Source organism: Lutra lutra, chromosome 4 (assembly GCF_902655055.1).
Source record: "Lutra lutra chromosome 4, mLutLut1.2, whole genome shotgun sequence".
NCBI lineage: Eukaryota > Metazoa > Chordata > Mammalia > Carnivora > Mustelidae > Lutra > Lutra lutra.
Genome location: NC_062281.1, coordinates 80,781,120 through 81,934,552, shown reverse-complemented (window position 1 = coordinate 81,934,552; position 1,153,433 = coordinate 80,781,120). Strand labels below are relative to the sequence as shown.

The following is a 1,153,433-nucleotide window of genomic DNA, read 5'->3' as shown; positions in this document are numbered from 1 at the left end:
AAACCTAGATACTGAAGATTTTCTCCAAAGTTTGTTTTCTAAAAGTTTTATACATTTTTTGTTTTACATTTATAGTTGTGATTGATTTTGAGTTAGTTTTTTAACAAGTTATAATAAATAGAATTTGATTTTTTTCACCTAAACAATGTCTAATTGTTTTAGCTTATTGGTTGGAAAGGCTAGGTTTTCTCCATTGAATTTTTTTTTTTTAAAGATCTCATTTATTTGACAGAGAGAGATCACAAGTGGGCAGAGAAGCAAGCAGAGAGAGAGAGGGGAGGAAGCAGGCTCCCTGCAGAGCAGAGAGCCCAATGTGGGACTTGATCCCAGGACCCTGAGATCATGACCTGAGCTGAAGGCAGAGGCTTAACCCACTGAGCCACCCAGGTGCCCCTCTCCATTGAATTCTTTTGTACCTGTGTCAAAAACCAGTTCAGCAGATCACTGTATGTGGAAGATACATGTTTTGGGGTTTTCTCCTTCATTCTATTGATCTATCTATCCCTCTTCCCATACCATGAAGTCTTAATCACTGTAGCTATGAAATGGGGTAGAATAATCCCTTCCACAGTGTTCTTCTCTTTAATAGTTGTCTTAGCTATTCTAGTTCCTTTGCCTTTCCATGCAAATTTTGGAAGAATTTTCTCATATTTACCTAAATCTTACTGGGATTTTAATAAATTCTATATATTATCTGGGGGAGAATTGATCTATTTTGGATCTTACATTCCTCAAGTATTTCTCTCCCTTTAGGGTTTCTTTCACCTTCTTCACCAGTGCTGTGTAGTTTTCAACATACAAGTTTTGTGCATGTTTTGTTATATTTACACCTAAGTATTTCATATTTTTGAATGAGTGATTATAAATGCTATTATATTTTTTGATTTGATGTCTACATGTTGATTGCTGTTGTACAAAAATGTAATTGATTTTATACATTTATTTTGTATTCTGTGATCTTGCTGAACTGTTATTAGTCAGACTTAAAAAATTCTTAGGGATTTTCTACATAAACAATTATATAATCTGTAAATAGCAATAATTTATATTTTACTTTCTGATTTATATGCCTTTTATTTCCTTCTATTGCCTTACTACATTGGATAGAAGAATTTTTCAAAGCTACATCAGGTAAATCTGGTAGGACGGGACACCCTCAATCCTTTTCTTTTCTTTTTAATTTTTTTAAGATTTTATTTATTTGCCAGAGAGAGAGAGGGCACAAGCATGGGGAGCAGCAGGCAGAAGGAGAAGCAGGCTCCCTGCTGAGAAAGGAGTCTGAAGTAGGACTCATCCCAGGACCCTGGGATCATGACCTGAGCCAAAGGTCAACACTTAACCTGCTGACCCACCCAGGCATCCCTCATTTTCTATCTTACGCAGAAAGTATGCAGGCTTTCACTATTAGTATATTGTTAGCTCTGGGTTATTGTAGATGCCCCTTGCAATTTGAAGAAGTTTCACTCTATCCCTAGTTTGCTGAGAGTTTTCATCAAAAATGTATGTTAAATTTTGTCACATGCTTTTCCTGCATCAGCTGATATGGTCATGATTTTCTTGTTTGTTTCAGCTTGTTAATATGCCAGACCCCTGCCACATAGTCATGGTATATTATCTTTTTTTATCTTTATTACTGAATTTGATTTGCTAATATTTTGCTAATATTAATAACGGATTTTGATTTGTAGTTTCCTTTTTCTGCATCATCTTTTCCTAGTCTTATTAGTTCAGACTAACTTTATGAAATAAATTTATAGGTGTTACTTCTATTTTTTTAATAGATTGTGTGGTATTAAATTATTTTGGGAACATTCTGCAATAAAGCCCTTTGGCTCTGGATTTTGTGTCTTTTTCTTTCTTTTTCTTGTGAAAGATTTTTTTGAATTATGAATTCAATTTTTTAATAGTTACAAAGCTACTCAAGTCATCTATATCATATTAGGTGAATTGTAGTAATTTCTGTTTTTTTAGGATGTGTTCCATTTCATCTAAATTGTCAAATTTATATATGTAGAGTTATTTGTAGTATTCTTTTTTAAATTATTTTTTGTCTACAGAAGTTTGTAGTAATATCTAATCTCCTGTCTTATTTCTTCTAACAATTTTTTTAAAGATTTTATTTATCTATTTGACAGAGAGAGACACAGCGAGAGAGGGAACACAAGCAGAGGGAGTGGGAGAAGGAGAAGCAGGCTTCCCACAGAGTGGGGAGCCAGGTGTGCAGCTTGATCCCAAAACCCTGGATCATGACCTGGGTGGAAGGTAGACACTGAATGACTGGGCCACCCAGGCACCCCATGTATCAATTTTAAAAAAGAAGTGTTGGAGCCTAATTTTCTTTTAAGTTTTGTTGTTTTTAAAAATTAAGATATTTTTTTCAAGGACAGTTTTAGGCTTACAGAAAATTTAGCCAAAATTACAAAAAGTACCCATATACATCATCTTCCCATGATCCAAGATTCCTCTATTATTAATATCTTGCATTAATGTGGTGTATTTCCTAAACTCATTGAACTAATATTGATATATTATTATTAACTAAAGTCCTTAGTTTTTATTAGATCTCACATTTTTGTGTTGTACAGTTCCATTGATAATGGCATAATGTATCCCGCAATACAGTATTACATAAATAGCTTCAGTGCTCTAAAAAATCTCCTATACTTTACTTATTCAACTCTCTCCCTCTCTGCCCAAATCTCTGGCAACCACTGACCTAATACCATCTCTATGATTTTGCCTTTTCCAGGTTGTCATATAATTGAAGTCATAGAGTATATTATCATTGCAGAATAGCTGCAAAATTACCAATATTTATTTATAATTCCCCTCAGTTTTTATAGGGCTTGGTATCCTATTCCTTTTTATCACTAAAGAGTTTTCCCTTGCATGAATGTACCACCATTTGCTTATCCATTAACCTATTGATCTACAACTAAGTTTCTTCCAGTTGTAGTCATTATGATAAAAAGCTGCTACAGATATTCATGTGCAAGTTTTTGTGTGGATGTAAGGTTTCAATCTGGTTAGGTAAATGTCAAGGAGAATAATTACTGAGCTGTATGATAATTCAGCATTTAGTTTTATAAGAAATGGTCAAACTGTTTTCCATAATAATTGTACAATTTTGTATTCCTACTAGTAATGAATAAAAGTTCTTGTTGCTTCACTAAACTCAACAACAATGCATATGGTCATTTTTTGGACTTTAACCATTTGAAAATTATGTGTAATATTTCATTGTTTTAATTTGCACTATGCTAATGATAGATAATGTTGAGCATATTTTTTTAGATATCTTTACTCTGCCTTTCCTGAAGCATACCAACTAATCACTTGAGTTTTGGGGGGGAAAAAGTTGATATGCAATTAAGTAGCCAGAAAATAGTGTATTCAGAAAATAGTACTGGGGTAATTGGATATCTATATGCAAAATATTCACATCACCCTTAATTTAAATCATACACAAAATTAACATAAAATGAATCACAAGTAAAAGTAAAGCTAAAATAAATTTTAAAGATTAAAAAAAAAAACCTTATGTCTGATTAGCCAAAAATTTTGTAAGCTAATGAAAGCAATAGCACAGTATATAAAAGAAATAATTGATAAATTGGATTTCATCAAAATTCAACACATTTGTCCTTCAAAAGACACAATATTACGGAAATGTAGAGACAAACATTTGAGTGAATATTTGCAGTTATTTGAAACACATATGTAAGACTTGAACCCAGAATGTACTAGGAATTCTTACAACCCAATATTAAAAAAACAATCCAGTCAGAAAAAAGATCAAAATGTAAGATAAAAAAGCAAAAAAGATACATGAATAGTTAATACACACATGAAAAGATGTTCGATATTATTGTTAGTGCAAATGAAAGCCACAATGAGATACCATCTCATATCCACTGAAATAACTATTACAAGTAAGATATATAGTAACAAATGTTGATGAGGATATGGAGAAATGAGAAAGCTCATACATTGTTGGCAGCATTGTAAAATAGTGTTGCCACCTGGGAAAAAGTTGGGAAGTTCCTCAAAAAGTTAAATATAAAACTACCATACAACAAAGCAATTCCACTCCTAGATTTATATTGAAGGGAAATAACGTATATATCCACACAAAGAATTGTACATGAACATTTATAGCAACATTTTTCATAATAGCTTCAAACTGGAAACAACCTAAATGTTCATCAACCATTGCATGTATAGACAAAATGTAGTATTCAATAGAATAATATTTAAAAATAAAATGGAATAAACTACCTGTCATCATGTCAAGGATGAATCTCAAACACATTATGTTAAGTGCAAAAAAGCCAGACACAAGAGACAACATATAGTATGATTCTGTTTATGTTGCAGACGGCGCGACAAATCGACCAGGAAAACGTGAGGGTAAGAGGATGGTGAAAAGAAATTAAGAGACAAAGAGATGGGGGCAGGAGGAGCACTGAGGAGGATGTCCAACAGTACCAATTTTCTTCCACATCTTACAAGCATTTATAAGGCAGACCACAATAGAAGGAGTAATACATCAGTACCTAGTCAGATGACCGCAAGTTCCTATAACAAGTTTACATTAACTACAAGCAAATCTCTTGATGCCAGGTAGTGTCAGCTAAAGCCATTAGCAAGACAATCAACCAGGGAGTGGGTTATGGGAGGTACAGGAACAATAAGGACCAACTAAGAATTCATGACCCTGACCACATTGTTCTGTCTGTAGGGAGAGTGTGTGGGAAGTCACGTAGGCGAGCGCATGACACATAGCACAGACCCTTTCTCAGTGTTACTCAACTTTCCTGTTCTTGACTCCTTATCAAGGTGTCGGGACTTTGAAGGAGACACAAGTCAGGGCCTGGTTTGGTCCAGGACTCCAACTATGCTGTAGCCTCCAACAGTTTATATGAATTGTCCTGAAAAGGCAGATTTGTAGGGACATAAAATAGATTAGTTGTTACTTAGTTTGACTGTGACAATAGGGATTAACTGTATATAGTCATGAGAGATTTTATTGGGTCCATAAAATGTCCCAAACCTGATTTATGGTTATTGGAATTTGAAAATCATCATCTAAACAGAGAAAAAGAAATCAGTCCAGGTTTTAGAAACCACTTTCGACCTCTGTCAGAGGATACTCTGGTCTCAGTTAGTAAGGATATTGTAACTGCTCTTCTTCCTTGATGGTGTTAGGCCTTATGAGGCTAAGTCTTTTGAAGATGTTGTGTTTCATTAAAAGAAAAATTGTAAATCAAAGTAATAGAACTTAGTATCAGTAATATAAATAAGATCAAGAACAATGGCACCCCATGTCTTGGCTAGGCAAAGACACCTGTCAATATCATAAGGAAAAAGGGATACTAGTAAAACAATTTTCTTGCTTTAGCTTGGAAGATAGTAATTAAAATGAAAAGGGACAATCTGACAAAATAATACCCTTTCAAGAAAGCAGCAACTCTACTCATTCACATTGCCTATAATACGAAAGAGCGACTTTTACATACAATTGCAAAAACAAAAAATATTGCATTTCTATTTCATATCAGTTATATTCTCCACCATCCTTTCCACCATTTCTTATGTCAAACAACAAAAATATTTTAGTAGTAGAAATCTCAAATGCTTCTAGTTCCAGCTGTGTTTCAGTCAATTCTCATCTCTCTGGGCTCTCTCTGTAGTTAAAACATTCTTTTCTGCTTAGTGAATTAATTCCAGTGAATTTGTTAAGATGAGATCTACCTTACAAGCAAGCTGGTACTATTAATTATAGACCAGATTTACTTTACAGAATTCTAGCCTATAATTTGATGATGACATAAATTGATTGCCTACTACCTAATGCCTCCTCTACTGATAACTTAGACCTTGAATATCTCCTCAATATTCTCCACACAATAATAGTTCACATATGTGACACATGAAGGAGGGTGTATTTTACAGTTTTGATCAATCTGGCTATGGCTTTACTGAAACTGATCCAATGCCTAAGAAAACTCAAGTCATCAAAAGACTATGGCTCATTGTATCCATATACCTCCTGGAGGGACTAATTATCATTTCTTTAGCTTCTGTAATATCTTTGTTCTTTCAGTTTGAAAGATAAATGGTTGTGGCTCCTAATTTATCCAAGATTTAAGAACTATTAATATGACCCATATGTCTGTTGCTATAATCCTTAACCTTAGTACCAGCTTATCATCAAACTCCAACACAGTGGCTTGACCCATATGTCTGTTGCTGTAATCCTTAACCTTAGTACCAGCTTATCATCAAACTCCAACACAGTGGCTTATTTCACAGCGATAAATCTATGCTAGGTATTTTTTAGTATGTCCTTTACCCATATTTACAATATTTATTTTCATCCACTTAAGAAAGTCAACAATATGCCTAAGTGTTTATAGTAGCATATCTTATTGTCACAGATATGTCAGTCATAATTGGAAATGAAAAGACTTCTATTATTTGCCAACATTGTTGGCATACAAGGAAAACAAAGTACCTAGGTAAATTTCAATTTGGATGACTCAATTGTATTTATTATATAGGCCATGACATCATGCAAAATGAAATACCAAAGACTGGAAAATATTCTTGACTTTCTCAAGCCAACTCCTAAAAAAACTTAGAATACTCCTTGGTCTCATAAAATAATATTAATATTGTACTACCAACCTTACTGAGCTGACTGCCTTTTTTATACATTTTGACCTAAGTCTTTCACTGGTACTAAGTTACTAAAGACTGTCTTTGTTTATCTATTTTAAATTGTGTAAATAAATAAATAAAGTCCCATTTTTCCCATTTTTAAAGACGTGGTTCAATAGTGTTAATCATATTCACATTGTGCAAAGAAGTAGATATCTGGAAACTTTCCATCTTGCAAAACAGAAACTCTATAACCATTAAAAGACAACTCCTATTTCCCCCTCTCTCTAGCCCATGGCCTGCATTATTCTACTTTCTATACTTTCTATTTATATAAATTTTATTACTTTAGATACTTTATGCAAGTGAAATCTTACAATATTTGTGTGTGTGTGTGTGTGTCTTATTTCATGTGGCTTAATGTCCTCAACATTCATCTCTGTTGTCTTTCATTTTGTCAATATGATGTATTACCTTCAGTGATTTTCATATACTGAAACATCCTTGTATTCCAGGAATAAATCCCACTTGGTCATGGTGTATGATACTTTTAATGTGCTGTCAAATTCAATTTGCTAGTATTTTGTTGAGTATATTTACATCAATATCCGTTAGGGATATTGGCCTACAGATTTCTTGTGTGGTCCGATTTTAATATCAGAGCAACGCTAGCCTCAAAGAATGAATTTGGGAGTGTTCTCTCCCCTTCAAGTTTTTGGAAGAGTATGAGGTAGATTTGTGTTAATTTTTATTTTTAAATGTTTGGGAAAATTCACCAGTGAAGCAGTCTGTTACTGGGCTTTTCTTTGTTGGGAGATTTTTGATTACTGATTCAATCTCTTTACCAGTTATTAGTGTTTAGATTTTCTATTTCCTCATGATTTAGTCTTGGAAGATTGTGTGTTTCTAGGAATTTACTAATTTCTTTTAGGTTATCCAATTGCTTGGCATAAGACTAGTCATATTATTAGAATCTTTTTTAAAAAAAAATTATTTATTATTTATTTAAGAGAAAGAGAGAATGAGTGAGCAGAGGGAGAGGGAGGGAGGGAGAAACGGGCTCCCTGCTGAGCAGAGACCCTCCCCACCCCCAATGCAGGGCTCTATCACAGGACCCTGAGATCATGACCTGAGCCAAAGACAGATGCTTAATCAACTGAGCCAGCCAGACACCCCTATTATAATCTTTTTTATTTCTATGATGTTAATTGTACTGTTGCCTCATTCATTTTTGATTTTAGTAATTTGAGTCTTCCTACTGTTTTTTAAAAATATAGCTAAGGCTTTGTTGGTTCTACTGATCTCTTCAAAAAAAGTTCATTTTGTTAATTTTTCTATTGTTTTTCTATTCTTTAACTTATTAATTCACTTATATATATACCCATTTGTTTCATCTTTCATTCTGCTCTGATCTTTATTATTTCTTTCCTTCGATAAGTTTTGGTGTAGGTTTTTCTTTTTCTAGTTCTTTGGAGTATAAAGTTAATTCCCAAAGAAGCACTACTTCTGATAAACTTTTCCCAATAGTATATAAATAGTATATAAATTTCAACTGACCAGTCTTTCTAAAACTCTATCTGTACATGCTTTCTTCATCAAAGTGTTTGTCCTGCAGAAATCTGAATAAGGTTTTACACTTAATAGCTTTCTTTTTTATTTCCTTCCATATAATCTAATAAAAATTCTTTAGACATTGAGACTTTCTGTAGTTTTAAACAGTAAATTGACCACTTAAGTCCTCAATCATTTATAAAATAGGTATACTGATTTTTTTTAATTCATAGCCATATAACAAATGAATAAGGTAATGTAGGTGTGAGTGTTCTATACTCTATAACATATTATATAAAATGTGTGATGATACAATTTTACCTGCACAACTCACCATTTTCCTGGGGTAATAGACACATTTACCTCTTTCTTGGACTTACATCTACACTTAATAAAACAAATGGACATTTCTTTGATAAGGCACAGGTAAGAAACAGAAATATAATTTTGGCATATCAATGCACCAGATTTATGATAGCAAATAATCAATCTTGGCAATTGAATAGCTAGTTAAACTCCCATAAATATGACTTTAAATAGTTGTATATGTTTGTGTTAGCAAGAAATAAAATGTAGAAGGAAAAATGGTTAGTTAATGTTTATGATATTGCCTTATATATAAGAAGGAAAGAAAAAGAGAAAGACAAAAAAATGATAAAAAATATATAGTGTGTCTTTTGGGATTATTAGGTACTAGGTATTGTGTCAAGCATTTGATCTACATTACCTCCTTATAACATGAGTATGAAATAGATTTTTCTTTTTACATGTTAGGAGAATAATTTACATATTAGGAGAATACAATGTAAATACATTCTTTAATATGTAAAAAAATATAGTAGAGATGAAATTTGAAATGGGGAAATCTGCTTCAAAGATCAAATGGTAGTCCAAATCACTAGGATATATAAACTTTAAAAATTGTTTATTTTTGTATGTTTTTTCCTAAGGCTGGTACAATGACAGAAATTTTCCTTCCTCCTCTCTCCTTTGTACAGGATCTATCCAGATCTCAATTACATCACTATGTTGAATGTAGGAAAAATTGTTGAAGGAAAAATTCTGTGGAAATAATTGAGAACCTGAGAGAGATTAAAAAAAAAAAGAGGGTCTCTAGAAGAAATATTTCATGCAGAAGTGGTTGAGAGAAATCAAGAATGAAACAAGAAATGAATAGTAGAAAATTAAAAATTATTTCAGATTTCTGGTTTCAGCCCTGACATGTAAAGAGCTTGGAAGTCACTACCCCCATACATACAGTAAAAAAGCTAGACAACCCCCAAATCAAAAACTTTTCACAAAGAACTGAGATTGTACAAGATTTGACCCCACAAAATCTGGAGTAAATCTGGCAAATCTAGAGAATCAGACCTCATGTCTACTAATGAAAAGCAGAGCCACTAAAACCACAAACTGAGAGGATCACTTAACAGGTAAACTTGAATAATTTCTTGAGGTGGAGCATAGACTGGCTTGAGAAGGAGGAACTACTGGTGATTGTAGTCTTAGGGGAACCCCCACATGTTCCAAGAACCCCACTAAGTTCTCAAGATGAGGAGCTAAGAAATGTCTCTTTGTGAGTCTGGCAGGGCAAAGGAAAAGAAATCATTGTGAAATAACCTGTGTACACTAGATAAAAAAGAAATACTCTGGGAAAGGGTGGAGAGAGACTTTACCAGAATCTTAACCCAACTGAGGAAAAGGCCTATTTCCCACTTCAGCTTCTTCTAGCCATTCTATATACTAACAAAGGTAAACAACAACAACAACAAAACCAAAAAACAAACAAACAAAACACTTTACCATTGAAGAATCACTTGTTAAGGTCACATCCAGAGACACAGGCCCACTATAATGTTACAGAATACTTCCACTGCCTGACACCTTAACACGACACCAATAGGGATCCATCTGAAAAAGCTTAAGAGCAGACTATCTCAGAGAACAGATACATAGGGACCCCTAAATCATGAAGGGAAATAAAAATGAGAATAGAAGAATTTGAAATCTCTGTCACCTATACCTACAGCAAACATTAAACACAGCCCAAATTCTAGATGTGTTATCATAAAACTTCACACTAAAGATCTATTTAATTCAATTCCAATTATCCAACACAATATGCCAAATAGCAAGAAAATCAATGTATAAAGATAAATTTAGAAACAGATTGAATATGTCATAGGTGATGGAATTTTCAAGAACCAGATTTAAAATAACTAGAATAATATCTCAAAGGTTATATGAGAAAAAGTAGACAACATTTAAAAATGGATAAAAACAACAAATACAGGGCAACTAAAAAAAAAAAAATCAAAAGGCAATCCTGGAAATCAAAACCACTAACTAAAATAAAGAATGTCTTCAATGGTCTTGTCATTCAATTGGAGAAGACCAAGGAAAGAAGCAGTTAACTTGAAGATAGGTTATTAGAAAATTCCTGAGCTGAGGAACAGATTTTAAAAACAAGCAAAAACAAAAACAAAACAACATCCAAGAAATTTGTCACAATTTTGTAATTACATAATGGGAATACCAAAAAAAGAGAAGAAAAGTAAATAGAACAAAGTGAGTGATAAAGTATTAATAAAAGAGAAGTTTTCAATTTAATGACAGGCACAAAACCACAAACCCAAGAAAATCAGGGGACATTGAACAGTAGGAATACCAAATTTAAAAAACCTAAGTGAATTATATTAAAACTACAGAAAACAACAACAACAAAAAAAGATGACCTTGAAAGAAGAAAAGGGAATAAAATCACCTAACCTACAGAGAACAAGGAGTTTAAGTTCTGTAATGTAAATAAGGTAAAAGAGGTGAAAATTACATTGAATATCTTGTTCAAGTTCAGCATCTGTATTTTGAGAAGTGAGTGATTTGGTCACTATCACTGATGTCTGGAGCTCTGAGGGCCATATGGAGTGTCTTGAAGGTCTTGTATCATGACTTTAGTGCATGTAGATTACTGTTTAATATATTAACTTATATTGTGGTTGTCTGTTAGGTAACAGATTCCCAGAACTCTTTACCCCAAATGGGGTGATAGTTATCGCTGCCATTGGCCAGACCAGGCATCTAGAACATTACTACTTGCCCATGAATCTATAAAATTATTCAAGTAGTACTTTGCAGCCATCTATAAATTGTATGAACTCCCATTGCTGTTCATTCAGTTGCTCTCAGGGGACTTTCCAGATTCCAAGGAATCTGGAAGAAAGGTGACTACCTTCTAGAGTGTGGTGTGTGGCAAGGTACTGAGGACAGGGAAGAGATCCCCAAATTTAGAAGGCCCAAATTTGTCTCTATCCTTCATAAGCAGGCCTTGGTGACCATTTTGAGCTATAGGCATGCTCCTTTGATGACCAAAGGCACAATAGCTAGCTGGGTACAGAGGATTACTGCCTCTTGGTCTATGAAAGCCTCTATATTGAGAAGAGCAGTTTGTTGTCAACGACTTCACACTAATGACACAGCAGTTTCTTGTATCAGAAGCTCATAGTTAACTTATGGCTATCATGGGTGTTCCAGAGAGGAGGTTGCTAAAGCCTCCTCAGTGAAGGAGTCTTTTGTTGAGGAGATGGCACTAGTGGGAATGACTGCTGTATTGCAGTTTTGACAGATTCTAAAGACTTTTGTTGTAGAGTCTCTAGTCAAGGAGGACTTATTTACAAGTAAAAACATATAAGGACTTAAATAAAATTTGGAAGTGAGGGACAGGTTGTTTTCAGAACCTGAAACTGTGGAAAAGTTGTTGGATTGTTTTAATGTTGTGGGCATTGACAGGATCAACAGCTGTTTCTCAATGATGGCAAGTACGGCACAATCCTTGATTTACCAAATAATGCTTACAGATTTAACGAAGTTCATAAAGTCAGTAACTCCAATGATAATGTGTATAAGGATTTCAATGGGGGCCACAGCATTATTACAGTAGTCTATTATGGGGCACCACTTTTTCTTTCTCAATTTAAAAACAGGCCAAATTGGTCTGAGTGAAGAAGCAAAAAAGTCTTGAATGGTTGGTTTTAATGTTTGAAATCTGTTTTAATTTACATTGGGTCATAACTTATTAACTGGGGGAAGATCTATGAGGTCTTATTTTATCAACACGACTTGAAAATTCCAAAGACCAATTTAATTTTAACTTATTACTCATTGGGTTATAGTAATACCCACTCTGATGTATTTCAGTGTAATGCATTATACAGTAGTGCAGAATTTAAGCAACACAATAGTTCTGATGGTCAAACAGAGACACCCCTATTTGTACTCTATTTTATATTTTTAAGTCTTTTAAGATTATAAGAAGTACCTTGCTTAATATTTAGAATCCCCAAGTATATCTTTAATTTGAACCTCAGACCATGAAGATTAAAACCATGAAAATTTACCAGTGGGTACATTTTGACATATTAAAGTTAATTCAGATCCAAAGTTGTTGAGTGCTTGCTTTGACAGAATATACTAAAATTGGATAGATACAGAGATTAGTATGGCCCCTGTGCAAGGATGAATACAAATTTATCAAACATTCCATATTTAAAAATAAAACACACACACACACACACACACACACACACACACAAATTTGTTGAGACACAAACTTCAATCAGTAGCCTTTTATCTTTTATTATATAAAATTATTTAATAAATTTTGGACTGGGTCAAATTGTGGACCTCTGTTTCAGTTTTCTGTACCCAGGTTTCTATCCTGTACCCAGGTTTATTCTTCTTTTCTATTTTTAAATTGTTGTTAATGGATATACTTCAGACAAATTCCTCTCTCCCTTGCTCATATACATAAGCTTATTCCTCCAGAGAACCTCAAAATAACATCTCCAGAGTTTATAGCCTCCCCCATGGCAATGGTTCCTTTATTGAATTAAAGCTGGGCTTATGTTGGATTTGACTCAACCACTTCACTGTGTCACAGGGGTAACATGAGTGCTTTCCTCTATAATCTTGAGGATCAAGATCTTTGTTGTAACAGAAACATAAATATCAGCAGCAGAAGTGTAGTCCTAGTGAGTCCTGTGCTTTTAGATGAATAGACTTCAGCATTTCAGGTAATGAATGCATTTTTTTTCCTTTTTCTCTATTTTTAAAAATTCATTAGTGACTACTTTTTCACGAGTGACCAACTGATGTGCCCATATCTTGCATAGCCTTCATACGGAACAGAGGTCAAAACTTGTCTGAGACATAAAATGAATTGGTAATAGGTGAAACTCTTTCTCCTAAACTTATTGTCAACCAGTTTTATTTTAAATACCCGCATATTTCCAGGTTGAGATACTTAACCCAGGGCCACTAAGGAGGGCCCCAAGCATGAATGAGTCTCCTTCCAAAACCAAATATTGAAAATTCTGACTTAGGTCAGATAATTATATAATAAACTTCCTATAGAACTCAACAAAAGTAGGTGAGTGCAGCAAAACTCAAGCCCAAGTTTGCCAGAAAGAAGTGGAGCTATGCCACACACCATGCTTAGTGGCTTCTAAACAGTTAGTGTAAAGATTTATTACTTACATATGGGGCTATTTGGGGATAGCCTCATTTCAAAATTTGCTTGAGAGAGAAAAGAAAGGAGGCTGACTCAGAATTTTCATTGTGGCTAGGAAGTGTGTCAGGGTGCGTGTGGGTGGGGTGGGGGTTCCTACACATGGTCAGGAGCTTGTATGTTTTAATCTCCCAAGGTGACAAATGAGAAAGTATCCAGGCTTTCTTATCAGGTTACCCAGAAGGAAAGGGGGAAGTGCTTAAAGACCGATAGATCAAGCAGGCAAAAAAAATCACTAAGGTATAGTTGATTTTTTATTAAGTTATAGTTGATCTTAAGAATATTATCAATCAAATTGATCTAATTTACATGGGTAGAATACATCCCCTGATAATAGAATACACATTCTTTTCATACTCAGATGTAACATTCACATTCTTGGCTCCCCAAAAATCCCTAAAAATCACAAAAACTGGAAATCATGCAAGGTAGGACTTCACATAGCAATGCAATTAAATTAACTAGAAATCAGAGACAGAAAGATAGCTGTAAATATAATTCTAAATGATATATGTATCAAAAGGAAATGTGAGAAAAAAATTTAAAATATACTCAAATGAGGAGGAGTCAAGATGGCAGAGAAGTAGCAGGCTGAGACTACTTCAGGTAGCGGGAGATCAGCTAGATAGCTTATCTAAAGATTACAAACACCTACAAATCCAACGGGAGATCGAAGAGAAGAAGAACAGCAACTCTAGAAACAGAAAATCAACCATCTTCTGCAAGGTAGGACTGGCGGAGAAGTGAATCCAAAGCGACGGGAAGATAGACCGCGGGGAGAGGGGCTGGCTCCCGGCGAGTGGCGGAGCAACGGAGCACAAAATCTGGACTTTTAAAAGTCTGTTCCGCTGAGGGACATCGCTCCAGAGGCTTAACCGGGGTGAAGCCCATGCGGGGTCAGCGTGGCCTCAGGTCCCGCAGGGTCACAGAAGGATCGGGGGTGTCTGAGTGTCGCAGACCTCACAGGTATTAGAACGGGGAAGCCGGCTACAGAGACAAAGCTGAGGAGTGACTCTCAGCTCGGGGTTACCTTGAACCGGTCGCAGGCTCGGTCAGCTCGGAGCGCGGCCGGAGGCCAGGGTGGCGGGAGTCATTGGGCGCTGTTCTCTGGGGGCGCACTGAGGAGTGGGGCCCCGGGCTCTCGGCTCCTCCGGGCCGGAGACCGGGAGGCCGCCATCTTCATTCCCGCCCTCTGGAACTCTACGGAAAGCGCTCAGGGAACAAAAGCTCCCGAAAGCAAACCCAAGCGGATTACTCAGCCCGGCCCCAGGTAAGGGCGGTGCAACTCTGCCTGGGGCAAAGATGCTTGAGAATCGCTACAACAGGTCCCTCCCCCAGAAGATCAGCAAGAAACCCAGCCAGGACCAAGTTCACCTACCAAGGAGTGTAGTTTCAATACCAAGGAGAGAGGCGGAATTCCAGAGGAGGAGAAAGCAAAGCACAGAACTCATGGCTTTCTCCTCATGATTCTTTAGCCTTGCAGTGAAATTAACTTTTTGTTTCTTTTCTTTTTCAATTTTTTTTTCTTCTGCTGCTAAATTATTTTAACTTTTACCCTTTTCTTTTTTAACGTTTTTTAACTAGTTTATCTAATACATATATATATATTTTCTTCCTTTTTATACTTTTTCTTTATTGGTTTTCTTTTTTTAATTTTTTTTTCTTTCTGAACCTCTTTTTATCCCCTTTCTCCCCCCCCCCCCCCACGATTTGGGATCTCTTCTGATTTGGCTAAAATATATTTTCCTGGGGTTGTTGGCACCCTTTCAGTATTTTACTTGCTCCTTTATATACTCTTATCTGGACAAAATGACAAGGCTTAAAAATTCACCACAAAAACAAAGAACAAGAGGCAATACTAAAGGCTAGGGACCTAATCAATACAGACATTGGTAATATGTCAGATCCAGAGTTCAGAATGACGATTCTTAAGGTTCTAGCCGGGCTAGAAAAAGGCATGGAAGATATTAGAGAAACCCTCTCAGGAGATATAAAAGCCCTTTCTGGAGAAATAAAAGAACTAAAATCTAACCAAGTTGAAATCAAAAAAGCTATTAATGAGGTGCAATCAAAAATGGAGGCTCTCACTCCTAGGATAAATGAAGCAGAAGAAAGAATTAGCGATATAGAAGACCAAATGACAGAGAATAAAGAAGCTGAGCAAAAGAGGGACAAACAGCTACTGGACCACGAGGGGAGAATTCGAGAGATAAGTGACACCATAAGATGAAACAACATTAGAATAATTGGAATTCCAGAAGAAGAGGAAACAGAGAGGGGAGCAGAAGGTATATTGGAGAGAATTATTGGAGAGAATTTCCCCAATATGGCAAAGGGAACAAGCATCAAAATTCAGGAGGTTCAGAGAACCCCCCTCAAAATCAATAAGAATAGGTCCACACCCCGTCACCTAATAGTAAAATTTACAAGTCCTAGTGACAAAGAGATCCTGAAAGCAGCCCGGGAAAAGAAGTCTGTAACGTACAATGGTAAAAATATTAGATTGGCAGCAGACTTATCCACAGAGACCTGGCAGGCCAGAAAGAGCTGGCATGATATATTCAGAGCACTAAACGAGAAAAACATGCAGCCAAGAATACTATATCCAGCTAGGCTATCATTGAAAATAGAAGGAGAGATTAAAAGCTTCCAGGACAAACAAAAACTGAAAGAATTTGCAAATACCAAACCAGCTCTACAGGAAATATTGAAAGGGGTCCTCTAAGCAAAGAGAGACCCTAAAAGAAGTAGATCAGAAAGAAACAGAGACAATATACAATAACAGTCACCTTATAGGCAATACAATAGCACTAAATTCATATCTCTCAATAGTTACTCTGAATGTTAATGGGCTAAATGCCCCAATCAAAAGACACAGGGTATCAGAATGGATAAACAAACAAAACCCATCTATATGTTGCCTACAAGAAACTCATCTTAAACCCGAAGACACCTCCAGGTTTAAAGTGAGGGGGTGGAAAAGAATTTACCATGCTAATGGACATCAGAAGAAAGCAGGAGTGGCAATCCTTATATCAGATCAATTAGATTTTAAGCCAAAGACTATAATAAAAGAAGAGGAAGGACACTATATCACACTCAAAGGAACAACCAACAAGAAGATCTAACAATTTTAAATATCTATGCCCCTAACGTGGGAGGAGCCAACTATATAAACCAATTAATAACAAAATCAAAGAAACATATCGACAATAATACAATAATAGTAGGGGACTTTAACACTCCCCTCACTGAAATGGACAGATCATCCAAGCAAAAGATCAACAAGGAAATAAAGGCCTTAAATGACACACTGGACCAGATGGACATCACAGATATATTCAGAACTTTTCATCCCAAAGCAACAGAATACACATTCTTCTCTAGTGCACATGGAACATTCTCCAGAATAGATCACATTCTTGGTCCTATATCAGGTCTCAACCTTTATCAAAAGATTGGAATCATTCCCTGCATATTTTCAGACCACAATGCTCTGAAGCTAGAACTCAATCACAAGAGGAAATTTGGAAAGAACCCAAATACATGGAGACTAAACAGCATCCTTCTAAAGAATGAATGGGTCAACCAGGAAATTAAAGAAGAATTGAAAAAATTTATGGAAATAAATGATAATGAAAACACAACGGTTCAGAATCTGTGGGACACAACAAAGGCAGTCCTGAGAGGAAAATATAGAGTGGTACAAGCCTTTCACAAGAAACAAGAAAGGTCTCAGGTACACACCTAACCCTACACCTAAAGGAACTGGAGAAAGAACAAGAAAGAAACCCTAAACCCAGCAGGAGAAGAGAAATCATAAAGATCAGAGCAGAAATCAATGAAATAGAAACCAAACAAACAATAGAACAAATCAATGAAACTAGGAGCTGGTTCTTTGAAAGAATTAATAAGATTGATAAACCCCTGGCCAGACTTATCAAAAAGAAAAGAGAGTACCCAAATAAATAAAATCATGAATGAAAGAGGAGAGATCACAACGAACACCAAAGAAATACAGACAATTATAAGAACATCCTATGAGCAACTCTACGCCAACAAATTTGACAATCTGGAAGAAATGGATGCATTCCTAGAGACATATAAACTACCACAACTGAACCAGGAAGAAATAGAAAGCATGAACAGACCCATAACCAGTAAGGAGATTGAAACAGTCATCAAAAATCTCCAAACAAACAAAAGCCCAGGGCCAGATGGCTTCCCGGGGGAATTCTACCAAACATTTAAAGAAGAACTAATTCCTTTTCTCCTGAAACTGTTCCAAAAAATAGAAATGGAAGGAAAACTTCCAAACTCATTTGATGAGGCCAGCATCACCTTGATCCCAAAACCAGACAAGGATCCCATCAAAAAAGAGAACTACAGACCAATATCCTTGATGAACACAGATGCAAAAATTCTCACCAAAATACTAGCCAATAGGATTCAACAGTACATTAAAAGGATTATTCACCACGACTAAGTGGGATTTATTCCAGGGCTGCAAGGCTGGTTCAACATCTGCAAATCAATCAATGTGATACAACACATTAATAAAAGAAAGAACAAGAACCATATGATACTCTCCATAGATGCTGAAAAAGCATTTGACAAAGTACAGCATCCCTTCCTGATCAAAACTCTTCAAAGTGTAGGGGTAGAGGGCACATACCTCAATATTATCAAAGCCATCTATGAAAAACCCACCGCAAATATCATTCTCAATGGAGAAAAACTGAAAGCTTTTCTGCTAAGGTCAGGAACACCACAGGGATGTCCGTTATCACCACTGCTATTCAACATAGTACTAGAAGTCCTAGCCTCAGCAATCAGACAACAAAAGGAAATTAAAGGCATCCAAATCAGCAAAGAAGAAGTCAAACTATCACTCTTTGCAGATGATATGATACTATATGTGGAAAACCCAAAAGACTCCACTCCAAAACTGCTAGAACTTGTACAGGAATTCAGTAAAGTGTCAGGATATAAAATCAATGCACAGAAATCAGTTGCATTTCTCTACATCAACAACAAGACAGAAGAAAGAGAAATTAAGGAGTCCATCCCATTTACAATTGCACCCAAAACTATAAGATACCTAGGAATAAACCTAACCAAAGAGACTAATAATCTATACACAGAAAACTATAAAGTACTCATGAAAGAAATTGAGGAAGACGCAAAGAAATGGAAAAATGTTCCATGCTCCTGGATTGGAAGAATAAATATTGTGAAAATGTCTATGCTACCTAAAGCAATCTACACATTTAATGCAATTCCTATCAAAGTAACATCCATTTTTTTCAAAGAAATGGAACAAATAATCCTAAAATTTATATGGAACCAGAAAAGACCTCGAATAGCCAAAGGACTATTGAAAAAGAAAGCCAAAGTTGGTGGCATCACAATTCCCGACTTCAAGCTCTATTACAAAGCTGTCATCATCAAGACAGCATGGTACTGGCACAAAAACAGACACATAGATCAATGGAACAGAATAGAGAGCCCAGAAATAGACCCTCAACTCTATGGTCAACTCATCTTCAACAAAGCAGGAAAGAATGTCCAATGGAAAAAAGACAGCCTCTTCAATAAATGGTGTTGGGAAAATTGGACAGCCACATGCAGAATAATGAAATTGGATCATTTCCTTATACCACACACGAAAATAGACTCCAAATGGATGAAGGATCTCAATGTGAGAAAGGAATCCATCAAAATCCTTGAGGAGAACACAGGCAGCAACCTCTTCGACCTCAGCCGCAGCAACATCTTCCTAGGAACATCGCCAAAGGCAAGGGAAGCAAGGGCAAAAATGAACTATTGGGATTTTATCAAGATCAAAAGCTTTTGCACAGCAAAGGAAACAGTTAACAAAACCAAAAGACAACTGAGAATGGGAGAAGATATTTGCAAATGACATATCAGATAAAGGGCTAGTGTCCAAAATCTATAAAGAACTTAGCAAACTCAACACCCAAAGAACAAATAATCCAATCAAGAAATGGACAGAGGACATGAACAGACATTTCTGCAAAGAAGACATCCAGATGGCCAACAGACACACGAAAAAGTGCTCCACATCACTCGGCATCAGGGAAATACAAATGAAAACCACAATGAGATACCACCTCACACCAGTCAGAATGGCTAAAATGAACAAGTCAGGAAATGACAGATGCTGGCGAGGATGCGGAGAAAGGGGAACCCTCCTACACTGTTGGTGGGAATGCAAGCTGGTGCAACCACTCTGGAAAACAGCATGGAGGTTCCTCAAAATGTTGAAAATAGAACTACCCTATGACCCAGCAATTGCACTGCTGGGTATTTACCCTAAAGATACAAACGTAGTGATCCAAAGGGGCACGTGGACCCGAGTGTTTATAGCAGCAATGTCTACAATAACCAAACTATGGAAAGAACCTAGATGTCCATCAACAGACGAATGGATAAAGAAGATGTGGTATATATATACAATGGAATCCTATGCAGCCATCAAAAGAAATGAAATCTTGCCATTTGCGACGACGTGGATGGAACTAGAGGGTATCATGCTTAGCGAAATAAGTCAATCGGAGAAAGACATCTATCATATGATCTCCCTGATATGAGGGAGAGGAGATGCAACATGGGGGGGTTAAGGGTGTAGGAGAAGAGTAAATGAAACAAGATGGGATTGGGAGGGAGACAAACCATAAGTGACTCTTAATCTCACAAAACAAACTGAGGGTTTATGGGGGGAGGGGGGTTGCGATGGGGGTGGGATTATGGACACTGGGGAGGGTATGTGCTATGGTGAGTGCTGTGAAGTCTGTAAACCTGGTGATTTGCAGACCTGTACCCCTGGGGATATAATATATTATATGTTTATAAAAAATTAGTAAAAAAAATTAAAAAAAATAAAATATACTCAAATGAAAATTTAAAAACAGCTTATCAAAATTTGTGGGATGCAGCAAAAACAGTACTTAGAAATTTATTGCACCAAAAGCATGTATAAGAAAAAAAGAAAGATGTAACGTCAGTAACTGTCACGGCTGGCGTGACAAATCAACCAGGAACGTGAGGGTAAGAGGATGGTGAAAAGAAATTAAGAGACAAAGAGATGGGGGCCGGAGGAACACTGAGGATGATGTCCAAAAGTGCCGATTTTATTCCACATCTTACAAGCTTTTATAAGGCAGACCACAATAGAAGGAGTAATACATCAGTACTTAGTCAGATGACCGCAAGTTCCTATAACAAGTTTACATTAACTATAAGCAAACCTCATGATGCCAGGTAGTCTGGCTAATGCCATTAGCAAGATAATCAACCAGGGAGTGGGTTATGGGAAGTACAGGAACAACAAGGACCAACTAAGAATTCATGACCCTGACCACATTGTTCCCTTCTGTAGGGAGAATCTGTGGGAAGTCACATAGGCGAGCGCACGACAGATAGCGCACAGACCCTTTCTCAGTGCTACTCAACCTTTCCTGTCTGTAACCCTTTATTAAGGTATTTGGACTTAAAGGGAGACACAAGTCAGGGCCTGGTTTGGTCCTCGTCTCAAGCCTTATCATGGCCTCCAACAAGTAACTTAGGCTTCTACCTTAGGAAACTAGAGAAAAAAGAATTTAAGTATAAAATAGCATAAAGAAAATATAATAATAATAATAATAATAATAATAATAATAATAAAAGATCCCAAAACAAATACATTGAAAACAAGGAAACAAAAGCTTCAAAACTAAAGGCTGCTTTTTTGGAAAGATCAATAAAATTGATGAAAGCACTTAGGCTGACCAATGAGGAAAAACAAAGACATATACCAATGTTAGAAAGAAGAGTCATCACTATGGCCTCATAGACAATAAAAGAAAAATAATAATATGAATATCCACTGCCACAAATTTGATAACTTAGATGAACTTTATTAATCCCTATAAGACACAACTATGAAAATTACACAAAGATCAATAATTTGAATAAGACTATATATCAATTATAGTATTTGGATCAATATTAATGATCTCCCCAAAAGAAAGCAACACACCTTAAGTTTCACTGGTGAATTTTACCAAGTATTTAAAGAAGAAATAATGCCAAATTCTCTGTGATCCTTCACTGGGGGGAGGGTGAGGCAAAAGCAGATAATCACTTTCTAATGTATTTTATGAGGCAGGCATTGCTCTCTTACCAAAGCTGTATAAGGCCATTACACTAAGAAAAATAACAATATCTGTTATGAATATAGTTACAAAAATCTTCCACAAAATATTATCAAGTTGAATTCAACAATATGTAAAAAAGACTTATACAATGTATACAGTGTCAACAAAGAATAAATATGTGGGATTTATTTAAGATATTTAAGGATGGCTCAACGTTCAAAAATTAATCAATAGAATCAACTATGTCAAAACTAAAAGAAGAAAACTATTGGATCATATTGACTGGTAAAGAGGAGAAAAAGAAAAGAAAAACTCCCAAATTCAGGATCAAGACTCCCTGCATGGCAACATGAGATATTCTGCAGACATGTTCCTAGTGAGACTGTTGAGAAGTATTTTAGAAAACAACCACTTAGAATCTGCATAAATGGTTCTAAGATCATACAGCAAATGAAGAGACATTTATTTAAGAAAATTTCCTAAAGCTTAGTAGAAGAAGAAAGAGTCTATGGCATCTAAATCATGATATTATCTCTGCCAACTTCCTGCCCAACATGACAGAAACTCCACTGCAGGTGAATATAGCTGCGAACATGTGTCTCCTTTCTCCTTACTCTCTAGGTCAGAAGGCTAAAATATCTTCTCAGGAGGTAAAGGACAACAGCAATTCTCATTCTGTCCCAGTATTTTGTTGCAAAAGCTAAATTCCAGGTGAGTAGACCTGAGAGGTAATGGCTCCTTTTTCTGCCCACCTCCCACTCATTGGATGCAAGCTCCACTTTGGGGGTAGCATGTTTAGAAAGGCCCCAATAACCCTGGCACAAGTTAATTTGTAAAACAGAAGATCCACACTTGGAGAGGCAAGAGCAGAGTTTGCAGGACCCCAAGCACACACACTGCTGAGCATGTAGCTCAACAGCACAGATTTCAGTCAGAGAGAAGTGTCCCACCGTCCACGCTGCCAGTTCACGAGCCATGGCTCAAAGACTTTGCTCATGGGGAGGCAGGCCAGAGATTTTTCCAAAAGAACCAATTTCATTTGCAACAGAATATTTGTAAGTTCAAGTTTAAGATGATATCAAAAATTATTAGAGATTGTAGTGAAAAACAATTTGGAAAGAAACTAGTAGATTTTTGGAGAAGGTAACCCAAAAACGAGCTAGTTTACCACAGAGAATTAGAGAAAAAGAAGCTGAAGGACAGCCCTCCTGAGGTCAGAACAGATCTTAAACAGGGGCTTCAAAAATTGAGTCCTAATTTAGTTTGTTCATTTTGTGGGACAAAATATCCCAGGACATTATTGAAAACAATAAAGCAATAATTCTGAAAAATAAATGGAGCTTAACAGTTGGGTGTGTTGAAAAAATAGAGAGAAAACCCTACAAATACCACTGTCATCTCAGGTGAATGGTGTGCATTCCCAAGATTGCACCTTCCAAGTCACAACATCAGAGGCTCCACAGAGAAGGGAAGAATCAGACTTTATGTGTTTATGTATTTTTAATATTAAATGTACTTTTTAATTGTTTTTAAGATTTTATTTCTTTATTTGAGAGAGAGAGAAACATTTGAAACAGAGAGAGAGCAGGAGCAAGGGGAGGGAAGGGGAAAGTTAAGGGAGATGTAGACTCCTGGCTGAGCAGGGAGACTGACATGGGGCTCCATCACAGGACCCTGGGGTTATTACCTGAGCAGAAGGCAGATGCTTAACTGACTGAGCCACCAAGCTCCCCTGAATCAGACTTTATTAAGGCAAGCAATCAAGTGACTGAACAAGTAAACAATAAACAATAACAAGCCTTGCATGGGAGGAGTGGAGAACAGTACTCAGAGTTGCTACAATATATTATCTAAAAGAGTCCAATGCCTTACAAAATATAATGAGACATGCATAAAAATGGGGCAGTGTAATACATACATGAGGGGAATATAAGGCAATAGGAACGGCCCATGAGATCTACTAGATGGTGGATGTAATAGACAAACACGTTAAAGTAGCCATTATAAATATGTTCAAAGAACTAAAAGAAAGCATGCCTAAAAAAAGGAAAGGGAAGTGTGATGATAATGGTTCTTCAAATAGAGAATATCAATAGAAAAATAGGAACATATACACATACATATCTCCAAATGGAAAATCTACAATAACTGAAATTTAAATTCACTAAGGGACTAAACAGATTAAAGCTAGCAGAAGTAAACATTAGCAAACTTGAAGATAGATCAACAGAGATTGTGAAATCTGAATAGTGATTTAAAAAGAATTTTAAAAAAGCAATCTCAGCAAAAATGAGGCCCCATGTATCATATCAACATAGCAACATACATGAGGGGAAGTGCCAGAAAAGAAGCAAGAAAAAGGAGCTGAAGAAACACTCAAAGAAATAATGGTTAAAAAGTTCCTAGATTTGAAGAAAAACTTTAATTGACACATTGAAGAAGCTTGAAAAACTCCATGTAAGAGAAACACAAGAAAATCCAAATCTCGTATCATAATAAAAACAATGAAACCCAATGACAAGGAGAATATCTTAAAACAGCAAAAAGAAAAATAAGTCATCACTTAGAATGAGGCTTCAAAACACTAAGAGTTTATGGCTTATCACAAATAATGGATGGAGAAAGCAGAGGGATAACATATTCAAAGTGCTCAAACAAACAAACAAAAAAAGGAAAAGATAAACAAATCTGGAGCCAAGAAGTCTGTATGAGTAACAATGTACTACAGACTGAGTGGCTTAAACAACAGAGATTTACTTTCTCACAGTTCTAGAGTCCAGAATTGTAAGATCAAGGTTCTGACAGATTCGGTTTCTGGGGAAGGCTCACCTTATGACTTGTAGATGGTTCCCTTCTCAATAGGTTTTCACATATATGTTCCTCATTGCATGTATGAAAAGAAAAAAAAAATTAAAAATGGACAGATGATTTGAATAAACATTTTTCTAAAGATATGCACATGGCCAATAAGCACACAAAAAAATGTACAACATTATTGGTAAGAGAAATACAAATTGATATCACAAATGTGATGCCTTTTCAAACCCAGTAGGGTAGATGTAACCAAGAAAATTAGACAACTGTTGATAAGAATGTGGTGAAATTGGAACCCTCATAAACTGCTGGTGGTAATGTAAAAGAGTACAGTCAGTTAAGAAAACAGACTATAAGTTTTCCAGAAAATTAAAAATAATTATAATTTTCCCTGGAAATTTGACTCTGGGGATACACCCAAGAAAAATAAAAATATATCTCCCACGAAAACTTGCACACAAATGTTCATCACAGCATTATAATGGCTAATATGTTGAAAATAACTCCAAATGTCCATCAGTTGATGAATCAATAAACACAATGTGGTGTATCAATGCAATGGAACAGTGTTTGGTCCCCCAAATGAATAAATTATGTATATATGATGCTACGTGTATGAACTTTAAAACATAATGTTAAGTGAGCAATCAAGTCACAAAATAGCACATATTATATGAGTCCATGTGTATAAATTGTTGATATTTGGTAAGTATATGAAAAAAGAAAATAAATTGCTGGTTTCTTAGAGCTGAGGCAAAAGGAGCATTAAAGGTAATTACTAAACAGTGTAGGTTTTCTTGAAGAGATGATGGAAAGATCCTAAAATTGACATGATTGTAGCTGCAAATTCTGTGCAAATACTAAAAGCTATTGTACACTTCAAATGGGTGAATATAGATTGGATTTTTCTCAACTTGGAAAAATCCTAGAGCTAACATTTCATCTAATGGTTTGAAACTGGGAGCAAGATTGGGAGCAAGAATGTACTCTCTTATTGAACATTGTGCCAAAAGCCTTCACTAGAAAAGTAAATCAATTGTAAATCAAATTGAAAAAGGTAGATATGAATCAGTCCTTAAAAGCTGACAACATTTTGTCTATATAGAAAATCTCAAAGCGTTAACAAAAAACTGTTGGAACTAATGGGCAAATATAGCAAGATAACAGGATGAAAGGTTTATATAATAAACTTAATTGCTTTCCTGTATTCTAGCAATAAACAATTGGATTTTGAAGTTTAAAAACATACCACTTACGATAACACACTAACAAAACATATGTTTAAATCTAACAAAATGTGTACATGATTTACATGTAGAAAAGTACAAAACTCTGAGGAAAGAAATTGAAAATGATCTAAACAAATAGAGTGTCCATGGATTGGATGACTCAAAATTGTTAAATGTCAAATTTTCTTAAGCACTTGATCTATACACTCAAAGCAATACCAAAGTCTCTACAAGACATGTTTTAGATATGAATAAACTGATTCCAGATTTATAGAAAGGTAAAAACAGAATAGCCAATAAAAAACTAAAGAAAAACAAAGTTCAAGCACTAATACAACTTGATTTCCACACTTATCAGTAATCTATAGTTATCAAGACAGTTATCAAGACAGGGTGAGAATAGACACAAATCAAAGAGAAAAGACAACCAGAATTAAACCCACACAAATAAATTCAACTGATCTTAGAGAAAGAAACAAAGGGCATTCAATGGATGTCTATATAATCCCCCCTCCAAAATGAACTGAGACACAGAGCTTACATTCTTCAGAAAAGTTAACTCAAAATGTATCAGAGACCTTAATGCAAATTGTAAAATACAAAACTTCCAGAAGACAACAGAAGGGAAAATTTGTGAGGTTTGGTGTTTTATAAGGAGTTTTTAGATAAAACAGTAATTGTATGTTCCATGATAGATTAAAAGAAATAAAAAGGAAAACACACACACACAAACACAAACACACATATGTAAGTTTATTTATTTATTTATTTTAAAATTTTATTTATTTGACAGACAGAGATCACAAGTAGGCAGAGAGGCAGGCAGAGAGAGAGGGGGAAGCAGGCTCCCCACTGAGCAGAGATCCTGATGTGGGGCTTGATCCCAGGACCCTGGGATCATGAGCTGAGCCAAAGGCAGAGGCTTTAACCCACTGAGCCACCCAGGCACCCCAAGTTTATTTTTTATAAAGCACTTTTAGGTTTACTACAAAACTAACCAGAAGATGCAGAGATTTCCCATATGCCCACTGCTCCCCCATCATCAAAATGCATAGTCCCCCTCATAATCAACATCCCCCACTAGGATGGTACATTTGTTAAAACTGATAAGCCTTCATTGATACATCATAACCACCAAAAATCCTTAGTCTATCTTTGTGTTCACTCTTAGTGGTGTACATTCTACCAGTTTAGACAAAATTATGATAACATATATCATTATAACATGATATAGACTATTTTTGCTGCCCTAAAAATCTCCTTAAAAAAAAGTTTTGAGACCTCCAATTCTGCCTATTTATCTCCATTACTCCACTTAATTCAAATAAATGACAGAATAAGTAAATGGGCAAAAGGAGACAAATCTGTGCAGAAGAATTCCAAATAATTGTTGTAGATACTTCAATACCCTGGAGTCGTTCTTTGATCTTTCTTACTCCTTAAGTGTAGGCTGCACATAATGGCTTCCTTCCAAAGAGCACAGTAGAAAGTATATAAAATACTAATTTTACCAAGGAGAAATTAGACAAATGCTTCTTCAGCCGGGTGATCATGGTCACCACCAGAAGAGATAACTCCTGATGATAGGATGCACCCTTGACACAATGTAAAGATAGTGGTACTTAATTTCTATAATTCTTTCTCCCCAAACATAAAACTCCAGTGTATCTAATCGTGAAAAAAAATTAGATAAATCTCATTAAAAGACATTATATTACTATATTATAACTATTATGTATAAAATGCACAAAAATGAATAATAAAATACATTAGCATTTTTTTTGAGAAATGAATTTCATACATTTACTAGATTAAAAGGAGACCTATATTATCATGGTCATCCAGAGTTTGAAATATATTAATTTTATGGAGTTTGAATTTGAATCAGTCTTCATTCACCTTAAGATGACATATAATTCTAAAAATCAACTCTACATTAAAAAATTATTTTCACACAAAAGTCATCTTTTCGGGTTCACTGATCAGGGTTGCTAAATTTTTGTTCTTTTGTTTCTTTTTAAACAAGAGACAAGAGGCAGCTTTACTGGGGGAAAGCTGAGCTGGGGGTGGGAGGTTGGAAGGGCAGGGAGAAACATCGCTGGAGGTGGGGGAGGCATTGATGTGGAGTCACACTTCCAAATCAGACTGAAAACTCAGCTTGTCTATGACCCCTGTCTTGCACAGTGTGACAGCTAGACTGTATGTGGCTCCCAGTGGCCAATTTGGCAGAACACGTGCCAATTTGTTGGGGCAGACAATCTAAGGGTTGAGCTTTGGACAACAGTAAGGCCCAGATCCATTTGCCCTTGGTGCTCTGACAGCCACACTGGCACCTAAAACTGGTTCTGTGTCAGCACAGAACCAGCTGAAAGAGCCACCTGTCATAGGCATCTGCACTGAGTGCCAGGCACACATAGACTGGTGCCATGACACATTATACAACCCTGGATGGTGAAGTGGTACAAGCTGTGTGTATGGTTCAGCACCAGGCAGCACCACAGCAGCAAAATTCACATGAGCCACAGGCCCACACCCAGGCCCAAAGGAAGACCCATCTCCAGCTTCTGCACCTGCAAATGCTGCAGGTCATTTATAGCAGGGCAAACTGATCTCTAGGTAAATAGTACCCACTGAAGATGTACAGAACACAACCTCAGAAATAGAAATGAGATGGCCTTTAGCAGAGAAAAATGGACTATTTTCAAAATAACGACTCTCCACATTTAAAATTGTTCAAAAGAATGTAAGATGATTGATAAGTAGAAAGAATGTGACTTGAAGAATGCATTTTAATATAATAACATGCCTCTAGAGAATTGGGGTTTCCTGAATAATTGAATGAAGAGCATAATGAACCCTCTTCTTGGCAAAACAACCATTTAATTAGTGAAAATTATAAAAAATAATTATAGTCTTTGGAAATTATCCTATTTATTCAATTAACAACTAATAAGTATCTATGAGAACTGAGACTGTCTCTAGCATTTGAGTCATACACACTCCCTTAGCTCCAAGTTCTATGTTATGGAAACTCTATGGCCCAAGATGCCTGGTCTCCCTCACCTCTAGGATGCTCGGGTCACCAGCATTTCTTATTCCTTTTGGCCCTGTTTGCAAAAGTTCTACTCTGGTTGGGTATAGCCAAAAACACTAGGCTCCATTGCCCATCCCAGCCCTGCCTGTAGGATGGGAGCTCCACCTGCGGTGTGCTTGCTTATAGTAAGTTCTAGCCCAGAGTCCTCAATCTTCCTTACTCCAACTCATTTGAAGTATCACTGCCGTAGGGGCTTATGCACAACCTCTGACCAAGCACTGAATCAACAATAAGCTCTCCAGACTCAGCTATTTAACTTCCAGGTATGTACCAAAACAGAAATGAAAGCAGAAGTCTTTGTAAAAACTCTCATAAAATATTCCTAGTCACATTACTTCTAATAGTTAAAAAATGGAAACAATTAAAATGTCTATCAATGATGATGGATAAACAAAATATGGCATAACTATACAATAGAATGTTATTTGAGAATAAAAATAAGTGATGTACTGAAACATGCTGCAACATGGATGTAACTCTAAAATCATCCTAAGTGAAAGAAGCTAGTTAAAAAATAACACAAAACATATGATTCTGATAAGGGAACAGAAGGCTGGCTGAGGACAAAGCAAAAGCTGACACCCTGCAACCTTCTCCCATCCCCACTCCTGGGTGGGACATATGTGACATTCTTTAGGAATCTCCCACCTATCTTAACTCTAATACCTTGCTAGAGGGAAAAATGACCTTGACAATGGCAAGGCCTCAAGGCCTCAGGTATCTTGTAGGTCCTCATTAGCAAATGAAAGTTCTATTGAAACCTCCCTTTTCCTTACTTCCCCCACCCCCATGATACATAACCTGCCACCCCTCACAACCCTGGGGCAGCAGCTCTTTCTGCCCATGGGTCCTGTCCCTGGGCTTTAATAAACCACCATTCTGCACCAAAGATGTCTCAAGAATTCTTTCTTGTTCATTGGCTCCAGTCTTCACCCCACTGAATCTCACCTATATTCTAAAATTTCATCAACTCCATTCATATAAAGTATCCACGTAAGCAAATCTTTACAGACACAGGGTAGATTACTGGTTGCCTAGGCCTGCTACCCAAGGGTTAATTTGTCAATTAACAAAAAAGTGTCAAATTTTCCTACACCCAAACATGACTGTGTAAGAGGTTGAGGCTTTATTTCACCATGTTTTCATTTTCCCCCCTTCTCTATTTTCTGTTGCAATATTAAAAGTTCAAACCTGGGTTTTGCATTTTATCTTCATAATCCCTAAATCCCCATGCAATATCATGCTTTATCCATTGTAGTGTAGACTCTTAAATAAGCTCTTCTTTTAAGGTGTCTATTTAAATCCAGTTACAGTAAACTTTAATAGATGCTCCATTTTTTTTTTTTTCCATTCAATTAAAATGGTATTGTATTGAATACAACTAAAGGACCTAAATAAATGTCAGGGCCCAGAAATCTTATTAAATAGAGATTTTCATTCTAATCTTTAGAAAATATAATATCCAGACATTCTATAACATTGTTCTTTTCCTTTTAAATTTATGCTCACTTCTGATAAATCTAGACATCAAAACACTTTAGATATGCTAATGATTCCCATCTCATACAAAATTGCTTTCTTCCTGCTAACTATTTGCACATTTCTTACAATGGGGATCCCATAACCTAGGAAGATTTTGTTAGACTCCAATTTCATTGGTTTACATTACAAAAATAATAGCTTGGTTTTCAAAATATAAAATACTATAATGTCAAATACATTCCCCAATAACAATGATCTCTAAGAATGTCATCAAATCTACATTTTTTAACTTAAGTATATTTTAAAACTTAATTGTTGCATTTTACTCCATATCTTTGAAAATCCCCATTTGTAGATATATCACATATTATACATCTAGTTCGCTATTGATAACTCTTATATTGATTTGAATGTTCTACTCTGAATGATGTCATGAAAAAATATTATTGGAGTTAATTGTACTAAATATATTGTTTGTAATTGTTTTTAGGGAAAAAATTTTAAAAAAATATCAGGGAAGAGGCTTTTTGCACTGAGCAAATGTCTAGTCAGGTGAAGTAAAGACAGCCTTGCACATGAGGTCTTCTAGGGAACCATGTGACTGTTCGAATGATTACAGTCATTTGAGAATGAGGCTTTGAAGGAGCACCAACTACATCCTGTCTTCTGGGGTAGCTACCAGGTGGCTAGTTTCCACTGCCAGCATCTGGTGTTAACATGGAACTATAAGGGAAGAAAATTTTTCTCTTCTACTCTTCTAGGTTCTGTAGCTGGTATAAGAATTAAATTGGTTTAACGCAGATTAACAGGAGAAGAAAAAAAAGTATTTCAATTACTTACATAGATATGGGAACCTCACAAAAATATGAAACTCAAAATGTGGCCAGAAGATTGAGGTTCAAATACCATTCTGAGTTAAGGAAAGAGATAGGGGTCTGGGACTTTGGGGTGGAGGGAAGCAATTCTTGGGAAATTGAGAGGAGGAATTGTAGGTTGCTGTCCTGCAGTTAAGTCTCTCAGGCAAAAAAATGATCTCTGGTAATAACTCCCTTCTTATAGGCCCCTTCTGAATGGAAATTTACAGATGCAGATTTCACTTAAAAGAAGGCAAAGTCAACTCTGTTTTCAGAGTGTCTCTTCTAGAAGTCTGCAGTTTCTCAAAGTAATTAACTTAAAATAATTCCTATGCCAGAAAGGAATATTTTGGGATGGCATATCCTGATACCCTTCTCTGGGCTCTTGATTTTCAAATCTGGAAGTGGAGGATAGAAATTGATCAAGTTAAAAAACCACAGAGTTTGCTACTCTCACTAAGATTCAGCTGTTCTTCTTGAATAAATGTTCAACAATCTGGGGTTAATTTTCAGATTCTGAAAATGTTGATTCTGACAATTTTTGCCCCTTTTTTTGTTCTTGCTGTTACTTTTATGGAGGAGAGCATTTTCAAAGTTAATACCATGCCATTTTCACTGACATCTGAGGACAAATTGATTTTTGTATTGATTTTATATTCCGTGTTCTGACTAAATTCGTTGTCACTGCTAATAGCTATTTTGTAGTTTTCTTAGTGTTCTCTATATTAATGGTCATTTCATCTGCAACTAATGACACATACTTTTTTTCTTTCTAATCTGTAAAATTTAATGTCTCTTTTTTTGCACTATTATACTGATGAAGACCTCTAGTACACTGTTGAATGAGGGTCAAAAAGAAACATTGACTTTTTCCCAATTTTAGAAAGAAAGCATTAAGTCATCAATCATTAAGTATGTTGTTAATTGTAGTTTTTCATAATTGCTGTTTGTCAACTTAATAAAGATTCTTTTGTTGATTAAGCATGGAGGCCATTAGATTGAGGTGGCTCTAGAGCCTCTGTAGTCAACTTAAACAAACCAAAACCTAAGCCTCAAATCCCTCAAGATTAAGATTTCAAAACTGGAAGCAACCATTCACAAACAACCAACTAGACTTTTAGAAATAAGACAACTGTTTATAAAGCCAATCAAATAATTTCCTTGCTTTGGTTCTACATCTTCTCTGTTAAAGTCTTTCTTTGCTCCTGTGGGTGGAGGGCGCCTAACCATTTCCAATTTGCTGCTGCTCAATTAGAAACAACTTTTGCTTAGATAAACTTGAAACTTTTAATATGCCTCAGTTTATCTTTCAACAATTTCTATTATACCTGCTTTGCTTAGTTTCATTTTATTACTGATGGCCCTTAACTTTTGCCAAACAATTTTTCCAAATGTATTTTTTGGTCAGGAGTCAGCAAAAATTTTTATAAAAGATCAGATAGGAAATATTTTAGTGTTTCTAGATTGTACAGTCTCCTTGTGAGAACTGAACAATTCCATTACAGTACAAAAGCAGCATAAACAATAATAAATGAATCTGCTGTGGGTAAGTTTATTTACAAAAGAAACTGGTGAGCTAAATTTAGCCCACACTTTAGTTGTCCAGTCTATCTAAAAGATTTTATTTTTCCCCTTTGAATCTGTTGTATCAATATGTGAATATCATTGAATTCTTTTTAATCTATTCCTAGGATAGAATCCACTTGGTCATGATACATCATTGTTATTTATCACTATATTTTATTTAATACTCTACTAGAGTATTTTGTATTATTATAGAGTTTTTGCCTTCCCATTTTGTATTTCTGTCTCCTTTTTCCCTACTGTGATGCTCTAGGGACAGAAAACTTTTCCCTTCTTCCCTTTCAGGTTCTTGGGCTGGTTTAATAGTTAAATTGACATAAAATAGATTAACAGGAGAAAAACAAATTTAATTTCATACACATACACATAAAAAAATATGAGTCTTAAAGAAGTAGTGAAATCAAGAATCTTTTATACCTTTTAGATAAAGAAACAACAAGTTTGTGAAGAATTGACAAGACAAGGGGGTTGGAGCTTAGGGTAGTAAATTAGTGAATAAGTAACAAGGTTTTTTCTTAATACAGACTTCTTGGCCCTAAACTCTCTCTTTGGTGATAAGGATGCCTTGTATCATCCTGTACCTGAAGAGTACCTTTCACATGGGGGTTGTATTTCCTGCTTTTAAGGAAACAAAGAAGGGTCATAGTGTTACTTGAAACTGGATTCACCTCTTGGTGGGTGTGGAACCAAAAGGCACAATCAAGCCAAAGAGTAGGAAAATTAAGGATTTTATTGGCAACAGTAAACACCAGGGATATTTCCCAAAGCAGTGTCCCCCCAAACAACAAAATTGGGAAATTTTAAGATGAGGGTGCATGGATTGCCATGGAGGTGTTCAGTGAAGGAAAGTTCATTGTAAAATTGGGGCCAAAGTCATCCTAGGTCAACAGAATCCAGCTCTTAGTTGATTGAAGTCACAAGGTCCCGCAAGGGTCAACATCAACAGTACTCTGGATCAAGTTAGTCCAGGGTTGCGTGCTCAGAGGAGCTTAAATTCTGCAAAAAAAATGACTCAAAAATGTACATTAGGTCAATCTTAATTTTTGAAACAGCCCTGGGAATTTTGCCATTGATTTATTGTCTCTGATAGGGTTAGACTATCTTCTGGTCTGGTAGAGACTATTAGTTTTTGCATTCTATTTGTTTCCTTAAAATCTTTACTGACAGCTTTGCATTATTTTGTAATTCCAACACCTGCTAGAAGTTCTGCAAGAAATATGCTGGGGCAAGTAGTGCCTATCATGCAAACATCACCAAATGGTTAGGGACCTAAAATGACTTTTCTTATGTCAAAAATAGTTCTGTCTTGTCTTTCTTTTTCTTGGACCCCTAACTCTTTCTGCTTACAAGATTGTCCTCTCACCAGCTGTTTCTTAAGTAACTTTAATATCAGTAGGCCACAATGGCACGGTTTGGCATGCCATGTCTGCTCTCATTACAGCCTTACTTTCAACAACACTGATACATTTATTAGTTTTCTTAAACTAGCAATACACACAAAACAGTTTCTGGATTGCTCTATTTAATTATTAATAATAAACCTTAGAAGTTAAATTAAAATCACTACATGACTTGGTGAGTATTCTGGATCATATCAAATGATCCAACAATGTTCATTCCAGTTTGAAAAATAATAAGTGAATCACTTTTGTACCCTGATAAATGACAAAATACTATTAAAAGAGTTTGTCACACTTTGTTATGGCTTTATTTTCAATACATCTCTATGCAATAGGAATGTTATATACATCTCTATGTGATAGGAATATTAATAGGATGTTATATATGATAGTAATAGGATGTTATATACATCTTTATGTAATAGGAATATTAATAGGAAAGATTATCTTTAGTCTATTCATATCAAAATGAATATCTTTAGATTCCTCAAGGAAAAACTTTTTCAAATGTTCTCTGAAAAATGAAAACATATATGCATGCACTTACACTCATATGGAACAAAACACTGAAACACTTAGGTAACCCAGTTTCTGATTAATTAATATTGTCAAATATGTCCAACTCAATGCCTTAATCAAGTTACTATAAAATTATTCTGCAATATATTAAACTGAACTCCATTCTAATTGTTATAAATACCTAATCTTAACTTTTTTGTTTTCTTCTTAGTTTGTTACTTTTTGTTGTTAATTTTTTAAATTTTAATTCCAACATAGTTAACATACAGTGTTATATTAGTTTCAGGTGACACTAGTGACTCAACAATTGTATACATCATTACTCAGTGCTCATCGTCATTAGTGCACTTTCAATCCCCTTCACCCAATGTATAAAAAAGTAAACTATAACTACCCTTTTTAATAATTTAGTTTTCTTATAGCTGACATCTTACAATCATAATAAAAGGATTTAATTTAACCACCAAGCTTACCCTCTTAGGACAAATGTTTGCAGGTATTTGTCACAGATATAAAACAGTATATACCCTATAGTATTACTTTAGTTGGTGAGTTAATCTTGACATTGAAATGTACTCTTTTCAGGAATTAATTACATTAAAGAATGAAATGATAGTGTAGTTATGACTATTCTTCTTGACAGCTGTCCTCAATTTTTAGAAAGTTCAGAAAGTGATCTATTTTATTCTTTATTAATTTTTGGTAACCTTTCTTTAAAAAAACTTCACTGTGGGTTCAATTTATCTTGTTTCATTGAAAACAAGAATCACAACCAAGGTTTTTGTTTTGGGTACATAACCATAGTATACAAAAGGGATTTCATATTATTATTACTGGGTATATTTCAGTGACAATATCTTGTGACTATAAATTTTCTAATTAATATTTTGATGTTGGTAGGAAATTTTTGAATAACAAAGCTATGTCTATAGTTCCATTATTATACTGGAAGGCCAGAACTTTAAGTCTTAGCCTATACTGTCACAAAATCCATTTTGATTTTCTCACATATAGTCATATTTACAATCTGTTTCTGAGCCAGGAGCGAATCATCACTGGGGCCTCCCATCATAAGATAGAAATAGATAATAAACCACTTTAATCTTAAAACATTTAGTCTTACGAAAGGTCATGTTTATCTATTTTAAGATGCAACTTTCTACATTTTAATATCTTTGTAATTGAGCATATCTTTCAATCAATGTGTTTGAAAATTGCAGTCAGTGAGGTAACTATAATGAAGTATTTCTCAGTTAATGTCCATGTACAAATTTGGACATAAATGTCCACATTATCATTTATTTTGAAAAATGTAAGTTACTAGTTGTATGTGCTTTCAGCTTAACTGGTCTTTAATGTGTCTTCAGGGATGCCTAGGTGGCTCACTCAGTTCAGCATCTGCCTTCAGCTCAGGTCATGATCCCAGGGTCTTGGGATCAAGTCCCACATTAGGATCCCTGCTCAGCCAGAAGCCTGCTTCTCCTTCTCCCTGCCGCTTCCCCTGCTTGTGCTCACTTGTGTGTTCTCTCTCTCTCTCTAACAAATAAATAAAAATATTGGGGAAAAAAAAGAATATGTCTTTAAAATTATACTAAATTTCAACATTGCACTAAAAACTGGAAACAAAGCAGAATCTTAACAAAGCTTATAAACAAATTTGATATTTGATGTAAAAATATTTGGGAAAAAAAGAATATGTCTTTAAAATTATACTAAATTTCAACATTGCACTAAAAACTGGAAACAAAGCAGAATCTTAACAAAGCTTATAAACAAATTTGATATTTGATGTAATTTGATATTCATCATTTGGAGGAATGAATATCATTGTATGTTGGCCTTGTGAATCAAAAACCCATCTTTATCTAAGATGCTTTCAGGTGACAGTGTTATGTTCTGTTAGGAATATATTGCAAAAAGATTGCTTATCATATGGCACACAATGTGAATTAGGGCAAAAAAATGTTGAATTCTTTATAATAAATTTAAGAAATCCGTAGCAAGAAAACTCTGGCATGTCTGATTCATCCATAGTCTTTAAAGCCATTGAACATTAATGTGTTAGAAATTTCCTTCAATTTTAGTAGACTAGAATTTAATTAACTTCTGTGATTCACATCAGAGTATATATACAGTGGTTTACCCACAGTTTTTGACATGCATTAAAATTATAATGTCAATGCTACAAAAGTCAAGGTCACGAATACTGATTATGAAAAGCACCATGTCATGTCACTGTGAAGCTATAAATTGCTTCTGGTCACTAAAAATTGTTTCCATATTTAATTTTCACCCACATAATAATTCCTAAGAATGAAATCTTCCCCAGTGATTTTGTTGTACCTACATAGAAACTTAAATGGGGGTTAGGTGAGCTGATTAAGAATTAGCTGGAAGTTCTAAGGAAGAGAGATCCTAGAGCCTGATTCCAAGTTGCCAGGTATTTTGGTTCTTAATGCAGTACATGGGCAGGTATTTGAAAATGTGGCAAATGAGTGACATGAAAAATGTGACAAATTGGTTCTATTCCTGGTAACTTGTATGGTCAGCCACAGTCCCTCAACATGTCAGTAAATGAAGCTCTTAAAAATCCCTGAGGAAAGAATATAATTGCACATTGTTATCTGAAAACATTCCAATAATCTGTTTTGGTATAATCAAGAAAGCACAAACATCAAAACCTGCATAATGGAGGTCAGTAATATGGAAGAAAATGCCAGAGAGGAGTTTTCTTTTCAGAAAACCTCCATCACCTCAGATCTTTGTAGCACAAAAGAAAATAATTTGCAGGAGAACACGGATATCAAATTGAAAATGAATTAAAAAGTTATAGAAAGGGCGCCTGGGTGGCTCAGTGGGTTAAGCCACTGCCTTCGGCTCAGGTCATGATCTCAGGGTCCTGGGATCGAGTCCCGCATCGGGCTCTCTGCTCAGCAGGGAGCCTGCTTCCCTCTCTCTCTCTCTCTCTGCCTGCCTCTCTGTCTACTTGTGATCTCTCTCTGTCAAATAAATAAATAAAATCTTTAAAAAAAAAAAGTTATAGAAAGTTGGCGGCTCCTGGGTAGCTTAGTCAGTTAAGCATCTGCCTTCAGCTCAGGGTTCTGGAATTGAGCCCCACCTCAGGTTCAATAAGGAGCCTGCTTCTCCCTCTCCCTCTGACATTATCCCCTGCTTGTGCTCTTTGTCTCTCTCTCTATCAAATAAATAAATAAAATCTTAAAAAAAAGTCATAGAAATGAGTTAGACTCTAAAGACAAATTTTTTTTAAAGAAACAATACATTTATATATTTTTTAAGTACTACACATGAGTGACATAAAAAAACTATGTTTAAGTAGGTATGGAATTCTTGAAAATTCTTATGGATTAAAAATTACAAGTAAAAATAGTACAATGTAATTTATTCTACCTGTTTCTCTTAGTAGCCTTTTAAATAATGATAAATTTTATAATCTATGGCACCTTATATTGAATGGCATGGTGGTAATGTTTTTATTCTTTTGTTTTAAGGGAATTTTAAAAGGCAGATAATTAAGGAAAAATGATTTTGCCTTATACCTAGAGGATCAAGAGGATAACACTAAATGTTTTTTTTAGTTTCCTTCACAAAAATAATTCTTAATTAGCAGCTGTCAATAAGAAGAGTACAAAATATGAACCACAGACCTGTACCCCTGAAGCAAATGCTACATTATATGTTAATACACGAATCACCGGGCGCCTGGGTGGCTCAGTTGGTTAAGCGACTGCCTTCGGCTCAGGTCATGATCCTGGAGTCCCGGGATCGAGTCCCACATCAGGCTCCCAGCTCCACGGGGAGTCTGCTTCTCCCTCTGACCTTCTCCTCACTCATGCTCTCTCTCACTGTCTCTCTCTCTCTCAAATAAATAAATAAAATGTTAAAAAAAATACACGAATCACCATTATTCTAGAATTTAAAAAATATATAAATAAAAGATTAAAAAATATATAATATAATTACATAACAATATTACATTGTATATTGTTATACTATATATGGTTCCTGAAAGCTATCAGACTCCCTACAAGGAAATATTAATATCTCATAAATTCTTTTATTAATTATTACTATTATTTAACAAAATTCAAGGAAAGAATCCCTGCCATCAATGTGTTATTTTGACAGTTACAATGAATAAAACTCAGTAGTTTCCCACTTACTGCTCTCTCTCTCTCTTTTTTTTTTTTCACAAAACCAAGAGATCGTCAGCTGGTGTCCTGGCTGGACTAGGACTGAGGTGATTTACTGCTCTCTCTTAAAAAAAAAAAAAAGACCTTTGCCTAGTGACCTCTAAGTTTGACCAATGAATGAAGTACAAATCCAGCATTGCTTCTCAGCACCAATGAACTCTTTTTTCTTTTTTTTTTTTATGTTTTCATTCCTTTTTTTTTAAAGATTTATTTATTTATTTATTTGATGGGGAGAGAGAGAGAGAGATCACAAGTAGGCAGAGAGGCAGGCAGAGAGAGAGGGGGATGCAGGCTCCCCACTGAGCAGAGAGCCCGATATGGGGCTTGATCCCAGGATCCTGAGATCATGACCCAAGCCGAAGGCAGTGGCTTAACCCACTGAGCCACCCAGGTGCCCCTTATGTTTTCATTTCAATTCCAGTTAACTAATATACAGTGTTACATTAGTTTCAGGGGTACAGTGTAGAGATTCAACATTCCACACAACACCTGGTGCTCATCACAAGTGATTCCTTAATCCCCAGGACATATTTCTCCCATCTCCCCAGCCACCCACACTCTCATAACCATTAGTTTGTTCTTGAAGAGTTTGTTTCCTGGTTTGCCATTCTCTCTCTTTTCCCTATGTTCATCTGTTTTTTTTTTTTTTTAATTCCACCTGAGTGAAACCATGTGGTAATTGTCTGTCTCTATCATTTCACCAATGAATTCCTCTTAAAAACAATTTACCTAGGGTGGCGCAGTTAAGCTCGAGACTCTCGGTTTCAGCTCAGGTCTGATCTTAGGGTCCTGAGATAGAGCCCCGTGTTGGGCTTCCCTCTCACAGTAGCTTGAGTTTCTCTCTCCCTTCTCTCTGCCCCTCCCTCCTGCTCTCTCTCTCAAATAAATAAATAAATATTTTTAAAAGAAGACCGAAAAAAATTTGCATAATGTTTTTTTCAATAAAAGTCCTCAGTCCACCTTCTGTAATTGGGACATTATTTGATTTTTTACCTAAATCTGTGTACTCTGAATTGCAATTCTTTGATCCCAAATATACCCATTGCTTCTTAAACTGGTTTCTTTTTAGGTTGACACAGATTATCTATTAGCATTTGGGTTTCAAAAAATGATTACTAAGTAATTCAAAGCTCGTGAATAGCATTCCTTCTGATATCATGTTTCATATACATGCTTCTGGGGTAGCATTTGTCTGGATTTTAAGAGATATTACTAACTTCAAATATTCATTTCAGTACTCCGTCAATATTTTTTTTTGATTTTTTTTTTATAATTTTTTTTTATTTTTTATAAACATATATTTTTATCCCCAGGGGTACAGGTCTGCGAATCGCCAGGTTTACACACTTCACAGCACTCACCATAGCACATACCCTCCCCAATATCCATAACCCCACCCCCCTCTCCCAACCCCCTCCCCCCATCAACCTACAGTTTGTTTTGTGAGATTAAGAGTCACTTATGGTTTGTCTCCCTCCCAATCCCATCTTGTTTCATTTACTCTTCTCCTACCCCCTCAACCCCCCATGTTGCATCTCCTCTCCCTCATATCAGAGAGATCATATGATAGTTGTCTTTCTCCGATTGACTTATTTGGCTAAGCATGTTACCCTCTAGTTCCATCCACGTCGATGCAAATGGCATGATTTCATTTCTTTTGATGGCTGCATAGTATTCCATTGTGTATATATACCACCTCTTCTTTATCCATTTGTCTGTGGATGGACATCTAGGTTCTTTCCATAGTTTGGCTATTGTAGATATTGCTGCTATAAACATTCGGGTGCACGTGCCCCTTCGGATCACTACGTTCGTATCTTTAGGGTAAATACCCAGCAGTGCAATTGCAGGGTCATAGGGTAGTTCTATTTTCAACATTTTGAGGAACCTCCATGCTGTTTTCCAGAGTGGTGGCACCAGCTTGCATTCCCACCAACAGTGTAGGAGGGTTCCCCTTTCTCCGCATCCTGGCCAGCATCTGTCATTTCCTGACTTGCTAATTTTAGCCATTCTGACTGGTGTGAGGTGATATCTCATTGTGGTTTTCATTTGTATTTCCCTAATGCCGAGTGATGTGGAGCACTTTTTCATGTGTCTGTTGGCCATCTGGATGTCTTCTTTGCAGACATGTCTGTTCATGTCCTCTGCCCATTTCTTGATTGTATTATTTGTTCTTTGGTGTTGAGTTTGCTAAATTCTTTATAGATTTTGACACTAGCCCTTTATCTGGTATGTCGTTTGCAAATATCTTCTCCCATTCTGTCAGTTGTCTTTTGGTTTTGTTAACTGTTTCCTTTGCTGTGCAAAAGCTTTTGATCTTGATAAAATCCCAATAGTTCATTTTTGCCCTTGCTTCCCTTGCCTTTGGCGATGTTCCTAGGAAGATGTTGCTGCGGCTGAGGTCGAAGAGGTTGCTGCCTGTGTTCTCCTCAAGGATTTTGATGGATTCCTTTCTCACATTGAGATCCTTCATCCATTTGGAGTCTATTTTCGTGTGTGGTGTAAGGAAATGATCCAATTTCATTTTTCTGCATGTGGCTGTCCAATTTTCCCAACACCATTTATTGAAGAGGCTGTCTTTTTTCCATTGGACATTCTTTCCTGCTTTGTCGAAGATGAGTTGACCATAGAGTTGAGGGTCTATTTCTGGGCTCTCTATTCTGTTCCATTGATCTATGTGTCTGTTTCTGTGCCAGTACCATGCTGTCTTGATGATGACAGCTTTGTAATAGAGCTTGAAGTCGGGAATTGTGATGCCACCAACTTTGGCTTTCTTTTTCAATAGTCCTTTGGCTATTCGAGGTCTTTTCTGGTTCCATATAAATTTTAGGATTATTTGTTCCATTTCTTTGAAAAAAAATGGATGGTACTTTGATAGGAATTGCATTAAATGTGTAGATTGCTTTAGGTAGCATAGACATTTTCACAATATTTATTCTTCCAATCCAGGAGCATGGAACATTTTTCCATTTCTTTGTGTCTTCCTCAATTTCTTTCATGAGTACTTTATAGTATTCTGAGTATAGATTCTTAGTCTCTTTGGTTAGGTTTATTCCTAGGTATCTTATAGTTTTGGGTGCAATTGTAAATGGGATGGACTCCTTAATTTCTCTTTCTTTTGTCTTGTTGTTGGTGTAGAGAAATGCAACTGATTTCTGTGCATTGATTTTATATCCTGACACTTTACTGAATTCCTGTACAAGTTCTAGGTGCACTAGAGAAGAATGTGTATTCTGTTGCTTTGGGATGAAATGTTCTGAATATATCTGTGATGTCCATCTGGTCCAGTGTGTCATTTAAGGCCTTTATTTCCTTGTTGATCTTTTGCTTGGATGATCTGTCCATTTCAGTGAGGGGAGTGTTAAAATCCCCTACTATTAATGTATTCTTGTCGATGTGTTTCTTTGATTTTGTTATTAATTGGTTTATATAGTTGGCTGCTCCCACGTTAGGGCATAGATATTTAAAATTGTTAGATCTTCTTGTTGGACAGTTCCTTTGAGTATGATATAGTGTCCTTCCTCATCTCTTATTGTAGTCTTTGGCTTAAAATCTAATTGATCTGATATAAGGATTGCCACTCCTGCTTTCTTCTGATGTCCATTAGCATGGTAAATTCTTTTCCACCCCCTCACTTTAAACCTGGAGGTTTCTTCGGGTTTAAGATGAGTTTCTTGTAGGCAACATATAGATGGGTTTTGTTTTTTTATCCATTCTGATACCCTGTGTCTTTTGATTGGGGCATTTAGCCCATTAACATTCAGGGTAAGTATTGAGAGATATGAATTTAGTGCCATTGTATTGCCCGTAAGGTGACTGTTATTGTATATTGTCTCTGTTTCTTTCTGATCTACTTCTTTTAGGGTCTCTCTTTGCTTAGAGGACCCCTTTCAATATTTCCTGTAGAGCTGGTTTGGTATTTGCAAATTCTTTCAGTTTTTGTTTGTCCTGGAAGCTTTTAATCTCTCCTTCTATTTTCAATGATAGCCTAGCTGGATATAGTATTCTTGGCTGCATGTTTTTCTCATTTAGTACTCTGAATATATCATGCCAGCTCTTTCTGGCCTGCCAGGTCTCTGTGGATAAGTCTGCTGCCAATCTAATATTTTTACCATTGTACGTTACAGACTTCTTTTCCCGGGCTGCTTTCAGGATCTTTTCTTTGTCACTAAGACTTGTAAATTTTACTATTAGGTGACGGGGTGTGGACCTATTCTTATTGATTTTGAGGGGGGTTCTCTGAATCTCCTGAATTTTGATGCTTGTTCCCTTTGCCGTATTGGGGAAATTCTCTCCAATAATTCTCTCCAATATACCTTCTGCTCCCCTCTCTGTTTCCTCTTCTTCTGGAATCCAATTATTCTAATGTTGTTTCGTCTTATGGTGTCACTTATCTCTCGAATCTCCCCTCATGGTCCAGTAGCTGTTTGTCCCTCTTCTGCTCAGCTCTTTTATTCTCTGTCATTTGGTCTTCTATATCGCTAATTCTTTCTTCTGCCTCATTTATCCTAGCAGTGAGAGCCTCCATTTTTGATTGCACCTCATTAATAGCTTTTTTGATTTCAACTTGGTTAGATTTTAGTTCTTTTATTTCTCCAGAAAGGGCTTTTATATCTCCTGAGAGGGTTTCTCTAATATCTTCCATGCCTTTTTCAAGCCCGGCTAGAACCTTGAGAATCGTCATTCTGAACTCTATATCTGACATATTACCAATGTCTGTATTGATTAGGTCCCTAGCCTTTGGTACTGCCTCTTATTCTTTTTTTTTGTTGTGAATTTTTCCGCCTTGTCATTTTGTCCAGATAAGAGTTTATGAAGGAGCAAGTAAAATATTAAAAGGGTGGCAACAACCCCAGGAAAATATGCTTTAGCCAAATCAGAAGAGATCCCAATTGTGAGGGGGGAGAAAGGGGATAAAAAGGGGTTCAGAAATAAAAAAAAAAAGAAACTATTAAAAAAAGAAAGCCGATAAAGAAAAAATATAAAAAGAGGAAAAAATATATATATATATCTTAGATAAACTATTTAAAAAATGTTAAAAATAAAACGGTAAAAGTTAAAAAAATTTAGCAGAAGAAGAGAAAAAGAAAAAAAAATTGAAAAAGAAAAAAAAAATTAAATTAACTGCAAGGCTAAAAAATCATGGGGAGAAAGCCATGAGTTCCGTGCTTTGCTTTCTTCTCCTTGGAATTCCGCCGCTTTCCTTGGTATTGAAACTGCACTCCTTGGTAGGTGAACTTGGTCCTGGCTGGGTTTCCCCTTGATCTTCTGGGGGAGGGGCCTGTTGTAGTGATTCTCAAGCGTCTTTGCTCCAGGCGGAGTTGCACCGCCCTTACCCGGGGCCAGGCTGAGTATTCCGCTCGGGTTTGCTGGGTTTGCTTTCCGGAGCTTTTGTTCCCTGAGCGCTTTCCGTAGAGTTCTGGAGGACGGGAGTGAAGATGGCGGCCTCCCGGTCTCCGGCCCGGAGGAGCCGAGACCCCGGGGCCCCACTCCTCAGTGCGCCCTCAGAGAACAGTGCCCTATGACTCCCGTCACCCTGGCCTCCAGCTGCGCTCCGAGCTGACCGAGCCGACCGAGCCTGCGACCAGTTCAAGGCAACCCCGAGCTGAGAGTCACTCCTCGGCTCTGTCTCTGTAGCCGGCTTCCCTGTTCTAATACCGGTAAGCTCTGCGACACTCAAGCACCCCGGATCCTTCTGTGACCCTGCGGTACCTGAGGCCGCGCTGACCCCACCTGGGCTTCACCCCAGTTAAGCCTCTGGAGCGATGTCCCTCAGCGGAACAGACTTTTAAAAGTCCTGATTTTGCTCCGTTGCTCTGCCGCTCGCCGGGAGCCGGCCCCTCCCCCTGAGATCTATCTTCCCGTCGCTTTGGATTCACTTCTCCGCCAGTCCTACCTTGCAGATAGTGGTTGATTTTCTGTTTCTAGAATTGCTGTTCTTCTTCTCTTCAATCTCCCGTTGGATTTGTAGGTGTTTGCAATGTTTAGATAAGCTATTTAGCTGATCTCCCGCTACCCGAATTAGTCTCAGCCTGCTACTTCTCTGCCATCTTGACTCCTCCTCTCCGTCAATATTTTTTAAACTATAACTTAAAAATATGTTCCCCTACATGTTAAATATATGATCATTATAATTTATTTGTCCGAAGACAGAACAGAAGATGCTTTTCTGCTTTCCAACAGAGCTGAATAAACACTAAAAAATTCTAACTCTCTGTTATCTATTATTTCAGTGCCATCAGCTCAGGCCAGGATTTTTATAATGATCTTGTAGAATATAGTTGCCTTTTTATTTTTTATTTTATTTTTTTTAAAGACTTTATTTATTTATTTGACAGATAGAGATCACAGGCAGGCAGAGAGGCAGGCAGAGAGGCAGGCAGAGAGAGAGAGAGAGAGAGAGAGAGGAGGAAGCAGGCTCCCCGCTGAGCAGAGAGCCCGATGCAGGGCTCGATCCCAGGACCCTGGGATCATGACCTGAGCCGAAGGCAGAGGCTTTAACCCACTGAGCCACCCAGGGGCCCCTATAGTTGCCTTTTTAATATCAAAAATGTTTTATTTGAGTTTATTTCTATGATAGATTGCTTTGCAAATAGGGCTTCACATTTTATGTTGTTACTTACAAATTTCAACTATGTGGGTTTCATTTTCCAGTTCTTTTCCAAAAACACTGAGAAAACAGTGTCCTATATAAAGACAATAGTCCTTTATACAGTTATTGATTCACCTTTCTTCTGTAAAAATAAATTACAAATATATCTGATTGACCACCCATGACTTCTTGAGAATGGGTGAATAAACAACTAATCATCTTATTTTAATTTAAACAAGTGATCCCTTTAGTGTCTATGCTGAAGAATGGATAGTTGCTGAAAAGGATGAATTAAGAATGACATGAGGTCGAGGTCACTGTACTTTCTTATGTCCTCATTATAAACCATGAAAAGAATATATTATAGAGAGGTGGGGGAAAGGATGGAATTTTGATATTTCAGCCACAGAGGTAAGGAATCTGGGATATATTTGGGGTATTTACTTAAACCCTAATAATGATAGAACAAAAGGAAACTGGGTGCCCCATTTTTATAAATTTCAAAATGTCATTTTTGTAAGCTGGTTGGCTTGATAGTTATTATAATTTAGTTTATATAACAAACCAAAACTCAGCATACAGGTGCCCTAAATTATAATAGAAATTTTTGATCAGTATGTGTTTTGAAGGATCAGATGCATTAGATAAAAAGTTCCCGAGACATATTCTCTGGATAATTGAAAGAATAGCTTCTACAATAGAAAGGCAATAGGTGTGACTTCACATCCTCAGACGGGATGTGCAGGCTTAGTGAAAGAAATTGTAGACAATGAGAGTCAGAGGCATGCGCACTGCGTACGGGTCGCCCTGATCCTCAGCCAATTTTCCGTGTCCTAAAGCACAAGATGATTTCAACCAATTTTCTCCGCTTGACGTGAAGAAAAACAAAGAGATAAAAAATCTATATGCAAGACATTTTCTATAGAAGAAATTTAAAGTGGGCAACCTGCCATCTCTAAGAAAATGAAATCCAAACGTTGTTAGATATTTTGTATTAGCGTATTATAAAGAGAAGATGCAAAACTTATTTTTATATATTTTCATTTAAAATAAAAATAAAACAGCTGTTATATAAATAAACTTGTCCTAAAGGAGGATTTTAATATAGTTTTATACAACTTTACAATGCCATTTTTCTAGTAATTCAGCATTTGAATGATAAAAATGATAGAGTGTTTAAACATATGTGTTTATATAGTTTTCAAAGTAGCTTTTTTGACTTAGTAGTCTGGCAGTTCTATTTGCAAAACTAATTGCAACATTGACTTTTTCTTCTACCAGCCCCAGTTCCTGTAGCTTGGGGGTTTTCTCACTGGTGGAGTAATAACTGCGGAGTCAGGGTGTGAATAATAAAACATGATGCCTGAGGATTAACTACATATGAAACAAAATATTTAGAGGAAATACAAAGTGTATTATCTAAGAATATGAAAATCTAGGCATAATCCTTGAAAATAACAGAAATTATATAATTAAATTTGTGTAAGAACACTTTAGTTATAATTTTAATATCAGCACACCCACAAAGGAAATGGAAACTATCAAGCAAAATCACTTACCATGTAGTTTTTTTTTCCTCTTTTCAAGTATGTGACAAAATTTGTATGAGAATATATATTTTCCCTAACCTGGGTGTCAATAATATTATTAAGATTTTGTAATTATGCAGTTGGATTTAATACCAGGAGAACAAATGCTAATATCCACATTACATAAATTAATAGGAAATGATGTCCTAATAATGACAAAAAATTGAATGCTCACAAAGATTGAATGTTTATAGAAAAGAAAATTATGCTATTTTCATCAGAAAATAATGCGGCACCTGGGTGGCTCAGGGGGTTAGGGCCTCTGCCTTCGGCTCAGGTCATGATCCCAGGGTCCTGGGATCCAGCCAGGCATTGGGCTCTCTGCTCAGCAGGGAGCCTGCTTCCTCCTCTCTTTCTCTGCCTGCCTCTCCTCCTACTTGTGATCTGTGTCTTTCAAATAAATAAAAATAATAAAAATAATTTAAAGAAAATAATTCTTCAAATGCTCTGCATAGTGACAAAAGATGGTAAAATTATAATTAAAATATCAAGTTGATGTCTGTTATTCACACACTGACACATCATGGCCCCATCATCAATTCCCCAGCTGCCAAAGTTGTAGTGAGTATAGTTACAGATAATAGAAGCTGATGCTGCCTTTAGTAGAGCAGATAAAAAGCTTCACCACTAAGACATAATAAGCTGCTTTCAGTACATTAAAAATGTATATGTTAAAAACTCCCTTTTTTATATGCAATGATATATATTTTATAACTTACACATTTCTGTTCTAAATTTGGGGTAAGAATGGGGTAAAAGTGACACACATAGCTAGTGAGATTCCACCTGCATCCAAAGGGGGAAGAAACAAAATAACTTATTTTTTTAAATTCACATAAGAAAGATTAATGATGACCTGAGCTTCCCCCAAGTGCTCCTCCATAAACAACAAGCACAGCTGAAAATACAAGTACTCTCAGATGTCTCTGAAAGATTTGCAGAATTTACATAAATTCAGCAGGGGACTATATTAAGTGTGTTTCAACCAGCAGGAGTGTTCTGTATTTTATGGCTTTCTCTTATGCAAATATACTCTTCAGAAGATATATTTTAAGTTAAATAATTTTTTTTTTTTTAAATACAAGCTCCTTGTACATGTTAGCAGTGCTAAAAACTCCAGGCCTAAAATGGTGTCACTTAGGTTACAGTCCCAAGTCATTAAACCAAGACTTAATACCAAAACTAACTGCAGTTTCAACTCCAAGGAATGTAACCTTTCACCTGTCCCATTTGTTAATGGGCACCAATGAGTCTGTCACAGAACCTTCTCCATTCCCCAAAAGAAGATGAAGTAATCTGCATGATACCCTCTGTGGTTTCCCCTAGGGGATAATGACTGCCTGGAACAATACTTTCTTGCTTTTTGCTTTTAACTTTCTTGCCCTACCCTCCTTCTTATAAACACCTACCATTTTGTACAGCTCCTTGGAATTTCCCTCTACCTGCTAGATGGGATGCCATTTGATTCATGAGCCACTTAATAATTAGATCTTCAAATTTACTTGGTTGAATTTTGTTTTTTAACAGAGGTACTGTGGGACTATATCTACAGGTTGTACATTTTTTTTTACTAAATCTTATATTTTATATATTATATATATATAATATATATTTATACATTGAGAAATAAAGTTTATTTCTGAAAAATGATCCTGTAACAAAGCTGTTTAATTTTTTCAAAAAATTAAAAATTATACAATATTAGTTACAATAAAATATTTAACTAATATCTTGGATGAGATGCATTTGACTGTAAAAAAAAAAAAGAAACCCTCAATTCCTATTGATTTGAACAGTGAGTACATTTATTATCTCCCAAATAAGAAGTCTGGAAATAGGACTACTCCAAAAATGACATGGCAGAGCTCTGGATTCACTTATCTGCATGTTTGACTTTGTCCTCCTTGGTACGTTGGCTTCATCTCAACTCTCACAGCAAGACTATTGCAATTCCAAGCATCAAATCCATTAGCACCACTGGAAACAAGGCCACTAGGAAGTATTCACCAGCAACACCATCCTGTAAGAATTTCCTTTATAGTTTCAAGTCACGTGTTTTTTCCTAAACCAATCACTCTGGAGGACAAAGGGATTTGAAGAATGGCTTATTTTGAGGATGAAATGGATGTTGAGAAGTCAACTTCCATAAATTCCATATCTTAATCCTTGGATTCGATAGCAGGATGGAGCTTTCTTGAGGGGAACACTAGGACTATGAAAATAGTGTCTATTTAACAAACACAATTTTATTGGCTCAAATAGGAAATGGTCTTATTTTTCAACTATCAATTACTAAACCAAAACATTCTCCTTTTCAGACAAATGAGAACAATGGACTAATAGTTTATGATGGCTAATAAATGTCTATGATAATTAATAAATAGCAGCATCTGAAAGACAGTTGGGATACCTACCTTTAGACTTGTCTGGGCTGATTCAATAAAATCCAGCATCTAAGAAGTTAAAAGCACAGTTAACACTTATATGTAATTTTTATTGCCATTGTCAATTTAATAAGCCAATATCTAACATAGACTTATTATACTTTGTTCTACATTGTATATACTGCTGTGTGTAGTCCATGTAGTCCAAGTTTCCACACAATGAAAACAGAATATTTGGAAAACAAATAAATATATTAAAGGACATTCTCTTTATGAAATTCCTTGAAATATTATGTGATCTAATCATTATGTTACGTTATATTATATAATATAACTATAGAATAGTTATATTATGTTATATAGTCTTAAACCAACCAGCTACTGAGATTCTACCTGTACCAATAGGGGAACAAACACAGAATAACCTTTTTCTTAATTCATAGAAAAAGAATAATGACAACCTGAACTTTTCCCAATTACCCCTGCTTAAACTGTGAACACAGCTGAAAATATCACTTCCTTAGGCACTTCTGAGAGATTTATGAAAATCACAGAAATGCAGCAGGGGATCTTATTAAGTGTGTTTCAATCAGCAGGAAAACTTGTACTTTATGGTTTTCTCCTATGCAAATATATTCCTCAGAAGATATATTTTAAGTTAGGTATATTTTTTAAAAATACATGTGCATGTGCATATCAGAGTTGAAGGTGAATGAATGAGAAATTGCTCATAATTTTCAAGGAAGCCTTGCATTGATGGCTACATTCCTCCCTTTTGTGAAAAGTAGTGAGCTTTGATTATAACTTGGGTTTTGATTTAAACATCCACCTTGGCTATTAGTCTTGAAGCAGTATTTCTAGTGTGTCACTTGAGAAGCAAAACAAGAAAAAAATAATAAATGAGGGAGTGAAAGTAAGGAAGTTTTAATTTTTTTTTTTTTTTACTATGTTACTTGATGTACAAACAGAAATTCATATGATAGAACTGTAATGGCAATGGCTGGTAGCAGTAATAAAAAAAGCAAAACAACAACAAAACAAACAAATAAGCAAAAACTTGTCACTGTCCCTGGTATATAATACTGTATCCAGTACTTTTGATGTTGCTACTAGATGTGAGAACAGAACAAAAGAAATATAAAGGAGAGGGAAACAAACAAAACAAAAACAAAAACAAAACAACACCTCTCAGTCTCAGTGCTTAAACCCGAAAGAGGTAAGCAGACAATTTTATAATCTCAAATTAAATAACAGCAATGTCCAATCTCTGTTTAGCAGCTGGGATTACCGTTAACTTGCCAATCTGGCTAAATCATAGCCAACTCATAGTTTCCCTGGGACTTGCAAATGGTGTATATGAATGTTTGTTTAGGAGGTGAGACACTTAAGAGATCTGCTCTAGTTTTTCTGAAGTTTTTTCCCTCCGGTGGTATAATTAATGGCACACAAAGATTTTCCTTCAAATATCTTCCTTGCTAAAACAGCATAGAACTCTAATGTGTATAGTGAGCACTTACAGTTTGTTTAGAGTTTAACAAAAAATCTCCATCCAAAAGAAGGTGAAAAATATCCTAGACATCAAGAAAAAACACAAAATAAACATCATAATAAATGGTGACAGATGGGAAACAAAAGAGAGATGTCTGTTCTGGACAATTCTATTCAATTTTGTGCTGAAGGTTTCAGCCAGGGCAAGTAAGTAGGGGAAAAAGATGGCATTTAGATTAGGGAGATAAAAGTAGTGAAATATTTCTAATAGCTGATACCATAATCATATACAAAGAAAATCCTAAGTAATCCACTAAAATATAGCTGTTGGAACTAAAAGTCAAGTTCACCAAGGCTTTAAGATCAAGATCATTATGAAAAGTATTTCTATAAAGAAACAATGAACAATAAAATTAAGAAAAACCTCCACTTACAATATCAAAAAGAATGACATACTTAGAAATAAATAGAACATAAGAAGTGTAAGAATTGTATACTGAAAACTACAAAACATTGAAAAAAAAAAGAGACCTTAAATGGAAAGACAACTATGTTTATGAATCAGAAGATTTAATATTGTTAAGATGGCAATACTCCACAAATTGTTTTACAGATTCAGTACAACCTTTGTCAAAATTGTAGCCTAGTTTTTCACAATGATTGGTAGTTGATACTAAAATTCACGTGAAAATTCAAATCACCCAGAATAGCAAAATGAAACAAAACAAAACAAACAAACAACCAAAACCCCCAAAACACAAAACAACAACAACAACAACAAAAACTAAAGAAGAAGAGGATTCACATTTTCCAATTTTAATGTCACGATAACAAGCAAGATAGGGTGGTAGATTAATGGAATATAGTGTAGGTCAGTGGAATATATTTAAGAGTCCAGAAATTTACCCTTCCATTTATTGCTGATTGATTTTAACAAGGGTCTAAAGAAAATTTGAGTAGAAAATAGTCCTTTCTACAAATACTGTTGGGAGAAGAGGCTATCCATACACAACAGAATGAAGTTGGAGCATCTACCTCACACCACCCACAAAAACTAACTCAAAATGGACTGTAGACCTAAGTGTAAGTGCTAAATCTATAAAATCCTTAGTAGAAAACAGGATAAATCTTCGTGACTGTGGCTTAAGCAGGGATTTTTAGACATGACTCTAAAAGCCCATGTGACAAAAGAAAAAATAGATAAATTATACTAATCAAAATTAAAAAACGTCATGATATAAAATGGCGTAGTTACTTGCAAAGCACTTCAGCAGCTCCTCGAATTTTTAAACATAGAGTTTACTTATGATCCATGGATCCTATGGACATATCCAGGAGAAATGAGAACATGTCTACACAAAATTTTTAGCTGAATGTTCATAGGACTATTATTCATAATAGCACCAAATAAACAACTCCAATGTCATCAACTGATAAGAGAATGAATGAAATGTAACATAGCTACATTGTAAAAAGGAATAGAGTACTAATACAAGCTACAGTATAGATGAACATTAAAAACATTAACTAAGTGACAGAAACCAGTCACAATAAGCCACATATTGTATGTCTAGAGTAGGTAAATATAGAGACAGAAAACAGGTCAGTTTTCCTTAGAGCTGGAGGTACAGAATAGAATGAGACCACTGAGGTTTCTTTTGGGGGTGCTTAAAATATTCTAAAGTTAGATCACTGTTATGGATGCACTAAAATCCAATAAATCATCTACATTAAAAGAGGGAAATTTGCTAAGGTCAGGAACATGGCAGGGATGTCTATTATCACCACTGCTATTCAACATAGTACTAGAAGTCCTGGCCTCAGCAATAAAACAACAAAAAGAAATTAAAGGCATCCAAATCAGCAAAGAAGAAGTCAAATTATCACTCTTTGCAGATGATATGATACTATATGTGGAAAGCCCAAAAGACTCCACTCCAAATCTGCTAGAACTTGTACAGGAATTCAGTAAAGTGTCAGGATATAAAATCAATGCACAGAAATCAGTTGCACTTCTTTACACCAACAACAAGAAAGAAGAAAGAGAAATTAAGGAGTCAATCCCATTTACAATTGCATCCAAAACCATAAGAATACCTAGGAATAAACCTAACCAAAGAGGCAAAGAATCTATACTCAGAAAACTACAGAGTACTCATGAAAGAAATTGAGGAAGACACAAACAAATGGAAAAGTGTTCTATGCTCATGGATTGGAAGAACAAATATTGTGAAAATGTCTATGCTACCTAAAGCAATTTACAAATTTAATGCAATCCCTATCAAAATCCCATCCATTTTTTTCAAAGAAATGGAACAAATAATTCTAAAATTTATATGGAACCAGAAAGGACCTCGAATAACCAGAGGAATGTTGAAAAAGAAAGCCAAAGTTGGTGGCATCACAATTCCAGACTTGGAGCTCTATCACAAAGCTGTGATCATCAGGACAGTATGGTACTGGCACAAAAACAAACACATAGATCAATGGAACAGAATAGAGAGCCCAGAAATAGACTCTCAATTCTATAGTCAACTAATCTTCAACAAAGCAGGAAAGATGTCCAATGGGAAAAAGCCTCTTCAACAAATGGTATTGGGAACATTGGACAGCCACATGCAGAAGAATGAAACTGGACCATTTCCTTACACCACACACCAAAATAGACTCCAAATGGATCAAGGACCTCAATGTGAGAAAGGAATCCATCCAAATCCTTGAGGAAAACACAGGCAGCAACCTCTTTGACTTCAGCCGCAGCAACTTCTTCCTAGGATCATCGCCAAAGGCAAGGGAAACAAGTGCAAAAATGAACAATTGGGACTTCATCAAGATCAAAAGCTTTTGCACAGCAAAGGAAACAGTTAACAAAACCAAAAGACAACTGACAGAATGGGAGAAGATACTTGCAAGTGACATATCAGATAAAGGGCTAGTATCCAAAATCTCTAAAGAACTTATGAAACTCAACACCCAAAGAACAAGTAATCCAATCAAGAAATGGCAGAGGACATGAATAGACCTTTCTGCAAAGAAGACATCCAGATGGCCAAAAGACACATGGAAAAGTGCTCCACATCACTCAGCATCAGGGCAATACAATCAAAACCACAATGAGATACCACCTCACACCAGTCAGAATGGCTAAAATTAACACGTCAGGAAATGACAGATGCTGGTGAGGATGTGGAGTACGGGGAACCCTCCTACACGGTTGGTGGGAATGCAAGCTAGAGCAACCAGTCTGGAAAACAGCATAGAGGTTCCTCAAAAAGTTGAAAATAGAGCTACCCTATGACCCAGCTATTGCACTACTGGGTATTTATCCTAAAGATACAAATGTAGTGATCTGAAGGGGCACATGCACTCGAATGTTTATAGCAGCAATGTCCACAATAGCCAAACTAAGGAAAGAACCTAGATGTCCATCAACAGATGAATGGATAAAGAACAAATGGTGTGTGTGTATATATATATATATATATATATATATATATATATATATATTTATTACTGGCTTTAGCAATAATGTAAAAAACAAATATAATCAGGGAATAGAAACTGTTCAAAGGAAGAAAGAAATTATTTGGGGATTATCTTTTCTTTTGGATTATACATACTATTGTTTTTCTCCATTAATCTCCCTAGAAGTTATAATATATATACTGCATTTTTGAAAAGCAGATATTATGTTATCATTTTGAGCTTTGCTCAGTTGCTTGTTATTTCCCTAAACAAATTATTCTTAAATTCATATAATAAGCACTGTGCTTTTGAGGAAAAATCATTAATAATGCATTTAAATTCCAATGAATATTTAGGAATTGGGAGGATTTTTACATGAGTAAAATGTTACATTTTATTTTAAGTTTGTTTGTTTTTTTAATGTTATTTCCACATAGGAAATTTTGGTTCTTTTTTTTTAATTTAATTTTTTTTCAGTGTTCCAAGATTCATTATTTATGCACCATTTTTTTTTATTGCATTGTGGCGAGTAATGTGGCTTATATGTAACTGATGTGCTTTCTTTTCATGTGGGTAATTTATATATCCAATTTTCACCAATGGTACAAAACTAGCAAGTCCTCATATGTGAATGCGGTCTCTCTAGTATAATAGTGAATTTTCTGAGTCTATACTAGGGTCATTTCCAAGTTGCCAAGGGTGATACAGATATTAAAAGTAAAGTTATTGAAAGAGATGAATAAACTTCCTGCTATATACCTTTTCTTTCAAGTTTCAACCCCTAATCAATTAATATTTTTAAGTTGAAAAATTCCCTTCACCAACAACAAAGATACTGACATGAAACAAATCAAAACACAGTCATTAACATAGTTCTTTTTTTTTTAAGATTTTTATTTATTTATTTGACAGAGAGAGAGATCACAAGTAGACAGAGAGGCAGGCAGAGAGAGGGGAAGGGAAGCAGGCTCCCTGCTGAGCAGAGAGCCTGATGCGGGACTCGTTCCCAGGACCCTGAGATCATGACCTGTGCCGAAGGCAGCGGTTTAACCCACTGAGCCACCCAGGCGCCCCCATTAACATAGTTCTAATGAATTTCTACGTAGGGGACTTTGTCAATCAATGTATGTCTATGATTACTGCTACTGTTCCACCTTGACAAGCACTTTTAAAAATACAGAGCATAATATTCTATATAGGTAGAGTAATTTTTTGATACTTTAATACCTCTGTTACCTGGAGAAAGATGTGGATAAATTATTACTATAAATAATCAGATATAATTCTTGATAAATCAGATATAAATCAGATATAGAAGAAGTTATTTTTCCAGATGTCTGGGTGGCTCAGTCGGTTAAGGGTCTCCCTTCAGTTCAGGTCATGATCCCTGGGTCCTGGGATTGAGTCCTGCATTGGGCCCCTCCTTGCCCAGTTAGGAGCCTGCTTCTCCTTCTGCCTGCTGCTCCCCCTGCTTGTGCTCTCTCTCTGTCTCTGAAAAATAAATAAATAAAATACTAAAAAATAAATAAAGAAAGAAAGAAAGAAAGGAAGGAAGGAAGGAAGAAAGAAAAGTTATTTTTCATTAATGGCTTCTCTATGTGAAATTTTCTAAGTATATTGGTTTCTTTAGAACATAACTGAATCTTCACTTTGTTACTTTAACATAATTTCCAATTTATTATGATATATATATATATATTTTAATTTTGAGACTTGGAGGTTAGATGATAGAGAAATGATAGATAAATAGATAATGTAAGTCTTGGGGTATAATAGGAGAGCACTAATAAAAGATGCAAAAAATGAAATATTAAAAATGAAAATTACTGTTTGTTATAAAATAAATAACCTAAACATTAGAATAAAAAATGTTATTTTTTAAGAGTAACTTCTTTAAAAAAATTTTGAGAAAACAACAATAAAACTGCAGTAATGGTTGCCACTATCATTACTTTCATTCTCCTTGTATCTAGGAACAAGATGATAGAAAAAACAAGGAAAGCTATTATTTTAATTCTCTCCATCAATCAAACAGTGGCAAGGAACTGTCCTTTTCTGATTGAGAAAAAGGGTTTTGACAGATGAGAAAAGTACCAGCAAAAGACCTAATTTATTATGAACTGTGTGACTTATCCTGAAAAGATTCTGTCTCAAGACTCAGCACCCCAGACAATCAGTTGAATGAAATAGCTACTACAGTGAATGAAAGTATTGACATCTCCCTTCAAAATAGTGCATAAGTGCAGCGTTGGTGGTATAGTGGTGAGCATAGCTGCCTTCCAAAATAGTGCATAAAAAGAGAAAAATATTTGATAGAAATTATCCTTCCTCATTATGCAAATAATCTGTAAATTTATGCCAAGATATTTTCTTAAAAACATCTCTTCTCAAGTGTTATTGATTGTTAAATTTAGAAATCCAGCTAAATAAAATTACATCTAGATAAGGACATTTAAGAAGCAAAATCAATACCTATGAAAATACAGTGTGAAATGTACCCACACATTGAAATAATTAACTTTACATGGTGAGATTATGGATATTATTTAATGTTTTCTATTTGTACATTTATAAATTTATTTAATGAAGAGGTGTTTTTATGAGAAAAATAGCAACTTTCCATAAAAGTATTGGTGGGGTTCTTCTCAAACCACTTTATCTTCTCTCTCTATCTATATATGTTTTTGTATTTGAAAGTGTTATAATAATAGCAAGAAAGATTCTAGATAAATAAGAGCTACTATTAAAGATGAAGATTTCTCAAATTACTATTTTAAAATATTTTGGTTTTAAGTAATCTCTATATACAATGTGGGGCTCAAACTCACAATCCCGAGATCAAGAATTGTGTGCACCACCAACTGAGCCAGCGAGGGGCCTTAATTTCTCAAATTTTTAACTGCATTTTGCCCCCAAATTATTTGAGGAAAAACTAATAAAAATGTTCCCTGAGATGTACTTGATGCCTAAATTTTTTAAAATTTATTTTATTTCTTATTTATTTTTTATTTCTTTTCAGTGTAACAGTATTCATTGTTTTTGCACCACACCCAGTACTCCATGCAATCCGTGCCCTCTCTAATACCTACCACCTGGTTCCCCCAACTTCCCACCCCCCACCCCTTCAAAACCCTCAGATTGTTCTTTTTTAAGTTTATTTATTTTTTTATTATCTTAGTCACTATAGAATATTTCATTAAGGTTAAGTTTTTGATGTAGTGTTTCATGATTCATTGTTTGCAAATAATACCCAGTGCTCCATGTAATCTGTGCCCTCCTTAATATCCATCACCAGGCTCACCCATTCCCCTACTCTTCTCCCCTCTAAATCTCTTCTTTCATTTCCCAGAGTCCATAGTCTCTCAGGTTCATCTCCCACTCTTTTTTCTCCCCCTTCATTTTTCCCTTCTCCTAATGTCCTCCATGCTATTCCTTATGTTCCACAAATAAGTGAAACCTTACGATAATTAACTTTCTCTGTTTGGCTTATTTCACTCAGCATAAACTCCTCCAGTCCCATCCAATTGATGCAAAAGTTGGGTACTCATCCTTTCTGGTGGCTGAGTAATATTCCGTGTGTATATGGACCCTATCTTCTTTATCTATTTGTCTGTTGAAGCGAATCTTGTCTCTTTCCACAGTTTGGCTATTGTGGCCATTGCTGCTATGAACATTTGGGTACATATGGCCCTTCTTTTCACTACAGCTGTATCTTTGGGGTAAATACCCAGTAGTGTTAATGCCTAAATCTAAAGAAATTAATACAAGTCCAGTTAGATTATAATTTGACCACATTTACATTAAAATAATATTCTTCAGGTATTTGTTTAAAATGTTATTAACACACTATTAATTAGTAGGTTCTTTATGATGGATACCTATTTTTGTTATATACCAGGCATTTCTTCAATATTTCCTGCATCTTCTTTGCATGTATCAAGTAATAACTAATGACAGTAACATTAGCAGCAAAAGTCTTCCCAGGTGCCAAATGTTCCAAATGACCTTTTGAAGTATTAATAATCTCACTTTGTGGATGAGGAAACTGGACACAGAAAGGTTGAGTAATTTCCCAAAGTCATGAAACATTTAAATGGTGGAGCTGGGATTGAATCTAGGAAGAATGGATTCAAGCTAAACTTTTTACCAGAATACTCTACTTTGAATCTTCTCATAACACACACACACACACACACACACACACGCCTGTACACATTTACATGGCTTCATTTAAATTTTGTTTAAATACCATCCTTCCCCAAACTAACAATAGCACAATCTTTTCCTTTATTTCATGTAACATCCCGTGGAAACTCTAGTGAAACTCATTGCATGAGTCAATAAACTTGACTTTATTGGACTATAGATCTGTCCTTGGTGTCTTATACTGATAACATAGAACAATTTCCACAAACACTCCAGAAGGTAATTTATTATATGCCCATTTTATTGAGGCCAATTAATGTGCTTAAGCTTACACAAATAGTAATTATCAGTACGACTCACATGTCGCCCATGATATCTCCAGAATATCCTTATTCTCGATTACTGCAGTCTCAGGACACTAGCCAAGACTTGAAATAAAAATGCATGGTTTTATGTCACCAGCATTTTGACAGCTGAAACCAAAAAGCAAGTATGGAATTGCCCAAGGAAATCAGGAAAATTAAAAAGAGCATTGGGCTGGGTTTGTAAAATAGAAGCATTAAACTTAGAGGCAGAGAAAGAGAGATGAAGACAGTGTGAGAAGTGCAATAAATACTAGCCTCGGGGAGGTGGGACACATAGCTAAAAGGACAACCAGTTTCAGAAAGGAAGGTGTGGTATTCACATGTAACTGAGAGTTTCAGTAAAGTAAAAAGAAAAAAAAAAGATTTTGAATTGAATGGAAATGTCCATATAATCTAGAGTTGTTTTAGCAGATTGGTGCATTGGAAAAATGCATTTCAGGGGGAAAGGTTTGGGGAGAAAATTGGATACGAGAAAATGGAGATAGCAGAAAAAAAAATTTAAAGATACTTGCCTTAACAAAGAAAAAGGGCTATTTTCAAATGTGAGACAAGGTCAAAGTTTTTTCTTCATTTGGTTGTCAGAAAAGTAAGAATGTTTACAGCTAGAGGAAAAGGTTCTATTCCAAGAAAGAGGCTAAAAATAGAAGTTCAAGGAAAAGAGAGAAATGGGGAACACTTACTAGAGGGAATTATTGGATGACATAACAAAAAATGTAAACAACATTATATTTTTGGACATTTCTACTCTTAGATATTGATAGAGAAGCTTGAAACAGATAAATTCTCCCCCTGAGAACAATGGTTTGAACAAACCAAAAGAATGGAGGGCTTCTACCATCTCCAGGACACATGAAAGCACAGATCCTGGAGAAATGGAAGCTTACATAGGAGAGTGTATGTTTTTGCAAGTTCCTTTTTCCCTCCAGGCATTTGCCTAGTTTTTGTGTAGAGAAAGAGACTAAAAAGCCAGGCAGAAAGCAGATGCTAAGAGGAATAGGTGCTTACAAAACTTTGGGCAATCTCACATTGCAGACAGAATAAAAAGTTAGAGTTAATACATCAAAACAACAAGGATTTAAGAAGCAATGATCTCAGAAGGTAGGGAGATGCAGAGATTCAATGAATATTTAGTGCCTGCTGTCTCCTAGAGACATTGCCTACATTTATCTATACAGTAAACAGTATAAGAGTTATCTACATAATTCAGAAGACTAAGAAGCAAAGCATAAACAAAACCAAAACAAAACAGAAACCAAAAACGTTGCAAAGTAGAATGAAGTTGCTAGGAGAAGGAACAGACTACAAGACTCAAAAAGAAGGGGGTTTCTAAGAATCATCCTTGGCTGTCAGTTATGTCCCCTGGAGTCCTGTACCATAAGAGCCTGGATGAACCAAAGGGAGTTGACACCTTTCAAAGATTATAAACTAGCAAGAACCAGTCCCTGAAGGATTTGAGATCATCTGTCTTTCTGTTCTCTGCCCCCAGTTGCCAAAGTATAGGAATAAAAAGTATAGGATAAATCCTCCAAAGTATAGGATAAATCTCTCCTAAGGAGAGAATAGCTTCTTCAATTTTTCATATAAAATTCTCAGCTATCATTAGAGAAAATAATAAGCATGCCAAGACAAATAAAGGAGAAAAACAGACAATAGAAACAAACCTATACGTGACCAATATCAAAGTGTATGGGAACAATAATTACAGGTATAATATTTATAATTCAATGAAAAAAATAATCATTATACCAATGGATAAATGGCAAAAACCTGAACAGGCAATTCACAAGCAGAAATTTCCAAAAGATCAATAAGCATGTGAAACTGTTTTACTTTATTTGTTATCTTGGAAAATGCAAATTAGAACCTCAAATTTTACTGTAGACTTACCAGAACAGTGAAAATGAAAATGTCGAGTATGAGGATTGGCAAAGAAATGGAGTCACTAGAGTACTCATACATTATTGGTAGTAATGCCAATTGTACAAATACTTTTGAAACTGGTTTGAAATATCTAGTTAAGCAAATATGTTCACACTTAGAATCTAGCAGTTCCATTCCTAGGTATAGGCAAAAGTGAAATGCACACAATTCTGCATCAAAATACATGTATAAAAAAGCTCATAGCAGCACTATTTACAAGAGCAATAGCATGGTAATTACCCAAATATGCATAAGTAGCAAAATAATAAATGGTACTATAATCACATAAACTTGTATCAAATCATAAGGAGAATGAATGATCTACTGGTGGACAGAACAACATGGATGAATCTCACAAGTACAATATTGAGTGAAAAATCTAATTAAAAACAATTCATATCCTATAATTCCATTTATATTAAGTTCAAAAACTGGCAGTCATAATCCAAGGTGTTGAAAGCCAGAAGAGTAGTAATCTTTGGGGTGGGTAGTGATCAGATGGGGACACAGGAAAGACTTGTGGAGTATGAATTTAGGGTCATCGCTATGCCCAGGATCCCATTGTCTCAGCCTATCCTTTTGCCTCAGCCATACCTATAGCATTGTGTTGAATACAGGGGTTCTCTGGCTATATCTGTATCATTGGAGAGTGTATGTCTCTTCCTTTCTGTCTGAAGCTTCTCTGCAGCTGCCACATGGGATAACTATAGGAATCCCCTCAGCTATTCTGGAACTTATACAAATATGTAAATGCAAGGTAGTCTGTACCCCTTTTAGCCTTTGCCAATATGAGAAAGAAGACAGTTGCTGGTACTTTTCTTTCTTTCATCAAGGCAGCTCTGAGGTATATTCACAGTTGCTTTTCAGAGATCCCCAGCTAAACTGAGCCCCAGTTACCCACAACAGTAATTAGCTCAACATGCACTCTTGAATTATATATCCCTCTTTATGGGTTTCACTGTTCTTAGCATCTGCAATTACATTCCCTTTCATTCATCCCATACTTGACTACTTGCCCACAGTCCCTTGTCTCAGGTTCTGCTTTTCAGGGGAAACCCAAGTTAAATATATTTGTTCATTTGGAAGAAATTCTCGGGATGAGATTCTAGAATGGGAATACTATTGATCAGAAGAGAGTCACAGAGAGTCACACCTGATTGCAGGTAAAATTAGAGAATTGATAATCCCTCAAGTATAATAAAATTACAATTACTAAGAACTGACCAGTGGTTGATTATAATGAGGTACACATAAAAAGTGAAACACTGGTTTAAGTATTGGTCTGGCATTTAAACAGTATAATGACCATGACAGTTTCCTGGGTTGTTAAAGGTTTCAGAAACCTAGAAGAAGAAAATAGCATACTGAGATTTATGAACTATTAATTCTGCTCACTCTGAAAAAGCCAAAGATCTTCCATGACAGCATTTAAAAAAAACTCTTCTCTTTCAGCTAGGGGTGGAATGTGTTAAAAATTAGGTCCATAATGCAATTGTAAGAGTGGCTAAGGTCCAGGGAGAGAGAATGCCCTGCTTTGACATATTTCCCATGGCAATAACAGGGAGTTAATAGAAGTCCACTTATTATAGTCTAGGAGGTAGTACATAAGTGACAAAGGCAAGATGGATGTATTTCCTATTCCAAGTGATACAAGGAAAGACACAGATGGGTAAGAAAATAAGGTTACTTGACTTAATAGAGAAAAATAACAATAACTTAAAAGCAGAAGACTGAATTCAACCATAAAAATGAAAAAAAAAAGTAATTAATTATTTATTTACTTACTTACTTACCTACCTACTTACTTACTTACATAGAGAAGGAGGGGAGGAGGAGCAGAGGGAGAGGAAGAGAAAGAATCTTAAAGAGGCTCCATGTGGAGCCTGATGTGGGACTTTATCTCACAACACTGAGATCATGACCTGAGCTGAAATCAAGGGTCAGATGCTTAGCTGACTGAACCAGCCAAGTGCCCTGAAAAAATGCAATATTTCACCCTGGTTCCAAATCTAAAACAATACTCTAAGGAGACACCTTACAATAAAAGAGGGTGATTCCATCTGGGGAAGGATCTTAAGTGATACTTCATGTGTATAACCTGTATTACTCCAATCTTCTGCCAAAGGAAGCTGAAGCTGTCTACCAGAATAATCGTGTAGAGGTGTGAAAAAGTCTAGCCTTGGAGTGCCTGGGTGGCTAAGTTGGTTAAGTGTCTGCCTTTGGCTCAGGTCATGATCTCAGGGCCCTGGGACTGAGCTCAGCATTGGTCTCCCTGCTTGGTAGAGAGCCTACTTCTCCCTCTCCCCTGCCCGTGCTCTCTCTCTCAAATAAATAAATAAATTCTTAAAAAAAAAAGAGTTTGCAGAAGATAGAAACATCAGTTTAGCATAGGCTTCGGTCAGATCACTAGGCAAGAAAACAAATTTCTTGAGACTATCTTCTGCAAAACTTCAGGTTTGGTCCCCTGAAGTTTTTATAGATTTCCGCATTTAAAAAGATCACTATGTAAGAGTGATTTTTGAAGTAAGGTCGAGGTAACATAATGGAACTCTGTTACCTGTGCATTCTGTACTGTGTCCTCACGTGCTTCTCTCAAGATGAGACTAGTTTTGCAGAAAACTTGTCTCATAATTGGGCATGACTGGTGGCAGATGAGGTATGTTTCTGATTTATAAATTTTAAAATGCAGGTTATTAAAATGGGTTTAAGAAGCTACTCAATAAATTATTTTGATTAAAAAAAAAAAAGAGTTTGGGGGCGCCTGGGTGGCTCAGTGGGTTAAGCCTCTGCCTTCGGCTCAGGTCATGATCCCAGGGTCCTGGGATCAAGCCCCGCATTGGGCTCTCTGCTCAGTGGAGAGCCTGCTTCCTCCTCTATCTCTGCCTGCCTCTCTGCCTACTTGTGATCTCTGTCTGTCAAATAAATAAATAAAATATTAAAAAAAAAGAGTTTGGTCTTGTTCCCCATTATATCAAATCACTATGCAGAGTAAACACTCAATAAATAGGATGGTTTTTCCTATGAATGATGAGGGTGCCTTATCTAGTCATTCTAAGTGCAATGGGCTTTCTTACAGAGTGCTCCTGATGACTGAATGGAGCCTGTTATTGGTTCAAAAGTATAAACTCTAATAACAAAGGCCAACCTAATGCTGCTACTGCTGAGGGACGAACCTGTAAAGATCAGAATCTGATACTGCACCATTCTCAGCAAGACAAGACAGTTTCTTGGGGACACAATGATTATACTGGATACATCCCATCCTGATGGTAATGGGGATTTGGTAAAGTAATAAGGTAATTCATATCAACTCTAGATATGGACTTGCCTTTCCTGCTGAAAATAGTTCTATCAGAATCACCATCTGACAGTTCACGGAATACTTGACTTACAAGAGACCCTGAATAACATCACCTTTAAACAAGGAACTTTTTTTTATGGTTGATGTATGGCAAAGAGCACTTAACCAAATGTTGCATTCATACTTGGCATTACTTAGAAATAGCTAGCCTAGTGTTGTGACAGAATGCTTATTAAATACTCAGCTAAGGGGTTCCTGGGTGGCTTAGTGGGTTAAAGCCTCTGCCTTTGGCTCAGGTCATGATCCCAGGGTTCTGGGATTGAGCCCTGCATCGGGCTCTCTGCTCAGCAGGGAGCCTGCTTCCCTTCCTCTCTCTCTGCCTGCCTCTCTGCCTACTTGTGATCTCTCTCTCTGTCAAATAAATAAATAAAATCTTTAAAAAAGAAGAATAATAAATAAATAAATAAATACTCAGCTAAAGTATCTTAGTTTTTGGGTGCTGTCTGCAAGATATAGTACATGCACTGAACCAACAAATAAAATGCTGTACAGCATCTATAGTAACCAAAATGCATGTATTTTAACATCAAGGCTTAGAGGGAGGATCGGGTCTTTCAACACCACTCCCAGTAACATTATAGAGGTTTGTGCTTTATGTGTCCACAATTGCATTGAATTATATGGGCTTGTATCCAGTGCGTGTATGTGTGGGGGGGTGTGGGGTAACTTCTCTATGGGTAAGCAGTAAGAGTTCCCCTGAAGTGAAAACTGTGATCTTTCCCTGAAAATTTTTGGGTCCCCATGCTGGTTGACCAGCAGGCAGTGAAGGAAGTTACTACATTGTTAAGGTTAATTAAAACTAATTATTATGAGCAACTTACGGTGCTTATATGTCTAGTGGTCATTGTAAATGGGCAATTTCTCCACTTGTGTCCCAGTAAAGGCAAGGGAACAAAGGGTTTCAATCCTTTGGACTATTCATTTTTCTACCTAGATGAGGAAAATTCTAAAATGGATAGTAGATAATGGATCTAATGAATACAAATTATAGTCTCATATCAGTTATATTTGGTGGGCCTATAACTGTTTTACTGTTCTTTTTGTATTAAATCTTTTATAGAGATCGTGACCATCTGCCACCTTGCCAACTTTGTGGTTGTCATGGTTTCTTTAAGGAAGGGCACAAGTGGATCCAAAAGTTCAAGGACTGGGTGAAACATTGATTTGTCTAATGTTTATATTTGGCGAAGATTACAGCTATCAGCTGAGCATAAGTATAGGCTGAGAACATATAACCTCAATTTTACAATATTGCTTTCTTTCTGTTTTGGAAATTATTTTTTTACTGCCACACAGGGAACCTAAAAAAGTCTGCTGAGCAGTGCCTCATTGGCACAGTCAGTTAAGTGTCTGACTCTTGGTTTGGGCTCAGGCCCTGATCTCAGGGTTGTGGGGTTGAGCCCCAAGCTGGCTCCGTTCTCAGTGAGTAGTCCATTTGAGATTCACTCTCCCTTTCCATCTGCCCCTCCTCTTCATGCTCTCTTTCTCTTTCTCAAATAAATAAATAAATAAATCTTAAAAAAAAAACAAAATAAATAAAAAAGTCTGCACCATTCAAGCATATGCACAAATCTTGGAAGTGTTTAGGTTACCCTAAACCCCTCTGGCAAACTTTGACCAGTGTAGAAACAGGTGTGTTAGACAAATCTCTCCTATGTGTACATCAGACCACAATTCCTTGGAGGGGCCTCTGTAGGACTGAGGCTGATTTGCCCACAGTGATAACCAGCTGAGTCTTCAATCATTGGATTGCCTTTCCTTTTCTTATTTCACTGTTCCAAATCCCCCCAGTTCTAGAATCTGTGATAATTTTCAAATTAAACTATCTGCATACAAGTCCTGTTGAACGTTCTGCTTTTTGGGAGAACATAAACTACAAAAATGGGAATGTACTGTCTTATAATCTGATCATTGTTACACAGAAGTAGACAGTAATAAGTGTACTATTATACAATAAAAAGTGTACTTTAAAAATAATACGTTCTAACTGAAATAATAAATTCTAATATCATGTTATCTTATGAAACTTCTTATTCTGGATAACTTATATTGGCTCTCTGGACTCCATCTTACCTGAGCACCTATGAGAATAACCAGCCTTCAATCGAGACCACTTTACAGAAGAAATGTTTCAGGAGAAAATGAGGTTTCTGCTAAGATATGATGATGGGCTGTGGAAAAGCCTGCTAGCTGTCTACTAAGATCTCTGTTCACTTCTTCCTAACACCCAACAAATAGACTCCATTTCCCAGACTCTCATGAAGCTCAGTGTATCTCTGTGACTAAGCTAAAATCAGGGGGAAGATAAGAAGATCACGTGACTCGTTTTTACCCCTGGCCCATGACAACTTTCAATTAATGCCCTTCTCTGCCCATTTCCCCCTCCAGCCATCCAGGATGGATAAAAGAAGACAGGGCTTCTGTCATCTTGAGACCTCAATGTGAAGAATGTCTACTAAAAACCTGCTCACTGCAGATGTCATTAGTGAGCAAGAAATAATTATATTATGCTTGCATTGTGCATTTTGATTTGCGGTCTATAATTAATTGTTAGAGGACTTAGATTATCATAACTAATTCATAGAGAAACACAAATTTCAGGAGTTAGGGTAGTGCTTAAAATATGCAGTTGGCTTGACTTGATAGGAGGGCTATTAAGAGAAGAGAAAGAAGATGTGGAGCTGAAGAGGTATAAGAACACTGGTGAGGAGGGGTACTTGCAGGATTTCTAATGCAGGAGCACAGGTGAGTGACCTCACAGTGCAGTGTCAATTAATTAAGATCTCACACCCTGGTCAAATCCATCTTTTTTAAAAAGACTTTTTCATTTATTTTAAAGAGAGAAGAAGATTGTGAGTAGGAGTAGGGCAGAGAGAGAGGAAGACAAGCAGACTCCCTGTTGAAAAAGGAGCCTGATGTAGGGCTTGATTCCAGGACCTTGAGATCATGAGCTGTGCAGAAAACAAGAGTCAGAGGCTTAACTGACTGAGTCACCCAGGCATCCCTAGCCAAGTCCATTTTTTTTTAAATTAATTTTTTATTTTTTCAGCATAACAGTATTCATTATTTTTGCACCACAACCAGTGCTCCATGCAATCCGTGCCCTCTACCATACCCACCACCTGGTGCCCCCAACCTCCCACCCCCCACCCCTTCAAAATTCTCAGATCGTTTTTCAGAGTCCATAGTCTCTCATGGTTCACCTCCCCTTCCAATTTCCCTCAACTCCCTTCTCCTCTCCATCTCCCCTTGTCCTCCATGCTATTTGTTATGCTCCACAAATAAGTGAAACCATATGATAATTGACTCTCTCTGCTTGACTTAGCCAAGTCCATTTTTTAAGGCTGCAGACCACATGAATTCCTGGGATTGTCTCAGAGATGCTGCATATTCCACAGGCCCAAATCTGAATTCATGGCCTTTCCACACAATTCTCCTGTGACTTCTATCTTTGTATAATGGTACCACCATCCACATAGTTATTCAAGTTGGAACTCCCTGAACTACAAAAGTAGCATCTTCCAGCCTTATTACCACCATCCACTTCCTCCAAGAATCTTCACTTTAAAACACAAATCTGATCAGATGACTCCATCTTTTCTTCCCTTCTTCCAAGTCCCCACCCTATTGTGATGAGCCATAAATGCTTGTCTTTTCTCATAGGCTAAATTTAAATTTCTTCCATGGAATTTCTGGCATCGTATAATCTATCCTTTGCTTCTCAAAGATGCTGTATACTTTCAATTCAGGGTTTTTGGTTGTGCTATTATTTCTGCCTTAGGTGTTCTTTCTCCACTTGTGACTCACCTCTCACACCTTAGGTCTTTAGGACACCTTCCTTGAAGTCAGACTAATGTGCATTCTTATAGAACCCTAAACTTTTTCATTTGCAAAACTCTTTGTAGTGATGAATATGATGTTCCATATTTGTATAACTGACTTAAAAGTAGATCCTTTTGAGAGCAAAAAATATCTGTTTTGTTCACTATTTGCCTTGTTCACTATGTGTTGAATAAATTCAAAACTTGCATCCTTTCCAGATGGCCCCAACTGTTTCCTCCACAGTTTTGATCTCCTTTTGCAATCTCTGAGTTAGAAAAAGACAAGGAAACCTCAAGGACTCCAAGTTTTATACAAATGGTACAGGTGTTTTAAATCCACGAGTAAGTGCTATAAAGAATGTTGTGGGGTTACATGACAGAGCATTGTGGTTCTTCAGGGCAGGCTAGACAGGCAGCACTGCAGAGAGGATTGGCGCCTTGAGATAAATTTTACAGAAAAAGAGCAACATGATTTGACAGAAAGAATTAGGATCAGAAAATCCCCAAAAGGGAAAATGTGTGGATTCATTCACTCTGCTAACATAGTTATGGACAAAGAAGGATAAATAACCATAAGCTCCTCTATCAGATGCTAAAAACACACAAGAGAAAATGAACAACAAATCTCACTAATGAAATGTGAGAATTTCTCTGTACAGTTATGTGGTGTATTATATTGCTTTTGGTTGAACAACTGAATAAAGAGGCCAACATTTTAAGAGTTTATTTCTTCCATTTCATAGGAAGTTCAGGTAAGGCAGTTCCAGATCTGTTCAGAGGCTCAGTGGTGGGTCTCCTGCAATGCAATTTTGCAAGCCTTCTGGTCCTACTTGTGTGGGGATGGAAATGGTAACAGTTAACTTCTTTTGATAATGTCAAAGTACTTCTCTGTTGGGGGAGGTCACTGAAAATCTGTGACCTCCAATTGACCCCCAAGCTGGACCCAAACAATTGGAGGCTTCCCACCCTCTTCGCCTCTTCTTGAAATATGCATTCCACTTACATTTCTTGCTCCCAGGTGCTGCCCCAAGGACACAACTCTGAGATAGAACTGTGGCGTTGAGACTCCCTGGATGCCATACATGACTGAACCCAGGTAAAGCCTCTCTATAAGCTTTTAAGATTCTGGCAGGTAAATGCAGAGATGTATTCATCTTCTGGCCACTCAAGACAAACATCATAAATAAATTCCCTTGCTTATTAAACCTGCCATTTACCAATCTGGAGTGGTTTGCCTCTTCCTTTGGTCTCTCCCTGCCCCCAGATATGGAGACCAGTTTCAGATTACACCCAGGGAGCTCCCTTGTTGTGAAGCAACAATTGGTGAGCCAGCCAGAAGACAAGAAAAAAAAAAAAAAAAAGGAGCAGTGTTCTTTGGGAAAAAGACATCTGTAGATGACATTCTGCTTTGGCCATTGACCTCTATGTGGTGAGAGGTTGCTGATATGCCCAATGTTTGTGGACTACCATGTGAGTATGGGAATCCCCTGAAAATGCAAGCTGCTTTAATACACTTTTTTGAGGAACTGATTAGCACACTATGATGAAAAAGGGAAACTCATGCCTGGGTCAGGGAAAGGGGGCTGGCCTCTACTGTGGGCAGTTCCACTAAACACTGATGCCCAACTAGACACTGAAATTCAAGTTAAAAAATGGAAAAAGAGCTTAGAGTACAGAGTGACATGAGGTGTAAACTACTCTGCTAGATTTGGGGTTCTCAGACAAGGTGGGAGAGCAGGAGGATAAGTTCAGAGACCTTAACAAGCCATTTTGCAAGGCTAGCAGTGCATAGGCTGCCTCAGGTTAAGATCTGAGCAGTGTGACAAAGCCTGATGGGACACTGAAAGGTGGAATCTCACAAAAAGTTACGAAAATGGAGGGGAGATAATATGGCGATTGATGGGGAACTGGAAAATACCCCATGCTACCTGACCCCCAACACAAAAAACATAAAATAACATTTACCCCAAAACACATAGGAAAAAACTTACATTCTTTCTCTGTCCTTGTAGTTGTAAATCTTATCATGTCTTTGAAATATAAACACTCCAGCTGATAATCAAAACATTGCTCACAGAGACTAAAAAAAAGTTATGGAGGATAGGGTGAAGGGGGCAGGGTTGTACTTTTGAAAATACAGACTGCAGTAGGAGTTCCCTTTTGCCCAAAAAGCTCAGTTCACGGGGCGCCTGGGTGGCTCAGTGGGTTAAGTCTCTGCCTTTGGCTCCAGTCATGATCTCAGAGTCCTGGGATCGAGCCCCGCATCAGGCTCCCTGCTCAGCAGGGAGCCTTCTTCCCCTCTCTCTCTGCCTGCCTCTCTGCCTACTTGTGATCTCTGCCAAATAAATAAATAAAATCTTTAAAAAAAAAAAAAAGCCTAGTTCACAACCTCCATGAGTTTACAAAACAGTGAAAATCTTTAGCTGTATGAGTGGGTATCTACTTCATGGACAGCACTTTTAAGTTTTATTTTTTGTTTTTTTGTTTTGTTTTTGTTTTTGTTTTTGTTTTTTTGGTCAGAGAGAGAGAGCGAGTATAAGTGCTCAAGCAGGCAGAGGCAGAGAAAAAAGCAGGCTCCCTGCCAAGCAAGAAGCCCGATGTGGGACTCGATTCCAAGACTCCGGGATCATGACCCAAGCCGAAGGCAGTGGCTCAACCAACAGAGCCACCCAGGCGCATGGACAGCACTTATAAAATGAAAGCTGTGGGTTTTCTGTTTGTGTCTGTTATGATGTATGTTGCATATATACAATGATTTTTTTTTTTTTTTTTTAGCTCCAGAGGATATTCCCAAAATGTGTAAAAGAGCCGAGGTTTTTCATAATACTAATGTAAGTAATAAGAGTAAAAAAATGACTGTATATGAAAAGTACATTAAGAAAAAGAAAATGGGGGCGCCTGGGTGGCTCAGTGGGTTAAAGCCTCTGCCTTCAGTTCAGGTCATGATCCCAGGGTCCTGGGATCGAGCCCCGCGTTGGGCTCTCTGCTCCACAGGAAGCCTGCTTCCTCCCCCCTCTCTCTCTGCCTGCCTCTCTGCCTACTTGTGATCTCTCTCTCTGTGTCAAATAAATAAAATCTAAAAAAAAAAGTAGTGTTTTTTTTTGAATAACCAAAGATATAAAGTGTAGGAGATGGGTTGGTTAAAAAATAATTTTATTGTAACATAAATATTATAGGGTTCTTTTTAAAAAGGATAAAAGTTAAATTGATATAAAAATTGTAGAAAGTCTGAAAAAATATTTAAAAATAAATTTTGTGTATAGTCAAGCTAAGACTAAAATAAATTTATTTAAGTTAAGAAAATAAAATTTAAAATAAAAAGTACATTGGTATAAAAATAGAATTTAGTTTTCTCTATGTTAAAAAAACAAAGTGTTCTTAGATCAGTGGCTTGCTCTTAATAAAAAACTATAAGCAAAGGTTTTTCTATACCTTTAGTGTAGTCTTCCAAGGACACAAAGACTCTGTTTCTTGTCTTTCTCAGGTCTCTGATCACTTAAAAAAACTTGAGTCTTCTTTATTAAAAAAAAAAAAAAAAGGCTAAGCTTTTTACAATTATTTAATTTTTTACATGTTAAATTTCATTAGAAGCATAGTCAAATAAAAAAAAAGTGATGCTAGGGGCGCCTGGGTGGCTCAGAGGGTTAAGCCTCTGCTTTCAGCTCAGGTTATGGTCTCAGGGTCCTGGGATCACGCCCTGCATTGGGCTCTCTGCTCAGCAGGGAGCCTGCTTCCCCTCCCTCTCTCTGCCTGCCTCTGTGCCTACTTGTGATCTCTCTCTCTGTGTCAAATAAATAAATAAAATAAAATAAAATTAAAATAAAATAAAATAAAATAAAGAAGTGATGCTAAACTTTTTGTAGGGTATATTTATACAAAATTCCTAAAAATCTATTATGTCCTGCTATAATGTTATCAGTCATAACTTTAGAATGTATGTCACAGAAATAATGAAATTCCCTTGTCAATTGTATTGTAATAAACTCATCAGTTCTTTAATGATGATTTGTAAGTCTTTTATCATTTACAGTTATTATTTTACTCTGATGCTTTAATTGAAAGTGTTCCTGCAAGTATTTCATCTTTAAGGAAATTCATGGGAAAAACTTCTGATAACCTGCTAAGATCAATTATTTTTCATGTAGGAGGGACAACAAAGAACCTTTCAAGTGTTCCCTCAAAGCTACCTGCACAGCCCCACAAAATGCCACAAGATAATAACCCAGAACCTGTTCCCCATTCATCTTCCCCACATCAGTAAAACGGGTCCATTACATGAACAGTGTGATATCAACATGTGAAGACTCATTGACACCCTGCAGACTTTGCTGGAACATCTACAAGGGAGAGGATGAGTGGTGAACCCACAGAAAATTCAAGGCCCATGAGGTTTGGGAATCACGTGGTTGTGTAAGACTTGTTCTTTCAGAAGCTGTTTTATAAGATATAAGCCTATCCAAGCCCTAAAAATGTAAAAGAGATACAAGCCTTTGTAGGGATTTTGGGGTTTTAAAGAACTTTTATTTCCCACCAGCCATGATACCACTGTCCCTTAATACTATCTGGTTAAGGAAAAATAAATAAATAAATAAAAAGACATGTTTGGAACTGTGTAATCAGAGCAGCAAACCACCTTTGAGAAGGCAAAAATACCAGTGAAGAAGATAAAAACTCTGGGCATCCCCCAAGCAGAGCTACCACTTAAGCTAGATGTGTCTGTGACTCTGGAAGGTGTGGGTCAGGCACTGTGGTTGAGAAAACAAAAGTAGAGTGCCCCTAGGGTCTTGGTCCCAGCTCTAGGGGGGGACACAAACCCAATATACACCCGTAGAAAAAAAAGCTCCTAGCAGCTCCTAGCAGTGTGCAGAGTGCTACTTCAGGTGGAGCCTCTCAAGAAGGAAGGAACCACAGAAGCCAAGGGGCTGAACACAGAGTGGTCTGTCTGGCTATTGCTCATGAGCGCTGACCATGAAACTTCTGCACCGAAGTCTGGCTGCTCTGAAAAGATTAACCTTGTCACTTAGACAATGGAAAGCAGAGGAATACATGATTCATGAGTAGGCCCTTATACTCTATGTATACATACATAGAAGTTGACTTGGGTTTGCCTGCAAGAGCCAGAAACATTCCTCACTGTTTTCCATGTCCCACCTTGTAAGGCACTGACACCCCCCACCCAGCAATCAGGAGACTGATGCCCTAGTTCCAAGAGGAACACTAGCAACTAACCCTTCAGTAGACATGGTGGATGGGGTACATAGAACATGTGGCCAGTGCAATGCCTAGGTGGGATGACAAGGATGCCAGATAGCTCTTAAAATACAGTGACTCACCTAATTCAGTAACAGCATGTTCTTTGTATTCTAAACAATGTCTATGTCAAAGGCCAAAGGAGTTTAGGACCATCCCTCAGAATTCCCAACTTGTAAGGGACTGGCAAATCAGTTATTTGGGCTCCTGTCTGTGAGTGAAGGCTCTAAATACCACTTTGGTTTGTGGGGCTTACCCTATACTTCCCCTATCACTGTGCAAATCAGACTGCTCTCATTAGGAGATTAAAAAGAATGAGTAGTATGCATGGAAATCCCTTTTGAATAGATAGAGATTTCAAAACTTATGGAATACTAGACTGGTCAAAGAAACATGGCATTGAATGGAATTTCCACCTCCTCTTTAACAAGCAAGCAACAAGGCCAGGACAGAGGAAGAACGAGATAAAGAAAAAGGAAAAGAAAAGAAAAAAAAAAAAAAAGAAAAGAGAGGAAAAGAAAAGAAAGAGAAAAAGAAAGGAAAGAAGGAAGAAACAGAGGGAGGGAGGGAAGGAGGGAAGGAAGAAAGGAAGGAAGGAAGGAAGAAGTGAGAGGGAGGGAGGGAGGGAGGGAGGAAGGAAAGAAAAAAGGAAGAGGGAAAGGTGAGAAAGAAGAGAAAGGAAAGGAAAGGAAGGGAAAGCACAGAGAAGGGAAAGGGAAGGGAAGAGAAATAAAAAGCAGCAGATTAAATTGCTAACTGGTAAAACCACCTTGGTTGAGTAGACTAAAGTGCTGTGCCAGACTTTAATGTAAATAGTCAACCAGCAGAGCCTATTGCCTGGGGACCCTTGCTAATGCACAGGATTGCAGGGTTCTAATATCATGGAGTTGAAGAATGAATTGGTGAGGTGAAATGAAAGTTTATTAAGTGAAGCTGAGAAGAGAAAGGAAAGAAAGAAGCTCTCTAGATTGGGTTGCCACTGAAGGATTTTAGTGGCTGTCTTCTATTGAGAACTGCCTGGGAAGGTGTGGCTTTGAGATTTCTGTGCAGTCTTGGTATGTTCCCTTATCTCCTTGTTCTGCTCTGTCTCAGTGTCTTCACCTGCCAGGCATAGTTCTGGAGCCTACTCAAGGGAGTCAGGGGCCTCCTAGTTCTCCTGCCTATACCTTAACCCTTTTTCTATTCACAGGACAGGACCTGTGGGCAGAAACAGCTGTACTGGGATTGTGAGGAGGGACTGATTGCATACTTTTTAATTAGTGGGGGTTAGGGATAGCCCAGGTCTCCAAGGAATCTGGAAGCAAGTCTTTCTGGACCATAAAGGGCCAGCTGCTGCCAAGACAAGGTAACTTTTTTTTTTTTTTAAGATTTTATTTATTTATTTGACAGAGAGAGAGATCACAAGCAGGCGGAGAGGCAGGCAGAGAGAGGGGAGGAAGCAGGCTCCCCGCAGAGCAGAGAGCCCGATGCGGGGCTCGATCCCAGGACCCTGAGATCATGACCTGAGTCGAAGGCAGCGGCTTAACCACTGAGCCACCCAGGCGCCCCAGGACAAGGTAACTTTTAAACATTAAGGCACAGTGGGGCCTCTGGGTGGCTCAGTGGTTTAAGCCTCTGTCTTTGGCCCAGGTCACAATCTCAGGGTGCTGGGACCCTACATCGGGCTGCCTGATCAGCAGGGATCCTGAGTCTCCCTCTCCCTCTCCTGCCTCTCTGCCTACGTGTGATCTCTCTCTCTCTCTCTCAAATAAATAACTAAAATATTTAAAAAATAAAAATAAACATTAAGGCACTAAGTCAGCCACGAGTTCCTTGAGGAAGGTCATCCTTTGCATGTTTCAAGTATCTATCAGTGGGTTGCAAACAAGCTATGAGGAGGTTTTAACTTAAGTTACATTTCTTTTGTCTTTGTTTCCCACATCACCAAGATACCCAATATATTAAAGAGTGTGGAAGTTACAGAAAACCGCCATTGTCCTCTCACCTTGGATCAGTGGAGCTATGCAGCTGAGAATAACAAACCCCATAATGCCTTGGGAAAGAGTTATCTAATGAAATTTACAGTGAGCTGTCTGACCAGGATGGGTGAGTTACTTTGTACCACTGGGTGAACAGGACCTACTCAGTCTCAACTGGGATCTTATTGTTCTGTTGAAACATACTGTATCTGGAACCATTGAAAGAGAGGAGAAGGTGGGGTCCTGGTCTGGCATATTCCATGTCCAGTTGTCTCCTCACACTTGACAATGCTGCCTTCCCCACAAACACATATGGTATGTACAACCAGGTCAAGTTTCTAAAGCTGTTAATCTCCTTGTCCTCCAGGCCAGATGGGCACGCTCTGTTTCTCACTGGTACCATCATTTGGTTGCCACCTTTGTTCCTCCATTGGCCCAGAAGAAGGACACTATAGGCCTGACTAAATCCAGCAAGTCTCAAATGGTAGTCAACTAAGCCTATCTTTACTAAACACTGGAATATCTCTAATTTTAAAAAGCTGTCTCTCAAAATAAATGGCCTTGGACATTATTGTTGCCTCACAAGGGGACATCTGTGACATCCCAACAAAATACCTAAGGAGCCTTCTGATGTTTTGTCTTTATTACATTTTATAAAGACAAAACTGAATGTCCTCAGTAACCTAACCTCCAGCCTAGGGGACTTAGTAAATCAGTGGTTTAGATCATGGGGCTCTGAATAAAAAAACTGTCACTGATTTTGGGAATTATTGTCTTAATCTGCATTTTCTCTTACTTGCCCATATATTGTTGCTAGGGCATCTGCCACCAATGTGGCCAGATAGCTACCAAATGAGTCACCTGGGTGCTAGTAAAACTCTTTGCTTGCTGCTCAGGGAACGTCACAAAAGAAGAGGGCATATGAGATTGAAGAGTTAGTCACAAAAAGTGAAATGCTGGGAGAAGTCATTGAAAAGATGTGACCTCTAGTTCAGTCAGGAGCTGGACCTGCCAGTTGGAAGCTTCCCATCCCCTCCTCTATCTTTGGAATGTGTGTTCCACTTATCTTTCCCATTCTCAGAAGCTGTCCAATTGAAGCCTATATAAAAACTGTAACAATTTTGTGAGCAGGCGTAGAGATCTACTCAACTTGTACCTATCCAATACAAGCCTCATATGTAAGTTCCCTACCTTTTAAAATTTCTGCTTACTGATATAAAAAGGTCTGTCTCTATCTTTGGCCTTTTCCTGCTGTTTGCATATAGGAGTCAGTTTCAGATTACACACAGGAAGCTTCCATGGTTGTGAAGCAACATTCTTTCTTCTCTTATCAGTTTTATTGGCAAAGCAAATAAGGGTAAGGAGTATGGATACTCACCAGGAGCCCTGGATTACCTCAGGTCAGGAGTGGTTAACATAGCTATGCCTTAGCTAGGAGCCAGGTTGAGAAGGTGAGTAACCAGTACTTCCTTCTGTGAGAGCTGGGCTCTATCTGCAAGCAAGAATTGAAATGATAGCTGTAGGCATTGTGGTCTATCAGCAGGATGTGTATGTGTGGAAATCACACAGATATTAATTATTAGCTCTGACTGGTGAGAAAGATCCTTGAAAGGACATAGTGAGTAAGTCCATCAACTCATGTCTATTGAGCACCAACATTTTTCCTAGAAGTAGAAGGTACTGAGGAGAATGGTGGAAGATCAAACGTGGCCCCTGTCACTGAAGTTCTGGCCATTGAACATGCAAATCTTCTTCCAGATTTGCATATAGCTGACTGTATCTTGTTACTCAGATACCTGCTCACATGTCAGACTATCAATATAGTCATCCTCACCTCTAAGGGCAACCCTCTTTAAGATCTCTGTAACAGACTAACTTCAGATGACACACACAGACCATAACTGAAAGGATGGAAGAAGATATTACATGCAAAGAAAAACAAAAGGGAAACTGGGGTAGCTACACTTATATTAAACAAAATAGACAGTAACAAATAAACAAACAAACAAAGACTCCAATAAAGATCAAAGAGGACATTACATAAGGTGACCATTTCAACAAGAGGATGAAACATATGTAAATATTTATGTACCCAACGTAGGAGCACTTAACATATAAAGCAAATTGACAGACCTAAAGGGAGAAATAGTAATATAACAATAGTAGGAAACTTTAGTACCTTTCTTATATCAAAGGATAGATCATCCAGACAGAAAATGAATAAGGAAAGATCAGCCTTAAACAACACCTTAGACCAGATGGACTTAGATATATACAGAATATTTCATCCAAAAGCAGCAGAATACACATTCTTCTCAATTGCATATGGAACGTTCTCCATGATGGATCACATGTTAGGCCAAAACACAGGTCTTAATATATTTTAGGAGAGTGAAATCAAATCAAGAATCTTTTCTGACCTATCAGGAACTACCAGAAAGAGAAATTTTAAAAAGAATCCCATTTATAATTGAATAAAAAAAGAATAAAGTACCTAGGAATAAATTTAACTCAGGAGGTAAAATGCCTGTACACTGAAAACTGACAAAAGAAACAAAAGAAACTGAAGAAAGCACAAATAAATAAAAGAGATATTCTTTGTTCATGGATTGAAAGAACATTGTTAAATTTTTTAATGTTAAATATAAAATGTTAAAATGTCCATGGTGCCCAAAGCAATCTACACATTTAATGCAATCCTTATTAAAATTCCAATGGCATTTTTCACAGAACTTGAAAAACAATCTTAAAATTTGTATAAACCACACAAGACTTTGCATAGCCAAAGTAATCCTGAGAAAAATACAAAGCTGGAAGCATTACATTATCCCTGATTTCAAACTATATTACAGAACTATAGTAATCAAAACACATATAAAAATAGACACCAACCAGGGTGCCTGGGTGTCTCAATGGATTAAAGCCTCTGCCTTCAGCTCGGGTCATGATCTCAGGTTGCTGGGATCGAGTCCCACATCAGGCTCAGCAGGGAGCCTGCTTCCTTCTCTCTCTCTCTCTCTCTCTGCCTGCCTCTCTGCCTCCTTATGATCTCTGTCTGTCAAATAAATAAGTAAAACCTTAAAAAAAAATAGACACAGACCAATCGAACAGAATAGAGAGGTCAGAAATAAATCAATTCCCATGTTTAATGAAGCATTATTTATAACAACCAAGACATGGAAGACACCTAAGTGATTATACACACACACACACACACACACACACACACATATATATATACACACACACATATATATGTGTGTATATATATATGTATGTGTATATAATACACACACACACACACACACACACACACACACATATAAAATCAACCATATAAATAATTCAGCCTTAAAAAAAAGAATGAAATCTTGCCATTTGTGACATCATGGGTAGACTTTGAGGGATTTATGGTAAGTGAAATAAGAGAAAGACAAATATTGTATTATCTCACTGATATGTGAGATGGGTCAAGTGAGTGAAAGCGTCAAAATATACAAACTTCCAGTTAGAAAAGAAGTAAGTCATATGCAGCATGGTAATTATAATTAATGATACTGTATTGCATATTTGAAAGTTAAGAGAGTAAAAGTCCTCACCACAAGAACAACAACAACAACAAAATTATAACTATATGTAGTGTTGGATGTTAACTAGACTTATTGTAGTAATCATTTCACAATGCACACAAATATTGAATCATTACATTGTACACCAGAAACTAATATAATGTTATGTGCCAAATATACCTAAAAAGATAAATAAAAATAAAATGGAAAACTAATGATGGAAGATATATAGTTTTAAATTATAATTTAGTAAATACAAAAAAGAAGTTATTAGCCTTACAGTAGAGAGAGCAAAGCTAAAGAAGGTGACTTGATTACTATTATAGGGGAAATTATTTTTTTAATTTCTTATTTATTTATTTATTTATTTTCAACATAACAGTATTCATTGTTTTTGCACCACATCCAGTGCTCCATGCAATCCGTGCCCTCTCTAATACCCACCACCTGGTTCCCCCAAACTCCCACCCCCTCCCCTTCAAACCCCTCAGATTGTTTTTCAGAGTCCATAGTCTCTCATGGTTCACCTCCCCTTCCAATTTCCCCCAACTCCCTTCTCTTCTCTAACTCCCCTTGTCCTCCATGCTATTTGTTATGCTCCACAAATAAGTGAAACCATATGATGATTGACTCTCTCAGCTTGACTTATTTCACTCAGCATAATCTCTTCCAGTCCCATCCATGTTGGTACAAAAGTTGGGTATTCGGGGCGCCTGGGTGGCTCAGTGGGTTAAAGCCTCTGCCTTCGGCTCAGGTCATGATCCCAGGGTCCTGGGATCGAGCACCGCATCGGGCTCTCTGGGCAGCAGGGAGCCTGCTTCCCCTTCTCTCTCTCTCTGCCTGCCTCTCTGCCTACTTGTGATCTCTGTCTGTCAAATACAGAAATAAAATCTTAAAAAAAAAAGTTGGGTATTCATCCTTTCTGATGGAAGCATAATACTCCATAGTGTATATGGACCACCTCTTCCTTATCCATTCATCCGTTGAAGGGTATCTTGGTTCGTTCCACAGTTTGGCGACCATGGCCATTGCTGCTATAAACATTGGGGTACAGATGGCCCTTCTTTTCACTACATCTGTATCTTTGGGGTAAATACCCAGTAGTGCAATGGCACGGTCATAGGGAAGCTCTATTTTTAATTTCTTGAGGAATCTCCACACTGTTCTCCAAAGTGGCTGCACCAACTTGCATTCCCACCAACAGTGTAAGAGGGTTCCCCTTTCTCCACATCCCCTCCAACACATGCTGTTTCCTATCTTGCTAATTTTGGCCATTCTAACTGGTGTAAGGTGGTATCTCAATGTGGTTTTAATTTGAATCTCCCTGATGGCTAGTGATAATGAACATTTTTTCATGTGTCTGATAGCCATTTGTATGTCTTCATTGGAGAAGTGTCTGTTCATAACTTCTGCCCATTTTTTGATATGATTATCTGTTTGTGTGTGTTGAGTTTGAGGAGTTCTTTATAGATCCTGGATATCAACCTTTTGACTGTACTGTCATTTGCAAATATCTTCTCCCATTCCGTGGGTTGTCTCTTTGCTTTGTTGAGTGTTTCCTTTGCAGTGCAGAAGCTTTTGATTTTGATGAAGTCCCAAAAGTTTATTTTGGCTTTTGTTTCCTTTGCCTTTGGAGACATATCTTGAAAGAAGTTGCTGTGGCTGATATCGAAGAGATTACTGCCTATGTTCTCCTCTAGGATTCTGATGGATTCCTGTCTCATGTTGAGGTCTTTTATCCATTTTGAGTTTATCTTTGTGTACGGTGTAAGAGAATGGTCGAGTTTCATTCTTCTACATATAGCTGTCCAGTTTTCCCAGCACCATTTATTGAAGAGACTGTCTTTTTTCCACTGTATATTTTTTCCCGTTTTTTCAAAGATTATTTGACCATAGAGTTGAGGGTCCATATCTGGGCTCTCTACTCTGTTCCACTGGTCTATGTGTCTGTTTTTATGCCAGTACCATGTGTCTTGGTGATCACAGCTTTGTAGTAAAGCTTGAAATCAGGTAACATAATGACCCCAGTTTTATTTTTGTTTTTCAACATTTCCTTAGCGATTCGGGGTCTCTTCTGATTCCATACAAATTTTAGGATTATTTGCTCCAGCTCTTTGAAAAATACTGGTGGAATTTTGACCGGAATGGCATTAAAAGTATAGATTGCTCTAGGCAGTATAGACATTTTAACAATGTTTATTCTTCCAATCCAAGAGCATGGAATGGTCTTCCATCTTTTTGTGTCTTCTTCAATTTCTTTCATGAGTGTTCTGTAGTTCCTCGAGTACAGATCCTTTACCTCTTTGGTTAGGTTTATTCCCAGGTATCTTATGGTTCTTGGTGCTATAGTAAATGGAATCGATTCTCTAATTTCCCTTTCTGTGTTTTCATTATTAGTGTATAAGAAAGCCACTGATTTCTGTACATTGACTTTGCATCCTGTCACGTTACTGAATTGCTGTATGAGTTCTAGTAGTTTGGGGATGGAGTCTTTTGGGTTTTCCATATAAAGAATCATGTCATCTGTGAAGAGAGAGAGTTTGACTTAATCATTGCCAATTTGGATACCTTTTATTTCTCTTTGTTGTCTGATTGCTGTTGCTAGGACTTCTAATACTATGTTGAACAAGAGTGGTGAGAGTGAGCGTCCTTGTCCTGTTCCTGATCTCAATGGGAAGGCTGTGGGCTTTTTCCCATTGAGGATGATATTTGCTGTGGGTCTTTCATAGATAGATTTTATGAAGTTCAGGAATATTCCCTCTATCCCTATACTTTGAAGTGTTTTAATTAGGAACAAATGCTGGATTTTGTCAAATGCTTTTTCTGCATTAATTGAGAGGACCATGTGGTTCTTCTCCCTTCTCATATTAATTTGTTCTATCACATTGATTGATTTGTGAATGTTGAACCATCCTTGTAGCCCAGGAATGAATCCCACCTGCTCATGGTGGATAATCTTTTTAATGTGCTGTTAGATCCTGTTTATTAGGATCTTGTTGAGAATCTTAGCATCCATATTCATCAGTGATATTGGTCTGAAATTCTCCTTTTTGGTAGGGTCTTTGCCTGGTTTGGGGATCAGGGTAATGCTGGCTTCATAGAAAGAGTCTGGAAGTTTTTCTTCTGCTTCAATTTTTTGAAACAGCTTCAGGAGAATAGGTTTTATTTCTTCTTTGAAAGTTTGGTAGAATTCCCCAGGGAATCCATAAGGTCCTGGGCTCTTGTTTTTTGGGAGGTTTTGATCACTGCTTCAATCTCATTACTAGATATCAGTCTATTCAGGTTGTCAATTTCTTCCTGGTTCAATTTTGGGAGTTTGTAGTTTTCCAGGAATGCATCCATTTCATCTAGGTTGCTTAGCTTATTGGCATATAACTGTTGATAATAACTTCTGATGATTGTTTCTACTTCCTTGGTGTTAGTTGTGATCTTTCCCTTTTCATTCATAATTTTATTAATTTGGGCTTTCTCTCTTTTCTTTTGGATTAGTGTGGCCAATGGTTTATCAATCTTATTGATTCTTTCAAAAAACCAGCTTCTAGTTTCATTGATACGTTCTACTGTATCTCTGGTTTCTACCTCATTGATCTCAGCTCTAATCTTGATTATTTCCCTTCTTATGTGTGGAGTTGGTTTGATTTGTTGTTGATTCTCCAGTTCTTTAAGGTGTAGAGACAGCTGTTGTGTACTGGGTTTTTCAATTTTTTTGAGGAAGGTTTGGATGGCTATTTCCCCCTTTGCTGTATCCCATAGGTTTTGGACCGAAGTGTCTTCATTCTCATTGGTTTCCATGAATTGTTTCAGTTCTTCTTTGATCTTCTGGTTGATCCAAGGATTCTTAAACAAGGTGGCCTTTAGCTTCCAGGTGTTTGAGTTCCTTCTGAACTTTTCCTTGTGATTGAGCTCCAGTTTCAAAGCATTGTGATCTGAGAATATGCAGGGAATAATCTCAGTCTTTTGGTATCGGTTGAGTCCTGATTTGTGACCCAGTATGTGGTCTATTTTTGAGAAGGTTCCACATGCACTTGGGAAGAATGAGTATTCTGTTGTTTTAGGGTGGAATGTTCTGTATATATCTATGAGGTCCATCTGGTCCAATGTGTCACTCAATGCTCTTGTTTCTTTATTGATTTTCTACTTGGATGATCTGTCTATCTCTGAGAGTGGTGTGTTAAGATCTCCTACTATTAATGCATTCATATCAATATGACTCTTTATCTTGATTAACAGTTTTCTTATGTAATTGGCTGCTCCCATATTGGGGGCATAAATATTTACAATTATTAGATCATCTTGGTGGATATTCCCTTTAAGAATTATGTAGTGTCCTTCTGTATCTCTGACTATAGTCTTTAGTTTAAAATCTAATTTATCTGATATGAGAATTGCTACCCCAGCCTTCTTTTGAGGCCCATTGGCATGAAAGATGCTTCTCCATCCCTTCACTTTCAGTCTGGGTGTATCTTTAGGTTCAAAATGGGTCTCTTGTAGACAACATATGGATGGGTCCTGTCATTTTATCCAATCTGCAACCCCGTGTCATTTTATGGAAGCATTTAGGCCATTCATATTGAGAGTGATTATTGATAGATACGTTTTTATTGACATCGTGTTACCTTTGAAGTCTTTCTCTCTATAGATTGTCTCTATATTTCTGTTCAATGCTATTCTTAGGATTTTTCCTCCTTTATAGAACCCCCCTTAATATTTCCTACAGTGTTGGCTTGGTGGTTGCATAGTCTTTTAAGCCTTGCCGGTCTTGGAAACTCTTTATCTCTCCATCCATTTTGAATGTCAGACTTGCTGGATAAAGTATTCTTGGCTGCATGTTCTTCTCATTTAGTGCCCTGAATATATCTGGCCAGCCCTTTCTGGCTTTCCAGGTCTCTGTGGACAGGTCTGACGTTATTCTGATGGGCTTTCCTCTGTACGTAAGGAGCCTCTTTGTCCTAGCAGCTTTCAAGAGATTATATCTACAATTATGATTCCTCAATTTGACTATGAGGTGCCTTGATTTTTTTTTCGGAATCTATAATCTTGGATGGAGCCTGTTCGGCCTCTAGTACATGAATGCTGGTCCATTTGCGAGATTGGGAAAATTTTCATGAAGAACTTGTTCCACTTTATCTTCTAGACTTCTTTCTTTCTCCTCCCCTTCAGGGATTCCAATAATTCTGACGTTGGAACGTTTCATGGCATCATTTATTTCCCTGATTCTGTTTTTGTGGCTTCTAAGCTGTTTGTTCCAGGCTTCCTCCTGATCCTTTCTCTCTATCTGTTTGTCCTCCAGATCACTAATTCTGTCTTCTTTCTCAGTTACCCTAGCTTTGAGAGAATTTAGATTAAATTGGAACTCATTGAGAGCATTGTGAACCTCATCCCTGGTAGCTTTTAGCTCTGCCCTAACATTGTGAACATCTCTGATCGCTTTCAGTTAGGCCCTAATCAATTCCGTTTGGTCATCCATGGCTTTCTCCAACCTAGCTATTGCCTGGATAATTGTTAGCTTGAATTCTCTTTCTGACATATTGTCTATGTTGATAGCTCTGTTGCAGAAGGCCCATCCTCTGTATTTTTCTTCTGTTGGACATTCCTCCTCCTAGTCATTTTGGCGAGAGATGACTGAACAGATGTAGCTGTATGTATCGACTGTGGTGCAGTCAAGGTGCACCCTGGAACACTTCTGAGCAATCAGGATTCCCCACCCAAACGAGAGAAAAAAAAGAAAACGATAAAAGAGAGAAAGAGAGACAGGAAAGTAAGGGAAGATAAAAGAGAAGTTTCAGCCCAAATGGGCCCCAAGGTAAGATTGATGAAGTATACGAACAAAAACAGACAAATGAAAAGACTGATAAAAGTAAATGACAAGAGGAAAAAAATATATAGATATAGATATAGATATAGATATAGATATAGATATAGATATAGATATAGATATAGATATATGCAAATAAAGGAAGAACCTCATCAAAAAGAACCCCAAGTGTAAGATTTATATACTATCAGGACAAACACAAAAACACAGAAACACTGGTGGAAGAAAAAGATGGGAGAGTGGTTATAAATTCTCAGTGTGGGTGAGGAAGTTTGTTTTGATTCTTCCTGGATGTATCTTGATATCTTTCTTAAAGGACTCAACTTCCCTAAGATAAAGGGGGATTAAAAATTGGTTTACCTATAGGGGTAGTATTGATTGGGGAAAGGAGATTACTTTGAAGTTTACCTCTATATGAATAGTAGAAAATAAAAATAAAAAAGGAATAAACTAGACTAAACTAAACTAAAATTAAAAAAATGAAATTTAAAAAATAGAAATGCAAAAGAAAAACACAGGTGTATGTATCATTAAGTTCAGGTTAGAAGGTTATTATGGAATTTGATGTACTGGACAGCTCACTGTGATGGTAAATAGGTTAAAAAATTATCTATTAAAAATGAGCCAAATAGGGCGCCTGGGTGGCTCAGTTGGTTAAGCGACTGCCTTCAGCTCGGATCATGATCCTGGAGTCCTGGGATCGAGTCCCGCATCGGGCTCCCTGCTTGGCGGGGAGTCTGCTTCTCCCTCTGACCCTCCCCCTTCTCATACTCTTTCTCTCAATAAAATAAAATAAAATCTTAAAAAAAAATGAGCCAAATAGTGGGAACAAATTAAAAATAAAAGTTGTCCTATGAAGTAGTGGTGGTTGTTCTCTTGTAGTCTTTTTTTTTTTTTTCCTTTCCTTGTTGTTTTTCTGGGGGAGGGGCCTGCCACGTGGGTTTTCAGTCAATGATGTTCCCTGAGTTAAGTCCTCCCGCCCCCCTCAAGGGGGTGGGCTCTGAGGAAACTGGTTTTTTCAGGCTTTTGTTCTCTGGAGGTTTTTATGTTTGTTCACTTTTTTTTTTTCTCTCACCTTGACTGCTTTTGATGGTTTTTGTAGGTTTAGAGGAAAGCAAACTGCACCCTGACCCCCCTCTCAGAGAGAAGCCTCAGTCTGCTCTTCTATGGGTGTTGCAGAGCCCATATAAATCCCCCCTTGGCCGCTGGCAGAGCAGGTTCCATGTTGCGGTCCCTGGGGATGCAGGATCTTCTGCTTGTACCCAAAACCACGGCGGCAGCAGCTGTCTGGGCAGCTCCAGACATCCAGAGAGGTTCCAAGCAGCAATCACACAGTGAGATTTTCCCACTGGCCGGGGCTGGGAGTGCCTGGTCTTTCTGGGTCTAAGAGCTCCTGGCTTGTGCGCACCTCTCTCAGGGGAGGCTGTTGGTCACGCCCACATCTCAGGCTCTGAGAGCAGGGCACAGGTCCGAAAGCACCAGGCTGGGCCTTCTCACACCTCTCTCAGGGGAGAGTTTGGGGTGTGCATCTCAGGCTCTGAAACAATGGCATGGGACTAAGAGCGCCCGGTGGGCCTTTGTGCACCTCTCTCAGGGGAGGGTGAGGAGCGGGTGTCTCAGGCTCTGTAGCAGGGCTCGGCATTCTGCCATCTGGCGTGGCTCCCAGCCCCTCACAGGAGCCAGACCCCATGCAATCTCAGGCATGCTGGTGGCTCAGGGACCAAGACCTGGTTTCTCCACTGCACTCTCTCTGGCTCAGCACCAGGGGAGGCTGTCCTGGTTCTGGGGACTTAAGCCGCTGTCCCTAGATGCCCCGATTCCCACAATTTCCCCGCCTCAATCCTTTGCTCTTTTGGAGTGCTTTCAACCAGTCTCCAAGTTAATGCTGGTCCCCAGATGCAGGGCACTCTCATATTAGAGGTATTACTTTCCAATCGGTCGCCTCTGGTGGCTCCCTCCCCCTTTTGTTTTTCTTCTGATATCAGTCCAACTTTCCCACTCTGCTTTACCTGCCCACTGGCGTCTTCTTCCCCTGTAGAGATCCAGATGTGTATAATTCTGATCTCAGGCTGATTTCATGGGTGATCGGAGTTCTTTGGTAAGTAATCAGCTCACTTTAGGGTACAGGTTGAAAAGGCACCTCCTCCTACTTCCCCGCCATCTTGTCTCCCCCAGGAAATTAATTTTTGAAAGGAATTTTTAACAAGTGATCTCCTTAGGTCACAAAAAACTAATGTTATTAAATACAGAACTGGGGTGTGGTTTGTTACCCAAATTCTATGCATGCAAAAAGAGTATCTATGAATGGAGTCTTTTTACCAGTATGTGTGAATATAAATTAAAAAAAGAAAATGTGGTATAAATTATTTTTGCTCATTCTGTGATCCATTACTTTGTTTTTCTTGTGGAATTTAAACTTTGAGCTTTATATTACAAGTTTATGTCTACTACTTTCTTTTTCCTCCTATATATAAATAATTCTGTTGTTTACATAGCTTTTATTTATTTTTCTCTATTTTTTACTTAAACCATAGTTTATATGCAGTAAAATTAACTAATTTAGTGCACAGTTCTGTGAGTTTTGATAAACCTATAGAGTCTCCACAAAATTCCATCACCTCAAACTATTTGTTCCCTCAGGCCCCTTAAAGTCAGGCCTTTTCTGAATCTCCAGTCCCTGACAGCCAGGGGGTATTTTCTGTCTCTATAGTTTTACCTTGGCAAAAATATCATATAAGTGGCATCATAAAAGGAACAACAGGTGTCAGGAGTTTTAGTAGTACCTAGTATGGGGATAAACACAGAACAGCCTTTTTATTAGCAGATGAACATGATCTCTACTGAACTGTTGGCCTTTTACTGCTTTCATAACCTGTCACTTTTTAGTTTGTGTTGGGTTTAATTGCATTAACATGTAACTGAAAACAAATAAAGGAAGAAATGACTTATAGTCTCTGAGGATATTGGAGGCATATTCCTCTTCCATCTATGGAGATTGGAGGGAGAGGTTATCCGATGCAGCCATGTTAAAGAAAACTGTAATTACAAAGATGCTTCTGTTCTCTGGTTAGTGCTTTGCTGGCTGAGGAAATGCTTGTGGATTTTGCTGCCTGTACAAAAATGTTTTTTAGTCTTTATGGATTTAGATATATTGCCAATGAAAATTCTGTTTCATCTTCATGAAGGGTGTGTGTGTGTGTGTGTGTGTGTGTGCATTTGATTTAAGAAGCACTTATATAGTTCTGTGGATTTGAAAACTTTCCCCTCACTGTAGTGGTAAAGCCTGGAGACATAAATTGCTACAGTGTTTCCCTTAGACTCTTTTACTCACCTTCCTCTCCCTTCTCTGAATGACAGGGTATCAGAAATGTACTGCTTTAGAAATCTGTGAATTACCTAGAAGTGAGGAAGGAGAAGAGCCACTAAAGTGAAATTAACCTATGTGAGTAAAAGGTGAGCCTTTCCTAAATAAGTGTGAGGACCACAATATAATGAAAACAGAAGTAAATGTCCACTGTGGAGGGAAGCAGGTGGCCCTGAGGGATGGGAGCAAGGATTCACCACTCCTTAAAAGGAACACAGTGATTTTCACTGCAAATGTTACTGATTTTTTTAATGTAACTGAAAATTCTTAAATCATTCCTTTAGATTCATATTATGACCATAAGAAATATGTTTTCTAATAATTCTTTTAAAACAAGACATACATTTTCAGAGTCTTTTCATATCCAAGACTTTTTTTCTGCTGACTTCAACCATTAAATATAAATTTCTGAAAACAGAACTCCTCAGTCACAATTCCTTGTTACTCAGCACTGAGCCCATTTGGAAATGTTTGGATTCAAGTCCTTTTTAGGCTAATTCACCAACAAATGAGTGTGTCCTTTTGTTCAGAATTCATAGTTATATTTTCAAGGCAGAAATGCTTTCATTAATAATATGTTGTTTTGCTTTATCTTCATTTGTCACAAGACCTTCCTCAGGGTTACCCGTTGTTTTAATTTTGATGCTATTCCATTTCTCCTGCTTGAGTTTCTGTTTTCAAGGATACCTTCAAATATGTTATTCCATCCTGAGGTGGAGTCACTCCCTGCCTGGCTCTCAGGCACAATCAGTAGATGTACCAAAATTATATGTGACTCCCCTCCCCCTTCCTGGGCCTTTGAGGCTAACCTTAGGGTCTTCCTCTGTTGTTCTCTCTTGTCACTGTTCAAGTTCCTGTTCTCCAGTTCATCTCATTTTCCCTGAGTGAAATATGATGTGTTTAAGAATTTTTTTTTAAGATTTTATTTATTTATTTGACAGACAGAGATCACAAGTAGACAGAGAGGCAGGCAGAGAGAGAGGGAGCAGAGAGAGAGAGCTGAGCTGAGCAGAGAGCCCGATGTGGGACTTGTTCCCAGGACCCTGAGATCATGACCTGAGCCGAAGGCAGCGGCTTAACCCACTGAGCCACCCAGGTGCCCTGATGTGTTTATAAATATGGGCGCTTCCCTACTAAAAGATAACTGGATAGCAGTCTATCTCCAAATCTACATAAAGAATGAAAACCAGAATCCACATTCAGGTTGTCAACAGAATTCAGAAGATTTTTTTTTAACTGCTTAAAATTCAATGGAATTGGATAATAAAATAAAGCTGGTAGTCATATTTACTTGGTCTTTCTCAGATTCCATAGGGAGATCATTATCCCTTCATGGGGTAATGGGTTCTTGGGCTCAGATATCCAAAGATGATTTTAATCAGAAAACAGAGCAGCCATCTCTTTACTATGTGTTTGAAGCCTGTTCAAGCAGCTACTATACTTTTCTTCCATCAAAACTGCTCTTTGACAATCATTAAAGACCAAAATTTCCCCTCCTCCCAAGAACGGATAAAGTGTAAGTTATGTACTAAGCTTGAATCTATGAACTTAAAATAAAGACCCCTGATCCGTATCGTTTCTCATGACATGCATCAATTAATTAATTAATTTTTTAAAATATTTTATTTATTTATTTGTCAGAGAGAGAGAGAGATCACAAGTAGGCTGAGAGGCAGGCAGAGGCAGAGGGAGAAGCAGGTTCCCTGCCGAGCAAGGAGCCCGATGTGGGACTCGATCCCAGGACGCTGGGATCATGACTTGAGCCGAAGGCAGCCACTTAACCAACTGAGCCACCCAGGCGTCCCAATTAATTAATTTTTTAACACTCTTCTTTGATATTTTATCTCTGCCTGAAGATAGGATTCAGTCACATCCTGTGTTTTCCTGCCCTTTTTTTCTCTTCCCTCACATATGTGAATGCCTATAGGTTCCATTTCTTTTAATGAGATCCTTTAATACCGACTTACTCTTGACCACAAATTTGTGGAAATAAGAAGAAGATTCTTCTTTTTTACTGACTTCATTATTAAATCATTTTCAACAATGAATCAAGACATAAAATTAGTCCTTTAGAATTTTTTAAATATTTTATATTAAATATTTTTAAAATATTTTATATTAAATAAATAAATAATATTTATTTATTTGACAGAGATCACAAGTAGGCAGAGAGGCAGGCAGAGAGAGAGGAGGAAACAGGCTCCCCATGGAGTAGAGAGCCCAATGTGGGGCTCGATCCCAGGACCCTGGGATCATTACCTGAGCTGAAGGCAGAGGCTTTAACCCACTGAGACACTCAGGCGCCCCCCTTTATAATATTTTTGTGAAAGTATTTTATCTAAAGCATTATATCCTATCAGCACTTGCTTGCTATGTTGGAGCTTTGAAAGTTTATTAAATTCACTTAATGATAAAGTCTTGATACTGCTTAGTAACATAATGTAATTTTACTCTGGAATATTCATGTTCTATTTATCAGATTTTTCATCCTGCTTTATATTTCCAATTGAATAAATGTAATATTTTATGAGAATTGTATTCATTTTCTCAATGAATAACTTATTCTTATCATTAAAGTGTATTTCTTTGTACTGCATTACATTGCCATTTACAAAATTTGGGATTTTATTGAGCAGATATCTTTTGTTCTAGTTTTGGGCAAGTGTTTTAAAAAGTGAGTTCAATAATTTATGAGTAAAGGAATGTTCAGATAGTAGTCAGGAAATGTCATGAACATTTTCAGGTTGTTTTAGTCTTGACAGTTAATGAGTTAAGTTTTGTCCTTGCAATGCCTCATGTTATTTTCATATTCTAGTATGAAATATTTACTAGTGATTTACTCAGTGGTGTCACTTTACAATAGAAAAGGAAGGCAGAGGAGGAGTCAAGATGGCAGAAGAGTAGCAGGCTGAGATGACATCAGGTAGCAGGAGTTCAGCTAGATAGTTATCAAACCATTCTGAACACCTACAAATCCAAAAGGATATTGAAGAGAAAAAAAAGAGCAGCAATTCTAGAAACAGAAAATTGGCCATTTTCTGAAAGTAGGGACCTATGGAGAAGTGAATCCAAAATGAAGATAGACTACAGTGGGGAGGGGCCGGCTCCCAGCAAGTGGAGGAAAAATGTAGCACAAAATCAGAAATTTTAGAAGTCTGCTCCACTGAGGGACATCATTCCAGAGGTTAAGTGGGAGTGGAGCCCTCACGGGGACAGCCTGGTCTCAGGTCCTGCAGGGTCACAGAAGGATCTGGGGTGTCTGAGTATAGCAGAGCTTGCAGATATTAGATTTGGGAAGCTGGCTACAGAGATGGAGCATAGGAGTGAGCTCTCAGCTCAGGGTTACCTTAAACTGTGATCCGTGGCACAGTCAGGTCACTGTTCTTTGAGCAAGGACCCCACAAGTGGTGGATCTGGGGAGACCCTCCTGAAAGAGCAGCAGGGATCTGCAGGGTTTGGAGACTCCAAATGGGACTGTGTGCCAGAGACAGAAACACTCGGTCACATGCCGGGTGAGCTCGGAGTGTGGCCAGAGACCAGGGAAATGGGAGTGATTGAGCACTTTTCTCTGAGGGTGCACTGAGGAGTGGGGCCCTGAGCTCTCAGCTCCTCTGGGCTGGAAATTGAGAGGCCACCATTTCATTCCGTAGAGAGAGAGCTTTATGGAAAGCATTCAGGGAACAAAAGCTCCTGAGAGTGAACCAGAGCAGATTACTTAGCCAGGCTCCTGGCAAGGGCAGTGCAATCTTGCCTTCAGCAAAGACACTTGAGAATCACTACAACAGACCCCTCCCCCAGAACATCAGCAAGAAATCCAGCCAAGACCAAGTTCACTTATCAAGGAGAACAGTGGAATTCCAGAGGATTGGAAAGCAAAGCATGGAATTCATGGCTTTCTCCCCATGATTCCTTAGTCTTTCAGGTTAATTAATTTTTATTTTATTCTTATTCTAATTTTTTAACTTTTACTCTTTCCTCTTTTAATGTTTTTTAGCTGCTTTATCTTAACAATACCTTTCTTAAAAAATCTTTTTGAACATTTATTATTATTGTCATATATTATCCTTCATTGTATCTAACTTTATCTTTTGTACATACAAAGGGTTTTTTCTTCTAAAAAAATTTTTGGGATACAACTTCTTCTAATAGATCAAAATATACCATAAATCTAGCAAACGGTTTGTTCTAGTCTCCAGCCTGAGTGAATTCTCTCCACTTTCTTTTTCCACCCAAATTATCTTACTTATCTTATCAACTCCTTTTTTAGAATGTTTTAAAATTTTCATCTTTACCATCATATTCCATCCCTTCATTGTATCTACCCTTATCTTTGTGTGTGTGTGTGTGCATATGTCCATATGTGCATATGTGTGTGTGTATATATATATATACACACACAAAAAAAACATAGGTTTTCCTTTCTTTAAAATTTTGGGAGGTAATTGCTTCTAAGAGACCAAAATACACCCCAAAATCAAGTGGGTGGCTCTATTCTATTCACCACTCTAATATATATTTTTTCTTTTAACTTTTTTAAAATTTTTTTAGCTTCTTTTTACCCCCTTTCTTCTCCCCATGATTTGGGGTCTCGTCTGATTTGGTTAATGCACATTTATTTGGGGTCTTTGCCATCCTGATAGTATTTTATTCTCTCATTCCTATATTCTTATCTGGATAAAATGACAAGGCAGAAAAACTCACCACCAAAAAAAAAAAAAAAAAAAAAAAAAAGAGGCAGTACTGAAGGCTAGGGAACTAATCATTATGGACATTGGTAATATGTCAGATCTAGAGTTCAGAATGATGATTCTCAAGGTGCTAGCTGGGCTCAAAAAAGCCATGGATGATATTAGAGAAATCCTATCTGGAGAAATAAAGCCCTTTCTGGAGAAATAAAAGAACAGATATCTAACCAAGCTGAAATTTAAAAAAAGCTATTAATGAGGCTCAATCAAAAATGTAGGCTCTTACTTGCTAGGATAAGTGAGGCAGAAGAGAGAATTAGTGATATAGAAGATCAAATGACAGAAAATAAAGAAGCTGAGCAAAAGAGAGACAAACAACTACTGGACCAGGAGGGGAGAATTCAAGAAATAAGTAATACCATAAGACAAAACAATATTAGAATAATTGGGATTCCAGAAGAAGAAGAAAGAGAAAGGGGAGTGGAAGGTATATTGGAGTAAATTATTGTAGAGAATAACCCTAATATGGCAAGGGAACAAGCATCAAAATCCAGGAGGTGCAAAGAATCCCCCTCAAAATCAATAAGAATAGGTCCATACCTCGTCATCTAATAGTAAAATTTACAAGTCTTAGCGACAAAGAGAAAATCCTGAAAGCAGCCTGGGACAAGAAGTCTGTGACATACAATGGTAAAAATATTAGATTGGCAGCAGACTTATCCACAGAGACCTGGCAGGCCAGAAAGAACTAGCATGATATATTCAGAGCACTAAACAAGAAAACATGCAGCCAAGAATACTATATCCAGCTAGGCTATCATTGAAAATAGAAGGAGAGATAAAAAGCTTCCAGGACAAACAAAAACTGAATGAATTTGAAAACACCAAACCAGCTCTATAGGAAATATTGAAAGGGGTTCTTTAAGCAAAAAGAGAGCCTAAAAGTAGTAGACCAGACAGGAACAGAGACAATATAGAGTAACAGTCACCTTACAGGCAGTACAATGGCACTAAACTCATATCTCTCAATAGTTATCCTGAATATAAATGGGCTAAATGGCCCAATCAAAAGACACAGGGTGGGACGCCTGGGTGGCTCAGTTGGTTGGACGACTGCTTTTGGCTCAGGTCATGATCCCGGAGTTCCGGGATTGAGTCCCGCATTGGGCTTCCAGCTCCACGGGGAGTCTGCTTCTCCCTCTGACCTTCTCCTCGCTCATGCTCTCTTTCACTGCCTCTCTCTCAAATAAATAAATAAAATCTTAAAAAAAAAAAAAGACACAGGGTATCAGAATGGATAGAAAAACAAAACCCATCAATATGCTGTCTACAAGAAACTCATTTTAGACCCAAAACACCACCAGATTTAAAGTGAGGGGGTGGAAAACAATTTACCATGCTAATGGACATCAAAAGAAAGCTGGGGTGACAATCCTTATATCAGATCAATTAGATTTTAAGCCAAAGACTATAATAAGAGATGAGGAAGGACACTATATCATACTCAAAGGGTCTGTCCAACAAGAAGACGTAACAATTTTAAATATCTATGCCCCTAACATGGGAGCAGCCAACTATATAAACCAATTAATAACAAAATCAAAGAAACACATTGACAATAATATAATAATAGTAGGGAACTTTAATACCCCCCTTACTGAAATGAACAGATCGTCCAAGCAAAAGATCAACAAGGAAATAAAGGCCTTAAATGACATACTAGAGCAGATGGACATCACAGATACACTCACAACATTCCATCCCAAAGGAACAGAATACACATTCTTCTCTAGTGCACATGGAACATTTTCCAGAATAGATCACATCCTGGCTAATGAATCAGGTCTCAGCCAGTACCAAAAGATTGGGATCATTCCCTGCATATCATCAGACCATAATGCTCTGAAGCTAGAACTCAATCACAAGAGGAAATTTGGAAAGAACCTAAATACATGGAGGCTAAAGAGCATCCTACTAAAGAATGAATGGGTCAACCAGGAAATTAAAGAAGAATTGAAAAAAAAATTCATGGAATCAAATGATAATTAAAACACAATGGTTCAAAATCTGTGGGACACAGCAAAGGCAGTCCTGAGAGGAAAATATATAGCAATACAATCCTTTCTCAAGAAACAAGAAAGGTCTCAAATACATAACCTAATCCTACATCTAAGGGAGAAGGAGAAAAAACAACAAAGAAAGCCTAAACTCAGCAGGAAAGGAGAAATCGTAAAGATCAGAGCAGAAATCAATGAAATAGAAACCAAAAGAAACAAAAAAAAAAAAAAATAGAACAAATCAACAAAACTGGGAGCTGGTTCTTTGAAAGAATTGATAAGATTGATACACCCCTTGCCAAACTTATCAAAAAGAAAAGAGAAAGGACCCAAATAAATAAAATCATGAATGAAAGAGGAGAGATGACAACCAACTCCAAAGAAATACAAGCAATTATAAGAACATATTATGAGCAACTTGCAAGCTAGAGATCTGGAAGAAATGGATGCATTCCCAGAGACATATAAACTACCACAACTAAACCAGGAAGAAATAGAAAACCTGAACAGACCCACAACCAGTAAGGAGATTGAAGCAGTCATCAAAAATCTCCCAAAAAACAAGAGCCTGGGGCCAGAAGGCTTCTCAGGGGAATTCTACCAAACATTTAAAGAAGAATTAATTCCTATTTTCCTGAAACTGTTCCAAAAAATAGAAATGGAAGGAAAACTTCCAAACTCATTTTATGAGGCCAGCATTACCTTGATCCCAAAACCAGACAAAGACCCCATCAAAAAAAAAAAAAAAAAAAAAGTTACAGACCAATATCCTTGATAACACATATGAGAAAATTCTTACCAAAATACTAGCCAATAGGATCCAACAGTACATTAAAAGGATTATTCACCAGGACCAAGTGTTATTTATTCCAAGGCTGCAAGGCTTGTTCAACATCTGCAAATCAATCAATGTGATACAGTACATTAAAAAAAAGAAAGAGGGCATCTGGGTGGCTCAGTGGGTTAAGCCTCTGCCTTCGGCTCCTGTCATGATCCCAGGGTCCTGGGATCGAGCCTTGCATCGGGCTCTCTGCTCAGCAGGGAGTCTGCTTCCCCCTTCTCTCTGCCTGCCTCTCTGCCTACTTGTGATCTTTCTCTGTCAAATAAATAAATAAAATCTTTTAAAAAATTTAAAAAAATAAAAAAAAAGAAAGAACAAGAACCACATGGTACTCTCAATAGATGCTGAAAAAGCATTTGACAAAGTACAGCATCCTTTCTTGATCAAAACTCTTCAAAGTATAGGAATAAAGGGTACATATCTTAATATCATCAAAGCCATCTATGAAAAACCCACTGCAAATATCATTCTCAATGGAGAAAAACAGAGAGCTTTTCCACTAAGGTCAGGAACAAGGAAGGGATGTCCATTATCACCACCGCTATTCAACAAAGTATTAGATGTCCTAGCCTGAGAAACCAGACAACAAAAAGAAATTGAAGGCATACAAATTGGCAAAGAAGAAGTCAAACTCTCACTCTTTGGAGATAACATGGTACTTTATGTGGAAAACCCAAAAGACTCCACTTCAAATCTGCTAGAACTCATACAGGAATTCAGTAAAGTGACAGGATATAAAATCAATGGACAGAAATCAGTCGCATTTTTATACACCAACAACAAGACAGAAGAAGGAGAAATTAAGGAGTCCATCCCACTTACAATTGCACCCAAAACCATAAGATACCTAAGAATAAACCTAAGCAAAGAAGCAAAGAATCTGTACTCAGAAAACTATAAGGTATTCATGAAAGAAATTGAGGAAGACACAAAGAAATGGAAAAATGTTCCATGCTCATGGATTGGAAGAACAAATATTGTGAAAATGTCATGCTATCTAAAGCAATCTACACATTTAATGCAATCCCTGTCAAAATGCCATCCATTTTTTTTTCAAAGAAATGGAACAAATAATCCTAAATTTTATATGGAACCAGCAAAGGCCCTGAGTAGCCAGAGGAATGTTGAAAAAGAAAGCCAAAGTTGGTGGCATCACAATTCCAGACTTCAAGCTCTATTCCAAAGCTGTCATCATCAAGACAGCATGGTACTGGCACAAAAACAGACACATAGATCAATGGAACAGAATAGAGAGCCCAGAAATAGACCCTCAACTCTATGGTCAACTCATCTTCAACAAAGCAGGAAAGAATGTCCAATGGAAAAAAGAGAGTCTCTTCAATGAATGGTGAATTGCAACAGGAACTTTATAAGGATTATCTCTTCTAATCCTGAGAGCAATTTTATATAAAATCTGATATAAAATTGGTATTATTCATACATCCATATATAGATTTTAAATAAGGCACAGAGAAGTTAAATAACTCTTCTAAGTCAAACCCCAGTGAATGAAAATGTGTTACTCAAATCAAGTAGCCTTAGGTCTCAGTCAGTTTTCTGTATGCATTTCTAAAGTCTAAGTGTACCACATTATTTATTGAACTTTTAATTTTGGTTGATTATTTTTATCATTGACATATTTGTGTTAACTGAGGGCACCCTTTTGCCACCCTTGATTTAATTTGGCTAATGACTTTATGGAGGATGTAAAATGACCAGTAAGCAGTCTATTTTCAAAGACCAGTTTAATGTCTGTGCCTAACAATTCATATAGGCAAAGGAAAGGCACTGTAATACTTAGTTGGCAGGTTAGGTAGCAGCAGAGAGGTCAGTGTGAGCACAGACACAGAAGATCAAGGTTTTACAGCTTCCTTATTTCTCTTTCTGGAAAACTGTGACTCCTTAAGATTCAGTTCTGACATCACCAACACCTTGGTGAAGACTGGCTGGCCTGCTGGGTAAGTGGGCCACTCTCTCCAGGAAGTACCCACTGCAATTCAGTTCTAACTTCCATTAAACCAAAATGCAAAAACTGTGGGAGAATGCTATTTGCCAGGTACTTTTACTGATTGTCCTACAGGACATTCCTCTGTTTACATGGACCTCTCTCCCAGTTCACTGGAAGCATATGGAGACCAGAAGTAGCTAGAATCTTATCCATCTTTCTATCCCTAGCCCCAGCACCTGGTGCCTCATACATAAAAGTTTCTCTGCAAGTGTTCATTAGATGCCATTGGAATTTCGATTATATGAGGGTCATTCAGCTTGACCTATTATTCAAATTTTCCATTTTACTAGACACATGGCTTAGTCTTTTTTGGAAGACATGTTATTCTTGTGTTCAGTATATTTCTCACGTATTGTATATACTTGAGAGCAGTCTGACACTATTCAGTGTCACTAATTATAAAAAGTCATTACTAACTCTTACTCTAAAGAGAAAAACAATTGCCTGAAAGGTTTGTCAGTAGAAAGATCTCTCAGATTATTGCCCATGAGTTAGGCACAAAGTGAGTACTTGTGCAAATCCTCTAGGTAATTTATTGTAAGGGTGTTTTATTTTGTTTTGTTTTGTTTTTTTCTTTCTAGGACATGGTATCGCTATTGGGTAGTCATCAATATCTTAGATGTGAATTCTAAAGTATTTTAAACTGTCTAAATTTTTCACATAAGCAATATATAATTATATGGTTACCATATAATCACTATCACAATAAAGTAATTGTTCTATCATTGTTATTGTCTTCCTTCTCTTTTTTTAAATTTTTAAATTTTTTTATTAACATGTAATGTATTATTAGCCACAGGGGTACAGGTCTGTGAATCGCCCGGTTTACACATTTCACAGCACTCACCATAGCACATACCTGCCCCAATGTCCATAACCCAACCACCTTCTCCCTACCCACCTACTCCGGCAACTCTCACTTTGTTTTGTGAGATTAAGAATCTCTTATGGTTTATCTCCCTCCCAGTCCCATCTTGTTTCATTTTTTTTCATTCCCTACCCCCCAAACGCCCCACTCTGCCTCTCAACTTCCTCATATCAGGGAGATTATATGATAATTGTCTTTCTCTGATTGGTTTATTTCGCTCAGCATAATACCCTCTAGTTCCATCCACGTCATCACAAATGGCAAGATTTCATTTCTTTTGATGGCTGCATAGTGTGTGTGTGTGTGTATATATATATATGTACATATATATACACATATATATGTACATATATATATATTTCTATATATACATCTAATCAACAAATATGAATTGAATGCTTATCATATTTTGTAATGTAAGGCTCACAGAAATGAACTAAACAGAAATCTTGATGTTATACCTTATATTCCAGTAAGGTAACAAAATAAACAGGAAACAAATAAAATAGGAAATTAAAAAAAATAAACAGAAAAACAAATAAAATAGGAAACAAATAAAACAGGAAAAATAAAATTACCACTTACTGAGATGGGCAAGACCTAGAAAGACCTGACTTGTGGGGCAGTGTAACAAGAATTCAGCTCAGAGTTAATTTGAAAACTTGAAAGCAAAGAATAAATTTTTAAGGATATGTAGGAGAATTTCACATCAAAGAAGAATTTTAAAATCAATTTTTCTGGAACTCTAGAATTGCATCCTAAACTGCTGCAGAGAACTGCTTAATTAAAAGAAAGTGGCGGGGGGGCTGATAACAAAGTGTGACATTTCTGTTCACTTGCCTACCAGCATCCATTCTCCAGGCAGTGATAGTGTCTGTAGCTATAGGTATGATGACCTATGCTCCTGATGTAGCTTCCTGGTGTTCTTAAAATTTTGTGGTTCTTAAAACATATACTTAAAACATATACTTCTGTGTTCACCTTTCAGCCTTTCCCTAAGGGACAGGCACAGAGACTAAGTTTTTTTTTTTTTTTCCTCCCTACTCCCTTAGGCTGGAACAGCTTTCCAGGTGGTAGCCCAGGTTGTCATAATGTCTACAGTATATACTATCCTGCCCACATAGGGCAAGGAACAACACACAGAACAAAAATCAAGTATACTCAAGCATGAGAAAGAGGCAGCAGAGAAAAAAGTCTTTTGCAGGAATAAAGATTCAAAACAATTGCCACATACACCAGGGAGATAGAGAATGCAATATGCTTGCCCAGCTTTGGATATATGCTCAGGAAAAAAAAAATGGGAGAAGACTGTAGGTTTGCATGTGAGCCCTGCAGAAGCTGGAGGTGATGGCAAAGGCAAAGCTATAACAGTCTGGCTTAGCATTGAAAGATTACTCCAGCTCAGAACAGTGGAAACTAACCAGTGTTGGTGAGGGTGTATAGAAATTGGAACTGTCTTACATTCTTGATAGGACCTTACAGTTGTGATGCTACTGTAGAAAGTAGGTGGTTCCTCAAAATGTTAACAAATGAATAAACAATCAAAAAGCAGATTCAGCCCTATAAGCACAGAGAACAAACTGCTGGTTTCCAAAGGGAAGAGGTGGGGGGATGGGCAAAATGGGTGATAGGGAGGGGTACAGGCTTCCACTTATGGAATGAATAAGTCATGGAGATGAAAGGTACAGCATAGAAAATATGATCAGTGGTGTTGTAAGATCCTTGTATGGTGACAGATGGTCACTACACTTGTGTAAGCACAGTGCAATGTACAGACTTGCCGAGTCATTATACTGTACACCTGAAGTTAATATAACATTGTGTGTTACTTATACAGAAAAAATTTTTTAAAAAGTTAAACATAGAAATATCATATGACCCAGTCATTCCACTCCTAGGTAGATGCCTACAAGAAAAGAAAGCTGATAAATACATGTACATACATAGCAGTACTATTAACAACAGCCAAAAGGTAGAAACAACCCCAATGTCCACCAGTGGATGAATGGATAACAAATTATGGTCCATACAGATAGTAGACTATTATTAGCCATAAAAAAATGAAATACTGATATATGCTATAATGTGATAAACCTCAAAAAATCAGGCTAAGTAGAAGAAAATAGACACAAAACATCACGTATTTTGTGATTCTATTTATATGAAATATTCAGAATGGGAAAATTCATACAGTCAGATGTAAGAACAGGAGAGGGATAAAGGGGGACCAACTGCTTAAGGGGTCCTGGTTTTCTTTTCAGAGTGATAGAAATATTTTGAACAAAACTGATCTGATGTTTGCTATACAAACACTGTAAGTTCACTAAGTGTTACTCACTGAACTTTTTCCTTTAAAGTGGTCAGTTTAGTGTTATGTAAATTTTCTGTCAATTAAAAACTGTCATGAGCTCAGTTTGCCTTCTGTTCACTTATCAGGCATCATCTCCATTCACTTCCAGGAATACAATGATCAACTAGCTAACACCATAGGTTTGCTTTGACTCTGCTGTCCATTACCTGCACCCTAACCTTGGCATCTGAGTGTCTTCTCTTGGCCCCTGAAACCAGATCATATTACCCTCCTTTTATTTAGGTTTCCCAATTGAGTGGCTAGAGTTCCCATTGTGAGGTCTTACCTACATAGAGGAGGGATCATGGTGCTCTTCAAAGATGCTGGGGCACCCCTCACATTAATTTCTTACAATTGTGACAGAAGACCTATCTTCTGGATCTTCCCAATGTAAGTGAGCAGGTCTTAAATGAAAAATCCACTCTAATATTCCAATTTCCCTAGGCCTTTCCATCCCTTTCTCTACATTAAACCACAGGGAATTTCCAACTCTCTCACCATAGGCCATCTTTTGGTTCATGTTTCAGCTGTCCAAACAAATTTTAGAGTGCTTTCTAACTCACCAAGTTAGCCCATTAAGTGAAGAATCTCAGTTTAGTAAATCCATATCAATAAATTTGGTCTGATACAACTTAATGTTCCTTCTACCATTATCCCACACCTTTGAGATCCATTTCTACACATGTTTGATTCTTGTCTGTGTAAATTAAACTCAAGTAGCTCTTTTCAAGTGTAGCCCACATCCTTATGGGTCACATTTTGTACTTTACCTTTGAAGGCCCACTGGGACTTAAGTCTCCTTATAGGGTCTAGAAGCAGAGAGGTGGCATGGCGGTGCATCATCAGAATGGGGCTTTTCTTGCAAGGGAACTGTCTCAGGAGAGCCCATAGCCATTTTATTAAGCAACACAAGGTTAATCCTCTCAGACACCTCAGGCAGAGGCAGAAAAGACATCTAATATCACTGCAGGTAGGGATGTCATTGCACTGGTGGCAGTGAGGACACTTCCCCTGAGGGAGAAGGCTCATTGAAATTTAGGGTCTCAATGTCCTCAGCTTCATTAGGATCTTCCTGCAAATCCAGTTTATAAGATCCCTCTCTTTCTTTCTTTCTTTCTTTCTTTCTTTCTTTCTTTCTTTCTTTCTTTCTTCTTTCTTCCTTCCTTTCTTTCTTTCTTTCTTTTTAAAGATTTTGTTTATTTGAGAGAGTGAGAAAGAGAGCATAGAGGGAGAGGGAGGAGTAGACGCCGCCACTGAGCAGGGAGCCCAACACAGGGATTGATTCCAGGACCCTGAGATCATGACCTGAGCCAAACGCAGACCCTTAAGTGACTGAGCCAACCAGGCACCCAGATCCCATTCTTTCCTAATCAACATTTTTTCTTTAATAGTAGATACTTCACAAGGCTAAAAATTCAAATTGCTTTATAATTCAGCCAATCAAAGATAGAATTCTGCATTTGATTTTCACAACTTTAGTCTTGCAGTTTAGTCCTGTAGTTAACTAGCTACAGGAGATAAAGGTTTCCTTCAGGACACACATAGGCCTTCAGGTCACTTATGTGGCACTTGAGCTAAGAACCTGAATCCCTGAGCTCATCCTTTTCATTCTCTACTTTGTCCAAAACATTAGGAGAAATAAACCAACATCATTATATTAGATACTAAATGTTCTAAAGTATCATATACAGAGTCAACTTGCTCTTTGCTTCTGAAAAGTGATAGATTAGGTATGTCCAATGCAGATATTTCCCATGTCACTATTGCCATCTCATGCCATGGATCATCAATGCTGTCTTTTACTAAAGGGAATAGTGCCATTCATGTCTTTAAATAAAATCATACAAAGAGCAAATTCAGAGCCCACAGATATTAGATTATGGAAGCTGAGAAGTCCCAAAACCTGCTATCTGACAGCTGGAGACCCAGAAAAGCTAGTGGTCTAGTTCAAAGCCCTGAAAGTTGCAGAACCAAAGGTGTGAATCCCACTTTGAATCTGAAGGCCTGAAAACCAGGAGTGCTAAAGGCAGATCTTTATCCCAGAGCCTTAAGACAAAGAGAGTATCTCCTCCCCTCCTCCACCTTTTTTATTCAATTTAAGCACACAAGGCTACATAAGGGACAGCACTCTACTTTACTCATTTCACCAATTCATATACCAGTCTCCACTGGAAAGACTCTCAAGACACTTTCAGAAAATGTCTTCAGATCTCAGGGACCATCCCATGGTCCAGTGAAATTGATACACAAAATTAACCATCGGTTTGTCATAAAATTGTACTGAGAAAATTACATTGTCACTCATGATACAGATGCAAATGTTAAGGTTTGAGATATGTATCTTACAAACCATTGCATGGTTACAGAAAAAGATTTTATATTTTTTTCTGGAAATATGGAATTACTTTTCTAGGGTTTACAACTTCACATAAGACTAATAATGGCCACATAAATCACTTCAGTTAGTTTTCAAAAATTGTAGAAATAAGATATATATAAATTTCCATATGTTCATTTTATTTTTATTTTTTTAAAATCCAGAGAATTAAAAAAAAATCCAGAGAATTGAGACTTTCCAAAGATGGAAGCTAAAATAATTCCAGATTCACATAAAAATACATTTTCTGCCTTTTAATTGAAATGACTAATGCAATTAATAGTGATTAGTTTTTTCTAATGAATACTTAATTTACTTTTTGGGAAATGACTAATGATTATAACTCATTACAGAATAATCACATGTTATTTAGTGATTTGTGTCATGCTGTTAATTCATATTAATGAAAAGGACCAACATCTCTAATGTTAAATTCTAGCCTTCTGTGTAAATACATTTTCTTTTGATAATAAAACTTAATAAATGTACTCTTTTGCAATTCTCTGATGTTTCTTAAAAAATCAATAATGGGATAGGAAAATTATTTTTGTATAAAGAAGATATTAATAATGGGGAAGGGGTTATGCTGAATTTTACTTACTTGGATTTGTGGACAAATTGTCAGTAAAAGAAGTAATCAGTTGGAGTTGGAGTCTAGATTCCTGTTCCTTACCATTATAGACAAGACTTCTACATGTATTTTGCTTTCCTTGGAGATGATTCTCCCATGAAATTTTCCATTGTGCTTTGAGTGCAATAGGAGTGCTTTCTTTCTCCATTTGCTGGAGAGTCCATCTACCCAACAGCCACCATCATCCTGAGGCTGTGGCAAAAGGAGCTCTAGACAAGCAAAGGCCTCTAACTTCACTGCTGTCTTGGAGTGAGCAGTAGCAGGAAATGTGCATTAACATTAGGGCTCAATGCACTGCACCACTTTTGAGGGCAAACATCTGTTGAAGTCCTAATGCCACCCAATAATACACCTTGTGGACCTTATTTTTTTATTCTTTTATTTTTTTTAAATATTTTATATATTTATTTGATAGAGACACAGCAAGAAAGGGAATACAGCAGAGAGAGTGGGAGAGGAAGAAGCAGGCTTCCCACCGATCAGGGAGCCCAATGTGGGGGGCTCAATCCCAGGACCCTGGGATCATGACCTGAGCTGAAGGCAGATGCTTAACAACTGAGCTACCCAGGTGCCCCACCCTGTGGACCTTAGACAAGCTTCATATAATGTATTAGCTTTAGTTGCTTCACTTATAAGAAGGGAACAAGTACAGACTTGGGCTGTTGGGATAAGTAAAAATTGTGTGAGACACTTAGCTCAATTCATGGTAGAATGGTAATGTTCCATAGATGCCATAATTTTTTAAATTATTATAAATAGTCATTGCTAAGTATACTATCCCTAATGGACCATGATACACACTATATATTTTGTGTACTTTGCCTTATTGGGAAGATAAAATCTAAATGAAGAAGATGTTCATTTATAAGTATACAAGAAAATGAAGATTTAGATTATAAAGCTGTCAAATTCACACTGGACATTGTGCAATATTATTTTCAAAGTTAAATGCAATCTTTGACACTGAACCTGCTTTCTCAGTACAAACTCAAATATTACCCAATTTTCAGGGGAAGCATGGGAAGATGGTAGAATAGGAGGATCCTAAGCTCACCTCATCCTATGGATACACCTAGATAACAGCCACTTCAGTGCAACTAACCGAGAAAACAATCTGGAGACTGGCAGGACAGACTCTCCACAGTTAATCACAAGGAGGAGTTCACATGAAAAGAGTAGGAAGGTCAGAGACGCAGTTGGAAATTAAACTCCTGGCAAGCCTAAGCACAAACTGGGACACCACAAGCATGGGGGAGGGAGAGGAATGACCCCACAACAGGCATCCCCAGCACTAGGTGCCCCCATTGGGAAGATGAGTCCCTATAATGCAACCTTAAAAACCAGTGGGACTTAACTCCATGTTTTTTTTTTGTTTGTTTGTTTTGTTTTGTTTTGTTTTACAACCAGAGGGGCTTAACTCTGGGTACTTTAAAAATCAGTGGGCTTGGGACGCCTGGGTGGCTCAGTTGGTTAAGCGGCTGCCTTCGGCTCAGGTCATGATCCCAGCGTCCTGGGATCGAGTCCCACATCGGGCTCCTTGCTCAGTGGGGAGCCTGCTTCTCCCTCTGCCTCTACCTACCACTCTGTCTGCCTGTGCTCATGCTCGCTCCCTCTCTCTCTCTCTCTCTTAAAAAAAAAAAAAAAATCAGTGGGCTTAGCTCTGAGAAAACCAGAGGGTGAGTCCTTGCCCTTAAAGAGCAAGTAAAACAAAACATTCACCCAGCTAAAGCATAGTTTTAAAGTGCCTGCTATACCTGGGAAAGATTTTATTTGCTAATCTCAGAATGTGTGCTGGAGGAACAGGTGATTTTTAGGAGATATATCCAAAGACAAAAGTCCTGGGGGGTACACCATTTCTCCCCACCACCCCCAAGAAACCCAGTTTATATAACCAGACACCTGCAGAAAAAAGCATGAACACTATCCACCTAGCTTACTTACTCTGTTCTGTGCCATGTTCTTCTGTGGATCCAGCCCATCCAACCCACTCTGCTCAGCAGAAGTCCCTCTAAAGAAGCTCCTGACAGGTTTCTTCCTGAAGCAGCCCCAACAGCAGGCAGTACCACTCCAAAATGACTCCTGCCCTAGAGAGAGGGGAATATTAAAACAACAATTTGATTGCAGCTCCAACAGTGTGCTGGGGACAGACAGCTAATCTAATGACCAGCCTTGCTTACCATCAAAAACATCACAGGAGACAATACAAGGAGAAAGCCTGTTATTGGGGCCACTATAACCCCAAGAGACAAATTGGGAATAATACACAGATGTCTATCTGGTCTAACTGCAGGCCCTGCCCACCAACAAAAGCCTCGCAGAGGACAATGCAGGAAGAACAACTTGCAGTTCAATGTACCCACAGCCCTGGCAAACAGGTGGAGGGAATATATCTGGTCTGATCCAGCTACAATCCAAGAAGATCCCAGACTGGCCCCTTAGTATCACCAGAGCCAAACCTTGCCTGCAACAGGCAAAGGGGGTCATTGCACATAACTGGACTGAAGACAAATGTGGATAGTCACAAAAGTAATGTTCACATAACACACATATGAGATACTCCTGAAGTGTCAGGTTCTGGTGAACAAAAGATATTACATTACATGGAACCACAAGACTTCATATAGCCACTACTTTCAAGATCAGGACAGAGCTGATTTTCTTAGTATATGAAAACATATACAGAGTGTTGGACAACATGATGAGACAGAGGAATATGTCCTAAATGAAAGAATAAGATAAAATCACAACAAAAGAGCTAAATGAAAAGGATATAAGCCATATGCTTCATATAGAATTCAAGACCATGGTCATAATGATACTCATTGGGCTTGAGAAAAGGAGAAGAGAAGAAAAGAACAAAGAAGAACTACAAAAAAAAAAAATAAAATAAAATAAAACAAGTAACAAAATGGTAATAAATACACACCTATCAATAATAACTTTGAATGCAAATGGACTTAACACTTTGATCAAAAGATACAGGGTGATTGAATGGATAAAAAAGCAAGACCTATCAACATACTGCCTACAAGAGACTCATTTTAGATCTAAAGACATCTGCAGATTGAAAGTGAAAGGATATCATGCAAATGGAAACAAAAAGAAAACCTGATTAGCAATACTTATATTAAACAAAAAAGGCTTAGGAAAAAAAGAAGACTGTAACAAGAGACAAAGAGGACACTGCATAATCATAAAAAGAATAATCCAACAAGAAGCTGTGACAATTGTAAATATTTATGCACCCAGCATGGAACACCAAATGCATAAAGCAACTATTTATGGACATGAAGGAAAAAACTGATATGTTAATGCAATAACAGTAGAGGACTTTAACACCCCACTTACATCAATGGATAGATCATTCAGACAAAATATCAACAGGGACACAGTGGTTTTGAATGACACATTGAACCAGATATAATCAGAACATTCCATCAAAAAATAGCAGGATGTGCTTCTTTTTTTAAAAAAAAATATTGTATTTATTTATTTGAGATAGAGAGAGAGGACAAGCAGGGGGATTAGCAGGCAGAGAGAGATGGAGAAGCAGCCTCCCCATGGAGAAGGAACCTGATGTGGTACTCAATCCCAGGACCCTGGGATCATGACCAGAAGCAAAGGCAGATGCTTAGTCAACTGAGCAACCCAGGTGTCACTACACATTCTTTTTAAATTCATGTGGAACATTCTGCCGAATATATCACACAATAGTCCATAAACAGCTCTTAGTGAATTCAAAAAAGATCGAAATCATACCATACATCTTTCCCTACCCCAACAGTTTAAAACTAGAAATCAATTGCAAGAAAAAAAAATCTAGAAAGAACACAAATACATGAAGGCAAAATAACATGCTACTGAACAATGAAGGGGCAAACAAGAAATCAAAGAGAAAATTAAAAAAAAAAATAGGTTGACATAAATGAAAATGGAAACACAATGGTCCAAAATCTTTCAGATACATCAAAAGCTGTTCTAAGAAAGAAGATTATAGCAATGCAGGCCTACCTCAAGAAGCAAGAAAAATCTCAAATAAACAATCTAATGTTACAACTAAGGGATTTAGAAAAAGAATAAATAAACCATAAAGCCAGTAGAAGGAAGAGGTTGATAAAGATTAGAGCAGAAATAAATTAAACAGATAGACAGAGACAGACACACACACACACTAATGGATCATTAAAATCAGGAGCTGGTTCTTTGAAAAAATCAAGAAAATTGATAAATCTTTAGCCAGACTTGAGAGAGAAAGAGAGAGAGAGAGAGAGAATGAGAGAAAGAGAAAAAGAGAATTCAAATAAATAAAGTCAGAAACAAAGTAGAAACAACAATAATAGAAATATGAAGAATTATAAGAAAATATTATGAAAAATTATATGCCAAGAAGTTGGACCACCTAAAAGAAATGGATAAATTCCTAGAAACATAACTTCCCAGAACTGAATCAGGAAAAAATTAAAAAGAAAAAAATTTGAACAGACTGATTACTAGCAGTAAAGTAGGTTACTAACAGTAAAGTAGAAGCCATATTTTAAAAAATTCTCAACAAAAGAAGTCCAGGACCAGAGGGCTTCACAGGTGAATTCTACCAAACATTTACAGAAGAGTTAATTCCTGTTTTGAAGCAATAACAAAAAAGAAGAGGACATGAAACTTTCATTCTACAAAGCAAGCATTATTCTTATATCAAAACCAGAAAAAGACACTACAACAAAAAAAAAAAGAAAAAGAAAAATTCTACTATTTCTGATGAACATGGATGTAAAAATCCTCAACAAATATTAGCTAATCAAATACTACATTACATTTAAAAAATCAAGTGGGATTTATTCCAGGGATGCATGGATAGCTCAATATTCACAATCAATGGGCGTGATACTTCACATTAATAGGACAAAGGATAAAACCACATGATCATCTCAGATGCAGAAAAAGCATTTGACAAAGTACAACATTGATTCATGATAAAAACTCAAAAAAGTAGAATTAGAGGGAATATAACTTAGCAAAATAAAGGCCACATGTGAAAAAAACCCACAAGTAATATCATACTCAATGGTGAAAAACTGAAAGCTTGTCCCATATCAAGAACAAGAGAAAGATGTTGACTCTCACCACTTTTGTTCAGTATTGGAAGTCCTAGCCACAGCAATCAGACCAGAAAAATAAATAAAAGACATCCAAATTAGTAAGGAAAAGTAAAACTTTCACTATTTCCAGATAACATGATACTATATGTAGAAAACCCTAAAGTCTTCATCAAATAATTGCTAGAGCTGATAAGTGAATTCAGTAAAACCATAGGATTCAAAATTAATATACAGAAATATGTTGCATATATACACTCTAATAATGAAGTAGCCAAAAAAATTAATTAATTAAGAAAACAATTCCCTTTACAATTTTACCAAAAATAATACAATACCTAGGAATCAACCTAACCAAAGAGGTGAAAGACCTATGCTCCAAAAACTATAGAACACTGGTTAGCAAAATTAAAGATGACACAAACGAATGGAAAGATATCCCATGCTCATGGATAGGGGGAAATGTTATTAAAATGTCTGTATTACCAGAAGCAATCTACAGATTTAATCCAATCCCTATTAAATAACAACAGCATATTTTACAGAACTAGAAAAAGTAATACTAAAGTTTGTGTGAAACCACAGAAGACTCCAAATAGCCAAAGCAATCTTGAAAGAAGAGCAAAACTGGAGGTATTACAATTCCAAATTTCAAGATATACTACAAAGCTATAACAATCAAAATAGTATGATACTGGCACAAAATAGACATACAGAGTAAAAGAACAGAATAGAGAGCCCAGAAATAAGCCCATGTTTTTATAGTCAAATAATCTATGACAAAGGAAGGCAAGAGTGAGGGGAAATAAGTCTCTTCTACCAATGGTATTGCAAAAATTAGAGAACTATAGGCAAAAGAATGAAACTGGACAACTTTCTTACACCATACTCAAAAATAAACTCAAAATGAAATAAAGACTTAAAATGTGAGACCTGAAACCATAAAATCCTCATAGAAAACATAAGCAGTTATTTCTTTGGCATCAGCCATAAAAACATGTTTCTAAATATGTTTCCTCTGGCAAAGGAAACAAAACAAAACAAAACACAAAACTATTGGAACAATAGCACAATAAGAAGCTTTTGCACAGCAAAGAAAATTATCAACAAAACTAAGACAAACTACTGATTGGGAGAGGATGTTTGCAAATGATATATCTGATAACGGATTACTATCAAAAATATATAATGAACCATGAGAGACTATGGACTCTGAAAAACAATCTGAGGGTTTTGAAGGGGCAGGGGGTGGGAGGTTGGGGGAACCAGGTGGTGGGTATTGGAGAGGGCACGGATTGCATGGAGCACTGGGTGTGGTGCAAAAACAATGAATACTGTTACACTGAAAATAAATTTAAAAATTTAAAAAAAAAAAGAAATACAGAGATAACCCCCCCAAAAAAAGAACTTATAGAACTCAACACCCCCCCACATGATCCAATTTAAAAATTGAACAGCAAATATGAACAGATATTTCTCCAAAGAACACATACAGATGGTCTTCAGAGATATTAAATGATGCTCAACATCACTCATCATCAGGGAAATGGAAATCAAAACTACAATGAAATATCACCTCATACCTGTGAGAATGCTTAAAATTAAAAACACAAGAAATAACAAGTATTGGTACGAATATAGAGGAAAAACCCTTGTGCACTGTTGGTTGGAATGAAAGCTGATGCAGCTACTGTGAAAAAGAGTATGGAGGGTCTTTAAAAAATTAAAAACAGGATTGCCATATGGTCCAGTAATTTCACTACTGGGTAGTTACCCAAAGAAAACAAAAATACTCATTTAAAAGGATATATACACCCTTATGCTTATTGCTTATTGCAGCATTATTTACAAGAGCCAAGATATGGAAGGAACCCAAGTGTCCATTGGTAGATGAATGGATAAATAAGAGGTGATATGTATGTATGTGTGTATATATAGATATATATATCAGACAAGAAATATATATCAATCGACAAGAAAAAATGTATAGCATATAATATATATGCGTATATATTATACATATATACATACATATATATACACGTGTATATGTGTATATATAGTGATATTATTTAGTCATAAAAATGAATGAAATCTTGCCATTTGCAACAACATAGATGGAGCTAGAAGATATAACATTAAGTGAAATAAGTCAGACAGAGAAAGACAAATATCGTAAGATTTCAATCATATGTGAAATTTAAGAAACAAAATAAAGGAATAAAGAGAAAAAGAGACCAAAAACCAGACACTTAAATATAAAGAACTAACTGATGGTTGCCAGAAGGGAGATAGGTGAGTGGCTGTGTGAAAAAGATGAAGGGGATTAAGAGTACACTTATTGTGATAAGCTCTGAATAATTTATACAATTGTTGAATCACTGTATTATACACCCAAAACTAATTATAACACTGGATTAATTATAGTTGGATAAAAAATTACCCTATTTTATAAAGTAGATATTAAGAAATCTGTGGAATGAATTAAAAGATTTAACAAATATTCATGAAATGAATCCTTTCAAATAGCTACTTCACAGTCTTAATGATATCTAAACTTAGAATATTAGGAAATTCAAACTTTTCTGTATATGTCCCTTTCTCCTTATTACCAGGATGTCTTCAGAGACTACTCCATGAAGACAAAAGCAAAGTCTATTCATGTGTACTAATTTGAGCTTGTCAGCCAGATAGATAAGTTTCCCGATAAAACATAATTTCTTTCTAAACCAAATCTCAATGTAACCAAATCAAAAGTTTCAAATACCTTTTTGCATGATATAATGGAAGTACTTTATACTTACTTTCAGTCCCACAATCTTAAACTATAATGGTGTATCTATTGGTTGAAAATATCAACCTAGGTTTACTTCTTAGAACTTCATTTATAGACTTTAGTTCTGGAAAAATGCTCTAGACAGCTCCAAAATAACATGACTGACTCACTGATATTACTGATGTTATTTAGATCTCCACAAGCAGATTTGATCAATCTTCTGTCAACCATAGTAAAGAAATTATAACTTTGTAAGGAGTAGCTAGATGCCTGAGGTGGCAGCCAAGGCATTTAATAAAAGTGAATGATGGCACAAGAGATTACAAATCCCACATACTTGTATGTAACCAAGTTACAGCTTGGTTACAAAAACGGTGTTAGGGACATTTTTGCTCCCATATCCCTGTAATCTAATGTCTTATTTGCAAGGAAATTACTTTTATTGAGCACATATGTGTCCATACTGGACTAAGACACTTATTGAAGTATCAATTCTAAATATACATGATTGCAAAACTCTGAACTGAGCTAAAGTAAAAGCTAAGCAGAAGGTCAGTTTAATCAAAACAAACAAACAAACAAACAAAAAACACCCAGATTTCTACTCTTTGAATTGGTCATTAGAAATAGAGGTGGCAAAACAAAAAAAAAAAAAAAAAGAAGAAGAAAGAAAGAGAGAAAAAAAATCCTAGATCCTAACATGGAATAGAAATAGTGGGAACAGTGTTTAATGGCATTACTGGTCCCATTTACTATATCTACTGCCTCTTACAAAGTGTGGGAACCAGCACTCATCCCTTCAACCCTCTAAGGTTGTTTCTTATCTTTAAATTGACATCATAATAGATTGTAATATGGGTTTGTTTTGAGGGCATTGCTTGTCAAAAGATACTTCCATTGCCTCCCTTTCTTCTGATTTTCTTCTGTTGCAGATAACTCATTCAAAAGGGCTATTGATTAAAACTTTGCATTGAGAACACCACCAAATTAAGCAGGAACAGATGGGACTTTGATTAACCTGTATAGTGACACTTTCAGAGGATCTAGAAACACCATCACTATAGAAGCATCAACAGTATGGCTATGACTAAATGTGGCCAATAGATACTTTGGCATAAAGAGCTTAACTGATGTAAAGGTGACTGTGTTACATTGTATGGATAGTATTAATTCAAATATCTGTACTAATTACAGTCCTAGCAGGAAACGGAATCCATCCCAGATTGTTTAAATGTTGAGTTCTTGATTAAAGATCTATGGATAGAGTCGAGATTAAGAAAAATAACACATGCTGAAATATCTAAGAGAGTAAACTTTTGCCACTACAGCATGGAGGGAGCAGGAAAGAAATACATTGACTTTTGTTTTATTCCACCTTCCAATAGAATGTCTGTGTTTCCCAATGCTCTTTTCCAAATGAAAGTAAGCTGGCAAAAGATCTGGGATGATGGGGGAACTTCAAGGAGAACCTTGTGGGCTACAGAGATGGGCAGAGAAGGACAGAGAGCAAAATACATCTGCGAGAGGCAAATGGAGAATAACCAGTGAAACCCAACAACGTCTCCACTCATCATTCTCTCCCATTAAGAAAATCTGGGATGGCATCATCGACCATGGAGTATCATGATGTGATATAATTACTGTATGCTCCCTTATAGACCTAGATTATGATATTAGATTCCACTTATGCACAAATAGAATATTGAAGAAGAAGTAGGAAGAAATAGTTGAGATAAAATATCCAGAGTTGCCACTGTCAGTCTCGATAAATGATCATGAGACCACAGTTGATGATCACAACATCCTCCTTCCATTATTTACTTTATGTCCCCTTTACCTTCTGCCTATACCTTGACTAACTGAGGCTCTATACCAGGAGTGTGATACAAATCTTCAATCATGACGGACCTGAGTCCCCAGTGGTCTTATCTTTGTCAAGATATTTTCACTTACTTTTAGATGCAGGAATTCATGATGTGCTTTGACTTCTAGGTATAGTTTCATTGGCCCAAAATTGTTTAAGTAACCTGGGTTCCTCATAGCAAGAGGGACAATCTTCTCAGCCAATAGAGTCACTTTTTTCTCTGACTACTCTTTTAGTGGCATAATGTGCCCAAAATGACCTGAAGAGCATCTCAGCTCCATTTTCATGTCACCTTTCTTGATGGAAGGATTTTCTTTTGGGAACTAAGATTTTCAAAGCCATCGAGTCCAAGGGTGAGGTAGGAAGCAAAAACCCCTTAGCAAAATAGTGAAAGGGCACTTAGTACTAACTCTCATGCAGTTTCACCAGTCTTGAACTCGTGTTCTGGAGGTGAAAGCAGCACCATGTACTGGTCACACAATTAAAGAAAATGCTACATCCAGTTCAGTCATATATCAAACTTGAGTGGTAGATTATGGTGGACATGGAGATATGCTACCAAGTTTCACCTTCAAGGAAAATTGTTTGTCTTAGTGTTGGAAGTGTTATCAAACTAGAATCTTCACCAGTCAGTGACGTCAGGGATTATTCTAGCTCTGGAGAGCTACTTTAAAGTCATTTTCTTTCCCTTTATAAGCCATGTTGAACAACTGATTGAAATGGATTTTGAAGTTCTGGCTGTTTGACCCAACATAATCCAGCCCTTTTCAGCTCTAGAATTCCTTATGGGATTGATGAAACCATGAAATCTGAATCACAGGTTGCATTTTTTCACCAAATGACACTTTCTCCCTTCTTCTCTATAGGGGTCAATCCTAAGGAGCCTCACTGAGAAACATAATGGACATTAAACACTCTTTCAGAGTCTGCTTCCTAGAGGACCAGATTGTCACATGCCATCCCTCAGATGGTGCCATGACTGAGCCATTCATAGTTTGAGTCTGAGATTTATCAGGTCAGTGACTTACCAGTGATATGATTTTGCAGTAAGATTAATGGATATAAAGACAGGGACCATCGTACACTCCTTCCCTGAAAAAAATTCCTTGTTCAGAAGCAATGTTTTGTGTAATACCCTCTTGGAATTAAATATTAAAATTAAAAATTTTAAATGAAAATTAAAATGAAAAAATAATAAACATAAAACAAACATTCTGAATGTCCATTCTTAATGCATCCAGATAGCAGTGCTGACAGAAATGTTACCGGCAAAGAAATAAATAGACCTAAAAATCTTGTCTTTCCACATAAGAAAATCACTGTCATATATGGAATGAAAGTTGTCTAATGTATGGAAATACTTTCAGAAGGTTTCCTACTCACAGGGAATTGTGCCGTATCAAGGATTGTGTGCAAACCTCTCCTGGGAGTTATTGCCAGATCTGTTTTGGTGAGAGAAAAACCATGTTGTTAAATGCATGCATGGCCTCCATTATGACAGTACCAATGTATATATAAATCAGTTACATAATATAGAGAGAAACAGGGATCCAAAGCTGACTCACATCCACAGGTCAAGTGCTTTTATTTATTTATTCATTATTTATTTATTTATTTATATTTTAATTTTTTCCCCTGATTTTCCACCTCATTAACAAATACATTTCTTACAACAGATACCCTCTAGGAAATAACCCCAATAACACCATATATCCCATCATACTCTGTGCATATTCTGAGAAATTTATCTATATTGTTCATTCCCACTCCTCCTTGTCTTCAATCTTCCAATTTTCTTGCCTAGAAAGCCAAACCATGTTTATGTGTGTGTTCCTACTTCACACCACTTCTTGTTTATGGTGTGTGAAAAGCTGTGGCATACAATAATGTCCTCTGGCAAATTGCTACTTTCCACTGCGTTCTGTTAACATCTTTGAGTGAAGCTCAAATATGTTGTCTTTCTGTTTTCAGCTTGTCTCCATGAAGAATCTGTGAACCAAGCTCTTTTCTATCAATGGTCCTCTGTGACCCCATTCCCTGAAGCAGACCCTTGGTGCAACAGTAAGGGACATTGAGCCTGGGTCACTTGCTAATGTGTCTTCCTCTGGCTCTGGTTTTATTTATTTCTTATCTGGCAGGTACCTCTTCCATCTTTATATGGATTGTTCTTAAGTTCACATGATCTTATGACTTGTTGTATCTCAGTTAACTCAACTCATGATGGAAAGTTTTGACTATAAGCGCATTTAATTCCCCATGTCAAGCACTTCATGTCTGTGAGATGCAGTAGTATTCCAAAAACTGCTTTGTTTTTTTAGTTTATAATTCTTTACTGCAGATAGCATGAACTTGCTTTAATACCTCAGGAGTAAATGTTATAATTTTCCTATTGGGGCTTGTTCTATACTCATCAGACATTTTTCCCGTGAGATGATAACACTAAAGTCTATTTTGCTTGGGTTAATTGTCCTGTGTCCCAGATAGCAAGACCTGTTGCATTATAGCCTGGGTCTTTTGCAAAGCCCTTTTATTCTTCTAGTCCCTTTCAGATAATTCTGCCCAGTAAATTTCCTACGTATGGATCTACATCTCAGAGTCAGTTTCCTGGGAATCAAACTCATTTACTGAATTACCCAAAGGTAATAATTTATTATTTTGAATATTATAAACAATATGTAACAAATATCTGTTACAGACTGAATGGTACCTCTCCACACCTCTCTCTTTAGATTCATATGCTAAGGCCCTAACACCTGATGTGACTATATTTGGAGATAGGGCCTCTAGGGAAGTAATTAAAATTAAATGAGGTTATAAGCATGAGGCCCTAATCCAATAGGTCCTGTGTCCTTATAAGAAGAGGAAGAGCTACCAGAGGATATTTTCCCAGCCATGCAAAGAGAAAAAACATGTGAGAGTACAGTAAGAAGAATGGCCATCTATAAGCCAAGAAAATAAGCTCTCACCAGAAACTAACCCTGCTGACACCTTGATCTTGGACTTTCAGCTTCCAGAACTGCAAAGAAATATATTTTTGTTGTTTAAGCCACACAGACTGTGGTATTCTGTCATGGCAGCCCAGGTTGACTAACACAATATCTTTGTTTAACCAGGTGGTAAATTGAAAAACAAACAAGCAAACAAATAAGTAAACACAATTGTTAACTAAATATTTAACTGACAAAACAAAATATGAAATCAATTTGTTTCACACAAGCAAAACATACCCCTGTATTGGTCGGTCATTTTTATGCAAAATTAATGTATACATGATAAAAAGAAAAATGATTTTTCACATTAAATAAATACTAAGGCCAAACAGAGAGTGAAATGTTTATTATATAAGGAAAAGTTGTGAACAAAATACTTATTGAATCTACTCCCTCATTAGATTTCAAAAATCTTAGAAAGAATTTCCAGACCAAAGGGTTGGAGCTAAACAGAAATGGTGGATAGAGGCTTGCTGATCATTTCCTCCAAGCCTGTCAATGCCAAAGCTATCTTATCATCAAAGTGCCATTTCTAACATAATTTTATTAAATAATTGAATAATGCTGTGATACGATCTTCACTTTTGTGATTATTTTATTACATTTTATTTACACTCATTAGAGTTTCTCAAAATGGATCCTCTAAATATATATCTTAGTGATCCACAAATTTGACAGGAACTGTTTTGCTTTTTTCATTACTAATCTAATGTGTGTGTTTATGCATGGATGTGTATACCTGTATGGGCACAAGTGCATGCACTCACGTGTGTGTGTCCATGCTGGATCATTTCAACAATCACTTCTTTCTTGAGCACTGCCATGCAGTAAGTGCATTTATACTTATGTTATGATTGGGTTGGTGCCAAATGATCACCTAATTCTTCAGTGTTTTGTTTTTAATGTTTTATTTCTTAAATAGGAGCAGAAGATACTCAGGGTTCTAAGAGGGGATCCAATACCTCTTAATCTATATGGGAGACTTCTGTGTGTGCTTCAGGCAAGACAATCTTATTGTCTTCTGTCAGCCACCTGAATTGTAGACTCAAGTTCTCATAAAGATTCTTGGTCAGATGGGCATCATCTTGTCTGTTTCCAGGAGTCTAAAACAGTATACTAGGATAAAATTTAATCTGGCTTTTCCATTTTCTGAGTCTGAATAACGGACTTTTTAAGTTTTAAAATATTTTTCAAATCTTACTGTGCATCTTACTAGAGCATCACAGATTAATAACTAATTTCAAACATTTCAAAAAATGCTACATAGGAGGTACACAATCTTTAGGCAGAAGTAAAAGCAAAACAAATCAAAACAGAAACACGGGAATCACTGAATTAATGCATTGATAACAATTTTTATTGAACCTATTTTGACCTTTATCATTTTCACAGAACTTGAAGATGGTAATTAGCATGTCAGACTTGTATATATATATAATAGACTAACAGTCACATGTTAATCTGCTATGAATTACTATAAAGGTTTCATGTTTGGTTTCATACACATTATATAACTAGAGTTTTGTGTTGTGAAGATGTGAGTGATCCTTATCAACACAGAAAGACATGTTAATGTTATGAAACAAAAGAAAGAATAAAAGGAATATTCTAGTGGAGTAATAATTTGCACTTAAATATCATGAACAATGGATGGTTAAGGTGGGTTACATTTGGATGTATCAAGAACAAAAATGAATTGTTAGTCTAATACAGTTCCAATGAGAATGACAAGGTTTCAACAAGTGAAAAATCATTTAAAACCAGGGAATGAAAAATGTAAATAGATATTTTACTAATCAATTATAATTACTTAATTTGAAAAGTCTAATTTACAAATGAGAAGTCAGCAAGAGCATATTGAGATGTAAGTACTAATAATAACTGATGATTAAAGAGATTCAGGAGAAAATATGATTGATAGAAAGGCTTTTATTTGTCTTTGTGGGGCAAAGCCACTGGGGACATTAAAACAGAACTTAAATATTATCATGAATCAGCTGTGGACCCAAATCCTGAACTTGTGTGGTAAGTGTCGTGTGAGGCCAGGAGGCAGCAGTCCCTGGCACAGAATCACTATGAAATAGAGTCACATTGATTTCCCTCAGTTGGAATGCTAGCTCTCTATCTCCCTTTTTGGCACACTTAGTAAGATAAGGGGATAACAGAAAACATAAAAGTGATTGTATTTCTTGCATTACCTGTTACTGCTAACATACCTTTCTACTGAAAAATTATTCCCAAATATGTTATCCTTTCAAGACTTCACTGAAAATGTCACTGTATTTTAACATTTAAATATACCTGCAAAATAGTGTAGTGAGACTTAGGGGGTTATTTCTGTGGAGGGGGGAAATCAAATCTCATTTCTCTAAGGAAGTTTTATTATAAATTCATATGGAAATTATATCAGTCAGAATACAATCATGATTTAAAGTGAATTTACTGTTAGTAACGTTGCATTCATTAAATTATTCAATAAGCATTTGGGGCAGTACTACTGTGAGCACGTTCTAAGTTGTCAGGCAATGAGCATAAGAGTGAGTTTCAACTGCTGGACCCAGACATGGACCCTGTACTCTCTCAACATTCTCTCTAGCTCCACAATGAAGGAGCAAAAGAAATCCACCAACAACTTCAGAAATTAACTTCAGGAATTAAATGGGGAAATTGAAAATTAGAAAGATCAAGCTATGTGACCAAGGTTCCACATCTTGTAAATGATGGAGCAGAAATTTAAAACAAATCTCACCTGCTTCAAAAACCATGTTTTAATTTGTGAATCCATCATAGTGGAAAGGACATAGACTTTTATAATTAGACGTTAGAATCAAACTTCCAGTTGGTTGCCCAGGTGTTCTATGACTTTGAAATGGGCAGTGTCCACCACATCTGACCTAGAGCAGATGCTCACACATATTTGTTCAATGTATTTCTTTTGTATTTGTGAGTTTCAGTTTCTCTAACCTAAAAAAGGGCTAAAATTATCTACTTTACTGGTTTATTATTAGATTTAAATGAGATAATACCTAATAAAGACTGGCATGTACTTTGCTTTCAATAAATGATAGTTTTCACTCCCTTTCTTCCTCTTGTCTTTCAATATTTACTGCACTTAAACAAGAAATAACCAGAAGAATGTGATGTTGTTCTGATCGGGTTTATATTGCTTAACTTCTCTATCATGGAATAGCTTGGACAAATGAATCTGTTTCATTGTGCATTACATATTCTGTCAAAGTAAATGAGCCTGAAAATCTATCTCCTTATACAAGATTATTGAGTTTTAAGTGGAAATTACAGAGCATAACTAACAATGTACCATGAATAATTTATAATCAAAAGGAAACATCAATACAAATAGATAATTCTGATGTAAAAGAGATGACTTTTTTTTTCTTTTTTCCTTTCACTAAATAAGAAAACTCCAGAGAATATCAGTAGACAAGCAGAAAACTGGATAGTATGAAATGGCTTTGCATTATAAATAAGATCAATTAAAAAGAGGAAGAAAAAAACCTTACTGGACTGGAACCTGCAGATAATAGTTGGCACTCAGTGGAGTTGTTTAAGCAAGTTCCCCCAAGTCCCCCCTTAGATTGATAATTAAAGAAATATTTTACTTATGATGATACAGGATCAGATTGTCTCTTTCAGTCTTGTTTCTCTTTCTTGTTTTAATATTGATTTTATCCCATTTCACAGTGACCTTCTAGAGATGTCATGAAAGTTCATGATGATTTCATCTATTCTGTGCGCACATGATTTGAAGAATACTAGAAGACAAGGTTTAATTTTCCTTGGAAAATTAATGAAAAGCAACAATAACAAATCAGTATTGAAAATATACACAGACAGTCTCTGACTTATAATGGTTCAATTTATGATTTTTTGACTAATGACTCAAAAGAGGTAATACGTTTAGTAGAAACTATATTTTGAATTTTGATCTTTTCCTGGGTTAGTGATATGTGGTATGATCTTCTCTCCTAATGTGGGGTGGCAGCGACCACAACTCCCAGTCAACTGCATGATTGGGAGGATCAACAACCAATGCACTGACAACCATCTACACCCATACAGACAATCTAGTTTTCACTTGCAGTATAGTATTCAATAAGTAGCATAAGAAATTAAACATTTTATTATGAAATAGTCTTTATATTAGGTGATTTTGCCAACTGTAGACTAATATAAGTGTTCTGATCATATTTAAGGTAGGCTAGGCTAACCTATGATGTTCTGTAGGTTGGATGTATCAAATACACTTTCTATATATGATATTTTCAACTTGTGATGGGTTTTTTGGGACACAACCACATTGTAAATTGAAGAAGATCTATATTTTAAGGCATATACTTACACTGGAAAATAACTCACAAGGAGAAAGAAAATCTACTAAAATTGCTGATAAATGATTGCAGAGAATTACCTTTTCATTTAATGAGAGTATTTTTATGTTATCTGAAGAATGACATCTTTGTTCTTGAGGAATAAACAATTAGTGTATTCTTAAAATTTTCCATGTTTCAGCTAAATGAAATCTAGTACATTGCCAAAGAAAATTGTGTAATTTATTAATTGGATTGGCAAGATAAGAGGAAAATCAGTGATTCAGTATAAGCAAAGAGAAGGCTGTTGATTTTCAGTGGTTGTATTGGCAGTGGCAAAAAAGAGAAAGTGATTAAGTTTGCTAAAATGAATCAAGGAGTTTTCATAGAGGAAGAGATTCATTCTTGTTCAACATACATGAGAACCTTCTCTTTAGGAGTTGCTAGAGAAAAATGGCTAAATTCCTAAGACTCATAATTCTGGCAAGTTTTAATTAGACGGAAAAGAAACAACAGATTATCTTGAAGGCTAGGAACAAGAAGGAAAATGTATTAGTTTTCTATTGCTCTGCAATAAGTCACCACAAATCTAGTTTATTAAAACCAAACACATTTATTATCTTGCACTTTCCATGAGTTATGAGTCCAGGAATGACTTTGCTGGATCCCCTGCTTGGAGTCTCATGAGTCTGTAGTCAACATGTTTCTGGGGTATATTCTCATCTGGAGGTGAACTGAAGAATTCATTTGTTTCTTTGGCAGAATTTATTTCATTGTGGCTGTGTGACCGAAGACTTATGTTTTCTGCTGACTGTGAGTTGGAGGTCACCTACCTTTCCTAGAAACCACTTCATTGAGTCAGCAAGGAGAATCTTTCAGCTCATGGAGTTCTCTGCTTTTCTTTCAAGGGCCTTTATTTTACTAGGTCAGGCCACTGAAGATGATCTCCCTTTTGATTAACATCAACTGATTTGGGCCCTTAATTACATCTGCAAAATCTTTTCACCTTGGCCTTATTCTAGTATCTAGAAACAAGTCAACGCTCCCACCCATATTCAACAGAAGGGATTATACAGAGTATAATCACTAGAGTACAGAATCAGGTGCACTTTCTGAGGGTCTACCTACCAAAAGGGGAAAGAGAACAAGAGCGGTGTTATAAGGAGAGGGTTTATAGGGCTTCAAAGAGTAAATCTGTTATGTGGTCACAGAACTCTCTCCTTAGCAGAATCAGATTAAGATCTTCAGGCACTGAAAATATTTTAGCAATCCCATACGTAATTTAAAATAAAAATAATTCTACTTAAGATAAGGAAAACTACTTTTTCTTATGAAGACAAATTTACTACTTTTTAAAAAAATATTACATTAGCAAATTTAAAATATTTTTTTCTTTTTAATTTTCTTTTTTTTTCTGTTTCTCTAGACATGTATGTGTTTTGTCTGCTTATTGGGTGATCTAGTTTTGCTTCCTGTAAAACAAATATTCATCTATACCTGAGAGAGAAGAGATGTGGCAGTATGCCTGTGTGTGTATGTGTGAGTGTGTACATTTTTACATAACAAAATACAGGTTCGCCTATCACATAGAGGAAAGAGATAAAATATAGTATAATCTGTCATTTTTTTTTAAAGATTTTATTATTTGTCAGAGAGAGAGACAGAGAGAACACAAACAGGGAAAGTAACAAGCAGAGGGAGAAGCAGGCTCCCCACTGAGCAAGAAGCCTGATGGGGACTCGATCATAGGACCCTGGGATCATGTGTGACCTGAGCCAAATGCAGACACTTAACTGACTGAGCCACCCAGGCATCCCTAATCTATCATTTTCAAAAGGCTAACTCTTAACAACTTTTTTAAAAAAATAATTTCATGAAAGATCTATATTCATACTGAAAGGAATTAAAAATTCATTTCAAAAGAGCTCAATTTTCTATTAGCTATTTCTACTAACTGGCCACTATATAATATTACTTTAACAATTGCCTATAAAGCTGCTTTCTTTCCTATTTTAATTCTTACAGGATAATATACAAAATGAACAAAGCAGTATCAGTTATTTTTTTAAGGCCTCAATTTACTAGAGTATTATGTGAGCCTCCAGTTTTTCTCTGTGAAGTGACTGGTTCTAACTACATAAAAATCCTATTCAGAATTATATATATTTTTAAAGATTTTATTTATTTATTAGAGAGGGAGAACAGAAGTGGCAGGGAGGGCCAGAGGGAGAGAGAGAAACAGGCTTCCCATTGAACAAGGAGGTTGTTGACGGACTCAATCCCAGGATCCTGAGATCATGACCTGAGCTGGAGGCAGATGCTTAACTGACTGAGCCACCCAGGTGTCCCTGTTCAGAATTAAGAAAAAAGAAAAAGAAAGAAAGAAAAAAAAAAGAAACTTTGATTTGGGGTTTAGGTGCCTCAAAAATCAAAGTATGTCACTGATAAATTTTGGCTTACAGGGGCCTATATACCTGCAAAATATTAGAGACTTTTTCATTCTTTTTCTGTGTTCTATCAACAAAACTTATAAGGCAAATTATATTCTAGATATAATTATAGTGAGATGATGATAGCCAAGACAGAAGCTTTCTACTTATTCCTGCACTGTATGCAATTTCACTCTGAGAAGTTGCTAATTAATGTTCCTAAGGTATCTACTTAGTGCTTAGTTAATGGGAGTTAACCTCCAATCTGAGTTTGGTGTGTAGTCTGATAAACCAATTTTCAGTCCTCCTGTTCATCTTGCTTATGATTCAGTTAATTTGACTTGTCTGAAGGGTTACAAGGCATTTCAAATGCCTTCTGTGTCTGTAGGTGCCTCAGCATCATGGAATATGAGAAGCTTCCATTTGGGGGTGGGAGGGTGGGGAGGGCAAACTTACTGAAAGCCTTTCTCACTTATGGACTTATTTCATAAATCAAAGTCATTCACCAAGATTACAGAAGCAATATAACAGTGGCAACTGTGATCTTAGACTACTGTCTTTGTTTTTGTTTTTGTTTTTTTTAATTTTTCATTTTTTCAGCATAACAGTATTCATTATTTTTGCACCACACCCAGTGCTCCATGCAATCCATGCCCTCTACAATACCCACCACCTGGTGCCCCCAACCTCCCACCCCCCACCCCTTCAAAATTCTCAGATCGTTTTTCAGAGTCCATAGTCTCTCATGGTTCACCTCCCCTTCCAATTTCCCTCAACTCCCTTCTCCTCTCCATCTCCCCTTGTCCTCCATGCTATTTGTTATGCTCCACAAATAAGTGAAACCATATGATAATTGACTCTCTCTGCTTGACTTATTTCACTCAGCATAATCTCTTCCAGTCCCATCCATGTTGCTACAAAACTTGGGTATTCATCCTTTCTTTTTTCTTTTTTTTTTTTTTTTACAGCTTTAGAAACATATATTTTTATCCCCAGGGGTACAGGTCTGCGAATCGCCAGGTTTACACACTTCACAGCACTCACCAGAGCACATACCCTCCCCAATATCCATAACCCCACCCCCCTCTCCCAACCCCCTCCCCCCATCAACCCTCAGTTTGTTTTGTGAGATTAAGAGTCACTTATGGTTTGTCTCCCTCCCAATCCCATCTTGTTTCATTTACTCTTCTCCTACCCCCTCAACCCCCCATGTTGCATCTCCTCTCCCTCATATCAGGGAGATCATATGATAGTTGTCTTTCTCCGATTGACTTATTTCGCTAAGCATGATACCCTCTAGTTCCATCATAGTGAATAAATACCAAAAAAAAAAAAAAAATTCATGAAAACTGCATTTTTAAAATCTGGTATTAGAATAGATCCCCATTAAATGATTTCACATCACTACTTAACTATGACCCAACTGGTGATTTTAGAAAGCAAGAATGTTACTTTAATTACCTCACAAATGGAAATCCATAACCACTGAAATGAGACTAACTGTATGTTCATTATTTGACAATATAACAATATCCATTAGCCATGTGAATGAGCAGAACATGTACAAAATTACAGAGTAATGGAGATTCAAGAAAAAATAGACTAGAGATTCAAGGTAAAATATGCCATTAAACTTCACAAAGATTGTTTCTGTTCTGGAGGAAAAACTAGCAGTATATGATTCTATAATGTCCTAGAAGAGTATTAAATAATGAAATAATACTTCATTAATCACTAAATAATGCAAATGAACAACTGAAAAATAAACCTGAATAGTACATTAAGAATTGCCTTTTAGCAATGAGAAACATTTATTATACTGCAAATCTAATTTTCTTTGCAAAGCAACATTATATAGTTCAAGGTGAGTAACAAAGTGAGGTGACTCTTTTCCAAATAACATCAAAATAGATTAGATTATTTTCTACAAAAATATAGTCATTATTTTCAATAGAAATATAGTCATTACTTTTCTCAATCTTCTCATAATGTTCCTGCAAGAGTAATACTAGGATCAAGAACATATAAAGCATATGAAGTTGTAACTTGCTTGAAAATGACACAGATACCACAAGTAAGTTCTTGTTCCTAAAGAAAACTTGACAGGAAAGCATACTGTTTGGTCAGAATTTTTTTGTCTGATAAGGAATCCAGGATGATTATTTTGGAAATTTCTATTTCCTTTAAGAAAATTTGAAGTGAAATTTCTATGTTTTAAAACATTTCTATATGTCTATATATTCTATCACTGTGCTTTTTCTTCTGTGACTCTTTGGCCAAAGCATTCAAAATGGATGACTCAGCTTAAATCTAAAGGAAATTCAAATATGTCTGGCAAGCTTGTGTGGCAAACATCCCTTTTAAACCTATTTTCAGAGGAACTGAAAGCATCTTCAAAGAGAAGTTACCCTAAAGCAAGAAGGAATAAGAAACAATAAGCTTGACTCGGTAAAAAAACCTTAGTCTTGGAAGGGAGGGCCCTCCTGAGCAGTGGGCCCATCATTGTTATTTGTTTCCTAACTAAGGTTTACCACAGCCCTGTCTGAGTAATGGGATTGCAATAAAAGGCAGAAAGAACAATTTTATAAAACACAGTAGGACATTGAGATTCAAGGAGCACTTCTAAGGTAAATGTCTATCAAATTATCAATTGTGACATAAAAGAATTCTTCATACTTTCAACAGAATTCTTCAAAATGTTGCCATTGGGCTTTCCCATACTTTAGGAATAGAGGGATTGTGATGAGCAATGGGTATTCTATGTAAGTGATACATCATTTAATTCTACTCCTGAAACCAGTATTGCACTATATGTTAACTAACTAGAATTCAGATGAAAACTTGCAACAACAACAACAGGAATACAGGGGAAGGTGATGGTGGTAAGGCACAGATGGTCATTGTCACTATCTAGTGGGAAACATCTGTTTTCAGAAGATTATCAGTGGGAAATGACAACAGATTTTTCATAAACTCCTACGAACCACCCCATTAAAAACACTTTGGAAATACATGAATACCACTTTATTCAGGGATATGGTAGAAGACATTGATAGAACTTATATTGTTATATTTATTGTCATTCTGTTATTGTGATTCTATTAAGCAGGCTGAGGAAGCCTGGCAAGATGTTGTTATTCATCTAATGGGACCACACCCTCCATGTTTTATAATACCAGACCCCTTATCTCTAACCTAATTTTTAAAGCCTAGTATCAATTCTGTTCTAATAGTGTACATCTATTATAATCTCTTACATTTTCTTTCAAATGTCACATGTGTCTTCATGCTTTTGTCTGGAAATTCTTAAAAATACTACTATAAGTTTTGTGGGGTTTTTTTTTGTTGTTGTTCGTTCGTTTGTTTGTTTTGTTTTTAATGAAAGGATTGTTTATTGGCTCAGATGGCAGGGAAAGCCACAGGAGAACTCATTGAAGGGGAAGTAGCATAGGAACTAGCACTTTAGACATTGAGTGCCCTGTGATGGTAGACATCCCTCTCTCTCCATTTCTCCTTTTTCTCCTCTCTATTTGGTGGTGAGAAAGATGGTTCCAACAACCCAGGCCTGAATTCTTCCACCCGGTAACCCAGGCAATCAAGACAGCCAGTCCCAAATCTCCAACTAAAATTATTCCAGAGAAGAATCAAGCTTACTCAGGCATAAGTCATGTGCTTATATTGAGCAAATAATGTGATGTGCTAGTTATTTTCCATTTATTATAAAAATGGAAGTTCAAGCAACCCAAAGACCATACTCACCAAATGGTGAGTATACTTACTACAAAGACTTAAATCAATATGAGAAGCACTTCTGAAAAATAATGAAGCCTTGATCAACACAAAAATTTTTAATTTTACTTTTGTCTTACAGTTATAGCAACAAACAATGTGGTTTTGATTTTAAAAGACACTTAAATATATAAAAACTTGTTTATTTAAAACAGTTTTCTATTTATTTCATTTAACTCAATAAATTACTTACTAGTTTTTCTACCACATGCTGCTAATTAACAATATGGTCCTTGGCTACGTTTTCTTCAAGGGCTTTGATCTTTCTGGGTAATAATGTCATCACCTTGCATCTATTGCAATTTGCTACTGATAGCATTGCATTTGCTAATACGTCCTCAGTATATTGATTCTAAAGTGACCTAAACAAATAGCAGGAGTGTACAATTTTTAACAGTGGGAGAAAATAAATGACTTGACAAATTAGCTTTTAGTATTTCCTGAGTTGTATAATAACTTGATTCAAAACTAATTTAAAAATGTCTCATGATTCAGTAAAATTTTTAATCATCCTGTCAAGCAGAATTTTAACTCTCCCTTTCATTTGAAAAATCAAAACTGATATTGATATGATGAACTTATCCCACTGCAAGGTCACAAAATGTCTTTAGGTTAAGCATTGAGAATAGTTGATGAGTTGTGAGCTGATAAATACTTAAAAATTTGAAAATCAGTACACACTGATAAACTTTATTCTGAATATGTGATATGTGAACAACATAGTTTATTATTCATAGATGAATGTCTCATTAATATTTTGAAGACTAGGCAAGAAGATCCTGAAATAGCAGGAAAAAATATGCCCATTCATAGAAAATAAGCAGATATTTAAAATGTTAAGCAGACTAAAACTTGAAAAGCATTTTCATATCCATTACTACATTTGGTTCTTATAAACTTATAGTCATTATTGCTATAATTTGAACAAGACAATTATGATTGGGAATATTACATAATAAAAAAGTGGCAAAATAGGAATCACATTCAAGATATTCTGAGATTAATTTTATGGCTTTTGTTCTATGCCACACGTCTTTCTACTTGTAAATTATGTTATTTTCTGGATGTTTAATACTAATTTAGCATGATTTACAAGAAATAGAGTATTATTTCTTTATATTATATGTACATAATATTATATTTGGAAACAATGTTTTTTTTAGTCTTAACTCTTTAGTACAAACAATGGAAATGGACACTTGGTCTAAAATGAGTGAGAAACATTTTAGCAAGTACATACTGTGGTCACTTAGCAGCTGAGTAGGTCAGACACAGACTGCTGTGGTGACATGAAACTCAAATGGCATAGTTATGTTGATCTAAAATTCACAACTTTCCCATGTAAAATTAATTCTACTATATGGAGGACCCACTTATTTGATCAAAGCTCATTAAGCCAGTCCTGGTACAAGAGCAGTTTTATCAACTGCAATGACATCTTTTTCTATATTCATGTAGTGTTTTGGAATGGGCCTTTTAAATTCTTTTTAAAAGGTTTATTTATTTATTTTAGAGAAAGAAAGGGTGTATGCCGGGGGAGGGGCAGAGAGAGAGAGGGAGATAATCTCAAGCAGACTCTCTGCTGAGCAAGGACCCTGACTTGGGTTCCCAGGACCCTGAGATCATGACCTGAGTTGAAATCAAGAGTTGGAAGCTCAACAGACAGCTCCACTCCAGTGTCCCAAGAATGGCCTTTTATTTTATTTTTTTTTTAATTTTATTTATTTATATAACAGACCGAGATCACAAGTAGACAGAGAAGCAGGCAGAGAGAGAGGAGGAGGCAGGCTCCCTGATGAGCAGAGAGCCCAATGCAGGGCTCGATCCCAGGACCCTGGGATCATGACCTGAGCCGAAGGCAGAGGCTTTAACTCACTGAGCCACCCAGATGCCCAAGAATGCCCTTTTAAATGTATCAAGACATGAAGCCTTTCTACCACCACTGAGCAATACTGCACATACCAACGTTAACATCTGAACTTGTTAAGGTGACAACCCTCAGCTCAACACTGAGCTTTTACAGATGTTCAGCATTTTTCTAACTTATTCAGCTTATTAATTTTTCTTGAATTATTCATCTAGAAGCACTAGAGTGGTTGTCAGTTCTTTTTGATAAGGTCACATGTTTCAGAAATCTAATTCTTATACTTTTCTCTGCTATTTGGTGATGAGATTTGTAGTTTAAGTGCCTTCACCAGTACCTTGTCTTCCACTTTTATATTTCACTTCCAAATTCTTTAAAACATGATTATTGCTCTTCACAGAAGTTGACCCTTAAAAAGACGAACATTTTGGGGGACCTGGGTGGCTCAGTTGGTTAAGCCTCTGACTCTGGATTTCGGCTCAGGTTATGGTCTCAGAAACCTGGGATTGAGCCCTGGTCAGCCTCCCCACTCTGCAGGCAGTCTGCTTGTCTCCCTCTGTCCCTGCCAATGCCCCTACCCTGCTCAGGTTCTCTACCTCTCTCTGAAATATGTAAATAAATCTTTTTAGAAAGATGAATATTTTGTGTTAATCCTTCTCTTATCATAGAGGGGTCATACATAGACTTTAATTATCAGGACATTTTTGGTGTCTTATTTGGAGAGCTAAAGACATTCTCTCACCACCACCAACAACAAAATATTTGTCATACTTTTTGGAAACATTGGCTTATTGATCCATATCTATACAAGAAGAGGGTCTAAGAATATTTGATTCCAGGTCATAACCCACTGATTTAGTGGGTAAGAGAACAAAATGAAAACTTACTAAAGTCAAAATTGGCTGGATTGCTTGATAATATCGAACAGTATCAGTTTCAGTGATTTCACCCAAGAAAAAAATGACTTGGAAATAAATACCAAGCTTTAGAAACCCTGATGTAATAGTTGCACTGTTGTCCCTAAGCAATTTGAGTTTGGTAGTCATGTTATCAAAAAGTATCCTTTGTATGTTTTCCAAACTGTTTGGCTATTCAAACAAGCCACCAGTTGAATGAGTTGTATAATTAACTTTGTGATTAAAAAGTCCTAACCAAACATTTAGAACATAAATGCAATAATAAATATTCTACAAGTTTCTGTTTATGTCAAAGATATATTCCTTCTTATAAAGACACAATATTAGTGTATCCATTAAATATGTAAACTATCTTTGTACTTAAACATGATACTTTTTTAAAGATTTATGTATTTATTTGAGAGACAGAGAGTACATGAGCAGGAGCAGAGGGAAAAGGAGAGAATCTCAAGCAGATTCCCTGCTGAGCACAAAACCCCATGTGGGGCTCAATCTCATGATGCTGAGATCATGACCCTGAGATCATGATCTAAACCAAAATCAAGAATTGGATGCTTAACCAATTGAGCCACCCAGCCATCCCTACTTACACATTATTCTTAAACCTACATCTCTTCAATGTCTATTACTTAATATGACTTTATCATTCAGTTTAGATTTGCTATATCACATCACTTAATAAATCCCATCCTGCTTAAGCTAAAAAGAAAGATTTTGGTGGTCTGCAACTAATAACCTGAGCAATAAAATAATGGTTATTAAAAAACAGAATTTAATATCTGATCTACTTGATCTAATTGATCAGTGAGATACCCCATAATGCTGTGATGGGCATGTGAGATGTCAGAAATGTAGAGTGGGTTAGCCATTTCTACCTGCATTATACAAATTTGTAATTAAAAATTACAAAGTCTAATTTTAATTTCTTCTGAATTATGGTAATAAAGTATGCATATTTTATCACTGACTGAAAGTAATTCTTGATATTTATGCCATGTGGATCAGGGCAAAGGGAGAAGAAAATCAGTCACAGAATTAGGTCCTGAATATTGTTGCATATACTATATAGTTGTCTTTCTTTTTATGCAGAATATAAGACACAACAGAAAAGCTGAACCACTGCCAAGTGACATGTTAACTTGAGACACTCAAGGGAACCCACATGTCCTTACAGGAGACTCTCCCTTTAATCTGCCTTGATTAGAGATCTTATAATGGCCTCACCTAAAGCATTTGCTGAGCAGAGGTATGTCAATGTTCCATAAACACCACTTTGAAATGCTTCATGCTGCAATACCTCTATGTAGATTCAGATGACAACATGCCCCAGAGATCCATGTATGACTCAAATTGGGAAGAGAAAACTTACACATCAACATTATTACATTTTTTTAGTTAATTTTAGAAAAGAACTGGGAAATATAAATCAAATGGATGTTGAAGGTATTAAATTAGAAAACAAGGCATGTAATTCTCATTTGGGTCATAATTATTAAAAAGAAAGCAACACATGATGGAGCATCTCAATAAATGCAACAGAAGACTAGAAAGACTGTCAACTGCTATTCATGGTAAAAAGCATCTACAAGCTATTAAGAGAAAAAGTGAAAAAACAAACAAACAATTGCTTAACATTATACTTACTTGTGAGAGACCGCTTTTATTCAAAGACTGGGAACAAGACAAGAATGTTCTCTTTATCCATTCTTCTTCAACTTTGTACTTATGGTCTTAGCCACTGTTAAGAACACAAGAAAAAAGAAATAAAAGGCATATAATTTAGAAATGCAGAAATAAAACTTTCTCTATTCACAAATAAAGTGATTTTCTATTTAGCATATTCCCCAATGTGTACCAAAAACCTTCAAGAACTTATTAGTGGGGTTAACAAGCCCATAGGACAGAATATCAATATTAAAGTATCAATTGTATCTTTATATGTTAGCAATGGACAACTGAAATTTGATATGTAAAATACAGAACTATTGCTGGTATTCTCAAAACTCGAAATATTTATGCATCTAGAAAAAAACACATGTCATATAAGCTGAAAGCTACAAAACACTGAGTTTTTAAAACTAAGAAAACCTAAGTAAATAGATATTCCAAGTTTGTAACAAGGAAGACTTGATTTTTTTTAGGTTTTTATTAAGTTCCAGTTAGTTAAGGTTAAATTCTAGTTACTTACCATTCATTAGCACACAGTGTAATATTAGTTTCATATACACAATTTGGTGATTCAACACTTCCATACAACACCCAGTGCTCATCACAAGTGCACTCCTTAATCCACATTACCCATTTCACCCACCCCCTACACTCTTCCCCTCTGGTAACCATTGTTTGTTCTCTATAGTTGAGAGTCTGTTTCTTAGTTTACCTCTCTCTCTCTCTCTCTTTTCCTATTCTCCTTTGTTTTGTTTCTTAAATTCCACATATGAGTGAAATCATTTGGTATTTGTCTTTCTCTGACTTAATTTGCTTAGCTTTATACTCTCTAGTTCCAGTAATGTCACTGCAAATGGCAAGGTTTCATTCTTTTTTATGGATAAATATATATATATACACACATACACACATTCTTCTTTATCAGTTCATCAGTGAGTAGACACACGGGCTCTTTCCATAATTTGGCTATTGTAGATAATGCTGCTATAAATATGGGGGTGCATGTATCCCTTTGAGTTAGTAGTTTTGTATTCTTTTTGTAAATAATGTACATGCCGGGACTTAGGGTAGTTCTATTTTTCACTTTTTGAGGAACTTCCATACTGTTTTCCAGAAAGGCTACACCAGTATGCATTCCTACCTCCAGCTCAAAAGGGTTCCACTTTCTCCACAGTCTCAACACCTGTCTTCTTGTGTTGTTGATTTTAGACATTCTGACATTCATTGTAGTTTTGATTTGGATTCTTCTGATGATGATGACTGACCTTTTCATGTGACTGTCAGCTGTCTATATGCCTTCTTTGGAAAAATGTCTGTTCGTGTCATTTTTTAATTAGATTATATATTTTGGGGTGTTGAGTTTTATAAGTTCTTTATATATTTTTGGTGTCATCTGTAACTATCTTCTGCCATTCCATAAGTTTCTGTAGCTGATGTCAAAACGGTTGCTGCCTCTGTTCCATCTAGGATTTTAATGGCTTCCTGGCTCACATTTAAGTATTTCATCCATTTTGAATTTATTTTTGGGTATGGTGTAAGAAAGTCATCTAGTTTTATTTTTTTGCATTTTGCGGTCCTGTTTTCCTAACATCATTTGTTGAAGAGACTTTTTTTGTTGTTGTTGTTTCCCCATTGGATATTCTTTCATGGTCTGTCAAAGATTAATTGACCATAAAGTTGTGGGTTAATTTCTGGATTTTCTATTCTGTTCTCTTGATCTATGTTTCTATTTCGGTAACAGTACCACACTGTCTTGATGACTACAGTTTTGTAATATATCTTGAAGCCCAGAACTGTGATGCTTCCGGCTCTGGTTTTCTTTTTCAATATTGCTTTGGCTATTCAGGGTCTTTTGTGGTTCTGCACAAATTAATTCTAGCTCTGTAAAAAATGCTGGTGGTATTTTGATAGAATTGCATTAAATATGTAGGTTGCTATGGGCAGTATAGACATTTTAACAATATTTATTCTTCTGATCCATGAGCATGGAATGTTTTTCCATTTCTTTGAGTCTCCTTCAATTTCTTTGATCAGTGTCTTATAGTTTTGAGAGTACAGGTCTTTTACCTCTTTGACTGAGTTTATTCCTAGTTATCTTATGGTTTTAGTGTAACTGTAAATGGAATTGATTACTTGACTTCTCTTTCTGCTATTTCATTATTGACATATAGAAATGCAACAAATTTCTGTACATTGATTTTGTACCCTCACTTTACTGAATTCATATATTAGTTCTAGCAATTTTTGCTGAAATCTTTCTGGCTTTCTATATAGAGTATCAAGTCATTTGCAAATAGTGTAAGTTTTCCTTCTTCCTTGCTGATTTGAATGCCTTTTATTTTGTTGTTGTTGTTGTTGTTGTCTGATTGCTGTGGCTAGGACAACCAGTTCTATGCTATATAATAGTGGTAAGAATGAATATTCCTGTCTTCTTCCTGACTGTAAAAGAAAACACCTTAGTTTTTCTCCATTGAGGATGATATTAGCTGTGCATTACTCATATATGGCCTTTATGATGTTGAAGTATGTTCCTTTCATCCTTACTTGTTGAGGGTTTTATCAAGAATGGATGCTGTACTTTGTCAAATGCTTTTCCTACATCTATTGAAAGGATCATATAGGTCTTATCTTTTCCTTTATTAATGTGGTATATCATGATGATTGATTTGTGAATACTGAATGACCTTTGCAACTCAGGAATAAATCCCACTGATGCTGGTAAAATGATTTTTTAATGTACTGTTAGATTCAGTTTGCTATATTTTATTGAGAAATTTTGCATCCATATTGGTCTGTAGTTCTCTTTTTTAGTGGAGTCTTCTTCTGGTTTTGGGATCAGGGTAAGGCTGGCCTCAGAATGAATTTAGAAGAAGTTTTCTTTTCTTTTCTATTTTTTGGAATAGTTTGAGAGGAGTAAATATTAACTCCTCATTAAATATCTGGTAGAATTTGCCTATGAAGCCATTTGTTTGTTGGGAGCTTTTTTTGTTTTGTTTTTTGATTCAATTTCTTTGTTGGTTATCATTCTTTTAAAAAAATATTTTATTTATTTATTTGACAGAGAGAGATATGGCGAGAGAGGGAACACAGCAGAGAGAGTGGGAGAGGGAGAAGCAGGCTTCCTATGGAACAGGGAGCCCAATACAGGATTTGATCCCGGGACCCTGGGATCATGACCTAAGCCGAAAGCAGATGCTTAATGACTGAGTCACCTAGGAGTCCCTGTTGATTAGCATTCTATTCAAGTTTTCTGTTTATTTCCATTTCAGTTTTGGTAGTTTTTATGTTTCTAGGAATTTATCCATTTCTTCTAAATTGTCCAATTTCTTCACATACAAGTTTTCATAATTTTCTTTTAAAATTGTTTTTATTTCTGTAGTGTTTTTTGTTACTCTCCTCTCTTGTTTGTGATTTTATTTATTTGGGTCCTTCCTCCTTTTTTGTGATAAGTCTGACTACAGGTTTATTAATTTTATTATTTTTTTCAAAGAACTAACTCCTGGTTTCATCGATCTGTTCTATTGCTTTTCTTAGTTTCTATATCATTTATTTCTGATCTAATCTTTATTATTTCCTTCCTTCTGCTGGTTTTAGGCTTTGTTTTTTGTGTATTTTCTAGTTCCTTTAGGTATAAGGTTAAGTAGTATATGCCCTTAGGTGTAATGTTAGGTAGTATATGTAAGACATTTTTCACTTCTTGAGGTAGGCCTGTGTTGCTGTATACTTCCAAAATAACTTTTGCTGCATCCCAAATGTTTTGGACAGTTGTATCTTCATTTTCATTTGTGTGTGTGTATATATATATATATATATGCATATATATATATAATTTTAACTCCATTGATTTCCTCCTTGACCCATTCACGTTGTTCCACCTCCATGTATTTGTGGTCTTTCCAAATTTTTTCTTGTGGTTGACTTCAAATTTCATAGTGTTGTGGTCAGAAGAGATGCATGGTACGGTTTCAATAGTTTTTACTGAGGCCTGATTTGTGACCTAAAATGTGAGGTCTGCTCTGGACAATGTCATATACACACTTGAAAAGAATGCATATACTGGTCTTTTTGGATGGAATGTTCTGAACATATCTGTTAAGTCCACCTCATCCTGTGTGTCATTCAAAACCATTTTTTCCTTGTTGATTTTCTGTTTAGATGATCTGTCCATTTTTATAAGTGTGGTGTTGAAGTAACCTGCTTTTATTATATTTTCATCAATTAGTTCTTCTATGTTTGTTACTGTTTTGTATATTTGAGTGTTCCCATGTAGGGTGCATTCATAATTAAAATTATCAAATCTTCTAGTTGGATTGTCCCTTTTATTATGATGTCATGGTATTCTTCATCTTTTGTTACAGTCTTTGTTTTAAAGTTTAGTTTGCCTGATGTAAGTATTGCTAGCCCGGTTTTCTTTTGACATCCATCTGTGTGATAAATATTTCTCCACCCCTTCACTTTCAATCTACAGGTGACTTTAGGTAAAAAATGAGTGTCTTATCAGCAGGATATGGATTTTTTAAAATCTATTCTGATACCCTATGTCTTTTGATTTAGATCATTTAGCCCATTTATATTCAAACTACTTACTGATAGATATGTATTTATTGACATTAATTGCTTTATGGTTGTTGCTGGAGATTTTCTCCATTCCTTTCTTATCTCTGCCACTTTTTATCTTTCCCTTCCACTCAAATAATCTCCTTTAATATTTCTTGCAGAGCTGGCTTAGTGGTCATGAACTCCCTGAGTTTTTGTTTGGGAAACTCTTTATCTCTCTTTCTATTCTGAATGACAGCCTTGTTGGATAGAATATTCTTGGTTGCAGATTTTTCCCATTCAACACTTTGAATATATCATGCCATTTTCTTCTGGCTTGCCAATTTGCTCTTGAGAAATCTCCAACTAGTTTTATGGGTCTTCCCTTGTAAGTTAAGGACTTCTTTTGTTTTGCTGCTTTTAAGATTTTTTTCTTTATCACTGTGCAAATTTAATGATAATATGTCTTGATGTTGGCTGGCTTTTGTTGATTTTAATGGGAGTGCTCTGAGCTTTCTGGATCTTGATGTCTATTTCCTTCCCCAGATTAGGTAAGTTTTCAGCTATTATTTCTTGAAATAAGTGTTCTTCCCCTCTTTCCCTCTCTTCTTCTTCTGGTACTCCTATAATATGAATGGTATTACATTTGATGGAGTCACTGAGTTCCCTAGGTCCATTGTCATGTTCCATAATTCTTTTTCTTTTTTGTTCAGCTTCATTATTTTCCATTATTTTGTCTTCTAGGTCACTAATTCATTCTTCTTCTATGAACCTGTTATTCACCTGATGAATCAAGCCTGTTTCTTATCCCATTTATTTGATTACTTTTTGATTAACAAATTACATTCTAGCTCCAATCACATCATTGCAAATGGCAATATTTCATTCTTTTGATGGCTGAGTAATATTCCATTATATATACCATACCACAACTTCTTGGTCCATTCATTAGGTGATGGACATTTGAGCTCTCTCTGTAATTTGGCTACTGTTAATAATGTTGTTATAAACATTAGGGTGCATATGCCCTTTAAAATTGGTATTTTTTATATCCTTTGGGTAAATACTTAGTACTACAACTGCTGAGCTGTAGGGTAGTTCTGTTTTTAACTTTTTGAAGAACCTCCATACTGTTTTCCACAGTTGCTGCATCAGCTTGCATTCTCACCAAGAGTGCAAGAGAGTTCCCCTTTTTCCACATCCTCACTGACATCTGTGTTCCTGTGCTATTCATTTTAGCCATTCTGATATCTCATTGTAGTTTTGATTTATATTTCCCTGATGATGAGTGATGTTGAGTATCTTTTCATGTGTTTGTTAACCATCTTTATGTTTTCTTTGGAAAAACATTTGTTCATGTCTTCTGTCCATTTCTTACCTGGATTATTTGCTTTTTGGGTGTCAAGTTTGTTAAGTTGCTTATAGATTTTGGATACTAACCCTTTATCATATATGTCATTTATAAATATCTTCTCCCATTCCATAGGTTCCCTTTTATTTTCGTTGGTTGTTTTCTTCATTGTGCAGAAGACTTTTATCTTGATAAACTCTCAATAGTTCATTTTTGCTTTTGTTTCTGTTACCTCTGGAGACATGTCTAGTAAGAATTTGCTATGGCCAGGGTCAAAGAGTTTGCTGTTTGTGTTTTCCTCTAGGATGTTGATGGTTTCCTTTCTCACATTTAGGTCTTTCTTCCATTTTGAATTTATTTTTGTGTATGATGTAAGAAAGTGGCCTGCATGGGACACCTGGGTGTCTCAGTTGGCTAAGCATCTTCCTTCAGCTTGGGCCATGATCTCAGAGTCTTGGGATCAAGTCCCACATCAGGCTCTCTTTCAGCGGGAAGCCTGCTTCCCCCCCACACTCCACCTGCCTCTCTGCCTACTTGTGATCTCTCTCTGTCAAAAAAATAAATAAATAAAATCTTTTAAAAAAAGAGGCCTGAAAGAAGGGTTCAATATTTGCAAATCAATGTATTATACCACATTAATAAAAGGAAAGATAAGAACCATATGATCCTCTCCATAGATGCAGAAAAAACATTTGACAACTATAGTACCCATTCTTAATAAAAACCTTCAACAACATAAGGATAGAGGGAACATACCTCAATATCATAAAGGCCATGTATGGAAAACCCACATCCTCAATGGGAAAAAAAAAGTGTGAGCTTTTCCTCTAAGGTCAGGAACAAGATGGGGATGTCCTCTCTCACTATTGTTATTTAACATAGTACTGGATGTTCTAGCTTCAGCAATCAGATAAGAAAAAGAAATCAAAGACATATAAATCAGTAAATCACTATTTTGCAGATGACATGATACTCTATATTGAAAACCCAAGATATTCTATCATAAAGTTGTTAGAACTGATATATGAATTCAGCAGTTGCAGGACACAAAATCAGTGTACAAAAATCTGTTGAATTTCCATACACCAATAATGAACAGCAGAAATAGAAATCAAGGAATCAATTCCATTTATGATTGCACTAAAATTGTAAGATACTTAGGAGTAAAATTAACCAAAGAGGGAAAAGTTCAGTATTCTGAAAACTATAGAACACATATGAAATAAATTGAAGAAGACACACACACAAAAATGAAAAAACATTTCATGCTTGTCATTAGAAGAACAGATGCTGTTAAAATGTCTATACTAACCAAACCAATCTACACATTTAGTGCAATCCCTATCAAGATACCACCAGCATTTTTCACTGAGTTAGAACAAACAATCCTAAAGTTTGTATGGAACCACAAAAGACTCTGAATTATCAAAGCAATCTTGAAAAAGAAAAGTAAAGTGGAGAGCATCACAATTCCATAATCAAGGTATCTACAATATACTACAAGGCTGTAGTCATCAAGACAGTATGGTACTGGCATAAAAGTAGACATATAGCTCAATGGAACAGAACAGAAAATCCAGAAATGGACCCACAACTACATGTCTGCTAACTTTTGATAAAGTGGGAAAGCATACCCAAGGGGGAAGGTGAGGAGATGGTGTTGGAAAACTGGACAACAACATGCAAAAGAGTGATACTAAATATGTTCTTGCCTGCCTTCTTTAAAGGAGTAGTACAGTGCCCTCAGGCCTCTATCCCAGCCAAACCCACTGACCTTTAAATCTCTGGTCTTTAAACCCTCTAATTGCAAGAACACACAAAAATCAGCTGTCTCATTTTCCCAGCCAACAGCTTCAGGGAAGTGTTCTTCTTGTGATTCCTTTGTGTTTTCCTCTATCTATCTCTATCGCTTCTCAGTGACCATGGTTCCTTTTCCTCCGCAGCACACACAATCTGTTTCTCCCCTAAACCACATCTTCATGTGTCATACCTTCTTTGATGTGGCCTCTACTCTCCCTTTAGTTGTGGAGTTCTGTCAGTTTTCAGATTGATTTCTGGGGTATTTAGAAAGATTTGATAGTTGTCTAGTTTGTTTGGGGGATGAGATGAGCCTAGGGTCCTCGTCCTCTGTCACCATTCTTCCATTCTTCTCTTTCTCCTTGCTTTTCTTTTTTACCATTGTATTGGCTATTCAGGGTCTCTTTGGGTTTCATACAAATTCCAGGTTTTGATATTTAAAATTCAATTCTTGGGGCACCTTGATGGCTCAGTCATTTAAGCATCTGCCTTCAGCTCAGGTCATGATCCCAGGGTCCTGGGATGAACCCCCACATTGGGTTCCCTGCTCAACGAGGAGCTTGCTTCTCCCTCTCCCTTTGCCCCCCCATCTCCTTGTGAGCTCCCTCTCTACCTCTCTCATGCTTTCTCTCAAATAAATCTTTAAAAAAATTCAATTATCTCCAGGACAATTCATAGAATCAATTCGATCCCTTCAAAATCCCAACAGATTTATTTTATTGAATTGGACAAACATATTCTGAAATTTATATACAAAGAAAAGGAATAAGTACTCTCAAAACAATGTTAAAAGAGTGTATTTGGACCTAAACTATCTGATTTGCAATCATAATCATGGCAATGTGGTATTGGGTAGAGGGTAGATGTGTAGATCAATGGAAAGGAACAGAATCCAGAACTAGACCCATAAATATATGGAAAGTATATATTTCATGAAAATTCAAAAGTAATTTAAGAAAGAAAGGAGAGTTTTCAAAGAAATGAGAGTGTGCAATTGAATATTAATATGGAAGGAAAGTAGGAAGGAAGGAAGCAAGGAAGGAAAGATGGAGGGAGGGAGGAGGGATGAGAGAAAGAAAGAAAGAAAGAAAGAAAGAAAGAAAGAAAGAAAAGAAAGAGAAAATACAAATGTACCCTATATCTAAACATAACATTTAAACTATAAAAATTCTTAAAGGCAACCTACCAAAAATATCTCTGTATCTTCATTCAGGCAAAAATGTATTAAGTACAGTTCTTGAAAAATAATAATAATAATAAGTTAGACTTCATCAATACTAAGAATTTCTGTTCTTCAAAGTATACTGATAAGAATGGAAAATACAAAACAGAGGAGAAAAGTATTTTAAAAATGTATAAATGACAGAATAAATTTATCCATAAAATGTAACAACTCTCAAAATGGAATAGTAAAACACACAATTAAAATGGGTGGGGCGCATGGGTGGCTCAGTTGTTAAGGGGTTGCCTTTGGCCCGTCATGATCCCAGGGTCCTGGGATGGAGCCCTGCATTGGGCTCCCTGCTTGGCGGGGAGTCTGCTTCTTCCTCTCCCATTCCCCCTGCTTGTGTTCCCTCTTTTGCTGTCTCTTTCTCTCTCTCTCTGTCAAATAAATAGAATCTTAAAAAAAAAATAGGCTAATGGTTCACACAGGATTATCACCAAAGTAGATATATATGAATGCTAAATACTCACAAATTTCTCAACATGATATCATTAGAGAAATTCATTTTAAAACTGCAATGTGTTTTATTTTTTTTACACGCATATGCAAATGTTTTTTAATTTTTTAAATTTAAATTCAATTAATTGACATATAATGGATTATTAGTTTCAGAGGTAGAGGTCAGTGAGTCATCAGTCTTACATAACACCAGCACTCATCACACAGGGGCTCTCCTTCATACCCATCCCCCGGTTACCCCATCCCCCCATCCCTCCCCTCTAGCAACCCTCCATTTCTTCTCTATGGTTAAGAGTCTCTTCATCCTGCAAATATTTTTTTTTTGAGATTTTAGTTTTTTTATTTTTTCAGCATAACAGTATTCATTATTTTTGCACCACACCCAGTGCTCCATGCAATCCGTGCCCTCTACAATACCCACCACCTGGTGCCCCCAACCTCCCACCCCCCACCCCTTCAAAATTCTCAGATCGTTTTTCAGAGTCCATAGTCTCTCATGGTTCACCTCCCCTTCCAATTTCTCTCAACTCCCTTCTCCTCTCCATCTCCCATTGTCCTCCATGTTATTTGTTATGCTCCACAAATAAGTGAAACCATATGATAATTGACTCTCTCTGCTTGACTTATTTCACTCAGCATAATCTCTTCCAGTCCCATCCATGTTGCTACAAAACTTGGGTATTCATCCTTTCTTTTTTCTTTTTTTTTTTTTTTACAGCTTTATAAACATATATTTTTATCCCCAGGGGTACAGGTCTGCGAATCACCAGGTTTACACACTTCACAGCACTCACCATAGCACATACCCTCCCCAATATCCATAATCCCACCCCCCTCTCCCAACCCCCTCCCCCCATCAACCCTCAGTTTGTTTTGTGAGATTAAGAGTCACTTATGGTTTGTCTCCCACCCAATCCCATCTTGTTTCATTTACTCTTCTCCTACCCCCTCAACCCCCCATGTTGCATCTCCTCTCCCTCATATCAGGGAGATGGAACAAATAATCCTAAAATTTATATGGAACCAGAAAAGACCTCGAATAGCCAAAGGAATATTGAAAAAGAAAGCCAAAGTTGGTGGCATCACAATTCCGGACTTCAAGCTCTATTACAAAGCTGCCATCATCAAGAAAGCATGGTACTGGCACAAAAACAGACACATAGATCAATGGAACAGAATAGAGAGCCCAGAAATGGACCCTCAACTCTATGGTCAACTCATCTTCGACAAAGCAGGAAAGAATGTCCAATGGAAAAAAGACAGCCTCTTCAATAAATGGTGTTGGGAAAATTGGACAGCCACATGCAGAAAAATGAAATTGGATCATTTCCTTACACCACACACGAAAATAGACTCAAAATGGATGAAGGATCTCAATGTGAGAAAGGAATCCATCAAAATCCTTGAGGAGAACACAGGCAGCAACCTCTTCGACCTCAGCCGCAGCAACATCTTCCTAGGAACATCACCAAAGGCAAGGGAAGCAAGGGCAAAAATGAACTTTTGGGATTTTATCAAGATCAAAAGCTTTTGCACAGCAAAGGAAACAGTGAACAAAACCAAAAGACAACTGACAGAATGGGAGAAGATATTTGCAAATGACATATCAGATAAAGGGCTAGTGTCCAAAATCTATAAAGAACTTAGCAAACTCAACACCCAAAGAACAAATAATCCAATCAAGAAATGGGCAGAGGACATGAACAGACATTTCTGCAAAGAAGACATCCAGATGGCCAACAGACACATGAAAAAGTGCTCCATATCACTCGGCATCAGGGAAATACAAATCAAAACCACCATGAGATATCACCTCACACCAGTCAGAATGGCTAAAATTAACAAGTCAGGAAATGACAGATGCTGGCGAGGATGCGGAGAAAGGGGAACCCTCCTACACTGTTGGTGGGAATGCAAGCTGGTGCAACCACTCTGGAAAACAGCATGGAGGTTCCTCAAAATGTTGAAAATAGAACTACCCTATGACCCTGCAATTGCACTGCTGGGTATTTACCCTAAAGATACAAACGTAGTGATCCGAAGGGGCACGTGCACCCGAATGTTTATAGCAGCAATGTCTACAATAGCCAAACTATGGAAAGAACCTAGATGTCCATCTACAGATGAATGGATAAGGAAGATGTGGTATATATACACAATGGAATACTATGCAGCCATCAAAAGAAATGAAATCTTGCCATTTGTGACGAAGTGGATGGAACTAGAGGGTATCATGCTTAGCGAAATAAGTCAATCAGAGAAAGACAACTATCATATGCAATGTGTTTTAAAATACACTTATTAGAAAGGTTGGGGAAAAAAAAAAAAAAACTGACAGTACCAAGTGTGAATGTTAGGTGACGCAGCTACTTCGGAAAATATCTCGTCAGTTTCTTATAAATTTAAATCTACATATGCTATGCATATCAGCAATTCCACACTTAGGCATTTATTCAGAAGGAAATGAAGCTTATATTCATAAAAAACCCCTATATATAAATGTTTATACCAATTTTGTCCATATATATACAAAGTGGACAGAACTTAAATATCCTTTAAACTTTGCAGTGGATAATATGCTGTGGTAAACTATAAATGGAATACCAGTCAGTAATAAAGGTGAAACTGTTGATACATACAATAACATCATTGAATATCAAATTCAAAAAACTATATATCCATTTTAAAAACTACCTACAAAAGATTCCATTTGTAAGAAACTCCATTCATTTTCCACTTATGTGAAATTGTAGAAAAGGAAAATCTGTAGGGATGGAAAACAAATCTGGGTTTTAGGAAGTGTTTGATGAAATTTTACAGTGAGAAAAGTGTTTTATACCCCAGCAGCCAAAGCTAGAAAGAACAAGATGAATAAAGAATTATTAGATTATTATCCAATGTGTAAAATGAATATCCATGCACCCATACTGAAATAAATAAATGATTGAAGAAATAAATAATTGGAGGAACATAAGTCCCCACTACTTAAGCATAGCCTGTGTCTATACTCTCCCTCCAAAATATGTGGAGAAGAGGAAATAAAAAGAAGAAATTTACAGTAGAGAATCCTAGGAAGTACTACTACAACCAGGTGATCAAAGTCAACCACAATGGTGATAAATCATATAAGCTTGTATATATATAGTATATAAGCTTGATAGGGTGAAAATGACTTCATCTACAAACACATTATTCAAATCTAATAGTGAAAAAACCATAAAAAAAATCCCAATAGATGGCCATTCTACAACATAACTGAGTGGTACTCATCAAAGCTGTCAAGTTTATAAAAAACAAGGAGAAACTGAGAAAAGTCAATGGGTGGCTCCTTAGTTACAATGTGACTCAGCAATTCTACTCCTAGGTCTATATTCTGAGTATACTCAAGAGAACTGAAAACCATATATCCACACAAAAACTTGTACAGAATTATTCATTGCGGCATTACTCATCCTAACTAAGAAACAGAAACAACCTAAATATCCATCAAATACCACATATCTATATAATAAAATAGTGTTTGTCAATAAAACTTCAGTAATGATGTAAGTTATGACATGGTTGAATCTTGAAATTATAACTCTAAGTGAAAAAATCCAATCAAAAAAGACCAGACCAAACATTTTTTGATTTCACACATATGAAATGCCCAGAATAGGTGTATCTATAGAGAAGCAAGTAGAATAGTGCTTGTCTAGGCCTGTTAGGGTGGGAGTGTAGAAGAGAATGGGAGATGACTGATAATGGTTATTAGGGTTTTTTGTATAATAAAAATGTTCTAAAATCAGATTGTGGTGATAGCTTACCCTCGTCTGTATATCTAATTCTTTAAAGCATTAAATTATACATTTGAGATAGTTAAGATAGTTTCCTCAATGAACAGGAAATATGTTGTGCTCTTTTTCTGGTGTCCATGGATTCTTAATAATAGTCAATTTTGACTCCATTTTCCCCTATAAATAATACATAGTTTCTTTCAACAGCTTTCAAGGTTTTTTTTTGTTTTTTTTGTTTTTTTAAAGAAAAAAAAGACAAAGGTCTTTTTTAGAGAAAAAAAGACAAAGGTCTTCAATTCCACAAGTCTAATTATGATATGCCTTAGTGTGGATTTCTTCCAGTTTATCCTATTTGGAGATCATTAAGTTACTTGAACAATTAGGGTATGCTCTTGACAAATTTGTGAAGTGCTCAGCCATTATTTCCTTATTTTTTTCAGTCCCTCTCTTTCTCTGTCTCTCCAGGACTCCAATGACACAATGATATAAATATTAGGTTTTTGTTATTGTCTTACAGATCTCTACAGTTCTGTAATTTTTCTTCTTCAATCTCTTCTCTCTCTTCCATTCTATTGATCTGACTTCACCTTCATTGATTCTAGCCTCTGTCATCTCCACTCTATTTTTGAGCCCAACCAATAAGTGTATTTCAGTGATCTTTTTTAGTCCTATGATTTCAATTCAGTTCTTTTTTATAACTTCTGTTTTTTTCTAAGATTCTATATATTTTATTTCAAGTTTGTAATAATGAATAATTTTTGAAGGCAACTTTTTTTTAATACTTTATTTATTTGACAGAGAGAGATAGTGAGAGAGAGAGAGCACACAAGCAGGGCGATAAGCAGGCAGAGGGAGAGGGAGAAGCAGACTCCCCACTGAGCGAGGAGCCTGATATGGGTCTTGATCCCAGGACCCTGGGATCATGACTGAAGCTGAAGACAGACATTTAACTGACTGAGCCACTCATGTGTCCCTGAAGGCTAATTTAAAATCCTCACCTAATTTTAACATCTGATCCATCTCAGCCTCGGTTTCTGCTGATAATCTTCTCTCATTTGAATTGTAGTTTTCCTGTTCCTTTGTTGTACAAATGACTTTTTTATTGTATTGTGGACATTTAAAAAATATGAAACTCTCAATCCCATTGTTGATATTTTTCTTTATTAGTTTTTAGCAAGCAATTCCCTTTGAAGGCAGCAGGGAATCTGAGTAGGTGTGTATATGACTCTCTGCCTTCGCAGCAAAAGTGCAGATTCTTGGTGCTTCATTCATTCACATGACACTTGCAGACACCTGCTGACACCTGCGTGGCGCAATTAGAGTACTGAGTCCATACTCCCTCTTTGTCTCTGAGTAACGGTAGAAGCTCAGCTTCTTACTGGGCCCAGATCTCAGCACAAAGCAAGGAAATGGAACACAAAGGTGCATGATTTGGTTTTTATGGGATAGTGACAGGAGCTCAGCTTACCATTGTGCCTTGTTGACACCAGGGGAGGGAGAGGGCACAAGCAGAGCATGGGCTATATTCACATTGCAGGGCCATATTTGCTAATGCTAGATCCAGCCTCACTGATGCTGGATAAGGAAGAGTTTGAGGTCTCTGTTGGGTCCTCCTGACACTACCCTGTTGGAGGAATCCAAGCATCACCTCCTTCCCCCAGAGGGAGTTGCAAGGTCAGCTTCCCACTCAGCCTTGCTGAGAAGACCTTGAATTGTGCCTCTTCCTTTGGGCAACGTCTGGAAGATCAACCCCCACTTGCCCAGCAATACTACCTCAGCAGGGGATTCAGAGTGGCACTAACCCATAGGGGATGGAAGATTAGCTATTGGTTGGACCAGCTTAATCCACAATCAGAGGGAGGGGTGTGGAAGAGGTTGCAACTTGTAGTTTGTGCCTTGGCATTTGGACGGATTAGGATAGCTTTGTCAAAAATATTTTCTTATTTTTATTCTACTCTCTCCTGGTCCTTTGGCTTTTCCCAGAGTTGTTTTGTTTCTTTTCTTAGTACTTTATCACCTGTGCCAGGGCCAGGAGACGTGGGAGGCAATAAGAGACCAGTGGAATCCTCCAGCAAGTTGCAAGGTTACTAGGCAGCTCCCCAGTTTTCTAGTTGGAAAATGGGGGGTTTGGGAGTCAGCAGGACTAGTTTATCTTGGTTGCAACTGGAAGTTCTGATTTATTTTATTAAAATTTGTCATTATCAATAATCACGTTATTCTTACTTTTTGCTGAACACTCTTCACTATGTCATGTAAAGTTCAGTTCATACACTATTTTCTTTGTGTCATCAACAGACAATTGCAAAGAGACCAAACAATTTGGTGGAGAAATTAAGTATTCTCAAGATTTGAAAGTCTAAAGCTGGGAAGCAGGCACTAGACAATGCCACCCCACCACCATGTGTCCTTTTGAGCAATTAGGATCAGCAGCCTGAGGGATGCCCTAAAGGATAGCTCTTTTTTTTTCTTGTGAGTTACAACATCACTTTCCTAGTGTTGAATATTTATAAACCCTACCCAAACTAATAGTGTGAATAAATAGCATGGTCAGGATTAGAACACAGATCTTTCACTTCAAGTCAGGTGATTATTCCACCAGACTAAGGCTATTCAATTTCACTGATTAAAATTGAGTATGTATGCATTTATATTATGTTCAGTTACCCAGCATACAGTACATCATACGTTTTTGATGTAGTCTTCAATGATTCATTAGTTGCATAAGTAAATGTTAGTTACCTTCCTTATGGTATCTTTTCTCATCAATAACCTATTTCCAGCTAATCCATGGTAAATTTTTAAATGATTAACACCTAATATGTCAGACTGAGTACTTTTGTATTCTTAAGGAATTTTACAAAGTTTATTAAGCTCTTGCAGTTATTGAATTTCCCAAATATGTGCAACTTCACTTAAGATCAAAATAGTAATGGTGAATGTAATTGAAATGAGGCATATTAATCTGCAATTGATTTAAAATTTATATGAACATTTATCTTTGTCCAAGAATAACAATAATATATTTATTAATCTACAATGTGCTAGGCAGAGTCCTACTCATTTACATGCATTATCTCATCTCTCCTTCAAAACCATCCCATATAACAGATTCTGTTATCACCACTTCCAGAAGATAAAACTCTGGCCAATGGGACAATTAACTAAGGTTACGAAGAGGGATTTGAACTCACATAGTGTGACTCCAGAGTGATGCTCCTAATCATTAAAAAATGTCACAAACACATAGAATATACAAACGTTAAAATGATAAATGAAAAAATGACATAATTAACAAGAGCCATAAATAAATTAAAGCCTTGACTTCTAAGGGCTTCACTCTTATGATAACAAGCAATACTAACAGTTAATACCAGAATGCCACCATAGAAAAAACAGTATATTTGTAATACACCTAGAACTTTCTTTTTTTTGGTCTCTAATAAAGTGCCTATAGCTTATTTGATAGGCTGTATTCAATCTTCTCAATAAACTTTTTTTCTTGACAAACACATAAACAGGAATGACAAGAAATTTAAATTTGTATTCAAAATTCTGTAACTTTGAGAGACCAGATAAACAAAACCCTAATAAACTATACTTCACATTTTGTTTTGACAAAGATGTATGTAATTCCAGTCTTCAAGAATTAAAGTAGAAGTGGGTATCCACGTCTTTCTTTATTTTAATTGGAAACATCAAAAGTAAAATGAGCTAGCATTAATTGGTTGTCTAATGTGAGTCAGATGTTCTTGCCAACATTTTTTAAATACTGAAACTCAGCAAGAGGAAGAGTCAGAGAAAAACTGAACAAGAAAGTAACTGCAAAAAGTATAGTTCTCTGATTCTTTTAAAAGATGGTCTTATATTATTTTTAAATGGATTACTACAAATTATCTCATATTCAAATAAGAGCCACAAACTAAAATTAAATTTATTTTCAGATTATCATTCTTCATTATTTTTGTGGAAAACTGACATTTGATGAATATTTTGAAGTATTAGGCTTTTCTTCAAATTAGGACACTAACCTAGAAAACTTTTTTGAGAAGACACTTTCCTTTGTGTCAGTGTGAGCAGCGCTCTTCTCACTAGTGGCACCCCCAATAGCAGGTTGCTTAATTGTAACACTAACTAGCACCATCACCAAAGATCACAATGCTACATTTTCCAGTGAGAGTGGGTTACTGCTTCCCACACTTGGCAGGCTGATCACTAACAGGAGTCAGCAATTTCACCTTCATTGAAGTAATAGTCATTGCCATGATTCACACAAAAATAGAAGCCCAAGTTGCAGTCATTACGAGATAATGAACCTCAATTCCATCTTTAAAGTAAACTCTAAATTTTGCCTGAAATCTAGCAATAAGTATACATCAACATTGCATCAATTTCTTCATTAGCACCTTGACATGATTCATCTTTGAATAAATTATCAGTCAACTATATCATTTTAACAACATAACAGAGTATTTATGTATTAGGTAGGTGAAAAACATTTATGTGCTCTTATTTTTTTCTTCATTCTCCCATAGGCTTTACAACTTTCTTCAGAAAACTTAGATTTTGATTAATTTAGACTCAAAGATGCATTTCTCATTTTTAAGTCACTAAATAATTGCATTCTTTTCCCTACACAACAGAATGAGGAAAGGAAGTTCTAACTTGTATTTCACTAAACACCATAATATTCTCAGATCGTATTGTAAAAATCTTCTCTTTTATGTTTTTTTATTAGTCATCAAAATATTGACTTTGAAAGTCTAGCATGCACAGTAAGTGTTTATAGGTTTGTTCCAAAACACCCTCAACACCATGTCAGGACATAAGGTAATCAAATCAAACCTAAGCTGGACTTGATTTAATTAGTTTTGTCTATTAGAAATCACAGTCAGGATTAAAAGGAGTCTCCTATTTCCTCCAGGCTTTATTTCTTGGCCTGTTCACAGCATGTTTTTTCTGCATCAAGTTATTAACAAAACCCAGTGTAACTAGTAAGAATCATGCTGTTTCTCCAAGCTACCCAAGCGACATTTTACAGAAGAGGTAACAACTCTCAGCAAGAAGAAATGTTTTATAATTTTTATCTTTGGCACAGCAATAGAAAAGAGCAAAGACAGTGTTTGTTTCCTAAGAGACAATTCCTTTTGCATTTTTAATTTTAATCTCTTCTTTAAAATAATGATTTTAGAGATCTGTTTGGCAAGGGACAGATTTTAAGCACACTTTAACCACCACTGTATGTTGTTTGATCCATATAAAGTAAGAAATTATGACCCCACACCTGATGATGTTACTTACTCCCCTGAAATAGTCACTTTTAATAGTTCTTAGTGTTTCCTTCCAGAATTTTTCTAGAACTGTAAGACTATATGTGATATTAATTTATGCACATTTACCTGTGTTTGCCTTAATTTATGTAAATTTATCTACATAACCTTTTGAGAATTGTTGCTTTATATTGATTAAGAAATTAATTACAGATAGATTGTGGATATAAATGTAAAAGATGAAATAAAGCTTCCCAAATAAACATGGATAATATATGAAGATTTCGAGAGAAATAGAACCAACTGGAAATCAGTAAATGCGGGCACCCATCTCCTACTCATGTTTACACATAAAATTAGCAATCACAGGTAATACTTATAAAAATGTAATGTGAAGAACTACTTATTAACAGAAACTTAAGAGGTTTAATCATAAAGATTGTTAAAATACCACATTAAAATTAAAGTTAAAAAATTCTGTTATTCACTAGGTACCATTTCAAAAATATCTTTTTACAATAAAATGTGATACAGCAATTGAAAGAAATTATTTACTGTTATAAAAAATAACATAATAAATCTCACAAATATAAAGTTGAATGAAAGAAATCAGATGCAAAAAGAGCAAGTTCTGTAATTCCATTCATGTTAACTTCAACCACTAGCAAATAGATCTAGAAGTCATGATAGTTGGTACTATTTGAGAGCCTGGGGTTAAAATTTTAAGAGTTGTTTAACTGCTTACATTCACTTTGTGATAATTGGTCACATATAAATTTGGATTTGTGCAGTGCTCCTTATGTATGATATGCATGGATGAAAAATAAACCAGATGATAATTTTCTTATATTTCTGGGGATCAACTAAATTGCCATTATAAATTAAAAGAACAAAAAATTAAAAGTTCCCTGTATTGTCTAAAGTTATTAGAGTAATTTTGAGGAACTGAAGAAGTGTACAAATACAAATGGGAAATAAAATCGATATGCTGAAAGAAGCATTATACACTCAATTATAAGATAAAAATATAACAAATTAGGATTGATGTATCTATTATATTTAACAGTGGTAATTCTCATATAGACAAAACTACCTGACATATTTGTTCTTTCAAACTCACAATGCTTAAGATAAAAGCAAGGTAAATATAAACTGAGATGAAAAATTAAGGTAGAAATATAAGCAGTTATATTGAATAAATGCAAAGAGATGACAATGTATTGAAGATTATGCTTGAGACAATAGAAGAGAGAACCCAGAAATATACTCACATAAGTATGGTCAACTGCTTTTTTTTTTTTTTTTTTTTTTTTCTGGTTGAATTTTTCTGCATCTCTATTTCTTTCTTTTTTTTTAATTTTTTTATTTTTTCAGCATAACAGTATTCATTATTTTTGCACCACACCCAGTGCTCCATGCAATCCGTGCCCTCTACAATACCCACCACCTGGTGCCCCCAACCTCCCACCCCCCACCCCTTCAAAATTCTCAGATCGTTTTTCAGAGTCCATAGTCTCTCATGGTTCACCTCCCCTTCCAATTTCCCTCAACTCCCTTCTCCTCTCCATCTCCCCTTGTCCTCCATGCTATTTGTTATGCTCCACAAATAAGTGAAACCATATGATAATTGACTCTCTCTGCTTGACTTATTTCACTCAGCATAACCTCTTCCAGTCCCGTCCATGTTACTACAAAACTTGGGTATTCATCCTTTCTTTTTTCTTTTTTTTTTTTTTTTACAGCTTTAGAAACATATATTTTTATCCCCAGGGGTACAGGTCTGCGAATCGCCAGGTTTACACACTTCACAACACTCACCATAGCACATACCCTCCCCAATATCCATAACCCCACCCCGTCTCCCAACCCCCTCCCCCCATCAACCCTCAGTTTGTTTTGTGAGATTAAGAGTCACTTATGGTCAACTGCTTTTTGACAAAGGAACAAAGGCAATACAATGAAGCCAAGATGGTCTTTTCAACAAATGTTATAGAACAACTAGACATCCATATGAAAAGAAAAATCATACACAAACTTCACTCAATTCGCAAATTTAACCCAAAATGGATCAGAGATCTAAATTAAAATACAAAACTATAAAACCCCTAGACGATAACATAGGAGAAAACCAAGATGACCTTCAGTTTGCTACTGACTTTTTAGATATAACACCAAAAACATGACAGTGAAAAGGTTAATTAATAACCTGCGCTTCATTAAAATTAAAAACTGCTTTGCAAAAGGCAAAAGGGTGATTTTTTTTTTCACTGACTGGGTGAAAATATTTTAAGAAGGCATAGATACAGGACAATTATCCCTAAACATACCAAAATCTTAAAACTCAACAGTAAGAAAACAAATAGACTAATTAAAAAATGGTCCAAAGACTTGAATGAATGGGGTGTCTACCCCACTGATGAAGATGTACAGATGGCAAAAAAGCACATGTAAAGATGTTCCACATCATATGTCATCAGCATAATGCAATTTAAAACATCAGTGATATACCACTACATACTTCTTAGAATGGCCAAAATTGAGAACACTGATAAAACCAAATGAAGGAGAAGATGGGAGCAACAGGAACTTTCATTCATTGCTGGTGTGTAAAATAGTACAGTCACTTTGGAAGGCAATTCAGCAGTTTCTTACAAAATTATTCTTACTATATGATCCAGGAATTGTGCCACTTGGTATTTACCAAAAGGAGCAGCATCTATATTTATAATTGTCAAAACTTGGAAGCAACCAAGATGTCCTTTATTATGTGAATGGATAAACAAATTGTAGTATATCTGGACAATGGTATATTAGTGCAAAAAAGAAATGAGTTATTAAGCCACAAAAAGACATGGAGGAATTTAAATGCATATGACTGAGTGTAAAAGACCAATCTGAAAAGGCTACATATTATATATTTTTAAGTATATGACATTCCAGAAAAGTCAAAACTATGGAGACTGAAAAGATAAGGAGAGAAAAAGGGAATCATTCTTTAATGGGTATAGAGTTTCAGTTCTACAAGGCAGAATTGTGGGGATAGATAGTGGTGAAGCCTGCAAACAATGCATTTTTTTAAAACACTCATTTATTTTAGAGAGAAGGACAGAGAGAGTGCAGTGGGGAGGGTCAGAAGAAGAGGAAGATAACCTCAAGCCTACTCCCTACTGAGTGTGGAACTTGACTCAGGGGTCAATCCCACAACCCCTGAGATCATGACCTGGGCTGAAACCAAGAGTCAGATGCTTAGTCAACTGACCCACCCAGGCACCCCACACAATGTGAATGTATTTAATACCACTAAGCTTTACTCTCAAAAATGGTTAAGATGGTATATTTTATGTTCTGTGTATTATATCACAATAAAAAAAAATTTTTGGATGCAAATCTCAAACTCTTCAGGTTATTCCTTTACCAGGGCCACAAGTATAAATACTGCTAAATGAATTAAGGACCAAGATCCACCCAAACTGTTTATCTCAACAAAGTTCTAGAGATGAATGGTGGTGAAAAAAAATCCATAGCACTTCTATAATTTATAAAAATTTCATATTTATAATCAAAATATTATTAATATTGATAATATATAAATAATTGAAATGAAATAAGTCCAGTCAATAGCTAAATTGGCAAAAGACAGGAGAAGGCAATGCACAGGAAAAGATATCTAAATCACACAAGAAGTATGAAATATTTCTTAGGAAACAAAATTAAAATTTACACTCACAGTATAGAAAAATAAGTCTAGCACATGAAATTTGTTTGTTGGGGGGTTGGTTAGGGAAATAGAAATTCATACACAGCTGGAGTGCCACATAGATTTTATGTAACAGGTTTTTACTTGTCTTTTTACTAGACATTCTGATAGTTCCAGTGTGAAGGCCAGCAGACTTAAACCCAGGAAGGATGAAAATGAACTTTTGGGACATCATCAAGATAAAAATCTTCCTCACAACAAAAGAAACAGTCAACAAAACAAAGAGGTAACCCACAGAATGGGAGAAGATATTCACAAATGATACTACAAAGGGCTGATATCTAAGATCTATAAAGAACTTCTCAAACTCAAAACCCAAAAAAACAGATAATCATGTCAAAAAATGAGCAGAAGACATGAACAGACACTTCTCCAAAGAAGACATACAAATGGCTAACAGATACATGAAAAAATGTTCATCATCACTAGCTATCAGGGAGATTCAAATCAAAACCATCTTGAGATATCACCTTACACCTGTTAGAATGGCCAAAATTAACAAGACAGTAAGCAACATGTGTTGGAGAGGATGTGGAGAAAGGGGAACCCTCTTACACTGTTGGTGGGAATGCAAGTTGGTGCAGCCACTTTGGGAAACAGTGTGGAGATTCCTTAAGAAATTAAAAATAGAGCTTCCCTATGACCCTGCAATTGCACTACTGGGTATTAACCCCAAAAATACAGATGTAGTGAAAAGAAGGGCCTTCTGTATGTCAATGTTCATAGCAGCAATGGCCACAGTCACCAAACTGTGGAAAGAACCAAGATGCCCTTCAACAGACAAATGGATAAAGAAGATATGGTCCATATATACTATGGAATATTATGTCTCCATCAGAAAGGATGAATACCCAACTTTTGTATCAACATGGAAGGACGGGAAGAGATTATGCTGAGTGTAATAAGTAAATCAGAGAGAGTCAATTATCATATGATTTCACTTATTTGTGGAGCATAAGGAATAACATGAAGAACATGGGGAGATGGAGAGGAGAAGTGAGTTGGGGGAAATTGGAGGGGGATGCGAACCATGAGAGACTGTGAACTCTGAGAAACAAACCAAGGGTTTTGTAGGGAAGGGGAGTGGGCGTTGGGTGAACCTCATGGTGGATATTATGGAGGGCATGTATTGCATGGAGCACTGGGTGTAGTGCCTAAACAATGAATTCTGGAACACTGAAAAGAAATAAAAATAAATAAATAAAAATTTTTAAAAAAGAACTCAGAATGCACCATAAACATAAATGTAAGACATAAAACTATAAAATTTTAGAAAAAAATAAGAGAAGAATACTGGAACTTAGAGCTTAGTGAAAAAGTTAGACTTGGCAATAAAAGTAGATTCCATAAAAGGGAAATTTGTTAAACTGGGTCTCATTGAAATTATTTTTTTTACTCTGATAAGAAAATGAAAGAACAAGCCACAGGTTGTAAGAAAATATTTGAAAACCACATTTTTGTTAGAAGACTGATATCTAGAATATATAAACAACGGCAGAAAATATAAGAACAAAAATCAATTAGAAAATGGTCAAAGGCATGAGTGGATATTTCCCTGAGAATTTCCAGATAGCATGTAAACATATGAAAAGTTGATCAACATTATTAGCTATTAAGGAAATGCAAATTAAAGCCACAGTAAAATACCACTACACATTATCAAAATGGATAGATTTAAAAAAAAAAAAGACTCAACTATTATACCCCTGGGCATTTATCCCAGAGATATAAAAATTATCTTTATGCACAAAATCCTGTATATGAATGTTTCTAACAGCTTTATTATAAGAGCCAAGCACTGGAAACAATATTTAGGTCTTTCAAAAGTTGAGTAATTAAAACTGTGGTGCATGAATAATATAGAATTCGATACAACAATGAAATGGAAGAAACTACTGTTACACAAAACTTTAATAGACCTCAAGAGGATTTTGTTGAATTAAAAAAAAAAAGTCAATCCCAAAAGAGTATACACATTATGATTCCATTTACAAAAAAACTATTGAAATAACATGATTATAAACCTGAAGAAGGCAACAGTGGTTCCTAAGGATTAGGGATGGGGGAAGAAGGTGTCTGTGGCTTATAACGGATAGCACAAGGGATCGTCATGAAACTGTCCTTGATCTTGACTGCAGGGGTGGTTCCACAAATTCACACATGACAAAATTGCATAGAATAAAATGCTTATGTGCACACACACACACACAGGACTATATATAAAAATTATACTTCAATAAAGTCAATGAATTATATAAATACCAATTTCCTATGATAATGTCATATTCTAGTTAAGCAAGGTAACACCACAAGGTCAATCTGGGGGAAAAGTATATGGGCTTTGTATTATCTCTTACAAATTCATGTGAACCTACAATTGTGTAAAAAATATAAATTAATCACTTATAACATATATATTAAGTACAAACAAAAATTCAAAATTTGACTACTAATGACTTGTCCATATAATGTCATCAATTGTGACAAATGCATCTCTCTGATAAGGTATGTTAACAGTTGGGGAGACTGTACCTGTGTAGGGACACAGCGAATATGACAACTCTCAGTACTTTCCACTCAATTTTGCTGTGAACCTAAAATTGCTCTAAAAATCAAGATTATTACATGAATAAATAAAATATTATTATAATTGTTTATTATCATTAGTTATTTGTGCTCTGAAATCCAAGGTCTCCAACCATATCCTCTCATCAAGCTGCTAGAAAATAATGGATCAAGTTTGTTTTCCTTCTTACAGGCTTATGCATATTCTTATAAATCATCCTGAACTGATTATCAATTACTTCCAACTTTAATTGTAGTTTTGTTTCATTGAATAGCAACCTTGTAGCTATTTAAACCCACTTATGATGCACTGAGTACTGTGTCTTCCCCAAGAGACATTTAATAATTTATATTCCATCCATTTTAAAGTGATTCATTCCTGTCATAACCCTTAGTCATATTCCTGTCATAGTGCCTTGGTAAAAGGGACACATTTCTCCCATGTCCCCTTCCAGATCTCCCAAATGTAACCAAACAAACTCCTTTAGGACTTGTATTCACGTGTGAATGACTCTCTCAAGTCAATGATATTTTTCTGAACAAAGCTGAAAACCACATTTCTAGCTCTATTACTTTTGATCTACCTGATAGGTGTTTCCCATTCATCACTCACAGAGGTAGATGAGTTTTGAAATTAAATCAATAAAATAAAAACCAGAGAATCTTCCAACTTACTCTTCCCCACTGATTTCCTGAAAACATTTAAACAGTTGCAAAAGCCAACTTTTTTTTTAAGAATCAATGTTTTATATTTTTCTTTTTCTTTCTTTTTTTTTTTTTTGGTAGTGGCAATTATTACTTTTGAATTCACTCAGCTTAATATTAAGACTGCTTACCAAAAACAGATTAGGAATCCATTTTCTTTAAAACATTAATGTATGATATATGTACAAAATATATCCATGCCTTTGTGCATGTATGTATATTTTTATTTATTTGTGTGTGTCTGTCTGTGTGTGTGTGTTTATGTCTGTGTGTGTGTGTGTGTGTGTTATTTTTATTTATTTGAGAGAAAGAGAGAGAGAGAGAGAGAGCATGAGCAGGGAGAGAGGCAGAGGGAGAAGCGGGCTCCCAACGGAGCACGTGGCCTGATGTGGGGCTGGATCTCAGGACTCTGGGATCATAACCTGAGCTGAAGGCAGATTCTTAACTGACTGACCCACCCAGAAGTCCCTATATATTTTTTAATTGACATCCCTATGTCTGTCTTGCCTTGAGATGTTTTTCAATGTGATAAATGATGTCAATTGCTTTTTGAGTTACTTTCTGAGTTGAGGTGTTTTTGAGACATTAAACTAATTGAAAGAGAAAAAAAAAAACATGCCAAGTTTTTTCAAAGAGAAGTTGTCTTGAGTACTCTCACCATGTCAACTGTTTGAATTTAATCTGAACAAAAGATCACATCCTTTTGTTTAGAAAAATGAATTTTTGACTTGTTAAGCAGACTACTTTGACATAATACTCTCAGACTGACTCCTCTCATCATTAGGGACTATTGGCCCCTCATTCCCATTTCACATTTCAAAATCTAAGCTACCCAGCAGTCATTTCACATTTTAGGGGCTCCCCCAAACTACTACAAAACGAAGTTGGAGGTGAGGAGACACTGTGGTTTAACCACTATGACCTTTGCCCCACTGTTTCTGTCACATTAAACCAAGCCCTGGAGTTCTTGCTATTAATGGAAGGAATGATTGAAATGCAGTCTCACGCTTTTTATAATGTGAGATTTTATACCATGTTGTATTTTTCTTTAATCTTTTTCTGGAACACTAACTATATTGCATACATAATCTTTTAACTGATTTCATTTGCTGAGAAATCATAAGCATTTTATATGCTATGGACAGAAATTTTACCTTTGATGTAGGAATCCTAGAGTTTAAATTTAAAATATATGATTCATTACTACACACTTTTGAACATGCTAAAACATACTTCAAACAAAATTATATCCCCAAATGAAATATATAACACTGAATATTTTTCACCTTACTATGAATGGTTTCATGTAGAAAAAAGTCCAAGTAAAAGAAAATTTAAATAAAACATTGACATTTCATTCTGTTTCATATGCTTATATATGATGTGTAAATGAAATAGCATGCTTATATCATTCTGCAATTTCAAGATATAATTGTGGAAACTATCATCGTTTATGAACAGAAAGAAAATAAAGTACCTGAGTAGCTTTTACTACATATAATGGTAACAGTTTACATGTGGATACAGCTTTTTTTGGAAGAAATTTCACAAGCTATACTATAGTAAACTAGCATTAAACACAAGCAACACATGCACAAAGTACTAGTTCTTCCAAGCAGAAAACATAAATAGATAAGTTTTAATCAATAAATTTCCCTAGATTATAATCTGTTTATAGTCCCCAACTGTCTGTCAGGAGGTTCACAACTGCTCTGATAATTTCAAAAGGAAAGGCAGAGGCAATCCAATTTCTAAACATTTCTGAATTTACTTTTATATTTTATTAATACTTTCACATGGAAATTTTGTCATGTCTGTTGGTGCTTTGTAGATCCATATTAGAATCTGAAGGATTAGGATTATACTGATATTATTTTAAAAGTTTGACATTTTTATTTATCAGGTATTTCTGCCTTAAGTATTATTTATCTATTTTATTGAGTTGGTGTACCTTTAAATTCTACACCTGAGGTCCCTGTCTATCTAATATTAGCTCGGTGCCATTCCTTTTGGGCAAACTGTTTTCATATCATAGACCATTGCTTACTTTTGTTACATTTACATTTTTTTACTATTCAAGCAATGTTTGATATATCACTAATTCACTAACACAGATCAGGGGCTAAAATGATTCATTAAAGCAAAAATAGCAATTACTAGCGGAAAAAAAATGAAGATACAAGTATTACAAACAGTAACAATGTAACTATAAAGAAACATAACTCACACAATATGATTTAGAATATAAATAAAAAGTAAATATTTAAATGTGATGGTTGCACCAAAGCTCTGAAAAAGTAAATTTTGGAAAGGAAGCACAATTATAATTATCCAAAATATTTTGTAATACCAAAAATCTCTAATTCACACACATTACCCATTGTAAATTTTGTCAAAAATGCAGAATTTGTATCATTTTGTCTTTCTGAAAATTTTGGTTTTCTAGAACATGGTCAGAAGTATGTTTTATAGTGATAACTATCTTTTTCCCCCAAAGTCTCATAAGAAACTCAAACTGGAGAAGTATCGAGGAATACTAGTAATAGCAAAAATTTATCCAAGTAACTCTATTACTGAGAAGCTTAAAAACTGGTACCAAAGTGAATGTAAAAAATCTTATTATTGAGGCAAAAACAGAATAAATGTTGACCAACCTATTTATCATATAACAAGGTGGAAATTACGCATCAGTAGAAGAATGATTATACATGCACAGTTGGATGAAATCATGTGAGAGTGTAAATCAGCTCTTGGCATATATGTGAGCATCATTTAGGGGAGAGTACTTACTCAGTGCTTTTCACTGAATGAGAAAGGTTTTTTATTTATTGAACAACTTTTTTTTTGTGAGCCATAGCAGGGACTGAAATCATATTTTAGAATCAGCATAAACATCTTTCATGCAGCTATGTTTACTAGGAACAGCAAGAAAGTGCCTTAATGTCAATCACCAGATCAGGCTATTTACCCACAGACAATTGGTCATAAATAACACTTTATGGTTGAAAGAAACAGTGAAGGCTATAATTCTGGCAAATCGTTGACATAACTGTCTAGCTTTTGATTCTGGTCATGCCATGAAGAGAAGTGGGATATCAGGTCAGGTATGCTTTACACAGTTAATTATGTTCTTTATCCAGGGGACAGATGTACAAATCATTTATCAGAATGAGGGAGGTGATTTCTTTAATTCTTCAGAAAGCCATATTATTTGTTGTATTACAAAACATGATCATCTCACTTCAGTCCTGAGAAGACTTTCTTTTTTTATCTATGTTGAGAAAAAGCTATCATTTATCCAAGGGAAAGAAACTATGGAGAATCTTGACAATTGAATAATTAAGTTTAACCCACTTATTGAGTACTTTTAAACTCATGTCTAAATTCAACAACAGACCATGTAGAATATTCCAGACGTGAATGAAACCAAAGATGTGATCAGGAATCCTTTCTTGCCTTCTTCTGATCTTAAATTTTAAACTTTCAATTTGTATGTATTACTTACTCATTTGTAATGGGAAAAAAAACCCTCTGAAGACCTGAAGTTGTCAAAGACAAGTCTGAGTTTCCAGGACTGTTTAATAAACCATGCCACATTCTTTTCTTCTTCCTAAAAGCATAATTAAGGATTATAAATATCTACTTTATTTATTCATTTTTTAGATTTCATTTATTTACTTATTTGAGAAAAAGAGCAAGAGAGCACAAGCAGGGTAAGTGGCAGAGGGAGAGGGAGAAGCGGGCTCCCTGCTGACCCTGGGATCATGACCTGAACAGACACCTACCTGACTGAACCATGCAGGAACCCCTAGAAATGTCTGCTTTAAATAAAGCTTAGTTAGAGAAACTAATGACATCTTAAATCTTACTTATTGCTCATGTGTTCCCTTAAGTTTGATATGGCTGCATGGACTGTGAATTACAAACAGTGTAACTTCCTAATATGAAAGTGTTCCCCCACCACAACACACACACACACACACACACACACATTGTATATTATTATGGCTTTGTTTGATTTTTCTTAAATTTGTTGTCTCTTTTGAAGAACAAACAAACAAGATTATTGAATTCATGGTGGCCAAATATATGAGAAATATTACTCTAAATTAATATAATTTTACTTTTACCAATATAACACTGATGTATTTGAGAATAATTGATTAAATGTCAATTAATTGATTAAAAATAATTAACAAAATGTATTTGACTTTGAAATTTATAGTTTAAACAAAAGAATATAGTATTTTTTTGTTTTATTATTTTTTCTCATCACATGACTAAACAGAGAAACAGCCAGAGACAGCTTCTTTACTCCCGCAGATGGTTATTATTTGCTAAGAAAATAAATGATGAGTTTAGCTCAACCAGGGTAGCATAAGACCTAGTAGGTCAGAGTTATAAGTTTGGATTTTATTCTGAAGTGAGAAGGCTTGAAGGTTTTAGGCACAGATTTTCTGAATTATGTATTTAGAAGACAGCTCTCTAAAGAGAAGTAAAGGGAAGAGCTAGAATGAATCATGGAGCACTCAATTGGAGCTGGGACAACTGTATATTAATGAGACCAAGCACTCCAAATTTATACATTCAAATTCATTTGCATCAGAGAAGCTTGATAAAGCATAAACTGTCTTAATAATTTAAAAATCAAATCATACTATAAATCTTACATTTTTGGTTTCTGTTTCAAAATCTCCTGCCGAACTTTTTACTAGAACTACTAGTCCCCAGTGAAACATTTGTTTTGAAGGATTTTATAGCCACATTTTCCCAGAATGTGATAATATAATGCATATTTCCTTTTTTATATGAATGACTCTGTTAGCTATGTTACCGTCTAGAATACTGATTTCCTTTCTACACAGCACTCATGTTATCTCTTCATTCTAGGCACTATAATCCTTAAAAAAGATCTCTTTCTATTGAGGACCACACAACTTTCAGTGACAATAATTTAGGGGAATATTGGCCAAATCAGTTACATTTCTAGAAAGGAGAATACTATTATTTTGGTTGACCAAAATATATCATCCAAATTAGATTATTCTTATTGAACATGAGACACAGCAATTTTATTTGAAAGTGAAATAGTTCTGGGGTGCCTGGGTGGCTCAGTCGTTAAGTGTCTGCCTTCAGCTGGGGTTATGATCCTGGAGTCCTGGGATCAAGCCCCACATCAGACTCCCTGCTCAGTGGAAAGCCTGTGTCTCCCTCTCCCTCTCCCCTGCTTGTGCTCTCTCTCTCTCTCTACTAAATAAGTAAATTTTTTTTTAAAAAGTGGAAATATGTTATTTCAAATCAGTCTCTATTTAATGGTTTATAGTTACACTTTCTTAACAATATTTTCTTTGGGGGATGCCTGGGTGGCTCAGTTGGTTGGACAACTGCCTTCGGCTCGGGTCACGATCATGGAGTCCCAGGATCGAGTCCCGCATCGGGCTCCCAGCTCCATGGGGAGTCTGCTTCTCCCTCTAACCTTCTCGCTCATGCTCTCTCTCACTGCTTCTCTCTCAAATAAATAATAAATAAACTCTTTAAAAAAAAACACAATATTTTCTTTGGCATGTCTTTTTGTGTTCTTTTCGTATACTTGTTTGCTGTTTGTCTGTTTCACTATAATTTTACTAGGTCCTTACTAAAACCCTTCTTACACCAGGCTAAACTTTAAAAATGAGTCAGATCAGATTGAACCTCTTGGAGAGCATTAGTCTATTGGCTTCTCTGTGATGTTGACAATGTTACCAGTATTTTGCATATGGATAAATACAACTAAGGAGAAACACAGTTATTCAATGTTAATCAATTAATAAACATATAGCCTATATTCAAATTTAGGTCAGCCAGTTTCCTACTCTCATATGTTTTCTACTGTATACCTGAATATAAAATTAATAAATTACACATTTTACATTTGCACATATAGGTACAATTCCCCTTTATCTTTGAAATTAAGTCATCACTTCAAAAATGCACTACTCTTCTTCTAATTTACTTTAGATTGGATATAGTCTAGAAAGGTAAGAAGAAAGGGAAATGGTTATTTAGGGAATGCCTGCTATGTGGCAGTCAAGAAACTAGAAATTTCACATATGTGAATCATTTCCAATTGGCAGCTTCCATCTAATAATTTGCAGATGATCTCGATCTCCTCAGTAATTAGATTACGTAGTAAATTGTGTGAATTTGAAAGCAGTCCTGTCTATTGTAGTGATCCCAGAGTATATACTCTGAATCCTCTTAAATTAAACACAGTAAGTTGGCTTGACAAGAATAGTTTAATTTGATGTATCATAATTTATTTCAATGATCTAATAATTTATAATTTCTACCATTTAGAACATCTTAAGGTCATAACTAGATTCCTTAGTTTTTCCTATTATGAATATCATAATACTATATGTAAGGTACTTCCTAACTGCTGGGGATTCAAGAGTGAAGGAAGTAGACAATGGCCCTGATCTTTTGTAGGCTTACTTTCTCATGGGATCAACAGGTAACAAATGTAGTTAGGTGATATTAAGGACCACAAAGAAAGGCCTTTGCTTGAGTAAGCCTTTTTCCTCTTTTATCCAGCTTTCTTTCATAGTGGAAGTAAAAGTTTTGTACCCATATTTCTCTACTTTTATTCATGCAGCCTCCATGGATTGAATGTTTACAGTGATGAGCAGCAGTGAAGATCAGGAACTTACATAAACCTTCATGAAGTTCATCATGGAGGATATGTGCTGTTCTTAATTACGATCCATCATTCGACCTGTCTTCTTAATTGTGGCTTTTTCCACACAAGCTGGTAAATCCCGTTTTACTTATTTATGCATAAATAGTAATTTCTTTCAAACGCATTTTTCATCTCTTAGTGATGGACAGAAGAGCTAGAGTGAGCAATGCTGAGGTACATGTCTTTAACTTAAATTCTTTGATGAAACTGAGAACAGAAATTATGTGACTTAAGTGTTCACTTTTTAAGAGTGTGGGGACATGCTGTAGATAAAACTTTTTGCTCACATCTGTTTTAAAGACTCTTTCATCCTAAATCTAATTTTGTTGGTGCCCTAATGGATCAAAATTTTTTTTTAAATCACAGTTTGATATTGATACAGATGGATCATGAAAAGAACAAAAAGAACAGGTAAATCTCTACATTACTAACTTAATTTATATTCTGTTTTAAACACACACACACACACGAGAAATTCCAAGTCAAATAGCCAACTAGATGCGTTTGAATGAAGCATTCAAACATATTACCATTTTCCTAGAAACTTCTTTGCATCCCTGTGAGAACATCAAACCATCGTATTTATTGTAGTCAAGTCTTTGAGAATTAATAGTGTCTCCTAATTTGTTTTTGCAATCTTTACTAACATCCAAATATTGTTTAAAAAGTTATGAGTAAGGAGGAAAAAAGCAAAATTAATAATCAGTATGAAATATATGTATTTGAGATGTCTTCCCTTAGACTCAAAAACAAACCTAGATGTAAATAAACTATACCTAATGATCTAAGCCTCCCCTTTATCTGATTAGAGATGCTTTAACTTCTCTTCTAATAATTATTTGTCTAGCACAATTGGAGGAAATCATTTTAATGTATATAAGAGAGTCATTGATCATAGGCTTTTTTATTAAGTAATTTCTACTACACAAGACAATTCGCCTTAATACAATTACACAATTCCTTTTAATTTGCCTAAACAAATTTTCTCCTTCTAGCTGCATAGTGGGGGATAATTCCTTGGAACTATAGAAACAAGAGAATTCATCCCATGCCAGCTAATCTGTGGTAAGAATGCAGATTCTCCCACATCAACATAAACCTGTGGATAGCTCCTTCCATAGATAAATAGAAATAGATCATATACCTAAAGCAAAAGTTGAAACTATCAGATGTCTAGAATAAACAAAAGAATATACCTTCTTTATCTCGGGATGGGCAAAGACTTCTTAAACAAGACCCCAAAATCATTAACAATAAAAGATTAATAATATGACCTTATTAAAATAAAGAACTCAACAAGTCAATGAGACTCCATTAAGAGAATGAGTAGAAAAGGCATACTGGAGGAAATGGTTTTAATACATATTCAATAGAGGACTAATATCCAGGATATGTAAGAATTCCTAAAAATTAATCACAAAAATTACAGAAAAACCATTATCAGGAAATTAAAAATTAAAATGAGGGTGAAATATCACTATAAAGATAGAAGAATGGCTAAAACAAAAATGAGAGATGATATGAAGTATAATAAGGATGTGGAACAATTGAAATTCTCATAGGGTGCTTGGCAGGAATGTAAATTGGTCATCTACATTTTGGCATCAATAGTTTGGTAGCATCTACTACAGCTAATCATATGTACCTGCTGAGACCCAGCTCCTCCACTCTTGGCAATCAGTGCATATGTCCATCAAATGATACACAAAAGATGTCACATATTAATAAAAATCAAAATTGCCAAAAATTGGAATAATTCCTATGTCTATAAACACCAAAACGAATAAGTATATTGGAGTATACTCATTAAGTGCTTTCTACAAAACAAAACAAAAAAAAATAGAATTACAAATACAAGCAAAAATACAAATGAATTTTCTATCACAAAAAAACATAAATAGAATAATTTCACTTGTTTGAAGTTTGAAATCAGGCATAATGAGTCTAAGCTGATAACCGTCTGTGTAACGTTAGAAGTTGACTCAGACGTGTCATGAGGGTGCTTCTTGGGACTGGAAATACTCCATATCTTGATCTGTGTGGTGGTTACTGGGTGTTTACATATGTAAGAATTTACAGATATATATATATATATATATATATATAGTATTTGTGTAATTTATATAAGTTTTGTTTCACCATAAAAGAAAAGAAAAATCTCTTAAGGTCAGAAGTTCAACATTTAAAAGATGGGAAGGTTTTTAACGACAATAAAATTTAGATATTTTTTGTGCATGCCTTATAGACACAGAATAAGCTAATGGCCTTGGATTTTTAGATGCTAACAATGATTCAGTGCATTAAATGAGTCCCCATGTTTGCCTAAGAAAGTCACAGACTTTTTTAGAGAAAATGATTTAATTCATATGTCAAAAATTCTCTTAAATATGGAAAAATTATCCTTATTTTTGTTCCAATGCAACATTTTATGCAGAGATAAACGTGTAATGCTTGCTTGCTATATCCTTGCTGAATTGATTTTTAGAAATGAGAGCAGTGAGTATTTACTAATTGATTAAATATTTATTTTGCATCTACTTTGTGAAAAGCACTTGACTTGCTGTGTTGGTAGAAAAATCTATAGTACTCTGTGACATAATTCCATTCCCTATAAAATAGTATACATACATACCTGATGTTGACTCAAATTTGATATGAAAATTTTAATTTTACTTGTTTATACATGACCTTGTTCTGATATTTATTTTCAGTAGGCTAATATTTCCACACAAAAGAGCCAGGCATTAAATCATATGTCATGATATGATATGATATGATATGATATGATGATATGATGATATGATAATGAGTAATACTGCAGTTATAAAATAAACTGCAAATGATTTTCTTGATAAAAATCAGTTTCCAAACTTTGGTATAGTCTATACTGATGCGAGAATATTATTCTAAGATAAAGCAGAAAATAAATCTATTCATACTTGATAAAATTAGACCAAAGGGTATATTTGTATATCTTTTATGGTTATAATGTACTTGGGAATTTTAATTGAGCTGTAAAATAAGAGAAAATACACCTTTATCTAAAAGTAAAGAAAATAAAGAAAATTTTGTTATTTTGTTTTTATGGAAGTAGAATCATCTATTTATATTTAAAAAAAATACATAGAAAAAAATCCATGTTGTTCATGTTCATTTGTTATTTGGAAGAAGCTGTTTAGTTTGGTTGAGGAATGTATATCAACTGGGTGACCTCACAGAAAACATCCCAGAAAATAAACTCCAACTTCAGTTTCCTCCCTCCCTCACATTCTCCCTTTGGTCAAATCCAGTCATATCCCATAGGGCAAAAACCTGCTAATGACATCCATATGGCTCATCCTCCCAGGATAGAGAATAAGGTGAAAATAGGCAAAGAACAGATCTGAGATGATGAATGAGGGGAGAGATCCAGCATACTGCCCCTCTCCCCTATTTCATTTCAAGATTTTGAGCTAGTATTTTTCAAAGCAGGTCTAAATCATCTTTATCAAGGGTATGACTTCTTATTTCAGCCTTCTGGTTTCCCTTTTAGTAAGACAATATCATGATTAATTATTTAAAAGAATGCCACCAAATTAATCTGGAAGCATATAATAAAATCTTAACAAGTTCAGACATTAAAGTAGTTAAGAGTTTAGATTTTGAATTCATCCCTGGTTTTTAATCTATGTCTGGTGTCCTTATACCTAAAGTCCCAGTACTAACCTTTATCTCATTAGAACATGTTAGGGTTAAGTAAGATAATGTATGCAAAGCTTTTGGCACAAGGCCTGGGACACACTAAATGGCCGTTAATTGAAATAAGAAGCTTGTGTTACAACAGATTTAGCATATATGGTTTACATCTCAGGTCAGTATGAAACAAATAACCCTTGTAGTAACCTTGAGAAACATGAGGAAAGCAGAGGGTACTGAAAAAAGGAGTAATCAAAGAGATCAGTCAAGCTAAACACAGCAAATGAATGATTCAGAACATATATACTGGGAGCAGATGGAAATTTGAATTACTGAAATATTTCTCTAACCATGATTAATGAATACAGTAAATACAATGTAAAATGGGATATTGATTAGAGATAATTAGGAAGTCATCTTTAATAGCCAGTAGGATTCAGTGCAAAATATAAGAGCATCAGAAATTAAGAACAGCATGAGGAATCACATTTTAAGGAAGAATTTGTTTGCCTCAAAATTGCACATGCATGGTTAGGTTTATTCCTAGGTATCTTATAGTTTTGGGTGCAATTGTAAATGGGATTGACTCCTTAATTTCTCTTTCTTCTGTCTTGTTGTTGGTGTAGAGAAATGCAACTGATTTCTGTGCATTGATTTTATATCCTGACACTTTACTGAATTCCTGGACAAGTTCTAGCAGTTTTGGAGTGGAGTCTTTTGGGTTTTCCACATGTAGTATCAAATCATCTGCAAAGAGTGACAGTTTGACTTCTTCTTTGCCGATTTGGATGCCTTTAATTTCCTTTTGTTGTCTGATTGCTGAGGCTAGGACTTCTAGTACTATGTTGAATAGCAGTGGTGATAACGGATATCCCTGCCGTGTTCCTGACCTTAGCGGAAAGCTTTCAGTTTTTCTCCATTGAGAATGATATTTGCGGTGGGTTTTTCATAGATGGCTTTGATAATATTGAGGTATGTGCCCTCTATCCCTACACTTTGAAGAGTTTTGATCAGGAAGGGATGCTGTACTTTGTCAAATGCTTTTTCAGCATCTATGGAGAGTATCATATGATTCTTGTTCTTTCTTTTATTAATGTGTTGTATCACATTGATTGATTTGCGGATGTTGAACCAACCTTGCAGCCCTGGAATAAATCCCACTTGGTCGTGGTAAATAATCCTTTTAATGTACTGTTGAATCCTATTGGCTAGTATTTTGGCGAGAATTTTTGCATCTGTGTTCATCAAGGATATTGGTCTGTAGTTCTCTTTTTTGATGGGATCTTTGGTTTTGGGATCAAGGTGATGCTGGCCTCATCAAATGAGTTTGGAAGTTTTCCTTCCATTTCTATTTTTTGGAACAGTTTCAGGAGAAAAGGAATTAGTTCTTCTTTAAATGTTTGGTAGAATTCCCCCGGGAAGCCATCTGGCCCTGGGCTTTTGTTTGTTTGGAGATTTTTGATGACTGTTTCAATCTCCTTACTGGTTATAGGTCTGTTCAGGCTTTCCATTTCTTCCTGGTTCAGTTGTGGTAGTTTATATGTCTCTAGGAATGCATCCATTTCTTCCAGATTGTCAAATTTGTTGGCGTAGAGTTGCTCATAGTATGTTCTTATAATTGTCTGTATTTCTTTGGTGTTCGTTGTGATCTCTCCCCTTTCATTCATGATTTTATTTATTTGGGTCCTTTCTCTTTTCTTTTTGATAAGTCTGGCCAGGGGTTTATCAATCTTATTAATTCTTTCAAAGAACCAGCTCCTAGTTTCGTTGATTTGTTCTATTGTTTTTTTTGGTTTCTATTTCATTGATTTCTGCTCTGATCTTTATGATTTCTCTTCTCCTGCTGGGTTTAGGGTTTCTTTCTTGTTCTTTCTCCAGCTCCTTTAGGTGTAGGGTTAGGTTGTGTACCTGAGACCTTTCTTGTTTCTTGAGAAAGGCTTGTACTGCTATATATTTTCCTCTCAGGACTGCATTTGTTGTGTCCCACAGATTCTGAACCGTTGTGTTTTCATTATCATTTGTTTCCATAAATTTTTTCAATTCGTCTTTAATTTCCCGGTTGACCCATTCATTCTTTAGAAGGATGCTGTTTAGTCTCCATATATTTGGGTTCTTTCCAAATTTCCTCTTGTTATTGAGTTCTAGCTTCAGAGCATTGTGGTCTGAAAATATGCAGGGAATGATCCCAATCTTTTGATACCAATTGAGACTTGATTAGGACCAAGAATGTGATCTATTCTGGAGAATGTTCCATGTGCACTAGAGAAGATTGTGTATTCTGTTGCTTTGGGATGAAATGTTCTGAACATATCTGTGATGTCCATCTGGTCCAGTGTGTCATTTAAGGCCTTGATTTCCTTGTTGATCTTTTGCTTGGATGATCTGTCCATTTCAGTGAGGGGAGTGTTAAAATCCCCTACTATTATTGTATTCTTGTCGATGTGTTTCTTTGATTTTGTTATTAATTGGTTTATATAGTTGGCTGCTCCCACGTTAGGGGCATAGATATTTAAAATTGTTAGATCTTCTTGTTGGACAGTTCCTTTGAGTATGATATAGTGTCCTTCCTCATCTCTTATTATAGTCTTTGGCTTAAAATCTAATTGATCTGATATAAGGATTGCCACTCCTACTTTCTTCTGATGTCCATTAGCATGGTAAATTCTTTTCCACCCCCTCACTTTAAACCTGGAGGTGTCTTCGGGTAAGATGAGTTTCTTGTAGGCAACATATAGATGGGTTTTGTTTTTTTATCCATTCTGATACCCTGTGTCTTTTGATTGGGGCATTTAGCCCATTAACATTCAGGGTAAGTATTGAGAGATATGAATTTAGTGCCATTGTATTGCCTGTAAGGTGACTGTTATTGTATATTGTCTCTGTTTCTTTCTGATCTACTACTTTGAGGGTCTCTCTTTGCTTAGAGGACCCCTTTCAATATTTCCTGTAGAGCTGGTTTGGTATTTGCAAATTCTTTCAGTTTTTGTTTGTCCTGGAAGCTTTTAATCTCTCCGTCTATTTTCAATGATAGCCTAGCTGGATATAGTATTCTTGGCTGCATGTTTTTCTCATTTAGTACTCTGAATATATCATGCCAGCTCTTTCTGGCCTTCCAGGTCTCTGTGGATAAGTCTGCTGCCAATCTAATATTTTTACCATTGTACGTTACAGACTTCTTTTCCCGGGCTGCTTTCAGGATCTTCTCTTTGTCACTAAGACTTGTAAATTTTACTATTAGGTGACAGGGTGTGGACCTATTCTTATTGATTTTGAGGGGGGTTCTCTGAACCTCCTGGATTTGGATGCTTGTTCCCTTTGCCATATTGGGGAAATTCTCTCCAATAATTCTCTCCAATATACCTTCTGCTCCCCTCTCTGTTTCCTCTTCTTCTGGAATCCCAATTATTCTAATGTTGTTTCGTCTTATGGTGTCACTTATCTCTCGAATTCTCCCCTCGTGGTCCAGTAGATGTTTGTCCCTCTTTTGCTCAGCTTCTTTATTCTCTGTCATTTGGTCTTCTATATCACTAATTCTTTCTTCTGCCTCATTTATCCTGCAGTGAGAGCCTCCATTTTTGATTGCACCTCATTAATAGCTTTTTTTATTTCAACTTGGTTAGATTTTAGTTCTTTTATTTCTCCAGAAGGGGCTTTTATATCTCCCGAGAGGGTTGCTTTAATATCTTCCATGCCTTTTTCAAGCCCGGCTAGAACCTTGAGAATCATCATTCTGAACTCTATATCTGACATATTACCAATGTCTGTATTGATTAGGTCCCTAGCCTTTGGTACTGCTTTTTGTTCTTTTTTTTTTTTTGTGAATTTTTCCGCCTTGTCATTTTGTCCAGATAAGAGTATATGAAGGAGCAAGTAAAATACTAAAAGCGTGGCAACAACCCCAGGAAAATATGCTTTAGCCAAATCAGAAGAGATCCCAAATCGTGAGGGGGAGAAAGGGGATAAAAAGGGTTCAGAAGAAGAAGAAGAAAAAAAAGAAACTATTAAAAAAAGAAAGCCGATAAAAAATATAAAAAGGAAAAAAAAATATATATATATATATTAGATAAACTATTTAAAAAACGTTAAAAAAAGAAAACGGTAAAAGTTTAAAAAATTTAGCAGAAGAAGAGAAAAAAAATTGAAAAAGAGAAAAAAAAATTAAATTAACTGCAAGGCTAAAGAATCATGGGGTGAAAGCCATGAGTTCCATGCTTTGCTGTCTTCTCCTCTGGAATTCTGTCCCTCTCCTTGGTATTGAAACTGCACTCCTTGGTAGGTGAACTTGGTCCTGGCTGGGTTTCTCGTTGATCTTCTGGGGGAGGGGCCTGTTGTAGTGATTCTCAAGCGTCTTTACCCCAGGCGGAGTTGCACCGCCCTTACCCGGGGCCGGGCTGAGTAATCCGCTCGGGTTTGCTGGGTTTGCTTTCGGGAGCTTTTGTTCCCTGAGCGCTTTCCGTAGAGTTCCGGAGGACGGGAGTAAAGATGGTGGCCTCCCGGTCTCCGGCCCGGAGGAGCCGAGAGCCCGGGGCCCCACTCCTCAGTGCGCCCTCAGAGAACAACGCCCAATGACTTCCGTCACCCTGGCCTCCGGCCGCGCTCCGAGCTGACCGAACCTCCGACCAGTTCAAGGTAACCCCGAGTTTAGAGCTCACTCCTCAGCTCTGTCTCTGTACCCGCTTCCCTGTTCTAATACCGGTAAGCTCTGTGACACTCAGACTCCCCCAATCCTTCTGTGACCCTGTGGGACCTGAGGCCACGCTGACCCCGCCTGGGCTTCATCCCAGTTAAGCTTCTGGAGCGATGTCCCTCAGCGGAACAGACTTTTAAAAGTCCTGATTTTGTGCTCTGTTGCTCCGCCGCTCCCCGGGAGCCGGCCCCTCCCCCCGCAGACTATCTTCCCGTCGCTTTGGATTCACTTCTCCGCCAGTCCTACCTTGCAGAAAGTGGTTGATTTTCTGTTTCTGGAATTGCTGTTCTTCTTCTCTTCAATCTCCCGTTGGATTTATAGGTGTTTGCAATCTTTAGATAAGCTATTTAGCTGATCTCCCGCTACCTGAAGTAGTCTCAGCCTGCTACTTCTCTGCCATCTTGACTCCTCCCTGTAATTTTTATCCTTATTCCTCTATAGGTAAATGTTTTTTTTTCCTTCAGTCATTTCAAAAATATTTCTTTGTCTTCTGTTTGCTATAATTTGAATAAGATATGTTGAAGTTTTTTGGTTTTAGCTTTTGTATTTTTTTCCCCCTTGCTTGGTGTTCAATGAGCTTCCTGGTTCTGTGATTTTAATGTCTGTCATTAGTCCAAGAATATTCTCAGTGGGATGGATGATGAAGGTGATGGTAGAGTAAAAGGACCCCAGGCTAGTCTCATCCCACAAACACCACTAGACATTTATCAGATCATCCTAAATACCCCAGAAATCAACTTGAAGATTGACAGAACAAACTCCACAACAAACAGGAGAGAAAAAGCCACATCAAAGAAGGTAGGATGAGTGAAAACATAGTTTAGGGGAGAAACAGATCATGAGTGCTGCAGAGGGGAAGGAGTGCTGCAATGGGGAAGGAATCTTGGTCACAGAGAAAGGTGAGAGAGAGTAGCACACAGGGGAATATAAAAAGAGAATATTCCCCAAAGCCATTGGCTGGGAAAACAAGAGGGGCTGATTTCCATGAGTTCTTGCAATGAGTGGGGCTTAAAACCTGGAGTTTTAAGGGTTTGTGGACTTGGCTGAGATAGACCCTTGAGGGTACTGCCCTACTTATGGGAAAAACCCATGCAAATAGCCCAGAACAGACAGTATGTAAATGCAATCTGAAAAATGCCTGTACACAAGCAGGGAGATTATTTATTCTTCTTAGAGTGCTTCTCTGAAAGGCAAGATTCACAGGGACTCCTCTCCAGGGACAAACAAGTTCGTTGGTACAATTTCCCTTGCTTGCCCCTCAGCACAAACACAGAGTCAACCTGTGGGAAGCTGCACAACATCCACACTGGCTGCCTGACCTGCTTACACCAAGTCCCTTCTCAGTCAACCTTGCCTCAGTCCCAGCAATGCAGACCCCTTTCCCAGAAGACCAGCAGAAACTCCTGCCCATACCACATCTCCCCATCACAGAGTTCTGCAGGATTTAATTTCTAATGGTAATAGTTCAAGCCTCATTTAACCAGCAGAGCACAACAGACCTAGTTAAAACTCACTACATTCTGGCCAAGAACAAACACTGCCTACTGCAGGAAAAGAGACCCTTGGCAGATGATTAGCCTAAAGGTGAGAGCAGCCAATACACAACAGTAGAGTGTCTGTAGCACAACCAGAGACATTCCCTGAAGTGCCAGGCCCTGGGCACTACATGACCTCTTCTTCATAAAATCATTACTCTCAGGAGCAGGAAGCATAACTGACTTTTCTAACACATAGAAGATAGAGACAGACAAAACAGCAAGACAGAGGAAACCATCCCAAATGAAAGAACAAGATAAGGCCACAGCCAGAGATCTAAGCAAAACAGGCATAAGTAACATGCCCGATTCAAACTAATAATCATAACGATACTCACTGGGCTTGAGAAAAGAATAGAAGACATCAAGGAGAACACTAGCACAGAGATAAAAGAGTTAAAAATGAATCAGTCAGAGTTGAAAAATACAATAAATGAGATAAGAAACAAGCTTGATGCCATGAACAGCAGACTGGAAGAAATAGAGGAACAAATTAGTGACCCAGAAGACAAAAAATGAAAAATAATGAAGCTGAGCAGAAGAGAGAATTATAGAACACAAGAATAGACTTAGGGAACTCAGAGACTCCACCAAACATAATACTATAGGAGTCCCAGAAGAAGAGAAAGAAAACGAGGCAGAAAATTTATATCAAGAAATAATGGCAGAAAACTTAATATGAGGAAGGAAATAGACACCCAGATCCAGGAGGTACAGAGAACTCCCATCAAAATCAGGAAAAGCTGGCCAACGCTCAGACTTGCTGTCATTAAATTTGCAAAATATAGTGAAACATAAAAAATCTGGGGCACTTGTGTGACTCAGTCGGTCTAGTATCTATCTGCCTTCAGTTCAGGTCAAGATCCCAGGTTTCTGGGATCCAGCCCAGCATCAGGCTTCCTGCTCAGTGGGGAGTTTGGTTCTCCTTCTCCTCTGCCCCTCCCCCTGCTCCTGCTCTCTCTGACTCCCTCTCTCTGCCCCAACTAAGTAAATAAAATCTTAAATAATAATAATAATAATAATAATAATAATTAGAACCAGCACATAAAAGAAGTCCTTAACTTACAAAAGACCCATAAGGCCAGCTGGAGATTTCACAACAGAAACTTGGCAGACCAAAAGACAGTGGCATTATATATTCCAAGTGCCAAAAGAAAAATCTGCAGCCAAAAGTACTCTATTCTGCAAGGCTATTGTTCAGATTAGAAGGAAGATAAAGAACTTCCCAGACAAAAACTCAAGGAAATCATGACTGTTACACCAGCTCTGCAAGAAATATAAAAGGGGAATCTTTGAGTGGAAAGGAAGGACAAAATGTGACAGAGATAAGAAAGGAACAGAGAATATCTCCAGAAACAACTACAAAGCAAGTAATAAAATATCAATAAATACATATCTATCAGTGATTACTTCAAATATAAATGGACTAAATGCTCTAAATCAAAAGACAGAGGGAGTCAGAACAGTTAAAAATAAAAATCTATATGTTGCCTATTAGAGACATTTCATTTTTTTTAAAGATTTTATTTATTTATTTGAGAAAGAGAAAGTGAGAGCACAAGCAGGGGAGGTAGCAGAGGGAGCGGGAGAAGGAGGTTCTGCACTGAGCAGGCAGCCTGATGTGATACTCAGTTCCAGGGCCCTGGACCATGACCTGAGCCAAAGGTAGATATTGAACTGACTGAGCCACCCAAGCACACCAAGAGACATATTTTAGACCTAAAGTTACCTGCAAATTGAATGTGAGGGAGTGGAGAAACATTTATGACACAAATGGATGTCAAAGAAAACCAGAGTAGCACTACTTATACAAACTAGACTTTAAAGAATGTAACCATTGAAGAAAAGCACAATATCATAATAAAGGGGGCAATGCAACAAAAAGATCTGATAGTTTTCAGTATATATAGCACAACATGGGAGCACCCAAATACATAAAACAATAATAAACATAAAGAAACTCACTGATAATAATACAATAATAGTAGGGAATTTTAATACCCCACTTACGTCAATTGACAAATCAGCTAAGTAGAAAAATCAGCAAGGTAGCAATGGTCTTGAATAATACACTGGATAATGTGGATTTAACAGAAGTGTTCATAACATTCCATCCTAACACAGCAAGATACACATTCTTTTCAAGTGTACATGGGACATTCTCCAGAAAAGAACACATATTAGTTGAAAATTAGACCTCAAGAAATACAAAAAGATTGAAATTATACCATGCACCTTTCCTGACTACAAAGCTATGAAATTTGATGTCAATCACAAGAAAAAAATTGGAAAGGATCACAAATTCATGGAGGTTAAATAACATGCTACTAAATGGTGAGCAGATTAACCAGGAAATCAAAGATATTTAAAAAAAATACATGGAAACAAATGAAAATGAAAACAAAAACAGGCTAAAATCTTTGAGATGCAGCAAAAACATTCTTAAGAGGGAAGAATGTAGCAATAATGGCCTACCTAGATAAGCAAGATAAATATCAGATAAACAACCTACCCTTACACCTAGGGAACAGCAAACAAAGCCTAAAGGCAGCAGAAGGAAGGACATACAAAGATTAGAACAGAAATAGATGATATAAAAATGAAGAAAATAAATAGAACAAGTCAGTGAAATCATGGGCTGTTTTTGTTTTGTTTTGTTTTGTTTTTGAAAAAAAAATTGATAGACTTAATAAAGAAAAAAAAAAAGAAAAAGGATCCAAATGATAAAATCACACATGAAAGAAGATAAATAATAATGAACGCCACTGAAATACAAGCAATTGTAAGAGAATAGTACTAAAACCTATGTGTCAACAAATTGGACAACTTGGAAGAAATAGCTAAATTCATAAAATCATATAAACTGCCAAAACTGAAATACAAAGAAATAGAAAACTTGGACAAACCAATAACCAGCAAAGAAAATGAACCAATAATCTGAAAACTCCCAGCAAACAAAGTCTAGGTCTAGATGGCTTCAGAAGAGACTTCTATCAAACATTTAAAGAATTCTTCTGAAACTATTACAAAAAATAGAAATGGAAGAGAACTTCCAAACTCATTCTGTGAGTCCAGCATTATCCTGATATGAAAATCAGATAAGGACTCTACTAAAAAAGAGAACTAGAGGCCAATATCCCTGATGAACATCCCTGATGCAAAAATTCTCAGTAAAATACTAGCAAACTGAATCCAACAACACATTAGAAGAATCATACACTATGATCAAGTTGGATTTGTTCCTAAGTTGCAAGAGTTGTTCAATATTTGCAAATCAATCAAAATACCTCAGCATCATAAAGGTCATGTAGTATAACCCACAGCTAAAATCCTCAGTGGGGAAAAACTGCAAGATTTTCCTCTATGGTCAGGAATAAGACAGATGTCCATTCTCACCACTGCTATTTAATATAGTACTGGTTGTCCTAACCACAGCAGACAACAAAAAGAAATGAAAGGCCGCCAAGTCAACAAAGAAGAAGCAAAATTTTCACTATCTGCAGATGACATGATTTCTATATAGAAAATCCAAAGTACTCCACCAAGAAACTGCTAGAATTGATATAAAAATTCAGTAAAGTCACAGGACGGAAAATCAACCTACAAAAATCTGTTGCATTTCTATACACTAATGATGAAGCAGCAGAAAGAGAAAATAAGGAATCAATCCCATTTACGACTGCTCCAAAAACAATAGGATACCTAAGAATAAACACAACCAAAGAGGTGAAAGACCTATACTCTGAAAACTATAAAACACTGATGAAATGAATGGTAGATGACAAATGAAAAGACATTCCATGCTCATAGATCAAGATCAGAAAAATAAATATTGTTAAAATGTGTATACTACCCAACAGAAACTACACAATTAAAGCAATTCCTATCAGAATACCAACATCACTTTTCACAGAGCTAGAACAATCTTAAAATTTGCATGGAACCAGAAAATATCCTGAATACCAAAGCAGCCTTCAAAAAACAAAGCAAAGCTGGAGGCAATACAGTTCAAGACTTCAAGTTATATTACAAGCCTGTAGTGATCAAAATAGTATAGTACTGGCCAAAAAAAAAAAAAAAAAATAGACCATAGATCAATAGAACAGAATAAAAATCCAGAAACCCACAACTATGGTTTTATTAATTAGTGGAATTAACTATTAGATTAACTAATAGATTAACTATTAATCTTCCACAAGGCAAGAAAGAATATCCAGTGGAACAAAAGGTAGTGTTTTCAATAAATAGTGTAGGGAAAACTGGACAGAAACATGTAAAAGAATGAAACTAGACCACTTACTTACATGATACACAAAAATAAATTCAAAATAGATGAAAACATAAATGTGAAACAGGAAACAATAAAAACCTTGGAGGAGAAAGAGGCCATAACCACTTTGAGGTAAGCCATAGCAACTTCTTATTAGATACGTCTTCTGAGGCAAGGGAGAAAGGGAGACAAAAGAAAAAAACAAACTATTGGGACTGGATTAAAACAAACAAAACAAAACAAAAACAAAACAAAACAAAACAAAAAAAAAACAACTTCTGCACATCAAAGGAAATAATCAACCAAACTAAAAGATGACCTACAGAATAGGAGAAGATATTTGCAAATGACATGCCAGATAAAGGGTTAGTATCTAAAACATATAAAGAACTTATAAACTCAACACCCAAAATATGGACAGAAGATATGAACAAGACATCCGTCCAAAGAATACATCCAGAAGGCAAACCTGCACAGGAAAAGATGCTCAACATCACTCATCATCAGGGAAATGCAAATCAAAACCACAATGAGATATCACATCACACCTGTCAGAATGGCTAAAATCAATAACACAAGAAACAGGTATCATCAAGGATGCGGAGAAAGAGAGAACCCTCTTGCACTGTTGGTGGGAATGCAAACTGGTGCAGCCACTCTGGGAAACAGTATGGAATTTCCTCAAAAAGTGAGAAGTAGAACTACCTTACAACTCAGCAAGTGCACAACTAGGTATTTACTTGAATCCAAAAATACTAATTCAAAAGGATACAGGTACCCCAATGTTTATAGTAGCATTATCTACAATAGCAAATTATGGAAACAGCCCAAGTGTCCATCCACTGATGAATCAATAAAGAGGTGGTCTTATGTACACACACACACACACACACACACACACATATGCACACACACACACAAAATGGACTATTAGTCATTCATAAAAATAAGGAAATCTTGTGATTTGCAATGACTTAGACGGAGTGAAAAATTATTATGCTAAGTGAGATAAGTCAGTTAGAGAAAGACAAATACCATATGATTTCACTTATATGTGGAATTTAAGAAGCAAAACCAATAATCAGAGAAGAAAAAGAGAGAGAAAGAGAGGCAAACCAAGAAACAGACTAACTATAGAGAACAGATAGTTACCAGAGGGGATGTTGTGGGGGGGGCGATGATTTAAATAGGTGATGGGGATTAAGGCATATCCTTGTGATGAGCATCAGGTGTCATATGGAAGTGTGGAATCACTATATTGTACACCTGAAACTAATATTATGTTGCATGTCAACTAAGTGGAATTTAAATAAAAATTTTTTTAAAAGAAAGTTCTTAGCCATATTACTTCAAATACTTTTTCTGCTCCAACATTTTTGTCCTTCCACTATTTCAGTTAAACACACATTGCATCTTTTTCACAGTACATGGATGTTTATTCTATATCTTTCATAGTACATGGATGTTTATTCTATTTTTTAAATTTTTTTTCCTATTTTCATTTCAGCGTAAGAAGCTTTCATTAATCTATCTTCAACCTACTTTCTTCTAGGCTCTGTCTTGTCCACTAATGACACCTTTATAAGCATTTTTCAAGTTCATTACAATGTTTGTGATTTCTAGCATTTCCTTTTGATTTTTTTCTTAGAAATCTCTTCTCTCTGCCTATATCATGTGTGCTTTCTTGCATATTCTTATATTTTTCTATTACATTCTTTACTGATAAGAATATAGTTTTTAAATATTTTATGGGGGTGAAATTCAAATAACATAAAATTAATAATTTTAAAATGAACAACTCAGTGACATTTAGATATTCACAATATTTTGTAACCACCACACTTATTTAGTTCCAGAACATCCTCATCACTTGAATATAAAATCCCATACACATTAGCAGTTATTCTCTATGCCTTCCTTTTCCCAGAACCACCAATATCCCTTCTGTTCTGTGGATGTGTTTATTCTGCATATTTCAGATAAATGGAATCATATAATGTGTCACCATTAGAGTTTGGCATAGTTCACCTAGCATAATGTTTTCTAGGTTCATTCATATTGTAGAATGTATCAATGTCATTTTGTTTGCTTTTTTTGCCTTTTCTTCACTTAAAAATGTTTTATTGTGGTAAGATATACCCAGGAAAAAATTATTATTTCAGTCATTTTAATTGTACAATTCATTGTCTTTGAGTACATAGATACACATTGTTGAGCAACCATCACCACTATTCATTGTCAGAAATTTCATCATCCGAGACTGAAGCTCTGCACCCATTAAACAGTAACTCCCTATTTCCCACCCCTCCATTTGCTGGTAATCCTAGTCTATTTTCTGTTCCTATTAATTTGACTATTCTATGTACCTCATACAAACAGAATAATAAAATATACACCCTTTGACATTGGTCTTGAAAATGATGGCTTCTTTCTCGTAGTATGTTTACATTATTCACTTATGTGATAGCATGCAACAAAATTTAAGTTGCCTTTAAAGCTGAATAATATTCCATTGTGTGGCTATATCACATTTTATCAAATAGTGGATGTCCAAAGCTATCTTTTTGGTCATTGTTAATAGTGTTGTTATGAACACTCATGTGCAATATTTGAATATCACTTTTCAATTCGTTCAGTATGTATCTAAAAGTAGAATGTGTTTAACATTTCAAATTCCTATCAGTAATATACAAGGGTTCTAATATCTTTTCCAACACTTGTTATTTGTCTATTTTTTATTATCACTATACTAGTTCATATGAAGTAGTATCTCACTGTTGCTTTTATTTGCATTTCTCTAATGACTAATGATGCTGATGGTCTTTTTATGTGCTTGTTGGACATTTATATATATTTTTTGGAGAAGGAAATAGGTTTTAAAAAGGAGTGAAAACTAATGAAATAAAAGATAAACAAAAGTGAAAACCAATGAAGACAAATTTGATTCTTGAAAAGATAAAAAAAATTAATAAATCTGAGCAAAGGGAAATAGAAAAGAGGTTATATACAAATGGTTAATATGAGAATTGATAGATTGCAACTTACTACAGATTCCACATATTTTGAACATTTTCTGTCAATAGACCAAACCAATAAAATATACAAATTTGCTGAAGAAAATTCATTAAAAGAGATGCAATAAAAATTTAAGTTATATATATTTTGTAAGGAAATTACATTTGTAATTAAAAATATTCTGACAGGAAAAGAATCTCAGAGCCCATTTCTTCACTGAATTCTATCAAAAATTTAAAAAGAACAAAATATGCAAAAAATTTAGAAAATAGAATATAAAAAGAGGTTGATAATGACATTATAAGAAAAAATATTTTAGAAATAAAATTGCTGTATCATATACTAGTTCTATTTTTTTTTTTTTTTTAGGAACTTCCATTCTGTTTTCCATAGTGGTTGAGCCATTTCTTATTCCCACCAATGGAGCACAGTTTCCAATTTCTCCACATCTTGTAATCTGTAATTGTGTGATTTGTTTTGATAAACATTTCTCACAGGTGTGAGAAATCTTCATATACTTATTAGCCATTTGTATGCATTCTTTGGAGAAATGTTTACTCAGGTCCTTTTCCTTATTTTTTTAGTCAGGTAATTCATATCACCTGTATTGTTACTAGTACTATAATTATTGTTGTCATTATCAGCTATTGAGTTGTTAGAGTTCCTTATATATTTTGGGTATTAACCTCTTGGATATGGATGGTTTGCAATTATTTTGTCATATTCCATGGGTTGTATTTTCATTTTGTTAATTGTTTTCTTTGCTGTGCTGAAGATTTTTAGTTTGCTACAGTCTTACTTGTTTATTTTTGTTTTTGTTTCCTCTACTTTTGGTGTTATATCCAAAGAATCATTGTCAAGACCAATGTCAAAAAGATTTTCCCATATGTTTTCTTTTAGTAGTTTTAAAGGTTCAGGTCTTATGTGTAGGTTCTTAACTCATTTTTTATTGATTTTTATGTACAAATAAGATAAGAGTCCATTCTTTTGAATGTGGAAATTAAATTGTCCCAAACACTGTTTATTGAAAAAAGCTATCCTTTCCTCTTGTGTATTCTTGACTCCTTTGTCAAAGATATGATCTACTAATATCACTTCTGGGTGTACACCAAAAGAGTTGAAATCAGAATCTTGAAGAGATATTTGCACTCCTATGTTCATGGCAGCGTTATTCACAATAGCCAAGATAAGGAAACAACTTAGATATCTACTGAAAAATTAATGGAGAAAAATATGGAATAGGCATATTAAGAAAATTTCTCAACCTTAAAAGTGAGGAAAATCCTGCCATATGAAATAACATAGGTCAATGTGGATGATATTATGTTAAGTAAAACAAGCCAGTAGAAAAGAACAAATATTATGTGATTCCACTTACATGTAATAAAAGCACAGAGTAGAATAATGGCTGCCAGAGGCTGGGAAGAGAAAAAATGGGAAGTTGTTATTCAACAGATACAAAGTTTTAGTTATGCAAGATGAATAATTTCTAGAGATGTACTGTATAGCATTGTGCTTATAGTTAATAATATAGTATGGTGCACTTCAAATTTTGTTGCAAAGGTAGGTCTCATGTTATATGCTTTCACCACATTAAAAAAAAAATAAAAATAATTAAAACTGAGAAAAAACTCAGACTAATTATCCTTCATAACAGAATAACAAAAACAAAGAAAAAAAAAGAGGGGGACAAGAGAATTTGAACTTTGGTTGATTTCCTTCCTTTTCTTCTTGGCAACTGATGGCACATATTATCAGACAGTGTTGTTTAAAGTAAAAATGACCCCAGTAGATGAATTTCTTCTGTTCAAGGACAACAATAGATACAAAATGAGTTTCCTCTATCTTTGTGTTTTCTTGAGTGAAATTAGTTGTCACTAATTAGTTGTTGACTAGCAGGTCCTTCTAGAGACACTAAGAAACTATGTTTATGAAGTTTTTACAAAAGTTATTTGGGGAGAGGGCTGAAGCTTCTAGACTAGGGAAGCTCTTACACCCAAGCAGTGTATTATAGGAATTCATATTTATAACTTTATATTTTCACTACCTTTTGAAAACAGTTCTTATTCTAAACACTTCTTGGTTTGGTCTATTTAATACCAGCTAAACAGTTTGATACAGAATTTACTGACTCATGCCCTTATTGTCAACAACACACCAATTGATTATTTTATCCTTCCAACTTTAATATTCAGTTCTTTCTTTAGTCATAGATCTGTTGCTTTAAATATACAACTTCATTAAGAGTCAAACTGTGTACTTTCTTTATGGTGTGACAGGAACAATATTACATTTTATTAGACAATTCTGATTGATGTATTCAAATATTATTTTTTGAAAGACAGGCAATGTTACTTAGTTCTAATTATCAATAAACTCTTCAATATGTGAAATTTGCAATCCAGGTTATAGACTATAATGAGACTTTATGGTTTTCTGAGTCTAATTAATAGGGTTTTAAAAGTTCTATTCTCTGGTAAAGCACTGAAATTACAAGGTTGTTCTCTTGAATTAAAAAATGTTAATATATTTCTCCTGCTAAGGTCAGACAATTTTTGTCACTGGAGGGTACATACCCCACTGAGGAAACACAAGTTGCTACAATTCCTTAAGACTGTTCTATTCCAGTGACAATGCATTCTGCCACAGGTCCCATCTGGTGAAAATGACTCATTTCCAAACCCAGCAAATAGCCAGACACACTTAAAACTTTAAACTCTATTTTACAAAATAATTTTTAATATCTAAGATGTTTGATAAAATTTTCTTTATAGATTGTTGTACCAAGACAGATCATATATATATATATATATATATATAAAATTCACACTGGTCAAGGGCTTAGAAGATTATGACAATTTCATAAAATCCACATATGGAAACAAATTTCTCCTCTTTTAGAAAACACATTTTTATCTCAATTTTCTAGAAGCACATTAGTTGAATATAGACTATGATTGAACAATTTTGTTATGGTAGCTAGACAACTGATTTAAATTTTGATCTTTTAAGTTTTCTGTGACATTAGAGTTGACATTTTGACACTGAAACATTATGTAGCTATATCTTGCTGGAAAAATTCAGGAAAAGTGACAACTTATATCAGTGTATTAAAGAAAAGCAGACCGAGTCCTGTTTCCAACAGAAGTAGTCCTATGTATCACTTTCCCCACCAAAAAACAACAAAATTTAAAAAACACCTTTCTGAAATTAAGGAAGAATGTTATAGAAAACTGGGAAGTGAAAATGCCTAAACTATATTCAACCCCATCTGTCTTCTTAATCTCTGCATCTTTATCTTCTAAGTTGTTTCAGTAAGAGGCTTTTTGGTTTGTTGGTTTGTTTGTTTGTTTGTGTTTTTTTGTTTTTGTTTTTGTTTTCCAATCATACCTGTGCTGTCCATTTGTATATATTGTCTGTCTTCTTTTCACTTTAATTTTGTGATAACCAGTTATTCTTGTTGATCACATCATATGTATTATCTATCTCTGCAGACAGGAAAAAAAAAAATCTTCCCAAATCACTAGATGCAATTTGTGTGCAGATCCTCTAGTATCCTCTACACAATTTTCCAGGTTTCTTTATTATATCATATTTAAGGGCTTTATTACACTTATTAAATGTGAGATGATTTAGGCACATCATAAGTACTATTTATTCCTATATTTAGACTTTTCCTAGCTAAGTCTGACACGTAGTACATACTCAGATTAGTTGAATTTAATTAAATTCTTTTCTATAGAATGACATTTGTAGTTCCTTTCAACAGTTGCTATTCAATGTCTACCCATCTCTCCAATGCTCATCTCATTTTAATATTACAACATAGCATCCATACAAGTTTCTTCTCAGACAGTTTAACATATTTGGCCTCTCCTGATTTTTTTCCCACTTGTATTCTACTACAAGCAAATATTTCTGATTGCCAAGGTTTTGCACATGGTAGAAACTTGTGTAATGTGAACCAATTTATATCAAATTATTCATGACTGGAATGCTCTTTACAGACTCATATGCATAATCAAAGACTTACTACATTCTTTAAAATTGAGCCTCACTTCCTATCTTTCCAAATCTTTTCAGCTTTCTAATTTATAGTTCTCACTATTATTTAAAACCTCTGATGACAGGTGTTAAGGTAAGAAATGGAGGTCTCCATCAGGATGATAAAAACGGAGATTGAAAACAAAACAAAACAAAATGATATTTTGCAAGTGGAAACTACAAGAATTAACTATTATTTAAATGGAAGTGGAGTAAACTATATAATGGTCCCCAAATATGTCCATGCCCTTATCCCAGTAATCTGTGATTATGTTACCTTACATGTTAAAAGAGAGTTAGCAGATATAATGAAGTCCAGGAATTTGAAATAAGATTATCCTTGGTTATCCAGGTGAGTTCAATGTAATAACAAGGGCCTTTATAAAAGGATCAGATTCAGTAGTAGGAAATGTGACAATGGAAACAAGAGGTTAGGGTGATATGAGGAATGAGCCATGAGTCAAAGAATGTAGGCAGCCTCTCAAAACATAAAAAAACAAAGAACCTATTCTTCCCTAAAGCCTCAAAAAGAAGCACAGCCTGGTTAACATGTTGATTTTGGACTTCGGACCTCTCAAACTATAAGGGAATAAATGTATGTTAAGTTTGTCATAATTTCTTATAGCAACAATAGCAAACAACTGTAGGGAAAATGAGATAAAAGGGAAAAAAAATCAAAGAGAGCTCCATCCAATATTAATGAGGTTTTCCCCTCCCCTACTACCAGTGATGTGTTGGGAGCTGGTTGGGAAGACTGGACTTCCATTACCACCTAGTTGTGGGGAGGTTCCCCTTCCTCTCTGCTTTGGGGTGGTGTCAAAGGAGACTAAGAACTTTTGCCATTACCCATTAATAATGAGGCTCTTTTTTGGTGTCAGTGGGGTCAGTCAATGGGGAGTAGTAATGAAGTACTAGTTGTGCCAACCCCACTTCCCTGACCCAAGCAGAGAGGTATCAGTGGGAACTGAAATCCCAGCCTGGCCCAATAATAACAAGGAGGCTTCCCACTCAGGTGTCCAATGGAGGATAATGGGGAATTTGAACTTCTACTTCCACTTACTGATAATTAAGGAGTACCTTCAGTCCCCTGTTGGAACAATATTAGAGAAAAACAACTAAAACATAAGGCTTATACAAATTCCAGAGCCTCCTAAACCAATGCCCCAAATTCCAAGTTTTATTGGAAAATAAGTTGGTATATCAAGAACCAGGAGAATCAGAACTTGAATGAGAAAATATAATTCACAATATTTTCAAACAGCCATCATCAAAATATTTCACTGAGCAATTAATTCCAAATATACTTTAAACAAATGAAAAAAAAATCAAAAGTCTCAACAAAGAAAAAGAACCAAATGGAAATAGAACATAAAATTTTTACAATAACCAAAATAAAAGCCTCAGGATATGTTTACAGCAGCAGGGTGGAGGTTCGGAAAAAGGACAAGTGAACTGGATAAACAATCAAGATTATGCAATCTGAACAACAGAGAAAATAAACTAAGATGATTAGAACCTCAAAGACAAATGAAATTACCAAACTCCTAACATTCAAGGAAAGGAGAGAGTATAGGGCTAAAAAATCCTAGAAGTAATGTCTGAAAACTTCCCAAATTTGGCAAAAGACATACATACATCTATAGATACTAGAAGCTGTATAAATACCAAACAGGATAAACACCAAGACACAGCATTTTCATATTACAAAACTAAAGACAAAGGAAAAAAATCTTGAAAGTACGGACAGAAATAACATCTTCTTTGTAAGTTAAAAAAAATAACAATAAAAAATATTAAAATGAAGGATTTCTCTTCAGAAGTCCCTGAGGTCATCAGGAAATGGCACACTTCCCAAGTCCTCAAAGAAAAGCACTGTCAACCCAGAATCCTTTTCCAGTGAAAATTCCTTCAGGAATGAAGGACAAATCAAGACTCTTCAGATGACAGAAAACTAACAGAAATTACCACGAATAGATATATTCTAAAAGAACAGCTAAAGAAATTTCTCCAAACAGAATAATTTAGGGAAATTCTCTAAACAAAATGGTCAATATTGTTAGAGCTGTCACTAAAAGCACAATCCATAAAAGAAAAAAAAATTACTTTGAACTTTGTTTATTATGTTTTAATTTGCCTCTGTGAAAGACTTTTTTTAAGAGGACAAAAGACAAACTACTGACTGAAAAATATTTGTAAACCACATATCTGACAAAACACTAGTATCTAGACTATATTAAGAACTCTCAAAACTCCTTACAAATAAAATCTAGTTAAATGGGCTGAAGACATGAACAGACACTTCTTCAAAGAAGACATACAAATGGCTAACAGACACATGAAAAAATGTTCATCATCATTAGTCATCAGGGAGATTCAAATCAAAACTACATTGAGATACCACCTTATACCAGTTGGGATGACCAAAATCAACAAGACAGTAAACAACAAGTGTTGGAGAGGATGTGGAGAAAGGGGAACCCTCTTAAACTGTTGGTGGGAATGCAAGTTGGTGCAGCCACTTTGGAAAACATTTCCTTAAGAAATTAAAAATAGAGCTTCCCTATGACCCTGCAATTGCACTACTGGGTATTTATCTCCAAGATACAAATGTGTGAAAAGAAGGGCTACCTGTAACAATGTTTATAGCAGCAATGGCCATAGTCACTAAACTGTGGAAAGAACCAAGATGCCCTTCAACGGACGAATGGATAAAGAAGATATGGTCCATATATACAATGGAGTATTATGCCTCCATCAGAAAGGATGAACACCCAACTTTTGTATCAACATTGGGGAGACTGGAAGAGATTATGCTGAGTGAAATAAGTCAAGTAGAGAGAATCAATTATCATATGGTTTCACTTACTTGTGGAGCATAAGGAATAACACAGAGGACATTGGGAGATGGAGAGGAGAAGTGAGTTGGGGGAAATCAGAGGGGGAGACAAACCATGAGAAACTGTGGACTCTGAGAGATAAACTGAGGGTTTTGGTGGGGGGTGTGGGGGGTTGGGTGAGCCTGTTGGTGGGTATTGTGGAGGGCACGTATTACGTGGAGCACTGGGTGTGGTGCATAAACAATGAATTTTGGAACACTGAAAAAATTAAATTAAAATAAATTTTAAAAAAATTAAAAGTTTGTTTTTAAAAAATAAAATAAAACAAATAAAATGGGCTAAAGATATGAAGAAACATTTCACTGACTAATATATGAATGTCAGGTAAGCATGTGAAATTATGTTTCACATCATTAGCCATCAGTGAAGTGTAAATTAAACTACAATATATGATATCTCAGTACACCTATCAGCATGGCTAAATGAAAATAGTGTTAACACCAAACGCTGGCAAGGATACCTGGAGACTGAATCATTCACACACTGTTGGTGAGAATGTAAAATGATACTGTAAATCTAGAAAACAGTTGAACATTAGTTTCCAGAGAAATGTAAATTTATGTTCAGAAACATGTTTCACAAAAATCAGATTGTGAATGTTTATAGCAGCTTTATTCACAGTAGCTGAAAACTAGACTATGATTCCAAAAGGACATTGTTAGTGGAGTATGAATACTTTTAAGCTATAAGGCTCAAAAATATTGACACCCTAATTTACTAATTATCTTATTTTTAGAACAATAGACTAAAAAAATTAAAAAAATAAAGTCACTTGTAAAAAAATATATAAAGTAAGAAGAATTATCTTCATTTTACAAATAAAGTTAAAATAAGAGGCTTTGATATCTTGCCCAGTATAACAGCTGGAACCATGGCGGCTGCGGAGGCCGGCGGTGACGATGCCCGCTGCGTGGGGCTGAGCACCCGAGCGGGCCCGGGCGCTGCTGGCCGACGTGGACACGCTGCTGTTCGACCACGACAGCGTGCTGTGGTGCGGCAAGACGGCCGTGCCCGGCGCACCGGAGGCCCTGTCGGCGCTGCGGGCCCGCGGCAAGCGCCTGGGCTTCATCACCAACAACAGCAGCAAGACCCGCGAGGCCTACGCCGAGAAGCTTCGGCACCTGGGCTTCGGCGGCCCGACGGGGCCCGGCGCCCGCCTCGAGGTCTTCGGCACGGCCTACTGCACCGCGCTCTACCTGCGCCAGCGCCTGGCGGGCGCGCGGGTCCCCAAGGCCTACGTGCTGGGCAGCGAAGCCCTGGCCTCCGAGCTGGGGGCCGTGGGCGTCGCCTGCGTGGGCGTGGGGCCCGAGCCGCTGCAGGGCGACAGCCCTGGCGCCTGGCTGGACGCGCCGCTCGATCCCGACGTGCGCGCCGTCGTGGTGGGCTTCGACCCGCACTTCAGCTACATGAAGCTCACCAAGGCGGTGCGCTACCTGCAGCAGCCCGGCTGCCTGCTCGTGGGCACCAACATGGACAACCGGCTCCCGCTGGAGAATGGCCGCTTCATTGCGGGTACCGGCTGCCTGGTCCAAGCCGTGGAGATGGCCGCCCAGCGCCAGGCCATCATCGGGAAGCCCAGCCGCTTCATCTTCGACTGTGTGTCCCAGGAGTATGGCATCAACCTGGAGCGCACCGTCATGGTGGGAGACCGCCTGGACACGGACATCCTCCTGGGCGTCACCTGTGGCCTGAAGACCATCCTGACCCTCACCGGCGTTTCCACACTAGGGGATGTGAAGAGTAATCAGGAAAGTGACTGTATGTCTAAGAAGAAAATGGTCCCTGACTTCTGTGTTGACAGCATAGCTGACCTTTTGCCTGCCCTTCAAGGTTAAAGATTTAGTGTCTTTAATCTCCAGAATAAAACGAATTGAAAACCAAAAAAAAAAAAAAAAAAAAAACAATCTATTTTTAGATGATATGACCTCATGTATAAGCAAACCCCAAATCCTCCTAAAACTTCCAAATGTAATATTGGAATAAATCTATGGGGAAAAAAAAGTAGGTGGTGTTTTATTGGAATTGCATTGATATTTTAATTTGGAATGCACTGACACATTCCTTGTTTTTTTTTTTTATTAACATAAATGTGTTATTTGTTTCAGAGGTACAAGTCTGTGACTCATCAGTCTTACACAATTCACAGCACTCATTATAGCACATATCTCCCCAATGTCCATCACCCAACCAACCCATCCCTCTTGACCCCCTCCTCCCTAGCAACCCTCAGTTTGTTTCCTGAGATTAAGAGTCTCTTATGGGGGGGTGCCTGGGTGGCTCAGTGGGTTAAGCCTCTGCCTTCGGCTCAGGTCATGATCCCAGGGTCCTGGGATCGAGCCCCGCATCGGGCTCTCTGCTCAGCGGGGAGCCTGCTTCCTCCTCTCTCTCTGCCTGCCTCTCTGCCTACTTGTGATCTCTGTCAAATAAATAAAGTCTTTTAAAAAAAAAAAGTCTCTTATGGGGGCTCCTGGGTGGCTTAGTGGGTTAAGCCTCTGCCTTCAGCTCAGGTCATGGTCTCAGCGTCCTGGGATCGAGCCCCACGTCGGGCTCTCTGCTCAGCAGAGAGCCTGCATCCCCTCTCTCTCTCTACCTGCCTCTCAGCCTATTTGTGATCTCTCTCTCTCAAATAAATAAAATCTTTAAAAAAAAAAAGTCTCTTATGGTTTGCCTACCTCTCTGGTTTTATCTTGTTTCATTTTTCTCTCCCTTCCATGATCCTCTGTCTTGTTTTTCAAATCCCTCATATCAGTGAAATTGTATGATAATTATCTTTTCTGATTGACTTATATTGCTTAGTGTAATACCCTCTAGTTCAATTCACGTCTTTGCAAATGACAAGATATTGTTTTTTGATGGCTACATAATATCCCATTGTGTGTGTGTGTATATATATATATATATATATACCACATCTTCTTTATCCATTCATCTGTTGATGGACATCTAGGCTCTTTCCATAGCTTGGCTATTGTGAACATTGCTGCTATAAACATTCAGGTACATATGACCCTTCAGATCACTGCACTTGTATATTTAGGGTAAATAACCAGTAATGCAATTCCCCTTTTTCTGCATCCTCCCCAACATTTGTTGTTTCCACATTTGTTATTTTTTGCCACTCTGACTGGTGTAAGGTGGTCTCTCATTGTGATTTTGATTTGTATTTCCCTGATGCCATTCATTCCCTGAGCATTTTTTAATGTGTCTGTTGATTATTTGTAAGTTTTCTTTGCAGAAATGTCTGTTCATGTTTTCTTCCCATTTTTTGACTGGATTATTTGTTCGCTAGGTGTTGAGTTTGATAAGTTCTTTATACATTTTGGATACTAGCCTTTTATCTGATAAGACATTTACAAATATCTTCTCCCATTCTGTAGGTCATCTTTTGGTTTTGTCAACTGTTTCCTTTGTTGTGCAAAAGGTTTATCTTGATGAAGTCCCAATAGTTCATTTTTTTGCTTTTTCTTCCCTTGTCTTTGGCAATCTACTTAGCAAGAAGTTGCTGGGGCCAAGGCCAAAGAGGTTGTTGCCTATGTTCTGCTCTAGGATTTTGATGGTTTCTTGCCCTACACTTAGGTCTTTCATCTGTTTTGAGTTTATTTTGTTTATGGTGTAAAGAAATGGTCCAGTCTCATTCTTCTGAATGTGGCTGTCCAATTTTCCCAACACCATTTGCTGAAGAGACTGGCTTTTTTTTTTCCATTGGACATTCTTTCCTGCTTTACTGAAGATTCTTTGACCAGAGAGTTGAGGGTCCATTCCTGGGCTCTCTATTCTGTTCCATTGACCTATGTGTCTGTTTTTTGTGCCAGTAACATACTGTCTTGATTTGCAATAGAGCTTGAAGCCTGGAATTGTGATCCTTTCAACCTTGGTTTTCTTTTTCAGCATTCCTCTGGCTATTCAGGGTCTTTTCTGGTTCCATATAAATTTTAGGATTATGTGTTCCATTTCTTTGAAAAAAAGTTGATGATATTTTGATGGGGATTCCATTAAATGTGTAGATTGTTATAGATACCATAGACATTTTCACAATATTTGTTCTTCCAATCCATGAGCATGGAACGTTTTTCCATTTATTTGTGTCTTCTTCAATTTCTTTCATGAGTACTCTATAGTTTTCTGAGTACAGATTATTTACATCTTCAGTTAGATTTATTCCTAGGTATCTTATGGTTTGGGGTCCAATTGTAAATAGGATCAGATCCTAAATTTCTCTTTCTTCTGTCTCGCTGTTGGTGTATAGAAATGCAACTGATTTCTGTGCATTGATTTTATATCCTGACACTTTACTAAATTCCTATATGAGTTATAGGAGTTTTGGAGTAGAGTCATTTGGGTTTTCCACATAAAGTATCATATCATCTGCAAAGAGTGCTAGTTTGACTTCTTTGCTGATTTGGATGCCTTTAATTTCTTTTTGTTGTCTGAATGCTGAGGCTAGGACTTCTAATACTATGTTGAATAGCAGTGGTGATAGTGGACAGCCCTGCTGTGTTCATGACCTTAGGGGAAAAGCTCTCAGTTTTTCCCCATTGAGAATGGTATTCCCTGTGGGTTTTTCATTGACGGTTTTCTGTAGGTGGCTTTGATGATATTGAGGTACATACCCTCCCAGCACTGTGAAGAGTTTTGATCAAGAAAGGATGCTGTACTTTATCGAATGCTTTTTCAGCATCTATTGAGAGTATCATATGGTTCTTGTTCTTTCTTTTATTAATGTATTGTATCACATTGATTGATTTGTGGATGCTGAACCAACCTTGCAGCCCAGGAATAAATCCCATTGATCCTGTTGAATAATCCTTTTAAGGTACTGTTGGATCCTATTGGATGCATTCCTAGAGACATAAAATCTACCATAACAGAACCTGGAAGAAATAGAAAATCTAAACAGACCCATAACCAGTAAGGAGATTGAAGCAGTCATCAAAAATCTCCCAAGAAACAAGAGCCCTGGGCAAGATGGCTTCCTAGGGGAATTCTACCAAACCTTTAAAGAAGAATTAATACCTAGTCTCCTGAAACTATTCCAAAAAATTGAAATGGAAGTAAAACTTCCAAACTCATTTTATGAGGCCAGAATTATCTTGATCCCAAAACCAAAGACTCCATCAAAAAGGAGAATTACAGGGGCTCCTGGGTGGCTCAGTGGGTTAAAACCTCTGTCTTCAGCTCAGGTCATGATATCAGGGTTCTGGGATCAAGCCCTGCTTTTGGCTCTCTGCTTGGTGGGGAGTCTGCTTCCCCCTCTCTCTCTCTGCCTGCTTCTCTCCCTACTTGTGATCTCTGTCTGTCAAACAAATAAATAAAATCTTTAAAAAAAGAATTACAGAACAATATCTCTGTTGTAAAAATTCTTACCAAGACACTTTTCTCATATTGAGACAGAGCATACCACATACAAAAAATACACACTTTTGTCATTTTCTTTTCAAAACCCTGTACTTTTTTTTTTTTTTTTTTGGATATTAAAACCATTGGCATTTTTATTTGTATACACACTAGGATTCAGAATGGCAGTTAGTTTAGATGCATCTGTATCTGTTGAAAGGAGAATGTATTTCCATTTTGCTAGACACATCCTTTAAGATAGTGTTTGTTGAAAGTAACAGAATACCCATGTATAAGTTGTTGAAAATGTGAAACTTTTATAACTTGAAAATTCCAGTGGTAATTAAGGCTCAGAATCTGTGTATTGGATTTCTCCTCCAAGTCTCTGCAATTCTTTCAGCAATAAAACCCTGTGCTTTTTATTTTTTTTATTTATTTTTTTTAAGATTTTATTTATTTATTTGACAGAGAGAGATCACAAATAGAGAGGCAGGCAGAGAGAGGGAAGGAAGCAGGCTCCCTGCCGAGCAGAGAGCCTGATGCGGGGCTCGATCCCAGGACCCTGAGATCATGACCTGAGCCGAAGGCAGCGGCTTAACACACTGAGCCACCCAGGCACCCAAACCCTGTGCTTTTTAAAGGTGTTTCCTATATCAGTTATATTTTAAGGTAGTTTCATAATTTTTTTTCTTTTGTTAAATTATTTTCTCTTAAGATCTTTGCTGGTGTTACAAAGCAACTTACTTTTCTAAATTGATTTTATATCAAATATCCTTCCTGAATTACATTATGAAATCTAACAATTTAAGTATTATTATAGGTTTTCTACAGTGAAAACCATATCAATTGAAAATGAAGACAGTTTTGATTCTTACTTTCCAAACAAAATAATTTTCTTTTTCTTGTTTTACTGTCTTACCACTTATTTAAATACAGTGTTAAATTCAAGTAATAAAGGTGAGCCTCCATATTCTTATTCATGACCTTAAAGAAATTCCTTGTAACATGTCACATGTCATTCAATGTAACAGAGGTTGAAAAGGGGACTTTGCAAAAGCTAGTTTGAGTCCCTGCTACACCTATTGTACCAGCTAAGATTAGATTCAGCTGCATAGGACAAAGGCCCCTAATAGGTGTATCTAACACAAGACAGAAGTCTATTTCTCTTCTATATAAAAAGAAGTGTAAGTGATCATGGTTGATGTGATATCTCAGTGATGTTCAGCCTTATTTTTCCATGTAGTTGTCTTGTCATCTTTAGCAAATGACTTCCATTTCCTTGTTCAAAAGGTTATTTGGGCTTTTACCGTTTGGTCCACATTCTACATAGTAAGAAGAAGAAAAGAATGAAAAAGAATAAACCCCAAGTTTTTCAAGAAAACTTTTTAAAACTATCATATAATGCATTGACTTACATATTACTGATGAGAATAAATTTTTATGAGCATAAATGAAGTTACAAGGGAGATTGAGAAATGCAGTTTTTATATGTGGGTATCAAGGTGTCCAGTAAATACAAGAGCTCTGATGCTAAAGAACCTGGCTCTTCATGTGATTGCACAAGTGGATTCCAGTCCACTTTTCTGTTTTAGAATGTGTCAGTAATGAGAAATAAAGTTCTGTTGAGTTAATCCATTGAGGTTTTTTTTTTAAATAATTCATTGAGATATAATTATAAACTAAGAACTACACATACTTAGTGTATACAACTCAGTAAGTTGGGACCTTAACCTAAGCAAACATCTTTAATATCATCACCACAATCAAAGGAGTAGATAAACTCAATATCTTCCAGAATTTCCTTATGTCTTGTGTGATAAGAACACTTAATAGGAGATCTACCTTCTTAGTAAGTTTTAAAGTGCACAATATCATATTGTTAAGTATCAGTACTATATTATACAACAAATCTCTAGACTAATGCCTTCTCATTTCTATCTCCTCCCATCCTCTGGCAACTAACATTCTGTGAGTTCACTTCTCTGAGTTTGAGTATTTTAGATTCATCATATAAGTTTCATGAAGTATTTTCTTCTGTGTCTGCTTTCTTTTATTTAATATAATGTCCTTCAGGTTCATCCATATTGTCACAAATGGCAAGATACTTTTCTTTTCTAAGACTGAATAATAAATACTTCATTGTATATACCATAGTTTCTTTATCTATTCATCAGTCAATGGATGCTTGAGTTGTTTCCATATCTTGACAATTGTGAATAACTCTGCAATGAACATGGGAATACAACTATCTCTTTAAGATCTTGATTTAAGATATTTTGGATATACACTCAGAAATGGAATTTCTAAATCTTATGGTAGTTCTAATTTTTTTTTTATTTTTGAAGGAACCACTATATTATGTTCCATAGCAGCATATGAAATTACCACTAAGAGTATAAAATTTCTCCAGACACTTGCCAAAACCTATCTTTTTATGTGAGACATTTTTTTATTATTGTATTTTATTGTGGTAATAACACTTGCCATACAACCTACCCCTTTAATAAGTACTTAGTTGTACAATATACTATTGTTATAATGGGTAAAATGTTATACAATAATTCTCTAAAAATTACTCATCTTGCTTAGCTGAAACTTCCTTTCTATTGATTAGATATTCCCCAATTCTCCCTCCCCACAGCCCCTGGAAAATACAACTAAGACTGCATTGCAGAGTTTTAATGGAAAATTAAACAAAGTCTCTCCTCCCATAGAGTCATTTTTTTAAAAAATGTATTTGGTATATATAAATTAGAGCTGTTAATAAAAAAAATCTCTATAATTAGATTTCCTTATAATCTAATATTTTAAATAAAAACAGTTTCCCTCTTATCCAAATGTCAACACTAACAAGGAAATATATTTCTAGTATAAAGCATATTTCTTTTTAACATGTTAGTGTGAAAAGATGAGTCATTTTATTTTAATAGTCTTCATTAACTTGCATAGTGTTCTGCTTTGAGATTATTTTTTACTAGCATTATTTGTTCAACTCTTACTTTGAATCTAGTGACCATTGAAGAATTTTTAATAAACTTCTTAAACACATATATACATATATATGTATAAATATCCTTGGCACAGTTTCTAGTTCCCTAATTGAACACTGAATGATATAGTAGTCATGTACTGTCACCTGAAATATTTCCTGTTTCCACCCCATTTGTAACTTACCATAATATGAATTTGTTCATGGATATTTATTACATTTTTATCTGTATTCCTATCTAGAATATAACCTAGAACTATAAAACCATGTCTTTTAACCATTTAATTCTTGATGCCTCACCAAGTTTTGTCTTAGCTACTTGATGAATATTGTCTGAAGAAATAGCAAGTGAGCCAAATCATAGTAAATAATCAGGTGAATTGTTCCTTACAGGCCTGGATTTTGGTCTATTTTCCACTTTAGTAAATTTACACTATCTCAATGATTTCTGTAACATGTTATGCACATATTGGATGAATATATGACAGATGATAGATTAGTGATATAAAAGTTAATTTTATGCATTTTAATTTGTTCTAGATGTATGATGTATCTTTTTACTTTTGACCTCAATTGTAGTTGTTTGGTTTATTTTATATTTATGTTTTCCACTTGTTTCACAAATAATTAGGTAAAAGAGGCAGGCTTGAAAAAATCAAGTAAGTATATTATGAGGACACTTTTATTTATTTATTTATTTAAAAATTTTATTTATTCATTTGAGAGAGAGAGAGCACAAGCAGAGCGAGAGGCAGAGGGAGAAGGAGAAGCAGACTCCCTGCTGAGCTGGGAGCCTGATATGGGGCTTGATCCCAGGAGCTGGAGATCAAGACTTAAGCCAAAGGCAGACACTTAAACATCTGAGCAACCCAGGTTCCCCAAAGATACTTTCATTTTAACCTCTGTTCCCAAGAGGCTGCCAAATTTTAGGTTTATGAAAAGAATCTTTTAAATCATTTTATTTCCATTAGTATAAAAATAATGTGAGTGCACTGACATTCTTTCTAAATCCCTTTGAATGTATTTCTCTCTTTGTCAGAGAATTAATTCTTTATCTTTTTGCCATGAATATTTTTTTTAGAAAGATAGCATTAATGTTAATTCCTTTTCTTTACACAGACCTCATTTGTAGGTTTTCGTCAAAACATTACAGCTTGAATTCAGTGGATGTAGCATCACACAGAATTAGAAGGTATAAATTTTCCTTTGAGCTTTTATTCTCCTCTTGCCCCAGCTCAATAATCATTACTTTGATTTATAACTTCTTTAAGTTTCTTTTTACTTCTGTTTTCCCATTTTGATGTTTCTAACAACTCTATTTTCTTTCCCTTCTAAATATCTTTCTCTTCATCACAAAACAAATCAAGTATTTTAATACACCAAACCGAGGGCAGGAAAACAACCAGACCCTCGGGAGGAGATATAGCCTCAGGGAACAGAGTATGACATAAGAATTTTGACTAATGTTGAGGAAGCAGATTTAGATTGTTCTCATGAGCAGGTGTCAGGCTCATGGCTTGACCTGGAGGTTTAATACATAGCATTGGCATTTGACAATCATGAGGACACATGCCCAGAGCCCCTTGGACACTTGCTTAAATCATTGTTGTCAAGTTGCCAAGGGCAATACACTTGCCCTGATTTTTCAAAGATTGACTTCTATATTTGTGAAGCAGATGCTCTGAATTTCTGATACAGTTAATGAAGTCTGGCATCTACTTTACCTCAGTCCCAGAAACTGAGGTAAAGAGAAAGAGACTTTTAAGAATCTAAGCATTTGGGGCACCTGGGTGGCTCAGTGGGTTAAAGCCTTTGCTTTCGGCTCAGGTCATGATCTCAGGGTCCTGGGATCGAGCTCCGCATCGGGCTCTCTGCTCAGCAGGGAGCCTGCCTTCCCCCTCTCTCTCTGCCTGACTCTCTGCCTACTTGTGATTTCTGTCAAATAAATTAAAAAAAAATTAAAAAAAAAAGAATCTAAGCATTTAAAGTCTTAACTGTCCTCTTTGTCTTCCTCTTAAAATCTCTCCCTTCTATGTGTGTGTGAGTGTATGTGTGGTAAATCTCTTACTGATGTACTAAAAATGTATACATCAATGTAGTAAAATCAAAATTTCTGTTTTCTGAAAATAAACCAATTATAATACATAATGTATAACATTTGGAAAATGAAGAAAATAATTAAGAAAAATTTACCTTAACCCATAACCCTATACTTTTACTCCCTTGTAATAATTCTTCTCTAATTGGTTGCATGTTTATTTTTCCTCTTTGATAGCAAACATCACAACAACCAATATTGTACCTAGTTTTTTTCTAACCATTAAAATTAAGACTACTTGTGCATGGAATATATGTAAATACAATATGTAGTTAATACCTAGAATCAAGCCTTATTTATAGTATATATATACATATATAGATTGATACACACAGAAAATTGTTATCTATTATTGGATCATATATTATTTAACATTCTGTATTTTAATTTTTACTCAAGATTATCATAACTTTCTTCAAATCATTATATCTTTCAATATTCAAATTTTATTATAGTTATCTCTTTAACAGTTGGAGGAAATTGAGCACAGACAGGGTAAGAAAAATTGTTCAAGATAAAACATATTATATGTGTCAGAGGTGAAACTCTTATCTAGAAGTTTGTTTTACTTTGAAGAAGTTGTACTCAGTCTTTATTATTTGTCATATCTACTAAAAACAAAAATTATTTTTCCATATAAAATACTGTGATGAAATCTTCATCTTTATTCCCTTAAAATACATCATTCATGGTCTTTATTTCCTTAAAATACATTCTTTTAGAAGGTCATCAATTCATAAGGTATAAACATGTTTGAAAGTACAAATGTGTACAAATTCCTTTTAGGAATTCTTTACTGTTATTCTTTATATTCTTTACAGCTATTTCTTGTATGAAAGTACCTAGTTCATTGTACCTGAAACATGTTAAGAATGATCACTTTTATTAATATTTGTCCACATGATATTCTTTTCACTCCTGGGTTAATTTTTTTAAAAATTAACATTTTTTATTATTACTGAGGTTGACTACTTTCCCCTATATCTATTGACACATATTTTCTTGTGTGAAAAGTAGTTTCCCATTGCCTTAGTTCAAATCCAAATACATTCTCATTATCTTTAAGGAAGTTCATGTTCCACCCAATAAACATGCATTCATTGAATAAACTGCTACTACATGAATATAATTCTTTACCCTATTATATATATCTCAATTGTTCATTGCTAATATGTTGGAAAACCTGTTTTTTCCAGTTTTAACCTCTACCCAGACATTTCACTGAAAAGTCCAATGGAGTATTCTCACTGAAAAACTGACTCAAAGTGTTAGGATTAGCATTAGAGTTCAGGGTCTCTAATTTTTGTACTGCTTCTCTTGATTTTCTAAATATATACTCACATCATTTACAAACAGCAATCATGTTTTTCCTTTTCTAATATTTATATTTATCATTTATTTGTCCTATATTTAACTTTGGTCATGATAATAGTGAATCTAGACCTCTCTTTTCCTCATTTAAAGGTGCTGTCTTACTAGTAGCATATGATGTTAACTAATAGGAGAACATAAATATTTTCTATAATGTTAAAGAGGTAGTTTCTGTTTCTAATCTTCCAAAGATTATATGAGAAATTATTTTTGAGTGTTTGGGTGTTTTGAATGTTATTAAGTTCCTTTTTAATATTAAAGAATAATGTTTTAATTTGCAGTTGTGATTTGAAATATTTTATTATTTTGCTTGATTTTTATAAACTTTTTCATTTTTTTATTATTTTAAGAAATCTTATTCATCTATGCTGATATTATTTAAATACTGTATAATTTATATTCTAAGTTAAGAGGTCAGCAATTTATTTTTCCTGTTTTCTTTCTGAATAAGTTGCCTATGATTTAAAAATTAGAAAGCTTTGCATTTTTCTAAAGTATAAAAAATACATATAAAATATATTCCTTACTTTTTTCTTATGTCATTTTCTTCAGTGGCCTGTTTTCTATGACTACATAATCATAAATGCCTAATGCCAGAAGATCAAGCGAATCTATTTCTCAAATTTAGACATGAAGAAGTAGAAACGGAGAGAGTTTAAGTTACTTATCTATTGTCACAATTGGTAGGGTGCCATCCCTATCCTCATTGCATTATACTTGCAGTCCTAAGGAAATGGCAGAGCTTGGAAAAGAAAGTCTGGTTTCCCGAGTCACCACATAGACTAACTCTGCCAACCAAACAGAAACACTGCTATTGCACTGCTGTATGCATAATAAACAACATACAAATAAAAGTAAAAATCCAGGTATTCAGATTTCTTTTTTTTTAATGATTTTATTTATTTATTTGACAGACAGAGATCACAAGCAGGCAGAGAGGCAGGCAGAGAGAGAGGAGGAAGCAGGCTCCCTGCTGAGCAGAGAGCCTGATGCGGGGCTCGATCCCAAGACCCTGAGATCATGACCTGAGCCAAAGGCAGCGGCTTAACCCACTGAGCCACCCAGGCGCCCCAGTACTCAGATTTCTAACATAACTATTGGAGATTTCATGATCTCCCCATAATTTAAGGATGGTGATCCAAATTGAAAAAAAAATAATATTGATATTAACTACATTTAAGCCATATTATTTGAAACAATAGTTATATGAATCCAAACATGTCCTGGCTAATTAGTATATTCAGCAGAACACTTGAAGAGAGAAAGAAATCTCAATAGATGAATACAATATATCAACATTTATAATAGCTTGAAAATAGAAGCAATAAATTGGCACCAATGACTCAATTACAAATGTGGTTAAGTTCCTCTGTAAAGATGTTATTTTTTGTTGTAGTTGTTCTTTTTGTTTGTGTTTTTCTGGGCAAAAATATGATTACCAGCTATAGATGAGGCTGTTATTCTTATATAAATTTTGACATAAATACACACATAAACAATGCCCAAATATGTGCACTACAATTTCATGATGCCAAAATTAATGATTAATAAGCCAGAATGATTAGTGTGACACTTTTTTTATTAAACTATGATTGCAAATAACTTATTTTACAAAACACTGGAAAGTGTGATAATAACAAAAAAAATCAAGATCTTATAAAATTACATAGGATTACCCAAATAATATCTATAATAAAAATAATCTCAGTATCAACAACTACTGCCTGAGATCAATGACATGATGAATGTTATGGGTAGCAAATTGGGTTGGCTCAATCAAGACTAATATCAGGTAAATATTAAAAGCAGGAAAGTGCAATGAGATAAGCAAGATATTTTACATTAAAAAGGTGGAGTAGGTTGGATGTTATGATGGAAAACTGAGAATTCAAATTATAAGATAGAACTATATAGATAGAGGATATGTGATACAGGAAAAGAGGATGTGAAATATATCTCTGGTGTCTTTGGCAGAAGACACCAGAGAAACATAGATTTGACTTTTTCTTGTGTCCTTATTATTAGTTTTCATAGATAAGGTAGTTAATATTTAACTTGATACTCTTTTTTTTAAGATTTCATTTATTTGTTTGAGATAGAATGAGCAGGGAGAAGGACAGAGGGAGAGGAAGAAGCAGCCTCCCTGCTGAGCAGGGAGCCTAATGTGCGGCTTGATCTCAGGAGGCTGGGATCATGACCTGAGCTGAAGTCAGACAACTAACCAACTGAGCCACCCAGGAGCCCCTTAACTTGATATTCTTGAGGAAAGTTAAATTTCAAATACTTTCAAATTTGCACTACTTTGGAATATATGCTCTCCACATATTTAAATGACATATTTTACAAAGTAGTATGGCTTTAGGGATGGAAAGAGCTTTTATTATTTACAAAGTTTTATAATTATTTTCAAAGATTAGTTGGATTTTTTGTAAATAGTATAGTAGCTTGAATAAATCTGGAAAGTAAATTATCTCAAACTTTTCTCCTCTCATATAAATTAACGCTACTTGTGGAGATATATTGATCCGACTCAATCAGAATACACTTGTAATGTTAATGAAAAACCTGAGTTTTCATAGATTAAACATAGCAGATGAATTGCTTCATGATATGAGAGCAATATCGTGTCGAGCATAATGTGAACATTGTTGTTAAATCTTGTTTTCCATTACTTTTGCAAAATGTTCTTAAAAGCATTTATGAATTCAAAATGATTTAATCTTTTGACCTATACAAATGAAATAATCCCTGAAGACATGGAATCAAAATTCTAATTTTCCTTCAAACTGTTGTATGTTTGAAGACTATAATTAATTCATTAGCTTTTTAGTACAATAAAGTTCATCTTGATTTTGCATTTCATTATAATAATTTTGATAGTTCAAGAGCAGCATTTGATCTTATGATAATTTTGCTTGAGATATATTATTATCTTGAAGATTCCTCAGACTCTCATTTGCGAATAGTCTCTGATATAACAAATGTTTACTTGGTAAGCACAAATATATTTAAAGGTAAAAGTAGCAAAAATGCAGATAACCACAAATAACAGCATTTAAAATAAACACAAAAATGTGTTCTCCATGCCCTTTCATCTTATTTTCTTGTCACCCTAGCTTCTTCTCCATATGGAAAGGCTAATGTGAAACCAGTCTTCTGCTATTAAACATTTTTAAAAATATTTTACTCAGACTAGAACAGACAGTTGCTTATGTTTCCAGCTGTGAATGTTTCTGAAAGCTTTCCTTCATAACACTCTAACTCTCTAATTCTACCATCTCACAATAACTCTTTTTTTAGGTGAAGGCCTTAAAACAAGTCTGTTAAATAGATATGACTTTAAGGCAGTAGGAAGGAATGCAGAGGAGAAACACAGGGAACCCTTTTTTTAACATTTCCAAAATATTTTGAAAGTGTCATAGGGCTTTATAAAATTTTTTATTTAAAAATTTGGGCAAATGTGTTTTATCATTTCTTTAAGACTCAATTTAATTCCACATTCATTCATTCACTTCAAAAATATTTTTTTCCTACTGTGGACCAGGCACTGTCCTTGATAGAATATCAGTTGTGGCACAAAAGCCAGGAGAACACCCTTCTTTGCTCTGACCTATAGAGCATCTTTACTTAGCAGCACTGCTCTATTTCCCAATGCTCTATTTGGGCTAACTGCCTTATTTTTCACTGACAATCAATCTGAACTGATTTCAGGAGAATATCTTAATTTATTTAATCATAAAAAGTATAGCAATATTTCAATATCCAGATTTACAATACCAAGCATTAAGAAGAGATTATGCTGAGTGAAATAAGTCAAGCAGAGAGAGTCAATTATCATATGGTTTCACTTATTTGTGGAGCATAACAAATAGCATGGAGGACATGGGGAGTTAGGAGAAGGCATTTGGGGGAAATTGGAAGGGGAGGTGAACAATGAGAGACTATGGACTCTGAAAAACAATCTGAAGGGTTTGAAGAGGTGTGGGGGTGGGAGGTTGGGGGAACCAGCTGGTGGGTATTAGAGAGGGCATGGGCTGCATGGAGCACTGGGTGTGGTACAAAAACAATGAATACTGTTATGCTGAAAATAAAATTAAAAAAATGATTAAAAAAAAAGAACAACTTTAATAGTATATTTATTTTAGAAAATTTTTAAATGTGAACATTGATTTGAAGGAGGAAAGATGAATTTGGAAGAAGTAGAGTTTTCAGAGTAAAAACTAATTGGGTGTAAGCTGTAGCTGTGTGGCTTTATTCATGTAGTATCTTCAATTAGCAACAATGTTTACTTATTACCTATTAATATTAAACAGATGTGGGGCGCCTGGGTGGCTCAGTGGGTTAAAGCCTTTGCCTTCGGCTCAGGTCATGGTCCCAGTGTCCTGGGATCGAGCCCCGCATCAGGCTCTGTGCTCTGCAGGGAGCCTGCTTCCCCCTCTCTCTCTGTCTGTCTGCCTCTCTGCCTACTTGTGGTCTCTGTCTGTCAAATAAATAAATAAAATCTTTAAAAAAAAAAAAAAAACAGATGTACAAGGTATTATCTCTCTGTGGTTTTGATTTGCATTTCTTTGACAGTAATGTTGAGCATCTGTTGATATACTTGTTGACACTTTATATGTCTTTGGAAAAATGTCTATTCAGACCCTTTGCCCATTTTTTTTTTTAATTGGGTTATTTGGTTCCTTTGCTATTGAGTTGTAGGAATTCCTTATGTATTTTGGATATTAACCTCTATAACCTTTGAATATAACCACTTAGAGTAACCAACTGGTTTCTTCATTAGTTGGCCAGGTAAGGCCCTTCCAAAAGAAAATAAACAAGGGTCATAAAAATCAGAGAAAAGAGCTGTCTGGAGAGAAGGAACACCCAGTGAGCTGGACTGAACATATTTGCAAATATTTTCTTACATTCCATAGTTTAGCTTTGTATTTTGTCTATTGTTTCCTCGGCTGTAGAGAAATCTTTTGGTTTGATATTTGTTTTCATTGCCTGTGTTTTAGGTATCAACTCTAAAAGATCATTGCCAACACCATTGTCAAGGAGCTTTCCCCCTATGTTTTCTTCTTGCCATACACCTTAAATATACATAATTTTTATATGCCAATCATACTTCAATAAAAGGGGAAAAGGGAAGAAAGAAATTACTCATCAAGATTGGGGGGGAAAGGTACAATATATTGAGGTTATAATTGTGAAAAAAAAATGACCTTTTCAACAATGAGCTTAGGGTCTAAGAAAGCCAAATAAACCATTACAACAATAAGTCTTGAGGTTTGTACAGAAAACAATGTACAGAATACATGAGAAGCACATCTATTCTATTTTGGGGGATCAGGGATGCTTTCTTTAGAGAAAGATAGTGAGAAATTAGCCAAAGAAGATAGATAAAGATAAGCAAAGCATTTCAGACAGAAGACGGGGAAGCCTCACAGATGACAAAAAGTATAGTTTATTGATTACGTTGTCTTCATGTACTGCATCTTTTTTTTTTTTTAAGATTTTCTTTGTTAATTTGATAGAGAAAGAGACAGCAAAAAAGGGAACAGAAGTAGGGGGAGTGGGAGAGGAAGAAGCAGGCTTCCCGCCAAGCAGGGAGCTTGATGTGGGACTGGATCCCAGAACCCTAGGATCATGACCTGAGCCAAAGGCAGACACTTAACAACTGAGCCACTCAGGTGCCCTTCATGCATTGCATCATAAAACAGGAAATACAAGACTTGTATATCCATCTCACAGAGGCTGATCTATAAAGATCAAAGGCGATGAAAATGTTAGATAATGTACATGAGAATATATGCATTTCGATCTTCATTAGGTGGCTTCTCTTTATAGTAAAGACTTATTTTTAAATTTTATGTATTTTCTTAAATTTGTTGAAGTACAAGCAAAAAAAATAAATTTAAGCCATTAAATTCAGTTTACAAATATTATTCTAATTGTAAATATAATACCTTTTACTAAGTCATTTACAAGGCTTTTATATCTTAGATAATTAAAATCCCCTATACAATGTAAACATTATAAATTTAACATATCCAATTATCTATGTACTTACTTGTCTAACAAAATGTTTCATTATTAAATAAGTCCTATAAATTTAATTGAGTTAAGCTCATAAAGTTGACAAATTGTAAACTCTTTTAAATGATTTTAAGCTCTTTAAGTATTGCTTAAAATCTTAATGAGAATTCTTTTGTGCCTTTCAATCATCAGTATAAAGATAATTAGTCTCTATATATTTCAATCAGAAAAATTAGGTTTATCTATGAGGTCTTTTATCTGACAAGTTCTTTTAAATGTGATAAATACAACAATACTAAATATACATAGTTGTTTCAAAAATAACACAGAAATATTCAGAAAATGGGTTTGACTTTCTTCATAACTTTTAATATTTAATTCATTATTCTGGAATTCATATATTAATATGCTTTCCTATTAAAAATGCATCATTCCAAACAAATCATCATTCTTTTTTCAGTATTTTTATATCACTAATAGAGGTATTTGGCCAGGACAGTGGTCTCAATTCTTACCCAAGACATTCACTAAGAATCTGAAGCCCTGAAGCCAAAGAACAAAATTTCATCATTTACTAAAGACTACAGGGCCTGTGGATTCATCTGATTTAATCTGAAACCTAACAACTAAAATCCCTCATTCATTGGTTGAATTTGATAAATTTATTTTCTTCTTAATTCTGTTCTAAAATGTTTTTTTCCTCTTCTTATCAGGTAGGACCACAATTTCTTTAGATATTTCCCTATCAACACATTCAACTCCCTTCATCCCTCAATAGTTTGTCGACCTCATTCACGTGATTAATGTGCCATGCACTGCCCTAGACACTGATGTAGAAGCAATACACATATGACTCATTTTCTCATGAAGCTTACATGCTAATGGGGTTAGTTTCCTAAAAGAGTTAGACAGAAAATTAAATAAGATTATGGAAGAGTAACTGAATGACTTCTTTCATTTGTTGGTCAGGTAAGGTCCTTCCAAAATAAAATAAACAAGGGCTATAAAAATCAAAGAAGAGAGCTGTTTTGATAGAAGGAACACCCAGTGAGCTGGACTGAACATAATGTACTCAAGTGCCCAAAAGTTAAGTTAGTCAGGCCAGAACATTTTAAATTAAAGAGAAAAATGTTAGAGATACAACCACAGGTCAAATTTTGCAGACACCTTTAGGCAAAGATAAACTTGAGATAAAAAGTCACAGAGTTTTAAATAAGGGTATGGCATGGTTCCATTAAAAAAAAATCTCTCTGTTTATTGCTATGAGAAAAACATATTTTAAGGAACTAGAATGTAAGTAGTGAGACAAAGATGTGATTAATCAAATGACAGTTGATGGTGACTCAAATCAGGAGATGAACATGGAGGTGGTGAGAAATGGCCAGACTCAGGATATATTTTAGGCATGAAATAAATAAGAGTTACTGATGGATTGAATATGGACACTGGGTGTGGAAGAGAAAATCAGTGAGTACTGAGGTATTACTTCAACATTTGGGGTTTGAGAAACATAGCTGGGAAAGTTCTATTTTGAGGTTGTAAAATTTGAAATTCCTACTTCACATCCAAATGGAAATGTCAAGGGCACAGTCTGATAGATGAGTCTGGGGTGATGGAGACAAGTCTGGGTGAAGGAATAAATCTGAGGGTCATTGATATGTAGGCCGGTGTATTTAAAGCTGTGAAAGAGCTGAGATAATAGAGAGAACAAGTAGCCATATAAGATAAAAGAGCCTGAACACAAGTTCCATAGCATTTTGAAGACGAGAAGAAAAGGAATATAAACAAAGAAAAAGGAAAGAGAGAGAGAGAGAAAGTTAATAGGGGAGTATTTTAGATGGAAACACTGAACATTTGTTTTGATAAAAACAGAAAAAATCCCAAGGGAAAAAAAGTTCAAGAGGGAAAACATGATCAACTGTGTCAAATACTTAAAAGCAGCTGTGTAAGCACTGGATTTGAGGACCCAGTGGTAATGTCCAGACCCAAAGCCTGACTGGAGATATGTGTGGTAAAAAACTGAAGACAGTGTCCATACTGTCTTATAAGTATAAATACATATGTAAATATATAAATATATATAAATAAGTATTTATCAATAACACATTTTTTTGTTCTATTAAATAGAGAGATGAAGCAGTACTTAGAGAAGTGTGTGGTGTGAAAAGTCAAGTGACTGAGGGATAAATCCCACCTGGTCATGATGGATAATCCTTTTAATGTATTGTTGGATCCTATTAGCTAGGATCTTGTTGAGAATTTTGCATCTGTATTCATCAGAGATAGTGGTCTGTAATTCTTTTTGATAGGGTCTTTGTCTGGTTTGGGATCAAGGTAATGCTGGAAGTTTTCCTTCTGTTTCTATTTTTTAAAGCAGTTTAAGGAGGGGCACCTGGGTGGCTTAGTCTTTTAAGTGACTGTCTTCGGCTCAGGTCATGATCCCAGAGTCCTGGGATGGAGCCCTGTATCTGGCTCCCTGCTTAGCAGGAAGCCTACTTCTCTTTCTCCCACTCCCCTGCTTGTGTTTCCTGTCTCGCTGTGTCTCTCTATGTCAAATAAATAAATAAATTCTTAGAAAAAATAAACAGCTTTAGGAGAATGGGTATGATTTCTTCCTTGAATGTTTGGTAGAATTCCCTTGGGAATCCATCAGGCCCTGGACTCATTTTTGGGAGGTTTTTGATCATTGTTTCAATCTTGTTACTTGTTATGGGTCTATTCAGGTTGCCAATTTCTTCCTGTTTCAGTATTGGTAGTTTATACATTTCCAGGAATGCATCCATTTCTTCCAGGTTGCTTAATTTATTATCATGTAAGTGTTGAGAATAATTTCTGATAATTGTATTTATTTCCTTGGTGTTAGTCATTCTTTTCCCTTTCTCTCATAATTTTATTAATTTGGGTCTTTTCTCTTTTCTTTTGGATAGCCTGGCCAGGGGGTTATCAATCCATGTGAGACTATGGACACTGGGAAACAAACTGAGTGTTTTAGAAGTGAGGGGGTTAGGAGGATGGATGAGCTGGGTGATGAGTATTAAGGAGGGCACAGATTGCATGGAGCACTGGGTGTTATATGCAAACAGTGAATCATGGAACACTACTTCAAAAAAGTAATGATGTACCATATGGTGACTAACATAACATAATACATACATACATACGTACATACACACATACATAGTGTTGATTTTCTATCACAGGAATTTAATAGGAAGAAGAGATAAGGAGATAACAATGTCTGCAAAGGAGAAATTATAGAAAACTACCATGAAATCAAAGCTGGACAGGGAGAATATAACAACCAAAAAAGGTGATGGAATAAGAAAAAGAGGTGGTGAAGCTGGGTGTTGGTGGTGATGAGGTTAACGGTGTGACATGGAAATGGGGGCAGGTGCTGTCCAAGTAAAGGAAAACACATTGGTGATGAGGAGATGGAGTGAATGAGAGTATTAGCTATAAACATTTTCAAAGTCCAAAGGAATAGTGACAGACAATATGAAAGGAAAGGTGTTAGGTCAGATGACAAAGTTATTAATGAAGAGGAGTGACAGACTGGGAGATACCAACATATCAATAATACAAGGAGGTAGCATAGGTGACATGAAGGCATGAAATTCATTTGAAAATTTAAACAGAGCTGTGGCAAGGAAGGTGGTTGGGGGATAGGGTAATTCAGTGATGGGCAATAAAAAGGACGCATGATATGATCATTGTGTTATATTCAACTAATGAATCGTTGAATGCTATATCAAAAACTAAACGTGTACTATATGTTGGCTAATTTAATTTAAATTAAAAATTAATAAGAAAGGGAACTCAGAAAAATATTTCATTTCTATTTCTACACTCTATATTCTTAAATGAATTGCTCTATTCAACAATATAAATATAATTTTTTTAACTTTTAAATGACCACCTCATAGGTATAGAAATATTGATGATTTATAACAAATATACACACACCAAGAGAGATTTTAAAACCAAAGAAAACAGACCTCTAAAAATGTTTTACTTGTTAAATATATGTTTATAGAAAAATTCAAAATCTTTGCTATATTTTAGAACATGAATTGGAATATTTTTCAGTAAAGAGTCAGACTATAAATATTTTAGACTTTGTGGGACATATAGGCTCTATTGTGACTACTCACCTCTACCACTATAATGCAAAAACAGCAGTGGACAATATGAAAACAAATGAATTTGTGGTTGTGATTTAATAAAACTTTATTTATAAAGACAAGTGAGGGGCTAAATTTAACCTTCTCATCTTAGTTTCTTCACACATGAGTTAGAGTCCCATAATCAACTTAATTAGAATCTCAGCTCAAAACTCTAATGGACTATAAAAATTAACAGTGACAATGTATATATACCTCTAAATATATCCATAAATAAGCCAGTATCTCATATGAGGTGTTGTACCTAAGTATATTTCATCTTATAAATATTTAAAACTATACAATTAAAAATGAGCTATTGACAATTATTTGACATTCTAAAGATACATCATATAAACATAAGCAATATTAACAACCTACACCGGTGTCACACATGTATGTCTTTGAAAGACAAAATAAGCTAAAAAAAGTTTTGGGGGAAGATTTATCATCCTGGTTGCTATTAGAAGAGTTCATTTAAATTTCCTAAAATAGAATCTTATAATAACTATTCATGAATTATAAGGTGGAATAAAGTCAAGTGAATAAGATATTAAAAAATGGTTTAGAGTAACTTCTAGTTTCTGATCTGTCATTTAAAGAATTTGAAAGTCATTGCTCCTATCCCCACAACAAAAGGGGAAAAAAAGGAAAAAAAAACTGAACCAGGGGCGCCTGGGTGGCTCAGTGGGTTAAAACCTCTGCCTTCGGCTCAGGTCATGATCCCAGGGTTCTGGGATCAAGCCCCGCATCGGGCTCTCTGCTCAGCAGGGAGCCTGCTTCCCTCTCTCTCTCTCTCTCTCTCTGCCTGCCTCTCTGCCTACTTGTGATCTCTCTCTCTGTCAAATAAATAAATTAATTAAAAAAAAACTGAACCAGTTGAAAATCAACGTTTTTTTAGATATATCATAAAATTGAAATCAGAGGACAAACCACTGACTCCCCCCACCCCCACCTGGAAAGACAGACAGGTAGATACAAAGGAATCACAACTTACCCAAGCAGAAGTTCAGGAACACAAATTGGTCCTGAAACAAATACCAGAAAAGGAAAACCTAACTGTAATTAACAAATAGCTGGAAGTTATCGTATCCAAATTCCAGAAATCAAAGACCAAGAGAAAGATCTTAAATGAAGCCAGTTTCAGGGTGGGGGAGGATGAATTTCACCTATAAAATAATAAGAATAAGAATAATAACCAATTTCTCGGGGCGCCTGGGTGGCTCAGTGGGTTAAACCGCTGCCTTCGGCTCAGGTCATGATCCCAGGTCCTGGGTTCAAGCCCCACATCGGGCTTTCTGCTCAGCAGGGAGCCTGCTTCCTCCTCTCTCTGCCTGCCTCTCTGCCTACTTGTGATTTCTTTCTGTCAAATAAATAAATAAAATCTTTAAAAAAAAATCTAAAAAAAAAGAATAATAACCAATTTCTTTTCAGAAACTATGAAAGCACAAAGAAAGTGGAATGTTGAAAGAAAAACTAACCAACCTACAATTCTGTACCCTGTGAAATTATCTTTCAAAAGTGAAGGAGAAATAGAGACTTTCTCAAACAAAAATTGAGAGATTTTGTTGCCAGTAGACCTGCTTTATAAGAAATACTGAAAAAAATTCTTCAGAAAGAAGGAAAATAATATAGATAAGAAAGTTAGAACTATATGAAGAAAGGAAAAAATCTTTAGAGAATAAATAAATAAAATATATTTCTTAAGTGACTTAATAGGTAACAGTTTATTTAAAGTAATAACAATGAAATATTTGGTGATATAGTTGATCATAATGTGGAAAGGAACAGCAGAAATGTCACAGGGATCAGAAGGAAGAACTGTAGGTACCCTTTCCTAAGATATTTCAGTGCCCATGAAGAAGTGGTATAGTGTTGTTTTTGTGGGATTCTTTAAGATTTTATTTTTAAGTAATCTTTGTGCCCAACATACATAGGACTTGAATTTACAACCCTGAGATAAAGAGTTGCATGCTCTACTGACCTAGAAAGCCAACCGCCCCAATATTGTATTGTTTTGTGTATAACAGACTAAAGAAAACCACTACAAAGAAAAAAAAAGACAATTGATGTTCTAAGAGGGGAGAATAAATAAATGAAATCATATGAAATGCTTAATTAAAATAAGAAATCATATGACAGACAAAGTGAAAGTAAAAATAAAGGGAGAAATTAGAGTAACAAGTGTGACAAATACTGAGGCAGCCATGTCACTGCTCACTTTAAACACCAGTGGTCTAAATACACTAGGTTAATTGCTTATTTATTTATTTAAGAGATTTTTAAATTTATTTTAGAGAGAGAGAGTGACCATGCCTGTGGAGTAGGAGGAGAGGCAGAGGGAGAGAATCTTCAAACAGACTCCTTGCTGAGCACAGAGCCAGATATGGGGCTTGATCCCACCACCCATGAGATCATGACCTGAGCTGAAACCAAGAGTTGGTCATTCAACTGACTGAGCCAGTCTGGTGGCCCTAAATACAGTAATTTGAAGACTCAGACTGTTAATACTAAATTAAAAACAGAGCCCTACTGTATGTTGAGCACAAGAAGTAAATTTAGGCCACACTTCAGTGTTATTCTGCAATAACTTAGTCTTCCCATGCTGTATGCAATTTCTTAGCCACTGACACCTAAAAACATCAAATAATATAGTGATTAGAACATCTATGCTTCCTCACTGAGTGAAAGTGCAAGGCATTTCCCAATGCTGTTGGCATAGTGTTCCATTCAGACAATTAATTAATGAAGCTATTCACCTCAAGCTTTATTGCCCCTCCTCTACTCTCAGTTTGATTTCCAGCTGAGGCTCAGGGTCCTGGGAGAGAGTTTGTTACAGTGCCCCAGTAGTGGTCATTTGTATCATGGTGATGAGAGCCCTGGATTTTGACCTTATTTAATAAAAAAGACTAATGCCTAAAATCCCTAGAGAACATGGCGTAATAGCTCACATTGATCAAGAATCACATATGTTGTGCAACTGAGCCTTTACTTCGTCAGTGCTATTGGAGAAATAATCTGTGCCCTAAACTATTATATTTCTCACTAAACTGTCAATTACTAGATTCAACTCCCAAATGCATCTCCATTTGAGTATGCCATGAAACGGCCTATAAATATTCTTTGCATGCTTTGGGAGAGGATTTGTCACTAATATTGTGTCACCAAGTCACAGATTAAAACTCCAGAGAAGAGTATACTGATAATATCAGGTTAACAAAACATGTCCAAATTCCCGTCTCTTAGGCTTTTAAGTTTCCATTTCAGATTTCCTTAAATGTGTTTCATCCCCATACTTATTCCTATATGAAAGCAAATCTAGTTCCTACATACCTATGTAACCACAATCTGCTTCCCATTATACTCAAGCAGATACCTTTGCAATATTACATCTTGATTTACAACCACATAGAGCACAAAAGCTAAAGCAATGTTGCTTGGCACCTTCTGTCCTGTTGGTAGTATTTCTGTTAGTCATCTGGGAAAAATCTAGAATTGTAAACATGCCCTATAAGCCATAAAATGGAGTGCTGTAGTCAACTTGTAGGAAGAATCAGTAAGAGCATTGCATTACTTCTTTTCACCAAGTTATCCAAGTTATCCAGGTGGAGAGTTTAGGCAATATATATATGTTTTTTCCCATATATATATATATATATATGGGAAAAAAACAGAAGTTTCTCTCTGTATTGGCCTTTGGTCACCACGATATCTGAAAAAGATAACTAAGTGTATAATAATACCTTTGTTCTAAGTTACTCTCATGGTTATATGTTATTGCTTTGCTCCTGAAATTGAGGCCCACGTGTAAGTGACCTTTTGTCTTCTATGATGTCCTCATTTGTATTTATTGTTTGTTTCACATACATCCTTACTGCATGGTCATATTATCCATATTATCCATTCCTGACATAGTGTTCAACCATAGAACCTATAGTAACAGTAACAGTATCCTTGATAACACTTCTTCTTGGCTGCACCCCTGAGGAGATGTCATAGAATTTGGCAGGTAAAGGATCACCACATCATTCCTACCCCTGATTATTGGAGCCATTTCACAACTACCCATAAAGTGAGGTAAAGTTATGACCCTTCTGATGTACTTTTAGAAAGTTTGATGATAGCAATTTTATGTCAGATGTAATGGTGTAAATGTGGCCATTTATGAATCTAAAGTACTTTCAATGGATATGTAAGTTTAAATATAGACCTAGGACCACTAAATAGGACAAAATGAAGGAAATGTTTCATGGGTGACAAGGCATATAAATTTGTGTATTTGCATTCTTCCCCAGCACCTCATTCCCACTCCTCAATCCAAAAACCTGAAGTCCACAGTTTACTTCCCCTCATATTCATTATAGAGACAAGATGAGCTAAACCACTAAGCCAGCCCTTTGAACCTTTCTTTTTCACCACTTATGTAACAAGTGTTTCAGTTGTTTGTTCCAATTTTCAGAGAGACAACTGCTCTGAGGGTGAAAGGAATGTGATACATTCAGGTAATATTATGCCTTATTTCCCTCTTTGGTTTTGTGTCAAACATTGCAAGCTGAATAGAGAGATAATCTGCTGTTTCAAACTTTTAATTGTATGTTCTGAGGATGTTTGTGTTATGAGATAAGAATAGATGTGCATTTCAGTTTACATCCATTTGTCACCTCTCAAAATGTTCAAAAAAAGCCAGCAATGTACCCAAATCATTTTCCTGGGGAGTTTTATCCACAGCTATTCTCAAGTACTTATTGCCTATTGATGATGGGCACTAATTCTTATCACATTGGTGGTTTTCTCTCATCTCAGTCTATTCAAGCTGCTAAAACAAATTGCTACATGTTGGAAAGCTTATACATAACAGAAATTCTGGAAGCTGGAAGCTGAGAAGTCCAAGCTGAAGGCATCAACTTGGTTATGTTCTGGTGAAAGCTCTCTTTTTGTTTTGTAGCCAGTGCCTTTGCACTGTGTCCTCATATGTTACAAGAGGCAAGGCAAGTTAAAAAACAAACAAACAAACAAACAAACAGAAAAAGCACTTTTTAAATGGAACAGTTTCAATTATCATATGGTTTCACTTACTTGTAGAGCATAAGGAATAACACAGAAGACATTGGGAGACGGAGAGGAAAAGTGAGTTGGAGGAAATTGGAGGGGAAGACGAACCATGAGAGACTGTGGACTCTGAGAGATAAACTGAGGGTTTTGGAGGGGAGGGGATGGGGGGATGGGTGAACCTGGTGCTGGGTATTAACCAGGGCATGTATTACATGGAGCACTGGGTGTAGTGTATAAACAATGAATCTTGGAACACTAAAAAATTAAATTAAAAAAAAAAAATAAGGGAACACTAATCTCACTCATGGAGGCCCTGCCCTCAAAACCTAAGCACTTCCCAAATCCCCTAGCTCCTAATGTCATCTTTTTTAGAGTTCAGGATTTCAGCATATGAACTGAAGGCTGGGGAAGGGCACCAACATTCAGAACATAGTACCTCTGATGAAAGAGAAACGGGTCATCTCTCTACATACTGGCAAATGGCCTAAGCAACTGTATGCCTGCATATTTTATGAGCTCAACTAGGAAATACATTAAGGCATCTTCCTTTGCATTTCAATATTTACTGGAGCTTGAATTTGGGCTTTTTAGTTTTTTGGCAGGGAAGGATTAACAACTATATGATCCTACATAATCCAGCTGAATTGTCATAGTTGTTTATATATGTGAAGTACTCTATTCTGTCCTATATTTTCCTGAATAGTGTATACTTGATATCTAGACATTATCTGAAGACTAATTTACAATGTTTGAGTTATTAATAATAAAATGTTCATTAGCATAATAGACTAATGTTATATCATTATAAGTAAATATCTTCAATAACTCATTAGCCAGCAGAAATAAATGTAAGAACTCTTTAACTTCAAAATTTGTATAATATTCATTCTCTCTACATATAGAGGAAAACACTTACTAATTTAATGTCAGTGATAAAAAATATGTTATGACATTTTAATAAAGTACCCTTTATTAAATAGCTTTAATGTTATTCTGATATATCTCTCCTAAATATTGAGTCTTATAGGAAATATCCGAGGAAATCAACATAAGGAAACATAAAATTTCCCTCCTTTAACTGAATTAAAAAGAGCTAAAAAAAGAAAGACTAATTGAGACAGTATTATTGCAATGAAAGAAAAATAGTGAGGTGGCCAAAGAATCACACAGAATACTAATGTCATTTGACAACTTTGACAAGTCAAAGATAGACTTATATGATATTCTCATTGACAAATTCAGTTTGCTCTCTGAACTTACCAAGTGCTGGCAGTCATAAATCAGTCTGCAGAAGCAGGCTGCAGGCAAAGCTACTTTATTGGTAACACCAGTAATGAGAAGACTGAAGGAAATACTTTTGTCTACAGCATGACAAGTATCAATCCTACAGAATTTAATTAAAAATATCTATTAATGTCAATTTTTAAAATAATAGTAAATAGATAATAGATTTGTGAAATAACAATCTCAAAAATATTTTGTTCCCTTCAGGGCAAATAAAAAGGCCAAATAGGGTATAGATAAATAGCAAAAGGATTATGTCTATATTTCTAACATCACCAGAACTGAATATAAATAAGATGATGATGGCTTTTTATTATCCATATTAGAATTAATTGGAAGGATATGGCAGCATTATCAGTTAAGATTAAGTTAGACTTCATATATCTGAAAACCCAAAATAACCATGATTTAAAAGATATTTATTTATTTCATAACAGAATTTGAAAATAGGGCATCCAATAATATATATGGCAACTCCACACTGTCTTCTGAAAAACAGTCTCTAAACCCCTGTTCTACCATTTCAGTAGGCAGCAACCATCCTCAATTAACCTCCTCGTCTACCAGGGTTACTGGGAACTCAGTTATCATATCAACCTAACCAATAGCGGGAGGAAGAAAAGAAGATGAAACATAAGCCGAAGCACTTTAAGGAGCTGACCATGAAATCTCTCAGAACAATTTTACTTAAATATTGTTTGCAATCACTTAGTAACAAGGCTACACCTAGGACCAAGAATATAATCTTTTAATTGAATACCAATATGCTAACATTAGGATTTTACAAGTAAAGAAGGAAGAAACAGTTTTTTGGATTTTGTTGTTGTTGTTGCTTTGTTTTGTTTTTGTTTTTGTTTGGCAACTGGCAGATTCAGCAGGAAAATAAGGATTTTATAATATTACTATAATTGTTAAGAAGACAGGCATTGGGGTTATACAACCTAGGTTGAAATTCAGGTTCTGCCATTTTTAGGTTTGTAGATAGAGGCAAGCGATTTCAGCTCTCTGGGCCTCATTTTCCACATGGAAAATGGAGATAGTAATAGTACCTACATACATGACTGAGGACAAAATAAGATAATATATTAATGCATTACTGGATTTGATTTGCTAATGTTTTGTTGAAGAGTTTTATATCTAATTTCATGATAGATAGTGAACTGTAGGTTTCTTGTTTTGTACTCTGTCTAGTTTGTATGCCTGGGAAATGCAAGTCTCATAAAATGAGTTGAGAAATTTTCTTGGTCTTCTCTTTTATGGAAGATATTTTGTAAAATTGGTATTAATTATTTAAATTTTAAGTAGAATTCTCCAATAAAATCATCTGGGTCTGGATACTGCTTTTTCAAGAGTTTTTAAGTGATAAATTCAACTTCTTTTATAGCTAACAATATTTAACTTTTCTATTTCATCTTGGTTGAATATTAATTGAATATGGTTTTTGAGGAATTGGTCCATTTCTTCTAAGTTGAAAAGCTTATCACAGCAAAGTTGTCTTAAGTATTTCTTTATCTTTTTAATGGCTACAGGACCTGTAGTGATATCCCAGGTTTTATTCTGAATAATGGTAAGTTTGTCTTATCCCTTTTTATCTTTGACAATTTTCCTAGAGGTTTATCAATGTTACTGATTTTTTCAAAGAAATAACTTTATTTCATCCATTTTCTCTATGTTTTCCTGTTTTCAATTTTTTTTTTCATTTTGGCTTTTCATTTATTATCTCCTTCTTCCTCTTAATTTTGGATTAATTTGTTCTTCTTATTTTAGTTTATTGAGGTAAGAATTGAGATTATCTATTCAAAACCTTTTTCTTTTTTCTAATGTAAGCATTTGATGCTATAAAATTCCCTCTCAGCACTGCTTTAGCTAAATCCCACATCTTTTGCTATCTTGTATACTAATTTTCATTCAGTCTATTTATTTATTTATTTAAATGATTTATTTCTTCTATAGACAGAATGAGACTACAAGCTTGGAAAGGGGCAGAGGGAGAGAAAGAAAGAGAGAGAATGAATCTCTAGCAGACACTCTCCACTAAGCATAGTGTCTGATGTAGGGCCCAGTCCCAGGACCATGAGATCATGATCTGAGCCAAAATCAAGAGTCAGATGCTTTACTGACTGGGCCACGAAGTTGCCCCACTTCAATATGCTTTTAAAATTTCCTTTGAGAGTTCCTCTTTGATCCACGGATTATTTAGAAGGGTGTAGTTTATTTTCAAGTGACAAGATTTTCTGTTATCTTTCTATTGATTTCTGGTTTGATACCACTAGTGTTCAGAACACATACTCTGTATAATTGAAATATTTCAAAAGTTGTTTGAGATTGTTTTGTTCACAAGCATATGATCTCAATATTAGTGAATTTTCCATGGGCACTTGAGAACAAATATATATTCTACTGTTGCTGGATGAAGGATTCTCCAAACGCTGATTTGATTCGGTTGGTAATGTTGTTATCCTTATCCTTGCAATGTTCTGTCTAGTAGTTTTGCTAACTGTTGAGTGAGATTATGTCATTCTCAAGTTTAACTATGAATTATTTTGTCTCCTTTTAGTTCTGTCAAAAAAATTTTTTTTTGCTTCATATCTTTTCCATCTCTTTCATTCAGTGCATACATATTTAAGATTTCTCTATTTTCTTCATTGACTATTTCATCATTAGGTAATTGTCCTCTTTGTCTCTAATAATTTTCTTTAGTCTAAGTCTACTTTATCTGATATTAATATAGTCATTTATACTTTTTAAATTAATACTTTCATGGTATATTTTCCATCCATTTACTTTCAACCTAACTGTATAACTCTAATTTAGGCAATTTTCTTTCTTATAAATGATGGTGTTTCTGTTTTGTTTTCTTTGCTAACTCCATCTTTTAATTGCTGTATTTAGACTATTTATATCAATGTGAGGACTTTAATCTGAAATCTCAGTATGTGCTTTTTTCTTATATCTCCTCTGTTTCTTGTTTTTCCATTTCTCTTTCTCACCTTCTTTTGGGTTCCTTAGATATTATTTAGGGTTGAGTCTTGATTTATTTATGTTCCCTTTTTAATACTGCCTTATATAGTCATGTTAGTTGTTGCTGTAGGTATTACAATATACATTATGTAACTTATTAGTGTGTATTGATACTGGTGGTTTATTCCTTCAAGTGAAGACTAGAAATCTTCCATTTAGGTCTTTTTTTTTTAAGATTTTTATTTATTTTATTTATTTGACAGAGAGAGAGATCACAAGCAGTCAGAAAGGCAGGCAGAGAGAGAGGACGAAGCAGTTCCCCACAGAGCAGAGAGCTGGAGGCAGGGCTCAATCTGTGGACCTGAGACCACGACTGGAACTGAAGGCAGAGGCCCAACCCCCCAAGCCACCCAGGCACCCCCATTCATGTCTTTTTATACTCTGCATTCTTTATTGTATTTTTTAAGACTTTATTTGTTTATTTGACAGAGAGAGAGAGATCACAAGTAGACAGAGAAGCAGGCAGAGAGAGAGGGAGAAGCAGGCTCCCCACTGAGCAGAGAACCCGGTGTGGGTCTCAATCCCAGGACCTTGAGATCATAACCTGAGCTGACGGCAGAGGCTTAACCCACTGAGCCACCCAGGTGCCCCTATACTCTCCATTCTTTAAATATACTTTTCTTATATATCTCTTCCCCATATAGTCAACATCAGATCAGCTGCTGCTATAATTTTTGCTTCAATCATAAAATATCATTAAATAAAATTTAAAAATCTGTTATGGTTATTCCTATTTTATTCATTCCAACGTTTTCTTCCATTTCTGAGGTTCTAACCCTTCTATTATTTTTCCTTTTCTGTTTATAGAACTTCCCTTAGCCACTCTTTAAGGGCAGGTCTTTTATTAACAAGTTCTCTTATTTTTGCTTCTGCTGAGCAAGCCCTGATTACGTTTTTATATCAAAGAGATATTTTTACTGGATAGAATTCAGTTTTACTCTTTGAACACTTAAATTATACTGCTACTTTCATCTTAGTGATTGTGAATAGTGTTATAATGAGCATGGGAGTGCAGATAACTCTTTGAGGTCACAATTTCAGTTTTTTTTTTAGAAAAACACCCAGACACAGACCATATAGTGTTTTATTTTTAATTTTTTGAGAAACTTCCAGAATATTTTCCATTGCAACAACATAATTTTGCAATTCTATTAACAGTGTTCAAGGGTTCCAATCTCATCACATCTTCACTAATATTTGTTACCTTTTTTTTTTTATAAAGACCATCCTAACAGGTGTATTGTGATATCTCTTTGTGGTTTTGGCTTGTATTTCTCTGATAATTAGTGACATTGAGTATCTTTTCATATACCTATTGGCTACTTATAATTTTTTTTTTTTTGCAGAATTGTCTCTTGAAGCCCTTTGACTGTTTTAAAATCAATCTATTTTGTTTTTTTTTTTTTGTTGTTGTTTGTTTTTGTTTTTGAAATCCAGTTATTTGTGTTTATAGTATGTAGGAGAATAAGTGGCTTACAAACAACAACAAAAAATCATATATAGCTACTTTCTATGGGTCTCCGTGGTTTCAAATGAATTATCTACTAATATTCAAATTGGTGTTTCCCTGCAATTAATGTGCCATTTCTCTTGAGATGTGTTCAATTATGTCTGTGCTTATTTTTCAGAAGATTCATTATGATCAGTCATCACAGATTTCTTTGTATTTTTCCTTTTTGGGGTTCACTCATCGGCTTGATTCTGAGTATGCCAAAATATGTTACTTTGGTTCAAGAGTTATTTTGAGATATAGAGTTTTGAGATTCAACAGATGCAGATAAAAGCCCTCCCAAAGCTTCCTTTATCTTACAAAAAGCGGAAACTTCTGAAAAAATAAGAACTGCCATAAATCCCTCTCTCAGGGAATTTTTATGGTCATAAAGAAGACAAAAAGTTGGCACCAGGATAGATCTACACAAATAAACCTTGCTAAGATAACCCTTATCTTGCATTAATTTCCTTCATATATCTACTCACAACTTATAACCCCTAGAAGCCTGAAAACCTCTTTCCTTTGTCTGTCACATCTTTATAATTTATTGCTTTAGGTTAAAAATTGTACAGAGGCTCTCAGGCCTATTGACTTCTTTGAACCTTCTCTTTTCCAGGAAAGTCCTTGTATCCCATAAAAATTAACATCAAGTAAATTTGTATTCCTTTCCCCCTTTAATCTGTCTTATGTCAGCTTAATTTTCAAGACCATAGTCAAATAACCTAAGAGGATAGAGACAAAGAAATTCCCTAATCCTACAGTTCTGTATATTTGTCTTTTACCACATTTGAAAAGTTTTAGCCATTTTTTCTTTAACTATTCTCTTCTTCTTCTTGTATTCTAATTACATGAGTGTTAACTATTTTGTTATTGTTCCATTGACCCCTGAGACTCTGCTATTTCATTTTTTTTTCATTCCACATACTTTATGTTGTTCAGATGGGGTAAGTTCTATTGCTCTTTTTTTTTAAGATTTTATTTATTTTTTTAACAAAGAGAGAGACAATGACAGAGGGAACACAATCAGGATGAGTGGAAGAAGAAGAGGGAGAAGCAGCCCCGATGTGGGGCTCCATCCTAGGACACTGAGATCATGACCTGAGCTGAAAGCAGACTTTTAATGACTAAGCCACCCAGGCACCACTATTCATCTGTTTTTATAGCTGCTGACCTATCTTCTGCCATGCCCACTCTACCATCATGTGTTCTTGCCTGCTTTTTACAGATAGCAGGGGTAGAAGAGAAGGGGAAGATCAACCTTCACTGAAACCTTGAGGCAGAGGGGAGAGGATCAGTGGGTGTCTGTCTAGGAAATCACCCATAGTATAGAAGAATACGCTAAGACTCCACCAAGTTAACAAATGGGAAATGTATACTCAAGAAGAACTTAGCCAATAAACAGACCTATGAGAAAAAATAAAAAATGAAACAAAAATGTATAATACATGCTAAGTAGAAAATAATTGGAACAAATAACACCAAACATGTAAGCTATTAATTACATACCAAGAACAAGAATGATTTTTTATTGAAATAAAAATAATTGGCTTAAAAAAATAATTGGCTTAAGCATTAAAAGTAGAGTCTTGTAATCAAATTCTCAGGAAAAAAATAAAAACCTTTCTTATTTATACTGACTAAATTATAGGTAGCCATTTCAATAATAGAGTCATAGTCATAGTCAAATTATAGGACATGGATTAAAAAATAGATATGTAAAAAATGAAAATTAATCCAGTTAAATGATACATTAGCATAATTTGGTAGTTAATTGAAATTGAGCAGTCGATGCAAAAATTAAAAGGCTACTCAAAGTGTATGCCATTTCCCACCCATGGCTTTCCCTTCCCTTTCTTCTTAAATCAGAAAGGCAAAATGAATTAACAGTTTATAGACTACCAAAAGACTGTTATCTGGGCTCCTTTTTCAGATATTTGGTTAGGTGATCCATGTTTCTATTCCTATTAGTAAATATTCACTAAAAAATTCACAGAAATATTTTTAATATCTGAAATTTAAAGTACTATATAGGATTCTCTTAAAATTTTATATCTTGAATTTGGTAAGATGCATTTTCAAAAATTTAATCTTATGTTCCTTTGCATTAAATTGTAACTTGCCTTATTTACTATGATTATTGTTCATTCAAGATATTAAAGTAATGGACTGAAAATTATGATTTGATATTTGGGCCTATATAATAAGTATCTATGTTGCAGAACTTTCCCTCTTAGATGAAAATGGAGGAACAAAAATTATTAACGCCTCTCTAAACTTGGTGGCAAAACAGTATAATATAGAGAGAAATTTGAGAGAGAAAGAGATTTCTGAATCACTTAAAACCCTTTAAGTTATAAGTAAAATAACTCAATTCAAAATCTTTTAAAATGTAGAGTAGAAGGCATTGATCAGATGCTGTTCACATGGGATTCTAGATCAAAGTTTCTGCTGTTTTTCACTCTTCCCACCTCTGCGTGTTGCTTGTATTCTTCATCCATTCACATCCATTCAAGACTCAGAGGAAGAGATAATTGACTTTATGCAACTCACTCTTCAGAGTCAGTAAGTTGACACCCCAGAAAACCCTCACAACCACCATTGGGAATGACTGGTTTCTGGCCATTCATTCTTGAACTAATACCTTTGGCCAGGGAATTGGAACAATTTACATTACCTGAAAAGAATCATTGTCAGGAGAGAGCTGAAAATAATTTGATTCAGGTAAAATAATCAATGCCCATCCTGAAGAAGACAAAAGATCAATCTCCCCACAAAACTCACAGCTGCTAGAGGTAGAGGAATTTTTGGATATAACCATAATACCCACTGTACTTCTGAAGCACAGAGCTCTAGAAAGAAAAAGAGAAGTACCTAATTTTGAACTCTACAGGTGACTCATTTCATGCATTCACCACTAGAGTGGTATCCTGACTCTCCGAGTATACACTTGACCTTGCCTAAGAAAGGAGCCCAAACCTATATTTGATTCACATAAGGCTCTGATGAGCAAATACTATATAAAAGACTCTTGTGTTTTTAATAAAATGATACATTAGTTCTCCATTTATAGTTAAATAAAAGTAGTATTAGAGAATATAATAATAAATTAAGCAAACAAATCACCAAATTTAATGTATTAATATGATATAATGTATTAATTTAATATACTAATATTTAATCAAAGAATATTATTTTTAAATGTTAATGGTTTGATCATAACTCTAGAAACTACCAATTACTAACAGCATTATCTATCAATATTTGAGATAATTCATTAATATATCAATTTTTAAATAATTAAAAAATACTAGAAAATGTAAACTGATATTTGGAGACATGAATCATGATAATAGTTATTATTTTATTATCCCATGTGTCAAAGAGGTATGTCATTCCCTGTTATTTAGAATTCTGACTAAAAGCCATATGTTTCTAATGTTTAGCAAGTTTTTATACAATGAAAGTAGCCATTTTTCCCTAGAATTGACAGCTGGTTTACCAAAGAGTAGCTGGTCCTTAAGTTTGACATACCAACCAAGCCACCAGGAGAGAACAAAATATAGAATTTGTTATATCACCAAAGTCCCGGAAAAAGAATAAAATGCAGAAGTATACACGCAAACACACACAAACACACACACACACACACACACATTCACACACAGATAGGTAAAAATTACAGGTGCAGAAAATTTTGTTTTCAAATAATAAATGTTAACTAAGTTTCAGATGATTCACTTTTAACAGATATACCAACATTGATTTTTAATATACACCATTTACAAAAAAATTAAAAAACAAGCTTCCTGAGATTATTCAAATTATTTAGGATAAGCATTCTGAGTCCTCCCTGTCTCCTTCCAACTGTAAGAAACATTAAACATTGTGTTCACTACTGTCCCTCCATTTCACAAATGAGGAAACCAATCATGTCCACAACAAGGAGACAGAAGTCCCCATTACAACTCTGGAACTAAAACTTTATCTCCACTGTTCCAGACCATTTATCTCACGCAAATGATTTCCTTTGTGTATCCACAAGCTCTGCTAATTTTCAACTACAAGCCTTTGCTCACACTAAGCTCCTTCAGGTCTCTAAGTAGAATTTCCTCTAATCGAATGTTTTTTCTAATCCTGTTTTCTACTTAAATTCAGCCTGAATTTGATAAATCCTAGGAAGCTAGCCATGACCACTCACATAATTCTTAAATTCCCTTCATTGTTAAGATTAATTATCCAGGGGCGCCTGGGTGGCTCAGTGGGTTAAGCCGCTGCCTTCGGCTCAGGTCATGATCTCAGGGTTCTGGGATCGAGTCCCACATCGGGCTCTCTGCTCAGCAAGAAGCCTGCTTCCCTCTCTCTCTCTCTCTCTCTGCCTGCCTCTCCGTCTACTTGTGATCTCTCTCTGTCAAATAAATAAATAAAATCTTTAAAAAAAAGATTAATTATCCATAAAATATAGTAAGGATTAATAATATACTTATCTTGTAACACCTCACTAATATCAAGATCCATCCACTTTGATTTCTACCACATAGGCAGGGGGTTGGAGAGAGGCAGATTATATGAGTTTATGTCACTAAGTACTTATTCTCTGTATTTCACATCCATGCAGCAGTAGCTCCTATGTGAGCATCATATGTAGGGCTACCCCTTATGTGGTCTGTCAAGTCCCACAGACACAGAGAATCTTCATATGTCAGTTGGTTCCACACAGTTCAGATACTGATCTTTAGTAATATGTAAAGGGCTCTTTTTGTTTCATGTCTTTATAATAAAGGAATTATGTATAAATAGATTTTAAAAACTACAGAAAATGACATTTCACAGCATGTAGTAAATTATAGATAGTTCACTAACTACTTAATTTATACCTTGTTGCATCAAAAAATTTACTTGTAAATATTACCCAGAATAAAAAGCAAATTACAAATAACATAAAAATGAACAAGAATAGGAAAAAAATATAGAACTGTACTTTGTGATATAACTTTTAGGACTTCCCATCTCAGGTGGGTCATTAGCCTCCAACCCTCTTCTCTTCATTCTTTGGAAGCTTATCCACTAGCACTGTTGGAAGCTTATCCACTAGCTCTGCTCACTGTGCTGACTGAACTATTTCACCTCTTTTCTGTCTTCTCCATTCTCTAGCATTCCCTCTCCATTACTCACTCTCAGTAGGTGATCTTCATTTTCATTTCTCTAAGAAAATGGAAGATAGTTACCACATCTTTTCTACCACCCAAGTACAGACCTTACTAATTTGGAAGAGCTGTCTCTCCTCCAATCTCAGAATAACAGTTCTACTTATAAGTCATTCTATATCTTCTCTTATCTTCTTAGAGTGTAGCTCCAGAAGTGATTTCTTCTCCCTCTTATATTATCAAAAATCACCTGTCCAAAGCTCCCAGCAGGATGTAAATGATAAAATTGCTTTTATTTATTTAAAGTATACCCCTCAATTTCTTCCTTTGACTACTTTATTCTCTATTCCTTTTCATAACAAAATTCCTTTAAAGAGATGTCTATGTCACTTTCTCCCCTGTCTTATCTCCCATAAAACACTCTAATGAGACTTGTTCCACCACCACTGTGCTAAAATCATTCTCATCAAGTCTTTCAAGAACTGATCAATGCACTTGAATCACCTTTCAACTGTTCATTTTCAATGGAAGCAATCTTTTTTTCACTTGGTCTAAGAGAAGCACTCACCTAATCCCCCCCGCCCCACACCACTGGATGGACATTCTTTCTCAATCAATCTCATTTGCTGTCTCCTCCTTTCCCACATCTAAATGTTAGATTACCCTAGACTTGTCATTGGCTCTCCTTCCTTTCCAACCTATATTTCCTCGCTTTGTGACTCCATGTTATATTTCGGCTATAAATATGATTACAAAATGTACACCTCTAGTCCCAAACTCTCCCATCAAGTTCTGTTCAATTTGACATTTATATATCTAAAGTCATGTCAAAATTTACAAATGTGAAATAAAATTCTTGAATCCTAACCTTCACACCAAATATTGCCCCTTTTATTCTTTTTAAGCTCAGTGTTTTGGCCTTTTGAGTGTTTAAGTCACAGTATATACATCACTCTTTATTCATTTTTAAAATTTTTTTATTTGATTTCTTTTCAGTGTAACAATTCATTGTTTATGCCCCACACACAGTGCTCCATATTATACGTGCCCTCCATAATATCCACCACCAGGATCACCCAACCTCCAACTCCCATCCCTTCAAAATGCTCAGATTGTTTTTCTGAGTCCATAGTCTCTCATGGTTCATCTCCCCTTCCAACTTCCCTCAAATCCCTTCTCCTCTCCATCTCTCCATGTCCTCCGTGTTATTTGTAATGCTCCACAAATAAGTGAAACCATATGATAATTGACTCTCTCTGCTTGACTTTTATTTCACTCAGCATAATCTCTTCCAGTCCCATCCATGTTGATAACAAAAGTTGAGTATTCATCCTTTCTGATGGAGGCATAATACTCCATAGTGTATATGGACCACATCTTCCTTATCCATTCATCCGTTGAAGGGCATCTTGGTTCTTTCCACAGTTGGCGACCATGGCCATTGCTGCTATGAACATTGGGGTACAGATGGCCCTTCTTTTTGCTACATGTGTATCTTTGGGGTAAATACCCAGTAGTGCAATTGCAGGGTCATAGGGAAGCTCTATTTTTAATCTCTTAAGGAATCTCCACACTATTCTCCAAAGTGGTTGCAGCAACTTGCATTCTTACCAACAGTGTAAGAGGGTTCCCCTCTCTCCACATCCTCTCCAGCTCACGTTGTTTCCTGTCTTGCTAATTTTGGCCATTCTAACTGGTGTAAGGTGGTATCTCAATGTGGTTTTAATTTGAATCTCCCTGATGGCTAGTGATGATGAACATTTTTTCATGTGTCTGATAGCTGTTTGTATGTCTTCATTGGAGAAGTGTCTGTTCATGTCTTCTGCCCATTTTTTGACACGATTATCTGTTTTGTGTGTGTTGAGTTTGAGGAGTACCTTATCGACCTTGGATATCAGCCCTTTGTCTGTACTGTCATTTGCAAATATCTTCTCCCATTCCCTGGGTTGTCTCTTTGTTTTGTTTACTGTTTCCTTTGCTGTGCAGAAGCTTTTGATCTTGATGAAGTCCCAAAAGTGCATTTTCGCTTTTGTTTCCTTTGCCTTTGGAGACATATCTTGAAAGAAGTTGCTGTGGCTGATATCGAAGAGATTACTGCCTATGTTCTCCTCTAGGATTCTGATGGATTCCTGTCTCATGTTGAGGTCTTTTATCCATTTCAAGTTTATTTTTGTGTACGGTGTAAGAGAATGGTTGAGTTTCATTCTTCTTCATATAGCTGTCCAATTTTCTCAGCACCATTTATTGAAGAGACTGTCTTTTTTCCTGCCTTGTCGAAGATTAGTTGGCCATAGTGCTGAGGGTCCATATCTGGGCTCTCTGCCCTGTTCCACTGGTTTATGTGTCTGTTTTTATGCCAATACCATGCTGTCTTGGTGATCACAGCTTTGTAGTAAAGCTTGAAATCAGGCAACATGATGCCGCCAGGTTTGTTCTTCTTTTGCAACATTCCCTTAGCAAATCAGGGTCTCCTCTGATTCCATATACAAATTTTAGGATTATTTGCTCCAGTTCATTGAAAAATACTGGTGGAATTTTGATCGGAATGGCATTAGAAACACAGATTGCTCTAGGCAGTATAGACATTTTAACAATGTTTATTCTTCCAATCCAAGAACATGGAAAGGTCCTCTATCTTCTTGTGTCTTCTTCGATTTCTTTCATGAGTGTTCTGTAGTTCCTTGAGTACAGATCCTTTACCTCTTTGGTTAGATTTATTCCCAGGCTCTTGGTGCTATAGTAAATGGAATCTATTCTCTAATTTCCCTTTCTGTGTTTTCATTGTTAGTGTATAAGAAAGAAACTGATTTCTGTACATTGACTTTGTATCCTGCCACATTACTGAATTGCTGTATGAGTTCTAGTAGTTTGGGGGTGGAGTCTTTTGGGTTTTCCATATAAAGAATCATGTCATCTGTGAAGAGAGAGAGAGTTTGACTTAATCATTGCCAATTTGGATACCTTTTATTTCTCTTTGTTGTCTGTTTGCTGTTGCTAGGACTTCTAATACTATGTTGAACAAGAGTGGTGAGAGTGGGCATCCTTGTTGTGTTCCTGATCTCAACAGGAAGGCTGTGAGCTTTTTCCCATCGAGGATGATATTATTTGCTGAGGGTTTTTCATAGATAGATTTTATGAAGTTCAGGAATGTTCCCTCTATCCCTATACTTTGAAGCACTTTAATCAGGAAAGGATGCTGGATTTTGTCAAATGCTTTTTCTGCATCAGTTAAAAGGACCACGTGGTTCTTCTCTCTTCTCTTATTGATATGTTCTATCACATTGATTGATCTTCAATGTTGAACCATCCTTGCAACCCAGGGAAAAATCCCACCTGGTCATGGTGGATAATCTTTTTAATGTGTAGTTGGATCCTATTTGCTAGGATCTTGTTAAGAATCTTAACATCCGGAATTGTGATGCCACCAACTTTGGCTTTCTTTTTCAATATTCCTTTGGCTATTCGAGGTCTTCTCTGGTTCCATATGAATTTTAGGATTATTTGTTCCATTTCTTTGAAAAAAATGGATGGTACTTTGATAGGAATTGCATTAAATATGTAGATTGCTTTAGGTAGCATAGACATTTTCACAATATTTATTCTTCCAATCCAGGAGCATGGAACATTTTTCCATTTCTTTGTGTCTTCCTCAATTTCTTTCATGAGTACTTTATAGTTTTCTGAGTATAGATGCTTAGTCTCTTTGGTTAGGTTTATTCCTAGGTATCTTATAGTTTTGGGTGCAATTGTAAATGGAATGGACTCTTTAATTTCTCTTTCTTCTGTCTTGTTGTTGGTGTAGAGAAATGCAACTGATTTCTGTGCATTGATTTTATATCCTGACACTTTACTGAATTCCTGTACAAGTTCTAGCAGTTTTGGAGTGGAGTCTTTTGGGTTTTCCACATATAGTATCATATCATCTGCAAAGAGTGATAGTTTGACTTCTTCTTTGCCGATTTGGATGCCTTTAATTTCCTTTTGTTGTCTGATTGCTGAGGCTAGGACTTCTAGTACTATGTTGAATAGCAGTGGTGATAACGGACATCCCTGCCGTGTTCCTGACCTTAGCGGAAAAGCTTTCAGTTTTTCTCCATTGAGAATGATATTTGCAGTGGGTTTTTCATAGATGGCTTTGATAATATTGAGGTATGTGCCGTCTATCCCTACACTTTGAAGAGTTTTGATCAGGAAGGGATGCTGTACTTTGTCAAATGCTTTTTCAGCATCTATGGAGAGTATCATATGGTTCTTGTTCTTTCTTTTATTAATGTGTTGTATCACATTGATTGATTTGCAGATGTTGAACCAACCTTGCAGCCCTGGAATAAATCCCACTTGGTCGTGGTGAATAATCCTTTTAATGTACTGTTGAATCCTATTGGCTAGTATTTTGGCGAGAATTTTTGCATCTATTACAAAGCTGTCATCATCAAGACAGCATGGTACTGGCACAAAAACAGACACATAGATCAATGGAACAGAATAGAGAGCCCAGAAATGGACCCTCAACTCTATGGTCAACTCATCTTCGACAAAGCAGGAAAGAATGTCCAATGGAAAAAAGACAGCCTCTTCAATAAATGGTGTTGGGAAAATTGGACAGCCACATGCAGAAAAATGAAATTGGATCATTTCCTTACACCATACACGAAAATAGACTCAAAATGAATGAAGGATCTCAATGTGAGAAAGGAATCCATCAAAATCCTCGAGGAGAACACAGGCAGCAACCTCTTCGACGTCAGCCGCAGCAACATCTTCCTAGGAACATCACCAAAGGCAAGGGAAGCAAGGGCAAAAATGAACTTTTGGGATTTTATCAAGATCAAAAGCTTTTGCACAGCAAAGGAAACAGTGAACAAAACCAAAAGACAACTGACAGAATGGGAGAAGATATTTGCAAATGACATATCAGATAAAGGGCTAGTGTCCAAAATCTATAAAGAACTTAGCAAACTCAACACCCAAAGAACAAATAATCCAATCAAGAAATGGGCAGAGGACATGAACAGACATTTCTGCAAAGAAGACATCCAGATGGCCAACAGACACATGAAAAAGTGCTCCATATCACTCGGCATCAGGGAAATACAAATCAAAACCACCATGAGATATCACCTCACACCAGTCAGAATGGCTAAAATTAACAAGTCAGGAAATGACAGATGCTGGCGAGGATGTGGAGAAAGGGGAACCCTCCTACACTGTTGGTGGGAATGCAAGCTGGTGCAACCACTCTGGAAAACAGCATGGAGGTTCCTCAAAATGTTGAAAATAGAACTACCCTATGACCCTGCAATTGCACTGCTGGGTATTTACCCTAAAGATACAAACATAGTAATCCGAAGGGGCACGTGCACCCGAATGTTTATAGCAGCAATGTCTACAATAGCCAAACTATGGAAAGAACCTAGATGTCCATCAACAGACGAATGGATAAAGAAGAGGTGGTATATATACACAATGGAATACTATGCAGCCATCAAAAGAAATGAAATCTTGCCATTTGCGACGACGTGGATGGAACTAGAGGGTATCATGCTTAGCAAAATAAGTCAATCGGAGAAAGACAACTATCATATGATCTCCCTGATATGAGGGAGAGGAGATGCAACATGGGGGGTTGAGGGGGTAGGAGAAGAGTAAATGAAACAAGATGGGATTGGGAGGGAGACAAACCATAAGTGACTCTTAATCTCACAAAACAAACTGAGGGTTGATGGGGGGAGGGGGTTGGGAGAGGGGGTGGGGTTATGGATATTGGGGAGGGTATGTGCTATGGTGAGTGCTGTGAAGTGTGTAAACCTGGCGATTCGCAGACCTATACCCCTGGGGATAAAAATATATGTTTATAAAGCTGTAAAAAAAAAAATAAAAATAAAAATAGCATGTCCCCCCCCCCAAAAAAAAAAAGAATCTTAACATCCATATTCATCAGTGGTATTGGTCTGAAATTCTTCTTTTTGATGGAATCTTTGCCTGGTTTGGGGATCAGGGTAATATTTGCTTCATAAAAAGAGTCTGGAAGTTTTCCTTCTGCTTCAATTTTTTGAAACAGCTTCTGGAGAATAAGTGTTATATTTTCTTCGAAAGTTTGGTAGTATTCCCCAGGGAATCCATCAGGTCCTGGGCTCTTGTTTTTTGGGAGGTTTTTGAACACTGCTTCAATCTTGTTACTAGATATCAGTCTATTCAGGTTGTCAACTTCTTTCTGGTTCAATTTTGGGAGTTTATAGTTTTACAAGAATGCGTCCATTTCATCTAGGTTGCTTAACTTATTGCCATATTACTATTGATAATAACTTCTGATGATTGTTTCTATTTCCTTGGTGTTAGTTATGATCTCTCCCCTTTCATTCATAATTTTATTAATATGGGCCTTCTCTCTTTTCTTTTGGATTAGTTCAGCCAATGGTTTATTGACCTTATTGATTCTTTCAAAAAACCAGCTTCTAGTTTCATTGATGCGTTCTACTGTATCTCTAGTTTTTATCTCATTGATCTCTGCTCTAATCTTGATTATTTCCCTTCTTGTGTGTGGAGTTGGCTTAATTTGCTGTTGATTCTCCAGTTCTTTAAGGTGTAGAGACAGCTGCTGTGTTCTGGACTTTTCAATTTTTTTGAGGGAGGCTTGGATGGCTATGTATTTCCCCCTTAGGACCGCCTTTGCTGTATCCCATAGGTTTTGGACCAAAGTGTCTTCATTCTCATTGGTTTCCATGAATTGTTTAAGTTTTTCTTCGATCTCCTGGTTGATCCAAGCATTCTTAAGCAAGGTGGTCTTTAGTTTCCAGGTGTTTGAGTTCCTTCGAAACTCTTCCTTGTGGTTGAGCCCCAGTTTCAAAGCACTGTGATCTAAGAATATGCAGGGAATAATCTCAGTCTTTTGGTATCAGTTGAGCCCTGATTTGTGACCCAATATGTCATCTATTCTGGAGAAGGTTCCATGTGCACTCGAGAAGAATGAGTATTCTGTTGTTTTAGGGTGGAATGTTCTGTATATATCTATGAGGTCCATCTGGTCCAGTGTGTCATTCAATGCTCTTGTTTCTTTATTGATTTTCTACTTGGATGATCTATTACTGAGAGTGGTGTGTTAAGATCTCCTACTATTAATGTATTCATATCAATATCACTCTTTATTTTGATTAACAGTTTTCTTTTTTTTTATTTTTTTTAAGATTTTTATTTATTTATTTGACAGAGAGAAATCACAAGTAGGCAGAGAGGCAGGCAGAGAGAGAGGAGGAAGCAGGCTCCCCACTGAGCAGAAAGCCCGATGTGGGGCTTGAACCCAGGACCTGGTTTCATGACCTGAGCCGAAGGCAGCGGCTTAACCCACTGAGCCACCCAGGTGCCCCGATTAACAGTTTTCTTCTGTAATTCATTGCTCCTATATTGGGAGCATAAATATTTACAATCATTAGATCTTCTTGGTGGATAGTCCCTTTAAGAATTATGTAGTGTCCTTCTGTATCTCTGACTACAGTCTTTAGCTTAAAATCTAATTTATCTAATATGAGAATCACTACCCCAGCCTTCTTTTGAGGCCCATTGGCATGAAAAATGCTTCTCCATCCCCTCACTTTTGGACTGGATGTATCCTTAGGTTCCAAATGGGTTTCTTGTAGACAACATATGGGTGGTCCCTGTCGTTTTATCCAATCTGCAACCCTGTGTCATTTTATAGGCACATTTAAGCCATTCACATTGAGAGTGATTATTGAGAGATACGTTTTTATTGACATCATGTTACCTGTGATGTCTTTGTTTCTATAGATTGTCTCCATACATTTCTGTTCAATGATATTCTTGGGATTTTTCCTCTTTTATAGAACCCCCCTTTATATTTCCTGCAGTATCAGCTTGGTGGTCGCATACTCTTTTAAACCTTGGCGGCCTTGGAAGCTCTTTATCTCTCCATCCATTTTAAATGTCAGTCTTGCTGGATAAAGTATTCTTGGCTGCATGTTTCTCTCATTTAGTGCCCTGAATACATCCTGCCAGCCCTTCCTGGCTTGCCAGGTTTCTGTGGACAGGTCTGACATTATTCTGATGGGTTTTCCTCTGTACATAAGGAATTTCCTCCCCCTAGCTGCTTTCAAGAGCTCCTGTCTACAATTATGATTCATCATTTTCACAACCAGGTGTCTCGAGGTCTTTCTAGATTCTATGATCTTGGGAGGATACCTTTCTGCCTCTAGTACATGAACCCTGGTTTCATTCACCAGATTGGGAAAATTTTCATGGAGAATTTGTTCAATGATATCTTCTAGTCTTCTTTCTTTCTCCTCCCCCTCAGGGATTCCAATAATTCTGACATTGGAAAGTTTCATGGCATTATTTATTTCCCTAATTCTGTTTTCGTGGCTTCTAAGCTGTTTGTTCCAGGCTTCCAGCTGATCCTTTTTCTCTATCTGTTTGTCCTCCAGATCACTAATTCTATCTTCTGTCTCAGTTACCATAGCTTTTAGAGAATTTAGATTAGATTGGAACTCATTGAGAACATTGTGAACATCATCCCTGGTGGCTTTCACTTCTGCCCTAATCAATTCCATTTTGTCATCCATGGCTTTCTCCAACATAGCTATTGCCTAGATAATTGTTAGCCTGAATTCCCTTTCCAACATATCATCTATGTCCATATCCATTAGCTTTGTTGCAGAAGGCCCAGTCTCTGAATTTTTCTTCTGCTGGGCATTCATCCTCCTAGTCATTTTGGTAAGAGATGGCTGAACGGATGTGTAGCTGAATGAGTCGACCATGGTGCAGGCAAGGTGCACCCTGGAATGCTTCTGAGCAATCAAGAGTCTCCACCCAAAAGAAAGAAAAAAGAAAAAAAAGAGAGAGAGAGAGACAACAAAAAAAGAAAGATAAAATAAAAGAGAAGGCCTAGCCCAAATGGGCCCCAAGGTAAGTTTTATGAAGTATACAAACAAAAACAGACAAACAAAAAGACCAAAAAAAGTAGATGAGAACACAAGGGAAAAAAAAAAAAAAAAAAAAATATATATATATATATATATATATATATATATATATATATATATAAATATATAAAGAACCTCATCAAAAAGAACCCCAAGTATAAGATTTATATACTACCAGGACAAAAGCAAATACACAGAAACACTGGCAGAAGAAAAAGATGGGAGAGTGGTTATAAATTCTCAGTGTGTGTGAGGAAGGTTATTTTGATTCTTCCTGGATGTATCTTGATATCTTTGTTAAAGGACTCAACTTTCCTAAGATAAAGGGGGATTAAAAACTGGTTTACCTATAGGGGTAGCATTGATTGGGGAAAGGGGATTACCTTGAAGCTTAACTCTGTATGAATATTAAAAAAAAAAGAAGAAGAAGAAGAAGCTACACTAAAATAAACTTAAAAAAATTAAAAAATAGAAAAGAAAAACACAGGTGTATGTATCAAAAAGTTCAGGTTAAAAGGATATTATGGAATTTGATGTATGGGACATCTCACTATGATGGTAAGTAGGTTATAATATATATATATATAAAATATATATATATATAAAAATCTCATCATCTCACTATGATGATATATCACTATGATATATATATATATTAAATATATATATATATATATAAATCTCATCATCTCACTATGATGGTAAGTAGGTTAAAAAGTATATATATATATATATATACATATATATATATATATAACCAGAATAGTGGGAACGAATTAAAAATAAAAGTTCTATCTATGAAGTGGTGGTGAGTGTCCTCTTATCTCTTTTTTTTTTTTTTTTTTTTTTTGGTTGGCTTTCTATGGGAGTGGCCTGCTGCATGGGTTTTCAGGGAGTCTTGCTGGAGTTAAGTGGAGTTAAGTCCTCCTGCCCCCATCAAGGGGGTGGGCTCTGAGGAAACCGGTGTTTCAGGCTTTTGTTCTCTGGAGGTTTTTTGTTTGTTTGTTTGTTTTCTCCCCCCATGTCAGCTTTTGATGGTTTTTGGAGGTTTAGAGGAAAGCAAACTGCACCCAGACCTCCCTCTCAGCGAGAAGCCTCAGTCTCTTCCCCTCTGGGTGCTCCAGAGCACATAAATTCCCCCTCTGTTGGTGGCAGAGCATGTTCTCAGTCATGGTCTCAGTCACAGGAAATCCCGCTCGCACCCAAAACCTCGATAGCCGCAGCTGTCTGGGCAGCTCTAGACCACCAGAGAGGTCCCAAGCAGTGATAGCACACTGAGATTTTCCTGCTGGCCCAGGCAGGGAGTGCTCAGATTCTCTGCGGTCAGAGAGAGCTCCAGCTGGCGCCTGCATGCACCTCTTTTGGAGGAGTGTGGGGCATGACTGTGATGCTGGTAGCAAGGCACGTGCATGGAGAGTGCAAAAGGCTGTGGTTCTGCTGGCTGGCGAGGCTCCCTCACCCTCACGGGAGCCGCCACCCAGACACTCTCAGGCGCACTGGGAGCTCAGGGACGAAGACCTGAATTCTTTGCTGCACTCTCTCTGGCTCTGCAACAGGGGTGGCTGTCCTGGGTCCAGGGACTGAAGCCCCATCCCTAACTTCCCCGATTCCCACAATTTCCCCCCACGATGTTTGCTCTTTTCAAGTGCTTTCAACCAGACTCCAAGTTATTGCTGGTCCCCAATCACAGGGCACTCTTGTATTGGGGTATTACTTTCCAGTGGGTCACTTCTGGTGGCTCCCTCCCCCTTTTGTTTATCTTCTGATATCAGTCTCATGTTTCCACTCCACTTTACCTGCCCTGTGGCATCTTCTTCCCCTGTAGAGATCCAGGAGTATATAATTCTAATCTCAGGCTGATATCATGGGTGATCAGAGTTCTTTGGTAGGTAATCAGCTCACTTTAGGGTACAGGTTGAAATGGCGCCTCCTCCTACTTCCCCACCATCTTGTAGACTTCCATTCTTCATTCTCTATTTCCCCTCAGACCTATGTTCAGTCAATCAGAGAATTATGCTTATGAAATATACCTGGAAAATGGATGTTTGACCCCATCACATCTTAGCTGAAATACCTTCCAAATAGGTTTTCTTGTTGACACTCTTGCCTCTTTGCAGGTATTCCCCCATGGAGAACCCAGATTATTCTTTCAAAAGTGCAGTAGAGACTCTTGCTCACATACTCTACTGGTATTCAATAAAACCCTAAGAATGAAATCCAGCTTTTTACTGTAATCCAGTAGTTCCATCACATTCTGGCCTCTGCTTACTTCTCCAATCTCAGCTCCTCTTCTCCTCCATCTCTTCCAACCCAACCATGAAAGACTTTTCATTTATCATTAAATTGTGCAAATAACTTTGCTCCAGCAATTCCATTCCATCTCTAGCAATTTTTGTAAGGAAAACAAAAGGTAATAATGATGAATTTATAAAGCTATTAATTATAGTATTATTAATAATGTAAAATATTGAGATGACATAAATAATGTGAAATCTGTTTAATTAAGTATCACACATAGAGTAAATTAAATAATATATTTAGGAACAACTATTAACGTGTGATAACATACAGTGTATATTGTTAAGTGAGAAAAAGCCTACATTGTATGACCCTGAATTTATAAGAAATGTAAAATAACATGGAAAAATGAAATACATATATTAATATATTAACAGTAATAATCTTAATACTTGAAAAATTTTAACTTTTAATTTCTTAACCAAGCTTATTTGTTTAACTAATTTTGTTTTATAATAATATGTGTATTATGTAGGAAATAAGGATAATTTACAACTACGAAATATTGAGAATTACAATTACAAGAAGATTCTGGAAACATGGCCATTCAAGTAACCCTTGTTTCCCTATTTTATGAACTGTACATGGCTTGCCTCTTTGAGTGACAACTGGAATCTGAAGGTGAAAGTGATACTTCGAGTTCTATCAAGAATGCAATAAAGGGGGGCGCCTGGGTGGCTCAGTGGGTTAAGCTGCTGCCTTCGGCTCAGGTCATGATCCCAGGTCCTGGGTTTGAGCCCCGCATCGGGCTTTCTGCTCAGCAGGGAGCCTGCTTCCTCCTCTCTCTCTGCCTGCCTCTCTGCCTGCTTGTGATTTCTCTCTGTCAAATAAATAAATAAAATCTTTAAAAAAAAATTAAAAAAAAAAAAAGAATGCAATAAAGGACCCACACATGAGTCCATCCACCAGGATCTCAATAACGAGACTTGAAAAGAAGTTAATTCTGAAGAAATCTTTTGCTTTCTGACATCTAACCACTCCATAATAGAAAGTAAATATTGACCATTCTGAGTCCTCAAGGTCCCCAAAGGCAAGAATTAGTCAAATGGTGTTGAGGTGTTGCCTCCCTTTGAAACCGTGAGTCACAAGGAGATAGTAGAGCAAATTGATTTTCTCCATGTACCTTAACCCAGTACCGTTCACCAAGCACCTTAACCTGTTCTCAGACCTCAGGTGACGGGCAGGAATGAGAACCTCACTCTGGATACCAACTGGATTCCTGCTTAGAGTATTTAGTTATTAATTATTAATTATTAGAGTATTGCAGCCACCTTTTCTAGCACCCACATGCTAGCAACAGAGGAACACAGTGGCCATCTGAAGAAGTTCAGTAAGAATTATTTTCAATCAATCAGAATGAAGGATCAGAGAAATAGGACTCAGCTAAAATCCTTAGTTTAAAAAAAAAGGAGTAAATGAATTAAAATAAATTATTTAACTTTTAAGTACAGTACCAAAAAGAGAAAGAGAAAGAAGAAAAAAAAAAAAGAAGGGAGGAAAGAAGGAAGGAAGGGAGAAAGAGAGAGAGAGAAACACCTGAAACAAACAAAAGAAGCTTGCTTTTCAATCTACATTCTATTGTGTAACAATAGAAACATGACAGCTTAAAACAACTCAATTCATTTTCTTCAGTTTCTAGAGGTCAGGATAACAGGTATGGTTTAACTGGGTCTTCTGCTCAGGGTCTCACGAGGATGCAATTATAGGATTGTCTGGCCTGCATTCTTTGGTGACTCAGCCATTGCCAAACTAAGGTTGCTGCCAAAATTCATTTCCTCGTATGTGTAGGGCTGAGGATTCCAGGTGCATACTGTCTGTTGGCTGGAGAGTTTGTTTTCAGGTTTCTGTCATGGGACCTCTCCAAGATTGCATGCTCTTTGTTCAGGGTCAGGAAGAGTGACATCCCATCACCACTGCCATATTCTATTGGTCAGGAATAAATCTTAGGCCCTGTCCACATTCAAGGGAAGGGATTATACAGGATATGAACACCAGATGACAGAGATTATGGGATATCACCTTAGGGTCTGTCTCCCATAGAACTAAAAGGAAAAAAAAAAGTAACTAAATTAAAGAAAATGGGTCATTACCAAGATCTATAATAAGGAAGAAAGATCTCAACTCAGACAACAAAAATTAAAAGACATAAAATCATTAAAAAACAAAAAAAGAAGATACAATAATTAAATAGATTTAAGGGGAAAATCACTTTACTTGACTAAAACAATGTAATAGAAAAGTTGAAGTCTGAAAATCAAATAGATTCATAAAGTTCCAATCTATATTGATGAAAAAAAATATTCATGGGATTTTTCCTGCATATACAATAACTACTCTACATTTCTCAGTCTCCCTGAAGGTAGATGTGGCCAAATGATGAAAATTTTAGCTTGTATGTCCTGAAAGAAAATTATGTGTACCATTTCCAAGACTGCCCCCATAGAAACCTCTCATGGAAGTTCTTCATGTTCTGTTTTTACACACTGTAAGGTAGAATGGAAATAAGTCCCAGGGCAATTTCACAGACTATACTGGACATGGTAGAACCATGAGCATGGAGAAGTGACAATTGGATGAGGGGAGAATGGCTTCTTCCCTGCCTGGTCCACCTGCCCAAAAGCTAAAGCTATTTTGCAAATAATTTCACACTCACAAAATATAAAAATAAATGCATCAGTTAACTCTGACAATCAAGCTTGTAGATATAGAGGCAGGGATGTAAAGAACATATGAAAAAAATGTTTAATATAGCATAGACTTTAAAAAAGGAATTTTAATAAATTGGAAATTTGATTAGGATGCATTGATACATCTGCATTAAGATGTATTATGCAATCATTCAAAAGAATGAGTTAGAATAGATGAGTTGAAATGATTTCCATTAAGTTTCTTACTCTAAGAATGAAGAACAAAAACAAGATGGGGGGAATACATCTTGTTTTATGCCATTTTTAAAAAGTCTTTGTTAACTAAAAAAAAAAGCCCCTGGTCATATATAAGTATATGCTTACAAAAACATGTTGCAAGATATACAGAAGGTTAATATACAGATCAGTAAAAGGCAAAAAAGAAATGGCATTGGAAAGGAGAGGAGACCAACAGGAAAGGATATAGGCATAAAAAGGACACAATTTAAAACACACTGAAAAGAATTCATATGATCATATGTGTATTAATGTAGAAGTCTGCTTCACTGTGTATATGTATAAAAATTAAACAGATATTGGGTTAAATAAGCAAATTACTATTACTTAATTATCTCAACTTGGCCTTTTATAGTTATATGGGAGGCTTAGGATAATCACTAATGAAATATACACATGTATTATTTCTCAAATATATTTGGGGCAAAGTGGTCCTGGGCAAAATCAAGTATGAACACCCATCCCATACACCCTAGAATCTGCACTTTTATCTTAAAACTTTAAAACTTAAGAGAAAACACGCTTTGTCCTGAAATTCTGATTTTTAAAGTTTTTTTTTTTTCAGATATATGTTGTCTGTTTTAAAGTGAAACTACTCACAAGCCTAGTCTATCTATCCATCTCCATCCATTTATCCTTCAAATATGTATACATCTTTTCTTCACATTAATCTCAGGTATTCTGAAAAGCATTTCCAATGACTAGGAATTATGTGATAAATTTTTAAACACGGTCTATATTCATTCCTTAAGGTTTTAAATCTAAAATTGTCATCTGGGAATGTTTTAAACATGGACTTTCACAAAACCAATTACCTGTTTACTCTGTCTCCACCTTGTTTTATGTGTCAGTGTTTTTAGAAGAAACCAAGATTGTCTACAGCTTAATGCAATGCTTTTTGAAACTTTTTCTTCTGGTGAGGACTTCTATTTTGACAGAATCCTTTAATATGTTTTGTTTGATGACAATTCAACAATTTAAAGTAGCAATGGTTCTGTCATTTTCAAAAGAGCAATCTCCACCTTCATTGTGCTGCCAGTGAGTCAGAATATTCACTTTATTGTATTATATTTCACATTATGAAATATAAAAGTTTAAGACTAATGTTTATTTGAAATTATTCTACATAGAGAAAAATAATAGTTAAAAAAAACAACTAAACTAATTACTGGTACTTTCTGAAGAATCACATTTTCTGTGTCTTCTCTTAAGGTCAACTGAGAATTGTTATTTACTGAAGTCAAATACTTAAAAACCCTTTGGTTCTTCAAAAATTTTCTGGATGACACTTAAAATCCCTGATGTCTTCAGTTTGTTTGCCACAGCTTGCAGTTGTGACAACGTGTTGGAATTCTTAGTTACCCATTTGTTGTTTCAGTTAGGTTAGGTTAGATTAGGTTAGGTAGGTTAGGTTGGAATTGGTTTGGCTTGGTTTGGTTATGATTTGGGCTCAGCTGGAAGACTACACTGCAGACCTCTTCTACCAAGAGCAGCTGTCTTCTTTGCAGTTTACAGAGTACTCAGAATCTCTAAAATTCAGTGATTTTTTTTTCAGCAACTGATTTGACCCTCACTGAACTCACCACTGAATACCTAAATCTGATTCTAAATGACTGATGTCTTAGAAATAGAACATTTAGGAAAAAATGCATTTTATTTTACTCCAGATATTAATAATGTTACTATCCATAGATGAGTAGGGCATTTTTCTACAGTATTCTAATAAGCCACTCTTAATGGATTTGATCGTCTTCATGAATAAAGCAAAAGATATGCTCACTGGGGAGTGGATTTCTCTGTCAGGTCACTGAAGTGTTTGTAGCACAATGTACTCACACCATCTACAGTTGTGGAAAGTCACCTAGTCCCGCTAAGGCAAAAATACTTAAATGATTTCATCCCATACCATTGTACACCTCCCAAATAAATGCAACCAAACTCAGATTCCATACTGAGGAGGACTAATGAAAATAAATGACACCAAAATATTTTCAGTGTGTTTGTTCAAAAAAAAAATCCAATTATAATATATGAGTATTTAAAAATAAGTAAGCATAGCAGCTATAATATGAAATAAGGAGCTCATTTTAGAACCACTGTATCTATAGTATTAAAAGTCTTAGGCCTTGGGGCACTTGGATGTCTCAGTCCATTAAGTATCTGCCTTTGGTTCAGGTCATAATCCCAGGGTTCTGGGACCACCCAAGCCACAGTTGGGCCCCCTGCTCATGAGAAACCTGCTTCTCCCTCTCCCTTTGACCCTCCCCCATTTGTGCTCACACTCGCTCTTGGGCTTTCTCTCTCTCACTCAAATAAATAAATCTTTTTTTTTAAAGTCTTAGAAATAAAAGGTATTCAAATTGGCAAAGAAGAAGTCAAATTCTCTTCACAAAACCAAAAAGACTCCACCCCAAACCACCAGAACTCATACAACAATTCATTAATGTGACAGGATACAAAATCAATGTACAGAAATCAGTTGCTTTCTTACACACAAAACAATGAAAATATAGAAAAGGAAATTAGAGAACAGATTCCATTTACTATAGCACGAAGAACCATAAGATACCTGGGAATAAACCTAATCAAAGAGGTAAAGGATCTGTACTCAAGGAACTATAGAACACTCATGAAAGAAATTGAAGAAGACACAAAAAGATGAAAGAGCATTCCATGCTCATGGTTCAGAAGAATAAACATTGTTAAAATGTCTATACTGCCTAGAGCAATCTGTGTTTCTAATACCATCCCAATCAAAATTCCACCAGCATTTTTCAAAGAGCTGGAACAAACAATCCTAAAATTTGTATGGAACCAGAAGAGACCCTGAATTGTTAAGGAAATGTTGAAAAAGAAAGACAAAACTGTGGGCATCACATTTCCTGATTTCAAGCTTTACTACAAAGCTGTGATCACCAAGCATGGTACTGGCACAAAAACAGAAACATAGACCAGTGGAATAGAGTAGAGAATACAGACATAGGCCCGCAACCCTATGGACAAATAATCTTCTACAAAGCAGGAAAAAATATACAGTGGGAAAAAGACAGTATCTTCAATAAATGTTGCTGAGAAAATTGGACAGCTATATGTAGAAGAATGAAACTCGACCATTCTCTTACACAGTACACAAAAATAAACTCAAAATGGATAAAAGACCTCAATGTGAGGCAGGAATCTATCAAAATCCTACAGAAGAACAGAGGCAGTAACTTCTTTGACATCAGCCAGAGCAACTTCTTTCGAGATACGTCTCCAAAGGCAAAGGAAACAAAAATGAAAATGAACTTTGGGGATTTCATCAAGATCAAAAGCTTCTGCATAGAAAAGGAAACAGTAAACAAAACAAAGAGACAACCCAGGGAATGGGAGAAGATATTTGCAAATGACAGTACAGACAAAGGGCTGATATCCAAGGTTGATAAGGTACTCCTCAAACTCAACACACACAAAACAGATAATCGTGTCAAAAAATGGGCAGAAGACATGAACAGACACTTCTCCAATGAAGACATACAAACGGCTATCAGACACATGAAAAAATGTTCATCATCACTAGCCATCAGGGAGATTCAAATTAAAACCACATTGAGATACCACCTTACACCAGTTAGAATGGCCAAAATTAGCAAGACAGGAAACAACATGTGCTGGAGAGGATGTGGAGAGAGGGGAACCCTCTTACACTGTTGGTGAGAATGCAAGTTGGTGCAACCACTTTGGAGAATAGTGTGGAGATTCCTTAAGAGATTAAAAATAGAGCTTCCCTATGACCCTGCAATTGCACTACTGGGTATTTACCCCAAAGATACACATGTAGCAAAAAGAAGGGCCATCTGTACCCCAATGTTCATAGCAGCAATGGCCACGGTCGCTAAACTGTGGAAAGAACCAAAGATGCCCTTCAATGGACAAATGGATAAGGAAGATGTGGTCCATATACACTATGGAGTATTATGCCTCCATCAGAAAGGATGAATACCCAACTTTTGTATCAACATGGATGGGACTGGAAGAGATTATGCTGAGTGAAATAAGTCAAGCAGAGAGAGTCAATTATCATATGGTTTCACCTATTTGTGGAGCATAAGGAATAACACAGAGGACATGGGGAGATGGAGAGGAGAAGGGAGTTGGGGGAAATTGGAGGGGAGATGAACCATGAGAGACTTTGAACTCTGAGAAACAAACTGAGGGTTTTGTAAGGGAAGGGGATGGGTGTGGGTGAGCCTGGTGGTGGGTATTATGGAGGAACATATTGCTGGGAGTCTTGGGTGTCATGCATAAACAGTGAATTCTGGAATACTGAAAGTAAATAAAATAAAATAAAATGAAAAAAAAGTCTTAGAAAAAATAATTTGTATGCATAAAAACACTCAAAAAAAAATCCAAGAAAAGTAGCTTTTAATATGCTTTTCTAGCTTTTACATAGTATTCAAAATACTGCATCCTATGCTAGTCATACATGAAAAGTCCATCTTCAATGACCTTATCTAGTAAACTGCAGAATAAAGTTTTTATACTTTAAGACCACAATGCTATATATTTTTAATTAAGTCAATTAATCAGTCAACAACTATTTGTAAAGTGCCTGCTAAGGAAATGGGTAATATGTTAGGTGAAGGTGAGTAAAGATAAAAAGTATTGTTTATTATTATACAGACTATAGTCAATTGCAGATGACAGGTGTGGAGAAAAATGATTGCAAAGTAATAACTTTACTATATTTAATGTCCATATGAGGTACAATGGACTTAAGACCTCATCTGTGCATTTCAACTGTGTAAGTGAAAAGAATTGAGATCAGAAAAAATTTATGGTTGTCCAGGACAGATTTTAACTGATCATTAGATAGTATAATATCTAATTAATGCTTCTTAAACTTGTACTATAAATGTAGAATTGGAGGAATAGCAGCTGATATGTATTAGAAACATCTTTTCCTTTTCTTCCCACTTTTTATTAAAGAAATCATAATGGCAATAGATGAGACTTCATGGTAACTAGAAGAAGAAAATTGTTTCATTTCTGGCATTTATAAGACATGTTTTATATTTGCAGCCAAATAAACATAAAATATGCCAGGGTGCAGAGCTCTGTAATGAAATTGAAGGTGGAGAGGAAAAAGTAGAGACCATCCAGGAGGAGAGAGAAAATATTAGCCTCTGCCTTTGTGGAAATAACATTAGGAAAAAATTCAGCAACTAATATAATCCATAAACAACAAACAAACAAACAAACAAAAAGCCTCCTAGAATAAGGGTTAATTGTGTCTTCAAAATTAAATCTGTACCCAATTTATTTTGGTGCTCTCTGCATAGTAAATTTTAAGGGTTTGAACAAAGAATATAAACATTTCTTAAGAAAAGTTTGTTGCAAGAATTGGTTACATTTTTTCTGTTTTTATACATAAGTATCTCTTTTATTAAGTTATAAATAATACAGTCCTCATTCTTTTATACCATGTCTTTTTACCAACTCCCAACCAAACTAGTTTAGTAGATTGTATTGTTTCCTTCCTCCTAAGATATCTTACTGTCTTATTATCTCAAATACTTTTATGTTTTTTCTTTAATAAATGCCTTATTTTTATTTCATACAAGGATTTCTTCTCCATTGGAAAAAAGTAACTATTTGAATAGAGACTGAATAAATGATAGAGACTTAAAGTATATATTGATAGATTTATTAATTACACATATCATATTTCTAACAATACTTACTTCAGGACTTACTTATTGAAAACTATGTGACCTGTTATATTTCTTGAAATGTCACAACAAAAACCACCATTTATTCTATGTTTTCTAAATGCCTCTCTTTTACTGGATACTTACAGGTATTGGTAATTCAATTCTTACATCAATCATATAAGATTTATAACTTATAATGATTGTTTAAATATTAAAAAATGAGACTTTGACAAGTCTATTAACTTGTCTGGGTCACACGTCTTGGTAGGAATTCAGAATTTAAGCACAGCTCTTTCTACCAAGTACATGTTGTTTTTTACGGTTTATTTAAATGAATATATAAAATACAATGGATTATGTATCCATCAGAGGAAATGAATAGAGGAATTCGAGATGATTTCATATAGGAATTAGCCGAATTCCAAGCATAACTGGAAAAAAATAAGGAAAATTAAAAATTGAGGGTTTTTTTTTTTTAAGATTTTATTTATTTTTTTGACAGAGAAATACAGCGAGGGAGGGAAAACAAGCACGGGGATTCGGAGAGGGAGAAGCAGACCTCCCATAGAGCAGGAAACCTGATGTGGGACTCAGTCCCCGAACCCTGAGATTATGACCTGAGCCAAAGGCAGACACTTAACAACTGAGCCACCCAGGTGCCCAAAAATTGAGTTCTTACTTGGTTTAAAAATCTTCATGTTTTTGGAATCTAAGCAGTGGGAAATGAAGCACTTACCTACCTCCCTAGAACAAACATACTCAGATGACCACAAGCTATCCATTATTCAATTGAGAGAAATAGTTGAGTTGAATGAGGAAAGAAAGAAATTAAGCAGTCATTAGAACTAATTCCAGTACAGAACTTTGATTTTGGCTACTGGCATATAGACTTGACTGGATACCATAGCTTGAAAACCTACAATCTTCGGTCAGGTCTTCAAGAACCTAGAGCCTAAGGACAGGATTAAAATGTTGATACTGTTTTTGGAAGGTGCAAGTCCGGGACTGTAAATGTGATGAAAAAGGGAAGTGAAACAAAGATGAAAGCTGGCCACTGCTCTAGGATGAGCTCCTGAAGATACAGCTTATTGATCAGGAGAGGCTGTAACCACAGCTAAGAGAAGCCTGCAAAAAAAAGATTACATCCACCCAGCTTCTTCCTATAACTCAGTCCACATCAGGCCTGCCAGGTTTTTTTGATGACCAGGAGAATAATGGTGATTAGAACATAAATAAAGGGAGTAAACAAAAATAGCTGACTTGGGCACTATGGCTGAATTGTGCTTTGGGCATGCATTCTTGGATGTGATGGTGGAACACCTTGGTAGGATCTTCACTGACCATTTGGAAGTTTCAGACTGGAGATTGGATTCAGTGTTACAGAGTACACAGGCTGAACTCTTCCTTAGTTGAGAGAGTGGAAGCAAAGAACAGAGACTAACACTGCTTGATCCTCTGGCTCGAGTATTATTCTCCCCTTTATTTTGAAGAGAATATTCAGTAAATATGTGTGTCAACAGAGCTACATAGTTTGACATCCCCCCTCTCGCTTCATCTTCATACCAACAATATGTTGATCTCATTAATGGCCCTGTTGACACTGCACCTGTGACCTTGTTACCTAGGAAATGAGTTAGTGTTGCCAAATGAGACTAAGATTGTATGTATAATTTCTTTGACAAATGAATGTTAGTTTCTTTCAAAAATATCCTGTTTGAACAAAAGCAGAGACAAATACAGGGTTCAGAATGGAGTAAATATCTCTATTGTCATTAAACCTCCACCAAAAAACAAAAACAAACAAACAAAAAAACCACCTCAAAGGATCTATTTTTTGTCATAAGTAAATTCACTAGATTCATTATTTTGGTAGGCTTATTATTTCTGTAGATTCACTATTTTTTTCTCCCATACTTATCTTGGTGATTGAAATTTATTTTAAAGTTCATTTCATCCAATTTTAGCAAGTTTTCTAACATATGTCCACAACATTTTTCCTTCTTGTGTATTGACCCAAAGAGTTTCTGTTCTTTTCTTCTAAACAACCCAGAGTTCTTCATTAAATATTCTAACATTATCAAAATTTCCTGCTCCCTTTTCACACATGTGCATACACATACACACACACACACGTGTGCGCGGGCACACACACACACACACACACACACACACATTTTAGGGTAATTCGTGACTTAGTATAATCTGTTATCTTCCCAGAGATTGCAACAATTCACCTGGTACTAAAAACTAAATTAGAAAATATTAAGTTATTCCCTTTTCAGTTATGAATTTCAACAACTGAGATGAGACTTCTTAGAATATTTTTAAAAATGGAGATTAAAGTTAAATGAAATATTTAAACCACTTATTAATCACTTATAATCACTAGAATTAGCTCACTTAAGGCATTGGTTGTACTACTTGCTTTTTGTAAGACTTTTATTTTTTATTTGACAGAAAGAGACAGCAAGAGAGGGAACACAAGCAGAGGGACTGGGAGAGGGAGAAGCAGGCTTCCTGCTGGGCAGGGAACCAAGTGTGGGGCTCTATCCCAAGACCCTAGGACCATGATGTGAGCTGAAGACAGATGCTTAACAACTGAACCACCCAGGTGCCCCTGGCTGTACTACTTTTTAGCTAAATACATTTGTCTAAATCACTTAAACTCTCCTAAATAAAAGACATAATTTGTAATGGCAGGTGTAATAATAATAGCAATAGGAACAGTAGTAGTGGTGCTACCACTAGTAGTGGAGTTAAGAATTCACTTCTGAAGTCCAGATAATTATTGAAGAAAGATCACTCTAGTGGTAGATAAGGATATAAGAATAAATAAAGTTGCACAAAGAGAAAGTAAATTATAAGGAGAGAATAAGGAGATTGAACCTGGAACAAGTACCATATTTGAGAGGAAAATGGAGAAAGATGATCCAGCCTTAGAGAAGACAAAAACAATTCAGGATTAGGAGATTTAAAGATGAGCTTTTTTTTTTTTAATTTGCTTTTTTTTTTTTCTAAATAAAGTTTTATTGAAACTCACTCATGCCCATTTTTTTCACACATTGTGTATGGCTACTTTCTGGCTACAGACTGCTGTCTCACCAGAACAGAACTGAGAAATGTAACAAAGACCACATGACTTCCAGAGCTGAAAGTATTAACTATCTAGCTCCTTAAAGAAACAGTTTACGAACCTCTTTGCTTGAAGTAATCTTGGAAATACTGATTGGTACTTACAGATCTAAATATGTTTGTTTTTCTTTGATTATATATATTTAAAGACAAAATACTTCTGCAGATTTATTAATTGATTTATGTAGATACAAACTCTCCCTTCTTGACTAATTAGCTTCTAAATCCCATAAAGAATACATTCTGTACCATGATAACTTAGTTTTAGTGTATCACTAAACAAAAACAACAAACACCATTGTCATTCCAATCAATTATGTAAACATAGATATAGTTTGAAAGTAAAAGAATTTTAACCAAATTATAATTTAGAAAAACAACTTTAGGAAACAGAATGTCTTTCCTTAGCTCCTGCCACTTGAAGTATCTCTTTAGAGAAAACGATTGCATTTAATTCATGTGAAATAAATCACAATTAATTTCTGAGCATGTTCAATCATTTCTATATTTTTTAATATTATAAGTCACTCAACAAATTATCATTCAAACAATAAAGGAATGATAAAAATTTATAACTAGTAAGAATATATAGTATCGGGGCACCTGGGTAACTCAGTGGGTTAAGCCTCTGCCTTCAGCTCAGGTCATGATCTCAGGGTCCTGGGATCAAGCCCCGCATCGGGCTCTCTTCTCAGCAGGGAGCCTGCTTCCCCCTCTTTCTCTGCCTGCTTCTCTGCTTACTTGTGATCTCTCTGTCAAATAAATAAATAAAATCTTTAAAAAAAAAGAATATATAGTATCATGAACACAGAGAATTAGCAAACTCATTTTAGTAAACACTGTCTTGGTGAATTATGGTTTCTATGGTACCCGATAAAAGCATATCCCAAATTCAGTTCCACTGAACTGCAAATTTCTAAGGTTATGTAAGAATATATTGGATTTTGGAAATGCTAAAAAGTACTTATTGGCTCTAGGCACAACAAACAGTATGTATTTCTCTTTTAGGAAATGAATAATAATATCTGAACTTTCAGATAATTTGAGTAAGAAACCAAATTAAATGTGCTGTTAAAAGTCTTAATGGTGCATATGTTGCAGCTGCCAAGTTCTGAAATTTCTAATTAATGACTATGCAGTAAAGATGAAAATAATGAGCAAAATAAATAAGAATGAAGCTTACATATGGCTTATATGCTTTTAATGAGGCTTTTAGTGTTTTCAAAGACTAAAATCTGTACCATTACTCTCATTGAGAGAATTTTATTTTATTATTGTCCTTCAGAGAGTCTGGATGTTTTCAATATGAAGGAAAGTCACATATTTCAAAAGTGAATTGGGAACAAGTGATTTGGAAATAAAAAATATGTGTATATAACCACAAGATTAGAAAAACACCTTATCTAAGTTGCAATAATGTACTATCAAGAGGCAAATATTTACTCTTCTCCACTAAGCATGATACCCTCTAGTTCCATCCACATCATCACAAATGTCAAGATTTCATTTCTTTTGATGGCTGCATAGTATTCCATTGTGTATATATACCACCTCTTCTTTATCCATTCGTCTGTTGATGGACATCTAGGTTCTTTCCATAGTTTGGCTATTGTAGACATTGCTGCTATAAACATTTGGGTGCATGTGCCCCTCCGGATCACTACATTTGTATCTTTAGTGTAAATACCCAGCAGTGCAATTGCTGGGCCACAGGGTAGTTCTATTTTCAACATTTTGAGGAACCTCCATGCTGTTTTCCAGAGTGGTTGCACCAGCTTGCATTCCTACCAACAGTGTAGGAAGGTTCCCCTTTCTCTGCATCCTCGCCAGCATCTGTCATTTCCTGACTTGTTCATTTTAGCCATTCTGACTGGTGTGAGGTGATATCTCATGGTGGTTTTGATTTGTATTTCCCTGATGCCAAGTGATATGGAGCATTTTTTCGTATGTCTATTGCTATTTGTAAACCTTCTTTGGAGAAATGTCTGTTCATGTTTTCTGCCCATTTCTTGACTGGATTATTTGTTTTCTAGGTGTTGAGTTTGATAAATTCTTTACACTTTTTGGATACTAACCCTTTATCTGATAAGACATTTGCAAGTATCTTCTCCCATTCTGTAGGTCTTCTTTTCATTTTTTCAACTGTTTCCTTTGTTGTGCAAAAGGTTTATCTTGATGAAGTGCCAACAGTACTTTTTGTTTGTTTGTTTCCCTTGCCTTTGGAGATGTGTCTAGCAAGATGTTGCTGGGGACAAAGTCAAAGAGCTCGTTGCCTATGTTCTGCTCTGGAATTTTGATGGTTTCCTGCCTCACATTTCGGTTTTTCATCCATTTTGAGTTTATTTTTTTAAATAAAAATATGGCATAAAAGAAAATTATAGTGTAAAAAAAATGGTTCAGTTTCATTCTTCTGCATGTAGCTGTCCAATTTTACCAACACCATATGTTGAAGAGACTATCTTTTTTCCATTCATTATTCTTTCTTGCTTTGTCAAAGTTTATTTGACCATAGAGTTGAGAGTCCATTTCTGGGCTCTCTATCTGTTCCTTTGATCTATGTGTCTGCTCTTCTGCCACTACCATACTCTATGGATGGTTATAGTTTTGTAATATAGCTTGAAGTACAAAATTGTGATGTCACCAGGTTTAGTTTTCTTTTTCAACATTCCTTTGGTTATTCAGGATCTTTTCTGTTCCATACAAATCTTAGATTATTTGTTCCAGTTCTGTGCAAAATGTTGATGATATTTTGATAGGGATTGCATCGAATGAATAAATTGTTCTGGGTAGCATGGACACTTTCACAATATTTGTTCTTCCAATCCATGAGCATGGGATGTTTTTCCATTTCTTTGTGTATTCCTTAATTTCATTCATGACTGTTGCATAGATTTCAGAGGACAGATACTTTGCCTTTTTGGTTAAGATTATTCCTAAGTATCTTATGGTTTGTTTGTTTGTGTGTGTGTGCTATTGTAAATGAGATTGATTCCTTAATTTACATTTCTTTTGTCTCATTATTAGTCATTAGAAATGCAACTTTTTTCTGTGCATTGATTTTTATATCCTGCTGCACTGCTAAATTTCTGTATAAGTTCTGGGGTGCCTGGGTGGCTCAGTGGGTTAAAGCCTCTGCCTTTGCCTCAGGTCATGATCCCAGGGTCCTGGGATCGAGCCCTGCATCGAGCCCTCTCTCTCTCTGCTATCTCTCTGCCTACTTGTGATCTCTGTCAGTCAAATAAATAAATAAAAATCTTAAAAAAAAATTCTGTATAAGTTCCAGCAGTTTTGGGGTGGAGTCTTCTAGGTTTTCTACCTAGAGTAACACATCATCTGCAAAGACTGAGAGTTTAACTTCTTCTTTGCCAATTTGAATGCCTTTTATTTCTTTTATTGCCTGATTGCTGAGGTTAGGACTTCCAGTACTATGTTGAACAACACCGGTGATAGGGGACATGGCGGTCTGTTCCTGACCATACAGGAAAAGCTCTCAGTTTTGCCCCATTGAGAATGATATTCACTGTGTGCTTTTCATAGATGGTTTTTATGATATTGAAGTATGTACACTGTAAAGAGTTTTAATCAGGAAAGGATGCTGTACATTGTCAAATTCTGCATCTATTGAGATGATAATATGATTCTTGTGCTTTCTTTAATTAATGTAGTTTATCACATTGATTGATTTGCAGTTGCTGAACCATCCTTGCAACCCAGGAACAAATCCCACTTGGTTTTGGTGAATAATCCTTTTCATATACTGTTAGACCCTATTGGCTAGTATCTTGGTGAGATTTTTTGCATCAAAGTTCATCAGGGATATTGTTCTGTAATTCTCCTTTTTGGTGGGGCCTTTGTCTGCTTTGGGGATCAAGGTAATGCTGGCTTCATAGAAAGAGTTTGGAAGTATTCATTCCATTTCTTTTTTAAAAAACAATTTCAGAAGAATAGGTACTAATTCTTCTTTAAATGTTTGGTAGAATTCCCCTGGGAAGTCATCTGGCCCTAGACTCTTATTTGTTGGGAAATTTTTTATTACTATTTTAATTACCTTGCTGGTTATGGGTCTGTTCATGTTTTCCATTTCTTTCTCTTTGAGTTTTGGTAGTTTATATGCTTTTTAGGAATGTATCCATTTCTTCCAGATTGCCTAATTTGTTTGTGTATAGTTGCTTATAATATGTTCTTAAAATTGTGTTTGTTTACTTGGTGTTGGTCATGATCTGTCTCTTTCATTCATGATTTTAATTTTGGGATCCTTTCTCTTTTCTTTTTGATAAGTCTGGCTAGGAGTTTATTGATCTTATTAATTCCTTCAAAGAAAAAACTCCTAGTTTCATGGATGTGTTCTACTGTTCTTTTGGGTTTTATTCCATTGATATCTGTTCTGATTCTTATTATTTCTCTTCTCCTTCTGGGTTTAGGTTTTATTTGAAGTTCTTTCTCCAGGTCCTTCAAATTTAGAGGCAGGTTGTATATTTGAGACCTTTCTTGTTTCCAGAGAAAAGTGTGTATTGCTATATAATTCCCTCTTAGAATCATTGCTGCATCCCAAAGGTTTCCTTGGGAACTTTCCCACACTGAAGCATCCCCATTCCTTCTGTGACCCCAGGGATCTTGATACCATACTGTCCCACCTAGTGTTCTTTCTTGCTTCACCACTTGAGCACTGGAGAAAGTCCCCCACTGGAGAGATTTCTAAAATTTCTGATAATGGGCTCTGCTGCTGTATCACTTTTTAGTAGCCACCTTACAGAGGCTCCCTCTTCCCAAGGTTTATTTTCCAATGTATTGCTTTAGATTCACTTCTTTGCACTTCCTACCTTGCAAAAAGTGGCCTCTCTTCTATTTGTAGAATTGCAGTAATTCATTTCTTAGATCTCCTCTTGAGTTCACATGTGTTCAGAAAGATTTGATGGTGATCTAGTTAAATTCCAGGGACCAAATGAAAATAGGATACCCTACTCCTCTATCTTCTTCCCTCTCCCCAGTAATTTTTAAATTAACTTAAAATTTTGAAATTTACTCATTTTTAAATATTTTGTAATGAAATTAAACACACTACCAAATATCTTTATAAAAGTCTTTAAAACGTCTTTATTTCCCATTAATATATTTTTGATACATCAATCTGAATTCCTGGCATCATACACACTTTTAAAGAATTTTAAATTGTCAAATATGACCTGGATTATTTATGTATCTCCCCCTGGCAAGGTGAGCCAAACTACCTTTGGTGGTAAGCCAGAGCTATTTTTCTTCTTTTGAACTTGAAAAAGGTCTTAAAGACTAGATAGGGTAGATGAGACTTCTGAGTCACCAATAACATCTAAGATGCCTTAATTTCTGAAATGGACTCTCAGACTGCAGATCAATAGTGTACTTTAAGGAGAAGCTGGCATCAAACAAAATATTTGTTACTTATGTTGTCACCAGGAACGTCAGTCTCCAAACAAGTGCTTCAGAAGGTGGCTTGTTAGAGTGTCAACGAGAACAAAATATTCAGTGGACTTTGTTAGTTGTTTAATACTCCTGGGAGTCAAGAAGTCCAAGCTTGAGTGGGTGCTGGTCAAGCTAAGACTAACAAGCCCAGTTTTGCAGTCATTAGCCTGACATCCAGTCCAGTCTATAGAGAAGACAGCCTGGAATTAGACACTAAAGACTGAAATGAGGCTTCTGTGTCAGGAAAACAATGTTGGTGTGCTGTTCTCAAACATTCCCCATAAACACCAAGTGAAAAGGGCTTCAAAGAATCATTCATCCCGTGGAGCTCAGAGAACACAGGGACATCTGAGGCATATGGGGAAAACTCCTAAAGGCTGACTCCAGGTGGAGACTGTGGGAGGGGAGAGCTAGGCTCCACTAATGGTGGAGCACAGGGTGAGTTAAAAGATGGATCTGATGAAAATTCCCCAAGGTGACCCATCTCTGACAGGTGCCATAATGTAGAGGACTATATGTGTTTAGGTGATGATGACAAAACCTGGGCACTGAGGCAGAGTTGTGACTCATATGCTCCACCTAGAGGAAGTTTCACCTGACTCCAAAAATTAGCCCCTTCCCTGGTCAGGGAGTCTTGAAAGTCCATAAGGACCTCTAACCAAAGGGCAGTTTTAATTCTTTTGGACATCTGTGAACATATTGAAAATATCTTTCATCATTAAGATGACAGAACCTCTGGCACCCTTAAATTCTTAACTTTAATCTCAAAGGAAGTCTTTATTTCCTTCTATTAAAATGAGTAATTCCTGGGGCGCCTGGGTGGCTCAATGGGTTAAGCCTCTGCCTTCGGCTCATGTCATGATCCTAGGGTCCTGGGATTGAGCCCCACATCTGGCTCTCTGCTCAGCAGGGAGTCTCCCCCCACCCACCCCACCTGCCTCTCTGCCTACTTGTGATCTCTGTCTGTCAAATAAATAAATAAAATCTTTAAAAATAAATAAATAAAATAAAATGAATAATTCCTCCTATAAGTTCACCATTTCAGCAACCTTACTAAGATATGCATCTACTCCTAATTTCATATCTTCATTGACTTTCTCACCCCTTGAAGTTCCCCAGTATCTCCAAATGTTTACAGGTTCTACCTACACTTTTAAAAAAGAAGCAACCAAAATAAAATCTTGGTTAACTCTTTTTCTCCTCCTAGGTTTGAAAGAATTTTTTCTTTATTTCATTATTATAATGATAAAACAAATGGTCTACATCTATAACTTCTATGTCCTTTCATTTTTAAAGTGCTGAACTGTGTTCTTTCATCTCTACTCTATCAAAATCAACTTCCAAAGACCTTTAACCACTGCATCCTGTATTTTTTTTTCAGTCACTTCTTAGTTGTACTTTTATTTCTACAGTTAGTATTAGGAATGGAAAAAAATGAGTCAAGTCTCATTTCCATGAACAAATGTAGAAGTTGCTTAAAACAGGAGATTTGGGGAAGCCTGGGTGGCTCAGTGGGTTAAGCTTCTGCCTTTAGCTCAGCTTATGATCTCAGGGCTGGGATCGAGCCCCACATCAGGTTCTCTGCTCAGTGGTGAGCCTACTTCCCCCCTCTCTCTGCCTGCTTCTCTGTCTACTTGTGATCTCTCTCTGTTAGGTAAATAAATAAAATCTTTAAAAAAAAAAAACAAACAAAAAGGAGGTTTTGACAAATATGGTCAAAAATAGAGCTGTAAGAGGAGACAAGATGGAGGAAGTAGGAGAGGGTGCCATTTCAACCTGTACCCTAAAGTGAGCTGATTACCTACCAAAGAACTCTGATCACCCATGAAATCAGCCTGAGATTAGAATTATACACTTCTGGATTTCTGTGGGGGCAGAAGATGACAGGCGGCAGGTAAAGCGGAGAGGGAACATGAGACTGATATCAGAAGATAAACAAAAGGGGGAGGGAGCCACCAGGAGCAACTCATTGGAAAGTAATACCCCAATACAAGAGTGCCCTGTGATTGGGGACCAGCATTAACTCGGAGTCTGGTTGAAAGCACTTGAAAAGAGCAACGGATCGTGGGGGGAAATTGTGGGAATCAGGGCAATTAGGGATGGTGCTTCAGTCCCCAGACCCAGGACAGCCACCCCTGTTGCAGATCGAGAGAGAGTAATTTGGGGTCAAATAAAGACTATTTATCTGGCAATTTCTAAAATTAGCATCCCTGCTTCCAATGCATATTAGGAAACAGAACATTTAATGTTTGATTTTGGCATTGTTTCTCTCTCTTTCATCTGGTTTACTTTAAGGTGCTCCTATCTTTTTGATATGAGTCTGCAAAAATGCGCATTTTTTGGTAGTCTTTTTAAGAAAAGGAAAGAATCTTATGTATATCTGGGCCTTGTTTCAATATCAGAAAGAGTGACATATAACATTTACTATATGCTAATAACCATTGCTAAAATTTACATTTGTAATTGCTCAAGCAACCCCAGGAGTTAATACCCAGGAGGTGGGTATTATCTTCAGCTCCATTCAAGATGAGGGGTGAAACACAGAGCAGTCAATAGATATGCCCCAGTCACAAAACAGGAGGGTAGGGCATGCCAGGCCCTTCCTTCTGAACATGGGCTCCAGCCTTATCACTCCGTCCTATACTGGGGTCGCCAGAATCTGTAGGAAGGGATCATTGAGGCTTCATTGAGTCAATTACTCAGGGAGAGAGGTTCAGAAAGGGGTAGCGAAAGTTGGCCTCTGCCGCAAGTACAGTGTTTTCCTCAAAATGTATGCATATTTGGGGTGATGTAGGAACCCTGACCTTCCTGAGAGACCCAGCCACCCTCCAGAGCTGGCTTAGATATTCCCACTAAAATACTGAGTTGGCTATGGATAGGTCATGGTTCTTGTTTGGTATTTGTTCATTATATCCTTTCAAGAAAATGCTCAATATCAAAATTTTTCTCAAAGCAATTTTTCACAATTAATGTTATTTGAATTTTTAATTAAATTAATTTTTAATTAATTTTAATTAATTAAAATAAAGTTCAGGGGAGCCTGGTAGCTCAGCCTATTGGACATCCCACTCTTGTTTTAGTTCAGGTCATGATCTCAGGGTCCTGAGATCTAACCTGCCTCTGCTCCTGCTCAGTGCAGAGTCTGCTTGTCTCTTTCCCTCTGCTCCTCCCCCTGCTCTCTCTCTCTTTCTCTCAAGTAAATAAATATGATCTTAAAAAAAAAAACAAATAAAGTTGGAATTCATCAACTTGAATTTCCAGTAACACTTCTCCAGAATAAGCCAAGTCTCCTAAATGAATGCCAGAAAAAATTGAGTCACTTGGGCAATGAAAGGTATTCAGACATCTGTACTCATTCATTTCATTCATTATATTTGACTTTTCTAGTAACTGAATTTATTCTTATTAATTCATAATTTTTAAAAGGACATGGCTTATCATTATCCACTTCAACCTATAAACTTGAATTTTACTAATAGAAGTTCCAATATGATTTTCACTGAAAATATTAATTTGACCAATTGATATACTCAATTTTCTATTCATAACAATACTCGAGAAGCCCAAGTGCCTCAAATGACCTGTTTATATTCATTTACATAATTTATTTTTCATTCGCTTAGAAATAGTATTCCAATAATATTTTTCAAAATAAAGTTTGTATTGTTTTGTATGTTCTGAAAACAATCTAAGCAATGTTTCTCCATTGTTGACACTGTTTAACATCATTTTTGTTCCTGGTTTTTGTCTAGAAATAGAAATACAAACCTTAAAAATGTCAGGTTGTAGAATACTGATGATATGTCACATTGCAGACATGCATTGGAGTGAGAAAGTAGGAGTGGGCAGACCAAGTGATTTCTATGCTATCAGCATATATGACAGCTTGTATCCACTCTAGAGAGAGATGCAGCAGATTGAGAGCTGAGATGAATAGAGATAAGGTGGCTGTCGCTATATATATAGTGATGTATATGGTGCTCAGCAGCTGAATTTCAAAACCATGCAACAAAGAAAAAAAAACAGCATCTGTATTCTTTAATTAAAATTAAATAATACAAATAATAAAGTTTACAAAAAGGATTACTGAGCCTTCTCTCTTTCCCTTTAAGGCTTTTTAAAAATTTTAATTACAGCTACCAGAAGGTAGAGCTACTTAATATGTGTGGGGTGACTCCAGGTAAACAAGTAGGTTTCTGGGCTAAAATTCTGCAGAAGCACTAAGCATGTGACTCTAAAGGTGCAAAGTTTTTCCATCCATTAAAAATAAAGAAAGCAGAGAGAATCATTCAACAGTACAAAATAGTAGCACTCTTGATAGAATGAAAACTTGCCACACTTTCACTCCCAGCCTAAAGGAAATGGTTAATCTAGAAGGTACTGACTCAATGAAATGTCCCTTCTGACCAGAAATGTTTTGTCTCTGTCAGAGCATGTCTTGAGCAGCTGAAGAGAGCTCACGTTGGTCCTGCATGTCTTGTTGCCATCAGTGTGTGGACTGCACACTGCCCAGATTGTTGTGCTTCACCTTCCTGGGAAGCAGCATGATGTGTTGTTGAAAAGAGTTGGGGTGTAAGACCTGTCTTCCACACCTATCTTTGTCATTGTGAGTGATCTTATACACACCATTTAACATTTCTAAGCCTTGGTTTTCTCAATTGTAAAATGGATGTGATATTTACCTAACTTACCTCACAATATTGATGTGACAATCAAATGAGTTTGATAGCAAATATCAAACTTAATTGTGAAATACTAAAATATCCCTCTTAAATTTAAGATCCAGAGAAATTGTTCCATATCACTACTTCTATTCAAAATTGTGTGGATGATCTTAGTCAATACAATAATGCAAAATTATAAAAATAAAAAGAAATATAATGTATAGTCTTAGGAAGGAAAAATCAGAACTTTGAACACTCATATAGGATACAAGAGTTTGTCTAAAAAGTCCAAGAGAACCTGTAAATAAATCAATAGGACTAATTAAAGTACTCAAAAAAGTTACTAGCTTTCTGATCAATATGAAATTCTCTATGTCAGCAACAAATAGAAAACATAGTTTTAAGAAGATTTATTTTATAAAAGCCACAGTAGCCTGATATTTCTGGGAACTTACCTAACAAAAGATATGGAACACATTTATGGGGAAAATGCAGTACTACTGAGAAACAATAGAAAAATTTTTAAATAAATAGGAAGACATAGTGTATTTATATATGAAAAGGCTCAATATCATAAAATATTATTTTGCTAAGTTTATCTATCAATTCAGTGCAATTCCAGTCAAAATCTCAGTAGGATTTCTTTCAGGAAAATTTAAAGCTGATTTAAAAATTCATACAGAAATGCCTGGGACCAAAACTTTTCAAGACACCTCTAAAGGAAACAATGCCTCCACCAGCCCTCCCATATATCCAGACCTGATACAAAGCTATGGTGATGAGGGCTTTGTGAAATTTATCACCAGGATATACAGACCTATCCAACAGTGCCATGAGTAGAAACAAACCCAGGGCATATGGAAATATTATATGCAACAGAGAAGGCCTTAAAAAACAGTGGTTCAGTTAATCAATTAACAGTGCTAGTTATCATTACTGAAAAAAAATATAATTAGATATACATAAACATATAAACTGCAGGTAAACTCAAGATTAACACTTAAAGGGAGAAAAATACTTTAACACTTTCTTAGGAAAAGTTATTGGAGAAGATACAGTTGCACCCCAAACTGGGAAGAATTTCTTGAAAATGCTCAAAATTATAAAGAAAAGTAATAAAGGAAAACCTGATAATGTCAACTGTTTTAAAGCCAGAAATGTCTAAAATACAGAGCTACTTTAACAAATAGAGCCAAATCAAATTGGGAGGAAATCTTAGCAATGCATGCAAATGACAAAGGATTATCGTGCAAGATATGTAAAGAACTCCTAAAAATCAGTGTTTAAAGAAAGAACTTCCTAATTGAAAAACAGACAAGGATATGAAGAGGTAATTCACACAAAAAGAAGAAATATGAATGGAAAATAAACACACAAAAATACTTTTTCACTTTTTATCAGAAAAACTCACATTAAAATCATAATAAGACAGCGTGTCAGATATAGCAACTAGATTTTGAAAGTTCAACAATATATGGATCATATCTTCTTTATCCATTCGTCCGAAGATATGGTCCATATATACAATGGAATGTTTTGCCTTCATCAGAAAGGATAAATGCCCAACTTTTGTATCAACATGGATGGGACTGGAGGAGATTATGCTGAGTGAAATAAGTCAAGCAGAGAAAGTCAATTATCATATGGTTTCACTTACTTGTGGAGCATAAGGAATAACACAGAGGACATTGGGAGATGGAGAGGAGAAGTGAATTGGGGGAAGTCAGAGGGGGAGACAAACCATGAGAGACTGTGGACTCTGAGAGACAAACTGAGGCTTTTGGAGGGGAGAAGAGTAGGGGGTTGGGTAAGCCTGGTGGTGGGTATTAAGGAGGGCAGGTATTGCATGGAGCACTGGGTGTGGTGCATAAACAATGAACCTTGGAACACTGAAAAAATAAATAAAATAAAAAAAGAAAGTTCTCTGAGTGAGAGTTTAAGTAGGTGTAACAACTTTGCAGAATATTTGCCAATATTTGATAAATTCATGCATATAGTGAGAGTCAGCAACTATATTATACACACATATGCATATGGATATATACCATTCATAACATTCTCGTATCTCCCTATCATTATTATAAATTTTGCATTTAATATGTGTTCAAAAACATTTATGAGTATACTTGAGAGCTTGGTTCCTGCTAACACAAAGTGAATAAAGGAGTTAGTTTACCCTCTAAGTATGTTTTATCCAGTTTCAACCTAGAGTAATAGAAAACTATTGATTATGAGCTACTTATGTATGCTCAAGCCCTGTTTTAGGATTTTTTGTTTTGTTTCTTTTTTTTTTTTTAATTTTTAGAAGTGGCTGGAATACTGGTAACTTAGTCTTTAGTGGCCATTTCCCTTCATTTAATTCTAATCCAAATCTCTAGTGTGAGTCAGAATTCCTAGAGTCTAGAGATACTCTGGAAACTAGACTATAAAATTAGAAAACTATTGAATTGTGATCCTTATAAACATAGCAGTGCATTTCGAGGTTTATTTGTTTATCTTCAGGGTCTAATAGAGTGGTTATTGTCATTAAAATGAGATTTTATTTCATTTTCTAATATTTTCTAACTATCCTTTAATATTTCCTTAGGACTTACTAGTTTTCAATCCTATTTTGCCTATATTTAATTACTTCCTGCTCAACCCTTAAGAAAATATTGTGATGCATTATCAGAGTTGATTCAGTTTTACCATATATCATGTGTTTGTTTCAAGTAGTTATTTTCAGTGGTTTCTCCATCCACTTTTTCATGATATAGAAGCATAAATAACTTCTAGCCATGAATAATACACAGAACAAAATAAAGCTCAATAGTACTAATCTACTTTTATGTAAAAATCAATTGTTACTTTTTGGGCATTCAATCCAATTTTACTGTCTGTTGACACTGATATCTGCTCATTTGACATTCTTGAGGGAAGAAAAGAACTAAAACAGCTAAAATGTACCATTATTTCTATAATAAAAGCATAAAATACACATATATCTGTCAGATAGCACCTTCTCAATACAACTAAGGGATGCTCAAAAGCAAAATAATTGGTTTAACTTGTACACCTTATCAATTCTTGAATAATTTCTTCAATAATTATTATAATTCTGACTCATAGGAGATATTGATGTACATGTGGCAGATACTGAAGGTCCTTTGATCATAACCTCTTTCTCCTATGAAGCCATCCCACTGCAGAAACTGTGAAAGCTAAACACTCATGTTCCAAGGCTTCCTTGAAGTTGGGGTGGTCAGGTGGCATGGTACTAGCCAATAAAATCAGAAATCTGTAGGGCACAGGGAGTTCTGTGTCTTGGTTTTCTAATAAAAGGGACAAAAAGCAGATTTCTTTTTTTGCAGTATGGTACTATAAATATATTTTCTCTTCCTTATGATTTTCTTTATAACATTTTCTTTTTTTTAACTAGCTAACTATCTGTTAACAGTAAGTTTTCTGGCCAATAGTAGGCTATTAGTAGTTAAGTTTTGGGTTAGTCAAAGTCATGCATGAGTTTTTGACTGCAGGGGGTTTGACACCCCAACCTGCATGTTGTTCAATGGTCAACTATAATTAAGGCTAAATGCTGCTCACAAACAGATTTTTTTTAAAGATTTTATTTATCTATTTGACAGACATAGATCACAAGCAGGCAGAGAGGCAAGCAGAGAGAGAGGCAGAAGCAGGCTCCCTGCTGAGCAGAGAGCCTGATACAGGGCTTGATCCCAGGACCCTGAGATCATAACCTGAGCCAAAGGCAGAGGCTTAACCCACTGAGCCACCGAGGCGCCCCACAAACAGATATTTTTAACTTAAAGAGTAAGTAAATAATCTTTTCACTAGCCAGGCTAGTTGATTTATAAGGATTAGTTTCTGTTATTTTTCCTTCAAATATCTCTTACAATTGCATATTACTTCCATTTTTTTCTTCATGACTCCAGTTCAAAGTCACATTATTTTATGCCAGGAATCCAGTTAGTACCTTTTATTTTCCACTGGATCAGCTCCGAAAGAGTGCCATTTGGGCCCAGAGCCCTCTTTTTTCTGGTTTACACCCATTCTGTCTTTACATAATATACCCCAAGTATAAAACATGGATCCATAGAATCAAGAGATAAGCTTCTTTATAGTTCTGTTTGTTATAACTTTCTTTGTGATAGAAATGTTCTTTATCTGCACTGTCTAAAATGGTAGCTACTAGCTACAGTTGAATAACTGCTTGAAATGTGGTTACTGCAACTGAGGAATTAAAATTTTAATATTATTTAATTAATTTAAATTTATTTTTGTTTTTTTTGTTTTTTTTTGTTTTTTTTTTATTATATTTAAATTTTATTTTTATAAACATATATTTTTATCCCCAGGGGTACAGGTCTGCGAATCGCCAGGTTTACACACTTCACAGCACTCACCATAGCACATACCCTCCCCAATATCCATAACCCCACCCCCCCTCTCCCAACCCCCCTCCCCCCATCAACCCTCAGTTTGTTTTGTGAGATTAAGAGTCACTTATGGTTTGTCTCCCTCCCAATCCCATCTTGTTTCATTTACTCTTCTCCTACCCCCTTAACCCCCCATGTTGCATCTCCTCTCCCTCATATCAGGGAGATCATATGATAGTTGTATTTCTCCGATTGACTTATTTCGCTAAGCATGATACCCTCTAGTTCCATCCACGTTGTCGCAAATGGCAAGATTTCATTTCTTTTGATGGCTGCATAGTATTCCATTGTGTATATATACCACCTCTTCTTTATCCATTCATCTGTTGATGGACATCTAGGTTCTTTCCATAGTTTGGCTATTGTAGACATTGCTGCTATAAACATTCGGGTGCACATGCCCCTTTGGATCACTACATTTGTATCTTTAGGGTAAATACCCAATAGTGCAATTCCTGGGTCATAGGGTAGTTCTATTTTCAACATTTTGAGGAACCTCCATGCTGTTTTCCAGAGTGGTTGCACCAGCTTGCATTCCCACCAACAGTGTAGGAGGGTTCCCCTTTCTCTGCATCCTCGCCAGCATCTGTCATTTCCTGACTTGTTCATTTTAGCCATTCTGACTGGTGTGAGGTGATATCTCATGGTGGTTTTGATTTGTATTTCCCTGATGCCGAGTGATATGGAGCACTTTTTCATGTGTCTGTTGGACATCTGGATGTCTTCTTTGCAGAAATGGAAAAATGTTCCATGCTCCTGGATTGGAAGAATAAATATTGTGAAAATGTCTATGCTACCTAAAGCAATCTACACATTTAATGCAATTCCTATCAAAGTACCATCCATTTTTTTCAAAGAAATGGAACAAATAATCCTAAAATTTATATGGAACCAGAAAAGACCTCGAATAGCCAAAGGAATATTGAAAAAGAAAGCCAAAGTTGGTGGCATCACAATTCCGGACTTCAAGCTCTATTACAAAGTTGTCATCATCAAGACAGCATGGTACTGGCACAAAAACAGACACATAGATCAATGGAACAGAATAGAGAGCCCAGAAATAGACCCTCAACTCTATGGTCAACTCATCTTCGACAAAGCAGGAAAGAATGTCCAATGGAAAAAAGACAGCCTCTTCAATAAATGGTGTTGGGAAAATTGGACAGCCACATGCAGAAAAATGAAATTGGATCATTTCCTTACACCACACATGAAAATAGACTCAAAATGGATGAAGGATCTCAATGTGAGAAAGGAATCCATCAAAATCCTCGAGGAGAACACAGGCAGCAACCTCTTCGACCTCAGCCGCAGCAACATCTTCCTAGGAACATCGCCAAAGGCAAGGGAAGCAAGGGCAAAAATGAACTATTGTGATTTTATCAAGATCAAAAGCTTTTGCACAGCAAAGGAAACAGTGAACAAAACCAAAAGACAACTGACAGAATGGGAGAAGATATTTGCAAATGACATATCAGATAAAGGGCTAGTGTCCAAAATCTATAAAGAACTTAGCAAACTCAACACCCATAGAACAAATAATCCAATCAAGAAATGGGCAGAGGACATTAATTTAAATTTATATATCCATACATGGCTAGTGGCTACCATATTGGACAGCAGAGCCTAGAACAGTTAAAATGGAGTGGTCTAAGTTCACTGTGACTATAGCTTTCATTACATTTTATATTTATTGCCTCCAGTCCTTTTTTCTCCTATTCAATTTGCACATGTTCTCCAGAGATAAATTCCTAAAGCACTGATAATTTCACCTGCTTGCTCAAAAACAAACTGTCATGGCCTAAATAATTAAATTCCGCCTTCTGTGACTGGCATTCAAGATTATTCAAAATTTAGGCCCCCCTTTGTCTCCTGAAGTTCCTCTATCCACGTGATTATTCTTGCCAAAGTGACCTACTCATTGTACTCTGAACACATTCATGATTTTCTTCTCTGTTCATTGTGATTTTCTCACCTGAGATGACCTGCATACATCTCTGTACATCATATTGACAACTGTTACCATCTTAATAATATTGATTCTCTGATCCATAAATGAGGGATGTCTTTCCATCTTACTTCTTCAAACAATGCATCATTGTTTCCAGATTAAAAGAAATTTTAAGTTCCTTTGTTAATTTATTAGTAAGTATTTATTCTTTTTTAATTACAAAAAATAGAACACTTTCCTTAATTCACTTTCCCTTTACTTCTTGGTAGTCTATAGGAATACTAGTGATTTTTATGTACTGATCCAGTATTCTTACAACCTTGCTGAATGTGTTTATTATTTCTAGTAATTGTTAGTAGATTCCATAACATTTTATGTATGTGAGATCATATCTTCTTCAAATAGAGATACTTTTTGCTCCTTTTCCAAGCTATTTTTTTTTTTTTCCTTGCTTTAGTGCCTTGGCTAGAAATTCTAACACATAACTGAATAGAAGTAGTGAGTGGATAACCTTCCCTGATCTTAAAGGAAAACCATTTAATATGATGTTAGCTCTTGGTTTTTCATAGATACCTTTTGTCAGTTGAGAAAGTTTCCTTCTAGTCCTAATTTATTGAAGGTTTTTATCATGAAATGGTATGGGATTTTGTCAAATGTTATTTCTGCATATAATGAAGTAAGTCATGTGGTTTAGGCTTTTTTTGTCCTTTATTCTATTAGTATAGTGTGTTACATTAATTGATTTTCAGATGTTAAACCAACCTTGCATTCTTGGGATAAATCCCACTTGGCTGTGATATATAACCTTATATATATATATATGCTAGTATTTGGTTGAGGATTTTTACATCTATATCCATGAAAGACAGTGGTCTTTGGTTATTGTGTCTTTGTCTGGATTTCATTTCGAGTAATAGAGTAATATTGGCTTCATAGAATATGTTTGAAAGTATTCCCAACTCTTGTATTTTGGGAAAAAGCACATGCCAAATTCCTGCCAACTCCTTAAGTGTTTGTGAGAACACACCAGTGAAGCTACCTGAGCCTGGACTTTTCTTTGTAGGCAGTTTGTTAAAGTACTAATGAAATCTTTCCATTTGGGGCGCCTGGGTGGCTCAGTGGGTTAGGCCTCTGCCTGTGGCTGGGTCATGATCTTGGGGTCCTGGAATCAGGCCCCACGTCAGGCTCTCTGTTCAGCGGAGAGCCTGCTTCTCCCCCACCCCTCTCTCTGCCTGCCTCTCTGCCTACTTGTGATCTCTGTCTGTCAAATAAGTAAATAAAATCTTTAATCAATCAATCAATCAAGCAAGCAATCAATTTGTGTTGGTTCTACTTAGATTTTCTGTTTCTTCTTGAGTTAGTTTTGGTAGTGAGTCTAGCAGTTTTCTCTTTCACCTAGTTATATAATTTTATGTCACACAGTTATCCATAACATCCCCTTAGAATCCCTTATATTTCTGTTTGATGGTAGTACTTTCTCTTTCTTTATAATACTGATAATTTGAATGTTCTGTCTCTCTTTTTTTCTTTCTTTCTTTCTTTCTTTTTTTTTTTTTTTTGGTATAGCAAAAGTCTGCCAGTTATATTAATCTTTCTAAATAACTAACTTTGGTGTTGTTTATTACACCTATTGTTTTTCTGTTCTTTACTTCATTAATTTCTCTTCCTCTTTTTTCATTTTCTTAAAATAGGAGATTAGGTTATTGAGTTGAGATATATTTTCATTATTGATATAGGCATTTACAGCTCTTAATTTCCCTATAACCACAAATCTATCTGCACTGCATTGTCTTGACTTGCTTTGTTTTCATTTATTAATGTCAAAGTAGTTTTTCTTGTAATTTCTTCTATACTTACTGGCTATTTAGCAATGTGTTATTTAAAAATTTCCACCTATTTTTAAATGTCCCAACTATTTTTCCATTATTGATTTCTAATATTAATCCATTGTGATCATAGATCATATTTTATATGATTTCAATCATTATAAATTTATTGAGCCTTGTTTTTTGGTGAGCACATGATCTGTCCTGGAAATGTTCCCTGTGTGCTTGAAGAGAATGTGTATTAGGCTGGTGGCACATTGTATTTACTGATTCTGTTAGCTCTAGTTGGTTTATACTACTTTTAAAATATTCCATATTCCTTTTTTTTTTTTAAGATTCTATTTATTTATTTGACAGAGAGAGACACAATGAGGAAGGGAACACAAGCAGAGAGAGTGGGAGAGGGAGAAGCAAGCTTCCTGCCGAGCAGGGTCCCCAATGCTGGGCTCAATCCCAGGACCCTGGGATCATGACCCAAGCTGAAGGCAGACGCCTAATGACTGAGCAACCCAGGCACCCCTAAAATATTCCATAGTCTTGTTGATATATTGTCTAATTGTTCAACTCATTATTGAAAGTGAGGTATTAAAATCTCCAACTATTGTTGTTGAATTGTCTATTTCTTCCCTGATTTTTTCTGTTTTCCCTCATATGATTTAAGGCTGGTTTTTCAGTTTTGTATGTCTTTCTAATGATGATATTCTCCCAATGGATTTGAGAATATTTCTATCATGTCTAGTAACTTTTTTTGTTTTAGTACCTATTTTATCTGTTATTAGTATAGCCACTGGAAATCTCTTGTTCCTGTTTTCATAGTATATCTTTCCTATCTTTTTACTTTAAACTTCTTTGTATTTTTCATTATAGAGTGAGGGTCCTCTAGACAGAGTAGAGTTGGATCCTTTTTTTTATGCATGTTTGTTTCTTTGCTTGTTTTTGGAATCCAAACTGAAAATCACTGTCTTTGATTAAGTTTTTAGACTAATTAAAATGAGTATGTTACTGAGTCAGCTCCCTAATTAACAAGGAACACATTTTTAAAAAATTTACTGCTACAGCTATGTCCACAATAGCCAAACTATGGAAAGACCCTAGGTGTCCATCAATAGATGAATGGATAAAGAAGATGTGGCATATATATATACAATGGAATATTATGCCGCCTTCAAGAAAAAAAATCTTGCTATTTACAATGAAGTGGATGGAACTAGAGGGTATTACACTAAGCGAAATAAGTCAATTAGAGACAGACAAGTATCATGATCTCACTGATATGAAGAATTCAAAAAACAAGACAGAGGATCACAGGGGAAGGGAGGGAAAAATGAAACAAGATGAAACCAGAGAGAGAGAGACAAACCATAAGAGACTTTTAATCTCAGGAAACAAACTGAAGGTTGCTAGAGGGAGTGGGAGGGTAGGAGGGATGAGATGGCTGGGGGATGGACATTGGGGAGAGTATGTACTATGGTGAGTGCTATGAATTGTCTAAGACGGATGAATCACAGACCTGTACCCCTGAAACAAATAATACATTATATGTTAGTTAAAAAAAAAAAAACTTCCTTTCATCAATTAAAAAAATGTACTGCTACCAAATATCTATGGTTTATTCATACTGCTTAATTTTATAGTTAAGCAATTTTTATGTACCATTTTTTGTTTGATTTTACTATTACATTTTAGGTAAATTTGAACCTATTTTCTGTTTTGGTGTCAGGCAATAAAGTGATACAAATTTCAGACTATAATATAAAGTAGATGAGTTCTATCATGTAGCCATAATGCAGTCACATCTATTGCAAACTTCTTTGTATAAAAGAATATTAATAATGTGCTGTGAGAACAAAAACAGGTACTTTAGGCATGACAATTCCATGCTGATATTTATCAAAACAATACTTAGAAACACATATATTATAAATACACACATTTGCCTTTCCCCATACCTCTTCATCTTCATTTCTGGGTCCTAATTTATTGAGTATTGATTCCCCTTGCTTGCTTCTATTTTTAATGTTTGTTGGTGACTGACCTCCAGTGTAGACTTGATTTTCTGTATCCATTTCACTATGCTAAAGGATACAAAATCCAATTTCCATCCTATCTCTATTTGGAAAGGGGGCAGTCCCCAGGCTCTGTGACAAATTTTTTGTCCTGGCCTTTATACTTTCAGGTCATTTAGGGTTTATCGTCATTATATCTGTCATAGGTCTGGTTTTACATCATTTGTTAACAATATCAAATAAAACAAGCTTCCTTAAGTCCCTCACTCCAATCTATGAATAATTAAAACTTTTGGATTCTCAGAAATTTTGTTGTTCTATATTAACTAGATAATATATATATATATATTTTATTTATTTATTTATTTATTTTTTTTGCTTTTGAAATTGAGATCCTTCGTTGCACTATGAAATGACCATGGCTTGGTTTTGCTGTATAACTTCCTTTGCAAATAAAGTTAGAAGATGGTAAAAGCACTGTGGGTGGTCTCCCAAAAGGACAGTGGGTTTTGAAACTAGCATTGTTGCTGTTGCCTGTAGAGCATGATACTACTTGGAATACCCTCTGGGGATCAAAGTCAGCATGACTTCTTATTTACAGGTTAGCTCAGGTTTTTGAAGGAGAGCCACTCCATCTCTAACTGCCATGGGCAGTCCTAATGCCAGTGTGGTGTGTTAGCTCCTGTAATTTCTGAGCTGTTAACGTAATGACACATGGATTCAAACTGCGCTTCAGAAAATTGCTTCTTAAGACCCTTTACCATTCCTGGATTTCATAGTGCACATTTATTTCAGTTTTAAAGCACAAAACTATATCTTTTTTGCCTGAAGCTAATTGTGTAAAAGAACCACTCACCCATTGTGATACAAAAACAAACAAACGGGCACCTGGGTGGCTCAGTGGGTTAAGCCTCTGCCTTCGGCTCTGGTCGTGATCCCAGGGTCCTGGAATCGAGCCCTGCATCGGGCTCTCTGCTCAGCAGGGAGCCTGCTTCCCCCTCTCTCTGCCTGCCTCTCTGCCTACTTGTGATCTCTGTCTGTCAAATAAATAAATAAAATCTTTAAAAAAACAAACAAACAAACAAACAAACCTCAAAAAACTAGCTCATATTTCATAACGATTTCATCCTTTGTTTGCTTATATAAGAATCTCCGGCAATGACTAGAAGACCACTGAATCTTTCATTCATTGTCAAGAAAGTTAATAACGTTGAATACTTTTCAAGAAACACATATATTCTGTGTCTAATAAATGAGTTTTGCATCCATTTAGTTCAACAGAATCATTGTTTATTTTATTTTTAGTCCAATAAAATCATTGTTTAGAACACCTTGCCACTTAGAAATAGTAGGGTATTGAATAAATTAATCATGGTCTATATATATATATATATTTTTTTTTTTTAAGATTGCAGAACACCTATTGATATCATGGGAATTCTTGTAATGAGAAACAATTAGTATCTTCTCCATAGCTTACTATACTGGACATATATTTATTAAGAGAAATGATTTTAGTTAACTTACATAAAGGGGAATTGCCTTTGAGAAAAATGTGTAGGAGCATAAGAGAGAGATTGGAAGAATTCATGAATGTCAGAGAACTTTAACATGAAGTAAATGTGAAGGTAATGGATTGCATTAAAAATATGTATTTTAGTGATTGATGAGAAATACAATTCTAGCAATTCAAAGTGCATTGACTCCTTTAAATTTTTCAAAACACTGTCAGTCATGATATATAAACTAATGAACTACAACTAAGAGTTTATTTTTTACTGACCCTGTTTTCATATAAAAATAATAAATCCCAATTCTAACAAGTATAAAAGGATATGGAAATGTTTATAACAACTAATACAAAAACTGTTCTTTATAAAAACAATAACAAAATAATGCCTAAAGACTCAGATATCTTAATTTTCTTATCTGGATTATTTTAAATAAATGATGAAATCTCATTCTAGTTAAATATAGGAGGAGAGTAGAGAGTGGTCTTAACCAAAAATTGTTTAGGATTTTCCTTTAAATTTCTGTCTTGTATCCTTTAATTAGGCATTACAAAAATTATAGTTCCATAGATGAGAAATGTCAAACTAGACTCTGAGGCTATCTATCTATCTATCTACATGCATGCATCTATATAGACTCATGATTTATATTTTGTGTATATATCAAGAAAGAAACATTGCTCCTAATGCTTATTTTATATGCTATTCAATAAGTTGTTTTATGAGACTTTTTTTTTCTATTTTTGTTTGTACATCCTTTACTTTCTGTATTAACATTTGGAACAACTTGAGGCTCTAAGAAGCATCACTGAGTTATTTTCAAAGATTCTTTTTTAAGACACTAGCTCCATGCCACCAGATTTTTAGCCATCATCATCTCCTGATTTTTAAAAGTATCATTTAAAGTCTCTTGTCATTCACAAAAACAGTGATACCTCAACAGGGAGGTGGGTCCAAGGCAATGAACAATCCAAAGCATCCTATTTGATCAAGTACCCATCAAGTATTTCTATAACCCCAACAACTGCCAATACACAAGGGTAATAAAGGACATCATTTTTATAAAAATTCCAAGATTCACACCTTTTTAAAAATATTTTTCTTCGGGCGCCTGGGTGGCTCAGTGGGTTAAGCCGCTGCCTTCGGCTCAGGTCATGATCTCAGGGTCCTGGGATCGAGGCCCGCATCGGGCTCTCTGCTCAGCAGGGAGCCTGCTTCCCTCTCTCTCTCTCTCTGCCTGCCTCTCCGTCTACTTGTGATCTCTCTCTGTCAAATAAATAAATAAAATCTTTAAAAATATATATATTTTTCTTTGTCACCTTTACCCTACATGTCAACAGTGATGCAATCTATAAATAATAGTCCTATATATTAGGGGTTCTGTGATTACTTCTGGTCAGAGGAGATATCAGCGGCTAAAAACTGAAACCATTTACATGAGATCAAAGTAAACTATTGCTTAACACCCAATCATACTTCACAATTTTAGCTGCTTTCCACAAGTTTTAATGTATAGTATTTTTTTCTTTTTAGTTTTGGATATATTCTAAATATTTCTATAATATCCATTCTAATTTTTTTGTTGATGTATATGTATGTATGTACTATAATTTTCCCTTATTTTTGATTGCACTGTTACTGAGGTAGCATGGTCTATAAAATACCACTAAATTATTGCAGTTTGTTGAAGTATTCTGTGTAACCAGAAGTCAATTTTTTAATATGTTTCATATAGAACTTTAAAGAGTATGTATCCTCTTACTGTTAGAGGCAGGATTGCAAATATGACCATTAGCTCAAGTTTGTTATCCGTACTGTTCAAATACTGACTACCTTTTGTCTGCTTGATATGTCAGTTTCTGAGAGAAGCATATGAAAATCTGGAAAAGAGCAGTAATTAATTATAGATTTGCAAATTATATTTTATAAATTATTTTTAATGTGAACATTATGATGTTTTATGTGTATATAGGTGCAGGATTGTACTTTTCTGATGATTTTTTTCTTCATCACTACTGAATGACCATAATCACCCTGTATTAGTTTTCAAGGGCTATTGTAACTGAGTACCACAATCCAGCTAGCTTAAATAACAGAAGTACATGGGCTCACAGATCAAGGTATGGCAGAGTTGGTTGCTCCTGAGGCTGTGGGGAAAGGATGAGCCCTAGGCCTCTCTCCTTAGCCTATAGATGGGCTGTTTTCATATTCCCAGTGTGTTCTCCCTGTGTGTATCTGTGTATCCATCCCCAAATTTCTCCTCTTCATAAGGAAACCAGTCATATTGCATTAGGACCCATTCTCTTAGTCTATATAAAATTTCTCTCTAAATAAGGTCGCATTTTAAGGTATTGAGGGTCAGGACTTAACCTGTAAATTTTGGGGAAACACAATTCAACCCATAACAAAGCTCTTCCAAAAATCAATAGAATATGGGCTATCTCCCTTTCTCCCTTTTTCTCAACATTTTTGTGACATTGCATTTAGTTCTGTCATGTGCATATATGTGCATTTGTTATATGTATATATATATTTGTATACCAGCTTGAGACTCTGGATTTTGTCTGATGAGCAAATATTTTTATTTAATATGATTTCAAATATATTTAAATTTGTTATTATTACATTAATTTTTACATTAACCAAAATTTTAATTTCTTTATTTTCTTATCTTCTTTTGAATTGATCATGTGTTTTGGAATGAAAATTATATATTTCTATCATTTCAGTCACTTCACTTAAATTTTTTGAGTTTGTGATTTCTTTATTAGCACAAGCCAAGTGTTTTCATTAATTCTGTAGCTTAGGATTTCTACACCTCAGTGATCATGTAAATTTAAACTTCACACCTTTACATGGTCTTTAGCCATGACCAAACTGGAATGTTCTCCAGAATCATCAGCTTACATCTTGTGGGTTCCAGGCCTGTTCCTTCAGTTTTGGTTCGAAATTCGTCTCTTCATAGTTGGATCCAGCCGGATGGTTTTCCTTTATAAATTGTTTTTTTTTTTTCTTTTCTTTTGTTTTGATTTGGGTTTTTTTATTTGTTGGTGAGCAGATATCATCCTATTCATTTGCTCTAGACTGAGCTCCCCATATCAAGTACATTGTCCCTTGTCCTGCTAGTAAATTATATTGTTTCTTCCACATACTCTTCCAGAAAAGAGATTGCTTAATACTTTCTATTGTTTAGAGGATTCTAAGCTTCTAAAAGCCAAACTTTTCTTCTTTAAAAAAAAAAAATATTTTATTTATTTGATGGAGAGAGAGCACAAGCAAGTGAAGAGGCAGAGAAAGAAGCTGACTTCCCTGTGAGCAGGGAGCCTGATGTAGAGCTCAGTCCTAGGACCTTGAGACCATGACCTGAGCTGAAGGCAAACGCTTAACTGACTGAGCCACTCAGAAACCCCAATCCAAGTTTTCTTCTAAATAGATTTAGTTTCTACACTCCCAAAACATTGTTACCATTTCATGTGGGTAATTTAGATCAGCTTATTTAGCTTTTATTCAACTCCTTTACTCTGACATGGTATTTTCTTTTAATATTTGAACAATTAGAATCTCTACCAATTCAAAATTCACTAGAATTCTCATCCTAACTCTTCCTAGTCCTGGATATGTTATTCCATATAAGACCTAGGTCTATGTTCTTTGCACAACACCAAATGTCTTCTCTTATTTTGGTCAATCAAGTACACTCTTGGTTGATGACTCACTGAGAGTGTTCTTAAGTAATTGTTCCACAGGAGACAAAAAATTGGAATGATTTGAATGAAGTTCCTTGACCTTTTAAAATAGTTTTGTTCTTAAAAAAAAGAAAGACACCAGGAATTATTCTTAGTTTATCATATTCATATATATGTTCATATATTATATATGAATATATAATACTAGTGTACATTTTATGTATTTTAAGTAGCTAGCAAGTAATTTTTATTAAATAATGTGATAGAAACAATTTATTTTAAAATTTTAAGTCAGAAATCTCGTCTTAAATGATCTCCATTTATTCCTAGGAGCACCTGGATGGTTCGGTCAGTTAAGCATCCAACACCTGATCTCAGTTCAGGTCTTGATCTACAGGGATGTGTATTCAAGCCCTGAATTTGGCTCTATGCTGGGTGTGGAACCTACTTTAAAAAATTAATCCTAATATCTCTAGGATAATTAACATACATGGAATTAAGAATATTCTCCAGAAAGAAAAAAAGAACATTTTCCAGAGTCCATTAACCACAATATGGATGATGGATAGATATATGACAAATAAAAATTAGATAGTACATACCCTTTGCAAAGATAGAAATGAAATTTAAAATTTTTTACATTGGATTATTCCCATGTACACAAATTCCAAATATGCACCAATATTTGGGTGCAAGATATGAGAAGATACTATTTTAATTTTATTTACACATAATATATATTATATAGATGTCTGTAATATTGTTATGCATATAATAAATAAATATATGTATATATGAGCCAGAGCCTTAGAGTTGAACAATTTTGTTAGTAATTAAGTTTAAAGAATTTCTCCTCACTTATTTTACAAAGCATGTTTAGAATACAGAATAAGCCTCATAATTTCAGGAAATATTATACATTCTGTCTCTCTAGTTTATGTTTGATATGAAAATTTAAAAACTGATTCATTTCTGATGCTTAAAACAAAAGGTAGCAAACTATCTAGTACAAGGACTAAAAACAAAGCATATGCGGTTATATTTAAGGTACAGATTTTAGCACTACTTGTATTTATTACACCATCCCCCATTTTGTATATTCATGGGGAACAGAAGAGTTTTCCATTGTTTTCTACAAACTCTATCATGCCAATAAATGTTGAGGACACTCACCAAAATATGACTTTTAATAAAGCATATCTTTCCTAAACAGGAAGATAGGATTTCTGTGTGAGCTCTCCATGAATTTGATTTAACTTACTAATAAACTCTATTTTATTTGCAAAAGAAAATGCATACACATGACATTGGGCAAGGGGTGTTTGTAGCAATTACAGTTCATAAGTCTATTTAAAATCATTTCACAATTAAACAAACAAAAATTCCTTACCAAAATTCCCAACAAATTTTCTTAAACAGGTAAACAAAAACTCAGTTTTAAACATTGTTATTTGCCTCCTGTGAGCATTAAAGACTATTTATTAGGTAAATGCTCTATTTCTAATCGCTAGTCTCAAATAAAAGCTGTCTATATCCCTTCAACTACATGTCATGTAGCTCTGTGTGCAATGTGGCCACTTATGTATAGAAGGTACAGAGTATACATTAAAGAGTCCCTGAAAGAAAGGAGCTATTTTTCTACCTTTTCACACATAATACATCCTGTCTAAAAAACTTTGCTTTTCTTTAGCAGACAAAATCAGGGAAAGAGTTAGTCCAAAAATGCTTTCATCTTCATTGTGTATACCTCTTCATGGATACTGCCTTTGCCCAGATCAGAAAAGTGTCACATGTAAAAAACATTTAATTTTACCTGAAGCAGATTTCATGGCAGAAAATAATATATCAAATATTGTTAACAAATACATTTGGATTTTCAATGTTTTAAGCTTCTTTGGAAAAAAAACAAATCACTAAGGAAGAAACATCACTAGTGCATAGAAAATGTATAGAAGAATACACACATACATAGACACACACATACAAAACTGGAAATAACATTTGCATTTGGACTGCAGAAATGGAATACAAAGGTTTCTATATCTTTAGGAAATACTTGAAATTTTTATTATGCACAATATTACTTTCAAAAATGAAACATTTTAAAAAGCACAAATAAATGAAATACAAATAAAATGAATAAAGCAGAAGGTAATCTGTATGATGATATTATAATCACATTTGTAAAGGTGAGTGAATTTTCAAATCATCAATTGACAGGCAAGTTTTCAAGTCCCCATGTTCCATTTTAAATGATCATTTTATTCTGTTATTTTGATAACTGCTTGTGTTTAATGAGGGAAAGATACTGACCAGGTGACATCCAAATTAACATGTGGTCAGTGTATTATCATATGAGATATCATATAGGTCTTGCTTAAACTTAAGTAAAATGATAAAATGACAAATGAATATGATGAGAAACCTGAACTATTACATGTGTTATTGTCATTTGCAGTATGTTTGCTGTAGGTTCAGAGGAAACAATTATACTTCCATGAGGTTTAGCTTCATTTCATTTTGTTGGGTTTTGAAAGGTTCTCAAATGTCAAGCTTTGAGGGACTTACTAAGTTTTGTCTTTAAAAATGAAATACAATTAGAAAATCTTTTGGACTTAAAAATGCATCAAACAGGGCACAGTCGTTAAGCATCTGCCTTTGGCTCGGGTCGTGATCCCAGCGTCCTGGGATCAACCCCGCATCCGGCTCCCTGCTTGGTGGAGAGGGGGACTTGCTTCTCCCTCCCCACTTTACCTGCTTATGTTCCCTCTCTCGCTGTGTCTCTCTCTGTCAAATGAGTAAATAAAATTAAAAAAAAAATCAAACATCAAACTTTTAGAGCATATTATTTTGTCCTTAAACTTTTTAGTAAAAAATTATTTTGGATCTTAGGAGAGAATCACCAATACATTTTAAAAATAATAACATTATTATCAAACTCTAAAAACATCTTTCTTCACTCATAATATTAAAACCATGGGGGCACCTGGGTGGCTCAGTGGGTTAAGCCGCTGCCTTCGGCTCAGGTCATGATCTCAGGGTCCTGGGATCGAGTCCCGCATTGGGCTCTCTGCTCGGCAGGGAGCCTGCTTCCCTCTCTCTCTCTCTCTCTCTGCCTGCCTCTCTGTCTAATTGTGATCTCTCTCTGTCAAATAAATAAATAAAATCTTAAAAAAAAAAAATTAAAAAAAAAAATAAAACCATGAAAATATTTCCACTATAATGAATACTGCAATTTACATAATGCTTCTAAATATTGGGAGATTGTGCCTGGTGTTAAATGTTTATTTTGTAATTGGAAAACAGTAGTGTTATCACCCTGAGAGCCCCTTTGGGCAGGACACTACACGAAGTCTCTTCAAAGTCCTGGAACAAAGAATTTCTTAAAGAAATCTACCAAAAACTGCAAACAACCCCAAGTACTGTGGCTGCACCTTTTTAAAAAGAATTTATTAAGTGAAACTCACCTAATTTACTAAATATTTAATTCCAAATATAACTAACCTATTGTCTATTAGATTGTATTTTAAATGCTATAACAGAGTGCCAAAATTAGAAGAAACCTCGTAGCAACACATTTTGTTAAAGTGAAAAGCACTTCCAATTCTTCTGATAGTAAATTCAGATTGTTTCTGAATTACTCAGACTTGGTAAATTTCAATTTTGACATCTCACTAGTGATAACAATGACAGATGAGGGAAAGGCAGAAATTGAGCAAGGCTCCTTTGAAGGCTCTTTCCCTCACAGTGTTTGTACTTTCCAGCCAAATGTAAAAATGGCAAACTCCACCAAATATATTTTCACTGAATTTTCACTCATGTTCTAGAAGGTGGAGCCTACTGATGGTTAAGGTAAATACCTTTCTAGAAAAATCTAGGCATTTTTTATGTTCTAGATGTGAGAGACAGAGTGGAGTGAGGAAAGCAGCATGGATTACATGCGCCAAAGTCATCACAGACCTTTCCAGATGTTTTCTCTGAGTGCAAAATGCATTCTATCAAAATTCCTGGAGATCAGGATTTCTCAGAATTTTGAAATGAGAGGTTTTTTCCACAATACTCAGATTTTTTAAAAAATTGCATGATTTTTTTTTTAATTTCCATGTATAGTATATAAAACTGGTAGGTTACAACAAGAAATATTTCTCACAAGAAAGTAATCCTTATCCTCTTTTTGGACTTTAATTTTGCATTATTTCAAGGTGTGTTAGCAAATGAAAAGATCCAAGACCTTTAGTATGCTGAAGGGTTAAATGAACTAATTTGTTTTAAATCAGTGTTTTCTATGCCAGCAGTGTGACTATAGGTTAAAAGTGCTTGACTGCCTTTTCCTGAGAAATTCCCCCATTCAGGGCTCAGAGCAGTGAATTGATTAGTGTTTCTCTGGGGAATCAGCTGGCATTCCTGGGCCACTGCAAACTGGACAGCAGGTTCCTTTCACCAATTCAAGACTCGGACATGGAGCCGGAGGACACGTCTCCACCACACAGGTGACCTGGCCACTCTGAAAGGCAACATTCAAAGATTATTCCCATGTTTCTTACAGTAAAATTACCTTTTTAAAAATTTCTTATAATATGTAATCTGATTGGTTATCTCAGTATAATAAAAATTACCCATGATATGAGCCTACTTATACATGTAGTTCCTATTAATGCTTTTTTTATACATTTGCAGCATGAAAAAAGACTGGAAGTAGTGGCTTATAAAATGTTACCTCCCCAACCAGAGGGCATGGGATGTGGAGAGAGGCAGGAGCAATTAGTATCAGCTGTGTTCAAAAAACAAACTAAATAAGCTTTTTTTTTCTTTTGCTGGGTATTTTGACAGTGTTTTTTTAAATATTTACTTAATGCTTTCGGGCAACGTTTGTAGTGAGCTTGACTGGAGAATAAGGAGTTGAATTCAAGCCTCATTTCTGCCTTTATTTGTGTGATCTTGGGCAATGCTCAGTAAATGTCCTGAGTGTCAGCTCTCTCAATTATTAGTGAAAATGTGAAAAGCCCATGTCGTATTTAGCAAGTGTTCATGAGATAGTGGCATATTTACATCAATAATCAAAAAGCTCAAAATCTCATATCAATACCTTGACTTTAAAAATATGCCTAGAATCTATTCATAAAAAGAACACATTTTTCTCTTTTGAATTTTTCAGGTATGTCTCAACTGGCAGGCTAGCAGAAGTAAAACAGGAGGCAGAAGTCGGAAAAACTTCTGGCGGCCCATACCTTACACATACAGCTAATGCAGTCTTCTTTCATCCAGTGCTCATTGTCTTTTCTTAGAATCCCTTTATCATCTGTGCATCCCACCTGCCTGAGGCGTGCCTCCAGCTTGTTTATCTAAAAGAGGAGGTGAAGGAAAGGAAAGTGGGAATTGAAATTGTACCAACAAAGCAGATAACTAACACAGTTTGATGAAATGCTCTCTGTTCTGTAAGTATACACTTAGGGCAAAAGAAACTTCAAAGCCAACGTAATTTTTCTTAACATTATTTTTTACCCCAAACTTAATTAATCCAAGTCATCTGGTGTCTAAGCTAATAAATAGTTCCCTATATGTTACAAAATATTGAATATGGGTCTAATATCTGAAACAGGTAAGTTTTAAAAGAATGGAATTAAAATCAAATGAGTAGAATTACACATTTTCAAAATCTTATAACATATATTAGTATTAATTCAACAAATCAATATTTTGCTTAATTTTTGTACTTAGGTTATCATAAACAGCATTCCCTAAACAAATGTTTATTAGACTTCAAAGATAAACAATCCAGGGTGTCAAGGAGCTTAAGACTTAGTGGTATGACAGATCAATAAATCACAGTGCTAAGCCAATTAAATAGTGACAGTATATCAAAAGCAGAAGAAAAGCAGAAGATAAGCTTCTCTCAGTTCTGCCTCAGGAAGAAAGGGAGGCTTCACATGGGAAAAAACATTTGAGCTGTACGCAGACATGACAAAATCATTATGAAAAACAAGCAGGGAAAAGGCATTTCAGACAAAAGGGAAAAGTTTGGCCAAAGCATGAGCACCACAGTATCTCAGGAGCATAAACTGCTGGGGAAGGTAAAAGTCACAGGGGGAGTGCTTGTGGGAATCAAAGCAGCAAAGAAAATTAGGACCTTAACAGTCCTATAAATTCATTTAGATATTATAATCTCTAGACAATTGAGAAAAAAAATGCAGTCATCACATAATGGGAATATGCAGACAGATTATTGAAAGCAGAGAAACTTCAAGAAGATCCACATTGGCTCAGCTGAGAAAGGAATAAGTGAGAGTCAAGAAAAGCCATTGAGCAGGTAGAGGTGTTTGGTTGGTTTGGGGGTAGGGAAAGAAAAAAAGAATGCAAGATGATTGCAAAGTTCCAGGTTCATAAGGTGCATGAAGGATGGTGACGTTCACCAAGATATATTCTAGAGGATGCATTACAAAAAAGTAATGATCCATGGAGAAATTAAAGATACTGAATTGAGAGGAATTTTAGAAGGGATGAAAATAATGCAGTTTAACAAAAGAAGAGGCTTAATCCAAGAGCATTGAATAACTCGTGAATGTTGCAGTTGCAATGCTATGGGCTGAACTGTATCCCCTGAAAATCATATGTTGATACTCCAACCCCCAATACCTGAGAATGTGACTGTGTTTGGAGATAAAGTCCTTAAAAAAGTAATTATTTAAAATGTGATCACTGGGGCACCTGGGTGGCTCAGTGGCTTAAAGCCTCTGCCTTTGGCTCAGGTCATGATCTCAGGGTCCTGGGATAGAGCCCCACATTGGGCTCTCTGCTCACCAGGAAACCTGCTTCCCCCTCTCTCTCTGCCTGCCTCTCTGCCTCCTTGTGATCTCTGTCAAATAAATAAATAAAATCTTAAAAAAAAAAACAATAAAATGTGATCACTGAGATGGGACCTAATCCAGTGGGACTGGCATCCTAATGAGAAGTGGAGATTAGAGTCCAGACACAGTGGGAAGTCTGGGTGAAGATACAAACCAAGGAGAGAGACTTCAGAAGAAACCAACCCTGTCAACACCTTGATCTGGGAATTCCAGCCTCCAGAACTATGAGAAATTAATTTCTGTTGTAAAGCCACCTTTCCTGGTATTTGTTACGGCTGTGCTAGCAAACTGATACATGCTTCATTTGGGCTAGATCCCATATTTTCAAAAGAACTTTCTAAAGATTTTTTTTTTATTTATTTATTTGACAGAGAGAAATCACAAGTAAGCAGAGAGGCAGGCAGAGAGAGGAGGAAGCAGGCTCCCTGCTGAGCAGAAAGCCCGATGCGGGGCCCGAACCCATGACCTGGGATCATGACCTGAGCCGAAGGCAGCGGCTTAACCCACTGAGCCACCCAGGTGCCCCCAAAAGAACTTTCTAGTGTGTATCTAAGAATCATTATGCTTTTATCTTCTAGTGAATGCTCCTTTCAGATTCTCTGAACTCTGTTATTTGGTTGGAAATGATAAAATGATTTCAAATACTTGACCATGATTATTTGTATGTCACAGAGATTATTGTGCCCAAGAATAATTTGGAGACAAACAGTAGACCAGACTGGATGACTTAAAGACCATAAAAGCAATGATTTATTTTTAAATGGTTACTGAACACATGCTGTTTGTCAGCTAGTCCTAGGGGAGACTACAATGATAAACACTCCTGGGTTTCTATTCTTAGGGAGACTACAGTGTGGTAGAGGAGAATGAATTTCTGCAAAAATAAATATGATACAAGCCCAGATGTTGTGTGCTATAAGAGTATATACACAATGATACAGAATTTCAAGGGAAAATAATAATTTTTAGAAAAATGGAGTAGAAAAGGGAATAATCAGGGAAGAATTTACAATTTAAATGGCACTTGTGCTAGGCCTTGAATAAAGATGGCATTTGGTCATGGTAGTTTTGGTAGTACATTTCAGCTGGAGGGGAAGTGTGTAAAGGAAGTTAATAAGAGGGGAGGGTAAACAGTGAGTATGTAAGTTTGGAAAAAACGAGGGGTGCTTGGGTGACTTAGTCGGTTAAGCATCTGCCTTCAGCTCAGGTCATGATTCCAGGGTCCTGGGCTAGAGCCCCGTGTCAAGCTTCCTGCTTGGGGAGAGCCTGCTTCTCCCTCTCCTGTTCCCCCTGCTTGTGCTCTCTCTCTCTCTCTCTGTGTTTCTGTGTCAAATAAATAAAATGTTTAAAAAAAAAAAAGAACATAGAAAACATGAAAAATGTTATTTGGAAATTAGATAAAAAGATGGGTTAGGATTACATTTTCCAGAGCCAAAAATACCAATGAACTTAGAATTCACTAAGGAAACAAAATCTTAATGTAAAAATTAATTAATTAGTTGATTAATTAATAAAATTGATTGTATAAAATATTTTACTACATTTGTGTTGAAGTAGGACAGTAGGATGGGCCTGTGAGGGTAATTTAGTATTACAGTGCCTACACTTCAGAAGTGACATCCATTGTTCATTAATTTATTCATTACCCAATAGGATTCATAAATATCCAATATAAATATAATATATATAATTAAACATATATATTTATATATATATATTTATATATATATTTATAAATATATATTTATATATATATATAATTATATATCCAATATAAATATAATATATATAATATAATATAAATATAAATATCCAGCTAAACATTGATGAATTAAAAGACTAAATCTCTGGCTTTATGTAAGTAGTGATAATGGATACAATGATAGGATAAATTAAAAATTATGGTGGAGGCAGGAATGATAGTGTTTTATAATGACTAGGTGTGGACTGAGTTAGTCATTACCTGAACAGGGTCATGGGTGTGATAAATGATAAATTTATGTGTAAATTTATAAATTTATAAATTTATGTGATAAATCATAAAATTCTGTAGACATACTAGTGATTATGGTCTAGAAGGCTAAGATGAAAAAACACTTTTATTTCTAAAAATACTGAGAACATGTAAAACATTACTAAAGATGAATAAGTTCCAAAAAACAAAAAATAGACGCAATTCCAAGATACAGAAAAGATATTAAGGTGGTAACTTCTGTCCTCAAGGAGAAAATTATAGAAAAACAAAATAGACAAATGATAGCATCACATATGTTTTAAACTTCAGGCACTTAGAGCAATAATTATGACAAAGAAATGACAAAGAAACTCTTTAAGGGAAATAGTCTGAGAACTGTCTAATGTATCATAAATGTAAAAGATATAATGCATGATGAAATTTTGTTCTGGAATTAATCTGAGTCAAGAATAAGAGGCACTTTGGTGGGGAGTCAGAAAATATGCTGGACCATAACTTTCATTTCCCTATTTCCTCATGTACTTATTGCTAATATACAGAAATACAATTTATTTTTGTATGTTTATCTTATGTATCTTCTATCCTGTGACCTTGATGAAATTGCTTATTAATTCTAAGAGTTGTCTGGTAGATTCTTTGCAATTTTCTGAGAGGTAACTATATCACCTGAAAATATTTTTCTTTCTTCCTTTGCAATCTGTAGCCATTTTCCTTTTCTTATCTATTGCATTAGGAAGAACTTCCAGCACTCCGTTTAATACGAATGCTAAGAATGGACATCCTTGCTTTATTGGCAATAGTAGGAAGAAAGCATTCAACCATTCACCATGTAAGCCTATTAATACAGCAGGTTACATTAATTAACGGATTTTGGAGCATTAAACTAGCCTTGAATTCTCAAGTAAACCCCACTTAATTATGTTGTACAATTTTTTTATGTATTGCTATATTATCTCTGCTAATATTTTGTTAAAAGTTGTTGCATCCATATTCATGAGAGATAACTGGTATGTGATTTTCTTCTTTTGCACTGTCTTTGTCTAGTTTGGGTATCAGATTAATACTATCTTCAAAAATGAATTGAAAGTATTCTCTCCTCTGCTATTACTGGAAAATTTCTCTAATTTTTTCTTTAAATATTTGATAGACTTCTGAACATTTGAAGCCATCTGCACATGGGGATTTGGGGAGGAGATTTTTTTAACTAATAATTCAATTTCCTTGGCAGCTTTAAAGCTATTCAAATAATATATTTCATATTGGGTGAATAATAATAGTTTGTGTTTTTTAAGGAGTTAGTACACTTGATCTAAGTTGTCAAATTTAGGTGTGAAGAATTTTCCTTCTTTCTTTCTGCCATGAGCTGATTGAGTTGTTGCTTTTCCAGGTTCTTAAGGTAGAAACTTAGATTAATTTTTTTAAAAGATTTTTATTTATTTATTTGACAGACAGAGATCACAAGTAGGCAGAGAGGCAGTGGGGGGGGGTGGTTGTGGGAAGCAGGCTCCCTGATGAGCAAAGAGCCTGACTCTGGGCTCAATCCCAGGACCCTGAAATCATGACCTGAGCCAAAGGCAGAGGCTTAAACCACTGAGCACCCCGGGCACCACTAGATTATTGATCTGAAAGACATACCCTCTTTTCTACTATATGTATTAGGGGCTCTAAATTTCCCTCTCTGTGCTGCTTTATGCTAATTTATTCTTCATTTTCATGTTTCATTTCAGTTTGATGTATTTTTTTATTCTCCTTGAGACTTCCTATTTAACTTGTCAACTCTTCAAAAGTGCGTTATTTCCTTTCCAAATATTTAGTCATTGTCCTTTTGTCTTTCTCATTTCTAGTTTTGTTATGTTGGGTTCAGAAGGCATGCTCTGTATAACTTGAATTCTTTTAAATTTATTAAGGTTTCTCTTATGACTCAGAATAAAATCTATCTTGGTACTAGAAGTAGGCACTTGAATAGAGGGAGTATTCTGTTATAGTTAGATTGAATGTGCTATATAAATGTCAGTTAGATCCTATTGTTTGAAGTCATTTTTACATTCTTCAAATATTGCTGACTTCTCTTTTCAGCTATTCTCTATACTGTTGAGATAGGTTTGTTGAAGTTTTAACTAAATAGTTTTGACTATTTCTCTTTTCAGTTTTATTAGTTTTTGCTTCACATATTTCATATACTTTGCAGTTCTCTTGGTTACTGCATGTATATTTAAGATTTGTCTTCTTTGTGATTGGTTCTTTTAGCATTGCATAATTGTCCTTGTTAGTACTTCCTCTGAAATCTATTTTATTCAGAATGAACTTAGCCACTCTTGCTTTAATTTAATTAATGTTGCATAATATATATTTTTCTACTGTTTCACTTTCAACCTTCCTATATTGTTATATTTGAAATCAGATTCTTGTAGACAGCTTAAAGATAGGTTATGCTTTTTTAAATAGTTTATTAATATCTGTCTTTTATTTGGTATTATTTAGAACATTTACACTTAATATGCTTATTGATATGTTAGAGCTTAAATATACCAATTTATTCTTTGTTTACCATTTGTTCTGTTTTTCACTTTTCTGTGTTCTATTTCTTGATTTTCTGATGGCTGCTTTAAAATCCCCGTCACGGGGCGCCTCGGTGGCTCAGTGGGTTAAAGCCTCTGCCTTCGGCTCAGGTCATAATCCCAGGGTCCTGGGATCGAGCCCCACATCGGGCTCTCTGCTCTGCAGGGAGCCTGCTTCCTCCTCTCTCTCTCTCTCTGCCTGCCTTTCTGCCTGCTTGTGATCTCTGTCTGTCAAATAAATAAATAAAATCTTTAAAAAAAAATAAAATAAAATCCCCGTCACATAATTATAATATCTCTGTCACTTTAGTGTTGGAATTCACTGTCTTTTTTTTACTCCATTTGACATCTTTCTGCTTCTTGGCATAGTGAAAAATTCTCTGTTGAAATGTGGACATGTTGAGTATTATGGTATGACCCTGGATGTTATTTAAACCTTATGTTGTAGGTGTTTCCTTCAAACTGCTCTAGCAGGAGAAGGAGGCTAACACTGTTGCTGCCATGTGGAAGGAGTCTGTGTCCCTCACTTGTCCTCTGTTGATGCCCAAGGGAAATCTCTTCATTAATCCTATACAGAGCTAAAAGTCCTGGTTCCCTATTGGGCCTCCACTTACTACCTCGGAGAGATAGGTACATATTTTACTGTTCTGCACATGGCCTCCAATGACCACGGGGTGGAGAGAGGAAACAGAGATCTCATTACCAGTGGGAAGTAGTGGAAGTCCTAACTCTCCACTTGCCCCCTCTGACATCACCCTAGTGGGGAGGGAGAGGGGTGCTTCATTATTTTTGGGTCAAAGTGGAAGTCAAAGCTGCCCACAGTGACTGTAATCATTTAAAAGAGATGAGAATCCTGGTTTCCTGTTTGGTCTTTTATGGCAGTAGCCTCATAGGGGAGTTATGTTTCCTAATCATAGGCTAGAGTAGATGGACGTCTGGGCTCCTCATTCAGTGTTTGCTAGCATTGGTGGCTGTGGGGCCAATGCTTTGTCTGTGTTGTTTGGCTGAGGTAGGATGGTTATTGTCTAAAAGTTTTCCCTAACACTAGGCTGTCTGTTTCCTAGTCTTTGCCTAGAGAGAGTAAGGTTTCACTCAGCCTTTTTTTCCTCTCTACCTATTGTCATTTCAGAGTTGCCAAGCTAGCTACTTAGCTCCAAACTGGGTTGCATGAGGAAAAAACAAAAATACCTAAAACCAGGAAACAACATGTTATTTCTTGGGCCCCAAGGTATACTTCTTTCTTCTCTTCACCATTCTGAGTCTTCTTATGTTTGTTTATATGCAATGTTTAAGGTTTTTAGTTGTATGTTACAAGGAATAGGCAAAAGCACATCTACTTTATTTTCTCAGAAGTAAAACTTCTATCTTACATAATCATGTAAAATTTTGATTTAAATGACCCCCAAATTATTGTTCTATATAATTTATTAACTTGCTCTGCAAAGTTAATAATTTAATCAAAAGCTTAGCCATCCTATATCACTGCAATCTCCCCAAAGTAGCTGCTTAGTCAGAGTATACAATACTGATAATAATATTCTCATTGTTCAGCTGCACACTGGTAGGATCCTTACTTACATGCATTGAATGGTGACCCCCAAAATTTGTAACTCAATGCCCTAACCCCCAGTACCTCACAATGTGATATTATTTGGAAATAGGGACATCGCAAATGTAATTCGTTAAGATGAAGTCATGCCAGAGTAGACTGGGCTCCTATTTCTATATGAATGGTATCCTCATAAAACGGGTGAAATTTAGACACAGACAGACAAATAGGGAAAATACCATGTCAATATGAAGGTAGAGATTTATAAGACAAAGAATGCCAATGGTTGCCAGCAAACCTCCAGAGATAGGAGAAACACATAGAACAGATTCTCCCTTATTACCTTCAGAAGGAATCAACCCTGCTAACATCTTTATCATGGGCTTTCAGCCTCCAGAATTCTAAGTCAATACCTTTCTGTTGTTTAAGGTGTCCAGTTGTGGTTTTGTTATAGCAGCCCTAGCAGACTAATGCAGTTCTCATTAGAGACTTTCCAGATACAATCTTTTATAGTTTTTTTTTTCTTTTAAGTAAAAGAGGGATTCTGGAGATTTGAATTTATAAATCTTGTTTCATTTGGGAATATCTAACACTTAGAAATATCTAACACCTAAAGACACCTTAAAGATCAAATCAGAAAAGTAAATGACCTAAGAACTTAAAATTTTTGCAAAATTCATCCAGAGAGAAAGTATGTCCTATAAAAAGCAGTATTACATTTTATAAAAATATTTTTAGTCTAAAATTCACTAATCACAAAGTATTGAAATCCCAAAGTATTTACTGGAATATTTAACTGAATTTAGACCAGTCTTATTAAGTAGCCATTATTCCTGAAGCCCACTTATTTTGTCTTCAAAGTTTCCCACACTGGAAGGGGCTTGTGACAGATTGCATTATTTTGTTCACAAAAGTCAACTGTCCTCTATAGTGGGCCTTTCTCCATGGACACTTCTGTGGTCACTCTCTCTGAGAGGAGTATACCTGTCTCCCAGTGACATCAGGTTTTGTTCTATAACACCCTGGTCAATGGCACATGAGCAGAGCTAATGTGGGTCATACTAAGGAAAATCTTTAAACACCAGTACCAACAATGATCTTTTTATTCTACCACAAGAGAAGTATTTTCTAGACAGTGATGCTCCTATAGTCTGGGTCTGGAAATTTAAAATCTATGAAGCAGAAACATAGCTGAGTCCCAAAGAGCAGGAAACATTCATCAAGATCTAAGACATCCTGGACCATAAAGCAACCTTAAACAATGATAAAAGAATAGATACCATACAAAGTGCACTTTTAGATTACTGTGGAATTAAACTAAAAGTCAATAACAGAAATATTTGAGAATTAGGAAACAATTCAAATGATCTATAGATCAAAGGAAAAGAAATAAAGAAATGCATACTTTTAAATAAATGGAAATGAAGATATAACATCAAAATTTGGTGGGTACAGTAGAAGAATGCTTAGAGAAAAATTCACGGGATCAAATCCATATATTGTAAATGAATAAAGATATGAAATCAGTATTAGTAATTTGTGTATTCTCTCTTTTTACCCTGGTTAGTGTCATTAGGGTCTTATGAATCTTACTTTTTTTTTTAAATCAGCTTTTGTTTTCATTGATGTTTCTTCTTGTTTTTCTATATTCAATTTTACTGATTTCTGCTCTAACTGTATGATGTCTTTCCTTCATCATATTTTAGTTTTAATTTTGTTGCTATAATTGTCCTAGTTTCTTATTTCTCTAGTTTCGAATGAACTAATTCTAGTTTCCAGTAAACTCTAGTTTCTAGAGAAATAAGAGAAAATTAAGCCCAAAATATAGGGAAAAAAGCACATGAAAGTTATAATAGAGAACTATAAAACTGAATACTAGGAAACAATAGAAAATGAAAATAAAAGGTAATTTTTTTTTAAAGATTTTATTTATTTATTTGACAGAGAGAAATCACAAGTAGGCAGAGAGGCAGGCAGAGAGAGAGGAGGAAGCAGGCTCCCTGCTGAGCAGAAAGCCCGATGTGGGGCTCGAACCCAGGACCTGGGATCATGACCTGAGCCGAAGGCAGTGGCTTAACCCACTGAGCCACCCAGGCGCCCCAAAAGGTAATTATTTAAGAAATCAATAATATTCATAAATCTCTAGTGAAACTAAGAAAACATAGAAAATACACAAATTGCCCACATCATAAATAAAATCATCACAAATAACCCCATGAACATCAGAAGGACAAAAAAAAGTAATAATATAAACTACTCTGGGCCAAAGATTTCATAACTTAGATGGAATGGATCAATTCCTTTAAAGACACAAGTTATCAAAAGTCACATAAGAAAGAGATATCCTGAACAGCCTTGTATCTATTAAAAAATTAAATCAGTAACTTAAAAACCTTCCAAAAAAGAAAGCACAAGGCTCAGATGGGTTCACTGGTGCTTTACACCTTGAGAAAAAGTAAAAGCAACACTCCACAACCTCTTCTAGAAAACAGAAGCAAATAGAACACTTAAAGCCAAATCCAGGTTAAGAAATTATGAGAAAAGAAAATTACTGAATAATACGTCTCATGCATGTAGATGTAGATAGTAGTGGATTTTATCTAACAATGTATAACAACAACTACATACCATAACCCAGTGTGATTTATTCCTGGTATACAAGACTTGTTTAACATTCAAAATCAATTAGTGGAATCTGTGATATCAACAGGTTAAAAAAGAAATCATAGTTCATAATATCAATAACAAAAAAAATCTGACAAAATCCAACACTCACCCATGATAAAAACTCTCAGTAACTAGAAACAGAATTTCCACAAGTTGCCTAAAAAAAACTACAAAAATCATATATAGCTAACATATTTAATGAGAGGCAGGGTGAGAGGCAGGGTGCTTCCCCCAGAAGACTGGGAACTTTTCTTTTCTCAGTCTTTTTCAAATTTTTAGTCCTAGCTAATGCTATAAGACAATAAAAAATAAGTAAGTGGTACATAGATACGTAAGATACAAAATTGCCTTTATTAGCCAATGACACAAAAGTTTATGTTAAAAAACCCGAAGAATCTATAAAACTCTCCTTTAAATGTTTTTAGTATATTCACAAAGTTGTACAATCATCATTACAATCAAATTTTGTAACATTGCATCACCTCAAAAAGAAACCCTATATGCATTAGCAGTCACTTCCATTTCCTTTTCCACTCCCCCAGGCTTAAACAACAACTAGTCTACTTTCAATTTCTGTAGATTGTTTACTTTGGAAGTTTCTGTATCCTTGTGGTATGCGGTATTTTCTGACAAGTCTGTTTCACCTAGCATAATGTTTTTAAGGCTCTCCCATGTTGTTGCATGTATCTATACTCGATTCCTTTCTATAGCCAAATAATGTTCCATTGCATTAAACCACATTTTGTTTTATCAATTGATAAATATTTGGATTGTCACCACTTTTTGGCTATTTTGAATAACACTACTGTGAATATTAATATAGCAACTCACATGTGGGTCTGTTTTCATTTCTCATTGGTATATACCTAGGACAGACTGAGAATTTTCTAAAATCCTCATGTTCTGGTTGGTTTTTGCTTAATATTTCTTTTCACAATTTCTCTTTCTCCTCTTACATTTTATCATATGCAGCAAGGTTAAATTAGAATACACTTTGAACACTTTGCTTAGAAATCTCCTCAGTGGGGGGAGGAGTCAAGATGGCGGAGAAGTAGCAGGCTGAGACTACATCAGGTAGCAGGAGATCAGCTAGATAGCTTATCAATCCATTGCAAACACCTACAAATCCAACAGCAGATTGAAGAGAAGAAGAGCAGCAATTCTAGAAACAGAAAATCGACCACTTTCTGAAAGGTAGGACAGCGGAGAAGTGAATCCAAAGTGACAGGAAGATAGACCATGGGGTAGGGGCCAGCTCCCGGCAAGTGGCAGAGCAACGGAGCACAAAATTAGGACTTTTAAAAGTCTGCTCCACTGAGGGATATCGCTCCAGAGGCTAAACCAGGGTGAAGCCCACACAGGATCAGCGTGGCTGCAGGTCCCGCAGGGTCACAGAAGTATCAGGGGTGTCTGAGAGTCACAGAGCTCGCAGGTATTAGAGCAGGGAAGCCAGCTACAGAGACAGAGCCAAGGGGTGAGCTCTCAGCTTGGGGTTACCTTGAACCGGCAGCAGGCTGTGTGAGCTTGGAGCGCAGCCAGAGGCCAGGGAAATGGAACTGACTGAGCACTTTTCTCTGAGGACACACTGAGGAGTGGGGCCCTGAGCTCTTGGCTCCAACCGGGCCGGAGATTGGGAGGCCACCATTTACATTCCCATCCTCCAGAACTCTATGGAAAGTGTTCAGGGAAAAAAAGCTCCTGCAAGCAAACCCCAGTGGATTACTTAGCCCGGCCCCTGGTAAGGGCGGTGCAATTCCACCTTAGGCAAAGAAACTTGAGAATCATTACAACAGGCCCCCTCCCCAAGAAGATCAGCAAGAAATCCAGCCAGGACCAAGTTCACTTACCAAGAAGAACAGCGGAATTCTAGAGGAGGAGAAAGCAAAGCATGGAATTCATGGCTTTCTCCCCATGATTCTTTATTCTTGCAGTTAATTTAATTTTTTTTAATTTTATTTTTTTTCTTCTAAATATTTTTTAACCTTTACCCTCTCCTCTTTTAACGTTTTTTAACTAGTTTATCTTAACAATACCTTTCATAAAAAAATAATAATAATAATCTTTTTTGAACCCTCATTATTATAGTCATATTTTATCCTTCATTGTATCTTTTTTTTTTTTGTATACACATAGGGCTTTTTCTTCTAAAAAATTTGGGGTACAACTTCTAATAGATCAAAATGTACCCTAAATCTAGCTCCGGGTTTGTTCTACTCTCCGGCCCAAGCAAAATCTCTCCACTTTCTTTTTCTTTATTCTCCCAACCAACTTACTTTATCAACTCCTTTTTTAGAAATTAAAAAATTTTTTTTTCTTCATCTTTATAGGCATACTCTATCCCTTCATTATGTTTACCATTATATATGTTTTTCATTCTTTAAGATTTTGGGAGGTAGTTTCTTCTAAGAGACCAGAATACTCCCAAAATTAAGTGGGTGACCGTATTCTAGTCATCAATCTAATATATATATATTTTTTCTTTTTTATAATTTTAAAATTTGTTTTCTTTTTTTAATTTTTTTTTTCCTGAACTTCTTATTGTCCCCTTTCTACCTCCCCCAATGATTTGGGGTCTCTTCTGATTTGGGTAAAGCTCATTTTCGTGGGGTCTTTGCCACCCATTTAGTATTTTATTTGCTCCTTCATATATTCTTATCTGGACAAAATGACAAGGCGGAAAACTCACCACAAAAAAAAAAAAAAAAAGAACAAGAGGCAATACCGAAGGCTGGGGACCTAATCAATATGGACATTGGTAATATGTCAGATCTAGGGTTCAGAATGACGATTCTTAAGGTTCTAGCTGGGCTCAAAAAAGGCATGGAAGATATTAGAGAAACCCTCTCTGGAGAGATAAAAGCCCTTTCTGGAGAAATAAAAGAACTAAAATCTAACCAAGTTGAAATAAAAAAAGCTATTAATGAGGTGCAAACAAAAATGGAGGCTCTTATTGCTAGGATAAATGAGGCAGAAGAAAGAATTAGTGATATAGAAGACCAAATGACAGAGAATAAAGAAGCTGAGCAAAAGAGAGACAAACAAATACTGGACCATGAGGAGAGAATTCGAGAGATAAGTGACACCATAAGATGAAGCAACATTAGAATAATTGGGATTCCAGAAGAAGAATAAAGAAAGAGGGGAGCAGAAGGTATATTGGAGTGAATTATTGGAGAGAATTTCCCTAACATGGCAAAGGGAACAAGCATCAAAATCCAGGAAGTGCAGAGAACCCCCCTCAAAATGAATAAGAATAGGTCAACACCCCCTCATCTAATAGTAAAATTTACAAGTCTTTTTTTTTTTAAGATTTTATTTATTTATTTGACAGAGAGAGAGATCACAAGTAGACAGAGAGGCAGGCAGAGAGAGGGGAAGGGAAGCAGGCTCCCTGCTGAGCAGAGAGCCCGTGTGGGACTCGATCCCAGGACCCCGAGATCATGACCTGAGCCGAAGGCAGCAGCTTAACCCACTGAGCCACCCAGGTGCCCAAAATTTACAAGTCTTAGCGACAAAGAGAAAATCCTGAAAGCAGCCCGGGTAAGAAGTCTGTAACATACAATGGTAAAAATATTAGATTGGCAGCGGACTTATCCACAGAGACCTGGCAGGCCAGAAAGAACTGGCATGATATATTCAGAGCACTAAATGAGAAAAATATGCAGCCAAGAATAAAATATCCAGCTAGGCTATCATTGAAAATAGAAGGAGAGATAAAAAGCTTCCAGGACAAACAAAAACTGAAAGAATTTGCAAACAACAAACAAGCTCTACAGGAAATATTGAAAGGTGTCCCCTAAGCAAAGAGAGAGCCTAAAAGTAGTAGATCAGAAAGGAACAGACAATATACAGTAACAGTCACCTTATAGGCAATACAATGGCACTAAACTCATATCTCTCAATAATTACCCTGAATGTTAATGGGCTAAATGCCCCAATCAAATGACACAGGGTATCAGAATGGATTAAAAAAACAAAACCCATCAATATGCTGCCTATAAGAAACTTATTTTAGACCCAAGACACCTCCAGATTTAAAGTGAGGGGGTGGAAAACAATTTACCATGCTAATGGACATCAGAAGAAGGCTGGGGTGGCAATCCTTATATCAGATCAATTAGATTTTAAGCCAAAGACTATAATAATAAATGAGGAAGGACACTATATCATACTCAAAGGGTCTGTCCAACAAGAAGATCTAACAATTTTAAATATCTATGCCCCTAACGTGGGAGCAGCCAACTATATAAACCAATTAATAACAAAATCAAAGAAACACATCAAAAGCAATACAATAATAGTAGGGGACTTTAACACTCCCCTCACTGAAATGGACAGATCATCCAAACAAAAGAGCAACAAGGAAATAAAGGCCTTAAATGGCACACTGGACCAGATGGACATCACAGATATATTAAGAACATTTCATCCCAAAGCAACAGAATACACATTCTTCTCTAGTGCACATGGAACATTCTCCAGAATAGATCACATTCTGGGTCACAAATCAGGTCTCAACCGGTAACAAAAGATTGGGAGCATTCCCTGCATATTTTCAGACCACAATGCTCTGAAGCTAGAACTCAATCATAAGAGGAAATTTGGAAAGAACCCAAATACATGGAGACTAAACAGCATCCTTCTAAAGAATGAATGGGTCAAAAAAGAAATTAAAGAAGAATTGAAAAAATTCATGGAAACAAATGATAATGAAAACACAACACTTCAAAATCTGTGAAACACAGCAAAGGCAGTCCTGAGAGGAAAATCTATAGTGGTACAAGCCTTTCTCATGAAACAAGAAAGGTCTCAAATACACAACCTAACCCAACACCTAAAGGAGCTAGAGAAAGAACAAGAGAGAAACCCTAAACCCAGCAGGAGAAGAGAAATCATAAAGATCAGAGCAGAAATCAATGAAATAGAAACCAAAAAAAACAATAGAACAAATCAACGAAACTAGGAGCTGGTTCTTTGAAAGAATTAATAAGATTGATAAACCCCTGGCCAGACTTATCAAAAAGAAAAGAGAAAGAACCCAAATAAATAAAATTATGAATGAAAGAGAAGAGATCACAACCAACACCAAAGAAGCACAAACAATTATAAGAACATATTATGAACAACTCTATGCCAACAAATTTGACAATCTGGAAGAAATGGATTCATTCCTGGAGACATATAAACTACCACAACTGAACCAGGAGGAAATAGAAAACCTGAACATAACTATAACAATGTGGAGATTGAAACAGTCACCAAAAAATCTCCAAACAAACAAAAGCCCAGGGCCAGACAGTTTCCAAGGGGAATTCTCCCAAACCTTTAAGGAAGAACTAATAGCTATTCTCCTGAAACTGTTCCAAAAAATAGAAATGGAAAGAAAACTTCCAAACTCATTTTATGAGGCCAGTATCACCCTAATCCCAAAACCAGACAAGGATCCCATCAAAAAAGAGAACTACGGACCAATATCCTTGATGAGCACAGATGCTAAACTTCTCACCAAAATACTAGCTAATAGGATGCAACAGTACATTAAAAGGATTATTCACCACGACCAAGTGGGATTTATTCCAGGGCTGCAAGGTTGGTTCAACATCCGCAAATCAATCAATGTGATACAACACATTAATAAAAGAAAGAACAAGAACCATATGATACTCTCAATAGATGCTAAAAAAGCATTTGACAAAGTACAGCATCCTTTCCTGACCAAAACTCTTCAAAGTGTAGGGACAGAGGGCACATACCTCAATATTATCAAAGCCATCTATGAAAAACCCACAGCAAGTATAATTCTCAATGGAGAAAAACTGAAAGCTTTTCTGCTAAGGTCAGGAATACGGCCGGGATGTCCATTATCACCACTGCTATTCAACAAAGTATTAGAAGTCCTAGCCTCAGCAATCAGACAACAAAAGAAATTAAAGGCATCCAAATTGGCAAAGAAGAAGTCAAAATATCACTTTTTGCAGATGATATGATACTATATGTGGAAAACCGAAAAGACTCCACTCCAAAACTGCTAGAACTTGTACAGGAATTCAGTAAAGTGTTAGGATATAAAATCAATGCACAGAAATCAGTTGCATTTCTTTACACCAACAACAAGACAGAAGAAAGAGAAATTAAGGAGTCAATCCCATTTACAATTGCACCCCAAACCAGAAGATACCTAGGAATGAACCTAACCAAAGAGGCAAAGAATCTATACTCAGAAAACTATAAAGTACTCATGAAAGAAATTGAGGAAGACACAAGGAAATGGAAAATTGTTCCATGCTCCTGGATTGGAAGAATGAATATTGTGAAAATGTCTATGCTACCTAAAGCAATCTACACATTTAATGCAATTCCTATCAAAGTACCATCCATTTTTTTCAAAGAAATGGAACAAATAATCCTAAAATTTATATGGAACCAGAAAAGACCTCGAATAGCCAAAGGAATTTTGAAAAAGAAAGCCAAAGTTGGTGGCATTACAATTCCAGACTTCAAGCTCTATTCCAAAGCTGTCATCATCAAGACAGCATGGTACTGGCACAAAAACAGACACATAGATCAATGCAACAGAACAGAGAGCCCAGAAATAGACCCTCAACTCTATGGTCAACTCATCTTCGACAAAGCAGGAAAGAATGTCCAATGGAAAAAAGACAGCCTCTTCAATAAATGGTGTTGGGAAAATTGGACAGCCACATGCAGAAAAATGAAATTGGACCATTTCCTTACACCACACAGGAAAATAGACTCCAAATGGATGAAAGACCTCAATGTGAGAAAGGAATCCATCAAAATCCTTGAGGAGAACACAGGCAGCAACCTCTTCGACCACAGCCACAGCAACTTCTTCCTGGGAACATCGCCAAAGGCAAGGGAAGCAAGGGCAAAAATGAACTATTGGGATTTCATCAAGATCAAAAGCTTCTGCACAGCAAAGGAAATGGCTAACAAAACCAAAAGACAACTGACAGAATTGGAGAAGATATTTGCAAATGACATATCAGATAAAGGGCTGGTATCCAAAATCTATAAAGAGCTTATCAAACTCAACACTCAAAGAACAAATAATCCAATCAAGAAATGTGCAGAGGACACGAACAGACATTTCTGCAAAGAAGACATCCAGATGGCCAACAGACACATGAAAAAGTGCTCCACATCACTCGGCATCAGGGAAATACAAATCAAAACCACAATGAGATACCACCTCATACCAGTTAGAATGGTTAAAATTAACAGGTCAGGAAATGACAGATGCTGGTGAGGATGTAGAGAAAGGGAAACCCTCCTACACTGTTGGTGGGATTGCAAGCTGGTGCAACCACTCTGGAAAACAGCATGGAGGTTCCTCAAAAAGTTGAAAATAAAGCTACCCTATGACCCAGCAATTGCACTGCTGGGTATTTACCCTAAAAATACAAATGTAGTGATCCGAAGGGGCATGTGCACCCGAATGTTTATAGCAGCAATGTCCACAATAGCCAAACTATGGAAAGAACCTAGATGTCCATCAACAGATGAATGGATAAAGAAGAAGTGGTATATATATACAATGGAATACTATGAAGCCATCAAAAGCCATCAAATGCCATTTGCAACGTCGTGGATGGAACTAGAGGGTATTATGCTGAGCGAAATAAGTCAATCAGAGAAAGACAACTATCATATGATCTCCCTGATATGAGGAGGTAGAGATGCAATGTGGGGGGGCTGGGGAGTAGGAAAAGAATAAATGAAACAAGATGGGACTGGGAGGGAGACAAACCATAAGTGACTCTTAATCTCACAAAACAAACTGAGGGTTGCTGGGTGGAGGGGGGCAGGGAGAGAGGGGTGGGTTTATGGACATTGGGGAGGGTATGTGCTATGGTAAGTGCTGTGAAGTGTGTAAACCTGGCAATTCACAGACCTGTACCATTGGGGATAAAAACATATTATATGTTTATAAAAAATTAACAAATTAAAAAGAAAAAAGAAATAAATCTCCTCAGCTAAATTTCCAAAGTCATCACTCACAGGTTCTGTGTTCTACAAAACACTAGACATAATTCACTCAAGTTCTTTGCCACTTATAACATGGATCATCTTTTCCTTCAATGTCTAATAACATGTTCCTTATTTCCATCTGAAATCTTATCAGAAGTACTTCTAACATCATATTCCTGCCAAAAATTTCTCCAACACAATCTAGACTTTCTCTAATGGGCACCTCAAAGCTCTAAAGAGCCTCTATTCATTAGCCAGTTCTGAAGACTTTTTCACACTGTTAGGTATTTGTTACAGCAACATCCCACTAATTGGTACCAAAATCAGTACTGGTTTGCTAGGGCTGCAATAATAAAGTACCACAGATCAGGTGGCTTAACAACATTTTGTTTTCTTACAGTTGTAGAAGCTGGAAGTTCAAGATCAAGGTGCTGGCCAAGTTAGATTCTTTTGAGGACTTTCTCCTTGGCTTGTAGATGGCCAACTTCTCACTGTGTCTTCACTTTGTCTTCTATGCTCGAACATCCCTGGCTCCCTGGCATCTTCCCAGCTGTGTGAGTAATAAATCTTCCTTCATGCAAACCAATTAGTCCCCTGGTTTTTGACATAAAACCTCACCTTGGGCAGGAGGTTCTCCACATCAAAATGGAGTTGCTATAATACATTCAATCACCAAGCCCTGACCATTCTACTTCACAGTTATCTCTCCAAAGCTTTTTTTTTTTTTTTTTTCCCTAAGTTCATTAGTACATCCTAAGCCAACAACTGCTCACTTCTGGAACACAACATAACACTGCAGTCACTTTTGTATTCTTTTATCATTTCTCCTATAGAAACCAGATCAAATTATCTAAATTCAAATGCAAAGCATCTTTCCTATTCCTCTGAGACTTGGAATTCAGGAGAACCCTTTATAGACCTTGTTATTTAGATAGTTTCTACCTCTCAGACTCATATCATGTGATTCTTTTTTTTTTTTAAAGATTTTATTTATTTGTCAGAGAGAGAGGGAGAGAGAGCGAGCACAGGCGGACAGAATGGCAGGCAGAGGCAGAGGGAGAAGCAGGCTCCCCGCCAAGCAAGGAGCCCGATGTGGGACTCGATCCCAGGACGTTGGGATCATGACCTGAGCCGAAGGCAGCTGCTTAACCAACTGAGCCACCCAGGCATCCCTATCATGTGATTCTTGATTACCTATTCCCCAGCCATACTTGACATCTTTCTGTTCCTTATATATGTCAAAACTTCCTTTAGCTTTAATCGTTTCACTTTCTGTGGTTGTTATATTAGTAATAACATTACCTGTCCTTTAATTAAAAGAAGGCCTCTGGGGCACCTGGGTGGCTCAGTGGGTTAAGCCACTGCCTTCAGCTCAGGTCATGATCCCAGGGTCCTGGGATCGAGTCCTGCATCGGGCTCTCTGCTCAGCAGGGAGCCTGCTTCCCTTCCTCTCTCTCTGCCTGCCTCTCTGCCTACTTGTGATCTCTCTCTGTCAAATAAAAAAAAAAAAAAAAAAGAAGGCCTCTGGAGTATCTTTGATTCTTTTCTTTCACTCATCCTCATATACTTGTTCTATAAAGTGGTGAAGCTGGATTTTCTGGAACAGTTCTATTTTATGCTTCCCCTCTCCTTAGCTTAATTATTATTACTGTTGTCCCCTTGAACTCATGAAAGAACCTGCTTTGGATTAATAAATTATAGTGGACAATCTATTGCTCTCTTTATATCTCTTCATGTCTGTTTGCTTGTTTAAGTAATCTGAATTCAGAACAAGAATTTTGTCTAGTTTCATATTCCATCTTTCCAACACCCAGCAAATTTACCAAGTTACAGTGAAATACACGATCTTACCTAAGTATGAGTCATGGATTAGCTATCATTAAATTATTATCAACTGCACCCTTTTACATAGATCTCAGAGGAGAAACCTAGACAACTATGCTCTAACTTTTTTCCCATTATGTTCTGGATTAGTCTACCAATGAGAGGCACTCATGTAAGATTGGAAAGAAAATCAGTATTATTCTCAAGCACAATTGTTACAGGTACATAGGCTGAGCTTCAGGCTCCTGCGAAATTCCTGAGACTCACTGTGGCTTACATATGAGCTCCTGTGAACCAAATAGCTTCCAAAACCTATTTCTATGACCTCTATTCCTCTCTTCCAATGGTTGTGAAAACCTATGACTTTTTGTATTAAAACCCATCCTACTTGAAATTACAGAGGGGTTTCTGTTATTTTCACTGAAAACTGACTTACACATCTCCTTTCAAATAAAATAAGCTTACATTTTAAATTGAATTTTAGTGTTTCATTTATTGAAAATTATTTCATATTAAGAAATAATAAAATATCAAAAAAGAAAATTCTCTCTAAAGTCTCGTAATATTAATGTGGTATTCCAAATGATGTTAAGTAAGTACATGCAAGTTATTTAGTGATTTCCGTGTATCTCCTCTGTACCATTCATCAATACTTAAAATTAGGCACTTTTATAAGTTCTGAAATCTGATCATGTATGACACATTATCTGAAAAATGACAGAAAAAAAATTGCCTGTCATAATTAAATAACTGTAAATATTTAGGTCCATTTAACAAAACAGGTAGACTCCATTTTTCACTATATTGCAGCTCTAGAAATTGCATCAAAATGTACAGAACATTTTATTTTCTATAAACAAATGACACACTTGCAAGATAAATTCCTAGCTTATGACAATTTAACTAAATTCTAGCTCTGGCTAATAACATGTTATAATGACAGAGGTATAAACACCATAAACCTCAACCATAAAATAATATATATCTGTATAATAGGCTCCTAAAAAAGGGAAAATATATCCACTATACCAAAGGGCCATGGAAAAAAGCATATATCATATGAAGACTATAATTCAATTTTATTATGATCTTGACATTAATACAAAAAATTGTATATGCTTATTTTGTTAATTTCAACTATTAAATTAAATGCAAACTTGTATGTCTTATTTAGCTTGAATAGAACTTGAAATAAATTATTTAAAGCTGATTTGAATGGCCTAGATTTCTCTTTAAAAATCTGATGGTTTGAGTCTGAATATATGTCTTATTTTACTCTATATTCATTCAAAAGGATACCAGGGATCTAAGAACTTCTCCCAGAGTTTCAACTATTCTTTATAAAGCACTTACTGTGACATCAAACAATTTGAAAACCTCACTAAGAGCTTAATTTTAATTAAAGGTATAAATTCATATATATTATCTCATTGTTCATTATATACTACCTCTCCCCTGCAACAGACAGACACCCTTTACAGCCATGTAAATTCAGCACTATCACAAATTGAAATAATTAAATGTTCTGAGTGTAGTTATAGCTCTAGCTCTAGTTATATCTACAATGATCAGAATCATATTTAATGACAAATATAATTTACTATAACCCACTGATTACAAAATACTTATAACACCATGGAATTTGCAGACCACCTTCATTACTTTGATTCTATCATGGTTAAAGGACCAACATTAATGAGTATCTTTTCTAGACATTCCAAAGTCACCTAGTAAATGTAAATAAGCAACAGTGGAAAATGTCAAGACTGGAACTATTTCACAGCCCTGTAGACATAATGCACCTAGGGCTAGAAAGTAAAGGTAGAAACCCATGGCTAATAACTGAAGGTTGGAATCTTGTGTCATAGACAAAGGATGGTCTCAAGAATAACAATAATCTCCTACATGACAAGTACCTCTATATCCTGTTTAATCTACTTCTTCATTGTCTTTAATTTTACCATGAGAAATACACATGACTTTATCTGGATGCTCATTTTTCATAAAGTAAAGGTTTAGTTTTAGGTTTTTTTTAATTTATTTATGAATGAGTTGCATTCATGTTGATAAGCAACAGAAAAGCCACGAAGCTGAATGCACTGCAGATTTAGAAATGTCCTTCTTTAGCTAAGAGGATACATTTCACATTAACATGGACCATTAAAACTCAGGAAAATGACAAATTAACAACAAATGTTAATTTCACAAATCCTAAGGGCTTGTTATATCTGAAAATATGCTTTGTCCTCAGAACATCTGTGTTCATCATCCTGTCCACCTCCGACTGCTTCTTTTTCTGTTCACAGATGTAGTGGTAGATGCTCAATTTATGTGTGTTCCATTCTCAATGTTTTTGTTTTTTTTTTTTTTCTTTTTTCAATCTACTTTACATGACCTGGTTGGTTCTGACTTGAGTCAATATTTTCCAATGCTGGTATTATGTCATGTTTATTTATTCCTTCAATTTTTATCTGTCAGGATTTTGTCGGGTTTCATTAAGTGTGCACACAGTTCTGTGCCCTACTGTACCTCTTCCCATCAGTGTATCCCGTGTGTCCCAGGGAAACCTGACTTCTGTAGGAGTGCTCAGGATCTTGTAACTGCCTCTTCCATCTTTGTCTGGTCCTAATATACACTTTATATTCCTGATAGATTCAGAACTTTTTGAGTTCAAAAAGGAAACCAGGATGCCTGGGTGGCTCAGTCAGTTAAGCATCTGCCTTTGGTTCAGGTCATGATCCTAGGGTCCTGGGATCCAGTCCTACACTGGACTCCTTGCTCACTGGTGAGCCTGCTTCTCTCTCTGCCTGCAGCTCTCCTTGCTTCTCCTCTCTCTCTCTTTCTCTCTCTGGCAAATAAATAAAATAAAATCTTAACAAACAAACAAACAAAACAAACAAACCACTGGTTGTTTTTAAACAAGTACTGTGTGTCAGGCACTGAGGATCCAGCAGTGAAACAGCCCCAGCTATTAAGATATTTATAGTAAAATGGAAGAGATAGAAAAAATTAACAAGGAAAAACACTTTTTCTTGATACATTTAGAGATATATATTACTTCACACTGTTATTGGACACTTGGAGGACCAACTACTACAGTCTTGTGTTATCTGGAATGCTTCTAATCACTATTACAGCATATATCAAAGATGAAATATCACCACAACATATAGATAAAATTGGACTAAAATGTTACTTATGAATCCTACCTGTGTCTGTAAATCCATAAAATAAGTTCAAGAAAAATAATTTGCTATATAGATAAAGGGATTAATATTTAAGGTAACAAGGCCCACCCTGCAGCCCAGGGCTTTCTCTTACCAGTATAACTTACCTCTTCTATGACACATGAGCTCAAGCAAATAAAATAGAGGTCCCTATATTCAGTGAGGTCCCAAAGTCCTAGATCATCCCAACCATTCCAAGAGGGAATAACCTTAACCTTCAAGAATAACCTTCTAGAAACAATGCTTCACATCTTTGAGATTCATGTTCAGACTCAGATTGGACAACTGATTGGACAAGTGGTTGTTCTGGTCATAAAGAAGGGTACTGATGGATAGCACACTGATGCAAACCATGGATGCAGCCAGACCCTAAGGGTGACACATGCAGCAAACAGGTAATCTTGAATTTCTATACAAGATAATGTTTACATTCAAAAGCAACAGTAATATGTTAAGGAGGTTACTGTTCACAAAGTGCCTCTGACATCCTTACAACATTCCTGAAAGTCCAGAGGATACTTATTCTGGATGGTTAAATAAATTGCCCAGCTCAGGCAACTTGTAAAGGCAGAACTTCCTGGCAGCAGGCCCTGGGTTCTTCTCACACCCCTACAGTGCTTTCTGCCTCAAGGCCTCTGATGGTTAAGAAGCAAAAAATATGTTTCATAGTGACATTAAAGTTGAGGAAGGAGCCAGCACAGCACTATGCCATGAAAGAGATCAGACTTCCATTTCTGAATAAAACCATCTAATTGCCATTTCTAATATAAGCCAAATCTCTCATTGACTCATTCCCAAATTTTAGAAAAAATTAAATAAACCATGAGCCAGAACAACTGAGAAAATAAGCAAAAGTGCAGAGGAGTGTGGAAATTTCATGTTTAACAATAGCTTTTTCAGAAATGGAAAACTAGACAAAGCAATAATCCCTCAGAGGCTTGTTTGGATTCCATTTCAAACACAAAAACAAAAAATTATAAGAAAAGTATGTGTTGGCCTGTTACAAATTATCTACATCCACAGAGATAAAAAGAGCACCCAAACACAACTATTCAGAAAGGCACTGAGCAGGAACTCAGAAACTCACTGAGCAGAGAGCTCCATCACTGGGACCCTATGCATTGAAGAAATTGGTATTTGGTAGAAAAGAAATGGGTTTTACCCAAGCGCTCCTTCCCTGAATTCAACTATTATAAGGAAATGGGTATTGTGCTATATATCTACAGAGTCATTGGACAGATTTTTTTTTTTAATCTAGTTATTTCAATCTCTACGATAAGGACATTTTGCTTAGGGGGAAAAACAAACCTGTTCTCTGAGAGCTTTGATGGTTTTTTGAGTTTCCACTGCAAAATTGCTGAAATCTTGGGCAAACTTTGCTTTTGGCAGAAATGTCACGTGTCTACCATCTTCATCAATGTACAAGTGATCTTGTTGCCTGTTTATAATAGAAGCAAAAAAAAAATGCTGAAAAATAGAAGTCACATGGTAAAAAAAAAAATCAACAAATATTCCTCAGACATTGGAGTGTACGGGGCATTGTGACTGCTGCTTTGCATGACTAGAATTAGAAATTAAAATTAAATGACATATAAGAAGATAATCCAGAGAGCTACATCTGTTCCACATAGTTTACTCAAAATGATAAGGAAGTATTTCTTAGGAAATAAAGGGAATGCCATGTAGTATTACACATCTATTTGACATATTATTTAGATCTCAAATTATGTTTTTTGCTAAAAATTGTTCATTTCACTTCACAGTGAAAGAGCAGTGACAAATTAAATATTATATATTTTATAGCACCCAGGTGGGAACGTTCCTTGCTCTATTATAAATTCGTGGCAAGAACTAAATTAAGATAAGTATACTAGTCTGACAAAAATCTAATCTTAAACCAGATGCAAAATAGCACAGTATTGTCAATAATAAAAGGAAATAAAAAGTCTTGGGCTGAATTTAAAATATGATTCCTTCAGATTGTTTTTCAGAGTCCATCTGAAGGGTTTGAAGAGGTGGGGGGGTGGGAGGTTGGGGGAACCAGGTGGTGGGTATTAGAGAGGGCACGGATTGTGTGGAGCACTGAGTGTGGTACAAAAACAATGAATACTGTTATGCTGAAAATAAATTAAAAAATGATTTAAAAAAATAAATAAAATAAAATATGATTCCTAGAGCTTAACTGAAGTTCTCAAAAGACAGAGGTAAATAATGAGTTTGGGAAATTGAAATGAAAGTTCCATCCATCTTTGATTATAATATATTGTTAAAAATATTTTACATAGATTTGATTTAGTTGACATGCTATTCATGTCCAAGTTTTTCCTTTTTTCCCAAATTTTGTTTAAAGTTCTTCCTTGTGAAGAAACCATTGGAACCTTCAAAATTGTTCTGCTTTGTTCTGCTCAATGTATGTCTTCTACTGTTCAGTAAGAAAATGGCTTGCCAGACACAGTAGATCCTACGAGCTTATAAAATAATTCCTAAGCCAAGGACATGTTACAGAGCTTACATCAGAGAGGGAATTTAGGAAAAGGTAGCACTGAAAAAGAAAAGTTACCAATTCCAATTACTCAGTCGCTAGATCAACTCTATGTCCCATGAGACGCTGTGAATTAGAGGCACCATGAATCACCACAAACCAGCTTTTACTATGGTGTTATGTTCAAATCAATTCAAGTGTACAAGTATTGATATGGATGATACTAGTAACCACAGATAATTTTAATAAAGATTATTTAACACTTTTGTTTTCATGGTGCTGTCTTCTATAAATCATCAGTGTCGAATCAAAGGAGATTTAAACGCAAGGAAGTCTGAATGATAGTATAAAGTTATAACCAAGATTTAAAGTACTGAGTATAGGAACATAAGGAGTGGCTGATACCAGCAACACCAGATTATACAATGAGATGGTGTTCACAATTGAACAAGTATGTGTTGGGTGTTGTTTATGTAACCGGCATTACGTTAAGATACATGTAAGGGTGCTTTTCAGTAAGTAGGCTGCTAACATTCTCTCAGAAAAGACTGACTGATGAACAAGCAGGAAATACAACATTTGTATGAGGAAGACAAATAAGAAGGTAATGACTCCTGCCTGGGGTGGGGGTGGGAGGGTGGAATGAGTCAGGGAAGCTAAATAAAGCAGACCATAGTTCTTCATTCACTTCAGGGACCATGCAATTCTGATTGCTTTGCCCTAGAGGTCACATCACTCAGGTGCACTCAGTGCACTCAGTGCACCCAGCAGTGCCAAGAGACACTTGAAGCAGCCTTGTCTTTTAGATGAGAATACTGTGACTTAGTTGTTACTATGTCCACATGGTATAGTTATTAAATTGCACAGCTGAATGCAAATCAGGATTTTTAAAAAACAAAATTTAAAAGTCCTTTCTTAACCACTACACAGACATTTTAGCCTGATCATATTTGTGTTTTAGACAGTGTGGAAAGAGAGAAGAGAAACAAGGATACCAGCTAGGGAGATTATTGGGGGTAGCCAGAGGGAAGGAGGGAGAAGAATGGAAGAAAAAGATGAACAGTATGGATATTTCTATATTGTAAATTCTTAATAAAAACAAGAAACTCAGCATAGAGTTTGTAAGAAAAAAATAATACTTATCAAGTTAAACTGATGTTAACTCATGAATAGTGTATTGAAAAATGGATCAATTTTTGACCAAAAGACAGTAAATCCAAGAAAGATGAATGTGCAGAGAACAGTGAAAGTAAAATCATAGCCTGAGTGATTTGCACACACTGAGTGAGAGGATTTGGCCTTTTTTGGTCTAACAAGTCTTGAGTACAACAAAACTATCTACAAAGGATTACTGAAGCATGTATAGTTAGAAGACAAAACAAAGCCAGTATTATCTTTTTATTATCATATCAATAATAAATGGAATTCTCAATTGTGAGGCTCATGTTTGAGTAAAATTTGATGAGATTGGCAGGAGATTAAAACTGAAATTAACCAATCTGTAGCTGAGTGACTAACGCTACAGGTAAGCAGAATGTTCATAAGGTCACCACAATCTTAAAGAGTTCAAATAATACTATATGTTAATTATTACCTCACAACAAGTGAAATGAATGTTTTTGGAAGGACAGGATATGGCTGTAGGGCATGGCAGAAGGCAGGTAGTGGGTGTTTTGTCCATGCCACATACCTTTGGATTTGACTGGAAAAGTCAGATCTCTTTACCATCTTATAAGTAAAAGAGAAATTGCCTATAAATGTGTCACCCAACATCTATTTCCAATTTCACTCTGGTGAAACATTTCACATAGCAGAGTGGATTACAAACCAAATGAAATGCTAAATTAAATAAGGGCCATGTGACTATTTTCTGCCACTTGAATTACTTAAAAATGGTTCTGACTGGAGCTATGGCTCCTGGCCAAGTCTACCTTGCAGGAAGGAGCTCCAGTAACACATGGAACAGATTTAGTTTCCTTAGCCTAGAATTTAAGGTCTTTCTCTTGCTACCCCAATCTTCTTTTATAGAATATTCTTCCAGGGTGCTCTTCATCCCTAAGTATCGAACACACCAGGTTGTTTACACATGTCAAGCCTTACCACTCTCCAAACATACCTAACTTTTCTTTGCCCCCATGATTTTGCTCACTGTTTTTCCAGACTAAAACCCTAAATCTTCATCAAAATCTTAGTCTTTTTCTCAACATCTCACCTCTGCATAGGCTAAAAGCCCAAAAGAATTATCTATACCTTGTTCTGAACTACACAACATCCTAATTGGATTTCACATCAGTATTATATGAACACTTCTGTACAGAGAGTTAATATTTACATAGCATTTAAAAGAATGTTTGGCATATAGTGAGCACTATAACAGCATTTGCTATCCTGTCTTTTGTGGAACACCTATAATACTACATCCCATATCACCATTAGGTGCTTTACATATACATATATATATTACTAATATAATAATTGCACAAGGTGGGTATGATTATGCCCATTTTGCAGCTGAGGAAACTGAGACTGAAATTTTACATAACCTGTGGCCATGAAGTAGTGGAAACAGGGTGTGAACCTGTGCCAGATCCTCAAGCCTTCACGCATCTCGCTTATTATATGACCCACTTTCTCTCCTAGACTATAAATCTTACAAGACCATGTCTTGTTCACTTCTACATACATCACAAATTCTCAGTTGTGACTGAGGGCAGGAACTCCAAAAATATATTTTGAATTTGACTGAATGATAATGCTTAGGAGGCTGCTATGAACGCCAAGTTACTTAGCGTGTGGTAACAAAGTGTTTTCAATAGTATCCCTCCTATGGGGCTGTTAACGTTTTTATTTTTGTTTTTGGTAATTTAGTTATACAAGCATCTACTGAATATTTACTCAGTGAAAAGAAGCTACTCTATATACCCATGCTCAAGTCATTGTTTCTCTTTTCAGAAACTTCCAAGACAATTGTGTGGAGGAACTTTGTAAAGAAGTAACTACATATGAAGCTTGTGTATAAGTGTCACAGGAGAAGTCCTAACAGATTTCAAAGGAATAAGATTGACATTTCTCAATTTTCTAAGGGTTCAAAAATATCCCATTTTGGTCACAAATGAAACTTTCTTGCTATACACTATACATGAATTAAAATCAACTTAACTTGATAAATGTTATTACTTTCCTTACAAACAATATGCTGAGTTTCCTATTTTCGAAAAGAATTTTAAAAACAGCAATATCCATAATGTGATTTAAGGAATCATAAATAACATTTATGATGTGCAATTTTCTGTACTTTATTGAGAAATATTTATTACTGAGCATGCCCTGGACATGATGTTCCAGATGAAAAGGAACTCATATTTATCACAAAGCTTATTTGCTCATCATTGTATAATTTATCCTACATGTAAATGAGTCAGCCATGGTTTCTATAAAAACCCTCAAACTGTACACTTGAAATAAAACTATGGTAAATAGCCCAAAGAAATTAAATATTTCTCTACATACCTAATGAGTAGATCACTTAAGTCATTATCTTTCTCATCAGGATAGCTGTATTGAGCAGACCGTTTCTTTCGAGATTCTTGTGTGAATGCTCTGAACTGTCCTCTACTCCTACAGTCTGTGGGGGAAAAGTATCCACATGAGTATCGTGTGAGATTGCCATCATCCTCCTATCTAGAGTATCTCTTTAATTGAGAAGGAAAATGGATAGCTGCTTGGTCAATTCAATTACAGGTTTCTGGTTTTGCATGTGGCTCCATCTCTGTTTTTACCAAAGCAGGTGAGATACCAAGACAGTTTGCAAAATCCGTGGAGGCTCCACAGGGAGAGCAAGCTGAATCTGAGCAAGGACACTGATCACAGGGTACATTTTTTTCACTTAGAGGACTTGACAATGGGGAAAGAAACAAAAACATGGTAGACAGAATGTCTACGGCACAACAATGTGCATATAGTTAACACTATTGTACTGTACACTTAAAATGTTTGCACAGTAAATTTTATGGTAAGTGTTTTTCACCACAATAAAAACACATGAGAATGGTCTGAAATTTTTTATATAAATATGAAACAACAATAAAAACAAATATTCTTTAAATTTCATCTGAAAAAAGTTGGATTGGAAACTAGGTATATTGAGAAGAAACACAATGATGTAGAACGTACCTTTCCAAATAGTAAAACTACTACATATAAAGCTTAAAAAAAAAAGGAAGAAGAAGAATTTTTAATGCTGGAGGGAAAAATAGATTGAAATGGAATGTGATAACCATCCCAGAGCTTTTCACTACGCACTTGAATCTAAGAGGTTACACTGGACAGCATAAATTAGAGGGAAACAAGGGATTATTCTATAGCATTTTGTATTGGGCAATAGCAACTTATTTCTCAAGGAAGGGGAAGTAAAGACAACTTACACAATCACCTTAGCATATGTAAGTTAAAATCAAAAGGAATATGTTCCATGATAAAATGTTAAGCAAAGCTGAGGATAAAATTTAAGTTGGTATTTTAAATAACAAAATAAGTACAAATGCTATAAAATTAGACACAAAAGAAAAATAAAACTTTGTTATACTATATGAACTTACCAATATTAAAACAAATAGAAAATAAATGACAACATGTTAAAATGGTGACAGTGATGTGTCTAACATTGTTATAGTTATTTCTTTTTTCTTACTCTACCTCTATCCTTTGTTTTGTCCCAGTTTTCAATAAGAAATAGTCATGATTTAAACAATTTAAAACAGTAAATGTAAGTAAGCAGAAAGAAATGGGTTATTCCGAAGTCTGATTCACTTCAGTAGGCTGAGGCCTGGGACAGGTGGGAGACTTTGGACAATCAAGGAGGAACATGAAAGTAAAGAATTCTTCCCAGGGACAGAGAAGTACTCAAGAAGGGAGGTAAAACTGTGGCAATGACGAACTACTTCACTGGGCAAGATTTGCCCATGAACTCATGGGAAATACATGCTGCTGAAAATGTTGCGTTTGTTACTTTTGAAAAAGTATTTTTGAGACATTATAGATAAAGTTATGTAGTATACTAACAGACCTATACATGCCTACTTTTACACAATTACTTCAACCTAGCACCTTATCAATAATCAATAATCCATAAGTATTTGCAGATCTGGGTGAGAAAAAATAGAAATGAAAACAAAAAGAAAAAAACTAACACATACGGGTTTCACTCGTAATAAAACTTAATTTTTAATTTTTTAAAATTATTTTAATTTTTTTATTTCTGAAAAGTATATAATTTTTGTCAATAAATATATGGAACTTCCTAAACTAAGTTATTAGACTAAGCAGTGTAGGGAAAATAAAAATGAGTAAGGCATGGTTTTTGGTTTTGAAGAGTTTGCAAGTGGAAAAACACAGCATTTCCAGTTAAGCCAAATATCGTACCTTTTAATCCTCATATAAGAAGGAAAAAGTATAGAGAAAGGGGGCTGCAGGTCAACTCATATTATCTATTGTCTTTATTCTTTTAGGAAGATAGAACTTTGGAACTTATTTTAAAGTGCCAATAGAATATGCAAGGTCATATACATAAATCCCAAAAGCAAAGAGTTAGTTGTATTTGTAATGTAACAGGTATATAGTGATGCACATATGGGAACAGAAATACAGAGAATCACTCCCCGCACCCTAGTTCCACCAGAGAATGAACACTGAGAGTGGGGTGAACAACTCACTAGAGTTGCAATGACCAGGCATCTCTTTTAATGTGACAGGTTTTTTTATTCCTGACATCTTTTTTTTTTAATTCACCTTGGTATTTATCCCTAGTTATTGCTGAAGAGGTAAAGCATCTTTGATTGCTGAATGTTTGGCTCTTATGCAAACAACATCTGAATTGAAACAGTATGTTAATTTGGTAGATGCTTTGGTTTTATACCTATGCATATATATATTTTATAAATATGTATATACACTTGTTCAAACTCTGTTCTTAGGCCTAACATCAATTATTAATTTAAAACTTCATAATAACATGTGATGGGTATTATTATCCCTAGTGTTACCTTGAGGAAACTAAGAGAGGTTACATTACCTTCTCCAAGGTACTACAGCTTTTTATGGAAGAGCCAGGATTTGAATCCAGATATATTGTCTCAAAAGCCCAACCTCTTAACTGCTACACGACAGCAAGGAATGAGAAAAATAGAAATAATAAGATCAAAACTCCTGAATATGGGGTTTGTGCAACTTTGGAATAATGGTACCATTATTTGTTAACTGGATGAATGAATGAGTGGAAGAATGGATGGATGGATGGATAGATCTAGAATGGAAGATAAAAGGAGATTACTTGAATTCATATTGGCTCAAAAATACTGTAAAATTTCTGGTCTACGTATGACTTAGTGGAGGCATGTTAATACAGCAGATACTACTTCAAGATGCCATTGAAAAAATAAAATTAAATTTTAAAAAATGGTTCCCTGGGGTGGGGGAAAGAAAAAAAAAGACACCATTAAGAGATGTGGATGAAGGGGTGCCCGGGTGGCTCAGTGGGTTAAAGCCTCTGCCTTCAGCTCAGGTCATGATCCCAGGGTCATGGGATTGAGCCCCACATTGGGCTCTTTGCTCAGCAGGAAACCTGCTTTCTCTTCTCTCTCCCTGCCTGTCTCTCTGCCAACTTGTGATCTCTATCAAGTGAATAAATAAAATCTTAAAAAAAAAAGAGAGATGTGGATGAAGATAAAGCAATATGGCTCATTTTCAAGAAGTATAATGCAAAGTGTGTATGCATGAATACATATAACTTCCCATTCAGTCAGTACAGCCTAAGTTGGCCCCCCAACCCATCCCTCAGCCTTTGTACTATGAATGAAGCCCTAGATCTTTCCTATGTCAAACAAAATCCTTCCCTGTGCACACATTCTTCTGTCTTCAGCCTCATTTCTCTCTAATGCACCATTCATGGCTAATCATCCAGCTCCAACTTCATTTGGTCTCTCTCACCTGAATAAACACCACAGGTATCACATCACCATCTCTAAGAAGCCTTTCTTAAACTGCTAGGACCAGGTCAGAAGGAAATTCATTACATTCTCTCAGCACTCTGTACCTCTGTCTACTATTCTTCACTGGTTAAGGAGAGAGCAGAGAGGAGGGCTCTGTCTTACCTACCAGTTTATCCCCATCCCATAGTACAGCACCTGCACATGATCCACGCAGAATAAATATTTTAATGAGTGAGTGAGTGAAATCAAACAGGCCAAATCATTATTTTAAAATATCCAATTCTTTGTTATTTTCTGTGTTTAAGAGTTTGATTGCAGGATTCAACCTAGGTTTGAATGGTAATGCCTTCCACATTTGAAATATATTACTTTGGATAAACTACTTAAACTTGTTGACTCCATTCTCTCATCTGTACATGAGGATGATAACACAATTTAGCTCATGGAGTTGTGAGAGAATTAAATGAGTTAAGGGAAGTAAAACATTCTGAAAGAATGTCATATACAGATTAAGCTTCCACATCGCTTTCATTTTTGGAAAAAATTGTAGAGAATAAGATGACTGACTTATTTAGTTCATAAGCAACTATTGCATAATGTCAAAGTTATAAATGCTTTTGTTCATAGAACTAACATTCAAAAAATATTGTTGAATGAATTTAAAATTAAAATGAATTAAAATAAAATTAATTAAAATTAATTAAAATTTAATGTGTTTGTAGACAGTTTTTCAAGGCAATTTTAAATGAGTTTAAAAAACAATTTCCCTGAAAATAATTGGTATAAACCCTTCAGGATTTTTTTACATTTACATTTCTTTATAGTGAAAAATAGCACAGAACAATTTGCAGAACTTGCATAAAAGCAACAACTTGATATTTAAAGGTATTGTCAAATTAAACTAGTAGAAACGTGATGTCAGTCTGTTTGGCCATGAGTACTGAAAAAAGAAAAGCTTATTTCAATGGGTATGTAGATTGCAGTCCTCTCCCGTGAGTCATATCTAAACACAGACCCCATCTGGTCTGGCCTAGAGATGGACACATGGTAAGGAAACATGTCAGGACACGAAAACCTGGACATTAATGATTAATTTAATGAAATCAAAAGATTCTGAAAACAACAAGCTGCTTTAGGCATGGGTTTGGACGTTCTGATTTGTTGGAGTGGACTGACATTCCTTGATGAGTAAACAAGTTCAAGTTGGGGAATTGAAGGTACAGTAGCTCAGGCAAACATACATGTTTGCATGAATTGATTAAAACTCTACAACTGTGGAATATCAGGGTCCTGATGCTGCATTCCACGTACCAAAAATATATCAATGATGATAGGCTTAAAAATTGACAAAAATATATAACACTTTGTTTTTAAGTTATGGTCAACCCTTGTTTCTTAACATTTTAGCACTTCTCATTTGCTGGCAAGAATAGAAAAGGGGGAGAAGTACAAATAACAATTTAATGAAACATAAAAATGACAATTTGGGGGAGAATCTGAGAACAGCTTTATTCAATGCTGTTGTCTTATGTTGTATTTGTGTAACAATCAAATATAATTCTCAGTTCCTAGTTCCTATGGAGGAACTAACATTCTCTATCTTTAGACGTTGTTTCATCTGTATTAGTGAGCAATACTGAACTGTCCCCACAGTTGTTTTGAAGGGAGGGATGACAGCAGGAACCATTCATACTTCTTCATACTCTTACCTGCATTCCATTTTCTTTCTACTTTGCAATTGCATTATCTATTGCAGTGCGATAACTTACTACAAACATGGTAGCTTGAAACAACACAAATACATTTTTATGGACTGAGCTGTGCTTCCCCTTAATTCATATGTTGAAGTCCTAACCCCCAGAACCTCAGAATGTAACCTTATTTGGAAAAAGGGTCATTGCAAATGTATTTAGTTACGAAGAGTTCACACTGGTGTAGGGTGGGCCCTAATCCAATGTGACTGCTGTCCTCATAAAAAGGAGAAGCTTAAACACAGATACACACAGAGTAGAAAACCATGTGATAATGAAGGTTGAAAGGGGTAGTACAGGAGAAGTCAAGGCAAGCCAATGATACCAGCAACAGCCAGAAGCTCAGGGTGAGTCAAGGAACAGATTCTCATTCATAGCCCTCAAGGGGAACCAACCCCGCAATACCAACAATCCTTCTGTCCTCCAGAATGGTGGAACAATAAATGTCTATTGTTCAAGCAATAAATGTTTATTGTTCAAGTGTAGCCTGGAATAGTTTGTCATGGCAGCCCTAGCAAACTAAAATTTAAATTATTAAAAATATCACATCATATATTAATTTATTATTAAAATATGTGAAAGTAAGTATATATTAAAGTGCTATAATATAAATATTAATATTTAATAAAACATCCCACTTAGTTTTCATTACCTCCCTGAAAAAATATTTGTTAAAATGATTTAAAAATGTCTAGACAGGTGTGCCTGGGTGGTCAGTTGGTTAAGCGAGTGCATTGGGCTCTAGTATGATCTCAGGAGCTGCTGGTATCAAGACCATCCTCGGGCTCCCTGCACAGCAGAGAGTCTGCTTCTCTCTCTCTCTCTCTGCCTTCTTCCTGCTCATGCTCTCTCTCTCTCTCTCAAATAAACAAATAAAATCTTTAAAAAATGTCTAAGTAACAAGTTTATTTTAAATCTAATCATTTAGTTTTAGAATGGAGAATGTTGTATGTCAATTTTCCTTGTAAGAATTTCAGTTTTCCTTGCGATATGACATATAGTCAACTTTTCAGAATTTTCAAAGGATATTTTAAAATAAAGTTAATTCTAGTTTATAGGGCACAAAGTTAGATACATCTCTTATAAAGTGATCGTATTAATAATATTCAAATATACTTCCATTAAAGTGTGCTAAATAGATGTTCAGTTATTTGACACATGAGAGTTTCTAACTATGACACATACCGATTGTGAAATGAAAGTAGACCCATGTCCATTAATGCTTTTATTTCTTAAATTCAACTTTTAAAAATATTGTTTTTGCCACTCATGTTTCTGTCTCTTTCTGTGCCCGGCTTACTTTTACCTATTGTTCTATATTTGATCATTCTAAATATTCTTGTTTAAGTGTATCTCTTGTAATGAGGTAGAGTTGAAACTATTTTCAGATACATCTAAGAATTTTTTCTACATTTAATAATTCTCTTAATACACTGAAGCTTCAACTACATCTGAGTCTTACTAGCTTTCTTTAATTTTTGCTTATGCTTCATTGGTTAGTTTCTATATTGTTGATTTTATTTTCCTAGTGATCTGCAAGGCATACATCCTGTCTTCACTGCTAAGTACTTCATATTTCATGGCAGCATATTTGAGAAGAAATTTCACTAATTATCAATGTCAATATTTAAACACTAATAATTCTAAATATAATGAGAATTTTTAAATTTTATAGTAATACTAAAAAGAATCATAAATCAATTTTTGGTATTAAAAGACCTTTTCCTAACTTAAACAACTTAATGAAACTGTACTTACTAGCAACCTACTTCTTTTTTAAAATTTTTAAATTATTTATTTAAATTTTTTAGAGAGAAAGAAAGTGTACGAGTGTCAGGGGTGTTGGGAGAGACAGAGAAAGAGAGACAGACTCCAGGCCCAGTGTGGAGCTGGACACAGGAAATCAAGAGTGCCACCCAGGCACCCTAACAACCTACCTCTGGAATGGGAAGGTTTTTTCCTACTGGGATGCTTTAGATTGTAAATAAAAACAGGATGCTGTATTTGGAAGATAACACAATATCCTCAGAACTTATGAGATGTCATTTAATAGCTAATGTTTTATTTTATACACACACACACACACACACGTAAAGTCAACATTATCAGTAGAGTTTGATTCATTAACAGTATCACCATTTAAACACATCAATTTTGTATCATTTCAGGGCTATTTAGTGCCCTTTATCCTGCTTATGAGGTTTGTTCTCACCTTGATTTCAACAAGCTATTCATATAAGATATTATGTACTTACAGAACCAAGGAGAGTGGGAGATGTCCTATGGTGCTCTATTAAAAATAGCAACTACTTTCAAAGACAAACCTGAGAACACTGTTGCAAATTAATTGGTTCATTAAAGCTTTATAGGCGTTGCTGAAATCTTACTTCTTTAGTAATACTTGGAAGGCATTTTATAAGTTAAGCATGAAACAGCCATAACATCATGAAATATTGTGGTAATAAAATCAGTCTCTTATGGAAGAAATTAAACTTTCATTAGTTTACAAACATAAGCACAATTTATTTGAACTAAAGAGTAAACATAAATATATTTACATTTGTATATAAAATATACTGTATTTAAAATTACTTGATGTTTTAAAGACAGAACTTAATGTAAACTATGCAGCTGGAAATTGCAAGACCAGATGGCTCCATAAACCCCAGTAGAAAATATGCATCTGTTGGTTCTTTGTCAAATTGTTTTATTTGAAAGTAGTTTTATTTAATCAAGTGGCATGGGGTCTTAATACATCACCTGCATTAGGTGTTATTTTTCATTTCTAAATGAAATGAAAATGACATGACTGGAGAGTAAATCATTTTCTGACACTCAAAGAAATGTTTTATGCTCTATGTAGAATCAATTTTATCAGTAGAGTTTGATTTATTTGATCTACAGCACAAACAAATGTGCCAATTATAAAGCTCTCTGAAATAAGTAGATTGGTAATAAGGACTTGTGAATATTATTAGTTGCATCTGTGATGTTTATAATATTATGCAAAGGCTCTTGATCTATTCATTAAATGATACTAAAAATTAGTTTAAATTGATGGTGAAATGTCAAGAGTGTTACATTTACAATTTTTTAGCATAGGATTCTAAAAGGAACATCAACCAGCTAAAGAAGAGTTCCCATATTTATCTCAGGTAAAAGGGACTTGGAGGAGATTATGGAAAGTATAGAGAAAAGAAAACTAGTTATGACATTAAAGAGTAAGATAAGGAAGAACAGAAATAAAACCTGGATGGGGAATTGAGATGTCTGCATTCCATCCCTAGCTCTGCTAATAAATAGTGAAGGTAAGTTACTTAGACCTTTTCAATTTTTTCTTCCTAATCTTAAAATGAAGTGGGTTTTTCTTTTTTTGTTTTCTTTTTTTTTTTTTTTTTTCAAATGAAATGATCTCTCAGGTTATCTCTCACTCTGAAGGCCTATAACTAAGATAGCTAAGGGAGAAAAAGAACACAGAAATGTATGTGAAATGCTTTATGTTTTATAAATTATGTCAAGTGATATATTAAATCTAAAAATCTGAGAAATCTTGCGTTATCTTATGTGCAATAAAATTCCTACTTATTAAATTCATTCATTGTGTCATTTGCTATTTTGATCACTGTGATCTTTTTTTGATTACAACACTTGTGAGGTCTTCATGTTCCCTTTCCTTTAAAACCAAATCAAATCAATCAATATTTTGAATACTTGTTGCTTATAAGATAACTTCCACAGCGAAGACTGTTCTGAACCTCTCTTTGTTCTTCATCCTTTTCTCCATATTTTTCATAAGAACTTGACTGTTTCCTAGCACATACTTATGGCATTGAATTACTACTTCTCTGTTGGTTGAAATAAGAATAATAACAAATCAAGCAATTTATTCATCTGATAACTATCCCCACAAACTGGGCTAATGCTTATATGTACTTTGAATCAACCTGTGAGTTGTTTTGGCATAATATAGACAGACACATTGTTGGCAGAAAAACATTTTCTTATGTACTCAGGAAAACAGAAACCTCATGAACGGTAGGTAAAATAATCTTTGACTAGAATCTTCCGTGATTTGAATTAGGATATTGTTTCTTTAATCCTTACCAATATTAATCACTTCAGAGTGCTATATTTAAAGACTAACTCATAAGTATCCTAGTTTTCTGCTGTATCACTTGTACCAAAGGCATGCATCTGCTTCATGCAAGCTTGTATCCAGAACCACCAGCACACTCCCACTTTGCCTCTGCCCATTCTCTGGTACTACTTGTAGGAGCACCTGTGCAAATTACAGGCTCCTCTAGTGACTTCCAGTGGACTGCTGTGTGGTCCAACAAAGAAATCAAACCAGGAGTACCTAGAACTTGTCCCAGAAGGAGGTCATCCTGGTACATGGCATCCAATTGTCTTTAGATTCTTTCACACATACTTAGTTGCAGTTTGCTCATATTGACAGAATCAGAGTCAACACAGCAGATGGTTTAAATCTATGTGTCAAATACAGAAGCTGAGCAGAGAAATAAACTCATAAGACAAAAATCATGAAGTGGGCAAGGGCAAAATGGAACAAACAAGATGCCTAGGGAAGTTTTCCTAAATTTTTGAAGGGTCACTGTGTGATTTTTGTTTTTGTTTTGTTTTGTTTTGTTTTTACTTTTAAAAACTATTTATTTGAGAGAGAAAGAGAGAAAGAGCAAGCAGGCGAAGGTGCAGAGAGAAAGGAGAGAGACAATATCAAGCAGACCTCCCACAGAACACAAGAGCCCCACACAGGCTTGGTTCCATTACTCTGAGATCATGACCTGAACCTGCTTGAAACTCTCTCCCTCTCCCCTCCCCCACACTCATTCTCATGCGCTCTCTCTCTCTGAAAAACAAAACAAAACCAAAAACAAACAAACAAAAAACACACAAAAAACATGGGTTTCATGGGCTTAGAGTCCATGGGATTTATATATTGCCAGACAAGAGAAGAGGAGGGAGCGTGAACTACCTAGTAAACAGTTAAAACGTGTTTTGCTTTTTCCTTGTGGGAACTCGTAAGGTTCTATATAAGAATGCTTTTAATCTTCAAAGAAACCAATGTTTTATGGGCCCAGCACGCTTCCGCTGCGCAACTCTGCTAAGAAACCAATGTTTTATAACTGAATTTTAGGTCCTACCCTAGCTTCAGATCAAAACTAGTTTTCCCACAGCTTGCTTCAGTATATTTTTAGTCCATACAAGAGAGAGCATCAAATGATTAAACAGGAACCCCCATGACCTTCAGCAACCACACCTGCCGGTTAACACTGCCACACAGGAAAGCTCAGATTTTCCCCAGAGAGCTTAGACCTTGATCAGGATGCAGCTCAACAAAAAGCAGGAAGAAAAGTGCCTGCCTGGCCTGGTGGTAGATGCCTCGTCTCAAGGCCACAGGAACTGCAGGGATTCCCCTGTGTGGAAGATAAGTCTTACCCTGGGCTCCCAGTCTAGGGTTCAGGACTCTCCAGGGCAAGCTGTGCTGCCTGGGATCTGCAGATCAGTGTAGGCTTAGGGGCCAAGAGAAGGCTGAACTGAGGCCCTGGGAAATAGGCCAAGTGCTCCCAAGGGAGCCTAACACCTGTGGAACCACCCAGCCAGGGAAGAGGACTGGAAGCAGCTTAGCTCTGGAAGGACTTGATGTCCTGATTTCTGTGGTTCCGCTGATAGCTTCTGCCTTCAGGCCCTGCTAGGGGTCTCTACTTCTCAGAAGGTGGAGAATGACTGGGGTAGAAAGGCTGTCTTCCTGCCCTCAGCCTGGGAGGGGCTGATATCACCTTCTGTGAGGTTTTTTGCCAGGGACATAATGTCAACAACCAGACCTGAATCCACATGATGTAATAGAGGAAAAGTAACTGCCCATTCCAGGAGACTGACAGCCAAGGAAAGAGTAGGGGATGCCATAGTCAGAGCATGCCCCAAGGAATGGAAAAGGAGGAGAATTATAATAGAGGAATTTAAGACATGGAAAACTTCCTAAAACTTAATTAGATGAAGTTGGAGCTAAGAAATTAAACAGAGGAATTTAAAAGGAGGATGGTTCCTACTGAGACTGAAATTAGTGAATTTGATATTAGTGGTCATGTGTAAAAAATAATTAGGACGTTGAGCAAAAATATAAGAGGTTGAAATAAGAAGGACAAGGAAAGAGATTTGGAGGGTAAACTGTTTAGGCCTAACACCCAGGGATATTTCAAAAGAAAAAAATATATATATAAATTATACAAAGTTTAAAGAATACATAATTAAGGAATATGAGATTCACATACCCCTTTGTTGAAGAAAAATATAAATCTGTGAATTGAAATTGCTCACAAAGTTTGAGACTGAGTTAAGAAAAGTTATATCTAGACATATTCTGACCTAGTAATATATATAAATGGAATGACTTGAAGATATTTATACAGTGGTATGAAGCAAACATAAATGGATAACATAATGTGATAAATGACATGCAAAATGAAAACAAAGTCCAACTCCTTAATACTCTAAGATACTCCACCACTTCACTGCCTACACAAACGTACAGCAACAAAGCTCTCTAAGTGAACATACATGTCTGTTGCATGTCCATCTTTTAGATCTTGTGCCTTCTATCCTTCTAGCTACCAAAAACAATAAAGTACCATTATCCAAAACTCAATTTAATTTATAATATTATTTTTTGGAAAGATTAAGATTAATTAAAGATTAAGAGTTTATTTCAATGTATTTATGCATTGAAGAGAGAATTTTTGTTGTAGTTAAATTTAAATTTGGAACTTCTGATAATGGTATTAACAAGCAGGCTACTATTTATGGGAAACAGAACTGAAGGAATAGTCTTGAAAAAAATTATTCTTTAAAAATAACATATACAGTTTAGTTGAGAGTCAGATTGATAATACCTTTCCTTCTAATAAAGATAAGCCACTAAGATTGCTTGGAGTGGCTGTTAAATTCCAAACCAAACTCTATGTTTTTCTCTAAGACAATGAAAGTTAAAACAATTAAATCACTTAAGAATGAGATTATCAGAGAATCCTGAAGAATTCTTCAACAGGAATGGGAATATGGGTAAGATAAGTATAGTGATTAGTAAAGACAGTGATTTCTAGGTCCTTTAATGCATCCATTAATACCTCCATTCAATACTTCCCTTAATGCTTTAAGAAAGTAACAACTTCAGGTCTGAGCGGTGGACACAATGTGGCTAATACAAGAATTTCTGGCCCCAGTTAATTTGGACAACTATGATGTGCCATCTAAGGAAAATTACAGACCAACAATCTACAAAGTAATTCCTCAGTGATATGAATCATTCTATCTGCCCCTAAGTAACTGCATGCTGATGTTAATTAGGAGGTATAAGAAGCCTATGCCATAAATAAGTGGTCCACTTTTGAGCAGTTACCAACTATCTTTATTCATAGTCTCTCATTTTAGGTAGGGGGACCTGGGTGGCTCAGTCAGTTATGTGTCTGCCTTCTCTTCAGGTCATGATCCTGGGGTCCTGAGATAGAATCCTGCATCAAGCTCCCTGCACAGTGGGGAGTCGGCTTCTGTCTCCCCCTCCTTCCCCTCGCTCATGTTCTCTTACTCACTCACTGTCACCTCAAATAAAATCTTTTAAAAAATAAAGTCTCTCAGTTTAAAGAATGTCTTTTAATTAGGTTTTCTGGAAAAAATATACTTTTGGTCAGAAAGTACAAAGAAATATAAAATCTGCATCTGCTTACAATGGTTCATATTATAGACATGTTTAGATTCCTTTTAGTATGATTTATTTGTACCCTGAGGTGTATTTGTGTCCTTAGGTGATTTTGCTCCCTAAATGACTTCTGAGCATTGTATTAAGGAAGGCATAGGCTGCCATGTAGCCAAACATGATTTTGAGAATGACGGTGCCATTAAAAAAGACACTTCATTTTTCTATCCAGCTTCTTGGTAAATGTTTACTATTGGTTAATTAATTTCTAGGGGTTTTTGTTTTGTTTTGTTTTGTTTTGTTTTTTGAGACACTATCAAAGAAAAAGAATTTTTATTATTCCTCAAGACCACAAATTAGACTCTTAATAATAAGAATGCTTCACATATTCAAGATTCCCTCCTCCCCTTGCCTGTTAAATCTTTCCAATGCATTTTCCAAAACAAATATCACCAATAACAAATGCATTACAATTTAAGTAACGAGAAGATCTTTCCTCTGGGTCCTGAGATGTCTGAATTTGATAGTACGTTGGTGCCACAGGACTGAAGGAGAAGGAGGGTAGAAGAGGCTGGGTGCCTTCATTTGGTGGCTGCTCACTATCTGTGCCACGCCCCTGTCCTACAGATGCTCAAAGGAGACTGTGCACACAGAGAAAAGAGCTGAGGCTTTCAGGTTGACTATATATAGGTTTAAATCACAGCTGGGGGACCTCAGAATATGTAGTTATCATCCAGGAATCTCATTTTCCTCATATGTGAAGTGGGGACAATGATACCCACCTTGAAAGACTCATAAAGATTATGAGGTCAGTAGGCATTATATATGAATCACCTACCATAGGGTTGGTGGTGTGAGCACCTAGAAAAGGCATATGTGGGCATAATGGGACCATAGCTTTTGCTTCCTGGACTTGAATCATTGCTTCCATCCAGAGCACAGCTATTTTCATCGTAGCCCACACCCTGTCATCCCATCTATTTTTTCCTCCACTCAGTGGGCTCAATGCCCAGTCTGAGGACTGCAGAAAAAGCAAAAGGAGTGTTACTACTTGCCATTCATCTTGTTTTTCACATTGCCTCTCTGAGTCCCATGTTTTGGAGATATGGAAATATTTCATTATTTCTGGCCATAATTCACCAAGAATTTGAGGTGAAGAAAAGTACACCTCCTCCTCCTCACAGTATTAAATGACTTTGTTCTCTGTCCCATAAAACCCACCATAGAGAAAAAGGAAACTGCAACTCAGATGTCACTGTGTTTTTGGTTCAACATTCTCTCCTATTTCTAGAACTTGCTTTTCCCACTCAGGAATGTTTGGGGCTAATAACATCCCCCCTCCTGTGAATGCCAACTACTATTTCTATGATTGCAGCTGCATTTTTCTTCTTAGAGAACATCAGAGCTCCCCCATGTGCATAGCCTCTAAACGTGGCAGGCATGAGGCCACTGTGGCCCATGTGTTGGTAAAGGCAGAAGAGACACAGTGTGTTATCATGCAAGAGATATGTGCTCATATGTGGAACCATAGCATGTTCTGCTTAGAACCATCAAGCTCTTAGTTCATTTCTAGGTGTCAGCTGACAGATCCTTTCCCTAGCCATAGGTTACCACTTACTCCAAGTTATCTGACACCTTTAAGCCATATTCTCTTCATTTATTAAAGGAGAATAGAGCCACATTTCTTAAGAGGTAATGTGGTGGCATCTAGATGCATACAAAGCACCTTAGGTAGAGTTTGACTCATAAAAGGTGATATGGCAGATGTGGCAAATTATGTTGTATCACTAGAGAAAGTTCTCTCTCAAGACATCCCCAAATTTCCAATGAACATGGGTGCAACATCATATGGAGACTAATAGTCTAAATTAACTGAGCTACTATGATTTTTTGCTCCTCTTTGTGGTCAGCTGACCCCCAGGAAGCAGATATATCCAGTACCAAATTACCGGAGTTTGATGTTTGGCATAATCATCTGAAGTGCAGGGAGAACAAGAGACCAAATTCATCACCAAGACGCAGCCCATTCCGCTGGGCCCTTCCTGCTCTCCCAGGCCTCCCCCACTCCCTGCCCCACTCTGCTGGGCCCCTCCCTTCCTGGCAAGCCCCTCCGACCACTCAGTCTGAGGAGATTGGACCCAAATGGAGGAGGCTGGGAAGTGGAACCTTTGGCCTTCCTATTGTCTTCTCCAAACTCCGTCTGATTCCTAAAAGGAAGATCTGCTCTGGTGTGTTTTCCTCCGTGGGCCTTCGTTGAAGGACCATAGCCTTTGATGTTAGAAATCACACAAGCACGCACACATGCAGATCCAGACAGGGCAATGGTATCCTCACTGACCTTCACAGCAGTCTTGCCACACTCGCAGATCGACCTGCGGTATCTCACTGCAGCTCAGGTAATCCTGCGGGTACTGTGCCTTCACGAAGACATCGGCCTGGACTTGCTGGATGTTGTCACCATTGTCACAGAGCACACGGCCCAGTGATGCCTGCTTCAGCTGAGTGAGCTGTGCGGGAGTGAACACCCCAGGGTTCTCATACCAGAACCTGGGGGTCAGCAAGGAGAGGTGCAGAGTGAGGTCTCCGGCAGAGCACTGCACTGAGCTGTGTGCAGAGCAGTGATAATAGCAAGAAGAGCTCAGCAAAAGAGAAGCATATGGAAAGGATTATGTTTGTTCTCCAACTAACCATGTTTGAATTGCCTCCAATTTGTATAAGTTCTTAAATCCCATGGCTTTGAACTATCACTTTCCAGTCAAGTTTTACAAAATGATTCGAAGTAAAGCTTTGTAAAGTTTTAAAGGGTTTTTAAAAAGCACACTTTCTAATCTAAAATTCCATAAATTAGCCTTAGGAATTACCTGAACAATTTAATATTGACATGTTTGCCTAAAAGGGAAATGTGGCTTTGTAATTATTAATACACACTAGTTTATTATATCTCTTGGCTAATTAGAATGAACACATTTGGTTTCAAATGAAATGATACAATTTAAAAAACACTATTAAAGTGAACCTTTGTTCATTCCTTCAGGAAATATTTCAGTACCATATGCCAAGCACTTTTCTCATGTAGGCATACAACACATGATAGAAAGGAAAAGACTGTTGCCACTCACGTGGTATATGGGCTGACTTGTGACCCCTCAAAATTCATAGTCTGAAATCCTAGCCCCCCAGTACTTCAGAATGTGACTTTATTTGGAGATAGGTCCATTAAAGAGGTAGTTAAGTAAAAATAAGTCATTAGAGTGTTGTGGGGGAATTAAAGTCATAAAATATGGACACAGACAAGTTACAGGGGGAAGACCATTTGGAGAGAAAGAGAAAAGTTGACCACCTACAAGACAAGGAGAGAGGCCTCAGTAGGGACCAACACTCCCAACCCTGATCTAGACTCCAGAACTGCGAGACAATACATTTGTTGTCTATGTCACCCAGTCTTTGGACTTTGTTATGATAGCCCTAGTAAACTAATACAAATGGGGAAGACAGTTGACTCCAAAAAACCAAAGCTTTCCCAAATTTGTTTAGTTTTTAACTACATATATTCTTAAATTATTATCAATTAAACATATTAGCCCAACTATGTGTTGCAATAAATCCAGAGTGCTAAAACTAATTTATAAAAATAAAAATGAAATATTGTACTATGAATGTTTGCCAATGTGCAATAAAAGGAATTAAAGCCGTTCCTACTTTCTTTATAATATAATTCATAAGTAGAAGAGATTGGGAAGAAAACTTTTAAGTAAAGAATAATTTTTAGCATAACTTTAATTAAAAACTAAGTTCTAGGAAGTGTTTTAAGTCCTATATAAGAGATATATATAGGACATATATATATATCACCTATGCAATAATACAAAAGGTTGAATTGTCAAACAAGTTCACAAGAATCCTAGCCCTTACTCAAGACTATACTAATGATTCAGAAGATACAGCGAGTACTTGGAACACATTTGGTTCAAGTAAAAGAAGAGAGCTAATAGTGTGTCCTATGCCAACCCAGTGGGGGCTGATTAGTTTTTCAGTTTTCTTAGTTTTTTAACTTGGTTAGCCTTGCAAGAAAGATATTACATGAACGTACATCTCCTGCCAGCTGTCTGCCATAATTTTATAAATTCAAGTTGAGTTACAATAAACACTTTAGCAAACCAAGAGATTTTTAGGAAGAATTCCCAGTTATCATTCCACTAGTAAATGCCCTTAGGACAGATTTTGCCAGGAGGTCTGGTATTGGGTCAACAAATCTTCCATGAAGATGAAGGTACAGAGCTGCAGGCCAGCTGTCAACTTTTGCACTGCCAACATCATTTACAGTTGCCACAATTTATGAGCCCTAGGTACTACTGTTAATCAGACTTTACAAATGAGGCAACAGGTTTCAGGTGTTATGTTTCTTAAAGTTAAATAGTTGCAAGTAGGGGTGCCCAGATTTAAACACATGCTAATGAGTCTAGTGCATCCTTTTAACCACAGACTTCTATGCCTTTTCTAGACAGTCTATTTCTTATTTTTTTACAAAGATTCATAAAAATTTATGAAAAGGAACGTTATCTGGTATTATCAGTAGACAGAAAAATTCTGTGACCAGCTACTATTTGTTATTGCTCATATTCAAAATATTTTAAATCATAGAAAGCATGGAATCACACTTTTAATGTTATTGTACACCTATATTTTGGGGCAAAAACTGATTTCATTATCTTTGACAAGTATAACAGACCAATCTTCACCTATCTCCATCTCTTAACCGCTGAAACTGGGTAACAAACAGGCACATAAGTGTTGGTCCCACTCTTGTACCAGGGATCAGATCTTCAACCATGAGGGCGGGCCAGAAGTCAGTGTTGCCTGGTGTGCCATACAACCTGAAACAAGGATGTACAGACATCATATGCTGGACTGGGAACGTGACAATGATAGTACTATTTATACAAATGACTATAGAGCATTTTTTAAGTTATACACACTAAAAAGAAAGGCAGAGATTATTATTATTCCCATTTTACAAGTAACAACTTTGAGATGATAGAATAATTTAGGGGTCACCTAGTTGACCAGGGAACAGAGCAGTGAGCTAACCAAGAGCATTTAACCCTAGTCATATAACATCCACTGTGTTCTTCTTTATAAATACTCTGTAAGTATATGGAATATAATTGTGTGTGTGTGTGTGTGTGTGTGTGTGTGTGTGTGTGTGTGTGTATGTAGATCTATATCCAACTAATTCTTTCAGAAACATGTAACAAATTAACTATTAAAAATATCTGTGTCAGTGTATATGGTATGTAGGTTAAACAGAGTGAAAAAATAATTTGAGGAAATAATATAATGTGTTCGATAATTTTGCTCTTGCTAAAAAACCAATGATATTTGATTTGGAACCTGAAGTGATTTTTTTTAATTAAAAAAAGTCATTATGTAAATAACAATTAATCAAATATCTTTGGACACACCATCCATTTAAAGAAAGAAAATAAGACCAGTACCCATGAAACTCCTTGTGAGAGCAGCTGAGACTGTTTTCTCCCTGTCCCTAAGGATAAGCAAGTGAACAACTTGACCTGTCCCATATGCTACTTTAACATTTTATTTCATGTGTATGATCCCATAGACTCCATTCAGTTCAGCTGCATATGCTTTAACCTTGAAACAGTTGGAAACATCATGTTCATACTTCCTTTGTTTCACTCAACAATTTATTTGGAGAGATTCATTCCTATTGTTGTACACATCTGCTTCCTTTTCTCTGCTCTATAGTAGCCCATTGGATACTCCCAATTTAGTTGTCTGTTCTACTGGTGTTTTCAGTTTTTTACTATAAACCTTCTCATACATGTTTCTTCATACAGACAAAGGTCTTTCTAGGCTAGCCATCAGCAAATTTTTACAACAAATGATAAGGTTATAAATATTTTCAGCATCGTGGGCTCCATTTTGCAATTACTCAACTCTTCCCTTTTCACGAAAGCAGCCGAAGACAACACATAAAAAAGGGACACAGTTTTGTTACAATAAACTTTTACTTACAAAATCAGGTAGTTAGAGCTGGTCAGTGGGCTATGGTTTGCAGATCCCTGCTCTAGAATATCCTGATGCTAAAGCTTCAAATGCTGAGTGTGGAGCATGACACCTTAGACACTAATAGATAATGCCAAACCGCTGTCCAAAATATATCTATAGTTCATACTCTTACAATGAGCATAGAGAAGTTCTCTGTGGGGCGCCTGGGTGGCTCAGTGGGTTAAAGCCTTTGCCTTCGGCTCAGGTCATGATCCCAGGATCCTGGGATCAAGCCCCGCGTCGGGCTCTCTGCTCAGCAAGGAGTCTGCTTCCTCCTCTCTCTCTGCCTGCCTCTCTGCCTACTTGTGATCTCTGTCTGTCAAATAAATAAATAAAATCTTTTAAAAAAAGAGAGAGAATTTCTCTGTGATGCATCTTCAATTTTAATGGATAGTGTCTTTGTCATATGGAATTTATTCTTCAGTTTTTTTGTTTAGTCAAATATTGCTATTGCCCTTCTCCTTCCCCCACATCCTCCTTCCTTCCCCTCCCCCTCGTCCCCTCTCCACCTCCCCCTCCTGCTCCTTCTCCTCCCCCTGCATTTCTCTTCTTAATTTCTGGAGATAGCTTTTTTTTTTTTTTTAATATCTCAAGTACTTGTTTGAGTGTTTGAGTGCCTATTTAATTCAGATTCAAGTGTTGTATTATAGATCCCTTCTGTTTCAATTTTTTTCCCCTGGGAGAATTTTTCTCCGAAATTTTTTTGATTTGCATTTTTGTTTTCTTGCTACATAGCTTTATTTGAAATAAGCTTTCTCTCTCTCTCTCTCTTTTTTATTCCTAGGCATTTTATGAAATGATTTCTAGTTCAGTAGCATAATCTTCTGTCACTGCAGCAAAGTACAGCATCTTTGATTGAAGCATTGGTGACGATGGGAGACAGCAGGCACTGGTGGCTTTTATTTCTCTTTCATTCCTACAGCATTCTTAAATTCACTTCATTCTGCTTGGCTTCCTATGTATAGAAGGGGTGCTATCCCCTCTCTACTTATCTTCTGTCACCAAGCCATGGCTACCTCTGGTTACTTTCAGCCCTGTGACTAGGGTCATAGACTCCCAGGTTCCAGAGCTACATTTGGTGATTTAACACTTTTTGTTGAACCATGTCCTTCTAGAGAGATTTCTTTTTTCTCATAGTTCATCTATATGCCCTGATCCCCTTTTGCCCATAAAGACTTTTAAATTTCTCCATCCTTCTCTCCATGCCCACAGACTTGCTGTGGTAGTGGAGCTCCAATGGCAGCTCTGTTGGAACTTGGTGATTATTTTCAAACTTAAAGTAATTTGAAATTCATGCCATTCTTGTCTCCTACTAATTCTGAATATGAGTCATGTGTTATTTTGTGTGTCTTCTTCATCAGTCTCATAGTTCTGTAGGAGGCCATGTTAAGAGATTTAAAATCAGATGACCACTCATTATTTCTCTAAGACTAACTTGAAAATATGCCTGCTTGGTAAAATTTGTGCTAATTTGATGGGTGTGAAATAGTGTTTCACTATGATTTTTCATTATCCTGATTACTTAGTTGAGCATCTGCTATATATTGATTGGGTATCCTTTTTTTAAATATAGGTAAAATACCTATTATACCATGTCTTTTTACAACTTTTCTCTAGGGTTATGTTTTCCTGTCTTACTTTAGGAGTTCTGTACATATTCTGGATGCTAATGCACTGTTATTTATGTTCAAATGTATTCCTCAAATTTGGGTTTTTTTTTTTAAATCAAAAAAAGGAAGACTCCCCACTGAGTGCAGAGTACGACATAGGACTTAATCCCAGAACCCTGAGATCATGACCTCAGCCAAAATCAAGTCAGATGCTTAACTGACTGAGCCACTGTCAGACCCAATGGGACTTTTTATATTAATTATTGATAGAACTTATGTAATGAAGATTAAAAGATTAAAAGGAAAAAGAAATGATAATTTCAATGTTTGTAGAAAAAAGCATTCCAGGTAAAATGCAACAACCCTTTATATTAATTATTCTCATTATGTTAGATTTTGATGAAAATATTGTCTTCATCTTAAAGTCAATTTTATCAGTTTTTATAGTTCTTTTTAATTTAATGTAAAAAAAACCCTTTTCTTCCCCAATGTTGTAAGAATCCTTTATATTTTTAAAAGTTTTAAACTTCTGCCTCTCAGATTTAAGTCTCTTATCTATTTGGAATTGATTTTCATATATGATGTGAGATAGGAATCCATACTCATTTTTATCCATGAAGAGCCAATTTTTACTGCACCACTTCTCATTTCTCCCTAATTTGTCTTGCACTACTTTCAAATATCATGATTCCACACAGGAGCACATTTTTTGTACATGGCTTTCTATTCTATTCTATCAGTCTATTTGTCTATTCTTGACAATAACCCAATTCTTGGGTTATTTTTTTTAAAGATTTTATTTATTTATTTGACAGGCAGAGATCACAAGTAGGCAGAGAGGCAGGCAGAGAGAGGAGGAAGCAGGCTCCCTGCCGAGCAGAGAGCCCTACGAGGGGCTTGATCCCAGGACCCTGAGATCATGACCTGAGCCGAAGGCAGAGGCTTAACACACTGAGCCACCCAGGCACCCCCCTGCTGACACTTTAAATTTGGACTTCTGACCTCTAGAACTGTGAGACAATAAATTGCAGTTGTCTTCAGCCACCTAGTTTATGGTACTTTGTTACGGCAGCACTAGGAATCTAACATAATTATCAGCTCCCCTAATTCCATACAAAAGTCACTCCTAATTTCTAAAACAGTTTTCCTGCCAAAATGTTCATTGTCCTGTTCTCAATGTTTTAAATGTAATGTGATTCTGCTAGTCCTTGAATTTACCATTAAATTAATTTCTTAGACTCGGTAATAGAGATATTGCATACTGAATGGTTAAAATGACATTATACAGCATATGATAAATAATAGTAAATGCAAATCAGAAAGTTAAGGTGAAATTAATGTCTGTGAATTGTTAAGAGGTCACACAAGAAACATACATTTGAGGTTTTAAAAATTAGAACATCCAGGGCACCTGGGTGGCTCAGTGGGTTAAGCCTCTGCCTTCAGCTCAGGTCATGATCTCGGGGTCCTGGGATCAAGCCCCGCATTGGGCTCTCTGCTTCCCCCTCTCTCCCTACCTGCTGCTTTGACTACTTGTGATCTCTCTCTGTCAAATAAATAAATATTAAAAAAAATTAGAACATTGAACTTTCCCAGATAGGGTAATATTGGTTTTGTTAATTTAAATCCTTTGATACTGATTTGTTTTTTTCATCTCTTGACCAATTCAGCGAAACAGTAACCATTTTTATCCTTATTATAACTTATTGCTTTTGTTGTGGTTCACCACATAGCTCCAAGAAATATTAAGAGCTTTTTAAAGGTAGTTAGTATGGGTACCATATTGAGTAACTCATTAATCATATATGGCTTATGTTTTAAACAATAACAATAATGAGTTCCAGAATAATTAGAGGGAGGTCTGGAAAAAGATGATTTCTCAAACATTTTTTACTGATTCATCTACAGTACTCAGGAGAATGTTAGCTCTATTTTTTTTAATTTTTAAAATTATAGACATTATACCTCTTCTTTGGTTATAATTAGTCCCTAGTAGGAATATAAAGCAGCTTTTACGTTTAATTCCTTCAGTATATCAATTATCTTCTTAGATTTCCTCCCCAAAGCTAATACTCAGCATTTATTCCATACTTGAAAATAGTAATCCAACATAAAGGTGGCATGGTTATTGATGAGGAAAACAAAGGGGAAAAAATGAAGCTTAAATTTCGTAAAAGCTTGCAGCCCACTATAAATATCTGAAACATGCAGAATATAACATTCCTCAAGAACTCATGGCTGCTTTAGTGCTTCAGTGCTTATGTTTTATTAAAAACTAAAAGTAAAAGAAGTGAGTTAGAAAAAAAAAGACTAAAAGTAACCTTATCTTAAGAGCAGCTAACCCCCCAAGATCCTAAAAGCCTTATCCGAAATTCCTTAAAGACTTATGTTATCCCTGACTCCCACTGACTAAAAAGTATACAATCAGTCACTCCTCACCATCTCAGTACAGCTTTTCTACCCACAGGTCTTACCATGTACAATAATAAAAATACCTTTTGCACTTAAAAAAAAAAATGCAAGAATTCCTTCTTGAGCATTGGGCTTGATGATCCTGAATCAGTTATGACTGTAAAGACTTATAAAATCCCGGGGCACCTGGGTGGCTCAGTTGGCTAAGTGTCCACCTTCAGCTCAGGTCATGATCCCAGGGTCCTGGGTTTGAGCCCAGCACTGGACTCCCTGCTCAGATGGAGTCTGTTTCTCCCTATCCCTCTCCCTCTGCCCCTCCACTTACTCCTGTGCTATCTATCTCTCTTTCTCAAATAAATAAATAAAATCTTTTAAAAAAATTAGAGTTCTATAATCTGAGATGGTATCTGATCAGCACTGCTCCTTAGACTGACAACAGTGTATACCAACCTCCTTTCTGTTGAGTGCGGGAACAAACTAGAAGGCTCCAGGTACTTCTGACCATAACCTCAACCTAAGTACTGCATTAGTGTGTACTTCCCAGAACAAATGTGAAAACCATCTTCATAAATATTCTCCTAGTTTTGATAATGGAACATTTAACCCTGTGTAATTAAATTTAGCTTCTAACCTTTTTTTTATTACTTAAAAACAAACCATATATGGACCAATAAGAGTAAACAAAGTCTACTTATGTTCAAAGTGATGTTTTTATTATTATCTTGATGTATAGAGAGTTAGAAGAAAGGATTTGCAAACCTTGGAATGAGCGATTAAATGCAACAAAGATGACAATGTAATCCACAACTAATTTCTTAACAATAGTTTCACTTAAAATCTGCTCTAGAAAGATGAATAATAATAATAACTTTCGACTGTATCACTCTGAGAGACACCAGTGTAGAAGGTCCTGTATGAATTTTTTTTCCAGGGGTCTACAGGCTTCCTGATTCAGAAAGTGAAAAAGAGATAATGTAGCAAGGTATGATTTTAATGAAACAAACCAAAGCCTTTACCACAAACACTGAGAAATGGTACTTTGTGAGAAAGTATCCTTGGGGAAAAGTGTTCTGACACTCTTCCGAATTTTTAGAATAAATGTGATCATTTAGTAGCTTTTAGAGAAAAAATATGAAACATGTCCTTCAAAAAAGCAAAATTCCCTTGTGTACTCATACAAAATAAAATTTCTCCTGCCTCAGGATGATTGCTTCACTTTGAAAGAAATAAATGACATAACTATCAAAGAAATTAAAACAACAAGGACATACTACCTCACAAGTGTGATTAGTCAGACCAGAAACATTGTACAATATAACTTTAGGGTTGATGTAAAGTCACTAAAACACCAGAAAGAAAAGTTGTTTTCTTAACCTGGAAGAAAAATTCCTCAAGATACTTTTTATTGGAAGCTTATCTCAGGACTCTAAATGTTTCCTGAAAGATTTTAATGACATCATATTTTTTTTCTTTTAAAATTCTTCTGCAATTAAAATTTCATGCATTTCGGAGAGCCATAAAGCTCTATCTTTAAGAAACATTACCTCGGTAACTGAAATGGCACAGAAAACTAAGCAACTGGGGAAAATAAATTGTCACTTTTTTTCCCCTTTTTGAACAAATACAATCCACTTTTTGGTTTTATAAGAGGAGGAACTTTTCTTTATACTACAACTTTACTGGAGGAAAATAATCTAAGCTACTTCACATAACATTTTTTGGAGAACTAAAAATGTTTTAATAATCATCAAATTTTCAGAAGCATAGTACAGAATATAGAACTCTATAATTATATACGTTAATGAAAATAATTCTTGAATTTTACCTTGTGATCAGATGGAGGGAAAAGGAAAGTAAAAGGACAAAAAAGTAGAAAAAAAGAACTAGAAGGAAAAGAAGGAAAAAAAAAAACATAAAATCAAGGCAGAGAATCAAGAGCAAGAGATACATCCAGACATTATGAAGAATGGAATAGACTTCCTCACAGGAAAAGGCACTGGTTCTTACCCATCAGAGATTCATGTGCACGGAGAACTAACATATTATTTTTTTTAGATTGTTTTATTTGTTTGGCAGAGATCACAAGTAAGCAGAGAGGCAGGCGGGGGAGGGGGAGAGCAAGCTCCCCGCTGAGTGGAGATCCTGATGTGGGGCTCTATCCCAGCACCCTGAGATCATGACCTGAGCCAAAGACAGAGGTTTAACCCACTGAGCCACCCAGGTGCCTCGGAGCACTAACATATTTGAAAAACATTCAGAGAGGGGTGCCTGGGTGGTTCAGTTGGCTAACCGTCTGCCTTCAGCTCAGGTCATGATCCCAGGGTCCTGAGATAGAGCCCCGCATTGGGGTCCCTGCTCAGTAGAGCCTGCTTCTCCTTCTCCCTCTGCCTGCTGCTCTGCCTACTTGTGCTCTATCTCTCTGTCAAGTAAATTAAAAACAAAAAACTCTAAAAAAACATTCAGAGAGAAAATCTTTCATGAAAATAATATTTGGATATTTACACCATGGCAATTAGTAACAATTAAGTCCCCCCTGCTTTTATACCCGTGGTACAAATGCCACTGCTTTTTAGTATATTTTTCATAGTCACAATAAGTACTGGAAAAAAACATTTTTACTAAATTCTACTCATATATAACAACCATTTGAAATTTCTGGCTCTAAGAATTGTTCTCTTTTTGCTTAAAAGATTCCTTAACAAGTATTGGATGTTAAAGACATAAAATCTCCCATAAGAGACTTTTCATCATATCAGAACCAACAAGAATGGAAAATAACTGGGGGCGCCTGGGTGGCTCAGTGGGTTGAGCCGCTGCCTTCGGCTCAGGTCATGATCTCAGGGTCCTGGGATCGAGTCCCGCATCGGGCTTTCTGCTCGGCAAGGAGCCTGCTTCCCTCCCTCTCTCTGCCTGCCTCTTGCCTACTTGTGATCTCTCTCTGTCAAATAAATAAATAAAATCTTTAAAAAAAAAGAATGGAAAATAACTGAAAGAGGAAAGGAAATACAGTTGTCACTGTGTGAGACAATACTCTTGAATGTCATGTCTATAAACCACATAAAATAATCTAATATACATCCTGTGGTAACATTCCACACTTAAGGAAATAATAATAATAAGCCATGATTTTAATTTCTGATTATGACATACACTGTTATTTCATTTCATTTCATCATTCACAGATTCTTAACGACTTCTAGAGTTCTGTAGACACTAGTATGGGATTAAGAATTGAACTAATTGACAGACTCTGCTCTAAAAAAGTATGGGCCAGTCAGGAGACATAACATATTTAAAACATAAACTATGGTATATAAAATACTATATAAAAGTATATTGACAAAAATGGAGATTTCTTCTAAGTCTCTGAAGTTGTGCTACATATATCATTGTAATTGTAGTAAGAGAGATAATAATATGAGATAGACATGAGTAAGAGAGATAATAAATGAGATAGAGATGATAGAAGATAGATAGATGATGATAGCTAGCTAGATAGATGATAGATGACAGCTAGTAGATAGGAGAGTCTTTTCTCTATGCCAGCTTAAGTGATCAGCCTTTTATTTTTATTGTCCTAGTTGACCTTAACTGTCAACATTTCACTTATAAATTTCATTGATGTCTCCAAAACTGTGAAAAAATTTTGGTTTGTTACTCTATCTGAACCTCTTCCATCTTGCTCCATGACTATTTCAGAATTTCTCCACCCAAATGCAATTTCCCACATGCTCTACTTTTGCAAGTTCACAGATAAACTGTGTTCCTTCTTTACAGAGTAAATAAAACCCACAGCCAGGACTTCCTCAACCACCCACCACAAATGATGACACTGCTGACATCTCATCACCTTACCACCTACCATTCTCCCTTCAAGACAACACTCTAAAATAATGAAAATTCTCAAATTATGAGAAAAAGCAGTCCCATTTTGTATCTCCTATCACGCACTTATCCCAATATGGCGTATTGTATTGAAATTCAAAAGCCACATTAACTACTGGTAATATAGCCTTCCTAGGTTTCCAGACAGGAACAGCTATAGGTGAGGGGCCATGAGGAGGTCGCATCTGGTAAGACATGACCAGTCAAACAGGAGCAACTGCTGGTTGCCATGAGAATCACATTCAGAATTCTGAGATCATATCCAGGTTCAGCAAGAAAGAGCCCTGAAAGAGTTTAGCGGTGTTTGTCACAGACATAATAGAAGGGTACACTAATAGAAGGGTACACTCAACTGCTAGTTATTTGCCCATTCTAAGTTACTGTTTCATTGTTCACTACAATATCGGCTGTGTGCATCTTATTAAACAAATAGCAGGAACACAGTAGACATTTTATAAATGCTTATTATTTAGCATAATTAATAATTGAATGAATTAATAATTGGTGAATCTAAGGATAAAAAAGATGTTTCTATTTCCAGAATACTAAGAATCATGCTGCAGTTGTTGTGGCTGTTATTATTGCTTTCATCTGGAATGCATGTTCAATTTTACCAAATGTCACTTTGTCATTCTTTGAGATGCTTGCATGGGTTTTATAATTGGACATTCTATTGTGATCATTATATAGATAGCAATTCAGTCTTATATTCCTGAAATTATCCCTCTTTAATCACACTGGGTTATTCTATTACTATTCATTATTTGTCTGAGAAGCACTTTAAATATTTTCCATTCCTTACCAAAAAAATATATTAGTATATGATTTTATTGATGCTGTCTCAAGGTTTATTACCAGAGGTATGCTACTTTCATCTAGTAAATTGAGTAGAGTTTCATCTCTTTATGTATTCCATAATACAATGTGTTCTTTAGTGTTTGAAAGAATTTACTACTTAGAATCCAGAGACTACTTGAAAGCTATTCTTCTACTATTTCAAATTTCTAAAGGCTCTAATTTAACATTGTGTCTTTCATTATCTTAAGATCAACTACAAAATGATTTATTAAGATTTTCAAAATTATTTTCATAAAAAGAAAAAGTAATTTTTTTAAGATTTTTATTTATTTGACAGAGAGAGAGAGGTCACAAGTAGGCAGAGAGGCAGGCAGAGAGAGAGAGAGGGGAGGAAGCAGGCTCCCTGCTGAGCAGAGACCCCGATGCAGGGCTCAATCCCAAAACCCTGGGATCATGACCTGAGCCGAAGGCAGAGGATTTAACCCACTGAGCCACCCAGACGCCCCAAGAAAAAGTAATTTTTAAGAAATTCTGCTTAATTTATCTTTTCATTATTTCCAGCTTTTGGATATATTAATTAATTACTCTCCTTTCTTACCTTTCCACTTTATTAATTTTTGCTTTATTCTTTCCAACTTCAGTCAGACACTTAACACAAGACAGGAATAAATGTCTGTCAAGCTCAGCCTGTGAGATTTGTGGTGGTTGATTTCCATAACCTAGCCTATCCTAAACATGCAGTCTTCAAAGATACAGGTTTGTTTTGTTTCCTAAGTTAGGTAGTCAGTAGATGGGTACATTGTTTATTAAATCTGAGGATTCAAGCCTTTCTTCAAATCTGTAACCCTTTACCCTTAACTCTTCCACCCTGTCTTGCCTGCATTCCTTTTTCTATTTTTTGGAATGCCTATAAATATTTGACATTTTCAGTCTTTCTCCATGTATCTTAATTTTTCTTAAGATTACTCTTTTTATGTACTAGTCCTACATGCTGAGTGATTCTTCAAGTTTCCAGTTCACTAATTCTTTATTCTAATTAGTTGTATAACATATCTATTGAGATATGTACTACAATTCTATATAACATGACTTAAAATTCTATTTATTTTTCAAATATCTGTATTCCTTACATTTTACTTTCCTTTTAACATAGCATCTATTCATTCTTTTACTTATTTAATTATGTTAAATGTACCCTTACAGGATCTTTCATATTGATCTCGTCACCCTTGATTTTGGATCCCAGTTCCTTCTTTGCTTTGTTTTATTGCTTTTCATTTATTCTCATTGCTGGTTATCTTATGGCTATTTATTTACAGAATCAGTTTTTAATTTGGGTGCATATATGATAAAAAGAACTTCTTAGGAATCTGTTTTCTTTCCTGTCATAGTCCATATGGGGGCTTGTGGAAATTTTGCATGGTGATTTCACACAAGTTTTGTCAAGATCTTAGTGGTTTGAGGTTTTCAAGAGCAGTTTTCATGCTCATGTGTTGGCTAGTCTTTCCAGCATCGTGGTGTCTGAGTAAATTCAAATTTCTCTACTGTGTAATAGAGGCTTAGATAGGAAGAATATCACAAAGCTTCCTGTTTTATTCCAGAATCAGTCCCTGATGTTTAGTCAAGAAACTATCTTGTTGCTTCCTCTTTCCTACTGGCAAGTGTTTTTCTGATTCTCTTCTCCTTTTGAATAGATGAACAGCCTTTATGCAAGAAGCTCTGTTTCAGCCCTCTACCTACTGTAGTCTAAAGGCCGTCTCCTTGCCCTGGGTGGTATTAAAACCCCCACCTCTGTTTCCCAGAACCACTATTCATCTATCATATCACTCCTGGGCAAAGACAACATTCACCACTGATTTCCCCTTGGCTTTAAGTTTCTTTGTCTTTCATGGCATGTAAAAATTGTTTATTCTGAGCTATTTTATGTTTAAAACCCTTCTTTATATTTTTACTTTTTATTTAATACTTCTAAGAAAAAGTTCAACAAGAAAAGAGGCTTACTTTACTGAATTGGTTTATTTACCAAGAAATTCTCTTGGAGTGAAACTGTCACTAAAAAGAGGCTATTCGTCAAATCTCTTATAGAAATTGTCAAGCTCTCTTTAAGGTTGCTTTTCTGTCATTTTCCAATAATGGAATAGGAAAAAAAAAAACAAAGAAAAATTGTAATATTATATATAGTACAATATGTTTACATATTTTAATTGCAGCTTCAAATGTTACCTCAGGTAGTTAAAAATAGAAAATGAGCTGGCTAATCCATTGACTATAGCAGTCATACTTAAAAAAATTCTACCCCAGCTAAAAAAGATTATAAAGTACCATTCAGAGCTAATGCAATAATGGGGATATGGACCAAACTATCCAAAATTTGCAAAGAGCATCTGTTGTTATGCAGAATAAAAGCAATTATTGACTTAATCCAATATTTTAAAACATTCTAAACTGATTCCAACTAGTTTATGTCTGCCTCAAACTCAAGTATTTTCAAAGAATATTTTAGGATGTTCTATGATTTTCCTATGTCTTAGCCAAAGAATAACATTCTTAAGGTACTGAAACCTACACAGGTCACGTAATTAGCCCATGTTCTCAAAGTTGATTACTATCCAATATATCTTGTCCTACTGTGATGTTTCCTACCACTCATATTTCTTCAGTTACTCTATGATAGTGTTATCACCCATTGGAAACCATATATTAAATTGTTGCCTTATAAAATCCATAAAATTTAAAAGATCAACAAGAAAGACATAACTTCCATTTAGGGATATTTTGATATGTGACTGTCTCATTTTGATATGAGAAAATTACAAGTGTAAAATGAGTGGTATCAGCCCTGAGTCTTGAGAGAAATTAGGGAAATTCATCAAAGGATAACATTCTTCTATTGTGTTTTTATTCACAGGCATAAAGCAGGCATAAGCAACCTTGTTCTTACATAGTGGATAACAAATATTTTTGGTTTTTCAGGCCACAGAATCTTTACTGCAACTACTCAACCCTGCTATTATAGTGGGAAACTGACCACAGAAAATATGCAAATAAATGGGTATGGCTGTGTAACAATAAAACTATAAGAATAAGTGGCCAGCCTGTAGGCTAGAGTTTGCCAAAACCTGTGTGAGTCTGGCTTGAGAAGTATTCACATTTACTCTGAAATTTTATCACTCATAGTTCTGTCTTTCATTTTTGAGTGTCTGGATGTATATGGCCCTAGTCCTATGGTCACAAATGCCTGGAAGTCCTATGCCTGCCCAAGAGCTCCCCAAGGAATTGGGCCTCTTTCTCATGACCAATTACCTATTGTCATTGGAAAACCCCAAGGTGCATAATGGGACAGACACAAAAAGACACAATGATCATTGTATGTCTGTCTCACATGTTGCAAAGATGTACATACAAAGAAATATGTGCTTGGGCAAGGAAAATATATGTGGTAGGTAGGTCTAGTTACTGAGTCAGAGGCAGATTTATCATGAAGCAAATGAAAATAACTCTTCAGAACTGGAACCACCAGGGTCCCCCTACTTCCCCAGGCCTGAGAAAGAGCTTGCAATGTGTCCACATGGTCACATGTGCTTCTGAAACGTGTGTGTGTATACACTTTAAGGTTTGCAATTCTGGATCGTCCCCTAACTTTGTAAACACTGTTCCAGATACTGAGCAAATCACAAAACAGCCCTCATGATTCCTGAAATGGAGCTTAACAGATTCTTAAAATCACACTTGAGAGATTGTTAAATGTGGAAATGTCATTTAATTCACCTGCACTGCCTCCTCTTTCCCAGTCCTGGTTTATAAATCACAGTAACCTAACAAATGTCTGTGGAATTGATATGATACTAAGAGGATCAATAATCATCATACAAACAGAAAAGTTAAATCACTGAAAAGGGAAGTTTTCAAAAATAAGAATTTACTAAATTAAAGAAATTTTTAAAAAGAAATTAAGAAAATTATGGGACAAAAGAAACAACCAAAATTTTTTTCAAAGAAGTGTACTTTTTTAAAAAAGATTTTATTTATTTATTTGACAGAGAAAGAAATCACAAGTAGACAGAGAGGAGGCGCGGGGGTGGGGGGTTTGGGGAGATGCAGGCTCCCTGCAAAGCAGAAAGCCCGATGCAGGGCTCAATCCCAGAACCCTGAGATCATGACCCAAGCTGAAGGCAGAGGCCTAACCCACTGAGCCACCCAGGTGCCCAGAAGTGTACGTTTAATTTAAAAATAAAAGGTGAAATTATGGAAGGGATGACATGGAAAGATTAACAGACATGATACGATTTGGTTTCCAATGGGTGATAACACTATCATATAGTAACTGAAGAAATATGAATGGTAGGAAACATCACAGTAGGACAAGATATATTGGAAAACGAGCAACACATGGCTGTTATTACTTTCTTTTTTCCTTTTTTTTTCAGAAGAGAAAAAAATAGCTTTGGAAAACTTTAAAAAAAAATCTATTACTGCCTAATGAGACCCATACTTACTTCAATTGACTTTCAGGGCAGTTAGCCTGCCTGCTTCTAAATCACCAGCATAATGTCATTGGATAATGGGACTGTCACAATATAATTCCATAGCTACCCCATTGCTCCTTTCTTCATTTTCTAAGGGAAGATTATATAAGAGTATAACAAATTATGGCTACATATGCCTTTCTTACTACAGGTACTGACACTAATGGATCTTGGCTCCACTTGGCTGAGAAATAAATCTGTTCTATAGATTGGCAATAAACAGGCTCACAGTCAGGAAAATCGGCTTCAGCAGACCACCCACAGTCCTAAGAAAAAAAGGGAAAGACTTGATGGGGAATATAAATATAGCCTTCATTATATTTGATTTGTGATCGAAATGGCTAAGCTGCAGTTCTTTTCCTTTTGCACATGTCAAGGCAGATACTGTGTGTTGAGATATCCCACTGACAGCATCATTGTGTGTGTGTGTTCTGGGACAGTGTGACACATGGACCTGGGATGACCCACTGTTCCTGAAGACCTTCCTCAGCAGAATGTATGCTGCCTGTATTTCCACATAACTCAGTGATAACTGAATACTATGAGATCTACATATATGTGAACATGAATTGGGAAGAAAATAATAAAAAAGCAAATAAACAATGTACGTGTTAGTCAAAATATTAATTCCAATAATCCCTGCTTTTTCCTCAAGAGCTTGTAATAAAGCAATTTTCTATCTTTAGTTCACAGTAGGAAAGACAGGGAACTGATCATATTTTTAGCTTCTGAAAACTAACTTTTCCACTTGAAAGCTGAAAAAGAACCTGCTGGTTACATTTTATTTTTTAATATTTTAATGAATGTTTTTGCCATAGCCATTTTAAGGTGGTCTTCACAGAAAAGTCATGTATGAACCCATACAAATCAGGCCTGATACTTAACCAAAATATTTTATTTAGGATTTGGGGTCATAAATAAAAAGCTGATAAAATGTTTTAGTCTACTATTGTCCTTTAAGTGCTTATCTACTGAGGACTATTCATGGTCAGAAGTCCTTACAAAATAAGAAAAAATAAGCATACCTGTTTAAAATTCAGATTTTAGTTCCTTAACTGGAAGGGAGTTTCAAGTAAGTCCCAATGGTCATGTTCATGTTAAAATCACAAATGAATTACACTTCTTTTTTCAGACTTGTTGTTGTTGTTTTTTTTTTGTAGTTGTAGTTTAAGATACATTTAAATTTATTTGTGTAATATATTAAAATGTATTTCAATTTAAATTTACTTATTAAAGTTACATGGTCTAAACCCCTAAAACCCAAAGCAACTACCTCAAAACCAAAACAAAATAAAGCAAAAAAAAAAAAAAAAAACTCGTGTAAGCTATTCATTAACCCTTTGTCTATTTAATAAATATTTACTAAGAACCAGACATTGTTAGACATGAAGTATAGAAAGTTTAAAGAGACATGTTATTTTTCTTTTTCTTTTTTTTTTTAAGATTTATTTATTTATTTTAAAGAAGGAGAGAGAGAGAGCAGGGTAGACACAGAGGGAGAGGGAGACAGAATCTCAAGCTGACTGCGCTGAGCAGTGCTCAACCCCAAAACCCTGAGATCATGACCTCAACCAAAACAAAGAGTTGGATGCGTAACTGACTGAGCCACCCTAGCACCCTGGAAATATGGTAATTTTCTTGAGAATGTTCACAGTTTAATGAAAAAGCTGAGTATGTAAACAGTTACAATAAGAAGTGTTTTACTATAAATAAGAACTAAGCGCTAACAGACCACTGAGGAAAAGTTTAGAGAAAGAGAGAAAACTTGACTCTACAGAGGTAGCAAAACTCAAAAACCTTGAATTGAGTCTGGAAGACTGAGGTGGTCTTACCCAAGTAGATAAAGGATACTTCTGTTTTCCAGGAAGAAGGAATAGCTTATGCAAAGGTATAAATGCCAGAAAGATCATGGCATTCTCAGGGAAAGGGAGAAAGTGAATAAATAACATTATAGTTAAAGTGTAGTGTCAGGTTTGGTTTGGAAAATAAGAAACATGGCTGAAAATTTAGATTAGTACCAGAATCTGAACAGATTAGTCCTCAAATACAATATTTTTCTTAACCTAATTGGAAAGAGAAAATCCCATGATGTTTTTAAGCAGAGAAGTGATATGCTCTAATTTGTGCTCTGCAATAATTCTGATGCTATAAGAAAACAGTGCAGGAAAACATATAAAAGGGCTATAGAAAACCAGGTGGAAGTAGAGAGAAACCTAAAATATAGACTTAATTAAGGAAGGTCAAAACTTTTGTTTAAACAATTGCACTAAGGCTAAATTGTAGGGGAGAAAAACTACATAATTTAGAATGAATGTTAAATTCTATTTCTGGCAATGGTGTTATAACTGGAAAGATACTAGTCTTTCCAACACAAATAACCATAAAAGAGTTCAAAACATTAAAGTGCCTGGTTTTCAGACATTGGACAAGAGGCAGCACAAAATTAAGAAACTTGAGGAAAGGGAAACTTGTGACAAGGGCCTAGCTTTCTGCCTGGGGGAAATTTCCTCAAGGCCATGCAGGTTGCTAGAATTTAACCAAACCTATGTTAGAATTCACAGTGGGGCTGTGCTGAATGGTACCCATGAGAATTCAGAGCAGCTGAAGTGGCTGAAACAGAGAAAGGAGTGGGGCAGGCCCTGACATGAGGTGTCCCACAGTTCTGGAGAAGGGCCAGTCAGCATCTGAGCAGAAAGAACTACCTGAATCTTACTGAGAGCAACTACCACAGGGCATTGAATCAGAACAGGAAGAGCCCCTTAAAAACCTAGTAACACCCCAGACAAATAGCCAAGGTACAACATGCCAAGTCTTAGAATAAGATCTAACTTTACAAGGATAAAACCTACTTTAAGAAAGCCTAAAGCCTAGCAACTGCATGGAAAATGGAGTTTGGAGATTGGTTCTCCCAAGTCAGTGACGTTAGGATAACACCTTGAGTTTTCCACATTTCCAATCAGACAAAGCATAAAGCAAAGCCTATCCTAGTCCAAGGTGGAATCACAGTAGTTTTATATGCATTTAAAAGTTATGAGACAGAGGGAGAAGTCAAGATGGCAGAGGAGTAGTAGCTGACATGACATCAGGTAGCAGGAGATCAGCTAGATAGTTTATCAAACCATTCCGAACACCTACAAATCCAACAGGATAGCAAAGAGAAGAAGAGCAGCAATTCTAGAAACAGAAAATCAACCACTTTCTGAAAGATAGGACATGCGGAAGGGTGAATCTGAGCAGACAAAAAGATAGAGTTCACGGGGAGGGGTCAGCTCCCAACAAGTGGAGGAGCAACAGAGCATAAAATCAGAACTTCAAGAAGTCTGCTCCACTGAGGGACATCACTCCAGAGGCTAAGGGGCGGTGGAGCCCTCATGGGAACAGCATAATCTCAAGTCCCATGGGGTCACAGAAGGATTGAGGGTGTCTGACTACAGCAGAGCTCACAAGTATTAGAGCAGGGAAGACAGCAACAGAGATGGAGCAGAGGAGTGAGCTCTCAGCTCTGAGTTATCTTTAACTGTGATCCATTGCACAGAGGGCCACCGCTCTTTGAGCAGTGACCCTACAAGTGGCAGATCCGGGAAGACCCCCCGGGAGAGAAGCAGAGATCTGCAGGGTTTGGAGACTCCAAACGGGGCTGTGTGCCAGAGACAGAAACACTCAGTCACAGGTCAGGTGAGCTCAGAGCATGGCCACAGACCAGGGAGACAGGAGTAATTCAGCGCTTTTCTCCCAGGGTGCACTGTGGTGTAGGGCCCCGAGCTCTCAGCTCCTCAGGCTGGAGATTGGGAGGCCACCATTTTCACTCCTGTCCTCCAGAGCTCTATGGAAAACATTCAGGGAACAAAAACTCCCGAGAGTGAACCAGAGCAGATTACTTACCCAGGCCCTGGCAAGGGCGGTGCAATCCTGCCTCCAGCAAAGACACTTGAGAATCACTACAACAGACCCCTCCCCCAGAACATCAGCAAGAAATCCAGCCAAGACCAAGCTCACTTATCAAGAACAGTGGAATTCCAGAGGATGGGAAAGCAGAGCATGGAATTCATGGCTTTCACCCCATGATTCTTTAGTCTTGCAAAGTTAATTAATTTTTTCAATTTTATTTTTTTTCTTATTCTAATTTTTTTACTTTTATTCTTTCCTCTTTTAACATTTTTTTAAAGATTTTTTATTTACTTATTTGACAGACAGAAATCACAAGTAGGCAGAGAGGCAGATAGGGAGAGGGGGGGAAGCAGGTTCCTTGCTGAGCAGAGAGCCCAATGCAGGCCTCGATCCCAGGGCCCTGAGATCATGACCTGAGCCGAAGGCAGAGGCTTTAACCCACTGAGCCACCCAGGCGCCCTCTATTAATATTTTTTAACCAATTTTTCTTAACAATAGCTTTCTTAAAAAATATTTTGGAACTTTCATTATTATAGTCATATTTTATCCTTCATTATATTTAACTTAATTTTTTGTATACAAAAAAAATTTTTCTTCTAAAAAATTTTGGGATACAACTTCTTCTAATAGAACAAAATATACCCTAAATCTTTTTTTCTTCTAAAAATTTTTGGGATACAACTTCTTCTAATAGAACAAAATATACCCTAAATCTAGCACAGGGCTTTGTTCTAGTCTCCAGCCTGAGCAAATTCTCTCCAATTTCTTTTTCCTTCTTTTCCCAACTAACTTATCTTATATAACTCCTTTTTTGATTTTTTTTTAATTTTCATCTTACAGTCATAATCCATCCTTTCATCATGTTTACCCTTATTTTTGGGATATATATATATATATATATATATATATACATTTTTTTTCTTTCTTTAAAATTTTGGGAGGTATTTTCTTCTAAGAGACCAAAATACACCCAAAATTAAGTAGGTGACTGCTCTATTCACCAGTCTAAGATATTTTCTTAAAGTTTTTTTTTTTTTTTCTAACTTCTTTTTACCCCCTTTCTTCTACCCACAATTTGGGGTCTCTTCTAATTTGTTTATGCACATTTTTCTGGGGTCTTTGCCACACTTTAAGTATTTTATTCTCTCATTCATATATCATTATCTGGATAAAATGACAAGGCAGAAAAACTCACCACCAAAAAAAGAACAAGAGGCAATACCGAAGGATAGGGACCTAATCAATATGGATGTTAGTAAAATGTCAGATCTAGAGTTCAGAATGACGATTCTCAAAGTGCTAGCTGGGCTCAAAAAAGGCATGGAAGATCTTAGAGAAACCCTGTCTGGAGAAATAAAAGCCCATTCTGGAGAAATAAAAGAACTAAAATCTAACAAAGCTGAAATTAAAAAAAAGCTATTAATGAGGTAAAATAAAAAGTGGAGGCTCTTACTGCTAGGATAAATGAGGCAGAGGAGAGAATATAGAAGACCAAATGATGGAGAATAAGAAGCTGAGCAAAAGAGAGACAAACAACTACTGGACTATGAGGGGAGAATTAGAGAGATAAGTGATACCATAAGACAAAACAACATTAAAATAATTCGGACTCCAGAAGAAGAAGAAAGAGAGAGGGGAGCAGAAGGTATATTGGAGCGAATTATGTAGAGAATTACTCTAATATGGCAAAGGGAACAAGCATCAAAATCCAGGAGGTGAAGAGATGCCCCCTCAAAATCAATAAGAATAGGTCCCCACCCCATCATCTAATAATAAAACTTACAAGTCTCAGTGATGAAGAGAAAATCCTGAAAGCAGCCTGGTATGAAAGACTGTAACATACAATGGTAAAAATATTAGATTGGCAGCAGACTTATCCACAGAGACCTGGCATGCCAGAAAGAACTGGCATGATATATTCAGAGCACTAAATGAGAAAAACATGCAGCCAAGAATACTATATCCAGCTAGGCTATCATTGAAAATAGAAGGAGAGATAAAAAGCTTCTAGGACAAACAAAAACTGAAAGAATTTGCAAACACCAAACAAGCTCTACAGGAAATATTGAAAGGGGTCCCCTAAGCAAAGAGAGACCCTAAAAGTAGTAGATCAGAAAGGAACAGACAATATACAGTAACAGTCACCTTACAGGCAATACAATGGCACTAAACTCATATCTCTCAATAGTTAGCCTGAATGTTAATGGGCTAAATGGCCCAATCAAAAGACACAGGGTATCAGAATGGATAAAAAAACAAAACCCATCTATATGCTGTCTATGAGAAACTCATTTTAGACCCAAAGACACCTCCAGATTTAGAGTGAGGGGGTGGAAAACAATTTACCATACTAATGTACATCAAAAGAAATCTGGGGTGGCAATCCTTATATCAGATCAATTAGATTTTAAGCCAAAGACTATAATAAGAAATGAGGAAGGACACTATATCATACTCAAAGGGTCTGTACAACAAGAAGATCTAACAATTTTAAATATCTATGCCCCTAACATGGGAGCAGCCAACCATATAAACCAGTTAAAAACAAAATCAAAGAAACACATTGACAATAATATAGTAATAGTAGGGGACTTTAACACTCCCCTCACTGAAATGGACAGATCATCCAAGCAAAAGATCAACAAGGAAATCAAGGCCTTAAATGACATACTGGGGTGCCTGGGTGGCTCAGTGGGTTAAGCCACTGCCTTCGGCTCAGGTCATGATCTCAGGTTCCTGGAATCGAGTCCCACATCGGGCTCTCTGCTCAGCAGGGAGCCTGCTTCCCTCTCTCTCTCTCTGCCTGCCTCTCTGCGTACTTGTGAACTCTGTCTGTCAAATAAATAAATAAAATCTTTAAAAAAAAAAAGTGGGTTAAATGACATACTGGACCAGATGGACATCACAGATATACTCAGAACATTCCATCCCAAAATAACAAAATAGACAGTCTTCTCTAGTGCACATGGAACATTCTCCAGAATAGATCACATTCTGTTACACAAATCAGGTATCAATTGGTACCAAAAGATTGGGATCATTCCCTGCATATTTTCAGACCACAATGCTCTGAAGCTAGAACTCAATCATAAGAGGAAATTTGGAAAGAACCTAAATACATGGAGGCTAAAGAGCATCCTACTAAAGAATGAATGGGTCAACCAGGAAATTAAATAAGAAATGAAAAAAAATCATGGAAACAAATGATAATGAAAGCACAATGGTTCAAAATCTGTGGGAAACAGCAAAGGCAGTCCTGAGAGTAAAATGTACAGTGATACAAGCCTTTCTCAAAAAAACAAGAAATGTCTCAAACACAAAACCTAATCCTACACCTAAAGGAGCTGGAGAAAGAACAGCAAAGAAAGCCAAAATCCAGCAGGAGAAGAGAAATAATAAAGATCAGAGTAGAAATCAATGAAATAGAAACCAAAAATTTAAAAAAAAATGAACAAATCAACGAAACTAGGAGCTGGTTCTTTGAAAGAATTGATAAGATTGATAAACCCCTGGCCAGACTTATCAAAAAGAAAAGAGAAAGGACCCAAATAAATAAAATAATGAATGAAAGAGGAGAGATGACAACCAACACCACAGAAATACAAACAATTATAAGAACATATTATGAGCAACTATATGTGAGCAATTTTGACAATCTGGAAGAAATGGATGCATTCCTAAAGACATATAAACTACCAAAACTGAACCAGGAGGAAATATAAAACCTGAACAGACCCATAACCAGTAAGGAGATTGAAGCAGTCATCAAAAATCTCCCAAAAAACAAGAGCCCAGGGCCAGATGGCTTCCCAGGGAAATTCTACCAAGCATTTAAAGAAGAATTAATTCCTATTCTCCTGAAACTGTTCCAAAAAATAGAAATGAAAGGAAAACTTCCAAACTCATTTCATGAGGCCAGCATTACCCAAAACCAGACAAAGACCTTATCAAAAAAGAGAACTACAGGCCAATATCCTTGATGAACAGAGTTGCGAAAATTCTCACCAAAATACTAGCCAATAAGATCCAACAGTACATGAAAAGGATTATTCACCACGACCAAGTGGGATTTATTCCTGGGCTACAAGGTTGGTTCAACATCTGCAAATCAATCAATGTGATAAAATACATTAAAATTAGAAAAAAAAGACGATGTGATACTCTCAGTAGATGCTGAAAAAGCATTTGAAAAAGTACACTACCCTTTCTTGATCAAAACTCTTTAGAGTGTAGGGATAGAGAGTACATATCTCAGTATCATCAAGCCATCTATGAAAAACCCACAGCGAATATCATTCTCAATGGAGAAAAACTGAGAGCTTTACTGCTAAGGTCAGGAACACATCAGGGATTTCCATTATCACTGCTGCTATTCAACATAGTAATAGAAGTCGTAGCCACAGCAATCAGACAACAAGAAGAAGTTAAAGGCATCCAAATTGGCAAAGAAGAAGTCAAACTACCATTCTTTGCACATGATATGATACTTTATGTGGAAAATCCAAAAGACTCCATGCCAAATCTACTAGAACTTACACAGGAATTCAGTAAAGTGTCAGGATATAAAATCAATGCACAGAAATCAGTTGCATTTCTATACCCCAACAAGATAGGAGAAAGAGATATTGAGGAATCAATCCCACTTATAGTTGCACCCAAAACCATAAGATACCTAGGAATAAATCTAACCAAAGAGGAAAAGAATCTGTTCTTGGAAAACTATAAATTACTCATGAAAGAAATTGAGGAAGACACAAAGAAATGGAAAAATGTTCCATGCTCATGGATTAGAAGAACAAATATTGTGAAAATGTCTATGCTACCTAAAGCAATCTACACATTTAATGCAATCCCTATCAAAATACCATCATTTTTTTTCAAAGGTATGGAACAAATAATACTAAAATTTATACGGAACCAGAAAAGACCTCAAATACACAGAGGAATGTTGAAAACGAAAGCCAAAGTTGGTGGCATCACAATTCCGGATTTCAAGCTCTATTCCAAAGCTGTCATCATCAAGACAGTATGGTACTGGCACAAAAACAGATACATAGATCAGTGGAACAGACTAGAAAGCCCGGAAATAGACCCTCAACTCTATGGTCAACTAATCTTTGACAAAGCAGGAAAGAATGTCCAATGGAAAAAAGACAGCCTCTTCAACAAATGGTGTTGGGAAAATTAGATAGCCACATGCAGAAAAATGAATTTGGACCACTTCCTTACACGACACACAAAAATAGACTCAAAATGGATGAAAGACCTTAATGTGAGACAGGAATCCATGAAAATCCTTGAGGATAAAGCAGGCAGCAACCTCTTCGACCTCAGCCACAGCAACTTCTTCCTAGGAACATCACCAAAGACAAGGGAAGCAAGGGCAAAAATGAACTATTGGGATTTCATCAAGATCAAAAGCTTTTGCACAGCAAAGGAAACAGTTAACAAAACCAAAAGACAACTGACAGAATGGGAGAAGATATTTGCAAATGACATATCAGATAAAGGGCTAGTATCCAAAATCTATAATGAGCTTATCAAACTCAACACTGAAAGAACAAATAATCCAATCAAGAAATGGGTAAAGGACATGAACAGATATTTCTGCAACGAAGACATCCAGATGGCCAAAAGACACATGAAAAAGTGCTTCAGATCACTCGGCATCAGGGAAATACAAATCAAAACCACAATGAAATACCATCTCATAGCAGTCAGAGTGGCTAAAATTAACAAGTCAGGAAATGACAGGTGGGAATGGTGGGAATGCAAGCTGGTGCAACCACTCCGGAAAACAGCATGGAGGTTCCTCAAAAAGTTGAAAATAGAGCTACCCTATGACTCATCAATTGCATTATTTACCTTAAAGATACAAACGTAGTGATCCAAAGGGGCATGTGCACCTGAATGTTTATAGCAGCAATGTCTACAATAACCTAACTATGAAAGAACTTAGATGTCCATCAACAGATGAATGGATAAAGAAGATATGGTATATATATATACAATGTAATACTATGCAGCCATCAAAGGAAATGAAATCTTGCCATTTGCGATGACATGAATGGAACTAGAAGGTATTATGCTGAACAAAATAAGTCAATCAGAGAAAGACAATTATCATATGATCTCCCCGATATAAAGAATTTGAGAGACAACATGGGAGTTTAGGGGGTAGGGTAGGAAAAAATGAAACAAGATGGGATCGGGAGGGAGACAAACCATAACAGACTCTTAATCTCACAAAACAAACTGAGGGTTGCTGGGGGGAGAGGGGTAGAGAGAGGTTGGTTGGATTTGGACATTGGGGCAGGTATGTGCTATGGTGAGTGCTGTGAAGAGTGTAAACTTGGCAATTCACAGACCTGTAACCCTGGGGCTAATAATAAGTAGTCAATAGTAATCAACTCCAAAAGAATGGCTGTGATGTTGAATTGATCAGGAAAGGACCTTAAAGCCATTATTATCTATGTATTTTTAAAATTAAATATGTTGTGTTCTTAATGAGTTAATATTTAGATAAATGTCAACAGAGAATTAGGAACCTTAAAAAATGTAAATTTTAGAACTAATGTAACTGAAATGAAAATTTAACTTGTTTGTATTGAAGAGGAGATTGAAGACAGCAGAAGTGTCAGTGAACTTGAAAGGAAAATTAGTAGAAAATATCCAACCTGAGGAAGAAACTAACATAGAGTTCCAAAGTAATCTAGAAAAGACACTGTTAGATTTCTGTTCAACAGGAATGGATACATAAATCACAAAAAGACTTGCATATAAGTCTTCATGACAGTATCATTGAGAATAGTGAAAACTAGAAAGCCCAATGGCCACCTCAGGTGAATGAATAAATAAATATTTGTATATTCATATAAATAATGCTACTCACATTAACAACACAATATATCATCCATTGACACACCTGACACCTGGATGAATTTTCAAAAACATGCTATGAACAACAAGCCAAGCTTAAAAGAAAACATACAGTATGATTCCATTTACACAAAGTCCTTGAACAGTGATCAAAATCTGATCTGTGGCTGCTGGGGAAGGCCAGGTAGGAAAATAAAAAGCATGTGAAAGTAAAAAGCGTGAATTGAGTTTCTGAGGCAAGGAAATGTGGTCTTGACTGGGTGACAATTACATAGGTATGAATACTCTTCAAAGTCATCATATTGTACACTCAAAATATGCATCTTTGTGTGTGTTACAGCAACCATATGACTAAAAATGTAATTTTAGTTTAGTCAACTTTGGGGCATTTAGATAAAATACATTAAACTGCATCCAGATAAATTTTTTCAGCAAAATGGAACTTAAAAATAAAATGAAGCATATATTTTGTTCATTATAAAGTTCTCTACAAAGTATTAGAATATCATCTTGTATATGATCATAATGATATTAGTATGCATTAGTATAATATATATGTATAATACAGTATAAATTTCTTCAGTCGAATGATTAGCGTTGTAAAATATTCTAATACAGCATCAATTTTCAAAGGTAGGAATAAAAACAGATTCTGAAAGAAATTCATTTCTAAAACACAATTACCTAGACTCATCACTATAAAATCCACAAAACTGATGCTAAATGCTAAATTAAATGTCATGCTTTCAAGTGTTGAATTAATTATTTTGCAATCCATTTTTGCTAAATGAATGGTCCTGAGTGCCTTCTAAGAACTGGACCTCTGGGTATAACTGACTGACAGCCTGATTTTTAATTGTCCTCTTGTCACTTTTTATTTGCTCAGTCCTGTGTTTTCCTTGTTTCAGGGCTACAGGGTTGATTGAATGAGTTTTTAATTTTTTGAAATTGGGGTTAAGGTAATGCAAGAATTAAACACATATATTTGCTGGGCTGTAACATTTATTCCTTTGTATATAAAATAAGCATATATTGTAGTTAATTGAGGACTCTAAATATTTGATGAAAAAAAAAAAGAATTGGTATGGATGGATAAGTGTAAAAACCTAATTTACACCTAAGAAAACTTCATCTGGCCAAGGTGTTCAAACTAAGAATAGTTTTCGAATCCAGGGCCTTTAGGGAACTAAAATGAACCTCTCCAGGCTGCCACACTTCCCTGAACAGACTATCTGGTGTCTACAAAGCTGTTGCCTTGCGGTTGGCCGTGGGCTCATCTCTGGGGACTCAAAGATAAATTAGACAATTTATCTGCAACCAAGAAGGACATTCTTTTGGAACCCAGTCATTAAATTAATATGTTCTCTCGAAAGGCAGAAATGTGATGGAATGAAAATGACCAGGCAAAGGAAGGCTCTGAAAATGGCATTTAGAGTCAAGCAATATGACTTGGTATAATTGCATAAGATGGTATACTTCTAAAATTATTGTTTAGAGAAAATATGATACTCAGGCATCTTGTGCGAGCTATGCCATGAAATGCTGTATGTGACCTTGGGAGCTAAGAGAGAGCCATCTGTGGTGCACCATATGTATAAAACAGGAGATAAGAGAGCTGAGGGAGAATGAAAAATAAATCCTGAGCAGAAAGGAACAGAGATAAGAGGTGGAGAGAAAATTCTGGTCCTCTGGAGGCCTGGATATATTTAAACAGTCTAGTATCCTTCTGTAACTGAAAGAACAAAGTCACTCCTTCCTAAGGGATAGGAGACAAGGACAGTTGAGCAAGGACTAAGAACAGATGGTAGTTTCAAGTTTGGGGCTGTTTTTGGCTAAGGGAACAACCATTTTGAGATAGGAGGTGGGGGAGCACCCATTGCACACAAGTGGGAACCCCTAAGGGGAAAAGAGAGGTATTAAATAAATATGGATTCCAAACAAATGTTTGTTAAATCAATAGGAGAAAACAGTATCCACTGGTGGCTTTAGGAATCTGAGTCCTCTAAAAAATACATGCAGGGACGCCTGGGTGGCTCAGTTGGTTAAGCAGCTGCCTTCAGCTCAGGTCATGATCCCAGCGTCCTGGGATCAAGTCCCACATCAGGCTCCTTGCCCGTCAGGGAGCCTGCTTCTCCCTCTGCCTCTGCCTGCCATTCTGTCTGCCTGTGCTCTCTCTCTCTCTCTGTCAAATAAGTAAATAAAATCTTTAAAAAAATAAATAAATAAAATAAAAATACATGCAGAGTTGGGGGTACATAATTTTGCTGTATTTCTCTGCAAAAGAAGATTCATAACTCCTAACTTATTTTTAAATGGTCTAACATGGAATGGCTAAGAATCACTATTTCACAGAAACTAAAGTTGCTAACATACTAACCATCCAATAAAGGTAAAGAGATGATGTTGATGAAAAGTCCTTTAAGGCAGGTATGAATATGGAAGCTCAGAAACGTCTAGAAGAATGGGAGCCAGGAATCTTGAGAAAGGAAGGCCAAGACACAAAAAAGGTGACCAGCCTCCCTCAGGTGTCGGGATAGAGACAGATGGTGCAAGCTGTTGAGAAGGCAACATTGCAGAGTCTGACCTTATGGTACTCAGGATGGAGAAAGGGGGGAAAACTAAGTGTTTTTGTTTCTTTAATAGTATCAAATGAAGCAGCTATTAAATAGATGCATGTACTGAATATAAATTATGTAATAGTGAATTGTAAGCTATTCTTTAATAAAGCTGAGGCAGCTGCACATCCCTGTGATAATGGGAGACAAATAACCTTGTATTTATTAAAGAACAAAAGTAACCATATCCACAAAAAATCCACACATTTTCAAAAGAGGATTCAAAAATAGCCATCAAAATGGCCTCTCTGTGTTTGAAAATTTATGTTCTCCACTCAATGGATAATTAATCCTCACATTCAGCTCATTTATATGTCTTGCAAAGAATAAAAAGAAATAGCATGATATTTTAGAGCGAAAACAATCCTATAAAAAAAGAAATCATTCATTTTCATGTAGTCTTTAAACAACTCTGAAAACTTAAACATTTTTGACAAGAAAAAAATAAAGAGAAAAGGGGAAGGAATGAGGGAGGGAAGGTGGGAGGGAGGGAAGGAAAGAGGGTGAGAAGGAAGAAGGAAAGAACTAAGGGAGGGAGGCAGGGAGGAAAAGAAAGAAAGAAATTCCTGCAGCTCTTGGCACTAGAGGAAGTTAAGAAGCCTGTGCATTTCACAATCCTAGCAAAGGCTGTAGGTCTTTGGGTCCAAGAAAAGTGAAGTGAGCACAATAAAAGCCAAAGGGTTTGATACCGCTCCTGTCTGCTTCTTCTAGAGCTCCTGTTGCTTTTCTTTTTATCTATCCGGATTCTATCTACGATTCCACTTGAGGAAAAAGTGTCAATTTCACCCATAAGTCTTAATATCTTTGGAGTGGGATGAGTTAGATGCTAATTACTAGATTAGACGCTTCCACGCAGCACACTCTACAAGTCAGCAAGACCAATGTCTTCTAGTTTCTCCTGCTAATCACACTAGCTCTGGTGCCTGCCAGGTCTTTCCTCCATATTTCTTATATCTCAAATGACCTCCGTCTGCCCTCTCAGAGGACAGTCTCTCATGGATAACTGCCACTCCTCTGTTAAGACTGAGTTATTTTTGTTCTGTTTTGTTTTGTTTTGTTTTGCAGTATAGTTAACATGCAGTGTGATATTAATTTCAGGTATACACCATACTGATTTAACAATTCTGCACAATCCTCAGTGCTCACCACAATAAGTATAGCCACCATCTGTCACCAAACAATGTTATTACAACATTACTGACTATATTCCCCACGTTGTACTTTTCATTCTCCATGACTTATTTATTTTATGACTGGCAGTTTATACTTCTTAATCTCCTTTATTTATTTCATCCATCCTGCCAGCCCCCTCCCCTCTGGCAACCATCAGTTTCTTTTCTGTTTAAGAGTTGTTTGCTTGTTTGTATGCTCAACATCACTCATCATCTGGGAAATGCAAATCAAAACCACAATGAGATATCACCTCACACCTGTCAGAATGGGTCACAGCAAAAAGACAAGAAATAATAAGTGTTGGTGAGGGCGTGGAGATAAAGAAACACTGGTGCACTATTAATGGGAATGTAAATTGATGCCACCACTGTGGAAAACAATATGGAGGACAGAACTTTGACACCACTTTCTTGAAGGAATCCATCATGATCTCCTAGCTGCCGTGGCTCCACATGTCACATGACAGGGTTATGTGGCTTGTGAGTTCCCCACGCCCTAGGCTCTGAGCTCCTTGAGGAGAATCTAAAGTACCTCACCAATCTTACTGAAATGAACCGAAAGGTGACTAAAACAATGCCCCGGTGTGGCTTTCTTACGACAGACCAGGTATTCCTCATGGCAAAACTGTTGGTCATTCAAGAGGAAAGTTGTAGCATGGCTTTTGCATGTTGTTCTGGCTTTTTAATAGCTACCTAAAGATCCAATGTGAAGGTACAAGGAAAATCAGATTTTACTTCTGGGTGGTAAACTGACACAAGGCTTCAAAATTAACTGAAGTAAAGTCATTGGCTTTGTATACCAGATGACATATAAAGATGAGGTGATATATTCTGGAATATGAAGATACTATGTGTGAATTAAAACTATTAATTAAAGAGCACCTTCTGAATTACCATTTTATTATATCCATAGTCATTAACTGAAAAAAAAATATATATATATATGCTCTTAGACCTTAAAGGACCTCAAGGACATTTTAGTGAAACAACCTCACTTTATAGGTAAGAGAACAAAAGCTAATCTAAAGTCGTCCAAGATTGCAGTACTCAATCTGTCCAAACAGAAGGAACCTGGGCCTCGTGGCACCACCTTTTCATCCCCACATCACACTCTGAGGTTTCTCTTAGTTTTACACTATCCCATGTAACCCTTCTCTATGTCCCAAATATTTTTTTAATTTTTTTTAATTTTTTATTTTTTAGTATGGGTCTGTGAATCACCAGCTTGTCCCAAATATTTTTAACTATCGCAAAATTTGTACAAGGTACAGCAAATACCAATTATTTTAAACAACCTCTTCTTCCCTGAAACCCTCATATTCCGGTGCTCCCCATTCCTGCCCACAGAGATGATGGCTAATGACCCTGGGGTTAAAGGCTCCTGTCTGAGCTGCAGCTGCTGTTGGTTGAGCTGTCACCTGGGAGTCAGCAGAGTTTACCCACTTGCTCATCACAGTCATACTTGTGATTTGGATTACGTAATTCATTAAATGTTACATAAAATAATGAAGCCTTTGTGTAAAAGAGGAGAGTACTTATTCCTGTGAAGACCAAATTCAGTGTTTTGGGAAGGGTTGTCAAATGGAGAATCAAACATCAATGCCAATTAGTTGCATGTTATGTTACTATGGGGGAATGATAGAAACATGTACAAGGAATCTGCATTCATACCATCACTTCCCTGGAAAATTCCTATTCCCCTTTCTTTTCTTTTTTTTTAAATTTTTTTTTATTTTTTAAAGATTTTATTTATTTATTTGACAGACAGAGATCACAAGTAGGCCGAGAGGTAGACAGAGAGAGAGAGAGAGAGGAGGAAGCAAGCTCCCTGCCAAGCAGAGAGCCCGATGCGGGGCTCGATCCCAGGATCCTGGGATCATGACCTGAGCCGAAGGCAGAGGCTTCAACCCACTGAGCCACCCAGGCGCCCCCCATTCCCCTTTCAAAACAAACTTTTACACACACAAAAGACTCAGCCTGGGCACAAGCTTCTGAATTCTAATCAGCAGATCCGTATTAAACCAGCAATGACAAAACCAGAACACAGACTTTGCACCTTCCCCGCTTGCTGCCCCAAAGCGCAAGTTACAGGACTTAATGTGTGCTCAAATGTGTAAAATTAAAATACCGAGGACGTATGTATGCATTATTTTTATGATTCTCCACTTTAGTCAATTCTCAAGCTGTCCTAATTATCTGAAATATGGAGTTTTTAATGTTCCAGGGCAGTACTTATTTTGTTGATTTTTTTTTCAGCTGTTATTTTGTTGATTTAATGATATGCCCTACTTGTTTCTAAATTTGACTGAAGTGCTTTAAAAACAAACTTAAAACCACACTTGCAAAATAACACAGAAAGGAAAAGAAGTAACAAGTAACAGGAGAGAGTAAAGCAATAAGTGTGTAAATGGGCATATGGAAAGCCATGGCACCCTCCTTAGTGAAATCAGCTCCTGACAAACTGCTATCTATGAATTTAAAGATGGAGACTGTAAACACAACTCCAACTTATCTATTTTGTGCTCATGGTTGAATGAATCTGAGGTTGCTGTTTTATAAATTTACTACGAATGCCAGAGCAAAGTCAGACACCTGGCAGCCTAAGAGGAAAGTAAGGTAGTCAGCTTCCTGGCCTCCCCACATCTACTCATGCTGGTCAGTCCTGCTATCCTCAGGCTAAGGCCAGGTACCAGGTTGTACAAAGTTCCCACAGTTCAAACATTCCCCAAAGCAGGGATAAAGACTCGTTGTTAGGTTTCAGAAGACTCAGTGTTAACATCCCAAATGCATTAAAGGAGGACAAAGAAAGCCAGGTGTGTGAACACTCCATGTGCAGTATATGAGCGAGCCACTGTCCATCTCAGAGGTCAGTCATGCCTTGCACTGGCCACTAGGAGTATGCGTCCTGCAGCAGAGGCCCTGCATCTATATTCCAGTCTAATGCTGTGTGTGGCAATGACATGCAGCCTGCTTCATCATATATGAGAGCCAGAGGATTCAGGAAGACTTTGTGACGGGGACATTTTAAAAGGACACATTGTTCCTACTCTATAATTGGTGATGAATTTACAGGTTAGCTGCAAGTTGAGAAGTGGGACCCCAATGAGTCACAAAGCAAGACTTGCCCCCAGGTCTATTCAATGTAGATGACATGCTTACAGGAAACATTTAAAATGAATATAGTGTTGCAAAGACTGCCAGGAGCCTATCTCCCCTTCTTCTTTCTTCACCTGAATTGTGGTGGAATGGAATTCCTTGCTGCTAGCCTCTCCTTCTCCCAGGACAGCTTGTGCAGGTTAGCATTTCACAGAAAAGTCTTCCTGGAGTCACTCTCTTGCTTTACAGAGAATGAAGATCAAACTCCCTTGCATGGCATGCAGGGTCCTTTGAAAGCTTCCCCTGGTCACCTTTCTACCCCCTCCTGCCATGCAACCCCACGCCTTCTTGCTTCTTTCCCTGTCCCTGGGATACTGTCTGCCATTCCCACTTCATTCAATTTACCACACTCAGAAAAGTCCAAGAGAAGATCAAATGGCATCTTTTATCACTAGCTTGGGGTGACTCTTACACATACTTTCCATTTCTCAGCTCTGTGTTTCCATAACATTCAATTCCCATCTCTATGACAGTCTTTTCCACACTGATTACAGCCAGCTCCCTGCATGCTGTCTGGCTCTTCAGGAAGCTATTTCTTTCATCTAGGGTCTCAGTGCTTAGCACAGGGCTGGATCAGAGCATATGTGCAATCTAATAATGATGCTGACAACTGAAATGATAATGTTACAATAAATCTATCCACAGATAAGACTTTTTGATTACCTATGATGCACTAGAACTGAACTAGGCATTTGATACATTCTATATAATTTCACCTTTGAACAACTCCGACAAGGAGGTAGTGTTTTCTCATTTTATATGTATTCTGAAATTTAAAGCTGTTCAAATACTTTTCACAAGCTCTCATCACTAATAAGTGGTGGAATAGAGATTTAAACCAGGTCTCTATGAATCCAAAGTCAATGTTCTTGCAAATTCAATCTGCATGATGCTCTGATATTTTCTACATATATTACACATTTTCTTAGTCTAATATTCTACATAAGTATGAAACAAATTCTAGTGGCATAAAAAAATCATAGTCTTAATATTACAAGAAAGGGCCTAATCTTGACAATTAGCACCATAATTTGCAATTTTAAGCTTCTATGAAAGATTTCAGATTAATATACCATAAGCTATCAATAAGCATGTTAGTCTTCTATATTTGCCAACTACAGACAAAACTTCTTAATAAAACATTTCTTTAATTTTTTTTTCTTAATATTCTGGAGGATGAAGGAGGGTAAGCATGAGGAGCAGTTAGAGTTGTTTCCTGGAAATGTCCCATATTTGTAAGTGAAAAGGAAATTTGAATCTCACATATAGAGAACATAATATTAGTACTTTACTGAAAGGCACTAATGATGTAGTGAATAAACCTCGACTTACATTCTGATGATAAATTTAGATTATTTGTTCTTTTGACAAAAACTAATTTATGTTTTGATTTCACTACTTTGCTCTGCCTAAGTAAGCGAATGTGATGGACTTATTACAAGGTTTTACATTCAAACTTGAGACCTTACTGTATCAATAAAAAGGCCTTGATTGGATTACCACCCGACAGGAATGCAGGAGACCAGCCCACCTCTTCTAGTTGAAATAAATGTACTAGCAAGTACTAGCAGGGAGGCAGCATATTTACATTTATTTACAAAGGAAATGGATAGACAGAGGGGTTACTGCTTAGTCTCTAGAAACCCTTTCTTTAGTATTTGACTTTTCCCACAATAACAATTATTAAAGGCTCTGCAGTTAACGTCCCCAGGCAACCAAATCCATCCATACAAAATGTCCTTTAACACTTCTCCCTCTCCCAGGAAACATATAAATCTAAGCAACATTTGCACACTTACTTTTTCAGTTTTTGTCGAATCTCTGAATCTTTAATCTCGTTTTGAAGATCCTCAAAATTTTCAACAGATGTCAAATTGCAGAAAACTCTGAAGTCAGCATAGGGAGGGATCCCGTGGTCTCGCCCCCTTTGAATGTTGGTGGCAGCCAAATCCAACGCTACAGAGTGGGCCGTGGAGAACAGCTTCTCGGTTAGCTCTACACTGAGCAGCTGGGAAGGCACCCGCAATTTAGCGGGCACACCAAATAGCCCCCGAAGGAGTGGATCTATCCCACCTTCCTCGATTATTCTGGAGGGTGAAAAGAAAGCTTTATGGAGTGGAAGGTGGCCTTCAGGGATTTCTCCGAAGGTGTCATTCAGTCGATAAAGAATAGGATTGATTAACGTGTGACCAAATCTGAAGGCTGCAGTAGCAAAAGAGTTAATGATCCCTGCATTCACATTGGGGTTGTAGCCCTGGTAATCCTGTAGCATTTTCATGCCAGGTGCCCCCAGAATCTTGGGCAGCCAGTGGCTGTAGGTAATGTGCTGCAGCTGAGCACCTACAATCTTCCTGGCTTCATGATAAAGGGTGTCTCCGTCCCAGTGGGGATTCAGGGAAGACAGCTCCGTGGCGACCCTGTTGTGTTCCCGAAACCACAAGGTGTGCATGGCTGTGAGGGCCAGCTGCTCGTTCGCCCTGTGGTCCCCCGCCAGGAAACAGGGGCTGCGGCTGTCCTGCTCTGGCCTTGTGCACTCGGTGGGTGGGCCGGAAGAAAAGGGCAGTAAGGGCTTTCCGGATGGGACCCATGGCAAGCCTGTCCTCAGGAGTCCCCGGGGCTCTGAGTAGTCTCGCAGAATTTGAGATTCCCGCTCTGAGCTCCCATAGATATTAGAGGCATCTATATATGCTGTGAGCTGGTTAATCTGTTCTCTCGCGTAGACTGAATTCATCACCAAGGAGGTCATGCCGCTGCCACACACGGGACTGGAGCGTGCAAAGAACATGCACGGCGCTCGAGTCCCTCGGGGATCAGTGTCAGGAATGATGATGGGGAAGCAAGGTGGATCATTCGTACACACTGAGCTACACAGCCGCCCATCGGAGAAGCGAGATGTGCTCAACGCAGGCACTGTGTGGTCCAGATCATGGTCTAAAAATTGACCCCACTGCATGAGCATGTGTGTGTATCGATGGTCAGGGGTGACAGTGGCCGTAGCCACCAGCTCTGTGGACACCAGCCTGGGCGGTGGGAGGGGATACCGGCCTGACAGGGTGTGACGGCCGACCCCACGTGGCAGGTTGAAGCCGTTCTCGTAGGCAGGCTTCAGGATGCGCTCAAAGGCAGTCAGGGAGGCACCCCACATGGGGTGCTGCAGGTTGTTGCACGTCCCATCCTGGGCTCGGTACTTCTGATGGAAACACAGGTCAGAGCAGTTGGGCACCTGCCTGTGGGCTGTACATCCAGATAAATTGGCGATGAGGCTGAGGTAGTGCGGGGACACCAAGTCATTGTAGTGGAATTCTGAAACAGAGCCGCAAAGGCAATGAAGAGAGCTGTCCTTGAGGAGGAGCGAGAGGGAGACCTCAACCCAAGTTGCTCTAGGGATGGGCCATTCTAGGCAGGCAGAAATCTTTCCTACATCCATTAGGACAAAACAGAAAGTTCTAATAAAAATGAGGGGGGGTCGCTTAGCAATGCCTCTCTTATGAGCAGTTGCTGATGGCTAGAATGAACAGAAAAGGAGAGACATGTCCCAGTTCCCATCAAACTCTTAGTTCTGTGACTTTACCAATACAATGTTGGTAAGGGTTTGGTAAGCCCTCATCACGAGATTGTAATATTGTTTTTGCCACTTCCTATTTCTTTCTTTCAGGTTTTATTCTCCTGGAGGACAGGATCTAAGACATGCTAGCGTGGATGGTATGAATATTAACCTGCATGATAGTTGATAAAAAGGGATTTAGCAGTAACTTTTAAACTACCACAAACTGTCATTCCCCTGGGAACGTGCAATACAACCTGGAGATGTTTTGGAGCCAATCTTTTAACAGAGCTTAAAATTGCAGCATAATCCTAAATCTGCAAAGACTATTCACTAAATCCTATTTGCTAAGAGTTATTATCCCTACTTAATCATCAGAAACTGGCTAATGATACCAGGACCATTTGTCCTTTTGCTGTGTAAGCTGGTCTCTGGCTGGACCCTGAGATATCTTAATCTTGGATAGATGCAATAATCTTCCTATATAAAGACATGGATCCTGGGTTCACTTTTAGGACAAACTGATCCTGGTGGGGGGGGGGGTCTTTAACTTTACAAATAATAAAAGAGAGATAGAACAACATAATGCTTTTTTTCTTGAGAAAATTTTGTTAAAATTCTTTAATATTTTAGATCCGAATATATACTCAGTTTGGTAATGAACATCACAAACAATGGATGCATATTTTAGCAAACTTAAATTTCTGTAGGTATTGATTGCTTATTCTCTAGTTATGAATTTAGACTGTTAATCTTGAAAATTCCAAGACTTGGAATTAAACAGCCAGAACTTTGATTCAAATGCTAATATGGACTAAATGAAAATTTCACTTGGATGTTTTAGTTAAGGAAACTCTGAAACCCAAGACACAATGGATCAATGGGAGCTATTAAATAGAGCTTTTTAAATATAGGGCACCTAAGGGGTGAGACAAGCACAGAAAGGCACTTGTGCACAGCATTTTGGTTTATTTTCTGAAGGGGAGTAAAGAAACTTCTAGAAGTTGCTGTTGTGCTCACAGAACAAATAGTGTATAGCAAAGGATCACATTTTTACTTCACTTTAAAAAGAAAGACTTAGAAAATCAGAAAGATTTCTACATCACTCTCATTTGACATTTACTAACTAAAGGTCTGGTTTTAGAAAAAAAATGCAAGAGAACTTTAGTACAGCAACAACAAAAAAGATTAGGAAGGATAGATATGTTATAGGTAGAGAAAAGAATTCAAATAAATTCACTGAATGATTTAGGTGATTCCAGTAACAAGGAGAGGACCATTACCCTGGGAATAAAGCCTTTTTCACAGGAAGGAGTAATATCTTTCAGATTCCAAAAGTAAGTTCACCTAAAATGGGCTCCTTAGATTGACTAGACATATATAGCTGATAGAAGTTGACAGGTTTGAATATCCATTTATCATCTTTTCTTTTGAATTACAGTTCTTACAGGAAATATCTGCATTCATTTGGCAAAGTGGTAAATTAATGTCTACCTCACATGGTGTTTTGAAGATTAAAACTGAGGGTTTTGGTCAGTTTGCAAATGACCATAAGCTAAAAACAAACGCCTCCCAGAAGCTGACCTCTGCCCTCCAAATCAACAGTGAGCCCTTGCTTCACATGTTCCTGGATCAGCAGAAGTGTGTGCTCAAAATCTCCCCAGCTCTTGCTGTCTCCACAGTAAATGGGTCATGCGGATAACGAAACTGAGCCAGCAGATCACCAGGGGTGCGAGGTTTTCTGCAAATGACAAAAGACATTACTGTTCATAAGGCAAAACTGCAGAATCCATGAATCTCACTGTGCATTTAAGAATATAGTTCCCAAACTCAAGAAGAAGAAAAGCTTCACCACCAAAAAATAAGCTTCACAGGGGGAACAGAGAGCTCTTTTCCTATTTTGTTAATGAGTGAATCCCAAATGTCATTGACAGTGCTGAACTCAAAAGATCTATTTTTAATGAGTCAATGATTTAAGGAACATTTTTTTTTTGTAAAAAGCAACATCTATGGTGAAAGTTATAAACTTGGTGTCCACACGTATGTCCTAGGGGGCTCAGTAAACCCTCTGAAACAGTGTGCAATCACTCAGTTTCTGGGTGTTGGTACTGTCTATCTTCTCTTTCCTCAAATGTAACCACCTGGAAATTCCTGCTTACATTTAAAACCCTGCACAACTATTGCTCTCCCCATGAATCTTCCTGATAAGTCTGACAAGTTACCACCTTCTAAATTACTTCTGTATGCTCATACACATCTCTTACATACACAACAAGATATACTTAAATTGTTGACATATTGTCTCTTCTACTATAGAAGGACTCTGTCAGGGATGAGATGGTGCCTTATTCATTTTTATATTCCATGTACCAAACCTACCAACCAGCACCCAGTAGTGGTTTATATGCATTGAAGAATTGAACTAAATAAGTGAAAAGATTATTAGTCACTAAGAATGTGAAATCATTTTAGATATTTTGGTCATCTAAAGCATGTCTGGTCCTCTACATCTGAAATCATAACTTTAGATCATAGAACCATAGTAACAATATTAATAGTTCACTTAGAGTAAGCCCTTTCTATATGGCAGACACTGCTGAGACACTTTATCTGTATTATTTAATCTTCCAATCAAGTATGTCCATGAAACAGATTCTGTCGTTATCCCCATTTTATAGGCAAGAAGTGTGAGGTACTAAGATGCTTAGTTACTTGCCCAAGGTCACCCAGATAGGAAGTGATGTAGTGAGGAATCACAATAAGAATATAAATAAGGTGTATGGCTCCAGAACACAAGTCCATGATCAGCAAGCCATGCTGTTTGTGGGTATGCACGGAACAGAGCTATACTTGATTATGGCATTATAAGGTATTCCTTTAGACCAACAGCTGCAAAGGCTGGGCATGTACTTTATTTGACTTTGAAGACAACAGTCCTGTTTTCTAATACATCAGATGATACAAAGCATCCCATGTACCTCCATCAGAACTGATGGGGACTTTATAGAACCTGAAGGCTTCACTACCCTAAATATGTTCTGATTCAAATTAAAATTACCAAAATATACATATCCAAACAAAACTTTCACCTGTGATCTATCAGTTTATGACCAGATGTGATCAAATTGATGAACACTTTCAATTCCTAGAGTGCCAGAAGCCTGGGTCTGGCCCTGGTGGACCCTGACCTAACAGAACCCATTACCTGATACTATCATGGACAACATAGAGTGGATCTGCAATGAGGTTTTATGCCATTAGATTCATGGGGAACAAGTTTAATTTTCTCTGAGACTGGAGCTTGGCAGTGGTTGGAGAGCCCAGAGGGTGATAAACCCACACACAGACTAAAGAAAACACCCGCTTTTGGCAAATCTTATGCACGATGGCCTGCTGTTGACTTATGGAGATTATAAAAACCAAGTAGACTGAAGTGAAAAGACAATTTTGTAATCCAAAATAAAATAAATTCTTTACTGTGAAAACAAATGTCTTCGTGTGGAGTTAATTGCACTGTCAACCCTCTGTACAGCATCAAGAATGGATGATTCAACAAAGTCATCGCCAGCTTGTCTACCCTGTATTGCTTTGAAAATCAATTCCATGATTAAAAGTATCAAACAAACCTTGAAGTTAGGAATGATCTCATATAAATGGCATTACAGAAACTTCCAAGACAATAAAAATGCTATACAGTGTCCACATGATACTGTCCATTGCAGAAGAGTAGGTAATTATCCTGAACCAAAGCTTCCAGCAACAGTAACAGCATTATTTAGGGAACTAAAGCATTCCAAAAATCTAGTAAAGCTATGTGAAATATTTCCTTTTTTACAACACTGATTCAAATGGGATTCAACTCTGTTAGTAATTTGTCATCTTCAGAAAGGTATGAAATGTCTATCTCTTCAGCCACCTTGCTTTAATGTTAAACATTAAATTGAAGTAAATATTATCACATCCCTATGGAGATTTCTTAAGCAAGATTGAACTCAGTAGATGTTCAGTGAAAAATAATTCATGTTGTTTCTATAGCTCTTCAGTGTGTGAGAATTCTATCAAGTTGAATATTATAGACAAAGAAAGCTTTGTGGAGTTGATAATCTTCAACATATTAAATCTTCTCCAGGTAATGGTTTAAGAAATTTAAGGTAAAGGAAGAAAATGTTATTAAAAATGATCATGGGCATTAAAGACCCATATAAGAAAAATACTTAAGCATATCCATATTATTTGATTCATTTTTTGATAATACTTAAAGAATTTATGGTAATACTTCCTTAGCACTGTTGAATATTGAACACAAGAGTAAGTATAGCCCCAAAAACTGAATCTGAAAATAATGTCAAAAAGGAGATACAAAAAAAATGAAAACTTTAAATAAAAATAGGAAGGTGTGTGGATTACATATTGTTACTTATATAACATATTATATAGTACAATATAATATTGAAATAGTACATATGTGCATTTATATGTATATAAGTATATATAAAATATATAACATATATATATATACATATATATATATGCTCATGTATTTTGCAATAGATGAATGCAAATAGCATTCCACATCTGGTTGTTAAAAAAAATTTCCTTTATATTATGATAATGTATACATACTAGATTGTTAATTGTTCTAAAAGATCACCAACGTAAAAAATCTTAAGAAAAAGTAGCAGTGATGCAGATATTATAAGAAAACCAGTAAAATCAAGGTCTCTGCTCAAAGACATTCTTGGATTAAACGAGATTACAGGCAGTAATTATGAGTTAGAGGCTAATACTGTCAGTTCATTCAGTCTTTATCATGACCACAATATTAAAGATCTCAGAAGTCAGTTTTACATTTTATAATTCAAAAATAACATTGTATTAACTATACATTAGCTAAAGATACTTGAAAGAAAGCAAAGGTAAATTGATTAATTTGATTAAATGAAATTGATAATTTCTATTCAAGTTAAGACATAAGTAAAAAAGGTAAAGAGGTCATAGATAAATAATAGGTAACATGTTTGTAATTTCTATATTTCTAAATAGAAATAATATTCTATTTCATTCAAGGAATTCCTGTAATGCACCAAGAATATATACATGCACGTTATAAAAGAAGAAACCCTAAAAGTTATTAAGTATATGACAGATGTTGAAAACCACTTAAAACCTCAAAAATAAAATTTAAAATATCAATAAACTTCTATTTTATGCTTATTTTGGCAAAATAAAAAAACTGGTTACTGCCAAGCTTTGGGAGGGTGAGTGGACACAGGCAGGCTTGTGAGAATGTAGAACTGATGCTCTTATTTCCAAGATTTTGTTTAGGGTTAGGTATATTTTTTTATTTTGTTTTTACTTAATAAAATGACATGTGGACCCCCTCTCACCCAGCAATTTGATTCCTATAGATATATCTAGAGAAATTCTGATACAAATCCATAAAGGGTAAAAATATGAGAATGTTCATTGCAACTTTGTATGAAAGGAATTAGGGGAAATTGTCAGCAATGGAAGTATGGGTGAGAAAAAAATGTGGTGGATTTACAGTATGAAATATCATGCAGCAGTAAGAATTGGTGGGACGACACATGCATGGATACTAAAAAAAGAGTACTTAATGTAAAAATTAGAAAGCTGAAAGAGAATAAAAGGATTTAATTAAATCATTTTAATAAATAAAATATTTATTTATGTATATGAATATTAATATTTATAAATATAATAAATGCATTATAGCTGTTACATGACATAATGAGCATGATGGGAATGGGGTATTAGCTTATAAGGAGATGGATTAATTAGTAAATCAATTAAGCAATCAATATACTTGCAATAACTATGAGAATACCTAGTATTTTCAATATCCCTAACATGATATGCCTTGTGATAGTTCAAATCAAATCAGTAAGAATGATCCTACTGAATTTGTTACTTTTACTTGGAAATAAAGGAATTGAGATCAATCCAATCAATCTGTGCTGGCCTATAGATGTTAGCCTTTTCTCTATTGTTTCCCTTTTAGTCCTTCACTTGTGAACCTCAAGTGTAGAGAGTGGCATCAATGATGTGTTCTTATTCATGACAATTACTGTCATTGGACCTCTGCAACTGTGTGAATAAAATACAATCAGGGGTCTATCAAAGCTTGCATGTAGGACTGAGTAATCACATAGCTGACAATACCAGCCAAAACTCAAAAGGCTGTTCACTGTGGCAGACAGAATTTGGAAGGGATATTTAAATTTTGGGAAAGCATCAATTAACATGTTCATCTGAATTTTATTTGTTTGATAATTTTGCTTTTATTCTGTTCATAAAATAGTTTTGCTATTACGGTTGTATAAAATTTACAAGCATAAGTCTTTTCACAACACCTATTCTTCATTTTCCAACTCATTCATAGAGTGGAAATAATAAGACTTCTTCAACATACAGTTGGCCAAACATATAGTTGGGCCAAATATTTTTTTTAAATAAAAAATATCTTTTTAAAATAAAAATATCTTTTTTAAATAAAAAAGACATGTAAAGTTCTTTGAAAACGACATGTCACAATGCACATATAAGTTGCCTTTCAGTGATTGTTATGTTCTAATCCCATAAATAATCCATATCTTCACATAATTATTGACTGCTACTGTGTTGTCATTTGTTCAGCTTGACCTGCTTTTTCTCTTTATTAATAATAAACCAACAAGTGTGGAGATGTGAAAAGGAAAGGAAAATAACAAGAAAGATGGCAGAACATGTAAACATTGTTTGAAATAATTAAATTTTGATGTGCACAAATAGAAAACCATAAAGTTGTTTGTTCACAGATTATTAAAAGTACATTAAATATGTAATATGTTCACACAGAAAATATTTGTGGTAACAAGAACTCTTTCTCACTTATGTCATTTCAATTATGAATTTTTTTAAGTTTCATAGTTTTATGATAAAATAAAACTAACCTTTTTATTATTCATTCGGTATCAGTATTGTTTTAGTTATTGTGGTACAAACTGCAAAAAGATTTCCATAAATGTTTCCAGAAGAGCACTGTATTATGCAAAGCGAATTCAGTTTATTGGGGTACATTTAGAATAAAACAACACTGTTAATATTTTATTTGTCTTAAAAATTACCTCAATTAATGTTGTAGGGATAGAATGATCAGAAAACTCTGAGTATATTCTCCATTTTTTTATGCAAAATCTTGTAGAGAAGGAGGAAGAACTAGATCATTTTCTTTTGTTAAGTCTTGGGGTTAAAAAAGGAGAAAAAGCCTCAGTGGGGTTATGAAATTAAGCATGTTTAAGGTTCCTGGTGAACATCTCCTTTCAGTTCTGTCCATGTATCTATGAGACTCTATCACCTCCAAGGCAGATAAAGTCAAAAGATAAATTTGAGTCCTTTCAGGAAGGGGGCCCTTAGGTGTAATGGCCCCACCATCTCCTGTGTGCCCACTCTGTTGGAGCACAGCCTAGATGGGAGAGAATAGGAGTCAGGGGAGGAACGGGGTGGAGCCTGAGGAGGGACATCCGAAGCAGAACATCTGCACCCCCCGCCCTCACTCTCACAAAATTACCTAGACCTCAATAAAAGCAGAGTTTCTTTCACAACTGAGTATTCTTTACCTCCCCCTCCCTCCTGAAGAAAAGTGGCCAGATAATGTAACTATCATTAATCAAATAAGACTTCCCACATGAAATCTTCCACTAAAGAGAACAGTGGACCAACCACTGAGCCTGGAGAGGGCTCTCCTAGGAAGCCAGACACTCCCACAGCATACAAATGGATATGAACGACTGCCTTTGTGAAATAATTTTCTTTGAACAGCAACAACTCTGCCTTACTCATCATTTTGCATCATTGAATATGTAAATGGGTTCACTGTCTTGCAAGCTCCACCGTTTTTTTCCCAGAGACAGAAAAGGAAAGACACTACTTTTTTTGGTCTTAATAATTGAGATGAGCCTTTTATTTTGATTATTCTCTTCCCTTATAATTTCATGACTATCCAAACACAACTCTACTAAAAATCTCTTCTTAAAATTTAATGCTATTTTTTTTTGAAACATGTGGCTTAGCTCAGGATAGACATATGTGTTCAATATAGATTTTATGTATAAATGGATTGGAAATATATCAAATATGGTTAAAGGTATTATAGACATATGTATATGTATATTAGGTATATGTTGTTATTTATAAAATATTCCACCATTCATTAAAGTTTGCCAAGGTAAACAAGATTATCATGTAACTATTAATTATTATGTAAATTAATTCATGTCATATTCAAAGTAAATAAACAAATATAGTTAGATAGCAATTAAAAATGATTTAGTATCAATTTCATTTCATTGATATATTTGAGTAAACACAATTAAAATTTTCTGATACTTCATAGTTATTTCATTGTATAACAACTGCAGAGGTTTTGAAACAGATGTTTGATCTAGATAATAACAACTGGATTAGAATGTAAAAAAATCAGTGAGTTTATTCATTCAGAATTTCAAAAAAATAACTAGATCCCAAAGCATCAAGTAAGTTAATTGATAAAACACTGGAACAAGTGGTAATGCCCAATAAATGTTAACTTTTTCTTAGTAGTGATATTAGTTCAGTTAATACAGGTTATTTACTTAACATAATAGAAAAGGTCTCATTAACTTAAAACGAACTACTGTAGCCTTAATTCTCATTTATAATTTATCAGGGTTGAGAATATAGTCCAAAGTAGAGATACTCTAAGTAGAAATATCATTTAGAAAGTTATTGCAGAATGACCAAAGATTGAACTATGAAAGAGGAGGTTATATGGAGAAATGGAAAAGAAGCAATATTTGAAGGAAAAAACTGGTGAGACGTGGCAGTTAGTGTAAAGAAGGAAGAGGGAGCGGAAAAAAAAATCAGAAAACTTCCTGACTTCCTCTTACAGAACATGGTCTGTATTAAAGGGACTGTCAGGAAGTTATAAGGTCTTGAGGGAAAATGAGGAGTTCAATTTGGGCATACATTCAAGATCAGTTTTAATCTATGGAATCGGAAGACCTGTGGGTTATCCAAATGAAATTCAACATACCATTAGATAATCAACTCTGAATTTCAAAGACGACAACATTGTTTGGATTTATTTTTATATCATTACCAACAGTATTTACGTGGTATTTGTGCTCCAAAACTCTCATTGAATCCATGCGTGTCACTATTCACTTTTAGCCAGTCCACATATTATTCCAATGTCGCATTGTAAACATTCTGTCATGTAGACACGCTCTAAACTTTTCCTGACTATTGTTGCTCATTGAATGCTATTGTAGAAACAGAATTTCTATTGCCAAGAAGGACTCTTGAGTGTCCAGTTCCACATTTTTTAAGAAACGAGAAAATTATTCCAGTTATGGGTGAGGTATCCAAAGTGGCTGAGATCAATAAAGGTAAGTTTCCTAATTTAAACCCAGGATTTTTCCCACTATCTCACACTGTTTCATATTCAATGTAAATGTCTTGTGTCCTCAGACTGAACCATTTTCACAAGCAAGAAATTAATCATAAGAATATACTGTGAATTATGAACTTGACAGTACTTAACAACACATCAATATATGTAGGAGGTATTAAAATAAATTATGTTTTGAATAAAAATTGTGAGTTTGGGGGTATCTAACATAATATGTGTAACTTTCATATGCCAAATATCATCCAGAGAAATAGGTATGCTGATGTGAGTAATATTTCTCAACACAAAAATTTTTTTTTTAAAGATTTTATTTATTTATTTGACAGAGAGAGATCACAAGTAGACAGAGAGGCAGGCAGAGAGACGGAGGGAAGCAGGCTCCCTGCTGAGCAGAGAGCCCGATGTGGGACTCGATCCCAGGACCCTGAGATCATGACCTGAGCCGAAGGCAGCGGCTTAAACCACTGAGCCACCCAGGCACCCATCAACACAAAATATTTTGAGGACACCCTCAAAGGATAGGTTCCCAGTAAACACCGCATCAGCCTTAAAGGTTTGTAAAAATTTACTAAAACTATTAAAAATCTATTACATCCATGAAGAAAAAAACTCCTTAAAAAAAAATCACAATTTGTGGGAACCCTTTTTACTTTTGCTGTTATAAATGACTTACTTTGAGCATCACTCATTCAAATGCATGATATATATCTATATCCCAGATTTTCCTTAAATTGTCATTGTATATTTTTGTTCTTTTAGATGACTTTGTGCAGTTGTATTCCCAGTACAGAATAGCAACTCACAAGGCATGATACTCTTTGTATCAATTCTAACACAATGAGCAGAGTTACAACATTCCATCACTGCTTAATTAGGGCATTAAGATTGGAAAATCCTCCTATAATGCATGGTCTTTTCCTTTTAATTAGGATAACTGGTGAATGAAAGTGTCTAAGTCATAAAATATTCCATAAGTGATACTTTATATTGACACATCTCCTCCTATTCTGCAATTTGGGTTGTGTGAACACACATACATACACACACACTTAAATCTTAAATGTATTCAAAATTTTAAAATTTATATCTTCATATTTTTACTTCTCTTTATAAAAATATTTCTAATGTCGGGGTGGCTGGGTGGCTCAGTCGTTAAGCATCTGCCTTAGGCTCAGGTCCTGATCCCAGGGTCCTGGGATCAAGCCCCACATCGGGGCTCCCTGCTCAGCAGGAAGCCTGCTCCTCCCTCTCCCACTCCCTCTGCTTCTGTTCCCTCTCTCGCTGTGTCTCTCTCTGTCAAATAAATAGATAAAACCTTTAAAAACTATTTCTAATGTCATAAAATGTATTTGGTACAAATATAAATTAATTTCTCCTTATATTGCTATAAAAATGTCTCAAGAGCAAAAAACATAATTTTCTTCTTGACTGAATAACTTCTTCTTTTGTACTACTCTATCTCTATAGCCTGACTTTCTGCTCTCTGTACAATAGAGGAGAATATTGGTAAGTGCTACTTATCAGTGTTTTAAAATCTGGTAAATAGAGTGACTGATACATTTTAATCTTAATGTTTTACTTTTAATGTGTGTATATAAAATGGATTGTTAAATTTCAGTCTACCACAATGAAATTCTTATGTTGGAGGTTCTAAAATATTGACCACTGTAATTATAGTTTGTGTGTATGTGGCAGAACAAAACAGAGACAAATGTAGAGAATAAGAGGCAGAGAGAGAATATTTGTTTGTTTGTGTATGTGTTTGTTTAGTAGTAAATATTTCTAGCATCTCTTGAACCTAAAAGATAATATTTTAAATTTTATAATGTTTTTTCCAAAATGCTCAAGAATATTTTTCATTGATCTCATAAATAGTTAAGCAGTAGAAAAGGAGCTCTATAAATTTATAAAAAGAAACACAACTATTATAGATTCTAAATCGGGAAAAACATGAACTTATAACAGATACCAAATAAGGCTAAGATTTTGTAACTTTAAGAAATTTTATGTGATAAAGAATTTCTGACCCTGCTAGAATAAATATTCGCTAGTTACTAGATACATTGTTATAATTTTAAGCCTAATATTCTACAGAGAATACTTTTTACTATACAGTATAATAAATATGTAAAGATGGCTGCACCGTTAATGAAAATATATACTTTATATAAAATACCGAAACAAATGGGTATTTGGAAGTTTGATTTCTCAGGAGAATTTTCAGGTGTAAGAATATGAAACTATTGTACTACATGAAGGGAAAGCAATAACATCTTTAAGGATGTGACTTAATTAAATAAATCTATTTTTATCCAAGCCTGTATTTATAATGAGAAGAGTTACCCAATAGTTTTAGAGACCAGTAAGAGCTGGAAAAACTAAAAGGAAAAAAATAAATCTGTAAAACCTTATTTATGAAATCTGCCCACTTCTAAGGAAACCAAAAAGCAGGCAAAGCCCAAAATAGTACTCCATATGCTTGTAGCTGAACTCATTTACTTGAACTGCTGATTGTCAGTAAGGCAGAAGCTCCTAAACCCAACCACAGAAAAAGCAACCCTGATGTCAATTCACATGTCCCCACATGCTGTGCTTTTCTTGAATTCTTTCCCCACGTGGAGAACATTCCAGTCCATCATCAGAGCCAGTCCCCATTCCCATATCCACAGCTGAGGTTTCCATTCGAATCTGCCCACAAATAGACTCTCTCACTTCCAATACAAACTGATTGATTGAAGGGGGGAAAAAAGGCATTTTATTTTTTGTAAAACTATGACAATTTTTTTAAAGCAGTCACCATTTATGAACAAGTAGCAGAGGGCTACAACTAAATGATGGATCACAAAATGTAAACAATGCCAAATATGCTGACCAATTATAAATGTTCCAAAATATTGAGATATTTATTCTTATAGTGGCAAATCTTACCTAGAAGTTTGATTGATTGATTGATTTTTAATTTTACTGTAGAACCAAATATACCATGTCAGAGTAACTCACACATGTTAAATTCCACTTATCCTTAAATCTCTGACTCCACTTCATTCAGCTATGAATGTATCTTACATTCTATAATTTTCATTTCCTAAGAAAACGTGATATAAATTTGTGAATCCTTCCTATTTTTTTTCACTTTTGGCATTGATAGTTTTGGTATTTGATACCTTTCAATACAGTTTACATTTAAAACTTAGATTTAAAAATTTAAAATAACATTGATTTAATATCAATAAATTTGACTAGAAAAAAACATGTAAGGAAACTTGGGTAGTGAGACAAATCAGTTAGGATGAGAAGTAGAAGCTGTCAAAGATATTTATCTAGGTTGCATCAGGAGTCACACTTACCTACAACTGTGAGAAACATATTGGTCACAACAAAGCCAAATGAATTCCGAGCTACACATTCATATCTTCCTTGGTCAGCTTGCCCTGCGTCATAGATGGTTAGCATGCCTTCACCACTGACATGGAATTTACCACTCTCGGTAATCTGAACACCTGCCTAGGGAGGGAAAATAATTGTCACAGGAGGGAAATATGATTCCTTAAAAAATAACATCTTACATTTTGTTTGATATAGTTTGATTTGTTCAACAAATATATACTGACCACCTACTGTGTCAAGCATTAGAAAAGATATTTTATGAATCTAAGGAAGAGAAGAAAAGAGAGAGAAAGTGCTTTCTAGGAAGTATAGTTTACCTTTATCTCTTAATTAAAACAAATATGATACTCAAAATTCAATTATGTAATTATTTAATATTATGATCATTTTAAAATCATCATTTCAATGAATGAATACATAGGTTATTCATATTTTTCTTCTAGAAAAGGATTCTGACAATAATAAAAATAAAATTTGAAAAGAAGGAAAATTTTCACAAATCTACCAACTAAAAGCATCAAAATACTTTCATATTTCTGATTCTTCTTCTATTTCTATATATGTACTATAAGTTTTATGTACCTGCAAAAATTTATATATGTGTTTCTCAATTAAAATTATACCTTAAGATGGTAAGATGACTACATTTCATATGAAATATCATTAAATGTATTCAGTTGTAATTAGTATGGATTCATGTACTTTTCATTATTATGCTATTAATTTTTAAAAAGGAAAAGAAATTCGCTTTCCAGGACTGCGTTGGAATGGAGTAGGGGTAGAGATGCGTTTCTCTTTTCCCTTCCCAAGAGACTCACAGGACACTGAAGATGGGCTGCTATTTCAAAAGAACTCATACCCCAGTGATGACTAGTAAGCCAGAATGTAACCAGAAAGGTTCAGAGTGGGGGGGAAAAATGTTTCATAGGTCTTCAGATTCTCACAGTTGTCTCTTGCCATTACTAGAAAATAAGTCCAAAGTGATGGATGGCTGGTAACTCAGGGGAGGAGATAAGATGGACTATCAGGACCTACCAGATGGAGGGCAGATGAAAAAAGACCAGACATACAGAAGACTAAGAAGTTATCAGGTACACAAGCTTCTTTGCAAAAGCACTCCCTTCCTACATGCTCTTCTTATATACTATCAGAACTCTTAGGCTAACCTTACAGTTCTATAGGTTTTGCTTAGGGTCTCTGAGCTATCAGCTAGCTTTCCAATAAATTCCTTATCTGCTTGTTTTAGGAGTACCCTAATTCACACCATTTTAGCCTTGTGAATAGAAGAGGATTATTATAAAGATTAAATGTGCTAGCATACACAAAATGTCTGGCATATAGTCAGCCCTCAATTAATTCATTTGGAATTAAAAGCTACCTTTTAGGAATTAGGCTGAGCTATTTTCCTGATACAATTATATGATACAGCATTTAGTATTGTCAAATAAGGCTCTAGAGACTGACAAAAATGTATATTTTTCACACTGCCTATTTTTTAGTAAGATATATTTGAATTATATTACACTCAGAAGAAATTATAAAAACTATTCAGACTATATGAGAGTGCCTGAGCCTAAAAGTTCAACTTTGAGACCACTAAATTTACTTTTTTATAAAGAACTCCACATGATGCTCAGCTATAGCACAAGAGAAATGAGCCACCAAAACTAAGTCCTTGTTGCTGTATGGCAACAACAAAAATAAACCAAGTATTTTTGGAAAATAGCTTTGCAAATTTTCATAGTGAAAACTTTACTTTTTTTGAAATTTTCTATAAAAACTGTCAATCTGATGTATGCCATTTCTGGTTAGTACTCTGCACTCTGATGTACTCCATTTCATTTATTTTTTAAGAACATCAGACTCTGAGACCAATCATTGCAATTTGATTTAAAAAAAAAACTTAAAGTGAAAGAAGCAATTGTGTTGGAAGAATATAGCTCAAAGAACCAAAGAAATAAAATAGATAAATAAAAAGCTATTATTTCCTTAAAGTCACTTAAGTTTGAACCTACAGAAGGACTTTCATCTTACTTTGTTTTGAAAACAAGTTTTCATTCTTGTTACAGCTAATGCCCTACTTTTTTTTTTTTTTGTAATTTATTTTTATTTTTTTTTTTTTTACTTTTTAATTTTTTATTTTTTTTTCAGCATAACAGTATTCATTATTTTTGCACCACACCCAGTGCTCCATGCAATCCGTGCCCTCTACAATACCCACCACCTGGTGCCCCCAACCTCCCACCCCCCACCCCTTCAAAATTCTCAGATCGTTTTTCAGAGTCCATAGTCTCTCATGGTTCACCTCCCCTTCCAACTAATGCCCTACTTTTAATCCACTTCCGAGTTATTAATTCAAAATTGTTTCCTGCTAGCCACTAAAGCTCTTAAATTTATGTAAGACAAAAGCAATTTTTCCTTAGAAGAATTTAGTTATGTTTATGAAGCTTTCATCATCAATCAAATGAGAAAGGATAAATTTATCAAAGCCCTGGGCCAAAATCAGATGTAGTTACTTAAAAATGAACAAAAAAGAAGCAGGAAATAAACTTGTTTCAGTGTAAAAAATATTATTTGCTAACAAAAGTCACAACAATAATAAATCAATGTGAGAATCATTACCTCTTTTCATTGGGTCAATACACTTGTCAGTGTTTTTACTATTACTGCACTTTTAGTTGAGATCTTACCTTGTTCCAGGTAATTATGGGCTGTGGTTCTCCTTGAGCATGACATGAAATGTTTATATTCTTGCCAACCTCTACACTTGTATCCTGAGGTAGTTGAGTAAACACTGGGAGAGCTGTGGAAACAAATCAAAATGACATCATGTCAATACTATTTTTGTCAACACATGCTATCTAAGTCAAACGGTATAAATCTAGATATGATATTGGTTAGCCACACTAGTGTTTTAAAAAGCAATTACTTGGACATCAGAGTGAGTAATAAATATCAAAGCCAGGGTAATGATTATTAGGATAAAGATAAGAACAGGAAAAAAGGAAGAAAAATATACAAAGCCTTTAACCATAATACTTTAACCCTAACATTTAACCTTAAATATGTGTAATATTTCTTTCTTCAGCTGAGTAACGGGTATAAGGATTTTTAGTACTCTTTTTCAATATCTTTTCATAGGTCTGAAAAAAAGATATATGGTAACAACAGAAGTTTATTGCTGGCTAATTCAATCTTACTTTATTTCCTCAAAAAGTAAACTATTGTGACATAACTAATATGAAATAGATCATTGGAATAACCCTATAACTATTAAGGAAATTAAATTAATAACATTTTTTAAATCCCCAAACATACATTTTTAGGAAAGAATTAAAATCTTTCTACTAGAAGATTCTATTCAACATATAATCTCTTCTAGAAATTAAGAGGAGGACATGTTTCCTGACTTTTTAGGAGGCTTACCTTAATATCAAAACCAGATAATGATAGTACCAAAACAAAAAAGAAAAAAAAAAAAACCTCATAGACCAATATTTCTCATTAATATAGACACAAAAATCATCCATAAGGTATTGACAAATAGAATTCACAATATAAAAATGTTTATACACCATGTCCAAAGAGTTTATGGCAGGGATGCAAGACTGGTTCAGTATTTGAAAAGCAATCAATGGAATCTATTATACAAACAAATAAAGAATAAAACCCTCATAATTTCAATTAGTGCAAAAAGTATTTTACTAAATTTTAAACATATATGATTAAATAAAAACTCTCAGAAAAAATAGTAAAAGAGAGCTTACATAACTTAAAAATGAACATAGGTGGGAAGATGGTGGAGGAGTAGGGGACCCTAGTTCTGTCTGGTTCCTGAAATTCAGCTAGATAACCATCAAATCATTCTGAAATCCTGTGAACTCAACAAAATATCTAAGAAAAGAATAGCTGCAATTCTACAAATAGAAAAATGACTACTTTTTGTGAGGTAGGAGATGTAGAGAAGTGAATCCAAGGTGATATATTAGAAGGTAAACCCTGGGGTAGGGAGCCAGGTACCAGAAAGTAATACAAGCAGCAGAGTGCAAAATTGGAACTTTTAGAAGTCTGCTTTGGTGGGGGACATCTATGCCTGAAATGTGCTCAGGTAGTGAAGCAGGATGGAATCATAGGTGGGACAGTGTGGTCTCAGGAACCCCAGGGTCACAGAAAGAAGGGAGGTGCCTGAGTGCAGCACTGTTCCCAAGCATTGGAGAAGGGAAGACAGCTGCAAACAGGGAGTTCAGGAGTGGGTTTACTATTTGGTGTTGCCATAAACCATGAATCACTGTACAGTTTGGTGACTGCTCTCCATCACAGGCCAAGTAAGAGGCAGAACTGTAACAAGACACCCCCTCCCTCCTCTGTAAAGTTTGGAGACTCAAAACAGAATCATGTGCCGGAGATAAAACACTCCATCAACAGCTAGATGAACACAGAATGTGGATGGAAACTAGGGAAACAAGAGTGATTAATTTTCTGTGAAGGCTCACTGAAGAGTGGGGAGCATGAACTTTCAGCTCTGGGGATGGAGATAGGGGCACTGCTAATTTCATTTTCATTTCAATCCCCCAAAGTAGTGCTGAAAGACTTCAGGGAAGAAAAGCCACATAGAGGAATCTAGAGCCACTTATACTGAGCCCAGATCCCTGGCAAGGGAGGTGCAGTTTCACCCAGGTAAAGACCCCTGAGAATCAGAGCAACAGTGCCAAACCCCCCCCCAAAAAAAAACAAACAGTAGGAACATCCAGCTAACACCAAGTGTTTTGATCATACAGAATGGCAAAACTCCAGAGCTGGGGAAAATAGTATACAGAATTCATGTTTTTTTCTCATGATTCTTTAGCCTTTCAGTTTTATTTTTTTTTTCTTTTCAACTAATTTATCACCCTTTTTTAAAGATTTTTTTTAATTTTCATTTTTACGTTTACATTATATATATTTTTTTTTTCATTTTTAGCTTCCTTTCATTGTAGTCCATATATATTTTTTTTTCTTTCTTTACAATTTTGGGATCTAATGTCTTCCTAGTTTATTGTTCTGTTCTGTTCATCTGTTTGATTTTATTCTCTCTCTCTCTCTTTTTTGATATCTGACCTATTTTGATTTGTTTAGGGTGTATTTTTCTAGGGTCTCTGTTGCTATTTTTGTATTTACTGTCTTGTTCATCTATTCTTCTATGAACAGAATGAAAAGACAGAAAAACTCACCCCTAAAAAGAGAACAAGAGGCAGTACTAACTGCCAGGGATGTAAACAATATGGATATAAGTAAGGGGTCAAAATTAGAATTCAGAAAAATGATATTAAGATACTAGCTGGGCTTTAAAAAAGAATAGAAGACACTAGAGAATCCTTTTCTGGAGAAATAAAAGAACTAAAATCTAATCAGATCGAAATCAAAAAGTCTACTAATGAGATGAAATAAAAAATGAAGGCTCTAACTGCAAGGATAAATGAGGCTGAAGAGAGAGTAAGTGATATAGAAGACAAAATGATGGAGAATAAAGAAACTGAGAAAAAGAGAAATAAACAAATATTGGATCATGAAGCAAGAATTTGAGAGAAAATTGATTCCATAAAGTGAAACAATATTAGAATAAATGGGGTCCTGGATGAAGAGGAAAGAGAGAGAGGGGGCCTGAGGTATATTTGAGAAAATTATAAGTGAGAATTTCTCTAATCTGGGGAGCAGGTTAGATTCTCTAATCTGGGGAAACAGGCATTCAAATCCAGGAGGCACAGAGAACCTCCCTCAAAATAAAAAATAAGTCAACACCTTGACATGTAATAGTGAAGCTTGCAAATTTCAGAGACAAAAAGAAAATCCTGAAAGCAGCTCAGGGACAAGACCTCCTTGACCTATAAGGGTACAAATATAAGGCAGGTAGCAGACTTATCCACACAGACCTGGCAGGCCAGAAAGGACTGACATGATCTATTCAGGGTGCTAAAAAAGAAAAATACATAGCCAAGAATACTTTATCCATCAAGGCTGTCATTCAGAATAGAAGGAGAGGTAAAGAGCTTCCACGAAAAACAGAAACCAAAGAATTTGTGATCACTAAACAATCCTGCAAGAAATATTGAAGAAGATCCTTTAAATAAAGAGAGAGCCCAAAAGTAACATAGACCAGAAAGGAACAGAGATAATATACAGAAAGAGACACTTTATAGGTAATACAGTGTCACTAAATTCATACCTTTTAGTAGTCACTCTGAATATAAATGGGCTAAATCCTACAATCAAAAGACACAGGATTTCTGATTAGATAAAAAAACAATACTCATTGATATGCTGTCTACAAGAGACTCATTTTAGACTCAAAGACACCACAAGATTGAAAGTGGGGGGGTAGAAAATATTTTAGCATGATGATGAATGTCAAAAGAAAGGTAGGTGGCAATCCTTATATCAGACAAATTAGATTTTATTTTTTAAATATTATATTTATTTATTTGAGAGAGAAAGTAGAGAGAGAGAGAGGTCATGAGCAGGGGGGAAGAGTAGAGGGAGATGTTGACTCCCTACTGAACAGGGAGCCTGATGTGAGACTCAATCCCCCAACCTTGGAGTATGACTTGAGCCATAGGCAAGATGCTTAACTGAGGAGCCACCAAGGCACCCGCAGACAAATGAGATATTAAACCAAAGACTGTACAAAGAGACAAGAAAGGACATTATACCATAGTTAAAGGGTCTATCCAACAAGAAGATCTAACAATTGCAAATATTTATGCCCCTAACATGTAAGCAACCAAGTATATAAACCAATTAATAATTTAAATTAAAGAAACACATTTATAATAATATAATAATAGTAGGGGACTTTAATACTCCACTCACAGCAATGGACAGATCATCTAAGCAAAAGATCAACAAGGAAACAAGGGTTTTGAATGACACACTGGACAAAATGGACTTCACAGATATATTCAGAACATTCCATTCTAGCAACAGAATACATATTCTTCTTGAGTGCACATTAACATTCTTCAGAATACACATACTGGGTCACAAATTAGATCTCAACCAGTACCAAAGATTGGGATTATTCCATGCACAGTTACAGACCACAGTGCTTTGAAATTTGAAATGAATCACAAGAGGAAATTTGGAAGGAACACAAGTACATGGAAGTTAAAGATGAATGGATCAACTAGGAAATTAAAGAAGATCTAAAAAAGAGTTCATGGAAACAAATGAAAATGAAAACACAACTGTTCAAAACCTTTGGGATACAACAAAGCCAGTTCTATGAGGGAAGTGTATAGCAAATAAGTCTTAATCAAGAAACGTAAGTCTCAAAACACAACCTAACCTTACACCTAAAGGAGCTGGAGAAAGAGCAGCAAATAAAGCCAAATGCTGCAGGAGAAGAGAATTAATAAAGATTAGAGCAGAAATCAATGAAATAGAAACAAAAGGAACAGTGGAACAGTTCAACAAAACTAGGAGCTGGTTCTTTGAAAGAATTAATAAGATTGATAGAACCCTGGCCAGACTTAGCAAAAAGAAAAAGAGGAAGGACCCAAATAAATAAAATCATGGATGAAAGAGGAGTGATCACAACCAACAACAAAGCAATATATTTATGAAAACATATTATGAACAACAATGTGCCAACCAATTAAGCAATCTGGAAGAAATGGATGCATTCCCAGAGACTTATAAACTACCAAAGCTGAAACAGGAAGAAATAGAAATCCTGGACAGACACAATCTGGACTGCAAGCTCGTGCAGCCACTCTGGAAAACAGTATGAATGTACCTCAAAAAGTTGAAAATAGAGGCACCTGTGTGGGTCAGTTGGTTAAGCAAATGCCTTTGGCTCAGGTCATGATCCCAAGGTCCTGGAATCAAGCCCTTCATTGGGCTCCTTATTTAGTGGGGAGCCTGCTTCTCCCTCTCCCTCTGCTGCTCTGCCTGCCTGTGCTCTCTTGCTCTCTCTGTCTAATAAACAGATAAAATCTTTAAAAAATAAAGTAAAAAATAGAGCTACCCTATGACCCAGCAATTGCACTATTGGGTATTTATCCTAAAAGATACAAATGTTGGGGCGCCTGGGTGGCTCAGTGGGTTAAGCCGCTGCCTTCGGCTCAGGTCATGATCCCAGGTCCTGGGTTCGAGCCCCACATCGGGCTCTCTGCTCAGCAGGGAGCCTGTTCCCCCCTCTCTCTCTGCCTGCCTCTCTGCCTACTTGTGATTTCTCTCTGTCAAATAAATAAATAAAAATCTTTAAAAAAAAAAAGATACAAATGTAATGATCCAAAGGGGCACGTGCACCTGAATGTTTATAGCAGCAATGTCCACAATAGCCAAACTATGGAAAGAGCCTAGATGTCCATCAACAGATGATAGGATAAAGAAGAAGTGATATATATATATATATACACATATATATATGTATATATACATACATATATATGCACATATATATGTATATATATATCTATATCTATAACGCAGCCATAAAAAAACAAAATCTTGCCATTTACAATGATGTGGGTGGAACTAGAGGATATTATGCTAAACGAAATAAGAAAGACAATTATCATATGATCTCACTGATATGAGGAATTTGAGAAACGAGACAGAGGATCATAGAGAAAGGAAGGGAAAAATGAAATAAGATGAAACCAGAGAGGGAGACAAACCAAAAGAGACTCTTAATCTCAGGAAACAAACTGAGGGTTGTTGGAAGGGAGGAAGATGGGAGTGATGGGGTGGTTGGATGATGGACATTGGGGAGGGTATGTGCTATGGTGAGAAAAAATAAATTAAATAAAAAATTAAAAAATAAATGTCTATGCCATCCAGAGCAATCTATACATTCAACGTAGTGCCTGTCAAAATACAATCAACATTTTTCACAGAACTGGAACAAATAATCCTAAAATTTTTATGGAACAGAAAAGACCCTGAATAACCAAAGGAATGTTGAAAAAGAACAAAAACTAATGGCATCACAATTCTGGACTTCAGCTCTATTACAAAGCTGTAATTATCAAGAAAGTATAACCAAATTGTCCATCCAACAAGAAGATCTAACAATTGTAAATATTTATGCCCCAAACATGTAAACATCCAAGTATATAAACCAAAAACAGACACAGATCAATGGAACAGAATAGAGAACCCAGAAATGGACCCTCAACTCCATGGTCTACAAAGCAGGGAAGACTATCCATGGAAAAAAGCCTCGTCAACAAATCATGTTGGGAATATTGGACAGCCACATGCAGAAGGATGAAACTGGACCATTTCTTTACACCATACACAAAATAAACTCAAAATGGATGGAAAAACCTAAATGTGAGATAGAAATCCATCAAAATCCTTGAGAAGAACACAGGAAGCAATCTCTGTCACCTTGGCCCCAACAACTTCTTGCTATACACATCTTCAAAGGCAAAGGAAACAAAAGCAAAAAATGAACTATTGGAACCTCATGAAGATAAATCTTTTACACAGCAAAGGAAACAGTTGACAAAACCAAAAGATGACCTACAGAATGGGAAAAGATATTCACAAATGTCTTATCAGATAAAGGGCTAGTATTCAAAACCTGTAAAGAACTCATCAAACTCAACACCCAAAGAACAAATAACCCAGTCAAGAAATGCACAAAAGACATGAACAGATATTTCTCCAAAGAAGACATACAAATAGTCAATAGACACATGAAAAAATGCTCCACCTCACTCAACATCAGGGAAATACATATCAAAACCACAATAAGAGATAACGTCCACCAGTCAGAATGTCTAAAATTAGAAAATCCACAAACAACACATGTTGGAGAGGATGCAGAGAAGGCGGAATACTTCTTATACTGCTGGTGGGAATGCACGCTTGTATGGACACTCTGGAAAACAGTATGGAGGTTCCTGAAAAAGTTGAAAGTAGAGCTACCCTATGACCCAGCAATTGCACTACTAGGTATTTATAACAAAGATACAAATGTACTAATTCAAAGGGGCACCTGCACTCCAATGTTTATAGTAGCAATGTCCACAATAGCCAAATTATGGAAAAAGCCCAGATGTCCATCAACAGATGAATGGGTAAAGAAGATATGGAGTGTGTGTGTGTGTGTGTGTGTGTGTACACACAATGAAATACTACTCAGCCACCAAAAAATGAAATTTTGCCATTTGCAATGATGTGGATTGAACTAGAGGGTATTATGCTAAGTAAAATAAGTCAAATGGAGAAAGACATTTTTCAAATGATTTCAATTATATGTGGAATTTAAGGAACATAACAGAGGCTCATATGGGAAGGAAGGGAATAATAAAACAAGATGAAATCAGAGAGGGAGACAAAGTGTAAGAGACTCTTAATTATAGTAAACAACTGAGGTTTGCTGGAGGAGAGAGGTGGAGGGATGAGGTAACGGGGTGATGGGCATTAAAGAGGGCATTTGATGTAATGAGCACTGAGTGTTATATACAACTGATGAGTCATTCAACTCTACCTCAAAAACTAATAATACACTAAGCTAATTAGATGAATTTAAATTTAATTTAGTTGTAAAAGAAAATGAACATAGACAAAAACCTACAATAATCATTTACTTAATGGTGAAAGAGTAATTGTTTTCCTGTTTTCCCCCTTAGGTATGGAACAAAGCTAGGATGTCTACTTTCAGAACTCTGATTTAACATAGTGCTGGAAGTTCTAGCCAGTATCATATGGCAGGAAAAGGACATAGAAGAAATATGAATCAGCGAAAAAGAAATAAAACTGTTCCCATTTGCAGATGACATCAGTGTCTATTCAGATAATTCTAGAAATCTACCAAACACTTCAAAGTGAGCTCTGCAAGATTGTAGGATACAAGATAAATGTAAAAAAACAATGGTATTATATATTCAAGCAATGAACGTATGAACACAAAAGTTTAAAAAAGAATACCTCTTACAATTTTTCAAGAACATTAAAATATTTATGTAAATACAACAAAACATGCATGGTACTTGTATGCTGTAAACTACAAAATGTTGATGTAAGAAATCAAAGGTGATGTAAATAAATGAAGAGACACATCATATCCATGAATTGGAAGTCTCAAGATAGTAAAGATGTCATTTCTCCAAGAATTGATACCAGGTTTAATGCAATTCTTATCAAAATCCCAGAAATTTTTTTTTTGTGATATAGACAAGATCATTCTAAAATTTATATGGACATGCAAAGGAACTGAAATAGCTAAACAATTTTCAAAAAGAATAAAGTGAGAAGAAACAACCTACTAGATTTTAAGACTGATTATATAACTATAGTAATTAACACTGTGTGATATTGGCATAGAGGACTACATCAATAGAACAAAGAACCCAATAATATAATCATACAAATATGCCCAACTGATTCTGACAAAGGTGCAAAGCAATCCAATGGAGGCCTTTTCAACAAATGGTGTTGGTCTACTGGGTACCCACAGCCAAAAAAAAAAAAAAAAAATGAGGCACAAACTAAGTCTCACAGTTCATACAAAAATTACTTGAAATGGACAACAAACAAACTTAAGTATAAAATGTAAAACTATAAAACTTTAAAAAAAAATAGGAGAAAATCTTTGGAACACAGGACCAGGCAAAGAATTCTTAGCTCTTGTATTGAAAATATAATCCAAAGAAAAAAATGATAAACTGGATTCCATCATATCTAAAAATTTTTGTGTTGTGAAGACCATGTGGAGAGGATGCAATGACAAGTTTCAGACTAAGAGAAGATATTTATAAACCACACAAACAACAGAGGATTAGTGTCTAGAATATACACAGAAGCCCTGGAACTCAACAATGAAAGACCAAACAATTCAAATAGAAAATGGACAGAAGACATGACGTTGCACTGAAAAGGATATACAGAAGATAAATATGCCTGTGAAAAGATGCTCAGCATCACTAGTCATGAAGGAAATGCAAATTAAAACCACTATAAGGTATCACTACACAATTGTCAGAATGGCTAGAATAAAAAATAGTGACAACACAAATCACAAGAAGGCAGAGAAACTGGATCTCTCATGTATCACTGGTGGGAAATGTAAAATGGCAGAACCACTCTGGAAAAGAATTTAGGAATTTCCTTAACAATTTAAAGATGACACTACCATTCAATCCAGCAATTTCACTTTTGGGCATTTATCCCAGAGAAAAGCCAAACCTACTCTCACACAAAAGCCTATACATGAATGTTTATAGCACCTTTACTAGTACTACCAAAAATTAAAACCCAGATGTCCTTCAATAAGTGAATGATTAAACAAGCTGTGGTCTATGTGTCATACTACTCAAAAGTAAAAAGAATAACTGACAAATGATTTGATAATAAAAGAATTGATAACACATAAAATCTGGATGAATCTCCAAATAATTATGCTGGATGAAAAACACAGTCCCAAAAGTTTACATACTATATGATTCTATTTATATAACATACTTGAGACAACGGAATTATAGAAATAGAGAACAGTAGTTCCCAGGGTTTTACTAGGTGGAGTCTACAGGTTGGTAATGAGTCTGGATCTCTTTGTGTTATTGCTTATAACTAAATGTGAATCTACAATTATTTCAAAATAAAAACTTGAAAATAAATCAACTATGTGGACATGTAAGGGAATAATACACACCAAACCCATGTTAGTGGCAAATAGGTTGGAGTTGAGAACAGATGGAAAAGAAGAAGAACAAACAATCTTTAAGTATATTTGTAATGTTTATTTCCTCATTTGAGTAGTGGACATAAGGGCTTTTCATCATATCTTTTTTGATGGCTTTTTATATGACTGAAATAAAAACATACAATAACATCAAAAATTTATTACAAAGTTGAAAATGTTCTGCTCTTGAAGTGAGAACTGTATTTTGTTATATTCAAATCTTACATTGTATTTGGGTTTGCTAAAACTAAGGCTTATAGATTCTTAACAATGCATAGTGGACATCTCATGAGGACTAGTGACTAGGCAGTGACCTTCGTCATTCACCTGAAGGATCTTTAACTAACACTTCATGTCATGGCCTTCATTATCTGATGTTCTCTATCTCTAACCTTGTTCACCTCCTGTCTTAATAACTACTCATTACCACCACTTACATGCCATCACTTTTAGTCTTTTGAAAATATCTAATACTACATCCTACAGAAAAAATCCTCTCTCTCCTGCTCCATCATCTCCTCATTTTGACGCTATCTAGATTCCTAGAAACTTTCCTCTTCCCTCCTGTTGATGACCCCTGTCTAGTGTCATTCTCCCCTTTTCAGTTAGGATCCAAAGTTTCATCATCTCTACCACTTTCCTTCCCAAACTCTCAACTCCTTTACCCCATTGTCTCTCTGTTCAACACACTGGCACTGTGTTCTTCATGCCTCTCCTTCAAAAATATCTGGAGTGATCCTGTGTCCTGGTTTATCAGAGACAAATTTTCTTTGTTGCTTCAGATCCTATTTAACAACAATGAAAAAAAACCCATCTCTCAGCACACACTTCTCCCACAAAATGTCAGCATTTTCTACACCAGAGGAAAAAACCAAAAAACCAAAACAAAAAGCAAGCCCAAAACAAACCCTCAGACTATTAATCCATTGACTTCCTACACTCCTCTTTCATAGAGGTACTTCCCTATACAACCATTTCTAACTGCCCTTTTCTCATCTGAAGTGAAGAAATGCCTCTTACCTTCTCTTTAAGGCAAATTGCTTCATTGAATTTTACAAATCGCATCCCATCTTGCCATCTGAGAAACCTTGAACCACCTTTACTCACTCCCATCTTTCTGCCTTCTTCCCTTCAGAAAACACCTCAGAATAATAGGCTCTTCCCCTTATTTGCCCATATCCCTACCCCATCTTCAGTGTCAACTTCTTACTGTTTGCCTTCACAAAGAAATGTCTTGGAAAAAATAGTTTCTGCATATCTGCCTCCCTGCCCCTTTGCACTGAAGCTTATTTCCTTTGATTTCATGAGAATTGTTCTTTGGGTCCTTAAATTTAGAATCTTAAAAAAAAAAATCAGTCTTCATTGAAGGTACCTGTTTGTAGCTTGGATCCATTAAATCACTCTTTCCTTCTGGATATAATTCTTAGCTCTTGGGATTCTTTCTCCTCTGAGTTTCTGTGTCATACTGGGCACTTGTTATAGTACAATTTACAGCTTTTCTTTCTTCTGAATTATAAGGAATTTCCACCCTTGGCTCTCCTTTCTTCTCACTCAACACACCCCCTTGGTTCTAAATGACTTCATTCATAGCCATTGACTATATAACTTAGCTTTGTGCTCATAAACCAACCATCTTGGTCCCAACAAGCATATTAAATACAACTTTTTCCAAACTGTACTCATTATCTCTCCCCATTTGCTAATTTACCTGTCCTTTTTAGCTATTGAACTAGAAATTTCTTCATATATTACAAATAGTAAAAAAAAAACTTGTCAGTTATGTACGGTGCGAATATCTTTTGATTCTTTTTTTTTTAAGTGAATGGAAGATACAAACTGTAATGTAGATGACTTTATCAATCTTTTTCTTATACAATAATTTTTATATTTTGGTTTAAAAATCCTTCTGTACTACTATCATAAAAATCTCATTTTTATTCATAAATATTTAAATATTTGTTTCTTAATATTAAAGTTATTTCTTAACCTGGAATTTATTTTCGAGTATAGGTAAAGTGAAGATTCATTTTATGGTTTCCCTGTGACCAGTTGCCTATCACTATTTATTGAGGAGATCTACTTTCTTTAGATGAACAGTGCCATGACTGTAATTAATATTGTCTTTCCATAGATCCATAGATCAATTTGTCAATCCCTATGTCAATAAAACAATATGTTAATTATGATAGATTGATAACATCTTGCTATTAGATTATCCTAGTCATTCTTAAATCTTCACTTGTTTATATACAGTTTTAATCAACATTTCATTTTCTACTAAAAACCCTTCTAGGATTTCCACCCGAATTGCACTGACCTACAAATCAATATTGGAAGGACTAACATCTTTACAGAAGGATTCGTCTCTCAATTTCTTCCAACAGCATTTTGTTCCTACAAGTTCTTGAATATCTTTGGTTAGATTTATTTGTTTGTTTTAGATTTCATTTTATTCTGGTAAGAACACTTACCATATATCTACCTTCTTAAAAAATTATTAGTTACAAATCAAAGTTATACATTTTCACTTAAGCAAGATGAAGTTTTGCAGATATTCAGTACACTATCGTATGTACAATCAACAAAATATATTGTTAGATTTATTTTTAAATAATTTATACTTTCTTGCTATTTTAAGAAGAATTATTTTAAAAATAAAATTAGGTATTCTATTTGTTGCTGACATGTAGAAAGAAAAATATTTTTACTTATTAATGTTAACTAATAATCTTGCCAAATTCATTATTTCTGATAGTATATTTTAAATGTTTCTGAATTATGTGAGGAAATTCTATTATGTATAAATAATAAAATCATATGCATTCTTTCTAAATTCATAACTTTTGTTTCCATTTCTTTTCTTTTTGCACAGGCTAGGACTTTCCATTATAAGTGTTGAGTAAATGCAGTCTTCTTTCTACTCCCAAAGGAAATATTTCTAACATTTTATCTTGAAAAACACCATTTTCAAAAATGTTATCCAAATTATTTATAGAAAGTTTTTTTAAAATCATTGCTAAGATCTTAAATAGATGAATAGATGAAAATTTTAATAATGAATAGATGAAAAAATTAATCAAATGTTTTATCTACCTCTATTAAATAATATTAATCCATTAATCTATTAATGTCATTGAATTCAGTAGGTCAATACTTTCTATAGGGATTATTTTGAATTTTTTTCTTATAATATTCTTTATTAGATAAAGTTGGGAACTATTCCCTGTTCTAGTCTCTGTAATAGTTTGTATAAGACTGAATTGATCTTAGACATTTAGAGAATTTGCCCACGAAATAACTGCCAGATTTTTTATTCTTTACTTATCTTTTATTTAAATAATTTCTAACACCATCTTTTTCACCTTTTTGATTGAAACTTATTACCATATATTTTTTTTATTTTTTGCTACCTATCCCTGATATTTTGCCAGGTATACAGAACACTATACTACTTTAATCAAATAATAACTCTCTTAACTGGTATTGCAATGTTAGGTGGCATTTAATTATGTGATTTTTATTCAGTGCCACATCATAGTAATTATTATTATTAATATTTGATACAGAAAATATTTTAATATTTCCTACATGTTCAGCAGTTTCTTTGTTTACCTTTGCATTTTATTTTGAATATTGGTCATTCTTTCAAGATCTTTCTTTTCCTTAGGAATTTCCTTTAGAAATTTCCTTAAAGTACTATTATAGTTGACAAACATTCTGTTTACTGAAAATATCTTTATGAAGCCCTTGTTCTTGAAAGACCAATAGTTATACAATACCATATTTACTGTTATTTTTCTTGAGACACTTTGAAGGTTTTTTTAAGATTTTATTGAGTTGATAGAGAGCAAGAGCAGGGGGAGGAGCAGGGAGAACCAAACTCCCTACTGAGCAGGGAGCCAAATGAGATACTTGATCCCAGCATCCTGGGATCAGGATCTGAGCCAAAGGCAGACATTTAACTGACTGAGCCACCCGTATACCCCAAGACAGTTTGAAGTTTTGATTCCAACATATTGTGGCTTCCATTGCTCCTGATATGAAATCTATTGTTAATTCAATCGATATAGGTGATTTGCCTTTCCTCTCTAACCAATAATACCACTGATATGAACTACCCATTGAGTGAAGAAATCATATCACCAGAGAGTATGGAATAACCAACTTTGAGAAGAAACAACCGGCTAAAAGGCCACAAGTTGGAACTCCTTCTCCCATACCAAGGAAATGAGCAGTAGGGGAACCTCAATATGACTTCTGAATAAAATGCTTATAATGCTAGAGAACTAGCCATGCAGAGGTCCCTGATGACCAGAAAAGACCTCATAGCAACAAAAAGAGAGGGTCACCTTGCCATTGGCTTCCCATTAGTGAACCTGTCCTTTCCTCTCCATTCCTTCAGAGCCATCACTAAGCAGGAAGAATTGAAAGAGTAAAAAGAAGAAAGTATACCCAAAAAAAATAGAAAAAAAAAACCCTAAACCTTGCCCTTTCCCAGTCCCTGCACTCACATGCACACCCCAATCTACTAGAGTCATCTGCCCCAGCCTGCACTGAGAGGCAGCCAGGAAAAGAACTACGTCTACATTGTGAGACTTAAATATTGAATAGAGATGGAGCCTTGTGGTTTGGGAGCATAAGTGTGGCATTTCCAGTTTTTATCAAAAAAGTAGTCCAACAGCAACAAGGAGGATAAAAATCAGAAACATACTGCTAGTGTTGCTTATAAATCTACCAGCTTCATTTTCAGCAACATTAGGGAAGCACTAAAGCTGACTCCACCAAAAAAAGGTGGAAGGAGGGCTACCTAAAGCAGAGAATCAAGTAGAGATGTGTGTGGAAGAGGATATGACATGATCTCAAGAAGGGCCAGGCACATACTCTTCCTGACTAGAAAGACATCTCCAGAACAAAATCTGCATCATAGGCACATAGTGCTATTTTTTATATGTCTACACAGTTAGTTCCAAAGGTTTTAGATAATTATCTTTTCTTCACTCAAAGAAAACACCATCTTTTTCATACATGACATTCCCATATGAAAAGGAATCAATTTGTAGATTATATATTTTGTCATAATGTACTATCTGGGTGGTTTTAATTTATGTAGCTTTATTACATATTTTATAATTTAGTATGATGAGTCCTCCTTATTATGGTTCCTTTTCAGAATTTTCCCAGTAATTCTTTCTTTTGTCTCTTGGCTAATTGTAATGATTTGTCTCTCCAAATCTATATTAAGTGATAATAATGACAGCAGTAATCTTTTCTTTAGAGAAAATATTTATGGTATTTCTCTATTACGCAGGATTCTGGTTAACGATTTCAATAAAGCAAGAGTAATTTATAATAAATCCTAAAATTTCATTAAAATATATAAAAGGAAAACTATCTTATATATCTGACTATGCAAAAAGTCCAGGAATGTAAATCTATTTTATCATGTTGAAGAGATGTTTGTTCAAACCTATGTTAACTGGGAGTTTCTAATGAGAATAAATGTTGAATTTTATCAAATGTCTTTTTAGCATGTATAGAAAGAATCCTGATTTTTCTTCTGAAATTTATTAATATTATAAATTATATTAATAGCTTTCCTATTATTACACTATCTTTGGCTTTCTTGAATAAAAACCACTTAATTATGGACTAATATTTTTTTCATATGCTACTTGTTTTTCATTTATAATTACATTTATTTATTTACACTATTGGATTTTTGGCATAGATGTGCAAGATGATTTTCCTTTATATATTTAAAGAACTCTTAGGATTTTTTTTTTATAAACATATAATATATTTTTATCCCCAGGGGTACAGGTCTGTGAATCGCAAGGTTTACACACTTCACAGCACTCACCATAGCACATACCCTCCCCAATGTCCAAAACCCCACCCACCCAACACCCCTCCCCCCATCAACCGTCAGTTTGTTTTGTGAGATTAAGAGTCACTTATGGTTTGTCTCCCTCCCAATCCCATCTTGTTTCATTTACTCTTCTCCTACCCCCTTAACCCCCCATGTTGCATCTCCTCTCCCTCATATCAGGGAGATCATATGATAGTTGTCTTTCTCCAATTGACTTATTTCGCTAAGCATGATACCCTCTAGTTCCATCCACGTTGTCGCAAATGGCAAGATTTCATTTCTTTTGATGGCTGCATAGTATTCCACGGTGTATATATACCACATCTTCTTTATCCATTCATCTGTTGATGGACATCTAGGTTCTTTCCATAGTTTGGCTATTGTAGACATTGCTGCTATAAACATTTGGGTGCACGTGCCCCTTTGGATCAGTACGTTTGTATCTTTAGGGTAAATACCCAGCAGTGCAATTGCTGGGTCATAGGGTAGTTCTATTTTCAACATTTTGAGGAACCTCCATGCTGTATTCCAGAGTGGTTGCACCAGCTTGCATTCCCACCAACAGTGTAGGAGGGTTCCCCTTTCTCCGCATCCTCGCCAGCATCTGTCATTTCCTCACTTGTTAATTTTAGCCATTCTGACTGGTGTGAGGTGATATCTCATGGGGGTTTTGATTTGTATTTCCCTTATGCCCAGTGGTGTGGAGCACTTTTTCATGTGTCTGTTGGCCATCTGGATGTCTTCTTTGCAGAAATGTCTGCTCATGTCCTCTGCCCATTTCTTGATTGGATTATTTGTTCTTTGGGTGTTGACTTTGCTAAGTTCTTTATAGATTTTGGACACTACCCCTTTATCTGATATGTCATTTGCAAATATCTTCTCCCATTCTGTCAGTTGTCTTTTGGTTTTGTTCACTGTTTCCTTTGTTGTGCAGAAGCTTTTGACCTTGATAAAATCCCAATAGTTCATTTTTGCCCTTGCTTCCCTTGCCTTTGGTGATGTTCCTAGGAAGATGTTGCTGCGGCTGAGGGTGAAGAGGTTGCTGTCTGTGTTCTCCTCAAGGATTTTGATGGATTCCTTTCACACATTGAGGTCCTTCATCCATTTGGAGTCTATTTTCCTGTGTGGTGTAAGGAAATGGTCCAATTTCATTTTTCTGCATGTGGCTGTCCAATTTTTCCAACACCATTTATTGAAGAGGCTGTCTTTGTTCCATTGGACATTCTTTCCTGCTTTGTCGAAGATTAGTTGACCATAGAGTTGAGGGTCTATTTCTGGGCTCTCTATTCTGTTCCATTGATCTATGTGTCTGTTTTTGTGCCAGTACCATGCTGTCTTGATGATGACAGCTTTGGAATAGAGCTTGAAGTCCGGAATTGTGATGCCACCAACTTTGGCTTACTTTTTCAATATTCCTTTGGCTATTCGAGGTCTTTTCTGGTTCCATATAAATTTTAGGATTATTTGTTCCATTTCTTTGAAAAAGTGGATGGTACTTTGATAGGAATTGCATTAAATGTGTAGATTGCTTTAGGTAGCATAGACATTTTCATAATATTTATTCTTCCAATCCAGGAGCATGGAACACTTTTCCATTTCTTTGTGTCTTCCACAATTTCTTTCATGAGTACTTTATAGTTTTCTGTGTATAGATTCTTAGCCTCTTTGGTTAGGTTTGTTCCTAGGTATCTTATAGCTTTGGGTGCAATTGGAAATGGGATTGATTCCTTAATTTCTCTTTCTTCTGTCTTGTCGTTGGTGTAGAGAAATGCAACTGATTTCTGTGCATTGATTTTATATTCTGACACTTTACTGAATTCCTGTACAAGTTCTAGCAGTTTTGGAGTGGAGTCCTTTGGGTTTTCCACATATAGTATCATATCATCTGCGAAGAGTGATAGTTTGACTTCTTCTTTGCCGATTTGGATGCCTTTAATTTCCTTTTGTTGTCTGATTGCTGAGGCTAGGACTTCTAGTACTATGTTGAATAACAGTGGTGATAACGGACATCCCTGCTGTGTTCCTGACCTTAGCGGAAAAGCTTTCAGTTTTTCTCCATTGAGAATGATATTTGCGGTGGGTTTTTCATAGATGGCTTTGATAATATTGAGGTATGTGCCCTCTATCCCTACACTTTGAAGAGTTTTGATCAGGAAGGGATGCTGTACTTTGTCAAATGCTTTTTCAGCATCTATGGAGAGTATCATATGGTTCTTGTTCTTTCTTTTATTAATATGTTGTATCACATTGATTGATTGCGGATGTTGAACCAAACTTGCAGCCCTGAAATATATCCCACTTGGTCATGGTGAATAATCCTTTTAATGTACTGTTGAATCCTATTGGCTAGTATTTTGGTGAGAATTTTTGCATCTGTGTTCATCAAGGATATTGGTCTGTAGTTCCTTTTTTGATGGGATCCTTGTCTGGTTTTGGGATCAAGGTGATGGTGGCCTCCTAAAATGAGTTTGGAAGTTTTCCTTCCATTTCTATTTTTTGGAACAGTTTCAGAGAATAGGAATTAGTTCTTCTTTAAATGTTTGGTAGAATTCCCCAGGAAAGCCGTCTGGCCCTGGGCTTTTGTTTGTTCGGAGATTTTTGATGACTGTTTCAATCTCCTTACTGGTTATGGGTCCGTTCAGGCTTTCTATTTCTTCCTGGTTCAGTTGTGTTAGTTTATATGTCTCTAGGAATGCATCCATTTCTTCCAGACTGTCAAATTTGTTGGCGTAGAGTTACTCATAGTATGTTCTTATAATTGTCTGTATTTCTTTGGTGTTAGTTGTGATCTCTCCTCTTTCATTCATGATTTTATTTATTTGGGTCCTTTCTCTTTTCTTTTTTATAAGTCTGGTCAGGGGTTTATCAATCTTATTAATTCTTTCAAAGAACCAGCTCCTAGTTTCATTGATTTGTTCTATTTTTTTTTTTTTGGTGTCTATTTCATTGATTTCTGCTCTGATCTTTATGATTTCTCTTCTCCTGCTGGATTAAGGTTTTCTTTCTTGTTCTTTCTCCAGCTCCTTTAGGTGCAGGGTTAGGTTGTGTACCTGAGACCTTTCTTGTTTCTTGAGAAAGGCTTGTGTCGCTATATATTTTCCTCTCAGGACTGCCTTTGTTGTGTCCCACAGATTTTGAACCATTGTGCTTTCATTATCATTTGTTTCCATGAATTTTTTCAATTCTTCTTTAATTTCCTGGTTGACCCATTCATTCTTTAGAAGGATGCTGTTTAGTCTCCATGTATTTGGTTTCTTTCCAAATTTCCTGTTGTGATTGAGTTCTAGCTTCAGAGCATTGTGGTCTGAAAATATTCAGGGAATGATCCCAATCTTTTGATATTGTTTGAGACCTGATTTATGATGTGATCTATTCTGGATAATGTTCCATGTGCACTAGAGAAGAATGTGTATTCTGTTGCTTTGGGATGAAATGTTCTGAATATATCTGTGATGTCCATCTGGTCCAGTGTGTCAGTTAAGGCCTTTATTTCCTTGTTGATCTTTTGCTTGGATGATCTGTCCATTTCAGTGAGGGGAGTATTAAATTCCCCTACTACTAAATTATTGCTGTCGATGTGTTTCTTTGATTTTGTTATTAATTGGTTTATATATTTGGCTGCTCCCACGTTAGGGGCATAGATATTTATAATTGTTAGATCTTCTTGTTGGACAGATCTTTTGAGTATGATATACTGTCCTTTCTCATCTCTTATTATAGTCTTTGGCTTAAAATCTAATTGATCTGATATAAGGATTGCCACTCCTGCTTTCTTCTGATGTCCATTAGCATGGTAAATTCTTTTCCACCCCCTCACTTTAAATCTGGAGGTGTCTTCGGATTTAAAATGAGTTTCTTGTAGGCAACATATAGATGGGTTTTGTTTTTTTATCCATTCTGATACCCTGTGTGTTTTGATTGGGCCATTTAGCCCATTAACATTCAGGCTAACTATTGAGATTTGAATTTAGTGCCATTGTATTGCCTGTAAGGTGACTGTTATTGTATATTGTCTCTGTTTCTTTCTGATCTACTACTTTTAGGCTCTCTCTTTGCTTAGAGGACCCCTTTCAATATTTCCTGAGAGCTGGTTTGGTGTTTGCAAATTCTTTCAGTTTTTATTTGTCATGGAAGCTTTTAATCTCTCTTTCTATTTTCAATGATAGCCTAGCTGGATATAGTATTCTTGGCTGCATGTTTTTCTCATTTAGTGCTCTGAATATATCATGCCAGCTCTTTCTGGCCTGCCAGGTCTCTGTGGATAAGTCTGCTGCCAATGTAATATTTGTACCATTGTATGTAACGAACTTCTTTTCCCGGGCTGCTTTCAGGATTTTCTCTTTGTCACTAAGACTTGTCAATTTTACTATTAGGTGACGGGGTGTGGACCTATTCTTATTGATTTTGAGGGGGGTTCTCTGAACCTCCTGGATTTTGATGCTTGTTCCCTTTGTCATATTGGGGAAATTCTCTCCAATAATTCTGTCCAATATACCTTCTGCTCCCCTCTCTCTTTCTTCTTCTTCTGGAATCCCAATTATTCTAATGTTGTGTCATCTTATGGTGTCACTTATCTCTTGAATTCTCCCTTCGTGGTCCAGTAGCTGTTTGTCCCTCTTTTGCTTAGCTTCTTTATTCTCTGTCATTTGGTCTTCTATATCGCTAATTCTTTCTTCTGCCTCATTTATCCTAGCAGTGAGAGCCTCCATTTTTGATTGCACCTCATTAATAGATTTTTGATTTCAACTTGGTTAGATTTTAGTTCTTTTATTTCTCCAGAAAGGGCTTTTATATCTCCCGAGAGGGTTTCTCTAATATCTTCCATGCCTTTTTCGAGCCCGGCTAGAAACTTGAGAATTGTCATTCTGAACTCTATATCTGACATATTACCAATGTCTGTATTGATTAGGTCCCTAGCCTTCGGTACTGCCTCTTGTTCTTTTTTTTGTGGTGAATTTTTCTGCCTTGTCATTTTGTCTAGATAAGAGTATATGAAGGAGCAAATAAAATACTAAAAGGGTGGCAACAACCCCAGGAAAATATGCTTTAACCAAATCAGAAGAAATCCCAAATCGTGAGGGGGGAGAAAGGGGATAAAAAGAGGTTCAGAAAGAAAAAAAAAAATTAAAAAAAGAAAACGAATAAAGAAAAAATATAAAAAAGAAAAATATATATATATTAGATAAACTAGTTAAAAAACGTTAAAAAAGAAAAAGGTAAAAGTTAAAAGAAATTGGCAGAAGAAGATAAAAAAAATTGAAAAAGAAAAAAAAAATTAAATTAACTGCAAGGCTAAAAAATCATGGGGAGAAAGCCGTGAGCTCCGTGCTTTGCTTTCTCCTCCTCTGGAATTCCGCTGCTCTCCTTGGTTTTTAAACCTCACTCCTTGGTAGGTGAACTTAGTCCTGCCTGGATTTCTTGTTGTTCTTCTGAGGGAGGGGCCTGTTGTAGTGATTCTCAAGTGTCTTTGCCCCAGGCAGAATTGCACCACCCTTACAGGGGGCCAGGCTGAGTAATCCGCTCAAGTTTGCTTTCGGGAGGTTTTGTCCCCTGAGCGCTTTCCGTAGAGTTACAGAGGACGGGAATGAAAATGGCGGCTTCCCAGTCTCTGGCCCGGAGGAGCTGAGAGCCCAGGGCCCCACTCCTCAGTTCACCCTCAGAGAACAGTGCCCATTTACTCCCGTCACCCTGGCCTCCGGCCACGCTCCGAGCTGACCGAGCCTTCGACCGGTTCAAGGTAACCCCGAGCTGAGAGCTCACTCCTCGGCTCTGTCTCTGTAGCCGGCTTCCCCGTTCTAATACCTGTAAGCTCTGCGACACTCAGACACCCCGGATCCTTCTGTGACCCTGCGGGACCTGAGGCCACGCTGACCCCACATGGGCTTCACCCCGGTTAAGCCTCTGGAGTGATGTCCCTCAGCGGAACAGACTTTTAAAAGTCCTGATTTTGTGCTCCGTTGCTCCACCGCTTGCCGGGAGCCAGCCTTTCCCCCCGCGGTCTATCTTCCCATCACTTTGGATTCACTTCTCTGCCAGTCCTACCTTTCAGCAAGTGGTTGATTTTCTGTTTCTAGAATTGCTGTTCTTCTTCTCTTCAATCTCCCATTGGATTTGTAGGTGTTTGCAATCTTTAGATAAGCTATCTAGCTGATCTCCTGCTACCTGAAGTAGTCTCAGCCTGCTACTTCTCCGCCATCTTGACTCCTCCTCCTTAGGTTTTCTTATCAAGCTTAGGTTTGTTTTACTAAAAATATTCTTAGTGTGTTTATTATTTTCTAATTCCTGAAACAACATGAATAGCATTGGAATTTTTGTTTTTTATACATGTGATTTTCCTTGGGATACCACATGGCCACATGCTCTTAGTGGAGAGAGCTCTTTCACAAATTTAATATTCAGAATAATTATCAGTCTATTCAGCTATGCTAGAGAGTAACAGCCAGCTATCTGTACTCCTGTGTTCTTTAGCAACTTTTTTCTCCCTTACTATATTCTGTTTATATTTCTATCTCTTCTGAAATTTGTTTTAATTAAATATGTTTCTATAAAATTACTACCTTCATCCAATGTTTGTATATATATTTGCATATGCTTGAGCAAAATATTAGAGGAAAAAATAAAATTATTGCATAGCTAATAAAAGTTAGAATCATCTCTGGAGTGAATATACATTGTTCATAACACAGCAAGGGACATAAAGGGTAGACATGAGAAAGGCAAGTAAAATGAGGTGGGAACAAAGAGTTTAAAGAGATTAAAAAGAAAATTAAAGATCTAGAAATCAGGCAAAGAAGATCCAACAAATGATATTACTCAAACACATTAACTTCAGGAGCACTACACTTAAAAATTATTGAGAAGCTCAAAGAACTTTTATTTATGTTGATTATATGTATCTATGTTCACTATATTAGAAATTAAATCTGAGAACTTTAAATTTTACCTATTCAAAAATTACAGTTATAAACTCATACAATTTTCAAATAAATAATACAATTTTATGAGCATTAATTAATTTTCCAAAAATAAAAGTAGTGAGTGTAGTAGCATATTGTTCTACACTTTTGCAAATCCCAATAATTGCATAACTGCTTTTCAGTTCAATCTCTTGCTATTGGTCATTTTAGTTGAAGTATATGAATAAAATATGGCCTCACAAAGATAAGTATTCACAAAATGTAGGGATATTTTAAAAGTTTTTCCAGGTAATTGTGAAAAATCTTTGATACTACATCAAAATTTGACAACTGATAGCTTCTTTTGCCAATTTCTTTCATGACACATCTACCAGAGAGTCAAGATTTAATAAAAGTTGTATTTTCCCCATTTTATCAGTAACATTGTAAACAAAATTACTTTTTTTTCCCACACTACAAGGGAATAATATATGAATTACTAGTACAATTTGGTGCCACTGCTTTGATTCATGCTAAAGGTTCAGCACCTTTATCCACCATTATCTTGGTACCATCAAGGCAAATGTCAACCTAGTAGAAAAGGCAAACAAGATCTTGATATTATTATGAGATTGTTTTAACCCAAAAACCCCATGAAAAGTTCTTTTACACTTCAGTACACACAAAATTGGGCCTGCAAAATATTGTCAGGGATGCTAGTAAAAAATATTGTTAATAATTTCAGAGATAAAATGGTTCCACCTGTTATATGTTTACTTGAATTCATTAACTCCTCCATTCCCCCAGTCATAGATGTTCAGGTCACCTAGTATATCACTCAGCTATATAATAGAGTTAATGGTTTATTTTTAGAGTTTTTTCACCTCAACATTTGCCTGTTCATTTTGGGCTGATTACTATCCTACATAATATATCTGGCCAACAAATGGAAAGTTCCATGGCCTATAGTCAAGGTATGATATATTCTAACTCAACCAACAATCCCAACTATTTCTTCCTTATGGCCCTCTTCCCCACTCCATTCACATAGTTCATGTTCAACATGTAGGGCTCTATGTTTGCTAAAATAACTTATTGGTTTCCACATTTGTGCTTATTGCTAATAATATTTTAACTATGGATATTTGATAAATTTATCAAATTCCTCCACATTTGTCAACTATCAGATTGAATGGCACATTCTAATACTAATTTCAACAGTAGCATCTTATAAAGCTTACAGAGTGGAGGAAAGGAACCCTCCTTGGGGAAGAGGCATGCTTCTAAATTGAGATCTAGAGGGTCAGTGGGGGACACTGGTGTAAAGATGTAACAATGGAGCAAAAACAGGACAAAACTAAGACCATTAACTTCACCATCGTCATGCTATATTTTATTTGACTACAATATGTTGGTCTAATATGCCCTCCTTTTTAAAAAAGTATTAATGTAGGGGTGCCTGGGTGGTGCAGTCAGTTGGATATCTGACTCTTGGTTTGGGCTCAGGTCATGATTTTAGGGTTGTGAAATCAAGCCCCAAGTCAGGCTCCATGCCCAGTGTAGAGTCTGCTTGAGTTTCTCTCTCTCCCTCTGCACCACGCCCCAGCATTCTCTCTCTCCCACTCTCTCTGCCACTCTCAAATGAATAAATAAATCTTTAAAAAAGATATTAATGCAAAAACCTCCTGATTTTTAAATTAGTTGAATTAGTTGAAAACTAATTCAAAAGCAATTTTAAACATTCTGCAGAGCAGATTTCAGCCTTTCCTTTTAGAAAGAATGACCCAAAGATATGGGTTTTCCAAGAGCATGGCAGTTCCCTTTAACTTTCAAGTTTTTTTCAAATCTTGCCATGCATTTCAGCTGCTACTTGACTACTTTCCCTCTTCATAGAACCTTAACTTGATCAAGTAAATAAATAATAACAAGCACTTGATATGTTAAAAATATAGTGAGAAAAGAATCAATACTGTATTGTACATAGATATTAGTTCAGTGTAATCTTATGTCTCTGTCTCAGCATCACTGAATATTTCAAAATTACTAGTATTTCTTTTTACATTTATATTGCTACATCTGGCTGATCTTTGTCTCTATATTTTATATGCTCTTATCTAAATATGTGCTACTGCTGAATTTAGATCTACTATATCAAAATAAATTATAGCAAATTTATGGAGAAATCTAGGAAATTATCTTTAAATGCAAAACAATCCTAAAAATTCAGTTTAGGCATTATATATATATATATATATATATATATATATATATATAACATAAACCAGTAACTGAGAAGAAATTTCAAGAGTACCTAATAACAACCATTTTTCATCCTTACATTGGAACTTTCTTTAAAAATTTAAACCTTGAGTTTTCTTTCTTTCTTTTTTTTTTTCTTTTTTTTACATGTCAGTTAATGATATATTATGGACAAATAACCCAACCTCATACCAGAATATTACTATTTATGATAAACCAAAGTACTGTATTTCATGATGAGTGTGGAGAAAAGTGTCTGCAGTATATTCCCAATAACCCTCAGCATAAAAGATACATCAATATAAGACCAAAATTCAAGTGATCAGGTGTGAGAAATTTATCTTTCTGTGAGCTAGTCTCTGCAGGTAAGGCTAATTAACTAGTTCTGAAAAAAATGTAAGAAAACACAAAATGATATTTTTTGGAAGAAAACATGATATTAATAATTAACATTAATAGAAATAAAATCCTCAAGTTGAAAAAAAAAGACTTATTGGAAGAGAGCTATAAAATTTGCAATTTCTTAGATCCTATAAAATAAAAAACTAAGTAAGTAATAAAATCACCCAGGGAGGTGTGAAAGACACATAAAGAGGCACTCTTCAATTGTGTAAATCCAATCACAGCACACATTACCTTTGGGTTTTACAGTTAGCTGGAGAGATGCTTTTTTCACTCCCAACGGACTCACTGCCTGACATTCATATTGGCCTTGGTCATGATGTGCTGCATGCTCAATTCTCAAAGTTCCAGAGGAGAGAACTGTATGTAGGCTTTCCTGAGAGACTTGCCCTCCTGCACAGAGGGAAACAAAATATTTTGTATGGCACTGTTTATGGCTCAAAGAGCTGACAGCTATTACTGTGTGATCTTCAAGTGTTTGGTAAAGGTTGGGGTCTCTCTGGAAGTCCTCTGTGTCACAATACTGGGACCCCCCCCATAACACTGCATCTGGAAACTGGGGCACCCAGCTTGACCAGCCCCCAAGCAGGAGAACTGGTCAGCTCCCTTAATGAATTCCTGCACCTTCATATTTGCTCCCTCAGTTTTATTTTCCACAGTTAGAATGCAAATTCAAAACTAACCTTATTCCAGCATTACCCTTGTGTATGGTGCCTTCCTATTACTCTTAGAACAAGTTATAAAATGCCTAAGGGGGAATGTGAGGCATTGCACAGGCTAACCAACCACACCTACCTCTATAGCCTCATGGCCCCACTCTTTACTTAATGGAGTGCAAATAAGGCAAAATTTGGAGAACAGAATTGTTTTTGCATTTTTTTATTTTTAAATAACAGTTTTTATTCCTAGATTACTCCCCAGAGTGATTACTAAATATGATTTTCAAATACCTTTATAATATTTGTTTGTCACATGTATGTGATATTTGTAATATAAAAACATTATGGAATTACAATATTTAAGGTGCTGAGACAGAATCTTGGGAATGGTGGTTTTTGTGACACTCAGGTTGTAATCATCACTCACAGTCACAACCACCCAGCCAACATTGCACTTTATCACCTCTGAGTTTACACTGAGTTTACACTCCTTGTGGCCATTAACAAGTTAATGGATTGTCATTCTCAACTATTTCAGTGATAGTATTTGTCAAATGTAAATAGCTAACCTTTATTGTTAATAAATAAAATATTAAAAATGGATAACTAAAAATAAATAATAAATTTTAAAAATCTATTTACCTTTGTAAACAGTTAACTTTTATTGACTTTCTACACAAAGGAGCCAAATACACTTTTAAATGTTTATGAGTATAAATACACCCAAAATAATCCCCACAATCACCCAGTGTTGTAGGCAATATCAACACTCCCAGCATATAGATAAAGCAACTCTGGTAAAACCACAGTTAACTTACTTGCGCAAAGTCATGCAACTAGTAAATGAAGGAGGGAAATGTGAATCTTGTCTTTCCAGCTTCAAAGTTCACCTCCTACCCACTCTACTTTTATAAAGATGAGATCAAAAATTTTAGCCAAAAGAAGTTTACAAATGTTGATGTGTTTAGAATTTAACCTAGTTACCTGAACTAATAAAAAAGTTAACAATTCCAAGACCAGAGAAGTCTTAGTGGAGCATTCATCTCAGAGTATAGACCCTACTCTCTAACACTGCAAGGATCACTAGAAGTTCCTGGCCCCTTGGATCAAAACCGCACACCCCTTCCCAACACTTTAAAGATAGCAGCTCTCTAGACACCTGGATGGCTCATTTGGTTAAGCCAGCGACTCTTGGTTTTGGGTCAGGTCATGATCTCATAAGTTGGTGAGATCCAACCCATATAGGGCTCCATGCTCAGCAGGGAATCTGCTTGAAGATTCTCTCTCTATCCCTCCCCCAACTCATGCTCTCTCACGTGCTTTCTCTTTCAAATAAATAAATAAATCTTTTTTAAAAAGCATTTTTTAAAATTTTTTTAAAGATTTTATTTATTTATTTGAGAGAGAAAGAGCACACAAGTGGGTGGAAAGGCAGAGAAAGAAATAGACTTCCCACTGGCAGGGAGCCTGAGATGGGCATTGATCCCAGGCCTGGGATCTTGACCTGAGCCTAAAGCAGATGTTTAACCTACTGAGCTAGCCAAGCACCACCCCCTGCCACCAAAAAGCATTCTTTAAAGAGAAGAAAAAAAAAAGGGACAATATCCCTCTTTTATCCATTTAACATGCTAGAGTTTTCTTACGGTTGGTTTCACTGCACTTACAATTTCACTTTGTACTAAAAGAGAATTCTGCCACTTTAAAAAATACTTAAAACCACTAACTGTCCAATAATTTTATTTTAAAAATCAAGAAACTGAACAAACTAGTGGTTGCCAGAAAGGAGGTACATGAGAGAATGAGTAAATTAAAAAAAAAAAAAATCAGGAAACTGAGTCCCAGAGAGATTATATGAGGAAAGCTACATATTCAAATGTTGAAACTTAACATATAACTGAAATTATGATGTCATATTTAATTCAAACATGTGTGATGTTTTCATGTCCATGATATAACTATGATAATTAGTTTAAGTTGTTTTTTCTCCTCCCTTAACAAGGAAGGTATTTATCTCTTTCCACAATTACTTGCCCATATGCTAATACCTGCTTTGGTCCAGGCAATTATTGGAGGTGGGTTGCCTTCAGCTTCACAGAGAAATTCGACAGTGTGTCCTTCTAGCACCACTTGATCCTTAGGGATTACTGTGAATTGTGGAGGAGCTAAAGAGAATGAAAATTTATATCAAAATTAAAAATTATTCTGTAAATTAATAGTAAAGGAAAAAAGAAAATATGTTTAAATATGTTCCTTAATTATAATTTATTTCCAATTATTTACATGAAAACTATTAAGAATGTACAATTACTTGTGTATGTTTGTGTCTGCTTGCAAAGAAACCAAAAATATACATTTCTGGTTTGCAAAGCAGAAAAGCAATAGTTAGTAAGAAAGAACAATTTCTAAATCTTATGGACTCTGCTTCATATGTTATCTATTAACTGCAATAGACATATATAAAACTAAAAATTGTATTTGAACCATTAACAAAATTGTTTCCTCCAAGCTTTCATACATGATAAAATTGCAACCAATTGCTCTCATTAATTTCAGGAAAAAATGTTTCCTGTAATACGTGCTATTGTACCTTTTAAAAATTCACATTTAAGTCAAAATTTCAAGACTTCCAAACCTTCAGATCTTTTACAATTAATTTGTTTAAATAATAAATAGCTAATAGATGCATATACAGTTATGCAGTCTATTCATGACTCTTTTATTAATATGAAAAAGAAATCTGTATGACCGTTTAAGGGCATGATGATCTCCAATGATAGCTGTAAGGTTTTATAGGTGAGATAAACACGACACGAGGCAAGGTAGGCACAAGGCAAGATTTATTAAAGGCACTCTCCGGCAAAGTTTCAGGGCTCAGGAGAAGGAGAGCCAGGAAAGTCACGCTGGGAGGAGGTGGACACTCTCGGGAGAGGTTCCACGACTCTGGAAAGTGGAGTTGGGGAAATCGCACTGGGAGGGAGTCGGCAGGGGTCTTTTATCAGGCCAAGGCAGGGCATGGGCTCACATCCATATATGATAGGGTATTTGGTGATCAGAGGGTATGGGGTGGGGGGTCCTGATACTCCTGTTTCCTGCATAGGTATAGGGTTACCTATGGAGACGTGACCTGGGCATACATCCTTTTGGTGGGAGAGTCAAGGGTTGAGGAAGTGGGGGGAGGGAGCTGGAAGATGGCGGCCCCAGTGGTCATTTCTATTGTTCCTCCTGCATTCCCGGAGCCACCGATCCAACAATACCAATGTGTTGACATTTTCCAAACAAGTTTCTGAGATGACTTGACCTCTTCTCCTTGCTTAGATCTCTGTACTTATCTCCTCATTCCTCTTCCTCACTGTCTGGATTTACAAGAATCATGATAAAATAAATAGTATTTGGCAAACTGTATTTGTTTCAGCTTTCATATTGTGTTTACGTAATAAAGACTTTTTAAAGTCCTCAATTCTAAAAAGGTACTAGGCTAAAAAATGGTAAAAGTTAAATTATGAGATCACAAAATTCACGAAAGTCCTCAGGAATACCTGCAAGATATTTGTACTAGAGTCTTAGAAAAGTCAAGGTGAAAATAGCCCACAGATCGGCAGGCTCAGGCTCCATGTTCCATAGATGAAGAAATTAGGGCTGAAGGTGGTTGAAATGAATAATTCTTAGAGACACAATGAGAATTTGGGCCACTCAATGTTCTTTCCAGAACATTGCATGAACTTTTTAAATTGCTAGGAATAACTTGAAGTGAGCAAAAATATTTCTACATTAAAAAATGGATTCATGACACAGTAAAAAAGCTATAAAGCAAAAGTAGGTAGTAGTTACGGCAAGTCATTTAGTGAAGGCACAAGTTTTGGGCAATTTGACTAGAACTTTTTAATAGTAACTAAAACTCACACCTAGCCACATCTGGCATTGTTATATTTCATATGCAGTATTGTTATATTTTACATGTTCTCATAAAAAGTGATATTTTTAATCCAAGACTATATCCAACCAGAAACTATGAAAGACATTTTACATTTGTTCCTAGCAGTAAAATGGTCAATTTGCTAGATCAGTGAAGAAATTTTAATACAATGGGAAGAAAACCCAGAACATCTAAATATCACAAAGGCAGGTGGTGTAAGCTAGAGGAATTCAAGAGGAATAATGAGTTGACATTTCTGGGCCTATCACTTAACAATGGTGGCCATCAAGCCTACCTCTAATACTAACACACCACATGCTTAGATGAAGCGTTTTGCCATTTTATTAAAATCCACCCTTCTGGTGGCTTTTACAAAACTCAGGACTGTGATGCCTCATACAAAAAAGGATTTTTATTTACATTGTTGGTAACTATAGGCCCTTTCATCTAAGTGCCCCATACTGTGATTCACACCTTTCATTGAAACTGTTTCTTTTTCATTTCATCATTTGTTCAGCTGGTCGAGGAAAGGAAATTAATTTGTGGACAGTTGTGTTCTTGGCTTAAATGGACATTAAAGGAACTAAAGAAAATTGATGGAACATCTGTTAAGATGACACAGAAAAAGTACATCTTAAAATATTTAGTCTATGCATTAGGCAAATAAAAGGAGCCTCTTTTATAAATGTATCAAATGATTAATGGACCATTTCAAGACCAATTAAAAATCTCAACACATAGACCTACAAGTAACCCAACTATACAGTTGCAAGGGACAAAAGATAAGCAGATGGCAATTTCAGTACAAACTGCCTGGTAAAAAGAAATCGTTAGTGTATTGTGGTATAAGAAATGAACAGCACCATAAATGTCAGAGTTTGGTCAGACTTGAACTGATACAGATGAAAAAATAGAAGAAGTAAAAGCTAAACACAAGAAGCTGAGACACAAAAGATTAGAATGGTATGAAATAAAGGAGCCTGTCAGAGTGAAATTAGGCATTATGCTTCTAAACACCAAATACTAACATTAAAAAAAAAAAAAATGCAAGCAAAAAACACCCCAAATGCTATTTCTTTGTAAGCATTTTTCAATCTTGACACATGGAAAGTCTAAAAATACTTGGGTCTTTTAAAAGTAATTTCCCCCAGGAGTTATCGAAGACATCAAGAAAAAAATTTCATTTCTATACCTTTTTAGCATATAGAAAATGTTTTTCATGGTATTAACATTTCTAGGGGAAACAATTTTTTTCCTCAGCCGTATGAATAGAAACAATGAATTATTGATCTATTGCTACTTAAAGAGTTGATGTTAAGCAAAAGCAATTTGGAAAACATTTACTGAATGATGAAAATCCAGGATGGATGAAGTACTGTGACTTCCAGTGGGCCAATTCTTCTGCTCCCCAGAAGCCAACACTCAGCCCAAATTCTCCCCAACTCCATGTTTCAAAACTGTTTCTGTGGAGCCCCTGGGAGGCTCAGTTGTTTAAGCATGTGCCTTCAGCTCAGGTCATGATCCCAGGGTCTTGAGATGGAGTCCCATATTGGGCTCCTTATTAAGCAGGGAGACTGCTTCTCCCATTCTTTCTCTGCCCCTCTCCCCAGCTTATTCCCTCTCTCTCTCTCTCACTCTCAAATAAATAAATAAAAATCCTAAGAAAACAAAAATTTTAGAAAATGCATAAAATAATATAACTTCTGGTAATTCCACCAAGTTGGCAGAGGAATGGGGGACTCCTTTCTAACTGGTCTCCTAAATTTAGTTAGAAATCTACTAAGCCTCTCTGAAAATCCATAAAATGAGCCTGAGATGTAAGATTATACAGTTCTGGATCTCTACTGGGACAGAGGATCATCAGTCAAGAGGGTGTACCTTGCCTGGATAGAGGTTGATATTTTTTTGGCTGTATATCCCCTCAACCACAACTCAACAGAATGACTAGGAGGAGGAACTCTGAACAAAGAAAAGACCCAGAGACAATGGGCTGTCCTGCCAATAACCAGTAATGAGATTGAAGCAGTGATCAAAAACCTAGCAAAAAACGAGTCTGTGGCCTGATGGATTCCCTGGGGGAATTCTACTAAACACCCAAAGAAATAATACCTATTCTCCTGAAGCTATTTCAAAAAATAGAAACAGAAGGAAAACTTCCAGATTCTTTCTATGAGGCCAGCATTACCTTGATCCTAAAACCGGGCAAACACCCCATCAAAAAGGAGAATTACAGACCAATATCCCTGATTAATATAATGCCAAATTTCTCAACAAGATCCTAGCTGATAGAATTCAACAGTACATTAAAGGATTATCCACCATGAAAAAGTGGGATTTATCTCTGGGATGCAAGGGTGGTTCAACATTTGCAAATCATTCTATGTGATAGAACACATAAATAAGAGGAACAAGAAACCTTGGTCCTCTCAATTGATGCAGAAAAAGCACTTGACAAAATACAGCATCCTTTCCTGATTAAAACTCTTCAGAGTATAGGGATAGAGGGAACATTCCTCAATTCCATAAAAGACATCTATTAAAAAAATATAGTGAATATCATCCTCAATGGGAAAAGCTGAGAGCCTTTCCCTTAAGATCAGGAACAAGACAAGGATGCCCCCTCTCGCCACTATCATTCAACATAGTACTAGAAGGCCTAGCAACAGAAATCATACAACAAAAAGAAATTAAAAGTATCCAAATTGACAAAGAAGTCAAACTCTCTCTCTTCATGGATGAATGATATTTGATGTGGAAAATCCAAAAGACTCCATCCCCAAATTACTAGAATTCATACAACAATTCAGTAGTGTGGCAGGATACAAAAATCAATGCACAGAAATCACTGGCTTTCTTATACATTAACAATGAAACTCTAAAAAGAGAAATTAGAGAATGGATTCCATTTACAATAGCGCCAAAAAAATTAAGATACCATGGTATACCTAGCCAAAGAGGTAAATTATCTATACTCTAGAAACTATAAAACACTCATGAGAGAAATTGAAGAAAACACAAAAAGATGGAAATACATTCCATGCTCATGGATCAGAAAAATAAACATTGTTCAAATGTCTATGCTGCCGAGAGCAATCTATACTTCCAACACCATCCCAATCAAAATACCAATGGTATTTTTCAAAGCTCTGGAACAAATAATCCTAAAATTTGTATGGAACCAGAAAAGACCCCAAATCACCAAGGAAATGTTGAAAAAGGAAAACAAAGCTGGGGCATCACGTTGCCTGATTTCAAGCTATATTAAAAGCTGTGATCACCAAGACAGCATGGTACCGGCACAAAAACAGACACAAAGATCAATGGAACAGAGTAGAGAGCCCAGATATGGACCCTCAATGCTCTGGTCAAATAATCTTCGACAAAGCAGGAAAAAATATCCAGTGTAAAAGAGGCAGTCTCTTCAATAAGTGGTGCTGGGAAAATTGGACAGCTATGTATAGAAGAATGAAAACCAACCATTCTCTTAACACCATACACAAAGATAAACCCAAAAGGGATGAAAAGACCTCAATATGAGACAGAAATCTATCAAAATCCTAGAGGACAAGATAGACAGTAACCTCTTTCACAAAAGCCACAGCAACTTCTTGCTATACAAGTCTCCAAAGGCAAAGGAAATAAAACTGAAAATGAAATTTGGGACTCCATCAAGATAAAAAGCTTCTGCACAGCAAAGGAAACAGTCAACAAAGAGGCAACCCAAGGAATGGGAGAAGATATTCACAAATGACACTACAGACAAAGGGCTGATATCAAGATCTCTAAAGAACTCCTCAAACTCAACAACCCCCAAAAAATAAAATCAAGTCAAAACATGGGCAGAAGACATAAACATGACCCTTTTCCAAAGAAGACATACAAATGGCTAACAGACACATGAAAATGTTCATCATCATTAGCCATCAGGAAAATTCAAATCAAAACCACATGGCAAAAATTGACAAGGCAGAAACCACAAATGTTGGAGAGGATGTGGAGAAAGGGGAACCCTCTTACACTGTTGGTGGGAATGCAGGTTGGTGCAGCCACTTTGGAAAACAGTGTGGAGTTTCCTAAACAAAAATAGAGCTACCCTATGAGCCAGCAATTGAACTACTGGGTATTTACCCCAAAGATACAGATACAGAGAAAAGAAAGGCCATATGCATCACAATGTTCATAGCAGAAATGTCCACAATAGCCAAACTGTGGAAAGAGCTGAGATGCCCTTCAACAGGCAAATGGATAAAGAAGATATGATCCATATACACAATGGAATATTACTCAGCCATCAGAAAGGCTGACAACCCAACATTTGCATTAACATGGATGGAAGCGGAGGAAATTACACTAAGTGAAATAAGTCAAGCAGAGAAAGTCAATTATCATATGTTTTCACTTATTTGTGGAACATAAAGAATGGCATGGAGGACATTAGAAGAAAGGAAAAAATGAAGGGGAGAAGTCAGAGTAGGAGACAAATCATGAAAGACTATGGACTCTGGGAAAAACTGAGGGTTTTAGAAAGGAGGATGGTAGGGGAATGGGTGAGCCTGGTGATGGGTTTTAAGGAGGGCACAGATTGCATGGAGCACAGGATGTTATGTGCCAACAATGAATCATGGAACACTACATCAAAAACCAACTGTGACTAACACTATGTATGGTGACTAACATAACAAAATAATAATAATAATAATAATAATAATATAAAATAAAATAATAAAATAAAATAGCTTCCTAAGTAAATTATAATGTTCGTGGCTCTAGGAAGCCCTTAAAAATGTATCACTGTAGATTATTGTACTCTTGTCAGCTGATGACAAAGGGTTTTGGGTACAGCAGGTCTTTTGGCATTGCTCCAATAAGATTTACATTCTGAAGGTGCAAGAAGTGTTTAGTGCACACACACCTAAACCCACACACACAACCACAACAACAGAAAGGGAGGGGCAGCCCAGTTCAGAACAAAAGCATAGCAGAAAAACATGAGTTCTTTAAAATAGGATTACAGGCCCAAGCATATAAATTACTTATGGTGTTCAGAATAGTTTTATTACTGCTTTGTTACACAGCCCAGGCCTGTAAGAGCCATCAGCATAGGGCTGATATCAAGATCTCTAAAGAACTCCTCAAACTCAACAACCCCCAAAAAATAAAATCAAGTTAAAACATGGGCAGAAGACATAAACATGACCCTTTTCCAAAGAAGACATACAAATGGCTAACAGACACATGAAAATGTTCATCATCATTAGCCATCAGGAAAATTCAAATCAAAACCACATGGCAAAAATTGACAAGGCAGAAACCACAAATGTTGGAGAGGATGTGGAGAAAGGGGAACCCTCTTACACTGTTGGTGGGAATGCAGGTTGGTGCAGCCACTTTGGAAAACAGTGTGGAGTTTCCTAAACAAAAATAGAGCTACCCTATGAGCCAGCAATTGAACTACTGGGTATTTACCCCAAAGATACAGATACAGAGAAAAGAAAGGCCATATGCATCACAATGCTCATAGCAGAAATGTCCACAATAGACAAATTGTGGAAAGAGCTGAGATGCCAGGCTCACCCATTCCCCTACCATCCTCCTTTCTAAAACCCTCAGTTTTTCCCAGAGTCCATAGTCTTTCATGATTTGTCTCCTACTCTGACTTCTCCCCTTCATTTTTTCCTTTCTTCTAATGTCCTCCATGCCATTCTTTATGTTCCACAAATAAGTGAAAACATATGATAATTGACTTTCTCTGCTTGACTTATTTCACTTAGTGTAATTTCCTCCGCTTCCATCCATGTTAATGCAAATGTTGGGTTGTCAGCCTTTCTGATGGCTGAGTAATATTCCATTGTGTATATGGATCATATCTTCTTTATCCATCTCTTTTGTTGCTAAATGGTTGATTATAGCGTTTGGATAAAGACTGAAGTGGAAAAAAAGTTTTATTATGAAGAGATTAGTTTTGAAAATTCTATTATGTCAAAAATAAATGGTAAATACAAAAATCTTTTCACTGATTTACATGGCATTATTTTTTTAAGTTGAAAAATGATTTTCTGAATATGGCATCATGAACATTTCAATCATGACCCCCTGCTCCCATACCTTGTACAATTATGTTTGCTGTAGCTTGAACAGAGCCTTGATTATTGTCAGCGTGACAGGTAAATTGACCGTGATCCTGCAGGGTGACATTCTGTAAGTATAGTCCTCCAGAAGTAGTCAGGTGCCTGGATCGATCCAGGGCCTTTCCGCTGCCCCTAGTCCAAGTGACATGGGGGTGTGGGTGGCCTGTGGCCATACATTCCAAAGTTGTGCTGGTGCCGATTAAAACCTCTGTGTCCTGGGGCTGAATTATAAAACTAGGCTTGGCTAAAGGAAAGAGAAAAACAAAACAAAATACAACCACTTTGAAGTTAAGAAGGTTTATTTATTCTACATTGTGGTTTTTTAATTTTTGTCAGTTTCAAAATGCCTTTTTACTAAATATTATATACATACATGAAATTCTCAAATAGTTAAATCTAAAACATCTGGGTCTTAAATCTAGATTTGATATAAACGTGCAGGGTTTTTTTTAAGATTTTATTTATTTATTTGACACAGAGAGAGAGAGAGAGAGATCACAAGTAGGCAGAGAGGCAGTCAGAGAGAGGGGGAAGCAGGCTCACTGCTGAGCAGAGAGCCCGATGCGGGGCTCGATCCCAGGACCCTGAGATCATGACCTGAGCCGAAGGCAGAAGCTTAACCCACTGAGCCACCCAGGCGCCCCTAAAAGTGCAGTTTTTTTGAGGACTGATTCCCTTGATGCTAGTGCCCACCGATTTTTTATTCTAGGGACTAACTGTTCAAGTGTTCCCACTGAAAAATATCCCCTTCTCAGACTCTCTCGCAGTCAAGGTTATCCATCAATGTGACACAGTTCTGCCAATGAGATGTAGGCACTCATTCCTGGAAGAGTTTCCTTCCCAAATCAAAGAGCAGTCTAACTAGTCATTGCTTTTCCTCCTGTTTGCGAGCTGGCATCCAGGCATGAGTTTAGGTTACAAGAGCCAACTTGGGACCACGATGTGACAATTATGAAGGGGAGAAAAGGTCTCTATGCAAAGGACTGAAGAATAGAAAGATATCATTGGAGCACTGGGCCAATATGGCAGCTCTGTCCACACTCCTGCGCTGCTTGCAGCATATGAATAAACCACTTTTGCGCGCTCGCAGGCTCACACACACGCACACACACACACACACACACACACACACACACACACTGTGTTTACGCCATTTCTCATCAAATTTTCTGTCACATTCAGACAAATATAATACAAATTGATCCACTAGGTATCCTTGTAAATTCAAATTTTAGACTTCCATAGGGGGTGTTCCACTTACTGATTCCTAAGAGTTTCATCTTTTCTGTAAATCTAAGCAGAAATTAAAGACTTATGAGGATGTTTAACAGTCTTAGTTATTGGGTCTAATTCTGGGGGCTCCTTAATTTCTGAGATGAATATATCATTAAGAGTAGAGATAAGTTTATTTAATCTAATTCAACAATCAAGGTTTATTTTAAACAATATTGAATGCCTTAAGCTAGATAATATGCTGGATGTTGGAAAGATACAAAGACGCACAAGACACTCCTTTCCTTGTAAGATTATGCTGTAGCTATGAGGACAGAAGACAAACTAATATTCTGAAGAACTACGACATACCTTGGAAATCAATATATTACAGTAAGGTGTAAAGTACTATAGAAAAATGGAAAGAACTATTTATTATAATAATTGAGGTATGAAAATTTTTGAAGTGAATTGATGGCATTGGAAATGAAAAGGAAGACAATCTGATACATCTTGGAACCAAATTTCTAGAGATTTGATGAAGACAAGCAGCAATGGAGGCTGAATCTGAAGTTACTAATGATACTACTAATGATATCAACAGTTATGGCAAACATAAGATGAAATGCAAGCAAATGTGCTTGAGGTATGTCAAAATTTACATGTGAAAGTGAGCAATAAGGTAGTAATGAGATGAAATCTCAGGAAAGATACCAGCAATAAAATCTTTGAAATGTACATTAATTATTCAAGTTGGATATTCAGGAATTGCTTTAAAACTCATGTCAATCTCAACAGAAGAGGAAGCAATGTAGGCAGGCAGACTGGACGAAGAACAGGTGGGGAGGGCATGAGGAATAACACAGTTGAGGCAACCTGAAGAACTTTGGAGAGAAGGAGAGAACCTTTGGAAAGGACCAGGAGGAAACGGTGTCCAGAAGTCAAAGTAGGAAAACTCCAGTGTGCAGTGTCAGGCTTGACATGGAAGGCAAAGTGAATGACACTTTGGAAAGAGCTAGTGGGTTTTCCAGTCAGAAATTACGGACAAACTCTGTAAGGAATTTTCATATTCAATCAATCTCAGACTCAAATGCATTATTTCTGCCAGCATAACTCTTCATTCAGGGCTGCTTTTTCTACTCCCTCTGTCACTGCCAATGTCACTACTCTCCTCTTCATCGTCACCACATCCTGCTGACCTGCTCACCTTACTCTGTCCTTCTCCTTGTCCTCCAAACTGCTGCCTGGGAGACTTTTATAACAGAAAAATCTAATTTGGAAACACTTAGAGTACAGTCATGAATGATTCAACTCACCTTACAGTTCCCCAAATCTCACATAACTCCCAACCCTTCATCTGTATCCTCCAGATATCCAGAACTTCCTACGTCTTGAATGTGTGCTGCTCTGTCTACCTTTACTGCCGTTTCTACTAAGACAAGGTTTCTATCCTATTTATCTGGCTGTTTTCTACTTCTTGCTTTCAGTTTAGATGTCACTGGCCCTGGAAAATCCTTCTTTGAATGAACACAGATCTCCAAGTCTGATCCAAGTGCTCCTCCTGTTAGAGGTGTGGTAGCTGGCTTTGGAAAGTCGGTTATCAAATTTTTGGAATTTTTCAAGCTGACTGTTAAGCATTGCCATTATTACAAATTAAATTACATAAACTCACAACTAAATAAATCTAATTAATCTAATAAATTTCAACAATGATAAATTCTGACATTTACCACTTCAAGTTATTTTGCATTTTAATATGACCTAGGGTCTTGAAATTATTTACATCTATTGTGTCTGCATGGTAGAAATACTATGCAATGATGTGCTTCTACACATCTCTTCCCAATTCCAAATTCAGTGATGTCATGTCAATCATTGGCAAAAACTGCAAATTGGGGCTTTGCCCTCACCCCCAGAGCCAGTTTCTAAACATTTACCAGTGGGGCATTTGGGTTGGCTCAGCTGGTTAAATGTCCAACTCTTGATTTCATCTCAGGTCATGATTTCAGGGTAATAAGATCAAGCCCCCACATTAGGCTCTATGCTCTGTGGAGAGTCTACCTGAGATTCTTTCTCACTCTCCCCCTTCCTCTGCCACCTCAACCCTGTGCACAGGTATGCTCCCTCTTCCTAAAATAAATAAATAAATAAATAAATATTTAAACATATATATAAATAAACAGATATTTACCAGCACACATCTATCCTTTCTGCTTCTATCCCCTTTCCTTATCCATCATAAAATTTATTATTTTGTTGAATTATGGGTATCACCTCATAGACTATAGACTCGGGAAGGTGAGACATAGTGTCTGTTTCCATCAGCTTCCTGATGATGATACTACTGAAAATAAAATAAAAATAAAATTTTCACAGCTCTTGTGTCTGGTTTATATAAGCCACTAATGGCAAAGCAAAGCTCCTGGAAAGTTAAAGGAGCATAGGTTGTTAACTATATAATCTTCAACATCTAGCTCAGTGGGCATTTAATAAATATTTGTTGAGTGAATTAATTATGAATGAATAATTCAATGATTTGTTAGAAAGGATGATAGTCTTGCCTAGCTACCACTGATTCCCTTGGAGGATGCTGGGTCATCTTCTGGGGAAGCTGGATGGATAATCAAAAGGACAATGGCAGCCTTAGGACAGCACGTAGTGTGACTAGAAAATAACAGAACTAAGGCAAGAAATTAAATAAAGTTCAAGAGGAAAAAAAACTTAAGTTTCTATAAAAGATTAGAATGTGATAGACAATGACAACCGTTTCACTTTAAAGCATTCCATTCCTTAAAGAAGCAAGATACAGTCAGTTTCTAGTGCAAATAACTGATGGAGAACTGTTGCATTTACTTTAAGTTCAGTTATGGGGGGGGAAAGTTGTACCTGGAGGACTGGAGTATCTGAGCATGGCATTCTGTGTCTTGACTTCCCCAGCTGAGTTTCTGGCCATACACTGATATTCACCTTGGTCTGACTCACGAGTGTTTCGGATCATGAGTGTCCCATCATCAAACAAGTTAAATCGAGAATCATCTTCCAAATCCAACGAGTGGCTAGAAATACACATTTTATATACATATTATTTAACTCCAATCATATTGAAAACACCTAACCAAGACTGAAAATATAGGACCTTATAAATATGTTTCATGTATATCAACATGTTGACTTTTTAAATTGTCTTAATAATTCAGATCATTTTATCATTTTAATTTAAATCCTAATTGTCCCTTCCTATTTCTGAGATTGTATACTAAACACAGGTTTCAAGTCAAGACATGATAGAAAGGAAGGAGGTTTAAATGTCCTACTTTTGAAGGCAGCATGAATTTAAACACTGAAGCCATCTCTCTAATATGAAAGATACTTCAGCACATTGTTATACCTCTGAATTCCTATTTTTTAAAAAGTGGAATTGGGGCACCTGGGCGGCTCAGTGGGTTAAGCCTCTGCCTTCAGCTCAGGTCATGATCTCAGGGTCCTGGGATCAAGCCCCGCATTGGGCTCTCTGCACAGCAAGGAGCCTGCTTGCCCCTCTCTCTCTCTCTGCCTGCCTCTCTGCCTACTTGTTATCTGTCAAATAAATAAATAAAATCTTAAAAAAAAAAGTGGAATCATCAGATGGTAATATGTAAGCTTTGTACCTCTTTTCTGCATGTCATTTAATATGTACTTATATTTTGCTGAAGAGTAGAAAAATATTCATATTCAAGGCAACATAGCTCAAAGCTGAGGATAATTACACGACATGGCATTAAATAAGCACATCCATTTACCCAGTTGTTGGAGGTTAGGCCCTCGTAACTGAACTGGACCATTTCTGGAGATACTAGAAAAATATTTTTATCAATAGAAGTGGAATACCCATTGAGCACAGTAGTCTTCACTACTGTGAAAGAAAAGTTCAGGCATCAGTAAAGTGTTTTTTGGGTTATCTTTAGAAGTAAATGCAAAGCTACTAACACATAAACATATGTCAGAAGTTTCAACAGAATTTTTTTTTTTGTCTCACCAGGGTATTTTTCCCCCTTTAGAAATATTGAATAATCATGTGTGAGGAGGAATATAGACGTTCACATGAGTATTCTTAGTACTATAACAATATTAAACATAATAAAGTTCCCCCTAACACACATTCATCACTCAATAGGCATTTGTTAAACACTTAATATATTGTCTCCCATCAATAACACTCTTAAGAGAGGAAAAAGTCCATTGAGAGGATTTCATTTCTTTCTTTTTTAATTTGTTTTAAAAGCCAATGGCTTCCAAGTAAACATTTGTCTATTAATTTAAAATGCGCCAACACTGACAAAGAATAACTCATCTTATTTTCATATATGTGAAAACTAAAACAGGTTAAATTAAAGAGATGGAGAAACCATACTTATTCAGCAATTTACATCACAAAGGATAAAGAGGAACATAATGGCCATATTTCACATCCATTCTTTCAGAATGGAGCAGAAAAGAAGGCAGGACAGATAGATGAAATCTGTTCCTTTTCACCCACTGAAAAGCCTAATTTTAAGAACTACCAGTTAGTCAATGAGAACTTCAAGTTACTATTTTTGAAGAGATTAGTTTTAGGAAATACAACATTGCCTTTGAAAGGCCAGCAATACAGAGCATAGGAAGCTAGATGCTGAATATTCCTGTAAGTATAGACTGCCACAACTACTCAGTGCCAGTAACATGCAGTGAACATCAGAAAACATATTTTTTTAAAGTGCACAAATTCAAAAGTCTTATTTAGTATTAAACTAATTATTTTAAACACAATTCTAAAATCATCTAACCTTGAACCCAATTAGGCCTACTTGCAAAGTAGCACGCCAGCAATAATGGAATTGCGCCTTTTCCAAAGATGATTTAATTTCCTTAAAGTTTGTTCTAGGAGCTCCTGAGCTGGTAAACACGTAGAGATTTAGGCAGTGTCACACTCAGAAAGCCCAGAAACTGTACCTCTTCCCACATACCTTGCCCTATGTATCTCTTCCATCTGGCTGTTCCTCAGTTATATCCTTTTATAGTAAACTATAATTTAACTCTTCCCAATTCCTTGAAATAATAAGACAGACACAGCGCCTTCCTTCATGGAGGTAGAGTCTTATAAAAAGACAGACTAGTAACAACATGGCATTTGTCTTAACCTCCATATGGATGGAGAATTCAGACAAAAGAAAAAGGAGGGAGAACAGGAAGAGGAGAAAAATAGTTGTATACAAACATTACACACTGAGAAATAAAGCAAATGCAGAAAAAAATTGTCCTAAAAGTGACTCCTAAAATATCAAAAGTTATTAAATGTGTACATGATATCTATCTTCTGGCTAGACAATGCAATAGAATTCACCAGTTTTTATTCTTTAAAATGATTTAAAACCAACAGCAGCAAATCACACCCATAAATTTAAAATGCACCATTCTTTTCCTGGTTATTCTCCCCTTTCTTCTTATCTTCATCACTATGCTGTTAAAAGTTGTTTGTGCATGAGTCATGATGTTTCTTCAAAAATTCAAAGCAAGTCTTTATGATTCAATATATGTACCACATTGTCAATTTGATTCAAAATATGTAGTAATCATATGTAAAAACACAAAGGTTTGCTTAACTAGAATTTACTTAGCTTTTTTCCCCCTTGAAAATTTGCCAACAAACACATTTAATTTATTAAAGACAATTCACTGCAACAAACATTTAAGTGCTTTCTAAGAATTAGACCCTATGTCTAGGCACCAGAAATATAAAAATGAATAAACTAACATCTATGCCCATAAATTTAAAATATCTACCACGTAAGAAGGCATGTAGTGAAAAATAATAAGTAGAAGATAATTATAAGTCTTGCTTGTAATCCACTATAAATATTGTACTAATATTTGTCACAGTTTCAATTTTTTTGAAATGGCCAAAATTCCCACGGTCTAGAGCCTCAACATTAAGAAAAGCATGGCTGGTATAGAAACTTCTTTGGTGGTATGATTAGCTTGCTCACCATCTACTGATTATAAATTAAAAGCCAAAGTCATTAGCCGTCCAGTTGTTTGCAATCTTTTCCTCTTACATTCATAGGTAAAACCTTTATTCCAACAAATACGATCTACCCTCTTTCTAGAATTCAATCATAATTGATTTCCATCCTGTGCCTTTACTCATTCTTTCTCCAGTTGGAATGCTTTCCCTCCTCTTTGAATTAAATCACTCATTAAAAATTTATTTTGATAGTTATTTCTAGGTATTGTAATTACTTTACTCTCCTCCTGAGAAGACTAAAGAATTTCCAAACATCAACAAATGGTTGATTTCTAATTTTATTAAATTATGTTTAAAGAAAGTGGTCTTTATGAAGTTGGTTCTTTACTATGAGTTGAGATTTTTATTTCTTTATATGTGATCAGTTTTGATAAACATTCTATAGTTACTTGAAACCATAGCATAACTTAGAATTTTATGTGTGGATATATGTGTTACATACAAAACCAGCCTTCCTACGTTGTTCTTGTTCATTTTTGTTCTTATTCTTTCTAAGAGAAGAGTACTGTCATTTCTCCCTATAACTGACTTTCTGCCAATTAATCCTGGTAATCCTCTTAATTTTGTTTTATTTTTAAACAGCTTTTTTGTTAAGTATAGAGAGATTTGTGAATCTTATCTCCAGGTGAATTGTTGCTGATCACTTATGATTTAATGATATGCAATTATACTTTTTTTCAAATTTAGTTTGGTTGATATTAATCTGGATATAGTACCTTTATTTTGTTTAGACAACTATGCTATTATATGTTTACCCATCTGGCTTTCACCTCCCCATATCATGTTTTAAATAAACATATTTAGCACACAGCTGAATTTTTTAATTCAATCTATAATGTCTTTCAAAAGGCTATTTAAATTTGTACATTCATCATTTTTATTAAGTATTTAAGCTTATTTCTGATGAGATATTTTGTTCATTTTCTGTCCTTTCCCTTTCCTTTACCTCAATTCTATCTCTCCTTTCCTTTTGTTCATTGGTCCAATTTTCCTTCATCATACTTTCCCTTCTCTTGATATGAAAGTTGTATTTTCTTCCTTATCTTAGTATTTTGCCATAATTTTTAACAGGCCTTCTTAATGTCTCAAAATCCAGTCAATATCATTGTACAGTTCAAAAATGAGACATGGGAAATTATTTATTTATGTCCTCTCTCCTTACAGTATTTTTATTAGTGTCATCTAACATTTTACTTCTCCTTTCCTCAGTTTATTCCTATTTATCAACGTGTTTAAAAATACTTTGTTTTCACCTTTGGTTCTTGCATATCTTCCTTATTTATAATACTTTTAGCAAATATCCCTAAGTAAGGCTCAACTCTTTGAAAGTGTCTTAATTGTACTTCTCAGATAATTTAGCTGAATCTAAAACTGAAGGAAACTAGATTCTTTCTCTTTAACAAGCTAAATATATGCCATTACCTTCTGTGTGTAAAGTCAACTGTCAGTGTAATTGCTGTGCACTTGAGAGTAATCTGCAAATTATCTTGGAATGAAAGATTTTATCTCATTCAATGTTCTGATCATAATTCACCAGATACAGATTTCTTTTTTAAGTCTTGTTGGGAATCGGTACAATTCTTAATCTGAAATTTCATGATTTTTTTTCATTTCTGGAAAAGTTCTCATTGTTACTTCTCTAAACATTGACTCCAGCTCATTATTTCTAACTTCCGTTTCTGGAATTCCTAGTGGAGATGTCCTGGACCTTTGGCTTAGTTTCCATTTTCTTACCCTGACAGATAATTTACTCCAACAGACATACCCTCTAATTCTCTAATTCCACATTTGCTTATGTCTAATCAGTTCTTAACCCACTGTTCTATGGACCCTAAAGTCAGGATAGAGGTTATCTTCAGGGGAGGAAAGCAGGAGAATGTTAAGGAAGGAACACCTAGGTAGCTTCTAATGAATTGGTAGTATTTTTTTTTCTTAGCCTAGTTTATGTTAAACAGATGTTTGTTTCAAATTATCTGCTATACTATACATTACATTTCACGTACTTTCAGCATATATATTATCTTTATATTAAAATATCCTTGATGACAAATAATCAGCAAGATTTGTTAATGTTAAACATTTTTTTGTATAAATTCTTCCCTTTCATTTCTATTTTTTCTATACGAAATGGCTAATATTATAACAGAAATTTCTACCTAAGGTTCACCTTTCCTTCATTTTATTCCTTCTTTTTCAATGTCTTTGTTTCTTTTAAAATGCATCTTAGCTTCTTTAGTCATCATATTTAAAACTCTTATATCATACATCAGCAATATGATTTTTTTATTTGTCCCTTTCTGAATACTAGTCAGTACCTTTGTAACCTTGAACACATAATGACTGAATTTAAACGGTAAGAGGGCAGAGCAAGCAGTTTGAAGGCATTACAAGCAGCAATTTCTATTTCTCAAGTACCCTTGGATAATCTCCAGATGGAAATAAATTGAAGTTTTCTATCAACTGAAGTCTTTCTCCTGGGCCAGATTCCAGATTTAATAGCATTCATAATTGCCTTCTTTCCAAGCTATTTTTAACCTATACTTATTAGATTTTTGCTTGAATTAACAACACATTTTGCAAATATGCCTGGGTTTTTTTTTTACTACAATTACAAATACAAATTATATAAAAAAAAAAGGCATAAAATATATCAGAATATTTATAAATAAAAGCATAAAAATTTAGAGTTGATTACACACGTGATAGAAAACAACCAATGAAATTTTGTGGAGGCATGGAAAAGACACATGCAAACCATGCTAGTTACCAATAATACAATTAATGATAATACAATTGTCCAAGTACTATCATTGAATTGTATTAAGTATATGATTCATTCTATGTACCTATTTCACATTATTTTCCCACTCTAAAATTTTAACTTTTTATAAGTTTTTATTACTATTCAACTTTATATTCAGTCTTTTGGACTCATAGAAACCATGTTTTATCAAATAGTGCAATAAGAATAAAATAAGTGACTAGTATTTTAAATAGTCTTAAAATATTTTTTATTCCCAATTCACTTACATAATGTTCTACTGACTTACTATGTGAAATTTGCAACATCAAATGTAAAATTCCAGTTTGAAACTAAAATAATTAAGGTGAGGTTATGTCTAATTATGTTCAGATTTTAAAACACAGTAGTTATTATCCCAATATCTCCTTCTAGAAATAATACAAAATTCCTTTACTCAATTTCACAATCATTGATATCTGGAAATATAGAATTTTAAGTAGTCTTCCAGATACTTTGGATAAGTCAAAAGATGACAGTTAAAAGACATTTTTATGAAATATCAAGAAACACTGATAATTTGGGAAAATTCATCTCTAGATAAATTAGTTGAAGCAAGATAAATGGATTAATAAAATTGCAAAATATAATATAACACATGTCCATGCTCAGTATTTACTTGTTATGTATCCAAATAATCTTCGGTTTAGGGTTTCCTTCAGCCCGGCAAGTAAAGTAGACAGTATTCCCTGATGTTACCTCCACGTCTTGGGGCTCAAAAGTAATTCGAGGACTCTCTGTAACAGAAGAATTATTGGTATGCTTTTAAAGACACAAAATTACAGTACTCTAAAATATTATTGACAAAGGACTACAGATAATTTTAATTTCCTTCTACATTAAAGTTTTACAAATTATACTGCATCTACCCAGTAACATACCAGTTTTGATGTTAGACATATATTTAACAAAACTTTAGAAGTTTGAAAGATTCACTGCACAAAGGAATTTCCAATGAGGTAAATTAAATAAATTTCCCTATGCTTTTATTTTTAGTAGTCCAATACAGCCATATTTATGGAAGGAGTTTGAGTTTATGGGTCAATATTTCAAGCTTAGTACTTCAGTTGAGCTTGCAATTTTTCAGGCATTTCTCTAGACAATTAGCATCTAACTATCCACTTTATACACTTTGTAAGAATTTGTATGTCTAGACCTCAAACCTGGTTGAACAACATTACTTATTAATATAAATTAGTGTTTCCATTCCATCATTCCATGATGAAACATGGAAACATTTAAATAATTTTAATAAGTGGAGTGATTGATATTTAATGAACCAGACAATATTATTGAATTTAAATTATAGAGAACAATTTAAAAAAGGGAACTTTGCCTTTCTATAACAAATTTAACATAATTTTTTAAACCTATCTAAATGATAAAACTCTTTCTTTTTAAGTGGATCATTTGAGACTTCCAATCATTAATAAACAACCAGATCTGACATGTCTGGAGAATGTTACATTCATCTCTATTAATCTTAACCACTTCAACAAAAGTCCATATAACCAATATCTTGGCCTTACCCTTTTTAGAAAAATGGTATGATTCCTTTACATATATTTATTTTAAAAAAGAATTCAACATTACAGTGTGTCAGGCATAGTGCTAAGTAGGTGATGAAACAATGATCAAAACAAATTCTCTGTACTCATGAGCTTATAGTTTTGTTGAAGCAACTGAAAGTAAAACAAACACAAACATGTAGGATAATATGTTGCTATAAGTGCTAAGAAAAATAAATGGTGATTTGATAGATTATGAAAAGGGACCTGACTCAGAGTGTGTGGGGTAGGGAGAAGGTGAGTAGAGAGCAAAATTAAATAAAGCTTTTCCAAGTAACTAATCTTTAAGAAGAGGGCTCTTAAAAGAAGAGAGGCAAGAGGAATATTGTAGGCAGAGTAAATAACGTATAGAAAGTCTTGGTTGAAAAAAAGCTTGGGGCGCCTGGGTGGCTCAGTGGGTTAAAGCATCTGCCTTCGGCTCAGGTCATGATCCCAGGGTTCTGGGATCAAGCCCTGGGATCAAGCCCTGCATTGGGCTGTCTGCTCAGCAGGGAGCCTGCTTCCCCCTCTCTCTCTGCCTGTCTCTCTGCCTACTTGTGATTTCTGACTGTCAAATAAATAAATAAAATCTTTAAAAAATTAAAAAAAAAAAAAGAACAAAGCTTAAGAACTTCTAGGAACTGAAAGAACATCATGATGACTAAACATCACTGACAGATTCGGAGGCAGAATGAATCAAGGTTACAGAGTAGCCAAGGGCCACAACATATAGGAAGTGTGGTCTTGTTAAGGACCTGGTGTTTCATTTAAAGGTATGGGAAGCTATAAAAGAGCACAAAGGAATTATATCATCAGATCTGTGTTTTAAAAGATCTCCCCAAATATAATAGATTGGAGAGGGAAGAAAATGAAAGCTGGGACAGCAGTTAAGATGTTCTAAATTCCCAGCAAACTTGACTAGGACATAAACTCTGAGTTGATATTAAAGATGGATGTTATGGACAAATTTGAGATTTATTTGTAAATAAAGAGAAGTCACTTTTCGTCTCAGTCTGGATGGAATTAAACTATACTGGCTTCCAGTGAATGGGGCATTAGAAAGCAATTTCTGCTATAAGCTATCACCCTAGTAAATTTTCAAGGAGCCCAATTATCACACATATGCATGCATATGTATGTATCTTCATTTATTCATATTTAAAGCTATATATAAAAATAGATTAGATAGATACACAGGTAGATATTATTTATTTATATTAAAAGCTTGAAGGGAGAACTGAATAAATTCTCTCTTTTTTTTTTTAAGAGTTGGTTCATTTATTTGACACAGAGAAAGAGAGCACAAGGTGGAGGAATAGGCAGAGAGGGAGAAGCAGACTCCCCGCTGAGGAGGGAGCAGGACACAGGGCTCAATCTCAGGACCCTGGAATCATGACCTGAGCTGTGCAGATGCCTAACCAACTGAACCACCCAAGCACACCGAGAACCAAATAATTTCTAAGAAGCTATACTTGGATCTTTAATTAAAGCCTGATAGAATTATTAAAGCGGTCAGAATAAGAACTATGCTTACCAAATCCGGAGTTTGCTTTACTATTATGAATATTAATAATCATTTGATCTAAAGTTGAAAAAACCTCAATTATTGATTATTAACATTTAAGTAATACTGGTTTAAGGGGAAACTTTAATGCTGATCAGAGTGTCCTGTAACCTTGTTGAAAAATAATTTTCTTTAATATTTCTCCTTTGAAATTTGAAAGTTGGATTAAATGATACTCAAGGACCATCTCAGCTCTGTTTATGGATGATAAAAACTTTCAAGGCCATTGACCATACTTTTAACTAAATCCCTTGATAACATTTTCTGATATTATGTTCTTCCAAATGCAACATCATATAGAAAACCTTTATAGAAAGGGGGCAAACAAAAGACATTTCCATTTTACACACAGAGAGAAAATTGCATACCACAGTTGAACTCCTCTACTGTTAACGAAGCGATGGAGCGTCCCTGGAGCCTTCTGGGATATTCACATGTAGCAGCAGCCTGAGTCTGGCCATTTCGGGCATAGCCTTGCATAAGTTCCCCCAGCCACATTAAATCACAGTCACAAACTAGAGCATTGGAATCCAGACGCCTAGGCATGCAGGTAAGAAATACAACTGTTGAAATTTTAGTAACTATTAAATCAGATGTCACAACAAGTGTACTAAATAAAAGACAACTGTCTTTTGATAGTATTCAGTCAAGAATCACAACACCCAAATTACGCACTTGGACCTATTCACTGCTCAGTGGGCAGTTTCAAAGGGAAAGAAAAGCATAAGGTAAATTCAAATTCAAATCTTTCTATTTGAAAATAGAGTAATATATCACTTGTACTTACATAATCCCTTTCACTTAAAGATCCAAAAGCACTTTTTAGAAAGCATTTCATTAATTTTTTTGGTACTCTTGGAAGGAATGTGGTTGTCATGAGTTAGAAATGATATGGTTCAGATGGGATACCCGTATCAGGTATAACACACAGCTCCTAGGGCGATAGGGCAACATGTGATTCACACAGGTTTCTCGGACTCCCAGGTGTTAATTGTGAAGTGACATTCTCCCAGTAGTTGAGAGAATTCAGTGTGAAAGATAGAATTTATTGGGTGTACGTGTAGTTTATTTACTAGCCCTCGGTTACTTTCCTTTATTCTGATATTCATGTGTAAATTACAGCCTGGATAGTCATGAGTTTGAGGATTTGGAATAACTAGGTACAAGTGCTCGTCATCTCAGACTGAACAAGATCTCATGAACCCTGGAGGAGTTTGCTCAAATCATCTGTATGTCAGCTTACCATGACCGTAAGTGATCAGTGTACCATCTATGAAAAGAGACACTTCATCAACATAACATACTAACAACATTATCTTATATTTAGCTTAAAACATTTGAAATATATATAGCACATGCATATAAGATGCATACTGGCACATCACTGTGGAAGTGTCTCCCTCTGCTTCCTTATGAGTATTTATCTCTCTGTGGGTGTTCCAGCAATGCAGTGAATGCAGTTTCATTAAACATAAGAAGTTAGAACAACAAAAAAAGCTGCTACTAAAATTCAACAAGAAAGTATAATAGAAAGGGATTAGAAAAACAAACAGGAGATTTAGCATTTCAAGACTTTCTGAGAGCCTTAGAAGTCAAGAATGATACTGAGATAGAAATGTATATAGAAAAGAAACATTTAATGGGAATTATAATTGCAAATATACAAAGACAGTGACTCTAACCACAAGTGATAAATTCAAAAAAAGAGAAGGAGGCAAGTAAAAAAATAAATAAATATATATATATGTATGTACATACATATATATATATTTATATTCCTACTGCTACCAAAATAAAGCATCCTATGACCTGATTACAAAATGCCTTGGCATTTTCAGTTTCCAGATATGACTTAAAAACAAGAATGTTAAAACAACAATGAGATAACACTACACGTTTGTTAGAATGGCCAAATCCAGGACATTGATGACACTAAATGCTGGTGAGGGTATGGAACAACAGAGCTCTCATTCACTGCTGCTGGGGCTAAAAATGGCATGGCCACTTTGAAAGACAATCTGGCAATTTCTTATAAAACGAAATGTACTTTAACCATGCCATCCAGCAATCATGCTCTTTTGTATTTATCCAAAGGAAGTGTAAACAATGTCCCCTCAAAAAACTACACATGGATGTTTGAAGCAGCTTTATTTGTAATTGCCAAAATTTGGGAGCCAACAAATCTCCTTCAGTAGTGAATGGATAAAGAAACTGGTTCATCTAGACAATGGAATATTATTCAACACTAAAAAGGAATTAGCTAGTAAGCCATGAAAAGACATGGGAGAATCTTAAATGCCTATGACTAAATAAAAGAAGTTAATCTGAAAAGGCTGCATAGTGTATGATTCCAATGGTATGATATTCGAGAAAAGACAAAACTATGGAGATGGTAAAACATCTAGTGCCAGAGGTTAAGGAGAGGAGAGGATGAATAGGTGGGACACAGAGGACTTTAAAGGCAGTGAAAATATTCTGTGTGACATTATAGTGATGATATATGTTCTTATACATTCATCTAAACTCATACCAAGTACAATAACAAGAGTGAACCCTAAGATAAATTACGGACTTTGAGTGATTGTGGGATATAAATTTTAACAAATGTAACACTCCAGTGGAACGTGATGGAGGGGGAGGCTATGTAAGAAGAAAGGGTATGTGGGAAGTCTCAGTACTTTCTGCAAACCTAAAACTGTTCTAAAAGATAAAGACTTTTATAACAACAAAACAAGAATCGATGTGCTAATCCAAATGTCTGTGGTGCAACCAGTTCTGAGAAATGAGGAAATTTTGACAGAAAAGGAGAATCCTCAAGCAGATGTGGGTCTGAGCACAAAGAGCACAGCCTGAGGAGAAAAGGCAGTAAGGCAGCATCTACTGTGAGAATTGCAATGAAAGTAGAGAATATACACTTGACAAAATGGACTGGGGCTAGGTGAATGGTCCTCCTGATTAATTATGATCCTTAAAACACAATGATTCCAAGCATTATTTCCAGGCACCAATTAAACACAAATTTATTTCCCCCAGTGTTCTGATACCTACTTAATCTTAACATTTCCTCGCCCATTGACCTGGACCTGGACACATCACAGCAGAAAGACACCAGCAACAGCATGACCTCCAAGACAGCTGAGAGATATACTTTTGTGATTTTTTCCCTCCGTGCCCTCCAAATAGCTCTGGGAAGCAGGACATGAGACTTTCACCTGATAACTGGGACTTACTGAGGGAAAAAAAACAACAATCCCAAACCCATCAATAAAGCAGAAGTCTACCCAGAGAAAGGGTGAAGAGACAGATCAGGGTAAAGGCAAGTGATTCACGCAGGCAGAGAGAAAAGTGAGGCAGTTGGAGGCTCAAACAGGATTGGGAGGTTTACTCCAATTCTTTTAGTGTAGGAAGAAATGAACTCAATCAGTAACCATACCTGCAACAAGGGAAAACTTCTGAGGCCTGGCCAGAGGAGTTAGACTTTCTTTGGAACTTCTCACATCTCTTTTTAAATAAAAGTTAAAGGAAAAGAAGTCTTGGGAGTCTTTAGATTTGACCAGCAAGGAAATTACCGAGAACCAAGGAAAACTTCTATCTTCAATATTCCTTTTGAATGTCACTTCTGAGAGAATACATGAAAGCGTAGTCGACTGTCTGCGTCCTCTATCACTCTGCAGTTAACGAAACCATTTTCTACCTTACACGCTAGAATTGCAATGATCTTTCAGGGCCAAAGGAGACAAAGGCAAATCGTTGCTTAGGATTTATTTATTTGGGGGAAAATCATAAGGTTTCTATCTCTGTGCACTTGCTTTCACTTACAGTCTCTTTAATGAATCCAGATGAGAAAAGCTCCCAGCCGGGATTTTAGATAATTTGTTGTTATGCAAAAACCTGAAAAACAAAAGATAACTTTGAGCTGAATCACCACAGGGCTTTGGGAGAGAGCTTTTTTTTTTTTTTTTCCTTTAATGAATTGTGGATCCAAATACATTTTTTAAAGTATTTCAGTGAGAAAGGGCAAATACAAAACAGAGTGTCATTTATGCAAGCACGTTTTTAAAGATTTACATGTATGTATTTTCTGACCCATGGTTTTTTTGAATTTCTGGTTTTATTTAGTTAGAGATTACAAATGCTAAGGAGAAAAATCACAGAAATAAGTCTTTAAACACATAGGAAATCAAGGTAGAGAATGTATTCATCAAAAAGAATGGCACAGTGATGTATGACTGCAGCAGCCTGCAAGAGAGCCATGATTAACTGGATCCTGTGGATGGCAACCCTTTGTCTACCTTCACTTACAGGCCACCAGCAGTCTTGCTAAATGACAGTTCCATTTGGTGCTACTGTGGTTCCTGGCTCAGCCAACCATTTGCCTGTTCCCTTTCAAATTCATGCCCACGTTCGTGCTCCAGGCAGATCACAGAGAAGCACATCCCCAGGTTCTGTTGCCAATGGCACTCTGAGGCCCAGGGCCACAGTATTTCTATCCTTCCTTCCCCCTGGTCGGTTCTGCACCAGTGTGGGTTCCCTGGCCATACCACTTCTTCCCACTGTGAGGAGAGAAACTGTGACTAGGAAATCACCAACTAGGCTTCATCTACCCACTAGCACTGCTGAAAACATATTCAATAAAGAGCACATGTTTGAAGAGAGGACGAAATAGTAGTCTGCAAAACAGAGGAAAGCTCCATGCCATTGAGTTCTAGGGACTGTGGGAAATGAGCACAAATAACCAAATAATGTGTAGAAAATGTTAACAGCTACAACCAGCCTCACTCTGAGTCCTAGTCCATGGCCAGTGCCCCATCTCAAAATTAAATAAGATTATCTGACCATGTTTTCCTAGCAATGTATGGTTTTTGTTTAATTTTAACTATTTTTTCAATTAGGGATTAAGGTAACGGGCTGTCCTCAGGAGTCAAAATATTTTTATGACTTTGGAATTTGATGCACTTCCGAGTAGATATAATTTTTTTCCTGGTCCTTACTATTTTAGTTCTTTATACCCATTTTCTCCTGCCCCACCCAATTCACCAAACTCAGAAGCAAGGACTAGAGAAGAAACAGTAAAGAGTTAGTTAGGTTAAGATGGGCATACAGACAGAAGTCATACAGTAATTCTCATTCCCCAAAAGCCCTAACCCATATCCATATCTCAGGAGATATTGGAAAAGAATTTAATAATGGAGAAGTAGATTGTAGTACATTGCAGCTGAACCTTGGGGAAAGCCACATAATTTAGACAACTATTCACATGTTTTTTTGTAGGACTATAAACTTATTTCACTATTTAAAACCAGTAGAGCACAGTGTGATAACAACAATTAAAATGATGTTGATCATTCTCTTAAAATATTTCTTTTAAAAATTTTATTTATTTATTTGACAAAGAGAGAGACCATACAAACAGGGGGAGTAGCAGGCAGAGGGAGAGGGAGAAGCAAGCTCCTTGCTAAGCAGGGACATGGGGCTCCATCCCAGGACCCTGAGAGCATGACCTTAGTCAAAGGCAGCTGCTTAATCAACTGATCCACGCAGGTGCCTCTCTCTTATCATATTTAAAAGGCTGGAAATTGCATCAATAAGCAGAGATTGAAAGATGTTATCTATTTTCCAAGCCAAGTAGACCAGAATTGTTTAACAGGCAAAACAAGTCAAGAAAAAAAAAATACATATTTTTTCATCATCACAGATTTTGAAACAAAGTATGTAATGTTGAAAAATTATTATCAAAAATTTTCTTTCATTTGATATAGTGACAAAATGTCCAAATTAATGTTATTTCAACATTAGTTTCTGTCATACATATTATTAGGGTTCCCAAATCAGATATTATTGCTACTTGTTATATCTGTAACTATTTGTTTTCAAGTAGATTAATATCTCTAAACCTCAGTTCCTTTGTCTATAAAATGAGCTTATTATTATAATTATTATTATTCATCTCCTAGATTACTATATCAGTGACAGCACCAAAATAGTAGTCGTATTTCGGTGGTACTGTTCAGCAGGGGTGCAAAACTGCATGTCTATGCTTTCTTTTTCCTCTTTCTTCTTTCCAACTAATGTGAAGTTAATCTTCAAAATGTTTCTGCTAGTTGTTGAGTTGTGCTTGTAGAAATATCACTTTGTTTGTTTTGCCCCCAATAAGACCTAAAAAGCATCTCTTCTTGTATTGGAAAGTTCATATAATAATTATTTGCTGCTAATGTTTTTTTACCAAAGATATTTGGTTAAAAAGAAAATTAACAGTATCCATTGCACTGAAATTGATGCAAAGTCTGATCTCTTTCTTGTGACAGAAATATACACATTATCAAACAAACCAAGCCATGAATGGGTTTTTTCAACATTAATGTTCTGAGGAGAGAAAAGTATATCTTCTGCCTGAAATGTAGGTTTGCATCTCAAGATATCACCACTGGAAATCCAAGAGACTTCTAAGGTGTAGAGAAAACCATATTCAGATCCTATACTTAGAGAAAGCTGTTGAAAAAGCCTTTGCTGTAGTGAGGTACATGCATGATAAAGAAGATAACTCTGGGCTGGTTGACTCAATGCCAGTCCCTGCTGCTCCATAAAGCATCCCATGTGATGTTGTTTCAAACTGGTATTCTTTCCAAACCAATAAAACGAAATGTATTCTAGTCACCATGAATGTTCTTTATGGCTACAGAATACCAGGGTTTCCCTCCCTTGGTATATTTTTCCCATTTTTTAAAGGGAGATTCATTAAAGCTTCTAAAAGAAAAACCATGCAATATAAAAACTATAGTTTGCCGAGGTCAGTGTGCATATGAAATAAATACAGGAATCCAGCCTTATGAAGAATGTCTATAGTCTCACCACTTTGCAATTGGCAAGTGGCACTGGAGAGAAATAGCACAGTTATCAGGTTCTTCAATACCAACCACAAATTATTACACAAAAAGTCATATTTTTGTATACTTTGACAAGCATTACTGCAATTTTCTGCCTGTGCATCAAGCTCTAAATTACCAGCTTGAATATTTCAACCTATGTGCCTTCACCAAAGTGTAAAGATTCTTCTGCTTGGTGACATAATAATAATTAGTTTATGACTGTTTAAGAGTAAGGCTTATTGCTAGGAAAATTTTAAGTTTGGTAAAGCACCAGGATTTTCAAATTAACTCTTCTTTTTATAGGAAAGATGAAGATACATGTCTTCACTTGCCTGTATTGGCATCATGCACCCAGGGAAAAGAACATTCCACACAAGTGGTAGAGGTTGGTATTATGAATGCAACACATAGGGACTTTTATCAAATCCTGTAAGTAAAGAACTATCCTAAATATTGTTACTACCACTGCTGAATGTACATTACTTGAGGATGTGTGGTTACAGACAAAGTCATGTGGTTATAGACAAAGGCATGCTGAATCTGTATAGATTGAGAATTACCTTAACAAAATAATTTAATTTTAATATTTAAAATATTATCTCAACAAACACACTTCAGGGTCATAGGGAGAAGAATTCTAACTCAAAAGAGTGAATGAGACATGCAAATTTGCCTCATTCTCTTTCAGAAGTCAACTGAAATAATAGCTCAGATGGTTAATACAATAAATAAACCCATAACAATCAAAAGGACAGGATGCGTAAGGTTATCAACAGATAAGAGATTTCAGTGAACTCTGGAAAATACAAAATGCATAGAAGAAGGTTCAAAAATGAAACAGAAAAAGCAGAATCCCAGGGAATATATGAAGCAGGAACAATCTGATTGTTTGGGACCCAAGACACCAAACAGAGTAGAGGGACAGGATGGTAAATAAGGTTCACCGAACATGTGGATGGAGAAATGTAATTAATTTGTAGCTGTGGCCAAATGCTAAGAGGAAGAAAATTTATATATATATATATATATATATATATATATATATATATATATTTCTTATTATTAAATATATTATTTATTATCAAGTATTATATTACTCTCCCTAAATATATACACATATATATATTTTTTATAGGTTTTTCTCTAAAGAAATTTTAAAAATTGACAAAGAAAAGTAATTAATTTTGTGTGGAGCAGCAACTGAAGAGGAAGCCTTTCCTTTCACATTCTAGTATTTTAGATGGAGAAATCTGCCATTTTCCTACCCAACTGTCCAAACTAAAATTCTCTTTGGAATTTAAAAAATTTTTAAATTCCCTCCAAAATGGGAAATTTTGGAAGAAAACAGACCTGCTTACAAGGGGATAGGAGAAACTTAGACCCCCAACCCAATATTTTCAAGTATAAATATCAAGGTTCACAAGGCACTGGAGCTTAATCAGGACCATGGCAAAGAAAGACCAAGACAAAACAAAGAAAAACCAACTCCAGAAGAAGCAGGGGAATTCAAAGAACTAAAAAAAAGAAATATAACAAAAATACATTGTGATTAATATACTCAGAGATCTTTCAAAAATATGTATATAGTTTTTATTTACATAAGAGGGAGAAAACTAAAAGTTAAACTTTTTTTCCTTGCTCAGTTCCCTACTCCTTCAAGACCATTCATGGATCCCAAGATGACAGCTCCTTCTGAAAGGTAGGAGATGCCATCACTGCCATCAGGCCTGTGGGGGCTTCAAGATCTCCTTTGGGGAACAGGAATCACCCCTTCCAGTATTCAATGGAGGAAAGCAGTGCTTATTTTTATCAGCAAATCTTTCCCCAACATTAAAGTCGGTGGCTTAGGTTTTTTTGAGGTTATTAGTCATCGTGATGCTAAATCTTGAATTTACTGAGGTGGATCCCACTGCTGAAGCCTGATGGAGCAGGAAATGGGTAAAACTCTCCCCCATGACATGCTTTCAGCAAAGCAAGAACACAAATCTAAACAATGAAATTTTATGCATTACAGTTCTTATACTTCTATGTGTAAATAAGTTTGGAGTAATGGCATGGAAAAATGGTCGATTAGCTCTTTTTTATCTTTTAATTTTACTGGTCTATTTCATGTATCAGAATGAAAGGGCATCCTTTTCAAAACCTACAGACTCCTAATTACAATTTCTTTTCAGATATATTTTAATTCAAACTGATTACTGATTAAGTTTAGCTACATCACTCTGCATTTTTTTCTTTTCATAAAAAAAAATCCGTATCTTGTGCTAAAATCACAATTAATGAAATGAAGGGCTAGAGTATTTTCATCTGATAAAAGACAATACAAAAGGAGGCTGTCCAAGTATTCTTTTGGTTTGTCATTGTCTTTAATAAAGTTTTATTAAATATAACATTCATCTAGAAAAGTACACACATTATGCTATAAGTATGATGTCTTTCCTGAAAGTGAATACAGCTGGGAAAACAGAAAAAGACAAAACTGCCAGGACTGCAGAAGCTCCTTCCTGCTGTTCCTCAACATCTCCTTCTCTCCAAAGGTAACTACTATTTAACTTCTAGCTATTACACATGTTCCTGCTATTTCTGAATTCAAAAAAAAAAAAAAAAGTCAAACTATGTAATTTTCAATGTTTGGATTTTTCTTGCTCAAAATGTTTGAGATTCATATGTGCTATATATATATATGAATATATAGCAACTTATTTGTCTTCTTTTGTTGTTGAATGCTTGAGTACCTCTAGGGTGGAGTTGTTATAAGTGATGCTGCCATTAATACTCCAGAACACACTTCTGACGCATATGCACACATGTGCATGTCTGTTGTGTCCATAACTAGAAATGGAACTGATGGATAGGTCATAGGGGATGTGTATGGTAAATTGTGGTAGATTCTTCCATAAGTTTACAGAATGGTTTTTTACCACCTTCATGAAGTGTTCATTGCTTTTGTCCTGTTTTTAATTGGGTTATTCGTCTTTTCTCCATTGATTTCAAACTATAGAATGGTGTACAGTAACTCTATCTTATAGTACAAAGGTGCAGACTTTGCTTCGTAGGCTTACAACAAAATGTCCTGATCTCCTGGGAAGTCAATACATTGTATAAACTGAAAAAGTAAAGCAGAAGTAAAGGAGACTAAAAAGCTAACACTTACAGTCGCTCTAATTTCAGAAGGTCTCCGAAGGTCTCCGGCTGTAGCGTTTCTATTTGGTTGAAATGAATATACCTGGAAGGCACAAAACAAGCTGGTTATTTCTTGTGCTGGTGAGCAAAATAAAATGTTTGAGGAATTAACATAGCTTCCCTGAAATTCAGTCTGAAGTACTTCAAGTCCCCTCTGTTCTTTACAGTCCTGGGTCTAAAACCTGATGTTCCAACAGGGAACCAAGAGGAAGCACATCCAGAAGCACATCAATGTCACCTCTTCTCTTAGGCAGCACTCTTGAGTAGAAAGATGCTACATGGTTAGTGAAGTCAAGCTTCCACTCAAAAATTTTTCTAAAGATTTTGCTTATTTATCGGGGACGCCTGGGTGGCTCAGTTGGTTGAGCAGCTGCCTTCGGCTCAGGTCATGATCCCGGGATCCTGGGATCGAGTCCCACATCGGGCTCCTTGCTCGGCAGGGAGCCTGCTTCTCCCTCTGCCTCTGCCTGACGCTCTGTCTGCCTGTGCTCCCACGTGCTCTCTCTCTCTCTCTAACAAATAAAAAAAAAATCACAAAAAAAAAAGATTTTGCTTATTTATTTGAGAGAGAGAGAGAGAGCATGTCAGAGAAAAAGAAAGAGAAAGCACAAGCAGGAGCAGAGAAAGAGGGAAAAGTGGGCTCCCCACTGAGCAGGGAGTCCAACTCGGGGCTCGATCCCAGGACCCTGGGATCATGACTTGAGCCAAAGGCAGACGCTTAACCAACTGAGTCACCCAGGTGCCCCTACTTATTAAAATTTTTTAAAGTGAAGCTAGGATAATAAGACACATTACATGTGACTACATGTTTATTACATTTCAGGATAGAGGGAATGCTCCTGCTAGAGAAGATAAGAAGTGACATATTTTATGTAATATGGTGACTATTTAAAATGAATTATTTATGCTTAAGGATACATACAAAATAATGTATCTTGTTTTAATCCATTTAGAGCTAGATCTTTTCAGTCCTTGGTAACCCCTTATGCAATTGATCCAGTGGAAATTTCCAAAGCTGCCATTTCAGAAAGGCTTCTCTTGAAGTAACAAGTAGTACAACTGAGGACAGAAAGTTTCCCTTTCTCTCGGAAATTCTGTGATGAAATGGAGAAACATTCCTTGAAAGCAGAGGGCTGAGCAAAGGAAATCTTAGATCCACTGCTAAGGCTACATAGTTCTCTACAAAAATTTAAATATCCACCTTGCACCTGACTTCTAAAATAGCTTTATCAAAATCATTGAAATGAAACCAACAGCCTCATCCAGCAGTCTATAGTGAACTGTCGGTAGAAAGCGCCTCAAACACAAAATTTGCCATGAGAAAGAACAGACCCAGTCTCATTCTGAATTATGTCCAAAGGAACACAATAAATTGCACTGACTTAGTCAACAGAAAGTTACTTGACTTGAAGTGAGGACACAAGAAGAGAAGCTTTATATTTCATATGTTTGCATTAATTATTTATTTAACCACAATTAGAATTACTTTTGAAAAAAAATAAAAACATTTTAAAGAAAAGAAACACATCTATTTCATTCATAGGCTCCTTTCTTATTAAATCATTATTACAGGATGAGCACTTTAGACACCAATGCAAAAGCATAATAATTACAATAAAATGAATAGGATGTAATTGAAATGGAAGGATAATTTCTGAGTGTGTTAGGATGGATCCTGGAGGCAGTGCTGCACCTTCCCACTTCCTGAAATTTCACAACCTGGCTGATGGTCACAACATTCCTTCCAAGGATTCCACTCATTATATAAGCAACAACAATGACACTGTGTAAGACGTAATTGACTTAATGTTTGCATAAAACAACTTTGTTCTTTATATTACACACATATACTCACACATACTACATACTACCCTCTAAAAATCATTACTTCTGTAATTGGTCTAGCACACAATGGAGGAGGTAGAGCCTGGAAGAGTTCAAGAAAGAAGGGATGGGAATGGGGTGTTCAGGGTAAGACCAAGTGTGGGAGGAAGGAAGGGAGAGAGAGGAGCTTCAGTAACCACATTGAAGAAAGTTTTGGAAAGAGGCCATTTACAGGATTTTTCTTTCCAAGTTAAATGCATTGCATCGTTGGGATTTCATGCTTACTAACATAGAGTACAAATGGACACTTCATGATGACTATGAATAAATGCTGATTAGGGCTTCAATTTTAGCATGAACTAAATAATAATAACAGCAACAACACAAAACACTATTATTCCACATACACTACATGTATTTAGTAATTTTTTATTAACATATAATGTATTATTTCCTTCATCAGTTTACACAATTCACATCACTCGTTACACCCTCCACCCTCACATTTTTAATCCTCACAACTATGTTGTGAGATGAGTTCTACGAAAAGCTATATCATTCAAAAGGGGAAAATGTGGTATAGAGAGGTTACGATACTTGCTCAATTTTGCACAACTTGGAATTGCTGAGATCACGATTCAGTTTAGGCAGATGCTTACTTTTTTTTTTTTTGTTTTCTTTTCTTTTCTTTTTTTTTTTTCTTTTTTTTTTTTTTATCAACTAAGCCTGCAGTCTGGTGGCAAAGAGAGCAGCTGCACACAGATCAGCAGACAGGCAGAGCACACATGGATGACCTAGTGAGACCTGATCCAACAACATCAAAAGCAAAGGCTTTCTCAGGTAGGGAAATGTCTGCTCCACATGGAGAACTCAAGAGCTAACCAGTAATAAATCCAAGCTATGCATTGAACAAAACCAGGGCTTACAGACATCACTGGAGGCTACTTCTCAGCATGCCTGGCATCCAATCCTACTACATTAATACTTTCCTCTACTGGAAGGTGTAGAGTCCCTAACTGAAGGAAAGTATCACATTCCAGTTCCTGGAACAACCTAGGAAGCCACAGGAAAAGAGGTCACAAGTTAAGGTCTGTCATTTAGCCACTGAATGTCAATTTTCAGATTTTAAAAGTGAGTACTTTAGTTTATGAATGAACTAGGCCCTTGTTTTCCCTCCTTCCTACTTTTTAAACTTCTTGTGAACAATTTTTTTATTAGAATTTTTACCACATAAAAACTGAAGTTTCGGAGAAACACTTCCCATTGGCATCATTAGTCAAACAAGCATCCTGCAGAGCTTGCACCGGTATCCAGGTAACTAAAAAGAAGGTTTGAGCAGAGCTTCCGTTGAGAGGGCTTCTAATCACTGAGTCAACTAAAATCAGGGCCAGAAGACAATCTAAGGGTTAAAATGACATACAACACTTTGTTCAATATCATAGCTACTGTGATGTTAAGGACTAATCTACAATTATATTTTTATCAATAGATTTTATGATTGTACTCCACAATCACTAAAAATTTTTAAAGATACTAATTTTTTACATTTAAATAACCTCTTTACAATTTATGCTTAGTAATTCATAGGAAATGCATAGTCTTTTTCCAGCATGCACATACTGAGAACCTACTAATGATAGCCCTGCTTATTCTCCACTTGAGGAATGCTCCCAAGAATAAATCTCCCAAATTCTAGACTCATCCAAGGTAAAACTTCCACCTCAAATACTTTCTTTTGAACTTCAATCTAATATATACTACATGGTAGGATAAGCAACCGGCATTTGCACTGCACAGTTGCAATTTTATACTAATTTGAGTGGTTGTTTGATCCATGTTTATCCTCCCTAACTAGACTCTAAGTTCCATGAAGACGAAACCCTACTGGGTTTAAGCTGATTTCCAACATCCCCAGTTTCCTAGCACAGGCTTAATGGATAGATATTTATATGCAGTTGATCACTAAAAGAACAAATGACTAGCCAGTACCTTTACATAGGCATTGACTTTGCAAAGAAAAAACTAAAACATTGTGCTTTTAGAACATTCCATGGTATATAAAACAAAACATGGGTTTATGAACCATAATGAAAACTTTATTAATATTGGCTCAACATCTTAAAGGGCACTGCATTTTCTTGAGGAAGAATCTCAACAAATTTTTACATTAACCCTTACTTTTGTAAGTTCTGTAATAATGTATGTTTATTGCATTTCCCAAAACCTTATTAGGTGTTAACAAACCTGAAGGACATCTAGCAAATTCCTGGGGCTTTCTGAATTAATCTCATTCCAAAGAGATGTTTTACAAACACAGTTTTTTATAAGCATGGATAACATATTTGACAGCTTTACCTGAGTAAATATTGACTCACACGGCCAGTCCCAGGTATTAGCCTACCCAAATGAGGACAAAAATCTTCCCAAGTTTTACAAGACATGCAGAGCAAGAACACGTGGCCAGAGAATGACAACAAAAATAATAGAGAAAGAATGGTTCTCAGGGAGAGAAGTTGCTGGTATTGATTTAGCTTTTAGCTTGAACTCACTGGGCCACATAAAAACAAATCCACTGTGCAGTACCATCACCTTGGCAACCCCACTCTAATGTAAGAGCAGAGATGGAAAGAAGAACACTATATTTATCTGTATCTAACTGCACAATCAAAAAAGAATATAAGCTCAATGCACCCAACCCTTTTGTAAAAAGTAGCTACTTTTTATTTCCTCAAAAGCCTTGAGTTCAGAAAGAAAAAAGGAACACTGCCAGTAGAGAGAACTTACATGTGTGTGTGAGTCTGTGTGTGTCTGTGAATATAATTTTCCATGTGCCCATGTAAAACGTAAGCTAAAGAAATATGAATTGGGAGCATGCAGCTGAGGAGATGTTTAAAATGAGCTCTCAACAATCCTGCACTTAAAACAGAACTCAGAGAAGGCACACTGAGGTGACAGCTGACTTGGAGATCTACAGTGCCCTGCCTCCATATTCACCAAAGAATTTTTACCTGCTGGATGCACCATTATGACTCTAACTTTCCATACGAATCAGATGGGAATAAAATATGCATCTTCTAGCTTCATTGCACAATATCAAGTATGAATGATCTGCTAGAACAATAAATTATTCATACAGTTTAGGAGTTAATTAAGCATTTGAATGGAGATCTTTATTTCAGAGCATAGTAAATTATTTTAACTGATTTTAAAGGAAAAAATGACTGAATTACCATAATCCATTAGGTTCAAGAGAAAAGCTTTCTAGTATTTTATTTGCATGCTATGCTCAAGTAAATAGTGTAGTCTATCAAAATCTATTACACAAAAGATTATATTTATTCTTAAACAGTTGAAATTTATATGTACAAACTTGTTACATCAAAAAGTTATATCAATCCTAAATTAGAATACTTATGGAAAAAATCATGTTTCCAAATAGTATAGGTATAGTACAATTCCAGTCTTTATCTCTTTTCACCTGAACTAATAGCCTTAAATGGCCCTTCTAAATCAAGCCCTTTCTTTCCTTTTCTTTTTTAAAGATTTTTTTCTTTTTTTTATTTGACAGATCACAAGTAGGCAGAGAGGCAGGAGAGAGAGACAGGAGGAGGAGGCAGGCTCCCTGCTGAGCAGAGAGCCTGATGTGGGACTCGATCCCAGGACCCTGAGATCATGACCTGAGCCGAAGGCTGAGGCTTTAACCACTGAGCTACCCAGGCGCCCCAAGCCCTTTCTTTCCAATCTATCATATTGAATTATCTGATAGCTCTTACAGAAAAAGAGTACAGATGAAACTAGTCTTTTATTAGGATCCCTAATATCTCCCCCACTGTCTTCTGCTAGAATTCAAGGTTTCCCAACATCTAGTGTCAACTTGTGAATCCCCTCCTCTCTCACATGAGTTTAATCATACTCTAACCAAATTTTGATTTTCCTATCTCTGAATCTCCCTTTTTTAACATTAGTGTCCGTGTTTAAACTGTTTTCTCATCCATTTAGAGACAATTCAAATGGTACTTTCTCTACTAAGGACTTAATGACTGTTCAGGTCAAAAGTAACTTTACTCCTCTGTGATCCTTTAGCGTATTAAAACATTAATAGGCTTTATTGAGTTCCTTTGTAGTGTAAGCCAAGATCCTTGACCTTCTCAGAGATTTGAGTCTGGTTAGAGGCAAAAGATAAGAAATCAATGACCGCAGTCTAATAGGCTGTGTATTATGATAATGTATGCACGGAATGCCATGAAAGTGTGAAGAATCTAAACCAGATTTAAAGGTAGAGAAATGTTGTGCAGAAAATAGGATTCTTTAACTAATTTTTATGGACAAGTTGTACTTACCTAGATACAAAAGAAGAAAGGCAGTTTAGGAAGTGGAAAGACAAGTATATGTGAAGCATAGGAGTAGTATAAAAGCATATGCTTTTTTCCAGAGCAGTAGTTGGACAGAGTCATCTGTGCCTGTAGAAGTCAAGAGGTCAGCAAGGAAGTTTAGACTTGATCCTGAAAGTGATCAGGACATATTACAAGATTTAAAGAAATGGAATTCCTTAATGAATTATTTTTATTTTAGAAATGTTGTTCTGGTAACGATTGGACAAAAGATTGGAATTTAGCTAGGAAAAAAGATATGAGCTAGATCAGTGGTTTCTAACTTAGGGTGCTTTTGCCCATACTGGGGGATATTTGGCAATCTGTGAATATATTTTTGTTTGTCACAGCTGGGGGTGGTGTTGCTTTAGGCAACCAGTTGGAAGAGGCCAGGATTATTGCTCCACAACCAATAACACAAGACAGCCCCCACAACATTACCTGGCCTGGTTTGACTTTTAAGCAAGGAAGAATAGTGGTGACTTTGGGTGCCGTAGGGAGTACAGACCAAAGGACTGAAGAGTGGAAGAGCTACGCTGGAGCTCAGGAAAGACAAAATGGTGGGAAACAATTAAAAGGGTGCCAGAGAAGAGGAAAGAACTAAATGAAGCAAGTTAAGGAAGACCCTGCAGAGGAGAGAAAGAATTGGATGGTACCAATGCACAACTGAAAGACTCACTTCAAGCAGGAGGTGAAAAAGTGACCCAGTGAAACAGGCTGGGACAAATTTATGAAAATCTCTTGGTATCTAGGAGAGATAGTGAGATGGCTCTTAACCTTTGCCCTCAATTTTCCTCCTTAAGGTAAAAGGCAAAGGTAACTCTGAAATGTCAGAGAAATGTATGAAATAAAGACAGAGGAGCACATTTTGAATTGTCACTATAGCAAGCAAGATAAGTTCAGCACATTTTTTATTGTCACTGCCAGAACTGTTGTTGAAATTTGACTTTTCAACATTTGAGCCTCATAGTGACTGCCTCCTCCTCAATATACTTTCCACACTGGTTTCTCTTCTGCTAAAGGGCTGCTCCTTTTAAATTTCTTCGCTGTTTTCTTCTTCTTTACCTAACCTCCTGTGAGGGATGCCCAGAACTAGGTCCCCACACTTCCCCCCTTTTTATCCACACTCAGTGCCATCCAGTCTTGTGACTATGAATACTTTCTGTAGTCCAGTGACAACCAGCTGCACAGCCAGGCCAGGCTACTCACTCACATTCCTACTTCCAAGCCTGCTACCTACCTCATATGCTCCCTTGGCTATCCAATAGATTTCTGGAGTTTATGTGCAAATCTGTAGTTCTGATTAGCCCTCCATAACCCATCCCACCCACACACAGCCTCCTTCATCTCAACTGATGGCCCTTCCTTCTAGTTGCTTAGGCCAAAATACTTGATAGCATCATTGACTTCTTTCTTTCTGTAAATCCTACATCCAAGTGGTGACTTTCAATAGACCTAGAATGTGCATCCATGTAAAACCTGTACTGCCACAAAGTCCAGCAGAGACATCATTGCCTCTGGCCTGGTGTATACCAAGGGCCTCCTGACAACTCCCTGCCTATCCCTTCTTGGCTTCAGTCTTTTGTCAACAGAGAAGTCAGAAGAAGGCAGAATGTGCAGAAGTCACAGTAATTATTTTAAAACTGTCAGATCAGTCCTACCACCTTTTTCTTCAAACCCCTGCAGTGCTCACTCAGAACAAAAAGCAAATCACTCACAATACAAAGCAAATCCACTCTATTGATCTGCAACATCCCGTGCTAACTGAGCTTATCTCTTTGCTCTGGCCACATCAGCATCCAAGCTACTCCTCTAACATTCCAGGCATACTCCTAGCTTACGGTGTTTGTAAGATTTCCCCTTTGCCTACTCTGTGCTTTCCCCAGGTGTACACAAGCCTATGTCCCTCCAGTTCAAGACTTGACTCAAATGCCCCTCCTCAATGAGGCTTCCTGTTTTAAATTACAGCCACGTTTCCACTTCCCTGGAACAGCTAAGTCCCCTCCCTTCCCTGTTTTTACTCATATACATAAATATATTTTTAAATCTTTGCCATAGACTTACATAATTCTATACAGTATATTATTTATTATTTTTATTGTTTGTCTCTCCTGATAGATTTTCTTCCCTGATAGATTTGTACTTGTTTTAGGTGGTAATTAAGAGGTTCAAATGTAGGGAATTGATATCATCAGGGTTGCAATTTAGTGGCACAATCTGGCCAAAGGTAGTACAAAGGAACAGAACAAGGGTTGAAGCTTGAGGCTTTCATAGTGGTGTAGAAATGAATAAATGAGGGTCCTGGGATGAACTGGCAACAAGTGTAAAGTGATGTAGGGACACCCTAGAGAAAATCCACCAGTCAGCACAGGCCTTTTACAGAGATAGGATAGTTCAATGGAAGACTGCAAGCTTTGGGCACAGGAGCCTGTAATCACCTCCCTACATGACCCCTTACTCTATGATATTGATCACTCACTTCTCTGCAATATGGAGCTAATGATGACTTATTTTAAAGTGGTTGAGGACTGTAGATCATATAAAAAAAAATCACCTAGAACTCTCCTGGCAAATGTCTATGACATCTAATTAGAAGTAAAGAGCACAGGAGACAGAGAAAATCCATAAAGTTCAGAACTTTAGGCAAGGGTTTGGCATAGGGACTTTTGGGCCAAGGCTTACCAGCCATACTCCTGTCCCTCATACAACATTGGTGAGGGTCAAGAGCCAATTGAGAAGCTGTTATTAGTGTATACCAGCATGCTGTGAATCCCAATGCAGAGTTCTTTAAGAAAACTGGAATGGACAACTTGGTTTAATGCTGAGGGCAAAACAGAGCCTCTTACTGCCTGCTTCCAAATCTAAATCATAGGGTCCTCCTTCTCAAGTTTATTTTCAGATATCCCCAGGACAGAAGATCACACTCCAAAGCCACTTAGCAACCAGATTGCAGGCAAGCTGCACACAGGACAGAAAGAGGATGGCTGGTCAAGCAATCACTCTGGGTCATCACAGGGTGACTCTGATTCAGGAATATCAATCATCAACCCACTAAATCTGCTCCTCCATTTTCTGTGAGAAGGTACAAAGGAAATGGCAGAAATCCCCATAATGGAGATGCAACACTCCCTTGTCAAGGATACAGTAAGCTTGAGAAGAAATGTTGGAGAAATATGGGAAGGGGAAAAAGTGGATGTCCCCTTCCCCAGCATACCACATTTATTGTATTTCTTTCAAGTTCTAAACTCTAATGCCCAAGTTACTTACTAAAAATACTTTAGTCGAATTTAAACCCAAGATAATAATGACATGATCTCTTATTTCCTTCATGCACCATAATTTTATGACATTGTCATAGAGGACAATATTCATTGGGTCATATTGTTCCTTCTGAGATCACTTCCATAAAATCTCCTAAATGAGGTATAACACAAAATTTATATGTATACCAAAACTTTGAAAGTGGAAAAAGTAGGGAGTATTTCAGATAAAAAGCAGCATAATGTAAAATTTTCAGAGCTCATGCTATTAAGAAAAGAAAGCAACAAAGTTAGACCCAGTAGAGGGAAGAAATATGCAGAAGAGAAAAGCAAAAACTAAACCACCTGACTGTGAAGACAGAAGTAAGAAATAAACTTGATATAACGTGTACCATAGGATTTCTAAGTAAGATGGCATAGACAGAAGGCACTGGAAGGACCAAAATCAAAAACCAATATGGGCCTATCTTGGCCATAAAGTGTAGATTTGTTTGCGAGAGTAGTATGTAAAGAGGGAAATATGTAAGATAGATTCTAAGGAGATAAAGGACATCTTGGAAGGGTGCACGCCTACATGACCTCACACAAGACTCACCTTTCCCTCAGCTTCCAGAGTTTTCACTCAAATGAAATGAATTTCACAAAAACATTAGGAATCTGGAACGTGCTCAAACAGAGTGGGCTGTAACTAGCAGGGTGCTAAGGACCTGGATACAAGAAGAAGATTAATAGGTGATAAGTGAGGTGAAAGAGAGATTAATGCAGGTTAAAGTCTGAAGTGGGCCCCCAGCCAAGTTAGGCTATGTTCTTCCAGGCTGGTCCCTGACAGAAAGTGTCAGGTTAGTTGAAAAAAATTGAAGATGGAAAGCAGTGAGGAAAGCACAAGAGGCCAGCCTTTGATGTGCTTGAGTCTGTGCCTTACACTTCTTCCTCAGTAGAACTCACTTCAGAAGTTGTGGTGGGATGAACCTGAGGGTGAAGGTGGAGAGCACACATCTGAGTAGCTGGGCAAAAAAACAGAAAAAAATTCTTAGTTATGCTGGGGAGAAAGAATTTTCTATACTCTTTAAGATTCTTCCAGCTGGACTAAGAATCAAATTGACATGAGACAGATTAACAGGAGAAAATCAAATTTAATAGTGTATGTACATGACACTTATAAGAGCAAAGGAGATAGGTAGGGGTCTGAGACTACAAAGGGAAGAAAGACAATTAGCAAGAATGTGAAAGTAAGCATTTGAAAAATGGTTGAAAAAGGTTGTCCTATTATGTTGACATTTCTTAGGCAATAGCTCTCTTCCTGGTACAAGCAGGCAGTTGAGGGGTAGGTAACGAGCCTTTTCTTAATCTGCTGGTTTTGGAGTGCTTTTAACTCAAAATAATGTTCATACCAAAGTGGCCCATCTTGGGACAGCTGACCTTGCTCCTTATACTTCACACAACAATGTAAACTTACTGATTTCTTTTTATCACCAGACACAAACATGGCATTTGACTACTATATTATTAATAAAGCTTTTCCAAAAGAAGCCAAGTGAAGCTATAATAACTGTTACTCAAAAGCCAATAAAAGTCTCTAGATGCAGTATATTTAAAAATTCACCATAAATGTATTTGTTCACCAACATTTGGGAGAACAACGTTTTTACTTGTATGCATGTATGCCTGCTTCCTTTTATTTTAAATTGACTTCAGAAGCTCATGTTCACTTTTTAAATATATACATTTTAAAAGTTAGACTTAAGTTTGCTCCACAAGATTCTTATCAACTCTAAAATTTCATAATTCTCTAAATGTTTTGGATTGGAACAAATCTGATTTCCAGACATGGCGATTGTCACCTAGGGATTTATACCTCAGAGAGAACTAGAAATGTCATTGACCAAAGCTTCCCATAAATGAGTATTGTTTTCTCTATGTCCATAGCTATGGTTTTATTCTATTTTTTATTTCTGGATTTAAGCCATATACAGATTTCAGAAGGTTTGTCAACCATGAATAGACCAGTTTACAATATTTGAAGAACACAGAGCTTTTTTTTCTCACTGAGGAAGTTTGTTGCTGTGAAACCATCCATATGTTAGCATTGCATAGAAAATACATTGTTTCTATCTTGGTTGAAAGCACAAGAAACAAATGAATAGAAGATAAGCTTTTAACATATAGAATATAACAGGATAGGAAAAGAAATGAAGAAAAATGATAGTTGTATAAAATAGTTAATGAATAAAATTGCAAAGAAGTATCAATTGTTCCATCAGCAACTGTGTTATATTTTGAAATTATAACATTGTTCCTTTCTTTTTTTTTTTTTAAAGATTTTATTTATTTATGACAGAGAGAGAGATCACAAGTAGGCAGAGAGGCAGGCAGAGAGAGAGGAGGAAGCAGACTCCCTGCTGAGCAGAGAGCCCGATGCGGGGCTCGATCCCAGGACCCTGAGATCATAACCTGAGCCGAAGGCAGCGGCTTAATCCACTGAGCCACCCAGGCGCCCCTGTTCCTTTCTTTTTAAGCCATTAATTTCATATTTAGTACAAAGTGTCAGATTTCTACATATGTAAGGAACATCACTGGATAAAGCTTTACAAATGCAAAAATTGAGACTCTGTTAGGTAGATTTAACACTATGTTAGGAAAAAATCACATTACTTTGTCATTGAAATTTTTATAACATAATTATTTGTAATACACCAATCTTCTTTGTACCTTCCAATAGTACAATCTAAATTCTTTCTTATACATAGGATTGATAAAAGAAGATAACAAATCAATTTGGGTTGCTAAACCCCCAAAGATGCAATAATTCAAACAAATGATATCATTTAAAATATCTCCATTCACCATGTATGTTGTGTCAACCTACGTTGAGTCTAGGAAACTGGGTAAGACTCTCCATGTCTCTATGGAGAACCTGAAGATCCAACAAGTACAGTCCTGGGAATGGAGACACATTATAAACCTGCACTGAAATCCTTCATTCCTAATGTGGAAAATGTTCTTTATTGCCTTCAAAATGTTTGCATTTGGGCTGGCCCCTCACTCAGGAGTATTCTTCCTTCCTTTTTTTTTTTTTTTTTTTTTTTTTCAGGAGTATTCTTCAACTGTAGTTTAAATTTTAAAAACCTTTACCTAAGTTTTTGCTTTTGTCTGTTTCTCCAATCAAGATATTGGCACCATGAGACCAGTTCTTTGCTTTTGCTCATTACTGTATTCCCCAGAGAAACTGAGTATTGTAGATCCCACACCAGTGTTTGGCATAGGTTGAGTACTCAACATTCAACATGGTTGAATGACTAAATGTTCTTTCAGTTTCTTGGCAAGTCTTCTCTGGACTAGACTAAAATTGGATGTAACTGATTTTCTAGGTTCTGATGGTGAAATCACTTCTGGAAAACACCTGTACCTCAGCCCCACCACCTTGTCTGTCTTTAGGCTTAGGAGGCCTTAGGGGACCTCAGGAAACTCCCCTACATAGCCTCCCATTTGGGCTCCCAGTCTTCAGTCTTCCTTGTTCCAATTCTTCCTTCACACACCTAAGATAAAATTCATACACAATATTCTCCATACCATGGTGCTAGCCCAGAGTTTCTTAAGCTCAGTCTACAGACAAATTCTTGGGGCTCTGCACTATGATGAGATTGATAACACAATTCTTAGCTTACATTTTCAAAATGGCATCAGCCACTGTCCTCTTCCATCATTCCTGTTCACTCTACTATACTTAACTACCAGAATAATCTCTCCCATGATTTTCCTCATGTTACCACCTCATGTGAGGTGCCTTGAGATTTCTCTACCTGGGACATTTCTACACAACCTTTAAGACCCAGTTAAAATTTTATGATTATGATTTCTGTAGAATTTCTCACTATCCCAAGCATAATTCGTGCTTTTATCCAATCATTGCTGTATATTCAAAACACATTTATTGGGCACTAGCTGAATGCCTGATATGAAGGGGCTTATGATCTGGTACATCATTTAGGGGCCTATGACCTCATACTGAAAAAAAGAATGTGAAATTTAAAACTTAGTGAGAGAAGTATCACTAGAGATATGGGATTATGGAACAACAGATGAGCAGTAGGGAATTATAGAATATTTTGCAGAGCCTAAAATGTTTGATTAGTATTTTGACAGACAATAAGAAATTTGCATCTAGGTAAACATATAGACATGTGGAAAAGGACATTACAGGTAGGGGACACCTGTCAGTACAGACTACATTCAAGGAATTGTAGGCTGTAGGTAAGCCAGAGCATGGGGAAAAAGAGGCTGAGGTAAACAGTGTTCTGTACACATATCAGTGATTCTGCAAAGCTGAGTCAGAAATTAAATGCCCAGCATCAATGTTCTGATGACACATTCATTAAACATTTATCCAAACTGAGGTTTTTGGATGGAAGGGGGGTGGAGGGATGGGTGACCCTGGTCATGGGTATTATGGAGGGCACGTATTGCATGGAGCGCTAGATATGGTGCATAAACAATAAATCTTGGAACACTGAAAAAATAAAAATAAATTTTAAAAAAGCATTTATCCATTTGCTTTACAGATATTTCATTAGATTTTTATCTTCACTGTCCGTGGCTAAAATCCTTGGGAGTCAGGAGTAAAATGTTAATCTTCACATTTGTTTCCTTCCCTCCCCAGTGAATTTAGCACAGGGTTTAGGTATAGCACAACCCTCCTCCCATGGGAGGAAAAAATATGCTTTTGGCATAATCTGTGACTTCTGGTATGTAACCTAACTTCCCTGAGATCTAAAGTCCTTATTTGTCACAAGTGAAGGTAACAATATTTTGGGGGTTTGATGAGGGTGAATAAAACATATTCATATACAGAGAGACATATAAACATATAGTACACACTGACACTGAACAATTGTGACTATCTTGAGATCATATTTATTTATTTAGTTATTATTTTTATTAACATATAATGTATTATTTGCCCCAGGGGTACAAGTCTGTGAATCAATCAGGCTTACACACTTCACGGCACTCACCATATCACATACCCTCCCCAATGTCCATAATTGATATCAAATTTCTATTAGCTCCTAACTCTTTCCTTAGTTCAAATTTTATGAAATTTTAAACTGCTCTACTGGTTCAAGTTTCTACATCAACAAAGATATGTAACAGTTTTTGAAATCCTCCCAGTAACGTTTTTAAAACACTTGGATGTAAAACTTGAATCTAGAATCATCACTGAGGAAAGATAAGATGTAGTCTTTTCAATAATGAAATAACTGAAAGGATAAAAATTCAGCTTTGGTTAGATTTTCTTTATGTTTCTGACTCAAAAAATATATTATTACAGTTTTCTCTGAAACAAAATTATTGAACTCCAGAAAGTAAATTTTATATTTATAAAAATCCTTCTGAGATGAATAACAGGATCACCCAATTCAAATCAAAGAATCAAGTCATATTTTTCTATTCAATTCATATAAAACAGGCAAGGTATAAAGTAGAGTTCTGATTGTGAAATACTGCGTGGCCACTTTTGGTTAGAAATGTAAACTCAACTCTAGAAAGAAGTTGATTTCCACTTGTCCCTTGAGCATATAAACTGATATTTAAATCTGAGTCTCTGTGAGAATGTTGGCTTTGGCAGACATAAATTAGAGTCTTTCTAAGAATATACTTTCATTTATATTTTTCCTTTAAGGTGAAAGGGTTGATAGAAAATCCACTATGATAAATAATTAAAATTTTTTCATGGCTCTTCATTTCACTTTAAATTGACATTCGATCCCTGTATATTTCTATGTAAAATTAGTTTTAAATTATTAGCATTCCTTAGAGTGTACCCTATTATTCTCATTTGCCAGAATGAGAGGAGAATTACAAAGAAATTATATAACTAGCCATAAATCATACAATCATCTCTATTCTTGTCATTGGCTATATTATAAGTCACTCTCAAATAGTAACATGCTGCCAGGATTGCTTTGACTGTTTCAAGACACTGGAAATAGATTCAGCTGTATAACTTATGTATTAAATAGACATTCAGGGCCCTAAAAGAGTTAAAGTGCCTCTAAGGCCCTACTTTAATACCAAAGTCTGCAAAGAAAAGAATTAGAAGCTATTAAAGCCATAGAGATTGATACTGTTAAGTCCTATTTATCATTTCTTCTAATTATCAGAAAGCTCTAATTATCTGGTTTTTATTTTGTTTTAGCATATTCTGTTCTCTTTCTTATTTGAAGAAAAAAAATACAAAAGTAAATAGGACAGTATCAGTCAATCATTTCAATTCAATGTAACATTTCATTACTAATTCTCAACCCTGGTTGAACATTATAACTGCTAGAACTTTTTGTTTTTGTTTTTGTTTTTTTAAGATTTTATTTATATATTTGACAGACAGAGATCACAAGTAGGCAGAGAGGCAGGCAGAGAGAGAGAAAAGGAAGCAGGCTCCCGCTGAGCAGAGAGCCAGATGTGGGACTCGATCCCAGGACGCTAGGATCATGACCTGAGCCGAAGGCAGAGGCTTTAACCCACTGAGCTACCCAGGCACCCCTGACTTTTTTTTTTTAACATGGATATGAAGCACCCACTCAGAGATTTGGGGTGAGTAAGGGACAGTCATTGTTATTTTTCACAAATTCTCCAAATTATTCTTATAAGAAGCTATAGTGGAGAACCACTGATGTGCAACAATAAAATATGACCTTATACTACAGATGCAAATTGCTGAAATATATGAAGCCAATTTTAATTATATAATATACAAAGTGTTCTTATTCTAAACAAGGTGAAAATTAACAATGCACAGATTATACACACACACACACACACACATGATATTATTAAGGGAACTAAAACAGTTAATAAAACTCTTCTCTATCCATTTAACTATGTCTTACTCATGGTTTCTAAGACTTGGTCTGGCTTCTTTGCCAGAAAAGGAGATTTGCTATTTCTGAAATGCTAGTGCAAAATAAAATTCATCATATTCACTTTGTATAGCACATCAAAGATGAGTGATAATATTATTATATGTATAAATGCTCTTTATGTTTTATCCACAGACAGTTTTATATGAACTTGTTCTTTTCCTAACTGGTGAAAAGCTTTCAATTAGCTTCCAAGGAAAAACTGAGATTAATTGCAGTCTAGTACATTGTAACTGTTGTTCCAGTTTAAGAAGATCAGCATCTAATCAATAATATATTAATGACTATATTTTTTGAGCCCTTGTAAATTAACAGCTAAAGGCAAAGAACCGTTTTTGTTCTCCACTCTATGCCTTCATAGTTGGGTGCTAAATCAAAAGAAACATAATTTGGGTTTGATTAATGTTGGCTTTAACAGATTGTTGCTGTTTAGTGTAGTTAGTTCCTCAATTTATCTTCATATAATGGCAAGGTTGTATCCCCAACAAAGCTCTTTAAGGCTACAAAAATGTTTTTTAATAGTGTTATTCTTTGACTTCACAGTCAGCATATCTTGTTTTGCTTTTATCATAGGCTCCTTTAACATGTTAATCTTTTATAAGCACAAATAATAAATAACGGTGAACTCCCACATCAAATGAATAAGAGTTTCTGTGGGGTTAGAGTAACCCCACAGGTGGACACCCACCCTGAAATTTAATTAGTGTAGGAGTGCTCTTGGAGCTCCAGCTGGGCATATACTGCTTATGCCATACCAGAGACCATCAGAGTCCCTGTTCTAAATGAGAGCAAAACGCTTGTAGGGATCAAGACCTAAGCTTATGCAACAACCACAGCACATAATGTCTTCTAAACTGTGGGATGCAGCTGCTTGGGCTGTTTGAAGGTGACAGAGATCACTACAGATTGAAGCTGTCAGGGAACATGTTCAAATAACCTTAATTTGAATCTGGAGGAACTCTTACAGAAAGAACAAGAGAAAGGCCAGTGATGGGAAAACAACATAAACCATAGCAGAAAAAAATAACCTCACAAAAGGACTACATGCAGTATGGAAGTAAAAGATTACTGACGGGTTAGATTACATGGTACCTTGAGATGAGGAGAGAATCTAGTTTCACCCCTGCAGATGGCATGGGAGCAATTATACATCAATGAAACAAAAAGTGGCTAAAGATAAATCTGAGAGAGATCCAAAGAATGAAGTAGATTGGAGAAATAACGGTGGCAGAAAAACCCAGTAGATGGCCATTGCAAGTGGCACATAATGAAGAGAGGTGCAAATGGGGAAAGAAGGAGTGAAGAGGAAGAAAAGGGTTAAAGTGTAATACAAAAGATAAAAAGAGAAGGGAAATAAAAGGTGATTCCAGGATTTTAGTGTGAGAAATTTGTATGAACAGAAACTTTGGAATAAGAGGCTGGTTTGACCATTAGGAAAGTAGAAATGCTGAAATATGATTTGATTATTCTTATGTTGAGTGAATGAGAAGAAATACAAGCAAGAATGTCATTGGTGGGGCACCTCGTGGCTCAGTGGGTTAAGCATCTGCCTTTGGCTCTGGTCATAATTGCAGGGTCTTGGGATCAAGCCCCACATCAGGCACTCTGCTCATTGCAAAGCCTGCTTCTCCCTCTCCCTTTGCCTGCCACACTCCCTACTTGTGATCTCTCTCTGTGTGTGTCAAATAAATAAATACAATCTTTTTTAAAAAATGTCATTGGGAATTTCATCCTGAGATTTTAGTATAAAGAAAATAAGGTACAAAAATCTAGACTGAATATGTAAAATGAAGGCTAACATAAAAGTGATATCTGAGGCCAAGAGCAATGAAAAATTCTTTGAAGACATCAGGATAAAAGGCACAGAATAGGGAATATAGTCAATGATATTGTAATAGCATTGTGTGCAGATGGTAGCTGCACTAGGAGTGAGCATAGTCTAACATATAGATCTGTTGAATCACTATGTTGTACACCTAGAACTAATGTAACATTGTGTGTCAACTATACCTCAAAAAAATGTAAAAAATGTATTTAAAGAATTGGAGAAAAAGAATAAGTAAAAAGAGGAGAAGGAGGAGGATGAAGAGACGTTGCTAACCATATGGAAGAGCTTAAGCTACAGTGAAAATACATAGCTGGTCTATAAGTAAATTTATTAAGAAATGCAGATCAGGATATTAACAATAAAAAGGTAATAGCTGAGAAAGTGCTGAAAGGGTCAACTATTTCAAGGAAAAAATTATAATGAAAACTGGAGAATGAAAAATCAATAGACATTTTTCCAAGGAAGACATAAAAATAGTCAACAGGTGTGTAAGAAGGTGCTCAACATCATTATTCATCAGGAAAACACAAATCAAACCACAGTGAGCTATCACCTTATACCTGTTAGCATAGCTGTTATCAAAAAGCAAGAAACAACAACAACAAGACAAATGTTGGTGAGGATATAGTAAGATGAGAACCTTTGTGCACTGTTGGTGGGAATATAAATTAGTGCAGACATTATGGGGAAAAGCATGGAAATTTTTCAAGTAATTAAAGCTAGAAATACCATATGATCTAGCAATCCCACTTCTGGGTATATATCCAAAGGAAATAAAATCATTTCAGGATTTTAAAAAAAAAATTATGAGGCGTGCCAAAAGCTGATTAAAAGCAGTCTGAAGAACAAAGCAATTGCCAAAAGCAAACTCAAACATAACCAAGATATTGGAAATTATCTGACAGAATTATATTAATTATAATTAATATCTTAAGTTCTAATGGAAAAGTAAATAACTTTCGAGACTAGCGAGGTAATCTCAAAGAGATGGAAACCATAAAAAAATTAAAGGGAAATGCTAGACCTCAAAAACACAATAACAAATATAAAAAGTGCCTTTGATATGGGCATTAGTATAGTTGATACAGCTAAGGAAAAAGTCAGCAAACTTGAAGTAAGTCAATATAAATCAATCAAACTGAACTCCAAGGAAAAAAAAAGAATTTTTTTTACAGAACAGAATGTATAAGAGATGTAGAAAAATATCAAAAGTTTTAATATGTGCATAACTGGCATACTAGAGAGATAGAGGGATAAAAAGAGAAATGGTTAGAAGAAATCATGGTTTAAAGTTATTAAAATCAGTGCCAAATATTAATCTATACACTTGAGAAGCTCAGAGGATACCAAGCAGGATTAAAAACAGTAACAAAAAATCTAAACATAGTATGTTAAAACTGCAGAAAGCCAAAGGCAACAAGAAAGTCTTGAAAGATGTGAAAGTTAAAAGACAAACAACTTATGTTCAGAAGAACAAGGAGGAGAATTACATTGGACCTCTTGTCAGAAGCTATATAAGCTAGAAGAAAGTAGAGCAAAATAATCAAATTACTTAAAAAGAAAACTGCCGGGGCGCCTGGGTGGTTCAGTGGGTTAAGCCACTGCCTTTGGCTTGGGTCATGATCTCAGGGTCCTGGGATCGAGCCCCGCATCAGGCTCTCTGCTCAGCAGGGAGCCTGCTTCCTCCTCTCTCTCTGCCTGTCTCTCTGCCTGCTTGTGATCTCTGTCTGTCAAATAAATAAATAAAAATAAATCTTTAAAAAAAAAAAGAAAACTGCCAACCTAAAATTCTTACCCAGTAAAATTATCCTTCAGAAGTGAAAGAGAAATAAAGGTTTTCTCAAATAAAAACAAAGGTACACACACATATACACAAACTGAGGAAGTTCTTCCGCCAGAAAAAAAATGATATGGGTCAGAAACTTGGGCCTATATGAAAAAAGAATAACCAGAAAAAAGAATAAATGAAAGGGAAATAAAATCTTTCATTTTTCTTGTTCTTGATTTCTCTAAAATAATGAGTAAAGAAGATATAATACAACGTCAGAAGTAATAAACTTGGTTGTAGCTTGAATATATTCATTGAAAATAAAATGGGAAGGAAGCATCTATCCTAGTTGATGTTACAAAGGAAAAGAAAAAAGTTTATTAAATCTATATAAAGGCACTTTTATTCTTTCTTCTTCTGGGCTCTCTGTTTTGACCATCACTAGGTCCATTCTATGTCCATAGTGGTGAAATGAGGCTCAGCTGAGTATAAAGAGATTGTCTACTCATCCAATATAGAAGCTGAGTACTGATAAAGGAATCAGTGAAGAAATTATAGTGAACAGTGGACAGTCAGTTCACTGGTGGACAGTCAGTTACATCTCTGCCTTTAGCTCAGGTTATGATTCCAGAGTTCCGGGATCAAGTCCCACATTGTGGTTGGTGGGTGGGGGGGAGGTTCCCTGCTCAGCGGGGAGCCTGCTTCTCCTCTGCATCTTCCCTCTGCTCTTGCTCTCTCTCTCTCAAAAAAAAATAAACAAACAAATACATAAAATCTTTAAAAAAAATTATAATGGAGGGAATGAAACAAACCACCAGGGAAGTTCATTTTTCATTAAAAAAAAATCCTTTTTTTCTGGGGCGCCTGGGTGGCTCAGTGGGTTAAACCCTCTGCCTTCAGCTCAGGTCATGATCTCAGGGTCCTGGAATTGAGCCCTGCATCGGGCTCTCTGCTCAGCAGGGAGCCTGCTTCCTCCTCTCTCTCTGCCTGCCTCTCGGCCTGCTTGTGATCTCCGTCTGTCAAATAAATAAAATCTTTAAAAAAAAATCCTTTTTTTCAATTGTAATTTATGCTATAGAGAATGTAATAGAAGTCTCTTCCATATAATGAAATAATTTTTCCTTGTGGAAAACATATAAACTTATTACCTGATTTAGTCTCATTATTTAGAAATGGAATTACCTACAAGAGTGGTATCTTTTTATGAGATCAAGCTTCATCATAAGAAAAAAATAATTATTTTAGTGATAATTTAAAACCACATATTTAGGGGCACCTGGGTGGCTCAGTGGGTTAAAGCCTCTTAAAGCCTGCTTCCCCCCCTCTCTGCCTGCCTCTCTGCCTACTGTGATCTCCATCTGTCAAATAAATAAATAAAATAAAAAAAACACATATTTATGAAGAGTTAGATGTGCATTCTGCAGTATGAGAGAAACGTGTACAACAGGAGTATAGTTAAATATCTATGATGTATCTAAAGAAATGTTAAGTGCAAAATTGATCAGATATTGGGATTTATGAATGATACACATTTTAAAAATTCTTACATGGAATAGAAGAAAGTTGTGAAGCACCTCTAATATTTATCCTTTTCTATTCTCTATTAATATTTCTTAAGAACAACTATAAAACTGTATTTTAAAAATGAAGTTTTCTCTTTATCAAGTTGTATATGCAGTCAGCATGGACCAGCAGTCATGGCATTAAATAACTGACTAGTGGTCTAAAATCCTGAGTTCCAATTTTGGCCTGTCATTAATTTGCCTTGTGATTTTGAGAAAATCAGTTAATTTGTCTAGTTCTTAATTTTATCAACTAAAAAAACAAAACAAGGCCAAAATACAAATGGGAAGTGCTGAACTTAATGACCCAAAACTCTTTAAGACTAATATGCCATTCCCTCATGAAAAAGCAAGTTGACTTTGTCTTAGAAATGGTATTACAAATGTATCCCTTACTCCCCATTTGTACATCTTCATTCAAATGTTCCCGAGGAGACTTCCATATTCACATTTTAAGGTGGATAAATACGATCTTGCCCTCTCTGTACAGCAGATCCCTTGAGCCCAGAGATTAGCCTAAGCCATAGGAAAAGAGTTTTAAAACAGTAAAAGAGCAAACTAGACCAAGCTAATTTTTTTTTTAATCCCTAGAAGAAATCTGAAAATTCTCTGATCTTCCAAACATGAAAATAAGGGCTGGAAGAAGAAAATCTCCAAGAAGTTAAGGAGACGAGCACCTGGGTGGCTCAGGCAGTCAAGCATCTGACTCTTGATTTCAGCTCAGGTCATGACCTCAGGGTCGTGAGATCAAATCCCACATCTGGCTTCTGTGCTTGGAGGGGAGTCTGCTTGAGTTTCTCTCTTCCCCTCTCCCTCTGCTCCTCCCTTCACACTCTTTCTCTCTCTAAAATAAATAAATAATTTTTTTTTTTTAAGAATATTTAAAGAGAACAGTGCAGAAAATAAAAGTTAACCTGAAGGGGCACATGGGTGGCTCAGTGGGTTAAAGCCTCTGCCTTCAGCTCAGGTCATGGTCTCAGGATCCTGGGATTGAGCCCCGTGTTGGGCTCTCTGCTCAGCGGGGAGCCTGCTTCCTCTTCTCTCTCTGCCTTCCTGTCTGTCTACTTGTGATCTCTGTCTATGAAATAAATAAATAAATAAAAATCTTTTTTAAGGGACGCCTGGGTGGCTCAGTGGGTTAAGCCTCTGCCTTCAGCTCAGGTCATGATCTCAGGGTCCTGGGATTGAGTCCAGCATCAAGCTCTCTGCTCAGCAGGGAGCCTGCTTCCTCCTCTCTCTCTGCCTGCCTCTCTGCCTACTTGTGATCTCTCTCTGTCAAATAAATAAATAAAAATCTAAAACGAAACAAAACACAACAAAAAAAGTTAACCTGAAGTTAGAAACCCCAAGCTCAGACCCATGGATAAACACTTTCAGCCTGTTAACTGAAATGGACAGGAGTTTTTGCAGAAGGATAAGGTCACACTCAAATGCATCTGTTGTGCCACCTACAGTTAGTGGCCATTTCACAGATGTACATCACCTAGCTTCTCACGACTCCCAAGTTATAACTGGAATTATACTATCTGATGTATGACTTTGTTTCAAACATAATCATACTATTATACATTCGTATAAACTTCTTACTTGACATATCATTAACAATGTAGTTAAACTGTTACAATATGAGCTTTTCAAAAACCCTCTTTCTCTGGACTTTTTGAAAGATCATCACAACTCTAAACATTTGGGCATATCTTCCCACTTAATACTGAGTCAAAGAAATCATACAAATGTGTAACACTAGATGTTCATTTTGGATGTAATTCTTCTCACGATACCATCATTAAATGAAAAAAATAAAACTATTAATATAACCATTAATATAAAAAAGTTTTCCTCAGTTCTTTACTTGTCTCTCAGAAGTATCATTTGAACACACATACATTGTGAAATGCTTCTTTTACTTTGAGTTTGTATCTAGTTACAGAACAGGAAATTCTATAAATCAAATTCTATTATGTGATCACTGTTTCTCTCCTGAAATAGAAACAGCACAATTTTATAGGAAATTGCTCTTCGGAGTTTTCCAACCCAAGATTGCAATCTTGAAACTTTTGGAATCTTCGAAAAAGTTTAAGATTAGAAATGCAAAAGGTCTGAAATATCCCAGAAAACACCAAAATAGTTGAATTGCACACCTTGTTTTATTGAAACAAAGGCGTATGGCACTGTTCCTGATGAGGCAGAATGCCAGGGGACTCAGAGCTGAAAAGAAGGAAGAACAATTTTAAAGCAAACATTGCTTTTTGTTTTTAAAAATTGCTAGTTGAGGTTATATATCACCTTCATACAAAATATATGTATATATATTTTCAAAGCCTCCACACATCTCACTTTCGCACAATAGGAAAAGTACAGGAAAGGCATGCTCTGTGAAGCCCATTTTGTCTTTTGTCTGATCTGTTCATGATTTTTAAAGGTGTGACAGCTTTCGTAAGAGTTACATATTGCTTTGAAATGGGTGAGTTTTGTAGTATATAAATTATACTTTAATAAAGCAGTTTTAAAAAATGATATGTTACCTGAGCAAAATTCAAACAATAGAAAAAAGTGCCTTTAAAAAAACTCTAAAAGCCCCACGACACAGTAATTATCACCTGTAACACTTTTTAGCTGCCCATTTCTGCCTCTCTATATATATCCAGAATTATACGCAGTCAGAAATATGTACTCAATCTAACATCTCTTCTCACTCAACTATTTCAGTAAGGAGTTTCCTTTCAACAGAAGGAAACTAGAGATGGTGCCATAAGGATCTTCTGGGTTCAAATGATAGCCTATCAGAAACACCACCACAAAATCCATGATTTCTGTCTCAGGGAAAATTCTGCCAGCCCGTCTCTTAGCAGAGCATCGGGCAACTGCTAAAAAGCAGAAAGTGCCCATGTCCAAGGGTTACTTCTATGACAACAAGCAGAAAATAGGACCTCAGACAGCCACATTACCTGGTAAATCATTACTTGATTTTGAGCCTGCCCACATATTTTCCCTCAAAACACAAACAATGATTATATAGAGTTGTGACAAATAAGAAACTGGAAAACCCAACCCAGATACTTTACTGTCTATTAAAACAACCTGCTAGTTTCTACTGTTTGGCAGAGGAGAATACCAAAAATCCAGATACTTCTCCATCTGAAATTCTACTCTACATATAGTTTTCCTCTCACCCAAATAAAAGTGTCACTAGAATATAAGTATCTTCCTCACTTTACTATTTAATCTATCTTCAGAATCTTCCCAATGCACCTGCATTGGACACAGGAGTCCTAGACAGGCAGGGCTGGTATGAATGAATGCTTGGCCTCACTGGCTGCAGGAGGGCCTGGCTAAGGCCAGGACTGTGAGTTAATCGTGACACCTGCAGGACGGAAGAGGCATAACAGTGCATCGGAATAGCCATTTGATTTCAGAATGAGTTCTCAACCAGTGTGATTGAGTAACTGAATCTTAGGGGATTTTAAAATTTTATTATGTGAGACAGCCTTTGGGATTAGTGTCCATATTAATATTCAACCTGTTAATCCAATAGTGTCTAAAATTTAAAGTGGCAGATAGCAGCTGAGGTTATAGATCTATCTAGAAGGGACATGAGGAAAAATGTCCCAGCAGTTAAGGAAAATCTCCACCTCTGGGATAAACACCGATATCTATTTTAATGCTTCTCCATCCCATCTACTCTTGCCTCTTCTATTTCTGTCACTAAATAGCTATTCTTACTGTTACTCAAGTTCTGCATTTCCAAACACACAATATATTCTTCTAATTGCATTCTTCCCCAATATATGATTGAATGTTAACTGTGCTTGCAATTTGTCATTCAAAGAAAATGCTGCCAATAATTACTATAAACCTCACTCACCACTTTGACCACTATCTATCTATCCATGCTTATAAATTTCCAATTGATTTAGCCAAAGTAGACCTGCATTTCCAGCTGCGTACTAGACATCTTCACCTGGGTGTTCTGTGGGTACCTGGAACTTGGCATGACATCTCATTCCCTCCAGCCTGCTCCTTTTTTAGTGGTCCAGGGCTTAGGACAGTTGTCCAAATGGCCACTATTTTTCTGAAATGTGAATACCTGAAGTGAACTATAGGTCATAGTGTTGTTAGTAGTAAACAGGTTCTTCATGATCCTTATGAACTAAATGTAGCAGAGGGAACCATCCACAGAGGTGTGACAAAATTACTGGGGCACACAGTGGAAACCTATAGGGAAAATACAGAGGTTACATCTACTTGGCTTTGGAAAAGGAAGCAGTCAGGAAAGGAATGAAAAAAAAAAAAAAGGAAGACAGTACAGAGGTTGGGTGTATAATTTGGCTCCAGACTGCTGGGTCTAATCCTGGCTCCTCCACTCACTGGTTGTTTGATCTTCACCAAGGAGCTTAACCTCTCTGTGCCCCACTTTCCTTATCTGTCTGATCTGGTGCTGTACTCAAGATGATTTAGAAAGGGGGAATGCTGATGACCATTGCAATGTTAACAACCATGAGGGGATTAAAATATTAATTTAAAAAGGTCACTTGAGGGAGGAGGGAGTCAAGATGGCAGAGAAGTAGCAGGCTGAGACTACTTCAGGCAGCAGGAGATCAGCTAGATAGCTTATCTAAAGATTACAAACACAAATCCAACGGGAGATCGGGAGATCGAAGAGAAGAAGAACAGCAATTCTAGAAATAGAAAATCAACCACTTTCTGAAAGGTAGGACTGGTGGAGAAGTGAATCCAAAGCGACGGGCAGATAGACTGCAGGGAGAGATAGACCACTGGGGGAGAGGCTGGCTCCCAGCAAGTGGCGGAGCAACGGAGCACAAAATCGGGACTTTTAAAAGTCTGTTCCGCTGAGGGACATCGCTCCAGAGGCTTAACCAGGGTGAAGCCCACGCGGGGTCAGCGTGGCCTCAGGTCCCGCAGGGTCATAGAAGGATCGGGGGTGTCTGAGTGTCGCAGAACTCGCAGGTATTAGAACGGGAAAGCCCGCTACAGAGACTGAGCTGAGGAATGAGCTCTCAGCTCGGGGTTACCTTGAACCGGTTGCAGGCTCGGTCAGCTCAGAGCGCAGCCAGAGGCCAGGGTGACGGGAATAATTGGGAGCTGTTCTCTGAGGGCACACTGAGGAGTGGGGACCCGGGCTCTCAGGTCCTCCTGGCCGAAGACTGGGAGGCCTCCATCTTCAATCCTGTCCTCCGGAACTCTACGGAAAGTGCTCAGGGAACAAAAGCTCTCAAAAGCAAACCCGAGCTGATTACTCAGCCTGGGCCCTGGTAAGGGTGGTGTAATTCCGCCTGGGGCAAAGACATTTGAGAATCACTACAACAGGCCCCTCCCCCAGAAGATCAACAAGAAATCTGGGCAGGACCAAGTTCACCTACCAAGGAGTGCAGTTTCAATACCAAGGAGAGCAGTGGAATACCAGAGGAGGAGAGAGCAAAGCACGGAACTCATGGCTTTCTCCCCATGATTCTTTAGGCTTGCAGTTAATTTAATTTTTTTTCTTTTTCAATTTTTTTTCTCTTCTTCTGCTAAATATTTTTTAACTTTTACCCTTTTCTTTTTCAACGCTTTTTAACTAGTTTATCTAATATATGTACATTTATATTTTTTCCTTATTTGTTTTCTCTTTTTAATTGTTTCTTTTTTTTTTCTTTCTGAACCTCTTTTTAACCCTTTCTCCCACCTCATGATTTGGAATCTCTTCTGATTTGGTTAAAGCATATTTTCCTGGGGTTGTTGCCACCCTTTTAGTATTTTACTTGCTCCTTCATATACTCTTATCTGGACAAAATGACAAGGCAGAAAAATTCACCACAAAAAAAGAACAAGAGGCAGTACCGAAGGCTAGGAACTAATCAATACAGACATTGGTAATATGTCAGATCTAGAGTTCAGAATGACGATTCTCAAGGTTCTAGCCGGGCTCGAAAAAGGCATGGAAGATATTAGAGAAACCCTCTCGGGAGATATAAAAGCCCTTTCTGGAGAAATAAAAGAACTAAAATCTAACCAAGTTGAAATCAAAAATCTATTAATGAGGTGCAATCAAAAATGGAGGCTCTCACTGCTAGGATAAATGAGGCAGAAGAAAGAATTAGCGATATAGAAGACCAAATGACAAAGAATAAAGAAGCTGAGCAAAAGAGGGACAAAGAGCTCCTGGACCACGAGGGGAGAATTCGAGAGATAAGTGACACCATAAGACGACACAACATTAGAATAATTGGGATTCCAGAAGAAGAAGAAAGAGAGGGGAGCAGAAGGTATATTGGAGAGAATTATTGGAGAGAATTTCCCCAATATGGCAAAGGGAACAAGCATCAAAATCCAGGAGGTTCAGAGAACCCCCCTCAAAATCAATAAGAATAGGTCCACACCCCGTCACCTAATAGTAAAATTGACAAGTGTTAGTGACAAAGAGAAAATCCTGAAAGCAGCCCGGGAAAAGAAGTCTGTAACATACAATGGTAAAAATATTAGATTGGCAGCAGACTTATCCACAGAGAACTGGCAGGCCAGAAAGAGCTGGCATGATATATTCAGAGCACTAATCAAGAAAACATGCAGCCAAGAATACTATATCCAGCTAGGCTATCATTGAAAATAGAAGGAGAGACTAAAAGCTTCCAGGACAAACAAAAACTGAAAGAATTTGCAAACACCAAACCAGCTCTACAGGAAATATTGAAAGGGGTCCTCTAAGCCAAGAGAGAGCCTAAAAGTAGTAGATCAGAAAGGAATAGAGAAAATATGCAATTACAGTCACCTTATAGGCAATACAATGGCACTAAATTCATGTCTCTCAATAGTTAAACTGAATGTTAATGGGCTAAATGGCCCAAGCAAAAGACACAGGGTATCAGAATGGATAAAAATACAAAACCCATCTATATGTTGCCTACAGGAAACTCGTTTTAAATCTGAAGACACCTCCAGATTTAAAGTGAGGGGGTGGAAAAGAATTTACCATGCTAATGGACATCAGAAGAAAGCAGGAGTGGCAATCCTTATATCAGATCAATTAGATTTTAAGCCAAAGACTATAATAAGAGATGAGGAAGGACACTATATCATACTCAAAGGATCTGTCCAACAAGAAGATCTAACAATTTTAAATATCTATGCCCCTAACATGGGAGCAGCCAACTATATAAAGCAATTAATAACAAAATCAAAGAAACACATCAACAATAATACAATAATAGTAGGGGACTTTAACACTCCTCTTACTGAAATGGACAGATCATCCAAGCAAAAGAGCAACAAGGAAATAAAGGCCTTAAATGACACACTGGACCAGATGGACATCACAGATATATTGAGAACATTTCATCCCAAAGCAACAGAATACACATTCTTCTCTAGTGCACATGGAACATTCTCCAGAATAGATCACATTCTTAGTCTTAAATCAGGTCTCAACCAGTATCAAAAGATTGGAATCATTCCCTGAATATTTTCAGACCACAATGCTTGAAGCTAGAACTCAATCACAAGAGGAAATTTGGAAAGAACCCAAATACATGGAGATTAAACAGCATCCTTCTAAAGAATGAATGGGTCAACCAGGAAATTAAAGTAGAATTGAAAAAATTCATGGAAACAAATGATAATGAAAACACAACGGTTCAGAATCTGTGGGACACAACAAAGGCAGTCCTGAGAGGAAAATATATAGTGACACAAGCCTTTCTCAAGAAACAAGAAAGGTCTCAGGTACACAACCTAACCCTACGCCTAAAGGAGCTGGAAAAAGAACAAAAAAAGAAACCCTAAACCCAGCAGGAGAAGAGAAATCATAAAGATCAGAGCAGAAATCAATGAAATAGAAACCAAAAAAAAAAAAAAAAAAAAAAAAAACCAATAGAAAAAATCCACAAACCTAGGAGCTGGTTCTTTGAAAGAATTAATAAGATTGATAAACCCCTGGCCAGACTTATCAAAAAGAAAAGAGAAAGGACCCAAATATATAAAATCATGAATGAAAGAGGAGAGATCACAACGAACACCAAAGAAATACAGACAATTATAAGAACATACTATGAGCAACTCTACGCCAACAAATTTGACAGTCTGGAAGAAATGGATGCATTCCTAGAGACATATAAACTACCACAACTGAACCAGGAAGAAATAGAAAGCCTCAACAGACCCATAACCAGTAAGGAGATTGAAACAGTCATCAAAAATCTCCAAACAAACAAAAGCCCAGGACCAGACAGCTTCCCAGGAGAATTCTACCAAACATTTAAAGAAGAACTAATTCCTCTTCTCCTGAAACTGTTCCCAAAAATAGAAATGGAAGGAAAACTTCCTAACTCATTTGATGAGGCCAACATCACCTTGATCCCAAAACCAGACAAGGATCCCATCAAAAAAGAGAACTACAGACCAATATCCTTGATGAACACAGATGTGAAAATTCTCATCAAAATACTAGCCAATAGGATTCAACAGTACATTAAAAGGATTATTCACCACGACCAAGTGGGATTTATTTCAGGGCTGCAAGGTTGGTTCAACATCCGCAAATCAATCAATGTGATACAACACATTAATAAAAGAAAGAACAAGAACCATATGATACTCTCAATAGATGCTGAAAAAGAATTTGACAAAGTACAGCATCCCTTCCTGATCAAAACTCTTCAAAGTGTAGGGATAGAGGGAATATACCTAAATATTATCAAAGTCATCTATGAAAAACCCACTGCAAATATCATTCTCAATTGAGAAAAATTGAAAGCTTTTCTGCTCAGGTCAGGAACACGGCAGGGATGTCCATTATCGCCACTGCTATTCAACATAGTACTAGAAGTCCTAGCCTCAGCAATCAGACAACAAAAGGAAATTAAAGGCATCCAAATTGGCAAAGAAGAAATCAAACTATTGCTCTTCACAGATGATATGATACTATATGTGGAAAACCCAAAAGACTCCACTCCAAAACTGCTAGAACTTGTACAGGAATTCAGTAAAGTGTCAGGGTATAAAATCAATGCACAGAAATCAGTTGCATTTCTCTACACCAACGACAAGACAGAAGAAAGAGAAATTAATGAGTCAATCCCATTTCCAATTGCACCCAAAACTATAAGATACCTAGGAATAAACCTAACCAAAGAGGCTAAGAATCTATACACAGAAAACTATAAAGTACTCATGAAAAAAATTGAGGAAGACACAAAGAAATGGAAAAATGTTCCATGCTCCTGGATTGGAAGAATAAATATTGTGAAAATGTCTATGCTACCTAAAGCAATCTACACATTTAATGCAATTCCTATCAAAATACCATCCTTTTTTTTTTTCAAAGAAATGGAACAAATAATCCTAAAATTTATATGGAACCAGAAAAGACCTCGAAGAGCCAAAGGAATATTGAAAAAGAAAGCCAAAGCTGGTGGCATCACAATTCCGGACTTCAAGCTCTATTCCAAAGCTGTCATCATCAAGACAGCATGGTACTGGCACAAAAACAGACACATAGATCAATGGAACAGAATAGAGAGCCCAGAAATAGACCCTCAACTCTATGGTCAACTCATCTTCGACAAAGCAAGAAAGAATGTCCAATGGAAAAAAGAGAGTCTCTTCAATGAATGGTGTTGGGAAAATTGGACAGCCACATGCAGAAAAATGAAATTGGACCATTTCCTTACACCACACATGAAAATAGACTCCAAATGGATGAAGGACCTTAATGTGAGAAAGGAATCCATCAAAATCCTTGAGGAGAACACAGGCAGCAACCTCTTCAACCTCAGCCGCAGCAACATCTTCCTAGGAACATCGCCAAAGGCAAGGGAAGCAAAGGCAAAAATGAACTATTGGGATTTTATCAAGATCAAAAGCTTTTGCACACCAAAGGAAACAGTGAACAAAACCAAAAGATAACTGACAGAATGGGAGAAGATATTTGCAAATGACATATCAGATAAAGGGCTAGTGTCCAAAATCTATAAAGAACTTAGCAAACTCAACACCCAAAGAACAAATAATCCCATCATGAAATGGGCAGAGGACATGAACAGACATTTCTGCAAAGAAGACATCCAGATGACCAACAGACACATGAAAAAGTGCTCCACACCACTGGGCATAAGGGAAATACAAATCAAAACCACAATGAGATATCACCTCACACCAGTCAGAATGGCTAAAATGAACAAGTCAGGAAATGACAGATGCTGGCGAGGATGCGGAGAAAGGGGAACCCTCCTACACTGTTGGTGGGAATGCAAGCTGGTGCAACCACTCTGGAAAACAGCATGGAGGTTCCTCAAAATGTTGAAAATAGAACTACCCTATGACCCAGCAATTGCACTGCTGGGTATTTACCCTAAAGATACAAACGTAGTGATCCGAAGGGGCACGTGCACCCGAATGTTTATAGCAGCAATGTCTACAATAGCCAAACTATGGAAAGAACCTAGATGTCCATCTACAGACGAATGGATAAAGAAGATGTGGTATATATACACAATGGAATACTATGCAGCCATCAAAAGAAATGAAATCTTGCCATTTGCGACGACGTGGATGGAACTAGAGGGTATCATGCTTAGCGAAATAAGTCAATCGGAGAAAGACAACTATCATATGATCTCCCTGATATAAGGGAGAGGAGATGCAACATGGAGGGTTGAGGGGGTAGGAGAAGAGTAAATGAAACAAGATGGGATTGGGAGGGAGACAAACCATAAGTGACTCTTAATCTCACAAAACAAACTGACGGTTGATGGGGGGGGGGGTTGGGAGGGGGGGTTATGGTTGGGTTATGGACATTGGGGAGGGTATGTGCTATGGTGAGTGCTGTGAAGTGTGTAAACCTGGCGATTCACAGACCTTTACCCCGGGGATAAAAATGTATTATATGTTTATTAAAAATTATAAAAAAATAAAATAAAAAAATTTTTAAAAAAGGTCATTTGATTCATCCATAAGTCATTTAGACAATTGTCTTAGGACTGAAAATGTCAGGTTCCCCATGTTCCTTGCAACTGAGAAAATGACTAGGAAGGCAGAAAATGGGGAGAAAATGAGTTTTACCAGCTAATGTAAAAAAGATGTAAGTGATCTCACTTAAGAATATAACAAAAAGTGAAGGCAAATTATGTCATAATATTACTTAAGATAGCAAAATTTAAAAATGTAAAAATATCCAAAAATGAAAACAATGTTTAAACTAATTCTAATATATTCACATAGTTAATAATATATACCCATTAAATTATGTTATCAAAGAATGTTTAATGTTATTTTAGTAGGCAGAATAATGGTCACCCAAAGATATCCATGCACTAATCCCCAAAACCTATGAATGAATATGTTAGTTAAATAGCAAAAGGGACTTTTGCAGATGTTACTAAGGTTAAGGACTTTGAAATGGGACATTATCTGACAAGTCCATCTGGAGTTCCTGCTTCCCCCAGCAACACTTCCTATATTTTCCATATCTCAGTAAATGAAACCTGTTCTTTTGGGCCAGGGTTTTCCAATCTTGGCACTGTTGGCATTTGGGGCTGGCTAATTATTGGGTGTGGGGCGTACCATGTGTTATAAGATGTTTAGCAGTATCCCAGGCCTCTACCCAGTGGGTGTCTATAGTAGGTCCTTTTCCCCAGCTACACAATCAAAAATACCTCTACACATTGCCAGGTGATGTTCAGGGAAAGCAAAATTGCAAAATCCTCTACTAAGACCCACTCATCTAGGCCAAGAACTTAGAAGTCATTCTTCTCTACTGTCTTTTTCCCACCTCACAAATTAGTTCTTCAGGAAATCCTGTCTTCAGCATATACCCAGAATAGGAATACTTCCACCCCCCACCTCCACTACCCTGACCTCTAGGATTCTCCCTTTCTCCCTACTGAATAATTCAAAGAAGCCAGAATGATCCTTTTAAACATAAATCAGATCTGTCACTCCTCAACTCAGAATTCCCAGTATCTTTCTTTTTTCACTCTGAATGAGGCCAAAGTTACTACACGTCTCCACCAACTACCCACAATAGCCCACACCTCTCTACTGTTCTCCATTTACCCTGAGCTTCTGCCCAACTAGCTCCCTGCTATTCCTTAAACACAGTGCACCAATTTAGTTTCTACCTCAGGGACTTTGCACTCTGTTTGGAATGCTCTGTCCCTAGATGGTTCCTTCCCTCCCTTCTGGTATCTGTCCAAACACCCCTCACTGTGAGCCTCCACCCACCCTATATAGCACCACAACTCATCCTCTCACTCTTGCACAGGAGCACCACAACTACCTCCCTGCTATTCCACACATGGACTTAAGTCTTTGCTCTTTCCTGAAAAAGAAGCACTCTGTAGCTAGTATTTTCTGTTTTATTCACTGATGGATTTCCAATGCCTACAAGATACCTAGCACAAAGTAGGCATTCAAATATTTTGAACGTGCACATGAGTGAATGAATGAATTGTAGTCATAGGAAGGCCCATAGGAGAAGGCTATAGCCTGTGACTTTTAAAACATAAAAGCAATCCCTGAGCCTCTGGAATGGAAACAGACTGCTGAAACTGCCCAGTCAACAGGCAGACCATCTCCCAACACACCCAAAGAAGGGGGTTAGCCAGAGTCCATGTGGGGCTACCAATTTATTTAACCAAGGAACTAAAACCAGTGGAGGGAGTTCTTACTATCTTTGCCTAGCAAGATGCTATATCCATACAGGCCATGTATAACTGTGTGCTATGAAGCCTCCACTTTTCCAAGATATTTGTTAACTTGCTCTTTATCTTGTTCTTTCTGGCCAGCATATACTGAAGGAGTGCAGATAACCCATCTGCCAGCCATCAGACTCCGAGGGTCACAGCTCATGTAGCTGTGGAGGCTAGAAAAGTGCAGAGATTTGAGACCCCTGCCTGGTGGCAGGAACCAGATGGAACCCAGGGGCTCATCCCTGGGAGGAAGGAAGGAGCATTCAATAGCAAATAAGACATAAAAACAAAGATAAATCAGGTAAGCAGGGAAGTGTAGTGGAGATATTGTATTACTTAAGTCAGACATAGCCTTAGATGTTTGAGCAAGGAGTTGAGTCAGGTAAAGAAGACAGGGAAACGATCCCAGGAGTAGCAAAGAGCATCTGCAAAGGTTAAGAGGTGAAAGAAGAATGCATTCAAAGAATGTATGGTGACTATCATCGATATCTCAGTGAATGGCATACAATTTCAAGTACAGAAACAGGAGTCAGTCCCTGCCAAACTCCAATTATAAAGTAATGGTGAAGAGTTTCTTCCTCTGTCACCAGTCACATTCAGTTCAGACATCTTGACAAGCAAGAACATGCCCTAAATGCTATTGAATATATAATCTGTTGTCAACTAAATTTTGCCAGCATAGTCTGCTATGGATTCTCGTGAAGATGAAGTTGCTATCATTAACGGAGGCCGTGGGTCTGGTCTGTCTCTACGGCAGACTACGCAGATGAGCCCATGTAGTGTCCACCCATTGTTGAGAAGGCATGCTTCTCCAAAGGACCGTAGCAATCATACTAGCAACACTGACTCCATAAACATTTTTATTATCACCACTTGAGAAATAACCGGAATAAAAAAGGTAAAATCCTTCTAAAACAGAAATCCTGTTACTTCCACAGTAGTAAATGGTGATACTCTCATGAAGATTCAAAACTCAGAATGAAAGGACCTTAATATTTATCTTACGGTACCACTTGCTGTAACTGTGCAGCAATGCGCGGGACAGTCAACTTCATATTCCCCAAGACTCTATTTCTCTTTCCTCAACTTTTATGAAAGAAACATTCACTTCACAGTTACTTGAGAATTAAGTGTCATAATGTGTATAAAATCACTCGTTAAGGGGCGCCTGGGTGGCTCAGTGGGTTAAGCCGCTGCCTTCGGCTCGGGTCATGATCTCAGGGTCCTGGGATCAAGTCCCACATCGGGCTCTCTGCTCAGCAAGAAGCCTGCTTCCCTCTCTCTCTCTCTCTGCCTGCCTCTCCATCTACTTGTGATCTCTCTCTGTCAAATAAATAAATAAAATCTTTAAAAAAAAAATCACTCGTTAAGGATGAACCTGGTAACCTGTGTGGTATCGTTTACCACTTTTGCCATCTGAGCAGGAGTGGGGCATAGACAGCATCTTGGTTTTTTGTTTTGTGAGGTTTGTTTGTTTATTTGTTTTAGCTTCTCTTTGGGGGATGTCATTGGATTATGAGTTCCCTTCTACTGCTTAGGCCAATTTAGGCTGAGTTTTCTGTCACAGTGTAATGTAAACTTGACATAGAAACAGAGGAAAGGGAATAGTAGCTACATGGAAATGTAGCTCAAGAATGGGCTCTGTGAGGAAAACTTAGGCATACCCTTAAAGGAATGACATCAAGAAAGGAATGACATCAAGGCAAATAAAAGACGAAAGACAAATGGGAAATGTCCAGAAGAATATAGGATACAGCCCAGAGCACAGAGAAGTGATGGAGCCAAGTATTCTAGTCCATTGGCCAATAAAGGCATATTGTTTATTACGTAATCTAAGTCTTCTTTTTAATAAACATAAATGCATTTATTTTGTTAACTTTCTGGATTCTTCTTTCTTGATACTGTATCACAAATTTTATGATATCAATTTTCAAAAGTGTATGCTGGCCAAACACAAGTATTTGCTATTACATTAAACAAAACTGAAGGAGCCTGCCCTCCTGCACCCCACCCTCCACTACAGACACACAGACACACAGATACACACACACACACACACACACACACACACGCACACAGTGCTTTCATGCAATTACGTCAGGAATGAACAGGAGGATAGAAAGTGAGTCCAGTGACACAACAGCTCTGCAATGTGGAAAAACAAGTTGAGATGATTTCTATTTAAGTACTCGAGCCCAAACGTTTATAATAATTCATTTAAAACCCAAACCTAATGTGTTTATTTGACTGGTACATGGCACAGCTTTTATGTCAGATAAAGGTAGATTCTAAATAACGGGGTTTATAAGCTCTTGGTGATGGTTGTTAGGGGAGAATTGTAGACAGAAAAGGAAACAAATCTCAGGTAAGAGCTCAGATAGTATCTTGGGGATATGTAATACTTTTAAAGTAAAGATAATAATTCTTAATCCTAACTGCACATTAAAATCTCCCAGGGGACTTTAAAAGAAACTACCACTGCCAGCACCCTCCTCCCGGGATTCTGATTTATTGCAAGGGTGGGCAGACAGTGCTATTTTTGTGAGCTCCCTGGGGGATTCTCACATGCTGCCAGGCTGGATATTCTCTGGTTCAGGAACAGTACCGAGCAAGTTGCAAGGCAGATGAAAGTTTTAACTTTAGAAACACTCATCTACAAACTGTCCTCTTAGAACATAAGTTAGAAAAGGAAATCCAATCAAAAGCCCAAACACAGATTAATTGGCAACAATTGTCGTTTACAGAATGCCTTCAAAACACACTCAAATGCAGAATTCTTGTTCTCCTCTCCAGGCGTTTTAGCAACAGCAGTGCTTGAAGTCTGACACAAGCACCTCCGTTCCCTCTGATCCCAGCCCTCAGAAGCACTCGTGTGCAAGCACAGGGCGACCAGGGAGATGAGAAACATTCAACCCCACCCCCACCAACCTATTTCTCAGTGTGAATGTCTGGGCCTTTCCCTAGGAAACCTTGGAAAGCCCCCCAAAATCAGAGAATTTCTCCGTTTTTAACATCCACTTGCTATTGAAGAACAAACTTGGACATTTCAAAGTCAGGATTATTCTTTGTCTTACAGACTTTATCTAGAATTGTGCAGAAGAGGGAAAAGTCCTCAAAGCCCTCTTTTTATGCAGTGCCCCAAAGAGGGTTTGCCAGTGTTAGCTTCGTGCCAAGATACATCAGTGAGGAAATAGGATGATGCTATGGACTGGATTGGGGAAGCCAATCCCTGACCCAAAATGGGATGTAGTGGAGTATAAACAACAGAGAATATGGTATTGCTATTTTCTCATCAAATATATTTCTTTTTTTTTTTTAAGATTTTATTTATTTATTTGACAGAGAGATCACAAGCAGGCAGAGAGGCAGGCAGAGAGAGAGGAGGAAGCAGGCTCCCTGCTGAGCAGAGAGCCCGATGCGGGGCTCTATCCCAGGACTCTGAGATCATGACCTGAGCCGAAGGCAGCGGCTTAACCCACTGAGCCACCCAGGCGCCCTCTCATCAAATATATTTCAAATGTTGTCACAAAGTCAGTTGGAAAAACAAAATTAATTGAGGCAAGAATGGAACTCTTTCTAGAAAGGTGGTTCAACATTGAATTTTAAAGACACTCAGAAAATAGGATCAAACCGTAGTCTCTTGTAATTGTACCCCCAGCCCTCAAGTTGCTTGGGTTCCAAGAAAGTTCTCCTAGATGCTCTACCCAAGATACAGCTGATGCTGTTGCTGGCCAAAGATGTGCTTTGACTTTACCCAAATTATTTAGGTGGCTTTGGATATAATTCTACTTTTTGCTTTGGATATAATTCTACCCAAAAGAATCTATTTCATTATGTCTGGTCTAAATCCATATATGGTATGTTTGGTGATAGATATTCTGAGAAATAGATCTACGGATTCAATATAATTCCAGTCAGAATCTCAGAGGGCTTTTTTTTTTTTTTACTTGGTGGTAATGGAGTGGGTGGTGGCATGAAGATTAAAATGAACAAGCTAATTCTAAAACATATGAGAGTGCAAAAAGTTTTTAAAAAGAAAATCAGAATCAGAGACATTTTACTTTCTGAGTTCAAGATGTACTGTAAGCCAGTATAAGAAATCATAAATTTAGCAAACAAAAATGGGAATGAGGCTAAAGTCATGGAAACATCTGGAAAACAAATGAGATATATGAGGTATTTATTTGTTTTTATTTAAGTCATATTTAGTAAAGTATAAGTTATAGGTGATAATAATTCACCAATTTTAAGTATGCAAGTCAATTAGTTATGATAGGTGTATACCTCATTTAACCAGCATCACAAATATGATATCTTGAATATTTCCATGAATCCCCAAAATGCTCTCAACATACTTTTCAGCCAGGCCTACTTCCCACCTGCCCTTGGGCTCCAGGAAACCACTGACCTGTTTTTTGTCACTCTAGTTGTGCATTTCCTAGAATGTAATGTAAATGTAACCAGACAGTATAAAATCTCACTTATCTAGCTCCTTTCAGTTAGCATATGTGCTTGAAATTCATCCAGGATGTCATGAGTAGCAGTGGTTTTTTCCTGTTTATTACTGAGTATTATCCCACCACATGGATATATCTTAATTTGTTGATCCATTCACCAGTTGATGGACATTTGGGTTGTTTTTAATCAATCTAGGACTATTTTAATAAAGATGCTGTAATTATTCAAGTACTAGTCTTTGTGTGGAAAGATATTTTATTTATTTAGAGTAAATGCTTTCACTGAAAACTAAAATTGCTGTGTCCAAACTCTTTATTGCCAAACTGTGTTTCAAAGTGTCTATAGTTTTACACTCTTGGCAGCAAATGTGGGAGAGTTCCAGGAGCCCCACATTTTCCCTACTGCTTGGTGCTTTAATTTTAGCCATTCTAAAAGATGTGTACTGGTATCTCGCGGTGGTTTTAATTTGTATTTCCCTAATGACTCAAAATGATGAACATCTTTCATTATTTCCTTTCATTCTTCCCTTGTTCCCAAACTTAAGAGTAAAATACTCGTCTTTTTACCATTGAATATAAAGTTCGACAAGGGCCATTTTTTTTTAAGATTTTATTTATTTACTTGAGAGAGAGAGTGAGCAAGAGAGAGAGTACAAGCAGGGGCAGAGGGAGAAGGAGAGGGAGAAGCAGACACCCCTGCTGAGCAGAGATGCAGGACTTGATTCCAGGACCTTGGGATCATGACCTGAGCTGAAGGCAGATGCTTAACTGACTGAGCCACCCAAGGGCCAGGGCCTTGGTAAGGGCCAAGGCAAGGGCCTTTCTTAGATGTGGCTTACCAGGTTGAGAAAATTCCCATCACTCTTTATTTGCTGAAGGTTTTACCATGAACGTTCACTGAATTTTCTCAAATACTTTCTCAAGTATTTTGAGAAAAATAATATATGATATACGTATAAAGTATGTAAGATATATTTATATTATATATATATATATATGTAAAATATATAAAATATATTTATATGTAAATATATATTATAAAAATATATAAAATATTTTCTCAAATATTGAGATGGTCATTTTTTTCTTCTTTAATGTATTAATATGGTGAAATATATTTTTGATTTTCAAATGTCAAACCAGCCTGTATTCCTTACATTAAAGGTACTTGTGTATGATTTATTTAGTATACCTTTCAGATAATTTGCTAGACTTGACTTTCTAGTATTTGGTTAAGGAATTTTGCATCTATATTAATGAGGGATGCAGGTCTTTTATTTTCTTTTCTTGTAATACTTTTGTCTGACTTTGGTGTCATAAAACGACTGCAACTCAGAAAGAATTGGAAACTGTTCCTCTTTTACTTTTGAAACAAAATTGTATCACATTGGGTTTATTTCTTCCTTAAATGTTTGTAACAATTTACCGATGAAGATATCTGCACATGGAATTTATTTTTATCTGGAAATGTTTTCATTACACATGTAATTTATTATATATATTTATATATATACAGTTATACAGGTTATTTCTTTGTTTTTGGGTAAACTTTGTAAGTTGTATTTTCAAAAATATTTTTCTTTTGTTTCATTAAGTTGTCCAATTTATTGGAAGAAAATTGTTTATGATAAATCCTTATTATCCATTTAGTGTTTTCAAAGTATCTGTACTGATTCACCCCCATTCTTGATATTGGTAAATTGTATCTTCTCCCTTTTTTCTGATAATTGGCTTAAGGTCTATCAATGTTATTATTTTCTCAGTGAACAAGATTTTTGTGTATTCACTTTTCTCTATTGTGGTTCTATTTTCAATTTCTTTGATTTTAACTCCTTCATTGTTTCCTTCTTTCTGGTTATTCTGGATATAATTTTCTCTGCTTGTTTAGATTTTTTAGGTAGAAACTAGGATCACTGATTTGATATCTTCATTCTTTTCTAATGTAACTATTTAATTTTGTAAATTTCAATCTAGCCTCTACTTTATTTATATCCTCAAAATCTCATTTTGTTGTCATTTCATTTTTATTTTACTCAAAATACTTCCTAATTTTTCTTGTCATTTCCTCTTTGAATTGCTTGATAGGTCTAACAATTTAGAAATTTGTATGATATCATTCTATTTTTGTTCTCTAGTTTAATTCTATTTTCAATCAGAAAACATTTTTTGTATGATTTCCATCATCTGAAATTTCCTAAACCTTTTAACTGATCTGGTACAGACATTTTGGGAATGCTGTCTCATCAGATGTCATCAGGACATTTTCAGTTCCAGGAAATCTTTACTTTTGGGTCACCAAATTGTGTGTAGTCCAGTCAAGGTTTGGTGATTTCTTTATATATGTCTCATGACTCCAAAAGTCTATTCCTGCAAGTTTGGTGGCATAAGGGTTGATTAGCAATACATGATAGGGGCCTTTCCAGCACAGTTGAGGAGAGTCTTCCTGGAGGTATCATTTCCAACAGAGGAAATCTTGAGATTGAAGGAGTGATGCTTAAGGTCTTTCTCTCCCAGGAGTGCACTGTGAAAAGATTATTCTACCAAAAGATGATCATTTTTATTTTTGTAACAATATGCAACTTCTACTTTTTTCTTTTCATTTTTTATTGACATACAATTGACATAATGTCCTATTAGTTTCAGGTGTACACCATAATGATTTGGTATTTTTATAAATTACAAAATGATCCCTGACATAAGTTCAGTTACTGTTACCATACAAAGTCATTACAATATTACTGACTATATTCTCTATGCTGTATATTGCATCCCCATGACTTACTCATCTTATAACTAGAAGTTTATACTTCCTAATCTCTTTTACCTGTTTCATCTGTCCCACATCCCCTCCCCTCTGACCAATAATCTGTTTTATCTATAAATCTGTTTCTGCTGTTTGTTTGCTTGCTTAGATTCCACATATAAGTAATATCATACAGGGACACCTGAGTGGCTCTGCCTTCAGCTCCAGTCATGATCCCCGGGATCTAGCCCCACATCGAGCTCTCTGCTCAGCAGGGAGCCTGCTTCCCCCTCTCTCTCTGCCTGCCTCTCTGCCTACTTGTGGCCTCTGTCTGTCAAATAAATAAAAATCTTTAAAAAATCAAAAATTTTTTAAAAATTTTAAAAAGTAACATCATACAGTATTTGTTTTTCTCTGACTTAGATCACTTAGCATATTACCATCCAGGTCCAACCATGTTGTTGCAAATGACAAGATTTCTTTTATTTGCTGGATAGTATTCCATTCTGTTTAAATACATCTTTTTGCACAACTGACCACACCTTTTTATGCTACTGATTCTGAATTCTTATTCAAATTCACGGTTTGTATTTACAGGCTGTATTACTGGTAACACATTTAGTTCCAAATAGTTCTTTGGGGATAATAATAATGTTAAAGATGTCTTTGAAGATTTGCTGTCTTGCAAAACGTTTATCAACTATTGCTTCATATTTATACCTGTACTGTATCTTCCCAGATGCACTCAGTTCTTTCATTGTGCTTTTGCAGTATCCACTCATCTGCTTTCAAGGCTGCTTGAAGCAGGGAGTTTCAGGAGGCATACATGACTCTAGGTTTCCTTCTGTAAGGAGAATTTTCTCCCTGAAGTCAGAATATGGGTCAGTAAATATTTTCAGTGGGCTACTTTCAGACTTAGGGTGCTGATTTAGAGCCATCACACAACTGGGAATTGGCACGTTATTTTTGATTCTGTACTTGTTGCCTGTCAAACCTTTGTAAAAATAATGTACCTATAAATATGGACCAAAGATGGAAGTACCTGAGAGTTCTCCCTCCTACCGCTTGTTACTCACATGTGACCTCAGTAGGTTTCCAATCTATAAAATTTCTCTCTGATGTGGGACATGACACCCAGAAAAAGCCCTTCCTGGTACCAAGGGACAAAAGGCCACTGAATTAAGAAAACCTGACTCTAAAGATTTTATTTATTTATTTGAGCCGGAGCGCATGGGCTGGGGGGAGGAGGATAGGGAGGAGCAGAGGGAGAGGGAGGAGAGACTCCCCTCTGAGCAGAGAACCCGAGGTGGGACTCAATCCCAAGACTCTGGGATCAAGACCTGAGCCACCCAAGAACTCCAGAAAACCTGATTCTTGATCAGTGATGTTTTCAAAGAAAGACCTTGACCAAAAGAAGGAGATGTGAAAATATATAAAAGGAAACCTTATTAAAATGGATTCAGGAAGCCAGGAGGAGGAGCTTTCACATGGTACTATTTTGTGTCAATTACAGGAAGAAGTGTGGGTTACAGACCCCAAAAGAAGAATCATCAACTGGCAAGAATTATCAATTTATAGGCCACAACAGAAAAGGATACACACTGTACCTCCTATAAGAAAATTAACAACCCCGGCAACTCAGCCAATGAGAAATCATCATCACCCTGAATGCTTCCTTATCTCCCAATAGACTTTTGTCCAAAACAACTACTCCCAACCCCCTCCTCCTCATGAAATAACATTTTCTCCTTTGTTTGTTGGACTTGTCTATGGCTTACCATAGCTAGTTTGTCCCAAATTGCAATTCTCTCCTATTTATGGATAAATCCATTTGCAATTAAAAAAGAAAATTATTTAGAATTATTTTGTAGTTTAGAATATGATCTATCTCTGTAAGTGTTCCTTCTGCACTTGAAAATGTATCTTTTTCAGGTTTGAGGTGGAGTGCCCTATTACTTTCAGTTAGGTCAAGTCGGTACTGGTATTCTGGTCTCCTGTATGCTTAGTGATTTTTCCATCTATTTTTCTATCAATTATTGACAGAAGAGTGTTCAATTTGCTTATTTTTCCTTTTGGTATTATCAGGTTTTGGTTTCTTGATTTTATAACTCTGTCGTGATGTGCTTGCTTGGCAATTTCTGATTGAATCAGAAGAATTGTGAATGTTGGGTTATTCACGGCTGGATTTTGTTGCATTTCCTTGATGAACAGTGGACTTCATTCTGCACAGTTATATTACCTGAGAGCAGTTTGATTCTCTTTGGCTTGTTTTAACCCGTATTAGAGCAGATAAAGAAATCTTCATCTTAGGACTCATTTAGCCCTTCTGTTAAGGTGACACTCTACTGAGAACTCTATCCAGTGCTAAGTAGCATCAGGTCCTTCCACACTGGCTGGTAGTACCACAAAATATTCTCTGCCCTGGGTAGAAAATTCAGGAATTTTCTGACCTAGAGATTTCCAGTAGTTCTCTTCTATCCACAGGTAGTTTCCTGAAATTTGTACTGATCAGTATCCAGCCAAAGACTAGGAGAAACCGCTGGAGGTCCAGAGCCCTCTCCATGGGGTTTTCTACTCTCTGGTGCCCCATGTCACCAGTTTTCACCATGCTGGAACCCCCAAACTCCAATTTTTGCCTCCTCAACTCACCCAGTCTCTGGCTATGTAATCCTCCCTGTGCTTCAACCTGGAAACTGCACAATCACAGAGATCACATCATGAGTCCCTGTGTAATGGATCACAGTTCTTTGTTGTCTGTTGTCCATTGCCTGAAAACTGCTGGTTTATATATTTTGTCGGTTTTGGGGGTTTTAAAAGCAGAATGTAAATCTGCTGTCTCCTACAACACATAGTCAAAAGCAGAAATTTGTCTCTGTTTTTAAATCAATGGAATTTTTTCAGATGTTATACATCAAAGATCCTTTTTATACTGAGAATACGTTACTAGTGATCTGATGGAAGGATCATTTTAAATAAAGTCTTTAATAAAGAATCTTTACTGCCGTAATGATCTATGCTTTATTCTGAATTCTGAGCTCTAATTTATCTTGACAAAAGAAAAAAAAAAAAAAGAAAGATTATCTTTGACATTCAAAAGCTGGCCTGGCACTCATGGATAGGCCATGGTATTCTACTGAACATAATCTCACAGAATCCAAGCTAAGACAAGGTTACTCTTAGACCTTGATAAAATGGAACAAAACAAGGCTACTTGCTAATTTTGTCTAAGCACAAACAAAAACAAGGTTACTTTGCCACCCACAAAATACCAAACACCCTCTTCTTTTGGCCAGATTCAGTGAATCCTATATCCTATCAATTACAGTTTTATTCTCATTCTATTCTCCCCTCTCTATAGATAAGATTAATTAAGATACACAATCATAGGGTTGGTGAACATTTTCTGGAATTATTCAATTTAGAGTAAATCCCTGCCTTCTTTCCCTCTCCAAAATCACCTAGCCAAAGTTTAAGTTTATAACATGTTTTTTCTAACATCCTCTTAATGACAGTCCCCATGACTCCCCACAGCATGTGTTCTCATTCATTGCAATTAGTGACAAACTCAATTTGTTTAACTACAGAGATTTACCTGGTGATTTTTGGATGAATGACAGTGATAATTTAGATAAGCCCAAAGGGGCTCTAATGCAGGACTTTCGGGCAATGAATGAGCAAAAGAAGTTTTACGCATATATTCTTTTGTTCCAGTCAAAATTTTTGTATTTGTCAAGTATCTATAAATCCAAAAACATTAAGCTAGCTATTCTGTTCTTTGTAATTTTATATTCTTAAAAAAATGCAATCAGGCTTGAAGCTTCTTGAAAAAAAAAAGATACTTTTAAAAACCTTTGAAATATTAACTTTATAATTTGATATATTTTCATGTTTAAAAAGATGGTATCTTGTTAGCATTTATAGTCATTTATGGCTTATGTTAAGTAATCAAGTTGAAAAGTCCTTTAAGATAAACTACGCAGATCAAGAAAAGTCAAAGACATTAAGTTAATAATACTTTATATCACTAGCTAAGTTTAACTTTGTATTTAAAAAATATACCATTTAGGGACACCTGAGTGGCTCAGTCAGTTAAGCATCCAACTCTTAGTTGCAGCTTAGGTCGTGATCTCAAGGTCATGAGGTCAAGCCCTGTTTCAGGCTCCACACTCAGGACAAAGTCTGCTTCTCTCTCCCTTTCCTTTCCCCTTGTCCCTCCCCACCCCTACTCTCTCTCTTTATCAAATAAGTAAGTCTTTTTAAAAAATACACCATTTAAATTAGCCATTTCTTTAAATAAATAAATAACAAATTAGCTGTTTCTTTTTTAAAAAAAAGACTTTATTATTTATTAGAGAGAGAGAGAGATCACAAGTAGGCAGAGAGGCAGGCAGAGGGAGAGGGGAAGCAGGCTCCCCGCTAAGCAGAAAGCCCTATGTGGGGCTCGATCCCAGGACCCTGAGACCATGACCTAAGCTGAAGGCAGAGGCCTAACCCACTGAGCCATCCAGGTGCCCCAAATTAGCTGTTTTTTTTTAACAAGTTGTTCAGAAAATAGTGAACTAATAACTATAAATAATAATAAATATAATTATAAAAATAATAGGTATTTCTTGTGGAGCATAAGGAATAACACAGAAGACATTGGGAGATGGAGAGAAGTGGGGGGGGGGAATTGGAGAGGGGGACAAACCATGAGAGACTGTGGACTCTGAGAAACAAACTGAGGGTTTTGAAGGGGAGGGAGTGGGGGGTTGGGTGAGCCTGGGGGTGGGTATTATGGAGGGCATATATTGCATGGAGCACTGGGTGTGGTGCATAAACAATGAATTTTGGAACACTGAAAAAAATTAATTGAAATTTTTAAAAAAAGAAAGAATATATGCTATGGAAAAATTTAAAAAAATAATAATAGGTATTGTTATTTCAGGATCAACTCTTGCCAAGTGTTTTATCTATATTATCCTTGGATCTCAGAGTTAGCCTGGCAAATAGCTACTATTATCCTTATTTAAAAAACAATATAAGGAAAATAAGGTTTAGAATTGTAAAGTGAAATGCTCAAGATTAAATAATTGATAACTGCAACACATGTTCAGTCAGATCAAATTTAGTTCAGTCTTACTTCATACTTAGTTCAAACTTAGTTCATAAGATCTTACGTTCTTGGAAACACTGTTCTGTCTCTTTCTGTAATTTCAGTAGACAATGGAATATGATGTTGATATTTAAGACATGGAGCAAAACATAACAGTTTAACACAGGTACGAAAGCCTGTTTTTATATAATAGAAATGCTCTAGATAAAATATATCACTTAGCAATAAGTAAACATGTAAAGAAAAGAAAAAGTAAGGAATATGAAGTTATACATTGAAAAGGAAATATTTTAAGTTTAAAATAATGACTAACTAAAATGGATTGTATCACTTCTAGTTCAGTGGTCATATGAGGACCATTGCTAGAAAATATCATTTCACAAGAGATACTCAGTGCCTATTAAGGAGGTTAGGATAAGAAATTTATTGGCAAAAAAAATTATCAATGAAAATATGTCCATTGTATCAGGAGAATAAAGACAGAAATTTTGGATGAAGAAGAGTAATTGAAAGCAGGATGACTGACTAATAATACAAGAAATATTAAACTGTACTTTCTAAGAACACAGCAGGTACTCTTATTCAGAAAGGTAGAAGCATTAGAGTCCTCTGCATCATTTGCAGAATAAAAACATGCTTTGGAGATGTTATCCCCCTTAAACAGTTGTGTTCAACTATATAAAAAATGGAAAATTATACCCAAGGAAATGGTCTTTACCTTTGATAAAATTGATTGAATCCTCATAAATATTCATTTAATATACACTTTCTTAATATATAATAATTCTATCTTCCTACATAAAAATTCATTCTATTTCTTATAAAGATAATTACTCCTTACTCCATTCACTGCCCTGACACAATCAATATAATATAAATTATTCTACAGAAACAACTGTGCCTTATTAATGCTTAAAATAACATTTATGCTTTATTACTTGTATTTAATATCAAAGTTTCTCTTCATGTAGCCAACACATGGAAGATATTCTAATGCAATATAAATAAAGCATTTATCTTTAAAGCAGAATGTGGCTTGTCACTATTTTGTACAGCAGATTGCTAGGTTTTATTCATTTCTCATTACTAAAAGATTGCACCCTTTGATTAACAGCTCCCCATTTCTCCCGCCCCCATCCCCTGGCAACCACTATTCTACTCTGTGCTTCTTTGACTATTTAGATTTCTCTTACAAGTGGTATTATATAGTATTTGTCCTTCTGTGTCAGGCTTACTTCACTTAGCATAATATCTTCCAAATTCGATCAGGTTATCACAAATGGCAGGATTTCTTTCTTTTTTGATCCTGAATAATATTCTGGTGTATGTATGCACCACATTTTCCTTATCAATTCATTTGTCAGTGGACAGAGGGCTATTATAAATAATGTTGCAGTGAACATGGGAGTGCAGGTATCTCTTTCAGATCCTGAGTTCAACTTCTTTGAATAAATATCCAGAAGTGGGATTGGTGGATCACATGGTAATTCTATTTTTAATTTTTTGAGAAATGTCTGTACTTTTTTCCATAGTGGCTGCACCAATTTACATTCCCACCAACACTGTGCAAGGAATTCTCTTTCCTCTGCACCATCTTCACCAATACTTTTTTTTTTTTTTAATAATAGCCATGCTAACAAGTGTGAGGTGACTTCACATCATGTTTTAATTTGCATTTCCCTGATGATTAGTGACATTGAGAACACTTTCATATACTTGTTGGCCATTTGTAAGTCTTTCTGGGGGAAATATCTTTTCAACTCCTTTCCCTATTTTTTAATCAGGTTATTTGGATTTTTGCTATTGAATTGTAAGAGTTCCTCATATGTTTTGGATTTATTGGATATATGTTTGCAAATATTTTTCCATTACATGAAGTGCCTTTCATTTTGTTGATGTTTTCCTTTGTTGTACAGAATTTTTTTTAGTTTGATGTAGCTCTAATTGTCTATTTTTGCTTTTGTAGTCTGTGCTTTCACTTTCATATCCAGGAAATCATTGAAGACCACTGTCAAGAAGACTTTATGTATTGTTCTGGTAATGTTATAGTTTCAGGAATTACAGCTGAACTGTATGCTTAAACATTTGCTAAGAGGGTATATTATGTGTTCTTATCAAAAATACTTATAATACAGGGATGGAAGGAAACTTTTGGAAGTGATGGATATATTTATGACATAGATTGTGGCAATGGTTTTGTTGGTGTATATTTATCTCCAAACTCATCCGGTTGTTTACATAAAGCATGCACATCCTTTTATGTGATAATCATACCTCAATAAAGTGGTTCTAAAAAAGGAACGTAGTTTGGATCACCTAGATGGCTCAGTTGGTTAACTATTTAACTCTTGATTTCAGCTAAGACCATGATCTCAAGGTCTTGAGATCAAGATCAAGATCAAGCCCATGTCAGCTCTGTGCTAACCATGGAGTAGGCTTGACATTCTCTTTCTCTCTCTACCCCTCCCTACAGCTCATACTCTCTGTCAAATAAGCAAACAAAAATAAATAAATAAAATCTTTTAAAAAATGAATATAGTTTACCAAATTTTCAATTGACCAAAAGATCAAAAAAAAAAAAAAAAAAGAATTACATTAACAAATCCTACTTCAATATCCTTTCTTCACTTTTCATTGCCACTTTTTTAGATCACAGACTATGTCTTAAAGACTACAGGAAAACCAAAAAGTATACTTTCATACTTAATGTAAACAATCATGTCAGTAGCAGAATTGCCATTAAAATGCTCTACTATATTTTCAAGGCTATGCAAACAACTATCATGTCTTCCTGCCTTTCTCAAAAAGGATTTTAATCCCAAAAGCGTTGTGAACAATAAGAATCATTAAAAGAAAGGACACGTATATAGATCTTAAAGAAAAAATATTTTAGGCATTTCAAGCTCTTTTTTAGTTTGATAGAGATATGGGAATGAATTGGCTTTCAGAGCTATAATTAAAATCATGAAAAATTCCAAGGATTAGAGATTACATATTTGGATTCCAAAAATCCTCTTTGAATAGTGATTCACAAGAGCATGGAATCATGCTTTAAAATTAGCAAACAGAAATGCTTATTTCCATGGCTTTAAGCAATAATATTACTCAATATTAGTAGGACCAATAATTATTATCAGAATATAAAGCATTTACTGGTGAGTATTATGTGTACTTTAAACAAGAATTAGAACTTTTCATATGTTAATTTTTATAAACTATCTGTGACTATATTTGATGAAAAATACATCACAGTAATAAGGGTTTTGTTTGTTTTTGTTATTAAAGAAGTTATACTTAATGGTTTTTGTGATGGTTCTACAATATAGTAAAAATCACCTAAAGATGAAGAAACACACTTTGTCATAGGATGACTCATTAGTTATGTAAAAGAAAATTAATAAGCAGAGAAGTAAATAGAAATAAATGTTTGTAAAAATATATCCAATTGGGGCTCTTGGGTGGCTCAGTGGGTTGAGCCTCTGCCTTCAGCTCGGGTCATGATCTCAGGGTCCTGGGATTGAGTCCCACATCAGGCTCCCTGCTGAGCAGGGAGCCTGCTTCCCCCTCTCCCTCTGCTGCTCCCCCTGCTTGTGTTCTCTCTCCTTCTCTCACTCTCTGTCAAATAAATAAATTCTTTAAAAAAAAAAAAATATATATATATATATACATATATATATATATATATGTATCTCCAATTGATCATATTTTAATACAATAGTCTAACACTTTGGCCTTCTAGGAAACAGAAATCTGGATTTCTTTGAACTGTTACAGAAGCATATTTCTTACAGAAATGATTGCAAATAGCCTTTGAAAATAAGAAGCCACCGTGAAGATAGAAACAAAACTGAGAATCAAAAGCTTCTAGTATTTAAGAGTCCTATTAATCAAAGATCAAGGAGTATTCTATATATCTGAGCTGATAAATAGCCCATAGCTTGTCATGAATGAGGTAAAATATCTTCAAATATTTTATTAGTATTTGCATTACAGCACTAAAAATTGAGAGAAATGTCTCACTAAAACATCAAATTGCCGTTCAGTAACAGTAACAATATAACATAATTTTTTCATACTGAAGAATTCATATTTCAAACTGAAATTCTGAAAAGTGAAACTAAATTTTATGGGATTTCAAATTATTCATGAAACCAGCAGTAAGGTGTCAAATGCTAAAAAGTGCACTAGAATAGCAGTCAGGAGATCTAGGTTGTAATAACAATTCCACAAACTTTTAACCTTAAGCAAGTCACTTAATTAACATTGGATTTGGTTATTCATTTGTCGAACAAGAGGTTAGAGCTCATGCTCTGGGAGTTCCCATATAAGATAAATGACTATGAACTTGATAAATCACAGGTATCAATTACCTTCTATGAGATGTCTATTTTGTGTCAAGTGATAAACTAGACTCTTTGTTTGGAATATCTTAATCTATAGTAGAAATACCTTCATTTTAGAGATTTGGAAACAGATTCAGGGAAGGCAACTTGCCCAATAGCATACAACTAATAAATGCAGGGGCTGGGATTCCAACCAAGCGCTATCTTCCTGCCCTCATGCCAACTCTGTCATACATTCTGATTTTTATCCAACTGATGACAGAATATTCAATCATTCAAGCTGCATGACAAAACTTAAAATAATTGCTCAACTATCACATAATGACACTTAAAAAGCTTCTATTTGAACCATAACCATCAATGATTCAATAAGAAGTTTTTATTACTTACAGCTGTTCCAAAGATATGAGTCCTTTAAATGTTTGCTTATCTAGGGCATGAATTTCATTCTTGTACAGATACCTGAAAAACATATAAAATTATTTTAAGTTATAAATTTGCATAGATGCCACATTTCTTATATCAGGAATTTTTAAGCTACAACGTGACTCTAAAGAGCTTTGGGATGTTAATAGATTCCCTAAAAATATATGGAGACTTTGATTTCATTTAAATATGTCCAAGTATCTGGGCAAGACAGTTCCAAGGCTCTTGTCAGATTCTCATTGAAATCCTTGATCCAAAATATTAAGGATCACTGCCTTAACTTCTAAAACTTAGAGTGATTGTAGAAAAGTTCTGACTAATGAGGTCACATGTACTGGGTAACAACTTTTCTAAGAAAAAGAAAAGTTGGACTACAACAATTTTTTTCTTCAAATTCATTCTATCATACAGAATATATTGAACCAGGAGTTATATTTGCAAAGCTGGCAAATATCATAGGACTCATCTGAAGGGAGTAAACACATATTAACAGGATCCACAAGATGTATTTTGGTTCTCCCATGGCTGCTGCTGAAAACCTACAGGAAAAGAACCTGTTAATGGATTTACAAATATGATGATGTAACTATTCCAGCCAAAAGATTTAATGAAAACGATTTACACAACATATGAACACTATGTTCTTTTTTCATCAACTATAGGATGGAAAAGTTATTTCATTTTTTAGATCTCTATGTGAATACTTTGTGAATGTCATGAAAGTGAAATCTATATCTTTTCTACTTGTGCCTCTGGGGATCTGAGGCTATCAGAATTCCTAAAACTTTCTACTGAGTTCCTCTGGAATGCATCTTTGCATACACTAGAGCTCACAGTGACTTTGAATGCATCAGAATCACCTGGTGGTTGCTAAAAACAACTCCTGAGCTTGCCCCCAGCCCTACTCAATCCAATTCTCTTGGGGTGAGGTTTAGGAAACTGCACTCTTAACAAGTTTCCCAGTTGATTCTGAAGCAATCTTTCTGCAGATGACTTAAAAACCATAGAAGCCATAATCACAGTTCTAGTTGAAAATGAAAAAGATTGCTTTTCCAAAATGTGCTTAGGGAAGCTTTGGAAATTCCAAATTACTTTCTCTTCTCACAGATTAGAACCTCTGTAAGTTTCTCAGAACAGTATTAGTAACTGGTAGAGACTTATGTCTTACTGGAGATATTTCCTTAGCATTATTTGGCACTATGGAAAATCTTGCTTTTACCTAACAATCTCAAAAATATAGCTATATGTTAGGAAAACAAGAAATGGAATTTTCTAGAACCATGTTTCTTCAACTAGCTCATAAAGACAATTGAGCTGTGGTCTCAAAAACCACTACTGGTTCTCAACTATGGTTATGATCTGGGAAACAAAGGCAGAAGAAAAACTATTAAATTTTCTTACTACTTAGAACCCATTGACAAGTCCTTGAAATAGGCAGAGTGACATTCCTCTAGGAACCCAGTTGCCTCGATTTTAATACTTTGGTAAGTGCAAAAGGCAATCTTAGACTGACCTGCAGGATTCTGTAAGCCTACTATAACATATAAAATTCCTTTGGAAACTTCTTTTATCTCTAACCCCCAAGATACATGTTAGCAATCATCTTCCAAACATATGACCCACTGATATACATCTGAAGATCCTCATGACTGTGTTTTTACTAAACAGTAATAAATAACATTTTCCTAACAATAGCTAACCCCCTCAGGACCCTGGAAACCTTGTTTCCAAAATATCTGGGTGGTTTATGCCATCCCTAACTCCCTTCCAACTTGAAAGTATATAACAGGCCATTTTTCATGACCCAGGTGCTGCTCTTTCTGCCCACAGGTCCTGTCCCTGTGTTTTAATAAAGCCACCTTTTTGCACCAAAGACATCTTAAGAATAATTTCTTGGCCATCAGTTTCCAACCCTAACATTTTTCCTACATCAATTGTGTGTGAATCCATGTATAGGTACATGAATCAATATTTCAAAGACATCATTTTGGCTCTATCTCAGGCCTTACACTGATATCTGGGATACTGCCTCTGTGAACTCTGATTTCATAATGGGTCCACCATGTGAAATAGCACAGAGATTCTCAAAATTCCAAAGACGATAATGTAGAAAAGTTTAAACCTATATTCTATGGGTAGAAACCAGGTAAAAAGTATTTTGTAAATTTATTCCAGAGGATTCAGATATTCCTCCCTGGTAAGAACCCTTATACTATCAGAATGTCAAGGAACCACATTACTTTTCAGGTAGCATATCCTGAAGCATAAAAAATTGACCCAATTTCTGTATAGATGTGTATAAAGGATTAAATTGGTTTTTTATTACTATCATATTCAAATAATGATGAGCTGCTTCATAAAAACTAAACTAAATTATCAAATATTCATTGAGGAATCTCAAAACTGAAAACCACCTGTAAAATTTTATATCATATATACAGATTCATTTTAGACTTATATCTTATAGAAAACAATACTAAAAAGGTGACCAAATGGTATTTTAAAAAGAAGCAATAGAACTTCTGTAGTTAGATATGTACATGTTGATTAAAATGATAATGTATGCATTCAAGATACACTGCTCCTTAACACCAGCAAGAGAACTTCCAGCTTCCTGTGGGATAATGGAAACTACCTGAATTTAAACCTCTCCACATATCCTAAAATTGAACTAAGAGGAAAAAACAAATCATCTAAAATACAACCTATGCCATGACTAGGAGAAAAAGAAAATCAGTAACTTAAATTCACATTAATAGGGGAAATAGTAACACCAGCAAAGTCAGATCCAGAGGCTGTCTTGCAGAAATGGGTCAGGCAGGATTTTATAGGCAAGGGAGATGGAAAGAAGGGGTGGAAAAAGAAAGCTGAGAAAGTACCAACCTGATGAAAATCTGTCTGAGCTCAGGGGAATCAGAGCCCTAACTCCTGGGAATTGACAGAAAAGGGCTGAGAAAATGAATAGGGGAAGCACCTTACAATTGCTAAGCATCTTGTGGAAGAGTGGTATTAAAGGTAAAGAAGGAAGTAAGAAGCCAAAGGGTCTTACAGAGACTAAGATAATATCAGATAATCTAAAGACACACCCAGGGGCACCTGGGTGACTCAGTTGGGTAAGCATCTGACTTTGGCTAAGATCATGGGCCCACGGTCCTGGGATTGAGTCCTACAAGAGACTCCTTGATCAGTGGGGAGTCTACTTCTCCCCTTTCCAATGACAGTCTTCCTGTTTGTGCTGTCTTGCCCTCTCTCTCTGTCAAATAAATAAAACCTTTAAAAAATTAAAAAATAAAAACACACCAAAAAGGGCTTGACTGAATAAAGTAATTGTGATTCATTCTGTCAATAGAAGAGCATGGCCTTGAACTAAGAAATAAGCCATCCAAAGCTCTCTTCTCTACCCTCATGTCTAATCACCTGCTACTCAAATCAAATGTTAGTATCTAAAGTTGAGAAATTTTGCACAAGAAAACAATAAACTCGTCTTACCTTTGAATATCAATGCAAAATTAATAAAAATATTAGCAAACTGAACTCACCACTTAGTAGTTCACAAATTAATCAGTGTGATAGAATGAATCAATAAGAGAAGAGAGAAGAACCACATGGTACTCTCAAATGATGCAGAAAAAAGCATTTGACAAAATACAGCATCTGTTCCTGATTAAAACTCTTCAGAGTGGTAGAGATAGAGGGAACATTCCTCAAATTCATAAAAGCCATCTATTAAAAGCCCACAGCAAATATCATTCTCAATGGGGAAAAGCTGAGAGCCTTTCCCTTAAGATCAGGAACACGACAAGGATGCCCACTCTTACCACTCTTATTCAACATAGTACTGGAAGTCCTAACAAAAGCAATCAGACAACAAAAAGAAATAAAAGGTATCAAACTGGCAAAGAAGAAGTCAAACTCTATCTCTTCATTGATGACATGATACTCTATGTGGATAACCCAAAATACCCCACCCCCAAATTACTAGAACTCGTACAACAATTCAGTAATGTGGCAGGATACAAAATCAATGCACAGAAATCACTTGCTTTCTTATATATTCACAATGTAACTGTAGAAAGAGAAATTAGAAAATCGATTCCATTTACAATAGCACTAAAAACCTTAAGATACCTTGGAATAAGCCTAGCCAAAGTGATAAAGAATCTGTACCCAAGAAACTACAGAACACTCATGAAAGAAATTAAGAAGACACAGAAAGGTGAAAAAGCATTCCATGCTCATGGCTCGGAAGAATAAACATTGTTAAAATGTCTATACTGCCCAGAGCAATCTATACTTTCAATGCCATCACAATCAAAATTCCACTGGCATTTTTCAAAGTGCTGGAACGAACAATCCTAAAATTTGTATGGAATCAGAAAAGACCCCCGAATTGCTAAGGAAATGTTGAAAAACCAAGACAAAACTGGGGTCATCATGTTGCCTGATTTCAAGCTTTACTACAAAGCTTTGATCACCAAGACAGCATGGTACTGGCACAAAAACAGAGACATAGACCAGTGGCACAGAGCAGAGAGCCCAGATATGGACCCCCAACTCCATGGCCAGTTAATCTTTGACAAAGCAGGAAAAAATATCCAGTGGAAAAGACAATCTCTTCAATAAATGGTGCTGGGAAAACTGGACAGCAATGTATAGAAGAATGAAACTCGACCATTCTCTTACACCATACACAAAGATAAACTCAAAATGGATAAAAGACTTCAATGTGAGGCAGGAATCTATCAAAATCCTAGAGAAGAACATAGGAAATAACCTCTTCAACATCAGCCACAGCAACTTCTTTCAAGACAAATCTCCAAAGGCAAAGGAAACAAAAGCAAAAAAAATGAACTTTTGGGACTTCATCAAAATCAAAAGCTTCTACACAGCAAAGAAAACAGTTGACAAAACAGAGGCAATCCATGGAATGAGAGAAGATGATATTACAGACAAATGATATTACAGACAAAAGACTGATATCCAAGATCTATAAAAAAACTCCTCAAACTCAACACCCAAAAAACAGATAATCATGTCAAAAATCGACAGAAGACATGAACAGACACTTCTCCAAAGAAGACATATAAATAGCTAACAGACACATGAAAAAATGTTCATCATTCGCCATCAGGGAAACTCAAATCAAAACCACATTGAGATACCATGTTATACCAGTTAGAATGGCCAAATTCAACAAGATAGTAAACAACAAGTGTTGGAGAGGATGTGGAGAAAGGGGAACCCTCCGACAGTGTTGGTGGGAATGCAAGTTGGTGCAGCCACTTTGGAAAACAGTGCAGAGATTCCTTAAGAAATTAAAACTAGAGCTACCCTATGAACCTGCAATTGCACTACTGGGTACTTACCCCAAAGATACAGATGTAGTGAAAAGAAGGGCCACCTGTACCCCAATGTTCATAGCAGCAATGGCCACAGTTGCCAAACTGTGGAAAAAACAAGATGCCCTTCAACAGACAAATGGATAAGGAAGATATGGTCCATATATACAATGGAGTATTATGCCTCCATCAGAAAGGATGAATACCAACTTCTGTATCAATATGGATGGGACTGGATGAAATTATGCTGAGTGAAATAAGTCAAGCAGAGAGAGTCAATTATCATATGGTTTCACTTACCTGTGAAGCATAAGGAATAAATTGGAGGACATTAGGATAAGGAAAGGAAAAGCAAATTGGGGAAAATCAGAGGGGGAGACAAGCATGAGAGACTGTGGACTCTGAGTAACAAACTGAGGGTTTTGGAGGAGAGAGGAGTGTGGGATATTTGAACCTGGTAATGGTTGTTAAGGAAGGCACATATTGCATGGAGCACTAGGTGTGGTGCATAAACAATGAATCTTGGAATACAGAAAAAATAAAAAAATTTAAAAAATAAATAAAATATTGAAAAAACCCATGTTGATAGCTATTTATAATTCCAGATGCCAGCTAGTATGACTGGACATTGCAAAATATTTCCTGCCAAAATCAGTAGAAACAATTAAGAGAAATTAGTAAGATTATGAAATATAAAATTAACATATAATATCAAAGGATTTTGCACATATAAAATGAAGCCAAATAAAAGACATAATAGAAAAGAATACCCCACATATAATAGTAACAGGAAAAAAAACTAGCAATACACAAACTGACATGAGAAGAAATAAATCAAATAGAAAGACATCTTGAATAAGATGCCTCAAAACCAAAATATACCATTTTCCTTGTTAATTTTCATATATATTTAATGTGATTCCAATAAAAATACCAACACATTTTTATAGAGGTATATAAATTGATTCTAATTTTCCTATAGAAGAGTAAACAAATAAGAATAGCTACCTACATGCTAATAAAGAGCAATGAGGAGACAAACTATAACATATGTTTAGAAAACTCAGTAATGCCTCTATAATTAAACCAGTGTGGTGCTGGCACATGAACAGTCCAATGGGAAAAAACAAAATAAAAAGTCTAGCCATAACACTAATTATATATGTAAATTTAGTATATAATATAGATTCATATTTAAATCATTGGTGTTGAGAAAATAATGAATTCTTTTATTAGTGGAATTGGGGAAGATTTTCTAACCATGACTCAAAATCCAGAAATAATTCAAAAATAATAAATTTTTAAAGTAATAAAACTTTACATGGCAAAAAAATTGCATATCTAAGTCAAAAAAGGAAGAGAAAATTTTGAGAACTAATATCAGAGAAAGTATAAATTTGAGAAGAAAAACAGAACTTCTATCATAAAATGGGCAAAAGCCATTACAGACAGTGCACATTTAACATATATAAAGATGACAGAACACATAAAAAGATATTAAACTACACTCATAATAAGATCAATGCAAATTAACACTATATTGAAATATCATTTCTCACCTATCACCCTGAGGAGAAAAGTCCAAAATCTAGTCAACATGACCTGCTGTGGAGATTGTATGTAAACAGGCACTCTCGTGCATTGCTAGTGAGGAAGCAAATGGCACAACACTTAGGGAAAGAAATTTAGCAATACAGACAAGAAATTGGATATGTGTTTATCCTTTTACATAGTAATCCCATTTCTAGAACTAAAGATATTCCTCTACATATAAAAACAGCATATACACAAGATTATTTGATAGTTTTTTAAATAGCAAATCACTGAAGACTACTCAAATGTTTATTAGTAAGACCTGAGTAAAATATGATATTGTCACATAATGAAATACAATGAGGCCATAAAAGATGAGAAAGCTCTCTATAAAATGATATACAGTGATTTCTAGTATTTATTAAGTGAAAGCAAAAAAAAAACCTTCCACATATTATGTATATTTTATTACATTTATTTGTATACAAAATATAATAATTATTATAAGAACAAACATATGGCAAGCATATATATTTATATTTACATAAAGAATAAATGAAAAGATATACTATAGTGTATATTTATAATTTGTCATATTTTATATAGTAAACATATATGTATATATTTATTCTTGCATTAAAAAAATAGGTAGAGTAAACCAGAAACCAACAACTAGGGTTATGTACAAGGCGCTGGATAAGAAGTAGGTGAAAAAAGGAATCTAAACACATCTTCTCTGTGTATAGTTTGTTGCATAATTTAGCCATTTAACCATGGTAATAATTAACACGTTTAAATATATGATTAAGTAAAAAATAAAATGCAGAGTTAAAATGAAGTAAAACTGGAAACATCATGGACATTACTATATACATAATTGATAACATAGAGAAAAACAGAGAAATTATTTTTTCAAGTGAATGTTACCAAAGTGCTCCAATTTTACACTCTAGACTAAGAAATCTTAAATTTAGTGAGTTTAATTTTTTAGCTGTATGACTGTTTCAATTGTTGAGAATGTTGATTTAAAATAAAATAAATTAGCACCAAGATTTTGAAGTAGCAATATTATTATATATAAAGATTACCAATCTAAGAATAATTATACGCAAATGTTGAAATGAGAAATTAAGAAAATCAGTCTTCAAGATACTGATCTCAATTCTTTTGGATATGTACCCAAATTAAGAATGCTAGGTCAAATGGAAGTTCTAGTTTCAATTTTTTTTTTTTTTTAGATCTATACTGTTTTCCATAGTGGCTGCACCAATTTCTTAATACTAAATTTGAACTGAATATAAGTATAAAATCACAATTTTAAAAACCATTTGTTATTTCTCTCACCTGAAAATTTTCCCAATTGGTGTCCTATGAAGACACCTCATATTCAGATCTCGCTTATAAAATGCTATTTTCCACCAGAACAGATCAAGCTATTGAAGAAATGGCTGCTTCCAGGTCTGGGGCAGCATAAATACATAACATACTATGCTTAACAGAAAGCAATAAAAAAGAAGCACTCAGAGTTTAATGGGATCATTCCAAAAGAACAAAGAGCTAGCATGAATGGTCTCCCACTGGTTCGTATATAGGAAAGCAATTGACTTTTGTGTATTAACCTTGCGTCTTACAACCTTGCTATAATTGTTTATTAGTTCCAGGAGTTTTTCTGGTGATTCTTTGGGATTTTATACACAAATAATCATGACATCAGAGAACAAACAGAATTTTATTTCTTCCTTCCAAATCTGTGTAACTTGTATTTCCTTTTCTTATCTTAATTGCATTAGCTGGAACTTCTGTGTAATGGTTAAATAGGAGTAGTAACAGGCAACATCTTTGCTTTATTCCCAATCTTAGGGGAAAGCATCTAGATTTTCATCATCATCTATTAGCTGTAGGGGTTTTTGTAGATGTTCTTTATCAAATTGGGGAAGTTCCTCTGTTCCTAGCTTGTTCAGAGCTTTAATCAAGGGTGCAAAATTATTATGGGTCTTAAACATTATCAAATGTTTTTTTTTCCCCTGCATCTATTGATATGATATTATAGGATATATAGGATTTTTCTTCTCTATCCTGTTGTGATAGATTATACTTATTGAATTTGAAATGCTGAACCAACCTTGCACTGAGACAAATCTCAGGTGGTTTGGTGTAATTTGGTGGATTTGAATAGCTAACATTTGTTCAAGACTATTGCATTTATGTTTATGAGAGATATTGGTTGGTAGTTTTCCTTTCTTGTAATGTCATCTGATTTTGGTATCAGGTTCGTTGATTTCCGCCCTATTTTTTTTTTTATTTCTTTTCTTCTGCTTCCTTTAAGTTTATATTACTCTTCTTTCTTTAGGTTCCTAAAAATGGAAGCCTTAGATTATTGACTTTCATCTTTCTTCTTTTCTAAAATATGCACTCAATGCATAAGTTTCCCTCTAAGTACTGCTCTTATTGTATTCCCCAAGTTTTGATAATTTGGGTTTTCATTTTCATTCAGTTCAAAATATTTTTAAGTTATCTTGAAACTTTTCCAAACTGTTTTTTTTAATTTTCTTTTTTTTTAATTGTTTAAGGTTTTTGTTTAAATTCCTGTTAGTTAACATACTGTGTAATATTAGTTTCAGGTGCACAATATAGTGATTCAACACTTACATACAATACCCAGTGCTCATCACAAGTGCTCTCCTTAATCCCCATCACCTATTTAACACATCCCCTCACCCACTTCCTCTCAGATATCCATCAGTTTGTTCTCTATAGTTAAAAGTCTGTTTCTTGGTTTGCCTTTCTCTTTCTTCCCCTATGATTATTTGTTTGTTTTGTTTCTTAAATTCCACGTATGAGTGAAATCATATGGTATTTGTTTTTCTCTGGCTGTCTTGACATAAGGATCTCTAGCTCCATCCACATCATTGCAAATAACAAGATTTCACTCTTTTTTATGACTAATATTTCATTTTTAAAATATATCTCACATCTTTATCCATTCATCACTTGATAGACATTTGAACTATGTCTTTTTTAGGAATTTGTTTTTTAACCTCCAAATACCTTGAGATATTCCAGCTATCTTTCTGTTACTGATTCCTAGTTTAAATTCATTATGGTCTAGGAACACATTTTGAATGATTTCTATTATTTTAAATTTGTTGATGTGTGTTTTATGGCCTAAAATATAGTCTATCTTGGTGAATGTGCCATGTGAACTTGAGATGAACATTATTCTGCTATTGTTGGATGGAGCATTCTGCAAATGTCTATTAGATTCAGTTGACTGATGGTGTTGTTCAGCTCAACTCTGTCCTTACCGATTTTCTGCCTGATGGATTTGTCAATTACTTATAGAGGGATGTTAACATCTCCAACTATACTAGTGGATTAGTCTATTTCTCCTTTCAGTTCTATCAGTTTTTGCCTCAAGATATGTTGTTCTACTGTTATGTGCATTCACATTAAGGATTGTTATGTCTTCATAACAGAATCAGCCCTCTTTATCATTATGTAATGACCCTCTCTATCACTTGTAATTTTCCTTGTTCTGAAGTCGACTTTACCTGAAATTAATATAACCACTATAGTTTTCTTTTTTTTTTTTAAAGATTTTATTCATTTCATTTGACAGACAGAGATCACAGGTAGGCAGAGAGGCAGGCAGAGAGAGAGAGGAGGAAGCAGGCTCCCTGCCGAGCAGAGAGCCCGATGCGGGGCTCAATCCCAAGACCCTGGGATCATGACCCGAGCCGAAAGCAGAGGCTTTAAACCACTGAGCCACCCAGGCGCCCCTATAGTTTTCTTTTGATATGTATTAGCATGGTACAACTCCATGGCCTTACTTTTCATCTCAATTTGTTTTAAATTTAAAGGGATGTTCTTTTTTTTTTTTTTTCATGCTCTTTTTTCTTTTCTTTTTAATGTTTTTATTTTTCCAACATAACAGTATTCATTATTTTTGCACCACACCCAGTGCTCCATGCAATCCGTGCCCTCTACAATACCCACCACCTGGTGCCCCCAACCTCCCACCCCCCACCCCTTCAAAATTCTCAGATCGTTTTTCAGAGTCCATAGTCTCTCATGGTTCACCTCCCCTTCCAATTTCCCTCAACTCCCTTCTCCTCTCCATCTCCCCTTGTCCTCCATGCTATTTGTTATGCTCCACAAATAAGTGAAACCATATGATAATTGACTCTCTCTGCTTGACTTATTTCACTCAGCATAATCTCTTCCAGTCCCGTCCATGTTGCTACAAAACTTTTTTTCAAAGAAATGGAACAAATAATCCTAAAATTTATATGGAACCAGAAAAGACCTCGAAGAGCCAAAGGAATATTGAAAAAGAAAGCCAAAGCTGGTGGCATCACAATTCCGGACTTCAAGCTCTATTACAAAGCTGTCATCATCAAGACAGCATGGTACTGGCACAAAAACAGACACAGAGATCAATGGAACAGAATAGAGAGCCCAGAAATGGACTCTCAACTCTATGGTCAACTCATCTTCGACAAAGCAGGAAAGAATGTCCAATGGAAAAAAGACAGCCTCTTCAATAAATGGTGTTGGGAAAACTGGACAGCCACATGCAGAAAAATGAAATTGGATCATTTCCTTACACCACACACAAAAATAGACTCAAAATGGATGAAGGATCTCAATGTGAGAAAGGAATCCATCAAAATCCTCGAGGAGAACACAGGCAGCAACCTCTTCGACCTCAGCCGCAGCAACATCTTCCTAGGAACATCACCAAAGGCAAGGGAAGCAAGGGCAAAAATGAACTATTGGGATTTTATCAAGATCAAAAGCTTTTGCACACCAAAGGAAACAGTGAACAAAACCAAAAGACAACTGACAGAATGGGAGAAGATATTTGCAAATGACATATCAGATAAAGGGCTAGTGTCCAAAATCTATAAAGAACTTAGCAAACTCAACACCCAAAGAACAAATAATCCCATCAAGAAATGGGCAGAGGACATGAACAGACATTTCTGCAAAGACATCCAGATGGCCAACAGACACATGAAAAAGTGCTCCACACCACTGGGCATCAGGGAAATAGAAATCAAAACCACCATGAGATATCACCTCACACCAGTCAGAATGGCTAAAATTAACAAGTCAGGAAATGACAGATGCTAGCGAGGATGCGGAGAAAGGGGAACCCTCCTACACTGTTGGTGGGAATGCAAGCTGGTGCAACCACTCTGGAAAACAGCATGGAGGTTCCTCAAAATGTTGAAAATAGAACTACCCTATGACCCTGCAATTGCACTGCTGGGTATTTACCCTAAAGATGCAAACGTAGTGATCCAAAGGGACACGTGCACCCGAATGTTTATAGCAGCAATGTCTACAATAGCCAAACTATGGAAAGAACCTAGATGTCCATCTACAGACGAATGGATAAAGAAGATGTGGTATATATACACAATGGAATACTATGCAGCCATCAAAAGAAATGAAATCTTGCCATTTGCGACGACATGGATGGAACTAGAGGGTATCATGCTTAGCGAAATAAGTCAATTGGAGAAAGACAACTATCATATGATCTCCCTGAGATGAGGGAGAGGAGATGCAACATGGGGGGTTGAGGGGGTAGGAGAAGAGTAAATGAAACAAGATGGGATTGGGAGGGAGACAAACCATAAGTGACTCTTAATCTCACAAAACAAACTGAGGGTTGATGGGGGGAGGGGGTTGGGAGAGGGGGGTGGGGTTATGGATATTGGGGAGGGTATGTGCTATGGTGAGTGCTGTGAAGTGTGTAAACCTGGCGATTCGCAGACCTGTACCCCTGGGGATAAAAATATATGTTTATAAAGCTGTAAAAAAAAAAAAAAAGAAAGAAAAAATAAAGGGATGTTCTTATAGACACATATAGTTGGGTCTTTTTAAAAAATCCATCCCAACAATGTCTTTAATTGGTATATTTATACAATTCAAATCAATTATCATTGGTATAGTTATATTAATATCTACCATTTAGGTAATTATTTTCTATTTGTTGATAAGATATCTATCAGGTAATAGGAACTGAGGTATATAACTGTTCAGTATTGAAGCATGACTTGTACAATATGTTTAATTTATTTTCGTATAGTTAAGTAAAAATGTATTATGCATAAAAATATAAAAAGTAAATGTTGAAATTTTTAATTAGTTTTTTTTAGATGGAGGATATACAGGTATTCAACTGTTTTTCCATTGCATACACTTTTCAAATTAAAAATCTGAGAAAAAATAAAAAGGATTCAGAGATGACCCATTTGAGAGATGCAAAGAAACAAAACTCTCTGTAACCCTTTGAGCTACTGTATCAAAGCAGGCCTGATGTCTGCATTATCTCTACGATATTTATGCCCATCTGAGCAATTTCATTGTTAGTTTGTTTTGTTTTATTGCAACCAAGAAAATCTAAACTGATATGTTTTTAAAAGAAGGAAAGAAAAAGAAAAACTTCTATTTTTCTCTTTTTCTGTCTCTTCATCCTCTTTGTCTCTGAATTCTTCACAATATGTCTTCAGCAACATGAAAACCTGACAAACCTGAAGCTTTTTATTTTTAAAAATTACCACCATGAGAAGCCATCTCATCACTTCCCCTGCTTTTCAATTACGTTTTCTACTGACAATAGAGTATATTCACACTACAATATTACATTTAACTCACTAAGTCATTTCAATATCCAAACTAGAATTAGTGAGAGTCAAGCAATAGGTTTGTTTTATAAATAAAACATATATTGTTTATCTATTACATAGTATATATTTTATAACTAGAACATAGTTTTTTAACTATATATGTACAATAGTCTTTAAATGGGCAAAGTTCATGTAGCAAACACTTCTATTTTTACTACATAAGGGGAAAAAAAAACAAAGTTTCTTCTATACCCTAAAACTGTGTTCTGAATTATTTCAGAGGCAATAATCCATAATTTTCCAAAGATCTTAAACAGTAATAGAAAAATCACAATTAAAAATTATATCATGTATCTGTCTTTTTTTAAAAAATTTCCAGATAATTTGAATTACTTAAAGTAAAATTATATTTATTAACATATATTAAGTACTCCAGAAGTATTTTCATTTGAAATTCAAGTCTGGCTTTTCAATAACAAATTTATTTCAGTTCTACAACAATAGGAGCCAAGAGTTAAACATAATTTTTGGTCAATATTTAGTCATTTTGGAAAGAAAGTATTATAAAGATAAGCTCCAAAAATACAATCATCAGCTCAGAGACATCGTTACAGATTCCAAAAAATATTTTAGATAACAGGCATATATGCAAAATTAATACATTGATAAAATTTATATTGATATGATTCATTGAAGGTTTACACATCAAACAAAATACACTGCCAATAATGCCATTTCCAGAGATATTGTTTCCTGCTGTTATAAAAAGGAAGAAAGAAAGAAAGAAAGAAAGACTAAAGCAATGCTTAAAATTTCAAAAAGTTTTGGAAAATCACCTACATATCATCTATAAGTTTCATTATATTGGAAAATTTTCTGGAGTTTGAGTTACAGAACATATTTTTAGAGCATTGTCCTCAAAGGTTAATCTAATTTTGTTTAAATATCTACAGGTTGTCAACTGAAAGAGTATTGGGCTCAAAGTTAGAAGGCAGAAATGTGAGTCTGGCCTCAGTGTGGAACTCTCAGATACATCTCCATATGTATGTAGTTAGGATATTAATATACCAAATCATAAGTCTATTGTGAAGGGTCAATAAAAGACTTATAAAAACTCTGTAAGACACTATGCAAATGTGTAATATTGAACTTTAATATCAGTACAGAGTTTGGCTAGTGGGTGACCATCAAGAGATGTGTTGAATAAATGAATGAATATATAAACTCATGAAAGTATTCAATCGGTAAATAATTGCATAAAAAGAAATTTGCAAGTCTGCTTCTGTCATGTATCCAAGAGATTTGAAAGCAAGAACTCAGACAGACACATTTATAGCAATGCTCACAGTAGCATTATTTGCAATAGCCAAAAGGGGGAAACAACCCAAATTCCCATCAACAGATAGTAGATAAACAAAATGTGGCATATCCATGCAATGGAATATTATTGAGCCTTTAAAAATGAATGGAATTTTGATACATGCTACAACATGGATGAAACTTGAAAACATCATGCTAAGTGATATAAGTTAGACAAAAAATCTAAATATTGAGTTACTCAATTTATATGAGGTATCTAGAATAGGCCAATTTATAGAGACATAAAATAGAGTAGAGATTACCAGAGGAGAGGGAAAAACGGGAAGTTATTATTTAATGGGTACAGAGTTTCTATTTGGGATGATGAAAAAATTTCAGAAATAGAAAAATACTTATGGTTGTACAACATTGTGCATATGTATGTGAAAACATAACTAATGCCACTGAATCATACATTTAAAAATGATTAAAATGGTAAATTTTATATTTTACCACAATAAAAACAAAGAAATTTTATCATATATTGTATAATTGTGATTATTAGCTATTTCTTCTCAAAAAAAAATATGGGGGCACCTGGGTGGCTCAGTCAGTTAAGCCTCTGCCTTCAGCTCAGGTCATGACCTCAGAGTCCTGGGATCGAGCCCCACATTGGGCTCCCTGATCAGCAGAGTCTACTTTTCCCTCACCCTCTCCCCTATGCTCTCTTGCTCTCTCTCTCAAATAAATTAAATATTTTTAAAAAACATACTAGACATTACTCCCACATATGAAATCTAATGGTAACCAGCACTCAAACTTCCACATCAAGGGCACAGTGGGGAGAAAAACTGTCCTGATACTTCCTGGTGGGCAACAGCATGTCCCATCCAATATGCTCTGAAGTCTTGATGTCTGGGGGGAAGATGGTGGAAGGTAAGTGCACTTGTGCAGGCCACTGGGACTCAGCATCCAGATACCTGAGATAGGTCCCTGAGTTTGGACTTGGGAGAGAGACTGGGACCCTGGTGGGGACTTCAAGCCTGCTGATGAGGTCTGCCTGATGATTCCTGGGAGACCCTACTCCTGCAGGGGCCCTGAGTCTCTTCCCAGCAGAGATCCACAGGGGTCTGACTCAAGTGAACTCCCTTACCCAACCCAGGCACCTTGAGTACAGATGGCCTGCTGGACTGGGGTTTCCCCTGAACACACAGACGTAGAAGTCAGGAAGGCTTTAGGGCAGAAGGTGCACAAGGAGGGAAGAGCAAATCCTTGGGTGATGTGATGTAGAAGCTCCCAATGACAGGGACAAGATTACAGATAGTTTGAGCCAGAGAGGGGACTTGAATTAAATTTAAAAAGCAAAAGAAAAAATACATATACTGAAAAAGACACTCAAAAGTGTTTATAAAGATTTCTGTCTCTGAGAAGGTGAAGTTGAAATCCTTTTTCATAGTTTTCTTTCTGAACACAATTTAAAAACTTAGATGTTACAAATAAGACAAACAAAAAAGAATGAAAAGTAGGGAGAAGGCAAATTTGCTAAGAATCTCAGGACTCAAGGATTAGAATAATAATCAGTCTCTGGGTTTTCTTCTTGCTCAGTCATTCAAGAGGTGAAGCTGAACAGCCAAAAACCAGGAAATGTCAATGAACACAGACAATAAAAACTCATAACAAATTACGGAATGGGGAAGTCTAACAAGACAGAAAACTTTTGGGAAAGAACCATTCTGTTCCAGCCAAACACCACAGAAAATCTGTATCACCATCCCCACCCATCCTACCCATGCCAGCAAAAGCCAAGTGAGAACCTAGATCTCCACACCCTTGAGGCTCTAATGAGGCACCCAACACCCCCATAGCAGTATTGTTAGAGGAGCCAGGACATTTGTCTGCAAACAGTGAAGATAAGGAAACCACACCAAGTTGACAGTACAGACCACCTAAGAATCCTGGACCTCTACCCAAAATGAGCAATAGAGAGCTTCTCATTTTGCTCCCTGTTGGGTTGGCATCAGGGGAGGCCTAGTGGACAGTCAGTAGTTTTACCACCATGAAGCGGTAAAGAAGCCATCCAACACCCCCATAGCAGTATTGTTAGAGGAGCCAGGACATTTGTCTGCAAACAGTGAAGATAAGGAAACCACACCAAGTTGACAGTATAGACCACCCAAGAATCCTGGACCTCTACTCAAAATGAACAATAAAGAGCTTCTCCTTTTGCTCCCTGTTGGGTTGGCATCAGGGGTGGCCTAGTGGACAGTCAGTAGTTTTACCACCATGAAGCAGTAAAGAAGCCACTCCCTCTACTTGGTGTCAGTGTGGCTATGTGGGGAGCAGTAATGAAACATTTACACCCTGTCTAGCAAGGAACATACCAGTGGAGGACTAGTGGAAAACCAGAACTCCCAGTTCTGACTAGAAGCAACAAGAAGTCCCACTAACACATGGATATCCATGGAGGCCAACTGGGGGACCTAGGCTTCTCCCTCCATCTGACAGTAAAAAGGTAGCCCCTTCCCTAACAAAGAAGAAGTCAGCTAAAGCAGATTTAAATATGATTTAGAGTCTCATAACATAATACCGAAAAAGGTATAGGTTTTAACCAAAAGCTACTCACCATAATGAGAACCAGAGAGATCTCAAACTTAATGAAAAAAGATAATAAATAAATGCTGTTATGGCTGAAATTGTGCTCCACCCTCTCCCCTGATTCCTAAGTTGAAATATTAACTTTCAATACCACAAAATAAGACTATATTTAAAGATAAGGCTTTATGAAGAGGTAATTAAGGTAAAATGAGGTCATTAGGATGGGCCCTAATCCAACATAACTGGCATCCTTAGAAGGAAAAGATTAGGACACAGATATATATATGCATGGAGGGAAGACCACTGGAAGACAGAGGAATGATGGCCATCTACATGTGAAGGAAAAGGAAACTTAAAAGAAAGCAACTCTGCCATCCCCTTGATCTTGGACTTCTGGCCTCCAGAACTCTGAGAAAATAAATTTCTACTGTTTAAGCCAGTGGTTCTCTGACCAAGCCCTAAATTTGAACTTCATCCTCAAACAGAGGTGTTATATACATGATCAGGCTCAAGCAGGCCCTAGAGCCAAAAACAAATGACATAAAGAAGTGGCCTTATTCCTGCTATACCACCTTCTCTCTCCAGCCTGCAGCTATAACCTCATGGGAAGTTTCCTAAGAGCAGTTGTCAGAGAAAGAGAAAACTCAGGGCTAGGTTATGCATGGTTCTATACGATATGCAGACACCACCCAAAAAGGCAGAGCTGCCACACTCTCTACCCCTAGCACAAATTCCTTGTTCCTCTTCTCTTTCCCCATTAAGTCTTCATACGGCATAGTATTCCCACATCTGTGTCCCTGATAAAATTAATTATTTTGTCCATTTTTCCAGTCATAAAACCATACAGTCTTGTTGCATAGACTAGTGATATTGTGTACTGCTCAAACACATAGTAGGTGATAATAAATAATAGATCAGTGATGTGATCTCAGTATCAGAGTCAGGGGCCTGGAAAGAATCTCAGGAAGACACAATACTGTATCATCCAGTTACTCAGAGATGACCTAAAGGCATCTAATCAGGAGACTATCAAATACCACACATCAGGAACTTCAGAGCACAAGGTTTGAGGAGGTGATCATCAAGAAAGCTGAAAATGTAAGTGAAGTCAAGTCTTGTATCTGATGCTAATTCAATTTTACTTCATCCAAACAGCAATGGAGAGCCACTGAAGGACCTTAGAAGAATGGTGTGATTGAGACTTTTAAAAAAAGATGACTGGTTGTCCTTCAGAGAGAGAAGAGGAAAAGCTTGAACTATGAGGTTTTCTAATAGTTATGGTGATGAGTGACAAGGATTAAATATAAGTCATCACAGTGGGCATAGGAGGAGGGAAGATACAAATAGCGCTAAAGCAGAATAGACAGAACTTGACAACTAACTAGATATAATGGGAGAGGAATTGGGATGAGGCCAGTATGATGCATGGATATTTAGTTCAGATGACTGTATTAGTCTGTCATCATTTACCAAAATAATAAGCATGTTTGAGGGGAAAATAAGTTGCAGGTTTGAAGGGAGAAAGATAAATTAAGTTTAAATCATTTTGAGTCTGAAGCTCTTATGGGATATGTCGTGTGTGTGTGTGTGTGTGTGTGTGTGTGTGTGTGTGTGTGTGTGTATTTAAAAACATAAGACAATTTAGGCTCAAAATAAAGATTTGTGAGCCAGTGGCATCTAGATAATAACTGATACATGGAAGCAGATATGTTCAACCATATGAAACCAGTATGAAAAAGACCAGAGCCTGGTACAGAACTCTAGGTGGAGTTTGAGACAGAGCAGGAAGAACAATGAAGGGAAGACCAGGAACATGAGAAGTGTCACTAACACCAAAGATATTTTCAGGTGTATGAATGGTCAACAAAAGGAAACCACTATACATAATTAAACATAGTGTATAATGGAATATTTCTAACATGTTTAACAATATGAGTGGCCTTTGTCAGAGAACTTCTAGTGGTGTGGTGGGAACAGAGACTGGTTTGGAGTGAGTAGAAATAAAAGGTAAGCAAGTAGAGACAGAGAGCTTGGCATAAAAACCTCCTGTCTCCCATTATTTGGCTTTTGCCAAATTTGTCTCTCATCATGCTCTATTTGGGCCCTAAAATCTAATCATTAAAAGATAGTTGCCATTTCCCAAACATACAAGACCATGTCTTGCCTTTTCTCACAAATCTTCCTTTCAAGATTAAGCTAAAACATTGATCCTTCCATCAAGTCTACTCTGCTCCCAGACCCATGTCTCTCAATTAGATATGACCTCTTCTCCCTTTTGAATACAGTACCCATTGCATAAGCTTATCCTGGTGTCTAAACCAGGATATGCCTATTGTGATTGCAACTTGGGCCTCACTCTTAGAAGCTCATGTAAATATGATGGATTACAGAAATGGCCACAAGTTTCTCCCCATCCCTGGATTCATACCCTTTTGCCAGGTGATTCTGCTGCTTTGCCCATCAAGGGGTGGAATCCATTTCTCTAGTGCTTGAATCAGATCTCGACCATATGGTTTGACTTAGGAAATGAGACATTAGCAAATATGACACACCAAAGGCATGAAAACCTCATCTCTAATGGCACTAGGGATAAAATCACTGTAAACAAGCACAGTCTAACTGGCTAGAGAAAAAGAGACCATGTGGAGGAGAAAGTCATCCCACTTGACACTGAGCAATTGCCAAATATGTAAGGAAAGCCATCCTACAGCATCCAGCCTTAGCTGAGCCAGCCTAGACCAGATCTGCCCAATCAACCCATAAGTCAATCATAAGAAATAGTAATTATTATTTTAAGTCACTCTGTTCTCAAATAATTTGGTACACAAGAAAAGCTAACTGATACAGTGAACAAGAAACCCCATGGAAATTTCATTTATTTTGTTAGCTTGTCATTAATGTTCAGGGAGTGTTAACAGAGAGGCCAGAAATGGTGAGAGTTGTGTCCTTCAAGTTTACATATTAAAGGTGAGATTCTTCAGTAATACTCACTTGCCCAAGAACTTAACGTTTGTAAATCTCCCAAAACTTCCACAAGAATATCTTTCTATCTGCAGGCTACAAAAGGAATGTGGTAGACTCCAAATAGATTTAGAGACTAGAGAGAGATGGAAAAGGCTGTGTATACAATTGCAAATGACATATTCAGGCAAAGATCTAAGAAGTTCAGTCTGTGCAGAGAGAGTAGCATTCAGAAATAGGAGTTCGTGAGGACAATGATGGCAAGAGATGGGTTAAGGGCAGAAAGAAGCTATAATTCAGAGACCAAACTCTGGGAACCAAAGCCAGAAACAAAATTATGGATTTGAATGTGACATAAATTTCCTCTATAAATACTACCAAATGATACTCAGTGTATCTCAAACATGAACAGATAGGCAACAGTTCTTACTGTATGGATCATTTTTGTTATTGTTAAACGCTCATTAGTAATGAGATCATTATAACTTCGTAGATGCCAAAATGTTTCTGAATAAATAAAATTCTATTTCAGAGTTTAGCATTAGATTAATTCTAACTTGATTAAGAATAATGATAACATAACATAACAGTTGCTGGTCTGTTAACCCAAAGAAGAAGACAGTTTTGCTCTCAGTTTTTCAATGCTTCTTAGGTCCAAAATTCAGCTAACCTTAAATGAACTGGTTTCCAAAGATCTCCTCAAATGGTTTATTCTTCCTTGTGAATCTGAAAGCAAATTTGTCCTGCAATTTTCAATTTGTTTTTGCCCAAGGGAATCAATGATACGTTTTAGACCAAAATACATTAGAATTTCAGAAGAGTTCAGAAATGCTTTTGTTTTAAGGAAAAATAATGTGCTCTCTTTTGTGTTTGGCAAGGCAAAACCAATCCTGTGGCATATCTGGTCTAATAAAAATTAACCTCCTGAATATACATGCACTAAAAATACTTTATGTAATACAAACACCTGAAATCCTTGGTAAAAGGCACAATATAAATAACTGATTGATACACGTTGCTGAAAAAGCTAACGCTAAATGCATTTAATGTGTTTAAATCTCGCTTTTCAAGAAATAATGAACTCAGCGTAACTAAAAGCATTAATCAGTCAAATATCAAGCATTTATTGATTGCCTTATGTTCTCCTATTTAGTAAACAAATATTTAAAGAGCACTTACTTCCTATGTTCCAGATGATGGGATATGTGGTAAGTAAGAGGAGTATGGCCAATTGCTTTCAGAGAATCCAGTGAGAAGTCAGAAAACACATTTAAAAAAATAAGGGGAATAACATTAACTATTATGGCAGACATGATAAATGAAATAAACAGGGCACACTGATAAAGAAAAAAGGAGGCAAGTGTTATTTGGCCTAGAGGGAGTCCTAGGGAGATGACATTAAAGCTGAAACAAGACAGAAGATCACCAAGGAAAATCCAACAAGCAGCATGTGACAGCCCATGGAGGTTGGGGGATGAGCACTTACTGTGTTTGGAGAAATAAAAGAACAATGGATCAAATATAAAAAGCAAAGGAAAGAAAGACATGAGATGGATTTACATGCATGGATGGATCAAAAACCATGCTAGGACTTACAGGCCAAATAGGGAGTGGCCCTTTTATTAAAATGAAATGTGAAGCAGGGAAATAATGACTGCTCACACTAGGGTAGATGCAGGAAAGATGGAGAAAGTGACCAAATTAGAAATATTTTAGGATTGGAATGAACAGAGTGTGCCCAAGTAGCGTATGAGAAAGGAAGAACCTAAGCATCATGCCAAGCAGCTCAAGAATAAGGCTGCTATTTACTGAAAAGGAAACAGATGTGTGCTGAAGGAGCACGCGAGTTTGGGGAAGCAGAGAATTGTGTCTGAAACTTTGTATGAACTGGACAGAAATACAAGCAAGACCCTGATTCTCAAGTATGTGGCCATGGAGACCTCAACATACATATATGTAGTGAGAGAAGTGGAAATAACGCTAAATATAATTAAATGTCAAATTATAGAGTAAATCCTATGAGTGATCCATCCAAAGATTCAGAAAATCGGGTAGAAAATAAAAACTAGATTTGTGGAGGAGTGGGAAGCTTTTAGGAAAGTATGAGTATGCGGGTGGCCCAGGAAGTTTCCCAGGACAGTGAAAGGAGGCTGGAGTATTAATGGCACAGACTGAGACAGAAATGGGGATTTTCTATGAGAAGAGCAGACATTCCCTCTCTTTTGCCATAAAGTCATTAAACAAATCTACATAAAAAATTTCTCTTCAGGAGCACCTAGGTGGCTGAGACGGTTAAGTGTCTGCATTCATCTTTAGCTCATGATCCCAGGATCCTGGGATTGAGCCCTGTGTCAGGCTCCCCATTCAGCAGATAGCCTGCTTCTCCCTATTCCTATGTCCCGTCCTCTGTTTGTGTGTGCTTTCTCTCCTTTTATCAAATAAATTTAAAAAACAAAACAAAACAAAAACTTCAGAAAAGGAGGAGAAGGAGGAGGAGGAGGAGAAATAATCTTTCTCCTGTTCTGGAGTCCTACTGCAGAGTCCTGTCCAGGCTGTCATCATGCATGGCCATTCAGGAGACATTGGCATAGGCTCCTACCATTGAGTCTCTGCCTCAAGCAAACCTGTCCCTTCTCCCAGACTGGCCTCTCCCAAACCACAGAGGTGACCATACCCTTCCCCTATAAATTCTCCCTGACACAACACCATCTAGCTTCCTGTGGAAAGGCCTTTCTGGTATGACCCCTTATCTCCCAGTCACAGCTCACTCCATCCTTCCTACTGCACTCACTGCTCAAAACAACACATGCAATCTCAGACTCAGAATTGTCTCTGTGAATGCTTTTTGTATATTATTTTCCTCAACGTCATGTTTAATTTTTCTGGCCAAAGTAGGGCAAGACAACAAAACTTAGTATGCTTTGCAACTGATAGCATAACAAAGATGTCAACATTGATACTTCTTAGTTTTGTCAATGATCCAATAATTCCTAAACACCCCCTTATTTGAAGTCTAACTTGCCCACCACACTAGGAGGCAGAATTGGCCTCCCTTCTGTTCTGACACCACCACAACTCATATGTGCCCATATAATAAAACCTATTGTCCTATAAGCATGTGTATCTTTGTCCTTCAAACACATATATGGGCATTACTCATGCCTTTTCATCTTCATACACTACCACCCTCCCCATCCCCACTGCCTATCCCAACATCACCACAGACCACCAAAATAATGAATACAACCATATTTCAGAGTATTTGTGAACCCTATCCCCCAAAAGTTCATGTCTTCTCCAAGCATTTTCACTAGATCAGCTCACAGAATGATAGTGGATGGTCAGCTTAATCTTAAAACATTATTGAATTGACACAAAGTGACAGAGTTAGACCATCTTTAATTGCCTCAGACCTTGACATTTTCTTTTAAACCTTATAATTCTATTTTCTTCTCATCCAGACAGGTGCTGTTTGCATTGAATAGGTCTTGTAGCCTACAACCTTCTTTTTTCTATGAACTTCTCTGATTTGGGATGTAATCCTTACTTGCCAATGCTATTGAAAATATGGAAAGATTTACTTCAGTGGCCACATGAACATGTTCACAACATATCGCATAATGAAACATTTATAAATTATCCTTCCCCTTTCCTAAATGTACATCTTACGGGAGAGTTGTATCTTTCACTTAATGAATAGTGTGTGAACTGGCTAGAGAATTACTGGAAGTTTTGTTAAATGCTTCTTACACAGAGCTGATAGTACACTTGGCCATGTAATTGATCCAAGCCATAGCAATGTTGAATGTTCATTTTATCCAAAATAATTTCTTGCTAATAACTGTCATTTTACTAGATTCTTTCATTAGATATTACTGTAGTAATGAGGTTTCTTCTAAGCCACCATTTACAAAGTTATAAAGTTTTTGTTTTATGGGTTTTTTTTTATTAATTTGCTTATTTTACTGTAAGAGTGATACTCTTTACAGGCCAATGAGTAAAGAACCACAGAACCACAGGCCTGCAGTGAAATGAAGGGGGGAGAGCTCCTTCATTTACAAGGAGCAGATTTCTCACACCACCAGTCAAGAAAGCTGGAAGCGTTCTTAGCAATGCTTCTCAGTGGAAATCAAAACTGACATGCACCTGCTAGGCATGTTAAGTTGGTCATGAACAATTAGGACAGCAAATAGAATGTACCAATTCCAAAAAGGAACCAGTCCTATCACTTTAGGACTGAGTGATAAAAAAAAAATAATAACAATAAAACTTAAATTTAAAAAAAAAAGCCATAGAAGGTCTTGCTTAGTAGGCTGGGGTATCTCATTTGAACACAAAATGCTGTAAGCCTACAGAGCTGAGGTATATTATGAATTCCAGTGTTTCAGAAAGATGATGTGACCATTGTAGAAATGAAATAGGAACCAAAGGGCTAGGGTAGCATCTTTTCTTTAAAAGAGTAACTGATTTTTTTTTAAAGATTTTATTTATTTATTTGACAGAGAGAGATCACAGTAGACAGAGGCAGGCAGAGAGAGAGAGAGGGAAGCAGGCTCCCCACTGAGCAGAGAGCCCAATGCGGGACTCGATCCCAGGATCCTGAGATCATGACCTGAGCCAAAGGCAGCAGCTTAACCCACTGAGCCACCCAGGCGTCCCAGAGTAACCGATTTTTGACACAAAAATCGGTTACCTAATGAAGTACAAATGGGCATATTTGTGTAAAAATGTTTAGTTACCTCAGAAGGAAACTCGCAGCACTCACTCTGTGCTTAGACAAATGTCCTAGTTTCTTCCTTCAGCCTCCACATAAGTGTCAGTCCTGACCTCCCAACTTTCAACCTACCAGCATGGACTGGTTTCTGAGTCAAAACAAGGACTTATTTAAAATACCTTTATTCTCAGAGACGTGTGGGTGTTTCAGTCAGTTGAGCATCTGCCTCCAGCTCAGGTGGTCCCAGGGTTCAGGGATCAAGCTTGTGTCTGGCTCCCTGCTCAGTGAGGAGCCTGATACTCAACTACCCCCTACCCCCAACTTTGCTTGCTTGCTCTCTCTGTCTCTCTCTCTCTTGCTCTTTCTCTCGAGTGCTCTCTCTCTTCTCATGCTTTCTCTCTCTCTCTCTCTAAAATAAACAAAATATTTAAAGTACCTTTATTCTCATTTACTTGTTATAAACAAGAGTACAGCAATTGTCATTGGTCATATTTGTGAACAAATTTTTCCAAAATTTGGTTCTTATTCATGTTCATTAAAGTTCCTAGTTGTAATGTGTTCACTGGCTTCAGAAGTTCTTGGATGGCTGAGTTGTTGATATAAAAATCTTATCTTTCATCTATACAATTTTTATAATTATCAACTAATTAGATTTGAATGTGAACATTGGGCAAATGGTTTTTGTTTTTATTTTTCTCCAATTTAGAATTTTTGTGGCAGTGATGGGGGAATAAAAAATAAATATTCTAATGTGCTCAGATGAGTAATCTGTTGAAAGCAACAATTGACCTCACTTAGAAATCTTCAAATGTGTTTTGTGTAAATGTTGACAGTAGTTTTCGAGAAGATGAAGAATTACTTTGGTTAAAACAGACAAAAAGGCAAAAATAATCTATCAACACTGTAAGTTATTTTTGTCCTTTCTTGCAACTTACAGATAAAGCAAATTTTCAAGTCCTTCAAAAGCATTTCTGGAAATCTGTCTGATTTGGTTGTTGTTCAGGAGACTGAAAAAACAAAAATAAACACAAATTTCAGAATAAGAAACAGATTCTGCAAATATCACAATAGTTCCACTAGAAATAGTCCTTACAGAGTAGAAAAACATTTACAGATACATTCACTAAATTTACAAATTTAAATCTTTCTCTTCAAAAACGCTATATTAAAATGCTAGTTTGTCACAAAAGACTTCAAAAATAATTTATATTTATCAAATTACCCTAAAATACCCCTAAAAGAGGACTATAAGCCGTAGGATAAAATTCCTGTTTTTCCTGAAGCCTACCATATAAGAGGAAAATTATCAATATAGTCACAGTGACAAAGGAATATATTTCTAAATAAACAGATGGAGAGTTATATACACTCAGGCTTAAGCATTTTCCTTAGAAAAATAAATATCACTGCTCTTGCCAAGCAGTGGACTCTCATTGTGTATTTGTTGAACTGTCAAACTGAGAGTCGATTACACCATAGGAAGTGAGGTTCTTATTATAGTACTATCAAATGGTCCAAAACTGACTTCTAAAAAATCCAGGGAGAAAAATAACAGGGCAAAAATAAATTGGATTTGAACAGTAAAACAAGTTACAGAAAAATCACCTCTCAACAACTTCAAACATTTTAGAAAAAGCACTCTGGCAAATAAAAATTATAGATTTTTTTCCCTAGGAAATACACTTTAAATTTCTTTCAGATTTAAATTATTATGACATGTCTAAATGTCCAGGGAATGTCTACTAATTGAATTGGCACACATTTTTCTAAATATCCTATACCATTTAAAAACTCCAAAGCTTCTAAATCCACTACCAGAGTAAAATGTTAGAGGATTCACTTTTAGGGTATTATAAAATAGTTATTTTATGCTTTTTTTAAAAATGACTTATTAGGAAAACAGAAGTGTTTTGACATGGAGCAGGTGATTATTTTACTCAGACAGATGGAAGCAGCCCAGAGACCCCAAATTCGACTGTCTCTAACCTACCCAGACTTGCCTCACCTCTAAAGTTTCAGCCACACAATTAATTCTCCAAGTAGCATTTGAGGTCATTATCCAACACCCCACCTATGGTACCAAAGCCAGTCTTTGCCATTTATGCCTAGCATTCTGGCCATCAGGGAGGCAGAACAATCAATCTATAGTATGCATCGGAGCTGATGCAATACAGAGGTAATGTCCATTTTTATGGATAACTCTCAGCTTCAGTCAATGATCCCATCAATTTTATAGTCTACCATGTGTTCAAGAAATTTTTTAAGCTAACTAAAGGCAACACACTTAGTTAATATCTAGTTAATACCAGTCACAAATATTGTCCTGAGAAAATTTGTTATTTAGTTACTCTCTCTGTACATTCTTAATCTAATACTACACTTGCTTTAGATCCCCAAACTACCACTATACATCTACTATTACTTGAAGAATGACTATTCTACCCCACATTTTATTAAATACATGCACCAACGTATATAGAGAAAAGTATATGTATGCACACATCCATATATACATATCTTATATACATATGTGTGTACATAGATATAATGCATATGTTTACAGACAGATGCATATTTGAATGTGTATACATGTACATGTGTGTACACATACGTGTGTGTGTATATATATATATACTACATAGGTGTGTGATTTGTGCATCTTCTAAGTGAGATGTTTGTATGTGTGGCATATGATATGTGTATACAGTCTCAATCTCATCTGAACCACAGAATATTGGAAACTGTTTGACTATTTTCTTTATTGTCACAAGGATGGTGCCTAGGAAAGAAGTTGATCCATGTAACACAAAGGATGCCTTTGGTCATTAGTGCTTCTTTCTCTTTCAATATTAGAACTGAAAAAGGAAAAGATACTAGTTATAATTCATCTTTCTTCAGTATATAAAATGTGCTCAGAGCCTATGTTTCTGCACTTTCTTATGTAGTTATCTAAATTTTGGTGAAAATAAAAAACATTAAATTTCTAAAATTGCACTGAGATTGCTTTTGTTTCTTGAGCATTGTAATTCAATATGAATGTTAATAATCTAATGTATGAGATCAAGCAATTTAACTCGTAGGTTTTCTTGAAAATGTTTTTATTGTTGACAAGAAACAAATTCATTACAGTGGTTCACAGCTGAATGTGTTTTCCAATCACAAGTACATAGATGTTGTTAAGGTTTATTCAAAACATTATGATTTCCATCAAAGTATCTTTGTTATAATTTTAATGGATGGAATATTTTCCTAACAATGTTTTGGCTAAGTGATTATAAAGACTGTCATACATATTATTTTTTGTCTTATTTTTCATAAAGGAGATGTGTTCAAAATTTATAAGCAATTCTACCGAGATTCAGGGCATAAAACAATTATCTAACATTTTTTCACAAAAAAATCAATGCAAGTTTGAGGAAATGTGTGGTTATATTCTATATCCTAATGTTGTCTATGATGACAAAGAAAGGGAAAAAAGAAGCAAAAAAGTTCCCAAGAAAAATGTTATACTTTTATTGTGGAAATAAAATAACTCCTGAAAACAGGAGATCTGCGATCCTGATGATCAAAACTGTGGGGAAGAAAAAACAGCAACAGACCAATAGGCCTATTTTAATAATTGTATCTTTCACACACATACTTGTATATTTGATATACACACAAATGTGTACTCAAATAAGTACTATGTGGTGGAAATATTTTGTAAAAAGCAATTAGTAGCTATTAGGAAAGATAAGATCTTTTTGCATGGTTATGTATTCATCAAAGTGGGAAGAAGCAAAATAGAGCTTTCTCCTGTGTCAAATAAAATTTCCATTCAAGGTAATGCCAAGAGTTATCTGAAAGTGAATCATTATACCTATGTTTAAGTACAAACAAGATAGTTTGGGATTTTTCATAAGTGATAATAATGCTAATTTGCTTCTGCTTTATAATTATGTTTACTTTTCATTTGGACACCCTCCAGAATTATGGTTCTGCTACACTTAAAATGGCAGGATTGTGAACTTCATTTCCATGCCTACTAAAGTAAATAGTCTAAAACTTTCAGCAACCATAAACCGTGATTCCTGAGTTATCTGCATAGTTATCAAGTAAGAAATTCTTGGCCAAAGTCAATAATGACTATTTTTTAAAAAATTTGCCACCACTAATACCACTAAAAATATTTACATTATTACAAGCACCACATACATCATTTGCAGTTCAAAACAGTGGAAAACAAACAAACAAACAAACAAACAAAGGCAGGGAGTGGGAGAGAAAGGGAAGAAAAAAATCAGGCAGATTTTAAAAACACACTTCTTCAATAGAATATATCAAGTCTTCTTCACGCATATTTCTCAAAGGAAAAGACAGATTTACATGTGAAATTTTTCTGTGAAATTCTTTCACAGATCCAATAGATAAACTGCCCTATCTTTTGAAATTTTAAAATTCCAAAATTTAAATGTTCTGAAGTAAATGAAAGATACAGATATTTGAAAATTTACACTGATGGTCATTTGTTTCTTTTTCTGTAAATTAACTAAATAGATCCTTTCTCTATTTCCACTTGGTTCTTTGTCTTTATTAATTTGTTAAGAACTCTTTGCATGTAAAAAAAAATTAAATTTTTGCTTATAATGTGTTAGAAATAGCATTTCAAAATAAAGTTTTTACTTTCAGCTCTCTTTATTATTTGTATCATACAGATGTTTTAAATCTTTATGTAATGAAATTTGTTAGTCATTTCTTTCATAGTTTCGGGATTTTGTATCCTGCTTAGGCTTGCCTGAATCTAAAATTGCATTAAAAGTTTATTTTTCCTAAGCTATTATGGTTTTATTTTTATGTTTAAATATTTGATTTATCTGGAATTAATTTTTTATTTTTTCCAAATTACTTATGTATTGTCATTATTATTGACTGACATAGTCATATTTCCTCTATGATTTGCAATGTTAATATAATCAAATACATATTTCTAACATGCACTGGGTCTATTTCTAGACGAATTACAATGGAAACATTTCAAATATTGTTGTTTCTATATCATTTTCTATATAGGGTTGTTTTATCCCTCTTCTTTTTTTGCTATTTTAATGGTTATTTTCACAGTCACAAACCCACCCCTCCATCCCACCCCTCACCCCCAGGTACTTTAGGAACATTCTTCAAATTCAGTGTCCTTTCCTCAGCAGCACATATACAAATTTAAAAAAAAAATCCTCTGGATACTTTAATTAACATTTAAATTTTACCACTGTGACTTTACCTATCTAAGAATGTGATTTGTCTTTTCACTTATCTAAACTATCTAAAAAAGTATTCTCCTTTCAGTTGAATGTGGGTGTTTCCATTATACAATCATATCTTATGTTGACCTTGATACTTTCATTTTCTTTCCATAATGATCACTCATGATTCTCTCTGACCTAACTAATGTCATGGAATAACACCTCTTTAAGATGTGCTTTTAAATGATAGTGACAATGGAAATTATTTTAGTCTTTCACCTGAAAAAATTATGATACTCTCATCTTATTTTTTTAAATTTAAGACTATTTATTTATTTGACAGACACAGACACAGTGAGAGAGGGAACACAAGCAAGGGCAGTGGGAGAGGGAGAAGCAGGCTTCCCACCCAGCAGGGAGCCCAATGCGGGGTTCCATCCCAGGACCCTAAGATCATGACCTAAGCCAAAGGCAGGTGCTTAAAGACTGAACCACCCAGGCTCCCCTATGATAGTTTTAGAAGGGACAAAAAAATATATATATAGAATGCACCAGTCAAGTGTAAACAAAGAAACAGAAACAGGACACTCTCAAAATGCTGCCATTAAGCTCATACTTTGTCTTACCATAAATAATTATTATTACAAGCAGTAACTGAAAATATGACATTTTTTAGATCTATACCAAAACCAATGAAGGAGTGCATTTTTAGTAATATAGCAGGCATATTAGAACTGCTTCAAAAAACCTCACACTAAAAAAAAAAAAAGAAAAAGAAACTTCACACTAAATTATAGTAAAATGAGTATATTATCTAATCTGTAAAATCTATTATTAAAATTAAAAAATGTGCCTATGCATTAGAATTCTAAAAAGTTTTAGGTCTTAATGTTATTTTAAGACACATTAACTGCAAGCTTTTTTACCATTCTAAATCTAAATGCACTATACATACATACATACAAGAGCTACTAGGTAATCTTCCAACACACAGAGCCAATGTCTAGTCCTCTGAGCTCAGAAAGTACAAGAACATATTATCTTCATATGACTTCCATTTTAGTAGAACTATAATGCTACATAAATAATATGTTAATTATAGAATATATAGAAAATACAGACATGCATACACACAGAAAAAAAAAAAAAAACTTAAAGAAAAAAACCAAAAAGACACTATTCAGAAAAAACCACTTTGGTAAATATCTCCCAAATTTAGATAGAAGGAGTCAAAGTTTGTAAATTGCCCACAGTCAGATTGTTAGTATTTTTGTATTCTCTTGTATTCTTGTATTACACCATATTAAATACAAGTATTCTTTTCTAGAATATGATTATGAAAGATATGATGACACTTCTAAGTCAAAGATATTTGACTAAGTCAAAGACATTTCTTTCACCATTTATGCACATATTGTTAGCAAAATTAAATCTATTTTGGAGGAGTCAGGCTATGAAATTTGAAATTATCAAACTGATAGGATAATTTTATAGATTTGCTGAAATGTAAAATAAGTCAGATTAAATACTTTTTTCCAACTTTCCTGACCTTTCATCCAGGTTGACTATTTCTTGCCAATTGGTTATGATCATGCTTTATGTAATACAATTTTTTTAAAAAAAAGATAAAGGATCTAAGTTCAATAATTTGGAATTCATAATATAGTCATTATTAAAACTAATATATATATATGTATATATATATATACATATATATATATATAATTTCCACATTAAAAAGAAAATTCCAAGACCTTGTATACAGGATAATATCAATTTGCTAAGAACATTTTAAACATCTGAAGTCAGAGATGTTTCTTAACTTATCACTTTAATAATAGATATTAATTTTTAATGTTGACTAAAATAAAAATTAAGGTTAGATGCTCTTCCAAAAAAAAAAAAGTTCCAGATGCTATCTTATTGTGAATTTGTAGCATGATTGACTTCAGGAAACAAAGAAAATCACCTCTTATTAAATTACTCACACCTGTGAGGAGGAGCTGATGCTATCTTGCAGTATAGAACATCACAGAATGTTAGACCTAAAGAGACTTTAAAAGTTATTTCACTTTGAATGTCTTTATTTGTTTTGACTCTGACTCAATAATGAAACTGATAAAATGTTAGTTTGTTTCTTTTTAAGATTTTATTTATTTATTTGACAGAGAGAGATCACAAGTAGGCAGAGAGGCAGGCAGAGAGAGAGAGAGAGAGAGAAGGAAGCAGGTTTTCCACCGGGCAGAGAGCGCGATGCGGACTCAATCCCAGGACCCTGAGATCATGACCTGAGCCAAAGGCAGAGGCTTAACCCACTGAGCCACCCAGGAGCCCCTAGTTCATTTCTTATCATAGTATATTTTCAATGAAGTGAACATGTGCCTTTCAGAGATTGACAGTTAGCAAGGTGATCACTCATATTCTATTGGGGATGCTAAATAGATGAAGCTTCCTTTTCATGGTTCTTACATAGGTCAATGACAAAACAAAACATAATAAACCTTCAGGTATATGCACTTACCACATTTAAAAATAATACCCTAAGGTATTTAAAGTTGCCCACAATTTGACAAAAACCTTTCTTAAGGTGGCTTATACAACAGAAAGAACTTGCCTTCCCTCCTCATAAAATTTACAAAAATTTATATATTGGGGATTTTTTTTTTGATGAACTAACATGCTTAGATAAATTGTGGAATACAATCTGATTGACCCATGTTCTTAACTAGGCACTCTAGAGAGAAATATTTTGTTGAATGTTAAGCTCCAGCATTCTGCCACCTGTTCTGTACAGTGGTAGACCTGGAAAGTCAAAGGAACACAGCTAAAAGTTTCCTACACCCTCAGATTACTATTCCTGTAGAGTCCAAGGCATCCCACCTGCCAAACACTGAGGGTCATCTTTGAGAGTTAATTTTCTCTAATAGCAGTAATTAATATGATCTCATTTTCTTTTCTTTTCTTTTCTTTTTTCCTTTTTTTTTTTAGATTTTATTTATTTATTTGATAGAGAGAGAGCATAAGCCGGGGAAGCAGCAGGCAGAGTAAGAGGGAAAAGCAGACTCCCCACTGAGCAGGGAGTCTGATGTGGTGCTCCATCCCAAGACCCTGAGATAATGACCTGAGCCAAAGGCAGATACTTAACCAACTGAACTACCCAGGTGCCCCATTATAATCTCATTTTCTTTGTCAACCTCAGGAGGCTACAATACCTAATGATCATAATAAAGGTAACATGTAGCCCACTTCTTCCAGGCTCCTGGGCTCCTCATTATCACCATGACTCTCAACCAGTTTTCTATACCTACTGCCAGTAATCAATGGCAGATTATTAGAACTATTGGGAAACCTCTATACTATTAAGAATGCCTCCTCTACCCACCAATACTGCTCAGCACAATAAAAAAGCAGATGGATGCTTTGTTGGTCAAAGGTGGTATGTCATCTGGCTCATCTTCTCAGGACACCACTTTCATTGACCTCTCTGTTTCCTTTTAATCATGATGCCTTGAAGAATTAATAAGGCAAAAAAAAGAGAAAATAAATTTAATTTAGTGAGGCAAAAGGAAAAGATCCTTTCATTTCCTGATTTGAACCTTATTTTCAGTAACTCTTGAATGTGGAAATACTCAGATTGATGAGATGCTCTCTCAAGTCACTTAACCCAGCCCTCAGCCCTCTCCCAATTCTACTAAGATTAACCTGAAAACCCTCAAGATTCAATTCTTTTAGCTATGCCATCTTATAAAGCTATTTCTAAGGCTTTTATGGCTCTCTAAGAATGAATGACAGCCTTGAAAGAGAGACTCTAGGACACTACAAGACACACTATTTAATAAAAAGATAATGTGTTCTAATCCTCAAAAAACCTTTTTTGATTACTTAATATTTTGGAATTTGAGTTTGTCCATTGGTAAATTTATTTTATTTTTTTTATTTTTATTTAGATTTTATTTATTTATTTGAGATTGAGAATGAGAGGGAGTGAGAGCATGAGTGGGGGAGAGTTAGAGGGAGAAGCAAACTCCCTGATGAGTGGGGACCCTGATGCTGGATTCAGTCCTGGGGCTCCAGGATCATGACCTGAGCTGAAGGCAGTTGTTTAACCAACTGAGACACCCAGGAACCCTGTAAAAAAATTTTTTTAAATAAGTCACAATAATAACATTGATCTGGCATCCCCAGAGTTAATTTAAGATTAAAATAAGGTAATAAGGTAACATATATGAAAATAGAAACCAGAGGGAAGTAGGGTTGGTTATTTTTATAAAGTGTCCCTGATAGGGATCATAAAGGATTACCTGGAAATAAGGGTTTCTCTTTGGGAAGATACCTCAGGATGTCCAATGGAATATAGTGTTCCCTAGACCAAGGTCCTCAACCTTAGCAGTCTTGATATATGAAGCCAGATAATTCAGTATTGGGAGGTGTGTTGTCCACTGAATTGCAAGATTGTTAGTAACACCCCTGGGCTCTATCCTTTAGATGTTGGAGCATCTCCTCTTCCAGTTGTGTCAAATATCCCTTGTGGAGAGAAACCATGCCAGATGGGAACCACTGTCCTAGATCCTAAGGCCTCAAAAAGGATCCCAGCCATAGTCTCCAGTTTCCAGCCTCAATTTTCAAGAGACTTTCCTTTTGTCTCACTTTTCTTTTGCCTCCTTAGTAAGGGAGTAATAACTAATGCAAATGATACACAATAATCACAAAATTTATTTTGGTGTTGTGGCAGCCTACTGTCTCACTTCCTACAGGTTAAATGTCAAGGCTGATCAAAGTATGAGAAAGGAGGAAACACCAGGCAGAATCCACAGGTGGGAAGTAGGTAGCTACAGTGAATTAAGGGAATAAATCAACATGGTGATAGAGGTGAAGAGAACTGGCAAGGAACAGAAAACAAAAGTAAGACAAAACACAAACAGACCAACTGAAGTATAAGGATGAATCTAAGAACAAGAATAACATAGGCAAAAATGAGGAAAAAAAAAAAAAAAACAGAAATCACTAAAGGGAAATGAAGAGCAAGAGTGTTTGTGTGTTTTCAGAAAACTTTCCAAATGGCTGCTTACTGCTTTAAACATCCTATATTTCAACTTGTTCCTCATCAGGTTGAGGGAAGCTCCCAACATTTCAAATGTACAGAGAGAGGTGTCTGATATCACTGGGTAACAACCATCAAACCTGGACAACTTCCTGGTGGTTGTCCCTCCAAAAACCATGGTAATTCTCTTACTGTTCTCAAAGCCCCATTGTTTGTACATTTGTTACTATTTACCTGATGAAACTAAATAATAAGACCACAAGTTGCTGGCTTTGTTCAATAACCTTTCACTTTTTTCAATAGTCAGTTCTAACCTCCAGGAATGGATCTAATACATTAAAGTAAATCAAAGAAAAGGAAAAAAAAAAAAAAGGAGAGCACAAGTATTTTTCCAAAGTTTTATCTCCTTGAGGTAACTGCACAAAAAATTACATCTTTTGGTAAGAAGAGATGCTTCACTTAACCACATTGCTCTCCCTCAATCATTGGTCAACATTTTAAAGCTTGACACTTGACCAGTTTGGGACTAATAGGACTTGGATTCCACCTGGATTCAACTTTTTTAAGTTTCTAATCCATTATTGGCGTGACACAAAGCCCTGGACCTACATGGGATACATTTTCAATAAATTAGTGTAAAATTATTATTTATAATAGTATAAAAAATTGAAAGATGACAGCAGAATAAGATGGCCCTATGTTTATCTTGTCCCATGAACACAACTAGATAACTATTAAATCATCCCAAATATGCCAGAAACAAAAGGGAGAGAAGAAGCCACATCAGTGAGAGTAGGAGGAGGTTTAGGGGAGAAAAGAATCTTGGGTGCTACAGAGGGGAGGGAGCCATAGTCACAGAAAAGGGCAAGAGAGAGAGAAGCACACAGAGAAATACATAAGGAGACGTTTTCCCCAAAGCTTGGAAAATGAGAGGGGCTGAATTTTATGAGTTCTTGCAACCAGTGGGGTTTAAAGCCTAAAGTTTTAAAGGTCAGAAGGCTTGACTCAAATAAAGCCTGGAAAGAATTGCACTGTTCCTGGAGATAATGCAGGCAAACAATTCAGGGGCAGACAGCATGGAAATAGTGAGCTGCGGAATGCCTGGTGCACGTAGAGGGGAGATTATTCTCTTTTCTTGAAGCACATCCCTGAGAGGTAGCATTCATGTAGGCACCTCTCCCAGAACGAAGGAGCTGACTAGTGCCATTTTCTTCCCACACTCTTCAGTATAAACACAGAGTCACACAGAAGCAGCACAACTTCACACTGGCTTGCCTAAATTGCTTATATCAAGCTGACCCTCTGTACTCTGGCGGGACTTTGTTTTGCAGGCAAACTTCCCTCAGTCCCTGTGCAGTAGGTCCCTCCCAAAGAAGACCAGCACAAGCCTCAGGCCATACCACATCTCTTGACCAGAAAGTTCTACAAGGCTTCTGGCGGAGTTGGTGTCAGGTTTCATTCCACAAGCTGACCACAGCACACCTAGTTAAAACTTGACCCATTCAGACGAGGAACCAAACACTACCCAGAGCAGCAGCCTCTGTAGGATAGAACAGCCACAGCAAAACAGCAGAATACATGACACCCCAGGCCATGGATATGACAAGACCTCTTCTTCATAAGGCCATTACTTTTAGAAGGAGGAGACATAACTGGGTTTTCTAGCACAGAAGAAGAAGGCAGAGACTTAGACAAAATGCCAAGATGGACAAATATATCCTAAATGAAAGAACAAGATAAAGCCAAGACCAGAGATTTAAGTGAAACATATATAAGTAACATGCCTGATGGAGAACTGAAAGCAACAATCATAAGGATACTCACTGGACTTGAGAAAAGAATAGAAGACATCAATGAGACCATTACCACAGAGATAAATGAGTCAAAAAAAATCAGTCTGAGATGAAGAAGGCAATAAATTAGATTGGAAGTAGACTTGATGCAATGAACAGCAGGCTGGAAGATGCAGAGGAATAAGTTAGTGACCTAGAAGACAAAGTAATGGAAAGTAATGAAGATGAACAAAAGATAGGAAGAAGATTTATGCAACACAGGATTAGACTTAAGGAACTCAGTGACTCCATCAATTGTAATAACGTTCGTATTATAGGAGTCCTAGAATAATAAGAGAGAGAAAAGGGGAGGGGAGCAGAAAAGTTATTTCAAGAAATAGTAGCAGAAAACTTCTCTAATCTGGGGAAGAAAACAGACATCCAGATCCAGGAGGCAGAGAGAACTCCCATCGAAATCAAAAAAAGCAGACCAACAGTAAGACATATTATTATTAAATTGGCAAAATATGGTGATGAAGGAAAAATCTTAAAAACAGAAAGGCAAAAGAAAGTCCTTAACTTACAAGGGAAAACCCATAGGCTAGCTGGAGATTTCTCAAAAGAAACTTGGCAAGCCAGAAGGAGTGGTATGCTATATTCAAAGTGCTGAATGGGAAAAATCTGCAGTCAAGAATCTTCTCTCTAGCAAGACTGCATTCAGAATATAAGAAGAGATAAAGAGTTTCCCAAACAAAAACTAAAGGAGTTCACGACCACTAAACAGACAAGTAGGAAATATTAAAGGGGACCTTTTGAGTGCAACGAGAGACCAAAGGTGACAAAGATAAGAAAGGATCAGAGAAAATCTCCAGAAACAATGACAAAACAAATAATAAAATGGCAAAAAATACATATCTATCAGCAATTACTTTGAATGTAAATGGACTAAATGCTCTAATCAAAAAACAGAGTTTATCAGAATGGATAAAAAACAAGACCCATCTATATGTTACTTATAAGAGATTCATTTTAAACCTAAAGACATCTGCAGATTGAAAGTGAGGGGATTTAGAAATATTTATCATGCAAATGGATGTTTAAAAAGTCAGAGGAGCAATTCTTATATTGGAAAAATTAGATTTTAAAACAAAGACTTTAAAAAGAGACAGAGAAGGGCATTATACAATTGTAAAGGGGACAATCCAACAAGAAGAAATAACAACTGTAAATATTTATGCCCCTGACTTAGGAGCACCCAAATATATAAAACAATAACAAACATAAAAAGACTCGTTAATAATAATACAATAATAGTGGAGACTTTAACATCCCCCTCACAGCAATGGATAGATCATCTAATCAGAAAATCAACCAGAAAACAATGGCTTAGAATGACATACTGGACCAGATGGATTTAGTAGATATATTCCGAACATTCCATCTTAAAGCAGCAGAATGCACATTCTTATCAGTGCACATGGAACATTCTCCAAAAGAGATGACATATTGGGAGACAAATGCAGCACAAAAAGATTGAGATCATACCATGCAACTTTTCTGGCCACAACACTATGAAATTAGAAGACAAGAACAAGAAAAAATTTGGAAAGACCACAAATACAGGGAGATTAAACCACATGCCACTAAAGAATGAATGGGTCAATCAGGATATCAAAGAAAAATAAGCAAGTACATGGAAACAAATGAAAATGAAAACACAACTTTGAGATGCAGCAAAAAAGGTTCTAAGAGGAATTTTATAACAATACAGGCCTACCTCAAGAAGCAAGAAAAATCTCAAATAAAAATCTCACCTTACACCTAAAGGAGCTATAAAAAGAACAACAAACAAAACTTAAAGCTAGGAAAAGGAAAGAAATAATAATGACTAGAGCAGAAATAACTGATGTAGAAATTAAAGAAATAGAACAAATCAATGAAACCAGGAGCTGGTTTTTTAAAAAAATTTAAAAAATTGATACCCCCCTAGCCAGACTTATCAAAAGAAAAGAGAAAGGACCCAAATAAATAATATCATAAATGAGGGAGAAGAAAAACAACCAACACCACAGAAATACAATTGTAAGAGAATATTATGAAAAAATACATGTCAATAAATTAGAAAACCTGGAAGAAATAGATAAATTCCTAGAAATAAACTACCAAAATTGAAACAGGAAAAAATAGAAAGTTTGTACGACCCATAACAAAGAAATTGAATCAGTAATCAAAAACCTTTTATTTGTTTTGTTTCTTAAATTCCACATATGAGTGAAACTGTAGTGGTATTTGTCTTTCTCTGACTGTCTTATTTCACTTAACACTCTTGAGTTCCATTCATGTCATTGCAAATGTCAAGATTTCATTCTTTTTTGTGGTTGAGTAATATTCCATTGTATATATAGAGCACATTTTCTTTATCCATTCATCAGTCAATGGGCATGTGGGCTATTTCCATAGTTTGGGTACTTATTGATATTGCTGCTATAAACATCAGGGTGCATGCATCACTTTGAATTAGTATTTTTGTATTCTTTGTGTAAATTCCTACTAGTACACTTGCTAGATTGTAGGATAGTTATATTTTTCACTTTTTGAGGAACCTCCATACTGTTTTCCACAATGGCTGCATTAGTTTGCATATTCACCAACAGTGAAAGAGGGTTCCCTTTTCTCTGAATCCTCACCAGCACCCATTGTTTCTTGTGTTCTTGATTTTAGTCATTCTGACAGGTGTGAGGTAATATCTCACTGTTCTTTTGATTTGTATTTCCCTGATGATGAGTGAAGTTGAGCACCTTTTCATGTTCTCTGGAAAAATGTCTATTCATGTCTTTTGCCCACTTTTTTTTTTTTTAAAGAGAGAGAAAGGCAAACCAAAAAGCCAACTCTTAACTATAGAGAACAAACTAATGGTTATAGGAGGGGAAGTGGGTCAGGGGATGTGTAAAACAGGTGATGGAGATTAAACAGTGCACTTGTGATGAACACTAGATATTGTATGGAAGTGTTGAATAACAGTATTGAACATTTGAAGCTAATATTACATTGTATGTTAACTAATTAATTTAAATTAAAACATAAATAAATAATTTTAATTTATTTGTTGTTTTAATTCTAATATTTTTTGGTGTCTGGGACTACCAGTTATTAATAGATAGATCTTTCCTTCTCTTTGTGACAAAATCTTCCTGAAAAACATTTAATAGACAAAATATTTTAAGTGTCACTAAAGTAATTAGAGGAAGAAAGGTCTGTTCAAGTTTTCTATTGCTCTATAACAAACTAAAACAAATTTAGTTGCTAAAGAACAGTACCCATTTTTTTTTTTCAAGATTTTATTTATTTATTTGACAGAGAGAGATCACAAGCAGGCAGAGAGGCAGGCAGAGAGAGAGGAGGAAGCAGGCTCCCTGCTGAGCAGAGAGCCCGATGCGGGGCTCGATCCCAGGACCCTGAGATCATGACCTGAGCCGAAGGCAGCGGCTTAACCCACTGAGCCACCCAGGCGCCCCAGAACAGTACCCATTTTTTATCTCAGTTTCCATGGGTTAGGAATTCAGTCACAACTTTGTTGGATCCTCTGCTAACATTTCAGCAGGCTGAAATCAAGGGGTTGGCAGGGGTGAGCTCTCATCTGGTCCTCCTCCAAACTCATTCAAATAGTTGGCGGAATTCAGTTCCTTGCAGGGAGAAGACTAATGCCCTCACCACTGGACACCACCCTCTCCACAGGCAGTTCATAGCATAACTATTTGTCTTCTTCCAGGTAGTAGGAGAACATGTCTGCTGCTTAGAGCTGCCCTGAAAGAGTTCACCAGATTAGGTCAGGCCCACCCAGAACAGACTCTTTTGATTAACTAAAAGTCAACTGATTTGTGCTTTAATTAAATATAAAAAATCCCTTTACCTTTGCCACATAATATAAATAATCTCAAGAGTGAAATTTCATTAGATACATAGCGCCCCCACCCCCACAATGCTCCAGGGAAAGGGTATCATGTGCACATGAAGTGCACATCATTGAAGGTCATCTTGGAATTCTTACTGTCATCTGAAGCTTTGGGGTTAGTAGTTGATAAATCATCATCATCTTTATTATTAGCTGCAGTGTGATAGCACTTAATAAATTTTTTTAAACATTTAAGAATGATGTATTATCTAGGGATATGTGCCACCCCTATTTGAGATATAAATAAATATAAAGAAATGAAAAAATAGTAATTTCAGCATAGTAGTCCCCTTGATAGTGGGAAAAGAGGAGGTAATAAGGTTTACTGTTGGTTAATTTCTTAACTGGGACAGTGGTTACAGAGTGTTCATTATTAGACCTTTTAAGAGTTCTTAAATATTTTATTAAAAAATACTTAAATAGCTTTAGTTTAAAGAAGCATTCATGTACCCGACTCTGTTTTCACAATTATAAGACAAAGCCTCTGCCTTTAACAGTCCCAAGAATCTAACAAAGGAACCAGACAAATAAGCAATTACAAATTTCTTATAAATTTTTATGTGAAAAATAAAAGCCATAGAATGGGTCAGGCACCCACACCAATTTCTGAGAGAGAGATAGCCAGAGAAAATTTACCAGAGGAGGGAGCATAGAGTTTTGGAGGACAGGTGGGAATTATCTCCAGAAGTAAAAGCAGAGAGTGCTAAGAGATCAGGAAGATGTTACAGGGAATGGTACACTGCTGTAGATGTCTGTCACTGCCAGAGGGCATTGGAGGTGTGCAGATTAGAGGGAGCTAGTAGGAGGTGGATGAAGTGAGGAGCAAACAAAGGCACATGAAGAACCTCCCACGCCCTGCTACAAGCTTCCTTCTTATGGTGAAAGCACTAGAGACTCACTGGAACGCTTTAGCCAAAGGAATAATGGCATTTACAAGTATCAGTCTAATAATGGGATGAAAACAGTGTTGTTGTTATGTTCTTTTATCTTGTTTGTTTAGATTGGGGGGAGGTAGAGGAAGACAGTGAGAGGAAGTTGGATTCAAAGTATGCTGGATATTTTCTGTTTGCTATTGGGACCCACTTCTAACCTTTTTCCACCTAGCCCTGTGCTGATCTATAGGGACTGAAACAATGGTTTCTTTGCTCTCTGACTTCTAGTTAGTTTCAGCCAATAGGGAACAGCAGCAAGACACTCAAGGGAGGAAGGAGAGTAAAATTGAGTTACCTACTTCCCGTCTTCCTTCCTATAGATTTGCAAAGGACTGTTAGCCTTTATCTAAACGTCACAGTTTTTGTTAAATGCCTCTCTCCATACAATTTTCTGTATGTCCAAATCTATGTCTGATGTTGCTCTTCCCCATTATCCTTTCAGGGGGGATGAAGTCATGGGATAAGGCTAAGCATGGGCTATTGCATTTTTCTGTGTATTTTACCACACCATGTCCAAGCCTTTGTGTAGTCCCTGAACTAAACTATCTTCAGAATGCCCAATTTGTGTGTGCCATTTTTTTCTTGTCAAATGCTGTCTGACATTGGGATTATTGCCATGATACAAGGAAGACTTACCAAAAACCTAAATTAAAGCTGGAGATAGAAGAAGAATGGTCTGGAAGATTAGAGGTAAAATCATTCATAGTTAATAAGCAATTCTATATGGGGGCATAAATAAATATCAAAGGTTCCTCCCAAATTTCAGATCTGGATTACCAGAACAATGGCATCATCACTTACCCAGAAATAGAATACAGCTAGAGGGATATGGAGATGTTGAGTCAAGGATGAACATGGGTTAAGTCTGGGGGAGACTATAATTGAGGTTCCTAAATGGAATTACACAAAGTGTAAATCCATTGGTTGGTTTCCTTTGGGCTAGAAACTAAATTAAATTCTTTCTAAAGAAAAATACATCCATGCACATATTTATATTCATATCTATGTTTATATCTGTGTGTATGCATATGTACATGTATGTGTGCACACACATAGGCACAAGTGAAAGGAAGCAAAGAGGGTCTGAGAAGAGTCAAGAGGTTGGACTGTTAACAGAAAATCTCCAGTGAAATTTGAGAGAATAAATCAAAAACATAATTCACCAATTCGACAGTTTGACTAAAGACTATCCCAATCTTCCCCAACCCCTCTAAATTAAATAAGTGCATATGAAATTTAAAAGCAATATAACTTTCTTTGACCCATTTCTTGAAATCATATGATATTAAATGATAGCATCTGTTACTGTATATTTGGACATTTTAATTTGCTAAAGATTAATAGGAGATACCCAAAAGATAGTGCAAATAAAGCATGTAAATGCTCTATCAATCTCTTTTAATTAATTTTAAATTAGAATTGCATTCTTCAAGTATGATGCTTTTCTATTGAGCTTCTTGGTTCTCTTGATGCCATTGGAAGCAGCAACTTAAACAGAATGCTAGACTTTCATCCAATGTTCACATATGCCATGTAGTGAAAGAGAAACTTAAGAAAATATATGTTTAAAAAGATAATGATTTCTGGGTCAGTCAGTATTAAATAGAAACATAGCAAATATTAGAAGACAATGTTCTCTGAGTGTTGGGATTTTGGTTTAGGTCTGATTGTTTGTGTTTGAATATTCTGCATTTTACAAGATGTCTGTAGTAAATAGGCATTTCATTTATAATGAAACAATTATGCTTACGTAAATGTTCTCTGAGTGTTGGGATTTTGGTTTAGGTTTGATTGTGTTTGAATATTCTGCATTTTACAAGATGTCTGTAGTAAATAAGCATTTAGTTTATAATGAAACAAGTATGCTTACTTAAAAACGTAAATGACACATGGTTTTAAGAAATGCCTGTTAGATGTAGTTCAACTACTAACAATGAAAAAGGAAAATAAAGCCAAAACAGTTTGAAAGGCACCCTCTTTCCTTCTGACTCTAGTGGTAAACACACACATTCCACACATATATATACACACAGTGAGGAGTCGTCTATCCCAGCCCTTTTCAAATACAAAGATTTCCAAATGGTTATGAAAGATCTTTTGAAAAAAATCCCACCATTTTGAAATTCACTGCCTCTTTCTTGGCTGCCAAGTTCCAGCTCCCCATTGAGTCATTGTGTGATGAAAATGGTCTTCTGAGCCCCCAGGTGCTGCCTTTCTCTACAAAAGCTGCCAGTCACCAGGCTTTCCATATGGCAGCAGCAGGACTGAAGCTAAAGGGCAAAGACACCAGCCATTACCAAAGCAGAGAATCAACCAGAAATAGGAAACATAAACAAAGTCAAAATGGTGAGGCCTACACAATCTGAAAGTCAGCAGGTGTTGGCATTCATAACAGAGTCCATTTCCGTGGACTTAATAAACCAAATAGTAAATGAGAAATTGAATGAAAACCTGCCTGATGGGTGGATGGATCCTACAGAATCAGGACGGAACTGTATTCTAAGAACCAGGTACTTTAAAATTACTACTATATTCCTTTGGAAAACCTTATCTGCTTTTAAAGAAAAAGGTACAGTAGTCTCCAACTACCAGCCACTTGTTCATATTTTAGTTCTCCTTTCAGCTCAAAACTCACTGAGAAGTGAGTTCTCAGCTTAGAGTGCAGAAGAATGCACATCCTGATAGGAGCATACCCCCATTAAAGGTCAGTGTCTGTGTCTCTCATGGGGAAGAGCAGGGCTCTGGAAGAGGATAACTTAAAATCAAGAGGGTGATCCAGGAGGGAACAGATGATTCATAAAGAGTGGCAGTAAGGAACAGTGGTTCAAGTTTAGTCCTCTGGACTCATGCAGACTCAAGTGTGAATCCCAGATCCAAACATACCATTTTAGCTTGCACAGGGTGGAAATAGTCAGGCCTTACTCTATGCAATTATGATGAGGACTGAACTAGTATTGTCTGGTCCTTAATGAGTGCTCAAAAAAATGTTAGTGGCTCTTAATTTAAAAGTGATTAAATCTCCTGGGTTCCAACAGTCTTTACACAGGTGAAAGTTCTAGTATTTCTTGTATATTTTGAGACATTTTTAGGCTTGGAAACACAATCTGAAGCATATGATCTATGTATAACAGAGATCAGATTTCAGAAATTTTGTCATGGAAACCTATTTATATTTTCAAGGGAAACCTGAAAATGTACTTTTTGAACACAATAAAGATGTTACAAAGAAAAATTTGGATAAAATTTATCATTGAACTAAAAGTAACAACTGAAGACATTCATGGCTTATAACAACAATATTTTTGAGACATGCTGAAGAAATTTTCTCTATTTTGAAGGTTTCAAAAATGCCTTTAATCCTGGGGATGATTAAAAACTCCTAAAATGTCAGATGTAAAATAAAAGGTTTTCCCAATTGGCTATATACAACACTATGGTTTATTCCCAGAGTGGTTTTAAGCAACATATTGCAAACATTTAGCCCTAATGTCTTGGCTGTTATTGTTTTCCTGGAATTCCACATATTACAGAAGCCCAATTTATGAGGTGACCATGGCGTTTGCATTTTTGCAGCTTACAACGAAGGCCATTTAGAGAAACAAAATAGTCTCTCCTAACAACTAAATGAATTACTTTTGTGTGCTTTCTCAGGATGAGAGATTGTTAAATAGCAATATAGTTTACCCTTTAGAGTTTAGTAATAGGTTGATTCATGAGTCATAGTCCTCATGATATTACTAATATACTGTAAAACAAACAAAAAAGTACTTTTCTATTCATTCATTTCTCCTTTAAAAAATTTAGTAGGAATATCAAGTATATCTGTATTCAAATCAATTTTATACTCTCAAATTTTGTTTCCATGTGTAAGCACATTTACAGATTTCCATATATCACAAATTTGCTACTAATCTGTATGTTTTAGATTATTTAATAGTAATATACAAGCATGTATTCTGTACAATATAAATGGAATAATAGCAAAAGTTAGTACTATTTTAAAACTTGAGCATTCAAAATTAGTTTATTAATTTCCTACTATGTGCCCCTATAAAATCCTGTTGAGAAACCTGTGATGTATTAATATAAAATAATATTACAAAACTATGTGTATACATATATGTATTTGAATATATACTAGATGAATGATATAGTGCAGCAGAAATATAGACTTAGAAGGTCATGACAGGCAGAATTGTAAGATGTCCCCCCACAGGATCTATTCCCCAGGGATGAGACTTTGAATATCATGATATATCATACTTATGACTGTATCATTACAAATGCAAAAGAATTTTTCAGATAATAAGTGACTTCACTTAATGAGTAAGTTCAATCAGTTAATCAAAGTGACATTATCTAGGCAGACCTGACAGAATCACATGAGCCCTTTAAAAGTAGAATTTTCTCTACTTCCCTCAGAAGGAAAAGTCAGAGAGACTCAAAGCATAGAAGGATTTGGTAGACCTGTGCTGGCTGTAAAGATGGAGTGGGGGCACCTGCCACCAGAAAGGGGCCTCTGGTAGCTAAGAATGACTTCTAACTAATGGCAAGGAAGCAAGCACCTCAGTCCTACAACTACCTGAATCTGAATTCTAGGACAAGCTGAAGGAGCTTGGGAGCAGGTGCTTCTCTAGGGCCTCCAGAGTACAACCCAGCCATTGATGCCCGACTGACAGCAGAGCCTGCCAGACATCTGCCCACAGAACAATGAGTTCAGAAATGGGCATTGTTTTGAACCAAGCAGCCTGTGGTAATTTGCCATGCTACAATAGAAAGCTAGTACAGAGTGATATTTTATATAAGTTGAGATTGCAGAAATGCCTGACAATGTAGCAATAACAACTTGTTTGTTAAACAATTTGTGTTAGCATTAGAAATCAGCTAGAATAAAGTGTTACATTGTTATTATGACATATGAACTCTCAAGAGGGAAAAGACTAATAAAAAGTGACCACAGGGCAGTTAATTAGCATAATGTCATGAATGGCAAGACGAACAGGTAGCAATAGAAACAGCTCAGAATGAGGACTTAAGGGAACCAACCAGATTTTAGCCCTGGTGTCAGTTTCTTTGGCAGAATTAGTTTGGTGTACAGACTTATTTCTAACAAGAGATAAGAGAAAATCAAGTCTCAGATCTCTTGAGGGAAGGAAGCTAGGCTCACCCAGCTCAAATATCCCTTGTGCCCTGGCCCCTCCCCCCAGCACCAAACAGAAAGTGTGAGCTAACCAGGAAGGCACTCAGCATCCCACCTCTGAGCAGGAAGAGGGGTTTTGTCTGCTGACCAGCTCCCTGTGCCTATGCAAACCTGCTCTTCTTAATATTAAATGTAATATTTCTATAATAAGAAATACAAAACTTCCTATCCTTCCTGGATGGAAACTTCAACTCTTACTACTGAAAGGGCCTTACTTGTCTTCTCTCTAGCTATATCTTAGAGGACATAGAGGCTCCCCTCCTCTTTTCCACTCTTGGAGGAGGTCATGTGACTCCACAGCACATGGAAGAGAGAGAGCACCCCACTCTGGGCCTGACACCAGCTCTACACCAGGCTGGCCTGTGTTACCTCAGCCTTTTGTGCTTCCTATATCCTGGGATAACAACAGGACCTCAAAAGACTATTAAAAAGATTAAATGTGTTATAAATGCCAAGTGTTTAGAAGAGTTGGTGGTAACCGTGCAGTAAGTGTTCATTTTTTACATTGTGACTCTGGGTTGCTTTCCTTTCTGCCTTAAAGTATATACTTGTGTGCACATGCTGGTGTTTATTTGGCGCCTAGTCTGTGTTAGCATTTAATCATGCATTCTCTGCCTGTGTTTCAGCCACTACAGTTTCATATGTCTTACCTCCTCACTTTGCATGGAAGGTGCTGGAGAGCTTCTCCTCTTTGCTGGCGTGGACCACAGTACCCAGCACAGAATCCTGTGTACACCCGGGCTCTCTCAGTGCCCTTGTAAGAATGGAAAACATACAGCCAAACAGTTTTGCTGTGTTTTTTCCTCTCTAATACTGTCGTCGTTTTTTGTTTGTTTGTTTTTGTTTTGTCTTGTTTTTTTGTTTTTACTCTTTGGCTATTGGGAGAAAAGGATGCTATCGAGGATGCTTGCAGATTTAACACAGCAATGAAGAGAAATCCACAGAGGTAAAGAGCCTCCTTTTTCATTGCCGGAATCCCATCAGCCCCAGGAGCATAAAGTAATCCAAAAGTGACTCTGAATACAGCCCACCCCAACACCTCCAGTAAAAGAACTGCAGACCATTTAGATCAGCAGAGGTTGCCCACGGCCCTGTGACTGGGTGTGGGATTTACCCCTCTAAGGCAGGTGCCTGGGACCCATGCCATGAGAGAGAAATGACTGTCTCAATGGTAGGGAAAAAATAGTCAGGTATCTTTTCCCCCTACCTTGGCCATGACAGTATTTATTACAAAAACTGTTTACATTGCATTTGAATTCATCATTTTCACATTACTATTAATAATGGCATTCTTACTGTGATCATTTTATGTTTCATCACAGAAAATATTTACTTTTGTTTTCAGTCCACTGAACAGAAATAGTATTTTCTAAAACAAACTATTGCACACTATAAAGAAATACAAAGATGACTGTCAGCATTAAAATTAAAGAAATCAAATGGAAAGGTGGTGGTTGGAAGCCTATTCTACCTTACCATGTCTTTCTGATACATATGCCCTCCTTTTCTCAAAGTGGACTCAATATTATTAAAATCAGTTCCTACCCAGGGAATGTGACATAGCCAAGGGCTCAGGAATTCTCAGTCTGAAAGTCATTTTAAACATGAATCTACAATCAAGTACTCAAGCTAAAATAATTATTTATAATTAGTGATGACTATTACCCATTACCCATTATTGTATATATGTTTTATTAATAAAACTTACTTTTTAAATAATCAAAAATTTAAATGTTAAGTAATGTATAATTAACATGAGCTTTAAATTTTGGAATAATTATTTTGAAAGTTCACCACCACATCCCAGATTTATTCCTAAGTCCTAGGGGATTTAAAAATAATAAAATATAAATACATAGAAACCTGAAAAATTACTGAAGGGTGCTTGGAAAAGCACTATAAAAAAAGTAATAGATGTTGCTGCGGCTGACGTCGAAGAGGTTGCTGCCTGTGTTCTCCTCCAGGATTTTGATGGATTCCTTTCTCACATTGAGATCCTTCATCCATTTTGAGTCTATTTTCGTGTGTGGTCTAAGGAAATGATCCAATTTCATTTTTCTGCATGTGGCTGTCCAATTTTCCCAACACCATTTATTGAAGAGGCTGTCTTTGTTCCATTGGACATTCTTTCCTGCTTTGTCGAAGATGAGTTGACCATAGAGTTGAGAGTCCATTTCTGGGCTCTCTATTCTGTTCCATTGATCTATGTGTCTGTTTTTGTGCCAGTACCATGCTGTCTTGATGATGACAGCTTTGTAATAGAGCTTGAAGTCCGGAATTGTGTTGCCACCAACTTTGGCTTTCTTTTTCAATATTCCTTTGGCTATTCGAGGTCTTTTCTGGTTCCATATAAATTTTAGGATTATTTGTTCCATTTCTTTGAAAAAAATGGATGGTACTTTGATAGGAATTGCATTAAATGTGTAGATTGCTTTAGGTAGCATAGACATTTTCACAATATTTATTCTTCCAATCCAGGAGCATGGAACATTTTTCCATTTCTTTGTGTCTTCCTCAATTTCTTTCATGAGTCCTTTATAGTTTTCTGAGTATAGATTCTTAGTCTCTTTGGTTAGGTTTATTCCTAGGTATCTTATAGTTTTGGGTGCAATTGTAAATGGGATGGACTCCTTAATTTCTCTTTCTTCTGTCTTGTTGTTGGTGTAGAGAAATGCAACTGATTTCTGTGCATTGATTTTATATCCTGACACTTTACTGAATTCCTGTACAAGTTCTAGCAGTTTTGGAGTGGAGTCTTTTGGGTTTTCCACATATAGTATCATATCATCTGCAAAGAGTGATAGTTTGACTTCTTCTTTGCCGATTTGGATGCCTTTAATTTCCTTTTGTTGTCTGATTGCTGAGGCTAGGACTTCTAGTACTATGTTGAATAGCAGTGGTGATAACGGACATCTCTGCCGTGTTCCTGACCTTAGCGGAAAAGCTTTCAGTTTTTCTCCATTGAGAATGATATTTGCGGTGGGTTTTTCATAGATGGCTTTGATAATATTGAGGTATGTGCCCTCTATCCCTACACTTTGAAGAGTTCTGATCAGGAAGGGATGTTGTACTTTGTCAAATGCTTTTTCAGCATCTATGGAGAGTATCATATGGTTCTTGTTCTTTCTTTTATTAATGTGTTGTATCACATTGATTGATTTGCGGATGTTGAACCAGCCTTGCAGCCCTGGAATAAATCCCACTTGGTCGTGGTGAATAATCCTTTTAATGTACTGTTGAATCCTATTGGCTAGTATTTTGGCGAGAATTTTTGCATCTGTGTTCATCAAGGATATTGGTCTGTAGTTCTCTTTTTTGTTGGGATCCTTGTCTGGTTTTGGGATCAAGGTGATGCTGGCCTCATAAAATGAGTTTGGAAGTTTTCCTTCTATTTCTATTTTTTGGAACAGTTTCAGGAGAATAGGAATTAGTTCTTCTTTAAATGTTTGGTAGAATTCCTCCGGGAAGCCGTCTGGCCCTGGGCTTTTGTTTATTTGGAGATTTTTGATGACTGTTTCAATCTCCTTACTGGTTATGGGTCTGTTCAGGCTTTCTATTTCTTCCTGGTTCAGTTCTGGTAGTTTATATGTCTCTAGGAATGCATCCATTTCTTCCAGATTGTCAAATTTGTTGGCGTAGAGATGCTCATAGTATGTTCTTATAATTGTCTGTATTTCTTTGGTGTTCGTTGTGATCTCTCCTCTTTCATTCATGATTTTATTGATTTGGGTCCTTTCTCTTTTCTTTTTGATAAGTCTGGCCAGGGATTTATCAATCTTATTAATTCTTTCAAAGAACCAGCTCCTAGTTTCGTTGATTTGTTCTATTGTTTTTTTGGTTTCTATTTCATTGATTTCTGCTCTGATCTTTATGATTTCTCTTCTCCTGCTGGGTTTAGGGTTTCTTTCTTGTTCTTTCTCCAGCTCCTTTAGGTGTAGGGTTAGGTTGTGTACCTGAGACCTTTCTTGTTTCTTGAGAAAGGCTTGTACCGCTATATATTTTCCTCTCAGGACTGCCTTTGTTGTGTCCCACAGATTCTGAACCGTTGTGTTTTCATTATCATTTGTTTCCATAAATTTTTTCAATTCTTCTTTAATTTCCTGGTTGACCCATTCATTCTTTAGAAGGATGCTGTTTAGTCTCCATGTATTTGGGTTCTTTCCAAATTTCCTCTTGTGATTGAGTTCTAGCTTTAGAGCATTGTGGTCTGAAAATATGCAGGGAATGATCCCAATCTTTTGATACCGGTTGAGACTTGATTTAGGACCAAGAATGTGATCTATTCTGGAGAATGTTCCATGTGCACTAGAGAAGAATGTGTATTCTGTTGCTTTGGGATGAAATGTTCTGAATATATCTGTGATGTCCATCTGGTCCAGTGTGTCATTTAAGGCCTTGATTTCCTTGTTGATCTTTTGCTTGGATGATCATCTTCCTAGGAACATCACCAAAGGCAAGGGAAGCAAGGGCAAAAATGAACTTTTGGGATTTTATCAAGATTAAAAGCTTTTGCACAGCAAAGGAAACAGTGAACAAAACCAAAAGACAACTGACAGAATGGGAGAAGATATTTGCAAATGACATATCAGATAAAGGGCTAGTGTCCAAAATCTATAAAGAACTTAGCAAACTCAACACCCAAAGAACAAATAATCCCATCAAGAAATGGGCAGAGGACATGAACAGACATTTCTGCAAAGACATCCAGATGGCCAACAGACACATGAAAAAGTGCTCCATATCACTCGGCATCAGGGAAATACAAATCAAAACCACCACGAGATATCACCTCACACCAGTCAGAATGGCTCAAATGAACAAGTCAGGAAATGACAGATGCTGGCGAGGATGCGGAGAAAGGGGAACCCTCCTACACTGTTGGTGGGAATGCAAGCTGGTGCAACCACTCTGGAAAACAGCATGGAGGTTCCTCAAAATGTTGAAAATAGAACTACCCTATGACCCTGCAATTGCACTGCTGGGTATTTACCCTAAAGATACAAACGTAGTGATCCGAAGGGGCACGTGCACCCGAATGTTTATAGCAGCAATGTCTACAATAGCCAAACTATGGAAAGAACCTAGATGTCCATCTATAGACGAATGGATAAAGAAGATGTGGTATATATACACAATGTAATACTATGCAGCCATCAAAAGAAATGAAATCTTGCCATTTGCGACGACGTGGATGGAACTAGAGGGTATCATGCTTAGCGAAATAAGTCAATCGGAGAAAGACAACTATCATATGATCTCCCTGATATGAGGGAGAGGAGATGCAACATGGGGGGTTGAGGTGGTAGGAGAAGATTAAATGAAACAAGATGGGATTGGGAGGGAGAGAAACCATAAGTGACTCTTAATCTCACAAAACAAACTGAGGGTTGATGGGGGGAGGGGGTTGGGAGAGGGGGTGGGGTTATGGATATTGGGGAGGGTATGTGCTATGGTGAGTGCTGTGAAGTGTGTAAACCTGGCAATTCACAGACCTGTACCCATGGGGATAAAAATATATGTTTATAAAGCTGTAAAAAAAAAAAAAAAAGAAAAAAGAAAGGATGAATACCCAAGTTTTGTAGCAACATGGACGGGACTGGAAGAGATTATGCTGAGTGAAATAAGTCAAGCAGAGAGAGTCAATTATCATATGGTTTCACTTATTTGTGGAGCATAACAAATAGCATGGAGGACAAGGGGAGATGGAAAGGAGAAGGGAGTTGAGGGAAATTGGAAGGGGAGGTGAACCATGAGAGACTATGGACTCTGAAAAACGATCTGAGAATTTTGAAGGGGTGGGGGGTGGGAGGTTGGGGGCACCAGGTGATGGGTATTGTAGAGGGCACGGATTGCATGGAGCACTGGGTGTGGTGCAAAAATAATGAATACTGTTATGCTGAAAAAATAAAAAAATTAAAAAAAAAAAGGTAATAGAATTTGGAGACACATAGTAGAATTTGGAGTCAGTGTGACAAGGTCCTGGTTATAGTGCTTGCTCAAGTCACCCAGGCTTTCCATTTCCCATGAGAGTACCTGCTTTATCCGGAAACTGCTAGAATCCGTAAGGTACTAAAGACTAAAACAGCTAAGACTCTTTCATCCATAGGAAAAGAAAGTGACACGTGATTTTAAAATACTACTCTTATAAATTATACAACACTCATGTGACTTCTAAACACCACCATCACCATAAAATATTTATAAAGACAAATATTAGTAAATAGATTAATCTTCAAGCTAACCCCAAGTAGGTCAAATTTGCACTAATTCTTCCATTTTACAACCATCTATGCAGATTCCTTAAGGTTCACTTAAAGTGAAAACAAGTTTAAATTTTAATATTTAATAAAATATTAAATATATAATGATATATTGTGATATAAATTTTAAAATGTTAAATATATAATGATTTATTTCTAATGGAGAAAAATCTATTTTTTCTAAGCAAAATATTAGGGTCTAAATGTCATGCAGTGCTCTGGAAGGATAACAGGAATGAAAGTAAAATATTTTGATTAAAATACGGTAACATGATTGGGATTGCTTACAGGTATAATCAGGTTGAGATGTTTGGGAAAAACTAAGTAGCAAGTTCTAGTCAAACAATAGAAAAATAGAGGAAAAGAAATAAGAAAAACTCAGCAGTGAAATGATTTCCTGGCTTAAGCCCAATAATAGCCTGTCTTTAAAATATTTATTCAGAATAGATTTTTTTTGTACTCCAAGGGAAGAAACTGTGATCTGCAATTCTATCGCTCTTTTCTTCTTTATAACCAGACTTACTAAATAGCCAATCAAAGATTTAAAGATTTTCTTTGAATAACCAGTAGTCTTTGAGCTTTCCGAAAAATAATGAGCAAATTAGGATTTCATTGTATCATGCCTTTGTAACCAAATGTCTGTCATAAAACAATACCTTTGAAAACTCAACAAAAGGTGAAATTTTAAAACCTAATTTTGTTTTTTATGTTAAAAATGTGCTAATGTGATGGTGGCATCAAATGACCTGAATTAATGAGGAGAAAATAACAAGAAGTATTTTATCAAAGATAACAACCAGACCTAATACTTATATAATACTATCTGCTAGACACTGTTGGGAGAGTTATCTACCTACACATCTACCTACCTATATATCTGTAGGAATATATAAACCAAGACAATCTTCAGAGACTTTTCATTCTCTCTGATATATGAATATAAATGCTAAAGTTAACAAAGATAACAACCAGAACTAACACTTATCTAATACTATCTGCTAGACACTGTTGGGAAAGTTATCTACCTACCCATCCATCTGTAGGACTGTATAAATCATGACAATCTTCAGAGATTTTCCATTCTCTCCGATATATGAATATAAAAGCTATAGTTCTGTTATAAGACACAAACCTTTCCCTACCTCAATCCATTTTTCTAAAACCTCATTTAGTAATGAGGTTTAACTCTGAAGGTAGTAGCTAACACTCTGAAGGTAGTAGCTAACACTCAGGTTAAGAGTTCCAGCTTGGGTGACATGCTGTGCCCCTTCTTCCTTGACTATTTATGTGTATTTTTCATACAACCACTGCTCTGTGGAGGAAAATAAATTTCCCAGGTAAATATAGGCTGTGTTTGGAACTTCCAGACAAACTTTCAAGCTTTTTATCATTGGTTCTTACTGACTAGTAAGTGTCAAAGGTAAATTCAGTTATGTTGACAAACATTCAAAATAGTGGATCTAGTAAAATGTAAATAATAGCCTCTGTCCAAACCCAGTGTTTCACATTGTGAACCAGGGTCAATTTCTATTTTAACAAATATTTGATTTAAACAATCAAATCAGTAAACCTAGCACAATGTAAGTAAAAGCCAATCAGTTTGCCATTATGAAGCAAAGAGGTTATTTTTGTTATCAAACAAGGGTGATAGACATAGAACTATCGTATAATCTAACAATTCCACTTCTGGAGATTTATCCAAGGAAAACAAAGCACCTATTTGAATAGATACCTGCTCCCCTATGTTCATTGCATCATTATCCACAATAGCCAAGATATGGAAGCAAGTAAAGAGTCCACTGATAGATGAATGGTTAAAGAAGATGTGGTATAGTCATAAACACAGTGGAATATTATACAGTCATAAAAAGGAAATTCTTGTCACTTGCAACAATTCTGATTGACCAGAGGTTATTATGCTAAATGAAATGTGAAAGAAAGGAAAATACCATATGATTTCATCTATATGTGCAATCTAAAAACCAAAATAAATAAATGAAACCAAACAGAAACAGACTAGTAGATACAAGAAATGGACTGTTGGTTGTCAGAGAAGGTGGAAATTGGGCAAAATAAGTGAATGTAACTAAGAGACACAAAGTTCCAGTTAAAAAATAAATAAGTCATGGGGATGTAATGCACAACATATAGAATGTAATCAATAATATTTTAATAAGTTTGTGTGATGACAGATGATAACTAGGCTTACCATGGGGATCATTTTGTAATGTATAAAATCCCAAATCACTGTGTTGAACATCTGAAACTAATAAGACAATGTATGTCAATTATATTTAAATTTTAAAAATGTGTTATGCCCCCCTACAAATGTTTTTGAATAGTGAGCAATGGCAGAAAGAAACAAAGCTGTCATCATGCGGGCTGTATCCACTTAAATCTTAGGGGTTTCCATTCACATTAGCTCTGCTGTCATAAAGTTTTTCTGTTCACACTTATATTGAATCCATATGGAGATCAGCAAACTTACAAGAGCACAGAAATAAACCCTCACATTTATGGTAAATTGGTTTTAACACGGATGCCAAGACCATTGCTTTAGATTGCATTGTGCCCTCCCCCAAAATTTATGTTAGAGCCTTAATCCCCCATGTAATTGTGTTTGTAGATAGGTCTTTTGGAGGTAATTAATGCTAAAAAAAAGTTCCTAAAGGTAGGTCCTAGTCCATTAACATTAGTGGCTTTATAAGAAGATTTTCTGTGTGTGTGTCTCTTTTTCTATCTCTTTCTGTTTGTCTGTCTGTCTCTCTCTCATTCTCTTTCTGAGGACACAGAGAACACAGAGAATTGATGGATATCTACAGGCCAGAAATAGAGCTCTCACCAGAGACTAAACCTTGCCAGACCATAATCTTGAACTTCCAGCCTCCTGAACTGTGAGAAAAATAAATTTCTGCTGTGTAAGCCACTCCAGTCTGTGGTATTTCCTTAGAGAATCCCTAGTTGACTAATATAAGTTGTGACCCAGAGCCTGTTTCAGAAAGTCTATCAAAAGGAACTGATCACTGTGTCAAATACTGCTGATAAATTAAGGAAGATGAATACTGAGGCACGATGACTTTTGGATTTGGCACTTTCATTACAGCCACTGGTTACCTTAAAAGGAGCCATGTCAGTGTTACAAATCAACTGCAGTTGATTTAAGAAAGAAAGGGTGGAAAGTACATAAATACAATGAAAACTGACACTTCTAGGAGCCTTGCTCCTGAAGGAGAGCAGAGAAATAGGAAAATGAGATAGTTAGAGAAGGCGAGAGATGTTGGTCAAAGAAACTTATTTCTTCATGTTGCAGAAACTACAAAATGTCTATTTACTTGTTTGAAAGATACAATAGAAAGGAAAAATTGATGATTCAGAAGAAATAAGGGACAATTGCAAGTATGCTGCCATTGGCTAGGTAAGAAGGGACATGATCCAGAACACATATGGTCTTAGAAAGAAGCAGAGACCGTTCATTTGGTGTAGCAGGAGAGCAGATAGAGTAGGTGACCTAGGAGTATAAGTGCATGTGAATATTGGCAAATTTAAAACACAGATACATTGTAAAAATAATACAATTTTATGAGAAATATATGTTCTTTAGTGTCTTTCACCATTATGGAGCTTCCTTTTTGTAACTATCAATATTCATTCTTCTATAAGCAGGCTTTCTAAATTCACAGTGACGTCAATTAAGCATAGACAATCAGTAAGAAGACTCCAGGGAGGCTTCACTGCCCAAGTAAAGTCCATACTTAGAGCCAAGAAATCTGTGGGTCATGCCTAACTATCAGAGAAAGGTTTTTCATGAACTTTATATAAGCCAAATTTTCCTGGCATCCACCCTGGAAATCTTTATTTTCAGCCAGGATCAAAGATGGCAGTAAGTTGGGCAAAGGAAGGAGACTAAAGTAAGGAAGTGAAGAAAAGTTCTCAGGGAAGGCATAGATAGAATCATGCTTGCTTAGTGGGTTCTGAGAGCCCCCAAATCCAGTTAGGGAGAAACTAAACTGTTCCACTGAGTATTTTGCAAGTCTTTTGGAAAATACAGAAAAATGTTTCACCTATCATTTTACAGATACAGTACTTAAAATTTCCCCAAAGTACATAGAGACTGTTGTATATGAGTGGGAGAATTATGAAGCAGTTGTGAACTTGAAATCTGAAGCAGAGTGCCAGCTCCAAGTACAGGCACCACTATTAATTTTTCTGCAAACTTGACCAAGTTGGCCAACTTATCTGTGCATCAGTTTCCTTGGCTGCAGAATAAGGATCATGATAGAATTCATAGGGTTGGCAAAATGAATAAATAGATGAAAAGTATTTAGAACAGTGTCTCCATAAATATTAGTTGTTGTCATTTTTTATTATTACATAATAGATACTGCTGGAGACAGAGAAGGAACTCGGCAATATTAGCTTCTTTCCTTCCACTTTTTAAACTATTTTTAATAACGATAGAAGAACTCTCAAAATATTTAATATTTGATTCTTATGGGATTCATGAAATGTTTCCTATTATAGTACTAATTAACAAAGTCACATACAGTGAGCCATTTTCATTCATCATTTTTCCTTATGAGAGTCACAATTAGAGATTCTCTAAATATATACTATTTTTATAGTACTACCATTTTTATTACTATCATCACCACTACAAATACAACTACCATGTAATGCATAATAATTATGAATATTTACTTTTCTGTATTAGGCTGAATAATAGCCACCCAAAGACATCAGGTCTAATGTCTGGAATCTATAAACATTATGTGATAAGAAAAAAGAGTCTTTAAGGATAAGATTAAATTAAGGATTAGATTATGGGAGATTATCCTAGATATGTGTGCCAAAGAGAGGGGCAGAGAGAGAGCACACACGTGCACACATGCATGCACAAAAGGCAGACTGAAGGCAGAGACTGAGGCAGAAGTTAGAGTGATGCAGTTACAGAGAACACCGAAGAATGTTGGCAGGTACCAGAAGCTTCTAGAAACAAGGAATGATTCTCCCCCAGGGCCTTCAGAAAGGTATTCCTACCAACACCTTCATTTCAGGCTTCCAGCCTCTTGAACTGTCAAAGAATAAATTTCCTTTGGTTTAAGACATCAATGCTGTGGCAATTTTTATAGCAGCTTTGTAAGACTAGTACATCTTCTTTAAATTTCAGATATTTTATTTTTACACATATTCTTTTGTTTAATAATTACATTAATTCCATGAAGTAAGATTATATCTTTTATAGATACTGAAACAAACATCACACAGCTTGTAAAATTAAAGCTGGAACTCTTATCCAGGTAGATGACCTCAAAAGTTATCATTAGGCTTATGCTATATTGTTATAATGATTTTGTGCATTTCACTAAAATGTTTTACTATGCTTAGAAACTACATAAAATATAAGGTTTAAATAATATGTAAAAACATTACAAATAGGTAAGAATTCAGTTAGTGTTCATACACTTTGATGTGAACTTTCATATATAAATACGTATACCTGTATATTTTATTTCTTCTTTCTTCTACAAACTAGGACACACTAGTGAAGAACAATTAATAAGGTGGAGAGGGCACATGGATGGCTAAGTCAGTTAAGCATCTGACTTTTGATTTTGGTTCAGGTCATGATCTCAATGTCATGAGATCAATCTCTGTTCAGGTTTTGTGTTCAGTGGGGAGCCTGCTTGAGATTCCTTCCTCTCTCTCTGCCCTTCCCCTCACTCTCTCTCTCTCTCTCAAAATAAATAGGTAAAATATTTTTAAAAAATAAGGTGGGGACTGGAATAGAGAACAATTACTGTAGAGTCAACCACCTCATCTGCAACTGTGAAAGGATTTCTAAAGAAGAAATAACAACAAAATTTCCATGCCCAAAATAAGTCTTAAAAAGAAGAGAGATTACTTTGGTTGGTAAATGTGCATTCAATTACTCAGATAAGATACTGAAGAAAATTAAAGCGGGTAAAGTAGAACACAGAACCCAGCATTGTTAAAATTGCCATGCTCTCATTAGTCTGGAAACAACCTATCGAACTTGAAGGAGACTTGGCAAGTAACATACCTGTTATGAGACTTGACACTTTCTCATTAAATATACTATATTTTTAAGCCTGTAATTTTTAACAATTCCCTTGTAAATTGTTCCTGTTGTGGAATTATTTTTTCCAGTAGGAAACACGTGAATTTTTAATACTTAGAAAGCATAATTTCTGTACTTACAGATGAAGAAACTGACCCAAAGAATAAAATGATTGATTCAAGATCACATAATTAGTCTTTGTAAACCATTTATTAGAATACTTCACACACAACATATGTACAATAAATAGTAAATGTTTTGTCTTTATTTTTAATTAAACTTTTATATTGACTTTAGAAAAATTATCATTATTGATCTGTTTCATAGATGAAAACCATTCTTTGAAAGATGAAAACCTAGGGGTGCCTGGGTGGTTCAGTCGATTAAGCATCTGCCTTTGGCTCAGGCATGATCTCAGGGTCCTGCAATTGAGTTCCACATTGGGCTCTCTGCTCAGCAGGGAGCCTGCTTCTCCTTATCACTCTCCTTCTGTGTTTTCCCTCCCCCCCCAAATAAATAATTAAAATTTAAAAAAAAAGAAAGATAAAAACCTAGTTAATAGCATCTGAGTTCATTCCCTAGGAGTACTGCATTAGATGCTACATCATTATATAAAACAAAGTAGTGACAAAGTCAAGAGAAAAGACTGATACTCAAAAATTGATAATGTATATGCATTGATAGAAAATAAAACAAGGAAGTCTTCATATAGGTCTTGGAGTAAACCATTTACTAACTGGAAGTTTTCTTTAATCTGCCCAGATTCTTTTCCCCAGCCCTTTAGTTACCCACATACATTTCTGTCATGAAATGTAAAGAATGAAAAAATAGGCATCAAGACCATTTAACTTTGCTGTATTCTCCTGATGTTGTGATTTTCTTTTGTAGGATAATGAGGAAGAGAAACTCATTAGGAAAATATCAGCCAGAGATAAAAGACAGTATGTCCTCTCTCTGTTGCCTTATCGTGACCCTTCTTCCAATTGTCTACCACTACTTTCAATGCCCTGGGCCTATTGCTGCTGGAAACTGCACTATTAGAATCACATCTAGGATCAGACTGGGTCAAGAGGCAGAATAATTGGACTCATGTTGATGAAGTTGAGTGCAATTTGTGCTACAATGCCAAATTTGCCAAATTAGTCTATTAGCCACTAGTGATGAGGTTAATTGTTGAGCAACAAAGTAAGAAAAATGCATTTACTTTGTAATTCAGTAAAAGCAAAGGACCTAATCATCTAACTCTTATCAGCATTTGTGTTAGATCTCATATGCCACTGTCTTCTGAAAATAAGCCTTATAAAGAAATCTACAGCTAACATCACATGCTATCCCCCTGAGGTGGTATAAAGATTAAAAAAGAAAACATTTTATTTCTAAAGGGCATGACTGTGTACCTATATATTCCCAAAGATTTATAAGCAAGCCATTAGAATTAATAAGGATTGACTTAATAAGGTCACTGGATGCAAAGGCATTATACAAAAGTTAGGTGCATTTATATGTATTAGCAAGAAACAGAAATGAAATTTTAAATGTCATTTAGTAGCTATGTGTGATATATATGTGGGTATATATTTACATATATATTTGTGCCTGTATATATTTTATAAATGAAATATTTGTGTGTGTATGTATGTGTGTGCACATGTATATATAGCCTAGGAATAAATCAAATAAAGAATCTGCATGACTTCTACACTGAAAACTCAAATACTGCTGTAAGATATGGTAGATATCTAACTAAATGAAGAGAAAATGTATATAATGTGTTGAATGACTAAATATTTTACAGAAATCAGTATTTCCCAAATTAATCTTTAAATGTATATAATCCCCCCCAAAAATAAATAAAATTAATAAATGCATATAATCCCAATCATAGTACCTACTAACCTTTTCTATGGAAACTGAACAAACTTGTAGGATTTACACAATCAGATTTCAATTTGTACTATTTAGTCACTTAACTTATGCCAAAAGTGCCATTGTAGCACAGTGCTGAAGGGGTATCTTTATAATAAATGGTGAAGAAGAAACTGGATACCCTAATGGAAGACATTCTGGACTTTCCTACTAATTCGGACACAAAAATAGTTGAGGAAAGCTAACAAAACCTGTAAAATTCTTAAGTAAAAATTATGCCCCTAAAGTAGTCAGAAATAGCTTCAATAGCTTTAAAAAGCACTAACCATTAAAAGCTGGTAAATTAAATTTCATTAAATTTAGATACATTTGGGCGTGCCTGGGTGGCTCAATTGGTTAAGCGGCTGCCTTCAGCTCAGGTGAGGGTCCAGATTCCAGGTCAGATTCCTGGTCAGATTCCAGGGTCTTGGGATGGAACCCCTCATGGGGCTCCCTGCTCAGCAGATAGCCTGCTTCTCTCTCTCCCTCTGCCTGGAGCTCTGCTTACTTGTGCTCTCTCTCTCTATCTTTCTGTCAAATAAATAAATAAAATATTTTAAAATAAATAAATAAATTTAGATACATTTGTTATCAAAGCCATCATTAAGGAAGTGAGTAAACAAGCCACAGTCTGAGAGAAAATAAATGCACATATTACATACATCTGACAAAGGAATTATCAAAATTTATAAAGAATTCTATAAATGGCTAATAAGCATATAAAAGTATTCTCAACATCACTAATCATAAGGAAAGCACAAATTAAAATCACAATGAAGAACCACTTAGATTCAATGGCTAAAAGTTGAAAAGACTTGCAGTATCAATTGTTGGTGTGACTGTGCAGTAACTGGATCTCTTGCCAATCATTAATAGGAGCATAAGCTGGCTCAACCACTTTAGAAAGCTATTTAGTAATATCCAATAAACAGTCACAGATCACTTTTATAATGTGTATCCTTGAAAAGGTGTGGTTATGGCATTTTGCCTCTGTGGTCCTCCTCCCCAAAACTAATAACCACAGTCTAATCATGAAGAAAAAAATTAGACAAGTTCCAATAGAAGGATATCCTATAGAATGCTTGACCAGTGCTCCTCACAACATCAAAGGCTTCAAACATCAGGAATTTCTGAAAAACTGTCACAGCCAAAAGGAATCTAAAGAAACACAATAACTCAATGCAATATAGTAATGTGGATGGGATCCCAGAACAGCAGAAAGATATTAGGTAAAAACTAAGCTTAGGTAAAAACTTAGGTAAAAACTAAGATCTTAGATAAAAACTAAATGTGGGGGCGCCTGGGTGGCTCAGTGGGTTAAGCCGCTGCCTTCAGCTCAGGTCATGATCTCAGAGTCCTGGGATCGAGCCCCGCATCGGGCTCTCTGCTCAGCGGGGAGCCTGCTTCCTCCTCTCTCTCTGCCTGCCTCTCTGCCTGCTTGTGATCTCTCTCTGTCAAATAAATAAATAAAATCTTTAAAAAAAAAAAACTAAATGTGAATAAACTGTGTGCTGTAGTTAATAATAATCTATGTACAATTGTTCCATTAATCTTATCAAATGTACCATACTAACATGACACCCTAATCATAGGAGAAGCTGTCTGCCAGAATGGGAGGAGGACATATAGAAAATCTGTAATACCTGCTCAGTTTTTCTGTAAATCTAAAACTGTTCTGAAAATAAAGTCCATTAGTAAAAAAGATGAGAAAGTTCAAAATTAACTCCAATGCCTATGGAAATTTAGTATATGCTAAAAGTGACTGAACTCTTTAAATAAATGGTAGTATAACAAATGGTAGTGATTTGGAGAAAGATAAAATTAGATCTATACTTCACAAGAAGTTAAAAAAAAAGAAACACTAAAACAAGTTCAAAACAATAAACACAAGAAACACCAAAGTAAGTTCTGAATGTACCAGGGAGTTAAAAACATCCTAATATGGGGAAGGAAACAAGCATTCATGTCCAAGAGACAGGGAGGACCCCTCCTGAGAACAATGAGAACAGACCGACACCATGACATATAATAATACAACTTGTAAATCTTAGACCCAAGGAAACAATCTTGAAAGCAGTGAGAGGGAAGGGATTTCTTACAATCAGAGGGATAAATATCAGAATAATGTCAGACCTGTCCACAGCTACTGGGCAAGCAAGAAAGGACTGGCAAGACATATTCAGGGTACTAAATGAGAAAGATATGCAGCCAAGGATACTTTATCCATCAAGGCTTTCATTCAGAATCGATGAAGAGACTGTCTACAAGAGACTCATTTTGAACCTAAAGATACATCCAGACTGAAAGTGAACGGACCTCAAAAGAAAGCTGGGGTAGCAATTCTCATATCAAACAAATTAGACTTTAAGCTAAACACTGTAGTTAAAGATACAGAAGGACACTATATCATGTTTAAAGGGTTTATCCAACAAGAGGATCTAACAATTGTGCATATCTATCCCCACAACATGGGAGCAGCCAACTACACAAGACGACTGTTAACCAAAATAGACATATTAATAATAATACATTAATAATAGGATATCTCAACAGTCCACTCTCAGCAATAGACGGATCATCTAAGCAGAAAATCAACAAAGAAAAAGAGCTTTGAATGACGTACTGGACCAGGTGGACCTCATAGATACACGGAACATTCTACCCCAAAACAACAGAGTATTCATTCTTCTCAAACTCACATGGAACTTTCTCCAGACTAGACCGCATACTGGGTCACAAATCGGGTCACAACTGACAACAAAAGACTGAGATTTTCTCTGCATATTCTCAGACTATAAAGCTTTGGAACTGGAACTCAACCACAAGAAAAAATCTGGAAGAATTTCAAAAACTTGAAAATTAAAGACCATCCTGCTTAGGAATGTTTGGGTCAACCAGGAAATCAAAGAAGAACTTAAACAATTCATGGAAACCAATGAGAAGGGAAACACATTGGTCCAAAACCTATGGGTACTACAAAAGTGGTCCTAAGGGGGAAAGACATAGCCATCCAAGCCTCACTCAAAAAAAAGAGAAAAATCCAGAATACACAAATTAACTTTACACCTTAAAGGACTGGAGAAAGAACAATAAATAAAGCCTAAGCCAGGCATTAGAAGAGAAATAATTAAGATTAGAGCAGAGAGCAATTAATTAGAAACCAGAAATACAGTAGAACAGATAAACAAAACTAGAAGCTGACTCTTTGAAAGAATTAATAAGATCAATAAACCACTGGCCATATTTACCTAAAAGAAAAGAGAAAGAACCCAAATTAATAAAATTATGAATGAAGGGGAGAGATCACGAATAACACCAAAGAAATAGAAACAATTATTAGAAATTATTATCAACAACTATATGCCAATGAATTAAGCAACTGGAAGAAATGGATGCTTTCCTGGAAACCTATAAGCTACCAAGACTGAAACAAGGAGAAATTGACAACCTGAATAGACCAATAATCAGTAACAAAATTGAAGCACTGATCAAAACCTCCCAAAAAAACAAGTGTCCAGGGCCTGATGGATTCTTGGGGAATTCTACCAAACATTCAAGGAAAAAATAATACCTATTCTCCTGAAGCTGTTTACATAAAAAAAAAAAAAAAAGGAAAGGAAAGAAAGAAAGAAATAGAGGGAAAAATTCCAAACTCATTCTTTGAGGCCAACATTTCCTTGTTCCCCAAATCTGGCAAAGACCACACCAAAAAGAATTAAAGACCAATATCCCTGATGAATATGGATGCCAAGGTTTCAACAAGATCCTAGCTAATAGGATTCAACAGTGCATTAAAAGGATTATCCATCATGACCAGGTGGGATTTATCCCCAGGATGCAAGGGGTTCAACATTCACAAATCAAACAACGTGATAGAACATGTAAATAAGAGAAGAGACAAAAACCACATGGTCCTCTCGATTGATGCAGAAAACGCATTTGACAAAATATAGTATCTTTTCCTGATTAAAACTCTTCAGAGTGGTAAGGATAGAGGGAAAATTCCACAATTTCATAAGAGCCATCTAAGAAAAGCCCACAGCAAATGGGGAAAAGCTGAGAGCCTTTCCCTTAAGAACAGGAACACAACAAGGATGCCCACTCTCACCACTCTTATTCAACATAGTACTGGAAGTCTTAGCAACAGCAATCAGACAATGAAAAGAAATAAAAGGTATTCAAATTGGCAAAGAAGTCAAACTCTCTCCCTCATTGATAACATGATACTCTATGTAGAAAACCCAAAATACCCCACCCCCAAATTACTAGAACTCATACAACAATTCAGCAATGTGGCAAGATACAAAATCAATGCGCAAAAATCACTTGCTTTCTTATATATTAGCAATGTAACTGTAGAAAGAGAAATTAGGGAATCAATTCCATTTACAATAGAACCAAAAAACCTTAAGATACCTTGGAATAAGCCTAACCAAAGAGGTAAAGAATCTATACTCTAGAAACTACAGAACACTTATGAAGGAAATTTGAAGAAGACAGAAAAAGATGGGAAAACATTCCACACTCATGACAGAAGAATACACATTGTTAAAATGTCTATGCTGCCCAGAGCAATCTATACTTCCAACACCATCCCAATCAAAATACCAAAGGAATTTTTCAAAGTGCTGGAACAAACAATCCTAAAATTTGTATGGAATCAGAAAAAAAACCCAAATCACCAAGATGTTGAAAAAGAGAAACAAAGCTGGGGGCATCATGTTGCCTTATTTCAAGCTATATTACAAAGCTGTGACCACCAAGATAGCATGGTATTGCCACAAAAAAATATAAATAAATCAATGGAACAGAATAGAGAGCCCAAATATAGACCCTCAACTCTATGATCATCTTCAACAAATCAGGAAAAAATATCTAATGGAGAAAATATCTTCAATATATGGTGCTGGGAAAATTGGACAGCTGTACACAGAAGAATGAAACTTGGCTTTTCTCTTACACCATACACAAAGATGAACTCTAAATGGATGAAAGACCTCAATGTGAGACAAGAATCCATCAAAATCCTAGAGGACATAGGCATAGACAGTTACCTCTTTAACATCAGCCACAGCAACTTCTTTCAAAACATGTCTTCAAAGGCAAAGGAAATAAAAGCAAAATGAACTATTGGGTCTTCACCAAGATAAAAAGCTTCTGCACAGCAAAGGAAACAGTCAACAAAACTATGAGACAGCCTATGAAATGGGAGAAGAAATTTGCAAATGTCACTACAGTTAAAAGGCTGATATCCAAGATCTATAAAGAACTTCTCAAACTCAACATCCAAAAAACAAATGAAGTCAAAACATAGGCAGAAGACATGAATAGACACTTCTCCAAGGAAGACATACAAATGGCTAACAGACACATGAAAAAATGTTCAACATCTTTAGCCATCAGGGAAATTCAAATCAGAACTACGGTGAGATACCACCTTATACAAGTTAGAATGGCAAAAATTGACAAGAAACAACAAATGTTAGAGAGGTTGTGGAGAAAAGGGAACCCTCTTACGTTGTTGGTGGGAATAAAAGTTGGTACAGCCACTTTGGAAAACAGTGCGGAAGTTTCTCAAAAAATTAAAACTAGATCTGCCCTATGACCCTGCAATTACACTACTGGGTATTTATTCCGAAGATATAGATGTAGTAAAAAGAAGGTCCATATGCACCCCAATGTTCATAGGAGCAATGTCCACAATAGCCAAACTATGGAAGGAGCTGAGATGCCCTTCGACAGATGAATGGATAAAGAAGATATGGTCCATATATACAATCGAGTATTACTCAGCTATCAGAAAGGATGACTACCCAGCATTTGAATTAACATGGATGGAAGTGGAGGAGATTATGCTAAGTGACATAAGTCAAACAGAAAAAGATAATTATCATATGGTTTCACTTATTTGGGGACATAGGAATAGCATGGAAGACATTAGAGGAAGGAAGGGAAAAATGAAAGAGTACAAATCAGAGGAGAAAATGAACCATGAGAGACTATGGACTCTGGGAATCAAACTGAAGGTTTTAGAGGAAAGGGGGATGGGAAGATGGGTGAGCCTGGTCATGGGTACTAAGGAAGGCATGTATTACATGGAGCACTGGGTATTATACACAAAAAATGAATCATGGAACACTACATCAAAAACAAATGATGTACTGTATGGTGACTAACATACCATAATAAAAAAAAATATTTTTAAAAAAGTTAAAAGCAAAAGAAAGGATATATAAATTTAACTACCTAAAAGTTGACATAAAAACTTCCATATTGAAAACAATAAAACATCTTAACTAAAGTCAAAAGACAAATGAAAAACTGGGAGAATATATTTATAGTATACATTGCATATAAGGGATCATTTTCTCTATAATACAAAGAGTTAAAAATGAAGACAGAAACTAAAATTCTGATATAAGAATAGGCCATGGACATAAACAAACAGTCCACAGAAAAGGTATTCAAGTGGCTTTTAAACACGTGGAAGATGTTTTAGCTTCACTCATATTATGAGAATGAAAATTAAAACTACATGAATATCATTTCTTACCTATCAGATCAGTGAAAAATCAAATTCAAAAGTTTGATAACCATAATCTAAATGAGACTATAGTGAAATAGGCAGTTGCATGCATCGCTAGTGGCAGTATAAATTGCTCTGCTATAAGACACATTAGGAATATCCAACAAAACAATATATGCAAGTTTCACTCTACCAAGAGAAGATGATGTATGATAACCATCCATTATATTATTATTGCATAATATTTCACAGGAAACTGTTGGGCAAAACCTTAATGCCATTCATAGGAGACTGGCTGAGTACACTATTATAAACCCACACAATGGAGTGCAGCAGTGCCATAGAAATACTTCCATAAGAATTTTTGTAAACTATTATGATTTCCAGAATATGCTATCAAATGACAAAATGCAAGATATGTCACATTTTGTGTAAGATAGAAGGTGAAATAAAATACATATGTGTATTTATTATTGTATTTATATATTCATATGTTTACATAAATGTTTGCATGTTATTACAAAACAAACATGAGGAAGAAAAAGCTGAGACTAATGAGATAGTTTGTGTAGACTGTGTGAGCTAGCAGGACAGAAAAATAAGGGTAGGAATGAGATTTAATATATCTTCTTTTAAAATACTTTTGACCTTTGAGACATGTACATATTATATCAAACAAGATTTTTTAAAAACCTAAAACTAAATGTAAACCAAAAATAAAAGAACCTAAAAATGCAAACAGCATATTCAGAGGGAAGAAATAATTGATTTGAGTTATTTAAATACAGCATGCTGACTGTATTGTCTCAGTGATACAAAGGACAAAAAGGGATACAGAGTTACCATACACTTAATTTAGCATGCTGGCTGTAATGTATTTGGTACAAATTTGGTATTTGGTATAAATAATTTTAAAACGACTTTGAGTGTTCTGTAGATTATAACATGAGTAAATACATTCCTATTTTTGGAAATCAGTGGTCTCATGATGGGAGAAGAATATGAAATTGTTTGATGGGGGAAAATGAAGAAAAATTCTGTGATGTTGGATTTGAACTAAAGGTATCAGTATAAAATCATGACTATATAAATATGTGTGTAGCTGTCTATTTAATGGCCCAGATTTTTGTTTCTAAATATTATTTCCCATTTAAAAGAACCAGAAATCCTAGGCTATTTCTAGATTTATGGCAGAAAAGTTCAAAGTAAGCTTAGACCACTTTGGACCAGAAAGCAGAGAAATTGTCAAAGATTAGAGGGAACATCTCAGAAAAATGAAGGCATTTTTCAAACTGTTCCCATGATCAAATCTGAAACAATTTGGGCATCAAAAAATAACAACAGCAGCAGATTATAACACAGTGGACAGAAAAAAATTCCTGAGTGTATAATGACATTAAAATTAATGAGGGAGGAAACTCTTCTTACAGAGGAATGTCAATTAAATGTAGAAGGATGATACTCTTAGAAAATTATTATTTTGCAATCCCCAATGTAGTAAGTGATTCAGGCTTGATTACCAATGGATTATAAACCAGTGGTTAAAAACTATTTGGAGAACAGGATATATATGAGATCTCCAAGTATCACCCACATGATACCTATTAAAAAGGGAAACTATCTCTACAATGGAAATATCACCGACATGATACATATCACAAAGGGAAACTGTCTTCACAATGGAAACATCTGGTGGACATCTCATTAACCAAGCAATCAAACTTAGCAGGATTACAGCTGATCATAAAGAAACAATAAGGAAAATTCAGATTATGGTCCATCCTATAAAATAACAGACTTGGATTTAAAATATATCAGTGTTTCGAAAAACAAAGTGGGTGATTGTTCTGGATTAAAGAGTACTAAAGAGACATGATAACCTGACACCATATGGGTCCTGAGCTGGGAGGAAAATTTACCTATAAATGAAATTTTAGGGACACTTGGGAAAAGTTGAATATGGACCCTATGTCAGATAATATTATTGAATCAAAATTAATTTCTTAGATGTTAGAAGATATTGCAGTTATGTAAGAAAATGTCTCTTGTTCTTAGGAGATACATTAAAAATTATGGAAGATGAGAGTCATTAAGCATCTCCCTTTGGCTCAGGTCATGATCCCAGAGTCCTGGGATTGAGTCCTGCATTGGGCTCCCTGCTCAGTGAGGAGTCTGCTTCTCCCTCTCCCACTCCCCCTGCTTGTATTCTCTCTCTGTGTGTGTCTCTCTTTCTGTCAAATAAATAAATAAAATTTAAGGGGCGCCTGGGTGGCTCAGTGAGTTAAGCCGCTGCCTTCGGCTCAGGTCATGATCTCAGGGTACTGGGATCGAGTCCCGCATCGGGCTCTCTGCTCAGCGGGGAGCCTGCTTCCCTCTCTCTCTGCCTGCCTGCCTCTCCGTCTACTTGTGATCTCTCTCTGTCAAATAAATAAATAAAATCTTAAAAAAATAATAAAAATAAAAATAAAAAAATAAATAAAATTTAAAAATAAATTAAAGAATAGGAGGATCAAGATAGCAAAGGAGTAGGAGACCTAAATTTCATCTGGTTCCAGGAATTCAGCTAGATAGTTATCAAAACATTCTGAACACCTACAAACTCAATAGGAGATCGAAGAGAAGAATAGCAGCAATTCTATGAACAGAAAAATGACCATTTTCTAAAAGGTAGAATGTGTGGAGAAGTGAATCTGAGGCGATATATGGGAAGATAGACCATGGTGGGGAGAAGGTCTCTGTTAGCTGGCTCCCAGCAAGTGATAGAGTCACGGAGCACAAAATCAGAACTTTTAGAAGTATGCTCCGAGGAGAGATATCACTCCAGTGGATAAGCAGGGAATAGAATCCTCACTGGGTTAGTGTGGTCTTATACTGGGGTCACAGAAAGACTGGGAGTGCCTGAGTGTGGCAGAGCTCCTACATATCAGAGTGGGGAAGCTGGCTGCAAAGACAGAGCCGAGGAGTGGGCTCTCAGCTCAGGGTTGCCATAAACCATGATTTACAGCAAAGTCAGGCCACTACACTTCAAGCAGGGACTCCACAAGTGGCAGATCAGGGGAGATGCCCCTTCCTCCACCAGAAGGAGCAGCGCAGCAGTGCTCTGCAGGAATCTGCTGGGTTTGGAGACTCCAAACGGGGTTGTGTGCCAGAGATAGAAATGCTTGGTCACAGGCTGGGTGAGCTTGGAATGTGGCCAGAGATCAGGGAGACAGGAGTTATTGACTGCTTTTCTCTGAGGGCTCACTGAAGAGGGGGGCTGCTGAGCTCTGAGCTCCTCTGGGCCAGCGGCTGGGAGGCTGCCATTTTCATTCTCATTCTCCAAAGCTGTATGGAAAGATTTCAGGGAACAAAAACTACCAGGAGCAAACCTGAACAGATTATTTAGCCTGGCTCCTGGCAAGGGTAGTGTGAGTCCGCCTCAAGCAAAGGCATTTGAGAATCACTGCAAAATTCACCTCAACCAGAAGATCAACAAGAACATCCAGCCAAGACCAAGTTTACTGACTTAAACTCCAGTGCTAGAGGAATACAACACATAGAATTCATGGCTTTTTTCCCATGATTCCTTAGTCTTTCAAAATTAAATTTTTTTAATTTTCATTTTTTTCCTTTTCTTTTCTCTTTTTGACTTTTTCCTCTTTCCTATCTTAACCAACATCTTATCTTATAAATATCCTTTTAAAAATATTTTTATATTTTCATTGATATAGTCATATTCCATCCCTTCATTGTATATGACTTTGTTTTTTTTTGTATACGTATAACCTTTTCTTTTTTAAAATTTTTGGAATATAGTTTCCTCTAACAGACAAAAACATATCCTAAATATAGTGTATGGCTTAGTTCTAGTCTCCAGCTTTATCACATTCTCTCTCTCTCTTTTTTTTTTTCTTGATTCTTTCAACCAACTTCTTTTCTTATAAATTCCTTTTTTAAAATCTTCATCTTTACAGTCATATTCCATCCCTTCATTGTATTTACCCTTAATTTTGTAAATGTATAAGTTATTTTTTCTTTAAAATTTTGGGAGGCAGTTTCTTCTAACAGACGAAAATATACCCAAAATCAATTCTGTGGCTCTGTTGTATTCACCAGCCTGACTATATAATATATATATATATATATATATTATATATATTAGCCTCCCCCACACATGGTTTCAGGTTTCCTCTGATTTGTTTAGTGTATATTTTTCTGGGGTCATGGTTACCTTTTTAGTATTTTGTTCTCTCATTAATATAGTCTTCTTTGGACAAAATGACAAGGCAGAAAATCTCATCTCAAAAAAAAAAAGAACAAGAGACAGTACCAACTACCAACCCCTAGGGACCCAATCAATACAGACATTAATAAGATGTCAGAACTAGAGTTCAGAACGACAATTATAAAGATACTATCTGGGCTTAAAAAAAAAGCATGGAAGATGCTGGAGAATCCCTTTCTGGAGAAATAAAAGAACTAAAATCTAACCAAGTTGAAATCAAAAAAGCTATTAATAAGGTGCAATCAAAATTCAAGGCTTTTCTGCTAGGATAAATGAGACAGAAGAGAGAATTCGTGATATAGAAGACCAAATGATGGAGAATAAAGAAGCTGAGAAAAAGAGAGATAAACAATTACTGGATCACAAGGGGAGAATTCAAGAGATAACTGATACAATATGATGAAACAATATTAGAATAATTGGGATCCCAGAAGAAAAAGAAAGAAAGGGGGGAACAGAAGGTATATTGGAGCAAATAACAGTAGAGAACTTCCCAAATTTGGGGAAAGAAACAGGCATCAAAATCCAGGAGGCACAGAAAACCCCCCTTAAAAATAGGTTAACACCGTGTCATCTAATAGTAAAACTTACAAGTCTCAGAGACAAAGAGAAAATCCTGAAAGCAGCTCAGGACAAGAGGTCTGTGACCTACAATGGTAGCAGTAGAAGATTGGCAGCAGACCTATCCACAGACAACTGACAGGCCAGAAAGGATGGGCATGATATATTTAGAGCACTAAATGAGAAAAATATGCAGCCAAGAATACTATATCCAGCTAGCAGTCATTGAAAATAGAGGGATAAATTAAAAGCTTCCAGGACAAACAATAACTAAAAGAATTTGCAAACACCAAGCCAGCCCTACAGGAATTATTGAAAGGGGTCCTCTAAGCAAAGAGAGATCCTAAAAGTAACATAGACCAGAAGGAACAAAGACAATCTACAGTAACAGTCACCTTACAGGCAATACAATGGCACTAAATTCTTACCTTTCAATAGTTACCCTGAAAGTAAATGGGCTAAATTCCCTAATCAAAAGACACAGGGTATCAGAATAAATTTTAAAAAAACAAGACCCATCAGTATGTTGTCAGCAAGAAACTCATTTTAGACCCAAAGACAGCTCCAGATTTAAAGTGAGGGGTGGAAAACAATTTACCATGCTAATGGACATCAAAAGAAAGCTGAGGTGGCAATCCTTATATCAGACAAATTAGATTTTAAGCCAATAACTATAGTAAGAGTTGAGAAAGGACACTATATAATAATTAAAGGGTCTGTCCAATGAGAAGATCTAAAAATTTAAAATATGTATGCCCCTAACATAGGAGCAACCAATTATACAAACCAATTAATAACAAAATCAAAGAAACATATCAGCAATACTACAATAGTAGAGGACTTAATACCCCCTCACTGAAATGAACAGATCATCTAAGCAAAAGATCAACAAGGAAATAAAGGGCTTAAATCACACCCTGTACCGATGGACATCACAGATACATTCAGAACATTCTCTCCCAAAGCAACCGAATACACATTCTTCTCTAGTGCACATGGAACATTCTCCAGAATATATCACATCCTGGGTCACAAATCAGGTCTCAGGTGGTACCAAAAGATTAGGCTTTTTCCCTGCATATTTTCAGACCACAATGCTTTGAAACAAGAACTCAACCACCAGAGGAAAGTTGGAAAGAACTCAAATACATGGAGGCTAAAGAGCATCCTACCAAAGAATGAGTGGGTCAACCAGGAAATTAAAGAAGAATTGAAAAAATTCAAGGAAACAAATGAAAATGAAAACACTACCATTCAAAATCTTTGGAATGCAGCAAAGGTGGTCCTAAGAGGAAAGTATATAGCAATACAAGCCTTTCTCAAAAAACAAGAAAGGTCTCAAGTAGACAACCTTACCCTATACCTAAAGGAGCTGGAGCAAATAAAGCCTAAATTCAACAGGAGAAGAAAAATAATAAAGATCAGAGCAGAAATCAATGAAATAGAAACCAAAAGAACAGTTAGAACAGATCAAGGAAACTAGAAGCTAGTTTTTTGAAAGAATTAATAAGATTGATAAACCCCTGGCCAGACTTATCAAAAAGAAAAGAGAAAGAACCCAAATTAATAAAATCATGAATGAAAGAGGAGAGATCATGGCCAACAGGAAAGAAATACAAACAATTATAAGAACGTATTATGAGCAACTATATGCCAGAAAATAGACAATCTGGAAGAAATGGATGCATTCCTAGAGGTGTATAAAGTACCAAAACTGAATCAGGAAGAAATAGAAAACCTGAACAGACCCATAACCAGTCAGGAGATTGAAACAGTCATCAAAATCCCTCAACAAACAAGAACCTAGGGCCAAGTGGCTTCCCAGGGGAATTCTACCAAACATTTAAAGAATTAATACCTATTATCCGGAAACTGTTCCAAAAAATAGAAATGGAAAGAAAACTTCTAAACTCATTTTATGAGGTCAGTTTACCTTGATCCCAAAACCAAAGACCCCATCAAAAAGGAGAATTAAAAATCGATATCCCTAATGAACATGGATGCCAAAATTCTTACTAAAATACTAGCCAATAGGATCCAACAGTACATTAAAAGGATTATTCACCACAACCAAGTGGAATTTACTCCTGGGATACCAGTTTGGCTCAATACCTGCAAATCAATCAATGTGATACAATACATTAATAAAAGAAAGAACAAGAACCTTATGATACTCTCCATAGATGCTAAAAAAGAATTTGACAAACTACAACATCCTTTCTTGATCAAAACTCTTCACATTGTACAGAGAAAGGATACATACCTCAATATCATAAAAGCCATTAATGAAAAACCCATGGTGAATATTATTCTTAATGGGGAAAAGCAGAGAGCTTTTCCCCTAAGGTCAGGAATATGGCAAGTTTGCCCACTATCACCACTGCTATTCAACATAGTATTAGAAGTCCTAGCCTCAGCAATCAAATAATAGAAAGAAATAAAAGGCATCTGAATCAGCAAAGAGAACTCAAACTTTCACTCTTTGCAGATGATATGACACTTTATGTAGAAAACCCAAAGACTCCACTCCAAAACTGCTAGAACTCATTCAGGAATTGAGCAGTGTCAGGATATGAAATCAATGCACAGAAATGAGTTGCATGTCTACACACCCCGAAGACAGAAGAAAGAAATTAAGGAGTCGATCCCATTTAAAATTGGACCCAAAACCATAAGATACCTAGGAATAAACCAAACCAAAGAGGCAAAGAGTCGGTACTCAGAAAACTATAAAGTACTCATGAAAGAAATTGAGGAAGACACAAAGAAATGGAAAAATGTTCCATGCTCATGGATTGGTAAAACAAATACTGTGAAAATGTCTATGCTACCTAGAGCAATCTACACATTTAATTCAATACCTATCAAAATACCATCAGTTTTTTTCAAAGACATGGAACAAATAATCCTTAAATTTATATGGAACCAGAAAAGACCCTGAATAGCCAGAAGAATGTTGAAAAAGAAAATCAAAGTTGACAGCATCATAATTCCAGACTTTAAGTGCTATTACAAAGCTGTCATCATCAAGACAGTATGGTACTGGTACAAAAAAAAGACACATAGATCAATGGAACAAGATAAAGAGGCCAGAAATGGACCCTCAACTCTATGGCCAACTAACCTTCAACAAACCAGGAAAGATGTCCAATGGAAAAAAGACAGTCTCTTCAACAAATGGTGTTGGGAAAATTGGACAGCCACATGCAGAAGAATGAAACTGGACCATTTCCTTACACCACACACACAAAAAAAGACTCAAAATGGCTGAAAGACCTCAATGTGAGACAGGAATCCCTCTTCGACCTCAGTCACAGCAACTTCTTCCTAAAAACATCACCAAAGGCAGAGGAAGCAAGGGCAAAAATGAACTGTTGGGATCTTATCAAGAGAAAAAGCTTTTGCACAGTGAAGGAAACAGTCAACAAAATCAAAAGGCAGCTAACAGGATTGGAGAAGATATTTGCAAATGACATATCAGTTAAAGGGCTAGTATCCAAAATCTGTAAAGAACTTACCAAACTCAACACCCTAAGAACAAACAATCCAATCAAGAAATAGAAGACATGAACAGACATTTCTGCAAAGAAGACATCCAGATGGCCAACAGACTCATGAAAAAGTGCTCAATATCACTGGGCATCAGGGAAATACAAATCAAAACCACAATGAGATTCTACCTCACCCCAGTCAGAAGTGCTAAAATTAACAAGTCAGGACAGGACAGGTGTTGGCAAGGATAAAAAGAAAAGGGAATCCTCCTACACTGTTGGTGGGAATGCAAGCTTATGTAGCTACTCTGGAAAACAGTATAGAGTTTCCTCAAAAAGTTGAAAATAGAGCTACCCTATGACCCAGCAATTGTACTACTGGGTATTTACCCTAAAGATACAAGTGTAATGACCTGAAGGGGCACATGCCCTATATTTATAGCAGCAATGTCCACTATAGCCAAACTATGGAAAGAGCCAAGATGTCCATCAACAGATGAATGGATAAAGAAGATGTGGTGTATATATACAATGGAATACTATGCAGCCATCAAAAAAACCTGAAATCTTGCCATTTGCAACAACATGGATGGAACTAGAAGGTAGTATGCTAAGTGAAGTAAGTCAATCAGAGAAAGACAAGTATCATATGATCTCACTGATATGAGGAATCTGAGAAACAAGACAGAGGATTATAGGGGAAGGGAGGGAAAAAATGAAACAAGATGAAACCAGAGAAGGAGACAAACCATAAGAGACTCTTAATCTCAGGAAAGAAACTGAGGGTTGCTGGAGGGGAGGGGAGTGGGAGGTAGCAATGGGGTGCCTAGGTGATAGACATTGGGGAGGGCATGTTCTATGGTTAGCACTGTGATTTGTGTAAGACTGGTGAATCACAGACCTGTACCCCTGAAACAAATAATACTTAATATGTTAATAAGAAATAAAAATAAAAATAAAAAATTATGGAAGATGAAGTATCATATCTGCAACTTTTTGGAAGCGTTTTAGTCAATTAGAGCAATACATAAATACATGAATATCTATACATGTATTTATATATATGTGTACATAAAGAGAGAAATACAAATATAGCAAAATGTTAACAACTGAAAAATTTATGTGAAGGGGATACAAATAATCATGTTATTATTTTTTTGAGTTTGGAGTGAGTTTGACAATTTTCAAATTAAAAAGTTGGGGGATATGTTAATAAAAACTTAGGTTAAGTAACTCACCAAACTTCCCAAAACTATTTGAAGAAACAAAAATAATACCCACTTCTGACATTCTCCCTAGAGCTCTTTTCACCACCCTTTGAGAAAGAATTTCTCCCAGAAAAAAGCATGCAAACCAGAGGGGATCAGCCCTGGACTAAGGTCTATGTGTTTTGTTATGTTATTTAAATAACAGCATGCATTCATTTTATTTCTGTGGTATAGTATAAACTGTGTCCTTAGTGTTTATTATTTATTGTTGCTCCTCTGGGTCTCAATTATCTCTCCTATAAGCACATTTGAGTAATCCACTTAAGTAATCCATTTGGGTTATTCATAATTGAATTTGAGCCTGCTTCTGAAATGCATTATTCTTATCAGTTTCATCCAGAAACTAGAAGGCTCAAACCTGCTTGAGAGAGTCCTGCCAAGCTTCTCTGAAGGGAGTGAAATACAGCATCTTTAAATAACAGATCCCTGGTCTTACCCTCTAGCTCTTAGGATCCAGCAATATATAATGTTTAAAAAAAAACTTTTTAAATAACTTCTTTCCAAACTCTATATTTAGGAAAAAAAAAAAAAAAAAAAAAAACAACTCTCTTCCAGAAAACTCTTCTACAATTGCAGGAGCAGTGTCTTTGGAATTTGTTTTAAACATCAAGAAAACAAAGGAGCTCTCATTGCTATTAGTGCAAAGGCAACTCAAGGAAATTAAATCACCAGATGTTTGACCTCACTTTGTACTGCTATATTGGTATCAAAGCCACATAGTCAAAATTGTTAATATTCTGTTGTGAAAATTTTAACTTTATTTTTAAACCTCTTTTCCTTATTACCTTTTGTACTTGTAATAAACTGGTAAAATTGTGGCTTCACTATCCTCACTATCTCTCAGAGTCACTGTGTTGAGCTGTCTTGCAAGACGCCATCCTGTAGAGATGACATTGGACTCCGATGGTCTCATCCTTATGATTCTAGCTGTGTAATTCTTTTTTTGAATTAAGTTTTAATTTCAATTCCAGTATAGTCAACAAACAGTGTTATATTAGTTTCAGGTGTACAATATAGTGATTCAACAATTCTATACATTACCTAATTCTCATCATCATAAGTGCACTTTGAATCCCTTTCACCTATTTCACCCATTGCCTACCCCATGATCTACTTTTTTTCAAATGAGTACTCTCAGCAAGTTATTTTTTCAATAAGAACATTTTTTACATGAAGCACACTTCAGAAAACATGGTTCTAAAAGATATATATATAAAACATTTCATCCAAGAAAACTAGAATACACTTTTTCTTCAAATACACACAGAAGGCACCCCTGGTTAAATCACATAAAAAGAGACATAACAAATCTTACAAATTTTAGAAGACTGAAATCATACCAAGCATATTTTCTAACCACAATGGTACAAAACTAAAAATCCAAAGCTGGAAAATCTATAATGTAAATATTAAATATTTAATGTGTAAATATTAAACAACACATTATTGTGCAAGCAATGGGCCAAATAAGAAATTAAATGGCAAATCAAAATATGTCTTAAGACAAAAGAAAAGGAAAACACAATATTCCAAAACCTTTGAGATGCAGCAAAAGCAGAGGTTAGAGTGAAATTTATACTGTAAATGCTTGTATTAACAACAACAACAACAACAAAATCAAATAAACAATGTTATAGTGTTCTAGTCCCCACAAAGGACTAGAAAAAGAAGAAATTTAGCTGGAATTTAGTAGAGGAAGAAAAAAACAAAGAAAAATCAGAAATGAATAAAATAGAGACCAGAATAAACAGCAACATAACACTGGAAGTAATGACCAGTTTTTCAAAAAAACAAACAAATAAACAATGCTTTAACCACATTAAGTAAGAAAGAAAAAAAAAAGAAAGAACTGAAAAACCAAAATGAGAAATAGAAAACAATGCAACAGATAACAACAGAAATACATAGTGTGATAATAGAGTACTATAAACAATTATACACTAACAAATTGGATAACTTAAAAAAAAATAATTCCAAAAAGCTTACCAATTTAACTTACAAGTTACCAAATTTGAATCATTAACCTTGAATCCAAGAAACAGGATATCTTGTTAGACCAAGAGCAAAAATGAAAGTTGAATTAAGAATCAAAAATCACCCAGCACAGAAAAGGTCAAAACCACAGGGTTTCATTAGTGAATTCTACCAAATTTTTTTTAAAAATAACTAATGACAATGTTTATCAAAATCGTACAAATAATGGAATACAGGGAACATTCCTTGAGGATCGTACTACCCTGATACCAAGCAGGATAAAGACAATAGGGCACCTGGGTGACACAGTTGATTAAGTGTCCAACTCTTGGTTTTGTCAGCTCAAGTCATGAACTTAGGGCTGTGGGATTGAGCCCCACATTTGGCTCCATGGTCAGTGTGGAGTCTGCTTGAGATTCTCCCTCCGCCCCACCCACTGGTGCGCTCTTTATCTCTTTCTCTGAAATAAGTAAGTAAATCTTAAAAATATATATATGAGTATAAAAAAGTCTAGTTTGTCTGATGTAAGTACTGCTACTCCAACTTTCTTTTGACATCTATTTGCATGATAAATGTTTCTCCACTCCCTCACTTTCAATCTGTGAGTGTCTTTAGGTCTAAAATGTGTCTCTTGTAGGTAGTATAAATGGGTCTTGTTTTTTTATCCATTCTGATACTCAATGTCTTTTGACTGGAGCATCTGGTCTATTTACATTCAAAGTAATTATTTTTTTAAGATTTTATTTATTTATCTGAGAGAGAAAAAAGATAGCATGAGCAGAAGGAAGGAGCAGAGAGAGAAGGAGAAACAGACTCCCTCCTGAGCAGGGAGCCAGACACAAGGCTCAATCCCAGGACCCTGAGACCATGACCTCAGTCAAAGGCAGACACTTAACAGACTGAGCTACCCAGGAGCCTGTGAAAGCAATTATTGATAGATAAATATTTATTGACATTTTATTATTTGTTTTGTCATTGTTTCTGGAGATTATCTCTGATTCTTTTTATCAATGCCACTTGTGGTCTTTACTTTTCACTAAAATTACAGGAAACAAACTGAGAGTTGCTGGAAGGAGAGGTGGATGGAGGCACGGAGTAACTGGATGATGGCCATTAAGGAGGGCAGTTAAAGTAATGAGCACTGAGTATTGTATGCAACCGATGAATCACTGAATTCTACCTCTGAAACTAATAATACAGTATATGTTAATTAAATTGGATTTAAACAATTTTATTTTTAAATCAGAGAGTCCCCTTTAATATTTCCTGCTGGGTTGGTTTAATGGTTATGAACTCCTCTAGTTTTTGTTTGTCTGAGAAACTCTTCTTCTATTCTGAATGACAGCTTGGCTGGAGAGAGGATTCTTGGCTGCAGAAGTTTCTCATTCAACACTTTGAATACCGCTCCCTCTGGCTTGCCAGGTTTCTGTTGAGAAATATCCAGCTAGCCTAAGGGTTTTCCCTTGTAAGTTAAAGAATTCTTTTATCTTTCTGTTTTTAAGATTTTTCCTTCATCAACATATTTTGCCAATTTAAAAAGAATACGTCTTAGTGCTGGTCTGCTTTTCTTGATTTTGATGGGAGTTCTCTCTGCCTCCTGGATCTGGATGTCTGTTTCTTCCCCAGATTGAGGAAGTTTCCTGCTACTATTTCTTGAAATAACTATTCTGCCCCCACCTTTCTCTCTCTTATTCTTCTAGGACTCCTATAATATGAATGTTATTACATTTGATGGAGTCACTGAGTTCCTTAAGTCTATTCTTGTGTTGCATAAATCTTCTTCCTGCTTTTGTTCACCTTCATTGCTTTCCATGACTTTGTCTTCTAGGTCACTAACTTATTCCTCTGTTTCTTCCAGCCTGCTGTTCATTGCATCAAGCCTATTTCCAATCTCATTTATTGCCTTCTTCATCTCTGACTCTTTTTTTACTCTTTTATCTCTATGGTAAGGGTCTCATTGATGTCTTCTATTCTTTTCTCAAGACCAGTGAGTATCCTTACGATTGTTGCTTTCAATTCTCCATTAGGCATATTACTTATATATGTTTCACTTAAATCTCTGGTCTTGGCTTTATCTTGTTCTTTCATTTAGGATATATTTGTCCATCTTGGCATTTTGCCTAAGTCTCTGCCTTCTTCTTCTGTGCTAGAAAACCCAGTTATGTCTACTGCTCCTGAAAGTAATGGCCTTATGAAAAAGAGGTCATGTAGTGTCTATGGCCTGTTTTCATGTGCTCTGTTGTTTGTTGTGGCTTTTCTGTTTTTCAGCTCAGCCATCTGCAGAGGCTCCCTTTGCCTGCTCTGGGTAGTGTTTGGTCCCTGGTCTGAATGGGGCAAGTTTTAACTAGGTGTGAAGTGGTTTGCTTGTAAAATGAGGCCTGACACTAACCCCATCAGAACTGAAGCCCTGTCGAACTTTCTGGTCAGGAGATGTGGTATGGGCAGGGACTTGTACTGGTCTTCTGGGGGAGGGACACTCTGCACTGGGACTGAGGCAAGTTTGCCTAGGAAGGGCAGTCCTGTCAGAGTCCAGGGGGTGGTACTTAGTGTAAGCAAGTCAGGCAGCCAGTGTGGCATGGTACTGCTTCCCACCAGTGGTTCTGTGTTTGTGCTAAGGAGCAAGGGAGGGAAATTGTGCTGGCCTATTTTCCTGTTCCTGGAAAGCCATCTCTGTGAATGTTGCCTCCCAGGGGCACTATCCGAGATGAGTGAATAATTTCCCCACTGTGTGCTCAAGGTGTTCTTTAGATCACTCTGCCCTGGGTTGTTTGCCTGAACTCTCTCCATGAAAAGGGCACTGCCCTCTGAGTCCCAATCAAGCCTGCTGACCTTTTAAACTCTAGGCTTTATGCCCTGCTGGTTGCAAGAATTCACAAAATTCAGCCCGTCTCATTTTCTAAGCCAATTTTTCTCCTTGTGCATTCTCCTGTTTGCTCCTCTCTCCCTCTCTCTCTCTTGCCCTCCCTTGCAACCACATCTAGCTGTGTAATTCTAACTGTAATACTCACAGGAATATAGTTTGTTCTATAGTTAATTTTGCATAACTTTAGGTTTACAAAGACTTGATTGTCTAGTAGGTTTAATCTTTTCATCCTTTTTTTTCAATTGTTTCTACCTCTTTTTAACATTATTAATTATTACATATTCATTATACCCAATTTGGAAAAAACAGAAAAGTAAAAAGAAGAGAAGAAATTGTATACAATCTTCCCACCAAAATCTGTTTACTTATGCTATCAATTTATGATGAATATTTTAATGACCTTTAAAGTATACCACTTGATATTTTTCTTTTTTTTTTTTAAGATTTTATTTATTTATTTGACAGAGAGAAATCACAAGTAAGCAGAGAGGCAGGCAGAGAGAGAGGAGGAAGCAGGCTCCCTGCTGAGCAGAAAGCCCGATGCGGGGCTCGAACCCAGGACCTGGGATCATGACCTGAGCCGAAGGCAGCAGCTCAACCCACTGAGCCACCCAGGCGCCCCACCACTTGATATTTTTCTATAAAAAAATGAAAATATTCATGTACCCACCACACAACCAAGAAACCAAATAACTTCAACATTACAGAAAATTCCTTCATGCGCTCTTCCAGCCAGTAAACCTCAGCTTCTCCTCTCCATCTCCCCTTGTCCTCCATGCTATTTGTTATGCTCCACAAATAAATGAAACCATATGATAATTGACTCTCTCTGCTTGACTTATTTCACTCAGGAGAAGGGAGTTGAGGGAAATTGGAAGGGGAGGTGAACCATGAGAGACTATGAACTCTGAAAAACAATCTGAGGGTTTTGAAGGGGTGGGGGGTGGGAGGTTGGGGGAATCAGGTGGTGGGTATTAGAGAGGGCACAGATTGCATGGAGCACTGGGTATGGTGCAAAAACAATGAATACTGTTACACTGAAAAGAAATAAAAATAAATAAATTAAAAAAAAAAACCTCAGCTTCTATCAACATAGAAAATATTGCATTTTGTTTGACCTGGTTTTGAACTTTTTATAAAAGGAATCATATCATGTATGCCCTCTTTTGTGTCTAGCATAATTCTCCCAACATTTCATCTGCAAGATTCATCTGTGTTTTGGCATGTGGTTGTAACACATTCTTTTTATTTACACTATAATATTCCATTTTGTGAATTTACTTTAATTTATTTATGGATAATTATGGCTTTTCTCCAGTTTTCAGTATTACCAACAATGTTTCTACTGAGTTCTTATACATAACTTTTTAACTACATATGTACTCCTTTCTGCAGATTATATGCTTAGGTGTGCAATTTCTTAGTCACCAGATCTACATGTATTTAGTTTTAGGGGATACTGCCAGTGTTCTAAAATAACTGAGCCAATTTACACTCCAGCAATTTATAAGAGTTCTATCGTCTCCATTATAAGTGAGTGTTTTTTGTTGTAATGGAGGTGTGAGGTACCCTATTGTCATCTTATGCTGCATTTCCCTGATGCAGAGAGATGTTGAATACATTTTTCATGAGTTTATTGGCCACTTGAATATTGTAATTTGTCAAACACCAGTTTCACGATGTTACATATTTTTTAGTCGGGGTTTTGACTTTTACTTATTGATTTGTAAGAGTTCCTGATACAAATCCTTTATTGGATATACATAATTGTAAATTTCCCAGCCTGTGTCTTCTTTTTTTATTTAAAAAGGTGTCTTTGGAAAGCTGAAGTTCTTAATTCTAATGAAATCCAATTTATCAATCATTTACTTTAGTATTACTGCTTTTTTGTGTTCTCTGAGAAATGTTTATCTGTCCTAAGGATATGAAGATTTTTTCCTGTTATCTTCTAGAATCCTTCTTATTTTTATCTTTTACACAATCTATGAACCATCTAGAATTGATTATTGTATGTGAGCCAAAGTAGTGAAATAGTGCCATAATCTATCTTTTTCATCATGGATAGCCAAATAACTCTGCACTATTTGCTAGGTAATTCTAATTTTTCCACTGCAATCCAGTACACATTTGTGACATCTCAGGTGACCATTTACCTGTGGGTCTATTTCTTTTTTTTTTTAAGATTTTATTTATTTATTTGACAGACAGAGATCACAAGTAGGCAGAGAGGCAGACAGAGGGAGAGGAAGCAGGCTCCCTGCTGAGCAGAGAGCCTGATGCGAGGCTCAATCCCAGGACCCTGGGATCATGACCTGAGCAGAAGGCAGAGGCTTAAACCCACTGAGCCACCCAGGCGCCCCCTGTGGGTCTATTTCTGGATTCTTCATTCTGCTTCATTTGTTCCTTTGCCATTGAATCAAATCCACACTTGTAATTTCTTTTATTTATAATAAAACTTAATATCTAATCTAAATCTTTCTACAACATGATTTGGAAAATGGACAGAGAAGGAAAAGTTGTACAGAGGTTTGAGTCAGCTCAGTGAGCTTCCTTTCTTTCCCAGATTTTAGCTACTGAAGTCCTGGCTGCCTTCATTGCCATCTGAACTTTTTGATTTTTGCATTTTATTCAGATCTTTGAGATTTTTTTTTTCATCTTGATGGTTTGTATGATACTGGCTAGATCTGCATAAAGCCATGTGTGGTTATTTTTTCATCTTTAAAGCAAGTTACAAAGTAAATAAGAAACAAAGTCATCCAGCCAAAGTCTTATTACTAGTAATCGATGGAAAGTGAAACCTAACCTACATGTTTCTATTATCCCAGAAATTAATGCCTGTTTTAAATTTTTCTGTATATCTCCAACTAGAAAATTATGTTAATATATACTACAGAAAATTTTGTTCCCTTGCTATATCACAGAATAAAATAAAGACAAATAAAATATCTTAACTAAAGTTATGGCTACTTACAGAGTAACACCTTTGGCAAACCATTAAACATCAATCCTTCAAAGTCTTGAGAGAAAAAACACTATGCCAGATCTTTAAATAAAAATAGATAATTGAAATAGTGACTGTTGATTCATCGACATGATAAAAAACTCATGAGATGAGGCATAGTGAAGATTTCTCATCACATTATATCAAACATATTATACCTTAAAATTATATCTTATTTGAGAAATATTTTAAATGTTGAGATTTTCTTACAAAAAATGATAATTTGGTAGTCTAAAAAAAGCATACAACAAGGAGCTCAGGATTATGCCAACTAAAAGGTTTATTTTTCCCTAACTTGCATGAATATATCAGCATAAGTATAACTCTGTTGGGTCCTTGGAACTCATTGAGCAATTGGGGTTTCACCACACTGGTCTAGCACAAGTTCTCCAATTCCAGCAGCTTTTCAGTGTCCCATTTCTGACCTCATTCCTTTCTCCCTTACACAACTTACTACTTAGGTGATCCATCATCTGTTATTCCAGGAAACTAGCCTTCCTGAGAGCTATCATGAGAAACCATATAGCTCAGCAGTTAACAGATCAATGTGTGGGTGAATCTTGACTCTGCCCCTTTCTGGATGTATGAATATGGGTTAATTAGATGACAGTTATGAATCTCAGTTTCCTAAATGGAGCTAATGTACATAAAACAACCAGTATAGAATAAGGCTTGTAATTAACACCACAAATGGTAATTTTTCATCTTGATTTTTTCATAAAAATATTTAGACACAAATTAATAATAAGTATGGCTTCTACCAAATGAGGAGATGGACTGTTTATTAATAACTACAGTATTAGAGGTATAATTCCAAAATGTGGCCAAACTGCAGTAAAGATCATCATTTTGCTTCACTCTTCAAAAACTTTTAAGTGGCAACTGTATTGAAAGAAGAGATTTGATAACACTTGGTAACATTAACAATTTGATAAATTAATAAGACATTTGGTTTTCTATCATCTACTTATCTCAGTAGATAACAATTGAACGCTTCAATGATAGTGCTCCCCAAGTGCCAGACTACCTAAAGATACTCATTAAAATGCAAATCTTTGGGTCCCTCCTTAGAAGTGTTAAATCAGAATCTTTGGGGAAAGAGAACTGGCCATCTTCATGGCCAAAATCTCCCCAGGAAACTTTTTTACATATTATGGTTTGAGAACAACTGCTTTATTGTTAAGTAAGAAATAAACCTTGCAGTTTTTACTTCCTTATGCTCTTAAATCACCCCAACCAGAGATATTGTGATAAAGTATGCATACTCAGGCATCAGTTACTGGAAAGAATCCAGGTGGGAAAAATACAAGTATAAAGTTATTATTTCAACCCTGAAGTTAGAAGAACTGGCTTGGCTATAGCACAGTGATAAATTCAGCTAGGTTGAAAATATTATTAACTTGATTACAAAAATATTATGTCAAGAAAATTAATATACCCATATAGTTCTAACAACACTGAATATTCTTAACTTCCAGTGATTTTGCCCTATGGAATAATCTAAATGCAACATAAATAATTTTAAATATAGAACAATGTTAGTACCTGTAAGCCCCCTATTGTCATCTCTCATATCATTCTACTCTCTTCCCTTATAGTAGTTGCCATATTTTTATTACGTGTTTTACAGTTTTAACAGCTGGGTCTTTGTTTACTGATCGTCTGCAAGGTCAGACTATCTGCTATACCATAGCAGGGACCTGTGTATTTTGGTCTGGACTCAAAGCCAGCAAACTGCTAAGCAGACCACAGATAATAAATATCTGTTGAATGAATAAAATGAGTGTTTTAGACTTTGAAAATTTTTATCAGAGCTTAACCATGAAGTTGTAACTTTTCCTCTAAATACATGATTTTGTAGTATTTGTGGTATTACAAATAAGGAGATCCAGTGGCATAATGGTGAAAGCATGGATTTCATAGTCACAAGACCATGAATTTTTATTACATGCCTATTGCTTTGGCTATGGAATCCATAAAGAAAGTATTTAATTATTCTTTCAGTTTCTTCAATCATGAAGCTTTCGAAACAAATATAATATAAAGGACAACTAGATAAGTAGGACTACTTCCCAGATTCAGAAGGTAGTAAAAATATAGGTAGTGGAAAGAAGCAGAGAATTTCTGATTACAAGACCACTAACAAGTTTCCACTCCCATACTAATTATTCTTTAGTCTCCAAATGACTTTTCATGGCAATCTGCAATCCAACTAGATTATAATTTTAGAAACCTCACAGATAAGCATAAGTACTCACAGAGTGTTCAAATTCTTGAGTTTCTTGAAGGCACTCCCAGGAATTTCTTGTATTCTGTTAAACCTCAAGTCTCTGGGAACATAAAAAAGAGAAATATTATATTTATGATTAATATTTATATTATATTCTTATATAATATATTATTATATTATATGTTATATTACTAATATATAATATTTATGATTATTATTTCCAGAAGTCTAAAAACTAATTCTATTTTTATAACCAAATTATGGCACTGAAGGACTAACCACGAGACAGTATTAGGTACATTATGCATAATTGTTAGGTACGTATGTTGTTTATAGCAGATTATGCATATCGGGTGCTATATGCTAGTCTAAAGACACCAGAAAAGTGCAGCTAGTTACAGATCTCTTCAAAGTGTTAAAAGCAGTTACACCATTTCCATTTGTCATATTTGTATGGCACTAAAACAAATTCTGTATATGGCAACATGCCAATTGAGCATAATAAATTTGAACAATATTGATAGGTCAGATGTCACTTATCAATTCAACATAACACCATTACTTGGGTCTAGGCAAAATTATTATTAATTAGTTAATTTTTCTTAATAGTCCAGGAACATAACAGCCTTCTAAGGAAATATTAAAATACGTAAAAAAAAAAAAATAGTGTAAGAGAGGCAGCCAACATTCTCTTTCATCAATTAATACATTACTTTATTCAGCATGTAAATTACTGAATGCCAATTACATTGCCACATTAAATAATAGGAACACAAAGATGAACAATATAAATGGTCCTTGCTACTGAGCAGGCACAGTTGAGTTGAAGATTACAAACAAATAATTACAGCACTAGTATATAAAGTATTAAAGTATATAAAGTATTATTGGTACAAAAGAGCAACAAACAAGATGTTCTGCACAGATAGCCAACTTAGGTATTGGTCTGCCTAGACCCTCTCTCAGTGAGAGAAGAACCCACTCCACTGCCTATAATTTTGGTGGAAATGTCAGTCATGTGCCCTTCAAGAGGGTGACTAAGGCCAGACAACTGTCTCCTTGGACACACTCCTTCTTCTGTGGGGAGCATATGACTCAAGCAAAGCAAATTGGGGGCATTCATGAGCTGCTGAATAAAACAGTTATGTTCTGTGTTTGGGATCAGAGATTATGAAAAATGAGTTATCTATGAACATAAGTGTCCAGATTAGAAAATAAAGTCAACTAGAGACAAAAAGGCGAAAATATGGGAGAAGAAAACAAAGCCCTGCATCCAGCTATGCCTGAGACCAAACTTACCTCCGACTTTTTAGTTATCTAGGCAATAAACTGTTATTTTGATAACTTTATTTGAGCTGAGTTTATTTCACTAATGTAGGGATCACAGGAAAAAGATGAAAAAATTGTTCGGAAATATGAGACCCAAGGGCAATGATACTGGAAAAACTTTACAGAGCATTAGTGTGTCAGGAAACCAACAAACACAAAAGCAAAAACAAAAAACAAAATATGTACTTCCCCCCAACTAATTTCTCAAAATAAAATTTTTCACCATCATAAAAAGTATTACTATTTTAAAATACTCAACTCAAAAATCTTTATAAGATTACCTTAAAATTCTATCAGTTTATGTTTCTCTTGAGTTGACTTGGAAGGATATTGCAATTTTATAGGAGCTTTTTCAATTAAAATAATTCAATTAAATTCTGTCACCAAGAAAGAAAAAAGATGCATGACATTTTTTTAAAAGGTATTCAATCAAAATAACTCATTGTGACTCTACGTCTTTGTAAGACGGAATGCACTGCTTAAACATCATACATTATTTGGTCTGTATTATATTTTTAAAAGAAACTTTATAAATTATGTGAAATTCTCACTATAAACCTACAGGAGATAAAGTTATATAAATCCAAATACTATAGGCCCTTAGTTTCCCTTCAACACAGAAGCTTCAAATTACAGAAAGGACTGTCCTCTCACATCAAACCATAAATCCTAATAGTCCTCCCAAACTGAACTCCCAACAATACAAGAAGGGAGTAAATATAAAAAGATAAATCACTTTCTTTTTTTAAGGCTTTGAAATTTTTTAAAAATTCAGAAAAGTACAAATAAGAAAAGAGTACTCTTTATTATCCATATCCAGAATTAACAACTGCTTTCACTTGATATAGTTACTTCTATTCACAGTTCCACACATTTTTATTTTGATTACACAAATCACATGTAAAAATATATTACAGGTGAAGTAAAAATCTCTTTTAACCACTACCTTAATTTTAGCTATGTCTCCTTCTCAAATATAACCTCTCTCCTGAGTGTGATGTTTCTTTTTAGACACACAAATGTACATAGGTATATGAATAAATGTAAGTAAAAAGTAAAATGTATACATATGAAAATAAACATAATAGAGGTAAATATAGAATATTTCATGTTTTTAAATTTACAGAAATGGAATTAAACTTTCTGTGGTTTTTAAAACTTCTCTTTTTCCCCCTCTACTGCATCTCTTCTAGGTCATTCTTTGACACATAAAGATCTAGATATTTATCCTCAACTGTTCTATAATATTTCACTATGCAGACACAGTTCTTTTATATATCCCCTTACTGACAGCTGTTTTGACTGTTATCAATTTTTTGCAACATTTACAAATAATATTTCAATAAACATGCATACATGTCTCCTTGTGCACCTGAAGAAATATTTCTCTGGAACATATTTAGAATTAGGATTGCTAGATCATAGTGTATGCACAGCTTCAGTTCTACAAAATGATGCCAACTCTGAATTCATTTTCAATTAAATAATACAGCAGTAATACATAATATATGTAATTTAAAATAATGCAAAAAGATGCTTGAACTAATCACCACATTTTAAATTTAAACTTTTCACTAATTGATTTAAGAGTAAAGGTGCTAGTTAGAATGACCAAAATTAGCAAGACTGGAAACAACGTGTGTTGGAGAGGATGTGGAGAAAGGGGAACCCTCTTACACTGTTGGTGGCAATGCAAGTTGGTGCAGCCACTTTGGAGAACAGTGTGGAGATTCCTTAAGAAATTAAAAATAGAGTTTCCCTATGACCCTGCAATTGCACTACTGGGTATTTACCCCAAAGATACAGATGTAGTGAAAAGAAGGGCCATATGTACCCCAATGTTCATAGCAGTAATGGCCATGGTCGCCAAGCTGTGGAAAGAACCAAGATGCCCTTCAATGGACGAATGAATAAGGAAGATGTGGTCCATATACAGTATGGAGTATTATGCCTCCATCAGAAAGGATGAATACCCAACTTTTGTAGCAACATGGACGGGACTGGAAGAGATTATGCTGAGTGAAATAAGTCAAGCAGAGAGAGTCAATTATAATATGGTTTCAATTATTTGTGGAGCATAACAAATAACACAGAGGACATGGGGAGATGGAGAGTAGAAGGGAGTTGAGGGAAATTGGAAGGGGAGGTGAACCATGAGAGACTATGGACTCTGCAAAACAATCTGAGGGTTTTGAAGGGGTGGGGGATGGGAGGTTGGGGGAGCCAGGTGGTGGGTATTAAGGAGGGCACCTATTGCATGGAGCACTGGGTATGGTGCAAAAACAATGAATTCTGTTACGCTAAAAAGAAATTAAAAAAAAAAAAGAGTAAAGGTGCTAAGTGTGTTGGTTATCAAAATTCCCTTTGTCTTCACTAACAAGCAAGATTAAGGTTTCCTGCCAGAGTAGTGTGGCAAGTTGTCCACTGTCCCAAGGGTTATTTAGGGGGCAGTGAGATACATGACGCACAGTTCTCACTGCTCAGGTAGCCACAGAGAAGCAGCTTTCCAGAAAAGCAAAGCACACTTAAAGAAACCCAAAGATTATTTCCCCCTTGACTTAAAACTCTTATAAGACATATATAGATGCACCAAAGTTAGCATGTTAACATTCATGTTCTTTGTCAGTATATTCTACCACATAAACTTGTGTAGTTTGGTAGATTATAAACTAAAACTCTAAGGAAAGACTTCCCTTCCTAGTTTTGTTTTTGTTTTTTCTTTTTTTTTAAGATTTTTTATTTATTTATTTGACAGACAGAGGCCACAAGTAGGCAGAGAGTCAGGCAGAGAGAGAGAGAGAGAGAGAAGTAGGCTCCCTGCTGAGCAGAGAGCCCCACATGGGGCCCGATCCCAGGACCCTGGGATCATGACCTGAGCCAAAGGCAGAGGCTTTAACCCACTGAGCCACCCAGGCGCCCCTTCCCTTCCTAGTTTTAATTGCTGCATTTTAGAATTGCATATGGGGCATTACACGATACATTGCTGAAAGTAGTATTTACCATACCTTTTCATGAAATTACACTAAAAGATCATCTGAATTCAAATTACCACCAAATTTGGATCATACTACCTTCTATGTAAATAAGTTTATCCAAAAATAATTATTTATTTCCCCATATTGCCTCTATTACATTCAAGATGGATCACTAAAATTTCACCCACACAAAATTTGTCATTTATATAAAACTTCACATAGCATTATTTGTAGCATTATTTTTTCATCCTTTGCATAGAGTTAAAATTGAATTTTTATATATCCTGCACAATTCATCCCTTTATGATATATGTAATATTGATAAAATAATATTCATAAAAATAATTATTATTTAGCACAATTTTCATCCCATTCACTTTTCACTGGAATTCAATTTGGAAGCAACTTTAGGAAAGGCACCAAGATGAAAACTGAGCTCATGGTGCTTACTGGCAGTGGTCAACATGAGTTTGTCTGTTTATCTGTCTGTCTGGCCTGCCTGCCTCCAGCTCAAGTTGTTAAAGCTGAAGAAGAAATGTTTAATGATTTTTATGGTGAGAAATTTGGAATTGATGTTTTTAACCAATAAGAGATGGGTTTTAGTTCAAATTTAATCCAAAAGATTCTCCTTCCAAAATGAGTTTAAATGATTCCCCCATTGTACATAGAAGGCAGAGAACAAGCAAGGACAGACAGCAAAGTGAACTAGGCTTAAACAAATTAGCATAACTCAAGATCATGTTATTTAGTTCCTTCATGGAACAGGGCACACCACGCCCACATCACCGCCCATTACACACCTTCTGGGTGGGTTAGATGGAGCTATACTATGTCTGTGTGGAAAAATCCAGAGAAAGATCTCACAGAGTGATAGAGATGTTAGACCTTTCCCAAAGGCCTGAGGTTCCCAGTATATTTTATAAATGCCAGACATAGGGCATATTTTTTGAAAACATTAAACAAGTGGGTATTTAAACATAAAAAATAAAATTGTAATTTGTCCACAGATGATAGTCTAATTTAAGTTATAAGACGAATGCAATGCTCTTAAAAAACACTATCAGCCTTCCCCTTGACTGAATGCATAGGTCATTAGGAGATAATATCAAAATCTAAATTTGAGATCTTGAACGTAAGACCCAAGCTACACAGATCATCTGGTCCCACTGTAGTGTGGGTCCTCCTAATAGTACCCTAGTTTGAGATGGTCTACAGGTTTATTGTGAGCAGATGCCTGAGCTAAGGGGGCCCATGCCTAGCCATTTTAGCTAAGAACCTGGCACTGAGAGAGCAAAACAAATAAGGAAAACTCTCAGAGAGCACCAACTTAACAGGCTGATTTCTGTCTGAGTGTGCTACTTGTTTCCTCTTAAGTGAAAAATATTCATTCTGGCAGAAAGTCTATCTTCATGAAAAAAAGATCAAGCAGATCTGTACTTGAGCCAAAAGCATTCTTGTTGAAGGCGGGGATGCAACTAAGTCACTGTAAAGTCAAAAGCATAAAACTGTAGAAATAACATAAGCAGGATCTTGTCTTCCCTGGATTCAGGAAGGGCAGGAGGGAGTAAGATAACTTCTGATAGCCCGGCCATCATCTCTCCCAGGAGCACACACCTGTGCACTCCTTCCTCTGTTCTGTCTCTGGAATCGAAGCCATTTGCATGCTCTGCTCCCTGCAGCCAGGTTCCCTATTGTTCTGATCCTAACTGCTAGAGCTGTCCCAGCCTCCATCTCCTTTCTCAACTGCTGTCCTTTGTGCCATCTCCTCATCCATGGGTTCTAAACTGTCCAGACCTTGGAATCAGGGGAAGAATGTAACAGATCTCTCCACAACTTCACCTACTGCCCTAAAACATCTTTCTCTTTCAATCTTACAGCTCTTTCAGAATAGGAATTGGAAAAACATTTTCCAGGTAAGGAAGAGCTGCTGGAGGACACCACTGAATGCATGGCTTGCCTGATTTCCAATCATGTTCTTTGGTTCTCTCTGATATCAGGTTGATTTTCTGCCTACCAAGGGTCAAGCAGCCAGAGCTTGAGTCTATCTTCTGTTGCTGTTTGTCTGGCTTGATGTTAACCTATTATGAAGGGTAATTTATGTCAACTTGACTAAACCATGGTACCCAGATTTTGGTCAAACACCAGTCTAGATATTGCTGTGAAGGTATATTTTTATATGTGATTAACACCAAAATCAGTAAACTTTGAAAAAGCAGATACCCTCCCTAATGTGAACCCTAAAATGATCATCTGATCGCTTAAATTCTTTAAGAGGAAAAGACTGAAGTGTTTGAGAAAGGTAGAATTCTGCCTCCAATGCCCTTCATAACTGAGCTGCAAATCAACTCTTGCCTGGGTCTCCAGACTGCCAGCCTCTTCTTCAAAATTCAGACTTGCTAGCCCCCACAAAAGCATGAGCCAATTCCTTAAAATGAATCCTTCTCTCTTTTCTCTTGCTCTGTTTTAGAAAGAGCCTAATGATTTCCTCATTCTATTGGTTAAGTTTCTCTAGAAAACCCTACCACACCCAATATGACCCTGACAAAAGTGGAAATGACCGTGTTCATTCATTCCTTCATTCAGTGTAGTTTTTCGGAAGACATGGCTCACACTTGGCCAAGCATCATCCTTTGTAAGAGAGAGGCAAGTAGTTTCAGTGAATGAAACAGCCGGGGTCAGAAAGGGTTGAACCCCTGGCCAGGGAGGCTCAACCAAGTTTTCCAAACCTGTATGGAATATGCATAGTCACCGAAGGGCCTCCCAAGTTCAGATCTGCATCTCAGAATTCTCTGAGGAGGGCAGCTCTGAGGAGTCTTAACTCCTGACAAGTGCTACTTCAGTGAAAATCATCACTAGCTGTACGGAGACCACCAAGTGAAGAGTACAAGAAAGAAAGGGCTGGTCTCATGTGAACATTGCCTGGGGTTGGTGCTGGGTAAATAGTACTGGCATTTTTCCTTTTTTTTTTTTTTTCTCCACATTCGATACTCATCTACATACCTTCAATAATGGCTAAAGTATCTATACATAAATCACAACACTATAAAGACTTCAAAGAAGATATTAGAACAACCTTATAATAGTTTCTCAATCTACCTTCTTTATTTTGCTCTTCAATGAAATTTCCAGCCTAGCTCCACACTATTTTCCAGAAATGGATTATAATCACTTCTCAAACTATGAATTAAACCAAGCCGGACTTGTTCACAAAATCCCCAGGATGAAGAAATCAATTAAACAATAGGTCTTAAAGCACTGAGAGCCGAAAGTTAAAATTGGAAGGTAACAGGGGAACACACACACAAAGACTTAGGTTATGCTTTTCTCTAATATCCCAGTTTCTTACAAGGAACAAGTATGCTATTATAATCTTGAAGAACTTGAACTTTTTTTAAAAAAAGTAGTCTTACAGAATAATTAGTCCAACCTCTGACTCTATGTGTAAGACAAGAGGGAAAAGCAAAAGGGAGAGGAAAGAAGTGGAATATAAGTACATATTCATCTTGGCTAAATCTTAACACTACATTTTCAAGGCAGTTGTTAATATGTTGATTTCAGAATTGGAACTTTTCATTCAAAACATTTCACTCACCTCAAAGCAAAACAAGTGGCCATGGGGAATGGCTCTCAAGTGTGTCTGCTTACAAAGCAGGCACTGTCTACAGACTCCCACCTAACCTTAAACTCCTCCTGAGGAAAATGGGCCCAGGACAATGGAAGGGCACATTCATCATCTGCCAGCCACTGAGGACCAGAGGTTGTATCAGAAAACAGTCTTCCTGATTTTCATTTTATTATAATTTCCACCTCATTATCCTAAACCAAATTCCCACTTCCCTCAGACAGGGCAGTTAGCATTTCATTTAAATCCTTTGTCTTCCAGAGGTTACGTGGTGAGAATTAACAAATACCCCATGCTTGCACAAATGAGCTAACAATGAAAATGTCAATGGAAGGTGTGAACCAGTCCAAGGTAAGTCAATATGAACGTTGAGTGTCCAGCTGCATCACTGAGGTCATTAAAAGCATCCAAATAGGGGCCTCTGGGTGGTTCAGTGGGTTAAGCCTCTGCCTTCGGCTCAGGTCATGATCTCAGGGTCCTGGGATCGAGTCCCGCATCAGGCTCTCTGCTTGGCAGGGAGACTGCTTCTCCCTCTCTCTCTCTGCCTGCCTCTCTGCCTACTTGTGATCTCTGCCTGTCAAATAAATAAATAAAATATTTTTTAAAAAAGCATCCAAATATAAAAGAAAGCATTATAATTTTGAAGCATGGCGTTCCTGTCTGTGGAAACCTAAAGAAAACAGACAACCTGACAAAATAGTTCCAGACTTTTTTCTTTGTGTACATGGTCCTTCCAGCAGATGTCACTAAAGAGCAGGCCACTCTTCTAGGTCAAAGAAATGATTTCAAGGGAGATGAGGTGGTTTAATATGTGCTAAATTTCACAGTACCAGGAGGACTAGACTATAGGCTGAATAGTGTTCCCTGAATCCCATTCACTTGCATGTGAAAATAGCAGTCAGCAGCAAAGCTTCACTCTGAGGTGCTAAAATACCACATTGCATAAAATAATGTTTTTTGATACAAAAGTTGGGTATTTATCCTTTCTGATAGAGGCATAATACTTCATAGTGTATATGGACCACATCTTCCTTATCCATTTGTCTGTCAATCTGAGGGTTTTGAAGGGGCGGGGGGTGGGAGGTTGGAGGAGCCAGGTGGTAGGTATTATGGAGGGCATGTATTGCATGGAGCACTGGGTATGGTGCATAAACAATGAATTCTGTTACACTGAAAAGAAATTAAATAAAAATAATAATAATAATGTTTTTTGGAGAATAAGAAGCTGTGACTGAATCTTCACATAAAACTCAAATGTAACCTCTTGAATGTAAAGACATTGCTAACTTTGTCATTTGAGTGAAAACATATTTCAAAATAATAAGATTTAACTTTTAAAATTAATTACTTAACATAATTCATACTATTACCATCATTATAATACTATGCAACAATATTAACATTTCTGTCCCCTCTTTTCATGTTAAGCATGGCTTATCCGAATGCCCCTGTGCTTGGGAGAGTGGCCAACACCATTAGATCCTGCTAGACAAGTATGCCACATGAGCAAATAAATACAGTCTGAAAGAATATTACAGAATTCCTGAGATCAGACTTGGTTATGTTTTTATCTTGGATTACATTTATCTTGTTTGTCCTTCCCGCTTCCTACTATTAGGTTGCTACTTTGTTCTGGGGTTGTTAGAAAGATCTCCCTTAACCTGGTTCTCCACCATGTATTTGATGACCAAGAGCTTGTCAGGGGTGAGATTCATTTCCGGGATGCACTGTGCCACAGGATAAAGCTGATCTTGTTTGCGTGTCACATATCTAGCTCCATACCTCCCCACACCTCCCCGTCTGTCCTTAGGCACACTGGAGTGAAATGGGCCAAACTTTTTAATCACATATTGGTCACACTGTTTCATAACTCTACATGTGTGCACTTGCTGTTCCTTTGTTTGGAATGTCCTGTCTTTTCTTTATCACATGCTCAAGTATTCTCCAAGACAACATGCAAATATCACCCCCATGATAAAACTACCTTTGAAGCATCCTCACAGTTGGTCAGAAGGAAGCACACATAGCAAGTAATAGCAGCTCTGTCACCTGCACTAGCTACTTGGGTATCCCTCATCATCAATATCGACTGCCTTCCATGATGTAATATTGGCATGACCCTCCAAATCCATCCTTTATTTCCTCAGTGAAACATTCCTTGACAACTTCTCTCTGGGGTCCTATGTGATCCTTCAAGGCATTTGCAGTGGGAGGCAGTTTAGCTTTGTGGTTTGAAGTGCAGGCTTCAGAACCAAAGAAGCACACTGAATTTAGTCTTGGCCACTCCCCAGCCATGTGACTTTCGACAGGCCCATAATCTCTCTGGGGTTCCTCATCATAAAATGTTGATGATATTACTCATCATTATGAGTATGATATTAAATATCATAATTCACCCAAACCATTTACAGTAGTGCTTAGCATGTGGTAAATGTTAGTAGTTGTAACATTACCACCGTCAATATAAATTCTGTTATTATAGCATTTTAAATACAACATTGTAATTTTCTAATTATAGGGTCTGTGCTTCCCACCCAACACAGCTAAATTGGGAGCTTCTTAAGAGCAGGAAATATGTCCAAGTCATCTTTGTATACATAGCATAAAGTTTGCATCTTGAGCATAAGTACTGAGACAGAGCATTTAATAACAATTATCACAACAATAATAATAGTGGGATAAATCAGCTATGGTTCACAATAGGCAATATAGGAAATACTAGAAATATAAAACAAATGAAAAGTGAGGTTTCAGTTCAGTTGCATATAAGACACTCATCAATAAATGAAAAATCAACTTTTCTAAATATTAGTGAAAACACTCTTATTCAAAACCCATTTTTCAGAAAGAAAAAAGAAATTCAGTTAACTTAATGTATAGTTATTCCTCTGTGAAACTAGACACTGACGTTTGCAATTTTGTACCTGGGAGTCACACATAAGATTGGCCTGATTATTGAGAAATGTGACCTGTATGCTACAGACAATGACAGGAAATCAAATCTCCATATACAACTACTTCATTCCTATAACTATCAGAGAAGCTGACAAAGTTATTAGATTTTTCGATAGCCTCAACTTCTCAAATATGTGAAGTCTTTTTGGAAAATACATTTCTGTCTATAATTTTAGTAAATTATTTAACACTTTTGCTTCTATCTCCCATACCAAGATTTCCATGCCAATGATAACAACTGGAGGAAAAAAATCTAATTTTATTTCAAAAAGAAATAAGTCTCTTTATTTAGTATTTTTGCTGCATTTATTTGTCAGCTCACTAAAGGTGACTTTCTCCTTTATCATTTCATTCAAATTGTCCTGGCCCAGGCCATCTATGTACTCTTGATAGATAAAGTCAATGAATGTGTTTGAGTCATCATTTTACTTTGTCTTTTGGTGGCATTTGATAATGTTAACTCCCTTCCTCTTTAAGCCCTCCTGGATTTTCTCCTTTCTCTCCTAATAGACTGTCATAGACTCCTTTTCCAGATCAGGTACTTTTTGTTTGCCTCTTAAACACTGATGTCTCCAAGGCTGTGCTTTCAGCCCTCTTCTTTCCTCCCTTAACCTTCTCAAGCAATCTTATCCACTATTTTGGTTGCTTGAAACTAAGTAAAAGCAAAGAAACATGAATTATATATGAATAACATGTATGTGCATATACACATATACATTCATATATATAAAAACACACATTCCAAATCTCTACCTTTTTCTTAGATATCTACCACATTCTCCAAGCCTGACATTAATCCAACCACTTGATCTCCCTAAGAGATAAAGGTTCCAAAGTCACCTGAACTTTCCCCAAAGCCTGGTTCCTAATATCCACCCAGACACAAAATCACAGACCTAAGAACACATTTGAATAGCTATCAAGTCCCCTCTGAGTCCTACCCCAGGCTAGTTCTACACCCACATCATCACCATCCAGACAATCTATATGCTCATGGACTCACTACATGCCCCTTGCACGCAGCTGTGTAGGATTTCTGTAGGAAAGCAATCATTTTTGTTTTGTTGTTGATTTATTTTAACCTTCACAGTTTAAAATCTTTCAGTGGCTCTCCACTGTCAGCAGAGCCGAACGGTAACTGCTTGTATTGGTATATGAAGCCTTCCCTGATTCCCCTACTTCCCAGCCTTTCACCTGTGAATACTTTTGGCACCCTATTTTTAGCCATGCCAAAGTACTTTCAATCTCTAGAACACTTCAAAATGTATCATGCTTTTATGGCTTTTGGTGTGTTGTTCTTTCTTTCTAGAATTTCTTCTCACCATCCAACCTAGAAAAAAAAAAATCCATCTTCGAGCATTATGCTTAATAGTGATCTCTTCTATAAAGCCATGAACCTCATTTAAAAACCTACTCATTACAATTGCATCAAAAAGAATAAAATACCTAGGAATAAATTTAACCAAGGATGTAAAAGATCTCTACACTGGAAACTATAAGATATTGATGAAAGAAACTGAAGATGTTACATAAATGGAAAAAACTCTTCACTTATCAATTGGAAGAATATTGTTAAGAATATTGTACTACTTAAAGAAATCTACAGATTTAATGCAATCCCTATGAAAATTTCAATGGCATTATTCACAGAAATAGAACATATAATTCTAAAATTTATAGGGGACTACAAAAGACCTCAAATAGCAAAAGTGATCTTGAGAAAGAAGAACAAAAAACCAGAGGCATCACACCTCCTAATTTCAAGCTATATTATAAAGTTGTTATATTATAGCAATCGAAACAGTATGGTACCAGCATAAAAATAGAGACTGAGATCAATGCAACAGAACAGACAGCCCAACAATAAACCAACACATATGTGGTCAATTAATTTATGACAAAGAAGTCAAGAATATACAGTGGGGAAAGGGTATTCTCTTTAATAAGTGGCATTGGGAAAACTGGACAGCCACATGCCAAAGAATGAAACTGGACTATTATCTTACACCATACACAAAAATTAACTCAAAATGGGTTAAAGACTTGAATTTAAGATTTGAAACCATAAAACTCCTAAAAGAAAACATAGGCAGTGAGCTCCTTGACATTGGTCTTGGTGATGATTTTTTTTGGATTTGAAACCAAAATCAAAACAACAAATGCAAAACAAAGTAAATGGGATATATCAAACTAAAAAGCTTATGTACTGGATAGGAAACCATTAATAAAATGGAAAGGCAACCTATTTATTGAATAGGAGAAAATATTTTCAAGTCTATCTCTGATAAGGGCTAATATCCAAAATATACAAAAACTACAACTCAATACAAAAAAAAAAAAAATTAACAGTGTAACTTAAAAAAATGGGCAGGTGATCTGAATACTTTCCCAAAGAGGACATAGAAATGGCCAATTAGTATATTAAAAAGTGCTCAATATCACTAATCATCAGAGAAATGCAAATCAAAAATACAGTTAGATATCACCTCACACCTGTTAGAATGGCTATTATGGAAGGAAGGGAAGGGGGTGGAAGAGGGAATGGGAATGGGAAGGAGAAAAGAGAAGGAGAAGAAGAGGAAGGAGGAGGAGAAGGAGAGAGAGGGGGAGAAGAAAAAGAAACAGTGTTGGAAAATATAACCCTTGTTCACTGTTGGTGGGACTGTAAATTGCTGCAGCTACTATGGAAGACTGTATGGAGTTTCCTCAAAAAATAAAAATAAAACTACCACTTAATTTAACAATTCCACTTGTAGGTATTTATCTGAAGGAAACAAAACATTAATTGGAAAGATATGTGTGCCGCCATGTTCATTGCAGCGTTATTTATAAGAGCCAAAACTTGGAAGCAACCTAATAGTCCATGAATGGATGAACAGATTTTTAAAATGTGGTATATACAATGAAATATTATTCGGTCATAAAAAAGAAGGAAATCTGTATTTGCAACAACATGGATGGACCTTGAAGTCATATACTGAGTGAGATAAGTCAGACAAAGAAAGAAAAATACTTAAATGTGGATCCAAAGAAGAAAAAAAAAGGAAGGAAAGCTCAACTGTGCCTTTGGTGTACATTTTCCCCTTCCTTAGCTACTATTCTGTAAGCATCTGCAACACAGCCCACAGGTTCTGTTCCAGGCACTGAGCATGGTCACTAAGATGTAATTTGGTTCAACAAAGAGGTGAAAGAATGAGTGCATTACACTCCTAAAAGTTCTAAAACATACCTTTCGCAAAAACAAAGTATTTTTTCCCTATGTTATCCCTACTAAATTTCCACACAACAAAAACTGAAAAAAGAATATTTATTTAACTTACAGAAAAATGGTTTGTCCTCTTTTCTTTACCAATCTGCTCTTTTCATGACTGGTTTTCTGTAATGGTATTTTTGTACTATCATTCACCGCACAGTGAGATCAGTGTAACTTCTCATCCAAAGAGCTTAATAAATGTCTATGACCTCACTACATTATAGAATAGGATAGCAAGACAGAAAAATCAACATGCTGAGAAAGTGGCCACAATAGCACAACTTGTTGAAAGAGCAACTTCAATTCCTCTCACTAAAAACACACAAAGAAGAGGGGGCATCTTTTTTGAAAACTACTTGCGCTAGAGAGATGCTCAGAATTAGTGTACAGCATATGGCTACATTACATATTTGTTCATTCCGTGGCAAAGCCTTTTGTTTTAAGGCTCAGAAATGGGCTTTCACAAATCTGCTTCCATCTGTATTCCATGCCTGTAAATCATCCTGTTTGAAACAGGTTGACAACATATTTGAGCCCTTGGGTGAGATTCTGCCTCTAACATAGCTGAATCCCTGACTGAGAGTCATTGGACTACCCATTTTTGTGTCACAGGTAGGAATTATTGTGTCAACCTCAGAAAGCTTACCAGTATTGTGGAAGCTTAAAAGAAGGACCAACCGGGGCGCCTGGGTGGCTCAGTGGGTTAAGCCTCTGCCTTCAGCTCAGGTCATGGTCTCAGAGTCCTGGGATCGAGTCCCGCGTCAGGCTCTCTGTTCAGCAGGGAGCCTGCTTCACCCTCTCTCTGCCTGCTTCTCTACCCACTTGTGATCTCTCTCTCTCTCTCTCTCTCTCTGTCAAATAAATAAAACATTTAAAAAAAAAAAAAAGAAGGACCAACTAGCTGAGTATTATGGTGAACATTATCTACTTCCACCAGTTTTTACCATAATACAAAATCTTATTTCCAATGAATTATCATGTTAGTAATACAACAGGCTAAAAGAAGAATTTTACTCTTGCCAGAAGAATTTTACTCAACCTACTTCTTTCTATAGTATCTGTAACTTATTTGTACAAATGTATATTGACTGCTGGTGTTATATTTCAATTTATGATACAGATCATAATTCATGTCACAAAATTCTCTAACCCCATAACATACACAATTTGAACATTTTTTATCATTAACATTCTCTCATTAAAATAATACGTTAACAATATTATCTTCTATTAAAAAATTATTCTTCCTTTAAGTGGCATGAGAGATAAAGATTGAAATTTATTCTTTATCAAATGTCTCAGATATTTCTAGAAATATTACATGATCAGAAAATCCATAAACTCCTAAGTGTTCTTACATAAAACAAATGACCAACAAACATTGGTTGAGGAATGATTCATGTATGTATGTATATAAGGACAAATGCATGAATAGATGGATAGATGTGAGCTCTTTCAAAAAGACAATGAATACAAAGTAAAACAAATATTATGAAAAATAAATAATATGGTAGCCCACACACTGAAGTCACTCAGAAGCTGTATGATAAAAAAGAATGAATGATGTGAATGAATACATAAAATATCAACTTATTTTATCCCTCAGGTTAACCAAAAAACAATCTGTTGGAAGAAATCTGTCAATCATGTATTTCAATCCAGATTTAGAAAATAAAGAAAAAAAGTCTATAAAAATTCATAGAATTAACTAAAAAAGAGACTAGGTATCAGATCCTCTGACTTTGTTTAAAGTGATTTTCCATTAGAATATATATTGTTTTCTTCCAGTACAAAAATGAAAAAAATGGTTCTATTTTCAGAGAAACTTTTTTTAATGAGCAAAAGAATACTATACAATTTGTTGTAGCTTCTAGTCAGCAGTTTCATTTTATGACTGCAATGATGGAATGATTATAATTGCTTAGTTAGGCTTTGGAAACATTTTTAACTTCTTAGGCAATTTATAATTTATGGCATCCTTTAATCTCTTGATTAGAAGATGGTTGCTTAAACTTTTCAGAGCAACTTCAGAGTTTCAAATGTGCTACAGATTGGCAGGAAGCACTACACATAAGCACTACATAAGCTTACACATAAGCACTACACATACTCATAAAGTTAGATTAAATTCCTAATTTCATTAACCAAAGATTAAAAAGTAACTATCAAGAGCAAAATGGCCATGCTGGGCAGGAGTAAATTTAGCTTAGATTTCCTGAACTTAAGAATCCAAAACAGAGACATGCTAATCTAAGGGATGAATTTTTAACCATTTACAAAATATTTTTACTCACACACACATACATGCACACAGAGAATACCTCCATGAACACCTAAGAACACAGAATATGTTACACTTCTCCATATCTTCCCTAAGTCCATAAATGCATTTATGAACAATGAAGTAATGCCATTATGATTTATGATTCTTATGATAAATCATGTTTTTATTTTTAATCATTTTTAAATTTACTGATAAAGTATGATGCACTAGAAAGAGCACTGGGTTTTAGATTAAAGTCTACTGCTAACTAGCTGCATGCCACTGGCAATTTCTTTAACCTCTATGAAAAACTGAGTGAAGTGTCTTCATTTGGAGAAAGATGAAATTTATTTACCTCTGTACTAAGTAACACTCTTACCAAATCTAATAATTAAGTATAAAATCCTCATTAGTCTGTGTTTGCATAATAATTGTTATCAGTCTGTATGAGGCTAATAATTATAGTACTGGAAATCCATATGTACCAAACAAAATTCTTTTTTCTTAGGAGTTAAATTTGCAATAAAACCTAAGAAGTTTTCTCCTTTCATAGCATTACAACAGAGACCTGTGTAGTGTTACACTGTTTACCAAATTTTATTTATTTATTTATTTATTTATTTATATCTGTGTTCTTTATTTTTTAACATTTTTAATTATAATATATCATTTGTTTCAGAATTACAGATCTGTGATCCATCAGTCTTACACAACACCCAGCATTCATCACAACACATACCCTCCCCAGTGTTCATCACCTATCAACCCCATCCCCCAACCCCCTCCCCTCCATCAACTCTGTGTTTGTTTCCTAAGATTAAGAGTCTCTTAGGTTTTGTCTCCCTCTCTGGTTTTCTCTTGTTTCTTTTTTCTTTTTTTTTTTCCTCTCTTATCCTATAATCCTGTCTTGTTTCTTAAATTCCACATATCAGTGAGATCATATGATAATTGTCTTCTCTTATTGACTTATTTTGCTTAGCATAATACTCTCTACTTCCACCTATGTCATTGCAAATGGCAATATTTCATCTTTTTGATGGCTGTGTAATATTCTATTGTATATATCTACCACGTTTTTTATCCATTCATCTGTCAATGGGCATCTGGGCTCTTTCCATAGTTGGGCTATTGTGGACATTACTGCTATAAACATTGGGATGCAGGTGCCTCTTCAGATCACTACATTGTATCTTTGGGGTAAATACACAGTACTACAATTTCTAGATCATAGGGTAGCTCTAGTTTCAACTTTTTGAGGAATCTCCATACTGTTTTCCAGAGTGGCTACACAAGCTTGAATTCCCACCAACAGTGTAGGAGGGTTTCCATTTTTCCTCCTCTTCACCAACATCTGTTGTTTCCTGATTTGTTAATTTTAGCCATTCTGACTGGTATGAGGTGATATCTCATTGTGGTTTTGATTTGTATTTCCCTGATGCCGAGTGGTGATGTTGAGCACTTTTTCATGTGTCTGTTGGCCATTTGGATGTTTTCTTTGAAGAAATGTCTGTTCATATCTTCTGCCCATTTCTTGATTGGATTATTTGTTTTTTGGGTATTGAGTTTGGTATGTTCTTTATAGATTTTGGATACTAGCCCTTTATGTTATATGTTGTTTGCAAATATCTTCTCCAATTCTGTCAGTTGTCTTTTGGCTTTGTTGACTGTTTGTTATGCAAATGCTTTTTACCTTGGTGAAGTCCCAAGCGTTCATTTTTTACTTTGTTTCCCTTGCCCACCAAATCCCATTTAGAAATAAAGGTCTGAGTTTTCTTCTAAAGTACATAAGAATTAAATATTGTAGTGCTATTATCATTTTTCAAAATATGTGACTGTATCTCATCTACTAATTTTTGTCTCTGTTCTACACTTATGGTAAATCTTTAGGAAAATGGTAAAATAAACAAAGTTTGCTGGCTCTCTGGATCCTTGGTCATGTTCCTGGAGCCAACAGTCCAGCAGGCTCCACTTCCCTATGCATGGCTGCCTCTAAATGAAGGTCAGTCAGTATGGTGGGTAGAAAAATAAAAGTTAAGAGTTTTTCTCCAGAAGATCTATGGTAAAATCTATTTCCAAAAAGAAACAAACAGTAAAGAATTGGCAAATAAAGTGAATAAATCTAAATATATACTGATGGTATAAATTTTTAAATAATGTTATTGTGAGTTCTAAAGAGAGAGAATTAAATTACACTATAAAAATCAAAATATATATTCAGGGAAGATTATTAAAATTAAACTTTTGTAAAGTCCTTGTTTGAGAGAAAGGTAAAAGTATTGATTATATTCAAACTTATAGATTAAGTATACCTATGCTAAAGTTTCTAGTATAATCATTAAATATAGAAATGAATTGATTAACTTTCAAACTACCAGAAGATAAATTGAAAAGGAAAGTGGTCAAAAGAGGTCAAGAAAGAAATGATTGCTTTAAAAGTCATGGAAATGGTAAGAAAAACAGAAACCAGAAAAGATTATAGAAATAAATGAAAATACATCAGTATTTTCAATAAATGTAAATGGACTAAATGCTCCAATTAAAAAAAAGATTATTATAATCGATCAAGAGGTTAAAAATCAGCCATAAATCAAAAGTCAAAATTCCATAATTAGCACGTGACAGATCTGCTTTTTTGTTTTGTTGTTGTTTTTTGTTTGTTTTTTTTTGTTAAGATTTATTTATTTATTTATTTATTTGACAGAGATCACAAGTAGGCAGAGAGGCAGGCAGAGAGAGAGAGAGAGAGATTGGGAAGCAGGCTCCCTGCTGAGCAGAGAGCCCGATGCGGGCCTCGATCCCAGGACCCTGAGATCATGACCTGAGCCGAAGGCAGCGGCTTAACCCACTGAGCCACCCAGGCGCCCTTTTGTTTGTTTTTTTAAGAGAGGAAGAGTACACCAGTGATGAGGGGTAAACGGGGAGGAAGAGGAGGAAAGAGTCTGAAGAAGTTTCTGTGCTGTGCACAGAGCCCAAAGCCAGGCTCAGTCCCACAACCACAAGATCATGACCTGAGCCATGACCAAGAATTTGAGGCTCAACTGACTGAGCTACTCAGGTGCCCCTTGATAGATCTGATTTAAACCCAAATTGCAATTCTACTTCTAACCAAGATGGAATAACAAGGATAAGACCAGATTTGCTCTCCCACTTGAAACAATAAAGAAAAACCAAACAATATATATAAACACTGACACCAGGTAGTAGGCAATGAAAGACAGTGATTCCCAAAAGATGCAAAGCAAATGAAATGGACCCAAAAATCACCTTATTGCTGGAGTTCTCAAGACAGAGAATCAGAAAAGAGATAACATAGAGAAAGAACCCCGATCTGCAAAAGGCCCTCTCAAATATTCAGCAGAAGAGCAATCACTGCTTTGTGTGAAGACCCTACCCAGCACCAGAGAAAGAGCCACATGGAACAAAGAGCAGTATCAAATGCAGTGATGCCAAGAGCATCAAACTATTTCCAAATAACTTGCCTGAAATTGCAGAACAAAGCTCTTGGACATTTATAGAAATATAAAAATATGCAGCACCCAAAATTATAAAATTCACAATATAAGGCATTAGACCAAAGGTTACCAGGCAGCAAAGAGGCAGGAAAACATGCTTCATAACAAGGAGAAAGATCAATCAATTGATTCTTACCAAAATTGATACAGATGTTAGAAGATCAGACAAGGAAGGATGGCAAATCAGAATTCCACAGATCAAAATCTTAGCGACATGAAGATCTTAAAATCAAATTTCTAAAGATGAAAATGATAACATTTGCAATGAAAAATACGGGATTAGCAGCATATTAGATATTGCAGAAGAAATGATTAGTGAATTTGAAGGCATAGCAATAGAAATTATCCAAATGAAACAAAAAGAATTTTATTTTTTCTCTTTTATAACATATAGTATTTTATTTTCCTTACTCCTTATCTATCCATGTGGACATTTATTGACAAGTCCTTTTCATATGATTTCATGCTAAAATAAACCATAGTGAAATATGACTTTTTTTTTCTTGGAAGTCTTGGTGCACATAAGTCATGGAGCATGGATTACTTTATTTCATCTTAAATAGCATTTTTTTATATTTAAGAGTTAATTAAATTTTATTGTAATAATTTTGGAAAAATACCAAAAAGCATGAAGAATAGCATTTTATTCACGCATAAGCTTGTCTGCTAGAGTGAAGCCCAATTAATAATTTGGTATACAGTCTTCTTGTCTTTTTTCTAGGTAAAACATTTACATATCCATTTCCAGACTGACAAAGATACGTTGAAGCATAATTTGACTGCCTCTTTTGGTATGAACTGAATTAAACTTAATCTGTGTCATACTATGTCATTAACACACATAAAGATTCACTCCACAAATTAAAATATTCTAAAGTACACAGTCTTTACTGAGAATAAACTGCTTTACTAGATATAGGACCCATTTCTTTTTTATTCTTTTAAACTGGATAACACTTAATTTGCTTAGAAATAGCAAACTACAGATTTGTTTTTGAATTTTATTATATATTTTTTTCAGTGTCCCAAGATTCATTGTTTATGCACCACACTCAGTGCTCCATGCAATATGTGCCCTCCTTAATATACACCACCAGGTTCACCCAACCTCCCACCCCCTTCCCCTCCAAAACCCTCACTTTGTTTCTCAGAATCCACATTCTCTCATGGTTTGTCTCCCCCTCTGATTTCCCCCAACTCACTTCTCTCCATCTCCCAATGTCCTCGGTGTTATTCCTTATGCTCCACGAGTAAGTGAAACTATATGATAATTGACTCTACTTGATTTATTTCACTCAGCATAATCTCCTCCACTCCCATCCATGCTGATACAAAAGTTGGGTATTCATTCTTTCTGATGGAGGCATAATACTCCATTGTATATATGGACCATATCTTCTTTATCCATTCATCTGTTGAAGGGCATCTTGGCTCTTTCCACAGTTTGGCAACTGTGGCCATTGCTGCTATGAACATTGGGGTACCGATGGTCGTTCTTTTCACTACATCTGTATCTTTGGGGTAAATACACAATAGTGCAATTGTGGGGTCATAGGGTAGCTCTCTCTTTAATTTCTTAAAGAATCTACACACTGTTTTCCAAAGTGGCTGCATGAACTAGCATTGCCACCAACAGTGTAAGAGGGTTCCTGTTTCTCCACATCCTCTCCAACACTTCTTATTTATGTCTTGTTGATTTTGGCCATTGTAACTGGTAAAAGGTGATATCTCAATGTGGTTTGGATTTGAATCTCCCTGATGGCTAATGATGATGAATATTTTTTCATGTGTCTGTTAGTCATTTGCATATCTTCTTCAGAGAAGTGTCTGTTCATGTCTTCTGCCCATTTATTGACATGATTATCTGTTTTGTGTGTGTTGACTTTGAGGAGTTCTTTATAGATCCTGGATATCAGACTTTTGTCTGTAGTGTAATCTGTGAATATCTTCTCCCATTCCATGGGTTGCCTCTTTGTTTATTGACTGTTTCCTTTACTGTGCATAAACTTTTGATCTTGATGAAGTCCCAAAAGTTCATTTTTGCTTTTGTTGCCTCTGCCTCTGTGGACATGTCTTGAAAGAAGTTGCTATGGCTGATATTAAGAGGTTACTGCCTATGTTTCCCTCTAGGATTTTGATAGATTCTTGCCTTATGTTGAGGTCTTTTATCTATTTTGAGTTTATCTTTTGTGTGTGGTGTAAGAGAATGGTCGAGTTTCATTCTTCTGTACATAGCTGTCCAAATTTCCCAGTACCATTTAGTGAAGAGACTGTATACGACCCATTCTAAAGGTTCTTGGAAGCTCCAGCTATTGCCTGAATTTTTGTCTTAAATTATTTTTTAATTTTATTTATTTATTTGAGAGAGACAGCACAAGCAGGGGGGAAGGGCAGAGGTGGAAGGAGAAGCAGATTCCCCACTGCACAGGGAGCCTGATGTGGAGCTTGATTCCTGGACCCTGGAATCATGACCTGAGCTGAAGGCAGATATTTAACCTACTGAGCTACCCAGGCGCCCCATGAATTTTTTCCTTAAATTTTTATTTTAATCCCAATTAATGAATATATAGTGTTATATTAGTTTCAGGTGTACAATGTAGTGATTGAACACTTCCATACAAAACTCTGGGCTCACCATGACAAGTACACTCCTTAATCCCCATCACCTGTTAACCTATCACCCCCACCTCCCCTCTGGTAACTTTCAGATTGTTCTTTATAATTAGGAATCTGTTTCTCAATTTTTTTCTTTCTATCTCTTTTATTTTTTCCCTTTGTTTGTTTGTTTTGTTTCTTAAATTCTACATATGAATAAAATGTTATTTGTCATTCTCTGAGTTATTGCACTTAGCAGTATACTTTCTAGCTTCAACCATGTCATTGCAAATGGCAAGATTTCATTCTTTTTATGGCTGAATAATATTCCATCCTATATAATGGAATATTACTTTTTATGGAATATATATATACTCCATCAAAATTTGTGTGTATATATATATATATATACACACACACACATATATATATGTGGTGATATATGTATGTGTATGTACATATGTATATACACACACATATATATGTATATATGTACATATATGCAGATATATCACCACTTTTTTATCCATTCATCAATTGATGAATCAATGAATCGAAGGACACTTGGGCTGCTTCCATATCTTGACTATTGTAAATAATAATGCTGCTATAAATATAGGGGTGAATATATCCCTTTGAATTAGTGTTCTTGTAATCTTTGGGTAAATACCCAGTAGTGTAATTGCTGGATCATAAGGTAGCTCTATTTTTTACTTTTTGAGGAAACTCTATACTGTTTTCTACATTGAGTGTACAGTTTTCATTCTCACCAGGAGTGCAAGAGGGCTCCTTTTTCTCCACATCTTCACCAACATCTGTTTTGTTTTGTTTTTTCTCCTGTTGTTGATTTTAGCCATTCTGACATCTCATTGTAGATTTGACTTACATTTCTCTATTAATAAGTTGTGATAAGCCTCTTTTCATGCGCCTGATGGCCATTAGGATGTCTTCTTTGGAGAAATGTCTGTTTTAATTTTTAATTGGATTATTTGTTTTTGGGGTGTTGAGTTTTATAAGTTCTTATATATTTTGGATACTAACACTTTATCACATATGTCATTTGCAAATATCTTGTCCCATTTAGTAGGTTGCCTTAGTTTTGTTGATTGTTTCCTTTGCTGTGCAGAAGCTTTTATTCTAATGTAGTCTCAGTAGTTTATCTTTGCTTTTGTTTCCCTTGCCTCAGGAGACATATCAAGAAAGAAGCTTCTATAGTGATGTCAAAGAAGTTACTACTGGTGTTCCCTTCCACGATTTTTATGGTTTCAGATCTCACATTTAGGTTTTTAATTCATTTTCAATTTAGTTTTGTGTATGGTGTAAGAAAGTAGTCCAGTTTCTTTCTTTTGTGTGTTGCTGTCTAGTTTTCCCAGCACCATTCACTGAAGAAACTGCCCTTTTCCCATTGGATATCCTTCTCAACTTTGTTGAAATTAATTGACCATATAGTGGTGGGTTCAGTTCTGGGTTTTCTATTCTGTTCTATTTATCTATGTATCTATTTTTGTGCCAGTACCATACTGTTTTGATCACTACAGTTTTGTAATATAACTTGAAGTCCAGAATTGTGATGTCTCCAGCTTTGTTTTTCTTTTTTTTTTTCAATATTGTTTTGGCAAGTCGAAGTCTTTGTGGTTCCATATAAATTTTAAGATCATTTGTTCTAGCTCTGTGAAAAATGCTGCTGATATTTTGATAGGGATTACATTAAATGTATAGATTGCTTTGGGTAGTATAGACGTGTTAACAATATTTGTTCTTCCAATCCATGAGCATGGAATGTCTTTCCATTTATTTATGTTATTTTCAATTTCTTTCATCAGTGTTTTACAGTTTTCAGAGGATAGATTTGTCACCTCTTTGTTAGGTTTATTCCTAAGCATCTTATGGTTTTGGGTGCAATTTTAAATGGGATAAATTCCTTTATTTCTCTTTCTGCTGCTTTATAATTGATGTATAGAAATGCAACAGATTTCTGTACATCGATTTTGTATTCTGCTACTTTACTGGATCTGTTTATCAGTTCTAGTAGGGTTTTTACTTTTTTTACTGAAGTCTTTAAGGTTTTCTGTATATAATATCATGTCACCTGCAAATAGTGAATGTTTTACTTTTTCCTTGCTGATTTGAATTGCTTTTATTTCTTTTTGTTGTCTGATTGCTGTGGCTAGGACTTCCAGTATGTTGAATAAAAGTGGTAAGTGTGGACATCCTTGTCTTGTTCCCTGACCTTACAGAAAAAGCTCTCAGTTTTTCTCCATTAAGGATGATGTTAGCTGTGGATTTATCATATATGGCCTTTATTATGTTATTATGTTAAGGTATGTTCCCCCTAAACCTATTTTGTTGAGGGAAGAAAAGAATTTTAAAATTAACTAAAATCTAAGTAGCTTAAATGACTTAATACTTGATGAGTAAATGAATTTGACTTAATCTTTGAAAAGAAACTAAAATGGATTATTTGAAGAAAGTTAATAAGCACATGATATTTTAAATAATGATTATCAAGAATTAGCATGGTTTCATCAAAAACAAATTAATTCTTGCAAGCCAAATTATTCTTTAACAGAGTGTTGGAATCTGGAAAATGCAGCAAATATAACAAAGAGGACTAAATGACTAATCTCACAAGGACCAGGTGGAAACTTGGTCAAAGGTTGGTCAAGAGCTGCAGATAAATGGATTGACTTTAACCTAGGCAAAGGTTTCTACATGAGTGTTAGAATCCTATGTCTTTAGTTCTGGCTGATTCAACAACTTATTAATGAAATGCAGAACAATAAAGAAGGAAATGATGAATTTACAAATAGCCTGAACCTTTGCAGAGAAGGCCATATGCTGTCTATTCACAATCATGTTCTAATTGACCCCTGGAATAATGGCACAAATTTTAAATATAAAGTGAATAAATACCTTTTACAGTACAAACATCAAATTGTATAGGTCTAGGATGAAAAGGAATCATTTGGAATTTTGTTTTTATTATTAATTAGAGTTTATCAGGACTATATACCAGGTACTCTATGAGGTTCTATAAATGAAAAATAATTAAGTGTAAAGATAGTATTAGCCAATATTAGTGGAAAAGGCTAATGACGTATTATATTGCACTATTACAGAACATTCACCAATTATAGGAAAACATTCCCAACTGGCTCTGAAAAGTCCAGATGTTGGTCAAAGTACTGTTTTTGATTGTTGGTAAAACAAGTTTCAATTCAGGAGAAAGCACTTCTTTTTTTTTTTTTAAGATTTTATTTATTTATTTGACAGAGAGAAATCACAAGTAAGCAGAGAGGCAGGCAGAGAGAGAGGAGGAAGCAGGCTCCCTGCTGAGCAGAGAGCCCGATGTGGGGCTCGAACCCAGGACCTGGGATCATGACCTGAGCCGAAGGCAGCGGCTTAACCCACTGAGCCACCCAGGCGCCCCAGGAGAAAGCACTTCTGATTAAAAAAAAAAAAAAGGGCAGGGAAACCACATCAGAGGAGAAACATTTGCAATAAAAACTGATGGATATTTAACTTGGAAAAGATTCAGGGAATACATGCATACTCTCTTCAAATATTTGAAAGTAATTCCAAGGCTTACAAACAAATACTTGTCTGAACTAGGTGACCAACAAACTCAGAGAATGGTAAATAAATTATGGCACATCAAAATTTTGGACCACTAGAAACCAGCTTTGAAGAATATCAAATGATGTGGGGAACTGTTCACAGCATAAGAGGTAGTTCCAGAAATAGTGTAAAAATAAAGCCAGAGTTCAGTTCCAATTTCAAATGTTAATAGTGATTAATTTTGTGATTAATTTAGTGATTAATAGTGATTATTTCTGCAGGATAGAAATATAGGTGAATTTCATTTTTATATCTCATACTTTCTAATGTTTCTACAATGAGCAAATGTTTCTTTTATAAATGTGAACAATATAATAAAAAATATGCTTATGGGTTCCTCCCAAAAGAGAACAATAAAGAGCAGCAGCTATAGAGAGAGATTTCAGCTTAATAAACATTTTAAGTTTCTAAGAGTTGTCCAATAAAATGAATGGGTGTGGAAGGTGGTGCTCATGACTGCAGACATCTTGACAAAGGCTAGATGATGACCCAACTGGCACATCATAAAGAAGAATCAAGCAGAAGATGTTTTCAACTTTTACAATCCTTTTAAGGCACAGAATCTATGATTCTTTAAATATAAAAATTAAGATAGGAAACCCAAGAGTGGCAAAACCAGCCTCTTTAAATAGTATGGTTAAACACAGAGATAATGTACAGAAAAACAGTAGCCCCACAGCAATTTTGACTTGAAAGAAGTTTAGGCTTTTATAGGTTTTTAGATGTGGGTATAACTTTTTCAATATTTAATTAGGAAGTGCCAATAGATCACAGATGATAAATAAATGTCTATTTTAAAAAATCTCAGAACTTAAGTAAGAAATAAGAAATAATTTTTAAATACACTAGTTAAAACAATGTGGCTCAAATCTTGAAGCTGCATTAAATTCATTTATGGATCCAATATGTTCAACCATTAAATTTCAGAAATGTCTTTTCATCTCTTTGAAATTTAGTTGGTGTCTCTGAATTACACACACTTTTCTATCAGTTTATACATACTAAGGAGCAGGATTCAAGTCATTGCCTACTTTTCTCTCACTGTTGCTGAGAAGGTACTCTATTATGTATCCCAAAAAGACAAAAAGATTGCATTGCAGCTTCATGAATCTGATCGGTGATGCATGGAATGCAAGCTGACTGGTGCTAAGATAGATTCAGTGACTAAAGCTGAATAGCCCTGGGAGTTGGAATCTCTCAGCTCTAGTTAACTGAAACGTAAAGGAAATAATGGCAAATTGGTGTCTGGAACTGAGCATAAAGGAGAACCCCTGAAATAATTGGATGCCTCAACTTTAGGAAGAGAAACTTCTTAGAGATTGCTTTTTTCAGATAACCTTAGACACAGGGGTTTTTGTTTTTGTTCAGTTAACATTAAGTGACTGCTATTGAATGATAAGTTCTCCCAGGAAAGTAGCACACTGAAACAATTTATAGCATGAATTTTGTCTTAGTAAAAGTCTTTCTTCTGAAATTCAAAGTGGTGTGTGGCACTGATACAGGGAGCAGCTTGCTGGGCTGGAGGAGTCAGGAGTTTGGGTTCTCATCATGGCTGTCACGGAACTCACAACAAAAGCCACCACATTTTGACTGGGTCTGCCTTTATATTTTATCACTCCCTTGTTAGATTGGTGTGCCACCTTTGTGTTACATATGAGGTAACTAAATAACTTGCCTAAGTACTACCAATATCCTCAGACAGTTAATGGCACAGCTAGGTTTCAAATCCAGATTTGTCTCTTTCCAAAGTATTTACTTAACAGCCCTGCTATGCTCCTGTGTATACTGTGAACAAATTTCATTTTCTCCCTAGCTCTTAGATTCCTAGAGATGACAGTGGGAATTGATGGTCCTTTCTCAAGTCCATGGGAAACTGAGAACTAGTTTTTTAATATTTATCACCTTGTATTCTATATAGCCCTTCATCTGCTAAACACCCCCTACACTTCTTCAATACACCTATTTCATACTCTTGGGACTCACTTATGAACTCCAATTATTTCTGCATTGGAATACTGTTGTCCCCCTTTAATGATCTTTGTGCTCACTAAGGTAGCTCCACCTCAGTCAACACAGAAAACTTTCTCAAAGTCCTTTATATAAACTCTTAACATGACTTACAATTTTTCTCCAGCAATCCTTAGTATAATATTCAATAATCTGTGTTGTTTTGGGAAAGTTACTCACAGGTCTAAGCCTTTGTTCCTCCATAGAATAAGGTTAAGATAATTAAATAGAAGAATGTATGTAAATGGAAATCCTCAATAAGCATGTTTTATTAGACAGATTATTGTTGACTTTGTTACTGATGTTATTATTCTATCTGTTATGAATACCTTGCATATATCTTCTAAATCCATTAGTTCCTTTTTCTGTCCTGGCCATTTGCTCCCTGACATTGTCTGTTTTCTCTCAGGATGGAACTACCACTGACCATTAGCTCTCCCTTTATTCATTCTTCAAAAGAGAAGTGCCCCTGTTCCAGAAGCTGTCCCGTTCCCCATCCCCTTTCTACCTGGCTTAGAATTACCAAACATGTGGAGATAATATGTTTCTTGGCTAAATGCCTCTATCTCTTCTATCTAAATTAGTTTTCAGAACTGTTAGGACAGGTTTATGTTTGTTTTCTGTCTGATCGCTATATATTATTGCTATATATTATCTATCTCAGTGGCATATATCTCTTGCCCATGTAACAAATATTTTTTGACTAATTAAAAAGAGAAAAATAATAAGCAATCCTACAAAAAAAAATGTTTAGACAGTCAAAAAAGAAAGGAACACAATGACCTAAAGGCTCACAGTAGAATTCCAGGTAGGAGTCAGCTCCTGAGATGGGTCAAGGTCAATAGAAAAGGAAAGCACAGAGTAAAGACGTACCCTCATAACTGACTCATTAAACTAGAGCTGTTTTAGTTGCGATAGCTGCAGAATTCAAATATGACTGTTTACTTGAAACTCTAATTTAGAAGAGGAGAGTTTACTGCCAAAGCCTTCACTTTGTTTCTAATTACTTTTCCCATTTGTTTTGGTGATGAATTGGAGGAAAATACTTGTTAAGCATTTCTGGTGCCAAATAGTTGAACAACTTTCCATTGCTTAGAGCCATACATCACCCTACATACCTCCTTTGCTCATTAGTCCATGATATCCTGATTGTTCTTTTATAAAAACAGATAATCTGTGTAACATATTGCATATGTTTCTTTAATTCAGCCAAGTCATTATTCTCCCCTGCTTAAAGCAAACAGAGGGGGAAAAAAAAGTATTTGTCCAAACTATTCAGAAAAAAAAAAGGATTTTGAACTATATTCATGGTATGCAATAGAACTTCTAGCTCCTGTATTAGTGGATTATGTGTCAAAGAGTTAAAAATAAAGAAATGAATAAATAGCAAATACATTTTTGAAGTTAATATTAATTTCCTAAATAGATGGCTTTTATTTGGGAAATACTGGTCAAAAATTAATTTGAAATGTTGGTCTCAAATTCTAAAAAAAAAAAAAAAAAAAAAAAAAAAACTGCTCTTTATATAAAATGTCTGCCCAAAATGAGATGAAATGAGATTTGGGTAATTTATAGCTGTTTTCAGAAAGAGCACTATTTTGGGGTACCTTGGTGACTCAGTCAGTTAAGTGTCAACTCTAGATTTCTGCTCAGGTCATGATCTTGAGGTTATGAGACTGAGCCCCACATGGAGCCCTGCATGGGGCTCTGTGCTCAGGAGGGAGTCTGCTTGAAATTCTCTTTCTCCCTCTCCCTCTGCTCTACCCACCCCTACCCTCCCCTCCCAGCTCATGCACATCTACTTTCTCACTCTCTCTCTCAGATAAATAAAAAATAAAATATTTTTTAAATAAAGAGCACTATTTCATACATAACATTCCACAGTGAGAGTGAATATGGAAACTATAGCTTTTTAATTCCTTGGGTATTTGATGGCTGGATTAAAACCTTAAGTCAGGGTTACAGCTAGCAGCCATTCTAGGAATAGGGCGGCTTCCTTCATCAGGAAGGCCTTGAGAAGTTTCTGGAGAATGTGCTGAATGACGACAAAAGGTCTGGAGGGTATAAAATGACAGAGCTAAGGGAGTCCATGGAGATTATCTCATAAAACCCCTTGTTTCACATGAGGGAAATGAGGTAAAGAAAAGGCACAGAACGTAATCTAGGAAGGAGAAACTTAGCAAAATGCACTATTCTTCAAGTACTGGTTCTCATATGGCTCCTGCATTTCTGGGTATAAGTAGGAGAAGTGAACATAGGCTGAGTGTCCAAGAATCTAACTACTGCTTTTATTAAGTCACAACTCACCATACACCAAACTAACCATGGCTGTCTCAGTCTGACATTCTAGGACCTCATTCTTTACACCTAGTCTAGCTTCTAGCTTTACACCTAGTCTACCTACAAGCTAGGTATGTAGGTATGTAGGGTGATCTCCTAATCGTGAATTTTCCTCATTTGTAAACTGCAATTCCTTTGTTAAAAATTTGGCCCAAAAATGCCATGCCATGGATTTAACTGCAGAATGGAGTAGTGACTTAAACCAAAATCATTTTCACACATCTCTGATATCCATCTCAGAATTCCATCATTTCTGCTCAATTGTTCAACGTACATTGCAGTTATAGGCATCTGATTAATTTCTTTCTTTTACTTGGAATGCTGTTTTGGATAAACAATGGATCCTCTTTATTAGGGGTCCTGGAAAACAGACAATTACAGTGAAAAGAACACGTATATATTGAACAGAGAGACCTGGTTGGAAGTCCAGATTGACATCTGGCACTCCCTCATCCTGGGATATTGGGTAATTTGTGTAAACTCTCTAAGCTTCAACTTCCTGTAGTCATATCTACAAACAGGGATACAGTGAAATAATATCATGTGTAAATATCACCTGAGACACCCTACATCAGAGTCATAGGTCTTGTATAACCTTGGGAAAATTACGTAACATCTATTTGAAAATGGGAGTTAAAAGTTTCTAACTCAGGGTACCTGGGTGGTTCAGTGGGTTAAGCCTCTGCCTTCGGCTCAGGTCGTGATCTTGGGGTCCTGGGATCAAGCCCCTCATCGGGCTTTCTGCTCAGCAGGGAGCCTGCTTCCCTCTCTCTCTTTGCCTGCCACTCTGCCTACTTGTGATCTCTGTCTGTCAAATAAATAAATAAGTTTCTAACTCATATATTTGGAGAAGGTAATTGGAGATAGTTGGTGTAAAATGGCTGGCATTTATTAACTACTCAATAAATGGTATTTATCATTATTATTATTTATGCCCATGATGTTCATGTATCCATTTTATTTTTTAACATGTTCACTTCTGAGAAGTCAGAGACAAAACTTTGTTTTGCATTAGGCCTTCACATCTCAGCTGCAGAGAGACATTTAGAATATGGTCAGTATTATGTGAACTTTGATAGAACTTCAAAGTGTGGAAACAGAATTCCCTTTCTTAGCACAGACCAACAGCCTCACAAGTGCCTGATTCATGAATATGTAGCACCTTCAGAAGCTAAGTGCAAACCTCTTTTACTTATTCCAACAGAACAGCTTCACCAAAGGGGGACTGACTGATGAAAGGGTGAGGGTTGTCCCTGCTGATATGTGTGTAACTTTCTCCTGGGGCACACATAATCATTAGCTACATAGAATTGCTCTATTTAATCATAAATTCCCATTCTTTGAAATTTGCTTATGAATAATGCACAATAAAATTCACAGGTCACTTCTATTCCTGTCACTTACTTTGATTTATGCTCAAAACTATTCCCTTTCTCTTCATTTACGATAAGCTTTGATGATGTCTTCTGTGGCTATTAAGATGGAGCATCCAGGGGCACCTGGGTGGCTCAGTGGGTTAAAGCCTCTGCCTTCGGCTCAGGTCATGATCCTGGGATCGAGCCCCGCATCGGGCTCTCTGCTCCGCAGGGAGCCTGCTTCCTCCCCTCTCTCTCTCTGCCTGCCTCTCTGCCTACTTGGATCTCTCTCTCTCTCTCTTTCAAATAAATAAAATCTTAAAAAAAAAAAAAAGATGGAGCATCCAAGTATCCAGACTTGTGCTCATGTACTTAGACCTAGGATTCCTCTTTATCTATAAAAGACAGATGTGGCCCAAATGGAGTCCGTTTCAATAGAGGTCAGTTGTCTGTGTGGCAGCTGTACCTGGTGAAACTTTTGGGTTACGAAACCACTGTCTTTAAAAACAAAATAAATAGGAGTGCTACTCTTTGCTTGGCTGTTTCTCAAATTTATCCATGGTATCAATGACTAGCTTGCCAATGAAGATCATATCTAATAGAGTACAGGACAATATTATGATTGAGTATAATTGAGTACATTGACAATTTTATATGTGAAAGTTTATTACAGGGAAGAAAATTATTTTGGGGTTATCTTTAATACTGTGTATATGTGTTTTTAAAAAACTACTTACATATTGTCAAAAACATGACCTTTTTTGACATTATTGAATCCAAGTGACAAAAATTTACTTTCATTGAGTGTGAAAAAATGCTGGTATACTTTTGGTACCATCCTGCTTTCCTACCAACCGTACTCTCTTCTCCAACCATATGAGGCAAGGGGAGCACCCTGAATGCCTGTGCTCTACAGGCATAGAGTGGGGCTCCCACTTGGCATTGCTCTGTGATCCTTGGCATCTCCGTGCTCTAATTTTCTCACTGGTAAGTAGTATCTATCTCATAAGACTGTTGTAAAGATTAGTTATTAAGAGACTTCATCAGGTAGAACACATTTATTTTAAACAGAGGAAGATGTTAGTATGGAATTTTTTTCACCCTACATTCCCAGATCTAAGTAAACCCTAGACAATAGAAGACTAGTTTCCTGGATTTGCGGAGAAACATCAATGGGACATGCCTGGGGCTGTGGGCCTGATGGTTCTTCTTCCTGGGGTGCGATGAATGCTATTACTGGGAACAAAGGACATTACAATATTCATGATCCAGTACAGGATCTGGGTACACGTTTATGAGTGGATATGAAGCAATCGTGGGACTGGCCCATTAAATAGTGAAAAAAGAACAAACTCTCTGTAAGAAAAGGAGCAGGGGGAGGAGAAAGGTTTCTTCAGGTTTCACAAACCAAACATGTACCCTCACCTCCCTCCCCTCCCCAGGCCCTCCTCAACATCATCAGCATCTGTCCAGAAGCTCCCATAAGAGAAGTGCTCTCTCTGTTTTACCTTATTCCTATCCCTCTTAATTTTCACTCCTCTGATCATTTCTGCATTTGTCTTTTAACTTTCTCTCCTATTTCTGGTCCCAAGGGATTACAAACGGGTGTCTGGCTTCCTGGTATTTATTCCTGAAATTTTCAGGTGTAGAGCTGGCACACATCCTCTCACTTTTCTTGCTTCTGTCTCCTCCAGTTAATCTTCTCGCAAAAGCAGTCTGGCCCTGGGACCTTCAGCACTGCAGCTCTGCAAGCAAGAGGTGCTGTGGGGTGATTCTACAACCGAGCCACCATCCAGGTTCCTGCTGCTCTACTCCCCTTCCAGTCTGTCCCAGGGGATGGCCCACATTTGACCATAAAACTACTATTTTTTACAAAGTTGTGATACTAACAAAAATACACTAGCATTTTCAAAATAACCCAGCTGAAAAATAAATGCCACAGCTTTACTATTGTTTTGAAGCATTTTTTCCACACATGTGGAATTCCATACTTCCAATACATATCTCTCAGCTACAATTCTCAGCGTGTGCTCTGGTTCCACTGGGCATTGGCACATGATCTAGGACATTGTAAAACTTTGACACTGTTATGGAATCTATAGAAGTCTACCATGTAAAAAAAAGTCTAGGACATATTTAGGCCAATTTTTTATAAAAATAAATGAATAAGTGCACCTGAGTGACTCAGTTGGTTAAGCATCTGACTTTAGGGTTCCTTTGTGGCTCAGTCAGTTGGGTGTCTGCTGCTTCTAAAGTCCTTGAAATCTTCAGAACCAAAAGCCTCACCACAGACCTTGTTTTCAAGTTCTAAAGAGTTTGAGCAAGACCATAAGAAAAGAGGCAGAGTCTAGTTAAGTGTCAGACTTGGTTTCAGCTCAGCTCAGGTCAGGTTGTGAGTTGAGCTCTGCATCAGGCTCTTTGCTCAGTGGGGAGTCTGCTTGAGGATTCTCTCCCTCTCCCTCTGCCTCTCCCCTGCTCAAATAAATAAATAATTCTGAAAAAAAAAAAAAAAGAAAAGAAAAGAACTGCCAAAACAATGGGCATTTTCTAGATATCTTTGCTACCGTGGGCTAGTTTCTACCACTGTACTATTCTAATTTTTTAAATTATTTTTATTAACATATAATGTATTATTTGTCCCAGGGGTATAGCTCTGTGAATCATCAGGCTTAGACATTTCACACTCACCATAGCACATACCTTCCCCAATGTCCATAACCCAATCACCCTCTCCCTATCCCACCCTGGCAAACCTCAGTTTGTTTTGTGAGATTAAGAGTCTTTTATGGTTTGTCTCCCTCCCTATCCCATCTTATTTCATTTTGTCCTTCCCTACACCCCCTAAACCCCCATGCTGTACTGTTCTAATTTTAGAGCAAAAACCTCACAGAAAATGAAACCAAGAGACTTACAGTAAGCCTTTTGCCTAATCTCCTACTATGGGTGATGAAGAACTTTTTTGAAGAGGATCTTGGGATTCCTACTCAAGAAAGAAGAGAGCCACTGTCTTCATGGTCCTTTACACACAGCTACAGCCTTAACCTGTTAATTGTTGAACAACTGTGTTGCATATCTGCGATAGCCTTATGCTACCTACTGTCTTCTGACTTACCTCCTCTTGAGCTGCAATCAAACTTAAACTAAATACTCTAAATTTTTGTTAACTTAAATATTCTAAATTTTTGGAAATGTATAAAATAGTATTCATTGTCTCTATGCTTCCAATAAGAAGAAATTCAGAAATAGAGAAAGATGATAGGTAGGGGGGTAGGTATATAGATAGGTTGACAGACAGATAGATGGTATAGACATAAAGGGAAGGTAAGACTATATGATTTGAGTACAGCACTGTTTCTCAAACTAGAGTTCATCAGAACCCCCTGGAGGACTTACTTAGTACAGATGGCTGGAACCTCCCCAGAGGCCTGATGAAGTAGGCCTGGGGTAGGAGGGCAGATTTCCACTTCAAATAGTTCCCAAATGATGTCAATACCACTTACACCTTAATAACCACAGGGAATAGGATATACCCTCATTCCAAACCACAAATTATAGATGAGTTATCACTGTGTAGGCCAATGTATAAAACACCTATGTTCAAACAAAACACCCATTAATTAAACTGTGAGCAGCCTGATCAGCATGATGAAATAAATAAGACGCTGGAGCCAAGTACCAATACCCGTGGAGAGCTGCTTTTAGCCCTCTCTCTGAAGTCCTTTAAATCTTCTGAACCAAAAGCCTCACTACAGATCATGTTTTCAAGTTCTAAAGAGTTTTAGCAAGACCATAAGAAAAGAGGCTGTCCAAGACAGGTGCTATTAGTATGTAGGCAAACAGCTCAGCACTAGGAGGAGGAAAGCAGAGAAAACTTGGTTTTACCAGGGCTCACTTTCCTTTTCTTTTTCTAATCTATTGTTCTCACCTTTATTGTTCCACAACTACTTTTTTATTCTTTTCCCCTCTCGTCTCCTTACATGTTAAATACCTACAGATCAAATGAAATTAAGGGATGTAGAAAATAAAATTACACTTGACAAATTAGCCAATTTAAATCAATGCATAATCACCACAGTATGACACCAATATCTAAACTATGTTTCCCCATCTAGAAGATAGTATATTAAAGCAGATTTTGGTTTTATGGCTAGTATCATATGCATCCACATACTTCTTAAATATCTTGTGATGACTTCTCTTGGGGAAGGAGCGGTAATTTTGTCCGATTCCCAGATCTCATATAATCTCTTTGTATCTGATCCACTGTCAAGGCCAAGGCAAAAGCCAAGCCTAGAATTTTCCAGATCTGATAAGTATTCAATCATCATGAACATAGGGTGCCAGCACAGTATTTCTGGATGCTTTTAGACAATTTAGAAAGCAGAATAGTAAGGTAACCCCCAAGAGTTCACTCTCTTGTCCACAGGACTACTGTGCAATCCCCTCCCTTTCACTATGAGCAGAAACGGTGAATATGATGGAGCATCGCTATCATGATTATATCATATTACATGCAAAACAGAATTTTCAGATATAATTAAGGTCACTAATCAGTTGGTTTTGACTTAATCAAAAGCGAGATTATGTAGGCTTGACTTAACTAGGTGGGTCTGGGTCCAGAGATCAGAAGCAGAGGAAGTCAGAGATTCAAAGTCTCGGAAACATTCTCCTGTCTCTGAAGGAGCTGTTCTGTGGAGAGGGCTACATGGCAGGTGACAGAAGATGACTGGTAAGACCTGATAAGGGCCTTCAGGTGACAATCAGTGAAGAAACAGGGACCTTAGCCCTACAACTGGAAGGAAGTGAATTCTGCCAACAAGATAAATGATCTTGCAAGAGGGCCTGATCTCAGGTGAGATTACAGTCCCAATGACACTTGATTTTAGCTATAGGAACACTGAGAAAGAACACAGCCATGTCTGATCAACAGAACTATAAACTGATAAATGAGTATTGCTATAAGGCACTAAGTCTGTGTAATTTGTTAGGCAGTAATAGAAAACAAATGTAGACAATAAAAGGTTTTTTTTTTTAATTGGTACAAACCAATGTGCCTAAACCCTTCTGTTTTTATTCTATTTCCTTCTTCTCCTTCTTGTTCTCAACAATAGTAGAAATGTCCTGTTTAAAATGGAGTGGGTTTTTTTTTTTTTTTTTTTTTTTTTTAAAGAGAGAGATCAGAAGTAGGCAGAGAAGCAGGCAGAGAGAGAGAGGAGGAAGCAGGCTCCCCGCCAAGCAGAGAGCCCGATGCGGGGCTCGATCTCAGGACCCTGGGATCATGACCCGAGCGAAGGCAGAGGCTTTAACCCACTGAGCCACCCAGGTGCCCCTAAAATGGACTGGTTTTTAAATGAATATCACTATGAAAAGTTTCTACCTAGATGACTTTCTGGTGGGAAATCTGAAAGTTGAGAATATAGGAAATTACTGACTAGGTCTGCCCCATATATTGCAGGTTGCTTAATAATGCAGCCCCTCACTCTTTAAATGCCAGTGTTCCCAAGTTATTACAGTAACCAAAAACCTATCCCAGATTTAGCAAGGCCCCATAGAAAAGAACCATCCCTCTGAGAACAACTGACTGAACGCCATGTATGTGGGCTCTGATAACCTCATCCCTTTCTAGTTACCCTCTCTGGGAACTCAATTATCTTTTATTCCCTGAATACATGGAGTATGTCCCTGTCTCTGAACCTGTTCTCATTTCATTTCCTACACTCTGAATTCTTCTCCATCCTCTCCAATCCCAAATCCTTTCTCCCTTACCTATACACACACACACACACACAGACATAGGCACTGCTGCATTCAGAGCAAATGATCTTTTTATGGGGCACCCAGGTGGCTCAGTCAAACATCAGACTCTTGGTTTTGGCTCTGGTCATAATCTCAGGGTCATGAGATCGAGCCCTGAATCAGGCTCCATGCTCAACACAGTCTGTTTGAGATTCTCTCTCTCCCCATTCCCCTCCCCCTGCTCATCTGTTAAATTAATTAATTAATTAATTAAATCTTTAAAAAAATAAAATAAATAAAGCACCCAGCAGCTTCTTGAGGTCTCAGAACCTCATGTCCTTGGTGCACTCAGATGGATGAACATATCGTCTCTCAACCTTTAGTCCATTTTGTGCTTCCAATAACACTGGTATAGGGATATTGTTTCTTGTGTACTTCTGTTACATCTCCTACTATACTTTAAAAGTAGTTCCTACAGCAACAGATATTTACTGAATTACTGAATACTGCATAAAGAGTATAAGTAAAATGATTTATTTTAACTTCTATTCAGATAGTAAAATTTCAGAAATTATCCCCACTGAACAAACTCATACTCCCACTCTCCCTAAGGATGACATACCTGAAGATTAGCCTTCTCTGCCATGAATCCTCCAATTCTTTCTACTATGCAGGGGAAATTATGTGTAATCTCTGTCATCAATTGTTCTCCCCAGTGAGGTTAAGGCTAAATCAATCTAGAAAGTAGATTTGCTTTGTAGCCAAGTGTACCATGATGTTGTTTTTAAACAATTCTCTAGAACTCACTTAGTAATGTGATAAGACCACACAGTAATGGTTTGGCACTTCAATATCTCTGGAGATAATTCAGTTTGAGGAACCACAATCATAATTTCTTCCCAGCCTAGAATGATTCATAGTGGCCATGAGCTAACAGGGCAATGAAGGAAGAATGAAAGCCTGTGCCTCCCCTATTGACTACACATTGAAATAAGAGTTAGCAAAGTAGTATTAATTGTCCTTTTTCTCCAATAATGATTCTCTGATTTAATGAGTCCTACTTGACTAACAGGCTCTCCGATCAATATTTTCAACATTTATTGAGCAGGAAGCATGGAGATAACAGTAGTTTTCTATAACAATGACATTTTACAGGCAAGGGAATTTACCAAGAATTAATGGAAAAAAGTTAAACTAAATCCTTACCTCATACAAAAGATGAAAACAATTTCTATAAATATAGATATAGATAGATATAGATATAGATAGTTAAACCTAATTAAAAAAATCAAACAGGAAAAATATAAGGACATTTCTAAAGTTCAAATGGTCCTTTATAGGCATAAAGAAATGGAATAAGTGACAAATAACTGCATCAAAACATAATATTGAAAAATGTTATTTTTTCACACAAATTTTTTCACAAAAATTCACACAAAAAATATAAAAACTAAAGGGCAAAAAGGGCAAATACTTTATGAAATGATTACAATATATCATAAAGCTTTACTATTATCAATATTTTGTCTTTTACAAATCAGTAAGAACATCAAAACCCTAATGGAGACATGAATAAAAGCCAGAAACAGCCATTTCAGAGTAAAATAAATAGAAGTGAATACTAGACTTGAGAAAATTAGTCATCTTCATTAACAACCAAAGAACTGCAAATACAACTCCTCATGTTGTGGTGAGATGTGATATGACATAGCAAAAGTTTAAACAATAATAATAATTAAATATTCAATAACAGCAAGAACGTAGCAGAACCAAATGCTTATACTCAGCTAGTGAAACTGAACATTGTTAACCTCCTTCCTTTAAAGCAATCTGTCATTGTGTTTTAGGAGTCTTAGTGTGTCAGATAATTTGGTCCAATAATTCCATTACTAGCAATATAGTCTGAAAGATAATAAGACGTGGTAAAAATGTTCATGACATACTGTTTTTAAAACACATATCCACAGCCATGATCTCAATTCTATTATATATAATATATGATATATATTTATTTATATGAATAAATTATATATTTAAATTTACATATATTGGTTTATATATATGTAAACGGAACAGGAAACATGCCAAAATGTTAACTATATCTCTGGTCTGTGGGATTTAATTTTGCATTTTTCCAAGTTTTCTATATGAGTATGTAAGTAATTTCATAATGAGAACAGCACAGAAGTCTTATTGAATGGAATTTAAAAAATCATATGATTGATTACACTTGATCCAATAGACTTTCATTGAGTTCTTTCCATGTAACATGCCAGGTGCAATCTCTAAGAATTAAAGAACCCATGTTTGTGAAACTCATGGACCAATAAAGGAAATAAACTTGTTTGAAAGTAGTCATTGTAACAAGGTATGTTATGATAATGAGAATGGAGCTGACATAGTGATAAAGCAAGACATCAGTGGGAATGGAAGAAATGACACCTTAGTCACAGACATCATAAGAATCGAACAACCATGGTCTGTGTATCAAAAACAGCCTAAATGACTTCACATTAAAGTCCTCAGCCTAGTTTCAGAATGAAAGACTAAAGAGCTACTAAAGTGTTTTTAATTTTAAAAGATCACCAATATTGACATTTCAGTGCCTACATTGTTCTAGTGTCTCAGTGATATTCTTCTGCTCAATGAAGTAGAAATCTGGGTTATAAGAGAATGGTTTTCCTTTGGTAGGAAAAAAAGTTGATCAGCAAAGATTTTTTTTTCCTAATATTTCTTATAAATTCTGTTATACAGTTGGTATAGCAAATCAGTCTTGCCAGAGAAAGAGAGATGCATTGGGCAAGATGAGAGAGTACAGAGTAAAGAAAGAGAGGGGAATCAGCTGTTTGGAGGATTCAACAAAAAGACAACCAAAACCTACTGGGACGCAGAAAGTAAGGTCAAAACAATGCATTGACAATTCATGTAGACAGCCTTTTAGTTAAATGATAAGAAAGTTGAAAAAACACATTCTGGTGGCCTTTTGGATTGGAGCCAGTTGAAGGAAGAGGGTGAGAGCTAGGATGACCCTGAGTTTTCTGGCACGAGTTGATAACAATGACAACATCAAATTGCAAAATATATTTTGTATTTGTTTAACCCTTATATCCAGACTTCTAAGTTTTACAATATCCATTGAGTGATGGTATGATACCACAAACATGTTTGTAGTAGCCCCCACTAGTTCTAAGTGAAATCAAGCACACCAGTCTTAAGACAGAAAATCAGCCTGGGTAAACCTATGTTTCAAAAATAAGTGAATACACATTTTTCCCAAAGAATTATCTAATTACAAAACTTGCTTTATTCTCACTTGTAGAAAGCCAGGAAGAATTAGATCTCTGGGATGTAACCATCATACTGAAGTGGACTTCCTCTTAACCCATTAAAGGTTCGGAGATTTGCCTTCATAGAGAGCAACTATTTTTGTAAATCAGGGGGTTCAGACAACTCACAGCTGGATCAGCTACAGCATTTCTCCCTAGCCACACTGGTAGGAAATGTGGGCTTTCAGACACCCGTAACTACCCAGCAAAAAAATGTATGCACTGTCACACTCACTGGGCTGACTGTATTTGAGTTCATCTGTTCAAACAGCAGGGTGCCAACCCCCAAACTTCTTAGAGCCCAGTCATAGGGCAAGGATGGAAGCTGCATCGAGCTTGCATTGACATCGTCTGAAATGCAAGGACTCTATTTTCTGTAGCAGGAGGCTCTTTTACCCTGGCAACACGGAAGTTACAAGTGCTCTTGTTTTCTTGATGACTTACTTCAACTCTTTGTACTCAGATTCAACATATGGGCCATCTCAAATATCCAGAATTTTTGCTTTATTTTAAGCAAAAATGTATATATATAAATCTATTAAAGAACTCTATGTATTAATGGCCTGCATTCCATAACTTTTCTATTGATCAAATCAATGCATGTCTAATCTTTCTATCCTCATTTGGTCTCTCAGTTGATTTTATTTGGGGAAGTGACTGGTTCTTTCATCATCATGTGTACCAATTAGTCTTAAACATGCTACCCAAAGTAGTGGTATTTTAAGAGACTGTTACCTGATGTATTTTTTTTCCAAAAACTGCTTCCATAATTTCCCACCCCAGTGAGCCCTGATGATAACAGAAGAAAGGATAAAACATAAATAGATTACAAGAAAATCAAAACATTAACAATGAACTGTCTAAAAAGTTATCTAGTAGCACCTGTTATTCTGACAGTTAAAGGAAATAAATAGCAGAGAAAGGACACTGGTCCTATGAAAATGAAATGTATTTTCCCATTTGTAGAAGAATAAAGTTCCACCAAGGAACCCTGGCTTGAAACTGAACACAGTTTTCAATTTTAAAATCTCTGATAAATACAAGTATCCACCAAAGATTAATCACCACAGAGATGCGTCCTTGAGTTTCAGAGGCTGCACATTTAATTTCTTTCCAAACAGCTAGTAGAGAAGATCTAATAAAAGATTATATCACATTGTGTGAAGTAATAGAGAAATAATAATGTCATGTCCTCCTAACCTCTCTGATAATGAAAGTCAACCCTCTATTTTTTCCCTTGTGCAAAGACCAAACTAACACAACTGCATTTGGGTTATCAACAGCTTGATGGGCTGATCTCATATGTGGAAAAGTACTTTCTTCTAGAGGAAACACTATTCAATTAGAGTTTAAAGTTTAATATTTACAGTTAGATTGACTTAAGGAAGATAATTTAAAATAGAAAATCTTAAATATAAAATAAAGTCTAAAATTAAGCAAACCATCTAAGGGAAGTTACCAAAAGTCATCAAGACAGAAGTACAGCTAATTAGAACTTCTCCCTCCCTTTATGTCCTCACCCTAGGCCAAAAGAAGCTGGTATGTGATTCCTTACATCCATAAGTCCAGTTTCAAAAGATGTATTTCAAATTGGCATAGTCCTACTGATCCAAACAAGCTCTTACTAACTCAGATGTCTATTGGTCTTATAACCTAAGTTTAGGTTTGTTTATAAGTAGACCAAATAGCCCTAAGCATCCAGGGCCAAAGTAGATTCAGGCTGTGGCAAGTACAAGAAAGCCCCCTTGGATGAGGTCTCCATTATAGCCATCCCAATCTCCAAACCTCCTCTTTACCTAGGCTACCCTCTAAGAAATAAAAAATCAATTAAGCAAGGAGGCCATTAGACTAGGTGGTTCTACTGTCTTGTAGCCTACATAAGCATACCAAAACCTAAGCCTATAAATCCTTCAAGTTTAAGAAATCTAAATCTAAGAAAAACAAACCACAAATTGCCAAGTAGGCTTTTCCAGATAAGCCAAATGCTTAAGCTAGAGACAACCAAATAACTTCCTTGCTTTGCTTCCTTCCACATCGTCTTTACCAAAGTCTTCCCTTGAGTTCCTGTCAATGGAGTGCTCCTAACCACATCTGGTTTAACACTGCCTGATTCAATAGATTCTTCTTCAAATATACTCTTAAAATTTTTAAATGCCTCAATTTATCTTTTAATGCAACCTGAAAGAGATGAGAGATCCTAAGAGTACAAACTAAAGAACTTTTAGGATTTAATTCTTTCTGTCAGTACTACAAGAATTTAACTGACAAGCACAAAATAATATTCAATACTAAATTAGTTTTGCTAATTATTCTTTGTTCTTGAATGTCTCTTTCCAAAACCTCAAAGAGAAAGCAAAAGCAAAACAAATGTTAAACTGTTTAAATATGGGAATCTCTTAAATATCTTTCAGTCAGATTCATATGGAAATTTTGAATGGTAAATATAATGTGTTTAGTAGGGGATAGGGGGAGAATAAAGTTTTACATGAGGAAAGTCAGAGAGTAATTTTTTTAGTCAATCAGAGAGTAATTTCTTTATTTATTTATTATTTTTGCCTTGGCTATAAAACCTCAAACAAGTATTTGAAAATTTAGTACAAGCAGATTCCCCAAGTTTAATACATTTTGTCCTCTAAAGATGTCGTACTTCCATCCCCTTAAGGAATATTAATGATTTTAATATACTAAAAATAACTGAAATCAGTTATGTAAACTCTAACATAAAAATATCATGTCATAAGAAAATCCTTTCCGTTTACTATAATAAGTAAACACAAAATAGTAAAGTTTCATTTGCTCAAAACACTAGTCAAGCTCAGTGTAGTACAAAATAAACCAAAGATTGACATGTTCTACATCAAGGTTGTTACTCACACTGTCACTGAGTGAGGATTAATAACAATACAAAGTATTTATTTCATACTAACCACTGGATTTGTGCTCTAAATTAATATTCTCACTTCACGGAAGATAAAGAGACACTTATTTTAAGTTTCTTGCTCAATATCTTCCACCTAGGGGCACCTGGGTGACTCAGTCAGTTAAACATCTGACTCTTGATTTCGGCTGAAGGTTATGATCTCAGGGTTAGGAGATTGAGCCCCATGTCAGGCTCCACACTCAGTGTGGAGTCTGCTTGTCTCTCTCCCTCTTACCTCCCTCTCTCTCTCTCTCTAATAAATAAATAAACAAACAAATAAAATCTTTAAATATATATATATCACCCATCTAGTAAGAATATTTCAAACCAAGGTTGATATCTCTTTGATTCAGGCTTCATCCATAGGCTGAATGGCATAGAAGAGCATCTATTATTGCCAGCAAATAAGCAAAAATAGTATATGAGTTGTTTAGAGATAAACTCTAAAAACTAAGAATTTATCCTAATATATACAGAGTCATCAAATCACAGGTCTGTTTCTCTTTAAGTAATATTCCAAAACAAAATTCTTTTTCAAGAAACATAGCAGGTTTCTTTTTTTCACCCTCCATCTCACCAATAGGAAGCACTGAGAATGAGCCTGGTCTCCTGAAGAAAAAATGCTTTCCCAGTGACTATTCCCTCAACACAATGGAAAGGGTGCTCACACTCAAATCTCATAGAGATTTTAAACAAACTGATGAGAACTTAGATGCTCAAGTTCTAACATTTTACAGTAGCCCTTTATTAAAAAGAGCTGTTAATGCATTATATCTTAATTAACATAGTGTTTGACACAGTGAGAACCATGTTATCACAAATTATCTCCCCCCCAAAACCCCCCACCCCATCCCCCCATCTCACCCCCACCCCCGTAGTTAGAACTTGTAATTCAGACACATGCACAGAATCTGGAGCAAGAAAATTTAGTATTTGTCCTGATTCTACAATTACCGAGCTTTGTGACCTTAGACAAGACATCTAATTTCTCTGTTCTCCAGGTTTCCATTTGTAAAACAACAGGGCAATATTAGATTTCATTTTCCTTGAGTTCAACAAATAGGTATTGGGCTGGTAACTAGACAAATATTAGGGCCATCTCAGGGTACTCTCTGACCTAAAATTCTATTAAAATCTACTCTACTCTTCATGCTCCCAGAACTTATAATCTTCCATAGTACATTGTGCTTAAACTATGCCTTCGCTGTTTAAGCTATTTAAAGACTTCTATTCATTCTTCTTTGGCTATGTGGATGTTGAAACTAATAAATAATACACTGTGACTCTATCCAGGTGGGCTCAGAGCCTCTCTGAAGGTTGGGCAAAGAAGTTGAGGATATAGCTTAATTGTGTTTATTAGAAATAAAAGGATGGGTGCCAACCTCTGATTAACCTCAGAGGCTATCAGGAGAACCTGTGCTGCTGTCTGTATCTGCTGTGGTTCTGGGGTTCACTGTGGCTTTAGCAGCCCTTTATTATGCATAGAATTTTTCTTCACCACCACCAATCCATTTAGTCATTCTTCTGCTCGAAAATAAGGAAAGGAAAATAATGCATTATTACGGAAAGGAATTATGGAAAGAAAAATAAATGCATTATTATTTCTTATTAGTTTCTACCAGTTGTCACATTTAGTTTTTTATTTAATGGGGTGACTTGTACACTGTCACAGGATTTTTATAAGAATGAAGATAGCCTTTTAAAGCACTTAGCATGGAATCTGGCACATATTTGGTTCTTACTTTGTCATTATTATTTATGTCAGGAAGACATACCAACATAGTAAATCCCAATGCCACAACACAACACACCATGTTTTATGTTGGGTGTCATAGCATAGTGATTATATAATATATACATTGAATGAGTGAGACCTTCAGAGACAATAACATATAGGACAAAGAGTGTGCATACCCATTAACCATCATTTCATAAGCCAATCATGGCACCCATTCATATTGGATAGTAACATTCTTCTACATTTTCACATTAAATGATCCAACTCGGGATGATTGGGTGGCTCAATTGGTTAAGCATCAGCCTTCGGCTCAACTCATGGTCCTAGGGTCCTGGGATCAAACCCCTCATTGGGCTCCCTGCTCAGTGGGAGCCAGCTTCTCCCTCTGCCTGCTGCTCCCCCTGCATGTGCACTCACTCTCTCTGTCAAATAAATAAATAAAGTATTTTTTAAAAATAAAAATAAATGATCGAACTCATTATTTTAAGAAAATATGAGCTTTCTTCTGCTAGGAAAAACTAAGATAAATTGAAACCAAGGGAACATGAGAGTTGAAAAGTTTCAAGGACAAGTGCCTGGGGAAGCTGATAATTAGAGGCTATTTGATCTCTAACTCTATGCTCCCCTGACTCTTACTTCATATCCTTCACAGGCTAGTGGTTTGGACAACAAGATTTTGCAGCTTCCTCAGGGAACAGGGCTGATACAAAAAAGTACATCTGAAGGTGAATAAAACTTAAGCTCTCATTTTCTTAAAATAGCACACAAAGGTACAAATTCAGGCATGACACTGTCTGAAATAAGTATCATGTGTTTTATTTCCTCATGATCTACTTCATTTCTTGGCATTGAGCACTTGCTACAGCAATGAAAATAGCACTGGTTTCATCTTAGATAAGAAAATAGACTGACTGCCATAGACTGGATTATGTCCCCAAAATTCACATATTGAAGCCCTAACCCTTCATGTGGCTGCATTGTAGACAGGTCTTTTAGGAAGTGATTAAGGTTAAATGAGGTCATACATATGGAGCTATGACATGCAAGAGCTGGTGACACCAGAACTCTCTCTTTCCTCTATCAGGGTACAACAAGAAGGCAGCTGTCTAGAACCCTGTTGGAACCCTGATCTTGGACTCCCCAGCCTCCAGAACCAGGAGAAATAAATGTCTGTTGCTGAAGCCATCCAGTCTGTGGTATTGGATATGCTATCCTGAGCTGACTAAGACACAGGATCAATAGGAATAGCCTCTAGACAGAGTAGAATGCCGGAACCTCACTGGACATGACCCAAGTCACTTGTGCATAGACCCGTCGCTACACACACATATACAGACACATAAAAACACACAATCATGCATGCACATATACACATATATACATACACTTTCTACTTTGGAATGGCTTTTGCTGATTATGGTGCTACTATTTCAAAGTAGAAACCAACAGCTAAAACAAGGTGCCTGTGTGAGGAGAGTTATAGATGAAATTCTTTTTGAATTTTCATTTAAACCTGGATGAATACACACCGAACTAAATAAGGAAATAGAAAAGGGGATTATTCTTGTTCTATAATGATTCACCAAAAGGTTTATTGGTATAAACATTATGTAAGCATTTAACATAGTGCATAAAATAAGCTGTATATTCTGCGAGGCAATATGTATTTTGGGAGGAGGAATTTTAATGCAATATATGCCTTCAAGACTCTTACCATCTAGAAAAGCTTTCTATAGAAAGTTTTCTAACATTAATCATTGTCTTTTTCTCAAAATCATATAATTACAAGTATATTCAGGAAAACATGTTCTACATAAGATGACATAAATTACATCATTATCATGAACATTTAGTTATCAGTAGTTCATATATATTTATCCAAACAATTTCATCTTCATCATGTTTATATAATTATATTTATATTACAGGTGAAACATATTAAAAATTTATGAATGCAGGTGAATCTCAAATGGCGAGTCACTGGGCTCCTTCACCCAGTCTGAATTTTCATATTCAGTAGGTCTTCAGACACTGTTTTGAATAATTTGTGCTGACTATCATTCCAGAACAGATTTAATGCATTATTCAATTATGATTAATTTTTCCCTTGTTTTAGAAGAAGACGAGTTAGAAATTCGAAGGGTTTTCCTTCAGGCTGAAAACTGATAGAATCGTTCGTTCTCCCATTTCACTTCCCTAGCACTAGTGAGCCTCTTCGCTTTAGTCCTTGGTGGCTAATTACAGCAATTAGTACCACCTCTACAGTCACATATTTCATACCATATTCGACAGCGCTGTAATTAAACAGATTACCAGCATGGTTCACATTAGTGGTGATTCGCTCTCCACTATACATTTCTCTAATTCTAGCAAAACAAATTTCAACTCTGTTTGAATGTCTGATTGCTTTAACATTGAGGGGAAGGTGAGGTATTCTATTATATCTTGATTAAAAGATAAGGATAGGATTTTCCAAATAGAAGAATAAAGAAAAATACAGTCCCTTTAATTGTTTAGAAACAAATCAAGTGGCTCTTGCATGGGAAATAGCTAAGAGAATGGTTCTCATCCTTAGTGCTCATGAGCTACACCCGAGGAAAATTTTTAAATCCTAACGGCTGAGTCCCTTCCCCAGAGTTCTGATGTAAGGGATGTGGATTGACCTGGTTCTAAGCACATTTTAAAAGGGTCCATGTAATTCTAGTATATTAACAAGGAGAAATCCACTGTCCTGAGGTTTGGACTTGAAACAAATACTGGAGACTGTCTATTAATCAACTTATTTTTTTGTTAATATAACCAAAAGCGAAAACAGTTATTAATCCAGAATACTTCTCTAAATATTTTTATAATGCTAAAAGAAAAACACGTTTCCCACCCAGGCTCATTTTAAGAAGCATTTAGCCTGCTCTTTTTCCCCAACTTTTCAAATGAAGTATAGTCATTTGGCATAATAGAGCTAATATTGCAGTGCCACCTCCTGTTATTTTATCCATTCGTCTTCCATAGCAAGCTGGATGAAGAAAGACTGACTTCCAGGCGGACTTCAGGGGGACTTATTTGCTACTTGGCAGTTGGCTCTGCTACTTGTATAACTGCTGTGATGTGGTGACCCAGAGCTGAAGTGGAAACGTGATCCTTGTTCATCAGAGTCCTGGGAAATTTAGGGTGGGAAGTAAATGACAAAAGCAGTAGAGGTTTGAGAAATAAACTTTTAAAATATCATGGGGAAAAATTTTGCTTTAAATCCAAGTACTGTATATAGCCATGCAAATCAATCTCCCAGCTTTTTCACTAAGATCTTGCAGGTCAGAATCAACTAATGCCCTCCCTTCATCTTACCATCTTGTTTGAAAGGTTCTAGCATACTGACTAGGGTGAGGCTGGGCATGAAATTCAGTCCTGCAGTTACTAAGTGTGAAACATTAGGTGAGATATTTAAACTGCTATGCCTCAATCCCCCCATCTATTAAATGGACCCAATAATAGGGTCTTTGCCATATGCTGATTGAAGATTAAATAAAACTACCTCCTTCAGGAATCAACATCAACAATTACCGATGTTCCCAGAACTGTGCTTGGACTATCAGGGTTTCACATAAGGCACCTACTTGTTCTGTCACTATCAAATGTAACCAGCCAATCAGGAAATATGTTGAAATAAAACGGCAGCACAAAACTTCCTAGCTGTTTCTATCTGGACATAATCCATTTGGTCACAAGGAAGGATCCTAGAGCAAAAACATGCAGGTAGAGTCTATGTTTTCCATGATCTCATTTTTATCACATTTTCTCCATATTGAGAATAATCTTTTCAGAAACGTTCTTTTCTGCACTTTACTGCTGCTTCTGTCTCAAATCTGAAATCTTCAATACCCAGCTAAGGTTAAATGTACATAGAACATCAAGTATACTATGTGGAAAATGGCTGCATTTTGTCATTAATCTTTTAGTTCTCAAGGAACTTCTTTAATTTTCCATACTAAGTAACCTGCTTTTAGTACATTAATCAAACGTATTTTTTACAGGTGTAATTTAATAGTACAGCACAGGTTTTTCAAGTTGAGGCTTTTTTCGGAGCAAGAGAGATACTGGTGTCTCTCGTTAACAGCTGTCCACAGAATACAGCCAAAGGAAAATTTCTGGCTGTTTTCCCTATAACTGCATGTTCTTTATGGAGAATTGATCATTAATTTATGTTACTTTCAGTGCATTTTTTTCAAATTAACAAGTATAATTATATATTTGCCAAATATTTGAGGATTTAGTTTATTTTTGTTTTTGCTTCTCTACTTTTTATTTGCCAAAATTTGCAAACTGTTAACTTCAGTGTTAACCCAATGTTTTTCAAAGCAGGGCTACTGGAATACCTGCATCTGTCATGCTTGATAAAAACATAGGTCCTTGGAGTCCAGCCCCAACCCACTGAGCCATTCCATCAGAAACTATGGGTAACAAATATTGCCTAATCCTGAGAGAGAGCTCTTGTCTCCACTCAGAATCACCTCTGGAGGATTTTTCTATTTAATTTAATTTAATTTAATTTAATTTGTACAGCTCATAATTTTATTAATTCTGATATATATTTAAAAGGATCATCAATTTAATTACACCATGATTAAGAATCTCTCTTGCAAATTTGGGTCTCAAAAGTTACGCTTTAAGTTTATATTAGGCTAAAATATTTTCTTGGACAATTATTTTAGAGCATTTGCTTATTTCTTCTCTTTTCCATAGTAAAAAAGTACAACATTATTGTAGTACTTTTATCTATTTTTTAGTAAGGAAAAAAACAGTTTATTATCAGTCTTTCCTACTGGGAAAAATCACAAAATCCACCTCCCACTCATAAATGCCAAGGTACTCATGATTTTGCCTGTAAAATAGAAAACCACCCATAACTTTGTAGTCCCAGGTGTCTGCTCCTTTCCAGTCTTGTGCTCCTGACAAGAGGTAATCACCAGCCTACATTTTTAGTGTGTTCATCCCTCTTTTGCTTTTCCTTCAGCTTACCACACTGGGTATACCCACAGACAATATATAATGCATGTTGATAACATTACCTAAGGTGGGATCATATGTAGATATTCAGCAACCTGGGTCCTTAACTCAGTGAGAGTTTTTGATGTGAGCAGCACTTCATTCGTCTTACTGCTGTATAGTTTTTTGTATTGTGAATATATTGCAATCTATCCATTCAGTGATCTCAAGACATTTGGTTGTTAGTTACTTTTGTAATAGTTACTCTTGCAAATAATGATGCAATGAGCAGTCTTGTTCATGTCTGCTAATGTGTGTGGCCAAGATTTTTTCCTAGATTATGTACCTGGGAATGAAATTGCTGGCTACAGGATGTACATATATTCAACTTTACTAGATAAGAGCAAATTGTTTTCTCCAGTGCTTATACCAATTTGGATTCCAACCCGTGTGTAAGAGGTCTCACTGATCCACATGCATGACAGCAATGGGGTGTTTAGTCTTCTTAATTTTAGTCAATACAATGTTGATAAATGCAGCTTATTGTTTCAACTTGCATTTCTCTGATTTTTAATGAGTGAAGTAAAGCATTTTTTAATGGTTTACTGGCCACTGATGTGTTCTCTTACATGAAATGCCTTTTGTATTGTGGTCTTTTTTCTATTCTTTTTCTTAGTGATTTGTAGGAATTCATATATCCTGGATCTTAATCATTAGTCTCTCATAGGTAATATATGTACATTTTCTTTTTTGCCCCTAATAAATGCTCCTACCAAGAAACATTTCATACTGAATTGTCATGTCATGGACCTAGGGTCACCTAATTAATATTAATTCATGCCCCCAAATCTGTTTGTAGTCTGATTTGTGGTTAAGAATTCTCAGAAAAAAACAGTTGCCCTTTGTTCATTTAGTGAAAAAATGAGACCAGCAAATATCCATATTGCCCTCTCATGCAACTTTTGAAGTTTTGATTCTCAGGCTGGGGTGTCTGCATATAACGACCTTTTGCATGGGGCCCTGGCCTTCCAGGGAAGTAACTGCCTGCTCAACCCATCCTTCTGGTTCCAGGATTTCTCATCATCTTAACATTCGAGTGTAGCATTCTTTTTTTGCTATTATAACACTAAAGGAAAATTTATTTACTATTTTATACATTTTGTGCTAGAGGTGCTCCTTATGTTACCTTGTCTGGAATATTGCTAATAAAACACCTCCAGAAATTAAATTATGACTAATATCACATGGAAAATAGCACAGCACATATTAGCAATGTGCTTCATGGGAAGATTGGTGATCTTCTAAACAATAATTTTATAGGCTAATTTTAAAGAACCATTTAACCACAAGAAGAAGGAGAAGAAGGAGTGGTAGGAGGAAGAAGGGTAGGAGGAGAAGATGAGTTCTATATCAGAACTCACATCATATTACTTAAGCAGGATAATTTAGCACAATAAGATAATGCATGTAAGAAAGAATGTTATCTATACTTTCCCCATAAAGATCAAGAATTCAACAGAATTCTATCCATGAATTAAAACAGTTCTCGGAGAACTTCAGAGTTCACTTAAGAAGTGGCAGCAACACAGTGCTACAAAACCTCTGAAAATGGGGCCCCTGGGTGACTCAGGCATTAAGCATCTGCCTTCAGCTCAGGTCAGGATTCCAGAATCCTGGAATTGAGCACTGCATCCTGCTCCCTACTCAGTGGGAACCCTGCTTCTCCCTCTCACTCCCCCTACCTGTGTTCCCTCTCTTGTCTTCTCTCTCTCTGTCGAATATATATATATATATATATATATCTGAGAATAACTACATCCAAAAAAAAAAAAGGAAGAGCAGCTTCATTTTGCTGCATCATCCCATCCCCCAGACCAGCACGGCTCAACACCAACAGGACAATTGTCTTGAAAGAATTTGTTACACCGGGAAGGGGGAAATGGAGTGAGTGCCCAGATTCCCCCCTTTTGGGACACTGCACAAAGCACTCATTCACAGACCAGCAAAACTGACACATCTAGAGATGGCTAGGAAAAAGGAAGAAGATAATTTTTACTTTATGGCTATACTATTCTATAGCATTTTAGATTAACCACCTATTGCTTTTTTTTTTAAGATTTTATTTAGTTACTTCTTTGAAAGAGAGAGAGAGAGCACAACCAGGGGCAGGGGAGGAAAAGGAGAGAGAGACTCTCAAGCAGACTCCCCAATGAGCACGGAGCCTGACACAGGTCTAGATCCCAAAACCCTGAGATCATGACCTGAACCAAAATTGGGAGCAAAATGTTCAACTGAGCCACCTCAGCACCCCAACAATCTATTGTTTTTAACCAGATGGACAGTCAATATATTTTAATTTTGAAAACAAAGATAAAAAGTACTTTCTCTCCCCCTTCTTGCTTTTGCTGTGCCATTGATCTCTGTAACTACAGCCACCACCAATGCAGGGCTTGGGGATACCAGCAAATAACTCACTCTGGGCAGCCCACCTTGTAAGACTGCATGTCAGAATATGGTATTGCCAGGAATAGACAGGCCAGAGAAATAGTAAAGGAAAGGAGACTCAGGTTTGGGGAGGGTCTGTTTACAGACTGCTGTACAGTCTGTTTACAAGATTGCTAATACTTTTAAACAAAATTGCAAAATATACTTTCTTCATAGTTCTTTTTTTTTTAAGACTTTATTTATTTATTTGACAGATAGAGATCACAAGTAGGCAGAGAGGCAGGCAGAGAGAGAGAGGAGGAGGCAGGTTCCCTGCTGAGCAGAGAGCCCGATGTGGGGCTTGATCCTAGGACACTGGGACCATGACCTGAGCCGAAAGCAGAGGCTTTAACCCACTGAGCCACCCAGGCGCCCCTTTCTTCATAGTTCTTGACAGCAATTATTGAAAGTAACATCTTGAGGTGACTCCATTTTATCACAAGGATTCATTATGTGGCCAACAATGATGTTGCTCAGGGAGGCTAGCAGGATCAAACATTCCCGCCTCTGGGCTAAGCCCTGTTTCTCTGAGTGTGTATTATAATGCCCACTGCCTCCATTCAATTAAGAACACCTAGAGGGGAGAAACTATTGTTTTTCTTTGTGTGAGGTTCAGCTACAGATAATATTGGCCTATCAGATCGATAAATACTTGGACAAAGAATAATTGAATGTTAATAAGAGAAACTCCAAATTAAAAATTGTAAAAATGATACATCTCAAATTATAAAAAAGTGCATTAGTAGCAACTATGTGCAAAGGGGGCAATTGTTTCTAACAGTGAAAACAGCAGTCCATGATCCAACTATAGCCAAAAGATAAAATTTTCCACAAACTTAAAGCTAAGCAGGAAAAAATGACTTAAATGAACAAGAGGTTGTGTTTTAATACTTGCATTACTCAATTCTTTTTTCATCCTTTACTGAAATTAAGCATTTGTGTGAGTCAAGATAAAATGTGGCTCTATGAATAGTTTTTGTTTATGAATAAAATGCTTAAGGGGAGCCTTGGTGGCTTAGTCAGTTAAGCATTCAACTCTTGATTTCCACTCAGGTCATAAACTTGGAGTCGTGGGATCAAGCCCCATGTTGGGCTCTGTGCTCAGCAGAAAGTCTGCTTGAGATTCTCTCTCTCCCTCTCTGTCTTCCCCTCCCTCAACTCTCTCTAAAATAAATAAATAAAATCTTTTTAAAATGCTTAAAACATTAAATTTATTTTTTTAGTTTATTAGGATAAGTTATTTTTAACAAAGCTACAACTTTTGAGCTTTAAAAACTTAATGGTATTTGGCTGAGTCGTTAAGCATCTGCCTTCGGCTCAGGTTGTGGTCCCAGGGTCCTGAGTTGGAACCCTGCATCGGGCTTCCTGGGAGACTGCTTCTACCTCTTTCACTCCCCATGCTGTGTTCCCTCTCTCTCTCTGTGTCTCTCTCTGTCAAATAAACAAATAATTAAAAAAAAAAAACCTTGATGGTGGACACCACTTAACATTTTTCCTTTTTTAACTCCATTTTCTACAGTGAGAAACGGGTATTCTTTATAATGTCCCCTATTGAAATTCTAAGTAAAAAATACAAAAGTCATCATATTCCAAATTTTAAATCAATAAAATTTGTGTAGAAGCAACTCGCTTCTTCCACTTCAAGGAACATGAAATTGTCTCTTGATCATATAAATATATGGTGATCTTTTGTTTCATAGTTATACATATGGCTTGGCTTGTCCTCAGATTATGAAAATTACAAATATCTAATACAGTTGCAAGTTTGTCATGAAGCTCCAAAATTATTGAAAAGAAATAATACATAGTAGAACCAGAGAGCTGTGACTTTTCGATTCTAGATTTATTCTACACTTCTAGTAAATTTGTCAATTTAACATTTGTCAAGTAGATTTTGTTCTAACAGAACAGTAATTCTTTCCACAATTTCCAAATGCTGGCCTAGAACAGCGTTTCCAAAAGTTTTGTAGATATGTGGCAATATAATTTTGCCATGTGTCAACAAGAAATACTGTGGCTATGTAATTTTCCTTGCATATCTAACCATCTTTACCTGCCTCTAATTTTCCTTTTTATGTTGCATTTATTACAATACAAAATATGTTTCATTATTAAATTTCTCATTTATCTTCTCTATCCCTGTGCTAAAATACAAGTCCATGAAGGCAGGAATTTTTCTCTTTTTAGTTCACTGCTCTATCCCGAGCAACTAGAACCATGCCTGGGACACAGTAATTATTTAAAAACTATTTGTTGAATAAGCATTTATATACATTATACAATAATTATTTGTTGAATAATACATGACATGTATCAAAATTAATATAAACAAAATAGATGACCCCTCTGGCAGAGAGGCAGCATTCACAGAGAGACCCCTCCAGGAACAAAGATAATGGCTAGCACCATTTTTATCCCCTGCCCCTCAACATAAGCAGAGGACCACGTGCAAGAACCAGCACAGTGCTGACACTTGCTATCTAACTTGCTTACACCAAGCTCCTCCCCACCCCTACACTCCAGTGGAATTGCCCTTCCCAGTCACTTACCACAGTAGCAGCATAGCCGGCCCCTCCCACAGAAGTCTGGCCCAAACCCCTGCCGACACTGCATCTCCTGACCCAGGAGTTTTGCAGGGCCCTAGATCCAGTGGCAGTGCAGACAGGTCTCATTTCACAAGCAGACCAGAGCAGACCTAATTAAAATGTGCCACATTCAAGCCAACGACCAAATGTTGCCCACAACAGAAAGAGTCTTTGCAGACAACTGCCCTGAAGTTATCCCTCAGGGCACAACAGCAGAGTGCACACAGCACACATTGGAGATATTCCCTGAAGAGCCAGGCCCTGGGGAACAGGGAACATTACACTGGACCTCTTCCTTAAAAGGCCATTACCCTCTTAAGAACAGAAGAGCATATCTGACTTTTCCAATACACAGCAATAGGTACACAGACTTAGACAAAATGAGAAGACAGAGGAATTTGTCCCAAATGGAAAAACAGAACAAGATCGTGGGCATCTAAGTGAAACAGATATAAATAACATGCCTGATAAAGAATTTAAAGTAATGATCATAAAGATACTCACTGGTCTTGAGAAAAGAGTGGAAGGCATCAGTGAGACCCTTAACACGGACATAAGGAATAACAAAGCAGAGATAAAAGACTCATTACATGAAATGAGAAACACACTTGATGGAATGAACAGCAGGCTGGAAGAAGTAGAGGAATGAATTAATGACCTAGATGACAGACTAATGGAAAGTAATCAGTCTGAACAAATGAGAGAAACAAGAATCATGCAACATGAGAATAGACATAGGGAACTCAGTAACACCACCAAATGTAATAATAAAATTCATATTATAGGAGTCACAGAAGAAGAGAGAGCAAAGAGGGCAGAAAATTCATTTCAAGACATAATAGCTAGAAAATTCCCTAATTTGGGGAAGGAAACAGATATTCAGATCCAAGAGGCACAGAGAACTCCCTACAAAATCAACAAAAGCAGAACGACACCAAGACATACTGTAATTAAAATGGCAAATGTAGTGACAAAGAAAAAAAAAATTAAAGAAGCAAGGCAGTTTACATACAAGGGAAACCCCATAAGGCTATCAGCCTACCAGCAGATTTTTCAGAAGAAACCTTACAAGCCAGAAGAGATGACATTACATATTCAAAGAGGTGGCATGATATATATTCAAAGCACTGAATGGGAAAAATCTGCAGCCAAGAATATTCTCTCCAAGTCAATTATCATATGGTTTCACTTATTTGTGGAGCATAACAAATAGCATGGAGGACAAGGGGAGATGGAGAGGAGAAGGGAGTTGAGGGAAATTGGAAGGGGAGGTGAACCATGAGAGACTATGGACTCTGAAAAACGATCTGAGAATTTTGAAGGGGTGGGGGGTGGGAGGTTGGGGGCACCAGGTGGTGGGTATTGTAGAGGGCATGGATTGCATGGAGCACTGGGTGTGGTGCAAAAATAATGAATACTGTTATGCTGAAAAAAAAATGGATATTATATGCAAGTACAAGGTTTTATTTTGAAGCTTCTGATAACTTTTGATGAGAATTACATTTACTTCTCAAAACTATAACATTGTCAGTTATTGTAACTTTCTGATTGTTCTGTTGGATTTTTTAGCCTGCTTTAGAGAATTAGTGTTTGTTGAACTCAAGTTCACACACATCACTGGAATCTCCTCTACACCTGAGAAATTTAGCTTTCCTTAGTTATGGCAACTTGATGGATGGGTAGGTAGCTGATCTTTTTGTGATTAAATAAATCCATCTATTCTTATTTGAAAAAAAAAAAAGAATATTCTCTCCAGCAAGACTATCATTCAGAATAGAAGGAGACATAAAGCATTTCCCAGACAAACAAAAACTAAAGGAGTTCATGACCACTAAACCAGCCTTGCAAGAAATATTAATGGGGACTCTGGGTAGAAAGAAAAGACCCTAAGGGACACTAAAAGTAGGAAGCAGAAAAGCAGTAAAAATTGATATTTCTGTAAAAAATAAGTCACAGAACTTACAAAATAAGAGGATGTAAAATATGATACTGTATACCTAAAACATGGGAAGAAGAGTAAAGAATGGGTTCAAACTTAACATGCTCAGGAAATTATATAATCTGGTTTGTTGAATTATGGCTATTAAAATATTCCTTTCAAGCCTGTTTTGGAAATTTTTCTAATACCTTATGATTAATGGACAATAAAATATAACATTTTAATTATTCACAATTTTGCAGGATTTCAGAGCATTAATTCTAAACATTATTTCTCGTAATACAACAATAAACTGTAGAAGTAAAAAGTATGGAAGAATGAGCTGAAAGGGTACTGACCACAATTAAATCCTTAATGTGAACTAATTTTAAGATCATTTTTATCTTTTTCCTAATATGTGCATGAATAAAAATTCTGCTTAACTAATATTTGGGGTTTAAATACATCCAGATTTTTCTAAGTGCCTTAATATAGAAAACATGACCTCAAACCAGTATACATCTCTTATCCTTAGGAAATCTAATTAGATAAATTCCCTTAAACTTTACCAAGTATTTATAATATCAGCTTGCAGCTGTGCAAAGGCATAACTACTGTGAGGCTAAACACGTACAAAGTTTTACATGAAATAGTGCCACAAGGCATTTCTTATCTCAGGTTTGATATGCCTGTGTGTGTGTGTGTGTGTGTGTGTGTGTAATGAATACATTTAAAATTCCTAGAGCAGTCTTATCAAAAGCAGCAGCTGGCTAAATGTAGAGTAATGATATAACCTGGAATCCAAACGAGGACACTTGAGAGTGAAAAGAACACCTTTACATCACCGTGGAACAGCAGCCTAGCAGTCACCTTGGGTCCACAGACAAGACCGGCCCACATGTTCCCACTCTTTGCAATCAGTTCATATCCACTAATCTGAAGATAAAACCACTGGTATCTATATACTGAGAACCAATTGTTTAAGCACGAAAAATTCACCAAGTGTAAACCAACATGCTGAAAGGCCTAGTTAGTAAAATACAGGGCTTTATCCTTTTGTTTTCAAAGTAGAAACACACACACACAAATGAAAAAATTAAGTGCTTGCCATGAAGATGCACACATCTTTTTCAGGACTCACTAGTGATATAAGAAGAGCTGATTCACGAAGTCTGAATATACCATTGTGAATTACCGTTTATCTTAATTAGGGTTGAAATGTATTCCCAAACTGTATTAGACATTAGATCTAAGCAAAACAGTCACTCGTTTTATTAAATTAAAAGTAGACTATAAAAAAAACTTAACTTTTTCTCTGTATCATTCTAATTCTTTATACAATTGTTTGCAAAATCCATATAATAAAAATATAAATTGTTTTGTAGGAGCTTTCAGTGAAGGAAATTGCAAAAATAAAAAGATTCAGTAATCACCCAAAATGATTTTTTAAAGCTATTCGGAATAGATAGCACATTGATTCCAACCCCTTGTTAAGATTAGAATATTGTAACCAGTAAAATTAAGTCATCCCTAATGACAATTGCATAAATTGGTCACATTTTATCAAATGTTGTTCTCGAGGCCTCATATTTTTGATTTAGCAAATATGTCCCCCATACTTTCCTTGTGCATTTCAGATTCTCTCTTCTGCACAGAATCATTGCCTATCATTGACTACATTGCCCCGTTAATGAATCCAAGACATCATTTCACTGATTTAATAAAATTGCAATGTTATTACCCAGCATCATCATCTTACAGCACTGAGGGGTTCTCAGATAGCATTCCATTACCACTAGACGGTTAACCGTCTGAATATATTTATAGCGAACAGATACTTCAGTCATTCTGGAACGCTGTCTGCACTTTTTTTAATGGCTCAAGAAGAGGGAAAAAAAAAACTTTTCTGAGTATAATACAGAGGAAAACATTCAAGTTTAAATATTGAAGTTGTTAAATATTTAGATCGTATTACAACAATACGATTCTGAAAGCAAATACTGAGATCCTACTACCACAATAATACAATGGTGAAAACATTTGAAAATCTAGAAAGAATAAAATGTTACTAATTTTAACAGAAGGATTCAAGATATAATAGTCCAGGGAAGAGAATAGTCCAGAAGGAGGAATAATTGAAATGAGTGGGGGAAAAAAAATGATAAGGTATTTCTTCCAATGTATCATTTTGCACACTAAAATAAATCTTCTGAATGACAAATAAAATAAATTTCTAGTCAGACTTTTTTCCCTTCCTATTATGTGCTGTTTTCCCACTCAACTTACAAATGCAAAAGCCACAATTTCCCTTTTTCAAGGAAACAGAAAAAGAAAGCATCAATGAGATGTTAATATTCTTCCTTCATCTAGGGAAGAAATCAGAAGTGCCATAAAGAAAGCATGTTCAACTTCTCCTGAGGCAAAATTAAACCCTTTTTAGGTTTTCACTATACAAAAAACACAGGGCCAGTCATATCTGCTGACACCTTTGCCATTTTTCTCAACTCTTTTCAAGGTTGCTGTTGCTTCTTAAAAGATCAATGCTAGGGGTTCCTGGGTGATTCTGTCAGTTAAGTGACTGCCTTCAGCTCAAGTCCTGGGATTGAGCCCTACATCGGGCTCCCTGCTCCTCAGGGAGTCGTCTTCTCTCTCTCCCTCTGCCTTCTCTCTCTGCTTCTGCTCTCTATCTCTCTCTGTCAAATAAATAAATAAAATCTTAAAAAAAAAAAAAAAAGATGAATGCTAAACGTAAATATGGCAGCATAATAAAACCCTGACACACTGACTGGAAAGGAAGGATTCTTTTCTAGATTTTTCTATCCTATATCACAATGATGCCACTAAGCTCAGTGATATTTTGATTTTGAAAACCAAACTAACTCTTTGGTTATTTTTATTCCTTTGGCATTTTCTCACAGAGGCCATGGCCATTCGCCACCCACCTCAAGCCTGTTGCATTCAATTCTCTGGGCCAGCACACAAGGTATGGTGTCTTTTTCCTCCTCATGTCACTTGCACTTATTTCTCCCAAATTCTCACCTTGTTATCAACAACTCTTTTTTTAATTTATTAACTTGAGTACTCTACTTTAGTGATGCCACCTCATTCTGTATCTATAAAATTATATGATCAGGTCATTGGTGTCATCATTAAAAATTGTAAATAAAACGTTTTTAATTTAAATGGTCTTGAAGTAGGGCATTTGATGGTAGTACAGAGGAGGTAACCTTCCAGGAAGTTGGCTTCACAAAGGAGAGGCCTCCCTAACATATTCATGTAGGATAAGAAAAAGAACAGAGAACACAGCAGGAAGAAGCCCCAAAAGATGTTTGTTTGCTTGCTTTTTTGTTTTCCAATTTTGTGGATGAGGGAATTGAATGCTTGAGGGGCCTAAAGATTAGACTGAAGTGTCTCATCCAATCAGTGGGAAGGGAAGACAAGTCCCATGTCACATGATAACCCTGCAGTACTCCTGAATCATATATTTCAGCAACATCCCTCAAGAAATACAGAACTGATCAGGTCTAACTAGGATAGTAAATTATTTAGGCCATAAAAAAAGAGCCAAGTTAGCACGCTTATTTATTTAAGTATTAACAAACGTTTTCTTTGGCTAATTTCTCCTACTTTACAAGTCATTAATGTCTCTGAATAAATAAGAACCTTAAAAAACCATCAGTATTCATAACATGCAAATCTTCAACTTTCTGAACATTTGCTAGTGGCATAGCCAATATTTTCATGTATCTCTTAATGTAAGAACATTAGGTTTTATTGAACATAATTTGTTTATTCTTTGCTTTTGTACAGAAATGAGAATCTAATTGATGAGTATGGTGGTTTTTCTTCCATGTCTAGAAACTAATATCTGACTTTACTCTTAAACACATATACATATATATTTTCTCATTATCTTCTAAGCCAGTCATTTGATCCAGAGATAACTTAAGACAACCTAAATTTATTTTCTTTGTTATTATTTTTTTATTTTTATTATTATTATATTATTATTGTCATTTAACTCTATTGAGCTAAGAGTCACTAATGTGGTAAGAGACATATTGTAGTGGTTAACAGCATGGGCTTTGGTATAAGATGAGTCATTTATAAAGAATGTTAGAAAAAAGTGTGAGCTTCACAAACAGATCTTGAACAAGTTAATTTTATGAGTTTCAGTGTCATCCCTATGGAAATAAAAATCCCTAGGAAACCATCAATATTCATAACATGCAAATCTTCAACTTTCTGAACATTTGCTATTAGGGATAATGTATATAAAATACCTATCTCATTTCCTAGAGCACAGAAATCAATAAAAGTAGTTACATTTTATTTAGCTGAATTGTTGCTTCACAGTTTGACAAAGGTACTATGAAGATTACTTAAAACAATGCCTCCAGATGGGGCTTCATTGCTACTACAGTTCATATGGTCACTGGGTGCCCTGTCTGGCCATAAGTCTCATTTCCTCTACCATTCAAGAGTGAACATGGGTCCTTCCTGTTTTTTGGAAGCCTTTACCACCCTCTAGAAAAACAATCTAGTTTTGTCTCATTGACATATTTTGAATGTGCATCCATGCCTCAGCAGGAAAATATAGATTCTAGGCCAGAGTTCTCAGACACAGACAACATCTGTGAATTTAGTGCACTGCCTATAATACAAGCCTATGAGATGCTGCCACCAAGTAGGGGAAGAAAGACACTCCCATGAATTGAAATGTGGCTAGGTGCTCTTTCCCTAAGAAGGGTCTTTTGTATGCATGTATATTATATGCTCCTTTACTCCAGAAGGAATTTGTTAGCTTACAGTAATACATAAAAGACATTCACACTAATCAGGTTGATTGTGATCATCTCAAAACATCACATGTGTATTTCAAATACATACAATTTATATTTGTCAATACTTGAATAAAGCTGGAAAAATATTTGCATAAATTATAAAAAGAGGGCAAAAGAATGAAAACTGAAGTGTAGATGCAGCTTTCTGACTGCAAGTCTAAAAATCTATACAACATAATTATCTACTAAGGGCCACATATTTGGCTCAAATCTTGCTAGCAACAAAGGAGTAAACAGAGATAATCCATCATTACCAGTGATCATAATAAAGTCCACAGTGTTTGAGTTGCTTATTGTGTGCCATACATTGACAACTTCTTTATATGAATGAACTTGTTTACTGTTCTCAACAATACTGAGATGGGCATTATTTTATAGCTATGTTTTGGATGACAAAAATGAGGAGGAAAGTGACTGACTTATCTGCCCAAAAATATGCTAGTTAACTGTGAAACTGGGGATGTGAACCAACTCTGACTCCACCAAACACAACAGTAATGACTACACTGGACAGCAGAGAAGAGTGAAAAAATAGCTTTTGAATGTCATTTACTAATACCATGACCATAAAAATTATTGACTTCTCCCATTCTTAGTTTCTTCAAGTATAAATAGCTACCTCATATTGACATCTGTTGACAGAACTTAATAAAAGAGAAACAACATGGTATGCTCGGATAAGGGGCTCTACAAATATTAGAATATGAACCAGTTTATTCACCCTCCAAAGATCCTAATGAAGTACAGTTGACCCTTTAGCAACATGGAAGTTAGGGGCTTTGACCCCTGTGCAGTCGAAAATTCACATATAACTTATGTTAGTTGACTCCCCAACTAATAGTCTACTGTTGACTAGAAGCCTCACCGATAACAAACAGTCGATTAACACATATTTTGTATGTTCTATGCATCATATATTGTATTCTTGCAGTAAGGTGGAGAAAAGAAAATTCTATGAAGAAAAACATAAGGATCATAAGGAAAATACATTTATTGTACTATGCCATATTTATTGAAAAAAAAAAAAAGCCCCATATATGTGGACATGCCCAATTCAAACCCATGTTGTTCAAGGGTGAGCTGTGTAAGGGAGAATGTTTCCAGTCAAGTTCATGGACACAGTCAGGTGACAAGCCAGGTAGAGGTAACATAACCTGAATCAGAACAGACCTCTTTGTTATGAATCTCAATTGTTTTGGTCTCCAATCCAAAGTTCTATAAGTTCTGCCTGAGCTTCTCAATCAGATACAGTAAGTTACTGTACCTGAAAGTTCAATGGATGTGTTTTGCTTTTGGGTTTGTTTTTGGGTTTTTTAGACTTTATTTATTTATTTATTTATTTGAGAGAGAGTGAGTGAGAGAGAGAACAGGGGCCAGAAGGAGAGAGCAGCAGATTCCCCTGCTGAGCATGGAGCCCTACACAGGGCTTGATCTCAGGATTCTGGGATCATACCTGAGCCAAAGGCAGACACTTAACTGACTAAGCCACCCAGGCGCCCCTCAACAGAAGTGTTTTGAAACAAAGTGATATTCACTCCACTTAGATGAATCTTGGTATATAAAAATTAAAATTCAAGAGTTTAAATTTACCCCTTCAATTCATAGATACTGATGCCTTAGTGTGATCACTCAACCACAGGCTACCCTGGTTCTTAGAGATCTGCATATCCTGACAAGTTAGAGTCACACCCTGGACTGGAGCCCCTTGAGACCCTAGAGTGAAACCCCCATCTCAGGTTTCAGAAAGTCATTCATCAGTGTCAAGAACAAAATTGCATGTGGATGCCTGCCTTCAAAACTCTAAAATCCCATCTGGCAAGATCCTTATGAACAAAGGACAGGTTTATATTTAATGAAGCAATTCCCTTCAGGTACATATTTCCTGACAGATATACCTTAGAGTCATTGCAGTTCTGGCTTCGTTGCTATCTCTTCAAGAAGGCAAAATCCTAAAACAAATGTGTTCAAATGCTCAAATGTATAAAATACATTTAAATAAAATGCAGACAGAAAGATAGAAATGCTCTTTTTTCTTTTGTTATTCTATGGAATGAGACTGACTTTCAGTCTGACATAATAGTTAAACTGAGGTATAGCTATCTAATTTGCCTTTATGCTATACGTTTTGACCAGCTACTGCACTCATGCAGGAAAAAAAAAAAAAAAAAGGCTGAATCAATAAGAGGCTAACATACCTTTAGTTAGGAAAAGACCCCATAAAAAAAAAAAAGACATTTCAGAATCCTTAAGGACAATGGTATAAAACCCTAAATGTGTGCCAGATTGTTTCCAGATTTTTTTGTGTGTGTCTAATTCCAAAGTTTTTCTACTATTGTTTTGGTACTTTCCCCTATTACCATTTTCTGTGATATGAATCACATTCAGGTTTTGTAACCATCAGGAAGAAAGCAGAAAGCTTCCTCATGCTCCTCAAAGCATGCACAGGGAAGAAACAGAGGAGGTTTGTAAAAAGCAGAGTTTTAATCACTACCCATATTTACACTACTTATATAAGAGCTGTTTTTCTTTCTTTTCTTTTCTTTCTTTCTTCTTGTCTGTTGTTCTTGTTTTTCCTTTCCTAGTACATCACTTTGGAATAGCTTTGGCTGCGGATAACAGAAAATCTGAAACAGGCTGAAATACATATCCCCCACAAAAAGATCAGCTGAGGCCATCCAGGGCTGCGGTAGCATTCAGCAACATCATCACGGACAACCCTTAGCAGGTCTACTTCAGACTCATGAAGGTAAAATGTTTTGTTTCATCTTTGCTTACTATCCGGAATGAGAAAGAACCTACCAGCTGAATTTGTCTCTGGACCCAGCAGGGAGGCAGCTTCTCCTTTTTGTGAGAGACTAGGGTCAGGGAATGCTAATGTCAGTGGCTGCATTGGACATTGGGTGAAAGAGGTATACGTTATCTGAACTCAACAGTACACTTTTCCAGCATTAGATTTTTTTTCTTTTCAAAAAAGATGACAGCCACCCACAGGGAACCAAGAATATCATCATAGTTAAAATTTAATAGTTTGCCTTTACCTGTATTTTCACATAGTGCCCTGAAAGGGCAGTTTTCACTTACTTATCCGTCAAGTTTGCTTCAGTTATATTTTCTAATAGAATTATTTTTGAAAAATATATTGTAGTATGTCTTTTCATGTGCTGTAAAACTCACAGATTGACACAGCTGTTTGAGGTGCCTGCTTTTACAACTTTCTTTGTGACAACTGATATGACACCCCAAGAACTAGAGATTTCCACTTCTTTGTAAATATATTTGGAAATTGTTATACTGATTATCTGCATGAACTCCTCTGTCAATTTCATTTCTCTAGAACCTGGATGTTTTTAATTCTCCAAGATCCTTGAACTTGTCATTACTATTAAAAAGTTCACAGACTAAAGATAAGCTTTATCTGAGTTTGAAGGAAAATTTTTAAAGAAGTAAATTACTCTTAAAAACCAATTTGCAGGGGCGCCTGGGTGGCTCAGTGGGTTGAAGCCTCTGCCTTCAGCTCAGGTCATGATCCCAGGGTCCTGGAATCGAGCCCCGCATTATGCTCTCTGCTCAGCAGGGAGCCTGCTTCCCCACCCCCTCTCTGCCTGTCTCTCTGCCTACTTGTGATCCTGTCTATCAAGTAAATAAATAAAATCTTTGAAAAAAAATTTGCATTACACTTTTGTTTTTTGTGTCTGAATTAACTTTTAATATTAATATTCAATAACTTTTATTGTATTTTCAAAATATCTTTGTAAAGAGGAGTTTTAATTCATTTCTGTTTCCCTAAGGTTACTGTAAACTATTACTTATAAAACAGATATTATATATAAATCAGGCTTATTTCACATAATCAGGATGCTACTTACATGAATCACCTGTGAAAACATATATGCTTTTCTGAGAATTTATACATAGCATTTTATTTATTTTTTATGAACAAAAAATTCAAAAACAATGTATGATTCTTATATTTTATAAATATTTTGGGAATTTCATGAGCACAATAATCACTAACTTCAAGTACCATTAACTTAGCCATTATCAAAAATGGAGTGTATCTTTCACTTACTGGCTAGTTATTTTGGTGACACAATTAGGATTAAATAGCAAACATCACTCTTGTAACTGAATAAGGTACATATTCCAACAGGAAGATATTTGTCACAGCATTTTTTGCTCTTGCTGCCAGCTCCCTGCTGGCCCTAAGTAATTTCATACTAAGGGCCCCAAGAACATGCAGATAAGAACAGGTGTTCAGTATTACCAAATAAACTAAGACTCTGAGCACAGTCACCCACAAACAAAAGTCAAATCTCAGTTTCTTCTGGAAGTTTGTCCCATTATGGCCCCGGAGGTCTATGCACTGAAGGAAGCTTCTGGATGGCAACCGGCTGAGAGAGCCAAGGCTAATATCTCAGAGACAGCAAAGCCAGATGAGACTCCATCAGACCCCTCAGACTGCAGGGCAGAAAGTAGCCCTGAAACAGAGTTTCCACCCAGATTCGCACTATAATCTTTAGACTATCTTCGAACAGCAGGCAAGTGCCTCAAAATTGCAGTCTGACAAGTTTTACCAAGCCCTGAAAATGAGCACAGACCATGAAAACTAAAACAACTCTTCACATTCAAGAATTCACTTCTATAGTTGTGATACTGTAATTTATAAGAAGAAATATGTATTTAATCTTTGTCCTGTTCCTAGCACACAGCTCCTAAAACCACTGGAATTTCTTTTTTTGTTCTTTTTTTTTTTTTAAGATTTTATTTATTTACTTATTTGAGAGAGAGAGCACATGCATGACCATGAGCAGGGGGAGGGGCAGAGGGATAATCAGGCTCCCCTCCAAGCAGGGAGCCTGACAAGGGGCTGGATCCCAAGATCCTGAGATCCTGGGACACTTAACCAACTAAGCCCCCCAGGGGCCCAACATTGGAATTTCTTAAGTGATAAAAGCAATGGAAGAGTTTTTTGTTAAAATATTTGGTATTTTGTCCTCAAATAGCTACAGGCCAATAATAGTTCCACAGTAGTAAAGGAGGAAAAAAGTGTCTTATTATTTATAGCAAACCCCTTTCAGCCACACCTGAGTTTATATTAATGGGTGATTTTGGAAAGCTCCTAAGGATGAGGGTTAGTTGCTAGGGGAGCCAATCATGTAATTAGAGGGTTGGAACTTTCAGCACCATCCCTTCAGCCCTCTACTACCTACCACCCACCTCCAGGGAGAAGAGATGGGCAGGAAGTTGAATTAATCCCACCAATGGTCAATAATTTGATCAATCACCTATGGAATAAAGCCTCCCAAAAAACCCAAAAGGAGAGGGTTCAGGGAATTTCTGTGTTGAAACATTCATGGAGATGCTGGGGGGATGATGCCTCTGAAGAGGTCACAGAAGCTCTATGTTCCCCATACTTTGCCCTGGGCATCTCTTCTGTTTGGCTGTTTCTAAGTTATATCTTTTTATAACAAACTGGTAATTAAGTAAGTAAACTGTTCTCTGGAGTTCCATGAGCTGTTCTAGCAACGTAATCATATCTGAGAAGGCAATTGTGGGAACCTCCAATTTATAGCTAGTCAGTCCAAAGCACAGGGGACAACCTGGACTTGCAATTGTTATCTGAAGGGGGGAATAGAGGGCAGTCCTGTGCTACTGAGCTCTAACCTGTGGATATGACACTATCTCCAGGTAAATCCTATTAGAATTGAATTGAATTGTAGGATACCCAGGTGGTGTTGCAGAAATGCTTGGTGTGAGGAAACTAGTCTCCCTTCTGAATAGTAACCAAAAAAATTCTAATCTTCTCAACCAGTGTGAGTTTAACTTAGGGAAGACAGAGGGACGCTGTGGTGTGGTGGACAGACCACAACGTGAGAGTCAAATTGACCTGAATTCAAAGCCAGACTCTTTAATTCACTATTCCTAATTTCTTCATGCCTCACAGATACAATGAACAACATAACAACAACAACAACAACAATAATAATAAGGAAAACAAAAAATAGACATAGACACTGCCCTCCCAAAACTTATGATCTAATAGGTTAAAGCTGACAATTAGTGACTCTGTTAAGATGATCTTAGCCTCAGAACTACTCAGGTGATAGTAGAAGCAGGCCCTGAAGCAATTGACCTGCCCAGAGCACCAGAAAAGGATTCCTCCAGGTCTTAAATGGAAGAGAAATACATTGAGGAGAGAAACTCACTATGGGCAGTCTCAGGCACAGAACCAAATGGGCTCACTAACAGTACGGCTGCTATGGGGAGGTAGGCCATGGCAGGCAGGGATGGAGAAGCATGCAGCATCCAGTCAACAGTGGCCATGAACCATGCCTGGACATTTTCCTGAGGGCAAAGAGGAAGCCACTGAAAACATTAAACAGGGAAGTGGCATAATCAGAGCTGTTTTTACAAAAAGTTTACTCTTGATAATTAGAGAAATAAATTGGAAAAAATAAATCTTGTAACAGGGAGTCAGGCAGGAACCACTTGGAATAACACAAGAAAACTAAGATAATGGCAGTGAGGGGCCACATGGTGACAAGGTGGGAGTTCAATGGTTGAACTAAATATACATATGCATGTGTGTGTCTTGGGGGCAAGGGGTCCAGAAAAAGAGGAAAGGACCAAGTAGGATGATGTTCTCTTAGCCTATTACTGGATGGTGGGGTTACTCCCCTAACTGTGAGAAATCACTGAAAGGAGCAGGTTTGGTAAAAAGTATGTAAAACTGCTGTTTTGGTTTGGGATCTGTTGAGTATGTCATCTAAGCAAAGGTGGACAGGGCAGTTGAATATATTTGATCAGAGTTTGGATGAGAGTTTGGTGCTGGAAATGGCTATTTGGGGAAACTCTAGAGTAAGGCTGTTGTTTAGGAGATAGAGAAGGATGTCCAGAGCTCCCAGAGAACAACGATCCCACGTGTTTGGTTCTCCGTCATGCTCTCATGTCACTGAACAATGCCTGCTACAACATAGACATTTGTTCTATGAAGTGGCTAATAGTGAGCACACGGTATTGTAGAAGGCAAGAGAAAAGCATATATCAAGAAGAACATTCTCAATAAAAACTGAGGGGAGACTGAGTGGCTCAGATGGTTAGGCATCTGCCTTCGGTTCAGGTCATGATTCCAGGGTCTTGGGATCAAGTCCCACATCAAGCTACTTGCTCCATTGGGAGCCTGCTTCTTCCTCTACCCTACCTCTGCCTCCTGTCCTCTCTCTGTCTTTCAAATAAATAAATAAAATATTTAAAAACAAAAAAACAAAAACAAAAAACCTGAAGTTATGTTTTCCTATGGAGAGAGTGCCTGCCCTTTGAAAGTGGGCCACTTGTCAAGACTGCCAGGAATAGTACTTCTTAGGTGGTAAAATGGCAGGGCCAGCACCAGCAAAGTCCACCCACAGTAGGTAAAGGTGAGAAGAAGCCCAGAGGAGACAGGAAAACTTCTCAGAAAACTCATAGCCCCCTGTCCATCCTTTCATCACCTAGGGATTCCCCACCTTAACCTTGTGAGCGCTACCAGTTCCCTGCCTTTTTCTACAATTAATTAGAATGCACACATCTCTCTGTTTATCTCCTGCCCAGCTCCTTCTCCAGCAATCACTCACAAGGGCTCATCTCACCAAGGAACCAGACTTCTCTAACTCTTCCAGGCTCCTCCCATGTTCTTCGGACTTAATATAAACTCTGTTTATTCCTTATTTCTGGGTATTTTGTGTTCAGCCATATTATAAGGTCCTGAAGACAAAGATCGTTTAATGGTTTTTCTATGTCCATGAATGCAATGGCCTGAAAATATCAAGCTTCCGTTAGTGCTTGTTGAACCAACAGTACTGTTCCCTCACAGTGCAGTGCTAACCACTCGTAGCCAGAATAAGACACGTGCCACATTAAACAAGTCATCAACAGGTTTACCTTTCTCATCAACAAGAAATACCAGAGTTAGAAATAAAAGCTACATTATTATGAGTAATACTTGAAGAGAAAAATATATTAAATAAATATATTAAAAATCCTAATTGTTTTTATAAGTGTTTTTCCAAACACCACTTATTTTACTGCTTTATGATAAACCTAGTGACAAAAGGTTTATCTTTTAAAAGCAACTTGTTAAAGTTGCTTTTCCCAAATATGAAGTTTCATGAACATATTCAAGGGCAAAATGTTCTCTTTTCTTCCCAGGAGCTGTGTGCTTTGCCCTATCAGTAGAGGTGAACACTCTACCTCTGGCTCCTGGAGTGCCATGCTCCATTAGCTGCTGAGTTGTCATAATATCGGTATTACCAAGTGCTCCCAGGCATGAATTATAAGTCCTAGGAGAGAGGGGACAGCTGAAGAACATTTTGGCTGGGGATAGAGTCTAGTTTCATTGAATAATACACTTTATAATTTTTTTTTGTTTCTTATGAGTATGGACAGTAAATACTCAAACATAACTAAATAGTCAACAGAAAAATATTCAAATATAGATAAAATGTAAATCATAAGTTGATTTTATTGGCTTTTTAAAAAAAATTGCTTCATCCAGTTTCAGTGCAGTCAGTAACTAATGATGTAGCCTTAAGTAAATCACTTTGAACTCTGAGTCTCAGCTTTCCGTAAAATAAGGATTGTCTAAAATTACCTTCAATCTCCTGAAATTCTTTTTTTTTTCACAATCAAATCAGTGCTTTACTAGTCCATTTCTCCCACTAAATGGAGCTCCAAGGTGAGCAGTGCTGAGCTCCATTATCCCTATGGCCCAGCATAGAGTGAACAGCCCTCGGTACCTTTGGGCTAAAATTTCTTAATGAGTGGAGTACCTAGTCTCCTCTAGCTCAGGGTCTGGTGAGCCTCAGAAAAATGGGATTATTAAGGTCCCCACATCCCTACCTCACTTCCCATTCTATGCCTCTTTGCTTTTAGGGAAATCACCTGTGACCAGGAAAGGCAGGTGTGACCTCGCAAAAAGAGTCAGAAAGTAAAGAAGACACGTCTTCCCGCCTGCACATAATGCTTTTTTATTAATCATTGTTCTTTGAATCACTCTTTAACTCAGTCTAGGTTATAAGCTAACAGATTAATACAATATTAAATAATACTTAAAGCAGCAAAAGGCTTAACCTAAGATAAATAAAAGTTGAACTAATTCATAAACTTTATGAATTTGGTAATAATTCTAACATTTTCATAGCACTTAGCCATTAAAAGAAATTGCCATTTGAAAAAATGAAAAGTTTGATTTCATTTGCCACCCTTTTAGAATATTTGGTTTGAAATACATCACAAAGTAATACTAGACTTTCAGACCCAGAAAAGTCTTCTTAGGATTACTAAAGATTTTTGACTCTTTTCTTATAGTTTAAGCAGAACTCTGTTACTTTCATGAATGAGAGAAAAACCATTACCTGTGTCTAGCCTTCCTCTATCCAAGAAGTTAAGCTCATCTTGAGTGAGAGTCTAACTAGTCCATTCACACTTATAAAATGATCTTTATATATACTAATTTTTTTTTTTTTTTGAGACAAAGAGAGATCAAGCACAAGTGGGAGTTAGGGGGAGAAGCAGAGTGAGATAGAGAATCCCAAGCAGGTTCCATGTCCAGCTCAGAGTCCAACATGGGGCTTGATCCTATGCCCCCAAGATCACAACCTGAGCTGAAACCAAGAGTCAGACACTCAACTAACTGAGCTACTCAGGTGCTCCTCAATACAGTACAAATTAAAAGAAATATTTTGCATCAAAAAAGAAATGTTTCCTGAAATGCCAGAAAATAAGCATATAATAAGTATGGACTAGGAACAAGACAGAGTTTGCCTAAAAATGCCAAATGCTGATCCCAAATGCTTTATAGTGTTGCTTTTACCAAAGAACATGGCATTTTGTTTTGTTTGTTTTTAATTCATGGATCATATTACAACTGAACACACTAAAACTGAACTGAGAACACACATAAAACTGTTCCAGCCTATTGGTACACAGTAGGGGCCCATAAGCTTTTGTACCATATCCCACTGTAACAATACATAGGTTAATATGAAACATTCCCAGTAATGCACAGTACTATAAAAATGTTTCTCTTCATGGTAATGCTAGATTTTAAAATTATCTGCTATTTCAGGATCACTTATAAAAATAGAAAAATCCAAAGATTTATTTAAGGAATATAAAGAAAGAAGAAAAAAAAATAAAGGTAAAATTTTGTCCTCTTACATTTTACACATTTGCTCTATTTCTTAAAATGTTTTTAATATTTTAAACACTAAGTGCTTTGGGCAAGATTCATTATTAGCAACAAATTCTAAATAGTAACTCAGTAAAAATTAAATATTTGTTTTGTCATACTTTTATTTTTTTTAAGATTTTATTTATTTATGTGACAGAGAGAGAGATCACAAGCAGGTAGAGAGGCAGGCAGAGAGAGAGTAGGGGGAAGCAGGCTCCCTGCCAAACAGAGAGCCCGATGATCCCAGGTCCCTTGGATCATGACCTGAGTGGAAGGCAGAGGCTTAACAACAACGTACAGATAATAGAAAAGCAAGTTAATAGCTTTAAAAAACAGTATCAGATATTGGAGGGGCACCTGGATGGCTCAGTGGGTTAAAGCCTCTGCCTTCAGCTCAGGTCATGATTCGGGGTCCTGGAATGGACCCCCCATTCCGGCTCTCTGCTCAGTGGGGAGCCTGCTTCCCTTCCTCTCTCTCTGCCCATCTTTCTGCCTGCTCGTGATCTCTGTCTGTGAAATAAAAAAATAAAATCTAAAAAAAAAAAAAAAATCAGATATTGGAAAGTGCTAGGAAGGCACCTACGGAAGAAGACATAGCAATAATGATGGATGTGACAACCACTGACAAAAGGTGGCCATGGATGCTGACTAACCTCCCAGGGGGGCAGGGGTGGATGTCAGAAATATCTCACTAAGAAGGAGACAATAAAGGAGTCACTCTAGCAAAAAGGAGCCATCATTTTGAAAAACAGAAGTTTGGCCTTTCCAAGCAGTGACTCAGCAACCTAAGGCAAACTAGAAGTTGGGTCCTGGGAGAACAGAAAGCAGCAGGGAGATAGGAGATGAAGTTGGGGGATGGGTCAAGGCCAAATCAGACAGAGCCCCTGGACCATGAAGGCAGACTAAACTTCACCCTAAGCCCCAGAGGAAGCTGCCTTGAGAGTTTTAAGCAAGGGATTTCTGTCTTAAAAAGTTCACCTTGGCTCTTGCGTGGTATTTTATTTGGTCCTTGCAAAAGATCTGTGATATAGTCAGCTAAAACATTTTATCTTTGTTAAAAAGAAAACTACAGGCACAAGGTGGAGTCACTTGTCCCCAGGATAGCAAACCAAGACTTAATTGCATTTTTAACCTCCCCAGGAGTGAAATTTTAAGCCAATCAATCCAGAATTTTCTGGTAAATGAGGTAATCTGTCACAGGGGCCCTTTCCATTGCCCAAAGGAAGATGAGGTAATCTGCATAATATGACTCCCTCCCCTTACCCCTAAGACCTTGCCTGAAACAATACTTTCTTTTCTTTTGTTAATAACTGCTTTCCCAACCCTCCTTCCTATAAAAGCCTTCCATTTTGTACAACTCCTGAAAGATCCCTTCTACATGCTAGATAGGATGATGCCAGGTTCATGATTTGCTTAATAAATCCAATTAGATCTTCAGATTTAGTCTGCTCAATATTTATTCTTTCACCTTATGTACTTAATATTAGATTTAAATTTAAGAATTTTGTGGGATGCCTGGGTGACTCAGTCGATTAAGCAGCTGCCTTCAACTCAGGTCAAAATCCCAGGGTCCTGGGATTGAGCCCAGCATCAGACTCCCTGCTCAGTGGAGAGCCTGCTTCTCCCTCTCCCTCTGCCTGCCATTCTGCTTATCTGTGCTTTCTCTCTCTCTTTATGTCAAATAAATAAAAAAAATCTTTAAAGAAAAAATTTAAGAATTTTGTATTTGATAACATCTTCAAAACATAATACCAATCTTAGCAGAAGTGGGGGTAACTGATTAAAAAATAACCTCAGTGAGGGGTTATTCAGTACTCCTAAAGGACATATATAAAACCTATGCATTGTACTCTACAATAAACATGTTTGTAGACAATCTTCAATGGAGAGGCACTTAGTTAAAAATAAACTTCCCTATGCAAACAGAAAAGCTTTTCCATCCTTCCTTTAAAAGTCAACACAAGCACAGATCACGTGGCTGTGTAGAAAATCTGAAAAAATTGACTAAACAACTCCTGGCACTAATAGTCAATTACAACTAAACTGCAGGATATAAGTTAATATACAAAAGTCTATCAGTTTCCTATATACCAGCAATAAATAAGTGGAATTTGAAATTTAAAACTATACCATTTACATTAGCACCCCCAAAATTAAATTCTTGGGTATTACAAAATTTCTACAAGATCTATACAAGAAAATTGTCAAACTTTTTTTTTAAGATTTTATTTATTTATTTGAGAGAAAGTGAGAGTGAAAATGAGAGAGAGAGAATACAGGTGGGGAGCAGGGGCAGAAGGAGAGGGAGAAACAGATTCCCCACTGAGCAGGGAGCCTTGCACTAGGCTCCATCCCAGGACCCTGGGATCATGACCCAAGCCAAAGGCAGATGCTTAACAGACAGAGCCACCCAGGTGTCCCAGGAAGTTATCAAATTCTGATGAAAGAAATCAAAGACTAACTAAATAAATAGAGAGAAATTCCACAGTTATGGATTGAAAGACTCAAAATCGTGAGGACGTCAATTTTTCCCAAGGTGGTCTATAGTTTCAACACAATCTCAATCAAAATCCCAGCAAGTTATTTTGGGGATATTGACAAACTGACTCTAATCACATGGAGAGGCAAAAGACCTAGAATAAACAACACAATGCTGAAGGGAAAAACAAAGTCAAATGACTGACTCTGCCAAACCTCAAAGCTACTATAATGTGTTTATAATAATAAAGGTGGTGTGGTATTGGCAAAAGAATAAACAGATAAAGGAGCAGAGTAGAGCACCTAGAAATAGACCCACAAATTTATAATCAACTGTTCTTTGACAAAAGAGCAAAGACAATACATTAAAGAAGGTATAGACTTTTCAACAGATGGTGCTGGAACAACTGGATATCCATATAAAAAGAAGGGAGAGAGGAAGGAAGGAAAAGAAAGCAAAACAAAGCAAGGAAAGGAAGAAAAGAAAAGAAAGGAAAGGAAAGGAAAGGAAAAGAAACGAAACGAAACGAAACGAAAAGAGAAAAGAAAAGAAAAGAGACAAGGAAGGAGAATCTAGACATAGAGTTTACATCTTTGCCAAAATTAGTTCAAAAAGGATCACAGCACTAAATATAAAATGCAAAATTATAAAACTCCTAGAAAATAACATAGGTGAAAAAGAACTTTAGATTGGTGGTAACTTTTTCGATATAATGCCAAAAACATGATCCATGAAAGAATTGATAAGCTGGACTTCAAAAAAATTAAAAACTTTTGTTCTGCAAAATACAGTGCCAAGAGATTGAGAAGAAAAGCCACAGATTGAGGTAAAATATTTGCAAAACTCATATCTAATTAAGAATTGCTATCCAAAACATACAAAGAACTCTTACAACTTGACAATGTGAAAACAAACAATCCAATTAAAAACTGGGCAAAAGGCCTGAAAAAACACCTCACCCAAGAGTATACAGATGGCAAATAAGCATATAAAAAGATGCTAAACATATATGTCATTTGGAATTGCAAATTAAAACAGTGAGATACCACTACTGGAATGTCCAGATCCAGAACACTGACAATACCAAATTCTGGAGCAAGAGGAACTCTTTTCATTGCTGGTAAGAAAGCAAATGGTGCAGCTATTATGGAAGATAGTTTGGCATTTCTTTCAAATATAAACATATTCTTACTACATGGCCCGGCATTTGTGCTCAAATGACTTGAAAACATATCCACACTGTAACCTACACACTGATATTTAGAGAAAGTTTATTAATAGTTGTCAAAAATTTGTAAACAAACTGTCCTTCAGTAGATAAATGGATAAACTGTGGTAAATGCAATCAATGGGAATATTAAAAAGAAATGAGCTGTCAAGCCATAAAAGGCATGGGGAAACTTAAATGCATATTACGAAGTCAAAGAGACAAATCTGAAAAGGCTACATACTGTGCAATTCCAACGATATGACATTCTAGAGAAGGCAAGACCATGGAGAGTGTAAAAATATCAGTGGCCAGGGATTAGAGAGAAGGAGTGACTAGGTGAGGAGCACAAAGGATTTTTAGGGCAGCAAAATAGTCTGTATGATACTATAAGGTTGGAATTATACATTATACATTATACATATACGTTATACATTTTTCAAAATGTATATTATACATATACGTTATATATTTTTCAAAACCCACAGAATATACAACATCAAGAGTGAACTCTAATGTAAACTATGGACTTTGAATGACAATGAAGTGTCAATATAGGTTCATGGATTATAACAAACATACCATTCTGGCAGAGGATGTTGATCATCCGGGAAGCTGAGAGTTGGGGAGGTTGTGGGGTAGGCAGGGAGGATACAGTCACTCTGTACTTTCCACTCAATTTTACTATGAATCTAAAACTGCTCTAAAATATAAACATAAATATATTTATAATATATAAATATTTTACAAATATAAAATATTTTCTTTATATTTTATATATAAATATATACATATAAAATATTTATATAAAATATAAACTATATTTTATTAACCTTTTCTGGATTTTGTTTATTTTTCTTTCCCTCATTACACATCCCAAATTTCAGAACCCATTTTTAATTCCAGCACATTCTGTGAACAAATTATTGCTTTATTTTTATAATCTGGGTTTTATCAAACCATAGTCCTTATTTTGGAGTGAAAATCTCTAATCTATCTATGAACAGTTGATCAATTGTCTCCTAAGTACCATTGATTATCTATATACTGCAAATACAAAGATGATTAAGATAAAATCTCTGACACTAAGGACTAACAGTCTAATGGAAGCAGACAGAAAAGTGAATAATCATAATAAATTGTTTTTATATAAATAAATATTGATATGGAATCCCAGGTGTGCTTTAACAATCCACTGCTCTGTGCTCACTATAAACATAAATGCCTCGTGGCTATTTTTACATCAGTTTATTTCCTAATGGCTTTAATAAGAGTCTGACTTTTGTTTGCATGTTTTATTCTGGGAATAGTATCTTCCACACTGTAGGTACTCAGTAATTACTTGTGGCGTAAACATAATACCCAAAATCTTTTGGAACAAAATCTGGGGGTAATCTAAGGCCAAGGGGAAAGGGAAAATCCTGAATTGGCCTTGCTTGGTATTACAAAACAAATTTCATTAGGCTACTGAAGGATATAGATAAGTAATGTATCTTCTCCTTCCCCTTCTCTCCTTTCCACCCCCAAAAGAATCCTATAAAGTAATTTAAGACTCTGGCTCCCACTTCATGCCCCAGGGGCTGATCCAGAATTGACAGACCTTGTTAAAATGTAACTGAAGAGTGCTCAGTTGGGTAGATTTTGTTTTTAGAACATTAAAAGTAAAAGATTTGCACACCCTGTTTACCATAAATAGAAATCAAGGTTACTGGTGATTCATTTTCAGAAAAGAAGGAGACATGAAGAAGAAAGGAACAAAAAGGAGTGTAATACAAATAAAGGGAAACAATGAAAGAAGAGTTATAGGAAGAATTTGCTTGACTCAAAATGAATTTTAAGTAGTATATTTGCAAAGAAGATTTCATTTTGTGTTAATAAACATCTTAAATACTTATTTTGTGGTTAACACTAAACACCCTTGACTGAAAGTTTGTCTTTCAAGCTGAAGAATGGTATTGCCACCATATCAGCAAAGAGCAGCTAATTCCTAACACCACATGAAATTTCACTGTCAATATATTAACAGAGCTTTGGTCAATAGTATAACATCTTCCTGAGTTTCTTATTTTAGGACTTACAGCTTCAAGAATTTTTTTTTTAAGTTTGTTAGAAAAGAGTAGAAATAAACAAACAATGAGTTCAGGCGAACTTATTTTTAAGTGATTTACTAAAAACAAGAATGAAAGAAAGCTAAAGCAAAAAATACAGGACATATCTGAAAATACTTATTTCTTTCAATACCCTAAATTCCTTTCTGCATGTAGCCCAGATTAATTGGTATATTTAAGTCCCACTTATTCTTGCAAAATGATGGAAATAATTTTATTATAATAGTTGGCACCTGAAAAAAAGAGAGTCCAAAAGAGTGGGTAAATAATCTCTAACCCTTTAGGAATTTACAGCTCATCTACATCAATGCATAGTATTTGTCTGCTTATCTTAACATCTTAATAGGAGAGAGATAAAAGACACAGACAGTATAAATAGGCATTCAGCCTAGCAACTTCAAACAAGTATTCCTCTAAATATGAGGCAAAAATACCAGACAAAACCATCTGGAATTTTCTAAGATAACACCTAATAAATCAAGTGTAGACAGTATTTTCTGTTCTGTTCTTTAAAACCGCCAAGAAAATTAAAAGACAATGTTAAGCATAGAGCCTGAGACTCAAAATTGTATTACTTGACAAAATTAGCACTGCAGAAATCTGAGAACATGAAAGGTGAGTGCTCTGAACCTCCCAGATATCACACATGCAAAAAACTGAATTAGAATAAAATCATGATTAATTCTTCAACTTGATAAACTAGTAAGAGATATCTCAGAGAAACCAGATGATTCACTGACAAAGGTTCTATATGACATGATTATATTCATATACACCTATATTTTATATATAATATATATTATTAATATAATATATATTCTCTAGGATATAATACATATTATTAATTATTTGATAATACTGGATAAAAAGATCCATGGGAGCAGGGACAGAAACTGTCTTGACCTCTTGCATGTCCAGCATCTGGCACCATGCTAACCTCCAAAGAACTTTACATTCATAAATTTGACAACTTCAAATAATTGGACAACTTCCTCAAAAGTCACAAACTACCAAAACTCAGCCTACATGAACTAGACAAATAGAATAATTCCATGATCACTAAAGAAACTGAGGTTTTTTTTTGTTTTTTTTTTTAAAGATTTTATTTATTTATTTGACAGACAGAGATCACAAGTAGGCAGAGAGGCAGGCAGAGAGAGAGGAAGGGAAGCAGGCTCCCTGCTGAGCAGAGAGCCCGATGCGGGACTCGATCCCAGGACCCCAAGATCATGACCTGAGCCGAAGGCAGCGGCTTAACCCACTGAGCCACCCAGGCGCCTCAGAAACTGAGTTTTTAATTTAGGTATTTCCAAAAATTAAATCTCCAGGAACAGATGGTTTCACTGGAGAATTCTAACATTTTAAAAAGAATCAACAGCAACATTATATAATCTCCTCCAAGAAAACAGAAAACTAAAAAACACTCCCAACTTATTTCGAGGCCAACATCACTGTAATAACAAAACTAGACAAAGATAGTTCAAGAAGAGAAAACTACAGAGCAATATGTCTCAAGAACTTAGATACAAAAATTATTGACAGAATATTAGCAAATCAAAAGTATGGTATAAAGCAAAATAGAAAGGAACTGCATACTGGGATAAATTGGGGTTTATTTCAGGTATGTGTATGAGGCTGGTTCAACATTAATAAATCAATCCCTATAACCAAACATATCAACACACTACAGAAAAAGAATCATTTAATATTATGTTATCTTCTCATTTGACTCAGAAAAAGCATTTGTCAAAATTCAAAATCTATTCATGATAAAAAAAAAAAACTCTTAGCAAACTACATATAGAGGAAAAGTTCTTGATAAAGAACATCTACAAAAATCTTGCAACTAACGTTGTGCTTAATGGTAAAAAAAATTGAATGGTTCCCCCTAATATTGGAAACAAGGCAAGGATGTTCCATCACCAGTCTTATTCACAACAATACCAGAAGTTCTAGCCAATGCGATAAAGGAAAAAAAAAAAAAAGAAGAAGAAGAAAGAAAGAAAAGACATACAGATTGAAAAGAAAAAATAAAACTATCACTATTCATAAATGACATGATTGTCTAAATAGAAAATCCTAAGGAACCTACAAAAATAAATAAGTAAAACTCCTAGAAGTAAGAAGTGATTTTTGTGAGATTGCAGGATATAAGATCAATAAAAAATAATTGCTATTTCTATATACCAATCATGAACTTATGGGAACCAAAATTAAAAATACAATATCATTTATAATCATGCCAAATAAAATGAAAAACTTAGGTGTAAGTCTAATAAAACATGTACAAGATCTGCATCCTAAAAATTGCAAAATATTTATTAAAGCTGATTTAAAAAAAAATCAGTGAACATCTAAATATATACCATGTTTGTGGATTGGATGACTCAACATAACAAGATGTCACTTCTCCCCAAACTGATCTATTGATTTAATGCGGTTACTATCAAAATCCAGTAAGATTCCTTTTCCAGACATAAAGAAGTTTATTCTAAATCATACATGGAAAGGCATAAGACCTAATAGCAAAAAAGACAGTATAAAAATTATGAAAAAGAATAAAGTGGGAAGAATCAGCCTAAGAAATGTTAGATTTTACTATATACTGCAGTATCAAGATAGTGCAGTTTAGAGGAGGGATAGACATGCAGTTCAAAGAAACAGAAGAGAGAACCCAAAAATAGACCCACATAAATATAACCAAATGATTTTTTTTAAGATTATTTATTTATTTATTTGACAGAGAGAGATCACAAGTAGACGGAGAGGCAGGCAGAGAGAGAGAGAGAGAGGGAAGCAGGCTTCTTGCTGAGCAGAGAGCCCGATGTGGGACTCGATCCCAGGACCCTGAGATCATGACCTGAGCCGAAGGCAGCGGCTTAACCCACTGAGCCACCCAGGCGCCCAACCAAATGATTTTTGACATCAAAATAATTAAAATAAGATTGTGATTACACCAAATGTTGGTGAAGATTTGGGTAAATTGGATCACTCCTACATTGCTGGTGGGCATGTAAAATACAACAACTCTGAAAAAGAGTGTGGGAATGTCCTACAATACTGAACATATACTTACCACATGACCCATCAATTTCTCTATTTGGTATTTATGCTAGATAAATTAAAACTAATGCTCACAACAATGCTGTATATACAATGTTCACAGCTGCTATATTCACACCCAAAGTACCCCCAAACTAGAAATAACCAAATGTCTTTCAGTGTGTGAATGGTTAAACTATGGTATATCCATAACATGGAACACTATTTGGCAATAAAGAGGAATGAGAACCTGATACACAACAGAACATAGCTAGATTTCAAGGGAATTTTGCTGAATGGAAAGCTAATCTAAAATGTTATATACTTTTAACTCTATTTACATAGCAATCTTAAAATGACATTATTAAAATCTGTTGATTAATGATTTCCAGTGGTCAGAGGTAGGGGTAGGGATAACTGTAATTAAGGAAGGAGAAAATAAAGAATCCTTCTAATGGAATTATTCTGTATTTAACTGTTATCATGTGATAAAACTGAATGGAACTAAAACCACCAGACACACACACACACACACACACAGAATTGCTTGCATTTGGAACTGGCAGAGTCTGAATGACAAGCATGGGCTATATCCATGTCAGTTTCCTCATTGTGATATTGTGCTACATAGATTTGCAAGATGTTACCATTAGGGGATACTGGGTAACTGGTGTACTGTTTCTCTACTATTTGTCTCTCTACTATTTCTTACAACCACATCTGAACTATAATTATCTCAAAAAATCTTTTTTTCTTTTTTAATTTAAGCAAGTGGGAGAACAAAACATCAGGACATCAAGGAAACATTAAAATATACATATCGGGGCTCCTGGGTGGCTCAGTTGGTTAAGCAACTGCCTTCAGCTTAGGTCATGATTCTGGAGTCCTGGGATCGAGTGCCGCATCCGGCTCCCAGTTCCATAGGGAATCTGCTTTTCCCTCTGACCTTCTCCCTTCTCATGCTCTCTCACTGTCTCTCTATCAACTAAATAAATAATATCTTTAAAAAATTAAATATACATATCAGAGAACAGGATAGCAGAAGTAAAATCCAACAGATAAGCTTTAACAATTTTCTGTGGACAGTGACTATCTTATTTACCACAGTAGGCAGTTGATAACTGTCATCTGAAAATGGAGAGACAATGTTTCTCAAAAGAACAAAATTTCGGCAAAATCTGAAGCACTTGCCTAATAGGCAATCCAAAGCACCAAGAACACACATTTTATTTTTTTTAATTTTTTAAGATTTTTATTCATTTATTTGAGAAAGAGAGAACAAGAATGAGAGGAGAGAGGTCAGCTGGAGAAGCAGACTCCCTACGGAGCAAGGAGCCCTAGGTGGGGCTTCGATCCCAAGACTCCAGAATCATGACCAGACCCGAAAGCAGTAGCTTAACCAACTGAGCCACCCAGGCACCCCAAGAGCACACATTTTAGAATCAATAGAGTTTGCTGTGGATGAGTAATCTTGAGTTTTTCCTCAAGTTTAATGAATTCTGAAATATAAGTAGAATCATAGGGCATCATCCAGTTCCAGGAAGGTATTTACACAACATTATCAATTTGTAAAAGGGAAAAAGAGACCCACAAAATGCTTCTCCACTTTGTTTTTTTCATCTCATTAAAAATGAAACAAAGTAGTGCCTTTAAAGGTACACTATCTAAAAGCCCAAATGAGACTAAAGGTAAGACTAAGCAGACACCCCTCACTTTTGATATTTCCTAGTTTTGGTGTTTTGGTTTTGTTTGGGGTTGTCTCTCTTGGTCAGTTGGGAGTACCTATAGCAAATGTTGGGGTCTTTATTTTTCTAATGTGTTGTGAAGAAAAGAAAGCAGAAGAAAATTTTAATTCTAGATGGAAATGACATTTGCTGATTTCATACTACTCGCTAACATTAAAATAGATATTTAAGACACAAGATAATTGGAAGACTCATTTATTTGTTAATGTCTTCTACTGTAAACTTGAAGAAAATACCAAATGTCTATAGGATAAATTAAATATAAACTGGCACCAGACAACATTCTAATACAATGGAATTTTAAAGGACTTTTTATTAGTGATCAGTGGTATGTTAAGGTAAAGCTTCCACCTTTCAAAAAACCTCACTTTTCAAAGAAAAATAATATAAAACAAAACAACCAAGTAGGAGAAAGTCAATCCAATGAATAACAACAAAAAGAAAACACATGAGTCTGTTGGTTCAGCCCCTGTACCAAGCTTCCAATTTTGTCCATCTCCTCAGCAAGGCTATAGAATAATAAATTATCTTCAAATTTATATTCTTATAAAATGTTAGACAATCAAAAGGGGGTATGTGCTAGAGTAGCAGATTTTATTCATCTTCAGGTGATTTGATCTAAAACAGAAGGCACGGCTGTTCTGCTCCCAGGTTCATAAATCAATACACCCCGCCTTCCTGAGGTATACTAATGACCCTGGTGACAGAGAGCACAGATGGGTATCCCAGGTTAGACATTAACTTCAGGTAAAAAATAGTGCCAGTGATCACTCACAAAGCAAAAATCGTTATATCCTATAACACTCTGAAGTCTCATTTGAGACTTAAGTCTGCAACACTTTAGTTCAGATTCTGTATCTTCAGTGTTGTGGTAATTTCATTTCCTTTAGCAAGGAAAGATCAAGCAGTTAAAATAAAATTAAGGCTATAATATCCATGTATACTGTCTCCATTAAAGCACTTGATGATGGACAGAAACTTTAAATATCAATAGGGAGACTGAGTCAATGCAGGGCAGGGCAGCTGGGTGGCTCAGTCAGCTAAGCAGGTTAAGCATCTGCTTTCAGCTCAAGTCATGATCTCAAGGTTGGGCTCCCTGCTCAGAGGGGAGCCTGCTTCTTCCTCTGTCCTTTCCCCTGCTCATGTTTGCTCTCTCTCTCAAATAAATGAATAAAATCTTGGGAGAAGAAAAAAAGGTAGCGCAGAGCACTTCAAACATTAATGTGCATTGAACTCTATAAGGAATCTGGTTAAAATCCACATTCTGAGTCAGAAGATTTAAGAGCCTCCCAAAAAGAATGTCGCAGATGTGATTTAAATAGGCTCTTGAGATGAGGAAATTATCTGGGATTATCCAGGTGTTCAGTGTAATTACAAGGGTCCTTAGAAGAAGGAGGTAGAAGGGTCAAAGTTAAAAAAGATAGGGACCCTTGGGTGGTTCAGTCAAGGATCTGCCTTCAGCTCAGGTCATGATCCCAGGATCCTGGGATTAGGTCCTGCATTGGGCTCCTTCTTGGAGGAAAGCCAGCTTCTCCCTCTGCCTGATGCTCCCCTTGCTTGTGCGCTCTCTCTGACAAATAAATAAATAAAATATTTTTTTAAAAAGCTTAAAAAGATGGAAGGACAGAAGCAGAGGTCAAATAGGAGAAAAGATGTTATGCTGCTGACTTTGAAGATGGAGAAAGGGGCCATAAATCCAGAAATACAGGAGCCTCTAGAAAAGACTGGGGAACAGATTCTCCCCTAGGGCCTCCAAAAGGAGCCAGCTCTACCAAAACTTTGCCTGAAGCCCAGGGAAACAGATTTCAAGCTTCTGGCCTCCGGAGCTGTAATGGAGTTAAATTGTGTTGTTTCAAGCCACAAAATTTGTAGGAATTTGTTACAGTGGCAACAGGAACCAAATACAATTAATATTAATAATAATAACAAATTACAAAGAGCTTACTATCTGCCAAGCATTATCTTATCTGCTTTATATATATTTTATATACTAATTCTTCAAAACAACCCTATTGCTACAACACGGACAAAACTTGAAAACATTATCCTAAGTGAAACAATCCAATCACAAGGGGACAAATACTGTTATGATTCCACATACATGAGGTATCTAATGGAGTCGAATTCATAGAGACAGAAAGTAGAATGGTGCTTGCCAGGAGCTCAGGAGAGGAGGGGAAGGGGATATTTTGTTTAAAGGGTATAGTTTCAGTTTGGGAAGATAAAAAAACTGTTCTGGAGATGGATGGTGGTGGCAGCCACACAGCAATGTGCATATACTTAATCCCACAAAACTATACACTTAAAATGGTTAAAATTGTCAATTTTAAATTATGTGTATTAAAAACAAAACCCCTATAGTAAAATGCAGTGGTTGGAAGACCTAGAAGACATGGCGCTGTGGTGGGGGAACCTAGGTGTGAAGGAGACAGAGCCCCTGTGTCTGTGTCCACTCAGCCGTTCTCGGGTCTCCCCCTCCCCCTGTCTTGTGAGCCTCCAGGCTTCAGGTTTGCACCAGGAACCTGAGAATGTTGGGCTGGAGCTAGCAATTTCTCATAATGAACTTATTCACTCAGCTACAAACAAATTCATGCAAGCAACACTAATTATTTTTTTTAAAGATTTTATTTATTCATTTGACAGAGATCACAAGCAGGCAGAGAGACTGGCAGAGAGAGAGAGGAAAGCAGGCTCCCTGCTGAGCAGAGCCCGATGTGGGGCTCGATCCCATGACCCTGACATCATGACCTGAGCTGAAAGCAGAGGCTTAACCCACTGAGCCACCCAGGCGCCCCCACTAATTATTTTTTTAACCACCACTCTTACTATGATTATGATTATTTGCTAAACAAAAAATGCCCCAAATGAAATAAACCAATGCAAGAAGCTGAATGTCTTTTCTGATAAAAGATGGCAAGTAATGGAAACAAAGATGGATCACATAGTATTTCAAGAAAGAAGGCTTTCATGATCAAATTCTTTCAATGTCTTTTTTGGGAAATGTATCTTTTTATAATAAGGTGGTTTTTCTACACTTCTTTACCATACGTGTGCTCAGCATTACTTCACTAAGTCTCCTACACCACAGAGGGCAGGCTCTAGAGCTGAACCTTGGGGCCCAACTCTCCATTCTGCCTTGTCGTTTGTGTTCCCATGGACACATTACTCAGTTTTCTCATTTCAAAAATGGCAACAGCCATAGAACTTTTCTGATAAAGCTTATTATGATCATTAAACGACTTAATACATATAAAGTACATAGACTAGTATTTAGTACATAACACACACTATAAATTTTTACTATCTTATTATTATGATTACTCCAAAACTGAACACAGAAACTTATTACCATGATATTTTAAGGCAATTAATTCTGTAAATATACTCCATTAACATATTAGTTATTATTACTATCTTGCTTAACATTGCTCTCTAAGCTGAAAGATAAGACATATGTAGCTACCAAAGAGAAAACATGGGCACACCTGGTGGCTCAGTAGGTTAAGTGTCTGCCTTTAGCTCAGGTTATGATCTCAGGGTCCCGGGATCCAGCCCTGAGTTGGGCTCCCTGATCAGCAGGGAGTCTGCTTCTCCCTCTCCTTCTGTGTCTCCCCATCACTTGTTCTCTCTCTCTCAAATAAATAAATAAAATAATAATCTTAAAAAAAAAGATAAAACATAAATACCTACAAAAACATCCAGGAAAAAGCAATTAACTCTCATAATGAAAGAAATAAAAATTAAAACAGCTAGATATCCAATAAGATTGAACTTTTAGGTTAACACAATTTTAACATGTTTATATATTAACATAGATAAATATAAAGAAAAAGAAAAATTAATATTTGAAAACATATTTGGAGATAAAACATTTTGTATAATAAGTAACAAAATTTAAAATGTCTTGCCCTTTGACCTAGGAATGCTATTTCTCTGAATTTATCCTAAGTAAAAAATAATTGGATGACTATGCAAAACTGTAATTACAAAGGTACTTATTGCAACACCATTTATATTACACACAATTTCATTTCTATCCTAGTGTCCATCAAGAAGGGGTAGTTTATGCTTTATTAATTCATGGACTGTCCTGTGACAACTAAAAACAATAAATATAACCAACGTTTATTGAGACAGAATTTGCCCATGCAATATTGCTTAGTTTAAAACTGGAATTCTAAGTCTGGCCCATTTTTACACTGCACATGTTAAATTTGAGGATTCTCAGCTTTTGGGGATAGAAAATAGCGTCAAGTCCCCCACCCCCATTCCAACTGCTGTTTTCAACTACCGTATTGACTTTTCAGTACTGCTAACTGGTCTGAATCTCTAATTTGCAGATCATTTTCTTTTAAGATTTTACTGATTTATTTGACAGAGAGAGAGAGGGAAAGAGACAGAGGAGAGCGAGACAGAGCATAGGCAGGAGGAACAGCAGGCAGGAGAGGAAGTAACAGGCTCCCAGCTGAGTAGGGAGCCCGATTCAGGCCTCCATCCAGGATCCTGGGATCATGACCTGAGCTGAAGGCAGATGCTTAACTGGCTGAGCCACCCAGGTTCCCCTTTCGGATCAGTTTTGATCATCAGTTTTAAACGTCAACCTTATATTCCCACTCAAAACTCCGCCCCTTCTCCCTCACAGTCCACACTCTTGTTTGATGGAGTTTGCTTCTGTTCCCCACATTAAAATTCAAAGCAGAGAAGACATAACAATAAGCATAGCTTAGATATCTCCTCCCCTTCTCTTTCAAGCCTAGTTGCCCTAGTAAAGGGGTGGGAATGGGAAAGACTGGAATCAGGAAAACAAAGATCCTCAGTAACTGGTTATGCACAAAAGGGAGGAGGCATAACCCAGCCACTGGTGTCTTCTGTGTGTAAGCAAGTCCCTACATAGGTGATGACGGCTTTCTCAGCATCATGTCTTCTTTTAACTCTGACCGTGGTCCTTGTCACAATCTTGCCTTCTTTTCTAACCTCCTTCCCCTTCAGATATGGAAACATGGGAACTACCAAAGTCAATTTCCATGCCCTTCCAAGACCTATGGCACCACACACATATATACATACCATTATTTTCATCTAAGGCACAAAGTTCCATAGCCCTTTCTTTTTACCAAGATTGCCATTTCCATAAATCTCTAGAGAAGCAGGCATCATCTCTATACTCAGTTAAAACCCTCACCTCCAAGAATTCTCTCTCTAGGGACAGTTCCAGAACACATCTGCAACTCAAGAAGTATCCATTCAAGGAATCAAATATCTTTTTTCCTGCAGCCCTCCTCCATCTGTCCAAGACATTCCCTTAGAGCACCCCCATTCATTTAGGGGAGATGAGGGAGTGGTCTATAACCACTGAAATTTTCACAAGGCCAAGGGCACCAATAACAGTCCATTTCCTTCCCTGTCCTCTTTTCGTCTAGATCAGGCAGGAGATGTCTGGATGTCAGGATGGAGTTTGATTATAGAAATGTCTTATCTGCTTCTTGTTAGGAACCTAGTGGAAATCTCAATAGTCAGAGGCAGGTTTCTTTATAATGAGTAGGAAATCCAGCCTACATTGTTTGCTGCTGGTCACCATTTCTGGGACAATAGGCAAGTCCCCAGACACATAACACTGTGTGCTGCAGAAAAACATTCTGCATCTTCACTTCCGTTTTTCTTACCAATGTTACTTCATCTTCCTACATTGCCCTTTGCCATTTTATTCATGAGATAAAGTCAGTTGTTCTTCAAAACCCAGCTCAAATGGCACCAAGTCCCAGTCTTCTCCAGCATTCCCAGGAAAAAAAATTATTTTTTTTTAATACCACGATATGCATACAGCATTTGGTTTCTGTCTACCAGGCATTGTGGTCAGTTTATGATGCTCTGCTGTGAATAAATCTATCCAAACTTGCCCACCCTACTTTTTAGTTCACATGGATAGGAATTGTGTTCCACACAATTCTGTACCCCCAACACTTAACATATAGAACAAAAATGTTCAGCTTTTTTCTTCAGAAGCTCTTAAACTGGTGAAGATGGCAAGTCACCTAGAAGAAATCATGTTTCTCATGGAACAACATAAAATAATTATTTGTAGTATTAAAATTAAAAATAGGGAAATTTTATCTAGATCATTTCATGTTTGACATTGGCAGGGACAAACAGTAATGGGTTAAAAGATCTAAGATAAATACAGTAGAAAAATGCAAAATTGAGGAAAATGTTTCTCTTGGGAAAAATAATATAGTTTAATCTCAGCAGTAGAACACCTACATCTAGTTTATGTGAGTCAAGTTTGAACACTAGAACTTTATCATACTTCAGTGTAGCAAAAGACTGTTCACTCGAAATGTGAGCAGGCAAATAAAGTGCAAAATAGGACAATAAATGTCAGTAATCGGTACTAAATATTAATAAAAATCAAGGGTCAACAATTACAAATTCACTATTAATCTGCTATTTTCTCTGTCAATGTTCACAAATATTAAACATTAATTTTAATGAAGGATATTTTCTCCCCCACTTTGGAAAAACAACAGACTGGTATAATCAAAATAAGGAAGATCTACGTGGCTCAGTTGGTTAAGTGTCTGACTCAGCTCAGGTCTTACTCTCAGGGTCATGAGTTCAAGCCCCACACTGGGCTCCACACTGGGCATGGAGCCTACTTAAAAAAAATAATAATAATTAAGGATGATCTCTCTCTGAGAAAATTGCAAAACTTCATCCTCTCATATTAGAACTTATCAGAATTTGGTGATGTTTAAGATTGAAGCACCATACAGTACCTGAGTATTGAGTATGAATCTCACCCCTGCCAACCTCAGGAAGTCCACAAGCTTCCCAGGTATAAGGGAGACCAGCGTCAAGGACAGGGGGAAACATGAAGGCAATGCTCCAGTAGTCTGGAAACATTTTCAGGCTACATTTTAACACAAGTTAAAACACAATTAGCTGGTGTCACATTGGCTTTGTCTTTTACTAAGTAGGATGAAGCTTGGGTCAATTCCCAGGCCACAATGTTAATGAATTCAACCTGGTCTTTCAAACCATAAAAAATAACTTTGTGTTTATAAGTTAACTTATGCCAAAATAACAGGAGTCAGGAGTGAGAGCTTGATTTCAGAAGACAGCCTGCCTGGGGGTCTGACCTCAGCCCTCTTCACAAACTGATGGAATGAAAAAGAGGTACTCACCCTCCCTGGGTCTCACCTTCTTTGTCTAAATATGGAAGCAATAATAGTGCCTTTAGAATTATCTTGAGACGTAAAGGAGCCAATATATTGAGAGTGTTTAGCAAAGTGATTTACCAGGGTCCCATGAATCATTTGCTGGTGGAGGACTATGCAAAGGTTTGTAACTGGTGCTCCCTAAAGTTGTATTATGTGACCCATAATAGAACACATGGGATTTACACATATATTTTGTCAGTTTTCAGCAGTGATGGACTCTCTACTAAAGGCATATTTGTCTATGTTTGGAGATAATCTCCTATTAATACTGAAAAGAGAAGAATACTAAATAAGATTTATTTCTTCCACGTTCTGAAAGCAGAAAATGAAAGGGTCTGTGTTTTCAGTGGAGGTCATTTTTCTGTTCACTGACATGAGACGTGGCAGTGGAAGATGGGATTGTGCCCAGGCTGAGGAGCAGTGCCAAGTCCTGGGCCTATCAGGGCGGGAGGAAGCAGGGACAGGGGGAGGTCACGCTGCACAGTCTTGTAGCTCCACCCACCTGGCCTGAGTCCACAGCAGCCTCACTGCAGGGCCCAAGAAGAAAAAGCTGGAAACTTTAGGGATGCAGGTGAAGTAGGAGTTATTAAAACTATGCACACATAATCATATAATTCACAAGGAATTAAAGATGGGGGAAAACAACAATGTGCAGCCACTGGGCCCAGGAGTCCCCACACAAGTGACAAGAAGTGCCTGCGGTTCCCAGTGTCCTTCCCCTGGCTCCTGGGATGAAGAGCTGAACTTTGAGATATTTGTCAGTCCAAACTCACCTTCAAAAAAATTACTTGGGAAAGATCGGGTGCTTATTTTCATGATTAGGACATCACAAATAAGCAGACAATTTAAAAAGCCTCATTTAATTTAAAACTACTTGTCTCAAAGATCATGCAAATTTCATTATAAATTCAAAGACTTAACTAGTTTAAATATAACAGGACAAATTTAGCCAAGAACTTGAAAAAAATCACAACTTTAAAGTCATCACTATGAATTCTTTTGAAATAGTTGTAAACCTTTTGGCACCCATAGTAATTGCATTGGTCTATAGGCTTTAAATTATTCATTGATACTCATTATGTGATACAAGAAGATAAAATTACTTCGAAGAATGTCTGCAGATGATTGTATTTACGTAAGAATGATCTTCCAAATTACATCCTATGACATCTAGGGAGGTTTGATACTTAAACAGATAGTAATCTATTGGAGAGAAATTATCCAACAATTATTCTCCACTCAAGATAATGTTTAAGCCAGGGTTATTTATAAATGTGCCATGCCAACATGGCATGACATAGGTTCCCTTATTTACCTATCTTTCCAGTTACCAAATTTTCCTTAAAGCCTTTTTTCTGGGGTGCCTGGGTGGCTCAGTTGATAAGCGTCTGCCTTCAGTTTGGGTCACAATCTCAGGGTCCTGGGATCAAGCCTGGTGTCAGGCTCCTTGCTCAGTGGGGAGCCTCCTTCTCCCTCTCCCGCTCCCCCTGCTTGTGTTCCCTCTTTGGCTGTCTCTCTCTCTCTCTGTCAAATAAATAAAAATCTTTAAAAATTTTTAAAAATAAAGTCTTTTTTCTTCAAATCAGTTCCAGTGCCCTAAGGTATTTTTTTTTAATTTTTTAAAAAATTTTATTGCCTTAAAGAAATGTGCTATACCTCACCAGAATATGTTTGCTGGAAAAATAGCGTTATGACACTCATGTGTTACCTCAACTGACCCATGGGCAGTATTCATAAAGTACAATGGTAGCTGCCATGGGGCAGCCATAAAAGAATAAACTAAAGGCTAGCCACTGAGAATCTCTGAGCCTCCCTCTTTGGATTACAGCCACTGGGAGTTGGAAGGAACCTTTCTTGTCACAGAGTTTCAATACCCTGTTTGATCTCCAAACCACGCCTATAAGAGGCCCTCAAAGCCCATTTATAACATCTCCGCTGATGGTTCACCTCACCTTGACACCCTGTAGGAATTATTTGTTTCATTTTCTACAGCTTGGAACCAAAGTATGGATTGAATTAAGATTCTCAAGGAGATACTGTGGTGTCATAAACCCTGACCAGACCTGCACCCCCCACCCCCCTGATCCAACCCCTACTCAAAATCACCTTCAGGATCTTTTGTTTCCTCTCATGTTAACTGAAATACTTATCTACCTCATCAGGCATGTGATTGTTGATAAATGTTTGTTGAATTTAGCTATTAAAATATTTTAGAAATGCCTTAAATAATTCACATTTGGCTTACAAATTCAGGATGAACCACACTGATAGCAATGTATATCTTCTGTCTCTTTCTCTTTCCCTGTATGTGCTATCTTCTCTTGGAGAATGTGCTCTTCAGTTAGAACAGGTGATGGAGTACAGGCTGACTAAAAATATCCCAGGTCCTGTTCAGAAGGATGTAAAGTATTACTTCCAATGTAACTTATCAAAATATGCACAGTAGACACAACACTCCAACCAAAAAGGAAAAATATGTACAAATGATGCAAAATGGCAAACATGTCAGTACCTTCACAAATACCAACCATGTCAATATTCATAATATATCTCAGAGTTTCCATCTGAATTGGAGGCCCTAAGTGGGGGCCTAGATTAAATCACCTAGATGAAGCCTGAAGCATCAGCTTCCCAGCAAATATAATAGAAAACAAAACCGTTTTTTTTACTACACTATGTACCCAAGGTGGTACACAGTGGCTCAACTGTGGCTCACAGTGGCTCAAAGTATGTGGTTCAATATAGACAACCTCCTAAAATACAACCCACCTTTGAATATACAAATTGTCTTTGTTCATAAACAGGCAGTTCAGACAGAGAAGCTCTTCCCTGGCTTGGGACAAGAACCACAATTGCTTTGGTGGTTTTCAACTTTGTGCATAGGGCTGAGAAAAAGCAAAGCCAATCCAGAGTAAATGCCAGAATTATTTTACAAAAAAAACAAAGAACAAAAATTTTGATAGAGGAAAACTATTTTCAGACAGTCACAGTGATTTTTCAAACAGAAGTATCATTGTTATTATTTTGTAAAAACCTTGAGAGGCCTCATCATAGGTCATATAAATGCACTCAAATAGGCAACAAAATGCCTCAGATACTGTACCAAATATGTAAGCAGATCCATTTTAATTCTAATTACTTGAAAGCTTAAAATTACTGACAAAATAGAATTTACAAGAGCATATGACACACTATGGACATATATCACCAATGAAGACTGTGTTGTTAAGATCAAAAACTATCAAGTCATACTTTTCTGAATAATTCCTTTATAAATTCCACCCCTGCCAGAGCACTTTTTATTTTCTTTCTAAATTTTAACCAACATTTCCAATTGTTGACTTCCCTGTGATATGTGAATAAATAAGTTTGCGTGTTTTCTTCTACACTATGCTAAGGTTCATGTTTTCTCTGAGTTTCACTGCATATATTAGTTTACCTGTCTGAAACCAAGATATTATCAATTACCAAGGTCTGAGAGGAAAAAAAGAGAATGTTGGATTTCAATACTTGGTCTAATCCAAAACTGAACCCTCCCAGTCTTGCTCTCTTGATTATGCCCCGATCCACCAAAGAACTATAGGAATCTGAAGCTGAAGAAAGGAATAGAATAGGTTTGCTTTTATCCCATTTCTTTCTGACTTCCTCATGATTCTACTTGGTCCCAGACAATCTCAAATTAAAGGTTTTAAAAAATAGGGGTGCCTGGGTGGCTCAGTCATTAAGGGTCTGACTTCGGCTCAGGTCATGATCCCAGGGTCCTGGGATTAAGCCCCGCTTCAGGCTCCCCCCTTGGAGGAAGCCTTCTTCTCCCTCTCCCACTCCCCTGCTTGTATTCCCTCTCTTGCTGTCTCTCTCTCTCTGTGTGTCAAATAAATAAATAAAGTTTAAAAAAAAGGAAGTAGTTTTTCACAATTATTTTATTTTCCATCCAAATTCCCCTCTTTGCTATCCAAGATAAGTACTCTGTAATTTCAACTTATACATAGACAAGACTAATTTAATATGAATCATTTATTCTAGCACCATGAACCAAAACTATAAATCCCCACCCACAGTCTCCTGGTAAATGAGTTTGGTGCAGGGATTGGGGAGCCCAGATATCTGCAATAAGGTTTACTGTTCTCATTGTTCATTTCTTCTCAACGCCCACCTAATTTAAAAATCTCTGGTCATCATTTCAGTGATTATTTACTTGTACAATAAAGCACCAAGTTTTGGTAGCCCCAGGCAATTTATTTGTCAACGAGGGAAAAACTTTGGCTTTCATTGCAGATGGAAGTTAATTTGGTGGTCACAGCCCAGCTCTTATGAATACTTTCTACATTACAAAGGCTGCTCACAAAGAATGAGCAAATGATGTGGGGTGGGTTGGGGTGGGACACATACAAACTCTGTGGCTGAGGTATCTGAGATCAAGACTGAGGTGCAAAGCTCTGGGGAAATGTAGGTCGTGTTTGCCAACACTTGTCTGCATCCAGCCAGTACCATAAGCCCTCCCCATCAGTGAGCATTTGACCTTTTATGACTATATAGTAAATAGGAATAGCACAATTGTTATTTGGAGCATGGATTTGTCCTCCAAACAGATTACTCTTGCTCATGCAAATCTAACACAACAGTTTCCAGAGAAATTTAATTCTCCTTTCCTTTTTTCATTTAAGTTTACCCAAAACCATAAACAGCTATCAGCTATTTTTTAAAGTATTTTTGAATACTGATTACTCATTTTCTTCTTTAAACTACTACCACATGATTTCCCAAGTGGGAGACAATGAATACCAGGCAGAATCCTGGAAAAAGATTGTCCTTAAGGAAAGAGTAAAGACCCATAGGAATTGCAATAATCCCTCTATTTTTACCAAACAGTTGGAAAATGAGAATGCATTTCAAATGCTTATAAACTGACGTAATTTCATTTGGAATTGTTTTTTGATTTAAAAAGGAGAATGTCTTTTTTTTTTTTTAATGTTTTCACTCTGATCCATTATATCAGTCATCCCTAGATAGTAACTCAGTGGAGTACTTAAACCTGTATATCTCACACCAAATGGTTCATTGGTGATCTGGTTTATTTTCTGTCTGAAGCAAGCAGAATAAAAAGAACAGAGAAATTCAGCTAGGGTCAAATTGGAAAGATTCCTTTACAGGGAAGGAAAAATGAAAAAGAAATAAGGTGCTTTAAGGGGTATACAGTTTTCTGAGAAAATTATAGCAGCTAAAAATTGATCATCGATAGCAAACAGGATAAAGCTGTTTCTAAAAGCAGATTTACAATTAAATAAGCAAGGCTGAAAGTTACTGACCTAAAGCTTGACTATAAGTCAGCTCTGTTCCACAAAACATCTCAGACACAGCAACCAGCATGCATTCTTTTCTTTGATTTGATAGAAAATCACACTTCACCTCAACCAACTAAAGCATCTTTGACTTCAAACTATGCATTTCAATTACCAACCCACCAGGAATGAAATTTATTTTTATATTTTTCTGTTAGCTATTTTGATAAGCTATAAAGATTTATTTTGAAGCACTATAAAAACCATTCACTCGTCTCAGAAAATATACAGTGTTTGTTTGTGTCTATTTAATACAAGGTTAAAAACTCTACAGCAAAAGTATAAAACCAGAAGTACTTATTTCATAAATGTGGGGTATAGGGATTTTACTGTAGGAATTTATATCAATTTCTTAAAATATAGTGTGAGTAAAAGAAAACATGTAATGAATAACTATATGCCAAATCCTCTGGGAAACTGGCAAAGGTCAGTGTGTTTGCCTTTATGTTGCTGTTGCAGGCAGGGAGGGGCGGAGGATGTTGCTGAGGGCATCTACAATAATCCTCTATAGATATGGTACACAGGTAAGGTTTGCAGAAGGAAGAGGGAGAAGCACTGAATTTTGACTGGTGGGGAATAGAAAAGGCTTCTCTGAGAATGAGTGTTCATCTAGGCTTTGAAAGTCAAGTCAAGTAGTATTGACAAGCAGAATTGAGGGAAGTAGTAGCAGGCAATATTCATTCATTTAGCAAACATTGACTAAGCACTCACTTTGCACAAGTTACTGGAAAACACAAGAAAGCATAACACTGAATGATGAAGGGTCATCTACTCAGGCCAGCCCTTGACATTTGTCGTGGGCAAGAACACAATGGAGGAGTGACCTCAGCATTGTGGTCATATGTGGTGGTGTGATTCCTTGGCAGTGTGATTCCTTTGTCTCTCCCCTTTAAGTTACAACCAGCTGTACATCCACAGCCCAACAAACAATGTCCTGGACTGCAGACATCTCTAAAGCAATCCATATATCTTTATATCTGAGGGTGGGTGGCTTATACTTTGTAGAGGTCCTAGAACTGAGGAAACACCCACATCATTGCCTGCTGCATGGCTCCAAAAAGAGTGAAAGCGTCTGGTACCCAGGCTCCCCTGGAATCAGTGCCCATGGCTACAGTGACCCCTAACTCCAACATCCCACTTAAGTGGCAGCAGAGCCCAAAATACCAGCCTCCCCGACAACACACACATGCACAGTGACAGACACGACCTCAGTGACACCCTGGCAACACTGGCAGCACTGATGGCACCCGGGCCCTGACAGCGACGTTAGCATTGACAACCCCTCTGGCAGAGGGGGTGGAGGGTGCAAAGTGCTTGCCCCCAAATACAGCCTCAAAGCAGCTCAATAAGAAAAATCAAAAATTTGTGCTGTGGCACCACCTGCTGGCAGACAAAAGAAACCAGTCAAACTTGTCCAATTTTTAGAATCAAAGTAAACAAAATTTTACCTAAGAACGGTTCAGTATTTCAAATATGCCAGCAGAGGCACATCTCACCAAACACTATGAAAATCATGATAACACATATCACAAAAGAAAATGGCAGTTCTTTAGCAATCAAACACAAAGTCACTGAAGATTGGGATCTGAGAGAATTCAAAACAGAAAGAAATTCAAGAAAATTCAGTATGGCCTTTCAGTGAACTCAGGAATAAAATTAATGAATGGCAGAACTTCTTTACCAAGGAGATTGAAATTCTAAATGAGAACCAAGCAGAAATTCTGGAGCTAAAGAATTCAATAAATGCATTAGAAAGCATTAGTAATAGAGCAGATCAGATGGAAGAGAGGATAAGCAATCTGGAAGATAGGGATCTAGAAATTATTCAGGTAGGAGAAAGAACTAAGAGTTTTAAAAAGTGAAGAAATCCTATGAGAACTATAAAACTCCATTAGGAGAGCCAACATGAGAATAATGCATATACCAAGAGAAGATAAGCAATCTGGAAAATAGGGATCTAGAAATTATTCAGGTAGGAGAATGAACTAAGATTTTTAAAAATTGAAGAAATCCTATGAGAACAATAAAACTCCATTAGGAGAGCCAACATAAGAATAATGCATATACCATAAGGAAAAGAGAAGGAGAAAGGAGAAAGAGGTTATTTTAAAAAAACAGTAGCAGAGAACTTCCCCACCCTGAAGAAAGAACTAGGAACATAAGTCCATAAAGATAATGCATCTTGTTACTATCTCAATGCAAAATTACCCTCTCTAAGAAATATAATGAAGCTGTCAAAGGTCAGTGATAAAGAATCTCAAAGGTAACCAGGGGAAAAAAGTAAATAACCTACAAAGGGACGTCCTTAGACTATCAGAAGATTTCTCAGCAGAAATTACAGGCCAGGAGGGAGTGGAAAAATATATTCAAACTAATAAAAGATAATAACCACCAGCAAAAAACACTCTAACAGCAAAGTCCTCCTTTAAGGAGGAGAAATAAAACCTTTTCCAAACTAAGAAAAACAGAGAAAGTTCACCACTGTTAGACTTGCCTTATAAGAAATGTTGGAAAGGAGCTCTTCTACCTGAAATGAAAAGACAAAATTACACAAAACTTTGAATAAGGTGTTAAACAGAATCAGAAATTCGTAACTGCATTTTAGAATAGGGTGTTAAGCTATAACACTTAATTATAGTAAAAGGAAAAAAGCATTAAAAATAACTATAGCTACTACAATTTCGCAATGAATTTACAGCACAAAAAGGGATAATTTGTGAGATCAAAAATATAAAAGAGGAGGAGAAAAATGATAGAATATGTATAGACAAATGAAGATAAGTTGCCATCAGCAGAAAAAGGACAATTTTACCTACAAGATGTTTTATAAAAACTTCATGGTAGCCACAAAACAAAAATCTAAAGATAAGACAAGAAACATAAAAAATGGGGAACTGAGCAAATCATCATAGAAAATCAACCTAAAAAGGTAGACTGAAACACAAGGAAAAAGAAAGAAGGGAGATACAAAATAGCCAGAAAACAGAAGACAAAATGGCATTAGTAAGTTTTCATACATCAAAAATCATCCTAAATGTAAATGGATTAAAGTCACCAATCAAAAGGCAGAGTGATCAGATGGATTTTTTTAAGAGATACAAATATATGCTGTTTTCATGAGACTCATCACACTTGTTCAAAGACAACACAGACTCAAAGTGAAGGGGTGGAAGATGATTGTCCAAGCGAAGGGAGAATAAAAGAAAGTGGTAAGACCATATTGATAGAAAACAAAATAGACTACAAGCTAAAAATGGTAACAAAAGACAAAGAAGGTCATTATATAAAGATAAAGATGTCAATATATCAGGAAAATATAATAATCGTAAATAAATACTCTCCCAACAGTGAGAACCGAAATACGTTAAGTAAATACTAACAGATCTTAAGGAAGAAACAGAGAACAATAAAATAATAGTAGGGTACTTTAATACCTCATTATTAATTATGGATAGATCATCCAGACAGAAAATAACAAGAAAATGTTGGAATTGAACCACATTTTAGAAAAAGTATATATACAGATATATATAGAACATTCCATCCAATAGCAGGAGAATGCACATTCTTCTCAATGCACATAGAACATTCTCCAGGAGAGATCATATGATAGGCCACGAAACTAATCTTAGCAAATTTAAGAAGACTGAAATCATACCACCCATCTTCTCTATCCAGGATGGCATGAAATTAGAAATCAACAACAAAATGAAAGTATATAGATCTTCAAATATGTGGAATCTAAACAACATACTTTAATTTTTTTTATTTTTTTAAGATTTTATTTATTTATTTGATAGAGAGAAAGATCACAAGTCGGGAGAGAGGCAGGCAGAGAGAGAGAGAGGGATAAGCACACTCCCTGTTGAGCAGAGAGCCCGATGCAGGGCTCGATCCCAGGACCCTGAGACCATGACCTGAGCCGAAGGCAGAGGCTTTAACCCACTGAGCCAACCAGGTGCCCCTAAACCACATACTTTTAAATGACCAATGGGTTAAAGAAGAAATTAAAAGGGAAATAAATATAACCTCAAGACAAATAAAAATGAAAATACAACATACTTAATTTTGTGGGATGCAGGAAAAGCAGTTCTCTCTCTCACTCTTTCTCTCAAATTAATAAAATCTTAAAAAAAAAAGCAGCTCTTAGAGGAAAGGTTATAGCAGTAAATGCACTTATTAATAAATTAGAAAGATCTCAAGTAAACAACCTAACTTTACACCTTATAGAATTAGAATAAAGGAACAGATTATGCCCAAATTACTAATTGTATGCCCAAATTACCAAATTATGCCAAATACTACTAATAAAACAGAGACCAGAAAACAATAGAAAGTATCGATGAAATTAAAAACCAGTTTTTTGGAAAAAAAAAATTGGCAAACTGTTAGCTAGATGAAGAGAAAAGAGAAAACTCAAATAAAATTAGAAAAGATTACATTTACCATGATGAGCACTGAGTAACGTATAGAATTGTTAAATCACTGTATTGTGCACCTGAGACTAATATAATACTGTATGTTAACTATACTGAGAATTAAAATTTAAAATAAAAAATTCAAACAACAACAAAAAAACTGAGTCAGTGATAAAAACACTCAACACAGAAAATTCTAGGCCAGACAGCTTCACTGGTAAATTCTACCAAACATTAATTTAGAATTAATACCAATCCTCCTCAAACTTTTCCAAAATAATGAGAAAGAGGGAACACATCCAAACTCATTCTTCAAAACCAGCATTACCTTGATACCAAAGCCAGATAAGGATATCACAAGAAAACTATAGATCAATAGCTTTGATAAATATAGATGCAAAAATTCTCAACAAAATATTAGCAACTTGAATTCAAGAATAAATTAAGAGAATTATATACCATAACCACCAAATGGGATTTACCCTGGGATTCAAGAATGGTTTAAATTAAAAAAAAAATGTAATTCAATTCAATGTAATTCATCAAAAATGAAAGATAAAAATTACATGATCATGTCATGCCAATAGACTCAGAGAAAGTACTTGAAAAGATACATCTTCCATGATAAAAAATCCTTAACATATTAAGTATTGAAGGAACATACTTTAACATAATAAAGGCCATATACAACAAACTCACAACTAACATTATACTCACTAGAGAAAAATGGAAAAGATTTCCCCTAGGATAAGGTAACAGATAATTTTGCCCACTCTCACTACACCTATCCAACATAACACTGGAAGTCCTAGCTAGAGCAATTAAGCAAGACAAAGAAAGAGAAGGAATCCAGGAATGCCTGGGTGGCTCAGTCAGTTAAGCGTCTGCCTTCAGCCCAGGTCATGATCCCAGGGTTCTGAGATCAAGTCCCGCAATGGCTCCTTACTCAGAAGAGAGCCTACTTCTCTCTCTGCCTGCTTCTCCCTCTGCCTGCCATTCCCCCTGCTTTGTGAGTTCTTTCTCTCTCTCTCTCTCCCTCTCTCTCTCTCTCCCTCTGACAAATAAATAAATAAGGTCTTAAAAAAAAAAAAGAAAGAAAGAAAAAGAAATATAAGGAATCCTAATCAGGAAGGAAGAAGTAAAATGGCTGTAATTTGCTGGTAATATAAACATAGATACATAGATAGAATATCCCATAGAGTCAAACAAAAAATTATTGGAATTAATCAATAATTCCAGTGAAGTGGAAGGTTTCAAAATCAACTTACAGAAAACAGTGTCATTCCTTAACACTAATGATAAAGCATGAGAAAAAAAAGAACAAAGCCAGAGGTATCAAACTTCCTGATTTCAAACTATACTACAAAGACATAATAATAATAATAATAATAATAATAATAATAATAATAATAATAATAAAAACAGTATGGTACTGGCAGAAAAATAAATACATAAACCAATGGAATAGAACAGAAAGCCCAAATTTAAACCAGTATTTATGGTCAACTAATATTCAGCAAGAAACTAAAGAACACCTAATGGGAAAAGGATAGTCTCATCAACAAATGGTGCTAGGGAAACTTGAGAAACAATTCAGAACAACAAAACTGTATCTGACACCACTTACAAAAATTGACTCAAAATGGATCAAAGACTTAAAAATAAGACCAGATATCATAAAAGACCTAAAAGAAACTTATCAATATTGGTCTTGGCAATGGTTAATTGGAGATGATGCCAAAAACACAAAAAACAAAACCAAAAATCAATAAATAGGACTATATCAAACTTAGAGCTTCCATACAACAAAATAAGCAATCAATAAAATGAAACAGTACCCTACCAAATGGAAAAAAAAAATTTTGCAAACCCTAAAGGGTTAATATCCAAAATATATTAAAAAAAAACTAACCCAACTTAATTTTTAAAATCTGGTTATTTTTAGGAACACCTAGGTGGTTCAGATGGTTAAGCATCTGCCTTTGGCTACAGTCATGATCCCAGGGTTCTGGGAGAGAGCCCTGCATTAGGGTCGCTGCTCAGTGGGGAGCCTGCTTCTCCTTCCTCTGCCTGCCACTCCCCCCACTTGTGCTCTCTCTCTCTCTGCCAAATAAATAAAATCTTTTAAAAAACAAAATAAAATCTTTAAAAAAATGGGCAGAACAAAAGAGACATTTTTCCAAAGAAAACTTAAAAATGATCAACAGACACATGAAAAGATGCTCAACATCACTAATCATCAGGGAAAGACAGATCAAAACCATAATGAGATATCACCTCACACCTGCTATAATGGCTATCATCAAGAAGACAAGCAACAGGTGCTGGTAAGGAAATGGTGACAAGGGAACTCTTACACAGTACTAGTGGGAATGTAAATTAGTCCCATCACTATGGAAAACAATATGAAGCTCCCCCACAAAATTAAAAATATATCTACCATATAATCCAGCATTTCCACTTCTCAGTATATACCCAAAAGAAATAAAACAGAATTTCAAGGAGATATATGCACACCCATGTTTATTATAGCATTATTCACAATAGCCAATGTTTGGAAACAACCCAAATGTCCATCAACAGATTGATTAAAAAAATATATGAGATATACATCCCTAAGAGAAAGTATCGCCCATGAAAAGTAAGTTATCCTGCTATTTAAGATAATATATATGAACCTTGAGCACATTATCATTATGCTAAACAAGATAAGCCAGACAAATATATAATTAGAATATATATAAATATATAATTATATAATTATAATATACAATTATATGTTATAATATATTATAACATAATATATAATACATATATTAATATTTTGTATTTATTGACATATTTATATATAAATATATAAATATGTAATTATATATTATATAATTATAATATATAAATATGTAATTATATATTATATAACTATAATATATAAATATGTAATTATATATTATATAACTATAATATATAAATATGTAATTATATATTATATAACTATAATATATAAATATGTAATTATATATTATATAACTATAATATATAATTATATATTGTGACATATAATATATGATATAATACATATATTAATATTTTGTTGATATTTAATATTTTAATATTAATATTTTGTCACATTAATATATAATATAATGTGACAAAATATTAATGTAACAAAATAACATCAAAGCAAAACCTTAAATTTAGAAATTGTGATGTCAAATTTATCAAATAAACAAATGAATACAAATAGACCTCATATACTATATCTAAACAATGAAGTTATATAAATCTAATTATTAAATAAAATATATTTTATCATTCTCTCTTGGCAAGTATACCTTCATGATGATAAGATCCTTAAAAATATAATCATTATGGCTTATATTGAGATGTTCTGATGAGCCAGGGTAGTAGATGAGTAGTAAAATGAAAACATGCAACTCGGTCATGTTCACATATTTATTTCACAAAATTTATCTTCTGCCTTCATATGTATAAAATCACTAATTATCAAAATCAAGATTTTCCACATAATTTTGTTCTAGTGAACAAAATCCTAATTTTGTTCTAATGCCAAATTAGACCATCTTTCTAGAGTCACTGTAGTTCTTGGGGAGTTTTTCATTTTGGAGAAGTTTCATTCACAGAGGCAGCTGCAACTATCAATAATATTCTTAAAATGATATTTACACTCAGAATAAAACCAGATTCTACATATAAAATTATAAAGTGGGATTGGAATATGAAAAATACATTATCAAGAAAAATACCACAGAATATTTTTAATTTCATCATTTAACTTATTACTTATATTACAACTCTCACATCTCTTAAATATCTGTACTGTATCACATTCCCATTATGTTAACAACTTCATTTTGATGTTATCACTATAGATAGCTTTTAATTTATTTCATTATTTTTATATTTATCTGACATATTCAGACATTCTAGCCAAAATTATTTCTTCTACACTTAGAATATATCCACTGTTTTCAGTAAATATTGGACATTAAAGTTAAAAAAAAAATTAAGCATCATAATGTTTGGCTAAATATTGGACATTTGCATTTTTAGATCATACCAATGTTTTATACTGGCTGTTCTCTTTGTTAAATACTACTAATCTTTTGCTATTTTTTCAGATTTGTTTCAATTCTAGTAATTTATTATGTGTACATTTCTCAGTAATAGTGATTTCTTTTTATATTCTGTTCATAAAGAACTTAAATGCTTTCACCACAAATAATTTCACTGCCAAAAGTTGGTCTTAAAGATTGGTTATAAAACTGGAACAGTAGTAACAAAGTATACATTATTTTTGAACTTAAAGTAAGTGCTAGTTTCTAAATATTTCTTTTTCATTCGCTAAAAAATCATATCACTAACCTGGACCAGATTGTTTTCTAGAAGCAATCCCTAGACAACAAGGATTAAAAGTCATTCTCCAGAATCAGCTTCCAAAAGACAGTAGAGATTTACAAGACTTACCTTTGTCATCCAATTTGCTGATTCTGGGAAGGCATTTTCTTCATCCTCTCACAGCTGACAGAACTGCATTTGTTACTTCTGGGTTAGGAATTTGATGTGAATACTTCTGTCATTTATTCTCATTATTTTGATCAGTAATTCAAGCTTCATTTAGTAGAGATTATAGCTTCATGGAATTTATCAGACCTGATAATGTAGTGGATTTCATGAGAATAATTTTCTTGCTTATTTTCATTATTTTGATCAGTGATGAAAATCTAAACAATTTGCAATGCCTTATTTTTATTGTTCTGATCAGTAATTAAATCTGAAAAATGTGTAATGTACTCTGAAAATTTTATATGGGTCATGCTTGACAGAAGCCTATTCTACCATTATTTGATAGAAGCCTATTGTACCATTATATTACAAATAAAAAAATTAAAGCTGATTCTTTAAAAATTTTCTATTTTTCTGCTGATTTTTCCTTCCATGAGCTTAATTTTTGTATCTTCTTTTTCAGCCCTGTCTTGACATGTACTTATTCTCAGTGATCTAAGTAATTTCTTAAAACATAATTGTATCCAAAGACTATAAAGTTTGAATATATATCCATAAAAATATGAGTTAAATGTAAAAAAAACTGAATAAATTATTTTTCATATGTGTTTTGACAAAAAGTACTTTTCTAAAATAATCTAAACTAAAATGGCATAGTAGGAGATAATCAGCCTTCAATCTCCTGACAAGAAAACAACAATTAGACAGCTTTTGCAAATGAAAATAGCCTTAGGAGGGCTCAAGAATCCAATTAAGAACCTACAGCAACACAATGGAGCAAGAAAAAAGTAACTGTGCAGAAAGGATTGCTGGGGAGATCAGCTTAGCAGAGAGGGCTGGAAGAGGGGAGAAACAAAGAAGGTGGGGCTGACAATATCAACTATGCAGCAAGTGATTTACAGTGGCCTGTCTTGTGGAGGGCCCTGGGTAGCCTTTGCTGCTGAGGACCTCAACAACCCCTAGGGCAGCTACAGACTTCCTGAAGCTTTCACAATGGAGGACTCTGCAGTATTTGTGTACTTAGTTTCCTGGGGAGAAAGAAATTACTATGCCACCCACCCTCCAAAAGGAGCCTCACTGTACTGCCCTGGAACCACAGCTGCCAATGGCCCCACCCCAATGTGTATCATGAACCCCAGAGCTATGACTGCTCTGCTTGTCCCTGTGTTTCAGACTCCGGCTCTGTGGCAGCTCTGTGCTCACCTATGCTCCAGAAAATAGCTCTGCAACCATGTTTTAGGCAGCAGATGCAGCACCACTGCAGTCTAGTTAGCATCCCAGACGCCAGAGCCATTATCTCCCAGTGTGTACCATGCTCTGGAACCCAGTTCTATGAATACTTGACATGCACCTACTTCTCAAGCACCCACTGCCACTATATGCTATCTAGTTCTCTGGATTCCAGAGCTGCTGTTGGTCCACAAGTGTCTATGTTCCAAACCCTGGCAACTCCATGGGCACCCATGTATCAGACATCAGTGTCATCACCATTATATTGGCAAATACAAGCTAGACCAAACAAGAAGTGGAATCTCCTCAGCCACAAATTCCCCACAGAGGAAACACTGGGTGGTTCCAATTTTTCACCAAAGACCCCAACAGCCTTCACTACTGTGGATACCATAAGGACCCCTGCAGTTTTCAACACTGGCCTCACCTGATAGAACTGCATAGAAACTAAACCACTGAGCCTACACCAGAGCCAGAACCACTACACCCAACACAGTCAGCCCCCTCTCCCCCATGCAGAGGTGAAGGTCTTTCTACACTAAAGCCAATCTGTGGAGTCTGAAAGAGATGACTGCTCCATTAAATGTAGACATCTGTGCAAGACTACAAGAAACACCAAAAATTCAAGGAAATGTGACACACCAAGGGAACACAATAATTTTCCAATAACTGACCCCAAGAAACAAAGATAAATGAATTGCTAGAAAATTATTTTAAGGAAGCTCAGTGAACTACAAGAAAACACAGAAAACTCAATGAAATCAGAAAAAAAGTACATGAAAAAAATGACAAGATTGACAGAGATACGGAAATATCAAAAAGAACTGAACACAAATTCTGAAACTAACAAATAAAATAAATTAGATGAGAAGTGCAATACAGAGCATTTATAGATTTGAGGGGCACCTTGGAGGCTCAATCAGTTGAGTGCCAGACTCTTAGTTTCTATTCAGGTTTTGACCTTGGGGTTGTGGGATTGGCTCCTAGTTGGGTTGTGCACTCAACATGGAGTCTGCTGGGGATTCTCTCTCTCCCTTTCCATCTGACGCTTCTGCTGCTATAAATCAATCAATCAATCAATCAATCATTAAAGATAAAAGACTTGATCAAGCAAAAGAAAGAATCTATTATGTCAAAATAAGTCATCTGAAATTATCCAGTGGGAGGGATAAAAAAGAAAAAAGAATGAAAAAATTTCCTCAAAAAGTTAAAAATAGAACTACCATATGATCCAGCAATTGCACTAGTAGGTATTTACCCAAAGATTGCAAAAGTACTAATTCAAAAGGATACATGCACCCCTTTGTTTACAGCAGCATTATCTACAATAGCCAAATTATGGAAATAGCCCAAGTGATGAATAGAAAAAGAAGACACGGTAAATAAATATACAATGGAATATAACTCAGCCATTAAAAAAATGTCATTTGCTATGACATGGATTCAGCTAAAGAGTACCATGTTAAGTGAAATAAGTCAGCAAAAGACAAATACCATATGATTTCACTCATGTATGGAATTTAAGAAACAAAATAAATGAGCAAAGGGGGGGCAGAGGAGCAAATCAAGAAACAGACTCTTAATTATAGAGAACAAAATGATGGTTACCAGAAAGAGGTGTATGGAAGGATTGGTTAAATAGATGATGGGGATTAAGGACTACACTTGATATGATGAGCACCAGGTGTTGTATGGAAGTGATGAATCACTATATTGAACACCTGAAACTTAATATTATACTGTATGTTAACTGGGATTTAAATAAAAACTTTTAAAAAATACTGAGAGTGGCATGTTAAGATCCCCTACTATTAATGTATTCATATTAATATGACTCTTTATCTTGATGAACAGTTGGTTTATGTAGTTGGCTGCTCCCATATTGGGGGCATAAATATTTACAGTTGTTACACCTTCTTGGTGGATAATCCCTTTCAGAATGATGTGGTATCCTTTTTTATGTCTGAGTATAGTCTTTAGTTTAAAATCTAATTTATCTGATATGAGAATCGCTATCCCAAATTTCTCTTAAGGCTCATTGGCATGAAAGATGTTTCTCCATCCCTTCACTTTCAGTCTGGATGTATCCTTAGGTTCCAAATGGGTCTCTTGTAGACAGTATATGAATGGATCCTGTCCTTTTTTACAATCTGCAACCTTGTGTCATTTTATGGGAGCATTTAGGCCATTCAGGTTGAAAGTGATTATTGAAACATATGTTTTTATTAACATCATGTTGCCTGTGAAGTCCTTTTTTCTCTATATTATCTCTGTAACTTTCCGTTCTATGTCACTCTTGGGTTCTTCTTTTATAGAACACCCCCTTAATATTTCTTGTAGTGCTGGATTGGTGGTCACATACTCTTTTAAACCTTGCCGGTCTTGGAAGCTCTTTATCTCACCATACATTTTGAGTGTCAACCTTGCTGGATAAAGTATTCTTGGCTGCATATTCTTCTCATTTAGTGCCCTGAATATGTCTTGCCAGACCTTTCTGGCTTGCCAGATTTCTGTGGACAGGTCTGATGTTATTCTGATGGATCTTCCTCTGTATGTAAGGAATCTCTTCCCTCTAGCTGCCTTCAGGAACTCTTGTCTAAAATTATGATTCATCAGTCTCACAATCAAATTTCATGAGGTCTCTCTAGATTCGTTGATCTTGGGGGGTGATCTTTCTGCCTCTAGGACACGAACCCTGGTTCCGTTCCCCAGATTGGGAAAATTTTCATCAAGAATTTGTTCAACTATATGTTCTAATCTTTCTTTCTCCACCCCCTCAGGGATCCCAATAATTCTGACATTGGAACGTTTCATGGTGTCATTTATTTCCCTAATTCTGTTTTCCTGGTTTCTAAGCTGTTTCTTCCATGCCTCCTCCTGATCTTTTTTCTCTATCAGTTTGTCCTCTAGATAACTAATTTTATCTTCTGCCTTGGTTACCCTAGATGTTAGACTATTTAGATCAGATTGAATCTCATTGATAGCATTTTTAACTTCTTCCTGGGCAGCTTTCACTTCTGCCCTCAGAGATTCTATGCTGTCACTAATGGTTTTCTCCAACCTAGCCATTGCCTGGATAATTGTTACCCTGAATTCCCATTCCGACATACTGTTTATGTCCATATCAATAGTTCTCATAGAGAGGGCACAGTCTCTGAATTTTTCCTCAATTGGGTGTTTCTCCTCCTAGTCATTTTGGGGAGAGGTGGTTAAGAGGATGTATAGCTGAATATATCAACTGCGATCCAGGCAATGCGCAACCTGGAATGCTTCTGAGCAATCAGAAGTCACCACAGAGCAAATACCCAGGAGCACAAATCTCTGCAGGAACCAGTGCCAAGGCAGGGAAATCTGAATTTGACTGAAGAACTGCTGAAGGCTCAGCACAGACATATAATGGCTATGGAGAAAACTCGCCTTCTGTCTCTGGCTGACATAGCCAAATAATCACATCTGTGTCTTCATGTAACTTATGTAATCACCTGGGTTTATTCATCTGGAGAGAGCATCCAATTCCACAGGCTAAGGGCTCAGTCTCACAAGAATGTCTTCACCCCATCGTATTGATATGAATACATTAATAGTAGGGGATCTTAACATGCCACTCTCAGTAATAGATCATCCAATCAATAAAATCAATAAGGAAACAAGAGCACTGAATGACACATTGGACCAGATGGACCTCCTAGATATATACAGAACATTCCACCCTAAAACAACAGAAGATTCATTCTTCTCGAGTGCATATGGAACTTTCTCCAGAACAGACAACATACTGGATCACAAATCAGGGCTCAATCGATACCAAAAGATTGAGATTATTCCCTGTATATTCTCAGATCACAACACTTTGAAACTGGAACTCATCCACAAAAAAAAGTATGGAAGGAATTCAAACACTTGGAAGATAAAGACCACACTGCTTAAAATTGTTTGGATCAACCAGGAAATCAAAGAAGAACTTAAACAATTCATGGAAACCAATGAGAATGAACACACATCAATCCAAAAACCTATGGGATATGGTGAAGGCAGTCTTAAGGGGGAAACACATAGCCATCCAAGCCTCACTCAAAAAAATTGAAAAATCCAGAATACACCAGCTCTCTTTATGCCTTAAAGAACTTGATAATCAACAACAAATTAAGCCAACCCCACACACAAGAAGGGAAATAATCAAGATTAGAGCAGAGATCAATGAGATAGAAACTAGAGATACAGTAGAATACATCAAAGAAACTAGAAGCTGGTTCTTTGAAAAAAACAGTAAGATTTGATAAACCACTAGCCAAACTAATCCAAAAAAAAAAAAAAAAGAGAGAGAGAGAGAGAGGACCCAAGTTAATAAAATTATGAATGAAAAGGGAGAGATCATGACTAACAACAAGGAAATAGAAACAATCATCAGAAATGTTTATCAACAGTTATATGCCGGTAAGTTAAGCAACCTGGACACAAAATGGATGCATTCCTGGAAACCTATAAACTTCCAAAACTGAATCAGGAAGAAACTGACAACCTGAATAGACCAATATCTAGTAACAAGATTGAAGCAGTGATCAAAAACCTCCCAAAAAACAAGAGCGCAGGACCTGACGGATTCCCTAGACAATTCTACCAAACATTCAAAGAAGAAATAATACCTATTCTCCTGAAGCTGTCTCAAAAAATAGAAACAGAAAGAAAACTTACAGACTCTTTCTATGAAGCCAGCATTACTCTGATCCCCAAACCAGGCAAAGACCCCACCAAAAAGGAGAATTTCAGACCAATATCCTTGATGAATATGGATGCCAAGATTCTCAACAAGATCCTAGCTTATAAGATTCAACAGTACATTAAAAAGATTATCCACCATGACCAGGTGGGATTCATCCATAGGATGCAAGGGTGATTCAACATTCACAAATCAATTAATGTGAGAGAACAAATCAATAAGAGAAGAGAGAAGAACCACATGGTCCTCTCAATTGATACAGAAAAAGTATTGGACAAGATATAGCATTTGTTCTTGACTAAAATGATTCAAAGTATAGGGATAGAGGGAACATCCCTCAACTTCATAAAATCTATCTATGAAAAAACCCACAGTGAACATCATCTTCAATAGGGAAAAGCTTCCCTTTGAGATCAGGAACACAACAAGGATGTCCACTCTTGCCACTGTTGTTCAACATAGTACTAAAAGTCCTAGCAACAACAATCAGAAAACAAAAAGAAATAAAATGTATTCAAATCGGCAAAGAAGAAGTCAAACTCTCTCTCTTTGCAGAGGACATGTTACTTTATATGGAAAACCCAAAAGACTCCACCCCCAAACTACTAGAATTCATACAGCAATTCAGTAATGTGGCAGGATACAAAATCAATGTACTGAAATCAGTCGCTTTCTTATACACTAACAATGAAAATATAGAAAAGGAAATTAGAGAATTGATTCCATTTACTATAGCATCAAGATCCGTAAAATACCTGGGAATAAACCTAACCAAAGAGGTAAAGGATCTGTACTTGAGGAACTACAGAACACTCATGAAAGAAATTGAAGAAAACACAAAAAGATGGAAGAGCATTCTATGCTTTTAGCATTTAACAATGCTAAACATTGTTAAAATGACTCTACTGCTTAGAGCAATCTATACCTTCAATGCCATCCCAATCAAAATTCCACCAGTATTTTTCGAAGAGCTGGAACAAACAATCCAAAAATGTGTATGGAACTGGAAGAGACCCAAATTGCTATGGAAATGTTGAAAAAGGAAAACAAAACTGGGGGCATCACGTTGCCTGATTTCAAGCTTTACTACAAAGCTGTGATCACCAAGACATAATGGTACTTGCCCAAAAACAGACACATAGATTAGTGGAACAGAGTAGAGAGCCCAGATATGGACTCTCAACTCTATGGTCAAAAAATCTTCTACAAAGCAGGAAAAAATAAACACTGGAAAAAAGTCTCTTCAATAAATGGTGCTGGGAAAATTGGATAGCTATGTACAGAAGAATGAAACTTGACCATTCTCTTATACGATACACAAAGATAAACTCAAAATGGATAAAAGACCTCAACGTGAGGCAGGAATCCATCAGAATCCTACAGGAGAACATAAGCAGTAACCTCTTCTACTTAGGCCACAGCAACTGCTTTCAAGACATGTTCCCAAAGGCAAAGGAAACAAAAACAAAAATGAACTTTTGGGACTTCATCAAGATAAAAAGCTTTGCACAACAAGGGAAATAGTCAACAAACCAAAGAGGCAACCCACAGAATGGGAGAAGATATTCACAAATGACACTACAGACAAAGGACTGATATCCAAGATCTATAAAAAACTCCTCAAACTCAACACCCAAAATACAGATAATCATGTCAAAAACTGACAGAAGACATGAACAGACACTTCTCCAAAGAAGACATATAAATAACTAACAGAAACGAAAAAATGTCCATCATCATTAGCCATCAGGGAAAGTCAAATCAAAACCACACTGAGATACCACCTTACACCAGTTACAATGGCCAAAAGTAACAAGACAGGAAACAACAAGTATTGGAGAGGATGTGGAGAAAGGGGAACCCTCTTACACTGTTGGTGGCAATGCAAGTTGGTGCAGCCACTTTGGAAAACAGTGTGGAGATTCCTTAAGAAATTAAAACTGGAGATACCTTATGACCCTGCAATTTCACTACTGGGAATTTACCCCAAAGATACAGATGTAGTGAAAAGAAGGGCCATCTGTACCCCAGTGTTCTTAGCAGCAATGGCCACAGTCGCCAAACTGTGGAAAGAACCAAGATGCCCTTCAATAGACGAATGGATAAAGTATTATGCCTCCATCAGAAAAGAAGAATACCCAACTTTTGTTATCAACATGGATAAGACTGGAAGAGATTATGCTGAGTGAAATGAGTCAAGCAGAGAGAATCAATTATCATATAGTTTCACTTACTTGTGGAGCATAAGGAACAACACAGAGGACACTGGGAGATAGGAGAAGTGAGTTGGGGGAAATGGAGGGAAAGACAAACCATGAGAGACTGTGGATTCTGAGAAAGAAACTGAGGTTTTGGAGGGGAGAGGGGTGGGGGGCTGGGTGAGCCTGGTGGTGGGTATTAAGGAGGGCATGTATTGCATGGAGCACTGGGTGTGGTACATAAACAATGATTTTTGGAACACACAGACACAAAAAATTTAAATTAAATTTCTTAAAAAACTTTAAAAAATAAAGAATGAAAAGAAATGCAGAAAGCCCACATGAGTTATGGGACACCAGCAAACAAAATAATATTCACATTATTGAAGTCTTAAGGAAAGGGAGAGAAAAGCAAGCAGAAAGCTTATTTGAATAAATAATGGCTGAAAACTTTCCAGATCTGTGAAGAAATTTAAACATCTATCTGTATAAATCTCCTAAGTCCTCATATGGAGTCAACCCAAACAAACTTCACCAAGACGCATTCTAATAAAAGTGTCAAAATCAAAGATAAAGAAGTTTGAAAGCAGCAAGAGAAAAATAACCAATCTCATACAAGGAAACCCCTAAAATGTTATAGGAAGATTTCTTAGCAGAAATCTAAATTTCTCCTGCAGGCCGGGAGAGTGGAATGACATATTTCAAAGTGCTAAAAGAAAAAAATGCCAAACAAGGATACCTTATTTGCAAAATTGAACTTCAAAAATGAAAGACAAATAAAGCCTTTTCCAGACAACAAAACTAAAGGAATTCATCACCACTACACCTACCTTACAAGAAAAGTTAAAAGGAGTTCTTCAACCTGAAATGAAAGGATGCTAACTAGCAAAATGAGAATATATGAAAGTATAAAACTCACTGGTAAAGGTAAGCATATAGTCACATTCAGAATACTCTAATACTGTAATGGTGGTGAGTAAATCACTTAACTCTAGTATGAAGGCTAAAGAACAAAAATATTAAGAATATTTATAGCTACAATAATTTGTCAATGAATATGCAATATAAAAATATATAAATTGTTACATCAAAAACATAAATGTTGTAGGAGTGAGTAAAAGAATAAAGTTTTTGTAAGTGATGAAAGTTAAGTTGTCACAAATAAAACATGCTGTTATATTTTATATCTACTTCGTGTCAACCACAAAGCAAAAACTTACAGTAGATACACAAAATATAAAGAGAAAGGAATCAAAGCATTCCATTATGGAAAATCACCAAATCACAAAGAAAGAAAGGAAAAAAAGGAACTATAAACAGCCATAGAATAATAGAATAATAAACAAGTAAACAATAGTGTCTCCATATATATATATATATAGATATAGATATAGATAGAGATAGAGATATCTCTCTCTATATATATCTATATAATTATATATATAATTATATATAATTATCTCTCTCTCTCTTTATATATATATATAATTACTTTAATGTAAATGCATTAAATTTCTCTAATCAAAAGACAAAGATTGGCTGAAAGGACTGAAAAAGAAAGACCCAACTATATGCCAACTTCAAGAAACTAACTTCAGCTTTAAAGACATACACAAGCTCAAAGTAAAGGGTTAAATAAAGATACTCCACACAAATGAAAACCAAAAGAGAGAAGGGGTAGCTGTACTTATATCACACAAAATAGACTTCAAGTTAAAAACTATAAGAGACAAAAAGCTAATATATAATAATAAAATGGTCAATTCATCAAGAGGATATACAACTGTAAATATATTTACATCCAACACTGGAGGAACTAAATACATTAAGCACATATTAGCAAATCTGAAGGCGGAAATGGACATCAGTACTATAATAGTAGGTCGCTTCTATACCCTACTTCTTTTTTTTTAATAGCTGCTTGAAAATGTCTTTTTATTTATTTCATTTATTTTTTTGGAGTTCATTTTTCTATTTTTTTATCTTTTTATTATGTCATGTTAGTCACCATACAGTACATCATTAGTTTTTGATGTTGTGTTCCACGATCCATTGTTTGCATATAACACCCAGTGCTCCATCCAATCCATGCCCTCCTTAATACCCATCACCAAGCTCACCCATCTATCCACCGCTCTCCCTTCTAAAACCCTCAGTTTGTTTCCCAGAGTCCATAGTCTCTCATGTATACCCCACTTTTAATAAATGGATAGATCATCCAACAAGGTAAATAAAATATTGGACTTGAACCACATTTTATCCAAACAGACCTAACAGACATATGTATAACATTCCATCCAACAGCCGCAGAACATACATTCTTTTCAAGGACACATGAAACATTATCTAGGAGATCTCAGGTTAGGTCACAAAGCAAGTCTTCACACACTTAACATTTAAATCATACCAACTATCTTTTCTGACCACAATGGAATGAAAGTGGAAACAAATAATTGAAGGAAAACTGGAAATTTCACAAATATATGGAAATTAAACAATACACTCCTGAACAACCAATGGGTCAAAGAGAATTTAAAAGGGAAATTAAAAAAAAAAATCTTAAAACAAATGAAAAGTGAAACATAACATACTAAAACTTAGGAGATGCAACAAAAGCAGTTCTAATAGACAAGTTGATAACAATAACTACCTACATTACAAAAAAAAAAAAAAGGAAGTTCTTAAATAAGTAACCTAGCTTTATACCTCTAAGAACTAGAAAAGGAAGAAACTAAGCACAAAGTTAGCAGAAGGAGGGAAGATAAGAGCAGAAATTAGAAAAACAATAAAAAAGATCAATGAAACCAAGAGCTGGGTTTGGGAAATATTGATTAATCTAAAAGCAGACTAATTTAAAAAGAGAGAAGACTCAAATAAAATTTGGAAATTAAAGAGGAGACATTACAACTGGTACCACAGAAATACAAAGAATCATAAGAGACTACTATGAACAATTATACACCTGCACATTTGATAACCTAGAAGAAATGGGTATGTTCCTAAAAACATACAAACTACCATGACTGAATCACGAAGAAATGGAAAAATCTGAAGACCTATAAGTAGTAAGGAGATTGAGTCAGTAATCAAAAACACCCAACAAAGAAAAGTCCAGGACCAGATGGCTTCAGCGGTGAATCCTACCAAATATTTAAAGATGAATTAATGCCAACCCTTCTCAAACTCTTCCAAAATATTGAAGCAGAAGAAACATTTCCAAAATCAATTTACAAGGCATTACTCTTCTGCCAAGCCAGAAAATGCACTACAAGAATAGAAAAGTACAGGCCAATATCTCTTGTGAACATAGAGGCAAAAATCCTCTACAAAATACTAGCAAACTAAATTCAACAGCACATTGAAAGGATCACGAGCCAGGATAAAGTTAGATTTATCCCTAGGATACAAATATGGCTTAAGAGGCACAAATCAATAAATATTATATACCACATTAGTAGAATGAAAGATAAAAATCAAATGTTCATCTCAATAGAGGCAGAAAAAAAATTGACAAAATTCAATATTTGCCCATGATAAAAACTTTTAACAAAGTGGGTTTAAAAGGAACGTATCTCAACACAATAAATGCCACATAACAAGCCCACAGTTAAAATCATACTTGATGATGAAAGCTGAAATGTTTTCTCTAAAATCAGGAACAAAGCAAGGGTGCCCACTCACCACTTTTATTGAACATAGTATTGGAAGTCCTAGCCAGAAAAAAATTAGGCAAGGAAAAAAATAAATAAATAAAAGGCATCCAAGTAAGAAAAGAAGTAAAATTGTTTCTGCTTGCAGATGACATAATGTTATAAATAGAAAACTCTAATAAATCCAGAATAGTTGCATGATACAAAGCCAACATATGAAAATCTGTTGCCTTTCTATACAGGAACAACAAACTGAAAGAGAAATTAAGAAAGAAATCTCATTTACAATTTTATCAAAAAGAATAAAATACATAAGAATAAATTTAACCAACAAGGTGAAAAATCCATACACTTAAAAATTAACAACATTAATAAAAGATATAATAAATAAAGGTATTTCATGTTCAGAGACTGGAATAATTAATATGGTTACAATATCCATACAATCCAAAGTGATATACAGATTCAATGTAATCTCTATCAAATCTATAATGATATTTTTCACAGGAATAGAAAAACCTATTTGTAAATCCTCAAATTCATATGGAACCATGAAAGACGCCAAACAACCAAAGCAATCTTGAGAAAGAAGATGGCTGGAGAAATCACACCTGATTCCAAGCTATAGAAATGACCCTTGAACAATATGGGTTTGAACTGTATGAGTCCACTCACATGTGGATTTTTTTCAATAGATGTATATACAGTAATGTAAGTATATTTTCTCTTATAATTTTCTTCCTTTTTTAAGATTTATTTATTTATTTGAGGGAGAGAGAGAGCTTAAGTGGGGAGAGGGGCAGAAGGAGAGGGAGAGAGAATCTCAAGCAGACTCTCTGCTGAGTGCAGAGTCCAACATGGGGCTCAATCCCATCACCCTGAGATCATGACCTGAGACAAAACCAAAAGTTGGACACCTAACTGACTGAGCTACCCAGACTCCCCCTCTTCCTTATTATTTTCTTAATAACATTTTCTTTTCTCTAGCTTATGTTATTATAAGAATACAGTATGTAATATATGTATCGTAGAAAATATGTGTTAATGGACTGTTTACATTATTGATAAGGCTTCCAGTCAACAGTGGGCTACTAATAGTTAAGTTTTTGGTAAGTCAAATGTTATACACAAATTTTCAACCAGGTGAGGGGTTGGTGCCCCAACCCCTGCATTGTTCAAAGCTCAACTGTATTATAAAGTTATAGTGAACAAAATGGAATGATACTGGCATTAAAAGAGACACAGAGACTAGTAGAACTGAATAGACAAACCAGAAGGTCAACTAATCTTTGACAAGAGTGCCAAGAATGCACAGGGGGAAAAGGATAGTCTCTTCAAAAAAATAGTGTTGGGAAAACTGGATAACCACATGCAAAAGAATAAAACTGGACCCCTACCTTATAAAACTCACAAAAATTAACTAAATTAAATAGAGTTTGAAGATTCAAATATAAGAACTGATAACTTAAATCTCCTAGAAGATAACATAGGGAATATGCTTCTTGACATTGCCCTTGGCAAATATTTTTTGGATTTAACTTCAAAAGCAAGAATAACAAAAAACAAAAATAAATGAGTGGGAATATATGAAACTAGACAGCTTCTGCACAGCAAAGGAAACCCTAGACAAAATGAAAAGGCAACCTACAGAATGGGAGGAAATATTTGCAAACCATATATCTGATAAGGGATTAATATCTAAAATGTATAGGGCACTCATACAACTCAATAGCAATAACAATAATAATAATATAATCTGATTTAAAAATAGGGGAAAGGACCTAAATAGACATTTTCCAAAGAAGACATACAAATGTCCAGCAGGTACATGAAAAAGGTATGCAGCATCACTAATCATCAGGGAAATGCAAATCAAAACCACAATAAGATAACACTTTGCATCTGTTAGAATGGCTATCATCATAAAGACAAGAGAATATAAGTGTTGACAAGGATATGGAAAAAAGGGAACCCTTTTGCATTGTTGGTAGGAATGTAAATTGATGAGCCACTATGGAAAACAATATGAGATATTTCAGAAAATTAAAAATGGAACTACCATATGATCCAGCAATTCCACTGCTGCATATATATACAAAAGAAATAAAATCAGCATTTCAAAGAGATAACTACTCTCATGTTTATTGCAGCAGTACTCACAGTAGCCAAGATATGAAATACTACACCAGTGTTTATCTACGGATGAATGGATAAATAGTACGTGGTATATATTTACACCATAGAATATTATTCAGTCTTAAAAAAAGAAGAAAGTTCTGCCATTTGTGACAATATGGATGAATCTGGGAGGGCATTATCAATGAAATAAACCAGACAAAGATAAACATGTATAGTATCACTTATATGTGCAATCAAAATTTTAAAAATGTTGAACTCACAGAATCAGAGAATAAAATGGTGGTTTCCAGGGGCCTGGGAGTGGGGGAAATGGAAAGATGTTGGTCAAAGGGTATAAACATTCAGTTATACAGTAAGTTCTGAGGATCTAGTATACTCTAGTTAATAATATTATACTGTAAGATTTGTAAGATTATAAGATTCTCACACACGCACCCAAAAAAGAACTACGTGAGGTGATGGATGTGTTAATTAACTTGATGGTGGTAATGATTTCCCAATGTATACATATTTCAGCAGATCACACTGCAACACTTTAAATACACACAATTTTGCCAATTAGACTTCAATAAAGTTGGTAAAAAATTAAAATAAAATAATCCAAAACAATATAATGAAAAGGCAACTGCAAAATTATCTATATCAAATTTAAAAATCAAATCAAAATAAAATAAAATAAATAATATAAATAAATATATGATATAATAAATAATAAATAAAATAATAAAATCAAATAAAATTTAAATCAAATTTCTTAAAATTAAACTAAAATCTTTAATTATAAAATTCAATTAAATCTCATTAAGTATTTTACAAAAGTAAATCTATTTGTAATTAAACATTCTAGGTCTATACAGTTACCAGTGTAAAGAATCTGTATCATACTTCATATATTATATATAACTGTAAAGTGTTGTGCATTTAAGGATAAGAAAAACTGTCTTATTATTGTATTACCATAAATTATAAATTAAAATTATATTGTATTTTTATAAATTCCTTAGCCACCATATGCAACTATTTCAAATGCCATGCTAATTTATGAGTACTTTCAGACCATGAAAGGGTATATGAAGATGATTAAGGAAATGGATGTTCAACAATATTGGGAAATAGTATTTTATTATTCAAGAATTAGGATGGTTTTCATGCTAATTTGAATGGAGAGATTTGACAGGTTAACGTATTGGTGCTTTCTCTTACCAACATACTTTCAGATCTCAAATCCTCTCTGAACTCCAAAGCAGTGGCCCTTTCCAGTGTTAGCACTGGTATAATCCATAAATCTTGGCAGCATTTGGAGAGGTAACATCACCTTTTGTTTTGAGGAATTGAGGCAAGGTGTGTAAAGAAGCATTTTCCAAGACCAGAATAGAGTTGACTGTAAGATCAGATGTTGGGGTTATAGGTGTACTCTGCCAGCACTGAGCACCAGATGCCAGGGACAGAGGCACCCATGAGTTGTTTGATTGCCCCAGGTTGGTTGAAAGAGATTCCTCACTTACTCACCTCACCTACTAAATGTCTTGTGCTATCCTCCTTTCAGTCATTAAGTCCCACTGCCCTTCTTCCAGTTGCTTAAGTGCCAAAATCCTTCCAGCCTTAGACTTCACACCTCCTCTTGGAAGTTCTTCAAATGGCTAACTCCTCATTCTGCAGGTCTCAACTTAAATGTACCTTTCTTGGGCAAGGGAGCACTGATGCTTCTAAATAAACTCCTCCACCCCAATCACTGATGTTTCATTACTGCACTGTTTCCTACATAGTTTCAGAATTCTCACTCTATATATTTGGGGTTTTTTTCTTTATTATCTATGTCCCGTTCAAGTATAAGAGCCACAAGGAAGGACCACAAAGCACTCCAATTAGCACACGACATGCACTCATTATTGTTGGTGGGAAGCAGAGAGGGGAAAAGACTGGAAAGTTCTCCATAGCTAAGAGGTATAAACAGATCAATTCTCCATTTGAAAATACTTCTAGAAATGACCATTCATTATTTTGCCACATTTTAGTGTTGTGGAAAACTAAAAGCAAGAAAAAGTAAGCAATAATGTAGCATTTAAATTATGTTGTTCTCATACTGGACTTAACATCTAAGAGCTAAGTTCCTTACCCTCGACAATATCTTAGCCAGATGTCTAAGCATTCAATTTAACTGGGTCTTCATTTGGATGCATCCAGGACACATTCTGCTTGGTGACAGGACTGTTAAACAGATAAATTAGCTAAGGCATGAGTGCTTGTGGGGCCTAACAGCCCTTTGTAAACCCTGCTAAATTTAGCCACTTCCAAACATCCCTTAGATGCTGTCACTCGAAAGTCCCTTTTAGACTCTCCACACACATCTCAAACTTCTCTAATAACTCTTGAGCTAATTTTCTCCAGAAAAAAAGAGAAAAAAATCAAATTTCTTAGTAATTAGTTTGGAACTCATGCTACTTTTATCATTATTCATATATTACAAACAAATGTGTACTTTAATATGATTAAATTAAGTCCTTTAAAAAATCTGTCACAGGATGTGAGACAAACATACACTGACCTACATTCAAATGAGATTTTTGCAATATGATTAAGTGCTTGAACTTTCCAACTCCATGTAATATTAATGTATTGTGATAGAACTTAAAACACCTATAATTAGAATAGCATGTCATTTCTAAAGCATTTTTTTAAAATAAGGTGGACTTGTGGCATTTGAAAACTAAGCACTAATATCCATGATGTATTGTATGTATGTACAAGGAGAACGGATAGTGGGTGAGGTAAGCTTAACTGAACACAGAGGTCTGAGGTTGGTTTTGAAATTCTCCTTTCCTCTTCCCGTGCAGAATACGAATGGGCTTTAGTTCACTGGGAATCTCCTGTCCCCAGCCAATTTCCACTATAAGCCTGAAGGAAATCATTTAAACTCTTCAGCTCCCTATTGCACTGAATGAAACATGACATGATTTTTATAAATGTCAGGATTCCTAGAGGCCTCAGGACATTTGCTGTGATTTTACTATGAAGAACATTACCTGAGGCTAAGAGCCTATTTCTGCCATTAACCTGATGATGTAAGTTTTACTCATCTCTAAATTGAAGTGAGAAATTATCCTTATCCCAAGGGATTCTTCACTTAGCTCATATCCAACACTCAATAAATGTCACCTATTATTTTATTATTACTTCTGATAAATTCTAAGGGAATTTTATCCAGTAATTACACACACACACACACACACACACACACACACACACGTTTCTTTATTATCTATATTTTAAAATAAAAAGCTAAGGTTTAAGGTTCTTAATAAACTTGCCCATATCAAAATTCAAATTAAACTCACATGTTCTGGTGTTCCTTTTTTAATGTTCTTGCTATTATAGACAGTAACTATACCTACTTAATCTAAAATATTTCCACTTACTTTAGTGTCTCCAGTTTATTTGATTAAAAGATATTCCAAAAATGCTTACTGAGAAAAATGAAGTGTATTACAGAAAATTTGATTTAATTTAGATCACCTCTCTAGCGGGATTAAAATGATCTCTTTTACACTTAACACTCAAAAGGTATGTGTTCACACATACACATTCTTTTTTTTTTTTTAACTGTACAGTCTTGGGAAGTCCTGAAATGTTTGCATTCTCTACAGAGCAACTGAAGCTAGCATACAGGATTAACAAAGAACAAATAAAATTAAAATTAACAAATAAAATTAAAGTATCTCTGAGAATGAAACAATGAGCAAGTACATTTCTGCTTTACAAAGTTCAATTTCCATACAACTTTCCAGGCATACATCTTTTGAGTAAAATGAACTAGAAGTTATAGAGATAATCAACCCCAACTCTCATTTCTCAAATGAGAAACTGAAGACCAAGTGAAAAAAATCATAATAGCTGTTTTGAGATAAAATCTGCATACTGAAAAAATCACTCAATGGGTATAATTCAATGGTTTTAGAATATTGACAGATTTATAGACATCACCACCTTTAGAATATCTCTACCACCCCAAAAAAATCACCCTATATAATTATCCCCTATTATTTCTATCATCACACCATATTCATTAGCTCTAATTCCCCCATTGACTCTCACCTCTCAGCCCTGACAGTTACTAATCTGCATTTCTGTCTATTGATGTGTCTATTCTGAGCATTTATATAAATAAAATCATACAATATATGATGATTTGTAACTGGCTTCCTTCACTTAGCAGAATATTTTCAAGTGCCATCCATATTGTGCATGAATCAATACTTCATCCCTCCTATTACTAAATAATATCCCATTGTATGCATATTCCATATTTTCTTTATCCATTCTTCCTGATGAATAATGTGAGTATGAACATTTATGTACAGCCTTTTGTGTGGAAATATGTTTTCACTTTTCTTATTTATTTAGCTGACATTAGCATTTCTGGTTTATATGGTAATTCTGTGTTTAACATTTTGAGAAATTGCCGAACTGTTTTCCCATGTAAATACTCCATTTCCCAATTCCATCAGCAGTGAATGAGGGTTCCAGTTTCTCCACACCCACTGACATTTGTTATTAACTGCCTTTTTTTATTTTAACCATCCTAGTTAATGTAAAATTGTATCTTATTGTGTTTTTATTTGCATTGCCTTAATTACTAATGATGCTGGACAACACCTCATGTGCTTTATTGGCTGTTTGTGCATCTTCTTTCAAGAAACAGCCATTCAAATAATTTGCCCAATTTTAATCAAGTTATTTTTTATGGTTGATATGAAAGTGTTCTATATTTTAGATAGTAGACCCTTGTCAGACATAGAATTTAAAAATATTTCTCCCATTCTTTGCAATATCTTTTCATTTTCTTGGTGGTGCCCTTCATTTCTTGACGTACAAAAGATGTTAATTTTGATGAAGAATAATTTATCTATTTTTTTTCTTTTGTCACTCTGTGTTTGGCATTGTAAGAATCTATCCCTAACCCAAGACCATGAAGATTTACTCCCATGTTTTATTCTAAGTGTTTATAGTTTTCACATTTACATTTATGTCAATGATCCATTTTGCATTAATTTTTATTTGAAACAGAGGTCTAACTTCATTCACGTAGACATACAGTTAGTTATTCCAGCACCATTTGTTGAAAAGACTGTTTTATCCACATTTAATTGTCATGGCACCCTGTCAATTCATTTGATCATAAATATGAGTTTATTTCTGGACTCCCAATTCTATTCCATTGATATGTATGTCTATCCTTATACCATTACCACATAATCTTAATTATAGTATCTTTGTATTAAGTTTTGAAATTAAGAAGTGTGAGTTCTCCAACTTTGTTTTTTCTATTTCAAGATTGTTTATTCTGGGTGTCTTAAATTTATATATGAATATTACCATCAGGTGGTCAATATCTGCAAAAAAGCAGCTAGAACTTGAATAGGGATTTATTTGATCTGAGGACTAATTTCAGAAATATTGCAATCTTAACAATATTAAGTGTTCCAACCCATGAACATGAGGTGCCTTTCCACTTATTTCTTCTTTAATGTCTTTTAACATGGTTCCAGTGTGCTGTTGACTGAATCTTTGTCTCCCCAAAATGCTTATGTTGAAGCTTCATTCCCAATGTGATGGAATTTGGGAGGGAATTAGGTCATAAGGCTGAAACTCCCTTTTATTCCTAATTTGTTGGCTGTTTCTAACAAGAAAAGGTGCTGACTTGTTTTTCTGTGTATATTGAGATGGTCACGTGGTATTTGTCCTTTATTCTATTAATAGGGTGTGTGACATCGGTAGATATTGGATGTGAAAACAAGCTTGTGTCTTTCTAGGAATTTGGCCATCTCATCTACATTACCTACTATGTGCAAAGTCTTCCCTCATAATTCTTTTTATTTCTGTAATTTCAGAAGTAATGTCCCCTCCTTCATTCCAGACTCTAGTAACTTGAATCTTCTCTCCTTTTTTCTTGGTCAGTCTACTAAAGATTTGTCAATATTGCTGATCTTTCTGAAGAACCAACTTTCTATTTTGTTTCACTTTTTTTGTTATTGCATTTTGTTTTTGTATTTTTGTTTTTGTATTTTATTTCTGCTCTAATATTTATTCTTCCTTTTTTTCTGTTTGCTTTGGATTTGGTTTGCCCTTTTCTGTCTTTTAAGGTGGAGAATTAGGTTATTCATCTGAGGTCTCTATTCTTTTCAATACAAGCATTTACAACTCCAAATATCCATCAAATCATGGCTGTCACTACAGCCTTTAAGTGTTCCCATATTAAATTTTCACTTTCCAATTCTCATTGTGATTTCTTCTTTTACCCATTGTTTACTTAGGTGTGTTTTGTTTAATTTCCACATAGTTATGAAATCCCAAATTCCCTTCTGTTATTGATTTCAAATTCCATTCCAGGGAGTAAATATTTTATATTATTTGAATTACTTTATTGAAAGTATTGAAGTATCCAATTATTATTATTAAAACTTCTATTTCTACCTTCAATTTTATCAATTTTTATTCATGCATTTTGGGATCCAGTTGTTAGGTACATATAGATTTATAATTATCATGTGTTCATGATGGATTAAATCTTTCATTATTTGTAAAACTACTGCTTTGTTTCTAGCAAAAATTTGTCTTATAGTCTGTTCTAGTATTAGTATAGCCATTTCGCCCATCTTGTGGTTGCTGCTTGCATACTATATTTTTTCTATTCTTTTCCTTTTAACTTGTTTCTTTAATTCAAAAGTGGGTCTCTTATAGATATGACATAGTTGCATCACGTTTCTTTTAATTCATTCTGCCTTTTGATTAGCATGTCTAATCCATTTCCATTTAATATAAGTATTGATAGGGTAGGATTTACCTGTGCCATTTTACCTTTTGTTTTCTATGTCTCATATCCTCTTGTTCCTCTTTCTTCAATTACTACCTTTTGTGTTGTTAATTCAAAATTCTCTAGTGTGCCATTTTAATTCTTTCCTTGTTTCTGTTACAATTTTTTGTAGATATTTTTTAGTAGTTACCCTGGGGATTACAGTTAATATCTTAAAATAAATTACTTGTATTAATACCATATCAATTTCAATAGTATGCAAAAAAGTGTGGGGGAGGATTCAAGATGGCAGAAAAGTAGCAGGCTGAGATGACATCAGGTAGCAGGAGATCAGCTAGATAGTTTATCAAACCATTCTGAACACCTACAAATCCAACAGGAGATCAAAGAGAAGAAGAGCAGCAATACTAGAAATAGAAAATGACCACTTTCTGAAAGGTAGGACCAGCAGAGAAGTGAATCCAAAGCAACAGGAAGATAGAATGCAGGGGGAGGGTCTGGCTCCCGGCAATCAGCAGAGCAATGGAGCACAAAATCAGAACTTTTAAAAGTCTGCTCCACTGAGGGACATCGTTCCAGAGGCTAAGTGGGGGTGGAGCCCTCACGGGGACAGTGTGGTCTCAGGTCCCACGGGGTCACAGAAGAGTCAGGGGTGTCTGAGTATCACAGAGCTCACAGGTATTAGAGTGGGGAAGCCAGCTACAGAGACGGAGCAGAGGAGTGAGCTCTCAACTCATGGTTAACTATACTGTGATCCGTGACACAGGCCACTGCTCCTTGAGCAGGGAACTCACAAGTGGTAGGTCCGGGGAGACCCCCTGGAAGAGGGCAGGGGTCTCCTGGGTTTGGAGACTCCAGGTGGGGCTGTGTGTCAGAGACAGGGACACTCAGTCACAGGCTGGGTGAGCTTGCCATGTGGCCGGAGGTCAGGGAAATGGGAGTGATTGACTGCTTTTCTCTGAGGGCATACTGAGGAGTGGGGCCCGAGCTCTCGGCTCCTCTGGGCCAGAGATTGGAAGGATGCCATTTTCATTCCTGTCCTCCAGAATTCTATAGAAAGAGTTCAGGGAACAAAAGCTCCTGAGAGCAAACCAGAGCAGATTACTTAACCTGGCCCCTGGCAAGTGTGGTGCAATTCTACCTCACTCAAAGACACTTGAGAATCACTACAAGAGGCCTCTCCCCCAGAAGATCAGCAAGAAATCCTGCCAAGACCAAGCTTACTTATCAAGGAGAACAGCAGAAATCCAGAGGAGGAGAAAGCAAAGCATGGAATTCATGGCTTTCTCCCCATGATTCTTTAGTCTTGCAAAGTTAATTAATTTTTTTAATTTTATTTTTTTCTTATTCTAATTTTTTTAACTTTTACTTTCCTCTTTTAATGTTTTTTAACTAGTTTATCTTAATAATACCTTTCATTAAAAAATATATTTTTTGAACCTTCATTATTATAGTCATATTTTATCCTTCATTGTATCTAACATTATTTTTTGTATACACATAGGGTTTTTTTCTTCTAAAAAATTATGGGATACAACTTCTTCTAATAGATCAAAATTTTATGCTAAATCTAGCAGAGGGTTTTGTTCTAGTCTCCAGTCTGAGCAAATTCTCTCTACTTTCTTTTTCTTTCTTTTCCTAACCAACTTATCTTATCAACTCCTTTTTTAGAATTATATAAAAATTCTCATCTTTACAGTCATATTCCATCCCTTCATTTTTACCCTTATTATATATATATACACACACACACATATATATATATATATATATATATATATATATATATATATAGTAAGTTTTTCTTTCTCAAATATTTTGGGAGGGAGTTTCTTCTAAGAGACCAAAATACTCCCAAAATTAAGTGGTGGCTCTGTTTTATTTACCAGTCTAATATAAATACTTTCTTTTTTCCTTTTTAATTTTTTTGAACTTCTTTTTACCCCCTTTCTTCCACCTACAATTTGGGGTCTCTTCTGATTTGGTTAATGCACATTTTTCTGGGGTTTCTGCCACCCTTTTAGTATTTTATTTTCTTCTTCATATATTCTTATCTGGATAAAATGACAAGGCAGAAAAACTCACCACAAAAAAAAAAAAAAAAAAAAAGAACAAGAGACAGTACCAAAGGCTAGGTACCTAATCAATATGGATATTGGTAATATGTCAGATCTAGAGTTTAGAATGACGATTCTCAAGGTTCTAGCCAGGCTCGAAAAAGGCATGGAGGATATTATAGAAACCCTCTCTGGAGAGATTAAAGCCCTTTCTGGAGAAATAAAAGAACTAAAATCTAAGCAAGTTGAAATCAAAAAAGCTATTAATGAGGTGCAATCAAAAATGGAGGCTCTTACTGCTAGGATAAATGAGGCAGAAGAGAGAATTAGTGATATAGAAGACCAAATGGCAGAGAATAAAGAAGCTGAGCAAAAGAGAGACAAAGAATTACTGGACCACAAGGGGAGAATTCAAGAGATAAGTGACACCATAAGACCAAACAATGTTAGAATAATTGGGATTCCAGAAGAAAAAGAAAAGGAGAGGGGAGCAGAAGGAATATTAGAGAGAATTATTGTAGAGAATTTCCCTAATATGGCAAAGAGAACAAGCATCAAAATCCAGGAGACACAGAGAACCCCCCTCAAAATCAGTAAGAATAGGTCCACACCCCATCATCTAATAGTAAAACTTACAAGTCTGAGTGACAAAGAGAAAATCCTGAAAGCAGCCCAGAACAAGAAGTCTGTAACATACAATGATAAAAATATTGGATTGGCAGCAGACTTATCCACAGAGACCTGGCAGGCCAGAAAGAACTGGCATAATATATTCAGAGCACTAAATGATAAAAACATGCAGCCAAGAATACTATATACAGCTAGGCTATCATTGAAAATAGAAGGAGGATAAAAAGCTTCCAGGACAAACAAAAACTAAAAAAATTTGTAAACACCAAACCAGCTCTAGAGGAAATACGGAAAGGGGTCCTCTAAGCCAAGAGAGAGCCTAAAAGTAGTAGACCAGAAAGGAACAGAGACAATATACAATAATAGTCACCTTACAGGCAATACAATGGCACTAAATTCATATCTCTCAATAGTTACCCTGAACATAAATGGGCTAAATGCCCCAATCAAAAGACACAAGGCATCAGAATGGATTAAAAAAAAATCAATATGCTGTCTACAAGAAACTCATTTTAGACCCAAAGACACCTCCAGATTTAAAGTGAGGGGGTGGAAAATAACTTACCATGCTAATGGACGTCAAAAGAAAGCTGGGGTGGCAAACTTTATATCAGATAAATTAGATTTTAAGCCAAAGGGTATAAGAGATGAGGAAGGACACTATATCATACTCAAAGGGTCTGTCCAACAAGAAGATCTAACAATTTTAAATATCTATGCCCCTAACATGGGAGCAGCCAACTATATAAACCAATTAATAGCAAAATCAAAGAAACACATTGACAAATAATACAATAATAGTAGGGGACTTTAACACTCCCCTCACTGAAATGGACAGATCATCCAAGCAAGAGATCAACAAGGAAATAAAGACCTTAAATGACACTCTGGTCCTGTGTCGTTATATCTGGACGTCACAGATATATTCAGAATATTCCATCCCAAAGCAACAGAATACACATTCTTCTCTAAGAAGAAATGGGAAAATGTTCCATGCTCATGGATTGGAAGAACAAATATTGTGAAAATGTCTATGCTACCTAAAGCAATCTACACATTTAATGCAATCCCTATCAAAATCCCAACTTTTTTTTTTTTTCAAAGAAATGGAACAAATAATCACAAAATTCATATGAAACCAGAAAAGACCTTGAATAGCCAGAGGAATGTTGAAAAAGAAAGCCAAAGTTGGTGGCATCACAATTCCAGACTTCAAGCTCTATTACAAAGCTGTCATCATCAAGACAGTATGGTACTAGCACAAAAACAGACACTTAGATCAATGGAACAGAATAGAAAGCCCAGAAATAGACCCTCAACTCTATGATCAACTAATCTTCAGCAAAGCAAGAAAGAATAGCCAATGGAAAAATGACAGCCTCTTCAATGAATGGTGTTGGGAAAATTGGATAGCCACATGCAGAAAAATGAAACTGGACAATTTCCCTACACCACACACAAAAATAGACTCAAAATGGATGAAGGACCTCAATGTGAGAAAGGAATCCATCCAAATCCTTGAGGAGAACACAGGCAGCAACCTCTTTGACCTCAGCCACAGCAACATTTCCTAGGAACATCACCAAAGGCAAGGGAAGCAAGGGCAAAAATGAACTATTGTGATTTCATCAAGATCAAAAGCTTTTGCACAGCAAAGGAAACAGTCAACAGAACCAAAAGACAACTGACAGACTGGGAGAAGATATTTGCAAACAACATATCAGATAAAGGGCTAGTGTCCAAAATCTATAAAGAACTTAGCAAACTCAACACCCAAAGAACAAATAATCCAATCAAGAAATGGGCAGAGGACATGAACAGACATTTCTGCAAAGAAGACATCCAGATGGCCAACAGACACATGAAAACATGCTCCATATCACTCGGCATCAGAAAAATACAAATCAAAACCACAATGAGATATCACCTCACACCAGTCAGAATGGCTAAAATTAACAAGTCAGGAAATGACAGATGCTGGCGAGGATGCAGAGAAAGGGGAACCCTCCTACACTGTTGGTGGGAATGCAAGCTGCTACAGCCACTCTGGAAAAGAGCATGGAGGTTCCTCAAAAAGTTGAAAATAGAGCTACCCTATGACCCAGCAATCGCACTACTGGGTATTTACCCTAAAGATAAAAATGTAGTGATCTGAAGGGACACGTGCCCCCAAATATACATAGCAGCAATGTCCACAATAACCAAACTATGTAAGGACCTAGATGTCCATCAACAGATGAATGGATAAAGAAGAGGTGGTATATATATACAATGGAATACTATGGAGCCATCAAAAGAAATGAAATCTTGCCATTTGTGACGACTTGGATAGAAATAGAGGGTATTATGCTTAGCGAAATAAGTCAATCAGAGAAAGACAATTATCATATGATCTCCCTGATATGAGGAAGTTGAGAGGTAACATGGGGGGTTTGTGGGGTAGGAAAGGAATAAATGAAACAAGATGGGATTGGGAGGGAGACAAACCATAAGTGACTCTTAATCTCACAAAACAAACTGAGGGTTGCCGGGGCAAAGGGGGAGGTTGGTTGGGTTATGGACATTGGGGAAGGTATGTGCTATGGTGATTTCTGTGAAGTGTGTTAACCTGGTAATTCACAGACCTGTACCCCTGGGGCTAATAATATATTATATGTTAATTAAAAAATTTTAAAATTATAAAATTTTTTTTAAAAAGCATAAACATACAAAAAAGTGCTCCTGAAGCCCTTTGTTGTTATTACTGTCTTCAAATTACATCTCTATTTTAAGCCCATCAACACGGTTTATAAGAAATTGTTTGATCTGATTGGTTTTTAAGTCTGATAGGAGAGGAAAAGAGTACAAATAAAAATATAGTTATGCTTTCACTGATGTAATAACTTTTGTGATTTTTTGTATGAATTTGAATTATAGGTTAATGTCCTTTCATCCCCCCAAAAAATCTCTTTAGTATTTCTGGTAGAGCAGGTCTGCTAGTGAATCCTCTTAGTATTTGCTGATCTGTGAGAGTCTTAATTTATGCGATTGGAGAAGATAGTTTTGCTACAGCTAGAACTATTGATTGATAATCTTTTCATATTTTGGATATGTCATTCCACTGCCTTCTGGTCTCCATAGTATCAGATAAGAAATTGGCTGTTAAGGGGCGCCTGGGTGGCTCAGTGGGTTAAGCCACTGCCTTCGGCTCAGGTCATGATCTCAGGGTCCTGGGATCGAGCCCCACATCGGGCTCTCTGCTCAGCCGGGAGCCTGCTTTCCCCTCTCTCTCTGCCTGCCTCTCTGCCTACTTGTGATCTCTCTCTCTCTGTTACATAAAAAATAAATTAATTAATTTAAAAAATTTTTAAAAATTAGAAATTGGCTGTTAATCTTATTGTGACCCTCCCTTGTATGTGATGTCTCTTTTTTTCCTGCTTTTAGGATTCATTGTGGCTTCTATCAATTTGAGTATAATGTGTCTAGGTGTGGATCATTGTGAGTTCATCCTATATGTAGTTTGTTGAACTTGTTTCATGTGTTTATTGTCTTTGGAAAATTTTGGAAGTTGTCAGCCATTGCTTTCACTATATTACTTCTGTTCCTTTCTCCTGCTTCCTGTCCTTTTAGAACTCCTTTTGTGTATATGTTGGTACACTTGATGGTATCCTATGAACCTTTTGGGTCAGTTCATTTTCTTTCATTTTTTCCCTTTTCTATTTCTAAGACTACATAATTTAGATAATTTCCATTGCCCCGTCTTCAAGTTTACTTACTCTTTATTCTGCCAGATCAAAAATACTCTCCCAGCCCTCTAGTTGTTTATTTCCATTTTTGTACTATTCAACTCCAGAAATTCTATCTAGTTCTTTTTAGTAATTTGTATCTCTTTACTGATATTCCTTATTTGGTAAACCATTATGCTCATACTGTGCTTAATTCCTTGGGCATAATTTGAGCAATTCTTTAGTTCTTTGAAGATATTTATAACAGCCAATTTAAAATATTTATTTAGTAAGTCCAACACCTGATCTTCTATATGGATAATTTCTATTGATTGTTTTTTCTTTCTCCTGCATGGGCCATACTTTCCTATTTCTTTGCCTCTCTCTCTCTTTTTTTCTCAATCTCTCCCTCTCTCTCTCTCTGTCCACCTCTTCCCTCTTTTAGAAAACTGAATATTTAACATAATACAGTGTGACAAAACTGAAAATCAGAAGCCGTCCCCCCATGTTTTTGCTATTTATACAGTGATTTTCTTGAAATATTTTTTAAAGTCTGCATTTTTTATTTTGTAATGCCAGTTAAATCTCTGTTCAGATAGCTGATCATTAGGTAGCTAATGATTAAATAACAATTTCCTCAAATGCCTTGAAACATAAGTCTTCCATCCTTTGTTCAGTTTGTGTGTGTGTGTGTGTGTGTGTGTGTGTGCACGCGCGCATGCGTGCGCACCTTGGGCCTTCAAAACTCTAGCATTTTATTACTCTGCTGTAGCTTTCACTTCCTGTTTTGCAGTATCTCAATGTAAGCCATAGGTAAACGATTGAGGCCTTTTCAATTTTTTCCTGTACATGTGCATGACCTTCTACATCCCCTGGAATATGTCAGCATTTTTCAAAGTTTTCTACAGACATCTCATCTCTCATATTTTCCATTTAAGTTTTTGTGGCCATCTTCATGTTTGCCCCAACTACTGTCACTGCTTAGGGCAGTGATATTAAAGGACTGTTGCTTATTGTTTTCAACCAATGTCCTAAAGATGTCCTCATCCAGCTTTCCTCACAGAGATAGCTCTGAATCAAATAAAATAAAGACTAGATGTGTGAATAGGACTTTGGGGGGAAGGGGTTTCCAGACAGGTCAAATAGTAACAATTTTCTAGGGACTGCTCTATTTTAAAGATTTTCAAACATATCCTTCCTTCTTAACGATTTGTAGGCAGCTTGTTTTCACAATTACAATAGCTGCGAGGCTGTTAGTTTTCAAGGCTACTCTGGAGAGAAGGAAGAGAAGGAAATAAAGCAAATAAAACATTACAAACATTAAACATTACAAAGCTAGATCCTTACTGAAATTTTGCCACTCTTCTTACATAAATGCTCCTTAGATTTTTGTAAGCTTCTGATTAATTTCTAGAATTCTGAGGGGAAAATTGCCAATGTTCTTATTGTTTATAATGAATAAATAGATTTTTGGAAGTCCTTAATCTGACACTCCCAAAGTGTTTCTTCTGGCCAAGACAATTTAACTGACTTGTTCAAGGTACACAGCAAGTTGATAATTGAGTTTTTATAAGAATCCAAGGTTGATGTCAAATTCATTGGCCTTTCTGCTATATTAGGAACAAATTAAAATAAATTAATTTTGTTACGTTCAAGTTCACATATAAGTGCAAATTCTGGGAAAAAGAGAACCTGTGGAAAAATTCATGATGCTAGTAAAAGCCATGTTCCAAATTCTTAGATAATTATGCTAATACAGGATTGGAAGAGCTTTCCCAGCATCCAAAATGCACCATGAAAAATTTAAAGGAACCTCTGAATGCCAAGCTGGCTTCAGCTTTTCATGTGTACTCAAACACTCAAACACTTACATGATAACCTAAAAACATGTCCGGCAACCACCATTCTATACATTATAAATCAAGTCAAAACACAGAATGAAAAAGAATGCACATCACTGGTAAACAGATAAATTGTGACATTAACTGCACATGTCTTAGTTGAGTCACATCAAAGTTCAATTCAACATTATACCTTTCATTCATTTCACAAATATTTACTAATGGTTTACCATATGCCTAACAGTCCACATCTGAAGAAATTCCATACCCCTGAGAATTTGTCCTTGAGGCCCAGAAGCAACTGAAGACCCCTAGCCAACCTTACATCCACTCTAATGAAACTGGTTCTATAGTTACCATTTCTCCAAAACAGCTTCAGCAACAGAAAAGCCTGATGTTTTCAAAGCTCTCTGCTAGCTTTGGGCTCCTGCTACCTACCTTGACTCTCAGTACAACTCACAAGTGCAATTGTGGATCTAAGTTACCATTTAGCTAATTTACTACCCCTGAGTTTGTTACTGAGCAGACTGTCCTGTTCACAGTATTTGATATTTGGGGCTGACTTCACAGCACTCAGTCCTATTCTCTGGGTAGTCCTAAACACCTGTATGTGAAAACTTTCCCCTTTCTCCTCTCTGGCTATTCAAGAACTACATGTCTTTAATAATCTGGTGTTCTACATCTTCAATTGTGTCTCCCTCTTCCTGTGATATACACTTTAACACCTAATAATCAAAATTTTGTACTAAAAGAAACTTAGAACCACCATACATTCATTCTGTCAATAAGTCTTAAGTGAATAGCTATTATCAAGGTGATAAAGTAAGAGAGAATCTCTTCCTTCTTGGAGCTAATATTACAAGAGAAAACAGAGGCTTCAAAAACACTGGCTTTGCTAGAGAGGGATCAGCACAGGGTCCCAGATGTCCTGACCCCTACTCTGAAGGTTTTTTTCCTTTGGTTGTTTCCCTGTGGCAGAATGTGACTGGCTTTTCTCCCTTTTGGTCCCTGAATCTACAGTCCAGGGATCTCTGTATGATCCTCCCTTCTTGTCTCTTGATCAGGATATGATAGGCTTCCAGCAGGCTCTCAGAAGCAAAGTACTCATTTAATTTAAAATTAAGGTAGTTGCCCCACATTTCTAAACCAGACAAAACATTCATATCTTCAGTGAGATGGATATCTTCATGGCAAAAATAAAGTGGAGGTAATGAAAATGTTAAAGTTAGAAGAAATACTTCTGGATGCCTTTGTGCTGGCTCTCAATGGCAGACAGGGCCACTTAACACAGCTCTCAGACAGAGGGTGGCCTCTCAAATGCAAGACATAAAAATCTTTCTAAACACTACAGCACACCACATCATTTCCCAAGAAAGGAAAGTGCCTGCTCCCCAAATGCCTTCACAGACACATGGATGGTGGCAGCAGTAACAACAGTATCTGGGATACTAAAGAGAATGACACACTCATTATAGCATGCTACTATCAGTCTCATCTCTGGAAGCCAAAAACAATGCCAGAACTGAAGAGTAGCCTAAAACCATGGGCTTGTATTTGGGTTTTCAAAAATATGTCAAGAATAAAAAATATGTCTAGCCAAATCCATCAAGTGACAAGGAACACTGCTCCTGATAAAACTCAATATCACAGAGCATGTTAAGGGAAAGTTTTAAAATAAACAAAACCTATCCACAGCAGTACAATGTGACAAATGTAAATACAGACTACATTAATCAATTCTTTTATAAACAGTCATTGACTTAGGAGAGTTATAAGCAATATACTTTCTTAACTACATGAGAAGCTTTGAATCTAATGGAAAAATAAACATACAAGTAATGAATAATGACATGATCTATTTCATCTAGTGTAATTCTTACAAGGCCTGTGGTGGGGATATATGCAAAGTTCCCCGAGATGTCCAGGCCTCAGAAGCTGTCCCTCAGATGCCAAAGACCCCTAAATTATCACTGGGACAGTTAAGGAAAGGAGGACCCTGTAAGTATGTCACTTGCCACAAGGGCAGTCGTGGAGTACAGAAGGGCAGGGAGAGAGAGAGAGAACCACACCTCCTAGAGCTAGAGGGTGACATTTTTCAGAGACTGGAGAAACAGTTATGGAGCAGTGGGGGTGGTTAACAAAATTAGTTGGAGAGGGAGGTCACAGGTCATCAACAGGATAGGTGTGAACATTCTAGATGCCTCAGGGTTCCATCTCTTCATGTGTCCCACACTCTTTTCTGGCTTACTGCAACCAACTGACACCTGCTCTTCTGGTGGATATCATGTGGTGTCAAGAGACTTTAAAGGATTTTTCAGGATCAGATTTGCTTTTTATTTTATTTATTTATTTGACAGAGAGAGATAGCAAGACAGGGAACACAAGCAGAGGGAGTGGGAGAGGAAGAAACAGGCTTCCCGCAGAACAGGGAGCCCCATGCAGTGCTTGATCCCAGGACTCTGGGATCATAACCTGAGCCAAAGGCAGATGCTTAACAAGTACGCCACCCAGGCACCCCAGATTTTCTTTTTAAAGAAGAAAATTCTGGGGGTTCCTGGGGGCTCAATCAGTTTAGTGTCTGACTCTTGGTTTCGGGTCAGGTCATGATCTCATGGGTCATGGGATCAAGCCCAGAACTAGGCTCCACACTCAGCAGCATGGCTGCTTGAAGATTTTCTCCCTCTGCCCCTCCCCCACTCAAATAAATAAATCAATCTTCTTAAAAAAAAGAAGAAGGAAGAAAATCCTGGTAGCAACTAGGGTTGTGAATGGTAGGTCAGGTGTACACGTTGCCTTGGAAGATTTGGGCAAACCCCATCAAAGCAGCTGCTGTAAGTATAACAAACTGTGGCAGAAAAGAAAAATGGTAAACGCCACATTAAAATCATCTGCACTGAAGCCCCCAAAACTCTCTGGGAGGAATTATCTGAGAAGATGGAAAGTAGGAAGCTAAGGAATTCAACTTTGTGATTGTTCTTATTTTACCTCAGGGTGAAGTAACCTAGTAAGAGTCTAAGGAGATACCTTTGGGGTTGGAGTGTTGGAGTGGGGAATGAGCAGGAAGGAGAAGGGCTGAAGAAAAAGAGGTTGAGACATACTAGGTGGCTGTCATGAGACAGAAAGGGACCAAGAAAGTGAAATTAGAGACAAGTGTTGATTTTGTCATAGAACCAAGAGGATTAGAGAACCATGGAGTGACTGGAAGGGTTCCAGTGAGGAAGACTGAGCCCTGTTAACAGAGACAGAAAACCAAGAAGTTAGACACTGCCTTTATTGCACGCTAATGCCCTGCTATGGTTCTAGCTAATTACATAGATCTACTTTAACCCTTACAACAATGTGACAATGCTCTACAATTTCTTTTTTTTTTTAAGATTTTATTTATTTATTTGACAGAGAGAGAGAGAGAGATCACAATTAGGCAGAGAGGCAGGCAGAGAGAGAAGGAAGCAGGCTCACTGCTGATCAGAGAGCCCAATGTAGGGCTCGATCCCAAGACCCTGAGATCATGACCTGAGCCTAAGGCAGAGGCTTAACCCACTGAGCCACCCAGGCGTCCCAATGCTCTACAATTTCTATGACAAGATATAGGACTGGAATATTGAGAGAATGGGTTAAAACAGCTTAGACTGAAGAGAATCAGAAGTAGGAGGATGATAATGTCAGTTGTTGAGAAGTGCAACCTGACATATTTAGAAGAAGCCATAGCTAACATTTGTCAGACATTGTGCTAACCCCTTTATTTATATCTTATTTTCTTATTTAATCCTCATGAAAAGGAGGCAAGTTTTTTCTTACCTTTTTTTTTTTCATATTCAAATTCGGGGCTAGTAAGAGATGAATTGGGATTTAAGCCCTCATCTCTAGGTCTAGGAAACAGCACCTCATCCTCAGTCCTTCACATAATTTTCCCTCTTGGCCCCAAAAGCCCTTGGGAGAAGAGAGCCCAGCCTGTATTAAACCTCTGCTATGACCTGCAGAGGAGTCTTCCTGCATGTTGCTAATTTTATCTGTGGACAGATATAGAAGAGGGCAGCGAGGCTGACTGACTGTAAGCTGGACACTCAAAATGTAGATCATGCTTACCTTTTTGAGTTCCCATCACAAGGAACAAGAAGGGCAACACAATCTGAATTTTGAATTGTAACTCCTCATGGAAGTCAGATATAATCAGATTACTCTGCTATAGTTTGATAATGAGTTACTTTTATTTACCATTTATCAAGTTCAACATTCTAAGAAAGAGTGTATTTTGACACTTTCATATTGAAAAGTTCTTCCATCAAGCACATATGAATTAAGCCATTTTCAGTAGCTGTTCATTTTTTGTTACTAGTTATTCGAGGTTGTTCCACTGAACTAAATCTTTATAAACAACATATGAAAAAGCGGTTTGTAGTTACCTTTAGCAAGTCCTTCTCTTCTTCAATAAATTACTCATTTAAAGTAGCATTACTCCTGGAATTGGTATTCAGATAAATGTAAAATGGTATATAAAAAGATGGTACTATGTAGAAGATAATTTGAAAAGACCATCAAATACTAATTGTCAGTGTAATTTCAATACAGCACTTTGAAATGAATATCTTCTTTAATCCACTGTGGTATAATTTAAAGGGAAGTTATTTAAGATCACTGCAATTTTAATTGTTTCATGGTAATTGAAACAGGATTCTTCCATTTCATAATATTCAGAACTTTGAGTTTTCAAACTGTGGTCTGTCTGTGTCCTACCTAACTGCTACTTTGTTTAAAAAAGAATATGAGAATTTTTTCTCCCTACTTAACTGCAATAATGTTGAACTTCTTTAGAGTAAAAGGAGCTTAACTTCCAATGGTATTCACTAGTTAAATAATTAAAAGGACATTTTTGGGGCGCCTGGGTGGCTCAGTGGGTTAAAGCCTCTGTCTTCGGCTCAGGTCATGATCCCGGAGGGCTGGGATCGAGCCCCACATCGGGCTCTCTGCTCAGCAGGGAGCCTGCTTCCTCCTCTCTCTCTGCTGCTTCTCTGTGATCTCTGTCTGTCAAATAAATAAATAAAATCTTAAAAAAAAATAAAAAATAAAAAGGACATTTTTAAAGGCTATTTTTTTATTACTTTCCAAAATCATTGTTATGTTTCCTAAATTATCCAGGGTGGAAAGATTAAAATGTTAAGAATTTTAGGTTGATTAGACATTTAAAAGAACCATGTAAACCTTTTCCCTCTGTAAGTTCACAAAAAGAGTTTTAAAAAGATAAATTAGAAGTCTGTGAATTGGGCGGAAGCAAAGGAATAGATCTTGGTTACTCTCGTTAGAACATCAGTCTGGCTTTTTATCATTTGGTCTCACGTGAGGTAGGCAAAAATAGAGGAAAAGAAAGAAACAAAAAAACTACAATCTGAAGTAGAAAATATAAGCAACTAATTCCCCCATATTGTTGTATGAAGTTTACATAAAAGTTCAAGAAAAATGCATTTAATGTCATAACACATTTTCATAACTGAGAGTAAGAAATACAATGTATGTTCAAGTCATTGTGGAATTGTACTTTGCTTACAATTCACCCAAGCAAGAGGTTTTTAAAAGTCTACATTTCAGAGTGACTAATTTCCTTCCAAAGTTAAATACATACATAAGAACAATATAGCTTTTTATGGGTTTTGTTCTCCCATTAATTATGTTGAATATGTTTATACAATAGTTATTTACTTAGGTAGTCTGCTTACTAATTAGTATCTCTCCATCCACAAAGGCCACTTAGTGCAAATTTACAGGCTGATCTGATTACTAAAAAAACAAACCTCAGCAATATGAGAGTAAAAACAAAGCTAATGAAGTTATGTACCCTCAACAGAGAAGTATGTGAAGAATAGGAAGAAAATCAATGGTTTTAACATTTATTAACTTTATCATGAAATTAATCAGTAAAGAAAAATACTAAAACCAACTTAACATACAACTCCATCCATTAACATTCACATGGATAATATAGTCCTGTTTCCAGGATGTCATGCATTTTCCTGATTCTTTAGAGGACTCACCAGTGCTGCCCTTGAGCAAACTTTAGTCAGGCTCCTTGGAGCCCTCTGCTCAGCGGGGCCCTGTCTTCCACCAGCCCTAGTCCAAATGTAGCAAGAATCCTGCTAAGTCAATTTCAAGAGAATTCCCCCCACCCTTAATGTAAGATCATCCTCTTCTGCCACCTTCAGCAAGAATCCTGTTAAGTCAGTTTAGCAAGAATTGCCCTTACCCTTGATGTCTCCTCTTAGCATTTTCCATCCACTGATCCCCTCATTCTCCTCGACATCTGTATGCCCCCAGCTATATCCAAAGGTGAACCTAATCGCTCTCCCCTATTATGACAGTCTTATTACTTATCACAGTGCTCCTGAATAAAATCTTCCTTGCCTTTTAACAACTGTCAGAATAATTTTTTTTCTTCACCACTCCCTCTTGCTTTGTTCTGGTTTTAATACTGTTTATTAGCCCAGCAACAAATGTAGTTTTAAACAGCCTATACCATATAAGCATTCCATAACTCAGAGTTAGCAACATAAAGTATTTCACTACGGACTTACACAAGCCCTGATTCAAACCTTTCATATTTTCACATTAAAGTAGAAGTAAGTATGTTAAGTAAATTACATTAACTATTCATTTCCTACATGATGTCTTACAGTCATATGCCCATTATATATATCCATATATAAATATATGTACTATGTGTATTCATATATATGTGTGTACATGCATATATATTTATATGTGAATGATAATAGTTTCTAAAACCTTTGTTAAATATCAGTGCTTTCTCCCAAGGCAGAAAAACAAGTTCCAATTTTCTACCATTTACCCAGCAGGGTGACTGTGATCAAGTCACTTAGCCTCTCTGAGCCATTTCCACATTCCTAAAATGGAAATAACATTATTATCCACCACATAGGGCTGTGAGAATTAAAAAGTGTTAATAAATGTCAAGTGCTTGGGATGTAATAATTCTCAATAAATCTAAACTTCACAAAAATAATCAAAAGGGGAATACAAACCCATGGCTGCCACAGAGTACTTTATACCAGGTAACACATCACAATCATTAACAGAAAAAAAAATGATCAAGTTGACTTATTATGTTCAGTTCTGAAGTTTCTGTCAATTGACTTTAAAAGAAAAAAAAAAACCTACAAATTTAGTCAGTACCAAGTACACAGTTCTCATAAGGTCAGATCAGGTGTAGAGAAATTATTCTTCAGCATGTACTGGGAAAAGGCAAAATGAATAGAAATAGCCAGAAATGAGAGCCGTAGATATTAGCAAATGTTCACAAACTCCAGACCTGAAACAAAACAAATTAACAGATAAGTGAAGACAGTCTGACCTGGAATTCTTTCATGAGAATTTTCCGGTACTACCAAGGATCCTGAGACGGTGACGTCAGAGGGGTAGCTACTCTGCCTGCACTCCCTCCCCAACACAGTGACAGGCCTCAGTGGGCTCCTTTCTCTACCCCTTTGCACTCATGGCATGTTCACAGGGTACTGCCAATCCAATAGCCTCACCATTCTTCGGCACACAGTTTTCTAAAAGCACAATTCACTAGGTGAGTGGTTACCATGGGTGTGGCACTCTGGTCACTTTAAGGGCATTGTTTGTTTCATACTCACAACTTTCCAAGTTAGAGATTATTAATACAGAGGAAGAAACCGGCTCTAAGAGATTGAGCAGCTTGCCCTAGATCATTAGGCTGGAACGTGGCAGAGCCAAGATTCAAACCCAAGTCGTTAGATTTCAAAACCCTGCTCTTTTTTCTTGCTGTGCAGCCTCCCACACTTTCACTTTCAAATGAAAGATAATGATAATTCTTAAAATAGCTCTTAGGTCTTCTTTTTGGCGTTCCAATTTCTGCCAGAACTTATATTTTATTTATGATTCAGTTTTTGCAAATATTCTTATCCAAAAATATGCTCTTTTACTTTTTAAAGAACACACTAATTTTTGCTACTTACAGTTCTGAGATTTTTAAAAGCATGCAAAAAACTACAACCTAGGAATAACTTTTATGTTGTTCACTAGTTTTTGTTGAATCTGTACTTTATTGCTTTCTCGGGACCTGGTTCTGAGATGATTCTAAAACACCATATCCACATAAATCTAAAAACACAGGAAGATTTTTGAATAAAATAGCACTAATCAAAAAGGGTAGGAGTAAAGATAATATTGTTATCAGACTATGGATAAATATTAATATTTTGTTTATCAGTTTATAGTCTCTCATCAGTATGCCAGTTCTTTGTAATTACCCTGTCCCCAAACACACACAACCATAAACCATAGTCTAAGTGTTCTCTAGGCAAGGTCACAAGGAAAGGTCACAACATAGTACAGTCTGATTGGAATGGGAAAAGTCCACACAGCACCTTGGTGAGTTTCCAGGATGTATGAGAGGCAACCTCTTATCTACCTCAGACTACTTATCACAAAATCCCAAATTAGGTAGTAAGAGTGAGAAAAGGAATGAAAACAGGACTGACAGGGGCTCCTAGGTGGCTCAGTCAGTTAAAGCGTCTGCCTTCAACTTGGGTCCTGGTCTGAGCGTCCTGGGATCAAGCCCTGCGTTGGGCTCCCTGCTCAGTGGGGAGTCTGCTTCTCCCTCTCCCTCTGCCCTCTGCTCGTGCTCTGTCTCTCACTCAACCTCAAATAAATTTTAAAAATCTTTAAAAAAAGGAAAATAGTTCTGATAGATATGGTACAGTAATGCAGGGTGTAGCAAAACTTGATGGTGACCTTTCTCATTACAGGGAAAAAGCTGTGTCGCTGAGGAAGTCAGGCCAAGCCCACAGCCATGAAGGTTGAGCAAAGGTAGAGAGTTCTGGTGGCCTGGAGCTTCCAGTTCTAGTCCACCCTGGAGCCAGGATTTTTCCTGAATATGTGTGCCAAGAATTCCATTTTGCTTCTTCTGTATTGACAGGGGCACTTGTCAATGGCAAGAGGCTGCTGAATAATACTTAGCCATCCTCATCCTCCTTTCAACTGTGGCAATTCCAGCAGTGCAGCATGGGTCATCTATGATCTCTCGCATAAACACAATGCAGGCAGTGACAATACTTGAAAAGTAGCATCTCGGTCCTTGCCACTCAGGTGTGCTCTCCGCAGGCTCAAACCATTGTCTTCACTGGAGAATGTGTTAGAAAGGCAATAACCCAGGCGCTCCTAAGACCTGATTGAGAACATGTTTGTAACGATGTCTTCCCATGATCTGCTTGCATGGTAAATTGTGAGAAGCATTGAAAGGAGGGCATTCAGAATGTCAACAGAATGAAAAAATATATATACAGCTTTTCTCATAGAAAATTCTCAGACAGCCAAGAATATATGTAAGTCCCCATGATTTCAAGGACCTCAGCTCAAAAAATACTTCTAGGAGAATGTGTCCATGGCAACTTATCCTAAACTGATAAAACGTTAAAAATTATGTATGCAGATGTTAAATAAAATACTTATATACATCCGGTGTGTAAAGACAGCATCTGTGAATCAAAAAAGTATTTCATTTTGTGGTGAATGTTTTAGGGATGGGGAAAGGGGAGAATAAGAAGCAATCTCTTTTTAGTTTTACCTTGTATGATTTGTGTAAATTGCTCAGGGTACATACACACATGACACCTTGACTGACTATTGTCAACAATGTCATCCAGGGATGCCTGGGTTGTTCAGTCGGTTAAGCATCTGCCTTCAGCTCAGGTCATGATCTCAGGGTCCCAGGATCGAATCCTGCACCATGCTCCTTGCTCAGTGGGAAGCTAGCTTCTCCCTCTGTCCCTCCCCTCCCCTCACTTGCGTGCACGCACCCATTCTCTCACATTCTTTCTGACAAATGAATATATTCTTTAAAAACAAAACAAAACAATAACATCCAAAAGCGTTTAGGAACAAGGGTACTTATGGTAGCAGAAGAAACATCACTAATTCAAACTCACAATCAGTAGAAATGTTACTATCCTTTGAGACTTTGTGACATGTTAGTTTCCCTAGGACTCTTCATGCAGTTACATATGATTTCATCTTCTTGATACTGGTTCACTATGACTGGTTTTGATTCTCACTCATTCAGTTGTGCTCATCCTTCCTCCTAGTGAAAACTCTCACTTCTGTCTAGTGGCAAATAGCCATGTTCACATAAAACATGTTTCTTGGGATCCTCTTCCTCCAGAGAAAAGAAAGTTTTGAGGGAAGCATGTCACCAGAGGACAGAGACAGTGTGGTCACCGCCCCCCACCCAACCCCAGCAAGGGAAGCCTGCTATCTCTTGCTCGCATCAATGTGTAAACTGATCATTCTCTGCTGCTAAATTTTCAGTTCCTGATATTACGCTCTGATGACATTATTATTTCAGAGCAAACATAAACAAACAAACAAAAAAGACGTCATAGAACAGAGGTGTATGAATATAACACTAATTTTCAATGTAAGCCCTTGCCACAGCTGCTCCTGCCTACAGCATCTTCCTTTCGCTCCTCGCCCAGCTGCTTCCAGGGCATCCTTAGCTACCCCCACTTCAGGAAGCATGTTCAGTGCAAAGTCTATGAGACTAACCACCTCCAAATTTAGTGACTTAAAATATCATGCTGTTCTGGGTCAGAAATTTGGGGAGGACACGGCATGACTGGCTTGTCCTTCCCCACTGGTGTCTGGGACCTCTTTGAAAAGATGGAAAGATTGAGGTCATGGGGACTATTGCCTGTGGTGCCCACACTTGCCTCAGGGAAGCCAGACCCTTATAAAGAGCCCCATTGCACTATGAGCAAGAGTTCCCACAAACTGAGCAGCACTACCTGGCCTTCAGAGGGGCCTGTGGGTTAACTGTGGGATAGAGGGGTTTAAGGGGAGGGCCACTTCTCTTAGATCCCTCCAACTGCAGGACTCATTATACCTTTTGGTAGGTTTACTTTCATTCTCAATAAACTACAAGCTCCTTAAAGATTTTATTCATATTCTCCTCCCTTGTTCTAACTACAATGTTGGACTCATGATAGTCACCGATCAAGTATTTGTTGAATAAATCATCCCACATAAGAATATTGGTGGATGCTTCTCAATCATTTCTCATATTTATTGAATCATGCTGAATAATCCATCAAGCATATGTTCACTCCTTTACAGTATGTTAAATAAAAGAATTTCACTCTATGGCTAAAATATAGTACCTTCAAGCCAACATTTCAAGACATGTACATAACCATGTAGCTAAGATTACCAACAACCATCTTCCAGAGTTAACATAACCTTACCCTTTTTAAATTTTCCTTTCAGGCAGAAAATTTACTTTAGTGGTTTATGAACATCCTGAATATGTCAAACATTCTCCCTATTGAGCATTCCCTCTATACTCAATATAAGAAGCAGGGCAATCTGAGATTTTAATAATCATAAAATAAGTTGACTTATAAAAAAGGTATCACATTCTCAGATCTTCAGTGGCTGATTCAGGTAATTGGCAATATTCAAACACGTATGAAGTTCTATAAAACTTGAGTTAAAAATTCAATATTAGGGGCACCTGGGTGGCTCAGTGGGTTAAGCCTCTGCCTTCAGCTCAGGTCATGATCTTGGGGTCCTGGAATCGAGCCCCGCATTGGGCTTTCTGCTTGGGAGGGAGCCTGCTTTCCCCTCTCTCTCTGCCTGCCTCTCTGCCTACTTGTGATCTCTCTCTCTCTGTCAAATAAATAAAAATCTTTAAAAAAAATTCAATATTACATAATTATGACCATAGGCTTCCTCTTGGGTAAAAATGTATCAAGCTAAGTGTAAAAGCAGTATAGGTTTACCTGAAGACCATTTCACTCCAGTTTACTTTGCAAAAGGATAGAGTTCTTAGGCCATAAGTAATTGGTGTCTAGAACTAGCTGGTATTTGGTGGCTATGCACACCCTTACCATCAAAATAAGAAGTGCTTTATTATCTTCACTATAATGTACGCAAGCTTGAAATACCAGTAACCACTGGCCATTGCAGAAAACCTCTTTATGTTGCTGAGCTGAGTAATACTTAATGCTTTTACTAATAGGGAATGAAGTGGCTCAGAATCCTGAGGCAAGAAATATAGAACAGTAACTGAATAACTTGTCCTGGCTAGATGCTTTTGATTGGCTTTATAGTGTGTCACATTCCTTTAAAACTGAAGCACTCACACCAAGAGTCAGTAAACAAAAAGGTAACCCAGGATACTCTTAATCTCAATGCTTTCCCATTCATGCATTATGATAATTGAACTGCATAGAAATAACCCTCTCCTGTCTTCAATATAGGATAAACAGAGGATAAACTAATGGAGGCCATTACTGAAATAAGAGACATATCTGATTTTGCAGGGAAAGGCACTCTTCATGCCTTCTCTCAACCAAGAGAGATTCCATAGGGAATAAGAATTCTGAATTGTTAAGAGTTTTATCAGTCAGATGGCTGGGATCCTACTATAGCATCACCACGTAGGTAAAAGATCCATGTAAACCTGCCAGAACCAAACTGTGTATGCTACCAGTCAAAAGCTAATCATTTCTCCTTAACAGGTTATGCTATTTTATTATTTTTGTGAATTCCTAGATCGGCGTAGTACACTCATACCACAATCTCAGTCATGGGTTTTGTATGTTCTTTACTAGAAGTGCAATGCAAAATCATTGTGAGTACCAAAGAAGCCTCAAGCCCTGTGACAGTTCATACAACATTAAACAGAAAATATGGCAGTTAGATAGCCTGTCTGATGTACTCTTCTTATTATAGTCCATCTTTGCACCCTCCATCTCTTTTTACACGAGCATTACTCCTAATTGCATCAATATTAAATGGAAACAAATACAATTTGCTTCTAGTAATAAGATAGAAGAATGTATGAACACACAATAAACGGTATGTTGTTCATGAGAGGAACACTTATTAAGCAGCACAGAATTTTCTCTTGCAGTTAGAAACCATCATTCCACATTGCTTCCCTTTATTATGCTGCTGTAAACTTTATAGCATAGAATGATACATGTAGGAAATAATCATATTTTAGTGCCTAAAACAACTGAGAAACAAAGATTCATTTACCCCTCTTTTTAGTAAGAAAAATTATATTATTTTTAGAATTAAAATATCTTCATTATGTATCTTTTGTTTATTGAAATGATTTAAATACTCTAGAATGCAATGTTTCTATGATGCATAAAATTATAAACAAACACCCAACACATACTTCTCTCAGCATATGATCTCCAGTGAAATTACTGGTCTTGCCATCAAGACCTTCAGGGATACTAAATATTTCATTGTAGATCGAACAAGCTGTTTTCTAACATGTTCCTGATTACTGGATTTCACACTCTCTGAAACTTGTCCTCACTCTTAAGTACCGAACTCATTATTTTGGCTTGATTACAAACAGTATAATGCTGGGTATTTGTACTGATCAAAGGACTTGAATGAAAGAACAAGCATGACTCATTAAATAATACTTGAGATGTGCACATTTAAAGTCTAGCTCCAAGGAGGAAAATAAGATTTTATTGTTATTCTGATGACTATAATAAGTATTAGTAATAAATATTTGTATATCAGCTAATAATGTTCAGGATTCATGGAACAATTGCCCCCTCTGAAGCTAGGAATGATATTATTCCAACCTAAAATCTGTGGTTGAGAATGGGTGCAAGGAAAGGCCCTTGCTGGGAAGGTGCTGGAGGGAGGCAGAGGCCACCACTCACTTCGCTCTTCACAGTGGAAGAGATAATGATCATTCCACCTTAAACATGAAATGAAGAAACCAGAAGTAGAAAGTCATAGATAACATGTTGACATTTCTAGAAAAAACTTGTACTTCCAAAAATGCCCTGACAGAGGTAAAAATCTGGTTTTTCTCTTTCTCAGAAGGAATAATCATTGAGTTTAGCAAGATCAAGTGTTTGGGGCATGAAACAAGGGTCTTCAGGCATAAGCAATGACCAGCATTCAGCAGCACCCCAGGCAGTTATGGGGTATAGCCTTCCTTTTATACATTGAGAAGAAAGAGAACCCTGGAGGCTTGGGGCTTAAACGGTTGACCCAAGATCATGTACTTTCTTAGGGTCAGAAGAAAACAGGTATTCTGATTCATGGCCTTCCATGATGCCAGGCCTGTGCAATTTTAAATGCCAATCAAAATAAATAAAGACAAAGGAGCTATGAGCATTACCTTCTCCTATTTTGTACTCTTTTGGCTTCCTTATAGCCTGTTTATTCCTTAAATAGGAAAGTCTTTTTATTACAAGATAAATCTACCCAGGGAGTATCTTTCAGGAGAAAGAACATACAAAGAAAGGGGTTTGGAGTTTATAAATAAGAACATATATTTGAAAATGAAAGGGGAACTTGTGTTTACTTATCTTCAGATTCAATCATTTTTGAAAAATGATTTATTGTACCCATTATTATTGCCCTAAACATAATGTATTTGCAAAATATTTTTCTAGTAAATTTTCCCCTATTTTTCAATTCTGAGACGTTTACAGCAAATCTGAAATTCAACAAGACTCATAATGAAAAACCAAGGCAGATATTTGTTTGTTTGTTTTTTCAAAATGCTTCTGGTGTATGAAAATCTATGAGATTACTCAAGGATAATTAAATATAGTATTTTTAAAAGGGAAAAAAGCATGGTATAATTTTATGGGAAAAGAAAACGAAATGATTAGATTAGAGACAGGAATGGGAACAACTCACAAGTAAAATTTACTTTAATGTTAACTTTCACTAATAGATTTTTTTTTTTGCACAAACTCCATTTTAAAAGAAAAATGACAGAAAGTATTTTGGGTAAACAACCTTCTAGAGCTAAGAGTAAAAGGCAAAAAATTCTTTATCAGCCTGCTTGCAAACAGCAAGTATGGTATTTTGTCAGTCAGTGACTTGTGAGGTGAAACTTGCCTTAGACTCCAAAGGTTGAATATTCCAAAAAACTATTAAATTACTTTTAAATTTTACCGTTAAATTTTTATCTCATTTGTTATTATTTTGGTGGAAGTTTCTACCACTTTTTCAAGATAAAGGAGCAGCCTTTCTAAGGCTATGTCCTTTTCCTACTTATTCTCACACCCAAGAGCAACTGAGTGGCGCCATTATTTTTGCTCTGAGGCAGAGAGCTCAGGACTCCTCTGTTCCTTTATAGGAACAATGACCATCAGTCTTACTCTCTCCAATACTGCTCTAGGTGCCCAACCTCAGTATTGAAGGGCAAAACAAGGTCTTGGAGACAAGGCCTGGAGATGGGGAGTCTTGGTATAAAACAAAACAAAAACAAAAGCAAAGTCACACAAGGGACAAAAGGTATGAAGACTAGGTTGCCCGGCCACACTGAAGGAGGGAGAGGGCAGGGGCTGATGGGGTCCAGGAAACTTAGCCCTGGGTCCTGGAGAGAAGCATCTTGAAGGGGACCATGCTTGGGTCTTTCCCAAGACCGTGGAGCCAAGTGTCGGTTTCCTCTCCTCTCCTCTCCTCTCCTCTCCTCTCTTCTCCTCTCCTCTCCTCTGCCTTGCACATGCACTCCCCTCCTGACAGTGATATTCTTGTTGCTCTATCATGGAAGTCCTACTATGTCCATGCCTGTCTTTGAACCTCAAACATGGCCCCTCCTTCTCTGCCCTATCTATTTTTTTCATCTATCTTTGGCCTCTTTCAAAAGCACCGTGTTTGTTCCCACCATTGGTCTCTGTTTGGCATGCTCATCCCAAACCTCAGAAACCTGTTCCTTCTGGTCATTCAGATTCCATGACAAATGTCTTTGCCTCAGTGGGCCTCTGGGACCACTGCATCTAAACAAGCACATCCTCCTGCCCAAAACCCGTTTCTCTTGCAGCACCCTGTATGTCATCCACTAGAATGCAAGCTCCAAGAAGCAAGGGCCTTCCCTGTTTCTGTCCCAGTAACGGGAAGGCTCCAAGCTGAATCTGTAAAATGACAGAAGAGTAAAGACAATGCCTGCCTCCCAGGGGAGCTCTCAGATCTGCTGGAAGGATCTATGCACATGTATGTCTTCCTATAATTAGTCTAGCCTGGCACGCAGGAAATGCTTAATGGAAGCCACTGTTGTTAATAGTAATGTTCTTAGGTATTTCATTTAACAAATGCTTACCAAGAATCTCCTACATTCCAGAAACTGTGTTATGAGCTGAGGATGGAGGGTTAACAATGACAAAATGATTCCTTCTTTTGTGGAGCTGAAAAGTCATGGGGAAAACTTTAAATAAGTAAACATAAACATTGATGAAAGTTGCCAAAAAGCATTGAGAAGTATATAATAGTAGGATCTAAACTTTTAAACTTTAAAATAAATTTATAGATGCTTTACTTACATCTAAAAATTTGATGACTACCTGATCATATAAACAGATCCACACCGGGGTGCTTGGTTCCTCTGGAGACCTATCAAGAGGCTCCCTTCCCTCTCTCACTGACACCCCCCATCAAGACACTAAAGCTGGCTAGAGATTTTAATTAATCCATAAGTGGCTTGCTTTTTCAACTTGTCCCCTCCCCCATGCTTCCAGGTACTTTCCTGATCTCTAGAATCTCCTACTCCTTTCTAGACTCCTGCATTGTACTCCCCAGGAATCATCTTTTATTTATTTTATATGTTTAATTAAACTTTATATTTAGAACTACATTAAATTCACAGCAAAATTGAGCAGAAAGTACAGAGTTCTCATATATCTCCCATCCCCCCATCCAAACAGCTTCCCCAGTTATCAATATCCCCATCAGAGTAATGCAGTTATTATTGATGAACCCACACTGAAACATTCTTATCACTCAGAGTCCACAGTTTATATTAAAGTTCACTCCGGGTGTTGTACATTCTACAAGCTGACATGTGTCCACCATTGTAGTATCATACAGAGTAGTTTCCCTGCCCTAAAAATCCTCTGACCACCTATTCAACCCTCCTCCTCCAACCTCTGACAACCACTGACTTTTTATTGTCTCCAACTTCTTTTATTTTTAAAAATTCTAGAGTTTCAGCCTTCTACAGCTGTGTATACACACACACACACACACACACACACACACACACACACGACTTAAGATTCTCCTTCTTCCTTACATATATCTCCCAAGGGAAAGATGAAGAGAGCATTTTCCCACAGTATAAATCTCAGAAATTTTATAAATACACACTAGAATCTGGAAAAAATGTACAATTGACAATCTATGGTTTTGAGTGGCATAAAACTGTGTTCTAACCTATGACATTCACTGCCAGAACTGTTTCTGTGTTACAATCAGCAGGGACTTTGAAGAGTTTCCCCTTTCCCATTATACCAAGCTCCTTGCTAAAATAGTGTGGTGGCTTTGGGATCAGAACAGGATCCAAGCAGGTTGACCATAATATCAAAACCAGTGTGACCCTATACTGGAAAAAAGCAAATCTATAGATTTTATCAAAATGTTACAATCTACTAAACCTACTCTCTAGGCTAATGATTTGACTGTCATATATTCCTCACACTCTGTAAAAACTTCAATTTCAGAAATAAATAACACTTTCTGAACATTAAATCATTTCAGACACAACCATACTAAAATCATGCTTAAGAGTATTTCTAATGTTTTCTCAACAAAAGGAAGCTTTTAGTTTCAAGAGACATGAGTTGAACATTTTCAGAATCTTTATAAACAATATTTATACCCTGCCTTATTAAAAAAGAGAGAGAAGGGGCACCTGGGTGGGTCAGAAGGTTAAAAGCCTCTGCCTTCGGCTCAAGTCATGATCCCAGGGTCCTGGGATCAAGCCCCGCATCAGGCTCTCTGCTCCACGGGGAGCCTGCTTCCTCCTCTACTCTCTGCCTGCCTCTCTGCCTACTACTTGTGATCTCTGTCTGTCAAATAAATAAATAAAATCTTTAAAAAAAAAGAGAGAGAGAGAGAGATAAAAAAGAGGCTCTTTTAGAATTGATATCTGTACCTCTAGACTTCGGGGGCTATAATAATATTAGTGCAAATTATAGGAAGTAACATTTAAATAGTTCCCAACACATGATAAGTACTAGTTCACACAGGAGAAGGCTGAAGCCAAAGAACTTAAGTTACTTGTCCAAGGACATGAAGCCAAAATTGGGAAGGGATAATTCAAATGTAGGCAGTCTGGCTACAAAGTCTGTGATCCTGACTACTAAGCACACTGCCTCACGACTAGATCTGTTAGTCTGAAATGCATTTTAGGCAAAATATAACCTTACTAATATTCTTCCTCTTACACAGAAAAATACTGGGAAGCCATACAGTCATATGTCTTCAATGGGATTTTATTCCAAGTGTGATTAGAATCATATCACAAGTATACAGTCCATACTGGCCACGAGGTACCATGCACACCGCATAGACATGACATGCAGTCTCTCAGAATGACCCGCTTTTAGAGGCAACATCGCAGGACCTGAAGGTCATAAAATGAAAAACCATTTTGAGATAGTAAGACAGCACCCAAGTGCTGAGTGGTGACAACTTCAGTCCGGTGACTTTCTGAAGGCCTGGCCAGGATCTCATTGTTCAAATCTGCTGGCGGAAGAAAAGTGCAGAACGGTACTCAAAATGTTTTGCATCATATTCACCCCTGCCAGTTTGGGCAAATCTTTAAATTTAGAGTGCCAATTTAGACTCCCCTTAGTAAAGTTAATTAGCTTCCTGCTTCCTTCCAGACAGTCCAGGTTAGTACTGAACTTGACCTATCATACTGGATAAATTCAGTCATGGATGCAAAATCCTTCATATGTTTGTTCTTGGATATCAGATTCTTTGTATGGGTCCCACCCACAATATAGTAACCTGGAACTCTGACTAAGATTCAGCAGTAGATTACAACTCTGCTGATGTCACACTTAGAAAAAAATGGAATTCTATTCTGACAGAATTCCACTTCCTCTTCTTTTGCATTCAATAAATTCAGAGAGATTAATATTAAAAGAAAAACATGATCAGAAATAAGAAAAGTGCAAAAAGGGAAAACACAATGTTTAAAAAAAGTAGATGGGAAACATTGAATTTTAGCTTCTCCTTTAACTAAAAATAGCTACTAGCCACTTGAAATACTTTCTGGACAAATGTGAGGTATAAGTAAATAAAATACTACTATAACTAATTTGGGGAAGGTTTAACAGTATAATAAGTGATGGCGCTGTTTTCTTGGTAAGTTCTTTGTGAGCACTGTTGAGGATTCCCATAGGCGCTGAGTTATAATCCTTAATTGGTGGCTGCTTTTAGCTGATTTGGGAGATTCTAAAAATAAATTCTTAAAAAAATAAGATAAAATAAAATAAAAATAAATAGTAAAATAAATTCTTAATATTGCACCAGCTTTTCATTATGCTTGTCTTTAGAGGTGGCCAAATATAGATGATAGCCAAGTACACCTCTCCCCAACAGGGAGGATGGTGGGCGAAACAAGAAGGAAGTAGCTCCAGGTGGGGAGGTACTCTGATGCATGTGTGTGGGTGAAGAAGAAAACAAACTATCTTTTTGTGCGCCAACACCTTGTTTCATACCAAGGACCAACTCAAGAAGCAAGGAAATTCATAAATACCTCCTCCCTGTCCCAGCACTGTAGTATCAGTTAGCACTCAGATAACCCATTTCTACTTGCTGGAATTTTAGCTTTCAGTTCTCTTTTCTTCTTTACCTCATTTCCCCTAAGTTTTTTTATGTCTAGGCATCAATTCTCTTCTCTCAGCCTGCAGTTCAAGAGCACATTACATAGCATTCTTACAAGAGCAGCGATCAACATAAGAGAATCAGTAGGTAAGAGTCACAACTAACAAGAAATCATCTTAATCCAGGCCAAGCGGAGCAGTCTGCAGGTTTCTAGAAGGTAGGGCATGTTTTCACCACCTCCCAAGTTTCATTTTGCCAACTGGCTCATTCATGGATCAACATATTTTATGTTGGCAGGCCCTAAGAGTTTAAAAAGAAAAGACATAATCTGTCTTATCTGCCCTGGCGGGACTTGGTCTGTCAGGGAGACAACAATCCTAATCCCATGTGACATGTTCCCTGATCAAGATGGGAAAGGTATCTCCCAAAAACTGGGAAAAAGGGAAAGGAGATGGAGAAGAATTCCCAGAGGTAAACTCTGAGCTGACCTCTGAAGACTAAGCCAAAATAGGCCAAGTGAGGACAATGAGGATTCATGCATTCCAGGCCAAAAGAGCAGTGTGTACAAAGACCGTTGGCTCCCTGCATCTCTGGATTTTCTGCTGCACCTTCCTAGAAGCACAATCTACATCAGTTCCAATTGTACTAGGGGCTAATTTAATTAACTGATTTGGTCGTCCTATTTCATCCATGAGGGCAAACATTCCTGCAAGATAAAATGGATGATTTTCACTGGAGTCCTGGGTGATCTCATACAAGGGCAGATGGTGGAAAATTAGGATTTGGTAAGCAGTTGGGGAATCTATCTTTAAGAGACCTCTAAGTTTTTTTCCAAACCATGCATGGATGTAGGCAGCTGCCTCTTCTAATTACTCATGGGGCTCACAATTCAGGTGAAATTTGTAAATGAATCCTGAAATCTGTGTCCTACATTTTCAAAATGATGGCAAAGTAGGAAGACCCTAGGCTCATCTAGTATCACAAACACAGCTAGATAACTATCAAGTTATCCTAAATACCCCAGAAATCAACCTGAAGCCTGACAGAACAAACTGCACAACTAAAGGGAGAGAAGAGGCCACATGGAAGAAGGTAGGAAAGGCAAAGACGATAGTTTCAGGGAGAAACGGATCCTGACTGCTGCGGAGGGAAGGGACTGTGGTAGAAGAGATGAGCAAGAGAGAGAGGAACATGTAGGAGAATGCACAAGGAGAACATTTCCCCAAAGCCATTGGCCTGAAAAATGAGAGAGGGTGGATTTTGTGAGTGCTTGCAACCAGCTGGACTTGAAGCTTGGAATTTTAAAGGTCAGTGGGGTTGGCTGGGATAGAGCCCAGAAGGCAATGCCCTGCTTCTGGAGAGAAGACAGACAAACAACTGGGGTGGGGCAGTGGGGTTACAGACAGCATGGAAAGAGTGAGGAACACCTGGGCACATCGTGTTGAGACTATTCCCTCTTCTCAGAATGCATCCCTGAGAGGCAGCATGCATCAAGATGCCTCTCTGGGAACAAAGGAGCTGACTGACCCCATTTCCCTCCCCTGTCCCTCAGCATAAACACAGAACCACTGCAGAACAATGCCAACATTGGCTGCCTAACTTGCTTACACCAAACCCCACCAACCCTGTGCTCTGGCAGGACTGCCCTTCTCAGTCAAGCTTGCCTCAATCCCAGTATAGCAGGCCCCTCCCCTAGAAGACCAGCACAAGCCCCTGCACATACTACAGAAATACAAACAATTATAAGATAATATTATGAAAATTTATATGTCAACAAATTAGACAAGCTGGAAGAAATGGACAAATTCCTAGAAACATGTGAATTATCACAACTAAAACAGGAGGAAATAGAAAACTTGAACAGAATCATAACCAGCAAAGAAATTGAATCAGTGATCAAAAACTTCCAACAAACAAAAGTGCAGGGTCAGGTGGCTTCCCAGGAGAATTCTACCAAACATTTAAAGAAGAGTTAGTACCTATTCTTCTTGAACTATTCCAAAAAATAGAAGAGAGAATAAAACTTCCAAACTCATTCTATGAGAGTAGCATTACCCTGATACCAAAACCAGATAAAGACTCTACTAAAAAACAGATCCGCAGGCCGACATCCCTAATGAACATGGTTGCAAAAATTCACAATAAAATACTAGCAAACCTAGCAAACTGAATCCAACAATATATTTTAAAAAATCAATCACCATGATCAAGTGGGATTTATTCCTGAGTTTCAAGTGTGATTCAATATTTGCACATGATACACTGCATTAATAAAAGAAAGTTTAAGAACCATATGATCATTTCAATACTTGAAGAAAAAGCATCTGATGAATTATAACATCCATTCATGGAAAAAAAAACAAAACCCTCAATAAAGTAGGTTTAAAGGGAACATACCTCAACATAATAAAGGCCATCTATGAAAAACCCACAGCTAATATCATCCTTAATTGGGAAGAACTGAGAGCTTTTCCTCTATGGTCAGGAACAAGACAGGGATGCCCACTTTCACCACTATCAGTTAACACAATACTGGAAGTCCTAGCAACAGCAATCAGACAAGAAAAATAAATAAAAGACATCCAAATCAGCAAGGAAGAAGTCAAGTTTTCACTATTTGAGATGATGTGATACTCTACACAGAAAACCTCAAAGACTCCACCAAAAAAATGCTAGAACTGACACACAAATTCAGTAAACTCACAGGATACAAAATCAATGTACAGAAATCATTTACATTTCTATACACCAATAATGAAGTAGCAGAAAGAGAAATTAAGGAATCAATCCCATTTACAATTGCTCCAAAAACAATGACACCTAGGAATAAATCAGCCAAAGAGGAGACAGACCTGTACTCTGAAAACTGTAAAACACTGATGAAAGAAATTGAAGATGACACACAGGAATGGAAAAACGTTTCATGCTTATGGACTGGAAGAACAAATATTGGTAAAATGTCTATACTACCCAAAGCCACCTACACATTTAATGCAATCTCTATCAAAATACCAACAGCATTTTTCACAGAGCTGGAACAAACAATCCTAAAATTTGTACGGAGAGAAAAAGACCCCCAAATAGCCAAAGCAACCTTGAAAATGAAAAGTAAAGTTGGAGACATTACAATTCTGGACTTCAGAGTCTAGAGTGCTGACCATTACACCACAGGGCCACAATTCTGGACTTCAAGTTATTTTACAAAGTTGTAGAGAGCAAAACAGTATGGTACTGGCACAAAAACAGACACATAGATCAACAGAATAGAATATAAAACCCAGAAATGAACTGACAACTATATGGTGAAATAATCTTCACCAAAGAAGTAAAGAATATGCAACGGGAAAAATACAGTCTCTTCAAAAAATAGTGTTGGGCAAACTGGACAGCAACTTGTAAAAGAATGGACCACTTTCTTACACCAAGCACAAAAATCAATTCAAAATGGATTAAAGGCCTAAATGTGAAACTTGAAACCAACAAAACCCTAGAGAAGAACACAGGCAGTAACCTTTTTGACATTGACTGTATCAACTTCCTTCTAGATATGTCCCTTGAGGCAAGAGAAACAAAAACAAAAATAAACTATTAGGGCTATACCAAAATAAAAAGCTTTGACACAGTGAAGGAAACAATCAACAAAACTGAAAAGCAACCTATGGAATGGGAGAAGATATTTGCAAATGACATATGTAATAAAGGGTTAGTAGCCAAAGTATATAAAGAACTTATAAAACTGAACACCCCCCAAAAGAATAATTTAATTTGAAAATGGGCAGAAGACATGAACATACATTTTTGCAAAGAAGACATCCAGATGGCCAACAGACACATGAAAAGATGCTCAACATCACTGATCTTCATGGAAATGAAAATCAAAACTACAATGAGATATCATCTCACACCTGTCAGAGTGGGTGAAACCAACAACACAAGGAACAACACATGTTGGTGAGGATGTGAAGTAAGGGGAACCCTCTCAGACTGGTTCAGCCACTCTGGAAAACAGTACATAGTTTCCTCAAAAGGTTAAAAATACAACTACCCTATATTCCAACAATCACACTACCAGGTATTAACCCGAGAAACACAAAAATACTAACTCAAGGAGAAACAGGCAGCCCAATGCTTAAAGCAGCATCATCTACAATAGCCAAATTATGGAAACAGCCCAAGTGTCCATCAACTGAGGAATGGATAAAGAAGATGTGGTATACAGAAAGAACAAAATATTATTCCACCGTAAAAAAGAATGAAATCTTGCCATTTGCAACAAAATGGATTTAGAGATTATTGTACTATGTGAAATAAGTCAGAGAAAGACAAACACCATATGATTTCACTCATATGTGGAACTTAAGAAATAAAACAAAGAAGCAAAGGGAAAAAGAGAGAAAGGCAAACCAAGAAACAGACTCTTAACTCTAGAGAAATAAACTGTTGGTTACCAGAGAGGAGGTGGGTATGAGGATGGATGAAATAGGTGATAGGGATTAAGAAGTTCACTTTTTCGTGATAAGCACCTGGTATTTTATGCAAATGTTGCATCACTGTATTGTACACCTGAAACTAATATTACACTCTATGTTAACTATGCTGAAATTTAAATAAAAACTAAAAAAAAAGCTTTCAAAAAAAAAAAGATCTGTCCTTTCTCTTGGAAACCATTTACACAAAGTATTATGGATACCTATCTTAGCACTCTGCAACAAATGAGGTTAGAAGAGGACCTTCTGGTTCTTTTAGTTAAAATAAATGGAGTTAGTAGACTTAGGAATTTTTTTACAGTATCTTTAGCTGAAATGATGTTCATGTTTTCCTTTTTTCCATTTTAAAATCCAAACATAAAACTTTTTTTTTTCCTACTCGGATGAAGAATCACTGGGAGAGGAATGATACAGTGATCCAAACTCATCAGACAGAACAATAAAACAAGATGATTTTTAATCATAATTCAAGTTTTTTACTACATAGTCTGGAGTTAGACAATAAAACTGTTTATGTCATTTGTTGTGGCTACTCTGTTGCCTGAAAGAAAGGCAGAATATTTAAAATGTTTAAATGTTTTCATGTTGCATTTGGAAAAGTCTCATGATTTGTATTTTGGTCAGATATGCTCAATTTCATGTAATAGCAAGAAGGAGACTATGCCCTCCATGTATCTCAAGAAATAGCTTATTGTGTCCCAGAGCAGAAAGGAACATACAGATTAAATAAAGAACATACCAGAACGTTTAAATTATATCAGTATCCTATTTGTTTTGGATAAACATTTTGATAACTTAAACCTGAGTCACTGCTAAGGACTGAATGCTTGATTCTCCTCCAAAGTCCCATGTTGAACACTTAATCCTCCTGTGGTGGTATTAGGAGGTTGGACCTTTGGGAAATAACCAGGTCTTGAGAGTAGAGACCTCATGATGGAATTAACGCCCTTAGAGAGATGGTCTCTCTCTCCACCATATGAGGCAATGAGAAGGCAGCCATCTCACTGGACCAGGAAAAAAGCTTTCACGAGATACTTGATCTAGGACTTCCCAGCATACAGAACTCTGAGAAACAAATGTCTTTTAAATCACCCAGTCTAGGGATGCCTGGGTGGCTCAGTTGGTTAAGCAGCTGCCTTCGGCTCAGGTCATGATCCCAGCGTCCTGGGATCGAGTCCCACATTGGGCTCCTTGCTCGGTGGGGAGCCTGCTTCTCCCTCTGCCTCTGCCTGCCATTCTGTCTGCCTGTGCTTGCTCTCTCTCACTCTCTCTCTGACAAATAAATAAAAAAATCTTTAAAAAAAAAAAAATCACCCAGTCTATGGTATTTTGTTTTAGCACCCTGAGCTGACTAACACAATCACCTTAAGTAAATGTAACACTCTATTGAATAAAAGAACACTATAAAAATTATTTGTTGAAGATGCCACTGAAGCAATGGAGACATCTAGTTGCTCAACATCCACTGTCTCAACTTAATTTCTGTAGTTCTCACCATTACTATAATGTTTCTCTCTCTGTTTGGAGCCAGAAACATCAGACTCATTCTGAGCCTGGGCTAAGACATCTGCTGCAGCACTGATGGCCTCCAGATGCCTTGGCTCTGAGGTTTCTAGACTCTGTCCTGGTGTGTTTTCTCCCTTTCCGATAAGGTCTGCATCCTGCCTCATCTATCTAGACATCAAGCTCTCAGTTACTTGCTTACACTCATCTGTTACCAAACAGCCCTCCTTGGAGCTGCAAGCTCCAACAAAAACATACCCTCTCTCTCCTCTTGTATCTTTACTCCTCCTATGTGACTTCCGTCCCCTTTGTCTGCCATTCACACAAATCATTGCCCATCCTCTAAAAAATGAACAAAAACAACAAAATTCTTTCAACCTTTTATTCTTCCAACAGCTCAAAGGCAAAATATGCACTCAGCTACTTCAATCTCTTCTGCCATATTTGACCACCCTCTCCCTCTTGAAATACTGAGAGCACTCATTTCTGGTACTCCTACTACTTTGGTTGCTGTGTTCTTCTCTGACTCCACTTCCTTTTGCCCCCAGGACCAGCACACAGCACAACTGCAGGGGGACACCATCCTAGCACAGTGTGGAGTTGAGCAGTGTACAGACTTTACAACCCCAGCTGACCATCCTGGCTCTTGCTTACATATGTGTTCCCTTGACTGTTGGGCTTTCCAGAGTTCTAGTCTATGCAGACTTTCCTTATTCCACAAGGGCCTCCTGGGAAATCACATTTCCTCCCTTCAGCTGAATTAATGCACACTCTTACCCCAGTGACTCTCAAAATTGCATCCCTTTCCTCCCAAGCTTACTATATTCCTGAGCCCCTATCCTCTCCACCCGAATGCCCAAGTAACACTCATCAGAATTTCTCTGTTCTTCAGATTTTTCCCTGTTACTTATTTTCACTATCTACATTACCCTATCAAGTTGACAAAACAGGACATTCACCATCCTTTCTTACTCCCTAAATGCAAAGCAGATTGGTCCTTCTTACATCAGACCTGTACTGTTATTAAACTTTTTTTTTTATATATGCACTAGCTCTCTAACTAGAAAAGGGAACTCAGCTTTGTGACCTTATAACTATTCCCCTGAAAGCTGTTATTGTGTAATGCTTCCCTTAATCTCCCTTACAGAATCTATAATAGGGATTGACATGCAGAGTTCAGTAGAGAAAACACCATTCTCTTCCACTAATTTAATCAGCATATATCATTTAACTACAGGCTATTAGGAAATAGGAAATCCTGAGTTGAAACCGCTTGGATTTTGGCATCACTAGGAATTATTCATCCCTATTTTGCCTATGAGGATACTGAGATGCGGAGATGGGGATGCTAACACTTCCCTGGTGGAGGCCAAATTCTGAAATCTGGAAAAGCAACCCTAATCCTTGCAATCTGGCTTCTATTCCTATCAGACAAAGCTGCTTTTGCTATCATCTGCACCATCTGATTGTCAGGTTGTCTTTCAGGGTCCAAGCTCGACTCTGCCGTACCTTGGTCACACCCCTCTGGGAAACATCCTACTGCTTTCCCTGTATTGGCCAGTTCACTTTCTCTCCTTTGGTCGTGTGTTCCTGTCCCACGGCTCCACCCTACACCCTCCTTAGTGCTTTAAAAAGGGGAGTGCTCAGCATCACAGATCTACATCTCCTGGTCCCCGTAACTACCTGCTTGGTTTCTTGAACTATTTGTCCCATGGGAGACCCCCAAATTAGTATGTCCAGATAGGACTCATTTATCCCCTAAACGAATTCTCCTGTAGGTTGGTTTGACTCCCAGGTATCAGAGGTGGGTCACAGCCCAGACTGCGATGCACAGCTGGTAGATTTTATCCCTCCACGCCCCTGGCCCTGCTCTCTCCTCACTGTTTCTCCATCCAAGATCCTCACGTGGGCTCCATGAACACTCATCCTACCTTCTAGAACAGCCTCTTCTAGCTCCTGAGGACCAACCTGTCCTGAATCATTAGGGTGGTGAGGCTGCATTGTGTTAGGCCCCCAAGACTGGGCATTTGCTGAAGTAGTGTACCCTGACTTATTAACTAGGCAATGAAATAGGAAATGCATTTCAACTTTTAGTTCCATTTCTCTCCCCAACTGGTCAATTAACTGGGGTAGGTTTGAATTCAGACATAGTTCTGCCAGTTCTCTCACGCTTCCCTTCAACCATGCCAAATGGGAAAGTGTCAAGGGAGTTCGGGCCTGCTCACTACTAAGTGATAACTCAAAGCCAGCAAGTTATGTCAGTTGCAAAAAAGTTATGAAAAAGTCTGTTTCAAAGGTCAAAGTAACCCCTGAGGGTTAAACTTAAGAAAAAAAAATCTAATTGTCTGATTTGATTGGAAACTGGAAAGAGCTGAAGGAATTCTATTTTCTTCTTGAACAACATGACATTTTTATCAGCTGGATAAATGTTTTCATGACTGAACTTGTCATTTTCCCATTTGCCACCCCCAAGGTTGGTATATTTGGAGGGCAAAGTAAGCTTTGTACATAAAAGAAATGCCCTAATTAAATAGTTAAAACTTTACTCTCTAGATATTTGTAAATTTAAAACTGGGGGAAGATTTAAATTTAGGGGAATATTTAAAATTGGGGGAATTCTCAAGCACTTTTTACATTTTCTCTGGTGGAACTGAGATGGTTTTTAGAGCCTGTTTAATCACGGTCCCTGAGTTCAACCGAGGCTCAGTCTTTCACTCCTGGGAATTCTAAGAACATCACATTTCTTAACTGGCAGCTGAGATTCTGGAGGTACAACCTAATGACCTGGGGCTAAAGGAAAATCAACAAAAGCTACACAGGGCTTCTGATTATTGGACAAGTTCCTTAAAGTTCATAACTTGAAATTTTTTGTTTGCTAATCCCAATTCTGAAAGATTTGCTTTACTAAAACAGAGAGCATGAAGAGTGAGAGTTTCTAAATGGTAGCGGCCTATTTGGTAAATGATCCAATGATATCTTTATAGATGGAATTAAATTAAAATTGGGAAGAGTAGTTTTTTTCATTTTCCTAAACTTGAAACACCAACCATAATCATTCATTAAATATAGTGAAGTTTCCTTAGCTACGGTTGAGAAAAGTATTTTCTGTATTAAAGTTAAAATTTTAAAAACATGTAAAGACAAACTCAAGAAAGTTATACTACTACTAATTAACATTTACTAAGCACTTTGACTATGTTTATTTACATTGTTTCCACAGTTATGATAACAACACATATATATCTAAGTATGGTTTAACAAAAACTCTTGATACTGTTGTTGGGGAGAAACTGGGCCAGGCCCATTTGCCTTAGCTTCCAAAGGCTGGATTTTTTCTTTTCCAGAATTCTTATTTTAATGCAATTAGCAGTGTATCTTCATGATTGCTTGCTTGAAAATGTAATCCTATGTCTAAGATTTGGAGCCCAAAAGAAGTAGACTGCACCAACTTTTATAAGCTTTACATCTATTTCTTGACCTTTATACTATTTCTCTAATAGAGATCACAAATGGAAGGTCCTGGGATAAAAGTAACCTACAAATATGTGTGGCTGGGCCTGTGTGGTGTTGCCTTTCACATTAAAAAAAAAAAAAATTAAAAAAAATTATCCTCTAAGATTTAAAAGTTAGGGAATTTCATTTTTGACTTCCATATCTTCTTGAAAAATACAGCAAGCTCATTAACAATAGGCCCAAATTCCCACAGGGCAGCAATGAGCTCAGGGGCTGGCCGGCCCTTGCTGCTGGCTCACCACTTCCTCCTCACGGTCCCCAGAGACCCAAGCCGAAGTTGGTTGCAGTCCATCACACTACTCATGAAGTGGTTTGTCCTCACCCACCCACTTCCTTCACATTACTTTACCAGCCAGCTTCCTGGGGTATTTGAGTTTGCAGCTCAAATTATATCCTTAACTGTAAACATAATAGCGAACCCTTCTACTGCTTAGTAGGGACAGATGCTATTTTAAGTATTTAACATGCATTAACTCATTTAATCTTCAGAATAACCCTAGACAATGATTACTATTAGCATCTCCATTTTATGGAAAAGGAAACTGAGATATCATGAAGCTGAGAACTCACCCAGGCCACACACATTTCGTCTGTAGGGGTACCGGCAGGCCCAGTCTGGAACGTGAGAACCTAACCATTAGGACTTATTTCCACATGTAGTGGAAGACTCTTCACATCAATAGTGTCCATTCAGTTCTGTCCAATACGTCTCAAAAAGAGTGTCTAATGAGTCCTAATTTCTTCTTCAAAACACCTAAACATCAAAATTTTAGGTCCAGATTGGAGCTTAAGTAGCTTTTTATTTTAAGTCTGTGGCACGTGATTAGATAAGCTGCCCCTTCTGTAAGGCTGTTACTCTGTCAGAAACCGCTATTACAAAATGACACAGGGATGGCTATAAGTACAAAGACCTCTCTGGTGCTGTGCTGATTGTGGAACAGTCCCAGTTTCAAGAACTTGTCTTACTCCTTTTTAGAGTTAGACTTATTTTGGTATTTGCAAGCATATGAAACAAGCAAAATGCTTAATAAAAATTACCAAAATATGTATGGCAAATATCTATTTTATTCTAAACAAGTACCAACCACTAACTTCAACTTTTCATTACCAAGCTAAATTCCTCATTTCATGTTGATGACCAAAAAAAAAAAAAAAAAAATACAGTGCTGATCTTCTTATCTCATATCTCAAAATCCCAGGAATGTTAAGCTATTTCACTCTGCTCAAGAATGGACTTGGAACAGTGAAAGTTCTCTTCCATGGACATGACATAATCCGCAAAAATTTCACCACAGAGAGATGAACCCTTCAAATCAGTATGTCCTTTCAGTGTTTTGCCTTCTGTTTTGATCTAAGACTTAAAAATGATAATAAACAATTCACACTTCACACATACTATTTAATTTAATCCAAATGTCAATTCAATGATACAGGTTTATTATCCCCACCTTACTATAAGGATTTGAACCAAGGCCCATCTTATACTTGTATTACGGTTTATTCTACTACCCCACTACCATCCCATAATGCCTCCTAGATGCTGATTAAGTCACTGCTCCAGAAGGCTTCTAAGTACCCAGTGCTCTACTGGACAGGGTCTGCTCTGGAAAACCAACAGTCCTTCAAGGGCCCGAGGTTGACAGGATCACCCACCTGAGAGGCACACGCAATACAAAGCCCGATAATGAACATAAGAAATGCAAATCGCCAGCACATAATCAGTTGGAAGCACACTCCGAAGCTGAATTAGTTCTTTTCAAATGGGATAGACACATGCTGACCCAATTAGGAGTCCAAAGGATTTTGGAAAGGATGAAAGGAATAATCTGAGACTCTATGCAGGAATACTCGTAAGACAGAGTTGTGAATTCTTAGTAAGTTCTGGAAGATGCTGGAAAATACAACTGCACCTCATGCAAACATTTATTTCAACACATCATCGTTCCCATTTTCTAGTCTAACAAAGCAGGACCATTAATTCGTTTGAAACGTGAAAACCCTCTTCCAGTTATACAGCAGGCACCGCATCAGGAATTTAGGTGAAAAGCAGAGTGCTCAGTCTCAGTAGAGGGCAATGGAAAAGTGCTGAACGGGCATCTCTGGCAACTTACAGAACTGTGGTCTGATGCGGCACCTGAGGAACGTGATCCAGCATCAAGTGCACACAGCGAACGGTGCTCTTCAAGCAAAGGCACCGGCTAGGGCAGGGCAGCACTGGCAGGCACCACACGACCAGGAGAAAGCAAGCGGTCCAGCAGGAGAGTCTGGACTCCATCGCTCCATTCGCTGCTGGAAGCCAAGAAGCAGGAGCAGCAGCAGCAGCAGCGGTGGTGGCGACGGAAGCGGCGGCGGCGGCTGCGGTGCGGGACCTGCCGTGCGGTGCGGAGCCGGGCTTGGGAGCCCCAGCTAAGGGCCGCTCCGGGGGAACTCAGCCTCTGACCAATCCAGGAGCAGGGAGATCACATTACAGGGCGGAGGGCACCAGCCGCCTGTAGGGGGCGCTGGACTCGGGACGCGGAGAAGCTAGTCCGGGCAAAAGCCATTTCAGGAAACAAACGCACTCTATTGGGCAGCATAATGCAAATATAAACTTTTCCAAAGTTACTTCCACTTTACATGTTATGTAAGCGCCAGCCTCTTATTAGCCCCTAGCTGTCCTTTTTTTCTCCCCCGGCTGTCCTTCTGAAGCGCAAGTTGATTATTTATTGAATCGATGGAGAACAGCTTTTCTTTTTATCTGGCAGTTATTACCAAATCCTTAAGGGCAGAGTTCTAATTAGTTGATCTGGGCTCACATTTTCCTTCCCGGCTCCAAAGCAGGCTTTCAAAAAATGGTTTCCTTTCTTCCTATATATTCTACACCTCAAGCCCAAAGCATTTCACTCACGAGATTCAAACCAGCTACTTCGATTTCTTCCTTTAATATTTAAAGCTGTTATGTCTACGCCATGAACTCCTACACCACCATGCAGAGGCGGCAAACTGATAGACAAACGTATGTGTAAAGTAGAACAAGGCCGAGCCACCGCTGGGCTCAGTGGCAGCACCACTGGCTGAAGACACATTCTTTACCAGGTTTAATTAGCCACGGGTCACTGAGTTGAGTGGCCCTGAGGACACTGGCAAAGACAGACTTCAATAAATATGCTTTAAACGATTTTTTTGGTTACTCTAAGCAGGTGTTTAGAAAAGGTTTATGGTTTTATCCTTAAAGACTAAAATTCTCAAACAAATCTTATCCCTAAACTAGAACTTTAAAAAATGTAAAAAAGCAAATTAAAATTTGGGATGGTCCAATCTAGGAAACTCCCAGTTGACCAGCCTGGGAGACAAATCTAATGATTACAGATCTAGTTTTGTCAAAGCTTATCAACCTTATAAAGAAAAATAAATTCATTTTCCTTCTTTCCAGTAATTTTTCAGTCCTCTTACATTCTACAGTGGGTGAATACTGCCCTCTTTTGGCAAAATGTTAAAACTTAAATATGTGGGGTTTTTATTAATTAAAATGCACAGATCACAAGAAAAAATACTATGAAGAATGATTTTAAAATAAACCAAGTATGCTTGACAATTGTTCATGTTTACTTTATTGTCTAAATATCAAAATAAACTCTAAAAAAAGCTAATTTCTTCTTTTCAGTTCCATGCCTTACAATTACTGTTTCTGCCGATGCTTGTGACTTGGAGGACTTGGATGGACAAGGCACGCAAGTCTGCGCATTGCTTTCAGTTCAAAACGTATTAGCTTGTATTCATACAGCACTTTCTAGGAGTGACTACACACTCTCTACTGAGAAACCTAAGCTCCAATAAATGAGAAAATTCTACTGATTCCTCCTGTGAATACAGGGTTAAGAATTATAAGGAAGGCACAGAGAACCACATGAGTGACACAGCTACTATAGACTGTAGATTCTTCCCTCAAATGCCTCAGGACAACTTTCCTGCAGAAAAGTATTATTATATATGTTAAGTATTATAAACATTTTAAAAAATGCATCAAGGTGCTAAGTTAAACATGTATACAAGAGTCCAAAACTGAAGAAAAAATGAGAAGCTGGCAATGTAAGTAAACACTGAAGGCTGGTTCAGCTTGAAGAGTACTTGCTTAACCAAGTAAAATAGATAGATTTGGGGGTATCAGGGTTACAGGAGGGAGAAGAAAAAGCCTTTTCCTAAGTGGAGGGTCTTAACTGGAAAACCTGAATTTTCTTCAAGTTCATTAAGGATGAACTAGAAATCCACTTCACCCTGTCCCCGTCCACCCAGAGAACACAAATAAAACTGCCTATTTCAAACTTGCTATGGGAAGGAAGGGAATAAAAAAATCTCCCTGGAGATTAGTATCCCCAAATTAGCTTTTAAAGTAAAAATTTAAAAAGATACACTAGGTGACCAGCACCCCCGCAATGCTATAGGAGTATCAAACCAAATGGACTTTGAAGTAAAGGATAGATACAAATAGGGGTCCTACGTAATGTTAAAGGTTCAAATCACCAGACAGACATAAAAAACCTAGAGTGTAGCATCACTGCATCAAATACACAAAGAAAAACTGGAAGAACTACAATGAACTGACATTCTACCATCAAAATGAGAGATTTTGCTGAAAATCACAAAAGCATACCAAAAAAATGTTTAAAAGTATTAGATTCAAATACAATAAAAAATTTGATTCAAATTACATTTACAGAATACTATACTGAAGAACAGAATACATATTCTTTCAAAGCACACCAAGGCATTTATTAAAAATGACTATATCTGGGCAATAAAAAAAGAAATAAGGTTCACCACTTCCACTGAACACTGTACTGGAGGTCCCAACCAACATATCTGACCAAAAACAAAAACAAAATGAACAAAAACAAAAACAAACACAAACCCAAAGGTAAAAATAAACCATCTTTATAAAGATGGCTGTCTATGTAGAAAATTTAGAACAATCTCAAGACAGTGGGATTTAAGTCATATATAAAAATCAATAATGGGGGATGCCTGGGTGGCTCAGTTGGTTGGGCGGCTGCCTTCGGCTCAGGTCCTGATCCCAGGGTCCTGGGATCGAGTCCCGCATCGGGCTCCTTGCTCGGTGGGGAGCCTGCTTCTCCCTCTGCCTCTGCCTGCCTCTCTGTCTGCCTGTGCTCACTCGCTCTCTCTCCCTCTGTCTCTGACAAATAAATAAATAAAATCTTTAAAAAAAAAAATCAATAATGGAGCAAAGTGTGATTTTAACAATACAACAGCATTGAAAAAATATAAAATATCTAAACATAAATCAAAAGATGCTTCAAACAAAATTGTGTACCTTTATTAAAACATTTAATAAGATCTAAATAAAAGAGAGAAGTACTCTATTCATGGATTGGAGGACACTGCATCATATAAACATGTTCTCACGCAAGTTGATCTATAAACTCAGTAATTCCAAGTGAAATCCCAAGAGGACTGTGTATAAGTAGTCTGAGAAACTGATTCTAAAATGTGTTTCAAAGTCAAATGGTCCAAGAATAGCCAAGAAATTCCTGAAATTTAAATTGAAAGGACTTATTTACTAGATCAAGAATTATTATAAATCTATAGTAAATAAGACTGTGTAGTTTAAACACAGGGATCCATAAACTAACAAAATAGAAAAGAAAACCTAGACACAAAGCAAAAAGATACATAAATTTATGACAGTTAATACTGCAGATCAGAGGAAGAAAATGAGACTTTTCAAAAAATGGTGTTGAAACAGTTGATCAACAAAGTAAGAAAAAATAAAGTATTATGAGGGTGGTGGGGTTATAGACATTGGGGAGCATATGTGCTATGGTGAGTGCTATGAAGTGTGTAAACCTGGCGATTCACAGACCTGTACCCATGGGGCTAATAATACATTATATGTTAATTTAAAAAAATTAATAAAAAAAAGTATTATTTCTCACTTTACACAAAGATCAATAGCAAGTGTACTACAGACTTAAATGTGAAAGACAAAAATCACAGAACTTTTGTAAGAAAATATAGGCTAATATTTTCATATTATTTTTCAAAATATAAATTCAATATATTTTCATATTCATCTTCACACAACTGAGGTTGTGTGAAGATGAATCTAACACAATTAAAATTGAAAAATCTAATTCAAGAAAGACACACAAACAAAATGAGAACATAAACCACAAACTAATGAAGGATATTTGCAACACACATAACTGACAATGGGTTAATAGCCAGGCTACAAAAGGAACCCTACAAGTCAATTTCTTTAAAAGAAACTAAGGAATAAAACATTTGCAAAAGACTCTACTGGGAACTTTACAGAAAGGAAACTTAAAACCAAAAAAACACTCAAAAAGGTACAAAACCCCCTTAATAAGTAACAAAGCCCCTCTAACACTTCATACTACTAAACAGGCAAAATCACTATTAAATATAGGTTAGGTTAAGCAGTAACTGGAACGTTTAAACTCTGCAGGAAGGAACATACTGTTAACACTATGTTGGGAAATAAATTTGCAACACCTTGTAAAAGTGAATATAAACTTTTTCTATGATCCAGGAATTCTACACCTAGATGTACAGTCTATGAAGAGTCTTGCACACATACAGTCACAAGACATGTTTAAGAATGTTGACAAGCAAAGTATCTTATGTAACAACAAATGTCCATCAACAGTATAATGAGTGAGTTGTGGATACAACGTAACTACAAAACAGAGCAATCTCAGAAAAGGCAACATGAAGTGAAAAAATAACCTGCAGAATACACAGAGTATGATTCCATTAATATAAAGTTAAGTATGTATGAAGCCAAGTGACTTATTCTTGAGAGATACAAACATGTGTGCTAAAGCTACAGCAAAAGGCAAGGTTATGATAAACACAAAAGGAACACCCCAGAGAGGAATTAAGAGGAGATTAGGAAGGGGAACACAAGTCATGGTAATGCCAGTAGTCAAAGCTAGCTGTAGGTACACACATGTACTTACAGGTACACTGAATTACTTATTCCTTGTGTTCTGCATATATCTTCTAAATATTCTTCATATCTACTGAATATAAAAATAAATTTCAAAAAAATCTACACTGTCTTCAGAAGTGTCAACAGTCAAAGGAAATGAGATGTCTGAATACAGACAACTATATACAATACTTCAAGCATATAATCATGGATACATTGGGATTTTCTAAATTAAAAAGAAAAGAAAGCCAGGCCACTGGAGAACAAAATTTAATTAATATGCAACTGTTTATTTAAAATAGTTTTCCAAGACCTTACCATGATTTCAGGCTTTGCACTTCATTTGTGTCCTCTCAAACAGCTAGATAGCAACATTTAACATTTTTTGTATTTTAACCATTATGTATGCTATTTTAATGACATTTTTTTCTTTACTAAAACTAGAACCTAATGTGTGAACCAATATGAGATATAGATTTAAATAATCTTCTTGGTAGTAATGGTGCTGCTGAAGCTTTCTTGGATTTATCAGATGCTGGAAACTATTTCAAGCCATTTCCATCTAGCTGTCTGACTTAGGAAAATCATGCTCTCCCTAGGCCTACTTTCTCTCTGTAAAATTCAAAAAAACCCAAAAAAACCTAGATTAGATTATTTCTATCATTTTATCTGGCTGCTAAAAACCCATGAATATATTCTTCATCAATTTCAATTTTATCTAACCTTTATTTGCTACTTCTTTGCCTAAAAAAGCATAATTAACCATACTCAAATAACCGTAAGTTCATTAAAAAATAAACACAAACCCAAAATATTCTTAATCATTCTGATATATTCCAACTAATAGATAAAAGGGCTTTTCACTTGAATTTTCATTTTTTATTTCTATTTCATTTAAAGTCAATAATAAAGTCACAACTGTAAAATGATTGCATTTAAAAACACAAAAGATACATTTCAATGACAAAAAATATATAATGATCATGAAAATCTACTGTACACTTTGCTAAGGTCAACAGAGTTAGGGACCATATGAATAAGTCAATCTTCAAATATATCCTCAACAAAAACTCTCTTTTGAATAGTAAAATCATCACTTAAGAATTATTTATGTTTACATAACTGGACACTAGCTCCAAAACCAACAAAGTGTGTAGAGGGTGGCCAGGGGAAGGGAGCTAGATAAAAATATGTGGGCATTGGGAACTCGATATTAAACCTCTAAAACATTTAATTTAAAATAAAATGAACATTCCTAACAGGTGACAATCATGTAAAACTGTTTTTTTTTTTCCTTGACAGAAATGAGATGGGACATTTCATAACAGTAACAGCTTAGTAATCATCTAAAAAAAAATTTTGTGGAGATACACGCAACTCCAAACCCTATCCCCTAACCCCAGTCACTGGTATAAAACAAATACCTTCCATGAAATTATCCTTCCCATTACTAAAATATCCTTATTTACTTGGGAGAATTCATAACTTAGAATATTTCAAACACTTGTTTTAAATATGTAGAATTACCCGAGTTCAGATGTTTGAAACCATCTGTGTATTACTAATAGTTAATCTTTCAAGAGATAACAATCCTTTATTATATACATCAGTTGGGTTTCCTTAAACATATTTGATCAACTACTACAATAGTGATGCTGCTGGTAGTGATACTCTCAAATTTTTCCTTTTCAAAAATACATAATCCATGTGACACTAAGTAGTAAATATGTTACACTGCATACTTTCTTAACAAGGAATGACTCTTTTCAGGTCCTAGTAGGAAGAAAAGAAACCAACAATGGCATTTACTACCTGTTTTATCCTTGATAAAGCTATAACTAATAGTCAAATGATGGATAGTTTAAGTATGTAATATGAAAAAAAAAGTGAAAATCATTATAATTTTACAAAAAAAAAAACAAGAAACAAAACAGAAAAAACCACCCCACAAACACCATGATAACTTAAATGAGCACAACATAGGTCCCAAAGATTATACTATGATTCTGAACACAATTTTCAAAGCAAAAAGGCATCTACATACAATTCCTGTGAGTATCTCATACACTACACAAAGATGAATTTCAAAGCGTATGTAGGCAAGATCAGTTCAACTTGTCAAAGACAAATATTTAAATGGTTCTATTGGCTAAAGTGCACCTGCTGACCAAATCTGCTCTGGTCCTGCCTCTGAGTACAACTCAAGAAAGAAGCTGTTACCCATGTTTCCTCCCTACTTGTCTGTGCTGTCAACAGTCATTCAGAACAATGGATATTCCTTTTTAAAACAAATACTTCATACACTGGATAAGAGGAAAACCAATCCTAAATGTACTATCTTCTGAAACTCCAGCAAGTAAGATAACCTCATTATTTTTAAATACTGAAAATGTAAAGGGACCACACACAAATTAAGAACTGTATTAGGTATATACTTTTTATTTAATACTCACTTGATGTGCTCTTAAAATCTCTATGAGAGAAGCAGATCATTTCCCGTGTCTTTTGGCAATAGATTCAAAAGCAAAAGTAGCAGTGCTGTTGAATTCCGTGAAACTTTTTTCTTAAAGCTAAATTATTCAGTATTTGTATTGTTATTGCACTCATATATTGCCCGGAATACTATAGCAACTCAGCAATAGTGACTGCAACAAAGTAAGGTAAGTGGTTCTACACAGCATTTGATTTTCTAATTAGGTAAGAAAGTTTTCATACAGGAAATGCAAACAACTACAATTCAAAAATCAGTATGTGCTTAACAATTATTTAACCTTATACAAAATTAAATGTAAGCCTAACCACTACAAATCTGCAAGGAATCAGAAAAGGATTTACAGTACACAAATCTTGAGTATTGTTGCATTCCATTCTTAAAGTCACTCTGAGTTAAAACAGCATTTTTCCAAGATTTAAAGAAAAATATATTTTATAAAAGGGATTCTTTTTAATTACTGAATACATCATTTTTTATTACTAAGACAGAAACAAGTTATACTTTTTCCACTATAATTTGCTCTGATGAAAGAATTTTAACTCCTAACAAATGCTACATTTTCAAGACTAAAGGAATAATCAGTAGGTATTCTTTCTTCTTGATCTAAGTTATTTTTCTCTAAAATATGTCAAGTAAGCCTTTAAAGATTCAGGTAGGGGTAGTTTCATGATTTTTTCTCTCAGTAAATTCTGAGGTGGCTCCTCGGGCTTCAGGGCTTCACCATGATCTTTCTCTTCCTCTTCTTTGTTATCTTCTTCCATTTTTTCATCCTCTTCACTGTCTAGAGGCTGAGGAATAAGCTGATTACCCACAAATACGTAGGTATTAATTCTCTGTTTAACCCTCTTTCTTTTCCTTTTTGGTGGAGCCCTCTGAGGAATCCCCTTGGCCTGCATCTCATCATTTATGAAATTTCTAAGTGTACGTCGAATATAAATACGAGCCAAGTCCTGGAGATTCCTGACAGCACAGGGGGCTAAAAAAAACAAAAACAAACACACACACACAAAACATAAAAAAGTAAAACATTATATATTGTTCATTCCCTCACAGAACAAAACAAGTATTTCTTAGCTACTCTGACTTCCACCTAACAAAGACTTCAAGATGCCTACTATTTGCTAAGCCACCATTCTAAATTCTGTGGATGCTGGAAAGGTTTCCGTGCACAGATAATGTGTGTCCCCATATATATGCATAAAAATTCTTTGAGAGAATAAGTTAAGAACTTAGAAAAAGGCTACATGAGAATGAAGTACTTAGGGAACAAGAATAAGAGAGACATACTGTACTTTTCTTATACTTTTTGATGTTGAAAATCATATAAGAGCAATTGATTCCAAAAACCCAAATAAATGCAACATTTGAACAGCTCCTTCAGTCTGAGCTTTAAAGCTATTACTCATGCGCGCGCGCACACACACACACACACACACACACACACACAGAGTTTTTCTCTGTAAATCGGTAAGTAGAACTGGTTCATAGGCGAATAGCCACCAGAAATCACGCTGTCAACAATTTAATAACCCAAAACACACCACAGATTTCCTTAAATTACTGATGTTTACTTTTATCAAACACATCACAGTTGGAACCTATCCTGTCTTTTCACTCCCATTTCCCACAGACCTGTAAATGCATAAGCCCTAGAACACATACTCTTCTTTGTAGCCTGTTCCGATACTTTATATATACAGAAATTAACTCTAATCTCACAGTTTCCAGCCCTGTAGAAATAAAACTATCATCAAGGATCCTCAAATGCCTAAACAAAATAGAACATAACCCTCTTCCAGTTAAACAGCATTAAAAAATCTTCACCATTTAGCTTTTATTTCTTCACTTTTGGTACTCTTTTCTGGATACTTCCCTTGCAAACTTTTTTGTTTTACCTATGAAAGCCTGCCTTCCTTAGGAACTCTCTGGTATGTGGTATCTCTATACCACCAGACTATAAAAGCTCCAGGAGTGAAGGGCCACAGCATTTCCTCTCTGTCCTCCCTACAGGGCCCTGTACACTCTAGGCTTGCACAGTACATCATCCTGTCCAAGACTCAGAGTCCTTCCTGTGTTCTGAACACCAGACCCTACCACAAATTAGATACACCCTGCAGGAGATAAATTTGTGTTGGTTTTGTTTGTTTGTTTTAAACTCCAGCATGGGAGACTTTTCAGACTGACTCAAAGATACCTCAGCACCTACCTAAGTGGCCTACTATAAAACCTTTTCTTCAAACTGTTTTTTTCCAACTCCCTACTGAAACCTGAAATAGGAAAGAATTCCAAAGAGCCAGACTGGGCATGTTTAGTTAGAAACTGTTTGTTCCTGTGCCTGTCCCCAACTGTATGAGATGGAAACTGAAACAACACACAAAAATCTGAGTTCAAGTCCTGCTTCTGCCATGATGGACTGTTGTGAACACTGGTAAGTAAAAACATGTGAGAGCTCCTCCCTTATATGTTAAAATGTGTAAAATAACCACCTCCTCTGCCTACCTCCCAAAACTATTTAAGCTGTTTTAACATTCATTCAATACCTCTGTGTTAAACTCTATGACACCTACTATTAAAGAACTCACATACAGTGGATGCTTCAGACTAAGTCCTTGCTTTTATGGAGATTATATATTTGGGGGAGGGGGTAGATAAAAAATAATTGTGAAAAAGAGGACAGGATGTAAAAAAAACACCAATGACACAGAAAGTAACATGGGGGTAGAGCTATTTCTGACTGGGTAGTCCAAACATCTCCCTGAGGAAGTCATACCTGGGCTAAGCTCTAAATGACATGAGGAAATAGCCATGTAAATACCTTGGGGCAGAGGGGACAGCAAAGCCCTAAGAGGTAAATGAGCTTAGCATGTTCAAGGAGCTGAAAGAAGGCTAGTGTAGATGAAGTTCAGAGCAAGAAGAAAATGGTAAGAAGTATGATCATGGGTGACCTCGCAGGCATTGGTAAAAAATGTGCCTTGTATTGGCCATGCAGCTACTTAAGGGTTTTTAAAAAACAGGGGTAATGCAATGAAAATGGCACTCAGGCTCCTCTGTAGAGTATGGATCATAAAGAGAGGGAGTAGGAGACCAGCTGGAAGACTCCGGTAATCCACCGGAGATCTGACCACGCTCTGATGCAGATGGGAGTAAGGGAGGGTGGCTGTAAACATGTAGAGAACTGGACAAATTTGCAACACATTTTGAAGACAGGATGGACGGGGATTGGATGTAGGAGAATTTCTGGCCCAAGAAACTAGTTGGTTCTAACAACCAATTACTGACATGACAGAGAGGAAGAGTGGCTGGGGAGAAGAAAAGCACAATTGCTCTGTGCAAAATCTGAAATGTCTACTACATTTCCTGAATGGAGATTTCAGGAAGAAAAACAACAGTGACACACTGATCACCATTTCATCATGTTACAGGTAATAACACATTTCACATGAAGTGAGGAAAAGGAAGCAGACAGAGGTGAAAAATTTGATCCTGGTCACAGAGGTCGTAATAAGTGACATGAGTTGGGACCTGCACATGGGCATTTAACTGCACAGTCTAGGCTCCTGCTCAAACACAAGCAGCTGAATCATGCCTCCGAGACTCAGAAGCAAAGTCAGGGCTGGGGGCAGAAATCTGGGAGCCATCAGCCTCTCCTTGAGCACCTAAGAGGGAGTGTAGACAGAGAATAAAGGCCTATGCCTGGGGAAAGCTCTGAAAAAGCAGCGGAAGCTAGTGGAAAATGAATCCATAAAAGAGTTTTGGGAGGGGCGCCTGGGTGGCTCAGTGGGTTAAAGCCTCTGCCTTCTGCTCAGGTCATGATCCCAGGGTCTTGGGATCGAGTCCCGAGTCTGGCTCTCGGCTCAGTGGGGAGCCTGCTTCCTCCTCTCTCTCTCTCTCTCTCTCTCTCTGCCTGCGTCTCTGCCTACTTGTGATCACTCTCTGTCAAATAAATAAATAAAATCTTTAAAAAAAAAAGTTTTGGGAATTATAAAAGAACTAAGAAATAGAGCTGTAATTAGTCTTTTTGGCTGGTCTTTATTCTTGAACCTCTTAAATTTTTAGTCTTCTCTTTTCACACCTTAATTATGTTCCTCCTCTGCCAACACCACCATTCCAAGGACACTGTTAGAATGATGAATCTTTCAATCCTAAACTGTCAGAATACCTGAACTTCATAAAGAACAAACTAGATACACAATGGAAAAGATTCAGACTTAAGTCCTAAAATAGTACCCACATGAGCTGCATTTAAGTTTTTCTGAATGATACAAAAACTTCTGGATAATTCTCAGCCCTAGATATTCAAAAGTCTCCCATTATTTTCTATTCTTTAACACTTCCTTGTTTCTAATGCTTCCAGTCATGAGATAAGGATTTAAGGGACTAGACAACGCAAATCCTAACTGCTATTAAAATTTTATTTTGGATTAAAGCTTTCACTTCAAAATTATAATTAAGTTTATCTCTAACACACACACAGACACACACACACACACGTAAGCTCTATTTGTTTCCCAAAAGGTAGGCCCCATACAGATTTCATAGGAACCCAGCAGTCAGCACTTTCACTTTTGTTTATTAACAGAGATTGAAAAAGGCATTATATTTAGGTCAAACTCACAAAAGTGATAATTTGGGGCCATTTTTTAGCCTACAAAAACAGCAACTATCCCATAAAACTCAAGGTGGTTTAGTGACACAATTTCTGAAGTTTCTTTTATCCTTTGTGATTTTGTAACAAGAAATACACATTTGGCTTCCCATTCCTGACACAGAACTCTAAAAACACTTGGAATTTTGTAAGTGATAACCAATCACACCTGAGTTTACGTTAATGAGATGACTTGTGGTAAGCTGGGCTCACCAAGGTGACTGAGGATGCTGAGCTGGTTGCCAGGGGAACCAACCATGCACTTGGAGGACTGGGACTTTCACTAGCACCCTCTGGAAGGGGAATAGGGGATGTAGGTTGAGTTAATCATAAATGGCCAATGATTTAATCAATCAAACCTCCATAAATAGCATTAACTGAAAGCGTTCAGAGAACTTCTGGGATTCCTCCATGCATCAATTCCACCTGGTTGTTTCTGTGTCAGATCTTCTGATAATAAACCTGGTATCTAGTAAGTAAACTGTTTTTCTGGGTTCTGTAAGCCATTCCGACAAATTATCAAACTCTAGAAAGGGGTCTGGGAGTTTGATTTATAGCCAGGAGATCAGAAACACAGATGAAAACCTGTATTTGTGATTGGTGTCTCCAGCTGGAGGAGGAGGGGGCAGCTTTGTGGGATAGGACCCTTTAACCTTTAGGGTCTATGCTAACATTGGTTAGTGTCAGAATGGAGTTAGATCACAGGACACCTACTTGGTGTCTGCAAAGGACTGGAGAATTGCTTGGTGTGGAAACGCCCACACATGTGGAATACAGAAAGAAGTATTCGATGGGTGGTGTATAGAGGAAACAATTTTTCTTTAAGTTGATAGAATATTTTTCCTTTTCCTTTTCCTTTCATCCCTTTCTAAAGGGCCTGCCCTAAACTTAGAGCAGTGTGTATACCATAGAAGTAGAGAAAAATAAGCTTGAGGAACGTGATAACTACATTTAGTAACTGTTTATTATGGGTAATTTCATAGCTACAAAATACATTTGGCAAAGATTTGCATGTGTATGTTTTTAGTTGTGTGTGTGTTTTTTGGGGGGGAGGAGTAACATTCTTATTTTAACCCCCTATAATTAATGAAATAATGTTCTCTAAACAGAAAGCAATTTTAACAGACAAGAAAACTTATTCTCCAAACATCCTATTAAACTTTGACAAATAATATTTTCAGAACATTTTTCATTCCGTGATTATTCGTAGTGAAGCTTTTTTTTTTTTTTTTAAACAAGATCGCAATTCCTGACTCATTTTTAAAAATTGCTATTGCAAACTGGTAATTTTTTTTTCTTTTTATTATAGAAACTTCCAAGTATACCCAAGAGAGTTAACAGTATAAGGAATCTCATGTACTGGACACTCAGCTTCAACAACCACCCCTTCCAGCTAATCTTCCTTCATCAGCAGTGCCATTTCTATTTCCATCCCCACCATATTATTCTGATGAAAATTTAGACAGATCCTTTCACCTGTAAATACTTTAGAGGCATAATGAATTTTTTTTAAATTCAGGCTTATTTTCCATTTTATCCTTTTGAACCAAATTTATCCCTACTTTACATTCATGTAAAGTCATGTTGCTCAACCCAACCAAAGACAGTCTTTTTAACTATTCACATCTGTTTGTACTGACATCCTTAAACTGAGAGAGAATGAAAATTGCCCATTTATAACCAATCATCATCCATGTCATTCACAACTCTGTCACTGTAAAACCACATTTACAACCACACTCTTCTAAAGGACACTAAAGGGGCACCTGGGTGGCTCAGTGGGTTAAGCCCCTGCCTTCGGCTCAGGTCATGATCTCAGGGTCCTAGGATTGAGCCCTGCATCAAGCTCTCTGTTCAGCAGGGAGCCTGCTTCCCCCTCCTCCTCTGCCTACTTGTGATCTCTCTCTCTCTCTCTCTCTCTCTCTGTCAAATAAATAAATAAATAAATAAATAAATAAATAAATAATCTTAAAAAAAAAAAAAAAGGAGGAGCTCGGGTGCGTCCTCAGGTTGCCTCTCTTCTCCTGGTACTGAGACAGCTGTGGGGAAGACCAAGTCCTGTTCATCAGAGAACTTTTTTCCAGGTGAACCGACTTCACTGGATGATAAATATATTTTAAAGATTATTGAGTTTTGGAGGAGTCTAGCAGACCTCCAAGAACAAAATTTACTCTTCAGGATAATAAAATAAAACAACATTTCCACAATGTCCATTGTAGAGTCAGAAATTGCTAGACTTGCAAAGAAACAGGAAAATAGCACCCATAGGGAAAGAATTCACTTGATAGAAACTGACCAGGAGATGGCTCAGGTATTAGATTTAAAATGCAAAGACATGTCAGCAGTTATGCTGATGAAGTTTAAAGGCTTGATGGAAGATCTGGACTTAATGGTCAATGAGATAAAGGAATCCCTTAAAAAGGACCTAAAGGAAATGTTAGGAGTAGAAAGTAAAATGCCTGAAGTGAAGAACATAAATAACTCCAGTACCAAAAAGGAGTTGCAACAAATAAAAGGTTTAGCCATGCAAAAAACAGAGTTGCTAGAGAAGATAGTAGGAGCAAACTCTGAAATAGTTGAAGCTACTGAAAAGTTGACTTCTAAAAGAAAAGAAGTAAGTGAGCCGAGTAGCAAATTAGACAGAGCTGAAGAGTATAGTACGGACCAAGGTAAGGAATTGCCCCATGATAAATCACAAAATGACAAAGTCATGGGAAGTGTGGAAGAAGCCATAAGCAGTCTAGACAACAACTGGGAAGAACATAGCATCCATATGGAAGTAACACGAGAGATTGGAGAGGACGAACTGGTCAAAGAAAAAGTCCCTCAGAACTCAAAGAATACAGAGAAAATTCTAAAAACCTCCAGAGAAGATGAAGGAGCGATACTTACTTTGGCAGCAGACTTTTCATCAGCAACACTGGACATCAGTAAGCAGTGGAGTAATGTCTTCAGCATTCTGAGGGAAAATGATTTTGAACCTAAAGTTCTATGCCAAGTTAAATTAATATTTAAGTGTGATGGTGAAGTAAGGACCTTTGCAGATATGCAAAGTCTCATCAGTTTTACTAGCCAAAAACCATTTCTGAATGAATTACTGAAAGATGTACTCCCACAAAAGGAAAAAATAAAGAAAGGAAGAAGGTACGGGATTCAAGAAGAAGTGGAAAAAACTCTACTAGATTCAAAGCATGGAGCTGAGAGGGAAGCCAGTGATGGTTTGAGCTTTCTATTTGTTAAAGAGGTAAAGGTTGCAGAGCCAGAGGAGGTGAACAACTTAGAGACTCAGGAAGAACAGGGAGAAGAGGCTTCAGAGTTGGATGAGGAAGAAGAGGCTTCAGGCCTGGAAGAGGAGGATGAAGAAGAGACTTCAGAGCTGGAGGAAGAGGACGAAGAGGAGACTTCAGGGCTGGAGGAGGAGGGAGAAGAAAAAGCTTCAGTATTATGTGAGAAACCGGATGCAGCCTTTCAGCGTCCCTCTGTGGTAAATATAAAATGTGGAGCTGAAGAAAAAAGCAGTAATGGCTTGGAGGTTGTTTCAGTTAAAGAGGTAGAAGATTCTGAGCTGGAGGAAGAAGAAGGTTCAGAGTGGGAAATGGAAGTAGTCTTATCCTGGGAGGAAGGAGAGGACTCAGAGGTAGAAAGTGTAAAGACAGCCTCCCAAATAGAGAAAAAATGGGCTTCAGATGGACTTAATGAAATTGCCTATGATTATTTGGCTCAGGACTTTGAGAAGAAAAAATTGGTGAAACACCAAATGGTACAAAAAACCCAGAATAAAGAGGAAATGGCTGTACCAAAAAACCAAGGAGTTGGGACAGTCTGTCCCACCTTGACTTTGGCCTCTCCCTCAAAATCACTAGAGATAAGTTCTGTTAAGCAGAAAAGGCATTTAAGTACGAATTTGAGTTATCCATCAGGAACCAACAAGTTTTTAAGGAAAACTGAAAAAGAGCGACACAAAACTCTGCTGACAGATAAGCGAACATCTAAAGAAACAGACTTAATACAAGAAACAGAAGAAGACTTTAGAAGAAATGTAATTAACACCTTCAGAGAGCTACAGGAGGAAGTTGCAAATATTAAAAATTACCTTCCAGAGGTCTTGGGAATAAAAAACACAATAGTTGTTCTAAATAGCAGAATAGACACACTTGAAGAGAGAATGGACAATCTAGAGGACCGTATTGAAGAATTCTCTAAGGATACAGTGCAAATGGCCAAAGAGATAATAAATAAAGAAAGGTCAAGAGACATAGAGGATAGATCGAGAAGTTCCAACATCCGTTTGATAGGAATTCCAGAAAAAAGTAATAAAGAGAATGGAGCAGAGGAAATAATTAAGGAAATCATAGAATAAAACTTTCCAGAGCTAAAGGATTCAAGTCTTGAGGTTGTTAGTGCTTACCGAATACCTAGTAAGATTGATGAGAAGAGACTCACTCCTAGACATATCTTGGTGAAATTTGGGAATTCCAGTGATAAAGAAAAGATCCTAAAGGCTTCCAGAAGAAGAGACGTAACCTATAGAGGAACAAGAATCAGATTGACTGCAGATTTATCATTAGATACTCTAGATGCTAGAAGTCAGTGGAGCAATGTCATAAAAGTTCTGCAGGCAAAAGGCTTTACACCTAGAATCCTATACCCAGCCAAACTTGCATTTGATTTTGAAGGAAAAACAAAGACATTTTTTGATACCGAAGAATTCACAAAGTTTGTTTCTTCCATACCCTCTTTGAAAGAATTACTGGAGGATATACTTTAACAATCTAGGAGGTCTATAAATGCTTACACACAATACATATATTACCTTCCTCCCACAGCAAGAATCAAAAAGGAAAACAAAATTACATGTCACATATCTACCCAGGAGGATGGACTGAACAGTATACTTGGGGAGTAGGTGAAAGGAATGTTACAGATACTACTAAAATGTTGTACAAGTTAAAGGATGTTTTAAAATTAGTGTTAATCACTGTAGCTTTTGCAGGAGTAGGCTTTATATACCACTGGGGAAAGGGAGGGAATCTGTCATTGTAACCATAGAGAGAGATGGGGTGAAATAATAGAAAAACGGAAAAAGATGGCAAGATAAGTTAATGCAAAAGTTGAACTTTAAACACAAGTATTCAATTTTAGATTATCATGATGTGAATCTTGAATCTTTATATTAAACATTTTTCCTTTGGAAAAAAAAAAAAAAAGGACACTAAAGTAGGAAAATTGTCAGATAAAGAGGAATGCTCAGGCTATGACAGTGCCCATTAGAAAGAAAAACACCTAAGTGGCTGATGCACAGAGATCTACAGGGGCCTCTGCATCTGTATCCTTACAGGTACACATCATGCTAATGGTTACATTAGGTTAAGTTAATGGTTAAGTTAGGCCACTGTCAAGACTAAACAGTGTCACAGAACTGTTTCCATTACTTCTCTTTATGACTTTCTAACCAGTTATGATAGGTTAAAGAAAACTGACATAAATAACCTGTAATTCTAATGTTGGAAAACAGGAGGGAGAAAATAGTTTAACATGCAGACCTAAGCCATATTCCCCCACCTACTTTGATTAGGTAATAAAAGTGACATTTCAGTTCCTAGCTATCTCTCCGCCAAGTCCATCTCTCCATTGGTTAAGAACCTGAACAGGGAAAAACAGGCCACAAAAATCACAAAGCTCAAAAGAGGGTAAAATGAAATGAAAATAAAATTAAATATAAAGCCAGATTCCTTTGAAATAATTCATTTAAAAAAGCAAATTATAGAAAGAAGTCTACCATGGTAAAGTTCATTTTTGGTACAGAACTTTAATAACTGATTTCCAAAACCATGATAAATCACAAACCAATTAATACTACTCTCACCTCTTTTTTGTATTTCAGCTACAGATCACTCCCTTCTCCTTGAAATACTGTTTTTTCTTGGTTTCCAACACAAACACCTCTTCTCTCTCTTCACCCTCCCCCAAGTGCTCTCATCTATTCTAATAGCTTAAAATGCCATTTTTACATTGAGGATTCTTAATTTATACCTCCCTCACACAGTAGGTTTATACCTACTCAACTACCTGTCCTTCACATGCCAAAAGAGAGCTCAAACATGGCCAGAATAAAACATCTGATCTTCCCACACCTATTTCCAAACTACTCCACTGCCAGTCTTGCAAACAGCATAAATGGTACCATCACTCAGCTAGCTACTCAAGGGAAAACTTTATGTACTTTTTTTCCTCTACCACCATCTTCCACGTAGTCTACTATTTTTCTACCTCTGTCCACACCAACACTGATTTTCCCTTTCAGTTTAAGAAAAGTCTTTTATAATCTATCTTCTACACTCTAGCCAATGAGCTTCAACTACCCTGAAACTTATTTCTGGTTTTGGACAACCAAGCTCACAAAGACTTTTTCATTTGCTGTCCTTTTATAAGGGGAGATGGAGAGGAGAAGGGAGTTGAGGGAAATTGGAAGGGGAGGTGAACCATGAGAGACTATGGACTCTGAAAAACAATCTGTGGGTTTTGAAGGGGCGGGGGGGTGGGAGGTTGGGGGATCCAGGTGGTGGGCATTGGAGAGGGCACAGATTGCATGGAGCACTGGGTGTGGTGCAAAAATAATGAATACTGTTACGCTGAAAAAATTAAAAATTAAAAAAAAATGCCACAAATTTAATATACGTAGTAAATTCACAATTACAGTTAATAAATTCATGTTTTCTTTTACCTGCCCCTTCTCTTCATATGTCCCTGAAGGCAGCTAACAGCATCTGGTGCAAGGTAGGGGCTTTAACCCACCTCCACAAAAAAGTTGAATAAATCTACTGAATATATTACTGCCTATTTATTTAATTCTTCATAATTACATAGTCTATTAAATCCCAAACATAAGAGTTGAACAATCTAAGTCACATTTCAATCGGAAAGGACCAACAGTTACTTACGGAGTCCTACAGAATCTGGTTTGCCATTATCATTCTTACTTGGTTGCACAAGTGGAGCAAATGAAACAGCAAGGATATTTTTACTTTCCCAAGTATTCTGTCCAGTTCGCATAATTTGTGTTAACTATTTAGAGGGAAAAACAGAAACAGAATAGCTTAATCCTGGAAATGTGATCACCTTACAGTCACAATTTTGTTTTAATGGAATAAATGCCCCAGTGGTTGCTATAATCATTTCTATTTGAATGCAACCAAATTACTTTCATTTCAATACTTACCATAAAGTAATACAGAAGGAATGACAAATATTTGCAACTCAAGAAAAGATTAGTCGATGTAAATAAAATATCTAAATATAGTCAGGTGACTCATCATGCTGTATTTGTGATCCAATAGCTTTGAGGGGTCTTATTCCAATCCACACCTGCTAATGGCTGCCAAAATATATGTCTCACATAGGTTCTGTTGCTTGGTTAAAGCACTATATTAATAAAACCATGTTTTGTTTTGTTTTAAGATTTTATTTATTTGACAGAGACACAGAGAGGGGGCACAAGTAAGCAGAGCAGCAGGCAGAGAAAGAGACAGAAGCAGGCTCTCTGCTGAGCAAGGAGCCCAATATGGGGCTCAATCCCAGGACCCTGGAATCATGACCCGAGCTGAAGGCAGCTGCCTAACTGACTGAGCCAGCCAGGTGCCCCAAAACCATTTTCTGATTAGCGTACCAAAGACTCAACTTCATGGTGCTCCATTAGAGTAATAAAACGCAGATTCTAATTTTAATCCCAAATTAGTATTTCACAAATAATGTAATTAATCACAAAAGGATTAGAAGTTTTACCTACCTGGCAAAAACCCATCCCCAGTCCTTGGAAAAAAATATTAGCTCAGTACACGGCTTGATCAAGTTGAATTAATATCTTCAATTTCTATTATAAAAATCAGTTCATTATATTTGACATTAGCATAATAGTATGTAATTAATATTTAATAAAATACCTATGGGAAGCCGTATCTTAAGTATTTGAAAATATATCTTTAAGAGAAAACAAAAGATTGCTCATTTGGGAGTCTCAACTGTGGAAGCATTAAAGTAACATTTTTCTAGGAATGTTTTTTAATGAACGTTTTTATTATGTCTTTTTAATAACTGACAAACAATTTGCCACAGAGCACAGTGCATGGTAATGATGAAATCTACTGAACTGCAAATAATATGCTGTGATGTTAAGGAACTCCTCCTAGGATTATAAACTCCAAAATGATCAAGCAAGGTCCCAGTTGTCTTATAAAATTAATCTTCTACTGTACAAAACACAGGCATTTTAAACATCTCAAACTTAGGTTAATATGAATATTAAAGATTTTTTTGAAATGTATTTTCATACATTAAGTAATTTCCTTTTGAAAGATCCACCCATTTTCTGAATACATTAGTATTTCATACATTTAATATATCTAATAATTCTAAACGAGGGCAGGCAAACTGCTGAAAAATATTTTCAAATAAGTCTATCTAGTATTAAATGAAGAATTAAAAACTTATCTGTTTCTTTAATGGATTTAAGCAGTCCAAACCAAATCCAAAATAGATTTTCTTTTTTTATGTTTAAACAACTAAAGAATGTTGGAAACTGAGCAGTTAGTAGAGATCATCACATTTAATTAAAAAGCCCCAGGTAAAGAGCTGTAGTTAGGAAGCAACTCGGCAAACACCACACAGGTAGTAGCTAAGCTCTGGTCAAAGACCAAATCTCTTCAAATCCTAGTATAAAGGATCTCTTCTGTATTTTCTTTGGTTCCATAATTAAGAATCCATTTCAAGGTTTTTGTATTTTTTTTTAATATAGATAGATCTATAAAGTGTACTTGTCTAAAATTACAACTAATTTTCACTGATTTTATTTCCCATCCTAAACTACTGTGTTTAAGCAAAGGACAGCAGAAGTTACCTGATCTTCTATAGGCATGACTAAAATGCCTCCAACTTTCAGTAATATTTTCATGTAGTTTTCATGGTCTTTCTGGACACCAGCTCCACAGTAAATTCGATCATACTGATGACTGTCAGATGCTATCTGGAGGCAATTACCAACCACAAATGCAGGTTCACAGAACTCAAATCTGCATGAAAAAACAAATCTATTTTAATTCATTTAAACAAAGATCAGATCTTTAAAAATTTAACATAATTCAGTTCTTTGAAATAGTGAAGTTACCAAAATTAATTTTAGGATAAAATATCATTATGAAATTTGATTTAAATATCATATTTATGAAGTTTAACTGGTCAAATATATTGTTTTATCATCAATGATATAGTGCATGTTTTCAAAGCATTAATCTATTTTTTTGCCATACTGAACCCTCACTTAGGGCTTAAAAAAAGGAACATAATCAGGGGCGCCTGGATGGCTCAGTTGGTTAAGCCTCTGCCTTTGGCTCAGGTCATTATGCCAGGGTCCTGGGATTGAGCCTTGCATCGGGCTCCCTGCTCAGCAGGGAGACTGCTTCTCCCTCTCCCGTTCCCTCTGCTCGTGCTCTCTCTCTCTCTGTCAAATAAATAAATAAAATCTTTAAAAAAAATACTTAAAAAAAAATGAACATAATGAAAAGCCCCTCAGGATACCAATCTTCTGATGCGCCACAAATGATATATACTAAGGATGAGAATCACAAGGGTCAAGTAAACAAGAAAAGGTTCACCTTCCACTGCCCTTTCCAAAAAAAGCTGATGGGTCAGTGGCAATGGGAAGAGCTCATGCAGTATTTATCTCTGATTATTTTTGCTATGGCTAACAGTGGAAAGCTTTGTCAGGAAAAGACACCAATGCCCTGACCACACACCTTAGCAACCACTAAGATTAGGGAGATTTTCCTAATAGATTTTAGCAGGGCTATGTTACAGGATTGTTACAGATGTTACTGCTGCTTTGGCCCCTATGATCTCCCTAAGCAACAGAAGGAGATACAGTTTCAAAGCAAAGGCATCTTATCCAGGCCACTTGTTCCTGGTTACAGTGTTGGTTCATGGTATGTAGTTATGCTTTTACAAACTACCCTATTTAGACTTCTACTTTAGTCCTTAAATTTTAACAATTCGGAAAACAGTTTCTAACATATAACAAATTTAATTAAAACCCCAATGCACTAATAAAACATGTCATCTTTTTTAAAAAACTAATTCATGGAATATCCTTTTACTTTTAAGTTGATTAAAGTTGATATGACCACACGGCAAAATCAGGCTATTATTTGAGAATGAAATAATTTACGTTAAAAGTTTCAGCATGTAGTGAAAAATGACACTGACTGAATCATAATCATTTCTACTTTGTAAAACATATCCTATTCCTTTAGTAATTAATAGACTTATTACACAAGTTTCCATTAAAATTCACTAAAACACAGAGACATTATCTTCATTAATATTTAAAGAGGAGTTTACCAGAATTATGCCTTGTCTTCAGTATCCTGTCTTCTTAGTGGAGGGGCCAGGGGTAGGGTGGGAAGGGGTGTGAGGTTGGGGTGGCGTGAGTCATCAGTGTTTACTCTCTTTTCCACACCCCCCACACTAAGGTAGTCCATGTCCAATTATTTCTTTCACTGTAACTATCTCCTTGCTGCTCACACTTTTTAGGACTCTTCCATCATTTTGCTCCCTATTGCACAGGATAGGGTGAAATTCCCATACAGTACCACATGGGGCTCTTTATGATCTTCCCATCAAATTGTTATGCCAGATTCATTTCCTGGCCCTGCCTTCCCCACACTGTCCCCGCCCAATACTACGCTGTAGCCAGACTGAATACAGTTGGCCTTTGAACAAGGCAGACATTAGGGGTGCTAACCTCCTTCCTCTAACATCTGAGTATAACTTAAGACTCCCTAAAAACATAACTACTAACAACCTGTTGAGAAGCCTTACTGGTAACATAAACAGTTGACTAACACATACTTTGTATGTTACATGTATTGTATACTATATTCTTACAATAAAGTAAGCTAAAGAAAATATTAATAGAAGAAAACATATTTATCATGATATACCATAACGAAATCTGCATTTAAGCCATCCTGTACAGTTTAAACCCATGTTGTTAAAGGGTCAATTGTGTGTGCTCCTACTTATTTAATGGAACTATTCCAAAATGTTTTGAAACCCTGTATCTGTGTATATGCTGTTCCTTTGACTGAAATTGAAATACCCTTCCTTCTCCTCTCCCCTTGATAAATGCCTACTATCCCTTCAAGATACAATTCAAATATTAGTTTTAGAAATGAAATCTTACCCAACTCTACTTAACAGTATCTCATTCTATTTGCATAGTACATAGGAAGTGTAAACTTACTTACGTCGGAGACCATGCTTAAATTCCTTTTAAACTCAAGACTATGGTACAACTTATGAGTGTCTAAAATATGGCCAAAATATAATTTCTTGACTTTTAACTAATAAGATAATGTGAATCATGTGGTTTAATCATTTCCACCAAACTCACAATAAGCATTCTTTAAAATGAGAAAGTTAGACTATTTTCAATGAAGTCTATCTAAAAATATTTATTCTTATAAAAATTCATCTTAAATAATTTAATTTTATAATAATTTAAGTTAGTCTTATTTTCAGGATGAATATGAGCAGGGAATTTATATTTTAAAAATTAAATTATTAAAACCTCTTTATCAAGTCTGTTAAATAAACTCAAACATACATTTATGGTTTTAAAAGCTTTCTACCTATTAAAAATAAAAGACAGCTTAGAGAACTATTACCTAGGACAATATCACTGCAAGTAAACAACTTATAATTAAAACCACTTCTCACATAAGTGATATTTTATATGTCCTCATCCCCAAAAAAATTAATTAGAAAGAATTCAGTGCCTGATTTTAAAATCAAATGTGTGATTCTGGTCAAATTTCCTTATACTATTATTAAGTACAGTTTGCTAAGTGAAATATTTACTGAGCACCTGTTTTGTATAAAGATTGAAAAGACAATGGGAAACAATCATGCCTACATCTAGTTGAAGAGATGAACATCGACGAATCACAGTAATAAAGATTTACAACTATGATAAATGCTTTATCTAAAGGAAAGGAATAGGATTCCATAAAACTGAGGATGAAAGGAAATGGAAAGACCTATGGAATCAGAGAAAGTTTCCCTGAGAAATGTCAAGATCTGAAAGATGAGACAGGCCAATCTAGAGGTACATGGCAGCCAAGATGGTAGTCACTAGCCACATGTGGGTACTGAGCCTTTAAAATGCAGCTAGTCCAAATCGAACTGTAAAGATAAAATTCACATGGGATTTCAAAGATTTAGTCCAAAATAAATATAAAATAACTCAATATTTCTTTTATATTTATGTGTATAGGGGTGGGTGAGTGCGTGAGAGTGTGTGTGTGTGTGTATTTCAACAGCCACATAAACTGAAGATACTAAACAAATACCCTTCTACTTATCATATCACCTGTAACTAAGAGCTTCAAACACTTTCTCCTTAAGACAATCTTCCCTTTGAAACATTCTCCCGGTTTTCCTGTTACTTCTGTGAGTATTTCTTCTGAATTTTAAAATGTATCTCCATTACCTATTACAGTCCTCAAAGTGTATTTACTGAGTGAACCATATAAAAAAACAGATGTTTTGTCAGCTTTTCCACCTGCCAACTTTGAACATGAACCCAAAAAAAAGCTCAGGGCTAGAAGAGAAACTTGCCCAGAAAGTTACAGGAAAAATATATGCCTATGACACTTTCTATATCAATATGATGGTTCTTGTTTTACTAAATTAATCGCTATAGAAAGCCATCACCTTATGCTACAGAATACAGTTTTTCTCAAAATAATTAAAAAAGCAAAACTCAAATAATTAAAAAAAAATCTTTGTCTTTAATGAATAAATCAACTGTTCTATAACTAAAAGGCACTTTTGCGGGGCCTTTCTGAAGATCTTAAATAAGCCACCATAATTTTAGGAAACAAATTAATGCTTTCTTCCCCTGTAATACAGATTAAAACAAGTACGTTTGCTTCCACTTAGGGAGTAATACAAAGGATCATTATACTGAAAATCAGATCTCTAAATCTATCAATTTCTACTAATGCAAATGGAACATATATTTCTAACAAATACATATGGGATCTTTACACTTTCATTTACCATAGTCAAATTAATTTCCTTTAACAGAATACTCAAACCTGAAAGGTTAATCAAACTTGAGATGTTCCAAAGTACTGGACTATTTCTAAATACAAAAGAGTAAAACTGCAGGGACAAAAGTAACACTGGGGAGAACACTATATATTTTTAAATGTTGGCACTAAAACATCTAGAACACAGAAAATTCACATGCCAAACACATCACAAAAAAACTGTAACACTACCAATTTAGTGTTTATTAAAAAAAACATCTACCAGAGACTGTCCTATCTGGGGATTCCTTTTTGTAACTATGGTTTGATCTTTTCTACCAGTAATACATGAATCCTTCACATCAGTAAAAAACACAAAAAAATTCTCAAATTGCAATTACACACACACACACACACACACACACACACACACACATAAAAAATAAATGGGTAATGGATTATCTTTTCTAATAAAGGACTTAGAGATGAGCTTTAGTATTTCTAACTAGGTACATAGTTGAGGATCTTACTTAGACATTTGGTATTCTAATATTAAAACTATGGCTTATTTTTATAATAGCATTTCACATAAATAAACCCATACCAATTCTAGGGCTAACAATATTTTTTGAGAAAGTCTATGATTAAAAATGTTTAGGGCAATGTTTATGGATATGGTCCTACCTGTGTCAGATCATGCTCATGCCAATATTTACAAAGAACTAAACAAGTGACTGGAGACATGGATGATGGCTACCATGTTATCAAAGTAAATTACAATTCCTACTCAGTCTTCCAATGTAGACAGGAAAAGAAAGAAAACGTTTTCTTCCGTAGGCTTTTACTATCTTCTGAACGCTGCATCTCACCTATGTTTCCACAAACCTCTACAGAGGCAAAGCACATGTTTTAAACCACAAATACAACTTGTGTATAATCTGGAAGACTTCAGCAATAAACTAACCAGAAGTTTTCAGTTTATTACAAAATAGTACTACACTATTTATAGATCTATACATAAAATCTAGGTTAAAAATAGTGAAAAGGAAAATCCAAATTCCATTTTTTCACATCAACCACATACTATACAAAACCTGAGTGGGGGGGAAAGCAAGAGGTATACCAAAATGGCATTTCCTATGGGGTTAGTATTGTATTCATAAAAGTATGATTCACGCGTGCTTGACCTAATTTTTATTCTTAATTTAGGAAAGTTTGTTAAAATTTTGTCTGTTAGTAAATGAAAAGTAGCAATCATTTTTATTCTTTGAAGAAAATTTCTAAAACACAACTTCCCAGATGGAGATGACTCACACTCCTAAATTATACTGAATTATACCTAACAATATAACTTATCTGTATACAAAATAAACAGTTCTGAAATACATGTAATAACTACAGATTGATTCACATTAGACTTATATAATCACTTGCTGATTTAAATCTGAAAATCTAGTAACTGTTTTTAGACTTTTATGCAGAGGGGAAAATATATGGCACACTCTTACTAAAGTGTACACTGGAAATCATTTGTGGAAAATATAGAGCACATATTATCTTGGTTTACAACATGAACACTTGCCCAAAATAACACCGGGATTCTCATCACTTACCTTAGCAGTGGTTTTCTTTATAGGTGCGTGTTGGAATATCTTCGTCTGGAGATGGACAGATGATTTCCTTCACAGCAGGGACCTTGCCAACTTGCCCATATAATTCTTTTGATAAGCTGCTAGGAGATCAGGGTGACCTAGCCTTGCCCTGCAGCTTCCCTCTTAGACGGATAGTCTAGGTCTAGGAGCTGACTGAGAGTAGAAAAAACAACATTCCCCTTCAATACACTGTTGAAGTGGGGGCTGAAAATTTGCACACCTAGTTTATTATGTGCCACAGGACGCTGTCATTGAAAGTTTAGACAATTATTCCAATGGAATAAAGAATTTCAAGGTCATAGGAGAAAATTCTACCTTGTTCTTATATCTCATCCAAAACAATCTGCCAAATGAATCATAGAAATCTCTTTTTCTCAAAACACTTTGTCAAAATACACATTTTGGGTTTTAAGAGTATGACTACTTAGTTAAAACAAGACAAAACTTCAAAACTTCCCACTGGGAAGAAAATCCAGGGAAACATTATATCTTGATCTCCAAATGCAGTTATACCATTCAAAGACTTACAATCAATTATTAAGCTACTGAATAAAGTAAAATTCAAAAAATCAAAGACTTTACCTTTTCAAGTGTTTTCCCTTCCAATTGCACCAAACTCATCTCAGAATAATTCAAGAATTATTTAAAGCAAAATGTTAAAAGTACACGTATTTTTCTTCCATTGAATGAAGCTTTAGGAAAATCCATGGAATCAAAAACAATCTCCGAACACTTTATAGGAAATGTGCAGGTACATTACAGAAAAGTGAGCCTTCAGTATTTCAACAATGATTTATTCTTCTATAAATATTCTGAAGCCGTCAAACTTTTCCCCATTCCATCTGTCATTGACATTAAAATACATAACTAATAAATAGCCCTGATGACTATTCTCAAGCATTTGTTACCACCACTTGAATGTTTGTCATGATTAAAAACGGTGTACAACCTGTAATAACTGTTATAAAACTGCCATCTGAATATTATTGATATATCAAACCATTCAAATATCTGAGAAATATTTTGCAATAATGTTGAATATTTATTGCAGATAGCAAAACTACTTCAAGTATGCCATAATTCTTTTAAAGATGAAGCAGGATTACTCTCATGACAAAGCTGACAGGATTTGGAAGCATTTAATTTTTCCAATGTAAATCAAATCACATGAAAAGTGAACCTGTAATTAAAGATAAACTTATGCCACTAGATACTGTCATAAATCAATTAAATATTCTAAAATACTAACTCTACATTTAACTTAAAACTTATGCCTCAAAAAAAAAAAAAAAAAAAAAAAAGCCAAAACCAAATCTTATGCCTCAACTAAATTGAAGACTGCATTGTCTCTCCCAGTCATCTCTGCCCTCAAAAGTAACTCATACCATAGGGGAGTTTCATTAATGAACACAGTAGGTGTGCTTTGTAATAAAAAGCTGTGGTGCAATTAACCATGTTAACAGCATTCCTTAATTTTAACCTGAGGGAAGTAGATGATGAGACAGTAAATGCTGCTTCAACTTTTTAATTTGGAGCTCAGTTGCTCAACAGTAATCCATGGGTAGCAGCTTACTGCTCAGAGGAAATATTAGAATAAATCAGTGTTTACATCACCATAGCTAAATCAGAACTAAATAAGAAGGCTGGCTTAATGAGGTCACAGCCTGTCTATTCCTCAGTTTTCCCACTTCGGCAATGTGGACACCAATATTGCCTGCTGGGCTGTGGACTAAGCACTTAGAATGGATGGTACATGGTACTTAATGAACAGACAACACATTATTTTTTATTATCTCATTACTGTTTTCAGTACACCTATCATGACTCATTCATACGACAAACTACATAGAAACAATAGTCCTCCCTGTTTAAATAGAATGAAAATTTTCAAATAAATCAGACCATGCTGCACTCATTTAGCTACTGACGTTAGAATATTTCCAAAGTCAGCTACAGTACCCTTGAAACTGAGGGGAAATAGGAGGACTCATCTGTTGTAAGGAAATGGCACATTCCAAATCACGCATTCCAGAGAGCTAAGTCAACCTCATGCACATGTACACATAGAAGTACATGACTACTGATATGAACAAATATTATACTAATTACTACTCATTTGCAAAGTACTTAGGGGATAAAAGTTTACAATTCAGGCTACTTCAACTGACTTACTCTTCCAAGTTCCTATAACTGGAGAGATTATTTTGCTTACTGTTCAAGCACAAATACTGATTATAATTTGACCTTCTGCAAACTTCTTCCCTCATAAAAGCCTTTAAAACCTAGGCCCCAAAACTTGTCTAGATCAGAGTGGGCTAAAATAAAGGTGTTCTAAAGAGTTTGTGTGAAGAGCAGAACAGGGAGCAGCAGACAGGCCAAATCCAGGCTGTTGCATCTTTCTATAAATAAAGTGTTACTAGAAGACCCTATACCCGCTCCCTTTCATGGTATCTAAGCTGCTTCTGCACTACAATGGCAGAGTTGAGCAGCTGCTACACAGATCATTTAGCCCAGGAAGCCCAAAATAGTTACTATTTGGTCCTTTACTGGAAAAGTTTTGCCAATATTTAGGAATACCTTTGAAATTAAATGTCAGTTTTATAAGGGAATTTCAGCAATTCTGGAAATACCACAGATAGAACAAAGGGATAAGCCATACAGGAGAGCTTCCCCTTCCTGCCCATCTCCAAATACAGTAAATTCAGAGTAGCCTCTCCAAATTATTTCATTTGCTGATACAAGAGTAAGGAATGGAAACTAAAATAAAGTATATACATTACAACAAAGATTCTTTCTTCTAAAAGAAGAAACGCTACTTTCAAGACTCAGGAACCAAACCTGCTTTATAAAACACACATTTGTACTTTTTAAACAGTCACCCTACCATACACACACACACACACACACACACACACATATAGTTTATAGATTCCTTCCCATCTACTACATTTAGAGTTCATTAGGATTTCCAACAGATTTATAAGATGCAATTTAAATCGTAAGTGACATAACAACACTTTTGAAAAAAGAACTGATAAAAAAGATCCAAACAAACAGGTTAAGTAAGATTGGGAAGAGTATTAGGTTTTAGCGATCTATTCTCTGTGTTACACATAATCAAGGATGATCTGGTACTAAGGAATACAAAAATAGCAAATAATGTAACAGAGTTACTTTATATTTTGTTAATTAAATATGTATTTTGATAACCCATATATAATTAGACATAATGAAACTACTTGGCAATGGGATTTTTAAAATGACTTGCTCCTCAAGTTTTTCTAATTCAAAAAATTTACTATAAATGGAAATATCACCCACAAACATCAAGAAAAATTGTGAAGAAATCATCAAAACACAAGATAGAAAACCATTATACCTTTAGAATTTCTATCACCAAAACCAAGTAATATAAAGATCAAAAAAGGAGCCCAATGAGTTACACATCAACTTCACTAAGCTTACAATCATTCGCTACTTTACGGAAAATGAAACATTTTCCCAGTACTTACTACTTTTTGTATGCAAGATACTTTTATAATCTGAGAATTTTTCCTAACACTTCATAACACTACTGAAAACCAGAATAGATAACATTTCCAGAACTAGTTTTTTTAGACTGGTTTATCAATGTCTGAATCTGCTTTAAAAATAAGTTGCAACACTTCAGAAAGAACTAGATTAAAAAGTCTGACTAATTATTTTAATTAAAATAACAAGACCACTGAAAATTATAAAGAAACATTTATATCAGTCATGTCACCATATTTTACGATTCATCATTTTATGAATAACAAATCTGCTTAACAGAATAACAACAAAACTCAAGAAATACAAGGAAATCTAATCATTTTACAATTATATAGAAATAATTTCAGAAAATTTTTTAAAATTGAGACACAAATATGTAGTCTTCAAACTTCTCTGTTGGGGATTATTTAATATTTAAATTATATCAACATAGAAATTCTTTGAATAAAGACATATTTTACTGTTTCCCAGGACCATGCCCACTTGTCAGCAATAAACTTGAGCTCCAGAGGTACTTGTACAAAGGTGCTTCAGGGATTCAAGGTTCATCCTTGAGTGTGTTCTGCCTGAAATGTGTTTCTATCTAATATATAATAGACCTTAAGTTAGATCTTAAACATTGGCTTCTACTAATAGTACTTTTATATTTTCTAAGTTCAAATGTATTCACAAAGTCCTTATGTGGACACTCTTTCAACATCGAAACACATACAATAGGAATTCAATAAATTCAACAAAATTCTATACCTCTAATAAACAATATAAAAAATTCTCATTTCATATCTTAAGCATTTAACATGCTACAAATCATCAGACAGAAACACGAGACACAAAAGAATGGTGAAATTGAATCCCAAGTTCTTATAAAACAACACAGGCTAGAAACTATTTTATTTCTGTCAAACAATTTGTTATTCTTGGAAATAGAATATGAACCAACACGGTAAGCACTTGAAAAATGATTCAAAACGTAAAATGTGAATTAAATTTTAACTATTTATAAAGACAAACAGAAATAAGATAAATGATGTATTCAGCAAGTTGATGCAGAAAATTCAAAGAGCTTGCTCAAATACACAGTATTAATTATAGAACAAAATAAACCTGAATGTTTTCCAACTCTCTTAAGCCTGCCTGAGGTCTTTAATAACCCCATTACAATCACACCTATACACACAAGACCTCTGCTTCCCTTTGTAACACTGAGGATTTTGTAGCAGTTTTCTGTTCTTCAACCAATCAAGTTCCAGTTGCCAGAGGACAGACACATGGGACCAAAGGCAAGGGGAGTAAAAGCAAAGAGGCAAGTGGAGGGAGAGAAAAGGCAGAGAATGGAAAAGAAGGAAAATACACTCCAACAGATATTCACAGGGTCTTCCCTGCTTCCTTCATGGTACTGTCTCAAGCTTAAGACTCTCTGGGAAAAAACCCTCAGCTCTGACTCAGACCTCCAATTTCTCAACTCTGTGGTCATGGCCAGCGTGTAGAGAGAAGAGTGAAGAAGACCCACTCCCAAAAAGCCCAAGTTGGAACTCTGGTTTTGTACTAAAATTTTGCTATAGAAGGTGACTGAGTTGTAAGCTAGTGTTCTAAGATTTTAGAACTTCCTTTCTTTAAAAATATGAGTTGAGAGATATAAATGCTGTCAAATTTTTACAATCTCACAGAGCTCATGGATTTTAGCATAAGACACGGCTGACCCATAGTTCTGACGCTGCTGAATTTTAGTAACATCACACACCAAGAAGACTCCCCTGCCAGGCTAAGGACCAAAGTCTGTGCAGTATTTCTCCCAGGCAAAATAAGAGTTCAAAACCGTGGTTTTCTAAAGAAATTGATCAAACACAACCCTATCACAAAACAGATAAAGGTATTTCTATCATAATTATCTCTAGCTATATTACAAGATAATTCAATGTTTTTAAATTCAATGTTTTTAAAAAACTCCTTTGTATGCTAAGAATTATCACCCTTACTTTATAAAGAGGGAAGATCTCTTAAATACCATTCCAAAGGTATAAAACCAGTTCCAGAATTCTCTAAAGCCAAGCATCTTTACATTCTTTTTCCAAAAAAGTACCTGTATGCTATCTAATGAATGAAACATTACTATCACTAATAAAGTGATGGTAATACAGAATTATAAAATTATTTGTAATTTACTATAAGCTTAGGTAGAACAAAAATTATAGTATCAAATAATTTTTCTAACTTAATTTCTTCAGTCATTTTATACCACACGGATTTTTGCTGCATTCAATTGATTAATTCAGGATCCATAAACTAACAGCACTAAGGAACACACATGTCGTATATATCTACTTATCAGCTGCTTTCAAACCAAAACTATAGATGTGAATACTTACTTATCAAAGCTATCACTATTTTTGATGAAGCTCTCCAGTTTTTCCTTGGCATATTCCACCACATCTGAATGAAGCTCAATCCCATGATTTATTCCAAAAGGACCTGCAATTGTAGCAGCAGCATTTTTATAATATACATATATGTATATATATATTAGTAATATGTCTTTTAGTAATATGTCTTTACAGAGCTCTTTTAATTTCTGCTCATTTATCTATCACAGGAGCACTTAAAGGCTTAAATATATGCACATCTGCTAGCCAGATTTAAAATGCTAAATGGAAATCTCACTACCTACATGGCTTTAATTAAAAATGAAGAAAAGAAAAACAGAAAGGCTAAGTAATAAAGAGTTCTCTCAAGAGAAAAGCTTATCTGTCAGGACAATATTGACGAAGAATAATTATATTCCTACATAAGTTCTTTACCATTACATTTTCATTTATCATTTCTAAAAATTCGGCAATTCTAAAATGCGTGAAACCATGGGCTAACATAGATGCTATATACATATCTCACACCAACCCACTATATGTTAAATTCCTGGAGGGCCAAGATCATTCTATGTTATGCCTTTTGTAGCTCCCAGTGTGTAGCCGAATGTGGCCATCGAGACACTTCACTGCAGAGCTGATCTTACTCTCCTGTTCTAGCACACTTCACACTTCACTTAGTATTTCTTTTTACCCATAGCCATGGATAAGTGACATCACAGGAGTGAGAAAAAGACGAGTGAGCCCAGGAGATGGTCCTCAGATGGCATATACCAGGATGCCATCTGAGAATATGACCTACAGGATTCACATTTCCTAAAACTTCTGTGCATTACTGCCTGCCCCATGAGACACATGAAAGTAACACACACACACATCAACTCCTCTCGTTAGGCTAGTTACTTTTGAACTTCCAAAACTGAGCCGAACAGGGTTTTCAACTCTATATTTTTGTTACATATTTTGTTATTTTGGAATTGGTCTCCTAGGAAAAAGTTTGATTATGTATTTACTTTCTCTATCTTACACATACTTTCTGTATCTTAGGAACTAATTAACTCAACATGCCTCCTACTGAATGTCATTAAAATATAAGGTGAAGTTCTACTGACCTCTAAGATTTTTTAAAATAACAACAACAAAAGTCACCAATTAACATGTTTGAATGTTCAGAAGGCCCATGAAAAAAAAAAGTGATCTAGAACTACCTTAACTATAAAAATTAAACCAAAATATTTGGAGACTATCTTCAAGCCAGAATCAGATAATGCTTAACCTACTACATTTCTATCATATTGCATTTGATTAGTATTATTTAAAAAAAATAAATAAATAAAACTGGCTCTATTTGAAAAATTTGTTCAGATAAGGAGGTTAAATAAAAGTTATCTGATCCATCAAAATACAACAGAATTAACTCCCTTTGCACTGTTTTTATGCTTTTAAATTATTCTGATGCAAACTTAAATGTTTTGATTTGTTTTTGTCTCCATATGATTGAACCGTCTTCATCTGAAAACTGGAACATCCATCTGATAGCATTTAAGAACCCTTGTAATTCCTTATTTTACCATAAATTGAGTCAAACAGAAACACTTTTCAAAAAATAAAGTGGCTAAAAACTAAACTTACAGGAAGAATACATGGTGACATCTCTTTTTAATTTATATAAAATCTCAATATTTCGATAACTTGAATTTCCATAAGGAATTAAAGAATGTTAGGAACCACTGAATAAAGTTTTACTCATTTAAAAACTCAAATTAGGGGCACCTGGGTGGCTCAGTGGGTTAAGCCTCTGCCTTCAGCTCAGGTCATGATCTCAGGATCCTGGGATAGAGCCCTACATTGGGTTCTCTGCTCAGCAGGGAGCCTGCTTCCCCCCCCTCTCTCTGCCTGCCTCTCTGCCTACTTGTGATCTCTCTGTCAAATAAATAAATTAAATATTTTAAAAAATAAAAAATAAATAAAAACTCAAATTAAACCACAATTATTTAACATTATGTATATAATAAGGAAAATACTGTTCTATGAAATGAATTCTTTTTATCCTTAAAGGAGATCTGTTTAATATAAAACAGAGACTTCCATATTTTTATCATCCATTAAGAATCTAGCTATACTAATCAACTATATTTATGAACACAAAACAAAACTAGGGCTACATGGGTAAGAGATCAATGAAAAACATCAATACTGCTGTAATTTGAGGTTTCCTGTTAGGACCAAATGCATAAGCACTGCAATGAAGGTGTCAAGTAAAAAATCTGGAAATCATGGCTTCTATTCAATCTTTCAAACTGCTTTCTTAACAGAGGGAGTCAGACCTTCAGAGTTCTAGATCAAAGGGACTACACAGGTGTTCATCACTTGAAGACACCACTGGTCTCCTTTTCCTTTCCTTACTTTCTGCTTATAGTCTAAAACCAAAGTGACAACTTCCGGAAATAAGATTAAAGTTCATTCAGAAAATATCCTAAGAATGTTTTTCATATAACTTGTTTTTTACATTACCTTAACATAAAGTGAAAACAATTTCATTAACATATAAAGGACTTAACAATATCATAAATAGACATGCAGAATAGACTATGTATTAACTTCTAGTGCAAAAACATTTATGATTTTTTGTGAATAAAATTAAATAACACAAAGAAGTACCTTTATCACTAATAAACAGTAAAATTAATATTGAAAAAATAAATCTAAAAGAATGCATTATTAAAAGGCAGAACTTAAAAAGCAATGTCACCAACATCTCATTTATTTAGAATGTGATATCCAACTAGAACACAGCAAGTGTATGATAAAAATGTAGCGTGATATTGTTTATTAAAACTCATATTTGACATCTATATTTAATAGAAAACTAAAAAAGCACACAAAGCTGCTTCTAAGGAAAGGAACTAAGAGATCTAAGGTGAGAAGGACACACTTCCATCATTACATATACCCTTTGCCTAAAGTGTCCTGACTTAACTATACCTGTAACCTTTCAATCAAAACATAGTAAGCTAGTCAAAGAGATGGGAAAACACTTCAGTATGAGATTTTTCAAATTAATAAAATATACAATAATTCTGACAGAAAGGTACAATGGAAAGGTCAATGGAAAAAATGAAACAGTATCCAAAAGACAAACTTTGTCAACACTTTCTAACACCATCTAACAGATAAAGTGCAAATTTAATTTTGTATTCAATAGTTTCCAATGCTATTTTTTGTATTTCCCAATGTGAAGTTTTTCTGTAAAACGATAAATGCATCATTTTTGTAATACATATTTTTTTAAAAAGTACTAACAGTTGACCATTACCTTCAAAAGGTAAACATTAAAGAAAAAATTGAAATATACACAGTACACAGAAGTCAAAGTTTCTTAAGACAAATAGGTACTAGAAAAACCTAGGTATCTTATGTAATGTTAGATGTGATTTTTAAGGCTGGCAAAGGCCTATTTATTAAGAGCAATAACAAATATAACAAAATTCCAATATAATAAAATCGAGACTATTTTTCCTTTGTAGTAGTTGGATCTAATCTACCTCATTTATCATCTATCAGTCAATAATCAAAGCATATTTATTATATAAAGGTCAATAATTACTAGGTTTAGTAATCTATACAATATCTAGATCTTTTTTTTTACATGTATGTTGACCCTATGTGACACCCAATACTCCAGCTTCCTTCTCTGAGGCACCCTGAAAGGCTGTTTTGAGTGTGGTATGCAGGTTGGAGCTGGCCTAAGGCAATCCAGGGAAATCAGGAGAGCTTCACACAACATTTTAATGAAGTTTTCAGTGCCTTCAGTATTTTGTTTTAGTAAAGCTAATTTACAGAACACAGCTACAGGCCAAAAAAAAAAAAATTCTTCATGATACCAAAACCAGAAGAGCTCTCAAGATAAACTAGTTTAAGATCCATCATTTCAACTGAGGACTCAGATCTACATTCTATGGAGTGGTAGGAAAGAGAGTGGATTTAAGGTTAGATGTCCTAGTTTCCAATCCTGGTTCCTCCTCCTATCAGCTGCATAATATGAGACCAGTCACTTACCCTTTGAAGTCTTTCCTACTGCGTAAAATCGGTTCCTGGGAAAACCAAGTAAATTATGCTTTAATTTACATAGTGCTTTACACACTATGAAGTACAAAACGGGTACAAATTATTAGAAATCATAACATGCCCTCTCTTTGTATACAGAACTGATTAGCTACAGAAGCAAAACTGTAACCTCTAAGTAGTTCTCAACCCTGACTGCATACCTGGGAATTTTTAAATAATAATTAAAGGTAGATTGAATTTAATTTGATTTAAACTGTAAATGCTTGGTTCCCCAGAGGGAATCTCCTAAGGTATGGCCCAGGTCCTGCCAATAACCTTAAATGCAGCCCAGGTTAAGCACACTAGCCACATCCTCCTAATATTTAAAATCCGTTCGGACTATCCAAATCTCTGCCCTCACTGGTAAAGTGTTACCAAGAGTTAATAACTGCAAATAAAAGCATTATGGATAAAACTAAGTATTTACCACAAGAGGGAGTAGGTGAACCAGTTTTTTGGTTTCTATGAAAACCAGTGTAAAGTTTCTCAGTAAGAACTGAAATACGTAATGTAAAACTATCTTCTAGGAAGTTCCAATGATATTTTATTACTAATTTCAGTTGTATAAAATAAGGCATCTTTGGAAAGACTTGTAAGTTTCTAAGAATTCAGAGACAGTAATAGGTAAGCAGACAAGATTAGGTTTCACTCCTGTGAACACCCTGGAGTATAACAAAGAGACATACAATAGTGTGAAGGTAGGTAAAGGAAAGGGGAGTAAAAGGAATCAGCAAAAGATTAGGTAATCATTAACTAGATAAAAAGAAACAGATCTCATATATTGACACTTAAGATACAATTAATTTCTTATGGTTTCTCCATCCTATTATATTACACCAAACAAGCACATTAAAGAAAAACAAACACCGTCAAATGTTTACTGAGTCTGGTCAAATGTTTACTGAGTCTGGCCACGTTAGCGTAACCATTCTGAAGCTACTTGGATTATATCCAAGATTAGACCAGGGACTTGGTTCTCTGCTCTCTAGGTTTAGGAAAGGACTTAACAAGCAAATCCTGAAAAATTTTCCAGAAAGTTCCAGTTCCAATCCCTTGAGCTCCTCTCAGCTGATGGATTTATAAGCAGTTTTTCTTTATTACACTTAAATCTCAGACATGTATTTACACAAATCTGAACATTTCGGTTTAAACGGTTACAGAAAATGGATCCAAGCCCCTACATAAACTACATCTCTAAAATACCAAAAACAGACATCACAATCAGCTCACTTACATATTTCCACCCAGTAGGCTAATAGTCAAGTCTAGTATCTTCACAACTTATGACTATGTCTACAGTGGAACATTACAGTGGAACAACATCAATTGTATCTACGAAATTCAGTAAACAGAAAAAGCTGTGCTCACCTACAAAACAGAAAAGTTTTCAAAGCTAATTTAAACAGCTTTAGCTTTTTATCTAAATTATTTTTAATGCAATCATTTCCCCTGGAAGCCATTTTCAATAGCTCTTTCATTCCACTGAATATTTATTTGTGAAATACCTGAAGATATGCTGGGGCAAGTGTAGTGACCAATTCACATAGTATCAATACTATGAACTAAATGAAGAGAACAGCCAATGAAATTGACACAATGCTTCTACAGCTAGTTCAGAGATGATAGGCACAATTTCAATGTTACAGGATGTCTTCTGCACTGCTGTATCCTCAGTAGATGGCACAAATATTCGATATAATTAATTTTTTTTAAAAGAATGGTAAAGTACAAAAATGTAGCTATGGGGTGCCTGGGTGGCTCAGTGGGTTAAGCCTCTGCCTTCATTTGGCTCAGGTCATGATCTCAGGGTCCTGGGATGGAGCCCCACATTAGGCTCTGTGCTCAGCAGGGAGCCTGCTTCCCCCTCTCTCTGCCTGCCTCTCTGCCTACTTGTGATCTCTGTCAAATAAATAAATAAAATCTTAAAAAAAAAAATGTAGCTATGGTCCCAAACTTAAAAGGTTCACAACCAAGACTGAGGCAAATGATATACACAAAGCCTAAAATGCTATTTTTCATGTCTTAAAGTACACTAGCAAAGGTCATTAAGTATATGTCAGATCCATTTTATGTTATTATCACAGAACAGGCATCCCACAGAAGACAGAAGATAAATACATTCCTTTCAAAAGAAATCTTACTAATTTTAGCTGTTGATAGGAATCTTCTAAAATGCAATACATATTTTCCTTTACATACCTAAGAAAAAGATGACTTCAAGTCAACAATTATCCCTACAATCATGTGAGTATTGTGCAAAAGGAGAGGTATCCCAGACTCTATGAAGCTCTTCTTGAATGGAAAGACAACCAGATAAAACGGAGAAAAGGAAAACCTTTTAAAGTATGCCTTTTGAGGGGCACCTCGGTGGCTCAGATGGTTGAACATTTGATTCTTGATTTCTCAGGGTTGTGAGACCAAGCCCTGTGATGGGCTCCACTCTGGGCATGGAGACTGCTTGGGATTCTCTTCTCCCTCTGCCTGTCCCCCAACAAACACACAGGCATTCTCTTTCTCTCTCAAAAAATAAAAATAAAAATTAATAAAGTATGTCTTTTGGGTTTTTTTTAACCCTACCAATATGTTACCAATTCCATAAAACATAATTAAAGAGAAAACAGTACGATGTCCAGGTTTCCATCGAAGTAATTTTTGGTAGGAAAAAAGTACCTTTCACCAGAATGACAAACACAACAGAAGGAAAATTTAGCCAATGGAGACAGAAGGGGACAATGCAGCGCAACCTGGGGTCCATTTCTGGCCCCTCCTGAGCCATTCTCAGGCAAATCTCTTAATATTTGGAAGTTCATTTTCTCTTTTGTAAAAATAAAGCAAATAAACAACCAGGATGAGTTTTTAGGATTTAAAATTATTAACAGTTTGAGTTGTGTTTCCACAAGGAACAATGGTTCATTGGTAATTTGGTGTTTATGGCCATGTGCACAAATGACTTCAAAAGCCACCATCTAACAAATTTTAAGTAGTGAATTCACAAACAACAGGAATCAACTGTATTTGGTACAAGGATAATCTTGAGTTGGGTAGAGTTAATCCAGAAGGCAAATTAAAAACTCAAGATGCTCAGAGAACCACCTTAAGATTTTTCACACCATTGAGGGGATTGCCTTTTAACTTCAAAGAACAGTAGGACTTAGAACCAGAAATTACTATGAAAACTTAAAAATTTCTAAAACCCATACTATTTCCTAATATCTGAGATTTTTATTACTGTCTGTTGCCCAGTAACAATTAGCAGTAATGTCGCATAAACACAAAATCATTTCTTTTTAGAGGAAGCAGCAATGAAAGAGATGGTTGAGAGTAATGACTTTCACTCAACAACCAGAAGTGAGGGGGGGAAAAACCCCAAGATATAGAAAAATAATGGCAACTCAATACAGGCTATATGGGCAGAAGAAAAGATGCAGAGAAGCCTAACTAGGACTAAGAACAGTTTAAATAGTAACAAACTTTACTGATTTTAGAAAATGACCAGCCTAAATGAAATGGTTCTTTTCAAAACAGATTTGCTCAGAGCCCAAAATAAAGCACATACCAAGAGCCTCTGTAATTCTTAAAAGGAAAAAAAAAAAAAAAAAAAAAAAAATCCCCCCCCCCCCCAAAAAAAAAAGAGGAGAGGAAAAACTGAGGTTTGGTTTAAGGAAGAAAATGTGGTCTACTTTAAAGAGAACCCTGAGAACCTGCAGAATTTGTTTTGTCATTTCAGAAAGAATGGGGAAGGGGAGCTGAAGACCACTTTGGATCTCCCTGATTCTCTGGCTCAGTGAGCCAAGATAGATCTAAAAGAGGTGCTGAAGGACCATGAAAAATTACTTGAAAACTGTAGTTCTGATAAAGGGCTTGTATCCAAAATATATAAAGAACACTTAAAACTCAATAATAAAAACACCCAACAATTAATTAAAAACTGGGAGAAAGATGTGAAAGTGCATTTAACTAAAGATACAGGAATGACTAAAAAACACAGAAATGGATGCTCCTCCACATCATTGTAAGTGCAAGTTAAAAGCACTGTGAGATAGCATTTTATACCTACTAAAAACAAACCAAAAAACCACACAACCATCTGTGATAGAACCTCATTCATTGTGGGAATATAAAATACTACAGCCACTTTAGAAAATACTTTGACAATTTCTTTAAAAAGTTAAACACAGGGGCACCTGGTGGCTCAGTCAGTCAAGTGTCCAATTCTTGGTTTCAGCTCAGATCATGATCTCATGGGTCATGGGACTGAGCTACACTCTGTGGGATGTCTGCTTCAAAGATTCTCTCCCCTACCCCTCCCTCCACTCACACTCTCGTGCACATTTTCTCACTCTCAAAATAAAGATCTTAAAAAAAAAAAAGTTAAACATAAAAACATAGAGCCCAGCAATTCCATTTCTAGGAATCTACCCAAGAGAAATGAAAATGGATGCCCACACAAACATTTGTACATTTTCAAAGTTCTCAACAGTATCATTCATAATAGCCAAAAACTGGTAACCCAAATGCTCATTAAGTGGTGAATGAACAAACAAAATGTGGCATGCCCATACAATGAAATATTAATCAACCATAAAAAGGAAATACTAATACATGCTACAGCCTTGAAACATATTGCTAAGTAAAAGAAACCATACACAAAAGACCATATTTCATATAATCCTATTTATATAAATGTACAGAGAAGACAAATATATAGAAACAGGACATATAGCTAAGTGGTTGCCAGGGGTTAGGGTGGGGACAGGGAGTGGATTCAACCAAGCAAGGGGGATCTTTTGGGGGTGATGGAAATATTCTCAAACAGAACTATGGTCATGTTCACATAACTCTGCAGTTACGAAAACTAACTAAATTGTACCCTTAAAATGGGCAAACTTTATGTTAAGTTCTATCTCATTAAAGGGAGAAGGGGGGCTAAAATGAGAGTTAAAACATGAGTATCTCAAGTCAAAGGCAATCTAAGAGCAGCTGATAAAGGACCATTTAATGTCCTCTAGTAATGAGATAAAGAGTATAGAGACCAGAGGCAACTGGATGGCTCAGTGGGTTAAAGCCTCTGCCTTCCGCTCAGGTCATGATCCCAGGGTCCTGGGATCAAGCCCCGCATCAGGCTCTCTGCTCAGCAGGGAGCCTGCTTCCCCCCTGCCCCACCGTCTGCCTCTCTGCCTACTTGTGATCTCTGTCAAATAAATAAATAAATAAATATTTAAAAAAAAAAAAAAGAGTATAGAGACCAAACATAACGACAGACCCATGAGAGACTAGAGACCAAACATGATGGCAACAGGTAGTTTAATCAGCCTTTTGGACAATATAGCAGCATTGGACAATATAATGCTGGCAGTGATTTGCCTGTTAAGTACGTAAGTTTGCCAACTGTTTTAACTTTAGAAACTAATGTAGTGCTGAGGTAGTGGCAAACATAGTATTGGAATGATTCTGGCAGTTTCCCAATCATTTCTATTAACTCAAGAACTAGTCAAGAGACTAAGGAAGTCATTAAGCTGGATGAACCCTCATATTATAAGTTTAGAAAATGGGAGTGAATCTCTAAGCAAAAAGGATCAGAATGGAGAACCATCCCTACTTGGTTGGTTGAATCAGAAAGATAATCAGACCAATTTGCCTTCATAAACCTGATGAGTTTCATAACTCAAGTCTGGGAAGCAGAGGACTTGGGAGCCTTCTTCTCTTGGACCCTGTTTTTCAACAGGACTCCCTAGGTATGGAAAGACAGTAGTACTGAGAGGAGAGTTAAGTGCTTGATTCTTTGTGAGTTCTAGGAAGAGTCTTAAGGGGAAGCAAGTGGAACAAGAACTTATCTTCAATGTGAAACTAAACAAGTTGTCTAAATGAGGTACACTGGGAGTCAGAGCAATCCATTCTCCAGGTCTGGAGCAAAAATAAATTCCACTTATGAATAACTGCTTCAAGTATACTTTAATCACAAGCTACTTCCTAAGGTTAAGATAAGCCTAACTTCCTCTCACTGAACAAAAGCTCTCTCAAGACTGCAGTCCATGCCCTCCAGGTGTGTTTCTGGAAACGCAGTGGAAATTCCTCAGGGAGCATTTTTGTCTGCATTACCAAACCACAGACACCCTGCTCTCCCTGCCTTAGCCACAATTCTTCCAGATCATGATCAGCATGTCCTCAAATAAGAATCCCTGCCTATGGTGAGCACCTGTCATCCCCATCTTGTGACTAGGAGAGAAAAATGGCTTAGAGCCATGATACTACAGTTACTTAATAAGGACAGAACTTCTGTTACTAAGGTCACTGTGAAGCAATGAGGCCAAATCTGATTCACCATACTCAGAAAATTGTAGGGAGCATGTAAGCACCTTTCTTTGCGTCTACCTCCTTGACTTAAAACACTCACAAAGCAAACCAAAAAAGGGTACTCTGGGTTAACAAGATTAAGCTTCCTCAGAAGCTAGACAGATCCAAAATTTATTAGCCATAATCACTGTTTTACAGACTATTCTTTCTGCCTTTCCATCTTCTTTGAAGTGTTTTATCTTTCTCACCAAATGACCATTCCCAATCAAAAAGAAAGGAACTTTATCTTGGTCTTGACTGCAAGGTCACACACAGATAAACCCTGGAACAATGTCCAATAACCATAGTCATACATGTAACCAAAGACCATGACTCCCTGGAGCCTTGTAACAGAAGGAAAATATCAACTGTATTACGGATCACTTACGCAGGGGTCTGTTTCTCATTCAAGATACAATAAAGAAGTGAGGTAAGCCTATAACTGCATCTGGCCACAGGAATCTCTTGGAGACTGAGACTGAGGAGTAGAGTTTAAGGGGGGTAATCTCACGGCTAGCAAGGTTGCTAATTATGAACCCCTTCCTCCCTGCAGGCCTTTGGATAAGACTGACCTCCCTCAGCCTGAGCCAGCTGACAGGGGTAGAGAGGTAGAAGACAGGCTAACAGGTGCTCTGAGGCTAGCCAGACATGCTAGGAAGCCTGGACTCCAGCCTAAAGGTGCCAGAGCTGGTCAAGAAATGCACTTGCAAAATGGCAACTCCCATTTCTTAAAGACTCTCCCTACTCCCTCAACTAAGTTCCTTCAATTTGGAGACGGTCTCAAACCCTGAGATTCCTTTTTCAAAAGTTAATTAGGTATGTGGGGTTCCCAAACTGCAGAGAAACTTCTGCCCCAGGAAAGGCAGGAATACCAAATTTAAATGTAAGGTGCTTAATTTCTTTCATGGTAAAAATTAATACTTCACTACTTTTTGAGCATATCATTATGAATCAGAAACTTAGTAGTGACATTAAATAGACTGTTTTATGTATTGGGTTGTATTATGTAATAGGAACTGACTCAGTTGTTTTTATGAAATAGACTGCAGGTTCTGTAACTAGAAAAGAACGTAAGGAGCTACAGTAAGTGTGTAAGAAAGGGGAATTTCAGGCCTGAAAATGCTTTAGAAGTCATTTCATGTGACTATATAATTTACTGTCAAAACTGGGACACGTTGGGAAAGAAAAGGACATTATAAATACTGATGCTAGGACAAGAGGGATAAACTGGGACCCAGCACCCTGGGACAGAGAGTCACCCAACTAGAGTATACTCATTTCTCTATTCAAAATCCTTCAATGATTCTCTATCACTGCAGAGTGAATTTTAAACCACAGTCTCATCCCTAGAACTCAGGCATATGCCTCAACTATGGCACATACCATACTGGATGAAAATGGCTGATTTTTCTTGTCTCTCTCCTCTTGCTAGTCTGTGAACTCAAGGATAAGAGTCTATGTTATGGGCCTTGATAGTGTTCTACCTTAAGGCCTGTCACAAAGTAGCACTCAGTAAATACCAAGAGGCTTAGTAAAAATAATGGTTGTTCATCCTCCACCAACATCCTACGGTCTTGGCACATGTTTTCCTCCATCCATGTCTCTTCAACCCACATTCTGTATTTTGCAGGTGTCACTTCCTAGCTATGAGACTTGAGGCAAGTTAGTTAACCTCTCTGAGCCTCAGTTTACTCACCTACATACACAGGAACCGTAACAGTATATACGTCACAGGATTATTAGGAACATTAAGTGAGTTACTCTATGTAAAAGTGGTTTAAACAAAGCCTCACCCTCATAGTAAGCACCCAGTAAGTTTCTCAAAGGCAGAGATCGTTGTACCTTTAGTTCACTGCTATATAACTACACCAGGAATAATGCCTGACAGAACAGACAGTAAGTATGCTAAAAGTTTACTGACATAATACTTCTCTTCTGTTTTTCTCCCAATCCCTTGTTTTGCCTCATCAATGCCATATACTCTATATCCCACAAACTCCTGCATTGCTACCAAAAACCTGGCTCCATTCCCTTTAAAATGGGACACTGGTGACTAATGAACCCTCTAAGCCAGCAGTCAGTCACAACACTTTACCTGAAACAGATTACATGATACCCCTGACTTTCCTGTCTATCAGCTGTTCAATTTTAAGTACAGACAATGATTGAAAGAACAATTCCAAGGGTTTCTTAAGTTTAGGATTAAATGCACAAGCTAACTTTCAACATCAGAGCAAATAACAAAAAAAGATTACTACTGCCTTGTGTTTCTTAAGGAAGAGAACTACTTGGAGTACATACATTCAAAGATATACAAATTTACAAACCCTATAAATCATAAACAGTAATACAAACTCAGCTTATTTTTTAAAATAAAATTTTACAAAAATAAAATTACCTAAAATTAAGCCCACCATTGTACTTAAATATCCGGTTCCACTTCCCAGGTTAAGAAAAGACAATCCTGGTTGAAGTTTCAATGCTTCCATAACTTCAGAATAAATGCAAGGAGCCGACAAGTGTATGTTCCCATGCTTCCAGGCTAAGTCTTTGTAAGCGTTGTCTCGGTAGCCTTCCAAATAGTAATCTCCGCGGTCAATCGCTCTGAAGGCTTGCTCCACTCTTTCAGTGCGGATATACTGAGCTTCTTTTAAGTTATCAATTAAGTCATCATTATCTTCCCCAGCACTCACTGCTCCTCCCATGATAGTATTCAAATCAAATCATAAATTTTAAAATGTAATAAAATTAGCAGAAATGGCTTCCAATAATGTAGTGTGGTTTGTTTTCCCTTTAATATTGCACTTGATTTCCAAAAATAAATTAATCCTGAAAGGGAAGAATAAAAATAAACAGGTTTAAATTTATGCTCACAGGAAAGTAATTCCAGTTTATTAAATACATAATAGTCATCGTAAGTATCATTTTTCAAGGACATATTCTGTTTTAGGCATAGTTTTAAGTTCTTTAAATATATTAGTTTATTTATTCTTCACAGGAAAGTAATTCCAGTTTATTAAATACATAATAGTCATTGTAACTATCATTTTTCAAGGACATATTCTGTTTTAGGCATAGTTTTAAGTTCTCTAAATATATTAGTTTATTTATTCTTCTAACAACCACAAAAGGTAGCTTAAGTTTGATCTCACTGTACAGATGGGAAATCTGGGACACATAAGGTTTCAGTCACTTGATACCATCAGGCCCAATATGATAGCCATTAGGCGTGGCTACCTAGACCAAAATTAAAATTAAATGCAATTTAAAATTCAGTCGGGCACACTAGCCACACTTCAAGTGCTTAATAGCTACATGTGGCCAGTAGCTGTCACACTGAACAGAGCTGCTCTAGAAAGTGACAGTGCTGGGATAGAGTCCCAGGTCTTTCAGACTTCAGAAACCATGCTCGTAAGCATTAATTAAGCCAGGTGGCCTTTGGAGTACCATGAGTTTAGTTCAATACGCATTTAAATTACCTGATTGATTTAAAATTCCTAAACTTAAAAATCCACTAACACCTAAATGCTAAACATCTTAAACGCACCAGATAAATTCAAAATGTTAACACAAAGTAACATTTTACCCAAACACAGAATACAAAATATAAAAAAACACAACAGATCCATATGTTTAAAATGTACACACCCACACACAAGTACAGACATATTGAGATTGTTTTACTTGGTAAACCCTGTGGTGATAAATAAGGAGACCACAAATGTTATTAACAACTTTAATGGTACACGCACCAGAACATATGTTACACATACAAATACAATAAACTTCTTTGAAGTCAAATTCAGCATCTTTAAATGAACACATTAGTGCAACCTGATAAACTAAATTTCAATACATCATAATGAACATAATTTAATCTTTATTCAAAACAGTTAATAAATTCATATAACAATTTCTGAATTAATACATCAGGAGAAAGGAAGTGAAAAATGAAATGCTTAGAGACAAAAATAAGAGTTATGACAGCCAGACTATGGCAAGGCTGTAAATTCACTCTTGACCTTAGAGAAGAAAAGAAACTGATGCTTCGAGCTTCGTCAGGGTCCTCACACCTCTGGTACCAACCTGACTGAGCAGTACTGGGGCAGGTGCCTCACCAGGTCCTGTCCCTGTCCCCACTGACTGCCTCTGTCCTCTTCCATATTTTCAAATTATCGCCTTAAACTTTCTGAGTGGAGGAAATATTGTGAATTCATGTCACACTCCTATTTAAATTATTCAAATGCACTTATACAAACATGGCTGGCTCCAATGCCCCCCACACCCCAAAAAAGAAGTAACTGAAAAAAATACATGGGCTCATAGCACCATTCTCCTCAACGAGTGTATTTCATGGCATGTAGTACAACTGGAGACATCAATCCACTCTTCCTTCAACAGGTCTTAGTTTGGACATCCTTTTATAGCCCAAGCATCTCAACTCTCTGAGCACAATTCTAGCATTTAAAGTTGGTGGGGGGGCGGGGGGGCACCTGGATGGCTCAGTGGGTTAAAGCTGGTGTGGGGTTTTTTTGTTTTGTTTTGTTTTTACTAACATGGCCTCTAAGCATAGGTTAACTTTTTTACCGGGTACTCAGATCGAATGCCCTCCCAAAATGAAAGAAAAACTGCTACACTAGACTAGGAGGGAACTTCGGTTGAGTCTCCAATGTTGCACTTACCTCAGGACTTTATAAGCCTAATTCTGACTATGCAGACATTTAATGGCTCTCCTGGAAATGCTGTATTTTACTAGTCTGAAAAATTATTCCACAAAGCAACCTAATCCTTCTCAGGTCCTTCTGAACGCTAATCTGTCCAAAATTATCACAGCAAAATAAACAAACGTTGACTTTACTGCAAAAAAAGCACACACTCCTGGTGAGAAAGGCAAAGAGGAAGACTCAAACCAACAAGAACAACGACCATTTGCTGGTGAACACTGTACTAAGTGTTTTTTGTATATTATCTCATTAAAAGCTACAATAAGTCTATGAGGAAGGCACTCCTATGACCACTTTCAAATAGAAATAATGTGTAAAGGACTAGGGCACTACAATGCATGTGACTGTGGCTAAAGGTGCCCAGGGGAAACTGGATCCAGGGATCCAGGAAAGCTTTCTTAAAAAGGCATGGATTGTGTAAAGCAATTAAAGGACTAAGGGAATTAAAGGCTGAGGATATGGCTGGTATTAAAGCAAGAAAAGCAGATAAAACTTCTAAGAAACTACATGTAGTTGAGTACCTTCCAGCACCATAAGACATTTATCCAGCAGACCAGTTTTTTTGTTTTTTAAAGCCTGGACCCTTTTGAGAATCTGGTATTTCTGGGCCCCTTTCTCTAATTAAAAAAAAAAAAAAAAAAAGAATGAATGAGAAGTTTCACATCCAACTTCAGAAGGATCCTGAGTTCCTACAGACCCATGAGTTAAATCTAATTTAAGAACATCTATTAGATGCAAAGAAGTTAGCCACAGGTACTAACAAGAAAGGGAGAATTACATTTCCATTGTAGAAAGTGAAGTGTAATTTGTGTTTCTGATCTACTGCAACACACCAGAGACCAAGTACTCAGAAATTTGGGAAACATGGGGCACCTGGGAGGCTCAGTGGGTTAAAGCCTCTGCCTTCAGCTCAGGTCATGATCTCAGGGTCCTGGGATGGAGCCCCACATCAGGCTCTCTGCTCAGCAGGGAGCCTGCTTCCCCCTCTCTCTCTCTGCCTGCCTCTCTGCCTACTTGTGATCTCTGTGTGTCAAAAAAATAAATAAATAAATAAAATCTTAAAAAAAAAAAAAAGAAAGAAAGAAAGAAATTTGGGACACACATCACACCTTGTTAACAAGGAGCACCACAAAAATTTGAAGCCAGATTTCCCAGATTTCCCAGGGAAAGGACCCTATTTTGATAGGAAAGATGAATAAATCTAAACACAAAGCTGTAAGGTATCCAGGAGGGAGGCGGTCAGGAAAGGTTTTATGGAATAAAATGTGCAATCACTTACAATGCATCATGTTTCTTTAACACAAATTGTTAATTCATACATTTAGGTTACGTAAGTTACATAAGGTAACAATGTGCAGATAATGAAGTTGTGGTGGTTTCCCTGTTCATGTTTGGAAGTGACAGGAAGGTACAAGCTTACACATATTAAAAAGATACCTTAGCAACTTAAGAAAACTTTCAGTAAAAAGCTGAAAATAGAGAGTGTCCACCTCTAAGACAATTCAAGTGGTCTAAGGAAGCTGTGAATGCAGACCAAAAAAACGTTATGACACTGTCTCTAGATAACAGCAACAGATTGAGGCTACACCCAGATTCAGATTTTTAAATTTTGATAAAAATATACATATACAAATAAAACGATATCCATAAGCAAATTATCTTCTAGAGCCTAAATTTCAGAGGAAGATGAACCTTAGGGTTTAAGACTATGAATGACTGACTGACTGTGATGCTAACATGCAAATCCCAGTAGATTTAACTATGCTAAAATTGTATTTTTTTGTTTTTTGTTTTTGTTGGTAAACTGGTTACACAGATGCATAGGTTTTCAGTAGTATGTTCCAAGGCTATTTTTCCCACAAGTCCTATTGTTTTGCAAAAGATTAGTGGGTGTTTTCTTGATGTTATAGAAAAACTCAGTACTGGACTTGTCAGGCCCTTGAAAGAACCTTAGGAAACATGAGGGTCCTCAGACCACCCGTGGAGAAGAGATGGCATGAAAAACTACAAAATGGGGTGGGCAGACCGTGGTAGAGTTATACAGAGGTGTTATGGAACACCAGCCCAGACATGGGGGTGCAGACAAAAGGATGGGAAGATTTTCCTAAATATGAAGACGTAGTAAGTACAGAGGCAGAAGGGAGTAGAGGTGTTCAAAACAAGCAGAAAAAGACAAGGAGACAAGAGGCGATGCACCCACCCACTTGCAGCACTACAAATAGTATTGAAGAGCCGAAGTTCAGGAATAGAAAGTAGTCCTTGGAGGCTACAGCAATAAAGAGGAATGAAAAAAATAAAGCTTGCAGGTCACACACACAGGGAGCTTGGACTTCCTCCCACAGACAATGGAGCCAACAAAGGCTTTTTAGAGAATGAGAAACGCACTGTGTGACTAATTTTAAAACAAGATGTAAAGGAAAAACCAAAACTGTAAAAGAAAGTGAATACAATTATACATTATTTGGTCTGGGGAAGACAATATTTATGTAGTCAGAATAGTGAAAACACAATTGCTGATTCAATCTGAATAGTCATTTAACCACAATAGGATGCAAGGGAAGAGGTAAAAGAGGGGCATGGAAGTTAATACCTAATCTGTGATTATAGGAAAGTAAATGCTATCTAAAATTAATGAATTTAAAAAGAGCATCTTAGTTAGCAACATGGAGGTAACTACCCTACCATCAAATAGCTGAATGCATTAAGTTCCCTCTGGAGTGTGAGCCTCCAGGTGGAAGCAGGTAAAGCCAGGAACTGCTATACTTTGTCTTCAGGAAATCAACTGACTTTCCAAATTGTGTAAATGCATTATTTGAACAAAACTGACAAGTAAAACTGAAAATAAAGAGGATAAAGAGGATACATAAAAATAAATAAATAAAGAGGATACATAAAAATACATGTGTGTATTTTTTTTAAACAGAATAAGTTAAAAGAGAAGAGAATATAATTTCCTAAGGAAGAAAAATATATTTAACGAATAGGCTACAGTAGAAAAATTGAAGAACAAAAAAAGAGATACTAATATAATAATTTATACTACAGAGTTTCAAAGATAAGTCATTTTATCATATACATATTCCTGATAGTGGGTGGAAAATGAACTATTATAAATTAAATTACATTTTCATAACACTAACCAATTCAATTATAATAGTATGTGCGTTCGTAGAAAATCTGAAATCAATAAAAATTACTCATAACCTGAATATTCAAAGAGCCACTGTTAATATTTACTTTCTAAGCACCTATCCACTTTCTTTTTAACACAATATTAGTATTATATGGTATATATTTCAAACTTTTGTTTAATGTGTCTTTTTTTTTTTTTTTTTTTTTTGTCAGAGAGAGAGGGAGAGAGAGCAAGCACAGGCAGACAGAATGGCAGGCAGAGGCAGAGGGAGAAGCAGGCTCCCCGCCAACCAAGGAGCCCGATGTGGGACTCGATCCCAGGACGCTGGGATCATGACCTGAGCCGAAGGCAGCTGCTTAACCAACTGAGCCACCCAGGCGTCCCTGTTTAATGTGTCTTAAAGAATTTCATGCCATCAAAAATTCTTCCAAAATCCAAAAGTGTGATATACCACCACAAGGAGGCACCAAAATGTAATCAGTCCCCTGACTGCTGGACCATGAATTTTGGATTATAATTAATGTACATGTGAGGAGTTTGCAAGTTAAAAATCTGTAATAAATATTGTTATAATTCCATAATAATCCCCTAACTTGAAATATACTTCATTTTTACAAGTAAAGCAAATACTATTAAAAAAACCACCATAGCATTAAGTCACAGAAGCATTTGCCATTTGTTAATTCTGAGATAATTCCATCTCAGTCATGGAAAAGTGCCAAATACAAGTCAAGAGAGCAAGGTCTAGCCTTGGTCCCACTGATAACTTTTCTGTATGGCTCTGGGCAGCTCTCCAGAACATCATTTCCTCACCTGTGACATGAAGAGGCTAAATTCTATGATTCCTAAGGTTCCCCAGAGCTCTAATTTCCCTGCTATTTTGGCATCAAATCCGTATTTGAGTACAGCTCAGTTTTAGTTATCCAGAAATGTCTGTGCATGGCTCAACATCTGTTACTTCGGTCACATTTTTTGGTGCCCCATTCCTGCCATTTTCTCTAACATGGAAAAGGAAAAAAAAAATTAGGAGTGTTCAAGTCCTGCATTAAATAATAAAAGCAAAATATGGAATCTAAGGAAAAGAAGAAAAGGCAAAGGCAAAAGAGAGAAGCATCAGAAAATAAAAGAACAGCTTATGCAGTTATGTCTGTTTGAGAAGAAGTTATCAAATTTACTTAAAGAACATAATTTCACTCCTTGGCATTTTCTTTCTAGTACGAGTGTCTGGGGTTCATACATTCACATAAGCTCTCCTGAAATGATTTGCAAGGTGTTCCAAAAGTTGTTTCTAGTCTTTCAAAATAAGATACGTAGTTTTAATGTATTTGGTTTAGGGGAAGATCTACTGAAGGCCTAGTTCAATATTATGGGTGTCTTTCAGGCAGCTTAAGGATGTTTTATGGAAGGTTAAAGACAAGTCAAAGGAGGCGGGAAGCAAACAGATGGCAGGCAGATGTCACAGAGTCAGAGAATAGAATGAATGCTGACTCACTTTTTTTCCCTCCTAGCAACCAGTGGCAAGCAGCCAACTGCTGCTTGCTGCTCCTTTCTCCGCAAAGGTGAGGACAAAGCTCACCCAGCTTTGAAGTAAAGGAGACTGGTGATCCAAAGGAGGAATACACTATTTGAGGGCATGAACAAAGGATCTTTCCTCCCCATGCTCTCAAAGATCTTGTCATGGGAGGCATGTATGAAGGCTACTTTGAGTGTGGCAACAGCTACACAGGAGAAAAAATTTTCTCAATGATGGCAAACAGGTATGATGAGACACAAATATAGAAAAATGAAAGAAAGAAAAGGCTAATGAAGGGGTTCAGAACAAGTCTCCCCAAAATGTGCTACTTTGACATGTGGACCATTTTGAGCTGAAAACAATCAAGACCCAGCAGACTAAAGAAAAACTTTTACCTCCCTTTAAACTACCTAAAAGATTTAGTTAAGGACCCTGGTCCAGAGAAAGAGCTATTACCAAGATACAACTTTTTTTTTTTTTTTTTTTTTTTTAATCTGAATGACCTATCCGTATAGCAAGGCAAACATCTAATTACTAAACTTCTGTTCTTCTTCACATCCTGTGAATCACCTCCTCCTCCCCTGTGACATCCCAGGCCCCTCTTCTACTTCTTAGCTCCTGATGGCATGTAAGCCTCAAATGTCTGCCCAGCTTACCACTGGGTTTCCCTGTCTTTGTGGGATTATCATATATATGCAATTTGTGCAATTAAATTTTTCTCCTGTTAATCTGTTTTATGTTAATTTGATTATCAGACCAGCCAAAGAACCTAAACTAGAAGGAAAATTTTTTCTTCCAACATTCAAGTTCACCACTCATTGTGCCTCTTTATTTCTAGTGGCCTCTACTGCATACAGGCCCTGAGCTCGATTTCTTCACCAAAACTCTATGAAGGGGCACTAACTTCATTTTACTAATGAGGAGGCCAAAGTCTGCAGAGAGCACAAGACAAGCTCAGAGCTCGTGAACAGCTGAGCCACAACTCAAACCCAATTTGGCAAGCCATAAAATCCTCCTGAAGCAGAACAATTTACGAAGAGGCTCCTGCCCCATAATTCGAAAGCAGAGTTCTCGTGCCCTTGCCTGAAAAGATTCAGATCTCTCTCCCTCTCTCTCAAACTCTCATTTCCTCTTTTTCCTCCCTTTCAGTATTCTTGGTTCCAAAAGAAGAATGGAATGGTGGAAATAAAGCAGCTGATGTCAGGTACTGACTGCAGCCTCAGGCAAATTATTTAACCTGTGATCTTCAGGGTCCTTGTCTATAAAATGGGGAAAATAATAACCACATCATAAATTTGTAAACCATAAATAGTGCATGGGACATAAAGCTTCTAACGTACACATGTCCAATAACTAATTCACTTTCTTTCACATCTAGGACAAAAAAGACACATTTGAAATGTTCATTTGTAAACCCAAAAGACCAGACAGGGAAAACAAAAAAGTGTCAGTTCTGAAACCTAGTGATCACGTAATGACTTCCTTAAGACAGAACTACAGAATAAAATGTAAATCCTAAAGTTAGAAGTGTCGGAAAAGGGGCGCCTGGGTGGCTCAGTGGGTTAAGCCGCTGCCTTCGGCTCAGGTCATGATCCCAGGTCCTGGGTTCGAGCCCCACGTCGGGCTTTCTGCTCAGCAGGGAGCCTGCTTCCTCCTCTCTCTCTGCCTGCCTCTCTGCCTACTTGTGATTTCTCTCTGTCAAATGAATAAATAAAATCTTTAAAAAAAAAAAAAAAAAAAAGTGTCGGAAAAAAAAAAAAAGCCAAGGAACAGTGTATACAGAAGCAAAAGGAAAAACATACCCATTCACATATAAGTTGACTGAGAGATGTTAGTGTAAAAGCAAAACAAAACAGAACAAAAACAAAAACAGTGCAGAGCCTTCTGTCATGCTCTGGGCCACAAACTCTGCCAAAAGGACCAGGGGCCCTCTGTACTCACTTACATGGGCTCAGGCAGCAGTCAGGTACTGAACTTCTCTCTTTGGTAGCTTACAAGCTAACTTCTACCTGTGCTTATTTTCTCTAATGGAGCATTTGTTACATACATTAGCAAAAATTACCTGTCTTATGTAGTTTTCTTTGGTTTGAAATGTTTTCCATCCAAACTGTAAACTCAATAATAAAGATAAAATAAAATGAAGATAAAATACGTAAGATTTTCATCACACCTGTAAAGGTGTTGGCAAGCATTTAAACATAAAACGCTGTAGGAATAACTTCTAGCTTTCTATCTACTTCAGGACATCCTTTCAAATTTTAACATATCTAACAGCTACAGCAAAGTGAAAGTACAATTTTCTTTTATTGTCCCTTGAACTCAGGAATCTTCATCCGATCAGACAGCAGATACACTACTGTCTCAAGATAATTAAAACATCTGCTCCCTAACCCTTCAATTCACTACTACAAATTGTTTCAAGTAACAGAAGTAAGTTCTGTTGGAAGCAAGTAGGTTCTATATTTTAACATTCAGCAAGTTTTAAGATGCCTACATTCAAGATGTAGACTTTTCAGTCATATTCTCAATTCTACTCTAGTCTTGCTTCCTGTGCCTTTTCCTTCTCTCCACCTTCCCCCTTATTCTTTTAATTTTCCTATTCTCTTTGCCTGGTGCAGTGAAGATCAGCATAAACTCAAACAAGATGGAGATACAGTAGGGGATAGCTCTATGGGAATTCAAGGTATAGCATATAAAAGGACAGAGGAATATAAAACATTTTTAAAGCATAAGATGAGGCAACTTGAGCTGAAATTTTATCTTTTGAAAGTTAAAGGATTTCATGTATCTCCAATGTTTCACTCCATTGTACCTACATTCCTTTTACTTAAAACATCTTAACGTACCTCTTCAAACCTGTATCACTACACAATCAAGCATGTATCCATATTCCTAAACACAATCACACCCATATACTACAAATGCCCTCAATACGCAAAGTCCCATCTTTGAGCTAACAAAATCGTCAGAGAATAACTGCCTCAGATTTTTAGGATTATTGCTTAACATCTTCAATTTTTCAAGAAACATAAGAAGTGCTCTAATAACCATCCTTCACACTTAAAAAAATTCCCTGTAGAAGCTATAGCCTAGAAAACCTTTCAAAAAGAAGAGCTGTTGGGGCGGCTGGGTGGCTCAGTGGGTTAAGCCTCTGCCTTCAGCTCAAGGTCATGATCTCAAGGTGCTGGGATGGAGCCCCTCATCGGGCTCTCTGCTCAGCAGGGAGCCTGCTTCCCCCCTCTCTCTCTGCCTGCCTCTCTGACTACTTGTGATCTCTCTCTGTCAAATAAATAAATTTCAAAAATTTAAAAAAAAAAAAAAAGAAGAGCTGTTTACCTCTGTAACTCAGGAAAGTCTGAAGCAGAACACTGAAATGACTACTGAGCTTTCTGGTTTTAATCCGTTAAGTGGCTATGTTCTTAGGAAGTAATGAGATCAATAAGGAAGCATGAGAGAAAAACATACACATTTTTGGCTCCTCTTGGGTCAGACTTTTTAAGCTGGGCTTATTTTTTATTTGAAAAATTCTGAGTTCACAAAGAACAATATTCAAATAAAAAAATAAAACAATATTCTAAAGCAAAATTTCATAGTTTGGGAGATCTGATGGTCTGTATCTGTTCCATTCCACTAGCATATCACAAACCAAATATGAGCTCACACCAAAGACATTCTTTCTGTATATTATCATACTGTGGCATACAAAGACTGGCCTCATACTTTATGATTTTGAGCAAACTGTTATCTTTCCTGGCTTTGGTTTTTTCACCTGGAAGTTACTGTCACTAAATCAAATCTTCTCAATGAGACCTGTAAAAACTTTAAAAATGTCTAAGTATATTTGCTATACAAAAATAAAGAATGTAAATTAACTATCAAGTTTTTTGACCTTATAAAAATGGCATCTTTCCAAAGTCCACGATAATCTTTCTATGGACAGTGAAAGCTATATAAAATAAAATATGTAGTTATAGGTCATTCTTTTGAGTGCTTCAATAGCAACTCATAATTTCATTAACTACCCCAAGGTATTTACAAAGGATAGGTGGTATTACCTGCACTGTGCAAATGAAGAACACTGACTAAGAAAGAACAAATTGTTTGTTCTAGATTTCCTATATAATACAAAGATACTCCAGTCTCATTCACAGATCTGATGGCATCCACTACCACTAATATTCACATTATCAGAAATAAGAAAATACAGCAACCAGAAATATAGGTCTAAGATCTTTTGACAAATACACACATACCACATTTGATACTAATACCTTCACTCATTTATTGGGACAGGTAACTCTCTTCCTATTTTTACTCATGACCCGGAGAAAGTTTAAAAAGTTCTTTAAAATAAGCTGTAATCAGGGATGCCTGGGTGGCTCAGTCAGTTAAGCGTCTGCCTTCAGCTCAGTTCATAATCCCGGAGTGGGTCCTGGCTGGAACTGAGCCCCATGTCCAGCTCCCTGCTCGGCGGGGAGCCTGCTTCTCCCTCTTCCCCTTCCCACTGCTCATGCTCTCTCTTGCTCTCTCTCGCTCTCTCAATAAGTAAAATCTTTAAAATAAAACTGTAATAAGATCATCACCATAATTCTATAGGCTCTACAGTAATTACTAGGAAGCACACCTTAATTTCAAATGATTAATCTGTCATCAACAGTTCTTTGTTATCAATAAAACTCATCTGGAGAACACCATGCAAACTAAACAACCAAAATGCTATGAAAGCTTGTTAAACTATGGCCCCATACTTCCCTCCAGGCTTCATTTAAGAAGTTCTTCACCACTGGTCCAGCAAGTTATAAGACCCAGGGACATTGAGGATAGAAAGCCAAAAAATGGCTTCAGTTCAGTTCAATTCAGTAGACAGTCTTTGTTCATGGAAATTAAGTCTCTTAAATGGTGTGTATTTTTTAAAAAATGTTTAAAACTTACTTTCAAATTGACTACAATAAATTCACAGAACTGAGATTTTTCATAATGTTAGGAATTGTTTCATATCAGATTATGGTCAAACTATGTCCTCATAACTGAGTATAGGTGTGTTTATTAACAGTACACATAAAATACTAAACGCTCTCTCAACAAAAAGCTACTCAATGCAATTTGATTGCCTTACATTTGGAGATTCTAAGTCTTGCACAAAAAGACTTCCATTTGATGATTTCCTCATTTAGTTAACAAAAACTGATCACCTACTTTTGCCTCAGAAACTATGATAAGCATGGAGGATTCAGAGATCATACTCCCAGAAGCTAAATTCAAATTAAACAGCTTTCTTAGGAGGTAAGAATAGCACTTCATTTCACGGATAAAGAAATGCCCAGCAGCTGCCTTGTCCAAGATCACACAAGTTTGAAAGAAACCCCAGATTTATAAATGATTTTATAATAATCTAGATATGAGAAAATCTCTTCAAACATGAGGACATATGAGGCCAAAAAGACCTAATACTCCTTTTAGATTTCATAAAACTGAGCAAAATGCTTCTTTTAAAAATAATTTTTTATTAATTTCAATATTTAATTACAGATAGTAAGCAATATTACTAAAACCTGACTCTAACAGCTTTTGGGAGATTGTAAGGGAAAAAAAAAGCCAAATTTAAACTATTATAGAAAACATAATAGTAAGTCAACTAAATAATTTTTTTTACTTGAAGCTATTAATGTTCTTCACAGAAAATTTTATGAATTATTATCAATATCTAGATAATAATTATATAACAATGTATTAAATATATCTAGACTGAATCCACACAGGTTATAATGGTGAGTTACAACATTAAGCAATGTAAAATTCTGATCTGAATTCAATAGGGTTTATAGCAATAGGAGGAATATAACAATTTTACTTTATTCATTTGCTAACCTTAGAATGATTATTTATAGACTGAATACTAGTATGTCAAATAATAATGATTTCATATCAAATTAGATTCACTGAGTTATACTCTAATAGAATGTATTTCAATATAAGTAAAAATTGTAATTCAAAGATCATATAATACAGTGTGGATTCTAGATTGGAACCCTAATTCTATAAATTCTAGCTATGTTAATTTTAATACCAGTAATTGTCTCACAGGATTCACAGGAGAAGTAACTGAGATAATGTATGTAAACTGCCTATAGTCCCTGGTCACATACCAAGTACTCAATAGGTGTTACCTGTTTCTATCAATACAGACCTACATCACCCTCTCACAAAAGAACATGTTCCCACTTCAAGAAACACTTGTTCAGCGTTTACAAATCCTTATCTAATAATAATATATATTATATATATAAAATAATTTGGATTTTAGATGCCAGTTTTCATTAAGATCTCAATAGCTATATGGTGTTTCTGAGGGAAACCAAAGCATGGAAAAATGAGGAAAGACCTTGGGGACATATCTTGTGATGCTGGATAGAATTAGAACTAGTCTGAACTCATTACTTGATCTGGAAAACTGTATGTGTATACACACATACACACACACGTGTGCAAAACAAAATATAAAGCTATAGAAAACACATATACTTTTCCTTGTTTATGAATGCCTAAAAGAGAGACAATGTTTCCAAAAAAACTCAAACTCTTCTTGAAAAGGTATGTAGGAAAATATGTTTTGCATTTTTACTTACATTTTCCTAGCTATTAATAGTAATCTCCCCATTCTCCATTCTGAAGACACTTAGGAACCCACCCCTCTCATCAGTAGCAGGGACTCTGGCATCTCTGCTGCAGTCTTCTCTGCTCCCAGGTCTCACAAGCATCCTGGGCATCTCTGACAACTATTCAAGCCCCAAAGGTAAGAACCATCACAATGCCTTAAACTCCAAGGACCTATCTCCACCCACTGCCCAACCTCTGTATTCTTTTTTTTTTTTTTAAAGATTTTATTTATTTATTTGACAGAGAGAGATCACAAGTAGACAGAGAGGAAGGCAGAGAGAAAGGGAAGCAGGCTTCTCGCTGAGCAGAGAGCCCGATGTGGGACTCGATCCCAGGACCCTGAGATCATGACCTGAGCTGAAGGCAGCGGCTTAACCCACTGAGCCACCCAGGTGCCCCCCAACCTCTGTATTCTAATTTTATTCCACAATCACATCTTACAAGTAGTTTGTCCAATCTTTTTCTACCACTACATTTAATCTTCAGTGTAAACTAATGCTACAGGAAAGATTTTCCATAAAAGACCAAAGAGTAAATACATTAGAGTTTGCAGGCCTTAGTTTCTGTTAACAATTACTGAATTCTGTACCTGTAAGAGCAAAAACAGCCACAAACAACATGTAAGTGAAGTATGGCTATGTTCCAAATTTATTTATTCATGAACACTGAAATTTCAATTATATATAATTTTCATATAATACTTTTAAATTTTTTTCCAACCATTCAAAAATACAAACACTATTCTTGGTTTGCAGACTATTCAAAAACAGGCAGTGAGCCAGGTTTGGCTCATGGACCATAATTTGCTGACCCCTATGAGGATCACTTTTGTAAATACCGTAAGTATAAAGAGTTACACAAAGGTTGGCAAAACGTCTAAGAGATCTTAAAAAATGTTTTCAGAAAGTCAACCTGAAAGCAACATTTTCTAAATTCCTGTGAGGTACAGATCTAACTAGCATAGGTTCCAAGAGCTTTTCTGGCATCTTAATTCTTTATAGGTGAAGTACTATGACGGTTGCAATAAAATGAATAGAATAAAATGAGTCAGAAACAAAGTACAGATGTCCCAGGCTATCCAAAAGTATAGTGTTCCTATGAAAACTTTCCTAAGCCAAACTGGCATAAAGCAGAAAGTATTCCCCCTGTGTTCAGATGCAGCTTTAAGACAGACCTACATTAGTATAGTAATGGCTCTTTTCCTAAAATGGAAAATCCTCTACAGATTTCTTTCAGTTAATGAAAACAGGTACTAATGCAGGTCTTTCAGAAATGCCAAGTGGTCCAATGCTATGTATCAGAAAGTGGAGGATACTTATATATTGCTGACATTTGATATTTCATTCTAGAACTTTAAATTTTAGTCTGTAATCCATGAGACCAAAGGCATAATCCATATAATTTTCTGTGCATATAAACCCGAATAAAATACACAACTTGGATATTTGTGGAAAAGTCAAGAAAAATAATAAACTGTAAAGAAGAAGACCTCTAAAATTATCCAATTCACCCTGTAATCCTGGGGCAAAACTACTTGTTCAAGGTCATACTAACAGAATTCAAGGCTCCAGAGCCTTGGTTGAGTTTCTTTTCAATATATCATAAAATTAAAGCTCAAAAAGTGACAACTTTTCTAAAATAACATGTGCTCGCCTACTGCTTTTAAAACAAAACCTTCATATTGTTAAAATAAGACACGGAAGAAGTGTAGAGTCCTTACTGAAAGTGTAGACAGAGCTGCTAATTTTTCAGACAGTGTAGTAAAAAGAAAGAAGCAGTGCTCAAATATTTGGTCCAGGGACTAGGACTCCATTTTGATACTTAAGAGAATACAGGAGGCCAGCAAAAAATAGTAAAGATTAGCTGACTGGAAACAAAACATAAAAATATCAAGTGGCCTTTAAGTCAAAAGGAGTCTACCATCATTTTAGCTGGGAGAAAGGTTTAGAATGGCAAACGGAGCAAGAGCAATGGAGACAGGTTTTAAGAGCAGCAGTTCATTGCCCTGATTCTGTCAAAGAGAAATTAAGTACAAATTAAAAATATTCTACTTCCAGAGAGTAAATGATGGTTACCAGGGGATGAGGAGTGGGGTGGTAAGACTGACAGTGTTTCAGAATACAAGCTTGCAAAAAGTAGTAAGTCATAGAGGTCTAATGCACAATATAATAAATCCAGACAATATTGTACTGTAATTATGTAATATGATCAATATTGCTACAGAAGCATTATAAGATAGGAATGTAACAAAGTAACATTGTACACATTAAATGTCATATGTTAAATTTATTCAATTAAAACACAGAAAAAAATTCTACTTCCTGTATCAATTCCTACTGATGGGTAACATTCAGCCACAGCATGAGCAGATGGTGCCAGAAAGACACTGCATGAGAAAAGAGCTTTGCTTCTAGGTCTGGTGCACTGCTTGGCAGGCTCCTGCAGTCCTTAAGCATTCTCCACCAATACACTCCCACAGTGCACAATAGCCATCAGCTTCCCCCAGCGCTCTCCCTTGAATGGTGTGCGGAAGACAACCTTTGGTAAAACACCTCTTTGTGAACATCTTTCCCTGGCACCAGAAAGCAGATGTCTGGCAATTCCATTAAGGAGGCACCATAGCAACTTCCTTGCCATCCAGTGAGCCACACATCCTCTCAAAAAGGTCCAGATCTCAACATTGGGTGGGGTTCTTCCTTAGGTGCTTAATCTTGGTCCTTAGGGGTAGAACCTAATCCTTGTATCTTTTTCCATATTCTGTATTTTTCAAAAAGATTTTATTTTGAAAGAGGGAAAGCATGGAGTGGGGGGAGAGAAGTAGAAGGAGACAGAGAATCTCAAGGAAAGTCCACATTGAGTGCAGAGCCCAACTCAGAGCTCGAGCTCACAATCCTGAAATCATGACCTGAGCTGAAATCAAGACTGGGATACTTAACAGACTGAGCTACCCAGGCACCCTATTCCCATATTCTTTAAAACTCTGTTTACTTACTAGCCAATCCTGTTATTGGCAACATTTTTTTTTACATTAAACTTTCCCTGTTCATATTACCCTGTGTTGTTTTTCCTTTCGTTTGAACTAGACTAATACAGTGCTGACAACCATTAAGATGACACTCAGGTCAATGCGGGAATGAAGAATAAGCACACAGGCAAAAAAATGAACTGTGAAAACAACAGATCCTGACATGCTGCCAGCCAAAACATCCACAATCCTTTGGATTTGATTTAAACTGCTATGTCTTGAAAACAGATTTTTTTTTAACTGCTAAGTATTTGAGTGTGTTTTATCTTAGTTTCATGGCAAAATGTTGTCACCAGCTTTTCTGTGCCGAGAGCTGTCCATCCTGATCAGAGAGGAACATTAGATAACCAAGTGACTTTGGAGTACCGATAGCAGCAGCTGCCCATTCTGCCATCTTAAATTCCCTGCTAGGAATCCATCACTGTCAAACTTTCAGAGAGGAGGATGACTTAGTGGCCTCATCCACTGGGAGTCAGCTTAAACATGAGCTTGTTAAGAGAAGCACCTGATCGGGGCACCTGTGTGGCTCAGTAGGTTGAGCCTCTGCCTTCAGCTCAGGTCACGGTTTCGGGGTCCTGGGATGGAGCCCTGCATTGGGCTCTCTGCTCAGAGGAGATCCTGCTTCCCCCCTCTGCCTGTCTCTCTGCCTGCTTGTGATCTCCCTCTCTCTGTCAAATAAATAAATAAAATTCTTTATAAAAAAGAGAGAAGCACATGATCTTTCTGGTGCCCCTGTTTCCCCTCTATAGACTTCAGTGATTATTAGCACACCTGAAAAAGGACAAAATAAAACCACTGAAAAACTCATTAAATTTCATGTATGCATGGTAGGCAAACTAAAAATAGAAGCAGACTACAAAAGAGGTTAAGAGAAAACCCAAATTCTTAAAACAAATGCCAGGGATATAAGCAATTATAAAGGTTACTTTTTCTTCTTGGTGGCATTTCAAAATCAAAGAAAAGAGCATCACAAAATATTTCTTGAAGGACACCTGGGTGGCTCAGTTGGTTAAGCATTTGCCTTCGGCTGAGGTCATGATGCCAGCATCCTGAGATCAAGTCCCACATCTGGCTCCTTGCTCAGCAGGAAGCCTGCTTCTCCCTCTGCCTGCTCTGCCTGCAGCTCTCCCTCCTTCTGCTCTCTCTGACAAATAAATAAATAAAATCTAAATATATATTTATTTCTTGGAAAAAAAGCAGTCCCAGAGTTGGAGAAACAGAGAAAGAAAACTAAAGATATAAGCAGGCACTAAAAAATTCAACAAATTTATTGTATCACTCATTCAGCAAAAAATAATTTTGGAAGAACTCCATAGTAAATGACACTAAGCAAGCCACACTTACCTTGCTACTGTACTACAAATCCAATGCAATGGGCCCCAAAGAAGAGAGGTAATTGCCAGAAAATCAGCCTTATGTTGTTTTGGGGGTTTTTTGGCTTTTTGTTTTTGTTAAGATTTTTATTTGACAGAGAGAGTGCAAGCACATGCACAAGCAAGGGGGTGCTGGAGAGGGAGAAGCAGGCTCCCTGCTGAGCAGGGAACCCCATGCAGGACCCAATCCAGAACCCTGGGATCACGACCCAAGCTGAAGGCAGACGCTTTAGTGACTAAGCCACCCAGGTGGCCTAACAGCCTTATGTTTCTTTATGGTATTTGTTTTATTTTAAGGTATGATGGGTTGGAAGGCATACCTGTTTTGGAGGAACAAAAATACTTTCCAAAATAGTAACCTGTAGTAACTTCTCTTATCTCATTACCTTACTGTAATTTCTCTAAACATATTTTACAGCTGGTGAGCCTAAGGTAGAAAATTCTTTTATGTGCATTTATAAGGAACGCACAGGGAATGCACAGCGAATGCACTTTCCTACTAAGAACAAAGCATACGTACAACTTCAAGTATAAGACTGTTTCCCAACTGGAAAGACTCACATAGCAAACTGACAAGGATCCCAGCTTCTTACATGGCAGAAAAGCAATGTCATGGCTGTTAATTTTGTCCCTGCCTTTCTCCAACATAATAGTCTCAGGGACTTTAGGACAGTTATGTAGGTTCTCCTTCCCCTCCTCTGATGATTCAAAATCCTCCTCCTCATTAGCAGAATTTCCCAGTGCATTTATTAAGTTTCTAGATTAATTTCACAGGGGAAAGGGTTATTGCCATCACTTCAAATTATGTCCAAACCCAAAACCTTCTATATAGCCCACCTCTCACACTAGCTACTGTATTCAATTACTCATATTCCTCTTTATTGAAAATCCTTTTCTGTCACTATCCTTATCAGTATTAGCTAGAGTACTGTAACTAACTACAATTTAGTTTTCATACTTGTGGTTCTCCCAACTTTAATACCATCCTGTATACCATTCTGATTCACATGCCCAATATAACACTTTTATCATTAAAGAAAAGCAGCAGCTCCAAAAATTCAGAGATCTCTCCAGGAAACTGCAAAAATGAGAAGAAATCCTACCTGACAGGGGTTCAAGTCCATCATCATTTAAACCAAGTAGCACTAGTTTCATCAGTTTTATAAATGTCATCTTAGTTATTTTGGGGGGGAAATGGGATTGCTTAGCAATCACTTCCCTAAGGGATCAAATGGTCTCAAAATACTTAACTATATTAGTTTTCTATCACTGCCATAACAAATCACCCCAAACATTAACAGCTTAAATCAACACAAATTTACTGTTTTACAGTTCTAGAGGTCAGAGGTCTGACACGGGTCTCACTGGGCTGAGATGAAGGTGGCAGCAGGGCTGAATTCTTCCTGGAGGCTTCTGGAGGGTTTGTTCTCTTGCATTTTCAACTGTCTAGTGTCCGTCTACTTCTCTGACTCACGATCCTTTCCTCCATCTTAAAAAGCCAGCAAAGTCAGACTGAGTCCTCCCCACTGTCTTTCTTCCACTTTTAAGGAACCCTGTGATTACACCAGGCCTATCACGAAAATCTGCAATAGTCTTCCTAATTTAAAAAGTCAGGGGATCAGCATCCTTAATAATTCCCCTTTGCCTGATTAGGTAACATAGTCACAGATTCCAAGGATTAAAACATGAGCATCTTTGCAGGGGAAGAGGCGTTACTTGTTTACTTCACTACCCAAATTGTATTTGTCCTCTATCTCCAGCAGAGCAGGGAATCAAACAAAACCAACTTAAACATGTAATGTGCAACCCAAGTCCATCCTCACCTGTCCTATTTCCGCCCCCCACCCCAGATACAGGAAAGGAAATGAGAGATCACAAGGATAATCAGTGCAGAGAGATATGCTCTCATCCCTTGAAAGAACTTGGAATTCATTTTCTCTTATATATAATGTGTGGTCACATTCTGAAGACAGGACGAAGTCCTCTACCTGAATCAATAATAACTACACCACAGAACCTTACAAAGACCCTGAAATTAAATTTGAAATACCAACTGGAAACACTGTAACAAAACCATCAGCTTTTTTGTCTGGTTATTATTAAGCCATGTATAATCATTTCTCTTAGAAAATATATGTCCAGTCTTAACAACCCTTGAATACAGTATTATAAAAAACATGCAGTATTTCTAATACTTTACACCACTGGGAAAATTGTGCCTAAATTAAACCTGAAGCTTAAAAACCACTTTGGGGTCAGTACTGCTTAAGTCTTGATCTTACTTTTAGAAATGTGGAAAGTAATTATGTGGATTCATTCTGTGTACTTACAAAAATTCAGTTCAGCATAAGCAAGACCCTGTACATGATAGTCCACACCTTTACTTAGTTGTTGGTACCCACCAAGATTTGTAGCAGATTCAAAACTGTCAAACTTTAATGCAGCAGGATTCTAGATTGGCCTCAAGATGGAGTAGCAGCATCCTTTTAAAAACAGACTGCCCTACAGGTAAATGTTTTCAGTCTGTCACTAAAAATGAATGGAAAGACAAACTAGCCATATTAAGACATTTAGGAACAGTACTTGATTTTAATAATGCTCTACACAACAGAGGGTACTAATGGATATAGAGGGAAGCAAGACACAAAGTCTCTCAGAATTAACTACAAGATATACCATCCCTGGGTGGTAACATTCCTGACAATCCTGTGCTTTTTAAACCGTATTTTCTAGTTTTTCTATAGTGAATTGCTACGGTTATTGTTTAAAGGAAGAAAAGCAAAAACAAATAACCTTTTTATATACTATGTCTACAGTGACTATAACATGCATGTTAAGTGCACAGAATCACAGGTGCAAAGAACCACTGTTCAAAAAAAATCTAAACTACGTTAAGCACCATCTAAAGTATATACAGTATTGGGGTGCCTGGGTGGCTCAGTAGATTAAAGCCTCTGCCTTCGGCTCAGGTCATGATCGCAGGGTCCTGGGATGGAGCCCAGCATCAGGGCTCTCTGCTCAGTGAGGAGCCTGCCTCCCCACGCGCCACCCCCCCCCCCCCCGCCTACTTGTGATCTCTTGCAAATAAATAAATAAAATCTTTAAAAAAAATAAAGTATATACTGTACCATCATAAAAGGAAATGACATATCTAGCAAACATCTAAACACTAATTTTTAAATGCTAATTAGAAAAATACTCAAATTACATAATTAGGAGAGAATGACTGAAAAATGACAAAGAAAACACTTGACTATTCAGTAAGCATATAGTACTACTTAAGAAAAAAAAAAAAGCCACAGGTTGCACAACCTTAAATGACTTATCAGGAGTAACCTGATATAGCAGCTGCGGAACCTCAGTAGCTGCTACACTTCACACAATACTCTGTATTTATAGCACCCCTGGTCTGAGAGAATCAAAGGGCATTCACTATTTACGCTGTATTCCACCATCACCTTATTCGCTTGTTATTCCATTCAGTTCTGACTTCCAACATTCCCACCACTCCAACAGGATTCCAAATGACATTCTTGAATGAATATGTTATTTCTGTTTATACGTAAAAGTCTGAAAGGACTCACACTACACTATTAAAAAAACATTACCCAAGCAACCTATGATGGACAGATGTGGAGGGGGAGACTTGCTGAGGAAGGAAACTTTCTTTTAATTTCATGCATTTTAGTAATTCAAATCTTATCTTTGACATACAATAATAATACAATAAAAAATTAATGACCACATAAAGTATATTGCATTGTAGGCCATGATATTTCCTTCTAGATGACAGAAGGAATTTAGTTCATCCCCTGAACAGCTTTATTCAATATATTATTAGAGGCCACAGTCTCAGACCAGTTTCCAGATATCAAGGATTACTTCTCAGCACCAAAATTCTACTAAACACATCCAGGGCTGACCTTTGTCCAGAGCAGACAACTGGTCACAGGAGCTACCCATCAGCACTGCCATCCCTGGTCTTCCAATTCAACCATCAACTCTGATTTCCAGCAAGCATTTTTTAATGTTTCTCCATTTCTGCCTTTTCTCCATTCACTTAGCTATTAATCATCCAAGCCAGAAAAGATATCCATTTTATTCCCCACCATGAAACATCCATTTTAGCTTTCAAGCTTTATCTTCCCCACAAGGAAAGAACTGCTGGTTTTTATTTCTCTTCCTTCAAAGTGTTGCTTCAGTGGATGTAACAGTAAAGATCTGAAAGCCATCTAAATGCCCACCAACAGAAAATATGCTTAAATTAGCATATATATAATCTATATATGTAAGCTATATATAGCAAATACTTTGAGGACAAAAAAAAATTTTTTAAGAATGAAATGTTTCATCTACTAACAAGGAATATTAGTGATAAATCAAGTGAAAAATCCAAGTGAAAAACTGTGCAGTGCACCTCATCTCTACAGAAGCAGAAAAAAAAAAGAGTATTTATTCATATATACTTGCATACAATAAATTAATGTTTGTTTTACATCATTCCAAAGATGAATGAATGGCTACCTCCCAGTGGGGAAAGTAGGACACTGAGGGAGGAGACATTTCCAGTTTATAAAACCTTCTGTATGTTTAAAATTTGGACCATGTAATCATATTACCTAATTTTAAAATCAATCATTTTAAACTTGCTTCAAACTCTTATCTTCAAAGTATCTTCTCTTATATTCGAAGTATCTGCTGTTAATTCTTCAAAGTTGAGAGCGGATAAACTGACAAATAACCTTAAGAATCAACCTCATTCCTTTATAATCAAGCATTTTAATACTCCAAAGGAAACCCCAAATGTCTGCCCCAACACCATCACCAAGATATCCTACCTTATTAATTTCTAACAGCAAAAGTTATTTTTTTTTTAAAGATTTTATTTATTTATTTGACAGAGAGATCATAAGCAGGCAGAGAGGCAGGCAGAGAGAGAGGAGGAGGCAGGCTCCCTGCTGAGCAGAGAGCCTGATGCGGGGCTCGATCCCAGGACCCTGAGATCATGACCTGAGCCAAAGGCAGCGGCTTAACCCACTGAGCCACCCAGGTGCCCCAAAAGTTATTTTTATTTAATAAAGCAATAATTACTTATTATGTTGCTAAACTGTAACACAATATAGGATGCAAGGATATAAGAGAAATATAAAATTGTAAACTTTGCATGGTAACCATTAACCCTGATGGATTCAAATATGTCTGAAATTTCACATGAACTCTTTAGAAAAAGCAAGGATTTATGTGTAATTTGTGTGAGGGCATTTCAGCTATCATGTAGTTGGAGATTCTTGATGTCACCAAAAGGCAGAAAATGACACTGCAGTATAGGGAAAGTTTTATTCTACCTTTCATATCCACATAAACATTTAAAAAACTGAGGCCAAAGAATTATGGTTAACACTGCAGAATTCAACAAAATGGGAAAGAATTCAAATATCAAACCATTAGTTTTAAGAATGAGTAACATAGACATGTGCATACAGAAAAATAAAACAGCATCTTTTAAAATAAACAATTTATCATAATTACCTAGAGATCTTTCTGAAAATAAAGAACTCATTTGATAGCCTAAAACAAGACAATCTGGTTTTGTTGCATACACAATTAAAAACCTCAGTTAACTACTATATATGTCATCTAGCAACTAAAATCAAATACTACTTAAATTCCATGATCATTTTCATATTCATTCACATATATTTCCTGAGCATCCGTTGGGAGATACAACAATAAGAAATGGTTTCTGCTTTCAGGTATTTTATAATTCAATTACTGTTAGGGCACTCAAAAACTAATTCAGAATAGAAAGTCATCATCAAGAGGTAAAGCAAATGCACAAATAAGAGTAGACCTTACTACCTATGAAAAGAGAAAAGGGGCTCTAAGGAAAGTCTGTGTATGAGCTAGCCTTTTATTTGAAAGACTTCGGAAGGCAGAAATAGGAAAGGGAAAAAATTTCAAGTGGAGATGTGTAAGAAACCAAAAGTTTACATCCCTTCTGTTCCAGACTACAAAATACAAATACTTCTGTTCCAGAAGGAATGTAAACATAAGTCTGATTAAACAAGAATTAAATTTGAGAAAGAGCACGGAGGCCGAATAATGGAGTTTTAAAAAGCAAACTGAGGAACAAGGATTTCATTCTAGTTGATCAGGAGACACTCCACAGAACCATGGTGGTCAAGAACACAGACTTGGAAGACATGCTTAGGATTCAAATTCCAGCTCTTCTACCTACTAGCAACCCTGCAAGCCTATGAAGTCTCAATTTCTTCATCTGTAGAGTGAGAAAGTAGTGTCTAAAATATAGAACTATTTTGAGGGCCAAATCAGAATAAAGCATTCAACACAAAGGCTGACATAAGAAACATTCAATAAGTGTTTTTTGTTCTGTTTGCTTCTATCAGGCAGAGAAAATATGATCAGGGCTGTCTTTAGGACAAATAATTTAATAGCAGCATGCATGATGAATGGCAAAACCCAGAGATTAGGGATGTCTTATTAATGGTAGTTGAGGTAAGGGTATTATAAGTATTCTCTTGCTGGGAAAATGAAAAAGCAGCAGGAGAACGTGATTCCTGAACCATAATGCAATAAAATAACAAAGAATTTCTGAGAAAGGGGGAGAGTGATGAATCGAAGGCAACCTTTGATTTTAAGTATAGATGATTAAGAAAATGTTAAGATCATTAATATAAACAGGAAAATGAGGGAGGAATTAAATTGCAAAGGAGAGTTTAATTCTGAATCTACAGATTCAAGACTACAAAATGCCAGTTACTTGAAGAGTTTATCATGGACAACAACAAAAGGCAAGTCTGAAGCTTAGGAAAGACAATGAGGCTGGCGATGCAGAACTGGAGCTTTGGCAGGGAAGGGAATGAACAGTGGAGACCATGGGTGTGCAAGGACTAGAAAAGGAGAAAATACAATTCTAAAAAGAAATGAGGACTCAATCTAAAGTAAAACTTGTATAAGTGAGAGGAGAAAATGAACAAAGCCACAAGGTTTAAGTCTGAGGTGCCGGCCTGTACAAACTACAGAGAAGACAAGGCCTTGATAGCACTTCATATTCCATAACTCTTTAGATGCTATAATAATTTAGATTATAAACAGACTTATGATTATGTGATTATTATAGGATTTTAAGAGCCTGCAAGTTACTGAAAAGTGTTAATTATTCTGACTCAACCCCAAGCAGGACACAGCTAACGCAGTATAATTATAATTAGATATTTTTCCAGTATCTCAAAGCTCAAAGTATTAACTTTTAAGTCCTCATCTTCCTTGACATCCATCCACACATTTGACTCTCTTGATTACCACTATTTGAGGAAACTCCCCACCCTCTTCTTAAGACAGCCAATTCTCAGGTTTTCTCCTACTTTGGCTTCCCTTTCATCTTAACTAGTTTCTACCTAGAAACAGAACCATCAGAAAGCAACAGTCCTCTATGCAAGTCCACAGTAGTTGTTTTAAACATCTAGTTTTTAAAACCCAACTAGAGGGGGGCCTGGGTGGCTCAGTTGGTTAAGCGACTGACTGCCTTTGGCTCAGGTCATGATCCTGGAGTCCTGCGATCAAGTCCTGAATCAGGCTCCCTGATCAGCAGGGAGTCTGCTTCTCTCCCTTTGACCCTCTCCCCTCTCATACTCTCTCTCTGACACTCACTCTCTCTCTCAAATAAAGTCTTTAAAAATAGTAATAATAATAAAAATAAAATACATAGCTGTCATATATGCTGGGAACCCAGAACAGATTAATACACCATAATATTAGGAGCTATACTTCATTAAACTGTCATGATGTATTTTTAAGAGACTACAAAATACTAAAATGAAATAAGCACACTTTAATCTTATTACATTAGTTTACTAAAGTGCAACTGGGTTCATAAAAATGTTAAATGAAATGAGATTACCCACCCAAGTTTACAAGGAATAAAAATGCCTGTAAGAGCTACAGTTTACTATAATATCCAAATTTACCCTGGCATCAAATAGAGTGACTAACACAACACCCCTTCTTCTTGGTCAATGTTTTAATAACACAGCACAGAAACCTCATCTAAAACAATACCATAGTTTCATACTATTTATCCTTTAGGCTATTTTTCAATACATCAATACATGATTATATTCAGATCTCTATTTTGCAAGGAACATCTCCAAGGCAAAACAAAACAAAACAAGGGGCGCCTGGGTGGCTCAGTGGGTTGAGGCCTCTGCCTTCGGCTCAGGTCATGGTCCCAGGGTCCTGGGATCGATCGAGCCCCGCATCAGGCTCTCTGCTCAGCAGGGAGCCTGCTTCCTCCTCTCTCTCTGCCTGCCTCTCTGCCTACTTGTGATCTCTATCTGTCAAATAAATAAATAAAATCTTAAAACAAAACAAAACAAAACACCTCTAAGATCACAATTTTATAAGGTAGTTTTCATTAACGAAAGGCAGCCTGGCAGAGCAGAAAACACAGGTTCTTGGCTTAAGCCTGACTCAAATGCAGTAACTACCACTAAAAAGGTGATGAGATCTTGAGCAATTGAATTAATCTCTCAGAGCCTCTGTTTATTAATCCTTAGATTGGGGAGAATGTCACCTATGTTGCTAGAGATAAATAAGAAAAATATTATTACCAGCAACTATAACTTAAATGCCACAGACACTGTGGTTCCTTTTAAACACAGCTTCCCAAATAATTACACAACTGGACCGAAGATTTCAGGCTACATATTTTTTTTTTAAAGATTTTATTTATTTATTTGACAGAGAGAGATCACAAGTAGACGGAGAGGAAGGCAGAGAGAGAGAGAGACGGAAGCAGGCTTCTTGCTGAGCAGAGAGCCCGATGTGGGACTCGATCCGAGGACCCTGAGATCATGACCTGAGCTGAAGGCAGCGGCTTAACCCACTGAGCCACCCAGGCGCCCCTCAGGCTACATATTTATGCTTAGAACCAGACTTCTTTGTGATTATCTTACTCAGTTCTATGTTTTCCCTGGAAGTTGGCAAGAAGACGCACACAATACATTTTTAATAAATACATGCCACTGATTAGATCAACAAAACCTCCAGCTCTTCCACACACAAAAATACAAAATGTAATAGGGATTTCCTAGCTTTGTCTTATTTAATAGTAAGCAATGTAATATCATCCTTTTGCTTACAGCTTACTCCCTATGGTCTACTATCAAAATATTTAGTTCCTGGCTATTTTGAGGTTTTGTTTTTTTTAACCTAAAATACAAACTTCTAGGCCACTGGTTTTCTATCTTCAGACATGAGTAGGTTGTTTAAGAAAACTAAATTTGTTTTTTTTTTTTTTTAAGATTTTTATTTATTTATTTTGACAGAGAGAGGTCACAAGTAGACGGAGAGGAAGGCAGAGACAGAGAGAGAGAGGGAAGCAGGCTTCCTGCCGAGCAGAGAGCCCGATGTGGGACTGGATCCCAGGACCCTGAGATCATGACCTGAGCCGAAGGCAGCGGCTTAACCCACTGAGCCACCCAGGCGCCCGAAAACTGAATTTGTTTTCAACTGACCACACAAAATTCAAAATTAACTTGGAAAATGCACTTACCAAAAACAAAAAATGAACTATTTTAGTAACCTGCTTTATGAAATGATCCAAACCTCGTAAACTACCATAAACTCCGTGTAAACGTAATTCTTAACTTGCCTAATACATAAGTATCCCCATCTGGCCTTAGACAACCTGAAAGTTTTGCCACATTATGTTTCAAAATAATAACTTGTAGCCCTTTTTAAAAGCTTATGTAATAAAAGATTACAGAAAAACTGGAAACAATGTTCAGCAGTAAAACACACACACACACACACAGCTTATGTGGTAGCTTTTAAAAAGAATGAGGTATGTAATAAAATCCAAGAGTATCTCTGAGTATCCCTTGGCCATAATAAGTATATACTATATATGATCCCAATTTTGTTTTTTAAAACATACTTACACGAACAGAAAAATCCTGAATGGCTAATAAATACCACACTTGAAGACTGGTTACCTTGGGTAATTAAAAGAGGAAAAATGGGGGGGGGGGGGGCGTGGGGAGCAGACGTCTTCATTGTTTAGCTGCTTAATTTTTTTCTTAAAGAGAACGTAGTACTTTTGTAATTAAAAAAATAACCGGGAAAAAAATAACCATTGGTAGGACTATACTTTCTCCTCCGTACCCAAATTCTTCTGTGTAATTTTAAAAACATAATTATGATTTCTCAGTTTTAAAAAAAGAAGATATACAAAAACACAGTCATGGAAGTTAAAAATGAAAAATCTTGGATTTGCAAAATTACTCCCCCTGGTTCCTCTCTTGGGTCCTCTCTACGCCAATGTTTGAAATACCCTAAAGACGGGTACCACACTTAAACAGTAGTAAACGCTCAAACAAAAAAACAGAAAGTAAGAAAATGTTAGCGCCTGCTCTAGCCTCGAAAATCCCTTCCCAGCCTCAACCCCCAAGGCTTCCCCAAGCCTACGTAGGCTGGATTCTCTTCCTTCAAAATCAAAACAACAACAGAAAGTCACGGGGTGGAACTGAAAAGGCCCGAAGGGGCCCGTGGGTGTCTTCGGACCGCAGCGTCTGGGAGTCCCGGTTCCCGATCCCAGGTCAAAGACCTAGGACCGTCCGCCCCGACCTCCCAAACCCTTCGACCCCTGCAGACTCCCTCGACCACCCTGGACTCCCAGCCCCTTCGACCCTGCCGAGCCCAACCCCCAACCTCCCTTGGAAGCCCCCTTGGAAACCGTCAGCTTCTCCCGACTCCCCAGCTCCCGAACTCCCCGACCATCCCCGCCTCGCCTGACCCCAGCACGCGGGATACGCCGACCCGCACGACCCCGAGTCCACAGGCACCAGCGTTACCTGCGGCGAGGCTGTCCGTCTGGCCCGCCGCTGTGACGCACAGGGTCAGGAACTAGGACTCGGCGGGCTCCACAGCAGCCCGCCTCCCCCACCGCCACAACAACGCCGCCGCTGCAGCCAGGAGGAGGGGCGGGGCCCGAATCCGCGGCTGGGGAAGCCCGACAGTCGCGGCCTCGGGAGTTGTCTGGAACCTGGGCATGCGCAGAGAACACCGGGCGCAAGCACCGCTCTGGGAGGACGCCGAAGTCAACAAGGCTAGCGGGACGCCCCCATCCGGCTCCGCCCCCACAGGGATCGCTCCGCCCCCATCCCCAAACAACGCGAGGTCTTGAAGAGACCTGGGGACCGACCCTGTTGGGAGAGATCGCGCGAGAACAGAGCCTCAACCTCCCCGCCCCCTTCCCCGCGTCCTTAACGCTCCGGGACAGAAGAGCTGCTGAAAGGCGGTCTCCCGTGGCGGAGTGCACTTCAGGTTGGAGGACCCGCTGTGAGGTGGCTGTTCTATTTCGCTATGATTCGGAACAGGGCATCTAGGTGTCGGAGCATCTTCGAGGGTGCTTCCCCACGGGGTAACTATACAGAGACTTGTGGAAAGTGCTCACCGGTTTATCTGAAAAGCCAACGATTTTTCACAAGTTTGTGCCACTGTAAAGTGTCCGTTTAGCATCTAGAAGTTTCCCACCTCCCGGTGTTAGCGCTTTCGCCGTCTGGCCCTCGCGTTGGCCGGTGTTCTCGGCCTGGCTTGGGAGTTGATCCTCTTCCCATAACTAACACGCGTTCAATACTCAACAAACTGAGTACCTAGAACCGGTGAAAATGTATGCCATGCAAGTTTCTCGTGGCTTGCCTAAACCTCCCACACCCCATTACTAGAAAGAAAGGGTTTTGAGGGAGAAGGATTAGCAAATTGGGAAAGGGAAAGGAGAGCAAGGGCTGGAGAGCTGAGAAAATGTTGCCCTGTGAACCTAGGCAGTAAACAAGCTAGTTCGATTTCTCAGTGGGGTTTAGTATGCCTAAAATGCAGTATGTCTTCCAAGTACGATAATTTTTGTGCCGGTGTTCTGCTTTCTTAACTCACATCTTTGAGTGTATGTGCCATTCCAAGCCACTAGTAGGTTTGCATTGTTCGAATTCTATTCGGTTTTGATTTTCAGACGTATTAGTGGTTGTAGGCTACCTACCTTTAAAGGTAACCAACGGTAATTAGAATTAAAACGTTTTTTGTTTTTTTTTAAGATTTTATTTATTTGACAGACAGAGATCACAAGTTGGCAGAGAGGCAGGCAGAGAGAGAGGAGGAAGCAGGCTCCCCGCCGAGCAGAGAGCCCGATGTGGGGCTCGATCCCAGGACCCTGAGATCATGACCTGAGCCGAAGGCAGAGGATTTAACCCACTGAGCCACCCAGGCGCCCCGAATTAAAACGTTTTTGATGCCCAGGTTGCTATTTCCCACTGTAGCTGATTATGTGCAAAAGTGATTAAATAATTTATTAATAAAAGAAGACCATGCAGTCAAGGTCAAAGGTGACATTGGGAAGTAAGAATTTTTCAAACAAGAGAAAAGTTACTGCTAAAGTGGTCTGCCAGCAATCCAACAACCTTGTGTTATTTTAATGAACTTTGTTTTATTTAATATGAATTCAAATACAGTGGACATTTTGCTCCTAACTGCAAAATCTCTATTTACTTGCCTTCTGGATTAGAGAGAGCCCTTTGGTCACAGATTTTTTGGCTCTTGGCCTGGTTCCAGGGCTCTCCTCTAACTGTGGTGGGATCATATAACAGTTTTAACAGGATTAGCTTTCTGCTACCCCAAGCAGGAATTTTAGCACAGGAAAATACCTTACCACAAGCAAATTAAGTAGGAATGATTAAGTTAGGAAAATAGTTAAAATCTTTAAACAACTGCTACGGCCTTTCCCCCATTTTTTCTCCTTCACATATTTATTTTTCTCCATTCTGTTACAGGAATTCTTCAGAGTTCCAGACCTTTTTTCTCTTTTTCTTCTACTACATTTAAGTTGATCACAGGTTATTTTTAATAAGACTATTAGTAAGTACTTTGTTAATAAACAGGAGTAAGCGCTATTCTTGTGGGCAAGTAGTCGAACAGCAGTAAGCCATCATTATAACTTCCTGTGGTACACACATCTGCTGATGTCACCCCATCTCCACCATTAAAACCATTTCTGATTATTCCTCTATTTAGCACTTTTCATATGTAATTTACTTCTGGTGAGTGTGTGTCTTACTACTAATAAATAATCCACAAAGTCTGGGCCCATGCCCAGCATGTTCACTATTGCTGGAAAGCCTTGTACAAAATCTGCCTCAGTGTTGGTACTCTGCTTTTGTTCAATGGGTAATTTAAATTTTAAGTTATTTCATCATGTAGAATTACTTAGAGATTTATTTAGCCTGGAATTAATTTAGATAATCCAAAAACAATTATTCTGGAGGTCTTGGTCTACTGTTGGAGCAAGTCTGGTCCTTGCCACAGAAAAGTTGACATTTGGTATAGTAACTTAATTCTCCATACCACGTTGTTTCAATTTTAATGTAAAGCGAAAAAATGCAAAGCAGATCCTTGTGAATACAGAGTACTGGGTAGGCAGGAGCCTTGTATTGTCAGGAATGCTTTGTTATTTGAATTCATAAGACATTCAACAGATGCTTATTAAATCAAACTCAGCATACAAACTACTATCAACATCGTAGGACTTCACATTTCTTTCTCACAGGAATGGCAGAGTTGCTGCATGTTTCTTAAGCCTCCGAATTTGAAGTCTCCCTGTGTTGCCCATATGAACAAATCATCTAGTTATTTGCAAATACCTGTGTTGCATAATAGGCCTTGGTTTTGGTTTAGAGTGCCAAGTCTGGCCTCTGAGGCCTGAAAAAATTTCCTTATACCTTTCATTTGACCTGCAGTGTCTGGGGAAAACCCAGAACTAAATCCTACTAAATATGGAACTGTTTTGTTCTACAATTTTATTTCCTTGTACTATTTTCAGTACAGTTACAAGTCCATCACCTCCTGCCCCCCCAAAAAAACAATAAAAACAAATACTTGCTCTCTAAAGAGATTTAGTTTCACAGTGCTTTTTTTCTGTTTGAGAAACAAAACATAGTAACATTTCCTTATTGATTTTAAGAAACGTAAATGTAGTTTGTGGGAAGAGGATAATGTTTTCTAAAGTAGAACTAGAATTTGAAAATGGAAGAGGAAGCTTAAGACCCTACATTCCAGAAAAGTAATATCTATGTAGTTTACAAATTGAGGAAATACAAAAGTCTTTGAGCTGACAGATGAAAGGGAATCTTCTAACTTCCAACTTTTGTCTATTGCCACTTACACTTTTTAATTTAATTACAAGATCTCTCCCTAATACTGTATTCCACTTTTGTGGAATTCCACTTATGATTACTTCACATAGTGAGCAACATTGTAGTCATATTTAAGGATCAAGAACTCTATGACAGCATTAAAGTAGCTATTGTCTAGAGAAAAGTGAAAAAGACTTTGTTTAAACCAGTGGTTCTCAAAATGTGTTCTGAGATCAGAGGCATAAAATCATAAGGAAACTTACTAGAGGTGCAAATTCATGGGCCCTACCCCAATTTAACAAATCTTCAGGGCAATTTTGATAAATGCTAAAATTTGAAAACCATTAGTTCTAAGCACAAAATGTACATTCTCGGTACATTTTTTTTTCTAAAATACAATTCTTAGATACAAAATTGGGTTGAAAAATAGGCTTCTTTTGGTGAAAATACTCCATTCTTGGTATTTCCAATATCTGTATTGTCCCCTCCTAAGACGAATTTACTCTTTGCTCAGGGACCCACCCCAGCAGTTTTTCCTTTCTGAGCTTTTCTCAGGACCTTCAAGCACAATAGGATATTTTGTTGCTGTTATTGTTCACATGTAAAGATGGTATTTGTGATTGTGAATGTGACTGAAAAGACAACCCAAGAGATCCTTTCCGTACTAGAAAGTTGCCCAGAATTGTGCACTCCTGCTCCTTTAGTGGGCCTTAATATTTAGTAACTGTTTATTTACTTTCCCCTCTGGAACTAACTAACCAAAATGCCAAATTGATCAGTATACCCCAATGTTTTCCCAGTCCTTCCAAACTATTCTATATTTTCTGAAACTTCTAAATGTGTTTTTAAAAAAGCTGTGATAAAGCTTGTATAAACTTATAATGAGAATCTTTAAAAAAAAAAAAAGGAAAGAATGAACGAACCTGGAACATCAAAGAATACAACTCTTATGAGACCAAACAAAAATGTAAATACACATGTTTTGTCGTGTCCAACCACCTCCCTCCACCAAAAATATTCAAAGCAAAATACTGAAAAGCAGAAAAGTTGCTTTTAGCATCTCAGATTCACTAAACATTAAAATACTGAAAATAAAACTGCTTTCCTAAAATGATATAATTATATGGAAGTAATAACCTAAGTACCTTTCTTTTTCAATTTATTTAAACTAAAAAACGAGTCACCCATTTCCCTCGCCCTCCACCATCACCAATATATTCTCTACATCTCTGAGCTTGTTTTAATTTATAATTTATATTTTTTTAGATTCCACGTATAAGAACTCACAGAGTATTTGTCTTTCTCTGTCTTACTTATTTCACATAGTGTAATACTGTAAGGTCCATCCATGTTGTCACAAATGGCAAGATTTCCTTTTTTATGGCTGAATAATATTCCATTATATACATATAGCATTGTTAATTTTTCCATTCGCCCATCAGTGAACACTTAGGTAGTTTCCATATCTTGGCTGTGTAAGTATTGCTGCAGTGAACATGGGGGTGCATTTATTGTTTCAAGTTAGTATTCTTGCTTTCTTTGAATAAATACCCAGAAGTGGAACTGCTGCATCTTATGTACTTCTATTTTTAATTTTTTTAGGAATCTCCATACTGTTTTCCATAGTGGCTTCACAAATTACATTCCCATCAACACTGCAGAGTGTTCCCTTTCCCTTTTCTTCACAACCTCGCCAATACTTACTGTTTCTAGTCTTTTTTATAATAGCCAACCTAACAGGTGTGAGGTGATATCTCATTGTGATTTTGATTTGCATTTCCCTGACAATTAGTGCTGTAGAACATATTTTCATGTATCTTTTGGCTATCTTTATGTCTTTGGAAAAATGTCTATTCAAATATTCTGTCGATTTTTAAATTGGATTGTTTAGGGTTTTTTCAGTATTAATTTTTTAAATATATTTTGGATATTAGCCACTTATCAGATACATAATTTGCAGATTCTATCTTTCGTTCAGTATGTTGCCTTTTCATTTTGCTGATGGTTTCCTTTGTTTGGCAGAAGCTTTCTAATTTGATATAGTCCCACCAGTTTATTTTATCTTTTGTTGCGTGTGCTTTTGATCTCAGTTCCAACTATCACTGCTAAGACAAGGTTACCACCTATTTTTCTTTCTAGAGGTTTTATGGTTTCAGGTCTTAGGTTCAAGTTTTTAATTCATTTCAGTTCATTTTTGTGTATGATGGGAGTTGATGATCCAGTTTCATCTTCATGTGTGGCTGTCCAATTTTGCCAACACCATTTACTGAAGATACTATCCTTTCCCCATTGTATATTCTTTCTCTTTTTTTTTTCTTTCTTTCTCTTTTTTTTTTTTTTTTTTTTTTTTTTTGACATAAGTTAGTTTACCATGTATGGGTAAGATTATTTCTGGGCTTTCTTTTCTGTTCTATTGATCTATCAGTTTTTATGCTAATACTGTACTATTTTATTACGATAGCTTTATAATATAGTTTGAAGTCTGAGACTGTGATGCCTTCGGTTTTGTTCTTTTCCAAATTTGCCTTGGCTATTTGGGCTCTTTTATGGTTCTACACAAATTTTAGGATTGTTTGTTCTATTTCTATGAAAAAATACTATTGGAATTTTGATAGAGATTGCATTGAATTCATATTGCCTTGGGTAATATGGGCATTTTAACAGTATTCTTTGAATCCATGAGTATGGAATATCTTTCCATGTATTTGTGTCTTTTTCAATGCCATATAGTTTTCAATATACAGATCTTTTGCCTCCTTGATTAAATTTATTCCTAGGTATTTTATTCTTCTTGATGCAATTATAAACAGATTTTTTTCCTAATTTCCCTTTTTGATGGTTCATTATCAGAATAGGTCATTAACAGAATTTGTTGTTACACACTTTGTATCTTGCAACTTGACTGAATTAATTTATTCTAATTTATTCTAATATTTTTTGATTGAGTTCTTAAAATTTCCTGTAAATGTGTCATTTACAAATAGTGAGAGCTTTTCCTCTTCCTTTCCATTTTGAATGCCTTTTATTTCTTTTTCTTGCCTAATTGCTCTGGCTAGGACTTCCAGTACTGTGCTGAGTAAAGCAGCAAAAGTAAGCATCCCTGTTTTGTTCCTGAACTTAGAGGAAGAGCTCTCAACTTTACATTTTTTTTTTTTTAAGATTTTATTTATTCACTTGACAAAGAGAGATCGCAAGTACACAGAGAAGCAGGCAGAGAGAGAGGGAAGCAGGATCCCCATTGATCAGAGGGCCTAACGGGCTCAATCCCAGGACTCTGGGGTCACGACCTGAGCCGAAAGCAGAGGCTTTAACCCACTGAGCCACCCAGGCACCCCTCAACTTTACATTATTGTGTATGATATTACTTGTGGGCTTGTCATAAGTGGTGTTTATTATGTTCAGTAACATTCCCTTATACCTGCTTTGTGGAGAGTCTTTATCATTAGTGGACATTGAATTTTGTCAGATGCTTTTTCTGTATCTATTCAGATGATCATGTGATTTTTTTATCCTTCATTTTGTTAATGTGGTATATCACAATGACTGATTTTTGGATGTTTAACCATCCTTGCATCCCTGGAATACATCCCACTTGATCATGGTGTATGATTCTTCTAATATATTGTTGGATTCAATTTGCTAATATTTTATAGAAGATTTTGTATCTGTGTTCATGAGGGATGTTGACCTATAATGTTCTCTTGTTGTGGTATCCTTGTCTGGTTTTGGTATCAGGGTAATGCTGGCCTTGTAAAATGAGTTTGGAAGAGTTCCCTCCTTAACTATTTTCTGGAAGAGTTTGAGAAGGTTTGGTATTCTTTCTTGAAGGTTTTGTAGAATTCACCAATAAAGCTTTTGTTTTGGGGGAGATTTTTGATTACTGATACAATCTCCTTACTAGTAATTGATCTGTTCAGATTTTCTATTTCATCATGATTCAGTCTTGCTCTGTATATGTTTCTAGAAATGTATCCATTTCTTCTAGGTTGTTCAGATTGTGAGCATATAGTTATTTATTATAGTCTCTAATGATACTTTGTGTACCTGTGTTATCAGTTGTAACATCTTCTCTTTCATTTCTGATTGTATTTTATTTGAGTCCTTTCTCTTTTTTCCTTGGTGAACTTAGCTAAAGGTTTGTCACTTTTGTTTTCCTTTACAGAGAACCAGCTCTTAGTTTCTTTGATCTTTTCTATTTGTTTAGTCTTTTTTCATTTATTTTTGCTCTTTATCATTTTCTTACTTCTTACTAATTTGGGACTTCTTTTGTTCTTTTGTTGTTGTTGTTCCTTCAGGATAATTAGGGCATTTAGGTTGTTTATTTGAGGCTTTTCTTGTTTTTTGAGGTAGGCATTTATTTCTATAAACTCCTTTCTAGAACTGCTTTTTACTGTATTCTATAAATTTTGGTAAGTTACATTTCCATTTTCATTTGTTTCAAGGTATTTTTTTATTTACTCTTTGACCCATTGGTTGTTTGGTAGCAGGTTGTTTTAATGTGCACATTATTTGTGAATTTTCCTGTTTTCTTTAGGTAATTAATTTCTAGTATCATATTATTGTGGTTAGAAAAAGTATTTGATATTATTTCAATCCTCTTATACTTATTAAGTATTGTTTTGTGGCCTAACATATGATCTGTCTTAGAAAATGTTCCATGTGCACTTGAGAAGAATGTGTGTTTTGTTGCTTTTGGATGGGACAAAAGAACTTTTATTGCTTCATCTTAAACAATTGAAATAATTGTATATTGAGTATATAGTTATCTTTGCCTGTTTTTTCTCTTGCCCTGGAATTTGTCTCCCATGCACAGATCAGATTTTGCCTCTCTCTGTAATAGCTTAAAAAGTTAAAACATTTCTTTATGATGAAATGTACATTGTTTCTTGAAAACAAGCTGTTTTGGAACTCAAATATGAATGAATATGTGGTTTTCTTTTTCATTAGAATAACAATTTAAGGAAGGGATTGCCCTAATTTGCTAACTATATATTGTAAGTATATGTTAAGCTACTAATATAATAGATATAATGAGGATGTTATTTTATTGACAAACAGCATTTAGGATACTCTATATCCATGAAAACTTTCAACCTCTTCTTCTTCCAAGTTTTTATTATCTCTTTTCTCAGGGCTATCCAGCACTAATAAACAGAAAAAGTAGATTATTCAATTTTCAGATATCATTAATATTTAAGAAAAGAGAAAGATAACTCATTGGATCTGGATTCAGATCCATTTTTAGTTTATGTTTTTGTTTTCTTAAATATCCTAAGGCTTATCCCAGAGAAATGCATATAAACAAATTCTATTAGAAACTTAAAGAGTAATGGCATATAATTTTCAAATTTGTAAGTTCAGTCTTTTACTGAGGTGTTGGAGAAAAATAGTGGAAGCATATTCATTTCCTTGGTACCGTGAGATTTATAATCTGTAAATAAAGTACTACATTTCTCCTCTAAGAAGGAAGAGACACAGTGAGGAAGGGAGCAAAGAAAGAAGAGAAAGAAAATTAAAAACTATTAATACTTCCCATTCTCTTTTTTTTTTTTTTAAAGATTACTTATCGTTTGAGACAGCAAGCAAGAGAGAGCAAAAGAAGGAGGGAGAGGCAGAGAGGGAGGGAAAAGCAGGCACCTCACTGAGCAGGGAGCCAGATGTGGGACTCTATTCCAGGACCCTGGGATCATGACCTGAGACAAAGGTAGAGCTTAACCGACTGAGCCACACAGGTGCCTGCTCCCATTCCCTATTTAGTAAAGTTTCTAATAGGCCAAATTAGTTGTTCTTTCTTATCCTTTTGTATTGCCTTTTCCATATTATCTTGTTTTAAACTTCTTTTATAGCTGTGTTCATATTTAATTTGTTGACAGACCTTTCCAGATAGGTTGTGAGGTTAATAGAGGCCCAGGGCCTAGCACAATGTCCTATTCATGATCAGTGCTTCACAAAAAATAAAAAGAAAGTATTGAGTGGAATTTCCATAATATATAAACTTCTGGGGGAGGGAAGACAAACTTATTCATTCAGTAAGTACTTAGAATGTAAGATATGCTGGGCATCTGAAATATAGCAGATACTATGTCAGCAAAGTCCCGTGCGTTCTTGAGTACATATTTTAACGCAGCTGTACATAAAACAAGGTGAAATTATGGAATACTAATATAAAAATTTTTAGAACTGAACAATATCTTAGAAGCCATTTGGTGAGCTCCTCATGTTTTGCAGATGGATTGAGTATTAACTAACTTGGCAGTTATACTAGATTTAACATTAATAGGATATTGGAAATTTTACTAATAAGTGGAAATACAGAATTAACAACAAAAAGAATTTTCTTTCAGGAAAATAAATATTTCTAATTTATTGTGTCGAGTAAATAGGGACTTTAACTTTGAAACTATTAAGATTTTTAAACTACATAGATGCGGCACCTGGGTGGCCCAGTTGGTTGGGTGGCTGCCTTCGGCTCAGGTCATGATCCTGGAGTCCCAGGATGGGTCCCACTTCAGGCTCCCTACTCAGTGGGGAGTCTGCTTCTCCCTCTGACCCGCCTTTCTCTCGTGCTCTCTTGCTCTTGTTCTCTCTCTTTCAGATAATTAAAATCTTCCAAAAAATAAATAAATAAACCATATAGATGCTTTCCCTTCCTTAAAAATTCTGCTTATAAACTAAATGCATCAAAACTATAATAAAAAATATTTTTAAATTGTTATTTATTTAAATTTTCAATTTTTGAAGAATCTGGTTAAAAAATCAACAAACATATTCTGGGAAGCTAAATAGGTGCTGAAGCTTTATAACAATATGTGACATAATTGCTTTCTTAATAAACCTGTACTAAAATAAAATAAGAAAATGACCCATGACATTACAAAGATGAAAGCAGTCATTTTTAGGACAGGAAATAGCATAAAGAGTAACACCGAGGGGTACCTGTGTGGCTTAGTCATTAAACGTCTGCCTTCAGCTCAGGTCATGATCCCAGGGTCCTGGGATCGAGCCCCCACAACAGGCCCCCTGCTGGAAGGAAGTCTGCTTCTCCCTTTCCCTTACCCCTCCCCCTGCTCGTTCTCTCTCTCAAAAATAAATAAAATCTTTAAAAAAAAAAAAGTATAACATTGAAATAGAAAATTTATGGTGCATTTTCAAATAGTAGAGATAAAACTCATTTAGCTACAATATAAAGTGCAAAAGGGATAATAGGAGCCAAGTGCGGAAAAGTAGATTAAGATTTTGGTAGATTTTGGTAGTCATTAGATTTTATGCATCAGGCAGTGGGGAGCCATATTCATTTTTATTTATGTGTAATTGATTCTAGTGCCTTAGAGCTAAAAAATCATACATAGCTGTTGTTATTAGGCCAAACCATTTGAGAGTTTGCCTTAGTGATTCATAGTATATTTGAAATTACTGTGTGTGTGTGTGTGTGTGTGTGTGTGTAAGTTATGGCATTAGAATTCTGAAATGAAGATGATAAATTACTTGGCCAGAAGCCTGACTGACTTGATCAGATACTGAACCACAGTAATGAGTCCAAGCACTGAAGTGATAACTAGTATTTATAGATTCTTTCTGCTCTAAATAGGTTGATAATGTTGAACACAGTAATTATGAGGAATTGGCTGGAACCAATTGGTCTTCAAATAGAGTATTTTTAAAAATTCCACTAAATGGAATAGTTTGCTAAAAATAATATTAAAAATAGGGGTTGTGGCAACAAATCTATTATTAGGACAGAACAAAATATTTTAAATGAAAAATCCTAAAGCCATCCCTTGTTCTAAATTATCAACACCATTCCTTTTAGATGCTGAATAAATGCTGGATAAATCAGAATGTAATTTAAATTCAGTGTCCTTTCTTTTTTTTTTTAAAGATTTTATTTATTTATTTGACAGAGAGAAATCACAAGTAAGCAGAGAGGCAGGCAGAGAGAGAGGAGGAAGCAGGCTCCCTGCTGAGCAGTAAGCCCGATGTGGGGCTCGAACCCAGGACCTGAGATCATGACCTGAGCCGAAGGCAGCGGCTTAACCCACTGAGCCACCCAGGCGCCCCTAAATTCAGTGTCCTTTCAAGGAGACACTTAAAGAGTCTGGTTGACACCAAATATTCTGGAAAAGTGTTCAGTGTTGCCCAATTGGAAGGTCATGGCTAAGTGATAAAGGCAGTCCAAAAAGCACAAATGGTTGGATCCCACTGCTTCCACTGCTTCTGCTGCCAGTACTGGCTATAAATCAGTGTGTAACATGAGCAGAGTGTGTCACAGTTTCAGAAACAGTTCCCTCAAGCTGCCTGAGGCTATGTGGGTATATCCCTTTATAGTCTCATCCATACCTTGCCCAGCCTTTTCTCTACTTCTCTACAGTGTGTCCTATTCAATCCAGCACTTAGCTAGAAGAACCATGTTGGAAAGATCATATGATATGATAAAGGAATTCATACCAAGATGCTTCATATATAAAATCAGCTTTATTTCTCTCCAGGAATCTTTTTATTTAGAGAACTCTTAAAATGTAAAATTATTACAAAGCAATTAAATAATGATATTCTACCAATGATTTCTGGCCTCGGTGGTAAGCTACTGCTAGATTTAGTCAGGAGGACTTCTGTTTTCTTAGCTTCCTTCAGTTTCTAATTAAAAGACTGCAAGATGAAATATATCTCTGAACTAATTGTTCATATTTTTGTTCTATAATTTTTCCTTTTTTCTTAATCTGTTTTAGCAGGTAGCCAAGTTGTGTGATTCTCTGCTTTGTTGAAGAGGTAAAGTTATGGGCAAGGCAGAAACCAGACTTGCTTACACAAAAATAACCCTCCTACCTCTCCCCAGAAGGGGAATGAAAGAGATGACCCTGGATCTAAGGAAGAGCAGAACAAAATAAAAACCTGTTTACCAAGCAGTTCCCCAAGCAGGAGGCAAAGAAAGAGATGAGAAAGTAGAAGAAAGAGCAGAGAAAGTAGATGCACAGTATATACAGAGAGGCTGGATTTTCAGACTTGGAGTTTCCAGTTTTACCACATTTTTCTCATGCCCCAAAGATAGGATAGAATCAGTAGAACCTCCAGAACTAAAAGGTCCACACCAGGTGGGACAGTGGGCATTTTGGCAGTAACCACTATGAACTGATGGCTCTTGACCACCAAAGACTCAATGATTTGACCATCAATAAGACTCCAGAATCCTGGAGATAGGAGACCTGAAAACATTTCGTATTAGAAATTTATTTCTAAAGGGCGCCTGGGTGGCTCAGTGGGTTAAATCCTCTGCCTTCGGCTCAGGTCATGATCTCAGGGTCCTGGGATTGAGCCCCGCATCGGGCTTTCTGCTCAGCGGGGAGCCTGCTTCCCTCTCTCTTTTTCTGCCTGTCTCTCTGCCTACTTGTGATCTCTGTTGTCTGTCAAATAAATAAATAAAATCTTTTAAAAAAATTTATTTCTAATAAGAAATTTCTTATTAGTTCCACAGATCCTGACCACAAACTCAAAATTAATTTGACTAGAAAAAAGTTTGACTATTGTTTTATGGTCTAAAACTTGTACAATCTGTTGTTGTAACTGTGTTCCAACATGCCACAGGAGAATATTCTTGGAGATCTCTGGCAGTCAGTTGTTCTCAGTACCTTTGCTTTTACATACTACATGTTTAAGGTGACCATACATCCACATTGCTCAAGACAGTACCAGTCTATGACTGTTGTCCTGTTCTAATTATTAATAATGTATCCTTTTACTCTCAAAGATGTCCAGGTTTGAATGATAAATTATATGGCTTTATGATATATAACTGATCTCAATAGGCCAGATTATGCTATTCTAACAAGTAACACAAAATTGCATTGGCATAGCACAACAAAAGTTTATCAGGTGATATTTTAGGCAGCTGTCCTCCATGGATAGGGTCAGTATTCCAGACACCACCATATTAACACATGCTTTCCACACTTGTTATAATAGGAACAGAGAGCTCTTGGAGTGTCTTATGCCCACAAATAAGTAGTCCAGCCTGAACATGACACACATCATTTCTGCCCAGAACTCATTGGCCAGAACTTTTCACAGGGCTCAATCTATCTGTAAGGGCATAGGTAATTTTCCCATTTCCACAAAGAAAACACCAAAATATGAGGATGAAATGTCTCACTGTTAGATACTCAAACAAAAAGCCAAGTGCCAAGGGGCGTGTTTATTATTTGTATTATGAAGCTGAAAAATATACTCTCACATGGACTGGTAACTTCCTTTGCCACTACCTTCATGCTTAGTCATAATCTTAATAACAATGACTCTCTGAGGGTCCTAGTCCCAGTTCTTAAAGATAAGAGAGTTTAAGGTTTTGCTTGTCACTAAACAAGAAAATCAATAGTAGATAAGAAAACAGTATCCCAAATATAAAGATCCTCTTAGTCTGATAGCAGTAGCAATAAAAAATGAAAGTCATAAAACAGAAATACACACTGTATGAATATATTTGTATTGCATAGCTCCCTAACAGTGTGGAGTAAAAACGATAAGCTAATTCATATACATAAACTAAGATCTACTGATACATTTGTTGTGAAAATTAACCATTTATTGTGACTATTGAGAGAAATTTTATGCTTCAGTAGAAAATTATAGCACATCCTTTTGGATTACTGGATTCTAGTCCTGTTCATTATCTTTGAGATTATTTTGAAATAATTGCAGAGTCACAGGAAATTACAAAGTAGTGCAGAGAGTTCCCTTGTACCTTTTACTTGGTTTAATATCTTATATATTTATAATATCAAAACCAGGAACTTGACATTGTACAATATGCATGTGTGACTCTTCTGCTTGATCATGTCTGCTGTTGAAGCTCTTTATTGCATTTTTCATTTCGTTCACTGTATCACCTCCAGAATTTCTGTTAGGTTCTTTTTTATGATTTCTATCTCTTTTTTAGACTTCTTGTTTTGTTTGTGTACTATTTTCATGATTTCATTGTTTATCAGTGTTCTTTTGGAATGTCTTATGCCAGCAAATAAGTGGTCTCTTGTAGCTCACTGAGCAACTTTAAAGCAATTATTTTGCGTTCTTTGTCAGGAAATTTGTAGATCTCCATTTCTTTGAAGGTGTTTACTAGAAATACATTGTTTTTTCAGTGGTGTCATGTTTCTTTGATGTGTGTGTGTGTGCCCGCCCGCGCGGGCCTTATAGCCTTGTTAGTGTCTACATTTGAAAGAACAATCATCAGGGCGCTTGGGTAGCTCAATTGGCTAAGCTTCTGCCTTCAGCTCAGGTCATGATCCAGGCCCCCATGGCTGGCTCCCTGCTCAGTGGGGAGCCTGCTTCTCCCTCACCCCCCTACTTCTCCCTCAACCCCCTGTTTGTGCTCAATATTTTTTAAAAGGAAAAGAAAAGAAAGAACAATCACCCCTTGCAGACTTGTTGTATTGGCTCTGGTAGAGAAAGACCTTCACCAGTAGTAGGTACAAGACTGCCTGTGAGATAGGGTACACAGCACTGACAGGTCCAGCGTCAGTATAGAGATGTGTGGGGATAACTATAGGGGTTCTTTTTGTGGGGGACTTGTGATGATACTGTTTCAGGGGGAGTGCAGTGCACCAGGCCTGGAGGTGTGTTATGCAGTAACTCCAGCCCTAGCAACAGGGTCTCCGGGCTGGCTCCAGCTGGGTGGGAGGAGTGGGTGCAGAGACAGCTCCAGCTAGGGAAGTGTGGTGCTCAGCAGCATGGTCTTCGGGCAGTTTCGTGGGCATCAGCAAAGACTGTGGGAGTCCTCACTGGCAAAGGCAATGTGTGTCTGCTGCAGTGGTGAGGGCTGCTGGGGTCTTCTAGCTCTCACCTCCCACCATAAGGGAAGTTACAACTGAAGGGATCCCTCTCCACACCAAACTGTACTGGGATAGAGAATGAGGCTAACACAGGTAAAATCCTTCCTATACTTTTCTATGCAGCTATTCTTAGTTTTTATGCTCCAACAAGTGGCTGCAATTTCTTAATTGTACTCTGGAACTTTCCCAAAGCTATTTTCTTCCATAGGTAGTTGTTCAACCATTGTTTTTGTGGGGGGAGGCAATAGGGATGGGCCCTCCTAACCTACAGTCTTGCTGACATTGCTTCTATATGTATAACTCTACATAATTTTATTACATGTGTAGATTCCTGTTCCCACCAGTGCAATCAAGACATAAAACTATTCTATCATCACAAAGATCTCCCATTTTCTACCCCCTTTGTAATCACACCCACCCTTTCCAACCAGCCATAACTTCTATAATCTGTTTTCCGTGTCTGACTTTTTCATACAAAGAAAGTTACATAGATGGAATCACATTTTGTGATTGACATTATTACATTTTGTGATTGACATTATTCACTCAAGATAATGTTTTTGATATTTACCCAAGTTGTTGCACGTATAAGTATTTTTTCCTTCTTATTTCTGAGTAGTATAAATGTACTACAAATGAACCATTCACCTATTAAGGGATACTTTGGTTGTTTCAAGTTTAGGACTATTACAAATAAAACTGCTGTGAACAATTGTGTACAGGTTTTTCTGCAAACATGAGCTTTCATTTCTTTGGGATAAATATGCAGAAGTGCAATTTCTAGGTCATATGGTAAGTGTTTGCTTAGTGTTTTTTTTTTTTTAATTTTATTTTTTATAAACATATATTTTTATCCCCAGGGGTACAGGTCTGCAAATCGCCAGGTTTACACACTTCACAGCACTCACCATAGCACATACCCTCCCCAATATCCATAACCCCACCCCCCTTCTCCCATCCCCCTTCCCCCCATCAACCCTCAGTTTGTTTTGTGAGATTAAGAGTCACTTATGGTTTGTCTCCCTCCCAATCCCATCTTGTTTCATTTACTCTTCTCCTACCCCCTCAACCCCCCATGTTGCATCTCCTCTCCCTCATATCAGGGAGATCATATGATAGTTGTCTTTCTCCGATTGACTTATTTCGCTAAGCATGATACCCTCTAGATCCATCCACGTCGTTGCAAATGGCAAGATTTCATTTCTTTTGATGGCTGCATAGTATTCCATTGTGTATATATACCACATCTTCTTTATCCATTCGTCTGTTGATGGACATCTAGGTTCTTTGCATAGTTTGGCTATTGTAGACATTGCTGCTATAAACATTCGGGTGCACAGTGCCCCTTCGGATCACTACGTTTGTATCTTTAGGGTAAATACCCAGCAGTGCAATTGCTGGGTCATAGGGTAGTTCTATTTTCAACATTTTGAGGAACCTCCATGCTGTTTTCCAGAGTGGTTGCACCAGCTTGCATTCCCACCAACAGTGTAGGAGGGTTCCCCTTTCTCTGCATCCTCGCCAGCATCTGTCATTTCCTGACTTGTTAATTTTAGCCATTCTGACTGGTGTGAGGTGATATCTCATGGTGGTTTTGATTTGTATTTCCCTGATGCCGAGTGATGTGGAGCACTTTTTCATGTGTCTGTTGGCCATCTGGATGTCTTCTTTGCAGAAATGTCTGTTCATGTCCTCTGCCCATTTCTTGATTGGATTATTTGTTCTTTGGGTGTTGAGTTTGCTAAGTTCTTTATAGATTTTGGTCACTAGCCCTTTATCTGATATGTCATTTGCAAATACCTTCTCCCATTCTGTCAGTTGTCTTTTGGTTTTGTTCACTGTTTCCTTTGCTGTGCAAAAGCTTTTGATCTTGATAAAATCCCAATAGTTCATTTTTGCCCTTGCTTCCCTTGCCTTTGGTGATGTTCCTAGGAAGATGTTGCTGCGGCTGAAGTCAAAGAGGTTGCTGCCTGTGTTCTCCTCAAGGATTTTGATGGATTCCTTTCTCACATTGAGATCCTTCATCCATTTGGAGTCTATTTTCGTGTGTGGTGTAAGGAAATGATCCAATTTCATTTTTCTGCATGTGGCTGTCCAGTTTTCCCAACACCATTTATTGAAGAGGCTGTCTTTTTTCCATTGGACATTCTTTCCTGCTTTGTCGAAGATGAGTTGACCATAGAGTTGAGGGTCTATTTCTGGGCTCTCTATTCTGTTCCATTGATCTATGTGTCTGTTTTTGTGCCAGTACCATGCTGTCTTGATGATGACAGCTTTGTAATAGAGCTTGAAGTCCAAAATTGTGATGCCACCAACTTTGGCTTTCTTTTTCAATATTCCTTTGGCTCTTCGAGGTCTTTTCTGGTTCCATATAAATTTTAGGATTATTTGTTCCATTTCTTTGAAAAAAATGGATGGTACTTTGATAGGAATTGCATTAAATATGTAGATTACTTTAGGTAGCATAGACATTTTCACAATATTTATTCTTCCAATCCAGGAGCATGGAACATTTTTCCATTTCTTTGTGTCTTCCTCAATTTCTTTCATGAGTACTTTATAGTTTTCTGTGTATAGATTCTTAGTCTCTTTGGTTAGGTTTATTCCTAGGTATCTTATAGTTTTGGGTGCAATTGTAAATGGGATGGACTCCTTAATTTCTCTTTCTTCTGCCTTGTTGTTGGTGTAGAGAAATGCAACTGATTTCTGTGCATTGATTTTATATCCTGACACTTTACTGAATTCCTGTACAAGTTCTAGCAGTTTTGGAGTGGAGTCTTTTGGGTTTTCCACATATAGTATCATATCATCTGCAAAGAGTGATAGTTTGACTTCTTCTTTGCTTAGTGTTTTTAAGAGTCTGCCAAACTGTTTTCCACAATGGTTGTACCAATTTACATTCTCACAAGCCATGTGCAAGGGAACTAGATTCTCCACATCCTCACCAGCCTTCCATATTGTTGATATTTTTTTTTATTTTAGCTGTTTTAATAATAGTGACCTTGAACATCTTTTTATGTGCTTACTTGCCATTAGTATACTCTCTTTAGTGAAATGTCTCTTTATATCTTTTTCTCATTTTTGAATTGAATTTTTTCTGTTTTTAATGTCATGCTTGAGAGTTCTTAATATACTCTAAGTATGTGTCCTTTGTCAAAATTGTGCTTTGCAAATATTTTCCCCAGTCTGTCACTTGTCTTTTCATCCTTTAACAGGGTGCTTTGCAGAGTAAAAGTTTTCAATTTTAACAGTCCAGTATATCAGTTTTGTCTATTATAAATCATTATTTTGGGATCATACCTAAGAACTACTCATGGAACTCTGGGTACCAGAGTTTTTCTCTTATATTGTCTTCTAAAAGTTTTGTAGTTTTGTATTTCAAATCTATCATTCATTTCAAGTTAATGTTTTATATTAGGTATGAATTTTAGGCTGAGTTTTATTTTTTTTTTCCTATAATATTCAATTTCACTAACACCATTTATAAAAAGATTATCCTTTCCTCATTAAATTGCTTTTGCACTTTTTCAGAATAACAGTTGGTAGTATGTATATGGAACTATTTCTGGGTTTTATATTCTTTTTCATCGATTTATGAGTTTATCCCTCTGCTAATGTCACATAATCTTTTATGATTCTAGCTATATAATGTTTTGAAATAAGCTATATAATAATAAGCTATATAATAACATAATAAACTATATGATAAGCTATATAATTATATAAAAGAACTTACATAATAAGCTTATATAATAAGCTATCTAATAAGTTCTGAAATAAGAATTTCAGATTCTTTTAGCTGTTCTAATCCTCTTGTCTTTCCATATAAATGTTAAAATAATCACATCCACATCTACAAAACATATTTCTGGGATTTGGGTAGGAATTATGTTAAATCTGTTTCTCAAAATACGGAGAGAACTGACATACTTTCTTGAGTGTTCCCATTCATAGATGCAGACTATCTCTCAGTAGTGGCTTTTGTTTGTTTGTTTGGTTTTTGGTTTTCAGCATACAAATTCTTGTACATATTGTACATATTTTGTTAAATATACAACAAAGTATTTATTTCACTTTTTTGAGCAGTTGTAAATGGTATTAAATTTTAAATTTTGGTCTCCATATACTCATTGCTAGTATATAAAATACAATTCCTGTTTGTATGCTTTCCTTCTGTCTTGTGACCTTGCTGAACTCAATTGATTATAGAATTTCCATGTATGAGCTCATTGATTATAGAACTTCTATGTATGTGTGAATAGATTTCTTGGAATTCTTAGGTAAACTATCATATTATCCACAAATAGGAACAGCGTATTACTTCTTCCAAGTTGTATGCCTTTATTTCCTTTCTTGTCTTCTTGTGCTTCCTAAACAAAGTTGATTATCAGTGGTTAGAGTACATATACTTCCTTTTTCTTGATTGCAGGGGAAAAGGATTTAGGTTTTCATCATTAAGCATAATGGTATTCATAGGGGTTTTTTTTTTGCAGATGTTCTTTATCAAATTAAAGATGTTCGTCCTCTATTCTACTTTCCTGAGATTTTTTTTGTCATGAATGCATGTTGAATTTTGTCAAAGGCTTTTTCTGATTCTGTGAATAAAATCATGTGATTTTTTTCTTTAGCGTTTTGATAGGGTGGATTACATGGATCAGGTTTCAAATAGTGAATCAGCATTGCATCTTGGTAAAACACCATTTAGTTATGGTGTATAATTCTTTTTATATATTACTGAATTCTGTTTGCTAATTTTTGTGTCTATGTTCATGGGTGATATTAATCTGTAGTTTTCTTTTTTTTTTTTCTGTTTTGTGTTGTTTTGATATCAGCATAATATTACCTTCATGAATGAGTTAGAATGTGCTTCTCCTAATTTCTGGAAGAGATGGAATTTTCATTAAACCAAAGTTTAGTAGAATTCTTTGGTGAAACTGTCTGAGCCAGAGATTTCTTTCTCAGGGGGGTTTCAGATAAAAATTCAATTTACCTAGTAATTACAGGCAAATTCACATTGCCTATTTTATATTGGGAGTTATGGTAATTTCAATTAAGTTGTCAAACTTATGTGCACAGTTTTCTTTGTATTCCTTTTTTACCATTCTGATGAATGCAGGATATGTTGTGATAGTCTGTGTTTCATTCCTGATACTAGTAATTTGTACTTTCTTTTGTGTCTTTTTTGGTCTTCCTAGAGGTATGTCAGTTTTATCAATCTTTACCCAAAAAATCTTTGGTTTTACTGATATTTTCTATTGTATTTTGCCTTCAGTTTGATGGATTTCTGTTCTTATCTATATTACTGCCTTCTACTTACTTCGGTTTCAGTTCATTCTTCCTCTAGTACTTAGAGGTGAGAACTTAGAATATTTGGGACTTTCCTCTAATATAAGCACTTTAGTGCTATAAATTTTGTTATTAATGCTGCTTTAGCTGTGTCCTGCAAATTCTGATATATTATGTTTTTATTTTCATTCACTTTAATATGCTTTTTAAATTATCCTTCATATTTTCTTCTTAATCTGTAGGCTATTTAGAAGTATATTGTTTAATTTGTAAATTTGAAATTTTTTTCTATTATCTTTTTGTAATCAGTTTCTGGTTTCATTCTGTTATAGTCAGAGAACATGCTCTGTATAATTTTTTTTAAACTTGCATAATCTATCCTGGGGCAAGATTCCTGTCAATCTGTGGGCTTATGAAACTAGAAAATAAGAAATATAATAGTAGGACAGGTATAGGATACTAGTGACTGACGTTCCCATTTCAAATAAGAGAAAATGAAAGGTGAAAAGTACTTACTGGTTGGTAGAAATTTAGAAATCCAACTGGGCAAATTCCCTTAGGTTTTAGGGTCTGGAAATAATCATCTGTGTTCACTGATTCACCTTGGTTTCTCACTTTGCCTTCTGGGCTCCTGGCTCCATCCGGTGGAATTCTTTCTTTTTTCATAAAAGGTAGCAGTTATCTGCAACTGAGTAGTTCCATCAACCTCTTTCCTGTCTGAAGGACTGTGGGAGTCTGACCACCTGGGCAGCCTTTCTTCATTTTGTTCTGTCTTAACCCATTTCAGTTCAGTGTTTCTGCCAGGATCCTTGTGGGTTTCTCATGTATGTCTCAGCTTCACTCTATTAAACAAGAGGCTCCTCCACAAATCATTCCCAGATAATGCTGTATCTATTCCTGGTTTTTGCTTAGATGGCTGAGGAGATCCATGAATCAAATTCCTACTCTTGGGAGAGCCCCTGTGTGACTGAGTACTCCAACCTTTCTGTCCTGAGGTACTACCAAAAGGTTATCCAACCACACTCTTAGCTTTCTCTTTGAGTATGATTTCCTAACAGTGAATCTCTTAAATTTTAGCATCTTTGGCAGTGTGGATAGGATGAAAATTTCCTAAATCATCAAGCCCTAATTCCTTTTTGCTCAACACTTCTTACTTCAGTTTAGCTCTTTCCTCTCACATTTTACTTACAGGTAGCAAGAAAGAAGCCTGCTTCACCTTCAGTACTCTACTTGAAGACCTCAGCTAACTATTGATAAATTCTCTCTCCTTTGACCAAACTTTAGGTCAGGCTCCTCTGAGTCCTCTTTCAACTAGGCCTTGCCCTTGAGCTCTGTCCTTGGCCTATTTAGTTTAGTGTTAGCAAGAATCCTGCTGGGTTAGTTTAGTGAAAATCCCCACCCTTGATAATCTGATCAAATTCATTATCCTCAACCTTTGTTAACCTGTCTTCAGCAAAAATCCTGTCAAGTTGGTTTAACCAGAATCCCCCTATCCCTGGTGTTTTTTCAAGAATGTTCCATCCACTTACCCCACCCTGTTTTTGGCTGTAAATCTCCACAGGTCCTTGTAACAGCTCAGTCTCTTGTTTAGCTCAGGCTCTGATCACCTCTTTCTCCCTCTTTAGTGATAGCTTACTTACTCTCTTTAGCAAGTGCCCTGAAATATACTTTTCTTCAACAGTGTTTAACTCCATAACTTATAAATCTGCTTTCTACAAGAAAACAGGAAACAATTCACCTAAACCACTATGTAAATTATGCCAGCTACTCTACTATGTAACAAAGATCCCTTTTCCTCCAATTCTCAGTAACATTTTTCTCATTTCCTTTCAAGCCTTAATGTCTTTGTTTCTATTAACGGTCTTTTGATTTTTTTTTCCTCAACCTTGCCCTTCACTTCATTCTGAGTCCTTATTAACAGAGTCATTAATATCTGTATTTCAACTAACAGTCTGTTCAAGACAATCTAAGCTTTTTCTATCATTCTTCTTAAAATTCTTCTAGCCTTGGGGCACCTGGGTGACTCAGTCATTTGGGCATCAGACTCCTGATCTCAGGGTCATGAGTTCAAGCCCCACAGTGGGCTCCAATTGGGTCTGGAGCCTACTTTAAAAAAAAAAAAAAAAATCCTTCTAACCTCTACACTTTACCCAATTCTAAAGCAACTTCTACATTTTTAGGTATTGTTTTATACCAGCACCCCACTCTTGGTACCAAAATCTATATTATTTTCCAATTGATGCCCTAAAAAATTACCTTTATCTTAGTGGCTTAAAACAATACAAATTTGTTACTGTCTAGTTCTAGAAGTAAGGATTCTGAAAATGAGGCTCATTGGGCTAAAATCAAGGTGTCAGCAGGATATTCATTCTGGAGCCTCTATGGGAGTCCCTTCCTTGCCTTTTCTAGCTTCCAGAGGCTTCCTGAAATCCTTGTCAGGAAAGCAGTTGTTTTCTTTTTTTTTTTTTTTTTAAGATTTTATTTATTTATTTGACAGAGAGATCACAAGCAGGCAGAGAGGCAGGCAGAGAGAGAGGAGGAAGCAGGTTCCCTGCTGAGCAGAGAGCCCGATGCGGGGCTCGATCCCAGGACTCCGAGATCATGACCTGAGCCGAAGGCAGTGGCTTAACCCACTGAGCCACCCAGGCGCCCCAAAGCAGTTGTTTTCAAAAGTTCTCTGTATTGTTAGGCTATCTCTTTCTTCACCTTTTGACTAGAGCAGGCTTAGCCTGGGACCTTTTTTTGTTGGCACTCATTTATTATTCTAGGTTGCCAACTTTTCCAGCACCCAGTCTGGAAGGATGAGGTAAAAATAAAACCCAGGAACTCACTGCTGAGTCATTCCTTAGGTCCCAAGATCCCTATCGTGTTTGGCCTGTTCTCTCCAACTTTGAGTTGTCTTATGTTTTCTTATATGTTATGCCCAGGGATTTTTAGTTGTACTTAGAAGAAGTGTGGGGAAAAAAACCTTCTGTCATCTTTTGAGACCATATTGTATCTTTTTAGGCTCTTCAAAGGCCCTCCACATATGGCCAATGTGTCAAGTACTTGAGAATCCTTTTTCCTCTGGTGTCTTTTTCGTGATGCCCTTCAGAGGCAGCCTCCTATAAATAGGGCTATACTTTCTAGAATTATGTGTACCTCAGAGTCAGTCTTCCTCCTTTCTTTCCCTTTTACTGTTTCTTATTCTTTGATTTCTGGGATTCAGAGCCTCACAGTGGTGGTAGAAATTAATGTAGAACTACTAAGACAGAAGGGTAGATGTTTCCTCAAAGAAGAGGGCTCAGTACAGAGTCACAAGGTAAGCACTGGGGGAAGGAATAAGTTTTAGTTGACTTTGGTGACAAAAAATTTATTGCTTATGATTGTATTTCCATTTATGCTTCAGATGTTGTTTTTGGAAATTCCTTCCAAGTTCTTGTGAGGTATGCTGCCAGTCTTATTTTTGGTGTTACCTTGTAGTCTTTTTGTGAATCTCTGAAGTATCAGAGAGGATATGTTGTGGAAAGCCAATAAGCACATTATAAACAGGACTCTCAGATGAGTTGTTCTGACTGTCCCTTGCATGGTTCTACTTACATGTCCTATGAGCACATTACCTAGAGCTCAGTACATCCTAAATTAAGGCGAAGCTGGGATCCAGCATTTCCTCTTACTTCCATCTCCTGGAGTTTTTCTTTCAGTTAATGATAATACTATTAATTCAATTACCTAAGTCAGAAAACTGAAGGTCAAAACTCTATCCTCGTGCTCCACCTCCACATGTGTTTTATTTCTCGGATCCTCTCAGTCTTCTCTGGCTTTGACTGCATTAGGCCCCTCAGTCTCAGTCCCCTCAAACTCACTGATTCTAATCCTAAGCCCCCTTCAGGTAATCTTTACTCTGCTACCAGATATCTTAAAGGTATGTCTTGTCATGTTCTTTTCAAAATTCTTCAATGGCTTCCCTCTCTAAGTATAAAAAAATAGCATTCAAACAAAATATTCATAAAATGCAAATTCTTCCTGATCCAGCCCAGTCTTTCTCAAATCTGGATATTCCTTAGAATCACCTGAACAGTTTTCAAGACTTAAAAGTTCCTGGACCTCACACTTAAAAATTCTGATTTAATTGGCATGGGTTGATGTCCAGGCTTTATTATTGTTACTGTTTTGCTTTTTTTGTTGAGGTGAGACTAACATAAGATTAATATTTTAAGCCAAAGGAATATTGAAAAAGAAAGCCAAATTTGGTGGCATCACAATTCCGGACTTCAAGCTCTATTCCAAAGCTGTCATCATCAAGACAGCATGGTACTGGCACAAAAACAGACACATAGATCAATGGAACAGAATAGAGAGCCCAGAAATAGACCCTCAACTCTATGGTCAACTCATCTTCGACAAAGCAGGAAAGAATGTCCAATGGAAAAAAGACAGTCTCTTCAACAAATGGTGTTGGGAAAATTGGACAGCCACATGCAGAAAAATGAAATTGGACCATTTCCTTACACCACACATGAAAATAGACTCCAAATGGATGAAGGATCTCAATGTGAGAAAGGAATCCGTCCAAATCCTTGAGGAGAGCACAGGCAGCAACCTCTTCGACCTCAGCCGCAGCAACTTCTTCCTAGGAACAACACCAAAGGCAAGGGAAGCAAGGGCCAAAATGAACTATTGGGATTTTATCAAGATCAAAAGTTTTTGCACAGCAAAGGGAACAGTTAACAAAACCAAAGACAACTGACAGAATGGGAGAAGAAAATTTGCAAATGACATATCAGATAAAGGGCTAGTGTCCAAAATCTATAAAGAACTTAGCAAACTCAACACCCAAAGAACAAATAATCCAATCAAGAAATGGGCAGAGGACATGAACAGACATTTCTGCAAAGAAGACATCCAGATGGCCAACAGACACATGAAAAAGTGCTCCACATCACTGGGCATCAGGGAAATACAAATCAAAACCACCATGAGATATCACCTCACACCAGTCAGAATGGCTAAAATTAACAAGTCAGGGAATGACATGCTGGCAAGGATGTGGAGAAAGGGGAACCCACCTACACTGTTGAAAACCAGACATTGTAAATAGTATAATGTAGTAAATATCGAAATCAGACTTTTCCCCCTTATATTTGTTTTTATTGTGTGCTGTGGAGTGTTTTTTGTTTAGTGACCCTTCCTAAAAAAAATATATATATATATATATATATTTATTTATTTGAGACAGAGAGAGAAAAAGTGAGAGAGAGAGAGAGAGAGCACGAGCAGCGGGGAAGGGTAGAGGGAGAAGCAGACTCCCCACTGAGGAGGGAGTCCAATGCGGCAATTGATCCCAGGACCTTAGGATGATGATCTGAGCCAAAGGCAGACAATTAACCAAGCCACCCAGGCACCTGTTAGTGACCCTTCTAAACTTTTTTTGTTAAGTGTGTGTTCTTTGTCATGTGTGATCTCTGAAGCCTCTTTTCCTTTAGTTTGTATCTAGCTAAAGTTTTGAGAGTAATTTCCTTGAACACCAGGAGTGGGGGCAGGGAGACAAAGGAGAAGAACAAGGTAGAGGAGATGGAGGAGGAGGCGAAACAAAAAGGCCAAAGACACACACACACACACACAACTTCTCCCAGTCTTTGCACATTGACTCTGTGCTAGTGTACTATCAGTACTTAGCCAGGTCATTAAAAATACTGTCTCAGTGCTCATTCTGCTTGCACTGAGCCCAGAAATCAGCCAGAAGTGAGAACTTAAGGCCTTCTTGGTTCTTGTGTGAATATATATCCTGTCTTGGGTATGTGCATGGCCCTCTAAATTCCATAGTGTACACAGGTGCTTTTGTATACCCTAATTTTCTCACCAGCTTTCTCTCTTTTTGCCACTCTGTCATACACCTCAGTTGTAATCTTTTGTCCCAGGAGACTACAGGTTGCTAGTTCATCTTAGAATGATTTCAGGTATGCCTGCTGCTTTTCCAACCTGAGCTCTGAGGTGAAACAAAAACAAATGCTTCCTGTCTGTCCTTCAGTTAGCCCCACACAAGTTAAAACACAGGGACACAATTCTTTGCAAATAAGTTCTGCCCTGCTCCTCCCAGAGCCGGAGACAAGGGTCCCACCTTGGGAGTATGCATTGCCATCTTCAGGATCACGGCTGAGCTGGGGAAGGGGTGTGGCAATGGTAGTGAAAATGCCACGAAGCTTTTCTATCATTTTTCAGTTGTCCTTCATTCAGCATTTAGTTGTGGCTGTTTTCCAGAGCTCTGGCAAAGGTGGTTCCTTGATAGTTTCCCTTTGATTTTTTTTTTTTTTTTAATGCTTCTGTGGAGGGATGAGTTTTTATAGTTGCCTACTTCCTCATTTTCACTGACCTCTTACTATTTTTTAAAGTCTTTTTTATTATTTTTGAAAAGATGATTCTCATGAGCAGCCCAAATAAGAACCACTGTAGCCACAGTCTTCCTCTCCACAGTCATCTGTCTCCACGGTCTCTCCAGTTCTTTCAAACCATTTATAGCTGTGGCCTGATAGTGGATTCATTATATCTTTGAGACTTCCACTTAAAGTGCACTACCATTTCTGACTTTTCTAAGGAGAGTCGCACCAGCTTTCCATAACTTTCATGATTGTCTACTTGTTTACTTTCTTAACTGAATGGAATCTTGGAGGGCAAGCATTTCCTCTTCCTCACCTTTCATACAACAATGTCAGACCCATCGTAGAGAGTCAACAAATTAAAAAAGAGAGAGAGAGAGGGAGTCAACAATGTTATGTGACCCACAAACTGGGCTTGCTAAGTCTTGCTAAATAGATAGATAGATAGATAGATAGATAAAAAATATTTACCGTATCTTGATCTAAAGTAAAACACTGACAGTTTTCTCCTCCCCTTCCTTCTTCTCCTTTCTTCATTTTCTCTCAGGCAACACCAGCCCCAGCAAGGGATAATCAAAGACTGTAAGTGAAAAATAACTGTAGTAGGAGAAATAGTCCTCAGCCGCCAGATCTCACAAGTTCAGGAACTGGAGATCTTACCTCATTTTAAATACATACCTTCCCTTGTGTCCTGGGATGTCGTGGGATGGATGCCTCTGATACCCATGTGCTGCAGCCCTGGTGACGCTCTGTTCTGTCATCTCTTCACCTTAACTGCTGCTGCTCTTGCTCTTGCAGACTAGAGATGAGCCACTTCTCCCTGTAACTGTCAACATGGTGCAGAGTGCTGTTTCTCACTTCACTGCAGATCCAGGGGTTCTCGTAGCTATCAATTCAGGTAGTAACGATGGAACCAAGCATTAACTCTAGCTCCTACACCTACATTTGAAAAAATTTGTTGATTTAAGAAGTATCATTGTATCTCAAACAGAGGGGCCTTGTCACCTCAGATTTTATAGAATTTAGCATTTAAAATACTCTAGAAGACTTAGTCTTTTGACATTCATACTCACAAAGGCCTCTTATGTTAAAAATGCTGATTGTCACCATCCTCCCCTCTCAGATTCAGAATCAGTGGTTCTGGGTGGAGCTCAGGGATTTTAATGTGTGACACATGCCCCAGGTGATTCTGATGCCGACTGTCCTTGGGCCCCACACCGATGATCAGTGTCACAAGGGGTTATTGCTTAGTTGTGAGATTCCAAGCATGAGAACAGTGTGCACTTAAAATTCACTGCCAGGTTCACTAATCCAAATATTTATTTATAATGATCTCTAAAAACATGGTTTTTTTTCATTTCCATGTTCAGACTGTATCAAAGTGACATGTTCATGGCTAATAAAAAACAAATCTTCTGAAGAACTTAAAGCCAACAGTCCCTTTACCCATCCTCCCTTACCTCTGCCCCACTCTCCGTATGGGACACCACCTCTAATCATTCCCTTTTAAGTTCTTGTACTGATCATTTCCTTATTCTAAAATTACACATGAACTGCTGTTTATTGATTATCATCTAATTTAGACTTTTTCATCTTCCAATAATGGATATGGAAATTGTTCCCTTACTACACTGTTACTGCTTTCATTTTATTCCTGTGAAGTTACTGCTTTTACGATATCTTCTAATCTTTAAAAATGTGTATAAGCCTATGCTGCTTGCACTATCATTCATAAACAGCCTCTTGATTCTCCACTTTGTAAGAGAATGGCATTCACTTCCCCACTTTCTCTTCTTCCCTTCCCAACTTCCAATCTCTGTGAGCTCTCAAGGTCATATCACTTTTATTGTTTGTAATAAAATTATAATTAAATTAGAAGGGTTGTTCAACGTGCAACTTGATAAATATAGACTATAAAAAGGATGTAATTGAAGGACTACTACAAAATGAGAATTGTATAGTTAAGTTCAAGTATACATAGTTTTATACAACAAATTACGCAGAACATATATTAATGTTCTTAAATTGGTGTTTCCAAATTAGCTTTCAATATTTCCTCACTTAGAACTTAGCACAAAGTTTAGCCAGCTGGATTTATCTATTGCAGATTTTTCTTCTCTTGTTGTGTGGGTTCTTTTGACCCTCTTCCCAGTTTTTGCTTCATGTTCTTCTGCACCAAATGCTGCTGCTTCCTTGTAGCTGAACCTCAAGTGGTCACTTAAGTCGTTCTTGGTTTCTCTACCTCTAATTGCTCCAGGTTTTAATTTCTATTAATAAATTCTATTTGATTTCTAAGAATATTTAATGCTTTCACAGCACTGTAGGTAAAATACCTGATTCTGGTTTTATATCATCCAGAAAGCCTTCTTTTTCTAATTATGTGTATATGCTTTCCTGAATCTTACTAACCACAATTCTTTTGGTATATAACAGAACTCATACTACGCAGTTTACATTTTACTGTCTTTCTTTCACTGTCTCTTATTTCTCACCTGAAAAGTCAGTTCGTCAGTGAGGTTTTTCCCTCTTGTCCCAGTCCTAGCTGCTGTACTCTGTATCCCAGGCCCTTGTTTTATTTTGTTCATACCACTCATCCCTATGAAAAGTTGTGCCATTTATGCATTCGTGAGTCTTGCCCTGCTAGAATGTGAGCTCCTTGAGAGCAGGATCTCCCTCTCACAGATGTATCCTGAGAACCACAATAGAGCCTGGTGCAGATTCCTAAAGACTGCTACAAATCTTCAATGCAACAACATCCATTATTTGAGAACCACTGCTTTGCACTATGCTCTCTCTCAGAAGTGCTCTAACACCTCTGTGTTCTGCTTGGACTGTACTGATGGCATGCTTTCCATGTTTTCTATGGGTGGGAAAGGGGACACGTGTTACCTCTAGATTGAGTTTGAGGTATAACAAAAAATGTTCACTAAGGCAGTAGGTCTCAAACTCCACTGTGCTTAAGAATCACATGGAGAAAAAAAAAAAAGAATCACATGGAGAGCTTGTCAAAACCAATTGATGGGTTCTCTTCTCCAAGATTCTGACTTAGTAGATATGAATGGGACACATGAATTTGCATTTCTAACGAGCTCACAGGATCATACTGTGAAAACAGTGTTCTAAGACAAATCCATATGTCTTTCCTGATTAGTGCCAATACATCTGTGGCTGTAAGAACTGAGAGGTTTTGTTTTTTTGTTGTTTTTTGTTTTGTTTTACTATTTAACACTTTTACATAATTTCCTCCAAAGGGAGTGTGGCATATTGCATTCTCTTCTCTCAATTTATGTGAAACAAGTGTATCCAGGTCAAGAGATACTTGAGTAACAAGGTCCACCTTGTCCATCTCAAATCAACTTTCCCCTTTGTCTCAAAATGGAGCCTGGACATGTCCTCTTTCTCCTATCTGAGGACAAGCACTTATCCACCACCCAGGGGCACATGCAAATGATTAGAGGCAGTGTCTGTGTCATCTTCTTATCAGAGTCTTAATCTCAGTTCTAAGCATGCCTGGTGAGTTACCTCTGAGATTAAAGCCCTTTTTGATATGAGTCTTATAGGATCTCATTCTGTAAGGATTCCTGGTTGCTCACTCTGGCCTGTGAAGACACCAGGATAAACACAGACTGGGAGTAGATGTTGGGACCCTAATTAAATTGGTAAGACATGAAAAGAAATATTCCCTTTCTGTGCTTAAATGAATAGGGTGAAATTTCTTTTTTTCATACAACTATAAATTTAAGATTGAATTACAATCTTATAAACCTTATTAATATAGGATATTAGAACTTTTACTATTAAATCTACTTTTTGTGGAGAACTCAAAAGAGTAAGAAGTGCAAAATATGCATCAAGTATTGTCGTATTGTAAAAGTAATGTAGAGTTAGAGCACTTCTGCAAGGAAGGTTATAAGGTTGTGAAATAAGTTTTCCTGACCTTCACCCATTGCCCATCCCAGCCAGTATGAAGGATAGTGAAGAATTCTGAGTGGAATTGCAGGGCCAGTAGACTTTTGGGAGAGGAATTGAGGAGCTATGGTCTCCCAGAACTCAGAGAAATAACAGAAGTGCTAATAGATTCATTTGTCAACATATGGGTGCGGAGTCACACGGGCTGAGTTTGAATGTCAGCTCAGCTTCATACAGCCATGTGCGCTGTATCTCTATGACTCTCTTTTCTGTAAAATGGAAATAATAGAGTACCCACTTCTCAAGATAGTTAAAAGGATTTAATGATAATAATTGTGAGGAACAATGCCTAACACATGGTTGTGATATATGTTCGAATATAACTAATTCATTCTTAAGTACAAGGGATTCTTTTTGTCTCTGGGGATATAGCAGTCAATTATGGCCCACAGATGTTTATGATTCTGACATGATTTGGGGGCCATAATTTAAACATCTCTGATTTTAACTCTAAAAACCTTTCCAATTCCAAAATTCTATTAAAAAAGGAACTATTACTAAATTAACAAAGTACCTGTCAATACCTTGTTGATCATTTTCCTACTGTGATAATTAATTTTATGTGTCAACTAGGCTAGGTAGTCCATGGTCCTAGATATTTGGTCAAACACCAATCTAGATGTTGCTGTGAGGGTATATTTTAGAGGAGATTGACATTTAAATCAGTAGATTTTGAGTAAAGCAGATTATCTTCGGTTGTGTGGGGGGGCCTTATCCAATCAGTTGAAGGTCTTAGGGGAGAAAAAAAAAAAAAAGATTGAGGCCCCCTGATAAAGTAGAAACTGTGCTCCAGACTGCCTTTGGACTTGAACTGCAACATCACTTCTTTCTTTGTCTCCAGTCTGACAGACCACCCTGCAGAGTTTGGGCCACCTAGGCCCCACAATCCCTTGAGCCAATTCCTTAAAATAAATCTCTTTGTTTCTCTCTCTCTCTCTTCCAATAAATACCTAGCTAGCTAGCTCTGTTTGTAGATATGTTATATAGAGATTGTTTATATATATGTTTATATAGAGAAAGATACATATATATATGTTGTTATTTGTTCTGTTGTTTCTGGAGAATCCTGACTAATATACTATGTTTTATCATTTGGGGATCATAAATAAGATCACAGCAGTTAAATGTAATATTTATTAGCTGCTATGAAAAACTACACTGACTCATCCTTTCTAATTGCCTAAGTCATTAACGAGGGAGGTGAATATATAATATATAACCATTAGTAAATGTTGATTTCTGTTAGTAGATGTTGATTCCTTTCCATATGTCAGGTTCCTCCACTTTCCTACAAAATTTGGATATTGTAAAGAGTTAAAAGAAAAAGTCCCACACATGTTTAATTTTCAGATAAACTCTTCTATATCCATCCAGAATGGAAAGCCATCACAGGCGTAGCTGTTTGAAGCTGAGTCCTCCTTCAAGGGACTTTCATGTGAACTGTGTCCTGTCCTTCCTTTGCCAGTTTGAAGTCCTCTTCTCACTCCTGCAGAACAATTTAAATATTTAAGACCATGGTTATATTTTACTATTATACAGGTAAACTGTAACTTCTGTAGATGACCACATTGCAACATATTTCCTCTTTTATTAAAAATTAACTTATCTCCTTTCCTGATATTTGCTAGTCATTGGGGCTGCAGAGGGGACTAACAGCCTCCTTGGATGCAGCTTGTTGTGGAGGAAGTGACAGGCCACCTATGTATTCTGTGCTCCTCCCCCAGAGATTCAGTGGCAAGGTCTCAGGCAACTCCCAGAGTTTTAGGGGCTTCTTATCAAGTGTAAAAGAGATCCCTTTCGCTTTGTTATGTCCCGAATTTATATCAGAGCTCCAAGGGACCCCCAACAAAGGATTTTTCAGTAGTCGATTTATTTTCCACACCAAATAGCACTTCAAGATAAATTTTTGGCACCAATTTCTCCATCTTAGCAAAACTGTTCATTCTGTTGTGGGTTTTGGTGATGTGTTTCAAATTCTGAGAGCTTAAGACACAATGCTCTCAGAAGAGGTAACCAGAAAAATGTTCATTCTTAATATGTCATGGGGATAATAATAATAACCTACCTGATAAGTTTATCTAGAGGTTTGTGTAACTCAGTACTACTGGTAAAGTAGTCAGAAAGTTGCCTAGCACATGATTAGTGCAATGTATCAGTTTGTTAAGAAAACCCATGGTCAAACTTTGTGAAGACTATACATGCAGCCCTTTCTTATACCATTAATAGCACTAAATGACAACTCTAACTTTTTAGTTGAGTGCACTGAGGGAAGAAGGGTATTTGCTTTGCAACAAAAATATAACAAAGTTTTAAGCATGCAGAAACTCTAGAGCAAGATGTAAAGATCAAAGAACATCTCATGTTTTTGTTCTCTTTTCTGTTTTGAAGTGTATCTCATGAGACTGAAATAGCATGACCACATGTTCCTTGAGGCAGTTTATGATGAGTAGATATGCAGAGGTAAAAGAAACGTTGTCACATGGCAGAAGAGCCCAAAATCTGGGGTTTAGGAGTGTTCAAGTGTTTCCTGGAACACTTGGAAAATGGATTTTTTTTTTAAAGATTTCATTTATTTATTTATTTATTTATTTTTTAGAAAGAGAGAGCACGAGTGGGGCAGAGAGAGGGCAGGAGAAGCATCTCCCTGCTGAGCAGGGAACTGGATCTGGGGCTACATCCCTGGACCCTGAAATCATGAGCTGAGCCAAAGGCAGACGTATAACCAACTGTGTAACTCAGGTGTCCCTGGAAATGGCATTTTTGATACACATCTCAGTTAATTCTGATGCAGATGGTTTGGGGATCACTCCTGGAGAAACAGATCAATTCCTTTTTTAAATTTCAGTCAAATTGGGGCGCCTGGGTGGCTCAGTGGGTTAAGCCTCTGCCTTCAGCTCAGGTCATGATCCCAGTGTCCTGGGCTCGAGCCCCGCATCAGGCTCTCTGCTCTGCAGGGAGCCTGCTCCACCTCTCTCTCTCTGCCTGCCTCTCTGCCTACTTGTGATCTCTGTCTGTCAAATAAATAAATAAAATCTTTTAAAAAAATTTTTTTCAGTCAAATTCATAACTTTTAAAATATATTGTAATTGAGTTGAATAAGTTACCTGAGATTTTCTGTTCTTTATCATTTTAGATGGAATGAAAATAAAAGACCTAGTAACAGCTATTCTGGATTCTTACATGCAAAATAATGTTCTTCGAATAGAAACCGGTTCCTTCCTTTATTTAACATTGCTCACTTAACCCTTAATCTCACATTAGAGTCCTCAATTCTTTTATCGTTTTATAAACTACTAAGAAGCAGTTGAATGGTTCAAGCAATCCAAGTGCATATATTATAAAAATTAATGTTATTTGAGTATGAGCATGCTGTCTATGCAATGACTTAAGTTTAGTACATTGGGATTTTGTTCAGTGCTTTTTATGTACCACAAAGTCCAACAATGTTTTAACCAGTTATATCAAAAATGTTTAAAAATTGATGAAAGGTCATGTCATTAAAATAACTATTCTTATATGTATAGGCTATATTAAAGTACATGAAACTGTGTTTTATTTCTTTGAGTCGATAAATATGGGAGTATTTGTGGATGAATTTTATCTGTGACTCAGTGTATAACCTTATTCCTATATAAATATTAGAAAATGGCACGTTAGATAATTTTTAATGCCATAAATAAATGTCACATCTCATAGAAATCATGGTTTTCCCAAAGATGAAAATTACAGGAAACAGGACCATTGAATTCTAGGAAGTTAGTGTCTCTACAAAGGACAATGGTCTTTTAAATTTCGACATTCCTTTGAAGTCATGTCTTTTTAGATAAGCATGCGGGACAGTAGGTGGTTCTGTACAATGATTTTTGGTTATGTTGATGGTATTATGAAAGCTCTGGCCTTTTCAGAATGCTCAAATTTACCATGTTTGAGCCCAGAACCCTACTTTGCTCTTAGTTGAAAATAAGGAATTAATGAAAAACCAACATTTGTTTTCTGAAGTATTCTTTTTTTGCTTAAAAAAAAAAAAAGAATGCCATATAGTTTATTTTTGTTTTTAAGATTTATTTACTTGAGACAGAGAGCATGAGTCGGCATGGGAAGGGGGCAGAATCAGCTGGAGAATCATACCGCTGATGAGCTGGAAGCCCGATGGTGGGGCTCAATCCCAGGATTCTGGGATCGTGACCTGAGCGAAAGGCAGATGCTCAACTGACTGAGCCACCCAGGTGCCCCACCATTTAGTTCTTTTAAAAAAAATCATCTTTCTGTCTTCCAATGTAACATGACAGAAACTTTAAATTTTCCTTAAACTAATAAGGTGAAACCATCATTTGCTAGTTAGAATCAGTAATTCCTGAAAATAACAAATCAGAGGGGAAGACGAACCATGAGAGACCACAAACTCTGGAAATCAAAGTGATGGTTTTGGAGGGGAGAGGGGTGGGGGGATGAGTGAGCCCAGTGATGGGTATTAAGGAGGGCACAAATTACATGGAGCACTGGGTGTTCTATGCAAACAATGAATCATAGAACACTACATCAGAAACTAATGATGTACTGTATGGTGACTGACATAATAAAAAAAAATGTTATAAGAAAATAACAGATGGGGGCGCCTGGGTGGCTCAGTGGGTTAAGCCGCTGCCTTCGGCTCAGGTCATGATCTCAGGGTCCTGGGATCGAGTCCCGCATTGGGCTCTCTGCTCAGCAAGAAGCCTGCTTCCCTCTCTCTCTCTCTCTGCCTGCCTCTCCGTCTACTTGTGATCTCTCTCTCTGTCAAATAAATAAATAAAAAATCTTTAAAAAAAAAAAAAGAAAGAAAATAACAGATGGTAAGGAGTGTATGTGAAAAACAGAGGCTGTAGAAGAATCACAGTGTCACACTGCATGGGAGAGATGAGAAGTTATTACCTCTATTTAAAATATATTCAAAGAGATGGAATAAATCCCTCAGAAAATGCTCAGAGTAAGTGATTAGCAACTGTTGAACAAAGGGCGGATGTTAAATCAGACAGCTAAGTACTAAATATATGTGAACTCAGGCCTGGAGTGATTTATTAAGGATGATATTTGTGGCCTAAGTGTAGAACCAGACATTTTCAAGAACAGCCCAGAGCATTCTCAGTGGCTTTGTCATAGGTGGGGACATTGTCTTTCTTGTCTAATCTATTTTCACAGCCTCTTAAGTGGCCACTCTGCCCACCTTCCACATGCCCACCAGGACAACCTTCTACATAAATTCCTCCATATTTTGGCCATTGGAGAAAAAAAAAAATCCCACACTTCTTTATAATTTTAAGTTGCAACTTAAAGTTACAAAGTTTCAACTCTTGGAACCAAAAGCTCTTGGTAAAATTGGACAAACCTTGGCAATTTTATAGTCTATGGAAAACTAATAGCCCTAAAAGATTTATGGGATTCTAGGGCCTGTTCTGCCTCTACACTTCTGTTTCTGCACTGGTTGCCAGGACAACAAAAAGTTGTGCCATGTATGAAACCTAGCTCCTTTATGAGATTACGCACACAAAATAATAGTAAAAATAATCTCAAAAAATAAACATGGATCTGCTCAGGAATGTGCAGGCTGCTGAAGTCTGTGATCCTTGGGGAGAAACTATATATACTGTTTACGGTAGACACAAAGTTTCTCTCCCTTGCCTGTTTTTGCTGTCTCCTCACACTCTCCCATGCACTTTTGAGGTAAAACAAACTTCTATTATTGCTGCCTGTGCAGGCACTAATAATGTTTTTGGTTGCCTGAGCATCACTTTGGAGTCTCACCAATCATCTAAAGGTCCTCTCTGAAGAATTTTTCCCCGTAAGAGAGTTCTCCTGTGCTGGATATCTTCTTATGGTCCCTGATAATTTTTCTCTGACCTGTTCCATGGCCCAGCAAGCCTGTGGACTGCATCAACAAAAGTCTCCCATCTTAAGCATCCAGTTAGATTCAGCTAGTGGCAGGCACTGAAGATGGTGGAAGGCTGGGGAGAAGGCAACATCTAGGTGCAACTTTCCCCAGTGGCATCTGGGCAGATCCCAGGGTGGGCTGTGTCTCTTCTGAATACTCTCCCTGGGTCTGACCATTCTATTTCCACTTCAGGCCTAGGGCTAGCAAAGGGTTCCCAGGGAGCAGTGCTACCCCTTTTGGTGTCTTTAAACCCTGATCCACCTTTGTAAATAGTCTGTTAACTCTCCTCAAATTACCCAGCTTGAATGTGCCAGCAGCCTGACTTCCTGTGATGAATTAGGTGCCTGCTGTTACGATGTTGTAATTTCTCCACTTGACAACACATAGTGTATGAAACACTTTATGTTCCACCTTTCCTTGAACCTAACAGTGTTGTAGCTTGGTGCCTTCCTGTTTTCCCTCCTGCAATATAATGCTCTTTTTTTCCTCCTTTTCTCCCTAGCACTTATCTCTTCATCTTCAAGATCCCTCTCAAATGTCACTTATCTGGGGAGTCTTTTCTCTGGCCTCCCATCCAGCAGGACTTGGACTGTGTGCTCCAGTTACTTTGATATATTTGTCTTCCCCACAGGAATTATGTCTTCATTCATGCATTCATTCATTCCCCAAACAATGACTGACTGACTTATTTCTACATTTCACACACTGTTCTAAATCTGTGGGAATACAGCATTGAACAAAACAAAGTCCCTGCCCTCATGGAGCTTAGGTTCTCTGGGAGAGACAGACAATGAGTGAACAAATAAATTTATGGTACATGAGGTGGAGATAAATACCACAGAGATAAAGCAGGCTCAGGGGTGACCTGTGTAGTCTCCAAATGCGGATAGTTGTTGCCTGGAAGACCTGAGTTGGTATTTGAGCAGAGCCCTGAGTTAAATGAAGATAATATCTGCAAGTAGGTCTTTTAGTCAAGGAAACAGCAGTGCAAATGTCCTGAGGGAGAGGTGTGCTTAGTACTTGTGAAGAAGAACATGGAGCCCAGTGCGGGGTTGTGGGAGGGGGGTTAGGATATGAGATGAGAGGGTACCAGGGAAGATGAGCTCAGGGTAAGCCTCACAGCTCAGGATCCCAGATTTGGAAGCTCCTGGGGAGCTGTGAGTAACAGGTACCCTAACTTTATTATGCATTTTGTTACCCCCACTGCCTTGTCCAGTGTCTGGATGAATGGAAGATTAAATTGTACTAGTTCTCAGTTAATTCTGTGATCCAACCCCTTGCTCTTTAACCAATGTAACTTTCCAAAGTGTTACAAAAATAACTATCTTTTCTTGGAGATGTAGCACCATGCAGTAGAGCTGACATCCAAGGTGACAAGGCTGGGAAGTGGCCAGCCCTGTCCCCAGCTAGTGTCTGCCCGTGTGTCTGTAGCTTTACCTAAAGTGCAAAGTTCTGTTCAAACTCAAACACCACATAGCCTATTACATAAATTTAAAGGCAGTAGACAAAGATGCTATTTTACCTCTGTCAGACTTTATTTTTCACAGATTTTGGCTACTATTTCTAATTTCTTAGTTCAATTTTTATTGAATTAAAAGAAATGAAGGTCAAAATGATGATTTTCGCTAAGAAAAACAGATGAGGATAATCCATGTATTAACAGAATTATCCCCTTGCTAAAAGATAGATTTGTGAAGTTTTATATTCTCTTTCATGAATCAAAATATGAAGTTATCCAAACAAGATAACTGATTTCCTTATGTTTTTCTTTTTGTAAATTTTAATCTAATGTAATTACTTGAGGCAATGATGAATTAGATAAGAAGAGAAAAAGCTCAGCCTCTAGTTCTGCACCAAATATTTATTAGTTTCCAGATAATGCAAATATTTGATCAGATATTGATTTGCTTCTAGTAGATATATTTGGCAGTTGAGCATTCCAAAAGGAAAACTTATAAATAAAAATATGTATATTTAAATTTCACAACTTTACTATTCTTAAAATCTTTTATTCCTAAAGCAAATAACACTTCAAGAAATAAGTTATAATTCGGGGACGCCTGGGTGGCTCAGTTGGTTGGGCAGCTGCCTTCGGCTCAGGTCATGATCCCAGCGTCCTGGGATCGAGTCCCGCATCGGGCTCCTTGTTTGGCGGGGAGCCTGCTTCTCCCTCTGCCTCTGCCTGCCATTCTGTCTGCCTGTGCTCACTCGCTCTCCTCTCTCTCTGACAAATAAATAAAATCTTTAAAAAAATAAATAAATAAAAATAAAAAAAAAAGAAATAAGTTATAATTAAACATAAAATAGATTGGTCACAGAAAACTAAGCCTATGCCTTAACTAAATGCAACCAAGAAACACAGCTCTCTACCAGGATGGGAGTGTGGACTGGGAGCAGGTGGTCCTTGTCGTTTTGTTTTTTTTTTTAAGATTTTATTTATTTATTTGACAGAGAGAAATCACAAGTAAGCAGAGAGGCAGGCAGAGAGAGAGGAGGAAGCAGGCTCCCTGCTGAGCAGAAAGCCCGATGTGGGGCTCGAACCCAGGACCTGGGATCATGACCTGAGCCGAAGGCAGTGGCTTAACCCACTGAGCCACCCAGGCGCCCCGGTCCTTGTCGTTTTGGTAACATCACAGGGATCACCCAAACCACTGTGACTGTGATGCAGCCAGAGCTTGGTGACAGAAGTTCTATCTCAGGAATTCACGTTGGCTGTATTCCAGTCATTGTTTCTTGCCCTGTGAAGAAAATGAAAGTTTGTGCAAAGCTAAGATGAAAATTGCTCCCTTAAGGATGGTTTAATTACATTTTTTTAATTTTTGGAAATTGAATATTTTTTAATCAAATACAACAAATCCACTAGACATTGAGGAAAAAGACATGAGATTATATTGCAATGTGAGGCGTTTGGTTTAAGTAGAATGACCTTTGTAACAGAAAGTATATCGACATTGCAAACAGGTCGTTGAATGGTCCTAAGAAATATTTCTTGGGGTGCTTGGGTGGCTCAGTGGGTTAAGCCTCTGCCTTCAGCTCAGGTCATGATCTCAGTTTTGGGATCAAGCCCCACATCGGGCTCTCTGCTCAGCAGGGAGCCTGCTTCCCCCTCTCTCTCTGCCTGCCTCTCTGCCTACTTGTGAGCTCTGTCAAATGAATAAATAAAATCTTTAAAAAAAAAAAGAAATATTTCTCCCTTAGTACTTTCAGTGATGTGTTTTGAAATGGCTAAAGTATTTAGAAGTTTAAAAAGTGAAATTTTTAAGGAAATAATCAGTCTTCTATTTAACTGGGTTAAAAATTTTTAGAACTCATCCTTATCCATCATTATTAATACATTGATATTACATAAGAGCTCCTTTCCTTTTTTTTCTTTTCTTTTCTCTTTTTTCTTTTCAGATCTTTTTTATTCATTTGACAGAGAGAGCACAAGCAGTGGGAACTGCAGGCAGAAGAAAAAGGAGAAGCAGGCTCCCTGCTGAGCAAGGAGCCCAATGCGGGGCTTGATCCCAGGACACTGGGATCATGACCTGAGCTGAGGGCAGACGCTTAACTAACTGAACCACTCAGGTTCTCCAAGAGCTCATTTTCATTCTTCATCAATCGCTGTTATTTTAATATTCAAAAGAGAATTTTTCTGCATATTTTGTTTTTTTAAACTTTTATGATTTTTTAGTTATGGCAAAATATACATAACAAATTTACTATTTGAACTGTTTTTAAGTGTATAGTTCTGTGGAATTAAGTACATTCATAGTGTTGTGCAACCATTGCCACTATCCATCTCCAGACATTCTGCAGCATCTCAAATGGAAGTTTATAGCCCTTAAACAATAACTCCTCATTCCTCCTTCCCCTAAAGCTTGGAAACCAACATTCTACTTTTTTTCTCTATGAATTTGACTACTTTAGGTACCTCATGTAAATGGAATCATATATTTGTCCTTTTGGCTTATTTCACTTAGCATAATGTTTCCAAGGTTCATTCAGGTTTATCATGTGCCAGAGTTGCTTTCCTTTTTAAGACTGAATAATATTCTATTATATGCATATACCACATTTTGTTTATCCATTTACCCACTGATGGACATTTGGGCTGTTTCTGTGGTTTGGCTACTGTGATAAATGCTATTATGAACATGGGTGTACAAATATCTGTTTGAGTCCCTGCTTCCAATTCTTTTGGGTATTTTCTCAGAAGTGGAATTATTGGATCATAAAAGTAATTCTGTTTAATTTTTTTTTTTCCTGAGGAACTTCCATAGTTTTCTGCAGCATGTGCATCATTTTCTGTCACACCAACAATGCACAACAATTCCAATTTCTCCACATTCTTGCCAACATTTGTGGCTTTTTGTTTTTATTTTCTTATGATAGCCATCCTAATGAGTGTGAATTGGTTGGTATTTCATTGTAGTTTTGATTTCCATTTCCCTAATGATTGGTGATGTTGAGCATCTTTTTACATATTTATTGGCCATTTGTATGTCTTCTTTGGAGAAATGTCTATTCAAGTCTTTTGCCCATTTTTAGTCAGGTTGTTTATTTTTTGTTGCTTGTTGAGTTTTAGTTATTTATGTATTATAGATATAAGTTGTTTGTCAGATATATGATTGGCAAATATTTTTGCCTGTTCTGTGGATTATCTTTCACTTTGTTGACAGTGCCTTTAGGTGCACAAAAGTTTTCAATTTTGGTGAGGTCCAATTTATATTTTTCTTTTATTGCCTGTGATTTTGGCATTATTCTATATTTTTAAAAATTTTGCTCTTTAAAGATAATACCATCACTTAAAATGCTAAAGGACTACATCATCTTTTGGGAAGAGACTGTTTTAGTTCACAACTAATGTGGCTATTAAACTTAAAATGTAAAGATGAAAAGTAAATATTGACTACTAATAAAAAAAAAATATACAATAATAATAGCTTCTCATTCAGTGAGTCAGTTGGTCAGTCAGCTAATCACTGGATATTTGGTGCCTACTTCAGTTATAATCATATGCTGTTTTTGACTAAGAGGAAAATCCTAATATAAAATGTTTTCTTAAAATATCATATAGCCTGATGGCGGGGGAGATAATCCCTATATGATGGTCCCTAAAACAAAGGAAATCTGTAATAGTAACTCATCTATATTGATAGCTTACCATATTTCTAACTTTGTTTTTTTCACTTTTCATGCTTTATCTCTTTTCATGATCAAAACTACATGTCTCCATGTAACTAATATTAATTTCATTATACATGTAGGAAAGCTGAAGCCCAGTGAAATATAGTCTTGCACTAGTAAACAACAAAGTGTTACTCAGTGCACACCTCTTTGACGCCTGTGGTCGAATATAAACTCTGTGTGGTCAGGGCATGGGCTGTCTCGTTCACCTCTGTATCTCTGCAACATAGGTGTTTCTCAGTTACTGTTTATGCCTGGTCTTGGAAGGAAAAACTTTAATATTTGGTACTTTTTTTTTTAAGATTTTATTTATTTATTTGACAGACAGAGATCACAGAGAGGCAGGCAGAGAGAGAGGAGGAAGCAGGCTCCCTGCTGAGCAGAGTGCCGGATGCGGGGCTCGATCCCAGGACCCTGGGATCATGACCTGAGCTGAAGGCAGAGGCTTTAACCCACTGAGCCACCCAAGCACCCCTTAACATTTGTTTGTTTGTTTGTTTGTTTGTTTTTGTTTTTGACAGTGACACAGCAAGAGAGGGAACACAAGCAGGGGGAGCAGCAGGGGGAGGGAGAGAAGCAGGCTTCCTGCGGAGCAAGGAGCCCCACTCGATCCCAGGACCCTGGGATCATGACCCAAGCCAAAGGTAGACGCTAAATGACTGAGCCACCCAGGTGCCCCTTAATATTTGGTTCTTTTTTTTTTTTTTTTAAGATTTTATTTATTTATTCAACAGAGAAAGAGAGAGATCACAAGTAGGCAGAGAAGCAGGCAGAGAGAGAGGGGGAAGCAGGCTCCCTGCTGTGCAGAGAGCCTGATGTGGGGCTCGATCCCAGGACCCTGAGATCACAACCCAAGCTGAAGGTAGAGGCTTAACCCTAATATTTGGTTCTTAATGATTCTGCAATATCATAAGAAAGAAGAAAACTTTTCCCTTCTCCCTAAGTATAAACACAAAGAGAACTCAATTTACATTGCTGCTAATTTCTTCCCTTGGCTCTTGGGACATCTCATGTCTTTATTCATACTCAAATTTGATGAAGGTTGATGAAGACAAAACCCTTGCAAGAAAACCTCATTTGTTTGAGCAGATGGTACCATGATTTACTCATAATAATCTTTTAGAAAGTTCTCTAAGTCACATATTAAATGTTAGTGTAAAATTGCTGTGAGTTTCTTTATTTGCTTAGCAAAACTTTAGCCAAAGTGGGTGGAGATATGGCAGCAGGCTCATGTACTCTGCTTCATCACCACAGGAAAAAACAAGTAACATTTTATAGTGTTAGGATCAAATATCCTTCCGTAAACAAAACATGTAAACAGAGGTTTTATATGAAATATTTCAGTTAGTTGTATAGCCTTGGGTAAGTCACCTGACTTCCCTGGGCCACGATTCACTCTATATTAAAAAATAACCCTCGGAATAACTTTGATATCCCTTGAATCTTTTATTGTTTTATAGGTAAATTTAGGAGTGAATTTTAAATTGAACATAATATTCTTCTGGAAAATGAAGTGTTTTATCAGTCTTTGGAGAAAGAACTCAATAATGAGTTCTTCTTAAATTAAAATTTGTTACAAAACAACCCCAAAGCAGTTAACAAAGTGGCAACAATTAACAAGTTATTATCTATGACTAATTACTTTGTAAATGGGGTAGGGGTGCCTGGGTGGCTCAGCCAGTTAAGCATCTGCTCAGGTCATGATCCCCAGGTCCTAGGATCTAGCTCTGCATTGGGCTCCCTGCTCAACAGGGAGCCTGCTTCTCCCTCTCCCACTCCCCCTCCTTATACGCTCTCTCTCTCCCTCTCTCCTCTGTCAAATAGGTAAATAAAATCTTTTTAAAAAGTAAGTGGACTAAATATTCCAGTCAAAAGGCATAGAGTGGCTAAATGGATAGAAGAACAGGTTTGCTGCCTATAAGAGACTTAACTTCATATGTAAGAACATGCACAGACCAAAAGTGAAGGATGGAAAAAGATACTACATGCAAATGGTAATAAAGGAAAAGCTGGAATAGCTCATATCAGACAAAATGGACTTTGAAACAAAAATAAAGGCATTGTGTAATAAAGGGGTCAAAGAGAAGATAACATTTGTAAATGCTTATGCATCTAACATAGGAGTACCTAAATATATAAAAACAAATATAACACATAAAGGGAGAAGTTGACAGTGATATAATAATAGTTTCAATAGCTTATTCACTTACATCAGTGGATAGGTCATCTAGACAGAAAATCAATATGGAAATACTGGCCCTAAACAACACATTAGACCAGCTGGACTTAATTGATACATACAGAACATTCCATCTAAAACCAGCAGAATACACATTGTTGTGAAGTGCAGATGGAACATTCTCCAGGATAGATCACATATCAGGCCACAAAAGAAGTCTCAATAAATACAAGAACACAAATCATTTCAAGCATCTTTTCTGACCATTGTGGTATGACATTGGAAATCAGTTATATGAAAAAAAAAACTAGAAAAGACACAAACACATAGATACTAAACAACACGATACTAAACAACTAATGGGTCAATGAAGAAAACAAAGAAGAAATTTTAAAAAAATACCTTGAGGCAAATGAAAAGGAGCATAACTTTTTGAAATCTATGGGACACGGCAAAAGCAATTCTAAGAAGGTAGTTCATTCTGATACATACTTACCTTAAGAAATAAGAAAAATCCCAAGTAAATAATCTAACCTGGCCCCTCAAGGAACTAGAAAAAGAAAAACAAGCAAACCCAATGTTGGAAGGAAAGAAATAGTAAAGATCAGAGCAGAAATAAATTGAGACTTAAGATATGATAGAAAAAAATGAAACTAAAACTGGTTCTTTGAAAAGATAAACAAAATTGATAAGCTTCTTGCCAGGCTCATCAAGAAAAAAGAAAGAGGGCCCAAATAAATAAAATAAGAAATGAAAGAAAAGCTACAGTTGAAACCACAAAAATACAAAGAAATATAAGAGACTACCATGAACAATTAGAAGCCAAAAAATTGGAAAACCTGCAAGAAATGGATTAATTCCTAAAAACACACAATCTTTCAAGATTGAATCTTGGAGAAATAGAAAATCTGAATAGACTGATTAGGAATAATGAAATTGAAACAGTAATTTATAAACTCCCCAAAAACAGAAGACCAGGGCCAGATAGTTTCATAGGTGACTTCTATCAAACATTCGAAAAAAAGTTAGTACCTCTCCTCTCAAATTATTCAAAAAACAAAAAACAAAATAAACAAAAACAAAACCATAGAGGAATGCTTCCAAACTCCTTTACAAGGCTGCAATCACCTTATGCCAAACCAGAGAAAACACCACACACACCCAACATTTACAGGGCAATATTCCTGATGTATATAGATGCAAAAATCCTCTACAAAATATTAGAAAACTGAATTCAGCAGTACATGGAAAAGATCATACACCACAACCAAGTGAGATTTATTCTAAGGTTGCAAGGATGGTTTGATATCCACAAATCAATCAATGTGACACACCCCATTAACAAAACAAAGGATATGGGGCGCCTGGGTGGCTCAGTGGGTTAAGCCGCTGCCTTCGGCTCAGGTCATGATCCCAGGTCCTGGGTTCAAGCCCCACATCGGGCTTTCTCCTCAGCGGGGAGCCTGCTTCCTCCTCTCTCTCTGCCTGCCTCTCTGCCTACTTGTGATTTCTCTCTGTCAAATAAATAAATAAAATCTTAAAAAAAAAAAAAGGATAAAAAATATATGATTACCTCAATATGTGCAGCAAAAGCATTTGATTAATTTAGTAACTTTTCAAAATAAAAATCCAAGAAAATGGGTGTAGAAGGAATGTACCTCAAAATAATAAAAACCATTTATGACAAACCCATAGCTATCATCATAATCAACAGTAAAAGAATGAAAGCTGTTTCTCTAAGATCAGGAATAAGACAAGGATGCCCACACTTACCACTTATATTCAACATAGTATTGGAAGGCAAAGCCACAACAATTAATAGGAAAGAAAAAATAAATGTATCCAAAGAAAAAAGAAAACTATCACTCTTTGCAGATGACATGATACTATATATAGAAAACCCTAAAGCTCCACCAAAACTGTTACAACTAACAAAAGGATCTAGTAAAGTCTCAGGATACAAAAATTAACATACATAAATCAGTTGTGTTTTTATAGACCAATTATTGGGCTATCAGAAAGAGAAATTAAGAAAAAAAAATCCCATTTATAGTTGCACCAAGAAGAATAAAATATCTAGGAATAAATTTAACCAAGGAGATGAAAGACCAATACTCTGAAAACTAAAAGACACTGGTGAAAGAAATTGAATATGACACAAATAAATGAAAATATATTCTGTGTTCATGGGTCAAAAAAATTAATGTTAAAATGTCCATATTACTGAAATAAATTTAAAGATTCAATGCAATCACCATCAAAATACCAATAGCATTTTTCACAGAGCTAGAATAAAATCCTAAAATTTGTATTGAACCACAAAAGACCCAGAAGAGCCAAAGTAATCTAGGGAAAGAGAACAATACTGGAGGTATCATGTGCCCTGATTTCAGACTATACTACAGAGCTGCAGTAATCAAAACAGTATGAGATTGGCATGAAAATAGACACTTAGATGAATGAAATGGAATAGAGAGCCCAGAAATAAATCCACACAGATATGATCAATTTATGACAAAGCAGGCAAGAACATAAAATGGGAAAAAGACAGTTTCTTCAATAAATGATGTTGATAAAACTGGGAAGCTACATATAAAAGAATGAAACTGGACCACTATCTTATACCATATGCAAAAATATATTCAAAATGTATTAGATTTGAATGTAACATCTGAAACTATAGAACTCCTAGAAGACAAACATAGGCAGTAAGCTCTTTAACATCAGTCTTAGCTGTGTAAGTATGTAGAAGTATATATACATATCTTTGTGGGGTCAGTGGCAGGGACCAGTCTCCACAGATAAGGCCAACAAAAGCTAAAATAAACAAAGGGATTATATCACACAAAAAGTTTTTTCAGAGCAAAGGAAGCCATCAAAAAAAATGATAAGACAACCTACTGAATGGGAAGAGATACTTGCAAATTATATATCTGATAATGTGTTAACAGCCAAAATATATAAAAAGCTCAATATCAAAACAAATGACCTGATTAAAAAAAATGTACAAAGGAGTTGAATTGGCAGTTTTCTTTTTTTTTTTTTTTTAATATTTTATTTATTTATTTGAGAGAGAGACAGTGAGAGAGAGCATGAGCGAGGAGAAGGTCACAGAGAGAAGCAGACTCCCCGTGGAGCCGGGAGCCCGATGCGGGACTCGATCCCGGGACTCCAGGATCATGACCTGAGCCGAAGGCAGTCGTCCAATCAACTGAGCCACCCAGGCGTCCCGAATTGGCAGTTTTCTAAAGAAGACATACAGAGGGACAACAGACACAAAAAGATGCTCAATATCACTAATCATCAAAGAAGTGCAAGTCAAAACCACAGTCAGATTAGCTATTATCAAAAAGACAAAAAAAAAATGTTGGTGAGGGTGTAGAGAAAGAGAACCTTGTACCCTGTTGATGGGGATGTAAATTGGTACAGTCACTGTGGAAAGCAGTATAGAGGTTCCTCCGAAAATTAAAAATTGAACTACCATAAGGTCTGGCAATTTTGAGTATTTATACAAAGAAAACAAAAACACCAATTTGAGGAGGTATATGCACTCTTGCTTATTACAGCATTATTTACAATAGCCAACATATGGAAGCAAACCACTGAACCAAAGGAATAATGAAACTATGGTGTATATATAACAAACAGAAGAGTAGCCGTAAAAAAAGAATGAAATCTTGCTATTTGTGAGAACATGAACAGACCTAGAACATATTGTGCTAAGTAAAATGAGTCAAAGAAAAACACCCTATCATTTCACTTCTATGTGAAATCTAAAAACAAGTCAACTAACGGAAATAGAAACAGACTCATAGATACAGGAAAGGGACTGATGGCTGCCAGAGGGGAAGGGGTCAGGAGAGAGGTAGGTGATGGGGATGAAGAGGTACAAACTTCCAATTATAAAATAAATAAGCTGGGGTGCCTGGGTGGCTCAGTGGGTTGGGCCTCTGCTTTCGGCTCGGGTCGTGATCTCGGGGTCTGGGATCGAGCCCCACATTGGGCTCTCTGCTCAGTGGGGAGCCTGCTTCCCCTTCTCTCTGCCTGCCTCTCTGCCTACTTGTGATCTCTCTCTCTGTCAAATAAATAAAATCTTTAAAAAAAATAAGCTGTGGGGATATAATGTACAGCATAGGAAATATAGTAAATAATGCAATAAGTTCGTGTGGTGACAAATGGGAATGAGACTTACCATGGGCATCATTTGTAAAGTACAAAAATATTGGATCACCATGATGTACACATGGAGCCAATAGAATATCATATGTCAGTTATGGTTCAATTAAAAAATGGTGTGAAATACACTCTGCCACCTGGAATCTGGGTGTCTCTATCAGGTTATCGGAATCATTTTTTTAAGATATTACTGTCACAATGACAGATATTGAATAGCAGCCATAGAAATAAAGCTCTGACCTCCCTGTGCGTGGGGTGGTTGAATCAGGATCTTAGGTATCTGCACTTTAACTAAACGAAAAAGTACATATAAAAATAAAGATAATTTACATAGCATATATTATATAGAGACAATACAGCATATATACGACACAGCATAAAACATTCCTATGTACTTTTTTAATATATTAACAAAGTGTAATTAATAATATATATTGTTAATATTGCCAACTTTCAAAAATCCTCTTGGTATTTCTACATGAATTCCTTCATTTTGCTCTTTATTTCAATTAATATGTGCACTTTAAAAGGATCCAGACTTTTCTAAATGTTACTTGTGTGTGTATGTACACTAAAAACTTTTTAAAATTTTTTCATTTATTTATTAGAGAACACAAGAATTGGATGAGGGGCAGAGGGAGAAGCAGACTCCCCGCTGAGCATAGAGCCCAATGTGGGGCTCAATCCCAGAATGCTAGGATCATAACCTGAGCCAAAGGCAAACGTTTAACCATCTGAGCCACACAGGCATAACTACTACTTTTTTTGTTTATTTGTGTGGGGGTGGACAGAGCTATTTTCCCCACACTGCCAAACAATTCTCTGATACCAGTTTGGTGTTCTAAAATTCAAGTAACCTCTGGCACTGTGCACCTGAAGACATGTCAGATCCCACAGATTAAAGACTCAGTCCCAACAAGAGTACCTGTCCACGCAATTTGGATGCCAGTTGCAAGTCCGGATTGTTACCTGTGCTTCTGACCAACTGGGCTATAGATCAGAGGTTCCATTGACCTCCTCAGGTTTGAGTAATATGCTAAAGTGATTCACAAAACTCAGAGAAGTGTTTTACTTAATAGAACACCAGTTTATTATAAAGGATATAACTCAGGAATAGCCAGATGGAAGAGGGCAAGGCACAGGGAAGAAGCATGGAGCTTCCATGTCCTCTCCCAGCTTGCCACTTTCTGTGAATCTCCGCATGTTCATAAACCTAAAATCTCCACAAACCCCAACCTTTCGGGTTTATGTGGAGGCTTTATTACATAAGCATGAATATTAAGTCACTGGCCATTGGTGATTGATTCAACCTCTAGGCCCTCTTCCCTCCCTGGAGACTAGGGAGTGGACTGTGCTATTGTGATTTATAATAAATGCATATTTGGTCTTTGTCCCTAATTCCGGCACAGAGCTCATAAAACTCTTGAAATTTCCTAAGCAATAAAACAATGGGAGCATCTTTTGCTATATTTGGTCTCTTGTCTTCAGTTTCTGAAATCATTTTGAAGCTTTTGCTTGTCTTTTTACTTGTAACAAGTACCTTTCAACCGCAACTGAGTTTATGTTCCTGAGGTGACTTGGAAATCCCCTAAATATGGGGTAGTTGGTTGCTACGGGAACCAACATGATTAGAGAGTTGAAACTTTCAGTTCCACCCCTTAAACTCTGGGGAGAGGGGAAAGACTGGAGGGTGTGATTGGCAACGGAAATTGGGGAGAGGGGCAGTCTTGTAGGATGCAGCCCTTAACCTGTAGGATCTGACACAGTTTCCCAGTAAGTAGTATCGGAAATGACTTGAACTGTAGGATACCCAACTGGTATCAGAGAATTGGCACCTGAGTTGGTGGTAGGGGAAAAATACCCACACATTGGAAATGGTGCAGAATCTTTTTTTTTTTTTTTTTAAATTTTTATTTTTTCAGCATAACAGTATTCATTATTTTTGCACCACACCCAGTGCTCCATGCAATCCGTGCCCTCTACAATACCCACTACCTGGTGCCCCCAACCTCCCACCCCCCCACCCCTTAACAAAATTCTCAGATCGTTTTTCAGAGTCCATAGTCTCTCATGGTTCACCTCCCCTTCCAATTTCCCTCAAATAAGTGAAACCATATGATAATTGACTCTTTCTGCTTGACTTATTTCACTCAGCATAATCTCTTCCAGTCCCGTCCATGTTGCTACAAAACTTGGGTATTCATCCTTTCTTTCTTTCTTTTTTTTTTTTTTTTTTTTACAGCTTTATAAACATATATTTTTATCCCCAGGGGTACAGGTCTGCGAATCGCCAGGTTTACACACTTCACAACACTCATCATAGCACATACCCTCCCCAATATCCATAACCCCACCCCCTCTCTCAACCCCCTCCCCCCATCAACCCTCAGTTTGTTTTGTGAGATTAAGAGTCACTTATGGTTTGTCTCCCTCCCAATCCCATCTTGTTTCATTTACTCTTCTCCTACCCCCTCAACCCCCCATGTTGCATCTCCTCTCCCTCATATCAGGGAGATCATATGATAGTTGTCTTTCTCCGATTGACTTATTTCGCTAAGCATGATACCCTCTAGATCCATCCACGTCGTTGCAAATGGCAAGATTTCATTTCTTTTGATGGCTGCATAGTATTCCATTGTGTATATATACCACATCTTCTTTATCCATTCGTCTGTTGATGGACATCTAGGTTCTTTGCATAGTTTGGCTATTGTAGACATTGCTGCTATAAACATTCGGGTGCACATGCCCCTTCGGATCACTACGTTTGTATCTTTAGGGTAAATACCCAGCAGTGCAATTGCTGGGTCATAGGGTAGTTCTATTTTCAACATTTTGAGGAACCTCCATGCTGTTTTCCAGAGTGGTTGCACCAGCTTGCATTCCCACCAACAGTGTAGGAGGGTTCCCCTTTCTCTGCATCCTCGCCAGCATCTGTCATTTCCTGACTTGTTAATTTTAGCCATTCTGACTGGTGTGAGGTGATATCTCATGGTGGTTTTGATTTGTATTTCCCTGATGCCGAGTGATGTGGAGCACTTTTTCATGTGTCTGTTGGCCATCTGGATGTCTTCTTTGCAGAAATGTCTGTTCATGTCCTCTGCCCATTTCTTGATTGGATTATTTGTTCTTTGGGTGTTGAGTTTGCTAAGTTCTTTATAGATTTTGGACACTAGCCCTTTATCTGATATGTCATTTGCAAATACCTTCTCCCATTCTGTCAGTTGTCTTTTGGTTTTGTTCACTGTTTCCTTTGCTGTGCAAAAGCTTTTGATCTTGATAAAATCCCAAAAGTTCATTTTTGCCCTTGCTTCCCTTGCCTTTGGTGATGTTCCTAGGAAGATGTTGCTGCGGCTGAGGTCGAAGAGGTTGCTGCCTGTGTTCTCCTCGAAGATTTTGATGGATTCCTTTCTCACATTGAGATCCTTCATCCATTTTGAGTCTATTTTCGTGTGTGGTGTAAGGAAATGATCCAATTTCATTTTTCTGCATGTGGCTGTCCAGTTTTCCCAACACCATTTATTGAAGAGGCTGTCTTTTTTCCATTGGACATTCTTTCCTGCTTTGTCGAAGATGAGTTGACCATAGAGTTGAGGGTCTATTTCTGGGCTCTCTATTCTGTTCCATTGATCTATGTGTCTGTTTTTTTGCCAGTACCATGCTGTCTTGATGATGACAGCTTTGGAATAGAGCTTGAAGTCCGGAATTGTGATGCCACCAACTTTGGCTTTCTTTTTCAATATTCCTTTGGCTATTCGAGGTCTTTTCTGGTTCCATATAAATTTGAGGATTATTTGTTCCATTTCTTTGAAAAAAATGGATGGTACTTTGATAGGAATTGCATTAAATGTGTAGATTGCTTTAGGTAGCATAGACATTTTCACAATATTATTCTTCCAATCCAGGAGCATGGAACATTTTTCCATTTCTTTGTGTCTTCCTCAATTTCTTTCATGAGTACTTTATAGTTTTCTGAGTATAGATTCTTAGTCTCTTTGGTTAGGTTTATTCCTAGGTATCTTATAGTTTTGGGTGCAATTGTAAATGGGATGGACTCCTTAATTTCTCTTTCTTCTGTCTTGTTGTTGGTGTAGAGAAATGCAACTGATTTCTGTGCATTGATTTTATATCCTGACACTTTATTGAATTCCTGTACAAGTTCTAGCAGTTTTGGAGTGGAGTCTTTTGGGTTTTCCACATAGAGTATCATATCATCTGCGAAGAGTGAGAGTTTGACTTCTTCTTTGCCGATTTGGATGCCTTTAATTTCCTTTTGTTGTCTGATTGCTGAGGCTAGGACTTCTAGTACTATGTTGAATAGCAGTGGTGATAACGGACATCCCTGCCGTGTTCCTGACCTTAGCGGAAAGCTTTCAGTTTTTCTCCATTGAGAATGATATTTGCGGTGGGTTTTTCATAGATGGCTTTGATAATATTGAGGTATGTGCCGTCTATCCCTACACTTTGAAGAGTTTTGATCAGGAAGGGATGCTATACTTTGTCAAATGCTTTTTCAGCATCTATGGAGAGTATCATATGGTTCTTGTTCTTTCTTTTATTAATGTGTTGTATCACATTGATTGATTTGCGGATGTTGAACCAGCCTTGCAGCCCTGGAATAAATCCCACTTGGTCGTGGTGAATAATCCTTTTAATGTACTGTTGAATCCTATTGGCTAGTATTTTGGCGAGAATTTTTGCATCTGTGTTCATCAAGGATATTGGTCTGTAGTTCTCTTTTTTGTTGGGATCCTTGTCTGGTTTTGGGATCAAGGTGATGCTGGCCTCATAAAATGAGTTTGGAAGTTTTCCTTCTATTGCTATTTTTTGGAACAGTTTCAGGAGAATAGGAATTAGTTCTTCTTTAAATGTTTGGTAGAATTCCCCCGGGAAGCCGTCTGGCCCTGGGCTTTTGTTTGTTTGGAGATTTTTGATGACTGTTTCAATCTCCTTACTGGTTATGGTCTGTTCAGGCTTTCTATTTCTTCCTGGTTCAGTTGTGGTAGTTTATATGTCTCTAGGAATGCATCCATTCTTCCAGATTGTCAAATTTGTTGGCGTAGAGTTGCTCATAGTATGTTCTTATAATTGTCTGTATTTCTTTGGTGTTCGTTGTGATCTCTCCTCTTTCATTCATGATTTTATTTATTTGGGTCCTTTCTCTTTTCTTTTTGATAAGTCTGGCCAGGGGTTTATCAATCTTATTAATTCTTTCAAAGAACCAGCTCCTCGTTTCGTTGATTTGTTCTATTGTTTTTTTGGTTTCTATTTCATTGATTTCTGCTCTGATCTTTATGATTTCTCTTCTCCTGCTGGGTTTAGGGAAATGGTGCAGAATCTTAAAGAAGCTTTCTAATCCTGAAATTGTTTAATAATGGTTTTAAATATTTATAAATATTTCTTGATCTTATGTCATATTCAGGATTTGTAATCGCTTCTCGGCCTTTTGGCTAAGATCAAGTGCAGGATTTGTGATGCCTTTTTGGTTTGTGTTTTTGCATGTCAGTTGAAAACATCTTCTCTGAAATGTTTTAAAAATTTAGCATGTCCTACCTAAACATGCATTCAAAAAAAGTAATCTTCCAACTCATTTGGCATCATCAACCAATCACCCAACAACGGGAGTAGGGAAGAGGAAGGGGAGCATAGAAAGAGGAGATCACAGGAGAGACATCCTGTCAGCAACTGAAAGGGGAGCAGTAGGCAGGCATCTTGTTGCTGTGAAGTCAGCACTCTCTGGGATAACACTTGCTCCACAGAGCCCATGCACTTCTGCTTGTTTAGAAATTCTACTTAAGTCTCAAATACAATTTTAAAATTATGTGTTATTCAATATTTGGAAGTTGAATGTTAATTTTATATATCCACAGAGAAACTCTGTGCCAGTTTGTGAACTAAGACAGTTTTAAAAATGAATGTGAGCATATGCTGTTACTGTGTAGTTACTTCTAAACATCTATCCTGGGGCACCTGGGTGGTTCAGATGGTTGAGTGTCTGCCTTTCTCTCCGATAATGAGCTTGATGCAGAACACTCTTGCAGCTTTATCGGCTTGCCTTAAATTATAGTTTCAGGTCCTAGGATGGAGCCCCTACTTCAGGCTCCCAACTCAGCGGGGAGTCTGCTTTTCCCTCTCCCTCTGCCTCTCCCCCTGCTTGTGCTCTCTCTGCATCTCTCTCTCTCAAATGAATAAATAAAATCTTAAAAAAGTAAATAAACATTTCCTAGCTGCAAGTGATATATGGTTGAAGAAAGAAATTTCAGTTAAAAGTAAGAATATTATAATGTGATTCATATCACAAACACTGGAATGGACTATGGGCTGATTTCCCAGGAAGGTACTAACTGTAAAAAATCTAAAAACATTTAGTATTTAACCAAGGCATTAGGACCCTTTCTGGATATTATCATATTTTTAAAATAAAAATTTAGAATTTTTAAAGGAAGGATTATTTTATTCTTTTAAGATAAGGTGATAGATAAACTTGTTAATGAATCTTTAATACACTCACACTGACCACATGTCACTTAAAATGGATAGATAATTGTCTTCATTTGTTCCCTGATATCTACTACCCAAAAAATGTTCTAACAATAAGTGTGAAATCTTAACTGAGAACTTACAGATCTAGATCGCACTGATAATAGTGCTTTTTAAATATGAGTGAGTATACTGTCCCCCATTTTTTCTTTGTATTTAAGACTAAAAAACAATGGAATTAAAAAGAAAAAAACTTCATGAACAAAGATTAAAAATAATCTCCTGTCTTGTTTTGTATGAATATTGCAAATTCTCATCAAAACAACTCCACAACTTGGCAGAAGAGCTAAGCCAAATAAATGACATAGGTGAATTTAAAAAGTGGATTTTCACCCTAAGAGTGAGGGTTTCACTTAGCTGTCTGTCAAGCAGGCTCATATTTTCCAAATGGAGAGGGGGAGGAATGATTTAATTATTGCAGACGGTCTGGCACCACTGAAGGTTTACTAGCACCTGTCTGAGGATTTGTTTTCAAGACCCTGCTCAGCAGGATTCTCTGTTTTACCTCCACTAAGTCATTCACACTCTCAGGGGCCTTATTTTTTTCATCCCAAAGCTCACATTTAATTTTATTGTGCTCTTTGGCTAGGTTACACAACTAGGACTCATGGTTTTTGTTCTTAATATTAAATAGGCTATTTCTAGAATTCACTTCATCAAAAGAATCCAATATAATCTGGAGAGGATACTATCATGACTTAGGTAGTTAAAGGAACCATGCTTTTAGAATGATTTAAACTCAATCATTGATCATTTTCTCTAACCCTTTTTTTCTCTTCAGCCTCATACTTTTTCTTAAAATCATAAAATATGTGCTACTGTAAATATATTTTGCAACTAAATTTTTTTACATTTTTTTATGGAAGGTCACTCAATATACTATATTAGCAATTTAATTTTACCCAATATTAACATTGTACAAGTTATTAAAATTTTATTGCCAATAATTTCCAAAGGCAGTTTTAATTAATAAGCATTGAATATTCAACATTATGATACCCATTTTTGAACTGTAATTTCTCTTTGTTCAAATTACTTTTCAGTGCCCACCAATACTGTCTTAAAGCACTACAAGTTTCATGTTATGGTATATAAATGATGGTAGATTTAAGACAGGGCATGTTCAGATTTGAGTTTGTAGAGGTCAGTTCGCTTAGAAAGTATTGATCATTCTTAGAGCTGGTTTCTATTAATGGATTACTACTGTCAATCCTATTTTGCTGACTGGCAGCACACTCAGAACCTGGGATTTATGGACCATTACTAAACAGGCCTCCAGGCTTCTGTGTTGCTGATATTCTCCTGTTTGAGGTCCCGGACAAGTCTCTAAGCAGTTATTGCTATTTAGAATTAAAGGATGTTGGAAAGCTCTGACTATATTGATTCTTAACGGACTTCTTTAAAAGGCAAGATGAACTTCTGCCCAGGGGAACTAATCTAGCCAAAGTGCTAAATTGTTCAGGGAGGTACTGAGCACAAAGTCTCTGCATGTGAATCATCCTTGATCTTTGATCCCTCCTCTGGTAAATATTTCGATGGTGGGAACAGCCACATTCTGCATGGTCCCTGATCCCATGTAGTTTCTCTGCCTACTGAGAGCTGCCAAGGCAACTCAGGTAAGAGCTTAACATTTCATTTTCATATTCTACTTGGGTGGGCTGTGTCACATACAACTTCGCAGCTTTTCCTTGGACTCCATGTTCAATTTTATTTGCTTATTGATTTTTAAATGTTTATTTATTTACTTAATACGCAATGACCACAGGATACATCAGTCAAGTGTAAGACTTTTAGGTATTTCCATAGGGTCACATTATTTTTTGTTTAAGATTTTATTTATTTGAGAGAGAGCAAGAGAGAGAGAAGAGCCAACACAAGTCGGGGTGGGGCTAGTGGCAGAGGGAGAGGGAGAATCAGGCTTTCTGATGAGCAGAGAGCCTGATGCAGGGTTCGATCCTAGGACCCTGAGATCATCACCTTAGCTGAAGGCAGATACTTAACCGACTGAGCCACACAGACACTCCATGGGTCACATTATTTTTTGTACATCATTAGTTTAAAATATATGCCTCTGTTTTCCACTTTTCCATTTCAGTTAACTCATTTGAAGTGTCAAATCCTCGAAAGCTTTTGTACAGTGAAGGAAACCACCAACATAACAAAAAGGCAACCTACTGAATGGCAGAATATATTTGGAAATGATATATCTGATAAGAGGTAATCTGATAATTGTTATATGATATATAATGACATAATAATGATATAATAAATGATATAATCTGATAAGAGGTTAATATCCAAAACATAAAAAGAATGTGTACAACTCAACATAAAAAAAAAAATCAATTAAGAAATCAGCAGAGGACCCGAATAGGAATTTTTCCAAAGAAAAAATACACATGTCCAAAAGACGCATGAAAGATGCTCAACATCACTCATCATGAGAGAGTTGCAAATCAAAACCACAATGAGATATCACCTTACACATGCCAGAATGGCTAAAATCAAGAAAATGAAAAATAACAAAAACATAACAAATGTTGATGAGGTTGTGAAGAGAAAGAAACCTCATAGACTCTTAGTGGGAATGTAAATTGGTTGCAGCCACTGAAAAGAGTGTAGAGGTTCCTCCAAAAAATTAAAAATAGAAATACCATATGATCCAACAATTCCACTACTGGGTATTTACCCAAAGAAACAAAAACACTAATTAAAAAAGATATATGAGCCCTTATATATATTTCAGCATTATTTAAATAGCCAAGGTATGGAAGCAACCTAAGTGTCCCTTGTAGATGAATGCGTAATGAAGATGTGGTATATATACACAATGGGATATTGCACAGACATAACAAGAGAATGATATTGAGGTGACTTCATTATGCTAAGTGAAGTAAGTCGGACTGAGAAAGGCAAATAACACATGATTTCACTCATATATGGAATCTAAAACTAAATGAACAAACAAACAACAGAATCAGACTCATGAATACAGAGAAAAAACTGATGGTTGCCAGAGGGAAGGGGGCTGTGGGATAAGTAAAATGGGTGAAGAGTAGTAAGAGATACGGGCTTCCAAGTATGGAATGAGTATGTCACGGGGATAAAAGGCACAGCATAAGGAATATAGTCAATGAGATTTTAATAGTGTTGTATGACGACAGGTGTTAGCTACACTTGCAGTGAGCATAGCATAAGGTATAAAGAAGTTGAATGACTATGTTGTACACCTGAAACTAGTATCACATTGTGTGTCACTTATACTCAAATAAAAAAGGTTAAAAAATGAAATGTCAAATCTTTGAAGAACTCAAAAGCAAAACGTTTGCTAGTATCAGCAGGCATTCAGACACTTGCGGCTTGATCGGCTTGCCTTAAATTATAGTTTCAGGATGTGGTGGAAGAGGCAAGTGACCAAGTTTTGCCTTTTGGAAGGTTCAGAGGGTGTCACCCCTGTGTTTCTGTGCAGCTGTCATGTACCAAACACAACTAAGTTCAAGAAACCTGAAAAAGATACTACATTTTTTTCTTTAAGAAAGTGCTTTTCTAACTTTTTTTCTATTAAAAACTTTTTTAAGATTTTTAAAAGAGGGGCGCCTGGGTGGCTCAGTGGGTTAAGCTGCTGCCTTCGGCTCAGGTCATGATCTCAGGGTCCTGGGATCGAGTCCTGCGTCGGGCTCTCTGCTCAGCAGGAAGCCTGCTTCCCTTCCTCTCTCTCTGCCTTCCTCTCTGCCTACTTGTGATCTCTCTCTGTCAAATAAATAAATAATATCTTTAAAAAAAAAAGATTTTTTAAAGATTTATTATTTATTTGACAGAGAGGAACACAGAGGGAAAGGGAATAAGAGCTGGGAGAATGGGAGAGGGAGAAGCAGGGAGCCCAGTATGGGACTTGATCTCAGGATCCTGGGATCATGACCTGAGCCAAAGGCAGACACTTAACGACTGAGCCACCCAAGCACCTTTTTTTTTTTTCTTTTTAAGATTTTTAAAAGTAATCTTTATTCCCAACATGGGGCTCAAACTCACCACCCTGAGATCAAGAATTGTATGCTCCACTAACTGAGCCAGCCGCATGCCCCAATTTAAAAATTCTTAAACACATTCCTACATTGTCTATTGCGTGTGCATATTACTCAGTGAAGAAAACAGGGGAAGAGAGAGATATAGGAAATGTTCTACATGTTGTAAAGAGAATACTATCTAGAAAGAACAGGATAAAAATCTGCAGACAAAGTGGTTCTGCTATGGCAGATGAACTCAGGTTAGGATCTGGGGATAGTGCTGAAGTGATTCATAAGTTCTCTTCTAAGTGCAGAGGAAGGGCAGGGTTGAAGGGTGTAGGATAGGAGGACTGGAGCTTCTCCTTGGTGCAGAACACTCAAGTGCCATGTGCATTCTCAGGGCTCCATGATGCTGGGCACACACCTCACCCCAGTTAGATCACCCGCCTGGGTGATCTCCACTTCCCCAGCTCTGCTGCTGCTCCTGGAGCTGTTCTCTACCCAGGGCACCTCCCATACTTATTCAAAAGCCGTGGCTCTTTTGACTCCTGGTAACAGAAGAAGACAGCAAACAAGACTGCTCAGATCTCCCTGACCGTGTCTCATTAACCCCCAGCCCCACGGGCTTGCTTTTCCTGCTGCCTGAAAACACCAGGCACATGACTCTATCTGGGGTTTCCTTCTTCCATTCACGGTCTGTTCAAATGTCACCTCATCAGAGGGCCTTTCCTGGTCGTCCCATATGAAGTAACACCTACATCACTATCATGACACTCTTTAAAATGTTTCATAGTACCAATTATTGTTGATATTGTTCATTTGATTACTTGTCAGTTGACTGTCTTCCTTCACAAGGATAGTGAGTGCATAACCTCAGGCACCTGGTTGGTCTCATTCATTGGTGTAGACTCACAATCCAGAACACTGCATGCAATAGTAGGTGCTCAGTAAGTGGTTGTTAATGAGTAAATAAAATGTTGACTTCATGTAACACCGGCATCATGGGATTAGGCAATATTGCTCAATCCTCCTTCAAAGTAGGTTTCAGCCAAGGCTAATCTATGTCAATAAAGATCTTTCTCCTAACCTGTCAGTTACATGAAACCTGTCTACTCCATAGGGGAAAGTAAAAGCTAGACCAGGTTTTCTGAGGTGACTGTTTAATAAAAAAGGAAGTTGACAGAGACAATAGATAGTGCCTAAAACTGAAGGTTAAGTAAGGGAAATGTGATTTGAAGCAGGTCTGGGTTTCAGACTCCTTTCCTTAATTGCAGTGCATAGTATGATATCAGAATTCTTAATTAGCATGTCCTATTTTTTTTAAGATTTTATTTATTTATTTACAGATGGAGATCACAAGTAGGCAGAGAGGCAGGCAGAGAGAGGGGAAAGCAGGCTTCCTGCCAAGCAGAGAGCCCAATGTGGGGCTCGATCCCAGGACCCTTGGGATCATGACCTGGGCCGAAGGCAGAGGCTTAACCCACTGAGCCACCCAGGCGCCCCTAGCATGTCCTTTTAAAACCCTTTCTCCTTTCTCCCTTCTTCTCTCCCTCCCTCTGATACCAGGATCTCAGAATCAAGCATTGCCATATCATAGAATAATCAGATCACTTTCAAAAATACCACAAAATGTATACATCAAGAAGTTACATTTTCTCTTCATTTTGCAGACCACGTCCCTATTTCCAACCCAGACAAAAACCTCTTAGTGGAGCTTATTTCTGTGACTCTCTGGAGTCTATGACTGCCCTCTTCCCCAGACAGCCTGCATATACAGTGTCCCTTCCTCCTGAGGGAGGAAGACATGTACTCAGGGATCATGTTATCCATGGTGTGGCCAGGGATGCTCCTGAGCTGGCCCGACCCCCACCGTTTCTGTCCTATGCCTTCCTCACATCTACCATCCTGTCTGCAGGTTTCTGCTTTCCAGCTCCAAAATCTGTGTGGTGCTTAGCAGCCTGAGGAAGTACCACAGCAACACTGCCTCTACTATGAGCCCCACTGCTCCCTTGGACTGCTTTTGCTAATCACAGACCAGAATTTGGGGAAGGAGAAAATGTCCTGACCTCAGATTGTGTTGGAAGAAGAGTTCATCTGTGAGTACGTGGTCCAGTTGAAAGACACCACACCCTGGGCCCTGAGTGTCTTCAGATGGAGCTCACCCAGGGCAGGGGCCTATAGGGCCAGGACTGAGCCTACTCCTGAGATAATGAGGAGGTGAATGAGGGCTTTGGTCTTGCATTGAGTCAAATTAATCCCTCATTAGCCCATTTTTTGGTCTAAAAATGAGACTGCAATTGTTATTCTCATTAAGGAACATATCCTTGAGAACTTGAAACTGAGCCACAAGCAGTAAGTAAAGGAAAGGGGACATGAAGGCTATGGTTAGAACTTCCTGCTTTTGGGGCCACAGGCCAGGTGTGGAAGCCAGAGTCCTGCTGGTTATAAATAGAGGTTTACCCAAGCTTCACAGGGCTCTAGAGTATGCCAAAATGCCTCAAGGATGTGAATCAGGAGATGGGCCTGTCAAGGCTGGCTAGGACTGGCCTTGCAGAAATTAAACTCTCCAGGCTACTACTTAAGACTCAGACACAATTTCAGGGGAAGTAGTAGAACCAAATAAAACATAAACAGTGACTCACCTCCACCTGGTCAGTTCGAAACTTTTGTGTCTGTTTTGCCATTTTATCTTTTTTTAAGTAGGCTTCACACCCAGCATGGAGCCCAATACGGGGCTTGAATTCATGACCCCGAGATCAAGACCTGAGCTAAGATCAAGAGTTGGACGCTTAACTGACTGAGCCACCCAGGAAGCCCTGCTTTGCCATTTTGATAGGGATTGCATTGAATCTGTAGAATGCTTTGGGTTAGTGTGGACATTTTAACATTATTCATTCTTCCAATTCATGAGCATGGACTATCTTTCCATTTTTCTGGGTCCCACAGCCATATATCCACTTGTGTTTATTTGAGCAACAATGGAATGTTAGGCTTCTTTTTTTTTTTTTAAGACTTTATTTATTTGACAGAGATCACAAGTAGGCAGAGAGGCAGGCAGAGAGAGGGGAGGAAGCAGGCTCCCCGCTGAGCAGAGAGCCCAATGCGGGGCTCAATCCCAGGACCCTGGGATCATGACCTGAGCCGAAGGCAGAGGCCTTAACCCACTGAGCCACCCAGATGCCCCAAGGAATGTTAGACTTCTTATGCAGAACTGCTTAGCAGGTATAAAATACATATTTATTTGTTTGTTTATTTAACTTATTTAATTTATTATTTTTTTAAGTAGGCTCCAAGACAGGGCTTGAACTCATGAATCCTGAGATCAAGACCTGAGCTGAGGGGTACCTGGGTGGTTCAGTTTGTTAAGCATTTGCCTTTGGCTCAGGTCATGATTCCAGGGTCCTAGGATCGAGCCCCGGTGGGGTGGGCTCCCTGCTGAGCAGGGAGTCTTCTTTCTCTTCCCTCACACCCCAGCTCAGGCTCTCTCTCACACGCTCACTCTCTTTCTCTTAAATAAATAAATGAAATCTTTGGGGAAAAAACAAAAACAAAAACAAAACCTGAGCTGAAATCAAGAGTCGGAAGCTTAATCAACTGAGAGACCCAGGCACCCTTAAATACATATTTAATTTTAGAAATAAAGGTCAATCAGATCCATGTCCTTAAATTGTACACGCACACACACACACGCACACACGCACAGATATACATACATTACACATATATTTTTTCATCTCATTAAGGTTTACTTGACAAATGAAATTGTAAGATATTTAAAAGCACATATTGTGATGATTTGATAAATACATGCATTGTAAAAGGAATCTGCCCATCTAGTTACTCATAACATCCATTGCTTCACATTTTTATCTTTTTTACTTTTTGGTGAGAACATTTAAATCTACTCTCCTAACAAATTTTATTTATACAATACAATGTTATCAACCATAGTTGCCTTGTTTGACATTAGATCCCCAGAATTTATTCATCTTACAGCTGGAAATTTGTACCCTTTTACCAACTTTTCCCTATTTCCCTCATTTCCTAGCCTCTACCACTGGAGCCATTTTTCTGCTCTTTCTGTGACTTCAAATTCTTCTCTAGATTCCACGTATAAGTGATTCCATGAAGTAGTTGTCTCTCTGTCTGACTCATTTCACTTAGCATAATGCCCTCAAAGTCTATCTATGCTGTTGTAAAGAGCAGGATTTCCTTTTTCTCATGGGTGAATAATATACCATATTTTATATAATATTCCATACTATGTATATGATATTTAATTTATGTAATAAATATATATTATGTAACAATATAATGATATATATTTATAATTAAAATTATATAATTTATATATTATATATAATATTCCATAGTATATATAGATATTAATGTATCCCCCCAAAAGAAAATGCATCTCTTCTAAGGTAGTAACCCAAGTAAACCACACAGAAAAAGAACAAAACGAGTAGGATGCAAGGCTGAGGAAGAGACAACGCCATGAAGGGCAGCCCACAACAGGTTAGAAGCCAATCTTTTGTTGGTAATTGGTGTAAGTCATTGGAAGAAACACCACCATAGGAATACAAAGAGAGTGACTCCTTCTTCTCTCTAGGGTCATCCTTTTTGCAGTTCCAAGAAGACAGATTCTGTTTTTCTGTTTTTCTTGACCCTCGGGACTCTTTATTCACAACCCCACACAATGTTATGAAGGCCATCTTTAACCTTTTGAGTAGGGTATTAGTTTTCCATAACAGGGTTTGCCCCACGGCTTTCCTCCCAGCTGGATTTGGAGTTTGGTCTCTCAGCTGGACTCCAACCAGAAGTGTGTTATCTTCTCTTCATCTGCTACAGCTAGTTATGTCTCCCCAAAATTCATATGTTGAAATCCTATCCATGTGTACCTCAAAACTGTATTTGGAGATAGGACTTTAAAAGGATAGTTAAGGTATTGAGGTCATTAGGGTGGGCCTTAACACAATATGACTGGTGCCTTTATAAGAAGAGATAAGGACACAACATACACACAAGGAAGATCAGATGAAGATTCAGGGAGAAGAGGGCCATCTACAAGCCAAGGAGAGAAGCCTTGGAAAAAATCAGCCCTGATGACAATTTGATCTTGGACATCTAGTGTCCAGACCACGAGAAAGTAAATTTCTACTGGTTAAGCCACCCCATAGAACTTCATTATGGCAGCAGTAGCAAACTAATACAACCATCAACCCAGGTGTGAGAACAGAATTTTACCTACTCTTCCAGCCATTAGGCTTAGCTTATTTGTAACAGATTTTTTTATGAAAGATGTTTGTTAAGATGATTGTGGTGTTTCTTGTTAAAAGCACAGGACTGGTGTGTCTCAGTGGTTCAGTCGGTGAAGCGTCTGCCTTTGGCTCAGGTCATGATCCCAGGGCCCTGGGATGGAACCCCTCTCCCCTCTGCCTACTGCTCTGCCTAGTTGTGCTCTCTTTCTGTGTCAAATAAATAAATAATTTAAAAATATATTTAAAAAGCACAAAACTTTGACATGTCTTTTTATTGCAGATGTGTTTGTGTGTTCCAAGCCATTATTTCTTGAAAATGCTTCCAAAGAAAGGATGTTCACTGAACAAATAGCATGGTTAATGTGAATCTACTGGCAAAATAGTTGACCTGTAACAATTGGCTATATTTTTTAACTTTAAAGTTTCAAAACCAACAAGCATATGACAAGAGTCTCAATATCACTAATCATTAAGAAAATATAAATCAAAACCACAATGCAATAACATGTCACATCCATTAAGATGACTACTATAAAAAACTCAAACAGAAAAGAACAAGTGTTGATGAGGGTATGGAGACACTGGAAACCATATACACTGTTGGTGGGAATGTAAAATGGTGCAAGAATTATGGATAACAGTATGGCGGTTCCTCCAAAAAATTAAAAATAAAATTACCAGCAATTTTACTTCTGGGTAAATCCCAAAGAACTGAAAGCACAATACCAAAGAGATAGTTGTACACACCCATGTTCATAGGATTATTATCCACAATATTCAAGAGGTGGAAGCATCCCAAGGTCCATTGACACATAAATTGATAAACAAAATGTAGTATATACATACATTGGACTATTATTCAACTTTAAAAGGAATGATGTACTGATGTGTGCTATGACATGGTTGAAGCTTGAAGACATGCAAAGTGAAATAAACGTCACAAAGAGACAGATACTGTATGGTTCTCTTTAATGAAGTACCTAGAGTAGTTATATTCATAGAGACAGAAAGTGGAATGGTGCTGCCAGGGACTGTAGGGAGGTAGAAATAAGGAGTTAGTGTTCAGTTTTACAAGAAGATAGAGTTTTAGGTTTACAAGATGAAAAAAATTCTGGAGATGGGTTGCACAATGGGTGCACAGGGTTAACACTACTGAATTGTATGCTTAAAAATAGGATGGTATATTTTATGTTAGGTGTAATTCCACAATTAAAAATTTTAAAGATATAAAACAGCTTCAAGGATTTCTAAGCAAGGAAGTCTTGGGCCTTATTATGTCATGGAGAAAAAGAAATACATCCCATAAAAAACAATCCTGAATGGATCTGACAACTTTGCTGTGTGTATAAAAGTCATTTTCATGTACAACTCAGGGAGTAGCTTTTAATTTTCCAGAATACAGAAAAAAAAGGGGGGGGAGCAGGAAGTCTTTTAAAAAGTCACATTGTGCCTATTAATGTTCTGCCTTGATTCCTCAAAATGTTTTATGGAACACACTTACTAGCTGCCAGTGGAAAGCTCTTGCTGGATCATTTTTCACCTGTCGGACTGTCTGGGGTGGAGTTTAAGACACGAGATGCTTCAGTGCAGAGGCGGAGATCCTTGCCCATGGTTCTCTCCTTCAAACAATTATAGAATCTCTCTTTTTATGGGCCTTTGCTCCACAATGTTTTAATTATTGGTAGCTCATTAGCCGTCAGTGTTTTACTTCTTATTTCTGATGATCATTTTCATACTCACTTTAACAACTTCATAGTCAGTTTCTGTCTGCATTTGCAGCCATGGAGCATGAGGTAAATAACAACTGAACCTAAGTAACTGCTTTCCGGGTTTGGTGTTGACTATCTGTCTACTCATCTGGCTTACAAACTATAGGATTTAGGTCATAGTCTGTCATTGCTGCCTATAGTACATTAAAAATACTTCCGTTATTATTAATGTGCCTAAATCTACCAGTGAGACCCCTGGAGAAAATAACTATTCTGGGCATGGCCCTTACGCTTCAGAAGTATTGTTTAATAAATTATAGATTTATTGAATCAGACTTCTGTCTAGCTTTATAAACCATTTTCTTAATTTCAAAAACAAAAGTAAGTCATGAAAAATGTAAGGTATCACTCTTCAAGGTGTTGTAGATAGAAAACTATTATTTTACTGAGATGTATATACCCATTTCATATAAAAATTGAGAAAGTTCTGAAAAAAATAGGATTTCTCCAAATTTACTACTCCTCTGGAACTCCAAGTTGAAAGAGCTTCTGGGGTAAGGAGTGCCATTGGATCCTTCCACTCAGATGTGAAGGGGCTACAAAATGGACCTACAAATGGGAGCTGCCTGTAGATTAGTTCAAAAATCCAGCTGGCTGTATTTTACTGGTAGCAGAATTTTCACCTGCATGTATCCTCTTGTACAATTATGATATTCTAAATGGTGCAAGACAATAATCATCCCGAAGAACTATAATACTACTTGAAAGCCTCTTCTTTTCTTTTTTCTCTTCTCTTCTCTTCTCTTCTCTTCTCTTCTCTTCTCTTCTCTTCTCTTCTCTTCTCTTCTCTTCTCTTCCTTTCCCTTCCCTTCCCTTCCCTTCCCTTCCCTTCCCTTCCCTTCCCTTCCCTTCCCTTCTTCCTCTCCTCTCCTCTCTTCTTTTTCTTTTTCTCTTCCTCTCTTTCTCTTTTTGTGTTAGAAACCCATTTAATGTAGATGCGGAGTGGGGAATGCCCTGGGATGGGGTAAGCTGGCAAGGTAGGCAGTCCCACACCTGATCCCAAGAAGACATGCTGGGTGGTGGCGGCCGGTCCAGTCACACCAAGGGTAGTACAAGGATGGCCCGAGCAAGGCAAACCCACCAGAGGACCTATAGGACAGCCCTTGAGAAGATATCTAAGCTAGGTGGTGAGTGTCCAGACCACAGCCCCCCTAGCCCAGGGAAGCAGGGTTGGGGCTGACTGCAGGGCTTCTAGAGCCTAAGGACTGGGATCACTAGGGGCCTTCCAGAGCTGCTGCTAGAACTCATGACTTGTCTGCAGGTTGGACTCAAGAAGTTCCTGGTGGCAGGCATGGACATGATCATTCTTCTCCTCCAGATGGTTCAGACAGCAGTTGATCTGGTCCAACATGGAGCTGATGGTAGCTTATTTTGCTTCCCAGAAGCTGTCGTTCTTGCCTCCCTCGCTCGCTTCCACGCAGTAACATTACAGACTCAGGCACCCGCAAGGACCTTTCAATGATGGAACAAAGCAACGTCACACAGACAGCAGGTGCTGGCAAAAAAAGGAGATGTTGTGAAGGCATATTTTCAAATAAAATTCCTAAGTTTCAGTAGTTATATTTAGCACACCAGTTTAAAATATTATGTGGCTTTGCTAATTTTTAGCAGCTTTGTTGAGTTTTCATTTATATACTATAAAACTCACTGATTATAATTCAGTGATTTTTGGTAAATACACAGAGTTTGTGCAATTATCACCACAATCCAATTTTAGAACATTTTTATCTCCCCCCCCAAAATCCCTTTTGCCTATTTTCAGTTAATTCCTACCCCTTCCACAGCCTTAGGAACCACAGAACTCTATGGAACCTCTCCAACTCTATGAATTTGCCTTTTCTGATCACTTGGTATCAATAGAATCACATAATATGTGGGCTTTCTCATCTAGTTTCTTTGGCATAATACTTTTGAGATTTATTCATGTTTTAGCACATATCAGTATTTCATTGCTTGTTAGCTAAATAGCATTCCATAATGAATATAACATTTTAATGCATTTACCTCTTTTTATTTCAAAGTGCTTTTTTTTTTTTTTTTTTTTTTTTTTAAGTAATCTCCATATCCAACTGGGACTTGAGCTCACCAGCCCAAGATCAAGAACCGCATGCTTCTCTGGTGGGTCCACCAGATGCCCCTAACATATCCTAACACATTCATCTCTTGACAGACATTTGGAGTGTCTCCAATTTTGGTCTATTATGGATAAGAATGCCAAGAACTTTTACATACATATCTTTGTGTGGATACATGCTTTTGTTTTTCTTGGGTGAAGTTCCAGGGGTGGAATTATTGGGTAACAGTAAGTGCCTGTTTTAATATTTTCAGAAATTGCTGAATTCTTTTCCAAAACAACAAAGCAACTATGCCATTTTACATTCCCACCAGCACATATGAGGGTCCATATTCTCCACATCCTCAACAATGCTTGGTATGGTCTGTCTTTTTTGTTATAGACTTGATATGTGGTTTTTATAAGTAATGCTCTTTGTCACTAGATTCCTCTCTGAAGGGCCAATCACACTCTTTCTCCCTGGGTGGGGATGGGGGGTGGGAAGTAGGATGCCAGGAAATGAAAGATGTTATTTTTATTGGTGGTGGAGCTAGACTGGAGAATGTAGCTTGCATTTGGAGCAAGAAAATAGGGATGCTAATAATGTCATCTCAATTGAAATTATCCACCCCAAACTGCAGGCTTCTTTCACTTTCCCCTACCCCCAAGGGTCCCAGACTGCCCAGTGTGGCCACCTGGGAGAGCAGAAAGCCATGAGCAGAGAGCAAGGAAATGGGCACTGAAGTCCCAGGGAAATCATAACAGATAGATTTCCAATGACCAATGGATGTCAGACACCGACTTCTCCCTGATCAGGTAAATCAATTTTTATGTGAAGAGCCAGGTGAAAGGCTGAAATTGGTCCTCAGATATAGATCCATTTTGAGGAATAGAGTAGAAATCCCCACTTAGAAATATGAGCAAAGAGGAACAGAATCCCCCTCAAACATATAATGATTGTTATTTCTTGCTTATACACATATGTAGAACTTTAGTCTCTGTTTTCTAGCAATATTGACTTTGATACTAACACTTTATGTGTACATAGAATTTATCACTATGTACAATGCTACCACGTAGGTTATCTTGTTCCACACTCACAGATGGGAAACTGATCTCCAAAGGATATGATAGCTCATGAGTAACAAAGCTTGACCCTGTGCTAGGTCTCTGGCTCCAAGTCTGTGTCTTTGCCTGCTCACATTTGCTGATCAGCTAGGAAGCAGGAACTACCTTTACAAAATTTATGAAATTTCCTGGTGTGACTGCTTACTTTTAAAAGGCAAAACATAGCCTCTGCCTTTGGCTCTGGTCATGATCTCAGGGTTCTGGGATCAAGCCCCACCTCAGGCTCTCTGCTCGGCCGGGGAGTCTGCTTTCCCCACCCTCTCTGCCTGCCTCTCTGCCTACTTGTGATCTCTGTCAAATAAATTAATTAAAAATCTTTAAAAGGCAACGTGGGGCACCTGGGTGGCTCAGTTGGTTAAGCCACTGCCTTCAGTTGTGATCCCTGAGTCCTGGGATCGAGTCCCATATCAGGCTCCCAGCTCCACAGGGAGTCTGCTTCTCCTTCCGACCTTCTCCCCTCTCATTCTCTCTTTCATTCTCTCTCTCTCTCTCAAATAAATAAATGAAATCTTTTTTTAAAAAAGGCAAAACAGGGGGTGCCTGGGTGCCTCAGTCATTAAGCGTCTGCCTTTGGCTCAGGTCATGATCCTGGGGTACTGGGATTGAGCCCCACATCAGTCTCCCTGCTCTGTGGGAAGCCTGCTTTTCCCTTTTTCACTCCCCCCTCTTGTCTTCCTTCTCTCACTGTGTTTCTCTCTGTCAAATAAATAAATAAAATATTTTAAAAAATAAAAGGCAAAAGAGTATTTGACATATAGAATCACAAATTAAAGCAATATTATTAAAAACAAACTGTAGCAAAATTCATATGGGCATTACCAAAGTGAACAGATTTTCACAGTGCCAGAGCCAATAGAATTGCCTTATGCATACTATGATGTTTTATTTCCCACCAGTAATCTGCATGAAAATGACTTCCTTGAGAAACACAACTGTGCTAGTGCCATATAATTACATTGTGACTCAGAGTTCCTTACATCAGGGAAGCACACTCCAAATAATTATTTCCATTCAGCTTTTCTGTGGCTCCTACAGACACTCCCATCTATACATGTTCTAATGAAATGTTCCCAAATTGGGTCCCGTGTAACACTAACGTCCAGAGAGTTAGTAACAGATGTTCTATGAAAATAAAATATTTTCTGGCCAAATAATTTCCAAAAGATATTGGATTAACAAAAATTTAAGTCAGTTTTTTACTATAAGGAATCTCTGAGCCTTTATTATGGCATTGTACATGTGAATTTTCAAAAGGGAATATCATGTGTTTTCCCACATCAATTGATTTTGGAACTTTTCTCATGGAATACCTAGCAATATATGTGGGGCATTGTTAATTTCCAGGGGACATCTATGAATATGTAGCTATATAGATATATTTTGGATATATCTAAAAAATGGATAAAACTGCCAAGTATGGTGAGGAGAACTTGAGATTTTGAATTTGATAAGGTGAATGTTTTTATATTAAATATATTAATGGTAATATTAGGACCACAAAGCTTGGTTACTTTAAATGTTATGAAGATGTAGTAAGAATAGATATCATCAAAAATAGAGTCCATTTTTTTACTATTAAAGTTGAGTCAAGAACTATTGTTGGGGCGCCTGGGTGGCTCAGTTGGTTGGGCGATTGCCTTCGGCTCAGGTCATGATCCCAGAGTCCTGGTATCGAGTCCTGCATCGGGCTCCCAGCTCCATGGGGAGTCTGCTTCTCCCTCTGACTTCTCCCCTCTCATGTGCTTGCTCTCTCTGTCTCTCTCAAATAAATAAATAAAATCTTAAAAAAAAAAAAAGAACTATTGTATCTTGTGTTCATCTTTCCCCAGATCCTGAGAGATGGAAACCATTACCCTCAATTGGTCAACAGAAAAGTTAGCTAATTGGAGTAACTTTTACTGAGAGCACTCATCTAGTAAGTCACGGAGCTGAGGTTCGAAGCAAAGTTTGCACAGCTCTATACCCTATTTCCTGTACTTTTCCATTCTAAAATGTAACTTCTACTTTGAATGACTTAATGTGCTGTACCTATCAGAGATTTAACTAATGAAGATTGTGACCATGTAGAAGTTATAACTTTTCAAATACACAGAAAAGGAAATATTATTCTAACATTAATTTTCTTGTTCTGGGGTTTGGCAATTAGTTTGACACAACCCTTGAGAAATCAGAATTTTCTGGAAACAAAATAGAAGCATTGTAAATGAATTTAATATAGTAACACTTAATAGTTCTTCTAGAAACACAAAAACAATTCTAAATGTTGTAAAAAAAAAAAAAAAAAGCTGCGAAGTGCAGCTGTAAATTCCTCCATATCGGGTTCTAGTACCAGGTGCCATGGGAAAAGATTGAAGTGGCGTGTGTGTGTGTGTGTGTGTGTGTGTGTGTGTGTGTGTGTGTGTGGTGTTACTTGCAGAAAGACCAAATTAAAATAGGATGACTTTTGGGGCACCTGGGTGGCTCAGTGGATTAAAGCCTCTGCCGTCGGCTTGGGTCATGATCTCAAGGTCCTGGGATCGAGTCCCGCATTGGGCTCTCTGCTTAGCAGGGAGCCTGCTTCTCCCATCTCTCTGCCTACCTCTCTGCCTACTTGTGATCTCTCTATCAAACAAAGACATAAAAAAAAAAAATAGGATGACTTTTTCTTTTCTCCTCATTTGTACTCAAAGGTGGGAAATGGCTGTATGAAGAGATGATCTCCAAGAACCTTTAAAGGACTAAAATGGCTTGACCGAGGTAATCATGAAAATAAAGAATGGGCTATGGGGTCATGGCTTAGGCCAAGAGAGCTACATCTGATATTGAAGGGTTGTATTTTTGATGAGATGGTAATCCTCTGTGTCATTCGGAGAAGAAATTCTGAGCAATAGGGCTGTGAAGGGTAACAGTCTAGCACAGCAGTTCAGTCTAAACTCAGTCAGGCAGCTCATATTCATGTGCTAGCTCACCCTTCAATAACTGTGAAAACCTGGCTCTGCTAGTTGATGTATTTAAGCTTGATTACCCTCATCTGTTTCCTAAAGACAGCCATACTTCACAGGGCTCGTGTAAGGCATACATGAGACAGCATCAGTGATGTGCTCAGTCCACTGCCTGGCACTTAAGGCAAGTATCATAGACAGCAGCAATACAAGTATGATCATTAGGAGTCAGATTTTAACTCAAGTTAAAACTTCCTAACGAGGGGCACCTGGGTGGCTCAGTGGGTTAAAGCCTCTGCCTTCGGCTCAGGTCATGATCTCAGGGTCCTGGGATCGAGCCCCGCATCGGGCTCTCTGCTCAGTGGAGAGCCTGCTTCCTCCTCTCTCTCTCTCTCTCTCTGCCTACATGTGATCTCTGTCTGTCGAATAAATAAATAAAATCTTTAAAAAAAAAAAAACTTCCTAACGACATGAGGTAACTAATTCTGGAGGTGCTAAATCTTAGTCTGGATGATCCCATCTTAAGGAAGTTACAGAGAAAGTCAAAGATTGCAGGCAGGTTTGTCCTGTCTCAAATTTTCTGACTCCTCCTTCTCTTTCACTGGATGACTCACTCATACTGAATTGCCTTTCCACTTTCAGACTCGGAGGAACAGTAGGTGATGTGGGGATTGGCTCCCATGTGGCCGTACAACAAGAGCCAGAGTGTGGGAGTTACCTGCCTGCAGGGAGAACCTTGGACAGTGAGAAATGAGATGCAGGAGGGAGCTGAGCAAATAAACTCACCCTCTGCTTTGGACTACTCCCGAGTCCTGCATGTGGACAGGCAGGTTGTTCTCCAGCTGATGCCAAGTGTTGTCATGTGTCATGCATCACAGTGTGTCATATATTTCCTTGCCTAATTTTACCTTTTTCCTCACCTCACTATTCAGTTCCTAATATTTATTTGAGAGGTGCACACTCAGGACAGTGACCTAGAAACAGTGACCTGAGTGTGCACCTCTCAAATAAATATTAGGAACTGAAACCTTACTTGTGGCTCTACTTTCTAGAAGATCTGGGCTCAAAAGGTGTTTCTTACAAATCTGAAATTCACTTTTATTGCAAAGCTAAATTTTGACTCTCATCTCATCAGACAGGACATCATATAAAAAGCAACATCAACTGACCTGTCTAGGACTTGTCCACCTCTGTAATAAACTAATCACATCTTCATATTAGACATTATACATAATAATTGTGAGGTCATGAAACTGGAGTGGCCTCTTTTTTTTTCATGTACATTATGATACTGTTACAGGGGACACTAGTCTCATGCAATCCAGGGCACTGATTATTGTTGAAGAACAAGTTTGTGGAGGCTTTCTGTCACTTCTGGCAATTTGTCTTACCCTAGTACATTGTGACTCCTCTGCAAAGGTGGGAAGAAAAAACAGGAGGGTGGCGTCCTGGGAGCTAAGGGAAGGAAGTGTTACTGGAAGGGGAAAAAACAACTCTACTGAATACTGCTGAGGTTCTGTGAGATGAAGACAGAATTTTCCACAGCGTAGAGTAGCAGGGAGACAAGTGAACTTTACAAGACTGTGTGGCATGAGCAGGGCTAGAACCAGACTAGATTTGCTCAGAGTAGTGAATTGAAGGGGCCACAATAGTGTAGGTATAGATATAAAACATCAAATGGTGGCTGGACAGAGGATCAAATGAGGATTTCCACACTGATGAAGAATTATCCAGGAGAGAGGAAAGGATTGGTGATTCACGAGAGAGTAGATAACAGAAAGCAGTGACAAGAGAAGACAAAGGCATGTGCACCAAACCACAGCTGAAGAGATTGTCTTCTGGTAAATATTACGATGAGAGCAACATATTAGTGTTCTAGGGCTGCTGTAACAAGGTGCCATGGACTAGGTGGTTTAAACAACAGAAACATTTTCTCAGTTCCAGCAACTGGAAGTTGAGATCAAGTTGTCAACAGGGTTGGTTCCTTCTGAGGGTTGTGAGAGATGGACCTCTTTCCTTTGCCTGTACATTTGTCTTTTCTTTGTGTGTTCAGGTGGTCTTACTCTGTGCATGCATGTCTCTGGGACACTAGTCATATTGGATCAGGGGCCAGTGTAATGTAATCATTTTAACTTAATTATCTCCATAAAGACTCTGTGTTCAAATATAGTTACTAAGTCCATTCGAGCTGCTGTAAGAAAAATACAATAGATCCTACATATATATATGGAATCTAAAAACACCAAAGAAACACACAGAAAAAAACAAAAATAGAAACAAAAACAAAACCCAACCCAAACAAAAAACTGAACTTGTAGGGTGCCTGGGTGGCTCAGTGGGTTAAAGCCTCTGCCTTCGGCTCAGGTCCTGATCCCAGGATCCTGGGATCAAGCCCCACATCGGGCTCTCTGCTCAGCAGGGAGCCTGCTTCCTCCTCTCTCTCTCTGCCTGCTTCTCTGCCTACTTGTGATCTCTGTCTGTCAAATAAATAAATAAAATCTTAAAAAAAAAAACAACTTGTAGATATAGAGAACAACTTGGCGTTTGCTGGAGGATGAGATTGGTGGGGGTGGGCGGGGATGAGGAAAGGGGTCAAAAGGTATAAACTTCTAGTTAAAAAATAAATACGGGGGCACCTGGGTGGCTCAGTGGGTTAAAGCCTCTGCCTTCGGCTTGGGTCAGGATCTTGGGGTCCTGGGATTGAACCCCACATTGGGCTCTCTGCTCAGCAAGAAGCCTGCTTCCCTTCCTCCCTCTGCCTGCCTCTCTGCCTGCTTGTGATCTCTATCTGTCAAATAAATAAATAAAATCTTAAAAAAAAAAAGATAAATAAGTCCAGGACATGTAATGTACAACATTGTATTACAGTTAACAATACTGTATTGTATATTTTAATTGCTAGGATGGTAGATCTTAAAAGCCTTCATCACAGGAATAAACGTTATTACTGTATGCGTGAAGTGATGGATGCTATCTAAATATATTGTAGTGATCATTTTATAATATGTACATATATCACATCACTTTGTACACCTAAAGCTAATATAATGTTATAGGTCAGTGATACCTCAATTAAAAAATAGAAGCAAAATAAGAGTGAAAATAAATGAAAATTAGAAGATAATTATGGGAGGTCCAACATCAAAATAATAGAGGTTTCAGATGCACCACAACCAAAAAGATAAGGATAAAAATATAGGGAAGGAAATTTTAATAGGATACTTCAAGAAATTTTGTCAGAAAAAATATTTGCTCCTTGGTTTGAAGGGTGTACTAATTGTCCAGCAAAAGAAATGAAAATGGATCCACACTACACAATGAACATCACATCCTTGTTTCCCTCTCCTGGTCCAAGCTATACAATTTAATGATTAGGATACTATAAAAGATTGACAAGTCTTCAGTTGTTGGTCAACTTGAGTCATATCTGTGTGTAAACAATGGAAGCAACAATGAAATGAGTGCTTTTTAAGGCTTCCATTGCACTCAGAATACATTGAGAGCTTCCCTTTTGACCTACCAGTCTCTCCATGATTAGGACCCAAGTAATTCTCTGGTCTTCTTGCCTTGCATGTTCTCCCTTAGCCACACTGGCTCCCTTGCTCGTCCTTAAGCATGCCAAGATGACGACCTTGAGGCTTGCTTTTTCCATTGTCCTGGAATGATTTTTTTCCTCTATATTTACATGTCTTCTCCTATCATTTTTTCAGGTCTTCATGTAATGCAACCTTTTTCCTGACATTGCAACCTACCTTTTACTTTCATTGTTATTTCTTCCTTTATTCTCCAGTACTTTTCTTCAAAGCACCTATTGTTGATTGAGTAAGCAAATAAATGAATTTTCTTATGCATTGTCTTCTCCATAAAATATGAGCTCTGTCTGTGCTGGCAGAAATATTGTTTTGTTTATTGCTGTACCTGATGTCTAGAAATGTGCCTGACAGACAGGAAACTTAATACATTTCTATTGGATAAATAAATAAAATTGTAGATAATTTCCTTTTTCATCTATACCTAGAATTTTGTCTTGCCTCAATCTCACTTAAAAAAAAAAAAAACAAAACCCAAAAACAAAACAAAAAAAATCTTGGCCAAATTCGAGGGTTTTTTTTTGTTTTGTTTTTGTTTTTAAAGTAAGCTTCTAAAGGAAAGTCCAGTAGGTTCTACCTAGTCTTATAAAAATGGAAAGAGAATAAAATCTTTAAAAAAGAGTGGGCGGTGCCTGGGTGGCTCAGTTGGTTTGGCGACTGCCTTCGGCTCAGGTCATGATCCTGGAGTCTCGGGATCAAGTCCCACATCAGGCTCCCTGCTTGGCAGGGAGTCTGCTTCTCCCTCTGACCTCTTCTCTCTCATGCTCTCTTTCTCTCTCTCAAATAAATAAATAAAATCTTTAAAAAAAAATGGAAGAGAACCAAAGCAGATATCACAGACATGGAGCCACAGGGAGAAGGAGCTGAGGAGATTTCCACACAGAATTCTAGGAAAGGCAACATCTCAGAGGGAAACAACAGTGTGGTGTCCCTGAGAGATTTAAATCCTGGGGACTTGCTTTGCTAAAGACCCTGTCTACAAATTCAGCTTAAGATTTTTTGAGTCCCATAATTTCTGGATTTGGACAGTGAATATGTTAGCTGTGGCCAGTGTTCTGGAAGGTATAGGAAGACATAAACTTTCCTTCAGTCCTGAAGGAAGGGTAAGAAACTCCCCTCTGGGTCCTCTGGTTGAACCTGTTCCCAGCCCAGAAGGATGGGGATTCAGGAAAAAACTAAACTTGATTTGGAGAAATTCAAAACCTATGACTTTCTTATCCCTTATCTAAGGAGTAAAGTCATATTTTCAACAGGTTGAATAAAACACTTTACCTATTTAATATAATGAGTAAAAATCTCAGTTTTACTGGAATTTTTGACCCCACATTCACAATTCAAAATAGCAAGTGTACATTAAATATGAATGATCCAAATATTGTAGGGACTATCATCAAATACAAGGAATAATCTTTTATGGAAATAAAACCTATTCATTTATTTAGACTAAGTGGTTTAAACAACATCTGTTTCTTATAGTTCTGGATGCTCAAAGTCCAAGATCAAGGCACAGGCAGAGTTTGTGTCCGGTAAGAGCATCTCCTCTGGTTCATAGGCAGTTAACTTTACACTGTGTTCTCACATGGCAAAGGGGCAAGGGAGTTCTCTTTGGCCAATTTTCTGAGGGCACTAATCCATTATGAGGGTTCTGTCCTCATGACTTAATTACCTCCCAAATGCTCTACCTCCAAGCACCATCACATTGGGAATTAGGTAGGGTCGGGGGAGGGGGTACACAAACATTCATTTTATAGCAGTCACATTCTGAGGTACTGGGGGTTAGGACTTCAACATATGAATTTTGGAGGTGCACATAATTCAGTCCACAACAAAGAAAAACATTTTTTTTTTTTCCTCCTGTAACAGAAAGGGAAAAAGATGGGGCAGGCACAGTGTATCTAATTTATGGCTTCTACAATCTAAGTGAAACATGTATGGGGAAGAGATTTAAAAAGAGGAAACAGAGGTGCCTGAGTGGCTCAGGTGGTTAAGCATCTGGCTCAAGGTCATGAGGTCATGATCTCATGGGTCATGAGATCCAGCCATGGGTTGGGCTGCATGCTCAGCAGGAGTCTGCTTGAAGATTGTCTCCCTTGGCCATTCCCTCTACTCACTTTCTCTTTCTCTCTCAAATAAATAAAAGAATCTTTAAAAGAAAATAAAAAGAGAAAAAAAGTTTGAGACAGTTGCTTAGGGGCATGGGAATATTATTTAACTAAAGAAGCATAGTAGGAGTCCTATACTGTGATAAGGCCCATTTCAGTTTTGTGGTCGTGAATTTAAAGTGAAACCATTCAGCTTGGTTTGTAATTTCCTCTAGCAACACGCAGCTGCTCCGGAAGGCAGAAGAAAGCAGATGGGATTTTACCAAGCAAGTGTCACTCACCACTAGGAATTAAAATAACATGCAATTATGAGAGAGGTTTAAAATAACACAAACATTTAGATACAATCTATCACTCTCTTCACCAAATGTTAATGGCTACCAATTATGCCTCTGTATTTTTCTGGTTCACTCAGCTTGGATAACTTAACTTGCATTAAATCTTCTCTTAGAACCCAAGACTTCCTAAGGTCCACGTCACACACCCAGGCTTCAGAATAGCTGAACCTAATAAGCTTGACCATCTAGATTAGAGTCAGAGGTTTTCACCAGTGAGCCCTAACAGAGGACAGACGTTTGCCTGAGGGCCATACAACAGAGCCAAAATTCCTGACTGGTGAAGGACTCAAAATTCATTGACTTTCACATTTATGTAAAACTAGGGAGCTGGGAAAGTTTATGACATTTTGTAGTCATAGTCTGAAGTGAATTTTTATTTATTCATCCAGCACATACCTTACTGAGCACTTGCTATGTGCAGGTGCTATTCTCATGCTGGAGGTAATAAACAAGAATATCTCTGCATGTGGAATTTAACAGGGGACAAGGAAAGGAACAAGCAAGTAAGAAAAATGTCAATATAATTTTAGGTGGGGATAACACTGGGAAGAAAAAAAAAAACAGCAAGTTTAGAGAGAGGGGAAGGGTTTAGATGATGTGATTGTGTGACCTCCTGAGGGGGTATGTTTGGTTAGCGTGTGAAGGAAGCAGGGAGGGCAGAGAACTTTGAAAGCATTTTTGATGAATTGCAGATTGAATGTTGATAAATCTGCCTCAAGGGGATTCTACTTCCTAACACACAGTGCTGACTATACAAAGTTTGATTAACCATTGCTTTATTATACACATTGCGACAATGTAAAAAAAGTCCCATTTTCATTTATCAGTGAATGCACAATTATTGTTTCCACTGTATCATTTGGCTCCTCTATTATTTAAAATTTTAGTGAGTGTTTAGTGCTCATGAACAAATTAATAGAAACCTTGAAGCCACACAAATTCTCAGCTTTCATGGACAACTGACAGACACTAAAAGGGTTCTCCCTACATCATCACAACAGTTAAATGGGCCTTAGTATGCAGCCAACTTTTACCATAACAGAAAATATTTCCATGTTATAATCACATGAGCTTTTCCTGATTATGAACCCATCTCTGCCAAGGCACTATGACTTGATAGTTAAATACCTTGGCATTAATCAGGTGAAGGCATTGAGGGACGAAAATAAGATCACATTTTAGGAAGAAGCCTCCCATACATATTGCATGTATGTAGATATGTGTATCCATGTCTGGGACTTCTACCTATCTTCCACCTGTCTCATGAAATTTAGAAATACCTAAGAGGGTAATTTTCATTAAGATAAATAAGTTCCGAGTATGCTACTTCATTTAAGGTTATGTCCTTTAGAGGGTAGTGTTTGGCATCTGGTTATTTGCCACATAGTTGAAAATAGGTTGTTGATTAAATTTCTATCATGAACAATGTCCACTAGAAATGGCCAGTTCTGGCACTAAGAATCTCAGTGGATCCTTAGGCTCCTTTCTCCCAAGTAAATAACTGGGAAGTAGACCTACTGTCAGTCAGAGGTGACTTAGGAGATCTCAAGGGAATATCATGTGAACAGTTGGTCTTTCAATCACTGGTTCAATACGTTTTTCTCTATGGAAGATATAAGAATTCCATGTTTTGCTTTTCCACTCCTGGTCAACAGCTGAAATGTGTGACAACTATTTAGCTAGTTTTTAGCAAGGGTGAATGGTGTTAACATTATCTCCAAAAGTGTTTAAGAACAGAATAACTGAGGACATGAAGCTCTCATTACACTTACGTTATGCCAGGCTTCCTTATTTACCTAATAGATAATAATGGGAATACAACATCATCTTATAAGACTTTGTATGTTGTTTTTATAATAACTCTATTGTAATATAATTCATATATCACAGAATTCATCCTTTCAAAGTTTGTAATCCAGTAGTTTTTAGCATATTCACAAATGCGGCATATTCATAGTACATTCAAATTTTACATATTTTATAACCACAAAAATATTCCCCATATCCATTACTTCCTCTCAGCTTTTGGAAGCTCTTCTCTCTCTATGAATTTACCTATTCATTTTTATTTTATTTTTTTATCTACAGTTATATATCTTCTTGAATGATCTATCCTTTTACCATTACAAAATGTTATTTATCTCAATTAACAATTCTTATCTAAAGCCTATTTTGTCTGATATTTTTATAGTCACTCCATTTTTCCTTTGATTACTGTTCTCATACTATTTCTACAATTTACTTTAATCAGTTTGTCTCTTTGAACCTAAATAGTGTCTCTTGCAAACAGCATATAGTTGAATAATGCTTTAAAAATTCATTTTACCAATCTCTGCATTTTGATTGGACTGTTGAATCAATTTTCAGTTAACACAGTTACTAAAAGGTAGGATTTATTTTTGTTATTTTATGTTTTCTTTACGTGTTACATCCCTTTCCCCTTATTCTTCCATTAGTACCTCCTTTTATATTAAATACTTCCTATTGTACTATTTTATCCACTAATTTCTTTTATTGTATTTTTAAGTTATCTTCTTAGTGGTTTCCCTAGAGATTACAATTAGTATCCTCAACTTAAAAATTTTAATTTCAATACTGTAAAAAACTTTGCCCTAATATAGCACTCCTTTTCCCCCTCCTTTGTGTGATCCTTATCATTAAAAGTATAATGTTATACATCAAAAGCCCATTAAGACGTTTTAAAATTATTGCTTTATGCAAATGTCTTTTAAATCAGTTAGAAGTAAAAAAGATTAACATGCAAAAATTCACTTACAATGTCTTTTATGTTTACATACATGGTTATTGGTACTGGTACTCTTTCTCTGCATGGATTTCAGTTACTATTGGATGTCATTCATTTCGAACTAAAGGACTCCCTTTACTATTTCTTGTAGAGCAGGGCTTCTAGAGAGAAATTCTGTTTTAATTTACCTGGGAATATCTTAATTTCTCCTAAATTTTGCTGTATATAGAATTCTTGGTCTTGCTGTGTATAGAATTCTTGGTCTTGCAGTTTACAGAATTCTTATTGACAGTTTTCTTTCAGCACTTTGACTATATCATTCCACTGCTTTCTGGCCTCCTTAGCTTCTGATCAGAAGTCAGCCATAAATCTTATTGAGGCTCCCTTGTACAGAATGAATCTTTTTCCACTTGCTATTTTCAGGATTCCCTTTTCATCCTTGTCTTTTGACATTTTAGCTACAGTGTACTGAGGTGACAATCTGTTTGAGTTTGTCCTAGTTGGGGTTGGCTGAAATTTGTAAATGATTAATGTTTTTATGAATTTGGAAAGTTTTCAACTAATTTTTTTCTTCAGGTATTCTTTCTGCCTCTTTCACTTCTCCCTCTCCTTGAGGAACTCCATCATGTATAAGCTGTCATGTTTTAAGGTGTTCACAGGTCTCTTCATTTTTCTTCATTATTTTTCTTTTTCTTCACCAGATAGGATAATCTCTTTCGATCACCTTCAAGTTTTCTGAGTTTTTCTTCTGCCATTCAGATCTGATGTTAAATACCTCTAGTGATTACTTTTCAGCTCCAGAACTTCTATTTGGTCCTTCCTTTGCAGTTTATCTCTACTGATATTCTCCATTTGGAGCACAAAATTGTTATACATTATTTCTTTCAAAATTGTATCCTTTAGTTCTTTGACATATCTATTGTGCCTGATTTAAAGTCTTTTAGTAGTAAATCCATCAGAGTTTCCTTAGGGACAGATTCTACTGACTGCATTTTCTTCCCTATGCAAGCCAAATTTTAATTAAAAACCTCAAATTTAAATCATAGAGCTTATAATAAAGTAGAGCATTGGTTCTTTCTTCTGACTATACATTAGAGTCACCTAGGTAAAAGTAAAAAAAAAAAAATACTGATATATACCTCGAATGAATCAAATTGGAATCTCTGTGGATGGGCCCCAAGTATCTGCATTAATATTTTTAAGTTCCTTATCTTATACTTATGCTCAGTAAGTGTTGAGAAACCTGCAGTTTTAAGTCTGGCACTAATTGATTTAACCAACTTTTGCAAATACTCAAAGGAAGAGGACTATTCTCCAGAAGAAGCAAAAACAGAATGGCTTATAGGGAAACTCTATGATTCAAGGTGGAGGGAAGGTTTCAGAGAGATCCTAAAGTTAGAAAATATTTCTCACTTGTGTAAACATATATAACTAACATTTATTGAACTCTTGCTATATACTTGGTGCTGTGTCAAATGTATTAAGATGATTTCATCTTAATCCTTCCAACATCCTCTTAAGATAATTGGTACTTTTATAAGCCCCATTATGTAGATGAGGAAAGTGGGTCTAAGAGTGGTCAGATAACCAGCTAAGGAATCCGGTTAGTAAGCAAATGGACTAGAGGGAAACCTGGGTCCAGGTCAGCCCCACACCCATAATTTTACTCACTGAGTATATATATATATGTGTGTGTGTGTGTGTGTGTGTGTGTGTGTGTGTGTTGGATTAATTGGTTTAATTAATAAAAATAAAAATCTTACTTTATTGGAAAAATTATTTGCTGGAATGTATCCAAAAAACATAAAAAAGCATACATTGGGTCAATTGATCTTACGCCATGACTCATTCAATGAATAATAACAAATATATTTAAGCATTCATGTAAAAAATTGAAAATAACTTAAATCTAGAAATGTTCATGTTTGAAGAAATTCACATCAGCTATTTTAATCAAATTAAGATATGTTTTCATATAGTGTTATAGAATTATATATGTATCATAATCAAAACTATTGATTATATATAGAATAGTATATAGAATTATATATAATTATATATGTATAGTATATAGAATTATATATGTATCATAATCAAAACTATCTTAGAAGGCTACTAAAATTTTAATAGTAGTTACCTTTAATCTGTAGAAAAGGAAAAATTGCTAATTTAGTTTTGTTTTTCTGTATATTTCAATTTTCTAGCATTTATAAAAAAATTAAAACTTAAAGACATAAGACCTAAACATTAATTTCCATAAAGAGTTTGTTTGTGAATAGTTGTGAGTTTGATAGTTGTGGGTTTATTGGGATGCCCCCTTAAGTTAGCTTGGGCTGCCATAACAAAATACCACAGACTATGTGGCCTAAACAATAGAAATTTATTTTCTCACAGTTTTAGAAGTCCAGATGTTCTGGCCAAGTTGGTTTTTGGTGAGGATTTTCTACCTGGTTTCCAGATAGTTGCCTTCATGTCCTCACATGGCCTTCCCTTGATGCCTACATACAGGGAGAGGTGGGAGAGAGAGAGAGAGAGGGAGCACTTTCTCATATTTCTTCTTATAAGGACACCAATCCTATCAGGTCAGCCCCCCACTTATGACCTCATTTAACTTAATTGCTTTCTTAGAGGTCCCATCTACAAATACAACCACACTGGGGGTTAGGGTTTCACCATATAAATTGGGGGATGAAGGGCAAACAAATATTTAGTATAATAGGCACCAACTGAACATTGAAAAATAGTTTTAAAAATAACATATTTAGGTAAAAAAGATTCAGAATGGATTTTCTTAATCTAGGTTCCATGAAAGAATTTTGGGGGCATGTAATCTTCTTGAAATTATGTGCAAGACTGTCTTTGCATTTGATTTGGGGGTAGAAACTAGTGCAGAACTTATATCAGATGTGACCTCAAAAAAATTAAGAAACAGTTAAATAGAGAAATTTCACTAAAAAAATAACACAACAGCAAGCCTGGGTGATTCAGTTAGTTATGCATCTACCTTTGGCTCAGGTAATGATCCCAGGGTTCTGGGATCAAGTCCCACATCTGACTCCCTGCTCATGGAGGAGTCTGCTTCTCCTTCTGCCCCTCCCCCTGCCTGTGCTCGCTCTCTCTCTCTCTCTCTCTCTCTCTCGCAAAAACAAATAATAAAATCTTTAAAAATAAAAAAATAAAAAGAACACAACAGACCAAGGAAAAGTAATATTTTGATGACGAAACAAGTCAAAAGGATTTTCTTAATACAAAGCAGACACACTATTGCAAGGAAATCGAAGACATGGGCTTTGAAATGGTGGGTGGACCTGGGTTTAAAGTCTAGTTCTGTCATTTTTGCTAGAATTGTGGCTTAAATGAAGTGAGTCAACCTCCTAAAGTTTATTGCTGAGTATGCACATCTGGAATATTGGCTAAAGCTGATGAATGTTGCCAAGTACTGTGCTAAGCAGTTTACATGAGTCACCTCATTGATAGAATGACTCCAGGAAGCAGGTAACAGTATTCTCACTTAGAAGTAAGGAGGTTGAGGCTTACCCAGCAAGGTAACATGGAATCACATAGTAAGCATTTAGCACACAATCTGACATGCATGAAGAAGTCAGCAATTGTTTGCTTCCATCCATTTGGACGGTGACATTTATATTTATGTTACCAGAGAGCCCTTCCAATCCTAAACTTTCTGCTCCCCTCTCTGATATATTAAAGATTGCTAGAAATACAAATGAACATTTTTAGTTCAATTCACAATTCTTAAAGGAGTAACTATGCCAAACATGACGGACTAGATTTTCCCTCTGGGGAAATCTCTTGAACACAGGTCAGGCTGAGGATTCACAGAAAGATGCATGTCCTTTGAGGGGCTTGACTCTATGTGAATAGAATATAGCAATTTATTGCTCAGAATGATAAACTTATGATTAGTAAGATGAGTACTAAATAGTATCCATTTCAGGGGCGCCTGGGTGGCTCAGTGGGTTAAGCCGCTGCCTTGGGCTCAGGTCATGATCCCAGGTCCTGGGTTCAAGCCCCACATTGGGCTTTCTGCTCAGCAGGGAGCCTGCTTCCTCCTCTCTCTCTGCTTGCCTCTCTGCCTACTTGTGATTTCTCTCTGTCAAATAAATAAATAAAATCTCTAAAAAAAAATAGTATCCATTTCATAAAGCTTTCTGTATCATTCTTTGTCCACTCCAGAAGTGTTCATTGAATAGTTACTTGATGTCAGACTCTCCTTGGGGGCTGGACACAAATCTCCTAGGGGATGACCATCATGACCATAAAATGCCTTATGTACTCTCCATGTCTGTTATGTTTGGTAGCTTTAATGGATTTATACACGAGATTTACATACCAACAAGAATTTATACGAAATTTTTGGTGGAAATTTGGACCTCAAGAAATAGTGTTTGATTATTTGCAGCAGTAGACCTACTGCCATCTTGTGGCAAGACTGCAAATTTCAGGGCTAAAGAAAAACTGAGCATTAATTTTTATAAACCATGATAGAGATCATATTATCAAATCACACCAAGTCAAAAGAATTTTCTGTTGCCGGGGGGGGGGGGAGATAGATGACATTTATAAAATTAAGTCAAAAGTAACTTGTACCAGTCATAAAGTTATTACATAATATTTCTGGAGTAGATTTCAAAATACTGCCCAACAGTCCTAAAAATGAGTTGACAAACTTACCACTTATAAGGCAGATTTTTATAACGTGAAATAGTTGATAAATCTCTTCCTTGCCTAAATTGCCAATTAGTTTTATTGAAAAATATATTGCCTCATGTCATCCTTTTTGTTTATTCTTTTCTTTCCCCCTTTTGGTGGCAATCAAGAGCAGCTGGATGCTTAATCTACCAGAGTTTGTAACATGATCTGTGTTTTTTGACCTGGCTGTGCAGTGAGGTTAAGTCATGTGTTTTGTAAGCAGCAAATGAAGCCAATGCCATAGTATGGAACTCTGTTAGTTTCTATATGGGTCACTTAGCTTTGCATTATTTCATAGCCACAGTGTGTGAATTTAAGCAGCTCTAGCGAGCCATTGTAAAAATATGCATCAAATGTTATCAAGGTTATCCTGGTAGAAATCCACCAACACCACAGGGGGAAAAAAAAAAAAAACTGTTTCAAGCAACTGTCCTCTTTTGTAAGTGATTAGCATTGTCATTCTAAATCTAAGGTAACTAACACTAAGCAACAGTGTACTGATGGGCTATTTATTATGTATGACAGTACAAGTTATACACATGCCTATGCATACTGAATTACCAATGTCTAGTAAGTGGCATGTAATACAATGCCACTGACAGGAACTTTTAGGAAAAAGTCATCCATTCTTTTTGCATCTGACATTTTACAAAGACTTTTTTAATTTTTAAAAATATTTTTATTTATTTATTTGATAGAGACACAGCGAGAGGAAAAACAAGCAGGGGGAGTGGGAGAGGAGAAGCAGGCTTCTTGCTGAGCAGGAACCCTGATGGGGGGCTCGATTCCAGGACCCTGGGATCATGACTTGATCTAAAGGCAGATGCTTAATGCCTGAGCCATCCAGGTGCCCCTTACAAAGACTAAAACACCAATTATTTTCCAGTCATTAACACGATAGGAAAGCCCTCCGTGCCCGTGCACACACCCATGCAAACACATAGACACACATTTGACAAAACAGAAGCAGAGTATTATAAGCACATCCTATCTTTCTGTTAAGCCTTTCTGGCTTTGTAGACAGTCACCTGGCAAGCAAATGTTCTGTTGAGGGGACCAAGGTAAAGGGTTAATAACATTCACCTATGCATAATAAAATTATGCAATTAGAAAAGTAATTTTACAAAAGAGCTGTTGGCTAATGATTGTTTAGCAGAAAACACTTTATTATTTAGCTTTTTCCAGTGTAAAACCCAAAAAGCGAGAAAATAGTTTTAGTGGTCTCTCTCCCTCAAAGTTTTAGCACCTAGTCTTGCTAATTTGAATTAGATTAAACATTTAACATGGCTTTAAAGAGATTCTGAATTCTGGGAAATGGTGAAAAAAATTTTTTTTGTTATCCTAATGCAGTCTTTTGATCTTCAAAATGACTGTATTTATGGAAAAATTATTTAAACTGAGAATGGGGCAAACTTTTAACACACTAAAGAGTTATGAGCCTTTACTGACTAGAATTCTAACAAATTTAAAGGAAGCAAGAAAACTTTTCAGAGCTCCCCGGTCAGAATATTCAGTGGTTCTCTTAGCAGGAGATATAGATGACAATTAAACATGTCTTACAGAGTTTCATTCAAATAATGTTTCTCGATTTACTACATTCATTTAGGTATTGAACTGTGAAGTTGTAATAAAATTATCCTTACTCTTATGGAAATAACACATGTTCATATTCTTATTTTAAAATCAAATTATCCTCCATCAGCTTACTGTCTCTCATCTCAAGCCCCACTCCAAAGTGCAATCATTTTTAGCCTATTTAGCAATGTCTAATGGTCTTACTTGTAGGTAACATTTTACCACCATTTTAAATTCTTCTTTGCTCCTTATTTCTAGTATTACTTAGTTACTTAGTATTTATTATTTCCATTACGGAAAAAATGAAGGATTGGCTATGTTACCCCCTTCCCCCCAACTTTTTTTTTTTCTCCATCTTCCTTTCTAATGTGTCATTATACTTCACTTTGGGTTATGTAAATCTTTAGTGTTACTAGCAAATTTGGAGGAGAGCATTTGTTTTTGGCAGCTGTCCTTCCCAATCCTCCAGTATGCTATCTGGCTGTACCTAACCTTAGACCTCTTTTCTAATATCTTTTGTACTCTGTCCTCCAGGCACAAAGCACATCTTCTTCTTTCTAGGGCACCCTGGAGCCTTGCATGTGTTCTTTCCTGTCCTGGAAATGGCATTACTCTCATCCCCACCTTGCAAACTCCTTGTCTCTTTTAAACCTTCCTGTTAAGAAACCTTTTACAACTGTCCTGAGCAGAGGCTGCCACTCCTCTCCTTGTGCTCCTGACAACATCCCAGTACCTCTGGCATAGCAATTATTGGATTAAATAAAATTAGAGACAAAAACTGATAACTTAAGACTGTTTCCAAGCCTTTCATGTTCTTCCAAACCAGAGTTGGAAGGGATAGTAGCACCAAAAGATGAAGAAGCTAGGAATCAAAAGAAGCTTTTTTTCTGGGGATGGAGAGGGCCATGTAAGAAATATTAGGAGGGTCTCCTGATCACCTAGAGTGTTTGAGAAACCCATGTCAGTTCCACGGAGCACAAGTTGGGGCCCTACCAAAACTGCTGTCCCTAGCTTTCACCATGCAGCAAATCGGCCTGACCCCTGACTCCAGCACCACATCTAGTGTCCCCACAGCACAAAGGCTTCTCTCCTTTTCTGTCTCACTTCCACACTTTACCGGTGGTGTTTCCTGGAATCAACTCCCAAATTATATGCATTCCCTTGTTTTAGAGTTGGGTTCTGGGAAAACCTAAGTTAAGAGAGCACTTATTTTGAAATTTCTTTGCACCCTGTGAATTGTGGTCCAACTGTTACCACTCACTCCAGCACTGACCCGTGGGGTCCTTGATGTGGTGGTCTTTCCCACCAGACTGGCCGGCAGAGGCTTTGTCTTTGACTGATCTCACTCTCAACAGATTTTTGTGAAGTGAATAAATGTGTGAGTGAATGAAAGATATCCCATAGGAGTCCCAGAGTAAAATAGGAGATTTCTAAAAATGCTGCAAGTTAGATTCCATATTGCTTATCTACTTCAGCAAACATGCAGGCTTGTCTGAACTGGGCCATATTAGGTAGTGAATGAAGCTCACTAAATATTTTAGTCACATTCACACTCCCCAAATGAGTCATTTTTTCCAAACCTACGTAGCATTTTATTGGCTCGAAAGATGTTTTCACTCTTTTTAAAAAAATAATGTTTCAGCAGAGGATCTTTTTATTTAGAGTTTAATGATCCCAGAGACTCATTAATTTTCTTTCTTGAAACATGGAAATAAAACACTTACATCTAGTTCTAAACCATTTTTATGTAGCTAATTTTCTCCACTGATGAACTTAGAGAAAACCTTTTTAATTCAGAATCAGACATTACATACCATGTGTTGTCTTAAATATATATGTTTAAAGTAGCTTATTTTCTGTACCATGAAGCAATACAATACTGAAGTTGATATTTTAAAGAGTCAAAATACAGAAACTGAAAGGAATAAGTCTTAAGTAGTTTTAGTTTGCTAGGAATCAGGTTTAAGACACTAAAAAAATATTCAGCCAAAGGTGGTTGTTACTCTTCATATCACATGAATAGTTTGAAAGCATTACAATTTGACAGCATCCAAAGGAAACCTTATTTGTCCTTTCCCTATCACTGTGCACTAGAGAGGAGTTGGGGATATTACCAGTCATCTTACTTTTTAACTAATGTGCACGTGGTGCCAGAATTTTGCTATAGAGTGAATATTTGAGTCTCCTCAAATTCATATGTTGAAGCCATAACCGCCAGGGTGAAGGTGGGGTCTTTGGAAGCAATTAGCTCAGGGGGTGGGGCCCTCATGAATGGGATTAGTGCCTTAAAAGAGTAAACACCAGAGAAATGATCTCTCTCCCTCTGCCACGTGAGCAGAGTGTGAAGGCAGCCAGAAGGGTTTTCACCAGGAACCAAATTGAACAGCACCTTGACCTTGGATTCCCAACCTTCCAAATTGTGGGATATAAATGTCTCTTATTTAAGCCATCCAGTCTATGGTATTTTTGTTATAGCATCCAGAGCTTAGTGGATTTCTGAGAAGGCTAGGGGACTGCTCTTCCCCTGGCTGTTTAGCACTAGGTAAGTGTTACTGGTCTTGTCACTCTTCTGAGCCCCAAAATCTCCAGCAGTTGCAGAGAAATTGGGTGACCCGGCATGCCACTCTCTGTGGTATCGTGAAGGCCAAGTAAAACACTGGTGAAAATGCTTTTTTTTTTTTTTTTAAAGATTTTATTTATTTGACAGAGAGAGATCACAAGTGGGCAGAGAGGCAGGCAGAGAGAGAGAGAGAGAGAGAGGAGGAAGCAGGCTCCCTGCAGAGCAGAGAGCCCCATGTGGGACTCGATCCCAGGACCCTGAGATCATGACCTGAGCTGAAGGCAGAGGCTTAAGCACTGAGCCACCCAGGTGCCCCGGTGAAAATGCTTTTAATCAGGAAAGCCTCATGCAGAGGTAGAGTGTTCTACTTATTCTTAGATTTGTTTTTGCCCTTTCTGCCCAAGGTTAAATGAACAAAGAATATATATACTTTAGGTAGTAAGGGGAAAGAAGAAGAGGAGCAAAATAAATACACATTTTGTCATATTGATTGGATTAGGAGTTGGCAGACACATTCCCCCCCCACTACTTCTCATTAATCAACATCTCAGGGTCCTAGTTTTCTCCTTCCTAAAATAAAAAGTTGGAATGATTTTAAAGTTCTTTCAGGCACTGTGAGGCAAGGAGTCCATAGAATTTATGGATAAATTTTAATAGGAATGTATTAAATATATCGCTGCCGTCTCTCTGGAAAAAATATGTCCTACAAAATAATGTTTATTTGGAATGAGAAATCCATTTTGGAATGTGTGAACCCATCATAGTATGACCTAAGCTTTTCTTTCCAGACTCCATCCCAGTCATTTCCTGCTTCAAGAGCAGGTAGGTGCCCACCAGGTAATCCCCAAGGCTGACACAGATTCGCTCTCTGACCATCTCTAGTTAGGCTCCTCTGGGCCCTCTTCTGGACTAGGCCTCTGTCCTGGCCTACACAAACAGCAGAGTCTTAACACAAATGATTGTGCACCCCCCTCCGAAGCCCCCACGAAGAGACCAGAACACACACAAGCATAGTCTGTGTCAGCTCAAGACAGCATCTCTGAGATGACTGCTCCAGCCCACTCACCCTGACTGGGAAAGGTCAAGGCTGTCAAAAATTTACTGTTTGTTCCAACCAACACCTGAAGATAGGACCCCTCCTCCCGGTCTTTGTGAGAGAGTAGGAGCCTGACTTTGATAAGGATTGGCATGAGTTAGCAAACTCAGATCGACTAGTCAGTAACACGAAACAACCTGCTTTCTGCTTTTTGTAATTCCCTTTCCTTACTCCACTGAGTGCCACTCACCCAGTCCCTATTTATTCATATTCCCTTTATTTTTTTTTTAATTTTTTTTATATTAGATTTGGTTTTTATTGTAGAGCACACATATCAGGGCAAAGTGCTGCACACACAACTACAAATCATTTTTGGGAAAAAAGCTGTAAGAAAAATAAACCTGCTTCATATTCCCTTTAAATTGTGCTGTCACCTCTCAGTGAGTGGAATTTGAGTACAGTTCATGCTGGACTCTTTTCTTTATTGCAATAGTTACTACTGGTTAATATCTGTCCATAAGGTTTTAACTAGTGCTAGGCATAGTTAATTTTTGACAGGGTCCAGAGCAAAATGAAAGCACAGGTAATCTTGTTTGCATAGCATGAAACTCTCATTAAGAGTACTGACACATAGGGGCGCCTGAGTGGCTCAGTGGGTTAAGCCGCTGCCTTCGGCTCAGGTCATGATCTCAGGGTCCTGGGATAGAGTCCCACATCGGGCTCTCTGCTCAGCAAGAAGCCTGCTTCCCTCTCTCTCTCTCTCTCTCTCTGCCTTCCTCTCCATCTGCTTGTGATCTCTCTCTGTCAAATAAATAAATAAAATCTTAAAAAAAAAAAAAGAGTACTGACACATAAACAATTTTTTCTCTTTCTTCTGCCATCTATTTCCGGACTTGCCATATTTTTGATTCTTAATATTTTCTAAGTAAAGAAAAATTTGAAAAAATTTCATTGAGGTATAATTAGCATGTAACATTATATTAGTTTCAAGTGTACAACATAATGATTCAATATTTGTACATATTATAGAACGATTACCCCAATAAGCTTAGTTAACATCCATCACCAAACATACTTACAAAATTTTGTTTTTCTTTGGACAAGGACATTTAAGATAGTCTCTCTTAGCAACTTTTTTATATGTAGTGCAGTATTATCATGTATAGTTATTATGCTGTACAGTACATCCCTATGACTAATATATTTTAGGAATGGAAATTTGTGACTTTTGGCTCCTTCCCACCATCATCTCTGGCAACCACCAATCTGTTCTCCATATCTATGAGCTTGGTTTGTTGTCATTGTTGTTTAGACTCCTCATATAAGAGAGATCATATAGTATTTATTTCTCTGTTTGACTTATTGTACCTAGCATAATGCTCTCCAAGTATATCCATGTTTTCACAAATGGAAAGATTTCATTCTTCTTTATGGCTGACTAATATTCGTGTGTGTGTGTGCATGTGTGACATCTTCTTTTTCCATTCATCCATTGATGGACACTTAGGTTGTTCCCATATCTGGATATTGAAAATAATGCTACAATGAATAGAGGGATGCATATATCTTTTCAAATTAGTGTTTTAATTTTCTTTAGATAACCAGAAGTGGAATTGCTGGATGATATGGTAGTTCTATTTTTAATCGTTTGAGGAAACTTCACATTATTTTCTGTAGTGGCTCCACCAATTTATGTTTCCACCAACAGTTCACAAGAATTCCCTTTGCTCTACATTCTCACCAACACTTGTTATTTATTGTCTTTTTCATAACAGTCATTCTAAGAAGTGCACAGTGGTATTTCATTGAGGTTTTGATTTGCATTTCTCTGATGCTTAGTGATGTTGAACAACTTTTCATGTGTCTGTTGGTCTGTTGGTCTGTTGGTTCTTCGAAAAAATGTCTATTCAGGCCATCTGCCCATTTTTTTTTTTTTTTAATTTTTTCATCTGCCCATTTTTTAATTGGATTTTTTTTTTTTTTTTGCTATTGACTTGTATAAGTTCTTTATGTTTTTTGGAAATTAATTCTTTATCATGTATATGATTTGCAATATTTTCTTCAATTCAGTACGTTGACTTTCTATTTTGTTGATTGTTTCCTTTGTTGTACAGAAGTTTTTTAGCTTGATGTAGTCCCACTTTTTTATTTTTGCTTTTGTTGCTTTTGCTTTTGAAGTCAGATCCAAAAACACATTACCAAGACCAATGTCAAGATTACAACCCATGTGTTCTTCTAGAAGTTTTATGGTTTCAGGTCTTATATGCAAGTCTTTAATTCACTTTGAGTTAATTTTTTGTATGGTGTAAGATATTGATCTGATTTTCACTCCTCTGTGTGTGGCGTCCACTGTTCTCAATGACATGTATTGTAGAGATTGTCTTTTCTCCACCGTATATTCTTTCTTCTTTGTCATAAATTAATTAACCCATATATTGTGTTTGTTTCTGGCAACTTTATTCTGTTCTACTGATCTATGTGTGTATTTATGCCAATACCATACTGTTTGATGACACAGATTTGTAGTATAATTTGAAATCAGACAGTGTGATACCTCCAGCTTTGTTTTTCTTTCTCAGAATTTTTTGACTATTCAGGATCTTTTGGTTCCACACAATTTTTTGTTCTATTTTTGTGAAAAATACCATTGGAATTTTGATAGGGATTGCTTTGAATACGCAAATTGCTTTGGGTATATGGACATTTTAACAAAATGAATTCTTCCAATCCATGAGCACGAATACCTTCCCATCTATTTATGTCTTCTTTAATTTCTTTCATCGATGTCTTACAGTTCTCAGTATACAGGTCTTTCTTTCACTCTTGTTAAATATATTCCTAGGTATTTTATTCTTTTTCATGCAGTTGCAAATGGGACATTTCTTAATTTATCTTTCTGTTAGTTTGTTATTAGTATATAGAAATGCAAGAGATTTCTGTATATTGATTTCATATCCTGTGACTTCATTTTTTGAGGTATTAGTTTCAATAATTTCTTGGTGAAGTCTTCAGGATTTTCTATATGTGATGTCATGTCATTTATAAGTAGTGACAGTTTTACTTCTTCTTTTCCCACTTAGATACATTTTATTTCTTTTTATTGACTAATTGCTATGGCTAGGACTATTATGTCTAATGAAAGTGGCCAGAGTGAACATCCTTGAGCTAAGAAAAAAAGCTTTCAGCTTTTATCATTGAGTATGATGTTAGCTGTGAACTTGTGATATCTGGCCTTTAATGTTAAGGTACATTCCCTCTACACCTCTTTTGTTGATAGTTTTAAAATCATAAATGGATATTGAAGCTTGTCAGATGGTTTTATTGCATCTATCAAGATGATTATATGATTTTTGTGTTTCATTCTGTTAATGTGGCCTACCACATTGATTGATTTGTGGATGTTTAACCATTCTTGCTTCCCCGGAATAAATACCACTTGGTCATGGTATGAGATCTTTTTAATGTACTGTTTACTTATATATGTACTGTTTATTAATTTACTTATGCCATTTGGTTTCCTAAAATTTTGTTGATACAAAAATCCTCAACAAAATTTTAGCAAACCAAATATAATCTTGTCTTTTTAGTCTCTAGTTCATTAACTTCCACTCCGATTTTGTTTGTTTCTGCCTTCTACTATCTTTGGGCTTCATTTGTTCTCCTTTTTGAGTTCCTTGATATGTGAAGTTAGGTTATTTATTTGAGATTTTTCTTGTTTCCTTAGATAGGCATTTATAATTTTTCCCACTTTGTAACTCCCTGTGCTTTCTAGAGCTGAATGTGTTTGCTTCCCCAGGTTATGAACATTTTCAACCATTATTTCTTCAAATAAGTTTTCTATTCCTAAAATTTTTTTGAATTTTTATTATGTTATGTTAGTTACCATACAGTACATCATTAGTTTTTGATGTATTATTCTGAGAGTCATTGTTTATGTATAACACCCAGTGCTCCATGCAATATGTGCCCTCCTTAATACCCATCACCAGGGCCAAGCCAACCCCTCCACCCCCCTCCCCTCTAAAACCCTCAGTTTGTTTCTCAGAGCCCACAGTCTCTCACAGTTTTTCTCCCGCTCTGATTTCTCCCCCTTCATTTTTAATTACTGGCATGATTTTCACCCTTTGTCTTTATATGGTGCAATGCCAGTTTAAAATGCAGATATAAAAGCATTGAACCCATATGCACAATCACTGAAGTTACACAATTTGTATTTCATGGCTTATGCATACATATGCACTTCATTCTTATGAGGAGAGCAGAAACACCACAGAAAACAAACTCAACTGTTTCCACTGATTCTTGATACTTGCCCATTCCACCATGGCTATCTTCCTTGGGTTACCGATGACTGAGAAAAGAAAGAGAGGAAAAGGAACTATGTGTTGCCTTATCTTTCCCTTAAGCTAAGGTTTTGAAAAGACAAGAAACATTATTTAGCATAAATATAAATTATAGTCTTAGATTCCTTTGGTTCCAAACAATATTGATATTTGGGTTTTTTATTCAGCAAACATTTTTCAGTCTCCATGGAAACACCCTATAAAACAGTGAAAAACATAAACAAAATCCCTTTGTTGTGGAATTTACATGATGGTCATGGTAGGGAAATAATCGACAGTAGGTAATTACGATATAAGGACAGCTAATGCTAATAAGAAAAGTGACAGTGGTCAGAAGATTCAAGGTGGTGTTTGTTAGTTTATAGAGAGTTGTGAAGGGACCTCTGATCAGAAATAGGAAGAGAGGAGCATGCAGGCTGCCATCTTGGCATATGCACCTCCAGAGCCAGCATATACTGGAGGTACTTGAAGAGCTGAAGGCTTAGCCTGAACTTGTTAGAAGAAACATTGTAACATTTGTCCATGCATTTCTTGATACTTCTTTCTCCAGAATTGAGCTGGTTGTAGTGACTGGCTTCTAACAGAGTATGGAAAAGGAAACAGAGTACTTTTCCAGTGGAGAAAACTGGCATCTTCCCTCAGAACTTTGACAAAATGTTTATTATTTAATAGTAACCAATTAGAATTGCCAAAAAGAGTTTTGATGCCACTCTGATCCTTGTTCCCCCATCTTCTATCCTAACTACAGCTATTAGAAGTTTTATTTGTCTTTTGAGTTCTTTTATTTCATCAGGGTGCATATAAGTCATGGTCTTTGATTTATTATCCTATTTGGTCTTGGACTAGGCATGTGAACTCGAGGATTTGTTCTTCTCTTTAGTTGGGAGAAATATTATTCTTTTTTTTTTTTAAAGATTTTTTAATTTATTTATTTGACAGAGAGAGATCACAAGCAGGCAGAGAGGCAGGCAGAGAGAGAGGAGGAAGCAGGCTCTCCGCCGAGCAGAGAGCCCGATGGGGGGGCTCGATTCCAGGACCCTGAGATCATGACCTGAGACGAAGGCAGCGGCTTAACCCGCTGAGCCACCCAGGCACCCCTTATTCTTTTTTTGACTTTTTTCCTTCTCTTTTTTCTCACCCTCTCTCTTTTAAAATCCTTATGGAGCTCCCCTACTAAAAGCATGGATTTTGTGATTTCTTTTTGTAAAATGTTTTCTTATATTGTCCTTCTTTTTGTCTTTTTATTTTGTGTTTTTAGAGAAGTTTTGACTTTGCCCTTTTACTTTGTCTGTTAGATTACTAATTTACTTATGCCATTTTTTTCCCAGTTAGGTGTCTTAATTAAAAAAAAAAAACAAACAACTTTTTGCAATCACATTTTGAATGTTTTTAAGGTCATGTTTATTGAATATAATTTGCATAGAGTAATATTCGTCCCTTTTAGTGGCTAAAAACTAAAGCACACAGTTATATAACTATAACTACAGTGGAAATATGGAACAGTTCTTCTACCTCAGATGACAGTATATTGTTTCCATTCTTTTCCCCATGAAATCTGTTCTTTTTTGTACATTATTCTCTCTGATCCATTTAGTAACATTAAAAAAAAATATATTTACTTATTTGAGAGAAGAGAGAATGTGAGCACAAGCTAATGGGGGAAGGGGAGAGGGAGAAGCTGGCTCCCCCCTAAGCAGGGAGCCTGATGTGGGACTCAATCCCAGGATCTTGAGATCATGACCTGAGCCAAAGGCAGACACTTAACCAACTGAGCCACCCAGGCTCCTGCCATTTAATAACTTTTAAATTAATTTTTTCTACGTTTTGTTTTGTTTTGTTTTGTTGTTTTGTTTTGTTTTGTTTTTCCCTCCTGAATCATATGGACTTTAAGGATCAATTATTCCATCTGGTGATTCTCCCTCTCCCCCTGCAGGTTGCTGGTGTTCCTACAATTTGCAGGTCCGTAATTCCCCTGGTTTTTCCCTTGAGCGAGAGAGCAGGTTAGTAAGGTGGACAAAGTGTGTAGATGGCAGGTTCACATTAAGGTCATGAGCATGATACAGTCAGGCAGGACAAGGATACTGAAGAATCAAGTCAAGGCATCCTTACTTGGCTGGATGGTATTCCTATTCTGGGTAGAAGCTTCTTTTTTATTTCTTTCTCTTTTATGATTGTTATGGTGGTCCACAGTTTCTCAAGATATACTTGAGATATACTTCCCTTTTACTCCTCACTTGGAATCTTCCAAAGGCAGTTACTTCACTGTCTTCATAGGACAAGTTCCAGGTTTCAGGCTCTGGGGTAGGCCAACTGCTGACCTCTCCTGCAGTTTGTGAGTGTGTGTGGTCAGGAGCTCTCAGTTGGTTCACTGCTTCATTCACTATCATGGCACCAATGACTGGGAATTCCTCACCTGTTCTCTTCCACTAGTGCCTATTTCTTGTCTTCTAGCACTGTTACAGGTTTTGTGTTTCTGTCCTTCCTTCTTTTTCCTTTTTTCTCCCAAGCTCCCTACTTCTCTCCCTTCTTCTCTTCCTCCTTTACTTCCTTCTTTTTTGCATGTATACTATAATTTTGCTTTCAGTCCATTATCTGAATCTAGTCTTTCTTAATTTTGGATCCTCTATTTTTATAGTCATTAAGGAAGAAGTGTAGTGTAATGGTGGAAATTGTGTATTTTCACACCAGACAGCCTGATTTGGAATATCAGCTCTTTCATATGCTATCTGTGTGACCTTGGGCAGGTTGCTTTACTTTTCTGTGTTTCCGTTTCCTTATCTATAAAATATAACCATATTAGTGATTACAAATGATCTCACTTCTATGAAATTGTTTGAAGGATTAGAAGTGAATATGTGTAAGTCACTTAGAACATTGTCCAGCACATATTACTGTTTTATATATAGTTCTCTCTTTAATGTTATGATTTCAATTTTTTTGGTTTTATGGATTGTACCACCAATTAATTTTATTTACTTACTTCAAAGGTAAGAAAAACATTATTTATATAAAGATAGTTTTATAAGGTATTAATAATAACCTGAAACAACTAAAATGTTTAATAATTATACAATGAATAAGTAAACCACAGAATTTTAACTTGAAAATATGCTTGCTTTTAAAAGGCAAACATATGGAAAAAGTAGATTCATAAAATTTTTTATATGGAAAAAGAAAAAATTGAATACCAAATATATTTATACATTGATTCTGTATTTAACTTTTCTGGGTTTAAAGATTGCAATCGGAAAAGATTATTTTTTTACTTTCTTTGTTTTAACTTGGTTCATTGTTATTTTAAGGAAGATATAGAAAGGAAAAATTAAAATTCCTTTAACAACCAGGTCAGTTTTGAGATGCCTCTAAGCTGTTCCAGTTCCAGAGACAGACAATGTAGGCTGTCTGGAAGCAAAGCCTCAAATACCATAATTGCCACTGGGACCCACCCTAGTTTAAGAAAACAATTCTGAGACACTCTATTTTGCTTAAATGAAATAGCTCTTTGTGTCTGAACCTTTGAAGGCAGTCCAACCCACCTATATTACAACATTATACGTACAGTCAGAATTTCTAGCAAGTTTTCCAATGAAGGACAAAGCTTCATTGAAGCTTTCATTATAGGAATCTGAAGAAGTCTGGAAATGATGGTTCATATTAAACAATAGGTACTGGGTGCCTGGGTGGCTCATTCGGTTCAGCATCTGTCATTAGCTCAGGACATGATCCTGGGGTCCTGAGATCAAATCCTACATTGTGCTCCCTGCTCAGCAGGGAGTCTACTTCTCCTTCTCCCTATGCTGCTCTCTCTCTCCCTCTCTGTCAAATAAATAAATAAAATACTTTAAAAATAGGTATTACAATATTAATTAAAATAAAAATTAGGATATTGTTCATGAAAAATATTTTAGGTTTTCTTCTAGAGGCATGTACTGGGATAAGATGGGTGAAATGTTTGAGAGATTATTTCTTTCTTATATGATTTATGATCAGAAAATCAGTAAGATATTTTAAAGAATGTAAGCAGAGCAAAGAAAGCTAGGGATGTAGTCAACATGTGTAATTTAAATAAAATGTATTGTTTTGATAGTTATATTTTGAAAATGGTATAATTTTAACATTGAATAATCATTAACATTTTAAAAGTGTAACCATATCCACTGCTAGAGTTGAGTACATTTATATATGTAGTGTGACCTTTTAAAACTGAATTTGTAAACTAATCTACCAATCATAAAAGTAGTGTTATGCTCATCATTCATTAACATGTTGCTTAATTTTTGTGTTATAAACAAGCAAACAAGATGTTTAATTTTTTTCTTTTAGCAAATCGAATTCTGCACAATAATACTGATAAACCCTGATTTTTATACTTTTAAAAATTATGTTTGGAAAGATACACTACATTCTTCAAAAATGTCCCTCTGATATTTTCTTTCAGTTAACAAATTAAAAGAAAAAAAATGAAATGTGACAGCTGAGAAATATGAAAGAGTCTATTTACTAAAAACTAGTTTACAGATTGAGTTAAAATAATGAGATGAGGAGACTTCTGGCAGACACATAGGACTTGTTTACATTTTGATTGCAGTTTAATAATTTGCTGATTGCATTATAATCACAGCAATATTGCATTTTAATCACTTGCATACATTCGGTTAACTAAATTACTGCCTTTAAATCACAATTTGATTTTTGCTAATACATAACCAGTTCTTTTTCTGTCCCTGCTCCAATAAGGATCATAATCAGTAAGCATGGTTTTGAATCAATTCTTTTTGGTAAACTCCCTAGCCACATTCTGCTTCTTGCCTACTAACGACATTATCTTTCACACAAATGTGGAATAATGAGTAATGCTTCACAGAATAATGTATAATAAATTGGAAGCAAGCCTCATCTAGCATAAACCTGCAATATTCCTTGTGTGACTAAAAGCCACAATTACTGAAGCGGAGAATTGGCCCTGCTCTTCCCAAAATGGGTGTCTGTCTATCCTGGTGCTGAGGCTGCCTGGCGTCATGTGGGCCAGTGGCTGAGATGAGTCGCTACAGAATGGGACATAGGACATGTCACCAGACCCTTTAGATCTGCAAATGCTGTGGAAAGTTTTTTAAATGGCCTCCTCCCCCCAATTAATCAAGCATTTATTCATTTTTAGAAGAAAATATCATAAGAAAGCAAAAATAATTCATAATCCACTGCCCAGGTAATCTCTGTACCATATTAAAAATAAAATAGAGACAACCCACTTATGATAGAAAATTCAATAGTGCAATGTGTTTTGCAGTGAAAATAAATCCTTTCTATTAGTTTCTGCCTCATTCTCTTTCTACAAAGTCATAGTGTCTTTGAGATCCTTCCAGGAGGAGGAGTTGGGGAGGGAGGGACAGACACCCCTGGGATGATGGGGGATGAAGAAACAGAGGATTTGTCTCATGCCCTCTGACTAACCAGAGCCCCAGGCCAGGTTGCAGAGAGCCTAGCAAACATGGGAGACCCCAGGAAGCAGAACCAAGACTGGAGGGTAGGAACTGGGGTATTGGGTGGCACATGTGTTCAGGGGGTTGGGGGACCAGGTGGCCCAATTGGCTGAGAGTCAACCAGATGGGGTGAACTAGTTAGAACTCCAGAGCGGGGACCGAGGGCAGAATCATACACTGAAGACAAGGCAGATGGAAATCCTCTGAGGAGCCCATGAGGACAGGATGTGATGTGCTGGCCTGGTGCCATGTTTTACCTAAGTTTCTTGAGAGTCCAGGAGCCAACAGGTCAGACCATGAAAAAGATGACAGGAAGAAAGAATCTTTGAAAAGGGAAGATAACGAGTAAACCTGAAAGTGATGGGGTTAACTCAGGAGTAACTATATTTGCTGGCAAGATTAAGTTATTTCCACCACCAATGAAAATGGGCGTTTCAGAACTAAGCTAACTTCTGTAATAGAAAAGTTTTTTTTTTTCCTGTACATCTGTACTGTGATTTTCATGAATAAACCTGTTCTACTTGAATTTTATCACTTAATTCTCACAGCTTTAGCAATACCACTATCTCATTTTTATAGATATGGGAACTAGCACTTGGACTGATGATTTTACTGACTTATATAGCTCATGGGTTGTGCGCCCAGGTTTTGTTCTCAAATCCCCCAAGTTCAAAGTTATTTTGTCCACTAGGTCAAGGGATAGTCAGGAAACAGAAACCATACCAGTTATTTTAACAGAGAATTTACATACCAACTGTTAACTAGTATCCATGAAATACAAATTCAGAAAGGTCGACACTTTGTTTTTCAGGAAGCAGTTACCACTTGTTGGGCTGTGGGAACAAAGGGAAGTGTAACAACTTACACACTTGGAAAAGGGACCCTAAAGAACTGAGGAGGCCTTAAGAAAGGGAGGCTGCCTGACCATGCTGGTGTCTCTGAGCTCATAGAAGGCTCCAGGGGGCTGGACCCAGAGCTCTAAAGAGGAGGCAGCACCTGGGGCTGGTATCTCTGAAGAGATATGATGAGCTTGGATCTGTCAATCAACTGCTGCTGTTGGAACAAACTTGCACAACCAGAGTCAGGGAACATTGTCTTGGTGACAATGACAGGAAACAAAGGCTGAAACAAATAGGAAACAGGAAGTAGGGTGTCTCTTCTTCTTTCTTCAACCTTTGGCCATCCTCTTGTGTTCTGATTGGTGGAACCTAACATGGAGCCAGTGGGCAAACTATATGTGGTCTGCAGAGTCCCAACAGAGTTTAGAAGGATGGGTTCAAAGTTGAGAAAGTATATTTAATCACTGATACAGTCAATTTATAATTGCCTTTCCATACATTTTTGAACTTCCATACTCCATCCCAAACAACTCCATACATCTTCCTAATGAATTGCAGTTAACTTTTGTACAAAGAATTTCTCACTCTTTCCCCAAAGCAGAAACACACAAGGTGCCAACAGCGATGCTATGTATTTCCGGGTACTGTTAATCATTCTTTAAATTCTGTCACAGATCTATCTGAATACTCTGTTATCTATACACCAAATTGGAATGCTAACTATCACCAACAGATCTTGTATCAAATTAAGGGAAAGGAGAAGTAAGAAATTAGTTAATATGGGACACCTGGGTGGTAGTTGGTTAAGCATCTGACTCTTGCTTTTGGCTCAGGTCATGATCTTGCAGTTGTGGAATCAAGCCCCACATGGGGCTCTGCACTTAGCATGGAGTCTGCTTCAGACTCTCTTTCCCTCTCTCTCTCTCTCTCTCTCTCTCTCTCTCTCAATAAATAAATAAATAAACAAATAAAAATCTTAAAAAAAAAGAAAAAAGAGGAATTACTTAATATATACATATATGTAAAAAAGACAATAGTGCTACAGTCCAATGACTTTCCTCTTCCACTGATCAGTCTATGTTTCCTTGACAGGACCTGAGCAGGTTGGGATTACATACGTTGTGGGATGACCCAAACCTTCATTGCTAAACGCTCTGAATTATCAGTGGTTCTGCATTGTTGTTGCTTGAGTTTTCCTGTATTTTTTTCTTACAGGATATGGAAGTACAAAGAGGCCCTGAGTGAATCCCATTTCCCAGACACAATGCACTTTGCTTGCCCCATGAAGAATACAATTTCCCCAGAATCTTAGGAACAAATCACTGGGAGAGTAATTCCTTTCTTTGCCTGTTAGGTTCAGTGGCATGAGGATTCCTAAAGGCCAAATGGTTGTCACAACCTTCATTTCAATGGAATTATTATCATGGTCTGGTGAAAGAATTCTGTGAAGCAAGACCTTCAAACTAGCAAAGCTCAAAGTTTCAGGAATGGGAAGTGAAAATTTTATGAGTGAGTTACTAAGTATAAAAGTGAGAAGGGCCATTGCCATCTTCATCCCCCCTTGATTCCTGAATCAGTATATATTTTATGGGAGAAACTGTATCATTTATTCATCATAGATTCAAAGGATTTACTGTATTCTGTGAGCTACGAGCCTATGCTTCTAGGGTTGTTTTCTTCCAGTAGGCTCTTTTCTTGTTATATTAGTCTAACTGATTTAAGTGATGGTATCTATGATATTAGTTAATTCCATGGACTTAAGCTCATTTTCCATTGCAAAGATTTCTTTTTACTACTATTCTGCAGGACAGTTCTTGAGTGGGCCTGTAATTATGTAAACATTCACTTTCAGCTGGAGCCAGCATATTCAGTAAAAGTGTTGGGAAACCAGGCCCAAGTTTTCCCCTTCTCATTCAGTAGGTCATAAGGAATGTGCCCCCCACCCGCCCTGGGGCTGAGGCTCCAGGTATGGTTTGAAGGGAAGGAGGTAATACAGGAGTTGATGAAAGTTATCTTATCTATCTGGCCCTATAACTTGTATCTTTATGACTTAAAGATCAAGCAAGATATTAAGTCCTTTTCCACGTGATAATAAACTGTGGTTACCCATATCCAATCTCACGGTTTGTTGGGTTAGATAGCGGCGACTCATGACAGGTGCCTTAGTTCTTATGGTCACTTGATGAAGCATCATTAGATATTCAGCTTTCATTAGGGTTTAGGAGTAAACCAGAAGCTATTTCTTCAAAATAAAATCATTACTTGCAGAAGACTTTAATTTACTATGAAATATCAGAGATCTGAGCAATGCCTTCCCCATTTGTATTTTCCAGAGGCTTTGTACATCCACAGATGCTGCAAGTATAATTCTATCTCCTTGGTCAAAGGCCCAGGTAGGAGAGCATCTTTCACTATAGCCTAAACTTGCTGCACAACCTCCTCTTGCTCTGATTCCTGCCTTAAAAATGACAGGCATCTCATTCACTTGATAAATGGGTCAGAGTAGCATATTCAAATGTTATTACAAACAACCCACCAAAATCCAAAAGGCCTACCAGGCCTTATGCTTCTATTTCAGTGGTAGCCATTGCAAGACGTAATAACATGTCATTTTCTTTTATGAAATTGACATGCTTTAGGTCACCAGGTGCCAGAACATCACCGAAATGTTAGGGTCCGAAATTTTCATGGAGTATATCTCCTACATTCTGGTTCACAAGTTATCTTACTAAGGTATACAAAATACCTCTTATTCATTCAGTAAATTTTATTTAATGAATTTAATGAATAAATTTAATGAATAAATTTTATTTAATGAATGAAATCTTATTTCATTCAGTAAATTATCACAAAATCATCAATGCAGTGGCCCAGTGTGATACTTTGTAGAAAATCAAGATGATCAATCTCTCAGTGAGAGGTGTTAGGGGAGAAAGCAAGAAAGTTGATAAGGCCCTGAAATATGACTGAGAAGATGTTTTCTTGGTCCTACCTGGAAAAAGCAAACCACTTCTGGTGGTCCTCATTAACTAGTGTCGATAAAGGAGAATTTGACAAACCAATACTTACATATCCAGGGCTGCGTTATTTGCTTTAGTAAAGATAGCAGTGAGGAGGGGAATCTATAGTTATAACCATCATCTAATTATGTTTATGACAACCCAAGTCATTCTTGAACATTTTTTTCATCTTTTGCATAGAAAAAAGAGGCAAATTAGATGTAGGCATGTACCCTACATTTTTTAAGTCTTTGATGATGGCACAAATCTCAGCAAATCCCTTGCAAGTGTATTGTCATTGGTTTGTACACTGATAGACAGAGGAAGTCTTCAGGGCTTCCCCTTTGTCTTTCTTATCATAATGGACCTTGTTTCAAAAGTCAGAATGTCTATTCTAATCATACATTCTGCAAAACAGGCAGATACCCATAAGTTTGATTCACGAATCCATTGGTACACCATGATTCAGACTTTGGCCCAAACTTCATTTATCATCTCACCACTATAGGCCCCTACTTTCACTGGAATTCCATAATGGATTTTTTGGGGTGGGGGGAGGTGCCCACTAAATAGTGTTATTTCAGAACCAATGCTTAGTAATCCCCCAAAGATCTGGGTATTTCCCTTTTCTCCAAGATATAGTAACTTCATTAAATGGCCACAGATACCTTTGGGGGAGTATAAAAAAGGACTTATTTATACACTTGTATTTGTGCTGCAGGGTCCCTTCTTCAAGGGGATCTACCTACACTTTAGTCAAGGAACTCTGGGTTTGTGAATGGCTTACATATGGAACCTAGATAAAAGTTGGTGAACCTCCATTGTGGTGTCTTAAATCCAGATCCCGGCCACAAGCCTGGAAATATTCCATTATAGAGATCAAGTAATATTTTAGTAGGCTGTCACCCTCTTTCATCGTAGGGACACTATGGTCAATTAGCCACTGACAAAGATTCCAGTGGGCCAAAACCTGTTCATGACTACCTCATCCCTTTCCCATTATGATTAGTGTAACTTCTTTGTCTTTGGAAGTTAGGCACTGTCAGTTGAACTCTGCCATTCTAGGACTCTGTCACTTACACCCTTTGAAATTGGGGAGTCCACCTCAATGGTGGCATTTTCTTCCTTGATACCTGGTGTACAGAGGGCAGTCAGCACAGAGCTTTGCAAAGATGCTGGTATCCCACTCCTTAACATATTTCTCAATGTCTTAATATTGGGAAGGTCCTCTGGTTCCTCTCAGGGAATGTAGTGGATAGATGGATATACAGGTCATAGAGTGATAAATTCACACTAATATATTTGTTTCTCTAAGCTACCATTATGTCCAGGGTTCAACCAAATAACTGATGGTGAGCGTATAGCATAACACACACAGTTGTTGAACCACTATGTTGTGCACCTGAAACTAATATAATATCATGTGTCAACTATGTTCAAATAAAACAACAACAACAACAACAACAATACCAACAAACCCAATAAATTGTCAGAGCTATCTACAACAGCACAAGCTAGCACATTAAATCCCAAATCTCAGGGCACCTGGGTGGCTCAGTGGGTTAAGCCTCTGCCTTCGCCTCGGGTCATGGTCTCAGGGTCCTGGGATGGAGCCCTGCATCGGGCTCTCTGCTCAGTGGGGAGCCTGCTTCCCCCTCTCTCTGCCTGCCTCTCTGCCTACTTGTGATCTCTGTCTGTCAAATAAATACATAAAATTAAAAAAAAATCCCAAATCTCTGGCAGGTGCACCCATTTTAATAATTCTGGCTCTGTATGGTGTTTTAATATATTTTCCTTGATATAAGACCATGAGACTCCATTCTCATACAGATTCCTCAGCTTTCTGATGACAAAAATTACCAAAATCTTGCAATTAGTTTGGTGCATGAACTATTTCCTCCAGTCAGATTTTGTTTTTCTCCCCCTGGAGATGCTGATACCTGACATCAACTTTGGATCTTGTGGCAACAATAGATAGCTGAGTTGGATCTTAAGGAAAATAGGACTCCCCTCATGTGGAAACTATCCTAGATGAGCTTATTATGCATCTTTAAATAAAGGAAGGCTTTACTTGATTCGTGTTCTGGAGGGCAAGCGGTTTTGGCCAGAATGATGCTTAATTTTATGCATCAATTCAACTGGGCCACAGGATGCCCAGATATCTGTTCCAATATTTTGGGGTCTTTCTGTGAGGGTGTTTCTGAAAGAGATTAGCATTCGACTCAGTGAAGTCAGTAAAGCAGATTGCCTTCCCCCATGTGGGTGGGCATCGTTCAACCCACTGAGGACCTGAATAGATCAAAAAGGCAGAGAAAGGTTGAATGAACTCTGCCTGTCTTCTGGAGCCCTAACTTCAATCTTCTCCTGCCCTCGGTGCTCCTTGTTCTCAGGGCTTCAGACATGAACTGGATTCCCACCATTTGGTTAAGACATTATTTACCCCATTTTATGTATCAATACAGTGTTAGAGGTAGTTGTCTTCCAATATCCATCTCATCTTCTTCCTAAGGAGTATAATTCTTACTACATTTGCGACTATCAGTGTATCTAGTTAAAAGCTTAAATTTCTACACTTTCTTAAAACTAGGTGAAACCATGAGACTACATTCTATTTCCTGAGATGTAATTGGAAGTGTTGTGTGGGAATTCTGGGAAGTACATTAAAGGAACCTAACTTGGTTGGGCTTCTGACCCTCTCCTTTTCATTCTGCTTCCTCCTGGACTACAAAAGTGATGGCTGGGGCTCTGGACACAGTATTGGATTATGAGGTGATCTTAGAAAGAAGCCATGGACCCAGAACTTGAGAATGAAAGAACAGAAAGAAAAAGTTTCAGGAATCCCAAATGAATGTGGGAGTTTATGTGTGATAGAAATATATGTCCATCTTGTTTAAGCTAGTCATTTTGGATTTCCTTTTTATGTATGTAGCCAAGCATAATCTAAAACACTTTATGGATATAGGATTCCAGAAAGATTAAATAAATTGCCTCAAAACATGCAATTTGTAAGTAGCAGAGCCAGTATACAAATCTAAGATACAGTCTTTTTCTGTTTGTAATAAAGTATTATGCAATAATGTATAGTAATACATACTATATTTATACCAATTCATATAATTTCATTGACTCAGTTCACTTGCAACAACTTTAGCATAATTTATGGTACTTAAATAAACTAATAAAAAACAATGTTACTGTATATTAGGTTCAAAGCAAGGTAAGACTTTTTTTTATTTTTAAATAAACAGGTAAATTTAAAATAACAATAAATGTTTAAATAACAAGTAAATTTAAAACAGTGTTTTACTTTGATGCAGTTGCATATTGGATTTCAATCTTCCTAAATTGGCTAAAATTTGTTTTGTGTCCTATCATATGATCTATTCTGGAGAATGTTCTGGGTGCATGTAAGAAGAATGTGTGTTCTGCCGCTGTTGGATGGATGTTCTGCTGTTGGACGTGCCTGTTAAGTCCATTTGTTCTAAGGCATGATTCAAGTCCAATATTTCCTTGTGGACTTCCTGTCTGGATCATCTATCCCTGCTGATAGTGGGCTATTGAAGTCTTCTACTATTATTGTCTTGTTGTCTTACTTCTCCCTTAAGATCTGTTACCATTTGCTTAATATATTTTGGTGCTCAGGTGCTGGGAATGAATGTATTTACAATTGTTATACCTTCTTGACATATTGATCCTTTTATCATTATATGATGACTTTCGTTGTCTCTTGTTACATTTTTTGGCTTGAAGCCTATTTTGTCTGATAAAAGCATGGCTTTGCCTCTCTTCTTTTGTTTTCTGCTTGCATGGAATATTGTCTTCCATCCCTTCATTTTGAGCCTATGTGTGTCATTAGTGCTGAAATGAGTCTCCTGAAGGCAGCATAAAGTTGAATCTTGCTTTTTTACCCATTCAGCTTCTCTGTGCCTTTTTATTAGTGGCATTCAATTCCTTTACATTTAGGGTGATTATTAATAGCTCCATTGTTTCTTTTTTCTTCTGTTTCTGCCTTTGTGAGTTGGTGGTTTTCCATGGTGATTTTCTCAGTCTCCCTCTGTTTCATGTTTCATGTCTCTGGTCTAGATTTTTGTCTTGTGGTTGCCATAAGGTTTGTATAAAACATCTCACAAATAAAATAGTCCTTTTTCTGCTGGCAGACATCCTTTTCATCTCTTTTTGTATTTTAATGTCATAAATTATCTCTTTTTATGCTGTGATTTTGTTCCCAAATTGTAGTAGCTATAGTTATTTTTAATGTTCTTTTCCTTCAACCTTTATGCTATAATTAACACCCTATTCTAAAATACAGTTACAGTTTTAAAAGTTTGACTGCCTATTTATCACCTTAATTAAAGTTTGTGCACTTATGTTTTTTCATGTAAGTTTGAGGAGCTCCTTCCAACATTTCTTGTATGGCAGACCCAGTGGTGGCAAACTCCCTTAGCTTTCAATTGCCTTGTAAAGCCTTTACTTCTCCATCATATCTGAAGGATAACTTAACTGGATGAGTCATTCTTAAAAGAAATTTTTAAAATTAGAATATTTTTGATGAATAGTTTTTATCTTTCAATAGTTTAAATACATCATTCTACTCTCTCCTGGCCTGTAGAGTTTCTGATGAATATCTGCTGATGGCCTGATGAGAGCTTTTTTGTCAGTTACTTTCTTTCTTTCCTTGGCTGCCATTAAAATTCTTTATTATTGACTTTTCACAGCTTCATTGTAACATGTCTAGGAGAAGGTATTTTTGCATTGAGGTAATAAGGCATTCTCTTAGCTTTATGGACATAGATACCCAGTTTCTCCCTTAGGTTGGGGAAATTATCAGCCATTATTTCTTTAAATAACCTCTCTGATCCTTTCTCTTCTTCTCCTTCTGGTATACCCATTAGTCTTTTGTTGACTCTCCTAATGAGTCTGATAGTTCTCAGAGGATTTCTTCACTTTTTAAAAATTTTTCTTCTGTCTCTTGCACCTGAATCATTTCTAGATTCCTATCTTCCAGATTACTAATTCTCTCTTCCATCTGATCAGCTCTGTTTCCAATGCTTTCTAACACATTCTTCATCTTGTTTATTGAGTTCGTTAGCTCCAGGATTTGTTTGGATCTCTTTTAGCATTTTAGTCTCCTTGGTAAAGTTCTCCTGTTGACTAATTTTTTTCCTGAGCTCACTGAATTGCCTGAGTTTTATTTTAGCGTTTTGAATTTTTTCACAACAGCTGTTGAATATGAGTTCAGAATATTCCATGTCTCTGGTTGCTGAACATTTTTCTTCGTTTTATTTTTGTGATACTGTATTACTGTGATTTTTTCTGCCGTTTGATGGGAAGGGTCTCTGCCGCTGAGCTTGAAATAGTGAACGCTTTTCTTATTTAGGTAAGGTTTTGTTCCCTGGAATTCTGACAGTTCAACAGGTTGGCAAATAGAAGCCTTTCTTTTGTTTTCCAGTAGGTGGCGCTTTAGCTCCAGTTTTTAGTTTCTCTTATTTGAGCTGTGTGGCCTCTGAATTTCTGAGCTGGCATAAGGAAAAGAAAAACTGATAAAATTGTTTTTAAAAAAGAGTATTTGAACAACAACAAAAAAGAAAGGCTGTTTGCAGAGTTGGGGGAGGCATGTGCTTAGCCCTTGGGGCTTTGGGTGTGCCCACCACCTAATGGGCGATCCTCAAGCAGGGGAGTCCCAGAGGTCCTGGGAGGGCCTCTTGCTGAACCCCAGGGCTGACAGCAGCAGGCAATGTGTTCCTGAAGAGCGCTTGGTGGGCCTTTCTCTTTTCCTGCCTTTCCCCTGCCATGGAGAGCTCCTCTCAGAAATCTGGGCACTATCGAAGAGCAGCCCGACCCTCCAGCTGCAGCCTGAGCTACCAGACAGACGTCCACTCGCCATTTTTACCCTCCACCTTCTTTGCGGGGGTTTACCATTGCTGCTGCTGCCTCTGCCACCTCTGGTACTACCGCCACTGTCCCGCTCCTGCCACCGCCGCGCCTGCCTCCTCCGCGCGGCAACCCCCCCGCCCCCACCACGTTGCCATCCAGATTCCTCTGTCTCTGTAGCCTCCACGAGGTCCAATCCACCCGCCTGCACAGATGGATCTCTCAGGTGTCCGGGTGGATGTCGAGCTAGTTGGCAATGGAAGGGGAGGCACAAAAAGAATGACTCACGTGGCCATGAAGCTGATGTCCCTCCGAGACAGTTTTTCTTGAAAGTTTGAACCATCATTTTCCAGATCACAGATTGCGTTACATTTTTAACTAGGACCTCTGTTTTCACCTCAGCTGTGAGTTTCGTCTTCACTAGCTTGCACTGACTGCAGTTCACGAAAGAATGCAGCTATAGAAAGGTCCAGAAATTCCGTGATTTTCCAGATCCTGCTGCATCTGGCATAGACCAGCTAGAGCAGCCCTGTGACTGCATTTCCCCACGAGGCTGGAGGCTGTCAAGGACCTCGAGGCCCCTGTTCTCCCTGCCGGGTGGCTGTGCACTGTGCAAAGTCTTCCGAGCAGGAGGCTTAGAAAGCACAACTGAAGGAAACAGAAGAAGCACCGTGATCATTCTTTTCCTCAGAAGTCACCTGTGTCCTTTAGACTTTGAGGCAGGGTAGGGTTTTTTTTTTTTACTGACTTATTAGCATTTATTTTATATTGTAAATAATAGTGTGGAAATAAAAAAATCTGGGAAGACCACATGTTAGAAAATGTAAATCTAAACCAAAATGATAAAAGACATTTGATTTAAACCTTCCTGGGCATGTTGTCTTCTTTTTCATTTACATACTCACTCTTAAGCCATCTGAGGTATGATGATGTCTTAATAATTAATATAGTGAATTAGCATAATTAATATAGTTATAACCTAATGAATTAATCTTTATATTTTGTTTAACACTAAAACTTATATTTGTGAGTTAGGCATATAATGATTAAAAGTTATACCACTAAATCCCTGATTTAATTAGTATTCTCTTAACTTGAAAGGTATAGTTGTTAGGTAATAAAAATTCTAAATTGAGATCATTTAGTCATTTCGAAGAAAAGGACACTTTCTTTGGTCCTATACTATATCATAAAGTCTCCAAAAAAGAGTTATTCAAAATAGGTACATTGCATGGGAAGTTTTATATGCTAGTAATTCAATTTTTAGCTAAAGGCTACTTTTACACAGTAATGGTATGTAATAATACCACCACTGATTGTTGAGGCTTTTGAAGATGTTGAGGATGGAAAGGAGAGAAATAGGAATATCATAGGAAGGCTTAGGATGCCTGAAAGCCACAGGTAAGGATGCATCTGGAAGGATTTATGTGCAAAACATTTCACATAGAAGCCTGCAGACCTGGGACACAGCCCTGGGGGCAGGGGGTATTGATTGTCTCTGGGCTTGGGTGACCAAATGGTAGACAACCTAGCTTAGGACATTTCTGAGAATAAAAAGGAGTCCCTAAATTAAAAAAAATTTTTTGAATTATCAGTATGTTGACTGACACATTGATTTATTAGAGCAGCCAGTCTATAAAATAATTACATTGAAAAATCATTTTGCAAATACCTATTCTTTCTAAAAAATGAAAATAGCATGTATTGAAGAAAAATTTTAAAAGACTTTATACTGATTATCTGGTCATTAAAATAATAGAATCTTCTTCCTATATTAAAATACTGTAATGCTTTATATTAAAATACTTTTTTTTAAAAGATTTTATTTATTTATTTGACAGACAGAGATCACTAGTAGGCAGAGAGGCAGGCAGAGAGAGAGAGGGAAGCAGGCTCCCTGCTGAGCAGAGAGCCTGATGCGGGGCTCCATTCCAGGCCCCTGGGACCATGACCTGAGCCGAAGGCAGAGGCTTTTAACCCACTGAGTCACCCAGGTGCCCCTATATTAAAATACTTTAATCAACTTTTAAGATATATCTCTTTTTTAAACACTATAATTTTTCTGAATTTTAGAATTTTTCTAAATTCTAGAATTTTTCTGAAAAAAATTTTCAATACAGTTATTATTTAAAATTATTAAAAATAAAATAACCTGCAGTCTTTTTCAAAGTTCCATTTGGAGTTAATAAGTGGGAATGATTGGTATTTTCCATTGACTTCTTTCTATGGACCGGAATACTTTTAATTGAAGAAACTCTCCACAGACGTTGAAGTGTTTAGCAATAGCAGAGTAAATTCTGCCATGTGGAAGATACCAGTTTGGGGATGGTAATACAGAACGTTCTGGGTGGAGTGGAGACCTGGAAACAATGTTGATCTTATTAAGTTAAGAAAACTGTGAGGCAGAGAAGCCTTTGGATTCGGTTATGATGCAGACCTAATTCACAGTGTGTCCACACCAGCTGTGGTGGTGTTCTGACATGAAGAGAAGCTGCAGCTGTGCAAATGTGCAAGAATTTGTAAATAGGACAGTTTCGGAGTGCATTTTATTTAATCCACACCTGCCTGCATATGTCCTTGGAAGGCAGGTGAAGTAAAATTGCTTCTGGAAAGGGTAAGGAAAAGACATGAGTTATTGAAAGAGTTTCCCACACGTCAGCCTCTGTTCCCCGTGAAATGTGTCTCCTTTACCACTAAATGAGAACACAACAGAAGCTGGAGTTGTACCATGCAGATCTGCAAAGCTCATCCCAGCTTATTTTAATGCAACTATTAGTACCACTTTGTTAAAAAAATAAAAAATCCAGGAGAAGTGCCACACTGGATCTTTCCATAAGGACACCAGGCATAATTTAAGACTGTTCTGGGCAGACCAGGACAGATGGCCATCCAACTCATGTTATAGATCAGTACTCTCCAATAGAAATAATAAGACATATTAGATAGGTGACTTAAAATTTTCTAGTAGTCACATTTTAAAAAAAAGACACAAACAGGTGAAATTATCTTTTACCCAGTATCTCCAAAATATTATAGTTGTAAAGGTAATTGGCATAAAATCGTTGATGAGGTATTCCGTATTTTTCTTTTTTTGTACTGTCTTTGAAATCTGGGGTGTATTTATAGTTAGAGTTTCTTTCTCTTTGGACTAGCCACATTTCAAGCGCTCAACACCACCCACTGTGTTGAAAACCATTTCAAGTGCTCAACACTACCCACTGTGTTGAAAACTATGTCTATAGATGGTAAAGCCATGGCTGTAAATGTGCTTGGACACACCTGAAGTTGTACAGCTGGTGAGAAGCAGAATGGGTTTTGAACCCAGGTCTGGTGATGCCAATATTGGTGTTCCTTCCACTCTTCTCTCCAGAGGCAAATTATCGCTCAGCCTTGGGGATGAGGGGCCTCAACTTGATCAGTGCACCCCAGTGTTTCCTAAGCCCACCTTGACAGAGCTGGCTTTTCCTTCCTTTGTCTTCCTTCCTTTCTGGCCTGGTCACTGGAACTGATTTTCTGCATGGGAGGGCAGTTGACGACACCAGGGATCACAGAATGGTGAGAATCAGTGTAAGGGAAGGGGCCGGCCAGCTCAGGAGGGCATCCACATGGCCAACAGGGTAGGCAGGTGGGCACCCTGGCCCTTTTGGGGGTGCAGGGTGGGGATGTATGCAGGACAGTCTGTGTGAGGCCCTCCCCTTGAACACAACTTGAGTGCAGTGGGATTAGGGTCCTGTCTTCCACAGGGCAGTTTTGGGAATTATTTTGTTTTATATATACATGTATATATATGTGTGTGTGTGTATAAATATAAAAAAATTTATTCAGGGTCTTTGAGATATAGGAATCCCTTTGAAATTCAGAGACCATCTGAAGGGTACCCAAATATCAGTTGATTATTTTTTAATGGTGGGTTGATAACTGTCATTTGCACATGGTGCTTTTTCCTTCTGAGGGATGATACCGGAAGACAGAAGTCTGCATTACAGAGCTTCATATTGAGTAGAGAATGAAAACAGAAGTTGTTTCATATGCTGGGGGTAAAATCTCCCCAAGCTAGGTGTTGTAGGTTGAATTGTGTTCCCTTCCTCTCATGTTGAAGTCCTAGCCCCCTGTACCTCAGAATGTGTCTATATTTGGAGGCAAGGTCTTTAAAAGTGGTAATTAAAGTAAAATGAAAACATATGGGTTTTTCTAATCCAGAATGACTGGGGTCTGTATAAAAGGAGGAGATTGGGACACAGGTACACATGGACGGAAGACCATGTGAGGACCTAGGGAGAAGGCAACTGTCTGAGAAACAAGGAGAGAGGCCTCGAGAGAAGCCAACCCCACTGACACCTTGATCTCAGACTTTCAGCCTCCAGACTGTGAGAAAACAAATCTCTGTTGTTCGTGCCACCCAGTGTGTGGAACTTTGTTACCTCAGTCCTAGCAAACTAATGCTCCAGGGTGGACGCTGAATCACTCACATCTGTTTTTCTGGGTTTCTCTCTAGATTGAGGGTCACTGGACTGAAATGCCTCCGTTTTGGATCAGTCTGACCTGGTGACACATTTTTTTTTTTATTTGGATTTACCTTTTCTGGATTCCTTTCATACCTTCATTATCACACCCAATGTATTAAACTTACTCTCTCATGATTTTCATTATTTTTGTGTGGCCAGAGGCAATAGTAGAAATACATAAAGAGTTAAAAATGATAAATCAAGCTAAAAACTGTTAAATGATGAATGTCCCATCCTCAGACCTTTCCAAATGGTGATGGATAAGGCCAGGTGTAATGTTCCAGATCTAGGACTCACCCAAATGCCTTCTGGAATATGGTGGTGGAATGAGTGGCCTCTCCTCTTCTCTGTCACCCTGGAGTCCATGGCCTGGCAACAGGACACCCTTCAGGCCTAAGGACACAGACTGATGTCCGGGCCCACCCTCTGGAGAGTAGACCCAAGGAAAAGAAGTGCAAGTCTCTGAAAAGGAGCAGGCACATTGGGAAAGGAATTCTGTTCTCATGCTTAGATTGTGGGGATGAGGGACCCAAAGGAGGGCCTATAGGGCAGGCCCAGGGTCTGAGTCCTTTTCACCTGGATCTAGTGATGGGGATGCATTTCAGTTTAGTCTGCTTCAGAAGTAAACTGACAAGGGCACCTGGATGGCTCATCAGTTCAGTCTGTCTTCGGCTCAGGTCATGATGATTGAGCTCAGCATCAGGCTCCCTCTTTGCTCAGTGGGGTCTTCTCTCTCTCCCTCTGCCCCTCCCCCTGCTCATGTGCACTCTCTCTCTCTCTCAAACAAATAAAATCTTAAAAGAGAAAAAAAGAAATTGACAAGTACTTAGCTCTCATTGGACAAATGAGTTCTAATTCCTGCAAATATTTTCTTGGCATGACTTGAGATATATGAGCTTAACTGGTTCACTTTCACTGTTGTAGCAACTTTCTGCCCTTCGGTCTCCTAACAAACATAAACCCTGCAATTGGGCAGCCCCAGACCCTACTTCGTGTGCTGCATTCGAAGCAACCAGACTTCCTCCCCACAGGGCTGCCTTACCAGCACAGCCCTTCTGCATGGCTCAGTCACCTCCCTTCCAAACTCCGTCCACAGCAGCACCAGGAATCATGGACTCCTGGGCCAGGTCAAGACCCAGTTCTCCCTTGTCACCTTGTCACCTACACAACCAGCTGAAATCCAGAGCCTCCTGCAGTGCATTTCCTTGTTAGGAAGGAAAAGCGGGTTGAATAAATTTCAGTTTAAATTATTGAGATTATGTACCTCTTTACATTTTGTTCTCTTTTAGTTTGTGAAAGATTGGGAATTTTTTTCATTGGGTATTCAAGTAATTTATTAATGTATTTATATATTTTACTAGAGCTGTAGCTTTTATAAGGCAGAACAAACACTTTTAGATGTTTTTAACACATAAGAAAATGCTGTTTCCTATATGATTAATGGCCTTCTTAAAATCTTTGAGACTTTTGTAGTTCATCATGACAAGGTAGTTAATGAAAATTAATCTCCTGAGAAAAAGATTGTTTATAACTTTAAACAAACACAATTTTGTACAACCAATGTGCATAAAATGTAGTTTCTTGTAACAATCAGAATCTTAAGGTTATAAACCCTTGAAATTATTAAGTTGAACCTTTTATTTTTTCACTTTTTTTTTTAAAGATTTTATTTATTTATTTGACAGAGAGAAATCACAAGTAAGCAGAGAGGCAGGCAGAGAGAGAGGAGGAAGCAGGCTCCCTGCTGAGCAGAAAGCCCGATGAGGGGCTCGAACCCAGGACCTGGGATCATGACCTGAGCCGAAGGCAGCAGCTCAACCCACTGAGCCACCCAGGCGCCCCTTCACTTTTTTTTTTTAAAGATTTTTATTTATTTATTTGACAGACAGAGATCACAGGCAGGCAGAGAGGCAGGCAGAGAGAGGAAGGGAAGCAGGCTCCCTGCTGAGCAGAGAGCCTGATGTGGGGCTCGATCCCAGGACCCTGAGATCATGACCTGAGCCGAAGGCAGAGGCTTTAACCCGCTGAGCCACCAAGGCACCCCTTTTTTCACTTTTTTAAAGGTTGTATTTATTTATTTGACAGAGGGAGAAAGTGAGAACACAAGCAGGTGGAAAGGGAAAAGCAGTCTCCCTGCCAAGCTTTTGCTGAGCTTGGACTCAGGGCTCCATCCTAGGACCCTGGGATCATGACCTGAGCCGAAGGCAGACACTTAACAGACTAAGCCACCCAGGAGCCCTATGGGGAGCCTTTTATTTTTATGAAATTCTTTTTTTTTTTTTTGGCTGGGGCACCTGGGTGGCTCAGTCAGTTGAATTGTGTCACAATTCAAAAAACCAGCTCTTGGTTTTTGCTCAGGTAGGTCATGATCTCAGGGTCGTGAGATTTAGTCCCACATGGGGCTCCATGCTCATGTTGGAGTCTGCTTGAGATTCTCTCTCCCTCTTTCCTCGGTTCTTCCTGCTCATGCTCTCTCACTCTCTCAAATAAATAAATAACTAAATCTTAAAATTTTTTGTCCTTTTAATGAGCTAACAGAAGGAAAGAGACACACATAGACAAGCTAGAGATTTAACCTATTTTTTAATAATAACGAATAAATTGTAAACAACTTTCCTTCTTTTCTCTCTAAACAAAAAGTAATGGTCAGTCTACCTTTTTGTATTGCTAAAAGCACATTTGTCAAGGTTTTCAGATGAGAAACTTGTGATTCTTAGTTTTAACTATGATTAAAATCAAGACTGAGTCAGAGAATTTGGGGCCCATAATCATCATCATCACCTTTTTTTAGATCCTTAGCCATTACAATGTATTTATTTAAAAGAACTGTTTCCTTGCCATTTCTGTGGATAAGGCACAGAAAAGTCCTTTATGTATTACATAACATGTGTATGACTATTATTCTTCCATAAGTTTCAACTTTTATATTGTTTTGCTGAAAAATTTTCTTTAACTGGGTTGACTCCAACATCTGAAAAAGGAAAGGGAGCTTGACATGAGAAATTAGCAGCCATTCTAATCTGACCCCTGGTTTTATGATTTAGCCTCCTAAATGGATCTTGGGTCCACCTCCTCACTGCTAAGGCCATGCTCTTGTTCAGGGATTCCTATGAAGTGAGATGCACAGCAGCGTGATGAGGTTATTTAATCGTTACTGACTCATGCAGAAAAAGTTACTCCCTTTCAATCCTTCCAATTATATAAAGGAAAGATCTCGATCTGGAACTATAAAAATCACCATCCTCAGGCTGGGGTCCTTACTTGGCAAGGATGCCTACCTAGGACTCAAGAGTGTGATTTTGTTTCCTTGAATGTATTTTTCTACCTATGTTCTATTTATGACAAGTAATACTGTCATGCCATTAATAAGTTTCTTTTAAAAATGAGTTACTAAAAAATGTTAAATTAGGGGCACCTGGGTGGCTCAGTGGGTTTAAGCCTCTCCCTTTGGCTCAGGTCATGATCCCAGGGTCCTGGGATCGAGCCCCACATCGGGGTCTCTGCTCAGCAAGAAACCTGCTTCCCCCCCCTGCCTGCCTCTCTGCCTACTTGTGATTTCTGTCTGTCAAATAAATAAATAAAATTTTAAAAAAAAGTTAAATTAAAGCCTGTATTTACTCTCTCCATAAAAATTGCAAAGATGGGAGCTAATCATTCATGTGTAGAAAGCACTATTCTAATTCAAACCCTTATGAACTCTCATAGACTGTTGTAAGGGCTGCTTATGTGTTCTCCTTGCCTTCATTGCCTCCACGTTACGCCAACACTGCATCACTCTAAAGCGTAAATATGATAGTTACTGTCTTGCTTCAGTGGTTCCTCCATAGCCTGTGGAAAATCTAGACTCTTCGGCACGGTATGCCTATAAGGTGTTCAACATCTGAGCCCATCTCTTGCCATCATTCCTTCCTGTGTGCTCCATGCTTTAGCCATGCCAAACCACCTGAGGCCTTGATCATGACAAAGACATGACGAAGACAAGTCTCTACATCTTTGTAGATACGTTATGTTTCTGCTAAAAGCAGTTCCCTCCACGTACGTGTAGAATGGGGGAGAGGATGTATGATTCTGGAAGCTAAATGTAAAAGAGGAAAGAAGACTTTTTTCATCACCAACACTGGGCTAAGTCCCATTCTTAAAACAAGGACTTGGGAGAAGAGTTTTTCTAGCAGAGATATTTGATAGGGATGAAAGGGATACCCGTGTTAGAGCTGAGGGCAAAAGTCGCCTGTTAGAGTTTGAAATGAACCGTTGATGGGAGGGCAAAAGCAGATGAGAATGTCATTTCAAAGCTGCCTCTTGTTCTATCTTTCGCCAGAAGTTAGACTTTCATTCCTTTTGGGGTGAAGCCAAGTTTATTCTGGAAAATCCACTCGTGTGGGTTCTGTAGTTGTATTTATGGAGTGTAGTGGTTCAGAGTAAGTATTTGGCAGCCTGAGTGGCAATCGTTTCTCTGTCTCTCTGTAGGTGTGTACTTTGGGTTTTGTGAGGATTAATTGAAGTGGCTAAAGTACTTAGCACAGTGCTTGGGCACACAGTGAACGCCACAGAGCTATTTGCCAATCTCTTATGTGTCATCACAATATTGGCAAAGGCAGAGAGATACAGAGTTTGGGCAGAGGCCACTGGCGCATCTATGCGTCCACTCACTGTCACTCTTCCCTGGTTTCTCCTGGAGTGTTCTGAAGCAAACAGAAGACATTATACCATTTTATCCACAAATATTTCATTATATGTATAAGACCAGTATATCTAATATGTAATTGAACAGCTGTGAAGTGTTTTACCCAGTAGACTTTTTTTCTTTTTTAAGATTTTATTTATTTGACACAGAGAGAGAGAGACAGCCAGAAAGGGAAGACAAGCAGGGGGAGAGGGAGAAGCAGGCCTCCCGCTGAGCAGGGAGCCTGATGTGGGGCTCCATGATCCCAGGACCCTGGAATCATGACCTGAGCAGAAGGCAGACGCTTAATGACTGAGCCATCCAGGCACCCCCACCTGGTAGACTTTTAAACAAAATCTTTATTTAAACTTTCTTTGTCTAGCCTGCTAGATTTTTAGGTGGTAGATTTTAAACTTTTCACTCTATTTCTTACCATATATATGTATATAGTGATACATATATATCACATACATATATAGTAATATGTACATATTGCATGTAAAATATAATTTTATATATTTATATAATATATAATAATTCCTCCGGATTAAATTATGAGATCAAAGAATATGAACTTTTTAAAGACATTCACTTGCTACATATTCCTGTTTTTCAACACTTAAAATGCACATTCGGTATTAATAAATGTTCTACTCTTACAAGCAACATGAGCATTTAGTCTGTTTCATTCAGTGTTTCAATTCCAACATCTAGAGCAATGCCTGACACAAAATAATGCCAATAAATGTTTACAATTGAATGAATGGTGCTCCTTTTCCATCATTCCAGCTTTCATTTGTTCATTTGTTCATTTGTTTGACAAATACTTATCGAGGACCCTCTATGTTCCAGACATCGTGCCAGGTTCTGGGGGTAGAGTAGTAAATGATATTTCCCCCACTTCTGTCTTCAAGGAATTAACCTCCCCATTCAGTATTCTGGGCTGTGTTGCCTTAAGGAAGGTGCATTGCTGGTGCCAACCCACAGACTCTTGGTCTGTGAGGAGATCAGCCTGGGAATTGAGAGCGATCATGTAGAAACAGGTATGGTAGTATGATAGTAATTTTATATTTTGTGAATATAATAATAAAAATTCTTTTGTATTTTGAATGTATTTCTTAAAAATCTATTTTTAAAAATTCCTAGTAGTTTATTTTTATTATATTTTGCAAATGCATTTATCAAAGAAGGGGGAAAGAACGCTAGTCCTTCACTAAAGATAGGGTGGGAAGCAATGCTCTGCTCTATTTCAGTGCAGGAAGAAAAGACTAGAACTTTTCACCTTTTTTTTTTTTTTTTAATGTATCATGAGTAAGTAAAGCAACTGGGCTACAACAGTATTAAGTTCCAATGAAGACTGTGTTCTTGTGAGTTTTCTGTGTCTGGTCTCTTTTCAAGCACACTTGCAAAGCCTCCTGGGAGAATAACCAGGGAGCTATAATCCACATGGTCAAGAGTGTCATGTTATCTCTGTTTGCTTTCAGCATATTGCAGTGTTGTATAGTTTGGTTGGGCCTAGTTAAATGTATTTGCAGATTACATTCTCCGTTATTAACTAAACCACCACGGCAGAATGAGCAAGAGACTAAAAATATTCCTGCAAAGAAATCAAAAATTAAAATAATGGCACCAACATGAACATACACTAAAAACTAAAAAGTGTCAGAGAAGTTGCTTTTATAACTAAAAAAAGCTCTTTATCAGTCATATTGCAAGGCAAAAAATTTTAAAAAAAGACAAAAAGACATCTGACAATGAATCACACAACAACGGAGGTTATGAAGAAAAAAAGTTGAAAAATGTATTTACAGTGTAATAATGAGCCTCAGCTTAGTATCTTGACAGATATATTAGTGATAGCACAGAGGCATCGTGAGAGTACAGTCTTTACAAAGCAGGCATCCGTACGTGAAGACAAATCCCTACATCTGTGTTGACATGTTAGTAAAGATGGAATCTCTGTCACAGTCACTCAGTGCTGCTTGTTTGTTGTTAGAAAAAAAAAATTTAGAAGCCCCATAAAGAAGAGAAAATCTTCAATATTATGTTTTCCAGACAAACATTATGATTTTTTTCTAGACAGCCTTTTCTCTGTTTACAAGACATGCCCTCTCCTCCCTCCTAAGGTTCAGAAGCCCTCTGTCCTTGCAATCCTGGAAGCTGGTCTTAGTTGGTAAGAACGCTCACTGTTTATATGTTAGAAAAACAGGGTTATGATCCTGCAGTGTCATGATTCCTCTTAGGAATAATCTCTTTCGTCTTGCAAAGTAGTTTTTAATCAACGACAGTGTAAATTTTAATGTGAAGTCTGTGGTCTTCCATTTAACAATACTCAATTTAATACTTCACAAAATTTCACTAAATTAGGTGAAAAAGTGACTAGAAGCCATTTTTTGAGTTTCTGGATTTAATAGCAAAAGGCGGAAATACCAGAGCCCACCAAAAGCACAAATGTGGTTAAAATTGAGTTTACTGCTGTGTAGTCTGGGAGAGTGCACACCGGAGGGGATCCCTGCCTGTCTCAGGAAGGTGTTGGAAAGAAACGATGACAGGATCTGGGTTTGTATTAGGTGATTTTGGAGGGGGTTCAAACAACCGCCAAGGAATGATATTGTCAGGAAGCAGTAAGATCGCTTACTAAATCTCATTTATGTGAAGAAGCAAGGCTACTGCTGTTCTTATAAGGAAAGCTCAGTGACTTATCCTAGCCAGGAGAGGGCGATGTTTGGTCATATTGTGGATTGACTATGTTGATGTTTTGACTGTTCAGACCAGAGGGCATGGACATGGTGGTCTTGCTTTTTGTTTTGGTCGATCTTGGCCAAAGAATGGCCTTGTCTGATGTTGGTGTGAAATGGTTTGTGTTCAACAGGAGAACACTCATTTGTTCCATGAGTTTTCTGTGAGTGCTGGGCTGGCTCCTGGATGTCAGGGGAATGTTTCTAAGAACTTTGTCAATTACTCCGAGGAGAAAGGAAGCCATTCCAGGGCTTGAACAGATATGGCTTGATACCATATCTGTCTTTTGTTTAAAAAAGACTACCTGGGATGATAGGTGGGTGATTTATTTTACAATAGAGTACTTTCATATACTTCAGGAAGACAAAGTTATGCATGAATCTTTCACAAAATGGTTTCAAATCCTTCTTCTTTCTGTCAGTCAGATTTTGATACAGCATCTTGCATTGCATCTTAATGAATATGACAGAATAAATCTTGAAGAATAACAACCCTGACTTCTGTATATGATTAATATTCATTCTATTAAATAATTAGCCAAAGTTCAGAAAATAAAACACATTCCCCTACCCACCACCCCTTTTAAAAAGATTTTATTTATTTGACAGAAAGACAGCAAAAGAGGGAACACAAGCATGCGGAGTGAGAGAGGGAGAAGTAAGATCCTTGAAGAGCAGGGGCCTGATGTGGGGCTCAATTCCAGGACCCTGGGATCATGACCTGAGTGAAGGCAGACACTTAATGACTGAGATACCCACACACCCAAAACACACCCTTTTAAAATAGTTTTACTTGGCTCTCTCAGACATCATCAATGAACCTAATCATTTTAGGTTGACTAGAAAAAGAAAAAGAAAGATTTACCCTGAAAAGGCATTTGATTTTAGACTGTAGAAGTAAAAGAGAAATTTGTATTTGCTTAGTCATCACTAAATTTTCGTAGAAGTTTAAACTCCTCACTCAGAATGCCCAGTGCTACAGATTCAAGCAAACAAATAGAAAAGCATCTCAGAAGTTAGGAGTCTCAAGGCTTAATGAATCTTGCCCTCCTTTCTGGAAACGAAGGAGTGTTTAGAGAAATTTGGTTTGTGCCAGGCTGCCCTGTTACAATGTCATGCCAATCCAGGGGTAGGGCATGAGTCAGACCAATGTAACGATCCTCTTCTGACAACTTCTTTCTCTAAAATTTGTAAATCATTCAGCACTGACAAATATACTCCTTTTTAATAGTTACCATTTAAAGAGTGATGATGACATATTTAAAATATTTTTAAAAAATCACAGTACAAAGCATAACAGGAAACTACCACCCATAATTAACAGATGTCAATATACTTCCAAAAGAAAAAATACCCTCAGATATTTTCTTAGAGAATCACAGGTTTAAAGTTGTGATTTTGCTGACAGGAAGTGGGAAGAATAAGAGTCTATCTGGTGGCAAATGAATGGAATGTGCCAGTCTAACTTTAACACGGTTAGTGACATGAAAATATTTCCCCCCTATTTTCCACATCAGTGTCATCAGAAGATTCTGGCACTGACCCACAGGACTCATGATTTGGGCTAGCTACCATGAGAATGATTTAATAAAACACGTTTCCAAAGCAAAAAACATACTTCATGGAAAGATTTCTGAAAGAGCAGAGGGCTAAACATGTATTTCTATAATGCATCCTTTTCATATTTATCATCCTCCTTTTTCTTCCTTGGCTCCTGCTTTCTCTGTTCTCAGTTCTGGACGCTTCTATGAGCAATGCCATCTTCCTTCAGCATTCTGTTCATCAAGTAAGTCCATTCTAAGATTCAGAGTAAGATAGTAAGTTGTCCAAGTAAGATAGTAATTTAGTAAAAACTAAATTAAATATGATTCTGTATGAAATCTACATATACACACCATCTATATATACACACTATATATTTTTTTTCCTTAAAACTTAAGATTACATCTGAAAATGAGACTTAGAAAATAAAGTTGTAAAGTTGGGGTATTATTGTTGGTTAGGGCTGCTGTGATCTTAGTGTGTGGTTACGGAATTTTGTATTTGTTGATTGATATTTTTCACTATATTGAGAATGTACTCACTTTGTATTCTGAATTAAGAGAATTAATTCTTAAGAATTTATTTCTTTCTATATCTATCTACCTACCTGTCTGTCTATCAAGAGGGCTACACCTCTGAGGACAACCTAGCTAAAGGTTCACAGTTGGGAAAATGGAAAAATCAGGTGATGATTCCTGTCAAATGGCCACATTCACCCACAGTCATCAGTATTTGGAGAAACAAAGCTAATTTTGAGAGCTTTTATGACTTTCATGATGGGGAGTCTGGCCAGTCTTTTCAGCATCAAATTCAGGCTTCCCTGTTAGGGTATATTATATCATGTGGCTGTTTATCATTCCATGGAAACTCTGTGCCTGTTAAGTCTCTGCTCTCATTCTCTCTCTCTTTTTTTTTTTCTACACGAGATGTCTATTCTTCCCTTTTTGCTTGGCACAATGTTACATGTGCTTCGAGGCTCAAGTCAAATGTCACCATCTCTCCAGGTAGATTGAACAGGGCAGTCTTCTGGGGTTCCATTGTGGAGTACACAACCTCTTCAGCATTTATCAAAGTGCGTACAGCCATGTACATAGCTAGCTCCTCCAAAGAAGCCTTGTCTTGTTAAAACAGCACAGGCTTTGGATCACAGGGCTGGAATTCTGGCACTTCAGCTCTGTAGATGCTAGGTATAACTCTTCTAAGCAGTGAGAAAAATCATATTTACCTTTGGGTGCTATTAGAAAAAAGGCAATCAATAGACACATTGTTCTCCATCCACAATGGCTACATTATGATCTCTACAAGGGTCTACTCATGTCTGTGTCTTTGTATCCCAGTACCTAGCACAGAGTCTAGCTATAACATACCCTCAAATATTTATTGAATGTATGAGAGAATACAGACACAGAGATTAAACCTAGGAATGGCAAGAATGCAACTAAACATATTTACTGTGTACTCTATTAATAACAATTACATAAACTCTAGCAGGACATGAGGTACAGCTAAAGCAGTGAGAAAAATATCATCTTGTCATTTTGTAATAATATATTTTCAATTCAACTTCTGCTTAGAAAGAGAAACCAGAAACCTAAATTCTACTGCCTTGATTTACTTGTACAAAATTATTTCCTGGATGAAACAACTGGTTCCTATCCTTTCAACTCAGAATTTTTAACTAAGAGGTCCTCAATCATTCAAAATTTGGTTAAATACAAAATCAAACCTAATTCAGACCATTAATTACAGAGCTTCTAATGTTCTATTCAGCTCTGATAGCTCTATTCTCTTGAGAAAATCTGCAACAATAAAAGAGTTATTCCTGTTGGCTTGGGAATTTCAACTTCTTTGGGATTTTACCCAACTCTGCATTTATTTAACCATATTTTTCCACTTGCTAAGAATAAGGTGCATTGGAAAATTGCACAGGTTAGTTTGAACTACTCTGCATTTAGCGTCACCAAAAATAAGCCAGAGCTGTGAACCAAGAACAGTGGACAGATGTCATTTTGCCTGCCCAGTGTGTGTTTCTCCTTAGGGCACGGTACCCACATTTACAGTGGGGATTTGACTCCCCCACACTGTCTTGTCTTGCTAGAACTGTAAATCAAGACGTTTCCCACTCTCTGTGCAATCAGTGGTGACCTTCTGGGCTCCTTATCCATCTCACACTCTGTTCCCAGATGTCCAGGTGTCCATGGCATCCAGTTTCCAGAGTTGTCCCTGGTTCTAATCAGCCCAAAGCTAAGTTCTGCAGTTTGCTTTCCACTCTGGGGACTGCCTGAGGGCCCTTTTATACTTGTTTCATGGAGTGAGCTCATCTTACAACCAGAGAATCTTAAGTAATACATTTAAGAAAACTTGCATTTAAGGGCAAATATTTTAATCTCAGCATCATCTTAATCATTGTCAAATACCTATATCAATCAGCTGCACAATAATGAATGTCTGATAGCAGATGGATCCTACGTGACTGTGAGCGGATTGGGCAGCCCTTCTGAGACTTGACTTTCTCATCTTAAAACGATAATGATAAAGCAACTAGATATATTTTTTTCTATAGCTCTTCTGTGAGGGCAAATTAAAAAAAAAGTAACGAAAGTGTTTTTTAAATCACAAAGCACTCTGTAAAGTAAGGTATTTATTTGCCTCATCTATTTATTTTTTTTAAACACACATTACCTACAAAGCAATATTTTTACCATGGGGTAATTTTGGCTTTCATAGTATATATTTTAAGGAAATAGTTCTTTTCTAAGATGTGCAATCTATGTGTCCGAACATTGATAATATCCCAAGCAGGTACAATGGCTCCTTGCTTTATTTTGGTTTGCAATAATCTCCAGTATTCCTGTTACTTCATTTCAATGAGTCCACATAATAAGGGGTATATGTTGAAGAGATATTTTAAGGGAGGTTATTGAGGAAGAATATAATAGAATTGTATGGAAAAAAATGGAATTGTAACTGATAGTACTGATTAGCAATTCTAGTTGGCCTTTAACTTTCTCCTCCTCCCCCTCCCCTTCCTCTTCTTCCCCCTCCTCCTCCTCCTTCTTCTTTTTTTTTTTTTTTAAATTTATTTATTTATTTGAGAGAGAGCACAAGCAGCAGGGAAAGGAAGAAGCAGACTCCCCACTGAGTAGAGAGCCCAGTGTAAGACTTGATCCCAGGACCCTGGGATCATGACCTGAGCCCAAGGTAGATGCTTAGCTGCCTGAGCCACCCAGGCATCCCAAGGCCCTTCACTTTTCATGCTGTAATGTAACAGCCATCATCATTGTTTTCATTCTAAAGATGCAGGGATGGATGGGGAAAACACATGTGATTATTAACCAGGGCACCTGAATCCCAGTCCAGGCATTACCTTTCATTACCTTTTTGTCTCTAGAAAACTGGTTTATCTTTCTACACTTTCCCTCATCTGCCAAATAAACCTAATCCAGCTTATGTTGTAAAAATCAAATGAGAATCTTGAATTCTTTCTGAAGTGTTGAGCACTCTCAAACCATAGGGTAACATTTATCCATCTGCAATTATTGCTTTCTTATGGTAAGGACTGCTGCTTGGATGACTCTCTGCCAATCTTTTCTCTGATGCCTCTTTTTCAGCCACCTTGGACTCCTCCTTATTTCTTGAATGCCCCAAACATGTTCCCACCCCAAGGTCTTGGTGCTTGTGAGCTCCTTTGCTGTCCTCCCAACCTTTGCCTGATTGGTTCTTTTCTTTCTTTTAGAGGACGATGGAATGCCAGCTTATTGGTAAGTCTTCCTGGACCACCCTCCCTAACTAGACCCCCTTTCCCATTGATCACCATGGACTTGTGTGCTCCAGACGGTGTAAACCCCATGAGAGAAGGGGCTCTGTCTTTAGGCAGATGTTATTTCTCTAGAATGGAGGATGGGGACTGCCACAAAGGAGATAATTGATTTGCTAAATGAGAGAGTAAGGTACATAACTGTGTGCGTGTCCTCCAACACTTGCTGAGTTAACAGTACCCCAACATAACTGTGTGCGTGTCCTCCAACACTTGCTGAGTTAACAGTACCCCAGGTTTGCTAGATTGTGTTGTCCTGTCAAATTTTGCAGGTCATGTTCTATAACCCAAATTCTCAACCTCCAGGTTGCTCAGGCTGACCCCCATAATGTCTGAGGGACCAAAATATGTGTATTTTGTGATACTGTCTCAGGGATTTCAATGTGCCACTGCAGTCAAGGCCCCAAAAGCAGTCGTTTACCCACACTACCCTTGTGGTGGAGCTGTCAGTGACAGGGGTCAGGCACAAAGGATGGGAGTATGGGGGTCATCAGCACAATACTAACTGTGTATTCGTGAGTGTTCTTCAGAGAAATAGAACCAACAGGATATGTATATACATATACACACACATATCTATCAATCAATCAGTCGGTCAACTGATGGATAGATAAAAAGAGATTCATCATAAGGAATTGATTCACATGATTATGGAGGCTGGTAAGTCCAAAATACGTAGACTGATGGCTGATGTCCAAGGTCAAGTCAAAGGCTGGAAGTTGCTGCAGAACCAGGAAGAGTCCATGTTCAAGACTGAAGACTGTCAGAAGGGAGGATTCCCTCTTACTTGGGGGAGGGTCACTTTTGTTCTAGATAGGCCTTCACTGATTGAATGGCGCCCATCCACACAGGGGATAGCAAGCTGCTTTACCCAGTCTACCAATTTAAATATTAATCTCATCCAAAAACACCTGCACAGACATACCCAGAATTATGTTTCAGCAAATATCTGGGCACCCTGTAAAGTTGGGAAGTAAAAGTAACCAGCATATCATCACTCATAGGGTTGTTTTCATTCCATTTAATTCCATGAGTATGTTATTCATATTCAGACATAAACACAAAAGTTTCATTTACTATGACTGTCAACTTTCGGATCTCCTTTGTAATAACCCTACAGAGTGTCTTCTAAGCGTCCTGTCAAAATATTGACTATTAGTCTTTGGCTAAGCACAGCTTCCTCTCTGGATGTTTTTCTCTACTGTAAATGTTCTATAAAACAAAAAAGGAAAAATAATTACTTAACTCCAGAGAATAATTAAAAAAAAAAACAACGCAAGAAGTATCTTCAAATAAATAAAATCTTTGAAAAAGGGGGGGGGCACCTAGGTAGCTCAGTGGGTTAAGCCTCTGCCTTCAGCTCAGGTCATGATCTCAGTGTCCTGGGATCGAGCCCTGATGGAGCCCTGCATCAGGCTCTCTGCTCGGCGGGGAGCCTGCTTCCCCCTCTCTCTCTGCTTACTTGTGATATCTCTCTCTGTCAAATAAATAAATAAAATCTTTTAAAAAAAATCTTCACATAAATCACATTAAATTCTAATATTTCCTTTTGATTTGAAGATAAGATTCATAAATTCCTCTTTTCCCCCTGGAAATAAAAGGAGAAGTTTGAAATGGAAGGACAAAACCTTTGGATGAAGGCAATGCTCACTGGAGATACAGGTCCTGATGTGGAGAACAAAAGCAAAAGGAAATATACATAAAATTAAATTTCCTTACAACTTGCAGCCCATTGACAAAGAGTGAGACATTCCTCCAGGAACTGCAAACTATGTTAATGTTAATGCTTTGCTAGATTAAACAAAACCACCTTAGCTAGACAATAGCCAGGCCTCCAGGATCCTGTAAGTCTTCTTTCATGTATGCAAATCCTTTTGGAAAAGTCTTTTATCTCTGCCCCTCCCAACTTAAAAGTATATAATCAATTGCTCCTTGCAATCCCAGGGCAGCTCTTTTGCCCTTGGGTCCTGTCCCCGCGCTATAATAAAAAGGAACTTTTTGCACCAAAAATGTCACAAGAATTCTTTCTTGAACACTCGCTCACAGTCCACGTCACATCAGGTGTCAAGGAAGCCCTTACCTTGTGAACTTTCACTATTGGGCTCTTTCACCACCAAAATGAAGGTTAAAAACTTAGACAGGCATAAGCCCACAAACTCTAAGTGAATGGAGGATGCTTTTAGTCTTTCCTGTGTCAGGAGAATGAGTGAGGAGTGGTCATGGAGCCGATGGTGACTAAGGGAAGGTTGCAGAACAGATGCAGAATTGCAAGTGTCTGGTGGAAAGACACTTGCAGGAAAGACACTTCTCAGGAAAGACCTCAGAAGGAGAGCCAGCAGGTGTAGAGGAAGGCTGGGGCTGAGAACAGGAGGAGCATCTGGAACAGGAATAGTAACAGGAGCCTAGATTCTCCCCCTCCTCTGCTCTGTTCTGATGTAGGAAAGGATGCTAGAATTCGAAGCCCATGGCCAAGAAAGAATTATTATTATTATTATTTTAAGATTTTATTTATCTATTTTACACAGAGAGAGAGAGAGAACACAAAAGAGCACAAGCAGGGGAAGGGGCAGAGAAAGAGGCAGAAGCAGTTTACCTGCTGAGGAAAGAGCCCAAAGCAGGGTTCAATCCCAGTACCCTGTGATCATGACCTAAGCTAAAGGCAGACATTTAGCCAACTGAGCCATCCAGGCACCTCAAAGAAAGAATTCTTGAGATGTTTTTGGTGCAAAAATGTGATTTTATTAAAGCATGGGACAGGAACCCTGGGCAGAAGGAGTTGCCATGGGGTCATGAGGAGTGGCCCATTCTATACTTTCAAGTAGGGAGGGGGTTAGGGATAGCACAAGTCTCTAAGGAATTTTGGAAGCAAGGTTTCTAGGACCTTGAGGGGGCTAGCTGTTATTGGGAAAAGGTCATTTATTACTGTCTAATAAAACCCTAGTCATGAGACCCTTCAGATGTATATGGGTGGGACATATACTTGGGGGAAGATTACCAACACATATGTTAAGGGGGGTTAGAGATAAAGGAAGTTTCCAAAGGTATTTTTATATGTTGAAGTAGACTTACAGGATCCTGAATGGGGAGGCAGGGTTCAGGCTAGGATTGCCTTTTGCCTTTAGCAAAGTATTAACATCTAGGCAGTTGAGTCACTAGAGGAATGTTACTCTGCCCGTTTCAAGGACTTATCAATGGACCATAGGTAGTAAGGAAATTTAATAATTTTCTTCTGCCTTTGTTTCCCACATCATGTTCTGCAAGCATCCTTTCCCACAATGGCATTAGAAGTTTATTTTCTGATAAGAATGAGTCACAGTGGGCTCAAACTCACCAGGATCAGCACAGGGTGGGATGAGGATGAATTAAAGAAATCTGGGGAAACTGAGAGATTCCATAGGTGAATGCAGAGACGCTCATACTCCCCTCCCCATCGGCTCCTGGCATTCCCTTCCAGGTGGGGCACTGTGGGACTCTTAATCTGGAGAAACAAAGCAGCCTCAGGGAAAATGCCTGAGATAAGGGACTTCAGAGGCCCCAGCTACTCCCTTATTGATTCATCTTCAGGGAAGCCCACTCCTTCCAAGTCCTGCCCTGCTGGAAGAGGTTTCAATAGGCTTTTCAGTATCTCATCCTTTAGTATGAATTAAGAGCCAATACCAGCAATGAAGACATAAAGTCGATGAATTAAAAAAAGGAAAGAAAGAAACAAAATAGGAAAAAAACAAAGGAACTCAGTGGGAAAATGATAATAAGAATATTAGAATAAAACAGTAAAGTTATACTTAATGCTCTCAGAGAAAGAAGAGATGATGTTTTATTCACATAAAAATATTAGAAGGAAGAAAGAGGGAACAAGAAAGAACTCTGGATAAAAAAATATGTGAGAACTCCAACTAAAAACTCAGTTGAAGAATCAGAAGATAGAGTGGAGAAAGTCAACCAGAAGAAATGAAAATAAATGGTAAAACAGCGAAAACTGGGATAAGGAAAGATAAGAAAATAAGAAAAGTAGTCTGTGAGCTCCAGTGATTTTTAAAGAATTTCTTTAAAACAAAATTTTTCTCCAAAAGAGAGAAAAATCTTTTTTAAAAAGCAACTTTTTTTTCTTTTCTTTTCTTTTTTTTTTTTTTTTTCAAAACTGAAGAAAATTATTTTCGGGGTTAGTCTAGCCTCTCCTCCCAATAACCTAACTGCCGAAGAGAATGCGCAGTAAAGGAAAGGATCTAAATGTACAGTGGAATTAAAATAAACATTTAAAGCAAAGGTGAAAGGTGGGAATGCTCTGGTACTTCTGAAGATCACACTGGAACTGAGAAAGACAATGGAGACATACCTTTTAATTACAAAGGATAATAATTCTAACCCTTGACGGCAGAGCAGATAAGCCCATACGAGGGAGTTCTTGGAAAGCTTACCACTCACATACTACCAAAGAAAAGAGGAAGTCTTCTTTCAGTATGAAGGTATAAATCAGAACAGAATATGATTCAGGTTCTGGAGAACAGGTGATGTGACATGGGTGAGAGGGCAATGAAAGTGCCAGGGAGAGAGCTGAGCAGCCCAGCAGGGGGTCCAGTTCCTCTTGGAGCCTAAGAACAGGGCCCTTCCTGGGAACAAGAAAGCCATCTGATAAACTACCAGATGTGCTGGACTACATGGTAAGCGTGTTCAAAATGTTTAAATGATACCGTTGGGAAGCTTAAGAATTAATAATTAATAGCAGGGATGTAGAAAAATCAAGCTGATGGAAAAAAATCAGTCAATCAATAAAAATGTACAGAAAAGAAAATGTATTTATAATATGCTGATTGGCTCAGCAGAGAAACAACAGTCACAGAAGGTCAATAAAAGTATTTACATACAATGTTGATGATGAAACATTGCAATGTGTTTATATTGGGATGAAAGCAGGAGAAGAATAGGGGTAGCCAGATAGAGACAAAGCCTCCATGCTTCACAATCTGATATCAGTAGACATAGCAAACCTAATAAAAAAAGGCGTTTAAGGGGGCGCCTGGGTGGCTCAGTGGGTTAAGCTGCTGCCTTCAGCTCAGGTCATGATCTCAGGGTCCTGGGATCGAGCCCCGCATCGGGCTCTCTGCTCAGCAGGGAGCCTGCTTCCTCCTCTCTCTCTGCCTGCCTCTCTGCCTGCTTGTGATCTCTGTCTGTCAAATAAATAAATAAAATCTTTAAAAAAAAAGGCGTTTTAGATAATCTCTAAAACTGGAAATATAGAGGTAAATGTTGAGGAAATAGTTAAATGAATTGAATGTGGGAGACTCTGAGAAAGATACCCGGGGTGAAAGACTGGACATTTTAATTTGTAAATGCCTTACTTCAATGGTTCAAAAATTCATTTTAAATAGATATGTTTCAGTAAAGGTATAACTTCTCATATTTTTTAAAATAATTTTTCTCTGTATCTCCTATGTTGTTATATAATTTCTTAAATTAGGAATCTATGATAAAAATATTCTTTGAACTAGTTCTGTAGTCATATGTGTGTATCAGTCCTGGAACCTGCAGTGGTCAGTGACATGTTCCAGCGAAGACCATTTTAGGAACATTTAATAGAGGGCTACTTCCAACGGAATGGGCTGGGTGTAAGCAACCAGCAGGGCTGTTCCCAGACTGGAGGGAACGTTGTGCACAGCTGGTAGTGTTAAGGAGACCTGGGATCTAAGGGAGAATTCCACTTCTCAGGCTGGGATCCAGGAATAAAAATTCTGCTTCTTTTCCCTTCCTCTGATCTCTGGCTAGGACTCAGGAGCTCTGAGATGAAGGGCAGGGCTGGGGGAAGGGCGGAGAAGAAGCACTGGACGGAGCACAGGGAAATTACCTCAAGACAGTGTGGAAAACGATGGACTGCTTTACAAACCCCAACCCATGACCTGAAGCCTGCCTCTCAGGTGCAAGGTCTCCAGCTTAGGCATCAGACAGTGACACCTGTGACACTGCAACATCTGTTTTCTTCCCTGGATCTTAATCTCTTTCTGCTCAGTCCAGCCCTCCAGACTTTGATCCCTGGGCAACTGGCTTCAATTTCTCAATTTATGGGGGCTGTGGCCTTCTTCTCTGCCAGGCTTTCGTTGTGGGTTGCATCGGCCCACAACGTGGGTTTGATACTCACCGTGAGTGCCAGCTCCTGACTTACGGAGTAACTGTTAACGTCTAAGTCTCATTGTCTTCTATGAACTGGAGAAAATGCTTCCTACAATTTCTATGAGGGTTAAATAAAGAAATGTATGTAAAGCAACTAGCACAATGCTCAACAGTGAGGGCCATTTCCTATTTCACACAGTGAAGTTATAAGTCATTAAAAGAATGTTTCATGGGGTTGGTGAGGGTAGATATGATGAACTCCAGGAATCAAGGGAGAAAAGTTTTATGGCAGAGAAACTTCCAGAATGTTTAGAAAGGAGTCAAAGAAAACACTGGTGAGAAAATAAGGCCCGGATGTTTTACATTACAAACGCAGGTAATAGAATAACTACTGTGCAAATTTTGGTTTCCTCATTTTAAGAATAGGACTAATCATGATAGCACCTATCTATTTTGGTTGCCATGACAACGAATGTGCTAGTACATGTAAAGTGCTTAGAGCAAGGCTGGGCCCACATAAAAACTCATGCCAGTTATTTTCAGGGGGTTTCCTGAGCCTTTGAAATTTCCCCCATGCTTGCTACTTTCCAAATCTCTTGTCTTTTGGTAAAATAGTAGTAAAAGCCCAAATAACACAGTGTGTTTTTCTTTCCCAAGAAAGCAAGGAAAATGGGAACTGGAAACATAAGAATAGTCCCTAAGCCAATTTTTAGAAAAGAGAGAAAGAATGCTTCTTGAGAAAAGCAATAGGCGGAGAGGAAGGAAAGAAAGCTCAGTTTTTAGGGATCCCAGAAAAATCTTGATCTAGGTGGCCTACCTTACAGGAGGTCCAGGTATAATTTTCTGACTTAAGAAAATGAACCACCCATCTGCAAGCTCCCATTGGCATCCAATTGTCTTCTGCATTTCCAGAGTTCTTCTACATCTAGTTCTATGCCATATGCCTTAATGCAGTGGGCTAGCTCAGTAATATGTCTTCAGCCAAACAAGGAGGGCATTTCATCCATTAGGCTCACCGTTTGGACAATTACCTCTGCCATTCTTAGACTTCTTTAATGACGTGTTTCCATCTGTCCATTGTCCATTATCTCTCTATTTCTTTTGGGCAATGTGTACTCCTGGCAGGGGTGATGCATAGTCTATCATCATGTTGGTAAATATGTTCACTATATATTTAGCCTTACCTGTAATTATCAGGTAGAATTTAATGTTAAGAGAAGGTAAAGTGGGCGCCTGGGTGGCTCAGTGGGTTAAGCTGCTGCCTTCGGCTCAGGTCATGATCTCAGGGTCCTGGGATCGAGGCCCGCATCGGGCTCTCTGCTCAGCAGGGAGCCTGCTTCCCTCTCTCTCTCTCTCTGCTTGCCTCTCCGTCTACTTGTGATCTCTCTCTGTCAAATAAATAAATAAAATCTTTAAAAAAAAAAAAAAAAAGAGAAGGTAAAGTGCATGCAAAATGTTCATGGCATCTTCTAACTGCTTGGAACCTTTCTTATCTTTCAGTTCCCCCACTAATTATTAGTGTAGAAATTTTTATTCAACAAATATTTATTGAGCGTCTACTATACACCAGCTAATGTAAGTCTGGGGAGAGAGGCTTTAAAGAGAAAGATGCCGTATTTGTAAAAATAGCTGCAAGTGTATATAAAGCAGGACAGTCTTTCAACTACCAAGACACTAATAAATTATTTGAAGAGTCTTCTTCAATCAGACCAGACAGTGGATATGTTTTTTTCAACCTGTTTATTTGGCTCCCCTAGAGATCCACTGGGATTATGACACAGCAGTCTATATTAAATTTGTGAGGAATAGCCAAGAAGATTTTTCTTTAAAAGCATTTATGTTTACCACAGTGGTGATGAGAAGATGGACACAAAAAAATCCCATTGGGATGGTGATCAATTATGATTTCCTAGGTTTTTCAGAATAAGCTCCAGAATCTCTTTTTTTTTTTTTAAAGATTTTATTTATTTATTTGACAGAGAGAAATCACAAGTAGGCAGAGAGGCAGGCAGAGAGAGAGGGGGAAGCAGGCTCCCTGCTGAGCAGAAAGCCCGATGTGGGGCTCGAACCCAGGACCTGGGATCATGACCTGAGCCGAAGGCAGCGGCTTAACCCACTGAGCCACCCAGGCACCCCAAGCTCCAGAATCTCTTAAAATCAAATTGTTGTTTTTCATTAGATATTCTTTTTACATTATTTATGTATTAAAATGCATTATTATGAATTATCTCAAATAATAAAATATATCCACAGTCTTTGAGAAATACGTAGTCAGGGCCTGGAAACACTGTAGTCTTCAAGTTGAAGCAGCTGTGAACGATGCAAGTACTTGCTTCTGGGGTGAGCAAACAGTATTCAGCTACTTAATCCTATTATCAAAGTGAGTTAACAAAATGCAATTTAAATAGTACCAGTTCAGAGCTGCCAGCAGAGATCTGAATAATGAATGTGTGGTATAGATCTTCTGGCATCTCTGGCTCTAAGCAAATACCCATTGGTTTCAGACTTTCTCATGTACATATGCTTCTGTTGGCGTGTGTGTGTGTGTGTGCGTGTGTGTTCATTCAACATTCAATACATCCCTGACATTTGACTGGTTTTTCCTTTTGTATCTCTATTGCAATAATGCAAATCCTATTCCAGTAACAAACCCCTTTTAGTAAACTAGTACTTAAATTTGTCATGATTTTCAGGAAGAAAATTGAAACAATGTGCATAGATTTGGGGTATTGATTCTACACCAACATCTTTGTTCAGCAAAAATAGTAAAAATTTACTATTATTGACTCATAGCGTAATATTTAAAGATGTGTCAGCCGTGCAGTTTTTGACTCTTAAGAAAAAAAATGGAAATGAAAATTAGTAAGTTGAAATGAAGAGGAATAATAATAATTAGAATATCAAAAGGAGATGAACAAATTTCATAGGAGCTCAGAAATCACAATCAGAAATGCAACTTATGGAGAAACAAAAGATTTGATCTAGAAAAAAAAAAGTCTGAACAATAAAACTTACTTTCCACAAAATCCTGATATAGTCATAATTAACCTTGTTTCAAAATTAAAAATGAATCAATACTATTAAAGGGTGTTTTGACACAAAGAGCTCCTTTCTAAAGGAAATAAATATGCCTAATTTTCAACACACTTAAAATAGAATTAAATTTCCAATGAACTTACTGTGTAACTTAGCACCAATTTATCAAAAAGTTTAATGACATTGAACTGGTAGCCTCAGGTCAAATATTTTTGATTTTTTTAAAAGATTTTATTTATTTATTTGACAGAGAGTGATGACAGAGGGAACACAAGTGGGGGCGAGGGGAGGTAGTAGAGGGAGAAGCAGGCTCCCCGCTGAGTAGGGAGCCTGAAGCAGGGCTCCATCTCAGGACCCTGGGATCATGACCTGAGCCAAAGGCAGACACTTAACGACTGAGCCACCCAGGTGCCCCTATTTTTATTTTTTTAATTGAAAATTAGGTAGTATACAGGAATAAAGTAAAAATCAGATAGCAACTAATTCAGATGGATTTTTGCCATTATCAGTAACATTTAATATAAGAAAATGACCAAAGATATATTTACAAAGTATAGGATAAAAAGGTTTTAAATTGCTATGTGGTGCTGAAGTTAGTACTGAAATCATTCGTATGAAAAAGTGGTCTCAAATCATGTAAATAATGCACAGGTTATCTTTCCAATAGATGTTATATTTTCTGATTACAAACAGCAATTTGTAAATGTAATTCCTCTGTTTTCTATAACACTTTTGATTTCTAATAGTATTCTTGTCTACTCAAGCTATATTTGCAAGGTTGGGATTATTTCCATAATGTCACAGTGTAAGGAGCTTCGGGTTTCTTTGACATTAACCTTGGGAAGGATTCTCTTTAACTCTGCTATGGTGAAGCCATAATTGAATTTTTAAAATTTCTTCTGGAAATGAATCGCTCAAGCTGAGTCTATGCAGTATTAAGTGAAAGGACTATCTGGAAATTATCCAATTTGGAGTGAACAAAGATAGGAGGTTTACATAATGTAAATCTCAAGGCAAATATTTGCAGTATGACTTAGTTTCGACAGTTTAGATTAACCTGACAAATTTCATGTCGACCCAGAAACCTCAACCCTTGGAATTTGACTTGGGTTTCTTTTGTTGCTTAAATGTTTTCTGTGTCTCCTAAGCTGCCTCAATACTCCACCAGGGTTTCAGGATCTTGTAGAGAAGATTCCCTGAGTAGCAAATCTTTTAAGGAGACAAGATTCCAGCTGGGGCAGGGCCTGACACTGCACTAGTCAAGCTCGGGAAAGGTGATCTGGAGCTCAAGAGAGGCCAGTGCCCTCTGTGGCTTGGGCCATTTCCCTCCCTCGAGACTGGTAGCTTCTCTCTGGGTGTGGAGGGGGTTGGAAGTGGGGGCCTCACACTTGGGTGTGTACTCCTCATCTCCGTTCCCATATCACCATCTTCTTTTCCTGACTCCTGCATTCCTCCTCCTCCCACTGCCACCAACAGGAGACATATTTAGCATGTTTCAATGTTTTGTGTCTTTTCACTATTTTCTTTTTAAAGATTTTATTTATTTATGAGAAAGGGAGGGAGGGAGAGAGAACAAGCAGGGAGAGGGGCAGTGGGAGAGGGAAAAGCAGACTCCCCACTGAGCAGAGAACCCGACACAGTGCTGGATTCCAGAACCCTGGGATCATGACCTGAGCCGAAGGCAGACGGTTAACCAACTGAGCCACCAGAGGCCCCCTTTGACCACTTTCTAACCCAAATTTTAATTTTTTTTATTTTTTTCAGCATAACAGTATTCATTATTTTTGCACCACACCCAGTGCTCCATGCAATCCGTGCCCTCTACAATACCCACCACCTGGTGCCCCCAACCTCCCACCCCCCACCCCTTCAAAATTCTCAGATCGTTTTTCAGAGTCCATAGTCTCTCATGGTTCACCTCCCCTTCCAATTTCCCTCAACTCCCTTCTCCTCTCCATCTCCCCTTGTCCTCCATGCTATTTGTTATGCTCCACAAATAAGTGAAACCATATGATAATTGACTCTCTCTGCATGACTTATTTCACTCAGCATAATCTCTTCCAGTCCCGTCCATGTTGCTACAAAACTTGGGGATTCATCCTTTCTTTCTTTTTTTTTTTTTTTTTTTTTTTTTACAGCTTTATAAACATATATTTTTATCCCCAGGGGTACAGGTCTGCGAATCGCCAGGTTTACACACTTCACAACACTCACCATAGCACATACCCTCCCCGATATCCATAATCCCACCCCCTCTCCCAACCCCCTCCCCCCATCAACCCTCAGTTTGTTTTGTGAGATTAAGAGTCACTTATGGTTTGTCTCCCTCCCAATCCCATCTTGTTTCATTTACTCTTCTCCTACCCCCTAACCCCCCATGTTGCATTTCCTCTCCCTCATATCAGGGAGATCATATGATAGTTGTCTTTCTCCGATTGACTTATTTCGCTAAGCATGATACCCTCTAGTTCCATCCACGTCGTCGCAAATGGCAAGATTTCATTTCTTTTGATGGCTGCATAGTATTCCATTGTGTATATATACCACATCTTCTTTATCCATTCGTCTGTTGATGGACATCTAGGTTCTTTCCATAGTTTGGCTATTGTAGACATTGCTGCTATAAACATTCGGGTGCATGTGCCCCTTCGGATCACTACGTTTGTATCTTTAGGGTAAATACCCAGCAGTGCAATTGCAGGGTCATAGGGTAGTTCTATTTTCAACATTTTGAGGAACCTCCATGCTGTTTTCCAGAGTGGTTGCACCAGCTTGCATTCCCACCAACAGTGTAGGAGGGTTCCCCTTTCTCCGCATCCTCGCCAGCATCTGTCATTTCCTGACTTGTTAATTTTAGCCATTCTGACTGGTGTGAGGTGATATCTCATGGTGGTTTTGATTTGTATTTCCCTGATGCCGAGTGATATGGAGCACTTTTTCATGTGTCTGTTGGCCATCTGGATGTCTTCTTTGCAGAAATGTCTGTTCATGTCCTCTGCCCATTTCTTGATTGGATTATTTGTTCTTTGGGTGTTGAGTTTGCTAAGTTCTTTATAGATTTTGGACACTAGCCCTTTATCTGATATGTCATTTGCAAATATCTTCTCCCATTCTGTCAGTTGTCTTTTGGTTTTGTTCACTGTTTCCTTTGCTGTGCAAAAGCTTTTGATCTTGATAAAATCCCAAAAGTTCATTTTTGCCCTTGCTTCCCTTGCCTTTGGTGATGTTCCTAGGAAGATGTTGCTGCAGCTGACGTCGAAGAGGTTGCTGCCTGTGTTCTCCTCGAGGATTTTGATGGATTCCTTTCTCACATTGAGATCCTTCATCCATTTTGAGTCTATTTTCGTGTGTGGTGTAAGGAAATGATCCAATTTCATTTTTCTGCATGTGGCTGTCCAATTTTCCCAACACCATTTATTGAAGAGGCTGTCTTTGTTCCATTGGACATTCTTTCCTGCTTTGTCGAAGATGAGTTGACCATAGAGTTGAGGGTCTATTTCTGGGCTCTCTATTCTGTTCCATTGATCTATGTGTCTGTTTTTGTGCCAGTACCATGCTGTCTTGATGATGACAGCTTTGTAATAGAGCTTGAAGTCCGGAATTGTGATGCCACCGACTTTGGCTTTCTTTTTCAATATTCCTTTGGCTATTCGAGGTCTTTTCTGGTTCCATATAAATTTTAGGATGATTTGTTCCATTTCTTTGAAAAAAATGGATGGTACTTTGATAGGAATTGCATTAAATGTGTAGATTGCTTTAGGTAGCATAGACATTTTCACAATATTTATTCTTCCAATCCAGGAGCATGGAACATTTTTCCATTTCTTTGTGTCTTCCTCAATTTCTTTCATGAGTACTTTATAGTTTTCTGAATATAGATTCTTAGTCTCTTTGGTTAGGTTTATTCCTAGGTATCTTATAGTTTTGGGTGCTATTGTAAATGGGATGGACTCCTTAATTTCTCTTTCTTCTGTCTTGTTGTTGGTGTAGAGAAATGCAACTGATTTCTGTGCATTGATTTTATATCCTGACACTTTACTGAATTCCTGTACAAGTTCTAGCAGTTTTGGAGTGGAGTCTTTTGGGTTTTCCACATAGAGTATCATATCATCTGCGAAGAGTGAGAGTTTGACTTCTTCTTTGCCGATTTGGATGCCTTTAATTTCCTTTTGTTGTCTGATTGCTGAGGCTAGGACTTCTAGTACTATGTTGAATAGCAGTGGTGATAACGGACATCCCTGCCGTGTTCCTGACCTTAGCGGAAAAGCTTTCAGTTTTTCTCCATTGAGAATGATATTTGCGGTGGGTTTTTCATAGATGGCTTTGATAATATTGAGGTATGTGCCGTCTATCCCTACACTTTGAAGAGTTTTGATCAGGAAGGGATGCTGTACTTTGTCAAATGCTTTTTCAGCATCTATGGAGAGTATCATATGGTTCTTGTTCTTTCTTTTATTAATGTGTTCTATCACATTGATTGATTTGCGGATGTTGAACCAGCCTTGCAGCCCTGGAATAAATCCCACTTGGTCGTGGTGAATAATCCTTTTAACGTACTGTTGAATCCTATTGGCTAGTATTTTGGCGAGAATTTTTGCATCTGTGTTCATCAAGGATATTGGTCTGTAGTTCTCTTTTTTGTTGGGATCCTTGTCTGGTTTTGGGATCAAGGTGATGCTGGCCTCATAAAATGAGTTTGGAAGTTTTCCTTCTATTGCTATTTTTTGGAACAGTTTCAGGAGAATAGGAATTAGTTCTTCTTTAAATGTTTGGTAGAATTCCCCCGGGAAGCCGTCTGGCCCTGGGCTTTTGTTTGTTTGGAGATTTTTGATGACTGTTTCAATCTCCTTACTGGTTATGGGTCTGTTCAGGCTTTCTATTTCTTCCTGGTTCACTTGTGGTAGTTTATATGTCTCTAGGAATGCATCCATTTCTTCCAGATTGTCAAATTTGTTGGCGTAGAGTTGCTCATAGTATGTTCTTATAATTGTCTGTATTTCTTTGGTGTTCGTTGTGATCTCTCCTCTTTCATTCATGATTTTATTTATTTGGGTCCTCTCTCTTTTCTTTTTGATAAGTCTGGCCAGGGGTTTATCAATCTTATTAATTCTTTCAAAGAACCAGCTCCTAGTTTCGTTGATTTGGTCTATTGTTTTTTTGGTTTCTATTTCATTGATTTCTGCTCTGATCTTTATGATTTCTCTTCTCCTGCTGGGTTTAGGGTTTCTTTCTTGTTCTTTCTCCAGCTCCTTTAGGTGTAGGGTTAGGTTGTGTACCTGAGACCTTTCTTGTTTCTTGAGAAAGGCTTGTACCGCTATATATTTTCCTCTCAGGACTGCCTTTGTTGTGTCCCACAGATTCTGAACTGTTGTGTTTCATTATCATTTGTTTCCATAAATTTTTTCAATTCTTCTTTGATTTCCTGGTTGACCCATTCATTCTTTAGAAGGATGCTGTTTAGTCTCCATGTATTTGGGTTCTTTCCAAATTTCCTCTTGTTATTGAGTTCTAGCTTAGAGCATTGTGGTCTGAAAATATGCAGGGAATGATCCCAATCTTTTGATACCGGTTGAGACTTGATTTAGGACCAAGAATGTGATCTATTCTGGAGAACGTTCCATGTGCACTAGAGAAGAATGTGTATTCTGTTGCTTTGGGATGAAATGTTCTGAATATATCTGTGATGTCCATCTGGTCCAGTGTGTCATTTAAGGCCTTGATTTCCTTGTTGATCTTTTGCTTGGATGATCTGTCCATTTCAGTGAGGGGAGTGTTAAAATCCCCTACTATTATTGTATTCTTGTCGATGTGTTTCTTTGATTTTGTTATTAATTGGTTTATATAGTTGGCTGCTCCCACGTTAGGGGCATAGATATTTAAAATTGTTAGATCTTCTTGTTGGACAGTTCCTTTGAGTATGATATAGTGTCCTTCCTCATCTCTTATTATAATCTTTGGCTTAAAATCTAATTGATCTGATATAAGGATTGCCACTCCTGCTTTCTTCTGATGTCCATTAGCATGGTAAATTCTTTTCCACCCCCTCACTTTAAACCTGGAGGTGTCTTCGGGTGTAAGATGAGTTTCTTGTAGGCAACATATAGATGGTTTTTGTTTTTTATCCATTCTGATACCCTGTGTCTTTTGATTGGGGCATTTAGCCCATTAACATTCAGGGTAAGTATTGAGAGATATGAATTTAGTGCCATTGTATTGCCTGTAAGGTGACTGTTATTGTATATTGTCTCTGTTTCTTTCTGATCTACTACTTTGAGGGTCTCTCTTTGCTTAGAGGACCCCTTTCAATATTTCCTGTAGAGCTGGTTTGGTATTTGCAAATTCTTTCAGTTTTGTTTGTCCTGGAAGCTTTTAATCTCTCCGTCTATTTTCAATGATAGCCTAGCTGGATATAGTATTCTTGGCTGCATGTTTTTCTCATTTAGTACTCTGAATATATCATGCCAGCTCTTTCTGGCCTGCCAGGTCTCTGTGGATAAGTCTGCTGCCAATCTAATATTTTCACAATTGTACGTTACAGACTTCTTTTCCCGGGCTGCTTTCAGGATCTTTTCTTTGTCACTAAGACTTGTCAATTTTACTATTAGGTGACGGGGTGTAGACCTATTCTTATTGATTTTGAGGGGGGTTCTCTGAACCTCCTGGATTTTGATGCTTGTTCCCTTTGCCATATTGGGGAAATTCTCTCCAATAATTCTCTCCAATATACCTTCTGCTCCCCTCTCTGTTCCTCTTCTTCTGGAATCCCAATTATTCTAATGTTGTTTCGTCTTATGGTGTCACTTATCTCTCGAATTCTCCCCTCGTGGTCCAGTAGCTGTTTGTCCCTCTTTTGCTCAGCTTCTTTATTCTTTGTCATTTGGTCTTCTATATCGCTAATTCTTTCTTCTGCCTCATTTATCCTAGCAGTGAGAGCCTCCATTTTTGATTGCACCTCATTAATAGCTTTTTTGATTTCAACTTGGTTAGACTTTAGTTCTTTTATTTCTCCAGAAAGGGCTTTTATATCTCCCGAGAGGGTTGCTTTAATATCTTCCATGCCTTTTTCAAGCCCGGCTAGAACCTTGAGAATCATCATTCTGAACTCTATATCTGACATATTACCAATGTCTGTATTGATTAGGTCCCTAGCCTTTGGTATTGCCTCTTGTTCTTTTTTTTGTTGTGAATTTTTCCGCCTTGTCATTTTGTCCAGATAAGAGTTTATGAAGGAGCAAGTAAAATACTAAAAGGGTGGCAACAACCCCAGGAAAATATGCTTTAGCCAAATCAGAAGAGATCCTGAATTGTGAGGGGGGAGAAAGGGGATAAAAAGAGGTTCAGAAAGAAAGAAAAAAAAAAACTATTAAAAAAAAGAAAGCCGATAAAGAACAAAATATAAAAAGAGGAAAAAATATATATATATTACATAAACTATTTAAAAAACGTTAAAAAAAAGAAAATGGTAAAAGTTAAAAAAATTTAGTAGAAGAAGAGAAAAAGAAAAAAAAATTGAAAAAGAAAAAAAAATTAAATTAACTGCAAGGCTAAAAAATCATGGGGAGAAAGCCATGAGTTCCGTGCTTTGCTTTCTTCTCCTCTGGAATTCCGTCGTTCTCCTTGGTAGGTGAACTTGGTCCTGGCTGGGTTTCCCGTAGATCTTCTGGGGGAGGGGCCCGTTGTAGTGATTCTCAAGCGTCTTTGCCCCAGGCGGAGTTGCACCGCCCTTACCCGGGGCCGCGCTGAGTCATCCGCTCAGGTTCGCTTTCGGGAGCTTTTGTTCCCTGAGAGCTTTCCGTAGAGTCTGGAGGACGGGAATAAAGATGGCGGCCTCCCAGTCTCCGGCCCGGAGGAGCCGAGAGCCCGGGGCCCCACTCCTCAGTGCGCCCTCAGAGAACAGTGCCAAATGACTCTCGTCACCCTGGCCTCCGGCCGCGCTCCGAGCTGACCGAGCCTGCGAGCGGTTCAAGGCAACCCTGAGCTGAGAGTCACTCCTAGGCTCTGTCTCTGCAGCCGGCTTCCCCGTTGTAATACCGGTAAGCTCTGCGACACTGAGACACCCCCGATCCTTCTGCGACCCTGCGGGACCTGAGGCCGCCCTTACCCCGCCTGGGCTTCACCCCAGTTAAGCCTCTGGAGCGATGTCCCTCAGCGGAACAGACTTTTAAAAGTCCTGATTTTGCTCCGTTGCTCCGCCGCTCGCCGGGAGCCGGCCCCTCCCCCCGCGGTCTATCTTCCCGTCGCTTTGGATTCACTTCTCCGCCAGTCCTACCTTGCAGAAAGTAGTTGATTTTCTGTTTCTGGTATTGCTGTTCTTCTTCTCTTCAATCTCCCGTTGGATTTGTAGGTGTTTGCAATCTTTAGATAAGCTATTTAGCTGATCTCCCGCTACCCGAAATAGTCTCAGCCTGCTACTTCTCCGCCATCTTGACTCCTCCCTCTAACCCAAATTTTAAAATTAAAACTTGAACCCACTAGCCCCGTTTCCTTTCTTGTTTTACTTTCCCTAAATGCCTCTCTGGATGGTTGAGCAATAATCTTTGCAGACTTGATTTCTGTCCTTTTACTTCTGCTTCATCTTCGTGCCATTTGAACAGCAAAATCTCCTTCCCCTCCACAAAGTTAACTCATCCATCCAGCAGGTAAATTGCGTGATCAGTGTCTTTCATTGCTTTTCATTCTTACCACTTTTATTGGATGTGGAAATTCATCCCACGTGGTTGTGGTGAGTTGTCATTGACAATCATCTGGTTTCCAAATCATGTAAATCTGCCTTCCTTACTGTTTGTGTTGTCACCGATGGCTAGCCATGATCACTTCTCATGATCTGAATCCACCCTTCTGTGCATCCCTGCTGTTGCTGTGTGACTCTGACCCATAATATCCTCCTGGATTGACCCACAGCAGCCTCCTCTGGTGTCCACACTGCAAATTGCACCCTGGTCCCAACATAATTTGCTGTGATGCTGGTGAAATACTTGAGCTTTCTAAAACTCATACCTCATGCTATTCTTCTGTCTGAAATTCTTCAATGGCTCCCAACTGGACAAATTCTAAAATCCTTGCAGGACATTTGAAACCCTCGAGAACGGAATTCCTGCCTGTATCTGACAGTTGCCAGTCACGTTCCACCCTAGATCCTGCTGCTTCCCGGGACCTCGCTGCAGTGTCTTGTCTCCTACTAACGTGAACCCTCCTGCTTGGGGAGCCCTGGCCCTGTCACTGGGAGGCCTTCCATGATACCCTTACTCTGTCTCTCTATTGTACCTAACAACATTTTCTGGTATCACATACTAGAGTAGATCATTTTTTACTTGTCTGATCTTCCTGCTAGAGTCTAGACAAGGAGCCTTATGGGCACAGACCATCTCTTTTTATATTGTATTTTTTTTTTTTGCATATTGAATGCAAAACAATTTTTGGTGGATTAATGATATATTTGTGCAAATCTGAGGTCAAAATATACTCCCCACTATTCTTTCCTCAAGTTATATAATTATCAGCCATTTTTTGAGTAACTGCAATGATCTACATATCACATATTTCCAAAAAAATTGAGTTAGTCTAACAAATCCACAGTGTATCATCATAGCTTAAACAGTAGGAGTTATAGAACACTTAATGGCTTGGTATAGATAATGGTATCTTGAGTGCTAGAGGAGACAAATGAAAAAGCAAAAAATAAAAGCACAGAAACATTACCTATCACCGGGTGTTATAGCTTAGCTATTAAAAAAAAGGGGGGGGGGGCTGTGAGGGCCTATTCAGCCAGAGCGGCCCCACCTCGGTTGAACAGCCATTTTGTTGTTTATGCAGTAAAACTTAAATTGACCCTGTCCCCACCCCCAGAGGAACTTATTTAAAAGCAAGTCCTGGAAACCAGTCCCAGGTAACAAAGCCCAAATACAGGGGTGGGTCAGGTCAGGTAGAGATAACAGCCCGAATGCAGGGATGAGTCAGGTCAGGTGGAGACATCCAATCAGTAAAGCGGGCATATTGTCTCCCTAGCTACCAAGGAGTGTGGGCCTTGCCTTTTGGGCACCAGTTCTCACCAAGGCAATAGGCTAGTTCAAATGTCTAATATAGGGTAAATTGTAATTCAATTGGCCACCCGTGTGTGACCTAGCATGACTATGCAGCCTTCTCTGTGTATTGCAATCTCATTGGCCACCTGTGTGTGGCCAGGCTCAACCACATGGCCTTTGCTCTATAAAAGTTAGTCTGTGAGGCTGGGAGGGGTCGCACTCTCTGTAAGAGATGTGGCCCCGGCCGGTCGATGCTTGGCGTGAAATAAAGCTTTGCTTGACCTTCGCTTTGTATCAGTCCTGCTCCTTTAATCACGGACCCATTATTGGGGCACCCAACATTGGGGACCCAACAAGGGCCATTCCTATTGACTCTGGATTCAGTTTCTGACTTTTAAATACTCTTAAATATTAAACAGTTCTTTTATACCTACCACATTTTTTTCTACTGAGCATATTTACCCTTCTCCCAGCAAATAAGGACTGTATGAAGATCCCGGTCAGGATTATCTTGGCCTTTGGATTCCATTAGGGTCATATTTAGAACTTGGCTAGAACAAAAATCTGGCTTCTGCACACCCCTCCCTGACCAGCATTCTGTTTGGCAAAGCCTGCCAGGTGCCGGATTGCTCAGAGAAATGGGATGGGATCACTCAGTGTGACCGTCAGGAGAGATTTCACAGATCACAAGTGTTTGGAGAGACAAGTCAAAACCGAGCCATGAAAACGCGGCCTGCCATCTTCCCACTAAATAGGGGTGGCTTGCCAAGCAGGAGTCCAAGGTCACATGGCGGCACTGCTCTTTTGGACAATAGCCCAATAAAAAGAAATGCCTCGAGGCATACCACTGGTGTATATAATTTTTTTGAGAAAAAAAAAAAAAATCCAAACTCCGTTCTTTACCTAGTTAGCTAGCAAGCACAGGGAAATTGGAGTTTAACATGACTTGGTGGATAATAAGCCTTTAAGTAATGACATTTTTACAGTCCGTCCTCAAAGGAGTACAATGCCAACTTTGTTGTGAGGCAGATGGTGGGGAAAAAGGTGGATGTGAATCTGATCATTTAGCAGGCAAATTAATTTATGTGACAATAACCAGCCTCCAAATTGGGTTATTGACTCATTACATTTTCTCCCTATGAAATTTAGTAAAATGCCAACTCTACATTTTAAAGGAGCTGAAGGTTATTTTCTCATTTTAAAAGGGGGCACATTCAGTATTAGTTAGGATCTATATTGACAGTATTTCTACAGTTTCAAGTTAGTTGGTGATTTTTCTGTAGTTTATGGATGATGTGTTTGCAATAAAATATCGTCCCCAGGCAGTCCTTAATTAATCTTAAAAATAATTAATTACTTAATTGATGGATCACCTTTTTTTAAGAAGCTCAAGTAATTTTCAAAACAAAAATAAAACAGAGCAGTAAAACCTCAAATCATTTTGACAAGTGAAAGAAAAGAAGGGTTTAATGGGGAATGTGGTGAAAATTTTAACTTCATTTTTAGCTACTCTGAGTTAGAAGAGTCTGCTTACTATGGAAAGTTTGTCTCATTTGATCTTCTAAGGCTAACTTAATGAAGAGAAAGTACTTTTATTACAAAAAAATCAAGAAAAGAGTGCCTGGGTGGTTCAGTCGATTACTCCGGCTTAGGTCAGGATCTCAGGTTCCTGGGATCAAGCCCTGCATCTAGCTCACTGCTGCAGTGAGTCAGTTTCTCCCTCTCTCTCTGCCCCACCACCTCCCTTGTTCCCTCCCTCTCTCAAATAAATAAATAAAATCTTTTAAAAAAAATCAAGAAAAACAGAAACACAGACATTATTGATGAAATCGTACAGTAGAGTGTGCAATAAATTCTTATAACCCATATATTAGAATTGCTGGCTGAGTCCTTGCAGAACAATATCAGGTATGTGTGGCTTTCCAAGGCCAGTCAGCTTAGCATGCTGCCTTGTTGGACTGACAACAGCTGAGGCCTCTTTGGACAGGTGTGTGCTTTGCCACACCAGGGTTCACCCAGTCCCAGGCTCCTGCACCTGTTCCTCTTGACCCTTTCAAAGAAACATCTTCTCAAAACTTTCCCACTGTAGCTTTTGCTTATCTCTACATGCCAAGAAAATTGGGTAGAAATTTCCTTTCTGTCTGCAATATACAAAAATAATTGGCATACTAAACATACTTTACCTTTGTTATTTAACAAAAATATCACAAAAATACATTCTTGTTGGTGAACATTTGAATGGCATAGATGGGTATAGGCTGACAGGGCATGTTCCCTTTTCCTGTGAAAATGATTTGGGAGAGATGCCTTTATATTTATGAACAAGGGGGTGTGCATGCACACGCTGATTATTGCCCTATTTGTTTTTTAAATAGTAGGTTGGTATTACAATGTTGTTCTCTGACTGGTATTATGCACAGAGCTACAGGGGGTTCTTGAAATGTTGGTACATCACTGCAGAAGACCATACTCTTTCATAGTTGCCTAATATTCCCAAGTGTGAATGTATTCTATTTTGTGCAGTTGGGTCTTTTTGTTTCTTCCTCTGAGATGGATAAAGGAAGACACATATTCTTTGTTGTGGACAAAAACTCTAACTTCATCATTTTCTTATGTCTTGCCCAGAGGAACAGTCTGGCAGGAAACATTGGAAAATAAGTACAAAAAAGAATAACAAAGACTAACATTCTTTAATTTATTTAGAAAGCAGTTTATCAAACAAATTATTTCTATAAAATGTTCTCTACCCAATATGTCCCCTAAAACACTCATGCCATTGTTACCTCCTCCTGGCCCAGGGTCTCCCCAGTAGCCTGTCTGGCCCTTCTTTTCTGCCTCTGTCTAGCCTTGAGCATGACCTCCATACTGTTCCTCCTACAACTTGGATCGTGACATCTTGTGCTCAAAGATCATTGGTGACTCTCTCTGTGGCCAGATTTGGACTAACTCTGAGTCTCTGTGGGGATATCTGTGTCCCTTCAGTGGCTGATCTCAGTGGGACTCAGGAGGGATATCTGCTCCGACACAGCTCTCACTGCCGTGATGTCACAGGACACCTCACCAGCCCTGTCTGAGCCTCAGTTTCCTCATCCATGGAAGGAGGGATCTGACTGCAAAACCTACGTGGTTATTTTCCATTGTAAGACTCTAAGCGTTTCAGCATTGATCAAAGAGCTGAGAAATTCCATCTGCCACGCCAACTCTCAGATCAGCAGTGTATTTCATCCTCACTCCAGCACAGTTTAAGATCTTTTGAAGGATTTTGCTTCCGTTTTAAACATATGAGTATTGATGTTTATTGAAATCTGAAAGCCGGATGGGACCCGGCTCATTTTCGCATTCTGGCACCACTTGCAGCTAGTGACATGAGGCGCTTTTGCCAGCGAGGCCTGTTTTAATCAAAAGCTTTCATCTGAAATGCGATTCACAATTTCTGGGTGGTAAAGAATAGTTCTCCATGGGATGAATGTACAAAGCTGTAATGCTGAGCACTTTAAATACTTTCGATAGGAGGTAAAACTGATTTCATTGAGCAAACTTGTATCAACCGCTCCTAAGGACATGGGATGAACAGGATGAAGGTCCTGACTTTGAATAGCTTAGAGTCAGGTAGCAGATAAGCCATGAATATATTAGATGTTCTAATATGTTAGAGTATAGTGAATGCACTACAGAATGCTAAGAAACTCTAGGAGTTCACAGAAGGCAGAAAATCACTCTTGACTACCATGCAGAGGGAAACATTCACGAAGAAAGTGAAATTTGTTTTGCATAGTTGTTTTGCTTTTGTTTTGGTTAATAGCAATTAAGGAGCTTTATGGAGGAGTGAGTTCGAACTAGGGTTTAGAGTTATTGGTGGTGACGTCAGTTTTCCTCCCCCTCCCCCACTCCAGGCATCAAGGTTAGCGGTTTCAGTGATAAACCTGGTGAAAAGCAGGCATCAAGACTCCCCCGGGGCATATGTTCCTGGAAATCTTAGCTGTGGGAAAGCCAGGGGTGGTAAAGTCTCAAATAGAAATGAGAGAGCTGTGGGGCACCTGGGTGGCTCAGTGGGTTAAAGTCTCTGCCTTTGGCTCAGGTCATGATCCCAGGGTTCTGGGATCAAGCCCCACATCGGGCTCTCTGCTCAGCAGGGAGCCTGCTTCCCTTCCTCTCTCTCTCTGCCTGCCTCTCTGCCTACCTGTGATCTCTGTCTGTCAAATAAATAAATAAAATCTTAAAAAAAAAAGATTTTAGAAATGAGAGAGCTGTGACACCATTCTTCGAAATTCACAACCCATCTAGCCATAGCCAGTAAAGTTTTTGCTACCACAGTTGAGGTTTGAGCAGTGATAATCATGTACTCTTCAGACCCTTCTCCAAGTTTGGAACTGATGGAGAAGTAAATGCGGAAATCAGACAGGTGTCAAAATGACATTTTCCATCCTATTGATACACCTAATGGGGAGCATGCAGATGACATCTGGCCAGTAACCCCATGCCCCCTCCCTCTCACCCTCTCCCTACCTGCCTGAATGGACTCCACCTCTGGAGCTGGAGGCCCTCCCTGGCAGGCTGGAGGATTGATCAAATGAGGGAGTACAGGCTGCATGCCTGGAGGTAGGGCAGCTACGTGCAGGGGAGGAGACACGTGAACAATTCAGACAAGCTCAATCCCCTCTCAGAATTCTCCAATTGGGGAAGCCATGCCTCCCTCTGAGATGGTGAGTGATAGAGGCACAGACCAAAGGCCAAGGTGTTCTGATTAAAGAACTTGGCAAGTTCTTCTAAAAGAACCGTGGCAAGGCCCAGGCTCTAATAAAAGAGCTCAGTGGACATCTCCAAGGCTTGAGGAACATTCCCTGGGGCTTCATTTTCTACAGCAGGCTATGGTTTGATTTCTGGATGGAGAAGGCCATCGGTTTAATGTTTCATCACCATCCTGGCTCTAGCTTTTATGAGATGGTTCTCTGACACCCAGGCTTGCCTGCTTCACTCCAGATTACCTCAGTTGTCTCAACACAGTTCCTCACTGCACTGTTTTGGGCTCCAGGACACTGTTGTTTTGAGACTGACACCTCCCTGTTATATTCTCCAGCCCTGGTCCTGCCCAGCTGAGCACCGGAATACAGATCTACAGACATTACACCATATAACTAAAAGGCCAACTAAAAATGCATCCTTCTATGACGCCAGCAAATAGAAATGTTCCAAATTTGACTATGGTGAATTCCTACACATTAATAGATTTCCAGGGCGAAAGTAGAAACCCAAAATGATCCTCCCTGGTTTTTAAACCCCTCAGCCTCAGCCAAAAAGTCTTTACTGTGATTCCTGGTGACAGCTGTAGCTCAGGCTGTCTCAGCCAACCACACTTCCTTTAGACTTCAGAAGCCCAACCAAGGTAACACAAGCTTCTAATTGTTTAACTTTCTAGAGAATCCAGAGGGCTAATAGGACCTGAACCACACTACCAGCTCCACTTCCATCAAATGAGTATATATGCCTATGCATGCATACATGTGCACGTATGCACACACAGAGACACAAACATGTGCACATGTACATACATGCACCCAAGGCACATACACATACATGTACATATACACAAATGTATACACAAATATATGTCTACACATGTGTGTAGATACATAATAGATACATACATAAGCAAATCACTGTTGGTATCATGGTTAACTGAGGCAATGTTCACAGAACCCAGCAGTTAATGCTGTGTGCAACCACACTGTTGGCACCCAGGGCAAAGATGAGGTGCTGACTGATGGAAGAAGGGAAATCTAGACAACTTTGTTTTAATCTCGCTGCAGTATCAGCTAGTCTCCATCACTATGTCAGTTAGTGTCCACCCCTGTATGGACTTAGGTTTAATTGGAAGAACTCACTCATCAAGCTGGGACAAGCTCATCTATGTATAGTGTCCTCTCTGTATTTTGCAAATTTTGTTTATCAAAAATTGTTTGTTAAAAAATTAGAAATTTGGACAAGCTGCAGCTACAGACTTTACTGATGTGAGTTTCTTTCCCACCCAGCATAATCAAACCTCTATTCCGGGGTTTTTTTCCACATCGCCCTAACCTCCTAAGGTTGAGCTAAGGGCAGAACTCTGACAAATGATACAGTGTCTACTCCTTCTGCATTGCTGTCACTGCCTCTTGTTGTTGGGACTGCAACAGCTTCTTCCTTGGGCAGGTGTTCCCACCTCTGTGTGTTTATTTCCCTTGGAAAATCACTTTTGGTGGATAAAGGACCTGAGTTGATGTTGCTGAACTTGAGTCCTTAGGTTCCTATAAAGGACCATTCCTTGTCATGGGGTCTTGCTTAGAACATTTCTTGTTTTCATCTTTAGATTTTTCCAGGGATTAATATCTTGTGATTCTTTAATAACAGTATAAATACTCCTTTCTGCTGTCTAAAGTAGTGATACATGCCTCTGGTATTCTATTTTCATTGTTGTTGACTGATTTTTTCTGTTGTTGTTTTTGTTTTATTGAGGTGAAATTAGTATACAACATTACATAAGTTTAGGTGTATAACATTATAACTTCACATTTGTTTACACTGCACAGTGTTTACCAACATAAATTAAGTTACCAGCTGTCACTATACAATTGAGCCCTTTTACCTATTTCTCACCCCAAACCCACTCCCTCTCTGGTAACCACCAATCTGATTTCTCTATTTTTGTTTGTTTGGTCTTTTAAATACCACACATACATGAGATCATAAGGTATTTGTCTTTCTCTGCCTGAGTTATTTCACAAAAGACCCTCAAGTTCCAACCATGTTGTCACAAATGGAAAGATTTAATTCTTTTTTTATGGCTGAGTAGTATTCCATTGTGTGTATCTATCTATCATCTATCTATCTGTCATCGCTCTTCATCATCTATCTATATCTATCATCTGTCATCTATCTTATCTATCTATATAATCTATCATCATCTCTATCCATATATCCATCCCACATCTTCTCTATCCATTCATCCAGTAATGGACACTTACTGTTTCCATATCTTGACTATTGTAAATATGTTTTTTCCGTATCTTGACTATTGTAAATATGATGCAGTGAATATAGGCATGCATATATCTTTAAAAATTAGTAGTTTGTATTCTTTGAATAAATAAGCAAAAGTGAAATAGCTGGACCGCGTGGTATTCTGTTTTTAATTTTTTGAGGAATCTCCATCTTGTCTTCCATAGTGGCTGCGTCAGTTTATTTCCCATTAAAGTGCATGAGGGTTCCCTTTACTCCATATCATGGCCAACACTTGTTTTTCTTGTCTTTTTGATACTGGCCATTCAAAGAGGTGTGAGGTGATATCTCATTATGACTGCATTGCATTTCCTTGATAATCAACTTCCTTTCATGTGCCTGTTAGTTATGTGTGTCTTCTTTGGAAAAATGTCTGTTCAGGTCCGCTACCCATTTTTTAATTGATTTTTTCTTGTTGAATTGTATGAGTTTTTTGCATATTTTCGATATTAACCCATCATCAGATATGATTTGCAAATGTCTTCTCATTTTCAGTGGGCTGTCTTTTGTTTTGTTGATGGTTTTCTTTGCTGTGCAAGAGGTTTTTGGTTTGATATAGTCCCATTTTAAATTTTTGCTTCATTGACCCTTGTCTTGGAGTCACATCAGAAAAAAAAATGACTAAGACCAATGTTAAGTAGCTTTCTGCCTATGTTTTGTTCTAGGAATCTTATGGTTTCAGGTTTGCATCCACTGATTAATTCATTTTGAGTTTATTTCGGTATGTGGTATAACTTATTTGTGTAATGGTCTTTATTCTTTTGCATGTGGCTGTCCAGTTTTCCCAATAGCATTTATTGATGAGATATCCTTTTCCTATTTATATTCTTGCTCCGTTGTTATAAATAAATTGACCATATGCATGTGAATTTATTTATGGGCTTTCTTTTCTGTTCCATTGATCCCTATGTCTGATTTCTGTTTTTATGCCAATAGCAAACTGTTCTGATTACTATAGTTTTGTTGTATAGTTTGAAAATAGGCAACACGACACCTTCGGCTTTGTTCTTTCTCAAAATCACTTTGGGTCTTTGGCATCTCTTGTGGTTCCATAACAATGTTAAAATTATTTGTTCTAGTTCTGTGAAAAATTCCATTAGAAATTCCACTGAGGGCGCCTGGGTGGCTCAGTTGGTTGAGCAACTGCCTTTGGCTCAGGTCATGATCCTGGACTTCCAGGATCAAGTCCCGCATCGGGCTCCCAGCTCCTTAGGGAGTCTGCTTCTCCCTCTGACCTTCTCCTCTCTCATGCTCTCTCTCACTCATTCTCCCTCAAATAAATAAATAAATAAATAAATAATCTTAAAAAAAAAAAAAAAGAAATTCCACTGAGAGGGCACCTGGGTGGCTTAGTTGGTTAAGCGTCTGCCTTCAGCTCAGGTCATGAACTTGGGGTCCTGGGATTGAGTCTACCCCGCGCCCCAGGTGTCCACGGCCGTGGTGGAGCCCTACAACTCCATCCTGACCACCCACACCACCCTGGAGCACTCGGACTGTGCCTTCATGGTGGACAACGAGGCCATCTACGACATATGCCGGCGCAACCTGGACATCGAGCGCCCCACCTACACCAACCTCAACCGGCTCATCGGCCAGATTGTGTCCTCCATCACAGCCTCCCTGCGCTTCGATGGTGCCTTCAATGTGGACCTCACGGAGTTCCAGACCAACCTGGTGCCCTACCCCCGAATCCACTTCCCCCTGGTGACCTATGCCCCCATCGTTTCGGCCGAGAAGGCCTACCATGAGCAGCTGTCAGTGGCAGAGATCACCAACGCCTGCTTCGAGCCCTCCAACCAGTTGGTCAAGTGTGACCCTCGCCATGGCAAATACATGGCCTGCTGCATGCTGTACCGCGGGGAAGTGGTGCCCAAGGACGTGAACGCCGCCATCGCTGCTATCAAGACCAAGCGCACCATCCAGTTTGTGGACTGGTGTCCCATAGGTTTCAAGGTTGGCATTAACTACCAACCCCCCACAGTGGTGCCCGGGGGCGACCTGGCCAAGGTGCAGCGGGCCGTGTGCATGCTGAGCAACACCACAGCCATGTGGGCTGAGCACCAGCTTGCTCAGCAGGGAGCCTGCTTCTCCCTCTGCCTGCCTCTCCCCCTGCTTGTGCTCTATCTGTCAAATAAATAAATACAATCTTTAAAAAAAAAAAAAAAGAAATTCCATTGAGAATTTGGTACAGATTGCACTGAATCTGTATGTTCCTTTAATAATTTAATCAGGTAATTTGGACAATTAATAATGTTAATTACTCTAATAAATAGCATATACAGTCTTGTGGGCCAATAATTATAAACTCTGCTGGCTTCTAGATCAAGAGTTCTGGAAGTGTCCCTTGGGCAACAGTTGCAAATATCATTGCTTTAGATGAATGTATAAACTCCTTTCTGGGGGGTATCGTCAAGCTGTGGTGAGGCCAAGGAAGGGTACTATACAATATCTTCCTGTCCACATTCCCTAGGGGCACCACTGTAGTTTCTGGATATGTGGCAAACCTGAAGCCTACTCCTTAGGATATAGCTGAGGAACAAGAAATCTTGTTTCACATGAAGACTAGGGATATGTTTCAGTTTGCTGTTTGTGCAGTGTCCTGGGGGTGGTAGCTCACCAAGGATTGTCTCTCTAGTTATATCAGACCCATGGCACCCAGAAACACAGTTCTCCCTGGCCACCAGAGCCAGATGCTCAAGGGGGTATCCTCTGTATGGGCTGCACATGCCTGCTGTCTGTGGTGGGATGAGCTGTGGTTGTGACATGTAGGGGCAGGGTAATACTATTAGAGTTAACGGGCTTTGGCAGGAAAGGGTGCAAAAGTGGCACCTGTCAGCACTGGCATCAATAAAGCAGAAGAACACATAAATTAGGCTCATCCAATACTTCCATCCTGAGGGAGAGTAACAATAGGTATCTGACTCTCTAGCAGATGCTTTAGATTAAGATATGAGTCTCCTTTGCATATGGTCTAGGTGCCTTCCAAATTGTTGCTTTTGTGCTGAAACCCAGGGTGACTGTGTCTGTGTACAAGCCCTTTAAGAGTGGATTTTCTGTTTCCTACAACCCTGTTGTTCTCCTGGCAATAAGCCCTGTTGGTTTTCAAGGCCAGATGCTGTGGGGTCTTGTCTCTCTGGTGGCGGTCCAAAGGGTTGAGATAACTGCAGTGGGGCACAAACCCTTCACTCTCCAGGGGCAAGCTCCATATTATGAGATCCCTCCCAATTGTGAGTACCTGCATCTGGAGTTGGGTTTCTTGCTAGACCCTATCTCCCCCTCTCCTACCAATCTTGATGTGACTCTCTTATCCCTTTTTTGGGTGAAGATGCTATTTAACTAGGTTTCAGGTTCTTTCTAGAGGCAATTGTTTCTTATGCAGCTGTAGATTGATTCTGCTTGTGCAAGGATTGAGTTTAGAATCCTTTCATAGCACCATCTTCAACCCTTCTTCTTTGTTCTTTTATGAAAAAATTTGTTGAATTTTTAGTAGTTAACTTACTTTTAAAAGTTGGTCCCTTCACTTTCCTACTATATGTTAGGCTGGGCCATTTTGTTGGAGCTGAGTGTTTCATTTCTCTTTTCATTATTTTTAGACCTACATTTTCACATATGTTCTTAGATTTTTACCTCATTGGAAAAAAAATGATGTCAAGAGTTTCTGGATCTAACAGGAGCATCAATTCTTTAAACATGCCTAGATTACCAATCTGTGCTGATAATCTCACCTGGGTGATTTGCCATTATACCCATCTCCAACTCTGGGCCAGTCTTTTCAGTAAATCAGTGATTCTTAGAGTGTGGTTCCCAGTCCAGCATCATCAGCATCCCCTAAGAATTTGCTAGAAATATAAATTATTGGGCCCTTCCCCATACCTACTAAATTACTACCTCTGTGGGGTAGGGGCAGCATTTGTACTCAAACAAGCCCTCCAGGTGCTGTTGATAATCACTCAATGTCTTAGTCATTTAGGCTGCTATAAAAAAATAATGTAGACTGCTTTGTTGAAGCAGTAGAAATCTATTTCTTACAGTCAGGGGGTTAGAAAGTCCAAGATCAAAGTGTCAGCTGATTCAATTCCTGCTTAGAGCTCTCTTACTGGTTTGAAGATGGACACCTTCTATCTGTGTCCTCACTTGGAGGAGAGAGAAATCACTTCTCTTGTGCTTTTCTTAGAGGGATACATCCCATTTATCTCGGCTCTACTTTCATGACCCAATTACCTCCCAAAGGCCCCACTTCCAAACACCATCACATTGGGGGTTAGGTCTTCAACATATAAATTTTGAAGGACATAAACATTTACTCTTTTACACTCAAGTTTGTGAACCACTGCCTTAAATGATATTCAGGTTCTAACTCATTCATGTTGGCTTAGGAGAAAGGCTTTTCTCCTTTCTTCAGCCATAGTGAAGTAGTCTGCAGGATTAATAGATGAGATAGCTCCTCTTCTTCAGGCTGTTAGCACAGAAGTAATTATAGTAGCAAGAGTCTCTAGCACTGACTGTGCCCCAGGCAGTTCTAGAGGTTTATGTAGAGTCTTCACCACAGGCTGACTGAGATAGGTACTCCTTTTATATTCATTTGTTTTATCCCTTTTCTTTCCATCCCTGTCAACCACTTAATTTTTTTTTTTTTTTTTACTGTCTTCATAGTTGGGCTTTCTTTAGAATGTTATATAGTTAGAATCATATACTATGTAGCCTTTTGAGGTTGACTTCCTCCATTTAATAATATACATATTTCCTTCATGCATTTTCATGGCTTGATAACTCATTTCTTTTTAGGACAGAATAATATTCCATTGTCTGGATGCATTACTATTTATTTATCCATTCATCTACTAGTGTTATACTTATTATACGATAAGAAAGCTGAGGCACAGAGGATTAATAACTTACTCAATGCCACATATTTAGTGGGAGAGAGAGGCAGGTTTTGGCCTCACAAGCTCATTCTTTGTTACCCATTTCTTAAAGCTTCTCTATTCTTTTTCTCAACAACTATCTACTAAGCCCTTAGAAACTGTTCTTCTGAGCCAAGTTTACTCTTATAAAGATAACTCATGTACATTCTTGTTTGAAATTATATTCTCAGAAACTTAAAAAACTATATAATTTCTTTAGTTTAATTAGGTTTCCCTAAGTAGTTGTTGACAGAACATCTCACAAAAGGTTGTCACGCTCTGATGGCCAGTAAGGGCCAGACATTTTCTCCTGCACCTAATTGAAGGCATGCAACACCTAAATACCAAGGTTTTGATGGACCATGACCATATGATGGGATTTTAGCATTTCCAGTTATGAGCTATTTGCTAATAGGAAAGTAACAGCACTGAGTTTCAGTTTCCTAAAAAGGCAAAACAAAAACAAAACAAAACAGAACAAAACAAAGAAAGAAAGAAAGCAAGGGAGAGAGAAAGAAAGAAATAAAGGAAGAAAGAAAGAAAGGCCGGCCTTTTGAGCTTGTGAGGATGAAATGAACAGGTAAGATGAAAACAATTTAGCATGAGCCTTGTAAGAAGGTGCTCGGCCCAGATTGCTTTTCTCTCTTCACACAGAGGGTGAATGGCTTTGCAAAGTCTTATAACATTCCTCCCAGGACAGTTCTGTGCTGGGCTTCTTTTCTTTTATATCAGGCCTAGAGCTTACCACTGAGCCCCAGAACCTGCTAGAGTATGAATTATTCAAGAAACCCTTAAGCCACAGAATTCCTATGGTAATAAATTCCCAAGCCATAGGGATTAGGAGTATTAGACAGTTACCCAGGACATAACATGATTTCCTTAAATGCATTGTATATAACATTCCATTTCTACATTCATAAAAATAAAAATAAAAAAAAATATTTTTATGGTATATGAAGGACTAGAATCATTCAATTTAAGTTTGAGTCCAACTGAAGAAAACACTGTCAAGGCAAAGGCAGACTCTTGGTATCTCTTAAGCTCACTGAAGCAGGACTCAGCTTATTCTTGGAGATGAAATTGTAACCTGGACATTAGGGTCCCACCTGCTTGGTTGCCTCGTCTTGTGACTTGAAGTAATTTTAGTCTGCTGGTGGGGTCATTGGAACTGTTGGCTGCTAGCAGAGCAGTGTTTCTATTATTAACAGATGCCAAAGTCACTTCAGAAATGCCAGAAGACATGCTTGAGTCTAAAATTGGCAGCTTAGAAAATCAAGGTGAGTGCTTTCTTTTTAGCTGAATATCCAATAATTTATTTCTCTTTCTGTAAATACTTAGGTGAGTGCTTTCTTTTTAGCTGAATATCCAATAATTTATTTCTCTTTCTGTAAATACTTAGCAGATTCTTAGAGTCAGCTAGCATAGTTAACATTGAATAAGAATTGAAAACAAGGATGAAAATCATCATTTTGAATTAAAATAAAAGGTCTTCTTTCAGAAAGTGGCACCATGAATGAGTGCCCTGCCTCTGTAAACTGGTTAGAGTTTGGGCTTTGCACAAGTGTTATGTAATTGTTATGAGCTGAATTGGGTCCCCCAAATTCACATGTTGAAGCCCTAAACCCCTGTCCCTGAGAGTGCAACTGTATTTGAAAACAGGGTATTTAAAGTGGTAATTAAGTTAAAATGAGGTAATAACGGGGCGCCTGGGTGGCTCAGTGGGTTAAGCCTCTGCCTTCGGCTCGGGTCATGGTCTCAGGGTCCTGGGATCAAGCCCCGCATCAGGCTCTCTGCTCAGGGGAGAGCCTGCTTCCCTCTCTTTCTGCCTGCTGCTCTGCTTTCTTGAGATCTCTGTCTGTCAAATAAATAAATAAAATCTAAAAAAGAAAATGAGGTAATAAGGATGGGCTCTAATCCAACATGGCCTTATATAAAAGGGAAAATTTGGACACAGACAGAGAAAGGCATCAGTCATGTGCACACACATGGAAGACCACGTGAGGACACAGGGAGAAGATGACCATGTATAAGCCAAAGAGGCTTCCAGAGAAGCCAACTCTGCTGACAACCTTGATCTCAGACTTCCAGCTTCCACAACTGTGAGAAATAAATTCCTGTTGTTAAATCATCCAGACTGTGGTATTTTGTTAGGGCAGCCCTCACAGACTGACATAGTAACACATACATTTGATTTTTCACTTCTGTTCTGATTGAACAATAGATAATGAATCATGTACCCTGATTTTATGTCACAGTCTCCATTTTTCCAGGAAACAAAAGAGAAAATGTGTTCAGTCTGTCTCTGAATCCTTTTCTCCTACCAAGTGTTATATTTCATAAGGATAGCAATGGATAAGTCATAGTTCTGGGTCATTTCCAAGGTTTAAAAGAAAATTTCCTACAATTCATCTGTAATCCTTCAAAAAATAAACATGACATATACACTCCACTAGATTAGAGAATGAAACAATTTAATAATTGGAAGGACCACTTCCAACTTATTGAAGCAAAACTCTTCAAAGAGAAAATATTTGAAGAGTCTCAGGGAAATATTTTCCAAGATAAAACCAACCAATGTTCATAAATTGGAATGTAAATTCACTTTGCTTTAACTTCTGCAATTGCTTCTGACAAGATGATTTTACAAGAGTTTTTAATGTACACTTAAATGACTATTTCAGCTTCCAGATTAGATTACAATCAGAACTGGCTATACTTCAAAACTCATTCTTTCTGTTGGAATGTTGAGAAGTGCCTGGATCATAAAATAACAATACTCTCTCTCTGCTGGCTGAAGTTGGCCGGAACCGGGGTATCCCGTGATTCAAAAAGCCTAAAAATAGCCCAAACAAGTAGTGACTATTTTCTGTATCATATTGTAATGTTATATGCATTTATAAAAATAATCAGATGGTGCAGTCATTTTTTATCTGAATATCTAATGAGTGACGAAAGAAGCCTAAAAAAATTCAAAAGGTAATTAACAGTAATAAAGCTTCCTTTAATGTACATTCGCTGGTATATGTCAGAGATTTTTTTAACACTTTTATACAGACTGATTTTTAAAAGGATTTCTTATTGCAATTTTTTTGATTGTATGCTTTAGAGCAAGTAAAAATAAAAGCTCATAGTAGCTAATAACAATTATGAAAAAAAAAGATTTCATTTGGCTTGAGACACAAAAGAAAAAAGAACATGTGTCCAAATTTCAGCCAAAGAATGTGACCTGAACTTTTGATTCTCATTCTTACCCAGGTGTATTTTCAGACTCCTTGTCATACAATTAAAATAAAGGCCAGTGAACAAATGAAATAAAAGTTAAAAAATGTAAGAACAAAATGTGAAATATATCTGATTTCTTAAGCTGGATTCAGGATACATGGGTATTTATTAAATTATCTTCAAGATTTCTTGGCATGTCTGAAATATCTCATAATAACAAGAACAAAAGAAATGTCTCCCCAGCATTTTTTTTTTTAATTTCCTTCTTTTATGGAGGATGACTTTTAGGGCCATCATCTTCTGTGGTGGGTCCCTATGGCTTGAGAAGCTAAAGGGAAGCCTGGTTGGCCCATTCTTAGTGGAGGCAATTAGAAAAAGCATCTGGCTATGTGTCCATGACTTTTCTTCTGTTCTTCTGTTTTTGCACAATTTTTAAATAATTAGGCCATTTTCTTGCCTTAAAAGGCACAGAGTAAGGTATCAAAATGGTCTTTTAAAAAATTATTTTTTATTAACATATAATGTATTATTAGCCCCAGGGCAAAATGGTCTTTTAATGATGAGAATCTCATAAGATGTCAGGGAGCTCTTGTGGAATTTTAGAGGTTTAAAAGAGGAAATCTTCTGATACTGAAGTAGAAAAAGCAGAAAAAAGCCACTGTCAGGAAGTACCCATCACTGTTTATAGGCTAAGGCAACTTATTTTGTTTAGAATGTAAGTATTAAAAGACAGATAAGATGGGAAATGAAGTAGCTGCTTAATAAATATAGAGCATGAAAAACAGCTAGGTAGAGAAACCCTAAGCTTAAAGCCCTGCTGTATATATGCCAAAAATTAAAGTTTTGTTATTCTACAATTATTTAAAAAATTTATATACCAGATAATGTGAATAATACCAGACCTTCAACCAAAATAAAAATCTGGTGGTTTCCACTTGAGTTGTTCATTCTTTTTATTTCAGCCAATCTTGTTATTATTTACTTGTTATAGTGTATTATATTGATATTCAGATGGTAAAACAACCTTGCATTACTAAGATGAACCCCACTTGGTCATGGTGTATAATCCCTTTTATGGTTCTGAATCCAGCTGGCTAGTATTTTGTTGAAAATTCTGGATCTATATTCATAAGATATATTTTTTGTAGTTTTCTTATGTGTTTATAGTTTTCTTAGATATCTTTTTTTTTTTTTTTACAGCTTTATAAACATATATTTTTATCCCCAGGGGTACAGGTCTGCAAATCGCCAGGTTTACACACTTCACAGCACTCACCATAGCACATACCCTCCCCAATATCCATAACCCCACCCCCCTCTCCCAACCCCCTCCCCCCATCAACCCTAGTTTGTTTTGTGAGGTTAAGAGTCACTTATGGTTTGTCTCCCTCCCAATCCCATCTTGTTTCATTTACTCTTCTCCTACCCCCTCAACCCCCCATGTTGCATCTCCTCTCCCTCATATCACGGAGATCATATGATAGTTGTCTTTCTCCGATTGACTTATTTCGCTAAGCATGATACCCTCTAGTTCCATCCACGTCGTCGCAAATGGCAAGATTTCATTTCTTTTGATGGCTGCATAGTATTCCATTGTGTATATATACCACATCTTCTTTATCCATTCGTCTGTTGATGGACATCTAGGTTCTTTCCATAGTTTGGCTATTGTAGACATTGCTGCTATAAACATTCGGGTGCACGTTCCCCTTCGGATCACTACGTTTGTATCTTTAGGGTAAATACCCAGCAGTGCAATTGCAGGGTCATAGGGTAGTTCTATTTTCAACATTTTGAGGAACCTCCATGCTGTTTTCCAGAGTGGTTGCACCAGCTTGCATTCCCACCAACAGTGTAGGAGGGTTCCCCTTTCTCTGCATCCTCGCCAGCATCTGTCATTTCCTGACTTGTTCATTTTAGCCATTCTGACTGGTGTGAGGTGATATCTCATGGTGGTTTTGATTTGTATTTCCCTGATGCCGAGTGATATGGAGCACTTTTTCATGTGTCTGTTGGTCATCTGGATGTCTTCTTTGCAGAAATGTCTGTTCATGTCCTCTGCCCATTTCTTGATTGGATTCTTTGTTCTTTGGGTGTTGAGTTTGCTAAGTTCTTTATAGATTTTGGGCACTAGCCCTTTATCTGATATGTCATTTGCAAATATCTTCTCCCATTCTGTCAGTTGTCTTTTGGTTTTGTTAACTGTTTCCTTTGCTGTGCAAAAGCTTTTGATCTTATAAAATCCCAAAAGTTCATTTTTGCCCATGCTTCCCTTGCCTTTGGTGATGTTCCTAGGAAGATGTTGCTGCGGCTGAGGTCCAAGAGGTTGCTGCCTGTGTTCTCCTCGAGGATTTTGATGGATTCCTTTCTCACATTGAGATCCTTCATCCATTTTGAGTCTATTTTCGTGTGTGGTGTAAGGAAATGATCCAATTTCATTTTTCTGCATGTGGCTGTCCAATTTTCCCAACACCATTTATTGGAGAGGCTGTCTTTTTTCCATTGGACATTCTTTCCTGCTTTGTCGAAGATGAGTTGACCATAGAGTTGAGGGTCCATTTCTGGCTCTCTATTCTGTTCCATTGATCTATGTGTCTGTTTTGTGCCAGTACCATGCTGTCTTGATGATGACAGCTTTGTAATAGAGCTTGAAGTCCAGAATTGTGATGCCACCAACTTTGGCTTTCTTTTTCAATATTCCTTTGGCTCTTCGAGGTCTTTTCTGGTTCCATATAAATTTTAGGATTATTTGTTCCATTTCTTTGAAAAAAATGGATGGTACTAGTTTTCTTAGATATCTTATGATGTCTTTGTCTGGTTTTGGTGCCAGGGTAATCACTGGCCTCATATAATGAGTTGGGAAGTGTTCCTTCCTGGTGGTTAGTTTATGAAGAATTAGTATTAATTTTTAAACATTTGGTAGAATTCACTAATGAAGCTATCTGGGCTTGCATTTTTTTAAAACATAGATTTTTTTTGTTGTTGTTGTTACTAATTTAATCTCCTTATTTGGTATAGGCCTATTCAGATTTTCTATTTCTTCTTGATTCAGTTTCAGTACTTTTTGTCTTTCTAGGAATTCATCCATTTTATTTAAGTTATCTAATTTATTGACAAAACTGTTCATAGTATTCTTTAATAATCCTTTTTATTTTTATAAGGCTGGAAGTAATGTCCCTTCTTTCATTCTGACTCAAAATTTTTGTGTCTTTGAATCTACAATGTGTCTCCTATAGGCCTGACATAGTTAAATTAAAAAAAAAAATCTACTCTGACAAACTCTGCCTTTTGATTAGATTATATAATCCATTCACATTTAATGTTACTTCGATGTAGTTAGATTTATGTGTGTCATTTTATTTTATTTTTCAAATGTCTCATGTCTTTTTTGTTCCCCTATTACTACCTAGCTACTTTATTTTGCATTAAGTGAATATTTTCTGATGTACCATTTTTATTTATTTATTTTTTCACTATTTTTTGAGTTATTTCCTTAGTAGTTGCTCTAGGGCTTATGATATACATCTTAATTTATAAAAATCAGTTTCATATTTTTACTAACTTAATTCCAATGAGATATAGGAATGTTGCTCCTTTATTCTCTTTTTTTGCTTTCTGTGGTATTATTGTGATACATCTTGCATCCATAAATATTACAAACTCAACAACACATGGTTACAAATATTCAGTTACAATTTTATATCTTTTAAAGAGCTGAGACAAGAAAGGCGAATAAGTATATATTTGCAGCTTTTGTTATATTAATCTTATTTTTTACCATTGCTGATTCTCTTCATTTGTTCCTGAGCTTTTGAGTTACTGTCTGTGGTCATTTCCTTAGGTTAATGCAGCTTTGCTTCCATCCTTCCCTTTTGTGTCATTTTGGGCAAATATTTTGATATGTTATAGGTCCAACAATATAGTCATTTACATACTGTTTTATATAATCTGTTTTTTAGAACAGTTAAGAGACGAAAGGAGAAGAAATATGAATTTATCCTGTCTTTTATAGATTCATAATTACCTTACCAGAGCCCTTGTTTTTCATGTGAATTCAAATTACTGTCCCTTGTTTTCAGTCTGAAGAACTTAATCTTAAGTATTTTTTGTAAGGTAAGTCTGCTATCAACAAATTATTTCTGTTTGTTTATATGGGAAAGTTTTTATTTTGCTTCCATTTCTAAAAGGTAACTTTGGTAGATATAGGATTCTTTGTTGACTTTTTTTTCTTTGAGCACTTTAAAAATGTTACTCATTTTTTTCCTGACATGCATTGTTTATGATGAGAAGACTGCTATAATCATATTAGGGTTCCCTTCTAAGTTAAACTTTGTTTTTCTCTTGACAATTGGCAGAGTCACTTCTGGTCCTCTTAGCTTGTCTCTCCATGGGGGAAAATCTCTACCTTGTGAGCCACGATAAACTGAAAGATATCCAGGTCCCAGTATTTTCAATGTCTGCAACTGAGGTAGAGCCTCCATCCCACAGATGAGGACTGGATGAAAGAGGAGAGTACCCTATATTGGCTGCCCCCTTCTGGAATTTAGCTTCTGTCCCAGGTTGTTGAGAGCAAGAGGACAAACGCTGACATCCTACCCATCCCAGGAAGATACCTTAACCATCCCAGGAGGTTACTGGAGAGAGAAGGAGGCCTGTGTTCTTGGTACCTTCATCTAGAGTGGAATTTCCACCTTAGTGGAAGGAGAGAAGGGAAGGAAAAATAGGCTATGGTTCAATGCCATAGACTCTTGCTGTTCTTACTAAGTTTTAATAGTTTTATTTTTTAATAAATGTTTCTTTATTTACTATTTACCTTAGGACTATTTCCAAGAATTTAAATGGTTGTCTTTTTATAGTTTTCACCAATTGCACTGTGGAGTGGGTCTCTGGAGCTTCTTACATTTCCATGCCCAGAGTGCACCTCCTATTTTGTCCCTTTAAGTCTTCACCTTTTATTAAATCTCTATTGATAGAGTATAGATTGTTTTAGACCATCATCATGGACTTAACTATGGCTCCCAAGTCCAAATTCATATGTTGAATTTCTAGCCCTCAGTACTCTACAATGTGACTGTATTTGGAGAAAGGACCTTTTAAGAGGTAGTTAAACTAAAATAAAGTCATGTAGTTGGGGCCCTAATACAATATGACCTTTGTCTTTATAAACAGAAGAAGAAACACTAAGAATGTGCACAAACAGAGGAAAGGCTGAATGAGGACATAGTAAGAAAACAGCATCCACAAGCCAAAAGTTTCAGAAGAAATCAAACCTCTTGGACACCTTGATCTTGGACTTCCAGCCTCCAAAATTGTGAGGAAATACGTTTCTGTTGTTTAAGCTACCTGGTCTGTGGAATTTTTGTTATAGCAAACTAATAAAATGACTGTGATAATTTTGCCTTTTTACATTAGCATTTTCCTCCATTATTGGTGGGCTAACATCTTCTCATTTCCTCCTACTACCACCAAAACCAAACCCAACCAAATCAAACCAAACAAATAAGACAAATCATACAGTTTTCCCTCAGCCTGCAGTGGAAGTGGTGAACTACTGAAGTGGTGAGAAACATTTCTACTTTTAGATGGTTTTCTGCATCTTTTTGGGCTAACCCCTCAAGGAACAAAAGCCATTGGACCTCTCTTCTGCAAATTTGGTGGTATTATCAAGATTTTTGAAGTTTTGTTAACTCTCTTTGTTAATTGTACACACATTATTTCGATGGGTTAGAAAACAAGCGTATGATGTACTCAAAGTCTTTAGTATCTTTTGACTTTCTTTCTATAATATTCTCTTTTCAATATAATAAATTGTGCCCTTAATTAAGCTGTGCCCCTTCCTTTGTAGGAGAATCTTGCATAGTTTTAAGCACTTTTAAGTTTTGATGTTATTTATATTGTCCAATTTCAGAAAACTATATCTTGTGTTTCAGCTTCGTTTTGCTATTATTTCATTATTTCATTCTGCCTTCTTATTTCATAGAAGCCTCTCAAATAGGAGAAAGATGGTGGAAATTTGGGGTCTGTCAGCCTACTTCTTGAGACCTATCCCAGGAGGCTTTGATATTACCTGAAGCAAACCCAGGGTTTCCTAAAACTAAGCTTCTGTATTTCTGACAGTGCTCTGGTATAAGTGTCATAAGCTCCCTGTCTCCTACCGTATAACCTAATATCAAGAAACGTGTGACCTTATGAAAACACACTTCTGATCAGCACAGTAGCATAAGCTACCTCTCCATGATTCAAATTTTATAATTGGAATTAACAGTCCAAGAGTGGCATTGGTGCTAAATAGCACAATTGTGCCATCTGTTTCAGTGCCATAGTTTTGGGGATTTCTACATGGTATATTGAAAGATTATTTTAAGAGGTGCAGTTTATGATGAAGCCTTCTAATAGTGCCTCTTTACTAAACCAATTTGATATTTATAAATGCCTGGGAAGCGGGGAAGCTACTAAAATTGTATCACTACCTTCAGAAAGATTTTTAAAGGGCTTGTTTAATATTAATGTAGTGTACAATTACTTTTGAGCTCTTGCCAAGAGTGCCGGATAATATAGGATATGAATATCCCAGTGTGCCTGAAAATTATTTTAATTTACAAAACCCTACTCAAGCTGCTGTTTGTAGATTTAAACTTGAGGGCAGATTCTGCAAAGGAGCAGAATATTTGCAAAACTATGCAAATATGCATCAGAATGTAGCCTCAGGCTTATAGCACGTAAAAACACCTGAGATCTCATGGTCCAGAGGGAGACATTACATAATATTCAAAATGACAAGATGCTTCCAGGACCTACAGATTTTGCAGAAGAGTTAAAAAATGGCTGTAAGAAGGGGCGGCATGTTGCCTAAACAGCTCTTCTTCATGGGGTCCTCACACATTCGCCTTTTCTCTTGATTCCTGTGTACTCATTTCTCTCATCCTGGTCTAACATTTAACTCAGCTGCAAAAAAACCCCAGCTTTCTTTATTCTCCCTCTCTTTCCATATTATACCCTGGAGACTTTATCTTTTCCCTAAAAAGTATATTTTCCTAAACTAAGAGTCACCTATTCTGAGATGAATTATGTATCTTCCATAGTGTCAAAACACTAAATTTTTTAACATAGCACCACAACATATCATATTCTCATGCTTAATGGTATGTTTTTGTTAAAATTATACAAAAATACAAATTATTATTAGACTAAAAGGAGATAGGATAACATTTAATATATAAATAAGTGAAGCTTGAATTGAAAACTCTGAACTGGAGCCTAGAATATCTTTGTTAAAGATCTTTTGGATATTTTGTATAGGGGCAGCAGAAGTTCAGTTTCTCTGAAGTCTTGCCACCGATTGGATAATTCATGCAATAAGAATTTATTCTAACACTAATTTAAAAACAACCCACCAGTGTTTCTATTCATGGAATAGAAAATAAGTACATTCTTTGTGGAGTTTTGTAAATTTCTTAAAGCAGTACCTATGATGAGTAGATGAATAGAAATTTTACTGTTAGTAATTAGTGTAATTTTTATCAGAAATATTTCTTTTCATGGAAGTTTTAGACAAAACGAAAGAAAAATTGAATAGGAACTTGACAAATAATATAATGTTATATCTAACCAATAAAATATGTAATATCAGTAGTGATGTGTGTATTGTTATTCTCCTTCCACAGAAAAAGGAAATAGATTGCAGAGAAGTTAAGTGACATCCAAAATTACACATACAGTAACCAACAAAGTCAGGATTTCAATCCGTGTTTGTTTAATTCTAAAGGTCATGCTCATGCCAAGTAGAAATGCAGCTGCTTGAAAGTGCTATGATTTCAATGATAGTCAAAATAGTCACATTAAAATGTATGCAAATCTAAAATGTATCTTTTGGAAGGCTGTAGCTTCTTATTCTGTGGACTGGATAACTGACATCTTTTGGTACCTGACAGACGCCTATTGAACATGGTCCATGCAGTCACCATATTCACTGTCCTACAATGGCACATGGGGAAGAAGAAACTCCTTCATGTAAAAGTTAATAGTTCCATTGTGGGAAGAACTGAAGAATAAGCTTAGTTCTTTTAAAGACATTTTACTATTATTATTTTACTTAATCTTCATCATGAAGCAACAAGGCAATATTATTCATACTTCTTGTGTGAGAAATGGAACGTAAAGGTAAGGAAGTGGGTCAGAGAACTACTGTGGTAGAACTGAACTCTGACTTAATTCTCAGGTTAATATTCCATACTCTCTACCAATCAAATGTATGAGTAACATTTGACTTTAATTCTAGGTGAGAAGAAAGAACTAGTTGGTAAAATGAGAGTGGAATGTTGGAAGGTAGTTTGTTAAAGTATATCTGTTTCTACAAAACAAATGACCCCAAAACTTCACAGCTCAAAATCATAACCATTTTTGTACTCATGATTCTGTAACTGGGGATTCATGCAAGGCTCAGCAGGTGGTTCATCCACTTCCATATGATATCTTCAGGGACTGGAATGCTTAAGATGTTCTTTCCACTCATTTCTAGTTTCTCAGGTGAGATGGCATCAAGCGCTGGTTGGGACCACCAGACTGGAGCAATGTGTCTGAGGTCATAGGACCTCTTTTTGGTTGTGTTTCTCAGTTTCTTTCTGTGTAGCTTCTGGGTCTTTGTCACTCTCTGTCTCTCTTGCTCTTGGTCTTGCTCTCACGCTTATTCCCTGTGACCTGTTCACCTGGTGTCCAACTAAGTTTCTGCATATGGTTTCTCCAGCCGGCTGGCTAGACTTCTTGCATAGAAGCTCAGAGATCCCCAAAGTGGAAAAGTAAAAGCTTCCAGAATTTATGAGTAGTCACAAAATGAACACAATATCTTTCAATCATATTCTTTTGACTAAATAAAGTCATAGCCCCAGCCTGGATTCAAGGGGAAGTCTGCATACTGGGAAATGTGGTTAAATGGAGATAACATTTCAAAAGACTACCACAGGCCACCTCCTAACATCCAGTGATTCATGTTTCCACCATATTTATTATACACTTATCCCCTAGAATGCCTTCTAAATCTCTCATTCTATTATGATGTAGGGCTCATGCTTGAGGTTCCAGATCTCTTTCTCTAAATTAGGTCCATACGCAGATGAGGCTCCTTGGGAGTGGACCTTCTCAATGTGAAGACCTGTGAACTCAAGATCCACATTATCTGTTTTTCACTCACCAACACATTTCAGCGAGACAGTGATAGGAAAAACTGGATACCTTTAATCATAAAGGGGGAAAATGAGAGGCCCATAGCAGTCACTGATCCATATCAATTCTGATATATGACAGGCACAGACTAGGTTCTAGTTCTTACTGGGGAGTGCTTTTCCATGAACCTTGGCTCCCCACTCTGAGTCATATGTCTTTTCTATGAGAAATGGCCTTCACTTACAGGAAGATGGTTTTCACTCCTCATGTGTTGGAGGTCCCCAAGACTACCCTCAGTTTTGGTGATTCATTAAAAAGACTCACAGAGGGGGCACCTGGGTGGCTCAGTGGGTTAAGCCGCTGCCTTCGGCTCAGGTCATGATCTCAGGGTCCTGGGACCGAGTCCTGCATCGGGCTCTCTGCTCAGCAGGGAGCCTGCTTCCCTCTCTCTCTCTCTGCCTGCCTCTCTGTCTACTTGTGATCTCTCTCTCTGTCAAATAAATAAATAAAAAATATTAAAAAAAAAGACTCACAGAGATTGGAAGTTTTTTTATACTTATGTCTATGGCGCATTACGTGAAAGGATACAGATTAAAATCAGCAAAGGGAAAAGGCACATGGTAGGGTGATGTCCAGGGGAAAGCAGGCACAAACTTTCAGGTATCTTCTTCCATTGAACTGACTCAATGCCTATAATTCTCCCAGTGATAATGTGTGACAATATAAGTAAAACATTGCCAACCCGAAAATTCCCCCGAGACTTGTTGCTCAGGGTTTTTATTGGGGTCAGTCATACAGACATACAACATCTCAATTACTCAGACTCCAGATTCTCAGAGAAAAGCAGGCATTCACCATAAATCATATCATCAGCATGAACTTTCTGATCAAACTGGTACAGCATGGCCCAAAGTCTCAGGCATAGAGAATTCTTCTTATATCAGACAGAATATTCCAGGGGTTCATAACTCATTACCCAGGAACCAGTCAAGGTCCAGTTCTAAAATGATGCCTTTCTTGGGATTGTGCAGTGTTTGAGAAACCCAGATCTCCTAACCTTTTTCTGCACAGCCTACTTGCCCTGGTCCTTGGCCTGGGCTCTCCTTCAGTAGGCCAATCATGTTTTTATGAACAACTGCCTGTAGTATAACATTTATATGACAGATACATGAATATGCTTAATTTTGGAGAAGCCAAAGTGGGACAAAGGCATATTTAAGGAAATAACTAATCCATCCTTTAAAGGCATTACATACATTTTTATATTTTTGTACTGATTTGATTATTTGCTTTCCCCCTTAACCTCTTATTTGTACCTTATGATAAACTTGTACAGAACTATTTAACATAGAAATCAGCTGATGGTTTGCTAAACCCAGTATTTCCCCAGGCAAGTAATTTTCCATTGACATTACATCTTGAGGGGTTTTTAACTTGATCTTGCAACAAATTTGATTATTAGTATCAGTATTGTCACATCACTTATTTACATAAAGTACTTGAATTTTTTTTTAAAAGATTTATTTATTTATTTGTCAGAGAGAGAGAGAGAGAGAGAGAGAGCACAGGCAGACAGAGTGGCAGGCAGAGGCAGAGGGAGAAACAGGCTCCCCCCAGAACAAGGAGCCCGATGTGGGACTCGATCCCAGGACGCTGGGATCATGACCTGAGCCGAAGGCAGCGGCTCAACCAACTGAGCCACCCAGGCGTCCAAAGTACTTGAATTTTATCAACAATGCCAGTGTTACACTATACTGGTACAATTCAATTTTATCACAGAGCACACTGGAAAGAATTACAGAGGTATTTGTCATGCCTTCCCAACAGAATAATCCCTTACCCATATACCAGAAATTATAGTGGACAGGAATGATTACATTTGGCTATGATTTGGTTATTTTTGGATTCCAAGTCAATTGGAGGAAAAGGTCAGTCCTTTTCTCTTAGTTTGGAGGCTTGTACTGAGATTGGCCTCCATTGTGTGCTGTTATATAGTAAGGTCCACATCCCTTTTACAGGAAAGACGCAGGTGGTGTTCAGAATATTTTTCTTTTCTTTTCTTTTTTTTTTTTTAATTTGTTTGATAGAGAGAGAGATCACAAGTAGGCAGAGAGGCAGGCAGAGAGAGAGGGGGAAGCAGGCTCCCTGCTGAGCAGAGAGCCCAATGCGAGGCTCAATCCCAGGACACTGAGATCATGACCTGAGCCGAAGGCAGAGGCTTTAACCCACTGAGCCACCCAGGCGCCCCCAGAATATTTTTTCTTTTCTTTTTTCTTTCTTCTCTTCTCCTCTCTTTCTTTTTTAAAAAGATTTTATTTATTTATTTGTCAGAGAATGAGAGAGAGAGAGCACAAGCAGGGGGAGCAGGAGGTAGAGGGAGAAGCAGGCTCCCCACTGAGCAAGGAACCTGATGTGGGCCTCCATCCCAGGACCCTGGATCATGACCTGAGCCAAAGGCAGTTGCTTAACAGACTGAGCCACCCAGGCATCCCCAGAATATTTTCTAATTCTGCTCACTGTACTACAAGATATGTCTTATTTTGATCTATTCTTGGGGTGAAGATGGTCAAATAGTGTATCAAGGTAAATTACAAGTGCCCTCAGAGAATTTAGATAATTTTAAAAATCTGTAAGTTTTTCATAAGTGTGCTCCTTGGACCTCAACAGCTAGGATGGAGGACCATTGTCCCATGGCTACTTCAGACTCTATCTGTGTTAAAATAGTCAAGAGACCCTGTTGGGCCAGGAACAAGCCTTTCCTAGTGCCAGGTCTTGGCTTTATTCAGCATTGTCTGTTGAGTCTGCCTGCCTACTTCACTAAAACCTCATTATCTTTCCAGGTTGACTCACATCCATTGGTCTCTTCCTAGGAGAGAATACTCTTTAATCTGCTTATTCTAGTTAATGAATCTTTTTCTTCTGAGAGCTTCTCCTCATTGAATAGAATTCAATTTGTCCTGGGACACCTAGACCAGCACCAGTGTCCCTCTAAAACCTTTTTCCATCTTGTGGGCCAGTGTTGCTTATTCACCATGCCTGCTGTTGTCACCGTATTCTAATCGCATGAGTGCACAACACTTGTGTCCCCAAAAATATTAGGTCCCCTATACTAGGATCAGGTGAATGGTTGGTCACACCTAGATGTAATTTAGTCTGAGTATATGTTATAAAACTATCCCATAACCTTCCTTATCTCAAGGGGAGACCATTTCCTAGGGAATTTTAGAGCCCCCATGTGATGCTTACTGCTTAATTCTCATCATCCTTTCTATTCTGTCTCATAGTTTTCCATACACAAAAACAAAGCTGGTATGTACTTGTGCACAGCACATTTTAACATGTCAGGCATGCAGTCTCTATGCTTTATCCACTACAACCAGGAACTTTTCTAAGCATCTGGTCATCAAGGTTTATAGTTCTATAGATACGTCTGCCAAGAACTGTACACTATGTGGTCCAATGGTTATATGTGTAGTTCCCAGAAATTCCTTGCCAGATGATATTTTTGGTAATAGATATAATCTGAAAAATAAGGGTCAAAAGATATTGACATATTACAAGAGTCCCATTCATCATTATTTAAAAATTGGTCTAGTTTATCATCATACTGATGGCCAAAATGTCTCAGAGCAATCCCTCTCATGTTTGCATGCTTCTATATAACCTTGTCAGGTTCAAAAGCAGGTGTGGTCTTGGCAGTATATAGCTTCACCCTTTCAGACATCTCTTATAATTGAACTAAGAGAATATCATCCCTTCCTCTGAAACCTTCTTGAGGCAGCAGAGTAATATTGGATTTCCATGTTTCATAGTTCATTTACACATTACTTTACCCTTAGCTACTTTTTCTCCTTTTCTCCATTTGTCATTGATTTTTACCCAACTTTTTTCAATTCTGGAAGGAACATAGGTTCCACCACTGCACTGGTTCTGATTGCCAGCAGCAACATTTGTCTAGCAAGTACCTCCCAATTAGTCTATTCCTACTGACATGGGGTAAGGTTAGGTGTAGACTAGTGGACTATCTTGATCATTAGGTAATATAGCTGTATGCACTGTCAACCCTAATTTTGACAGTAAGAATACAGGCACAGTTCACTACATAAAGCCCTTAGGAATTCTGGCATAAATGTTTAAAACTAAAATTCTTGCTTAAGGATCATTTCTGTTTCTAGTACCACTGTTGTAGCTCTGGTCCTGGAGCAGTTGAGGTGACGTGGGGGAAAATTGTATAACTGTGCAAACATACCATACCTTCTTTCCTAGATATATACAAAACGCATCAACAAAACAGGCTCCTCCATTCTGCTGTATTCAAAACAAAGAGACTATCCCTAAGTTGGTCATTCTTACAATCCATTTTAGTAAAAGTTCTTCAGAAAGCTGACAATATCAGTAGTTTCTTGGTTTTGCCTCCCCTCAGTACCAAGACTACCTTCATAGTGATCAGAGGTCCTAGAGGTTCTATCTGTTTATTCAGCATAAATTGTCCCTTCAGTAGTGGCTCTGAGATTAAAAGCTATAGCTCAAACCATTTAAAATCCGAAATGGGCACAGGACCAGGATCTGCCCCAACAGAACCCTTTACTTTCATTTTAGCGATTACAGATAAAGATAACTAAGATTGAATATTTAGTTTGTTTCTCATTATTTTGCATTTCCTTCCATATTCAATGACTCAGTTCCTCAGATGTCAGGTCTACGTTCCTAAGTTCCACTGATAATTTTTAACTCCCATAAATGATTGTAGTATAGCAGTTGTCTCATTCCACAGGTGACTTGGTAGCCATTCAGGCATCAGAGTTTTGTCATCCCCCATCCTAGCATCTTACCTTTTCCCAAACAATGCTTTTATCATATTTTAAGTGAGTCAGTTCATTCTAGAAAATCCCACCTCTGATGCTCACTGTATCAAAGGTCCCCAAGACCACCCTTGCTTAATGACTCACTAGAAGGACTCACAAAACTCAGGAACCATTTCACTTATAGTTATGGATTATAACAGTAAACTGATACATACTAAAATCAGTAAAGGGGCACTATTCAGGAGAAACCAGATGCAAGCTCTCAGTGTCCTCTCCAGAAGTCAATGGACAGACTTAATTCTTCCAGAAGTGATGTGTAACAATATACATGAAGTGTTGACCACCAGTGAAGCTCACCTGAGCCTTAATCTCCAGTGTTTTTATTGAGATCAGTCATGTAGGCATATAGTGCCTGCATGATCTACTTTCGCTACTCAGACTCCAACATCAACCACAAAGCATCAGGTATACAAAACCACTTCTACGTAGAATATTCCAGGGATCAGAGCTCATATTCCAGGAGCCACCCAAGGTCCACTTGTGAACACAGGTATTTCCTGGGAATATGAAGTGTTTGAGAAACTCAGGCCAGTTAAGTTAACCCTTGCCCACACAACCTGTTTTCTTAGGAAGCTGGAGGCCTAGAAGCCTCTTTTCATTTTGAATTTTTTATGGCCTTTTTAGTGCAATATATTATAATTCCTTTGAAAATTATCAAATTTGTAATGTATCAAATTATAAATCTATCCCATTGAATAAAAGCTACATCCATAAATCCCTTCAAGAAAGATATTTCTCTGCTTTGAGGTGAAAGTCAGGGTGGTATGGGATAAACTAAAATTCTTAGAAGCTCTACTGTTTACCTGAGCAGTCTATGAGGTACAGTCTTAGGATACTTAGAAATGAAGCTTCTTTGTTAATCTGACAGAGTTTATGAGGTTTTGTCTTAAAAATTTCAAAAGTCTTAGCAAAGTGTCTTACAGGGTTTTGTTCCTGGGGTTACTCTCTTACTGGTGGCACTTGGATTTGATCTTTGCTCTGGGGAAATTGATAATGTTGAGAATCTTTCACTAAAAAAAAGTTGAGGATGAGAAACAGTTTTATTTTAGAACCCAGAAATTCCTGGTCTTCATATATTTCCTCTAAATTTCACTTGAAAATGAAATAGTTCCTTCTTTAGCTCATTTTATTTTTTCCATATTTTATTATAAGCAACTAATAGAAGCCAATTGCATTTTGGCATGGAAATCTCCTTAGCCACATCTTTAATTTTATTAAGAATCTTTTTTTGGGGATGCCTAGGTGGCTCAGTTGGTTAAGCGGCTGCCTTCGGCTCAGGTCATGATCCCAGAGTCCTGGGATAGAGTCCCACATCGGGGGGGGGGGGGGGGTCCTTGCTCAGCAGGGAGCCTGCTTCTCCCTCTGCCTCTGCCTGACACTCTATCTGCCTGTGCTCACACTCTCTCTCTCTCTGACAAATAATAAAAAAGTATCTTTTTTTGTTGTCCATTTACTGAAAGCAAGAGTTTTGCTTGCTGTTCTGACACAAATCAGCTGCTCATTTTCTCACTGACCTTCCAGCCTTCCGTGTCTTGTGAGGCATCTTGAAGCTTGTCTCATTGCGTGGTCTTGAATCCAATGAGGCATGGCTTAATTTTTTTCCACCTTGATCTATGAGTTTCTGATGAGGACGTGTTGAAGTCTCCTACCATGATGATAGTTTAGACAGTTTCCCATAAGATTCCATTGGATTTTGAGAATATCTATATTTGTATTTATCTCAGGGCCATTTTGTGCATATAATTTCATGATTTTATTATATCTACAAGCCTAATTGTCCATTTTCATTACTACGTACCATCTCACATCATCTGTCTTCACGCTTTTCCTGGCTGGTATTAAAATCTCTATACTATCTTTTGACATCTTTTCCCAATTCTTTATATTCAACATTTCTGTTTTTATGCCTTATGCTTATATTATTTAAGTGTCAAGTTGTTAGACTAAAAAAACAATTCCAATAATAATTATTTCTGATGGATTTGGGCATATTTCTAAGATTTTTAAAAATGTTTGCTTGTCATTTCTGAGGACATGCTATTTGGTATGAGACTTTAAAGATGAAAAGCATTCATGCTCGAGACAGAAACTTTGTAGGCAAAAAAACAAAAACAAAACCAAAAACAAAAAAAAAAAAACAAAAAACAGAGAAAAACCCCACGAAGAATAAGTACAAAGACATGGAAACAGGGAAGAAAAAACTTGACATATTGAGGACAAGAGAGGAGATCAGTGGGGCTGAAATCTTATGTAAGAATTCTCTGGGGAGGAGGATAGGAGCCAGGTGGGGAATGGTCTTGTAGTCAGGTTGAGTATTGAAAGAATCTGTGTCCCAAGAAGGGAGCTCTCCATTATGGAATGTTCCCAGGTTCTTTCCATCCCCAGGGGATCAGAGCATTTACTGAATGGTGAGACTGGGAAAAGAAGCTGAGCCTGTGCTTTCTGAGTTCTCTCTTTGGTGGGGGAATGCACTTGTCTGCAGAAGGCATGTGTCAGGTCTGTGCTCTGTCATGTGATGAGCTCTGCCTGCTGTTGTCATTGAGCTCATGATCATCTGGAAGTGCCACTGTCTAATCCAGGGCTGAGCTGTCAACAGTCTTAGTTGGCCAATACTCAGGTGATTCTCTAAAGAATGTTATCAAAAGCAAAGACATGCTTTGCCTTCTTTATGCCTGTCTCCTGGGTCTATTAGGATGTAAAGTTATTATTTAATCAGCCCATGAAAAACTGACATTAATAACTTAGTATTTTTTAAAACTATAGTGAGAAGATTTTGAAGGGTTTCAAGGCAGGGATGAAGCTGATTTATGTTCTATAAAGATCATTTTGTCTACTGAGAGCAGAATGGAATGTAGACGTAAAAAATAAAAGTGGGTTAGTAATTCAGCAAAGAAGAAAAGTGAGAAAAAAAAAAAACCCTTGAGATTTGTTTAGGTTGAGTGTGGGGAATGAATGATAAGGTGGAGTTTATTGTAGCTCTTGGTTTTTAGGTTTAGTAGTTGGGTCAAATGTGCTGCTAGGTACTGAAGTGGGAAAGTCTGGGAGGATAATATCTTTAGGGGTTTGGAGCTTCTTGAGTTTGGAATACCCATTAGACAATCAAGTATAGATATCAGGTATGCAGTGGAATTAGATGAAGAAGCTTAAGGTTACATTAAGCCTAAAGGCATAAAATTAGGAGTCATCAGTGAAAGGTGGTATTAAACGACTTGGAATTCTTCATAAAACATAACAAATATTTGATAACTACAATTATGTGGTGGGTGGGTGTGATGCTGTAACAATACAAGGTAGGGGAGAAAGCCAGTGGGAGTGCAGTTATCACAATTACCATCTGCAGAAATAGTTGCTTTATGAACTTACACACTCTCTTTACAGTGGAGATAATCAGAAAGGTATTATGGCATAAAGCTTGAAAAACAATATCAGGAATGTTATGTTTAATCACAGGGATGAACCATAATCTCAGAGTGTAAAATTACTAACTTTACTCTTTTATAATTTATTGTTTGGTTATAATTTTATGAATGTTATTAATTTCATAAAACAATATTTCAGGAAACAGAAAAAATGTGTATATCATGCCTAAACTCAGATCAAATTATTTGATACTGTTTAGCTAAAAAGAATAGTTCAAAGTATGTTGGGGGGGGGAATCTAAAATCTAAGGGAGCCAAAGCATATGTAAAATTCTATGGAAAATATGTAATTTTTTTATATTAGGAAAAAATTTGGATTCACTTGTGAGAATCAGTAAAGAAAAATCCAAACTCTTAGCCATTATGAAACTGAATTTTTTTAACTGTAAAAAATTAGCAACTTGATAATAATGTAAAAGGATGAAACATTTTTTTAATGATCCAAAGTGGACTAAAACCATCACAACTACTGCCAAGAAAATATCTACAAACAGATTGTCCTCCTATTATTAGATTGGCGTTAATAATTATCCGGGCTCCAAATGGTAGTTTGGAGAATTGCTGAAAGAATACTTTCAGACCAATTCTTCCATTTGAGACAATTTTGGGACTAAGAAATATGTGGAATTGAATTAAAACACTGGTAAAGCAACCTATTTTCTCTTCTCTGTTGAAAATAAGTTTATCTAGCATTCTGGTTGAATTTCTTAGGTGGAGGAGAGGGGAGAAAAGGAAGTGAGTTTTATTCAGGCCAGGGGTACAGGAGTCACTAATTAGTAGGTAAGGGTTGCAGGAGTTAGGAGATTGAATCTGACCTCAAGGAGCTCAAGCAAATACTTTACACAGAAGCCGTTCCCCAGACAGATACAATTGCTCTTCCTAGATGATGTCACTGAAGCTGAGCAAGAGGGACAGGATGTTACCCACAGTCACCCTTGATGGTGGTGGTGGGGTTCCTGCCCACCACAGCTGGAGGTAACACGGGATCAGAAGCAGCAGAAACCGAATGTTTGAGATAAGTTTTATGGGTGGAAGAGAAGCAACAAGCATTTGTTATTCATTGATTCATTCATTTAACAAATACAGTGTACTGCCAAACTAGCCATACTAGGCATATGGTAGGAAACGGAACTCTAATTGTGGGAAGAACAGATGTGTCCTTCTCTTAAGAGTTTACAATCTAAAGGGAGATAATAATTATGAAGGTAAAATGCAGCATGGAAAACACTGTGACAAGAAATGCTAAGGATGTCTATACTTCACTCTTTCACATTTTACTCCAGCAATAGCCTACTCAAAATTACTGGGGTCCTCTCAATCTCCTTTGATTAACATGAATGTTGATTATCAAGAGCTTATAGCCAACCTTGACCTAATCAATAGGCCAGTAAATGTGTGCTTGGTGAGTTGTTTGGGGGCTATATATGATTCCGCTTCCTCTGGTTCACTCTCCATAATTCCCCAATTTTGTCAGGGAACAAGAGGAATTGCTGAAATTAAACTTTGTATTTGACTTTATTTGCATGTTTGCTTAAAAAGAGAAGAAAAAAATAAGTTTTAAACCATATGTAAATTTCAATTATGCATACGTTTTTTGGCTTCTCCTTGTTCTGAAGAGGTTTATTTGCCTTTCCAATAATTTGTCTCAACATATTATGGAGTAAGTTAACTTACATTAACAGCCCTGATATTTTTTTGAAAATGGAATAAACTTGAAAGTTTAAAAAAATCTGGAAGATATGAAAATATAAGTTAATGGAAGTAAAATTCTAAAGTTCATATTAAAAGAAGTAAGTATATGAGGAGTCAAGATGGCGGAGAAGTAGCAGGCTGAGACTACTTCAGGTAGCGGGAGATCAGCTAAATAGCTTATCTAAAGATTGCAAACACCTACAAATCCCATGGGAGATTGAAGAGAAGAACAGCAATTCTAGAAACAGAAAATCAACCACTATCTGAAAGGTAGGACTGGCGGAGAAGTGAATCCAAAGTGACTGGAAGACAGACCGCGGGGGGAGGGGCCGGCTCCCGGCTAGCGGCGGAGCAACGGAGCACAAAATCAGGACTTTTAAAAGTCTGTTCTGCTGAGGGACATCACTCCAGAGGCTTAACCGGGGTGAAGCCCAGGCGGGGTCAGCGCAGCCTCAGGTCCCACAGGGTCACAGAAGGATCAGGGGTGTCGGATGTCGCAGAGCTTACAGGTATTAGTACGGGGAAGCCGGCTACAGAGACAGAGCCGAGGAGTGAGCTCTCAGCTCGGGGTTACCTTGAACCAGTCGCAGGCTCGGTCAGCTCGGAGCGCATCCGGAGGCCAGGGTGACGGGAGTAATTGGGAACTGTTCTCTGAGGGTGCACTGAGGAGTGGGGCCCCGGGCTCTCGGCTCCTCTGGGCCGGAGACCGGGTGGCCGCCATCTTCATTCCCGTCTTCCAGAACTCTACGGAAAGTGCTCAGGGAATAAAGCTCCTAAAAGCAAACCCAGCAAACCCGAGCGGATTACTCAGCCCGGCCCCAGGTAGGGGCGGTGCAACTCCGCCTGGGGCAAAGACGCTTGAGAATCACTACACAAGTCCCCTCTCCCAGAAGATCAACGAGAAACCCAGCCAGGACCAAGTTCACCTACCAAGGAGTGCAGTTTCAATACCAAGGAGAGCAGCGGAATTCCAGAGGAGGAGAAAGCAAAGCACGGAACTCATGGCTTTCTCCCCATGATTCTTTAGCCTTGCAGTTAATTTAATTTTTTTTTCTTTTTCAATTTTTTTTTCTCTACTTCTGCTAAATTTTTTTTTAACTTTTACCGTTTTATTTTTTAAAGTTTTTTAATAGTTTATCTAATATATATATATATTTTTTCCTTTTTATATTTTTTCCTTATCGGCTTTCTTTTTTTAATAGTTTCTTTTCTTTTCTTTCTTTCTTTTTTTTTCTTTCTGAACCCCTTTTTATCCCCTTTCTCCCCCCTCACGATTTGGGATCTCTTCTGATTTGGCTAAAGCATATTTTCCTGGGGGTGTTGTCACACTTTTAGTATTTTACTTGCTCCTTCATATACTCTTATCTGGACAAAATGACAAGGCAGAAAAATTCACAACAACAACAACAAAAAGAACAAGAAGCAGTACCAAAGGCTAGGGACCTAATCAATACAGACATTGGTAATATGTCAGATATAGAGTTCAGAATGACGATTCTCAAGGTTCTAGCTGGGCTTGAAAAAGGCATGGAAGATATTAAAGCAACCCTCTCGGGAGATATAAAAGCCCTTTCTGGAGAAATAAAGAACTAAAATCTAACCAAGTTGAAATCAAAAAGCTATTAATGAGGTGCAATCAAAAATGGAGGCTCTCACTGCTAGGATAAATGAGGCAGAAGAAAGAATTAGCGATATAGAAGACCAAATGACAGAGAATAAAGAAGCTGAGCAAAAGAGGGACAAACAGCTACTGGACCACGAGGGGAGAATTCGAGAGATAAGTGACACCATAAGACGAAACAACATTAGAATAATTGGGATTCCAGAAGAAGAGGAAACAGAGAGGGGAGCAGAAGGTATGTTGGAGAGAATTATTGGAGAGAATTTCCCCAATATGGCAAAGGGAACAAGCATCAAAATCCAGGAGGTTCAGAGAACCCCCCCTCAGAATCAATAAGAATTGATTCTTATTAGGTGACACTCCTTCACCTAATAGTAAAATTTACAAGTCTTAGTGACAAAGAAAAGATCCTGAAAGCAGCCCGGGAAAAGAAGTCTGTAACGTACAATGGTAAAAATATTAGATTGGCAGCAGACTTATCCACAGAGACCTGGCAGGCCAGAAAGAGCTGGCATGATATATTCAGAGTACTAAATGAGAAAAACATGCAGCCAAGAGTACTATATCCAGCTAGGCTATCATTGAAAATAGAAGGAGAGATTAAAAGCTTCCAGGACAAACAAAAACTGAAAGAATTTGCAAACACCAAACCAGCTCTACAGGAAATATTGAAAGGGGTCCTCTAAACAAAGAGAGACCCTAAAAGTAATAGATCAGAAAGAAACAGAGGCAATATACAATAACAGTCACCTTACAGGCAATACAATGGCACTAAATTCATATCTCTCAATACTTACCCTGAATGTTAATGGGCTAAATGCCCCAATCAAAGACACAGGGTATCAGAATGGATAAAAAAACAAAACCCATCTATATGTTGCCTACAAGAAACTCATCTTAAACCCGAAGACACCTCCAGGTTTAAAGTGAGGGGGTGGAAAAGAATTTACCATGCTAATGGACATCAGAAGAAAGCAGGAGTGGCAATCCTTATATCAGATCAATTAGATTTTAAGCCAAAGACTATAATAAGAGATGAGGAAGGACACTATATCATACTCAAAGGAACTGTCCAACAAGAAGATCTAACAATTTTAAATATCTATGCCCCTAACGTGGGAGCAGCCAACTATATAAACCAATTAATAACAAAATCAAAGAAACACATCGACAATAATACAATAATAGTAGGGGACTTTAACACTCCCCTCACTGAAATGGACAGATCATCCAAGCAAAAGATCAACAAGGAAATCAAGGCCTTAAATGACACACTGGACCAGAGGGACATCACAGATATATTCAGAACATTTCATCCCAAAGCAACAGAATACACATTCTTCTCTAGTGTACATGGAACATTCTCCAGAATAGATCACATTCTTGGTCCTAAATCAAGTCTCAACTGGTATCAAAAGATTGGGATCATTCCCTGCATATTTCAGTCCACAATGCTCTGAAGCTAGAACTCAATAACAAGAGGAAATTTGGAAAGAACCCAAATACATGGAGACTAAACAGCATCCTTCTAAAGAATGAATGGGTCAACCAGGAAATTAAAGAAGAATTGAAAAATTTATGGAAACAAATGATAATGAAACACAACGGTTCAGAATCTGTGGGACACAACAAAGGCAGTCCTGAGAGGAAAATATATAGCGGTACAAGCCTTTCTCAAGAGACAAGAAAGGTCTCAGGTACACAACCTAACTGTACACCTAAAGGAGCTGGAGAAGAACAAGAAAGAAACCCTAAACCCAGCAGGAGAAGAGAAATCATAAAGATCAGAGCAGAAATCAATGAAATAGAAACCAAAAAAAACAATAGAACAAATCAATGAAACTAGGAGCTGGTTCTTTGAAAGAATTAATAAGATTGATAAACCCCTGGCCAGACTTATCAAAAAGAAAAGAGAAAGGACCCAAATAAATAAAATCATGAATGAAAGAGGAGAGATCACAACGAACATCAAAGAAATACAGACAATTATAAGAACATACTATGAGCAACTCTACGCCAACAAATTTGACAATCTGGAAGAAATGGATGCATTCCTAGAGACATATAAACTACCACAACTGAACCAGGAAGAAATGGAAAGCCTGAACAGACCCATAACCAGTAAGGAGATTGAAACAGTCATCAAAAATCTCCAAACAAACAAAAGCTCAGGGCCAGATGGCTTCCCGGGGAATTCTACCAAACATTTAAAGAAGAACTAATTCCTATTCTCCTGAAACTGTTCCAAAAAATAGAAATAGAAGGAAAACTTCCAAACTCATTTTATGAGGCCAGCATCACCTTGATCCCAAAACCAGACAAGGATCCCATCAAAAAAGAGAACTACAGACCAATATCCTTGATGAACACAGATGCGAAAATTCTCGCCAAAATACTAGCCAATAGGATTCAACAGTACATTAAAAGGATTATTCACCACGACCAAGTGGGATTTATTCCAGGGCTGCAAGGTTGGTTCAACATCCGCAAATCAATCAATGTGATACAACACATTAATAAAAGAAAGAACAAGAACCATATGATACTCTCCATAGATGCTGAAAAAGCATTTGACAAAGTACAGCATCCCTTCCTGATCAAAACTCTTCAAAGTGTAGGGATAGACGGCACATACCTCAATATTATCAAAGCCATCTATGAAAAGCCCACCGCAAATATCATTCTCAATGGAGAAAAACTGAAAGCTTTTCCGCTAAGGTCAGGAACACGACAAGGATGTCTGCTATCACCACTGCTATTCAACATAGTACTAGAAGTCCTAGCCTCAGCAATCAGACAACAAAAGGAAATTAAAGGCATCCAAATCGGCAAAGAAGAAGTCAAACTATCACTCTTTGCAGATGATATGATACTATATGTGGAAAACCCAAAAGACTCCACTCCAAAACTGCTAGAACTTATACAGGAATTCAGTAAAGTGTCAGGATATAAATCAATGCACAGAATCAGTTGCATTTCTCTACACCAACAACAAGACAGAAGAAAGAGAAATTAAGGAGTCCATCCCATTTACAATTGCACCCAAAACTATAAGATACCTAGGAATAAACCTAACCAAAGAGACTAAGAATCTATACACAGAAAACTATAAAGTACTCATGAAAGATATTGAGGAAGACACAAAGAAATGGAAAAATGTTCCATGCTCCTGGATTGGAAGAATAATATTGTGAAAATGTCTATGCTACCTAAAGCAATCTACACATTTAATGCAATTCCTATCAAAGTACCATCCATTTTTTTCAAAGAAATGGAACAAATAATCCTAAAATTTATATGGAACCAGAAAAGACCTCGAAGAGCCAAAGGAATATTGAAAAAGAAAGCCAAAGTTGGTGGCATCACAATTCCGGACTTCAAGCTCTATTACAAAGCTGTCATCATCAAGACAGCATGGTACTGGCACAAAAACAGACACATAGATCAATGGAACAGAATAGAGAGCCCAGAAATGGACCCTCAACTCTATGGTCAACTCATCTTCGACAAAGCAGGAAAGAATGTCCAATGGAAAAAAGACAGCCTCTTCAATAAATGGTGTTGGGAAAATTAGACAGCCACATGCAGAAAAATGAAATTGGATCATTTCCTTACACCACACACGAAAATAGACTCCAAATGGATGAAGGATCTCAATGTGAGAAAGGAATCCATCAAAATCCTCGAGGAGAACGCAGGCAGCAACCTCTTCGACGTCAGCCGCAGCAACATCTTCCTAGGAACATCACCAAAGGCAAGGGAAGCAAGGGCAAAAATGAACTTTTGGGATTTTATCAAGATCAAAAGCTTTTGCACAGCAAAGGAAACAGTGAACAAAACCAAAAGACAACTGACAGAATGGGAGAAGATATTTGCAAATGACATATCAGATAAAGGGCTAGTATCCAAAATCTATAAAGAACTTAGCAAACTCAACACCCAAAGACAAATAATCCAATCATGAAGTGGGCAGAGGACATGAATAGACATTTCTGCAAAGAAGACATCCAGATGGCCAACAGACACATGAAAAAGTGCTCCATATCACTCGGCATCAGGGAAATACAAATCAAAACCACAATGAGATATCACCTCACACCAGTCAGAATGGCTAAAATTAACAAGTCAGGAAATGACAGATGCTGGCGAGGATGCGGAGAAAGGGGAACCCTCCTACACTGTTGGTGGGAATGCAAACTGGTGCAACCACTCTGGAAAACAGCATGGAGGTTCCTCAAAATGTTGAAAATAGAACTACCCTATGACCCTGCAATTGCACTGCTGGGTATTTACCCTAAAGATACAAACGTAGTGATCCGAAGGGGCACGTGCACCCGAATGTTTAGAGCAGCAATGTCTACAATAGCCAAACTATGGAAAGAACCTAGATGTCCATCAACAGATGAATGGATAAAGAAGATGTGGTATATATACACAATGGAATACTATGCAGCCATCAAAAGAAATGAAATCTTGCCATTGTGATGACATGGATGGATCTAGAGGGTATCATGCTTAGCGAAATAAGTCAATTGGAGAAAGACAACTATCATATGATCTCCCTGATTGAGGGAGAGGAGATGCAACATGGGGGGTTAAGGGGGTAGGAGAAGAGTAAATGAAACAAGATGTGATTGGGAGGGAGACAAACCATAAGTGACTCTTAATCTCACAAAACAAACTGAGGGTTGATGGGGGAAGGGGGGTTGGGAGAGTGGGGGTGGGGTTATGGATATTGGGGAGGGTATGTGCTATGGTGAGTGCTGTGAAGTGTGTAAACCTGGCGATTCGCAGACCTGTACCCCTGGGGATAAAAATATATGTTTATAAAAAATTTAAAAAAAAAGTAAGTATATTTCAACAGTAATTTCATTTATCAGAGATAACAATTGGTAATATTTTGTTATATTTTTATATTGTTTTAAGCTTACAATATCTTTTTTAAAGATTTTATTAATTTATTTGACAGAGAGAGAGAGCACAAGTAGGCAGTGAAGCAGGCAGAGAGAGAGAGTGGGGATCATGCTCCCTGCTGAGCAGAGAGCCTGATGTGGGGCTTGATCCCACGACCCTGAGATCATGACCTGAGCTGAGGCAGAGGATTTAACCCACTGAGCCACCCAGCACCCCGCTTACAATTTTCTTAAGAGTATATGAGGAAAATTTTTTTCTAGATTAGTGAACATAATTTTTTAAAAAGATTTTATTTATTTATTTGACAGAGATCACAAGTAGGCAGAGAAGCAGGCAGAGAGAGAGGAGGGAGCAGGTTTCCCGCTGAGCAGAGGTCCCGTTGTGGGGCTCAATCCCAGCACCCTGGGATCATGACCTGAGCCGAAGGCAGAGACTTCAACCCATTGAGCCACCCAGGCACCCCTAGTGAACATAATTTAAATTAACTTTTAATGGTTATAGTATTTTATTGTGTGAATGTACCATAAGCTACATAATGTACCATAAAATTATGAGGAAAATTTTATATTTTCCTATAAACAATGCTGCAATTAAGATATTTGCATACATCTTTTTAGTTTTATGCACATATGTACAAAACAGAGAAAATTAATCATAAATGACTTGAAGGAAAGTTTTTTCTGATTTCATATCAGGCAAAAGGTGAGGCATGATAGGATTAGGCTCACCAAGATTTAGTAAAAGTATTGCTCATTATAGGCATTGCTTAACAAGGAATCTTTGAGAATAAATGTATCTTTGTTAAATCTTAGTATGATTTGTCAAGAGATGCCCAGGGAAGGAGAATGCTAGTGAGGGGAGGCAGAAACCCTGGGATGGAAGTCCAATAAGAAATTATTATGGGGGCTAATTGTAATGTTACAGTAACAACCCCCAGAAGTTAAAAGAGAAAAGTGACCTGGAGTCTATTCTAACCCTCTCATAGCTCTAACCATTGTCTTCCTACTTTCTTCATATCTCAACTCCTGATGTCTGTGAAGGAAGGACTTTGATAACTTGTTATTTGTTGTTTATTTTTAAAAAATTATATTATATTTACAATAGCCAAGATACGGAAACAACCCAATATCCATCCATAGATGAATGGAGAAGATGAAAGAAGATAAAGAAGATATAGATATAATGGAATATTATTCAGCCATGAAGAAGAATGAAATTTTTTCAGTTGCAATGACATGGATAGAGCTAAAGAGTATTATGCTAAGCAAAGTAAGTCAGAGAAAGACAAATACCATATTATTCATTCATATGTAGAATTTAAGAAACAAAACAAATGAATAAACAAAGAAAAACAGAGACAAACAGAAACAACAAACAGACTCTTAAACACAGAGAATAAACTGGTGATTGCCAAAGGGGAGGTGGGTTGGAAATGGGTGAAATAGAGGGGATTAAAGTACACTTACCTAGGTGAGCACTGAGCAATGTATAGAATGTTGGGTCATTATATTGTACTCCTGAAACTAGTATAACACTATATGTTAATTATACTACAATAAAAATGTTATTATATAAGCATCTTTACATTGCCATTAATACAGGTTTTAGTCGACATACAATAAACCTAGGATAAGGGGGCTGTCCATTCTGAGATGGAATTGAAAAAACTGACTAATGAGGGTGAGGAACAGTGAGTTCTTATCACAGGTCCAAAAGACATGAGTATAACGTTAAGTGAAACCAGCATAAGGGTAACAGGATGGGACTGGTGACCAGTCTTAAGCCAGACTCCATCCTACAGGGAAAAAACACAGTTTCCTGTGGGGAGAATTCTTACTGCAACCCAACTAACAAGGCAACAAGCACAAAGAGGCAATGACTGTTGCTCACAGATTTGCAGGTGAGAAAAATGCAAGAAAATCCTGGCCAAGATAAAAATATCTTCTCTTACACACCCAGATTCCCCTTCATCACTTCAATGCACCAATAACAACACTGGTAAAAGGTATATTACCAAGTACTCATACCAAGTACCTTCAGAGGCAAGACTGTTTTCTCCTCATGGAAAACAGCCCAGTGTTGTTGGAAACTGTGATTTTTATCTACTATCCTTAATCACATCAAGAGCTGTTATACCTTTCTCTGAAATATTCATTGTGCATATTGTAAAAGTGAATTTGTAATTCTTGTGGCTTTCTAAATGTTATTAGGTCAAATAGAAGGATTTGCTATCATTATGGTTTGCATTTGCATATTCCTGATGATCAGCGATATTGAGTATCTTTTGCATGTTACTGTCCAGTTTTCCCAACACCATTTGTTAAAGAGACTGTCTTTTTTCCATTGCATATTCTTTCCTGCTTTGTTGAATATGGATTGACCATATAGTTGTGGGCTCATTTCTGGGTTTTCTATTCTGTCCCATTGATCTATGTGTCTGTTTTTGTGCCAGTACCACACTATTTTGATCACTACAGCTTTGTAACAGAACTTAAAGTCCAGAATTGTGATGCCTCCAGCTTGCTTTTATTTTCAAGGTTGCTTTGGCTATTCAGGGCTTTTTGTGTTTCCACACAAATTTTAGGATTGCTTGTCCTAGTTCTGTGAAAAACACTGTTGGTATTTTGATAGGGATTGCTTTAAATGTGTAGATGGCTTTGGGCAGTATAGACATTTTACCAATATTTGCTCTTCCAGGCCATAAGCACAAACCATTTTTCTATTTATTTGTGTCATCTTCAATGTCCTTAATCAGTGTTTTAGGGTTTTCATAGAACAGAACTTTCATCTCTTGGTTGGCTTTATTACTAGATATTTTATTGTTTTGGTGCAATTGTAAATGGGATTGATTCCTTAACTTCTCTTTCTGATGCTTTGTTATTAATGTATAGAAATGCAACAGATTTCTGTATGTTCTGTATCCTGCAACTTTATTGAATTCATTTATCAGTTCTAGCAGTTTTCTTGGTATAGTCTTAAAAATGGTGTGAATGAGATGCATTCTAAACTAGATACTCTTAACTGCTAGGGTAAATGAGGCAGAAGAATGAATTAGTGATCTAGAAGATAAATTGATAGGAAGGAAGAGGAAGAGGCCTAGAACAAATACCTTAAAACCATGAAAACAGACTTAGGGAAATCAACAACATCATGAAATGCTCCAATCTCAGAATTATTTGGATTCCTGAGGGGTGGACAGAGAAAGAGGACTAGAAGATATATTTGAGCAAATTGTAGCTAAGAACTTACCTAATCTGGGGAATGAACAACCATTCATGTCCCAGAGGCAGAGAGGACCCCTCCTAAGATCAAAGAAATAGACCAATGCCCCAGCATGTAATAGTAAAACTCTCAAATCTTAGAAGCAAGGACACCATCCTAAGGGCAGTTAGGGGGAAGAGATTCCTTATATACAGAGGGAGAACATCAGAATAATGTCAGACCTGTCCACAGAGACCTGGCAAGTGCGAATGTAATGGAAAAACATATTCAGGGTATTAATGAGAAGAACATATAGCCAAGAATGCTTTATTTGGCAAGGCTGTCATTCAGAATGGATGGAGAAATAAAGAGCTTCCAGGACCAGCCGAAACTGAAAGAATATGTGACTACCAAGTCAGCCCTGCAAGAAATACTAAGGGAAATTCTATAAAAGAGAAAGACCCTAAGAGAAATATGGACTAGAAATATACAGAGACAATCCATAGAAACAGGGACTGTATAACAGTAGGATGGCAATAAACACATATCTTTCTGTAGTAACCCTCTAAATGCTCCCAGGAAATGGCACAGGGTTGCAGATTGGATACAAAGATAGGGCCCATCCATATGCTGTCTACAAGAGACTCATTTTGAACATAAAGGAACCTCCAGACTGAAAGTGAGGGGATGAAGAACAATTTTTCAGACCAATGGACCTCAAAAGAAAGCTGAGGTAACAGTTATTATATCAGACAAACTAGAATTTAAACCAAAGACTATAATAATGGATCCAGAGGGACACTATATTCTTTTTTTTAAAAGATTTTATTTATTTATTCGACACAGAGAGATCACAAGTAGGCAGAGAGGCAGGCAGAGAGAGAGAGAGGGAAGCAGGCTCCCCACTGAGCAGAAAGCCCAATGCAGGACTCGATCCCAGGACCCTGAGATCATGACCCGAGCTGAAGGCAGTGGCTTAAACCACTGAGCCACCCAGGTGCCCCAGGACACTATATTCTCAAAGGGTCTATCCAACAAGAAAAAATCTAACAATTGTAAATACCTATGCCCCCAACATGGGAGCAACCAACTACATAAGCCAGCTGTTAACCAAAATAAAGAATCAGATAAACAATAATACATTAATAGTAGGAGATTTTTAACACTCCACTCTCAGCACTATACAGATCATCTAAACAGAAGATTAACAAAGAAACAAGAGCTTTGAATGACAGATTGGACCAGATGGACTTTGTAGATATTTGTAGAACATTCCACCCTAAAATAACAGAATACACATTCTTCTCGAATACACATGGAACTTTCTCCAAAAGAGACCACACACTGGGTCACAAATCAGGTCTCAGCCAATACCAAAAGACTTAAATTATCCTTGCATGATATCAGAACACTATGCCTTGAAACTGGAATTCATCACAAATAAATAAATAGGAAAGAATCCAACCAATTGGAAGTTAAGGAACATCCTGTTGAATGAATGGGTCAACCAGGAAATTAAAGAATAACTTAAACAATTCATGGAAACCAAAAGAATGAAAACACATCCATCAAAAACCTATGGGATACTGCAAAAGTGATCCTAAGGGGGAAATACATAGCCATCCAAGCCTTTCTAAAAAAATTAGAAAAATTCCAAATGCACAAGCTAATCCACCTAAGTAGCTGGATAAAAAGCAAATAAAACCTAAATCAAGCAGGAGAAGAGAAATAATAAAGATCAGAGCAGAGATCAATGAAATAGAAACCCAAAAAAAGTAGAAACTACTTTTCCAAAAGGAAAGAGAAAGTACCCAAATAATAAACTCATGAATGAAAGGGGAGAGAACAAGACTAACACCAAGAAAATTGAAACAATTATTAGAAATTACCAACACCTGTATGCTAACAAACTAAGCAACCTGAAGAAATGGATACCTTCCTGGAAACTTACAAACTACCAAGACTGAAACAGGAAGAAATAGACAATCTAAATAGACAAATAACTAGTAATGAAATTGAAGTGGTAATCAGAAACCTCCCCCAAAAACAAAAGTCCAAGGCAAGATGGTTTCCTAGGGGAATTCTATATTTAAACATTTATAAATAATACCAATTCTACTGAACCTGTCCAGAAATAGAAAACAGAAGGAAAAGTTTCAAAACTCCTTCTATGATGGCTGCATTACCTTGATCCCCAAACCAGACAAAACCCCAGAAAAAAGGAGAATTACAGACCAATAACCCTGATAAATATGGGTGCCAAATTCTCACCAAGATCCAGCTAATAGGTCCAACAATACATTAAAAGGATTATTCACATGACCAAGTGGTTTTATGCCTGGTATGCAAGGTGGTTCAACATTCGCAAACCAATCAATGTAGTAGAGCACATCAATAAAAGAAAAGACAAGAACCATATGATCCTCTCAATTGATGCATAAAAAGCATTTGACAGACTACAACTCCATTACTGATTAAAAACTCTTCAAAATAGAGGAATAGAGGGAACATTCCTCAATATCACAAAAACCATCTATGAAAAGCCCACAGAGAATATCATTATCAATGGGGAAAAGCTGACGGCTTTTCTTTCCCCTAGGATCAGAACATGACAGGGATGACCACTCTCACCACTACTGTTCACATAGTACTAGAAGTCCTAGCCTCAGCAATCAGAAAACAAAAGAAATAAAAGGTATCCAAGTCAGCAAAGAAGAAGTCAAACTTTCCCTCTTCACAGATCACATGATACTTTGTGTGGAAAACCCCAAAGACTCCACCCCCAAATTACTAGAACTCATACAGCAATTCAGCAATGTGGCAGGATACCAAATCAATGCACAGAAATCAGTTTCTTTTCTATATGGTAAAAATGTAACTGTAGAGAGAGAAATTAAGGAATCAATTCCATTTATAATAGCAACAAAACAGATACCTAGGAATAACCTAACTAAGAGGTAAGGATCGATATTCTAGATACTAAGAACACTTAAATAAGAATTGAGGAAGACATAAAAAGATGGAAAAATATCCATGCTCATGGATTGGAAGAATTAACATGTTATAATGTCTATCCTCCCCAGTACTATTATACTTTCAATGCTATCCCTATTAAAATACCATTAGCATTTTTCAAAGAGCTGGAACAAAAAATCTAAAATTATATGGAACAGAAAAGACCCCAAATCACCAAGAGAAGGATGATAAAGAAAAAACAAAGCTGGGGGCATCACATAGCCTGAATTCAAGCTGTATTACAAAGCTGTGATCACCAACACAGCATGGTATTGGCTAAAACAGACCACAGACCAATGGAACAGAATAGAGACTCCAGAAATGGACCCTCAACTCTATGGTCAACTAACCTTTGACAAATCAGGAAAAAATATCCAATGGAAAAAAGACAGTCTCTTCAATAATGATGCTGGGAAAATTGGACAGCTAGGTATAGAAGAATGAAACTGGACTATTCTCTTACACAATATACAAATTAAACTCAAAATGAATGCAAAACCTCAATATGACACAGGAATCCATCAATATCCCAAGGAGAACATAGGTATATCTCATCAACATGGGCCACAGCAACTTCTTTCAAGACATGCCTCCAAAGACAAGTGAAACAAAAGCAAAAATGAACTTTTGGGACTTCATCAAGATAAAAAGCTTCTGCACAGCAAAGGAAATAGCCAACAAAATTAAAAGGAAGCCCATGGAATGGGAGAAGATATTTGCAAATGACACTAGAGATAAAGGGCTGATATCCAAAATCTTTGAAGAACTTCCCAAACTCAGCACTCAAAAACTAATAACCCATCAAAAAATGGGCAGATATGAACAGACACTTCTCCAAAAAAGACATACAAATGGCTAACAGACACATGAAAAAACGCTCCACATCACTAGCCATCAGGGAAATACAAATCAAAACCACAATGAGGTACCAGTCAGAATGGTAAAAATTAACAAAACAGAGAACAACAAATGTTGGTGAGGATGTGAAGGGGAACCCTCTTACACTGTTGGTGGGAATGCAAACTGGTGCAACCACTCTGGAAAACAGTGTGGAGGTTCCTCAGGATATTAAGAATAGAGCTACCATATGACCCAGCAATCGCACTACTGGGTGTTTACCCCAAAGATACAGATGTAGTGAAAAGAAGGACCGTCTGTACCCCAATGTTCATACCAGCAATGTCCACAATAGCTAAATTGTGGAAGGAGCCAAGATGCCCTCCAATAGATGAATGGGTAAAGAAGATGTGGTGCATATACAATGGAATATTATTCAGCCATCAGAAATGATGAACACCTACAATTTGCATCAACAAGGATGGAACTGGAGAGGACTGTTAAGTGAAGTAAGTCAAACGGAGAAAGACAATTATCATATGGTTTCATTCATATGTGGAACATAAGCAATAGCATGGAAAACCATAGGGAAGGGAAGGAAATTCAAAGGGGGAGAAATCAGCTAGGAGATGAACTCCGAGGGAGACCATGGACTCCAAGAAACAGTCTGGGAGTTTCAGAGGGGAGGAGGATAATAGGGTTATGGGTATTGAGGAGGAACGTGCTGTGATGAGCACTGGCTGTTTTACTTAAATAATGAATCGTTGAATACTGCATCTGCAAGGTCTAATTATGGGGGCACCTGGGTGGCTCAGTGGTTAAAGCCTCTGCCTTTGGCTTGGGTCATGATCCTGGGGTCCTGGGATCAAGCCCCACATCGCGCTCTCTGCTCAGTGGGGAGCCTGCTTCCCTTCCTCTCTCTGCCTGCCTCTCTGCCTATTTGTGATCTATCAAATAAATTAAAAAAAATCTTTACAAAAAAGTCTAATTATGTACTATACAGGGGCTAACAGAACACAATACAAAATATGCTAAAAAAGTTAAAAAATAAAATAATACATAAAATAAAATAAAAAATAAAAATAAAGTAGAGGGAGTTAGAGACTGGGTGTGTTTTGATCTGCTTGTTATAAGAAGCTTACAGGTTTGCTTTTCCAGTCTGTAGATGTGCACTATTCTGGAACAGGACTTCTGATTGATTTCTTGGGTGTTCAGAGTGATCTAATATTTATCTAGCTGTGGGAGGAAACAAGCTTAGGATCACCCTATTCCTCCCTCATCTTATCTTCCGCCACCTCTAGTGTGTTTCTAATCTCATTTATTGCACTCTTCATTTCTGAATGATTCTTTTTAACTCTTTTATTTCTGTTGTAAGGGTCTCACTGATGTCTTCTATTTTCTTTTCAAGCCCAGAACCTGACTCCTGGCTGGACAAATTAAGCTAATGCGCTAACCAACCCTGAAGATTGCCCCATCTCTAGACATTCTGTTGTGTGAGAAAACACACATCATTATTGTTTAACATAGGTGTAGCCAGGGCATGGTAGTTGCAGCCCAGTTCAACCTAACTCCTATAACTTGACACTAGATTACAAAGCAAATCAGTTATATGAGACTTATTTAAACACAGAAATGAAAGAGGAGATGGGGAGGAGAGGGTAAGAGGAGAGAGTCAAACTGACAGACAGAAGGAGAAAGATGGAAACAGAGACCTGTGAGCAACCATAAAAGGGAAGCAAGTGTTATAAGCATCACTTAATAGCAATCATTATAAAGTAATGGTGGAATTTTGAAAAGTGCGGTTAACACTAGACTGTACAACTGTAGGAGTATGACACTATACCAAGATCACAAGAGAAAGTACAACTCCTTGAATTACTGGTGACATTCTAGTCTCTTTAAAGAACTCTTTTACATATGACACCTCTTAGTAGTTATTTCATTAAAAATCTGCTCACATGAGAATTCTGTACTTGTAATAGTAAAGAGGGATGACCATCAATATTATTTTTATTATTTTAATTATTTGAAAAAATTACGTCCAAATTATCTGAGCAGTATCACCAATTTTCATACATAATGAAACCAGTAGTAACCAGTGTCCTGGAAATGGGAATTTAGAAAAACTATAAAATTTCAAATCCTTAGTGAGTAGTATTTACTGAAATTTATCACACTGAGAAGACATGAGTGAGAATACCATAAATCACAAATTGTAGAATCTTCACTATTTCACATTTTTTTAAATCTTTTTTTTTAATTTTTTCAGCATAACAGTATTCATTATTTTTGCACCACACCCAGTGCTCCATGCAATCCGTGCCCTCTACAATACCCACCACCTGGTGCCCCCAACCTCCCACCCCCCACCCCTTCAAAATTCTCAGATCGTTTTTCAGAGTCCATAGTCTCTCATGGTTCACCTCCCCTTCCAATTCCCTCAACTCCCTTCTCATCTCCATCTCCCCCTTGTCCTCCATGCTATTTGTTAGCTCCACAAATAAGTGAAACCATATGATAATTGACTCTCTCTGCTTGACTTATTTCACTCAGCATAATCTCTTCCAGTCCCGTCCATGTTGCTACAAAACTTGGGTATTCATCCTTTCTTTTTCTTTTTTTTACAGCTTTATAAACATATATTTTTATCCCCAGGGGTACAGGTCTGCAAATCGCCAGGTTTACACACTTCACAGCACTCACCATAGCACATACCCTCCCCAATATCCATAACCCCACCCCCCTCTCCCAACCCCTCCCCCCATCAACCCCTCAGTTTGTTTGTGAGATTAAGAGTCACTTATGGTTTGTCTCCCTCCCAATCCATCTTGTTTCATTTACTCTTCCCTACCCCCTCAACCCCCCCATGTTGCAATCCTCTCTCCTCATATCAGGGAGATCACATGATAGTTGTCTTTCTCCAATTGACTTATTTCGCTAAGCATGATACCCTCTAGTTCCATCCATGTCGTCGCAAATGGCAAGATTTCATTTCTTTTGATGGCTGCATAGTATTCCATTGTGTATATATACCACATCTTCTTTATCCATTCGTCTGTTGATGAACATCTAGGTTCTTTCCATAGTTTGGCTATTGTAGACATTGCTGCTCTAAACATTCGGGTGCACGTGCCCCTTCGGATCACTACGTTTGTATCTTTAGGGTAAATACCCAGCAGTGCAATTGCAGGGTCATAGGGTAGTTCTATTTTCAACATTTTGAGGAACCTCCATGCTGTTTTCCAGAGTGGTTGCACCAGCTTGCATTCCCACTAACAGTGTAGGAGGGTTCCCCTTTCTCTGCATCCTCGCCAGCATCTGTCATTTCCTGACTTGTTCATTTTAGCCATTCTGACTGGTGTGAGGTGATATCTCATGGTGGTTTGATTTGTATTTCCCTGATGCCGAGTGATGTGGAGCATTTTTCATGTGTCTGTTGGCCATCTGGATGTCTTCTTTGCAGAAATGTCTGTTCATGTCCTCTGCCCATTTCTTGATTGGATTATTTGTTCTTTGGGTGTTGAGTTTGCTAAGTTCTTTATAGATTTGGACACTAGCCCTTTATCTGATATGTCATTTGCAAATATCTTCTCCCATTCTGTCAGTTGTCTTTGGTTTTGTTCACTGTTTCCTTTGCTGTGCAAAAGCTTTTGATCTTGATAAAATCCCAAAAGTTCATTTTTGCCCTTGCTTCCCTTGCCTTTGGTGATGTTCCTAGGAAGATGTTGCTGCGGCTGACGTCGAAGAGGTTGCTGCCTGTGTTCTCCTCGAGGATTTTGATGGTTCCTTTCTCACATTGAGATCCTTCATCCATTTTGAGTCTATTTTCGTGTGTGGTGTAAGGAAATGATCCAATTTCATTTTTCTGCATGTGGCTGTCTAATTTTCCCAACACCATTTATTGAAGAGGCTGTCTTTTTTCCATTGGACATTCTTTCCTGCTTTGTCGAAGATGAGTGTGACCATAGAGTCGAGGGTCCATTTCTGGGCTCTCTATTCTGTTCCATTGATCTATGTGTCTGTTTTTTGTGCCAGTACCATGCTGTCTTGATGATGACAGCTTTGTAATAGAGCTTGAAGTCCGGAATTGTGATGCCACCAACTTTGGCTTTCTTTTTCAATATTCCTTTGGCTCTTCGAGGTCTTTCTGGTTCCATATAAATTTTAGGATTATTGTTCCATTTCTTTGAAAAAAATGGATGGTACTTTGATAGGAATTGCATTAAATGTGTAGATTGCTTTAGGTAGCATAGACATTTTCACAATATTATTCTTCCAATCCAGGAGCATGGAACATTTTTCCATTTCTTTGTGTCTTCCTCAATATCTTTCATGAGTACTTTATAGTTTTCTGTGTATAGATTCTTAGTCTCTTTGGTTAGGTTTATTCCTAGGTATCTTATAGTTTTGGGTGCAATTGTAAATGGGATGGACTCCTTAATTTCTCTTTCTTCTGTCTTGTTGTTGGTGTAGAGAAATGCAACTGATTTCTGTGCATTGATTTTATATCTGACACTTTACTGAATTCCTGTATAAGTTCTAGCAGTTTTGGAGTGGAGTCTTTTGGGTTTTCCACATATAGTATCATATCATCTGCAAAGAGTGATAGTTTGACTTCTTCTTTGCCGATTTGGATGCCTTTAATTTCCTTTTGTTGTCTGATTGCTGAGGCTAGGACTTCTAGTACTATGTTGAATAGCAGTGGTGATAGCAGACATCCTTGTCGTGTTCCTGACCTTAGCGGAAAAGCTTTCAGTTTTTCTCCATTGAGAATGATATTTGCGGTGGGCTTTTCATAGATGGCTTTGATAATATTGAGGTATGTGCCGTCTATCCCTACACTTTGAAGAGTTTTGATCAGGAAGGGATGCTGTACTTTGTCAAATGCTTTTTCAGCATCTATGGAGAGTATCATATGGTTCTTGTTCTTTCTTTTATAATGTGTTGTATCACATTGATTGATTTGCGGATGTTGAACCAACCTTGCAGCCCTGGAATAAATCCCACTTGGTCGTGGTGAATAATCCTTTTAATGTACTGTTGAATCCTATTGGCTAGTATTTTGGCGAGAATTTTCGCATCTGTGTTCATCAAGGATATTGGTCTGTAGTTCTCTTTTTTGATGGGATCCTTGTCTGGTTTTGGGATCAAGGTGATGCTGGCCTCATAAAATGAGTTTGGAAGTTTTCCTTCTATTTCTATTTTTTGGAACAGTTTCAGGAGAATAGGAATTAGTTCTTCTTTAAATGTTTGGTAGAATTCCCCCGGGAAGCCATCTGGCCCTGAGCTTTTGTTTGTTTGGAGATTTTTGATGACTGTTTCAATCTCCTTACTGGTTATGGGTCTGTTCAGGCTTTCCATTTCTTCCTGGTTCAGTTGTGGTAGTTTATATGTCTCTAGGAATGCATCCATTTCTTCCAGATTGTCAAATTTGTTGGCGTAGAGTTGCTCATAGTATGTTCTTATAATTGTCTGTATTTCTTTGATGTTCGTTGTGATCTCTCCTCTTTCATTCATGATTTTATTTATTTGGGTCCTTTCTCTTTTCTTTTGATAAGTCTGGCCAGGGGTTTATCAATCTTATTAATTCTTTCAAAGAACCAGCTCCTAGTTTCATTGATTTGTTCTATTGTTTTTTTTGGTTTCTATTTCATTGATTTCTGCTCTGATCTTTATGATTTCTCTTCTCCTGCTGGGTTTAGGGTTTCTTTCTTGTTCTTCTCCAGCTCCTTTAGGTGTACAGTTAGGTTGTGTACCTGAGACCTTTCTTGTCTCTTGAGAAAGGCTTGTACCGCTATATATTTTCCTCTCAGGACTGCCTTTGTTGTGTCCCACAGATTCTGAACCGTTGTGTTTTCATTATCATTTGTTTCCATAAATTTTTTCAATTCTTCTTTAATTTCCTGGTTGACCCATTCATTCTTTAGAAGGATGCTGTTTAGTCTCCATGTATTTGGGTTCTTTCCAAATTTCCTCTTGTTATTGAGTTCTAGCTTCAGAGCATTGTGGTCTGAAAATATGCAGGGAATGATCCCAATCTTTTGATACCAGTTGAGACTTGATTTAGGACCAAGAATGTGATCTATTCTGGAGAATGTTCCATGTACACTAGAGAAGAATGTGTATTCTGTTGCTTTGGGATGAAATGTTCTGAATATATCTGTGATGTCCCTCTGGTCCAGTGTGTCATTTAAGGCCTTGATTTCCTTGTTGATCTTTTGCTTGGATGATCTGTCCATTTCAGTGAGGGGTGTTAAAGTCCCCTACTATTATTGTATTATTGTCGATGTGTTTCTTTGATTTTGTTATTAATTGGTTTATATAGTTGGCTGCTCCCACGTTAGGGGCATAGATATTTAAAATTGTTAGATCTTCTTGTTGGACAGTTCCTTTGAGTATGATATAGTGTCCTTCCTCATCTCTTATTATAGTCTTTGGCTTAAAATCTAATTGATCTGATATAAGGATTGCCACTCCTGCTTTCTTCTGATGTCCATTAGCATGGTAATTCTTTTCCACCCCCCACTTTAAACCTGGAGGTGTCTTCGGGTTTAAGATGAGTTTCTTGTAGGCAACATATAGATGGGTTTTGTTTTTTATCCATTCTGATACCCTGTGTCTTTTGATTGGGGCATTTAGCCCATTAACATTCAGGGTAAGTATTGAGAGATATGAATTTAGTGCCATTGTATTGCCTGTAAGGTGACTGTTATTGTATATTGCCTCTGTTTCTTTCTGATCTATTACTTTTAGGGTCTCTCTTTGTTTAGAGGACCCCTTTCAATATTTCCTGTAGAGCTGGTTTGGTGTTTGCAAATTCTTTCAGTTTTTGTTTGTCCTGGAAGCTTTTAATCTCTCCTTCTATTTTCAATGATAGCCTAGCTGGATATAGTACTCTTGGCTGCATGTTTTTCTCATTTAGTACTCTGAATATATCATGCCAGCTCTTTCTGGCCTGCCAGGTCTCTGTGGATAAGTCTGCTGCCAATCTAATATTTTTACCATTGTACGTTACAGACTTCTTTTCCCGGGCTGCTTTCAGGATCTTTTTTGTCACTAAGACTTGTAAATTTTACTATTAGGTGAAGGAGTCACCTAATAAGAATCAATTCTTATTGATTCTGAGGGGGGGTTCTCTGAACCTCCTGGATTTTGATGCTTGTTCCCTTTGCCATATTGGGGAAATTCTCTCCAATAATTCTCTCCAACATACCTTCTGCTCCCCTCTCTGTTTCCTCTTCTTCTGGAATCCCAATTATTTTTGTTGTTTCGTCTTATGGTGTCACTTATCTCTCGAATTCTCCCCTCGTGGTCCAGTAGCTGTTTGTCCCTCTTTTGCTCAGCTTCTTTATTCTCTGTCATTTGGTCTTCTATATCGCTAATTCTTTCTTCTGCCTCATTTATCCTAGCAGTGAGAGCCTCCATTTTTGATTGCACCTCATTAATAGCTTTTTTGATTTCAACTTGGTTAGATTTTAGTTCTTTTATTTCTCCAGAAAGGGCTTTTATATCTCCTGAGAGGGGTTGCTTAATATCTTCCATGCCTTTTCGAGCCCAGCTAGAAACCTTGAGAATCGTCATTCTGACTCTATATCTGACATATTACCAATGTCTGTATGATTAGGTCCCTAGCCTTTGGTACTGCCTCTGTTCTTTTTTTTGTTGTGAATTTTTCTGCCTGTCATTTTGTCCAGATAGAGTTTATGAAGGAGCAAGTAAAATACTAAAAGGGTGGCAACAACCCCAGGAAAATATGCTTTAGCCAAATCAGAAGAGATCCCAAATTGTGAGGGGGGAGAAAGGGGATAAAAAGGGGCTCAGAAAGAAAAGAAAAGAAAAAAAAAAAAAGAAACTATTAAAAAAAAAGAAAGCCAATAAAGAAAAAATATAAAAAAGAGGAAAAAAAAATAATATATATTAGATAACTATTTAAAAACTTTAAAAAAGAAAACGGTAAAAGTTAAAAAAATTTATCAGAAGAAGAGAAAAAGAAAAAAAATTGAAAAAGAAAAAAAAAATTAAATTAACTGCAAGGCTAAAAAATCATGGGGAGAAAGCCATGAGTTCCGTGCTTTGCTTTCTTCTCCTCTGGAATTCCGCCGCTCTCCTTGGTATTGAAACTGCACTCCTCGGTAGGGGAACTTGGTCCTGGCCAGGTTTCCCGTTGATCTTCTGGGGGAGGGGCCTGTTGTAGTGATTCTCAGCGTCTTTTGCCCCAGGCGGAGTTGCACCGCCCTTACCCGGGCCGGGCTGAGTAATCCGCTCGGGTTTGCTGGGTTTGCTTTCGGGAGCTTTGTTCCCTGAGCGCTTTCCGTAGAGTTCCAGAGGACGGGAATGAAGATGGCGGCCTCCCAGTCTCCGGCCCGGAGGAGCCGAGAGCCCGGGGCCCCACTCCTCAGTGCGCCCTCACAGAACAGCGCCCAATGACTCCCGTCACCCTGGCCTCGGCCGCGCTCCGAGCTGACCGAGCCTGCGACTGGTTCAAGGCAACCCCAAGCTGAGAGTCACTCCTCGGCTCTGTCTCTGTAGCCGCTTCCCCGTTCTAATACCGGTAAGCTCTGCGACACTCAGACACCCCCGATCCTTCTACGACCCTGCGGGACCTGAGGCCGCGCTGACCCTGCCTGGGCTTCACCCCAGTTAAGCCTCTGGAGGGATGTCCCTCAGCGGAACAGACTTTTAAAAATCCTGATTTTGCTCCGTTGCTCCGCCGCTCGCCGGGAGCCGGCCCCTCCCCCCGCGGTCTATCTTCCCGTCGCTTTGGATTCACTTCTCCGCCAGTCCTACCTTGCAGAAAGTGGTTGATTTTCTGTTTCTAGAGTTGCTGTTCTTCTTCTCTTCGATCTCCCGTTGGATTTGTAGGTGTTTGCAATCTTTAGATAAGCTATTTAGCTGATCTCCCGCTATCCGAAGTAGTCTCAGCCTGCTACTTCTCCGCCATCTTGACTCCTCCCCACTATTTCACATTTTTATCTGATCTTAGAACTTTTAATGTTAAGATAAACTATTGAAGACTGACTTGTTTCTCTCACTGGTTTTAAACAAGTTTATCAAAACTTTTTTTTTCCTCCAAAAAAAAAAAATGTCATTTACATCAAGCAAGTTTCCCAAACTTATTTCAGAGCTGATAAAGTGCTCTTTTACTTGACATTTTCCCCCCAGTATATTAATTTCAGAACTGGCACCCCAGCACTGATGCAGGGAAAATTAAAAGCAAATGCTGATTGCTTGTTTTTGTGGCTACACTGCACACTGCAATTATCTCCATGTGGGAATGTTTGTCTGGGTGGTCCACAGCTGCTTGTGGGTGAAACAGCAACTACACATGAGTAGTGCACAGATGTTCCTCTTAAGCTTTAAAAAAACAGGAGAAGTAACACAATAATCAGTTTGTCAGCTTACTGCTTGTATCCCAGTCAGGGTGGACATTAAGTGATAGTCAACTTTAAGACTGGCCTAAAGATTATTATTTTTTTAATCCAGTGCGGTATAAACAGAGGAAGCATACATTCTGAAAGTGTACGGAGGTATTAGTTTGCTAGGGCTACCACACCAAAGTATACAAAAGACTGGCTGCTTAAAGAACAGAAATGCATTGTCTCACAGTTTGGAGACCAGAAGTTTAAAATCAAGGGTGAGTTCCCTGTGAGGGTGGTGAGGGAAGGATCCATTCCATGCTTCTCTCCTTGGCGTGAGATGGCCATCCTCATGTTCCCATGGAATTCCTCCTGTACGTGTGCCTGTGTTCTAATCTTTTCTTCTAGGACATTAGTTATATTAATTAGGGCCCACCCTAATAATCTCATTCTAACTTAAATATCTTTAAAGACCTTATTTTCAATTAAGGTCATGCTATGAGGTATAGGAGGTTAGAATTTCAACATATGACTTTCAGGGAGATACAACTCAACCCATAACAAGGAGGAAGTATTCTTGTTATAAGTAGTTTATAAGTGGAAAGCCAAAAACAAAATTACAATATATGGGCAATACCAGGTCCCAATTTATTAGATATAAATAAACTTAGACTTCATGAATAAAAATATGGCTAAAGTAATCTGATTTTTCAATGTTAAAGAACTCATACAAAGTAATAGATAACTTGAGCAGTTTCTTAGATAACTCAATACCACAAATGCTTTTCCGCTTGAAGTGTGTGAGAATACTTTTCTTTCTTCGGTTTTTCAGTTCTGTTGGCCTGATAGAGTTCTCTGCTGAGCTGCACACCTCTTTTATAAAACAGACAACTGGGGCACCTGGGTGGCTCAGTGGGTTAAAGCCTCTACCTTCGGCTCAGGTCATGATCCCAGGGTCCTGCATTGGGCTTTCTGCTCCGCAGGGAGCCTGGTCCCTTCCTCTCTCTCTGCCTGCCTCTCTGCCTCCTTGTGCTCTCTCTCTCTCTGTCAAATAAATAAATAAAATCTTAAAAAAAATAAATAAATAAAACAGACAACTGCATATTCCCCAGGATGATCCATGAGTACCTCAAACTTCATTCCAAACCTGAGTTACAGGTCCATCTACTGGACTCTGCTTGTAAATCTCAACCTCCCTTCAGTTAAATAATACAAAATTCAGCCAGGGGTTATCCTAAGGGCATTCTCCTCAGACCACATTTTATTTTGCCCATTTACTATACATCCATTTTATTATTTCTTCTTTTTTTTTTTAAAGATTTTTTTTATTTATTCATTTGACAGAGAGAGATCACAAGTAGGTAGAGAGACAGGCAGAGAGAGAGGAGGAAGCAGGCTCCCCGCTGAGCAGAGAGCCCGATGCGGGGCTTGATCCCAGGACCCTGGGATCATGACCTGAGCCGAAGGCAGAGGCTTTAACCCACTGAGCCACCCAGGCGCCCTATTTCTTCTTTTTATCTCTCATTTTTATTCTACCTTAGTTTCTGTCTTCACTTCTTACCAAAGAAACAAATAAGACTCCCACTCTAGTGATTTAAAAACACTCTTCGACCTATCAGCTGGCACATAAAATACACGACACTTATACCTATACCAAATGAGTTGATCCTCAGTCCCCTTCTGTATCATAATAGGCAGAAGTTAAAAGAGATGCTAGATTATTTTTAAAGCTAACTATGAGAAACTGAATAAAAAATTAATATTTTCATGACTTTAAATATGATTAACTGATAGAAGTTATATTTAATCATAACTTTTTTTTTTTAAAGATTTTATTTATTTATTTGACAGATAGAGATCACAAGCAGGCAGAGAGGCAGGCAGAGAGAGAGAGAGAGAGGAGGAAGCAGGCTCCCTGCAGAGCAGAGAGCCCGACGCGGGGCTCGATCCCAGGACCCTGGGATCATGACCTGAGCCGAAGACAGAGGCCCTAACCCACTGAGCCACCCAGGTGCCCCTATTTAATCATAACTTTTTGGGAACATTTCTATTACATTAAAGATTAGAATTAAGGCAGAAAGTTGTTTTTCATAATGTAATGGCAATTGCTGACTTTAGAAAATAACTCTAGGTCAAGTGATTGAATTTTAAGAATTGTTGGCAACGTTAGAAATTTATAACATCTAGTATAATTATATCTCCTGAAATAATATTAGTTTTAAAATAGAGTTTAATTTGGTAAAGGGCTCAGCTTTTGAACGTATGTGGAGTATCTTTGTGAAAAGTAGTCTGACTTCCAAAATTTTGAGTGTAATATGATAATTCACAATATGAACAGAATCCTTCCCTAAAAAGAAATATGCCAGTCGGGCCAATCTACCAAGCATATCTCCAACATATTTCTTAAAGTATAATTGATATAAAATAAACTGCATATATTAAAATGTACAGTTTGATAATTTTTCACACTTTCGTAATGCTTAAAACCATCACCTCAGTCAAGATAATGAAGATATCCATCACACCACACATTTTCTCATATCCCTTTGCTGTCCTCCTCTTCCACCTTTCTCCTCTCATCCTCTCCCCTAAACCCAGGCAACCACTGACAATGTGACTTGACCTGAGCCTGAGCTCCTAAAAGATAACAATTAAGAAGTTCCCCCAACCTTTTGTTTTCCAAAATCTTTTGACCCTTTTGTACAATATACAATTTATATTCTTACAAAAACAATTCAAACAAACTTCTCCCTATTGCAACAGACTGAATAAGATCGTATCTTTGTTTAGTGCCGCTTATCCCTGACACCACTTCATACTTCCTGAAACTAAGGACTACTTTTTTATTTTTTTAGAATTTTATATGAACAAAGTCATACAGAAAGTACTCTTTGTTTTTTGTCTGGCTTTTTTCACTCACCATAATGCTGTTGCAGGTTCACTACCTTATATTACTGAGAACTATTCTATTGCATGAATGTACCACAATTTGTTTTCCCAGTCCCTTGTTGCTGGACATTTGGGTTGTTTTTAGCTGGGCACCATAACAAATAAAACTGTTTTGAGCATTCATGTACAAATATTTTTATAGACATATGCTTTCATTTCTCTTGGGCAAATACCTAGGAGTGAGAAGGCTGGTCGTCAGCAAATTTAAACTTAAGCTTTGTGATAATTCTCCCTTGTTAGAATTTCTTGAAATGGACCCTTCACTGTGTGACCAACATAATGGTTTTAGGTTGAAATTTTCCACAGAGGTTTTCCTAGGCTAACAGGATGGCCTTAACAATCTTTTTGAAAAGAATAACGAATTTTTAAAAACCTGTTTGGCTTCTAAAGTTATGGACTTCATAAAAAAATAGGGAGAGGGAATTAATGTTGCCTGTAACATCCATAAGTTACAAATAATACTTTCAATAGAATAAAATTATCATAATCAGATGCCATTAACAAGACATTATACTAATGATTGTAATAAACATAAATTAATAGATCAAAAGTATTCTTGATATAAGAAAGTAATATGAGGTTGATGGCAGGGGATGCAAAATATAGATAGTTGAAAGAAGATAAAAGAGGTTTTAAAAAAGGATCTTAAACTGTTATTCAAACAAATTTCTTTATAGATAATATCTATGCCCTTACCAGTTCCTTCCCATCAAGCTATAATCATGTTCAATCCTTTTCCATGAGAAACAAGCAGAAGGACTACTTTGAACCTGCTTGCCCTTCTAGCTACTGGCCTGTCTCCTTCCCTCTCTCTTCTGCCCCTGACACTAACAGTGCTAATGCTCCAAGAAGATCCTAAATGACCTATAGATGACCTTATGCAAAGGACAGATTTCAATCAATTTTTTGGACCTGTTTATTACATTCAGTATTGTTTATTGCATTCTCTCCCAAATTCTATAATGCTTCCCTGAATTCTATGATGCTATTTTTCTCTTAGTGCTTTTCCTCCATTTCTGACTTACAGTTCTTGTTTTTCTCTTTGTGGGTCTCTCTCACCCACACCTTAAGTATTTACATTTCACTACTCTTCACTTCCTATACACTCTTGCTTTAAGTCTATTTCAAGGATTTCAGCTTCCTTTGAATGAATTAAGAACACAGGGGCCCGCTTAAGTGGAAGCACTAGGAAAAGGGCAGCCATGTTCTCTGGTGGCACAAGCCGGGACTGGACACAAGGCTCCCAAGGACTGGACTGCACCCCCACTCATTCCCTTACAGGCACCACTGACACCAGACATAACCCACTCAGAGGCCTCCTCTCACTGTGCAGTGTTTTCCTTTCTCGTGACGTTTCCTTACCCTTGCTGATCTCATTGTTTAGGAAAATGCAATTTAAAAGATGGAGGAAGAGGAAAAATGTTTAGCTGCACTATGGTTGTCCTACTTTAACTCACCATCTCTTCCTTCTGCTCTGATAAATTAGTTTGGTGTATATGATTAAAAACAAGGTTCGTATCTACCTTTTGTGTTTTCTGAGAACAGTAGGATGCAGTGAAGTACACTAGTGTTCTCTGGATACACTTTCAAGTCATTTGTTCCTTCAGAGTAGTTTATCAGAAAGGTTGTATAACTACTAAGATTTTTCCACTGGTCTCTCCAGTGATAACATTTTTACAAAAATATGTAAGTGTTAGGAAGATTATTGGGGAAATACATGGGAGAGGTAAGGAGAAGGAATTTATTATAACAGGAAATGGCTGCTGATGAATTATGTGTCCATCTAAAGACTAACATTTTGTAAAGTCTCTTTTTAGTATTTGTTTGTGTTTCCTGACTTCCAGTGAAATTTTTTCTATATTTACTTCTTAATGTATTTGTGTGACAATGAAGAATAATTTGTAAGAAAAAATACAACTAGGTATCAAATAATAGCAACAGACATCATCATTTTTATTTCCACTAGCAGCTGGACAAAAATAAGCATGAAAGAGACTTTTTTCCTCTGTCTTTCATGAAATGTAATAAAGCAGAGCTATTTCCAATATATATTAAACATAGTCAAATGCTTTGCATTTCTCTCAGCTTTTCCACAGAGCCAGAAGAGAATGAGTCTATTACTGTAAATTATGTAGTCAAAATTGCATCAGCTTATTACTCTTTTTAAACAAAATGAATAGTTTATGAATTAGTAACAAAATTGTAAGCATTTATAATGTATTCTTTATACAATTATTGCTAAAGTGACTCTTATAAAGACAGATGAAGTTTCATATATTTTTAAAAAGACATACACCGTGAATCAGAGAAAAGAGGTTATTCAAGAATCTCTTATAATAACTAGGCTGCCATATGTCTTAGAAATAAACATACTTTATACATTTTATTAAGTTCTTTAAAAGATATGTTAAACATTAAAACTCAGTAAAACCTCTGCATGCAAAGAACTTCTCCCCACCCCACTGCCTTCCCTTGAATTCATTAATATAAATATAGACTGGATAGGCTTGGGTTTTAATATTAATATAGACTGGTTTTACTTTGGGGCTGTGTGAACTCAGGCTATCTTATCTTCTCTGGAGGGCACGATGGGTATTTACAAGGGGAAGAGGTCATGTGGAACAGGGCCAACAGCGGCCACTACTTTGAGTTGTGACCAGAGTTGTAGAAGCAGGACTCTAGAGTGAGAAACCACCAGAAGAACACAGTCCCTCTGGGTATCCTAATATGTATTAGGGAAGGTCCTGAAATGCCTGTAGCATATGGGGTAGAGACTTGAGTCAAATTTCAATTCTCTTTAATATCCCAATGATTCTGAAACTAGAACTTGAGGACATTTATAATACTTTTAAGTAATGCTGCCCAGAGCTATTATTTTATCTTGTGAAAGATTAGTGAAATGGACCTTACAGGTTAAAAGTTACTATTAGCATATTTGACCTCATTTCCAGAATGAGTGTCATTGATAAGCTATGATTATACATTATAGATACCAGAAATTTCCTGTTTTAATCTTCTCCTTCCTTCTCTCATTTGTTCCATTCTTGTTTATGTATCTTTACTTGTTCCTTTCCCTTTACTACTTTTGCATTAGTTAAATCTGACCGATTGATATTTGCCTCCCTGAGCCTCTGAAAAAATGCATTTTTTCCCTCTTTTCACTGTTTCCTTCACTTAGAATGCCCATCTTTCATCACAGCCCCAGTATTACTGCCTGCATAGCACTTTCTTTGGCCTCATCAGGCAGAGCTAATCTAAGTGCTCAGAGCATACTATTTTGTTGTTTTTTTCACTGTACTATAGCACTTAATACATTTGACTTTGCAGTGCAGTGATTTAGAAAAAGAGCTTCCCCTTGCATACAGTGTGATTGGGGTGGGTGCTGAGGGCACTACCTAGTCCCTCACGACCAGGCTGAAGCAATGATACTCCTTTCTCTCAGTTTCTGGGTGCCACCCGCTCCCCTGAAGTGAGCTGCTTTCACCAGGCCAGACCCCTTCCACAGAGCTGCTAGGGTTTAGGGACTCATCTATTGGGGGTGGGTAGATTTTAAAGGCCCAGTTTCCTTGACTCAATGTGCAACCATCTTAGCTCCAGAGTTATCCTTGGACTCACTGAAGTCTTTGTAAGGACTGTATCCCAGTTCAGCTCCTCTTTCTGCACAATGCCATTCCCACAGGACATGATTGTAAGTACACTCACCACTAAACATCTTCTATGCAAATTTTCACCTCTGTCCATTTCCTGGGATCTCACCTCTTCTTTACTGGATGTGGTTGGCATTACTTGGCCTGTGTTGTTATAGTAGAGGTACTGAGAATGTTTTGGTTGAATTGAACAAAACAGAGGTTCGTAGTTCTGCCCCCTATCATAGCCCAACATCAAAAAGTAATTCAATCTAGGTCTTGTTCTCATCAGAGATGAGCTTCAGGGAAATTGATAAAGAAGACTGGGCCTTTTGTTCCTACGTGTGAATGCAACAAATATTGAATTAAATTAAACCTATACTTTAGATAGTGGGAGAAACCGAGGCCAAGAAATGTTGTGAAACTCATCCCAGATCACACAGGTAGTAACTAATAGAGTTAGAGATGCAAATTAGTCCTTTTCTCATTAAGGATAACTCCCACTCATCTCATAAAGTGCCTGTGACTCTGAAAGTCTTGATTCCAATGGGATCATTACAGAAAAATCTCTTTTTTAAAAGATTTTATTTATTTATTTGAGAGAGAGTGTGTGTGTGAGTGGGGGAAAGAGCTGAGAGGGAGGGAGAGGAGGAGGGAGAGAATCTCCAGCAGACTCCATGCTGAGCTTGACCTCACAACCTTGAGATCATGACCTGAGCTGAAGTCAAGAATCAGTCACTCAACTGACTGAGCCACCCAGACACTCCCCAGATAACCATTTAAAAAATATATATATAAGAAAAATCAATTTTAGCTCCAACTTGGACTTCATTCTGAGGCTCTATTTTAGCACTGAGCTAAAATTCAAACATCCCTTGTTGAAATGGCTGGTGTGCTTCTCCTGGTTCTCACTTTCCCTTTAACCATTCCATAGACTTCTCTCTGGTATCTGGACACTTCTTTTGGGGGTAGTCTGGAGCTGTAGTTTTGAGAATTGCTTTTGAAGCTGGGGTTTGACTGCCTCAGGCATCACTGGAAATTCAGGCATCGCTGCCCTACAGGGCTACCTAAACAGCACACAAGTTGGGAGAAATGGAAAGTCAGTTCAGTATGACCCAAAATCATGTTTAGAATTCCTGATGGGCAAGCCAAAGCCAGCAGGGTGATATGGTTAGAACATAACCAGAGTGGCTCGAGCATTAAATACTTGCTAAAAGTATAGCTTTATGGAACTCACTATTTCCATCTTCTGTGATAGGACATTCATGCATCCTCTAAATCCATCCTGCTTCATGGGTTACCTGAATGAGATGAATTCTCCTCACTGTTTTAGACTGCGGAGTACAGGAGGGAGTGGCTCTTTCTTGTGGTTTGAGAGAAGCCCTGCAGAAAATTGTCTTGTGAGGAAGTTGCATGGTGAAGTGATGTCTGCTTGGAGATCCTTGGGAGAAACAGAATGTGTTACTTATGGATATACGTTATACTTTTGTCTGATCACTTCTTTGGATTTCCCAAAGCTAATAGAAGTAAATTTTAGTATGTGCACTTTTAGCAAGAGCCTTCAAATGTTTTAGGGACTATTAAAGGACATTATTAAGATAAATTGTTCTGGGTATACATAATAGAGAGTAGATATTAACTGACTACAAATCTACTAACCAGGGCTTTGGACCAAATTAAATCAGAGAATACGTTGGACTAATTTTCAAATAGAATAATGTGTAGGGTTGACTGGAAAAGAATTATGAGAATAAAAGAGAGGGAAGTTACAAATTAAAATGGTTGTTGAAGGGTGATGAAATTGGGTTACTGTTGTCACAGTCCATGAAATACAGGACCCCCCCCAACACATTTTAATGAGTTCCTCTCCATAGACCATGTAAACCAACCTTTTTACTGAAGGGAAAAACATTTATCTATATGTGACATAAGCATTTCACACACTGTGTGCCCTAGTAAATCAGGTATTTGAGAAATCAAATATAGAAGCCTCAAAATCATGAGGGAACATGCAAAAAAATGATATGCACTATGATAGGAAATGAGTTTTGAAATTAAGAGCATCGTGGGAAATGTGTATAATTCAGTCATAGGGACAGGCTAAAAAAGGCTATTAAAAAGTTGATTTACTCATTGTTTAGTGCCACATCCAAATGTAATTGCAGTGGAGAAATTAGCATTAGATTATTGCATAGCAGTTTTGAAAAACTGTATCTTAGCCAATTTTTTTTTCTAAATCTATATAACATTAGCTAACATGAGTCAGGCTGTAATATTTTTCAGGGTCTATCTATTTAGTGCCAAAACCTTTAGAGGAAAAGTGAAAAATAAAATAAAAGTAAAACTGTATTGATACAGATACGGATGTTTTTAGCTCTATACCAAATATCTTACCTAAGTACCTTATAGTTTTTGTTAATATGAATCATAATTTTACACATTTGGGTGAAAATAAAAAACAATAATTGTTAAGTGATATTTTTCAAGGTGAAATGTAGAAGGAGACAATCATTTCATTGCGCTGCCTGTGGGTGCCTGGCCCTTCTGACACTCCCAAATTAAGAGGTCATGTATCTATATGAGAAAATGGAGGCTAGCTGAACTTATTGCAGTAAACATTGCAAAGTATATTAATTCAAGCCATCAAGCTGTATGTCTTAAACCTACACAGTGATGTGTGCCAATTATTTCTCAATGAAGCTAGGGAAAAAAAGAGATCAGATATAGGCAGGGTGGTGACGTGATAAGGCTTGTAGTTAGCAATGACCCTACTCTGCCCACTGGCTGGTCCCCTCATCCCTGTGGTGTCTCACTTGGGTCCTTCACCCAGAAGTCCCTAAGACCAGGATGCCAGTGAATGTGATATTGGGAAATGTTCCAAGGAAAAACTGGTAGGGGAGTTAGAAAGGAGGGACAGGGAGGCCCCCAAGGATGGGATGTCAAGGAAAACCCATTGAGGATCCACTTAAGGAAGCTCTGCCTCCTCCAGGTGAATTTTGAGACATTGTAGGTCCCCTACTGAGAGGGCAGATCAGGGACAAAGGAGCTGCAGTACTCATATCCCCAGGTCTATGCAACAGTCAAGAGAGATTGGGGGTGAGAAGATATAACTCTCTTGGCACTGCTAGCTGGGCACACACAGCAGTAGCCTGCCCAGGGACTAAGTGTTGAAAACTCCCAGAGAAGGGGGCACAGATTTGTTGAGGGGCTCTCAGAGCATCAGTGTCCCCAGGCACCCCAGGGCAGAGCTGCAGCAAGAGCACCACACCCTTTCTCAGCTGTCTCAGCAGCTCCACCATCCTTCCATGAGACTGAAGTTCACTGTTTCTTCTGCTGGACCTTAACCAAAAGCCATAGAGGTTGCCATCAGACACAAGAAAAAGTAGTCAACATCAAAAATCATCCAGGGAAATGCAAATCAAAACCACGGTGAGATATCATCTACCACCTGTTAGAATAAATATTATCAAAAGACAAAAAATAACAAGTGACGGGGCGCTTGGGTGGTTCAGTGGGTTAAAGTCTCTGCCTCCGGCTCAGGTCATGGTCCCGGGTACTGGGATTGAGCCCCGCATTGAGCTCTCTGCTCAGCAGGGAGCCTGCTTCCTCCTTTCTCTGCCTGCCTCTCTGCCTACTTGTGATCTCTGTTGGTCAAATAAATACATAAAATCTTAAAAAAAAACAATAACAAGTGAGTGGTAAAGATGTGGAGAAAAATGGAACTTTTGTGCACTGTTGGGGTGAGTGTAAATTGGTAAAGCCACTATGGAAAACAGTCTAGAGGTTCCTCAAGAAATTAAAAATAGAAATAACATATGATCCAGCATTTCCACTTATGGTACTTACACAAAGAAAACAAAAATACTAACTTAAAAAGAGGTATGCACCCCCACGTTCATTGGAGCATTTATTTACAATAGCCAAGATATGGAAACTACCTATGTGCCCATGGATGAATGAATGGATAAAGAATATTCATATATATATATATTTAAGTATTAATCATAAAAAAGGAATGAAATCTTGCCATTTGTGACAATGTAAATGGACCTTGAGAGCATTATGGTAAATGAAATAATTCAGACAGAGAAAGACAAATAATTTATGATCTCTTATAAATGTGGAACAACAACAACAACAAAACAAATAAATCACACAAACAAAAAAACCTGAGCTTGTAGATACAGAGAGTTAGGATAGGAGTTGGGCAAAATAGGTGAAAGGGGTTGAAAAGTACAAACTAGCTATAAAATAAATAAACCTTGGGGATATAATGTATTGCATGGTGACTATAGTTAATAATGCTGTATTGTACATTTGAAAGTTGCTATTAGAGTAGATCTGAACATTTTTCATCACAAGAAAAAAGTTTTTGGAACTACATATGGCAATGGATGTTAATTGGACTTAACACGGTGGTTATCTCATCATATATACAAATATCAAATTGGTATGTTGTACACCTGGAACTAATATCATTTTATATGTCAATGATATCTAAAAATAAAACAACAAAATAACAACAAACACAACCAGCAATCTGTGGTGCTACATATTTGGGCTTCTGAGCCTCAGCCCTTTCTGACTTACTTTCCTGTCCACATGTGCAGATTCAGAAATGATCTGAAAAAAGCCCAGCTGTGATTACTAAAAATAGGTGGAAAGGGGCAGAGGGGACTGGATAAGCCCTACAGTGTGTGAGGCAGAACTGTCATCAAACCTGAACTCATTTACTTTAAAACAGCCTGATGTTACCTCATCTCTGTAGTTGAAGAAAGCTTTCCTCTGTTGTTTCAGGGCTGCTGAGAGATTAAGTCAGCACCCGCACAGAATGGGACAAGGACCTGAGAACTTAAAGTGGAGATAGTGCAAGGGCTGAGAGGGGTACAGTCTCCAGCCCCAGCTGCGTCTGACTTGAGAACAGTTTGGTTTGGAGAGGCTGGAGTTATGTCACTGGTTCCAGAAGGCACCCAGCAGAAGGAGGGGGGCTGGAATTGATGGAGAACCAGGGTAGGAGGAGGGCTGCCAGCAGCTCTGCACTCCATCTCACTGCCCACACCCTACTCAACTAGAGTTAGGGAAGTTCATGTGACCAAAGAAAGTAAGTAAAATGTTCTGTGTGGTGGCTGGTTGAAGGGAGTTGGCTAAAGCTCTGTGGCTCCAGTTTTTGCTCTTTTGCCTTTCTTGCCATACATCTCTTAGTCTGAGATGCAGGAGAGATGGTTGGAGATCCAGCAGCCATTTTGGCTTATGTGGTAACCTTGAGACTGCAACCTAGGGAGAGGATGATGGATTAGAAAGGCAGATAGGATTAGAGCTACACTGGATGCCTGCCATCCAACTTGAAGAAAGAGAGAGCAAGAGAAGTAACTTTCCATCATGTTAAATCTACTCTTAATGGGGTTTAACTATTATATTCAAATAAACCAAATCTAACACAATTAAGCGTTTTACTCTTTATGTTAAATTAGAAAATCCTGGATGGATCTAGGGAATATAATGTGCTAAATTAAATAATCCAGTCAGAGAAAGAGAAATACCACATGATTTTATTCATATATGACACTTAAGAAACAAAACAAACAAGAAGGGAGAAAAGCAGAAAACCAGACTTAACTGTAGAGAATGAACTGGTGGTTGCCAAAAGAGAGGGGGATGGGGGGATGGATGAAATAGATGCAGGGGATGAAGAGAATACTTACTGTGATGAGCACTGAGTAATGTATAGAGTTGTATCACTCTATTGTACATCTGAGACTAATACAACATTCATGTTAATTATACTTAAAAGAAACACAAAAAAAGAAATAGTTGCAAAATTAGAAAATCCTAGCATAATTCTAAGGCTTTGAGGTGATAGCAATTGTTTGGCAGCTCTGGCAGGAAGTATTGGATGTTTGATTGAACACGGACTCAGAAATAATGCCAAGATTTCCCTCTCCTTAGTAATTTCAGTGCTTCAAAGTTATTAAAGTGACAAATACCTCACACTCAAACATTGAGCGGTTCAACGTTAACTTGGATAATAGTTGTAAATGGATTTCTAATCCATTCCTTGGTTATATATGTCTCTGAAAGCATTTTGGAATGTACTTGATCTTAGTATAGTTTATAAATATATCCAATAATGGGACGTTGATTTCTTTCTCCACTGAGTGAAAAAATAATCAAGTTTTGTGAAAGTATTAACTTCAGGTGATGAAACTATTAAATCTGTAGTTCACTTTATTCAGGAAATTCTCCTATCTTATCCTCAACATTAGAAATTATGATATTTTAGCTAAAGTTATAGGTTCATCCTATTTCTGACACTGACGATCTTCGAGATCCCAACTTAACAAATCTGCATGAAATCTGAGAGATGGTTTTAATTGGCAGTATCAAAGTAATTAAAAATATCTTTATTTCATTCTTCATTTAGGAAAAATCTCGATTAGCACTTATGCTTTCCCTTTTATTAGCACACTTCAGGGTAAAAAACCAAACTCAACTTCCTGGTTCTTTACAAAGAATGCTAAGAATATGTATATTCAGTGTCCAAAGCTAATTTCCCAATTTTCACTGTTTCCTTCAACACAGCATTAAGATCAAGAAGCATATTGCAATGCCAGCTGCTCTCTATGAATGAAGTAGTTTGTGGATTGGCATTCAGGTTGAACCAGTTTTATGCCAGTACTAATGCCCTTCCTTTTTTCACACTTAGCAGGTGCTCCATTAGTACTGATACTAAGTATAAATAACGTTTTAAAAATTGTCATTAATTCAGCAAAAAAAAAAAAACAACTCACAGATTTCGGGTGATAACAGAACAAGGCTCCCTCATTAACTGTGTGGTAGCATATCATGGTGCTTACAACTGCAGGCTCCAGACCTAAAATGCCAGGGTTCGAATCCAAGCTCTGTCACCTAGGAGCTTTGTAATTCCACCTGGGTGACTTGGTTAAGCATCTGACTCTTGATTTTGGCTCAGGTCATCATCTCAGGGTTGTGAGACAGAGCCCTTGTCGGGTTCCACACTCAGTGGGGAGTCTGCTGGAGATTGTCTCACTCCCTTCGCCCCTAGCTCCCTTCCCACTCTCTCTCTTAAAAAAAAAGAAAAGAAATCCATACATGCCTCAGTTTCCCCATATATCATGGGGGAAATTGTTAGTATCTGCCTCACAGGAATACGTTTTTCTAAATTGAAATACTTGTGTTGGAATTGCCACCTCTTTATTTTCATGTCAACGAATCCGTTTTTAGCCTTCGTTTCATTTCTGTATCAACAAATCAAGACAATGAAAATGTAATCAACTTAAACATAAGGCTCAGCTGACATGAAAATACATTTGCAGAGACGAACTGCACCCCATTAACAAAATGTTAGCCTGTATAAACTCACCCAGGGCGTCTACAGCTTATGTGCAATTCTTCAGAATGAACTGATAAACAGGATTTATGCAGGAATAATAATTGAGGTTATATTTCACATCTGTCAAAATGCACTTGATGGATTTATTCCCCTGCCTGTTCTTCTGAAACTGTTGCGTCTCCTAGAGATTATGGGGCAGACCCCAGAGACTCCCTGTGACCTGCTTACTACACTGTAGAAGACCAACCTTAGATGATCAGCTCAGATTCAGAGATTTATTTTTCACTTGGAGTAAAAATCAATCAGTCAGTCTGTCTATCTATCTATCTATCTATCTATCATCTATCTACCTATCTACCTACCAACCTACTATGTGTGTTAATTTTCTTGGCTAATCTAAAAGCTGTAATAATTCTACTTTTTCAAACATTTCCTGAACGCGACCTTCCTTCTAATTTTCACTGTAATTACCTTTGGTCAAGTTCTCACCATCTTTTCAACCTTTGCAATAGCCACTCAGCTGATATTCCCAACTTACTTTCTCCCATCTACTTCATCCCCTTCCCAAGTTCATTAGTTTTCTCCATCAAGGGCCAGGTTGCATATAATGTGGGGGAGAACCATGATATTTATAGTAAGACAAACTTGGGTTTAAATCCTAGCTATTTCATAAATCAGCTGGGTGATCTTAAATGACTTAACTTTTTTGAGTCTGATTTAAAATATAGATATAAATATCTGCCTTGTGGGGTGAGACTTTCTTAGATTACATATGTTCAGCAGCTTTTGTTTACATTAGACATCCCTCCTTAGTGCTCTACTGTACCCCTCCGCTCATCAATTTTGACTAAAAATTGTTCATATGTTTGTGTGCTAAGGACAAAGAGAGTGTGAATGCTTTTTATTAGCCCCTCCCCAGATACTTGCAATGAAGGAGTCTTGGATTGAGGTGTCTATGGTCAGGCTGTGCTATGGTCATTAGTAGATAATGGGCTTGTGGCTACTACATTCTGAGAACCTGTAGTGTCCCCATACCTAGAAACTCCTGACTGAAGCTGGTCGCCACAGTCAGTCATACCTGTTAGCTCTTAAAGCCTCAAGATTCCTTAATCCCCACAATAAAATCTCTGTAGATTTATCTTGGAGAGCGGAAACTATCTATCCCACATAGCTTACCATATACATTAATACAACAAATCGATATTATTGTAGTGTCTTTATACACTTGACCTTACAATTCCAGGAAATTCTGCTCAGGAAAATAGAGTTACAAATAATTTCATTTTTCATTTCAGGAATTCCTCCTTCCCAAAACTATTTAAATGGACATCAGAGCCATTAATTTTCCATAGATAGCATCAAACAGCTGTTTAGGCTCTAAGACTACCTTCAAAATGCTTATCTCTTAACCTGTGTCCAATGATTATCAGCCATTATATCATGAAATTTACTCAATCCCAGTTAAGGAATGCCATGGAGAGATCACTCTTAAACAGGAGCCCCCTACAATATAAATACCCCCTGGTTGACTTTCCCCATCCGGAAGTGATGCTTTCTTTCTGTGGTAGCAATGAACTCAGTTTCCCTTATTAACAAAATACTGTGCTTGTGTGAAGGAAAAGAAATACCTGATTTTTTTTCTTCCTCTTTTTTTTTTTTTTTAAAGTAGCCTGATGCCCAATGTGGGGCTGGAACTCACCACTTGGAAAAAGAGTTACATTCTCTACCGATTAAACCAGTCAGGCCCACCCCTTTTTTGGTTTTCTAATTTCCTTTTTTGGGAAAATCTTATTTTTATTTATTTGTTTGTTTGTTTGTTTATTTAAGAGGGAGAGAGAACATGTCTGTGAGCTGAGGGAGGAGCAGAGTAAGAGGAGCAAAAGGGGAAGGAGAGGGACAAGCAGACTCTGTGCTACACCTCATCAGCCTGAGATCATGACCTGAGCTGAAATTGAGTCCAGTCAGATGCTTAACCAACTGAGCCACCCAGTAACCCTGGGTTTCTAATTTCTAACAGGTTCTGTAAGCCTCTAATTCAGTATGAAACTATGCACTAAAACAAACAGACAAACAAATAATCAAACTGATTCCAACTATTACAATGATTTTTTAAAATAGAATTTGGTTCTGTAGATTGGTTTTTGTGGGAGAAACAAGCTAAAATGGTTAGATTTTTGGGTTATTCTAGCTTATTTGATATATGTATAGATTGTATGGTCTGATTAGCCACTTTGCTTCATTGAACACATAAAAATTATCATGGTTGTCAGATGTTTTCATATTTGGAGGGTTTCTCCCTCAAAAAGCAAAGAAACAAACAAAAAGCATTATGATTGCTGGGGGGAGAAGTCAAGATGGCAGAGAAGTAGCAGGCTGAGAAGACATCAGGTAGCAGGAGATCAGCTAGATAGCTTATCAAACCATTGCAAACACCTGCAAATCCATCAGTAGATCGAAGAGAAGAAGAGCAACAATTTTAGAAACAGAAAATTGACTACTTTCTGAAAGGTAGGACCTGCGGAGAAGTGAATCCAAAGTGACGGACGGGAAGATAGACCGCGGTGGGCGGGGCCGGCTCCCAGCAAGTGACAGAACAACGGAGCACGACATCAGGACTTTAAAAAGTCTGCTCCACTGAGGGACATCGCTCTAGAGGCTAAATCAGGGTGAAGCCCATGCGGGGCCAGAGTGGCCCCAGGTCCTGCGGGGTCACAGAAGAATCAGGGGTGTCTGAGTGTCACAGAGCTCGCAGGTATTAGGGCGGGGAAGCCAGCTACAGAGACAGAGTGGAGGAGTGAGCTCTCAACTCAGGGTTACCTTGAGCTGGTCACAGACTGGGTGAGCTCGGAGCGCTGCTGGAGGCCAGGGAGATGGGAATGATTGAGCTCTTTTCTCTGAGGACACACTGAGAAGTGGGGCCCCCAGCTCTCAGCTCCTTCGGGCCAGAGATTGGGAGGCCACCATTTTCATTTCCGTCCTCCGGAACTCTACGGAAAGTATTCAGGGAACAAAAGCTCCCAAAAGCGAACCAGAGCAGATACTTAGCCTGGCCTCTGGTATGGGTGGTGCAATTCCGCCTGGGGCAAAGACACTTGAGAATCACTACAACAGGCCCCTCCCCCAGAAGATCAACAAGAAATCCAGCCAAGACCACGTTCACTTACCAAGGAGAACAGTGGAATTCCAGAGGAGGAGAAAGCAAAGAATGGAATTCATGGCTTTCTCCCCATGATTCTTTAGTCTTGCAGTTAATTAAGTTTTTTTTAATTTTATTTTTTTTTCTTCTGCTAATTTTTTTAACTTTTACCCTTTCCTCTCTTAATGTTTTTTAACTAGTTTATCTTAACAATACCTTTTATAAAAAAAATAATCATTTTTGAAACTACATTATTATAGTCATATTTTATCCTTCATTGTATCTATGTTTATTTTTTGTATACACATAGGGATTTTTCTTCTAAAAAATTTGGGGTACAACTTCTTCTAATAGATCAAAATATACCCTAAATCTAGCTCTGGGCTTGTTCTAGTCTCCAGCCCGAGCAAATTCTCTCCACTTTCTTTTTCTTTATTCTCCCAACTAACTTACTTTATCAACTCCTTTTTTAGAAATTAAAAAAAAATTTCTTTTCATCTTTATAGGCATATTCCATCCCTTCATTGTGTTTACCCTTATATATGTGTTTCATGCTTTAAAATTTTGGGAGGTAGTTTCTTCTAAGAGACCAAAATACTCCCCAAATGAAGTGGGTGACCCTATTCTAGTCACCAGTCTAATATATATATATATATATATTTCTTTTTTATATTTTTTCTTTATTTGTTTTCCTTTTTTAATTTTTTTTTCTTCTGAACTTCTTTTTTACCCTTTCTCCCTCCCATGATTTGAGATCTCTTTTGATTTGGTTAAAGCACATTTTCCTGGAGTCTTTGACACCCTTTTAGTATTTTATTTGCTCCTTCATATATTCTTATCTGGACAAAATGACAAGGTGGAAAAACTCACCACAAAAATAACAACAAGAGGCTGTACCAAAGGCTGGGAACCTAATCAATATGGACATTGGTAATATGTCAGATCTAGAGTTCAGAACAATGATTCTCAAGGTTCTAGCTGGGCTCGAAAAAGGCATGGAAGATATTAGAGAAACCCTTTCTGGAGAGATTAAAGCCCTTTCTGGAGAAATAAAAGAACTAAAATTTAACCAAGTTGAAATAAAAAAAGCTATTAATGAGGTGCAATAAAAAATGGACGCTCTTACTACTAGGATAAATGAAGCAGAAGAGAGAATTAGTGATATAGAAGACCAAATGGCAGAGAATAAAGAAGCTGAGCAAAAGAGAGACAAAGAATTACTGGACCACGAGGGGAGAATTCGAGAGATAAGTGACACCATAAGACAAAATGATGTTAAAATAATCGGGATTCCAGAAGTAGAAGAAGAGGAGAGGGGAGCAGAAAGTATATTGGAGAGAATTATTGTAGAGAATTTCCCTAAAACGGCAAAGGGAACAAACATCAAAATCCAGGAGGCACAGAAAACCCCCCTCCAAATCTATAAGAAAAAATCCATACCCCATCACCTAATAGTAAAATTTACAAGTCTTAGTGACAAAGAGAAAATCCTGAAAGCAGCCTGGGAAAAGTCTGTAACATACAATGGTAAAAATATAAGATTGGCAGCAGAGTTATCCACAGAGACCTGGCAGGCCAGAAAGAACTGGCATGGTATATTCAGAGCACTAAACGAGAAAAACATGCAGCCAAGAATACTATATCCAGCTAGGCTATCATTGAAAATAGAAGGAGAGAAAAAAAGCTTCCAGGACAAACAAAAGTTGAAAGAATTTGTAAACACCAAACCAGCTCTACAGGAAATATTGAAAGGGGTCCTCTAAACAAAGAGAGAGCCTAAAAGTAGTAGATCAGAAAGGAACAGAGACAATATACAATAACAGTCACCTTACAGGCAATACAATGGCACTAAATTCATATCTCTCAATAGTTACCCTGAATGTGAATGGGCTAAATGCCCCAATCAAAAGACACAGGGTATCAGAATGGATAAAAAAAACAAAACCCATCTATATGTTGCCTACAAGAAACTCATTTTAAACCCGAAGACACCTCCAGATTTAAAGTGAGGGGGTGGAAAACAATGTACCATGCCAATGGACATCAGAAGAAAGCTGGGGTGGCAATCCTTATATCAAATCAATTAGGTTTTAAGCCAAAGACTATAATAAGAGATGAGGAAGGACACTATATCATACTCAAAGGGTCTATCCAACAAGAAGATCTAACAATTTTAAATATCTATGCCCCTAACATGGGAGCAGCCAACTATATAAACCAATTAATAACAAAATCAAAGACATACATCGACCACAATACAATACTAGTAGGGGAGTTTAACACTCCCCTCACTGAAATGGGTAGATCATCCAAGCAAAAGATCAACAAGGAAATAAAGGCCTTAAATGACACACTGGACCAGATGGACATCACAGATATATTCAGAATATTCCATCCCAAAGCAACAGAATACACATTCTTCTCTAGTACACATGGAACATTCTCCAGAATAGATCACATCCTGGGTCACAAATCAGGTCTCAACCAGTATCAAAAGATTGGGATCATTCCCTGCATATTTTCAGACCACAGTGCTCTGAAGCTAGAACTCAATCACAAGAGGAAATTTGTAAATAACCCAAATACATGGAGACTAAACAGCATCCTTCTAAAGAATGAATGGGTCAACCAGGAAATTAAAGAAGAATTGAAAAAATTCATGGAAACAAATGATAATGAAAACACAATGGTTCCAAATCTGTGGGACACAGCAAAGGCAGTCCTGAGAGGAAAATATATAGCAATACAAGCCTTTCTCAAGAAACAAGAAAGGTCTCAAATACACAACCTAACCCTACACCTAAAGGAGCTGAAGAAAGAACAACAAAGAAAGCCTAAACCCAGCAGGAGAAGAGAAATCATAAAGATCAGAGCAGAAATCAATGAAATAGAAACCAAAAAAACAATAGAACAAATAAACTAGGAGCCGATTCTTTGAAAAGATTAATAAGATTGATAAATCCCTGGCCGACTTATCAAAAAAAAAGAGAAAGGACCCAAATAAAGAAAATCATGAATGAAAGAGGGGAGATCACAACCAACACCAAAGAAATACAATTATAAGAATATACTCTGATCAACTCTACACCAACAAATTTGACAATCTGGAAGAAATGGATGCATTCCTAGAGACATATAAACTACCACAACTGAACCAGGAAGAAGTAGAAAACCTGAACAGACCCATAACCAGTAAGGAGATTGAAACAGTCATCAAAAATCTCCAAACAAACAAAAGCCCAGGGCCAGATGGCTTCCCAGGGGAATTCAACCAAATATTTAAGGAAGAATTAATTCCTATTCTCCTGAAACTGTTCCAAAAATTAGAAATGGAAGAAAATCTTTCAAACTCATTTTATGAGGCCAGCATCATCTTGATCCCAAAACCAGTCAAGGATCCCATCAAAAAAGAGAATTACAGACCAATATCCTTGATGAACACAGATGTGAAAATTCTCACAAAATAGTAGCCAATAGGATCCAATAGTACATTAAAAGGATTATTTTTTTTAAAAGATTTTATTATTATTTGACAGAGAGATCACAAGCAGGCAGAGAGGCAGGCAGAGAGAGAGGAGGAAGCAGGCTCCCCGCTGAGCAGAGAGCCCGACGCGGGGCTCGATCCCAGGACTCTGAGATCATGACCTGAGCCGAAGGCAGCGGCCTAACCCACTGAGCCACCCAGGCACCCCTAAAAGGATTATTCACCACGACCAAGTGGGATTTATTCCAGGGCTGCAAGGTTTGTTCAACATCCGCAAATCAATCAATGTGATACAATACATTAATAAAAGAAAGAACAGGAATCATATGATACTCCCAATAGATGCTGGAAAAGCATTTGAGAAAGTACAGCATCCCTTCCTGATCAAAACTCTTCAAAGTGGAGGATAGAGAGTACATACCTTCAATATTATCAAAGCCATCTATGAAAAACCCACCGCAAATATCATTCTCAATGGAGAAAAACTGAAAGCTTTTCTGCTAAGGTCAGGAACACGGCAGGGATGTCCGCTATCACCACTGCTATTCAACATAGTACTAGAAGTCCTAGCCTCAGCAATCAGACAACAAAAGGAAATTAAAGGCATCCAAATCAGCAAAGAAGAAGTCAAACTATCACTCTTCACAGATGATATGATACTATATGTGGAAAACCCAAAAGACTCCACTCCAAAACTGCTAGAACTTGTACAGGAATTCAGTAAAGTGTCAGGATATAAAATCAATGCACAGAAATCAGTTGCATTTCTCTACACCAACAACAAGACAGAAGAAAGAGAAATTAAGGAGTCCATCCCATTTACAATTGCACCCAAAACTATAAGATACTAGGAATAAACCTAACCAAAGAGACTAAGAATCTATACACAGAAAACTATAAAGTACTCATGAAAGATATTGAGGAAGACACAAAGAAATGGAAAAATGTTCCATGCTCCTGGATTGGAAGAATAAATATTGTGAAAATGTCTATGCTACCTAAAGCAATCTACACATTTAATGCAATTCCTATCAAAGTACCATCCATTTTTTTCAAAGAAATGGAACAAATAATCCTAAAATTTATATGGAACCAGAAAAGACCTCGAAGAGCCAAAGGAATATTGAAAAGAAAGCCAAAGTTGGTGGCATCACAATTCCGGACTTCAAGCTCTATTACAAAGCTGTCATCATCAAGACAGCATGGTACTGGCACAAAAACAGACACATAGATCAATGGAACAGAATAGAGAGCCCAGAAATAGACCCTCAACTCTATGGTCAACTCATCTTCGACAAAGCAGGAAAGAATGTCCAATGGAAAAAAGACGGCCTCTTCAACAAATGGTGTTGGGAAAATTGGACAGCCACATGCAGAAAAATGAAATTGGACCATTTCCTTACACCACATATGAAAATAGACTCCAAATGGATGAAGGATCTCAATGTGAGAAAGGAATCCATCAAAATCCTTGAGGAGAACACAGGCAGCAACCTCTTTGACCTCAGCCGCAGCAACTTCTTCCTAGGAACAACGCCAAAGGCAAGGGAAGCAAGGGCAAAAATGAACTATTGGGATTTTATCAAGATCAAAAGCTTTTGCACAGCAAAGGAAACAGCAAAACCAAAAGCAACTGACAGAATGGGAGAAGATATTTGCAAACGACATATCAGATGAAGGGCTAGTATCCAAAATCTCTAAAGAACTTATCAAACTCAACACCCAAAGAACAAGTAATCCAATCAAGAAATGGGCAGAGGACATGACAGACATTTCTGCAAAGAAGACATCCAGGTGGCCAACAGACACATGAAAAAATGCTCCACATCACTGGGCATCAGGGAAATAGAAATCAAAACCACAATAGATACCACCTCACACCAGTCAGAATGGCTAAAATTAACAAGTCAGGAAATGACAGAGGCTGGCGAGAATGTGGAGAAAGGGGAACCCTCCTACACTGCTGGTGGGAATGCAAGTTGGTGCAGCCACTCTGGAAAACAGCATAAAGGTTCCTCAAAAAGTTGAAAATAGAGCTACCCTATGAACCAGCAATTGCGCTACTGGGTATTTACCTTAAAGATACAAATTTAGTGATCTGAAGGGGCACGTGCACCTGAATGTTTATAGCAGCAATGTCCACAATAGCCAAACTATGGAAAGAACCTATATGTCCATCAACAGATGAATGGATAAAGAAGAAGTGGTATATATACACAATGGAATACTATGCAGCCATCGAAAGAAATGAAATCTTGCCATTTGTGACAACATAGATGGAACTAGAGGGTATTATGCTTAGCGAAATAAGTCAAGCAGAGAAAGACAACTATCATATGACCTCCTGATAGGAGGAAGTGGAGATGCAAGATGGGGGGTTTGGGGGATAGGCAAAGAATAAATGAAACAAGATGGGATCAGGAGGGAGACAAACCATAAGAGACTCTTAATCTCACAAAACAAACTGAGGGTTGCTGGGGGGGGGGGGGTCGGGAGAGGGTGGTGGGGTTATGGGCATTGGGAGGCTATGTGCTATGGTGAGTGCTGTGAAGTGTGTAAACCTGGCAATTCACAGACCTGTACCCCTGGGGCTAAAAATACATTATATGTTTATAAAAAAAATAAAAAAAAATTAACAAAAAGGCATTATGATTGCTAAGCTACAGAAAAGGAAAAAGTAGAATATTTTCTTAGATTTTCTTTTCGAACATTCTTTCTGTTTTTTTTTTTTGCAGAAGGAATGGTCAGACAGACATGTAATGAAAGTCACACACACAACTTTGTATTTTCTAGCAGTTACATTCCAATAAGCAAAAATAGAAGGAGAATTTCACTTTAAAACTATAGTTTATTCAAAGCCATGTGCCCCAGATATTTTTACATCTGCTATGGTACCAGATGTAATTCAGTGCTTGGTCGCTATGGTTGTGAATGGTGCTGGAAGTGCAGGAAGGCAGAGACAGGGAATGAACAGGTGGGTCTGAGGTTAGGAGGAGAAGGTGAAGGATGGATGTAACTAAGCAGGGTTTTTTTTGTTTTGTTTTGTTTTGGTTTTTTTTTAGGAAGAGCTGAGACGAAGTGAAAGTGTAAGATGTTCTCAGCTGTGCACAAGTTACTTAACCACTTTGCGAATCCTCTTCAAAATATGTAATGATCATAATTCTGAATTCACTGAGTTGTAGTAAGAGTTATAGCACTTGGGAAATTCCTGATGAACATTAAGCACCGAATAAATGTTGACACACACACACACACATCCCCTTTTAAAAAAAAAACAAAACTAAAAACAAAAAATACCTCAGAATGTTTTGGAGTACCTGTGGGAACAGGGAGCTGACTTCACGCCTTGTCCAGGACTATGGATTAGCTTCTGCTGTTTTCTGTAAGGAATCTGAATTCATTTTTTATTTACTTTTCAAAATCCTTATGTTATCAAGGAATGATAATTTTTCTTGTACTTGTTTCTTCCCTTTCCCTTTAACTCTCTCCTCCTTCTGCTCCTTTTCTTCTTCCTCCCCTGGTTTGGTTGACTGTGTACATTTTCCTACTGATGTAGATGGTCACCAGAGGTGGGAAAGGGCATGTGGGAGAGAATAAAACATTCAGTTTTGCTTTATTTTCACAGAAGTATCCAAAGGAGGTTGTTGAAAATCTTTAGTGTTAAGCTTTTAGGTGTTTGGGTGATTTAAAATAGAGCCATGTATGCAACTGTTTGCTGAAAAATTGAAGATAATCTATGTATTCATGGTTGGGTGTAGGAATTACTTGGGCCTGTAGAATCCTCCAGAATACAGACACAATGATCTGTTGATAGAACAAAACTTTGTTTACCTTGACAGAGTCTTCCGATCTGAGGAGAAGGGCAGGCAAAGAGTGGTTACGTATGCATTTGGGGGATCTGATTTAAGGAGGACTTTTTAATAACAGTGTGATTGGAATTGGGTAGATGCACAGCCTAACAGTCTAGAAGAGACACCATGGCAAAGCTGGGGTTCAAAGTGAGTCTCAGAAAACAGCCATTTCAGGCTGGCTGTTGTTCTGAGATGGGTATTTACTCTGAGAGTACCTTGGGTAGTTCCTGTTCAGATAAATATATTGTTAAGAAGTTCCTGGAACAAATAATGGAAATATTTTCAATTCTTCTTCCTGGGCAGAAATTTCCTGGAATAGTAAACTCATGTTAATGGATACAATCCAATAGTGGAGGCATGTTAGAGAAGACAGCACTCTAAGGCCTGGGAGTGGCCAGCTGTGTATGTGGGTATTTCTGGTCCTTGAAAGTTCTCCCTTTAATTTTTGAAATTCAAGTACACTGGCCTTGGAAATAAATATTTACAATGACCTCCAGTGGCTAAAAGTTTGGTCCTTCAAAAGCATTATTAAGGTGTCAAATACCCAAAGTGCCATTCTTCAAAATATCTAGCCCATACATCCAGCTCTGGATTTCATCTCAAGCCAGACAAGATAATAAATTACTGAAGAAAAATGACTATATTTATATATGATAATACATATTTGAGCAGACAATTGTGGAACAACAGCTGTTTCTTAAGATCAGGGAACTTCACATTCTCTTTATGTTTTTAAATATTTAATAGCTGCTAAAGGTCAATACACAGTGAACTTTTATTTGCCAGAGGTCAATCCAAACTGTCAAACATACATGGAGCAGCTAGGGACAGAACACAATAATTATGTTGTTTTGCCCTAAAAAATGAGTTATTTACATTTTCTTCATAATTTGGCTGTTATTACAACCCGTATTAAGATTTTCAATCCCAATTCATCAAGTAAATGATTAAAATGTCATATTTTTATGATATGCCTTTACAAGAAAAATACATCATAATAGTGTGGCTTAAATGTGAAAATGATGCTTCTTTGAACAACTTCATCTGGAGCAGTGATTAAAATGACTGCCTCTTGCCCAATAACTGTGACTGGCGGCAGGTTAGGATGACAGCCAGCAAACTGGGGGATGGCTAAAGACAGTAATGATGGTCAGCAGGAGGGACAGGAGCTGCTCTCTGGGTCAGAGCTGGGTTGAGTACTGACGCTGGTACTTAACTCTTGGTCAGTATTCTGTCTAAACCTCGGGTTTCTATCTGCATTAACAGAGAGTACCGTTGTGGAGCCTAGGAGAGACAGCTCAAGGGCTTAAAGGGCACCAGGAGGCTGTCGGTAATGGTAGGTAGGCATTCAGAGAAAGGGTAACCTTTATTGAGGTTCCTCAAAAAGTTGAAAATAGAATTACCAGATGACCCAGCAATTGCACTACTGGGTATTTACCCTAAAGATACAAATATAGTGATCTGAAGGGACATGTGTACCTGAATGTTTATAGCAGCAATATACACAATAGCCAAACTATTGAAAGAGCTTAGATGTCTATCCACAGATGAATGGATAAAGAAGATGTGGTGTATGTATATACACAATGGAATATTATGCAGCCACCAAAAATGAAATCTTGCCATTTGCAATGATGCAGATGGTATTATGCTAAGCGAAATAACTCAGAGAAAGACAATTATCATATGATCTCACTGATATGAGAAATTTGAGAAACAAGACAGAAGATCATAGGGGAAGAGAAGGAAAAATGAAACAAGACAAAACCAGAGAGGGAGACAAACCATAAGAGACTCTTAATCTCAGGAAACAAACTGAGGGTTGCTGGAGGAGGTGGGGGTGGGAGGGATGGGATGGCTGGGAAGAGGGTATGTGCTATGGCAAGAAAAATAAAATAAATTAAAAAAAAGATTTAGGAATATGGGACATGGCTGGACTCTAGCATACATCTTGATCTGAACCAGTTCTTGTTTTCTTTCTTGCAGGTGAGGTGGGATCTGACAGGTAACTAGACTGATCCCCACAGATTACATCTTCAAAATGATGGAAAGAGGTTGAATGCTGACACTACCTTTTCCTAGTTTTCTGGTCTTGAGCAAGTTACTCACTTCCCTGAGCACCAGTTTCTCTGTCAGTTTAATTGGGCATGGTGATATTTACTGCATAAATATGGTTGAGGATTTCATGAGACATAGTATACAAGGCTTCAATGATTGTGTCTGACAGTGTAGACAGCTATTAGCCAATTAAATCTGCTTACTTTATAATTATCTGCTGACTAATGAGAGGAAATAGCAGGGTACTATTCCCAGACCACACTAAAATGGACATAATGTGTGGGAAGAGATGTAGAAAACATTAGTTTTGTGAATAATAGGAAATCATTGATGTATCATAACAAGTCTCATTTTTAAAAACTTTTTCTGGTGAGGCAGTTCCTTTTTTTTTCATCCAGGCCCTTGGTTCCAGTGGAAACATTTTAGTTCTTTGTCTGAAGGCCCAAAACCTTTCATGAAATGGTGAGAACAGTCTTACAGAATAGGCTGAAAACAAGCACAGCAGCACTCACTACCAATTTTCATGTTCTACTGTACAGTAAAGATATAGCCCTGAACATTTTTCTTGCTTTGGTGAAACAATTTTAATTGTTTGAATTGCTAGAATAATAATTATTTCCAGTGGAAATCCAATCCTGTCATTTTTGTTTTTTGTTTTAAAGATTTTATTTACTTGTCAGCAGTGGTCTAGGGAGAAGCCAGCTCCCTACTGAGCAGGGAGCCTGATGTGGGACTCTGTCCCAGGACCCTGGGATCATGACCAGAGCTGGAGGCAGAGGCAGTGTCCCTCACTCCTTGGTTTTAAAGATTCCTTTGGCATTCTGAAGTCTGCTTGTGGAAATTGGCACCCCTCAACATGGTGGTTATAGTGCGGCCCCCTCTGACACTTAACTGGGTTCCTTGCCTCCTATCGTCTCACTTCTCACTCCTTTTTTGATATTTCCACTACCTTAAACTGCTTGGTTGATGATTTGTCTCACCAGCATGCTTTTCACATGCAATTCCTGCTGCCTGCAATGCTTTTCCTGGAACCTGCCCTGCACCCCCGTCACCAGCACTTTCCCCGGGACGGAGTTTGTTAGGTGCCCCCGCACACCTTTTTCACAGGAGCCTGTATGCGTGGCCATCGCAGTACTTATCACTCATTTCATCATCCCTCACTGGGTTGAAGGGACGTGGAAGCCAGGAAGTGGGCCTCACAAAAATATCCTTCAATTAAACCTCTGTTGTATGAATGTATGAAGCCTAGCGATCCCTCTCTTATTTCCAGTACCAGTAGGACTGGGACTCCTCTTCTGATATGTTGGGAGACAGGGACACAGACACCATTCCTGATTGTGAAATTGCAATCAGGATAAGATACACATCCTCTGTGAAGGGTGGGCTAAGAACACAGCTGAGCATATTGGCATCTTGTGATCTATTTTCATAGAGTGTATCATATGCACATTTGGTATGAATAAATTTGGTGACTCAAAGCAGGCTATCTTGTGCATTAACGACTGTGTGGCAACCCCTGTCCCGCTTAGGTCTACCCAAGTATAGCCCTGGAGCGTTCCTTTGGGGAACCAGACTTCCCTTCAGTCAATTGTTCTTCATTACATGGATTACATTGAGTATACATGTCAACCAGTCCTAGAGATATGTAAATCTGGACAGAAACTGGAAAATTAAATTAAGCTGACTATTTGACGTTCGATAGGAAAAATACACAAGCAAAGGAGATGCTGTCAAGAATTAATCATTATTTTTCTTTAATTTGAGTTTAGCTGGCTTGTATGAATACAGAGATATCCTCAGTACCCAAAGCAATTGTGGAGTTAGCAGATACAGGTGAATCACCTGTTAGTGCTAGCAAAGTTTTCCCTCACATAGAAGGTAGCCCCTGTTTTGGATGTGTATACTGAACCAAAGGCTGTGTTGACTTATCAGTTGGCAAAAACATCCTGTCCACTTGGGATAAAATAATGAGCCAGGCAGACTGGTTGGCGGAACTGAAATGCATCAGCACAAATTTGCTAAGTACACTTGATTCTGGGGCAGTCTACCTCAGCAGACCTCCTCCGGGACAGTGCTTTTCATGGAATGGCAGTAATGGTCTCGATAGAGTAGCCCAAGAAAGAGCACAGCAAAACTCATTATCAATTTTTATTTCCTACCATACACCAAATGTACAGCACTGAACACAATTTTGTTGCTTTGATGTAAGAAATATTAATTGTTTGAAGAAACAGTATACAAACAAGCTACTTCAAATTAAAAAAATGCATACATCATTGCCTTTTTGCTGTTTACAAAAGACCCAATTTACAGTATCTATCATTAACAGAGTTGAAAGGAAAAAAATCAGTGCACATTACAAAACACATCAAGTACAAAGGAGGCAAATAAATACAAACATACTTCACAAAACAGTCTGCTCAAACTATGCAAACACAAATAAATTAACCTGAAGTCATAGTAAATTATAGTAATAAATACATAGGTTGGTAAGAGATTTCTTTTAAATTAAATAAAATATATAACAAACTTGTTAAAATATTTAGCAAATTAAACTTTTGTCTTTGTAATAAGTGAACTTATTTGTATGCCTCTATCAAGTACTGTATAGCAAAATGTTTGCAAGTACATAACTTTAATAGAAAATTTTGTTTGGTGTCCCATTTATAATAGACAGCACATATGGTAGCTCTTTTTTTAAAAGTGATTTTTAAATTAACACCGTTCCTACCTAAGAACAGACATCTCATTTTCACTAAACTAAGATTCAAGGGTTCAAATGAACCCCAAACCGAAGATAAGCCCCACTTAGTACATAACAATGACCACAGTGTCATGGAAGTGGAATTACTGTTGATATTACTTTTCATTTGTGCAGGTAACAGTAATAACAGTGGAATATATCAAGCCTGTGAGTGCCATCACATTCAATCTACATATCCATGAGGCTAATAAAAAATAAACACTTTTGTTATAGCACAGAAAATTAAGCCCACACTAAGTTCAAGTGTCCATTTACACGGAGGCACATTGCACACGAGGTGTGTGTGCACACCAAAAAGGCAGTTTAGCTGGTTGTCTATACCTTTTTCTTAAAAAAAAATAAATATAAAAAAACTTTTGAAACAATGTTTAACTACTTTACAATCCCTGAAATAGACATTGCCTTTACTATAGCAACTACTAAACTCTGATCCATCCAGAAATCCAAGATTTGGGGCTCAATTTCATGCGTGTGTGAGTGTATGTGAGTGTGTCTCTCTGTGGGTGTGTGTCTGTGAGTGTGAGTGTGTATACTTTGTAGCATTTGTAGTTCTATGGAAAGATTTTTATCAAATTGAAAGTTCTCCTGTTGCCTAAGGAGGGTAAGACAATGTCACCAGTGTTTAAAGTATTTACTCGGATCGGAGTAATGTTTTTTTTTCATGTGTTACTATATTTCCCATTCCTTTCCAGTCCACCCAGTAAGATAAATGCTATTTCAGGGGATATGGTATCTACAAAATTTTCCATTTGGATGTGTTTGTATTTGCTAAGTACAAATCTACATCAATATTGTCACTTGTATATTGTACCAACATATGGCAGGAAAGCCTGGCTGGTCACATCAAGTCTTATTTCTCATCTTGGGATAAGAGTTGCCAACTATCTGATATGACTTGAAAAACAAACAGACAAATCTGCATCACTAAAAAAGCTTATGTTTCTTTAAAACATGTCAAATAAATAATTCATATTAACTAAAACCGTACAGCCAAGTCGAATACTTTGCTGATTGCTATATTTAATTATTGCTAACAAATTCTGAACAGGCTGTTTTCCAGTACACTGTGCTACTGTGAGTGAGCATTTCCCACTAGTGGGCGCCATTTATCTTCTTATTTCTTCCCGCACCTCACAGCAAGCTCATTTACAAATAACAAAAGCCAGTGAAAGGGAGGAAAAGAAATGTGCAATAAAAATCAAACCGGACCATAGTGCAGTCCTTAGACAAGGATTTCCTTCTTACTTTTTTTGTTTTCTCATTTAAACCCAGCAAGGTATGTGATTTGAAAATAGCATTTCTATTTAAATTCTATTGGAAAATAAATTAATAAACACACTTGTAAAAATATGGCAGACTTCAAAATGCAGTTAAAAGATAAAAAACTCTTTGATTAGAAATAAATAAAATATAAAAATGTCACATTTATTTTACATATACTTTACAAAAAAAAAAATCCAAAAGAGTGCAATGAAGAAATAAAATTAAAACATATGAAAATAAATAAGATCTGATATTTGACTGCATCGCTTTTAATCCAGAGTCTATCATAGTTTTTCTTTCCTTTTAATGTCAGCTGGGGGGAAACAATTAGTGCAATGTTGCAATTGTAAATGCAGTACGGCAACCTATGTGCCTTAGCAGCACAGGAGTCCCTTCCAGATCCGTCTGTGTTACTGCTGTTTGTAATTTCTGTTGCCTGGCAGCGCTGTGGTCCTACACATGGATGCCCTTCACTGCCTGTTTGATACTTTCCAGCAGAGCTTTGCATTCCGGGGAATAGTCCCGTTCCAGATTGCTGTACATGTCTGTGAGTGTATTTACATATGCTTCAAAATTCTGCTCACTGATAGGCCCCTAAATGAAGACAAAACACATGGAACCAATCAGAGTCACTCAGGCTGGGACAAAAGGAGGACCTAGTAACACCAAGAGTATCAGTGACTCCAGGGTCTTAAAGGGAAGGGAAGAATCCATATGGCTGCTGGAGTTTGGGGAGATGGAGAGACACTGAGTAGGTTGGGATTCAACTGTTCACTCTTTACTCCATTGATAGGCTTGCTGTGATTGTTAATATTTTGCGGTCAATTTGGAGCTGTGTCAGATAGATACCTGGCTACTGAGCTGGACCTCTCAGAGCTGCACTGCTTCTTTGGGGAGGCTGCCTCAGCTTCAGTTGCACGTGCCTAGCACCACAGACCTCCTGTCTGCACAAGGGGAATGTTGGAGAGGCTATGGAGGAAGACTTTGCTTGGATCAGGTGGTTCCTTTGACAGCACTGGGCTGGAATTAAAGGTACTTAAGATCTGAGCAAGTTGCTCACTAACCAGGTGGACATTTTTTCTTTTTTCATCCTCAGACACATTTTGGCTATTTCCCCCTTGTGGCATCATTGTAATATATCCTTGCATTTTTCTATCTCTGCTCAGGTAGCACATCAGATTCACCAAGATCTGCTTATCTCTTATTCTTTTTGTGTGTTTTAGTAGCTTCTTTGTCTAATGTTGTGCTTCAGAGAGTGGTCACTTGATCCATGTAAATTGCACATGTGCCTGAAGGGAAATGCAAGACACAAAGGACATGCTACTAACCATTTCTGGGTTCCTCCATTTTCCCACCTTTTGGAAAACATGTGAATGTGCTTTACTTGCTTCACGAAATGCTTGGAAGAAAGGATTTTTCAAAGGTCTAAATACTAGAGCAATAAAGGATGTTATCATTATTGCTGTTATTTAGAAGGTAGGCTTGCTAATTCTGAAGATTATCTTGCTGTGCTTAGCAAGATATTGATCTGAATTATGAGTATTGTCTAACCACGGTTTTCTATTCCCTTTCAGTTTCTGCCCTTGCTGTGTCATGGGTTTCTTGGAGAGTTTGTAACTGGACCAGGACCCAGGCAGCAGAGTGGATAAAGTCCACACAGTAAAGCCTGGCTCATCTGGCTTTGGAGCCTGGATCAAATTACATGATCTCTGAACTTTGATTTCCTCAACTACAGAATGGGAAGGCCAAAGCTGACTGTTGGGTGTCTGTGTGAATATTTAGTATAATCAGCCTTAAAAATCACCACTAGGCTGCCTTGCATATAGCTCTATAAGGTACAGTTTCTCTTGTATGGTAATGACTATTTTTATGGCATTTGTGAAGGAAAACATAGTAATGAATACAAATTTCAAGTATGAATTAGACAAATGTTCATAAATAATATTACAATAATATCTAAAATTTACCTCAATACTGGCCATAAAGTAATAATTTATTTTCCTTTGTTATTGATTTTTTTTTAATTGTCAAGAGACACGTTTGGAATTGGGTAAAATGAGGGTTCCATGCTGCAAAATTGGGTAAACTGAGGGATTTATTGCTTTCAGGTAAACCAATATTTTTTCATGAAATTGCTGCTTCTTTATATATCTTTATATATAAATTCTATATATAAAATTTGCAGCTCTAAAGAACTTGCTCTAAGGATTAAGGAAATTAAAAGCATTCAACAATGCAGCCTCTCTTCCAAATGTTTGTAATATTTATGAAAATGTGACAGGAACTAATTATCTATGAATTTGAAATAGTTGCCAAAACTCAAGTATATGTTTAGATTTTGAAAATAAGGATGACTTGCTCACTTTTTATTTCATATGAGACCATGAATATGTTCTTCCTACTTAACGCCAAATTAAAAATAATTTTTTTTTTTATGGTTCTTGAGCAAGAGTGGATGGCACGAATGGCTGTAAGTCTTCTAAGTTCTCTATTTGGAAATAAACTTTTAGGAGGGAGCTTTGGCCTCCAACCTTTGTACTACATTATAAAGCAAGTTTTGAATAAACCCTCACCTTTAAATGATTCCTGCAATTTCAAAAACCTTTGGCTTTCATGTAATTTAATGTATGTGTCTGTCATGGTCCCTGTGAGGGAGGTGGCTGCCTGTCAGAAGCGATAGAGCATGCGCACTTCCTGTGTGGCTGCTGACGGGTGGCCCTCCTGGTGAGTGCGTAGGGGCGCTGCAACCGAGCAAGCCAGGGTCCTGCCTTGGACTTACCATCTGTGGAAGCTGAATGTCCGCAAGGCTTGAGATGAGAGCTTGACTCAGGCCCGCCAGCTCCTTTAGCAGGCTCTCGTTGTTTTGCTCTATGAGCTTGTTCTCCTCCTCTATTGTCTTTAGGTTGCTCTCCATAGATGTGATCTGAAAAGGAAGTAACTTGGGAATGTGAGCAGCTGGATTTGGAGGAGGGCAAGAGGTTTCTCTCTGAAGGAAAGGCATCCGCTGAACCTGACTGCCAAGGAATGCGTACTACTCCACAACTTCTCATAAAACCGCAGCCCCTCATATTGCTTTAAGTTTTGGAATCACATTCCCAAGTTTACATCTTTAGCCCAGACTTCCTATGAGTTGCAAATTCCACATCTCCACATGGCTACGTGGTGACTATCTCAAGTTTAGTATGTTCAAGAGTGAGCCTTTGCTACTTCCCCCAAACCTGCTCCACACACAGTTCTCATTTTCCCAACTTGAACACTGCTCAGGCTTGAAAGCTCTCTTTTTCTCATAGTCCTTCACAATATCCAAGATGGAGACTGTCCTCACCTGCACTGATAGCCCCTGGATCCAGCCCCTGGAGTGACTGTGACTGCTTTCTCATGGGTGGCCCTATGCCTGGCTTTGCCCCATGCAATCTCTTCTTGGCCTGTCTTCAACACAGCTACCAAAACAATTCTTTTAAGATGTAAGTCTTAATATAGGTCAAATATGACTGGGTTAACCATTGGCTCGAAATAAAATATAAAAAAATATTTTCCATTTGGATAAATCTAGTCAGAGGATGGGGCAGATGTTACATAGAAGAATACAGAATTGAGAAATTGCTTGGATTTTTCAGTAAACAGTGTCTCCAGAAAAATCTCCAAAAAGACTGTTTCTAACAAATACACATTCAGAAATGTTCTAGAAAATTCAAATGTGAAAAGATCTGTTTATTTGAATTTTGAATAATACTAACTACTCTTACATCTTCTAATGACAGTTTTTCGAAAACACCATGTGCTCTGCAGGACTCTAGTTACAGGATGATTGGCTTTATTTGCTTCTAAAGCCTTTAAAACACCCAAGGCAAAAACATGAGTAGCTTTTCCTACAGATAATCAATGATGGCCCAGGGTGATCTACCTAGCCATGCAATGGTGTCATCGAGACATGGTCAATGTATTCATTGTAAGATATCAGTTTATTTTTTTACACAACGTTTAACAGTTTTATGTTTTGCCTCCTATTGATTGCGATCACTTTAAAGATAACTAATAGCTTTTCTGTTGTGTTATTGTTGTTTTTACCTGCGTCTGAAGTTTCATCATATCTGCTTCAATTTTAAGGTTGGATTCATTCAATTCCTTTATTTCTTCATCCAAATGCCTAATTTCTTCATCACTCTCTAAACCTACAAAAAGTCAGACTATCTGAGTTTAAACAGAAAATATGAGACAGTGACAATATGAGTCATTTTATGTTTAAATTTGTGCTTTGCTAAGTGAAAATTGGACTTTAATTTGAAATGTTGAATTTTTACCCAAATCTATATCCAAGATTCTAAAAAAGTGGGTTAAAGAGTTTTTTTGTAAGAAAAAGAAGTAGAAAAGTAATACCATTTAATGTAGCACTGTTACGTTCCAGGTATGTTGCTACACATGTCTGCAGATAATTTCTGATTTAAACTTCACTGCACGCTATGGGGCATGTTCCATTATACCTTTTTCACATATGAAGACACTGAGTCTAGAGAGGCTAAATGCAGCCACACTCATCACAACAGAGGCTGCAAAACCTTCCTGTGTCCAGAGTAACAGCAGAGCTAGGAATGAATTCCATAGCCCAAGCATCCTCTAGTACACAGTGTTGTAAGAACAGTTATGACACGAATTATGCTGATTAGTTGTATATTTATTACCTGTGTAGGACCTTATGAATAATCACTGGAGGCAGAGCTGGGGTGTAAGCAGGGGGCTTAGAGTCCAAGGACACAAAATTTGGGTTCCCTATGTAAAGCTGGATAAGGAGCAATGCAATCTAGGAGAAGGAATATGGGCTTTGGAATTTGAATGCTGGCCCTGACTCTTGCTCTTGAACCTATACAACTTACTTAATTTCTTTGTGCCCCAGTTTCTTCTTCAATAAAATAAGCATAAAATCTATGTTGTAAGAATTAGTGCAATAAATTATAAAGTGCTGAATGTATAGTAGGTTCTCAATGAGTGGGAGTTATTTCTCATCACTATTTTATAGAAGGAATATGAATGCATTTTAAGTATTTTTTTTTTTAAGTTCAGAATGGAAGCTCATATTAAAAAGGACAGAAGCAGGACATGAGGTGAGTGAATCTGCACCAAAGAGATGATGACAATTAAGATGGATAAATGTAAACTTCTGCATTTAGATTTAATAAGATTGAATTCATGAGAGCAAGGATGAGAAAACTGACAACTTGTTTGAAAGAGTTCTAGACTCTTACACTGCCCTGGGGTTACTACTCTGGACAACAGTTCATTGTCCCCTGAAAGTAAACTTCACGTGCTCTATGACCCAGCAATTCCATCCCTAGGTACACACCTGAGACAAACGACTGCAGGTGCACAAGAGGAGGCACGCACTAGATGAACACAACGCATTCACAAAAGCCCAGCCTGGAAACACACTGCATGCCCGCCAAAACAACATGAATGACTCTTACCAATAACATGTTAAGAAAACTGTGAGCTCTATTTACATAAAGCTTGATGAAGACAGGTGGCTGTTTTGTGGGTCCTTACTGCTTTATTATAAGTTACTAACCACCTAAATAAAAGTGGGCTATGCATGCACCAATGAAGCGAGTATGCCACGAGATTGATCTAATACTGGGCTCTGAGATTCAATAAAGAAGAAAAGCAAACCAACAACTAAGATCTGGGTATTTTAGTATCTAGACCAATTTGAATACGAGTCAACAGTGTGACACAGCTCCTAAGAGAACAATAAACAATCACCCAGGACCACACTAATGGTTGTATAACATCCAGGACACAGGATTTATTCTGAACTGGCTGACTGTATCCGGGGAATTTCACTGGTTTCTGAGCACCACGTTTTACCAGTTGGTATCCAAGTATAGGATCTTTATTTCTCAGATGAGTAGGATTGAAATACTTGTTTTTGACAACACCAGGGAGCGTAGATGGTCCATTAAACAGGTATTTTGAGTGCTATCAGCACTTAAAATTTTTCTGGTTTGAGCAAATGAAAATTTATATTGCTATATTTCTTTGCCACATTGTCTGTCCTTTTTGTCTCTTCTCAATAAAATTCCACTTCAGAAGACCGCATTTTCTTACATAGTATCTGGTGAGGCAGACGATAAGCAAGGAGGCAACTGATAAAATGTGAAGAACTATGAAGGAAACAAGCAGGGCGCTGGGGAAGCCTCTTTTAATATGAGAGTTTACGGATACAGTAAAAAACAGGCACATGAAAAGCTTGGGATTGGGTTGGGATGAGCATCCCAGGGAGGGACTAGAAAGCACAGAGGCCTGGGGTGGGAAGGGAATGGATATTCTGCTCCTGGGCCTATAAGAAGGCCCTCATGAGTGAAGAAACAGGTCATGGGAGACCTCACAAAGAGCTTGGGTTTATTCCCTGTGCAATGGGAGCCAGTGAAGAATTTTAAGCAGGGGAGTTGATGTGATCTGGTTGGCTTTGTGAAAGCATAACTCAGATCTGAGTAGAGAATGGGGTGACAGGGAGAGAGAATAGAAACCAGAAGACCAGTTAGGAGATCATCACTGGGATCCTGGCTCATCTGATGGTTCTTTGCCCCAGGGAAGTGGTAGTAAGTGTAATAGAAGTGGACTCAACATAAAACTTGTAGGTGGGATTCGCAGCACTTGTGATGAATGGGAGGTAGGAGATAAGAGAACGGAGGAATCAAGGAAGACTGTTTCTGCTTGAGCAGCTGGGCAACTAGTGGCATTCCATGGATGAGGGAGCCTAGGGGAGCAGAAGCTTCTAGCAGGAAAATCAAGAGTTTAATTTTGGTTGTGAAGTCACAGATATTTGTGAGAAGACTCTGTGAGCCCAGATTCTTTCTACTGAGCTCTAGTTAGGATTACATTCCCCTAGCATCCAATGCAGTGAGGACACTCAAGCCTCTTGACAAAGATGGGGCCATTTGAAAGATGCCTAAGAACAAAAGTCTATGGGGAAGGTATGATCATGAGATGAGACCTCAAAAAAGGAACATTGTGATGGGATCCAACACATAATAGGCACTCCATAAATTCTCAGGCAATTAATGGATAAATGAACTAATGTTTTTGTTATGATTTCTGGAATTTGGGGGGATTTTTTTTAATTTTGAGGGGAAGGTAGGTATTTTAGCCAGTCTCTTTGTAATTTTTTCCATGAATACATTACCTTATCTATTTCTATTGATTATTTATCTGTCAACCTCCTCGCCGTACACCATCTTTAAGAGGCTCTGCCACTGAGTGGAACTGAGAGGATGCCACAGATTTTGAATTTCACACTGCACTTGCAAATATGAACTCATTTGATTCTTTAAGGATCCCAAGAGGCAGATATACTTCTTACCTCATTTTATGGACGGGAAAACAAGGCATGAAGAGGTTAAATAGTAAGCAGTAGAGCTAGGATTCAAAACGCAAGCTCTCTGGTTCCAGAATATGTTCTCTTAACCATTTTAATGCTACTTTTACTCATGGATATTTAATCTGCTTTGAAATTTTCAGTTAAATATTTGCGCTGATGTTCCTTGATGGATATACACACAGCAGAATAGAGAGTAGAAGTAGAGGGCTGGTATTAGACTAGCCATATATTGTTGACCATGGAAACCATATAAACTTTCCGCTAAATATTTTAGTAGAACTATTTCAGTGTTTCCTTATAGGGAAACCTGTTTAAAATCAAAAGAATATGCTTTCTTTACTTGGTGCAAATCTATGCCTAATATACATAATTAGGGATTACATAACTTATAATAATACTTTATATTCTGTATAAATGAATAAGGGATGTAAACACTTGTATATAGAGGATATGCTCAACTGATAAGGGGCTTTAAGTTGTTAGATAAAGTTTTATCCAGAAAAGAATAATGTATCACAATATTTAAAGCATGGTAATTTGCCACATGGAAAGAACTAGAAGGATCTGCTAAATATAAGAACACATACATAGGTCAACCATTATAACTTTTATTTGTCTCACAAAGAACAGAAAGGCAAGGATTTATTCATGTACAGATGTTCTAATTTTATTATCAAGGACCAGTAATGGTCTTTAAAAAATTAGCATGGCAATTTAATTATGGCAAGGAGGAGAACTAAAGATCAATTCTTCTAAAATAAACATAAATATTTTTGGTGTTGACGTTCCATGTTTTAATTGGTTTGTAGGTAAAATTCTCCTAACATGTTAGGTAATCCGACCAATTGCCTGAATGATTTGTATCTATTTTAATTTAATATAGAACAACAAGAAGTTTAAAGTCATATGCACTTTGTACGTTATTGCAATTTGATTTCTTTTTAGGATCTGGGGAATATTGGGTTATGCCTGTTTTATAAGTCATCCAGGGAACCATGGCTGTGTCCAAGCTTTAAGGTAGGGGAGTATGGGGATGGCACATGATTAGAGAAGGGCTCAAATAACTTTAGGTCCTCTCTTACCCTCCACTGACCACTGACTTGAACTCAGGTGGATTTTTCTTCACACACAAGTTATTGTGGGTTCTCAGGCTTCAGAAAAGCATCAGCCCCTAGCTTTTTAGATTATGAAAATGTGTAAATTTTCCAGTTTCCTGGCCCATTTAGAATAAATGCACTTCAGACACTTGTCAATGTGTTCCAGCCATCTTTCTGCTGCTTCACATCCTTTGAAAGTTCAGCTGAAGATGCTCAATTTAAAAAGCACCCTTCAGGGCACGTGCACCCGAATGTTTATAGCAGCAATGTCCACAATAGCCAAACTATGGAAAGAACCTATATGTCCATTAACAGATGAATAGATAAAGAAGATGTGGTATAAATATACACAATGGAATACTATGCAGCCATCAAAAGAAATGAAATCTTGCCATTTGTGAGGACGTGGATGGAACTAGAGGGTATTATGCTTAGTGAAATAAGTCAGTCAGAGAAAGACAATTATCATATGATCTTCCTGATATGAGGGAGTTGAGAGGCAATGTGGGGGTTTTGGGGAGTAGGAAAGGAATAAATGAAACAAGATGGGATCAAGAGGGAGACAAACCATAAGAGACTCTTAATCTCACAAAACAAACTGAGGGTCGCTGGGGGGAGGTGGGTAGGGAGAGGGTGGTTAGGTTATGGACATTGGGGAAGGTATGTGCTATAGTGAGGGCTGTGAAGTGTGTAAACCTGGCGATTCACAGACCTGCATCCCCAGGGCTAATAATACATTATATGTTAATTAAAAATTAAAAAATTAATTAAAAAAATAAAAAGCACCCTTCAAAGAAGGTATGTGCAGTCCATCTGCTCTGAGGTTACTATAACCATCTACTAGGGGGTTTGAACAGCCCAGTGGAGCTGTGTGTACCCGGCCCACATCTCACTGGCACTCTGCAAAGCTTTACTATAATTTGTTGCAATGCCAACAGCTTACTGTTTTGTTCTCATATTTATTAGGAAGAGCCTGTGATTTCTATTATATTTACTGTTAAAGGTGTTGCTGGTGTTCTTATAATGAAGACTCATAGGAAATATTTTCTTCATGCACTCACTTCCAGAGAAAGTTTTGCTTTGAATTTACTTGCTGACTGTGTGATTCTTACAGTGATTATACTCTCCTTTTGCTTTGGGGTTTAAAGAGCTGAAAGTAAAATCTGAGATCCCTTTTTAACCACGGCAAAAAAGGCTTGCTTCGCACATTCCTGTTATTATCCTCTGGCTTGTCCCACCTTGCTTTCTTATCTTTGATCTCCTTTTGTCTCATTTTTTTGAATTAACTTCTAACTAGCTTTTTCTTAATGTAGCATTGCACTCCCCATCATTTCACTATTGCTTGAAAGAAGGCGACATATAAATTAAAAAAATATACATGTATACACACACACACACACACATATATATATAAAATTGTGCCAGTTTTACAGAGAATGTGCTAAGAGGCAGTTGAGAAGTGGGGGATTTCCGAGGAACAATGAAAAACATCTGGAGAAAGCACTTTTACTGAGCATCTAGGTGTTGGAAAGAATGTCCAGCACAATCTCTAACCTCCAGTTCTTTTATTCCTCCTCCACAGGCAAATTGACCCCCTTTACCTCTTAGTGGCGGCTCCAAGAGGGAGAGCAGGTCCCCAAGAGGCCACTTTAGATAATGCATCTGACAGCAGATGAAAACCTCAGAAGGGAAATTGTAGGAGGCTCAAAAGTGCTTCCCTCCCTCAGATACTGTATATCTTCTTTGTAAAAAATCATAGCAAATTAAAAAGATTGGGAAATGCTTTCAAAGAAGTAAGGTAAAAACAGTTACTCCAATCCAGTTATGTGCCAAAGACGTCATCAAATCAATCTCCAAAACAAAACGATGCTTTGCCATTGTTTCTAGATGCTTTAGAAAGATGATCTAAGGAAACAACACATGCTTGAGATGACATTGATGAGAGCTCTTAGGAGAAACACTCAAGAATCAAAGGAAAATTGGAGGATCCAAAGACAGAGTTCAGAAACTGCATTACTAACTTCTATAAAGCATTGACACTAGGGAAGTATAGATATAAATTTAAATCATCCAGATTCATCATAAAAATATTTTGAGGATGCAACAAACCTTAAGGATTCAAAGACAGATGCCCAAAACTGTATTTCTTGAAATTTGATAGAAGGCTTACAACAGGAACACACATACATACACAGACACACACACACTCATGCAAAGGTGTGATTTTGAGGACTGAAAGACAAAAGTTCAGCTGGTGTGTCTTAGTCCTTCAAATGGTAATGCTTGATTTTCTGTGTTAGAGATACTTAATGAAGAAGGAAAAAAAAACCCCAAGAAGTTGTTTTTTAGATGAAGTTATAGTTTTAGTTGAGATTCAAGGAAAACATCCTCCTTGTATATTAAAATTACACTTTCCATATAGAGAATAATTTGGCAGGCGAACAAATTTGGGGAGTTACGGCTGAGACCTTGGTGGGGATGGTAGCTTTCTAGCCCTGTGCTCTTACCACCAGTTGCTTTGAGCTTGATGGTCATTAGTTCTTCCGAGACCTTGCCCTTTTTGATGGCTTGTGCGTTTAGAGGACATCCAGATAAGCTGTGAGAATAGAAATAGTACCAGTGTGTGAAATACATATTACTCCTTTTTTTTTTTTTTAACACATGTCAGTACATCAAAAACTAATGACATACTGAATGGTGACTAACATAACATAATAAAAAAAATAATAAAAAAACACATGTTACTTCTTACAAAAATTAAAATTTTATAGTCATCACTTACTAAGTCTTTGCCTACTAATTACATTATAATCTGCAGTCTCTTTGTAGAAATAACACCTAATATCTATGAACACAAAAGCAAAGGCCCTCAGATAATATAATTATATTTTGTGTTTTTGCTCTTTAAATCAAAATTCAAATAACCATTACTGATGTTATCATTTAATTAATTTTGTTAAAATGTTACTATTCTGCATTCATACAAGTGCCTTTTTTTAGGAATGGTTACTTTATTTTCTGTAAATGTAAAAGAGTACATATATATTACAAATAAGAATTGTTCCAAATGAGTCAATATTCCATGAATAATTAAGCAGGATCTAGTTCTTCCTGTCTTTTATGTACTATAGTCGGTCTTTACAGAATGACTCAAATTAAACCCAAAATAATAAAAATAAACTGGTATATCACATGCCGTTTGGACATGAGAATGTTTCTACTTTATACTCTTAATTTTTTAAACATTACTTTTCATTAAAAAAAAATGCCTATGCTGAAAGGAGAATGAAAGGAACCACTATAAATATATTCAAATGCACTGCCTGCAGGCGGTGTATTGTCCTGCAGTGGGGTTTACATCTTTTCCTTAATTGCTGTATTCTTCAGCTGTGCTTCCTTTCTTTAATGTCATCTGTTTTATTTAAATTGCACCAAAATGATAATGAAACATTGAACAAAATTTGTTTGCTGTAGTAGATGATCAAATGATTTTGTTGTTTTAAGTAACCATTCATTCTTTTGCAATTTTGTTGTATTTTTGGAGATGCAATTTTTAAATAATGTTAAAAATTGTCACAATCAGCCACTTAGAATATTTTTTTTCCTACAGATATTTGGTTGCAATTCATGTACAAAATAATCATTTTCAATTCAAGCATTACAACACTTGGCAAAGTGAAAAGAAATATTTCTAAAGCATGGCCCTTAATAAATGTTTGCTACATGAATGTGTGTTTTTTTTTTTTCAAGATTTATTTATTTATTTCAGTGGGGAGGGGGCAGAGGGAGAGGGAGAGAGAGTATCCCAACCTGACTCCTCTCTGAGCATGGAGCCAGATTTGGGGCCTGATCTCATGACCCTGAGGGTCATGACCTGACCTGAACCAAGAGTCATTCCCTTAACCAACTGTGTCACCCAAGCACTCTATGAATGTATTTTAAAGTACAAAGTTATTCTATATGAAGATTAAATGAAATCCAAAAATAATAGATATGTAATACTACATAGAAAAAGAAGGATATGTGGTTTGCCAAAACTTGATAAATTATGAAATATTTAACACAGGAGGAGAAAATAATGAAAAAACACAAACAGAACGATAAACCAGATTTTCCTATTTTGTAAGATTCTCACTGTACAATGTGGCCTATATAAGCTTCATTATATTTTTTCTTTTTCTGAAAAGTTTTTATAAGTCTGTCTTACTTTATGTCCTGTATAGTGTTCTCAGAAAATGGTCATGAACAGGATTAATATTTAGTTGGTAAGGTAGATTTTAAAAGTGACCTGTAGTGGGGTGCCTAGGTGATTCAGTTGGTTAAGTATCCAATTTTTTATTTCAGTTCAGGTCATGATCTCAGGGCTGTGGGATCAAGTCCTGCATGGGCTCCACGCTCAGTGGGGAGCTTGCTTGGGATTCTCTCTCTCTCCCTCTCTGACTTCCCCGCCTCCCCACACCTCCCTCTTCCCTCAAACTCGCTTTCTTTCAAATAAAGCAAAAAAATCTTTTAAAAGAAAGTGACCTGTAGTAAGTCCATTTGTCATGTAATGGTAATGGCTACTAATAGCTCAGGAGAACATCCCTGACTCTGTCCTCTAAACAATCAGCTTTGTTCCAACAACAAGACAATAAATGTTCAGTTGTAACACAGTGGTGAGGAGAGTTAATGAAGTGTCCACAGCTATGTGACTTAGAACCTAAGGGTATAGTTAAGTTATGAAAGTGAGGGTATGGTTTCACAATGTCACTTGATAGTTTGTATCTTCCAATGCAGTTACATCTTCCAGGGTATAAAACAAATCTTAAATTAAAAAAAATTGGGATAAAAAAATGATAAAATGTCATTTTTCCTTTTGAGGATGACCACATCCTCCATGGGGCTTCAAACTGTTGCTTAAGAAAAGATAGAGGTTGACTGGGGTGTCTCTGTCAAGATTTGGGCTCTGAATTGCAAAGGCAGGAAAAAAATGTCTTTTATGGTTTTGACCAATTTGCAATTTAATCACATATCATGGCGATTTTAAACCATATCTTCATCTGCCTTGTTAAAGTGATATTTCTGATGATACAATACATGGACATCACAGTTTACATTAAAAAAAAAAAAACTCAAAAAACGCTAAAAAATGACAGTTATGGCACAGGACTAAATGAGGTCTAATTGTCATAAATGTTCTAGTCTGAAGTTACAAACATCCATCTTGTGTATGTGTGTGTGTTTGTGTATGTGAGTGTGTGTGTGTCTGTGTGTCTTTATATAAAAACATTTGTTTTCCCAGACTGCCAGTTTTTCAAAATAGAAGTATGCCATGCAAGACTTAAAGCACGGTTTTAAAATAATTAGTCTGTAAATATGCTGATGTAAATGCATGGATCAAATTGTTCTCAACCATCCTATAAGGTGAGTTTTGTAATTATTCCTGTTTTAGTGCATGTTAGAGTGAGAAAAATTATGAAATTCACCTTAGAGAGAATGGCTGGGGAAAGACTGTGAGGCTGGCACACAGAAAGATCCCCTGAACGCCAAGGATGGAGATGATACAGTGCTCACGACAGGCGCTCTGCTATACTAATGCTGTGTGCAAGGGCAATCCCCGAACTTCCCTGTGCTTGTCCTCTTCTGTCAATGGAGGATAATTGTACTACCTCTGTAGCTCACAGGGTTTTGTAAAGGATTAAAGGAATAAACCACCTAAGATACTTAGAACAGTGCTCTCTACTGGAACAGAGCGTGCCCTCAATAGATGTTCGCCATTGTCAGGGATGGGAAAGAGTACCGAACAACCTCGGGAATTTGAGGGGTAAAATACTGAATATATAAAAGTGTCTCATAGGTTAAATCATGCTATTTCAGCATAAGTCATTCCTACTTTAATGAATTATTAATGAATTATTGCATATATACACATATGTTAATATAATTTTTATGAAAGGGAAAGGAAATTGTCTGGGTCAGACACCATTATGTGCCAGGCTATAAGCTAGGCACTTTATTACATTATTTCATTACATTCTATATATAGTAAAAAGAAGCATTCCACCTTAAAGAGAATACCCCAAAGTGAATTCAGTCTCTTAAATCTTCCAAGTAGCAAGAGAGCTCTCTAGTGAAGAACAGTGAAGTCTGAATTATTCACTTGTTTTTACACATAATTATTTCCTTTCTCCTAGAGAATAATATCTTGGCATGAATGTTGAAGCCTAATTTTGAAATCATACTTTTCTTTCTCTTACTATGAAATAGGTAATATGTACCTAGATACATAGTGTGTATTTGCAGTTTAAAGAATACTCTCAGAGTAAATACCTTTTACCTTCAAACATGAAGATGTTTGAAGCTCCCCATGATTTCAACAATTGCCTCTCCTGCCCCCAGACATAACCATTGCCTTGAATTGTAGGTTGATGATACCCTATCTTTTTAAATGCAATATTGTTACTTGTTTTTTACTTTTTGGAAACAGAAGCATGCCATACATATTCTTCAACAATTATTTTTCTGCTCAGCAAGCATTGTGTTCTATAATACACTTAGAACACATCTTCATTGTCACCACCATGTGGCAGCACCCCCCCCACTGGACACATCCTGACTTTGTGGGTACATGGGTTGTTCCCAGTTTGGACTTTACAGAGCAATGCTACCACAGACATTCTCAGACATGTCTCTGGGGTCCATTATGCATGAGACTCTCTGAGGCATCAGCCTAACAGCTCAGTATCTGGGTTACAAGGTATGTCCATTTGCCCTTTTTCAGCTGGACTGCTTCCTGAAATGGCTCTACCAACTACTCTTCCACTGCTAGTGGGAGCCCCTGTTGCTCCCTATCCTCACCAAGCCTTATTGTCATCATTAAAACTTCATGATTTTTAAAGATAATCCTGTTGTTGCTGACTGAGGGATGTGCCCATCATAGTACAGCATTAACATTTCATTATCAGTGTTAACATGGATATTACTGAGTCCACAATAAGAAAGTCAAGCTACTGTGCAGTTAATATGCCATTAGGCACACTTGATTTGTGACTGTCACTCCCAAATATGAAATGAGGATTCAAACTCAGAATAAAGCAATGTGGGCTATTGTGAACATGACCATGCATTTGAAAATTTAAAAAATTAAAAATTAAAAATTAAAAAAAATATTATTTAAATTATTAATTTAAATTAATATTTAAATTTAAATTTAAATTATTAATTAAAAATTTAAAAAATAAACCACTTAAAAAATGTAGGTTTTCTCAATAAGCAGATATGGCTGTATATCTACTTAAAACAGCAATTCCTGGAAGGGTTAATTTTCTGATACCATTGATATGTACCTTTAAAACCAAATAAAATATAGAATGCCCCTGCTTTTCTCAGTTTGCATACTGCTCACAAGCGAAGCATCAGGGCTCACTAAAGCTTCATTGGGTTTTTAAATCCACATCACACGCAGGGACCAGTAGACTAGAAGGATCCTCCTTGATTGGAGAAGTGTGTACTGAATCTGCTAGTGCCTTTTCTTTAGGTAGAATGTGAACCAAAAAGCTGGACTAAGATCAGTGTTCCTGACAAAGGGCTCCATTGAAATCCACGACACTCAGTGACAAAGGAATTAAGTCATTGTGAAACTATAAAGGGTTTTCTAAATCTCTCTCATCCTGTCATATACTTAGTAGTCACTGTGCCATTCTCTTTCTGGCTGCTGGGGATGAGTCACATCTCCCCCGCAGCAAAATAACTACAATTTGGCCTGAAATTGAACCAGTTCACAAGAGGGAGGGATATAAATATGTAAAGAGAAAGTTTACAATTACACTACATAATAGAGTAAATATCACCACTTGAAATTGAAGTGAACCATTAAAAGACTAAACCATTAAAAAATAGCAGCATAAGCAAATTTGAGAACACAAAAAACAAATGCAGTTTCTATAGCACTTAACAACTGTGTAGTAAGTTTTCAGAAACAGAGGATATAACATTTTTCATTCTTCAAAGGAGTCAAACACCTCTCTGGCAAGACTTACTGCACCATCTAAAGTGCTATGATTAATGAACTCAAGGAGGGATTCTTCCCTCAACCCAAAGCCATTGAGGTGAACACAACCACAACCACAACCACAACACAACAAAAGGCAGAAAACAAATGTTACCTTCTGTGGGTGACAAAAACATTATTTACATGGCCCAGCCCATTGCAGCCTGGCAAGGGACAGTGTGGTAGCTCTTGTTTGTTCAGTTTCCAGGAGAGGGGGCCCCCATTGAGAGGATTCTCCTTCTGTCTCTTGGCAGCCAGGGGACAGCCAGAAGCTGTGCGGTGGGACGTGTATTTACCTGATATGTGACCTTGGCCGTCACACCCTATCACAGGACATCTAGAGAGACACAGAAGAGTCATTACCAGCTGGGAGACCACTAGATAACTCACATGAAGCGATGTAAGTAGGTGAATAAGAAGACAGTGGCAATTCCATATAGTACAGATGGCAAGTGGTGGAATTAAAGAGTTTTTAAAAATGCCATCACAACCAGCAAAACAGCACTGTATTACCAGAAATAGTGGTCCACAGGGCTGAGCTAAGCAAGGTTTATGCATTATCTCCTGTGATCCCCACTGCAAACCCGCTGAACATAGTGTTACTGTCCCATTTTCCGGGTGGAGAAAATGAGGCTGATATAGCTTAGTTAAGTTGCCACCCATTTTACAAGAAGTGGAGTCAGGTTCACACCCACACTTTTTAGCTCTAGAGTCAACCACATAAGCTCTGCCATGCTGCCTCCAACCAAAGACCATGGGTATAAAATGTTTACTGCTTTGCCCTACGTTATGCAGCGCATTGCCCATAGCACTGGAATGTTGGTTTTTAAATGTCTCAATAATGCATTGAGAAATGTTGTAGAGCAAGAAATTTAAGATAAAATTTCATCTTAACCAAAATTAAAGCTTTTGGGGGAAACGTTGCCATATTGTCATGCTTGTACTTCCACCATGCTTTTTTTCTTTAAAGCAACTGGAAAAAGTATAGACTGTTTTTTTGTTGGTGGTGGTTTTTTTGCTGTTGTTGTTGTTTTTTGTTTGTTTGTTTGTTTGTTTGCATTATCAAAGAACTCTGTACACACAGCTAGGGATAAGATAATTTGCTCAAGCTTTTAAACACTCTGATGGCTGCTTCAAGGGTCCTTGCGTTTAACTGGGGGCCTCCACCCCTCAACCTTAATCGATGTTTAGTTGCCTCCCCACCAACATCCTGCCCATTTGACCAACAAACTACATCTGGCCACGCCTCAACTGACATTCACACTCACTTGAGTTCAGGGTCTTCTTTTTCTTCCTTTGTAGGAGTCATTTTGACACTACCTTTCCTGGCACGAGGGCAGCCGGACAAACTGAATATGCAGACAACAAAGAACAAAACCAAACCAGGTGATCTCACTGGCCATTGCTGTCAACATTATGACTGCCCTCCTTCAAAACCAAAATTGATCTCACCTTCTGTGCGAAGCATAGTTTCCAGTCACGTGCCCTGAGCCATCACAACCCGGGGTTGGACACCTAGAAAACGCAGGAACAGGGTACAAGAACTGCATGTTGTAGCGGAGGCCGAGGGATCAGGACGCATTCGAATAGAACTAACCACAATGAGTTGCTTTGTGTGGGACTCTTTTTCCTTATCTATAATGAATTTTTAACTAAGAAAACATTTTTAAAGAAAATATTGAGATATGTATCTCCTGGGTGATGCTTAGCAGACAATGTATTAGCTTTTATCCTACCTTCTTTTTTCATTCTTTTTAAACTTCATTTTGGAAGGAGCCTGAAATTTGGCCCACAACTTACTGCCAGGCTTCTGTCTACATCATGCAAAGTTTTTCTTTTTTGCTTAACAAAAAAGTTTTCCAAGTTGTTTCTGTGCATAATTTATTTTGTTTGATTTGATCCACTACTGCAATAATCCATTAAATTCAGATGAACAGGAGTGGTATATATGCGCTCCAGAGACTTGACACATTAATATAATTGCCAAAGAACCTAAGTTGTTTACACCTGGTCTGTTCTGCCTCATGGCCCAACTTAAATGGCCTTTTGGAAAATCTACCCATAGCTATTATCAACAATCAACCACTAAATTTGGAAAGAAAAGGGGAAAAGAGGAAGGGGAATCCAATTCCACTTGGAATGTTGAGTAGGAACAGCTTCAAAATACACTTGAAAGTAAAAACTGAATAACCAAACAAGAGGTCAATAAATGTCTTTTTTTTTATAGAAAAATACCTAAAGATGTTACTTATCAGATGGCTGCCTAAAACACGTAAATACTGAATATTGTTGTAGAACTCAGTCTACATGTTTTCAATATTTTTTTCTAGAAATAATGTTTAGAGAAACTATTTAAGAGAACCGACAGTTATTATTAAGGTACAGAAATGTACAAGTTTAGAACAACTGAGTAAGATTGAATAATAAATACTGAGTAAGTAAGATAAGTAAGTTCAATTGAGTATGAATGCCTGGCACTCCTCTTTTCAATCCATCAGTCATGTCTCAACCTAACATTTTTACATTTCAGTCTAGAAAAATGGCAATCTATAGCATGATTTCCAGAATCTATACTGACACAATCAACTGTTCTTCACATATTGAATATGAGAAAAGTGTATTTCATAGTTCCCTTTAGTATTTCTGGTACTAATATTCCCAAGTTTTAGATCTGCTTAATATCACAGTCACATCTTCTTTCATAAATTTGTTGTTTGTAATTTTAAACAAGAATTTTAAACAAGTTAGAAAAAGGGAATATTAACAAAATATTAAGAAAATAAAATACCTGAAATTTTACTTGTGATTTAGACACGAAATATTGTTTCTACTACTTATACAAATATTGCATTATCATTAGACTTAGTAAAACTCACTTTTCTTAAGATGTTTTTATTACAAATGAGTTTCATTAATTTTGTTTAATGTTATTGGTTATCTTTTCTAAATGTATGCCCTATTATATTTTAAAGGGTGTAAGGTAGATTATAACTTCTTATTATTCTATATGTAATATAATAAGATGTGAAGAAAAAATAAATGAGAAATTTGGAATAAAAGAAGAGAAGAATAGGAAAAATAAAATCAGTAAGTAGAAGTTAATATATACACATGTGGTTTTGAGATCCTAGGTTGAAATGAGCCAGAATTGTGTCTAGGTCCCAGAATTGAAAGACAAGCATATGATTCAAAATTCCTATAAGGTAAAATATTATGCAGTTTACTTAGGATTAGAGGATGAAAGTGCTTTGCCACACTTTCATAAGTCTGATTTAGTGTATAAATTCTGAAATCAGCAGAAAAAAGTATTATGTTTAACTATTCTATTGTTACTGTAAAAAATACTATAAAAGAAAAAAGATCCGCAAAGCAAGCAAATGAACTAAATAAAATTACGATGAGTTGTTTTTAGTCATTTGGACTTTGTGGTGAAAGAATGCATTGGTTATAATTGACGCAGTCATGACTTAACTACTGGTTAGTGAAAACCCACACGGGGCTTGAATGAGGGGAGTCCTAACACGGTGATGAAGAACTAGGAGGTCATGATTCGGATACTTACTTAAGCTCCTGAGAGTTAGCAGCCATGAGGGATTTAAGAGTCTTATCTGCTAAAGGACATCCAGAAACACTAAAAAGGGATGAGAAAAAACAAAACCAAAATAGACAACCTTGACATATACATATCGGACTCAAATGGCATCTTGAGTTTGTGAACATACGCTAAATTTACTGGTGACCGGGGATTGGGAAAAATATAACTAGGTTTGAATCTGGCTTGGCTACTCTAACCAGTCTGGGCTTATGGACACCTCAATTATTTCTCATAGACTCAGGTTTGCTATTTTATCAAAGGAAGGACTTTAACCCAATGAGACTCCCCAACTCTAGAATTCTGTGATGCAATAATTACTGATTCGGAGTTCACTTCCATTGCACACTAAGGGGTGGTGGCTTAAAGGTCTAAACCGGTGCCCAAAGGGAAGGCAAATAACATCAATGAAGAAGGTAAGTGGAAAGATTAAATGCAGCTTTTTTTGCACTGTTTGTGACCTGGTATTTGCCCAGGGCTGAGTCTGCCACATTCCACAAGGTGAATGGTCAACCCAAGTCACTCTACTATCTCACCTTGGTTTCACTTGGGTCCTAAAACTAGACAGAGCCAAAGTCCTGACATAAACTCTAGCTTTTGGTTTATAATCTACACAATAAAATCAGAAAACTATCTTCAACCAAAAATCATGATTTCTATACCATATAAATAAAAAGCCAAAAGATTTAACTTAGCTTTACTTCTGGGGAAAACAAAACAAAAAACAAAACAAAACAAAAACAAAACAAACAAACCCCAAATCCCAACTAAATCACTCTTCAATTCTGGATCCAGGTAATATCTTCCTAGAATGGGTGAGAATAAGTATTCACATTAGAATAAGATGTTGTAGGTTGTAAGGTACCTGCGATGGGAAGCATAGTTTCCTGTGACATGGCCACTTCCATCACATCCTGGTGTTGGACAGCTGAGTCAATAAAAAAATATAGTCTTAAAGTCAAGTGCTTTTCATAGATTTATTTGCTCTGTCTATAGATTATGAGGTAGGTTCTCTTTCCAAGATCAGTTAGCACCATGCAGGACACACAGGAGCTAGTGAACTAAGGATTTATGTTATCTAGGAACCAGAAGACTAGCTAGAAGAATACTGGCATGATCTGAAGGTATTAGTTTTCAACATCACATTAATTCTCTGACTCAAATCACATAGAAAAGCGATGACGAAATAAATGTCCTAGTGATGTAGTGAATCAACAACCAAAGATGTTTTATTTCTTTGAAAGTATAAATGTTATAAATTCACGTAGTATAAAGAGAGTGGCTCTTAGGAATACTGGCACCAATTATATAACAGATTTCAGAAAAGAATTTTTATGAGTCTGAGGTTTTCTTGTCTTTGTTTTTTTTTTTGTTGTTTTTTTTTTTTTTTTTTAAGTAGACTCCATGCCTGGTGTGGAGCCCAAAGCCCAGCATGGAGCCCAATGTGGGGCTTGAACTCACGATCCTGAGATCAAGACCTGGGCTGAGACGAAGAGTGGGCTGCTTAACCAACTGAGCCACTCAGGTGCCCCAAGGATTTTTTGAGTTCTTAAGAGAAGGTCATCATAGCAACTTCATATACATTATAGAAACTGCCTGAAAAAGAATATCTTTGAAGATACTACATATACTAGAAGGTAAATTGACATTTTAGATGGAAAAGGGGCTGACAATAAAGAAACCGATAAGAATTTTAGTTATTAAACCTTGGGATCAGTTTTATCCAAAGCTTGAAACCATCACAGATAATTGCTAATTAACCACCAAAGCAGTTGGCTCTCCCAGCCATCTACTAAAGACCAGAGTCTGTATTGGTGTACTTCATTGTATCTCAGAAGCTGGTCACATTCTGTGTATCTTATGTGTGTTTTAAAAATAATGAAGAGGATTTGCTTCCGTAGTTAATAGATTCGTTGGTTTCTCAGTCATTTATTTTCCTCTGATGCTGCTCGAAAGTCACTCATTTGGAGTAAGCAGATTGACCCCAGCCCACTCAGTGCTATTTGTGGCAGTGTTAATCAGAGGAAAAATCAGTTACATCATTCAGGCTTCTGGTTTTCTCTGACATGCTGCCTAAAGTGAACGCTTATCTATATGTGTAGAATACAAAGTTTACCCCCTTTGAAGGGACATTTAGGGAGAGATTGCCAACATTCAAGATTTTCTGAAATGTCACATTCTTAGTTTTTTGTGTTTTGTTTTTTGTTTTCCCTATGAGCTACTTTCTAGTCATCTTCAGGTAACCTAAAGAAACTATAAGAGTTAGAACATTTCCATCTCTCAGAGAGATGCTTGATTTTTTTTTTAAAGATTTTATTTATTTATTTGACAGAGATCACAAGTAGGCAGAGAGGCAGGCAGAGAGAGAGAGAGAGAGACAGAGGGAAGCAGGCTCCCCACTGAGCAGAGAGCCCAATGCGGGCTCATGACCTGAGCTGAAGGCAGAGGCTTTAACCCACTGAGCCTCCCAGGTGCCCCGAGATGTTTGATTTTAAGGGCTCAGTCCAAGCTGAATTGTCTAACTCTTCCCGTACCACATTCCCTAGATGGGATATCAGAAAGGAAAACGTGGAAGCTATACAAACATGTAAACAAGTAAAGGAAAAAAAAAAAAAAAAGAAAAATTATTAACATTTGAACTCAGTTATCTCACAAGTGCCATTCACCCACCAAATGGAGAAATAATCTTTTCTGAACACTGTACAACTGGAATATTCAAAGTGTGAGAGATATGTTGTATTTGTCAGGGGATCCCCACTTTAGAAATACATGGCCATCTAGTGGGCAAGAACAGCACTGCATTTATTTTCTTTTTAAATTTTATTTCTATTTTTTAATTACTTCTGTTAATACTGCCAGGAGAGGCAAAAATTGCCAATGAGTTTTAAACCAGTCAGCTATAAATTAATTAGGGAGTAAGATAATAAAGTACGCATTTGATCTGCTGCTAATTTTTTTCTAAGTTTGGTGGTATAAAAAGGTCTAGGAGTAGCAAAAGGACTGGAGATGGCATTGTTGTGGGAAAAGCTTTTGTTTCAGATTCTGATAGCTGGCTTAAATTACAAATTGTCAGTGAAAAATCTTATCCAATAACATGTGCCCATACCAGTTGAGTGAAACATTCTGGGCAAGTTTTCAAGTGAAAGTATTAACACTTAGAGGGGTGCCTGGGTGGCTTTGTAGGTTAAGCGTCTGCCTTCAGCTTAGGTGATGATCTCAGGGTCCTGGGATCTCAGGGTCCTGGGATTAAGCCTTGCGGCAGGCTCCCTGCTCACGGGGAAGTCTGCTTCCCCCTCTCCGCTTCCCCTTCTGCTCATGCTCTCTCTCAAATAAAATTTAAGAATCTTTAAAAAAAAAAAAGTATTAACACTTAGAGAAAGGAAACGAGCTAGTTCCTTCAGTAAGTGGCCCTCAAACTCTAAGAAAATTTATTTTAATAATTGACATTTAAAAATCCCATTTTGTAATCGATTAAAGTACATTTATCTGTTAGAAATATAAAGCAAAGCATAATTTTTGAAAAAGGATGAAACTATAGTAAGACTTTTACAAAACCAGTGTATAGCACAGGTCCATAAAGATCAGAATATCTACTGATACGTTCATTTGTCTGGGGATGAAAATGAGAAGAGAATCACAAGGTCTCTATAATTTCCTAAGAATTCATGATTAGATTTTACTTCAAAAACTGTTCACAATGTTTTTAGAACCCTTCCTCTTTTGTATTTGCTTTGTCCCAGTGAGAAGTGCACATTACAAAATAATCTCACTTCATTTTTCTGTTTAAATTGGTAATGTAGGTTAATTATCAATCTTTTACACTACATTTAGTTTGGAATGACTCTCACAATTTTCAAAAATCTACCTTCAGAGGATGAAAATTTGCCATTTTTCAAGATATTCAAAGTAATATGAAGAAACAAAATCCATACAAAGATTTTAAAAACTTGAATGATAGCTCCACAAGGGAGTAAGTATGTGGCTGACCCCAAGTCACCTGTGGGAAAGAAAATGTTCAGTGACACTGAAGCTCTAGTGTGTTTGGTACTACATCACCACATTGTTCCAGCCACCAAGCTCTAAGTGAACATTAAACTCATAATAAGAAAAGATGATATTTGAGCCAGTAATGTTTGCCTGTGAAATCCAGAAAGAATGCAGTCTAAGATCATTTAAAAATCAGTCACATATCAACACAATATAACAGTGTTGCACTAGGAATAATTTCATTGAATACTTTCTATGTGTAAGGCCTGTAACAGCATTTGAGATGTATCTCCTGCTCCCAACTCACTGTTTGTGGAGTTGGGGAGGGAAGAGGTACTGCAGTAAATATTACGTAGCAATGATGTGGATGTAGGAGAGAACAAAAGCAGTCAAAGAAGAATACCCTTGCCTTCTGGGGCCCTCTGCTCTAGTTGGGGAGGCAGACAAGAGAGAACACAGGCAAGCAAAATGTATGAGTGCATTAGAAGGTGATAAATACTGAAGGACAACAGGAGTTCCAGATAAAGGGAGTAGGAACATCAGGGCTGGGGGTGGGTGGCCATAGGGCCTGAAAGATCCCTCAGGTAAGTGACATTTGAGGTATGAGCTGAGGGAGGGTGAGGACCTATGGCACCCTGCAAACATCTGTGGCAGAGGGAATAGCAACAATGAGGCCCTGAAGCCTTATGGAAAAACAGGAGAAGAGGTGGCTGGTAGAGAGGGAGGGGCAGGGTCCTGTGGGGAGGGGAGAGCTCATTCCCCATGGGCCATTGGAAATGGGTCCGGAGGTAAGGCAAGCCTGGAAGTCCTCAGAGTGGAGATAGTTCTAACACCAAGAACCTAGAGGACTGAGTGTAGACAGAGGAGAGAAGGGGTTCTGGGACTGAACTCTGAGACATTCAATCTTTGGAAGTCTTCACAGGAGTCTAAGCAGGAGTAACAGGTAAGGTGGGAAACTGTTCCAAGGTGTGGTACCCTAGAAGCCAGGTGAAGAAGATAGAGGAGGAAGTGATCAGCTCTGTCAAATCCTGCAGCCACATCAAGCAGGTCAGGAGGAATAAGAAACCACATACAGGTTCCCTGCAGGACTTAAGGATGGTTTTGATGGAATGATGAGAACACAAGACTATCTGGGAGAAATTTAGGAGAGAAACAGAGTCACACTTTCTTGAGGAAGATAGCCATAAAAGGAAGAAGAGACGGGATCAAGGTGAAAGCCAAGTCAAGAGATGATTTTTAACTTTCTTATTAGAAAAATTGAAACATACTTTCATACTGATTCAGAAGAAAATGATTCAGAATCAGAAGAGATTCAGAAGAAATCATACAGATGTTGGTGACTAAGTGGAAAGATTACTTTTTGCTAGAAACTCTCATTAATTGGCAGCTTTGAATATATTTGTGTATGAATACACTTTAATATTTCACCATTTACACACAAAAATTATTTTCCTGCATGTCACTCACTCCCTCACTCCCTCATGTGATATATAACCCAGCCAGGACTATACTGCCTGCTAAGGATGTAAGTGTAGAAAAAACAACAGACCCTGCCTTGTGTTTGCTTGAAACACTTCCCACCTCTTCTCCTCACTTACCATCTATTCTGGGATCTCTACTCCCCTGCCCGGTAAAGTAGAGAAAAAACTTAGGAGTGCCTGACGTCCAAACAATGCCCAGGCCAAGTTATATCCTCGAGGAATTTGTATGAATCACACTCTAAATCCTAATGACCCACAATCACAGTTCTTCAAGGTTAAAAAAAAGGGGGGGGGGCGTGGGAGCTGGGCTCAGTGTACAATCTTTGTTCCTATCCCTGCAATAATTTGGTGGCAACACCTGTGCTGTCCCAGCACACACATTTCTCTGAATTTCCCATCTCATGCCCCTTCCCTGCCTCCATTACTTTGTAAGAACCATTTCCCAAAGAGTTATCCACATTTTCTTAACTTCTTTGAACTTACAGGGCAAATCAATAATACTAAATGCCCAGTTTGGGAATTTTAGCTTTTTGTTCCCATGGCAATCATTTCCCTTAGTCGTCCTCTTGTGTTTGTAAAGGGCCTCATTTCTGTGTTCTTTGTGGCTTCCTTTCTGCCCTCTCAGGGGCCAGCAGCGTGTGTGTCCTCAAGGCTTCAAGAACACTCTATCCCTTTCTTTTTTTTTTTTAATTTTAAAAGAGCCTTTCACTACTTGACTTACTAAATCCCTTCAAGTGAGCCCAACCTGTTCACTTTCTACTTAATTCTTTTTTTTTTAATTTTTTATTTCTTTTCAGCGTAACAGTATTCATTGTTTTTGCACCACACCCAGTGCTCCATGTAATCCGTGCCCTCCCTAATACCTACCACCTGGTTCCCCCAACCTCCCCCCACCTCCTTCAAAACCCTCAGGTTGTTTTTCAGTGTCCATAGTCTCTCATGGTTCACCTCCCTTCCAATTTCCCTCAACGCCCTTCTCCTCTCCATCTCCCCTTGTCCTCCACTCTATCCCTTTCTTTCTATACCTTCTCTAGCCTCGTGATCTCATGTCTGAATCTCTATATCAGGGTTTTATTTTATTTCTTTTCACATCAGTGTTTTAGATGACCTTCCAGCTTCAGAATAATTTTGCATACCATTCTTCCTAAAGCACTACGCCACTAATTCACTTCCCCGTTTAAACTCTCGTGGCTTGCTCATGCAAACCTGCAGCCCGGCACTCTTCACAGCGCCCCGTCCTGCTTAAGTCCATGCCTGCACTCTCTGTCTGTCCAGGTCTGGCTGGTACTCAGAGCTCAGCTCAGGGCTCAGAGCTCAGATCTCTGAAGATTTGTTCCTGCTCCCTGCTGCCGTCTCAATTAATACTTACTGACATCAGGTGCCCTAGTCTTTAAACTCTCTGAGTCACAGAATCCTTTGAGAAGGTGATGAAAACCATAAACTCCCTTACCCAAGTAATCATTTGCATTAAGTGTTATGAGGTTCATAGATGCCCTGAAACATTGACTTGGATCTTCTGGAGTCAGTAGGTGTCAGATTATGACCTTCTGATCAAAACATAAACATTTCTTCAACTCATACACCTGACCCAGAAGCGACATTCTCTATCCCTACATCCTGTTCATTTTCTTCAAAAGGCACTTTCTGGAAGGGCAGAGTTCACTTCAAATCTGACATATGCCTACAACATAGCAGGCATGCAAAAAATAGTTACTGAATAAATTAACAATTGTTCCACTGCCACAGAAGGAATAGCTAGACCCAACTAGTCCTAAAAAGGTGTGATTCCTCAAGAATGGATTCTGGATCCTTCACTCCATCATCACAACTGACTTTATAATATCACTGAACTCATCAATGTGAGAAATGTTAAATGATTTTTAACAGAATCACAAAATTAAATGGAAAAATTCCACTCCAAAAAGAAAAAGCTGGCCTCTGCTTTCAAGGAGAATCTATGAGGCTGTGAGAGAGGTTAGACCTACGGGTAGTAGTTTTTTGTATCATCCATATGCTAACAATACTATAATTATGTTAAGGAAAGAAACATTAACTTGCTGACACACTTTAGGGACTTTATATTTATTGCAGAATCAAAAAGAAAAAGGCTGCCGCCTGTACCTCAAACACGTGTCCTATTTTTAAAAATTTCAATGTAATAATTATTTAAATCCTAATTAAATGTGATTAATTTCTCAAAAAATTTTCAGTAGAGACATGAATTAATGTACTTCCCCATTAAAAAAAAGTTTATGCCTTTAGTGAGCAAAGTGCAGTAATTCTGCTTAGGATTCTACATCTTAGGGGTCTCATGCCACAAGCTATAATAATTATCGTACAACAAAAACACACTATCCACTTGGCATTTTGTATATTCTTACATGTTGTTTCCCAAGATTTTCACAATTTCATGAGATGATTGTTGATAGCCCTGCTTTAAGAAACTGGAGTTTCAATGAGTTCAAATGAGTTTAAAAACTGTCTAAGGCGGGGCACCTGGGTGGCTCAGTGGGTTAAGGCCTCTGCCTTTGGCTCCGGTCGTGGTCCCAGGGTCCTGGGGTCGAGCCCCACATCGGACTCTCTGCTCAGCGGGGAAACTGCTTCCTCCTCTCTCTCTCCCTGACTCTCTGCCTACTTGTGATTTCTGTCTTTCAAGTAAATAGATAAAAAAACCAAAAAAAAAAAAAAAAAAAAAACTAAGGCCATGAGACTAGTAAATGGTACTATGGAGATGCGGAGTTCAGCCTGACTCAAGTGGCGCAGAGCGCAACGAAAGGTTCTGATCAGCCAAACAAATCAAAACAAAACACAAACATTTCAAATTGTTTTATGCTGTTTTTGTTTTTTCAATCATCTCAGCATGAAATCATGTCATGTATACATCTTTTCCATAATCCTCTTAGCTCTAAGCATAAATAGGTATGTGTTGAACATTTAACTATTGACTGGCTAAATTACCCTAAAACATTCCTAAAGTCAACTATATAAACCAGGATATTATTACTCAAAATTTTGAGCCTGAGTCCTCTAATTCTAGAATCTCACAGAACACACCACTGAAGATTGCTTACGTGATTAGTTCTTTTTTGAGATCTCTTGCATGGAGCTTGGGTTTAGGGCTTGGAATGGAGGCCTCTCCAGGAAACTTTTTTTCCTCTAAATTTTCTAGAGAGCTCACTGGGTCTTTCTGGAAGAAAAAAAAATACAGAAGAACACAAGACATTAGGGCACCCTGCATAGACAACTGTATTTAAAGTCATCAGGGTGGAATTTGAGTTTTAACTTAACAACTTAGCTGCAATTCTTCATAGGATTTGTACACAAAATGAATAAGGTAATATGTATAAGGATATATCCTGATTATTATGGACCTCTGTCCTTGATGAAGAATAAAAAATTACAATTCATGGGGGATACCTTTACAAGTTCACGTTTTGGCAAATACAACTACAGAGGCATTTCTTGAGCTATATAACTAATAGGTTTCAGATTTTATTGTATAATGAATGTTTCCTAGATAAAATGGGAATAGTTCTTTATACACAGAACAATTATTGGTAAAACTAAAGAAATTTTGCAAAAATAAACCACAAATTTTAAACAAAAAAGAATGTCAATTTAGGTTAACAAAATACCCCTCTTAATATACAAATAATTAAGATTTAAATTGGTTAAATATGTAATAAGTTGCCCACAATATTTAGCCATTGAATTTTTTTGGGTAATTGCTTTTATTATCACATTACTTCCTATTTTTCTTAAGTTACTTCTTTTGCTAAGTTGATATCTTATAATGCTTTAGTCATTGGATGGAATGTTTTGCTGGATTATCACTAATTTTTGTGGTCTCCTTTTAAGCTTAATACTGATCTTGATTTTTGTAAGGAAAATTTAGTAACACTTTCAAAAAACTTATTTACCATCTGATATCTTACAGAAGACTGATGATGGTTTTCCTCAGTTATATAATTAGCTTACTTACATCTTAAACTTATATCCAGTAAATATATAATACTTCCTGCATTTAATATTAAAATCAGATTAACTAACAGAGAATTTCTGATTCTCAAAAGTACTGATCTCTTTAAAATGAGAAAACTATTTTGAATTATTCAAGGTAAGTTTCATTTAAATTAAATGGATATAAAAATGTGATGGCAGGGCGCCTGGGTGGCTCAGTGGGTTAAGCCGCTGCCTTCGGCTCAGGTCATGATCTCAGGGTCCTGGGATCGAGGCCCGCATCGGGCTCTCTGCTCAGCAGGGAGCCTGCTTCCCTCTCTCTCTCTCTCTGCCTGCCTCTCTGTCTACTTGTGATCTCTCTCTGTCAAATAAATAAATAAAATCTTTAAAAAAAAATGTGATGGCAAAATGCAATTTTAATAATCCTGAGTCTGCACTCAAAATCAATGGAAAAGCAAAATATCTGGGTTTTCCGCATCAAGGAAAAATTTTGCACCTTGATCTCAGTCATAAAGGCCAGTGTAATTTTTTTCACTAATCACTTGGGTAGCAATTCAGTCCTTTTCCACAAAACCATTCAGTGGTAAATACATTGGTAAACTATCTCAAGTGACTCTTGAGGCCAAATTAATAAAGCCTGGTTTGGTACAATTTTTTTCTTCATAATTATTTATATTCTAAGTTTTTTTTAAAAAATTGGTGTATGTTTGAAAATATTAGGAGATAATAGTATACCACTTGAAAATAAGGAGACATGGGTGCTTGATTATAGTGACCCTTTAAGGTACAAAGGGGAGTGCCACTTTGATGCTACTTCCACGGAATCTATAGCAAAATGGATGGTCCTTCTCCTTTTCAAGTTTTAGAGTATAAATACCTAACATGAAGCAATTCCTAATTAGAAGACCTTAAACCTGATAATGCCACTATCTATTCCATTTGGTGTTATCTGGATTTCACCCAAGTAGTGTTTTCCACTACAATTTATAAATGTCTTGGCTTTTTCAAAGTAGATACAAATGCTAAATCCAATATTGTCTCAGTGTGGAACAGCCTTTGTTTTTCTGTTTAGGATGCTGATTTTTTTTTTTTTAATAGCATACAGTGAAAAAGAGCCTTTTATTATTTTCTTTATGATAAAATTAAGAACAAAGTATTCTTAAAGACATATACATTTATGGATGAACATATGAAGTTTATCAGCTATCATTTGACTGCTAAATCTATACATAATGGAAGATAAGGGAATAAGGGATGTTGAAAGAAATCAATAATTACAAAAATTTAAGTTATTGTTGTAACTAAAACATATATAAAAATAATGCTTACAAAATATATGGTATTTAATTTGGTATAGTAACATGTGGTAATGTTTTAAAAGGATAATTTCACTGGATATGAGCTTTTAAATATTTTGTGGGTTCTTATAAAAACTATGGACTCATATTAATGCAATTACATTATGAAATAATTATCTTTTTCCCTTTTCTTTGCTGAGCATCCTACCCCAAGAAACCTGCAGAGAGCATATGTACTAAAATACAGGTGACCATCACTGGAAGAATTCTTATTTTGTTACACTATCACTGTACATTAGATAAATTTTTAAATAACACCCAGTAAAAAATAAGCCAATGTCATTTGGAAGAATTTTTTCAAATTTAAAAATATAATTTAAAAAATAATAATTTTATCTTGTGGCTATGTAAGAGAGAATTTGGCATATATACGTTGTGTTTGGAAAGTATACGGATGCAATGAAATTCTTTTAATGTACAGATGGAAGTTTATATTGATTTCAGTAAAGACCAGAACATAATGGTAACATGAATAACAGATAATAGCATCTGGCACTTTTAACATTTTAAGCCCTGAAATCTTTGGAGAACTGACAGTTGAATGGAACTGACAGCCCTAGTTATTTCTCAGCACTTTCCTTTCGAGATTTTTTGAGCTTTTTCCAGATTCAGGATTTTTTTTTTTTTTTTAGAGGGCATCTGGACAGGCTATTTCACTGAGAGAGACAGACAATATTTTCTGAAAATTACCACCAAAATTAAGCAACTGTTGTGCATATGAACTAGATAACAATGAATTAGAAATAATCGTTCCATTTCTGGTTGTGTGTGTGTGTGTACGTGTATGAATATCGTGTGGGGTAAGGGTGGAGGTGCCAATGGGAAGGACAGAGTGTCAGATCAAGAGCTGACTACCACCCAGTCTTCAAATATTCATGGTATATTGCTTGGGCCGAGTGCAGCATCCAAGTGGGCTCATTGGAAAAAACAGGCACGGGCCACTTCCTGTGATTAGTTTGTGTTATGTCCTGTAGATCACGGTCAAGGGAGGTTTGGTCCTGCTTCCCTGGGAGCATTGTTGGGTCCCCCACACCTCGCCAAACACCATTTCTTCTTCCTTCTCTTCCTTTCTCTTTCTAATTGTCCTCAATATTCCCTTGTTGTTGCCACTTTTTGATGGGCTGTTTGATCTTTTCCTTCTCTCCATTCTCTCCCTTCTCCTCATTCTTCATTTGGGCTTCCACCCAAGCCCATTTCTTGATTTCTATAGGACCAAAAACTAACAACCTCCTTGAGCCTCAATTTTCTCCTCCAAAACTTTGACAATAATCCCGCTTTTCATGACTGTTAGGATAATGAGACACTGTGTGTAAAGATCCCTTATCTTTATTCTTACTGAACTCAGTGTCCCTCTGCTACCTTCACAACAAGGACGTTGAATACAATCTATTTTTTCAAAATAGTAACTATCAAGTATCACAGTTTTCATTTATAAGAGTCAGAACAGGGTGATAAATACTGTCTATTTATAGATTAGCTCACCACAGACACAAAGAAGGAAGGCACAAAGGCACAAAGAAGGAAGGGTGAGGCGCTATCTTAGGGAGGTACAGTGCTGCAGAAACACTTTTTATGTGAGGGTGTCCCCATAAGGTAGAGTTTCCCCAAGCAATGAGTCATTCATGGTCAGATCACTGTGACAACAAAAATTAAGCTTAAAAAATATTTGGTCAGGATGCCTGAATGGCTCAGTTCGTGGGACTCTTGATCTAGGTTCAGGTTGTGATCTCAAGGTACTGAGATTAAGCCCTGCATGGGGCTCTATGCTGGGAGTGTAGCCTGCTTAAGATTCTCTCTTTCCCTTTCCCTCTGTCCCTCCCCCAAATCTGGAAAAGGCATACTCTCTCCAAAAACAAACAAAAACAAAACAACAACAACAAAACAATTTGTCAACTCAAACCTAGGGCAAGCACCTTGACTCTAGGAACTCACTTAGCATCTTCAAAGTCCTCTTTTGTCATTCTTAGTGACATCGAATCTCCACATTCTCCATTCCAGATTTCAGAATGCTTAGGTTGCAAACTGTAGCAGGAAAAGTCTGTACTGTCAGACCTGAAGTAAGTAAGCCATTCTGAAAAGAGCAGAAATCTAATCTAACCAAATCCCTTTTTCCCAGGAATTTGCTGGGAAATAAAACACTGTCACAGATATATAAGCATTAGAATAAGAACATATTCCAGTTGAATTTTTGAAGCTGCTAAGATGAATCCAGATGTTTTTTGGAATTACGCAAAAAAAAAAAAAAGAGATTGGAAATAAAGAAGCTATTTGTTATGGGACGTCATTTTCTGGCTATCTGAGTGGTAAGAGGTATAGCTAAGGAAGTTCTTGAGGTACTTACTAGACCTCCAAATGGGAGGAGGGTCTCAGAATATGAGTACATTTTTGTCATTCTTGTGAGGCCAAAAATTATAACCAAGATAAAACAATATAAGAGACCTTAAATGAAAACAAGAACCCACTTAACACAAATTTGCTTCATTACCATTCAGGACTGAATCAGTATGCCTGACATTGGAAAGAAGATTTCTGGTGATTTTTGACCATGGTCCATTTATGGCAGGCATAGGGTGGGGACAGAAAGTCTAAGTCTAAGCACATGACACTGAGATCTCCCAAACAAGGTGGATTTTATCCTAGTGGGATTCATCTGAGAATAGGCGCACAGTTATGCTTACTTTGTAAATACAGTCCTTCATGTGACAAGAGACTTCTACTGAACCCACATCAACAGATCTTCTAACTAGGATTAGGTTTCCTTTTGGTGGTGTAGAGTGGGATATGCTGGGATATGCCATGATCGCATCGACTATTGGACTAGCTGAGGATGAAGCAGTTTTATGAATGAGAGGGTATTCCCTTTCTCTAAACCTGGCTTCTACAGAGTGGGATTGGATCAACAATCTTGATCTCATCGTGATTGTGCTTCTCAACAACTTACACTGCTTCCTTACCTCCATTTCAGACCAGTTTTGCAAAATGACCAGTTCATGTGAATACTGACAGATTTCCAGATCATAAAAATAAACAGCAGTTAAGCATAACTTCTGTTACTTTTGCACAAGTCCAAAATGGCAGGGGGGAATGTGGTGGAGGGAAAAAGTACGTGTTCGCCGATCTGTGGTCATCACCTAAGGTAAACCAGCTACTAATACTTTGCAGGTATTAGTTTTATAAAAATCAGAGTCAAACATACATTATTTCTAGAAATTGTTCTTCTAAAATAGCATTATGATAGGTTAACGAAGACCATCCCTAAATACTTGAAGCAGATTTTGTAAAGCTAAGCAGAATAAAATGAGTAAGACTGTATGGCAGAATCTAGTCAGAAAGTGCTGTTGTATGGATTCCCCTCCCACTTCTTTGTGATGGTGTGGCTGGTGGTAACACAGAGCCTGCCTCAGATCCTGGGGGATCCTCCAGGAACCCATCCCTGACCACTGTACATAGGGTTGGCATTCCTCCCCCTGCCCCGTCATTGTGTGCCTGCTAGTGCTATTCCATTTGTCACTGTATTTGTTCACCTGCCAGTGTCCCCACCAGACTGAGCATACTTGTGTGGGAAGTTTGTCCCATTTGATGCTGCAACCTTGGGACCTATGTTACTGCCTGGACATGGAGATGCCAGCAAAAGTGTTCTGAAGGAAGCAAGGAAGGAGGGAGGGAGTGAAGGAAGGAAGGAGGAAAGGAAAGGAAAAGGGAAGGGAGAGAGTGAGGGAAAGAAAGGATAAAGGAAGGAGAGAAAGAAGGAAGAAGGGAGCAAAGAAGGAAGGAAAGGAGGGAGGAAGGGAGGAAGGAAAAAAGAAAGGAAAGAGGGAAAGAAGGAAGGAAGGAAGGAAGGAAGGAAGGAAGGAAGGAAGGGGAATTGGAGAAACAACCCAATCTTGTGATCACTATTGTTTCTGGTAACTTATGCTCTGAGATGTTAAAGCATATGCTAAAATCAAATTAGTTTCCCCCCGCCCCAAATTTCTGAACTTCAAAAAGATGAAAAAAGTGGTGTACCCTTCCAAAGACAGTGGCTGTTTTATTTCTTTAAACATATCAACCAGCAAATATCAACAACTTTCCTGACAAACAGCAAAGCAAAATGAATCACTACTGTCACAATTAGGGTCACATTTGCAAAGACATAGAATCTAAATAGTGGAGGTTTCTGGCCATGAATCCTTTTGGATGACACTAAGTCATGGCTAATCAGTCTAGGCCAGGTGGCTCAAACTATGGAGATAAAGGCTTGATGAACGTGCACAGCCACAACATCTAGCTACTCCAAAGATAACCAAATACACAAATGCATCTCCTTGACTTTGGGATTGATACAACTTAGACATGACTCAAATACCTCAGCCAACGGCTCTATATGTAGATATGCTTACATAGTTCCTTCACAAAACCAAGGAAAACAATTTGACATGATTCTTACTCATCCCTGATTCTATTTCATTTTCTAGCCTCTGGTTCAGAAAGAGTTAGCAAGTTGGCATTTCAGTGTTGAGGGATACGTTGCACCTTCCAGGCTGCCATATCTGAAGGGGTGGCTAATATAATCTCTCATGCAATGCACACAACTGCAGCCCTAATGGGGATCAAATTCACTACAGTGACATCATTTTAGGCAAGTGACAGGAAAAGCTGGATTCATTTATCAGTTTCTGATGAAATTGAAGATCACCACTTTACCAAAATCTAAAACATGGTACAGAATTGTGTATTATCTAAACAGGAATATGAAAAATAATGCAGGAGGAAAAAGCCGAGAATACTCTCTAATCATGCTCTCTTTTAAACTTAGTGATTGACATATTGAAACAATACCTCTTTCTCCTCCTCTGTCTTCCCATGAGTTTTGCTATAGTTGATAGGAGTATCCCAGCCCTCTTGATCACAGAGAGCCTGATAGAATGCTGCATTGACCAAAATGCTGCTTGTTTTGAATGGGGAAGAGGAAGGAGTTGGAATAGAAGTGTTAGAGGAAGTTAACGGTGCAGCTTTGTCCAGGATTCGATTTTTTTTCAGGCTTAAGTCCAATGTGCCATTTTCATCCACTTCTATCTCGGCTCCCTGGTATACAATAGGAAACAGAAAAACATTTAAACAGTTTGCAGTTATAGCCTAGCCATGTGGGGCTTTTAAGGGATAATTTTAAATGCAAGCTTTTATGTAAGTATATCTGATTTAAAATCTAGCTTTCTGATTTGCTTTGGTTAATGTTCAATTCTTAGGCAGACTTTTAAGAGCAGCACCATTAGTGAGCTTCATGTTTCTGGGTTTAAACAAAGTAGAGCCTAATATAAATAAGATGTTCCAAATGCTAAATGTATTGGCTAACCCTGTTTTATATATTTTTTTGAAGTTTAGCTTTAAATCTCCTTTTCTGGCTTGCAGAATTATCACTCTCAATTCATCATTTATAGCATTAACACTTGAGTTTATAAAAAGGCACAGCACTACTTCCCAGCTCACCCCCCGCAATACAGTATTAATTTAATGTGAATATATGCAAAAATAACCAGCTGCAAGAGAATTTGTTATTGGGATATTAGAGTAATACGGATGTGACCTTTTCCTCTGGGTTACTTGAATCAGAAAAGCTTTGTTTACTTGAAGGGGGGCTGGTGCGGCAGAGGCAGACAGGGCAAACTGTTGTTGATTCTGCGGGCCTTCAGGAGCAGGTGCCAACAGGCCTATTTGGGGGTAAGTTGTACAGTGAAACTTCAGAACAAAGTTGATTCTTTTCCAGACACTTTGTATGATACTTAAAACTCACTATACCTCACAGCATTTCTCCTTGGGATAGCTTTGGCTGTCTTTTGTTGCTGTTGTTGCTGTTGTAGTAGTTTAAGGTACAAAACCCAACAACTGCCCACGTGCTCTGGATTTTCCAAAGGACACACGCCAAAGGATGGCTCCTGTGCTGTCACCAATGGTGAGCACTGCCACGCCATAGGACTCAGAACGCGGGAAGAGCTCGCTTGTCTTTTTCTTAAATGGGTCAGATAAATACCTCTCCGTATTTTCGCTGTCATCCATCAAGTCACAATTAAATCTTGGACAACGTCTCTGCTCTTTTTCCTTTTGGCTGGCAAAGCAGGAGTCTCTTTGAATACGTTAGCAAGATCCCTAACACATATGGTAGCCAGTTACTTCCCCACGGGGGATTTATTTTAACTCCCCATTTACACTCTGCCTTCCCTCTCCCCAACAGTTGCCGCTGAGGGCTGAGGTGTGGGCCAACGTAGCTGAGCTCCAAAAGCTCACTGCTTGTACCTGATTTAGAAAACAAGGCACCTCTTCTGTTTGCTTGCTTCACCTGCGAAGTTCCTATTTTAAATCTCAGCCTCTGAGGTAGGTATGCTTTATTATATTCGTGGGAGGTAAATGTACTTCTAATATGTTTGCACTAAGATGCTTTGGCTGTATCTTTCTGTCCCTTTTAGTAAATAGTTTAATCTCCTGTGATAGTTTTAAGCCCTGAATTTGACAGTACAGCTTATCCGGGATAATAACTTAGTAACCACAACATCTTATGCCATCTGTATAATATCAAATACGTTTTTATACCAACATTAATAAACCTTAGTTACAAAAATCCAAGATATTAACCATATCAGTGCCATGTGCTCTCTCCGTGGTATAACAATGTATTCTGTCGTGAGCACATCAAAATAATTCTTGGCTTCATAGCTGATATGTAACTATAGCAATGAAACAGAGCTATAGTAATCAAGTTTAATGGCCAATGTAAAGTAAAATGCTAAATATTGTAGTTGCTGACATTTTTCATTAAAAAAAAATAAAAAACTTGGGTTAAGACTGCACAACCAACATTCACATAAAATTCCAGACCTCTGTGACAGATGGCTTAGGAAAAAGAAGCCATGTGACTGGGCTGCAGAGTTTTATAGTGCAAAACCCATAAATAGTGCAGATTCGATCTCCCTGAAAAAAATATCAACGATTCCAAGACAACACTAATATATATTTTAGTTCTTGCCGAAAAGAATTCCAAATAGTAAACAAAAAAATTAGAGATTCTCAGAGTTGTTATGATTCTACATCTTGAGTAATCACGAGCTGACTGGGGGGAAAAATCACTCCTAATGTTTAAAAGAGGCGCTCTTGTATATCCCGTGCCCCAGCCGGCTGCTCTGAGCACCTGACTTGACAGGGAGAAAGCACGTTTGGGCAGCAGGGTACAGATGGGCTTTAAGTGAGCGCACAGATGCATTCAACAATTACACACAGTACCAGAGGAAGGGTCCCTTTCTGCCCATAGATGGGTGGATCACACGTTTACTGCATGGATTTTTTATTCAGATGTCAATAGACATCACTTCTCTCTGTGCTTGAAACTCTAAATGGCAGCACACAAAGGAGGGGGTGGTGGGAGAGGCCATAGGAGCAGGAGGGCATAACATTCAGCTGACATGGAGCCCCACTGCTGACTTCTAGCATTCTGATTTCTAAAAGCACCATTCGCCATTCTGGATCCTTATTTTAATCATTGAAACTTAAAGGGTTTTTGTGAGGGTAGACATAAGTCCAATACTATTTACATACTTGCCAAGTTAGGGCCAACATCAAGGACCATCACTTTCAGCCACTTTTGAGGTACCGATGCCATATATGATGTATTTATTAATTAAATTATTGAGGAGGCACTTATTGTCTTCAAGCCTCCATATTTTGGGGAAAAGAAAATTGAAAAATATATTGTTCCTATCTTCAAGGAACTTATCTCCTACATAGAGGAGATTGTTAGTGAAAGATAATTTAATAAATAGAAATTATTATTCAACTGAAAGTTGAAATAATTATTTCTTATATAATTCTTATGTGTATCATAAACTGAGAAGTGATTCAGAGGTCTACCAACAGAGAAATGATTAATGAAATTATGCTGCATTTATTTAATGGCACATTATGCGACCAGTAAAATGATAATTATGAGGATTATATTACAACAAGGAAAAGACATCTATTACGGAAAGCAGGAAACAACCTGGCATTCCTGTTTTGCCTACAACCAGGGGGAAAGGGTAGAAATTTGTTCCCTGAAGAACAAAAGGGAAAACACGGAAATTACTGTACTTGTATTTAAAAGATAGTCTTAAGGCCGGTCTCCAATATTTTCCAGGCAAATGACAGCATAATAATGTTTTAACAATTAAAAATTAAACATTCAAAGATGGTAATGAAATAAAGTTAACTTTGCCTAAAAGTTCTACTGTGAAAATTGTTAACTTTCAAAACATAGATATAAGAAGACACCACTGTTTGCTGTATTTGTCAAGTTTTCTATTAACACAAGAGGGGATGACCGCCATCTTTTCCATTTTGACTTGGCTATCAGGAAGTACAAAAATTAAGTATCCCTCAGCTTAGGTTTCTGCTGTAATTAGCTTCTGGTTTTTATCCTCTGAGTCATGTTTTTTCTTTTGCTTCAGAGTGTTTCGTTTGGGGAGTATCTTTTCTGCACTGAAAGCTATCTGAAATATGTTTTTAAAATAAGCAGGGTATTAACAATAAAAAATGAAATTGAAGTATCTTATTCTTACCAAATAGTAATTGAGTACTAAAACAGTTAAGTTCAAAGTATAAACTTGTGAAACTTATGCAATATAAATAGAATGATGGAATTCAGGGGAGAAATCAGTGTCTGACGTAAGGTATGAAATTAAAATTAAATTTATAACCATTTTCCAAAAATGTTTGTCTAAGACTTGGAACCAAAGCAGTGAAAATTCTTAAGTTGGCCAGCAGTCTATATAAGACATGAAGATAAGATCTTTAAGAATATAAGAAGTTGGACAGGTATGAATTAAAACTTCAGTTCCAACAGTTACAGTTATGCCAGTCAGAGAAAATTATTTACTATCTCCGTACTACTATTTCTTCACCTGCTAAATGGGATGATATATTCTTTACAGAGTTTCTGGAAGAATTAAAAAGAATTAATATAAACAAGGTGCTTCTTTATAGTGCCTGGCTCTTTGTAGGTATTCATTAAGTGACAACTTATAATAAAAATAATTTGATTGGGTTTTCAAATGCTTAAAGAGACATCCCTATGCTACTGTATGCAGAGGTAAAGAGAGAATTACTAAATATATACACACATATCAGTTGGTTCCTTGTGATCTCCGACCCAGGTCTCTAATAACATTTCATTCAAAATACACGGTATAATCTGACATGATATTAAAGTTACTGAAAAAAGCTGCTTTTGAATTCTAACCATCCCAAGAGCCATCAGGCTATTTCTGATATCCGGCAGCAAGGATGGTGAAGTGTTATCATGTTGTTTCTAGGCTTTATTCAAGCACAAAACAGACTTTGAACTTTAAACATTTCAAGCAAGTGTCAGTTTTTTGTTTTCTTTTAAGGCACACTGTGCATATGCCACTTTGTCTAAACAGGTGGGGAAAACACCAAAACAAACAACAGAATGCTTGGCAAGCAGAAGTGATCAGGATAAAGATAGACCATGTGCGTGATCCTACCTCTGTTGCTGAGGGTAGGAGGAAGGAAGGAAACGGGGAGTGTCTCTGACACTGGCACGTGCTCTCAGGGGCCGGAGGACAGCCTTCAGCACACCCAGCAAACCCAGGATGCTCATTCTATGCCTGCCGCCTGTTTCTACTGAATGCTGTGTTCATAACAGCAGCAACGGTGGCCAGACAGAAGGGGGGAGGGTTTGAAGCTGTGGCCCATGAACGTTTTACAAACTCATATTAATTCCAAATTAAAATGAAGGACATTATACCAATCTTAGAACCAATAAAAGTACTAGTTTCAAGAGAGGGCTCATACTTCAAATTACCCTAAACCATTATATTGATATTGATATATATTGATATTGATAAACCTAATATTGATATTACTAATTTTTTCTTCTGATTTGATTCCTCAGAGATACTTAAAGCAACATACAGATGATTTTGGTGGTGTAGATGTATTGTGTACATGTTGGATTGTATTTTTTTTTTAAGATTTTATTCATTTATTTGACAGAGATCACAAGTAGGCAGAGAGGCAGGCAGAGAGAGGGGGAAACAGGCTCCCAGCGGAGCAGAGAGCCCGATGCGGGGCTCGATCCCAGGACCCTGGGATCATGACCCGAGCCGAAGGCAGAGGCTTTAACCCACTGAGCCACCCAGAAGCCCTGTTGGATTGTATTTTAACAAACAAATAATTCTTTTTCACATCCACTTTGAGGATATGATGGACTCATTTGGGCAGTGGTGGGCAATGGTCACACTGACTTTCTCAATTCAGTGTTGGGAAAGGGTCCATGAAGGAAGTGCTTTAGTGTTGGGTAGACAGTCAGGTGGGGCTAGGAAACTTCGGAAAGAGAACAAAACTGTGGAATATCCTTATTGCCCCACATTGTTTTTAGACTGTGTGGGAACTCAAAGTTGTTTTGCCTCTCTGAAGACAGTCCCTGCTCCCATTATTCTCTATAAGAATAGGGATTTTATAAATCATGAATTTAGATTTCTCATTAAATTTGGACTCAGTTGCAGGTAGCACAAGAAGTATCTGGATTAGCCCCAACAGGTGGATATGGAGGCAATTTAAAGGTTAGTGTCTTTTGGCTTGATTTTAAAAACGTTGTGCCCACATGTGACAGCCTGATCTATAATTTGTTCTCCTACTGGGCTCTGTAAGAAATGTCAGAGAAACACATTCCGTCAAAGAAAGGACTGCATGGAGGCAGAAGGAAAAGGAGAAATCTGCCCTCATTTCTCTGGGTTCTGATCAAAACCACCCCTGCCTCCCCTGGACATTAGAAACATTACCTATGAAAACACAGTTCTTTACCTGGAACAACCATTTTTTTTTTTTCTGCTTCAGCCAAAATCTCCTTGAAGGGACGGGTCTGTGGCAGGATCTAACATGTGTCTTGGGAAGTCCAAATCTCATAGACCATTTGGTGAGTAGAGCTAAGAGTCAATCTGCCAGAATATCTCTCTATACATCAAAAAATGCTTCTACACTCAGCTGTAGAAGTCAATAGGGAAAATTCATACATCTCTATATTCTTCTTTCTAAATAAGGAGCTCAAGAGATTATGGATTTTGGCTAGTGGAAATAAACATACTAACCACCATGGAGGAAAAAATCAAATCATAGTGGGTAGAGAATCAGACTAGTATTCAACAGGGGAAGATTATTTATATATAGTTAATCCTATATTAAGTGAAGGGCACAAAGGAAATGCAACACTGAATAGAAATGGCCTACATTGGGCACTGTTTGATCAGAGGCCATTTTTCAGGGTTAATTACTTTGGCTTTTTCTCATTTTTGCTACAATAATTATTTTTTGTGGTTTTAGCAATTTATGAGGTTCTCCTTTATATTCAGAATATAAGATCCAGCTAGAACAGAATTCTGTAGATTGTTACAGTTGTGTGAGAATATGCGCCTGGAAGGAGAATTCTGCACAAAACGACACTGTAGGGTGCCATATTTATCCTCTTTTAACCACCACTATGTCAAATGAGATCATTTTGGTAGGAACATGGCTTTTTAAACTGCTGATGTAACAAACTCCTTCTAAAAGTCTATTGGTACACTCTGTGTCTCTTCCATCCTCCTCCTCATGTCCACGATTTGGCTTCTGCGGTTCAGACTTGGGTTGGCTGTTTGGAGGCCGAGACCCACAGGGCAGGCAGTTCCTGTCACCCTGGGCGGGAGTATCCGCTCCATAGAGCAACTCTGGCACACAGCATGCTCCCAATAGGAGCGTGAGAATAGATGCACAAGTCAATTACTTGGATTTTTAGAATGTGCCAACTTAACATTCACGTTTCTGACCAGAAGGTATTCAAGAAAAGAACAAATCATATACTGCTAAGGGAAAATACTCTCAATCTTTGGTCATCTTTGTTTGATTCATTGTTTTGCTCCAGCAACTACTAGAACATGAAAAATGTGAAGGTTAAGGGCAGAATTCTGAAAAACAAACAAACAAATCTGCCTGTGCAGATAGAAAGCACTCATTCCACAATAATTTAAGTGGTGCTAATCATTATAATAGTGGTCCTTTTATTCTTAAAGGACAGCCTTAACAAACAAATCATATAAAGTGTAAGAAGGAAGATACTTTAGTATTACCCCAACTAGCTGCCTATTAGAATGTGCCTTTAAAAAGGAGGAATGTATTCATTCAGGTTTTAACAAAACGAATAAAAATAAACTAAAGTAGCATTGCAAAGCACCCTAAATCCTTCATTGATGTAAATAATGTCTGACCTGAATTCCTTTGAATTTGGAAAGGTGGGTATTTTCTTTACAATTTTCAGAGGATGTGTTTTTCTTTGTTTAAGAACCTCATTTGTTTAAAAATTGTTTTTGAGTGGTTTTTGGCCACCAACTCTTCCTGGGGCTTACTTGGCTCAGATTTGTCCAGAAGCTAATTCTGATTCTTCTGTCAAATGCTCTATGGCACCGCATTCCCTGCTCTCCTGAAGGCCTGGCACAGCACAGGTGAGCAGCTGACCACACCAGGGATGGGGCCGTGCTTGCAGGGAAAAAGAGAGCTATCGACTCTAAATCGCCTGAGTTTCAGGGTTAGGGTTTAACGCAGGAGATCTCCCACTTAAAGCAAGGGGAAAATCTCTTCTCCAGATAAGCCTGGGCACTTTATTTCAGTGGGCTTCAGCCATCTAGGTTGGAAAATGATTTCTTTTCACTGAGTCTTTTGTGTCGATGCGGAGTTACAGGCTCTGGGTGAATGCGGTTGCAGCTTCTACCCTCCCTCTGAGGATCTGAGGATTGCTGCTACTCCGTAGCCTGATAAGCCTCTCCTCCTCCAAAGTGGACACATGGAGGATCTTTGTTTTTTGTCGTCATCAAGGTATCAAAAACACGATTGTCTCCCTCATTGTTAGTCAGGGAGGAGGGGTTTATTAGAGAAATGTGATTAATTTCATCGGCCTCATAAACTTTACAGAATTTGATTCTGGATTTGAATGCCCTGAGTTCTCAAAAGTACCCCTGAACCATCTCTTGTTAACTTAGCGTATCCCCCTTTTATTCAGTGTCCTTTGAGGAGACGGCAGCAACTGAGAGTACTTTGTGTCATAAAATCGTAATGTGTGCAATAAGAAAATCTCATGAGTCCATTTTGCAACTGTTTGACAAGCCACTGTGTGGTCAAACATTTCCTACCATCTTTGACTTGCAGACAGCAAAAAGCTTCCATCGTTCGGTTTGATTTTAAAGGCAAGCCTCTTTCTTGTGTGCCAAAGTCCCCAACACAAAGGTAGGTTTGATAGCTATAAACCTCCCCAGCCGGGCTCCATCACTCACTTCTCCCCAGGCTTTGGTATACCGCCTTCAAGAACAACACTCCTTCACTCCTTCTGGAAGCCACAAAACTCATCCTTGTCAATGCTCCTCTGAGTCTCTTCCTAAGACGAGGAAGGGATGTGCTTTAGGGATGGGGAGCTGCATGGTAGTGAATGTGGTTAGGAACATGAAAGGCAGTTTATTCTCACGGTTCAGTCACTGGCCCACCCTCCGGGCTCTTGGACTGGCCTACCTTGGCATGCAGACTCTGTGGTTTGTTGGAGAGGATGTCTGCAGCTTCCCTGCAGCGGGTGGAAAGGTTCAGGATGGCAGCAGCTGCTGCTATGTGGGTGTCTTCACTACATTGACCGTAGCTATAAGAGCTGGCACGGCAAGGGCTCTGTGTGTGGGCGCCTGCACTAGGCAGTCGATTAGGAAATTTCCCTGGATTTGAAAAATGCTTTGCTGTTGAAGAGAGATTTGATTAGCAATTGCATGTACGTGTTTTAGTCATTAAATAGATTTGCTTTAGAGATATAACTTCTTACATTAAAATACGTTAAGAATAAATTTAAACATGATCCATTATCCATTGGTACACTCAGTGAAGGTTATTGAGATTAGTTTTCACAGTAGTTCACAGATCGAATGAGGTGATGGCTGGGGAAGAATGTCTATTCTCTTAATATTTTTCGTATTTATGCTTCTTATGGTAAAAATTTTATAACTAATGTTATGGGACAGGTGCACTGGCAGCATTCGTGGCAAAAATTATGGATTAAAACTACACTGGCAAAATCTGTCAGGGACTACAGAGGCTTAAGACTTGGACATCTATGAACTGTGCATGTGTGAAGACCAGTAATTCCAGTAGCAAAAAAAAAAAAAAAAAAAAAAAAAGTACACCCTTTCAACATTTGTTTTCACAATAACAATTTATATTTAGACATAGAATTGTATTTTTATTTTTATTATTTGATATACAGGTTTGTTTTGTGCTTAAACCAGCAGAAGTTGTTCTTAATGTCTGACCAAATGGAACTAAATAAATGGTAGAGCCTTTAATGAGCTAGCATTTTGCATATTTAGGTAAAACATGATAAGTAAAGGACAGAGAAAGTGTTCTCAGGATGAGCAGAAAGGCAATTTTAGTTATCAAGGCTGAGTTTCTGTTTTATGTTACTGTTGTGGCAACAAGGCATTACGGAGTGAGAGAATTAACCATATTTCTCTTCACTCTGGGTGTTTGTAAACATTGCTCAAGGTTATGGGAGAAACACCCAAGATTTAAGTGGGATGATATAGAAGCATTTAGTTATTTGTTTTGCTGCAAATTTTGTTTACTGTAAACTTTGATCATTATTTTTCATGAAGCAATTTAAAACATTTCCAACTGTGATTCCTACAATTATAAAAATACAAAAATGTCACTGAATGTTTGCATTTTTAAACAATATCTATATTATATGAGTATATAGAATGCCCTTGACTAGCTTCACTTGAATTAAACATATATGTATATGTGTATGCATATGTGTACATTTTATATATATATAATAGAAAACATTGTGTACCTGTGCATATATAATTTTTCCCCAAATCTAACAGGTAGTTGATGTTATTTAGGCTGAGCCTTATTTTTAGTCAGAATAGATAGAATATCTTTTGGAGTATAGCATACTCCATTGTCAATGGGTCAACTCCTTTCAAGTATGTTTATCAGTGCTATGTTTTATATAGCATCTAGTTCTTTGAAAGAAGTGACCAACATCACAGAATGAAGCCCATGTTATATGTTCCTAAAGGCACTCAGTGTAGGTCCAGAGGTATGAGATCAAAGGGATTCCATAGATTTGCATGTTGTGAAGAATCCACAACATGCATGTTGAGTCTATGGAGGACTCAAATTGGGGAATAATTTCACTTCTTTCCTTATGATATCGTAACGCAGGATTCAGATCTGGGTTCATCCCAATGTTTACTTCCTTACCTTTTATTAAGCTATTCAAGGACTCTAAAACACTTGAAGAAATGTGTTAATAAAAACACCAAGTTGTATATATTACACCATCTTTGAGTTATGATCTTCTATACAGATGTGCTACCATTAGAGTATTAACACATTTTAAATGATTCTATATTAATTCTTCAATATATGGATAAACCTCTCCACTGTCACACATATTGCACCTATTGTAAAATCTTGATTTCTAAACTGTGAATTTCTTCCAAGACCTTCACTTTTTCTCTCTTTCAGTCTAAGTGCTTTTGCTGATTTAAGTACTATTTTAAGTAGTATTTCAATATTTTACCTGTTAAATTTCCATAATTTCAACATGAATCAAAATTACTGTATTGTGATGACTAAAACAGTTGTTATTAATCCCAAACCCAGCTGAATGTGAATTAAATATTTCTTTAGAATTACTGTATTTTGACTCAACAATGGCATGATATTTGGAGAATAATTAATCCAGTAACTATTCACCATGTTCAGTTTAACTTCATGTAAAATCGGTAATTCTGATCAAGTTATCACTTGATAACTTATTTTTATTTCACTGCACAATATATTTTCTCTCCTTCTTGCAGTAAATAATGTATTCTAGATTTGAGTACACCCTCACCCCCAAACACACATAGACAAGATGCATTTTGGGAATAAGGATTAGAATTTGAGGCTTACATTCAGGAAATGGTGGTGTTTTTCGTCCTTGACCTGTTTGCATGAGGGGACGTTTACCAAAAACCTGGGCATCAAAACTGGCATAATCGAATGGTACTTTTCCAAACTTCTCTTGTTCTTTTGACACTGTGGCTCTGGGAGAGGAGATGGCTTGTGATCGGAAATTGAATTCAATTTGTTTCACCAAGCTTGTCCTGAAGAAAGAGGGGAGAGTTCAAAAGAACTATGATGAAATTCTTAGTGAGCATATTAGCATCAGAATTTAAAGCAGATCCGATGTGTCATGCCTGTCAGTACCCACGGAGACAGTGTACTATGGAAAAGAGCTGGTCACAGTATGATAAAAGAGAGTACTCTGTGCTGGGAGTGAAAGATGGGAGGCACCAAGGGTTCTGGATGTCTATTGCGAGGCTGCATGTTGTGGGTCTGTCTCCCATTGATAAAAGAGGAATGTGCAATTTTGCATTTTTGTCTTATGCAGTTACAATGAGCAGCAAGTATTTAATGTCTGTTAGCACTTCGAGTTCCACAGAGAGAAACGCCATCTAACTATCATTAAGGCACTGACAAGGTGTGCACATTCCACATATTAAGACTATTAATCAGCCTGGTGGTGAAAAGTCACGTTTGTAGCTGGTGGGGAAATGGCATTGTAGTCCATTCAAAAGAAGTGATGCTGAATCCCACTCTCCTTCAGCAGAGCTGACAGGAGCCTGACACCTAACAGGGGCAGCATATGCACCAGAAACTTCACTTCTGAATTGTGAACTTCCTAGACTTTTCACCTTTTTCCCTTTGTCTCAGTGTTTTTGTTGATACTTCAATATTTTATCTGTGAAATTATTTCAATACGAATCAAAATTTTGTATCATAATAGCTATCACATTTTGCAATAGAATTACCTTAATCCAAGCTATGAGTTAAATATTCCCTTACAACTACTGTATTGGGATTAAACAAGGACATCATATTTGTGTAGTACCAGTCCCAGTCAAGAAAAACACAAATATAGTCTAATAGCAAATGAATATAAACAAATACACCTTTCAGAATTTAGCAATATCTAAAATACTTATATGTTTTTCTTTTGTTTTCCACCAAAGAATGCCTGACTCATCAGAATGTCAAAATTTCAATGATATTTCTTGGATTACATAAAAAACACTTAAACTGCTACATAAAAATATTTGAAAAAGCAGTTGATCTTATTATTAGATATGTAACTTGGTGTATAACCTTAATATATCTTCATTCTAGTCTAAAACACATTTTTTAAGAAATTAGGGAAATAAGACTAAATGCTATTTCTATATTTGATAAATAACCTACTTATGGAGAAACTAGAGGATATGACCATATTAACCAAGAAACTTGCTGTTAAGATTTTTAATTGCTAGTTATTCAGTAATTCATGATCTTTGCTTGACATATGTTCTTCACTCATCTGATTTTGACTCTTTAATTAAATCTCTAAGAGCACATATTAAGGGAAGCCATATCTTGAAAATGCTTCTAATAACAATGTTGCATTTCAGTGTCTCAGTAACAGTGAAGATCTGGTCATCTGTTTTAATCCTGAAATAACTTTTCCTATCTATATGATTTGTTATTAATAAATGTGTAACTTTACATTGTGTTATCACTTGTGGTTTATTATTTAAGTATAAGTAAGGTCTTCCAAACTGCTGGAGATTGTGAAGTACCTGGGGCAAACAGGAGATATATCATTAACACTTATCAATTCATGGAATGTACTTTTGCCTTAAAGAAATTATATGTATAGCTGGAACAGAGGAATGAATATATAACACCACATATTTTGGGTGGGTGTGAGTGATTTATGAAGGCATTATCTGCAGAGAGAAAGGCTAATCAATCATTGGGAGGGCTTACCTGACTAGTGGGATGGGTTGCATTTAGTGACACAGAATTTTGATTAATGTATGTTATACACTTTATTTCTTTTAGATTCATCCACATTGTGTTACCTTTACATATAGATTAATTTCATGTTAAGCTTCTCAGGGTCTAGCAGTTCATTTAAGTGAGAGTATGATTAACTGGACCAGCCTCTCAAATAGACATTGGTAGTTGTGAATGAAGGTCGGGCCATAGTGAACTAGCACATGAGGGGAGCTGGACGCATTGCATAGGGCATGGCATGGACAGACTACTAGGAACGTCATGGGAGGGTCATACCTGTGAACCTGGTCAGGACACTGCCCGGTTTTGGGTGAATCAAGCTGATTTTTGTCCTGGGACATTGCCAATTTTTCAGCTGCAGCAATTGGACAACCAGAAAGACTGTTAAAAAAAAATTAAAAAGGAGGAATTGAGTTAAAAAGATAAAGTAATTTGCTTTGGCATGTACCTCACAACATACTTGGCACGCATTAAATGTTAAGTCATATTAATAGTTCACTTAGCACCTTTCTCATGCTAATAGATCCCAAAAGGGTTTTGCAAACTACCGTGTCAACATTTGCCCCCCAATCCCATCTAAGAAGTGATGAGTAGCAAACTCATTTTTAAAAATCGGAAAATTATGTAAGGGAATTATTCTGAAAGTCTATAACATTTTAAGTAGAATGTACCCACTCCAATTGCAATGTGCCCAGCTATAGATGTTAGCATGATAATTCTATGATTTATCTCAAGATTTTTAGAAAAATGTTAGGGACTTAATTTTAAATCAGTATATTTATATACTGATTTATTTATATATATATATATAAAGTGTAGAATATGAAGTTTTCTGGCAATATGCTTACGAGTTACATAGTATCTTGTGAGCACATAATAGATACACAGTATATATTTACATACCACACAATACATTTGTATGTAAATGCACATGTGTGTTTTAAGTGAGTAGGAATCCCAACGTAATGAATCTCAATGAGATGAAATGATGTTTACCTTCCTCCTGGCTTATAGTCAGAACCACAGTAGATTGAAGCCCTTTTGGTACCTTGTTAATGTTTATTGGATGGGATCCAAGACAAACCCTACACAACTCTTTTCAGTGTCAAAACGGCTATGGTGAAGTTCCAGAGCAAAAAAGAACATGTTCTGTTTATATGATTATATGAATGTATAACTCTAGTGTTCAAATAGAACATTTTTTTTGGTTTGCCTGTCTGTCAAATGATAATTTCTCAGAAAGTAAAGTGTGTTTTTTTGTTTTTTACTCTGTATACATTGAGAATATTTCTTATCTATTTCAAGTGGTAACATATTTGATAGTGATCCAGAGATTTTGATGACACAGTGTTAGTTCCTTATTTCCTCCGTGGGAAATCTGTCTCACTTCTCTTCGTTAGGTAAGAGTAGCCTCTCATCACAATTACCTCCTGTGGGTGTTGCGGTTGCTGTTCACGTGCCCTCTTCCGGTGCATCCTGGGGTGGGACACTTGAGCACGTTTTCATGCATGGCAAGAACTGAGCACAAAATATCACAAAAAGAAAAGAATAGTATACCATGAATACACAGCATGCTAACACACTGACTTCTCCACTTGGCATTCATAAGAATTTGGCTATATAATCTGCTTTTCTTCCCCCCCATAAATGTTCGGGTTGAAATTAATGAGCACTCAAGAACTTCAAAAACTAAATTCAGCAGCGTGTTCAAGTTTTAGTTTCTTTAAACGTCATGTCATGGTTAACACTAGACTTAAATACGACTATTCTGTTGGTATTTAACTTAAAATGAGAGGCTCATAACCTTCCTTTTATATTTATGTGCTTTTCCTTGGAAAAGTGGATGGAGAACACTATTTGTCAAGTAGTTCCTGTTAACTTTTCCTCACGGTGTGAACTTCTGAATATAGTGTTCTTTATTTTCTAAGAGATATTACTTTGATTCTTGTCCATTGCTCCCCACTCCCCCCTGCACTGCCATTCAGTTATTGGTGGAAGAGCATGGTTGAGTGAACAACTCGGTAGTCACTTTGAGGAACTGGTAATCTACTGGGACAGTGCTGAACAGATTAGATGCACTGATTTGTAAAGCTGTGTTTTTGAGGAGGGTGATGCTGAGGCATTCACACCACTGTGGTTTGTATGACCCACGGGTGTTTCAATATGTAGGTTAAAGAAGTAGAGGATGTAACACATTGATACTTCAAAACTTAGAAGACAGCCCTTTCCTTCTCCTCCAGTTTCCTAGCTCACAGCAGGGCTGAGGGTAGAGAAGCCACCAATGTTTGCTCTTGCTCAGGGCCCTCTGCTACTGCAGGATGCCCTCGAGAGGCATGGCAGGCATCACAAGTTCCTACACGGAATGGGGAGATGGGGAGTAGGGAGGACCCTGGTGATGATGCACTTTTTTTTTTTTTTTTTAAAAAGACTCCATGCCCAGTGTGGAGCCCAGCTCATGGCTTGAACTCACAACGTTGAGATCAAGACTTGAGCTGAGATCAATAGTCGGATGCTTAACCAACTGAACCACCCAAGTGCCCCTGGAATGCACTTCTTATATTTAGATGATGCACTGAGGCCAAAACCGCTCCTGGGCTTAAGGAAGCCACACCTCTGGGTGAGAAAGGACTGTGCAATCCACAGTTAATTTTAACCATGACTTTTATTTTCTGTATTCTGATGCTTTGTCATCTGGGCCCTGGCAAACCCTGGAGAGACTGCCCTTTCAAACAGCTTTTAAAGGCAAATCAACCAATTGTGAGCCCACGCCCAACTGCCTCTTTTATTAGACTCACACTCTCCACCTGCCAGGTATCAGACACCCATAGACAACCCTCAAGCTTTGGAGCCTACTGAAAGAATTCAAACTAGCCAGTCTTAAGACTGCTTACTTTGCTCCTTCCCACAGAAACCAGAAGTTCCCCCCATCCCTGGCCCCTGATGACCCTGATGCTCCCCTATGTGGCCCTGCCTGTTGTGGTACACCCCCACCCTTCAGGAACTATAACAAATTCTCTTCGCAATGTCGGTTGTCTCCTAACCTACTGTCCTAACTGTACTCTCAGGTTTTCTATTAACACATTGATTTTAAACACCCAGCTAGATGGAAATTTTCTTGACACAGCAAGGAAACTTTGTATTTCCATTCCGAATTCCACATTGGAGGAGAAAGAGGATAAGATCATAATGCTGTGGTGCACTAAGACGAAGCCTACTGGTTTTAAGGATATGTCATACTCACTTTCCAGGGGAACCCGCACTTTGTGGGGGCACCCCGAAAGGCTGCGGTGGTGGGGGTAGAGTCCTGTCACGTGTCCCGTGCCATCGCACCCGGGGATAGGGCACTTGGTCTCCCTTTTTTCAGGCCTCGGTGAATCTACAGAGAAATTAAATCAAGAGATTCATCTGGCTCTTCTTTCCCTCCCCATTCACTAGAGTGGCCTTGCAGGGTGACATTCTCACTTCACTCAGTTTTTACAGCATAAACATTCTTCTCACATTGCCTTGAATAAGACCCTCAACTAAGACCTGTGGAAGCATAAAAAATGTTTTCAATTTTCTTGGTTTTCTAAACAAAGGCTGACATAGGGCAAGGGAGTGTTAAAATACAGAGATGGTTTTAAGTTGTCATATCACATATTGTAGTTAGTGTCTCATTATGAAAAACGAACCACGCCAGAGGCAGACGATGCCTAAGCTCCTGAAAAAGAAAAAAAAAAAAAAAAAGTGAGAAAGAAGAAGGTATTTAAACTAAAACTATCTCTTATTGAAAGGGTCTCAAGAAAACCAGATTCCAAATGATAAAACAAAGAAGAAACCCCATCTGAGAAGGGTTGCTCTAGTCTTGTTCCTGCAGATCCCTGGCCTCCTGTGGCCCTAAGGTTCCAGGTCCAAGTGCTGCTCCCTCATACATGTAGAGCCCGCTCTGGCCAGAGTCAGGGAGGGAGTCAACAATGGCATCTTGTGCCATGCCCAAACAATTGGCCGTGCTGCAGAGGGCCCAGATCCCCAAATCCCAATGCATTGACACTTTGGATCGATCAGGAGAGAGCAGCTACAGAGAAGCAGCTTTCATTTTACTCTGAATGCAGAAACTGAAAGCCCAGGTGATAGGACAGCCTGGCAAGGAAACATTCTAGGAAGAATGGAAATACAGGGTGGGGTTGGCCTTGGGTGGTCTGTACCACCAAGAACATTGGGGTATAGAAGGGGACCACAGGTGCCAGGAGGCAGAGAAAAGGGGCACTTTGTAACACTGCTAGTCAGGCTGCCGTGAGGCATTGACCTAGAGGGGGAGGTCGGAGGGTGAGCTGGGGTTTTAATCTTCCAGCCCACACTTTGCTGAGGGTTAGATGAAAGGTTATATAAATTTGTAAAATAAATGAGGATTATCATGAATTTTGGTGGGGTTAGAGCTACCACAGCAGAGGCCTTCTGCAGATATTTTCATACTTGTGACTGAGATAATAAACCGAAAACAGAAATGCGTTTTTGGAGCCCAAATCACCCCCCTAACTTGTGCCTGGAATGATATACCAATCATGGGGACAATCTTGTCTCTCAGCACTGATGATCAGAGGAACCAGAATCACAATGGACATGGGAGCCTCAGAGAAAGGACCAGTGTGGAATGGAGGCTGGCCGCAGGCTTCTCAGAACACGAAGTATCACGAATAATGAATCCACTTGATGCTGAGAGTGAAAATAAATAATCTGTGTGATCCTGTTTTAGGAAAGCTGTCGGCGGTGGACTCGGGGGCAGAACCCTGCTGCGTGAGGATGCGGCGGGCCCATATGCTCCTGCTCCAAGCCTAGTACTGAGAGCAGAGCAATGTCGCGGGATGCGACAGCCGTCTCCAGGGTGGGATATTGCGATGAGCAGACGTGCCTCTGTGATACCACGTCACCCCAGTTGTTGGATTATAAACAGTCCTGGGCAGATGGGCACAGCAGGTTGTATGTAATGCAATTATTTGGGGGCATGTTTTCACTAAAGGGGGAGGAGCCAAGGATCCTTCAGCTTAGGCACACACTGCCTGGGAGGGAAGGTCAGCAGAGAAAACTGGAAATCGAAAGTGAGAAATGAACAGCCCAAAGACAAGGATGCCTTAAGTATCAGATATTTATGTTTCGTGAAAGACAGGATTTAAATGCCATGGTATCGGGATTGTTCTCTGTCTTTTGCAAGAAACAAAGAGGCATATTAAGAGTTTTGACATGTTCTTTGACTTTTATGGCTGTATATTTTACTTAATCCAAAAATGTTGCTAATTGTGAAGTTGTTTTAGGCCTATAATATCTGTAGATGGAGAGTCAAAAATCCATGAAGTTTGATTCAAGTGACATTACGGTGGTTGACACTGCATATGAGAAGGAATTAGAAAAGAGGAAAAGCAATGTGGGTTTTGATGCCCTTCCTCCCTTGGACCTGGTCCAGGTGAGGCCACATTTCTAAACCACATTGAAAGGTTTGGCGCTGTGCATTTCCCCTCCTTGCCACATTATTTGTCTATAGGAAGCCAGAGAGGGTGTGGGAGATAAGGCCGGGCTGGCACCTGACCAGGTGTGGTCCACTGACAGTCCATCATGCACGTTTGTCTGCAAGCCTTCTCTGCTGGGTGAAACAGATGCCATGAAATGCTCTGTGGGGCAGAACCTGTTTGCATGATAAGAAGGCAGAGCTTGAGTTCTCAGGTGACTCTCAGGCCTGGCTCTTCCTTTCCTTTTATTTTCTTTGCTGAATGCTGCATAATGAGAGTGACCTTATACTCTGGTGAACTTACATGTGGGTATGCCTGGCACTATCTTATTTGCACCTGATACACTCCTGTGATTGTTTGTAGCACTCCCCTTTGCTCTGAAAGTGCCTTAGGCTGTACAATAAATTCTATGGGGACTCCATACACACTGTGACCTAAAATCTCACTAAATCTTAGTAGCAACGAGATAGCCGAACTTTTTAAAAAAATTGTTTAGAATTGTTGACTATCTGCAGACTTGGGTAAAACGATACTTTAAAATGTTAGTGTTCTCTCCTTTAATAGTGGGGTCTCATGCCCAGGGTATATGGGAAATTAGGATGATATTGTGATCATGAATCTCAGTTGGTATGATTATTGACCTAAGAGCATGGAATGCTCACCAGAGGAAGAAGCTGCTCATAAGCTACTGTGTCCCACATCTGGGATGAGGAAGAAGAAAGTCAATATCTAACTTGGACTCTGCAAGTACCCTCTAGATGAAGCCTATAGTTCCCATGCATTATGGGCCTTACCTCTTTTTGCCTCTCTTTCATACTAGTCTGGTCTGGACCTCTTGCAAAGGCTTTGAATGCTGCAAGGCCGGACCATGCCCCACACAATAGGATATATTATTGAATTAACCAGCCTCATTCATAATTCTCTAAACCTTATATCACCCATGTTTACAAACACAGATTCTATTGCCTTGGTGGTTTTTGTAAACAAAAAGTTTCAAGTTCTATAAAAATGACCAAAAGATTGTCAAATATTGTAAGCTATGGCACAAAGAATTAAAGTTTCTCCAAACACTGAATTTCATGGAGCTAGAAGATATCATCAGCTGCAACATAGTGCCACATTTTGTGTGTTAGCAAGCAAGAAAAAAATTACTGAAAATTAAATTATGGCATACCCTTTTGATTTCAGAGATGTTAAAATGGGGAAACTGTGTATCTTAGAATGAATGAAATATAGTAGATGACAAATTATGACTTTTTAGGATTTGAGGTCAACTTTATCTATTTTTTTTATTTTGGTTTTGTAGCCCATTTAAAAAAATAACAAATATGGACACAGGCAAGTTTAGCACGTTGCATATTAGTGGAGTATACAAAGCTCACAGTGGGTCCTGTCCCAAATCATACACTGCATTGATATTCTATCTTGATCCTAATCCTGGCAAGTGTGTTTGCATAGTATTATTATCTTGCTCCTCACTACATGACATTATTTTATTCTTTGTTTTGTTTTCTCAGCTCTGAGCTGCAAGACAATAATTGACAAGATTGCAGGTGAGTACTACAATAGACCCCAAATGACAAAATATACAGTTCATTTCTGCATAAATCTCAGAAAGCAGATCAACCAAACCATAACTAACATATTATTCTTGTAAGCTTCCTGGGGACATGACCTTAATTTTCTCTAAGATATTCTAATTCTGTGGTTCTTGGACTTCAAGGTACACAAGAATCATCTGAAAAGCGTGCTTTAAAAAAAGGCAAGTTCTGGAGCAGTAAGTCTGATAGGATCCTGGAAATACCCATCTTAAACAAGCCTTCTAGGCACTTGAGAACCATCATTTGGGAATTATCACCAGGCCCATCTGGTGTAAGACTCAGGGTGGGGGGAGGAGTAGCATTATGGGAGATAGGACATAATTTCACTAAAGTTGAGGAACAGTTTTAAGGCCTCCTCCAAGCACATTTATTCTTCTCACTCGTGTTTGGACCAGATATTTGTGGCCCTGAGTTAGAGACCTGGTAAAAGCACAAGGCTTCTAAAGGCATTGGCATTCAGTTTTATCCTAAGAAGGATCAGAGCATCCTGTCCAACTTGCCAGTAGCTCAACATTATTTTGAAGCTCCTCCAAAGGAGTCAGATGATCCCCATAAGAAAGTGGAAAAGAAAAATTAAACTTCTGGAATTGATTTGATTAATAAAATGATTTAAAGTCCAAAAAGTACTAACGTCCCTCTAACATGTCCAATATAGTACTGTACAAATACTATATATTTTTTTAAAAGCTGTCAAATTAAGAGAAAAAGAGGCAATGATTCCTTCTTCATGTGTAAAAACATCACAAAACTGACCAAGCTTGATCTGAGAACAAGCTAGAGAGCAGACAGAGGAAAAAAAAAGATATTGTTATTTTACAATATGAATTGGTTTTTAAATTGCATCAAGTTGTCAAAAGCTATCTGGAAGTGATAATCAAATCTTACTAATTTTTATTCCAACCATCAAAGCAATTTTATTACTAAAATAAATGCAAAAAAAATGTGTCTTACGTTTATTGTTAAAGATTTGTCTTCCACCCATGTCAATAACTTTGGTTTGTCTCCTTTCCCCAGCAAGGTGTTCCAGTAGAAACCTGTCCAACTCTTTGTAGGTGTTATGGAAAACACAACCTCGCTCAGCTTGGAGAGCAATCGCCTGCTCCAGCAAACTCAAGTTCCCCTTCGCCTTCTCCAGGTCAACAGACTCTTCTGTCATGGCTGCCAGACACTCGTTATCATCTTCCTCCATCCCAGTGAATGAGGGCTGGGCTTTGCTGTCCAGCGGTTCCATAGGAGCATTCTGTGGGTCTCTTCTTTCTGTTTCAGAATCACACATATTTTCACAAGAGATAAACTTGTCACCTTCAGTTTTTATTTCAGGAACTTCCAATAGGTCTTTTCTATTATCCACTAGAATATACTTTGGGACCCTGTGTGGTTTGGTTTCTTCTGAGAAGTTGGAGCCACTGTCCCAACCATTCTCTGCACTTTCAGAGTTACTTTCACTGTCATCTGAGGAGCAGAACTGAAGCTGGGAATCATCGATCTTTCCTTTTCCATCATCAGAATGAATCATAAAGCACTCATCAGCTTCATCACTCTCTGCTTTTAGAGACTGGATGCCACTGTCATTTAAATTCTCACTTATGGTCTGAACAGACACATTTTTTTCAAATTTCCCCAAGTGCATTAAAGATTTGACCACAAGCTCTTGATAGCAGCCATATCTGTCTTCCTTCCCATTGGAGTTTTCTTGTGCAGTCGAATGAAGGTTTTCATCCATAGGTTTTATCACGATTTCTTCTATGGAAAAAGAAAGCCAATACTTAAAAAACAACAGCAAAAAATATTTTAAGAAAATTGCACCAATAAGTAGATGAGAGACAGATTTACATATATATGTGTGTGTGTGTGTGTGTGTGTGTGTATGTGTGTGTGTACATGTATATATACATATATCATATATATGCATCATAAGTACAACATGTGAATATGTGGATTCTATCAACTTTATAAACATTGAAGAGAAAAATACATATGATATCATAAGTACAACATGTGAATATGTGGATTCTATCAACTTTATAAACATTGAAGAGAAAAATATATATGAATGAATATGAAACAAAACAAAACAGACCCTAAAGTTCTGAGAATTGCATTTAAAGAAGTGAGCTAGTAAAATTTTCAGCATATTAACAGCTCATTATTTCCAGGATACTGAAATAGATACTTAGCAATAACAGAATGCTGAATGTAAAATTGTTGTTACTGTACCTCTTATATTTGCAAATCCTAACCAACCAGAAGGAAATCAAATATGTATAATACTATGCATAAAGGAAACATTAAATTTCTCTGCTAGCATGGCAGCGTATTTTCAAAGCTTATTTGGTTTATGTTCACTGCCTCCACAGTTTCTCAAACATACTTTCAGATTTTATGGGATGTTAGTTAAAAGACAGAATACATCCACATACAGATGATAACTAAGAGAGTTCTGAAGCTTTCAAGGTTTCCTGTTGACTTTCAGAACTGTCACACAGAAATTCCATGCCAAGGGAAATGCAAGTAAATGGGAGAATTAGCATGATAGCCTACCAAGCCTGCACCCAATTAAGGGTACAATTCAGGGTGCAGATCTGCTAGGGTTCCAGCCCTGGCTTAACATACATGGTGATCAGGAGAGCATGACACCCAGCATACATGCAGCTGTGAAATGCACCAGACAACCCAGCAATGGTCCCCTTAAATATTCAGTCAGACAAAAGAAGGAGAAGAAGAGGAAGGAGAAGAAGAAGAAGAAGAAGAAGAAGAAGAAGAAGAAGAAGGAGAAGGAGAAGGAGAAGGAGAAGGAGAAGGAGAAGGAGAAGGAGAAGGAGAAGGAGAAGGAGAAGGAGGAGAAGGAGAAGGAGAAGAAGGACCATTTCTGTGTCTCTGAAGGCAGAGTGGAGGATGGGCAGCGCAAAATAATAAGCCCCCTTAAAGACTGTGAAAGACACCAAGTGAAGTGCATTCTGTGTTAATAAACATCTTTGGAGGGAAGAAAAGGACAGCCATCCTGCGTGACGGCTGCAGGAAAGGGAATCTGTGGAGGAGACAATGTGCCTTTTTTGGTCTCATTTAATTTTTTATAAACATTGTCTCTGACAAGGACACTCAAAAATACATCTCCATCATCTTCCTTTCTGGTAATTATCTCCCTAAATCAACACTGGACTGCCAGGATCAAGTAAATATTGCCATAGTAACTAAAAGCATTTTTGGATGAAGGGAAGAATTTAGTCACAACACTAGCCCCTTTAAATAATGCTGATTATAGGGTGCAGTCTTTTGTTGGGATCTATTCAACATAAACTGAAAAATTTAACATTTTACTTCCTAGAAAAGAGGCTGGATAAACAAGCACATCACATTTGATAGGATGGTCTTTTCCCTTCTGAATTCATATCAGAGGAATTCCAGGTTTAAATAATATATTAAACATAGTCTAAAATGCAAATGAAGTTTTCTCAATAACACGGTTGGCTATTAGGAGAAAGTGTAAAGGGTTATGATAATTTTAAAGTATTATGAACTACAGAAAACAAATAAAAAGCATTTTCAGTGAATATGCTCAATTCATTGAACTATTCTCTCACTCCACTTAACTACCCACATGTGTACAATAATGATTTATAGACATTATACCTAATTATGCATATTTGGGCTGTGTTAGAGTGCTAACAAAAGCTCTAGAAAGCAACAATTACCTCTGTTGCTTAGCTACATAGTTTAAAATATTCCTATTAAGTGCAGATCACCAGAGAGGCGGGAGTGACAAAAATGCACATGTGCAGGACAATGCGTTTCCCTGTGCTGCTGCCAACAGCTAGCATTTTGGGTCATTTCCAGTTTACATAATTGTTTGGTTCAACTGTTTGTTATATGCTAAAAGAAAATATTTATTAATTATTCTTCAGAAAGAGAGGAGTCCTGCTGATAGAGGTGCCTACGTGCATCGCGCGAGATGGTTTCCAGGGATGTTCCGCAAATCTGCAAACCAACTTCCCATATACCTACCCCTCTCTGGCTTTCGCTGTCATTAGAAGAAAAAAAAAAAGTTGAGTTAGCTTTTGAACCTGACAGATCTGTGATGAGGTTCTTGTTTCTCCTAGCTCTGTAATGGGCTGCCTACATGTTTACGTTAGTGTGTTTTTATTTTCATGGTGGCTCGGTGATTCATTTGGTACCTTTATCATTGAAACAGCTAACCTGATTTGATTCCGGGCTTGCGTGCTCATGTCTGCACAAACCCCAAAGGGATCCTTGACCTTTCTGAACCCTGTGTCTTCATTTACACGGTGAGGCACGTTGCAGAATTTACACGCAAGAACACGCAAAGCAGGTGCCACACAACAGGTGTTTGGTAAATGACGGCTGTCTTCTCCCTTCCCCAGATACACATTCAGAGCACAGTAACGGCAGGCAGGCGATACAAGGGAGCCTCTACATAAATGAGGTGGGGCTTGTGTTCTGCTTAATAAGCAGTGAAACTGATCCCTGAGAGAGGGGACAGCCCACAGTGTGAAGGAGGCTCGGCTGGTTTACCACCTATGCCATGCGGGCTATGGAACTGCTCATCAACCGCCTTCAGAAACTGGGGCTTCAAAGCCCAGTGCACAATGTGGAGGGAAAACCACGACGGGTTTGAGGTCCAGAGACTAGGGCCGAACTGCTGGCTCAGCACCACCTACCTGTGTGACCCTGGGGCAGGTCTGTGTCTCTGAGTCCTGGTTCCTCATCATTTAAATGAGGATGATCCAGTGACATCCTAGGACAATAAACTGTTATGCTCCTGGCACGGTGTTCAGTTCTTTATTGCATTTAATCTTTATAGTAATGACAAGAAAGGGACTTTCTGCTCAATTTTACAGAAGGGAAATGATTTTCTAAGGGGCTAGGGGCTTGCTCAAGATCACACAGCTAGCCAGGGGTGGCAGGGGTGGAGGTGGGGGCTGACATCCAGATCCAGGGCCATCCCTCTACAATAAGCTACCCCAAATCCCACAGCCCAGGAAGCTCATATTTCTCAACTGATGCTTATAAAACACAGCAACCCTTAGGAGAAACTGTTCAGAATACTAATAGTCTATTATTTTCCCAAGTTTGGTTACTTTCAAGGGTGAATTTACAGGAATATACTAAAATACAATTGTCACCTGACTTTTGACCAAAAAACAATGACTTCTAAATTATAAATAAAATACGTAAAAATGAATAAGCAGCAATAACAAGACAAAAATTAACAAGTACCCATGCCTTGGCTATCTCCATATAACAGTGTAGGTCAGAAAATTCCTTGGGCGCACTCCCTGGGGACACTGAGAGTTGGATGTTTACCTAGCATATACCTTTCTCCTCCTGAAAGGATTTCAAAGTGTGGGGCAAGAGGAGGGGCCAGAGCTGGATGACACCTTCTGCGACATGAAGTAAAAAAAAAAAAAAAAAAAAAAAGTTTTTGCCTGATATGAAAAATTTCACATTTGTTTATTTGCTTGAAACCAAAGTCTCTACTCTAAGGGGTCTGGTAATCCTAGAAAGCATATGCTAATGACTCTCACATTATCGCTCAGATGTTCTGCCTCAAAACAACTTTAAAAATTCCTCTGAAAATCACAAGTTTGGAGTTTGACTCTTTTAATATAACTGGATTTTATTTTAATTGGATTTTAGTTCTCTTTCTAGAACTATCAAAGTTACTTGTACACATATATTAGTTTTCCAGGTGTCTTGACTATGTAAATCTTGCTAAGAATTAAAGCCCTAGAAAAATGAATTATTCTTTCAAAATTCTAAAATCATAGTGGTTTATCCCTTATTTGTGTTTTGTTTAGAGATAAGATGTGTTAAAATGATCATTTCAGCCCCTAGAGCTCCTACAGTTGTGACAGATTTCCCTGCGTCATGACTGTGAGCTTAGAAACTGAGGAAGGACACCATACACGTGGCTAATCTCACTTCCAGGCGACTCTTCTTTTCCTTGTTGGCATTGGGAAAGCACACGCTTGTCCTACCGCCTGGTAGTACTTTGCAAGCTCATCTTCTGCTTGCCCCAGTGAAGAAGGTGTATCTGTAAGGTTTGTCCACATTCTCTTCTATCACCATTAATGCGTACCTGCAGTTGTTTGAAAGACACCCAGTTGAGGGCTTGGGACATTATTTTGCTATTAAATGGATTCAAGCCCAGGAATTAAAGCCTTCCTAAGCACTGCCCCCTTCTTTATCATCTGAACCACCTGCTGAAGGCACAACTGGGCACACACGTGCAAGGAAAAGGCCTCGGGGAACCCAGAGTAAATGAGATGACCGGTGAAAACCCCCCTTTCCCTCTGGAGGGGTGGGTAACTTGCTCAGAGGTCTGAAAACAACTTAAGATTCTTTCAGCTGGGGGTAAGAGCATCTGTGACCTGTTATTTCTGGAAACGTAACTTTGTGATTGGATGTTATAGAATACCGCCCTCTCTACTTTCGGAAAGTAGTCAGAGCATGGGAGGATTGGAATATGGAACACAGTTAGCTGGGAAATAATTATTTTGCTTATCCTTCAATTGTTACCTAATTATCTTCTTTTCAACACCTACAAGCTGCATTACCTTAAGCATTAAATCTCTTTGGTCTTCAATGATCTCATCTGTAAAATTGGGACCATAATCATGCATACCTCATGTCATCGTGGGGTGGATTAAGTGATATAATTTATGTGCCTGGAATATATTAAGCATTCAAAAATAATGGCCACTACCACTACAATTTCAGCATATTCATTATTAATAGTGCTTCCAGTGCTAAATATAAAAATAGATAACATTTGTGAACCTGCAAATATTTGTTCATCAGTGCTTCTAACTGAATGTTTCACTGAGTACATTTTGACAGAATATTTTCTTGGTGGATACTGGGCATCTATGATGATCACACAACTAACATAAAAGGCAGGAAATTAGGGTGCAGATATAGTCCTTGTCCTCATGGCACTTACAACAATGGGTTGGTGTAAAAGATGCCCATTAAAAAAAAAAACAGTTGGTGAGTTAATTTCAACTAGATGAATTTTATAGCTCGAATCTAACCACATCGATTCAAGGACCCTCCCTAATACTAGATTCAACCTACAGCTTTCATAAATCAACAAAAAGTGGACCAGCTCAAGGAAACAAGATGAGTCAAGGCTCATTATAATTTACAGATGAATGATGAGGCTTTAAGCCATATGGTAAATACAGGGAATCCAGGACATTTGCTTAAACACTGTCAAATAAGCATACAACTTTGTTTTCACTACAGAATCTCAAACTACTTGCAAGCTAAGATTACTGAAGATCTGATGGTTGTGTCCTGAATTTGCATTCAGTCAGTATGCTTTTACATCTTTTCTAGTAATCCCTATTGCTGTCACTTTAATTCTGTCTATAATAGATACTTATGATCTAAGAGCTCTTTGCCTATGGTTTGTAATGTACATACTTCTTTTCAAATGACATCATATTTAGCATATTTTGATTCTTTAAAAATCACATTCAGAAAAAAACATATTTCATAGAATATATGTACACCTCATTTCATTTTCTAATCAGTCAAACTTTTGATTTCCATTTATTTTTTTCATAAATTTTTGAGATATTTGCATGTCCTTCAATTTCAGCCTCAAGCACAAAGTGGTTGGTGATGGTCCAACTCCTGGAGACACTGTGACCACCATGAACCCAACAGGAGTAACTGTGAACTGGGGAGAAGCATATCCTAAAATTTCAAAAAATAGTAACTATATATCACTTAGCATGCAAAGAGCATTTTGTGAGCAAGTGAAGAATTGAATTCATGAAATACAATGTGTGCCTAAAGGTAATTGAAAATCACTTATTTCAGAACTAATGGGCACAGTGATACATTTTCTATAACACATCATTTTCCTACTGAAGGATCTAGGCTGCCAACTTTGGGTCCCTTCTGCTAAGTCCATTGCTATAAGTATTTATTTTAAAGATGGTAAAAGATTAGGGTCACAGGTCACCTGCATTAGCCTATGTTGTTAATACCTATTATATTTGGGGGGACAAATAATATTCTGTGTGTTTATAAAACAAAAAAGTAAATTCTTTATTTAGATATGTCATATCTTAGATACCTTAGGCTTAAATATGTCCTTTTATTTTTAAGGGTTCTTTCAAGGATAGACATCTGTCCTATTAGGGAGTCAAGGTACTCTTTAAGGTTTAGTATCTTTTATTTTCCTCAAAAAGAGGCACACTCCAATTCTGTGCTTTTGAAAACAGACTCAGGCAAGAACTCTCTATGACTTAAATTTAGACTCCCGCAGTTACTGATAAACAAAAAAAAACTGGCTCTCGGTAAATGGATGCCAAGTGAATAAATGTTTGGTTTTGCTTTCAAATGGGAATTTGCTTCTACAGCCACAAAGACTGGATGTTCTACATAAGTTAAGACTGAGGCTTTGGTGTCAGGGAGTAGATAAAAGTTTGGGCTATTCCCGCTTGCTACCTGTGGCAGTGTGATCGCTGGCTTCCGGGAGGCCGTCTTCCTCCTCTGCCTCGGTCCTGTCATCACATTCTCTGCAGTCCAGGTTTGGGCTGTAGTGTCGGGGCTTCATTAGCAGGGATTTTCTCTTGTTGACTGGGACACCCAAAGCCTGCTCTGCAGCTCTCCTCTTCTTCGCCATGGAGCAATCATATGCAGCACTGTAGTGATTGAGGGAAGAACATGGAGACAGACTATACCACTACTTGCCGTTTGATTTCCATGAAGTATAACCCAAAACCCGTGGAACCTGGGAATAAAGTTTAGGGTTAGGTGTTGGCACTAACAAAAACAGCCCACCCATTGAATCTACTGAACTGTGTGGATTCTGTTTTACTGTCTATCAGAAGAGTTGTTTTTTTTTTAAATCATCCTTAATCCCGAGTAAGCATATGTTAATCTGTGCTTTGCTTGGCACTACATTAAATACCCGAGGAGGGATGAAACAAGATTTGCACTGGTTTGCTAATCCTAAGAAACAGCTAATGTGAAAAATATACCACCAGACACACACACAAAAAAACATGTCCAGTATGGATAAATCACAAGGTTTTTCAAATAGTTGCTTGCTACCCAAACTGCTTATCTCTGTCACAGTTGTGGATCAGACTTGAGATGCCACATCCTGAGTTTGACCTGAAAGAGGAAAGCATAAAAGGAGGGGCAAGCTAGGAACATTCCATCAACCCATCTCCAATCTCTCTCTCTCTCTCTCTCTCTCTCTCTCTCTCACACACACACACACACACACACACACACTTTAAAAAAAGGTGAAAAGATGCTACCTGGCATTCTGCCTTCTGATTTTCACCCATTTGGCACACAGAACAAACAAATAAAAGGAGGAGAAATAAGATTGGATTTCACAAAAATGGACAACAGTTTATCCTTACTCCTGTCCTCATATGATTTTGTTTGGAAATGCTCCTGAGAGCAGCTCTTTCAAAACAGATTTTCTACATATAGCTCACTCAGAATTAATGCAGATCATTCTATGTGCTGAAGTTAAGACAAATATTCACTTGGCAAGACCCAGGAAGACCAGAGGATTTAGCCCACAGTGAGCCTGTGAGAGATATTTATTAAACGCCCTTTGAAGAAAAATGCAAGAGATTTAGAAGCAAAGATCCAGAATAGAGAATCTTAGACTCCAAGTATTTGAGATATTACTTACTCCATCACAAAAAAATGACTGAATACACAGTAATATTATCAAATAGACAAAAGTCTTAAATTGTTCTCTTGGGAATATCAGTCCAAAGATGGTGGCCCATTCATAAAAAAAGATTATAGTCATGAATGGATTCTTGAACTTATAACAACTAGATTAAAAAATCTTCAGAGGGAGGGTGCCTGCGTGGGTCAGCCAGTTAGGTGTCTGCCTTCAGCTTAGGTCATGATCCCAGGGTCCTGGGATCAAGTTCTGCATCGGGCTCCCTCTCTCTCTGTTCCTACCCCCATGCTTGTGTTCTCTCTCTTGCTCTCTCAAATAAATAAATAAAATCTTAAATTAAAAAAAAAAAACTTCAGAGGGAAAAAAATGGGAGTGTTATTCCTTCTAGGAAAAACTGAATCTATAAGGAGAGAGTCCAGGAGGATTACAAATCTTTTAAAAAAAGATTAAAAAGTGAATGATTGAAAATTATCCTGAGGAAGAGAACAGTGAAGTTCCCAAATAAACTAATTTCCCTTTATAAAATCTCTCTCATGAGTCCAAATTTAAAGTAACCCTGTAGAGAAGATGGAGCAAAAAAGATGACTATGGAGCAAACTCCAGATGACTATGGAGCAAAAACAGGCATTTATGTGGAGACTGTTGAAAGTGGAATCCTATAATCTACTGGTTTGTCAAGGAAAAGTCTACAACATGCGGTTATGATATAATACAAGTAGGCATAAAACCAGAATTACCCTTACACTAGTCTTCTTTGTCAAGGAGACTGACCTTGGAAGGAAGAGGGACAGAGAAGCATATAAAAAAGGCTACATCTCCTAGTTATGTGAGGTAAGTTTAAGAACTTCCCCAAACTAGTGGAAGTCTCCAGAATCAAGTGAACTTCCGTTGAAGATGCTCAGAAAATATAAAAGACCACTAAACTATTATCTCAAACTAAGAAGAGAGGATCCTGGCAAACATCATTCAGGTATTAAAGCAGGGAAGAAAGGTGGATTCTAAAAACCAATATAAACATACCATTGGTTCTGGGAAAGAGACCAAGAAAGTTTATCAAAACAAAGATTTGTCAGTATCAGGAAACACTGTTCAATAAGACCCGGGTGGCGACTAGTTAGAAAGAACTGGTCAGTCAGAAAAATGTCATTTCTTTGATGCTTGATGAATGAGGCTGAACATTAACTACCCGTAAGATCCTTACAGACTTTGTCTTGTTAATATTGTTATCCAAATTTACATATAAAGACAAGTATCATTCTCAAATCAGGTATCTGGTAATCAATGGAACTGACATTTGAATCCCAGGCTGCTGGACCCTAAAGCTCATGCTCTCTCCTACATTTGCCAAATTAAAACAATGAAATTGGTTAATTTCCATGTGCATTTGTCAACTGAGTGGAGTAATACCTAATCAACCAGCTCCTATCTAACTGGAAGGAAGCTGCCTATCACAGGGTTTTGCCCAAAGATTGAGGTGCAGATAAACAGGACACTCATCAGATCTAGAGATAATACTGAATTGCAGCAATGGAATCATGTTGCAAATGTAATTAAGACCCCCTCAAATGACCATTGTCTGGAGTAGCAGAGTGAACCTAATGAGATGGCACTTAATGGTAGTAAAAATCAAGTTCAGTGTTTAGGTCCAAATAATAACTGTGCAAGGATGAAGGAGATATGCAAGGTTTTATCAAAAGTACAAATTCGGCTTAAAAGAAATGATTGTATTTGATACTGTGCATAAAGTTCCTTAAGGAACATTATCTGTGTAATCTGAGAAGAATAATTGAGTTTTTTTGAAGACTAAATTCCTCATCCCTCGAATACAGGTAGTAATTTCTGTATCACGTGTTGTAGACAAAGAAGATGACATCGGTCCTGGTAGTGGCTGAAATAGATCAAGATAGAATTGTTCTGATTCCCAGTTTAGTGCTCCTTGGACTCCATCACTGCCAGGCTGACGCTGCCACAATGCCACATCACAAACTCTCTCCTTAGCACACTGTATAGATTTATGCATGCTTGTATGTCCATAAAGGCAATTTAATTTTTTATATGTTATTTATATTTACGTAAATTACATGAGATTTATACACAACATTTACTTTAAATCTCACATTCTGTGCATTTCTCCATTGCAAAGTAGCCATGGCCCAGGAAGCATTTGGAGCTAAAATGAAAGGCTTTATAATAAATATTACCCTTTGTGTGTGCATGGAAAATGGTCCCTTTCCCTAGTTTTCCCTGAGGGCACACTATTTTGGCTTTATTGTGACACTTCACTGTGACACTGCAATGAGGGAAAGCCATGCTTTACATGTCACTGAAAGAAATGCCACAAAATGCTAACATATCTTCTCAAGGTTGCCAGAAATAATTTCCACTGGGTTGTGTTTTCCCATCTGTGGAGCTCTGAAATGTTAAGGAAATAAATGAGCTCTATTATCTATATTTTTCTAGTAGATGAGAAAGAAAGAAAAAAAATACACTCAGCCCTGCATTTATTGTTCTATTCAATCAAACTGTTGCTTTAAACATCCAGAGTCCTCGAGGGAACTTTATCAATGCACCAAATACCTTTCAACACCATATTTCATATCTGTGGTTTTGATTTTATTAAAATATATTTAAAGATCGGTATTTTTACTTTAGAAAAATTTTTGATTACATAATTGAGAAATCCTTCCATTTAGAAACTCAGATTCTTATTTGAAAATGATATTCCCTTTGGTGACAACATATGGCTGAAATTTTACTCAAAACAATGATTGAGCAAAACAATAATTAGATAACATTAATGATAGGCTCAGTGCTGGAAGTATGTTTAGAAGTCAAATTCATTGATCTTTCAGATTTCAAAAAAGAAAACAACAAATTAGGGAACTATGAATCCCCAAAATCTGTCCAATAAACACCGGGCTCTACAGTTTCACAGTTTATCTTCCACAGTAATAAATTCTCAATGCAAGTCTTAAAAAGACATGTAACAAATTAAAAAATGAAGGTTCAATAACAGATATACTCTGAGCACACTCCCACAAAGAATAAAATAGAAAAAGCAATGAAAGTTATGAATCCCTGAGCCTAAGGAAATTATTTATATGTTCCATTTCTGTGGAATATTCACAGTGGGTATTCGTATAGATTTCTTTTAATTAGGAAGAATACGAGAGACTTGGGGAAAGGAAACAAGAAGTATGCATTTGAATTAAAATGACTGGCAGAAAAAAACAAAGATACAATTATTGAAAAAGAAAAAAAATTTTAAACTACTATTATTTTCAGAGACACGATTTTATTTAAGGAAAATCCAAAAGATCTACACATAAAATATTAAAAGAAGGAATAAAATATAATAAGGTCATTAAAAATTATTTGAACTTCTATAAACAAATCAATAAAAAATTAGAAAAAAACATTTATAATGCACAGAAATATGAGATGCTTAGGAATAAACCTAACAAAAGATGCATAAAACTTATACAAAACATTTAAAGAAAATTAAAGAACTAAATAGAGAAATATAAGATGCACATGGAATAAAAGAGTCAGTATGCAAGATTTCAATTCTCCCCAAATTTATGTTAGATTCAAGGCCATCTCAAAGAAAATTCCAAGAACAATTTTTTTAGAAATTAATAACTTAGTTCTAAAATTTGTGTGAAAATTTAAAAAAAGCTAAGAACAGCATAAATCATCTTAAAGAAAACAACAAAGTTGAAAAACTGTCAGTTTTGAATGTCAAAATTTATATAAGCCTATATAGCACATGACATAGGGTACTGTGGTGCAAGCATAAACAAACAGACCAATGAAACAGAATAAATGTTCCATCGACTGGGTCGAGAAATAGGCTCACATATATATGGTCAATTTTTGACAATGGTGTCATTGAGAAAAGGGTTGTTTCTTCAATGAACGGCACTGAGCCAACTGGATAGCTATATAAAAAAAATGTTTTGTCTTCTACCTTATAGTATATACAGCAAACAATTCTGGAAGAATTATAGGTCTAAAAAATGAACAAGTCAGTAGAAAAAGTAAGCCACAGAATGGGAAAAGGTATTTGCAGTTCACCTTTATTTTAAAAAAGTACATACAGAATATATAAAGAATTCTTGCAAATAAATAAGAAACTAACAATCAATTTAAAAGTGGACAAAAGATGTGGGCAGGCACTTACAAAAGAACAGATACACAAATGAAAAGGGGTTCAGGCTCTTTCAACTCCAGAAAAATGCAAAAATATATATTCGTTCCTTGGCTAATAAAGTGATAACCATAAATGAAATCCTCTAAAACTTCTTCCTTCCCATTTCCAAATAGCAAATCCAAAATCTTATATTCTAGAAGGAATAGTAAAGATTAGTGCCATCCTTAAACTTAGGGGATGTATGGTCAGTGGTTCCTATAATTTTTCCATTAAATTTACAATTGCAGACCCTAATAAGGTTAATGATTCTGGTGGTTAATGGTAGACTACCATGAACTCAAACAAATAATAGTTCTAACCACAGCAGCTAAAGTGTGGGATCTTTGCTTTAGCAGATTAAGACTCAAATATGTACTGAGTCACTGACATGGGAAATGTGTTCTTTCCCATCTCTATCAGAGAGCAGAACCAAAACCAGCCAGCGTTCCAATGATAAGGAAAAGAACGTAGATCTAAATCCTTGCTGAAGACTGCACATTCTGCTGTCCTTGATCATAATGCAGCCTGAGTAATCCAGACATCCCACAAAATATCACATTGGTAAATTATGTTGATGACATCATATTAACCAGAACAGATAATCAAAAGCAGCAAGTATTCTGGAAGTTTTGACAAGACATCTGTGTTCCAGAGGGCGTAAGATAAATCAACAAAGATTCAGAGGCACAACATACTAGTGAAGTTTTAAGGGGCTCAGTGGACTGGAACATTCTGAATGTCCCCATTTATAATAAAGGACAAATTATTGCATGTTATACTTTCTACATTGAGATAGAATCATAATGCCAGATTAGCCTTTTTAGATTTGGGGGACAGCATATTCCACACTTATTCGGACCCATGCATTGAGTGACAAGGTGGGTGGAAAGATTTGAAAGAGCTGGAGAGCTGTTCCAGGCTACACTGAGATAGCCTTGCTGGTTGGACATAAAACCCAATAGACCCTATGGTATGTTTAGAGGTACCTGTGGCAAAAGAAAAAGGTACTTACGGAGTTTACGGCAATATCTAATGGAAGAATCACAACACAAATCTATAGGCTTCTGGGGCAAGGCCATGACCTTGCAGCAAAGAGTTATAAATTACTCGAAAAACAGCTCTAGCAGAAATAGATTCTCTGACCTTGAGATCAGAGCTGGCCATCATGAACTGGTTTCTGTTAGAACTACCAAGTTATTATTCAAGCATGCCTAGAAGTAGTCCATCATAAGATGAAAGGTCCAATATTAGGCTGAAGCAAGTTTAGAGGAAACAAACAAGATGAATGAATAGATCTCCATGACATTTCACCCACTATGGTGGCAGTGCCTCACCCCCAGCTGCCACAGATGAACCCAAATATCAAATACAAAGGAAGAAAAAGAATGAACTTGATTTATAAGCGTGTTGGCTCAGCATCTGAGTGCAATCTGGGAATAGGCTGCTGGTCACCACTTAAGAATGCCTGGTCACCACTTTGCATGAAGAGAAAAGTTGCCAAAGTCAGAAAATAGATGTACCCATAGCGAAAGTGAATAGTTTCAGAGAGGAATGGTTTAGCTGGAAGGTCAGCAAAGAGAAGGTCTGAGGAAGAGGCATGTGGTTGGACTTATAAAAATTAGGACGAAATGTGAAGGCCATTGTCTTGCATGATCACATCCACCAGAGAGAACATATGAAGGAATAAACATTAAACCACCAGCCAGACAGAATGGCCTGGTCAGAAGTCAGCCAGTCTGTCTTCAGCTGTCATATGCTGTTGCAGTGGAGTCATTAATGGAGTAGACTCAGGGGAAGGGAATGAGGCATTGAACAGACCCCAAAATGTGGATTCCCACTAAGACTAATTTAACTACTCTCACTCCAATCTATCAGCAAAAGAAATAAATGGCATGCACCCAATATGACACCATCCCTGAGGAGACCAATTAGCCACTGGGCCCTTTTTATTCTGGAAGGGACAACAATTCAACTTGACTGGAAATAACACATATTCTGGATATGGATTTGCTTTTCTTGCCTTCAGAGCCTCAAATAGTAGCACTATCTGAGGGCTTACAGAACATTTGTTCTACTAACAAAAAATTCTTACACATTTCATTGGACCAAGGGACCCTGTTAGGAAGACTACTATGGGAACAAAATAATTGGATACACTGTTATTATCACTTACCACACATCGCAGAAATTGCCGGCCTGATGGAGTGATACAATGGCTTCTGGAAGGCATAGCAAACATGCTACCTTTGAAGGTGATACCCTGCCAAGATGAAATCATATGGCATTTGTTTTTCTCCATCTGATTTGCTTCCCTTAGCATAATACTCTTAAGATCTATCCATGTTGTTACAAATACAAGATTTCATCCTTTTTATGGCTGAGCAGTATTTGTGTGTGTGTGTGTTTGTGTGTGTGTGTGCACGCATGTGTGAGACATCATCTTTAACCATTCATTCATTGATAAATACTTTGGTTGTTTCCATATCTTGGTATTGTGAATAGTGTTGCAAAGAACATAGAGGTGCATGTATCTTTTCAGATTAGTGTTTTTCCTTTCTTCAAATAAGTACCCAGAAGTGGAATTCTTAGATCATACAGTTCTACTTTTAGTTTTTTGCGGAATCTCCTTTCTGTTTTCCATAGGGGATGCACCAATTTACATTCCCACCAACATTGCACAAGTGTTCCCTTTTCTTCACATCCTCACTAACACTTGTTATTTCTTATCTTTTTGATAATAGCCATCCTGACTGGTGTGACATGATATTTCATTGTGGTTTTGATTTTATTTCCCTGATGATTAGTGATGTTGAACATCTTTTCATATGTCTGTTGGCCAACTGTATATCTTTGGAAGCATATCTGTTCAGATTTCTGCCCGTTTTTTAATTGGATTGTTTGTGTCTCATTGTTGTTATTGTTATTATTAAGCTGTATGAGTTCTTTATATATATTGAATATTAACCCCTTAGCAGATAAATGATTTGCAAATATCTTCTCTCACTGAGTAGGCTGCCTTTAAGTTTTCTTGATGATTTTCTTTACTGCACAGAAGCTTTTTAGCTTGATTTAGTACTATTTGTTTATTTTGCTTTTGTTGCCATTGCCTTTGGAGTCAGGTCCAAAAATGATCACCAAGAACAATGCAAAGGAGTTTACTTCCTATGTTTTCTTCTATGAGTTTTGTGAGTTTTGGTCCTATATCCAAGTCTTTAAACCATTTCTTTGTTAATGTCTATCATATGAGACAGTGGTCCAGTTTCATTCTTTTGCATGTGGCTGTCCAGTTTACCTAGCACCATTTATTGAAGAGACTGTCCTTTCTCCATTGTATATTATTGCCTCCTTTGTCATATATCAACTCACCATATATGTGTGGGTTTATTTCCGGGCTCTCCATTCTGTTTCATTGGTCAGTGTTTCTGTTTTTATGCCAATACCATACTGTTTTAATTACTATAGCTTTTAACACAGTTTGAAATCCGAAAGTGAGAGGCTTCTAGCTTTTTTCTTCTTTATCAAATTCGTTTTGGCTATTCAGGATCTTTCGTGGTTTCATACAAATTTTAGGATTTTTTCTATTTTTTTGAAAAATGCCTTTGGAATTTTGATGGGGATTGTATTGAATCTGTAAGGTGCTTTGGGTAATACAGACATTTTAACAATATTAATTCTTCTAATCTATGGCATGGAATATCTTTCCATTTACTTGTGTCTTCTTCAATTTATTTCATCAATGTCTTGTTGTTTTAGAGTACAGGTGTCTCATCTCCTTGGTTAAGTTTATTCCTAGGTATATTTTTTAATGCAATTGTAAGTAAGAACATTTTTTTAGGATTTCTCTTTCCGATAGTTTGTTATTGGTATATAAAAGCACGATAGATTTTTATAAATTGATTTTGTATCCTGCAACTTTACTGAATTCATTTATTAGTTCTAAGTTTTTTTGATGAAGGTTTTAGAAAGATTTTCTATGTGTAGAGTCACATCATCTGAAAACAGTGACAGTTTAATTTCTTCTTTACCAATTTAGATGTTTTTTATTTATTTTTCCTGTTTGATTTCTGTGGGTAAGATTTCCAGTACTACGTTGAATAAAAGTCATGTGAGTGGACAACTTGTCCTGTTCCTGATATTAAAGGAAATGCTCTCAGTTTTTCATCATTGAGTATGGTGTTAGTGGTGCACTTATATATGGCCTTTATTATGTTGAAGTACATTCCTTCTACACCTACACCTACACCTTTGTTGAGCATTTTTAGCATAAATATATGTTGTTTTTTTCAAATGTCTTCTCTGAATCAATCGAGATGATCATAAGATTATTTTATCCTTCACATTCATTTATATTGGTAGGTGAACCATCCTTGAATCCCTGAAATATAAACCACCTGATCACAATGTATAATCTTTCAGTTTGCTAATATATTTGTTGAGGATTTTTGCATCTGCATTCATCAGAGGTTCTAGACTGTAATTTCCTTTTGTGTGTGTGTTGTCCTTGTCTGCTTCTTTGTAGCCAGGCAATTCTGGCCTTGTAAAATGAGTTTGGAAATATTCCCTACTCTTCAATGTTGTGAATAATTTGGGAAGGATAACTATTGAATATTCTTTGAATATTTGGTAGAATTCACTAGTGAAGCCATCTGGCACTGGACTTCTGTTCATTAGAAGGTTTTTGATTACTGCTTCAAGATCCTTACTAATTGATCTACTCAAATTTTCTATTTCTTCATGATTTAGTCTCAGAAGATTTTGTTTCTAAGAATTATTGATTTCTTCTAGGTTGTCATTTATTGGCATATAATTGTTCACAGTAGTCTATTACGATCCTTTGTATTTCTTTGGTATCAGTTGTAACTTTCCCTCTTTCATTTTTGATATTATTTATTTGAGCCCTCTCTCTTTTTTTTTTTAATGAGTCTAGCTAAGAGTTTATCAATTTTTTTTTTTTAAATCTTTTAAAAGAACCAGCTCTCAGGCTCACTGTTTTTTCTTTTTTCTATTGTCTTTTTGGTGTCCATTCCATTTATTTCTGCTCTAATCTTTATTATTTTCTACCTTCTTTTCATTAACTTTGAGCTTCATTTGTTTCCTTTTTTCTTGTCCCTTTTGTTGTAAAGTTAAATTGTTTATTTGAGATTTGGGTGTAAAGTTAGATTATTTATTTGAGATATTTCTTGTCTCTTGACATAGGCCTGAATTGCAATGAATTTTCATTTTAAAACTGCTTTTGCTTCATCCCATAGATTTTGGTATATTGCATTTTCATTTTCACTTGTCTCAGGTATTATTTTTTTTCCTCCTTTGACTTCTTCATTGATCCATTGGTTGTTCAGTAACATGTTGCTTAATCTCCATATGTTTGTGATTTTCCCAGTTTGTTTTCCATGATCGATTTCCAGTTTCACACCACTATTGTTAGAAAAAGATGCTTGTTATTATTTCAATATTCTTAAGTTTATTTGGGCTTGTTTTGTGAGCTAAGATATGATCTGTCCTGGAGAATGCTCCATGTGCACTTGAGAAGAATGTGTTTTCTGCTGCTTTTGGATAGAACGTTCTGTTAGGTCCATCTGGTCTAATGTGTCAGTGTTTCCTTCCCAATATTCTGTCTGGATAATTTATCTATTGATGTAAGTGGGTGTTAGTGTCCCCTACTACTACTGTATTACCATTGATTTCTGCCTTTAGGTCTGTTAATACCTGCTTTGCATAATTTGGTGCTCCTATGTATGATGCATAAATATTTATAGATGCTATATTTTTTTGCTGCATCTACCCTTTTGTCATTATGTAATGCCCTGCTTATCTTTCATTACAGTCTTTGCTTTTAAGTCTATTTTGTCTGAAATAAGTATAGCTACCCCAGCTTTTTGTTCATTTATTTCCATCTTCATAAAACAACTTTTCCCATCACTTCACTTTCAGTCTGTGTGTTTTCTTACATTTGAGGCAAGTCTGCTGTAGGCAGAATATATAGATAGCCTTGTTTTTTTAATCCATTCATCCACTCTGTGTCTTTTGATTGGAGTATTTATCTCATTTATATTTAAAGTAATTATGAATAGGTATGTACTTATTGCCATTTTGTTCAGTGTTTTTGGCTGCTTTTGTAGTTGCTCTCTGTTTTTTTTCTTTTCTTACCTTCTTCCATTGTGGTTTGATGCCTTTCTTTAGCGTTATTTTTAGATTGCAGTTTCATAATTTTTTGTGTAGCTACTATAGGTTTTTGCTTTGAGGTTACCATGATGCTTACATATGGCAATGTATATAAACTAGTCTATTTTAAGTTGATAGCAAGTTAAGTTTGAACTAAACCGAATTTTCATTCCTCACTCCCACTTTCTATGTTTTTGATGGCACATTGCACATCTTTTTATTTTGTCTATTTCTTTTTTAAAAAAGATTTATTTATTTATTTTAGAGAGAAAGAGAGTATGGGGGAGTAGGAGCAGAGGGAGAGGGAGAGAATCTGAGGCACACTCCTTGCAGAGTGTGAAACCTAATGGGGTTCAACTGAGTCATCCAGGTGCACTATTTTGCCTATTTCTTAACTAATTTTTACATTTATAGTATTTTTTTTTACCATTCTTGTCTTTTAACCTTCATGCTAGCTTTATAAGTGATTACTAACTTTATTATATATTTACCTTTACTAGTGAGCTTTTACTTCCATGCATTTTCTTGTTACTAATTAGTACTCTTTCTTTCAGCTTAAAGAAGTCCCTTTAATATTTCTTGTCTAGTAAGTTTAGTGGTGATGAACTACTTTACTTTTCAATTATCTGAAAGTCACTTTATCTCTTTTTCAGTTTTGAATGATAACCTTAACATGTATAATATCTTTGGTTAGAAGTTTTCACTTTCAGCATTTTGAACATATCATGATACTCCTTTTTGGACTGCAAAGTTTCTGCTGAAAAATCTTCTCATAGTCTTATGGGGGTTTTCTTGTACATATGCTTTTAAGATTCTGTCATTATCTTTAACTTTTGACATTTTAATTATGATGTATCTTGGGGTGGATCTCTGGATTCATCTTATTTGAAATTCTCTGAACTTCTTAGATTTGGCTATTTGTTTCCTTCCTTAGGTTAGGGATGTTTTTGGCTATTATTTCTTCTAATATGTTTTCTGTCCCTTTTTCTCACTTCTCCTTTTGAGACCTTTATAGTGTGAATGTTGTTCTAGTTGATCTTGTCCCATAGGTCCTTTAAGTTATTTTCACTTTTTAAAATTCTTTTTTCTTTTTGATGCTCTGTTTGGTGAGTTCCACTGCCCTGTCTTCCAGGTCACTGATCCTTCCTTCTGCTTTATCTAGTTTGCTGTTGAACTCTTCTAGTGTATTTTTCAGTTCAGTTATTGTATTATTCACTCTGTGGCTTCTGTTTGGTACTTTCTTATAGTTTCTATCTCTTTGTTGAAGTTCTCTCTTTGTTCATCTATTCTTCTCCTGAGATTGTTGAGCATCTTAATGAACATTACCCTGAATTCTTTATCAAGCAAATTACTTATCTTTGATTAATTTTTTCTGGAATTTTATCTTCTTCTTTTGTTTGGAACATATTCTTCTGTTTCCTCATTTTGATCAACTCTGTGTTTGTTTCTGTGTATTAGGTGAATAGCTGTCTCTCCCAGACTTCAAGGAATGGTCACAGGAAGACAGGAGGAATGTTTTAGTCTGCTGTCTATGCTGTGCCCTGAAGATGGTAGTCTGCCAAGAACAATTTCTATGATGCTTCAGTTCCTTAGCACCCAGAAACACAAGCCCTGATGATCACAGAGCCAGGAATTCAAGGAATGTCCTCTGTATAGAGTGCCTTCAACCAGTGGGCCTGGGCACATCACCCACTGGGTTTAGAGCCATGAGGGACCACCAGACCAGGGTAAGCCTATTCACTGGCAATATCCCATTTTCATGATTATTGCATAATGCTATGACCTTGCTAGTTTGAATATATGGGTACAAGAAATAAGAAGTAGAATTAGGAGTGGCTTGGTTTGCTATGACTCCCAGTGGCCAACCTGAAGGACTTATACATCCCTCACTACAAATCTAGGCTCTGTGGCTCTAATGATCTCTGGTCCCCAAAAGGAGAATGCTTCCACCAGGGAACATAGGAAAAATCCACAATAACTGACAAGAGAGAATATACAATTACATTTGAAATGAGTGCCACAGCAATACGTGAGAGAGTGAGGTCAGAGAAGAGGTACACAAAGTGGATGCTTTGTCCCTATGTTTTAACAGATAAGCTCCCTTTTAGTGATCTAAAATACTACCTAGTGAAGTCTAAGTACCTCATTTAAAAAGAAGAAGAAAACGTAATCTTAATATTGTGTATTAGAAAATTGGCCTTCCAATATTTCTCCACTATGTTTTTCACAAAATGAACAGATTATCCCAAATGTCTAAATAATTGCTGGTAAGAATTTAGGCAAACATTCAGTAATTTTTACTCCAGACATGATGCCACATTTGATACAATGTTATATTTTCTCTGAAGATTTTTTTTTTTTAATTTGAGAAGTTGTTACTTCCTTTCCTGAAACACTCCACCCTCTACTCCAAGCTATGAATACCCCAACAACCTGTGATAGCTACTTGACTACACTTTTAGGAAATCAGGAGATAAGACTCTATGGGAAAGTTAAAGTCCTGTGTTTGTTTGAAATGGGTCTCATGATTCCTGAGAGAGTCTAAAGGCTATTATGAATGGCAAATTTACTTTAGCATAGGAACTACAGAGATATTGTTCATTCTTTGGGGACAGTGTCTTAAATTCACAAGCCAGCTCTCTCAACTATGTTTTGGAAACTTGTGACCATGTTCATATTTACAAAGCTATGTCAAGCTAGAGTGTGCCCAATAATAAATCTATAATTTAAGCTTCTACTATTACTCATGTCATAAATTCAGCATCTAAATTGTTGCTATTTTTTGACGGTTGGTTTGTTATCATGGAACACTGATTCCACTGGCAAGGTTATTTGATAATATCAGGTTTATAAGAGGGGGGAATTTTTCCCCCATAAGGTCAGAGCTAATAGATGCTTTTTTTCCTCACTTAACTGAGATTAAGTTTTATGAATGATTGATTAATTGTATAACATCCACAACAGTTTTTGCATAAAATAGTCAAGACATTAAAAGCCACATTGGAATAATAATAATAATAACAACAACAACAACAACAACAATAATAATAATAAAAACTTGCTCTGAGTTGTAAGGTAATAGGTAAATGGCACTAAGAAGATTCCCTACAAATCTTCTGCTGCCCTTCTGTGCTGGTGAACATACTCTCCTTTGGGATGTCATTCCAGCAACATTGTAAGAATGCATTTCTTCTATGCCAGCATAGTGTCTGGCATTTACCATATTATAAAACTTAACCCTCTGAATTGTAATCGTCTCACCCAGTAACCTGGAAACATCTTGTTTAATTTTATATCTCCTGTATATAACATAAGGCCCGTGTCTTAGTAACATGCTTAGTAAATATTCATTGAAATTCAACTCCACCCAGATGTAAGCATATAAAAATGATGTCAGTGCAAAAGTGAACCTAGAAAACTATCTTTCCCCAGAAGATGCATCAGAAAGCTCCTCAATGAATGTACGGACGATGTACTGGCCCACCTCCCTAGAGCAAATGTTAACCGATCTATATGAGCTTTTGCTTATAGCTCCCTTCACCACTGAAGCTGTGCTTTTGCAACACAGCTGAAAAAGAGACAGGAGGTAAGTTAAAAGTAGTAGGTAAGTCAAAAAATCCTAGTTGGTGCCCATAAAAGACCGAACAAATGACCATGATGTTATGAACCAATCAGTCCAAACTACTCTCCAAGAATGCAAAAGAATCCTACAGTTGTAAAAATAATTCAATCCTCACATGAACCAGAAATTTTAAAGAAAGAACTATTCATTAAAACACAAAATAATACACCAAAATTTGGAATATGCTATAACTAAAATATAAATTTCCTCCAATGTGTAACCAAAAGCAAATGATGTATCTCAACCAAATAAAGTGTATAACACCATACTTCTTTTAATTGCCTATAGGTTGACTAAAAATTTCAGTTAATATATAGCAACAGCTTAGCCATGCAATATATGAATAGTTCATTGGTCTTTTCAGGAATTACATGATAACAGGTCATGGGGATTTCCCCAAAAGAAGTTGGATATAATAAGATAAAGTTAGAAAATTAAAGACAGCAAGAGATGGTCATTACGTGGATTTTAGGATCAGGATACCAAAAGAAATTAAAAAAGAATTAATTAATTAATTTATTTATTTATTTATTTTCAAAAAGAATTTAAATAGAGAACAAGATTTGCTGCTTGATGGGAAATTTAAAGTGAGACTGGTATTTTAATTTATTAATACTTCAAAATACCTTCTTGTAAGTATATAAAATGAAAATATATGGGATTTTATGTTTTGTCAAATAGCAGTATAAAACAAAGTATTAAGAAAAATGAAATATAGGGTATCTTATTTTAATACTAAAGAAATACAAAAACAAAATTCAGAGTTCATAAATGTTTGCCTTGTCAAAATAATATTATATTTGAGGAGAAGATATTTAAAGTAAGTCCTACTTTAAAAAAAAAGTTTATTCTTTTTAAAAAGATTTATTTTAGAGAGAGAGTGAGAAAGCACATGCACAAGCAAAGGGGAGGGGCAAAAGAAGAGGGGAAAGGGAGAGAATTTCAAGCAGACTCCCCACTGATCATGGAGCCCCACCTGGGGCTCAATCTCACAACCCTGAGATCATGACCTGAGCTGAAACTAAGAGTCAGACACTTAACTGACTGAGCCACCCAAGCACCGCCTCCCCCCCTCCAAAAAACTTTAAAAGAAGATTATGGCATCATTTTAGTTGATCCTATAATAAGTATTTTATTATATAGATTATATCTGTTAAAAAAATTAAATATGGTTGAATAATAACAGCATCTCGACCATTCAAGTTAAATGTGTTTGTAGCATTAAGTTCAAAGTGACTCTTTTTACTTTAATAAATCAAAGATCTAAATTTTTTTTCTTTTATTTAAAGGTTGTAGGGGATTGTGTTAAGCGAGATAAGTCATGCAGAGAAAGACAATTATCATATGGTTTCACCCATATGTAGAACATAAGCAATAGCATGGAGGACCACAGGAGAAGGGAGGGAAATCTGAAAGGGAAGAAATCAGAGAGGGAAACAAACCATGAAAGACTCTAGACTCCAGGAAAAAATACTGAGGGTCACAGAGGGGAGGTGGATGGGGTAGCTGGGTGCTTGGTATCAAGGAGGGCACGTGTTGTGATGAGCACTGGGTGTTATAAGCAACTAATGAAGCGTTGAACACTACATCAAAAACTAACGATGTATTATGTGTTGGTTAACACATAATACATTTTTTAATTAAAAATAAAATAAAATAATTATTTATTAAAAAATAAAATAAAGTAAAATTTGTATGCCTAACTAGAAATAAAATAAGTTAAAATAATGAGTGCTGTACAATTTCATGACATTGGGGATAAGAATACTATATTTTTGTATATTATATTAGTATACGATAGACCACATACATTCGTTTTTTGGGTATATTCACAAATATAGTGTACCCTCCTTTAATTTCCCTAGCATAGTATTTTACAAAATTTTCTATAACAATTGTGCTACTAGCAGAAATTTTGTTAGCAGCTGGGAAAATGGTTGCATTTAAAAAGCAAAAGACATAGTTGAGGCTGAAGTGGGGGTTGGGAGATGCTCTTGCTCCTCCTCTCCCTACCACTTCCCTAGGCTGGGCTAACAAGACCACTGGGCTGCCAGGGCTCCCCCTGCTTTCTGGAGAGGAATGAGCCATGCTGGCTCAGCTCTTTCTTGGGGTAAATGGTGTTTTTTTTTTTTTTTAATTTATTTATTTGACAGAGATCACAAGTAGGCAGAGAGGCAGACAGAGAGAGGAGGAAGCAGGCTCCCCGCTGAGCAGAGAGCCCGATGCGGGACTCGATCCCAGGATGCTGGGATCATGACCCGAGCCAAAGGCAGAGGCTCTAACCCACTGAGCCACCCAGATGCCCCGGGGTAAGTGGTTTTAAGCCCCAAACCTCAATCTTGAAAGAAAAAGAAATCTTAAATACAAGTATTTTCATGTTATTTTCAAACCATCCCCATGAATTCTGTGGAAAAGCTTCAATCATCTTGCCATTTAATCAATATCCCATTTTATTTTGTTTGGCTAAAGTCTTGTGAGAACTGAAAACCTGTATGTCTTCTCCCTGACTTTAAACCTTATTCATATTTTATTTAAACATATTTATACTTTATGTATGTGTGTGTAGCAGGGTGTCTGGGGTTTCCTAGAGGTTATAGAGTGTTTGTTTTGAATGTCTAGTCACTGGGCAAGCACCTTCTGCAGCTGGAAGAGAAACAGAACCCTTCCATGCATGCTTGTAAGGAAAAACAAACCAGTTAACTTTGTCATAAAACTCAGGGTTCAAAGTAAATTGCAGTTATTTAATAGAGCAAGACCTTTAAGCTTTAATGAAAGGTACTGAATAGAATGCAGAACCTCCCTCCATGCAGACACTGGCAAAATTCCACTTTGGTTCTCATTTTTTAATGTGATGTCAGAATGGAGTAAGTAACAGTGATTGTAAAATACACATGCTTTAAAATTACCTTTGAACAAAAATAGCAAAGGTAATTAATATTTAATTCATGACCCTGTGAATAAATTCAGGTTCATGTGAATTAGTCAGACAACACCGAGGGAAGGAAAAAGTTTATTGTGGACGACTATATAAAAAAAAATATTTCTATATGCACCATGTCCAAACGTTTCAAATATCAAATTCCTACAAGCTTGTGATGCAGGCACATCCTTATTAACGAAAATGATGTCATTTGTTTACAAAGTAAAAATCATTAATTAATGATGGGGTTTGAAGCTTCTTTGTTTCTGGGGGTCAATCACTCCCAGAAACACTCAAACCAGGGCCACATAAGTAAAATCAAGTTAATTTAGTAGAGATCTAAATGGAGATCAGGAAACACAAAGGCCTAATTAGCACTGTAGTGAATAAAGTGAATAAAGTATAGGTGTCCTTCTGTTCTCTAGTATGAACATTTTATTATCTTTTTCCCAAGATGTGCATACATGAACTCACTAAAGAGTGGTTTCTGAATGGACATTGAGAATGAAGCTTAATATAGGTTTAAAATTTGATGTAAGAATTAAATATTTTTACTTCCAATGGATAATTATAACTATACCTCATGTATTGGAAACTAATATAGTGGCTTCTTTTCTTTGAAATGGATGAAATTTGTGTATAAATAGTTCTATTAGGTATTATTTATATTTGTATGATGATGCAGTAAGAAGGAGAGACACATTATTTTTGTTATCAGATACAGAGTTTACCAATGCTGACCTTTTTATTAGTCACTGATTTTTTTCTAGCAACTCCCACTGTGGTTTCTACTATAGATATTTTTCAATGTTCAAAAGAAAGTTTTTCTCAATTTCAAGTAGGATATATTGAGTATGGATGTTTAGAATAGAGATGTGCAGAAGGACAAATACTTTCCCTCAAGAGAGAGGGAAAGAGAGGGTGAGATAGAAGAGGTCACAAGGACGGAAGAGGAAGTCAGGGAGGCTGGAAAAAAGAGGGAGGAAACTAAGCATGGGGTGGGGGTGGACACAATGAGATCATCAAAGATGAGCAGAAATGAAGCCACTGAGCACAACCTAAAGTGGGAAGAGTAGGAGATGCAGACACACCAAGAGGAGGGAAAGTTGTGCCCACTGAGGGAAAACAAAATACAATAGATGCAAATACAGACACAAACACAGAACTTCATCAAGTAATATGAGTCATATGGTAATTTTTTGGTTTTTAAATTTACTATTGACAAAAGACTTTTTAAGAGCATATGACTGTTTTATGACTACTATCATACATGCCAGTTGTATTTCTTGACATTTACCTGAATGCAGATATTTGGTCCATAAATCTAGGTGCTTTCTTAGTTCCCTAAACTAAAATGCTAGAAGCCTACAGATAGGCACAAGGTCTTTGCTATGAAAAAGAATTGCCTGATATTTAGAATCCTCCCATTTATCCTTCTCTACCTCACCAGAACATGCTATGAATCATTTCACAAAACTTGCTTCCATGCTGGGTGGGATAACATTTAAAAGGAGGATCAAGGGTTAAAATAGTGAAGTGAATACTGAGATAGTAGGAATCACCTACTTCAATATATCGTTATAATTATATGTATATAAATGTATGTATAATGTCTCTCTGTGTGTGTATGTGTAAGTATATATGTGTACACACAGAAATCTGCCAACTGTTTTAGCAGCCAAGTATCCTATTGAATCAGAAATAACTTGCGTTGAAAGGCTGCCCCTGATTTAGAAACACTGCTACAAAGAAGCCTACAAGTCCCACACATCCCTTCCTATAACCCAACCCCTTCTGCATGTCCCCATGTCTTCCTTGCCATGTACCACCCCAGCTTCTGAAGAGCCACTTCCTGGCCACCTGTCCCCAGATTGCACCATTGCTGAGAGGCATGGTCCCAGCATGGCTCTACTGTCTCCCAACCTAGGAGACTGTTCAACTTCCTGGGCCACTTGTAGGATGCCCCTATATTTCCTTTCACCAGTGGGGTAAGAGTGAATGACCATTTTGCCAGTGTCTCTATTCAAATTTAACACATTATCACATAATATTTTTTTAAAAAATTCATATTCTTATTCAGAATATTGCAAAACTGTGCTTCCTTGAAAACACCAAAGCAATTGGGAACCCAGTTCTGAGCCAGAGATTGCTCATTTCATGTGGACAGCAGTGCTTCAGGGCATGGGAGGGCTCAGGATTCACATTTCACCACTTGATGCACATGTTGGTTGGGTGCACTTCTGGGAGCTACCTTGTAAATCATTATTTACAAGGATGTTTCCGTGATTAATAAGTATCATGAGGTTAAAGACCTGTTTGTGGGCTTGGTCAACAGTGTTGTCAAGAGATCATCCTGCTTTTTTTAGATATAGAAATAAACTGAATGTCAAAGCTTAATTCATTAAAGCACAAAATCAGAAAAAAATGAAGACATCTGGATCTTACAGTATAAGCTTTCTTCTGATGCATTATTTTTCATTGCTTTTAAAAATACGGAGCAGTCTTGTTCAGGATGGGCAAGTAGAAGTGGGTTTGAAGTAACAAAGGGAATTGACCTTCATATACAGTCAAGGGGAAAGCTCTGTTCTTATCTGTCCCTTTTTCATTGACCCCGCTGCCCAAGCCACCCAAACCCAGCAGGCCAAGGACCAGGCTAATGGAAGAGATCACAATTCAAGCTAATTTCACTCATCTTTACAGAGTGCCTGCTTTCTACCCATAGGAATTGCCTGGGCAGATACATTCTTACCCTTCCAACTCAGGTCAAACCCTCTCCAGTACTAACTGCTCATCCCTTGTGCTCCCTTACAAAAATCTATTATATAGGAATTATCACACTGCGTTTTCATGACCTTTGGGCTATTGCAAACATTGTGAGTTCTTGTCTAATTCCAGTGCCTTCTGTAGCACTCAAAAAACATTTATGCAAAATTTTTCAATTGCTCCTTATATGTGTCAGGTGCTATTCTGGGGATATTATCAATGAAATGAAGGATAACAATTCTTGCTCTCAGAAAATTAACAATGGCATGAAAAGAGACAGATTAGAAACAAGGTAATAAGTAGTTGTACTGTATATTAAAAGGCATTCTTTCTTTTTTTTTCCACCAAAAATAAAACAGGGAAGGAGAAATTAACAGAGTAAAGAGCACCTCACTTTTATATTTGATAAAATATATTTGTAGAGGAAGACACTTTTGACAGTAGGAATATGACTTAGGAATGAATTAGAAGCCAGCTAGAGTAGGCTGGTTTGTATTTAAGGATACCAGTAGGAGTTTTGCTGGCTAATCTGTCTTGATTTTAATAGAACTAAGGAAAGAATCTAAGAATTTGGAAGCAAAGAAGCTGTGGGTACTATGTAAAAATAGTTAAAGAGGATCAACATTAAATAGAAATTCCTTACAATGATTTACTAACTACATTATTTACTCTAAAAACAAACGTTGGTGGGCAATGTAAAATATTTTATAACATCTTGTACTAGGGATACAATGGCAAATAAAATGTTCTTTGTCTTTAAAAAGTTGACCCCAAAAAAGTGTATCAAAAAAGCAGAATTATATGTGACTAATTAAAATTTTTTAGTTTTTAGTTTGTTTGTTTTTTTTAAATTTCACCACTCAAACTCTGAACTTAAAGGCAAGGGATCTGCTTTCTTTTGAATGGGTGGACAGATGGATGAATCAATAATAAAATAGCTATGATTCAACATAGTAAGTGCTTTACACAGACAAGAAAAGAAGTGCATTGAGTACACAATGGAAAAAAGTTTTTCAGCCGGAGAAGTCACAGGGACAGTTCATGGAGGAGATGACATTAATCATTTGCTTTAAAGGATGAGTATGAGTCCCATGTGGGAGAAGATGAAGGAAAGAATTTTCCAGAAATAGACTATAACAAAGTTGAAATGGAAAAACAATAATAAACACTAGCTTTAGGCATGGGTTTTTCTTATAGGAAATAGTATGACAGCAAGACTGGATGAATAAAATGTGAAGATGAAGGTAATTAGAAAAATGCTTTCAAAAAAAAAAAAAAAAAAGGAGGTGGGGAGCCTGCGTGGCTCAGTTGGTTAAGTGTCCAAATACTGATTTCATCTCAGGTCTTGATCTCAGATCCCTGAGATGGAGCCTGGCTTTGGGCTCCATGCTCAGCAGGGATTCTGCTTGAGATTCTCTCTCTGTACCTCTTCCCTCTTCTTTCTCTCTCTCTAAGATAAATAAATAAATCTTAAAAAAAATTTAAAAGATGCTTTCTTCAAAAAACAAAAAATAAGCAAGGGGAAATATCATGCAAGGAAAATAAGATCAGGTACAAAGGGAGCCAAGGAGAGTTTCAAAGGCAAAGATGAACTCAGAAGATAGGTGTGAATAAAGCAAGAGGTTAAATGTAACTATACTTTGGGATGGGGTTGGGGGTCAATTAGGTAAATTCAGGGGCCAGGACTGAAAGTGCTATACAGAAGTTTCCTTAATCAAGAAGGCAGCAAGACTCGACATTTGAACACCTCTACACAGTCACATGTTAGCCACTGACAGAACACCCAGAACCCAGTGCTGCTATTAACCCACTGCTCTTTCTACCACATGAACCAGTCAAATCCTAAGTGAGGGTTTGCATTAGTGTTATGAGAAGTCACCCATTGTGAGGACTGAAAACTCAAGAACACCATGTTTTGTTTGTGGGAGCTGACCTGTCAACACTGTGGGCCATACTTATTTCAGTTCACACTTCATGCGGAAGAAAGTATTGCAAGATGTCAGAAACATTTTTTTTTTTAAAACATATCATGCAAGTGAAATGGGACTTCCAATGGTTACAGTTTACCTAAGAGGTAACAGCAAGAGATAAAATATTCTGCCTGAAGATGAAAGTCAACGTCCTCCTTCAAGAAGGACTGAATCGAAACAAGCAGTAGTATTGAATAACTCTGTGTTTCACTAAAGGTGCTCAAGAGCACATTAGGGTGAGAAGATGCCAACCAAAGGAAGTAAATCGTGCAAAGTAAACAGGGAAGTAAACTTAACAAGTAAACTGTGAAGAGCCTGAGCAAGTTTGAAGGAACCTCAGCATATTAGTTACTAATATGTCAAAGTAGCAAGGCTGTTATGTGACAGAAGGAAGTTGACAGAGAGTCTGGATTTTGCTTGAGACACAATCATTAAACTTTGAGAAGACACTGGATGACTATGGAGTCACTTACGAAGGCATTTAAAATATTGTTTAAAAAGCATCCTTATACATTTTCTCTATCCAATGATCTGTGGAAAATATTTAAAGCAGATTTGGTTGATTTCAAAAATTCCCAAGAGGTCAAAACAAAAACTTACAGAAGATCAAGGCTTGTGCTTTTTGCTACACTACTGTTAAAATTGTTCAGTATGCTGCTACTTTTCATCAAATAGAAATGCAAACAATAGGTTAATAGAAGTCCTAGGTTCTGAGGGTTCTGTCAGTGACTAGCGTGTGATCTAGGTGATATGTTCAAATGTCAAGTCTTGCTGCCTTCTTGACTAAGGAAACTTCTGTGTAGACATCATTAACGTTAAGCCAAGAATTCACGAACTACGAAAATCCCAAAGAAACCGAAATATTTAACTTTCTTGCCAACCCACACCATTGAAAATTAGCAACGAGAGAAGAGTTTTTCCAAATAAGTAGTAAAGTCTAAGCTAGTGCTTCTCAAACATTAATATGCATGATAGTAGTTTAGCGATCTGTTAAAATGCAAGTTTAGTAAGTCTGGGATGGAACTGAGATTGCATTGCTAATAAGCTCCCAGGGATGTCAAACATACTGACATTCTGAGTAGCCAGGCTTCAGGTCATATTTGATCCCCAAGTTGGAAGTTATCTCTCCCTCTACACGTCTGTAGCACTTTGCTGTCATCACTCACGATGACGTCGTCACATAACTCCCGGGATTTGTTACACTGATGCCTTTAATTTTCCATCTACTGCAATCCCTAGCCCTACACTGGTGCAGAAGAAGCCCTGAATGAACAAATAGCGAAGGAAAAATTCATTCCTCAATCAAGAGTGGCAAATACTGCTGTTTAAAAAGATTTATGTTACCAAAAAAGAAGAGCTAAATGGATGAAAAAAATTATCTCTGTGGGTGAGCTCTGCAAATCCGAAAGCACAGTGAGGCAAATCTTCACATGTGGCTCACAGTGGTGGCATTTTGTCATGGTTTTAGAAAATGTCTGATTTCTAGAGACATTCGTACCTTAGACTCTTTTAAGCCATTGGTTGACATAAGCCACCAATATCCTTGTGATAATATTTGAATGTAAAAATAAAAGGTAAAAAAAAAAATAAAGCACATTTTCTTGTTCTTATTTTTTTCCAAGAAATTTTGCTCTGGATGTTTGCTCAGAAGCTCCATGCTATTTTTCTGAAATACAAACATTTAGTTTAAAGTAGAACATAAACAATTAAGTTGGGGAGTGCCCCATCCCATGTAATCACAACTTCATATTTTATATACATATACATATATACATATATATATATGCACATACCTATTATGGTCTGTGCAAACTGGAAAATACACAGCCATTTAATCTTTAAGTTCAATGTTCTCTGAAGGGACAGTACCCCATTGTTGGCCCATTTCTAAATGCCTGTCATCAGCCTCAGGTGGGTGTTAAGTGACACACACACTTCCCACGCTGTGAAATCAGTCTTTGAAGTAAGTACAAGGCCCATGGTAGATCATCACCTGGGAGGTAGCATGTTGAAAGGAAAAACGAACAGAGGAGACAAATATTTGTATCATCTCCTGAAACTTTAATATAGATGTAAAATCACATGATCAATTCATGGAAAAAATCTAGAAAGAAAGGACACAGGGTGATTGGCACTGTGGTGAATAAAGAAAAGGTGCTAGGATTAGTGGATATATGCCAACTTGAGTTATTAATTTATTGATAAAGTTCAAATAAATATTTCCCCCCAAAGTGGATGATGAATTGGAATACTGGTGTATTAGTGTAGGTTCATTAATCGTAACAAATGTACTGCTCTGCTCGGGCGAAGTGTAGATAGTGGGGGACATTGTGTGTGTCAGGGCACGGGGTCTATGAGGAGTCTCTGTAGCTTCTACCTTCTGCTCAGTTATTCTGTGAACCTAAAACCACTCTAAAAAGTAAAAAAAAAAAAAAAAGGGGGGGGGCGTGGCGTGGAGGTTGGCATGGAATGTGAGGGCTTGCAGTAGCGGAAAATGATATAGAGGTTGCATCGGATACTGGGAAGAGTGGGATGTGCCCTGGACCCCATACAGGACCTAAGTTCTACTTCTAGTTCAGTCACTTACTACTCAGACATCTTGTATAAATCACTTAACTTCCCCCAAACTCGGCTCAGAAGCTAAACGTAGCTAATGTCGTTTATCCTGACTACCCCTCCAGGTGGCTTGTATGGATCCAATTAGAACTACTTGTTCTTCCAACCACTCACTGGACAGGCACATCTTGCAGGCCCACTCAATGGCAGTTTCAGGGTTAAATGCTATTAAAGGCTACGTAAGCACATAAATGTATGACAGAATTACAGTTAATGGAATTTTCTTGTTACAGAACAAACTCTTTTTAAAATTTCATTCTTATTGGAAGTTTCCCTAATCTATTTCAAGACACTCTCTTACCCTAGTAAGTACAGTAGAGTAAACAAAATGATCTCTCTGGAGTGATGAACTCATCCTATGCCTCAGTGTACCATGTCCAACAACAGCCTACCCACAACCCAGAGATGAGGATGAGGAAGGCACCCCAAGGTGGACACTTTTCTACATCTAATCCTTCTTATCTGCTGCTTTGCTAATCAGTCTCACTTGCACCCAAAGTGGCCTATCATAAAATGAGTTTTCTTTAAGGTGTCAGGCTTTTGGATTCTAATTTATAGGCTTGGCAACAATATTTAGAAATACATATTGCTAACATGAATGTAACAGATACATTATAAAAATCTAAAACATGAACTGAGCCCTGCATTTGGAAAACATAGGAATGAAAGGGGAAAAAAAAAAGAGTCTTTGTTCCTTCTTTTATCCAACCTTGTAATTATAGCTACTTATTTCCTTTAACCTGGATGATGGATTTATGGAACTCTTAACTTTAGAAACCCGCTTCTGCCTATTTTATTTCCTTTAGTTGTCATCTCCAGAAGTCTCTGTGCAACAAGTAGTTGCAATAAAATCATACTTATTAAAAGAAACTCTATTGCCCCACCCCAAAATAGGGAAGAAAGCTATTAAGTATTAAGTAAAATGTTTAATTGATATAAAAATCCTTGTGAATGAAATAAGATAGAAGAAAAAAGAGAAAACCATCTAAATCTGTAAGTCACAATTTTTTTCACATGCTGATTAAATGTTATGATTAAATCTATAGCCTATTGATTACAGACTTTATAAAATACTTAACATTTTGGGGTGCCTTTGTGGCTCAGTGGGTTAAGCTGCTGCCTTCGGCTCAGGTCATGATCTCAGGGTCCTGGGATCAAGCCCCACATCAGGCTCCCTGCTCAGCAGGAAGTCTGCTTCTCTCTCTCTCTCTCTCTCTCTCTCTGCCTGCCTCTCTGTCTACTTGTGATCTCTCTCTGTCAAATAAATAAATAAAATCTTAAAAAAAAACTTAACATTTTAAACTTACAAGAAAATGCCAAGTGATACAGTTCTTAAATGAAGAAAGAAACTATATAAAATAAAATAAAGTAAAAAGAGACAACCAATGGTAATTTTCATTACAAAACTTGCCAACCAATTGGTAAGCAGCAATAAGACCATGAAAGGACAGTGGGATTTGACTCTAATACACTTAAGAGTCTTGAATTTATTTGTGTCTCTAAGTAGTCACATAGGAAAGCCATTTCAGAGGCTAGAATATATTTTCCTAATTAGAGGAAAGGGCTGGACTGGTGTAAAACATTTTGCCAATGCATGAGACAATTACCAATATTAGTAGATGCAATAGCATTCAGATCAGATTAAGGATAATAGTAATTAAAGAAAAGCAGAGATAATACAATGGTCATGATTTAGAAAGATATGAGAATGCCTTCTTGACATCACCTGTAACCTGAATTGTGTTGGAGGAAAGACTGGAAATGCTAATAAGGAATGTGATTAAAGGTGGGCCTGTGGTTATAAATTGCTTTTTTAATGGTGATGATAGTAGCTGACATAGAGTATAATAAGAAGATGAGAATGTCACTATCAATTTTTATTAGTGTCATGAACAATATACAGTATATTTAAATTAGCTTCATTTGTATAAGTATTTTTGTAAGTAGTAGGTCTAGAAGCAATAACATGTCCAATGCATTCTAAAAAGAAGAACTAAATAAAGTTGCCAATATTCCCTAGAAAATGGCCATAACTTTTACACTGGGAAAAATGTGCCACATATCCTAAGATACTCAGAATTCAGGTGCACAAAAATTCTGGGTTCTAGAGCACAACAAATCTGCAGAATAAATTGGAGGAGCAATTGTAGCAAATGAATAAATTCATACAAAAATGTCAAAGACACTAAAAATACAACCTTCTATATAAATTGGAATGCTTTCCCAAGATTTACGTAGAATGATAGTTCAGGTCTACCCCTGAGTCAACTTAAATCATGTAAGAAACAATTTGGAATCTATTTGGCCTAAGCATGAATATTCTGTTGAAAGTAAGTAATTATAAAATTAAAAAATCAGTAATTTTTATAAACTTGTTCTTATTAAAGAAAAATAGGTGAATTGGGTTTGCTAGTGAATTTTCCCAGCAATTATCACCAGCTTTCTGAGTTGGTCTGATGACAAATTAGGTAAAATTGAATATCTGACAAAAAATAACTCATAGAGAATTAGGAAAATAGGAAATATTTTTACTTTTAATCATAACATCTTCTTTGTTCAAATTCCAGACACCTAAACTGTTGAAAAACAGGCCTTAAGGGTTAAAATATAGAATTTCAAAAATCCAGCTGCTGACAATATGAATAAGCCATTTCTTTTTAAATTGTATTCTAGATGAGTAGTATTGTGTATGAGAAAAGCATAGCTTGGGGGTTAAGAACCTGTCCTGAGTCAGAAGTCTGGACTACTTACTAGCTGTGTAATGTTGGACTAGTTATTTTCATTTTTTTCATCTGAAAATTGGAAAAAACATAGTTCCTACCTTATAAAGTTCTTGTGAAGATTAAATGAGACAGTAGCTTGACGAAGAATGCTTAAGAATGTCTGGTACACGACAAGACCTCAATATTCTATTAGTTTTATTGCAATTACTAAAGCTAACAGTGTGCTTAAATAGTAATCTCTATTTCTCCAAGAAGTTTAGACATTTTTTTTTCCTACAAAGTTGCTTCTCTCTGCTAATTCCTCCCTTTTCCTCTATGAATTACAGATTTCTCCTTAAGCCAAAACACATACTCATTCATTCCTTCAAAATTCTCTTTTCTTTTTAAGTTATTTTTCAAGACATATCACCAAAAGGCCCACTTCCCTCCCAAGAATGGTTTGAGTCCCTAAAAAGACTGATTGGAGACATAGTTATTTCAACAGTTGGGGAAGACCACGAGTTCCTGGGTACCCTGTTTCTGATTGGACCGCTAGGAAACTATTGATTAATAGGAAAACATCTCATGCACTTTAAGCCCTTGATCATTTTAAACTTCTCTTGATAATTCTATAGGGAACATAAAGTCTCCAAACAGATAGGAATTTTAAATGAGAGAAGATTTAAAAACAAGTGATTAAGCAAGTCAGACACTTCATTCATTTAATCCTGTCCTGATATGTGGGTGCATTCTCCTTTCTGCTCAAGAAATTTAAAATGTAAAATGTAAACTTCTCAATCATGAAATTGAAAATATAAGCAGGACCGGGGATTCCCTACTAACAGATTTCCACAGAGAAGGGCATTAGCATGAAAGCTTGTACTCCATTCTGATAGATATGTATTCCACTAAATAAGTGTACCAAAACTGTGACAGAATGAATCCTCTGAAACATGGAAGTAACTAAGAGAGCCTTTTCTTCAGGAAATCACAGAACACAGTTGCCTGGAAAAATAGCCATGTAAACTGTTCATGGATACAGTGTAAATTTTAAAGTGTATCAAACGCTGTTATACAACTTCCTGTTTTCAAACATTTCCCTGAGGAACACATATAGACCATTGTTGTTTTCAGAAAGGTGGATTAAATGGTAGGTTTGAGACTTGGTTTGCAATAGCAAATAAGGGACAAGGGACAAAGGATTCATCTTGCTCCTGACACGATTTCTCTAAAAAATATCACTGATACAAAATATGTATGTCAGCATGTGTTTCCTTTTAAAAATGTACTTAAAAAAAAAAGATAAATTACGTCTTGAAAGAAACTCTGCAAAAACAAAACAAAACAAACTCCACAATTAATTGGGGTTTATTCTGCAAAATCTACTATGATGGAATTTCCATAACATTGTCCTAGGTACATTAATAGTCTCTAAGGTGAAAATGCATGGACACACCCACAAACCTACTATCTTCCAATGTCTACAGTTAAAAATTTATATGATAGAGTTATCTAATTATTTAAAACAAAAACTTGAGAACTTGGGACTTGGGTCATTTTTTAATCAGGCTCACAGATGACAATTCAGTTCTTCACTCATCACCAGTGCACAAACCAACCACAGGCGAGGTATGGACACAAAAGTGGGCAAACACTCCATGGAGGGAAGTGGGAAACTACATTATAGCAAAATGTTGTGTTTTGTTATCAAAATGGGAGCCCTAATTGTTTTGAACCAATTATGGGTGGTTTCTCCCTTTCTCTTCTCCTCTGTGACATAGACAAATAAGCTTGTTGGCTTATTCCTTCTACTACCACAGGGATTCTCAGGTTTGAAATGTACAAAAACCTTCTAATAATTAAAGCCAACTGATACTAGAAAAAGTAACATGGGACAAATCTTACCTGAGTTCCTGAATTAGAGAATCTATTGGCACTGTTGACAAAAAGAAAGAAAAATCAGTTTAGTTTTGAAAACTGTATGACTGAAACTTTTCACCCATCTAAAAATAATGACCAATAAATGGTTAATACAGACCCCACTTAACTTCCTATTGGGTGAATAGATCATTTCTGGTTCTGGTTCTTTGGAGTGAATACCAGTGGGTAGATGAATATGGACCAGAACAGATGGTTCAGGGTTTAGTGCCTTAGATGACTCTGGGACCTTGCATTAATGGATTCGATTTTCCAAATACCTGTCTTTAAAAATTCATTGAAAACTTACAAGAACATGAAGGACTTGAATTATTTTTAAATCAATTTTATTGTTCATATGAAATGTTTCAAAATAATCCTAAGATAACACTTTTATTGATATTAGACAAGTATTTATACAAAATGGAAAGTTTTACTAAGTGGATGCATCCCAAGATAATATTCCATAAATTTCATATGTATAGAAAGAGGAAAATATGCTTTAGCCATGTTAATATCAACATGGTTTTAAAAATAAGAATCTTGTAAAAAAAAAAAAAGCTTTGATTTTTTTTCTGACAAGTGATGGGAATTAAAGAAGTTCATGTTTATAAATACCTGCCTACACAAGGATAAGCAGCATATTGAGAAAGACAACAGGTGGTTTTAAAGATTACTCATGACACACGAGAAACAGTTGTTTCATTTCTAGAAGAACATTTTGGCTCTATTTAAGGGTGTATATTATGTGCCAAAAGAATTCAAAGTACAAAAAGAATTGCAAATTAAAAGACCCACATTTAAAAGTATGCTAGAATAGTGTGCTTTTAGAAGTCAAAAGAAGGGATTCATATTCAAACACAGTCCCTAGAATGCTGGTATTTATGGCAGATGCAAGTTTATCCTAAATAACAAAGCAAATCATTTTTTTTCCTTCAACTTGTATTCTATTGAGAAGTTTGAGGCATAAAAATTTAATGTTTAGAACTACTGCATTCCAAATATTGGGATATATGATGTAATTACTTTAAATATAACTTGAAGTAAAACGGGGTACTACCATGGTATGAAACTACTGTTTGGATAAAGAAAGTTCCTGCATCTTGTAAAGCATTATTCTGCTTTTTGGCTGTCATAGCTAATGATTTTTACTGAGATGGTTATATTTTAACTGAAAAAAAATCATCCTGGAATTTATTGAAAATTTTGGGATTCTGGACTTTACTCAAACAGGCATTATTTACCTTGACTACAAATAGAAACATAGCTAAGGAAAGCATTTCATCTGATTAGCCCACTTTCAACAGTAAATCTCAAAAACCCTTCCTTAGCAAGGCTGACTGGGAGAAGAGTCAGGTGGGGAATGGCTATCCAGAGTGTTTTCAGAGGCTATGGTGAAACTACAGTTTTCCATTTAGAATTAAGGGTCACAAAAATATAGCTAATTATAATAAAAGTTATTTTCCTTAAGGGGTATTATTGCCAGTCAATCCTGTTTTCCAGATGTTTAGATCATCAAGGGCCTGTTTATATTTCAATATTACATTACCATCTGTTGGTTACAAAAAGAGAAGGATAACCGGCAAGTTAAACCTTTCAAACATTACTTTGCGGAGCTGCCGGAAATTCCCAGCAGGGACAGGCAAAAAACAAACATCATCATTTTACTCAAACTAAGTTTAGATTGGGAGCCACTAAACCAGATAACATAAAAATCAAAATCTGCTTTGGCAGTAAACTAACAATTCTGTCTTTTCCCTTGGCCGTTAAAGGTCACTTCAATAATTTGGAGGTCTCCATGAAGCATTCTTCCCTTGCTGACCCTTATGTTGTTTTGCAGGATGTTTTAAATCTACTCATGATTGCCATTTTGTAAAAATTAGCATCACACATCATCGGGACTTTTCTGAGTCCTTTAGCTCCTGGTTCATAATATTTTGCCTCTCAATGCCATGATCCAATGTCCTAGCTTGATTTTAAAAAAGAAGCCCTGAGGAAGTTGTAATGATTCTAACTACACATTAGGGACTGAGTACTGGAACTCCCATATTTCATGGTGTGGTGGGCACAGTGTCACGGAACCTGCTTGCTAACTCACCCTTGGTTCCTTTAGAGCGGGTACGCAGTGTTTTATCTTCAGCCTCTGCATCCATCTGTAACATGAACACAAAGTCCTGAGGTCATTCCTTTGACATTGACCAAATTACAAAAACATGTCCTTGCCAGTTCTGAAGGTCATAATGAAAAACAGAGTAGTCCTCCACGCTCTTGAATAGCACCCTGCCTCGGCAGGTAAGTAGCTGCGACTGCTCTTGCAGTCCATGAGTTTTGGAAATACTTTTATAGATGCTGAAACCAGAGGGAACAGTGAGAAGAAGGCAGATGTCCTTGTCCATAAGTGTTTGCTAGCAATTCAAACACTTCTGGCATTACAAAAATTGGGAAAAAAAAAAAGGATTGTCTGATTAACAGTGGTTGTAAAGTAGACAAAACCTCAAATGCCAAACCAAAAGGTTTCAGACTAATTTACTAAAACCTGATTCTAAAGCAATGTGCTTTCTTTTCAGGTGTGGAAGTTTTTAACATATTTTTACTAGACCTTGTCTGATATGTACCTCTCTCTACTTCAGGAAAAGTAATCCCCTGTGTAAAAAAGCAACATGAAGGCCAATCACTGAAATGCCCCCATTTCAAAATACCACTGGAAATGTTAATCATCAAATGACATACATTTACTCCCAGAATTCCAGAATAAATATTGGTTCTAATCATGCAAAGCTCTGAGGAAAGTGAAATTTGAGTGCTGCATGTGTCTGCATCAAACTCTCTAAAATATCATTACCTAATATCTTAAATGTAATCAAATAAACTATTGAAAGAATAGAAAGACTTTAAAAAGCCTGCTGTTTTTGTCCCTCTGGAGATAGTCAGACATGACTACTCCCATCGTTTTCACTAGAATCTTCCGATAATGTCTAGTTTAATTCACCTTTGCACATTATCAAAAGGAATCCTTAAACAGTGAGAAGTTATTTTGCTTGAAAATGAGAAGCAGGCAGAAGGTGCTGTCCGTGGTGCCCATCCTTAAATCCTGACATAGCGTGTATGTGGTATGACTGCAATGGTAATGGGAGGCGCATCTCTGCTCCCAGGCTGAGTTGTGATTGAAGGCACTGACCTGCCATAGACTTATAATAGGGGAGCAGGTGTGGCAATGATGGACTTTAATTTCCTTTAATAAACCTTTTATGTGCCACACTTTTACTGCCATTCGACGCTCTCCAAGGTCCTGCACATAATAGGTTCATTACTTTTGATTACTATAGTCTATTGAGACAAACAACTCCAGAACACACTATATATTATGTTCAGTTAAACCAATATAGACTATTTATCCATTGTGCATTTTTTCACCTGCAACACTACAGACAAAATTAACGACAGCTCTTGTAAGCTAAAACTATTAAAACCACCAGTACTCTTTTGTCATCATTTCATAATAAACACCACACCAATCACTGAACTGTTTTTTAAATTAGCAAACAAAAAGTGTTCACTGCTTTTGCTAAGCTGCAGTCGCTTTAGTCTAAATAAAATGGTCCATCACTATGAATATTTTAAAACTACATAATAAGAGGAAACAACAATAAAACAGAGGTGATTTTTTTTCTGTAGATTTTCCTTCTTTTAAAACCACATAAATTTATGACAGATGCGACACTGCCTAGGATTAAAATGGCTTGGTTTACTCAGGATGGTGAGCACTGCTTTGTGAAATCCTCCTCCTCCATGAGTATCTCTGTTGCATATAAAGTGGCTCAACTCAAGCAAACTCCCCTCCATGTGTTAAATGAGTAACTCGGTTAAGAGAGATCAGTAGCAGGAGGATTAAAACAATGAAAAACACGAACTATTTCTGAGGAGACTACTCCCGTGGGTGAGTAGCAACTCAACACAACTCTAAATATTTTCCTGCCACACAGGTGCTATGAACTCTCCCTAACCAATGAGAAAAATCTCTCCTGAAAGGCAAGTGAAGATTAAACTCCATGAGTTTCTTTACCAAAACTGAAATACAGGTTGCAAACAGTGCCAGCAAGTACATATAAAAGTTTTAGAAACCTACTTAAATGTAACCTTCCTTATAAAAGCTTTAAGACTAATTCCATTTTGCAATTCAGCTATTCCCTTGGACCTGACGGGTCTGCAGCCACCCCATGAGCTGCCTCCCCATTAAAGTCATTGGAAGGAATGCATAAATATTCATGGACCTCTGCTTGATTATGCTTGGAATGCTAGTCTCATAATTGCATTTTGTGGTGCTATTGTCCTCTTGGTGGTACAGCATATATATCCTATGTAAACATTTTAAAGACTGGTAACTCATTCATAAAGCTAAGTTTTCAAATTTAACTTGTGAGCTGAGTTATATGAGTGAAATGGATTGAGATCATAATATATAATCCATCGATTTCAAATTCTCTCTCTGTTTCACAACCAAAGAACAATAGAAGTTACTAAGTTCAGTGTCGACTCATGTCTGATAGCTCATTGAGGAATAAGAAGATCAGATACGTAAAGCAATGTGCTTTCTTTTCAGGGGTGGAAGTTTTTAACATTCATGAGATGGCTTGCTCTCCTGACAGATCTCAATCTGAAGATAAGACTTTGTTTTCTAAAACCTTATATATGGGAGGAGAAATTTCTAACTATTCTTTTATGTGGACTACTCTTGTGGATTTTAATAAACTCCCAATAATTGGACTTAATTTTTGTAAAATCAAACTTCATATTCAGTGAGTACCTTTTGCTGGGAATGGTGCATTAAAGAGATTTCTACCTCAGTGCATGGGGTAAGTGTGGCAGGGCAGGGGTGGGGTGAAATTCCCATTCTTTAAACTTCTCCCAGACCTATAGAGAAGGCCCATGGCTAGCGGCATGATTCAGGAGACTGACCTAACTAATACGTGCTACAATATGGGAAACTACACTTCTCACTGGGAACATTTTTTTTTTTCTGTTGTAAGAGGAGACTTGATCATTTTTACTGCGGAAGTCCCAAATGCTATTGACAAGTCTCCAATGAATCTGGCAAATCTTTTTTTTTTTTTTTTGAATCTGGCAAATCTTAATGAGTCATTTCCTTTCTCAAAACAGAGATCTGATTTCCTTTAAAAAAAAAAAAAACAAAACTGTCCTTCTTCAGGTTTCTTAGAACCTTTGTTTATCTCATTTTGTTGTTTATGAATGGGAACAAGTCAAGATATTTTCTGGGATTCCTATAATGGGTTCCTCCTGGCTCTGATAATCTACTTCTCAATAAAGATAAAATATTAAAAATACACTTTGCCATTTGTTTTTCCTGATCTGAAACTACTTTAAGAAAATTCACCTAGCCTACAAGTATGAAGATTTTTTTTTTTAAGAATTTATTTATTTGACAGAGAGAGATCACAAGTAGGCAGAGAGGCAGGCAGAGAGAGAGAAGGAAGCAGGCCCCCTGCCGAGCAGAGAGCCCGATACGGGACTCGATCCCAGAACCCTGAGATCATGACCTGAGCCGAAGGCAGAGGCTTAAACCACTGAGCCACCCAGGTGCCCCAAGTATGAAGATTTTTATGTACAAATATGAAAAGGAGAAAAAAGTGGTTCAACCTGTTATTCATAATAAAGCCATGAAAAAAAATTTACAAGATTTCATTCTCTGGGAAGAGGAGTTAATATGAGGAGAAATGGCAAGAGGGAAAGAAACTTATGAGATAAAGAAGGCAAAGAAGTGAAACTTGCAGGAAGGATACGCAAGATCCAATAAGAAGTAAGTAGATAGGCAATGAAGAAGAAAAATGAACATAAAAATGAGATTTAACTACTTAGTTGAATTTGGAAACCTGTTACTTAACATCCTTATATACTTGCAACCCTATATACACGTACCCATTGGAAATTCCTAGTTGCTTTTACTTGGTCATATTTTCTTACTGGCCCTCACATCAGGGGCAATCAGCAAATCTCCCGTCCATATCACCCAGTGTATAGATCGGGAGACTTCCTCTGAGCTGAAGAGAAAGTCCTGAAATTGTTGGTTTGTAGAAAGGAGAGCCTCAAGGAACAGGACACAAGGTTTATAAAATCAATTTTGTTTTCAGTCACACAAACAAATTACTGCTATGTGAGGAAATTTAGTTCCCTTTGATTTTATTTTTCACTCAAAATCCTACTTTAACCTAATGGTAAAAAAAAAAAAATTCTCCAATAAATATTTAATCATTTCTTAAAAACTGGATAAAAAATATCTTTTGGTGATATTGAAGTTTTATTTTTCCTTTCAACAGAACTATAGACACTGGTGTCCTAGATAGATAGATAGATAGATAGATAGATAGATAGATAGATGATAGATAGATAGATACAAATATGTATGAGTAATCTTGAATTTGTTACATTAATACAAAAAGCCATAGTGATCATAACATTTTGAGCACAACTTCTCAAAATCCTGATACAATTAAACTTCATACTCTACTTACACATAATCTTATGATGGTAGCTACCTTTAATTTGAGAAGTCCTTCACATACACTCAACTTGCAATAATTTCCATTTATAACAAGATTTCATTGTGTTTCCCTCCTCAGAGCTTTGGACTGGCAATGCATTTTTGTAGGTTGTGCCACATGACTCTTGTTAGATGTCATTTCAATCCCAGGGAACACGTGGCAATGGAGAGAGGAAGCTCGCTGCTGAGAAGAGGTCCTGGGGTCCTCTCCATGAGGAGCCTTTTATCCTCAGTGGATGCTTGCTTTACAAAACTCAGTTTAAAAAAAAGATAACAAAGAGAAACTCAGGAAGTTGGAAAGGGCTAAACCCAGAAAATGAAACAACTGGAGGATGCCAGTATCTTAGAATGAAATTTGGCCAGATTGAAGAACAAAGAACCTTACACTGAGTGCCCTTTCTTTTGCTGATTCTGGCATCATTTTCTTTTAAATACAGGTTTGGATCAGCCCAAAACGGCAGCAAAAGCTGTCTCCCTCTTATACAGAGGATGGATGGGGAACATGAATTCTAATACTAAAAGAATAGTTTTCTTGTTGAGAGAATATTGAGATGGAATGTTCAAGTATTTGTCTTCTCTCTTTTAACCCTCTTTTTTCTTTTCTGGTTTTCTTTTCATATGTTTCTTATTTGCTCAGAGAGAAGACATCAAAAAATGAATTTAAAAAAAAATGTAAACTAATAAAAACTGTTTTTTGCATCATTCAAGATACCATATTAATTTTCTCTACCTTCTCTAAATCCTTTATTCTAGATAAAATGAAAATTTTCTGAATCTTTTATCTTTATCCCTGATTCCAACTCCCTGTTCCTACTTATATGTTTCTTATTATACTATCTTTAGTTCTGCACAGAAAGCTAAGGAATAGAATGATGTGTCCCCTTTAGATTTAGAATACCTCTCTTGTCTGCCCTAATCTTTCCCACCCTGACAAAAACTACACCTAAGGAAGAGACAGACTTAGTCCACCATCAGAGCAAGTACAGTTCTCTGGAAAACTCTTCTTTCTGAAAGCCAATTTCATTCCCATTCCCCTTAGAGGAAGTGATTCTCACAGGGATTTCCAGAGTCACTTGGAAATGCACTCCAGTAAAAGAAATCTTCGACCTGAGACAAGCTTGTGTAGCTTTATAAGGAAGTTCATCTATTTTGAGTTTCATTTTTCATTTCTGAGTTGTCACTGCTTTGTCGACTTCATCCTGTAACTTCACACAACTGGCAAAGCTGAATATAAACCAAAGCCATATGTTTGTGTCCTTTTGCCAAACGACTCCAGCAAATAGTTCTATTATTCCCTTAGGTAGCCAACGTGTGCCAAGGATTTCTATTAGTCGCTGTACCACGGCCTCTGAGTCACAGCTTTGTGATATAAGGGGGCAATCGCCAGCTTTATGTTTTAGGAGACTTTTTGTGTATTTTTTTTAATATGCCCGGTTTAAAGACAACTTGGGTTAAATAATACCCTAAAAGGGCCTTAAGAATTTTTTTTCTTACTGATATATTAAGATGTATGTGCACAAATATGTAATTGTTAGAAGACAAGCTACTTCATATAGAGATAAATTATTTTTAATAGGTTTTTCCCAAGGACAACTTAATTCTTTACTTTCCAGTGTTTGTAGGAATTAACTTCAGAAGTCATCTACAGTGCTTTTAAAAACATGCTTTTAAACTATCTCACGTATTTATTCTTAATCGATTCTTCAGTAAACTAATTTCTAATACAAATGAATTTAAATGTATTTTTAAAGACAATTTTAATGCTGAAGCTTTCTTTAAGGGTAAACATGTATGAATAAATAATATAAACCAATCAATATGCAAAAGGACTCTACCTGTTTAATATTTTTAAATATTAAAATGATCATGCTTCTGATAAAAATCCCAATTCCAAATTCAGCACTAACAATAAATTTCTTTCAAAGCAAATCCACCAAGTGCTGTTATAAAGGAGAGCTTTTATATAAATGCTTTGATTGGATACATTTTATTTCAACATATTCTCCTTTTTAACACAAAATGTTGCCTTACCTCCCTTTTTCTTCAGGTAACTTGTCTGCCAACTTGGTTTGCCCTGCTCTGTCAAAGTGACAAAATTTCTTTGTCCACCTCAGTGAGAAGTCCTTAAATTCATTCTATGAAGATCAAAATAAAAAGAAGGAAAGAGTATCAAATTAAACAGAAGATCAGTAGTAAACAATGAAGTGAACAATAATGCATTGACACTTTTACCTGTAATCTGGTTGGGCTTTACCATAGAGAGAAAGAAAAATTGTATACTACAATATCAATGAGAAAAAGACTTTCATATTTTTAAAGGTAGTCAAATTCATTCTGGTCTTAATTACTAAACTATATATGTATATATTACGTCTTCAATTTGGTAGGGAAATTGGATAGTATTATCTACTAGTATTTGTACTATTATCATTAGTATTTTTACTTTTAACCACGAAAAGAAGAAGTTCAGACAAGATTTGGAAAGTACTCTACTACTCTACTCAAGATATCACAAAAGACAGGTTCAAAATTCATCCTGTTCTTGTTTAGAACTCTCTTGAATGAGACTTTCATATAATGCTTGTAATGCTTTTGGCCAATATTTTAACTTGCTTTCCATAGACACGATTTACCCTTGTTTTACTTTGCATTCAGACATACCACACAGAGCTGCTTCACCTCTATTTTGTCCCAGGA

General features: G+C 36.8%; 5 protein-coding genes, 2 long non-coding RNA genes and 1 pseudogene across 11 annotated transcripts; 5 read left to right on the top strand and 3 right to left on the bottom strand.

Moving 5' to 3' along the window:
• Nucleotides 1–12,662: 12,662 nt before the first annotated feature.
• LOC125099517 (uncharacterized) lies at nucleotides 12,663–12,760 on the top strand (annotated as a pseudogene).
• Nucleotides 12,761–188,892: 176,132 nt separating this feature from the next.
• LOC125098166 (glycerol-3-phosphate phosphatase-like) lies at nucleotides 188,893–189,922 on the top strand. Its single transcript, XM_047726669.1, is given in 2 exon segments — nucleotides 188,893–188,946; nucleotides 188,948–189,922. Coding segments are annotated over 2 exon segments (963 nt in total). The 3' UTR covers nucleotides 189,857–189,922.
• An 87,762-nt stretch (nucleotides 189,923–277,684) lies between these two features.
• Nucleotides 277,685–744,086, bottom strand: PXDNL (peroxidasin like). Its single transcript, XM_047727586.1, is given in 24 exon segments — nucleotides 277,685–278,987; nucleotides 279,712–279,825; nucleotides 304,429–304,558; nucleotides 309,113–309,227; nucleotides 324,386–324,594; nucleotides 326,787–326,921; nucleotides 360,857–362,360; nucleotides 364,186–364,257; nucleotides 364,260–364,342; nucleotides 366,079–366,187; nucleotides 375,400–375,556; nucleotides 378,130–378,242; nucleotides 403,773–403,931; nucleotides 406,243–406,359; nucleotides 414,216–414,482; nucleotides 418,337–418,506; nucleotides 424,910–425,027; nucleotides 427,770–427,939; nucleotides 431,221–431,292; nucleotides 437,422–437,493; nucleotides 488,691–488,762; nucleotides 514,744–514,815; nucleotides 576,375–576,446; nucleotides 741,217–744,086. Coding segments are annotated over 24 exon segments (4,398 nt in total). The 5' UTR covers nucleotides 741,381–744,086; the 3' UTR covers nucleotides 277,685–278,855.
• On the top strand, nucleotides 434,546–435,738 carry LOC125098615 (uncharacterized). The gene is made up of 2 exons (XR_007126895.1): nucleotides 434,546–434,696; nucleotides 435,403–435,738. It is a non-coding gene; the product is annotated as an uncharacterized LOC125098615 (long non-coding RNA).
• A 3,823-nt stretch (nucleotides 744,087–747,909) lies between the features above and the next one.
• On the bottom strand, nucleotides 747,910–815,711 carry PCMTD1 (protein-L-isoaspartate (D-aspartate) O-methyltransferase domain containing 1). 3 transcript variants are annotated; one of them, XM_047727587.1, is made up of 6 exons: nucleotides 815,561–815,711; nucleotides 786,660–787,090; nucleotides 773,828–773,930; nucleotides 762,087–762,258; nucleotides 760,135–760,258; nucleotides 747,910–749,524 (listed from the first exon to the last, which is right to left on the bottom strand). In XM_047727587.1, the coding sequence occupies exons 2-6, from the start codon at nucleotides 786,964–786,966 to the stop codon at nucleotides 749,157–749,159; spliced, it is 1,074 nt and encodes a 357-aa protein (XP_047583543.1). In that variant the 5' UTR covers nucleotides 786,967–787,090; nucleotides 815,561–815,711; the 3' UTR covers nucleotides 747,910–749,156. The 3 variants fall into 3 exon arrangements, with proteins under 3 accessions (XP_047583543.1, XP_047583545.1, XP_047583544.1); XM_047727589.1 differs by lacking the exon at nucleotides 786,660–787,090 and adding an exon at nucleotides 767,892–768,083 and having other exon boundaries at nucleotides 815,561–815,708; XM_047727588.1 differs by lacking the exon at nucleotides 786,660–787,090 and having other exon boundaries at nucleotides 815,561–815,706.
• An 88-nt stretch (nucleotides 815,712–815,799) lies between these two features.
• LOC125098617 (uncharacterized) lies at nucleotides 815,800–888,329 on the top strand. Its single transcript, XR_007126896.1, has 4 exons — nucleotides 815,800–816,032; nucleotides 886,331–886,375; nucleotides 887,171–887,237; nucleotides 888,065–888,329. It is a non-coding gene; the product is annotated as an uncharacterized LOC125098617 (long non-coding RNA).
• Nucleotides 888,330–942,801: 54,472 nt separating this feature from the next.
• Nucleotides 942,802–971,494, top strand: LOC125097294 (tubulin alpha-8 chain-like). Its single transcript, XM_047724887.1, has 3 exons — nucleotides 942,802–942,820; nucleotides 970,480–971,123; nucleotides 971,393–971,494. Exons 1-3 carry the CDS (start codon nucleotides 942,802–942,804, stop codon nucleotides 971,492–971,494), a joined length of 765 nt encoding a protein of 254 aa, XP_047580843.1.
• Nucleotides 971,495–1,047,879: 76,385 nt separating this feature from the next.
• On the bottom strand, nucleotides 1,047,880–1,152,853 carry ST18 (ST18 C2H2C-type zinc finger transcription factor). Of its 3 annotated transcripts, XM_047727748.1 has the most exons (22): nucleotides 1,152,768–1,152,853; nucleotides 1,146,279–1,146,333; nucleotides 1,144,169–1,144,199; nucleotides 1,121,682–1,121,768; nucleotides 1,114,107–1,114,303; nucleotides 1,106,577–1,107,368; nucleotides 1,101,786–1,101,920; nucleotides 1,099,972–1,100,062; nucleotides 1,098,821–1,098,925; nucleotides 1,096,622–1,096,815; nucleotides 1,094,189–1,094,400; nucleotides 1,085,453–1,085,698; nucleotides 1,078,388–1,078,503; nucleotides 1,070,714–1,070,776; nucleotides 1,069,819–1,069,887; nucleotides 1,067,709–1,067,771; nucleotides 1,067,525–1,067,605; nucleotides 1,066,372–1,066,593; nucleotides 1,060,735–1,060,823; nucleotides 1,053,827–1,053,930; nucleotides 1,052,538–1,052,681; nucleotides 1,047,880–1,050,352 (listed from the first exon to the last, which is right to left on the bottom strand). In XM_047727748.1, the coding sequence occupies exons 2-22, from the start codon at nucleotides 1,146,331–1,146,333 to the stop codon at nucleotides 1,050,212–1,050,214; spliced, it is 3,237 nt and encodes a 1,078-aa protein (XP_047583704.1). In that variant the 5' UTR covers nucleotides 1,152,768–1,152,853; the 3' UTR covers nucleotides 1,047,880–1,050,211. The 3 variants fall into 3 exon arrangements, with proteins under 3 accessions (XP_047583704.1, XP_047583706.1, XP_047583705.1); XM_047727750.1 differs by lacking the exon at nucleotides 1,085,453–1,085,698; XM_047727749.1 differs by lacking the exon at nucleotides 1,121,682–1,121,768.
• Between the last annotated feature and the right edge of the window lie 580 nt (nucleotides 1,152,854–1,153,433).

Bases quoted from the DNA above. Each gene is read 5' to 3' on its own strand.
- PCMTD1 (XM_047727587.1), bottom strand. From the start codon at position 786,966: ATGGGAGGAGCAGTGAGTGCTGGGGAAGATAATGATGACTTAATTGAT. The intron at 762,259-773,827 runs GTAAGTATTCAC...TTTTTCATGCAG, and splicing joins AATAGTGATAGCTTTGATAA to ATTTGAGTTCTGTGAACCTG. The intron at 749,525-760,134 runs GTAAGTAACTGT...TGTTTTTTTTAG, and splicing joins ACCAGATTCTGTAGGACTCC to CCCCCTGTGCTGTCAGGAAT.
- ST18 (XM_047727748.1), bottom strand. From the start codon at position 1,146,333: ATGGATGCAGAGGCTGAAGATAAAACACTGCGTACCCGCTCTAAAGGA. The intron at 1,144,200-1,146,278 runs GTGAGTTAGCAA...TTTTGTCAACAG, and splicing joins CCGCTCTAAAGGAACCAAGG to TGCCAATAGATTCTCTAATT. The intron at 1,050,353-1,052,537 runs GTAAGTCCAAGG...GTCTTCATTTAG, and splicing joins ACATTCAGCTTCCACAGATG to GGGCCTATCAGTGAGCAGAA.
- LOC125097294 (XM_047724887.1), top strand. The intron at 971,124-971,392 runs GCTGAGCACCAG...GCTGGCTTCTAG, and splicing joins GCAACACCACAGCCATGTGG to ATCAAGAGTTCTGGAAGTGT.